This window comes from Kogia breviceps, chromosome 11 (genome assembly GCF_026419965.1).
Source record: "Kogia breviceps isolate mKogBre1 chromosome 11, mKogBre1 haplotype 1, whole genome shotgun sequence".
NCBI lineage: Eukaryota > Metazoa > Chordata > Mammalia > Artiodactyla > Physeteridae > Kogia > Kogia breviceps.
The window spans coordinates 85,383,977-86,537,409 of NC_081320.1; the positions used below are offsets into that span (position 1 = coordinate 85,383,977).

Genomic DNA, 1,153,433 nt, shown 5'->3' on the forward strand with positions numbered 1-1,153,433 from the left:
ACCAATTCTGATTTTGTCTCATCATTCAGTGTTCATAAAATGTGTCATGCTTCTTAGAAATACCGTCTCTTGGAACTCATCTTATACTTATGGAATCAGTACCAACTCTTCTCTAAGGACCTCCTTACAGAGTTACAGAGTCTACCTTAACTTAATCAGAAGTAAAGCAAAAAAACAAAAAAACCCAACTAATTTTGTCCTTGCTTATCCTTTCAGTTGTGTTTATATTCTATTATCATTATTTTCTGTTATTTTTATCAATACTTTCTCCCAGTCTGTGGCTTACCACAGCAGTGAAAGTGCCAAGTTTTTTTTTTTCCTAAAGAAACTGCTTTTTATTTATTTATTTATTTTTGGCTGTGTTGGGTCTTTGCCCCTGTGTGAGGGCTCTCTCCAGTCGGGGCAAGCGGGGGCCACTCTTCATCGCGGTGCGTGTGCCTCTCACCATTGAAGCCTCTCTTGCTGCAGAGCAGAGGCTCCAGATGCGCAGGCTCAGCAGTTGTGGCTCACAGGCCCAGCTGCTCCGCGGTATGTGGGATCCTCCCAGACCAGGGCCCGAACCCGTGTCCCCTGCATCGGCAGGCCGACTCCCAACCACTGTGCCACCAGGGAAGCCCAAGTGCCAAGTTTTAACCACTGGACTGCCAGGGAATTCCTCATGGCTTTCCTTTTAATTTTCTTAAAAGTGTTTTTCAAAGTGAAGGCCAAATCTATCAACTTTTTCCTTAATAGTTTATGTTTTGGTGTCCTTTTTTTTTTTTTTTCTTTTTGGCCACGCCCTATGGCATGCGGGATTTCAGTTCCCTGACCAGGTATCAAACAAGTGCCCCCTGCAACGGAAGCATGGAGTCTTAACCACTGGACCACCAGGGAAGTCCCATTTTTGTGTCCTTTGTAATAAGACTTTGCCTACCCCACGGTAGGTTTTATTGTAAAAAATTTATAGTTTTGGCCTTGTGTTTAAGTATGTGATCAATTTGAAGTTATTCTTTCTACATAGAATGACGTAATGGTCAAGGCTTCCCCCCTCCCCTGCCACAGGGATATAGTTGTTCTATTGTAGAATCATTAATTGAAAAGGCTATACTTTCTCTATTAATTACCTTGTCCTCTTTGCAAAAATCAATTAACCATATATGTGAGTTCCTTTCTGGACTCTATTCTTTTCCGTTGAGCTATTTGATTATATATCTACACTATATTATTATACCTTTGTAGTAAGATTTAAAATGAAGTAGTGTAAGTTCTCTATTTTTGTCTTTTCCTGATTGTTTAGGTGATGATTCAGTTTCTCAATTTCTACAAAATGTCTGCTGGGATTTTGACTGGGATTGGCTTGGATCTGTTGATCAATTTGGGGATAATAATTTTCATCCTAACAATACTAAGTCATCTGGTAAATCTCTCCACTTATTTAGATCTTCCTTTTTTTCCTTAGCAGTGTTTTTTAGTTTTCAGTATATAGATTATATATTGTTTATTACAACTGTACAGAAATAAATTTTTTAGAAATTGATCTGTCTTGTGACTTTGCTAAACTTTATCACATATTAGACCTACTAGTTTATTTATTATTATTGTTTTTAAGATTTCCCATGAGATTATCATAGGACATAATAGTTCCTTCTTCATTTCCAAATTATATACCTTTTATTTACTTTTCTTTACTATTGCATTTCCTAGGACTTTCAGTCTAGTGTTGAATAGAAATGATTAGAGCAGACATTCTTGCCTTGTTCCTGAAATTAGGGGGAAAGAAATCACTTTTCACCATTTATTATGATGCTGGATATACGATATTTTAAAAAAATTATTATTTATTTTTGTCTGTGTCGGGTCTTAGTTGCAGCGCGCAGGACCTGCAGGACCTTTGTTGAGGCATGCGGGATTTTTCATTGTGGCATGCGGGTTTCTCTCTAGTTGTGGTATGTGGGTTTTTTCTCTTCTCTAGTTGTGGCACACAGGCTTCAGGGTGCGTGCGCTCTGCAGTTTGCAGCACACAGGCTCTCTAGTTGATGTGTGCGAGCTCAGTAGTTGTGGCGTGTGGCCTTGGTTGCCCTGCAGCATAAGGGATCTTAGTTCCCTGATCAGGGACCGAACCCACGCCCCCTGCATTGTAAGGAGGATTCTTTACCACTGGACCACCAGGGAGGTCCCCGTGGTGCTCTTTATAAGGCTGAGGAAGTTACCTTCTATTCCTACTTTACTGAGTTTGCTAAAATCACGAATGGATGTTGAATTTGTTAAATGTATTTTTAGATCTACTCAGATGACCTTATGGTTTTTCTTCTTTATTATGTTGATATGATGAATTACACTAATTATTTCAGTTTCAAATGTTTAACCAATCTTTTGTTCCTGGTGTAAATCCCACTTGGTCATGATTTATCAGTGTTTTTATATATTAATGAATTTGATTTGGTAATATTTTGTTAAGGAATTTTTTTGTCTTTTTCTATATATGTATAATAATTAGTTTGTGGTTTTTTTATGCTATTGGTTTTAATATAAGGGTTATGCTGACTTTATAAGTGAATTGAGAAATATTTCTTCTTCTATATTCCAAAAGAATCAGGGTTAGGGTTAGGGTAAAACTGGTGTTTTTCCTTACATATTGGATAGAATTCACCAGTGAAGTCATCTGGGTCGGGTGTAACATTTGTGGGATAGTATTTAATTACATATTTAATTCCTTTAATTAATAATATGGGTATTCAGGTTATCTATTTCTTTATGAGTGAACTTTAGTAATTAGTTTTATCTCAGTTAATTTGTCTACTTTACCTTTTTTTTTTTTTTTTTTGCGGTACGTGGGCCTTTCACTGTTGTGGCCTCTCCCATCGTGGAGCACAGGCTCCGGATGCGCAGGCTCAGCGGCCATGGCTTACGGGCCCAGCCTCTCCGTGGCATGTGGGATCTTCCCAGACCAGGGCATGAACCCGTGTCCCCTGCATCGGCAGGTGGACTCTCAACCACTGCGCCACCAGGGAAGCCCTACTTTACCTATGTTTTGGAACTTACTGGCATAAAGTTAAGTTGTTCCTTATTATTTATTAGTTGTCCCTTTAAAATTTATACTACAGGTTGGCAATTAGCAGCCTGTGGGCCAAATCTAGTCTGTGGCCTATTTATGTACATTTGTGAACTAAGAATGGTTTTTACATTTTTAAAGTATTGTTAAAAAAGAAACCAAAAACCAAAAACCAAATCAAAACAGAGTATGTGAAATACACCATGGGTGGCCTGCAAAGCCTGAGATATTTACAAACTAGCCATTTATAACAAGAAAATAGTTTGCTACTTGAAGTCTAAGATCTTGAGTGATGTTTATACTTCATTCTTGAAATTTGTAATTTGGGTCTTCTCGCTTTTTTTCCCCCTTTGACTGGTCTGGCTAGTGGATTATCTTTCCTTTCTCTCTTTCTCTCTCAGTTTTTTTCCTTTTTACAGGAATGAACCTTTTTTATTTTTTATTTTATTTTGGGCATGGCACACAGCTTGCGGGATCTCAGTTCCCCAACCAGGGACTGAACACGAGCCTCCACAGTAAAAGTGACAAATCTGAACCAATAGACCACCAGGGAACTCCCAGGAATCAACTTTTGATTTTGAATTTCTCTATTATTTGCTTTCTATTTTGTTTTATGCTGTCATATATATGATTTCCTTCCTTCTGCTTAAGTGTAATGCCTTTGAGACTCATACATTTTTGTATATAACACTAGTTAATTCCTTTTTATTGTTGAGTAGTATTCCGTGTTGGATGTACCAAAGTTTGTTTAACTTTTGACCTATGAGTGACGTTTTTTTGGCTATTACAAATAAAGCTGCAATGAACTATGGTCTACAGGTTTTTATGTGGATGTAATTTTCATTTCTTTGGAATAAATACACAGGATTGCAATAGCTGGACTGTATTGTTAAGTGTATATTTAAATTTTTTTTTTTTTTTTTTTTTTTGTGGTACGTGGGCCTCTCACTGTTGTGGCCTCTCCCATTGCGGAACACAGGCTCTGGATGCACAGGCTCAGTGGCCATGGCTTATGGGCCCAGCCGCTCTGAGGCATGTGGGATCTTCCCGGACCGGGGCACAAACCCGTGTCCCCTGCATCGGCAGGCAGATTCTCAACCACTGCGCCACCAGGGAAGCCCTAAATTTTTATGAAACCATCAAACTGCTTTTCAGATTGGGATTTGCTGTACCATTTTGCATCCTCACCAGCAATGAATGAATGATCCAGTTTCTTTGCCTCTTCACTAGCATTTGGTATTGTTATTATTCTTTTTAGTTTTTCTAACAGGTGTGTAATAATAACTCAACATGGTCTCAATTTGCATTTCACTATTGGTTACTGATGTTGAAATCTTGCTTTTTTTCAAATTATTTATTTATTTATTTATTTAATTTGGTTGTGCTCAGTCTTAGTTGTGGCACATGGGCTCCTTAGTTGTGGCATGCAAACTCTTAGTTGTGGCATGCACATGGGATCTAGTTCCCTGACCAGGGCCTGTGGAGTCTTAACCACTGTGCCACCAGTGAAGTCCCCTGAAAACTTTCAATATGCTTATTTTTCATCTATATATCCTCTTACGTGAAATAACTTCTGATCTTTTCCTCATTTTCTAATGGATTGTTTTTTTAATGCTGAATTTTGAGAGTTCCTTTTATATTTAAGTGAGTCCTTTGTGAGATATGTGGTTTGTAAACATTTTCTTCCAGTCTGTTGTGTGGTTTTTATCATCTTTACAGGGTCATTCACAGGGCAAAAGTCTTAAATTTGATGAGGTCCAAATTATTGTTTTTTTTCTTGTTTAGGTCATGTTTCACCTCTAACTCTAATCTTTTTATTTTTATAAGTTCTATCTCATTCTTTTAAGATTTACTGTCATTTTTGGCTTATTATTAATATTTTCTGACGTATATTACATATCTGAATATAAAATTGTGGGTCTCATTCTGTTGTCTATTCTTTTGTGCTGGCTGGCTTTTTGTGTGTGTATGTGTTGGCTTTTTTTTTTTTTTTTTTTTGGTGGTACGCGGGCCTCTCACTGCTGTGGCCTCTACCGTTGCGGAGCACAGGCTCTGCGGAGCACAGGCTCTCCGATGCACAGGCCCATACACTCTGCGGCATGTGGGATCTTCCCGGACCAGGGCACGAACCCGTGTCCCCTGCATCCGCAGGCAGATTCTCAACCACTGCGCCACCAGGGAAGCCCTGTGTTGGCTATTTTTGATGATTTTTTTTAACTGAGTCATATTCATGAGTTTTGCATATCCTGTTGAAGGTGCATTCTTTTGGAGATAATTTACATTTGCCTTTGCTCAGTGCTTAGGATCACTAAGCCTATTTAAATTATCGGCCTGAGGTTTTTCATACCTATCAGATTTGGTGACTTTAGGCTGTAAATCTGAGGATCCGTTTGTTATTTTTAATTCTTAAGGGATATATTTTTTTCCCCCTCATTCTTAGTGTAAAGCTTGGGAAAGGCAGTTCTCCTTGCAGCTTCCTGGAGATTAGTGATGGGAAGGTTGGTTGGTTGATTTCTTTTTTTAAAAAATAAATTTATATTTATTTTTGGCTACATTGGGTCTCCGTTGCTGCGTGTGGACTTTCTCTAGTTGCTGTGAGCAGGGGCTATTCTTTGTTGCAGTGCACAGGCTTCTTATTGTGGTGGCTTCTCTTGTCATGGAGCATGGGCTCTAGACGGATAGGCTTCAGTAGTTGTGGCACACGGGCTCAATAGTTGTGCATGGGCTCTAGAGCGCAGGCTCAGTAGTTGTGGTGCATGGGCTTAGTTGCTCCGCAGCATCTTGGGTCTTCCCGGATTAGGGCTCAAACCCATGTCCCCTGCAATGGCAGGCAGGTTCTCTACCACTGTGCCACCAGGGAAGTCCCAGTTGGCTGATTTCTAATTCACCCTTATACTTAGGTGTATCCTTTTTGTACCCGGATTTTGCAGGGTTATTATGTTAGACTCTGTAACTTGAGCAGGTTCTGGACTTTGTCTTATGTTTTTCCTATCTCCTGTAGCCAGAGGAAATATAAGATCAAATTCACTGGAGTTGAGCAAATGTACTGAAAGTGAAAGCTGTCTTTAGAGCTTTGCTTGCTTTTCTGGGTTCCTGCTGTGACTTAGGTTTTGGTCTAAGTATTCCTTAGTATCTTGCCAGCTCATACAGTTTTTTAAAAAAATTTATTTATTTTATTTATTTTTGGCTGCATTGGGCCTTTGTTGCTGTGCGTGGGCTTTCTCTAGTTGCGGTGAACAGGGGCTACTCTGTTGCAGTGCGCGGGCTTCTCACTGGGGTTGTTTCTCTTGTTGTGGAGCAAGAGCTCTAGGTGCACAGGCTTCAGTAGTTGTGGCTCGTGAGCTTAGTTGCTCTGCGGCATGTGGGTTCTTCTTGGACCAGGGCTCGAACCCATGTCCCCTGTATTGTAGGTGGATTATTAACGGCTGCGCCACCAGGGAAGCCCTCATATAGTTTTAAGTAAAGTTTAAAAACGATTTTAGGGCTTCCCTGGTGGCGCAGTGCTTGAGAATCCGCCTGCCGATGCAGGAGACACGGGTTCGTGCCCAGGTCTGGGAAGATTCCCACATGCCGCTGAGCCGCTAGGCCCGTGAGCCATGGCTGCTGAGCCTGCGCGTCTGGAGCCTGTGCTCCGCAACCGTAGAGGCCACAACAGTGAGAGGCCCGCGTACCGCAAAAAAAAAAAAAAAAATTTAATTGATTTTTTCAGTTATTTTCTTCAGGTCATACTGTGTAAAACAAGCAACTCTTCATATCTTTTTCAAGCTTTGCTTTCTTTTGTCCATGTTTCCTTTCTCCATTTTGTGGTTCAAGATGCATCTCAGGAGTTATCACCTCTCAGAAGCTCCCTGCTTGAATTAGAGGCCTCTGCCTCATTCTTTCTTTCCTTCCTTCCTTCCTTCCTTCCTCCTTCTCTCTCTCTCTCTTTTTTTTTTCCGGTACGCGGGCCTCTCACTGTTGTGGCCTCTCCCGCCGCGGAGTACAGGCTCCGGATGCGCAGGCTCAGCAGCCATGGCTCACGGGCCCAGCCGCTCCGTGGCATGTGGGATCCTCCCAGACCGGGACACGAACGCGCGTCCCCTGCATCAGTAGGCGGACTCTCAACCATTGCGCCACCAGGGAAGCCCTTCTCTCTCTTTATTTGTTTCTTTTGTTTGGCTGGCACAGCATGTGAGAATATTATTTCCCCAACGAGGGATTGAACCTGTGCCCCCTGCGTTGGGAGCTGGGAGCCTTAGCCACAGGAGGCCAGGGAAGTCCCTCTGCCTTATTCTTTCTAATCAATTGTTCTGCAGCTTACTGGTTCCTTGCCTGTCTCCATTCCCTCTTTGTCTGTGACCTCTTTGAGGGCCAGAACTATGTTGTTTTCAAAAAATATCCGTTTCCTGGCCTCACAGAGTATCTAACAGCAATTGGGGTTAGAATAAACATTTGGTGTTAGTAAATGGTATAGGTTATCATAAACTGAATAACAATCTGGCTTTCTCAATTTAGGACTACAAATACAAACACAGAAACAAAGGAAGAAAGCACACAAGTCCTTTGTGTGCTAATTTGCATACCATACACCTCTTCAGGACACTTCAAATACTACTTAAAGCCAGCCGCTTTCTGCAGGAAATGAAATTGTTTATCCTGTTCAACGATCTCATAGATAATTGACACAGGAAAACTCAGGTCTTCATTATGAGGTCTCCACACCCAAAGAGGCCGGTTTTAAACTGTGGATGAAGTGTTCTGGGGAGGGTGTGGTATGCAAATTAGTGTAAGAGAGACTTGTCTGCTTTCCTGGAGTCTATTCTGATTCCCCAACAGAAAAACTATTTCTATTCCCATTGCATTATGCAGTTTTGTTGACCAACTGGGAGCTTGGATGGCTGGAATTTCTAATTTTGATGCAGCTTGTTGATTTTTACAGGACTTTTCTTGAGTCTTCAACTTTTCTTGAGTCTTCAACTTTTGGAAATGAACATGATTCTACTTACAGCATAGCTTTTCATATTAATTGCGTCCCTTAATCTTTTTCTTTGAAAGTTAAATCACACATTTTATATCTTTGTATTCAGCTTTTTGTATTCTTAATTCTTGCGCGGGCGGGGCAGCAGTGCTAAAAGGAGGCTTTTAGTACGAAGAATTCACTCTTCCTGACTACGCCTTAGGTCTGGCTAAGGTTATAGAAATCGGCAGTGCCTTGCTTTGTTTAAAGAGGCAGGGTTCTAGCGTTTGCTCTTTCTTAAGCTTATCGTGTGCCAGATACGGCACAGATATGTTTTATCTCAGTTACCATTCACATTTTTACAGCCGTGAAAAGTACAACTCAACTTCAGTGTCTTGCCTTGGGTATCCGTGGGATTCCAACTCAGGTCACCGCGCCCTCGTCTTCACCGGTTCCCCTCCATCCCCCGCCTTTTCGGGTCGTTCCTCGCTCCATCGAGGCCACCTGGGATGATGCTGGGGGTGCAGGGGTAGTCGGGCCTGGCCGGCTACGAAGACTCTACGACCGAGTACAGCGCGCTAACTAGTCCCGCGCGCATTCTGGTTTTCCCCATCCCCCCACTTCCTAGGCGGCTGCCAGACCTGGAAACCATAGAGCTGAAACAGCCCAGAGCGTCTCTTCCGTGGCCGCCGAGCGCTGACAGTGCGCCGTTGGGCGGGGCCTACTGGAGGGGCGGGGGAAGAGGAGGGAGAGCCGGCAAGGGAAGGGCTGGCCGGCCTTGCAGCGCCCCGCAGCGGCCAAGTCGGAAGAGGTCTCGTCGGCCCTGCGGCGCTGGAGCCCTGACGCACGGAGCTCGAGAGCGAGAACGGGAGAGAAAGGGGCAGAAATGGCGGCTCCGCTCGGCTCCCGCTGAGTAGGTTGAAGCCGGCGGAGGGTCTGAGCTCTCGGCCTGGAGCATTGCTCCCGTCTCCCGCTACCTGCCTTCGCACGCCGACTTCCCTTCCTCTGCCCTACCCTCGCCTGTCCTCGTCTGCGCTGCGCAGAGTCCGGGTCGTCTTGTCTTTCCCGGCCCGGCTCCACTAGCCCTGACTGCCCGGCCGGCGGGCCGGCCTTCCTCGGCTCTCCCCGGCGCGTCGGGCGCCGCGGGCGCGGCGTGGACCCCGTCCTCCTGGCTGGACCATGGTGAACACCCGGAAGAGCTCTCTGCGCCTTCTCGGATCTAAGTCGCCTGGGCCCGGGCCTGGGCCTGGGGCCGGAGTAGAGCCTGGGGCGACCGGAGGCAGCAGCCATTTCATCTCCTCTCGGACCCGCTCCTCCAAGACCCGCGCTGCCAGCTGCCCCGCCGCCAAGGCCGGGGGAAGCGGCGGCGCCGGCGTCGCTCTGGATGAGGCCCGGGTAAGAGCGCGGCAGTCCGAGTCCGGAGGCTTGCGAGTCGGCCCGGCCGCCGGGGCTTTGTCTGGCCGGGTTGGGGCAACAAGCCTCCAGTGGAGACCGCTCAGGCGGCCGGAGACCGGGTCTGCGGGTGCGTTGGAGGATGGCAGCCGGCTAGGTAGGGCCACGACAGCTTTGCTGGCCCCGCTCTTTTGTGTAAAGAACAGGACTTGAGTCCAGGGGAGAGGGCTATGGAGGGGGGGGTGTCTTTTCGGGGACATTAGAACAGCCTGCTTTCCGTGTCCTTGTCCTGCCTGAGAGGGGAATTCTAGGGGAGCAAGAGCGAAGGGCCAGAGTTCCCGGGTGGAAGGGTTGGAGAGAAGTGAAAGTTTTATGCGGTGTCAAACCCTTCCTGTAAGTGTGTGAGCTCCTGCCGGTGTCTAACTCCAGCTTACTCTCAAACTGTTTGGGGGTGGTTCAAGTTTGTGAGGAAGTGAACGGAGAGCTCCAGTTGGCAGCCAGGCAGGGATGGTGAAAAAAGTTTGGAGCTGCTCTGACACCAACTTTAAAAACAAAATCAACACTATCGCCTCTCCAGGCAGGAGCGATCAAACGTGATGTTTAGATGGAGAATCAGCCAGCCAGCTAACCAGGGTTCTAGTAGGGACTCGGTAGAGCTTTCTAGTAGAGCCTTCAGGTCACAAAAGCGGCACGTCGAAAGAAACGTGTCGAATATTATTGATAGTAGGCACTATCATCTCCATATTGTTTGGTGTCTTGGATGTCTCCATTTTTGCTTTGGGAATAGTTTATAAAAGGTGAATTAACACCATCGTGCCACTACTGCGAAAGTGACATTTGAAGAAGACCGGTGATGATTTAGTATTTTTTTTTTAAAGTGATAGATCTTGAAATTTATTACAGGGTAAGGCTCTAAGCTAGCACGTATGTTTTATCACTTTAAAGGAATTGATAAGGTTGTGTTATGAGATTGGTTATGAATTCAGAAAAGAGAGTGTTGCTTCTATCTAGAGAGAGGCTAATTTTGTAAGAGTAATTTGACTGGAACTTGTTCATTTAACATACTCCTTTAAATCCACACCATTTTGTTATTCTTAGGGGAGGAGAGTAATATTTCATTTTCTATAGGGGTCTACAAGATTATGTTTGCGTGTATTTTTTTCTCTGCATCTCATACTGTTCTGACACTAATCAGAATGAACCAAGGCAAATACAATACATATTTTACTGTACTTATCTGAAATATGTTGTATCTTTGAAAATATAATTGGCCTTTATTTTGCTAAAAATCTGGAAAATATTTTTAAAATTGTTTCATGAGTAGACTTATTTTGGAGCTTATAGCTCTCTTAGGTTGACATAAGAAAGCTAAATCTGAAAGTTGTGCAAACTATTCAGAATAATCATTCTGAAAACTAGACTTTCTGTAGACATTATTGCAAACATGTACAAGCTTACTGACTTTCTGAAGCTAACATAAATTTTAAAATAAAAGTAATTTAAGAAAGTTTTGTCCTGTATCCTTAAGGACAAATAAAATATTTAGATTGTAAGCATTTAATTGTATAATGCTATGAATGCCTAGCCTATTAGAGCAGTGTCTCGTTTATGTGAATCAATTAGCTCATCTGTCACTGATCATTTTGTGGTCCCATTTTTGAATTCATGGATATTATGTTGTTCTTACCCCCTGAGGAATAAGGTGAGGTAATTTGTCAAGCAGCTGTTATGGAGATGTTAAAAGGCAAGGAATCAATAATCTAATGTAGAACTGAACATGCGGTGGCTTTTCAATTGCTAGAAGAATGAAAGATATTATAGAGCTCTTTCTAGAAGGATACCATGAAACTTTATTTCAAAGATCTTTTTAAAATGTATTAAAAGACCATGAACAACAGGCCAGTGGAGATTTACTTTGAAACATTTGTTTTTCAGTTTTAAGAAGGTTGGTATTTTGACCCTAGTAGATGATGGAATGACCTAATTGCTTTCTCCGAGAAATTTAAGAGATTTACTAATCCTATGTTGTGATTGGTCCTTTAGAAGAAGATGAGTTAATTCTGAATTTAAGTGTATGTATATTTATGAAGCAGGCTGTATATTTCCTTGTTGTATATTTCTGAAATGGGTTGATTTGAGTTTGGTAAGCTCCTCCTTTCAAGTTTGTTTTATGTTACAAGAATTTAGCACTCCTGGTTCACCCTTTCTGGTATACCTCAAGGCACCCTCTGTGTCTGTGGTGTCTTAGACATTTGCTGTCATCTGTAAACTTATTTGGTGGAAAATGGGGTTGCTCATGCCGTTGCTTTAGGAGACTTATTTTTGTAGGAAGCAATGTATTCCTCTTGATACGATATAAATTGAAGAGGTTCCCCTTTTTCTATTTTTGTGTGATATTCTTCACTTTACAGTTGATGCTGACTGATTTCCACCACCACCCCGCCCCCGCCCTCACTCTTTTTAGAGTATTTCATCCACTGTGTGTAGAGACATTTTATTTGCTCTAAAAAGCCTTAGGACCATGATCTATCATAGCTTTGCTTTTTCCCCAAGTGTGTGTAGGGTGGGGAAATACACACGTGATACATTCTGTAGGTTATTGGAATGATTTTTTTGAGCCTATACTTCTTTTTTTTTTTTTTTTCTTGTGGTACGCGGGCCTCTCACTGTTGTGGCCTCTCCCGTTGCAGAGCACAGGCTCCGGACGCGCAGGCTCAGCGGCCATGGCTCACGGGCCCAGCCGCTCCGCGGCATGTGGGATCTTCCCGGACCGGGGCACGAACCCGTGTTCCCTGCATCGGCAGGCGGATTCTCAACCACTGCACCACCAGGGAAGCCCGAGCCTATACTTCTTTAATGTCAAGTTGACTTGTGCTCTGAAGTTAGTTGTATAATAATTACTGCTGTATATTGATACTTTGCTTTTTTGTTTGTTTAACATGTATAAAACCACCTCTTTTAGGTTAATCTAAATGTCAGTAATTAGCATTTATTTGCTTCACCTAAGAGTCACTCTCAGCAAACTGATACTGTAGTCACAGAACTGGAAAGCAGTCTGAAAATATTTCAACTCTTTTTCTACCTCTTTTAGGCCTGTTTGTTGGTACTTTTGGCTTGTCACTAGCTTTTTGTGTTTTTTGAGCTTTTTGAATCCACATCTTAGTTGAGAGAATCAAAATACATATTTTAAGTAACTTTATAGGTAAATTTGTTTGATTTTTAATTTTATTTTTAGAAAATAACCTCTCAATCCTTCTTCAATATGCTCTTTTATCATTCTGTACTTATTGTTTTCCAACATTCATTCGTTTGCCAATGTAACAGAAGCAGAGTGGTGGAAATTGAGGGTTAAACATGGAAAAGAAGTCTGAGAGGGAAATGTAACCATGTATATAACTCTCAGATGAGTAGGGAAAAATACAGCTTCCTCAGAGTAGACCAAGTTTTTCCTTATATCAGATTCATATATGGGGCTTCCCTGGTGGCACAGTGGTTAAGAATCTGCCTGCCAATGCAGGGGACACGGGTTCGAGCCCTGGTCCAGGAAAATCCCACATGTCGCAGAGCATCTAAGCCCGTGAGCCACAACTACTGAAGCCCGTGTGCCTAGAGCCCATGCTCCAGAAGAGAAGCCACCGCAGTGAGAAGCCTGTGCACTGCAACGAAGAGTAGCCTCCACTTGCCCCACTAGAGAAAGCCTGCGTGCAGCAACGAAGACCCAACGCAGCCAAAAATAAAATAAATAAATTTATTTAAAAAAGAAAATAATCTTACCTTTAAAAAAAAATTCATATGGAGCACCATATGGGTGATATTGAGTAATGTTGTAAAACAATTTCCCCGTCACAATTTTGAACCAAAGCAGCTATAGAGTTCATAGGATTATCTCTGGTATCCAACTGAAAATGCAACTTTAAAAAATTCATAGCTGATTCACTTTGTTATACAGCAGAAACTAACACAACATTGTAAAGCAATTATACTCCAATAAAGATGTTAAAAAAAGATAAAATAAAAAAATTAAAATGTCAAAAAAAAGAGAGAAATGTGAAAAAAAAATTCAGTTTTTGGCCATTTCTGTAGTCCAGATATACAAACTTGCAGTTTTTTAGGTCAAGGATGAAAGTTACACTTGTAGAAGTGAATGCATATTAATTCCTTAAATCATTTTCCCTGGCAAATAATCTTTTTAACCATCCTTGGGTACATCCTTGATTGCATGTCTTCTAAATACCTAATCATAGATAAACCTGTAACCTCTGAAAGCTAGGTGTACAGGTGGTAGGATTAACACTTGTTAGGAGAACTAAGGAGCCCAACCATTGTCTGCACCTGAATGGGGAGTGATCCTGTCTCTTTAAGGTTCCACTTCAGAAAACTGCCACATTACTTTGAATTATGTATTTGGTATTTCTTTTTGGACATACATAATGAAGTTTGATTTCTTGATATTTGGGTTTTTGATCTTGTACTAGGAATATTTTATATTTCTGTTATGTCTGTGCTTGGGGAGGATTTTGTGAAAAATGAGTTGAGTAAAAAGCATATGGAATTTTGGATAAAAAGTTCTATGGAAGTGCAGAGTTTGGGGGAAAAACATATGTAAAATGTGTTAACTTTATTTAAATATGAGCTAGACAGTTTTTAGAGAGGTAAGTATTGTGTGTGGCTTATATCAAACAATAGAAAAGTTATCTGTTAAAATTAACAGGCTGTGATTTTTATTAGCTTTTAGATACTTTGAGTATATGCTGTAAGATTCTGAACTTCAGATGTTGTTGAACTGTATTTTGGTATAAGATTTTTTTTTTTTCATTTTTAGATTGTTATTGTAGTTTTATCTGGAGGTAGAATATATACCTTTGGTTAAAGTCTTTCTCTCCTAGACTATTCTGTTAGAGTAGGCTGTAAGCTCCCTGGGACCAGGCACTCAACTATATCTTGTTTTCTTCCCGACTGCTGCATTTCCAGGGCCTAGTGCATCATCTGGCATATGGAAGATGCTTAATAAATATTGATACTTGTTGGGCTTCCCTGGTGGCGCAGTGGTTGAGAATCCGCCTGCCGATGCAGGGGATACGGGTTCGTGCCCCGGTCCGGGAAGGTCCCACGTGCTGCGGAGCGGCTGGGCCCGTGAGCCATGGCCGCTGAGCCTGCGCGTCCGGAGCCTGTGCCCCGCAACAGGAGAGGCCACAACAGTGAGAGGCCCGCATATCACAAAAAAAAAAAAAAAAAAAAAAAAAAAAAAAAAAAAAATATTGATACTTGTTAAATGAATGAATGAATAGCATATTAAGGAGCCGATCTAGTATGTGAGAATTGTGTTGATTGGACTCTGAGAATAGAGGGTAAATAAACCATAGCCCCTACCTTCAGAGCTCTAAGTATGCACACGGTATACACATGAGAAATTATTAACAGGATAAATCAGTTCAAGATAGGGGCCAGATGACATGGATATGCAGTGTGATAAGAGTTCTAATCCTTTACTCACTGTTTTGAGTGGAATTCTTTGATGTACTTTAAGGATAGGGATTGTCATGTTCACAGCTATATCCTAAGTTTCTGCAACAGTGCCTTCCAGACATAGTGCTCAATAAATAGTCCTCCCCCACCCCTGTGCCACTCGGCTTGCGGGATCTTAGTTCCCCGACCAAGGATTGAAGCTGGGCCACTGTAGTGAAAGTGCCAAGTCCTAACCACTGGACCATCAGGGATTCCCAAGAAATCGTTTTTGAGTTAATGAATAGGAAGTAGCCTCATTTGAAATTATTTTCATATTGGTGGCCTTCATTTTTTCTATATTTACATGTTGCAACTTGCCCAACAATTTGGCCCATTTGGTGGTAGCCTAATAAGGAGGAGAGGAGTAAACTAAGGTTTATTTAGCATCTCATACCAGGTGTTTAATGCTGTCTCATTTAATCCCTGCAACAACCCCATGAGGCAAGTGATGGTATCCCCATTTTACAGCTGAGGAAATTGAATTGCTGAAGAGGTTAAGTGGCCTGTAGAAGGCCAAGTAGGCATAAGTAGTAGGGTAATATTTAAATCGTCTGTCTTTTCCATGTGTTTATCTTACTCTCATCTGTATTTATCACTACTCTTTGACGCTGTTCATTCAGTTTTCAAAAATATATGAAAAAGTGAAGAAGGATGCCATTGTACAGTCAGAAAATGCTGTATGCACTGTGTATAGACAGATTTTTACTAGAATATCTGGAGTTGTGGTGTCTAGTATTGAGACTGGAAGTATGAACAGTAGCCTATAGGGATATGAAATATAGGACAGTGATTTTTCAGTAATTGCTTGCTGCCTGATTTCAAGGGGTGCGTGTAGGGAGAGGAGCAGGCATATCACTTAGAGACCACTCTTTGGCAATATTTTTGCTTCCCAGTATTTTATTTTATTTTATTTTTTTGCGGTACGCGGGCCTCTCACTGTCGTGGCCTCTCGCGTTGCGGAGCACAGGCTCCGGACGTGCAGGCTCAGCGGCCATGGCTCACGGGCCCAGCCGCTCCACGGCATGTGGGATCTTCCCGGACCGGGGCACGAACCCATGTCCCCTGCATCGGCAGGCGGACTCGCAACCACTGTGCCACCAGACTTCCCAGTATTTTAAAGATGGCTTGGGAAAAAAAAATGCCTATGAAAAGACTAAGTCTGAGGCCATGTGATCGCCAGTGTACTTGTGCTGCCATCTTTCCCTCTACTTGGTGATACTGATTTATCAGTGTGTACATTTATTTTATGCTCTAGGAATCTATTTATCTCTGTGGTAGATAAGTGTTTTCCATTTGTAAAAAATGTTTCATACTTTAAACCTGTTGAAAAGACATTCTATGGTATATTTATATATGATGATACATACTATTGATTAAACATGTTTAACGTTATTAGTTTCTATCTGTATTCTAGGACCCAAGTTGGGATCTCTGAAACAGTGGTGCTTCAAATACCCTTAGAATGAAATGTTATCTAATCTTGCCAGGTAGGAACTTGGAAGTCATTGAGTTTAACTTTTGGTAGTGAGACTTGCTTATTCCTTTGTTCTTTCATTCAATCAATAAACATTTATCAACCAGCTACTACGTTAAAGTGTTAAGTGCCACGTGGACAAACATTTTGTCTTTGGTTCATTGTTATAGGGCTGCCATGTTGTAAAAGTCAAGGAGGCACCATTCACACTATAGTCTGTGTTACTGGCTCCCCCTGGAATTGTGCAGTGCACTCCTTGTATGTTACATACTGCAGTTCAATACCCAGAAGTGGAATAGAGTATACGTGTACTTAAATATTATCTCTAGATTTGTTGTTCTGGTCTCCATTTTTGGAGTAGTGTATAGGAGTTCCTATATCCCTACACCCCTGCCAGTATTTGTCAATATCTAGCTTTTTAATTGCTTTTCTTTGATTATCAATGAGAATGGGCAACTTTTTATGTCCTAATAATTTTTTTTAAAATTTATTTTATTTTGGTTGTGTTGGGTCTTAGTTGCGGCCGGCAGGCTCCTTAGTTGCTGCATGTGTGCTCCCTAGTTGCGGCCGATGGGCTCCTTAGTTGTGGCATGCGAACTCTTAGTTGCGGCATGCATGTGGGATCTAGTTCCCTGACCAGGGATCAAACCCGAGTCTCCTGCATTGGAAGGAGAATTCTTTACCACTGGACCCTCGGGGAAGTCCCATAGAATTTTGATTTAGAAATTTTAAAAATTTAATTTAATTTTTTATTTTGTTTATTTATTTTGGCCACTTTGTGTGCCTTGTGGGATCTTTGTTCTCCCACCAGGGATTGAACCTGGGCCCTTGGCAGTGAAAACATGGGGTCCTAACCACTGAAGCATCAGGGAATTCCCCCAACTAGAATTTTGATTGGGAATGTTTTTGAATTCCTAGATTAATTTACAGAGAATCAACACTTCCATATTAAGTTGTCCATGAGCAAGGAACAGCTCTCACATAGCAGTTTGCATATTTTTCTTGTGGAATTTGATGCTTTTTTTGGTGACCTAATAATATATTGTCAGTTTTGGTAAACATTCTTTGTGTGCTTGGGAAAAATGTATATATTCTATTAGATGTAGAAAAATGTAAATATATGTATATAAGTATATATATGATGGAAAACATTGAGATGGAAAAATATTACAGTGTGAATTTATTGATTGTTCAGATACTCAAATATCCAATTTTGTCCCTTATTAAGATTCTACCTGGGGAGTTCCCTGGTGTCCTCGTGGTTAGGACTCTGGACTTTAACTGCCATGACCCGGGTTCAATCCCTAGTCGGGGAACTGAGATCCTGCAAGCTGTGGGGTGTGGCTGGAAAAAAGAAAAGATTCTACCTAAATTTTTTATTGTTCACATTCTTCTGGTATACATATATATATATTTATATAAACTTTTAATTTTAGAATATTTTATAATTTTCCTTTTAAAAAAAGATTTGTTTATTTATTTATTTTTGGCTGTGTCGGGTCTTAGTTGTGGCACGTGGGATCTTCGTTGAGGCATGCAGGAGCTTTTGTTTTGGCTTGCAGGCTTCTCTCTAGTTGTGGCTTGTGGGTTTTCTCTTCTCTAGTCGTGGCGTGCAGACTGGGTGGGTGGGCTCTGTAGTTTGCAGCACGCAGGCTCTGTAGTTGAGGCGTGCGAGCTCAGTGGTTATGGTGCGTGGGTTTAGTTGCCCCATAGCATGTGGGATCTTAGTTTCCTGACCAAGGATTGAACCTGTGTCCTCTGCATTGCAAGGCGGATTCTTTACCACTGGACCACCAGGGAAGTCCCTCTAATTTTCTTCTTGCTTTATTCTTTGATCTATTGGTTATCTAAAAGTATATTGTTTACTTTTCCAAATTGTTGGGCGTTTATTTTCTAATTACCTTTTTGGTATTTACTTCCAGTTTAATACTCCTGTGCTCAGAGAACATATTCCATATGATTTATTTTATTTTTAAAAAATTTGTATTGGAGTATAGTTGATTTACAGTTTGTGTTTTCCATATGATTTTGATCTTTTGAAATTTGTTGTGACTTATTTTTGTCACCCTGTTTATGGTTAGCTTTGGTAATTGTTCCACATACACTTGAAAAGAATGTGAATTCTGCCATCAGCAGTACAGTGTTATAGATATGTCCACTAGACCATGTATGTGCATCTTCTGGCTTTAAAGTTAAGTATTTTCCTTTTTTTTTTTGGTGGTACCCGGGCCTCCCACTGTTGTGGCCTCTCCCGTTGTGGAGCACAGGCTCCAGACACACAGACTCAGTGGCCATGGCTCACAGGCCCAGCTGCTCCGCGGCATGTGGGATCCTCCCGGACCGGGGCACGAACCCGTGTCCCCTGCATTGGCAGGCGGATTCTCAACCACTGCACCACCAGGGAAGCCCAAGTATTCTCCTTTTTGTGTGTGTGTGTGATTGCTCTTAAGACCTAAATGTCTGTTTATTAACTGTTTTCTTTTCTTAAAAAAATTATATTTCCTCTAACCACATACTCTTTTAACATACTCTTGTAATGTTCTACCTCCCTTCTTGCCTTATATTGTCTAGAATTTTTGTTCTTTTTTATGGGTATAAGTACTTTGTCTTTTTCTTTTTGTTGGAGTTTTTTCCAATAACAATAAATTTCACTAAGGTACCAGTTTATCTTACTTTTTATGTTTTGCATTATTATTCTGTATTTATTTCTCTTCTTTGTGAATGCTTCCTCCAAGAATATTTTCAGTCTGGGACTTTTTGTGACAAACTTTCTGAGGCATTGCATGCCTGAGAATATTTTCATTATGCTCTTTAATTTAATTTAAATGAATTTAATTTAATTCATTTAATTTAAATGAAAACTTGGCTTGATACAAAATTCTAGGTCCAATACTTTAAGAATATTACTTTATTGTCATCTTGTATCCAGTGTTACTCTTGAAGTTTGATGTTTGTCTGATTCTTTTGTAGGTGTTCTTTACCTTTTGAAACTTTGTAGAATTTTTGGTCTTATTTTTCCATAAATTTTACTGCATTTTAGGCGTGGGTTTTTCCATCACTCTCTTGTTTGGCAATCTTAGATCTTTTAGTCTGTGGTTTTTCATCTATTTGATTATGGTAAATTTATTTCTTAATGGTAATCTAAAATTATTATTATTTCTTCAACTATTCTCTCTCTTTTTCATTCCTTCTGGAACTCATTTTATTAATATGTGGGCACCTAGAAAAATTTTGTCTCTAAACTGATAATAAAGCAAACTTTTTTTTTTTTTGCGGTACGCGGGCCTCTCACTGCTCTGGCCTCTCCCGTTGCGGCGCAGGCTCAGCGGCCATGGCTCACGGGCTTAGTTGCTCCGCGGCATGTGGGATCTTCCCAGACCCGGGCACGAACCCGTGTCCCCTGCATCGGCAGGCGGACTCTCAATCACTGCGGCACCAGGGAAGCCCAAAGCAAACTTTTTAAAGCACTTTTGATGGCATGCTGAGAGCTTTACTGACAGTTATTTGAGTAAACAAGACTTGGTGCTTGTTGCAGACCTCTGTTGACCATTTGGTACCCGTGTGTCAAGTGGCCCACTTGTCAGGGGATAAAGCCTTGAAGTTGCTTGATGAAAGTTCATTTCCTTTACGACTTAGTAACATCCTTTATCTAATGTGTACTTCAGTGCTCACACTTAGGGTGAGTGTTGTAGTTGTGTACTTGATTGTGCAAGTTAAGGGAATCTACTTTTAAAAAACGAAACTAAGCCCTGGTGCAGAGCTATACCTCCTTAATCAGTGACACATTATAATAATTAAAAATGTGTATATAGAGACAGTAGGAGAAACTTCTTTGAGAGATGTGTGCAAACAAGAGAGAAACTGGTGAGGGGTGGTTTCTATGTTAAAATTTTGAAAGTATTTTAAATTAATTTAAAAATTTAATTTAGTTTTCATTTTTTAGTTATTACTCTTCTATTTAAGTCTCCAAGTTTATTAGATGGGAGAATTGAGGAGAAATGATAGTTTCCCAAGACCATATGATTTTAAAGGCAACAGTTCAACTGGAAATGGAAGTGTCTTTCTTTAATTTTTTAATATCTGTTGAGTGATTCAATGTTCCAGACACTGAAGATAAAGGAGTACACAAGACTCTTAACCTCAGCTCCTTGGCAAAATATTTTTATTTAAAAATTATGAAATCAGGGCTTCCCTGGTGGCATAGTGGTTGAGAGTCCGCCTGCCGATGCGGGGGACACGGGTTCGTGCCCCGGTCCGGGAAGATCCCACATGCCGTGGAGCGGCTGGGCCCGTGAGCCATGGCTGCTGAGCCTGCGCGTCCGGAGCCTGTGCTCCACAACGGGAGAGGCCACAACAGTGAGAGGCCCGCGTACCACAAAAAATAAAAATAAAAAAATAAAAAATAAATTATGAAATCAGTATTTCAAATAATATGGAAATGAACAGAAAAAAAAAGGACTTTCCCCATCTCCCCTAATTCTTCTAGCTTGTTCTTCCTAGGGATAATCACCGTTAAAGCTGGTGCACGTCTTTCCAGACCATTGCACATGTATGTATGGGTTATTTATATGTGTATGTATGCATATATATATAAAAAAATAATAATAATTATTATTATTATCTTTTTTTGACTGCACCACTGAACTTTCAGGATCTTAGTTCCCCGACCGGAGATTGAACTCTTGGCCCCTGCAGTGGAAGCACGGAGTCCTAACTGCTGGACCGCCAGGGAATTCCCTATATGTGTATACTTTTAACAGAAATAGAATCATACCGTATATACTATTTATGATAGTTAATTTTTCTACTTAACTATGTATCATATACATTTTTTCATATCTGTTCTTCTTGCTGGCTTTTTAACATTTTGTTGTATCATTATACCATCATTATAACTTTTCCCTGTTGGTACAGAGTTGTCTCCATGTTTTTAATATTATAAATAATGTCACATAAAATGACCTTCCTCTTTTAGAAGTGGAAATAAATACTGAGTCAACGGTATACTGTACTTTAAATTTTTATAGGTTTTGCCAAATTGTTCTGTAAATAGGCTAAATCAGTATGCACCCCTCTCCCCAACACTCTCAGCACTGTTAAGTTTTTATATACCTTTTACTGGCCGATTTAAGGAGTTAGGATTTAAGTTTCTTGAAGGGCAGAGTGTTTAATCATCAAGTATCTTTAGTATCTAACACAGTAACAGGTGTTAATAAATTTTGTTTGTGGAAGGAATGGATCCCTGAAGATAATTAATAAGCTTATGAAATTATGTTAACACTACAAAGCCAAACAAGTATTCTTACTTGAGACTGTATCCACTGTCAGGCTGCAGGTGTAATATTTGTTACTTATACTTCTTCACCTGGTTCTAACAATCTTATGAGGTAAATAGTAGTTTTTGAATTACAGTGGTGGTGCTGAAATAGACTGGTTCTGTCTAACTTTTAAGTCTGTGGCATTTTTCACTATGCCTATTGTCTCTTTGTCATTAAAAAATTTTTTTTTTATTATTTATTTTTGGCTGCTTTGGGTCTTCATTGCTGCACGCAGGCTTTCTCTAGTTGCGGCGAGTGGGGGCTACTCTTTGTTGTGATGCACGGGCTTCTCATTGCTGACTTCTCTTGTTGCAGAGCACGGGCTCTAGGGCGCACGGGCTTCAGTAGTGGTGGCACGTGGGCTCAGTAGTTGTGGCGCATGGGCCTAGCTGCTCTGTGGCATGTGGGATCTTCACTGACCAGGGCTCGAACCCATGCCCCTTGCATTGCCAGGCGGATTCTTAACCGCTGCACCATGGGGAAGTCCCTCTTTGTCATTTTAAGTAATGTAATATTTTCAGGTAAAAGAATTATCTTCCAGGAAGAAAAATGCAGTTTAAACTATAATAGGCTATTTTTATCTTTTTACAACTCCTCAGCTCACTTCTCTATATTTTTTTCCCTTCCTGTATTCTTTTATGATGATTGTTTAGAAATATTAAACTAGTAAGCCATTGCTCTTGGGATATTTGAGGAAATTTTAGGACATTTTGTGTGCCTGAAGTTTTAGGACTTTGTAGAATAGTACTGGCTCTAAGAAAATAAACAGCAGTGTGAGTTTTGTTTCCTGAAGTCATGGTAACTGCTGCCTCTGTGAATTCTTTTTACAAATGAAAGAAAAAGAAATTGACTGAACTTCTAAGCTCTCTCATGAAAACAGGAGTACCTATTTTTAAGAAAGGTAGGAAAAAAGGCTGTCTTATAAAGAAAATTGGAAAAGATTGATGGCACCCATATACTTTCTGATCTAACCTGTTGGCAGTTCCTATTCTGTTTTTTCTTGTCTCTTGAGGATCTTTTTCTCATCAGTTATCTTGCTCTTTTTATTTTTGGCCTTGCTGTGTAGCTTGTAGGATCTTAGTTCCCCAGCCAGGGATCGAATCCGGCATTGAGAGTGCCAAGTTCTAACCCATCGACCGCCAGGGAATTACCCTCTTTAAAATTTTATTGTATTTTATTCTCTTCTGTGGTTCCTTTTCTTCTGTTTACAAGAATCCAGGTCTTCTTTTTTAAAAAAGAAAATCCTTCACTGCCTTCTTTGACTTTGTAACCTCTTTAAGCCTATTATTTTATTCTTCTTAATTCTGACACATAAGAGTAGCTGTGTAGTTTATCAGCTGTACATTCTTACCACTCACTGGGTTCTTCACTTAGTGATTTCCACCTCAGCATTTTGCAGAAATTGCCCTATCAGAAGTTACAGTGACCTCCTAATTACTAATCCACATGTTTATCAGCTTTCATCCTGTTTAGTCTCTTTGTTTTTTAAATTTAATTTATTTATTTAATTTATTTACTTTTGGCTGTGTTGGGTCTTCATTGCTTCGCGCACGCGGGCTTTCTGTAGTTGCCGTGGGCGGGATCTACTCTTCCTTGTGGTGTGTGGGTTTCTCATTAAGGTGGCTTCCCCGTGTGGCAGAGCACGGCTTCTCCATGTTGCAGAGCACAGGCTCTAGGGCGTATGGACTTCAGTAGTTGTGGCACGTGGGCTCAGTAGTTGTGGCACACAGGCCTAGCTGCTCCGTGGAATGTGGGGTGTTCCCGGACCAGGGCTCGAACCCGTGTCCCTTGCATTGGCAGGCGGATTCTTAACCACTGTACCAGCAGGGAAGCCCCATTGTTTAGTCTTTTTGGAACCAACTTCCGCTCCCCCTGTTTGAGTGAGACTGTATTTTTCTTTAGTTTATATGAGATACTTTCTGCTTATCCCTTTAAAAAAAAATAATAAATTTATTTATGGCTGCGTTGGGTCTTCGTTGCTGTGCGTGGGCTTCTTATTGCGGTGGCCTCTGTTGTTGCGGAGCACGGGCTCCAGGCACGCGTGCCCCAGCAGCGGTAGCTCGAAGGCTCCACGGCACAGGCTCAGCAGTTGTGGTGCATGGGCTCAGCTGCCCCGCGGCATTTAGGATCTTCCCGGACCGGGGCTCGAACCTGTGTTTCCTTCATTGGCAGGCAGATTCTTAACCACTGCGCCACCAGGGAAGCCCCTGCTTATCCCTTTAATGTAGGCATTTTTAAAAGATTTTGACTTTTGCTCTCTTGTTTTTTATTCTATATATTATTACCTGTGACGCTTTTATTACAATTTCATATCTATCTCTAGTCCTCACATCACTCTATCTCAGAACTCCATTTCCGACAGTCTGATAGACATCTCCCTACATTTCTGGCTAGAATTCTAAACCTTATTTTCAAAATTGGAATTCACTGTTAACATTTGTCCCGTCAACATATGCGTCCCGTCCCCCACCTTCCTCTATAGCTCCTAAAACACAAAAACCACTTTTTACACCTGCTCAGTCTTTATTTTGAATATTGATATTACTAATATTTTAGTTATTCAGCTTTCTGTAATTTCTTATTTTCTACTTTTACAGTTCTATATGAGGCCATCATCAAGACTTGAATTAATCTATTGGTCTGCTAATTCACTTATTTCCTTGAATTTTTCATTTTTTAATGCTGTACTTGTGTACATTCTTTTCGTCTTTACATTGAAGTACAGGTTCTGGATTTCTGACAAATTGTGATCTGGGCAGGAAGCCTTCCCTGAAAATCAGGGCAGCATAAATTCTTCTCTGTTTTATTGTTTTCCACTTCTTTTACCTATTTTTAAGATTTATGGTAGAATAGTGTTCAGTATTTGTGGTAGCTGATGAGTATGGTTTAAGAAACTCTTAAGACTCAAGGAGAAAATCATTTCTGTAAATTGGAAAAATTTTCTGCCTGATTTTAGAAGGTTAGAGTTTAAGAGAAAAAGTCACTTAGGTGGGGATGACTTAACTTTTCATTGTACTTTTACTTTCTGTAGGATTTGATGCTATTACTCTTATATTTCTCTTGGAAGTAATCTCATCCTTGAATCATGTTCCTCTACCATTCTCTGTTACATTATTGTTACAAAATAAAGTTCACGTGATTTATGTCTTCCTTCATCTCTGTTAGCAGTTATCAGTTTTTGCTTTCAGAGAATTGTGTATTTCTATTATGGTACTTAGTATAATATGCTGTATATCATTACTGTGACTGTTTATGAACTCAGCAGATTGTGTATTGGGTTGTAAGTAGGTTTTACCCTTTTTTTACCATCCCCCCCAACCCCCATGTCTTATGTACCCAGTAGGTCCTCAACAAATGTTTGTTAAATGAAATTATCCCCTTAGTTTGAGATGCCTTTCCTGCTCCTGGATTGTAGTCACTCTGACACACATTGCTAAATGACTGTGGGTAGGTTGCATAATCTCTCTTAAATATTTTTGTCCTGAAACTGGCAACGCCTTCCCTCAAAGGGTTAGGTTATAATTAACTAGTAAAATGCTTTGAAGAAGTTAAAGTTGAGCATTATGATCATCCTATTAAAGGTGAACTGTTAGTATCAGGTTTGTAGGTAAAAACTTTCGCAAAGCTTGAAGTTAATTAATTGGTGTTGAAGTAATTATTTTGTTGTATTTACATTTTGGTTATTTGCTTTATTTAAATCCCTATATTTCTTTGGAGGGAAGGAGTCTTTTGTAATGCTATTTATTCTGAGGTCTCTGTCACTGAGCCAAGTCACGACTGAAACCCTTTCATTGTAAGAGTGGTATAGTAGTGCAGTGCAGCAGTTAGGATGATGTGTGTCATATTATACTTGAACTGTTTTATATGCCAGAGGTCCTCAGACTTTCGTGTACTAAGAATCATTCAGAGGCCCTCATTTAAAATATCCCACCTCCAGAGCTCTAGTTTAGCAGGTTATGTTTGTTTAATGGGAAGTCAGGTGCTTTATGATTCAGTTAGTATGTGGACAACACTTTGAGAGACACTCCTGAATGCAACTGTAAAAAGCCAGTAGAACATGAGAGAATGAGTAATAAATAAACACAAATGCATTTAAATCGATATTCAAAGAGTTATATAATAACTCACATTATTTAAAAAATGGCTAGACTTCAAATATTTTACTATTTTGTCTTTAATTCAATACTCATTCTCAGAGTGAGTTTGTGAAACTTCAGTACCTACAGATGCTCCATGAAAAAAGAGCTTGATCAAATAAGCTTGTGAAATGTTATATATACTGTCTTCCATACTTACAGCTATACTGCATATTAACGTTTTTTTTTTTTTTTTTTTTTTTTTGGCGGCACCTCACGGCATGTGGGGTCTTAGTTCCCAGACCGGGGATTGAACAGAAGCCCTTTGCATTGGAAACCTGGAGTCTTAACCACTGTACTGCCAGGGAAATCCCTGCATATTAACATATTAAAGACTATTACAAGTCCTGAAGCAAAGAACCTTGGACCTCATTGTTTCTCAAATTTATTTGTCCATGAGCCTTTCTTTGTTTCTCCTAATAATTTCTATTAATTTGCAGAACAAACTTGGGAAAGTCTTGCCTTTTTTTCCTTGGTATTGTGTGGAATTAAAAAGAAGTAGGGTATTTTTTATAATTAAAGAACTTAAAATCTTGCTCGAATGTCAAGACTTGGATGTGACACTTTAAAGATGGTAAATATATAATGCTAAATTGAATATAATTAAGTGCCAAAATGTAGAGTTGCAGCTAGCAGAGGGAAAAAGGTCAATTTAGTTAGATTCTTCAGGTAAGATTTTGAGGGACAGATGGGTCTTGAAGGATTGAGTGGTGGGGTTTGATGAGGAGAATGCTGGCTGGACTATCTAAATTGGTAAAGTAGTTTACTGGTATCAGTTCCTTTATTCACAAATATGTCTTAGCTTAGAGCATATGACAGTGCTTCCTCAGTGACTTATTTGTTGAATGTGTTATATTGTAATGCTTTTCAAACTAACGTGTATAAGAATTATCTGGGGAATCTTGTCCAAAATGGTTTCTGATTGGATGGGTCAGGGGTGGAGCACATTTGAAGTGACAAATGTAGAGGCTGATCAAGTCTTGGATCAGTAGTTGAGTAAGATGACTTTTGAGGCACACTTTAACCTTGGTATTTTATAAATATTCTAGGGTGGAGTGTCTGAGGTAGTAGACAGAGAACAATATTAGGAATGGAAGGACCTAAATTCTAGTTGTGTTTTTTTTCTCAAGTTCTGTCAGTCATTTGTTAGCCATATGACCTTGGGCTAGAGTTAGTTAACTTACGTCTGAGCTTCTCTATTTACTCTGTTAAAGGGTGGGGTTGGAGAAGGCAAGGGCCTGAGGAAGTGAAGTAATACAATTTAAAAAAACCCATTTCTGTGACCTACCTGGTGGTCCAGTGGTTAAGAATCTGCCTTCCAATGCTGGGGACGCAGGTTCGATCCCTGGGGGAACTAAGATCCCACATGCCATGGGGCAACTAAGCCCGTGTGCTGCAACTACTGAGCCCACGTGCTCTGGAGCCCGCATGCCACAACTAGAGAGAAGCCCGTATGCCTCAACGGAAGAGCCCGTGCACTGCAGTGAAAGATCCCGTGCACTGTAACTGAAACCCAACTCAGCCAAAAAAAATAAATTAATTAATTAAGTAAAAAAACCCACAAAACATCCATTTCTTAAGTACATTAAGCATGTTTACTGTTAAATACTATTACATGATTGAATTGCATCTTAAATGGTTTTTCCCACCTCTGCGTGGGATGGTTTGGAAGTAGCTAACTAGTTTTTCTGGGGAACTTAAACTAATAAGTGAAGGTGTATGTTACACAACTAACATGTTTATTATCCTTACTTATAGGCAGTTTGATGTTTGAATTTCTAATTGTTTTTTCCTTTGTGCCTTTTAGTACGAATGTGGTCTTGTGGCTTTAAACCTAATTCATGGTAAATTGTATTACAGCACAAAATAAAAAAATTGGTCTTTTTGTGAAAAACATTTTAGTAAGTGGATATTAATTCTATAGGTTATAGTTGGATACCTTTAAACATATATTGCAAGTATTTCTCATGTTTGTTTGCGAGTGGCTACATTTTGACTAATTATTTGTGTAATGTAGTTGTGTTGCTTTGGGAACATATGATACAGAAATGACATTTATGAAGTGGATAGTTTTTATATTTTTTTCTTTTTTTAAAATAAATTTATTTATTTTTGGCTGCATTGGGCTTTCTCTAGTTGTGGCTAGAGGGGGCTGCTCTTTGTTGCGGTGCACAGGCTTCTTATTGCAATGGCTTCTCTTGTTATGCAGCCCGGGCTCTAGGCACGCGGGCTTCAGTAGTTGTAGTTCATGGGCTCAGTTGTGGCTTGTGGGCTCTAGAGCGCAGGCTCAGTCATTGTGGCGCACGGGCTTAGTTGCTCCGCAGTATGTGGGATCTTCCTGGACCAGGGCTCGAACCCGTGTCCCCTGCATTGGCAGGCGGATTCTTAACCACTGTGCCACCAGGGAAGTCCCTATATATTTTTCTTAAAAGAAATTTGTAGCATAAAGAGAAATAGCTCAAAAATGTTTAAATGGTAGTATATTGAAAATGATCATACATGCTTTTGAAATACTGATCGATAATCTTAAGTGATAAAGTATTAGCATATGAATTAAATCTTCTCTAAAGGAAAGGTAACTCTTTCTTCCACTCTCTTCCCTACCTGTCCAGCATCCAAGGAATTGGGTGGCAAAGAGGAAAGCTGCTCCTCAGAGACAGTGGCTCCCCTAGTTTGAAGGCATGAAGCTAGGGAGGGATTAGCGGAAGTGTGATGGATGGAGGTCTCGGGTTGAGAGATTGGTTACATTAAACAAATTAATTAATTGAAAGAGCAAATGAATAAATGTATTTGTAGATAATGGAAGCCGTGTTTCTCATTGGAAAGGACTTACAAACATAAAAAGGGAAAGTCTAGAAAGAAACTTAAGGTATGGAATTAGTTGAAAGCATTGGTGTACACACATTTTAAAAATTATTATTTATGCAGAGATAAAGAAATAGGTATAGATGTCTATATTTCTATGTATCTATATAAATTAATATATTTCCTAGCTTTCTCTGCTGAGGGGACTCAATAACAGTGAAACCCCAGTAACATTGAGCACACCTAGTGCCCAGATCTTGATTTCTGAATACTATCCTTGACTAAAAGGAACCTGAGCTTAATTTCTAGGGTCAGGAAAGGAGAGGACAAGATAAGCCTACAGATTTCTTTTGTGCCAGAAATTAAGGAAGTACTCAAAATGATGGGGACATGTCAAAAGAATATTGGAATCACTTTGAAAGGGCTCCTGATGGCCAAATCTTGTATAATTTGAGCAAAGAAATAGAGTAATGGATTAAAACCCACAGAATAAAGTAAGAATCCATGAATCCATACTGATATAAATAAATGAGTGAATGAATTGAGTAAGGAGGGTTGGGGAGGAAAAATTCTTTTTATTTATTTTTTGGTTGCGTCGGGTCTTAGTTGTGGCACTCAGGATCTTTTGTTGCAGTGTGCAGGCTTCTCTCTAGTTGTGACATGCAGGCTTATTAGTTGCGGTGTGTGGGCTTCAGAGTGCGAGGGCTTAGTTGCCCCGTGGCCTGTGGGATCCTAGTTCCCTGACCAGGGATTGAACCGGTGTCCCCTGCATTGCAAGACAGATTCTTAACCACTGGACCACCAGGGAAATCCCGGAAAATTTCTTTAAAGTAGGATGCCAACTAAAACATATAGGAGTGATACGATTAGATAATTACCACCATGATGGTATTGGATAAAGGCAAGAGTAGTCAATGAATGCTGTGGCTAGTGGGTGGAGGTTTGATGAAAAACAGGATATTGGTGAATTAACAGAATGATTTCACATAAACTAATCAAATACAAAGGGAAAAACAGTGACTTTACAGTGGAGAAACCTGGCAGACACCAGCTTGACTAGGTGATCAAGGTTATACCTAATGATGGGTAGGTTTAGTATGCATAATATCATGTCTGTATATTCTTTCTATGAATGTTATGGCCTGAATTGGGTTACGAGGAACATCAAATAGACCCAGACTGATAGTCATTCTGGAAAATAAAAAGCCTATATTCTTTACAGTTAAGGGCATGAAAATGGGGAAAGATTAAAGGATTGTTCCAGATAGAAGGAGACAGAGGAGATCTGATAAGTATATACAATATATGTTCCTGGATAGGATCCTGAACCAGAAAGGAAAGAGAGACTTTGTTGGGACATATGATAAAATTTGAATGTGTCCATGGACTGGCTCTGTGTTATATCAATGTTGATTTCCTATTTGGGAGGGTTGAATGATGCTAATATAGCAGAGTGTTCTTATTTTGGGAGTTACACACTGGAGTATTTAGGAGGGGAATGATGAATCATGTCATAAAAAGTTATATCTACACATTCTGTAGGCTTGAAACTATTTTAAAATAAACTAACCATACTTTTCTGAGGATAAATTTATCTTTCTAACTTTTTTGTTTGGGTATTTACAGATTATTACATTTTGCTACACTTGTAGAGAGATTCCTTCAGTAAATGTTTATTGGTTGAATAAGCACTGTACTTTATCCAAGAATTTAAGAATTCTGTGAATTTTAATAGGATAATAAATACATTTTAAACTTTGTCTTTCAGAAAACTGAAGTTGATGGTAGTTTAAGTGATAGCCATGTGTCTCCTCCAGCCAAACGCACTTTGAAACAACCTGATTCTGTTTGCAAAGACAAATCAAAATCACGAAGTACTGGTCAGAGAGAGGAATGGAACATATCAACTGGACAGGCCAGGTAAGAATGGAGAACTCCTCCATTGTTTTTTCATGAATTATTTGATGTGATTCAGGGCTGATAATTGCTAATTTTCTTAAATTGTAAAGCCACCTGGCTAGAAATACTTATAAATTGTATTAAGCTTATTTTATAATTTCTCTGTGTAATTTTATTTTCTTTAAATATGCCAAAAATATATGTAGTATGTAATAGAAACTAATATTACTAAAACAATAAGAATTTTGATAGGTCTTGAATGTTCATACGTGTTTATAGTCCTGAAAATTTAAATAAAAACATATGGTTAAAATTATATTTTTTACCTGAAAATAAGATAAAATCTCCCTTTCCTAAAATTATTAAGTATTCCACTTGAATTGGTATACTAAAATGTAATAAAATCTAAATTAAATTTTGAAGAAATCTTTTCATCTATCTGGTTGTTTTCAACTTAAATTTGCTTTGTGTCTGTTTCGATACGTATTAGAAAACAATTTTACTCAGTTAACCAAAGTAAGTGGTACTAATTTAATGTACATAGGATAGGTGTACACACATTCAGAAAAGATTTAAATTTTGAGCTTATAGCTTCTCTTTTTTCTAGTGTTTGATGTAGAAGTGCTGATGATGTGCCAACTGCAAACCAGAAGTAAAAGGGAATTCCTTTTTGACAATATTTTGATTTTAGGTGTGTAGGTAAATTTGGGATACTCTTAGGCTTTAATGAAAATAATCTTTGCAGTTATATAGATTTTGACAGGCATTGTAGATTTACTAGTCTCTAAAGAGTCTACCTATTTTAATATGTATTTAAAATTTTTAATTTTGCATTGTCTGGGAGTCAAGTAGAAGATTATGTGAATCATAGTCTATTGATTTTTTTTTTTAACTTTACCATACTCCTTCATCTGTGAGATGAAACAGATCCTGATAACTATAATGATGTTACTTAAAATAAGTACAGCCCTTTAATTACACTTCTACACTTGATCTACCTGTTGTATTCTGTATCCTGTATTTATTAAATGAGTGAATCAAGCTTCTTTTTCTAGTAAATGTTCTAAAAAGTGTTCTTGTAGTGTTAAAAGTTTGACCTTCAATTGTAAGATAATTGTAACAGTTTAATTCAGGTGTAAGTCTCTGATACTGTAGATTTCCCACTTCTTATCTACTCACATCTTTTGTGTAAATTAATCTTGATCATGTCTTTCATGTACAAAGGCTTAAAATTTTTGAGGGGAGAGGGTTCTGCTTCCATTTAGGTACCTTAGAGTTTGATATTCCTTTAAAAAATATTAAGTACATTTTGAATAAAAAGCTTAAGAAATAATGAATACTAATAAAATTTACTGGGTTTTTTTGGGGGGAGGGGGTCAGGAGAATAATGTTTAGCAGTTCACACAATTTTTTTTTTTTTTTTTCCCGGTACGCGGGCCTCTCACTGTTGTGGCCTCTCCCGTTGTGGAGCACAGGCTCCGGAAGCGCAGGCTCAGCGGCCATGGCTCACGGGTCCAGCCGCTCTGGCATGTGGGATCTTCCTGGACCGGGACACGAACCCATGTCCCCTGAATCGGCAGGCGGACTCTCAACCACTGCGCCACCAAGGAAACCCCACTATATTCTTTTTTTAAAACAAGTTACTTACTTCTTATTTATTTATTTATTTATTTATTTATGGCTGCGTTGGGTCTTCGTTGCTGCGTGCGGGCTTTCTCTAGTTGCAGCGAGCGGGGCCTACTCCTCATTGTGGTGTGTGGGCTTCTCATTGCGGTGGCTTCTCTTGTTGTGGAGCACGGTCTCTAGGCGCATGGGCTTCACTAGTTGTGGCACACGGGCTCAGTAGTTGTGGCTCGCGGGCTCTAGAGCACAGGCTCGGTAGTTGTGGCACACGGGCTTAGTTGCTCCGTGGCATGTGGGATCTGCCTGGACCTTGGCTCAAACCCGTGTCCCCTGCATTGGATTCTTAATCACTGCGCCACCACGGAAATCCAACAACCACTAAATTCTTTTTTTTTTTTTTTTTTTTTTTTTTTGGCGGTACGTGGGCCTCTCACTGTTGTGGCCTCTCCCGCCGCGCAGGCTCAGCGGCCATGGCTCACGGGCCCAGCCGCTCCACGGCATGTGGGATCTTCCCAGACCGGGGCACGAACCCGTGTCCCCTGCATCGGCAGGCGGACTCTCAACCACTGCGCCACCAGGGAAGCCCCCACTAAATTCTTTAAAGAAACTACTGTTGATTGGTGAAATAACTTATTTATTAAAAAAATTTTTTAAATTTATTTTTGGCTGCATTTGGTCTTCGTTGCTGCGCGTGGGCTTTGTCTAGTTGCGGCAGCCGGGGGCTACTCTTCGTTGCAGTGTGTGGGCTTCTCATTGCGGTGGCTTCTCTTGTTGCGGAGCATGGGCGCTAGGTGCGCGGGCTCAGTAGTTGTGGTTTGTGGGCTCTGGAGTGCAGTCTCAGTAGTTGTGGTGCATGGGCTTAGTTACTTCACTGCATGTGGGCCCTGGACCAGGGCTCGAACCCATGTCCCCTGTATCGGCAGGCAGATTCTTAACCACTGTCCTACCAGGGAAGTCCCCAAAATTTTGTTTTGTGGTCAGATGATGAGGAAGTCGTGAGGTGAGGCAGAAATGTTATCACCAGTGCTGAGGCTTATTAGAATGAAGGCTGGTAGTGGTTAAAGTCTTTCCAAGTGATTGCTTTTGCTGAATTGAGGTTTAAAATTCTCATAAATCATTGAATGCCTTGGGTTTTTGTGGGAAAGGGAGAATAAGTAATGATTTTTGAGTCTGATATTGCATTTGTAGTGTGCTTCACATAGTTAAAGATGTAGAAACTTTTAATGTAATAATTATCTAATGCAGAGTGATACTGTCTCCTTTTTAAAAATTTAAGATACAGAGATATAGGGAAATATCCCCCACTCACACCCCCTTTTTTTAAAAACATCTTTATTGGAGTATAATTGCTTTACAATGGTGTGTTTCTGCTTTATAACAAAGTGAATCAGCTATACATATACATATATCCCCATCTCTCCTCCCTCTTGCGTCTCCCTCCCTCCCACCCTCCCTATCCCACCCCTCTAGGTGGTCACAAAGCACCAAGCTGATCTCTCTGTGCTATGTGGCTGCTTCCCACTAGCTATCAGTTTTACACTTGGTAGTGTATATATGTCCGTGTCACTCTCTCAGTTTGTCCCAGTTTACCCTTCCCCTTCCCCCTGTCCTCAAGTCCATTCTCTAGTAGGTCTGCATCTTTATTCCTGTCCTGCCCCTAGGTTCTTCATGACCTTTTTTTTTTTTTTTTAAAGATTCCATATATATGTGTTAGCATATGGTATTTGTTTTTCTTTTTCTGACTTACTTCACTCTGTATGACAGACTCTAGGTCCATCCATCTCACTACAAATAACTCAGTTTCATTTCTTTTTATGGCTGAGTAATATTCCATTGTATATATATACCACATCTTCTTTATCCATTCATCTGTTGATGGACACTTAGGTTGCTTCCATGTCCTGGCTACTGTAAATAGAACTGAAATGAACATTGTGGTACATGGCTCTTTATGAATTATGGTTTTCTCAGGGTATGCCCAGTAGTGGGATTGCTGGGTCATATGGTAGTTCTGTTTTTAGTTTTTTAAGGAACTTCCATACTGTTCTCCATAGTGGCTATATCAATTTACATTCCCACCAGCAGTGCAAGAGGGTTCCCTTTTCTCCACACCCTCTCCAGCATTTATTGTTTGTAGATTTTTTGTTGATGGCCATTCTGACTGGTATGAGGTGATACCTCATTGTAGTTTTGATTTGCATTTCTCTATTGATTAATGATGTCGAGCATTCTTTCATGTGTTTGTTGGCAATCTGTATACCTTCTTTGGAGAAATGTCTATTTAGGTCTTCTGCCCATTTTTGGATTGGGTTGTTTGTTTTTTTTTGATATCGAGTTGTATGAGCTGCTTGTATATTTTGGAGATTAATCCTTTGTCTGTTGATTCATTTGCAAATATTTTCTCCCATTCTGAGGGTTGTCTTTTCGTCTTGTTTATGGTTTCCTTTGCTGTGCAAAAGCTTTTACGTTTCATTAGGTCCCATTTGTTTATTTTTGTTTTTATTTCCATTTCTCTAGGAGGTGGGCCGAAAAGGATCTTGCTGTGATTTATGTCATAGAGTGTTCTGCCTATGTTTTCCTCTAAGAGTTTTATAGTGTCTGGCCTTACATTTAGGTCTTTAATTCATTTTGAGTTTATTTTTGTCACAGCCCCTTTTAAAAATAAAGGAGACTTCATAATCATAAAGGATTTATTAGAGGATTAATTTAAGCAGTGAACCCACCTGGTTACATTTTAAGTGATTAATTTTTGCAACATTGATTTAAGAGACTTTTTAGGCACCTTTATTATTGTATAGGCAGACCAACCCTTAAAATCCCAATATTCTCTATTTTTATACCCAAGTATTTCATATTCTATCTCCTTCTTTTTCTCCTTTTTATAAAGAGAAATGATAATTGTAAAATGACGACAATAAACTATAATTGGTAATTGGATTGATTGAAGAACAAGTTTTTTTTTCTCCCCCCACCTTAAAATAGATCTTTCATTAGCAATGAAATAAAAGCCAAGTAAGCACTGTCTTCTTTAGAGGGACAAAAATTATTACTTTGCTTTTATCCCAGTGATGTTACTATTGTTCAGAAAGGTTTTAAATTTCTTTTGTAGAATGATTTTAGGGTTAGCATCTTATTCTTTTAAATAATTTAAGTGTGTAAAATTCCAACCATTTGGTCTTACATACAGCTAAAATTCATATGGAGCCAATAATTGTGAATTAAGTGATTAAACTGAGTTAATATTATATTGGGTCCAGAGTCAAACTATATTTATTATTTTTCTGTGTGGTTTTACGTGGATTTTAAGAGTGATTCTAGGTAATTCCACATGTATAATCTTCTAAGGAATGACCTGTTAACACATCAATTCTATTACTTTATAGTCAAACCCATATACAAGGAGGATTGTGTATTTGTATATAAAGATGCTAAAAATGAAATACTTTCTAAGAGGTAGTATATTAGAACAAGATGGTTGTGTTGTTTTTATGGGGAAAGGAGGGATGGAGGTTTTTATTTTGTGTTTTTGATAGTCTGAAGGCACAGAATAGTTTTTGTTCATACCTTTAGTCATCCTATCTGTGACCTTTATTAGACAGGGGCATTTATAATTAATATTTATAACATTTAACATTTATAATTTTACATGAAGAATGCTGGAGTAACCAAAAATGTTAGAATATTTTAGTTAAAAAATGTTGTGCAAACCACGTAGATAAGCAGATGACAGTCATATGTACTGTTTTTTGAATGTCCTCTCTCCCCATTTTTTAATCTTTGAAAATGATAATTGTTGGATATTTCAAAAAATACCCTAGTAAGTTTAAATTGATAGCTCTTTTACTATGTAACAATTTAGATTTTGGTTTTGAATTTCTAATTATAGTAAGGTGTACTGTGACTTTTTTCATAAGTCTTCATGTTTTAATGACCCTTTAAGTATCTTTCTAGTGACTTAACATTTCTGTTCCTCTACCAAAAGGAAGAGTTGTACAATAGATTTTGAGAAATTAGCTAAGTTTTCATTTATTAGTTTAGAATGTATAATATAATACTTTGAGGAAATTATTAAGTGGTGTTGGTGTTCAAATACTTTTTTCATCTTACAGTTTATCATTTGAATAACTTTGTCATTGTTTGAATTTTATGTTGTCAACAAAAACCAATAGTAAATGTCTGTGACCATTGTTACTTATGGCGTCATTTAACTTTATTACACATTAAGCTTAAGCCCTTTCATTGGATTTTAATTAATAGAGTTGAAGACAGTAAGTTCAGTTTGTAATATGTTATTAAAACTTTTCTTGAAGTAATGAAACGACTCTTAGCTAGTATATTTTATTGATTGGTATATTATCAGTCTTAGGGTAAACAAATGTCTTTACTCTTAAAAAAGTAATATTACATTACTGACATTTTAAAGATTAAAATGATTCCACCAGTATTTGCATTTCTTGCTTCTTTAAATGAATGTTGATGTGTTTGCATATTAAATATAATTGTGTTCTAGGTTAACTTCTCAGCCTGGTGCTACATTACCAAACGGACATAGTAGCTTATGTGAGTATTCTGTTATGAAACTGGTTAGTATTGAAATTCTTAAAATGTTGTTAAGAGTATTAAAGTGGGGTAAAATAACGTAATTTACTAGTATGCTAAGTATACTGTTGAAAGTGACTGGATTTCAGTCATGGTAAATATGTAATTGTTAAACTGAGAAATCAGTACAACTGAAATAATTTAAATTATTATGGCAGATTGTAAACAGTTACAGAAATTTTAGATTTTGGATATTAAAGCCATTTAAGAGGTTATAGTAAGCTTTTTATAGTCTTTTAAAAGTAATTTTTGATTTTTTTCTTTCTTTTTATACTCTGTACTTTGAAATGGAAATTTCTCTCTTGTAGCCCTTCGAAGCCATCCCCTTCGAGGCGAAAAGAAGGGAGATGGGGACCTTTCTTGTATAAATGGTGACATGGAAGTCAGAAAAAGTTGTCGTTCCAGGAAAAACAGATTTGAAAGCGTGAACCAGAGTTTGTTATTTGATCAACTAGTAAATAGGTATGAATGCTTTTGCAGTCAGCAGTTTCATGTAACTGTTGGTTTTTTAAAGCCAGTTATGTTTTAAAAAGTAACTTAAGCACTGACTTAGCAATCAATGCAATTATTTAAAAACTTAATTTGAATTAACCGTGGTTAGCAATGATTGTCATTTTCTAGTTACTTTATTAGATTTAATACAGTTTATATGATAACTCATTTTTCTCATACTTTTCAAAGCTCTTGTGCATAGATAATATAAAAAGTAATCTTATTTTAACTTCACGACTATAGTCCTTTAATATTTGCTCATTTAACATTTGTGTTTTTGACAATTTTCAAGCAACATTAAGTTTCATTATTGATATATAGTAGGCATAGTTTTACTTAGTCAAGATTCTGAATTGAAAGTCTTTTGAGACTGCACATGTTGGATGTAGCCTAGCTGTCTGCTTAGTGTCTACATGCAATGAAACTTTATTCTTCTCAGCTAATAAATCATCCTCCTTAATCACTGCAATAGCCTGGAGAAGTGAGATCAGTGTAATTGCTGTTTGAAAGGAGAAGAAATTATATTCTATAGTGTTAGTGTCAAATTTGAGTATTAGTTATTATCCGTTAAGTACTTAGATCCCGCGATAGTGAGAGGCCCGCACACCGCGATGAAGAGTGGCCCCCACTTGCCACAACTAGAGAAAGCCCTCGCACAGAAATGAATACCCAACACAAACATAAATAAATAAATAAAAAAGAAAAAGAAAAAGTACGTGGATCAGCATCTGGGCTATGTGTGTGTTTAAAACATAAAATGTGCCAATATTACCATATATTTTGTGGATGTCAGTGTCCTCTAATTTCTAAAAGTATCTATTCAGTTAACCTTATATTAGCTTTAAACTTTTTACAAATCCTTTTTTCTATACAATTTTAACACCATCTTCAAATAAAAATAAGATTTGAATTATTTTTTTTTCAGTGCCTTAGGTCTGGTAGTCAGTTATTTGTAGTAGCATTATGAATTTAAATATTTGGAGACTTAAACAAAGGTCTTATATTTGTAAGTTTTATTATATTAAGGTAGAAGATGTTCTGATTCCATCTTTTTTATGTTTTTGGCTGTGCTGCATGGCTTGTGGGATCTTATTTCCCCATCCAGGGATCGAACCTGGGCCCCAGCAGTGAAAGTGCTGAGTCATACCCACTGGACCACCAGAGAATTCCGTTTCCATCTGGTTTTTTTTTTTTTTTTTTTTTTTGCGGTACGCGGGCCTCTCACTGTTGTGGCCTCTCCCGTTGCGGAGCACAAGCTCCGGACGCGCAGGCTCAGCGGCCATGGCTCACGGGCCCAGCCGCTCCGGCATGTGGGATCCTCCCAGAGCGGGGCACGAACCTGCATCCCCTGCATCATCAGGCGGACTCTCAACCACTGCGCCACCAGGGAAGCCCCTCCATCTGTTTTTGAGGCATTATCTTCTGGTGGATGCCAGTTCAGAAACAGATATTAATTGGGATGTTAGGTACAGTTACATATCAGAGATGATTTAATTATGTGTTGACGAAGAACTCTTTTACATGTATGACACAGTGTTTGATTCCACGGTTGTCTAAACCCTAGTTTTATTATATAATTGTAGTACTGCTGAAGCTGTACTACAGGAAATGGATAACATAAACATTAGAAGGAATCGTCGATCAGGAGAAGTAGAACGGCTTCGAATGTGGACAGATACAGAATTTGTGAGTATATTAACTTTAATAACCTTTGTATGTTTTTTTTTTTTTTTTTTTTGCGGTATGTGGGCTTCTCACTGTTGTGGCCTCTCCCGTTGTGGAGCACAGGCTCTGGATGTGCAGGCTCAGCGGCCATGGCTCACGGGCCTAGCTGCTCCACGGCATATGGGATCTTCCCGGACTGGGGCACAAACCCATGTCCCCTGAATTGGCAGGCAGATTCTCAACCATTGCGCCACCAGGGAAGCCCTGCATGTATTTTTTATTTGGACTGAGGAATTGAGAGAGAGAGAGCAGCATTTGGATTTCCTTGAATTTACAGAATTGTTCCTTCTTCGTTTCCAGTTTAATCTGGGATTTTATTGTTTTCTTTCTTCTTTTATCCTTACCCCGCTTGCCACAACCTTCCCCCAAAGACCCTCTACACTTCTGCAGAGGGTCATCTTAAAGTCCACCTCTGATTCTGTCACTTTTCTCATCGGAACCTTTAATGGTCTTTTTTTTTTTTTGGCACTGTGAGGCACGTGGGATCTTAGTTCCCTGACCAGGGATTGAACCCGTGCCCTCTGCATTGGGAGGGCAGAGTCCTAACCACTGGACCAACAGGGAAGTCCCTTTAATGGTTTTTTAATGTGTATTGAATTAATTAAAAATGCCTTGACCTTCATAATCTGGTTTCAACTTTTTCTCACATACCATTGCCCAAATATAAATGAATCATTCTTATTCTCCTATCTTTTACTCCTGTTAATGCTTCTGGTTAAGGACTGCTGCAGTTCTACCTTTGTTTCAAGGGTCATTTCAGATGCTTCCTCCCCTCCTCCCCCAGACACGGCCGGAGGGGGTGGATTAATCTTTTTGAATTCTGGACTGTTCTGTACCTTGTGCTTGTGGGATCTCAGTTCCCTGACCAGGGATTGAACCCAGGGCACAGCAGTGAATGCCCAGAATCCTAACCACTAGGCCACCAGGGAACGCCCATGTACCTTTCTTTATGGCATTAAACTTGTTCTACTTTATTTTATTTTATTACTATTACTTTAAATAAATTTTATTTATTTATTTATTTATTTTCGGCTGTGTTGAGTCTTTGTTGCGGTGCATGGGCTTCTCATTGTGGTGGCTTCTCTTGTTGCGGAGCACGGGCTCTAGGCACACGGGCTTCAGTAGTTGTGGCATGTGGGCTCAGCAGTCGTGGCTTGTGCCATCTAGAGCGCAGGCTCAGTAGTTGTTGTGCACAGGCTTGGTTGCTCCGTGGCATGTGGGATCTTCCTGGACCAGGGCTCGAACCCGTGTCTTCTGCATTGGCAGGCGGATTCTTAACTGCTGCGCCACCAGGGAAGCCCTCTACTTTCTTTTATAGTTACCTGTGACTTGGCTTGTTTTATCCTACTAGGCTGTAATTTGCTTAAGGGAGAAAGTATGTCCATGGCATTGTAGTTTTACATTTTCCAATATTTTATAAGTTTTATTTGTTTTTCCTCTTGTTTCTTACATGTATTGAATTCAGTAAGGTCCATTTTCATGAATCTTTGCCTTGCAAATAGGTCCTCAATAAATTTTATTGAATGGGCATGTCCCATTGGGTTAATGATATTTATAGCTGGGAATAAAATTCATGTTAATATTTGACAGATTTCTCTCTTTAAAAGGAAAACATGGATATGTATTCAAGAGTGAAAAGGCGAAGAAAGTCACTGAGAAGAAATAGTTATGGGATACAAAATCATCATGAAGTCTCTACTGAGGGTGAAGAAGAAGGTTTGTAAAAGCACCTTATAAAATAAATACTACAAAGTTCAGGTCGGAGGGAAGAAAATATGTACAAGTAATAAATGTGTAATATTGCTGGATGGGTGATTTTTGGCTTTAGAGGTCTACGTTATATAATTTGGAATAATTTTTATTCCGTTGGCATTTCTGAGTATTCATTTTCTTCATTTGGAAAAATGCCTTTGCTGTACACTATGCGTTGTTATGTAATATATCTTATTAGTAGCTATTGGTAGTCCTTAAGTGACCTAATCTGGTGTAGCATTTGCCATGTGCTGATTTGCTTGTTAGGTGAGGCCTCTTTTGTATTTAGATATGTTCTAACTGGAAGTCTTTGTCCATAGCCACCTTGTATCCATAGCCTCTAAATCTCGGATTATTTGGGTCTCAAATTTAGTTATGGACAGAGGAGTAGTAAATGGTACAGTTAAGAGTAAGAGAGACTGCTAGTTCGAGTGGAGGGAGTTGTACTGCTCTTTTCTGAGGCCTGTCTGCGTTTTGAATTGACGAATCCTGATTGGATTTGTCGGGCTGGAGCTGGGAACAGATGAAAGCACGTTTGCCCCAAGGATTATAAATTGATGACCAGTGCATCCATAGGATTTAATTCTGTAGGTGTTAACCTTCTTTATTAAAATGGATTTTAAGATTTGGTGTACTGTAAATGCAAGGTAGCTGTATTTCACCAGGGAATCTTATTAGTTCTACTATTTGTGTAGCTTAGATGGAGAAGAATGGGTTTATTTCTCAAATTCTGTAATTAATATTAGCAAGTTTTGAAGAGGTGATATTTCTAATGAAGGTATTTTATTGAGCAGATATTATTGTTGTTACAGCTAGAACCTCTATATTGCTTCCTTTGGAGAAAATCAGACAGATTTATAATGTGATTTTTGCCTTATCTTTAACTGAACATCTTTGTAGATTTCCCAGAGTAGATTTGCCATGTATAGAATTTCTTCCCATAATAAATAATGCAAGTTTTTTTTTCAAAAAGTAATTCTTTTGAAGGTTTAAGGAAACTTATGTGGGTGCAAGTGATTTATAGTGTTATTTAGTTCAGTAATACTGTATTTGCTGATTTTCTCTATAACTTAATAATAAACATTTAAAAAAACTTAGAGTAAGCTTTCAGATGTCATGAGTAAATTGTAAAGTCCTTTGCATTTTTAGTTTCTTATTTCACTGAGCATGGCTGACAGTTTTAACATTTTTCCAATGTCTTAATATGATTGTGTTATAGTAACAATTCCTGTGGTTAAAAAGTTAATCATAAAGTACATTGCATTTGAGGACCATAAGCTTATAAAGTTTCACCAGACTTTTATTTTAAACTATAAATAGATGCCACATTATAGCTATAGCCAAACTGCTTTTTTTAAAAAAATATTTTTTGGCCACGCCAGGCAGCATGTGGATTCTTAGTTCCCCCACCAGGGGTTGAACCCGTTCCCCCTGCATTGGAAGCACAGAGTCTTAACCACTAGACTGCCAGGGAAGTCCCCCAAACCACATTTTAAAAATAAACTTTTAGAATTTAGGTACATTATAATTTACTTTTTATTTATTTATTTACTTATTTTAAAATTTATTTTTGGCTGCGTTGGGTCCTTGTCGCTGCACGCGGGCTTTCTCTAGTTGTGGTGAGCAGGGGGTACTCTTTGTTGTGGTGCATAGGCTTCTCATTGTGGTGGCTTCTCCTGTTGTGGAGCACGGGCTCTAGGCACGCTGGCTTCAGTAGTTGTGGCTTGCGGGCTCTAGAGCGCAGGCTCAGTAGTTGTGGCACACGGGCTCAGTTGCTCCACGGCATGTGTGATCTTCCCGGACCAGAGATCGAACCTGTGTCCCTGCCCTGGCAGGTGGATTCTTAACCACTGCACCACCAGGGAAGTCCCGTAATTTATTTTTTAAATGTATAGCTAGGTGAATTATCATAAAGTGATCACTCATGTCAAGGCATAAACTATTACCAATACCCCAGAAATCTGCTTTATGTTCTCTCCCAATCCCTGCCTGAATTTTTCTACCAAAATGACTAATCTGTGTTTACCTGTTGTCAACGGGCCTAACAAACCATTATACTACCAACAAAAATTGCTCTTGCTGTAAGATTAGCAATTATCTTTTAAGTGTTTTTTTTTTTTTTTTTTTTTTTTTTTTTTGTGGTACGCGGGTCTCTCACTGTTGGGTCCTCTCCCGTTGCGGGGCACAGGCTCTGGACACGCAGGCCCAGTGGCCATGGCTCACGGGCCCAGCTGCTCCGCGGCATGTGGGATCTTCCCGGACCGGGGCATGAACCCGTGTCCCCTGCATCGGCAGGTGGATTCTCAACCACTGCGCCACCAGGGAAGCCCTAAGTGTTTCTTTTTGAACTATCAAGTAGTATGTGAATACTGACCTTATTCAGTGGTCAATTGGGCATTGAATGAAGTGTGCTGTAATAAAGTTTTAAATCATATTCTATTATTGCTTTGTATGACCAAAAAGGTAATACAAAAAGATTGAAAGGTCATAGGTAAATCAGGAGCTCAAATTGATCATATTGATATATTTAGCAGAGAACTAATATTTTTAAGAAAGACATTTTCTTTTACATCTGTCGTTTTTTTGTTAAATTAATTTATTTAATTTGGGCTGCGTTGGGTCTTCATTGCTGCACGCGGGCTTTCTCTAGATGTGGTGAGCGGGGGCTACTCTTCGTTGTGGTGCACGGGCTTCTCATTGAGGTGGCTTCTCGTTGCGGAGTTATGGGCTCTGGGCTCTAGGCGTGCGGGCTTCAGTAGTTGTGGTGAGAGGGCTCAGTACTTGTGGCCTGTGGGCTCTAGAGTGTAGGCTCAGTAGTTGTGGCACAAGGGCTTAGTTGCTCTGTGGCATGTGGGATCTCTTCCTGGACCAGGGATTGAACCCATGTCCCCTCCATTGGCAGGTGGATTCTTAACCACTGTGCCACCAGGGAAGCCCCCATCAGGGTTCATTTTTTTTTTTTTTTTTTTTTTTTTGCGGTATGCGGGCCTCTCACCGAGGCGCAGGCGGCATGTGGGATCTTCGCGGAAGGGGGCACGAACCCGCGTCTGCTGCATCGGCAGGCGGATTCTTAACCACTGCGCCACCAGGGAAGCCCAGGGTTCATTTTTTTTTTTTTTTTTTTTTTTTTTTTTTGTGGTACGCGGGCCTCTCCCTGTTGTGGCCTCTTCCGTTGTGGAGCACAGGCTCAACGGCCATGGCTCACGGGCCCAGCTGCTCCACGGCATGTGGGATCTTCCCGGACCGGGGCACGAACCCGTGTCCCCTGCATCGGCAGGCGGATTCTCAACCACTGCGCCACCTGGGAAGCCCCCAGGGTTCATTTTTAATTGTATTTATTTATGCTGTATCATGCAGTGTTGACACTTTTAAAGCTCACTTGGCCAGAAAGAATAAAATTATAAATATTCAGTTCTAGAGTGGACCAATCCTTGTGGATTAAAACAGTATTTTTGTGTGTGTGTGTCTGTGAAACTAGAATCTCAAGAGGAAGATGGAGATATTGAGGTTGAAGAGGCAGAAGGAGAAGAAAATGATAGGCCATATAATTTGAGACAAAGAAAAACAGTGGATCGATACCAAGCACCTCCAATAGGTAAGAGACTCTAAGTAACTTCTTTCCTTTTTGTAGTAGAGTAGCTTATTCTACTCCACCCCTTAAAAAAATCAGTGTTGCTGAATTTAAAAGAATGAAATTTCTTATAGCAGTTCTTTAGGGCACGTTTCTCTGTGTTCCAAGTGGTTAAGTATTGATAATTTAGCTAAAGTCAGAAAAGGGCAACTTGGCCAGTAACCTATGTTTGTGTTTTGTTTTTGGTTTGGTTTTGTTTTGTTTTGTTTTGTTTTTTTGAGAAGGAAAAAGTTTATCTTAATGCTCTTAAATCTAATGACAGGTCATCAGTTCCACAGGTACTGTTTTATTGACTTTCTTCCCAGCTGTTGGGAAATTCCATCACTATTGATTTCCTCCAATTCTTTTTTTTTTTTTTTTTTTTTTCGGTACGCGGGCCTCTCACTGTTGTGGCCTCTCCTGTTGCAGAGCACAGGCTCTGGACACGCAGGCTCAGCGGCCATGGCTCATGGGCCCAGCCGCTTCGTGGCATGTGGATCTTCCCAGACTGGGGCATGAACCGTGTCCCCTGCATCAGCAGGCGGACTCTCAACCACTGCGCCACCAGGGAAGCCTGATTTCCTCCAATTCTTTTTTTTTTTTTTTGCGGTATGCGGGCCTCTCACTGTTGTGGCCTCTCCCGTTGCGGAGCACAGGCTCCGGATGCACAGGCTCAGCGGCCATAGCTCACGGGCTTAGTTGCTCCGCGGCACGTGGGATCTTCCCGGACCAGGGCATGAACCCGTGTCTCCTGCATCGGCAGGCGGATTCTCAACCACTGCGCCACCAGGGAAGCCCTCCTCCAATTCTTAAAAAATTGAAATAAAATTCACATATCATGAAATTCACTTTTGCTGGGTTTTGCTGATTTTTAATCTGTACAATTTATTGCTTTTTAGTATATTCACAAGGGTGTGCAGTCATCACCACTGTCTAATTCCAGGACATTTTATTACTTCTACACTTAGATCCCCACAGCCCTTAGCAATCACTAATGTATTGATACTTTCTGTCTCGATAGATTTGCCTATGTGTGACCTTTTGTGTGTAGCTTCTTTCACTTAGCATAATGTTTTCAAGAAAGAACCTGGATCATTTTATTCAAACTCTTAACGCTCTGAAGCAATGATTGATTCTCTGGAATTATTAGAGTTACCTCACGAGAAGCTTGCCCAAGTATGTAGACATTTCTCTACTCCAGTTAGGAATCACTGTCAAAGATAGCACTGTTAATAATGGGGGAGGTATATTGGGACAGAAAAAAGATCGCGAGCCATTTTTCTAGGTTTTTTTTTTGAGCATTATTAAAGAGGTATAATTTATATGTAGTTCACTGCCATTGCATATATAATATTTCATGTGTACAATTTGGCAAGTTTGAACTATCTGAGGGATATACCTATGAAACTGTCACCACACTCAAGGTAATGAACATGTTCATCAACTCCCCCAAATTTCGTTCTGCCTATTTATAATCTACTCCTAACTTTCTTTTGCCTCCCCACTCCTCTCAGGCAGTGACAGATCTCATCTGCTTTCTGTCACCATAGATTAGTTTACATTTTCTTTAATTTTATATACAGTATATACTCTTTTTTGTCTGACTTCTTTCACTCAATATAATAATTTTAAGACTCATCCATGTTGTCGACTGTAGCAGTAGTGTTTTTCGTTTTATTGCTGAGTAGCATTCCATTCTATGGGTATATCACAATTTGTTTATCCGTTCATTTGTTGATGGATATTTGGATTGTTGACATTTCTGGTGTCTGGCTATTTTAAATAAAGTTGTTATGAACATATGTTTGCAAGTCTTTGTTTGGACATATATTTTCATTTTTCTTATAAACATCTAGGAGTGGAATGGCTGCGTTTTATGATTATGTGTGTGTTTAAGTTTCTAAGAAATTACAAACTCTTTTCCAAGGTGATTATACTGCTTACATTCTCACTAAGAGTGTATGAGAGTTTCAGTTGCTCCATATTCTTGCCAACATTTGGTGTGGTCATTTTTTCAAATTAATTATAATACATCTTTATTGTAGTTTCAATTTGCATTTCCCTAATTACTAATGATGTTGAGCATATTTTTATGTACTGATTTGCCAACATTATCTCTGGTGAAATATTCAAATCTCTTGCCCATTTTTTCAATTCAGCTGTTTGTTTTTTTATTATTGAAGTTTTGAGAGTTCCTTATGTACTTCAGATACCAGTCCTTGTGATTTGTAAATAGTTTCTCAGTCTGTAGCTTTTTAAAAAAATTCTCTTAATAGTGTCTTTCTAAGAGAAGAATTTATAATTTTGATGAATTTCAGTTTATGAAAAAATTTATTTTTTATAAATTTATTTATTTATTTATTTTTGGCTGCTTTGGGTCTTCATTGCTGCGCACAGGCTTTCTCTAGTTAGCTGCGGAGAGTGGGGGCTACTCTTCATTGCGGTGCATGGGCTTCTCATTGCAGTGGTTTCTCCTTGCAGAGCACGGGCTCTAGGCACCTGGGCTTCAGTAGTTGTGGCACATGGTCTCAGTAGTTGTGGCTCGCGGGCTCTAGAGTGAAGGCTCAGTAGTTGTGGCACACAGGCTTAGTTGCTCCAAGCCATGTGGGATCTTCCCAGACCAGGGATTGAACCCATGTTCCCTGCATTGGCAGGCGGGTTCTTAACCACTGTGCCACCAGGGAAGTCGCTCTCAAAAATTTTTTAATGGGTTGTGCTTTGGTGATGTGTCAAAGAAATCTTTGTTTAACCCAAAGTCACAAAGATTTAGCTTAACATTCTTTTTTAGAATGTTTATTTGAAACTTACAGTGTTTACCACAAAGTTTTTTTTTTTTTTTTTTTTTCTTCTTTCCTGAAATTTAAACACAGTCTACTGTTGGAAGATAATAATGTTGGTACCAAATACAAACTGAACATGATTTTCTTTTTTTTGTTTTTTGTTTTTTGTTTTTTTATTGTTGTTGTTTTTGCGTTATGCGGGCCTCTCACTGTTGTGTCCTCTCCCGCTGCGGAGCACAGGCTCCGGACGCGCAGGCTCAGTGGCCATGGCTCACGGGCCTAGCCGCTCCGCGGCATGTGGGATCTTCCCGGACCGGGGCACGAACCTCTGTCCCCTGCATCAGCAGGCGGACTCTCAACCACTGTGCCACCAGGGAGGCCCAGTTTTTTGTTTTTTAACATGTTTATTGAAGTATAACTGTTTTACAATAGTGTGTTAGTTTCTCCTTTACAACAAAGTGAATCAGTTATACATATACATATGTTCCCATATCTCTTCCCTCTTGCGTCACCCTCCCTCCCACCCTCCCTATACCACCCCTCTAGGTGGTCACAAAGCACAGAGGTGATCTCCCTGTGCTATGCAGCAGCTTCCCACTAGCTATCTAATTTATATTTGGTAGTATATATATGTCCATGCCACTCTCTCAGTTGGTCAAAGCTTACCCTTCCCCCTCCCCATATCCTCAAGTCCATGCTGTAGTAGGTCTGTGTTTTATTCCCATCCATCACTGATCTCTTCATGACATTTTTTTTTTCTTAGATTCCATATATATGTGTTAGCATACGGTATTTGTTTTTCTTTTTCTGACTTACTTCACTCTGTATGACAGACTCCAGGTCTATCCACCTCATTACAAATAACTCAGTTTCATTTCTTTTTATGGCTGAGTAATATTCCATTGTATATACGTGCCACATCTTCTTTATCCATTCATCTGTTGATGGACACTTAGGTTGCTTCCACGTCCTGGCTATCGTAAATAGAGCTGCAATGAACATTTTGGTACATGACTCTTTTTGAATTATGGTTTTCTCAGGGTATATGCCCAGTAGTGGGATTGCTGGGTCGTATGGTAGTTCTATTTGTAGTTTTTTAAGGAACCTCCATACTGTTCTCCATAGTGGCTGTATCAATTTACATTCCCACCAGCAGTGCAAGAGTGTTCCCTTTTCTCCACACCCTCTCCAGCATTTATTGTTTCTAGAGTTTTTGATGATGGCCAGTCTGACCGGTGTGAGATGATATCTCATGGTGGTTTTGATTTGCATTTCTCTAATGATTAATGATGTTGAGCATTCTTTCATGTGTTTGTTGGCTATGTGTATATCTTCTTTGGAGAAATGTCTATTTAGGTTTTCTGCCCATTTTTGGATGGGGTTGTTTGCTTTTTGATATTGAGCTGCATGAGTTGCTTGTATGTTTTGGAGATTAATCCTCTGTGAGTGGCTTCATTTGCAAATATTTTCTCCCATTCTGAGGGTTGTTTTTCATCTTGTTTATGGTTTCCTTTGCTGTGCAAGAGCTTTTAAGTTTCATTAGGTCCCATTTGTTTATTTTTGTTTTTATTTCCATTTCTCTAGGAGATGGGTCAAAAGGATCTTGCTGTGATTTATGTCATGGAGTGTTCTGCCTATGTTTTCCTCTAAGAGTTTGATGGTGTCTGGCCTTACATTTAGGTCTTTAACCCATTTTGAGTTTATTTTTGTGTGTTGTGTTAGGGAGTGTTCTAATTTCATACTTTTACATGTAGCTGTCCAGTTTTCCCAGCAACACTTATTGAAGAGGCTGTCTTTTCTCCACTATATATCCTTCCCTCCTTTATCAAAGATAAGGTGACCATATGTGTGTGGGTTTATCTCTGGGCTTTCTATCCTGTTCCATTGATCTATATTTCTGTTTTTGTGCCAGTACCATACTGTCTTGATTACTGTAGCCTTGTAGTATAGTCTGAAGTCAGGGAGCCTGATTCCTCCAGCTCCATTTCTCGTTCTCAAGATTGCTTTGGCTATTCGGGGTCTTTTGTGTTTCCATACAAATTGTGAAATTTTTTGTTCTAGTTCTGTAAAAAATGCCAGTGGTAATTTGATAGGGATTGCATTGAATCTGTAGATTGCTTTGGGTAGTAGAGTCATTTTCACAATGTTGATTCTTCCAATCCAGGAACACGGTGTATTTCTCCACCTATTTGTATCATCTTTAATTTCTTTCATCAGTGTCTTATAGTTTTCTGCATACAAGTCTTTTGTCTCCTTAGGTAGGTTTATTCCTAGATATTTTATTCTTTTTGTTGCAGTGGTAAATGGGAGTGTTTACTTAATTTCACTCTCAGATTTTTCACCATTAGTGTATAAGAATGCCAGAGATTTCTGTGCATTAATTTTGTATCCTGCAACTTTACCAAATTCATTGATTAGCTCTAGTAGTTTTCTGGTAGCATCCTTAGGATTCTCTATGTATAGTATCATGTCATCTGCAAACAGTGACAGCTTTACTTCTTCTTTTCCTATTTGGATTCCTTTTATTTCTTTTTTTTCTCTGATTGCTGTGGCTAGAACTTCCAAAACTATGTTGAATAAGAGTGGTGAGAGTGGGCAATCTTGTCTTGTTCCTGATCTTAGTGGAAATGGTTTCAGTTTTTCACCATTGAGAACGATGCTGGCTGTGGGTTTGTCATATATGGCCTTTATTATGTTGAGGAAAGTTCCCTCTATGCCTACTTTCTGCAGAGTTTTTAATCATAAATGGATGTTGAATTTTGTCAGAAGCTTTCTCTGCATCTATTGAGATGATCATATGGTTTTTCTCCTTCAGTTTGTTGATATGGTGTATCATGTTGATTGATTTGCATATATTGAAGAATCCTTGCATTCCTGGAATAAACCCCACTTGATCATGGCGTATGATCCTTTTAATGTGCTGTTGGATTCTGTTTGCTAGTGTTTTGTTGAGGATTTTTGCATCTATGTTCATCAGTGATATTGGCCTGTAGTTTTCTTTCTTTGTGACGTCTTTGTCTGGTTTTGGTATTAGGGTGGGTGGCCTCATAGAATGAGTTTGGGAGTGTTCCTCCCTCTGCTATCTTTTGGAAGAGTTTGAGAAGGATAGGTATTAGCTCTTCTCTAAATGTTTGATAGAATTCGCCTGTGAAGCCATCTGGTCCTGGGCTTTTGTTTGTTGGAAGATTTTTAATCACAGTTTCAATTTCAGTGCTTGTGATTGGTCTGTTCATATTTTCTATTTCTTCCTGGTTCAGTCTCGGCAGCTTGTGCATTTCTAAGAATTTGTCCATTTCTTCCAGGTTGTCCATAGTAATCTCGAATAATCTTTTGTATTTCTGCAGTGTCAGTTGTTACATCTCCTTTTTCATTTCTAATTCTATTGATTTGAGTCTTTTCCCTTTTTTTCTTGATGAGTCTGGCTAATGGTTTATCTATTTTATTTATCTTCTCAAAGAACTAGCTTTTACTTTTATTGATCTTTGCTATTGTTTCCTTCATTTCTTTTTCATTTATTTCTGATCTGATCTTTATGATTTCTTTCCTTCTGTGAAATTTGGGGTTTTTTGTTCTTCTTTCTCTAATTGCTTTAGATGCAAAGTTAGGTTGTTTATTCCAGATGTTTCCTGTTTCTTAAGGTATGATTGTATTGCTATAAACTTCCCTCTTAGAACTGCTTTTGCTGTATCCCATAGGTTTTGGGTCGTCGTGTCTCCATTGTCATTTGTTTCTAAGTATTTTTTGATTTCCTCTTTGATTTCTTCAGTGATCACTTCGTTATTAAGTAGTGTACTGTTTAGCCTCCATGTGTTTGTATTTTTTACAGATCTTTTCCTGTAATTGATATCTAGTCTCATAGCGTTGTGGTCGGAAAAGATACTTGATATGATTTCAATTTTCTTAAATTTGCCAAGGCTAGATTTGTGACCCAAGATATGATCTATCCTGGAGAATGTTCCATGGGCACTTGAGAAAAATGTGTATTCTGTTGTTTTTGGTTGGAATGTCCTATAAATATCAATTAAGTCCATTTTGTGTAATGTGTCATTTAAAGCTTGTGTTTCCTTATTTATTTTCGTTTTGGATGATCTGTCCATTGGTGACAGTGGGGCGTTAAAGTCCCCTACTATGATTGTGTTACTGTCGATTTCCCCTTTTATGGCTGTTAGTATTTGCCTTATGTGTTGAGGTGCTCCTATGTTGGGTGCATAAATATTTACAATTGTTATATCTTCTTCATGGATCGATCCCTTGATCATTATGTAGTGTCCTTCTTTGTCTCTTGTAATGGTTTTTATTTTAAAGTCTATTTTGTCTGATATGAGAGTTGCTACTCCAGCTTTCTTCTCATTTCCATTTGCATGGAATATCTTTTTTTATCCCCTTACTTTCAGCCTGTAAGTGTCCCTAGGTCTGAAGTGGGTCTCTTGTAGACAGCATATATATGGGTCTTGTTTTTGTATCCATTCAGCCAGTCTGTGTCTTTTGGTGGGAGCATTTAATGCATTTACATTTAAGGTAATTATCGATATGTATGTTCCTGTTACCATTTACTTAATTGTTTTGGGTTGTTCTTGTAGGTTTTTTCCTTCTCTTGTGTTTCTTGTCTAGAGAAGTTCCTTTAGCATTTGTTGCAAAGCTGGTCTGGTGATGCTGAATTCTGTTAGCTTTTGCTTATCTGTAGAGCTTTTGATTTCTCCATCAAATCTGAATGAGAGCCTTAATGGGTAGAGTAATTTTGGTTGTAGGTTTCTCCCTTTCATCACTTTAAATATATCCTTTATTTGAAACTTACAGTATTTACCACAAAGTTTTAATTTTTGTTGTGCTTCTTCTAAGCAGCATTTAGAACTTGAAGACACATGACTGGCTTATGTTCAGAAAGTTAACAGAACTAATATCTTCTTCTTTAATACATCAGTTTATCAATTTATTATCAGTTATTTCTATGTTGTCTTTTTTTTTCTTTTTTTCTTTCAGTACCAGCTCATCAAAAAAAGAGGGAAAATACGCTCTTTGATATTCACAGATCTCCAGCAAGAAGGAGTCATATCAGGTATGTTTTGTTAGTTTTTGAAAGGGAGAAATATTTCCATCTATCATTTAGATACCTCCTTTAAGTAATACATAGTATAATGCCTTACAATTAGAATATAGGTATTGATGGTGTTAATGACAATGCCAGTGAAGAAGTGAATAGCATCTTTCTTTAGTGACTAATAGTTTTTACCCCATATGTGACTATTATCTTCCTGTTTCAGTTTGCCCAAAGTGGTTTTTGTTTTAACAATTATGTTCCCTAAAGCTATACAGCTCTCTGGTCTCTTTGTAGAGTTGAATCTAAGAGACTCACTTTGCTTTCATTGGGTGCATTGATTCAATTAGTCTTTGCTACTTTTAGTTTCCTTTTGCCCTTTCTTTTAGGTATACAAAGCAGGCTTTTTGATTTTGGAATATAATTTTGTCTGTTATGTTTTCTGAAAAGGTAATATATTCCCCATGGCTCAAAAATAAAATTACAAAATAAACATGAAAAGCTTTTTTCTAGCCTCAGTAGCCTCTCACTATCCCATAGAAACATTTTTATTGGTTTGTATATTCTTAAAGAATATGTTCGTATATATGTATGTATATATGTGCTAATACATATATTGATTGTTATCCCTTCTTTTTAAGCAGAAATACTGTGCACATTGTCCACACCTTGTATTTTTCACTTGATTTATTTTAACTGTCTTTTCATTTTAGTGAAATTTCACATTTATGTTTATAGTTGTATAACATTACTATGTATAATATAGATCTACTGTAATTTTTAAATTAGGTTTTTTTTTTTTTTTTTTTTTGCGGTACACGGGCCTCTCACTGCTATGGCCTCTTCCGCTGCAGAGCACAGGCTCCGGACGTGCAGGCTCAGCGGCCATGGCCCATGGGCCCAGCCGCTCCGCGGCATGTGGGACCCTCCCGGACCGGGGCATGAACCTGTGCCCCTGCATCGGCAGGCATACTCTCAACCACTGGGCCACCAGGGAAGCCCTAAATTAGTTTTTTATTGAGAGTCAGGTTGCTTTCAGTCTTTTGCTATTATAAAATGCAATATAATGAATACCCTTGCATAATCATCATTTTACATGTGTGCAAGTATTTTTGTAGGATAATTTCATAAAAGTGGAATCTCTGAGTTAATGGGAATAAGAAATTGTAATTTTGATGACCTTCAATGGTATTGAATCAGTTTGCAGTCCACCCAGCAATGTGTCAAAGTGCCAATTTTTCCATATTTCTGCCGGCAAAACATATTTTCAAACTTTTTGGATTTTTGCCAGTCTGAGAATTGAAAATGAAATCTTGGTTTATTTTTATATCTCTTATGAGAGTAATTTTTCATATGTTTAAAAGACATTAAGACACTTACTTTTTTTCTGAAATGTCTGTTTGTAAAGTTTGCCTATTTTTTAATAGGTTCTTGCTCTCTTTTTTTTTGTTTAATAACTATTGCTAATTTTACAAAAATATATGACCATGTGAAGGTTCTTGCTTTTTAATCTATTTTTAGTATTTCTTTCTCTATATAGTAGAGAGATCAGTTGTCACAAATTGCTAGTCTTTTTCCTCAGGTCAGAGTTTGTCTTTTTTTTTTGTGGTATGCGGGCCTCTCACTGTTGTGGCCTCTCCCATTGTGGAGCGCAGGTTCCGGATGCACAGGCTCAGCGGCCATGGCTCATGGGCCCAGCCGCTCCACGGCATGTGGGATCCTCCCGGACCGGGTTACTAACCCGTGTCCCCTGCATCGGCAGGCGGACTCTCAACCACTGCGCCACCAGGGAAGCCCCAGAGTTTGTCTTTTAACTTTGCCTTTGGTTGTCTTTACCAGAAAAAATTTTTTTTATGTCCTCAAATTTATCAGCCTACTAAGGCTTTTAGATTTTGAATCACAGTTAGAAAAGCCTTCCCCAATCCAGAGTTTTAAGGAAGTTCACCTTTGTTTATTTTTATTTTATTTTATTTTCCATTTAGTATACTGATTTTTTCAAAATTTAATTTTTATTGGAGTATAGTTGATTTACAATGTTGTGTTAGTTTCAGGAGTACAGCAAAGTGAATCAGTTATGCATATACAACCTTCATTTATTTTTAATGTTTCATTTTTTACTCTTTAATTTTGATCCATTTGAATTTTATCCTGGTGTGAGATTTGTAGTATGGTTCCAACTTTTTTCCCAGGTGGAAAATGAGTTGTCCCAACCTCATTTATTGAATAAGTCTATAATTTCTCCATTGATACCAGTTGCCACATTTATTATCAAATTATATATAATATATAATTATTATATTACATAAAAGATGCCCCTGTCCTTTTTTTCCCCCATTATTCCATTCTTCATTCTTATATTTTTTCTCAAGTGGTTATTTCTATATGTGAGAACAGTTAATTTCTGTATATTAATTTTGTGCCCCACTTCTTTATTGGGAATGCCTCTAGCATTTCCCCATTAAGATTGATGATTAAGAAATATATTTTGTGGGGCTTCCTTGGTGGCACAGTGGTTGAGAGTCCGCCTGCTGATGCAGGTGACACGGGTTCGTGCCCCGGTCCAGGAGGATCCCACATGCCGCGGAGTGGCTGGCTCCATGAGCCATGGCCGCTGAGCCTGTGCGTCTGGAGCCTGTGCTCTGCAACAGGAGAGGCCACAACAGTGAGAGGCCCGTGTACCACCAAAAAAAAAAAAAAAGAAATATACTTTGTGGTAATGGTATTGAGGGTTCGTGGTTGTTAATAATCTTGCCATTGGGGCTAATAGGATTTTTTGGATTTTTTGGTTGTTTTTTTTTTGGCCACACCGTGCTGCTTGTGAGATTTTATTATAGTTCCCGACCAGGTTTGAACCCAGGCCCTCTGCAGTGAAAGTGTGGAGTCCTAGCCACTGGACCTCCAGGGAATTCCTAGGGTTTGTGTTCCGATTAAGGATTTTGTACCTCAACCAGCTTTTGGGCCATTTTTACTTCAGTTTTGAATCTTAGCTTCTGATGATCTTTTTTCTGTACTTAATTTTTCCTATCAAAGTAATACATAGACTTGGTTCAAATAGCTAGTAGACTAGGTTTAATAAAAGTAATATTCCCCAACCCACATTTCCTCACCTTCAATCTTATTGTCATTTAGCAATCAATTTAAACATTTCTGCTTTTGGTTATTTTGATAGCTATTTCCACATACTATATAAATGACCTTCTATTTCTTGTCTTTTGATTTCTTCCTCAGCCTTATACAGTTGTAACACTAACCTCAGTTCTTCTTTGGTCACAGGAAATTTGAATCATTATACTTTAATCTCCATTTTTGTTTCATTAACTGTAGACAGTATCTTTTGACTCCTCACTTTTAAGATTAGGACCTTAATATCCACTCTCTCTACTTCACTCCTTCTACATTTTTATATTGCCAGGACTGATAACACATATAGTTTGTTCTGGGACAGTTATTAAGGCTCACTTGATTTATTTCTAGGTTAATTCTAAGAGTTGAAAACCAGTGAATAGTTTTTACATTTCTATGAGTAATTATAGTGTTTTTCATCATAGAGCTATATAGAGTGCTAGAGTTAAATATCCTCTGTGGATTTTATTACTACCTCTGGCCACTCAATGGGAAATGCTCCTGGAATTAAGTTTATTCCTTCGTTCAACAGATGTATGTTATATATCTTCTGTATGCACCAAATAACATTCAAGGCATTGGATATTCAGAAGCTAAAAATGTAAAAATCCCTGTTGTCTTGGAGCTTACATTCTACTAGAGGGAGATAAACTAATGGATACATAAACAGAGTGTGTCAGATGGTGACAAATGCTTGGAAAAAGATAGTGGGGTGAAGGGGAACATAGAGTTCAAAGGGATAGGAATGGGAGCGATTGTATCACCTTCTGCACAGCCTACATATTCCTCCAGGGACAGGAATGTGTGGGGCTTCTTGAAGTGATTCATGTAAATGGAGAAATAGAACCCAATGAGATCTCCTGATAGTCTCAATAAAGGTGATGATTTCAAGAGTTCTCCTTTTTTTTTTAAAAAAAAAAATATTTATTTATTTATTTAGCCGCGCTGGGTCTTAATTGAGGTATGTGGGAACTTTGTTGCCGCACGTGGGATCTTTAGTTGCAGCATGCGGGATTATAGTTGTGGCATGTAGGAGCTAGTTCCCTGACCAGAATTCTGGCCCTCTGCATTGGGAATTTGGAGTCTTAACCAGTGGACCACCAGGGAAGTCCCAAGAATTCTCCTTTTTAACATTCAAGTAGCCTCAAGTTTTCCAAGCTTCTGAATGTACCAAAGCATTCATATTTTTTTTGTCAGATGGCATCTCTCCTAATGTCATCTTTCTGTTCCACTTTGGAGTGACATTTTTAGACCTGCAGCAAAGTGACTGCTGTAGGACTTAAGATTGCTTTCATGGTTTGGATCCATCACTTACTGGATCTGATGTCTTTCTCCTTTTTGCTTTACTGTTTCATTTTGCAGGAATATAATCTCAAGTAATTTACTCAGAAAGAATGTGTGGAAGTCAGTTTTGCATCTTTGCATCTTTGAAAATGTGTTTTACTTTCATAGTTCCCAGTAGTTTTGTGAGTTAAGAGAATTGTACATCCAAATAGGTTTCCTCTAAATCTTTAAAGTTCTTCCTTCACCGTACTCCATGACATATTGTTGCTGTTGAGAATTTAGTCTGGTTTAATATCTTGTTTCTTTGTAGATGCACACAAATATGTATATATATATGTGTATATATATATATTTTTTTTTTTTGTTCGTTTGTTCATTTTTTTTGAGCCTCTTGCTCTAGGCCCTATTGGTTTGGAGATTTTTTTTTTTCAACTCTGGGATATTTTCTTGTATTATTTTTTTGTTAGGTTTCTTCTCTTCATTTTTTTCCTCATCTGCTTAATAACTACTCTTATGTTAGTCCAACATTGGACATTGGTCCTCTGTGGCACTTGCCTTTTCTCTCATTTTTCTTTGTCTTTTTTGCGCTCCCCTTTTTTTTTTTCCTGAGAGATTTTATTCTTTTTTTTTTTTTTTTTTTGCGGTATGCGGGCCTCTCACTGTTGTGGCCTCTCCCATTGCGGAGCACAGGCTCCGGACGCGCAGGCTCAGCGGCCACGGCTCACGGGCCCAGCCGCTCCGCGGCACGTGGGATCTCCCCGGACCAGGGCACGAACCCGTGTCTCCTGCATCGGCAGGCGGATTCTCAACCACTGCGCCACCAGGGAAGCCCAAGATTTTATTCTTTTTATCTTCCATCCTTGCAATTTTATTTAGGTAAACATTTAAAAAAATTTTTGAATAGCTTTCTTGTTCTCTGATTTTTCGTAGCATTCTGTTTTTATTTCATATTATCTTGAGTCTCTTCCATGATATTTTTGGTAAACATTTGTTGTGAAAACACATAATAAAATAAAAAACATAATTAGCTCGCAAATAGTTACATATCCGAAGGACAGTTTCTTCTAGTAAAAATTGTGCTCTAGTCACAAAGGATTGGAATAGCATCACTGATGTCTCACCTAGCTTTTTTTAAAAAAAAGCTTTATTAAGATCCACATCATATAATTCAGCTTTTTTTCCCCTTTTTTTGGTATATTCACAGATAACTATGGAACTGTTGTCACAGACAATTTTAAATACTGTTTCATCTGCTTAGCAAGAAACCTGTTCTCTTTAACTCTAACCTTCCTACCACTACCCCTATCCTCTAAGTCCTAAGCAACCACTAAGCTACTTTCTTTCCTCATAGGTTTGCCTATTCTGGGCATTTTGTAAATGAGAATATAATATGTGGTCTTTGTGACTGCCTTCTTTCAGTTTACATGTTTTCTAGGTTCATACACGTTGAAGCATTTATTAGTACTTCCTTCCTTTTTATTGTCAAATAATGTTCCAAGGTAGGAATATGTCACATTTTGTCCATCTACTCATTGGTTGATGGACATTTGAGTTTTTTCCAGCTTTTGGCTTTTATGAATAATGGTGCTATAAAAATTCATGTACAAGTTTTGTGGATAATGTGTTTTGTTTTGTTTTTTTTGGCCACGCTGTGTGGCTTGTGGGATCTTAGTTCCCCAACCAGGGGTTGAACCTGCATCCTTGGCAGTGAAAGCATGGAGTCTTACACTCTACTGCCAGGGAATTCCTGGATATATTTTTGTATTTCTCTTGACTATATACCTCAGGGTAGAATTATTGGGTCATGTGATTACTTTATGCTTAATCATTTAAGAACTGCTTGAATGTTTTCCAAAGTGACTACACCATTTTACATTCTCTCCAGCAGTGTATGGGACTTCCAGTTTTTCACATCTTCCCCAGTGCTTAATATTGTCTGACTTTTTGATTCTAGCTATCCTAACGAGTATGAAATGTATCTCATTGTGGTTTTTGAATAATACTTCCCTGATTACTAATGATATGAGGCATCTTTTCATGTGCTTATTAGCCATTTAAAAATTTTCCTTTGAGAACTGTCTCTGTGTCCAGTGCCTCTGTAAAAATTGTGTTGTCTTTTTATCATTGACTTGTAAGAGCTCTTTATATATTCTAGATTAAAATTCCTTATCAGATATATGATTTGCAAATATTGTATCCCATTTTGTGAGTTGTTACTTTCTTGATGGTGTTCTTTGAAGCACAAAAGACTTTAATTTTGATGAGGTTCAGTTTATCTTTTTTTTTTTATGGTACACGGGCCTCTCACTGCTGTGGCCTCTCCTGTTGCGGAGCACGGGCTCCGGACACGCAGGCCCAGCGGCCACGGCTCACGGGCCCAGCCACTCCGCGGCATGTGGTATCTTCCCGGACCGGGGCACGAACCCGTGTCCCCTGCATCGGCAGGTGGACTCTCAACTACTGCGCCACCAGGGAAGCCCCAGTTTATCTTTGTTGTTGTTCATGTTTTTCATGTCATATCTAAGAATCCTTTGCCATATCTGCCGTCATGAAGATTTACTCCTGTGTTTTTTTCTAAGAGTTTATAGTTTTAGCTCTGTGTTTAGGTGTTTGATCCATTTTGACTTACTTTTGTATATGGTGCGGCCCCTTCCCTTTTAAGGTCCACTCAGCTTTTTGTGGTATTGTTATACATGTTACGTTTATACATTTTACAAACCTAGCAATACATTATTAAAGTTATTTATATAATTCTATGTTATTTTAAAAAGTTGAGAGAAGAAAGTCAATCAAGTGCATGCTTATAGCTTTTGGATAGTAACCTTTTATTTTATTATTCTGGTTCTCTTCATTTGTTCTTGTGCATTTGAGTTATCATCTGGAATCATTTCTTTAGCCCAGTACTTAACACTGTTGCTTCTGCCTACCTCCATTTGTGCTATTTTCAGATATATTACATTTTTATATATTAGCCTCACCACACACACACACACACACACACAGACAGACACACACAGACACACACACACAGGGTAAATAAGAAACTTGGAAACAGGCATTTTCCTGATGAAGAGAAAGAAATAGGAGAGAGGTTATATGTCAACATTGCAAAGATTGAGTAGGTAGTTATTGCAACAGTCTTCCTGAAGTTTTGGGAGACATTAAAAACTGAGGCAGGATGAAATGAAGGGACTTCTATTCATCAGGAGAAGGAATATTAGACAGGTTAAAGATCTTAATGAGAGTTGGGGAAAATCTGGGTTTGCTATTGTGGTTGGTGGGAATTGCAGTAAAATAGGGATGCACAGGCTGTGGACCATCTTTGAAAGCCAGTTTGAGTTTGAAGTAAATTAATTTACAGTGATTCCATTTTGTATGATTACCATAGGTATCATAGAAATGTCATCAAGTATATTAATAATGAAGCATTTATTAAGTATTATTTTTCCTTGAGGATGATGTTAACTTGATACATTATCTACTCATTCCATAGTAGTTCTGATTGTAAACTGTTTCTTTGCTTATTTCATCAAAAATACTTTACATTTTATAAGAAATTCAAACCAGGATATAAGTCTTAAGTGGAAAGCGGAAACCCTTGTCTCTCTGTAAACCAGTATATTATTTTCTTTAGTGTCTGGACTGTTTTCTGATTATATGGGAAAGGGAAAATAAGAGAAAAAGATAAACTTTCTTTTCTAATAAGAGTTCGGTGTTATTTATCAATCAGTGATAGACATTCCCTAAATTTGGGTGCAAATTCAATATGTTGCTTGATGCCCTTATGAACTACCCTATTTAAAAAATTATAGCTTCCTTCTCCTCCTCCTCTTGTTTTTCTTTATCTTTAGTACTTACCATATTTTTACTTCATCAGATGTACATTGCATGAGTAAAGGGATCTTAATAAATATTTGCCAAATAAATGAGTGACTGTGTATATTTTCTACTGAGCTAATAGTAGGTATGATGCTCAGAATGTGTTTTTAAAAGCCCTTTGCTGCTGTAATGATTCTAAGGATTTTACTCTCTTTAAATAGGAGAAAGAAGCATGCCATTCATAGTAGTGACACAACTTCTTCTGATGAAGAACGCTTTGAAAGAAGGAAATCAAAGAGCATGGCAAGAGCAAGAAATAGGTTAGTAAAGTTTTAATTGTTATTTCCATGATAGGAAAAAGGAATAACAGTTTAAACTTTTTGAATGTGATTCTTACCTGTACTAGCATTTTGGTAACAGTGATACTTAACATATATTTTAGTCTAGAGTAATGCACTTGACTTGGTATTTACTTAGTAATTTTTAGAGTAGAAATCTAACCTTGGGAAACTTCCCATAAATTACTTGCTTTGTAAGTACTCAATAAAATAGTGTGTGGGAAGGTAAAGAAAGAGCCAGGGGAAGAGGCCAACCTCTTGGACAGTCTCTTTTTCAGTACCACTCCTCTAATCCAAATCCATTTAACGAGGTTGATTTTAGATGCTTATAATGATTATAGCACTCCAGTAAGATTTGGTTTTTAATAGAATTATTTCAGGAGCCCTTGGGTTTTGTTGGAAAACTTGTTTTAGCTTTGGTTTAATGAGTGCTTCTGGTGATCTTTGCTTAACTAGAGTAAATGACTCATTGCTACATGGCTCACTAAAATCTTGAGAGTTTTCAGTGGGGGAGAGAATCAGTATTTTGTCTAGTAAGTGATGAAAGCATCAAATTATAATTTATTCTTTAAAATTTAAGTTAATTTTCTAGCTTATATTTATAATACTGAAGGTACATTTTATTTAGAAATTTTACGTTTAGGAAAAGAAAGCATTTCTATAATTTGGCATTATATATCTATTGTAGAAATACCAAGTTTTCAGTTAGCTGGTCTTGGAAACAAGTTTGGGTTGGGGTAGATTGTATGCTAAAAAGAGTTCCACATGTGGATGATGGAATGAAAATGTAAGAGAAAAATCTAAGTTTAAATAAAAGAATTTAATGCCTCTTTAATCTGAACTATTCTGTTACCTGCTTTGGGAATAGATTTTTAAAGTAAGTTAGGATTCAGAAATGTCAGTGAAACTACATTCATTGTAGAAGCTATACTTGTTTTAGGCTATTTATGTCATCTTTTGGTGTTTACGCAATGTTAAAAGAGGAAGTAGATTATATTTTCTTAGGGGTAATTACATTAATATCATATAGGATTTTAAGTAGCTAAAAATGTATTTTAAGGTAGTTACATAAAAGATAATGCTTAGTTTTCAAAATAGGGTCTAAAATTGCTTTCCCTTGAATAAAACAGAGGGAAATTAATTTCTTCAATCATGTCTGAGTAGACATACCCACATAATATCTGAGGATAAATTTAAATGTTACAATAAAGCTTGAGTTCATTTAATACCGTATATTATATTATAGTATTAACAGTAGGTCTTTTTATTTTATGCTTATATAATGTGGAATATCAGGTTTGTTAAGTTTTCTAATTTAGACTAGATTGGGCTTTTTGGACAAAGGGATTCATGATCTTGTTTGCTTTCTCTAGTGAATAAATTTATTTCTGGCCTGTTGAAAAGAATTTAGGAAAAGTAGTTTAAAAATACGAAATCTCTTGTCATTTTATGGGTTATGAGAAAATGGAGGAAGATGAAAATGTGTCAACAAAGATTTAAACTTGCTTATGACATTAAGAATATGAAACTTTTAATGCTATCTACTTGAATGTTTATGAATTTCAGATGTTTGCCTATGAACTTAAGAGCAGAAGATTTAGCTAGTGGTATTCTCCGAGAACGTGTCAAAGTGGGTGCAAGCTTGGCTGATGTTGACCCAATGAACATTGATAAATCAGTAAGTTTTGTAAATGTTTTTCTATAAATAGTTTTGTTTTTTTTTTAAAGGTCATTACTTATTTCTAATGCAACACACAATAAAAGTAGAAGATCACCATTGTTAGTGGGTTTTTTGTTGTTGTTGTTCTTTTGTTGTGCGGAATGCGAGATCTTAGTTCCCCAACCAGGGATTGAACCCGTGCTCCCTGCAGTGGAAGTGCAGAGTCCTAACCACTGGACCTCCAGGGAATTCCCCAAAGTATAGTTTTTTGAACTCTGTTTAACTTTATATATGAACTTTATGTTTAAACTTCATTTCCTGCTGAAGGCTTATATTTTGGAATCATAACATTATCTCATAAATTAAAAAGAAATCTATAAACGGTTAAAATTATTTTGTAATAAACTTTTCCACTTCTTTCCAAGGTGCGGTTTGATAGCATAGGCGGATTGAGCCATCATATTCATGCACTAAAGGAAATGGTAGTATTCCCACTTTTATATCCAGAAATTTTTGAAAAATTTAAAATTCAGCCTCCAAGGTGAGTAATGTCCTAGATGTTTATTATTTTTATTACTGTTAATTTATCAAATTTCAATTAGGTGATTATAAATCTAAATGTTATTTATAAATATTTCATATGTATTTATTTGATGTGTTCTAGCAATGAGAATTAGGAATGAAATTTTATTATTTAGGGCTCCAAAGCTGTGGTACTAAGTGTGTTCTTGAAGTTTATATTTCAGCATTTAAGAGTCAGGCACAGGATGAGATTGTTTATGCAGGCCTTGAATTTACAAGTGGATTGCCTAAGTGGATTTTCCTTAATTTGGTCTCCTAATAGCATTCAGTTTGATACGGTATACTGGTTAGTCTTTGAAAGCAGTTTCAGCAAAGTGTTTCTTTGACTCATTGATGTATTTTTGAAATGGTAAGCTTGATAGTTTATTTTTATGATCAGATTAATTGTGTTTGATCATGAGGTGGTTAGCTAGTTAACTATAGGAAAGGCTGAGAAATTATGTCAAAGGAAACTGGGCAGAATAAAATAGTTTGAAGATGTGCATATAGACTTAAACTGCGAAATATCCCTTTTTATTTCTAATTTATTATTCATGTGTTTCTAGTTTATTATTCATGTGTTTAAGGATGCAGGAAATCTTGTTAAAGAGTCATCTCCTATTTGAGTGGGTTAAGAGTTGGCCTGTAATTCTGCAGTGGCTTGTAGAAATCATAGTTGCAGTTTATTTACTTCTTATATGATATAACTTGAATTTTAAAAATAATTGTTATGTTTTTCAAAGCCATTAAAGTAGTATAGTCTTGGGAGAAACTTTAAAAAATGGAGTTTATATAAACAAAAAGTATTATAGGAGAAAGTAATCCTACTCCTTAGGGATGAACAGCTTGCTTTTATATATTATTTTACCTGTATTATGCACATTTAAACATTTAATATAAATGAGATTATTCAATAATACCCTTATGTAACTTTATTTTTCACTTTACAACGTATTATAGACACCTTTCCATATCAATAAATGTGTATTATTCTTTTTGACATCATAACTAGTGTTTAAATTACAGATGTAGTAGTGTATTTATCTGTACTTTGTTAGTAGACAGCATTTAGGTTCTTTAAAAAATCTATCTTTATCACTTTCTTTTGATTATTTCTACATGATATAATCTAAAATGTGAAATTTCTGGGTCATAGGGAAAGTACCTTTAAAATTTTGATGTAGCTTGCCAAATTACTCTCTACTCTTTTTGAACTATTTCTTGTGTATCAAAGCTTGGTTCTTTGAGAACATCCTTGAGGACTCTCAACAAAGTGAAACTTTTGTCTGTATACTACAGAAAGCTATATTAGTGTCTAATAATGAAATATACATTAGTACAAAATTATATGGGGGTGCATGCTTTTGTATTGGTTATTAGTGCTGGTGGTAACATTTATCTACTTTTATTGATTCTTTATTCCTCTAGGGGCTGTTTGTTTTATGGCCCTCCTGGCACAGGTAAAACCTTGGTTGCCAGAGCGTTAGCTAATGAGTGCAGTCAAGGAGACAAAAAGGTGGCTTTTTTTATGCGAAAAGGAGCAGACTGTCTAAGTAAGTGGGTTGGAGAATCTGAGCGGCAACTTAGGCTTCTTTTTGATCAGGTAAGTGAACTCAGGTAATATGAGAATATCTTCTTTAGAATACTTAACACGTTTGGTCTGTAAATACAAACAGTTCATGAGGAATCATATTCAATTCCAGTCAATTTCCAATGTTAAATTTAGGATCAGTAGTCTGAATTTGTATGCCTTAGAGGTATTTAATAGCCGTTTCACTAGTACTAATTTAAGATGATTCACAAAATATTTACTGAGGTGCCTACTAGGCATATAATACCATGTAAAGTGCTTTTTTTTCTTTTTTTTTTTTTTTTTTTTGCGCAGTACGTGGGCCTCTCACTGTTGTGGCCTCTCCCGTTGCGGAGCACAGGCTCCGGATGTGCAGGCTCAGCGGCCATGGCTCACGGGCCCAGCCGCTCCACAGCATGACCGGGGCACGAACCCGTGTCCCCTGCATCGGCAGGTGGACTCTCAACCACAGCGCCACCAGGGAAGCCCTGTTAAGTGCTTTTGAGAACCCTGGATATAACATATATATCACTAGATTATAATCTAGCTGAGGAAGTAGAACAAGCACAAAAAGTTAAATATCTGTGCAAGAAATCTCAGCAAGCAGTATATTACTTATTTTCATGAGTTGTAAATATGGTACTGGAAGAGCTCAGTATTAAGTGAATGCTTTTAAAAGGCAGAGTAAGGTAAGTGAATAATATCATGTAGCTTGTCTTTACTATTTCTATATAGCAGTAACTTTAAAAATATCATTTCCTAAAACTTATAAAAATTAGACCTGATATAAATTTACTTTTAATTGTTTGAGCTACTGAAGGAAGTCATTCATACTTGGTAATGCAACTTATATTTTGTTATGTTTAAGGAAACTCACATGACATTTAAAAAAATGCTTTCAGCAAGCATTTGTTGAAGACCCATTACTGAGCTGATATGTATCAAAGTCCTTTGTAATTGGTAAAGCACTTCAAATATTATTTTTAGTTATATTAGTATTAAAAACTGCTGTGTTCTAGGTAATGGGGGCTCTAGAAAGAGGAATAAAGTAAAATTCTTAGCCTCAAGGTGCTCAGTGTCTATTGGGAAGTCAAACATATGCAGTCTTCATGTTTCAAGAGAATTTAATAATAATTGGAAAATAATATAAAATAACATTGATGGATTAGGGAAGAGTTAGCTTGGGAATGCTGGCAAATTGTCCATGACTTAATTTTAAATTTTTGACAGAGTTATTCCTTTCGCCACTTCCTACTGGGGTAGGAATGTCTCTTGGTTTCATTCAAAACCATAGCATAATTCTGCTTTTTAAATCTATATTTACTTTATTTGTTTCATAGTTTTCTTTGTGGGTAAGAGTATTTGAAATGTTTGCTTTCTTTTAAAAAAACTGCTCATAGTCATTTTTGTCTTTTTTAATGTAAAGAGTCTACATTCCTAAGTTAAAGTATATGATCTATTCACTAAATGAGATGAAAGAGGTACAGTTGGCCTTCCATATCTGCTGGTTCCACATCCACAGATTCAGGCAACAATTTTGTCTCCGGTTGGTTGAATCCACAAATGTGGAATCCATGGATATGTAGGGCTGACCGTGCTACGCTATTTTATATAGGGGACTTGAGCATCTTCGTATTTTGGTATCTGCGGGGAGTCCTGGAACCAGTCTCCCATGGATACTGAGGGATGACTGTACAATATATTGGCTGAGTTTGGCCTTTGGTGTCACAAAAGTGTTAGTTTATATCTAGCTTTACTGTTAAGTATAGTAAATGAAAGCATCTGATTCTTATTTGCCTCCTCTATAAAATGGGGGGAATAATACCTATCTAACTGGACTACTGTGAGTTTTCACCAAAAGGAAGTGTATACAGTTTACGCTTGAACAATACAGGGGTTAGGGGCACCAAACTCTGTGCATTTGAAAATCTGTGTGTAACTTTTGACTCCCCGCAAACTTAACTACTAATAGCCTACTGTTGATAGGAAGCCTTACCAATAACATAAACAGCACGCATGTTTTGTATTGTTTATTATATACTGTATTCTTACAATAAAGTAAGCTAGAGAGAAGAAAATGTTATTAAGAAAGTCATAGAAGATTTATAGTATTGTACTATATTTATCACAACCAAAATTTTATGTTGCCTGAATACAAGATAAATTCTCTCTCATCCTACATCAATATTGTCTTATATGATACAAAACACTGTAGATGTTGTACATATTAACTAACACTAGATATCAAAAACGAAAAGATAATATGAAAAAGAAATTCGTATTTATTACAGGTATAATGATTCATGCATTGATAACAAAGAAGCAGCAGTATGATTGTTTCATGGTAGCCTAGCCTATACACTAGTGAATGAATTGTTATAAAATTTTTATGGCATACACAAATTACAGTCATATTCATAATACAGTAATGGAAACATTGTTATATTAGGAAAAAAACTCTTACCTGTGATGATTGGCTGATATGCAGCTTCTCCAATTATGAGAGAGGGGCATGCTGTATAGTAATATAGTTCTCTGAAAGCGAAGGCATAAAACTGTAAGAAAATGAACACATTATTAATTTTTTATTAAATATCACTCACCTTATACCTATGTAAGGATATGTTGGCCATTTCAGTACAAGTCTTGCACACGATAGTCTGCACAATGAATACTTTAAGTGGTAATTATGACAAAAATGTCTCATACAGTTCTTGCTGTACAGTTATTAGATTTTTACATGAAGACACTGGCACACATACATAATAGAAAGTTTATTAACTGTACAGAATGATGATTGTTTACTATTCATTAAATGGAAGTGGATTATCATAAAGATCTTCATCTTTGTCATTTTCATGTTGAGCAGGCTGAGGCGGAGGAGGAAGAGGATGCTGTCTCAGGGGTGGCAGAGGTGCAAGAGGTGGAGGAGATGCAAGGGGCAGCAGGAGAGACAGGCACACTTGGTGTAACTTTATGAAAATACATCATAATTTCTGCTTGACTTTTTTGCTTTTTCATTTCTCTAAAAATGTACCATTTTTAGAAGGTATGGTACCAATCCTTCTTCCACCGTTTGCTCTAGTCTCAGTGCCCATATCATAGACAGGTCCATGTGGTAAAAGCAGTCAAAAGCAGTTTTGAGTAATCGGAACCTTTCTGCCAGGTTGTCTAAGGTCAGTTTGTTTTCTGGCACTGCTTCTTCTACATCTTCTTTCTCATTGCCTGGCACTAGTTCGGAAGCACTCATATCCATCTTCTGGATATTTCGTCTTCTGTCAGTGCCTCTGGTGTTATGTCTGTTAGCTCTTGAGTTTCTCCGAGATTCATATCTTGAGGTCGTTCATGCCCCACCTTTTTTTTTTTTTTTTTTTTTTTTTTTTTTTTTTTTTGCCATATCTACAATCTCTTTTGTGATTTACTTAATTGGCTCTGTCATAAATCCTGTGAAGTCACCCTCAGCATCTGGGCACAGTTTTCTCCAGCAGGAATTTATTGTTTTGGGCTTGGTGGCTTTCATGGCTTTTTCAAACAATAATGGAGAGAAATGGTGGAACCCTGCCGGACATTCATGATGTTCTCTCTATTGGGCTCTCTTCCATAGTGTTGACAATCCTTTCCATAGTGTCCTGTCGGTAATGAGGCTTAAAAGTCCTTATGTATCCCTGATCTAGAGGCTGAATTAGAGTTGTTATGTTTGGGGACAAGTAGTTACTTCGACATCTTTGGTATTGAACTCATCGAGTTCTGGGTGGCCAGGGGCACTGTCCAATATCAAAAGAACTTTAAAAGTGGGTCTCTTACTGGAAAGGTGCTTCCTCACTTCAGGGATGAAGCACAGATGGAACCAATCCAGAAAAAGTGTTCTTATTGTCCAGGCCTTCTTGTACAACCAAAAGACTGGCAGCTGGTGTTTATCTTTTCCCTTCAAAACTTGGGGGTTAGCAGCTTTATAGATAAAGGCCGTCCTGATCTTAAACCCGACTGCATTTGCCCAAAACAGTAGAGTTAGCCTATCCCTTCCAGCCTTGAATCCTGGTGCTCATTTCTCTTCTTTACTAATAAATGTGAATAGGGCACTATTGTCTGCATTACAAACCTATTCAGGCAGATACCCTTTCTTATCAATGGTTTTCTTAATTGTGTCTGGGAACTTGTTTGCTGTTTCTTGGTCAGCAGACGGTGCTTCTTCTGTTACCTTGACATTTTTTTGTTTTTTTTAATTTTTAAAAAACTTTATTTTTTTGAAAGAAAAATAGCAATAGCCAACTGGAAACCTACTTATTCTTCAACTCCAATTTTGTTTTCTTTAAATTTAGAAGTGACTTACTGATTTACTATTTTAAACAAACCCCAGCACTTCCCTGGTGGTCAGTGGTAAAGAATTTGCCTTACAGTTCAGGGGACATGGGTTTGATCCCTGGTCAGGTCACTAAGATCCCTCATGCCGTGGCCACTAAGCCCCTGCCAGAGCGTCTGTGCCTCAGCTGGAGAGCCTGAATGCCGCAAACTACAGAACCTGAATGCCGCAAACTACAAAACCCATGCACTCTGGAACCTGTGCGCCACAACTACAGAGCCCATGAGCCCTGGAGCCTATGCGCCACAGCTAGAGAGAGAAAAACCTGCATGCTGCAACTAGAGAGAAGTCCATGTGCTGCAGCGAAGAGCCCCCGTGCCGCAACAAAAGGTCCCACATGCCTCAACAAAGATCCCGCGTGCTGCAACTAAGACTCGACGCAGCCAAAAATAAAATAAATGAATAATAAATAAATGTTTAAAAACAAACAAACGCTCCCTTTCCCCTTTAAATGTTTACCATCTATTTATGCTGAATCCTTCCAAGGAGATTGCTCCAGCATATATCTCCAGGTCCTTGCTTTGCTTCTTTTACCAAAAAATGCAAAACACAGTTCCATCATGCATCTGAAGGGCTCCAATCGTCAAAAATAGGGAAAAAACAAACTTTGGAATAGCCAGTTAACTTGAATAAAAAAAAAATCCGCACGAATGCCTTTTGGTTGGGGCAGGAATTCATGCCTATGTTCCCGGTAATATGATCCAGCTCCATAAATCCTTGTAATTCATCCTCCCTATCCTATGCACATACCTCTATCTAAAATTGTTTGCTGGCATTAATTTCTACAGGTTTAGACTTTTCATCTTCCTTTTGCTTTAGGTTTTCACAGAATGACCTTGCTTTTTCTTGAATTATATTAGAGTCTACAGGAATGCTTTTCTTATATCCTGCATCCACATAATAGCTGCATTTTCAATATGAGATTAAAAGGTATTTTGCAGAAAGTTCAAGGTTTCACACCTGTTGGTGTAGCTGCAACAAGAGCTTCAGGGATTTCCTTTTCTTCTTCTTTTTAAAAAAATACCCCTTAGGGCTTCCCTGGTGGCGCAGTGGTTTGAGAGTCCGCCTGCCGATGCAGGGGACACGGGTTCGTGCCCCGGTCTGGGAAGATCCCACATGCCGCGGAACGGCTGGGCCCGTGAGCCATGGCCGCTGAGCCTGCGCGTCCGGAGCCTGTGCTCCGCAATGGGAGAGGCCACAACAGTGAGAGGCCCGCGTACCACAAAAAAAAAAAAAAAAAAAAAACCTTACACTGGATTTGTTTATCTTGAAATGGCCGCAACTGCAGCTGCAGACCTAAATCTACAGTACATATCAAGCAATTCAACTTTTTCTTGTAATGTCATGCCTTTTCTTGGGGGCACTTCCAGCATCAATAGTGGCACTTTGTATAGGTCCCATGGTGTTATTTAAAGTTTACCATATTGCAGTAAACACAAAGAAAAATGTGCAGCATCACTTTAAGTAAAAAGAGATCACTTTTTACTGTGATATGTAATTTACTGAGAGAGGAACTGCTCACGAGAAGATTAGCATCACACGGCATTTTAAGTGGATACTTGCAACACTTGAGTTCAGCGCAATAGCAATAGGAGGTGGCTATGAAATTATTACAGTTGTACAGTATGTATCCCAGTTAATTTTATGCAGTTATTTAATACTGCATCTTTGTTTACATTTCTCTTGACTGTAAATGGAGCAGGTACAGTGTTTATTCATGTAAGTTTTGATAAATTTTAACTTTTTATAATAGATTTGTATATATTTTATGATAGTAAATAATAAAATAGACCAGTGTCTACGTATATTTTATACACCCATGACATACTTTGTTCTTAATTTCTTCACTATTTCTAGGCTACCCAGTTCATCTTGTGAGTTTTTTCAAATTATCATAAATCTCCCCCCAAATATTTTCAACATATTTATTGAAAAATATCCATGTATACAAAGGTCAGCTGTAAAGTGCTTATCACAATAACTGGTGTTAAATATACTGTACTTCCTTTTTGCAATTGTGTGAGGCCATAGTTCTAAAAAAGAGCTGTGTTTCATGTATGTAAAAGTAATGATTAAATCTTTACTCTTCTTCTCTTATTACATGATTCTAGCCTTATAAAGTTGTTTTTCAAAAAAAGCAAAGTTTTGTGGTTGAATTGTCTTTCATTTAAAGTTATTAGAGGGACTTCCCTGGTGGCGCAGTGGCTAAGAATCCACTTGTCAGTGTAGGGGACATGGGTTTGAGCTGTGGTCTGGGAAGATCCCACATGTCACGGAGCAGCTGAGCCCATGCACCACAACTACTGAGCCTGCGCTCTAGAGCCCGTGAGCCACAACTACTTAGCCCGTGTGCCACAACTACTGAAGCCTGCTCGCCTAGAGCCCATGCTCTGTCCACAACAAGAGAAGCCACTACAGTGAGAAGCCCGTGCATCACAATGAAGAATAGCCCCCACTTGCCGCAACTAGAGAAAGCCCGTGCGCAGCAACAAAGACCCAATGCAGCCAAAAATAAATAAATAAATAAATAAAAAAAAATAAAATTATTAGAGAACACTGGATGTTTAATGAATATCGTTATCAGTAAGGGAGAAATGAAAAATTTGTATCCATTCTTTAATAAGCTGACCTTCCTTTGAACTAAGAATTAGCTTTAAGTAATTTTGAAATGAAAATAAACTATATTAATTTGAGTAAATTATATAACAGTTTTCATTTGTAATCTAAAATTTATTTACCTTAAATCAAGTTCCTACATAGATCTGAGATTTAGTGAGAAAAATGACACTGTGAAAGTACCAGAAAAAAACTCAGGAGAATTTTGTTTCTAATCTCAGAGTATGGAAAGTCTAACTATGGAAGAAAATAATCCACTATATAAAATCTTTTTTTTTTTTACATTCTGTGTGGCAACAGAATATGGTAAGCAAAACTGAAAGATGATGCCCTTTGTAGAAAAATATTTTCATTTTCTTTCATAGAGAGAGTCTAATTTTTAAGTAAATATAGCTCCTAGAAATCAGTAAGCAGAAGACCAATGATCCAATAGAAAAATTGGCAAAGGATATGAACAGAACTTGTGTAGAAAAAGCAATATTAATGGCTCTTTTAAGATATGAAAAATGCTCATCTTCCTTGATAATAGAAATAAAAATTAGAATGAAAATGAGGTAACATCCTTTATCTTAAAAAGTTAGTCAAGAACAAGAAGTTTGATAATAAATTGTTGGTGAGCAGTCTTAAATATTTTTGGTGAGAAGGGTAAATTGATACATCAGTGGGGTAATTTGCAAGTATCTAAATTAGGAATGACACATGCCTTTCGAACCATAAGTTCCACTTTTATAATTTTTTATATTGATATGTTTATACTCTTGTGAAATGTTAAATGTACACAGATATTTGTTCACGCATTATTGATAATAGGAAAAGATTGAAAACAGCTTAAATGTCCATGAGTAGGGGACTCGTTTAATTATGGCACATCCATACAGTGCGGCATTTTGTAGCTGTTAAAAAAGGATGAAGCAGATCTTTATATACTTACATGTAAGCTAATTAAAAAATGTATCAGTAACATAAAGTAGGCTGTGTTATACAATAAAAGCAATATGCATAGTGTGTTTAAATGTGTTTAAAAATAGTGTTTAAAAATACATGTTTTTGTATGTGTATAAATGACACGTATGGAAGAATAAACAAACTGAAAACAGTAGTCGTCTACTGAGTGGATACCTTGTGGTTAGAGTCTGGGGTGATAAGGAGCTTTCCTTTTTCCTGTATAATCTTTCTTACCTGCTGTATGTTGTACCATTTGCTTATATTACCTATTAAGAAAATACAGTAATTAAATTAAAAATGAAAACTAATACAATAAATGTTTGTTTTCTTTTTATACTAGGCATATTTGATGAGACCTTCTATAATATTTTTTGATGAAATAGATGGATTAGCTCCAGTTCGCTCTAGCAGGCAAGATCAGATCCACAGGTAATTTTTCCTAATCTGATTATATTGAATTCTTTTTATTTGTTGACATAGTATTTAGATTTAGCCCTTGGATAAGTGCTATGAGGCTTATAAGATGTGACCTCTGCCCTTGAGGAAGACTTCTTTCATTAGCACAGGGGTCAGCAAACCATGACCCATGAGCCAAATCTTCTCCCTGTTTTTGTAAATGAAGTTTTATTGGAACACAGCCATATTCATTGCTTTTTGCGTTATATATATATCTTCTTTTGCACTACAAGAGCAGAGATGAGCGAGGGGTTGTGAGAGAAAGATCATATGACTTGCAAAGCCTTAACACATTTACTTTCTGGCCCTTTACAGAAAAAGATGCCTAATCCTGATTTAGCATAATGTTTTTCAAATTTATCCATGTCACATACACTAATATTTTGTTCTTTTACATTTCTGAGTAGTAGTCCTTGGGCAACGTGTGTGTCTCTTTGTGTATGTGTATGTCTGTATGTGTACCACAATTTGTTTAATTCCTCTGATAGAGATTCGGTTTGCTTCTATTTTTGGCTATTATGATAATGCTGCTGTGAACATTTGCATACACATTTTCATGGGACCATATGTTTTCATTTCTGTTGGGTAAATACCTTAGAGAGAAATGGCTGAATCCTATGGTAAATGTTTGTTTAAATTGATACTACTTTCCAAAGTGGCTTACCATTTTATGTTTTTAACTGTAATGTATGAGGATTTGGGATGCTTCTCATTCTTGCCAGCATTTCGTATTTTTACTCTCTTTAACTGTTGCTATTCTAATGAGTGTGTAGTAGTGGATTAATTTTCATTTTTCTGATGACTAATAATATTGAGCATCTTTGCACACACATATTGCTTATTTACATATTTTCTTTTGTGAAATGTCTGTTATTTTACCCTTTAAAAAAAAAGAAATCATATTGTATGTCTCATTGTAGTGTAAGATTTTTTTTATGTGCTCTTAAAACAAGCCCTTTGTCAGATCTATGTTTTGAAAATTTTTCTACTAGTCTGGCTTGCCTTTTTCTTAAATATGACTTTCTGAAAATCAAAAGGTTTTAGTCTTGATGAAGCCCATTATGTAAATTTTTTTGGTATATATTTTTGTGTCTTGAGGTCTTGAGAGTAATTTCCTAAACCAGTTTGTCAACAATTCTATATTTTCTTCCAAAGTATTAGTAGTTTTAGCCCTTAAATTTTGGTCAGTGATTCATTTTAAAGTTAACATTCATATGTCAGCATAAGGTAAGGGGTTTGAGTTAAGTTTTATAGCTAGTGCAAGGTATGGACTGAAGTTTACTTTTTCCATATTTTTTTTCCCAGTTGTTCCAGGACCATTTATTGAAAAGGTTACCTTGCCTCCATTGAATTACTTGGCATCTTTGTCAGAAATTGACCATCAAGTTGTCTATTCCTCGACTTGTTAGTTAGTTCCATTGATCTTTAGGTTTATCCTTATATCACTGATTTGATTACTTGGTAGATTTCTATTGAGTTTTATTAGTATAAGCCCCCAACCTTGTTCTTTGTAGTTTTTTCCAATGAGTCATCAGAATTTATTTATGTGTTCATTAAATTTCAGGTATAATTGTAAGCAATGGTTAGCAAGCAGATAAAAAATTAACTTGTTATGTTGGTTTTAGAAATATATTCTCATTATTAAGTTAAATCACCTCATAAGTTGAACATTTAAAAAAATAAGCAAAGTAAGACAATATGGAAAATTTAAGTAAAATTAGCACACAGAAATAGTCACTCTTAACATTGTGTTACATTACTCTTTAATCAAAATTAGATCAAACTGTAAATTCTGCTTTGTAACATACTGTATTTGTAATAATTATTGTAAACAATTGTCATGTTATTAAACATGAATCTACAGTAAATTGATTGACTATATTCTATCCCATTTTATGGAAGAATAAACCTTTAAATAATATTCTAATGTTAGATATGTAGATTGTTTCGGTTTTTCAGTCTTTAGGCTTTGCTGCAATGAATAGCCTTATATCTACATCCCTGCTTGTATTCATGATTTTTTTTGTTTTTTTCTGACAAATTTTTTAAATAATTTATATTTTTTATTGAAGTATAGTTAATTTACAATGTTGTGTTTCTGGTATATAGCAAAGTGATTCAGTTATATATATTCTTTTTCATATTCTTTTCCATTATAGTTTATTATAAGATATTGACTATAGTTCCCTGTGCTATGCAGTAGGACCTTGTTGTTTATCTGTTTTATATATAGTAGTTTGTATCTGCTAATCCCAAACTCCTTTTTTTGTTTTTAACATCTTTATTGGAGTATAAGTGCTTTACAATGTTGTTGGTTCCGTTGATCTTTAGGTTTATCCTTATACCATTGACTTAATTACTTGAGAGATTTATAGAGTCTTATTAGTATAAGTCCCCAACCTTGTTCTTTGTAATTAAAAAGAAAATCTGTTTTAAAGAGGAGTTTTAGGTTTACGGCATAATTGAGAGGAAGGTACAGAGATTATTCCATTTACTCTGTGCCTGCATTGATGCACAGACTCCCTCATTATCAACATGTTTCATCAGAGAGTGTACATTTGTTACAGTTGAGGAACGTACATTTATACATCATAATCACACAAAGTCTGTAGTCACTCTGGGTGTTTTGCATTTTATGAGTTTGGACAAATGTATAATAACATGCATATGTCATTATAGTATCATACAGAGTATTTTCATTGTCCTAAAAATCCTCTGTGCTCCATCACCTCATCCCTCCTTTCCCTCCCCACCCCACCCCCTCAGTCCCTGGCACTAATGATTATTTTACTATCTACCCTCGCCCTTTCCGTAATGCTATGTAGTTGTAATCATCCAGCATGTAATCTTTCAGGTTAGCTTCTCTCATTTAGCAATATGCATTTAGCAATATGCATTGTGACTTTTCTTGGCTTTTTGTTTGTTTCTTCTGTTTGCTTTAGGTTTAGTTTTCTCTTTTTCTAGATTATTCAGATGGAATTTTAGACTTTGATTGAAACTTTTTTTCTTTTCTAATATTGACATTGAAAGCTATAAATTCTTTTTAAACACTGCTTTAGCTGCCTCCCAGTTTTTGAACTCTTATATAATCAGTGTCCTATAGTTCAAAATAATTTCCAATTCCTGTTGTCATTTCTTCTTTGACACAGTGAATATTTAGAAGTGTGTTGTTTAGTTTACAAGTTGTGTTTTTTATCTTATTGTTTCTAATTTAATTTTTTAATTGAGGTATAATTAACATAAAACACTGTATTAGTTTCTCTAATTTAATTTTATTGTGGTCAGAAACAATAACTCTTAAAGTCATTTTAAATTCACTGCGGTTTTCTTTATGTCCCAGGTATTGTCTGTGTTTTGAATTTGTATTCTGCTGTTTGTGGTATAATATTCTCTCTATATATCAAGTAAGACAGGGTTATAATAATGTTATGCAGGATCTTTTGTGTTTTTACTGATTTTTTTTTTTGTCTAGTTATTTTATGAACATTAGAGAGATGTGGTAAAATGTCCAACTATGATTGTAGAATTGTCTCTTTAATTCTGCCAGTTTTTGTTTCATCTATTTTGAAGTTTTGTTTTGGGTGCAAACACATTTATTATTTTGAATGTCTTTATTTTGAAGTTGCCTTCTTATTATGAAATGCCCCTCTTTATCTTTGTTAATACTTTTTGTTTTGAAATCTCTTTTCATTAGGATCTAATGAAATGATTAGATAATGATTAAGCTAATCTAGACTTCTGATGTTTTTTGCTTGGTACATTTTTTTTCCATTAACTTACTACCTACCTTTCAGTGTCTTAATATTTAGAGTATTACTTTTGTGGATAATACATAGTTGGGTCTTGTTTTCCTAACTGGACAATCTCTTCATCTTAATTTGAAAGTTTAATCCATTAATGTTTATGTAATCATTGACACAAATGAATTGGGGAATACCATTTCATGTTTGTTTTCTATTTATGTGTGTTTTCTGCTTATGTTTTTCATTTCTTGCTTTTCTAAAGAGAATATTTGGAGATATTTTAGAATCTCCTTTTTATTTTACTACTGATTTTTTAAAAAAATTAATTAATTTTTATTTTTGGCTGCATTGGGTCTTCGTTGCTGCACGCAGGCTTTCTCTAGTTAGGGCGAGCGGGGGCTACTCTTTGTTGCGGTGCACGGGCTTCTCGTTGCGGTGGCTTCTCTTGTTGTGGAGCACGGGCTCTAGGCATGCGGTCTTCAGTAGTTGTGGCTTGCGGGCTCTAGAGCGCAGGCTCAGTAGTTGTGGTGCATGGGCTTAGCTGCTCCATGGCATGTGGGATCTTCCCAGACCAGGGATCGAACCTGTGTTTCCTGCATTGGCAGGCAGATTCTTATCCACTGCACCACCAGGGAAGCCCTACTACTGATTTTTTTAAAGCTCTTTTATTGAGGTATAATTGATACAGAATACTATATATACTCATTGATATACTTAAAGAGTACACTTGGTAATTTTAACATATGTATTTACTTGTGAAACTGTAAATATCTATACATATAAGGATACATATAAGAAAGGTTCCAAATGGTGGGAAAAAGGGATGCAAAAGCTTAGTCACAAATATTCGCAGCAGTGTTATTCATAATAGCCATAACATGGAAATAACCCAAATATCCATTAGCTGTTGAATGGTTAAATAAAATGTGGTATATCCACATGGTAGAATATCATTCAGCCTTTTTCAAAAAGGAATGAAATTCTGACACATGCTACATGTGTTTATCTTATACATGTAACATTTGTGAACCTCACATACTTTATGCTAGTTGAAACAAAGCCAGACAAAAAAGATCACATATTGTACTGTTTCATTTATGTAAAATGTCCAAAATAGTCAAATTCATGAAATGGTATAAAAGTGTATCAAGTAAATACTAATAGAAAGCTACAATTGCTGTATTAGACAAAAGAGACTAAGACAGAAAGCATTATTATACATAAAAATAGGATCAATTTACAATGATAAAATCTTCAATTTATTAAAAGATGTAATAGTTCAAAATTTATAATTCCCTAATTACTACATTTCAAACTGTATAAAAAAAATTGACAGAACTGCAAAGAGTCAAATTGATAATCATTGTGAGAGACATCATGTACCTCTCAGTAATTAATAGACCAAATGAGCATAAAATAAATTCTCTACAGATTATTTGAATAACTATATTATATTAATCTGATCTTGTGGGCATACTTATCTAAGGCAAATATAGAATGAACACTGTTTTCAAACAAACGCAGCATTTATAAAAATTGACCGTATATTGTGCCTTAAATCACAACTAATTTCCAAAGTTTAGTAATATACAAAATATAAGAAACAAATGACAAAAAGATAAGCAGAGAATTTTATGTTTTTTATCAAGGACTATTGTTATAACTCTAAGTAATCTATGGTATTAGTAAAATAAAAAATTATAGCTAACTGTATATGAACTGCAAACAGAGGTATGCAGAAATCAGGAAATTAGAAAGTCACTTCTTTGAAAAAAATAAAATTGACCAACCTGTTGCACAATTGGCTATGATAAAAGACACTGATAAAGCAATATTTAGGAATACAAAATGTGATGTTATTTTAGATTCTGTAAACATTAAAGGTCAAGAAGATGAAGGCCTAAGCTTAAGAGGTAAAAGTATAAAACTTTTAGGAAAAAACCTATGGGAACATCTTCCTGACCTGTATGAATGTTCACCGCCTTTTTGGTAATAGCCAAAAACTGGAAACAGTCTAAATGTCCATCAACATGTGAATCAACAAATTGGGATCCATCCATAAAATGGAATATTGCTTAGCAATGAAAAGGAATAAACTATTGTTAAACCAACAGTGTGGTGAATTTCAAAATAATCATGCTGAGGGAAAGAATCCAGAAAAAAAAAAGTACTTACTGTGTGATCCCATGTATATAAAATTTTAGGTAATGCAAGCTAATCTATAGTGACAGAACTCAGATCAGTGGTTGCCAGGGGATTGGGTCAAAGAATAGCACGGTGGAATGGATTTTGAAGGGCATGAAGAAGAGCATGATGGATATTACTTTTTTTCATTATGGTGATAGTTTCACATACTTCAAAACTTAGCAATTTGTATACTTTAAATATATTCAGTATATTGTATGTCAGTTATATCTGCAGAAGACTTAAACCTGTTTAGAGTAATATGAGAAAGTTAAATGGAACTTAGTTTTACTTGTGAACATGGATATAAAAATCCATTTGTTTAGTCTTTAAGACTGATAAAAGTTAGTATAAGCAGCAATTTTTGCAACTTTTTCTTCCATTTTTAAAATTTAATATTTTGTCTGAAAATTTTGTTACAGCTCTATAGTGTCAACCCTCCTTGCTCTTATGGATGGATTAGACAATAGGGGCGAAATTGTTGTTATTGGTGCTACAAATAGACTTGATTCTATAGATCCTGCTCTCAGGAGACCTGGTCGTTTTGACAGAGAATTTCTTTTCAACCTTCCTGATCAAAAGGTAAGAGTTTTTGATATATTAAGATTTATTTGTGACTCAATTATAAAATGTATATATATGTATACATATACTTTGAAAATGGTATTTTATGAGTTGTCATTTTCAAAAGTTTGTGCTTATTGGATATCTTAGTTACTACTTAAAAAATTCTTGTAATTATTGAATAATTTAATCTTTTTTGTTAACAATGATCAGAAAGTTTATGATTTTTAGGAAGTAAGGGTATGATTTTTAGGTTACTATAGATGCTTACTTACTCTTTTCTTTAGTTCTCCACATTGTATTAATTCTCTTGTATGACAGGTTATATGTCTCTTGTTCACCAAAGTAGCTTTGTTCCCATAAAAATAACGTTTTTAGAGTAACAGTGGCTTTATGAATAAGAGCCCAGTATGCAAATTCTCATAGTAATGGCTGTAACATCTTATTTAATTAAAAGCAGCAAATGCTATTCATTATAGTATAGTTTTAAAAAGAACATAATAAAATAAATAAGAACATAATTAAGACAGGGCAATGTAGTCATTGACTATGTAAAATGTTATTTAATATGTTATACAAAGTTCTTTTTTCCTATTTTTACTTGGCAATTTTTGGTTAGTCTTTGACCAGTTTAATCATTGACTGTCATCTTCACTGCACATTTATATTTGAGAGGGAAGGACATATTCAGAGAAGATTCTGTATTTGACGATGCTTTGCATGTATTAAACATATCAAGCCTAATTAGAACCTTTATAACACATACCTATATAAATATAACCAAAAGAGAGCAGAGAAGATACTACATATGAATATATATATTTATACACAAACAGACACACACACACGAGCACTTGCTGTTATATGGCTTTGATTTTGTATCTCTGTAAAATGCCTTGTTTATGTACATAGATATGAGAAGCTTAGTGATTAGTACAGTAGACTCTAGGGAAATGAAGGCAATGGCTCTGCTTATAGAGCAGTCTGTGTAGAGCAGTCTCTACCTCATTTCGACAGTCTGAACAGCCACTATATCTGTCTCAGTTTTGGATTGACGATCCAACTTACAGGCTTTTTTTTGGCACCAAGTTTATTTAGCTTTGTCAGGATAGGAACATAGTGTATACAGCATCATTTTTGTTACCCAAAGTGAGCTTCTAGGGCCGTACCAGTGCATAGAGGTACGCTTAGTTATAGGAGACAAGACTGAAGTAGTCTACTTCAGCATGGGGACGCATCAGCTATCTCGTTTGGGACATCTTACAGCAGTTCAAGCACATCTTTTAGGCTCTACTAGTAGATGGGGGATGTGCTTATTAGCTCAAGAGACACAGCCAGTGTTCATTTCGGCACAGGAAAGCCATTACCTTGATTTTCCAATTATCTTCTCTATTGTCCTAGTCATGTAGGCCTCAAAGTCCATGAAGGACTATGCCAACCATAGTCCTCACAATTCAGGTATAGTCCACACAAATCAGAGATTTAACAGTAAACAAGGTCTAGAACAGTACTGTCCAGTTGAATTTTCGGTGGTGATGGAAATGTTCTATGGCTTACTATATTGTATAAGTATGGATCTTGAACATAGTTTTCCATGTTAATTTTAATTTTCTAAGTTTCAAGAAAATGGTGCTTGAGACCTAAACCTAAGATCATTTTTCTTGGCCTGGGTCTGTGGAAAAAGCCTAGACTGGCTGTTCACCTTTTTTGCCTTAGGTAATATTTAAGGTCATGAGACTAGATGATACAATTCCTCTGTCTTAAGAAGCAGTCAGTAAGGTAAGAGGAAAACTAGGAGAGTGGGATTCTGGAAGCCAAGTGAAGAAACTATTATCAATGGGGAAGGTATAATTAACTGTGTCAGATGTTGCTTAATTAAATCACATGACAGAAGATTGGCGATTGTATTTAGCATTATGTAGGTCATTGGTGAAACCTGATGGGAACAATTTCAATTAGTGGTGGGTGTAAACAACTTGACTCAAATATGGTTAGTTTAAGAGAATGGGAGGGGAGGATTGGAGACAGAGAATGGAGATAAGTTTTTCAAAGTGTTTTGCTTTAATAAGAAGCAAAGGATTGAGGTGAGATGTTGAGCAAATTGGGGACAAGAGAAGGTGTTTTGTTATTGTTAAGATGGGAGAAATATCCAGTAGGGAAGGAAATTTTGGTGATGAAATTGAGAAAGGAGAATTATCTTCTTGGCTTGATAGGCGAGAAAGGGGATTGGATTTAATATATGAGTTATGAGAATGACTTTATTTTTAATTTAAAAATATTTGTTTATTTATTTGTCTGCGCTGGGTCTTAGTTGTGGCATGTGGGATCTAGTTCCCTGACCAGGGATCAAAACTGGGCCCCCTGCCCTGGGAGCGTGGAATCTTAGACACTGGACCACTAGGGAAGTCCCGAGAATGACTATAGATAGGAATTTGATAGTTCATCTGTTATAATAGGGAGAAGACAGAATATTGTGGGTACACATGCTGACAGGTGGACAGAGTTGGTATGGGGTATCTTTGGAAGTTTTCTTCTGATTGCTTCAGTTTTCTCAGTGGATTAGGAAGCAAGTTCTGAACGAGAGGCTGACCATGAAGACAGAGAAGCTATGAACTAGTCTGTTGGAATATAGCCTCATGAATAGAATAAAGAAGGGTTAAGGGCAGTCATAAGGTTCCATTTGGTTCGTTAATTTAAATTGATAGCAGTCAGTGTCTAATATTAGCATGCAGTTTGGGAAGTGGAATATCATGACTCTTGCTATTTGAGCAAGTGAAAGTAAAAAACAAACAACAAAAAAAGTAAAAGTAAGTCGGTGCCAAATTTTAATAATTTTGTTAATTCTTCATTACCATAAAATAGCACATACCTTCTTTATGCACTAATGCTTAATTTCTTTTGTTTATCATCATCAGCAGTATGATTATTGTTATAAATGTTATGTGTATATTCAGGAATCCTAAAGAATGAGTGACCTGAGTTTGCCTTTGACTCTTAATAATAGAGGAAGCTACTTTCTATTAGGAGAAACCATATGATTTACTATTCTGTATGCCATATAGAGTAAATTGTAATGAAACATTTCTTGATTTAAATAATTTCTTCTATTTCTTGTTCTTATGATAAAGGAGACTCTTTATATAGAAAAAGAGAAAGGCACTTAAATGTCTCAGAGACCTGACAATAACTTTTGACTTTAGGTAATTAATTTCATTTCCTCTAAATCTTTACTTATTTTGTAAAATGAAGGGATACAGATAGATCTTTTTTGAGATATCTTCCAGCTTAGATTTTTTTTTTTTGCTGTGTTTCTGATTCTCTAAGGGTCTTGAATGAGTGGCACCCCTTCTGCTAATGAAGTCTATATAAATTCTTAATGTCATCTTCTAGACTATATAAGCTCTCAGAATGATATTTTTTGGGGGCCTTGATTTTATATTTTTTTTCTGTTCAGGCAGATATTTCAAGTTGGAAGAAAATATTTGTTACATCATTGATTTATTTTTGGTAGCTGAATGCCTAACTAGAACTTGGAATTGAAGCAATAGCTATTGATTCCAGATTTTGTCAACTTTTTGAGCAAGGTTTATCTTGACAACTTTCAAGTTCTTTTTGTTTTTGTGTTAGACCCCAAATTCCTCACCAAGGCAATAATATTATCATCTTGGTTATAATTTGCTTTTTCATAGTCTCAAGAAACTCAAGTAGCAGTGTTGAGGAAACAAGTATATTCAATTTTAGAAAGCATTGTCTTTCCCCTGAAAGAAGGCAAATGTGAAAAAAAAATTCTGATGTGACTTTTCAGGTGATTATGGACTCATACTTCAGTGTTTCTTTTTTACTGTGGGAGAAAAATAAATTTTATTTAATTTGGAACCAAGATGTTAAAATTTTGATTGTGCTATATACAGTTAGATTTAAGGTGAAAGAATGCTATTTTGAAAGAAAAAAATCAAGGTAAAATTGTTTAAACCTTTGTTTTACAGTGAATTCAATTAATATTTATGGAGATTACCTTGTTATATATTAAATGTGAAAGCATTAACTAACTTACAAGATGATAATGTTTATTATATTTCTTTACTTAATTGAAAACTTCTTCAACTTAAAACTTTAATGACACTTTATGCATATTAGAACCAAAAGGCCTGTGAAATCTAAATATAAGATTTGTTTAAAAGTTATGATTATTATAACACATTGTTTTTTTGTTTACATGTTTTCAGATGGTTAAAATGACGTGGAGGAAAGTGAAATTTAGTTTTGAGTTCTAGTCCTATATCAGTCAGGTAGTCATATGTGCCGCTAGTCAAGTTCCTTTACCTCTCAGGATGTTAATTATCTTAGTTTGTGAAACAAAGATCTCTGCTACATAGCTCACAGGGTTATTATGGGAATCAGAGTTGATGTGGATGCCAAGCTGTTTATGTTTCTTTTAAAATAAACAGTTGCTTTTCTGGGATATGGTTAGTTGTTAAATTTGTTCCATCTAATACATTTTGGGGTTGATGATATTTTATTTATTTGTACTTTTTTCCTTAGGCAAGATGTTATTTATCTGTGCTTTTCTTCTTAGGCAAGAAAACACATTTTACAGATCCATACCAGGGACTGGAATCCAAAATTGTCAGATGGTTTTTTAGGTGAATTGGCTGAAAAATGTGTTGGTGAGTGCTACTGTTTGAATTTTTTTATTGTCATTGTTTGTTCTGATCAGCCTCCCTTTCCCCTTATGTTTGGAATGTGAATGAGTATAGTTGTGTTTTTGTGCAATAGATGGCTTTGCCTTTAAATGTAAATATTATTTTAAACATTTCACTTGAAGTTTGAACACTTCTAAATTAGAATTTTAGCTGCCATTAGGTATTTTGATTATCAAAGCTCAGTGGTCATATGCCTTTCATTGAGTGCTGGATTTCCAGTATTATTACAGTGTCTCCTTTTGTGAATTGTTCCCTTTCAGAAGTTTTACTAAGAAAAATAAGCTTAAACGAGAGGTGAAGGTCCATGTATAGGGCAGGACTGTAGTCTTTTACTTCACAGATTACATGATGGACTCATCCTCATGCCAGTGGTTTAGAAAGAAGTTGAGTGAGAGGAGTCTTCAAGGAAAATACTTAATGACATCTGCTAGTATTTCCCCAAATGTAAAACTCTCCAAGTTAATGTTAAGTTATTCACAAAGTAGAAGATCTCCTACAGAGTGAACGAACACTACTGTCCTAAAAGGATATGGTGAGAGTGTTTTATGTACATACATGATCATACATAGGAGACGGAATTCAGAGGTTTTAGAATTTAGGGTTTTGGCTCTAATTAGGTCTGAAATAAAAATGAATGTGGTATTAAGCAACTGAATATACACACAGGTATTTTTCCTTCATTCTTTTTCTGTCTTTTGTCTATTTTCCTCTCATTCTCTCAAAAATATAAATTAAAAATTCTCTCCACGAACTTTTTTTAAGCATTATGAAGAAGTCCCCCTAATAAGTCCACTAACAATCAGCAGTCTACTTGGGAAAACTTTAAAGTTACCAAAACCAAAAAGAACAACTTAGTTAAAAAATCATTGTGGTCCACCATCAAATAATTAAAACTTAAATAGAACATTAGTCCATTCAGTTAGCTACATCCGAATTATCCTCTTCATCCACAGGGACCTCCATCTCCGAAGCAGCATACCTCAGCTTTTGAACCACAAAGACCTCGACATCTTCTGGTGAGGAGAAAACGTAAATCTCTCCAGCACTACTCCAGTTTAAGCTTTGCCTGGTATAAGAGAGCATGCGCCAAACCCATTTCATGTAAATTTGGCTTGACCTTTGCAAAGCCTTGTGCTGCTTTATGGGAGAGGGTGGTATTTGGTACAAAATCCAGTCTTTGCCCTTTTTGAAATTTGACCCCTTTTATTTCCTGTTACTTTTATGATATTATTGTGTTAGAGTACAGATCAGAATGGGAAATATTTGTAGATTCATCTGTGAATTTGTCACAGAATGATCCTTAACTGAAGTAAGCAGACGTCTTCAAATAATTTCGGAAATTCCCTAAGAGTAATTTTAAGATTACTTTTTTACCCTATCTACCATCTGAAATATTATATACTCTAATTCTTCATCTTAAATATTAGACTCTCAGTTTCCTTTTTCATTTCGAAAGGCCACTCCTTCTCATTTTACCAAGTTATTTATATTTTAGCTTTTAGTCAGTTTCTTAAGTTAAAAAAATTTTAAAACATACTTTTTAATAGGACTGAAAAACTTCTCTTGCCTTTTCTGGGGGTGGCGTTGCTGGTTTAGAATCTACTTATATATACTCTATTTTCTTCCTGGAGAGTGACATAAAAATCCATTATAATTAACTGACTTCTGATTTTGATTGTGACATTTATTTCATTTAAGAAACCAGTTCACATTAAAAAAAAAAAGAAAATGCAGGTCTTCAAACAGGAACGAAATAGTAATAAATTTTTAATTCATTATGAGCTTAGCACTTACGTATCCCAAAGATGTTTTAACATATATGGGGTCAGTTGAATGAAATTTATGCCTAACAGAAGAGTATGCAGTCTTAATGAACGACTGCAAAGATAGTTGACCTCTTGTTAGAGGTGATGGATTTGGTAACTTTTACCTTGAAATGAATTCCCAAGTACTTGGAGGTTTGCATGCATAATAGGTGTGATTTTTAGTAGTCTTCAAATAATTTGGTATCCAGAACATGTGCACAAATAGTAGGAGCTTAAGGTTAATGAAGAACTTCAATCTAACCATATTTCTCTATTCATTTTCACTAAGAGGGCCAAAACAATGAAAGGGTATCTGTTAATGTGGCGTCTTAGCTTGTGGACCTTCATTGTTTGGTATTTTACTTAAAAAGTAACTTCATAACATTTTATTACCTTTCTCTAGTTTATAACCTCTTTGAATAGCTTGTATTTTCATTCTTTCAGACAAATTTCCATCTTAATAGCAGTATTCAGGAATGCATTTTCTTTGGTATGTAGCTATGTGTGTTCATCAGACTATTAGAGTTGTAATGGTAGAACTAGTATAGTTATGGAATTCTTATGGAAGGGATATTGATATTTAACATCAACTTTTAACTCTCAAAAGGCTGTATTTCAGTATTTCTAGAATAGTCATATTGTCTATTTTTCTAAACCAGGACCCTTTTGAGAGTGAAAAAATAACGCTGTTAATTATGACAAGGCAAATGGCCTAAACCAGGACATGTGGTCACCCTTAATATAGCCTATTTAGCCATGGTTGTGATGTACCTTTAATTCTGTTTTAGAGTCTAGTAAGGAAAGTGTGTTATTAATTCAGTAGTTCTCAATTTTTTTGTATATCAGAATCCCTTGTAAAGTTTTCTCAAAATACACATTTATGATATTAAACCACCACTTAGTGATTCTGATTCACTACGTTTGTTAGGAATCTATTTTTGACTCATTTTCATTGTTTATTGAGATGACTAGTCAAGGTTGACAACCACAGATATAAACTAGTAATTCTCATTCACAAACAAATGTAAAGAAGATAAATCCTATCATTTATAGTCTGTTGGTTATGATAATACATGAGAAAATTTACTTTTTTTTTTCAAGGATTAGTTTATAACTAATGATGAAATTCAAACTTTCAAGCAAAAATTAGGATTTTTTTAAAAATAAAAAAGGGGGCTTCCCTGGTGGCACAGTGGTTGAGAAACCGCTTGCCGATGCAGGGGACACGGGTTGGTGCCCCGGTCCGGGAAGATCCCACATGCCACGGAGCGGCACGTGGGATCCCACATGCCACGGAGCGGCTGGGCCCGTGAGCCATGGGCCTCTTTGCGGGTCTCTCCCGCAAAGGGAGAGACCACAACAGTGAGAGACCTGCATACCAACAAATAAATAAATAAATAAATAAATAAATAAAAATTAAAAAGGGATTATAAGCTACACAGCAGTTCTCAAAGGGTGTTCTATGACTTATATTTGTCATTGTGAACTGACAGCTTTCCAGCACTTGAAAGATTTTAGTGATGAGATTGGTGATGATATTAACAAATGTGATTTTTTGACATTGTTAATAAAATGTGTCAATATACAAAACATCTATTTAACTCAGAGAAGAAAATTTACTTCTTTAAATGGAATCTATTATTGTTGATAAGCTTTAAAATTATCTTTAATAAATTAAGAAAAAATGAACAGTACGTTGCTATTTATATTATTATATCAAACATAAATGTTATGGGCAACATTTACTACATAAAATACCTTTTAGTGGCTTTTTTCTGTTCTGCATTATTTTTGAACTTTTTTCTTTTTTAATTTAGGTTTTTGCACTTAAAAATAGGGTCATATAGTATGTTCACTAAGTGTATATACTTTTAAAGAAGAAAAAGAAATGTGGTTTATATTTTTTTGAAGACAGTAGTTTATTCTTTACTTCCTCTGAAATGGATTATTTAGTTAACTGTTTATAACTGAGCTGGTGTTCTACAATTATTTTGTTGAACTAATATAACAGATATGTATGGAACAGGAAAAGATACTTTTAGTCAGGTTCATTCATTGAGAAACAGAAAATAAAATGAGAGACCTGGTAAACTTGGTTGTTCTGAAGAATTATTTGGGAGATTGATTGCTGTCATGGGGCAGTGTTAATGCTTAATCTGCTTATAGTTTTCTGAATTAAATTCTCATAGGTCATATTAAGTTTTCCCCTACCTCTGAATAAATGTTTATGAATATAGTACTTCATAATTTTCATTGAAATTTTTAGTTACAGTGAGTAAGTTGGTTTAATAATAAAAGAAGAATTTAGATTTCTCAGAAAAAGAAAAGCCTAATAGATATTATTCATCCCCCTCTTTTTTGTAATACATGGTAACCTAATAGTTTTACGTTTCCAAACTATAACCTTGAGTTACTCTTTTCTTTTTTCATTCACTCTTTCACTCAAGAAATATTTTTTGGATATCTACTGAATGCCAGGTCAGGCATCGTTCTTGGTAGTTGAGATACATTTAGCGAACAAAACAAACAAATACTTCCCTATTCTTACAGAGGTCACATTCTAGTTGGGGAAGGCAGGCAGTAAACATAATAGGTAAATGATAAGGTGGTAAGTGCTGTGGAAAAAGGAGAGCAGGGTGAGGAGTTTTCTGTTATGTGTAGGACTTGATTAACATGATCATTTGCCCTACTGAGGGATATAGGGATAGAATTTATTATAGATGTGTGAGTCAGTTTGATTTATATGGTTTTGTTCCTTAATGTTCTTTTTCTGCCAGTTAGTCTGGTACTATTTCTTCTCTGCTCGTAGTTTTCCTATCTAATCACCATTTTAATTTCAGTATTTAAGTGTTCTACAAGATCATTGTGAGATATAAAAAGATAAATAAACCTGATACCACTCTTTGAAGAGCTTAGGGACTAATGTTTTGTACCTAGTTTGGGTGGTTCCCGCTGCTGGCATAACTGATAAAGGTAGTCAAATGCAGGTTTAATTGTCGATATAAAAAAACACCATGACTAGTTTGAGGTTTTCTTTCTTTCTTTCTTTCTTTGTGGTAAAGACCTAACAGTTCATATGTTTTTCTATGTATTTGTCGCTCAAATGAATGAAATGATTTCAGAGCACTGGTGGCTTGATCTGTTGTTTAACTACATGATCAGTTAAATATGGGTAATGGATGATACCTCAAAACTCTGTAGCCCTTTGAACTAGATTATCAATCATTTTAAACTAAATATATATATAAAAGGAAGATAATGTAGAAATTTAATGGATTCTCATTCCTTGTAATACCTTTGGAACTATCAGAGATGATCATAACTTTATAGTTTTGGGGGTAATAAGATATTAACCTGCTTGTGGGTTGCACTCAGAGTTAGTAGTAGAATAGTTCTGATTTTGAAGTTTCCGCTCATGTATACTACTTTGTACTGCTCCGTTATATGTGTTTGGAAATTAGTAATATTAGGAAAATTTATAGAAAACTGTAATGTCATGAGGACTAAACTAATGATTGGAAATACTGATGAAGGATTGATATAAAACTATTTTTTTTAAAACCTTTCCTGAAGAAAGATGTACATTATAATCAGTGGTTTTGGCACAAAATATATGACTTGTTTTCTTTTAATGTCATTAGTTCATGTGTTTGTTAATTAAAATATTCAAAACAGTTTTAGTCTTAATGAGTAAACAGTTTTATTAGGTGACTTTAAATGGTCATTTTTCATTTTGCTAGTGAAATTGCACATGATTGATTTAGTATTTTATTTTAGATAAAGACGTGCATATTTGCAAAATAGAGTTGATACTTGGAAAAATGGACTTACCTTTGTTATCCTTTTCCTTTTGTGCATTAGGCTATTGCGGAGCTGATATCAAGGCCCTGTGCACTGAAGCTGCCCTGATTGCCCTGCGGAGGCGTTACCCCCAGATCTATGCTAGCAGTCATAAACTGCAGCTAGATGTTTCCTCAATAGTGCTCAATGCCCAAGATTTTTACCACGCAATGCAGAATATTGTGCCTGCTTCCCAGCGTGCTGTCATGTCTTCGGGACATGCACTATCCCCCATAATAAGACCACTGCTGGAAAGAAGCTTCAACAACATCCTAGCAGTCTTGCAAAAAGTGTTTCCTCATGCTGAAATTAGCCAGAGTGACAAGAAAGAAGGTAGTATAAATTACCTTTTCATATTGTTAAAATGAAACAAGTACAGGCATAAGTAAATAAATTCTCAGTTTTCTTATAAGGTTATTTATGTGTTACTCTTTTGTATTTGCCATGAATATAGGAAATGTATACGTTTCACTGGCCACTGTTTATTCTAGGCCTAGCATATTGTCTAGCATACAGTAGTTGCCTAGTCAGTGTCCATAAAAAGAATGAATGGATGTTTGTTCTGTTGGTTCACTCTTGGGACATTCTGACTATCTTAATGTAGGAGTGTTAACCATCTTTAGAAAAGTTGGCTGTGATAGTATTGGCTTACATTTCTTTTATTATTATAAAGCCCTTACATAAATTGTCATTTATTAATCCTCATAACAATCCTGGGGGTTGGTACTCTTTCTTACTCTATCAAAAATGAAGATGTTTACTTATATAGGGTCACTCAGTAAGTTCTAGATCTTGATCAAACCCAAGGAGCCTGACTCCAGAGCCCGTGCTCTTAACCGTGTTGCTATAATGTCCCTCTGGATTCAACTCATCATACTGTTGTTATTGGCACAGCACTCTGCAGTGCACTGCGCTAATGGAGTGTAAATTACTAGTAGGGAAGTAAATTAGAACCTGATTATAGAAGGTCTTGAGTTCTGGCCTAAAGATTGTAGTTTGGATTTGAGATAAAAACAGAAAGCTACTTTAAAAAATGTTACTCATATACAGGAAGGCTCTAGGTTCCTGTGCTAATCAAAGTAAAAGCCCATGAACTTAGACAGTAATTTAAAAAAATTATCCTAATTTTCTTTTTTTTAACATGTAGTCGGCACTGTATAAAAAATTGTCCAATGAATTATGTTAATGGTAAAACTGTTATATATAGTAAAAATCTTCGATATTCAATGAATTTTGCTTGTCATATATATATTTTTCAGAAACTTTTTAGGGTAGGTTCTCATGAAATATCACATTGATTACTTGATTTCTTAAATTTGTCAAATGAGGAGAACAGATATTATGTATGAGCCAGCTATCTTCCATGAATTGTACATTTCTTAGCTCTGATTTTCAAAACTGAGGATATGTATCTTTTTGCAATTTTTTTAAATTTTTAAAAGACTATGTCACCTTTAGAAGGTCATAAAAATCTTACCTTCTCTTCTGAGAGATTGTAACTTCTTTACTTGCATTTGAGAATTTTTTTATAGCATTATTATCTGTGTTTTCTTACCGTTTTTTCCCCACAAGTTTAAAGTATGCTTTAGTTTCATTTTTTTTCTTCACATGCCAGTGGAGGAAAGAAACCAAATTTTCTTTGATTATTAATAATTGTTTTTTAGTTACTTAGGTATATTATTCTGGATTGTTTTGGTCTTTAATATTTTTCTTAGATAAGTATCCTTTCCTTATATATGAAATTATCAATCACATGGTACTCAATTATTTTCTGATTAACTTTTACAATATTAGTTGTATTAAATACTTGGCTTTTAAAAGCCATTGAAATCTGTCTGCCAGTACAATTCAGTATCTCATTTTAGAAAGCATGCCTCTTTTTTTTCTTTGTTTTTTTGGGGAAGGGTATGATTTCTGTCAATCTTAATTTCCTCCCATTTCTCCTACACATGTAGCATTGCTTTTTATTGAATGAATTCACGCGTTTGTTAGGTATGTATGAATTACGGCTATTAATACTTTAGGTTGTAGTCCAGATAAATTTTCAAGTATGGCACTTTCAATAGGAATTTTAGTTCCTGTTAGTCCATCGAACAATAACTTAAGACCCAATGTTACTTGAATGAGTACATTTTTTAAGATTAGTTGTTTTCCCACTGAATTCCAGAGTCCCTTCTTAACTAAAACTAGATTTTCCTTGAAATATGTGTGTGTGTGCCATGTGAAAATATAAAGGTCAATTTGTTCCTTGTTGCTTTTGTAAGAACTGGGCCATACCTCAATTACTCTGTTAATTAAACCATCTTATTTATATTAAATGTACTGGTTTTGGTCAAAATTAACTTAGAAATTTTTAGTAAGTAGGTGAGTATTTTATGAGTGCCATTTCTTTTCCAGAGTTCTTGTAGTCTCCCAAAATGCATCTCATAACACTTAAGTAGTCTGTAAAGGTGAAAGAATTACATTGGTTCCATTTATAAATTATTCAAAATACTGTAGTTTGTCAGTTTCCTTGGACAATCTGTGTTATTTGATGGATAACTTGTTAGTTTTTGCCACTTGATTTTTAAACCAATTAGGGCACTAATATTAAAGGACTTTTTAAGCCTCATAATCTTTGTGATTTTTTTTTTTTTTTAAAACAGATATAGAAACTCTGATTTTAGATGATAGTGAAGATGAGAATGCTTTATCAATTTTCGAGACCAGTTGTCACTCAGGATCACCAAAGAAACAGTCATCAGCTGCTGCTGTACATAAACCTTACCTTCATTTTACAATGTAAGCAATTTATATCATTGATTTCAATTTATATTGAAATTTCTTTCAATTTAGAGTGATTTTTACTACTTTATAGTTAGAATTACACCATATTTTTACTTATGGTTGTAACCTGGAGGACTTTGTTTTTCTGTTGTTTGGACACAATTCTGGAAAACTTTACTGTGTCTATGTGTTTGTGTGGTAATAAATTAGTTTATTGGTCAACTCAAGATATTTTTTCTTAAAATGATTGTGGGATTTTTTTTTTTTTTTTTTTAAGTAGGGTAGAAGGAAGGGTTGCCTTCAGAAAGTAAACCCATGTCCCCAACTTTATTGCTTTTTATTTGAACTAAAGCGGACGGAAATGAAATATTTATCATGATCTAGAATATTTTGATTGTAATAAGTTTCATATGATAATTTAGGACTCTAAGGGTACTAAAGAGGTTTTGAATTAGAAATTGCTCAGTAAACAAATAACTTTCTGATTCTCCAAAACTTCGTTAGTTTACACTTTCTAATTTAGATTTTATGTTTTTTCTGTTTACATTTACCTTTGTCTATATTAAAGCAGCTTTTGCTGTGCACTTCAATGGGTAAACAATTTCAGTGCTAATGTAATTTTAAATTAAGAGACTAAATAGTTTTCAGATACTAACAGCATCATCACTTGCATTTACATAATTATCACAATAGTTAAAGAACCATAATGCTCCAGTCAGATAGGTCTAATAGGACTTTTATTAGAAGACACTGGATTGTGTATACTTTTTTTTTTTTTTTTTTTTTTTTTTGTGGTACATGGGCCTCTCACTGTTGTGGCCTGTCCCGTTGTGGAGCACAGGCTCCGGACACACAGGCTCAGCGGCAGTGGCTCACGGGCCCAGCCGCTCCACGGCATGTGGGATCTTCCCAGACCGGGGCACGAACCCGTGTCCCCTGCATCGGCAGGCAGACTCTCAACCACTGCGCCACCAGGGAAGCCCCAAGAATTGTGTATACTTCTAAGTAATTTTTCTTTAGAGATATTTTGAACAAATTTAAGTCTTTAATCAAAGTTTTTCCCGTGTAGATTTTGGTGAAATGTTAATTTGATTATTTGCATTGATAACCGTTCCTTGTTTTTTAGTTTTTAAAATGAGACTAAATTACTTTAATTTACTCTAACAGCAAGCTCTTGTATTAGAAACTTTTTTCTTCACTCCAGAGCCTTTCTTTTATGCCCTCTGGGAAGTTTTCTTAAACTGTTTCAGTAATTTTACAGATCTGTTTATTGATGGCTAAGGGAAAACCAAAGAATCATTTTTTTCTGACTTTCACCTGGCTAGCCTGTGTGCTATGTGTGTGCTGTTTGTTTTGACAATTTTAGTTATTTGAATTGAAATACATAGTAGGGGCTAAGAAACTATCAATTTTTCAATTTTACATTAAGAACATTCTGTTACTGATTTAATGTATATCAGTGGTATGGCTTATTTTGGTTGGCTTAGCCTTTCTCAAGGAATTGGTTTAATTTTAATCTCTTTTACATATGCTTTTCTAGTTCATTGCTTTTACTTTGATTAATAGTGAGACAGCTATATCCTAGAATGAGCTGTTTTTAAAAATGTTTTGATAAATTACTTTATTTATGCAATCATTCTGCCTTTTTTTTTTTTTTTTAACCCTGTGCCAGGCATTGTACTAGGTGCTCGAAGCATGAATAAGATATAACATAGTTCTTACTCTGGAAGAGTTCTTGTTCTTGGGGGGTGACAAACATTCTGATATGGCTAAAGTGTTATGAAAGCAGAACTAAGAAGCTTCCATAGGGAAGTCCAGGAATGCTTCACAGAAAAAATGGTGACATCTGCTGTCCTTTTGAGTATGAAGGTATAGGAGTTAGTATTTGTTGCTCATTACAAACTAGACATGTGGTAGGTATATAAAGCTGGGCTTCGTATATAGTAATACATATAGGCCTCTCAACAGTCATTAGCATTTGTGGTATCATCATTTTATAGATGAGGAAACTGAGATACAAAGAAGTTAAGTAAATTGCCCGTGATCATGCTGCTGGTAGGAGGCAGACTTGGTACTGTTTGTTTCCTGGGATCATATTCTTTCTCTTATACTATGTGGTTTCCAAATTGATTTCTGAGCGTAATAGGTAGATAGGGTTTTTTAGGGTAGGTTGGATGATATGATTTTTCACACTTTCCAAGAAGCATTTACTTTAGAACATAAGTCTTTAATGAGGACTACACATGTATTTTGTTGTTGTTGATTTGGTTTGGTTTGGCTTTTTTGTTCAAGCAACATGTGTTAGCATGCCAGATTAATACAAAAAAGATTCTAGACAAGTAGAAAGCATGACTTTAATGCTGGTGTCAGTAACACTAGCTTGGGCATTGATGGTGGGTTTCTTTTTCTGGGAATAGTTTCCTAAAACAGTGTTGCAACCTTTTCTTTAGATTTAAGATGAAATAGAAGTGAAGCTATTGAAGGCCTATCAATCTGGTAGAGAACCCTTATGATGGAAAATAAGTTTTCTTTCTTACTGTATATTACCATAAGGGAATTAGAAACAGAACTTTTTAAGGTTTTCCAAATGAAAATAGCTTTGTTTTTTCTGATTAGAAAGATGATATACTCTGTAGAAAATTCAAGTAAAAAAGAAGAGCATAAAGAAGAAAGTAAAAATTAAAGCCCAAGCACCTGAAGGTAATATGTGTTAACATTTTGGTGACCACACTTCCATATTCTCTCTATCCATATAGACAGACACATGTATTATCTTATATAAATTATATTCTCCTGTAAGGTTGTTAATGTAACTTGCTTTTCCCCCCACTATGTTGGGAATGTTATTTCATGTCAGTATATGTTTAATGTTATTCTTTTAAAATAGCTGCATAATATTTTTTTGGATGTTTCATAATTTATATAACCTTATTGATAAAAATTGAAATTTCCAGTTTTCCTCTTTTGTAAATAGTACTGTGATAGACATCTTTCTAAGTATACATCTTTATAACATTTTCTGATTCAGACCTTAAGGTAGATTTTAAAAACTGATTGCTATGTCAAAGTGTATATACATGTCAAAACCTGATAGAGATTGTTAAATTGCCTTCCAGAAAGGTTTTACCAATTTACATTTCATCACTAATGTATGAGAGGGTTATTTTTTCTGTTCCCTTGTCATTTCTGAGCACTGTTCGTCTTTTTAAATCTTTGCCAACTAGATAGATGAAAATAATATCTTCTTATTTGTTTGAATCGTTTGCACTTCCATATATTCATTCACTCATACAGATATTTTGTCAAAATGCCCATCATGTGCCAGATGTTGTCCTAGGTAATTGGAATACGTCAGTGAACCAAATATACTAGGATCCCTGACCTTATTCAGCTTACATTTTAGATGGAGACAGACGATAAAACAGTGTGTTAGATAAAATGTTAGAAGATAAGTACTATGGGAAAAAATGTAGAGAACACTAAGAAGTAAGGGAATCTTTGGGAGTGGGATGAATTTCAGAATATCCTTGGATATACATTTTGGCATATATTTGGCATACTTGCCAAATTTAATTTCAGAGAATTGTACTTTTTACTATTCTTACTATTCATTGAGAATACCAATTTTCCTATCATCTATTTGCTAATAATGGTATTCTAATATTTATCAATCTAACAGATAAAATGATGTTTCTCAGTATTTTCATTTATTTTCATTATTTTTCATCTTTGTTAGTAACTACCAAATCTTTCTCAAGCCTAGATCACTCTTGAGCTTTAAACTCTGTCCAGTTGCCTATCACCCTCTGTTGTGTCACAGATCTTTCGGTATATGCTGGCTTGTCTTTCCTTCTCTTCTCATGAGTCCTATGAGCTACCATCCATTCAGTTGTCCCAACTAGAATTGGACGTCATTCTCAACTCTTTCTTCCCTTCTATATCTAGTAAATGACCAAGTCCTATGGATTTTTCTTAACTAAGTAAGTCTAATTCCAAGCTCTTTCTTCTACCTCCTCTGACACTGTTCTTGTCTATACTGTTATTAACATCTTATGCCTGGGTTATTATAGCAAACTCCTAACTGGTCATCTTACCTATTGTTTCACCTTCTTTCAAAACCCTTTCCTATACTGACATGCTGAGTTAGAGTTGTCATCCAAAGACATGTGTATGCTTATGTCACTTCCCCAGCTTAAACATCTTCATGCTTCCTCAATGTCTTCAGTGTACATTCCAACTTTTAACGTGGTTTACAGAACCCTTCATAGCCCTTCACAGTCTGATTCTCTTCCCCCTTCCCCTCCCTTACCCCAGTATCTTTACCCTTACATTACCCTAAACCCTTAAAAGAAGCTGGCTGTAAATGAACTATATCATCTACCCCAAAGGGCCAAGAGGTTTTTTTAGCCTCTGGTCCTTTGTACATCCTGTTTTTATTTCTTGAAATTCATCCTTTCTGCCTTCGATCTCTTGGGTTTGTGCTTTCATAACACTTTTTTTTTTTTTTTTTTTTTTTTGCGGTATGCGGGCCTCTCACTGCTGTGGCCTCTCCCGTTGCGGAGCACAGGCTCCGGACGCGCAGGCCTAGCGGCCATGGCTCACGGGCTCAGCTGCTCCGCGGCATGTGGGATCCTCCCGGACCAGGGCACGAACCCGTGTCCCCTGCATCGGCAGGCGGACTCCCAACCACTGCGCCACCAGGGAAGCCCCATAACACTTTTTCAGGAAAGCCATTTATGAGTCTCTGATAGCACCCTGTACTTAAAGAGTGCTGCTTATTAATCACACTGAATTATAGTAATTTACTTCATTTTTCCAATAAATGCACTGAGTTATGAGCTCTATGATAACAGTGGTATTGTTGGATACCACGGGCCAAGGCATTCAACATAGGAAGCATTCTAAAATTGTTAAATGAATGAACATTTTTTAAGAAATTATTTATTTATATTTTCTTTTTGAATTGTCTACATTCTTTGTATAAGAAGGTATTTTTTTGTTAAAATACTGTCATGCAAGCTCTTTATGCATTAAGAACCAATCCTGTTAATGGCAGATTTAATTATTTGTCTCATTTGAGTGTTTGCCACTTGGTTCAGATTGTAATTTTTTTTTTTTTTTTTTTTTTTTTATCGGTACGCGGGCCTCTCACTGTTGTGGCCTCTCCCGTTGCGGAGCACAGGCTCCAGACGCGCAGGCTCAGCGGCCACGGCCCACAGGCCCAGCCGCTCCACAGCATGTGGGATCTTCCCGGACCGGGGCACGAACCCGTGTCCCCTGCATCGGCAGGCGGACTCTCAACCACTGCGCCACCAGGGAAGCCCGCAGATTGTAATTTTTGAGTAACAAACGTTTTTAGATTTTTATGAATTAAAAATACATGAATCTTTTGTTTTTTCTTTGTTTCTGTGATAGTATTCATTTTGTTTTGTGAAATGAGGATCTGAATCCTCCCTATTTTTTTTAAAATAGATTTATTTATTTAATTAAGTAATTTATTTTTTGGCTGCATTGGGTCTTTGTTGCTGTGCGCGGGCTTTCTCTAGTTGCAGCAAGCGGGGGCTACTCTTCCTTTCGGTGCGAGGGCTTCTCATTGTGATGGCTTCTCTTGTTGTGGAGCACAGGCTCTAGGCACGCAGGCTTCAGGAGTTCTGGCATGCGGGCTTCAGTAGTTGTGGCTCAGGGGCTCTAGAGCGCAGGCTCAGTAGTTGTGGCGCACGGGCTTAGTTGCTCCGCTGCATTGTGGGATCTTCTCGGACCAGAGATCGAACCCGTGTCCCCTGCATTGGCAGGCGGATTCTTAACCACTGCGCCACCAGGGAAGCCCCCTCCCTATTTTAAAACAATATTTGTGTTATAATTCATCTCTGTTCCATTTATTTTTATGCTTATTATCTTATATAAAATTATTTCAATTACTGTGATTTGTTTCCTGGGCTGCTATGTTCCACTGATCTGTGTTTCTTTTCTTTGGTGTATTCTTCGTTCTGTTATTCTGTTCTGTAATATGTATCAGTATAAAGTAGGGTGCATCTTAACTTTGTGTTTTAGAACCTGGGCTTTGCAGTTATATGGACACCCTGTTGTATAATCTTATACCTAACCTCTCTTAGCCTTGGGTTCTTTATCTATTTAGTAAGAGGAAACTTATGTATTTCATAGAATTGTTAAGAAAGTTAACCAAGTAGTGTGTATGAAGTGCTAGTTACTAAAACAGGTTTAAATGTTCTGAAATTGGAGCTAGCATACTTATCCAAAATTTTCTTGCTGTTCTTCTTCTTTAATTTTTTAAAAAATATTTATTTATTTATTTGGCTGCATCAGGTCTTAGTTGCGGCACGCAGGATCTTTAGTTGCGACATGCAGGATCTTTTAGTTGTGGCATGCAAACTCTTAGTTGCGGCATGTGGGATCTAGTTCCTGAACAAGGATGGAACCCAGCCCTCCTGCATTGGGAGTGTGGAGTCTTAGCCACTGGACCACCAGGGAAGTCCCCTTGATGTTCTTACTTGATTATTTTTTCAGATAATGTTGCAAATAAGTTTTAAATCCCCGTCCCCACTCAAATCTTTTTTGGGATTTTGATTTGCATTTTTATTTTTATTTTTAATTTTTAAAGTGTTTTTATTTTTGCAATACGCGGGCCTCTCACTGTTGTGGCCTCTCCCGTTGCGGAGCACAGGCTCCTCACACGCAGGCCCAGTGGCCATGGCTCACCAGCCCAGCCGCTCCGCGGCATGTGGGATCCTCCCAGACCGGGGCATGAACCTGTGTCCCCTGCATCGGCAGGCGGACTCTCACTGCGCCACCAGGGAAGCCCTTGATTTGCATTTTTTAAATCTATAAAATAAAATACTATAAACCAACCATATGTATATAGTTAACTATAGCTAGGTATAAATGCATAGGAAGAATTGACATCTATATTCAGGCTCATGGTGTATTCTATATAGTTTCATACCCCTCGTTAAGATTATTTAATATTGTTTATCATTTGTATTTTTGCAGTTGTGAATAGACTCTTCTTTCCTTTTTTATATTGGTTATTGATGGTGTTTAGGAAAATCTTGGTTTTTCTATTTCCATCTTCAGTCTTGTTATTTTGCTGGTAGACTATGGCAGTCATTAGTTGATTCTCTTGGATTTTCTAGTGTATAATCATATTCTTTAGAAGTAACAGTGTTTGTTCAATTTCTTTCCGTTAGTTCCATTTTAAAATTTGCTTTATTCTTATTGCATTGCTTAGAATTTCCTGCATTATCTATAGTGATATTAGGTAAACTTTTTTCATTTATCTTTTTAATGGTGCTGTAAATCTTGAAAATACTAATTGAGTTTGTTTTAATATGTTATCCTAGATTTGCCTTCTCTGGTGTAGGACTTTAGATGTCATATATTAGGATAAGAACAGTTAGGTTTTTTTGGCCTAGAAACAAAATTGCTGCCACTGAAGGAGTCCTACTTTTTTTTTTCCCCTATTTTATAAACTGTGGTAAAATGTAAAATAGATAGCTAGTGGGAAGCAGCCGCATAGCACAGGGGGAGATGGGCTCCGTGCTTTGTGACCACCTAGAGGGGTGGGATAGGGAGGGTGAGAGGGAGGGAGATGCAAGAGGGAAGAGATATGGGGATATATGTATATGTATAACTGATTCACTTTGTTATAAAGCAGAAACTAACACACCATTGTAAAGCAATTATACTCCAATAAAGATGTTTTTAAAAAAAGAAAGAAAAACTGTGATAAAATATGTATAAAATTTACCATTTTAACCGTTAAAAAAAAAAGTCCTACATTTTGAGTAATCTTTAGATGCACCTCTTTGTTGGAGAAGTGGAATTCTTAACATTTGACCTGGGATAATTAATAACTAAATCATACTTAGTGTCTGAAGCATTTTCCAAGTTAATATATGTGGTATGATAGGATGAACTTTCTTTTAGGATGGATTTTTATACTTTTATGTCTTGGTATTAATATGGCCAGAGAGATCAATATTTTAAAACTGTAATTATTAAAAAAATGATTTGCTGTACTTAAAAAAATGAGAGAGGTAATAAAAAGTTCTATTAATTTGGCATTACATTCTTTTATGTAAATATTTTCCTAATATTTTATTTTGGTCTTCAGAGTGTATGGTTTTGAAATAATTATTATGTCTTATGTGTATTGCAGGTCACCATATCATCAGCCAACCTCTTACAGGCCAAGACTATTGCTGTCTGGAGAACGAGGCTCAGGTCAAACTTCTCACCTTGCTCCAGCACTTTTGCACACTCTAGAAAAATTCTCTGTGCACAGACTAGATCTCCCAGCACTTTATTCAGTTAGTGCCAAAACACCTGAAGAATCATGTGCACAGGTAGGTTTGTACTGTATCAAAGTACTTCCTACTTTCTTATTGTTTATATCTCGGTAGTGATTATAGATAAATTTTTTTCAAAGAACAGTAATATGAATATTAACTTTTTGTTGGTTATTCATTAACATTCTAATATTAAGGCAGAGAATCCTTCTGATTTTTTAAAGTGAGCTCATTGTTTTTCCCATGATACTTCATTCTTCTCTGAAATTTTAATAATCCTATTTCTTGTATTAAAGGTTCATTTCATTAAACAGTGTAGAAAGGGAGCTTCTTTTTGCCTTTTTCTGACTCTTTTTTCAGGGCCTCTTTAGACTTCTGTCTGTACTTACAGCCTTATCATAGTAAGGGAAATGATATCCAGTTTGAGAATTCCAGGATTTAAAATTAATATAGAAAAGTGATAGCAATTTTAAAATTATATATATTTGTATCAATAATCAAGTGTGTTTGATATTTGATTTTCAACTACTTTATATTTGCTAGCTTGTGAAGCAAAATTTTAGTGGGGCTGTTTATATTTCTTGACGTTTTAATATATAACTGTGAATTTATTATAAGTGTGTCATGTTGGAACTAGGGGCTAAGGGAATAAGTTTTTTGAACCAAGAGACCATGTCTTCACCATTTCTGTGTCTCTGACACAGTGCCCAGCTCATAGTAAGTACTCATTAAGTGTTTGAATGTCACTTTCTACTTTGATATTTAGCCTACTTTTAGAGATAAGATGACTGAAGTAGTAACACTTAAGAGCACTGCACACAGTTTTGTTGTTTTTTGAGTTATAGCTCATAAATAATTAATACATAAACTATCTAATTGAAAACCATTCTGTACCTTGTAGCATGAAATAGATTTTTTTTAAACAGTTCATAGTGTCAGTTTTATTTCTCTTTTATTTACAATTCTTTGGGTATGAACATCCTAGCAGTACTTCACTACTTCTAAAGCCCTATTTAAAAGTTTTTTTCCCAAAACCCATGGCCTGCCTAAAAAACTATATACCAATAATTTTCTCCAAGTTTTATACATTTAATTTATCCTGACTGTGAGTGTTTGCCAATAATGTTGACTTATATGTTTGCTCGTATTTTTCCTTTTTAGTGAGACAAAATTATTGCAGTTTTTATGCAAGTAAGAAAATTACTTGGTACCATTTAAAATAAATCCAGGGCTTCCCTGGTGGCGCAGTGGTTGAGAGTCTGCCTGCCGATGCAGGGGACACGGGTTCGTTCCCCGGTCCGGGAAGATCCCACATGCCGTGGAGCGGCTGGGCCCGTGAGCCATGGCTGCTGAGCCTGTGCTCCACAACAGGAGAGGCCACAACAGTGAGAGGCCCGCGTACTGCAAAAAAAAAAAAAAAAAAAAAAAAAAATCCAAGTGATTTACTAGGAAAATATAAATTAACAAGGTTGACTTCAGAGGATAGAGGACCTAAATAGACAGTAGTTGTGGAAGAAGAAATTGAGTGTCAAAAAGCACTAAATCCAAACAGTTTCACAGGTGAATTCTTTTAATCTTAAAGGATAAGATTATTTTGATGCCAGTTAAACTTTTCCAAAGCATAGAAAAAGAAGGAAAGACGTGAAATCAAAAAAAAAGAGAGATGCTAAACCTTTGAAAGAAATACAAAGAAAATTGTAGTCTAATCTCACTTAGACAGTGGTCATAAAGTAAATACTACAAATGGAATCTAGTAGCACATTGAAAGAGTAATATACCATCACTAAGGCATGCAAAATTGATTCAGTTACATGTGAGATATATAAATATTGGAATGAACACACTGAAGTTATAAATATTTGCCTATGATATGATTGTAGTATTAACTGAAAAACTGTAAGGCAGACAATTTCAAAGTTAGTGTTATAAAATCAGTAGTTTTCTTTTATACAAACAATAAGAAGTTAGAAATATGGTTGACCCTTGAACAATGCGGGTTTGAACTGCACAGGTCCACTTATACATGGATATTCTTCAGCAGTAAATACAGTACTACAAGGTCCATGGTTGGTTGAACCTGTGGATACAGAGAACCTACAAATCTAGAGGGCCTGACTATAAATTATACACAGATTAACCCCTGCCTTGTTCAAGGGTCAACTGTGTAATGGAAGAAGAAGTCCCATTTAAAATAGCAGCTAAGTTTACCTGGGAATTAACTTAAACAATTAATTTGCATGGCCTAAAAGAAGAAAGCTAAAAAGTCACTTGAGGACAGTTGAATAAGTGAAAGACACACCTTGTTTTTAATTTCTGTAAATTAGAGTGTAGACTCAAGTCATATTGCACAGATTAAAATCTCAGCTACTTGTGTGTTGGTTGTGGCCTTGGACAAGTTGCTTAACCTATTTGAGCCTTAATTTTCTCGTCTGTGAAATGAAGATAATGATACCACATAAGATTACTGTGATTATTAAAACAAGCTCATCTAATAGTCTTGGCATACAGTACTCAACAACGACAGCTATCATCATGTTTATCACTACTGCTGCAGCTCCTTTCACAGCTAATGGCTGGTAAGACTCAACATTGGATAGCTATGAGTTCTTTCTAAATTAATCTATAAATTAAGTGCAATTATAATTATAATCCCTCCAAATTTAAGAGGAGATGTTAAAAAAAGGCTCTTTGTTTCCTCTAGAAAATAAATATGAGCATAACAGGGAGAATTCTAGAGAAAAATATGTAATGAGGAATCCCTACCAGATGTTTACACATGTAATAGAACTGTGATAATGAAGTATTTGTACCTGTGCATGGATAGACAAAACAACAGAACAAAAGTGAGAAATCATGCTTAGGCCTATGTAGAAATAGAATTTAGTATCTGATGATGTTGAGTATATGATGATGATGATGATGATGATGACATTTGATATCATAGAATAGATGGATTATTTAATAAATAGTCTTAGAAAACTGGCTGGCTCTATGAAGGGAATAAGAAAAAACAAAACTGGATTTCCTACCTTTTTCTTTAGCCCCCAAATAAATTCTAGATTGTCAGTGGAACTATAAAAGTGTTAGGATAATTCACAAGGTCAGTATATTATCTTGGACATGAGAAAGTATTTAATTTCAAAGCAATGAATGGAAGCCAGGAAACATAAAGATAAGAACAAATTTGACTTTATAAAATTTTAAATTACATATGACAAGAAACTTTCTTTAAATAAGATTAATAGACATAACCTGGTAAAAATTTGTATTTGCAACACATGTCAAGGACAAGTTTCCTCACTATACAAAGATATATTAAAATCAGGAAGAAGAAAGAATAACAGCCTAATAAAAGAATTGGCAAAGTAGGAGCATGACATTTATAGGGAGAAAAAAGTAGCAAAAGCAACCAATAAAAATTTGAGAAGATTCTTTGCCTTACTCATAAGTGAAAAAAAAAAAAAAAAGCAGATTAAAGCAGTAAGATGCTATTTTAAAACAACTATCAGGCTTGTAAAAACGAAAAGCTTGATAAACCTAATATTGGAGATATGGGTGCTCATACTTGGTTAGTGGAAATGTAAATTTTTAAATTGACTTTGGAGTGTAGTTTGGAACTATCTTTTAAACTTCCAAGTATCTTTTGACCCAGGAATTTTACATTAAAAAACATTTCCTAAAGTTATATTAGCTATAAGTATTCACTGCTGAATGTACAAGGTTATTCATCAAAGCATTGTGTGTAGAATTACCAAACAAAATAAGACAAAAGAAACAAACTAAGTGTCCTTTTTATGGTGGACTGGCTAAAATAAAGTATAGTAACAAAGGAATACTAGGAAGTCATTAACAAGAATGAGGTAGATTTACATAGGCTGATATGGAAAGGTGAAGGAGATACTAGTGAAAAAGCAAGTTATAAATCAATCTAAGTATGATCTTTGTGTAAAAAAAAACTTAAAAATACATGTTCATGTTTATATATAAGTAGAAATTTTATCCAAGAATACCCCCCAAAAACTGTTAATAATTGTTGTTCTGGCTTGGGGGAAGGAATTTGGAGGATTTGGGGAATGGATAAACCTTGTCATTTTAGTTTACACTCTGCTCTATGGTTTAGAATTTTTTGTTTCCTTTTACATGTATACTTGACAGTATCAAACAAACTGAAAGATAAAATCACTTTGAAAGAGGAACATTCTGTCTATAGTTGTTCCTTATGGCTAATGTGTGTGTATATTCACAAACACAATACGGGCTTAATGTTAGGTAAGGAAATATGAAGCACTGTAGTAAACTATATGTTGATCTTATTGGAATCCTGGGATTTTTTTTTTTTTTTCTCTGAATCCTACTTGACATCATTGGGCTAAATTTGAATTCTGACTGCATGTTCTTTGGTCTCTCACATATCTTGGCTTTTACTACTTTTCTGTCATGTTGGTGAGGAGGGTGGAGAGAAGTGTCACTTGGTGGTGGGAAGCAACAAAAACCCTCCATTTATTGTTTTGGTTGTGTTACATTGCATCTACTATGTCAAGACATCTCATCTTCTCTGCTTTCACCTGTGAGCTTCTGGGTTGGAAGTAGGGTTTATTCTTGAGTGAACACCACCTGGATGTCTAATCTAACCAGGCACTGAGTCAGAATTTTGTAGTCATGGTAGCTAAAGCTCAGACTTTCTCTGAACACTGACCAGAGACCACGTAAACAAACTGTCACGGTTAATCCCTGATTGTTTGTATTTTAAGTGCATATTTAAAATTAATTATTATAATATAATATAACATAATACTGTCTTTTCTGGAAAATTCTTTAAAAAGAGGCTATTATATAATGAAACTGAGGAATTTTTTCTTAATTTGTAGAGATTTGCAAGCCTGGGTATAAGTAGGTATAAAAGTCCTAGGGAAGAGAGTGCATAAGTCAGGTGCTGAAATGTTGGAAAGATAAAAAACCCCTTCTCTCTATCCTTCTGTTCTGTATTCCCTTTCTTTTCTTCCCTTTTGCTTTACTTCTCTTTGTAGTTAGTCCTTCTATAGGTAGAATCCTCTCTAAATAGATGTGGAATATAAGGGTTTGGTCTGTGGCAAGTTATTCTTCTGTGATTTTCTTTTCCCCTGCCTCTGAGATATGTAATATAAATTAAGTTGGGTTATTTAATAGTGTAACATGAACATAAAAGGTAGTTTTAAAGGAAAGAAGTCTTAAATCACCTTTAAAGATCTGTATTTATGTGTGTGATAAGATGGTAAGGGGGGAAGGGCCCTACTTCATATTTCTTTATACCATGGGGACCGTGTTTAATTCTATGCCATTCTTTAAAACATCCACATACAAGCAGACATATGACAAAACTTCTGTTTCTTCTTCTGAATGCCCCAGCTATTGATTAATATTATCAGTTGCATGAAAAATGGTAGAGGAGTTAGTGACTGCTGTAGGCTCTTCTCATTGTTTCTTTCTTACTTTCTTTTTTAAAAAATCTTTATTTAGTTATTTGATTGCGCCGGGTCTTTAGTTGTGGCACGCGGGATCTTTGTTGCTGTGTGCGGGATCTTTTAGTTGTGGCACGCGAACTTGTAAGTTGCGGCATGTGGGATCTAGTTCCCTGACCAGGGGTTGAACCTGGGCCCCCTGCATTGGGAGCGCGGAGTCTTAGCCACTGAACCACCCGGGAAGTCCCTCATTGTGTCTTAAAATTTAATGAGCATGAGAATCTCCTGGGGGTGCTTATTAAAATTTCTGATTCCCTGGCTCCACACCCAGAGATTCTGATTCATGAAATTTGGGATAAGCCCAGAAATCTGCACTTCAAACATGCACCCCAGTTGTAGTCTAGGTTTTCAGTAAATCACACTTTGAAATATAGTACTTTAGCTGATCACTGGACAGTAGTTCGACATTTATAACTGAAACAATTGCCTGAGTTCATAAAGTAGCTCTTTGTGTGTATGTGTGTGAGCATGTGTGTATGTATGTTACAGAGCATTTCATAGTCTTCCAAAGGCTCTGGAAGGAGAATGGAAACTGATGTAGCCTGGAAGATGTATGATTGTCCCAGTAAGTTCACAAGTAATTATTGAACCCTACAACAAGGTCAGAGATGTTAGTATCTGTAGTAAAAGACTTACTGTATTAATACTCTTAAAAAAAAATAGCAACAACTATGAGTCCCCTTACTGACATTTTCATATGTATTTTTTTACCTTTTGTATTATTTCTACTGCTGATTTAGGAAAAAAGGGATTGATGAGTGTTATATTTAATCTTTTTCATTAATACAGAGGTATGATCGAATTGATAAATTTAAATATGGTCTGTTCAAAGCTTTGGAGTTTGGGTACTATATGGTGTTATGAGTAATTTCACATGGTCAGTAAAGTATTTTGGGGGGTGAAAATTTTAGTATTTTTTGTTCCCTAGAATGAAATTGTATCTGGAAATTCTCAGGGGAAATCTGTTTTGGTTATGTGGCATTAAGGAGTTAATATACTTACCTATGTGTATACTTTGGATGTTCTTGCGTTTGTGAAAAAGGATTTCTGGGTTTCTCCATAACAGTCTGTGTATACTTTGGATACTCTTGTGTTTGTGCACGTGGGTACACATCTGTGTTTTACCATAGCACACTTTTTTTTGAATTGTAAACAAATTAAATTATCCTGGCCCAAATTGTATCACATTTACTGAAATTATTGACGTTTTTAGCAACGAAAATATCAGAAAAGGAATTTGGGTGTTTTTAATTTTCAAGAAATGTTGATTTGTATTAAATCCATTGTTCAGAAACTCTAGTATAGTTGTGTTTTATGACAGGCTGATTTTATATGCTTGTAAAGAAATTGAGCATTTTATTTCTTGAATCCTGAATCTTCAGATCCCAGACAGTGCCTTCTTTTCACAGAGATGCTCAGTAAATCTTAGGTCAATAGAACATAAATGGAGTTAGTGACAAATATAGTAAAGTTATCAGTAATGGAGACATATTATTTATTTTAACAGTTTTGATAGCATGGTTTAAGGAATTAAACTTATTTAAATAGTGCTTTTTAGTTTTTATAAAAATTGAGAACAAATTTAGCCCCCAAGATTTTTCTTTTACCTGTGTTTTATAATTTTAGTACTGTAACGTGACCAAGACAAATTCTGGAAATTTATTGATGGCAAAAAGTTGTTTTTCTCATATAGCCCCTTTTAGGAAAGTGAAAGCTGTACTGGCTTGGAGGTTTCTGCTTCGTGCACCTCTGTATTTAAAATGATTCCAGTTTTCAGTTTTTAATGAAAATGGCTTGTTATGGGCTGTATATTCTCCATTTTTTAAAGATACAGTGAATTTTCACGCACAGAACATTTTAATTTGGCATCTAATGTACTGATTTGAAATTTAGCTTTTGAGATAAGGACCCTTATAAATATAGGTGCAGTTTATATTGTTAGTGCTTCCTTGCATGGATACTTCTAATTTCAGTGACCTTATTTTTGCCTTTCATATCATTAATATTCAGAGAAAGTAGTTTTTGATATTTTTTAAATAAAGAAACTTTAAGAAAGTTATATAAGGGACTATGATGTCTGGGACAAGAAGAGGCCAGAAATATACTGTTTAAAGAATCAAAATGAACATTCACATACACTGGTGTACGTTCATTTTATTTGTGCAAGAGTGCTGGTCATGTCAGAGGTATTTTGAAACGGTTGGTTCAGTAATTTGGCCTACTGTCTTTTTTTCTCTATAACAGTTTTTCTGTTTTCTACTACACCTTGCACATCCACCAATCCAAGACACCCTGTAGGTGAGTATTTTTCTAGTTATCAAATGGCATCACTTGTTCCCAAGACAGTTGCCGCTTCACTAAAACTAGGCTTTATTTTTCTACTATGAGATATCTGGTTAATTGATTTCACAGAGTGTATCTTATTCCATAACTTCAAAAATTACCAGCAAACTGCAGAGGAGCCGATTTTACATGATAGAAAAATCACAATAGGTTTAAACTTTTTTCTGAATTTTAAAATACTATTCTCAGTCTCTATTCTTTTTGAAATTTCATTTCAAGAACAGGAGAATTAGTACAGCTTGGCTATTTAAAGAAAATATGAAAGTTTATTTTAATATTCTGAGATAACATGGGGTAAGGAATTTAAAAAGAAAACTTGTTTTAGTAGTATTTTAAAATTTTTCTGGAAATAAAGGATATTTTTCCTTTAAACACCTCAGAGAAAATTTCGAAAATATTTCCTGGCTATTGGTATTGCATATAGTTAGATTAATTCTCAGTCCATGTAATTATATATTCATGGACCAGAAAGGCAGAGCCTTTTTATTTTTCTATATTTGTCTTAGACTTTTTTCCTGATTTTTTTTTCTCTTCTAGGTTTTCAAATATAATTTCAAAAAGTTTACTTATAAAGATAGTTTCCTAAAGTCTTTGGAAATAAAAAGGTTACTAGAGTATCATTATCATGTTCAGTTTGCTAATTTTGAGAGGTTTGGATGAGAAAAGGAAAGAAATAGAAAAAAAAACCTTATGTATCTAGTTCAGCCTTGCAAATAAGTTTAAAACACCTACAGTATTGCATTGTTTAACTTCTGGCTCTGTAAAGTTTTTTATTTATTATCACTTAACCTTCTGTTGCTTTGCCCATACTCTTTGATATTTGCTAGCAGCTAGATGTTCTCAACACATATAGAAAACCTAACCTGCAAATACTAGACTGCAAGGCAGTATTTCATTTTTTTAAAAAGGCATGTTGTCTCATCTCTCCCTGGGCATGTGGTAACTTGCATGGCTGAATTAGGGTAGGTAGTTTTGTGAGGTTTCTCAGTAAGCTGTGTAGTTTGTGAGTCTTTTTCATATAATCACCTTTCTCTCCCTGCTGACTTCCCCTGGTTTTATCAGCAACAGGTGTTGGTCACTGTCTTCCACATACCATACCTGATTTGGGTGGCATATAATAAAAAAATTTTTTTTTTTTTTTTGGAATCAAATGCCTCTCTTGCCTTTGTGCTCCTGTATGGTTCCTTCCTTTTGCCAATATTTATGCTTGTTTTTCTCTTATGAATCTTCTACATGAACTTTGGAAAACAGTAATCCTTGGATTTTCAAGATCCAGGATAAGAGGGTGCGTGTTTGCAGAAAAGGTCAAAATTTGAGAGTCCTGAAGGAGTTGTACTGTACAACTGTTCTGGATTGGTGGATATGCAAATATTAAAGGAAGGGAAGGAGCAAATGTTACTTTTGATGTGAGTGATCATAACATCTACATTTCCGATTTGGGGGAAAATTTTATTTGAGTATCTTTCATCTGGCTTATTATTAATTGGCAGTACATTTTATTTTACACAGGAGATTTAAAGCTATATAAAATATAGTATTTAAAAATTCATGCAAGTGGTAGGCTTACTCATTAAAGAAAAACAATCCTTTTGAATTTTAGGAATGTTTCTGATAATCCTAATCATTTAAATTATTTGATTCTTATTTCTGTATCTTGTACATTATATAGGTTAATTGAAATGTGTTTAAGAGAAAATAGTAGAGAATTTTAGAAGTAGAAGTCTCAAATTGAAGAAAGATAGTCATTTTAACTTACACTCGTTAAAAGTATTTACGAGATGTCATAATAATCTGTGAGAATTTGTTGATGGGCTGTTGAGCTGTTGTTGACTTTTATGTAAAGGTCAGTAGTTCTGTTTGACAACTTATTAATAGCCAACCTGGTCTTTATTGGCATGTGTTGGCAGATTGTGACTGAAGCTATGGTTAAGACTCTTTTTAACACCTGAGGGAACTTTATTTTCTATTTTCTGAAGTGGGAGTATGTCATAGCTTTTAGCTAATTTATTTATTGTTCTTTAGAGATTAAGGGTATTTTGTGACTATTTTATAGAAGGTTGAATTAAGTAAGGTAATGGGAGGTAAACAAGTGGTTCAGCAGGTAGTTCATTAATTTTAATTTCTAGGGTGGTACATCTTGGTTAAAATATTTATTTAATTCATATGTTTAGTGATTTTAGCCTATGTGCATGAACATGTAAACTATGTCTCTTTTTCTTCTTTGTGCTTCCTGATAATCACTCTTAAGTGGGTGACGTATAGGTACATGCTTATCTCTTTATTTGCAGCATATTTTATAGTGGTGTTTTGCTTTATTTATATGATAGATAAGTGGAACAATTTGATGCCTTTATACTATTAATATATACTGAATAGGAATAATAAAATAACAAAAAAATACTCCTTTTCTTAGGTGGGGTAAAGGTAGATAGAAGCTGTATGTATGGCTTGTGCATCATATCTTGAACAGCTTAAATACTGGGGCTGAAAGTAATTATAGTAACAGGCCTGACACATTTAATGTATTTGGGGGTTACTGTGTAGACATTAGAATAATATCTATTTGAATTTTTAATGCCAGTTCTTTCCTTAATTAGATTTTTCGTGAAGCTCGAAGAACAGTACCTAGTATTGTTTACATGCCTCACATTGGTGATTGGTGGGAAGCTGTCAGTGAAACTGTGAGAGCAACTTTTCTGACTTTGCTACAAGATATACCATCATTTTCACCCATATTTTTATTGTCTACCTCTGAAACCATGTACAGTGAACTTCCTGAAGAGGTGAGAACTCATTAAATATTTATCTTTTCTTATAATATGGTTTTAAAATAGTTGACCTTGTAAATTTGACCTTGTAAATTTTAGTTATTATAAAATCAGTACTGTCAAGGTTCATGCCTTGGTTGTACCACTTATTAGCCATGTGACTTAAGTTAGTTAACATTTTAAGTTTCAGTTTCTTTTTTTTGGTATGTATGATATATTTCTCAGTGTTGTTGTGAATTTTGAGATAATTCATGCTTAGACCGGACCTCGACATATATAGTACCTACTAAGAAGATCTTAGCTGTGTCATCATTAATGCCATTATAACTATCCTTCTCACTCTTATCATCTGTTAGATTATTTGGTGAGATTTGACCTTTCAGCTCTTTCATTGATAGCATCACGTTAAGCTGAAGATTATTATGACTGTGCATATTTTTCAAATCTGATATTTAGCGTTTGAATTCACATCCAACTCAATAGTAGAGTATAAGATAAAAATCACAGTTTCAGAAACAAATTAGTTAGATCAACTCATGTGAATGAAATTGATTTTTAAGAAATTATTTTAACATTCTGAGCTTACTAGGTTTTGAAATAATCTTCTTTTGAAATGCTTAGAAATATTTTGCCCAGGCAACACAGTTCTTATAAATAATTTACATGTTTCAAATGCTATAATATACATCTTGATTACGTAGAATTTTATGATTCAGATTTTTCTTTTTTACCAAGTTCTTTTGTTCTGTTTTAGCTCTTATTATCTATCTTGTTGCTAAACTGGATTTGTACAACTTACTGCTCTTGTAAGAAAATTATATTAAGTGTAGACTAGTTCATTTTTTGTTATTCAGAATCTGATATTATTTGGAGACCATTAATCAAAATATTTTTTATCACAGGGAGCAATAAAGTTTAGTGGAAAGATGTATGTAGTAAGAGTCAGAAAAACCTTGGTATTGACTTACTTGTCTTGATTTTGGATAAATATTTGAACCTAGAGTAGCTTCAGTTTCCTCACCTATAAGACGTGGATAATAACACAGGCTTGTTGGTGTGAGACAGTATATGTGAGTTTCTTTTGGAAGCTACAGAGCTATAATATGTTGGGTATTATATTAGTATTATAAAGTAAGAGTGCACTTGAAATTGACTTAGGAGAGTGGACTGAACCTGGACATAACCTAGGAGCCACTTTTAAAAATTAGATCCTCACTGTCAACTAGTTTTATTATAATTTTATAAAAAATAAAGAAAATTGGGATGATTAAGGGCTCTAGTTAGGAATATATACTTACCTGAAGTTTCCTTATATTATTTGAAAAATTTGTAAATAAAAGTCTTACTGAACCTATCTTGATACACAGCAGTTTTAATTTTGCCTATTCTTATTGTCTGTTTGCATATGTGATTTTATTGTTGGTTTAGTTTTTTAAAAAACTAACATTGCATCTATATATTTTCAATGTTGCTATATTGTTATAATTTTTAGTGGATTCAAAAAGCCTACTACTGGTGAGTAGGCTTTTTTCATTATTTGTTTACCAATAACCTTAATTAATAGCTAAAATATTAAAAATTTACTAGCATTGAATCCTGAAATTTCACCCCCCCACCCTTTGTCTTCTGTATTCTCTGCCCTTATTATAGCAAATAGCTACTAAAGCTATTATGGATATTCACATTTGTGGGTGAAGATTATGGGGTTTTTCTTAGACTACTGATTACATAACATTTTATACTAATTGTCCTTAGGAAAGCCTCCTCTGCCCCCAAGGCTTTCATTTTAATTTCAGCTTTGCCATTAGTATATTGCTTTGTTTAGGTCACAGACTGAAATAGTAGTGAATAATACTTAGCACGTACCGATAAATATTTGGTAGATGAATGAAAAGCATGGAGAGTTGCAGACTGAGTAACTGTAGATTAGCAAGGTGCCAGATCTATGGAAGAGGACATGAAGTAGACAGTGGGTAGTAAAAACTAAGTGATTCTAAAAGAAAGAGAGAAATAGCCAGTTACTATAGTATATTTAAGAAAATACAGTGGTAAGTTAAAATAACAGTAAGATACAGATTTTAACCTATCAAATAGGCCAAAAAAAAAAAGTTGGATAAACTCTCTCCAGGACAGTTCATAGTAATAGATTTAAATATGTCTATTCATTTTAGCTCAGCAATACCATTTATAGGTAAGTAGTTTTTCATAGATAAAAAAAGATACAACACAGAAAGTATCATAGCCTTTCTTCATGGACAAACACAAAGATACAGCACAGGCAACACAAAAAGTACAAGAGTATTTATCATAGCCTTTCTTCATCAATTGGAAACTAAATGTCCTAGAGTAGGGGATTGATTATAGTGGGTTCCTTCCATGAAGTACGAGACCATTAAAAATATTGATGTAGAAGACATTTAATGTCATGAAAAGATGTTTGAATGTATTGCTAAAAATTGCAGATATTAAATCAATATATATGGCATTATCTGGGTTTATATAGAAATAATTATATATTAGTTATATAGTCATATATAAAAAACTATATGTAACTATTAATAGAAATGTTAATAGTAATTATCTCTGGGTCTTAAGATTATAGTTATTTTTGTTACCTGTTTTCTAAATCTTCTGTAATAAGTGCTGCTGTTCTCATCAGAAAATAAACTCATTCAGAGATGAAAAGAAAAGGTTATCTGCTCAATTTTTAAAAACAACACCAAACAAAAAAAATTAGTCATCATGGGACTAATATTAGGGATACAAAAATGTTTTCTTTTTGTGGGACAGAGTGACAATCTCATCTTTTGGAGCCCTTTTAAAATTCTCTTGTAAATGTGTCTTTGTATAGCTCTCTCTTTTTAATCCCAAAGTAAGACAATGCATTGAGATATTGAGAAAAATATTAGAACTTCTATTCATTTTTCATATTATCTTAAAAATGTGTGTATGTTTCATAATACAAATAGTAATATTATTAGAATAGTACATTTAAGTAAGTATGTATATATTGGAGGGAGTATTTTTTTTTTAATTAATTAATTTTTGGCTGCATTGGGTCTTCATTGCTGCACGCCAGCTTTTCTCTAGTTGCAGAGAACGGGGGCTACTCTTCATTGCGGTGCACGGTCTTCTCATTGCAGTGGCTTCTTGTTGTGGAGCACGGGCTGTAGGTGCGCGGGCTTCAGTAGTTGTGGTGCTCGGGCTTAGTTGCTCCGTGGCATGTGGAATCTTCCTGGAGCAGGGCTCAAACCCGTGTCCCCTGCATTGGCAGGCGGATTCTTAACCACTGCCCTACCAGGCAAGTCCTTTTTTTTTTTTTTTAAAGTATCATTTATTGAGTTTGATATGCACAAGTGTCAAGTCTGGAGGTAGTATTTTCAACTTTTTTTTACTGATGAGGTGTTTCATCAAAAAAAAAAAAAAAAAAAAAAAAAAAAAAGAAAGAAAAACCATTGGAAATCATTGTTCTAGACGAGCTGTTATCAAAGTGTGATCCAAGGACCCTTGTGGGCTCCACAAGACTTTCAGAGGCTTGTCACATTCCTCTTTTTTGTTTTTTTGCAAATAAATATGTATCTTCTTGAATATGGGTTTTTTTCATGTATACCAATCAGAGCAACATTACTGTAACAGATTGAATGCAGAGGCAGAAAATGAGAATACAGTTGTCTTTTATTAAGCCAGACATAAGAGAGATTTGAAGAAATGTAAAACAGTGCCACTTTTCTAACTAAATTTTTTTAATATATATAATGTTTTATATTTTGGAAAAATATGTCTTTCAAAAGAATATATATATATTTTACATTTATTTTATTGAAGTATAGTTGATTTACAGTGTTGTGTTAATTTCTGCTATACAGCAAAGTGATTCAGTTATACATATGTATGTTCTTTTTCATATTCTTTTCCATTATGCTTTATCACAGGGTATTGAATGTAGTTCCCTGTGCTATACAGTAGGACCTTGTTGTTTATACATTCTTTTTTAAAAAATAAATTTATTTATTTTATTTATATATTTTTGGCTGCATTGGGTCTTCGTTGCTGTGCGTGGGCCCTCTCTAGTTGGGGCGAGCAGGGGCCACTCTTCGCCACAGTGCGCAGGCTTCTCATTGCAGTGGCCTCTCCTGTTGCAGAGCACGGGCTCCAGGCGTGTGGGCTTCAGTAGTTGTGGCGTGTGGGCTTCAGTAGTTGTGGCATGTGGGCTCAGCAGTTGTGGCTCACGTGCTCTAGAGTGCAGGCTCAGCAGTTGTGGTGAATGGCCTTAGTTGCTCCGCAGCATGTGGGATCCTCCCAGACCAGGGCTCGAACCCGTGTCCCCTGCATTGGCAGGTGGACTCTCAATCACTGTGCCACAAGGGAAGCCCTATACATTCTATATGTAATAGTTTGCATCTACTAATCCCAAACTCCCAATCCAACCCTCTCCCTTGGTAATCACAAGTCTGTTCTCTATGTCTATGATTTTGTTTCTGTTTCATAGATAAGTTCATTAAAAGAATATATTTTTTAATGTTAGCATGTAATAGGTTTTAAATGAATACATAATTTGGAAGGTTCTTAGTTTTAATTTTTGGTACATAAATATTGACAGATATAATCCAGATAAGCAAAAGCTCTTTTGGGTTCTTGAGTAATTTTTAAGAGTTTAATTAAGTGTGGAGACCAAAACATTTGAGACTCTCTGACCTAGACCACAGCTCTTTGAGAGGAGGGGACTGTCTTACTGCCCTTCGCTTCCTGATACAGTGGAATTGCTTAGTAAATGTTTGTTGCATGAAAAAAAGAAACTGTTGAATCATCACAGAGGCTTTAAGTAACTCCTGCGTAGCCTCATGCTTCTTTTTTGTTGTTGTTGCAAAATTCTAGTGTAAGTAAATTTATTTCTGTGGACCCTGAAGACCTTTTCTGAGAATAGTTGGAGAATTTTAGTTGCTATGTATGAGAATTGCAAGTTATTTCTCTTCAGGAGAATTAGAAAAAAGAATCAAAGGTTGAGCATAGTAAGGAGACTTTTAAACAAGGAAGCGGATAAAAGTAGAAATATTTGCAGGAAGGAAAGCAGACTTTGGAATTGCGCTTAAATTTCTGAAGAGATTCACAGTATGTACTTTGGCATTAAATTATGGGCAGGCTTAGAATGGTATAATTCAATATATTAGAAGTGAATTTTAAAGAAATATCTCCTCAGCTACACTGATGAAAGTAAAGATTACATACAGTATTTTGTCTTCTCAGTATTTCATGTCATTTTGTGTCTCTCAGTTTATGGTGGGACCTGGGAGGTAAAAATCAGTAACTTAAGTAGAAACATCAAGTAGGGACATTGAAAACTCAGATAAATGATCATGTATACAAGAGAAATATCTTAGTATTAATTTTTTGGTTGTAAAACAATTTTATGATTTCTTAAAATTTAAGAGGAAGGTGATCCTCCCAAGTTTTTTTTTAATTAAAAAAGGTATAGTAAATGAACATGAATTATTACTATTTTAAGGTATGTTAAATACTAATGTTTATTTTTACTTGATGGATTGTGTACCTGTTTTGTTTTAAGGAAAGCAAACTTTATTTATGAAAACTATTGTAGATTCATTTCTGACCTCATTTTCCACACCTTTTCTTTTTGAGATTTTGAGGGTTTTTTTGTTTTTGTTTTTTGATTTTGATGTTTTAAACCATTAGTTTTACCGATTACAGAGGTCATATAGACACTACCTTCAAAACTGGGGGCTAACAATTCTAACATTTTAATAAATGAGGTAAAAAATATATTTGCTAATGAAAGAATTGCTGATATTTATGCAACTATGTGCTAGGGACTGTGTAGGTTAATCATATATATTATCTAACATATGTTCTTAAACTGTTCCATGAGAAAAGTATTACTTTCCCATTTGACAGATGAAGAAACTGAGGCCAACAGGGGTAAAGTAACTTGCCTAGGGTCTTACAGCTAGTGGCAGAGCAAGGATTTGAACCCAGGTTTGTCTGATTCCAAAGGCTATGCACACTTATAATGCCCTGTTCTCTCTAAAACTACAGAGAGACAGTTTTTGCATATTGTGATGATTAGGCTGATGAGTGGTTAGGGAAATGGAGTTTTGTATTCATCAAGTTAAGATCATTGTTCATTCATTGAAAATGTGTTGCCTATTCTGTGCAATGTAATGTAATTTATTTAAGATAGTGTCTGTTTTCTTCACTCTTCCATTCACAGTGTCTAACTGCCTAACACAGTTTCTACACACACACACACACACACATACACACACAATACTCACACATAGATGCATGTATACACGTACATATTTCTAGTACAGTATCTTCATTGAATGAAATAAAATAGGCGAAAATTCAGATAGCCACTGTTCTCCAAGAATTTAAAGTTTAGAGGGAAGAGAGACCTGGAAAAAATAATATAGTAGTAGAAGTGCTGTAATAGTAGAACATATAAAAGCATGATCCATAAAAGAAAAAATAGATATGGTAAACTTTATCAAAATTAAAACCTTTTATTCTTTAAAAAACACAATTAAGAAAATGAAAAAAAAAACAACAAATCACGGACAGGTAGAAAATATTTCAAGTATATCAAATCACATATCTGGTAACACTTATATCCAGAATGTATAAAAAACTCTTTCAGCATAATAATAAGACTAAGTCAAATGATTTTCGATAAGTGTGAGTACCATTCATCAGGAAAAAGATGGTCCTTTTAACAAATGGTGCTGGAAAACTGGATGTTCACGTACAAAAGAAATGAAGTTCAACTTTTTTCTTACACTGTATGCAAAAATTAACTCCAAATGGATTGAAGAACTAAACATAAGACCTAAAACCATAAGGACTTCCCTGGTGGTGCAGTGGTTAAGAATCCGCCTGCCAATGCAGGGGACACAGTTTTGAGCCCAGGTCTGGGAAGATCCCACATGCCACGGCGCAACTAAGCCCATGAGCCACAACTACAGAGCCCATGTACCGCAACTACTGGAGCCCATGTGCCTAGAGCCCGTGCTCCACAACAAGAGAAGCCACTACAATGAGAAGCCTGCACACCACAACAAAGAGTTAGCCCCTGCTCGCTGCAACTGGAGAAAACCCACACACAGCAACGAAGACCCAGCACAGCCAAAGATAAATAAATAAATAAACAAATTAAAAAAAAAAAAAAACACACCTAAAACTATAAAACCCTTAGGAAAAAACATAGGGGAAAAGCTCCATGACATTGGATTCAGCAGTGATTTCTTGGATGAGACACCAAAAGTACAGGTAACAGAAAAAATAGATAAATTGGACTTCATTAAAAATAAAACTCTTAACAGATTGAAAAGACAATACACTGAATGGGAGAAAATATTTGCAAATCATGTATCTGATAAGGGGTTGATACCCAGAGTGTATAAAGAACTCCTACAACTCAGCAACAGAGAAAACCCCAAACGGCTAGTTCAAAAATGGGCAAAGTACTTAAATAGATTTTCTCCAAAGATGATACTCACATGGCAATAAAGCACATGAAAAGATGCTGAATATCACTAATCATTATGGAAATACAAATCAAAGCCACAATGAGATACCACTTTATACCCAATAGGATGGCTACTGTCATAAAAACAGAAAATAACAAGTGTTGGTTAGGGTGTGAGGGAATTGGATCCCTTCTGCATTGCTGGTGGAAATATAAAATTGTGTAGCCTCTGTTGAAAATAAATGGTTTGGTGTGGTGATTTCTTAAAGAATTAAACAAAATTACCATATGATCCAGCAGTTGTACTTCTGGGAATATACCCAAAAAAAGTGAAAGCAGGGATTCAAACAGATGTTTGTATACCCATGTTCTTAGCAGGATTACTCACAGTAGCCAAAGGGTAGAAATCAACAGATGAATGGATAAACATAATGTGGCATATACATACAGTGTAACATTATTTAGCTGTAAAAAAGAAGGAAATTTTGACACATTCTACAACAAGAGTAACTGCAGCATGGGTAAATCTTAAGACATTATACCAAGTGAAATATGCCAGTCACAAAAGGACAAATATTGTATGATTCCTCTTATACAGGGTTCCTAGAGTAGTCAGATTCATAGAGATAGAAAGTAGAATGGTGGTTGACAGGACCTGGGGAAAGGGAGAGTGTAGGGAGGTAATGTTTAATGGGTCGAGTTTCAGTTGGGGAGGATGGAAAAGTTTTGAAGGTAGATGGGTAGTGATGACTGCACAACCATGTGAATACACTTAATGCAACAGGCTGTACAATTTAAAAATGTTAAATTTTTTTGATGACCGTTTTACCACCAATTTAAAAAGAAAACTACAATTTAAAAATGGGCTAAAGAGTTGACTAGGCATTTTACCAAAGAGTATATATATTCTTAGGGTAATAAGCATGAGAAAAGATTCTCAGTATCATTAGTCATTCAGGAATGAGGTGCCACTGCACACCCGACTAGGATAGCTATACAATCACAAAGACAGACAACACCAAGCATTGACAAGAATGTAGGAAACTTGAATCCTTGTGTATTGCTGGTGGAATTGTAAAATAGTATAGCCACTTTGGAAAAGTTGGCAGTTCTTAAAGTGTTAGACATAAACTTATGATATGACTCAGCATTTCCACTGCTAGGTAACTCCTCCAGAGAAAATATAAACATACGTTCACACAAAAACTTGTACGCCAGTGTTCCTACTAGTATTATTCATCATGGTGGAAATAACCCAAGTATTTATTAATTGGTGATTGGCAAAACAAAATGTCGTGTATATACATAGAGTGAAATGTTATTCAGCAATAAGTGGAGTGAACTACTGATACATTCTCCAGTGTGGGTGAGCCTCAATATATTATGCTAAAAGTGAGAGAAACTAGACACAAAGGACTACCAATTCTATGATATGCAATTTCTAGAAGAGACAAATTTCTGGACACAGAAACCAAATCATTGGTTGTCAGCTGGCAGTGTAAGTGTGGATGAACTGCAAATGGGCGCAAGGGAACTTTTTGGAGGTAATGGAAATATTCTAAAACTGACCTGTGATGGTTGCACAGCTGAACTAATTTACTAAAAATTATTGAACTTAAAAAAAGTTTAATGAGAGATAGTAGAAGGTATGTCTAAGTTTATCCAGGAAAGTCAGAGAAAGCATCACCCAGAAAGCACTGGCTTGAGTGGAGAGTTAAAAACAAAACAGTTTAGAAAAGAGTGAATAGCAGCTATAAAGACTGTTGTGAACCAGTGTGAAAGAGAACATGATTCGTTCAGGGAATTATATGAGGTTTGTCTTGTTGCAGTATGAAGTTTGAGGCTGGGAATGTCAGAAGATAGGAGTGAATTTAAAGAAAAACAAGCTGTTGGTAATAATCAGGAAGGTTGATATCAGGGGGATTATTGTAGACTTGCTCTTGGTATGGTTTTACATTTACCAGGTTCAACACAATGTTGAAAAATGATCAGAAGAAAGAATATTTAAAACTGAAATTAAATGTTTTACTACCCTTAAACAGAATCCTGGTACTTCTAGGGTATTGTGTTCTGTTTATTTTTCAAGACCCAGTTAATGTTAGCATTTTCTGCTGTATCTTATCTAATGCCTCTTCACCCATGCCCCTTGCAGGGTCTCCTCTGTTTCACTACTCTTGTTAAAACACTTCTGGCATGGTATCATAATGCTTTCTTATGAGACTGAAGAGACTTGACAGCAGGAAGTAAGCCTATTTTCTTCAAGTTTTTAACTGCAGTGTTTGGCATGATATTTGACACATGATGGATGTTCGGTGGTAAATTTGCTTGCCAGAACTTTCAAGGGAAGGCCGGCCAGCAAAGTATAGATCGAAGAATTGGAGGGGTTTTTACATGAAGGTAGTCTTCAAAGAAAATATCGGAAGGTCACAAGGTGAAATTTTATGTAAACTCTTTAAGGCTTTGGCTTTGGGTTGACATAAATAATTTCCCATCTAAGTATTGAATTCTGATGGCTACTTTTCATTGTCTCTTCTCTGTCTTAGGATTTTAGAGTTAGAAAAGACCTTTAGAGCTTATATAATCTAGTCTTCTCTATATATTCACTTTGTGACCTCAAGCCAGTTACTTAAACCTTTCCAAGCCTAGGTTTTTTCATCTGTAAAATGAGGGACTCCCTATGTACCTCATTGTTACAAAGATAGATTAAAATAATATTTAAGTAATTCTTCATTTCACAGTCTGCAATTCAGTAAGTGGCTAGACATAACAAATTGAATGGACTATCCAAAGTTTACCAGAAATATGTACCTATATTTGGGCTAGAATCTGATGTTTTAAATTTTAATCCAGTATTTCCACACTGTCATGGTTGTTGGTACTTCTTTCCATATTAGTGACCCCCCCCCCTTTTTTTTTTTTTTTTTTGCGGTACACGGGCCTCTCACTGTTGTGGCCTCTCCCGTTGTGGAGCACAGGCTCCGGATGCGCAGGCTCAGCGGCCATGGCTCACGGGCCTAGCCGCTCCATGGCATGTGGGATCTTCCCGGACGGGGGCACAAACCCATGTCTCCTGCATCAGCAGGCAGACTCTCAACCAGTGCGCTACCAGGGAAGCCCCCTTTTCCCTTTTTTTATTTGCAGTTTCCAATTTGATGTGGGCTAGGTAACAAAATCACAAGCTTTATTCATTCAGTATATGCTTATTAAGCATTGCTAGGTAGGCATGGTGGTAGGTATAGGAAAACAGATGAGTTCTGTTCTCAGGGAGTTTAGTATCTTGAAATAGGAAACAGACCTTCTAGGAAAACATGAATTAAATGAAGTGTATCGACAAATGTGGATGGTGTAAAGAGGATTTAGGCAGCATATTTTGCAAGGGGGACATCTGGGGTCAAAGTCCTTATAGAGCAGGTGAACAAAGGAAAGGTGGCAATCACTAACTGGAAGGAGTTGAGGGATATGAGCATGACTGGCTTAATTTTGCTTGGGAGTTTTGCATGGAAGGTGGTGTCATTGTGGAGCATTCTTTGGTGAGATTGAAGGTGTAGTTTTTCTGCAATGAAATCAAGATTCCAGAGGATACAGTGGAATAGACTTAGTAGGGAAAGAGCCCAGGAAGGGAAGTTAGTGGATAGGAAGCACACAGAAACAGCTTAAGATAAGGCAACATTGTTAGCATCCTCCCAGCTCTCTATTGTAAGTAGGTTGTAGATAATTACTTTTCAGCTCTTACGCAACAGCTCTTTGAGATTGTTGCCATCTGACTATTACAATCAGCTCTCCTTTTTTATATTATAGTATAATTTATTAATGACTTGAGCAACAGGATCATTCTTTCATTCTTGTTTGTTCCATGAGGTTGAACCTCTCAACAGCATAGCCTAAGACTAGGTTAACCTTAACCGCGCATGAATGTTCAACGAACATTGAAAATGGTACCGAAGTTGAAGAAATTATAATTTGGTATAATATATAAGCTTTTAATTCTCTAAATATTTAATGTCTTTGTGTGTGTGTGTATGTGTGTAGGTTAAATGTATCTTTAGAATACAGTACGAAGAGGTCTTGTATATTCAAAGGCCTATTGAAGAGGACAGAAGAAAGTTTTTCCAAGAACTGATTCTCAATCAGGCCTCAATGGCTCCACCACGAAGGAAACACACTGGTAAAGTTCCTAAAGCCTTTAGGAAAATGGGTGGGTTGGAGTTAAGAGATACCCTATCTTGGAGTCATCTTTTTAAAAAACCCATTTCTTTGTGGAAATGAAGACAGTTTTTCAGGTTTTGTTTAACTTTAGATGAACACATGTGGAAGTGGCCATTGTGTTTACCTGACTTGAGGAGATTGGGAAGTATAGCCTCATTGTTAAAGCTTTACTAATGAGTGACTGTTTATGAAGTAGTCTCTTTATCACTTCAATCCAGATGCTCTGGTAGATTTCACATTCTGAGGCTCAAAAAGTCATAGAAAAAGTCTTTGGTTCTGCTGTGTTTTAGTCACTTTAAGTACTAAGGACTCGAATTGTCAGGTTGTGAACAACAGGTGTTGTGCTGATTGCTTTCTGGGCCAGGGTAGTTTTGTTGGGCCAAGAACTGGCTGGAACATTTGCCTTTTCTGGTTTATTTATTGATTGATTTTTCAAATATTTATTGAGCACCTATTATGTTAGATATATTATGCTAGGCACTTGGAAATCTATCATGGCTTTCTTTAAGCATTAGAGTTTTCTTGGATTGGGGCCTAATAGCATTAAGAGGGGCCTCAAAATTAGATTTTCAGTCCCCTGGCTTAAGTAAGGACTGCATGCTAAGTCATTCAAAAGAGAGTTTCTTTCCCTAATACTAAAGGTGCAAAAAGGTAAGATCCCCTTGCTTAATCTTTCATCCTCTTCTAGAAAATAGCAGTCCTGTTTGTTAAAAAAAATTTTAAGCCTCTTTCTTTTTGTTCTGCTTTTTATGTTTCTCATAGCTATTCTTATACGATATTAAATACATTTCCCGTCCCTGCCAACTCCTTGCTTTTTCATACTTCTTTGTTTTCCAGTGGTTATATTATCCAATACTGTGTTTTTCAGTGGCTTTATTATCCAATACTTTAATAATTTTATTGTCCTTTAGTGGCTCCTTTTCACATTTTCTCAGTGCTTTTAAGATGAACATCTATCAAATGACTATAGCTGTGGGGTTTTCCCCACAGAAACTTAGGAATATTCAACATGGAAGTTATACCTTCTGATTATTGGTTGTTGCCTTCTGTTAATCTAAATAACAGCATTTAAAATATTTCATTATTAAAATGATTCATTTTAATAAAGTATCTTGCATGTTCCTAGACATATTTTAGTCCCATAGATCTGAATTTTCTATGTTAAGGCTGAACATAATTCTTTTTCTTTTTGAGTTGCTCCTGTTGACTTTGATTTTTTATTTTAGGGGCTATTTAGAAATTGGCGAGAATACTTAGGATTTTAATCCTGAGCTTCAGTGTGATATCAGGAAAATCTTTTAAGGAATTAGAGAGCATTATGGTTAGGCAAGTTAATACTTTACCTTCTAAGAAGATGTTTTGTTTGTTTTACAGTAGATAGTGAATACCATAGATTTTATATATCACACTTAAGCCTGGGTTTTCCATCTTCTTCATGTCTTTGGGATTCTTTTTTTAGTTACTACTTTTTTTTTCCCCCACTCCCTGCAGGTGCCATTTACTATCCCAACTGTGTTGCAGTAAGAATATGAGGGTAGGAGACTTGTCTGAAATTAGAAGTCTTTGGGAATTGGAAGGATCAAAGAATTATTCTTTGCCCGTTTAAATTTCATGCTTATAAGGCAACCTCATTTTGAGAAAAAGTCTTTAAATAAGGTTGACTTCAGCAAATCAGTATACAAGTATTTCACCTGAAGATATTTATGTTGATTTGAAATCTTTTTCTTAAAGTTGTATGTAAATAATACCTCAGAATCAAATTATTTAAAATCATATCATTTGTGCTGTAAAGACATCCTGTTGTAAGTTATTTTATAAAAGTAAAGCTGTTCACTCCCTAGTGTACTTTCGGTTTCCATTCAAATTTTTACCTGCCTGAATTCACATGGTTCACATGTATTTGGAATTCTCCTTTTCTTAAAACTACATTTTGAGAGAGTGCCAGAACAGTAATTGAGGTCCTGACCCTGCCATGTTGGAATCTTAACATTTTCTTCTACTTTCTTTAGGTCTTTGTGCTATGGAAGTTCTTCCACTTGCACTACCTTCTCCACCTCGTCAATTATCAGAATCAGAAAAAATTCGGATGGAGGACCAGGAGGAAAATACTTTAAGAGAGTTGCGGTTGTTTCTCAGGGATGTAACCAAGAGGCTGGCCACAGATAAACGCTTTAACATCTTCAGCAAACCGGTGGATATTGAAGAGGTCTTGTTTCAGTAGTGTGCAAACAGTGAAGTTGAACTGGCTAAAAGAAAAAAATGTTGACATCTTTTTTTGGAAGGAAAAAAACAAAGGCATGGATGAATATTACCCCTAGCCTGTAAAATTTTAATCCATGTGATAACTACCAATGTCATCAGCAAACATCTGGTGACTTTTGGATGAAATTAATGACAATTTGTATATGTCCTCTTGATTAGTATTGATCTTTGTGATCTCCTACTCTTCAATTTAAGAAGAGGATTAAAAGTTACTTTAGTGAAATGTCCATACTAGACTATTTTTATTCCAGGATAAATCCTGCTTTCCAAAAGAATATTGGTATTAACCAATCAATACCAATTAAAATTGTCATTTCCCAAATTGTGTATACCTTACTGAAAGTGGTAGCTAAGAAACCTGAAATTTGTCTTTCATATTCTGGAAATGTCTGTGACTAAGATGCTATATGAGGTTATAAGCACAGCCTATTATTTTTCTCTCCAAGAATTTTCTCTGCTCTGAGTGGAAAATTTCTCACTTTCTATGTGTATTGTTTTGTGTCCTTGTGGGAGCATGGTTTGTGATGATGAGAAAAGAAATTTTCCATTTGGAATCTACTATAATACTGTAGAATAAATTTTATTTTGTTTTGTTTTATCCTGGGATAATATAGTGTGTGGATGCACATAATGCAGTCTTTACTGGCATTCTTCTTATAGTTCAGACTCCATGTTTGAACAGCTTTGGTGTTTTTAGTTTTAATTTTTTTCTTCATCTTTTTTTAAATTTGAATTATGAAGTGATGCAGAGTTTAATGTTGTGTCCTCGTGAAATCTGTGCTTTTGGATCAGAGCAGATTCCTTTGGAACCATTACCTCATCTATGCCTGTGAGCTAGCATTATGTTTTTTCCCCTTGGAAAACCTGAAAATATCTATTCCCCCCACCTCCCCCTTTTGGGAATAAAGGGACTATGTTTAATTTTATTTGTATGTTTATCCACAATACATAGTTTTAGTCATTTGATCCTTTCAGCAACCCCACAAGGTCATTATTATGTAGCAGTTGAAGAAACTGAGGCTTATTGGCAAGTGACACAGCCAACACTCAATGTTTCTTAAAATTCGAAGTCCACATTCTTTATATCACGGCTGTCATCTTTTTCTACTGGAATAACAGGACTTGCCTATTTGCTCTTGCAATTAATACATATTTTATATTCGTGAAGCATATTTTTTCCCTCGTGGTATTTTTCAGAAAGTCTTAAAACTATCAGCCCACTTTAAAGATTGTTATACATGTTTATTTTTATTTCAAATTGGGTATGGGAACTCTGACACTTAATTGGACTTGCCCCCAAGTCAGCCTCCTATGCTGGGAGTGAACCAGTTTTGCCCTTGTCCAGGAAAACTTTTTCTGTCTAACCAGAAGAGATTGTCAGATTTCAAATGCCATCTGTGATAGAGTGAAAGTTTTATAAATGATGGTAAGGCAGTGGAAGGGGATAGAAGATGTTGGTCAGTTAAAACTTTAATTTTAGGGTGATGTTTTCTCTTTTTCCTTTTTTTTTTTCCTTTCTCAGGTTCATTTTGCTACTGCTTCTTTGTTTACTGTTAAGGCTGAAAACGTAGGGGTCTCTGGGACAGATAGAGAGGGGAAACTAAAATAACATTTTGATAACCTAAAACACAAGAACTTGTATTAAAATAATGAATTTGAAATGTCTAAAAACTTTATCAAATTCCAAAGCAAATTACAGAGGAAACAAAAGTTTAGAAAATAAGCATTGAATTTAAAAATTAAGCATAGGGGTCTTCCCGGGTGGCGCAGTGGTTGAGAGTCCGCCTGCCAATGCAGGGGACACGGGTTCATGCCCCGGTCCGGGAGGATACCACATGCCACAGAGCGGCTGGCCCCGTGAGCCATGGCCGTTGGGCCTGTGCATATGGAGCCTGTGCTCCGCAACGGGAGAGGCCACAGCAGTGAGAGGCCCTCGTACCGCAAAAAAAAAAAAAAAAAAAAAAAAAAATTAAGCATAGGTGCTAAAATTTTATGGTCTTTAGTAATATAAATTTTTATAGTGCAAAAATTTATAAAATGTTTTCCACATGTACACAATACATGCCAATTGTCAGAGCCAAGGATCCAGCTAATATCTTCTGAACTGTTCCTTGTTGAGTATAGCTCCACTATATCCCCTATAAGGAGATTGGCTGGCTTTTTAGCTCCTAGAGAATGAAAAATAAATTAAACCATGCATACACATCTACCTAAAAATTTAAAAACATAAATAATATATATGTGCATATATATACATATGTTTTTGTATATGCTTATTCATATGAATATACAATATGTAAATTTTTAAAAAGGCGTCAGTGGACTGCACTGGTGGTCCAGTGGTTAAGACTCCACGTTCCCCATGCAGGGGGCATGAGTTTGATCCCTGGCTGGGGAAGATCCCACATGCTGAGGCCCACCCCCCAAAAAAAAATCCCAAAAAAGCATCAGTGCCATTGCAATGGAGAAAACTGGCCTTTAGTTTCATGGGACAGAAATTACCCTATTCCCAGAATTTGGTCCTAGACTAATTAGACATTTATAAGACTGTGTTTATGTCAGACCTAATTACTTAATTTGAGATTTGCATTAAGGAAGACAATACAGTCATACACACCTTGGAGTTATTGTGGGTTCAGTTCTAGACCACTGCAGTAAAGTGAATATTGCAATAAAGTGAGTCACACTAATTCTTTGGTTTCCCAGTGTATATAAAAGTTATGTTTACACTATACTGTAGTCTTCTTTAAGTATGCAATGGCATTATGTCTACAAAAAATTTACATACCTTAATTAAAAAATACTTTATTGCTAACCATCATCTGACAACACACCGTTGCCACAAACCTTCAGTTTCTAAAAAAATGCAATATCTGCAAAGCGCAGTAAAGGCAAGTGCGATAAAACAAGGTATACCTGTAGATATATAGGTTGGAAGAGCTTTCTTATTGGCCAAATGATATAAAACATACAATTTATTGGGCAATCATGACCAATATCTCTATTTGGGGTTATCTCCCAGAAAATCACACTGAGCAAAATGTATTTTTTGCTTGTAGATCTGTTTATATTTAGGGACAAGGCCAGTAAATTTTTTCTAGTCATGAAAGCAATACTTACTTTTGTTACATAGTTGACTCAAAATGTTTGTAATGAATCCAAAGGAGCAGAAAACTCTTTCCATGAAATGATTCATCCTGGAAAACTGAAAAAGATAATTTTTTTGTTTAGAGATTTTAAAGAGATTTACCCGAGAACATCTCTAATAATAAGAAAAAAAATTTGTATTTCTTTTATTTTCCTTAAAAATTATTTTTCTTGAGGTAACATTTATTGATGCTTATTGGGTATTTTTACTGATACATTTTCTTCTCAGGTGTATCCAAAGGATTTAAAAAAAAAAAATGACACAGTTTGTTTCATATTTCAAGATGAAAAATTTTTCAGAGTTGATTTAGATGTGACTTGAAACTGAAGCTTTTCATGGAAAGTATAACATAGTATCTTTAGTGGCATAAATTGCTCTATAATTTTATCCTGATCTGTATTTCCTAGATATCTAGATTTAATTTTAAAATAACTTTATATGGTTTTGTGTTTTTATGAGTAGATTTTATGAAATATCAGAAGTAATTTTCATTAAAATATCCTGTTTTAGGTTTCAGATTATCTTGAAGTAATCAAGGAACCAATGGATTTATCAACAGTAATCACTAAAATTGATAAGCATAATTACCTGACTGCTAAGGATTTCCTGAAAGATATTGACCTCATCTGTAGCAATGCTTTAGAGTACAATCCAGATAAGGACCCAGGAGGTAAGAATGCACTGGGCAAGGCTGACTTTGGTGATCAATGAGAAGATAGTTTAAAATTTAAATAAAGCTTGCCTATATTTCAGATAGATAAATTAATTTTAATGACATGTTACTGTATTTAGAAACTTCTTGATGATGAACTAATAATATACTTAAATATTTAATTATTAAATTCATTTGTTAAATTACTAAATAATATATTTAAATTAGAGGATTTTATTCTTTTAAAAAAATTTATTGATGTATAGTTGATTTACAATGTTGTGTTTAATTTCTGCTGTACAGCAAAATGACTCAGTTATACATATATATATATTCTTTTTCATATTCTTTTCCATTATGGTTTATCATAAGATGCTGAGGGTAGTTCCCTGTTCTATACAGCAGGACCTTGTTTATCCATCCTATATATAATATTTGCTAATTCATTTATTAAATTATTAGATAATACATTTAGATTAGAGGATTTTATTATTCTAAGTATTATGTTCAGGGTTTAGTTTCTTGATTTACCTTTCACTTTTTATACTTAGATTCTTATTTTTTTCAGGTAAGATGGAAAACTGAATAGTTGAGAATTTAAGATTTATTTATTTAGTGAACATCACCAATGCTGATAAACACTGGTAATTTCGAATTTGTGGAAACTTATTGTGGATAAGTTTACTTATCAGAAGACCTCCTTTAGGTAGATAGACGTTATCTGTTCTACAGACTGCATGTATTTTTATATAATTTTATTATTTTACTCTTAATCCCACCCAGTACTCAAATCTGTAGTCCCAACTCTGTTAATGCCCTCCATGGGACACCTCCAGGAATAATCTGTAGTTAAAGGAGATGAATTTATTGATACATTGTAATAAAGGAGAATGTATATCATGGGGAGCCATGTAGGATTTGAGCTAGCATTAAGTGATTTGGGGGAGGGTTTAAGGAAGTAGGGCTTTGCAGTGGATTAGATGCTCTTAGGAAGTGGGAATAATTTGGGGACTAGGTATTTTAAGAACCTGGAAGGCAAGAATGGAGCAAGGCTAAAGTTGTGATTGGTAAAGAAACGGCAATCATTCATCTTACCCAGGCTAGGATTATATTTGGTTATTTTTGTGGTTAGGACAGTGTTCATACTTTTGTCTGTGTTCAGACATGATTATGGAGTGGTCTTGTTTTTATCTTGATCCACCATGGTCACAGAGTGGTGTTCTGTAAAATTGTTTATGTTTTTTTTTTCATTTTTAAATATTTTATTTTGTTTATTTTGCTGTTTCGCATCTTAATTGCAGCACACAGGATCTTCGTTGCGTTGTGCAGGCTTCTCTCTAGTTGTGGCACGTGGGCTCCAGAGCATAAGGGCTCAGTAGTTGCGGCACGTGGGATTAGTTGTCCTAAGACATGTGGGATCTTAGTACCCCGACCAGGGATGGAATCTGCGTCCCCTGAATTGGAAGGCAGATTCTTAATCCCTGGACCACCAGGGAAGTCCCTAAAATTGTTTTTATGTTTCATATGAATACACCAAGGCCTGGCCTTTCCCAGCTGGCAGGGGTCATTACTCTTTTTCTCACTCTGTTGAGAATTCTGTTTCTTCAACGGATGATATACAAGTAAGATGCTTTTTATTTTAAAAAAATTAATGCAAACTTTCAGTTATTTAAAGATATTCAGAATATAGTTTCTGCTTTATGTCTGTATTTATGGGCAGTGGTTCTTAACTCAGGCCACCTGTTAGAATGACCTGGATTTCTCATTTCTACATGAAGTTAAGTATTCCTTGTCTCAGTTTAGACCACAGTAAATTACATACTTTAATTCCAAGTTAAGAGGCAGAATAAACTTTTATATAGCTACTCTTGGTATCTAACAGTTTTTAAGCTTTGTATCAGGACATTTATATCTTCTTGTTGTTTAGTTTTTTTGTTTTTTGTTTTTTTTTTACTTTTCACTGTATATCATATAGAAAAATCTATGAGGATAAAAACAAAGAAAATTAAAGCAACCTATAATCCTGTTACCTAGTGTTTTCTCTCTTTCTCTTTCCCTCTCTTCCTCCCTCCCTCTCTCTCTCTCTCTCTCTCTCTCTCTCTCTCTGTCACACACACACATGCACAGATATTATATATGAAATACCTGTATGAATAATATTTTTACTAAAATGAAAATGTAACTTTTGTAAACATTTTCATTCATGTAATATTTTGTGAAAAGGTTATGAGTTAATGTATTTTTACCACATAATTTTTATCACATGGATGTATTATAGTAGCTACTACCCTATTGGACATATTAGATTTTTTAGCTTTTTTCTCTATTATAACACTGATGAATATGGCATAAATTTTATGTATATCCTTAATTATTTCCTGAAGATAAATTCCTTAAAGTGAAATTTCTGGATTAAAGATTGTATAATAATCTCTTTTAAGGCTTTTAAACTGTGTTGTTAAAATTTTCTCACAATTAAAAAAAATCTTCTTCTAGCAGCATCAGGGTCACTTGTTAACCAATACAGCAGTTTTGTGTGACTGAGAGAATCTCCTTTTCAGTGTAGATGGCATCTGCAACAGGGCCACAGTTTGGCTAGTAAAGAATGGGCTGGATGTCCATCTCCTTTGATTCCCTTGCTGCGTTCTTGGTGAAGGTACAGTTGCACAAGTGTCTATATAGTGGCCTTGAGCGGTGTGTGAGAGTACTTGAGTGCCTACACTCTCATCCTGTTAGTTTTTCAAGACATAGACGTTACTGAAACTGTGCAGTAGGTAAGGAGAGCCTGGGCTTTGGATGTACACCTAGGCTTCAGTCCCAGTTTTATTTCCTAGTTCTTTAACTTGATCAAGTTAAGTCCTCTAAATTTTAGGTCCCTTATCTGCAAATAGGGATAATTATAGTACTCTTGTCACTGGGTAGCTGTAAGGATTAGATGAGAAAATGTATTAGATTAAACCTTATGAAATTGCCATTTTCATGTGGTTCAACTTGAATATGTTAGGCCCTTAGCATAGTGCCTGAGATGTGAGAAGTAGCCCATAAGGATTAGTCATTCATATATTTATTCTTGTTATCATTATTGTTTAAATTATGCTTTAATTTGTTATAAATTGTTCTCTTAGTGGGTACCTACATATTTGCTTTAGAATGACCCTTTGTACTTTGTGCTTACTAGTATATTCCCTGGACCACATTTAAAATTTAATCCTATTTTGGAACAAATCTAGGGACTGATAGTGAAAAATGAATTTGAGCCGTTAGAAAAAGCCAGTAGAAAGGATCAATCCAGATTCTCCCCCCACCCTGCACCATGTAACTTAATTATAACCACATTGAAATAATATTGCTTTTATGAAAGAAGCAATGATTTCTGGTGCATAATAACCTTTTACTACAGAATGCAGTTGTATAATCAAAGAATATGGCTCTATCTCACAGTTAGAATTGACATGATACACTTGTAACTTTATTTCTTCACTGTTTTAGATGCAAAAATTGTCATATAATTCAAAAGCATGATTTCGGCTCTGTTCAGATTTTTTCATATCTTCAGTCAAGAGCCCTTTTTTTCTTCTTAGCAACAGAACAACTTGTTATGTATTAGGAAAATAACCTCAGGGTCTGTTGTGTAGCAAGTGGAAATTACATGAATGTTGTATTACTTTTACAAGCTCCCATGAGTATTTGAAAGCTTACAGTGTTCTGTTTTGCAGAACACTTGGCCATTTGGGGAAATAAACTAGCATGTACATAGAAGACAAAAGCCAACATTCTGGAAGCTGTACATGTTGCCTAAGTGTTTACCCAGATTCTCCCTTCAGGATAAAGTGGACAAAAATTAAATATGTTAGCCAGAAGAATTTTAGTTTGTAGGTTCTAAATGTGACTAGTATCAGATATTTGATCCTAATTATTATCTTATAAATATGTGATATATTTTATGTTTAACTGTTCCCCATTCTTTGTCTTGTACCACATGCCCCCTCTAGCCCTCAAGTGCATTCACATACATACCCTCATTTAGCTAATTTTGATGAAATTTCACCCCTACTCTTGTAGTATTCTCAAAATCTTTTGTTTTGTACCAGTTTAGGAGTAAAGCTCACAGATTCACCCCAGCTTTTGGAGCCCTCTATGGGCTATGCTTCAGTCAAACTCATTCATATTTTCTATTAGTATTTGTAAGTATCATGTGCTGTGACTGAGCTGAGTTCTTATCCTTGCCTCTTGAGATGGAGATATTCAGATCAGTAATACATATTGAATGATTACTATGTGACAGACATTATGCTATATGTTACAGTATTAACTTGCTAGGACTTCCTTAACAAAATACCACAGACTGCGTGGCTTAAACAACAGAAATTGATTTACCCATAGTTCTGGAGGCTGAAAGTCCAACATCAAGGTGTCGGCAGATTTGGTTTGTTCTGAAGCCTCTTTCCTTTGTATTCGGAGGCTGCCTTCTTGCCGTGTCCTCACATGGTCTTTTCTTTGTGTCCATGCACCCCTGGTGTCTCTTGTGTGTGTCCAAATTTCCTCTCCTTATAAGTACACAAGTCAGATTAGATTAGGGCCTACTCTTATGACCTTCTTTTACCTTGATTACTTCTTTAAAGTCTCTACTCCAAATACAGTCACATTCTGAGATATTGGGGGTTATAGTCTCAACATATGAATTTTGGGGAAGAACACAGTTCAGCCCATAACAGTTAATAAATAAGCCACAGTCCCTCCTATCTAGAAACTCGCTGTTTTATAGGAATGACAAATATCTAACTATTGGTAATTGTAGTAGATTATTAAGGTGTAGAGGTAGCATAGAGGTGGCGATTTTGAATTTTGTCTTGAGGCAGCAGCAGATGATTGTAATGCAGTTTCATAAGGTGTGCATTAGATATATGTACAGTGTGAGTAGAGTACAGAGGAGCAGACACTGGAGATGAACAAGATTAAAAAGGGCATTCATTTTAGGCTGAGAAAAGTAGTGTACAAAGGTATTAAAAAAAGAGAATATTGCTGGAATGTAGAGTGTCTGTGGAGGAGTAGTGAGAAATTCATTCGCTTCTCTACTCACTGAATCTCCATTTACTGAGCATCCATTTATGAAATATTTTCTGTGTGTAAATTGTGTTCAGTGCTGGAGACATGTAGCTCTGGCCTGAGAGATGCCTAAAGGCTTCTTAGCGGGGAGTCCTGCAGATAAATAAATGTCATAGTAAGTTCCCTATCTTCATTTGATCCTGTGTAAGGATTTCAGAGTTAATTCTCTAGATGATAAGGGGCCACTGGGTGGTTTTGAGACAGAAAGTGATTTGATTTGATTTGCATTTAAGAGTATAGTATTATAGGCAGTGTCAAAGGTCAAGGGAATGATGAGATGGAGGTTGGAAGACCAATTAAGATTCACTTGCAGGGAATTCCCTGGCAGTCCAGTGGTTAGGACTCAGCGTGTTCACTGCTGGGGCCCAGCTTCAATCCCTGGTCAGGGAACTAAGATCCCACCAGCTGTGTGGTGTGGCCAAAAAAAAAAAAACATTCACTTGCTATGGCAGCACAGATTGAACATAGGGGGCTTAGTGACCAACCAATTATGTATGACCGACAAATCTAGAATGACATCTGAGTTTTTGTGGTCTGGGTGTTAGGAATCTGACAAGTAAACCAGTCGAGGAACAGGTTTATGGGCAGTATGCTAAGTTTAATTTTGGATGTGTTAATGTATGTTACCTCTGGTACACCCAGATACAATGCAAACACTGTATACATACTAGTTGTATATGGGGGTTCAGAGATAGAAGTTTGAGTAAGAGACCTGGTTGGAGTCATAAGTGTATAGGGGTGAATGAGATCACATAGGCAGTATACAGAATGAAAAGAGAGGGGAGCCTAGAAGGAACCCTCCTCAAGAGAATATGGGTCCCAATTCTCAATTTAAGTCTCAGTCTTACTGTTGGTACTTCCAGTAAGTATCTTTGTTAAATGTGTTGCCTCTGCTGAGAGTGTGTACATTCGTTCTTTTTTTTTTTCATTCTTTCTTTTTAAGTCAATTTTGTTGAGATGTAAGTTATATACAAGAAAACCTAGTGCATCATTTTTAAAACCATGCTTATCTTTTAAAATCCCACTTATCCTTCAAGGAATATTAAATGCTATGCTCATGAAAGTTTTTTCCGATTTCCTTCCAGTTACAAGTAATCCCTTTGTCTTGGAATCATAACACTATGTATCTTTTCTGAGACACTTATTCCTTTCTTTTTTTTCCTGGAGTGATTACTTATTTACATATCCTTATCCTGTATTTTAGACTCTAAGCTGATTGAGAACAGGATCTGTATAGACATCTTGTATGGAGCATATTCTTAATAAATGTGACCAGTGAGTAAATTTTATGAATTGTCCTCTTCTTAGATACTAACTGAAGGAATCTCAGAGTACATAGAAATTATAAAATGGAGACATAATAACATAATGCAGATATGAACCAGTAAATACAGTAAAATTTCTTATTTATAAAATGATTTAGGATGAAAAATCATCCCATAAAAATCAGTTTTAAAAAATATTATTAATCTTTCTTAATAATTTTGTTGAAGAAAACCCAACTAATATACTTCTGTTCACCAAAATACAAAAGAAACATAGACACATTGAAATAATTGTTACCTTCATAAAAGTAGTGATTGTATTAATTTTATTAATACTTATCAGTTTATTCAATAGCCATTTTTATTGAAGGCAAAACTAGGTGGTAATATCTTTATTTTATAGATATAAGGAGATTAGGTCTCAGGGAGGTTATGTAATTTGTGTACAAACCCACAAATACTATATGGCATAACTGAATGGATTGTGATCTGTCTTAACATCAAAGTGAGTATGTTTGGGGTTTTTCTGCTATGCTTATGTTACTTTTAAATTTCATGGATTTGGAGAATCTTAAGATTTTAACATATGAGACAAAATGAACTGGTGGTAAATATGTAGCTATTATTCATGTATAATTTTAAAGCAAGGAATTTAAGTCTGGTGGCCATGAGAGGATCTCTGAACAACTACATACAAAATTGTGTACATGTATACTTCTCCACCTTTATTATCACAAGCTTGTAAGATCCAGGATGACTCCCCTACCCCTCAAAAAAGATGAAGATCCAAGATATGGACATGTCTTTTAATTTTAATCTGTGAGCGTACAGTTTTATGCTATGTATAAACTTAGGCACTGTTCTAAGCTAAGAATGATTAAAAAGAATTATAATGATAGGCATATGTAAAAAGCATTACCTTGTCAGATGCTATTTATTTATTATTTATTTATTTATTTGGGCTGCTCTGTGTGGCTTGTGGGACCTCACTTCCCTGACCAAGGGTTGAACCTGGGCCCTAAGCAGTGAAAGCATGGAGTCCTAACCACTGGACTGCTAGGGAATTCCCACAGATGCTCTTTATTATTTATTTATTTATTTTTAAAAAACCTTATTGTTATTAATTTTTTTTTTTTTTCTGTGTCGGGTGTTTGTTGCTGAGCACGGGCTTTCTCTAGTTGCGGCAAGTGGGGGCTACTCTTCATTGCGGTGCGCAGGCTTCTCATTGTTGTGGCTTCTCTCTTGTTGTTGAGCATGGGCTCTAGGGTGCGTGGGCTTCAGTAGTTGTGGCACGTGGGCTTAGTTGCTCTGTGGCATGTGGGATCTTCCCAGACCAGGATCCGACCCTGTGTCCCCTGCATTGTCAGGTGGATTCTTAACCACTTTGCCACCAGGGAAGTCCCCGCAGATGCTCTTCAGAATAAATTCCTTGTCCTTCAGACCAGTGGGAAATTTTTATAGAATTCTTTTCTTAATTAATTAATTCATTCATTCATTCTTCTCTCCCCTTTAATTGGGGATGGAATGTGGGTGGGATGCATGTGTTTAAAAAAAAACCAGAAAGATCACTGAGTTATTTTAGAGTATAATGTGCTAGATACATGACCTTTATATTTTACCTATATTATTTTACTTCTTTTTTAGCTTTTTTCAAGCTGAGATGGAAAGCCAGTGGCAGAAAGTTTCTTGGGCTACAAATATCAGCTTGAAAGCATAGCTCCTTCTAAGGATGTTCGTTGTAGCTTTTTGTTTGTAGTGGTTAAAATTTGAAGGAACTTTAAACTACCAACAATAGAGCAATAATTTTGAAAAATTAAGGTTCATCTTTCTTTGGATTGTTACATAACCATTAAAATTTGGTTTTCAAAGAATGTTTTAAAATATCAGGAGACTTCTGATTCTGGCCAAGATGGAGTAAAAGGGACTGAATTTCCCCTTCTGCCTGAAACAATGGAAAAAAAAACAACAAAACATTTGAAAAAACAATTTTGAAGACATTGGATATCAGGAAACAATGGAAATGATCTGTGAAGGATGGGAAACTAACAAGTTGAGCACTATAGTTGCCTGGATAGCTTCCAGACTGTGGTATGGGAAGGAAGAAGCCAGGTAGAGCCTGGAAGTCTCCCTGAATTGCTGGGAATGTAAGGAGGCCAAAGTGGATCAAGTTCTCAGGGCAGAGTACCAGGAAGGAGAAGGCTGCACAGAGAGAGCACTCTGGAGATCTGCAGAAGAGCCTCCTCCAGTCTTTAGCTGAATACTGGTCAGCACATATGTGTGACGAAACTACCTGAGGCCGGAGAAAGAGAGGGAATATTCCTTGATGTTTATATAGGGCTAGCAGTAGTGTAGCAAATAGGTAGAGGTGATAAACCAACAAGGAGAAAAACTGAATCATAAAAATGTACACAATCCAAAAGAAGTGAGAAAAAAGAGGAAAAAGGGAACAAAGAGCATGTGGGACAAGTAGAGAGTAAATAGCAAGCATATTAATAATCACATAAATTATATTAAAAGCAAATGATCCCCTAAACCAGGGATCAACAAACTACAGTCAAACCGACTGCCTGGTTTTGTAAATGAAGTTTTTATAGTTGGAACACAGGCATGCCCATTTGTTTACATGTTGTCTAGGGCTGCTTTTATGCTACAGGGGCGGCTTTGAATACTTGCCAGAGACCTTATGGCTTGAGAGGCCTAAGATATTTACTTTCTGGCCTTATACAGGAAAACTTGCTGATACCTGGCTTGAACATCACAAACAAAGGCAGAGAGTGTCTTTTGGATAAAAAAGCAAGACCCAACCATATGCTCCCTACAAGAAACCCACTTGATGAGACTGACACTCTACCTAATGCACTAATGAGGTTCCTTTACAAGAAACCCACTTTCTTGTTTGTTTATTTAAGATTATGAAAAAAAATAACTTATTCGTTCATTCATTTTCCTCCCATATACTTTTTTAAAAAATTGAGGCATAGCTGATTTATAGTGTTATACAACTGATTCAAAATTCTTATAGATTATACTCCATTTAAAGTTATATAAAATATTGGCTATATTCCCTTTGCTGTACATTATATCCTGTAGCATACTTATTTTATACATAGTAGTTTGTACCTCTTAATCCCCTACCCATATCTTGTCTCTCCCCCTTCCCTCTCTTCACTGGTAACCATTAGTTGTCTATATCTGTGAGTCTGTTTCTGGTTTGTTATATTCGTTTTATTTTTTAGATTCAACATATAACTGATAACATACAGTATTTGTCTTTCTCTGACTCATTTCACTAAACATAATACCCTACAGGTCTATCCATATTGTCATAAATTGCAAAATTTCTTTTTTTTAATGGCTGAGTAGTCCATATATATATATATATATATATTCCGTGTGTGTGTATATGTGTGTGTATATATATATATATATATATGTATGTATATATATATCATCTTCCTTATCCATTCATCTGTTGATGGACACTTCTGTTGCTTCTGTATCTTGGCTATTGTAAATAATTCTGCTATTAACATTGGGGTGCATATATCTTTTTGAATTAGTAGTTTTTTTTTTTTTTGCAAGAAACCCACTTTAAATATAAAGCTACAAATAGATTAAAAGCATGAAATACCATAATCATACCAAGTTGGAGTGATTATATAAACATCAAAGTTGATTTCAGGCCAAAGATACCTGGGTTAAAGAAGATTATTTCATAGTTATCAAGTACACATAATAATTCTAAATATTTATTGCTTCTGATAACAGAGCTTTAAAATTCATGGAGCAAAAATTGATAGAACTACAAGGAAAAATAGAGAAATTTGTAATTTCTTGGAGACTTCAATGTCCCTCTCTTAAAACTAGATAAGGCTAGTATACAGAAAGTCAGTAAAGATATAGAAGACTTGAACAACCCTATGCATCAACTTTATCTAAGTGATATTTATAGAACACTTTTCCCAGTGGCAACATATATACACATTATTTTCAAGTGCACTGGAATGTTCACCAAGATAGAACATATTCTGGGCCACAGAATGCGTCTTATTAAATATAAAAGGGGGCTTCCCTGGTGACGCAGCGATTGAAAGTCTGCCTGCCGATGCAGGGGACACGGGTTCGTGCCCCAGTCCGGGAGGATCCCACATGCCGCAGAGCGGGTGGGCCCGTGAGCCATGGCCGCTGAGCCTGTGCTCCGCAACGGGAGAGGCCACAACAGTGAGAGACCCGCATACTGCAAAAAAAAAAAAAAAAAAACAGGCTTGTAAGGCAATTGTACTCCAATAAAAATCCATTTAAAAAAATATATAAAAGGATTCAAGTCATACAAAGTATGTTCTTTGACCACAATGGAATTAAATTAGAAATCAATAACAAAAGGTTATTTGGAAAAGATATTTGGAAACTAAATACCATGCTTCTAAATAACTCCATGGATCAAGGAAGAAATCAAAAGAGAAGTTTAAAAATTATTAAAGTGGATAAAATAAAAATATAAAAACGCGGTGCAGCTAATGCATTACTTAGGTGGAAATTTATAGCACTAAATACTTAAATTAGAAAAGAAGAAAAGTCTCAAATCACTGACCTGAGCTCCCAACTTGAGAAACTAGGAAACAGAGAGCAAAAGAAACCCAAAGTAAGCAAAAGAAAGGAAATAATAAAGATCTGAGCAGATCAATAAAATAGTAAACAGGAAAAAAAATTGAGAAAACCAAGGAAACCCAAAGCTGGTTCTTTTAGAAGATCGGTAATTGATAAATCTCTAGTGGAGCTGGTCAGGATAACCAGAAGTCACAAATTACTATTAACAAGAATGAAGGAGGTAACATTACTACATATTCTACAGATATTAAGAGAACAGTAAGGGAACATGAACAGCTTTATGCCAATACATTTGACAACTTCAGTAAATTGGATAAATTTGTTGAAAGACAAAGAAAAAGCTCATGAAAGAAGAAAAAGAAGAAATGTATAATGTGAACAGGTAATTCTTTTTCTATTAAAGAAATTGAACTAACAGTTAAAAACATTCCCATTAAGAAAAATTCAGGCCTGGATGCCTTCACTGTTTAATTTTACTGAACATTTAGGGAAAATAATACCAGTTCTACACAAACTTTTCCAGAAAATTGAAGTGGAGAGAATTCTTTCCAACCTAGTCTATAAAGTTAGCATTACTCTGAAAAAGATATTACAAGGGGGAAAAAAAAAGACCAAATAAAATATAGACCCGTTTCCCTCATGAACATAAACAAAATTTTGGCAAGTTATATCCAATATGTTAAAAAGATAATCCCTTGTGATTAAGTAGAGTTTATTCCTGCTTGAGTATGCAGGGAATGCAAGATTGGTTTAAAATTTGAAAACCAATCGATGTAAGTCACTGTATTAACAGACTAAGAAATGATGATCTCAGTCAGTGCACAAAAGCATTTGACAAATCCAATAGGTATTCCTGAGTACAAAGTGTAAGCAAACGAGGAGTATAAGAGGGAAGGTTATGGATGAGGCTATCTAAGAGGCTTGTGCAAGTTTCCTGATGTGAGGGACTGGTGGTGGGTAGAGCTGACTGTTGCTCTGGTGGGCAGAGCTAGGTAAAACTTTAATCCACTTGACTGCTGATGGGTGGGGCTGGGTTCCCTCCCTGTTGGTTGTTTGGCCTGAGGCGACCCAACACTGGAGCCTACCTGGGCTCTTTGGTGGGGCTAATGGTGGACTCTGGGAGGGCTCACGCCAAGGAGTACTTCCCAGAACTTCTGCTGCCAGTGTCCCGGTCCCCACGGTGAGGCACAGCCACCCCCCGCCTCTGCAGGAGACCCTCCAACACTAGAAGTTAGGTGTGGTTCAGTCTCCCCTGGGGTCACTCTTCCTTCCCCTGGGTCCTGATGTGCACACTACTTTGTGTGTGTGCTCCAAGAGTGGAGTCTCTGTTTCCCCCAGTCCTGTCAAGTCGTGCAATCAAATCCCACTAGGCTTCAAAGTCTGATTCTATAGGAATTAATTCCTACTCCCGTTGCCGGACCCCCATTTTGGGAACCTGATGTGGGGCTCAGAACCTTCACTCCAGTGGGTGGACTTCTGTGGTATAAGTGTTCTCCAGTCTGTGAGTCACCCACCCAGCAGTTATGGGATTTGATTTTACTGTGATTGTACCCCTCTTACCGTCTCATTGTGGCTTCTCCCTTGTCTTTGGATGTGGGGTATCTTTTTTGGTGAGTTCCAGTGTCTTCCTATCGATGATTGTCCAGCAGCTAGTTGTGATTCTGGTGTTCTCAAAAGAGGGAGTGAGAGCATTTCCTTCTACTCTGCCATCTTGGCTCAGGTTCTCTTGGATATTTTTTAGTCATGTCAAAACTAAACTCTTTAAACTAGCACAAATCTCTAACTTCTTTTCCTACTTCCTTTCTATTTATACTCTAGGAATTTTTTTTAACTTTTTTTTTTACTTTTTATTTTTGTAAGCAGTATTTCCATCCTCCTATTTTCCATGCAGGAAGCTAGGGAATCTTCCTTGATGCTTATCTCATCCCCTGCTTTACCACCAAGTTGTGTCATTGAGAACACATTTCAAAGCTGTAGTCTTCCTTTCCTTCACTACCACTAACATTACCTGGTTCAGTTCTCTCTTCTCTTTTCACTAAAAAGAGCCTTCCGATTATACTCCCTGGTTTTATGCCTGACCCTCTCAGTCCAGTCTCTAGGGAACAGCTAGAGAGATCTTTCAAAGATGAGCATTTAAATCATGTAATTTCTCTGCTTGGATCTTTTCAATGACTTTTCATTGCTCTTGGGATAAGATCTAAAATCCTTTCAATATGGTCAGATTCCTGTTTGCCTCTTGCTTATTGTGTTCTAATCACATAGGCTACCTTTCAGTTTCTTAAAATCTCCAAGATCTTTTTACTCCAGAACTTCTCACATGGTATTTTCTGAACCTGCACTGGTTTTTCCCTTTGTCAGTGGCTACCCCAATGCATGATTTAAGTCTCAGCTTCCTGACTTGCCCATTCAAAATTGGTATCCACACCAGTATCCTGTAGATTTTCATCATAGCTGTTACAGGTTTTTTGGGGGGTGAGGGAGGGGTAGGAGGAGGTGTTTATATGTGTATGTGAGATTATTTGGTAAAATATCTCTTTCCTATACTATTCTGAAAAGCTCCTTGAAAGTGGAGACTTGTCTGTTTTGTTCACTACTGTGTAGCCATCACCTGACTTACTTCCTGGTACAGTTGACAATATTTATTGAGCAAAAGTTTAGAGAAAATACATTGGAAGGAAATATACCAGTTGGTTGCTTTTTGAGTGCTGCATGTTTGTATAAGATTTCTACAGTGAACTATTAGACTTTCTAATAAGAAAAGTTATAAATAAAATACATCTTTATACTTTTTGTCTTTACTAGAGATGAAAAAGCAGATGTTATTTTGTGACTTAGATGTAGTGCTAATTTCTGTTACAAATTAAGTGACCTTGATATATTAACTTGACTTTTAATATCTTGAAGCTGCACAGCTCTAGGGAGCACTGTTTATGCATATTATTAGTTAATGAGGACTTCTCTGTTAGTGTAAAGCAGAGACTTCTTTTAGTACCAATTTTAGGTATAGTTTACCTAGAACAGAGTATGCACCTCTCTTCTAGATCTACCTGCAATTTATGTCATCTTGCATTCTTATCTTAGAGTGCCTTATTGTATTTGTCCGTTTCTGTCACAATTTTTTAATCAGTCACCCTTACTTTAGCATAGTTTTGACCAGTTTTGTCTCATGGAGAAAATTATGTAAGGTTTTCTGAAATCTCAGCATCTATCCATGGTAGCTCTGGTGCTGGACATACGGTGAATATCCTGTAAATCTTTTAAAAATTTTTATTGAATGTCATACATTTTTGAAAAATATAAAATAAGGCCATATCTTTGAGGTAATGATTTGTTAACTAGGCTTAGTACTTTGAAGTTCTAAAAGTCTAGTTCTCAGAGGATTGTCAACTTGATTGAGTAGCTTATTATATTTATTTTTTGCTCATCATTTAAATGAGCTTGCTTCTTAGCTAGAAATGCTTTTCAGTTTTTTGAATTAATTAATTAATTATTTTGATAAAGCCTTTAAAAAAAATTTTTTTTGTTGGCTGCGTTGAGTCTGTTGCTGTGTGCGGGCTTTTTCTAGTTGTGGCGAGCAGGGGGCTGCTCTTTGTACCCAGGCTTCTCATTGCAGTCACAGTTTTATTTAAATGTTTGTGTTCCTTTTCTTTTTAAGATGCCCTTTGTTCATGTTATTTCACTTGTATGTATAATAAAAGTATACCAACTTTTTAACAGATAAAATAATTAGGCACAGGGCTTGTACCCTGAAGGACACTGCACATGCCATCATTGCAGCTGAACTGGATCCAGAATTTAATAAACTCTGTGAAGAAATTAAGGAAGCAAGAATAAAAAGAGGTAAGTTATAGAAATGAGCTGGCTACTGAAGAGTAAGAGGTCGTTGAATGTCGTTGAATGGTGTTTCTTTACGGTTGCTGGTATTATGAAAATGTATTTTGAGGCCCATCTTTAATTTCTGATATGAAAATGTATCATGTAAATTCTCAAAGATGTTTTAAAATTTTACTTTCTGTAACAGTTTTAGTGCAAGTTACAGAAATAAAGTACTTCTTAGTGAAATTTCTTTTGCAGGCATATGTCTTTAATTATGGATTTCCGTTCTTAAAGGATTTAGATAGGCTTTCATATTTGAAGAGGGTTTATTTTCATCAGTTTATATCTAATACCGATACTTAAAAATTTTTTTTAGGAATACTTTTTTTTTAAACCTGTTGGAATTTATGTGCAATTTTGTTAGTATAAACACAGAATTAGCAGATGTGTTTAGTTCGTTCTATATATAATCCTGTCCTTGAGGAACTCACACTTTAGTAGGAGAGAGTAAGTGTAAAACAAATTGAGTATAGTGTGGCATATGCACTGATCAAAGCATGTTCATAGCACAGAGGAGAGACCTCCTGGTAGGAAACCCAGCATTTTGATCAGAGTTTGGGGAATGAATACAGAAGTGTTGTCTCTGGGTAGAGGAAGGGAGACAGTGACAGAGAAGGAGGAGGTATTATTGTAAGCACAGCACACTACATATACAGGTGCAGAGATGTGAAATAATGTGGTGTATCGGAAGAACTGCAAACTGTTTGGTATGGCTAAAGATGTACAGAATGGTGGGAAACAGAGCTCAGAAGGTGAGCTGGGTCCAGGACACTGAAGTTGTGAAGATGCTTTTCTTCTACTGCCTTAGAGAGGCCTTCCCTGGTCACCTAATCTTCTTAGGCTCTGGTCACCATAGCACTTGGCATTTTGTTACTGTTGTCTCTCTCCTCCTTATTTAGGATATAAGTGCTGTGAATGTCTTATTCATAGCTCTACTACAGTCCCTAGAACTATCTCTGGTGTATACAACAGGCTTTTTATAAATATTTGAATGAATCAATGTCATGCTAAGGAGCTTGGACTTTATCCTGTAGGTCTATGTTTTTAAATATGTGTTTGTATTTATTATCCACATCATCTTAGAACTAGCGAATTAGATTCTCTGAGAGTAGTAAGGCTGAGAAATCTGTGCTTCAGCAAACTCAAGTGGTTTTTATGTACACTAAAGTTTGAGAACAAGTGCCATAGTCAGTAGGATTCATAGAAGTGTTTGAAACAGTGGAATGGATTGGTAAATTGCTTTGGCAGCAGGAAATAGCAAGGTCTCAATGTGGCTCAGTAGGAGGATGAGAGACCAGTTAAAAAGCTGTTGGAAGGCTTCCCTGGGGGCACAGTGGTTGAGGGTCCTCCTGCCGATTCAGGGGACACGGGTTCGTGCCCCGGTCCGGGAGGATCCCACATGCCGCGGAGCGGCTGGGCCCGTGAGCCATGGCCGCTGAGCCTGCGCATCCGGAGCCTGTGCTCCGCAGTGGGAGAGGCCACAACAGTGAGAGGCCCGCGTACCGCAAAAAAAAAAAAAAAAAAAAAAAAAAGCTGTTGGAGCCAGTTTTGAAAACATTTTGGCAGTTTCTAAAAAGTTAAGCATAATATTTACCATACGACCCAGTGATTCTACCCGTAGGGATCTACCCAAGAGAGATGAAAACATATGTCCATATAAAGACTTGTACGTGAATGTTCATAGCAGTATTATTCACAAGAATTAAAAACCGGAAACAACCCAAATATCCATCAGCTGATGAATGGGTAAACAAAACGGTATATTGTACAGTGACGTACTGCTCAGCTATAAACAGGAATAAGGTACTGATACATGGTACAACATGGATGAACTTTAGAAATGTTATGCTAAGTGAACAAAGGCAGTCACAAAAGAGCACATATTGCATGATTCCATTTCTATGAAATGCTCACAAAAGGCAAGTCGATAGAGACAAAAAGTGGACTAGTGGTTGCCTGAAACAGTTACCTAAATTGGATTGCTGTGGTGATTGCACAGCTCTGTAAATTCACTAAAAAATCACTGAATCATACGCTTAAAATGAGTGATTTTTTTTTTTTTTTTTTTTTTTTTTTTTTTTTTTTTTGCGGTATGCGGGCCTCTCACTGTTGTGGCCTCTCCCGTTGCGGAGCACAGTCTCCGGACGCGCAGGCCTAGCGGCCATGGCTCACGGGCTTAGCTGCTCCGCGGCATGTGGGATCTTCCCGGACCAGGGCACGAACCCGTGTCTCCTGCATCGGCAGGCGGACTCTCAACCACTGCGCCACCAGGGAAGCCCAAAATGAGTGATTTTTATGTTGTGTAAATTGTACCTCAGTAACGCTTTTGGTGGGGGGAGGGCTGTTGGGGTAGTCCAGAGTTTTAATTAGTGAAGTGGGAATGAAGGTAGGATTAACATGAGAGAGATGCAGCTGCAGGGGTGGAAGGTGTTGTGAAGGAAAGGAAGAGGCAAAATTTGCTGCCATGTTAGTGATTTAATGACTTAAGTAGATGCTAATACCACCAGTAGAGAGAGGGAATATATAAGGACAGGTTTTTTTTTTGGTGGGAAAAGAGAAACCAGTTATCTGTAATTTGATCTATCTCTAGGGTATCCAGTTGGTGATATCAAGTAGGCAACTGATATGAATCAGAAACTCAAGAGAGTTTTGGACTAAGGATGTAATTTGGGAATAATTATATATTGCCAGTAGGAGCTGAAGGCATGAATATTTGTGGTGGAAGGTGTAGGTTAAAGTGAGAAGAAAAGGGATTCCAGAGACAGCCCTTAGAAACGTTTAAGGAAGGCAACATTTAAGGATGTCATAGAAGAAAGAAATCTAGTAAAGAGAATTGAGATGGAATGGTTATTTTTATGAAGATCAGTGCACGAAAACCAAACTTATGCAGTGTGGTGTGACAGCCAGCTAATGTCAGAGGGAAACAGTTCATATGAATGGGGTTTAGTGGTCCAATATATGCTTATACTTTCTAAGATGGCAGAAATCATGACTTTTAGACTATATATAATCTTACTGTCTCACAGTCATAAAAATGTGAAATGTATCCCTCTGCAAAGTAAAATGAGTAAACACAGGGCCCTTTGGGGATTAAGTATAAATAAGCATGGCCTGCCATTTTATTTTTATGATTTTATATCTAGTTTCTTTCCCATCTTAAATCAAAGATACTATTTCATCCAAATTACAAACTGTCCAAGTATAATTAATGACTTTAAAATTCAGTTTTGTATTTCAGACTTTTTTTTAACCTTGTTGGTTTATGTAGCTGGGAATATTTAAATAGGTATCGCTTATCTTCTGCTTGCAGGCTTATCGGTAACAGCAGAACAAATAAATCCTCATGGTACTGGAGCTCGAAAGACGGAAACTAGAGTTGAAGAGGCATTTCGGCACAAACAAAGAAATCCAATGGATATCTGGCACAGCTCTGCAAATAAATGTGCATGTGAGTATTTGAGATCATGTTATGCAGTAGTGGAAACCACTGCGAATGAGGCAGATGTGTTAGGAATTGGGCACATATACCAAAGGGCTGCTAATAGCTTGTGGGGTAAAATGCTGAATCAGAATACATTTCTTTAACCTTATTTGCTTTTCTCCTATCTCCATTCAGTGCTTGCTGTTGTAATTGAACTAGATTTGAATATCTTCAGTTTTAAACTTTGGTTTTTAGATAGAGATGTGGAGCCAGTAGATTTTTTGATCCACCCCACCTCCAACCCCTTGCTGTATGTTATGCAGAATGTTCTTGTTATGGTGGGAAATGGAAACTCTGGCTTAGGAGAGTGACTGAATTAACAGCAGGAAGTTGATTTTTCTGAGAAAAATCTGTGTAGCCTTCTTTAACTGGTTTTGTTGAAGTCAGATGTATTTAGAGGGGGAAAATTCAGTGTTCTGGGTTCTCCTCACTTTTCCTCATTCATGGTGATCTGTAAAATTTCTAAAAGACAAATGTTAATAAACACAGCTTCTTCCTAATGTAATCTTCATGTTCCACTAAATAGAGCCACCTTTGGAAGATATACGCTGTTCTTCTGATATAAAGGTGGTAATTCTGCTCCAACTGTCAGTAAAGATGGCCATAATAAGTTCTTTCACCAGTGGTATTGAATTTGAATGAATGAACCAGACTCAGTTTGGTTTTTTTTTTTTATCTTGTTCTCTTTGTGATAAGTGGCATTCATGTGTGAGAACATTTGAAGGACTTAATGGTGCATTTAGTTCCCTGAAACTGATTAAGCTATTTATCCTAGTTGTACCTTGGATCGTGACCTGGATTCTGTAACACAGCATTCTAATTTAAACCTTGAAATCCCTACATTCTCTGCAACTGGTAAAAATATTTACTAACTAAAACACATTGAATATTGGCTTCAAGCAGTTTTAATTTCCTTTAAGTATTAAAATATTATTATAATCTACAAATGTGAGTCCTGTTTTCTCTTACCAGTAGATGGCATATGTGACTCATTGTTTGTCTGTTTTACATTAAGTTACTTAAATCATATGTCTAAATCTCCCTTTGGAAGAGTTGCTTTTCTAAGGTCTTAGTTTTGGAAACAAACTCAGAGATGTTATAAAACTTGATTTTAAAGATTGCCTCTAAATGGGCTTTTCACACAAAGCACCCTTGAAAAAGGAAGTGGGTATATTAAAGATTAGTTCTGTAAATATATACTACCACATGCCACGTGCTGTGGGGATAGAGCAGTGACTAAAACAAAAATCCCTATTCTTGTGGCACGTATATAACCAATTCCTCTTATTTTACCAAAATCATACTAAGCATTAGAAGTGATTATAAAAGAAGGGGGAAAATATCTCTAGTTTGACCTCTCCCCAAATAAGAACATTTTCTTTTTCTTAGAAAGCGTTAGAAATAAACTTACTTCAGAAGGGCTCCTAACCTTTGCTTAAGGTATGAGTACATTTTAAGGAATTGAGCTGCCTCCTGATCAAGCAGGGTCCAGCCTCTGGCTCTAGTGCTCCATGGCTTAGTGAGGAAAGAAAAAGGGAACCTCTTGTACCTTTGGTTATTGGAGAATAAGCAAGGACACAATGTCAGGAGTGACTTGTCAGGTAGTAAAACCTAACAGTTCTATATTTTAGAGAAAGAGCAAGCTGAATACTTTTCTTACACTTTTAATGTGGACTGGATTAGGTGTTTTTTTTTTTTTTTTTTTTTTGCGGTACGCGGGCCTCTCACCTTTGTGGTCTCTCCCCTTGCGGAGCACAGGCTCCGGACGCGCAGGCTCAGCAGCCATGGCTCACAGGCCCAGCCGCTCCAGCTCCGCGGCACGTGGGATCTTCCCAGACCGGGGCACGAACCCGTGTCCCCTGCATCGGCAGGCGGACTCTCAACCACTGTGCCACCAGGGAAGCCCTGGATTAGTTTTTCATATAAGTAATGGAATGCTTATGAATGCCTATCACTATAGCCTGTGCTTTTAAAAGTAGACTGATATAGAAATTTCATCTCCAATTACCCTATAACTGCAAATTGAAAACATAGAAATTAATAGGGGATAAAGGAATGGAGAGATGATGGTAACGATAGTACAGTTTTGAAGGCAAAATAAATTTTGAGCCAAGTGACTAAATAACTTGAATTTTGCAAATGATTTTAGAAACCTTTAGTGGATTTATTCTTAGATGAGAAAGAAGAGTGATAGTTAGGACAAAATTTGTCAACACTTGTGAATACCTTGGTGTCTTTACAGACTCAGTAAGGATTAAAGATGAAAGGATGGGAAAAGTATGTAAACACACTATATACTGTTGATAGATCACAAGTTCATATTGAAGTGCTAGAGTAAAGAAGTGAGGGTTGTCTTAAGACCACATTCCCCTCTATTTGTCTTTCAAAAGCAGTTTTTAAACTATGGATTAAACAATCTACACCTAGTGGTCTCATATTTGTATTTTCTTTTTAAAATGTCTTTGCCCAGGAAGCTTTCAACATTGTCATATTAAAAATATATATTATCTCTTTTAAAATTAAGCCAGATTTGACATTGCATTTATAGCCTTGGAAAAAAAATGAATTATTTTTACTCTGATGGCTTTCAACAAACTAATGTTTAGAATTTGGTGTTCGACACCAGAAGTGATAGGTCTCTAGCTTAACTAGTTTGCTTTAATAACTTTGTATTTAAATTTCTTTGTGAAAATGTCCCACGTTGCAAAATAAAAGTTAACTTTTTATTTAAGGGACAGTGGGATCGACTTGCATAACCAGCTACCATTGATACATACATGGGAAATTAAAGATTCCTGGGTCCATCATTACCTGGTAGTACCAGCTATCTACTTATAAAAGCTCATGATAGTTTCTAACATTTAAGAGTATAGTCCCTACAACTTTTGTAGGTCTCCGGCTTCACATAACTGACCAAATATTTATTTTCATTGTTTGTTAATGTTGTTGCTGCCTTCATAGCAGAGGGCTTAATTTTTCTACATATTTTCAAATAACAACTTTGTAAGAAATTGATCCTGATAGGTGAACCATTTGTGGTAGATGGCTAACAGCTGGCTAACCACATTGTCTATATGACCTTCATAGGGCTTCTATTTCTTCTGGAAGGAGAGGCAGTAGAGATTGCTTTGTAGGGATACCAGTAACTATTCTCTCTTCATATACTGGATCATACTTTAATTTCCTTTCATGTTTTAGGAGCTTTTGGGTGATCTTGCTGACAAAGCACTCATTTTCCTGGTGGAAGTCCAGGGCTGTCGCCCCAAATCTTCCAGGCAGCTTGGTAATGTGGTCATTGCCTAAATGTGTGTATAGTACGCTTGGCCCCTGGATGTTAGGAATTAGGAACAGCTATAAAGTAGAATCCAGGGCAGTGGTAAAAAATGAGTGCTGAGTAAACTCATATAGGAAATAAATTTAAATTTATTTCATTCTTCAGAGTTTATCCCTGACTTCATATCCATTTTACTTGTAGTTTGTGAGGATTAGTCAGCATGGATGTCAAGAGCTAAGTAGTTTTTGTCTGTGTGTTATGCTAGTATGGGTTTACTTTCGTTTGGGTCTTATTTAATAAACATTTGTAAAACAGTCATTGCATTCCAAGTTCTACATATCTTTTTCCCTTCTTTGGAAAATAGTTCGAGTTCGGAGAAAATCAAGGCGGCGATCACAGTGGGGTAAAGGAATTATTAAGAAAAGGAAAGTCAATAATTTAAAAAAAGATGAAGAGGACACCAAATTTGCTGACTATGAGAATCATATGGAGGACAGGAAATTGCTAGAAAATGGAGAGTTTGAGGTAAGCACTGACTGCCATGAAGAAAATGGAGAAGAGACTGGAGACTTATCTATGACCAATGATGAATCATCGTGTGACATCATGGACATGGACCAGGGGCAGAGGCTTAACAACGGAGCGGGCACAAAAGAGAACTTTGCATCTACTGAAGAGGAAAGTTCAAATGAGTCTCTACTCGTCAACAGCAGCAGTTCTCTAAATCCAGAACAGACATCGAGGAAAGAGTCTTTCCTTAAAGGAAGCTGTCTAAACGGTGAGGCCTCCACTGACAGTTTTGAAGGAATACCACTTCTGGAGTGTCAGAATGGCAAAGCTGAAGTAGTTTCTTTCTGTGGTAGTGGAGACAAATGTAGTTCTGAACAAAAGAATCTTCTGGAGGAGCAGTCCAAAGAAAAACCAGAAACTTCAAATGAAAATCATGGAGATGATCCTGAGAAACTAGAGGCAGTGGAATGCAGCAATAATGAGAAGTTTGAACCTGGCCCTGATGTGGAGGTTAAAGATGCAGAACTGGATAAAGAAGGTAGAGCTAATGTTTTAATAATTCTCCTGAAGGTTTTAACTCCAGAGTTAATTGAGTGCATATTTTATCTGGTCCCCAGTAGCCATAGTTGATAAATAATTATACCCCTTTGAGAATCTGTTACAGTTTTCACCCCTTTCCCTAGAAAAGTGTACACATACATAATACATTTTGGTGAATGTATCAGAGGGTTTGTGATCCAGAATGCATTGCTTACCTGGCTGCTTCCTCTTCTGCCTCCCACCTGATTATCACCCCTGTCCTAATGGACTTATGACTAAAAGCTGAGTAGATCCACAAGTGTTAAAAAGATGGATTTCTAACAGAAGGATTATTGGAGTGGGGTGGGGGTGGGTGAGAAGACTTGGATGCTGTAGCAGTATGGTATAGTAAAGTCATATAAACCCACATTAAATTACCACTCCTGTTCATTATAATCAGTGTCTCTGAGCTAGTTGCTTATACTCTCCAACCCTGTTTCTTTTATCTTCTAAATTAAACTTCAGAATGGTGTCACTGCAGGGATTATATTTCATGTATATTAATCGCCTCTCCTGGTATCTGGCACATACTCAGGTATATTCATGCCAGGCAGTCACTGTTAGTTGAATCTGAGGGATGTTTAGTCTAGGAGACTCTATCTATACGACCAGTGGTGGAAGAAAGCAGCAGAATCCTTACTGTCAAAGTTACTTTATTCTCACAGAGTCAGAGCGCTCTGCCCACTCTTGACTTGCTTTGGATATATGATTCTTTTAAGAAGCAGCAGAAAGGGGGAGTTGAGGGTTTCTGGCCCCGCTTTGTTGTTTATCATTATTCTTTAGCCCATAGTGAGATGGGTGATTTAGAGATCTACTCTGCTCAGTGTACTGAATTTCCTTCCCGAATAAGCACTCTTCTTATACCAGGTTATCTTGAAATTGTATCATGCTCTCTAAATTGTGTGGAGTGTATAGTGTTAGCCTGGGATTTGGGCTATGTGAGAAAAGTTTTTTGATGCCAGTTTTTTGAGCCCTCCAGTAGAATTAGAGAGTAAGATGGTATTATTCAAAGTCTTAGAATTCTTTTAATGGATAAAGAGAGAGGTACGGTTCTTAAATGCTGCCTGTTGAGAATTTTTCTTTTTCTCCAATATTTAATAATAGAAAGCAATTTTAAGAGCATTATTTATCCTGGGCTATCATATAGACGGAACTTAAAAAAGTGTGTTGAAGCTAGAGTTAAGTAATGAATGGGACAGAGTGGGAAAAAGGGAGAGATTCCTGTTATGAGGCAGAATGGGTGGGGAGGAGAAGTTCTTTAAAATGCTAGTTCACTATGAGATTTTAGTAAGCTTGCAGAAAAGGTTTAAATGAATATTATGTTCAACTGGTGATCTAAAAGCTTTAAAGATATATGTTGTGTAAAAGCTTTACCTGAAGCTTTCATTTGTAACTGTCAGCAATTTAACCTCGTGTAGTGGTTCCTAATTCAGGTTCTTGGGCCTCTAGAAGTCCATGGATATAATAATGAGGATCCATATGGTCTTAACAAAACTCCTAGCATATATTAATTGAACTATAAATAAAGGCTTTCACTCTAAAGGCTTTCTGAAATATAAAATTTCTCTGGTATATCAGGATATATGTTTTTGAAGGCGACATTTTGGTTCATGTATTATTTATCTATATAGCAGGCATTGAGGAAAAGGAATTGTTTAAAGACTTGGGACCAAGAGGGCTAATGCAGGAGGGAGGAGGAAGGGTCTCCTTAGTGGCCCTGAGCATGGGCCAGGTCCTGTATAAAGTTCTGAACCAGTCCAAGTTTGTCCCTGTGTTCCTCCCCCCTCAGCCTCCTCCAAGAGCGCTCCTGCTTAGGGAGCGTAAGGCTTGATGGCTTAGCTGCCCTCCCTACCCATCAGGGTGCCTGGCGCTGTCAAGTTACACTCAGTGACCTCACAGTTTCTCTTTTTTCAGCGTGGCTGTTCTCAGCAAGATGTTGGGAGGAAAGTAATTAGATTACACTAATACACTCTAAGGTAGTAGGAAGGGACACTAGACCTTTTGCATTTTTTAATGGGTTTATATTTTTAAGAGAAAATTTTGTGTAACACAGGCAGTATAACAGAAAAGTAAGACATTTCAGGCAATGTTGAAGAAAATGTTTTGCATGGGGAGGCAAATATGAGGCAGGTTGGCCTCACTTTGTGTTAGTGTCTGCTTTTCTAGGTTGTTTCCTTTCTTCTAGTTCTGAGAGCTCCCAAATTTTAAAATGATTATCATACAGAGAGTGAAGACAGTTTATAAGTAACTGCTTAGAGCTGCAGATTACTCTTATCTTCCTTTTAGGGGATATGTTTGTTAAGATGATATTCTGGTATGACTTGGCTTTCATAGTTGTGGTCTAGTTCTCTTTAATCTGTGTTGCTTAGTCTTACCCCCCGTCAAAAAAATCATTTATTATTTAAAGAATTACACCCTTATTCCAAAAGGATTTGTGGTGGGTAAAAGAATGTATAATTGTTTGTCTGATTTTTCTTAACTTTTATTTGCTGCAGTGCTTTTTTTTTTTTTCCCCCCAATTGTAGGTGCTTCTAAAGTAAAGAAATATCGTAAGTTAATTTTAGAGCAGGCAAAAACAACAAGCCTGGAACTGGTTCCAGAAGAGCCATCTGAGCCTGTGCCACCTCTTATAGTTGATCATGAGAGATTGAAGGTAAGCTTAGCTCTTCCCAGGCAGTTTTAAATGAATGGAAATAAAGCTAGTTTTGATAATCTTTTGCTTTAACCTGGGAATATAAGTACTTTAGGGCTTCTAATGAAAAAGAGTTGTGTGTGTTTTGAGGGCTTTAGAAATATGAGAATGTTCTTGGTAATAAACTAAGCCTTGGAATCTTCTAAACTCAGGTGTCACTATTACACCATATAGCATGTGATGTCTGTTGCCTAGCATTTGAGTGGAACCGTTTCAGTTTGAACAATGAAATCAAATTTCATTTTATTCTTTTTTCTTTTAATTTTTCTTAGAAATTGCTTGATTTGTTGGTAGATAAAAGCAACAATCTGGCAGTTGATCAACTTGAGAGATTATATTCTCTTCTTAGTCAGTGCATCTACCGTCACCGTAAAGATTATGACAAATCACAACTTGTAGAGGTGAGTGCTTATTAGTTCATCTGTGGAATAAACAAATATGTGCTTTTACTTGTCCCAAAGAAAAGAGGGGAAAAAAAGTTATTTTAGTCTAAATTTTTCACCAAGTAACTGAAGAGTGGTTTGAAGATTTAAGATTAGAAGAATCATTAAGAGTTACAAAAATATGCTCTTGGTACCATTTTGTCTCAGGGCAGAAGTAATCTGGGATTCTTTGTTTATCAAAACACAGAGGTTCATGGTTGGCAAATACACAGATTAGCATGTCACAGTTCTCCCCTCCCTTACTTATCACTGAGTTGACCAATTAAGCATATCACTTTGGCCTATTGAACGTGAGCATGGCCTCACAGTCCATGTTACCGCTGCTCCCTAGGCAGCCACTACTGGTTAAAAGGAGTTGGCGTGGGCCATGAGACTTACTGGCCACCCTATTAATGATTGGAAGAGAACTTAAGAGTCATCTCATTTAATCAGATCTAGTCCTGTGAAATAACCACATGAAGGAGTGGTTGTCCTTGTGTTTAGATACTTTAGAGGTGAACCATTCGCTTTCTGGACAACTCTGGGCCATAAGAAAGTTTTTTATGAATATGAGCTTATATCTCTTATTCATATAATTTACATGATTAAGTCACACTTCTTTTTGAGGTCACCTGAGCAAATAAAATGAATAAGACAAAAGTCTCTGCTCTCAAGTAGTATTTCTAGTATGTTAAAGATTTATGTGTAGAGGATGTGACTATTTTGCATGTGTAATAAAGAATATAAGCATACCTTGCTTTATTGCTCTGTGAAGGTATTGCGTTCTTTGCAAATTGAAGGTTTGTGGCAACACCGCCATTTTCCAGCAGCATTTGCTCACTTCGTGATTCTGTGTTAACATTTTGGTAATTCTTGCAATATTTCAAGCATTTTCATTATTGTACTTGTTAAGGTGATCTGTGATTAGTGATCTTTTTTTAAAAAAAAATAAATTTATTTATTTATTTATTTACTTATTTATGGCTGTGTTGGCTCTTTGTTGCTGCACGCGGGCTTTCTCTACTTGCAGCGAGCAGGGGCTACTCTTCGTTGTGGTGCACGGGCTTCTCATCGCGGTGGCTTCTCTTGTTGCAGAGCATGGGCTCTAGGCATGCGGGCTTCAGTAGTTGTGGCCCGTGGGCTTCAGTAGTTGTGGCTCACAGGCGCTAGAGCGCAGGCTCAGTAGTTGTGGCGCACGGGCTTAGTTGCTCTGTGGCATGTGGGATCTTCCCGGACCAGGGCTCAGACTCATGTCCCCTGCATTGGCAGGTGGATTCTTAACCACTGTGCCACCGGGGAAGTCCCTGTGATTAGTGATCTTTGATGTTATTGCAAAAAGATTATGACTCGCTGAAGGCCCAGATGATGGTTAGCATTTTTTAAGAAATTTTTAAAGCATTTTTAAAATTAAGGTGTGTACATTGTTCTTTAGACATAATGCCATTACACAATATCGTGTAAACATAACTTTTGTATGATCCGGGAAACTAAATAATTTGTATGATTTACTTTATTTGCTTTCGTCTGGAACGTAACATCTCCGGGGTATGCCTGTATTGGACTTGAATCAAAGCAAGAGAGCATTTAAAAGTTACTTTGTAATCACATTTTTATGAGTCACATTTTTACGAATCTATATACTGACCTTATACAATATATAGAAATAACAGAAATAAAAACATCATCCATATCCCACCATCTAGAGGAAACTAATCAGCGTTAATCTTTTAGAATACCTTCCATCCTTTAAAAATGTCTAGGTATACATAATGTGTATAAAAGTGTGAATATATATTTTAAAATTGGGATAGTATTGGATATTGTATTTTATAACAGAACTTTTCTCCTACTCAGTAACATGATGAAACATTTAGCAGAAGTAATTTTGATTGGTCATTTATAAGAACTTTTTGATCAGATGATAATCTGTTAGTATGGCCTGTTAGTTCTGTAGAGAGGTAGGATATAATTTCTTTGGAGTTGTTTAAAGATGGAAGGGAAAACCAAATGTCTTAGATGTATTTGACATTTGCCCATCTGAATGTAATGTGTGGGGTAGAGTTCTTTACTTTTAAAAAATTCTAGAACTTCTTTGTTCACATGCTTGACATTTGATTAGCGTGAATGGATTGAATACTCTTCAGCAGCTGAAACATCTTGCAGTATGGGTCTTGGAACCCTGTAATCTAGGGGTCTCATTTAGGAGAGAAGGAATCTATAGCAGAATCACCAGTGAGTGGCATTCCTGGTGTTGATGGCATCGACTCTTTCTGGCTTTTTTTTTTTTTTTTTTTTAATTTCAGCTGTGACTGAGGTGAGTAGCACTGGGAGCAGGGTGCGTTCTACTTTGGGTGCAAGGTTTATTATACTGTATATACATTCATTGTGCTTTGGGAGTCAGTCGAATATAATGAGTCAGGAAGGGTGCAGGCTCTGGAGTGAGGCTTACCTGTATTCAAATCCTGACTCTGCTGTTTTTAGCTGGCAGATTCCTTCTACATGTAAATTTCTTAGTACAGTATCTGGCACAATAAGTACTCATTGTTGCTAGCATCATCCTCATTAGCCTAAATGTAAAATAGGAGGCATTTGGAAGTGTCTAGGGCAGATAGTCTTACACAGTAGCTATGGTACTGTAATCAGGAGTATATTGAAAGCTTAACTTTGTATCTAAAATTCTTTATCTAGAAAGTTAACTTGAAGTGAATTTTTCTGTAATGCGTTTGTCTTTCCTTTAATATTTAACGTGTACTTTTTTCCCCCCTTATAGGAGATGGAAAGAACAGTTCATATGTTTGAGACATTCCTATGAACCTTTCAAGAAGAGTGGTTTATCCTCTCCCATCTGCTCCTGCCAGAGCAGTCTTCTGAGCCATTCAATTTCAAATTGCACCAATTATGTGCAGAGCCTTGGTGTAAAGTGCTCTCTCACTCATTCTTTCTCTCTGTTGAATTTGGTGCTATTGTCTCAGGTACCTGAAACCAACCAGCCTACAAGAACCAAACAGAACTTCAGAAACATGTTGTATTTTCCACAAATAAAAAAATACAACCCCACAGATTGGAGATTTTGGTGCTACAGAAACTGCTCTCACTTCCGCTCCTCCTTTTGTGCGCTCTCTTTTGGAGACCTCTCTTAGGGAGCAGGCCAGCAAACACGAGGAAACGGGATGGGGCAGTTCTAAGTGTGTTGAATTGTTTAAACAGTGGGCAACCTGTACCCCCCCCCCCGCGCCCCCCTTTCATCATATTTGTTTTTATTTTTTCTTCTGGGTAACGGACTGAAGCCTGTTTTAAAGTTGGCTATGGTATATTCTGGTGGGAAACTGAAGAAACTGGATAAAATTAGATTAGGCTCTTTAGAACTGCCTTTAATGTGCCTTTTTATTCAAGAAAGATAAGGCTAAACAAGGATGGGCTTACTTGTAGCAAATGAATTAGAACATTTTCTTTGGTCACAACCCTGAAAGTAAGTTTTGATACTCTGTATCATTAAGAGGCAACCAGTGTTTTGGTATAAAATGCCTATCTTGTTTTCAAAACTCGATCAAGACAGTGGTTAAGCCACATAATATACTAAAATGGTAAGTTTTCCTGTATGGTCCGTTTCTGTTTAAGAAACATATAATAAAAGAACAACAATAAAAAATGCGCAGTCCATCAAAAACCACACACCCGTTTTGGTATGGATGACAATGATGGTCAGAAAATAGAGTGACATTCTATTTTCTTCTGTCAATGGCAGTTTAATAGTTATTCATGTTTGAGTTCCCCGAGAAGAACGATTTTCATGTATAATAAATTGTTACAGTTTTGGTTTAAAGCCAGGACTTGCCAAATGGACAGAAAAGAGAGGAATTTGTCAGAAGTTCCATAAAATTCATTTTCTATATGCATAGTTGCAAGTGAGCTCTGGTATGGTCCTTGAATAACAGTATTAATGTTTAAATCCCTTATCATAAGCTTACCTTCACAATTATTCATTTTGATTGGAACCTGTTTTGGATCTTCTTAAGCGATTTCTGTGACTTGTACTTATCTAAAATTAATGGGTTACTAGTTTTACAAAAACTTTCTACAAATTCAGAGACACAGTCTAGGCAGTTGCAAAGAGACAAAGGGAGTGCAGTGACATTTTTTATCAGATGATTTTTAAACAAAAAAGTAGAAAATTTTGACAAGTTTTCTTAATATCTTCATTCATTATAGCTGTTAGCTGCAGGTGTGTCTTTACAATATATGCAACACATGTAGTTTGGGTTTTAATTAGAGCAAACGGTCTTGGACTACTGCAGAGATAATGAGCTACCTCAGCTTTTTTGTATTTTAGTTACCAACAGTGTCTACAGAGTTCTGTATTCACTTTGCCACCGTTTACATGCTGAAGCTAAGGTACTTGTCTCCTCGTCTCTGGCTTTGTAGGGTGCCGGATGCCAGCGCAGAAAGCACACTTTGGCCAAGGCTACTGCAGTAATCTGAAGTGCTTCTTTGCATTTACATTAACATTTTATGCCTTCTAATTCTAGTTTAATTTTTAAATAATGCCACTTGTTTTCTTTATACCTAGGAAGTTTTCATAATATTCAGTTAGTCATATATAATTCAAGATACTACCCATGTAGACACACTGTATTTTAAGGTGGGCAAGTGCGATTAACGATGAACCAATTTTAAAGGGGAGGTTATTTGAAACCTCTAATTTGATTATTGGGAGGATTTTCATGCTTACTTTAGTATTTATTACCATCATACCAGTTCAAGCTATTTTACAGTCTAATACATTAGCATTTTGTATTTTGATGGAAATTGTTACAGAATTTAAAGATTTGATGAAATAAGATGTAGCAGATTTTTTGTAGCAAGTTTCTGGTAAAAGGGTTTTTTGCAAGTCTCAGGTTCTTGCTGCACTATTTTTCTTTAAATATTTATTCCAGTTACTCTAATTCAGAAGCATTCTGTTCAAGTAACAGCAGCACTTGTGAATGGAAAAAAAAATGCACATGTTCTTAGTAGTTTACTAAATTTGTACAAGTTAATTAAGATTTTAGCCATCAGTGAGTTTGACAAGGGAAATTTATTTCTGTTTAGCATTAAAATGCTTCCAAAAGATCAAGTTTTTTAATTTTAACCTTGATATAGATGGAGAAATAGGAGGCAACCTCAGTATGATAGGAACTGCCACTTTGAACAGTTTAGGTCTTAAAGAGAAAGCCAATCTAATGCCAAGGGGAGAAAAATGAGCTGAAATTGTACCAACTCCTCTGGCCCCCTTCCCCCCCCCACACTATACCAGTTTTTCTTATTTTACAGATATCTGGTGGTTCTATAGTTTAAAGCAGCTTGTGAAATTATCCAAGTGGACTCAATTTTGTTTACCTTTCTGTAAGTTCTTAATTTTTGCCGTATAGCATTGGCAAAAATATGTACAAATTGACCTCTGTTCTTATTTCCTATTGTGAGCATTATAAATGATAAGCTCCTGTGTAAAACCTTGCTCTCAGATCACTAAAATATGTATCACGGCACAGCCCAACAATAGTTAATGCTCAGCTGTGGGGACCATAGGAGCCTTTCGAAGATGATGGAACCGCACTAGGGTTGAAACTGATGGCTGTGGAGTTAATTGTGTTTTTGAGCTTGAATCTCACCTGTGATTAATTATTATTATTTTTTTAATGTCCTTTCATGACTTGATTTTTCTCATATGCCAATGTATTTGTAGGTTTACTGGATTTTATTTTTAGGGAGTGGGGTGGTAATATCTTCCCATTTTTTGATTAAGTTGGTTCAGCTATGGTGCTATTCAGTAGGTATCTTCAGTGTCAGGTCCCGTAGCTGAATGCCATTGTTATTATAATTATTATTTGTAATCACATTGTAAGCTTGAATTTGGACTTGTACCTACATCTTTTGTATTTTGTACATTTGGTTATTTAGACTTTGGGAGTCCTCTTTGGTTTCAGTCATGTGTGTCTACTTTGCAGATTAAGTAGACGTCATCAACTATGGTCTGTTTTGGGTTTGTAGTTTAATTTAGAATTGTGTTAAGTTGATATTTTGCATTTGACTTCATTTTACATTAGTTTGAAATAAATTATTTAATTTTTGAATTCTGGAATTTTGAACATTTACTGTAATTTGTAATATAACTGCTGTGAAATACTTGAATAAAGATGACAAGAAAAACATGTCTTTCTTTAGCTTAATTATGATTACTGTTGGCTGCAAATGCAATGCTACTTTTCTAGCTGAACTCATTGTTTTGTAGCTAGGGCGTATTGATGTTTATTAATTAAGCACGCCAAAAATCTTGTTATATGGTTCTTTTAGATTTTAGTAGCCCTCAGTATTTTTTATCTAAAAGTTTTTCTGTTGAGAAAGTGTGGTTTTAACTTCAGTTGCAGATTGTCTAAAAGTCGTTGTATAGAAGCAAATGGATTACTTCTGAAATTTGTTTTTTTAATTGGAAGACTATGCTACAATAGACGATCAGGTGGTATGTTTCACTTATTCTATAGTGTTTTCTCTTTAATCAGGTATTATCAGTGTATTTTGAACAATACGTAGAATTTAAATGTGGAGAGAGATTTCATATCAGAATTTTGAGGGGCTTGTTGCTTTAAGTGAATAGAATGTTCTTGGCTTTAGATTGCCCATGTTTCTGCTGTCTGCCATGAGACACCTTTTCATGTCCCAAGATTATTATACTAATCTTCCTCTATATAAATCTTTAATTTTCTTTTTTTCCTTTTTTTTTCCACAGTAAAAAGGAACTGTTTGAATTTGAGTAAGACTTTGTTTTTCTTGGTTTTGCAGGTTATATAATTTTTACTTTTTACTTTTTTAAAAAATATTCATTCATTTACCTATCTATTTTTGGCTGCATTAGGTCCCAGCAGCGGCACACAGGATCCCTCATTGCAGTGTGCAGGCTTCTCTCTGTTTGTGGTACATGGGCTCCAGAGCACGTGGACTCTGTAATTGTGGCATGTGGGTTCAGTAGTTGTGGTGCATGGGCCTAGCTGCCCCGCGGCATGTGGGATCCCAGTTCCCTGACCAGGGATCAAACCCACGTCCCCCGCATTGGAAGGCGGACTCTCAACCACTGGACCACCAGGGAAGTCCCTAATTTTTACTCTTGATCGTCTGTATCAAAAGACTGGTAATGATAAACCTGGGAAACAGATTTTTTTAAACCTTTATCTGGGGCTTCCCTGGTGGCGCAGTGGTTAAGAATCCGCCTGCCAATGCAGGGGACATGGGTTCGAGCCCTGGTCCGGGAAGATCCCACATGCCGCGGAGCAACTAAGCCCTTGCGCCACAACTGCTGAGCCTGTGCTCTAGAGCCGTGAGCCACAACTACTGAGGCTGCATGTCACAACTACTGAAGCCCATGCACCTAGAGGCCGTGCTCTGCAAGAAGAGAAGCCCACGCAGCACAGCAAAGAGTAGCCCCTGCTCGCTGCAACTAGAGAAAGCCTGTGTGCAGCAACAAAGACCCAATGCAGCCAAAAATACATACATAAATAAATAAATTTATTTAAAAAATAAAGCTTTATCTGAATAGCTTAGAGAGTTTATAATTGCATTTGAGTCTCAGTCAAGTTTTGAGGGCTCCAAGGATGAAGCTGGGTTTATGTATCCAGTTTGAGTTTCCATCGGACTCAAAACTACAGTAAAGTGAGAGACTAAGTGCCTACTTCATTTTATCCCTATGCCTAAACACCTGAAAAATTACCTCTTGGCTATTTTTTAAAATACAAATTCCCTCTCTTACCCACACAGTCCTATGTCTGTTATGTCCTAGGCACTATGTTAGACATATGTGATACACAGGTGACATATTCTCTATCCTTAAGGAGCTTATAGTCTGCTAGGGGCGGTTGGTACAGATACTAGTAGTAATGATTCAGTGGGTTAAGGGCTGTAATAGAAGGAACACAGTGTTGTTCAGAGTTCTAAGAAGGGTAATTCTGTTTAGGAATGGAGGCAGTGAGGGAAGCCTTCCGAGGGACCTGGCATTTTATTTGCCCTTTGCCTCTACCTGGCTTTTCTATAGTCTAGTCCCACTTTAGCAAAACTTTTTCTTAGTTTCTTGTGACCCTTTATATTATATCGTATCACTTTCACCACCTGGAGTATTTTTATCTGTTGAAATCTTGCTCATATTTCAGGAGTGGGCCTAGATTCTACACCAATAAATCTCCCGTACGGTATCATTCATCCTCGGAACTTAGCTGTATTTTGTACTGTGTAACGTAGTAAATTACTAGTGTTATGTAAATCTTAGTAATTTATTCACGTGGGAAAGGGGATACAAAAGAAGTATTATATTTTATATTCCTTGTAGGAATTTAAAACAATGCTGGACACATAGGAAATGCATAATTCTTTTTGGTTTAATTGACATAGAAAGCTGAAACTTATCTAAATCATCCTTTCATAGATTCAACAAATACACAGTAAGTGCCTACTTATGCCAGGCACTGTTGCAGGAGTTGGAAATAAAGCAGCAAAAAAAACCCAAACAAACAGAAAAAGTCCCTGTCTTCATGGAGCTTAAGTTCTTTTAGATGTATTGTGCCAGATTTCTGTCATGATTGATCAGGGTTCAAACTATTTTTTTAAAGTGTTCTTTCTTTAAGCATTGCATGAAGCATTTTGTTAAAAATTTGCCAAGAACTCTCCTTTTCCCTTTTTGCTTTTCTTATATTTTCCATCTTATGAATAAAACCATATCCATCAGTTATCCAAATCCTGTCATCCTAAATTTTATCCTCTTGATGGTGCATCTCATTCTAATCATGCAGCATATTTTGTTGATTTTTTTCTCCCTCTAAACTTGTCAAATATCCATCACCCCTTCTCCATCTTCATTGCAGCTGACTTAGTTTGGGCACTAATCCTTTAGTTTGGACTAGTGTAAAAGTCATCAGTTTGAGGGAAAGTAAACATGGGCAAGACATTGTGTCTATCTTCAATGAGATTGTTATATCACATTTACTAGGTGGCAGGGACTGTTCTGAGTATTTCACAAATACAGATAGAAACTGTTTAATCCTATGAGAACCTTATGAGATATGTTATTATTATCCTCATTTTACAGCCCAGGAAACTGAGACATAAAGTAATTCGTCCAAGGTCACACAGCCAGGATTCAAATGCAGGCAGTCTGGCTCTAGAGTTGATGCTCTTAATCACTATGCTTGACTTCTTGTATGGGTAGACGGACACACGAATGTCATTTCAGTATAACATGGCATGTGTTACAGTTGAGTTCTGCATGAGGCACTATAGGTGTATAGAGGAGGAGCATGTAGCCCAGCCTCAGAGAAGCCTTCCTGAGAAACCTGCTGCCTGAGCTGAGGCCTCAGGATAGGAAAGGCCTCCCAGACAGAAGGAGCTGCAGAAGCACAGACTGAGAAGTGAACTAGCGTGACAGCTGCAGGGAGAGTGCAAGCAGTTCCGTGTCACTACAGGTCAACATTTATTTAACAAGTTAATTTGAGCAACTGCCACTTGCCAAGCACAGTTCTTGGCATTAGCGTTACAGCTGAGGACAGGACAGCAAGGTCCTGCTTCTCTTGGAGCTTAACAGTTCAGCGGGCAAAGAGTAAACAAGATGTTATCTGGTAGTGGCCAATGCCTGGGTGACAGTATGTGTACTGGCATTACCCTGTAGTAGTAATAGCAAACATCTGCGTGTTAGGTACCATTTTAAGAATTAACCATTTAATTATCACAGCAATTATATGAGGTAAGAACTGTCATTGGTTCTGCTTAACAGAAGGGGAAACTGAAATAACTAGTTGGTTAAGCAACTTGCCTGAGGTTACACAGCTAATGAGTGTTAGCTGGGGTTCTGTCTTGTGTCGCTTCAGAGCTTGGATTCTTATCTGTCATTAAGGTGAAAGAGAAATTCACTTGCCCTTATTCAAGTTTTTCTCCCCTATTAATAAACATTTTTTAAACTACAAAATACTACAGAGAATAATATAGTGTGCAAATATATTCCCACCATCCAGAATTAAATGCTGACAGTTTTCCATAATTGGTTTTCTTTTTTTAAAGAAAAAAAATTCTGGATAAGGTTGAAGTTCCCTTTCTACTCCTCCCCAGTCCCATTCCTTTACTTTCTTCCCCAGAGGGAGCCACTTTGATGCCTTTGATGAACATCTTTCTTGTCTGTGTTTTTAATTTATTATTTGCGAAGGTAATAGTATGGGTGCTGAAGCCAGACTGAGTTTGAATCCTAGGTAGGTCCATTCTTGGCTGTGTGACCTTCTGCAAGTTATTTTACCTGTCTGCACATCAGTCTGTTTGTAACATGGAGGATAATGATAGCACTAAGCCCACGATGGTTATTGTGAGGATTATGTATTTGAGTCAACATATGTAAAGCACTTGGAACAGTACCAGGCACATAGTAAATGTTCAATAATTCTTAGTCTTTACTGCTCTGATGATACAAGTATTACATTTGTATGTACCCATAAAAATGGTTTCGGTTTTAAAAAAATGTATGTAAATGGAATTATTTTACATCTTGCTTTAAAATTTATTTTTAAATTGGAGATGCAGATATGTAGTTTAAAGAATAAAGTAGGTCTAGAAGCCTTGTTATACAAACTAGCAATCCCCTGATTTCCACTTCTCCCCACAAAGAGAAAGTCTCCCCACAGCCAATTGTTTTCAGCACCTGAAACTAATTATTTGGTATGCATCTCTGTATTTCTACGTAATATTCTTATATGGCTGCTTTTTTATTTTCCAGTTTTTGCTGTCCCCTTTTGTTTTCCCACCCTGGAAGGGGACAGTCACACCTGCCACCAACATACACCCACACTTTTTGTTTTCCTATCCTCCCAGCTGGTTACCATTTTCATTAAATCATTATTCAGTATTTACATTATTGTAACTATGTAAAAACTATTGACAGCTGAGCTATTTAGTATATTATTTTCCTTTCCTGTACACTTGTTGGTTAATAAGTCTTTGTTATTATTTGCCTAGTTTTCTATGTATTAACCACAACTGGTCTGCAAATTCATACCCAGTAGTCCAACTCTCTTTTTGGTATCTTCAAACAAATAAGGTATGCTAGTGTTTCATCTTCTTGAGAAAATGTCTCCTGGAGCGTTCTAACCTTTTCCAAATTTGCATTGGCATGTAGCCATTTTCTTGGGACCTTATTCACTACCATCCTTTGCCTTTCTCTTCTTATTGTCATTTGTATCCTGTGTTGCTGGTGAGAAGTCCAATGTTTTTCTGATCCTTGACTCATTTTCCTGATATTGTTTTCCTTTCCCAAAGCTTTTAGAATCTTCACTCTTTCCCTAATGTTCTGGAATTTCACAGACATGTCTGGGCTAGAAATGTCTGTGGGCTAGAAATCTGTGGGCCTCTCTACTCTGCAAACTCATGTCCTCATGTTCTGAGAAATTTTCCCGAGTTATTTCTTTATAATTTGCTCAGCTTTGTTTTCTTTGTTCTCCGTTTCTAGAACTACTGTTACTCAGATATTGGCCCGCCTAGACTGTTCTCTAAATTCTGTAATTTCCTTTCAGATTTTTATTTCTATATTTAATTTTTTTTAAAGCTATTTTGTTCCCTTGTTTTTTTAAAAGTATCATTTTGTTCTTGTTTCATGGATGCAAAATCAGCTCATCTCTCTGAGGATATTAATAACTACTTTTTCTTCCTTAGTTTTTCTTCTACCTGCATAGACTCTTTCCTCCAAGTTGCTTTTCTTCTTTGTTTTAGCCCCTGTTTAGTATTGCAGCCTTTTTTCAAATGTTTTGCAATTCTTTGCTATCTGTTCCTATTTAAGAGTGGGAGACTAACAAGCCACTTTCAGAACATAGGGAAAGTCTCTCCAGATAGGAGTGTAACAGCCTTCTCTGGGAAATACCATCAGCCCAACAGGAAAAAAGCGAAAGATAATAACATTGGGGGTTCCTTTATGAAACCGTCTAGCCAGAGCACCTGCCGGAGCTGTATGGATTAGAACTAATAAATACAAAGTTGGATAAATGTAGGCTACTTTAATATTCTCTATTCTTTCAAGAACTGACCCTGAAACTGGTTTTGTTGGTTATCCCAACAGAAGTCTCTTAGAAGGAATGCCTTCGTTTTTAGATTATTTTTACAGATCATTTTGAGATTTTTGAATAATCATTTGTACTCCTTTTGTTTGCTCCCATCTTTGCCCTCCTAACCTCATTTTCCTTTCGTTAGGCCAGTGTATTAGCTACAAGAAATCAGAGGGAATTAAAGTGTTCTATGGAAGATTTTGCACTGGGGGCTTTTCCCCCCCTTCAGGAGCAACAGTTATCTTCAGACTGAGTGCATGGAGGTGATGGAGTCAGGCTTTTTCCTTTTCTTTGACTCCTATTAACGCCAACTGTTTTCCTGACAGCACCTCTTGTTCCAGAATCAGAAATGATTGGTCTGTGTAGGACCATTTGGGCTAATAGTCCTACCATTTGACGAATGGCTAATGTGGAAGGTCTGAAAGGTCACACACTAAAAGTCATGACACCCTGATTTTCTTACTGGAATTTTCTTTCTGAAATGCTGTCTATCTAGAACTCTTTCGGGTCAGTGTTTTGATTAACAGAAGAAGCATAGCTTCAGGGAAAGAAGTCTCATATTAGCTAATCCTCTCCTCCTCATCCCCGATGAGTTTCAATCCAAGAAAGATGAAAGAAGCCTGGACTGGAGAAAAAAAGGTGAGTAAAGCAGAAAAACGTTTCGTGTTTTTCTTACATATGATATGTCTTTTACAAGTTAAACAAAAAGTTGTCTTGGCTTTTCCCCCACTAGCCATTTACTGGAGATAAGGAAGTTAGGATGTGACGATCCCATCCAGGTATCCGTTACAGCAGTGTGTTTAATATCACACAGCATTGTGGATTAATCACTAGTGAGTTGCTAACAAAGTTCTGAATTTAATAGGCCAACATTTTTGGGGGTTGTAATGGTTTTGGGAGGTAAGGGTCAAAAAGTCAGTTTGGAGGGCTGTGAGTAGACTTGTTTAGAATTAAAGCTATATATATACATATATATGTGTGTGTGTATATATATATATATATGGAAGTATAGTGGAAGATAAAGCTGTGTGTGTAGTTTGGGGTCTTGTTATGGAGGACTAGGCTTAAGATATTTGTACTTTATCATGTGACAATCCTTGAACATTTTTGAACAACACCATGGCATGTTGAAAATGGAACTTTAGAAATATTAATTTGACAGATACATACAAAATAGAAAATTTCTTTCTTCAAGATATGTTGACTGCCTGTCATATGCCAAGTAAGTGCTAGACACGGGAGTTAAAAAGCTAGGTAAAACAGTCCCTGCGTTGGAAATAAATATTCAGTAGAAGATGACATAGTAAGAGGAAAAAAATGTTTTAAATTAGGTAAGTGCAATGATAATGGTTTTAGCTTAGGTGCCATTGGAGCATAGAGGAAGGGAACTCAACTCACCTAGGAATTCATAGGAGGTTCTTCAGGTGGATATGATATTTTAACAGCATCTCAAAAAGTGAAGGAATACATGCAGTAAAAAACTGGAGGAGAACATTCCAGGAAGAGGGAACAGTATAACAAAGGTATGGAGACAGAGGCAAACATGTTAAGTTCAGGCAACTATGGGCACTTCTAGTTTGCTCTTTCTAAAGCAAAGTAAAGAAAAAAATAGTATTAGAGGCTAACAAGGACTTTATATGCCTTTCTTGTATTCCAGGTAAGGGATGCTGCAGGCCTGAACTTGGGAAGTTGAGAAAGAGACAGTTTGCGGAAAATGTAGAGTGATTGTATTTTGGGGATGAGGATAAAAGAGGAGCCTGGAATTGCTCTTAGGTTTTGGCCTGGGTAAGCAGATAGATAGCTGAGAATGAACAGGAGAGAATAGCACATCTGGGGTGAATGCAGTATTGGACATTTTGACATCCAGGTCCAGCAGACAATTAGATAAATACATCTGAAGCTTGGGAGAGTTCAGAGCTGGAGACTTGTGGGGTTATAGCTTCCATAAGTGTTATTCAAACTGTGAGTGTGAATCAGACCACTTAGGTGGTGCTTCAAAGCAGAATGAAAATGGTACACAGAGGAACAAAAATGTATAAACAGCACTAGAGGATGTCTCTTACAAAGGAGACTGATCCTACCTTCTCAAAAGCAGCACTACCAAAAGAGTGGTGTTACCAAACTGAAGGAGAAAATTTTATATTTAAAATGGACAGCAGTATCAAATGCTCCAGTGGAGACCAATGAAATATATACTAAAACATTGCCAGTAGATACGACAGTTTGGTAATCTTTGTTGTTTTCAGGAAAAAGGGAAGAAGTGAGAGCATAACTAGAGAGGTACACAGGGTTGAGGAAAAGATTTTGATAAAAGTGAAAAAGACTGAGCATGTTATACACTGAAGGAATGGAGATGATGGTAGCAGTGGTGGAAGTAGCTAACATTTATTGAAAAGGTGCTGGATTCCAGGTCCCCTTCTGAGGGCTTTGCACCTGTTAACTCATTTACTCTTCACATCAACCCTATGAAATAGATACTGTTTTCCTCATTTCACTGATGAGGAGAGTTAATCACAGAGACTGTTACTGATACATGACTGACAGCTAGTCAAGAGCAGAAAGAGAATTTGAACCCTGGGATTCTGACACAATAGCCCAGTTACTTACCATTATCCTGTATTGCCTCAATAGAAAGGTGGAGGTCGAAGATTTGGAAGAGGTGATAATTAATGGATCAAGATTTCAGAGAAGATGGGGATGGGGATAAAATCAGAAACATAGGTGGCAGTGTTGGTCTTGAATAAGAGGAAGGATTTTTTATTCTTGAAGACCAGAAACTGCGGGTACAGATGGACGTGGTAAGTTTGGGGACTGGATAGGATATTGCGAAGCTTAGGAAATTAATACCTGAATGTGTCAAACTTTTCCTATCAAATATTTATGTATGTATTGATTTTATACCTTTTTATTATAAAACATAACAGATACCGAAAATTGCTTAAAACAAATGTGTAGCTTATCATAAACTGTTACAAGATGTAACCACCACCCAGGTAAAGAAAATAACACTTTGTCAGCCAAGCCAGAAGCTTTCCATCTGCTCCATTCCAATTAACACCCTCTTTTTCTCCCCAAATGTAACCACTATTCTAACATTTATGCTAATGATGTTTTTGCCTTTCTTATAGTTTTATCACCTGTGTGTATTTCTAGACATTTAAGTTTTTCCTGCCATTTTTTCCTTTTATCTTTAAAATATCTTAATCTACAGATTCCTCCTCCTTCTCTTTTTTCCTTGTCATTAGTTTGTTGAAGAAACCAGTTTTGACCTGTTGAATTTCCCAGAGTCTGGATTTTGCTGATTGAATCCCTTTGGTTAAGCTAACATGTTTGTTTGTCCTCTGTATTTCCCATAAATTGGTGCTTGGATCTAGAGCTGTGCTGTCCGATATGGTAGCCACTAGCCACAGGCGGCTGTTGGGCGCTTGAAAGGTGGCTAGTCCAAACTGAGATATGCTATAAGTGTAAAATGCACACTATTTTAAAGACTAATTTCAAAAATAATATGAAAACATCGTTTTTATATCGATTGTATATTTTAATGATAATACCTTGGCTATATTAAGTTAAATTTATTAAAACATAACTTCCATCTAGTTCTTTTTTCTCTTGTAATGTGGTTATTTGAAAACACATGTGTGGGACTTCCCTGGTGGTCCAGTGGTTGGGACTCCGCGCTTCCACTGCAGGAGGTGTGGGTTTAATCCCCGGATGGGGAATGAGGATCCCGCATACCACACGGCGCAGCCAAAACAAACAAACAAAACGTGTGGCTTGCGTTGTGTTTCTGTCGGATAGCACTAATCTAGAGGCCTCATCAGATTCTGGTTTTATTTTATTATTTTGTGCGAGACTACTTTATAAGTGATAATGAGTGTGTTCTTCTGCTTGGAGGCACATAGTACCTGCTTGTCGTTCTTTTTGTGATGTTAGCAGTAATCGATACTCAACACCTAGATACCTTAATTCATTAGAGTTTGCAAATGGTGAGTTCTAATGAAAGCACTCCTTACTAATTTATTATTGCCTTGTCTATTATCTGATTTTTCAGTAGTGCAAATCATATAGGAAAGGTAGGATTAATGTTTGATTCTTTTAAAAAATTTTCTATTTATTTGGTTTCACTGGGTCTTAGTTGCGGCAGGAGGGCTCCGTAGTTGCAGCTCGCTGGCTCCTTAGTTGCGGCAGGTGGGCTCCTTAGTTGTGGCATGTGATCTAGTTGCGGCATGCATGTGGGATCTAAGTTCCCTGACCAGGGATTGAACCCGGGCCCCCTGCATTGGGAGCACGGATTCTTATCCACTGCGCCACCAGGGAAGTCCCAAGTTTGATTCTTTACCTTTATTAACCAGTTTTAAAAATGAATGATGGGGGCTTCCCTGATGGTGCAGGGGTTAAGAATCCGCCTGCCAATGCAGGGGACACAGGTTCGATCTCTGGTCCAGAAAGATCCCACATGCCATGGAGCAACTAAGCCCGTGTACCACAACTGCTGAGCTTGCACTCTAGAGCCTGTGAGCCACAACTACTGAAGCCCGTACGCCTAGAGCCCGTGCTCTGCAACGAGAAGCCACGACAATGAGAAGCCTGCGCACCTCAATGAAGAGTAGCCCCCACTCACTGCAACTAGAGAAAGCCCGCGCACAGCGAGGAAGGCCCAACACAGCCAAAAATGGAAACAAATAAATTAATTAATTTTAAAAAAATGAATGATGTCCCCATCCACAGGTGAAGAATTTGTTTTCTTGGTATCATTATGAATTCATAGATTTAAGCCTATTTAATATATTTCAATATACTGCCATTATTATGCTTATTCCTGCTAAAATGGTCCAATCTCTGGCCTGTGGGAACCTTTTCAAGTTGGTTCCTGAGTCCTCTGGACAAAACCCTATTATATTAGTCTTTGTTAGCTTTTGATCTCTGTTGTGTCTATAGCACTGTCTCCTCTTTTGTTCCTGATATTGGCAATTCATGTCTTTTCTCTCTTGCCCTCTTTTTTTTCCCCTTGCTCAGTCAGTCTGTTTTTATTCATCTTTTCAAAAAACTAGTTTTAGGTTTCATGGATTTTTCCTACTTTTTCCATTTTCTCTTTCATTTTTCATTTTCCTTCTTCTTTTGTGTTTAGTTTCTTAAACTGAAAATTTAGATTATTGGTTTGAGACTTCTTTTCTAATGTTATCACTTAATGTTAAAAATTTATAAGCACTTCTTTAGCTGCATCCCACACATTTTTGAAATATTGTATTTTTCTTTTCATTCATTTCAAAATATTTTCTATTTTACCTTGAAATTTCCTCTTGACTCCTGGATTATTTAAATGTGTATTGTTTAGTTTGCAAATATTTGGAATTTCCCAGATTTTGTGTTAATGACTTCTCATTTAATTCTGGTGCAGTCAACATAGTCAGTATGATTTTAATTCTTTTAAATTTATTCTGGTTTGTTTAAAATTTGATCTGCCTTCATTAGTGTTTTATGTTGACCTGAAAAAAAAAATGTGTATTCTATTGTCGTTGGATGGAGGGTTCTATAAATTTTAGTTAGATAACATTGGTTGCTCATGTTGTTTAGATCTTCTGTATCCTTGTTGATTTTCTGTCTACTTGTATTAATTACTAAGGGAGAAGTGTTGAACTCCGCAACCATGACTGTAGATTTGTCTATTTCTCCTTTCAGTTCTGTCAGTTTTTGCTTCTTATAGCTTGACCCTCTATTGTTAGTTGTATACACATTTAAAATTGTTATGTTGTCTTGGTGAATTGAACTGCTTATCATTATGTAATATCCCTCTTTATTCCTTGTAATTATCCTTGTTCAGAGTCTTCTTTGTCTGTTATTAATATGGCCACTTCAGTTTTTTTTTTTTAATTAGTGTTTTTATGGTATGTCTTTTCCCATCATTTTACTTTCCTTTGCCCTGGCCTGTCATCTTTTCATATATGGAACTTCCTTCTCCAACAAGAAAGATAGCTCCTTTGTCCTGAATATATGTATTTATTTTCTAAATTCTTAATTACATAAAAGGTAGTTAGATAAGTTAGCCCATACTACCAAAAAAGCCTCAAACCTACTAAGTAGAGTTCAAATTCTGTTTATAGTGCTTTTTGTCTTTAGTCTGAGGGCATATAGTCTAAATACTGTGTTGTTACTTCCGTTAATCTTCTCTACGCCCATCTACTCTGGTTGTGTTATTCTTTGAAATATAGTTAGGTTATTTTGTTTTTTTGTTTGTGTTCAGTTTTAATGTCCCTCTTATTCTTGTTGTTTATGTGTTTTAGTATGTAAAACATTAACATATTTACAAAAGTCATGACTGTGCAAAATAGATCCAGAGAAGTATCGCTGCTCCTATCCCTTCCACTATGGAAGGTAAACAACCTCATTAGTTTCTCTTTATCTGTCTGCTGTATCTTTTGCTAAAATAAAGTTACATGTATATTTTCTTATTTTCCCCCTTTATTCTTACACAGAAGGGAGTTGTTATAGATATTCCTTTGCACATTGCTTTTTAAAAAAAAACAATAGACTTTTGTCTGTGTGCAGTTTTTGGTTTAGAGAAAAATTGAGTGTAAAGTACAGAGTTCCCTTATATCCCCTTACCTACACGCCCCCCATTTTCCCATTATTAACATCTCACATTACTGTGGTACATTTGTTACAATTTATGAGCAAATATAGATACATTATTATTAACTAAGGCCTATAGTTTACATTAGGGCTCACTCTTTGTATTGTACTTTCTATGAGTTTTGACAGACATATAACGACATGTATCCATCATTGCAGTATCATTAGGACTAACTTCACTGCCCTAAAAGTCTCTTGTGCTCCACCTGTACATTCCCTGCTCTCTGCCCAGACAACCACTGATATTTGGAGTGATAGGCTTTGAAGATGGAGGAAGGAGCCTTGAGCCAAGGAATGCAGGCAGCCTCTAGAAGCCGAAAAAGGGAAGGAAAAAAGGTTTTTTTCTAGAGCTCCAGGAAGGAACACAGATCTGTTGACACCTTAATTTTGGCTCATGAGACCCATTTAGACTTCTGACCTCCAGAACCATAATATAATAGATTTGTGTTGTCCTAAACCACCAACCTGTAGTAATTTTTTTTTTTTCCGGTACGTGGGCCTCTCACTGTTGTGGCCCCTCGCGTTGCGGAGCACAGGCTCCGGACAGGCAGGCTCAGTGGCCATGGCTCACGGGCCCAGCCGCTCCACGGCATGTGGGATCTTCCCGGACCAGGGCACGAACCCGCGTCCTCTGCATCGGCAGGTGGACTCTCAACCACTGTGCCACCCGGGAAGCCCTGTAGTAATTTTTTATAGCAGTAATAGGAAACTAATATAGCTCCCTATGTGCACCATGCAGGGGCCGAACTAGCAGGACGTGGGGGTGGTCTCTGCTATAGTTCGGATCTCACAGCCTTTGCTCCACTGATCCTGGTCAGTTCTATGCATGTGCAACTCAGAATCTCATACAGTAATTTAAAGGGCCTCATTCTCCATTCCCTACTCTTTGTGATCTTCTCCCTCACTGTCAGTGTCCCCAAAGCCCCCTTTTCTGCTTATCTGGATAGAAAGAGAAAAAATATCACTGTCACTGCTGCCATGAGGAGGCTGATTCATTACTGAGGCTCACCTGGGTTTGGGTCTGGAGGATGTAGAGAGACCATTTTTCTTCTGAGATTCTGGCTTCCCTAGTGTAAGCTGGGGGATATAGGTGATAAAAGGCAAACCAGGGAACTCACTACTATGTGGGTCATTGTTTGAGTTTTGAATTTCCCACTGAGTTCACATGCTTTGTTTATTTTTCAGAGCCCTTAGCAATTAATTATATTGTTTTATGTGGACTTTTAGTTGTAAACAGTGGGAGAGATACAGTGGAGTATGCTTACTCAGTCTTAACCAGAACCAGGAATGTCTTTATTTCTTTGTTACTTTAAGAAAATTTCCTGGGCTTCTCTGGTGGCACAGTGGTTGAGAATCTCCCTGCCAATTCAGGGGACACGGGTTCGATCCCTGGTCTGGTAAGATCCCACATGCCGCGGAGCAACTAAGCCAGTGCATCACAACTACTGAGCCTGCGCTTTAGAGCCCACGAGCCACAACTACTGAAGCCTGAGTGCCTAGAGCCCGTGCTCTGCAATAAGAGAAGACACTGCAATGAGAAGCCTGCACACGGCAACGAAGAGTAGCCTCTGCTCGCCACAACTAGAGAAAAGCCCGCATGCAACAACGAAGACCCAACGCACCAAAAATAAATAAATTTATTTTTTAAAAAATTCCTGCCTTTTCTTCCCTTCTGTTTGTCTTAAGGCATTATCTATTTTTTTTAAGTTGACTCTTATGTTCTTTCTACTTTAGTGTACATTTCTAACATGATTTTTTTTTCTTTCTGAGTTATTTCACATCCTTTGTAAGTTTTTCTAATTTTGGTTTACATTGTTCTTTCATTCGTCTATTATTCTTTTTGTCCTTTTGCTTGTTTTGAAATAGTAGGTTATAGTTTTCATGTATTTTGTAGGCACATTTCTCTGGAGGGCCTCTATTGCCTGTAGGGTAGCTTTCTCCTTTTAAAGTTTTTTCTTGTAATGGATTTATGTGGGATTTTCCCTCAATCCACACAAAATTTCCTCATTTTTTATATGAAATTACTTTCCTTGAAGTTTTACAAGGAAACCTGCATTTTATGGCTCTCGAGCTCTCTCTTCTGTTATTTCTGTGAAATCTGCTTACTTTGTTCCCCTCCCCTATTTTATCTGGATTTCTCTTTTGTCCCTGTGCTGTTCAATTTAGATTCTATCCCTAGTAGTTTTGTCTTAGTATGGGGCTTGGGCCTGAAACGGGGCTTTGGCTGATTCGTTTTGAGAATTTTCGCAAGGCTAGTAGTTCCCACAGAACACTTACCCTCACCTGAGAACTAGAGGGTGCAAACTCCTCTCAGTGTCAGGTGCTCTCGTCAGTGCCCCCCCCCCACTCCCCGCCTGAGTACCTGTGCGGGTTCTTACTTCCCTTACATGCCAGTGCCTCTCCTCTGCTCTCGTCCTCACACATGTGCCACGGTCTCGTAGGTGCCAGCGGTTTGACCCCACTCGGGATTTGGAGCTCTGGAGATTCCTTATTACTTAGTTTTGTTTTAGACGCTATCCAGGAATCTTTGAATGTTTCACCCTGGTTTCTCTGTTTGTTTATTTATTTATTTTTGGCTGCATTGGGTCTTCGTTGCTGCACACAGGCTCTCTCTAGTTGTGGTGAGAGGGGGCTACTCTTCATTGCGGTGCAAGGGCTTCTCATTGCGGTGGCTTCTCTTGCTGCGGAGCATGGGCTCTAGGTGCAGGGGCTTCAGTAGTTGTGGCTCGAAGGCTCTAGAGCGCAGGCTCAGTAGTTGTGGCGCACGGGCTTAGTTGCTCCGTGGCATGTGGGATCTTCCCGGATCAGGGATCGAACCCGTGTCCCCTGCATTGGCAGGTGGATTCTCAACCACTGCACCAGCAGGGAAGCCCCAGTTTCTCTGTTTTTAAACGTCAATTCAGGAAGATTTTTAAAAACTGTATTGTCACTTGCCATCATCCTCCGCACTCGTTTTTTCCATGTAAAGTGGTGCTCTTCTGATAAGAGTGAGGGGTTCTAAGTAAGAAATTTAAGGGGGAGAAGTGAAGGTTTAGAAGTCGCTGATGGAAAGAGGAAAGGGAGCTCTCCAGGAGCAGCTGAGAATAAGTTGAGGGCACAGGTGAGTGTGGGCACCGTGTATTAGTATCAGTAGTGGTGCCAGCCTATGTGAATGTGGGTTTTTCCCCCTTGTAGGTGTCATCCCGAATGAAGCCTCAGAGGAGGCTGATAGTTGGGTTGGGACTATAATTAGGCTGGTTGGTCCAACCGAAGGACCAGAATGTTAGGGGGATGAGGTAACTTTTGGGAGAGGAATTCCATTCCTGGGTGAGAATGGAAATGAAACCAAAGTGGGGTTACTAAAGTGGGAGACAATGGAAAGGATCTAAGGACTGAATGTCTGAAATGGAACTAAAGAGCAAATACAGTGGGAGGGGTCGTGAATGTATTGGATGGAGACTTTTGTCAGAGCACAGAGTTTAAGATTTCTTAGGTGGAACAGGTTTTTTTTTTTTTTAAAGTCTAGTGTCAGGTGCAGTTTAATATGTTTGATCCCTAGTAAGTTATTAAATGCTCTCAAATTTCCAGTTTCTCAACAAATGGTAAATCCGTAAGCATTACTCCAAAATCGTATTTTGTCACAGTAGCTGAAGAGCCATCAGTAAAACCACAGGTTTAAGAAACTTTGGTGCTATTAATTAAAAAAACACATGAATAGCCTGAGTCATATGTCTATGGCTATCTATGTAGAGTACAGAGCTTTTCTAATGTCTCATTATGGCAAAAAAGCAAAATCACTTTTGATATGAGATAGCGTTATTTCTAAACATTGTGTAGAGTGACTTTGCTTATAGCTTAAATTTCCTTGGGAAAGTGTTGGAAATAATTACAAATTTCTATTTTAACATTTTAATAAGTGCAAAGTATTTTAACAGGACTTTGCAAACAGAATGTCCTTTTAAAAAGAAATGTGACAATCCACAAGTAACATTATACTTAAAATGTTACTGAAATAAAAGTTATTTGTGGTGGGAAGTCTCAAATTACTTCACGTATTTAAAGGAAACATCAGTAAGCTGTCAGTTGTGTAGTTTACCATGGTTTAATAAAGAAATTTCTTTAATAAGATTGTTTTAAATGGAGTTTGTAGCGAAGAAAGGAGTAATTGCCTATCACACTGTAAAAAATCAGTTTCACATCTTTGGAATTTTTTTTTACACTTAATTTCCATGTTGTTTGAACTTAAACATATATCCACAGAAACAGAAAAGCAAAAAGTCATCAAAAAGCTCTTTGTTTCTGATATATGATCAAGATTTTATAGCTGGAATTGGATGAAACTTTGTCTCACTATTAACACAAATGTTAATCTAAACAGATATTAGATAGAAAATTTTTATGTTTTAATATATTTTAATGAGAATATTGGAATTAATGTGAAAGTTTTGAATTTTAAATATTGATGAGACAAATGATGGATGTCTTTGTTCTCTTCTGCAGCTGACTTGTTGAGAGGATTGTCATGTTGTTCAAGATTAATAAAATACAAAATGCGCAAGAGTCTTTTCCAGAAATTGTCAGGTCACACTTTTGCAACTATCATTAGATGTGTGGGTTGGGTATTTCAGTTGTGTAGACAGTTATTGTGTGATTATTTCCATTTTTTCAGTGTTTTTACATTTACGTGTAAGAGATGCTAAAGTCTTTTTGGAACTTAGAAAATTGCAGTGAAACATATTTTGCTGTATTCAGGAAAAGTATTTTGTTCATATCAAAGAATACTGATCTCATTTCTTCTGCTACCATATAAAAATGTATCAATTTTTCTTAAGAAATATTTTGACAATTTAAAATTAGAATTTGCTTCAGAATATTTCACAATATTACCTTTACTTTCTGATGTGCTTCTTTCAAAGATGAAAGACAGAATGTATTGACCCCAGAATCCCATGTAACTATTTGAGCTTGTGTCATAATTTAGTAAAGAAAAAAAGTTTTCTAGATTTGGGAGGTGGGGGGCAATTTGTGGCCAAATAAGCTTGGAAAACCCTGCCTTGTGTATCCACTTCAGTAAAATTGTAATGACTGTTACTGTGGGGTTTTTTTAATATATATATTGGAGTATGGCTGATTAACAATGTTGTGATAGTTTCAGATGCACAGCAAAGTGACTCAGCCATACGTATACATGTATCTATTCTCCCCCAGTGTTACTGTATTCTTGACAGAAGTTCTGTCATAAAGAAACCTGTTTAACTTTGTTAAACCCAGCTTTTCCCAAATTTATTTAATCTCAAACCCTTGTACACGATTGTTTATAGCTTCATTATTAATGGTTAAAATGAGGAAGGAACCCAAATGCCGATCAATTGGTGAATGGTTAAACAAAATGTATCCATTTATATAGCCCTTCAATGGAATATTATTTGGCCATAAAAAAGGAATGTAGTACTAGTACCTACTACAACATGGGTGGATCTTGAGAACACGATGGTAAGTGAAAGAAGCCAGAAATAAAAGAACACATATTGTGTGATTCAATTTATATGAAACATCCATAATAGGCAAATCCATAGAAACAAAGTAGATGTGTGGTTGCCGTGTGCTGGGGGTCGGGGAAATAGAGAGTGATTGCTAATGAATACAGGTTTCTCTTTTTTTGGAACAGAGAAAAGTTTATTGCAGGGCCATGCAAGGAGACGGGTGGCTAGTGCCACCAAAACCCTGAACTCCCAGGTTTCTTTTTGAGCCGATAAAAATGTTCTGCAATTAAATAGCGGTGATGGTTGCTCAACTCTGTGAATATTCTAAAAACCACTGAATTATATACTTTAAAAGGGTGCATTTTATCATATGTGAATTGTATATTAATAAAGCTGTTATTTTTTAAAAAACCTATAAAAAGAAGATAGAATAGCAACAACTAAGGGGAAATAAGGGCTTAAAACAGGGCAGTAGTAACAGAGAGGTACCAGAGAATGTAGGGAGTGAACTGAAGAGCTTCAAGGACTGATTTTTACCACCAGGGATGCAAAGTCGACAGGGCCGATGGGTCCGGTGGTGCCTAGGTCTGTGCTAGCGGTGGCTAGCTTCTCTGAGAATGACGGAAATCTATACACACAGTAAATAAAAACCCTTTAACAAAAACCATTGTTTCTTTAGTCATCTATAGATAACAGGGATGGCCAAAGCAGTGCACAAAATTGTGGCCTTGCCTTTATATTTTTCATAACTCAAAACATTTTTCATGCTGTCAGTCGAATCTGGCTGTCACTACTCATCAGGGTGAGGTGCCCTGTGGGGGAAGATAAGAGGACATGACCCCTGCCTTCAGAGTACGTAGTCTTATTGACCTAGTTAGATCCACGCAAAGGCTGTGCTCACCTTTCATGAGGAAAGACACCCAGGTGACTTGCCAAGTGTTACATAGAGGGCAGTAGAGCACATGGATTATAAATTTGGGAAGATAAACACAGATTTTTGGATTGTCTAATTTTTGCCATCATGTGGATAAGGCAGACTTCTTGGAGTTGGGTCCTCATTTTAGTCAGCTCTTTGACCTTCTACCTCCTTGGGTGGCAAGGTCATGGTATGCCCTTTGGGACTGAGGATGGTGCAGCCAGTGTTAATGCTGTTCTCCCCTTTCCTTTATTCTCCCTGACCAGGTTTGTGGTCAGCAAGAAGGTAAGGAACTCCTTAAGACTTCACAGCAGAGTGAAGGCTCACAGGAGGAGTTTCAAATGAGGCAGAAATGACATCTTAGTCAGAGGCCTCTTTCTTTCCCCCAAACCCAAGTTTCCTGTGTGAAGCCAAGCCTTCAATGGAGGAAGCCAGTGTGTTATTGAGACTCTAACGAGGTATTTCAAAAAGTGCTTCTAAAGAGGACTATATCTAACACAGAGCTGAATGTCTCTTGTATTCACAGAATTCTCTGTTTTCTTAATACAGGTTTCTGAGGTAGTTTGGGGAGGAGGAAGGAGCCTTAGTCTTGGAGCCATAAGAGCTACACAGTTCCAGGCAGCCTTGAAGAGACCATATGATGTAGTGCAGCCTCTCTGGAGGCCCACTGAGCAGGGTTTTGAATACTGATGTGCCTTAGATGGACTCTGCTTCACGTCTGGAACCTGTGGTCTCACCTGTGCAGCAGGGATAACCAACCTCTGCAGGACTGTGATGAGCATCAAAAGCGATAGTGCATGGAGAACACCTGGGGCATAACTATTACTGCACAAATCACTTAACTTTCTTGACTTTGTTTCCTCTTAAAGAGTGAAGATGATGCCCTGTGCCTTTTAGGGTCGCTGAGAGGATAAAATGGGATAATGTATGCAATTATGTTATATATTATTGAGGTTTAATTAGAAAAGAACTTCACAAGGATCTTGGTAACCCTTTGCAGAGTTTTGCACTAATACATGTATCCTTTTGTTGAACTAGAATTTTTTTCTTCTTTATTATTGTCTTTTTCATCTTTCTTGACCTTCCAAGAACACAGAGAATTGGTGGCGTTCATTTGTTTCATGCAAATCTTCACACACTGAAAGATAAAATCCATTCACCCCTAGCCTTTAGGTTTTAAAAAAAAAGTCTTGATTATTACTGGAAATCTATTTTCTTATTCAAAATTCTTTGTTACATTATTCTGAACCCTTTTAACTTCTCCATTGATTATGGTGTCCAAGATAGGAATTGATCTTTGAGAATTTCTCAGACTAAAATGTAGGAGAAAGATTACTTTCTGTCCTTCATTCCCCATTAAAAATATATATAGGTATATCTATATCTTTATTATAAAAGTAATGTCATCACTTTATATACAGTTTGGAGAAGAGAGAAAGAAAATTGCCCACAATTCCATCAGTTCAATTAATAGTAGTTTTATGACTGTACATCTGGTCATTTTAATATACATATTTTACATATCTTTGTGTGTGTATATATATAGCTTATATATCATTATATACATATCTTACATAACCACAATCATATACAAATATGAATCTTCCTTTCCCCCCCCCTCTTCTAATGTTTTCTATATTGCTGCATGTCTTTAGTACCTGTCTAGTAGAATTATGAGGATTCAGTGCTTTAAGTGCTTAGCATGGTGTCTGGCAATAGTTTATGTCAATAAGTGGGAGCTAGTTGCTATATGACTTTTACCATAGTTTGCATTATTTCCTGATGGACGCCCAGAAGGATTTACTGGGTCAGGTACTCTTTAGGCTCTTGATACATGGCACCTGCCACATTGCTTTCTGAGACCCATTTCAGTTTACAGAGCCCTTGGTGCTACTCAGGAGTTTCACTGCTCTTCATCAGCGCCCCTCACCCCTCCGTTTATTTTTAGGTTTGGGAAGCTCATTTAGTTAGGTAAAAATGTTACCTATTATTTAAGTTTCATTATTTAATAATTATCAATGTTGAACTTTTTGTTGTATGTTTCCTCTTTGCAGTGTCTGTTCATGACCCATTTAACAGTTGGAATCCCTTAACAGTTTCTCATTGAATTACATGCCCTCTTTAATAAAGATATTAATCTTTTGTCATATGGACCGCAAATATTTTTCCTGTTTTCTTCTTATTTTAGCATTGAGTTTTTTTTTTTTTTTTTTTTAACGTTCTCACACACACACTCACAATGTGATCCGTCTCCTGTTTGTGGCTGTCACAATGAATTTCCTCACCATCCATGCCAGGTCTGATGGTAGTGCCTTGAGTCCAACAAGAGAGACTCTCCCCATGGTTACATGGGTGCCTAATAACAGCGAACACACCTGCCTTCTATGGTAAGTACACAGACTCTTCATAGACCCAGAGAACATATTTCCTTTGATTTAGGCAAATAGAGTAGAGAAAGAAGGAGGTAACAAAACTGTTGCTTGGTTTTTTTTTGTTGTTGTTGTTGTTTTCTTAATGAATTTATTTATTTATTTATTTTTGGCTGCGTTGGGTCTTCGTTGCTGCGTGCGGGCTTTTCTCTAGTTGCGTCGAGCAGGGGCTACTCTTCGTTGAGGTGCACGGGCCTCTCATTGTGGTGGCTTCTCTTTGTTGTGGAACACCGGCTCTAGGCGTGTGGGCTTCAGTAGTTGTGGCACGCAGGTTCAGTAGTTGTGGCTCGCGGGCTCTAGAGAGCAGGCTCAGTAGTTGTGGTGCACGGGCTTAGTTGCTCCACGGCATGTGGGATCTTCCCGGACCAGGGCTCGAACCCGTGCCCCCTGCGTTGGCAGGTGGATTCTTAACCACTGTGCCACCAGGAAGTCCAATCGTTTGGTTTTTATAATTTAGCTTATAATTTTAGCTCTTCGTGATTGGAATCTTATAGACATTCTCCATCCTTTCCTCTAGGACTGGTGTTGTGAAGGTACCAGTGCAGATATTTTTGGCAAGTGTGTGGTCCACTCATCATAAGGCCTCAGCTGAGTTCTCTGAGAACTCCCAGTCCCACCCACCCCAACCTACCTTCTTCCGATATTTTTCTTGCAAAGAGATACTAGGTCTTGGTGAGATTTGGGGATTAAGGGTGTGGGGCTCTTCCCTTGGGTAAAATGCTGGTAAATCTACCTTCTCCTACTCATCCGTTAAATCTAAAGTCCTTCCATGCAAGAGAGGGAGCAGTCCCGTCTGGTGTTCTTCGCTTTTGCCCTGGGCTTTGCGTGGGTATCCTTAGGAGAGCAAAGCCGGTCTCTACAACAGGTTAGAGAGCAGCCTCAGGCGGGACTGAAGAAGGCAGGGAGGCCCCCGACTGGATTTTAGAATGGCAGTTACAACTTGTTCTTCCTGAAGGAAGGGTGTTGCGTCTCTTCTCAGGCTGATGGCGTGGAGTTGCCGTGTGGATCTGTCACAGTTCTCCAGGACAGCCTCTGGCAGAGGAAGCAGACCAGGGGGAAGCTAACTTTTTGAAGTTTTCAGTTGTACAAGTGTAATAAGAGCACTTAAACTGAAGGGAGATCCTCAGAGCCGATGCCAGAGTGTTTGCAAGTCCCTTTCAGCTTTGACCTTTAATTGCCCTTTATTTCTTGCCTTTCAGCCCTGTACATTCATTCCCTCGCTGAAGAGTCCTATCCTTTATGATCACCAAGATGTGCATTCAAGTCTGTCACAGAGCCCAGACAGCTGATGGGAGAGGTGGCACCAGCCTGCACTGGGGTTTCTCATCTCGGTGGCAAGGACAGTGGCACGCAGAGGCATTACATTGGCTTCCGAGTCTAGATCTATAAATATATTTATTATAACAAGAACTTAACAATAAACATATACTATGTACAACACCGTTACAGAGAACCCTGTTTTATATCATTCACAGAAATAGCCAGTTTTGCTCCAGTGTGATAACTGAGGAGAGAACAGGATTTCAGTGTCGTCTGGGTTGAGTCTCGCTGACCACTAGCACCTCCTTTGGAGGTAGACGCCCACCAACGCTGACATCGCCCTGCCCCAGGCAGTTAGACACTTGTGCTCCAGTCCTTGGGTTCACACTTGCACCCTGTTTGACATAAATACTTTAAATGACATACAACGTATGTAGTTTTGTGCTTATTACTTTTTAAAAGAATAAATAATATTAAAAACTGCATAACGAAGCTCGGTATCTTGTCCAAGTGGGAGCCACACTTGTAGTGCTAGAAGTTGATGCCCGACATTGGGACTTTGTGTCATCAAATACTGAAAGATGGAGAGCGTGTCCTGTCCTTTTCTCCTTATAAGTGGTTTTTATGATGAAATGACGGCAAGTCGACTTACCAGGTATAAAAATGGTAAATGCGTATTTGGTACCAACTTCAGCTCAACAGCACGGCAGTGGCGGCTGCCTCCTTCGTGCCCTGGAATGGAAACTGGTCACCACGTGAGGTTTGAGGGTCTGAGGACTAGAGGGAAGGCCTTTCTCTGTGAGCCACGGGGTGGCCTCCCTCCTGGCTCCCCTTGCTTGGGTTAAGATGCTACTAGAAGAGTGATTCCACCCTGCCCCTCAGGCCTTGGCTGTCACGGCTCGTCTGAGAAGGCTGTCCCCATCCTGAGAGCTCTTTGTGGCAGGTGCCTTAATATATAGCTATAAATATCAAAAATAGTCTCCTGTGCTTTGTAGACATGTATCCTCCCTCCTTCCCTTCCAACCTGGCCTGGGTCCTCAGCTTTACCTCATGGAGGGAGCTGAACTGGTATCACGGCCAGAACTGGTTTCCTTCAGGAACAGAGCTGTCTCTCTAGGACAATGCTTCCACGAGGCACGGCTTTTACGGGGCTGTCTGGGAGTTACTTTTTCTAAAAATAAAACGGGGGCGTTCACCCCCACCCAGGAGAGATCCTCTATTCTGAACATAGAAAAATTAGAGCAAATGCCCCACTCTGGCACTACCTACAAAGAGCTTTGGGAATTCCCGCGTTATCCCTCTCGTGGCTGCCTCCTTCTCTCGGTACTTAAAAATAGCCTTTTGTTTATCAAGAAAATGCCTTGGAAATCTAAATAATTCATATGGGATAAGAGAAAGCTAGCACAATCACCTTGTCCTTCTCCAGCAAAAACACGGTAGAAAACCCTGTGAAGGGACGGACGGTTCTCCCTAGCTGTCCCCACGGCTGCCGCCGCTCCAGTCACATCTGGCTCCGCAAAGAGCCTGGACTTATCTTCGACCCAGTGGGGACCAGCACTGGGCCTCGGGCCCCCGTACATAGTCTTGTCCCTTGTTTTCCCTCGGCCACTGAAAGCATAGATTGGTTCAAAACAAAAGTAGGAATCAAAGTGATAAGGACACTTTGATCTTATTCCAAGAGAGCCTGACGCCTAATATTGTCATAGGATAACTGATCTATGGTTGGATGGGGATCACGTTTGCCCTGCAGGAAGGGAAAAACGGCTTCTCTCTCCCAGTGGAAAAATACGTGAAACTATTGCACCGCGCAGAGTGAGCGCCTCCGTTCAGAGCAAGTGCCTCCGCAGGAGCCCCAAGGCCCAGCTCGCTCGCTCGCTCGCGGTTCCTGCTGCTTGGAGGCTACTCCCTCGTTTTCCCCAAAGGCGAGGATGATTTCCTACATTCAGTGTAGACGGTATTCAAAATGTGTAGCGTAGTGAGTCCCTTGATTGTGTTGGTCGGCCTCTTATTGGTGTTGCTGAGAGTTGATCTTTGTGAGTAGCATTTGCCTCACCAGACGTGTGTGTCCACAGTCTCGGCGTTGGCTTTCCGCTGATGTCAGCCGCTTTGAATATATTTCTTTATCACGACGCAGCCGTGTCTGAACACGGGGCAGGGCATGTGGGGGAGGAGGGCCCACGTGTTGGTTGCAGGCTCATAGGCTTCCATGTTGCCCAGGGCAGGCCCCTCACTGCTAACAATGCCTCCAGTCGCATAAATCTTGCCATCGAGTACCACAGCACTGTCAGAGAAAGCGAGGAGAGACTTAGCCACTGGATTTCCACCTGGGACCTGGAGATAGATTCCTGGCACCCTGTCCTGTCGCAGGCTGCCTCTCCCCTTTTGCAAAAGTCATGTGGGGTCTTGCTGCTCTTCTCTGCCCTCTGACCTCAGCGGGGATAAGAAAAACACCTTTCCTCCAGGACCAATCAGGACGTCATGCTATACTACCCTCCAAGCTGTGGGCGACACTGATACATACTGGGTGTCCCAGGGCCTGCCCATCTGACTCAAGTCGGCTGGGAGATGAGCAGCCTCTGTGTACAGGTGCTCGGCTCAGTTCACTGGGTGTCTATGGAGCATCGTTTTGGTGTTGCTGGGACAGAGCCTTCCTACCACTCAAATCCAGTTGGGAACATGACGTGCCGGAATGACAGCAGACAGGATAACAAGGAGCTAAGCTGTAACTGAGCATCAGCCACTCGACTGGGAATTTCACCCTTGCCCAGGTGCTCAGTTAGAACCTCCTGCTGTGATTCCTTCACACGTGTGACCTGATACCGCCGCCCGCCCGTGGCTGCAAGGGCCTGGTGTGCTCTCTGCAGCGTCACGACGGTGGCCCGGGCACCTTCCCTGAGCCACACTCACGGGCTTGGTCAAGCTGTCTCGGACAGCTCTCTGCTCCTCTGCACTTACTATCTCACTACTACATCCCAGCTACCCCTTCACACGGATGCCAAATCTATGCTTGCAGCCCCGAGTTCTCTCTCATTTCAGCTAATGGCCATTTCTTCTTGGCTGTCCCCTGAAATTGAACAGAAACCCTTCCAAAGTCTCCACCCATTTCTGAAAATATGCGCCTGGACAGAACATGTGTATCTAGACGTCTTCCCGGACACTGAAGCCCCCAGCTGTCTCTCTCGCAGCTCCTTGCCGTCTGGGCCCCTCACGCTTCTCCCCTTGTGGCATATCCTTTCCCTGCTTCTCTTGCAAGACCCAGCTTAAATCTCCCCTCAGGCATCATCTCTCCGTGCCCACACTCCGGCTGTCTTGATCACTGGACAGTATTCTCAGAGTTGCCCTGCACACGGCCACCACGTAGGATATGTGACATGAAAGTAGGGCTCGAGAACTGTAGCATCTTCATACTAATAGGAACTTAGCACTCATCTAGTCCAAGGGCGTGTTTCATAGGGAGAACTTCCCCAGAGAGGGGAAGTTATTTGCCCAAGGTCACATAAGATGTCAGTGGTAGACTGTAGCTTTCCTAGCCGTGCCACACAAACAGCAGGCACTCAATAAATGCTTCATGCTCTTGCTATACCGAGGAGTCAGTGATCACCTCTGCACGGGTACAAGATGTCTTCAGGAAGGCTCTGTTATGGAAATGCTGCACATGGGGTCTCTGTGGTTCCCATTTTTTTCCTAGTTCCTCTTAGTCCAGGAAAGGGTGGGGCTAGAAGAGCAGGGTGTGTGTGTCACTGCCCAGGGTGGTTCATTTTTCTGGGCCAGAGCGCCCCGGGAACCAGGCCACACTCCGACCTCTACCTCTCTCTTCCTGGGGGGCTGGTCTGGGTGTGTTTCTGCCCAGTCAGCTGCGGGACTCCAGGGCAGCTGTGCCTTGTGCCTCACTGGGTCCAGCTCCAAAGAGCCATCAGGGTCATGCGTGCCATCAGGGCACTCCCCCCAAAGCCACCTGTCCCATGTAGGGGATCACACAGCTCTGGCCTGTTGCTGCGTCTCGTCTGTGACCGGGCAGGTGGTCCTGGGGGGAAGCTGACCTCATAGCACCACCCTCACCTCTCACTGAGAGACGGTGTGGCCTTAAGGATCTGGGGCCATTGTCTGTAGGAAGCCCTTCCTGTGCAGCTTGGAGGCGGGGGTCAGCTGGAGACACAGGGTCAGGCTTTTGGGGCACTTCACACTCTGCATGACACCCACACCCGCGGCTGGCGGAGGCTGGTGCTGCTCTGGGCCCAGGTACCGCCTTGGTCATCGGATGGTGGTCAGTCCTCGTGAAGCAACCCCTCCCGCTGTCCCTTCCCCCGCCCTCCTCCTCCCAGGCCCAGCCTCCTCACCTGCAGAACTGGCGAGAGTGATTCATGTTGGGACCCGCCTTAATGTTCCCTTTGTCAGGGTCATAGATAGTGGTGGCTCTGGCATAAGCCCCACCCAGGATGAAAACGAAGCCATTGAGGGTGACAGCGGGCGCGTACTTGTTGTCTGAAAGGAGAGAGGAGCAGGCAGGCAGGTCAGGGCCCTCTGCTGGGGCCCCTCCCCTCCTCCATCCATCCCAGCAGGCCCTGCAGGGGACGGGAGCTGCAAAGACCTCCAGCATCACTGGTTGGCCCGAGAACAAGGCTGGGGCCAGGAGACACCTGGCACGGACCAGCTTGCCCTTTGTCCAGGTAGTGGGAGCTTCAGCTGCACCTGAGCTGGGGCCTCCCCTCCCCTCCCACCCCCCCCTGGACCTGGGTCTGCAGAACCCTTGGGCTCAGCCCGCCCTCTGGGTTTGGGAATATTGACACCGACTAAAGCGATGAGGTGGGGCCACTGCCCTGATCCTGGGCCGAGGAGACAGCTGGTTCTCACCAATCATCGGGGACTCGATGAAGCTCCATGTGTTGGTCTGTGGAACGTAAGACTGGAGGACGCCTGCAGCTCGGCCCGCCTCGTTCACGCCCCCAAACACGTAGATCTTGCCTCCACACACTGTGGCTGCTGCCGAGTGCACCGCCTTGGGCAGAGGGGCCACCACCTCCCATTGGTTGGTGATGGTGTCATACCTGTTGAGAGAGGAGAAGAAGAGCCAGAATCAGAGATGGGCCTCATGCAGGGCAGGGGCCCCAAGCAAGACAGCAGACACAGGGGAGCCCCACCACCCACTTCCTGCCCTTGGCGTAGCCCAAGATCACACAGTGGAGGGCACTTGGGATGCATCACTCAAGGCCACCCAGGATCTAGCCCAAACCGGCCCTCTCAGCCTCCCTCTTGAACCTCAGGGGGGCTCTTGTCTGTCTGTGGAAACCTCTATCAGCTCCCCAGCTTCCGGGCCTCTTCGGCCCTCTCTGTCCAGCTCAGTCCTACTCTTTCATTCAGCAGCCCCGCACTGGGCATCTCCTACATACCCAGCCCATGGGCTGGAAACTGGGGAAATAGTGGCCTGGACCAAGGAAGGAGGTGGGAACAGAAGGAGAGGTAAACTGATAAGGTTTAGCATGAATTGATGTCTCATTTCAGGGAGTCACTGAGGATGCCTCAGGGTCTCTGGCTTGGGAAACTGGACAGAGGGGGACAGGGAATCGAGGTTGGGAGAGTTTTGGGGAGGAGGATGATTTTGGTTTTATTCATGGGAAGTTTAAAGTATCTGTGGGTAACAAATTGTGGATGTGCAGGGGCAGTTGGTATTTAGGTCTGGATTAAATATTCAGCTATGGGATCCTGGGCACATAGATGGAAACCGAAGACAAGGTAGTTCACAGGGAGCGTGTGGGGTGAGGACGGGCTGAGGACACTGGGGAGATGCCGGCCTGTATGAGGGGAGCTGAGAGGAGTCCAGGAGGAGTGGTGATGTGACAGGAGGCAAAGCTGCAGCACGGAGGATGTGACAGGAGGCCAGGAAGTCCCCAACAGGTCACTGGTGGTCATGTCAAGGGCACCATCTGTGGAACGGGAGGTGCAGGGCTATTTGTGTATGGAGGAGAGAGCGGGAAGCCAGGCAGTGGAGCTGGCTGGTTGAGGCGTCTCTTGGATGAAACTTCGCTGGGGAGATGGCCAGAGAAGGTGGGACTTAGAAAGGACTATGGAGCTAAGAGGGGTTTTGCTGATAAATGTTTAACAGCCAGCTCACCAGGGAAGAAAGTCCTGGTGTGTAGCATTTGCTGATTTCTGTAATGTAAGTACTCTCATCATGGCTGATTTCAAGCTACCAATGGGACATCGCTGAATGTGGGGTTGGGAAGAGATTCTCAGTAGTGCCCCAAGATACAGAATCTCCCCCACGTACAGATGCAGTGGACACATACAACCTTCAGAACATAGGCAGTAGTAAAATGTAGAAAAAAAAATTAGACAGTGATGAGTTTGGAGTATGGATTATCTTTGTTTTTAAATAATTTAATTCTAAGTTTATATGACTTAATTTTTAATAATCTCTGTAGCTAACAACTGACTTGCAGAGTTCCTGAAGATTTAACAGTGGGCTCTAATGAACCAATATGAACCAGCTCCAGCACAGCATGGGTTTTATTTTAATTTGGGGCGGGGAGTTTTAATTGTGTTCACATGCTGATAGGAAGGAGCCCAAGTGGATAAGGAATGATGAACTATATATGAAAGAGAAGGGAGAGCTGATGATGGGAGGCTCCTGGTAGCTGGATGCAAATTGGATCCAGAGTAGACAGGGAAGTAAGTGGTGGCCATTTAGGCATGAGAGAGGAAGGCAAGGATGGCATGAGCATGAGGACATGTGCAGGAGTGATGGCAGGAAAAAGAGAGAGTTCTTGATTGATGGCTCCATTTTCTCTATAAAGCAGGAGTCAAGTATTGGAGGAGTCTGTGGGGTAAGAGCCTTGAGGAGAGAGGCGAAGATGGGAGACGCACGCTCTTGAGAGTGGGAGAAACGGCTGACAAGGGAAACACAAAAAATGTCCTGCACCATGAGGATCCAGTAGAGGTTGGAGGACTTCAATACACAGTGGGGCCAATCTACAAGACTGTGGGATTTTCTCCACCAGCAATCAGCCCCCAGAGGGCAGGCGTGGAGACGGTGAAGGGTAGGATTGAACAGGCTTGACCAGATCTCTAGGATCTGTGGTGCAGGACAAAGTGGCAAAGTCAGAGGATGGAGAAATGATGGAACAGGAGTTCCAGGCAGGGCAGGGAAAACAGACACAGCTGATGGCAAGAGTAGACCGGGCATTAAGCAAATGGGCCACTGAACCGGGATCTTTTTTTTTTTTTTTTTTTGCGGTACGCGGGCCTCTCACTGTTGTGGCCTCTCCCGTTGCGGAGCACAGGCTCCGGACGCGCAGGCTCAGCGGCCATGGCTCACGGGCCCAGCCGCTCCGCGGCATGTGGGATCCTCCCGGACCGGGGCACGAACCCGCGTCCCCTGCATCGGCAGGCGGACTCTCAACCACTGCGCCACCAGGGAAGCCCTGAACCGGGATCTTTGAGGTGTTTCTTAGTGGGGCAGCTGTGTTTCTCGGTTGTTCCCTGAGGGCCACCCTCACAAGCATTCACTCTGGGTCTTCCATCTACGGCTCACCACGCTGTTCACTGCTCTTTCATGGGTTCTGGACCCAAGGCGGGGCCTCCACCATGGGCCTGCTGCACCACCACACTTGGGATTCTCCCAGCACACCTTTCTCGGGAAGTACACGGGGCCCACTTTTCCTCGTGAGCCTCCTTGGGGCATGAGCCATTGCATGGTCACAGCTCGGTGACCCAGGAAAATGGTCTCTCCTAGCTGGTGCCCCGGGCTGTGAGACGTCCAGCTCTGTGCTTGCACAGACTCAGGATTTGAGAAGCTCAGGTACCTGAAAGGGGAGCAGGGCCTGATTCAATTAAGCCCCAGACGCATGATACGGGGCTAATAGGCAATGGAATAAGTGCCTTTTTGGACAGTGTCAGAAGTTCAGATATCTGTTTTTTAAGCCGACGTGGCAGAGATCCAAAAAGCTGCAGAAGGAGCTGGGAGTCACTGGAAGATTATGTGGCTGTTAGTCTTCAGGCTTTCGGTGTAATGGCACATTCTGCCAAACGTGAATTTCTTGTTATTCCAGGTGGCTGATTGCCAAGCCACAAGCCCTCCCGTCAGCTCAATCTGTCAGCTTCCTGCTTGAGAAGGATATGCTAATGACATGCAAATGACCCCGCGGAGTGCGGCGCTCTGCTATCATTTATCCAGTAACCACAGCTACTGCAATATATTTCTATAAAGTATTAGACCCAGTTATTTATATAATGATATAATACAGGTTTGTCTATTACACTGTTGTTTTAAACTATAATTATATAATCTTGCCCTAGTCCTGCAATACAGTAAGGTAATTATAATGCACCATACATCTCATTCATTATCAATATAAGAGCAATTTGTACCATTGGTGCTTCCTGGGGAACAAAGTGTCCTCGTGTCTGTCCCCATTCCCCCGACCTTCCTGTCACCCTGAATTCTCATCATTGCCACTGTGTGGCACAGAAATTGACTTGACCAAAGGGGGTCTAGCTATGCTCCTTGGGAAGCAGTGGGCACCCCTTCCATGTACCCTCCACCCGAGAGTCTTCAGGTCTGTGTCCTGTCCATACAAGGACGGCTGACAGATCCCAGTGGGCTAGGGAAGGCCTCAGGGCACCGTGTCCTGGACTGCTCTTCCATCTCCTGGGGTTCCCAGGGTGGCCTTGCTCATTCTGTGCCCCAGCTGATGTTTTGCAGTAGAACAAAGGCCTCGCCAGCTGCCAGGGCAGGCTGGTACAGGCTGCTCCTGGGCATTGGCGAACTGCTCCTGGGCCCAAAAGGAGTGGAGTTTGCTCCCCTTCTTTGTGCATTTGATCCTTGAACAAATCCCTGTATTTATCAACAAGTTTGCAAAATGAGTAATCAGCATCTTAGGAGATTAAAAATAGCTGACAAGAGCAAGACAGGATGACAGATCTAGCTCAGTTTACTCCTACATAGAAAATGTCTCATTTTCGTGTGTTTATAGTGGATCACAAACGAGTGGAACCTGGTGCTTCTGGAAAGCTTGGGGAGTGATGGGTGTGCAGTGGGTCTCACCGAAGGCTGTCAGCATCGGGGCTGAACCAGGTTCAACAGCAGTATTAATATCTTCATAATCACATGGGGACTCCCCATTATCTTCAAATCAATATGACAATTAAACGTTGTTACTGAGCCATCTCTGAGCTCCACTTGGGGGAGTTAAAAGCCCACAGTGAAAATCCAGAGCCTGTCTCACTCTGAAACCATCTTTGCCGTAACATTTATCGTGTCCAATTAGCCGTTGAGGGAAAAATACAAACTGAGGGGTTTGTGTGGCTCTACAGGCGAGAAGCTGTCACACGGGAAGATGTGCTTTTCATGGCAGCTGATGACGGGGGCCGGCGGGGTGGGGGGCTGGCCAGGGCGCGGGAAGAATGTGGGAAAAGGGCTCCGGTGACCTGACCCGTGACCCCCTGGGTTGGAACTTGGGGCCAGTTCAGCCTAACTTGTCACTCTCTGGGGCACTAGATTCTCCAAAAGCAGGACTGCCCTGCAGTTTCCCCCATTCTGCTGCTGACTCACAAAGCTGTCTGAGCTCTTTCTGCAGTTTCTCTCCACGGTGTCCGTTCTCTGCGTGATCCATTTCCCCGTCTCAAAGGAAAAGACTGTTTCCACCCAGAGAAGCGCCCTCCTCCAGCCTGTTCCCCTCCTGCCTACACATGATCCCTCTACTAGGTGCGGCCAGCTTTAAAGGGCCGAGGTGAGGAAGCCAGCCTGGAGCTTCCAGCAGAGGGCAGGCTTTATACACATGACTTACATTCTAGAATTCTAGAGAATTCTAGAGGGTTGGCCAGGCCTGTGTGCAGTGACCCTTCCCTGGGTTACATGCAGATTTCCTGGGATGTGTGGGAGGGAGGGAGGAAGGGAGCTCCCTCGTGTGTCACCTCCACTTGGCAGGAACATGAAGGCACAGCCACCGGCGCGGTGCACATTTGGACCATTGGTTCCAGCTTAGCCCTACATCCCAGTCAGTCACTGGGCTGCCGCTTCTGGTCCCAGTAAGTTCCCTAACTGCCTGGTCAGGGCATCCAAGCCCATCCTGTGTTTTTGCACCATTGGCTCTCAAGCCTCCAGCTTGTCTGGTCCCCTGAATGGGACAAGAGTGTCCCACCTCGGTGGCTGGGCAGTTGTTACCCTTCTTGCTTCTACTCCACCATCCCTGGTCCTCTCCCTTTGCTGTGTGTGAAGAGCCTGGGACTATGGCCTTTAAATGTCCAGCCTCAGGACTTCCCTGGTGGCGCAGTGGTTAAGAATCTGCCTGCCAATGCAGGGACCACGGGTTCGAGCCCTGGCCCGAGAAGATCCCACATGCTGCGGAGCAACTAAGTCCGTGCGCCACAACTACTGAGCCTGTGCTCTAGAGCCCGCGAGCCACAACTACTGAGCCCATGAGCCACAACTACTGAAGACCCCGTGCCTAGAGCTTGTGCTCTGCAACAAGAGAAGCCACCGCAATGAGAAGCCCACGCACCGCAACGAAGAGTAGCCCCCGCTCGCCTCAACTAGAGAAAGCCCGCGCGCAGTAACGAAGACCCAACGCAGCCATAAATAAATAAATAAATAAATAAATAAATAAATAAATAAATAAGAGTCCAGTCTCCAGTGGGTCTTAATTGGGTGGGGTTTGGGGAGGAGGACTGATGTGCTTTTAGCTCTCGGGGAATGTCAGAGGATGCCCCTGTCGTGCCTGTGGCCTCCTTACCTCTCCACGTGGTCCACGTTGCCTGCCACGCCAAGTCCCCCGAGGGTGTAAATCTTCCCATCATAGACAAGGCTATTGTGCCGACAGCGGGGGACCGTCATCCTGGAGACGAGGTTCCAGTTATCGAGCAGGGACATGTAGCACCAGACATCGGCCAGCGTCACCCCTGATTCCATCCCACCTGTGGGCAGTATGGGAGGTCCAGAGAGTGGGCAGGGCGTGAGGAAGGGCCCCAGGCTGGGCGGGCGCAGCCCCGGGGGCAGGAGGAGAGGGCTTCCCCTGCAGAGTAGACACTGTGGCCTGGGCCTTCCTTAACCCTGGTGTGGGGAGAGGCCCCCCCGGGGAAGTCTGTGCCCGGTCCCCAGCCCAGCCCTGAGGGGCCTCACCTGAAAGGTAGATGTTGTCCCCGGCACTCACTACACTGAAGAACTCGCGGTCATAGAAGGGCAGTGAGGCCAGGGGGTACCACTTGTTGTTCTGCGGGTTCCAGCAGGTGACGGCCACCAGCGAGCGCTGGGTCATCCCCACCATCTGGCGGCCCCCAACCAAAACGATGACCTCGGCCACACCTGCAGGGACACGAAGGGCACCCTTGGGATAGCCTGACACTGTGTCAGCATCCGTGCCTCCTGGGGGACCACCCAGAGCTGGGCTGACGGCATGGCGCCTGCCTTTGGGGGTTCGGGGCACATGCCGCCATACCTGCTGAGAGGCGGGGCCGCGTTCGGGGCGTCTGCATCTCCTGGCGGGCGTGTGGCAGCATGTGGTAGCGTTTGGCCTCGTTGACCAGGTCCCGACACGCTTCCGATGACTTGATCAGCTCCTCGTTGTCAACCACGTTGAGCAGGTAGCTGGGGTGGATGAAGGGGAGGCGGACCGCTGCCAGGAGCTCCGCCGAGTACTGCGGGGTCAAGGGGGCGTGGGCTCTTCTTAGATCATAAGATGGCGCCACCTCTTGTGAGGCGCGTCGAGAAGGAAGCGGGGAGAGGTGTGGGACGGGGCAAAATGGGTCATTCGAGTGTGCATTTGGCTTGGGAGTGTGGGCACTGCTCACCCCAGCCAGGCAGAGCTGACGGGCGCCCCCCGCAACAGGAGGCGAGGAGGGAAGGAAGGGGGAGGTCTGGCGAGCTGTGGCTGACCGTGGGGTGGACCACCCATCGGTCTCTTGAGCACCTTCTCCCTGCCCCCACCCAGGTCGTGGGCCTCTGCTTCACACCAGGCTGCAGGGGACTGAAATGAGGATCCTGATCCTTGACGAGGTGGGGCAGGAACTCGGGAAGGGGTGGGAGGGAGTGCCCGCCCCGCCCCGCCCCGCCCCGGGACAGCTGATGGCGATCATGGAGCTTGCCGAGTCGTAACCATCAGAACCTGTGCCTCCTCATCACCGGCAACCCCCTTTCGTGGCCTCCCATTGGACCCCCTCCCCTGCATTAAAGGCTTTTCATGGACTGATGTGAATCTCCCTCTTGTCTGGCAAACTCTTTGCTCATCACTCTATTTTAGTTTCATCTGACGACTAATTGGTGACCACTCTTTGCCGCTCATTGAGTGTGCTACTGGGGTGCAAAGACCAATAAGACCTGGTCCCTGACCTCCAGGTATACACAGTTTAAGGGTGGGGAGGGGATCCATCACATAAAAGGACTCTTCCCAAAGCAAGAGTCTAGTCAGGGGTTGTGGGAGTGCAGGAGAGGAGGCTCCCCAGAGCGGATGCCGCCCCAGCCTGGTGTGGAAGGATTGCCAACTTTTCCAGACCTAAGGCGGAGCCGGGGTGGGGGTGGGTGGGTGGGGAGGGGGAGGGGGAGGAGGGGGGATTCAAAGCACACGCAGAGGCATCGGAGTGTGAAAGAGAGTGTTGCATTTGGGGGATTCTATGGAGTTGGATGCAGAAGGTTTCTGCTGGGCTTTGGGCAGCAGAGAGGGAGAGATGAGACTGGAGAGGTCAGCTAGGCACTGGCCTCCGCTGACCTCCTGCCTTGTTTGCCAAGGGCTGTGTAGTGCTTCCTGCAGAGTGGATGCGAGCACTCATGAGGGGTTTTACTTTATTTATTTTCATTTTTTAAAGTTTTATTAAAAAGTTTTTTGGGGGCCGTGCCACGTGGCATGTGGGATCTTAGTTCCTGGACCAGGGATCGAACCCGTGCCCTCTGCAGTGAAAGTGCCGAGTCTTAACTGCTGGACTGCCAGGGAATTCCCTCCTGAGGGGTTTTAAACAGAGAAATTACAGGACCAAACATGCTCCTAGGAAGACCACGAGGCTGCAGGGTGGGAATGAATTTGGAAGGAGGAGACTGAAGGCAGGGAAACCTCTCAGGAGAGGACTGCAGTCCTCCTGGTGAGATCAGGGGCCTTGAATGGAGAGAGAGAGAGAAGCTGGCTCTCATAAGAGGAGGCACAGGTGGCAGTGGTGCGTGGCCAGGTGGAGGTGGAAGGTGTGGGAGGACTCTCAACTTCTGCCATGGGTCATGGGCAGAACTGAAATAAGGGACACAACAAGATGTGTGGGTCTGGGGGTCTATGAATTCGAGGGGCTTGGGGGACATGGGCTGGAGGTGTCCAGTAGGCAGTCAAAGGCAGGGGTCTGGGCTGGAGACAGATTTGTGCATTGTGGTGGACGGTGGGGGTCATTATCACAGCCACCCAACCTGACTTCCTTCCTCTGAAAATGAACCTTGCCCCGTCCCTGCCTGATCAGCCAGAGGACCACCTTCTCCTGGGCCCAGTGGCTGGGGCAGGGGTGGAGAGCCATCTCTGCATCCTGTATCCACCCAATGCTGTGGATGCCCGCGTCCGCCCCATCCCTCCCGCCCTCATGCCTCTTCTTGTTCCACGCGCAACAAAGTAGCCCCTGTTACGTGTCACTCAGCTGCCTCAGCTCGTTCTGGGCTCCCGCCTCCCTGACTCCGTCCTGCCATTTGCTGCACTCTGGGGGGACTCTGACCTCTCCTGAGAGCTACCTGTGTGTCTGCACTAACTGCCGGGCGCTCCCCACACGTTAGAACCAAGGTAATTCCGTTCTAAGCGAGGCCATCAGCCAGAGATCCTGCCGGGCTGTGCTTGATTTCCTGTAACTCAGGGGCCCTCCTGGGGACCCTGCCCTCTTTTCCTTCCGCCCTGGACTCCGGCTCTGATTTCTTCAGCTGTCCCCACTGAGGGATTCGCCCTCTGCCCCATCAGGCGAGCAGTGGTTTCCTGTCTCCAGTGTGGTTTCCACTTGGTCCAGGCGCTCTGCACCCTCTCAACAGCCAAAGCACGGGTGGGGGTCCTCCTGCTGGGTCTGAGCTCACGGGAGCCCAGGGCACCCTGGCTCAGGCACACACTTCTCTCCCTGCAGGGCCCTGGTGCCGCCCACCTGGCCTTGCAGCCTCTCGGTTGGCTTGGGTCTCCTTCAGGTGTAATGCCAGCCCTAGAGAGCCCTCTAGGGCCTGATTTCTCATCTCTCATCCCCCTTCATGTCTCTGCACCCACGGGAGCTGGTCCAGCCTCCCTACCCGGCCTGCTGGCTCTCAGATGCTCCCGTTGCTGTGGCCAGACCAGGCAGCCCTGCCTCCTCTAATCTCCTGGCCCCTTGCTCCAGACACCATCCCTGTACTGTGAGGGAGAAGGGGCAAGCGGGTGGGGGTGGGGCAGGCCCTACCTGCGCCCGGGACGCGGGGTCCTTCTTGATCCACTTGATGACGGTCTCGTACACTAGCTCCTCGGCCTTGGTGTTGAGGCTGTCATTGGCGATGTAGGCGATGAAGTCATCCTTGGAGATGTTTAGGATCTCCTCCTGGGTCGCCACCTCGGGGAAGATCTGTAGCGCAAAGGCCTTGGCCATGTGGTAGAGCTCGCTGCACTGCATGGCCTCGGCCATGGCCAGCACCCCCAGGCAGTTGCTGGCCGTCAGCTGCTTCTCTGGGGGCAAGAGCACAGGACGGGACCACTGACTGCAGGGCCCTGGAAGGGGTCACCACCCGTTCCCATAACCTGTCACTCTGGATCCCTCTCTGAGCTCATGTCTTTGCGACCTGCCTTCAGCATTCAGGGTCCCCACAAGCCCATTTCCTGTGTTCCTGGATCTTCAGATCCATTTTCTGGCTTTTTCTCTGCCCGTCTCATACCGACTACCCCGGGCCTCTCTCCGCTCCTGCAGGCCCCCGGCAGAAGGACTGAGGCTGAGGTATGAGTGCCAGTTCCAGGCTCGGACCTTTTTCAGTGCCTGTGAGTGAAAGAGGCCTGGGCTTGGGGGGTCACGGTGTCTGCCGTAATTGTGACAAGCACGTCTGGGGTCACAGCCTTCTACTTTAGAGTCATGGCAGCAGTAACACCCCTTATCAGCCCAGCCACCACCTCCCATGGGTCTTGGCCTCACCCATCCTGACCTCCAGACCTGGGGTCAGTCTGGCCAGAGCTCCTGAGATCCGACTAATGGTTATTCTAGTCTAGACGTGTCCGGGTCCCAGGAGGCCCATCACTTTTGTGGGCCCAACTCAGGAGCTGTGGTTCCTGATTCTTCTAGATGGCTCATTCCCCCAAGGTCACATCTCAGGCCCCTGGCCATCCCCACTTCTCTCACTCCACACTCAGGCCGGTTCTGGTGACTCCTGTCTCTGCCCCTCCCCCCCCCTGCTCTCACCAAACTGGGCGGCTCCAAACTGTAAAGTGACTGTGTTCTCTGGGTCGGGTCTAATAGAAACAACTTTGTGCAGTGTTTAGAGAGCAGGGCTGTGAGGCCAGGGCACGGGATCCCCATGAACAGACCATTCACACAGGCTTCTCAGTCCATTTGTCCTCACAAGGCTGCCTGGGGTCCCGGTGTGGCCTTTCCGGCCCTCAGAGGAGCAGTGCAGAGAACATCTCTGTCCACCAGTGAGCAGAGGCCTTTGTGCACAGTTAACCAAATTATCACCTTAAAACTGCTTTGGAATCCAGCTACACCCTGAGGCGGTCTGGCTGGGCACACACAGCCCTTCCCTCTCAATCCTTGCTGTTTTTGAACTGTTTGCACAGCAGCACTGTTCCCTGCGGCTCACCGAGAAAGGACACGCAGACTTTGCAGAAGGTGTGGAACTGGAACTTGCTGGCTGCCTCTAGCAGGGTCTTGGCATTGGCTGAGTCGATGACCAGGGAGCCCGTGTAGACAAACTCCAGCAGCAGCTCAAGGACGTCGGCCTGCAGGTTGGACAGGACGAGCTCCAGCTTCTCCCGGCCGCACTGGCTGCCGTCTTGCACCGACCTAGGCACAGAGACCAGGGTGTCCTTACCTGCCGCCCTGCGGCCACGGCGCCGCCTCCTCACAGGGCTAGGTCTCCCTGCACACCTTGGTCACGCCCTTCATGTTAGGACTCAAGGGACACAGCAATGACACACCTGAACCTAGCGACCTTACACGGGATCTGAAAGAGAAGAGTCTGACCAGAGACGCCCAGAAGAACAGAAAACCCTGCTTATCACTACTCGGCATGTCCATGCAAAAAAAGATGCAAATCAAAAAGCATGAGCTGTGGATGGGGACGAGGACCAGGACTGGCCTCAAAGGGAAACAATACGGTTCGGCTCCACTGCTGGCCCCGGCGTCTCCGCCAAACAAAACGTGGCCAGCAGGTCCCGGGCCGCGGGGCCCGTCTGCCTCCAATGGGAGAGTCTCCAGCGTGACTGAGGCTCCCAAACATCTGTGATCACAGCCAATCCCTTGATTGCCCCGAAGACTGAGGGCCCCAAGCCGTCCCGGAACCCCGACTCCAACCCCACCTCTTTCCAAAAACATATTGTTTCCTTTTAGGCATGGAAAGGAAGCCCTTCATGACATTGTTTGGAAACTGAGGACGAGACGAGATAGACGGACAGAATGGTTAGAGCCAGGAGGAGGGGAGGGAGAACAACCAAGGACTTCCGCCACAGACAGCCAGCAGCCATGACCTAGGACCTGGCCCGGGGCGGGGCCTCCTGCCACATGGAACACGGGGTCAGAGGTCAGAGTGGCCTGCGTGTAGAGTGTGCATCGGGCTTGTGAACTGGGGGGAGCAGGGGAGGGACACAGATATATAAATATGTTTATATCTGGTGTCTACAGAAATACAAAACCATTGCAAAGGCTCCTAAGGCCTGGCAGCCGCGCCCTAAAGTTGGACCTGGAAGGAAACAGATAAGATGAAGCAAAAATAACACCAATCCAGAAGTGACCAAGAGGAGAAACACCCAGAGAGTTAAGAGGGAGGAGGCAGGGTTCTCAGAGGTGATCGGCTTGGCACGCGGTCTTGGCCGCTCTGACCTGTCCTGCTTCCCGCACTGAGCCTGGTCCTGCCCGGGGGGCTGGGTTCAGCCATGTGCTGGGAAATGACCTCTGCGTTCCTGGCCCTGCCTCCCCACCCTGTCCTGAGGAGGCCAGGGGCCAAGACTCTTGTGACTGGTCCCTTGGGTGCACCTGTGGCTGGCAGTGGGGGTGTGCAGGTGTCCGGCGGGTGAGCAGGCTGGCCCCAGAGAGAGGCTGACTCCCGTGTAAGCAGGGAGTTAGGGAGCCCCAGCTCTGCCGCCGACAGGCAGCCCTCAGGCTCCTTATCTGCGAAACAGAGGGCTGAACTGGATGAGGTCCAAAGTCCCATAGAGTTCACACGACAGAGTCTGGAAAACACCTTCCCGGGAGACTCTGCTCTACACAACAGAACCTGAAATGCCACCGTTTGAGCAACATTCTCTCCGGTTAGGCACTGGCCTCCCATGGCCTTTACAATACAAATATGACCTGGCAGGGAACAGGTGAAGCAGTGAGCCTGCGTCCAGGCCCCCCTCCCAGGGGCGCCACTCTGCACCTCCACATAGGATGGCTCATCTGACCAGGGGCCTGAAGGCTCCATTCTGCCTCGAGCCCTGGGCAGACCCAGAAAGCTGAGCGGAAAGGTACAGGCTAAACAGAAGGTCTGAGCAGAGCCCCTTCTCAAACCCATAGATAGACACAGTGTGTGTGAGTTTCAAAGTGTCTTAACACACCTAGTGTTCAGCTGTCAGGATGGAGTCCCATGCTTTGGTGACTTTGTTAAGTATAAAAATGGTTTATTGTGTGATCACTTGAAACCACAGACATTCTCCACACTCCAGGCCTCCGGGGCCATCTGGTCAACCTCTTACTCTACTCTGCCTTCCTTCCTACCTGCCACTCTCTGGCCTCCACACCCTCATCCCCATGCTCTTCATGCTCTGCAGTGGTCACGTTGGGCCACAGCCAGGGCAGGGCTGATGAGGCCAAAGTAGGGCTGCTTCCCTTCTCCCAAGGCTCGCAGCCACTGCTGCCTCCTCCTCTGGCCAGCCCTCCAGTCTCCCCACGAGTCCTCAGCACAAAATCAGTGAAGAGCTGAGGTGGGACTTTAGGATGTGCACACACATGTGCACATGCACGCACTGAAATGCATGTGACTTGTGACCCTGAGAACCAAGGAACAACCCTGTGAGGAGGGGTGTTGGGTAGATGGAAGGCCAGTGGAGCCCCCGGCCCCGAGTGATAGGTCTGATGGGACCTGCATGGCTGCACTTGTGGGGAGATGTTGTCTTGCCCAGAGTATGAGCCAGGGAGAGGCTCCTGGGGACAAGGTCATGCTCGCATGGCTAGGAGCCAAGGGGTTGCTTGGGGAGGCTCACGGGATGTCAACCATTGCAGGTGCTGCCCAGGGTTGAAGAGGACCGCTGCTCCTGTGATGCCCGGCTGAGGCTCTGCTCCTCCAGAACCCCCATTTCCCATGCGGGCAATCTATGGCGAGGAGGGGGCCACTGGGCAACCTGTGGGGAGTGGCTGGAGGCCCCTGGGGCCAGATGCCAGACACTGTGAGCTGACTGACCATTCCTCTTGGAATGAGGAACTCTTGGGGACGGGATGGAGACTTTGTCACATGACTGAGTTCAAGATCTGGAGGAAGAGAGGCCCCCGACAGTGAGGCCTCGTGCAGCTCCCCTGCATAGGCATGTTTATGGTCCACACAGGCATTCTTGTGTGGCCGGACAGCTGTGGGAGCAGAGGGAGGCCAGTGGCCACTCTCCAACCCTGACCATCAGACTGTCTCGGGACGGAACCTCTGTGCTCCTTAGACCTCTTCCCTCTGAGCAAGGACCCCCTGGGAGGTATCGATACCTGGGAGGTATCGCGCTTGATGGGTGGCCCTGGTCACCAGTGGAGAGTTGTGTCCTCCCCAGATAACCATTCTGTCCCTGTCCTGAGCTGGCTCTGGGGGTCTGAGCATCCCATTTCTCTCAGCCCCGTGGAGTATCTGGGGAGCTGCTGGGCAATCGGGGTCATGACATGACCTTGGAGAAGGGGGGAGTAGGGCAGGATCGGGCAGCCCTAGCCTTATCAGAGTGGGGCTATGGACCTGACAATTGGGGGTAGGAGCATGGGAGTGAGGGTCAGGCTGCAGCTGCCCAGTCCACACAGGGCCCCCAGGTTCTATCAGAAGACTAAAACTTCCTGGGGTCAACTTCTCCCAAGATGGGGTGTGTCTCTAGGGTGTGGGACACAGCCTCTGCTTGGCAGGCCTAAGTCTGTGGATGTTCTGGGAATGCCTTAGGCCCAATAGTAGGATGTTTTCGACCCCACCATTAACAATTCACTCACGTGGGATAAGAATTGCCTTCTGCACAATTCAGGACAGAGTGCTTCATCTACCCCTCGCACACCTCAGTGATCAGATGCTTTCATTTTGCAAGCTGGACCTGCAACTGTTGGGGCAGTGGTGGGTGGGGACAGTCACGGAGCAGGGATGAACGTGGATGGTACCCTGCTCTGCTCAGGAGGGTGACCCCACCCTCCTGACGTGATGCCCACCCTGCCCAAGGAGAGGCACTCAAGCGTGTCATCAGCTCCAGGGCACAAACACAAGCACGCACCAGACTCAGTGGGTCTGAGGACTTTCCTGGCAATAAGTCTGGCTCATGTCATTCTGCCAGCATTAGAGATGTGTGACTATCTGCTCTTCTAGTCACACTGCTCTATTCTCCCAGAAAAGGGGGTAGACTGTCACCCACAAATGCCCAGCATCTCGGGGAAGGAGGGCAAAGGCATATGGCTTGACTACTGCATTAACGTCTGTTGGGCTCCCCTACATCCCAGGTCTGTGCTACTCAATTAGAGAGATCCTTTTAGCTTCCTCTGGAGAGGGAGCTGGAGTGAGAAGCCCAGAGTCTACACATGGGCCTTGTGAAAATCAACCTGCACAAAATCAGTTTGTCCATCTGTTTTCATTTACTATGAAAAGAGGATATAGTTCAAACACGTCGGTGGCTCCAACAGGCTTAGCGAGATGAGGGTTTCCGCTGGAAGGTAGAATGCCAGGTCTCTCTCCCATTTGGTGGGACCAGGGGGCAGTGCTCCTCTGGGGCTGGACATTTCCTCCCACACTCTTGGCAGAGAGGGCAGTGTCCCTGCTGTCTCTAAAGAAGAACAGTCCCGTCCCCTCTGATGGGGCCTGCAGCCCACCCAGCCAGTGACCCTGGTTCTACTAACCATCCCCCAGAGCTCCTTGGCTCCTGGGGGACAAGCGAAGGGACTTCTCCTCCATGGGCCCAAAGAGAAAGTCCAGGGCAGACCTAGGTCTTGCTTGCTGGAGTTGAGAAGTGACCCTTGTGACTTGGGGGCTGCATCCCCAGGACCCCACTAGGTCTAGTGTGCTCAAACCTATCCTCCTTCCTTCCTGAAACCTGGAAGGAGGCTCAGCCCACAGTCTTCTCCTCCACTCAGTCCTCCTGGGGTTCCCTCTCCAGCCGGGATGCAGGTGAGGCCTGGTTGTTACGCAGCACTAGCCTTCACATTATCCAAAGACAGAGCTGCAGCTCCTTTTCCTGCCGGGTTTTCACCTGATTCATAGGGACTCGGATGGGGCAACAGATGGGTGATGGGACAGCCCAGCTGTCTCAGCCCGGGCTTTGTTTTGAGCTTCCCCATGGCCTCGTGCACTCTTCTCTTGGCCTCCTCGAGCCTCTTCCAACCCTCACTCCAGGGGACCCGGCCCCTCCTGGGTGTGAGGGAGAGATCCTGCTACTTAGGTACCTGTCTCAGGGGGGGATTGTGTCTTCTCTCGGGCAGATCCTGTGGGCAGTTTACAAGTGTTTCTAATAGATACACACGCGTGCACAAGTACACACACACACTCTGCATCCCTTTTCCTTGCATATCTGTCTACCCTGTCAACACTGAGATTTTATTTCCCTTCCTTACAAACTTCATGCACACAAAAAAGTGCAGTTTTGTTCTTCCCTGGGTTAGCAAATGGATGATGGTAAGAGCATGAGCTTTGGAGTCAGACCTCAGTTCAAATCCCAGATCTACTGTTTACCTAAAATTCTCTTGCCTCCATCCCTTTACCTGTAGAATGGGGATACTAATGGCACCTGCTCCTCAGGGTCAGTGGGAGGGTTTGCAGGATGACATTAGACATCTCAGCAAGTCTCCCTGTGGCTGGGTCTTGCCCTTGTCAGAGAAAGAAGACTAGAGTTTCAAACTAAATAAGGGAAGACAAAGGGCAAGAAGCTGTTGCAGCCTCAGCAAAAGTATGAGCACAGGCGAAGGAGGAACAGGTGGACACAGTGGAGGTCGGCCTGGAGCCTGGAGAACGGGGCTCTGGGCAGGAAGTCTGCACGGCCACGGGGCTGGTGGGGTCGGGGTGCTGATGGGGGGCTGATGGGCCGAAGGGGAATCAGAGGCTGGTCCAGAGGGCACTCTGAGACCTGGCTCTCCCGCTCACGGTCCAAGTGTCATCTTTATGAATCGCAAGTCTGACCGTGACACCCCAGGCTTAAAACAAAGTCCCATGACCCGGCCCCCCCCTCCCACGCTGCCTCATTCCCTCTGTCTTCACTTCACACTTGGAGTTGCAGGGACACCAGGTCACTCGCGCTGCCTTCACCCCCTGCTGTCCCGAGGCCCTGCCCTCACCTGCATGGCCAATTCCCCTCGGGGTTCAAAACCCAAGCCAGATGCCACCTCTTCCCAGGGACCGTCCCCAAATGCCCCTCCCCCTGTAGAGTCAGGCACTCGGCCTGGGAGCTCCAAACCTCCACTGCTACCCTCATCCTGCTCTCCCAGTCACACTTCTTTACACTTTCTCCCCCACCAGACCGTGGGCTCCCTGAGGGCAGAGACCCATCTCATCCAGTGATTCTCACAAGACCTGGACCTGGGAGGGGCTCCTGCTTGTTTGCTGGGTGAAGAGTAGGGAATGACTGGGCTCCCTACGTCTGGTCTGTGGCTCCAGGTGAGGGCATCCACACTGGGGCTGGGACAGGGTCCTCAATGGGGCCAAAGCGGTGAACGCATCACCCGCCCCGGGCTAGAGGTGGGAGGGAGTCCAGTCTGAGCCTCGAGGCCTGGGGGTCCCAGGACGGCAGAGCTTGGGCCCCTCACCTCTGACAGTGCTCACCTAGGCCCTCACGAAGGTAAGGACCAGCGTGTCATGTCCCGCCGATCGTGCCCACACCCTCTGCTTGTGTTAGTGCAGCTGCCTGAGAGGGAAGACCCAGCCTGGGGTTCGGCGGGCAGGGCCCCGTCTCCCGTGCTGGGCCATCTGGGCCACTGCACATTAAGTCTCCAGGGTCACAGGTTTGGAGGCTCCACAGTCTCGAGGAGACTGAAATGACCTGGCAACATCAGTTGCTCCCCGATCACTAAGAATGTGAAATTCTTGAGGGTTTTACATGGCCGGAAGGGAAATCACCTTCCCGAAGAGAGTCTGCTTTCCTCCCCATGGAAGGAATCAGTTTGCAGCTATCGGCAGAGATGGTGACGTGTGCTCATGGTGAGGACGAGAGAAGTAAAATTTAAATTCGCTGCAAATTAAGCTTGCAATTTTGAACTGAAGGGGCACCTTGGGGCTCTGCTGTGGCCACCTCTCCCGCTGAGTGACCCTCCTGTACGCTGAAGACACAGCCCTGTCTCCGCAGACCTCAGACCTCTATGGGTTCGGATCCATCCGCCTGGCTGCCTACCAGGTGTCTCTACTTGGGTATCTTCGGGCTGCTAAAACTCGACATGCCAAATGCTCAGTGCATCACCTCCCCCTAGCTCTCCCCTGACCTTGGTCCATGGACCTGCCTGTCTGTGACTTCGCCCTTCTCATGTCCCCGTTGCTTGCACTTGGGAAGCCCTGCCCATTCCCTCACTGTCACCCTGGGATGTCAGAGCAGGAAGGAAACCCGAACATCATTTGAACCAACCTCTTCTATTACAGATGAGAAAACCCGAGGCCTGAGGGAGAGGACGTGACTTGCCCGGGGTCATAGGTTGAGTGGCAGAGTCAGATGTAGAACCAGGTCTCCCAGCTCCCAAGAGGCTGCCCTCTCTCCTCCAGCGACTGCCTCTCAGCCCCTGCACCCATTTTTTCCTGTTAGGGTTACTGAGGCACATCCTGCAGTTCTCCTACCTGAAGGTGGGCATCCCCACTCCACTTACCCTGACGGCCTCCACACCCTCGGACTGAGCCCAGGGCCCTAGCCTGGAAGTCAGGGCCTGCCTCCCCATCCCAACCTAGCTCAACCTATCTCTGAGAAGGCCATCTCCCCATCCCCACTGCTCACGATTGTCTCTGTCCTCCATTTTTTATTCCAGGCAGCCCATCCCTTGCCTGGAATATTCTAAAACATTCCAGAATATTCCTTGCATTCCAGAACATTCCCCACAACCCATCCTTTGCCTGGAATGTTCTTCCTCCTTCTTTTTGGTCTGTCCAAGAAGCGTTCACTACTTTGGGTTCCCAGATAGTGGTATATCTTCTCTGCTGTGTGCAAGGTCTTTGTTTACATGTTAGGGCTCTGAAGACAGTCAAAGAGCTCCCGTGCTCCTCTTGCCACATCTTTCTAGCCCAGGGCTGGGCCATCGCTCAGTTCCAACCTGTCCCTGCATCCTGCCACCTCTGTGCTCTCCAACGGATCTGGGTCAGGGACCAAGGCCTCAGATGCCACATCTGCAATCCAGTGGCCAGTTGCTGGTCACTGTCGGTTGAGAATTTGCCAAGAGTGGCCGCACAAAGCCCCCCCACCACCACCTTGGCCTGAAGAAGCCACTGGCCGTGCCCCTTCACCCCAGAGCTCATGCCCCTGACCCCTGTGCTCGGACAGAGAGAACCCAAGCACTGGGGGTGGGAGACCCGAGCTGTCCATGAGACTGGAAGTCACAAAGAGCCTGCCCCTTCCTGCGTGGCTGGGGCCAGCGGGGCTCGGCGGGGCTCGCACGCCGGGCAGCTCAGCTCTAAGTGAAAGGACACAACAGATTGGGAAGGAGATGCCAGCCAGTGTGCCATCCTGAAACAAAACACAGTCACTCTGGGGTTAGTTGGCAAGTCCAAACACAGCATTGGGAAGCAAGCAGAGGTCCTGTCCTCCCACTCTGAGCACAGTCCCGGCTCAGCGTCTGCCCCGGAGAGGCTGCAAGGCAAAATGAGCAGCGGCGTTAATCTGCTGATGGGTGAGAGAAACAGGAGCGTTACCCCGGGCCGGCCCCCTCAGCTGCTCTCCCTCACTAAGGCGCTAGAAGGTGGCCCCTAACATCTTTGCAAGGGTATGAAGCAGACAAATTAAAAAATCAACATAATGGAAAAAAAAAAAAAAGATGCTCATGCACCATTAAGACTCATTCAGGTAGAAATAGCCAGGGCAGAGGGCAGAAGGGGAGGGGAGCGAAGGCTGAGAGAGACCGTGTTTAGGACACACCTGGTCTGGGCTCAGATAGTGCTGGTTTTAGGCTCAGAGTACAAGTATCGAGACATGCAGCGTGAATGAGGCTTTAGCTACAAGTCAACTCTCCCCGACTCTGGCTGGGGAAAAGCGACCCCTTGGGTGCCTCGTGCTCCTCAGTGGGGGATGGTCTGGTCGATGTGCTTTCCTGGCATTAAGTTCACTATCGACAGCAGTGACGATGGTACTGGGGACACGTGCTGGCCCAGTGGGGGCAGCGTGCAAGTGGTCCCTTAAAGTGGAGTCTGCAGTCCTCCGGATCTCAGGGAGGGCTTGTGAGCCACTGAGAAAGCAGGATCCTCGGAGGGTGGGGCAGGGTGTTGTCTACTTCTGGCAGAGGCCCCTGGAGACCAGCAAAGCTGTGTGGGACGGGCTGGGGACAGTGGCTGCTCTGAGGCTGTGTGTGAGAGGGCACTGGGGAGGAGGAGGAGGAGGAGGAGAGATGGCTACTGGCTCTGTGACAGGGAGTCACGCTTCAGGAACCTGCAAGAGAGGGGAGGAGAAAAGCGACACAAAAGCGTCCTACAAAGGAACAGACCCGACCACAGCTGGAAGGAAGGCAAACCTTTGAATCAGGTCCTTGAAATACAAGCTGCAGGAAGCTAGAACATTTTGGTGGACTTCAAACTCTCTGCCTTCAACAACAATTTTCAGGTCTGTAAACGCTTTCGCTCTGCGCTGCTGGTTCAATTCCTTCAACATTTCTGCAGAACAGAGAAGACAGACAGGGCCAGGTTCCCATTAAGAGTTTTTGTTTGTTTTTTTTTTTTAATTAAATTTTTTTTTTTCAAGAAGTAGAGAAATAGGAGAATACTTGACACTGTTTCTTGGCAAGACTGGCTCAACACTGACAGTCAAAAGAAGTCACAAACATAATGCGTAAACAAGCAGCAACTGGGAGGGGCTACATAACCAAAGGAATAATGACTTTCAAAAGCCAAAAAAAAAAAAAAAACAAATACAGAAAAACAAAACAAACAAAAAAAACCCCCCCAAAAACCCAAACCCAGAAATTGAAAGTCTGGGAGAAAAGATTCCCATACTGACAACTGGAAACAGAGAGAATACACCATCACAGACAACTAAAAACTGTAATTTAACTATGGAACAAGTTCTCCAAATGCCAATGAGTGCTGATGTATTTGATACCAAGTAAAGCACGGCATTGTGATGTAAGATGGGCTGGATATGGTTCAGAGGAATAAAAACCACAAAACCTGCAAAAACAGTATCCCTTAGGTTAGACACTCACAGCCATGGCTGGGGAGAGCTTCTTAGGGAGCGGCCCCCGAGAAAGGAGGGGTGGAGTGGGGGCCTGCCGAGCACTTCCCTTTCACACTTCTGGGACAGATGCAGGGTTGGGCGGTGGGTAGGAGGGGAAGCAAGCAAGGGGCTGGGATAGTCTGCACCTCCTCCCACTTCCTGGGTCATCTCAGGAGCCCCACCTTCACCTGGGTCTTCAGCACAGGGGAGCCTGGCTTGCAGCCCCACAAGGTCCCAGGAGGTGATCTCAGGGGACTTCCCACCCTGATGCACACCTACCTTTGCCTGGTGGCTTGGCCACCTGGGGCCAGCACAGAGAGTGCCCCAGGTCCATGGGCTCCGAACCTGGGGATGTCAGAAGCTTCTCCCAGACCCACATCAAGGCTCAGGATGGGGCAGGAGGAGAGCCTGACAGCTGCCCTGCTCAGTTTATATAAACTCTTTCACTTGCAAAGTTAAGGCCTTCAGATGAGCAATGCTCCCAACAGCCTCGCCCTGCCGGCCTGTCCCCCGACCCCACGGGCCCATGGACAGAGCCTGCCCTTCTCAGTGCTGGTCGCCGGACATCAGAGGTCCAGATTCTTGGGCCAGAATGACCTAGACTGTTCAGCAGGTGAATGGGAGAGGGTGGTCTGCAGAACTGAGCCCCACCCTCTAAGTCCCCCACTGGCACCTCAAGCCCTCCGAGTGGGTGTTTGCTGCACCCTGACTGGTGTTCCGGAATTACCCTCCAGTGTGCCCTGCTCCAGCCTGAGCAGTCATCTCTGTCCTCTTGGGCCAGCATTGGGTGCCTGCCAAGATGCCCTGCTGAACCCAGCTCCTCCTCTGATACTATGACCGTGGACAAGCCCCGGTACTTCCTGAGCCTCTGTTTCTATGTCTGTAAAATGCGGATGGAGGCTCCCATTCTATCCCCAGGGCTGGGTGAAGGTCAGATGCTCAGGCCCGGGGATGGCCAAGCGCTTGTGGGCTTTGAGGTCAGCCAGGCCCTTCTTTGAGAGGACACACTGGGCTCCAGCTCTGCTGAAGACCAAGGAAGACAGTAGGAAAGGGGGGGCCCTGGAGCATACCCCACATGGGGGACTGAGGTGGTCGGGCAATGCTGAATCACTGTCCCCACCAACCCCACATCAGGCTGAGCTGGAGTCGCTGCAGGGCGCATGCAGGGGTGTATGTCTTGCGGGGCCATTGGCTGGGGTCTCTAAAGGCTCCCCGTGGAGCCTGGAGCACGGGAAACCAGCAGGACCCAAAGCACCAGAGGAGGGCGTGGAGGGCACCTGTCGGGTAGATACGGGGGAACAGACTCAAGGGCTGGGGGAGAGACAGAGATGTGATGGGTGGACAGGAGGGCTCAGATCCCAAGAGCCTTGTGAGGGGGCTCGAGCTTAATGCTATGGGCACCAGGGAGTCAGCAGGGATTCTGTGCAGGGGGGTGACAGGGTAGACTTCAGCAGCTATGGCAGAGGTAGGACGGGGGGCAGGAAAGCACCCTGTGGAGAGCTGGGCCTCAGAGCCAGGCCTGAGGGAGAACCTGAACTCTGCCTCCTATCAGTTGGGTGACCTTGGGAAAGTTACCCAGCACCCCCAAAGCCTCAGTTTCCTGCTCTGGTGAAGGTTAAAGGATCTAGCCCGCGGTGAGCTGTTAGCCGTGGGCCCAGCACATAGTAAACACTCAACGGGGGTAATTTTGTTGTTTTTGTTGATGGTGGTGATCACTCGGCAATCCAAGTGAGAAGTGACGAAGGCCTGAACTACAACGGTGACGGAGGGACAGAGAAAGACAAGTATTTAGGCTGTGGATGCCATGGCCGTCCGTCCCGGAGGGACCGTGGCAGGGTGGGGTGCGTGTGAGGACCACGTCCAGGCTTCTGGGGGGGGGGACATCGGGAAGGGAGGGGGTGACGAGTTGAGTTGTGGGCCTAGGGTTAAGGCCGTGGGATGCCTGGGGAGAGGTGGCAGTGGGGACATGCAGCACATTGCCGGGGTGGATCCCACCCAGGAAGGGCCTGCAGGGCGAGGCTGGGTTAAGGCTGAACTGCTGCGCTCACACATCAGCTCCAAAAAGAGCCACCAATGGAATTCATCCCCAGACCATGAGCCAGATGGATGATGTCATGTTTTTGAGTGAAATCCCTTGGGGAGAAAAAGAGCTCTGGGCTGGAATTCCTGATTCTTGTTCCAGCTTTGCCACTAATTGGCTGGGTGACCCTGGGCAACTTGCTCCAGCTTTTGGTGCTCAATTCCCTCAAGCACCCACGGGCACCTGCTCTGGTGGCCCCGGTTGTCATGCTGCGCTGAGTGATGGATGCAGCCCCACATGCCTCCCGAGTTAACCGTGCTCAGGGGACCGGGAGAACACAGCGCTACACAGAACGCCACTCCTGGGCCCAAAGCATTCTGATTGTTTGGGAAGAGTTTCTTTCAAGCCAAGGTTCCAGCAATGATTACATCCGCAGCCCCAGACCCAGCCTCAACGCCTGCTGCCCCGGAAATCCCGGGCTGGATCTGAGAGGTAGTGCTTGGAGATCCAGGTCATCATAACTGTAAAAAGAGCCTTCTTTCTACTCTCATTTTGTGGAGATCTGGATTTAATAGCTGGGCAAGATTACTCAGTTTCAGAAGAATTTTTCAATTTATGAAAGGGCTCACCAGGGGATTCCTTTTCACAGCAGGGCCCCAAGTACATTCGAAGTATTGATCAGCTGGTACGTGCTTACTGTTGCCCCCTGAGTGCCCAGCTGGAGAGCTGGCATTTCAGGACATCACGACAGAGGATCCACGGGAGGAAACCAGTATTGGCTCCGGGCACAAACTGCCCTCCGGCCCACCCCGTATTGGCAAGGACAACTTGAGGGGCTTGGAGGCCTGTGGGTTCCTGGGGACGCCTTTGGACAAGCCATGCTGGTGCCCAGGTTGGACAGTCTGCAGGCCTCGGGGCAGAGCCTGGCAGGGGCTGCGTCTTCAGAGTGGACTCCAGCCGCACGCATCCCAGCGCCCTGCAGAATTGGGCTGCCTTGGGCTTGTGAAGGAGGAGAAGTCTTGACCTCAAGGTCCCTCCCTGTTGGCTGGCATCAGGGAATTGTTTTCTGGTCTTCCCTGCTTGGAGTGGGACCCCACACCCTTGCCTTGCCCACCCAAGTGGCTGCCCTGTGCCCTTTGCCTTGCCCCTCCTTGGGGAGCTCCCCTGACTCAGATCATCTGGCAGAAAGCTCACACCCACCAGTTTACTAGGCTTCTCCCTGACCCCTCCCCACCCAGTCCTGCCTCTTTTACCACCTAGAAATCTCTGCATCGATTCTCCACCAGCGCCGCCATCCCTCACCTGAGTCACTGCAGCAGCCTCTAAGGCCGTCTCCCTGTTTCTGGCCTGTTCCCCTCCAAGCTCTCTCCATACATCAGCTTGACCATCAACCTCTGCTCTTTTTTAAAAAATATTTATTTATCTGGCTGCGCCTGGTCTTAGTTGTGGCATGCGGGATCTAGTTCCCTGACCAGGGATCGAACCCGGACCCCCTGCACTGGGAGCGCAGAGTCTTAACCGCTGGACCACCAGGGAAGTTCCCATCAGCCCCTGCTTAAATAAACTTTGCAAGGCTGGGTAGTGGGAACAAGGCCCTCTGTGATGCCTCCCCCAGCAAGGCCCAGCCCCTCCCCTCCCCGCTGGGCCCTTCACTCCCCACTGAAGCCTCACTGCACCCCAGGCACGTCCCCCTCCATCCTTCACTCATCTCTCTGCCCCTCTGCCCAGATCTTTCTTCCTCCCTGCTTCTTCTGGCTAATTACCATTTTATCTTGCAACACCAGTTAAAGTATTATTTTGTCCCAGGCCTCTTTGCCTCTCTCCCCTATTCCTGCCAGATAACCTTGCCCTCCGCCCACCTCGGCGTCCTGTGCTTACTTATTTAGAGCATACTATGTAATTATTTATTTATATGGATGTCTCCTGCACTAGATTGTATTTTCTTTTTATTTTTATCTTCAACAATTAGTGCAGGTCCTGGCGTATATATATATAGTCACTACGGTAAATTGCAAAAATTCTTTGCAGCCCCTCCCATCATCAAAGGGTGGAATTATTTGCCCCACCCTCTGGATCTTCACCGGCCTTATGACTTGTTTTGGACCCTAAAACATGGTTGAAAGGACACTGTGAGTCTGAGCCACAGCCTCAAGAAGCTTTACTTGCTTTTGCTCATTTTCTCGGGACCCCTGACACCACCACCGTATAATCATGCCTGGGCTAGCCTGTTGGAGGATGAGAGACCACGTGGGGCAGAGGTGAGCCCTCACAGATGAGCCGCTTACACCAGCCAGTCCCCCACCAATATCAGCTGAGCCTGACCCAGATCAGCTGAGCCCAAGCCAAACTGCATAATCTGAATAAGTGGTTGTTGTTTTAAACCACTAAACCTTAGAACTGTTTGCTATGCTGCAAGAGCTAACTGATATCAAAGGCATGAACAGGGGATGAACTCAAGTGCTCAGAGAACTTCCTCTGTGTCAGTCTCTCCCTTGCTGGTGCAGTTTGAAGTTAATTCTTTTTGCTGTCGTTGTAAAATTACCATCCTAACCATTTTTAAGTTCAGTAGTGTTAAATACATTTACACTGCTGTGCAATCAATCTCTAGAACTCTTCATCTTGCAAAATTGAAACTCTGTACCCATTAAAGAACAACTTCCCATCCCCCTCTTTCCCCACCACCAGGCAATGACCATTCTACTTTCTGTCTCTAAACTCGACTGCCCTAGGTATCTCATACAAATGGAATCATACAGTATTTGTCTTTTTGTGACTGGCTTATTTCACTTTGCATAATGTCCTCAGGGTTCATCCATGTTGTAGCATATGTGAAAATTTCCATCCTTTTAAAGTTGAACACTATTCCATTGTATGTATTGATCACATTTTGCTTATCCATTCATTCGTCAGTGGGCACCTGGGTTGCTTCTCCCTTTGAGCTCTTGTGAAGAGTGCTGCTATGAGGCTAATCCTTAACCCCCCACAGACATCTCTAAACACCCTGTCTCAAACTCCATTAAATATGGTTAGGGTAAACCAGCTCTGTGGATGCAGCAGCAAGTGGCATCAGAGGGAAAGGAGACACTAGGAAGGGTCTGCCCGGGGCTGGATGCTTTGCTTAGAGGAGAGGGAGGCCGCAAGCAGAACCAACATTGGAAATGAAGTTGCAGCCAAGCTTCTGCATATTTTTCACCAAACGACACAAGTTATTTGTCAGAGACTAATGGGCTCGTTCCAGCTGGACTAGAAGGGCTGTCTGAGGTGGTAATAAAGAGGAAGAGATGTCAAATATTAAAAGGCAACGAATTTCAGTGGCTTTGCAGTGGAGTCCATTAAATCAGAGCCCTGAGAAAGGTTCTGCGGCCAAATAATTTTTTTCAGAGCTCAAGTTAAGAACCCAGCTAGGTGATAAATGCGCCCGACTCCACTGGTATTTATGACACCTATCTGATAAAGGACCCGAAAAAATTATAAACTCAGAGCAGTTGTGAAATATACTGAGATAGCACAGCAAAGACTCTCGTGCACACCCAGAGGATAATTCATTTGGGACCGGGAGCCTGACATGTGCCGACACCGTGGGGACACATGAGGGCTTTACACAAACAGAGCCTCCTGCTGCTTCTGCCATAGCCGGCCGGGGAGCTGCCAGGCTGCCGAGCTGGATGTTGCCTTTCCTCCTCCTCCCTGTCCCACCCATCAGATATACACATCTCCCCTTTCTTCGCTTCCAGAGAAGTACTGGGCTCAGAATCAGCCTTGAGAGCCAGCTGGGCTCCAGCTTCCTGGTAAGATGGAATAAAACGCCCCGTGGGCTGCACGCCCAGCCTGAGTCGGAGGGATGGGCCTTCTACTGGGAAGTCACCCAGTCCCAGTCCCACCAACCTGTGGGCAAACCCTCCCAGGAAATGGGGTTCTCTAGAGCAGGGAAGCGTGAAAGACTCAGGCTTCTTGCCTGACTTAGCATTTTAGTAAGGAGACCTTCTTGTCCTGCGGTCCGAATGGAAATTTCTGCCATTTATCTGAAAGGGAACAAAAGCCCTAAGAACAGTTGCCACCTCTCCCCGGCCTGCCTTTTCCCTGTCGTCCAATGCTGGGTGACAGACCTATTTCTCAAGCACCAAAGGTCCTTTCTCTTTCTACAGCCCCTGCCCCGGGGCTGCCCACTAAGCCTTTGCTCAGCAGAATGAAGTTTACATTTCAGTTGGAACATTCTTATGCCCTCCAAGATGATTAAAAATCATTAAAATTTTTCCCCTTCCGTTTTTTTTGAAACCCACCTAAAAGTAACAGAAACATCCCCCTGTCTTCCTCTGTCTCTTAGAGTCCAGGACCGACCAGAGGCAGCTGCCAGCCTGGGCATGGGGGCAGCCTGACCCAGAGACCTAGATTAAGCCACAGAATCACCACGACTGCCTCATCTACGGGCCCACCCAGGCAAGGAATGCCTGGTCCCTCATTCTTAAACTCCTACCCAGTGGCTCCCAGAGCCTTCTAGGACCTGTTTGTAACCTTTGTTTATAGCTTCACTTCTATGCACGTCCCCACACACCCCTCAGCCCTTTCTCTAAGTTCATGCCCACTATATCTTGTTCTTTCACTTTGGTTGTTTCTCTCTGCCCCTTTGGCCAACTTTCCCCCAACACTTGTTTCTTGGGGTCTCATCCATCCCCTAAGCCTCAGCTTAAAGTCCATCCTATAAGAATTCTTACCGAGTTCCTGGATCACAGACCTCTCCTGTGGTCTCACGAGACTTTGTTGGTGCCTCGACTGTGGTAGAGATCCCTGGCTGCCTAATTTCAGAGGAATGTCTATCTGTCTGTCTCCTTTCTAGGCTGTGATCTCCCGGAGGGCTTGCTTCTCTGCCCCCCACCCGCCCCCCTCCCCACTGGACACCTGACACCATGTTTTCCACAAAAAGTTCCTTTCTGATTGGAATTCAGGGTGTGTTACAGACCAGATGCAGACATGTTCTGGGTGGTAAGAATAACTTCCCCAAAACATGATCCAAAAGAACCATTTGAAATGTCACACTTGTGTGGAGTCAGACGGAAAGAATGCAAAAACCAAGCCCCTTCTAACTTCAGGAGACACCAGTGTTGATAATAACGATGATGACCCCACACTTTGTATGGCATCTATGGCTGCTAAAGCATGGTTACATTGATTAGATCCTCCTCGGGGAGGGATTTATCTATTCTGCTCAGTGCCGATGGCTTTGAAGAGCCTAAAAAGCCCTCCTGGGAAAGACTGACCACCCCAACAGCTCTGCTGAGCACAGGTGCATCCTGGAGCCCTCAAGGCAACTCTTCAGAACAGGGGGCTTCACACGCAGTGGTCAGAGAGAGGTGGTCTTCTCAACTCTCCAGGCTCCCAGCTGCCTGGACGGTAAGACCTGCCCACATGTAGGCCAATACCTGGCCACCTTCACTGACAGCTCTTGCCTTGTGACCTTGGGGTAGGAGGCAAAGGGAATGGTATTTTGTTTGGGGAGGGCTGGGGGAAGCTGGGGGCAGAGTATCAGGACCCACAGCACCAACCTCGAGGAGCCTGGCTGCAGGGTGGTCACGGAAGAAGGGAGAGCAGACCTCTGGCTGAGCAGCAAGGCCACTGGGCAAACCCTGAGGCTGTAGTTGGAGGGAAGTGCCTGATTAGGTCAACACTGGCAGCTGTTAGTCCTTCCTGCCCCAGTAAAGAAGGTTCTGCCTGGCTCCTTCTCCAGCTTTGAGGTTGGAAGCTGAGGGGGTGACGGGAACATTCTGAGCAGGAGAGGGTGAAAATGTCATGGTGGGAGGGGGTCAGAGAGATCTCGGGGGAAGGCCAGGACTTAGGAAGCTTGGGTGAGAAATGAGGTCAAGACCAGTGTGCAGAGAGCTCTGCAAGGAGCTGGGACTCCAGGGAGACAGGCAAGGAGTGGGGAGGGCTGATGTGCAGTGAATTAAGCATCCAGGTGATTCAGGTCAGGAAGCGGAAGGTGGGGTTCACAATGGCCTGGTGGGAGGCCAAGGCAGATGAGCTGGGAGCAGCCAAGTGGTCAAGGAGTTTGGAGGGAAGATAGTCCCCTTCAGGGGCTAGAACTTGGTTAGAACTCCCTCAGGGAGGGGGGGTGCCCGCAGGGGTCTTGGTCCTCAGGATCAGGGGAGGATGAGACTGGGTCTGGCAGCAGGGACAGAGTTGAAATTGATGTCTGGGGTGGGGTTGGGGAGCACCCCCCTCCGTCTGTGCTCTCAATGCTCTGTGCCTCTGTGAACTGCGTTCTGCCTAAAGTATATTTAGAGACACTGTTTCTTCTCCACTAGAGCGTAAATTCTTGGAAGCCGGGCCTGGTTCTTGGCTACAGGGACTAGAGTCAAGAGGCCAGGACAGATAGTTGGGGCCAAGTGAGAGAACCAAGTTCAGCACCTTGGAGAGCTCTAAGTGTCCAGGGGTCAGGGCAGAAAGCAGGGAGGGCTTTAGAGAGGTTAGGGGTGCCCTGCAGGAGGAGACCAAGTCCACAGCTGAATAAGGCTGAGGCGTGGACATCCCCTTTCAGAGGCAGACTCTGGGAACTTCAGATACCTTGTGTCTGTCCCACTCATTTATCCATCAAATGGGTGTTGTCTCCTGTGTGCTGGTCACTGGGTGGGGTCCCAGGGACACACATGAACGCACATGTTCAGAGATCTGGGGAGCTCACTGTTTAACGGGGGACACACTAAGTGACTGTGATGCCGGGTGAGACGTTTTAGTGGGGCCAACATCGGGCAGAAGGGGAGCAGGGAGTGCTGCAGGGAGGCTTCCGCGGGGCTGGCGATGGTTTAAGGGAACACTGGAAAGATGAGTAGGAGCTGACCAGGTGGGCTGGAGGGGCAAGGTGTGAACCACATGTATGTACGTGTGTGTTTGAGTGAGTAGTGTGTATGAGCATGTGGGCGGGAACATATGGCATGTGTGAGCACGTGATGTGTGTATGAGCATGTACGTACGCATGCATGTATGTGTACGAGCATATGTGTGTATGAATATGTGCGTTTGAGCATGCGGTGTGAGAGGCAAGCCCATATCAGGCTGTGAAAGAAACAAACCCTCCCGAGGTCTTTATCCCACAGGAGACTGGATGCCATGGGTGGATTTTATGAGACGGAGCGTGAGAGTCAGGGTGGTCTCCTACACTCAGAAAGGCTGCTCAGAATCGACCGTGAGGGGTCTCACACCCCACACCGGGGCCCACGTCCTCACGCTGCACCGTCCCCGTCGCCCGGCCTTTCGCGCACCAGCAGGCATCCCTCCTTCCCATGGCCACCTGCCCTTCCAACCCATTCTGATGCCCTCCTCTGAATTTCCCAGGTACACAGCCAACCAGCGGAAGCACATTTGTCAGGTACCTTCAAGGTGCAGGGCACAGGGCTGCGAGCTGGGGTCGGGGGAGGGAGCTGCAGAGGAGCCGGGGCAGTAGATGAACCAGACCATCCCCATCCTAGGGGAGAGTGCAGCTGGGTGGGACACAAGGCGCCCATGGTGAGGAGCCAGATAAGAGCTTCATGGCAGTCAGCGAGGGGTGCTGAAGTCCTCCTGAGGAGGGAGAGATGGGTGGCCTGGGGATGACCAGGAAGAGCAGGGGGCGTCGGGTGATGGCTAGCTATGTCACCGCGGAGAACCAAAGGCACACGAGGAGAGGCATTATTCTTAATTTAGCTCACAGTCTAACACAGGTTTACTGAGGACCTACTATGTGCCAGGCCCTGGACTATGAAGATGAAACCAGTTTCCATCCTCAAGGAGCTCACGGTCTGATGGGGGAGGTAAACACTGCAGTGAACACAGGTGAGTTTGGTTGCTTGGTGTTGGAACCCCCTTTCTACTGGGGAGAACCCCAAGATGCCTGGGGAACTGGGCCTTGTCCCTGTGGGAGTGTGGAGTGCAGGCGGCTCCCTGGCAGCCGGCATGTAGCCAGGAGGCCTGGGCTCGGCTGGTCTGATGCTTGTGCCCTGGACTTGGAGGTTCCAGGGAGGAATGCAGGGCCAGCCAGCCATGGTGACTGTGGTCACTGGTGGAGTCAGTGGCTCAGTGGCACTTGAGCACCGGCGGGGGGGAGATGTCGCCAGTGCAGAGTCCCAAGCAGACAGGCCCTGTTGGGGACCGGTCTGTGCTGCCTCCGTTCCTGCCCCAATTCCCAGCCCAACTCAGCCTCAAATAAAGATCTGCTCGGCTGAACTCTGTCAGAGCTGTGGACTGTGGTTGGCGTCCCGGGACCCGAGTGGGACAGACATGCATGCACCCATGTTACACTGTGTCGTATGCCCATGTTACACGGTGTGATGAATGCCCCTTTAGCAGAGCTGCCGAGGGCGTGGGGGGAGCACGGGGTACAAATGTGTGAGCGGAGGTCTGTCTGTGCAGAGGCTGGAGCCCTATGACAAGCTGGATAAGCTGTGCTTAGAACCTGTAGATGGTAGGCCTGGGAGGGAAATTTAGAAAAGCCGTCCCAGTTGCCTGGGGCACAGAGGGGTGGGATGGATGGGGGGGCAAATGACTGGAGGTGGTGAGACCCTGCCCCTAGGGGTTGCTGCTATTGGGTAGGTGAGCGGTGAGGGTGAGGCCTGGTCTAGAGCCTGGAGGAGGGTGGAGGGGGCTCTGAGGTCTAGGGGGAAGCAGAACCACAGGGCTTTGAGAGTTCATGTAGGGCTGGGGCCGAGGGGAGGATGTCTGACCACTGTCCCTGACTTCGGAGCTCCAGGGTTCCCTACCTCTGGGTAAGGCCTGGGGCACGGCGTTCAGAAACCAGGTGCTGGTTGCTGCTCTGCTCCTTTTGCGTCGTTGGATGAGCCCTTCAAACAGATGGTCTCCAGGCCTTGCCTCTGGGGCTGCGAGGACAGAGGCCCTCCTCTGATGAGGAGCCATCAGCCTTTGTGCTATCCTGGGCTCTGCTACTACCATTTTACAGCTTTCTGTTTTACCTTTCATTATCTTAGGGGCAAGATGTCAGATTTCTGAATACACGTGAGAATCTGTAGCTGGGACCCGCCAGAGAATTTGGATAAAGAGGTGTCAGTCCTGCGTGTATCCCCAGAGAGGTCCGGACCCAGAGCTCAGCTAAGCAGTCGGGGAGCTGAGGGTGGCGGCTACCGCACCCTCCAGCACAGCCCAGCCTCCAGCAGAGAAGATGCGACTCCAGGTACCCAGTCTAAAAAATGCGCCACCTGGTTCCTTCACCCGGGGCAAACGTGGAGAGTGCTGCCTACCCTCCATTCCTGGCCAGCAGGCAGCCCAGGGCAGGGGGATCCCACAGGGGGCCCTGCTTCCCTCCTTCACTGCCCTGGATTCCCAGAGGGGCCTGGGCTCTTTACCTGAACTGGCCACCATGACGGCCCCATCCTCTTTCACCCAGGGGCCCTGCTGACCTGCCTTCCACCAGGCTCCTGGGAAGCCTGGGTGAGACAGCTGTCTGTGTGGGTGAGCAAAGGGGCTGGGTGGGGGAGAGGCGAGCGAGGGGCCTCAGAGCTTCTGCACCCAACACTGCAGACCCCAGAGGAGGGCGTGCTTTGGAAACAGAAGAGCAACAAGGAGCCAGGTGAGGAAATGATACCTCAAGTAAGGGAGGTAGAGCCCCCAAACCAGACACAGTCCGAAAGCCTAAACTGTCATGGGCTGTATCCCGTGGAACCTTACTCTGTTGCAAGCTTCCTGAAGGGAGTTCCTCCAAGGCTCTGGCCAGCTGGGCTTTGGGAAAGCCAGCCTCCTGCCCGAGGAAGGGGCAGGATGGCACAGAGAAGGGGCGGGAGGAGGTGCTGGGGAGGATGGGGGACCAGACAGGAGAGAGAGACAGGAGCGGGGGACTCAGGGCCCTCCCCCACGGTTCCAGCAAGTAAATCAATCGCTTAAAAGGATTTGTGAGAATTAGTGAACCGGAGCTGGGAGCAAAATCAGCTCAGTTGCCCAGGTAGAGAAGGAAATGAAACAGAAACCCCAGATGCCAGGGCCTAATGGCAGCTCAGAGCTCTGTGAGTCACATCGCAGGAGAAGAGAATTCACAGGCCGAGAGGACTTGAGGTGAGGAAGCAGGGCAGGAGCGTGCGTGCGTTTGGGGGGGATGGGGACCCCTCTCTGCCGCACTTGTCCCTCTATGTTCTTCTCGGAAGGGGTGTCTCTCCGTGGCCGTCTGCCCCTGGGTTTCCATCCGTGCTCACCCCTCCTGAGGGCCTGGGCAGGGTCAGGTCTGGGGCAACACGTCGCCTCCTGTCATTTCAGGGGAGGTGAAAGCCTAGGCGATATTTCAATTTTCCTATTGCTGATGGTCTTTAATCGCCACCATCATTCCAGGAAAATTAGAAAATTAGCATAAATGAAGAAAGTGGGGCTGTGCCCTCCAGGAGATCAGGGGTCAGCTGCAGGGCCAGAGGGCCAGGTCTGCCTTAGCGTGCCTGGGCCAACCCCGGTGTCACACCTTGAGAGACACCATAGCCACCGGGGAGGAGTCAGCCCCGGCCCTGCCTCGGATGGGCCCACTCTCTGTGCCCCGTCTACCAGCCAGGTGTCCTGCACTCCTGCCTGTCACACTGGCCCTCGGGTCCTCTGGGTGCACGCAGCCCGTGGACGAGGCACCCCAGGCCTGGTCCCTGGAAAGGTCTCCGGGTGGGCTCTCTTGACACCCCCTTCAACCCCGCCTCCTGCCTCCAGCTCAGCCTTCTCCCCTGCCAGGCCCTCCCTCTTCGGTATGTGATCTTCGCCTGCTGAATTCTGTCTCTGGTTGGACTGTGAGCTCGGGTGCCTTTCATTCCCCGAATTCCCAGAGCCCGGAGCAGCCTCTGGAACCCACAGGACTGGGTCCCAGGGTGGCTCACGCATGCTGGGCTCCCGGTGGCGACATACGCAGCCAAGACCCCGATGCAGGAAGACGGTCCTGTCTTGGGCACACGTGCAGGCCGTGCTCCTGGACCTTCTGGGTTGACTTCCCTGACACAGGACCTTTCACAGTGTTCTCATGATTTCTGCTGAGCTGTTGGCTTTAATGATACCCCTCTCTGCCTGGTCACTTCCCCACAGGTATTTAGCCTGACAGTCTATTTTTCTTGAGAAGCTGAACCTATTAGACTCTATAATAAAGCCAGAGTACTGTTTTTACAAACTCTCATTGGAAGTAATTACCCAAGAGAAGCCGTTCTGCACAGACAGGGCCGGGCCTGTGTCTCGGCTGCAGTCCTGGGTCCTGGGGTACCCCTGCTCCGGACGGGCTGGACACGGGGGGGTGGGCACCCTGGGCACCTGCCACTGTGCTCAGAGGCTGACTGGAGGTGGGCACGAGGGGCGGCTCCACCCCCTGCATGGCACGAAGGCTAAGAAGCCCAGCCTAGCCCGGTCTCCTGCATGGGCTGTGTGCAGCAGGAGTCAACCTACAGGAATGGAGTGTCTCTGTGTGCAGGTGGGGAGGAAACCAAGGCGACCCCGCTGTCCCACTTCCTGCCCTCGAGACCCTTCTTGGCACGAGGTGCAACTGTACACTCACTGGGGGATGATGGCAGTGACGGGTAGTGAAGGTCATGGTATGGACTTGGAGGGGCAGCTCCCAGCTGCTGTTTGGACAGGCTGTTGCCTTCCCTTCATCGGGTGCTCTTCCTCTGCGGGACCCGTCAACCCATCCCACGAGACCAGGTTCAGATATCGCCTTCTGTCCCTCCACACTGGGCTCACTACAGAACCAAGGTTATTTTCTCATCTCTCAAGCCCTTGGACTGTGGGTGCCCACAGATGGGACCCCAGTGTGGGGGACTGGGAGGGGCAGGGAGGGTGTTTGCTGATGGAGTGAATGGCTTTGACCAAAAGGGAAAGAAAGCAGAGTCCTGCGGGAATCGAGGGTTTGAGACCTTGAAGCCTGGCCACGCGGAGGGCTCCTGACCAGCTGGCTCTGCAGTTCCCAGTGATGACACAGAACCTGATGGAGAATCCTCCAAGGCTCCAGCAGTAGCCTCCCGTTAGGGCCCAGGGATGGGAAAGGTGATGCTCGTCCTGACCTGGGAATTGTCTCTGCCACCTGTGGGCCTGGAGCTTCTACAACTCTCCTGTGGTGGTCTGGGCTGGCTCCTTCTTGGGGTGAACATTGTCTTGGGTGGGTGGAGGTGAGGGGGAAATCCATGGGGTAGGAGGGCTGGGTGGGTACCTACAGCCCTGGGCTCAGAGAGAAGCAGCCAGGCCCTGGGGCAGGCTGGAAAGAAGGCTCTCCCCAGCACAGCTGACCCGGACTTGGGCAGGTCTGCAAATCAAGCTGTAGAGCTCCCTGAGGCCTTGGGAATGACCGCATGTGTCCTAGCAAAGGTGGATCCAGGGCTGGCTGCCACCAGAAGCTGCCCCCTCAGCTCCCATCTTCTCCCCTCCACCTGCTGGAGGCTTTGAAACCAGCACTTCTCTCCTTCCTCAGGCTCTGCAGGCCAAGGTATGGCTGTGCCTGTCCCCTGTTAGCAAGACCTATGTTGTCTACCCTGAGCAGCTCTCTTAATGCGGTGCGTCTGCACGGCAGGAGGAGACAGGAGCTTTCTGTTTCTCTGGCGGTTGCTGCGGAGGAGAACGTAATAGATTTTGATCACTGCTAAGAAAAGCTCTCAAAAGCAGAGCCTGGATCTGACTAGCCTCGGTACCCCAGTGCCTGGCATAGCTTCTGGCTCCGAACAGGTTGCAGGTAAGGTCTGAATAAGTGATTGAGGGAATGAATGAAGAGCTGCTGGATCAGACAAGGTGTCCTGGAATAGGATGCACTGAGCTGGGTCTTGAATGGATAGGATTTGAGCCACCAAATCCCGAGTCCTTCCGTGGAGGAAGTGTGGCCCCCAGAGTGCACGGCACGAGCGAAGGCACGGAAGCAGGAAAGCCCACGGAGGGACCAAGGACTCTGCGGAGGCTGGGGCAGTGGGCTGGTGGGCCGGCAGAGCTATGGCATCAAGCAGGCAGAGCGAGAAGCCGCAGAGAACCCTGGGAACAACCGCACCGAGTGCCGTAGGCATTTCCAGATCGCCAGCATCTTTCTTCCCCCGGCAGCGCCCACCAGGGAAAGAAAACCCTGCAATCCCCAGCACTTGGCTCTCTCCCAGCCCGGAGAGAGGGCGGAGAGAGGCGAGCAGGGCCGCGCGGCACGCTCTCGAGCGCACTCTCTCCCTTGCCAGCACCCACTCCCCAGGCATCTGAGCAGTGACGGACCATCTGCCTGGAAGTCATCTAGAAGAAGAAAGGACCGTGCACGTCAGCCAGAACACACCCAGGCCCACCCTGGAGCACTCGCTATTCCTAGGGGTGGATCGGAGGTCCAGGTGGTCCAGGGTGACTTGGGTGGCAGGGCCAGAAGGAGCAGGCAGGTCTCCAGGTGCTCTGGTTCTGCGTGATGACACTGCACAGAGATGGTGATGATGATGAAAGGCATATCGACCTTTCACTGAGAGCCCGTGTGTGCTGAGATGGCCCTTCACACACGTCGCTGCTCTTAAGTTTCGAGTGTCTTTTACATATGAGGGAGGCGAGGTGAGGTGCCCGGTGTCTCCAGCTGGAAGCTGAGGCGGGTTTGATCTGACACGGGCCTGCCCTGCCTAAGGCATCAGTTCTCAACCTTGGCCTGTGCATCGAAGAACTCATCTGGAAGCTTCAAAAAAAAAAAAAATACTGATGCCTGGGTCCCACCTCCGGAGTGGGTTGGGGGTGATCTAGGCACCAGGATTTTTAAAAAGCTCCCCAGGAAATTTTAATGTGTAGCCAAGTTGAAAACTTCTGGTCTCCTGCCCCAGTGCTGGTGTTTCTGCTTTTTTGTTCTCATTACTGAAATCTCCAGAGCTCAACGAAATTTAGTGAAAAAAATAAAATAAAAATAAGGAACGACACTTCGAAGAGCCAGGGATTTATGCAAATGAATGCAAATAAACACACACTTCCATACATATGTTTATGCAAATATGCTTGTGGTCCCTGCAAATCACTCACCCGCCTGCAAGCAGCTGTCTGTGATTTCTTGGTGAGAACCCCGGGCAGGGTGCTCCGGTTAGTGACAGGTGGTATCACTACCTCCCAGAACAGATATCTCTATTAGCAAACTCATTCTAGAAATCCTCCTCTCACAGAGCCCAGCTTTGTGCACCAAAACCCCATCCCCAACTCGCTCAGGCCTCACTGAAGGCCACAAATCAGGAAGGTTCAGGAGCAGTTGCCTGGTGGGTACCTCAAGGCCACCAGTGCTGTGGGCAGAGAGAGTGGGTGCCTGATAGCTGCTGGAGGACAGCTCTGAGTGCTGAGAGCCGGGCCGGTCTAGGTGCCCTGTGCCAGTCTCGGTGGGCTGGCCTGTGGCTGGGCACTCCACTCCGCCCTGTCAGTGGATGCCCCATGTGTGCTGTCTGCCCAACTGGCCCTACAGCTCATTCGCATAAACCCAGTGGGAGACACTGGACTTCAGAAGACAACTTGCCCGGTCAGGATGAGAGACTGGCACCGTTCACCCACATCCCCTCAACGGATGCTGACTGTGCCTCCAGCACTGGTTTGCAACCCCTTCTCCCAGGCCTTGTCAAACAGTTATGGCCTCTGTAACTTCAGTCTCCCTTGTTTTGCTGCCTCAGGGATGAACCAGTTCTGCACCCTGCTGGCCTCTGGCTCTGTTCCCTGAGAAGGAATAAGAGCAACTGAAACCTCAGTGCTTCCTTCCTGCAGGCTCAGCACTCCTTAGGGTGTCCTCCCTAAGGTGGGCATGCTCCGCCAGTGGCTGCCTGGGGTAGAGGGAGCTCCCCAAGGGGGCCTGGGATGTGAGCCTGAAGATCCACCCGAGAACCAGGCCCCGGCACTTTGGGGTCCCAGCTCAGCCTGCTATGCACAGCCCTGGAAAGGTCACATCCAATGTCTTACTTCTCTCGCTGCTGAATCCAGGGGGTTGGAGGCCAGAGCCATCTGGGAGGCTTTGGGGAGGCAGAATGGGAGCTCTGTGAGGGCAGAGCGTTCTGTCTGTTATGCATGGTAGGCGCTCACTACATTTTTGTTGGCTGAGGGGACAAATGAGCCTTTCCCCTACAACACCCATGTCCTTGTGACTTGTGCATGACCTGGGATGGGGGAGGTGTGGCCTGTCCCCATGAGGGTACCCGCTCACCTCTGGGAGGGCAGCTGTAGACAGTGCCCCTCATGGACCCAGTGCACAGCCCAGGTCAGGAAAAGCCTCCCGAGTTGAAAGGCCAATTCACCTGAGCACTGTTCTCACTTTGGGTGGTGCTGGTGGTAGGGAGGTGGCAGAGGGGTGTCAATCCTTCCAGGCCGTGACGGAAACCCAGTGACTGCTGTTCCAGTGGGGTGCCAGAAGTCCATTCAGGTATGATTCTGTCTTAACACAGAGCTCTTACGACGACCACCCCAGCAAGGACAAAAGCGTCTGAGCCCCTGGTGACAACCTACCCACCAAGCTCTTACGTGCCCTGGGAGTCCAGTCCAGTGCAGAGAAGTCTGCCATGCTGTGCTGGGAGACAGAGCTCAGCCTTCCTGCTCATCCTCCCTCCACTTGCTGCCCTCAGGGGTCACTCTTAGTTCTTGTTGGTCCAACTATCCAAGAGAAAAAAGAGCTTTCACACTTGGAAAAATCTCTGCTAGAGTACCAGCTGGCTTCAGCTCAGCTCCCAGCCTCTGCGGAGTTACTGCCTGGGCGCCTGAGACCCCCTACCCCGCCCGCCACCCCCGTCGGAGAGCGCTATCTCCCTGCTGCCTGCTTCACTCTTGCTGGCTTGAACTGAGCTTGTAAAGGCGATTTTATTCTTTAATTATTTCGGGCTAACCCTTCACCTCCTCAGCTTTTCTGGGCTGTTAGGGAGATTCCCTGTGGTTCCAGTCACTCAGTGGCTGTGTGATAAGGGACAGAGGAGATAAAGCCATCTCCTTTGGAGGAGATGGGGAGAGACTAGCCCCGGAGCCTCCATGGCTGGTTGGCTGTGGGCCTGGCCAATGAGACTGGGTCTGTTCCATGGCAGGCTGTTGTCTTGAGGGACCAGCCTTCACCCGTACGCTGACCCTAGGGCAGGCCAGCCACGGCTTCCCTCCTCTTTGTTGAAAACTGGCTGGAATGGTCAGAGGTGAAGGGAGGGCAAACAGTATAAATTTCTGTGGACAACCTGATCCACCAAGCTGACAGCCAACTAAACCAAGACTGTTAGGAAGCATCCGTTCCCTTCTCTTGGCTGTCTCAGTACGGATGTGCTGTGGGATCATCTCACTCAGGTCCCAGGGACCCAGCGTGGGTCATCCAGGGTCCAGAGTTAAGAGGGTAGAACCAGTCCAGAGCCCAGGACCTAGAGCAAACTGAGAATTTACATCTAGAGCCCAGAGCTTAAAATCTAGAACTTCAAGCCCCCAGCCAGAGCCCAAAGTTTAACACAGAGGCTAGATTACCAATTTAAAAACCTGAAGTTCAGACAACGGGACCCAGTTCTGAGAACCCTCCCAGCACCAGTGTGCTAGAAAGTTCCCTTCGCTGTCTCCAGCCCTCTGATTGGCACCTGACAGTGTGTGGAGAATTAATTATGGTCAGAGCTTTTCAACATGCAATAAAAAGCCTTTTAAACCATTCCGACGGGAGGTGATTAACTCTATTAAGTGGCATTATGGATCTTCCTATCTGTTGCTTTCATAAACATAGTTGTAGGCGGAATGTTTTATTATGGGCATAAAAATGTCCCACATTACAATGCATAAGCACATATTGATGTTATATTTCTTTACTGTGCTGCACACCCCAATCCCCAACCACTCTGAAAAGAAACTACAGGTCTTAATAATTTATGCTCCAAGTTTTAACCAGGATTATCAATGGCAGCTTTTGAGCTTTCTCTTTTGGCAACACAATAGATCATAGTAAAAATGCACCGACAAGCGATGTGTCCGTTTGATTTTTTCCACCTGAATCAGCAGCCCAAACTCCAGACACAGCAGTTTAGGGCAAGCAGCACACTGAAGAATTTAAGTCTAAGCATTTAATCTGTTCTTTCCATAAATTTCTGCTGCTTGTGCTTTATAATGATTCTACCAGAGGAAGTTTATTTATATCGCAGATTTTCAGCATCAGCACATTGAGAACACAACGGCGATCGCTCAGTCAATAGCTTACAGCCATGTATAATATCACTCCGGAAATCAAAAGCCCATTTGAAGAAAAGAAGCCTCAGATTAAAGTCACTTGAAGACATCAATAACTTGGAACTCGCTAAAGAGAAGTTATAAATATCCAGCCTGCGCATATGCAAATACGCGCTCGCAGACGCGCGACTGCCCCGCGAGCCCGGGAACCTCCCGTGGTCCCTCCCTCCCCGGCGGCACGTGCGGGGGGCGGGCCCGGCTACGTCACTGGGGGGCGGGTCCTCCCCTCTCCCGGAGGCCGCGCCCCCAGGTCCGCGGACGGGCACCTGCGCCCCGGTCAGAGAGGCCAGGTCTGGGTGTTGTGCTGTGCTTTACGGCCGGCGAGGAGTAGGAACCCAACCTTAAAACCCAAAGCTAGCGCCTTTCTGGGTTGTTTACCACGTGTCGGATGCTGGGTCTAGAGGCGCTTTACACCTGCCGCCCTCAGCCATCTTACTGATTCCTTAAGTCATATATACACAATGGCCACCCCGCCCCCCATCGGCTTCATCTCGTTGAGGGGAGGGTAGGAAGCACCCGCACTTTGAAAAGCCCCCAGCGTGCATGCTTCCTGCTACCCCGCTGAGATGCACGGATTACATTATCGCTTTTTATTCTCCCAGCAACTCTATGGCTGAAGGTCCCCATTTCACAGATGAGAAAAATGGGGTTCAGAGAGAGTCCCTGGCCACTGAGTGGCAGAAGCAAGATTTGAATCAAACTCTGCTTAATTCGAAGCCCCGCATTTATAATTTTAAGTTGCTAGAGTTCGTTGTTTCCTGCTTGCCCTAGCTGCCTTTCTCAGGGCAGGGCAGGGCAGGGCAGGGCAGGGCCTGCCCAGGGGCCTAGAGAGATTTAGGGGTCATTTGGGAAGGTGAGGCTCAGGGTCCAAGGAGCACCATAAACGGTCATACTGTAGACAAAGGAGGGGGATGTGGGTGATGGAGGCTGGGTAGAGCTGGCTGGGGAGGCAAGCTGGAGGGCTGGCTGGTGGGCCTGCTGGGCAAGATCCTTGTGAGGGGCCCTGGGGCGGGATGGGAGGGGCCAAGGCGAAGCCTAGGCCTTGGATCTGGCGTCAGCTGGGGGCCTGGGCTCTGGACTTGAGGTGGTGAGGGGAACCTCAGACCTTCAGGAAGGGAAGGCAGAATGGACCCATTGGGAGGGGCTGGGCCCCCAGGTGGTGCTGGTGAACTCAATGGCCACAGACCAGAAGCTGCACTACCCCCAGGTAACCCTGGAAATGGCCAAGGCCTCAAAATGGCCAAGGGCCTATATGGCCAAAGGCCCTGAGAGCACAACCACCCCTCAGGAGAAAGAGGAACTCTACTTATTGCCCAGGAGCGTGACGTGGTCCTGCACAAGGCAAGGCTCCCTCAGAGAGTGAGTTACCTATGGTCAGTGGGCTGTAATAAGATAATAAGGTTAAACCCTGCAAAAGTGGACAAGAGAAAATGTGACAAAGGGCAGGACATTTGAATTGAGTTATATAAAGTCATAGAAGGTGACTGAAAAAGGACAACTTCCTTCAGGATGACTTCTGCCTTAAAGACACCCTAACTCTGGAGCCACCTCGATGCCTTTACTCAAGCTGTCCTGTCCCCCCAGATTCCCAGCCTGTGTCCACAGCACTGCGGTAAGGTTTATGCTTCAGTACTGTGAGCATAATCGATCACTTTCAGCTACACTCATTCATTCCTTCACTCATTCTATTCACTCGTACATTCAACAAGTATTTATTAAGCACCTACCATGTTCCAGGCACTGGGGATACAGCAGTGAACGAAACAGCCCCAAAGCCCTGCCCCCACGGAACACAGATCCTAGAGGATCTTTGCTGACCTCTCTGTCCCTCCTTCTCGAGGGCTGGTGTGGTTCAGCGGGCTCTGTAGGGCTGGGCAGCACAGCCAGGCCGACAGGCATCCTCACTCATGCATCTGGCTGCAGTTGGTCCAGAGCTCCCAGCAAATGGCTTTTCTGAGCCTCAGGCTGCACTGACTCATCATCTCCCTGCCCTTCTTCCTAGCCTGCTGGGGAGGTTGTTTCTTTGGAGATCCTTCTAGGCCAAAGGTCAGTGTGTGTGTGTGTGGGGGGGGTCTCTACTCCCAGATGGGGAAGATCACATTCTTCCAGATAAATGACCTAGTCCTGGGATGGGGATTATACAGCCGTGTTCCCCTCTCCCCCTGCTCCAGTGCCAGGAGGACTCCAAGCCCAGCCACAACTAGAGCCTGGAAGGGTGGAGGACTGGCCCTCTGATGAACACGGTGGGAGGCCTTGCACACGTGTGCAGGTGCGTCCGTACAGGTGAAGCCTTCTCAGGAGGGTGTCCTGGATGTATAGAACATTCAGAGCTTGGGCTTCTCTCCTTGCTATTGACTGACCGGGGCAGAGGCTGGCTGGCTGCCCCTGATCAACCACCAACTCTCATTCCGGCCCTAATACTACCTGCCCCCGGGGGGGAGCTGGATTCCCAGGCGGCTGGAGCCTCAAGGGTTGGGGGCTGGGGGACAGTAACCCCTTTTTGACTGCAGGAACCAGCTCTTGTTGGGACGGAATGCTCCACTTTCCTGGAATCCTCTGCCCTTCTGGGAACTCTCGGGCAGGCACATACACACTCTGTTTTCTATAGTTCCTCAGGAGGGCCCTCTGGTTTCTTTTTGGCAGCCACAGGGGTTCTGGGGATGGTTGCTGGGAAACCCTGCTGAGACCACACCTGACTTTCCCCAAGGAGGATAAGCGGCCTCAGCTCGGGTGGAGGCCCCGGCATGAATCGGAAGAGACGGGGCCAGTGCCGGCTGAGGCAGCAGGTGGCAGGAGATGGGGCTGACCAGAGCCACACCTGGGGTGGCTGGAGGGGGCAGTAGCCTCCAGTGATGGGTGAGGGAGCTTAGTGAGAAGTGAGGACCACCGAAGGGTTTTTACTAGGGCAGGCCCTGCTCAGATGGGCACTTTAGAGGTGCTCTAACTGTGGAGTGGAGAGTAGCAGTGAGGGGGGCAGGTCTGGGGCCAGGGGGAGAGGAGGAGGCCGCATGGCCACCCAGGGAGCCCTGAGGGACGGGTGACAGAGCAGAGCGGGGGAGGTAAACAGACCACACTGAGGCTGACGGGGTGGGCAGGAGGGCCTGGATGAGGGAGATGGTGTGGAGGGTCGGGTGGGCTGAGGTTGAAAGGCCCTGGGGAAGAACGGCCCACAGGCCTGAAGTCCTCCTGGAGGTTTGGGGCTCCCCAGCCCTGGGCACAGCTTGGGCCCACGTCTGGGCACCTCCTTGGGTCTGGCTGCATGGCAACCTGCCTCAGCTACCGTAGGGTCTCCGTGTCCCTGAACCTCTGAGACTCTGCATCCAGCTCCTCATTTCTCACACGGGGAGGCAGAGATTCAGTGCGGAGGTGGGGGGAGGGTGGGAGAGGGTGGGGGAGGCTGGACTAGGCTGGAAGCCGGGCCCCTTCTGTGTTGTTCCAGAAACCACACACTTGCTGGGCATCCTCGTGGCCAGATCCAGAATTAGGTGCCGAAGATAGAACAGTGCATATGGGGCAAAGGGCGAGTCTCTGGGGCCAGACAGTCTGGGTTTCCATCCCAGCTCTGTCCCTGAGCAGCTGGGTAAACACGGGGAAGTTACTTCACGTTTCTGAGCCCAGCTTTCCTCATCTGTAAATAAGTCATAACAGCCCCCACTTCAGAGGTTGCTGTAAGAATGAAATGCGTCAACAGGAGTAATATGCCCAGAAGAGCACCTTCTAAGGGTGACGGGAGGTAATACCCTCTGTAAGTTCCTAACAGGCTGCTTACGTAGCACACAGCACACCTCCAGGGGGCGCCATTCACCTAGCATCATCATAGATGTCTTTAGTTATTGTGACAGTTTTCTGGTAGGTGGCAGGCAAGGGTCTTGAGAAAAGGGTATCTTTAAAAATCTCACATAAAGTTGCTAAATCTAAAGTCACTCACAGTCGAGTAGGGAAGACAGACATGAAAATAGACCATCAAGATGCTCGTTGGTGAGCCAGGCGAGTGAAGTCTGCGCGTGCTGGGGTTAACTGAGGAGAGGATCTGATGGTCCTGAGCTCCTCTGTTTCTGGCTGAGGCTGGTGCCTCAGAGTTCTGACTTGAAGGCTCGGGTGTTGTAGGAACCCCAGCCTCATGGGAGGCCTGAGGCTGAGGACAGCCGTGCTCCCAGGCCCTCCGACCGCCCTGGCCAGACTTTACTGCCACAGGTGAGGCCATGAGTCTGCGGCTCCAGCTCTGAGAGGCCCGACTCGCTACCCTCGGCCTCAGGTTGTAAACGTGCCTCTCCGTCCGCGCTCAGTTCTGCTGTGGGGAAGGCAGGCGAACACAAAATAAACAACCAGAAGACCTCTGCACACCAGGCTCCCTTGGCTCCGCGGTGATTCCCGACTAGCTCATAATTTACCTCCTACATCCCACAGCAAGGCTGGCCCACAGTTCCTCCCCTGCTGTCAGCCCAGGCGAAACCAAGTCCCTAGCCTCTATCTGTAGAGAGGACATGTGGCCCGGGCTGAGGACACCCCCGCCCCACCTCTGCTGCCACCCCTCTAATCAGCCATCAGTGGAGGTCAGACCCTGTCACCCCCAGACTTAGCAACTTGTGCTGATGGGGCATCTTCCCTGGTGACCAGGGGTGAGGGGTGATTTCTGAAAGGGAGGGGCCTTCCTCACAGACCCTTGAAGCTGAGGCTGGGGTTCGGCTCCCGTGGCATGGGCTGTTGAGCCCTGGAAGACAGAGACCCTGACCCCCATGCTGGCCTTTGTCGGGGAGTGTGGGACCCTCGGCGGGAGTGAGCAGGGTAGGGGAGGAGAGGTTGAGGGGAGGAGAGGCCAAGTGTGAAGGCCAGAGGAAGGGAGATCTCTGGGCCCTGGTTCCAATGGTGATGCCACCTCTACAAACCTCCCCAGCCTCCTCCTGGGCCTTTTACCTCGGAGGCCTGATGATCCCTGAGGGCTTTTGTCCGGCAGCTGAGAGGCCAGGGAAAAAAATGTATCTTCAGCCTCTTGGCTTCAGCACCTGCCAGAGCCTGGAAGCCTCCAGAAGCAGGACACCCAGGTGACCAAGCAGCTCAGGTGAGCTGATCCGGCCAGTGTGGAGCCCGTCCCCTCCTCAGTGCTCCAGGGGAGCCTGGGCTCTGGGGAAAAGGAGATGCCAGCCAGGCCTGCAGCTGTGTCCTCGGGACCCCACAGAGTCCCCAGCTAGCTCCCAGAGAGGGCCAGTGCATTTTTCCGGCTCTGCTGAGCTCCTTCAAAGATATCAGCACATCGTTAATCTTCCTTGTGTTCAGAAATGCAGGGTAATTTGCTCGAGTGGGGATTTCTGCATATTTATACTAATGTCTGTGTTTAAAGCTTATGAGACAGAGAATTGCTGAGAGATGTCCATTAGCAATATATACAGACTGCAATTATTTCTTTATGGTGTGTGGTTTGACTGCAGAATATTTTATTTCAATGGAAGTAGCAGGCTTTGCCTACTGTGTTTTCTTATGTGCCCAAAGAAATCAGTAAGAACAAAAGAGAAAAGAAAAGAGGCAAGAATAAAAGGAGGGTGACCTTTTAGGATTCTGGGAGCCTTGAATATGCTATTCCAGGAACTGCCTTCCTCCTTGGAATCTAAATGTGTGCACCCAAGTGCGGGGAATTCAGTGCATGGCGGGGGCGGGGGGTGGCGCCCTGTCAGAGACAAGCAGGAAGGGAACAAGGGGTGTCCTCAGAGGACCCCACTTCTGACTTCCAGCTCCTTTCCCCCATGTCCACCCCATGGACAGAAGCTAAGAAGGAAAGCAGGCTTTGATTTGAAACAAAATAAGCCTCAAGCTGGAGGTTCACAGACCAAGGCTTTCTGGAATCTGGTAGAAACCAACATTTTCCTGGGGGGGCGGGGGGAGAGGGAGGGAGAGGGAGCAGGACTGTTTCAGAACCAAGGAGTGAAATTTCCAGCATGTAGACCAGGAGGGAAGAGCCTTGTTGGGGAGTTTCGGTTAGTGGGGGCCCAGCCTGGGAGGGTGTGGCCGGGGGGCAGGGGGACCCCTCCTCTGCAGCCCCACCTGGTGCTCACCTAGCTCCACCGCAGCGCCCACCCGGCCTCTCCTGACCTCTCCTGTGACTTTTCCATGTTGGTGCCCAAGAGCTTAAGGCAGACAAACGCCCAGCAGGCCTCACAGACAGATCGGACCCCCGTGCACTCTGCAAGAACGCCTCAGTTACCAGCCACTGGGAGGGAATCATTGAGCCCAAGGCGGTCCCCGAGATGCAGAAAGGGATGCTGTCCTAAAGGGCTTTTTGGATAAGAAAGGCTGGACGGGCCGGGGTGGATGGATGCAGGCGGATGACATCTGGTTTTGTGCAGCAGCAAACCGGTGTTGACTTTTTCTTGCCTCCTCCTGGGGCCCCAGGGCCTCTCGGCCCTTCCCCTTCTGCCCTCACACCTCTCTGTCCTCCCAGCTGGCCCTTGGCATAGTCGGAGCATCTGGGCAGCACCAGCGGGGCGGCTGCCCGCCTCCTTCCCGTGGCGCCCTCCATCTCCTGGCCTCCACAAAGCCAGCTTTCATCTGCTGCCTCGACTTACCCTCGGTGGGGAGGCGCCATTCTTTTCTGGCCTCAAAATAGTTCCCTGAAGTCAGTGTTGACTTCTCACTGCCTCCCTGCATAGAAATCTTTTCCAAGAGGCGCCGGGGTCCAGAAGAGGGACAGATGGTCCCTTTCTTTTTATAACACGGCCAGTCTTTTGAAGTGAAGAGCTATAAACACAAGTTTTGCCTTCAGCAGATGTTCTGTGGGCACAACAAGTATCACTTTGTGCTCTTCAGCAACTGTGAGCAGCGTTAGCTGGGGAGGAGACTGAAACTGGGCAGAGCGTCGGTATGTATCCAGGGGCCCAGGGGCCATGGCGTGACGGGCCCCGTTCTGTCTGAGCCAGAACTTGTCTTTCTGCTCAGCCAGTTACAGGTCTGTACTTCCTGGAAATGGTGTCTGCTCACCTTCCCTGAGCCCAAGGACCACCCAGCCCAAGACCCACCTGTGCGGTGGCTGTTTTTGAAGGGGTGGCCCTGTACCTATGTTCTGTGCAGCTCTCCACACTGATCCTAAGGCTGGGTCTAAAGGGTTTAAAAGCTGTGGGCCAGGGCGGATGCTCTTCAAGAGATCCACCGTTCAGTTTGAGCACTTTCTCCCTTGAGCTATTTACCATACGTGGTCCAGTCCCGGTGGCTGTATTGGAGTGATTCAGGCAAGAGAGGTCAGTCAGACATATCTGTTGAGCTCCCAAGGAGGTGAAGGCTGTGCTAGATGTCGGTGAGAAGCCGATTCCCAGAGCTCTACCCCGGTGGCTCCTTGCCCACTGGGGACCGATATACGAGGTGTCAATAACTGCTTCTAAATGGATGTGCTGCCATTTGGTGGACTTCAAAAATTTCGTTCATTTAAAAGGGCATAAGCTCAATTAATAGACCTCATTAACTTCAAGGATGTATCATCTTTGCACGGAATTGGCTCTTTCGTAGGATGACGGGCTCCATTAACTTTATTGCGCTGGTAATACTTTGTATAACATGTGGGAGATGTAGCGACAGGAAGGGATCTGCTTGACTCTCAAGCTCCAGCGGCTTCTGTGGTGGCCAGTGAATGCCCTGTCTTCAGCTTCCTGAAAGGGCCCGATGTGCCCTGTATTTAACTTTGGGAATTAGGTCCAGCCATCCAGTCACGCATCCATCCACACGACACTTTGGGGGTTGAGCAAAGAACCCAAGAATCATCCATTTGTATTGAGAAATATCAGATGCATGACCCTCGGGGACATAAGACAGCCACTGTGGGACTTGCCCATCCTTAACCCAAACATGTCTAGTGACAATATAGGCTGCAACTGGAGGCCTCAAGCTGTGCTGCGGTGGAAAGGGGAGGGCGTCAGGGGCATGCAGTTTTGATATGACTCCCTTCCCGTTCTACCACTTATGCTTGGGCCTTGATTATATACCCAGGCCTTGATTTTCCACCCGTGAATTTGCCTCACAGGACAGCTGCAAGGGTTACATAAATACAGAGTGAATAGATGATAAAAATGAAACATCCACTCCCCACGCTGTGCCCTTCTGGAAGACTGTTATCTACCAGCGTTGCCCACCAGCCCCCCTGGAATGGCTGAGACCACGCAGCCGGGCCAGCCTTACAGCCCAGGTTGGTGTCATTACTGCAAATACCCAGGGGGAGGCCACAAGTCTACTCATTCCCTGCCTTCTGGGACGAATGACATTAAGTTAGGAATTCTGGAGTCACTGCCCACACCAAAAAAACCTTGCCTCATAAATAACTGTTGGTTAGTCTAAGAAGGTAATGAATGTCTCCATATAGAAGAAAGACCGAAAATATAGGAATTATTTTTGGATCAATGAGAATTTCTGAAAGCTGCCTGTTCAAATGTCCAGATGGTCCAAGAGCCCTCAGAATCACCACATGGCGGTTCCTAAACTTAGGGACCTGTGAGGTCCTTGGCGACAGGTTCTGGGGTTTGAGCAAGAGTAAGGCATCCTGGGCATGTGAACTGGGCCTCTGTTTTGGTTCTCGAAGGTGCTCTGGACTCTAATGGACAAGCGTGGCTGACCGCTAAAGGTGTTCATGCTTCTAGGAAGGAGCTGGGCTCTTTAAATGAGCCTCAACTTACTGAAATAACCACAGAGTATCAGCAGTCTTGAAAGCCCCCAAGTTAAAAAACAAAAACAAAAGCCACCTAATATTTGCAGAGACCTGGAGGGTGGGACTCTGCCCAGGAGAGCAATAAGCAGGCTTTTCCAGGACAAGCCCCCAGCCACGGGGTTGATGGGGTGAGGGCCCGGAGCCCGAGTTACAGAGTTACCCCCTGTCATCCTTCCCTCTCCTTGCTGGACAGCGTCTCCTGCCCGTCCCTCCCAGGGCCAACTTGGACCTTGCCCATGTGGTGCCGTTATGACATGGCCCCCCTTTAAGTGTGTGGGTGTCTGGTTCCTCCCAATCAGGCCCCGTGGAGCTGCCGGTGAGCACAGCATTCCTGTGGCCCGTGCCGCTTTGATCACAGTGGCCTGGCAGCGTGTGTCCCCTGGGCGGGGCCTGGAGAGGCATGGCGATCAGGCCAAGTGCAGCCAAGGCAGACACTGGGCCTGTCTCTATGTGGTGTTCAGTCTGCAGGGAGAGAGAAGCTTCTAGGAAGAAGAACTCCTAGCAGCAGATGATCCTAGGGGATGGGGGAGGTTTCACAGGGAATTTGCTAGAGGCAGTTTCTTGCGATATCTCGGTGACACCTCTGAACCTCAGTTTCCCCACGTGTAACATGAGGGGGGCAGGTCTCTAAATGAGCTTTAAGGTAATGGCCTACTCTGAAATTCACTATCGTGGTGGAGGAGGGAGGGGAGGGGTGGAAGGGAGGGGATGGAGTTGTTGGGAGAGCGCAGCTGGGGGGTGGGGCTGCGGTGGGCTGGGCTGAGATACATCGAACATCTCGGCACCCGCACCGAAGGAAATAAGCTTGAAAAACTCGGTGGAAAGGTCAACTTGCTGCTATGGCCAAGACTGGGGGCAAAAGGGTGCAGGAATGAAAGGGGGGTTCAGAGGAACGACCAACAATCCCGAGCCTGATGAGAAAGAGGAGGGAGGAGACCCCAAAGAACCGGTGGAGTGGACAGAAGGACTTTTGTGAGATTTTCTTCTTTTCTCTTAATTTGGAAGTTGGGGTGTGTGTGTGCCTGTGCGTGTATGAGTGTGTGTTTTATACAAACAAGTCATGATCGTCACAGAAATGTTAGACTATCTGCAGTGTGATGCTCAGGACCAAGGGGGTGACTGTCCCCTGTCACCTGGTGTCCCTTTAAGAGGCCCTTTGACAAGCTGGAGCATGACCAGCATGACCTTGGAGCTGGAGCATGACCTTTACCACGCCAGCATGGTAAAGGACCGAAGGACCCACAGGATGAACTGCTGAGGTCACTGGAGATATTTGTAGAAAAGGAAATTCTGCCACCATCACAAACCTGAAGGGCTGTCCTGTAGAACAGGGGCCAGCTTTGCTCTGAGGGCCCCAGAGGGCAGGACCTTGGAAGTTACAGGAAGACAGCTCTTGATCATTTAACAGGATAAACCATCTAGCTGTAGGTGGCCGCTGCTTAGTCCCCAGCGGTGGAGGGCAGATTCCTGCTTCCACTAGATGGCTCTGAGATCCCTCCCAGCATGAAGGTTCCATGGAATTAAAAAGTTAGCCCCAAATGTGGATGATTCTACTAATGGAAAATAGAGACAGTGTTCACTTAACAGGGAGTAGGTGAGCAGCTGGAAGTTAAACTGGTAAAAATGATGATAGTAAGTTTGTGAAAAGGTTCAGATAACTATAAACCATTGAAAATATCCATAGTTACATTGTAACTATCTAGTAACTGTGCTGTGGTAAAGGGCTACCCTTTCCATTTGCCTACAAGCCTGACACATAGCCTGTTACAGACTGAATTGTGTCCCCCACGCCCAAATTGCTATGTTGGAAGTCGAATCCCCAATGGGACTGTATTTAGAGATAGGGCCTTTTAGGAGGTAATTCAGGTTAAATGAGAGCATAGGGATGGGACTCATCCATTACGACCTTATAAGAAGAGATTCCAGGAGCCCACGTACACAGGAAAGGCCACATGCGTACACAGTGAGAAGACGGCCATCTACAAGCCAAGGAGAGAGGCCTCACCAGAAACTAACCTGCTGGCACCCTGATCTTGGACTTTCAGCCTCCAGAACTGTGAGAAAATTAATTTCTGTTGTTTAAGCCACCCAGTCTGCGGTATTCTGTTATGGCAGCCTGAGCTGAGTAATATATAGCCCATGAAATTGGTCCTGCAGAAGGTGGTAAAAAAACTAATATGTATTTGCCTGGGACGTGTGTAGACCTGGGTCTGAGACACTGAGCCAATGCAACATTGAGAGGTCTCTTGGGAGAAGGGACGAAAAGGCATTGAGAGGCCAGTGGGCAAAACCAGACAGTTCACGGCGTTGTGCTTGGTCATCCAAAAGGCTGCAGGGAGACCTAGAAAGTGAAGAAGGACATTTTCTTGGTGCTGCACCGAAAACGCTTGGGCTTCCTTCTAAGATGTATATATATATATATATATATATCTTTTTTTCTTTTTTTTTTTTTTGCGGTACGCGAGCCTCTCAATGTTGTGGCCCCTCCCGTTGCGGAGCACAGGCTCCGGACGCGCAGGCTCAGCGGCCATGGCTCACGGGCTTAGTTGCTCCGCGGCATGTGGGATCTTCCCGGACCGGGACACGAACCCGCGCCCCCTGCATCGGCAGGCGGACTCTCAACCACTGCGCCACCAGGGAAGCCCTAAGATGTATATTTTTAAAGAGAGGTACACTAAGAAAACAGGCAATGACAACAATTTCAATAGATGGCAACCTTTTGGCCATTGTTTTCGTCAAGCAATTTACACAATATTGTGTGTTCCTCACCTACTGTGCTTGTATTATTTTTACTTTTTACATTTTTAGAATAGTAAGTGTGCTCTTGAATGGAATGCAGTTTCAACCGAATGGTCTGAGTCAGGTTTGTGCCACGGTGTCATGGTTTGGCGTACTGTTACCTCCCCATCACTCAGGGACAGGAGCAGATGCGTCACACCTGCCCAGCTCTCCTCCTCTCGAAACTCAGCCCCAGCCTCGAAAACTGAAAAGCCCTAGGGGTCACCCCGACGGGATATGACTTTCCTAGCAAGACGGCACATGCTGGCTGTTTTTTTTTTTTTTTTTTTTTTTTGTGTGTGTGTGTGTGTGTGTGTTATGCGGGCCTCTCACTGTTGTGGCCTCTCCCGCTGCGGAGCACAGGCTCCGGACGCGCAGGCGCAGCAGCCATGGCTCACGGGCCCAGCCGCTCCGCGGCATGTGGGATCCTCCCGGACCGGGGCACGAACCCGCGTTCCCTGCATCGGCAGGCGGACTCTCAACCACTGCGCCACCAGGGAAGCCCCATGCTGGCTGTTTGAATAGTGATCAAGCAACAGGAAACTCGCCATTAATGTCTGTTACGATAGGAGGGAGAAAGGTTTACCAAGACTTCCTGGACCCTGGGTGTGCACCGATTCCCCAGTTGGGGGTTAACGGCCCCCAAGCGCTTCCTTCCCGGATGAAAGCCCCTGAAGACCAAGGGGTCTTCACCTTGTAAGACCCGAATGGCCTTGGGGACTGAGGAAATGGACTCTCGTCCAAGATCCCGGATCCTTATAGCGCCATCACTGACGGGGGTGGGTGGGGGCTAAATAGAACAGCCAGGCAGCCTGAGGAAAGCCCAGGCTGTCTGGACTTTACGTGTCAAGGGTTCAGAGAATGGACTTCACAGGCATAAATCAGTATAAACCACAAGCTGAACCTGTCTCCGATCGGGACGAGCCCCGAGAACCATTTGAGTAGAAGCGTGTGTGTGGAACTCTGTGGTAGAGAGATGACAGGTCGGGGTCCCTGGCACTTAAACATCCTTCCTAAGATCTGGCATTTGCAGCACTGCCTGCCTCTTCTGCTTGTCTCCTCTGCATCATTCTAACTGCGTCTAGAGGCCCAGTCCACGCTGGCCTCTCTTTTCCAGCCCCTTAGCTCTTATTACTGCCCCCGCCCGACGGCCCCCTCAAGTGGAGTTCGGGCTCCTCCAGGGAGACCTCCATCCCTCCCAGCACTCGGCATGGTGTCTGGAACACTGTGGGCACCACCACAGGGCCTCATGTTCAGTAGGGGCTGAGACCTGTACGGGGCATGCGGCTGGCACACTGCCTCACATGTTTTGCCTGGGAGGAGGCAAGTGTGGACTCTGCACACAGTAGGTGCCTAATACTACACATCAGTTGCTCAATAAATGCCTGGGGGTGCAGCGCGGAGGGCGGTAACGTGGCTCCAGCCCGTCAGTGGTCTAGACCCTAGTGGTCATCCCTGCAGGCGTCTGCTTGGGCCGCCACTCCTGAGAGAAGATAGGGCTTGGGACCAGGGCAGCTGGCTTCCTGCTGTGGGTCAGCACCATTTCCTGAAACCTCTGGAAAGGAAACGCTCCCTCCCTCCCTTTGCTCCCATTTGAAGAGCCCCCTCACTGCAGTCCACATCTGGACTCCTCTGGCCCTGCCTGTCAGACAGTTAGGGCCGGAGTGGGATTTCTGACCTGGAAGTTGCTCAGCGGAGATGTGGGGCTGGAAGCCCAAGGGCCACTCCCAGCTCAGCGAGGAGAGGGCCCAGGGAGCCTCTCTCAGCCTGTGCCCCGTTGAGCAGTGGGGTCCGGAGAGGGACATACACAGGCTGGGGTTCCCGGGCCACTTACTGCTCCAAGCACGACACGATCTCTGGGTGGTCTAGCCGCTTTCCTGCATCTTTCCGCTTGCCTGGTTCATTCATTGTCAAATGATCTGTTAACAAAACTGTTAAGCCCTGGCCAACCCTCCAATGAATGATTAACGAACCCCTCGAGGACAGAGCCCTGTGAAGGGAAGGAGGGCCTTCCAAGGCAGGCTAGGGGCAGGTACCAACCACGTGAGGAGGGAAGATGTCCATCGTGTAGATGGACTTTCAAATTCCGTGGGCTCCGAGACACCTGTTTCCTGGGAGAGAGTGTGTGTGTTGGCTTGGGGGCTGGAAAGGGGAAAGTTAGGGTGATGGTGGGACTGGGGGTTTGGTTCCAGATCTGTGTTGAGTGTTATGTCAGCCAGATCTGGGAGATTATTTTGAACAATGTTGCTTTAAAAATAACAGAGATTCTGAGCCAAAGGGTCTTCGTTACAGTATTCCCCCCAGCCCAAAACCCCAGGATCCAGGATTCTTTAGAATTTACAGTAATGGTAGTAATAACAACAGCTAACATTATTGTGAGCACACTATGTGCCAGGCACTGTGTTAAGACTTTACGTACATTATTAAATCCTTCAAGCACATCTAAGAAGATGGCACTATTATTATCTCTATGTTACAGATAACTTAGTGGCTTAGCGATACCAGGTTTCTAGCCAAGTTCGCTGGGTTAGTGGGCAGTGGAGTTTCGATTCTACTGAAGCAGTCTGGTGCAGAACCTGGGCTCCTGGCCACTTTCCATGCTTCCAACCACATGCTCCTAACCCCCTCTTCACCTGCAGCCTTGGTTGGCTGGTCTGCATGAGTGACATAATTCCATTTGTCCCATCTATTGATACGGCCATGGAGGAGGACCCCTGCAATATCCTTGACACCCCAATATCAAGCTGAATGTCAAAGGATGCTGAGAGCCCCTGTGGGTAGTTAGGAGGAGTCCTCCCAAGACAAAGAGCTCCTGGAATTAGGGGGAAGTTCCCAGCAATGGGCTGGTTCCTTCTGGTTGTGATTGTGATGGTGGAGGATTGTAAAGCGTTGTGATGAGAGAAGGCGATTTCTTTTGTACAAAGTGGACCTCCGGGAACTGGGTACTTTGGACGTCATGATGTTAACGCAATCTCCTAAGACTCTGGAAGGCAAACTGGTTTTTGGCTTTTTCACATTACCCTGGGCCCCTAAAGGGCCATGGACACTGAAAGATGGTTCTGGTACCAGGAATGAAAACAATCATAGCAAATACTTTTATAGTAATTACAAAGTACTAGGCATTCTTCTAAGGGCTTTATGTCAAATAACTCACTGAATCCTCACAACAGTAAGAAGCAGATTCTATTGTTATCCCCTTGATACAGATGAGGAAACTGAAGCAGAGTTTCAGATCCCATATGCTCAGAGGTAAGTATTTTGGTGGAGGTGCTTGGCTACAGGAGGAACTTGAAATAGATGGACTCCTGTTCCCAGAAGCATGGGACAGGTATGGGGGCGGTGACCATGAAGCTGCAGAATGAAGTTTCACACGGACTAGTCTATGTGCCCGGACCCTCAAGTACTAACCTGCTTTCACCACACAAAGGGAGGAGGTGGCTGGAGAGGAGTCACGGAACCTCTCTGGATAATTCCCAGCCCAGTGCTCTGTGCCTGAATTCCCAAACTCTTCTTGAGCATCCTTTAGTGCCAGGCACTGGCTTGGATACTGGGGGTGGAATGGGATGGAGTCTGCGCCTGCCCGCAACCCAGGGGCTTGCGGTCTGGTTGGGAGAATGGCCCAGGCAAACTGTATTGCAGGCGCTCAGCCAAGGCCCAGAGCACAGCTGGACAGGAGAGAACCCAGGCCGTGGAGTGGCTACAGGGCAGCCTGCAAGCAGAAGGGTTAAGAGCTGAAGTGGGGTGGCAGGCAGGAGCCGGATCCTGAAGCACTATGTCAAGGGCTGGGTTCTGTCCTGAGAGCAGTGGGGCTGTTGGAGTCATTCACCAGGGAGTGACAGGACCCAACCTGTGTTTTGGAAAGATCACTCTGGCTGCAGCATGGACTCTGGACGGGAGGGGTTGTACTGTGGGTCTGGTGATGCAGGCCTGGAGTGATGGCAGCCTGGAAGGAGGCGTGGGGTGGGGATGGAGAGGAGAGGACAATCCAGAGGAGGCAGAAGCAAAGGCGTTTCCAGACTCACGGCAGGCTGTCATGAGGACGACCACAGGCTTTGACTCTGGACTCCTGCCTGGATTCATGGTGTCATTTCTGAGACAGAGGCACAGGGAGAGCAGCCCCGTGGCAAGATGATTTCAGTCTGGACATTTTGTGTCTCTGGGCTACCCATGTGTGGGCAAACAGCGTTATCATGCATCCCCAGCTTCTTCCAGAATGCTTAGTGAGGGAGCAGCGTGCCCTGGCATGTCAGAGGCTGGCGCTGGGAGAGGTGAGATCTGTGCTGGGTGCCAGGGCTGGGGGGAGCAGTCCTGAACCCCCCAGCCAGGAAGGCGACTCACCCCCCCCACCCCTTTAGGGATGGGGACATGACATTCCCATTAAGCAGCTTGACCAGGGGCTGCCAGCCCTGTGAACAAACTTGGGCTTCTTCCATCTCCTCTGCTCTGGGGAGAGGCCCCTGCTTTCTGCTCCTTCACCAGCTTCTCTCTCTCTGCTGAACTCCCCGGACCTGGGGCTTGTGTTGGCAGGAATAACTGTTTTGATGTCAAGTGGGTATAGTGCCAGGTACGGTCAAGCCCATGACCTCATTCAATCCTCCTCTGTGCCCGATAATGGTGGTGCTGTCATCACATTTTCAAGATGATGAAAGGAAGGCTCAGAGAGGTCAGAAGATTTGCCCCAGTCACTCAGCTGTTCACTCTGTCTCAAAGTATCTTTACCAGATCCTGTCTTTGCCACTTGTGGAGGCCAGGGCAGCTGCTGTCCAAGCAGAAGGTGGCATGAGGACAGACGGAGTTCCACAGGGTGGAGGTCCAGGGGCAAAGGGTGGGATGGGAGGAAATGCAAAACCCACAGGGAGGGGCTACACACCCCCCACCGCATGACTCCCCAGCCCTGAGAATCCTCGTGGTCCCTCACCCTGGGCCTGTGAAATCTAAAGTCAAAAGAGTCGAGCCTCTTCACTTCCGGTCAACTTGGACTTTGCTTTTTGGTCCAGAAGCAAGAGGGAGCAGGTGCATCCTGGCTTCTCTCTCCCTGACATGCAGGTGAAAATATAATAGCCTTTCTGCAGCTCACCACTAGGCCTAGTGTCTGGGGCTTTAGAGGGTCTCTGGCCACCCTCCCGGCCACCAAAAATCCTTTGTGGAAGAAGGTAAGGGCTAGAAAGAATGACATCAACAGCCTGCACCTCTGCTCTGACACACACAGCTGGGCTCATGTGGTACCAGTGCAGTGACACTGGACTTCGACGGCTCACGAGGTCTGACGCTGGCCACCAGCTCCACCCGTGGATTAGCTCAGGGGTTCCAACGCAACAAGACCAATGGCTCAGGTATTTTATAACAGGATTCAAGTGGAACTAAATCTCTGTTCCCCTCTTATCACTTTGTACACATAAAATCTATTTTAATCAGCTTTCAATATATAATCTAAAAAAAAAAAAAAAGAAAAGAAATCCTACAGATTCCTCCCACCCCCAAACTGTTCTTGGAGAAAGAAAAGTTTATCTTGTTTCTTAAGAAAAATCTATATGTGCTCATTGCATTGAAATAACACTCATTACAGTGAGCTGCACGCAAGCCGGCTTCTCTAGTCAAAGATGAGAGACGATTGCTTGACCTATTGCAAATCAAAAAGCATTTCCACACCACCTTTATTTTTCAACTGGTTAAGTTTTAAATGAAGGCCCCAGTGCCCTTTCTTGGTAAGGCAGACTAACAGAGCCCCAGCCGAAATTTCAGCTCAGTCGATGGGAAGATAATTACAAGAAACAAAACGTGAAGTTTAAAATCAGGGCACTAATGAAGTCTAAAAATACCAGTGGCCCATCCTTCTGGCTGGCAAGACCTTTTCTTCATGGAGGGGATCTTTTTGTAATTACTCAGCCCGGCGAGAGGCCAGGTTGTCATGTCAAACAATAGTAGGAAAAATCACGGGACTTTAATGAGCTAGATCTCAAGGAGTTCTATGGTGGATCTTATTATAATGCTGGGCAAGCTTTCAAACAGAGAACAGGAGAAAAGGAAAGTTCTTTTTTTTTTTAAGTAGAGTTCTGACTAGTGTTGATGCTCTCACGCAGGGCCTCCTGGTTCCCACTCAGAGCTGGCTGCCTGTCATTTAGGAGTGTGAAATCAATTGGGCTTCGGAGATGTAAAATCCCTAGGGGCAAAATTAAAAGTGACCCAAATCCAAGCCCACGTGGTCTTGTCAGGAAGATGAGTCTCACATAGCAAGTTTCAAAGATTTGGTTTCAAAATTCAGGTTTCTTATTTAAAAAAACATGCAGTTGTTTGACGTTAGATCTGACAGACAAATTATAGCTTTAGCCATAAAGGCTTTTAAGATTAGAAATGAAAGGAGAAATTACCTAAAAAAAAAAAAAAAAAGAAAGAAAAAGAAAAAGAAAAAACCCACCCAGGCTTGAGTTGGGAGGCATTTGTGTGTGCATGCTTCATTGTCTTTCTTCACCGCAAATATAAGGGGATAAATCAGCTGATGAGGGCCATAAGTAGAGAAGCAAGTTCAATGTAATTTCTGGGGAAACAACCAGCTCACCGGAAACCTATGAAAATCAGCATGATGGATGGGTCACTGGGTCACCGGCTGGAGCTGGGGGAATCTAGCTAGGTCACCGGAAGGCGGGGCTGTGAACACTTTCTAGGCCCACACCATCCCTGGCCCTCTCCTGGTGCTGAATATACACCACAGGGGCTGGAAGAGCACACCTCCCCAGGGGCCCCCTCTTTACTCCCCTCCCGTGTGTGGGCTCAGGCCCACGATAGAGGATGGTTCACGCCGTCTGATGTAGTTACAGGCGTGGCTCTGTAAGGGCCTGCAGGCCCGGCGCCAACAGGGGCGCAGCAGGGACCTGCCTCTACCACCTATATCTTCTTGATCTTAGGGACTCAGATGCTTAACAGCGATCAGAGGCGCTGAAGCCTGGCAGCTTCCAGGAGGTGGATACCAGCTCCATGCTAAGCCCTACACCAGGGAGCAGCCCCGGCTGGGCCAGTTACCTTTGTACACAGAACAACTCCTTTTCCTAGGTGCATGCCTGACATTGGCAAGTAAGCAGGACCTTTGCTCTGTCCTAGGAGGCCCCCTGGGATGCGGCAGTGGGAGGGGGTTGGGAGAGGGAAGCCCACCCAGTGCCTCAGGCTTTGGCACAGCCTTAGGAGCAGCCGGGACACCTACTGCCCAGTGTGTCAGAGTTGGCGGCATATAAACTGGGAGTGTGTTTTTGTTTAAAGGGGGAGGGAGCTTAACCAAAACAATTCAAACCAACAAACAAAAATCAATTTAGTCAACTTTTTTTTTTAAAAAAAAAGATCTTAAAGCAAGAGTTTACCAAAATGTAGATGTAATTTTCTGTAGTTTTGTCATTTAAAACTAGTGTTGATTTCCAAAACAAAGACAGTCAGGGTCACAATCATATTGGGAGTTAAACCCAACAGAGATCTAGACATGGCTTTGGTGGTGCTGGGACGCTTGACAAGGCCTGGAAGTTGCTCGGAGGGATAAAGATAGAGAGCAGGCTGGATGAGCATGGCTGGTTGGAGCCCTTGCTCTGCTAAGACTGCTTTGCAGGTGTCCGCCCAGAACTCTGCCATCTCACGTGGTTGTAAGTAAGGAGGCTGAGAAGTCACGCCCGAGATCCACACCTCCTAGACCATCTACTCCCCTTTCAAAGGAGGCCTGCATGGCCAGCAGGGCAGACCACCTGTTAAGTATCCTCTTTGCCCGCACCCAGATCCAGGGCTCGCAGGCCCCCCTCTCCATTCAGCGGGAGGAGAGGCCCGGCTGACTGGACCCGGAGGGGATAGACCAGCCTGGGGCAGACAAGCCCCGCCAGCCTCAGCTGCGGCCCCCAGTCCTCCCACTGCCTTCCTCTTTCCAGCTGGCCAGGTCCCTTAGACTGTCCTCAGGAGTGAGGCCGGTTTGCTAACGCCCTTTGCACTGACCCTCCGGCCGGCGCCCAACCTAAAACCACGTGCTGGTGTCCGCCCTCCCCTGGCTCTGTTCTTGAGGATCTGCCTTGGAGCTCCCCTGAATGAAAACTGCCCTGGGCTCGGGGAAGGGGGCGTGAAATGAAGGCCAAGGCCGGAGGTAGTCTTTCTTGGGACCTCACAGAGCCAACATTCAACTGGCTCGGGATGGTCTGGGCGTGGCTCCCGGGCCTCACCTCATGCCCCTGAGCTGCTCTCGCCCAGCGCCATGGCAGTAGATGTTTTCCGGATTGGGGACGGGGGACACAGACAGTTCATGTTCTGAGTGTCCTCATGAGTGGAAATGGAGAAGGCCCCCAAAGGGACGGTTCTAAGGGAGGCCTAAGAGGAGCAGGGGGTGCCAGCTCATTCTGCACGTGGCCTGGCCTTGGGGCAGAGGGGACAATGGCCCAGGGCTCGGGCTGAAGGCGGAAGGCCCTGGACTTTGCAGGCTCTCCCCTCCACTCCTCTTCCCGCGCACTCACGTTTCCCCGCCTTCCTCGTCCTGCCCTCCACCTTCCCCTCTGCCTCCTTGGTCTGAGGCCAGGCTGCCTCCGGCAGGCAGCCCCACGGTAGCCTGGAGGAAACCAGTGAGAGACTGCCGGAGAGCATGGAAGCCAGGAGCCAGGCTCCTGTCCGCGCAGCGGTAGCGACCGTACAGGGAAGCACAGATGCGGGCACGCGGGGGCGTGTAGGCAGCAGGACTTACCTTTGGGGTGCCCGGGGTCGGTGAACTCATACTTCCCCACGCCAATGGTCCGTAGCATCTGCAGCCCGTGGGCCGAGTCTGACGTGGGGGGCCCATTGGTGGTAGGGGCACCGCTGGGGAGAGCGGCAGACGGCTGGGCCGGCGGCGGTGGAGGCAGCAGGGGACCTGCCATGTGGCCATTGCCCACGGTGGTGGGTCCTGGGCGGGCCACCTGCCCGACGCCGGGCAGCGTGGAAACAGCCAGGGGCTGCGGGCTGGCGTACAGGGCCTGGGCCGGCATGTTGACCACCACGCCGCTCAGCGGCTGAGAGGGCGGCTGTGGCAGTGAGTAGTGGCCTGGCATCAGCGGGGGCTGGGGCCCCACGTGGGGAGGCAGTGAAGGGGTCACCCCAATGACCGGCGCCTGGACGTTCACAGCCGGGCTGAAGGTGGGAGGCTGGGCCACTCCGTAGGAGTGTGCGATCAGGGCGGACTGGCTCCCGGAGGCCACTGTGGTCACCCACGGCCCTGTGCCTGCAAGGGAGATGGAAGAAACGTCACCCGCCAGTTACATCTTCACTCAGCAAACACCGACTGCCCCCGGCCTGGGCCGAGTGCCAGCGTCACAGAGGTGGACAAGAGGCCTGTGTCTGGGAGCTCATGGACTAAGAATCCGTGGTTACAGTGGCACAAAATAAGTGCTTTAGGAGTAGATAAACATGGCTGTGGGGTCTCAGAGGGGGGAGCATAACCTTCCAGGGAGAGGCTGAGAAGCAGCAAAGTAGAGAGGAGAAAGTGGAGACCTTCCAAGAGACCTGGATTCACATCTTGGCTCTGCCACTGACTACCTAAGAGCCCTAGGCAGGTCGCTTATCATCTTTGAGACTCATTGTTTCTATCTGTCAAATGGAACTAGCAACACCCACCTCATAGGTCTCCCGGGAAGAACTGAATGATGAAGATGTATTTGACAAAAACTCCCCAAATTAGCAGAATGTCTGGCATACGTTACATGTTCCATAGATGTGGGTGTTTTTCCTTCCTTTCTGGAGAATCGCTGTCTGAGAAAGGTGGGGAGAAATCTGGATTGTGAAGATAGTAGGTGTTTGCTGGGCAAAAGGAGAGGGCCAGAGCCTGGAGCCCTGCAAAGTTTCTGTGATGCAGGAAGGGAGAGCCAGGGGTGGGGGCAGTGGGGGGAGGCTGGCAGGAGCTGCTCTCCACGGCCTTGCTGGGGGGCCAGGGTTTGTCCTAAGCAACTTCTGCATGGCCAGCCCTGGGGGAAACAAGAGAAGTCCATTTTGGCTGAACAAAGGGTTCAGTCACACCTCCTGAGACCCCAGTTTAAGATGCAAAGCCAGCTGTGCCCAGGTCAGGCAGAGCAGGGCCCTCTGAGCCCAGCTGACATGGAGGTGACCCAAGTGGGCTTGTGAGTGAAGCTGGAAGATGCTGTGACCGGGAAGGTCAATCTGGGTCACCTCTGATGAATAAGTCTGGGTCTAGGACTCTGTCTTCTGAAGGCCACCTTGGTTGTCCTGATGCCTGGAGTGGCGGCAGAGTCTGAGGAAGGAGAGTGGGAACCGAGGGGTACTCAGGGCCACCAGCTCCAGAGGCTAGAAGGTGGGGCTTGGAGCTCTCTCACAGAAGTACAATTTCGAGGCAGGACAGGAGCCAAGATGGTGGGGTGACTCCCTAACCACCAGTGGGTACTGTCTCTGAGGAGTTGTCCAAAGGGGGAGCCGCTTGGCATGGTGATGGAGAGCCAGGCTTGGCTTCAGACCGACGGCATTTTAGTCCTGGGTCTGCCCGCACTAGCTGAGTGACCTTAGAGCAAAGCCTTCCCCGAGTAGTTTCCTCATCTGCAGCGGGACAGTAATGCCAACTTCGTAGTGTTGCTGTGAGCAGTGAGATGACACACAGAACAAGGCACATAATAAATGTGCAGCAAATAGTTTTCATTTCGATTATGAGAGAGGCTGGAGAAATCTAGAAGCCTACACATGTCAGTGAAGCAGTGGCAGCAAAATTATAGAACTGGCTTCTAAGGGGGATTGTCCCCAAGCCTGAAGAATAGGAGGTGGCATCTGTGTGAGCTAGCCTGGTGTCTTAAGGACAAGGCATGCCATCTGAAGCGCAGTCCTCTGCAGGATTGGCCAGGGAGCCTGGAAAAATGCATTAGAACTTCAGAGTACAGCTGGCGAGCTCTCAGATAACTCTGAGGTGAACATATAGAGAGGTAGGGCCACGGAGGTGATCGATTCGTGAGCCAGGGAATGGCCCAGAGGATGCTGGAGACATAAAGGGAGGTCTCTAGTGATATGCTCACCATTTTTTATCAATGATTTGGATGACAATATGGAAGACATGTGACCAAGTCTGCAGGAGACGTCATATTGGGAAGGTTGGGTAAAGGTCAGTAATAGAAGCAGGCATCTAAAAGAGGCTAAGAGTCATACAGGAAGATATTGACAAGGTCTTGCCCTTGGGTCCCCACACCCAGCTGCTTAAGCCAGATTGTGAGGCGATGGACAGGGGTCCGAGTAGCTACCTTGACAGTCTTGGGGTCTTACTGTTGAGACAGCACGTGATGTGGCTACCAGCAGAGCAGAAGTGAAGTGAGGCTGCAATGATCAAGGTAGAGGGGCTGAATGAAAGAGGTGCTACAGACCACTCGTGGGTTCTTTGTTTTGAGTTCTGGGCACTGAAGGATGCAGAAAGAGGAAGAATCCCCAAGAAGGTAAAGGGACTGGAAGCCATGGGCTTGAGGGTATGGCTGAAGTCTTCGGGTGTTTGTCCTGCAGAAGACTTGGAGAGGAGATGAGCAGGGGTCTTCAGATATCTGTAGGGCTGTGGTGTGGGTGGCCAAGCCCATGTATTCTGTGTAACCCAGGGGAGGTCTGGGATCCAAGGGAGATAACAGGGAAGGTTTTTGTTATTGTCAGAGCCGTGTAAGAAGGCCTCCGGTGCTGCAGAAGGGGATGAACCCCCAGTCCCCGGGGCCGGGGAGCTTCTCAGTTCTCACGTAACTGTTGGCAAGGCAAGACCTCACTGGAACGGGTGATTTTTGGAAATTTATGAATCAGAGTACTGAGGTTTAGACTATTCAAAATAACTTGAAGCAGATTCAGAGTCACTCCTATAATGTCACTCTCCCTCCCTTGTCCTTCCCAATATTTTCTTGAGAAAGGGGTGGAGACACAGCTACTGCCCAGGGAATTACACACAGTCACGTCCCACCGTCCCACCCCCGGCCCCCTGCCCCCAATGCAGCCTGAGTTCCGGGCTGCCGCAGGCCGTGCGTCAGGACCTGCTGAGGAGCTGGGGCGCCCAGGAGGTCTCAGGCACTTCTCCCCCTCCCCTCCAGCTCCCAGTGAAGGTGGCTCTGTCTGCCCTGTAGTACACACCTGGATTGTCACTCTCCCTCATCTGTTTGGAGGGCGGCTCATCAGTGTCCCAAGGCGTGGACTGATTGATGGGCGTCTGCCCCCACCGGATGCTGGTCGTGAGTCCCTGGGACTGATTGTCTGCTTTGGAGATGCCGGGGGCCTGGGGAGAAGCAGAGCAGGAGGGTGAGCACAGCCTGGCGATGGTCCGGCCCTGGCACCCATCCCCCACAGTACTCCTGCTGCCTGAGCCACGGGGGGCCAGAGGCAGAGACCTGGCCCTGCACCCAGCACCACGGGAGGATCGCAGGGCGTTTTGGTGCAGTAGCAGCAGCCGTGGCCTCGGCTAGATTCCCGCCTCCAGGGACACCCAACCTAACCCAGGGCCTCCTCCACCACCCACTCTACCTGAGCCATCAAAACGGAACGAGTGCTCTGTGCTATGAGAAATGACATCCCCCCCAGTCCTTGGGTCATTAATAAGCTGCAACAATATGCATGGGCATGTGTTGAGTACCAACTGTATACTCAGCCCGGGCCCAGTACCACCATGTGCCCAGCCCTTTGACATGTGAGAGGACGGCTCTCCAAAGCATTACCGTCGGGCCCTGCTTCCACACCAGCCTCTGAGGCCCCAGACTTCCCACTCCACAGAGGAGGCGTGGGAGGGGGTGGACTGGGGCCCCTGGGAGGACAGCACAGGTCCTGCTGCCAGAGCTGGAAGGCAGGGAGCATCTTCACTGGGACCTTCGGCTCCTCCCTGCAGGAAGCAGGCAGGCTCTCTGCTCCAGGATCTCACTTGCTAATTTAGATATTCAATGAGAAAACAAACCTCAGGGCGAAAACAAACATTAGGACAGCACTGGTCTCCCTGAGCTACCACCTTACCATGGAATATTATATAGGCAATAAAAATCATGTTTACCCGGCTACCCTGGTGGCGCAGTGGTTAAGAATCCGCCTGCCAATGCAGGGGACACGGGTTCGAGCCCTGGTCTGGGAAGATCCCACATGCTGCGGAGCAACTGAGCCCGCGCGCCACAACTACTGAGCCTGTATGCCTGCAGCCCATGCTCCGCAACAAGGGAAGCCACCGCAATGAGAAGCCCGCACACCGCAAAGAAGAGTAACCCCTGCTCGCCGCCAACTAGAGAAAAACCCGTGCACAGCAACGAAGACCCAATGCAGCCATAAGTAAAATAAATAAATTTTTTTAAAAAAAGGCTTTGGAGATTAAGACTTGTTTAAAGAAAAACTCATGTTTACTAAGAATTCCTAATGAGGTGGCGAAATGCTTACACTATAATGTTAAGTGAGAAAAGCAGGACATAAAATGACACGCATATAAACTTATCATGTAAAATAATATGTGCAGAAAGGAAAAATCCCCAAATATTAGCAGGAATGTCATTCTTGGGTGAAGGGATTAAGGGAAACTTTTATTCTTTTTGTCTATACTTCTCTGTAGTTGCCAAATTTTCTACTGTGGCCATTACCATTATTTATAACATTATAATACTTATAATAAGCAAGAAAAAAAAATCCCCCAAACACATTGGAGGGCCTGGTACTGGGATAACTGGGATGTGAGGGGGTGAGAGTCTCAAGAGAGATGGTTCCAGGAGCAGTGACCACAGCTTGCAGGAGCATAGCCAGAGCCCAACCAGGTTTGGGGACAGTCACAGGAGGGCAAAGGAGCTTCCAGGGTCATCTGCAGGCCTCTCTCAGGTGAGGCCCCAGTGCTCTTGCCTCCTGTTGGAAGCTAAGTCAGTGACCCAGCTGGTGGGGGCAGCGCCCCTTTCTGGGCATCTCTGAGCAGCGGGGCCCTCCTTACCAGGCTGGCTGGAGAGTACCGGCGGGCGGGAGGGGTATGGACTTACTGGGGCTTTGATGCCTTACGCAGACGACAAACAGTGCCTGCATCAGGGCCTGCTGGGAGAAGCGGGGAGAGCATCCTGTTAGGACCATAAGCTGCGCTGAGCTAATTGCATTAGGCTGTACTTTATCTCTGGCCTGCATTTCAGATGCTTCGCTTCTGTGAACAGCGCAGGAAACAAAGGAAAAGAGTGAATCTCCGGAGGAAAGAACAAGTCTGCGGACAAGCTTCCTTATCAGAGGCCTCTGCCCCACTTCTGTCTGTGGGGCAGATGAGACAGGGTAGGCGGGGAGGCTGGGGTTTAGCCACACTCACCAACAGTCTTAGGGAACTTGTGAAACAAAAGCGTGGCTTGTACAGCGTTCTCTAAATAGCTTTCCAGGGTGCCCTGCCTGCAGCCCCCTCTGTATTCCCAGGCTCTTGGGGAGCTGGTGGGTCAGAGGTGCAGAGGTTGCTTTTCCCACAATAAGAGGCATCGGGGGGAAGAAGCCAGTGTGATGTCCCATTCGGGGCCCTGTTTGGGGGTGGTTTGAATGGGGAGACCCCGGCCTCCTTACCCCTTCTGCCACTAGGGGGTGCTGCAGCCCCCTCTCTGCGGCCTGGAATTCCCAGAGGCCTCCCAGGCCAGAGGCAGGTTTGGTTTTCTGGGTCCTCCTGCAGTTGCCCTTTGTCCTGGCTGAATCAGCACCCAGGCCTAGTAACCTGACAGGGTGGGGCAGGGCTCCGTGAACTTAGAGGCCCTGGGCCTGGTCCTTAGAGCAGCCGCTGCCGCCCGAAGGGGTGGTCGGGGTCTCCTGCTTGAGAGTAGGTAATCAGACTCTAAAACTTCAGGCGTTCCGGGTTTTGCCCTAAAATCGGGGGAGTTTCTGAACTTGAAAAACTGCACACTTTTCCTCGGGCAATTGATTCTATAACACTCCTGCCAGCTCGCTCACTTGTGCCTTTGCTGGTCAGGGGGTTTGCTCTTCAGTAAACAGGGCCCCTGCTCTGTGGCCGGCCCTGCCCAAACTGGGCCCCCTGGGCTGGGGACGGGTAGTCACTGAGACTCAGCCCTGCCCTCGAGGGGCTGCTCCCAGCTATGAGTCACACTCCAGAAGGAAGCTGAGGGTGCAGGGGGTGCAGGGGGTACTGGGGCGGGCCCAGGGCTCTGGGGTGATTGAGCTGTGGCTACAACAGGCCTGCTGTCTGCCTGTGTCTTTCATGAGTATGACAAGCGAGTTCTTATGTACAAGAAAGAGGTTCTGCTGTGAGAAGGAAAGCAGCCAATTTTTTTTTTTTTCTTTAGGAAAGATAAATAAGGACACTCATTCTATTTGACACTAGCAACTTCTGAAGCTATGAGCAACTTGCGGTTCAGGACTTTTAATTCATTTTAATTGAAAAAAAGAAATGAACATTCCTTCCTTCACTCCCTCCAGAAAAAACATGGACACGGGTCTTGCGCTTCGCCGAGGCGCCTGGACGCCCAGGTGGTGAGGAATGTTGCAGCTGGTGATGTGAGTCAGCTCGGCCTGACCAGAGCCCTGTCCTCCTGCAAACGGGTTCCAGGCCCAAGGTAAACTCGAGGTTCCCAGGTTCTGGAGGCTTCTAGGGGACCATGTGTGGGTTTGCGCCTCCAGCTTTGAACTTGGCTCAGAGTCCCCAGAGGTCCACAATTCCACCCAAGTCTCTCCAGGCCACCTCCCTAGCCCAAATGCCAGGCCTCCCCGAGTTTCAGGGGGCTGCCAACTCAAGAAGGTACAGACACCAGCCAGGAGAACAGCCTGGGCCGGCGGGGAGGAGCGCAGGGCTGAGGGAGCCTCCCCTCGGCCCCTCCCACCGATCACGGAGGACATCACCGAGGCCACGAAGGCATCTGGCCTTTCCCCAGTGTTCCTGGCCTTGCTTCTGCCGCAGTGACACGATGGCACTCGGCACAGAGAGGCAGCCGAAGAGAGCCCTCTTCCTGCCCGGCGCCTCCGAGTGGCCCTACCTGTCCATCACTGGCCCAAGCAGGCTTCTCTCTGCTTCCCTTTAATGAGATGCTAATGGGATGCATCATTAACGCAGCAGCTTTTAAACCCCAAGCTCTTGTAAATTTTCAAAGGTCACATTTTTATGGCGGCTGACAGCATCCTGCTTCTTTCAACGGCTGAAGAACACTAAGGACCCCGATCCTTTATGGATGAAGCTGTCTGTGAGGGGTGCCGCGGGTTGAGGTGCCTGCTGGTCGGGGGGCTGGGAAGCTCCACCTGCGACAAGCCCCGCCGAGGCCCCTGGGTTGTGCTCTGTCAGCGTGGGGAAAGCCAGTTACACGTCGCCTACGGAGCGGTACTGGGGACCCTGCTCCACTCACGGGTTGGCGTGCGGGGCCGCAGGTGGTGCACGGTGCGGAGATGCCTGTGCGCCCGTGAAGCTGTGACAGCCCGGAAGGGCTGCTTTTGCTAATCTGTCCATCCAAAGGGAGCCCTTTTTTCTGCTTTGCACAAGGGTGCCATATAGGCCAGCAGCACCCCAGGTGGTCAGGGAAATTTGAAAGATGATGGGGCCTTGCCACGCCTCGCTTGTTCTCACCCCTTGCCCTGCACACGTGAGGATCACAGCCTCGGAACACTGCCTTTCAGGGCCGGTACTGACCTGTACTGGTGGGTGGGCTCCATGACGGCAGGGACCCTCACGGTGCCTGGCCCAGCGCCTGCCGGCCTGGTGTAGGTGCCCAGGGAAGGCAAGGTCTCTGAGTTACAGTGTCGGCCAACAGTAGGACTGCTCAACACTGTTGGCTCACGAGTGCATGAATGCACGGCCCACACTTCAGGAGAGGGAATGATGGGAGGAACAGAACAGAGATGTGGAATCGCTTAGTGCACCTGGGAAGCCTGATACAATGTGTTCCTCTCACTGGGGAGATGACATTTCCAGACCGTGGAGGCCTCGTGTGCTGGGACCCCCAACACCATTGCCCTGAACGCTGCTGGAGGCTGCCTGGAGGCCTAATGCCTCAATCTGTTGACCCCTCGCCCAGTGCCTGAGCATAGTCGGAGATGTGGGATGCTGAGGTTGACTCCTGCCTCGATGGGGCTGGTGGAAAAACCAGAACTCAGCTTCTTCCACTGTTCACCCAAGGACGTCAGAAGAGAGTGAGTCAATGGAGCCTGGAAGTTAAGGGGAGCTGACGTTGGGCCACAAAAGCTGGGCAGCGTTCAACAAGGCAGATGATTCTGGCCAAGGTCGCCACCAAAGGACCCCACAGCACCTGGTGCATTTGCAGCCTAGATACAGCGGACAGAGCCAGGCTCCAGGGTCCACTTCCGGGGGCTCACGTGGGCCTCCTCTCTGGCGAATGACAGTGCCAGGGTCCAAGTCCTTCTCCTGCCCGTGAACCTGCCTCCACAGATTGGAACCTGCAAGTCTTGACACTTGTCACTCATGTGGTGTGACAGTGTTAGCAGGGACTGCCATCTGCTGAGCATTCCTGAGTACAGCCGCCCCTACCCCTCACAGCAGTGAGCCCCTTCTGCCAAGGGAGCCCAGAGTCCCCCCGGCCCTCACCTCGCTTTAATCGATCAGACAATACTCCCATGCTCACTCTGGGCCAGAAGTACCACTGGACACCAAGGCACACCCCAGCTGGGGATGCGGGGGGGGGGGGCGGGTTGGGAAATGGCCTGTGATGAAAAGAGAAGCAGCAGGGCGGCCAGTAGTGGGAAGCCTGGGGCTGACTACTCTCTGAGCTTCACCTGCAGCCTCATTTTTACCTCACCTCTTCCAGCGATTCCCACCTAATTTGGGAAAGACGAGCTTTGGTGAGATATCCCCGCGGCCCCTGGCTCTGGATTCTGAGAGCCCCTTCTGCCGAGGGACTGCTGATGTGGCCTGAGCCCTGCAGTGGACCTTTGGCAATTCTTTTCCTGACTGCCTGGCACCTTTTGAACGCCCCCATCTTGCCCCCGTCTTGAGGTGGAAGCCAGAACACGTGCTCTGCCAGCTTCACTTGCGGCTGGAGCACAGGCGTGCGCCCGCCCGCTCAGACACACAGGGCTGAGGTTTGGGTCTGGGGGTCGGGCAGCATGGGGAAGCCAGCACAGCTCCGAGCCCACGCTCTGCAGAGGCTGGTAGCAGAGGCACACGGATTTGGCAGCACCGGGATGATGCAGGTTCTGGTGTCCTGGGCTCAGCATCAGTGGTGAATGCTCTCATTTCCTTTTTCTTCTTACTCTGAAGCATTCTCAGGGCTCCTCTTGCAGGTTCCCACGGGGCTCCTAGCAGACATGAATGCCCAGGCATCTCTGACCACCAAACCCTGGGCTGCCCTGGGAATCAGCTCCTGGAGGCTGCCAGCTCCAGGACTGAGCATAACTGGGCAGCCTGCCCCCTGAAAAGAGTGGGTATTTCACCCCCTTTTCAGCATCCCTCTTCCTGCAAGGCACTTAGGGGCTTCATGGTGCCCAGGTCCAACTGTGGGGACTGACGGAGGCCAGCTTTTGGTAACCTTATTCAGACTGGGGTGTTGGGAACCTCCCAGGGGCCCTCACACTACACAGGTGAAAGCCCAGGAAAGCAATTCTTACTTAAAGGAATGGTGTTGTAATGGTGGAAATTCAGGCTGGGGGTAAGGGAGAGATATTTTGGTGTCTGAGTTTTTTAGATTACAGCTCCGGGGTTTATACCTAGATGTCTGGCTTTCTAGGACTTGCAGGTTATCCATGAGAGCCTGGCTTCCAAGATCACACAGGTAGAGGCATTGACCACCTCTATGGCAGGGGCCCTCTGGTTTGTGTGAGTGCACATAAGAAGATTCCGGGGGGCAGGGTGGTAAGAATTCAGGCTTCAGGGGCTTCCCTGGTGGCGCAGTGGTTAGGAATCTGCCTGCCAATGCAGGGGACGCGGGTTCAAGCCGTGTTCTGGGAAGATCCCACATGCCGTGGAGCAACTAAGCCTGTGAGCCACAACTACTGAGCCTGCGTGTCTGGAGACTGCGCTCCACATTGGGAGCGGCCGTGATAGTGAGAGGCCCGCGCACCGCGATGAAGAGTGGCCCCCGCTCGCCGCGACTGGAGAAAGCCCTCGCACAGAAACGAAGACCCAACACAGCCAAAAATAAAAAATAAATAAATTTTAAAAAGGCAAAATGTTAACAGGTGTTAATAGGTGGTTATAAATTTATAAAAAAAAAAAAAAATTCAGGCTTCAGGACCCCACCTTCAGAGCTTCTGATTCAGTAGGTCTGGGGGGGACCCCAAAATGTGGCTCCTTAACAGGACTACCAGGTGACGCAGTCTATGGGCCTCACTCTGGTGGGGCTAAGGACAGTCTTGACGTTCAAGTTCTCAGACCCCTGTGTCCCAATGTGGGGAACCTAGGGGCTGAGGCTGCTGGGCAGGTCCCAATCGGGGCAGACTTTTTGGTCCTGCTCATGCGGCTCATGGGAGCCAGACAGGTGACACCGTCTTCAGGGACTCCCGTTCCCAGCGTAGGTTCTAGGGGTCAGAAAAACGTGTTGACAGACACCAAAGCTGTAAGTCTGTGACCTCTGGGAAGAGCAAATGACATTTATGGGTCTCTCAGTTCTCATTTCATGATTGCTACTGAACCCCAAACAAGAAAATAATCGCAGTTAAATCCCCACTTGGGGCCGGAGGAGGCTCTCCTGAGCCCCTCCTGCCTTCATTAAACAGGCTGCCCTCTCTGGCGCCCTGAACCCAGGCCGCACCCTCGGCACCCCCTTCGGAGCAGCGCCATAATGCGCTCTGGAGCCCGATGAAATTTCTAATAATACTAACCAATGATGTGTTAAATTGAGACACTTCTGGCTCGCATTCTGGAAACTGCACGATGATTTAAAGGACCAGTGCTTACCTTTCTCTTTCAATTTGCTGCTAAATTACTGCTTTCGGAGCAACTTACAGAAAAGTAATTCTTTATTTAAATTTTAATTTCAAACTTGTCATTTTAAATATATATTCAGATTCCAATCATATTATGGAATATGATGATGTCTCTGGAGGGCAAGTGTTCCTGCCAGGAGCTGGGTGGGGGCAGAGGATGCGATGGGAGGAGGGGTAAGGGAGCAGGGGAAGCAGGTCTCCACCCCAGGGGACAGTGTGGCAAGGGCCACCATGTGCTGGGGTGGGAGACGGCACTGCAGAGGCCAGTGGTCAGCCTCTAACCTGGCCCTGCGATCCCAGGCAAATACTTTAAGTTGAAACCACCAAGCACTTCCTGTGCCCTCTTTCTCTTACTGAATCACCATGAGGGCCCAACAAACCCCCAGCCATAAATGGATTCAGGCACAGATGAGGTGGGGCTGCCCGGCTTGCCCGCATCCTAATGGCTCACGTTTATTGAGCGCCCTCTACATGCCAGGCATGGGCAGGATGTGATTTCTTTCCCTGAGAAAATCTGTGTTCTCACCTTCATTTTACAGATGAGAGTAAGAAGGCCCAGAGAACTTCAATGACAGCTAGAGCCTGCCAGGCTTGGGGCACTAGCCGAGGCCTGTTCTATCCTAAGACCCTCAGAAATGCTCTGTGATGGCTGGAATGTTCCCAGGCCCCCCTGCTGTGGTTGGCAACTCCATAAATGGGTGTAGTCCCATCGAGCCCCTGCCCACACTACCCTTTTGGGGTTGTGTAACCCCTTTTGGGGTTACACTTAGAATCCCTGGTCACAGGAGTACCAGGCATGGCCTCTCCTTCCCCCACCGTGTCCAGCCCAAGTGGGCCTCCTGCTCTGACCCCGACAGCACGCTGGGGGTGGGGAGCCAGATCCACTGGTCCTTCCATCATCTCTCCCACCCCCTTGGACCCCCAGACTCTAACCCACCACTGACATGTTCCACCAACCCCTGCCAGTGAGGTCTTGGCCCTCTCCAATGGGGCCAGTGCTTCAGTCTCAGTTCAGGGCAGCACAGACTGACATCTCCACCCTTCTCCAAAGCCAGCAATGCACTCCCACCCTTCACGTCCCCTCTCCCTCCCTCTGATCAGCCGCTTTCCCCTTGGCTTTCCAGCATGGGCACTGAAAAATCCTTGTTCGACCACTTTACCTGCCATTCCAGCATCCATCTACCTTTCCTGTCCCCCTCCATGGCATGCAGGACACCTGGTACCCACGCCTGTTACCCCTCAGCTTTCACTGCTTAACTCCTCCCACCCCTGCACTCCAGTGAAACCATCCGCTTCAAATGGACAGTCGTCTCCTATTGCCAAACCCAGGAGCATCTCCCCGTGCTCTCTCTGATCCTCAACACCAGCTTCCTCCTCCTTCCTACTTGAAACTCTTCCCTTCGGTTTCTGTGCCAGTGCTTTTCCTGGTTGTTGTGTCGTTCACTGGCCTCTTCTCTGGCTGGTTCTCCAGCATGGATGTGTTCCAGGGCTCACGCCAGGGTCGCTCCGGCTCTGGCCCCTTCTCTCAGCTCCATCTGGGCCCTATCTTCTTTCATAATTATTTTTCTGATATGAAACGTCTGTGTGGTAGCCATCATCTCTGGTAGAACCCAGCTTCCTATAGTATTCTGGAAGTATGTTTGCTATTCCCTGTTCCAACATCAAAGTCTATACCTTGGAAACATTTGTGCGGAAAGATCAGCTCAGACGGCCTCCCTTGCAAATGTAAAGCAACTGCGGCTGGGGCTGGTTTTTGCTCCGTGCCCCCTCGCGTGCCCTGTCCAGACCCCCAGCCCCTTCCCCCAGACCCCCTCCCAGTGGATGGGCCTCACGGACAAAAGAAATGATAAATCTGGTGGAACCTTACAAATCAAAGCTTTCAACTTTCCTCTAACGACGTTTAATGGAAAACTTCTTAGTCCCATTTCCAAGTAACTTTTCATCCATTACAAAACCCCACAAAATTTTCAAAGGGGCTTTGAAATAAGATCACCTAGAAAAAAAAAAAAGCCCATCACAAACGAAAGTCTTTGAAAAAGAAAGAGGCCCTTCCTGTGCTTCAGCTCCCCTCGGATATCAGTTTCCCTTTCATTCTGCTGAAAGGTGCAGGGCAGGCCTGGCCCTCAGCAGACGCCTGTGATGTGAGGAGGGAGCCAGTGGCCCAGACGGGTGGATGGGGATGAGGAGGAGAGTGAGGGACACCTGTTCGCAGCGCTGGGCCAGGCCTTTCATCGCCCCCTTCAATTGGCCCTCGCGGCCCCCCGACAGCTGTGTTCCTTGGAACCTGCCCGGCCTGCTCAGAGGCCCAGCTGCCCTGCTTGTTCTCGCCCGGCTCCGCACTGGTGACAGCGCAGCTCCCTCCGGAGCACAGAGACCCATCTTCATTCTTGTCGCCGGAGTGGGCGGGAAGGTAGGTGAGGCAGGGGCAGCCCTGCTCTGATCCGTGATGGACGTCTCCCAGATGCTGGCCCTGCAGGCGATGACTCCGGGGCCCGCCCCTCGACCTCCCAGCCTCAGAGCCTGCGACCCGCTCGTCCCCCCCCCGGGGGTTGGCTCCAGACTCACAGACGCACATCACACAACAGCCACGTCAGGAGCCTCTGTTATCTTCAGATCTGAAATCCTCAGTGAGTCTGGCGAGGAAAAGTCCCCTGCGCAGGGCAGCTGAGCTGAGAGAGGGGGTGGGGATACGCGCGGGTCTGTTGCTGACCCGACCTGGCCCTCAGACGCCTGTACTCTGAGCGCCCGATATTAATCTGGGACCAGGCCTTCCTGGAGTTGGCTCTGAACCGCCCGAGGAGGGGGAAGCAGCGGCCTCGCAAGAACGGCTTGGCCAGGGGCTAGCCTGGCCCCTCTGCACCCCAAGACCCTCCCAGCCCCTCCCCAGAGAGCATTCTGGGACAAACTGTGCTTTCCTTGTATGGAGGACCCACTGGAGCCAGAAAGGACCCCAAGAATAAGCACTAGCCCACCGTCTGCGGCTCCCCTGGGGTCCTTTCTTCAACTAACGCCTGACACTCCTATTCAAATCCACCGTCCACCTTTTGAGTCGTGGGTCTGGATGGACTGCTCCTTGTTTGTCGTTACAGACAAAGGCTCGCCGGCGAGAGGGAACGGATCTGACTTCCGAGCCCTCTGCCTTGTGACTCTCTGGGCAGAAGTCAACTGAGAGCTCGACTCTCACGCCTGGTGAGACGGTCCTGACACAGGCATCTTCAGCGACCTCGTTAGAAGCCTAATAAGAGAGAGGATTGTGACAGGGCCACCCCGAGGCCGGGCAGGACAAAGAAACAAACAACATAGCACAAATGTCGCCGCAAGGCGGCTCCTCAGACGGGGTGGCACACCTGAAGGAGCTGTTTTACTGCCAGGGCTTCAAGACTCAGGGAAGCAAGTCAGTGCCCGAGTGTGTGTCTCAGCACTGGAGCCTAGATTCCGAGGCAGTATAGCGCTGGGAGCCCGGTGGGTTGACCAGCGCTGCAGTGGAATCTTCCGGAACGCTTGAAGAGGCACTCAGTTGACATCTTCCCGCTGCCTGGTGCTTTCTCTTTGCTATCTCCTGCCCAGGCTCTCTGTGAGAGAAGTGTGCGGCCAGGCGGCGTCCTGAGGGAGGGTCGTGCCCTCTGGCCGTGGTCCAGCTCAGCTACGTTAGTTCAGGACTGAGGCCGTTCAAGTGATTTATTTTTTTTTTAAGGAAATGGCAGCATTCAGCTCTACCCCATCTTTTCAGGCTTCAGAAAGCTTTCTGGGGCAGACAGATTCTATCTAACTCATTGGAGGTCCAGGTGCGAAAGGGAAAGTGGTGAAATCCTTAAGAGGTGGTGGAAGGGCGGGAGAGACAGGGAGGTAGTCCCTCTTGGGGTAGACAGACAGATAGGCTTCTCCAGGGGGGGTCACATGGGAGGAGGAGTGGGCTTCTGGGTGACCAGGGCAGGGTAACGCTCTGGCCCTGCCCTGCAAGAGGATGCGGCAGGCACTGTACCAACCCCTGGGGCCACTGGGTTGGACCCACCATGGAGATGGCCTGAGAGGCTTTCTGCCTGTGGCTGCTTGCTGTCGATCCTGGGTCACAGAGAGGGTCCCAGACAAACCCCACCCACTGGCACCCCTTCCCCAGCAGACTACCTGGCCAATGCTCCCTTCCTTTCACCTCCTTGCAGGGCTGCCTGGATACCACAACTCCACCCATTTGGTGCTGGGGCCCATTGACTCAGATGCGTCATTCATTCACTCATTCATTCACCCACACTTACTGAGACGCTATCGTGGGGTTGAGACGATGATAGGTAGTCTCTGGCTTAGGGGAGTGCACAGGCTATAAGAGAAATCATAATTATAACAGCTAATATCTGTCAAGCCTTTAGATGTGCCAGTTTACAACACTCAAGTCCCAAGAGTTCTCTGAGTCCCAGAAGGGAGGGTTAGGAACTCAACCCTATGAATTTGGGGAGAACACAGTTCAGTGCCTTGTACCCACATAGCATGCACATCATGGATGCTGAGAAAATGCTTGCCGAGTTGAGTTGAGCTCTCTCTGCCTGTTGCTTCTCTGCCCCACTCTGTCCACCAGACTCCAGGGGTATTTCATGGAGGGCCCCCCACAGGCCTGACCAGCCTTTGCTTGGTCCTCCCACCAGCCTGAGCTCTAATTTTCCGGTGGTTTGCTTTTTTCTCTCACAACATAATCTCCCTGATCTCTAGTCTTTCCCGAATGCTGTTGAAATCCTTGTTGTATTTATCTCCGGAGAATCCGCCATGCCCCTATGCAATTTTCCATTGTCATGGTTCGTTTTAATTTCCTCTAAGACAGTTGGCCACTCTCGTGTTCAGAAACGGCTTGTTCCACTTAATAAGAGCGCTTAAATACGCAGACATGAGAAGATTCCTTTGCTCGCCCCTAAACATCACAGTAAGTGGAGTGAGATGCATGCCCTGCCTCGTGCAGTGAGGCTGAGCCCATGCCAGGTGGCTTCCCAGGAAGAAGGAGCTTGGAATCAAAGGTACGAGGGTAGTGTTCGCTTCGGCAGCACATATACTAAAATTGGAACGATACAGAGAATACCGCAAAAAAAAAAAAAAAAAAAAAAAAAGGTACAAGGGTAGAAGCAGGATCCGAAAACTTCTGGTGGAAACCCAGCCAGCCTGAGTGGCCACCACGGAATCGTCCAGCTGACAGCACAGGGTTTCCTGAAGTGCCTCCCATCTCCGTAATGATCAGAGCTCTGGCGCCGCAGGTGGGAGGTCTGGGTTCGAGGCTGGCACCACCTCGAACTTGCCTTGTGACTTTGCACAAGTCAGTTTACATCTCAGAGCCCCTACCTCTTCATCTAGAAAACTGGCCTGGTAATCCTCCTTCCAAAGACTGATTTCAGTGAGGAGTAGAAATCCCCCATTTCCAGGGCTTATCACAGAACCTGGGACAAAGCAAGGGGCTCAGCAATGGCAGCTATTATTGGTATTGGGGGAACCCAAGAATGCAAGAAGGATGCGGTGCTCAAGGCATCTGTCTTCCACATCCCTTTTCTCTGGGTTGCTGGAGCCAGAGAATCCCCCCAGGCTATGAATTATCAAGAAAGGAGAAAGGAGAGGAAAGCAGGCTGGATTGTGAGTCACGTGCCACATCTACCGAAGCCTAGCCATTTGGCCATAAGACCAAAGCCAGGGTATTACAAGCTCTGGTGGCAGCTGGTCTGACTTGCAGGTCAAGGTCTCAGAGCTGTGCTGGGCTTGTAGACCCAGATAGCCAGGGGCAGGGTCCCAGGGCACCTTTCTTTGGCTTAAATAACAGCAGTGAGGAACCAAGAGTCTAGGGTGACTGGTGGATGAGAACAGGAAGGGAGAGGCACAGGCACTGACTTAAAAATCCCTGATAGAACGGCAGCTGGACGTTCACATGGGTGCACAAGTTTGCACGCACACGCACTTGCCTACCTACACACACGCCTTCCACATTCTTCCACAGACACCCCCCCCCCCACCACCACAAGCCCCAACCTGCTTGGGCAGTGGGGAGACTCCAGCCCCCCACAGGGCAGGTGATGCTGGCAGACACCCCCGGCCTGCCCCACGGAATCTTTTTTCTCTGCCGGCTCTGAAGCACCGAGTCCCCCATGGCCACTTTGAGCTTCCCTCCCAGACACTTTTTCCTAAATCAGTTTCCAATCTGACTCATTTCAGTTTTAAAACAAGAAAACATCAACAAACACGAGGAAGGGAAACAGATGGTAACAATTACAGGAGGGAGAAAACAGCCCGTTCCCTCTGCGAGGGGCAGGCAAACAGATTGGTCCCAGACAGTGCATCATCCCCAGGCCACAGCTGGGTAAACCTGGGCGCAGGGCTCCAGGGCCCATCCCCACTGCAGGGCACAGGCCAGCTCTGGAGGGGCCGCAAAGGCCTCCAGGCACCATAGGGCAGGCCCACTGGAACCTGGCAACGGCCAGTTCTCCAGGGAGGGAGGGATAGATGTTCCAGCACATTCCAGGCAGCCTCACTACCTCTGATGCCCTGTCTGAGGCCTGAGGTCTGTGTGGGATGGCTTTCTCCCCTGTCCACTGGGCCCGCTGGGACAGCAGAAGTCTGTCTTACCTACCAGACTGTGAGTTCCTCAGGGTAGCCTGGGGTTTCTCACGGCTGGGGGTAGTTAGAGCTGGGTGGCCTCGTTCAAATGCAAGTCCTGGCACTTAACAAGTGCGGTGAGCTCGGGGCAAGCTAATGGACCTCTCCACGCCCTCCTTTCCTCACCCCTAAAACTGAGGTAAGTCTAAACCTACACCACAGGATTATGAATTACTAAGTGCAAAGGACGTAGACCCATGCCTAGCACACAAGGGCGCTGTGTGTGGGTGCTGTCTTGTTGGTATCACCCACGCGGACAGCCGGCTCCTTGTCTGGCACCCAGCGTCGGAAAGGCCTGCAGGGCAGAGGGGTTGGGAGGCGGGCCTGAAGCTGGGTCCTGAAGGATGGGGGCTTTTCAGGCAGGGGAAGCCAACACTGCAGTTAGGGCTGAGAGGGTCAGCCCACACTGGAGTGGGGTTTCCAAGGGTCTGGGAGCAGATGGCTAGGTCCAGGGTCCTGAGCTGGAGTTCGCCATCCTGCCTCTTCTGGGACCACCATTTGTCCATCCTTTATGGTTCGAGTAGGACGAGGACTCTGCCCTCCAGCAGATCAGACGGGCAGAGAGACAGGCAAGGAAATGGGTCCAACCTGGAGAGATCAAGAGCTGTGACACACGGCACCTACCCCAGCCGTGTGTATTCAGGAAAGCTGCCTGGAGGAGGGGGCTGAGTCCTGAGCCAGAGGAGGAGGGGTGTGTTGGGGGGTGAAAGCAGGGGGTGATGTGCTATTCTGGGCCCAGGGAACACGATGCCTTTGGGGTCAGAACATAAGGTCGTCCGGAGTGGGGAGTTTGGCTCCCTGTTCTTTCATTTCTGAAGTCCCCCAGGCAAGGATGGAATGTTTCTGAGCCTCAGTTTCTCCACCTGCACAAGGAGAATGATACAGTCCCCTCCTTCCCAGGCCCGAGGAGGGGTCTGTGTAAGGAGGTACAGCAGAAGGGCCCGGTGGACTCCTGGTACAGTGAGGTGCTCACCGCAAGGGGCTGCTGTTTTGGCCTCATTTGCACACACAACCTTGCACGCGGCATAAACACCCCCTAGCGCAGCAGTAATTGCACTCCTCACACGCCGCTGTGGACCGAATGTGTGTGTCCCCCCCAGAGTTCAGATCCTAACCCTCACGTGAGAGCATTAGGAGGTGGGCCTTTGGGAGGAGGTTAGGTCATGAAGGTGGAGCCCTCATGAGAGGGACCGGTGCCCTTAGAAGACGATGAGAAAGGCTGCTTCCTGCCCCTGCTCTCCACTGTGTGGGGACACATGGGGCAGTCGGACCCCTGAAGAGGGTCCTCACCAGAACCTGATGGTGTCGGCATCCTGATCTCAGCCTTGCAGCCTCCAGAACTGCGAGAAATAAATGTCTGGTGTTTATAAGCCACCCGGGTTATTGGTATTTCGTGACGGCAGCCTGAGCCAAGACACACGTGAGCCGCCCACAGGTCACACACAGGGGTACAAAGAGACAGCAGCTGGCACGCGCTGATGCCTCGTATCTCCCCCTTCGTCCTGACACGAGCTCCCAGCTCCCCCAGCCTGCTGGACTCTGCTGAGCCTCTAGCCCTTGGGGATGTACGGTGGCCACCCCTATGCCAGGGCCCTGGATACCAAGGGCTGCATTTCACCATCACAGAGTGACATCATTCTGGGCTCATTTTGAGCGTTAGGTAGAATGAGGCTGCGGAAGTTTCAGGATGAAGGGGCGGAGGGCGAGACTTTACCCCTTTCCCGTCCCCTCCCAGGGCCTGTTACTCACAAATGCGTATCAGGCAGCTTGTCTGGTGAGCACGCCCCAGGTGCACAGGGGCAACTTTCTGCTGCACATATTTTTGGCGGCGCCTTCTGTTTTAAAATGTATGAATGCTCCCCTTGTTGTCCTGGGGGCTCGGCATTTTCGCATTCTTTCCAGGCTGCCCATTTCCCAGCCTGGAGGAGTCGTTCCCGTCAGCACCGGGGCCCAGCATGCTCCTCTCCTCCCAGATGCTCCAGACACGCCCGGCCTTTCCCAAGCTTCCCCAGGAGCCTGGAGTCGGGGGGGCCTGGGGTCTGGGTAACCTGGACTAGACCCTTCTTCCTTCTGGGTCTCACTGGAAAAATGGGCCGTTGGAAGACAGCAGCGTCTTAGCCTGGAGGCCTCTTCCATTGTCTCCCCTGGGCCGCCTCGCTCAGGCGGGCTGAGGGGGCGCCTGGGGCTCTGGCTTGCAGAGCCAGTGCCGCAGCTGCTGCTTCTGCGGGGAGAGGCCTGAAACCACTGAGCCGGCTGCTTTGCGGGACCAGCTTCCTTCACAGGCAGACGCTCGCTCGTTCTTCCCCGCCAGGGGACGGGGACTTGGAGCGTTCTGGTCCCTCCTCCAAGGCTGTGCCTGCAGTGGACAGGCTGAGCACCGCTTAAGACAACATCCCAGTAGCTCCCTGAACGCGGGTGCCGTGATCAGGACCAGGCTTGCCCACGGGGTAGTTCTCACGCACGGCGTACATTGGCCTCTAGGTCCATCTCTGTGGGCTTGGCCTTCTCTCTTTAACTGTTTGTGTTTCTTGGGGTTCTTTAACGTTTTTCTCCTTATCGCCTGGTTGCCAAACCTTTGCCACCTTTAAATTCCAGGCCCCACATATTCAAATGCCTCCTGCACACCTCCACTGTGTGTTCCACCTGTACCTCCAATGCAGCGCGTCCCCTTGGATTCCCACCTCTGCTTCCCCAGCCCAGACCTGCTGTCTCTGCTGTGTGCTCCGTCCCAGAGCTGGTTCCCCTATGCACTGTGGTCAAGGCGGAAACAGAGGCTCAGCTTTCACAGCCCGGCCCCTGTCCCTACACTCTCCACCCACCAGCAGCTTTGCTGAAGCTCGCCTCAATATTTCTGTAGCAGCCCTGCCCCCCTGCCGCCCGCTTCTGCCTTCCACCTGGCCTTCCTCTCACTGTGGGGTCTGCCCTACCCTGATCCTTGTGTTGCGGGTATTTTTCTAAAATGTAAATATGACCACATCACCCCTCCCTCTAAAACCCTGAAGTCTTGAAGTCTAAGAGGTCAAGTCCAAACTCTCCGATGCAGTTCCCAAAGACCTCCTGGTGTCCTGGGTGCCATCTCTCGCCACTCCTACCCTGGCACTTTGCTGCTTCCTATCTCCATGCCTTGGCTCAAACCCTCCCCTCTGTGTGTCCAGTGGCCTCCCCTTCATCAAGGCTCACTCCATCTCACCCTTGAAGACTCAGCTTGGGCATCCTCTCCTTGGAGAAGCCTCCCCTGAACAGCCTCCTTCCCCAGCCAGGCCACATGCATCACCTGGGGTCTTCTAACACCCTCTCCACCCCTCCCCCTCACGGGGATGGAGCCCCCATGTGCTCCTGGATTGTAATTCCTATTTGCTCATCCATTCCCCAATAGACCATGAATTCTTGGAAGTCAAGACTCTGCCTTATCGCCAGGATAGGGTCCAGCACATAGTAGGTCCTCAGTAAAGATTTGAGGGATGAATGAAGGCTTAACAGGGAAGCTTCTCCATGATGTTTGAGAGGGTGGGGTGGGGATGGTCTGCATTTAATGCAGTTGCTGGCTTCGCCAAGGCCCCAGAAATGCCTCCAACTGTCTCTTCCTGGTATGATTCCAGGGCAGAGTGAGTTTCGAGTCCTTCCTAATCAAGCTGTCAATAGCGAGTCCTGACACCAGGCATTGATTTTTCGCCAAAGAGGAGGCAGCTTCCCCTCTGCATTCTGCGTTCCGGCAGTCAGTTCATATGTGTAGATCATAATCTCTTCTGTCATTGTGGACCATGACCCGCTTCTGGGCCCCTGGGACCAAGTTTTCTAAAATCAGTGTTAGGGTTCCTGTCACTGGGATACTTGGACTTCAAGAGGAGCCACAGCCAAGGCCTGCAGGAGTGGACCCATTTCCCAGATCTGTTTCTCCCATGCCCCAGTCACGTTGAGGCCCCAGACCCCTCTTAGTGCACCCACTACCCTCAAAATATCCCACTGGCCCAGGCCAGGACCAGGCACTTACACTGCAGGAGGAATGAGCCCCAGCTCTCAGCTCAGCTCTGGAGATGTCCCTAGGTGTGACGTATTAGACTCAGAGCCTCACCTGTGGTGAGGACAATCACAGACCCATTATTTTAAAGCATGCCATGCACATTTTCCTTTCCCTTCTAGCAGGGGGTGAGCAGAGGGGCAGTCACTGAGTCTAGGGGCCAAGGACCAGGGGCTCTGGTTGGAACTGGCCTCCTGCAGTAGAGAGGCCAAGGAGTTGCAGCTGCTGCAGGTGTGTCTGAACAGGCTCAGGTCTAGTCCAGGGCCAGTGGGGTAGCAGGCAAGAGGTCAGAGCAGAGACCTGCGAGCACACGGGGTGTGGCCGAGCTACTGCATGTACGTGGCTGTGCAGTGCCCTTCTCTGCCCACTAAGCCATGTGCCTGGGGCAAAGTGTCGCGTCCGCCTGGAAGGTTGTCTGGGATGGTTAATTTTATGTGTCAACTTGGCTGGGCTATGGTGCCCAGATATGTGGTCATACGTTATTCTGGATGTTCCTGTGAGGGTGTTTTTAGATGAGATTAACATTTATCATTTTTTCAGAGAGTGTCAAGGAAGTAATTAACATGGTATAGTTCATGAGGTAGCAAAGTACAATTCTTAACACAGTGGGCCCAGGGTTTCATTTGGTAAGTCTATGTCCTGACCTTACGGCTATGAAATTCCAAGTTTGTGCTTGAATAGAGGACTGAAAGAATAAGAATGAAATGACCAACAGTATGTACCATTTAAACTTTTATTAATTAAGCAGAAAACTAAACTAACACCCCCCCCCCAAAAAAAATCATTTAAATCAGCAGACTTTGAGTAAGCAGATTGTCCCTCTCTAATGTAGGTGGGCCTCTTCCAACCAGCTGAAGGAACAAAAGACTGCCCTGCCTGAACAAAAGGGAATTCTGCCAGCAGACAGCCTTTGGACTTGAACTGCAGCATCGACTTTTCCCTGGGTCTCCAGCCTGATGGGCCTCCCTGCAGATTTTGGACTTTCAGCCTCTATAATCTCATGAGCCAGTTCCTTAACATAAATATTCACTATATATATATATATATATATATATATATATATATATATATATATATACACACACAGGCTACTGGTTTCTCTAGAGAACTCTGACTAGTAAAGCACCTTTATCGAAATTGCATAAAGGCACCACAGGACTAGTGGGCACTGTGCGAGGGAGATCTGCCCTTTGTACAGGGCATACACTGCATCTCCAGTGAAGGCCTGGCCACACCCTGGCCTGAAGGGTCCTCCTGGTGGGAGGGGCCCCTGTGATGTTCTTACAGGGAAAAATCACTGCTGCATCCCAGGCCGTGACTTTCCAAGGCAGGCAGCCCAGCAGGTCCCCCTAAAAGCTTTCAAAAAATGCACACCTGGCCATGCCACTCCTGCTTCAAAATCCTCAGGGACCTTCCACTGTCCTCAGGTCAGAGTTTGAGCCAGCCATGCAGCTGACGAGTCCTTCCAGGACCAGGCCCCAGTCTGGTCTCCAGCCTCATGCCTCACCACGCTCCTCACGCACTCTTGCATCCTCTCTCTTGGTCCCCAGTCTTTCTCTTTCTTGGCTCTCTGGCATTTACAGTCCTCCCTGGAGTTCTCTGCCACCACCTCTTTGCTCGCCTAAGTGGAACAGGCATTACCTCCTCCAGGAAGCCTTCCCTGACCACTCTGTGTGCCAGACTGTCTCTTCCTCCAATGAGCTGTGATGCGGCTCAGGACTGTTGACCTTGGGATTCATCACAGAGTATTGCCTGCTTCCTCCTCCAGGCTGTGAGTTCCTTGAGGGCCTGGGCTGGGACATAGCTGGCATAATAAATGTTTGTTGAATGAATGAATGAGGGTACAAATGAAATAGTTACTTCATAGGGCTGCTCTTGGATTTTTCCCAGTTAGAACGTTTCAGTGGATCACTCAGACTTACTTTTAGCACCATTTTCATGGACGGGATGATGTTATTTGCTGAGACTCCAAATCTTGTGGGTATTAATATAACTAGTGAGAAATGCTGATGATCTAAATAGGAAAATGATAACAAAATTTCATTGAGCACTAACTTTATTAAGTACAGAACCAAATTCTTTACTTCATAATCTAATCTACTCCTCATAACCAGGTTCACAGGTGAGCCTCAGAGAGGTTACTTAACTTGCTCAAAGTTATACAGCTAACAAAGTAGAGTTGAGACGTGAAGCTGGGTCTGATTAGAAAACCTGTGTGCTTAACTGTTGAGCTATAAAGCCTGGCAGTATTTTCATTCTTGGTAACAGTGCCTGAGTAGATGGTAGACTCTGGACCAACTGGGGCCCCCACCCCATATGGACCCCATAAACGAACCCCCAGACCACAACTGACCATTGGGTGTGGGTGCCAGGTGATATCCAGTCTCTCAGGCAGGACTTTTAACTCCTCTCAATTTCCGGTCCAGGGTGTGAGCCCTGTGGCCTCTCCCTGCCCCTCCCACCAGCCCCAGGGCCCTGTCACCTGGGCCAAAACAGAGGCTGTGCAGGTAGAAAACAGTCAGGACCTCTCTGTGGCCGAGGGCCACCTGGGGGAGATGCAGTTAGAGAGAGGACAGCTGCCTGAGGGTGCTAGAGGGTTTTCTGTTTTCCTACCAAAGCAGTTCTGAGGAGGTGGGAGGGACTCTTCCATGGACCTGGGTCTCAATCACAGTAAAAGGGTGTCAAGAGCATGTGGATAATGTTAGTTTTTATTTCCCAGAGTTTAGCAGGACCATACCCACCCCTGGGAGGCCAGGCCGGCTGGGAATGGGGGACATGGAGCTGGGCTTGGGTATCAGGCCGACTCTGCTTGAGTCCTTTGCTCTTCCAAGGGGCATTCTAGGTGGGAGGAGCCTGGAGGTGCCAGGTGAGACAGGCAGGTGAGGCCGTTTCCCTCCCTCTCGTGTTACTTTCTCCTCATTTCCATTCATGGCCTCTGATATTCTCAGCAGAGAGGTGTGGCCAGAGAGCTTTCTGGGGCCACTGGCCACACGCTGAACACTTTGGGGATTCAATGACCCTTTTCTCTCATAGTGGACACAGCTGATATGGTCAGGTTATGAATTCAGGAAAGATTGTAATATTTCAGTCCCTGCTTTATTAATGCCATGTGTATTAGTCAATCAACGTTGTCCAGAGAAACAGAGCCAATAGGAGATTGATTAATTAATAGAGAATTGGCTCATGCAGTTATGGAGGCCTAGAAGTCCCGAGATCTGCAGTTGGCAAGCTGGAGACCCAGGGGAACCAATGCTATGAGTTCTGGTCCAAAAGCTGGCAGGCTCGAGGCCTAAGAAGAGCTGATGTTTCAGTTTTGAGTCTGGAGGCAGGAAAAAAACCTATGTCCCAGCTCAAGTGGTCAGGCAGGAGGAGTTCCCTCTTATTTGTGGGAGGGTCAGCCTTTCTGTTCTCTTCAGACATTCAACTGATTAGATGAGGCCCACTCGCATTAGGGAGGGTCATCTGCTCTTCTCACGCCACTGATTCAAATGTTAATCTTACCCAGAAATAGCCTCACAGACACACCTAGAAGAACATTTGGCTAAATATCTTGCCCCCCAGTCCCTCCCCGGCCAAGCCAAGCTGACACATAAAATTTACCCTCTACTGCAACTTCCACAGTGATATCACTTCTTGTTGCAATTTTTATAGGAATCTGTCCTCTGGGTTGGGAGAGTCCAGGCAGCAAAAAAAGCCAAAACAATAAGAATGCAGAGCAGGGCTTGAGAATTCCTTCCATGATTACGGAAATTTTCCTCCGGCTCTCCCTTCCCAATAAATACTGCCCGCTCCCAGGAGAGGCAGGGTCTGTCTGCCTCTTCTCCATCCCCCTGCAAATAAAAGGGATAATGCCACTTCCCAGCCACATCTACTCCCACATCTCAGCATATGCCCCACCTTGCTTGCTTCTGAACTGTTCAAACTATAATGGGCAGTGTCTTTTGTGCTTCCAACACCCTTGGGTACCTCTCCCCGCCCAGCCTTCCCAAGCTGCTGCTTTATGCATTACCCACGACATCAAAAATGTTCCACTGGTGGTTTCAAGATTCCTAAAAAATAGATTCAAAACATCTTTAATACTCTCTGAAGAAGCAATATGTCACAGAAAAAGCTGTAACCTTTAGTACTGCTGATATTATCCAGACTGAAGGCTGATTAGGAAGGTAACTGCTGCCTATTCTTATTCTATATGGCTGCTGCTAGAGGTGCATTGTAGCCCGTTTCCCCACCATTTGAGCTCCCAAGAAAGGAAGTTGCTGAATTTCCAAGCGTTTGCCTAATACCCTTTTATAGAACCTGAAAAAGAGTCACAGGACTTGAAGGTGATATTTTCCGAGAAACACCCTTCCCCCATTAACACAACATGCCTGAAAATAAGACTGACCCACCGCAAAAACAAGTCCTGCATGGAATGCATTTTCCCTCCTTTTTTCCCCATTACAGAGCCATGAGCATGGAGCTGCGGCTGAGCCTTGCCAAGGCCAGCTGGACCGAGGGAAAGCTAAATGAATTGATACATATGCGAGCTTCACGATGACCAAAATCCAGCAAGGAACTCCCTTACCCCGAGAGCACGAGGGGCAGGCGTGGGGTGGACGTGAGGCCCGCGGAGGCCTCCCTGCCGGGTAACTCCCGAGAGAGTCTGTGGCAGGTGCCACTGCCTTGCCTGGGAAGGATGCAGCCGGGAAATCACATACTTGGATTTGCCAGCTTGTTTACTTTCGTTTCTTTCTGAAGGTTAATGTTATGGGCAATCAAAGCGAGCGGAGGGAGGAGGAGATGGAAGGCAGAAACATGGAAACCCTTCAGACCAGTGAAAGGTTTTGTTTACCTTTGGTAAATAAAAGTGTGCTCCTATTTTCACAAGGATGTTTCTGTTTCACCAGCTTAGGATTCAAACTGGGCTGGGCAAACATACTGTGATATGGTCACAGCCCTACCCCAGAGAGGAAGCTCTGAAATGGGAAGCAGAAACCAAATGTAGGGACCCCCACCCCCCACCCCGTGGTGCTCTCTTAGCTTTGGGAGTCGCAACAGCTTCTGGCCACGGAAGCTCCGGTGTGGCCTCTGGCCGCCTGCCGTGGTCTGAGTGGGGCTCCATCATGAGGGACAGCGAGGACAGCGCCAGAGCCGCCCATACTTGGCGCGAACCCCAGACCCAGCTCTCATGCGCGCTGTGTCCTGGACAGGTCACCAGGCTTCTCCAAACCTGTTTCCTGACCTGTAAAAAGGGGATGGTATCAACCTTTCAGTTCATGGGGTGGGTGAGGATGATGGATGGCCAAACCCACAGCCCGGGGCCTGACATGGATTCAGCCCCTCCAAAATGATAGCTTTTACTATTCTCATTATTCTAGAAAATGTCTTTGTGAATTGTTTGCTTGGTGATTGAAACTATGTCTCTTTTAAATAAAATCTTGATTTAAAAAAGGCCCGGAGGCACCTCTATTTTCTTTATTTAGCGGAACAGGGAGTGTGGGGAGGAAAAGTTCAGATACCTGGCAAATCTCCCACTTTGGCATTCATTGCCACGTCTTGTTTCCCCTCCTTTCATCTTTCCTTCTTTCTCCCAATTTAAGAAAGATTAGTTTAGGTAAAATGAGAGTGGTGAGGCTCCACCAAACTCCGTAGCCTTCCTGACACAGAAATAAAAACGATGATGAAGCCGGGCTGGGTGTGAGCTTTCTGCAGGGCTCAATAGAGGAGGAGAAGCTGGGTCAGGAAAGAAAGGCTCCACAGGGCTGCCTGGGGAGGAGGGTCAGTGGGGGAGCCTGGTGGGACGGCAGGCTGGGAGGTGTAACCCCCAGATGTGCTACCAGTGAGGAGGTGCGGACAGGAGCACAGAGGTCCACTCTCCCTACTGGGACCCACAGGCCCATCGAGGTCATTCTCATGAGCCCCGAGGGGACTGACCTTGGGATCCCTCATGAGGAAGAATCAAGGTCACCAGTCCTGGCAGACCAGAGGCCACAGTGAAGCGGTTCCCAAATAGAAGCAGAGGCGGGTCCTGCGGCCCCCGGAGCAGGGGCGGGAATGTTTGCTGACAGGGGACAGAAATGACCTTGTGCTGAACGAGGGGGATGGTGATGTCACTCTGCTGAACCAGACTGACTCGGCCACTTCATTTCAGCACAAAACCCTCAGTGCCAGCTGAGTCCATGCAGTGACCCCCAAAGCATGTAATCATCCGGCTGTAAATGAGAGCGTGCCGGTGCCCGTGGGTGTGAAGCCACCAAGACTGGAATAATGGGTTTTCTCCCAGGAGGAGCCGGAGCCGGGGTGGGGGCCGCGCAAGGTGCAGCATCAGCAACGTTCCTTCCCGCCACGCCTGCTGCACCTGTGCAGATGCACTCAGGCTTCCCCGGGGACTCAGCCCACACCCGCCCGCCCATAGATGAAGCCCGGTCCCACAGAGCCTGGGACCTCCTCCCTGGAACGACGCCCCTTTCAGCAACGTAGCCCTCAGAGCAGAACGCAGTAGACAGAGGCCCCTGGGCACGTGGGCAGCAGAACGCAGTAGACAGAGGCCCCTGGGCACGTGGGCTCCCGGCCTTGGGGCACGAGTGTGACCTTCCCTGAAAGCTCCCAATGGCTCTGAAATCAAAGGCAGGGGTGGGGAAAGGGGTAGGTATCAGGATGCTGAAAACATACCAGCTGCAAGCATGAAGCATCACGAAAAGTACTTGGACCTTTCTGCTAATTTTATTAAGGCATAATAGGATTTCAAACCATGCCCAACTTTTGTGCAAAGCCCAGGGATGTGGGAAGCGTCAGGACTGATGCTCTGGTGGCCACCTGGACCCACAGTGGATTCCAAAGCACCGGAGAACCCTCTCAGCAGTTGTAACTCTGCTCTGGGGTGTGGTGAAGGGACCCTGCCCTGGGGGTCAGAAGACCTGGGCAGCTTCCCCCAGGGACCTCGACTGATTATGTTTTCAGAGCCTTGGCCTTTCCAACTATAAAATGGGATAATAATACCAGCCTCATTCAATCACTCATTCACCAAATATTTCTTAAGCTCCTGCCACAGGCCAGCATTGTTCTAGGTACCTGGGAGACATAAATGGAAAACAAACAAAGCCTGACAAGGACCCCATTCCCACCCTCATGGGTCTAGAGACAAAAATGAAGCAAGATGATTGCATACACAATACTTTCACCAGGTAGTGATGAGCGTTCTTAAGAAAAATGAAGCAGGGTAGAGCTTCAGAGTAATGAATGCTGTGTTGGGGCAGCTCAGCTTTGCTCCATCCAGGTCCACCCCCACTTCTCTGCCTTGCTGTGTGTTGGGGAGGATGACCTCTGAGGAATGCACCCCTGGGCTGCCTTGCCCTCTGGCTCCCAGGTGGGTTTGGCTGCTGCAAGTAGCCCGCAGGAGACGGGAGGGGCAGGGAGAGGTCGGAGTATTTACTCTGGCTCGCTCCTTTGGGCTGAGGTTGGTGGCGGCTGCATTCTTCTACTAAAGGCCACGGCTCCGGGCACGGCCCCCCTCCTACAGCTATGCTCCCCTCTGTGTTCTGACACCCACACTCTCCTTCCTAGCCTCTTCAGGCCTAAGGATGGTAGCAGCTTCCCGCTGTGCTTGACCGTCCCTAACCTGAAAGCGTGCCTCTGTAAGTAGCCCTTCATTAAGCAGTCTCCCGCTGCCCTCTTGGAAGGTGCCATCTGTTTCTTGTCCAGAGCCTGCCGGCACAGGCGCGACTTCACATAGATTGGTCAGGGGAGGCCTTCCTGATGAAAGGCCATTTGGGCTGAGCACTGGGCCTTCGTCTGCAGACACCTGGACTCAGGGCAGTGTTCAAGTGGGTGCAGCCTCCGCGTGTGAGAAGGTCAGCCAAGAACCCAGGGAGGCTGAGGCCCAATGAGCAAGGCTGAGGGGTGGGAGATGAGAGTGGAGAAGCAGCCAGGGGTCAAATCTTATAATCGAGGGGAGGAGTTTGGGTCTGTCTTCCGAGTGAGGTAGGGAACCACTGGAAGCTTTTTGAGCAGGGTAATGACATGATCAGATTTAGGTTTTAAAAGAATCTCCCCGAGCCCTCCTACACTGTTGATAGAAATGTAAATTGGTGCAGCCACTATGGGAAACACTATGGAGGTACCTCAAAAAACTTAAAATAAAGTTGTCATATGATCCAGCAATCCCACTCCTGGCCATATATCCGGACAAATCTATAATTCAAAGAGATACCTGCACCCCTATGTTCATAGCAGCACTATTTACAATAGCCAAGACATGGAAGCAACCTAAACGTCCATCAATAGATGAATGAATAAAGAAGATGTGGTACGTATATACAATGGAATACGACTCAGCCATAAAAAGAATGAAATACACTACCATGTGTAAAATAGATAGCTAGTGGGAACCTACAGTACAGCACAGGGAGCTCAGCTCGGTGCTCTGTGATACCTAGATGGGTGGGATGGGGGGGGTGGGAGGGAGGTAAAAGGGAGGAGATATATGTATACACAGAGCTGATTACCTTTGTTGCACAGCAGAAATTAACACAACGTTGTAAAGCAATTATACTTCAAAAAAAAAAGAATGAAATAATACCATTTACATGGATGGACCTAAAGATCACCATTCTAAGCGAAGTAAGTCAGAAAGAGGAACGACAAATACCATATGATATCACTTATATGTGGAATCCAGCATATGACACAAATGAACTTATCTACAAAACAGAAACAGACTCACAGACACAGAGAACAGACTTGCGGTTGCCAAGGGGAAGGAGGGTGGAGGAGGGATGGATTGGGAGTTTGGGATTAGCAGATGCAAACTATTATATACAGGATGGATAAACAACAGGTCCTATTGTATAGCACAGGGTACTATATTCAATATCCTGTAATAAACCATGATGGAAAAGAATTAAAAAAAAGAATCTCCCTGGCTGTTACGTGGAGAACTGACTGTGGGTTGGAAGAGTGGAATCAGGCAAACCACTTAGGAGGCAATACCAGCGGCCCAGCTAGAAAGAAGGTGGACAAGGTAGTGCAGGGAAGGAGTCGGATGGAGTTGGGTTTGGGATCACTACTGAAGGTAGAACCAAACAGATTTCCTGGGCTGCGGGGCTTGACCAGGACTCTGTGGTTTCTGACTTGAGTGACAGGGATGGAGGGGTCTTGTGGGGCACAGACTGGGGCGTGTCAGTGATCACATTGTGAACTGTAGAAGGCTTGCCAGCACTCGGGGGCTAGAACCTCATCCAAGCTCAGACTCCTGAGCAGGGCTCTTCTCTTCTTCCTTGGGGCGAAGACTTGCCTTGGGAGATGGGAACAAAGGCCACCAGAGAGCCTCAGCCTGGTTAGAAAGATGAGACTCACATGCAGCAAGAGCAGAGGTCAGTAGGAGACCTTGAGGGACATGCGAGAAAGTGGACAGGGTGGACCACACGTCCCTGAGGGCTGGAGCCTGCAGAGGAGGTCCAGTGGGGAGGGGGAATCTGAACTGGGCCTGGGAGGCCGGATAGGGAAGGAAGACAGAGCTTCTCCTCTGCCTTCCCTGGACTGGAGGCTGGGGCTGGACACTGGTCCCCTTGGCGTGACCAGGATGATGGCAAGATTTGCAGAGGAGGGTGGTGGGGTTCCTGAGTCTGCCCTGGAAAGGGCTACAGGACTGCCACCGGCGGCAATGGGAAGTGCCTGAGGGAAGTGCTGGGGGTCCTCGCTTGTCCTCTGGGCCCAGAGGTACGGACAGGGTGGGAGGAAGAGCGGGGACCCCTGGAGGTGGCTGCCCTGGAAGCTGGGTCACCAGCAGAAACTGGTTCCAATTCAATCGGAGGGTCAAGAGAGCATCTGTGAAAAGATTGAGTTTACAAAGGAGCAAAATCTCGTAAGGGTTTTCCCATCTGTCCAATGGTATAATAACACCTACCCCCGGCCCTCCCGCCAAGGCTTGCTAGGATGAGATAAAGCAGCGGTCCCAAACTTTTTGGCACCAGGGACTGGTTTTGTGGAAGACTATTTTTCCACGGACAGTGCCGGGAGGGGGGATGTCTCAGGCGGTAATGAAGTGACGGGGAGAGATGAAGCTTCTAGTGCTTGCCGGCTGCTCACCTCCTGCTGTGCGGCCCGGTTCCTAACAGGCCTCCGTGGCCCAGGGGTTGGGGACCCCTGAGATAAAGTACCTGAGAAGGCCCGGCGCATTGCAGATCTCCAGTGCATGTTCCACAGACACTGGGTTTAGTGCCTTCCCTGAAAAGGTGGCTGACAAGACACAGAGGAAGGCTGAGCTGTGAAAGGGGGTCCAGATCCAGAGACGAAGGGAGACCGGAGGGGCTAAGCAGACACAGACAGGAAGAAGTCACCCGAGGTCTTGAACAGAATTTTGGAAGACATTGGCTCCATGGTGTTGATGGAGCCAGCTGGCCTGCCTCTGTAAGGAGTAGCAGCCCCTGATTCCTGTCAATCCGGGGCCGGCCCCGTGCTCCCCCGTGGGGACAGTACAGCCCACGTCTTCTCCCCGCTCCCAGCTCCCTCTCCTCCTGCCCTGCGGGGCCCGGGCTGCTTCCCGACCAGACAGCACATGCATCCTCTGGCCCCGAGCCTCTTCTTCCCTCCGGTGTCTGAGTCACGCTCTTATGTCCTTCTGGTCTCTGTTCAAATGCCACTTCAGTGAGGTCTTTCCTGACCCCATTATTTCAAATGGCAGGCCCAACACTCCATACTTATTCTTCTCTGTGGCGCTTATACATATTGTCTGTGATTCAAAAGAATGTGTATTCCCTAGTTTTTGTGCACGATATTCTATACCTGTCCATTAAGACATGCTTACTAATTGCATCCTCAAATTTTCTATACCCTTACTTTTGTTTTGTTTAGAGACTGTATTAAAAATCTCCCACTGTGGTTGTGGATTTTTCTCTTTTTTTCCTTGTAGTGCTATCAATTTTTGCCTCATACATTTTGAGGCTATATTCTTATGGGCATGCAATTATTGTATCTTCCTGGTGAACAGAGGTTTGTTTTTTTTTAAAAAAAATTATGAGATGTCCTTTAACTCTGTTCTTAACTCTAAATGTACTGCTTTTTGTCTAAAAGTCTACTTAGTTTGGTATTGATGTAGCTACACTTGCTTTTCACATGGAATCTTTTTCTTCCCCTGTCTTTTTACTTTTAATCTTTCTATATCTTTTATCCTTGAATGTGTTTTTTATAAACAGCATAGAGTCAATTTTCAAAAATCAGTTTGAAAATCTTTCTCTTTTAGTTGAAACATATACATTTGATGAACTTACTGATGTATTTAGGTATAAATTTATCACTTTATGAAATGCTTTCTATTGGTCTCACTTGTTCTACATTCCCCTTTCTTTTTTTCCTTTGCTTTCTTTCAGATTAAATATTTTGCATTGTTTCATTGTAATATCCATAGATGTTACTACCTGTATCCTTCACTTATTAACGTCTAAAGTTAATTGATATTTATACTCTTTTCCTTGTCAATTCAAGGGCCTTAAAATAATTTAACTCCATTTACCATCCCCTCTCCCTTCCCTATGCCATTTTTGCATCTATTTTTTTCTCTCTCTGTGTTAAGCTCCATATGAGAGTATTTTTATTGTTTTATAAGCTAATATCCATTTAGACATACATTTTTTATTACTTTTCATTCCTTCCTGAAATGCCACCCTTTCATCTTGAATTAATTTCCTTCTACCTGAAGAATATACTTCAGTATTTCCTTTAGTGTGGGTTTTCTGGTGTTGAATTATCTCAGCTTTGGTTTGTCTGCACATTAAAAAAATCTCATTTTTGCTCTTGAAGGGTATTGTCACTGGGTATAAAATTCTAAGCTGACAGTTTCTTTCAGCACTTAAAGGATATTTCCATTGTCTTCTGACTTCCAAAATTATGTGTTTAATTATTGTACCTTTGAAAGTAATCTTTTTCCCCTGCTTTTTGGATTTGTCTTTGTCATTAGTTTTCAGCAGTTTTACTATGAATGCCTCAGTGTGAACTTTTTATTTATCCTGCTTGGAGTTTGTAGTGCTTCCTTAATCTGTGACTTGATGTCTTTTGAAAGTTTAGGAATGTTCTCTGCCATTATCTCTTGAAATACTGCTTCTGACCCATTTTCTCTGAACTTTCTTTGGATTTCCAATCATACATATCTTAGACATTTTCACCGAAACTTCAATGTCCTTACCTTATTAATTTTTGGGGGGTATTTATTTTTCTCTTGTCTCTCTCTACTTAATGCTGGTTACCTTTTCTAACCAATCTTTCAGTTCATATGTCTCCCTTTGGTTGCATCTGTTAAACTCATTATTGAGTTCTTAATTTGGGGTATTATGCATTTATGTACATTTGGTTCTTTTAAAAAATACAGTTTCTCATTCTCTGCTGAAAACTCCACTTTTGTCTTTTAACACCTTGATCATGATAAGGTATAATTATTTTAAAGTTTGTGTCTGTTTCTGTAAACTCTAATATAACTGGAGCCTCTGTGAGTCTCAGTTTCTATTTTTTGTTGTTTCTACTGATGTTTGCTCATATTGTCTTCTTGTGTCTTCTTGTCCAGGGGCTGAGGGCTCTCCACTGCTTCTGGCACCACGTGAGCCCCAAGGGACTGTCTGATGTATTTGTCACACCAACATTCATCTGCTTACCCCATCCTCCCTACCTGAGTAACAAACCCCCCATTGCCAAGTCACTGAATATAGTAGTAGGGACCATGGGCTCTGAAATCAAACCGGGGTCTGAGTTCAGGTCCAAACAGGAGTCTGGTTCACAGTTGCCACTCAGATTAGTGGTGTGCACAATCTTGGGCCAATTATTTAACTTCTTTGTGTTTCAGTTTCTTCACGTATAAAATGGTGATAATAAACTCTGCTTCATAGGTTTTGTTTAAAGCTTATATCAAATAAACATGTAAAGCACTTATTATAGGGTCTGATGAATAGTAAGAAGTAACTAAATACTTATCATTGTTGTTTTTATCACCTGTCCCCACTGTTGTTACCGACATCCAGGCCACCATCATCATGAATTTCTGCATCTGGTGGTCCTGCTTCCTGTCTCATCAGCCCACAGTGCAGCCAGCGTGAGCATTCTGAAGTGCACACCTGATCACTATTCCCATAAACCCTTCAGTGGCTTCCCACTGCCCTCAGGATATGGTCCAAACTGACCTCTCCAACTCAGGTCTGATTGCCACCCCTGTCCATGAGTTACCAAACTCCTTTTTTTTTTTTTTTTTTTTAGTCACTGGGGCTCTGCAGGGAGCTCTCTCTTCTCCAGGGGCCAACTTTCCCCTGGATATTTCCAACTCATTCCATAGGTCTCAGTTTAGACAAAATACCCCCAGGGAAAGCTCCCCCATAGCACGAAGTACCTACAACTGCCATTGCCAGCCATACCACACTTAACTGTAATAGACACACACCTGTCTGTAGCCACCCCAGACCTCAAGAGTGGGGGCTATTCTAGTTACCATTGCATTCCCAGCATCTAGCACTCTGCCTGGCATACACTTAATACATATTTGTCAGATGAATGAGTGACTAACTGATCACCATCAGGGGAACAGGTTAACAGAATCACAGACAAAATAGAACCCTGTGACCAACCTTAACTCCCAGTTGAAGAATCTTCTGAAACCAGCTCTCATACAAACCTCCTTGTAATTATTCTATTCCTGTTCCTAGTGCAAGGCTTGCTAAAAGCCCATAATATGTTGTTTCCTAATTGCTTATCTGCACCTTAATCACATAGTAGCTTTATTATTATTATCATTATTGTTATTATTAATGGTGACAAATAAAAGAGAGCATAAAAGTACTTCCAGAAAAAAACAGTGGTGTGATTTAGAAGTTTTAATTAATATGAGTTGGGGTTTGCATTGAGTGCTCTGTGGGAGAATGGATAATCCTCAGTACCTCCCCCAACGGGTTTGGTATCTCAGTGCTCCATATTGAGCAGTAATTTACATGCTGAGGGGCCCACGCCACTTAGAAAACCATCAGCTCTCCAGTTATCTTGTTCCTATCAGCATCGCTTTCTCAAATGAATGCATTTCAATTAAAGGAAGAATTTACCAGAGGACATGTGAGGTGTGTATTTTGTGAATTATAGCTCTAACTTTGAATAAACACAAAACAACAAACATATTCTGAGCTCCTATGATATCCCAGGGATTGAAGATAAGACAAAGAGAAAGAAGGCTGGGCTCTACCTCCAAGGAGACTGCAGTCTTGTTGGGGAAGAAGGGTGTATACAGAACCAAAACGTTCAATGTGATTCGGGGCAATAGGGGAGCGATCATCACAGGGTGTATGGGAGTTCCTGGTACAGACAATAAGCTATAGATATGTTCAGGAGAAAACGAAATAAAAGACTAAGACTTCACTAAAGCAGATACTGCCATTTTCACGTTTACAGACACAGTTTTACTCCCTTCTGTATGTGGTAACATCTTCCAAATTATTTCGGGGCATTGCCTTTTTCTCTCTCATCAAACCAGGAACAGAAATGGATATTACTATGTTTCTGTGGACACCAAAAGGTGACATTTTTGGCCAGTTACTGATAAGATCTAGGCTGGAGCCTCACTGCCATTCCCTCCCCATCCTGGGTCAGTTCAAGGGCCCTGAGAAAGAGGGGTGTGTGAGAATCTAAATTGACTAAATCGGACTTCCCTGGTGGCGCAGTGCTTGAGAATCCGCCTGCCGAAGCAGGGGACACAGGTTCGTGCCCCGGTCTGGGAAGATCCCACATGCTGCAGAGCAGCTGGGCCTGTGACCCATGGCCGCTGAGCCTGCGCGTCCGGAGCCTGCGCTCCGCAATGGGAGAGGCCACAACAGTGAGAGGCCCGCGTACCGCAAAAAAATAAAAAAATTGACTAAATGATAAACTGGAGAATGGCAGTTCACATTACGACAGAGCCTTACTCATTGAAGAAACAAAGTTAAGAAAGAAGTACCAAGTCTATATATATTCGGATATAATTCTGTTTCAGATATTCAATTAAAACCAACATTCCAATTAGGTCCAAGACTAAAAAACCAAAGTGCATTGCTGGTAGGCTTCCACCTCCTTTGCTGCATTCCCCCGGTGTTTCACAATCATTTTGCCATCCCACCTCATCCCTTTAGGCATCCCTAGTGTGCAGCAGGGGGAAGAGATTCTTCTCTGGGGTCAGAGGACTCCCTTTCAAGTCCGCCACTGATCTCTGTCTCCTGTGTGCTCTGGGCAATTGGCCAGCCCACTCCGAGTCACCGTGTCCTGCCTGTAGGACATGATGGACCAGCCTAGCTACTCCTTGGGCAGCCGAGGTCCCATGACAGCGTCTGCCATTTAGTGGGGGCTCAGCAGGTCTCTGGCTCCCTCCTTCCCTCCCTGACGTGTCCAAAGGGCCCACTCCCTGGGTGCCCAGACTCTCCATGGGGGACTCTCCTCTTCCCCTCTCCTCTTACTTCCGTTTAGCTTTGGGAGAAAAACTGATAAAACCTACTCACTCCAAGCAGTGAATGATTCATTCTCGCAGCAGGTTAAAATGGCTAATTGCATCTCATGAGAAGAGGAATTTCATAAAGTGAACCTTTCTTTGTTAAATTGGTCAGGCTGAACCCAGAATTTTGGGTAGATCCCTTTAGGATCTGTCAGGCATTGCCTAACACGGTGCGTTAGATCTAGCAGCTGGACGGAATCGAAAATCAGCTAATGACAGAGCAAGTCACAGGCTGGGCAGACCCACAAGGGGATCCTAAACAAATGAGGTCACAGGGACCCCTGCACCTCACAGCAGAGCCTGCCGGTGGGGAGGAGGGAAGTCTGCCTCACCTTCCTGAGCACCCGCTGCGCACAAGGCCCGGTTTTGAAGCTGAAGCGTGGTTTCTGCCTATACCACCTTCCTGTCTAAAGAACGTTCTGAAATCCGCACGCCCCTCCCTCCACCATGCACTCACTCACACATACACTCGAAGTTTGACCCTGATCCTGACCCCTGTGTACTGTCACTCGTCTTTCAAGGAGTTTTCCCTGAAGTTCGTGAAGATTTGGTAGAATTTCACAGTGCTGAAGAAGGAGGGTTTTGGATAACTTTCCTGCTTTTATTAGAATTCCTCTTTCTTTCAGGCCCAGAGGCTAGGATGTGTGTCAATTTGTATGGGCACGTTAATCAGTAAGGATTTACATGTTCTGAAACATGACCAGAATTTACTTTACATCTCAACAAAACAGAGGGAAGATGCGGGGTGAGGGCTTCTTCCATGCCCCTCGCAGGCAGCGGTTTCTTGGGAGCCAGGGACCATGTTCTGTGCAGGGCCTGCTTGGACCCCACGGGGCCTCTCCAGCAGGGACACAGTGCTGTATGGAACTCACCCAGCAAGAAACAGCGTCATGCTGTCCTTCAAGGGGTTGAGGACTTACTCCAGGGTCTTACAGAGTAAGGAGGTCAGGTCAGGCTGGATCAGGCCGCACTCCAGCACATAGGGCAGAACCCTCAGCTGACCGTCCATAGGACCTTCCTGTTTTACCATCAGAGAGGCCTGGCCCTGGCTTCTGCAAATGGCCGAGAGGACAACTGCTTCCGGGCCTTGGCTGCTGCCGTGGGTGAGGGCAGGGAGCTGAGTCAGGATGGGACCTATGTGCACAGCCAGCCAAGGAGCAGAGAAGAAGTGTGGGAGGGTGGAATGCGGCAGCTTCAAGGAAGGGATCCTCTCTAATTTCAGAGGGTGGCATGGAATCCGTGCATATTTTAAAGTCCTTCTCGTTGTTCTTACGGTTGTTCTTGCTCCTCTCTCTCATTCTCTCTGATGAAATCAAATGACCCAAAGTGACTTGCTCTTTCCATTCCGCAGATGAGGACCCAGTGCTCCAGGGGCCTGAGTTCTCAGGGCACGTTCAGTGTCAGAACCAGAGGAAAAAGCTCTCAGTGTCCACCTCCAGGGCTCCAGCTGCTGCCTGGAAAGGATACTGTTTCCCAGGAAATCTGCCACTTTCATCACTGTCAATTCTTTCCTCTGGTGACACCCACGTCCCAGTGGGACCACTTGTCAGCAGGCCTTGTAACCAGTGGCAACTGCCTCAGTTACAGAGGGGGAAATGCTCTTCCAGCCATCCAGTGGTCCTGGGTCCAGATGCCTCATGCTGGGTAGCAACAGGGGCCTGCTGGAGCTACCCCAGCCCCTGGGCACTGAGGACCAGGCCTGCAAATAGGTCTTTTCACCAGACGCCCAAGCCTGAACCCACGGAACTGACCTCATGGCACTATGGCCACCTCACTGCAAATCCAGGTACATCCTCTGGGTGGAGCCCCCTCGGAAGACATGGGTACAGTGCTGAATGACCAGGGGGGCCCCCCTGGTCGTGGAGCTCAGACCCTTTCCTGCCCTGAGCTCCATGATGAGCTGAGTGCAGACTCCTTTTCCTTCTGACCCTGAATGCAGCTGTATCAGAGCCTCTGATAATGAGCCCACAGGCCTCCCCAGGGTGGATGGGGTGGGGACTCAAACGTGTCCATATGCTTTCCTGGACCCCAGCACCAGAGAGAGGATATGGTCGCACCTCCTCCAATAACCTCTTTCAGAAAACCAACCACGGGGCACTCTTCCATATACCCCAGGGCCTTTTTTTTTTTTTTTTTTTTTTTTTCAGCTGTGCCACACAGCATGAGGGATCTTGGGATCTTCGTTCCCCGACCAGGGATCAAACCTGTGCCCTCTGCAGTGGAAGCACAGAGTCCTAACCACTGGACCTCCAGGGAATTCCCCCCGGGGTCTTTGATAAGGCCTGGTCCTTGGAGCCCATCTGTAAAATGAGTGGCTGGGTGGGAGACGTTGAGGCTCCTTCAGCTCTGGAATCCCAGATTTTTAACCTGAGACATAGAGTTCGGGGCCAGCTCGAGGTCTCCAGAGACTCCAAAAGCCCAGAGCCAGGCTGAGGGCACACACCCTTGTCCTGAACCCCTCCACCCAGCCACAAGTCCCAGCCCGGGAAAATCCTTGATTGTTGGTTGGAGCGGGGGTCCAGCCAACCGTGAGAGGTGAACAGGGGCTCGTGGGGCTGCCTTTTCTGGCCCAAATCACCCCGAGGTGTGTACAGCAGACCTGCAGGTACCAGAACTCCCATGGGCTGAGCATTCCCCACTGTTCTAGGTCCTGAGAATTCCACCCAACTTTATCTCTGACCTCAGACCTGCTTTCCTAAAACCTCACCTTCTCTCCTGGGGGAGGGATCACTCTCCTGACTTATGACCTCACCCCAGATTGCCCACTACCAAGCAGGGCACAGAGGGCCACTCACTCCACATTCGGTGTCTCATTTGCCAATTGGCAAGAGTTGTGATGTGGTTTCCTGAGAAATCAGGGCGTCAGTGAGCTGCAGAACCGCTGGCTAATCCAAGCTGGCCTGGGATGGCAGACCCTCCCGTGTCCTGATGTCTCTGAGCCAATGGGGTGCCGTCCCCAGGGCCCAGGTTCACGTAGCACCCGAGATCCAGCCTCACACCCCTTCAGGAATCAGACCCTCTGGAGAGAGGACCTGAGTTTACACCAGCATTTTCTCTTAGAACAGTTGCCTGGAGCTGTCCCTTGGCTGGGAGGGACAGTCACTTGCTTATATGCCATGGCCACGGCTTTCCTGACCTCCTAGTGGCTTCCCAAAGGTGCTCCACTGACCTTACCCAGGACCCTGGGCAGGTGGGGTGGACGTACGGACTCAGGGTCAGCCTTGGGACCGACCAGGACAGAATGTCTCCAGGAGGCCTCTGCGCGGCTGCTGTAGACAGCACGGTTACTAAGAAAAGCCCAAAGAGAGAGGGTAACACAACACACCGGCCTGGGACAGACCTGAGGGAGGAGGAGGGGCGGATGACTCAGGGGATGCTCCGGAAGGCACAGGGGTGGCGTCATGTCTAACCGCCCGGCATGCTATCCCTTTGCTTGTTAGGGTGAGGAAGCCCTGAGCTCTGGCTGTCTCCCAATCCTGCAGAAACCAGGCATGCTCCAGAGGGGCCCTAGAGAGTAGACATCCTGTGCTTGTCAAAGGTGCTGAGGACCAGTGACCCACCCGGGAGCCCCTGCTGCTGTCCCCTGCCCCTGGGTGAGTGGGTTTCTCCAGGGCTGTGGTTGCCATGGCCACTGGACTCTGCTCTGTCCCCCCTGCCTCAGCCTGGCCATTTGTCCTCCTCTGGACCCAGAGCCCCACGGGCTTCCTTCTCTGGGTAACATTGAAGCAGCAGCTCTTAACTGAGCCCCACGTGTGCCCGGTGCCGGGGAGGCTAGGTTGTGTATCTGGCGTGACCCATGAGAAGTTGGGACATAAACAGATGACACGCTAGGATATAGGGTAGAAATCCCTGAAGACAACATTAAAAAGTCATCAGGCAAGACCTGTTTGGGCAGGGCAGTGGGCTAGCCTGAGAACCTAAAAGGCAAAAACGCACTATGTAGTGGGGAGGCTGTTATGGACCGAATGTTTGTGTCCCCCCGCCCCTCCTTAATTCATATGTTGAAATCCTAACCCCCAATGTGATGGTATTAGGAGGTGGGGAGTTTGGGAGATAACTAGGTCATGAGGTGAAACCCTCATGAACGGGGTTAACGCCCTCATAAAAGAGACCCCAGAGAGCCCCCTTCCTGCATGTGAAGATACAATACGAAGTTGGCAGTCTGTAAGCTGGAAGACAGCCCTCGTCAGAACCTGACCAAGCTGGCACCCTGATCTTGGACTTTCAGTTCCCAGAACTATGAGGAATAAACTTCTCTTGTTTATAAGCCACCCAGGCTATGGTGTATTTGTTATAGCAACTAGAACTGAGTAAGACAGAGGTGCACTCTTGTTTTTCACTGGGCATCTCAGAGCTAAGAGTACATCCTCTCCCACCCCAGTGGTTTTGCCTAAAGGAATTTGCTCTTACTCCAGGACTGTAGAAGCTGGAAGGAAATCACAATGAAAAAGGGAACTGACAGCTCTCATAGAGCCTGGCTCGGTCCTGAATTCCCACCCTGAGGACTGAGGTGGTCCCTAAGGGGTCTGCCCTTATCTGAGGGCATCATTCACAAGCACAGCATGGTTTAATAAGATCCCAGACCTGCCAGTGCTTTCCTGTGGCAAAGCACTGAGAGCGGAGTTCTGAAAATATACGCCTGATCCAGTGTGGAATTTTGCTTCCTTATAGCCACAGAAATTACCTCACCTCATTTAACTGCCATTAGCAAATTATTAATCTAAATTCACACACCTAGAGTGAAATCACTGAACTCACACATTTTACTCTCAAGGACGCTTTCCTCCCAACCAAAGCCCATTTAAAACGTATGCGAATTTTAGCAGCCCAGCAAATCTTGCTTCCCCTCTTGCTGAGCCTCTCAATAGCTCTTGCAGCATTTATAAGCCCTTCTCCCCTTTTTAATGATGCTTTTTGTCTAGTTTTTGAGCATGTGACTATTTATGGGTTGGTACAGTACAGTGGAGTGGTCAGGAGCCTGGACTTGTGGGTCAGACAGATCCAGATTTAAATTCCAAACGGTTTGAACATTAGCTAACTGCAGATTAACTTCCCTAAGCCTCAGTTTTATTATCTGTAAAATGGGAATAATGGTACTTATGTCATAGGGTTGTTTGAGACTTCATTGAGATGATACAGAGTGTTCAGTGCAGCGTCAGATACACTGCAGGCAAGCTGTGATGATGGCTGTCATTGTGGCTGTTGTTATTCTTAGCTAAACACGGGTGGACAGCTCCAAAGGTGGCCTCTGTTGTTCTCTGACTCAGGGACAAGAACGTGATCAGTGGCCCAAAGCAGACTCTGGCAGGGAGGGTTCTGAGTGAGCCAGGTCTTTTCCCATCTCCCAGCCTGACGGATCCCACTTCTTCCTTGAGCTCCATTCTTTCTGACCAGAATCTCCCATCCAGATAACATCCCATTTAAGAAGATCTCATCCAGGAGTCAGTGGAGGCAATGTAATCAAAGGGGCAAAACTGTAAAAGCTGAGCTGGTGGAGGAACAATGCTCCCTACACAGGAAGGCCCAGGAGCCCTGCCAGGTAAGCGTGGATGTCCGCTTGGGATCCTGGGACAAAGATACTCATTAGACAAGAGATCGGAGCCACAAACACCCAGTGCCCAGGTTGGAAGACCAAGGACTTTCCGTCTCGGTAGCTGAGTCTTTAAGCTTCTAACCCTTTCACTCGTTCTCCACTCCATGTTTTAACAATAATGCTATTTAATATGGGCCAGTCTGAATAACTTTATTCTTCCCTTAGATCTATGCCTATAAAAGGATGCTGTGTTGTCCAGACTGCCCATAATTCATTATGCTGAATTCCCTTCCATCTGGAGGCACATACAGTTGTTGAAAAGCTGTCACTATAACCTATTGTCACTGCAACCTTTTATGAACCAGCCTACATTTTTATGTCAAAAATTTATCTTAATGGCCTCACAGCTCTTACCTCCAATTATTTCGGTGTCACCAACCTCCAGCCTGGGCCGTGTTCCTGCTAATATGTGGGAACTAATTTCCTCTTTGCTCCTACCCTGGTCCCGCTCTGGAAACCTTGTGGATAATGTGGCATATCCCCTCAAGTGGCATATATATATATTCACTGCAGGATGTGAGGGAGGGCCAGGACCTCTGGGGGACACCTTAAGGAAGGCAGTGGAAGGCTGTGGCTGAACCCAGAGGAGCTCTATGTAACCAACATGTGGAAGGAAGCGCGGAGGAAGGACCTGGCACCCAGTGGCACCTTGCAGAGAGTCTAGGCTCATTTTTCTCCTTTGTTTTAAAATTAAAAATAGTAATACCCACATTCTCCGTTCACACAACAGAAAATGCTAGAGGAAAAAAAAATCATGGGTACTATTAAGGGTGAGTACCTGTAGCCTCATTTAGAATGCTTCTTGTTCTTTCTTTTCCAAAAGACATGTGTATATGTACAAGTATACACGTGTAGATACATGAATATTTCTATATGTAAATATAAAAATATATTTTCTATATTAAATGTACATAAGACATTATATATGTTATATATATTAAAATATGTACAGCTATTTCACTACTGTAGGAGTCAATGATGATTGAAAAGGTAGCTAAAGTAACCAGCATTTCCTTCCCTGTCTTCTAATGATTACTGATGGGAAAAGCCCTGGCTTCCTCATTTGGAGAGCTCCTTGACATTTTCTACAGCTACCTGTGGCATATTCAGGGGTACTGTCCCCACTTAATAGGTGAGGAAACAGGGACCAAGACACGCTAAGAGACGAGGCAGGGGGCACAACTGGACCTCGAACCCAGGGCTTGAAGCTTAGCCAATGTCCTCACCACCAGCTTCAGACGATTCTGCACGATGCTCTTTTCTCCTCACTCTCGTCTGACGTCGAGAAACGGAAACATTCTCTCCTTCTTTTGCCACTGCCTGCCCCAGTGTAGCTGCTTAAGTCATAAACGCTTCTTCAGTAGGAAAGAATGCTGGGATGGGAATGTGGGGCTTCCTGTGACCCTTTCCCAGGCGAGCTGGCCTGAGCGCTGGCAGCTCCTAAAGGGCTGCACTCCAGGGCCGGCTCTCCCAGGCCCACTCCTCTCCCCCAGCCTTCTCAGTCTGAAGAAGGTCACCCCTGGGATCTGGCAGGCACAAGCCCTGCAGTTCTGTACTCTCAAGCCATTTTGAGCTATCAGGCTCCCCGTGGCGCTACTGGGAGGAGGACAAGCCCAGGGACCCAGCATAATGAAGACTCCCCGTCACAGGCAGAGCGCACTGCAGCCCAGGCCTCTGCCAAAGCCTTCCCCTGGGCCGCCGTGGGGCTGTAGGCAGGCACTCTGGGAATTTTCTCTGTTGCAGACCCTGCTGTGCTTGTGAGTTTCTTTTTTTTTTTTTTTCTTTGCGGTACGCAGGCCTCTCACTGCTGTGGCTTCTCCCGTTGCGGAGCACAGGCTCCGGACACGCAGGCTCAGCGGCCATGGCTCACGGGCCCAGCCGCTCCACGGCATGCGGGATCTTCCCGGACCGGGGCACGAACCCGTGTCCCCTGCATCAGCAGGCGGACTCTCAACCACTGCGCCACCAGGGAAGCCCTGCTTGTGAGTTTCTGATCTGCCCTTGGAGAGGGGTGATCAGTTCTTTCCGTGACTGTGTAGTGATAGTTCCCACGCACCATCCGTGGTTGCAGGGGGAGCTGGCGTCAGGGAACGTGGGTGCAAAATCAGGACTGGGCTGCGTGTGCCCGTGCGCAGCCCACGTGCGAGCGTGCACGTGTGTATGCAAACAGTACAATGAACACCACCGGAATTTTCCTTTTCGCTTGAGGCAAACACAGGGATGTTAAACTCTTACACACTGTCTTGGAGTCAGGTGAGCCTGAGTTCAAAATCTTGGGAGTTTACTTTCTTTACAAATAACCTTGGCAAAGGAGATTCCCACACCTCAGTTTCTTCATCTTAAAGTGGGGTGATAATACCTGCCTTACAGGATATGATGCAAAATATGTGCAAGGCACTTACGGATGCCTGGCAGGCAGTAAAATTCAATAAATGCCAACCACCTTCACCACTGTTTTTATTACCAAACTCCCATGCACTCAGCTTGGTTATTATTGTCCTTGTGATGTGACGCCATGTCCCCCACGCCCTGCAGAGCTGCCCAGATGCCTTTCTGACGCCTCCAAGTCTTGTAGAACCAAGTGTTCCCCAGATTGGAAAGGAGCCTTACTTCTGGCGCCAGGCCCAGAGGAAGACGGGGCCCATCCCCTGACACCCAGGGGAGGAGAAACCCTCCCAGCACGAGGATCCAGGGCTCTGGGGGCAGGGTGGGGAAAGGACCTGAAGGATGCACCTCCATGGAAGCCCCCATCTCTTTTCTTTAGACGAACCTGCAAGGGCTCCCCATGTCCTGCCCTAGATTGGTGACATGTCAGGGCCAGAGAAGGCCTTACAGATGCTGGTTTTAGAGATGGGTGAAGGGGCTTACAGCAAGTTTGTAGCACAGCCTGGAGGAGGTTCAGGGCTTTGAATCTCAATTCCAGGACTGTTTCCCTCCTTCAGATGAAGCCCAACTCTCATCCAGGCATTTGTGTCCCTGCTCCTTCCCCCTTTCCCTTATGCAGCCTTGCTCTCTCCATCATCTGCCGGCTAGTGTCTGCTCCTGCCAGGCTGGTTTCTTCTGAGCCACCCTGCTGCCCCTTGGCCTGTCCGTCCCAGTCTCTGCCACCCCAACCCATCAGGCCCAGCCTCCTTCAGGACGGCCGCCGTGTCTGCTGCAGCCAGGAGCCTAATTACAAGTGGCCGTTATCTTGTTCCCTGACCGCCTCTTCGCCTAATTCTCCCTGTGCAGCCGGAATGAGGGCAAGAGCTGAGCTGAGCTGAGCAGACCAGAGGCCGTGTGACCTCAGGCAGTCTGTCTCCTCAGTCTCCATGCTTCAATCTCCTCCTCTATAAAATGGGGGAAATGCTAAACAAACGCCTAATTGCACACCTTTAAAAAGGAAGACTCCCCCCAAACGTCTTTTTAATGTGCGGGCCTGGATTTCAGGGGAAGCCCATCTAACAAAAACAGACTCCACACCCTCGCCCTGGTATAATGCAGCAAGCTATCCGGCTCTGAAAGCTATTTTATTTCCCTTTTCGGTGGGAAGAGGCTTCGCCATTAGCTCTATTTGATTCTAAATGCAGCCCTGAGACTTTCTGAGTCCCCAGACACCTATCTGGCTGGTACCAATCCAGAAGTACCACTTACGTTAGTGCCATGAGTAAGAGGGAAGAAAATCTGAAAAATGGGTAAAGTATGCACCGGGCATTTCCTATTTATTTATGTCCTCCTGGGTCTGAGACGGAGGAAAGAATTTCACCATTCTAGGTAAGAGATGGCTTTGTCCTGGTATCGAAGTCTTCCTATGGTATCTAAGTCTTCCTCATTTAGAGGGAGATGCTCACAGGGGAGGGATTAAAGATGAGCTAAAGAGGTATATTCCTGCTCCGGCAGGGGACTTCCCCCAACACGCTGAATCCCTGCTAACGCAATCTCATCTTCCGTTGTGGAGAAGGATGACTCATTGTGAGCTCTATTTTCTGCTTAAATTTAAGCCACGTCGTGTGCAAGGACAGTGTGGCATGGCCCCTGATTAATCACGCCACGCGTACCAGTGACTCCGTCTCTTCCGGGCTGACATGAATGCGGTTACTAAGTGGACTCCTTCCTCTCCCCGGGGACAGAGCCACCAGGGCACGAAGACCTCTGCCTGGAGACTGAGTCTCGCAGGGGCTGCTTTGTAGCTGGAGCCTGGATGAGAACTCAAGAAACCCCCTGCAGAATGAAGCTGGGGTCATTTAAATGTAATATGCTTTTAACCTGCTAATAGCCCCAAGGGAAGAGGATGTGCTGACCGCCCGGGGAGGGCACCAGGGTGGGAGGCGGCTGCCCTGTCCCGCTCCGGCTGTTGGGCGAGGGCCTCTTATTGCATGTAGCACAGCTCAAACCACCAAAGGGCCGAGCTTCTCCATGGCAACCCCAAACGACCTATTCTTTCCAGAGGCTACGCTGGCAGCAAACGTGGACCTGGTGCCATGAAATGGTGTCCTGTGACAGATAATGTGAAAATCGTTCCTGATTGACCATCGGCTGCCTTCTGGGAAGGCTTCCGAGAATGAAGCCAGCCGAGGGACAGCCAGAGATGGCCTTGGAGAGGCAAGGGAGAGTGATTTACACACAAGGCATCATGGGTTATGGATGGGAGATGCTTCCCGCAGTGGGGAACTCATAATTTACTGACACGGCCGCCTCCCTGAAAGAGAGAGGGTCTAGGTGGAAAGAAAAGGTGGCGGGGATGGGATAGACCCTGGGGAGGGGCTTCCACAAGACTCAGCGACTCCACGGTATCCAGAGGGATAATCCTGGCTGTGTGTTGGGGACACGGCCTCTAGGCAAGACTGGGGGCCTCTGCCCCCTAGACAATCGGATGCTTCTCCCGCTCCACTAGGATGCATGCGTTCACTGCCACGGCCTGGCCAGCGGCCACCGTCCCCCACCCATCCTGCCTGCTTCTTCCTTCTCTGTGTTCCTGCTCCCACCCATGCTGGCCACAGCCTCCTCTGTCTGTCTCTGCCCAGGCCTGCGTCCTGATGCCTGTCCTTGTAGGAGGGAGGGAGAGGGGCTCAGCCTTGGGTCCGACACATGTGGATCTGAACCTGTGGCCTGGATTTGAGTGGCCTCGGGTAAGTTAGCTAATGTGCAGGCACCTCAGTTTCTTTGTCTGTATAGCAGACATATAACGCTGGCTTGGGAAGGGTTTTGTGGGGCCCAGATGGGGTAAAACATGTAAACGCAAGTGATACCGTGTGAGAGAAGGGGTTCATTTCCCCTCCCCCCATTCCTCCCTCTCCACGCCCCACTGCCCTCTTCCCTCCCGGCCCAGGGGCAGCGGGTCCCTCTTTCTGGGCACCTGCACAAGATGACCAAACTTGGGAAAAGCGATCACCAAAGGAGACGCTGCCGAGAAAGTCCATCAGGATGTTCTGAATGTTCTGTCTCTGTTGCGGTAAACGATGACTTTAATTTACAAAGCAGACGAATACTAAATCTTCATGAAATTAAAAACTATATTATTTATGTGAGCAGAAACTGTTCTGTAGCTAGCAGCGATCCGGCTTTGTAGGAGGAACACTAAAATAATTAAAACCACTCGTGCTTCAGTAATAAATAATGATAATAAATAAATGTCCTGACCTTAAGCGAAAATATAAAATTAAAACCCATTTGGTATGTAAATTCATTCAGGACGCTAGCGAGTCTCCCAGCCTAAGACGGTGTGGGATGGAAGGAGCGTTCACTACATGAATTTTGAAAGGAAAATCAAAGAACAACAGAGTTGTGTGTGTATCGACTCATTATTCTCCTTTAATTCCATCTAATGCTGTGTGGAGCCTTGAGGCTGGGACATTAATTTCCTGCTTTTTCTGTTTCACCAATTCCTCATGGAGACCAGGAGAAAGAATTTCAATCCTCAAGGCTGAACTCAGGGGAGGCCAGAAAATTGCAGGAGGGGTGGAAAACTGAATCTCGGAAAGGCAATTTTTCACGTGTTTACAGAAAGGCAGTGAAAAGGATCTGCACAGAATGGCACCGGAGGCTGCCTGGGGGTGCATGCCCGAGTGTTTGGGGCACACGTCTTCCGGGGGGGCATGAAACGCCCCTGCTCCTGGGTGCAGGTGGGAACCATTCCAAGGCCTTGGGGAAGCTGGGTAGGAAGACTGTGGAAGGCCTCTGACTTAGGAAAACGCTGATCAGTTCCAGATTGTGCACGTACCCCCCTTGACAGCCCAGCGCCTGGCTTTACCATGAAACCGCTGCTCCATCCACGAAGCCTGCGGCTCCCTGGGCTCCCAAATAAGGCCAGCCCAGGAAGCTGCAGGGCAACGTGCCAGGCAGAAGCTTTCAACCACTGCCTGTAACAAACCTAGAGACACCCTTTGCATTTTTGTCCCGCCTCCAACGCCTGTCACACCCAGCCTCTCATTTTAGGCTCCTAACTACCCAGTGAGGTAGGCAGCGCAGGGATGGTTATTCAGAGTGACAGGCAGGGCAGGTGAGGCATAAAAGCTCCCAGGAAGTGGCAGCAGGGAAAGGGGCAGAGCCCTGCTCCAGGCTGGTGTGCTTGTGTAGCTGGGGACCTCTCAGCGGGGAGGGAGGAGATGGAAAGGAAGGCTCCCTGGACCTGCCTGGTTAAACAGGACTCTGGTCCTGACTCCACGCCCCCTGATGGGTCACTGCTGCCCCGAAGGAGTGGCGGAGAGGCCGTCCCATGAGAAAGAGGGACCCGCACACCCTGCTATCCAAGGGGACCTAGAATCACCAGCATCCTGCGAAGATGGGGCCTCAGAGAGAATGAAAGCCCTGTGGAACTATTCAAAGCAGACATCCCTGTTCACTCTTCTGATATGACACACTGTTCCTGGTGGAAAAGAAGGGGAAAATCCAACCCAAGTTCTTCAGTGTCTGAATGGCTCCAAACCATCCAGGCTTTGTAAACAACACACTGGGATAAATGACAGATTTTCTCTACTTTTGAATCTCCTTAGAAATCACCGAACTGTCAACAAGCCACCAGACCAGGTACCCTGATAACTGAGAGGTTCTCCATCCCTGCCAAGTATACCTGGAGGCCTGGGGGAGACCCTTCCTCCCACAAGACATGTGTGACCCACTCCAATTCAACCAGGGCATTCAAGGTCCCCTCCCGATCCTGCTTGCTAATTTCTGCATGACTCCACGATGGACACAAAGACAAAGAAAGCCACAGCACTTGAGCAGAGAAGGTCCCTGAGAGAAGCAATGGGGTCGTGGGGAAAATAGCCTTTTAAAAAAACTTACAAAAACCAAATGGTGAAAATTTCCTTAAAAAAAGCTCCCAGGAGAGAGGGTGATGCAAGAGGGAAGAGATATGGGAACATATGTATATGTATAACTGATTCACTTTGTTGTAAAGGAAAAACTAACACACTATTGTAAAACACTTATACTCCAATAAAGATGTTTAAAAAAAAAAAAAAAAAAAAAAAAGCTCCCAGGTCAGGAATAAAGTCCTGGACCAGCGTGCCAGCGGGGCAGGGCCGCTGGCTTACTTGCAGAAGGTCAGGGAGGCTCCCACACAAAGCCCTTGGGAGGCCAGAAGGCGGTCCCTTTCTCCCAAAAGATTCGTGCAGAATCTTGTGTTCTTGGCTGTCCCCGAGAAACAGCAAGGTCACCTCGAGCTCTCTGTTCTTCGTTTCTGGGCAGATAAGCTACATCTCTGGCACGTCCACTCTGGAAAGGGGATTGATTATTCCTGCTAAAATGTCTATTTTGGCAAAGCAAAGGCTGACCTTAGGGCACACTCAGGCTGCAGCCAGCCTGGCAGGGCCCCGAACAGATCTCCGTGCTCCTTAAGAGGGGGGCCTGTCGCCATGTGGAACCTGAGCCGCTTCCTGGGGGGCTTACCTACCAGCCCCTGCCCTGCCCCCCTAGGTCAGAACGTGCCTGTGCGCCTGCCCTGTAGCACCCATGACCGCTCCCGGGGGCTGAGTTCAGAGACACTGGGCTCAGCTTCCAGGACTTCTGGGTCTTTGGGTCAAAGTGACCTGGAGCTTCGGGTGGACAGAGTGGGGCTCAGTGTGGGAATCAATTCCCTGGGACTAAAGAACCCCACCCTTCCATTCCTGCCCCCCCACCCCGTCCCTAGGGCTGCCATCATGCAGCCTAACGCCCCGGGCTCCTAACACCCTCCCGAGCTCCTGGCCGTGTCTCTTTGCGAAGCCATGGCTGCCCCACGCCAGGTGGGATCACTGTCCCTGAGGAGGATGGGACCCTCTCCCAACGGGCCACTCTAACGCCTCTCCTTCCACAGCAGTGAGCGAGCACCGGCTGCCCCGAGAGGTGCTGAAGAAAGGCCCACTCACCAGCCCAGCGGTTCCTGCACAGCTGCAGTGTGCCCAGCCCAGTGGGCCCAGGACAGCTCCGAGGCTAGAGCGGCCAGGTGCTGAAAGAGGAAGCTGGGGGACAGTCAAGGGTCCTCATTTGTCCATTTGAGCCTTGCCAAGGACCTCTGCGTGTCAGACTCAGGAGAGAGAGAGGAGGGGAAGGTCAGTCCCACTTTCGGTGGCGGGGGGGTGGGGCAGAGTTTGGCCAGGAAGACTCTAGGAGGAACGATAGGGCCGGGTTCGGGGAGATGGGGGAACGCTCCCCAGGTGGGGGGGTGGGGGTGATGGGGGCGCTTCAGGAAGAGGAAGGCGTCAGGGCAAAGGCTGGGGTGAACCTGCGCTGAGAACCCGCCGCTCTCCTGGCAGGTGGTCACCCAGTGGGTGGGGCTGGAGCCCAACAAGAAGGCGGTTTTACCCCGGGAGAGGGTGAGGGTGAGGGGACAGGCTGGGGGGCAGGGGTGGGGGTGCTGGGAGGCCATTTTGAGGCCTGTGATCGGGGGGAGTTTGGGTGAGGGGCTTGACCGGCACCATGGCCTTGCGGATGGAGAGGAGGGGACAGACGACAGGGATAATTTAACAAGGAGGTTGATGGTGATTAGTCGTGGGCTGTTGGGGGGAGGGGGAGGAAGGAGTCAGGCATGGTACTGGGTTGGACAGGGGGGTCTGAGTCCAGAAGCCCAGCCGGGGGCTGAGAGCTGAGGGGCTGCAGGAAGTGAGGCTGAGGTGTCCACGGGCACACAAGGCTTGGTCCAGAAAGCAGCTGGCTGTATGGACCGCGCACCCAGAGAGAGGGCAGCCTGGAGCTGGGAGGGCGTGCGGGACCTTCGGGGCTGTGTCCTGGCTCTGCCCTAGCCCTTTCAGTCCCCTCCCTCACAAGATGGCCAGAGGGGTCCGGTCCAAACGCCCCGCGAGGGGCGGTCTCTCACACGTTCCCTGCACAGGCCAGGTGCACCTCCACTTTTTCATCCCTCCGCCTGGAACGTTCTTGCTCCACCCCCCAGCCGTGGCTTCCCCACCCACCTTCTTCAGGTCTTTTCTCAAAGGTCACCTAAACAGGATTTTAAAACGGCAGCATACCTCCCTCTCCACCCTGGCACTCTCTGCCTTATTTCTCTGTTTTGTTTCTCTGGAGCACTTCTCACCATCTGACATTTACTTAATTCATTTGATGATCTGTCTCCATCCATTAGCATGTAAGCTCCATGAAGGCCGGGAGGTTTGTTTTGAGTAGGCACACAATAGGTGCTAAATAAATATTTGTTTGTTAGTGAGTGAATGATTAAGTTAGTCTCCACTGGTTGGCCTCACTCCCAACACCACTGAATCCAGGATGCCTTGATTTGCTGCTAACTCAGGGTTGTACCCTCCTAGCCTAGCTCCGGGTCTGGGAATTGAAGGTGTCAAGGTCCTAGAAGGGCTACCTGGGGCCCTCTTTCTAGGCAGCCTGGACTTCCGATGCTCCCCTGCAGTGTAGGGATGGAAAGTGGCCTCCCTGTGGGTGCTGTTCTTAGCATGCTCTTGGCCACCTTGGGCCTCACATAAGTCTGGAGAGGAATGCTGAGCTTGGGCAGGATGCCTGGAGTTGGATGGAATTTATTGCTCCAAAGACTCCCTGAGTTTTAAGATCTTGAACATCAACCCACATATTTTGGCGGCGGCAGATGCAAAAAATAAAACCCCAAACCTACAGGAAACAATCTGGGGAGAGCTGGAGGGGGAGCGTGAAATGGACAAAACATATGGGCCAAAGCCTGAACAGAGAAGGCAGAAGGGCCAGCCCAGCCGAGGGCCTTCGAGAAAATTTAGAACGCTGCTTGGGAAGGCAGAAAACTCCCGAATGTGATCTTCCTTCAAGGCTGCATCCTTCACTGGTACCAAGGAAGGTAAATTATAAGAGGAATCAAACAGAAACAGTGACAAGGAGCAGGAGGGGCCTGGGGGCCAGGAGGCCCAGCCATACAGTTAGCTCTGCCATAGATGCTGTGCCACCTTGGTCAAGTCCCTTCCCTCCCCAGGCCTCTAGTTTTGTTTGCAAAGTGAGAGGTTTGAACACTGGGCCTTCTGGCTCTGCTAGCTGCTCCATTTCTTGGTATTCTAGCAGCCTCCTTCAAAACAGCCAGCTGGGCTATTCCAGAATGCCAGCTGTGTTCCCTTGCAAGTTATCACAATATGGCAGGACCCAGAATGGAAGTCCACAGTTGTTCAGTCCACAGCTTGTGCAGCTGTACATGGCAGCCTCATCTGTCCTGAACTGCCGACACTAGCACCCATTTTAAAGTTCATCAAGCCCCAATATTTGGGAAGACTCCTCTGAGAACTCCTCTGGGAAATCAGAGTACTGGATTTGGCTTCTGGGCTGTGTAGCATCCAGATGGCTGCTGGGCTGGCCCTGCTTTCCTTAAGTCAAATTTTCCTCTGAAGCAAAAAAGAAAAGCTTGTTTCCCTGTAGGTCTCAAATGTGCCTTCTGTCTGCCGACCCTTGAGCTGTGTCCAGGCGGGGTTTTAGGAGTTCTTCACTGGAGTCCTGCACCAAGGCTGCTCAGAACTGGGCTCCCGCTTCAAGTGGACTGGGTCGCCACTGCCGCGTTCCTCATCTCTGTCTGCAGCAGTGCAGAGCAGAGCCGAGCTGAGGGCAGTGGGTGGGTGGGATTCCAGAGTAACCCCGCAAGGCCCACAGCTCCAGGGCCACCCCACTGGCGCGGGGCCTCACCTCTGCCACGCCACGCCCGGGCCGCCCTGTTAACAGCCCAGCTGCAAGCGCGCTGCCTCCTTCCGAGTTTCCATCTCACTTGTACTTGGTCTGGCTGTCCCAGTGGAGACGGCTTCCTTGCAAAACAAACAGCAGAATCAATATTTCCTTCACCAGGGGAGGTGTAGGGTCTTCAGACGGCAGGTCAGGCCCTCTCTCCATTCCTGCTGCTTGTGTCCAAAGAGAGGAGCACACAGGCCGCCCACCAGGCCCTTTTCTGCCTCAGTTCAGCGATTTGATTACAGTCAATTAACAGACATTTATGGAGCACCTTCAACGTGTCAAACCCACTGGGTGTGAGGGCAATAAGATGAATGAGAGGGGCCTGGGCCTGGAGGAGCACGCGTGTCTCAGGAGACAGACCCCTGCACCAAGGGTTAGGGTGGGTGCGTAAGTGGGGAGGACAGCTTGAGGCTGGGAGGACACGAGGTGTCCTGGACCCGGCAGGCCTCCCAGCGTGCGCGGGCTGAGTGTGCAGAGGCTGACTCCACGGTCCTTGTTGAGGCAGCTCTGCAGCCCTCACCAGGCCTGATGGGGAGCTCTGGGTGAGGCAGCTCCTCCCGGGGATGGAGGGGCTCCATTTCTCTCTGCGTCCTCCAGTCCACCAGCTGCGACAGCCAGCAATAACCTCGGCCTCCACCCTCTGTGCAGAGAAAGTCCTGGGAGAGCTTGTTAAAAGGGCACATCTAGGCTCCAGCCCCAGGGATTCAGCATCAATAAACTTTGGTTGAGGGAGGGGTGGTGTCTGGGAATCTGCCTGATAATTGCACGTCGGGGACTGGCCGTGGGCTCCGTGAGCGGGGGGCCAGGGGGTCCTCTCCCGCTTAGCCCCTGCCACCCTCCCTCCGCCTCCCCCTCCCCCACTCCAACACACACAGCCTGGGGTCAGTCAGCATGTGATGAATGAAATGTTGTAGGATGATCCTCCCAGGGTGACAGGGGGTGCAGAGCTGACCCCAGGCCGCCTGACCTCTAGGGCTCATTTCTCCACACCACTAATCTGCATCTCCAGCCCTGGCTCCGGGAAAACTTCCCTCACGTTCTACCTGGGGGACCTTTCCCAGCTCTGCCCTTACGGTCCTCGGGGGAGCCCGAGTGTGGGAGTATGTGTGTGAGTGTGGACTTTGTGTGTGTTTTATCGGAATCCTGGGTCCAAGAAGCATCCAAATTCCACAGGCTCCAAAGATTTGAATACAAGCCAGCCCCCTTCCCTCCCTTGTTGTTTCCCAGGTATCTGATGGAAACGGGGAGGGTGGGTGATAGGAACAACGGCACCCAGACCTACAGTCCGCCATGCACTGCCTTGAGGGTTCTTTGATTTCTGTGTGTTGTTTAACCTGCTGGCCGGCCGGCCTGTCGTGACCCCCAGCTGGGCTCCACTCTGGGCAGGGTCCAAGTCGGACACATCCCCGAGATGCCCGGTGCAGAGCCCCACTGAGGACTGGGCTCTGGCTGGCACCTAGAGGGCCCTCAGCAAACATCTCTGCTGACTGGTCGCCAGGCGTCAGGCTGCCCGACGCCGGCAGGCGCTGAGCATGGTGCCTGGTCTCACAAACAGTGTGCGCCTGGCATGGATGCAGGGGGGAGCCTCTTGGATGGAGGCTGGCCGGGAATTTGGGAGTCAGAGTGTTTCTGCATCTCAGGGGCGTGGAGACACTCGGCCTACATGGTATCATTTTGTTCACAAGTGGGAGTCTGTGTGGCCCCTGGCAAAGGACAGAGGCCGTTGCACCGTCTCTCTGAAAAACAGCTCCAGGACGACAGCCTCTGTCACCAGAGAACCCCAGCAGGACTGGTCACGAATATCACCTAGAGGTACCACTGTCACTGTGTGCAGGAAGAAGCCACCTAGACGGGGAACCAGACTCACCTGTGGCAGGAGCACATGTCTCCAGGACCCAGGTGGAGAGGGAGGTGTGGGTCGGGAGCCCCCCGTGGCGCTCCGGCCTGGCAGCTGGCGGGAGGCGGGTGGTTGAAGCTGGTGAGCGGTGCCGAGACCCCGTGACTCTGCCTCCTTGGTCTGCTCCCCGGCGGGCGGGGGTGCTTTCCCACTCGGCGAAGGCAGAGGCCCGGGCCTCCTGTGGCCTCTTACCAACTCAGCCTCCCTCCCAAGACCCACTTGGCATCCCACTCTGTGCCAGGCTAGGCGGAGGGGAGGCCAGAGGAGGAGCAGGCCCTGCCACTGGGTCCCCACAGAGGGGACACGACAAGCCGGAAGTGCGTGGTGGGGACTAGGACATCCAGCACCACCCGAGGTCTCTGGGGAGAGTGACCGGAGGGCCGGGCCCCAGGTGGGGTTGGAGGGTGGGGGAGGGCTGGGATGAGGGGCTTTGCAGAAACACACCACAACAGAAGGACTGGCTGGATGACACCAGAAGAATGTTACGACGGCGCCAGCACACGGGCTGTTCCTTCTCCAGCCCCTAAATTTTCGCTCAAGAAAAACGAAACCACTTTCCCTGCCCTCGTGTCTGGATTCAGTGTGGCACCAGAATAAGAAAGACCGCTCGGACTTTAGACCTGGGACACGGAACCGCTTAGCCGGAATGTTTCAGGATAATAAAGGTGGCGAGTGGAGAAGCGGTGCTTCCTTCCCCCAAAGCTCCGATTAAACGCTGGAATATGGGTGACACGTACGTGGAGGAGGACACGGCACAGTCAGAATTCTGCCAGCAAACATTCTAAAATATTCATGAAACACAGGACCAAGCCTGACTGTTAACACTGCCACTGGTTCCCTCCAATGGAGTGACAAATGGGCGCCGAGCACTGTCATCTGTCCCTCTGATCTTTCCAGGTCCCACCAGAGAGCGGAGGGGGGCCTCGGCGGTGGCCCGGGGAGGCTACAGAAGAGGGAGCCGGAGCCGTGCTCTCCTGGTGGCTTACTTTTCCACGTAAGAGGGCGAGAAAACAGCACATTTCTTCGGACTATGAGGCAAAATAATAGATTCTCCAAGTCTTACTCCATCAAAAGTGATTAGTGGGGGGCCCTGGGGGTTCCACTATTACCACACTAACCTCCTTTGTGAAAGAAGCGTTGTTACATACACAAATCTCAATGTATGGCACAGGCAAAAAGCAAAATGTCTAAAAAAAGTAATTGGTCTTTGAAAGAAAATAAGGAAAAAAAGAATAAAATGAACTCCTGGCTTCCTCGGTTAAGAGCTTCTTCAGAGCTTCTAGCACGCTGAGCAGGCGTCTCAGTGCAAAACTGCTGCAATTTAACAGGGCATCTAATTAAAAGGAGTGACATGAAAGGCCTTTTCTTCCTACTCTGGGTTTTGCTTCTTTCTGGGCAGGGTTCAAAAGTCTGACAAGTGGAGGACAAAGAGTTATGTCCCCAAACAATAAAAAGCAGCATATTGGCTACCGAATTACTGGTTTTTATATCCTTCTGTCCAACAAATGTTGCCGAGGCTTGCTATGTGCCAGCTGCTATGCCAGGCGCCGAGGTCACAGAGAGCAGCTAGACGCTGACAGCACCCGAGGGGGCAGGAGAGAGTTTAGACCACTAAAATGCGCTCCGGGGTGTGCTAAGGCAGTGCAGCACGCGGCCTCCTGGGAGGGGAGGGGCACCCAAGCACAAGGCCCTTCTTCCCCCCACCGTGTCGGCACGGCGGACATTCTGTGAGGCCATTCTATTACCCTTACTTAAAAAAAAAGTAGTGCGTTCAGGGAGCGGGGGGATGGGGAGTGCCTGCCGAACGGGCCTGGGTTTCCTTCTGGGGTGATGCAAATGTTCTGGAGCTGGATAATTATGAGGGTTGCAAAACCTCGTGACTGTACTGAATACTGCTGAATTGTGTGCGCTTGAAAATGGTGACTTTTATGTTGATGTATATTTGAGCACAATTTTTGAAAAGTAACGTTTTCTTAGGTCACATTCAGTTTAAGCTCTGTTTACAACGTCAAGGGTGACCGGGCAATCCGTGAGATGGGGCAGGGCGGGGTGTGGGCACCCCTAGACAACTTGCATCCGGCACAGTCCTGGCTCCCAGCTGGGCTTCAACATCCGAGACGGGAGGACCCATCAGGCCACATCACAGCCGCCCTCCAAAAGGCCACCGAGAAACTGCACCCAACAGTATATTCTCTGGAGCTTTGCCAGATGGAGAGAGATTGTCAGACTTCTGAACCCTGCCCAGAAAGAAGCAAAACCCAGAGTAGGAAGCAAAGGCCCTTCATGTGACTCCTTTTAATTAGATGCCCTGTTAAATGGCGGCAGTTTTGCACCGAGACTCCTGCTCAGCGTGTCTAGAAGCTCTGAAGAAGCTCTTAACCAAGGGAGCCAAGTAAAGTGTTCCTCATCCTCTTGAGAAGAGTCGGTCAGTGCGTAGAAGTCCCCTTCTGGGAGGGTGGCTGGTGGGTTGGGCACAGCCTCCTTCCTGTCACCCCTCGCTGCCTCCCGACTCCGCCCTCTTGTCTCCGGTTATGAGTGGTGCCCTCCTCTAGGTGAGGGAGTTCACCGAGCCATAGGTCTGGGGAGGGCACCAGGGGCGTGGGTGGTGCCGGGGGGTGGCGGGGGAGGAGAGATGGAGGAGGTGGAAATGGAGCTTCCTCAGGTTTCACAGAGACCCCAAACCAGATCCTTCCCTTGGATTTGAACTCACCACCCAGCATTGAACTTGTCACCTGAGTCCCCCCTCTTCTTGTGACTGTGCAATATCTATTTCACCTTCGTGCAGCCGGCAGTCCATCTGTTAACGTGCTGGCCAGACGGGAGCCTGGTGGCATGCAACTGACCCAGAAGTAGGTATAATCCTCTCTTCTAAATGTGCTTAATACCACTGATAATCCTGTCACATAAGTCTCCCGGGTAGCAGGGAGCTGCGGCCATCGCCACAGCCCAAGAATCTTTCAGTAACGGATTCCACCTCCTGGAATCTATCTCCTTATTATACCGATTTCAGCTGCCATGTTGCTGAGAGCTTGGGAGAAACGTCCTGATCTTTTTTTGTTTGTTTGTTTGCAGTACGCGGGCCTCTCACTGTTGCGGCCTCTCCCGTTGCGGAGCACAGGCTCCGGACGCGCAGGCTCAGCGGCCATGGCTCACGGGCCCAGCCACTCCGCGGCATGTGGGATCTTCCCGGACCCGGGCACGAACCCGTGTTCCCTGCATCGGCAGGCGGACTCTCAACCACTGCGCCGCCAGGGAAGCCCCGTCCTCATCTTTAACAGCCCCGTTTTGGGGAGCAGTCTCTGGCAGACGAGGCAAACGGAGCCCATCCGTTCATTCGCTGGGCCTTCCTGAGGAACCCTGTCGTCCCTCTGCACCTCTGTGCCCACTGACTGCCATTTCCTGCAGTGGCGTCTGGCACCACCGTCTGCATCTTCCACTTAATCTCTTTGTTTGAGTCCAAGTATAACCTTCCATACCAAGTGGTACTGCCCTTGACTTTCTCTGTCCCCCACGGTCATCCCCCAGCCTCCGTGCCTCCAGCACTGCTCGTTTGAAATTGCAGTGTCACCAAAGGCTTGGAGGGACGTGATTAGCCGAAATGGTTCAGATGTTCCTCCAAAGCAATTAAACCTGAGTCCGTTAAATCACTTCCCAGACATAAGATACCAGTGTGAACACCACTGGGCAGAGCCAATGCTTCCCACACGTAGATTCTCTACTCCCAGAGTTCCTGCCACCCTAATCTCCAGAGGGCAAAGCTTGGAGGAGGCTGCCTTTGTCCAGGATGACGGTGCACAGATCTGCTTCCGATCCCCGAGGGGTTGAAGAATAAATATCCTCGGAGCAGCAGTGATGCCTGCCCCACTACAGGCTTTGGGCTGCCAGCAACAGCTGGGTAAACAACGGGGTTGCAATCTAATTTTATACCCAGATTCACAGGAACAGCTGGAGAAAAGACAGAACATGCTCGCTAGGCTGATGATCTGGGGATCTCTTGCCTTCTGAGACAGGCCCATAAGCCACAGCTTGCATTTGGGTCTAAGCAGGTAAATGGGTTTGGAGAGGTCTTCTGCCCAAGGAGGCCCCACCTTGGATTATTTGGATTATAGCACCGTCTTGTAGTTTTATAAAATGATCTGCTAGAAATAACATGGCCCAAGTGCCACCTTTGAAGATGAGGAGTGGCCGAGACCACGGCTCCGGCAAATTCTTCTCCTTTCAATTACAATGAGATAAAGAGGAGCAGAGATGGCAGCAAAGAGAATTTTCTTCTGAACTAAAGTTGGTAACAAGAGGGGAGCGGTCAGTGCTTGGAGCTTTTATTTGACTTGTGTAGTTTTTTGATTTAAAGAATTTCCTTGATGGCTCTTTGAGTTTGATCTTCCAGAGGAATAACCAGCAGAGCCTGTCCGTTCCCATTTTCTTACTCCAGCAGGCTCACTTTACATGGAGGCCACAGTGAAAGTCTCGCCCCGCACTCACACACCCGCACCTATTTTGTAGACACCAACACACGTCAATGTGCCCCGTTGCCTGCAGATTCCGAGGGGACACTGCCATAGGTTGTGAGGGGGAGGAGGGCCCGAGCAGCTCACTTTAATTGCCCTTTGAAAGTTTTCCAAATTGGAGCCCATATGTTACAGGAAGCAGGCAGGTGGTAAGTAGAAAGCTTATCGAAACATTTTTTGACATCGAGGAAAAAGGTGTGATGGTGTTTCATTTCAACTTGGCGGAGAGGAGGTCAGTAGGGCATCCTGCTCCGGGATTAAGCTCTGAGCATCAAGGGTAAATTTTGCAAAGGACCTGGCCCCCGCTCAGGTGGGCTTTCTTTAAGGAGATCTGGGGAAAGAGGGACTTGCGTGCAGTGTAGTAGTTTCCTAGGGCGGCCGCAACAAATTGCCACAAGCTGGGTGGTTTAAATGACAGAAATGCATTCTCTCTCAGTTCTGGAGGCCGGAAGTCTAAAATCACGGTTTTGGCAGGCCACTCTCTTTCTGAAGGCTCTAAGGGAGAATGCTTTTTCATCTCTTCCAGCTTCGGCTGGCCACGGGCATTCCTTTGTTTGTGGCAGCATCACTCCAATCTCTGCCTGTCTTCACACGGCCATCCCCTCCGAGTGTCAAAGCTCCCTTCCCTTTCTCTCAAAATGATACGCGTTGCTAAATTTAGAGCCCACCCCGATCCAGGATGATCTTGTCTTGAGAACTTTACCTTAACCACATCTACAAAGACTCTATTTCCAAATAAGCCCACATTCGGAGGTTCTGGGTGGACATACAATTTGGGGGGCTACTATTCAACCCACTTCACAGACAGGGCCCTGAAATGAAAGTCCTGTCTATCTAACTCTGCTTTCTCATTGATTCCAATGTTGTACAGATGAGATGGGTCTTTTTCGGAGGAGGCCTGTTCTTAACATACAGCTCAAATCCCTACCTGGCGGGGCTGGGAAATCTTGGCAGCTTCACAAGTGAGCATAGCACAGGTTTGGTGCCCAAAGCCCAGATCCCCCAGCTGTGTTCTCAGCTCACAAAACAGATGGCTGACTGACATCCCGAGAAGCTCCCTGTGGGGCAGGGCCAGCTCAGGCAGCGGTGAAAGCCAATGCCAGTCCCTAGGAAGCCCCCCAAGTCACCACCCTGAGGTGGAGGCGCCATCAGGCCTTCTCACCCTCCACTCTCCACCACCACTCCTGGCTCAGGGCTGGTGCCTAGAAATGTTAAATAACAACAACAATAATAACACAACTGAGTGTGACGCTTCAACAGCCAATCTGTCACTTTCCTACTTTATTCCTGAGATGTTAAGTACCACGCCCTTCCTGTGCAAAACATCAGGGCGCATTTATATTAAAAAGTGAAACTAATTAAAATGTTTGAAAACCGTAAACCACACCACCATAAAACGGCAGCAGCCCTATTTTTCCAGTCAAAAAAGATTTTTCTTCCTCGTTTTGTGGCCCGACCCGGTGAGCAGACTGCAGCGGATGGGAGCCTGGAGGCGGTGGTGCTACTTCTGAGCGAGGCCTCTGGTTCCCTGACTCTGGCTGGGCGTCTGAGGGAAGCGAGGCCGGGGCAGCAGCCGGAGGGCTGGACTCGGACAGGAGGGGCTGCGGGACAAGCTACCCTTTAGGTCCTCAGAACTCAACCCACTGAATGAGTGCTTGTGTCTCAGGGGGGTTTTTCAAAGGCGAACACCAGTGCTTAAACACACGGTGATGCTGTTGGCCCCTCAGCGCTGAGCTAGGCAGGGGTGGCTGCGGGGGGGGCGCTGATGGGCTGTCACTGCCTGTGACAGGTATGTCCTCCACCACCCACGGGATGCCCCGACGGGAGGGACACTGCCTTCACACAAGTCCGTACCAAACGGCTGGGCCACAGAACCATCTCAGTAAACAAAGTGGGCACATTTACTGAATGACTGCAGGAGGGAGAAGTCCAGCGATGTCCCCCGTGTGGGAAGGCAGGCAGGCCGGATGCTGGGGGCCAGGAGAGGACCAAGCACATGCACTAAAAGGGCCAGAGTTTCACTCAAGCTGCCCCACGAGGCAAGAGGTGTCTGGCTCCCTCTGAAGAACATGGGAGAAACCAGCAAGACGTGTGTGTTTAAATGTTCACACTTTGTATTTTCTCAGATGAGAGTCCATTTCTCTAAAAAAAAATTAGCCCCCAGGAATTTCTCTGTAAAACTAAACTCAGGGCTTCCCTGGTGGCGCAGTGGTTGAGAATCCGCCTGCCGGTGCAGGAGACACGGGTTCGTGCCCTGGTCCGGGAAGATCCCACATGCCGCGGAGCAACTAAGCCCGTGAGCCATGGCCGCTAGGCCTGTGCGTCCGGAGCCTGTGCCCCGCAACGGGAGAGGCCACAACAGTGAGAGGCCCGCATACCGCAAAAAAAAAAAAAAAAAAAAAAAAAAACTAAACTCATATTTTACACACTGTCACTACCACCTCCAGCATTGACTGAGCACTTCCTGTTTGCCCAGTGATGGGCAAGATTTGTTTTTACCTGGAATTTCGCAAATTCATACACAACTCCTGTAAGGTAGTCTTATTGTTGTCCCCATTTTACAGATGAGGAAAATGAGGCTATAGGTTGGTTAAGCAACTTACCCATGATATGAGCCCAAGGCTGCCTATATTGAAGTTTAAGGCTTGTGTTCTTTCCAATTTGTGTTTTTCCTCACTTGGTCCCACAGGCCCGCCTGCGTGCCCTGGCCGAGCTCACCTGCCTCAGAGTTGGGGCTTGTAGCTGAGGCTGGGTTGAAATCTGGGACACGAGGCAGGTGGAGGTGCAGACATGAGAGATGAGGCTTGGTGAGGTGAGTGGAGGTAGGGTCACCAAGGGCCTTAAGCCACTCTATCTTCAGGGCCAGTTTAGGGTAACTACACCCTTATTTGTTTATTTATTTATGCTGTGCCTTGTGGCTCACGGGATCTTAGTTCCCCGAATGGGGCCCGGCCCGGGCAGTGAAAGCACCGGGTCCTAACTACTGGACTGCCAGGGAATTCCTGGTAATTGCACTTTTAAAAGCAGAGGTGTGACCAGATCTGATGTGCAGTGGTGGCGCGAATGGATGAGAGGGAGCGGGCAGGCTGGAGGCAGGTACTTGGGCAGGGAGGCTGTCTCTGTTCCCCAGGTGAGATTTGATGCGGCCTGGACTATGGCAGTGGAAGTAGAAACTGAGGGAAGTGAGTGGACTTGAGAAACATCTGAAGGTGGACCTGCTGGGCAGTGATCGGGGTGCTGAGGAGAGGTGATGGCGATGGAGGTGGTGAGGGAGAGTCCCGGTGGCTTACACAGCTGCGTAGGTGGTGGACCTGACCCTGAGCCAGGAGTTCCAGAGGTAGGAACCAGCTTGAGGCTGAGGAGGTGGGGTTTAATTCTGGGCATTTTATATTTAAGGCTCCTGACAGATATATAAGGGCAGACATCCAGGGAAAAGGATTGGGAGTCAGAGGCATGAGCTTTGAAGTAAGCAAGTTCTGAGTTCAAATCCCATTTCTAGCACTTACGAACAAGTTGCCCAGGCTCTGAAACTCCGTCTCCTCGTGTGTAAAATGGGGATAATTGTGGGCCCACGTGGAGTTGTTGTAGGAACGGAGGCAAAACATGTCAAGCTCTTGGCATGGTGCCTGGACCTCCATAAATGGTTTAAAAAACAAAAGAACAATCACCACCACAACAAAAACGCAACTGTCACCACAACCACCCACACACAGAAAATGGGTTGGAGCCCAGGACCGTTCAGGGCACAGGGTTCTGGATTTGAGATCATCAAATGCAGGAGATGATTTTTCATTTCATGGAAGCACAGTAATTGCTTTGTAAAATGCCCTGCTTTGGGACCCCTTGAATCAGTGAGGAGCTAGCGCATTTCAAAACGCATTGATTTGTTTGTAGCTATTGATTACAATCATGGAGATGCCACATGAAGAACCAGAGGCAGTCGTGGCACTTCTCTGAAATGAGAATATATGACCGTGAAAAGGTGGAATACGATTTTCAAAAGTGCACAACTATTTTTTTTTTGTAAAACGAGCGAATTTCCACGACTACACCTTCTTCGAACAATTCAATTTAATAATTCAACACATATTTACTGAGCACATAGGCCAGTGTGAGGCACTAGAAATGCAAAACCTAAGAAGACAGGATCTTTTGTCTCAAGGACCCACATTCTAGAGGGGGAGAAACAGAGAAGGGAGGCCACACAATGAAGACCATGGTCATAAGAACAGATCATGCCTACAGGGTGTGTAATAGACACCAGACACTTGCATTACTAATTCATCTAATCTCCTCCACAACCCAGTGAAGTAGATTGCATTATTATCCCTTTTAATAGAAGGGGAAACCAGGCTCTGAGAGGGTAAGTAACTTGCTAAAAATCACACAGCTAGAAAGCAGAAGAGTCGGGATTCGAACTCAGGCAGTTTGAAACTGGAGTCTGGGCTCTTTATCCCATCACTGTGCTGGCACAGAGGTGTGTCAAGTACTTCTATATCTGGTGTGCTTATACATCGGGTGTCCCAACTAGGATTGATTAATGCGGTTGGCTAACCAACTGACCATTTCACGCTCCATGTGAAAAACCTTCTGGCCCTGACTGCCTCTTTCATTGCACGTGCACCTCCTCTCTCTAGTCGCCCCCAGGCACTCCATCCAACAGCCCTCAAAGTTGAAATCCTGAAACAACACCACTAGTGATAAAGGAGAGTTGCTCGTTTACCAGTGACCAGCTGCTTCAGAACTGCCCACAAACTTAGCAGTGGTCCCAGGAGAGTTTCTTCAGCCCCCAGAGTTCCTCTGTGGGGCAGGGTCAGCTATGGAGGGGCTTCTGAACAAAGCCAGAGACACGGGATGAATGTCCACCAGCTCTGCCCAGCTCTGCACTTGGGGCAAGTGCTCGGGGCTTCCTCCCCTACTCTCCTTTCAGATTTTTCTTGGGGGCAGCCACTCCACTGCTCCCAGCCAAGTTCTTGGTTTTGATAGCAAATGATCGAACCTGGCATTAGCCAGGAAGCTCCACTTATGTCTCACAGGGCCATGTGGAGACACCAGGGGTGGCAGAGCCAGCAGGTAATGGATCTTTCGGGATGGCAGAGCAGGACTGAGAGATCCACAGGAGATGGGTGTCACTGGCCAGGGCTTACTCCACCAGGGCTGAAGTGGCCGATGCTTGACTGGCTGCCTGACCCTGGATGTATGGGTGTTCAGACCTCTGCCACTAAGACAGCCAGAGGCGGGCATGAGGTGGGGTAGGAAGGCTGCTGCTGACACTCAGTGATGCTACCAGAGCCCACCTGGGCCCCGGGTGCCAAGCCAGAGTTCCAGGGACTGGAGGAAAGGGACAGAGAATATCTAGACTCTGGAAGATGATTTTGCTAGAAAAACCCAGTGTCTAGTGTTGGATGTGGCAGTTACGGATTTCTGCTGGGGGGAAGAGTCTTTTCAGAAGTGTGATTCTCCTTTCGCGGCGCCTTCAGACCAGCCACATGCAGACTTTCCCCATAGCTGTGTGAGCTGTCAGATTAAGGCGGCCCCATCAGCCTGGGGAGGGAACGGCTGGGATCTCAAAAATGGATAAACCCAAATTCTGAGCACCAGTTTCTTCCTCAATTATTTACAAGGAACATGATGTGGTGGAATGGAATCTAATTCATAATGCCTCATTAATGCCTTTATAACACAGTATTCCCTTCTAATCTCAGCAGATGACAAGTTGCTACTATCGAATTCCTGTTAATATGAATTATGGGTACAATATATTTTGCCCAATATCCTCTCCTCGGCCTAATATTGTGGGCGAATAAAAAATCACACCCTCGGCATGTTCCTGACTCATGAGGCGATGGCAGCGGGGTGTCTGTCTGCTCCTGGCTGCAGTGGAGGTGCCCACGCAGAGCAGTCCGCGGGCCAGGCCCCAGCGCTCGGCCGGGGCGCTCGAGGCTCCCCGCCTCTTCCTCTCCCTTTCCAGGATCGCACTCACCATGGGAACCGGGTTGTTCCCGCCCCACGGCAGGCCTGGTCTCCACATCACGGCAGCATCACGAGGAGGCAGGAAGCTGGACGGCAGGGGGCTTGCAGCGTAAGCCTGCACACTGCCCACCTTGGTGAGTTATATAACGAGGATGATCACGGCGCCCGCCTTGTACAAGCGCCGTGGGACGCAGTGGGTTAACGTGGGCACATACGCTTAGAACCCTGGCTGGCCCATAGAGAGCGCTCAATAAACGTTAGCGACCCCAAGGACATGTCTAGGGCCCTGGCCGGCCAGCAGTCCTGCGTTGCTTCCTAGGATGGCTTCTGAGTGTACGAGGGAAGGCGCACGCTTGTGCCGGGGAGGTCCGTGTGTCTAGCGTGGAGAGCACCCTCGCTGCTGCAGAGATTTATAACCGCGGCTGAACACAGCACAGCTGAGCCTTCACCTGCAGCCCCAGCTCTTCGGGTGCTGGAGAAAATGACCACAAATACACCCTCCATGGCTCCAGCATCCCCTAGGACGTTCCTTCTCCAGGGCCTGGCCTTTCTGCTGTGCTTGGCTGTCACCTGCTGCAGCTGAGGGGCCGGCACCCTTCCCAAGGCAGCAAGGCTGCCGTGGGAGGCAGGACAGGGCTCCTCCGTGACACCGGCCCCGCCGTCACCCAGGCCGCCCTCCCGCCCTTTCCTCAGGGGTTCCTCCCTACATTTTAATCAAGCCCGTGTCGGTCTGTTTTCAGTGCCATCATTTGATTGGTCTCCATTCCAGCCACCATGATTGGCACCTCCCATTTCTCTTAATAAAGGAAGTTCCATGATGAGTTAGCTCTGCCTGGATTTACACAGATATTTCCTCTCTCCCTTTTGACCGTGGGGCATTTATTTATTTTTACTTTTTTTCACTGTGGTCCAATATAGATGACATAAAATTGGCCATTTTTAAGTATACAATTCGGTGGCATTCATGACATTCAAAATGCTGTGCAACCGTCACCACTAATCCAATACTTTCTCGTGACGCCAAACGAAACTATACCCATTAAACAATAACTCTCCATCCTCCACTCAGGCCCTGGTAACTTCCAATGTACTTTCTGTCTCTGAATTAGAGCATTTATGTTTTTTTTTGTTTTGGTCCGCGGGCCTCTCACTCTTGTGGCCTCTCCCATTGCGGAGCGCAGGCTCTGGACGCGCAGGCTCAGAGGCCATGGCTCACGGGCCCAGCCGCTCCGCGGCACGTGGGATCTTCCCGGACCGGGGCACAAACCCGTGTCCCCTGCATCGGCAGGCGGATTCTCAACCACTGCGCCACCAGGGAAGCCCAAGCATTTATGTTTATAAAGCACTTTTGCTTTGCTATTTCATGTGGCCCTCACAACAGTCCAGTGAAGTGGACCCTGTTGTGTCCAGCTTAGAGGTAAGGAAGCTGAGTCTTGGAGAGCTTAAGTGTCCGGCCTTGAATGCCATCTCCTGACCCCAGCCTGGGGTTTTTTCCCCCCATTCCCAGGAGAAATGCCTCCCAGAAAGAGGACGGTAACAAACAGTTACCTTTTCTTGTTTCTTTCCGTTCCCCCAAAGCAGTGCTGAGCTTACAGGGAAGGCAGCCACAAGTCATGGCTGCTTTAATCCTGCCTGATATTAAGGGTCAGCCCATGATCCTGTGGCATCTCCAGTGCTTAGCCTAGGTTTAAATCCAGGGGAACGCCTGAGGCACCCACAAGACAGAGCGGCCCCTTGAGTGTAGGTATTGCTCCAAGCCCATCCAGCAATACCTGAGGGCAGTTGTGATGGTCTAGACTGGCCTTCTGGGATGGAACAAGCCAAAGCAGTCTGAACATAGCCACAAACGTGGACACCAGCCGTGCACTATTTTGTGGACCAAAACAAGAAACCCTGAGAAAGAGAGAGAAGTTGTGGCCTGTGGCTCAGTGGTCCCCAAGATCCCGCCTCTGAGCAGTGTCTACACCTCCCACATGGCCTGGCTGTTAAGGGAAGAAGGTTGGGCCGTCACATCTGGGAGGTGTGGGGCTGGACAACGGAATCCTACACTTGCTTTGGGCCTGATATCTGCTGTTGTTTCAAACCGCCGATGAGCTCAGCTGCTTCAGTGGGGAGCCCGTACTATCTCTTTAGAAGATGCCGCTAACACCTGGGGAAGATGTTAGTGGGAAGATGTTCAGCCAGTTGCTCGTTCAACAGATTTCACTGAGGACTGTCTGGGTGGGGCCTGTCTGAGCTAGATGCCTGGACTCTGGAGCTGGACTGCCCAGGGGTGAGTCCCAGCCCTGCTGAGTGATTGTGGGTAAGTCACCTGGTCTTTCTCATTCTAAGCAGTGGTCGTCATAACGACCTCAGAGGGCTGTGATGAGGATGTAAAAAGTTAATGTTGAGCAGTGCCTGGAACAAAGTAATGTCTACACAAGTGCCTTAAATGAAATCAACAAATGCAAAGGCTGCAGAGAATTACAGGCAAATGGGAGAAAAATCCCGAGGAGGTACTAATAGTTGAGAGATAATGTTAGGATCCCAGGACTCCAAATGCTTTGGGAGAGATGGGAAGAGGCGCAGGACCTAGGGCAAAGGCCTCAATGTGGAAAATCTGTGCTGCCAGTGTGGCTTTGTTAGCTGCACACAGGTCCCGAGAGTGAGCCCGTGAGGGCTTCAGTCTGGCTCACATGCAGGCCCCATCTTCATCCTCATCATAGGCACCCACAGAAACTACTCTTTTTTGAAGACCCATCAACCACATAGATAGGTGTAGGTAAACATGACAGGTAAATATGACGTCAGAGGCATTCATCCTTCCTACTCCCAAAGTAGGTGCTAAATAAATGAATAAATATTCATATGCATAAATTCATTCATTCTGTCCTCAAACACTTATTGAGAACCTTTATATGCTTGGTATCACATGTGCCTTATTCCTATGGAGTTCACAGCCTAGAAGGAGACATATTAATGAATGGATAAGTACCATATATTATAGTTATTTACAGGGACATAAAGAAATGTGTCATGGGAGAAAAAGAAACAATAGCATTTTTTCCACCACAGAGGTGTTAACATTTAGGGTGTCGGTTGTAGGATGAGCAGGAGTATTTCTGGGCAGGCAAGAGAGGGAATGAAAATTCTGGTAAGAGGAAGTGGCAAGTGCAGAGGCCCTGGGGTATGAGAGCGCCTCTCATGTTTGGGGATTGTGGCTGAAGTGGGTGATGGGGGTGAAGCTCTCAAATGACCCACGGCTCAGGCACTCTAGTGCGTTGGTGGATTTCCCTTGGATAGAAACATGGTCCCGTGAGGTGTGAGGGTCATAAGCTACGCCCTGGGGTTGGCATTCAGGGAAGCAATAGAGAGCAGAATCCTTGTGCACAGCAGTGAGCTGAAATAAACGAATAATAGGTCGAGGGTACTCACAAAGGCTGCTGCAGCCATTTTTAGCAAGTCAGTGTGCCGGGTGAGGTCTGGAAGATGGAAGAAGGCATCCAGTTTGGGAGCCGAAATCATCTTTTTTTTTTTATACAACCAGTAAATGCTTTATCTCAGGTAACAGAAGCCCAGAGGAAGGTAGGGTTGCAGCATTAGGGCTCTAGTTCCATATTTCTGGAATTCTCTGTTTTTTTCTATTCCTTGTGTGTTGGCTTCATCCTGAGGCTTGTAGCATGATGATTATAGCAGTTCAAGGCATCATGTCCAGACACGACAGTGCCCAGAGGAAGAAGGATTTCTTCTTTCTTGTGACTCTTCCTTAGAAGCAAGAAAACCTTTCCCAAAGCCCCCAGATAGGATTATCCTCATGTTCCACTGGCCAGAATTGGGGACCCTTCCTAAACCAATGATGGGGAAGGGGAAGGGGATTACCGTGCCTGTTTTTGTTTTTTAACATCTTTATTGGAGTATAATTGCTTTACAATGGTGTGTTAGTTTCTGCTTTATAACAAAGTGAATCAGCTATACATATACATATATCCCCGTATCCCCTCCCTCTTGCGTCTCCCCCCCACCCTCCCTATCCCACCCCTCTAGGTGGTCACAAAGCACCGAGCTGATCTCCCTGTGCTATGTGGCTGCTTCCCACTAGCTGTCTATTTTACATTTGGTAGTGTGTATACGTCCATGCCACTCTCTCACTTCGTCCCAGCTTACCCTTCCCCCTCCCCGTGTCCTCAAGTCCATTCTCTACATCTCCCCGCCTGGTTTTGAATCATCCTAATCCCAGTGGGGACTAGGGCTCGCTTCCCCTAAGCGTGGGAGGTGATGGACACCTGAACAGAACTGAGGCTGGGTAGACAGCCAGCAACCCCCAGGACAGACCTCGAAGGTTGCTTTGTCAAGCCTGGAGTGGTTCTCCAGCTTCTGCACGCCCCCAGTGAGGGCTACCTGACTCACTTGCAGGCTTGGCCATTCTACCTCTCTATTCCTGCCTCCTATCCCCTAGCCTGATGGCTTTAGGGCCACTTCTCACCCAGTGAAGGAATTCTTTAAGGAGTAGGTCAAGAGTCTGGATCATATTCAATGCCAGTCTGGTGCCGACCCGAGCGGGGCAAGAAGCACTATACTTGCTGGCAGCCCAGGGAGGGGCCCTGGGGAAACTCCTGTGGCCTTCTGGGAGCACGAGAGGACAGCAAGCCTGACTGAGCTGCCTGGGCCTCCGGAGGAGGTCTGGCAAGAAAAGGTTCATGTGGTGACAGAAGAGTGTTTTTCTTAAGGGACCATGGCAGGCATCAGCCGGCGGTTTAAGTCAAGAGAGGGACGTGCTGAATACTGGCCTTCTGTGATCGGAGTGGGCACCTTGCTTCTTTCCCAGCTCCCAGGACTCCTGTCATGGTGCCAGAGGGTCCAAAGTATTCACCCGTCTCCTCCATGAAGCATCAGGGGAGGGGAGACTGGGAAGGCTGGACCCCTACCCTGATCAAAAGGAAATGCATGTGGAAGGCGTCTCTGAATGCATACTGATGCTCTGCTGAGTTCTCATGGCTGTTTATTTGCCAGAGGAAAATGAGGTTTCCTGCCTACGGGTTCTAAAGATGCAGATTCCCAATGAAAATGAATATGCCTGGACCAGTGGAAACGGCAGCAGAGCTGCACAGAGAGTTCTCCTAAGCCTTTATTTTAGGGCAGTGAATGCGGTGTTGAAACATTGATAATCTGCTACTTTCCCACAGTGTAGCTCTGCAGGGACTCCACCATGACTCTTTCTCAGTGGCATGATGTTTTGGGAGGACTAAAGCCAGTGTGGCCGCCTGTGTCATGACAGTGAATAAAACAGGGATAGGGTCTGTCTGGGTTTGGAGGAAATTCTTGCTGAAACGAAACTAAATCTGTAGATGCTGATGGTGAACAAATGATACTGAGGGGCATTCAACTCTCCTTTTTATGTTTGTTTCCCCGAGTTATTTTTAGTATTACAGATAGTTTCCAGTTAAAAATGGGTTGGGTTCTGAAAGTTCATTTGTAATTTGGCTGTTTAGAGTTTGGAACATACTTTCCCTATAAAAAGCAATGTTGTAAATGGTGATGAGATTCCCAGGCTAGTTCTCCAAAGCCTACTGAACCCATAATGTAGCTGAAATACTGTCCTTCTGCAATGAAAAAAAAATTGTTTAATTGCACCATGAGTAATTAAATGAAACAGGGAAAACCATTAAAACTGAATAAGAAGTAGATTTATGTTCATCTTGAATGATGCTGTTTGCAGAAAACCTAATTTAATTTAAGAAGAGGCCTTTCCAAGGGCTTTTGGGGGAATGGCATGGGATTTATCCTCTTAAGGAGAAAGAGCCAGGACTCTGTCTGATCTGCAGCTACTGAATATTTGCTCCTATAACTGGCTCTCTTTCTTGATTTTTAGGCTCATCAGAAAGTCTTCCAGTCTAAATTTCTTTTCTTGTGTGGATTCTCACAGGGAGAGAGTCACTGTGCAAAGTCCATGAAAGTGGTCTCCTTGGGGTGGATTTTTGATTCTGAATCAATAGGTTAGCATCTGTCCTTGTGAATGTCCCGGGAACAGCAGTGTCCCAGTCCCACCAGCTCTGGGGCAGTGACGGGATCAAGCACTGGAGCCTTTAGGACTAAGGTCTAAGTCCTGGCTAGTATCCTACAAGGTTCCCTGGGGGCCAGCTCCACTGCCTTCTCCCTGGCAACACAATCCTCGTCAGGTGTCTCCTTTCAGACCTCCCTAGGCAGCTCTTGGTGTGGATGGCATGTGTGTCACCCAGGTGTGTATAAGTCACAACTGCTCCCTGTGGATTCTGTCTACCAGGCCATGTCGATTGATCGACTGATTGATCAGATTGATCCTATTCCTTCTGTTTGAGGCATGCGAGCCTTGGCCGGAAGCTAGAGGGTGAATAACTGTGTTTAAACAAGTGTGCTGGCAACACTGGGGGGCATGTGGCAAAAACGACCACAAGTGCTTCCCATCCTTGCATGCCTGCCCCTTCGCAACGTGGTGTAGCACCTTCTAGCCAGAGGCAGGGTTTTTTTTTTTTTTCCCCCCACTCCTTGAATCTGGCTTGGGCATGTGACTGCTTTGGCCAATAGGATTTTAGCAAATGTGCCTCAAGCAGAGGCTAGAAAGGCACTTGTGCACCAAGCCTTGCCCTCTTGCTGCTCCCGGAGGCCTCAGACCCTCATGCGAACACGCCTGTGACAGCTGTGTGGAGGATGACAGGCCACACAAAGAACGGAGACATCTTGGCTGACAGTCCACTAAGCACAGATGTGTGAGTGAGGCCATCCTAGATCATCCACCAGCCACTAGCCACTGTTCGGCTGACCACAGACAAAGGAGAGAGCCCAGCAGGGATCAGCCGAGCCCGCCCAGCCCAGAACTGGCAACCAGCCCACAGAACTGGGATGGTTTTAAGCCACTAAATTTTGGGGTGCTTGTTATGCAGCAAAAGCTAACTTATATACCCTACTGGCTCCAGTCAAGCACATCTTTTCACAACCTTCCTTTGGAATTCACAGCTACCTTTCATCCAGACTATGGCTCATCCCTTACAAACATGGGAATTTATATAACCTTCTCCCCTCTTTTTGCCCCCTTAATCAGAAATCTATGAAATCAAGCCACCCAGGTCTACCCTCCCCAAACTGTAGGCTTTGACATGGATGCTTGGTCAATCATGACATTTTTCAATTTTGCCTACACTTTGTGGCCAATGGATGGGTTTTAAGTCAATGAAGATACAACCCAAACTGTGGCTGCCACTTAAAGTGCAGGTCAGGGCTTCCCTGGTGGCGCAGTGGTTGGGAGTCCGCCTGCCGATGCAGGGGTCACGGGTTCGTGCCCCGGTCCGGGAGGATCCCACATGCCGCGGAGCGACTAGGCCCGTGAGCCATGGCCGCTAGGCCTGCGCGTCCGGAGCCTGTGCTCCGCAACGGGAGGGGCCACAGCAGTGAGAGGCCCGCATACCACAAAAAAATAAAAATAAAAAAATAAATAAAGTGCAGGTCAAACCCATTAGCTGGGTACGAACATACACAAGTTGTCTTATGATGCATTATCAGTGCCTGATAGTGTACCACAAGGGAGATCACAAATTTTCATCCATGGGGCAAGAAAGAGCCTTCTAGAGAGAAGCACGCACAGTCTGGAAATGCGCTACAAAAGGGGCTTGAGGGATTTTCCCAACTGAGCCCACTCAGTAGCCTTTGGTTTTCAATGTGAATACGAGAGGAAACAGAGGTCTGCTTCTCACTTTGTGCAAAAGCTGCCTTTATCCATTCTTGGACCCACCCGAATCACAGGAGAGGGGGGCACCCTGCTGCATGGGGCCTTGTGGTCATTCACATGATTCTCCATAGAAACCCCAGATCATCTCCCCCAAAAGGAACAATTCCCCAAAGAATTTAGGATGCACGAGGAAGACGTTGTCTCCAGGGTCGTTGCTATGATGACAGACATTCCCCTTGAAAGCCCCAAATGCCCGTAAATGTCAAAAATCTGGGTGTTTGGTGCTCTGAGGATGGAGCCTGCAGATTCCATGGCCCCTTTCTGGGCTAAGTTTCTCTCTTCCCGGCCCAGATTTATTTTCAAGGGCTTAGCTTCGGGGAACGATGGGAATGTTTCAGCTCCCATCAGGGAAGGAGTGCTCCTGACCACAAGGAGAAAAAGCCCCCAATACATTTCACAGACACCAGCGAGGATTCTGCAAAGTCCATTCTTTCAAGAACAAAATTGCATTTTATGAAGCCGTCCCTTTTCTGTTTCATCTGTCAAGAAGGTTTGCTGAGAATAATTTAAATTTCATGCAGCAGCAACTGCAGGGCAGCGGTGCTTCCTTCCCATCCCATAAACAGGCCTGGCTGCCGAGTCTCATTTCTGCTTCTCAGCAGCACCCTCCCCCTGCAGCCATGATTGCCTGGAGCCCAGAGTGCCGGGCTCGGGGGGTGGGGTGGGGGTGGGAGCATCCAATGAGCTCCCCTTTAGTCTACTGGCTCCAACCAACAGGTGGACTGGTCTCCCCCAAATGTATGGATATTTGGTCGGACCCAGTCTCTGATTTACCGTTTTAAAATTAACTTTTATTGAGTGTTTAACAAGTGAGGTACTATTCTATGCTTTTCTACACATATTAATTTAACCAATCCTCACGACATTTCCATGAGAAACATACTATTATCATTCCCATCTTATAGACAAAGAAACTGAGGCTTCGAGACTTACTCAGCTCCTACATGGCAGAGGTAAGATTCAAACCCAGTTCTGTTTGACTCAAGGGCTTGAAGCTCTCACCAGCTGTGCCATGTTGAATCAACATAATCTTTGGCCTAAATTTTTCTGCATATAACACAAGATGTATCTATCTATCTATCTATCTATCTATCTACCCATTTTCTTGCCAAAATTCAGTGTTTGCTGCCAGCTAGGTGGATGAGAGGATGGGAAAAGTTACTATAACAATGCTGCAGTATTGGTTACCATGGTGAATGCACTGTGCCAGGCAGCCTGGGGTGGGGAAAGGAGCCAGTCCAGGCCGATTCTCTTTCTCACTCCCTGGGTGACCTCTGCAAGTCTTTCTTTCTCCAGGTCTTACCCTTCTTTTTTTTTTTTTTTTTTTTTTTTTTAAATTTTTGTGGTACGTGGGCCTCTCACTGTTGTGGCCTCTCCCGTTGCAGAGCACAGGCTCCGGACGCGCTGGCTCAGCGGCCATGGCTCACGGACCAGCCGCTCCACGGCATGTGGGATCTTCCCGGACCGGGGCACGAACCCGTGTCTCCTGCATCAGCAGGCGGACTCTCAACCACCGCGCCACCAGGGAAGCCCTTTTTTGTCTTTTTTTAAACATTAAGTTCTGGTTTCTTTCTTTTTAAAAAATAATTAATTAATTAAATTTATTTTCGGCTGCGTTGGGTCTTCGTTGCTGCGTATGGGCTTTCTCTAGTTGCGGTGAGTGGGGTCTATTCTTCGTTGCGGTGCGTGGGCTTCTCATTGCGGTGACTTCTCTTGTTGCGGAGCACGGGCTCTAGGTGCATGGGCTTCAGCAGTTGTGGCTCGCGGGCTCAGTAGTCGTGGCTCGCGGGCTCTAGAGCGCAGGCTCAGTAGTTGTGGCCCATGGGCTTTGTTGCCCTGCAGCACATGGGAATCTTCCAGGACCAGGGCTCGAACCCATGTCCCCTGCCTTGGCAGGCGGATTCTTAACCACTGCGCCACCAGGGAGGTCCCAAGTCTCACTCTTCTGATCTACAGAATAGAGGGGCTGGGTGGCACGGTTATTTCTACTCCTCCTGGGTTCTGGGAATTTGTGGCTTAGAGGATCAAGAGCTGATCTAGGCCCCAGGGAAGCAGTTTATTGGTCTGAGAAATGACAGAGTGTGTAGTGTGTGTGTGTGTGTGTGTGTGTGTGTGTGTGTGTGTGTGTGTGTGTGTGTGTATGTGTGGGTGCATCTGGCCAGGCCCTCCTCATGCCTCAGTGGCCCAGGAGTCTGTGCTCGTCCAAGTGGCCTTTTGGCCTTTCATCTAAATCATGCAAGAAATCCTCAGGCCCCGGAAAAAGGAAGAAGCCAAAAATCAACTCAGGCCTGAAGGCAGCAGTGACAGAAAGACTTGTCATCACTTGCCTAACTAGCTGCTGGGAGCATAGCCAGCCCCCCACCCTGGAGATGCCCGCAGCCCCCAGAGCATGTGACGCTCAGCCAGCTCCACACCCAGCCCACTGGGGATGCTAAGGCCTCACAGTGTTGACACTTGTTACCTTGTTGCGGACCTTTCCCTGAGTCCTCAGGGGTGGCTCGGGCTCACATGGGGCACTAGACTCTTCAATGAGGAAGCCAGGCCAGTACATTCAAGCAGCCTTTACTACACGCGGGGCAGCAGGAACACACAAAAGGAAGAGGAACACACAGCCCTGCTCCTGGCTTCCATGCAGCTCGCTGTCTCCCCCAGTCTTCCACCAGAGTGGGGGGGCCTTGGCACTGTGTAGATACTGGGCTTTGTTGGAGGAAAGGGCCCAAGGCTGACAAAGGCTTTAACACACCTCCCCTCCGTCATCTATCACCAGGTGGTGCTGACTCAGTCTCAGTTTGAGGCCCGCTAGACGCCCCCTTCCCTCCAGCCCATCTTGCTGCCGTGTCACCTTGGTCATGTCACAAGGTCAGCTTGAGGCCTAACCACTCACAAACCCAATTCCTCTCCCCGCCTGCTTGTGGCCTAGCTCCTGTCTCTTATCTGAAGTCTTACCTTTTCCTCTTGGTGAGGCCAGCAATGATCACCTTTCCTTACAGGGTGGCCTTGTCCCATGGGCCTCCTCTGGGTGACCGTGACAATGGTGATGGCGATAGCACCTCTACAGGACTTACCGTTTGCCGGGCTTGGCTCTGTTCCGAGCACTTTACATGAGTTTTAACTCACACGGTCCTCACAACAGCTCTGACGGCAGGTACTACCACCTACTCCCGTGTTATAGAAGTGAGGCCTAGAGAGGTTCGGTAAGTCACCCAGGGTCACTCAGCAAGCACGGGATAGAATGGAACTCAAATCTAGGCGGTCTGGCTCCAAAGTCTGTCTTTATCCACTCCCTGAAGCTGCCTCTGCCCACAGCCTCAGTGGGAGAGACATTCTCAAGCCATTTGCCCAGGTCACAGATTCATTATATTCTGCCCGTGAGCTCCCTGAGGGCAAGAGCCTGCCCTGGGCTGCTCAAAAGACGCAACTTGTTGACCAGGGAAACCGCAGACACCTCCGTTTGGCCTGCCTGTCGCTTGATGTGGTCCTCGTGTAGGGTTAGACAAATAGGCCGGGGACAGGCATCTGGGGGCTCGGCAGCTAGGCCAGAAGGGCAGAAAGGCACCACGGCCCAACTTCAACCACAGGGCCCTGGATGGGAGACACTGCTGCCTGCTGTCCTCCCTGCCTCCGCACACCCGGTTCTCCTGAGCACCCCGAAGAATCCAGGGTGCCATCAGGCACCTCTGCTTGACGGGACAAGCCCCTGCAGGTGTGACACTGGGCTGGAGGTGGCTGTGGGGGCAGGTGTGCTGAGGAGCTGGCTGTGCTCTCAGGCATGAACTTTCAGCCCCTGTCCCCCCCAGCCACTCAGCTCAGTCCTCGCCCAGCTGTTGTTTTCTGTCTGACACTGGGTTCCTTTCTTCCCATGTGCTGTGGTTTGGAGCCCAGCCAGTTAGAGCTGATGAATATTGAGCTGCTTGGGAGCAAAGCAGGAGCTGCGTGGGCAGGGCGGGCCCTCGCCGAGAGGCCTCGCCACTTCCCTCGCTTGGCGGGGCCCAAACCCCTGAGGCACAGCCTGATGCCGTCCCTAAAAAGGCCTCCACCCTTGAGAGGGCAGAAACCATCAAGTGGGCTCCCAGGTCCAGCTCCTCTCTCTCCACCTGGAGTCCTCAGCAGTCAGCTCCAGAGGCTGCCATCCTCCAGATGGCCAACAGCTGGCCTAGCTGAGCGGCTGCCAGATGTGGCCGGCGGGGCAGCCGGCTGGGTCCATCGGGCAGAGGTCAACGCCTTGGAGCAGTGCTGGGGGCTGGCGCCTGGGAAGGAGTGTGTCTGGCTGGTCTGGGGGTATCATGCCCAAATCACCCTCCATCTCCTCTCCCCCCGTCCAACATTCCTTCCCTCCCCACCTCAGTGGGGCGGTGTTTTCATAACAGGAAAATAAAATCAATAAGGCACTGCAGAAGATGTCAGCGCACTCCGAGCTGGCCTCCAATAGCTCCATTGTCTCGGGCCTCTGCCGGCAGCACTCTCAGTTATTAATGGGAAGCGGGGCTGAAAGGGAGTTTTGAAAATCACCGAGACAAAGGCACGGCACACCTGGAGCACGACTTTCCAATACCACGTCCGCCTCACAACGGCTGGGGCCGGGGCTCCCCAACCTTTAACTTCTCCCACAGCTTTTATGAAAGCAGAAAAGACAAGACTAGACACACACACACACACACACACACACACACACACACACACACACACACACGGGCGCGCGCGCACACACACGCTGGCCCTGAGATGCTGAGATCGCCCCTAGGAGGAGGCTCTGAATGGCTGGCAGAGGCAAAGTGGCCTGCAGAGCCCCTGCCGGCCCAGGAGACAGACCGGCAATGAAAGGGCTTCCTGCCACCGGCCTGGGTCCCCCTGTCCCTTCAGGGGCTCTGAGCAGCGTGAGGGGGCCCAGCTCATCCGGAAGCTAAGCAGGAGCCTAGGCGACACTGTCATTTTGATATCGCGGTTGGTAAAACAGATTGCTTTCTGCTGTCGTTCCCCGGGCTGTAGTTGCCTCCAGAAGAGGGGGAATGACCTGGAACTAACACCCCTGAGGCCTGGGTCCCCGAGGAGGGTCCACCTTGGACCTGCTCCCGCAGACTTGGTGTGCCTCCATATACTCAACTGCAAGGCGGGTGACAAAGCTACTGATGTCATGGGGTTGTCGGAGGCTTGGAGGAGACGGTGATGTGAGCGTTCTCAGTACTAATACTGGTTAATAAGTAGCAGATTTTTGACCGTTTGGGACCGACTGCTGCTCAGTATCTTCTTCCAAACCCAAGTAACCGGTGTCCCAGGGGGCTTGTCTGGTTTACAGGCAGCTGGTTAGGAAATCTATATCGCCAGCCGGGACTCGCATGGTCATTTCACTGGTTAAATACCCTTCATCAGCATGGCAGAGGACAACGCCGGGCCTCAGCCACCTGCTCGCCTTCCCACGTTAGTCACAGAGAGAGGCTTCATGGAAAAGAAAACCACGCGCACTTCAACTTAAATAGGTGCCCGGCGCATCCCCAGGGCTGCCCGCACTCTGGACAAGGCAGCGTCCAGGGAACGGGCTGCGGAGCTGTCCCAGGGCTGTGGGGGAAGCAGGCCCCTCCGCCCGGCTCTTTGGAGGTGACGCTCTGCACAGCGGACGCCAGGCAGGTCTTACCTTGGAGGTGACGGCAGAGGCAGAGCTGGCCACGAGGCTGGGGATGGCCTCGCTGCTGCCGGTGGTGCAAGGCGCGGGGGCCGTGGCGGGTGTGGGCAGCCGGGAGGGCACCCCGGGTAGCGGCAGGAGGCCGGGCCGGGCGCTGAGGCTGCTGGCTGTGCCGCCACCCGCCCCGGTGGTGGCACTGCAGATGCTGGTGGTCCCATGCGTGCCGTTGGCACTCCACTCGCGGCGGTCCCAGCCCACCCTGTAATCTCTTTCGAAGCGGCTGTGGTGCCGGGACATCTCGGTGGGCCGCGGTTGCTCCTCACGTGGAAACAGAGGCCGGACCTGCTGGCACAGAGTGGAGAGGAGGGCGATTTAGACCACCGGCAGCCCTGCCAGGACCCGAGGAGGACAGCAATGGCTTTCGGCATCCATTAAGCGCCTTCTCTATGCGCGAAGAAAGGGCTCTCCAACGTTAGCTCATTTCATATTCACAGCAAGCCCACAAAGCACGGATCACTAGCCCCATCACAGACGAGGAATAAATGACTTGTCCGGGATCACATGGCAAAAGTACAGTCAACGAGATTTGAACCCACACACAGTTTAATCCCTTCTGGTCGGGAGCATCACGTTGCCCCGGACGATGCCGATGTGCGCCCTCTCATTATGACTTGGGATTTTATCCCTCCATCCCCACTGTGAAAACAAGATCCCGTGGACCCCCCAGCCTGCGTTTTCCTCAACCCTATGATGGGGTGAGAGCAGCCACGTCTGTAGACTCACTTTGTGGTGAACAAGGCCCTTGACATAGATATCCTATGATCCTCGAAGTGGCCTGTGTGGTGGTAGGGTCGTCCCCACTTTATGGACCAGGGAGCTCATTAAGAATAAGTGATTCGGGCTTCCCTGGTGGCGCAGGGGTTGAGAGTCCGCCTGCCGATGCAGGGGACGCGGGTTCGTGCCCCGGTCCGGGAAGATCCCACATGCCGCGGAGCGGCTGGGCCCGTGAGCCGTGGCCGCTGAGCCTGCGCGTCCGGAGCCTGTGCTCCGCGACGGGAGAGGCCACAGCAGTGAGACACCCGCGTACCGCAAAAAAAAAAAAAAAGAATGAGCGATTCCCTCGAGGTCAGAAAACTAGAAGATGAGAAAGCGGCCAGGATCTCCAGCCTCCAGACCATGGCTCAATATACGACTCAAGTCCGAGAAGATGTTAAGCATCCGGGACTTGAGAGTTTTCTTTCATAACCTACAAATCCGTTGCTGGCACCAGAGCACCTCGTGCTCCCTGGCCTCTGTCAACCAGACCATCTCCCACACAACTTTCCCAAATATCCGAACATAAGGCCCTCAGTGTCGTCATGGAGACCTAGACACACCGGATACTCTGAGGGCCTCCTGCATCGTCGGGGATCATATTTTGCGCAGCACGACAGGGACTTGCCTGGCCCCCTGCCGGTCACCCTCAGTCAGGAAGGATGTAAAGATACAGGAGAGGCGGTCTCAGTTGGAGAGGCCTCAGCAAGGCGGAGGCACAGGCAGAGGGGACAACGTAGGCAGTGCCGGGTCACCGATGAGGGTGAGTGTGGGGTCTGCCCGCACACCACATCCCCAGCCCTGTCCCGGCTCAGGCACAAGGGGTGTGGTCATCTATGACTCTTTTCCATTCTCCACCCACTTCCTGTCTGGGGTGTGAGCTCCTGGAGGTCAGGGACAGCTCCTGGATCACTTTCCTATCCCACCAGTCCAGCTCAGCCTGGGGACTCCGGAATTGTTGGCTAGTAAACTGACCAGTTTATTTTAAAAATCTCTGTTAAGCCTGATCCTAGTCTGGTCTTGGCACATCCAGAACTAGTGGCCAACTTCTAGCGCCGCAGGGCCAGAGCCAGGGTCAGCCCAACCTGGGTTGTGGCTGGCGGGGCCCTGGCAGCCACTGTCCCTTCCCTCGGCACTGTCCCCTCTTGCTGGGCACATGACCCCGAGGCCTGGGCTCAGCCTGCAGGCCTACCTGCAGCAGAGCTGACCGTAACCTCTTAAGTGGGAATGGTGGGTTCACTGTTTATTTCATCACTATGCTTCACGGCTTACACAATGCCACAAAAGTTGTTTTCTCATCTATTCAATATTAATATCATAAAAATAAAAATAAATATCCCTTTGATCACCCTCACAAACTTTACCGAGCGAGGTTCTCGGGAGAGTTGTCTGCGCTTGGCTCTGGTCACCGTCCCTCCTCCAGGTCACGCTGCAACCTGCTCCCACGTGGCTCTCGCTCTGGCCACTCCTTGGGGGGTTGTTCTTATCGAGGTCAAGAAGGACCTGCTCGTTCCATTCAATGGGACACTGATGGCCGTGCCTTCCTTGAAACCCCCCCCCCCCACTTGGTGTGGTTGATGTCCTTCTGGAAAGCTCCTCTCTGCGGTTTCTGTGACATCGTGCTCTCTCACTTTTTCTCCTTCCTCTGCTATTCCTTCTCAGTCTGCTTTGCAGGCTCCCCTTTCTCAGCTCTCCCTGGAGGGCCCCTACTTCCTCCCCTTTGCTCACCCTACACGCTCTCCCTGGATGACCTCATTCAGCTCTCACCTCTTGACTGACGACTCCCAAGGCCACGTTTCCAGCTCCCTCCCTCTCCTTGCACCGTGACCACCATCCTACTGCAGGAAGGTACCTAAACCTTGTGGTCCCTAAATAGACTCATTGTTCTTTGCCCAAACACGCATTCTCAGGAATTCCCTCTCTTCGAGAAAGCCGCATGTCCCCATGTCCATCCCCATATTTCACAGCGGGGTCTTTGCATCTGTTGCTCTAGTTGTTTTTCAGATCTGCCCCCCCTCCATCTGCACATCCATCCCAAATCGTGTCTCCCACATGGATTATCCCAATCTGTCCTCTGCCCCCAGCTTCATCCTTCTTGTCCATCCTCCACCAACTGCCCTTATGGCTTTTTTTTAAAAAACATCTTTGTTGGAGTATAATTGCTTTACAATGGTGTGTTAGTTTCCGCTTTACAACAAAGTGACTCAGCTATACGTATACATATGTTCCCATATCTCTTCCCTTTTGCGTCTCCCTCCCTCCCACCCTCCCTCTCCCACCCCTCTAGGTGGTCACAAAGCACCGAGCTGATCTCCCTGTGCCATGCGGCTGCTTCCCACTAGCTATCCACCCTACGTTTGGTAGTGTATGTATGTCTATGCCACTCTCTCACTTTGTCCCAGCTTATCCTTGCCCTTATGGCTTTTTAAAGCACAGATCTGGTCACCATCCTCTCCTCTCCTGCTTTAAACCCTATCCTTCAGAATACAATCCAGACTCCTCAGGGTGGCCCAGAGGACACTTGAGCATCTGAGCTGGCTCACTTTTCTAGCATCACTGTTCACTCATCCCACCCCGGAGGTGATGCCCGGCCATTCCCAACGCTGTACAGTTTCTGAGGGCATCGCACCCTCTCTCACCTCAGGGACAAGCCGCCCCCTGCTCCTCTGCCAGAACTGGCTTCCCCCCTCCCCCTGGCTGAGTCCTGTGTGTCAGTTATGACCCAACTCAGGCACTGACTCTTCTCAGAGGTTGCATTGACCCTCGCCCCCACCCCAGGTCAGGTGAGAGGCGCTCCTCTGTCCCCCTGAACATCTGTACCCGTCATCAGCCCAGCATCCATGAATGGCTGTTGTACGTTTACTACCTTGAGAGTAAACTCCAGGCTTATTGTCTCTGTAATCTTAGCACCTAGCAGTGTCTAGCATAGAAGGGTGTTCGCGAACTGTTTGCTGAATGAACAAACACATGTTTATCCCTTCCTTCTTAATTGCTCAATGTTTCAGGAAGGGACAAACACATTTGTGTAAAGGGAGAACCTCAGACACAAACACCTTGAGTCTTCCAGCTGGAAATTCTGTGTAGGCACTGGAGTTAGGAAACGTCCTACCTTTCTAGGAAATCAGAACTGGAGTCTCTAAGGACAGCTCTGAAAGGAGAATCTACGCGTCCAGGGTCAGCTGGACCGCAGAGCTTAGACTCTGGTCTCCTGAGATTCACCTGCCTAGGCAGGGCTCTGGTTAATTACCAGTCCCCCCAGGGGCGACTGCTTCCCCAGGTTGGATCCTAAGTGGGGCAGAGATGATGTTCCCAGTTCAAAACACTGTGTCCTCTTTCTGCTCACCCAGAAGACCCGTCCAGCCTCCCCTGTAGTGAGGTTGGGCTCACGCATCTGAATTCAGGCAGACAGACTAAGTGGGGAGGGGCCCTTTAAAAACATCCTGTATGATCCTGCGGTTCTCTCTGCTTGCCGTGGCAACCTCAGAGGCCGCATCTCCCAGCTGGTGCAGCGATCTGACGGGAGAGTGTTGTTCCCTCAGCGCTGGACTTGGCACGATTGGGACATAAATCTTTATCGTGTTAAGGCACTGAGATCGGCAGTTTGTTACCTAAAAGTCTAGTCTAGCCTGGTTGATACACGAAATCAGCCCCTATGTTCCTACGAAACAACACAACCTCACGTATTGTCAAGGAACCACCTCCTTCCAGCTGGTGAGGATGGAGATGAGGAGGGCTGGCTTTCAGATGGCCAGCAACCCTGTGCCCCTGAGGCATGCCCGGAGGTGGCAGAGCGTGCTCGGGGTCAGGTCAAGGGGCTCCCTGGCTCCAAGGACACCACTGTTCCCGATCATACCTCTCAGCTCGCTGCCTTGGGCTGGGCCGCCTGCTGGACCACACTGTGGTCCCCCCTCCTCACAGCCCCGGTGTGCGGCAGGAAAGCTGGCCCAGCTGCTGCCCCTCCGGGGGTCCCTGCTCATCCCTTCAAGTCTCCTGAAAACGCCGGAGAGGAGATGGAGACTCAGGCAGCTGGAGGCCACACAATCTGCTCTCAGCCTCATTAAGTGTACCCCAAACCAAGGTCAACTATTTGCATGGCAGGTTTGGGTTCAACTTCACTCCTCAGTTTAATTTCCCCTTTCAAACGGAACGAAAGGAGAGCGCTGCCTGGTGTACCCTGGTGAGACGGCAGAGTGCCAGCACCAGAGGTGGCCATGCCAGTACTTCCTGATGGCCTGTGGCCCCTGTGCCCACACAAGCATCCCGGGCGGCGGGGGGAGAGGCATCAGGAAGTGCTCACTGGGGCGGGAGGAGGCCCCCAGAGCACGAGGCATCTCAGACGAGACTGGTCAAGCGATTACAGACGAAACATGTAGAAATGCTTCCTTGTCACGGTGCACACCTGGTAGGCGGCCTACGAATGGGCAGAGCCTGGCTCGGGGCCCAGCACCGAGAGAGGAGGGAGTCTGACCGCAGCCACTCCAGAGCGTGTGGGGCTGTTTACCAGGAACCAGGGCTCGCACCTGGGTGGGGTTAGTGTGTGGCCAGCACCTTTTCAATCCCATGCACATGTGTGAAGAAAGAGCTCTAGGGTCTAGAAAATCCTATATTCGTGGGCGGAGGCAGGTCAGGCCGAGGTCCAGGGTAGAGATGTTTCAGGGCAGGTCCTGGGTTAAATCTGAAAAGTCGCCCAGAGGTGGGAGTTTTGCGTGTGAGACTTGGCTCCGGCCTCTGGGATCCTGAGTGGCAAAACTGTTTCTCCACCACGAGTGCTGTCCTCTGCACCGTCCCAGGGATGCTGGGCTGACAGAGAGGAGGGGACAGTCCTGGGGCAGGGGGAACCCCGTTTTTCCTTGCCTGAAGCCACACGCCTCCCAGCTCCTAAAATGCACGCACCTCCACCATCTCACTTGGTGGCCCCCTGTGCAGACACCTGGGTTTCCACTTTTCAGAGCCCGACCCCGATCCAGAGAGGCTGAGCCTGGGCCCAGTGCACCGCTCGGGAAGCCCATCCCAGTCTCTGGTTCCCAGTCCCTTCTCTCTGTACACACCTCTCCTCCCCCCACCGGGGAGACGGAGGGGAGGAGAGGCCCTGCCTACAGAATCACAGCAAACGGGAAGAATGGGGTGGGGCTTCCCTGGTGGCGCAGTGGTTGAGAGTCCGCCTGCTGATGCAGGGGACACGGGTTCGTGCCCCGGTCCGGGAAGATCCCACATGCTGCGGAGCGCCTGGGCCCGTGAGCCATGGCCGCTGAGCCTGCGCGTCCGGAGCCTGTGCTCCGCAGTGGGAGAGGTCATGACAGTGAGAGGCCCGTGTACCGCAAAAAAAAAAAAAAAAAAAAAAAGAAATAGTCTGGTACTATGGAGCCTACCCTATGCGTCCTTCCTCGCTGGGAAATACGGGCTCCACCCCAGTCGGTGCCTGGTTTAAGGTCCAGTTCAGACTCTGGAAAACATGCATAGAGCTGAACCCTTCCATGCTCAATGTTCCTGTCCGACCCCGAGAGCTGGGCAGGGCCCTGGAGTTCGGCACCTCTCTGGCTCTGTGCACAGGCCGGCCATCGAGCTGTTGCGTTCCGAGGCCTCTCTGCAAAGGGGCCCACACTCCTTGTTCTGTTTGGGGAAGCCGTACCTAACTATCTGCCTGAGTCCAAGTGCTGGGCCTGGCCCCTCCGCTCTGCCAGCTCAGGCCTCGATGACCAACCACTCCAGGACTCAACCCGGGGCCCCTGGGCAGTGGAAAGAGAGCCGGGTAGAGAGTCAAGAGGGTTAAGTTTGACCCCCAGCACCACCCCTTACTAGCCCCAGGAACTCGGGGATGCTGCAGTTTATTCACGTGGAAAACGGGGATGGACAGCTCTACCCGCCCCCAGGGCCTCTGTGAGGACCAAACTGTAAATCCTGTGAGCCCCGTGCACACGGGGAAAAGCCCTATCACTGGGTGATGAGCAGATCTGAGTTACAGAGCAGAAAAGGATAGTCCTGCAACGCCAAGGCCAACAGCAACCTGGCAAGTTTCTGGGATGAGGACAAAGGAGGCTGTGAACTACGAAGCTGTGTGGGTCTGTGTCTCACAGACTCCCTGAGACGGCCTGTGCTGGGGGGACAGCCAGGACCTTTCAGGGTGCTCCATTCCCCGGGGCCACTGGGAGACAACACACTGGGGTGGAAGGAAGGTCATCCTCAGCTGAACATCTGTGACCTAGGGGATCTCCTGCTGCAAACCCTACAGGCTGACCTGATGGAGGGGTTCTGCCTGAAGCTCAGGGGTGCCATCATGGACCCAAGTCCAGGGCCCGAGGGTGGCCTGGAGGAGGGCAACCAGCGGACACTGGGCTCAGCCCTGCTGCCCGGGCTGTACCTCTGTAATTCAGTCTCGTGTACACTTGCTGGATACCAGGTCAGCATCCTGCCCCACAGACTTGCCTCAACATGAATAATGCATGAATAAATAATTAAGTACTGTGACTGTCACAGTCCTTTGTATTGTCCTTGTGGGGCTGGGGCCCAGGGGCCACTGTCCAGGAGCCCACGACACTCCTGAGGCCCCGTGCTCGAGGACCAGCATGCTGTGCAGCCCTGAACTCGCGGCAGGACGCGCTCCGTGCCCCCCACTATTGACATGCCCCCTGCGCACACGCTGTACCCGGGATCACAGGTGACCAGTCACCCTTTCCTCCTTCCTATCACTGAGGCACGCGGAGGAGTGGGCGCCGGCGGTAAGGACCTGAAGGTGTGATTAATCCACAGGCCAGTGGGGAGCCGGCACTGCCTCTGGACAGGAGGCTGAGGGAGAAGCCACGGCCATCCGGCCCCGTAGGAAACCGTGTGATTGCCTCATCTCGGGGAGACACACTGCCCAGTTGGCTGGAACAGTCGGTGCCCATCTTTCTTATTTTCGTTTCCCTCTCTGCATCTTTTCGCCTTTCTTCTGGAGCAAAATAATCAACAGCAGCCGGAACACCGTCTTGGCCAATGCAATACAAAGGAATTCTACAGGTGCTTCTGGAGAAGCTGGCTTGGCCCTGACTTGGCACGGATGTCAGCAGGAGCTGGGGGCACCCCTCGGAAATGCCTCCCGGCTTCCTGGGGCTGCCTCAGCTCCCACCGACCCCCGTCCCCACCTAGACCGCACTGACTTAGGCGACTTGATTCTGGCTGAGGCTCGGGGGTGGGCCTGCTCCAGCCCCTCCTGCAGGAGGCGTCCTCTGACCAGCCCTTTCTTCTCTGAGCTCCAGAGGCAGGCCAACGACCCAGCGATGGGCTGGAACGTTCCACCGCCCAAGGGAGCACCGCTCCTCAAGGGTGTGCTCCCTAAAGACAGGACCCCCCCCCCCCCTCTGTTTTCTCCATGGAGCTGACCGGGCACAGGCTGGGCACCCGGGGAAGGGACACAGGAAATGCTCCCAGATCAGAGTGGCAAGCCCTTTCCAGCTCGGAACACAGTCTGAGGCAAGAGATGCGCCCAGGGTGGAAAAAAAAGCAAGGAGGCCACCCTCTCAGGTCTGGCCCTGAAAGCGTGGCCTCATTACAGATTTCCTCATCCGTCTTATCCAGTCCGGTTCCTGCTCCTGGGGGGAGGTATTCCTCAGCAGGGAGCAGGTGTTCAGCACCTCCAAGTGGATATAAAATGTTCGGGTAGTGGGGGCCACGTGTAGGTGCCAGACTGGACCCAGGGCCCTGTTTCAAATCCTTTGGACCAGCTCAGAAGCCAAGGAAGCTCTGGAACAGTCACAGGCTGACACCAGCCTCTTCCTGTTCTCAGCCAGAGGAGTGACCTAGGTGTGGTTTTATTGTTAGCTCCTTTCCTTAAATACCAAGGCCCCAGTGAACTGAACACAGCCATTGCCGTCATATTTCGCCCCTGCTCTGAAAGGGCCTTTCCCTTCCACATGCTTTGGGCATCCAGGAGGGAGTACTGTCGTCCTGTGAATACCATCCGCGCCCCCCCCCGCCCCCCGCCCAGCCATCACTGGTCACTCACTCAGCAGGGTAAGTGTGAAGGCTTCCCAGTCCAGGTGCCAGGCTGCGGTGGCTCATTGCAGCCCCGCTGCTTAGCTGCTGGCAGGTTCCACCAAGACCTGCTGCAGCTCCAGGGTCTGGACCCAACCAAGCAGCTTCTACCAGGCCCTCCAGGCTTGGGGGTGAAGGGAGTCAGGGATGCGATAGCTCAGATTAGAAACCAGGGCAGTGACACCTGACCTCCGCTTCCCTTCCCCAGGGGGCATCAATCTCTGTAACAGAGGGCTTGAGGGTGTCATCTTTACCTTTAAAGGAAGACAGGGAACCTGCTTTCTCCACCACCAGCTAAACCTGCATGTATTTCCTAGGTCTTGGCTCATCCAAACCTTTGGGGGAGACACAACCCAGCAGACCCCAGACCAGTGAATGGACTGGCTCAGGGGAGGGCAGGGAGGCAGCCCCTGCATTAAAGGTCCAGTGGTGGCCACGGCAACAACAGCATGACCTTGCAGGGCCACAGTGTTTACCCTTCACAAGGGTCTTCAAAAGCACCACGTCATTTGCTTCTCACAACATCCCAATGGTGTAGGCAGGGATGTGTTGACACTGGCTTTTATAAGTGGGGGAGATGAAGAGGAGAGGATGAAGATGAGGGCCTGGATAATGGCCTAAGCACCCCCTGCCCAAGTGCAGTCTGTGGCTCTGCAGCATTGGTACCACCTGAGGGCTTGTTAGACTGCAGAATCCCAGGCCCAGCCTCAGCACTACTGAGCTGAAATCTGCGGTTTTCACAAGATCCCCCGGGAGGACCTGAATGCAGGTAGGGCCTGAGACACACCAGCCTAAGGTCCGTCCATTAGCAGGACCACGGTCGGCCCTAGGACCCCGGCGCTCTGATGCTCCTACAGTGCTCGCCACTGCGCTGTGGTCCTCGGACGGCCCCGGGGGGCAGAGGTATTTTGGAGAAAATCCACATTCCATAATTACAGGGCTTAATGCATGACCTAAAAAGACAAATGTTTCAAAATGCTTTTCTGATGATAGGTTTCCAGAAAAATGCCACCAATTCCTCTTCTGGGCCCAATTTCTAACGCAAAAAGCAATCTCCCTGCCTCGGAAAGGTGGTATCCAGTGCCTGTGTTAGAGGAACAATATTAAAAGAACAAGCCTCCCACTTCTGTCCCTTCCCGTGTGCACCTTTGCTTTGAGACATTCTGGCTGTGGGTTTTGATGCAGTAATTTTTTTTTTTTTTTTTTTCAAAAAGGCACACGTGATTCAGAGCCTTTTCTCATGGGACTAATTGACTAGGCATTTGTGCTATTGCTACTGGTGTAAATCATTATAATGGTGATAATGAAAAATAAAAAAGATATTGGAAATGACAGCTGGCAGCATAATATCAGCATAAACTGAGGGAAGAAGGGAGGTGTGTATAAATTAGGGGCTCGTAAACATAAGGATCGATGAGGCAGCTATGGCGGGCGGGTACGGTTTGATGGCATAGAGGACAATTACCCAGAGTTCATGACAAGGAACCATCTTTGCTCCTCCTCACTCCCTGTTCTTGGTGGTTTCACAGAAAATGGAAACACTGGAGTCTGGAGCCTGCTTTCCCATGGTCCTGCAAACACACGATTCGGAATTGGGAGCTAGACTTTGCAGTTACTTCCCTTCTCTAAGCAGGCCTCCTGCTCTCTCACAGGCTGCCTGTGGCACGCCTGATTATTCCGAATCTTGCAGAACTGACTAGTTCAACAAGATGTCTCTTCACAGCAAATGGTGTTCACCAGTGACCCGAACTGATGGATGAATCCTACTCGGTGCCTGGAGCCAGACCTAGCAGCAAGAGCTGCGAAGAAGAAAGACTAATACTCGCTCTCTATTTGGCAGTCAAAAATGCTCTTGCAATTTGCTCTCTTCTAGACAAGAGTCTATTCAAAAGTCTATTTGGAAACATTAGGGAACCGCCGTCACATGGCTGGCAGATCATACTGCCTGTGACAGGATATTATCTTCCTTGGGAGAGATTCGACTGTTTTTTTAATTTCACTGAGGAAGTAGCGTCTGGACTGATGGCTGCAGAATTGCCCCAAGGGCTGGGGACATTAAAATCCCTGTCCAGAGTGAATGCAGAACCGACAGCCACTTCAGCAGCAAGATTTGTGGCACCCTCCCCGGCGTTGGTGTGAGCACGCTGCTCTCTCTTCTCCATCTCTGGGGGCTCCTGCTTATCCAGAACCCCTTCCTGGGAAATGAGTAGGTAGCCTGCTTCCTCTTCTGGGGCTCCACTTTCACGAGTCAGGACTCTGCCCCCTTTTCCCTCCCAAGCAACCCCTTAGGCATGCTCTTGATTAATACATGCTCTGCCCTTTCCTTGTCAGGTCGTATCAAATCTGCTGACCACCTCTTGCCTTCATTAAGACTGGCTCTGTGCAAGATCCTGAAAGCAGGCAAGGATGGGGCAAGGTTCTGGCTTTCGTGGAAAGTAGCACTGTCAAGAGGAGAGCACACAGTAAGGATACAGAAAAGCATGAGCACCCGTGGGCTCACGGGAGGGAGTGGTTGGTCTGGGCTGGAGCCCAGGGTAGCTGAGCTTCCTGGGGCTTCATTCATTTCAGAGAACAGACTGTATTTGAGCTAGGACAGTGTGAGGGTGGGCATGTGGGAGAGGAAATACATGCCAAGGATGGAAGTCTCAGCTTTGCCCGCCATGCATCCGGCCCCCTGAGCTCATCCCAGACGTATGCTATAACACCCTCTCCCCAAGAGAAAGAGGTCCCTAAAAAGCCTTTGCTTCGGCTTTGGGAGCTGAGGGCCCACACTGTTCACTGGGGCTTCCTCCATGATCAACAGGGGAGGGGAGGAGTGTTTTGGGCCACTTGGGACAGACTTTTGTCCCCTGGTTCTGGCCGCTGACACTTTGCTTCGGCCACTCTCCTGCTCACCTCTCTCTCAAGGGCCTGGCTTATCTCAGACCTCAGAGTCTCCTCTACCTTTGCTTTGGGAGCTGCTGCCCTATCTTGTATTTGTTTCAGCTTTTCACTGTCTTGATTCTATGTCTGTATTTTTAATTAAATTAAATTGAAAACAAACAAACAAGTAAAAACCCCCAAACAACTACCCAGACCAGAGGGCAGCCTGTTTTGAGGTCGTGTGCTTTATCACCACCCAAGCATGCAAACGAGGCAGCCTCTGTTGACAAGTTCACGTCTCCAGTGCAGAGCTGGCTGTTTGAACAGCTTGTGTGCAGTAATTGAGACATAGATTTTTGTTGCTTTTCTGTTTATTTTTAGATTAACCAAGCAGGGACACTTGGCTTCTAGGCTGCCATTTCCACCCCGGCGGGCACCCTGGGACTGCTGGCCCCATGCCCACCAGCAGCAAGGACCACCATGTTCCCTCTGGGTTCCCCTGCCCTGGGTTTGTTCTGCTTCGAACTCTGCGTTTGACCTTCACCGTGACCCTCAGGGCTCAAGGCAGGGAAGCTGAGGAATGCAGGCTGACTGCTGGCTGTTCCCGAACCCCCAAGTCCCCGAAGACCGTATGCCCACAGTGGTGCTGGACTCTCACAGCCACTCTGTGGTCAGACACCCCCGTGGACAACAGTGTCACCCGAGGCACAGAGCCTTAGGGCAGAGATGGAACTGGAATCCAGACCTGCCGTTCCCAGGGCGAGGGGGCCCCAGCGAAGGAAAGGCCACAGGGCTCAGAGAAGATTCTCTCAGGGTTAGTTTTCTATTTGGGCCACTTAAAAAATTTATGTTTGCATTCACCTGGATCAATGAGTTAGGCTACGATGATAAATAGCCAATCTCAGTGGCTTAACTACAACTGTGTGCTTTTCACTCACGCTACCTGCTCACTACTGGTCACTTGGGGCCCCTGCTCCAGGTCACCCTTCTTCAGGACCCAGGCTGAGAGACTGCCCCTCACCTGGGCTCTGCTGGCCACGGTGGCAGAGGAAAAGAGCCTTTGGGGACTCACACACACCGGCTCTTAAAGCTGTCCCTTGAAAGGGACACTAGTCCTTCCTGCTCTCATGTCATTGGCCAAAGCAAGCCACGTGGCCATGTCTAACTTCAAGCAGGTGGAGGAGTGCAACTCTATCATCTGCCCAGCAGAAGAAACAGTTATGGGGAAAAGACAGAGATGAAAGGGTGTGTGTGTGTGTGTGTGTGTGTGTGTGTGTGTGTGTGTGTGTATAGAGTGCCCAGCCTGGGCTAAGTTCTCCTCCTCTGAACCCTACAGCATCCCTGAATCCCTCTATCTCACCAGGAGCCACATTCGCTTGACACGCTATGATTTTTGTCTTCTCATCCTACAAGGCTGGCAGCTCCCTGAGCGCAGAGCCTGCCTCCTCCTCCTCCTGTCCTAGTGCCCCCACCCCAGGCTGGGCATAACGGAGGGGCTCGCTGATGTCTACTGGGCTGAACTGCTCCCAGGGCTGCAGCATGAGCAAAAAGGACAAGACATGTACAAGGGTCCTGAGACCACCTTCTTCTCCCAAGGGTGTATCTCCACCTCTGCATGGCTTGAGGCCTTATTCTGTGCCACCTCTTCCCAGAAGCCTTCCTGGACCATTCAGGCAGCAGGGATAGCTGTTCCAGGTCTCCCCCTGGCCCACCCCTGCACTCAACACTGCTCTTCTTATTACAGATCCTGGGAAATGATAATCGTGTAACGGGCTTATTAAACAGGCTGAACTCAGTGGGATATCAGTAGCAAACAGATTTCTTTTTCTCCTACTACTTCCCTTCAAATCTACCCTGTCGGACCCAAACTGCTTTTTTTTGGGGTCACTTTTGGGTGCTACTTCTATTGTTATTACTGTTGCTGCTGCTACTTCTACTACTGAGAGCTGATGCTTACTGAGCATTTACTGTGTGCCTGCCATTGTACTGAGGGCTGGCCACGCATCAGCCCTTTTAGTCCTCAGAACAAACCTATGAGGGTTTGTTAACTGAAGCACGGAGGGGTTCAAGTAGCCTACGTGGTCACACACCTAGTCATTGGCAAGGTCAACTCTAAAAACAATCTCATCCTCAGCTTCTCCTTAGCTGGGTCCAATCTTTTATCGGAACTTTGATCTCATAGCCAGTTCAAAGTTTCTCTCCTCGGCCCAGCCCCCGATGACCCAGGCTCAGCATCCTGTAATGGGGGTGGGGTGGGTGGGATGTGACACTCTCCGGGTGCTGCCTCTTTGTCACTCACTAACTGCTGCTTCTGGCTTCCCCAGAGCGCCCAGGAGGGAGGCTGAGAGGACAAAGGCAAGGTGTGACCAGAGCACTGCAAGCCTGCGGAGATGGCCTCTGGGTGGCGGAGACCCCGTGGACACCGTTGTGAGTTCTTTTGCCGGAGCTGCCCGGATGGTCTGGCCGGGTCCAGTGTGCTCCCCGAAGGGCTCTGACAGCTCACCCCCTGCTGGGCTGTCCTCCCGGGTGGGCTCTCCCAAGACGGCTCAAATCTGACTCCCTGGTGCACTGTCCACTCTGGAAACATGACCGGGACGTCACCTTGACCGGCCACCTCTGGTCTTGCAGAGTCAGGCACAGTGCTGGTGTCTGGTTACATCCTCCCAAATGCTCCAGCCTCAGGGCGGCACCAGGTCCCTCGGAGGAAAGGCTTGGGTTGATGGCTGGGGTGGGTACGTCCCCAGGAGGGGAGGGAAAAGCCTCAGCACCCCTCCCTAGGATAATGCTCTTCTCAGGAGGGATATTCCCTGTAGTAATCACAAGGTTTTTTAAATTTGGGGGCTGGGGGAAGTTGGGGGGTCCTGGGGCTACCTAGCTCCCCTTTTAACGTGGCGTTCCTGAGCACATTTCACGCTCAACCTTGTGCCTCATCTGAGACTCCAGGCCAACAGGAATGGTCACATCAAACATCCTGCAATAGCCGATTCAGTCCTCCTCCAGCTCAGTTCTGGTCTCCAAAAGGAAGCCTTCCTGACGTTGCCAGTTTACTCTGCTGCTTTACCCTTTGGCCCCGCTCCCTGCCAGCCGTGTTCTGCAGGGTCCATGTGCCTGGTCACGTACTAAGCTCCGAAAACACTCAGCATTGGGCACTCCCCATCGGCTGCCCAGGTGGAAACCCTACTTACACCCACCCTACTTTGCCCCCAGTCACATCTGTGCAGACCCCAGCTCTACGGGGGCTCAGCCCCAGGGTCTACTGAGGGCAAAGGAGTGGGCATCCTGAGGACACATGGGGATGACAGGGTCCGGGCCACTGAATGGGTGCTGCAGAGCTTAGCTGTCTGTGGGCCAGATCTCAGCTGCAGAGGTCCCTGGAGAAGGAATGAGATGATCATTTGTTCCCGGCTCCACCAAGCCCAGTCTGCAGGCACAAGCAGTCCATTAACAGAGGGCTGGCCTGTAGCGGTACCCAGAGCAGGGCTGACACCCCACTGTCTGGGGTTCAACAAAGAATGCTGCAGAGGTCTGGGCTTGGATGGGGAGGAATTGGGGGGAGTCCCTGCCTGAGGCTGGGGGGACTCTGGTGTCAGATACCAGCCTGGCACCACCAGGATGGACTTCTGCGGCCAGAATAAAAGCAGCTCAGTATAGCTCAAGCCAGAGAAAAGGACTGACCTGGCATGCACTCCCTGGCTGCCCAGAAAAGGACCTGTCCCCAGGAGCAGGGTGCTGACCCCACAGCCTCCAGGGCTGCCCACCCACGGGAAGTACCTGGTGACTCTCACCGTGAAGCAGAGACACAGGTGCCGACACCCCCTGTGCCTGCATGGGCATCACTTTCTACACCCCTGAGCCCTTGCTGGCATCAGCCTCCTGATCAGGGGACCCCCCCTTCTTCACCCAGCTGCAAGGAGCAGCGGGGAGGAGAGGCAAGGAGGATTTATCGAGCACCTGCAGCATGCCTTCACTCTGCAAGCCACTTAAGTGAGTCCTGGCCCTGCGTCTGTTTTAGGGAGGGGGAACCATCTCCGAGATTAGGTGGCTTGTTCAGGGCCACAAACGGAGGAAATGGTGGTGCCACAAGGAGAGCTCTTGTATTTGTGTGCTTTCCACATCCCCTCTGGGCCTCACTTCTGGACTCAAGCTCCCTGCCAGCCTGGCCCTGCAGATCCTTTGCCTCCAACTCACAACGCTTCTTATATGTCCAACCACCTTGATTGATGGCTTTGAGTTACCTCCTGACCCCACCACTTCTCCCCACCTCCATCCTGGCCACCCTGGTCTGAGCCGCCATTGTCTCTCACCTGGGTTTTTGCCAGAGCCTCTCAGCTCAGCTGCCTCCTTCATCTCCTACTCTCACTCAGCGTATTCTCCACACAGCAGCCTGAGTGATCCTGATAAAACCCGAATCAGGCCATCTTTCTCTTCTGCTCAAGTCCCTGCAACGGCCTGCATCTCACCCTGAGAAAAAGCCAAACCCTTATAAGGTCTGTGAAGCCTGGGGCCCACTTCCCTCTATTACTTTATCTCCCCCACCCCAACTACCGACAACTCTGCTCTAGCACACTGGCATCCTTGCTGCTCTTCCAGCACCTTAGGCCCCTCCTACCCCAGGATCTTTGCACATGCTGCTCTTCCTCCACCTGCCCCACTCTTCCCCAGTTAGCCCCAGGGCTAAGGCTCTGCTTTCCTTTAGGTCTCTTCTTTTTTTTTTTTTTTTCTGGTACTCAGGCCTCTCACTATTGTGGCCTCTCCCGTTGCGGAGCATAGGCTCCAGACGCGCAGGCTCAGCGGCCACAGCTCACGGGCCCAGCCGCTCCGCGGCATGTGGGACACGAACCCGTGTCCCCTGCATCGGCAGGCGGACTCTCAACCACTGCGCCACCAGGGAAGCCCTAGGTCTCTTCTTAAATGTTACCTTCTCAGTGAGACTTTCTCTAACCAACTTATTTTAAAATGCCAAGTTCTTTTCCTGTTTTATTTTTTGGTAGCTCTTATTGCCTTCTTTTAGACTGCACACTTTACTTAGATTTCTCTGCCTCCTTCACACTGGAATGTAAGTTCTGTAAAGGTAGTGCTTATAGACATTGATTCATTTAATCCACATAACAACCAGCTATTACGATGGCCATCTCCCTTTTCCAGATGAGGAAGCGGGGGCACAGACAGGCCAAGCACCTTGCCCAGGGTCACCCAGCTAGGAAGTGGCAGAGCCAGGATTCAAACCCAGGCAGTGTGGCTCTCAGCCACCATGCCCTCCGACCGCCAGTTCTATTCACTGCTGGATCATGGCTCAGACAGTGCCTGGCCTCTTGCAGGCACTCAGTAAAGAATGAATGAATGAGTGAATGAATAAGTGAATGCTGCAATTCCATGTCAGTGTGGCTCCCACAGGTAGAGAAATCCCGGATGGGGGACCTCCGTTGTCCCCTCCTATGCTTCCCCACCCACCAGGCCGCCCACACCTGATGGTGGGCTATGTCAGTCAAGGTCAGTGAAGAAATGAATCTGTCCTGACCTTAAAGTGGGAACCATTTCTGCCCGTGGCCGCCGGGAAGGGACAGGTCAGGCTGGTTGGACAAATCCTCTTCCTTAGAGCTGTGGTCAAGACCCATATATCCCACTCCTCTCCCCTGTCCAGTGCCCTCCACAGGGTCCCGGAGAGCTTGCTGGGGTCACATCATGAGTGCGGGGTAGGTAGACTGGAAGGGCTCCTGGCCCCAAGCATCTTCTCATAATGCACCGGCTCCAGGAGCACTGGGAGGGAACAGCCAGTGCTCCCTTGGGGGCAGGCACACCCAAGAAGCAATTCCTTCGAGGAAAATTACTCAGGCAGCCATTTATTAAAACACAGCTGCTCCTGAGGAGGCCTTTCCGCAGTGGAAATACCAAATAGCTTTGAAGCTCCAGCCGTCCCCGAAACCGATGAAGCAGGCTTCTAGGCACTATCTGACTTTTAATCTGCCGGCTCTTTCCCCATCTGGAAGGTCTAATGAAATGTTACACCGCGAGGAAACAAGGAAATAAGCAGCTTCAGAGGTGAGGGACATGTGCTTAATTTCTTGCCTTGGTCTGCTATTTGCATAAACCTCAAGGGAATAACTGGTAGAGGAAAGAGAAGAAAAATAACAGTATCTTCACGTCTCCGGGGCCAGGCCCTGTGCTGGGAGAGCCACAGCATTTTACATTTAACTCTCACGGGCAGCCTGGGGGGGGAACATCTTATTGTTGTCTCTCTGGCAGAGGCCACTGGTACGCCCCATGTCTGTGTCCCCCTCTTTCTTGGGGTCCACAGTGGGACAACACACCCCAGTCCCGCATGATTCTAGCTGGGGCCGTGGGAGTGATTCGGGTTCCCCACAGCCCTACGTGGCTGTGAGCAGGCCTGCCTTCTTCTCCCTCTCGTCCCCTGTCCTTGGCAGGGCAGGACGAGGACCAGGTGTCAGAGACACCGTGGAAGGAGCCTTGGTTCCTGTCGGGGTCACGGAGCAGAGCTCCTCCCTGGAGGCCCACCCCCACTGTGGCCAAGAGAGAAAGAAGCTTCTACTGGATTACGCCACTACGATTCTGGGGTTGTTTGTTTCGGCAATCAGCCTGCCCGAGTGCAATCTTAACTTTACAGGTGAGGAAACAGAGGGTCAGAGAGTTGAAAGTGACTTTCCCGAGGTCCCCAAGAGCCTGGATCCAGCCAAGCAGGAGCTGTTAACTAGGAGCGTTAAACAGACCTGGTTTCTCCCCCAGGTGTCCCAGTGAGAGGCCCAGGCAGCTACTCTGAGCCCATCTTCCAAGTTCAACTCCCAGTTCCGAGGCTGAATCCCTGAGGATCCAGGCAGGAGACTGCCCCTGTGGGATGGTCCCTACCCTGCCTCATCCTGGGGAGAGAAGGCAGGAAGGAAAGAGGCTGAACCCTGGCTTCCTGAGGATTCTTTTCTTCCAAATGCCTGGGCAGCCCTGTGCACCGCACATGCTCTGTAGGAAAGGTCAACTCCAGAAAGCAAGACTCAGCAAATCTGCCAATAGCCAAACCCTGAGAGCAGGCCGCCCCATCAGAGGGCAAGTGCCTCATCATGGAAACAGAAGGAGATCAGGTTGGCAGAGGGGGGGCACCTCCCCTGCAGACCTGGTTACAGCCATTGGGCCCTGCCGTCTGCAGGAGCGTCTCCGGGTGTGCACGTCTCCAGGCGGGTGGCTATTGAGGCTGAAATACGTCCTCTAGAAGCCTAGCGAATTTTTGTCCCTTAATGAACATGTGCACAGAAAAAGATGTGATTGAAGGATGTAAAAAGAACGAACAAACCAGGGAAGAAATATGACTGTTGACTTCAGAGAGGCTATTTTAAACCAGAGATTAAAGGGATGGAAATTAAAACAGAGCAAAACAAAACACTGCTCCGCTCTGGTTGCCTGACTGAGCCATTTGGGCTTCTTAGTGCTGCTTCCTAAGGCCACCAGCATGGCGACATTGTTGACAACACACGGCCCACACCCCAACCACTCCCAGGAGTGCTAATTACTTCCCAGGATTAATTCTTCAGTTTACTAGACAGTGCCTGCAGCCGTGCCAGAAACAAGAGCTTCTGGATGGAAGACACACCTACTGTTTCCTGGGAGCTGGACTTTGGGCCAAAACCCACACATCCTTCTGCACAAGAAGAAGAAGGCACCAGCTCTGCTGCTGTCTGCCAGGAGCATCAATTATGTGGATTTTTTTGGCTTGGACTTTCTTAAAAAAAACATGTTGTATAGGAAAAACTCTTTTTCCCAGGTAGGGGAAAACTCAGTTCTTCCCTCCTGTAGGTCTTTATCCTGTGGGTCTCCTGTTCTTTTACATAGGACACTTATTTCTGACACTTCCAGTCACCACATGTGTGGGGATTTTCTCCCCACCTAACAAGCAAGTCTCCAACAGCAGCCAGGTGTCCTACAATTCAACTCACTTCTGACACTATCTACCTGGAGACAGCCTCAGTCCCCACAGGTCAAGGGCTCCATCCTACAAGACTGACCTCCCACCCCCAGTTCGGATGCCAGTTGCAAGTCCAGGCTGTCACCTGTGCTTCTGAGTGACCAACAGTGGATGGAGTTTCCCATGACCTCCTCCTCGGGTTTGATCAATTTTTTAGAGCAGCCCACAGAACTCAGGGAGACACTCACTGACACTCACCACTTTATTAAAGGATGTGATAAAGGCTATAGATGAACAGCCAGATGAAGAGACACACAAGGCGAGGTCTGGGAGGGTCTGGAGGGCAGGAGCTTCTATCCCCACGGAGCTGGGGTGCATCCTCCTCCCGGTGTGGGTGTGTTCGCCCACCTGGAAGCTCCCCAAACCCTGTATTATTGGGATTTTATGGAAGCTTCATCAGGTAAGCATGGCCAATTATTAAGTCCATCTTCAGCTTCTCTCCCTTCTCAAGAGAATGAAGGGTGGGGCTAACAACTCCGAGCTTCTAATCACGGCTCGGTCTTTCCAGGGACCAGCCTTCATCCAGGGGCCATCTGCGAGCCCACCCAGAGTTGCCCCTCTAGAACAAAAGACACCCCTATCACCCAGGAAATTACACGGGTTTCAGGAGCCCTGTGTCAGGAACAGAGGTCAACGCCCAGTATTAGAACAAGAGATCCTCCTAGTGTTCTTATCTCTTGGGAAATTACAAGGGTTTCAGGAGCTCTGTGTCAGAAATTGGGGGCAGAGACCAATACATAGTTTATATTATCTCACACATGTTTTCAATTGTGAGGGGCTTGCATAAGGATGGTGAATGCATAGTGTCTTCGACCAGGAATCCTGGGAGAGTTGCTGCCTCAGACACCGGAATAACCCTGCATGACTGGCCAGCTCCTGTCTTACTTGTCCCTCTAAAACAAAAGACGCACAGAGCCGCTGCCAGACATGCAGCCCACTAGCCAGCCCTGGTCGGCACTCAGTACTCTGCCAGGGGCTGTGAGGGGTGCAGAGATGCTCTCAAGAAGCCCCCGTCTGGCAGGGCTCGACCAGTCCTCAAGGGGATCTTAGACCAGCAGACAGGAAGTGGTGCTTCGGCTGGGCATGAGCGTGAGCCCCTTGAGTTCTGGGACGTGGTTCTCTCCTCCTGCCTTCTCCACAGTGTTAGCTAGGCATGTGTGCGTCCATCCTTCCATCCATTCAGCCATGCCTGCATTCACCCACCCATCCACCCCTTGATTTATTTAATCTATCCATTAATGTATCAACTCTTTGTTGAGCATCTGTTTAGATGCTTCTCCAGGCATCAGGAAGACGACTGTCAAATGGAGACCGTGAGAAAGGTTCTGAGCAGAACTGAGTAGTGAAATCTGTTGTTGTCCGATATCCAGTCCTTATCTTCATGTGGTAATAGAAGATTTTCCATGTGGAGCCCATTAAATATGGCTTGGGTGTTCTGACCCACCACTGGGGTCAGCACGTGACCAGGCCGGGCACATCAGTGTATTCTATCCTCCTGGCCATAATTGCTGATTCAGGGTCCATGGCTCATACAGACCCAGATATTTTAGATCTGTTATGTGAACTCAGAAATCAAGGGTCTCTCTTCCCTTGGGATCATGAACAGTATGGAACAGCTCCTGGCCATCTTCCCCGGGTACGGGGAGGAAGCAATGTGCAGAGCAGAGAATGAAGCCAGCCACACAGAGAAGCAGAGATTAGAGCCTGAAAAGAGTTCTGATATTACATGAACTCCTGGGTGTAGCTATGACGGGAGCTGTTGCTGAAATGTTCAGTTACAAGAGCTGACACATTCCCTTTTTTGTTTAAATTAGTTTGAGTGCCTGTCTGCTGCAGTCCAAGGAGTTCTAATGTGTTCTTATACATTCTCAGAAGGACTAGGCACTGTGCTGCTTAAGATGACATTTGGGTTGTAAGGAAACTTCTTTGTGATTCTTTGGGAGGATTCAGAGAGAAGGAGAGGGAAAGGAAGATGTTAAAAATGAAAGAACGGTGTGGACCAACACTGTCCAACAGAATTTTCTGCTACGATGGAAATATTCTACAATCTGTGTTATCCCACATGGTAGCCACTAGCCACATGTAGCTATTGAGTACTCAGAAATTGGCTAATATGATTGAGGCACTGAATTTTAAATTTTATTTAACTTTAATTTAAATAGTGCATCTGGCTAGTGGCTACTGTATTGAATAGTGCGGGTGTGGACAGAGGCCTCTGAGGAGAAAGCGTGAGGAAGAGGAAGCACCTCTGAAGGACTGGGGGAAGATATGAGGGGGACAGATTGGTGGTGGAAAACTGGAAACAGGGATGCAAAGGGCCCAGGGGGGTATAGATGAGGGTCTGAGCTGCGGCAGAGGAGACAGGGGGCAGGCGCCAGAAGTGAGAAGTTACAAAGAGGGAAGACGCCAAAGCCAACTCCCAGGACTGGGTGATGGTGAGAGCGTTCACTGAAATGAGGAACGCAGAAGAGGACGGAGGTTTGCCAGGGAAGTGAGGATTTGGGTTTGGGGTGTGTGGACGCTAAGGTGGGAGGACATCAGGCTGAAGGTCGTTTAATCCGAAGTTGGAGGCTGGAGACACAAGCTTTCGGAGTCATTAGGGCTTAGGGAGTAATTGGTCAAATTGTAGAAAGATTAAACATATAGCAAGGCTAGAATGGTGGAGAATACGCCCATTAAGAGGTCGGAAAAAGAGAGAAAAAGGAAAAGGGATCTAGGATGTAACCAGAAGGAGGTAGAATAAGGGTGGTATAGCACCATCCACATTCACCAGGATTATTAGTGAAATGTCTTATTTTTCTTACATGCAGACATATTTTTGAGATAAATGAAATCGAGTCCTTTAAATCCTGAATAAGAACAAAATATTTTAGCCATTGTAAAGACAAAATATTCTGAAATACACTGCATACTTCCCAATATGCTGAACAGAACTGAACGTAACAGGGACACGGGGCTGTTAAACCGCATCATGCTTGGGACCGAAGGACCCTCGTAGGACCCAGTGTCCCCACACTGACTGGTCCAGACTGTGGTGTTTCCTAATTGTTCATGTCGAATTCCAGAGTTTTGCAGCTGCTTCATCTCCGATTAGCTTCTAGCAAACATTTCTTGCTTCTGTTATCTTTCCAACCCCTCTTCCTTACTCTTGCCAGATTGGGAATCTGCAACATTTGCTTTGAATTTTGAATCTAGGTGATCAATCTTAGAGTCAATTTGTGTTTTTTTAAGAATAGTTCTGAATTAAACCCCAACAGGTGGATGACGAAAAAAAGAATAAGATTTGGGTACACAAACTTGGTCATCTCTCCTTGTTTTGTTAGCCTTTCAGAGCTGCTTTCTGGCCTTTTTTCAATCCAGGCTCTGGGTAGGAGGTTTCCAGATAAGAGAGAATTGGTGGAAAAAGCAGAGGCCCTGACAATCTCCACTGAGAACCTCTTATTCTGACGGAGGTCCATGGCACACACTGTCACATCATCATAAACGTGGAGGGCAGACACTACACAGGAGAGTCAGTCAAGCTGCAGCCCAGGCAACTCACAAAGTGATATATTTCGCAAAGTGTCCCTGCCCACAACCAGAGACCCTTTTTCACGCTTTACTCACACAAAGCCACAGGCACACACCTCCCAGTGTCTGGAATGTACTTTTTCAGGCGTGATTCCAGCTTCCTACAGGCCACAGAGCCCCAGGGATCTGGGAGCAAGGAGCGGACAAAGGGTGACACACAGCCTACTTGTTGGGGGTCTAGACCAAAAGCTTTTAGACCTTGTGGTAAAAAAATAATAAATCAGAACAGGAATGGAGCCAAGCAGGTATGATGGAGAATTAGGAATTCCAGCTTTGCACCCAAACCACTGGCCTCCCTGCCAGTGAAGCTGGCCGCAAGCATCTTTGTTTCCCCCAGTGTGGTCCTAGGGCCAGCAGCGCCCACGTCACTTGAGAGTGTGTTAGAAATGCAGAATCCTCACCCCAGCCTCTACCGAATCCGAATCTGCATTTTCACAAATCCTCAGGACTGCTGGGTTCACACTGAGAGTGCTGCCTTCTCCAGCTCAGAATACGGTTAGGTGATCAAAGAACTGTATTAGGAACCAGGAGAAACCTGGGTCCTAGACTTAGTTCTTCCACTTATTGGTGGTGTGAATTTGCATAAGCCCTTTCTCCTTGCTGGCCTCTGTTTTCCCAAGGGCTAACTGGGGTCCAGCCCAATGGGCTCAGCCTTGCACCTGTTTTCTAACTGGCAAAGTGAGGTCTAAACAAAGTGAGATCTAAACAGAGCCACTTTGCTTTACAGACAAGAGCAGCCTTCTTCTTCATGGGATTTCAGAAGTGTTTCTCACTGTCATGAAGCCTATGGCATAAATCCTGACATCCTCTGGACACGTTCCAAAGCTTCCAGCAGCCCAAAATACCAAACCAAAGTAGCACCAATAGAATTCAGCCCTGGGGACGTCCCCGGTGGTTCACTGGTTAAGATTGTGCACTTCCGGGCTTCCCTGGTGGCGCAGTGGTTGAGAATCCGCCTGCCAATGCAGGAGACATGGGTTCGTGCCCCGGTCCGGGAAGATCCCACATACCGCGGAGCAACTAAGCCCGTGAGCCATGGCCGCTGGGCCTGCGCGTCCGGAGCCTGTGCTCCGCAACGGGAGAGGCCACAACAGTGAGAGGCCCGCATACCGCAAAAAATAAAAAAATTAAAAAAAAAAAAAAAAAAAGATTGTGCACTTCCAATGCAGGGGGCACGGGTTTGATACCTGGTTGGGGAACTAGGATCCCGCATGCCATGTGGAGCAGCCAAGAAAAAAAAAAAAAAAAAAAAAGAATTTGGCCCTTCCACCCTGATCAGGAGTGTATGAAGGTGCTGGGCTGGCCTGGGATCTTCCTCTCCAGCTTCCCTTCAACATGCAGCTTCTTGGAGGTAGCCAAGCCCTAAATGCCTAGAATCCCAGCAAAGAGGCGATGGACCATCCCTTCCCAAATACCCAGATGGGGCGTCCTGCTTCCCTTGGTCCCTGTAGTTCTGTGCTCTAAATTCTGCCAACAAACGAATCCTGGTATATTTTACAGTTAAAACAACTCTGCGTTCCAAGCACTAATGCAGCCGACATAATACTGGTCATGAGTGCTTAAACAGATGCTTCCTCTTGATCTGCTATAGGTGTGTGTGTGTGTGTGTGTGTGTGTGCGTGCACGTGCGCGTGTGTTCAATCGTGTTACATCTAAAGTATCATGGAGTCCATGTTTCTGCCCACTGCAGGAATCTATAGCTCAAAGCCAACTGAGAAGTTACTCTTTCTTCCTAAAGGACTTTAAATGCCCTTCTCTTCACAGAGGCACGATGGAGGGGACAAAGAGGGGAAAGCAGACCCCTCCCCCCAAGTCCACAGAGTGTCCAGTGAGGCTGCAGGCTGCCCATGGGTCCAGGCGCCCATGGACGGCACCCACAGGGAACTCGGCACAAATGCGGAAGCAGATTGCGGGAAGGTGATCACTGGAGGGGGCTGGTGTGGAGTGGGAGCAACACACACTCATCCAGGCTCTGCAGAGCACAGGGACTTAACAGCCGGAAGGGGATGCCAGGCAGGTTCAGAACAGTCCTTTCCACCAACCCTGGTGTGCGTGCGTGCGTGTGTGTGTGTGTGTGGAGTGTTTTGGTTTCCACTAAATCATCAGGCAGGAGGAGAGGCTCGAAGTTTGTCTCAATGTCGCTGTCCTTGTCTACCACGTGTGGTATGTATTTATTCATATCCATCCGAGGGCGGACAGTATATGGTTTCTTTCCACCAAATGGGCTCAGGCGTTTTTGATGGATCCTCCCTTTGTTCCCTTCAAGGCCTGAACACAACACTCTTTTTTTTTTTTTTTTGCGGTACGCGGGCCTCTCTCACTGCCGTGGCCTCTCCTGTTGCGGAGCACAGGCTCCCGACGCGCAGGCTCAGCGGCCATGGCTCACGGGCCCAGCCGCTCCGCGGCACGTGGGATCCTCCCAGACCGGGGCACGAACCCGTGTCCCCTGCATCGGCAGGCGGATTCTCAACCACTGCGCCACCAGGGAAGCCTCACAACATACTCTTATGGAGACAGATCAGGACTCAACATTCGGGTTTGTTTGGCAAACAAAAAGGTCAGCAGCCTTTGCACAATGCTGCTGTGCCCAGACGGTCTCTCCTCTAAGCGCGCAAAGTGTTAGCACTGAGTTTGAGGTGGTGATGGGTGCAGCGTTATGACATTCAAGGGACAAATCCAATCTGGTCCCCCAGGCAGAGGTGGGACAGCTTCCTTAAGTCCTCAGCCATGTGGCTGTTTGAGGGCCCGGCTCCCTGCTGTGACAAGTGCTGAGTGTCACTTTGCATTACAGGCCAAGAACGAACCCACCCTGACAGCCAGGCTCCTTGCACAGAATGTGCTCTAATTTCTGCAGCTTGGGGTCCCCGGGTCTTGAGGACCGGGTCACCCCAATTATAATGCTTGGAGTTTCTGGAGTGATGGAGGAAAATTCACCCCTCAGCTGTCAGGTTGAGGCCAAGCATTGCTTGAGAGAGTCAACAAGAGGAAATCAAGTTAATTCAGTGGTGTGAGTGTGTCTGTCTCGACAAAAAGGACCCCAGCATTCAGGAAGGACGTTTGTTACTCTGAAAGGGCGTGCACTTGGATTTTAAGAAAGGGGTAGGCATCAGATGGCCTTTGTTTTCTTCTGCTTTGTAGAAACCCAAAAATCCTTAGCCAAGCATCGCCTCTGGAATATGAGATGTCAAAATTTATGGGGGTCAGAAGGCAGGCGTAGGCCTTGGATTGTTGCTGTTCTTTTTCTTAGAAGATTTTTTTTTTTTTTTTTTGTACCGGATGTAAAACTGACCATTTTAAAAAACATTTTACTTTTATTTATTTATTTATTTAGGCCGTGCTGGGTCTTAGTTGCGGCACACGGGATTTTTTAGTTGCAGCATGCACGCAGGATCTAGTTCCCCGACCACGGACGGGACCCTGGTCCCCTGCATTGGGAGCGTGGAGTCCTATCCACTGGACCACCAGGGAAGTCCCTAAAATTGACCATTTTAAGCATATACCTCAATGGCATTCAGTACGTTCACAATGTTGTGAGGTCATCACCACTGTCCGTCTCCAGAACTTTCTCACCTACTCCAGTTAAACCTCTGTACCCATTAAACTCTTTTTTTTTTTTTTTTTTTTTTTGTGATATGCGGGCCTCTCACTGTTGTGGCCTCTCCCGTTGCGAAGCACAGGCTCCAGACGCGCAGGCTCAGCGGCCATGGCTCACGGGCCCAGCCGCTCCGCGGCATGTGGGATCTTCCCAGACCGGGGCACGAACCCGCGTCCCCTGCATCGGCAGGCGGATTCTCAACCACTGCGCCACCAGGGAAGCCCCCCATTAAACTCTTAACTCCCCATTCTCCCTTCTCTCCAGCCTCTAATAACTTCCTGTCTCTATGAATTTAGCTACCCTAGGTCCTTCCTATAAGTGGAATCCTGCAATATTTGTCCTCTGGGGTCTGGTTTATTTCACTTAGCATAATGCCTTCAAGGTTCATCTATGTTGCAGCATACTATATGCTGCATATATATACTACATATATATATATGCAGCATGCATATATACACTACAGCATACTACCCATGGATGTAGTAGTGCCTTCCCTTTAAAGGCTGAATACTATTCCTCTGTGTGTATACACCACATTTTGTTTATCCATTCAGCCATCCATGGACACTTAGGCTGCTTCCACCTTTTGGCTATTGTGAACAGCCCAGCTACAAAACATGGGTGTGCAAATATCCTTTGCAGGGGCCTTCAGGGTTTACAATAATGTTAACTCCTCTCCCATCTGAAGAGAGGTGGACTCTAGCTCAGGGCTGAGCGAGGCTGCAAAGCTGAGAGCTAGCGCTTGGCTGTTCTTTAGCGGCAGGCTGGGGTGAGGTCCAGGGGGGTGGGTGGGGAGGTACCCCTGCACCAAGGCTGAGCTCAGGACTGAAAGGATTACAACCCCACAGACGCAGAAGCTGCTCTGTCCCTCTGGTTCCTTTCCTCCCAGAGCAACCCTGGGACATCCTAGCTTTAGCCACACGTCTCAATGCCACCTTACCCACAGTGGGAGGGGAAAACACAAAGACCAGAACAGGGCCCTCCAACTGGCCTGTCTGGCTGGGTTGCATTTTTTTTAAAAAACTCATTTGATGGAGGTAAAATTTCCATAAAGTAACTGCTCAGATGTTAAGCGTACAGTCTGACAAGCTCTGACAAATGTATGCATCCTCCCAATCACCAGCCCAGTCAAGATACAGACTGTTCCATCAGCCCAGAAAGTTCCTTCGTGCCAAACTGCAAGTTAGCAGCTTCTTTTAGAGCCAAATTGCTGCAGCGTCAAAAGGGTTAGGGGACTTAGAAGAAGCCTGTGGGGGGTGGTTCTAGGCTGTGAAACCCCGGGTGTCCTCGGCTCTGTGTCACCACAAAAAGCACTTTCTTTTCCTTTCTAATTTTGCAGGTCAGAGCCACCCACAGTAGCCTGGCAAGGGATATTTTGAACCATTGGAGCCCAAAGCAGGCTGTGGGACCTCAGTTTCACTCAACAATTCAAAACCCATTCACTCTACAAGCATGTCCTGAGCACCCGCTCTTTGCCCTGCCCGGGTTGAGTGTGACCGTGGCAGGTCAGGGGTAGGAACGGCCCCAACGTGCAGGAGGGGAGACACTGAGCAGAATGGAAAGAATGACATCTGGGCGCAAATACACGTTTGCATCTTGGGATGCCACAAAGGCATCCAGTATTCTGGCTGAGCCCAACGAGGAAGGCTTTTTGGAATCAGGGGCATGCAGGCTAGCCTTTTTCAGGATGCATAGCTTTTGTACAGAAGGCAAGAAAGAGAAGAAGATTCCAGCCTGGGAGGACGTTGTGTGTCAACAAGGCACTGACACATGAGAACTATCACTTACGACGTAATTTATTACTATGTCCTAAGCATGGGGCTCAGTGTTCCACATTCATGATTTTGCTTAACAAAAGTGAAAGAATAATGATGAGGAGTACCTAAGGAGGAGAGTTCTGTCAGGTGCACTGTGGCTGAGTGACTGACTGCCCAGGTTCACAAAACATTGCACCTGGATTCAGCCCTGGGTCTGGACGTTTCCGAAGCCCTTGTTGTTCTGCTCTTTACCGTTACGCGAAATACACGAAAACCGAAGCACTGCCTGCCGCGTGCACAGAGGGGAAGAGGAAAGGAACCAGTGCTGCTTTGAAGGGCGTTCCAAAGACTGGGGACTTGGGTGGCTCCTCACTTGGTTCGAATTTCAATTGAAATGGTGGGAACAATATTACAGTCACAAAAAGAGCTCTGTAAACTCTGCATTATGCACACATATATCTCTGGGTGTCTTAATGCCATAGGAAAATCTCACTTACTTAAAACAGTGGGGGCTAATTAGCAATATTATTTTTTCCTAAGAGCAGTCTTATTTATACAAAATGGCCCAAAGCAGGCTCACAAAGGTTGCAAACACAGCTGGCCTGTAACTAGCACTGGCTGTCCAGGAACGGGCCTTCTAGAGAGTGGGATGGCAGGAGGAAAGTCTGTTCTCTTCGTTACTGTGGATGCCCCCATTCTTGTTATACTGTTAGTTCCTTGGGGGTGGGGGGTGGTCCTCAAAGTATTACAAACATCATTTCTCTTCCCTTTACCCTGAATGCCCCACCCCATCTGGAGCTGCCACGGGGGTAGTTTTCTGGGAGCTCCCAGTTCTAGCTGGCTTTTCTCCGCGGGCTAGGTCAAGGTTCCCGAGAGGCCACACAGAAGCTGCGGCCACGACCTGGAGCTCTTTGCATTGTATCCACAGCTGAGCTCCCAGGAGAGGCTCGTGAATTCTCTGACACCAAATGCTGCCAGTCCTGAGTCCTGCCGGGCAGGAGCTGCAAGTTTCCTCAGCGCCCAAGCCCAGCGTAGCCTCCCAGTGGGTGCGACAGCAGCCTCGGAGGGTGGGGGAGGCTCAGGCTGCTGAAGTGCGTCTCATTTCTCAACCATTTTGAAGGATGCTCCCAGAAACGCACGGTCCCTGGATGCACAGTCCGCATTAAACCCGCAGCCCTGGGGCAGCCAGGTCACGAGGCACAGCTTACTTGTGCACACGCAGATCTTCGTGCACGTGCACACACACACACACTCAACTTACACACGCACACACATGGTTTCTTCAGCGCCTCTGGACAACCAGGGCTACCATATGTGCACACCACGCCTCATCCTCCCCAAGTACCTCCAAACCACACGTGCATGGAGGGACGGAGAGCCACCATCAAAAGGAGGAGCCCCCGGTTGGCAGAAAGCCTCTTGAGCTCCCCCAAAGACCAGAGCACGCTGCCCCTCGTCCTCCTCTCTGAGCTTGGGGTCTCTGAGTTGCAGAGACAGGGAGGGAGCTCTCCCCTGGGTCCCCCCCGGGGCTCCTCCCTGCTGGCCGAGCTCCTCCTCTCTGCCCACGTGCACACACAGCTGCAGGGCTGCATCCTTTCTCGACAAAAGTCCATCTCTCTCCAGTTGGTAGCCTGCAGCCAGGCCAGTACCCGCCTTCTCCCCGAATGCTCCTGGATTTGCACAGGCCCGCAGCGACCAGTGAACAACCTCCCTGCCCTGCCCCTTTTCCTGGTGCAGAGGGTGGGGTGGGTGACCTTGGGGACACACCTGCTCCTGCCCGACACACATTCTGATCCCCAAACCACAGGCTCTCCTCCCCGAGGCTGTACCACACCTTGTAAGCTCATCACTCTCATGGCTCAGTCTTGAAAGAAGTGTTTCAGCCTCGAAAGCAAGCACAGTTTAGGTTTTGACATAAGAGCCAGCCAAAGTCTAACCTGGGCCGTGTGGATCCCGTGATGGTCTGTCTGCTCGAAGGGGCCTCGCTCTTGACCCGGGAGCAGGAAGCCGGGCACGGGGCAGAGGGGGGGTGGCCCCCGCACGCTTCACCAGCTCCCACCAGCCTCCACCCTGCTGCAAGCGAACCACATTGCCAACGAGAGTATTTTTTCTCCTTGTCAGTGAGCTGTTGCTGTCTGTGTATTCCAAGAGGAGGCCATTACAGGGAGTTAATAGAGTTTTAAATTTGTTTTTAAATTTTATAATGCAATTCATCAAATTCAGCAACTGAACACAGCACTCATGTTCAGACCAGGCAGCATATGCCAAACTGGCCCCAGCCTTCCCCCCTACCCTCCCTCCCAACCCCAAAATGAGGAAAGGCTGAACTCTTTAGGGTAACTGCCAGGCACGGCCCCAAATGGGGTGGGAAGGAAGGCAGCAGAGTGGGTTCTAGTCTGCGAGGGTCATTCTGGAATTGGCCCATGGAAAGGCTAGTGACTTACTTGAGGTGCTCTGGGCACCTTTCATGGTCAAGCGTGCTCGAGGCTGCCCGCGGCCTTGGTCGCCTGGCGGAGGTGGCCACCTGGGGTCACCGTGACTTGCTTTTTTGAGACACGCGTCCGTTACGGGGCCAGGTGTCAGTGAGAATGGGGCAACACTCAGGGCACGGACATGGAAAGCAAACGGCGAGGTCTGCTGGTCAAGACAAATGGGAGCTCGTTTCTGCTATTTTTCACCCTGAAGGGTTTCCTTCAGGGGTGTGTTCGGCTGAACTTAGGATCATTATTGTAACTAGGGACCTGTTGCTGCTGAATTGGAACTAAGTGAGATTTAAGGGACCACGGTTTTGCGAAGAACACATTGGATTTCAGGACTTGCAGCAGATCTGTATCATGAACGGCAGTCAGTCTTGTCTTGTCTTAAGCGTTAATAAGTGACTTCGGTCCTAGGGAAAATTCCAGAGTAGACGTTGCCAGCAAGTGAAATCCTGTTGGGCCCAGAGCCGACCGCAGTAAAACAGCTTCCTCCTGCGGTCCCGACAGCAGGACCTTCAGCCTGTGGAGGCCACAGAGCCCCACAAGGGAGTGGAGGGAGCTCTTGCCCAGCACAGTCTGGCAGTGGGTGGGAGGTGGGGGGCATAAGTGCTAGAGCACAGCACAGGCCTGGTCCTGGCGCTGGTCGGCTTCTGAAACCAGCCTGTTCTCAGTTCACAGAACCCACAGGGTGGCTGTACCCTGGCCCCAGCTCTCTGGGCACAGGTCAGCAGTGGCCACCAGGTGGCAACAACTTGCGGTCGCTACTGATTGGTGGTCCTGCCTGTGCTGGTGACAAGGACGAGGCTTCAGGCCAACTTCTGCTGAGTCCCAGAAACCATCCTCCTCCACCTCTCTGAGCATCCAGGTACCAACCTGAGCTTTGTACCTCTTGAAAGGAACAGATTGCAAGTAGAAAGCTAACCCTTCTTTGAAGCCACACCCAAACTTCCTGTACTTACTTCTCAACTCTTGGGTGACTTCTGCCCAATATTTTGTGCCCTTCCAGCTGGAGCCTCCGTGCTCCCATTCTACAGAGCTTCAGACATCCTGCTTCTGATTTCACACGAATCGAGATGCCAAGGTGGGGTGGTGCCAGAACCCTGCGTGGCCTTGGCTCTCCTGAGAAGAATCGGAAGCAGATGCTGAGGACTGGGCACAGATGGGATGCGGGACTGGGGTGGAGCTGGGCTTGGCAGCCGGCGGGGGCAGAGGGTGGGCTGGGATGGAGGAAGAGCATCTTGAGGTGAGGGAAGTCTTTTTGCATTCAGGGGCTTGCTGGCTTCCAACTTGCTACTTATTGCATTGACAAATATTCCACACGATTGAAGAACTATTTTCCAAAACAAAATGCTGGTATTCATCAGGAGGCGCGGGTTGTGCAGTGTGAACAATTCACTTTCGTTAAGTACCATATGGCCGCTGGTAGGAAAACGCTAACATGTTTCAACAGTACAGCTGGGGTAGGGTTCCTTTATTCACCGTGCAGATGGCTCTAATTGACATCTCTCCTAAAACAGGTCTCCAGCATTTCTGCAGGATCATTAGAGTAATTAGTTATTAAATACCATCACCACTTTTAGAGAGAGGGGCTGATCCCTGGCAACATGCCACCGTGATGGAACTGACAGGTCCCGGAGGAGGACCAGCCGTGGGAGGGCCAATGGGAAGGGCATGAAGGGCGTGCTAGCCCCTCCTCCTCCGTGGCAAGGCCAGGGAAGGACCAAGACGTCGTTAATTCCAGAACAGCCCCTGGAGACGATTCGGGCAGCCAAAGAGCTCTGGACCGGTGCTCTAGAGCCAGGCTCACCTTTTCTTTAGCTGTGTGACCACACACAGCGTCAGTCACTCAGCCTCAGTTTGTTCTTCCCTTAAGTGGGGCACTGCAGCGGGGATGACACCGGGTTTGGGGGAAAGAGAGGGGTCCCAGGAATGCATGTGCGCCTAGGAGTTGTTCCAAAAAGTAAATGCATGTATCCAGAGGGCAATACGGATGGAGGAAATAGCCTTCACTCTGAGCTCTTTCCCCATTGATCGAGGGTTAACAGTATGACATTGTTAGTTTAATTTCACAGTCTAATCAGTTTCCTGCATTACTGATCAAAGGACTTGGAGCGATTGTAGTTTTGTAAAACTCTTGGCTAAGGGAATAAGGCTAGGAGGCTCTCAAGCTCGGGGACCACGAGAGGGAGTGCTGCCCTCGGCACACAGCTCACCTAAGAGGGACAATTCAGTCCACAGGTAAACTGTCCTCCCACTGCTGAACCACGTGGAGGGTCAGAGTGTCCAGACTCCACACGGGCTGCTACCCGGCATCAGAAATGGAGAGCAGCCTCGGAAAAAGCCCTTCTCCCAGACAATGCTGGAGCCCAGATCCACCTCGAATGCCATTCTGAGCCCCCAGCCAGCCTGGGGCTTCATTGTTAAACAACCTCCGTCAGCAGGGCCCCATCTGTGTGATGGAATTTTTTTTATTTTTTTGTCACTTTTTCAAATCAGAATAGAAACAATTTTTAGTCTATAATTATCATTTCTTTTCTCAACAGACAAATGTTTCCTTTTAAATTGTAGGGCAGAAAAAGCAAAGAACAACATTTTAAACCGAAAAGAAAGACTAAAATTAATTCCCTCTTTACAGAAAAATAAAATACAACAGCTCTAAGAAGCCAGGTTTTTCTTTTCCCAAAAGAGCAAAAAAAGCAACAGTGTATTCCCTGCCAGCACTAATGCCCATTTTTAAGAGGCAAGTCCTTGAGGGACGGTGGTGATGGGGTCTGCAGACCTGTCTCTGGGGTCAGGCCTCGGATCTGATCTCCTGGGGGAGGCTGGACTGCTCCTGACATCTGAGCTCACTTGGGATGAACCATCTGAAGGCCCCAGTTCAGGGAGCCAGCTCGAGATGGAGGGTCCCAGGAGTCAGGGTCAAGGCTTGGGGTCTACCAGTTGGCCCTCAGTTTCCTCATCTCTGAAATGGGATTTTACATTTACATCTTACAAGCTTGTTGGAAGGATCCTTTGGGCCCAGTGCTTTGTGACCCTGAAGCATTGAACAAATCCTGCTGCTTTCACCATGTAGTGAAGGCTAACCAGAATCCCTGTTAAGAAAGCAAGCCCCGCTCAGATGCTTTCTCTGCCGGCGAGCTCCTCTGCTCACCTGGAAAAGCCAGTGCCCCCCCATCCCGGCTCTCACGCTTGGCCAGCATGCAGTAGGAGAGCTACGGGCAGGTGTGCGTGTACTGGGTGCACCCTCAGTGCCAGGTTCGGACGGAGGAGAAGCAGGCTGCGTTTCAGATGCTGAAAGCAGTTCAGTGTGGCCGGGACAGAGCCTGCTCAGGCAAGGCAGTGTGAGTTTCCTCCGGGTGAGGAGGGTCAAAGTTTGCCTAGACCACGTTAAGGAGTTTGGTCCTCAGAATCGGCCAACAGATGGTGAAGACGGCTCAACCCTCTCGGCCCAGGGCCACTCCCACGCCCAGCCTCCAGCCTCCTCAACAGGGAAGGAGGCACGAACCAACGTCCACAAATACTCTCTCCCAGTTCAGTGTGGTCACGGCTGACCCCACTCTCACTCCCCAGCGTAAACCCCTTCCGGAGCCCGCCATCACCCAGGGCTGTGCTGGTGAAGGTTTAACAGCCGTCTGTGATGGCGATGAGGGATAAAACCAACAAACCAAACCAGCTAGACCCTGACTCCTAGCGTTTGCCAGTCTCTGTTGTGTATACACATTCCCACTTCGATGTCAAGCTACCAACAGAGTGTCACCGAGGACTGAGCTGGGAAGAGCCGTCAACGCTGGGCTCTCAGGAGCCACCAAGCCAGCCCCAGCTCACCGCGGCCTCGGCACTGGTGAACGGGGTGTGGGGGGCGGGGCCCCAAAGATGCTGCTGCGGCGGCTTTGTGACCGGGAAGACGCCACGTCATCCTGGCGGCAGGGATCCAAGCTAGCCAGCACCCTGCCACACTCCCCAGCCTCTCCCCGCTCTGACCCCCCGCGGCTTTGATCCCTCAGAAAACGTCCCGACACCTCACCTGGTATCCAAGGCTTTTCACACCGGGCACCACCTCGTGGGCTTTCCAGGCTCTTGTCCTTCTGTCCCTGCAGAGCCCCCTGCTCCAGCCTCACTGTCTCCTCGAGGTTCCCATCGCAACTTGGATGATCCTACTCACAAGTTCGCCTCTGCTTGGCACGCCTGCCCTCCTGTATTCCCCGATCAAACCTTGCCCATCCTTCAAGGCTGAGCTCTTCTTCTGAACGCCCCCGGCTCCCCGCATCTGTTGGCCACGGACCCCAGGGTGCACACAGCGTGCCCCTGCCTGACAGCACGCACCGTGCTGCCTCTCAGTGGGTCCACACTCCTCATGACGGGCTCCCGAGTCAAGGCTCTTCCTGACCTGACTTTACTTTCTGACCTTTGAAAACTCCCTCCCAAGGAAGCAGAGGAGGCCAAGCGTTAGTGCCCAATGTCCATGCTTCCAACGACAAAACGACTACGGGCCCAAAGACTCACTTGCCACGGCCGGGCGGGGCGGGAGAGATGACCGGGTTAATGGGCAAGGAGCTTAGTGGCTGCCCTGGCCACAGTGAGACTCCCGTGGCAGAATAGGCAGGGCCTGTGGCAGAGACACAGGATCCCTATAATGACCCCGAACAGGTGGAAAAAGCAACTGGGTGTCCTGCACACCTGATAGCTTTCTAAAAATAGCTGGTGGGCCCTGGCTCTGCATGCTCGCCTCTGGGTAGGGGCAGGGGCTGGGGCTGGTGGCTCTTTGATCATTAAGTTTCAGAGAAGAGAGGCAAGTCCTGGCTGGTTCTGTACCTTACCCTCCCCGGCCAGGCTGAAGCTGAACCTCAGCCAGACACTCAAGCCCGGGACTGGGGTCCTGCTCCTGGCCCATCGCCTCCCCCTTAGCTCTGCCCCGCTGCCTGGGGGAAGGAACTGTTTCTTGTCTGAGGATCATGTGGAGGAGGAAGGGAGACAGGCCGGAGCAGATGCCAGCAGGCTCTGGGCACCATTTATTCTTGGCCAAGGGACCCGGGTACAGAGACATTCTCCTCAATCCAAGGCACTGACAGCATCGAACAGAAATGTCATGGTCTGAAGCCACGTGGTGTAGGAGGAAGCAAGCAAAGAAGAAAGGAATTCTCCAGGCCGAGCCCCAGAGGTCTCCTCTGCCCTTCTGTGGGGTCAGGCTCAGGGACAAGCAGTGGACAGTGGAACAAAGGGAGAGCTCTTTTCTTTTGGGCGCAGGCCGTTTGCAGCCTCCCAGGACCCCGTCTCCTCTGGTCCTCTCCTCCCTCCTCCGTGTCTAGACGGAATACTTGGCTCCTGGCAACCTGACGTCGTGCATTTGGCCTCCGGTCCCCAAGGCCGGCACTGTGGCTGCACCTGGGCGCTCTGCTGCCTCAGGGAAACCTTTTAAAAACAAATCTCACAAAAGCATCTAAAAAAGAGTGGATACATGTATATGTATAACTGATTCACTTTGATGTACGGCAGAAACTAACACACCACTGTAAATCAACTCTACTCCAATAAAAATTAATGGAAAGAAATCCCACCCATTAAAAGTAACAGTATGTATTCTTAGGGGCCCGAATGTCAGCACAGTTTGGAGATCACTAAGTCACCCAGCCGAGAGCCAGTCTGAGAAGGTTTAAGTAAAAAATTATAGGGAGTAAAATTACTTCCAAGTAAGATCTCCAGCGAATATAAATTGTGTCCCCCCGGGCCCCTCCCACACTTGGAATATGCCGTTCCAATTCTTTGGCTGAGAGGCAAGGAAACTGGGAGGTTTGCATCTTCCTGGAACATTTTCATTCCAAGGGTGCTCCTCTCCTTGCGAAGTCCTTCAGATACTCTTGACTCTTAAGCACGGTTTTCTTACTGGGTCTTGGGAGGGACACACAGCATCGCTTATCCTGAAAAAGCCGGCGAGGCCAGCAGAGGAATGGAACACACAGAAACAGAGAGACTTCTGACACTGCCTTGCCTGTCCCCCTGGCGGGCCCCAGCCCCTCTCCCAGCTGAAGACCGCAAACGCCGGAGGGGGGGGGGGCACACGTTTTCCCTCACTCTCCAGGCCGCGATCATGTTGCTGAAATGTGATGCTTGGCCCTCTGACCTGCCAGCTGCGCGGCCACCCTGGCACCAGGGCCCCGTGAGTTCCCACCTGTGAGCCGCGAACGTCTATCACCGTGACTCGGCAGCTGCGGCCCTGCCGTGCCCCGCGGCACCTCTTACGCATCTAGGGCGGCGCAGCCTCTCCTGCTTCCTCGGCCCCTCTGAGCACCAGCTTCTGCAGGAAGCGCAGGCGGACCTGGCTGGCGCCTGTGCCACTGTGGTGTCATCTGCCCTCCCAGCTGGCCTGGGGCTCGGTGGAAAGGAAAGAGACGCAGATGAGGAGCTGGGCACTTAGTTTGAAGGGGCGCTGCTGCCCCCTCGCATAGCACATGGGATGAGGAGCAGGTCACAAGACACCTCCCCTCTCTGGCATGTGCTTCCTTCTCTGTGAAATGCAAAGACTCGGGGCAACTCCACCTGCCTCACGGAAGTGTCACCGGGAAGAAAAGAAATGCCAGCTGGGGAAGGAATTTGGAAGAGTGCTAGTAAAAAAGTTCATTATCATTACAGAGTAGGGCTAAAGGTGTCCAGGCAAACTCCCAGGCAAGCCTTCCTCTGCGAATCGTCTCTTCACGAGATGAGTACTGATTTCAAGGTTCCTGTTCCCTCTTTGCTAATAGGAATTGCAGAATCGTTGCCAAGTCCAAGCGGTACAAACAGCAAATAATCACTTGGACGAGAAGCCTGTTGAAACGGGTCTTTTCTGGGGAAGAGGTCAGCTGGCAGCTTGGCCCACACATCAGGGCTCCCCGCTCAGCTCGTTGGCTCTCGCAAGGAGATGGACTCAGCTACACTCTGACGTTTCACGGCTCTCACTACGCACCCTGCACACAGTAGGGATTTTGACAATGTTCGTTGAACTGATTACTGCAGAGGCAGCAGGAAGTGTGAGAGGGCAAAGCCCTGTCCACTCAAATTGGAGACTCACTCCATCACGCGAGGCAAGGGGACGAGTCCTAGTCAGACAGGACTTGAGGCTGTAACGGGCAGGGCAGTTCATTCTGCAGCCTTCGCTGAGAGGGATTTCAGGAGGCAGGGGGGCTGAGGGAGGTTGGAATGAACATACTTACTGTATTATGTTGCAGCAGCGATAAGACTAAAATTTTAGGATTTTCTTAATGAGATTCCTGTATTCACTGGTTTTCCTTATCAGGCCTGGCAAGAACCACAGTTTAGCATTTATGTCCTCTGCTTTAGAATGTGAAGAAGGATCACAGGAGGCATTCGAAAACTCACTCTGGAGAATAACTACACGCCTCCTTTTCGCTCTCCCAGCGGAATGCGGGTTCTCTGGCCCCCGGCCCTGCCCCAGGTGTGCTGCGCTGTTACCCACCGGATCCAGGCGGCAAGCTTTTCCAGTTTGGAGTTTGCTGAACGAAACGCAAACTGGGGCTGGGGAGGGAACCAGTGGAAGTTGGAATGCCAGGCTGCTCGAAGTGCCTCTGCCTCCCTCTCCTGTGCCAGGCTTGGGAAACCATCCCCCTTCCCCACCAAGGGTCAGTAGCCACCCCCGAGGGGCAGGTGCACAGGTTCTAACACTCTGCAGAGACCTCTCTAACACCTGCCATGGGATCAGCTCTTTGAGGGCTGCAATCAGGGCAATGGCAAAGTCAGGGCCGTACCACAAGTCCTCACACCGACGTGGCACTTGCTGCCTCTGTGGGGCGGTGCAGGCACAGCAGCACACCCATTTCACAGATGAGCAGCCTGGTCCTTGGAGATGGTAGATGCCTCGGCACCACCTAGAGAGAGCTAACACTGGAGTCAGGAATAGAAGCGGGGGCTCCGGACTTAGGGCTGGGGTTAGAGGACACCAAACCCCCTTCCCAGGTCCTGAGCCTCGGTTCCTCCTCTTGCACCCCAGGAACCCTGGATCCCCTGGGGGCAACCAGCCCACTCTGTAGGGAAACCTGAAAGGCTTGCCTCACCTTCCCGTCCCACCCACTTGGATGACTATCCAACCCTGCAAAAAAGCTTTTTTTTTTTTTTTTTTTCTGATCAGATTTCAAAAAGGTGAAAGTTCTCCAGTCTGCCCAGAAATCAGGAAGAGCCATCCTTCCTTTATCCTAAACATAGCCACAAGTCAAGAAGCAACTGGAGCCTTAGAACAAGCAAACCAGATGGCATCGTACTGCAGAAGCTCCTTGTTCACGGGCAAGTCCCAGCATCCTTGTTTGTAGCCTATGAATGCTTCCTTTGCCCATAATTCTAAAAAGCAGATCCACAGCAGGCGAGCGGGTGCTATTGCCTCAGGCAAGACAAGGACCAGAGCAACTTTAAAGGCTGAGAAGGAGAGGAGAGGCAGAAAGACTGTGGTGAGCAGGGCTGCAACCTCAGCAAGTGCAGCAGCCTTGAGTCATTTAGTTCAGGGACAAACCTCCTAACTGCATCCACGGCCCGGACCCTGGAGCGTCATGGCATCACCGCATAATAAACGATACTCTTAAGGCGGCAGGCTTTGGAATCCAACAGAGCCTTGTGTCCTGGCTCTGACATGCATCATCTGTGTGTCCTTGAGCACTTGGCTCAAACTCTTAGAGCCTCTGCTTCCTCCTAGGCAATGGGGAAATAGGGAGCTCCCGCTCTCAGCTGTGGGGAGGCGGCTACCGTCAGATGCTTAGGGGACAGTGCCTGGGGCACGCAGAGAATGTGCCCTGACATCCAGCATGCTGCAGGAGAGGGGAGCGTGTGAGCCATCCCTTCGGAAGGATCTACCCAACATGGTTCCGATAAAAGAAAGTGAGGGCTTTACTCGGGGTAAAAGCGGCGGGGAGAAGACCCAGAGGAGCGCGGGTGGGCATGAAGGTGGGCCCCGCCCCCGCCGCTCCCACCCCATCACCTCCAGAACACCTATGGGCGCCAGGCCCTGGATGAGGTGCTCGACGGGGTACTTGATTCCATCCTCCCAACGGGGCTGTACCTCTTACAAAACTCCATTTTACAGACGAAGGATCTTACACAGGAGTGAGGACACGTTCCTTAGGGTTACATAGCTTGTCAGTGGGATTCAAATACAGGTTTATCTGAGTGCAAAGCCAGTTTCTCTCTCAAGCCCTACACGGCACAGGGAGGAAGCATGGGTTTCGCAGAAAGTCCACGGGGTGAGGCATTTGCAAGCGCCAGGGGAGAGGCGGAGGGAGAGAGGAGCAACCGCGGGGCCTGAGCCGACTGCCCAGCTGGCCCCGATGCCAGCAAACGGGCCACAGGGGCAGGCGGCACGGACAGCTTCAGTGCACCAGGGAGAAGGCCTGACCCTGAAACCCCCTGAGAAGTCTGAGTGTCAGTCCTGCCTGAGGGGAAGCAGGTCCACCTGGAAACTTCCAACACACCAACCTCTCACCTCCAAGGCTGCCCTATAAGAGCCCCTTCCCTTCCTCCTGCAGGTAGGGCCAGCCAGGAGGCCTTGGGACCACAGCCTTCTCCAGGTGTCCCTCTGGATTGCCAAAAGGAGGGTCCTCTGGGGGAGCCCCCTGCACCAGCCACCTCCCCCACTACCCCCCATACACACCCCCGCCGCAGGCTCCTTGCCCCAGATGGCCGGCAGGGAAGAGGACGGAGGACACAGGAACCCTCCGTCATAAACCCTCCTAATTCTCATCACCTGAATTGTGTATCCAGAAAAGAAACACACCTACAAAGAAAATGCTGGCGTGAGGGAGAGGGGTCTTTGTAAAATGCGGGCAGTAATCAGACTTCGTATCCAGAGAGAAACGACAATTGTGAAAACCCTATATGCGGCCTGAACTCTGGTTTGTGATAATGTAACATTTCCAGCAATAATATTCAGGGAAGAAAGAGATGAAAATGAACTGAACTTTATTGGGGGATCTCATTACTATGGGTATGGTTCCTTTCGCTAAAATACAGTAATATCCATAATGAGGATTCGTGTTGTCCTAGGGAAAAAAATGTGTGAAAACGTGACCTTAAAGCATGGGAAAACGTTCATATGCTGTAATACAGAAGCTTGTTTCCCCCTAAAGAGTGGGGGTATGTAAATAGCTCCCTGAAAGAAAAGACTTGTGTAATGAATCACCAGCATCTACCCTTTCCAGGGCATTCTGGCGGTCTCACGGTCTCGGGACCGGGAAATAGGAGTCAGGGTAGTGGCCTGGCCTTGACCTCCAGCAAGGGGTGGGGGGTATGTGCACTCCTTGGATTCCAGCACAAGCAAACAGGCGTGCTTTGTCCTCCCTTTTCCCGTCACCCACATCCAAGGCTTTGTTGTGGTTTTAAGTTTTCAATGAATCAGAGAAGGGCAGACTGAAAGGGTCCGGCAGTCTCTTCTCCCTCTAGCCCTCCCATTGCACAGATTAGGAAACTGAGGTCTTGGGAGGCATAGGCATTTGCCCTGGATCCCAGGAAACTGCAGAGGACAAGCTTGAGAAAATTACCACAGTGGACATCCCCACCGAGTACCCCATTTCCAGGGGGATTCGGCCGTGCCCGGGCTGGCATGTGTTTGACCAAGGGCTTCACCTTCCCCTGGAGTGGCCGCTGATCCCCTTCAATGAGATGCAGAGGCCTTCAGCTCTATCCTGCGCTTCCTTTGTCTCCCTTACCTGGCTACTGTCCCAGGTGGGTGATACTGAGAGGTGGATTATGCTGACACCCCCTCTGCTGACAGCCCTCAGGCTGGGTGACACCCTGGTCCTGTCATGGGGCTGGCCTGGTGCTGAGCAGCTGTCCAGAGGCCATGGCACACTGGCCATCAGGGAGTTAACAGAAACCACAGAAGGCGTATCCTGGGGCTAAGCTAGCAGGCGGGAATGCCCTGGGTTGGAGGGGGAAGGAGGAGAAGGCAGGGGTAAGGTGGGGGGAGTGGTCAGGGTTCAGGGGTCCTGGGGATCTCAAAGACTGAGGAGGTGAGAGCAGGAGCTGGCTGCAAAAAGTGTCCTGGATGGAGGGCTGGAGTGGATGGACCAGGCCTGACAGCAGAGGAGGAGCAGGACACAAGGTCTGCTGATCCGGAGGAAGAGGCACTCCCCCCCAGCCTTCCCCCCACCCACACCCGGCCTGGCGACAGCAGTTCCTCCCATAGCCTCTGAGCACAGGCGGCCATGGAGCCTCTAAACAACCCTGGGCCCTGAAAGTGCATCCAGGGCACTGGGCGCAGGACCTCTGAGATGACCTCCCTGTCCACACACTGCCTGGTGGCGGTGTCCCTCGCTAGGCTCACAGACCAGGCCTTTCCCTGCATCCAGGAGTCACTAATTAAAAGAAAACATTGCTCTGGGAGCTCAACGATGGGGCACTTTGACTGCTTCCTGACCTGCCCTTAGAGTTTCAGCTCCACACACCATCCAGAGTCAGTCTCTGGGGGGACCATCACTGGATTCATGATCTGGGGGCAGAAGAAGGGAGGGGAACAGCTGTGGGTGGGTGGGCCAGAGCTGGGAGTGACTGCGGAGGGCAGGCTGTGCCCAGGGCCCAGAACCAAGGACATGGCTTGGGTGGGCAGCTCTGGCTGGGACTGACAGCTGGTCGGGGGCTAGGAGGTGTCGCAGGCTCTGGTGCAGGCCAGAGGGTGCCAAGGTGTGGGACACAGCGCTCCAGGAGGGCTGCACTGGGGGCTGGGTTTGGGGGAGCCCACTCTGGGATGGAGGAGATGCAGAGGCAGTGGAATCCCATTAGGAGAGAAACGGAAACCAGGAGAGTCCGGTATCCGCTCTATGTCTGCATGTGGAAAAGATGCGAGAAGAACTTGGAAAGGCTGATAATTTCACATTTTATCTATATTGAGTTTTAAAAAAAATTTCTGCCAATCTGCTCACATTGCTAAGTTTAAAGAAAGAGGAAGTCTGCAGATGGCAGGCCCCTGGGCCAGAAGAGAGAGACTAAGAAAGGGTCCTACTCATGCTGGCCCTTGAACATAGGGGCACGGGAAGCACACCCAGCACACTGTGCATGCCTCCTCCCTGCGGGCCTTGTAGCCTCAGCTCCACGAGGCAGCTGAGACGGGACAGGCGGAGGCACAGTGGTCGCCAGCCCACCCCAGCTCACACTGCCTCTGGTTCCCTGAGCCCTACCGTCCACTGTCCTAAGAGCCATAGGTTTGGATGCCCATGGGTCAGGAGGACCTGGTTCCAGACCAGACCTCGGGGGTATTGGAACCAGGGGTTCTGTGCCTTAATTCCCCCTCAGACTCCCCAGGGCCCAGCCCAGGCCCGGACCAGGGTCCCCGTGAATTTGGTGATTGGCCAGCTGGCCTCAGGGTCCACTACTCAGGCTCTGGCTTGTAAGCAGTTCGGATTCCAAAAAGTCTGCTGGGGAGTCAGCTGTTCGCAACTCAGATTGTATCAGTACTTCCCTGCAGAGTCAAAGCCATCAGTGGTCATGGGCTCATCTGGCACCACGGAGGCCAATATCATAACCTAGCTTGCTGAGCAGTGGTACCAGAGCCCAAATCTGCACCTGGGGGTGCAGATGGGTGGGGTGGGGGAGGAAGAGAGGGAAGAGCTCCACTTTGTTTCTTGGGGTCGGCAGTGAGTTTGGCCAATTTAGCATTCGTGCGTGTGCGTGTGCGTGTGCGTGTCTGTGTCTGTGTATAAGTGAACTAAGGGGAGACTTGTTGAAATCAACAAACCTGGAACCTGTGACACTTGATAAGTGTGATTGCCGGGCTGCACGCAGGGTGCTGTGTGAACAGCTGCTCCCAGTTGGCTGCTCCCACGGCCCCAGAAGCGAGGGTCTCCCGGAAGTGGGGCCCTGCCTTGGCTTCTCTTCCCACTTCGTCTACGGCTCTGCTGGCCAGACTGGACAGGGCAGGAGGGATCCATATGTTACCCTGAAGCTCGGGTCCTGGAGCCTCAGAGTTATGCTAAGTGATATAAGCCAGACAGAGAAAGACAAATACTTTGTGCTATCACCCATATGTGGAATCTAAAAAATGCAACAAACGAGTGAATATAACAAAAAAGAAGCAGACTCATAGATAGAGAGAACAAACTAATGGTTACCAGTGGGGAGCTAGGAGGGGGCAGGGTCAATCAAGAGGTAGAGGATTAAGAGGTAGAAACTATTAGGTATAAAATCAGCTACAAGAGTATATTGTACAACATGGGGGATATAGCCAACGTTTTATAATCACTATGAATGGAGTATAACCATTAAAAATTGTGACTCACTATACTGTACACCTGTAACTTACATAATATTGTACAGCAGCTATACTTCATTGATAACTAAAAAATTATTAATTAAAATCATTAAGGGGGATGGGGCTTCCTGCTGTCCAGCTCCGTGTTTATTAAGGCCAGGGCTTGGGCAATCAGAGCAGAGCTCATAGCCTGAGAATTGCACCTGATCATTTACCTCTTCAAGAAAGCCTGCTTGACTAGTTGCATCCTTTGTGGGGCAAAAATATCAATCCCTACGTGAGGCCAGGCCTCTTCCGAGCTGGCTCACTGCCAGAGCCTCCCTGAGGGACACCTGCTCTGTGTTCAGATACCGCTGGGGCTGGAACTCCTCAGGCTGAGTCCTTGTCCACAGTGAGCGCTCAGGTCCTCAGCGGGACAGGCTGGACCGGCGCCTGACCCACGGGCTGTGTGCAAGGACCTGGTCCCCGACTGTGCAGGGGTGTGGTTTTGTGGGAGGGCCGTCTATGAACTTGCTGCAGCATGTAGTCGTGTACCATCAGGGCTTAAATGAGCTCTCTGCCCTCCGCATGTTCTTTGAGCTTTAGTGCAAGTTCCATGTAGAACCACGTTTACGGAACCCCTTCTATGCGCTGGGCTCTGGGGATGTTAAGACAGACAACAGAGTGTTTCCGCGGCTGTAAGAGTTATCACAGGGGAAAACACCCCAAGGCCCACAGGTATGGCTGGAAAAGGCTTCCTAGAGGAGATGGTGCCTGAGCCATCTCCGAAGGGGAGAAACCAGGTGGGGAATGGAGGCTGGTGGTGCAATTCTACTGCGATTGAGAATACTGGAGGAGGAACCAGTTCAGGGAAGGCTTTGATGGAAGCGGAGGAAGGTGAAGGCTGGGCGGGTTCTACCCAGGTGCAGTGAGGAGGATGGAGCCTTCCAGGTGGGGGAGCCAACAGATCAAACGCAGTGCAGACAGACGGAGCGTGGTCCATTTCAACAAGGAAGAAACTCGACCCTCTTCCCAGACGTCTGAGTTCTGAGGAAGAGAGCATCCTCACCGCGCCCCAGACACAGCCTCTCTTCCCAACAGTGCCTCAAAGAAATCAAGCGACATCAGCAATTCACAGATCCGCTGCGTATCTTGTGTGTCAAGATCCGGGCTCCGTGACCAAGTAGATTCTTTTTCAATTTTGCACACAGAGGCACCAAGAATTCTGCCAGCGTCTGTCTTTGGACCCCTGCTGTCGGCCCTCACTGACGAAGCTGAGTGGGCACTTGTCAGGATGGGCGAGACTGAGTGAAGAAACCTGCAGGGACGTCTGAGGCAATTTCCAGAGAAAACCATCTGCCCAGCTTCCTGCAGGGCTGCGGCTGCCTGCCCACCCCTTGCTCCGCTCCCGGTGGCCACTTGAGAGCTCTCTGATCTGGGGCACCATGGCTTCGAGGTCCCTGCTGCTTGTCCCCCTCCACTCAGGTCTCTGAAGGAGCCTGGAGGTTTCCAGGAACGGGAAAAGTGGGAAGCCGGGTGCACCCACAGCTCCTCAGGTGAAAAACATGTGATTGCATTTCACGTTCCTCCGAGGCTCCCCAAACCCACTCCCTAGCAGCATAATTGCAGATGTTTCCCTCCTTACAAACCCTTCCTACGCACTGCATAAAGGAATACAATTTCTGGCTGTCCAGATTACAAGAGACAATAATGCACAAAAGCAATAAACACAGGTTCTAACAGCAATCAGATACCACTTATCGTAAACAATGGTTTTTGTGATTTATTGCATTTGAAGCAGGTTCAGCATCACTCCTTAGAAGATTTGGTTATTCTTGTTTTCAAGCAGAGTTGCCGGCAGCCGGCTGACGTCAGAAAAAATTGCTCAAGCGCAGCAGATTTTAAAAATAGGGCCAATGTGGTGCTAAAATAATAATAATAGAAGAATTGGGGTGGCTGTAGGCTGATGCAAAAGTCTGAAGACAGGGCCATTTGGGCTTTGCAGGCTCCCTCGCCAAAGCCCATGCATCCTTAGTGGGTCCTGCCTTCTTATTTCCTGAGGCCCAGCACTTCTGATTCCTCCCGCTGTACTGTCCCCTGAGAGACGTGGGAGGGAGGGGGAGACTAGCAACCAGAGTGGGACAAAGGACAGTCTGGATGAACACTTCAAGTTGTTCAACTTCCCGGCTCAGGCCTCAGTGAGCGCTGGTAGTCAGATACTGGGAGAGTGCAGAAAAGTCAAGTTCCAGCAGCGCAGCTGAGCCAAGAGGTCTGCAGTGGTGATCCAAAAGGACACTGGCCCTGTGCTGGCAGGAGTGGTCCCTCCTCTCCTGGACACTGTCCTGTTTGCTCTGCAGGGGAGGGGCTGTGGACACTGTCAGGAACAGAGGCCAGCAGCAGGGGATAAGCTAAGAAAGCAAGGAGGATGCCCAGACTGCAGCAGGAGTTTTCCATCTGGGTTCGGAGACATCCTAGCATTCTGTGTGGGATTTTCAGGGGCTCCAGAAAGAGGGCACCCCACTTTAACCAGGCAGCTCTGCTTTTATTCGTCGTCTCTAGTGCATTTCCAAAAGATTGTTTGCACACAAAAAAACTGGATTAGATAATTAATCCACAAATAGGAGTCAGTGAGTTCTGACACTTTGACCTATTCCCCTTCTTCTCGAATTCAACATTTCACCATGATTTTAAAGTACAGGCACAGGAAAGAACTCGCTCCAGACAGTGTCACAGGGAGACCCTTGCAGAAGTATTGTGCTTGCAGTTGGGAGTGGCGGCGTTGCCCTCTGCCCCCATGGGGACTGTCACATGTGGGGCCCGCTAGGGTGAGTGACGGTGGACTGCAGCGGGCCACCTTGGCTACATCACAGCCCGTGCATGGGGTCTGGGTTCTAGGGGAACCCGGGGCGGAGTGAATAGAGTGTATCCGGGCCACTGCCTACTGGAAGCAGAGCCCCCAGTACACGAACAGAAAAGTCCTCTGAACAGGCTGCTTGTTCCCAGAATCTCCAGGAACTGGAAGATTAACCAACACACAGCTACTTCGCGACTGAAGGCGTACGTGCACACGTGTATACACACACGTGCACACACGGCCCATGGCCCTGCCCCTTGTAGGATAGCCAAGACCTGCACAGATGGCTGAGGCTTCATTTCAGTCTGGGGGCGCGAAGCTCTCTTGCCTCAGCTTGGAGCGGAGAGCAGAAAAATCACTGAGCTATAGAGATCATGATAAGGAAATGGATTTGTTAGTGACTAGCCAGTCCCTAGAGAACAACCATGATATCTTGTTTGAAGTAAATCTCAGAACATCGCTTGCCCAGGTGGAAAAAAATATATTGATCGCTAACGTTTATTGCATACTTATATTCCAGGCGCTCTTCGAAACTCCTTTCATAATTAACCTCCTTAATGCTCACCACAGAACTGTGCCAGAGGTATTATCATTGTCCCTGTCATGCAGATGAGGAACCCGAGGCACAGAGGAGGAGGGTGACTTGCCAGGTGACCCATCCAGAAAGTGTGAACACTGTTCCAGGTCCACAGGACTCTGTGCTTCCTGTCATTTCCAGGCCTGACATATTTCTTTCTGGGTGGTCTCCTGTCACGTGTTGGCTGGCCGGGATAAGTACATATACAGGAAGATAGGCGGGACGAATGTCACTTAAAGCAATGATATTAACGCCCGCCCGCTGGAGTCAGAAGCACCAAACAATCCCGTCTGTTGTTCACCGGCTGAGTTGGCGCCACCAGCCACAAACCTCCATCCAGAGAGATGAAGCCATCCCAGCCACAAACCACAGAACAGAACACCCCAAACCTTGAAGTCAGCAGCCCTCTGCTGAGCATTGATGTGTCAGGCACAGATATCACAATCCAAGACGGCAAACAGGCGCTCCAGAAAAAACCCCAAATTTGCTTTTTGATAAAGCCAAAAGTGATAACACAGCTCAAAATCTCGAGGGACTTGAGAAGGCACCTCTCACCAGCCCCCAGCCTTGGGGTTCAACCACAGCGCCTCTCCCAGAAGACAGGGGTCACCCTTCCCCTGCAGCTGTTCTCGTCACTGTCATACCAGATACTCACTAAGCTCTGCTCTCCAGGGCCAGATGCCACCCAGTTCACGCCACTTTCTCCGAGAGGGTGTGACTGTCCTCCCCGCCGCCCAGAAAAGCCTGGCATTATCACCTGAAAGGCCTGGCTGGTGACAGACCGGGGCCGTGTGGGCAGACCCTCGGGAAGGTGATGTGTCAGCTTGTGCAGGCCTCTGTCTGGGAGATGGGAAGATTGGCAGCAAGGCCTATGGGGACAGCTCACTGTCACCCCCCCCACCATGCCTGGGGTGGCCCCAGACAGCGGCCCATATCAAGCTCAGGTGCTAACAGCTGGGGCGGAGCTAAGGGAGGGGCTCCTGGGACACCAGCCCCAGGAACTACATACAGTAAACTCCGTGTGCCAGACGAGGGGGTGGTCTGCCCCCAAACCTCAGCAGCCACGGTGGACACCAGTCATGCTTCTCGGTAAAAACCCCTCCCCCTTCTGGACATCTTGTGTGTTTCTCAATTCATCCTTTGCCACGACGACTAGAAATAAGCCTTTCTGCAGGCAAGATTTAAACGAGCTCTCCTCTCACAGGGCACATGGCCTCACGCTGAATAAAGGGTCTTTAGAATGAGCTCAGATCCAACCCTCTTCTCATTTCCTTCTCTCCTTGATCCTGTTTTCTCCCTGGGGTAGGGGGTATGCAGCCGGTGTGATTAACTCAGCCGGGACTATAATCTTGGGAAGGAATGGAATGAAAATCATTTTTGGAATATAAATCAAATAGGATTTCAGTTGAAGTTATTTAAAAGAAATTAATTGACTTGTATTCGCCACAATACACTGATAAGAGTTCATTGCCAGGCCCATCAGGAGTAATGAAAAAACAGTTAATAAAATTCAGCTGTCAAAAGCAGCCTGCGCTGGGCTTTCCAGGGACGGCCCACAGGCCCCGGGTCGCAGTGGGCGGAGCCCACCGGTTTGCCGGGGGCCAAGCACAGGCTTTGCTGTATTTTTCTCTTGTGTGGGATAATTCGAGTTTTAATACTCTAAGATTCTCAGGGCTGAGACTTTTTCCCCAAGCTGCTTTGTATTTCTATACAGTCCTGTGCATATTCTAAATCACAACCCAAGGAAGGATGTGGGCTAGATAAGAATATTTTTTGCATTCAGTCATTCTTTTTTTTTTTTTTTTTTCATTTGCAAGGCCTTCTACAGAGCTATTTCTCCTTCCCCTTATTGACTATACATGACCTTAAGAAGGAGCGAGTGGCAATATTTAATTAAAGACAACTTCGGCTCCTCTCTGCCACTCTCTCCCGAAACCATGGACGAGAATAAGTTATGAACTTAAAAAAAACCCACACGCACGCCAAGATGAAGAAAGGTGAAATCTCCACGCTGCAGCTCAGTGCGAGACCTTGGACTTGGTGGCCGGCCCATCGCCCCACACTGCACTTCCCCGCCCACGTGGGTGTGATTTGCCATTCTCATCAAAGACATGAGTCCAGGCTTCCCTGGTGGCGCAGTGGTTGAGAGTCCGCCTGCCGATGCAGGGGGCGCGGATTCGTGCCCCGGTCCGGGAAGATCCCACGTGCCGCGCGGCGGCTGGGCCCGTGAGCCACGGCCGCTGAGCCTGCGCATACGGAGCCTGTGCTCCGCAACGGGAGAGGCCACAACAGTGAGAGGCTGGTGTACCGCAAAAAAAAAAAAAAAAAAAGACAAAAAAGGACATGAGTCCTTGCAATGCAGCGGCAGAAACTGCCTGTGTCCCCAGGACTCCACAAACCACAGTCATCCCAGACACCCAGAGCAGCTGCTTCCTGCCCTGGGCTCCTCTCCCAATTATTTTCATTGTATTTTATAGTGGTTACCGCAGGCCAAGCACCATTCTAGACATATCCCAAACGGCGATTCCTTTAATCCTCATGGAAGCCCTACAAGGAGGTGCTTTCCGTGTACTGAATTGGGTTCCCCTCAAATTCATGAGTTGAAGCCCTAACCCCCAATGTGATATGTTTGGAGGTGGGGGCCTTTGGGAGGTGATTATGTTTAGACGAGGTCATGAGGTTAGAGACTCATGGAGTGAGCCAATGGGATTAGTGTCCTTATAAGAGACACCAGACAGCCATGTGAGGCTGCCATGTGAGGACAAAGTGAAAAGGCTGCCATCTTTGAGCCAAGAAGAGAGATCTCATCACGCGGGCACCTTGATCTTGGACTTCCAGCCTCCAGAACTGTGAGAAAATAAATTGCTCTTGCTTAACCACTCAGCCTATGGTATTTTGTTATGGAAGCCTGAGCTAACACAGGAGGTACCATTTTTATCATCCCTATTTTATAGATAAGGGAACAAAGGCACAGAGACCTTAAGTAATTTGCCCAAGGTCACACAGTAAGTGACAGAGCCAGCCCTGGAACCAGCAGTCTAGTTGGTGTCTCTGCTTTTACCACTACATGGAAGCTGCCTTTTACTGTGCTAGGCTGCGATTTATGTTAAATGGTCCCACAAAAAAGTCGTTGTCACTGGGAACTGGCTCGCCGAGTTGCTTGCATTAAACCACGGGCCACGGGAGCCCAGGGTGGGAATCCCACAGGTGGTCAGGCTTGAGGAATCTGCTCAGAACAGACCCATGAGCGCCTTATCAAGGTTGTGAGTTTTTATCTGCAAAACGGAGAGGCCTGCCGCGGGGGTGCTGTGGCAGACTGTAATCTCATGCCCTTCCAGAACCTGGAGCCTCCTCCAGCAAGAACCTGCCCCATTCCCTCCTCTGGAATCCAGGTGGACTTGTGATTCCCTTGTAACCGACGGAACGGAGCAGAAGTGACAAGGCGAGCCTTCTGAGGCTAAGTCATCAAGGGATACACCCCTTTCCCCCAGCCCCGACCTTCCATGTAAGAAACCCACCCTCCTGGGCCACCACACTGTGAGAGGAGAGGTCATACACAGACGCTCCGGAGGACAGCCCCAGCAGAGACCCATGGGCAGCCAGCCTCCACACTAGCCACGTAAAAGAAGATGCCTCCGGATGATTCCAGGGCCCGCAGTGGAATCGCCCAGCCTGTGAGTGTTCCCAGCCAAGGTCACACTCTCCCTGCCATGCCCTGTCTGAAGTCCTGACCCACAGACTCTGTGAGCATGACAAAACGCTCGCTTACACCTCGAGGTCTAGGGGTGGTTACACAGCAACAGCGCGGCCCGCACAGATGCCAGGTCACACCGCCTCTCTGCTTCCTCCATTCCCCGCTCCCACCCTGTGCTCAGCAGCAGGCCACAGGGGCTCAGGCCAGACCCCCGCTGGGGAGCCGAGAGTAGGGGCCAGACAGACCAGTGGACAGATGGACAGACAGCACCACAGGAGCAAACCTGCCGCTCTGGGTGGATTTTCAAAGGCCAAGCCTGAGTGAGGTGCTTCTCAGAACTGCTCACAGCGCTGCGCAGTTTGGGTCCTCAGTCTGGCCTTTTCGAATTAAGAGATGGGCCAAGTCACATGCGGAAGCAAATGCTGAAAACTTAGGCTTAAAAATGCAACTTCTTCCCAGAGGCTCCACAAAGTCAGAAAGCTGAGTCCCTGGTGATATCAGATGCCCAGAGTGAGTCGTTCCCGTGGCTGCTCTTAAGCGTGGGGAGCAGGAAAGGACGCACGTCCTGCCGTCACACTGCTCCGGACCCGGGCCGGCACCGAGCCCAGTCGTGGTGGAGGTTAAGGAACGTTCAATCCTATTATCCGGCAGGTCAGAGCAGACAAACAGGCCTCTGAAAGCCACACTTCTCCCTCACGGGTTATTTCTTCCTCACCGTAAGCGTTCTGCAGGTCTTGGCTATTTCCCCGCCCCTTATGTTGTAGGACCCTGACACCTGTGGTGATCACAGGCCTGGATCCTGAACCAAGAAGTCTGGGACCACGTGCACGGGAGCGCTTGTGTGTGCAGACAGCTGGCACACCTGTGCGGCCACACCCAGAAGGGTCACCTTCACCGCTTGGCTCAGAACCCCGGGGTCGGCCCCATGCTGGCTCCAGTCACGGCTTGCATAAAAGGAATCTAAAGGATTTGAGCCTGGAAGCTTCTCTGACATAAACTCAGCAACCTCCCTTCCCTGAACCCCGACCTGGGGCTCCCATGCGGCTCTTGAAGAGAGAGACTCGGCCCCCTCCCCGCAGGTGTGGGAGGTACAGTACACATGGTGGGGGGGCCAGAGGCAGAGAGTGGGCCTCGAGGGAGCTCCACCTCCGTCCCGCCTGCTCCGCAGGGTCCTTGGAAGAGTTGGCTGGTCAGGTCTGAGCTCTGGGTGCGATGATGGTGTCTGCTCTTCGGCCGAACCCGGGAAAGGAGTTGCTGGTGGTTCCTGGAGGAGATGCAGATGCTGGGGGGGGGCAGATGGTCCAGTGAAGTGATACTCTTTGTCTTGCTTCCCTGTCACTCTCCCATGGCCCTTGGTGAAGCCCCTCTACGTGTTCTAGTACGATCGCAGTGGCCACAGAGAAGGGAATGGCCCCGAACACCCAGACTGAGGCCAGGGTGGCATAAAGGTAGTAGGTAGTTGGAGTCCTTGTCCGACAAGGGGGTGGAGCAAAAATCATTGATCAGAGCCGCCTGCAGGACAGATGACTCGGGATGAGGGTGGGGCTGAAGGACCCTGTCGTGCCCCTCCCGCTGGGACCATCTCCAGCATCACGTTGGAGGGTCTGGGTGTCATTTTACTAAGAGAGGCAGCACTGTGACAAAGGCACCCAGGGGGACGCGGCTACGCTGAATGTGCGGCCGGAAGGTCCGGACATTCCCAGTCCTTCCGGCGCACAACGAGAAGCAGCTCCGTCTTCTAACGAACGACCTGTTAACAAGGGCCCCTGCCCAGCCTGTTGGAAAATGAAGCACCAGAGGCAGGAGAAGACTGCAAATCATGCCCACCTGGAATACGTCTGGACAATGCCCTCCACTCACAGGGAAATCTGCCTGTTTTCTCATCATTGTCTCGAAAGAGGAGGAGATGAAAGGATGGCGGGGGTTCGCAGCGCACAGTGCTCCCGCGGCTTTAGAGGGCAGGGCGAGGCTGAGTAATGATGCCTTTCCTCCTAAGTGAGCCGGCCCGTGGTCGCCGCCTGGCTGGGCTGCGTGAGGAGGGGAAGCCGACCTAATTAGCTTGGCCGGGAGCTGCCGGGCCTAGGCAGTGACAGGCAGAACGTCCTCTTCAGGGATCCCAGGCTGAAAGGCTGTTTCCAAACTGGGTCAGGAGTCCTGGGCTGCCCAGTCTCCAGGGAAAGGCTGGGAGGTGCTCGTCATGCAGATCCAGCAGCAAATACCAGCCCCGGCGCCCTGGCCTCTCTTCCGGTGCGGGCACTCACAAGTCTGCAGCCGTCTAGGAGGGCGTGTGTGCCGCCCTTGAAAAGGCTCCTTCCCCTCGCCCAAGTTGTCTGTTCTCTGGATCTGTCTGTAGGAGGCTCTTGGGGGTGTTCGGGGGAAATTCCTTTCTGGACGATGGGGCCCGGGGTAAGAGACCCAAGCTGGGGTTTTGAGAGCCTGTCTGGGGTGCAGGGTGAGGCAGGACAGGCAGGGTGGCACCAAAGCCAGCGTCTGCCATCTTGAGAGTCACCCAGACAACCCGACTGAACGTCCGCAGGAAGAGGCGGGGCGACGAAACTGAGTGTGGACAAGGACGGCCAGGAGAGTGGGTTCTGAATGGAGGGGAGAACCCACCCCGGGCCTCACCCCGGGCTTCTCCTCATCCATCCAGGAGGGAGCATCCCCTGCACACAGCACGCACCCACGTGTGGGGAAAGCAGTTACTGGGGCTGGGGGACCCTCAGGGACTGACCTGCCAGGACAAGGCTAGTGTCCTGATACCCTGAATCCTGGCTCTGAACTCCAGTTCTCCCCTCGGTGCCTGGGACTCAGTGTCTCCACTTGCAAACAATGGTGAACAGCACTTACACCTTGAAGGGTGAGAAATGTTCACGTGTAGTGTATCAAAGGCCAGTGGGGCAGAAGACTAAGCATTCCAGCCGAAGGGAGGAGCTCCATTAAGGGTGTCTGTTCCCTGTGGGAAGATTAAAGGCGGAAGGACCTTCGGGAAATGACTGCCTCTTGGGGGCAGGTTGGCCGATCAAAGCCACCCTGTGCCCCTGGAGGTTTAAGTTAGCCACCTGGGTGGAGACAAGGTCACCGAGACCATCAGGGAAGCTGGGGGTTTGTGGGGAGGGGTGGGGGCGCACCCACTGGCCAGGGCTTCAGGCCACAGGCCGGCACCCTCAGGGACACTGCTGCCCAAGGGCACGTGTTGACCCAAGGGCAGGCCTCCCCCAGGGAGTCCCAGAACTACAGGCTGAATCCCAGCCCAGCCTGCACTAGAACCAGATGAAATTCAGAGTCCAGCCCCTTATGGCCCAACTAAGGCCTGTCCCTCCTCTAGCTCCAGCTGCAACAGGAGCTGTGACCCCCTTTCAAGGAAGTCCCTGGGCCAGGCTCAGGGAGAGCTGGGCTTCTGCCCCCAGCCCTGTCCTCCCCGGCCTCCAGATGGAAACCCTAGGAACTGCCCCTGGGGCTCCAGAGGGCATGGCTAGCCAAGCTCGCCCTTGCTGCCCACTGGAACCAACAGGCAGCTGAGGCCCTGCCTGTGGCCACAGGCCTTTCACAGCTGGGGCTGGAGAGGACTGAAGCAGCCCCCACTCCTCAGCGAACAGGATAAGCACGGGTGTAGACACCCCACGCCTGCCGTTTCATTTGCCCGCGGCTCCCGTCGGTGCCGCAGAGGCCCCTGCTCCAGAAAGCTCAGGCTGGTGGGCTGTCAAAGCATCACTCTCTGTTTGAACTTTTTCCAAATGAGTGAATTTTCCAGGGAAATGACATTTGTCACTTTAAGCACCGAATATTAATTTTAAAAAAAGATTTTTTTTTTTTTAACAGAAACACTTTTGACATTATTATAAACTTTTTTGGCCCTGAGTAGAGTATATGGAACGTGATATTCTCTTCCCTCCATTCCGTGACCTGGGATTGTTCTCAAGAAAATGCATCACTGGCTTGAGCTGTCGTAATGCATTAATGGCCTGAGCTGTCACGGGGCAAAGCCCCCAGGGTCTCCTGACATGACCTCTGGACTTAAGGCCTGAAGGGATGGTCCAGAAGAACAGGGCTTGGCCCTGCTCTCGGGGACCTCCCTGGTTGGTTCAGAGAGTGCTTTTCTGAGATGCTCCCAGCCCAGTGGACTCTTTTGGGCTGGTAGGAGGCTACCAGTGGAGGAGGGGGAAGGATGCAGGCACACAGAAGCAGTTTATAATTTACACGGCCTCGAAGGCTAGCTCCATTTTTTAAACAAAGAAAGCAACATGTGCAGGACCAAGACTGCAGTGCTGCGCTCCGAGATCTCCTGTCTGCTTCCTCGTCCTCCTTCACTGGCGGCTGCTGCCTCCTGGGGTCGGGGCCCTCACTTCTCACCTGTGGCCTTGCGTGGATGCGGGAGGCTCCTACAAAACAAAGTGAAGGGGCTTTGCGGCCACGGGCGTCCGAAGCCCCTTTGGCTGCCTCCATTGTGGACAGCTAAGGCCGCACCATTTGAGCACGGCTGGCGGAGCTGCTGGGTGCTGGCGATAATGCAGAGTTTGTACAAACCATTGCCATCGGTGGGACAGAATTAACTTCTATAACGGCCTCTGTATTTTCTGGGCTGAGTCTCTAGAACCTGCTAAATATTCACCAGTCTAATTGGCAGCGATCACGGCAAATATGTAAGTTACCAGTGATATCAAAGAAGTTACAGAGCCACAGAGCGTCAGACTGGAAGTGACCTTTTAGTCCAACCCTCACTCGAATGGGGCAACTGAAGCACAGGCCAGAGAATGATTTGTCAACAGTCAGAGTGACAACAGAGGCAGAGTGAGGACCCGGCGAGAGCCCCGTGTCCCAGTCCAGGGCTGTGCCCTGCATTCCCCCTCAAGGGAACACCTCCAGCTCTGCTCCGCCTTCACCTGCTGCAGTCCCATGCATCTTAATTATTCACATCTTTCATTCTCATGCCTTGGGGTAATTTTGCAAAGGGCACGACTGAGACATTCAAACAAAGCACATACGTTCGTTCTCAGGTTAGTTTTCCTGATTGAAATCCTTATGATTAAAGAGGAAAATACAATTATAGGTAAGAGAAGAAAAAAAAAAGAAAAAGAATTTTTCTAAGCTTGGTCACCCCCAAAACACCTGAATCCTGATGGGGTTTTAATAATCAAACCAAAGAGGTCCAGCACAGAGGGCCGCAGGGGAGAGACCTGACCTCGAAGGGACATGAACCACGCCGCAGCCTGGCTATTTGTTCACTTTTTTTTTTTTTTTGCAGTATACGGGCCTCGGACCTCTCACGGTTGTGGCCTCTCCCGTTGCGGAGCACAGGCTCTGGACGCGCAGGCTCAGCGGCCATGGCTCACGGGCCCAGCCGCTCCGCGGCACGTGGGATCTTCCCGGACCGGGGCACGAACCCGTGTCCCCTGCATCGGCAGGCAGACTCTCAACCACTGCACCACCAGGGAAGCCCCTTGTTCACTTTTTTCTTGCAAGCCGGCATCCTGGCTGCTTCTATCTAGAAGTGTCCACGGTGCCTAGCAGAGCCTGATGATGACTCACCAGAAGAGCAAGGGTTGGGGGTGGTTGGGAACCCAGCACAGTCCCCATAAGAATGTGGAGTGGCCATCAGCATCACGGGAATAAGACTCACGTTGCATCTGGGAATTCCCTGGCGGTCCAGTGGTTAGGACTCTGCACTTTCAAGTGCCAAGGGCGTGGGTTCAATTCCTGGTCAGGGAACTAAGATCCCGCATGCCACATGGTGGGGTCAAAAAAAAAAAAAAAAGACACACACTGCATCTAAAGAGGCAACAAGGTGGCCAGAATGGTGGCCTGACCACCTGAGGCTAGTGACAAGAGCCGGAAGGGTTGAACACAGATGGGGAACCCACCTGGCAGACAGGTGGGTTTGCAGGAATTTTATTTCATGAGGGTCAGAGGGGGAAGGGGCACCGAAGCCAGAGCCACCTCTATCCTCTGCCAGGTCTCATGGGAGTCACCCCCTGCTCTGGAGCCAGAAAGTCTGGGGCAAAAAAAAAAAAAAAAAAAAAAAAAGTGATGGGCGTGGGGGAAGCTACTGAAATACCCGACTCCTTCCCCAAAGAGCCGCCCACCAGCGAGCCTCCCAGCTACACAGCAATGTCTCAGGAACACACTGTTCTCTTTGTTGGGGCAGAAATCTGTTCGCTGCTGATTATGCAGCCCGATGAGTAGGCCTCTCCCTCTCTCTAATCTGGAGTCTTTCTGCTCAGCAAGGCACAATTGCATGCAAGCGATCCCAGAAAAAGCACAGAATGAATTTTCTTGCCATCCGCATTGTTCTGCAGGTATTGCGAATGTCTGAGATTCCGGGTATGGAGTCGTGCAGAGACACCCTCCGGTTTTGAGCCAGGGGCACTGCAACCTCTGAAGAATGTCTCCCTGGGCTGGTTAGGGTAGGGCACACGTGTGCCCAGGAGCCAGCAACCGACATTCCTCCGAGAAAGGAACCCTTTTCAGTTTCAAAATGCAAGTGATGTTTTAAATTAAAACATCAAATGCAAATACTTGCTAAAAACAAACCCTTCAGTGGCTGCTTCTGGAGTAGGGAGGTTGACTGGGAAGGGGCACAAAGAACTTTCTGATGGAAGTGTTTCTTTTGTTGATGAGGATGTGGGTTACTTGGACGTCTGCATTTGTCAGTCAGTGCATAGCCGATTGAACTGTACACCCAAGATCTAGGCATTTCCTTGCTTAGAGTTACACTAAACCATTATTTAGAGAGGAATTTTGGGCCGGGGTGATAGTGGTAAGGAACTCCAGACCAATGAGTTTTCCAGATAAAAATGGTAACAGTTTAAAAATCAAAAATATTTTTAGCTTTGCAATTTTGAAAGAAAAGGAACATGCTGCAAAGTTCTAAAGCTTAGAAAACAAAGAACACCAAGTTATTTAAACTCTTGCTGACACAAGCTTTTCAACCTGAGCACCAGCGATCGGGCTGAAGGAAAATGGCACGCAGGGTGTGGCCCCAAAGCTGCCCTCTGTCCACTCCGCAGTGCTGTCTCCACGGCATCTTGAATCCATCTCCCGTGCCTGTGACCCCTTTCCCCACCGCCAGCAGTAGCTACAGTGCCTCTCAATTAGGTTCAGTTCAACTTGTATCAGCCCCATTGCCCTCCCTGGAGAAGCTCACGGTCTAGCAGAGAACGGACCCAAGATCCCAACCTGTACCAGAAGGGAAGCTGGCTACGCGTCCACGCTGGGCAGAGCTGGAGATTTTCGACTTAACTCTGGTCCGTCAGCCACTCTGAGTCTCAGAGCTGTGCCTGCATCTCGGATCCCTGAGATGACCCAGTTCATCACAACACTGACACCCCCAAACTACTGCAGGAAGCAATTTCAGCTAATCAAGGCTCTCATCAGCTCTCCAGACTGGGCCACTACTTTTCCAGACAGCACACACAGGCCGGGAGGCGCTCCGTCAGACAAGCAGATGCTATTTCCACTTTTGTTCTCATTAAACAGTAGCACAATCATGATTTATAAAAATACTCAAATCTTGAAAAGCATGTCAAAGTGCAACCTCGTCAACTGAACTTGAAAAAGTGACTCATTCCACGTGCATGATTTGAAATCTGATTTTTTAAACTAGCCTCAAAGAGATGTGGAGATGGGAAAAGTAATCAGGTTTTAAAACTCTTTTCTAGGAAATAGTTAATTATGTTTCCAAGCTCAAAATAGATGAGTTATTCTATAAACCTAGAAATCAACTTCCAAAGCTCCATATAGGTTTATAAATTGGAGGAAATGTGTTACAAGTGGCTTCAGAGTCACAGTTGACTGAGCATCACATAAAAATCATGTCACCGCTATCAGAATCCTATCTGTTTCTACACCTTTCTGCCCTGGGAGGAGATGGGGAAGGTCAGGGGGGCATTTCTAGGTAGTAAGGGCAGAGTTTTTCCCTAACACTGGTTCCGATTGCTTGAGTCACAAACCAGGATCTAATAAAAGGACACCTGGTGGTTTGTAAATTCAAAGGTTTAAACATAGCAAGTATATACCCAAAGAATTGCAAATTATAATAAAATTTTCTCTGTGGCTTCCCATTTACCTATTTCTTTTCCCACCACCACATCTTTGTTCCAACTGTTGAAGACCTCCTGCACTCTTTCCAGACATCTGAAGTCTGCTACTCATTTCAAGCCTCAGCTTAAGTTTCTCCTGGACCCCCTGTTTTCTGCACACCAGCGTCTGGCATGACCACACCACCCTGCGTCCTTCTGAACACTGTCTGAACATCTTGCTCCTTTCCACCCCGAACCGTGCTGGAAAGAGTCTCTGCTTTGGGGCAGAGATGATCTCACTCACTGTTCCCTTGCTGGGGGACAGCACAGGGCCTGCCATACAGCTGGCATCAATACATATTTGTGGGTTAAAAGAGAGTCCTAGGGCTTCCCTGGCGGCGCAGTGGTTGAGAGTCCGCCTGCCGATGCAGGGGACGCGGGTTCGTGCCCCGGTCCGGGAGGATGCCGCATGCCGCGGAGCGTCTGGGCCCGTGAGCCATGGTCGCTGAGCCTGCGCGTCCGGAGCCTGTGCTCTGCTAACAGGAGAGGCCACAGCAGTGAGAGGTCCGCGTTCCGCCAAAAAAAAAAAAAAGAGAGTCCTGTATAAATTAATTACTCTCACAATACTAAACCCAAAGCAAATGCACTTCAACTATGTAGGCTTCTACCCTAGGAAAGGTAATCATCTGTTCCCACCCTTCTCAGCCAGTGGAGACAAGGTCCTCTTTCTAGCAATTGAGCCTCAAAGAGTAAGGTTTTAGAATCCTAAGCGGTCCAGGGAGAAAAGATGTGTCATAAACACGATGAGATTGCTGAGCTATTTCCCTCGCCCCTCCATTATTTCCGGAGACCGCATCAGGGATCTGGGAAATTCTGGATCTCCAAGTCCTGTTCCACTCGACCCCCTCCTCCCCCAAAACTTGCTTCCTCTGCGGGGCGGTGGGGGTGGGTAGGCACAGACCAGGGGCTGGCTCCCTGTCCCCCAGCTCTGAGTTGCTCCAGCTGTCCCCTTTCTCCTCAGCATCCTTGTCCAACTCTGGGAAGTGAGATTGCTGAAATCAGGTGGGGATTCTGATGCCTCCATCAGTTACCCCAGAGCCAGGGCACTTCACCAAATCATCGAAAATCCAGCTGCTGCTTGGGCCTGACAATTCTGGAGCAAGAAAATAAATATCTATCCAGGCATTCCTAACTTACACCCAAAGAAGGCAGGCATTCTCAGTGGAATGTTGATCAAATTGCTCCCATCTGCCCATTTTCTGTATGAGGTGGCAGCCAGCCCCTTGATTCCCTCTCCGATCTGCCCCCAGAAAAGTGAGAGACGTGGGCAAGTCTAAGTGGCCCCCAGCACCCTGGGCAGGAGGGAATGCCCAGCAGTCAGAAATCAAATGGTAAGTGGGAACCCGGGTACGACTTCAGTGAATTTGCTGAAAATCCAAAAATAATGAAGCCTTGCAAAACCATTTCCTCTGACAGAAGAAACTTCATGCAGCAAGAAAGAAAGGGCTTTGGGAAAACCTATAGGATCTTCTCCTGTGCCTAATACAATTTTAACCACGAAAGGAAACCTCAGCCGCAGGGACCTCTGTTAAGTGTTCAGCCCGTTCAGATTTTCAGGGTAATTTCTCTCTGACAGCTCTGTTTGCTCTGCCACTTTGAGGCACAGAAAGGGACAAAATCAAAGATCTTCTGGAGTCTTGCGAGGCGTGGGGCAGCCTCACTCAGGCTCTGCCTTGGGTCTTCCAGGGTCGTGTTGCTAACACTGTGGCCGCTAGTCAATGGGGTTATTTCAATTACAATTAATTTTATTTGAATAGATTAAACAATTCAGTCCCCCAGTCGCATGAACCACATTCTAAACACCCAAGAGCACTAGATGGCGCAGGATAGACTATGTCTATGACTGCAGAAGGTTCTGGGCAGTGGGCAGTACTGTCCCAGGGAGGCCCTGCCCTGATCTTTCTGAGTTTCCTAATGCAGGCGCCACGCAAGAGAGCGGTGGCATGGCTGGGTGATGGCTACGGCGGATCAAGTTCTCCTTCTAGTCCGCTTGCTCTCCTTCCCTCCAGCCCCTCCTGAGCCTGCCCAGAGGGGCTTCTCCCCACCCAGAGGCCTGCAGCTCCCGGCTTTGCAGAGCACGCTGAGGCCCCAGGCAGCAGTCTCCTGCCTGGCTGGGCATTTGCTTCGACTTGCCATATCCACCTGGATGCCAAAGCACCTCGCTGGCACTCCAGCCCCCGGCCCACTTGGCCAAGCGAGGGACAAAGAATGGAGTCCCCGTGGGGGTCTCAGAGAAAGGAGACTTCCTACGGCCTCTCAAACCCCAGACTTCCAGACTGTCAGGGGGAGCCTTGCCTGCTTTCCAGATGATGACGTTTACATTAAAACAAACAAACAACAACAGCAACAAACACTGTCATGCCCGGCATTTGAGTTTGAGGACTCACGGGATCTTGCTTTCACGGCCAGGGTATGAAATCCTAGGATCCTGGCCTGAAATCTGGAGCCAACCAGTCCCACAGTCCATCTTTGTCCCCCTGGACATTCTCTGCTCAGTGCTCACGTAACACAGGATTCTTTTTCAGAACGGCATCCACATGGCTGGTTTCCCTTGACTTCAGTGCTGAGGAAACGGCCCCTGGCCCGCACCTCTGACCACGGTCAAGCTCGGGCCACGCGCACATGCGCACCAGCCTCAGTCCAGCCTTCTCTCTCCACCCAGCTGGCATTTTGCTCTTCTCCATAGACCTCAAGACCGTATTGCTTTAGGATCCAGCGGAAGATGCTCGGGGCTAACAAACCTTCCCTGACTCCTGCAGCCATCCGCTCCCCTTCGCTGAGATCCCTTCAGGACCTTCCCGCCTGGCCCTGTCTCCCCGGGCAGAGGTGAGTTCTGCTCTCTCTTTGCCACCTCTGCTCACCCTGGCTGGGTCACTGCTGCACCGTCCCCGACACAGGCCTGTGTAACTAAGATGTTTTGGGGGCGGTTAGGATAGGGGGAGCGTGTGCACATGTGCACTGCCTGAGGTGCTGAGCACGGCTCTACCCTAGGAAACAGTCGGAAGGAGTAATGGAGAGAAAAGAGGAAGGAGAGAGATGTAAATGGACAGCAGCCGCCGGAGAGGCAAAACCATGGAGAGACGTCCAGGCAGGAAAAAAAGAGAGATTTACTTTAATCCTGTTTTCAAAGTAAATTTTAGTGGCCAAGAAAAAAAACCAACCTGCCCAAAATATGTGAGGAACGAAGGGAGTCCGTAATTTCATACCAAGAGAAACAGCAAGGCCGGGTAGAGGTGGCTGTGGCTGGACATAAGTCATTCTCAGAGGGCTCGGGGTTTTGTTTTGTTTTGTTTCCTACCCTATGGAAAACACGTGGTTCTTACCCGGTGGCAGAACACATAGAACCGTGACTTACGTTTCTTAATTCACAGAGCTGATTTCATGGGCTTTCAACAGGAATATGATATTTCTGACAATCACAATTCTTCTTGACGCTGGAGTGTTTGGAGGGCAGATGTCCCATATGCCATGGCTCTCTGATTTGTTTTTAGGGCCTTCCAGGTATGTGAGAAACTCATAGAAATGCAAATTGATGGCGTCTATGGATGCAGAAGTCTGAGCTCCCTGTGTCTGTCTGCTGTAAATAACCTTCCCCCTGCGCGGCCACGGAAGCCATCAGAAGAAGGGGAGATGCCAGAGAAATCAGCAAAGGAGAGCGAGCTCCTGCCTTGTCACCCTCCCTGGATTCCACAGGACAGTGGAAACTCTGGCCACTCCTGCTGGGCCGGAAGCCACTGAGTTCTTGCTTCCTGGCCAGGTCCCCGCTGAAGGATGGAGATGCTGCTGCCACAAACTGGGGGACCCCTGGGGAGAGGTCCTTGTCCTCTGGATGGTGACAAGGCAGTGGTGGGGAGGAGAGAGGTGTTCTCCTTGCAGATACCTTTCCACATTTAAGGGGTTTTGGAAAGAATTGTGGAGAAAACAGGTCATGTCAATAGTCTGGTACTATCCTAGTTCTTAAGTTCAGAGGTGGGATCATGTGTGTTCATTTTACTGTCAGGTCACAAAAGTTATCTAAATGTTGCATGTACTATCTTCAATCTATCTTATCACATCAAAAATTCTATGTGGTACTCAGGGATGTCCAATATCTCTGGATGCAAAGTGAAATCTCTAAGACAAGCCTGGCTCTGAGAACTGCTGCTATCAAACCATCTTGGCAGGTAAGCAAAGCCCTCTCTGGGACCGAGAGTGGCCCTCACTGGCCCTCTGAGACCTGGCAGTGCCACCCAGGCTGTGTGAAGGACACAGGCGGCCACGCAGAAAGGTAACTCACCTGAGGTCATGCCGCAGGAGACCGGCTGCGGCTTGGGCTGAGGGAGGAGTGGGGGCCAGCCGATGCAGCAGCGGCTCCAGGATTCGGTTTATAAGTAAAAACAAGCAGTGGGGGAAGAACAGCTGGTATTGAGTCTGGCGCTAGGATTAGTCTGCAACGCTAATCACAAGAAGTGGAAAAAATTAGGAGGTCCTGCCTGCCAAGGAGGTTTTCAAACACATGCATGGGCTGCAGTTGTGGTGGGATTAGATTCTCCCAGCGCCAGAGAGCCTGGCGCCCGCAGCCAGGACCAGAGCCCGTTCCTGGGCACCACACCCCAGAGCCTGGCTCTGAAAGGACTCGAGAAGGGCCGGTCCCCTCTCTGGGGCTGTGAGTACAGAGGGGATACTTTGGAGAAGGCCAGCTCTCTAAGCTCCTCTGTGATGTCCTGGAGAGAAGCTGGGACCAATAGGCAGTGAGAGAGACGGAACGTCCCTGATCCCAGTGGATGCAGCAGAGTTGACCATTATAATTGCTGCCACTAAGAAGATTATGAACACCCTACAGGCTGAAGTGGGGTGATGTTCAGGACATACACAAAAACCAGGGGAAAACCCAGACATCAGAAATTGCTTCAAACACCTGTGGAGCAATATTATCATGTGCCCTGGGCCAGGTGGCACAATGATCTGGACGTAACTCACCAACAAGCATGGTTAAGGGGGTAGGGGGAGGGACAATATAGGGGTAGGGGGTTAAGAGGTACAAACTCTTAGGTATACAATAAGCTACAAGGATGTATTGTACAACATGGGGAATATGGCCAATATTTCATAATAACTATAAATGGAGTGTAACCTTTAAAATTTGTGAACCACTATATTGTACACCTAGCTTATATAATATTACTGTATATCAACAACAACAAAAAAGCATGGTGAGAGGGTGACTGGGGGGCACCCTGTGACCTCCTACCACCTCTTCCACTGCCCTCAGGGCTCCCTACCACCCCCGAGAATGCCACTACAGGGAGGCTTCCGGTAGCGCCTCACATCTTGGTACAGTTTCCTTTAAAAATGGGCTTTTTTTCAAACAGAGAACTGAGGCAGCACTAAAGCGCCAGGTACTTGGGGCTGGGGGTGAGAAGAGAAGAAGAGATTAGCCCAGCAAGATGCAACAAAGACTTCAAAACTGCTGTGGACTGAACTGTGTCCCTCCCAAATCCATATGTTCAAGCCCTAACCCCCAATGTGACTATATTTGGAAATAGAGGCTTTATGGAACTAAAGTTAAGTGAGGTCATAAAGGTGGGGTCCTGATCCATTAAGATTAGTGTCCTTACAAGAAGAGACACCAGAGAAGGCTTAAGTTCTCTACCTGCCTCTCTCTCTGCCACGTGAGGACACAGAAGAACGGCGGCCATCTGCAAGCCAGGAACAGAGCCCTCACCAGACCCTGACTATGATGGCACCCTGATCTTGGACATCCAGCCCCCAGAACTGTGAGACACAAAGTTTCTGTTGTTCAAGGCACTCAGCCTTTGGTATTTTGTTGTGGCAGCCAGAGCTAATACAGAAACTAAATTCATGCAAAGCAGGCCCATATGAGATGCAGGAGAGACACCCTGATGGCAGTGAGTAGTGGACACAGGACCAAAAGTGGAAGAGAAAAGTAGGTGACAGGTCACTAGAATCCACCCTGGACTAGATGGGAACTGAGGGAGTCTTTAGTGGTCTTCAGCTTCAGGGTCATGATGAGGGGTCACTCACACCATTGCCAGCCCAGGATCAGGGGTCACTCATACTATGGCTGGCCCAGGGTGAGGGGTCACTCACACTAGTGCCAGGCCCTTAGGCTGAAACAAACCCTGTTCTCAGAACTCTCTGGAGAAGACTCCGCAGCCTTCCGCCCCTCCAGTCCTGTATCTTGGAAGTGTGCCCCATGACAAAGCACGTGTCTTTGTAGCAGCGTGGATTGGTTTTGTTTCAATTTGGACTGCACAGAGCTGCAAAAGATGCTCGGGCCAGTGGTGTGCCTGTTCCTGAGAAACTTCTTGTTACGATAACAGGAAAGCATTTCTGGAGAGGCTGCCGGTACCGATGTCCTTCCCACCTCTCCCAGCAACCCCAAGCCCTCACTTTGGTGTTGCTATTTGTTTCTACAAAATGTGGAGCTTTTCAAAAGACATTCAGTTTTCTTTGTTGCTATTCAGTTGCCATAGTCAATTAAAATCTATCAATGCCCCTGAATAAATTTGTGCTAGGTGAAGAAAGAACCTCAGTGCAATCTCCCGACATGATCTCTATTACCTTATGTTACTTTAATAGCTAGAGTAATAGTTTGTTATTAATGGAATTAAGCAATTTAGTTCAAGCTTCCCAGAGGCCTTATAAGACAACTATTATAATTTGTATTCTCAGATTTTCCATTGAGTAGATGCCATGTGTTTTACATTACTTGCTAATGCTTCGAGAGATAGCAGTAGTATATTTAATATCTGGCTTTGTTTAATGATTCTAAGCCTCTTTCAATGTAGGTAAGTGCTGCTGGAAGTTTGAGCACTTTAAAAGTCTACATTGGGGCTTCCCTGGTGGCGCAGTGGTTGGGAGTCCGCCTGCCGATGCAGGAGACGCGGGTTCGTGCCCCGGTCCGGGAGGATCCCACGTGCCGCGGAGCGACTGGGCCCGTGAGCCGTGGCCGCTGAGCCTGCGCGTCCGGAGCCTGTGCTCCGCAGGGGGAGAGGCCACAACGGTGAGAGGCCCGCGTACCGCAAAAAAAAAAAAAAAAAAAAAAAAAAAAGTCTACATTGTACAGATAATTATCTGGAATATTAATCAGCCCCATTTCAATTTGTACTTTGACTTTGTCACCCATCCATCCTAAAGATTCGATCCAAATGTGTTTTTCCACTTTTCTCACTGAAGACAGTCTCCTGTCCCTATGGAGAAAACCAGGAAACAAGCCTCTAATGAGCACATGTCTCAGACACACACGTACATGCAAACACACATACACATACGGCACTCACACCAGTTTAGCATATTTATTCATATAAATATGAATAGTCATATTTAATCAAAGATTAAAAAATTTTTTTCGATGGTTGCAAAACCTGTTTTTAGAAGGAATAAATGTATTCACTGCATTATGAAACAGCTTGAGAAAACAAGATCTTACAATGTACACCGTCTCTGTGTTTAAATAGTTTCATTTCTATTCATGAGCTCCCTGATTAGATACATGGAAAATATCGTCAGTAGAATATGAATAATTCTGACAAATTAATAGCCGATTTTTTTTTTTTTTAAAGAATGAAAATACGTGTAAGCACCTCATCTTCATTAGATAAAGCTGCTATCAGGGGTGCACGAAAATCGTGGCCCGCCTGGCCACGCGGCACAAATCCCTGGCAAACAGCAAGCAATGAAAGAAAAGGCGAGGGGCCTCCAGGGAATTGAGTAGAAAAGGGCAGCGCTAGTCGCAAGAACAGGTTGGGGCAAACACTCAGCTGGCCAGGAGTGTGGAGTGTTCTACTTTACGTCATCCCTGTGAGGTAGGCAGGGCAGAGATGACACAGCCACGGGATTTTAGAGCAGGAAAAGACCTCAGAAATTGTCCAGAATCATCCAACTGCCTGTTACAGGAATACCTCGGAGACATCTCGGGTTTGGTTCCGGACCACCGCAATAAAGTGACTATCTCAATAAAGCGAGTCACACAGGTTTTTTGGTTTCCCAGTGCATATAAAAATTATGTTTATGCTATACTGTAGTCTAGTAAGTGTGCAATAGCAGTACGTCTGAAAAAACAGGTTATACCTTAATTCCAAAATGCTTTACTGCTAAAAAATGCTATCATCTGAGCCTTCAGTGGGTCGGAATCTTTTCGCAACAGTCAAGTCAAAGATCACGGATGACAGATCACCATAACAAATATAATAATCATGACAAAGGTTGAAATATCGAGAGAGTGACCAAAACGTGACTCAGAGACATGAAGTGAGCAGTGCTGTTGGAAAATGGTGCTGATAGACTTGCTCGACGCAGGGCTGCCACAAACCTTCAGTCTGTCAAAAATATAGTATCTGTGAAGCTCCAGAAAGCAAAGTGCAATAACATGAGGTCTGCCCGAACACCTTAGACTATTTCCGTTGTTGCAGGACATGGAGGGAGGAAAGTGATCCACCCAAGATAACACAACCATCATGCAGAGAGGCAGGACCTGAATTCTGGCTTTTGGCCTCAGAGCCCAGGGCTTTTTCTGCTAGGCTGTGTGGAAATTAAATCATACCCATCAGACACTTGATGCCTGCATGGTGCTGGAGCCCTTGGTGGGCAGTGAGGGCACCGCGGTGAGGGAACATAGCTCCTGTCTCCCAGGAGCTGACAGCCCCAAGTGGGAGACGAGGGAAGAGTGAACACGCTGCGAGGACGCAGCCAGTGCTGAGGAAGGGGTGCTGCTGTATGTGAGAAAGACTGGCCCACATCTCGGCCCTCTCGCTTCCTCACCCTTGACCTTGAGCACGTTACCTAATGTGTTTGAGCCTCAATAGACTCATCTATGAAAATGGCAATAATAATAATACCTGCTTGACAGGGTTACTGCGAGGCACTCAAAAGTAGACACTCCAGGACCAAAGAGAACGCGCCCACACCAGCTCACGTGAAAGGGAGGACTCTCGTGAGACCATGGCGAGGTTTCAGAGGGAGCCAGCAGATGTGCAGAAACAGGAAGAGCTTCAGGGACCAGCCACGATGAGACCCATCTTTTGCTCAAGGTTCTGTTTCTCCTAGGCCATCATCTTCCTTTCCCTTTCCTTCCCTATCACTGCCTTTCAGACTGAACCTTGATAGGCACAGAGCTCCAGAATAATTGCTCTTGTGTTGCATCTGTATTACCCCTCGGCTGAAGTGCCCAGCCCCACACGGAACTCTCTCTGGTTCTCTGGAGAGCGATCCTATTGGTCTAGTGAACTTTTAAAAGTCAGGAGCCATCCATCCTACGTTGCGGGCCAGCCGATGGAAGGGCACCCTTGAAATCAGAACTCTGCCCCTCATCCAGTAAACTGGAGGGGTGGGGTTGCATGACCTGCTATCAGCAGCAGGGGTTGTGGGTGGGTGCAGATGTTTCCAGAAGCTGGAGTGGGCAAGGCAGGCGGCCCCAAACTTGTCTGATACAGAAGGCCCTCAAAGGTTTGTTTCTTTTCCTGCACTCAAAGTACAAACAGCATGTCATGATAAAGAGAGAATGGCTGGTTCTGCCTTGGGAGGAGGCCTAGGTGGGCGGGTCCAGACAGGGTGATGGGAATGGCATTCCAGGTAGAGGAAAAGGCATGGAAAAGGCACTGTGGTCTAAAGTGCAGAGTGTGATCATGGGTCGTGCTGTCAGCACGGGGATGGGGGGGTTCCAAAGGCAGATGTCTGGATCTTATCCTACGTGGACGGGGGAAACTGGCAGCGTGGTTTGCACCCTGGAGGATCATTCTGGAGGCCAGTGTGCAGAAACCGGAAGGGCGCAAAGAGGGGGAGGGGGAGAAATGAGGCGGGAGACCACGGTGGTCCTGCAGGTTACAAGTGGCGAGCACCTGCTGAACCAAGTCAAGAGCAGCCGGGATGGAGGAGAGGGATGGGTGGGGAGAGGTTAGGAGACAGAACTTAGCTCCAGGGCTTGGGGATGGGGAGAGATGGAGGAGAGGGCTGGGGGCATGCCCACACTTCTGACTTGGGGACTGGGTAGATGGCGTGGCCATCCCCAGAGGTGGGGAGCACGGGAAGGGGAGTGGGCTGGAAAAATGATGACGAGTTCTGTGAGGTCTTGTGGCATCAGGGGATCATCCTGGGGAGAGCAGGGGCACATGTTATACAGGCCCTGGGGATGGGTCTGGGAGATGCTGGTGTATGGTTGAGGGACAGGAGGTCAATAGCACCTAGAAGGCTGGAGGACAGTGATAAGGGCTTCACACCGCTTGGATGGGGATGAAAGAGGCAGAGTGAGAGGGTCAGGAGTGGAGCTGAAGGCCCAGCTGGGTGGGACGCTGGCATGAGTGGGAGCCACCAGCCCTGTGATGTGGTCGACATCCCCCATCACCTTCAATCACCGGCCCTTCCGAAGAAGAGCCCTAGTCCACGTAGCGCCCTGCCACCACTTTCCCAGAGGACCTGGGCCTCACCTCCACCTTCTCCTGAGCAGGAGTAAAGAGTCACTGGAGAAACGCCCTCTGAAACCCCAAGCTCACATGTCCCTGCGCTGAAGGTCTTGAGCTCTGGGCCCAAGAACAGCAGCGCTAGAGGCTGCGGTGGTCCACACACCCACCCATCTGCAGAAGGGTGAGAGCTCTTAGGGGGTGCAGGAAGAGAGAGGGACTTTTCTGGCCCATCAGAGGGTCCTCGGTCCTATGAGGAGCAATGAACTTTTGCAGAGTATCAGGGAGAGCTGCTGGTCTCCCCTACAGCCTTCTGACAAAAAAGGGCAGTGATCTCCACCTTAGAATCGAATGTGAAGGAAGGCGGGGAAGGGCGCAGCCTGGCTTCCTAGACCTGCACAGCTGGTAACTGGACTGGGCCCAGGACGCCTTCACCACCCTCCAGAGGCCCCTGTAACCCAGCTGCTGGCATGGGGGGTTTTGGCAGAGAGCCCATCCATTTAACCAGCCCTCGGGGTAGGTGATGCATTAATATTGAACGACTACCACTCTGTTTACTTTTACAAGCCCTAACTTCCCATAAATCCAAGTCAGAATCAATCTTCTTCTATGGAAGATATTAATGGCAATTCCATTATTTAAATCCAATCAATGCTTTTTTTTTTTTTTTTTTTAGTCCCTTTGTACTGAGGCAGAGTAGTTTGGAGGGGGCTTTTGACCAACCAATGGAACAAAAAAAAGTCAAATGACCTTGCTCACATCTCAGGATTGCAGTTAGATAACTGCTTAGGAAAAAGGGATTCAGTTTCTCTCCATTTATCCAACAGAATCGGAAGGTTTTAATTCCACTGGCCTAGGAAAAATAAAAATTCTTCTCTCGCATTCACTGCACCCTGCCTGAGTGCTGTCAGGGACACTCAGCCTCACTGCTTTTTTTTTTTTTTTTTTTTTTTTTTTTGTGGTACGTGGGCCTCTCACTGTTGTGGCCTCTCCCGTTGCGGAGCACAGGCTCCGAACGCGCAGGCTCAGCGGCCATGGCTCACGGGCCCAGCCGCTCCGCAGCATGTGGGATCCTCCCGGACCGGGGCACGAACCCGTGTCCCCTGCTTAGTCAGGCGGACTCTCAACCACTGCGCCACCAGGGAAGCCCCTCACTGCTTTTTAAACTCAGAACTTAGCTGCGATCTACTGTTTTCCAATCAAATTTAAATTTTTTTTTTAACTATGAACCCATCTCTTCTAGGAACTGTCTTCAGTGGACTACAAAATAGCTAAACCAAGTGTGGGTTATTTGTTCCCAGAAGTAAAAAGGCACAAAAACGAGACAGAAGCCTAGAGGTCTAGGAGATCACAAGGCCGACAGAACCCCCTCCAGGATGCTCTTGCCCATGGGGGCTTCTCCCACTTGTATGCTCACTGAAAAGTGAAGGACCGTGTGAGGGTGTGGAACTCCAGACTCACCACCAGCAGAGGCAGGCTGGAAAAACATCTGCTTAATACAGAACTGTAACTCAGATTAATATAAATAATGTAATAATATAAATATAACTAAGAGAACGATGTTTTCAAACCCAAACCAGGGACCTGGAGGGGAGGAGAACCCTCCTGGTATCGGCCTGAAGGCCTGTCCTTTTCCTCCTGGCTGACTCCCTCCATCCTCTGGGATTTAACGTGGGTGGGGTGTCACCTGCTTCTGGAGGCTCCTCCAGCTCCCTGGCCAGATTCCATCCTTGCACTTTTCACTGTGTGCTGCTGATCCATTCGCACGCCCACCTCTCCCCAGCTCCTCCCCTGGTTCACTCAGCAGCTTCAGGGGCCATGTCAGGGTTGTGCCCGAAGCAGGGGCTCTGTCCCCACCAGGCCCTCTGCCTCCAGGGATGGAGCCTCGTCTCACGCCTCAATGTGCAAGCTGCCCTCTCAGAGACTCCCCTCAGGAGGGATTCAACGGGGCAGGCTTCTGAGAACGCTTCCTTGTGGCAGGAGGTACCAAGGACTTCTGGCTCACCCTGCTTTAGGAGGCAGCTGGGGACTAGCTGTTCTCCATTTCCATTCAAAACAAAACAAAGGAAAATGCGCTTAAATTGCAGCACGGGAGATTTAGGTCAGATAGAAGAAAAGCCTGTAGGAGCCACTTCAGCGGGGACTCTGGGAGCTGATGGAATTTCCTGCCCTGGAGACCTGAGGGAGAGGCTCTAGTGTCAGGGCTGAGCCATCCCCAGGGCTCTCTGGAGGAGGAGAAGGGCCGGGGCAGGCCTAGCAGGTTCCCCTCCGCGTGTGTCACTTAGCAGCCCCGCAGCACGCCCTCACTGAGAACAGAAGGACAAATTACATGGGAGCACACACGTAATAGAGCATCGTTTCCTGGGGGCTGTCGGAGGTTGTACTTGCTATCTGTCAGAGCCCACGGAGATGCCATGCTCTCCGCCTCGTGACAAAAGCTGATTTCTCGCACTCCTTTGACTACCAGGGCTGAGGACTCCCCCTCCCCCTCCCTAAATGACAGTTTTGTTTTCTGTCAATCCATCCACAATGGCACGGGGCACGGGAAGTCTTGTCCTGATGGGATGGAGCAGCCAGCCTGCAAGAGGGAGCTGCTGGGACCCCCGTGGAGCCGCGCAGCAGGTCTCAGCTTGGAGCTGCCAGCGGGAGAGGAAGTACCAGCCCCACAAAACAAGGCCCTGAACAACAGGGGATGCGCCCCTCCTTTCGGGATAAGCAAGAGATAGATGTCTCACATTAGTCACTGGGATCCCCAGGTAATTCCCAGTAGGAGGCCAAGGTCAGAGGCATGGCCAAGCCTGCAGGCAAATCTGTGACCCACCTGTGACAAACATCTGAGACTTCCTAGGGGTGGTTTCATGGAGACAGCATGCTCTGCGACACTTGTTTGTCTCCCTCCTGCTTTTGATTTGCATTGTCTTACAGTCTCATTTTTCTTTCTTTCTTTCTTTTTTTTTTTTTTTTTTTTTTTTGCAGTACGCGAGCCTCTCACTGTTGTGGCCTTTCCCGTTGTGGAGCACAGGCTCCGGACGCGCAGGCTCAGCGGCCATGGCTCACGGGCCCAGCCGCTCCGCGGCATGTGGGATCTTCCCGGACCGGGGCACGAACCCGCGTGCCCCGCATCGGCAGGTGGACTCTCAACCACTGCGCCACCAGGGAAGCCCTTGCAGTCTCCTTTTAAGTCACCTTCAATCCTTTCTGAACTCAGTGATGTGAAAACAAGCAGAACTGAAAGCTTCCTGCTTTTCTCTGGCTGCGCCCTGGGCAGCCAGCTCCCGCCCCGTCAGGCCTCCCAGGAGAGAGGGTTGCAGACCCCCTTCCCTACCCATAGGTGCCAGGCCAGAGCCGTGATTCTGGCGACCCCACAGTGGGGAATTGCAGCCAGTCTGCCAAGAGCCCTCCAAGGCCCGTGAGAGAGGCTCGGGCAGCTCACAGCACCTGTGTGCCGACACGGGACTGGGGCAAAGAGGGGACCGACAGGGTGGTCTGTCAGGGCATCACTGGACGGCGGCTGTGCCACCCTTGTCTGCCCTCCTTGGCCTGTGAGACTCGGCCCCGTGCTGAACAACATGCTGAGACCATCAGCCAAAGGCAGGCGATGCGCCAGGGTGATCTTCCCCCACTTCTGGATGCAAAGTTGTACAGGAAGGGGCCTGGGGATGTAGGTCAGTATGGGACCCTGACCGGCAGGACAGGAGCAGTGTCTCCTCAGGGAAGCCTTCTCAAAGGAGATGGGAAGTTTCTGTCTGTTTCAAGCTGTCCTGGAACGCAGCAAGGGACCACTTCTCCTGGCCTTTGTGTCCTCCAGTCCTGACCACCCCGCTGTGCACAGTAGGAGAGGCGAGAAGGCTACAAGGGGCCTCTCCCAGGGCTGGCTACCACAGTTATTGAGCAATGAGCACGCATGGGACCACTGTGGCTTCCCCCACTACATGGCTTGGCCCAGATGTCTGTGCAACATTCCCAATGTGTGACATTTCCAGGGCCCAGCATCCAGCAACTCCACCCTGTTCCTCACAGCTCCCAACTCAGGGTGGCTCTGGTTGCCTGACTGCAGGCCCTGGGGATGCTGGTTGTGGGGGTGCTGATGTGTCCTTGTGTGCCCCGACCCAGGAGAAGCCAAGAATGAGCAGTGGGAGAGATTTCACCTCTTTTTCTTTGGGGACCCTCCCTGATGGTCCCTCCCAGTATGGGCAGGAGAGGAACAGCTCCTGGCAGGGCTCACCTAATCCTAAAGACCAGCCCATACAGCCGGGTTCATACCATCTGGGCACAGAGCTTCTCCCCCAGGATGGGGAAGCATGGCCCGAAGGCTGTGTTCCTGATAAGGAGAAGTGTACCAGGCCAGTGAGAAGATAGGAGGTTCAGATGAAGACATCCTCTCCTACTCCCTGCCCCAGTGGCTTTGGTTTGGCCTCTAAACGCCACTCACGAGTCTAATTATAGCACTAACTAGTCAGCCAGCCAGTGAGGCTGGGGTCTGCAGTCTCTATGAAACACCTCCTGGGCCCCCCGCTTGGTGAGGGAGACCAGTGGGGGAACACAGGCTTCCAGGGCTCCTAGTTGAGCTGGGAGGGCACAGGTCACACAGACATCAAGGTCAGACAAGGGATGAGAGGTTAAAACTCACAGCAGGAGGGAGTGGGACAAGCGGGCTCAGAGCTAGAGCTGACCTGAGTCCCAGACCGCTTGCGCTCTGACCCTGGGTAAGTTATTTAGCCTCTGGGAACCTCAGTTTACTTCTCTGTAAAGGGGGACAATAATAGTACCCATGTCCGTCCATAGGGTGGTTGGCAGGATTCCAGGAGAAAGTACATGGAAACCGTTCAGCATGGCCCTTGGCCCTTGGTCAGCACTCAATATTCGTCCTTGTTATTCCAGAGACTCAACCCTGCTGAGCCAGGGGACGGGGTGGGGAGGGAGGGCTTCAGAAAGGCCAGGCCTGAGTCCGGCTCATCAGCAGGACACCGGAGGTGGGGAGGGAGCTGCGTCACCACGGCTGCACGTGCCCCTGCCAAGCCTCCTTCTAAATGGATTATTGTTTATTGGCAGCTTATCCCATCTCTGGGGTTATGAATTATTTACCAGATGATGACCTCATAATTGTTCATGACAGATGCCCCAAGGACAAGCTGACGTACCTTCTGAAGCCACAGTGCTAACTGTGGGGTCCCCGAAGCCCCCATGTGGCCACATCCAGAGTGTCACTCTTAGGGACATTGCCTGACTGGCCCCCTGGGATCAATCATGAATCCAACCCCCTCATGACACAGACAAAGAAACTGAGATCCAGAGAGGAGCAGGGACGTGCTTCCCATTCCCAAAGCCGGCCAGTGGCAGCCCTTGCTGGGGCAGGACCCAGTGCTCTGAGGGTCATTTGTCCGCTGTTCGGGTTTAGGCTGCTGGGGCAGCTGTGGGCTGAGCAGGAGTTCAAGTCCTCTGTGATGGGTGCTGGGAGATCCCCCACCAGAAGCGAGGAGGAGGGGCCCCAGGACCCTCTGCCCTTGTCCGTGGAGAATCAGTTTGCAGCCCAGTGGCTCTTTGGGATCCCTGTGGTCTGAGGAGGGTCACCTCCCTGGGAGCAGAGGTCCCCTGCTGACTGGATGTACTCAGCAAGCAAAGGGCACAGGGTGACCGGCGTGGGGGCGGAGGTAGGGGGTGGGCATTTGGTCCTGAAGAAAGTATGAATTAAGTCCATGAGTCGGCTGGGGTCCCAGCCCTTAGGATAATAACAGCAAAGCCTTGTATTAAGCTATGTTTCATGCACTATTCTAGGTGTTGTATTATATGAACTATTTAATCCTTTCAGCCACCCCATGAGGTAGATATATTTATAATCCCTATTTTGCAGGTGAAGAAACTGAGGCACGAGGAGGTTCAATAACGTGTCGGAAGTCACACAGCTGGTGTGGGCGGGGTGGGATTAGGACCCCGGCAGTCTTCTTCCATCGTCTGTGCCCTTGACCACTGCACTACGCTGCTTACTACAAATGCTCCCCGAATGAACGAATGAACGAATGAATGAATGCTGTGAGGTCCCTTTGAATGTGGGACCTCTTTTCCAAAAGTGTTTTAAATGTTAAATGGAACATACCGAGACCCTGGGTTCCAGCAGGGTCTGGGAGCCTGTCTTCCTCTTGGGCTGGGGACTGCGCTCGGAACAGCAGGAAGGAGAGCTCTGGCCTGGGGTGCTGGTGCCCCAGGGGCAGTGGCCTTGGAAGGGCTGGGTCAGTGCATTGCCCTCATGCCCTGAGATGGGCAGCTGTGAGCTGCTCTCATGGGCGTGGCAGGACCCCGAGTACACGCAGGTGAGACAGGTTAAATGAGATGCTTCTGAGTGAGGCCCACATGCCACTCATTCATTCTATAACTGTGCCAGAGCTTCTATGTGTCAGGCTGTGGGGAGGGACCCAGTGACCAAGACACTGTCCCTGCCCTCAGGGGACTCCCAGCTGTCTCCCAAGGCAGACAAGACAACAGCCAGGTGCCAGGTGAGAGGGTTCCGGGACAGAAGGGAAGCAGAGGGGCTGAGGGGCCCAGGAGCACCGCCAGAGGCCGTGTGAGTTGACCTCCTATGATCGGTTCCTTTACAGTGTTATATGTGCTCAGCTCTGAGCTCACCGTGGTCCGGGGATGAGCCTTGAGCACACTGGACAGTGAAAGAACTGCACTTGACCCCAAAAGAACCAAATGGGTGCCGGGGAGAGTAATAGCATCAGGAAATCAGAGGAGAAGAGAGAAAATTCCCAGCGTGGGTGGCCTGGGAGCACTTTGCCAGGAGATGGGTAAGGATGGAGAGGCACTCCTGGGAGATGTAGGCTTAGCAGGACAGGTGCTCAGAGGCTCGATGGACACAAGCAGGGTCAGTTAGGAGCACAGGGTCTGTCTGGAGGGGAGCAGAGGCCGTGTGTGAGTGCGTGGGGCATGCCTGGGGGCCGGGGTCAGGGTCAGGGGAGGTGAGTTTGGCTAGCTGGTATGGGGTCAGATTTACTTTATCTGATTCACAGAGCCAGTAGTGCAGCTCTGTGCTCACCCGTGCAAGATGCAGAGCACTCTGATTGCATTTTAGAAAGCCCTGAACTGGTGCTAAATAAGTAATCGCACTGTTTATTCTGGGTTGGAGAAGCAGGATGCCTCTTGTACGTGCTAATGGGAGGGCGAGGCTCTCTGGCTGGCTGCTGGGGGCTGCCTTGTGCACATCCATGAGCACGGCACTGATCTGAGAGGGGACCCCGGATAGAGCCTCTCCGTGTCCCGACTTTCATTTCCCACTTTTGGCACCTGCCTGTGTACCTGGAGGAGGGGGGATAGGTTAATTGTTACCTCCTGTGCTGTTACTAGGTTACTTTGTAAAAGCAGAAATATGCTTTTAATGATTTTTTGTTGTTGTTACTACCTCACAAACCAGATGCTTTTATCTAAATGAGTTGCTACAAATCAAAAGAAGGGCCCGTGAGGGTTGCTAGGCTGCATCTGTCTTACACAGGGAAGCTCTAGCTCTGTGAATGAGAATTAAGTCTCCCCCATCCTTTTAGCATCCAGCTTCCTTACAAGTAAGAGTGAAAACATGCACTGGCAGCTGTAATGAATGTGCCTCTGAGTGGCCTGGATGAGAGGATGCAGTGAGTGAGTGGTCTCCAGCCTACAATGGTAATTCCATTCGCTGTTCAACTTGGTGTAGGTGGGTGATACCTGGGCCTGGATGACTGTGGTCTTTGGGCCTCTTGGGTCACTGTGGGTGAGAGGAAGGAAGGAAGATGTGATTCTTCCAGTTTTTTTCCTGGGTGGGGATGGGACTACACTGAGGCCCAGAGGATGGTTATTCAATGCTGGGCTTGACACATAGTAGGTGCTCATCTAATGTTTGTGGAAGACAGGCAGGCGTAGACTGACACTCGCTCAGAGGTCTTAGGCTTCAATCTAAGGAGTAGCAGTTGATGTGGAGGCAGGAGGGGCTCTGGATTAGGAACCAGGAGACAAGGACTCTAGTTCCCACTCTGCTTTGATTGGCTGTGTGACCTTGGGCAAGACACTGGCCCTCTCTGGGCCTCAGCTTGTTTTGCTCAGTATAAATGGCAACAATAATCCCTCTCTATCTACCTCCTAGGGTTTCCTTTATGACCAAGTAGATGAAGTTATGTGAAAACACTTTGCAAACTGAAAGCACCGGGTCATGGGAAGAGGTAAAGTAAGTCCTACGGTCTTAGTCTTGGACGTTCTAACAAAGTGAGGTTGGGGCAGTGGCTGCCCTGAGCATGAGACTGCCAAAGAGTCTCTGGGGCTCGGGGAGTGCACGGGGAGCTTGGCTGTGAGAGTGCTCTCTGGCCAGTGCTCTGTGAGCCTTCAGCTCTGTTTCCATTATCTGAGAGGGTGGCTTCTGGAGGCTTAGCATGGCACTCAATGCCCATCACAGCCGAGACCCAGTTACCTTTCCAGCCACATCTCCCAACTCTTAGGTCTCCCTTAGCACTTATGCTCTGTCCCTTTATACTTTCAGGCCTTTGCACAAGCTGTTTCTATTGCCTGAAACACTGCCTATGTGTGTGTGTGCACTGACACACACACACACACACACACACACACACACACATATTTCCAGCTTGAAGTTACCTCTTCTTGGAAGCTTGTGGTTTTTTTTTTTTTTTTTTTTTTTTTTTTTTTTTTTTTTTTTGTGATACGCGGGCCTCTCACTGTTGTGGCCTCTCCCCTTGCGGAGCACAGGCTCCGGACGCGCAGGCTCAGCGGCCATGGCTCACGGGCCCAGCCGCTCCGCGGCATGTGGGATCTTCCCGGACCGGGGCACGAACCCGTGTCCCCTGCACCGGCAGGTGGATTCTCAACCACTGCGCCACCAGGGAAGCCCAAGCTTGTGGTTTTGATTAAACTAGTTTAGTTGCTGAATACTCTCATGGCCTCAAAGGTGTGCTCTGGGTCAGGGATTTTGTCTCATATGGTCACTGCTGTACCCCCAGTGCCTGGAATACAGCCTGGCATAGTGCAGGTGCTTGAGAAATATTTGTTGACTGAACGAGTTCTTCCATAGCACACTGTATAAATTCCTATTGTTGTACTTATCACATCTTATTGTCAGAATGTATTTACTTGTTGGTCTCCCCACTGGATCCTGGACCTAGAACAATTTACAGTGTGGTTGCCAGTAAGTGCTTGAGTGAATGAATGAGTGAATGAATGAGTTTTACCATGTGCTGGGTATTCTTTTTATAGCCCCAATGCTTCTGGCTCTATCTGTCATGTTGCAAGAGAGAGAGAATTTATGATTAGCAGACAAAAGCTTAAAAGTTCTGAGTGACCTGTGAATATATGAAACTATCAATAAGAGCCAGAAGCTCACAAATTCAAGAGCATCCTTACACAGTCACTGGACAAATGCGTGCATGGTGCCCTCCCAGGGCAGGACTCTGGCAGAGCCACTACCAGCCTATTCAGCATTTTTGTGCAAGTTAGAAAGAGGTGCCCCTCCCTCTGAGCCCTCACAGGCACAGCAGAGCTTGCAGAGCACAGGCTGGGTGTCAACTCCCACGCCCCCCACCCCGGGCCAGGTGCCCTCCTGTAGGGCACAAACCCACAACTGTTCCCATTAGCCCTGGTCTCTGGGGCAGGTGCAAAGGAAGGAAGGAGACAGGTCACTTGGAAATCAAACTTGGCCACAAAAATAAACTCTGAGGTTTGCAGATAAGCTATTTCTAGCCCAGGTGCCAAACAAGGTTTTGCAGCTAGAGTGAACTGCTGTGTGCGCCCCGCCCCCATTAGCTAAGGGGAAGCGCCCTCCCTGTGCATATGCTGCTTCCAACAACTCAACTCCAGAAATAGGGGATCCACCCCTGGGGCATCACCTGCCTTTGGCTGATGGTCTCAGCATGTTGTTCAGCACGGGACCGAGTCTCACAGGCCAAGGAGGGCAGACAAGGGTGGCACAGCCGCCGTCCAGTGATGCCCTGACAGACCACCCTGTCGGTCCCCTCTTTGCCCCAGTCCCGTGTCGGCACACAGGTGCTGTGAGCTGCCCGAGCCTCTCTCACGGGCCTTGGAGGGCTCTTGGCAGACTGGCTGCAATTCCCCACTGTGGGGTCGCCAGAATCACGGCTCTGGCCTGGCACCTATGGGTAGGGAAGGGGGTCTGCAACCCTCTCTCCTGGGAGGCCTGACGGGGCGGGAGCTGGCTGCCCAGGGCGCAGCCAGAGAAAAGCAGGAAGCTTTCGGTTCTGCTTGTTTTCACCTCACTGAGTTCAGAAAGGATTGAAGGTGACTTAGAAGGATACTGTAAGACAATGCAAATCAAAAGCAGGAGGGAGACAAACAAGTGTTGCAGGGCATGCTGTCTCGACGAAACCACCCCTAGGAAGTCTTAGACGTTTGTCACAGGTGGGTCACAGATTTGCCTCAAGGCTTGGCCCTGACCTCGGCCTCCTACTGGGAATTACCTGGGGAGTGTCACAGAAATACTAATGCCTGGGTCTCAGCCATAGAGATTTTGATCTAACTGATCTGGTGTGTAGCCTGGATATCAGAATTTTAAAAATTTCCCTAGGTGATCTTAATATTCAGCCAGTGTTGAGAGCCATTGTTTAGACTTAGAAGAGGCAAACAAGGAGCTGATCTGTTACGACATGATCCAATATGAGATGCTGTGATGATGGCTTAGGAGAAGATGCCTATGCTGAAATCAGAGGCACTGATTTCAGGTCCCAGCAAAGGAGTCACAGTGACAGGATGGACATTAACTGCCACAAAATCCTAAATGTGAGCATATCTACATGCTCCATAGGAAAATAAGATCTTCTGACAGCCTGTAGGGTTCAGGTAAAATCATTTCGGGGTGGGGTGAGATGAACAGGTTGACAGAGTGCCATAGCCATGGTACCCAGCTTTCAGAAGCCTTGACCCAGGAGGTAGATTTTAGAATAGCTGAAAGAGTAGATAAATTACATATCATACAGCAATTTTGTTTGGCCAAATCTCCATAACCTCCATCCCAAATCCTCAGGGCTTAGAATCCAGGAATTTGGTAACACCTTTGAGTTGAGAGTATTGGTTAAAGTTTTAAGATACACGGATGCCCATCCTCATGAGAACAACGAAATTAGAAGGTCTGGGGTAAGAACCCAGGCACCTGTATTTTTTAAATCTCTCCAGGTGACTGCAATGTTCACTGAGGCCTGAGCACTGCTGGCCCAGGTAATGTCATTTTACCTGTGAACCTGTCTACCTTCTCCTGGGAGCTAGGAAGGTCGGTGGGGGGTGGTGGTTATTCTACATTTAAAGCAGAGGAGATGGAGGCTCAGAAAGTTGTATGGGGCTTGCCTGGCATTAGTGGTGGATTTGGGATGAGAGCCCAGTGGCCTGTCTCTCAGTCCAGTGTCCCTTCTACCTCACTGCCTGTGAGGTCATTTGTCCTGCAGTCCTGTGATCTCCGAACTGAATGAGATCATCTGATCTCATGATGGGGAGATAAAAGAATGGTCCCTGTCCTCCAGAAGCTCATGGTCCAGGAAAGAGAATGAGAGGCTCAAGACAAAGGAGACAGAGGTTCACAGCCTAGGGAGACGCGAGGGTTGAGGCATCCCTAGAGGCTCAGAGCAATGAGGGGGCTTCTTTTGGCCAGGTCAAATCTGAGATGCAATCAGACCGGTGGGTAATAGATTCTCAGAACTATGGAGGAGTGGTCAGGACCTTAGGACAGAGGGGCTTCCTGAGAATCAAGCCCTGGGGACAGCTGAAGCAGAGGGAGTAGTACTGCTGAGAGGCAGTAAAGCTGAGGGAACCCTGGTAGCACAAACACCTTCATGGCAGAAGGAGGAAGAGGGGCTCGAGTGGCCAGAAAGACAGAGAGATGCAGCCCACCCAAGCTGAGGGTGGGAGGCTCCATGTCTACGTGAAACTAGTAGGGAGGTATTTTGCTGATCCTGAGGAGGACAGGGTTGGCTGGAGGTCTTCAGGACAATGGGGAAGGCAGGGAACAGTTGCAAGGACCGGAAAGGGAACGGACCAGTGAAGGATGCCTGGGCAGCACTGAGGGTTTGGCTAAGGCTCTGCTAAAGGATCTGTGCACGAGCCCCTTGGCGTGGTTACACGGCCCCCTCAGGCATCTGAGGGCCCAGAGGCCCAGGGGAGGTAGCGGTTGCAGAAGTTTCCAGGGCGGGCCAGGACAGGCAGCAAGAACAAAGGACAAGGGGGTGACAGCTTGGATGTGCTGGCGAAAGCAGAGCTAAAATGCCAGCCCACAGGTCCATCCTCAGGGTGGATGTCAAAGGGGGGTCAGAAAGAGAAGGAGGGAGGAGGGGCCGGGGGTCCAATGAAGCAAAGCTGTGAGGAGCGAGGGAGTGCAGAAAGGCACAGGATGTGTGTGGTCAGCAAGGGCACCTTTGGGGTGGCTTGCCGGGTGAAGCTGCTGTGAGGGCAAAAGTCCAGGGCACAGCACAAGGTGTCCTCTAATGGCACAGCTCCAGGTCCCATTAGTTCTGGAGACATTTGTAATGTCCTCCCAGGATGCAGGGCACCCAGGGGGACTAGGGGCCTTGACAGGCAGCACTGAGACAGTCCCAGGATGAAGGCTGGGGAGGCTGCACAGGGGCATCCCCCGCACCGATGGGGATCGACACTGGCCCTTCATCACCTCTGAGCCTAGGTGTCTGTTAATGCCATTCTTGGCTCAGTCTTCAGTTCTGCACGAACCAGGGCCTCAGCTTTACCCTGGCCACGGTCGCACACTGCAGCGCTGGCATCAGATTTCCCTCCTGCTGGCTGGTCTTGGTACCATGCTCTTGGTTACACAGAGGCTGCTCATCAAGCCACGGACAAGCAGAGAGCAGCCCTCCATGCTCTGCATCTGAGCAGATCCCGCTTTGTAGCAGGATTCATGGAGCCCAGTGACCTGGCCCAATTTCCACAGGAAAGTGATAGTTCTTCCACTGGTTACCGGGGGCCAGAGCAGGCCGTGGAAGCTTCCTGTCTTCTTGGGAATCTGTGGGAGTCCTGCACGTGAGGGAAACATATAAGCCAGCTCCAGGCCATAAGCTATGGTGGTGCTCCCAGGCAAGGCTGTGGGTGTGTGTGCGGTGAGTATTTATTGAAAGCCTCGGCAGGCGCTGGGTGGGGTGGTGCAAGAGAGCACAGAGAGAATCAGTGATTATCCTCCAGGGACTGGCCAGGAGGCAGGGAAGACAGCCATGGGTTCACAGTGAGAAGACCAGTCTGGTGGGCACAGAGATTTAAGGCCCACAAGGGGGTGTAGCCTATGAGATATGCCTGCTGAGATAAACTTCAAGTCCCTCCCGATCCTAAAATACATGCTTCTCAAAGGTTGGGTTGAACAAGAGCCATGTGTCACCCTGCATCAGAGGCAGGGAATAGAAGACCCCAAAATAAAGGCCATTAAACCCATTGCCCCGGGTCTCTCTACCCCCTTCACCCCAGCCACACTCACACTCACACTCTAAAACTTGAAGGTGTGTTCTTGGAAAGCTGACTTCTGTGAAGAGCATCTCCTGAATCTTTTCTCAGACACTTAACTCCACCTTTGCCCCCTCCAAGAGCTGAGAATGCCACGGTCACCAAATCCAAGCTTAACTGTCTAGTTTTTCCAACTCCCCTCCTCTGGCCCGACAGTCACAGAAGCAAAGCAATCCCTAGTGTCCAGGATGAGTAGCTGGACAGCTGGCCAGCCAGTCAGTGACGTCCTTAGGAGTGTGCCAACAGCCTAACAACTCTCAAGGTCAGGAGCCCATCTGTCCCCACTGGCCGCCCCTACTGGACTGCTGGGTGGCAGCAGGCCGGATGCACGTGGATGTTCCTCTATTTCGGTAGCTGATTCAGGCCCAGGCTGGAGCCTCCTCCTGCTTCCTGCTCACAGCCATGTCTGCCTGCAACTCAGGATCCCTCCTCTTTGTGCCAGGGCTCTGGGAGGGCAGTGCATCCCCAACTCCACCGTCTCTGAGTCCAAAGAGAAAGCTCTCTGACCAGCAGACAATCAGGACATGGCAGGAACCTTGTTGGTCAGCTGCTGAGACCCCTGCTGTGGAAGGAAGCTGGAGTCCAGGCTACAGGCTGGCCCCAGGCAGAGCCCCTGAGGCTCCTGGTCAGAGGGCACCAGGGAACGGTCCTGCTGAGAACGCAGCATCTGAGCTCGCCCAGCACCAGCCCTAGGAGTGATGCAAAAGTGGCTTTGGCCCATGGACTTCTAAAGGCTCAAGTGCCATCAAGACATGCTAGCCTAGGCCAGCTCAGCTTCCAGTGTCCTGAATCCCGGCGCATACACCTCCAACTCCCACCTTCATTCCAGGCCCAGCTCGCTGATTTGTTGCATCAGACTCTGCCCTCACAAGGTTAGGCCATGTTCCCCCCACCTCTCCCGGCTGCCTGGTCTTCCTGATCTAGGTTGGAGATTCCTGAATCAAAATTTTAAGGCTGACCTCTATAAATTTAATCCAAGGAAATAATCAAACGACCATGCAAAGACATATATGCAAAAATGTTTGTTATAGTATGGTTTGTAAGAGCGAAATATTAAAAATACACTAGATCTCCATTATTAAGGCGCTGGTTAAGTAAACTGTGTGGCTTATTATAACCATACAATATGAAGCCTTTAAAAATGCTATAGAATTGTATTTACTGACATAAAAAGGTACCTGCAACATGTTGTGAAGTCAAAATAACGGATTACCAAGTAGTACATACAATGTGACCTCATCTGTGTTGTGCATGTGTGTGTGTACACTTTATGTATATGCTTAGGAAAATAGCCTGAAAAAGGACACTAAAATGGTTATTTCTCGGGATTATAATTATAAGTAATTTATATAATTTTAGGTGCTATCTTTTAAAATATTTTTACATTGAACAAATAATATATTATTATTTGTTTTAATATTAATAATATCAATAATATTTTAATGATATTTAATAATACTATTTTAATAACAAGAAAAGTTAAATTACAAAAGAAGAATTGCAGTTGTTTTTTTTTTTTTGTGGTACACGGGCCTCTCACTGCTGAGGCCTCTCCCGTTGCGGAGCACAGGCTCCGGACGCGCAGGCTCAGCGGCCATGGCTCACGGGCCCAGCCGCTCCGCGGCACGTGGGATCCTCCCGGACCGGGGCACGAACCCGTATCCCCTGCATCGGCAGGCGGACTCTCAACCACTGCGCCACCAGGGAAGCCCAGAATTGCAGTTTTTAAGGAGCTAAGTAGTCACCTAGCTGCTGGCCACCCCCAGATCCAACCTCCTGGAGGACCAGAGCCCCAAGTGAGTGAATAAGAGTGACAGCCATGCTCGTGTGTTGATTCCAGAAGGGTGGGGCTCAGGTGTCTTAGCTTGGCTCTGGTTACCAGTTAATCCCATGTCTATGGTAAAAATCTCACAGACCAAAGGGTGAGAGAACCAGCTACATTTACCTTACTTCCCCAAGGAAATCAGTGGTAGAGAAGATGACTTTCTGATTTCCAGGTTAGCTGACCTACCTTGCACCGTCCGTCTCTGGCAAGCTCAGGATTCGTCCCCAGGATGCAAAATCCTCGGTGGCCACCAACACTTAGCACAGCGTGAGCGTCACCAGGAGGCCAGGCCGTCTAAAAAGAGACAGAAGAGTGGGGGTGGGGTGGGGAAAAGGTATCATCTTTTGCAAAAGATCTCTTTGGAATTCCAGCATCTTAGATGGTCCCCAACTTAAATTGGAGCCTGTCCCTATCTTGGATTTCCCGGAGTGGATGATCTCACACAGGCCATGCCCAAACTCTGCCCCGGCACACCAAGATAAGGGGATCTGAGTGGGCAGCAGAGAACCCCAAGGGGCAGACACTAGATCTCACCCCTCCATCCTCCAAACACAGAAAGCCCTCATCCCCATGGTAGACCCATTAACACTCAATAAGAGAGAGAATAATGGCATTCCCTTCCACCTAATCCAAACCAAGAAATTCCAGAGATGGGGAAAAATAAGAAATGTAAGTCTTCTTTAATGCTTAAAAGAGCACAGGACACAAACTCTAGAACTACAAAGGCACATCATTACTTTTAGACAATGGACAAGAAGACCTTGAGGAGGCAAAGGATGGGTTCCCTCGAGAGAAGGATTTTTAAAAAATATATGGATTTACTACCTCGTAGAGAGAGGCTATCAAATATAGGGAGGCAGGGCTATCCCTAGTTCCCTCTTTCAAATATAATATATGTGAAAGCCATCTTCACGACAGGAAATGGCATCCTCCACTGCAAACAACGCATGACTGTCATTACCTGGGGATCGCTATCTTTTTCTAAACTGAATATATCATTACCAATTGATTTTCCCTTTTCCTCTTAGCACTCCAGAATCCCGGATAGCAGGGAGAAAGCTTTAATATGATATGAAGGATGTGGATAGGTAAATAAGTTATTGTAAACTAATTCCACCTTATGACGAGCTTCTCTCTGACAATGCAACGGGTCTTTCTTGGAGCCTCTCAACTCAAGCTTTTTCAGCTGCTGCTGACAGACACACGCGGGCCATATCAAATAGCCATTTTAAAGCTGAAGGTGGCAAAAATATTATTTTTCCCAAGGATAGCGTGTTCCCTTTACGATTAAGAAATAACCTCAGTGGGGAAGCAAAGTAAGCCAAGGTCACCATTTAATTTTGATACAGAACCAAAGTCATGAGTACATTTCCTCTACCAAGCTTTTATGTGAAGCAGACAGTTAAATCGATCTCTTTGGCCACAAAATATTGACAGTACTGGTGATAATAAACGATTGATGTATTTCTGGGAAAGAGCCTCAGCAGATATGTGTCGGTGAAGAGAGAGGTCTAGGGGACAGTGGTAAGTCCGTTTTTAGATTCTTGAGGATCTCATTCATGTAATTGCCCATTCATTCATTCATTCAATACATATTAAGGGCATCCCCCTTATGTGTCAGGCAGTGTCTAGGCACTGAGAATACAAGTGAACAAAACAGGAAAAAAAATTCCTGCCCTCATAGAGCTCATCTTCTAGTGGATGGAAACACAGAACAAACAATAACCTTAAGAAATAAGTACAAATTGTACAATATATTAGAAGGTTGTCAGGACTATTTATTAGAGAAGAAGTAGAGCAGAAGATGACTGTGGGAGATTGTGGTGCGGTTTAGAGAGGGTGGTCGGGGTAATAAGCCTCACGAGAGGATGGTATTCGAGCACGCTGGAAGATGCTACGGGCCTGGGCTGTGCAGGTGTCCGGGGAGAGCATTCAGAGCAGAGGGAGGAGCCCGTGCAAATGCCCCGGGGGGAGCGTGACTGTTGTGTTCCTGGATCTGCAGCTGTGGCTGGACATGGGAGACTATAGGACATTAAGCTGGAGAGGTGAGAATTCAGTTAGCGTGGGGCCTTGCAGGCCACTGTAAAGGCTACTAACTAATTGAGAGCCCAAGACCCTGGCCAGCAAGCCTTGGAAAGAGCTCTCCCTCTCTTGAGACAAACCTCTTGGTTGCCAATGTCAGGTTAATCCACTTCCCTTTTCTGCAACCCAGATGGCTCGACTCTCCGGGTTGTGCCAGACGAATACAGCACAGTCCAGACAGGAGGGGGGGTGGGTAGTGCAGGGGGTCGAGCCACCAGTGCTGTCTAAACTGTTCTGATGACAATGGCCTCGTCCTTCCTCCTTTGTTGTGGTCCCCACAGGTCACTTCTAGAGGAGATAACCGAAACAAAGTTCCGAGCAAAAATAAACCACATGCAAAGCTGAGTTCTCTGGGACTGTTCCCTAATGTGCTTATGAAAAGATCCTAACGTGAGCTGACGTGTGAGACATCACAGGCTGTGCTGGGTATCTTCTGTTCGCTCCTCCAGGTCGGCTTTCCATCCAGTTCTGTGTCCTGGGAGGCTCACCCCGTCGGCAGAGAGGGTGTCACTCCAGCTCTGAGACCCTGCAACTTCCAGTTACGTTCCGCCAATGCAGACACCAGCAGGAGACCAGGGATTGGGGTGGGGCTGGGTGTTTATGCCCATTTTCCTGCCTCCTTGCTTGTCTTCATGGGGTGGCTGTGACTCTCTACTGAAGGTCGTGGCTCTGGTTGGTGTTGGGCTCCACGAAGTTCTCTCTTTGCCTTCCAGGAACAACTCCCCACGCCCCCGCCCCCCGCCCTGATTATGAGCCCTGTTGTGGTCTTAGCCTACTGTGTCTACACCTTTGTGAATAGTCCTTTCGTTTAACTCTCTTCAAATTACACATTTGAACGTGTCTGTGTCCTGTCAAGACCCTAATGGATACATTCTCAGAGATGGTTAGAAGCAGGACTTTGGAATCAGACAACCGAATTAGAATTCTAACATGGCCCTTAGTTTTGTGACACCGGCTAAATTATTTAATTTCTATGAACTCTTGTTTCCCATTATTAATGTATCAGAGAAACTGGTACATAATTATCATCCTCAGCAAAAGCATCAGCATCGGCATCTCACTGCTGCCATCATCCACTCATAGTCCCAGGGCAAGTCACACCTCTTTCACGACATCTCTGCCCACCTCAACCAGATGCTCCTCCCTTGAGGGGTTTCTAGCTGTTCTCAGCTCATATTTGGTATTAGTTTATGGCTCAGTAATTTCATCTCTTTCCTCTTCTTGCTCTTCTTTCTCCCACCCAACCTCTACTCCTTGTATTCAAATCCTGAGCATCCTGAGAACAGACATTATCTTAATATTCGAATCTCTGGCCCATAACGTCCATCACATGGGGGTGTATATCGACCCTTCATTCAGTAACTTTTCTTCTTAGGAGGCCTATTAGCTACATCCATCAACCTAAACACATTCTACTCTAATGAGATGCATGGTATTTAAAGTGATTTTAAAATAAGTGACTAGAAACTGATTTCTAGTAATAATTTCATTCCCATGATAACACTGTAAAACCTTAAGTTTCCAAAGATCATGGCCTGGGAAAATGAACCTCAGGAAAGAACCCGGGAAATCACAAGGAGGTAGGTGTGGTTTTCCATCCCCAGGGGAGATGAAGGTACTACCTCTGGAGCTGACCTTTGACATCTCTGGTCAAACTGACCCTTTCTCTTCCACTAATCTCATCATCAAAGGGCAGCTTCCAGGCTTAAGGAAAATAAAATTTAAAAAGCCAAAGGCTGAGGGACTTTTTTTTAACTTTAGTTTAAAAAATACGGTAGGTAATAAGTCAATGCCTTTGAAATTGGTCTTAAGTCCTTCTCAAGGCCCTTAAGAGATGTTAATTGAATTTGACAGAGCATAAAGGCCCATATGAAAGCAGGAGCCATGAATAGGCTGTTTGGGTTACATAACTGCCTAAATGCGGGGAGATCCTCAGAATTAAACTCAAAGACATTTTTGAGACCCATTCTAACTCTAGATCTACAAATAAAGATGGTTCCTGACATGAACCAAATTGATAGCCAAGAGAATAATAAACAAGGCCCCAGGATTTCTTTTTACTTCCCTATAAAAGATACCAATTTTGGGGAGAGAAACTGCTTTAAGAGAGGAAAAACCAATTAGGGAGTCTCCTGTTTGATGCAGGATCAGAGAGCAGCCCTGCCTGGGTCTTGACCATGCTACCCAATTATGACTCCAGCGCCCGGGTAGCTCACTACCCCTCAGCCAACTAGGAAACAAGGATTCTTCCTTCCTTGGAAGGAAGATAAAAAGCAAAGGAACTGGAGGCTGTAAACTATAGCGAGAAAACCCACTCCCACACCCACCCTCCTGCCAGGCCAGGTGCAGGACCCTCTGGCACCCCTGGCACAGGCTTGGATGTCTGATCTGAATGTATCCTGCAAGGGGAACTCTCATTCACATTCTCCTTCTTTTAAGAAGAGAGAAAACCAGGCCATCCATTAATAATATCAACCATGGGTTCACCAAAGCTCGCAGGCATGTTGCCAACCCCAAAATAAACACTCTGAGTGTTTATCCATCAGGTTCTCGACAGTTCATGGACCAAGGGGTCCGGAAGGCACTGCTTTTTTTTTTTTTTTTTAGCGGTACGCGGGCCTCTCACTGTTGTGGCCTCTCCCGTTACGGAGCACAGGCTCCGGACGCGCAGGCTCAGCGGCCATGGCTCACCGGCCCAGCCGCTCCGCGGCACGTGGGATCCTCCCGGACCGGGGCACAAACCTGTGTCCCGTGCATCGGCAGGCGGACTCTCAACCACTGCGCCACCAGGGAAGCCCTAGGGCACTGCTTTTAAAAGGGGAGAATTAAGATGCAAAGTTGGAGCAGGAGCCGGTTACGAGAGCCTGCCCAGCACAATGCTCAGGCTTCTTCTTTCCATTAAGGAGCCAGAATTGGCCACTGATGAGATCCATTACATATTCTCCACGACAGGGATGCACCACCTGGCAAGATTTTCTACGGGCATGTGTTCTTCAAAGAAAGATGGGATCTTCAGAGGCCATGACTCCTGATTGAGGGAATAATAATAATATTTTCATAACGTCTGATGTTGACAAAGCCTAGCCGTTCACAGTTTCTCATTTACCTTTTCTAACAAGCTTGTGACTACTTTACAATTAGTATTCCCATTTTACAGACGAGGAAACTGAGGCTCATGGACAATATGATTTACCTAAAGTCACATAGCAAATGAAAGTGGGAGGGAGCTGGAAGTGGAGCTCTGGATTTGTGCCTCCATCCCACGTCTCTGTTCTGGATTTCGGCCCCCTTGTTCCTGGGATCCCAATCAGTGAGTTGCTTAGAGCTGTTCTGTGTTTTCTCTGCAGTCGCTACCCTGGGCTGAATAAAAAGGCACAGGTGTCGGTGGACGTCCGCATTCCAGTTAGGTCCTGGTGAGCCCAAACTAGCCCTACAACTCCACTGGCTGTCCTCCCCACCACCACTGCCCACTTCTCGGCAGCTCGCAGATGCCCCGGAGGTGGTCAGGTTCCCAAGTGACCCCCTGACCCTGAGCAGAGCCTCTCACAGCAGAGAAGCCCAGACGGCCCCAGCCCCTACCGCAGACCTCTGTCGGCAGGACCGCAGCTCACCCAGGTTCTTCGTTACTGTTAACTCGGTGTTTCCCAGCACTGTTTCCATCATCACCCTCCACCCCAAGAGAAAAATTACGTGAAATTCTTTCCAGCGAGAGAAATTCAATTCTAAGGAGTAGGATTCTGATGGGTAGGGTGGAGCTTTGGTGGGTCAAAACCACTGCACTGAGGTTTTCTTGCAGCTTCCCTGCTCCACCAATCCATGTCACCCCCGCCTGCCTGAGACTGCGTGCGTTCCGGACTGACCTTCCTCCACAGCTGCTGCTACCAGACCCTCATCTCGGGGCCCTGCACTGCCGCCCCCCACGGCACTGCTCAGAACAGTTCTTTCCAGCCTCGCTGCCTGGGGCGAGGCTCCCCATCTCTCACCTGGCTCACAGCCCTGCTACTGCCAAGGGGTGGTGCTCAGCCCCAGAATGGGTCAAATCACTCCCGGGCCACAGTCCCTCCATGGCAAGGGCCCCAAGAACCCAGGCCAGTCTGGACTCTTCCCAGTGTCCTGCCATATCCAGCCTCCTGCCCCGGACAGCCCCAGCTCTCCTCCACTTCCGTGATCAGACACACACCTGCTCTGCTCTTGCTTCCTGGACCTCCTCCCCTGCCTTCACCCCTCCTCCTCCTGAAAACTCCTCTCCAGAAGTTTTTCTGCACTCTCCGGAGTACAGACACTTCTGGGCGAATCCCTGGAGAATATCAAGATAAGAACACAGTGTCACCAAAGGAAGCTTCGCAATGGCCTATCTCCGGTTGGCTGGCTTGGGCGAGGAGAATGGGGAGATAAGGACGACGGCGTGCTGTGCCCGTGGCCTGACTGGATCCTAAGTTTTGCCACGACAGGGCTCTGCCAGAAACCTAGGCTGAAAGGTTTCAGGAAAAAAAGGTTGCGAATCAGCTCCCCTGACACAAACTCTTTTCTTGTTGCAAGGCAGACCAACTTCAATTAACTAGGAATCCACCAACTCAGCCCCACCACTCAGAGCCCCCCACAAATTTACAGAGGCTTTCCTGATCCAGAAACTGGGAAGACCTTGTATTTCCTGAGGGCTGCAGGCTGGAGAGAAGGGCAGAGGCTCCAGCAAATCTGGTACACCCACTTGCCCATGGCGGCAGGAAGATGTGGGCAGGGCGTGCAGCACCTGGCACGTAGTAGATGCTCAGTAAGGCTCTGCTGAAGGAAGGAAACCGCCTCCAAGACTCAACTCACTTTCTACAGTTTTGCTTCGAACATTTGGACATTCACACCACAGCCGCATGACTGGAATACAAACCAGTTTTTAAAAAAAGGAAAATCAGACATTGCTTCCAGATTTCGCTCTTATAAACAGGCCTGCATCCTCCCTTTAAATTGTAATAATTCCTTCCCAGATGTTGCTTCTCCTTCAGACCCGTAAATTTAAGCTTTTCATGATGATGCTTCACATTTGCCTGGTGCCATGGGCTCTTTGGAGTGTTTCTGCATATTCTTTCCCTCATTAGACGGCCACGCGGACCCCAGGAGAGGCAGGACAGGGGCCGGCATCCCTAATTCACCGACAGGAAGGCCAGCTGCTGACGCTGCAGAGCTGGATTGTGGTGGGTATGGGTGTCGCTCTCCTTCCTGGTGCCGAGAGCCACGGTACCTTCCTCTCCAGCGCCACCGTCCAGGTGGCCATGTGGGTGGGGCATCTGTGGAGTCTCCACCCCCAAGACCATGCTGCCCACTTAAAACTCTGACTCAGATGTGAACAAGTCTCTTCCCTTGGTCCTCCCTGCACTCCTGGGGCCAGGCTATAACATTTGGATAAGACTTATCTAGAGTCTTGGGGAGTAAAACAGAACAATACGCCAGGAGGGCTGAGAGCAGGGGAAAGAGGAAGTAGAACGTGGCCTGATAAGCTGGCGCCCCAGCTGGTCTCCAGGAGGTTCCATCCTGGCTCCATGGGGCAGCCCCCATCTTAGCATTGAGCACACTGGAATTCACAGCCAGGCAGGAGCCCATCTCAAGTCTGGACCCACAAGTAGAGCCCAGAGAGACCAGGACTTCCTTCTTCCCTCCCACCTTCCCTGTTCCAATTTCTTCTCTGAGGCTGTCCCTTTCCTGGTGACAGACCCTGGGGCTGTCTGCCTTGATTCTTAAGGTGAGCCTTTGACCTGTGTCCCAGGCACTCAGTTAGCTAGCACATCGGTCCTCTATGGGGCCCACAGCTGTACATGTCAGGGGGTGGGAGACAGCCGTGGGGGACAAGAAACTACCAAACAAGTTCACGGATCTAGCGTCTGCTCACTGCCAGGGTCTGGACCGAGCCAGGTCGGGCTGATACCTTCGCTGCCAGGGCTCAGGGTTCCTCGGCATCCCATGCCCCTTTGGTCCTAGGCCTCTTGACAGCTTTAGAGAGAAGTGATGGGGAAAATGCGGCTTCACAGAGTAAAACAAGGTGGGCTTTTAGACTCGGTGGGTTTTTTGGTCTCCCCAGGGAGTTGCAGAGAAGTTTGGGAACCCCTTCTCCCAAGTCTGAACCTTGCAGCCTCGCTCCAGGGCACAAGCAGAGCTTCACCTTGGATTTTCATCTTAGTCCCTGACACACCTGGTTCAGGGGTTGGCTCAGCCTGGGTGGTGGTCAAGAGCATGGAAGATTGATAATCTTAGAGACCTTGGTCTACATCTCTAAGTTTAATGGCAGACCCTCCATGCCCCTCCCCCACCCCCGCCTCAGTCTCCTCCTCTGTACAATGGGGATGATATTTCCGAACATCCATGTTTATTCTGAGAGTTAAATGTTTGGGTGTAAGAAAGGCACTTGGCATAGCCCATGGCACATATTCACTGGTGGCTGTAACATTATTATTATAGCCTGCCAACTGAAGCACAGAATAGGTATCCCTGAAGTACCTACAGCGCCGTGGGTAAGGTGAGGGCCTTCTTTCCCACCACCTCTCCACAGAAGTGAGCATGCACAGGACAAATGAACGGGGAGGGACCCTCCTTGGAGCCTAGTTGACCAATGGGCTGTGTGTAGTTGTCCTGGGTCTATCCGACACTGCTCAGTTACCACTTCCTGCTCCCTGCAGCGAATCTCCCTGAATTTCCTTCAAGAGGACACTTTCAGCCTTTAACAGCCCCTCCCCACCCCCCTTCCAGCAACTGCTAAACTCCAGGCCTGAGGGCAGATGCTTTCATGGCTTCTACCCCTCTCCTCTGAATCCAAGCCATAGGGCCAGCAGCTGAAAACCCCCTCCCAGCCCCAAGTGGGTCTGAGAGGCATTACTTCCTCACCCAGTAGAAAACTATTTTATTTGAATAGATCTGAGGCTGTTTCTCAGAGAGAAAAAAAAATTGTGAAAGAAAAGTCTTTGGAGATTACAGTACTTTCTACCCAGATATGATGAGTTATCCATTTAAAAATAAACCACAGACAGGCAAGTTCCTCCATACCCAGGCAGAAAGCAGTCATTACCAGGAATTTCTGTAAGTTCTCTGCTTTTCTTGGCCAATATAGAAACAGCCTAGGAACTGAAAATAGAATTAGAAGCTGATTCTGTTTTCCTGGTCTCTACCAAAGTGTGCAGGCAAGTGGCTTGATCACACCAGAGCTTCACGTTCCATCTGAAAAAAACATGGAACCATGGCTCACCAACCTCACGGCAATTCTGCAAACTAACCCAGCACCCGAGGAGTCCGGCCAGAGCCCACAGCAGTCAATATGAATGTACCAAATCACTGGGCCACAGCCTGGCATGGCTTGATGTCCAGATAGGGGCAGGAAACCAAAGGCAAGACCAGTGAGTGACAAGCTCAAGGTCACACAGCTGATTCGCAGGAGAGCTGGGTCCACACAGCTGGCTTCCAGACTCTGGCCACTGCCCTTTCTCACTCACTCATCTCTCTACAGTTTAACTGTAACTGAAGATTCCAGGAAAGTCCCCTAGAAAGGTTAAGCAACTTACCCCAACCCAGCTTTCCTTCCTGCAGAAAGTCCCCCTGTCTTTACTCTCCTTTCCAGTGAGCAGTAAATCAAATATTCCCTGCTGCATTACTTTTCAAGCTTGATGTTTCTAAATCCAAAGACATCTATAAATAATACATACTCATTTATATGTACATTTAAAAGATTAAAAAAAAGCCATAACAAAGATACCTGTAGATTCTCCTGAATACTAATGGGCTACTTAAAACACAGTGGAAGCAAATGGCTAATGAACACAGGTACCCTCATATATGAACTTCCCTCCACTCTGCCTCGGGCCCATACCCAGCGGGAGAGCCTCTGTTCTGAACCCACTCATTCACTGCTTCTCTCCCACGGTCACATTTAGTTATCTGCTGCTTCTTTTATATGTGGGACTGTGTATTTCTTTTTCCTCTTCAGTTTTATATGAAACATTTAGCAATGAAGTAGCAAAGAAGAATACTACATATCATCTAGAATTCATATAAAATTGTGGTTGGCTTTAACGCATCTAAAGGTTGATAAAAAGAAACATAGATGTTTCTTAACGGCTTGTTTATATTTTATTACACATTACACACATCTCACTCCATTGAGAACATTTAGAACTTGCTGTGGTTCTCTCTGTCACAAGCAGGCATGGCAAAGATTAGCACATCTAGAGAACATTTTTCCCTTGGAACACAAGGTACTCGCCTTGCAATTACCCCAGCAGACAGAAACGGCGCAAATAATCCAATAGCACTCACATCAATCTTTGGAAGGAGGGGTTTTTCCCTCAGTGTTGTCTGGCTACCCCATCCTCCACTCTGATGGGCATTCTCTGCTCTTCACTCCAAACTAAGGATGTGGCTGGAGCACAGTCATCTCTCAGACAGATGTTCAGGTCAGCTAGGAGCTGGCAAAGTTGGTGTCTACTCCAACACACACCCATGTGCAGAAACAGGGGAGGTCCCAAGGCTGTGGACAGCGAGAGCTAAGTTAACTATGCTGGTGGAGCTGAAGGTGGGTCGAGGAAGCAGAGCTCCTGGGTGCAGGAAGCTCCATGCCAGGCCCTAATCTAGGTCCTGGAGGGTGAGCACATCTGAAATATCAACCTGAAGACGTTCAGAAGGACAGCCATCTTAGTTTGAGTTCTCCTCCAAAGTGGCCCCTGAAACACTGATTTGGATGTAAGTGGTTTTTTTTTTTTTTTAAAGAGTAGACCCAAGGAAGCACCATGAGGAAGTAGGGATGTGAGAAAGGAGACAGGGAAAAGTCAGTCGAGGAAGCATTAACCAGTGGGTTCCCGCTTGGGCAACTGGGGAATTATTCCTACTGGGGATGCTCTGAGAGGCTGGGTAGAGCATATCTTCAAGTTGCGCCACCAAGAGATGAGGAAGGAAGCTGGGGTATTTATTCATTACCTCCCACCTCTCACTGGCTGACAAGTGCTTTGGGGTATCAATGTCCCCAGCACTTCCAGCCTACCTCGCGAATGGGCTGGGCACTCCCACACAGAGAAAGGCAGGAAGCAAGAACTGTCAGCAGGCGATTCCCAGGCTGGGGAATGGGCGTGGCATCAACAACCTCCGATAGCGCAGGTAAGCTGGGGCGCTCATCGGCTCCTGCGTACTTCCGGGGACTACAGCCTCAGCACCTGTTCAGGTGCCTCGGTCTCTGGGACCCTCCCCTTCTGAGTGAGAGGGAGACACACACTACTTGCCACAGCAGAGGACCTTGCGGTTGCTCGGCCCCACAGCCCATGTTGTGTCAAGTGTGTTTGTAATGGGATCCTCTGCTGTCTGTCAGCCATGGAGCAACCACGTATGAAAAATAACATTCGGGAGAAAATGAAGGAATCTGTCTGCAAGCAGCCCGTTGAGATGAGGAAGGGTTGCCATTGACAAATCTGTTAAAATTATCCATAGATTTCTAAGAGCACGTAGAGTCATGCTCTGAGGACACCGATTATGGGCATTTAAAATACAACCCGGGGCTTCCCTGGTGGCGCAGTGGTTGGGGGTCCGCCTGCCGATGCAGGGGGCGCGGGTTCGTGCCCCGGTCCGGGAGGATCCCGCGTGCCGTGGAGCGGCTGGGCCCGTGGGCCGTGGCCGCTGGGCCTGCGCGTCCGGAGCCTGTGCTCCGCGGGGGGAGAGGCCACAGCAGTGAGAGGCCCACGTACCACCAAAAAAAAAAAAAAAAAAATACAACCCGGATTAAATCATCTTGTCTCACTTGAATGGGGTAAAAATAATCAAGAGAAGAGGGAGGGCATCCCTGGTGGCGCAGTGGTTGAGAATCCGCCTGCCGATGCACGGGGACACGGGTTCGTGCCCCGGTCCGGGAGGATCCCACATGCCGCGGAGCAACTAAGCCCGTGAGCCATGGCCGCTAGGCCTGCGCGTCTGGAGCCTGTGCTCCGCAACGGGAGAGGCCACAACAGTGAGAGGCCCGCGTACCGCAAAAAAAAAAAAAAAAAAAAAAAAAAAAGAGAAGATGGAGAAATAAATTAGACCCATCACCTTCCTGACCAAAAAGAGTTCAGAGTTGATGATGCCTTAAAACTCGAAGACTTCTGTGTGCTGCCAGGTTAAAGGACAGAGGGGTCCCAAGAGGCCTCAGGGTGCTCTCCGAGTCAGAAGGGAGAGCTGGGGGGCCAGGTGTACCTCTGTGGGGAAGCAGAACCCACCCACACAAGGACTGAGGCAAGTGGTTTATCTGGAGAGTGATGCCAGAAAGCTCAGGCAGAGGTGAGTGGGGAGGCGAGACCGGTAAGTGAAGGAAGCCGACAGAGATTGCCCTAAATATGCAGGTCTCCACTGTGGGCACCTGGGCCAACGTCCCTGGGGACCTCTGGGGGACAGAGAGGGACAAGTCTCAGTGTTGTCCCACCTGAGACGTGAGGAAGCCGGAGTATCTGCCACCAATTCCTATTTCTCATCAGCTGAGAGCTCCTGTCAGTGAATTAACTCGTAGGCACTTCAGGTCTGTCCCTAGAGGCCAGCAAAGGCTCAGGGGTTACTGGGCAGGGGAGGACTCTGGGAAAATGAGCCTCCAACATGTGCAAATATACTGTGCTGGAAACTCATAACCTCTGATTACTTGGATGGAATTCAATTTGCCACTTTAAAAAGTCTAACAAAAACAGACCCCCCCACCCCCATGTAATCACTGAATAATATTATAATCATTCTGCATGGAAATTGCATTCTTTCCCTGATGTAAGCATAGGCTTTGAACCTCTCAGGGCTTCACCCACTGCATTATTTTTCAGAGTATGAAGTAGCAGGTTCCAATTATCTGAAAAAAATGTGGAACAGTCACAGCACAATACATGGTATGATCCAGATAGAATACACATTCTCCAGGACAGGCACCTGATTAGTGCCTGTGACTGTTAAACACATTTCAGGTAATACAGTGATAATGGACATTAATAGTAGCAATAGTGCTGAAGTGCTAGAATATAATGATTTCTGATTATATTACTATTTCCTTTTGTGGAGCACAGCGCATATTTCCAAACGACTCTATACTCATTAAACTACACAAAAGCCCAGTGACAGGTCGGCAGAAAGGTAGCCAGAAGGGGCTTGCAGTTATGTACCGGTGTTTGGGACGTGGGGAAAGATGGCAGCCAGAGTTCTTGGTGGGGCAGCAGACCCAGCACCATTTTCTGTGATCTGGATCCATCAGACATGTCTGCCTACGTTGATAGACATCAACTACTGAACAGCCAGCAAAGAAATGCTCCTATGTGCAATGTCGTAAGCTGACGGGTGTTAAAGGAGAATTTGATAAATTATAATTTTTTGTCTATGCCCAAATATAGGACCATCTTTCCCCTGCATATCCTGTGATCCCTCAGAAAAAAGGGTGTTCCATAATGGAAAAGAATATAAAAGAGAATGTATATATGTGTACAGTCACTTTGCTGTACAGCAGAAATTAATACAACATTGTAAATCAACTACACTACAATAAAAAGGGTGTTGCCTTAAATTCAATATATCCAATATCCAATTTGATGGAATCTACATCAGTAAAAAGTCTCATCTTATAGTGTACTCTCCCACCTGATTTAGTTAACACAGATGCAGTAATTACTCTTGGGATTATGACTTCATTATTTCAGTGTTTGGATGTCATTGTAAACAAGACTTTTTTTTTTTTTTTTTTTTTTTTTGTGCTATGCGGGCCTCTCACTGTCGTGGCCTCTCCCGTTGCGCAGCACAGGCTCAGCGGCCATGGCTCACGGGCCTAGCCGCTCCGCGGCATGTGGGATCTTCCCGGACCGGGGCACGAACCCGTGTCTCCTGCATTGGCAGGCGGACTCTCAACCACTGTGCCACCAGGGAAGCCCTGTAAACAAGACTTTTAAAAGTCACTTTAAAAAGAAACCCAATAATGGTTAATTGCTGCAAGAGATCATGCATAGCCACCTATAAGGCAAGTGAAAAACAAAACAAAACATAACTGCCTCAATTTATGGGGATTGGGACCTGTGGCTTAGGATACAATTTTAAAGGAAGACATAATCCATGGATTCAAAAAGTGCTGCCTCTGCCGTCTCGAAAACGTGGATGGAAGTGAGGCTCACAGCTCTGGAAAACTGTCAGAGGACTCAGAAAGCTGCTCTAGGGATAAAAAAATACACTGGGAACAAAACACACTCTGGAGTTGAAACTGCACCTGCCAGGTTTGGATAGAGACTCATGAAGTATAAGTAGGAGAAAGCACTATTTAAAAATTGACAGTTTAGGGGCTTCCCTGGTGGCGCAGTGGTTGAGAGTCCGCCTGCCGATGCAGGGGACAAGGGTTCGTGCCCCGGTCCGGGAGGATCCCACATGCCGCGGAGCGGCTGGGCCTGTGCGTCCGGAGCCTGTGCTCTGCAACGGGACAGGCCACAGCAGTGAGAGGCCTGCGTATCGCAAAAAAAAAAAAAAAAAAAAAAAAAAAATTGACAGTTTAGATATTTTGTAATTTTAAAGATGTGTAACTAAAGTAATTAATTACATATTTTAAGTAAACAGTTTGTTGTTTCATTTATACTGTATTCCAAAAATATTCATACATTCACATATTGGCTAAAATATTTTTCAGAGCCCTTTTATTTGGGAACGTGGGCAACTGCCTTATATTTGGGTGTAAAGTTAGTTTTCTTAGCACTGTAGGTGTACAGATGCCATCCTGGCAAAGGCTAAATTTAATCTACAAATCAAACCCACTTAGGGACATGAGAAGGTCTTTAGTGCAACAGTCCCTTCATTGGGCGGATGGGAAAACTGAAGCCCGGAGAATTTTCTGACCTATCACAGAATCCTCAAAGGAAGAAGTAAAACGAGAAGAAAACCTGAAAATAAGAACATGACTTTAAAAAAATTGCACTGTAGCTGATTTACAATTGTGTTAGTTTCAGGTGTACAGCAAAGTGATTCAGTTTTATAGATATGTATAGATTTCAGATTTTTCATTATAGGTTATTACAAGATATTGAATGTACTTCCCTGTGCTCTACAGTAAATCTTTGTTGCTTATCCATTTTATATATAATAGTGTATATCTGTTCATTCCATACTCCTAATTTATCCCTATTCCCCCTCCCCTTTGGTACAGTAACAGTTTGTTTTCTATATCTATGTGTCTGTTTCTGTTTTGTAAATAGCATTTTAAAATTTGTAGTCATTTTTAGATTCCACATATAAGTGATACGACATAATATTTGTCTTTCTCTGTCTGACTTACTTTACTCAGTATGATACTCTTAGGTATGATAATCTCTAGGTCCATCCATGTTGCTGCAAATGGCAATATTTCATTCTCTTTAATGACTGAGTAGTATTCCATTTATATATATATATATATATATATATATATATATATATATATATATATGCCACATCTTCTTTATCCATTCATCTGTCGATGGACACTTAGGTAGCTTCCATGTCTTGGCTATTGTAAACAGTGCTGCTATGAACATTGGGGTGCATGTCTTTTCGAATTAGAGTTTTTGTCTTTTCCAGATACGTGTCCAGGAGTGGGATTGCTGGATCATACGGTAGCTCTATTTTTAGTTTTTAAGGAACCTCCATACTGTTTCCCATAGTGACTGCACCAGTTTACATTCCCACCATCAGTGCAAGAGGAGAACATGGCTTCTTGCACAGACACCCCATGTGACAGCAGCTGGGCCTAGGCTCTGCATCTATCAGGTGGGGATACTTTGGGGCTGTGAACTCACTGGTCACAAGCCAACCTGAAAGAATCCCCTGGTAGCGGGTTATTTGCTGCACTGACACCTGTCTTCTCTTCTGGAGGGTATTCCTTCTGGATCCCAGACCAGTTTGCATTTCCTCTGCCCTGCCAGAATGTTGCCACTGCTTAAAAAAAATGGAGTCACATTTATTTAAAAGCATATGTACAGGGCTTCCCTGGTGGCGCAGTGGTTGAGAGTCCGCCTGCCGATGCAGGGGACACAGGTTCGTGCCCCGGTCCGGGGAGATCCCACATGCCGCAGAGCGGCTGGGCCCGTGAGCCTTGGCTGCTGAGCCTGCGCGTCTGGAGCCTGTGCTCCGCAACGGGAGAGGCCGCGACAGTGAGAGGCCCGCCCGCGTACCGCAAAAAAATAAATAAATAAATAAATAAAAAATAAAAGCATATGTACATATGAAAAAACTATATGTAAATATGAAAAAAATGAAAATCTCCAGTCTTCTTTCTAAATGGGAGGAGCCCTGCTAAAATGTGCCAGGCGGGAGTCCTCTGGTCCTACCTCTGTCCACACCCTTGGCCTCCCTGAGCAGCAAAATCCTCTCCTCCCCTCTATCTGGGGTGCAGTCCCTTCCACCTGCAAGCCCAGCCTCCAGCTCTCTCTGTCTGTCAGTCATGGGCCAGAGGCTGTCACACTCGACCATCCCTCCTAACTGGGGGAGGAGCCACTGTCAGGAAAGCAGGATCTGTGCTGCTAATGATGTAGCTTTGGGCCCTGAGACCTACTTTAAATTTTATTAGTCATGCAAATCCACCTACCCCCCACACCCAGCAAAAATAGAGGCAAAAAGGTGCATTTGATAGTGAGGTGGGGTGTCCTGATAGGGGAGTTCCATGAGGTTACTGGGGTCCACTTAATAGTCTCAAGCAGCAAAGAGTAAATTTGATTTCCCAGAAGCATGTGTTTCTCTTTCCATGGGGGCATTTTAGCTACAAAGTCTCTGAAAAATTAAGAGCTACATGAGGACTCCTAATCAGGAAGAATTAAACTGGCTACCTTAAGGCCACACTTTTCAAAGCTGCAGGCATGGAATTTTTGGAGCAGCTGCAGGGAGAGCTGGAACATATGAATTATGAATTGACACCCTGTGGACTCTGCAGTCTGGTTCCAGAGCCCAGACCCAACTTGGGAGACCGGAAGAACCACAGGCTATCTCACGCTTGTGCACGAGCCCAGTGTCAGTCAAGGGCTGGCTCCCCCATTCACAAGCTTCTTGACCCCTCTGCCTCAGTCTCCTAAGCTGTATAGTGGGAAGAAGAGCACTTCCGCATAGGGCTGCCAGGAGATTAAATGAGGTAATTCAAGAAAGTACTCAGAAACCTACTGATACACAGTAGGTCCTTAATAAATGTTAACGGTTATTGTTTGCTCTTGTCTGCCACCAGAATGATCTTCCTAAGACACAAATCTGGTTTCCTCTCATTGGAAACCCTTTAGTGGCTTCCCACTGAATAGACAAAATCCAAAATACTTGGTATCAGTGGTCTCAGCCCTATTCTAGCGACTTCAGCCTTACTGGCCATAGGGTCCCCACCCTGCACTACTGGAAGCTTCTGAGCGGGCATCTTGCCCCCTCATTTCTGTCCCTCATCTCCTGCCTGGCCAGCTCCACAGTGGTGCCTAAGTGGTCAACCTCTGAGCTCCTGCAGTTACCATTTACTGAGGCACTTTTCACTCTATTCACGTTTTGGACTGATACTCTTTGTTGGGGGGCTGCCCTGTGCCCTGCAGGATGTTTAGCAGCATCCCTGGCCTCCACCCACTAGATGCCAGGAGCATCCCTAGTTTCCCCCTCACACCCCCTGCCCCCAAGTTATGACAACAAAATATATCTCCAGACATTGCCTGGTGTCCCCCAGGAAAGGGAAGGGGATAAAATTACCCCTGGTTGATAACCACTGCACTAAACTATAAGCCCCTTGAACACACAGGCTATAACTTATTCATTTCTCTATCAGTGGGACCTAGTCCAGTACTTGACAAACAATAAGTGCTCAATAAACGCCCATTGAAAAGGAAAGAAGGAAGTAAAATGAATTCAGTGCTCATAACATAGTAAATATCTCTGCCAAGGATGAGATAAACATATTGGATCAAATAATGAATAAATGAATGAGATAGATACAAGTTTGGTAAGTGACTATATACACAGAAGGCGTGTTGAACAGATAAGTCCCTCTCATCATTTAACATCTTATAGAAAAATTTCAGTTCCCCCCACTCCCATCCCCTTCCGGCTTCCCCTCTACCTGTCCTACTCAGCTCCTCCGCATCCCAGCAAAACTTCTTCATGGGTTGCCTGGGTCTCCTGTCTACTAACTCACCTCCCATTCCTTCCTCAGCTCACTCCTCAGCCCGTCACTCCACCTCAAGTTCTCTTGCGAAGGTCACCAATGATATACTTGTGGGTAAATCCAATGGAAGGTTTCCATTCTTCATCCTGTTTGCCATCCCAGAAGCCTTCCACACTGATGATTGTTCCTTGAAAGCAGGGATGATAATCATGCTATAGACAACTGACAAGGCATGGGTACCAACCCATCACAGGGGACGCACTGATCAGTCAGAATGGTCTCTGGGCATCATCAGTCAGTCCCATTGTGCTGTGTGTACAAGCTGAACCCGAGCCTTGCTTAAACACTTCCTTCCCAATCTCGTACTTTTTTCCCTACTCCCTTGGTTGCTATTTCGGTCTATTTTGCAGGAACACTCCTCTCTCTCTGGCTATTAAATATCAGAGTTCCTTGAGGATTTTCTCTAATGTCTCTTCCCTTTGCTTTACTCTCTTCTCTTGCCCCAGCTTGTCTAATCCATGCTCAGGGCGTTGATTACCCTCCATATGCTGATGATTCCCTAAAACATATGATCTCCAGCCCCTACCTTTCCTCTGAGCTCCAGATCTGTACATCTCACCTGCTTATCCGACATCTCTAATTTGATGTCTCAATGGCAACTCAACCTGCCAGGCCCCTTCCTCTGAACCAAACAAAACAAAGCATGAGGGACTTCCCCAGTGCTCTGGTCTCAGTAGACAGACAGCACTGCTCACCATCCGACTGTACCAACCTGACACCTAGTAGGAGCCTCTCCCTCCATCCCCACACCATCAATACCCCTTCTGAAATCTTTATCTTCATCTACTTCTCTTTACCCCCATTGCCACTTCTCTCGCGCGCGACGGTCCTTTCACTCGGTTCCCCTGAATCTTCACTTGCTTTTCTCCGATCTGTTCTCATGTTGCAGCCAAAGAGGTTTTTCTCAAAGTGCAAATCTGACCCTGTTCCTTCCCCGCTTTAAGCCTCCCCCCAAGGCTGTGCATGGACGGATTACTACTTCCCATCCTGCCTCATCTTACTCCTCCTCTCTGTCCTCTTCTACACTCCTCCACACTGGCCTTTTTTCAGTTTCCAGAATGTTCCATACTCCTGTCACAGGGCCTTTCCATGCACTGTTTCCTCTCTCTCTCTTCACCTGGTTAATGCTGATTTAGAGCCCAACTCAGGCATCAACTCTTGAGAGAAGCCTGACTTGACCTGAGACTATATCACACCCCCATTTATAGAGCTATGAGAGGTTCTCTCTCCTTCAAGCACCCGTGTTCTAATTATAACTTATGTTTGCGATTATATGATTAATTCCTGTCTTCCTTGCCTAGAGTGTAAGCTCCATACAGACAGAGACCATGTCTACTTTTGTTTAACTCTGTGTTTCCAGTCTGGGGTAGGGGGCAGCTAACTGTGGCCTATGGGCCAATCTAGCCCCATGCCTGTCAATAAAGTTGTACTGGAACAAAGCTACACCCATGGGCTTATGTATTGCTTACGGTTGCTTTTGCCTTACAAGAGTTGGGTAGCTGCAACAGAGACAACATGGCCCTCTTAGCCTAAAATATTTACTCTACAGGAAAAGTCTGCCATCCCCCGCTCTAGGCTGGAGCACTAGGGCCTAGCAGAAAGCAGACATTCAGTACTAATTCACCAAATGAAGAGTAAACAGGCAAGGAATAAATATGTTTCTAATAGACGCCTTGTTATCCGCTGAGTGACTGAAATAAGCCCTCTCTAGGGCAATGCTGGACACTGCAGGCCTGCATTAGAATAATGGGGGCAATTATTAATGAGCTGACCCCCCCTCTTTTCCCCAGGGTTGGGGATCCTTGAATTTTCTTTGGATTCCAAGCTGACTGGTCATCACAGGCAAGGAGGGGGCCATTCATCTGCCTATGGGGCCCTTGTTTCCGGTGCTTCAGAGACAGGGGAACGCTTACTGGCTACCCCATGCCCGCTGGATCCTGTCAAAATCCTGTGACAGCCCTAAAGGAAGAAGAGGGAATTTCCAAGCCACCCTACCTCAGGGACACTGGGGGGACTCCATGGGTCCAAAGAAGTCTCAACCACACAGTGGGGGTCTTGGGCAGGGAAGGAGCCCAGAACACAGCAAAAGCCCTAAAGGGACAGACCCAGGGACAGAACTAGTAACCCCTGGCTGTCCCTCCCTCCTGTTTGCCAAACCTGCGGGAGCCTGCAGCTCAATGCAACCACCACCCGGAGTAAAAGATCGCCTTCACTACCTCAGCCCCCAAAGACCTCGCCATTCCTTGTTCGGAGCTCATCCTGAGTTCAGCCTTTTGTCAAACATTGTCCTACAATGGTCGCTGCATCCCTTTCTCTCTACCCTGCACTATGGCAGAGCAGGGCCTGCTTTACCCTCTTCCTGCCTCTGTCACCAGCCAACCCCTGGATCAGGAAGCGCAAAGCACACGGGTGGGTCTCAGCAAACACCTGGGCAAGGCCAATAGGCCTCGGAACACGCTGGAACCCAGCTGCACTGCCCTCCACACCTGAGATGCTGATGGCTACCACCCAGCTCCCTTCCGCCCAGGCCCGCTTCTTCTGTGGCGAGTGTGACCTGCAGTGACCTTGCCTCCCGCCTCCCTGCGTCCAGTGCTGGCTAAGCTGGGCCCTGTTAGCACATTTCAAACCAGCCTGGGTACATCCAGCGGCCAGCCCTGGAGGTTCCTGCACTACCATGCAGGCTTCTTCTGGAGCTGCCATCCTGGTGGGGGAAGACTCCAGAATTTTATTACTCATAAATAAGTTGTAGAAAATTCCCAAAGCAGTGACAAAGCTGCATCCAGGCTGAAGCGTTAAACGTGGCAGGAACGGAAAACGCAATGTGAACATTACCTCCAAGCACAAATAGCCAGAAACCCGCAGAGCTGGCGTGGGAGAATGTTTCCGGCTCTTCCCTCGTGGGTGCCAGACACAGGCACCACGTGGCTTTACTAGAGAAAGAGTTTCAGATTTAGTGCTCAGACGTTTTGTTAAGATCCGTGGAAAAGAGAAGGAGCACTCCTGCACAAAGCCCCAGTCACTGCTCCAAGGATTCTAGAACGCCCTCCTGCCTGCCTCTCCCCACTGCATCTTCCTGGGTCCCTGGCACAGCCCTAGGGGCACTGGGCCACCAGGGGGACACTGCTGGGGGTCCCCAGAGGTGGCTCCTCCTCAGCCCTGTCCCTGCCCCTGCCCCACAGCGTCAGGAGCCTGGGGTCTCCTCTGCCTTGGCTTCTCCACTTACAAAAATGGAGAGGATGCTGGCTCTTGTCAGCGCACTGGAATCTGCTCAGAAGTGGAATCCTTTGAAATAGGCTTGGTGGCTGTCTCAGTCAGCTATGGCTTCCATGACAAAATACCACAGATGGGGTGGCTTAAACAGCAGAAATTAGTTTTCTCACAGTTCTGGAGGCTGGAAGTCCAAGGTCAAGGTGCAGCAGCTCTGGTTTCTCCTGAGGCCTGTTGTTCTGGCTTGCAGATGGCAGCCTTCTCGCTGTGTCCTCACACAGTCTTTCCTCTGTGTGTGCACACATCCCTGGTGTGTCTCTATTGAGTCTAAAGTTCCTCTTTCTCTAAGGACACCAGTCAGATTGGATTAGGGTCCATCCATATGACTCCCTTAACTTTAACTGCATCTTTAAAGGTCCTATCTTCAAATACAGTCACAGGCGGAGGTCCTGGGGGTTAGGGCTTTGACATATCCATTTTGGGGAGACATAATTCAGTGTATAACAGGAGCCGAAGAGCATGCTTGACCACATCATGGTAGAATTAAGGGAAGCAAGAGACCATCCCTCCACGGACGCTTCACCCAATGACGGACCCAATGGCAAACTTGTCTGCCCTCAGAGGAAGTTCTTGAGCAGAAAGATGAATACAATTCATAACCAAAACTATCTTACATTCACTGGATTTCTATTTATTTATTTGGTTTTAACAAGAACCTTCCCTGAAAACAGATGGGCAGATCAGTGATGATGATAATGATGATAGTAACAGTAGACCAACCAGCAACTAATCAACAAAGCAAAGCTACAAACACTTTTAAGTTAAAATAGGTTAAGTTGACAAGCCTTGTTTTCGACCTGAACTGTAACTCTGAATTCCACGGCACTTATAAAATATATATTTGGTTAACTCTTCTACAGACTGTTGTAAATCGGTCATAAAAGGCCAGACTTCATAGAAGTGGTCTAACTTTAGGGGTGAAACAAAACGTTGTTACTGATTATTTAAGGAATTAAAGGCAACAACTCTACCAAAAGGAGCAGACCCGAGAAGCGTCTGTTCTGGTGGCATCGAAAGGAGGTCTTAGTAAATTCACAGTAAGTTTATCTCCAGAGATTACAAACTGACTGCACATGGGGTGTGGACTTGAGAAAAAAAATAAATGGGCCCCCACCTTCTGCTTCTATAAGTTGTCCAACTCAGCATAAAACCCTTGGTTCTTTTTAAGTGCCAGGCTCTGTGGAATGTGATACCGAGAGAGAGGAAGCCTGGCTGTTTCTTCCACCCCCTACACCTGGCACTTGGCATAGTGTCTGGTGGTCAGCAGGCACCAAGAAACAGTGGTCGTATGGAATTTAAAAAGCACACTTGTTGTGGAAGAGATCTGGGATAGAGGGAGGATTGTAGAAAAATGCAAGAATAGAGGGACAGCAAAAATCAGAGACACTCTGAGCAGAGCCCCTAACAGTCATAAGACTGTGCAAATGAAATAAGTAAATCACTATTCAGTTGTCTTGATACGATTAGAAAAGGGAACAGAAAAAGCGGAATAAATAAGTGCTTTAAAATGTATAACCTGCATCTTTTCAAAAATAAGCCCAGGATTTTGTAAAGAATATTTATCAAAGTTATACAAAACATCAAGACTGTACATTTTACAGGCCAATGAAAACCTGGGGGTTTAAATAAAATCCATCCCACTAAGTACAAAAATAAAGTTATTTTTAAAACAGTTACTATATGAAATAAAGAATAAACATACTAGCTTACTCTTTTACAAAGCTATAATCCAGTGAGTCTCCACCACTGTGTGAATGGGAGGGGAGGGGAGGAGGAGGGAGAGTCTGATACTGAGACTGAAGTCAGAGCACAAAGGGCCTGGCCACGCGGTTAAGGATTTTGTACCTTCTCCTCCGGCAAGGGGGAGCCAACAGAGGTTTTAAAAGAATTGGCTCCATCAAATTTGTACTTTCAAAAGATGACTCACCGGTTAAAAGCCCCTAATGAAAAGAGTAGCCATCAGCTGAAACAAATACAAAACAATTAGGCACTGAACAAGCCCTTCAAAGCAGACATGTTCTCCTAATTTGCCATCTTCTTTGGCCAGTACATACATGGCAAGTGGGCCTTTGGTCCCATGTTTAGGGCTCACTGCCCTGGTTTCAAGTACTGTAAAATCCCCGTGACATACACCTTCTCCCCAAATGCTGTTCTAAGATATCTTCCTTCTTAAAGAGTAAATGCAGGTCAAGTAAAGAGGAGTTTGCCCATTGTAAGAGCGAGCCTGAATTTTCTTCGTCAAAAAAAAAAAAAAAAAAAAAAAAAAAAAACCCAAATACCAAGTCCCTCTTATTTTATGATCTTCTTTTTCTAAACATTCATATAAGCTGACCTTTTCAAGGCATCGCCTGGAACTGAAAATATGCTGGTAATAAATCATGTTTCTCTGGCTTAAACGAAGCAGTGTCTTTGCCATGAGTCAGGAGTGGTTTCCATTCCTCGAGATGCTCAGAGAACTGTGCTACCAGGATGCGGCAGGGGCTCTGGTTGCAGGGGAAATGCCCCCACCACTCTCAGTGAGGATGTGTGTGTGTGTGTGTGTGTGTGAAAGGCACTACCTCTGAATTTCCCATCTTCAAATCCTCCAAAGTGTTTTCCTGGTGAAAAGCCTGTGAACCCCTTTTCAGAATAATGCTTTTGAATATATAAAATAAAGCACATAGGATGATCAAAGAAACCAGTTACGTTTAAGTATAGTTATCAAAATATTAAAAAAACAAAATGTTCATGTAGTAAATGCCCTTCTTTATTGATGCATTAAATAATGAAGTCTAGCATCATCTTTAAAACTACTGTAACTTCAGAGTAGTGACGAATGTAAATGATATTCTGAGGCATGTGCAATAAGGAGGAATATATTAATATCTGTAATTCTTACGGGTGACAAATCCACATACTACTGTGGTTTGTCGCCTACATTCGTGAATCGAGGGAGCGCCAGCTTTCACTGGGAAAATGAAGCCACATATTCCCATTTACACTCACAGACGTCCTGCACTAGACCAAGTGTGGAAAACAATTGGTCCACAAACGTGCCCTGCATTGCTCTAAGGTGGGGACGCTACTTCCCAGCCCGATTTAATCTAGAGCATCTCTTGACCTTTGTGGGGATGCTAATGCTTGAACTCCATGGGACTGTGGTGCAGATTTAATAAGTTCCTTCCCTTATTTTTGAATGTTAAGAAAGAAGCAACCAATGCGGGAGATTAGGAGTGAGTGCACCCAAGGCCTGGACCTATACCCCCTGGAGACTTGGGCCCCTGTCACATGCTCCTGACCTCAAAAGGATGCTTATGAGACCCTGGTGGGAAAATGTGGCCACGTGCTTTGCCCACCATGAAGGATGGTTCAAAACAGAAAGAAGGAAGACTGAACTTTGAAAATGATGTTGTTATTCTGTGTTTTCAGATGTGGCCAGTATGGCAGGAGTCCTGGTTCCATTGCTACTAACTGTGGGACATTTGAGGTTGTGTTTCTTTTCGGTGCCCCCATTTCCTTATTGGCAAATGAGCATCTCTTCTTCATAGAGTTTTGTAAAGGTGAGATGAAAAAATGCTACGATCTTTAGAGCAGGGCCTGGCACTCAGTAGGCACTCAGTAAACGCTAGCCACTATATTATTTATTACAGCCCCATCTCAGGCCATGATGATGCCTTGGTTACGACACCAAATGCTTTCTCCTTCATCCTCTGAGTGTCTGAAATAAAGCAAAGGCCTAGAATAGAGGGTGGGTTCTTTTCCCAGAGTTCCCACATGGCAGGGAGGAAACTTTTATTTTCAATAGTATTTCTGAAAAGTCTCAATATGGGAGATGCAGTATAAGCAAACAAAATCCTCGAGCTTCAGAGAAATCCTGCCTCTCAGCCCTACGCTGGTCACTGCTGCATTTTCCTGTCATCTTATACAGCACAGGTGGTTCTGGGGGCAAAAGAAACCGCTGGACAGACATGAGGACTAAGCCATGGGGGTGGGGAAGTGTTTGCAAGACAATTTCCAGAGACACCAGATGGTCACGTCAATAAAAGAACGTTGTGCGCATAGATAAGAAACATTAAAAAAGTTTTACTTTTACTTATTTTATTTTACGAAATGCAGACTCCTACAAAAGGAGACAACACAGTTCTTGTTTTTAGAAGTTTACAGGCTCTCAGGGGAGACATGGAAAAGACATAAAAACTCACAAAGAAACCACAGTCCCAGTGTAAATGGGGTGGTGACACAGAAATGCTGCTCTAGCATCCTGGGGTGGGGGGATGCGTCTTCTCAGAGTCTCCTCAACACAGTTCACTTGGTCTCATAAAATTCTACCCACCTGGAGATGGAAAGATGATTACTCCAGAAGGAAGTCAGTAAGTATCTCAGGCTTGAGGGACAGATTTCCCTTTATTTTATCCTGTGATCTTTCTAAGGGTGCTTGTGTCATTTTATGGTTAATAATATTAACATTAATGTATTACTGTACATTGGCAAGTAGGAGCAAAGGCAGAGCGGTCCCTTTCAACCAGGGCTGTGATTATACTTACCCTCTTCCCACTGCAGAGTAGAAAACTGAGGATACAAAGGGGAGACCCTCCAGGTGACATTCCCAGAACGATTTTGAACCTCAGAGCCCGAAGAGGGGCCATCAGACTGCCTTGGGAAGAGGTGGTGGTGTGCAGGAGGCTCAACACATGGGTGAGGACTTGCAAGGCACACACAGGGTTACCCAGTCCCTGGGACACAGGTGCGGCCCCTGTGGCGAGAGCTGTGCAGACTGCAGTAAATGTTTGCTGAGGGAATGCAAACAGAGAGGCAAGCCCCCCAAACAGAGCTAAAAAGGTCTTCAGGGACAATCAGGACAAGAAAGATGGTAAAAACTCACATTTACTGAAGCTTGTGTCCCAGGCACAGCTCAAAGTTTTTATGTGTGTTAACACTGGGGCGCTCTGCATATTAAGATGGGGAAACCAAAGCTCAGAGAGGTCAAGCCACTTGCCTAAACCCACACAGCCTGAGGGCTGTGGAGTCAGGATTCAAACCTACTCATCTGCCTTCAAAGGCAAAACTTGAAAAAATTTACCTTGTCTAAACTAAGTGAAAGAATCCAGTGACAAAACACTACATACTATATGACTCCATTCATTTGATATGTCCAGAATAAGGAAATCTATAGAGACAGAAAGTAGATTCGTGGTTGCCAGGGGTTGGGGGGAGGGGGTGGGACGGGGAATGACTGCTAATGGGTGTGGGTTTCTCTCTGAGGTGAACATATTGATCGTGGTGATGGTTGCACCTGTCTGTGAATATATACTAAAAAACATTGAATTGTACACCTTAAATGGGTGAATTGCATGGGATGTGAGTTTTATCTCAATAAAGCTGTTAAATTTTTTTTTTTTTTTTTTACTTAGTTAAAATTAATTTCTTGAGAAGCAAACCAAGGAATACACAACTCTGCTTTCAACTGGGGGTCTGGGGAGACAACTAAGGGAAACGGATCCAGATGAAAAACTGGAAGGAATGCCTGTTTTCCTTACAGTCTTCCAATATCAGAGCTGCTCCCTGACCCTCAGGCACGGGCCTGGGGCAGCCCCTCCTGCTCTGCAGGGAAAGGGGGACCGACGGGTCCGACTGCACAGGGACCTCGGTCTCCGCTCTGTCCTCACAGCACAGCCACCGGGCAGCACTGTCAGGCTATTAAATATGGATTAAGAAAACGTAAGATCTGCCTGCCGAAATCTAAGCTATGGAAAAACAGCCCTGACCCTTCACATGATCCTGCTGCGCGGGCAGAGCGGCCAGCGTGACCCGGGAAATCTTGGGAGAGATGTGCCGTCTCACTGAGAAGCCATATGAAAGCCGAGGAACAGGCTGGCGCTTCGTTCATGATTACCTCGCTCGTGTTCTCCCCACTTGCGTGCTGAATCGCAAAATTGTTTTCCCTGGTATTTGTCACATTGAGGACATGAGCCTTTTAGTTGGCGAGCGAGCAGACATGCCGCTTTAGATGTCAAGAGACTTTTTGTTGAGCAGTGGCTCGGTTAAGAGGAGGCCCTGAGTTAAGGGCTGTGTCTCTGAGTCAGCTGGTCAGTCTGGCCTGAGCACAGAGCCGAACCAGCCAAAAGAACAGGTGATTTAGTTTATGCAGGACATTGCTGGACAGCCCCTGGGGGCTGAATTCTGCATTAGATTGGATGCTGTGGGCTTCCAGGAGGCTTGGCCCTCCATGCCTCCCTTGGAAAGCCTCTAAGCAGTGCTTTCTATGGCACCAGGTGCATGGGCTTGACTGAGAGGTTAAATATTGTGCCTAAGGTTGATGGCCCCAACTGATGGCCTCCCTGAATCCACACCCTTTGTTCGCCCTGGAACTTTGTAGTACCCTTTCCGCCATGACCCTGGGCATGGCCATGCGACTTACTTTGGAAAAGTATACGTGCATTTCCACTTTCTCACTTCTCAAGAACTGCTATAAGACCATGCTGGAAGATGAGAGACCACCCTACCCAGCTAGAGCTCTGTCAGCTAAACCCAAGTCTGAGGGAGGCCAGCTAGGATAACAGAGCCACCTAGGTGACCTACAGCTGACCACAGAGATACGAAGGAACCTGGCTAAGACCAGAAGAACCAGTTATCCTACAGACTAGATGAGCAACGTTAGATATTTATTGCCTTCAGTCACTGAGATTTTGGGTGGCTTGTTGCATAGTACTGTTGGGTCAATAGGTAACTGATTCACCCAGCCAGTATAGGACAGACAGAGACAGTCCAGGGTAGATGAAGATCATCAATCTCAGCCCCCTCCCCCCCCAATTCAGGATCCAGTGCTAGAGGCCCCCTTTGAACCATACAGACACATGGACCAGTTGTAGACCTGCGGTAGGAAGAGAGCACAGAGAAGACATGTCATGGTGGGCCAGCCAGGCCAGGCATGAGCTCACGGAGAGGCAATGGAATTTACAGAGCTTAGACCCTGGATCCAGATGGTTTGGCTTCAAATCCTGGTTGTACCACCTCCTGTGCCATCTTTGAGAAGTTAGTTAATGCATGAAACCATAGATTGGCTCAACCAACATCCATTCAAGCTTCCTCCTGTATTTCAAAGTCAAGAAAGCGAAAATGGCCTACTCCCTTGCACCTCCAGGGATCGAGATGTGTTTTAGGTTCTACCAAGCAGATGTGCTTGTATATGATCTGAGAGGCCAAGGAAATGAGGTGGGGGCCATATGGCCATAGATTCTGCTGTTCTCCTGCCAAACAGGGGCGAGGAGACCAGTCAGTGTCTTCGTGGGTGTGCTGGAAAGCAGAATACCCACGGAGCACATACAACTCTGAAGCCAATGGTCTCGGTGAACCCTCCTGGTCCCCGGATGGCAGTGAAGGTGGGTGTTTCTGAGGTCCATAGTTCCCATAGTGGGGTCCTGATTCCCAACCTTCCCACCTGTGGCAGCAGCAGCCCTGGTGGTCCAGTCTGCACTGAGTTGGCAATCATTCCTTGAGGCTGAGCCTAGATCCTGTCCTCCTAATGATTTTGGAAACTCCCAATCCCCTCTGGTAATCTCTGCTTAAATAGCCAGAGAGGTTCTGTTTTCTGGCTTCTGAACTGCAATAGATACATTTAATCTCTCTGGGCCTCAGTTTCCTCGTCTGTAAAGGGATAGGGATGTTTTATGCCTCAAAGAGTTGTCACAAGGATTTGGCTAGATAATCCAGATTAGGCAATTAGAACAGTGCCTGGCATATGGAAAGCATTTAAAATATTAATATCATTAGATTTCTAGAAACTTGCTGGTATCAGGGCACCCAGCAATGACAAATTATGGAGACTGTGAGACATTCAGTTACATTCTGATTTGAGGACATTTTTCTAGACTTCATGCGTGTTTTGTGGATCTTCCAGGGATGAGGAAGCTCTTAGTATACTGATTGGGTTTGGATATTTTCAAAGTCTTGGGTATCATACACTTTCACTCTTCCTGGTGTGGGTCACTTGTCTCCATGAATTACCTTGTCAGTCACATGGAGTGAAATTACAGGCATCTACAGCCTCTGGTTTTATACAGGTCACAAACCCTTATCCCAAATCCTTGGGACCAGATCTCCTTTGGAAGTCACAATATGAATGCCATATACCATGGTACTTACAGGAGGTTCTGGAATAGCACCCAGTATCAGACATATTAATATTCTACAGTAAAAGGATGGATATTTACATTTACTGGGATAAATAAGGAATCTAAGTGGCCTCATGTCAGTTTAGGCCAGGTTTTGCTGTCAAATGATTTCTTGCTTCCAGAGCTTTTCCTATTTCAGATTTTCAGATAAGGGAAAAATGGGTCTTCGCATAAGGAATAATGACATGACAATGGCCTAAGTGCTGAGACTGAGGGGCACGTGGCCAGCCACAAAGGGTCAGCTGGGTCTGAGCCAAGGCAGTCGTCAGTGTTCAGAAGACACGACGGGCTGATATGCGACTTTTTATATTTGCAAGGATGCTTGACCGAATGCAACAAATGCAGGCACCTCCCAAGCAATGACTCCAGCAAAGCTTTTCAAACATTTAAAAGAACAGGAAGACAAGACACCAAAGGAAGACACGTCTGGAGGGGCAGAGGGCGGTGTCATCACTTTGGGAAGATGGTGAGTGTAGGAGAACACAGGAGGAAGTTGCATGCGTTGACCTAGCAGTTTCCAGTGTTCAGAAACCACTTCGGTGGCAGGAGTTTAATTCTGAGGTTTATTTTACCTATAGCTCTGGGCCTCCCCACGGAGCAGTCTTGGGACCACGGTTCCCCTCTCACTGTGTCCTCTGCAGAGCCTGCACCATGAGTGCAGCCATCTTTCTCAGCACCACTGAAGGGCAAGGTCATGTCCTACCCACAGGACTGATGTCACAGGACACTGTGATAAATATGATAAAACCAGAAGGGAGAGAATGGTATAGTGAATACTCAACAATATCCTTGAATTTCACAGGGTTTTTTTTCTGAGCGCATCCCTCAATACAGGACCATGATGAGTCGCTAAAGGTTGTTCACCAAAAGCAATTCCAGAGGGAGTCCTCACTCTGGGATTCTGACAAACCTGAGAGAAAGGTGAATGAATTTATGAAGCAGGAAAGCAAGGTCGATGTCATCACCTAAGGTACAAGCAGAGCCCAGGGCTGGGGAGACTGGAGCAAGGGAATTTAAAGGGAAAGAGGCAGCCGAGACTTCCTAGCTGTGGTGTGGTCTCCACACAGGTTCAAAGGGCTGCTGGACCAAAGGAGGAGGATCAGGAAGTGAGGGAGATAGAGACCACATGGTAACAAATGCCAGCAGAAAGGTCCGCGTTTGGTCCACCAGGCAATGCAGCTCTCACTCCAGTGCAGGCCCACGACGGCAAAGGTGAGTCAGGGTGCAGATGTGTTCAATAAAGTCAAACACGAATGCCTCAAGCTGACTTTAGTCACTAAAAACACTTGTTTGAACCTGTATCAACCTTTAAAATCCTTCTGCATTTATTCCTCTCTGATCTAAAAAGGTACGATTTAAAGGATGAAAGCGGCTTGACCTGGAAGCAAAGGTGTTTTTCTGCATTAGGTAAACCTGTCAAAGAGAAGTTCCTTTGAAAAGTACAGTAAATCTAGCCTGAAATCAAGGATGGTGCATTGTTTACATATTTCAGCAGTGCAAAACCATCCCTCTTGTGTTTCCCTTCCTTCCCTTTTCCTTCGAAAATATATCCCTCTGCTTCAAAACAGTTTGCAAAAATGCATTTAAAAAATATACAAGTAAAATAATGTCAGGAAATCAGGATAAATACAGGGAAAATAAGATAAAACCAGAAGGGAGAGAATGGTATAGTGAATGCTTAACAATACCCTTGAGTTTCACAGGGTTTTTTTTTATTAGCACATCCCTCAATATAGGACCACGACCAGTCATAAAGGGTTGTTCACCAAAAGCAATTCCACAGGGACTTCCCTGATGGCGCAGTGGTTGAGGATCTGCCTGCCAATGCAGGGGACACGGGTTCGATCTCTGGTCTGGGAAGATCCCACATGCCACAGAGCAACTAAGCCCATGCGCCACAACTACTGAGCCTGCACTCTAGAGCCCATGAGCTACGACTACTAAGCCCACTTGCTGAAACTACTGAAGTCCACGTGCTCTGGGGCCCGTGTGCCGCAACTACTGAGCCCACGTGCTGCAACTACTGAAGGCTGCACGCCTAGAGCCCGTGCTCCGCAACAAGAGAAGCCACTGCAGTGAGAACCCCACGCACCACAACAAAGAGTAGCCCCCACTCACCGCAACTAGAGAAAGCCCGCGCGCAGCAATGCAGCCAAAAATAAAAGAAAAAAAAAAGAGCAATTCCACAGGGAGTCGACATAGTATAGACTGGTACACGGTACCTAAGTGTCCAGCATGACCAGGGAAGAGCTCTCAGAGCATCCACCCCTGAGGATTAGATGCACTGGCTGTTCCCTAGACTCTCTGTAAGTACTGTTGCCGTTAGCAAAGGTGTTGGTACAATTTGGGTTGCTGAGAGTCTGCTGTGATGTTTATCACAGTCTGATTGTACGGACTGCAGCTACTCCATGCTGAGATTAAGCGGTTAGTCACGAGCTTTCATCCTCTGGGGTTGGGCTGACCCTGGACAATGGAAGGACATGACAGAGATACACCGTCTCTCCACCCAGAGGTGGGTCAAGGTGATCTTCATGAACCTCAGGTCTGACAGATCCCTGAACAGAATAGAAAACTGGCAAGTAGACCCAAGTATGTGTGGAAATTTGGTATATGATGAAGGTGGCATCTCAAACCTTTGGGGGAAAGATGCATGGCCTTTTGGAAAAACCTGAATTTGAATCCATGTCTCGTACCATTCATCGGAATAAACTCTGAATGGATTAAATGATCTAAACGGACAATGGAATTACACGTGAACTAAAAGAAGACATGGGTGAATTCCTTGATAACCTGGGAGAGGAAAAGCCTTTCTAATTTATGACTCAAAATCCAGAGGTAATACAAGATTGATACATCTGTCTACATAAAAATAAGACAATTGCATGGCAAAATACAATAAGCAGAGTCAAATGACAAAACTCAGAAAGGAAAACACTTGCAACTGTTATCAGAGACAAAGGTCTAATCTCTCTAATATTAAAAAAAAAGCTCTGAAAATTGAGAATAAAAAGACCAAACGTCTGCCAGAAAAACAAAGGATAGTGTACAGTTTACAGAGAGAAAGGGAAATGGCCCTTAGACCTGAAAAAATGCTCAACCTTACTCATTATAAGATAAATACAAATGAAAACTAAACTGGAATTCCATCTCTTACTCATCATATTGGCAAAAATCCCAAAGTGTGACAAACATTTTGTGGTTAAGGCTGTGGAGACCCAGGCCTTCTCACATATCAGTGGGGGAGTGCAAAATGGTCCAACCCCCAGAGAGCAGAATTTAGTGATACCTGGCGAAACTGCATGTGATTTTATCTTTTGACCCATTAATGCCACTTGAAGATATACCTTCTCCTGTGTGAGAAAGCACATGCTAGAGATATACTTATTATGGCATCGCTGGTAAAAGAAAAGATCAGAAACAACCCAACAGCCCATGCGTAGGGACTGTCTGAACCCACTGAGATGCGGAGAAGCATGACACACAGGGAGAAGGAGGACAGCCCCAGTGGGCTGAGGTGGCGTGGCTTCCCGGGGGTACGAAAAGTGGACAAAGTAGGTGAGGGAGCGCACAGACACTGTGCTACTGGTGTCTACGAAAGAAGGGGAAATGAGAGTGAATACAAAAATGACAAGCCAGAAGCTAACAAAAGGGTTCCCTATGTCGGGGGATGTGACGAAAAAGACAGGTATGGAATCAAGATTTCTGTGAGGTTACCTTATTACACAGTTTTGACTTCTAAACCATGTAAATGTTTTACATTTTCCCAAAAAATTTAATTTAAGAGGATTAATGTAATTTAAACCTTAGAATCCAAATGTCAACAAATGAAGCTGTTTATCAAATTGATAACATAATCACACAAAGAATGACTTTCGAACACAGTACTGTGACCACGCTTTCATAATAGGATCTGTTTTAAGGTCAAAACAAATATAAAGAGAAACGTCACTCAGCAGTTTTATTGTTAGTAATAATATTGGTCCTACAAGATGAAAACTATTTCACGTGTGTATGTGTATTAGGTACAAAAATGTAAATATGTTAATGTATAGGATTCAAAAGTTCAGTTTGAGGAGATACGAATATAAATAAAACTAAGAAGAAAAAAAGGCTTGGGTATTAAATTTGAATTGGAAATATCAATTTGAACCACACAACTTGTTAAATAAATACATTTCCTGGCTACATGCACTAAATGGACTTAGAATGAGCATCTCTAGGGCCTAAGATGGTGGTTTTAAATTCTGCACTAAAAAGAACCAGCATTCCTCAGGAAAATGGCTGATTCTAGGTCTGGAGCAGTGAAAATACAAGGTCTGTCTGGGACATATTGTGCCTAAAATCAGGGAGGGGCTAATTTCAGCTAATAAATGTAGAAAGAATGATAGAATTAGAAAAAAAATCACCATTCTACACCTGAAATAACTGGCTTGGGTAAGGGTCCTTGAGGGATGCAAAAGCCATTAGGCAAAAAGTTACTGGAAACAGTATATTTTCCCAGTGCCAAAATATCACCCCAAAGATTACTTGCAATTACAGAGGGAAAAACCTACCTCTGCATTGATGTGATCTGATGGTCACCACTTTTAACCCAGTGATGAAACGTTAACTTTACCAATAGGGGATGCCTGACATTATGTGCCTCTGGGTGTGAGGCCCATGCGAAGGACACAGCATCAGCTATGAAGTTTTCTTGACAAAAGTGTCAACAAACCTGAATCCAGTCAAGCCTTGAAACCCAATTTCCAATTTACAGGAGATACACTGGCTAGAGGAACAAGTCAGACACCACTGGGAGGAAATAACTAGGCAACACTAGGATGTGGGACGTTCCCAACACAACTAGCCTGGTCTCTTCAAAAAGTCAATGTCCTGAAAGGAGAAGAAAGGTGTGGGGTTGTTTTAGAGTAAGAGATTAGAGATGTCCACATCTCTAATGTATTAGAGATACATAAATGATACGTATGAAAGGATTTTTAAAAAGCTATAAAAGACATACGTTTTGGCCATTGGGGAAATTTGAACATAGACCAAATGCTGGGTAATACTGGGGAATTATTAATTTTCTTAGTTGTTGATAATAGCCACGTGGTAATGTAGGAGAATGTCCCTATAGTTAGGACACATATGCTAAAGTATTTAGGGATGAAGGGTTGTGATGTCTGAAACTTTCAAGTGATTCCAAAAAAAAACCCCACCTCTCTCCCTATGTATGTATGTGTGTATATATGACGTATGTATCTATCAATCTATCATCTATCTAATCAATCTATCTATAGATAGATAAATATGCACACACACATAAATTAAGCAAATACGGCAGAATATGAACAATGATCGAATCTACGTGGTAGGTATCCAGAAATTCATTGTACTAGTCTTTTAACTTTTCTCTACGTTTAAATTTTTCATAATAAAAATTGCGGAAATGAAAGAGAATATTAGATTAATTCCAACACAAGGTCCTAAAATGCTGTCCCATTCAGCATGGCAGTAATAATTTTAGCTTGAAATAACTACAGAACATAGATAACTAAATGCTCATCTTGACCAAGGAAAATTATGATAAGGCACCATAAAATATTTAACTTTGAGCAAGATAACTTCCTGATGAAAACCCCAGGATATTCTGGTTTGTAAAATGCATCCTGATTTGAAGGGTAAGCTGTTACCTTGGTGAACCCTCAATGAACCAAGGCTCCCATATTCACTCTGTGTACCTCCCTCCCACACCGACTCTGGGTTTGGCCATGTGCATTAGTTACTTATTGCAGTTGTAACAAATTGCCACAAACTTAGTGGCTTAAAAAAACCCACAAATTTATTACCTTATGGTTCTGGAAGTCAGAAGTCTGAAATGAGTCTCACTGGGCCAAAAATCAAGGTATAAGCAGGGGCTTCTGGAGGCTCTAGGTAAGAATCCATTTCCTTGCCTTTCCAGGTTTGAGAGGCTGCCTGCATTCCTTTGCTCGTGGCCACTTCCTCCATTTTCAAAGCCGACCTCTGTGTTACTCCAAACTCTGCTTCTGTCCTCACATCTTTTTCTCTGACACTAACTCTCCTGCCTCCCTCTTTCATCTGCAAGGCCCTTGTGATTAGATTGGGATACCCATATAATCTAGGATAACCTCTCCATCTTAAGATCCCTAACTTTTAATCATATCTGCAAAACCCCATTGCCATGTAAAAGATAACATATTCACAGTTTTGGGGGACTAGGACGTGAACATCTTGGGGAGGGATGGCTATGCTGCCTGCCATACCATGTAACTGGTTTTAGCCAATGAGATATGAGCAAGCATGACACAAGCAGAAGTTTGTTATGTCCTTGCACTGTGCGGTTGTCCTCTGGGAACTTTTACTTTTAAGATACTTCCTCTCAGAACCCAACCACCATGCTATGAAAAACCCACGCTAGCCACATGGGGAGACCACAACTGAGGCTCTGGCCAACAGCCCCAGTTGGGCTCCCATCCATCAGTCAGCTCCACGAGCCATCTTGGAAACGAACCTTCCAGCCTCGGTCCAGGCATTCTAGCTGCCATCATTAAGAGCAGAGATGAACTGTCCTGGCTGAGGCCTGCCGAACTGCAGGATCCTGAGCAAATAAATGACTGTTGTTCTTTTAAGCTAAGTTTTGGGGTGGATTTTTGCCCAGCAATATACTGAATATAAACTGAGACAGGATGTTTGCTATAAGCCAGTGAAATACTGGAGAACATATAGCAAAAGTGTTGACTTCGGGTTTAGAATAATTATTCCACAGCCGTCTTCATGATAATAATTAGCAGAGTCTGTCCTTTATTAGGCCCTTTCTGGATCTGTGAAAACAAAACCATGTCACCCACATAAACGATGGTGCCTTTCATTCTAGTCTCTCCAGTCAAAGGGATGTGTCTCCAACTCATCCAGAAGTGGGATTAAATCATTAAGGACCACGTTAAAATGAAGGAGGGCCAGAATACCAAAATGCTGCAGGATTTTTGCAATTGCAATCTGATGTATCAAGAAAACAACCTTAATCTCATGGCATTAAATGAGATTCTGAGATAAACTGCTGCTCCCAGATGAACCAGACTAGGATGATTGTTGATGTCACCCAAATCTGTTGTTTCAGATGCTGGTTCCCATAGACTGGGCCTACTTACTACACCTTGCCCACACATTCTGCTGAACTAGGGCTTTCAATCAAGCTGGCGACCCAGCTAAACCACAGTGCGGGGGATCGCTTTTTCAGAGTCTTGATCCTGTGATGAGATTTTGCTACACCAGGTGGAAACCGGTTACTGTCCGGATTGTGGGAATTTGTGTTTGCAGTTTTATTCCTCTTGGAAAATATGCTTAACATCATTCATCCTCTATCCTCTTCCTTCTAGTCTACAATGTTCCTAGCAACTGCAAGAGAATAAACACACCCAGCTTCTCGTCAGAGAGATAGTACCCAAGTCTAAGGCATATTTTAAATTTATAGCTCTGGGCATGAAAACGTTGACCTAGCAAGACATGGGCTTCAGTGGTGGCCCCCCCAAGCAAAGAGCAGAAATCATTCTCATTTGCTCCACAGCTGCAGAAGCCTCGCTGCATCTCCACAGCATTTTCAAGTCTACATGTAACGAACTTGACCGGAGACCCTGAAAATCGTCAAGGCTCCTCTTCCTGCTTCCCAGGGCTGAATGCACACCTGTGGCTTGTCTCGCTAACGACAAGAGCCACCCAGCAGATCCACACCTGTGACTCACCTGCTTTTCTCTGTGCAGCACTCGGTGCCCTAGATCCACAGACAACGAGGAAAGGCAGAGAGATTCTGCTTTGGGAGCACAGGCATCCACAGGGCCGCCGGCAATCGCCAAACAAGTAACACCACATAGAAGGGAGGAGGAACTGGCTCTGCCGCGTGGCTTTGGAACGCTAGCCTACCAGAGACTGAAAGGTAAACTCCTTTGACAACTGAAAAATAGACAGAAGCCTATCTACCTCTCTTAAATCCACTGGTGTTTACTGAGTATGGACAATATGCTCAGCGCAGCGCCAGGCACTGAGGGTCACAGCAAAGGACAACAAAAACGTCCCCGTGTACTGAGATCACCATCTGCAGTAAAGCTATGGAGGTGGAAGGAACTGGAACCAGCCAGTTAACAAGAGAAACAGCCATCAAAATGGCCATATATTTTATTTTAGGAAGAGCTGTAGATTTGAAAAGCTTGGGGCAGATTAGAAATAGGAGCACGAGAGTGCTAAAAGCTCTACAACTGAGAAATGACAGCTGGAAGCAAAGAAGGGAAGAAAGAATGGGGAGGAAGTAATAGAGTTTTTTTTTTCTTTTTGAGAGAAGACCCCCAGATCTAGCTAAGGACAACAGCCGGGGGCCATTCAGTGCTGGGGCAAAGGGTCCCAAACACCTCAACGGGCCTTGAGGCCTGTGACAATGAGGACAGTTACAACTACTCATAGCAACTGTCCCATCAAACTGTGGTTAAGTTGTGTTCTACTTCTTTGCTGAAAAAGGCAGAGGGTGATGTTCAGTGGTCACTGTTTAGAGAGCCTTCTTCCAAAAAGAGTTAATGTAAGTCTGGGTGCTTAAATGAAGAAACTTAGTGGAGTAGAAAGTTGATTTACATGTGGCAGCAGCTCATTTCCCAAACTTGGGAGTTGAGCTTGACTTCTCCTTGACCTTGTCACCCAAGCTGATTCCCAAGGCCTGCTGATTCTGTGCCAAGGCCACTAGGACTGTCCTGGTCAGGACTGTCCTGTCCACCTGGGCGGTGTGGCTCCCAGTGGCCTGGAGCTTCTTTCCGATCCAGCCTAGCTTCAGCCTCCACTTGACAGACCTATTTTTCTGGTGATGTCATCAGTCACGTGCACAGAAGGAGACAGACCTCAGGACGGCCTGCAGGAGCACTCAGAATATGACCAGCCTACCTCCTCAGTGCCACCTCCCAAGGCCTCACTTTGTGCCCTCGACGTGCACCATGCATTTTCACGTCTATGCCTTTGGTCCTGCGGTTCCCGCACCTCAGAACGCACCTCACCATTCCGCCAAAGCTGCTGACACGCCTCATTCCGAAGGCCACACTCAAAGGCTGCCCCATTTTAGGGTGGGTCCCCAGTGAATTAATCAGCCCCTCCTCACCCCTCCATCACACCCAGTTGCCCCCTCACACTAGCCTCCAGTACCTCGCACGACGACGGGGTGATGTTTCCATTAGCTCTGTGAAGTCTTATTTATGGCAACACCTCAGCCAGCCCCAGCCGGCCCTTGTCCCCACTTCCCAGATCCTCCCTCAGGCAGGTGGGAAGACAGCCCAGATCCACGGCCACTTACTCCTCCAACCCTCACTCCAGGCCTTGAAAGGCACAGCCCGCCCAGATCACACGATGGCGGGATGCTTGGGTTCCGCTCACAGCTGGATCCACAGCCAATGGGCTCCGAGGAAGATGAGGATTTAATCACCGAAATGGCTCAGTGCAGCCAGTCCCGCCCCATTAAGGGCAACCATTTCCAGAATGTCAAAACCCAGCCCCCTGCAAAGCCACTTCATCTGTCTCACATATTTGTCCTTTTGTGAAGATGTGTATAAAACCCCAGTAACTCATTTACCAGAAATAGCCTGGGGGAAGGAATCTTAAGCTCTTCCTTTTCTTTCTTTCTTCCTTCCTTTCTAAAAGGCCCGAGCATGAAATCAGGAGAATGTCAGTCCACTCTGGAACTGTAATTTATTGACTGCTTGGTTTTAATGAGGATTGCATTCTTGACTGGTGCCTTCACCCGATGAGGGGTTTGGGCAAGGCCTTTCTCTCCCACAGAGAAAACAAAACCATGGTTCTGCACTTTCTCAAAGCACAGAGTTCCTGACTTTGGACCATGCCCCACGGGCCTGGCTTTTTAAAAAGACCACATGCTTGCACACACCCCACTATACACGCACCCTCAAAGAGGAAGAAAACTTACTGCACTTTAAAGGTAACATTTTTTATCTTTTAAAAAGATATCATCACTGCTCTGTAAAATCTGACTGTTTGCCTTTGTTATGTGCCTCCTATAGGACCCTTCTCCTCCCAGTTACTGCAGGGGATGCAGCTTCTTCCCAGTCCGACATCCCACAGGTGCCAGGACATCTGAACGGCACTGCATGGCGACGTGTGAGCCTGTGGCCCCCCCCCCCCAACCCCACACTCCCTCCTGGGGACAGTCAGGCAGCAAAGTCTTAGAGAAACAGGATCTGGGCAGCATCCTAACAGGTCTCTGGCCTCCATAATTTTGGTGTCCTGGTAACTCTGTAAAGAGATCTCAGTACATACTCTGTAGGCTTTCTAACCCTTCTTCTGGTGGAAACAGACTCAGGCCCGGCACAGATGTCCATCCTGCAGGGGGCAAGAGAGACCAGCAGGAGGGCAAATGCTGGTGGACCTGAGGGTGCTCTGAACCCCACAGGGGGAGCTGGCCAGTTCAGCAGGCTTTCCCTTGGCATCGTCTAGACAGCTCAGGGCACTGACTCTGGAAATCAAAGGGGAGGCCGCACCAGGCTCCTTGTGGATGAACCAAGAAGTCTCCTTTGATTTCTCTCTTTCCCTGCTCCTCCCTCCAGGCCCCATCATCATGTCCTGTAGGTTCCAACTCCAAAATAAATCTCAAATCCTTTCCTGTCTCTCCATCCCCCTGCCACTGACCTGTCACATTGTTCCCAGAAGGAAAGCTACATACTGACTGCAGCCTGTGGGTCCCAAGTGCTCCGGCCCCACCAACTTCTCCGGCGTCTTCTTACACCAGTTGTCCCCTTCCCCCTCATCAGCCACTGCAGCCCCTCCTGCCTCAGCCCCTGTTCGTCTTGCTCAGCCCTGGCTTCTTCTCTTGCAGGTCTTGGCTCAAACACACCTCGTCAGAGAGGTCTCCTCTGACCTCCCAGGTCCACCTGCTCCCTCCATCTCTCCATCACATCACACGGTTGATTTCGTAGAGCACTTCTCACAATCTGCAGCGATTTTGTGAATTTACTTTTTTTTTAAATGAACCATGTCCCTTTTCTAGAAGTGCTAGGATAGGGATCTTGGGTACCACTGCAGTCCTCGCATGTGACACAACGCTGGCATATACCAGGAGCTTGGTAAATACCTGTCGGAATGAATGAATAAATAAGCTTCACCGTTTAAAAAATACCCAGTGAAATAACTGGAGGTAACTGGGCAGTACACAGAGATGTGCTTGATGTTCATAGGGCAAAGTCGGAAAATAAAGAGCCAACAAAAGAGCGTTGTGTAAATCAATGTTTTGGCATTATTAATTATTGAATGCTATTTAACACGGATGAGTTAGATCTTCAAGCACTGACATGCAAAGGTGCCCAAGAAACTCTAAGTGAAGAAAGCACATTATAATATACATACGCATGATTTTATTTATGGTAAAAAAAAAAAAAAAAAAAAGCCCTGTAACACCAAATAGCATGTTTATAGGTACATACAAATCTTAAATGAGAGCATGAAGAAGGAGAAAGGAAGGATGATCTGGAATTGATACCCGCAGTTTTATATGTGGTTATCTTTGGGGTGGCTGGTATTACGAGGTATTTTCATTCATTTCTTTTCGGTTCATATTTTCTGATTTTTAAATACCGAGCATATATATTGCTTCTGTAATAAGAAAAACATAAGGGCAAATTTGAAATGAAGAATAGTCTTCCACCATCCCTGCACACGGCAGCCACTGAGGAGAAGCTTCAGGTAGAGGGGTCGAGGGAGCAGGGCCAGCGAGGGCCTGTCACACAGTCTCCCGAGAGGAGAAGGTGGAGCTGGGGCTGCAGGGAATAATTATCCTTGCCTCATTTTGAGCCTGCTTCAGAGAAAATACGCTTGCTAGCTAATAAAAACATAAGCCTCCAGGCATATTTCCTTCCCACAGAAAAAGCCCAGCTGTGGCTTCCTTCCATATTATTCACTCCATCCTGAGCTCTGCACACAGGTCACAGTTGTAGATGAAGGACCCATCTGCAAACTCAGGGCACCCGTAAACTCAGCTCTAGCCCCTGGGGAGTCAGAAGAGCCGAGGGTGCCTGGGCTCCAGTGGACCCCTTGTAAATTTCTGGAATAGGATCCAGGATCCGGTGCCTTCTCCAGTGGCTACCCACACAGGTGCTAGAGGGCCCTTGGGTGAGATGGTGGCAGTGTCTCCAGGGGCAGTCCCCAGGCTGCTTGGCAGGGTTGGGGGATAGCTGCCATACCCCATCTATCTCAAGTCTGTGTGCTTTGGTGTAGGGATATCTGGGATGTCATTTTAAACAGTGAATGTAAATCAACTAGAAGGTCAAAAAACAAATCTATAGTTGTCATGAATTAATTCAAAATGGAGTTGATAGGGACAAGTGTGTTCCAAGGTTCTGTGTGGCCTGGGACAAGTCTCTTCACCTCTGAGCCTCCGTTTTATCATCTATACAGTGAGGGGGCTGGACCAAGTGTCCACCCAGGGCCTTGCAGGGCTGCCAGTCTGTGCTCCGGTAGCCGAGGATCAACCTCCAGAAGAGACAGAATTCATTCCTAGGTTCTAAAAGAGGCCATCAACCACAGTTAACACCCATGTTACCGTGTTCAGAAAGGAAGAGATCCCAAAGGGCTGGTGCAGGCAGGGTGGGCTTCCTGGTGGAGGTGAAAGCTGAATGGTGCCTTAAAGAATGGGACAGATTTAGGTAACTGGAAACAGTATTGGGACTGATGTAATGATTCAAGGTAGATGGAGGACCCAGAGAGCCCTTCTCAGGGAGGGATATAACTGTGGTGGTTTTCCCGGGATCTCAGCTGAAGACATAGTTTGCGAATGCCAGGGCATCAAATAATCAATAGATTTCTTTTAAAGAACATGCCCCATACCATGTAGCTGCTAAAACTGATGTCTGTGAAATCGAAGAGCAACAGAGGGCAATGCTTTCAGAATGAGTAGGGGAATCAGGATGCAGAAATAGGTCTGCACAGGGAAGCAGTACCGACCAGCACGGTGGTTCTCAAAGTGTGGTTCCTAGGCCAGCAGCGTCAACATCACATGGGCGTTTCTTACGAATGCAGAATCTCAGGCCCAGACCTACTGAATCAGAAACTCTGGAGGTGGGCCCAGCAACCTGGTGATTTTTAAACAGGCAACACTGGAGAACCACTGTGCTAGAGGAAGGAGGGGAGGTTCTGGGGTTACAAGGCAGGGGTTCACATCCCAGCCCTAGTAGCTAACTATCCTTAGCAACCCACTCAACCTCCAGTCAGTTTTCTCTGCTATAAAATGGGACCCATTAACACCTAATCCAGCCGGAGTGTTGTGAAGATTCAAGGAGTTAATATACGTAAAGTGCCTAGTTCAGTGCCCTGTGTGAGAAAAATGTCAAATACATGTTTGAAAAATCACTAGAAGGAAACTTACAAAATGATAGTGGCAGCTGCTGGGGAAGTGGTGTTAGAGGTGACTTCCCTTCCCTGCATCTCCAGTTTCTAAACTTTTGGTGGGGCAGTTATATTAGTTATAAAGCAAGAGAGAAACATTTATACAGTGCGGTGAGAATCCACAATGGGAGCGCTGCTCTGTCCTTTGGGGCTGAATGGCGGTTTACATGGCAAGGAGCACAGGGCAGCTTCTCCCAGGATGTGTGGCTGCCCAGCCCCACTGCCAGCAACCACGGTTCCCTGGGCTGCACAGAAGAGACTCACATGGAGAGGACAGACCTTGAGCTCATTGGTGACAGATCAGGATCCAGCTGAGCATGTATGCACACGTGTGTGTCTGTGTGTACACATGTGTCCAAGGGCAGGCTTGTGTTGGTGAGAAGCAAACATTCACAATCAGAACTCAGAGTTAGTCATTCGTTCCAAGCCCCCTCCTTGTGCACGTGGGCAAGCTGAGGCCCAGGGAGGAGAAGACACTTGCCCAGCCAAGGTTCCACCCTGAGTTAGCAGGAGTCAGGAAGAGAGCCCAGAGCCCAGCCTCACTGCAGCCTGGGCTGAGAGGGGGAGCCCAGAACTTTCCAGGGATTGTCTAGAGAGGTGCCTTAAAGAGAAAGAGTGAGGCGTTTGGAAAGCGAATACAAGAAGTATTTGGAGGCCCTGCTGGTTCTGTTGGGGGAGCTAAAGCCCTCAGATCACGCCTTCCATCTTGTGAAATCTTGTGAAATTTCAGGGCGTGCTGAGCTGCGATTAGGCTCTGGGGCACGAGAGGCGGGTCTTTCCTCACAACTCAGCCCCACTCACCTGTATGACTTGCTTTCAGCCACTTACACTGAGGATGGATCCCAAGTCAGTCCAGGGAACATAACATGACACGTGTGAGGGGCATGGGGGCTGCGGAATGGGCTGCCCTTCTTGACCCCCAGACAATATAACCCAGATGCACCCTGGCAAGGGTGGCTGCACACAGAGGGTGTGCAGTCATTGTTGTTATGGGCAGGTAAGAGACGAGACACGGACACCCACATAACATAAGACAGGTTAAAGTGGTTACAGAACACGAGGAAGGAGGAATGCAAGTTAGGTAAAACTAGTAAAATCCTATGCCCATGTCAGACCCTAAGCATCTCAAAAACATTTCTAGGGGAACGTGGGCCTCAAACTCCCAAACCCCACATGCAGGAGACAGAGAGACACGTCAATGTGTCCCAGAGTCGCTGCTACCCTCCACTTCTGCCCACGCAGAGTCCTACAGGCTGCCCAGGGCGGCACCGCAGGGCTTCCTGCAGACACAGCCCCAGACTCTGTTCTCTCCGCACGGCTCGTCGTGGGTGAGGTCATGAGGCAGGTGCTCTGTCATTAATCCAGCCCGCAACGCTCCGTCTGGGTGTGACATATTTCAACACCTATCAAGAAACAAGTTTGTGAGCACGCTGATGGCACGTCAGGGCTCCAAACGGGGACACAGTCTGGTACGCTTGTTAATGGCATTCTCTATTAAACAGGAACCACCCAGGTATCAACTAGCTGCCCAGGTAGGAACCTCCACGAGCACAGGAAGATGGGCAGACAGACAGCTGATGGGCTCCCAACACCGTTTTACTTAACCACAACATGCCAGAATATTCCTTCCGAACAGCTTCCTGTCTTTAAAAATATGTCACAGAACTGACATCAAGGACCTCGCTCGGGAACCAACAGGATTTTACATTTTTATCTTTAAATATTTCCCAGTCGGTGAATTAGCCAAATTTGTCAATAACAGAACCCCAAATGACTATGTTTAGCCAATTGAGTGTGACACCAAAATGCCTGACCGCATGAGCCACCTCTCCTCAAAGCCATTGTAACGTGACTGTCCGCAGGCGCAGAACGTCTGCAATTTTGCTGTGACGGTGGAACGCCGCGGCTGAAGGTTACAAACTCATAGACATGCGTGTGGACACGCGGAACCTGCCACCCTCTGCACCTCATGCAGAACTCAAAGTTACTGTTAATACCTAGAATGTTTAAAAATGTTATTTCCACCAATATCAATTTTTCATCAGGACACATCATTCAGAGCATGACTTCCTACTGTGATAGACTTTGCTGGTAACTCAGGTTAAAGAAGTCATTCAGTGAAGAGTGATTTCTGACAGATTAATTCATTTCCTGGGATAACGGCCACATTGTGAAGTTCATCTCCATTTTGGTGTAAACACAGAATGCTGTAAAAATATTCAGCCTAGAATCAACTGGAAGTACTGTCCTTAGAAGAGGCTCTTGCACGATTATCCTACTGTGTAATCAGCTGGCGCTTTCTCGTCAAATTTCAGGGGACCCTGGGAGGTCCTCGGGAAAGAGAGAAGGCATTTCCAGAGGTGCCTCTGGTGGTGGTCACCTGGTCCGTGAAAAGCCAGGTCAAGAGGCCTGGGTATCGTTAAGTAAATCACAGAATGTCTCAAGTCCACATCACTCTGCAAAAGAGTGATAGTACTTTTCTGTACAACAGAAAAAGGCCTTGGACAGAAACATTCTTTCTGAACAGCACATGTGGTCCTTTTACAGGTGAAATTCCACCATCCCTCCTGTGTGCCTCACCCCCAAGCCAAACTGCACGGCCCCCACTAGAACGTAGAAGCTTCCAGAAGAGCTGTCAGCTGTAACTGGGCCCAGCTGCTCAAAGAGATCTTGGCACAAAGAGCTGGCAACCCCGCCCTCTGCTGCCTGGTCATCGCTCTGAGAGCAGCACTTGGTTCTCGGGCCGCTCCTTCCATGGCATGTGGAGAAACTGCAGCCCATTTAGAGATCCGTGACCGAGATGTTAAGAGGATGTGAAACGTCTGTGTGAGGAGCAGGGGAAGGAGACATTACTGCTGCTTTGGCGTTTATCTGCGGCCACGGGGAGGAGGGTGTGGTCACCATCTGCACCTGTCCTGCAGCAGGCAGGCCAGGTGTGCTCTGGGTGACCCCAAGGGGTAGAAGGAACTGGAGGCGGAGGGAAGAGCTAGTGGAGCAGGGCCTGCCCTCCGACGGGCTGTGCCTGGAGGGATGGACAGCCATGGGGGCTGCGCGCTCCTGACCCTGGAGGGGACCAGCGGCAGCCGGAAAGTCGCTTGGCAGGGGAGCCCTCGGGGAGCTCGTGAGTCAATGATTCTATAAATAATAGTACCTGGGATTGATACATTTGAAGATGGGCTATGGCAGGTCAACCAACTGGAATAGATACAAATAAATGTTCCCGCCGGATGGGTCACAAGATACCCACGGAGCCCCGAACACAGTAGATGGTTTCTGCTGTTGCCCGAGGTAATCCTCTGCCCTGAACATAGGCCTTCTCCCCAGCCGGTGCTGCCTCCCCGAGACCAAGCTGTCCTCCCGCACGAGAGCCTTTCCCCGTGACCCTGAGGCCATCTCCCAGGTCGTGGCAAGGGCACAATCATCCTGTGATCAGTACCTTTTAAATAACCTGTACTTTTGAACTAGACCCCTTTTGAAGATTCCCTGGAAGAATGCACACAAGGGATCCTCTTGGGCCAGCAGGAGGCTGTGTGGAAGCCTCCTCCCATCTCTGGGCCTCCCTGTGGTCCCCACACAGAAAGGGAACTGGCCCGGTGACCAGTGCCCTGTGGTCCTTCCAGCTCTGACAAATGGTGCAGAGGATGAAATCCTGCCTCCCTGCTATCCTCCTGCCAAGCCACCTGACGGCCAGTTCTCGGAAATGATGTCACCTGCACCCTGTCCACCCAGTCTAATCTAAGGCAGGCCGGCAAAGCAGCTTAGCTGGGGATTAGCCTCAGGATGCACCTTCCGGGGCTGCTGTCTGGGGAGACACACACTTCATCCGTGGCTGCAGGAACGGGGTTGGGTCCTGCTGCCTACCTGGGGTTTTGATCCTTGAAGGATGTACTTTTCATTGTGACTTAGTTTCAGGAAACAAGAGGTAAAGGTACCACTGACAAGTGCCCTCCCCTCTGACTAGCTTTTGGCATTTGCTGTGGGGACGGTCTCCGGAGGGTGAGAGTGAGAGGGGTATGTGCCAGAGCCCAAGCAGAAGCTGCACACTGTTCCAGGCGGGGCCCGCCCCTCCCTATCACCACCACAGCTCGCTTCTCTTCCCTCTTCCTGCTCGCTACTAGGAGTTCCTGGGTTTTGTGTCTTTAGATTGGCATTTCTAATCCCATTTTTGACTAATGAACTCTATTCACAGTAATCTATAATTTCACAAGCCCCCTACAATTAGAAAAAATCACTTTATCATTTTTGCATGGCTTACAGTAAAAAAAAGATTTTTAGTTAAATATTTTATATGAGTATATTATTCAAAGATTATATTAAATGAGCATTAAAAGACAATTTTTAACAATGTTCATTATATTTAAGGACACATTTCAACATTTAACAAGTTATGCACAACATTTCATTTCTTTTAAATTAGTTGTGCAAGGAAAGACTGATTTGTTGACAAATAAAACAAGAACATTTTGGTTCTGAGACCAACATATATTTAGAACATAACTGAAACTTAATTATATGCATCAGCTTCAAAAATAGATAAAAACTGTATTTTGTGACCTGATCTTTAGAATTCTCACATTTTGAGCTTAAGAAAAGTCAACATTATTTTTGTAATGTTCACATGTTATCTAAATGATAAGATAAAGCAGGATTCAGAGAGAGATTTATAAGTTCTTCAAAATAACACATTGCTGGTAATATTTTTTCCAGTCAATAAAAAGACAAGCTAATTAAATTTTCTGTGGACCCTACCCCATCCTTTTTTGTCACCTCATTTGACATACTAAAGACATTTAGAAGACCTATGTAAGAACTTGGATCAGATGATCACCACTTATGAATCTGGAAGAAATGAGTGAGGCAAATTTGCAGACCTATAATTCTGAGGCTCCTCATTAACTTGGGGTGGTTTAAGATAAATGTTCTTTAGGTTTTCTGTCTTTGTCACTTTTTGTAGCCATACTTCGGCTGTACATGAAGCCATATATGACGAATAATAAAAACAATTTAAAAGTATATAGCAGTCAACTTGATCCAAAGCGATGAAGCTTTTGGTTACTGAGAAACGAGCACAATTGTCCGATCTTTGCTAGCCATGCATTCTTCCATGATACACACATAGGCACACATGCATGTACACACATGCATGCACACGCTCAGAGGTCCCCAAAGTTCCATTTCAGGGAAAATTACATAAGTAGTCACTTAGAGATTTAAAAAATATATGATTGGAAACAATGCATTTACCACTTTTAGCAACAGTAAGCCCCAAGCACTTGTTCTAGGAGTATTGGTTCTACCCATCCTTAGTTAGAGAAGGAGAAGGGGTGGTGCTTTTATCACAAGGAAAACAGTGGGAGTGACACGGACGGTCCTTCAGGGAGCTCTGCATGGAGGAGACAGCAAGTCGGGGCCGTCGGGGTGAAGGTGGACGGCTGGGAAGGAGGTGAGTGAGGAGACAGGGCTGAGTCAAGAAAGGCACTAGGCGTGGTGAGTGAGAGAGGAGAGTCTGAGCAGTGGTCTTTTTGGGAAACTTCCAGGAGGTCAGAGGCTCCAAATAGGATTTGGAGAACGCGCCTTGGGGATGTGACACGTGGCATCCCACACAGCCCTTTTGAGGAAACCTGTAACAAAGCTCTGCCTTATTCTTCAGGGAGAAAGATGCTCTGTTGTTTTTTCATACACATCACTGCTGGAGCCATGGGGGGACGTAGCTATGCTTGGGCTACCTACCTGGGACACTCCAGGATGGAAAAGGAGCTCAGAGGGAGTCCATGAGCACAAGCCACAGCCCAGGAGAATGAGAAGCTCCAACAGCCCTGCTAGTGAAGATCTGGATGACATTCCCCTGAGACCCCTCTCCTCCCACTGAGGCTAGGCCTCTCCTGATGGACCCCACCCCCAGCCACAGACCCGCCAAGCCAAAGGGGAATCAAACACTCCAGAAATCACCAAGGGAAACACGAGTCCAGAGTTCTTCTACAGGTCATTGGGGAATTTCAGAGGCAAAAGCATCGACTCTGCATCTGCTTGAGAGACTCTCAAAGAGGTCTGAGTGCAAGGGCCAACAGACCCCTGGAGAGCCCCAGGGAGGGCAGAAGAAGCCCCTTCTGTGAAGGGAAGCGACCCCGGGCTCGAGTAGCTGTACACGGGGGGGTCCATTGGTGAGGTGACCAGGTAGGGGCAATACCACCTGGGCAGCAGGCCCCAGAAGAGGCCCGCCCACTGCAGCCCACACAGCAGTTTAGGAGGCTCACACGGGCTTTTTAAACATCCGCAGAGAGAAGAGAAACGAGAAGCAGGTGGGTGAAAACCACTTCCCAGGACATAAGCAGCTTCTCTGGGGACCACCTGCGGACCCAGCCAAAGCCACTAGCTCAGCCGGGGCCGGTGGCTCCAGGCCGAGGCAGTGATGGAGCCCAGCCCTGCCCAGCCCTCTGCAGCCAGCCCGAGGCCCTGACTCTGCACGATGCCAGAAGAGTGTGTCGGTATTACCCACAGAAGGGCCCCTCATGACCCCCAAACACACCTCCGCGAGACGTTCTCACTGGCCTCTTGCACATCTTTCCATCGGCAGGACTAACCCAGCCCAGGGTGGAGCTTTGTCACATCCTCTCCGGGTCCCCGCCTGCCCCTCGGCACAGGCACCACCGGCCAGGCACCGGGAAGGGCGACGCTCATCAGAGTCTGTGCTCACTCCCGGGTGAGCCTGCGGGGCCACCGGGAGCCCGGCGGCTCCTGTGGCCCCCGGCTGCTGGCCTGGACTCCGGCAGGGGCTCCGCGTCTCAGAGGCCAGCCCCCGGGTTCCGAGAGGCGAATCTGCCAGACCCATTCATAGGCTGCTTCGGTTGAATGACTCGAGTTTTTCATTTTCTAAGAAACAGGGACAAAAATGGCTTGTTGGTATTTTACCGACAGAGGTGTGGGCGAGTCACTGGATCCCTCACAGGCTTGGCGCTGGACAGGAAATCAGAGGCTCCGAGAAGGAGCGCAGCATCATCTGTCAGGAACTAAGGCAGCGCCCCTGCCTGCTGACCGCCTACCCGTGTGTGCACGCACACACACTCACACCCAGACACACACACACACAGACATGCCCAGACACACACACTCTCACACCCAGACACACACACACACAGACACACTCAGATACAGACACACACAGTCCTACACAGAGACACACACTCACGTATACAGACACACATACATAGAGACACACCCAGACACACTCACAGAGACACCCAGACACACACACTCACACAGAGACACACACGCACACAGACACACCCACACGCACACACACCCACATACTCACACACTCATCTAAAACTTTCTTCCTAACGTTCGGGACAAGCAGAAGAGACTTTGCACCAGAAATCCTGTGCTTCCTCCCTCAAGGAGAAGCCATCTAGGCAGAGGACAAAGGAGAGGCAGACACTGCCAGGAACCTGACCTCCATTCAGCCCCATTCCACAGGGGAGCCCTGAGGGTGCCCTGTTCCTCCCTCCGGGTGCCGACCTGACCGTTTAACCTGGGGAGGAGCAGACACACCGTGGACAATGGACCAACCAGAGATCGTCACAAGACAGGATCCAAGCGCTGTCTAGTGCTGTTTAAGGGAAAACGAGGGCTCAGGGGCTCAGAGGTGCTGGATCAGGATGGAAAGAACATGGGATGGGAGTCATGGGGCGGAGTCGAGCCTTGGCTGCACCACTGAGCGAATCATAGGACCTTTCTGGGCCTCAGTTCCCCTTTTGTGAAGAGAGAATACAGCTCCCAGAAGGCTGTTGTGAGGACTGAGCTGAGGGAGAAAACGTGGCTGAAAGCACTGGGATGGGGCCTGGCCCCCACCTCCACGCGGGCTCTGTCGAGTGGAGAAGAGAAGGAGGGACCCAAAGGGGCTTCTTGCAGGGCCTGCGGTCTATGCTGGGATGTGAAGGTTCAGTAGGGTTTAGGTGGTAGGATGGGTTCTGTACATGCCCTCGTGCACCCAGGGTGCCCTTATGACACTTTCTTGCCCAGAGCCCTGCTGAGGGATGTGGCTTCAGCAGGGCCACTCCTGGCAGGACGGTGGACACGGGTGGGACTGGAGATGGGCTCTTGACCCAAAGGCAGTCAACACTCTGCCCAGCAGGCGCTCTGCGGAGATGCCCTGGCACAAAGAGCTCTGCCCAGTGGGGCAGCGCCAACTTGCTGAGCCTGCTGGACTCGTTCCTTGGGAATTCGCACCAGAAAACCCACATGATGCATCAGCTGATCACAGGAAGGAAAAGGAGGAAGACAGGAAAGGAAAGGCTGGGCCTGAGCAGGCAGCAGTCGCTCTGGGGACAGAGCCCAAGATGAAGACGTGTGGACACCCACGCTGGCAAGGAGGACACAGTGCAATGATCCGGTCCTTGGAGCCAGCGGTCTTCAGTCCCCGTGGGGTTCTGACGCCCTTCAGGCGGCCTCCGACCCTTGCAGCCGGAGGGGCGCGAGGCAGCAATAACAGGTCCGTTTGCAGGCAGCAAAGAAAGCGAGGAGACTGGCGGTGGAGGGGCAACCATAATGCCAGGGGAGTTCCAGCTGGGGACAGCTTTGATGGCTGAGGAGGTGGTATTTGTGTGTTAGAGTGCAGGGAGTCCATGAGGGTCCACCCCCCCAGGGCGGATGGGGGCGCACGGGCAGAGCTGAGGGGGCTCTTCCGAGTTCGGCTGGCCCAGGGTGTCCCAATGGTGGGTCACTGAGACTGGCCCAATGGAGGCAATGGCTACCGTGTGCTGTCACACGGGCCCTCGTCCCCGGCGGGTCACCACTAGTGGTGTGAATCCCTTGTTCCGCCTGTGTTCCATGGGTGAACAAGCTGGCAAGTGCCGACCTGGCCTCTGTGATGTGTTATGTGTGAGGCCCCTGAGGCTCAGAGAGGAGAAGGCAGCTGTGGGGAGTCACCCAGGCAGTCCAGAGCTGGCTGGGGCAGGAGCCCCGTCGTGGGATAACAGACGGGCCCCAAGTCCTTTCCGCGGAGCCACCGCGACCCTGCTCGAAGGTACCACCTCGGGCACTGAGTGGAAACCGGACTCCTCATTAAGGCCACTGGTGTCCCAAAGGCTAATTCTGCTCATCATTTTCAAGGGAAAGGGCAACTAAAAATCTATTCTGAACGGAACAAGGACATATTTTTAAGATGCAACTGAGACGACGCCCTGAAAATAACATAAACCATCGGAGTCCAGAGTGATTAAAAGGAAAGAAATTGGCTGTCCCGCTCTCAGGAGTCCCCGCCATGGGCTGTTTCCTGGAGCCACAGGAAGGACGGCCCCGGGGCTGCCTGGGACACTGACAACCTCTTCACAGCCATGCCCAGAGCTGGCACAGGAAGCGAGGGTCAGGGGAGGGGGAGGTCACACTGCCATAGTCACACGGTCACACTGGTGGTAAAGATCCAGCCACAGCCCAGGCCAGCCTCCCCCAGAAAGTGTGGGTGAGCAGACCACCCAGCAGATCATGCTGTGGCCGTCCCCACCCCAACCAGAACTCATCAGGCCAAAGGGAGCACCTAGAAGGACAGGGCTCTTCACCCAGCCTCTACCTTCACTGACTCCATACACAGCAAAAGTGACAGAAGAGAAATCGAGAAGAAAAAGAGTGACACAGTTCTAAGTTGGTTCCAGGGTAGAGTCAGTATCTGCAGGGTTCAAAATTTCAAGCCACAAATTTGACTTCATGGAATCTCTTCTTTTTGCATGAATAATACTGGCCTGGGAATCTAGAAGCCTGGTTTCTTCCAACTCTACCCATTTAAATTTAGTCAGTAGGACAATTGTTTGTAGTAGTAGTTGTAGTAGTCTACAACTCTAGACTCTAAAAAATACTGATGGGGAATATGACAGGGCAGGAGGCAAAGGCAGAAATGCCTCATCAGGAGCAAAGAAAGCCCATTCATGGCACATCTATTCCGTTACACTGAAAAGTACCATCAGGCACCTTCAGCTACCATGTTACAACAAGCCAGACTTCACGTGGGTACAAAGGGACCATCAAAAGGGGATAAATATTTATTAAAGGCATATTATGCATCAAGCACAGTGTGTTACATTCTTTCTCTTTTGATCTTCACAACAACCCTGAAGGGGAAGGTATGGTTATCCCAGTTCACAGCTGGAATAGCAGAGATGCGGAGGGTGAAGTTGCTAACAAAGTTAGCGAGTGACAGTGAAGGTGTCCCTGATGTGACCGTGGCCACCAAAGTCCAGCTTTGCCCGCCACCCCACACTGCTTACTGTTTAGCACAGGCTGAAGTCTAATCAACAGAGAAAGTTCCTGTGTCAGCAACAGTCCGTGGAGGAGAAAGTGAACATTAACAAATGCCTGATTACTGTAAACTAGCTCAGAAATGCCAGGGCGCTCAATCACGCTGAAGGCTAACATTTCCAAACCACAGCACTTCATCTGCTTCTTGCCTTGTCCCCCTACAGGTCACAGTTTGGCTGGAAGGGGCAGGAGGGAGACGAGATCTGCCCTCACACCCAACAGGGGAGTGTCAGCCTCAGGACATGTCCTCCCAAGAGGGTTCCTAAAAGAGCCTGTGCCCACACCATCCCATACAGGGTGGACGGCCACGGAGACCCAGGGGGAAGAGATTTGGGGGTGGGGCTGGGGAGAGAGGCTGGGTCCATTTCAGAAGGTGCCTGTGGGATGTCTAGGGGAGATGATCCTCAGCGAGCTGGTTTTATGGACCTTATGGTCAGCCGTGGGGTCTGTGCTGAAGATGTGGATTTGGGAACCACTGTCTTTGGCACTTTAGAACATGACTCAAGGGGAATATGTAGAGTGAGGAAAAGAACAAAGATGGAGCCCGGGAGGGTGGGAGGTGAACCTGGCAGGGAGGGTCACTGTGTGCATGGCTCGCAATGTACGGAGACACTGGTGACTCCTGGGAGGCCACAGTGGATGAAGGAGCAGCTTCTCCACATTCAGTAAATGCACGGACAGTGGCTGTCTGCGGCATTACTGATGGAGAGTTGGGAATATCCCAAAGGACAGGGTGCCATGAACCTCACAGGCAGCAGAGGACTGCAGTCCCTCAGCCCAGGACTGTAACTCTATGGCATCTCTTACATTTGCAGGAATAGAGCCTGGACTTCATTCTGGGCTCTGCCAGCAACTCACCGGCCAGGTGACCTTGGTCAGTCATTTGCCTTTTGCCAAATGAGGAAACGGAGGTTATGCAGCTGTTGAGGACAACACAACCTGTCCTGTCCATCTGACAAGGGCTTAGAGAAGGAGAGAGAGGGAGAAAGAGGAGGAAAATGCTCACAGCCCCAAGATACCAAATCCCTGAGTCAGGTGGGGCTTGGGTTGCTCTGGCTGTGTTGCCAGTAGCGGAGCTCTGGGGGGTTAGGGCTTCTGAACCTGGGCTCTGTCAGTGTCTGGAACACAGCTTCCTTCCAGCCTACAAGTGTTAGCAGAGAAGAAATAAATGAGGCTACCCAGGGGGTAGGCATGTCCCCAGGCATCTGCTACTGTGACGGTGTACCTCCTACAGGCACGTGAACAGATTCTCAGGTGTCCTGGATTATTTTGGATCTGCCTCTGGAAAGCTTTTCTGGTCAATTTCAACCCAACAGGATTACCAATTCCTTACCGCCTGTCAATTACGCATTTTTCCATATTTTCTTATTCACTGCTTGCTACAAGTCTTAGACGTGAGGATTATGACCTTTATTGTACATATAAGAAAATGAAGCCTGAGAAATCTGACACCACTCACATGAGCCCTGGGATTTGGACCCAGGCCGTCTGGCACCCAAGTGTATCATCAAAACCCGTGGTTCCCAGTCTTTTGGGTTTCATGGACTACTAAGCTTCCAAAACATTTGGGGACAAATAATAGGCTGTCAACTTCACATTTTGCCAATTAACAACGTTTTAAATAGCAAACAAACGAATCGCCTTCACCTTACAAAAGAAAGAACATTTTTACCAAGTACACGCACGGGCAGATGGGCACGTACACTCAAGGAGGGATGAGACACAGGAGAGACTCCCGTCATTCTGTTTGGCTCTCAGCTCCTGAACCCCTTCCGAAGGAGACAAAACCCACCTTCCACGGAAGATGTTGAAAATGGCAAACACACCAACCTCTCTTTGTCCACTAATCACACTCATCGACATCCACTTTTATTCAGAAGCCAGTGAGGCACAGAAGTGGAGGTGGTGCAGAATCACTGCAGTAGCAGTACCCACCGTTTGGAGCTGGCAGTGTTGGTGGCATATAAGCTGGACGTCGGATCCAGTAGGGAAGCTGTGGGATCCTCACTGGGTCAGACCTGGGCACGGCTGGTTGTCGTTCCTGGCTGTGTGGCCTCTGAACCTGCTTCCCCACCCTCCTGGAGACTCTGGGCTGCCTAATAGCCTTTTAATAAATCCCTTTTCTTCTTCAATTAGCCAGAATTGGCTTCTGTTGCTTGCTACTTTGACTTTTTTTGTTTTTTGAAATTAAGAATTTTATTCAGGACATTTTTGAAATATTGTTTTCAAAGTTTTAATAAAAATACGACAAAAGCAACTAGTCACCTACAAGATGTCAAAGAGCATATTGCCTATGTTTTCTTCTAGGAGTTTTATGGTTTCGTGTCTCATATTTAAGTCTTTAATCCTTTAAAAAAAGTTTTTTTATTGAACCATAGTTGATTTACAAAGTTGTATTAGTTTCAGGTGTACAGGAAAGTGATTCAGTTATATATATATATATATTTTTTGTTTTGTTTTGTTTTTCTTTCTCAGACTCTTTTCCCTTATAGGTTATTACAAAATATTGAGTATAGTTCCTGTGCTATATAATAGGTCCTTGTTGGTTATCTATTTTCTATATAGTAGTGTATATATGTTAATCTCAACCTCCTAATTTATCCCTCTATTTAGACTCTTGACTGATAGAACATAATCTTAGAATAAAGGACAGCACTTTAAATGGAAAGTATTGAGCTCCATTAAAGGCTCACTATAGTGTCTGTGTTCTTCTCGTTCTACGGCGGCTCAGTCTGTGAAGGGCAGGAGGGGACCTGCAGACAGGCGTTTGGGACTCTACACTATTCTGCTGGCCCACCCTTCCTCAAAGGGTTACACTCGAGAACCAGGAGCCCCATCATGGTCACTCCCTTGCTGAAGCATAACCAGTGTGTCCCCACTGCCCACAGGTAAAGGTTGAAACCGATCTCTCCAGTCAGCCCCATCTCCCTACCTCCTGCTTTCCCTCCAGCGATACTTGAGCTGAGATGGTTTCGCCCAGCCTGCAGGATACAGTCAGCATATCCCCACTTCTCATCTCTATTCACACTGCTAACCACACCCGCCCCTTGTTTTCTGCTTTTAAAAGTTCTGCTCATCTTTCCAGCCCTCCTGCAGCCCAGCTTCCCAGCCCTTGGAGAGCTCTCCTCCTCCCACAGTCTTACAGTCTTACCGTTTCTTTTAATGTCTTGTTTTTAAAAATTTTCTCTCAAAGAGAGGGCTGGGATATTGCTTTCTCCCACAGCGTCCCCTCCAGAGCCGCCCACCCTCCAGCCGCGTCTCCCAGCACCCTCCAGGCGCGGAGCTCACCGGCAACTTTGCTCGTGCCTTTGAGATCCACTTTGTCTTCTCTCTCTTGGTGAGACGGAGAACAGCTCGTCTTCGTTCTCCTCAGGAGCACCCTTCAGAGACAATTAAGTCCCTCCTCAGCCTCTTTCTTCTGAAATGAAATTATCCCTAATCCTTTACCCTGTCTTCAAGAGCCCTGTTTTCCGGTGCTTTCATGGAGTGGACTCCATCTGAGGAACACCACATCTGGGAGGGCTGAGGAGCTCAGAGGTGGGGTTCGCAGGCATCTAGGAGAGCAGCAGCAGCAGCCTCTTTCGGATCATTCGAAAAGTGAAATCACCTGACTGTTTACAGCCTTGGTGCCTTATCTCTTTGGCCGATGCCATCTCACCCCACAGCAGGGCACCCACTCCTCACCTGGGATGCATGAGGAAGGGTGGGAAACCATACAAAGGGAGGGAGGGTAGCTAGGACAAACCCAGGGCCTTGAATGCCAAGTTCAGAGCACTGGATTTTGGTGGAGAGCAACGGACAATTTAAATAGGGAGCTAACGGGATAATTAGCAAGCATCTAGGGATGAGCAGTTGTACATGACCATGAATCTGTGCCTTTCCCCGGTAGGTCAATGGTTTCCTTCAAGGTGGGGAATAACCCAGGTTATTCTGAATTCTGCCTCCTGCAGTGGTATAAACTCAGTTTGGGCACCGGAAAGGGGGTGGTTTATTTTGGTGGGGAGGGAGGTGGAACTTAATAAGTGAGTGGATAATTACATGAAATCCAATTAGCAACCTCTCCCGGGTAATGGCAGTCCTGGCTCAGTGGAGTGGAAAGAGAATATTGCAACAACCATAACCATGGGTCTGGAGTGATCAGCCCTTGGCCACAGAGGAAAAGATCACACAGCATGTGGGCGTTGCTAGGACAGAAGCAGTAGGCTAGGTGCCACCCAAGTGCCTTCCCTGGCCACGGGCTGGTCCCATGGTTGGCTTCTGCATGGAGATGATCTCTATGGCCAACTCAGAGGGAATGTGATTCTGCAGATGAATAAGTTTTACTCACAAATGATCCCTAACACAGGGTTGAGGAGTTGCCTTGATCTGTTTAGGAGCAAAAGCCTTATAACTCAGCCACACCCTCCAAGTTCACCAGACCCAACACCTGGCAGTGCAGCCACTTCATTACCTGCATCCTGGGTCTCACCTTTCCCCAAATGAAATAGAGAACTGCAGGCATCTTCTTGAAGGCAAACAAGAAAATTGCCCAAAGAACCAAGTAATCTTCAAATGTCAAAAACACCCAGTGCGATAATCACGCTTAAGTAAGAGCAAAGGAATTTGGCAAAGTGACAAGCAGTGGTTTACAGCATTAAAGGTGACTTGGAAACAGTCAAACAGTCGGAGGCAGAGGGAGAAGGACATCTGGGCCAGCCCGAACCAGCCATCTCCCCCGACAGGCCCAATACCTGCCCGTTTTCCCATTTGTGAAAGGGCACTCGAGCTCCAAGTTTCTTGAGGAGGAGACAAGTCATCCTTGGAGCGTCATGTGGACCCCAGACAGCCTCAAAGACCTGGTAGAAGAGTTCTGCAGCATTGCTTTTGACTCCTGAGCAGAAGAGACCCGGGCAGGCGCTCATGCAGTGCTACCCACCACCTTCTCCCTCTACCAAGTACAGGATGATAATCTTCTGAAAGAAGCTGTGAAATCCTTTCATGCAGTCCCAGCTGCTCAAAAGAGCTTCAGAAATACTTCTAGTCCACAATAATCTCCACTTCCTCTCATTCTCACAGTGTTGTCCCCAGCTCTAGGGGTTGCAGGCCCTCTCTCCCTCAAGACGATGGTCTTCAGGTCCTACAGCCTCTCCCCAGCCTCGGAGGGCAATTTGGATTCAGTGCACGCAGCTGCATTTCTATATGCCGGTCAGACTTGGAGCCTGCAGTCCACGATGCTGACCCCATCTGCCTTATCTCCAAAAAGCTTCTTGACTCCTCACTTTCCTCTGCCCCCCGGTGCTCACAACCAACTGGGCTGGGTGTTTAATAAAGGGCAGACGAGAGCCTGGCCCAGGAATCATAAACACTGCCTGGGACCTAAGTTAAAGCAATGGCAGGGATTGTTTCTATCCCTTCTGTGAAATTCCTCGACTGTTGACCAGCTCTGAGCAGATCCATGTGTGAGCTGGCTACTCCGTGACCCCACTGCACCCCGATTCCTGGGTCTGTTTAGAGGTGCTGGAGGAAGCCCAGCCCGAGCTGCCTTAGGTCAGAGCCCTCTGACATTTCCTGAGGAGCCTGGAAGTTAAGACACGCCTAAAGGGAAGTAAAGGGCATTCCAGGGAGAACGTGAGTCAGAAAACATCTCTGACTTACATTTTGGTGCCTCTGGAAGGTTATTAGTTATTAGACTGGGCCCAAGCACAGGGCCTAAGTGACTCAGATAGGAACTTACCAGTCTCAATTCTGCCAAAAAAAAAACGCCCAAGAAGAGCCTCAGAACAAACCACTCAATGGTGGGGATCCTGGGAGCTGCCATTTTCATCTGGGAAGTAGAGGAGGCAGCACCAGCAGTACCTGTTAAGACTCCAGTGCAGCCTTTCATTTCCCAGTGAGAGAAGAAGGATATTTTTGTCTCATCTCCTGACAGCAGGAACGGAGAAGGCTGAGAAAACTCTTCTGGCGCGCACACAGCGAAAGGAAATCCGGCCGAAATGCCACTCTCTTCTCCAGGGCCTGCATTACCTGGATGCTGCTCACCTGGGCAGCTTAGCCATCACACACCCCCATCTCCCTGGATCTACCCCCTTTCCCCGGGCCCGTCCACCCCAACCACATGCACACCTTTCCAACACATATACGGTATATTCCAGTCATGGAAACCATTTCACATTTCCCAAATACCTCCTCTGACCCCAAATGCCCTCACTGTACCACCCCTGCGCTTGGCTACATGTCACACTCACCCCAGCCCTTGCCTGGCTCCAGGGAATAGGCTCGTCCCTCTCTTGGCCTCATATGAGATTTCGGACATCCTTCTATTTTAGCATTTGTCACATCAACATGATAACCCATCTCTTCTGTCTTTTGTCTCCTCCCCTAGACTAAAAGTTCCCTGGGAGGGGTGTGACTAGGTCTCGTCACCATTTTAATTCATGCTACAGTGTCTGGCACACACAGGCATACCCCTGTGTCTCACTGTGTTTTGCTTTACTGAACTTCACAGATATTGCGTGTTTTTGTTTGTTTGTTTGTTTTTGTTTCTAACAAATTGAAGGTGTGGCAACCCTGAGTCCAGCAAGTCTATCGGCATCATTTTCCCAACATTGTTTGCTTACTTCCAGTCTCTTTGTCACATTTTGGTAATTCTTGCAATATTTCAAAGTTTCTCCTTACTATATTTGTTATGGTGATCTGTGATCAGTGATCTTTGATGTTACTATTATAATTGTTTTGGCATTTTTTAACAATCAAGTATTTTGTAATGAAGGTATGTACATTTTTTTTTTAGACATAATGCTATTGCACACTGAATAGACTACACTATAGTGTGACATAGCTCTTAAACCCACTGGAAAACCAAAGAATTCGTGTTGATTCGCTTTATTGCAGTTTCTCTTTATTGCGATGGTCTGAATTGAACCCACAGTATCTCTGATGATGCCTGGAGTAGGTGTTTCATAAATATTTATTGAATGTATGGTTGCATAAGTAATCTTAAATTGAAACAAATAATGTTCTTCTTGGCTCATGTAACAAAATGATCGGGCAAGGTATTTTAAGGCTCATCATTCAGAAACAAGGGACTTCGGGGAGGAAAGGAAGGCTCAGGACAAAAAAGGGAGGGGGCAGGAGAGACCCTGGTTCTATCTTGTTACTCAGAGACTCACCCTGAAGGGCGGGACCTATGAGCCTGCAAGGCAAGCAAGTTCACAGATTGCCGAGATGTGTGGTTTCTCTGTGTTTATGCCCTTTTTATTAAATCCACTGTTGACTCAGGCACATGGTGGAGGATACACAGGAAATCTCCTCCATAACTGGGAAAGCACCGTCTGTGGAAGCCAGCACATGGTAGTAGCAGGGGGGCCCAAGTGGACTAGGTCTGGATGGCTGGCTTGTCCCTTAGGTCTACGATTTTTCTTCCTGAATCTAATTCAGATGGTGCCTCCAAATGTATGTCTCTGGTCACGATCTCTCCTCTGAGCAAGAGCCAGACCCACATGTTTAACTGCCATCAGTGCCCTGTCTCATGAGGCCTCACACCTGGCCCTAAAAAAACCTCAATCTTCTCCAACACACCTGACCCCCTCCCAGTGTTCCCAATACCATCAATACGACCACCATCCTTCTGTTCCTCAGACCAGAAATTTTGGTGTCACCCTTGAGACAACCCTCTCCTTTATTTCCCCACATCCCACCCACAACTGAGGCCTTCCACCTCCACCTTTTAAGTGTCTCAGACTCATTTACCTCTGTCTACCTGTACCATCACCTAAGCCCCAGCTGCTGCCATCAATTCTCACCTGGACTCTGGCAACCATCCCCTAACTGAACCCCGTGTCCTTCCTCAGCACCTTTCAGCAGGTTCCCGCATGGCAGCCAGGGCCATCGTTTAAAAAATGCCGTTCCCGGGACTTCCCTGGTGGTCCAGTGGTTAAGACTCCGTGCTTCCAATGCAGGGGGTGTGTGTTTGATCCCTGGTTGGGGAACTAAGATCCCACATGCTGCATGGCACAGCCAAAAACAAACAAACAAACAATAGTTCCCACCTCTTAGAGACATATAATAGTTCCCACCTCTTAAAGACATAGATATGTCAAGTGTTGTAGGCTGTGAAGTGTTTACCACAGTGCCTGGCATAAGGAAACACCCAATAAATGCAGATAAATAAATAAATAAGTAAATAACAAACAATAGACAAATATTAACAAAATGCCATTCCCTTGCTTAAGAACCATTGAAGTCAGGCAGTATTCTTACAATAAAGACAAAGATCCCATATACGGCCAACAAGATCCAGCCTGCTCTCTCCCTACCTAATTCTCTGGGTTCTTCCTGGACCATACTTGCTCTTGCTTTCTCAGCTCCAGCCTCTCTGGCTTTCCCTCTTCCTGAAAAGTGTCATACTCTCTCCTCTACTGGTTACAGTCTCTCTGCCTCCTCTGCCTGCAATGCATCATCCCCTCCCCAGCTTGACTGCCCTTTAAATCCTGAGGTTGACCATTCCTTTAAATCTCAGCTCAGTCATCACCGGCTCCCTGAACCCAACACGCAGTGAGGCTCCCGGTAACAGCCTAGTATGCCTTCTGTCTGAACTCCCTGGTAAATGTCTGTCTCCCCCACTAGACTAGAAGCTCTTTGAGGGAAAGACTCAGGCATGTTTCTGCTCACCGTTGAGTTCCAACTCCAAGCACAAAGGCTGGCACACAGAAGGCACACAGATATTTGCTGAAGCACGAATAATAGGTTTGGGTTTTACTGAGGGAAGATGCATTGCCTTACAGTCTGGCTTCATGGGAGATAGTTACAACATAGAGGACTTGGGGATGGCAACATATTCCTTCAGAGGGAGATTTTCAAGTGGGAGAAAAACAACCTTCTCGAACTGGCATGAAAATCAAAGAGTAAAAGAAGAGTTGTCCAATGGAGGAAATGCACACCATCGGTACATTCACAAGCCGTCTGTGCGGGGACGTGAGGAGATTCCGCCCACACCCCCCAGCCATATGCTAGGGAGAAGCCGGGGAGGAGAAACCTTTTCCTTCCCCACAACTGATAGAAAGCCTTAATTTGGAGGAGACAACAATGTAATGAGAGTTCTGCAGACCTGCTGAGAATCAAGTGCTTAGACACTACAGTTATCTCTGGCCAGACTTCTTTTTTTTTTTTTTTTTTTTTTTTTTTTTTTGTGGTACGCGGGCCTCTCACTGCTGTGGCCTCTCCCGCCGCGGAGCACAGGCTCCGGACGCGCAGGCCCAGCGGCCATGGCTCACGGGCCCAGCCGCTCCGCGGCACGTGGGATCCTCCCGGACCGGGGCACGAACCCGCGTCCCCTGCATCGGCAGGCGGACTCTCAACCACTGCGCCACCAGGGAAGCCCCAGACTTCTTTTTTTTGCTCACTTGGAGGGGTTGTCTGTGTGCTGTGAATGGAGATCCTGAGTGTCCTTCAGGGCTCAACAATGGGACAAGTAGTGGCTGAGGGTTTCTTTACACTCCAGTTTGTCTGGCTGTGAGTATACATCTGGGTGAAATTAAACCTAACATCAGTAACAGCAGACTCTACCCAATTGGTCTGAGACATAGGCCCAAGGCTAACTCCTGCAATGTTCTCTATGACAGGTCTCTCCCACCCCCTCCACAGGCAGGGCTGTGGACCCCAGACTCCTAGCTGAACATGGAGCCCTTCAGCACATCAGAGTCACTATAGCTGCCCATCCTTCAGGAGAGGCCTACGAACATTGCACGCTGAGACGGTACACACCAAATACATTCTATTATGGACTTAGGCTTAGCGTCAGAAAGAAATTTCATAGAAATGGTAGATAGGACACAACGAGATGCCATTTTCCTCCAAATTAATACAGATTCTTAAATATGATAACATAAGCTCTTCCAGATACTACTGGTTGTAGATACAAGCTTTTGGTAAAATGATCAGCATGTTTGGAAAGCCTTACAAAAGTCTATTAAAAAGCTCAATAACCTGGCAAGATACAAAATAAATACATAAAAATTAATGGCTTTCTCAGTAATAAATAATTCAGAAAAATACAGAAAGATCTCACTCTATCTGTATGTAGCATCTAGAATGAAACTTCTAAGAACAGTGCAGAGCTCATATGAAAAACACCACAAATATTTACAGAGAGATATGAAAGTAAACTTAAATAAACAGAATACGAGAGAGTAAATGGAACAGCATGTTTCTGTATGAGCAGACTCAATATTGTAGTCAGGATGTCAATTCTTTATAAATTAATTTATAGGCATCGTCTAATTCATATGATATCATGTAAAAAAAAGTCAACAAGAGATTTTTTAGCATGTTAAAAATGATTCTAAAGTTCACCTGGGCTATTTGATGTGTTGGGGATAGTAGCTAAAACTATTTTGGAAAATAATAATAATGTAGTTGATTTGTATACCAGATTTTAAAACACAATATAAAAGCAGCTGTAATTATAATAGTGTGGTATAGCACTAGGTCAGAGAGAGAATGGAACCGAATAAAGAACCTGGAAACATGCCCTAGCTAAAATAAGGATTGAGTGTTTAAGAGAAGTAGCATCTCAAACTGGGAGAAAAGAAAGATCATTCAATAAACAGAACTGGAAGGAAACCATAACCATTAAGGAAAAAGTTAAATTCCTACCTTACATCTTACAACAAAACGAGACGACTTGGAACAGGATAAAAATTTGAATCTATAAAATGAAATCATGACACAGGTAGAAGAAAATGTAAATGAACAGATATCTAAAGCCAGGATAGGAAAGGATTTTCCAAGCATAAAAAACCGAGAGGAAACATTAGAGTGAAAAAGCCTGACAAATAGGACAACAAACAAATTGAAGGGTTCCATACAATCAAGAAACCATAAATGGATTTAAAAGACAAATGACAAACTGGGAAAAATATTTCTAACATGACACCAAAAGGTTAATGTTCTCATGCATAAAGAGCGCTTACAAATCAATAAGAAAAGATGAATACAAATAGAAGAATAGGCAAAGGACAGGAATGTCAATAAACACAGAAACAAATGCTCTAGCCCACAGGAAATCAAGGGTGTGCAAACTGAGACCACGAAGAGACTGAGATAGTTTTAAAAATTGTAATAGGTAAGCGTTGGGTAAAATAGGTGTTCACGTGCTATTTATGGAAGAGTAAATAGGCGATGAATGTCTTCTGTATGTTCCTACCTCTTATCTGGTAACACCTCTTCTAGGAATTAATTTTAAGGAAATAATCCAAAATGTCTGCAGATATTTATGTTCAACAACACCTGATTTCAATGTTATTAATAATAGCAAATCATTATCTAAATATCCAACAGTTAGAAGTTAAATAAAATATGGCACATTAATATAATGGAATATAATGAAATGCAGCCTTTTAAGATGTTTTTGAATGTATAATGACAACGGAAAATCAATACAATGTTAAGACGGAAAAAGCAGGAGATAAAATGATGTACATTATAGTACAATCCCAATTCTACTCAAAGTGACAAAAAATGGATTCTGAAATGTTAACTGTTTTTATCTCTTAGTGACGAGATTAGGCATGGTTTTTCTTTTTGGTAAAATTTTCCATAAAGAACATTATTCTTTTTTTTTTTTTGCGGTACGCAGGCCTCTCACTGCTGTGGCCTCTTCCGTTGCTGAGCACAGGCTCCGGATGCGCGGACTCAGCGGCCATGGCTCACGGGCCCAGCCGCTCCGCGGCATGTGGGATCTTCCCGGACGGGGGCACGAACCAGCGTCCCCTGCATCGGCAGGCGGACTCTCAACCACTGCGCCACCAGGGAAGCCCCAGGAACATTATTCTTATAATTAGAAAGTTATATAATTTTAAAAGATCAAACCTTGGTAATTCTATTTCTAGAACTCTATCTAAAACATTCTCTCATGTAACGCTCACAACTGCCCCATAATGCTGGTACTAGTATATCCACGTGACATGTGAGAGACAGAGGCCTGGGTGAATAACGTGATGAGCCTGATGTTAGCCTGGGCCTTGTCAGATCTGTCTGACACCAAAATTATGAACCAAAATGATACACAAGAGGGTTATAATAGGAGAAAAAAATGTATACCTGCTGGGTAGAATGGCTGAATAAACCAGTTTGCAGGCATGACGAAATACCATGTAGGCATTAAGAATTGATATTTAGGAATCACTTTTAATGACGTGGGAAACTGTTCTAAAGTTTAAAAAAGCAAAATGCAAAATTTCATTTGCAACATGGCCCCATCTATTGTAAAAATGCAAAACAAAAGGAAGACTAGAAGAAAATATGATAAAATATTAAGAAAAGCCATCTGTAGACAACAGGGTTTTAGAGGTTAATACCTACTTCATTTTGCCAGAAAATACTACACAATGGGTGTTACTTTTATTACCAAGAATGTTCCACATTAACTGAAAAAAAATGAACATGCCACCCATTATGATCCTCTTCCTCATACCTATCTATACTTCAAGGCCAAGTTGAAGGCTCACCTCCCCCACAAAGCCCTCCTTGATTTGCCCAGCCCATTCTGCTCTGACCTTTCAAAACATGTCTTTAAAGTTGAGTTTTGACTCCTGGCTTCAGGAACTGTCACATGGGTCTCTAAGGGCATCATAGCTCTTGTGCTGAATTCTCTACCAAGTATCCTAGAATCCCTGGGGTAGGAAGCACACCACCACCTTCTGCTTTTGTGTCTTAGTCATGGCTGTGAGCAGGGCAGGCTTGTGGAACTGATGTCAACAGAGCTGCCATTGCTGTACCTTCTGTAGCTTGGGCCTGTCTGGGGACAGGGTAGATGATTACTATGAGCAGGACTAGTCCATGGAAAATGAGAAAACTCAAGAGTATGTAGTGAATTTTCTAAAACACTAAGTTTATTCAACTCTTCCATATTCTGGGATTATATCCTTCCTATCCTTTGGTGTTAAAACATTCAGTGTTCTTTGAAATGATGGGGTGGAGTATTAGATGGTAATTTAAAAATGTTATTTAACAAACTAATAACTGGCAACTTCATGTTGCTTCCCCCATTTTCATCATGTTTCATGGTCCATAAAACACTAAACATTGGGCTACAGTAATCAAGACAGTATGGTACTGGCACAAAAACAGAAATATAGATCAATGGAACAGGATAGAAAGCCCAGAGATAAACCCACACACATATGGTCACCTTATCTTTGATAAAGGAGGGAAGGATATATAGTGGAGAAAAGACAGCCTCTTCAATAAGTGGTGCTGAGAAAACTGGACAGCTACCTATAAAAGTATGAAGTTAGAACACTCCCTAACACCCCCCACAAAAATAAACTCAAAATGGGTTAAAGACCTAAATGTAAGGCCAGACACTATCAAACTCTTAGAGGAAAACATAGGCAGGACACTCTATGACATAAATCACAGCAAGATCCTTTTTGACCCATCTCCTAGAGAAATGGAAATAAAAACAAAAATAAACAAATGGGACCTAATGAAACTTAAAAGCTTTTGCACAGCAAAGGATACCATAAACAAGACCAAAAGACAATCCTCAGAATGGGAGAAAATATCTGCAAATGAAGCAACTGACAAAGGATTAATCTCCAAAATTTATAAGCAACTCATGCAGCTCAATAACAAAAAAACAAACAACCCAATCCAAAAATGGGCAGAAGAACTAAATAGACATTTCTCCAAAGAAGATATACAGTTTGCCAACAAACACATGAAAGAATGCTCAACATCATTAATCATTAGAGAAATGCAAATCAAAACCACAATGAGATATCATCTCACACCAGTCAGAATGGCCATCATCAAAAACTCTAGAAACAATAAATGCTGGAGAGGGTGTTGAGAAAAGGGAACCCTCTTACACTGCTGGTGGGAATGTAAATTGATACAGCCACTATGGAGAACAGTATGGAGGTTCCTTAAAAAACTACAAATAGAACTACCATATGACCCAGCAATCCCACTACTGGGCATATACCCTGAGAAAACCATAATTCAAAAAGAGTCATGTAGCAAAATGTTCATTGCAGCTCTATTTACAATAGCCAGGACAGGGATGCAACCTAAATGTCCATCGAGAGATGAATGGTTAAAGAAGATGTGGCACATATATACAATGGAATATTACTCAGCCATAAAAAGAAATGAAACTGAGTTATTTGTAATGAGGCGGATAGACCTGGAGTCTGTCATACAGAGTGAAGTAAGTCAGAAAAAGAAAAACAAATACCGTATGCTAACACACAGATATGGAATCTAAGAAAAAAAAAAGTCATGAAGAGATTAGTGGTAGGACGGGAATAAAACACAGACCTACTAGAGCATGGACTTGAGAATATGGGGACGGGGAAGGGTAAGCTGTGACAAAGTGAGAGAGTGGCAGGGACATATACACACTACCAAATGTAAATTAGATAGCTAGTGGGAAGCAGCCACATAGCACAGGGAGATCACCTCTGTGCTTTGTGACCACCTAGAGGGGTGGGGTAGGGAGGGTGGGAGGGAGGGTGACACAAGAGGGAAGAGATGGGAACATATGTATATGTATAACTGATTCACTTTGTTGTAAAGGAGAAACTAACACACTATTGTAAAACAGTTATACTCAAATAAAGATGTTAAAAAAATACTAAACATTGCAACTAACTTTTCTGAAGAAGGGAGTTTAAAGAATTTATTATATTTGTAATCTAAATAGCACTGGTGCCCATTGAACAAAACTAGAATATTATTTGTTACCATTCAGAGAAGTATTCCTAACCACCCAGTTCCATATAGCTACCCCTTTCCTTTTCCCAATTATTGTCCCTCATAGCATTTACAATTATCTAGATTATATTCCAGTATTTGTTTGTTTTCTTTTTCAATGCTAAGTCTCCCTATGGAGAATGTATGTTCCACTAAGATAAGGTCTTAGCTTGGCTCATTGTTGACACACATAGTAGGTGCTCAATTAGCATTTGTTAAATAAAGAAAGGAAGGACCTTGGAGCAGGAAAGGGTGGAGGACTTTGGTCCGAGTCTTAAAATACTAGAAAATCAAATTTAGTATTAAAGTCATCGATGGGTAACATACCTGTTCGGGACCTAATTCTAGCTGGGTACTAGCTATACTAGCCTGTGGTATCCTGTATCTGGAGAAAACTCTTGTAAAGCTTTCTTTTACTGCCCAGTCATTCTGGGAATAAGACATTAAAAACAGAGTCAACACACTGAGCAGAATTCCTGGCCGGTAGCACTGGCTCATGCACTGGCAGGACATATTCAGTGGAAACATACATACAACGCAGTTGCAAGCAGCTCTCCATCTCCTGTTGCTGATTAACACTCTCCTTCCCCAAGGCCTCACAGCTTCTCTTTAAAAACAAATCATTTTTTACAGTAGTTGATGAGAAAATGCCCTCTTGTGGGCGTGACAGTGGACCTCCTTGACAGTGTCAAAGATTTCTGAAAATGGGGTTATTGAAGAGAACTCCTTCATTAAAGATTTTTAAAAAAATTTCAAACATCAACCCTTTGTTAAAGTGAAAATGCATTTTCTAAAAGGCCATTAAATACTCGATTCACTACTGCATGTCTTCCTTACCAATGCAAGTTCTGATTATCTTGAACAGCAACGTCACAGAGATAATTATTCTCCTTTCTAAACTTCTGTATGATCTGCTAATGACTGGGTGGCTTTTTTTTTTTTTAATCATCGCCCAGAATCTGCCTCCTTTCTGCTCCCAGGAAACCATCACCTGAGATTGACAGGCAGCAATTGAAAATAATAAAATTATGTAAGAGTAGCTTGTAATCACCCGCATTTCACAAGCAGCAAAATGCATTTCGCTCTGGCTGAGGAAAAGAAAGTTTCTTCCTCATTTTAAATCTGTATCAGAGGTAAAGCCTTCTATTAAAACACAATTCTTGGTACACTTAGAGCCTCTGGCAGACTGCCTAAGAAACCATCATGGAACTATTGCTGCAGAGAAGCAGGCCGTCAAAGGCAATGGAGGAGCATCCTGAGAAAGGGGCAGAGTCTCCAGAATTCTTGGAGGGCTCTGCTCTCACTTGCCCTCACCCCTCTGGCCAGGCTCCACTGCCAGTGGAAACACATGCATGCACACACACACCTTTCTGGAGGGGTATGGGGTAGGTAAACATTCAGAAAATCCTTCCCTGTCTTTTTGCTCTACACTTAAACACACACACACACACACACACACACACACACACACACACACATTTTGGGTTTCTTCTTTCCTTTCTCACTCCTTTTTGTCCTATGTAACTGACATCATCATTATTATTAAATTATAAACCCTGTGGCTCAGGATCTGGTTAATTGCAACCTTTTTGCTGGATGTAATTTACAGGGACAAGTGACCACTTGGGGGCACAGTTATTTGAGAAGGCTGGCACTCAGCTAGCATGCAGCAAGGCAGGCTTTTCAGGTTTGGCATCTGCTTTAGCTTGGTTGTTTCTAAGAAGAGAGCCCCCCAGTTCTGGATCCTGCTGGAGCCCCAGGATGGACCAGAACCCTGACAGAATTGTTCCTGTAAGGTGAGTCTGAGATTCACTGTAAAGAATATTATATATGGGATTATATGAAATTATTTTGTTCCTTCCTCCCTTTAAAAAACTAGTTGTTTAAAAATCTCTTCCACATTGTGCCCTGTCCTTTTCGTGTTTTCATCAGTATTTGTGTGGGCGTGTACACAAACACAGTACTCACTATGAAGGTGGCAGGTGGCGAAAATTAACCTTATTAGTATAGTTAAATTTCTTTCCCCTGTTAAATGTTTTTATTCTTTTCCATTATGAAAAATATGCTGATTGTTTTTTTAAAAAACCTATTTTTTAAATAGAAAAATTTTAAGTAGAATCTTAAAAGTAGAATAATGACTACTGTTAACATTACGGCACATTTTCAGTCTTTTGTTCTGTGCTCTTCTTCTTTTTTTTTTTTTTTAACATACTTGATGTCATAGTATATACATAATATGTCCCTGATTTCTTTTCATTAACCAAGTTTCCTTTTAAAAAACAATTCTCATGATAAACAAACTCATGATAAAGTCACTCTAAAAATTTTGTTCTCAATGCCCAAAGAAGTGTTTTGTATTTTTCCTTGTAGTCTTCTGATCAGGAGAAAGGCAAGGAACGCTCTTCAGGCCACCTCTTTGCCAACCCCACCCCAGTACCCAAACACGTACCCGGAGGACAGATTTTTCCCCTGAGACAATCCAGGCTGTGTCGGTGCATCACTGAGCAGAGGGGAGACACAAACCCGGGTCGGGGGAGAAGACAGTGGGGGGGGGGTGCGCACGGGCAACACCCGGGAGCCATTCCAGGCTGCACTTTCATCAGTGACCCCAGGCCCCGAGGCCTCCAGATGAGCACATGGGTTAGTGTCCTGGGAAGATTCGTGTGTGGTGTGCAGGAAAAATGGAGCAAAGATCATCTTTTGTGGCTCAGGTTTGAATGCACAGTCATTTCACATCCTGGTGAAGGGATCCCTTATCTAGTCACACATTTTAGGAAATCATCCCTGCTTGCATGTGACAATAACCAGGGCGGAGAGAGAAAATTCCCCGGGGTTTGCACCCTTTCACCCAGCGCAGCTTGAAACAGCACAGGATTCACAGGAGAGGATCCCTCACCCAGACCCACCGCTCCCACCCCTCCTCGCATACTCGGGATGCTGTTTCCACGTTCTAGGATTTGGGGCTCCAGCCCCAGCTCTGGCTCTCACTGGCACGTCTTAGATGGCGTTCCCCTGCTCTGGGGCTCACCCGATCAGACTGTGACATGTGCCCAGCACTGGCCTAGGCTCTTAGAGGAAAATCGACAAAGGAATATAAACGCAAGGTGAGGCGATCAATCCTCCAGGAGCACACGGTCAGCTGGGGACCCCTAAGAAGCGTTTACCTGGAGAACCTGGGTCACGGGCTCATCCCAGAGGAAGCCATGAAGGACGGGCAGGATCTGAAGTGGGCAGAGAGATGGACAAGCCTTCTAGAGATGGAAGAGGGGAGGGGGGGAGACGAGGGTGGCCTCAGCCTGGCCAGAGTGGCTCCTCGGCCAGCTGACAGCCCCTGTGTCCCCAGTGTACCTTCCTCCTCTCCAGCCACATCAGGGGCTCAGTCCCCTGTGTCCACGAGAGGGCGGGCACGACTCATCAGGCCCTGGCTTGCTGACATGGGCTCTGTGCCCCGTTCCCCTGTCCCGGGAGCATTAGCACCATGGACTCTGGCCAGGGAGGCGACCACACAGTCGTGGGGCTCACACGACTCCGAGCTGTGCCACCAACGCTTCTCAGAGGTGAATTCAGAGCGTCGCATCCTTTAGAAATCACAGTGCAAACCCAAGCTGGCCTTCCCAGCTTCCCTCTCACAGGGGAGAATAGATTTGTTAGCTGTACTGAGCTTGTGAGCTGGTGGACTGGGGACGGGGGGGTCTGGGGTGTTGAGAGGGAGGCACCCGAATGGAGGGAGGGCGACCATCACCAGCACACCTGCCCTGGGAGGTCCTGCAACTGCCCTGCTCCAGGGGGCTTCCCAGAGACCGCCACACCCTCGCCGGCCCGTGTTCCCACAGCTCTCTACTGGAGGCAACAGTTCCAGTTAACACCCCGCGCTCTCCAAGTCATGAGATGAGGCATGGCCCAGGAATGCGGACATAGGGGAGACAAGTGAACTTGGCTTTCACGCAGATGTACTCCGTGTGCATTCCTGGAAGGCAAGAATTACCTCGCCCCCCACCTTACAGTCCTGTTACGGGCAGTACATAGGGCAGCAAAGCTATTATTAATGTCATTATATGAGGTGGCTACGTTCCAAGAGATGAGGTAACTTGCCGAGGATTTCGCCATTTCTAGGTGGCCCTGCTAGGATGCGGAGGCCTGACCTCCCAGGCAGCAAAGGCCATGGCTCGTGAGCATTAAGGCCTCACTGCTACTTCAGGAGCTGAGATGCTGCCCCGAAATGTGGAAGTGGGGGACACTGATCTCAGAGCCAGACTGCGGACTCACTGGAGAATGGGTCACAACAGAGAAGGTCAGGTCACTGTAAGGACAGCTCTCGCAAGAATAGCTCTTGAGCTACGGTCTCAGATGAAAGGCATTCACTCGGCTGCAGAAAGAACGTGTCAGCCAGCTCTGAGGCTGCAAACCAGAGAGGAAGGGGCTGAGCTGGGGAGCGGTCACCCTAGCCCCTACCCCCTGGTATCCAGTCAGTTCTGCAGGTGGCTGCCTGAGCTGGGGAGGTGCAGTCACTGCTCAAGGACACTGACCTTTAAGACCATCCACCGACTTCCTCTCCCCAGGGCAGAGTCACCCAGCGGCCTCCCGATAAGAGACTCAGCTTCCTGTGTGATGCACCTTCAAGAGAGAAATCTGTCCAGTAGCAACACGAGCATCTGGTCCAGCAGGTGCCATACTTTTAGTGTAAATCACCCAAATGCCAGGACCTGGAGACTGTTCAACTCCGGGTAAGCTGCCAGTCTCATAGGAAACCCCCCTGCACAGAGAGCTTATATGACAACGTCAATCGGTGGGGACACTCCCAGTTGGCCAGCTAACGTCCTCACTCGCTGCCAACTCTCCCCAAACACTGCAACACAGGAGAGTGGACACACCAACTCTGGTACACACCACGGGACACTACTTAGCAGTAAAGAACGAACCACTGAGGCAAGTGTCAAGATGGATAAGTGGCACCCGGGGTAGGCTGAGTGAAGCCAGAGGGCACCAGAGTACACACCACATGCTTCAGTTCGTACAAAGTCACACAGCAGGCAGAGCTCATCTCTGATGACAGACGTCAGAAAATGGTCAAGAAGGAGAAGGGGGATTGCTTGGAGGGGCCATGTGGGAACTTTCCGGGTTGACGAAAACATTTTACATCTTGTTTTGGATGGTGGCTACACAGGTATATACAGTTATCGAAACTCAGTGAACTGAACACTTTAGCTCTGTGGATTTTATTGTATTGCTTCAACTATTATACCTCAAATAAAACACATACATACATACAATGCCCAGCGAAGGGCAAGGTACACAGCAGGTGCTCAAATTGATGAACTGTTGAAGTAAATGCCTTTTCTCCCCCTAAGCAAATTGTTTAAAGAATTTATTAGGAGAGCCAGTTTGGGATATGTTTAGAAGTCTTTTTTTTTTTTTATTGTGGTAAAAATAGATAACATAAATTTTACCATTGTAACCAGTTAAGTGTACAGCTCAGCAGCACTAAATATAGTCGCACTGTTGTGCAAACATTACCACCATCCATTTCCAGAACTTTTTCATCTTTCCAAATTAAAACTGTACCCACTAAACACCAGTGGGTTGTTTAGTGGGTACAGTTTTAATTCCCTTCTCCCCCAGCCCTTGGCAACCACCATTCTATATTCTGTCTCTATGAATTCGACAACTCTAGGTGCCTGCCTCACAGATGTGGAATCATGCAATATTTGTCTTTTTATGACTGGTTTATTTCACTTGGCATAATGCCTTCAAGGTTCATCCATGTTGTAGCATGTGTCAGAATTTCCTTCCTCTTTGTAAGGCTGAGGAATATTCCATTGTATGACTATATCACATTTTACACACCCATTCACCCACTGATGAACACTTGGGTTGCTTCCACCTTTTGGCTATTGTGGACAATGCTGCTATGAACACGGGTGTGTAAATATCTATTTGAGTCCTTGCTTTCACTTCTTTTGGGTATATACCGAGAAGGAGAATTACAGCATTGTATGATAATTGTATATTTAATTTTTTGAGGAATCTCTACACTGTTTTCCGTAGTGATCACACCATTTTATATCGCTATGAGCAGCACATAAGGGTTCCACTTTCTCCACATCCTCACCAACACCTTTTATTTTCTATTTAAAAAAAAAAAAAGTCATCCTAATGGGTGTGAAATGATATCTCATCATGGTTTTGATTTCCATTTTCCTAATGATTAATGGTGTTGAGCAGCTTTTCATGTGCTTGTCGGTGATTGGTGTATCTTCTTTGGAGAAATGTCCCTTCAAGTCCTTTGCCCATTTTTCACATCGAGCTGTTTGTTTGTTTGTTGTTGAGTTGAAAGTAAATACGTTTTATCTGTAACTTTGTGCAGGACTGAGAACCCAGTCTCACCCTTCCCGCTGTAACGTGCTCAGTCCCTAGATGTCAGTCTCATGTTCCCGTCCCTACCCCCAATGGTCCCTTGGTCACACAGAGCACAGGAGCCAAGAGTCAGACAGGCAACTGCCTGACCCTTTTCCTAGGACCAAGGAGATTATACCTGGCCTTGGTGTCTATTCCAGATATCAAAAAAATGTTTCTGAAGGCCAGTCGTCCTGGGAGGCATAGCTGGAATAAAAACAGCTGACAGTTACGGCTCTCGAATTGTGACTTCACAGTTCAGTGAGTACCCACCCCACTCCTGTGACCTCCCCAGGAGTCCTCACCAACAAAGAGGGCTTTTTGTGCTTTCTGCAGAATCTGGGAGAGAAGTTTTAAATTCCTAGTTGGGAACCTGAGCAGGGTGGTGGCTCTGGAATGCCCTTTTCACTTGGGGATGTGAGGGAGAGAGCATGGGAGAGGCAGGGGCTGTCACCACAGCCCATCTGGAAATGCAGGGCTGGAGCCCTTGTCACAGGATAATGGTTTGTGTGGCTTTATCTTAGCCTGAGCTGCTTTCCTATTAGTCTCCCCACCGCTGCCTGTGACCTTCCCCTCACGTCCCAGTCCCCAGTTGCTGGTGTCTTCCAGGTCACACAACCCCCATCCCCTCCCTCCAGAAAGCCCCGTGGGCTTCTACACTGTCAGACTTCTCCCACAGGGGTGCCAGGGCAGACCCTGTTGGAGACCTGGGGCCAGTGAAAAGAAATGTCCCTTCAGTTACAAGAGAGGTGGTGGGTTCATGGAGAGGAAAAAGGTGACTTCCATGAAGCATGGTTTCCATGAAAATCATTCTTCTCCTTGGGGGCAAAGGAGGACATTTTAGATCTTAGTGCCATTTAATTGTGGAAAAAGGCAGTTTTCCCACAAGGCATGAAGCAACCCAGGTTCTCCTCTTTTTTTTTTTTTTTTTTTTTCCCCTGCAATGTGTTGCCATAGATCAGGAGACTGAGAAGCTTCAGAGCTTCTACTTGGCACACCTAGGTTTCAGCAAGAAAAAGGTTCCTTTCACAGTTTGAATATTATTCAAGTTTCGATGATTAAAGCTGGTTGGAACAGCATGAACCGAATAGATTACAGCACTCCACTTACAGCAGGCTCTTTGCTAGCAAGATCAGCCAGACACACTTGCTGCACACAGCCTCCGGGTCTCACTAATCCGGCTTCCGAATGCGGCACTGACACTTCCCAAATCCGGTGGCCCTGGCTTTTGGTTTGGAAAGCCAGAGTCAGAGTATGGTCATCTTGTAGTTCTTCAGATCAACCAAACAAGCTAGTTCGATGGCAAAATAGCCTTCCCCAAACAAATAAGCTAATGCAATGGCAGAGATAAACTACGCATGGCTCAAGAAGTCAAAACAGGGGCTTCCCTGGTGGCGCAGTGGTTGAGAGTCCGCCTGCCGATGCAGGGGACACGGGCTCGTGCCCCGGTCCGGGAAGATCCCACATGCCGCGGAGCGGCTGGGCCCGTGAGCCATGGCCGCTGAGCCTGTGCGTCTGGAGCCTGTGCTCCGCAGCGGGGGAGGCCACAGCAGTGAGAGGCCCGCATACCGCAAAAAAAAAAAAAAAAAAAAAAAAAAAAAAAAAAAAAAAAAGAAGAAGTCAAAACAGTGCAGAACTGCAACAAAATGGCCTCATACGAACGTGGGTATGAGGTTCCTGAGCTAAGACCATGAAGCTCTCACTCAGCATCAGGGAAACAGAGCAGACGCCCCTCTTCACAACCCACCCAACATGGTAATGATTTTCTGGACAGAACAGATCAGGCAGCTCCCCCCGCTACAGTGAGCACTGACGGACTGGCCAAAGTTCAGTCTGCTTGTTCTCCCAAAGGTGGCAAGGTTGGCCTCACTGATGAGGGACTCTAGATCAGAGCTTTAGAAAATCGCTGCACGTGCTTTGGCAAGACAACTGCATCTAGGCTCCCATGCTGCCCTCTACCCCCATCTGTGGTGAGAGACCAGGTTTGGGGGTTTTATTAGTATTTCCAGTCTGTTAAGAACCAAAATGTGGTCTTAGCATGCACGACTAGACCACAGCTCACACCACATACTCTGCTCTCTCGACAACGCACACGGGAGTGTGACGTGGCCCCAGACTGGTTCACACCTTCAATGAGAGAAGCCCAAGGATCAGGCTCTTGGCTGTCAAGGCAGTGCCAAATGCAACAGAAGTTTCTAAATGCTTACTCCTGTTTTATCTTGTCTCAGACTGGTAACTGATTTGCGGTCTGGCAGCATGAAGACCAGGGCCAGAGTAGCATCATTTTCTCCTGGCCTGGGTGGCCTGGCCAGCAGCAGCAGTGCCCAACCTAGGTGCCCGGGTGGAACTGCGTCGATGCCCCTGGTAGCATTCAGGATCAGGTTCTTCCCCTGTGGTCTGTCTTTCAGAACCTCATAGGAAACTGCTGGACTGGACCCTCATTGACTTTCTTCCACCTGCTCTCCACATGCCACGGGCTTCTGAGTTGGCTGGGAGCTCACGGTCGGGGCCACATCTCAGGGCACCTGAACAGTGAGTACCCAACATGTGTAAAGTCCAAGGCCAAAAGACAAAGCTGGTCCTTGCCTTCGAGGAGGTCGTGATTCCCGAAATGAATCCAGAAATAACCACTTGTTCACATGATGTGGAGCAGAAACCAACCCACCCATACACGTAGACAGCAGTTACGATATGCCTGGTGTTGTTCCAAGCACTGTAAACAGGAAGCCATTTAATCCTCGAATATTTGATTCTCATCCATGTAAGTCAGGGCACCCTAAGAAGCCTTCTGACCACAAGGATAAGTAGTCAGTTAGACCTAAGCCTTCAAGATAAACTCAGAATCGAACTTTTGTTCAGTTTACAAACGATGATGGCAGTGAGTTTAAGTGTGAAGGAATTTGAAATCATATTGATGGGTCTCACTTTCAGGTTTATTGCAAGCCTTAAACTAAAATTAGCTGGACCTCAACTTATGTCAACTGTGGTAATCAGTGAGCAATGTGGCTAAGTGTGTATATATTGTTATTTAAATAAGCAATTTATATTCTGTATGAAAGGGAATACTGGCTCTCTCCCTTCTTTAGAGGTTGGCAGTCGTCTGGAGGCCAGGCTTGTGCATTCCTTTAACCCACCCAGCCACCCGTGTTTGTTGATCTGACCTCAGGCAAATGCTCTGTCTCTCTAGAACTCATCTGCAAAATGGGAATAATGCCACCCACATCACAAGGTGAGCAACAAAAGAGATGCCGCATGAAAGGAACCGTTCTCTCCACTGTACCTGTTCAGTAAATAGTTACTGAGTCTATACTCGTTTAGAAGCTCCAGGAGATGAATATATCATTAAAGTTCCTTAGGAGGCTAAGTTCAGCTGCAGTTTTGATCCAAAAGCAAATGCTTAAAGCTGGACATTTGAAAAGAGAAGATAAAAGAGAGGTAAGTTTTTGTTTTGTTTTTTAAAATGCACGTGTCACCTTTCCCCACTACTTCTCAGTGTTGCGAAATATCCAAAAGGAAAACAGCGATGACCTGGCAGCTGTGAGGTCTCTAATTTGGCCTAAGCTTTTGCTTTTCACAGGACAGAGAGTCCTCTTGTCTGTTCATGCTTCATGGTCCCCACCACTGACCCTGCTTCTAAGAGCTTTGCAGGGATGCCTGAAGAAACAGAAAGCCTCCTGCCTGATTTTACCTTGAGGGGAGGAACAAGCCCAGGAGTAAGGAAGCGGGAGGTGGTGGGGCAGAGCCTCACCCTCACCCAGCATCATTTCCTGTGGGATCACTCAGTTACAAGTTCAATCAAAGGCACTGTAGCCATGCCTTTCTCCAGTGAATCTCAAACTGGAGAAGTCATTCCTTGCCCGAGTGAGGGTTAGAAGAGTTAAAACAGGGAGCAAACACATCTTTGTGGTGTCCGCCCCAGGTTCTGTTCACATCCTCTCATCCATCTCCAAAACCAACCAACCAACCCACCCCCCCCAAGAATTCAAATAGGACAGAAATTGGAAAATACAGTGTTATTGCCCTTTCACAGTGGTCTCTATGATTGCAAGGTGTTTTATTTTCCCTTAAAACAATGCTTTTATGAAATGCCACAAATTAAAAAATCTAAGGGGGGACAACACCTCACAAGTAAGTGTAATATGAAGGACGGACTAGGACGGACTTTGCGTCGACTCTCACAAGTGCCAAATAGATTCGAGTTATCACTGGAATGAAGAAGCTCCAAGAAAATTAGTCTTCAAGTCTCAAGTCATAAATCCTAAAAGATTCCATTTAGATTAGTTAGAATTCATCAACAAGCACATTTAATAGATATATGCCCAATATAGCATCTAAAATTCCACACAATGAAAAACCATGAAGATACAGCTACACAGCTAACTGAGTGAAAAGGAACTCCCAAAAGTAGCCTTTGATGTCTATTACCTGACACCTTCTCTGGGCATAAATTTATCCAGGCAAATAGTTTTACTGTCAAGTTTTGTGCCAGGCACTGTGTTAGGTGCTGGGATTCAAAAGTGAACACACCTAGATCAGTCTTCAGCGGTCCTGGATGTATCCTTAATCCTCTCTACATTGTTTCTACTCCTTACTTCGCTATTTAGTTATTACACTGGCTCAACATGGAAACAGCTGCCATTCAAACATCTAAAAGTTTTTCTCCTTAGCGTTCCAGGAGACAGAGGAAATGGAAGCAGGTAAGCAAATCCCAAAGTACTGTGAATGTTGGACCTGGTCAATATTCTTATTAAAGTTCACATTCCCTCTAATAGAATTGTTTTACTTAAAATGTTAATGAGCACAGATAGCGCGGTACCTGATGCATAGCAGGCAGCGTGTAGTGGTGCAAATGCATCGAGACCCAGTCCGGACTCTCACACCCGCCCCACCATACACACACCGAAAAGACAAGACAGACTGGTAGTTGATGGATGTGGGTTCAAACCCAGATGTACAATGCATGGCCTTGGGCCAGTTGATTACGTTTCTGAGCCTCATGTTCATTTGCAAAATGTGGAAAATCCCTACCTCTCAGCGTTGATATGAGGATTAGAGGTAATGTATGTAAAGCACTAAAATATAGTGGTCAGCCATAACTGGAAGCTATTATTATTATATTATTGGGGCTTGATACAGATTTGGTGATTGAATAATAGATTAGCTGACCTCTAAAATCCACATCAACTCTAAAATTATGATACTAACAATGGAATTAAAAGTTCATATAACAAATCCACTCAAGGATATTTTTAACTATTGTAATTGTGATGCAAATCTCGCTTCAGAATTAAGTCCTGCTAATGAGACTCACGGAATACAATGTATTTATATACACCCTGGCATATTACGAAAACGTGTATGATCAAATTTAACAGGATAGGTGTCTATGGTTTCTGAGATCTCCAGGGGTTGCTGCTGCCTTTTCTATCACAACTACTTGACCGAAGTTCTCCTTTCTAGAGCACTTCTCTAGGCCAGACAGACACTGTGATGCAGGTTTTACCGGAGTTATCTTGGCCACGATTATTCCTTCCATTTTCATAAAAGAAAATGGAGGCATACCGAGATTAAGGATCTTTCCAAGGTCACAAAGCTAGTAGGCACCAGGCACTGGACTTCAACTCTGACACTAAGCCCATGCCTTTACCCACTGTGCCATATCGCTGCAACTCAGGCAAGCCCTAAAAGCAAAACATAAGAGACTGGAGAGACTTGTGAGGAAATGTACCCACAGAAGAGGAAGAACAAATGTCAGTCACATCTACTGCATTCTTCCTCTGACTGTGTTCTGTTGACTACATTTTCACCGTGTCTCTTAAACAGAGGATCAGTGTAACATATCCATGTAAAAAGTAGGAGAATCAGCAATCCCCCTTCTGGGTATATATGGAAAAGAATTGAAAGCTGGATCTTGAATTGATATCTGCACACCCATGTTCATAGACATGTACTGTAAGATTTTCCCTTACATGAGATATCTAAAGTAGTCAAATGTATAGAAACAGAAAGTAGAATGGTGGTTGCCAGGGAATGGGGAAGGGGGAAATGGGCAGCTGCTGCTTACTCGGCAGAGTTTCAGTTTTGCATGATGAGAAAGTTCTGGATATACATTGCACATCAATATAAATATCAGCACTACTGAACTGTACACTTAAAAATGGTAAAGATGATACATTTTATGTTATGTGTTTCTTTTTACCACAATTTAAAAAAATAAAGTGGCAGAATACATATTTGTATATATGTGTGTATATATACATATTTTATGTATGATGTACTTGTATACATGTATGTGTATGTATATACATAACACACGCATATATCCTTAAAAGAGTCAATGATTTAAAAATTTCCAAACTCTAGAAAATAATTACAAAAAAATTGACACCTGTGGGGCCAATGGCAGCCACGGAATGTTTGGGGAGCTGACCTCTTGGCCCAAACCAGATCACTTTCACAATGCTCAACCATCCCTGTTCTAGTTTCTGAATCATCACCACCTGCTGCAGAGTCAAGAGTCTGAACCATGTGAATTTCATGCAGATACCCTCTCTCATGGGAAATGAGAAATCTTCCCTTTCCCTCCCTAAAGGTGGAGATGCCCCAAGACAATAAAGTTTATTTCACAAATAATTGTGTTGCTACTTCCAATGATCAACCTACCTCATCTTTTTTTTCTGCAGGTTCAATTTCCCTGTTTTCAAGTGATTTCCTTAAAGAAAGCAGAGACTACCTCTCTGACCTAGGACTTCAGGAAAGTAAGCAGGTAGCTGTTGTAGGAAGAACCGGAGTTTGCTTTCAGAGTGATCTTGATCTCAGCAGGCAGGTAAAAAATTCTGACACACTTTTTCCTTCTTAACCAAAATTATTCAGACTATTTTTTTATAGCATGTTAGGAGATGAATTCCGATTTCCTGAGTAATAACAAACGACCAACTTCTGCATAAACTACATTCTTCCAATTTCTAAACATTTGGGTTTACATGTGATTTATCTGTCTGCAAAGAGATTTCTTTTCTTTTCTTTCTTTCTTTCATTTTTTTGCCGCGCTGCTTGCAGGACCTTAATTCCCCCACCAGGGATTGAACCCCGGGCCCCGGCAATGAGAACACTGAGTCCTAACCACTGGACCACCAGGGAATCCCCTGCAAAGAGATCTCTTATTCTTCAGTCATCCTACATGGTTTCTGCTTTGGTTTAGCCTCACCCACCACAACCAAAGGCTGGATTTCTTATTCATGGTGTTTATTCCTCCCCCTACCCCCAAGTAAGCACTTAGCTGACCGATTACAGAATCACAAGATAGGTTATAATTCCGTTTCTCCATCTGACTTTGAACTTAAGTGCTCCAATTATTTTGCCTGATCCTAATAAGTCAGTAGCGTGCTAACGCTTGCCTTGATATTTCTGAAATATACAGGGTGTGATTAGCATAGGACTGCATCATTAGAAAGCAAAGTTGAAAGCGGGTGAGCAAAATCATCACTCGCATTTAAGCAAAGCTTCCTGTTCAGTGAACTTACAATGTTACAATGATCCTAGAGACACTATATGCTGTGACTAAACGTATATTGTATTCAGAAAAAGGCTCAGATGCTCCAGAACCTTCTGTCTTTGGCTACTACTGGATGAGAAAAGATCCTAGGAGGACAGGCTTGTTCCAGCACATAAAGTCCAGAAGTCTGTTTAAACCAGATATAGCTGAAGATATAAAGAATCCTTGAACCATAACAGTGTAGGAGGGGAAAAAAGGAAGGAAGGAAGGAAAGAAGGAAGGAGGGAAGGAAAGAAGGAAGGGAGAGAGGGAAACCTTTAGTCAATTCTGCTGGGTTGGATTGACATCTCCAGGCCATAAAGTGAGAAAGCTTTAGGGTAAGCCTGCTGGAAGAAAAAAGAAAAACAAACAAAAAAACCCCATGCACACACACATATCAAATGAGATGCTAAAAAACATTAGCATCAGTGGTGTTATTTGAGTCGATTAAAAAAATTTAACCCTTTTATATCTGTGTGCAACCAGGAATAGTGTAAACTTTTGGGAACTAGCAGATAGAGAGGAAAAAGGAAAAAGAAAACGCTTTAAACTGGGAATGATTTGCAGCCAAATCAATTGATAAATGAAAGAAAAAAAGATGGTATAACTGAAATTGATGCCAAAGATTTATAAGGTTGACTAAGTAAACAAAAATGGAACGGATCACCATGGAAATGCATGAATATTGAAATAGGCAAGATCTGAATACACTAATGATATGCCTCACTTAGACTGACAGGTGTTGAGAACAACTGTGGCAATCCACACCAACATCCACACTTCTAACATGTTTATTCCTAGAAAACACGGGCTGGATTTAAAGGTTCCTTTTCTTTTAGAAAATAAATTTTCTATTCTTAAAGGGACTAACTCAATTCTCATCTACTTGAAAAACAAAAAAGGTTTTATCCATTTGCTTTTTGGATATGAGGAGCTGCAGTTAGCAGAAGTCACTCTCTTGGGCTCTACTAGTCTTTGTTCCAATAAACCTCTCACAAAACTGAATTCTCAGTCTTGTTTATCTCCCGCACTGAGTACTTGAAGTATGACCACCACTCATTAGAAGCATAATTAAAAAGACACAATCTAGATTCCTCGCTTCCGTCACATACACATGAAAACCAGTAACCCTTAATCTATTTGTTACCATGGCTACCATAGGATATTTTATTTCAGTACAACTCTACGTATTTCGTTTGGATTGTTGCTTGCAAATGAAAGTTGGAGACCTATAAATTTCTGTTAACTGTGCTAGAAATGGAGAGACTGAACAGAAGAAAATGATTTTCTTAATCATGGACAAATATTGTTTATAAGATGCTTGTGCAGAAAAGTTATTAAAATTGGTTAAATACATCAGCCCATAAGTCAATTTAAATGCTATTAAATTCATATAGAGTTTAAGGGCACATATGCTAGTAATTCCCTGATTTATAGCAGGATGATAAATCAAGTGCACTCAGAACAATGTACCGGACAGAGACTATATATTCACCAGTGGCACACAGCTCCATACTAGTATAAATGCCTAGAATATGTGACTACGCAAATACATATTGGCATGCCAACCAGCCTTTAAAGTATTCACCTGTGAATTATCCGACGTTTTGGCCAAGAGTCGGGATGAACAATCGATAAAGTTGTTCATCATGTCTTCCCCCCGCCAAAAGAGTGAAAAAGTAGCTCTGCACTCTCCATTGTAATTTTTAAAAACATCATGAATGAGGTGGGCTAATTAAATCTGCTGTCATTCATCCTAAACCGAAATAATTCCTTAAATCTGCCCTCCCAGGGCTGAGTTGGAGATAAGACCGCAGGGCAAGAAAAGGAACTCTGTAGTGAGTAGACAGATGACTTTAAAGCGACTGAAATTAGGGTAAATACAGCTGTAACCAGGACAGATCTGTCACTGCAATAGGAGTTCGAATCCCAGCATAGCTCGTCTGGTGAGAGGCTGGAGCCTGCAGCAGTGGAGCCTGACTTTCCCTGAGCTGACGAAGTGGAAGTTTCGCTGGCAGCAGCAGATCGGCGTCCTCAGCGGTCCCATCCCTCCAGTGCCGAGGTCTCGTCTAATGCTGCATAAATACCTGCGTCCACGATTCGCCCCGGGCGGGCGCGCCGCGGCGCAAGCACCGTAGAGAGAGAGAGGAGAGCGTTTGCAGAGCGGCAGGGATGGCAAAGGCGGCGGCTCCCTAGGGACCCGCGGGGGGGACCCACCAACTGATCGTGTCTACCATTGGGTTCCAGAGCTCAGGAACGACAACTGGCTTCTCAGCTAGCGGACCCAGGCATCCGAGACTCGCGCTTTGGCCCCATCACCGTTGGCTGCAGGCTGGCATCGCGTCTCCGCCTTCCCCAGCCAACGCAGACCCGACCTGCCCGGGAGCTGCCTCGGACCCATCCGGGCTCTCGACTCTGCTCTCCCGACCCCGGGCAAGCTCTCCCCTCCCTCGGGGCCCAGAGCCCGCACTGCCCAGCGTCCGCACCCGCGCCGCGACCGCATATAACCCTCGCGCTCTCGGCTCGCTCCAGGCCACAGAGACCCAGACGTGAGCCCTCTGCCACCTGGCACCTCCCGCGGCAGTCGGGGCGCGCGTCCACACTCCCACATTACACATCTCCCCGTCCACACTATCCCGCACATAAACAACCCCTCCCCACCCAACACACATCCTAGCCGCTTCACCAGCCCCGTACGCTCTCCCTTCCGCGCCCCCACCAAACACGCTGGCACCCACAAGGTGTAAGGGAAGGCGGTCACAACAAGGTCTGTATGGGCTTCCTCCCTGTGGTTTTCACGCTCCTCTACCTCGAAAGTTACTTGGGATTGAGTGAAGAGACCAGGTCCCCAAATGCGGGTCTGAGGACGGGAGGGGTCAGAAACCCCAACCTGGCTTCCCGCTGCACAGAGGCGCGCACCTCCCCAAAGGCCAGACGCGTGGCCTCCCCCAGGGTCCACCCCTCCGGTGCCTCTTCTGGCCCCCAGCCCGGCTCGGGCCCTGGGCCGCTCAGGGGAGGTGGCTTGGAGAGGGACGCATGCTGTCGGGCCCAGCCGAGGAGCTGCCTCGGCTGGGGGGGGGGGGTCACACTCGCTTCCAGCGCCCCCTACCACAGCGACATTGGCCTCGGGCAGCCCCTGTGCATACACACCCGGGGGCAGGAAGTTTCTCCCCCCCCGCCTTTTTTCCCCCCTGGAGCAGCGCAGGCGCAAGGGCTCCTGCAGCCTTGCGAGTCCAGACGCGGGAGGCTCCTGCCGCCACCGCCGCCGCCGCCGCCGCGGGAGCCGAGCCCAGCGTTCCGGGTACTTGGGCCCCGCTCCCAAGCCCGGCCCGGCCCCACGCAGCCTCCAGGACCCTGGGTCCCCGGCGCCGCATCCTTGGCGTCCTAGCCTGGCTCTTACCTCCGGCCGCGCGGCTCTGGCCCCGGTCCGACGCGCAGAGAGCCTGGGGTCGCGAGTGGGCGCAGGAGGGCTGATGGATAGGGGACGGCGCCTGCGGGTAGCTGTAGCTGGGGCCGCTCGGGTCCTGGCCGGGAGAAACGGATCCAGGTCCACCTCCTCGCGTTCCTGCTCTCCGCCTTCTCCCCCTTTTCCTTCTCCTCCTCCTCCGCCGCCGCCTCCCGGCAGCCCAGGAAGGATGCCCGAGAGAGGGAAGTCAGTCCTTCCGCCTGTCAGCCTGTGCGGCTACGCGCGGCGCGGCGCGGCTCTCACCGAGGCGGCGGCGGCGGCGGCGGCTCCGGCAGCATCGCCCCCCCACTCTCCCCGCAGCCGCGGCGGCCGCGGGGCTAGGGTTGGCTCCGGGCTCGGGGCTCGGGCTTCGGGCGGGGGCTGCACTCAGGCGCGGCGGCCGCCGGGACTGCGGGCGGGCCCTTCGGAGCCGGGGCCGGGGCTGGAGCTGCAGCTAGATCCGCGGCGGCGGGGACGGCGGCGGCGCGGGGGCTGGCGCGGCCGCGGCGCGGGGACCATGCTCCCTTCTGGCTCGCTCCGCTCCGGGTACCGTCTGCTTTAGCTGCGAGGGAGGCGGGCTGCGGCGTGCAGCCAGGGGCGGGCGGAGCCAATCACGGGCGCCCGAGTGGGCGGGGGCGAAGGGTGGGGGAGGCGGGGCGCCCCCGGCCGGGCACCCAGCGCTGCTCCCGGGGCACGAGGGATACCCAGCAGCCGCGCGCCGGGCCCGGGCGGAGTGCTCGCGGGTGTGTCCGTCCGTCCGTCCGCCGCCCCCGCCCCCCTGCGGTGGCTCCCGGCTCGGCCCGCTCGGCGGCCGCGCCCGGCAGATAAACGGCGCGTGGCCCCGGCTCCTGGGTCCCGGCCTCCTGGCCCCGCCCGCCCAGGGTTGGCTGACGGGACCGAGGCGAGCTCCTCGTCCTCTCTCAACACCTGAGGAAACTGGCGGAAAAGTTTGAGAACGAAAAGTCCAATCGTCTTTCAGCTTCCGCCCTCCCTATGACACTCCAGCCACGGTAAGGAGCAGGAATTGTCCAAATCTCTGAAGAACCACGGCTAGCCCTGTAAATCCTGACCACCGACCCTCGACTCTCCTCGGTGTACACGGACTTTCCTGTCTACCCTGACCCTCTTGAATCCACAGGACCTCTCTGTTTAGACAGCCACTACTCAGGCCACCCCAGCCTTCCATGTCTACACCGACTCCCACCCGTCTACACTGACTTTCTTAGTTGCATCACTTCCTCGTCTCCACAGACCCTGACTTCAACCTGATAGGAAAGGTTTGGCTGGAGGCCCGTGGCAGCCCCAGTGCGGGCTTTCCATTGTGCCAGAACATTTCATTTCAGCACCAGTCTTCCCTTCTTTGGTAGATCTAGATCTGGCTTTTATTCCCTGCCCTCTCCCTCCTCCCCTACCTCCCCCTCATTTGGTTTTGAATTTCAGAGGAAATATATCTTTTTCCCCCATCCCCCATCTCTGGGCTTCAACAACCCTCCCCCCCGCCCCCGGCGAAGCCGCTGAGGCCAGAGGCCTGGGTAGAAATTGGGGAGGTGGGTGTGGAAAGGTAGGGAGCTGCTTGCTATTTGGCTTGAACTGGGCGGAGCCAGCCTGGGGCAGGCTCTGCCAGGCCCTGCCCCCCATCTGCCAGGGCCTGGGGAGGGTTCGTTGGTAAATCTCTTTCAGCTTACTCCTGTGATATCTGAATCCAGGCCTCTTCTCTTCTTGGCTGTAAACTCGGTGCAAGGATTGTGCCTTCTTTAATATCTTGTGGGAAGCAGAGTACAGTGTGGCGGCTGATAAATAATAAATAATAATCATCTACTGAGAGTAGCAGGAGGACCATCAGTGAAAGGGAATGAGAACACCAGGGAAAAGGCCCATTGGTTTTAGAGTAACTGCATTTTCTGAAAAAAGAAAAAAAATCGAATGAAGTTTTGGTGTGTGAAGCCTGGAGGTGGGGAGAGGGCAGAGTAAAGCACTGCAGCGAGGAATCCCCCCTTGATGGTGGGGTCAGCCAGGAGAAGTGGTGTGTCTTTAAGCGAGGGTGATCGAGGGTGCCTTGAAGGGGGAACAGGTGGGAGTGGGGGCACAAAAGCTCCTCCAGCGACCTGAAGAGGAACGCGAGATGTGGTTTGAATGCCACGGTCTGAACGTGGTATATGAAAAGTGATTGAAGGGTAATGTAGATGGGAGAAAGGAGAAAGAAGGATTACTTGGGGTTTTAAAAAAGGACTCAGGTAACACCTCAAGCACTGAATGCAAAGAGAACAAAGGCACAGGTGAGTCAATGTTCATTCATGTTGTAGGAAGCTGTCCTCTGAAATGATCTGCATGGGTCCACCAACTGTGAGCTTGTGGCATCCAGCAGGCTACATTCTGGAGCAGTGGCACATAGGACAGGTGTAGACATTATGGAAATGTGGCTAAGGTTTGCAGGGTTAAGGAATAGGTTAAAATCTGGCAATTTGAGGCACTCATAATGTCTGACGTGATTTTCAATGATCTTCAAATAAAAGCAGAAAATAGTACTCCAGGAATCCTTCCTCAGCTACATCTCTAGGTGAAGGTGTAAGGATTCTCCCAGTTTCCCTGCTGGCGTTATCAGAGAAGAGAGACTGTGCTGAATCTGCATCCACCCGGGTGATGCCAGGGGTGCTGGTTCTAGAGTGCTGCAACGCCTTCATGGTTGGATCTTGATAACGGCTCGCCGGGGGGTGCCAGTCTGTCAGGAGAATGAGAAAAGCTGTGTGAAGTAGAATCACAGTGAGCCAGTCTACCCCCTCCTCACCCCACCCTTCTTTCATCCCCAGAGCCTGAATGCAAATAAGGATTTCCAGAGTCTGAAGCTGAGCTCTTCTTCTGCAGTGGGGCTCCGCCCAGCTAGAAACTGTTGAGTTTGGACTTAGGAAGGGTTGGCTCTGGTCTAGACACGAACTCCATTTCATCTGAAGTGCTGTTGTTCTTGCATCTGCCCCTGTTCCCCCAGGCTCTTGGTGACATTACTGCTCTGTGTTGTGTAAGAGATCTCTCTGTGTAGACCTTGCCCGTAGCTGGGATCTGTCCTGGGTTATTCACTGCCCTGCTTTGTGGTATTTGGGATAAGCCCCGCGGTTAGCACGGATCTCTCTCTCTGTGGTAAATGCGGTTTGTTTGGTGTTACACATGAGAGCTTCTTCAGCCCCAGTCAAAGATTTCTCCATGAAGCACGGGTTCAAGCTCAAAAGTGAGCTTCAAAAGCCAGCCCTCCCTGTCCTGACGAAGATGCCCCAAGCCGGGTTCAGAGATCAGGACCAATGTGTCTGCTGCAAGCAGATGGGTTGTGAAGGAGTGGACTTGTGAGGCCCAGGGCGGTAGACTGGAATGCTGCAGAACGTGCATTTCCCACTCAGAGGATCGACCATTATTTGCGCAGTCCATCAGACAGGGACTTTGTGCTGGAAAGGCTACTGCTGCACCTGGAGAGGCACCAGAGGAAGCCACAGCATTACTGTCTGGGAGTGCCCACTGTGGCTGAGACGGACTTCCCTCCCTGTTTGTATTTATAATAGTAATCACAACAAAACGATCGTTTACTCAGTGACTGCAATGTGCCAACCATTGTACCAGGTATTCTACCCACAATACCTGGTCAATGGTCATAGCAACCTGTGGAATTAGTGTTATCAGCTGAGTCATAGAGAGGGTAGGTGATCTCCCGAAATCACACAGCCAGTAAATGGCAGAGCTGGTATTTGAGTCTGGTTGGTTGGTTCCAAAGCCTTTGTTCTTTTCGCCATCCTCAACACACAAATGCAGTTTCTTTTGACATTAATCCAGTGCTTTTCCCTTGGAGAAGACACAGTGGATGCTGATTTTGCCTCTATCAGCAGCCAGTCCTGGAGTCAGGACTGGAAATCAGTCTTAGGACACAGAGGGCTGATGTAGAAGAGGGAAAAGCATCCCTTTGTTTACTGAATGCACAGGTCACTTGGAAGAGTGGACGCCTCATCAGAAACCCTCAGGTCTGAGAGGACATCTGTTTCCAGGAGCGAAGCGGGTATAAATAGAGCAGGAGCCAGCCTCTCTGCTGGTCTGGTTTTGTGTTTGCTGTTTTGTTTTTCTAACATTCTGCTCCACTAAAACCACCCCCATTTGGCATCAAAAGCATGAATAAATCCTACATAAGTCACTGTCCCTCCAGTGGCTAATCAATCCATAAAAATCTATTTAGCACCTACTGTGTGTCCTGCATTTCAACCCCATGGTGTTGATTAAAGCAGGAAGTAAGTCACAGCTGCTGTATTTTCACTGTGGCCACCCTGCTCTGTGGATGCGTGGCAAAGGCACATGCTAATCATGCAATCAGCCATTTGCAGAGGACCTCCTGCACGCTCAGCCTTGTGCGGGGTGCTCTCAGGAGTATAGGGAAGGTACAGGGCGCTTCCCACTCTGTTCATTTTTACCCTGCCTGTTCCCCCAAAGGGGTTGAGGCATCCAAATACAATACAGGATTTTCCCCCTCCCCCTTATCTGTGGTTTCAGTTACTTGCAGTCAACCCCGGTTTGAAAATATTAAATGGAAAATTCTAGAAAGAAACAATTCATAGGATTTCAATTGCATGCCATTCTGAGTAGTGTGATGAAATCTCATGCCACGCTGCCCGCGATGTAAATCATCCCTTTGTCCAGCATATCCATGCTGTGTACACTACCTGCCCATTGGTATAGGAGAAAAGTCAGTGCTTATAGGGTTTGGTACTGTCTGCGGTTTCACGCATCCACCGGGGCTCTTGGGACTGATTCCCTGCAGATAAGGTGGGACTACTGTGCTTGGTTCTTGTTCTTGACAGAGGCTAAGGTAACAACAGTTGTCATCAAGAAGCATAACTGAGTGCTCAGATGTGGGGACAAGACTCCAAGTGTTGTGGGATGTAGGGGATGATCTGTAAGAGCGGGGCTGGTCAGGATGGGTGGGTGTGTGTCAGACTGGACCTGAGGAATGAGAAGGTTTTTTTCTGGGGGGTAGAGGGAGCCCAGAGCAGCCAGAGTGGAAGGCAGGGCCCAGGAGGGTAGAGGAATAGGATTCCTGGACTGGGGGACTCATCCCAGTGTGAGAGTTTCTGAAACACTGCTTGCTGGTAACAGTCATTTCCTTTGGGTGAAAATGAAAGTGTGTTTTCCTTCTTTGCCCAAATCAGTGAACTATTAGATTCTAAGATTCAGAGTGAAACCGGTGGTGTCTTTTTTGGCATTTTCAATGGCGGGAATGCAGCAGCTTTTTTTAGTACCAGTTGTTTGCAGGTGGCAGGAGTGCTAATTAGACAGAGCTACTAGCAAATTTCCTGGATGGTTCTGACTCCCAAACCGACAGGAAACCTGCTCGGGCGATTTAAGAGAGCAGTTTCTACTCTCCCCATTGGTAAAATGATTCTTCAAACACGGTGGTCAAAGGAATGGGTTTCATAGTTGCACAATACATATTTATTGGGTGTTGAATTGTTCACAGTGACCAAAATTCCACTTTACTTTTTCGACATTTGAGAAGGGCCTGATGTTTCTCTATTAGAGAGTGTAAAAAGAAGACCCAAATGATTTGGAGGGTAGCTGAAAGGAACATTTTATTTGAGCGTTAGAGGGGTCTTTCGATCATTGAAACAGGTTTTCAGTAAAGGGAAAACTCAGGAGACTTTTGAGAGAAGATTGAATCCTCATAGTTCTTTGCATACATATTTTTTAAGCTGTTTTTAAGAGTAAAGAGGTTACGGGCCTGCTGGTTCCCTGTTTGACTCCAGAATCCACTGGTGCCAATGTCTTTTATCCCCCTCGGAGATTTCAGGAGAACTGGGGGCCAGGCCCATGTCATTAGTGTGGTCATTTTGAAGGCCTGAATTGGGCCAGAAGCAGAACAATGACCTTCCAGGGCAGGTGACTGCCCTGCTCTGTCTCTAGGACAGAGACCCTTGTGCTCTCTGCTCTCTGTCTGGACTCAGGCTGCCCAAGAGAGTGTCTCGGTCCCCACAGGTTGTTGGGGGGACACAGCAGGAGGCAAAGGGACCACCATGCAGAGCCTTTGGCCACAAATCTCATCTTAATCAGCTGTTTCACGAACACGGCCAAGTCCAGGACACTGTCTCAGGAGTTATTGTTTATTTCCGTATCCCCAAAGCTAGAGGCTGTCTGTCATGTTCATAAGCAAAAGGCAGCCCGTCCTCCAGGGAACAAGTTCACTGTTCTCCCCAAAGACAGGGGTGTTGGGAATCAAGCTGCAGGCACTCTTGGAGTCTGAGATAAATCTCGGTTTGCAGGGTGAAGTATCTAATGGTTTCAGCGATTTGGGGTCTTTTGGAATACGTGTCCCCGTATTTTATCTTCATGTTTACCCCTACTCGAATTAGTGAAGCTGCGTACACGTTATGTGCAGTGTGTCTGGAAGGAGGAATTTGTGAGGTCATGCCCGATGGAAACATGACTGTCAACACATTGGCCCTGGAGGCTCTGTCCCCAAGAAATCAGAGGTGACAAGGAAGAGAAAAGCAATAGGGCCTGAACTCAGGGTACTTTCTGAATATTTACTAAGGGTTGTAAAAATAGCCTAAGTGTGTGCTAAAAATCACCATCTGGTCCAGGTGCATCTTGATCTAAGAAAATATGATATGTGAAAATTCAAAATGATAAAACAGAAGGATTTGCTAGTTTACATTACAAAAGGATGCATGAGCTGCCCATAAGTGAAGCTTTCCCCTTTGATATTTAATGTGTGGCTGATTTAGTAGAAATTCCGTTCATATACAACTGGTCAGAAACACATTAATTTATTTTTATTTATTTAAGGCTTGTGACCTACCTACATCTTGAGCAATTTACAGGTTAAAACATGGGGCCAAAGGAGACATTTGGGAATGAAATAGAACAGATAGAACCCAAAGGGAGGATGTGGGGTTAGAGGCATTAGGCACACAAGACGAATGGGTTCTACAATTAGGATCTCTAAGGGGAAAAGGGGCAAATGCACCAGGTTACCTGATTGTATAAAGAAAGGAGCATTTGTCTCAGGTCATAAAAGATGTCTTGAATAGAAAGTGTTTTAGAAAATCAGAGACTGCTATAAATGGAAGAATGTAGTATTATTGAGATAAAAGTTTTCTCCTTTAGACTTTGGAGACAAATGCTAATCATGGAAAAGTGTAACACCACAGATCTTTGTATTAACTTTTTTTTAACTACTTCTAAACCTTTGAAAAATATTTACCAGATGATTTCATTTAAAAAAACATTTCGGGGCTTCCCTGGTGGCGCAGTGGTTGAGAGTCCGCCTGCCGTTGCAGGGAACACGGGTTCGTGCCCCGGTCCGGGAGGATCCCACATGCCGCTGGGCATGAGCCATGGCCACTGAGCCTGCGCGTACGGAGCCTGTGCTCCGCAACAGGAGAGGCCAAGACAGTCAGAGGCCCGCATACCGCAAAAAAAAAAAAAAAAAAAAAAAAAATCAATTCTTTATAGGTTTACTTTTGCCAATTCAGGAAAAGCGTTGCAAATTGGACATATTTCATTTAGGTGGTTGTGAATTTTCCTAGAAAGCAACAGGTAGGTATCTTCTAGCTTAATTCTAAACTCTTGATAATTTCAGTGTAGCTTCAGGTCAGTTTCAAAATTAGCCAGAGAGTTTTGGCTAATGTAAAATTTCATTAGAAATAACCAGAACTTAGCATTTGAATAGCAGGTTTAGAAAAACCTAGGACTTGGAAAGAGTCAGAGCAATATTTGGAATCTGAGATGGTTATATACCAATCTGCAGATAAATCCTATTAATGAACTTAAGATTTTAAAAGGGTTGCAGATATAAACTCATCATTATAATCAGGGCTGTTTTTCCTGGGAGTCAAGATTGACATGTGGCAGTAGATGTGGTATGTATTGTTCAAAAGCAACAGAGATGTTAGTTGGGGTGACAGTATATAAAATAATGATGTATCGATGATGAAAATATCAATAATAGCTGATATTAGTTTAGCACTATGTGCCAGACACTGTTCTAAGCCTTTAATTTTCTTAAAAAATTTTTTTCTTATATTCCTTTCAACAAAGGATGTGGGAATTGATGAATCCTGAGTCTAAAAATTTTAATGCAGACACATAGAGAGAGGAGCAGATGTTCTTTCATCAGTAGGGAGTGTGATACAGTCCATTGGCTAGAGGGGGGATGTGGCTGGCTCATTCTGGATGCACGTCTCAGAATCAGAATGGAAGTCTGATGTCGTGTTGTGCCGTTTCACTACGTAGGTGTATACCAGGTGCCTCACACTGGCAAGCTCTGGGCATCCCCAGCCTTTGGTCATACCATTCATGCCACTGAAATCTGACCTGAAGGACACTGGAAGTTAAGATTAGAATAAGAGAGAAGCCCCCAATTGTATTAGTAATTTCCCCAAACCTTAGTAGCTTGTGCAACATTTATTATCTCACCCAATGCCTGAGGGTTAGGAATCCAGGAACAGCATTGCTGGGTGGCTCTGGCTCAGGATTTCCCATGGGGCTGTAGTCAGATGTCAGCTGGGGCTACAATTATCTCAAGATTCCACTGGGACTGGAGGATTTGCTTCCAAGCTCACTTACATGGCTGTGGGCTAGAGGCCTCAGTTCTTTGCCATGTGGGTCTCTCTACAGGGCTGCCTCAAGACATGGTAGCTGGCTTCTCCCTGAGCAGCAAGTGATCTGAGAGAGAGAGGCCAAGACAGAAGCTGTAATGTCTTTTATAACTTAATCTTGGACAAACAACATAGACCAACAGAGGTTTAACGTGAGAAGGGACACAAAGCTGTGGATACCGGGAGGTGGGCTCATTGGGAGCCATCTTGGAGGCTGACTACTACAACAATTGTCTTAGATTCCATGGGTTCGGGGAGGGGAAGAGTGGGCATGGTAGGAGGTAGTCACTGGGTTTCTGGCTTTCAGGCTTCTGAAGGTCCCCAAGAGATCAGGAGACATTACATGAGATTCCGAAAGGGAAGATGGCTCAAGAACTCTTGTTGATAGAATTCTTAGTGTGTAGTTGCCAATGCTCTTGAAGAGAAATAGTCAGGTGGGAATGGGTGTTGATGAAACCAGAGTGACCATGGGAAAGTTCACCTTTGAGTGCAGCTGGAAAAAGGACAGAAGGGTCATAGATGTCATCGAGTTACACACACCTAATGAGGTATAATTAATGAAGGCAGCAAAATGGTCAGGATTACAAAACAGCTTTTCTTATTTGACATGAGCAGAAAATCAAGAAAGGATCTGAGTGGTGATTGTGGTAAGATGTCTAATACTGCGGGTTTCTGTGGCGCAAACTCTTACTGAGTGCCACTGTGTACCAGGCAGGGTGCCAAGGGCTAAGGATACAAAGATAATCAAGAAAAGGTCGCTGCCCTCGAGGATCTTCCAGTCTAAAGCGAAGACACATATAAACGAGGCCATGATCAATACCAAAATGAGATTCAGTACAGGTAGCACTGGGACATTGGGAAGGGCACTGCCAGTGCTACTAGGGAGCAGGCAGGTCAGGGAAGCCTGTATAGAAGAGATTACACTTGAGCTGAGTCCTTAAGGATGAGCAGGATTTCGCCAAATGAACAATAGGAGGAAGGGCAGGGAGAACAAGAATCGCCAAGCACAGGACAGGCAGGGGAAGCTGCTGGTGCTTCATACGATTAGAGCAGGGTGGAGAGTTCAGACAGGGCTCGAAAAGAAAGAAGAGGCCATTTCACGTGGGGCCTCGGAGACTCTACACTGGGGATTAACGGGACAGTGTTGCTCAAAGTGGGGTCCTACATCAGGATCACATGGGAGGCTGATTCCTAAGCCTAACCCTACATCCACACTGGCAGATAGTTCAACATGACCGTCATCTCTTCTTCCTGAGCTAGACTACATCTCCCAGCGTCCTTTGCAGTTGGACTACATCTCCCAGCATCCTTTTCAGTTAGGCTATATTGCCTAGTCTCCTTTTTAGTTAGGTGCACTCATGTCAATGAAATATGAATAGAAGTAATATGTGCCATTGCCAGACCTGACCCATTAAAATCTGCCCTGCATTCTTTCCATGCTCTTTTCCCTCTCTCCATGTTGATGCAGGCAAACACAGGAATCTTGGAAGCCACATGTTAAAGCCGGCAGGGCAACAAAACCCAGGAAGCTCTGGGTCTCTGAATGATTGTTTGGAGAGGGCCAACCACTGATCTGGAACACCCATTTTGGGGCTTCAAGAAAACAAGAAATAAAATTCTATTGTGTTTGAGCTGTTTTATTATTTTGGGTTTGTTTGTTTTCGCAGCTAGTGTTACCCTAACTAATACAGCAATTGAGAGGGGAATTCCTGGAGGATTTGCTTTTTTTTTTTTTTGTGGTACGCGGGCCTCTCACTGCTGTGGCCCCTCTCGCCGCGGAGCACAGGCTCCGGACGCGCAGGCCCAGCGGCCATGGCTCACGGGCCCAGCCGCTCCGCGGCATGTGGGCTCCTCCCGGACCGGGGCACGAACCCATGTCCCCTGCATCGGCAGGTGGACCTTCAACCACTGCGCCACCAGGGAAGCCCCCGGGATTTGCATTTTTAACAAGTACCTTAGAGGAGTTTGAGAATCCCTGTTGGAGGCGAAGGGAAACCAGCCACTCATGGATTTAGAGTAGACCAAGTAACGTGATGCTGTTTGCCTTTTAGAATGGCAGCAAAAAAACGGGATTTTACCTCCTTTTTCTTTGCCGAGGAGAACAATCTACTGACTAAAAAGAAAAAGAAAACTGCGGTAAGAGAAAATTGAAGTTCAAGATGAGTAAAGAGATTATAACAAGCACCAACCTGCTGTAAATGAGCTCAAGTCTCTTGGCCAGGACAAATTACACCCCAGGGAGTAGGGAGAACTCACCACCGGAGCTGTAGAGCCTCTGCTGATAATCTTTAAGGAACATGGAGAGTGGGAAAGAAAATGGAAAGCTAGAAATGGGAAAATATAGCTTTTATTAGTAAAGAGGAGAAAAGATTATGTAGACTTCAAAAGTGGGGATATTCTGTTCACCCTCATTAAGTTGATTATTTAAGGCTGATTTGTGAACATATGAAAAATGGAGAATTCTCTAAAAGCTGGTGTGGCTTCTTTAAGAGCAAGCCACAACCAGGAAATTGTATTCCCAGTTTTGTGATAGGCTTGCTAGATTATTATGTCAGGGAATTGTGTTAGCTATGGTAGACGCAAAGCATACCTCAGATTGGTATTTGTCAAGGAATCTCATGATAAATTTGTGTGTAAGATAATTTCAACTGCAGAATAGTATTTGGGTAATACAAACCCAAAGATGCTAATCACTATCAGTATGAAAGTACATTTCTAGTTAAAGGCCACAGCCATGGTTCCATCTGATGTTTTTATTAGTGATGCAGACATAAATGACTTAGTTAATCCTGAAATTTTGAGATGATGTGTAGGGAATATATTGGTTGGCATAACAAGGCCCGAAGAATAGGCTCAGATATTAAGCTAAATGTAATGATATGAGATGAAGCAGACAAATGATAGGATTGAGCATGTGGGTCCAAACAGTCCCCTGCACAAGTCCAGGGCTAAGAGGCAGCAGCTGCAGTTGAGAGGCACCAAAGATGTTGTTCAGCTGCCCAAAGCCCTCTACGGACTCAGAGGTTAGCTGTGAAGCCTGTGGGCTTAGCTGAGACCAGTATGCAGTTATCTGAAGGGGTCTCGGTAGCAGAGGGACCCAGGCCGACTTCAAAGGCCAGATGGGAAGATTTCAGGTCCACGTGAGAATGAGCCCTCTCCAGCCATCTCACAGCTGCCCCAAACAACAGGCTGCTCAGAGATGGGAGCACCTGTCAATGGACATGACCAAGTGGAGAGAGAAAATCCCTTGTTGGGACTTCAAGGAAGGGATGAAGGCATCCCTTGAGTGTTTGGCCACAAAGAAACCATTAAGAGTCCCTCCAGGGCTTCCCTGGTGGAGCTGTGGTTGAGAGTCCGCCTGCCAATGCAGGGGACACGGGTTCGTGCCCTGGTCCGGGAAGATCCCACATGCCGCGGAGCGGCTAGGCCCATGAGCCATGGCCGCTGAGCCTGTGCGTCCGTCCGGAGCCTGTGCTCCGCGGCGAGAGGGGCCACAGCAGTGAGAGGCCCGCATACCACAAAAAAAAAAAAAAAAAAGTCCCTCCAAATATTAGTAGCTACTGTTACTGGCTACCATTCAGTGATAACTTAACATGTGCCAGGCACAGTGCTAAAGTAGGCTCCAAAATCCTATACTAGTTTTTGTTGTTGTTGTGGTTTTGTTGTTGTCTTTTGTTTCTTTTGCTGCTGTAACAAATAACTACAAAATTCGTGGCATAAATCAATACGAACGTATTATCTTACAGTTCCGGGGGTCAGAAGTCCAAAATCAAGGTGTCTGTAAGGCTATGTTCCTTCTGGAAGCTCTAGGGGAAGATCCTTTCCTTGCCATTTCCAGCTTCAAGAGGCTGCCTGAATTCCTTGGCTTTTGGCCCCTTCCTCTGTCTTCAAGGTTAGCAATGTAGCATCTTAAATCTGTCTGTCTTCTCTCTTTCTCTCTGCTTCTGTTATCATATCTGCTCCAACCCTGATCCTGTTACTTCCCTCTCAGAAGGGCTCTTTTGATTATATTGGGTTTGCCCATCTAGATTCATCTCCCCATCTCGAGGTACTTAGTTTAATCACATCTGCAAAGTTCCTTTTGCCATATAAGGTACCATATTCACAGGTTTTGGGGACTAGGATGATGACATTTTTGGGAGGGTTGTTATTCTGTCTACTACAAGCCATTTATATATTATCTTATTTAATTTGATCCCTCACTGTCTTGAAGAGTTGGACATTATTTCCACTTAACAAATGGAGAATTGAAGCTGTGGAACAGTTAAGTAACACACTACACCTCCATGAAAACAGTGAGGCTGGGATTGAAACTGGGTTCTGACTCTAAGAGCTGGGAATCTCACCACTCTGACACTATACTGCGCATGTTTTTATTATTCTCAGAGCCCATAATTCTAAGCACTAGTAATTGCTTTTCTTTAATGGTGTTAATTTAGCGGTGTCGTTATTGCAGCTTGTTTTTCTGAAATGTTACAGAAGTCAGACATTTCTGTCTACCTATGAAATTTAAGTGGTCTCCCCTGCTATATCTCCTTAGCATCTTTAGCACACAGCTTTTGCCCCTCCTGGATTTTGTCAGCTTGGGCCTTCTCAGCAACAGGAGTTTGGAACAGTGTTATTTTCTGAATTCAGATCTGACAATCTTTGTAGACTAAAGGCTACACAGCTGTAAAAGTTTTTTTTTTGTCTTTTTTTTAAAACATCTTTATTGGAGTATAATTGCTTTACAATGGTGTGTTAGTTTCTGCTTTACAACAAAGTGAATCAGTTATACATATATACATATGTTCCCATATCTCTTCCCTCTTGTGTCTCCCTCCCTCCCACCCTCCCTCTCCCACCCCTCTAGGTGGTCACAAAGCACCGAGCTGATCTCCCTGTGCTGTGCGGCCGCTTCCCACTAGCTATCCACCCTATGTTTGGTAAAAGTTTGTTTTTAACCCAAAGTAACAGCGTTGTCAGGTAGAGTGTAAAAAGATCCCAGAAATGCAGGCTAATAACATAGTGATTCAGTGAGGCAACAGGAGCAGAATGATGACAATGGCATTTAGGCCCCAGGGCAGCTATAAAAATGGTGGCATCTGGTTGAAGCCCACTTCCCCTGAAACTAGAGCTCAGGCCCTGCTGAGGTAGGCAGTGGAGGAGTCTCCTGTCCCTCTGGGCTGGAACATTTCTTCCAGCATCTGCAAAGCTGAGGGAGAAAGCCAATGCCCCATTTATGGATGGGGACCCTGAGGCTTAGAGCTGTGCTCAAGGTCACATGACCAACTCATGGTGGAGACTGGGTCCAAAGTCAAGGGCCCTGGGTTCTAGTCCTGGCTCTGCCACTCGCTGCTGCTCTGGGACAGTGGACATGCCAGTGAACGTGCATGTCTTTTCTCCGGTCCTCCTTCCAGCGTGCTGCACCTTGACCATTTGGAACCACAGTGTGTCAGCCTTGCCCACAGTCCGTCTGCTGCCAGTTCTCATTGTGTTTAGCTGTGCAGGGCTGGGCTCTGGGTCAAAACTGAGCTGGATGTGGGTTGAGCACAGCTTGGCTGGAGAGAGGCCTGAGGCACATGTTCGGGGGATGATCACTGATGACGCCAGGCTGTATTTGCCAGCAAGAGATTCCAGAGGGCGCAGGAAGTAGGGTAGAGGCTGTGATCTGACTGTGACGTTGAGCAGTGGCTCGATGGTGGGAGAGGAGGGGAAGGGCCTTGGGTCCACTGGGTTCAGGTCCTGTTCACTTGTTGGGACCCAGCTCACCCTCCTGGCAGGTGGTTTCTAAATGGTTCACACGGCATGCCATGGCATGAAAATGCCATGGCAGCTTTCATCAAGCCTATGTTATAAGGTTGGTATTGATTGAGCACCTGAGAGTCTAGGAGGGAAGGAAACATTTTGAACACTTTGTTTATGCCAGGTACTCAGCTAAAAAGATGGGAACTGCCCTTACTAAGCACCTATTTTGTGCTAGGCACTGGGGTTTTCACTGACTCTGGGTACGTGGAAAATACAACCTAATTCCTGCCCTTGGAGAGGTCAGAGTCCACATGTCTGTGGATACTAACCTTTACTAGACAGCATAAGGACAAAAAAGGTGGTAATTAATGAAGATAAAAGGAAATAGCAAGAGCAGCAAGTGAGGAAGTGCTGGGTTTGGGAGTACCCAGGGTCTGTTTTCCTGCCAGAACTCTGGTGTTAAGGCATGAGAGGTGCTGCTTTTAGAACATTTCCTAATAGGGGGCTTGATTTCTTAAAAATAACATTCCACTACTGACTTGTGTCCATTGTTCAGTTTGTGGTCTGCTAGGACTCTCGGATCTTCTTTTCCCCGTACTTGCATCTCACTTTTGTGTAGTTGCCATCTTTCCCTGGAACACTCCCTTCTCAACACTCAACATTTCTGTGACAAGATTGGGGAAACAGAGAAAATTGTTTTTTAAATGTTCAATTGATTTTATTTTTTCCCAAAACAGCTTTACTGAGTTATAATTCACAGAACGAAACATTCACCCATGTTAACTGTGCAATTTTAGTAAATTTACAGAGATGTGCAAGCATCACCACAACCCATTTTAGAACATTTCTCTCACCAGAGGGAATAATTTAAGGGCACAATACACGAAATATGGGTTAATTCATACTACTTGAACATGCATTTCTGAAATTATTGTATGTAAAATATGTTAGCAAATTTTGAGTTACTTCACAGTATACTTTTGCAAAAAAAGCAAAATGAAGTGGAAGGAAGAATCCCTGTGCTTTAAAACTTAAGAAACCATTATCCATTTTGCAGATCACTTCATTAATAAGCAGATTATTATAAAAGTAATTATTTTAGAGATGGCAGCTGCCGTTAGCTAATACTATATTGTTGTCTACTGGGACTTATAAAAAGTCTTTTAAATTTGCTCTTCAAAAATCTCTCATACCCACACAACCACTTCAGTCAACGAAATAAATCTAGGTATGGGCAGACCTTAGTTACCATGGCAAAAACAGCTTTACCTTTTAAATTTGTTTCCAGTCGAATTTTCTTTCTTCTCCAGAACTCCCTGATTTGTGGAAGGACTCATCTAGGGAATCCCACCCCTTTGCAAAAGTGGCCACTCTCGGGCTTCCCTGGTGGCGCAGTGGTTGAGAGTCCGCCTGCCGATGCAGGAGACACGGGATCGTGCCCTGGTCCGGGAGGATCCCACATGCCGCGGAGCAACTAAGCCCGTGAGCCATGGCCGCCAGGCCTGTGCGTCCGGAGCCTGTGCTCTGCAACGGGAGAGGCCACAACAGTGAGAGGCCCGCATACCGCAAAAAAAAAAAAAAAAGGGGGCCACTCTGGCAACAAAGGCACCATTCAGTATCCAACCCTTCAAGAGTGAAGAGTGTGCTTAATAATGGATGCTCCAATGGTTTCCCTTGTAAATCCCCACTTGGGAACAGCCAATAGAAAGTTCAGAAGGTGTTGCTGGCTCCTCTCTTAGGTATGCCATTGCTTACGTGGGCTGGACCCTCCAATAGGGCTTATTGGTGGAATCAAAGCCCCTTCCTTCTCGTCTCACATTCCATCCTCCTTATGCTGTAGATCCATCAGATACAGAGAATTGTTTATTCCCAAGCAGAAGGGGAATCATTTTTCCTCAAAAAAGTATAGGAAAAGCATGATCCTAGGTTGGAAGCCCGTAAAATGCTCTCAAGTTCTATTTGTAAGAGTATAAAGGGATTAAATATTATATTGCTGAGACAGATGCCCAGGAACACACTTGCATCAGAGACTTTAGTATTTATTTGTAAATTAAAAAAATTAAGTTATCGTACATTCAGTGAAGTACACAATCTCAAGGATCCTGATAAATTTTTATATAGGGAGCATGCTCTGACCAGGGTAGAGAACATTGCCCATACTTCCAAGGCCTCCTGGTACACCCCTCCCAGTCATTACCTCCACAAAGTAATCAACATCTGTCTTTGATGCCACATGAATTGAATCACACAGTATGGATTTTTTTTGTATATGACTTTTTTCACACCACATTAGTGTCTGTGAAATTCATCCATATTGTTGCCTGTAGCTACATTGTTGTATATAGTATTCCATTGTATGACTACCATGATATGGTCATCTTTCCTACTATTGAGGGACACTTGGGTAGCTTCTAGTTTTTAACTGTTTGGAATAGTGTCCTTTTTTTTTTTAATAAATAAATTTATTTATTTATTTATTTTTGGCTGTGTTGGGTCTTCATTTCTGTGCGAGGGCTTTCTCTAGTTGTGGCAAGCGGGGCCCACTCTTCATCGCAGTGCGCGGGCCTTTCACTGTTGTGGCCTCTCTTGTTGCGGGGCACAGGCTCCAGACTCTCAGGCTCAGTAGTTGTGGCTCATGGGCCTAGTTGCTCCACGGCATGTGGGATCTTCCTGGACCAGGGCTTGAACCCACGTCCCCCGCACTGGCAGGCAGACTCTCAACCACTGTACCACCAGGGAAGCCCAGGAATAGTGTCTTTATAAACATTCCTTACACATCTTTCTGTGCACCTAGGTAGGCATTTCTATTGGAGTAGAATTGCCAAATCGTGGGAATGCAGTGTTCAGCTTTAATAGATAAGATAATTAAGGCTTTCTAATTCTTCCTGTGTCAATATTTTCAGCCTGTGATTTTTTAAAAAAGAATTATTAATTATTAATCTATTTAATCTAAATTGTCAAATTTATTGTCATAACTTCGTCTCATTGCCCCTTTGATGTTTGTATGAATTCTAGTGATAGCACATTTTTTAAAAAAAGAAAATCACTGAGATTAGTAGTTTGTTCCTTCTTTTTTTCTGGAGCAATCTTTATAGGGATTTGTAAATTTTATTAGTCTTTTCAAAGAACCAGTTTTTGGCTTAGTTGTTATTTCTCTATTCTATTTTATTTTTTCATATATTTTTATTATTTATTTCCTTTGCCTTAAATATGATGTTCTTTTCTAACTCCTTGAGATAGTCATTAGATCACTGATTTTCTGTTATTCTTTTTTTTTTTTTCTAAAATATACATTTACGGCTCTACATTTTTCCCTTAAGTCTAGTTTAAGCTCTGTGCTACAAGTATTTAACATGTTGGCTTTTCATTATTATTCAGTTGAGAATATTTTCTAATTCCCATGCAGATTTCTAAGTTCTGATTCGTTTTTTGAATCACAGGTTATTTAGAAGTGTTACTTAGTAATTTTCAAACATTTGAGGATTTTTAAAGTATTTCATATTGATTTCTAGGATTTTTCAGCTCTAGTAAGAGGACATACTCTGTTTAATTTCAACCCCTTGCACTTTATTGAAATCTTCTGTGTGACTCAGAATATGGTTTATTTTGTCAGATGTCCCCTGAATGCTTGAAAATAACGTAATACTGCTGTTGTTGGGTTCAGTGTTCTGTATATGCCAACAAGGTCAATTTTGTTTTTCATGTTGTTCAAATCTACTTTATCTTTACTGATTTATTTTCTGATTGCTCTATTAGTTGCTGAAAGATGTATTTGAAATATTCAACCAAAGTACTGGATTTATTTGTTTTTCCTTTTAGTTCTGCAGTTTTTGCTTTGCATATTTTTGGTTTTGGTTTTGGGGACATACAAGTTTCAGATTATTAAATATTCCTGCTGAATTGAATTTTTGCCATTGTGAGATGTTCCACTTTATCTCTGGGAATACTTCTTGCCTTAAGTCTTGCTTTGTTTAATATCAATATGGCTAAGCCAATATTTTTTTGGTTAGTGTCTTCAGGGCACATTGTTTTATACTCTTTTATGTTTTATACCCTTTATGTGTCTGTTTGTTGTAAGCAACATATAATTGGGTCTTGTGTTGTTTTTCCAGTCTGACAATGTTTTAATTTTGATTGGATTATCGAGTCAGCTTACATTTAACAAATTCCTGATTTTTTGATGTTAATTCTATTATCATATTATTTGTTTTATATTAGATCTACCTGATTTTTGTTCTCTTTTCCTCTTCTTCTTTATTTTAATAAAGTGCTTTTTGTTATTCTGTTTCCTCCCTCTATTATATTTTAGTTGTAAATTCTTTATTATTTGTTTAGTGTTACCCTAGGGCAGGAATTAGCATCCTTTTTCTGTAAAAGGTCAGATAGTAAATATTTTAGGTGTTGAGGGACACTTACAGTCTCTGACTCCCCTCTCCCACCTCCTCCCCCTTCCCCTCTTCTTCCTCCTTTTCCTCCTCCTCCCCCCTCTTTTCTTTCTTCTTCAACTATTCTTTAAGAATGCAAAACCATTCTTAGCTCCTAAGCTGTACAGAATGGGCTATGGAACCAGTCTGGACGTGGGTGCTAGTTTGCCAAGCTCTGTTAGAGATTTACCATATGCCTTTACAGAATCTACTTTTTAATAATTTTGCTCATTCGTGGATAATAAATGGACCTTACAACACTTTAATTCCATTTACCCAACTTTCTTCTTCCTTTTCTGCTGTTTTGATCATGTATTTTACTTTGGCATGCATTTGAAATCCCAGAAGACATCATCATTTTCACTGTTTTAAATAGCCAATACTCATTTTGATTTGCTCTTAAATTTACCATTTCTGGTGCCCTCTATTGCATTCTGCATTACTGTTCTTCCACCTGGTATCATTTTGTCTGAAAAACTTCCTTTAGTATTTCTTTTAGAGTGTGTATCTGTTTACAATACATTTTCTTTTTTCTATTTTTTTTTTTTTTTTTTTTTTGTGGTACGCAGGCCTCTCACTGTTGTGGCCTCTCCCGTTGCGGAGCACAAGCTCCGGATGCGCAGGCTCAGCAGCCATGGCTCATGGGCCTAGCCGCTCTGTGGCATGTGGGATCTTCACAGACTGAGGCACGAGCCCGTGTCGCCTGCATCGGCAGGCGGACTCTCAACCACTGCACCACAAGGGAAGCCCAGACAATACATTTTCTTAATTTTTATTTGCTTGACATTTTTGTCTTAATTTTAAAGGATATTTATACTGGATAGACTAAGAGTTTTAGACTAACAATTGTCCCTCTTCTCTCAGCATTTTATTTTTTATTTTATTTTATTTTTTTTTGTGGTACGCGGGCCTCTCACCGCTGTGGCCTCTCCCATTGCGGAGCGCAGGCTCCGGACGCACAGGCTCAGCGGCCATGGCTCACGGGCCCAGCCGCTCCACGGCATGTGGGATCTTCCCTGACTGGGGCACGAACCCATGTCCCCTGCATCGGCAGGTGGACTCTCAACCACTGCGCCACCAGGGAAGCCCTCTCTCAGCATTTTAGCTTTGTCATTCTACTGTCTTCTGGCTTCTACGTTGAGTAGGTCTTATTGTTGCTCCTAACGTATCCTTTTTCCTCCTCTGGCTATTTTATGATTTTTCTTTTTGTCTTTTGCTTTTTGAAGCTTTACTGTGATGTGCCTTTGTGTCGGTTTCTTTGTTTTTATGTGTTTGATTTTGTTAGAGCTCCTTGAATGGATTTATTGATGTCACTCTTGGTCTTTAGTTATTCAAATACTGAGTCTTCCCCATTTCCTCTCTTGCCCTCTTCTGAGATTCAAATTCCACAGTGATAATTTTCACTGTGTTTCTTATGCTCTTTTCTCTCTTTGTGTAAGTATGTACGTATGTGTGTGTTTAATCTTTTTTTCCTGCTTCAATTTGGTTGTTTTCTAATTTACTAATTCTCTTTTCTGCTGTGTCTAATCTGCTATTAAACCTATCTATCACCTATTTATTGAATCCTTAATTTTTGTTATCATATTTTTCAATTCTAGAATTTCTATTTGTTTCTTTTAAAATAGATTGCAGGGCTTCCCTGGTGGTGCAGTGGTTGAGAGTCCGCCTGCCAATGCAGGGGACGCGGGTTCGTGCCCCGGTCCGGGAAGATCCCACATGTCGCGGAGCAGCTGGCTCCGTGAGCCATGGCCGCTGAGCCTGCGCATCCGGAGCCTGTGCTCCGCAACGGGAGAGGCCACAACACTGAGAGGCCCCCACGTACCGCAAAATAAATAAATAAATAAATAAATAAAATAGATTGCAGTTTTCTATCTTTTCATATATTTGTTTGAACATATTAATACTAGGTTGATAAAGTCTTTGATAATTACAGTATCTTTGATAATTACAGTATCTGGTATCTTTCTAAAGTCTTTAGCTTTTTTTTTTTTCTTAACTTGGCTTTATTTCCTGTCTCATGGAATGCTGGATAGTTTTTGATTAAATACTGGATATTGTAAATGAAAATTTGTCAAGGCTCTGGATGATGTTACCTTCCCTTAGAGAGGATCTTTTTTCCCTAGAAGGCAGTTAAAGAGTGAGCAAATCACCTTGATCCTGTCAGAAATTGAGATATTTTAAGGCTGGATTTTGGGCTTTGTGAGGGGTAGTCTCTGTCTGGCTTGTCTTTTTTCTTGGTATATAATCCTTTAGCTGTCTCAATGAAAATCTAGGTTATTTACCAAAACCTCTCCTCCTCTCCTGACATTTGGTGGGCCCCAAATGTCAGTATTTTTTCTTTCTAACACTTTGAGATTGCTGAAACTCTGATGGGTTTCCCAGCCTTTTAGAAGCTGTTTACTGCTTAGTTTCTTGCCTATCACATGGAAAGCTTACGAATGAAAAAATTCCTTGAGGGGAATTCAAATGTGGAGTGCCTGGCTTATTTCTATACGGGACCTTTCTCCAGGATAAGGGTTCCCTATGTTCTGGCTTCCTTGGTGGCTTTGATTTCCGATTTTTGTCTTCTCAGACCAGCAAGGCTGCTGTGGTTCTAGACTTATATTTCTTCTCTGTCTTGATGATGCCCTTTGAGAAATGGCAAATGCCCTGAAGGGAAAACGTGAGGGACATTTAGGGTTTACTCACTGCACTTCCCTTTTCTCCAGAATCTTGGCCCCTAAAGTCCTGGCTGCTTTTGTTACTCTCCTATGACTCCAAACAGCTGTTTTCTGCAATATATTTAGCTTTTATAGTTGCTCTCAGCAGGATGGTTAACCTGATACAAGCTACTCTGTCAAAAACAGAAGCCAACATCTCCAGATATTTATTTTTAAAAGTGGTTTCCAGCACATGTCCTGAGGCCATTGCACATTTAACTCTATCTCCTGCATTACTTTGAGGCATTCCCAACTGAGGGCTGGCAAGGTCTTTTGGCATCTTCAGCATCATTGATAATAAATTATTAAGTTCTGTTTAATACAATTTATAATTACTATTTTTTAAGTATTTTGAAGTTGAGATTAATGTGCTAAGCGTGATCATTCTCAATCAGATCACTCAGTTTACCATAATGCTGATTCTCTATATAAATAAATAAAGTTTTCCATCTTTACTTTATAACCACCCTCTTCCCACCCCTGTGGGAACCCTGACCTGAGCTGATGTTCTGAGTCTCTGAGTCTGCTGTTACGTTGCCATATGACCATGGCCAAGCCTCTTTCAACCACGGTCCTCAGCTTCTTCATTTGAAATACAAGGTAGGCATGGGGAGTGGGATGGGACCAGGCAAGCTCACAGGGTCCTTCGGGTCTGATGGTCAGTCTGTCTTCTATGCCTTGGTTTGGGGAATCCTTGGTGGAACAATCAGACACTCAGAGCTGGATCTCTCAGAGCTGGATTGTCCCTTGGACCACAGAACTTACTCCCTTAGCCAGTCTCGTGACTGTGAGGCCAGTTCTTTCTGGGACACGGGGGCTGAATGGACCTGGCTGGGGCTATGTTCCTGGATGGGCAGATGCCCTGGGCAGTGGGCCTCCCAGGGAGCTGCACTCCAGTATGAATGACAGAATGAGAGACAAAGCTTACATTGCACCCAGGCCCCCCAGTGCTGCATCATTCAACCATCTCAGACAGGAATTTCATATCTACAGGTGGTTTCCTCTCAAGCTTGTTCAAAATGTCCCCCTCCTGTTTTTTCTGAATATTCAGTATTGTAAGAAATGTCTGAAAAAGACTGACCCCTCCTTTGTCTAGTAATAGTTTAAGAATCTTCACTTTGGAATCAGTCCCTGAGCTGTACCTGAGCCTGTTTCCTCCCTTCCCCTGCTCAGCCTGCTCTTCCAGGCTCCCCTGTGAGCAGGCTCCTGGCTGGGTCTGGCCAATGAGAAGCCCTGGAGGAGAACTGAGGGCAAGAAGAAGGGAGAAGCTGGCATATTTCTCTCCTTTTCTCTTTGCCTGGGGTTGATTAAGTCCTTGGCGGAAGCTGCAAGTTCCATGGCCCCAGCTCCTCATGGATGGGCTCACTGTGGTTTTCAGCATCTACTGCGTGACCCCAGCTCCCAGCTCAGTAACTCTGAGGCTTTTCTTTATCCCTCCAGCTGAAGAGTGGCCGTAGTTTCTGCTGCATTCATCTCTAGGATCCTTTACCATTCACTGTTGTCTTCTCAGCCTCTTTTCTCATGTGGAATAGCAATACGTGTTATTAAATCCCCTCTGTGTGAATACTAGGAGGGCTTGCGGCTTTCCTGTTTAGATCCCAACTAACTGAGTTGCTAAAAACTGTACCTCAAGCATCCTTTTCTTTCATGTGTATCTAATTTAAGTGCCACCGAAACACATTCGCCTCCATTTCCTTGATCACCTCCTAAGGTAGACAGAATTCATTCCTTCATTTCTTCAATAAATATTTAGTGAGACACTACTCAGTACCCTAGCCTAGGACTGTGCTCAGGGACGTAGCAGTGAACAAAACGGGCAATGTCTCTGGCCTTGCAGCGCTCACAGCTTTGTAGGCAAGACAACCTGAAATCCTTAGAACAGAGTGTGTTGAGAATGAGACCCTATTGTAATGTGCAGACTTAGGAGCTGGACAGAATTGGGCTCAGACCTCAACTCTAGGCTCTATGATGTGGGCAAGGGACTCCCTACGCCTCCGTTTCCTCCTCTTTAAAAGAGCACTCAGTTATTCTGTTCACAGCCACTTTACATGTTCAGTGAGGATGCTGTGCTACTAACTTCATAGGATTGTTTGTGATTAAATGAGTTGCTATTAGAGAAAGAGACAGGCACCCAGGAAACAAACATCAAAGGTTTATTTTTAAAAGCAGCTTCTGGGGTGCACACATTCAGCACTGGTGAGAATCAGGTCAGAAAGGTGAGGTGAGGATAGAAATGCGATGAGAAGGGGTGAAGTCCAAAGCTTGGATGGAGACAGTTTCTTGGAGGAGCACCGAGTCACAAGGTTGGAATTATGTCCTTGGCGATTTCTGCTGGCAGCCAATGCAGAGCAGCACTGGTCTGGTCCCTTCTTTCCTCTCTGCTTGGCCAAGACGTCACTGCCTCCGGGAGGGGCTCCCTGACTTCTAGTCCAGGCTGGGTCTCCCTCTGCTTTTACTGTCATTGTTGTGACCACGAGCATCTTCTTCTTTGTCACCGTCATATCACCCCTAATGTTTGTTGAATGGAATACCCGTCGCGTCCCAGACATTGTGCTGTGGCTTCTCGTGGCAGAGTCTTGGTCAATTCCAGTGCTTGTGTTATTTCTCCTCATCATTAAGACTGAGACTTCCAGTGGTTTCTAAAGGGGGAAAGAGAGGGGTGTGTGTGTGTGTGTGTGTGTGTGTGTGTGTGTGTGTGTGTGTGTAAATCTGCATGTGCCACAATAATTTAAATTTGAGGCAGGACATTTCAAATCATCAAAGATTCAAAACTAAGCTATGCTGAATATGATTTCAAAATTAATTGTGTTGCAAGCTTTTGAAAATTTAGATGCCTCACAACTTAGAGGTGCACAGGTGTTGGCGGTAGTCAGAGTTCAAAGGGCCTGGATTTGTTACTTGTTCTTTGTTCTCATCCTCTAGGCTGCACGTGGCAAGTCTCATGGTGGGTCCCTGCAGCTCTGGACCCATTTTCCTGCTGTCTTCTTGGCTCCCCTGTTTGACCTTGCTCTCAGTCCTCCTTGTGGCTCTATCATCTCTTTAGATTCAGATTTAAATGAATCACTTACTTACATTTTACTCACAATTTTTAATCATTCTACAAACAACATTCTCATAGCATTAAATAATTGCAAAATATAATAAAAACCAGTCTTAACCTCTGGAATCTCATTAAGAATAGGGCTGCTCTTTTTGCTAAATTGTTGATGATTATTTTGTCTGGTTCTGTTTTGTTTGTGCTGCCCAGGAGAGGAGAGGCATAGATGGGATCATAGAATGTGGATTCACACACTCAAAAATTTTTTCATCCCACTTTCCTAAATTTACAGATGAAGAAACTGAAGTCTAAAGAAGGGAGGGGACTTTTCCAAAGTCACACATGAAACTGTGGCGCCTAAGAACCAGAACTCATGCCTCCTGCCTCTTAGTCTAGCCCCTCCCCTGCAAGATCTGGGCTTTGGGCTCAGGCATTGATTTATGGATTTTGACGAGCATATCATCAGTTGAGCAGATCACTAGCTCATGAGGCGAGCACTCCTTCACCCAGCAAGCCTGCAGCCTCAGGACGGACACTGTTGGGTTTGAGAGATGCAGGATAAACAGGCCCTGCCCTCTGGAAAAGTGACAGGCCTCCAGGGATGAGGTTTGCATGTAAATGATGAGGTGCAGAAGTCTCCTTGAGTGCTTGCTGTGGTCCTGCCGCTCAGCCATCTTTTTCACATCAGCCCGAGGGGGGCACCTCTTCCAGTTCTGTTCAGTACAGGCAGGTGTTGACAAAGCCTTCCCACGGCCCCAGCACTGCGACAGCCATGAGCTCCTTGTCCACTGTAACGAACAACCTCTCCATCAAAAGGACTCATTCGGTAGGACTGGGAAGTTCACAAGCCAAAGAGAGACAAGGGAAGAAGGCTTAGGCGGGAAGCATTTTATGATTTATAAATGTACAAATGCTGGCATCTCTCGAGAAGAAGAAGAAGAAGAAAAAAAACATCCACCGCTAATATTAATAATTATGCCAGCTTTTGTACAGCACTTTGCAGTTGACGATGTGCTTTTGAATCCATTATCTCATCTTGGTGTGTCTGTGGGAGATTGGGAAGTAGGAGAGCACCGAGGGCTGGCATCTTTGGGCAATTAGCAGCCTCTGTTTCCCCAGGAGTCTAGCCTGGCAGGTGAGTGGGCACTATTGCAGTGGGTGGGTGGGTGCTGCAGTTATTTTTGCTCTGAATGTCCAATTTAAGACGACTCCCTGAGTTGCTATTTCCCCAGGGAAACTTTAGTAAGTCTCTCCAGACCATAAGCTGGAGTCGGTCCGAGTTGTCCTGCCTAGAGCTTCATTGCTCCTTGAGCTGAATGTTTGGCTCGTGCTGGACATCCTTCCTGGTCCTTGCAGGCCACTCCGAGAAAGGCTGGGCTCTGTGCTTGTGTTTGTAGCTGTGGATAGAGTCCTCCTTCAACACAGCTGGACCCCCACTGGGACAAAGTTGCTGCCCCTGATTGGACTTTGCCAAATACCACAGTCCCAAGATTCCCGCTGCCTCACGTGTCCATGCGTGACAGGCCCTTTAGACACTGAGGGTGGTGAAGGGGCTGAAATGTAACTGGCAAGTATTAATATGTGCAGGAAAAGGTAGCTTACATTTTTTTTTTCCAGAACTAGTTTCAGCTTGCTTTCTTGCTGATGGCAGGAAAGACAGCAATAATAAAAACACAGATATCACCACTACCACCACCAAAAGCAGTCTTTAACCTTGACAAGGAAGATAGCATTATTTCTTCTAGTTGAAAGAGTGCCCCTCCCCCTGCCCAGTAAATAAATCAATTAAAATACATGTTCTCCTTCAGGTCCGTGACTCCCCTCAAGCGGGCTCTTTCTCCCTTCCTCCTCCTGCCAACTTTCCTAGGAGGATGCCTGCGTTCAGGACATCTTCTTGTCTCCTGCTTTGATGGACCTGCCTGGTCCATGCACAGTCCTCTGGCTGACCTGCTTGCCCACTTGTCCCTGAGGTGGCCTCTGGCCTCACCAGCTCCACCGCTGAAGCATCCACTGCTGGGGGTGGGGGTTCATGGTCTGTGTTTTTGGCACAGGCAAAGTGTGGCAGTCGACTCTGGGGCTTGGTGGGAGGGAGCTTCTCGGGTCCTGATGCAGCACTCCTAGGATAGCAGGAGACGAGGAAGGGGTGCCACCTTGGGCCAGCTGGACCACTCCTCAGGTGCTTCTAATTTCCCACCCTGTACTGCGGTGCCTAAGAGATGTTTTTTCTGCAGACACTGATTTCCTGAGACATGCCCTGGGAAGTCAGAAGTAAGCTGTGCATGCTGGGATTTCCCTGCAAACCTGTCTGGCGGCCCTACCAATTTCTCTTCTGCCTCCAGAGATTTCAACGGTTAGAGGGAGCCAGTGACCTCTTCCCTGTACTTTTCGTCTCTCTGTGGGCTCCTCCACTAGCGATGAAGGATGTTCTACTTCAGTTTTCAGGTCATTGGGAGCATCTTTATGTCACACCCTGCCTCTCTGCTCTATGACCTTCTTTGAAGCTTTTTCCATCTTCACTGGGCAACAAACTGTATTGTCTAGCCTGGCAGAAGGGATGCAGGGAAAACAAAAGAACCCGGACCCATGAAATTACACTGGGAGTCGTTTCCAAAAAAATCACAGCACGTTTTAACATCAATATCGCCATGGATTGCCGAGCCCCTTGGACCTCGTAATTCAGTCACCTGCTTTGGATCAAGTCCCTACAGCCCAGCCCTGCCCGGCCAGGCCCTTTCCTCTCTCTTCACGCGGCCTCAGCGTGGGCGACCCGCAGGCACTTTCCCACCCTCAGCTTTTCTTACGGGCCCAGCCTACTTAAAACAGAATTATTGGCCAAAAATTGGGCTGGTAAGTACCCTGAATCGAATTTTGGCAAGTGGATAAGGTTTACTATCTTGATTTCTGTGTCTCTCTTTACATGCATTCAAACCAGGAATCCAGAAGGTTCACCCTTCAGATATGTTTTTAAATAAAATAACATAACATGTTTTTGTTAATTTGGGGACTAACCTTTCACTAAACAGTTAGAGCCAGAGGTGGTCTTCACCCTGCTATTTGTGTACCGCTGATGATCTTTTAAAATAAAGATGGTCAGTGGGCAGTAAATGCCACGGCTTCATGAGAATCAGTTAACCTGGGGAACTGGAGCGGGGAGAGGGGCGCTTGTGCTTTATTTGGGGGTAGAACTGCATAATTTGTTAACCTGCTCTCTCTTTCTCCCCACGTATCTATATGGTTGAAAGCTTGGCAGAGGAGGGCAAGGCATGCATTCTGATAAATTGCATTACAACGTTTAGCCAATTTGTCTCTGCGTTTGCAGTGAATGTGGAGTCAGGACAGAGTTCAGTGGACCTGTTGCAGGGTTTCAGGTGGGGTCACGGGAGGCAGATGTACCTACACAGCTCAGGTCAGGTGAAATCTTGCCTGAAGACAGAGCCTTTACTCCTGTCGGCTCTTCCTGGTGCTGACCCATTGCTCTGCCTGCTGGCTCCCCACCCTTGCCCTCTGCATTCTACCTACACTGGTCTCCCTGCTGCCCCCCAACCACACCCTCCCTTCCAGCTCTGGAGCTGTGCTTGGACCCTTTCCCCGCACACCCTCTGTCCTCTGAATCCTCTGAGACCCTCCCAGCTTGAGGTCTCCTGCCCTCTGTGCTTTGCCTGCACTGCCCCTGCATGATGCTGTCTCCCCAAGAGCTCCTGCGGGGTTGAGTTCTGCCTTATTTGGCCTGTGGTGCGCGCAGACTGGCTTTGCTGTGAACTTTGCACGTGCCGTCGTCTTTGGCTTTCCTGAGACTAGGGCTGGGTTTTCCTCTCCTCTGTTCTGGCATCATTCACCTTGGGTCTTGGCCCATTGTCACAATTGATAACTGATGACTGGGTGATTGATGACATCTTTCTTTTCCTCCTGACACTAGTTCATTTATATCTGAATCACCGTTATCATTCAGAAACTATTGGACAAAGCTACATCTGAGCAAATCCATGCTAATTCCTCCTTCCCTAACTTAGACTGTGTCTGCCGCCCACGCTCCCCCCATGGCTGGGGCCCTGGGCCCGACAGAAGAGGCTGAGTCACCCTCCATTCATAAACAGCAAAAGTTGGAGTTGTCTTTGCCTCTGGAATGGGATTCTTGAGAAGCCTTTTATTTTTACCCAGGTTTTCCTATAACGTCATGAAAACGATGTGATTGTGTCTCAGAAATACAGAAATACACCAGCGTTTCTCAATGGGCCCAGCACAAATTTTTTATTAAAGGCTGATTTTTTCAGAAAAATAAAACTTGGGAATTTTTCTGTAGATTTTTACTGGACAAAACAACATCTCTCCTATCAGCAGAGTGTTGATGAGGACGGTGAAGATGGCGAGTGTGCGTGGGCGGGGGTGGTATCTGGATGGTCAAAACTGGCTGGGCTTCCTCCCTCCCCTTTGTACCTGACTGTGGACACACAGAGTCTCCGTTTCTCGTTTGAAGCCCTCGGAGCATTACCCCAGTCTTGTTGCTCCTCAGTAATGGCTGTGCTGGAACATTTCTGCTGCAGCAGTGACCTATTGACGTGCAATCTGACTGCTTGATAGGAGCCTGTTTCCCATTTTGGGGGCAAGCCCACTTGCTGTCCTGAGTCTGGCTAGCTGCCCCAGTCTCCTTTGTTCTCACGTGGTCAGGGGGATAGGTACGGTTTGTGTATCTGCGCACACGCGATCAAACCTGTGATTGACTGCAAGAAAACTTGCTCAATCAAACTTTTATCTACACGGGACCAAATGGCCAGAATCATCTGTGAGTTTTTTTCCCTCTCTGAACTGACAGAATTGACTTATTGTTTTGGCACCTGGGAGGCAGATATAGAGAAAAGCTTCAAAAGCTTCAGAGATCTCCCCAGGTGAGCTCATCCATACCCATGCCTTGAAATGCCGCCTCTGCTCTGACAGTCCCTTGCATCTCTAGAAAAGCCTTGGCTCAGAGCTCCAGGCTCCTATCCAGTTGACAGCTTGACCTCTCCAGGTGGGCGTGACACAAGCATCTTAAACCAACTGCGTCTCTAACAGAGCTCTGGATATTTCTCCTAACCTATTTCTTCTCCACTCTTTTCCACCTCAGTAGATGGCACTATCCTTTACCTAGTTCCACAAACCAAAACCTAGGAGCCACCTGTGATGTCTCCCTCTTCCTTATGTCTTCTCTGCAGCGTGACTCTCATCGCCTTGCCCGTGACGGGCATCCCCTCCTAGACCCTACGGGAGCCTCCCAACAGGGTTCCCTGCCTCTTCTCTGGCTCTGCAGTTCATCCTCCGCACAGCAGTCCTTTCAAAACTTAAATTGGATCCCATCACTCTCCTTTCCAAAACTTTTCACTGAATCCAATTGCACTGAAAATAAAACCCGAACTTCTTATCTTGGTTTGTAAGGCCCTTCCCCATCTGCCCCTGGGTGACCGTGCCGCCCTGTCTGGTGCCTCTTCCCTGTCCCTGCGTTTCAGCCACAGTGGCTTCCTCCTGTTCCTGGATCACACCAGGCTCTTTTCCTCCCCAGAGCCCCTGCTCATGCCATTTCCTCTGCAGGGAACAATCTCCCTCTGACCACGTGGCTGGCTCCTTCTTAGGGCTGCAGCTGAAAGCCCCGTCTTTAGGGAGGACGCCCCTGACCACTCCTGGGAGTATGTTCTCCATGCACGTTGATATTCTCCATCACTACTCCCTCTTCGTTTTATTCCCAGCACTTTGGCTTTGGGGATTACTTAGTTGTCTACTTGTTGAGTGTCTGGTTTCCTCTCTGGGCCGTGTGTTCCCGGAGGGCAATGCTGTATCTATCTTGTTCACCTGGACTCATAGTATTTGACTTGTAACAAACATTTGTTGAAGAAACACTGAAGACCTGCAGGATAGGGCTAGTAATACGGCTCAGGCACTACCCCACTGGGTTAAAAGAGATCACGGGTATGAAAGTGCTGGGCAAACCAGTTAATGGTATTGGTGATGTCAGTGGTTAACTGGTGCGTGCTTAACACGCATGGAGCGGGGCAGAATAAGGCTCCATGCTTGATGGAGAACCAAAGAGCAGCTCTGCTCTCCTAATTCTAGGAGAAGAGCGAATGAGGGAGCTGTTTCCCATCCAACAGTGATACCAGTGGGACAGTAATATAATGTACATTTCCTTATACTTCCCTTTTTGCCTTGGCTGTTAAGAAGCTTACAGGTAAATTGAGACTCAATTGTCAAGCAAAAATTAGCTCAAAATTTTCTGTCAAAAACAGATACTGTTTTGTGAAAGTCCCTGGCACCCTGTCTGAGACACGGCGGAAGTTCAAAATTAAACAGTAATATGCGAATAGTCTTGGATTTGATTGTAGCTTTGCCGTTTTTAGGGAAAACTACCTCATATCCTCTTCGGAGGCAGGGGGAACATCAAACGGTTTTGGTTTTTATTACTAGAAAAATAATATTATTCGTAAGAGCCCAACATGGAAACAACCCAACTGTCCATCAACTGATAAATGGATAAACAAAATGTATATATCCATACCATGGACCATTATTAGGCAATAAAAAGAAATGAAGTTCTGACACATGCTACAACATCAATGGTCCTTGAGAGCACTATGCTACATGGAAGAAGCCAGTCACTAAAGACCACAAATTGTATGATTCCATTTACATGAAATGTCCAGAATGGGCAAATCCATGGAGACAGAAAGTAGACTGGTGGTTGCCTAGGGCTGGGGGATTGGGAGGGGATGAGGAGTGACTGTGAATGGGTGTGGAGTTTCTATTTGGGGTCATGAAAATGGTGGTGGTGATGGATGTACAGCTCTTTGAATAGAGCAAAAATCATTGAATTGCACTTTAAGTGGGTGAATTGTATGGTATGTGAATTATACTTTAATAAAGCTACTAACATTGATTAATTAAATTAGAGTAAGAGCACCCCTGGCTCTCTGATGATGTCATGACTGGACAGGCCAATCAGAGTGGGTGTGAATCAAAAGCCAGCTTTGACTGGATACGAATAATAGGTCCTTCATCTCTCTCTCCTTTCTCTCTTCATCCCTTCCTCCCTCCCTTCTTCACTTAAGTCTTTTCTCAGCATTCTTCTGGAAACCCCCACCCAGAGATAAAGTAGACAGGGCCTTCCTCCTCAAGGAGCAGAGCAGGGTGGAGAGGAGGTGTGGAAAGGATGAGTACAGTCAAGACTGAACGTAACTTCCTCGGCACAGATAGAGTCTCCTGTGGATTCAGGCAAAACAGATCGTCTTTGTGTAGAGGAACATCTTTTGTCACAGCAAATGCTGTTCTATTTCTTCATTCGTACATGAATTCAACAGACAGTTACTGTGCGTGGTGCTGAGGATACAGAGATGAATAAGAGAGTGCGTCCCCAAGGGGTGGGTGGGGCTCGTGACCCAACTGTGGTAGCTCAGCGGGGTAGGGGCTGGGAGGGGGCTGCTGGCGCTGGGGGGGGGGGTCGATGGGGGGGGTAGGGGTGGGGCAGGTGGGCCTGCGAAGCTTCTTGCGCCGTCAGTGCTGCTTGGCTTGGCAAAGCAGCCCAGAGACCTTGTAGAGGTCTCCGTTTGGGGCAGGCCACGCAGCTTTCCTGGCCCGTTCCTGGCCTCACCAAGGCAGAGGGCAGCTTGGCGGCTTCACCCCGGGTCAGGGGATCTGCTGCGAACTCCTGGCTGGGAGCGGCTCGAGGCCGGAGGGGCTCCTCCGCTGGGGCACGGACCTTCCTCTGGCCCAGGTGAGGCGGCCCTGCTCTTCAGAGCTGACCGATTCACCGCTTGCACTCGGGACACAGGACAGGAGCGCGGTCCCCGGGGAGCGTCTGCACGCGGGGAGGCTCGCCGGCAGACGCGAGGCGCTGTGCGGGAGGTTCGCCGCTAGAGGGAGCGCCGCCTCGTTCTCCGTCGCCCGCGCTGGGCTTCCGGCTGAAGCCAGGCTGGGCGGCAGCCAGGGCTCGGCGGGGCGGTTCCTGGGAAACTCATTCTTCGGCCCTTTCCCATTTAGAGATTTCTCAGGAGCAGCTGGGCTCAACCATCCTTAGTGTTGTTTGTCAGGAATTTGCAGAGCCCTTGAGTCCCGGATTCGGCCACAAGCCTGTTGCAAACCCTGGGGCGGCTGCAGCAGGGATTCTGGTAGCTCACAGAAGCTGTCCTTTGCTCCCCGCACCCGAGGACCTGGGAAAAGGCCTCTGTTTGTCCCCCGTGGGCAGTCTGGATTGGCCCTCAGAGCTGCAAAGGACAGGCCCCTGGGTTCTGGGCAGTGCCTCAGCTCCGTGCCACCTGGAAAAAAGTTTGATGCTTCATAGGACAGGGAGATGGGGAGCAGGGCTTAGGAAGAAGTGAGGCCGGGCTGGTAGGACATGTAGCTGGTATGAAGACCTGGGGACATGGTAAGCTGTCTCCCGATGTCTGAGACGTGGAGCCAGTGGAGCTGATGGGCACGGTGGGGAGGGTCAGAGGGGCAGCACCCAAGTTTCGCAAGAACGGCTCAGCTGCGGCGTTTTTGGCGTGGCCCTTAAGTCAAGGGCAGCAGAAGTTTACTTGTGGATGCCCCTAATTCCTGCCCTGAGGTGCACCCATAGGTTCAGGTCAGGCTGGCCTCCTGTGGTGACAGCTGATGGCTGCCACCTTTGAAGGCAGGGCTGGGACAGGACGGGGAGTGCAGGGAATAAGCCCTGGTCCTTGGACACCACCATCATGGCCACTGAGATCTTGGACCTCTTCTGACCCAGGTCCTGCTGATGGTGCAGGAGGCTTAGGGCCGTTTTCTCCCTCCAGCGTTGACTCCTGGGTCTGGTAGACACACCATCCTTTGCAGCCCCTGGGTACAGGCAGCAGGGGTCCGAACTGGGGACTGATGTGCTGCAGGAAGCCAGGGCACCGTCTGCAGCGGGAGCAGGTCAGAGCCGGCCTGCTGAGGCTCCTGTCACCGCCCTGGTTAATGCTGGTGATTACCATGGTTACCCGAGGCTGGAAGCTCTGACAGGCAAAGGCAGAGCAGGAGAAGGATGTCCTCTCCCTGCTCGGAGCCACATGATTGCCTCTGCCTCCCGGGCAGTATTCTCCTGGCAAATATAAGAGCCTGGACCAGGGAAGTCGTTCTGCCACGGTTCAGCCAATCCATGCATCGTTGATCAGCAAGCGTCAGGGGCCTTTGGGGAGCCCTGTCCTGAGCCCGTTCAGCGCTAGCTAAGCAGAGGGAGTGTCTGGACCCTGCCCTCGGTCTGCTCAGGCTTGGGAGGACAGAGGAAGGGGAAGAAATGGTTTTCGGGTCCTCCAGGAGCTCAGAGTCAGAGGAGGGAAGCGGTTAGAGGAATAGGTGGAGAATTCAGCATGGACTCTTGAGGATACAGCCATGACCTTCTGGGCCTGTGCTTCCAGTGCCATGTTGAGGCTGTGACTGCACCCTCTCCAAATAAGGGGACTGGCCGGGGAGTCAGGACACCTGCTTTGCCAGTGATTATGAGCTCCAGCTCCTGCTGGGTCCTGGTTTCTCCATCTGCAGAATGGGGTTAATGATTACTAATCCTCCACCTACTTCGAGTCTGTGGGGAGGATTTTTTAAATGAAAAATTTTGTGCATTGAAATGAGCCAACAGATTTCAAGTCTTTGGAGAAAAGGCCTTATTTATTATTATCATCAACTCACTGAGCAGAAATCCCATTTGTCTCCTTTGCCCCCTCTCTAGTGCTGCATGAACTGAGAGCCATATTACCTCGGTGAGATGGCAGGGCTCCACACAGCCACCCAAATCCTAGCCTTGGGGATTCCTGGGGGACTGGGGAGGCCGGCCAGGGCTTCCTCTGAGCTCCGAGGGGATTCCAGGGCCAAGAGCAGAGCAGGAGCTTCACGTCCAAACACTACAGCAGAAGTCTGCAGCTTCTCCACCAGGATGCGTAGCCTGGAGTGTGAGAGCTGGGAAAGGAGAGGCCTGCTCTGAAACTCTTTTTCTTTGGTTCATTATCATTACATGTTGACTTGCAAAATGAGAAAAGAGAGATAAGCAAGAAGAAAGAGAGAGAATGAAGAAGGAAAAGTAAATCACTTAAATTAATTAAATTCTGATACTCAATTCTGGTAAAGTGCCTAACACAGAAGGTCCCCATAAATATCCAAGGGAATGAATGAACTCAGAAGACTGTGATCTGTCTGATAAATATCTGCTAAAGTTTTAAAAATATAAAGATTATATTTTTAAAGAAAAAAACCTGATGTGAATTTAGGTTCACTGCTAAATTGCGAGGAAGGTATGGAGGGTTCCCACATACTCCCTGCCCTGCCCCTGCACAGCCTCCGCCATGATCACCAGAGGGGACATTCGTTACAGCTGATGAACCTACATTGATGCATCATTATCACCCAAAGCCCATGGCTCACATTAGGGTTCACTCTTGGTGGTGTACATTCTGTGGATTTGGAAACACGTATAATGACATGCACCCCCTCTTACAGTATCATACAGAGTTTCACTGCCCTAAAAATCCTCTGTGTTTTGTCAGACTTTTTTCGCCTCTGTTTATATGCACATATAAATACTCTGCCCCTTATAGTAATAAATAATATATTTTTTAAAGATAGGATTATACCGTACATATTGATTTAAAACCTGTTTTCTCTCTGAAAAATGTAACGAGGATAAGTTTTTTTTTTTTTTTTTTTTTTGCGGTATGTGGGCCTCTCTCTGCTGTAGGCCTCTCCCATTGCGGAGCAGAGCACAGGCTCTGGATGCGCAGGCTCAGCGGCCATGGCTCACGGGCCCAGCCACTCCGCAGCATGTGGGATCTTCCCAGACCCGGGCACGAACCTGTGTCCCCTGCATCGGCAGGCAGACTGTCAACCACTGCGCCACCAGGGAAGCCCAGGATAAGAAGTTTGAAACACCTCCTTCTCGATAATTTGGGTTTGACCCTTGAAGTCTTTGTGTTATTCAGACAAGACCAGGAGGCTGAAGTAAGGAAGAAAGATACGAACGGGACAAAGGACAGAGTACCCCTGAGGCTGGGTGGGGGAGGAAGCAGAGAAAAGCAAGGGTGTGCCCGCCTCCAGGTGTGGGTCTCAGTCATTACTTCCTTTTCCAGAGCTCCTGGCTCCTTGGGGGAGGTCACACACTGAAAACAAGATGCATTCTGGGGAAGGTACATCTGTATCAATATCTCTATCTATCTATACAACTGTATCTATAGACATCTATATACCTATATGTATCTAAATATCTCTATTTCTGTCTCTTTTTTTTGGTCAGGTGAGCCTTGCCTGGCCTTCCTTGGCTCTAGCAAATCAGCCGGTGTCTCCTGCATATCTAAGAGCCTTCCTGCACATGGGCTCAGGAGAGAGTCCCAGGTAACTCTAAACCTCTAATTGTCCACAGAATCTCCTCTGCCTGTTTCATCTATGCTGACAACTTCTCCTTTATCACCTTGGATCAGATTCTTAAGTGTCCTTGCCCACTCAGCTGTGCTCAAAGGGTCCCCTACTTCCTCACTAGTCCTCTGGTCTCTGCCCATCCTATCTGCATGGTCCAGACCCGTGCAGTGACCCACGGGGGTTGCTGGTGGAGAAAGTGGAAGCAGTGCTGCCCCACTGGGCAGAGCACCAGCCCACCAAGCAGGGGTCACACAGACATGTTGGTGAGTCTGGCAGAAGCAGGGCACAGAGACCTCTTCCTCCCGGTCAGACAAGACTCCAGGGGTTTCTGGCTGATTGCAGGCAGGCTCCAGCTCATCTGGTTAGGACAGTGCTTTGCATTTCTGTTTCCCAAGGGTGCAGTTTTATACCTGTGTTGCTCATCACCCAGGATCTGTTCCTCAACATTGGGCTGTGTTTAGGAAGATGAACCATTTGTTCCTGAAAATCATGGCTGCTGAAGGCTCTGCTTTTAAAGTTCTTCTGTCAGATTTTTATACTTTTTCTATCTCAGTTGATGTGCCCGAGGGCTCTGCTGTTCACCCATTAGAGTCACATTTCCTCCTGGTCTGGCCTGTGTTGGTGGCACAGAGCTGCAAGGAAAATCTGGCTGTTGGCCGACAGGCTGGACCAAGGGGCCTAAATTTACAAAGAGAAACTCATTTGGGACAGACATCAATTTCTCTGGCTGGGCCTTTTCTCCACAAAGGACTGCACGGATCCATGTGCATGGATGCACACACTGGGATGTACACACTCGGATGCACGCACTCGGATGCACACACTCGGATGCAAACACTCGGATGCACACACTCGGATGCACGCACTCGGATGCACGCACTCGGATGCAAACACTCGGATGCACACACTCTGATGTACACACTCGGATGCACACACTCTGATGTACACACTCGGATGCAAACACTCGGATGCACACACTCGGATGCACACACTAGGATGTACGCACTCGGATGTACACACTCGGATGCAAACACTCGGATGCACACACTCGGATGCACGCACTCAGATGCACGCACTCGGATGCAAACACTCTGATGTACACACTCGGATGCACACACTCGGATGCACGCACTCGGATGCACGCACTCGGATGCACACACTCGGATGCACGCACTCAGACGCAAACACTAGGATGTACGCACTCGGATGCACGCACTCGGATGCACGCACTCGGATGCAAACACTCGGATGCACACACTCTGATGTACACACTTGGATGCACACACTGATGCACACACTGATGTACACGCTCGGATGCAAACACTTGGATGCACGCACTCGGATGCATGCACTCGGATGCAAACACTCGGATGCACGCACTCGGATGCACGCACTTGGATGCAAACACTCGGATGTACGCACTCGGATGCACACACTAGGATGTACGCACTCGGTTGTACACACTCGGATGCAAACACTCGGATGCACTCACTCGGATGCATGCACTCGGATGCACGCACTCGGATGTACGCACTCAGATGTACACACTCGGATGCAAACACTCGGATGCACACACTCGGATGCACGCACTCGGATGCACGCACTCGGATGCAAACACTCGGATGCACACACTCTGATGTACACACTCGGATGCACACACTCTGATGTACACACTCGGATGCAAACGGATGCACACACTCGGATGCACACACTAGGATGTACGCACTCGGATGTACACACTCGGATGCAAACACTCGGATGCACACACTCGGATGCACGCACTCGGATGCAAACACTCGGATGCACACACTCGGATGCACACACTCGGATGCACGCACTCGGATGCACGCACTCGGATGCACACACTCGGATGCACGCACTCGGACGCAAACACTAGGATGTACGCACTCGGATGCACGCACTCGGATGCACGCACTCGGATGCAAACACTCGGATGCACACACTCTGATGTACACACTTGGATGCACACACTGATGCACACACTCTGATGTACACGCTCGGATGCAAACACTTGGATGCACGCACTCGGATGCAAACACTCGGATGCACGCACTCGGATGCACGCACTTGGATGCAAACACTCGGATGTACGCACTCGGATGCACACACTAGGATGTACGCACTCGGTTGTACACACTCGGATGCAAACACTCGGATGCACTCACTCGGATGCACGCACTCGGATGCACGCACTCGGATGTACGCACTCAGATGTACACACTCGGATGCAAACACTCGGATGTACACGCTCGGATGCAAACACTCGGATGCACACGCTCGGATGCACACGCTCGGATGTACACTCTCGGATGTACACGCTCGGATGCACACACTCGGATGCACACACTTGGATGCAAACACTCGGATGCATGCACTCGGATGCACGCACTCGGATGCACGCACTCGGAATGCCAGGGGTGCTGCTCAAGATCCACGTCACGTCATGCCCTTTGCTGCTTAAAGCACATCAGTGTCTTCCTCCTGTGCTCAGAATAAACTCTGCTCCCTTCACGGCCAACCAGACCTGCTGACACTCTGGCTGCTCTTTGTTCCCGCTTCGCCACTCACCAGGCCTGGCCACCTGGACTGCCTTCACATCTCCATCCTTCCTCCTGCAGGGCTGCATCCTGCCCAGTCGGCTTCCAGGGCTCCTCCCTGCCCTCTTCCTGTCGGCCTTCTCCCCGGGCTTCAGGATTCACCACTTTGGAGGGGCCTTCCCTGGCCACTGTATCTCATACAGCTTTCCCTTTTCCCTCCTCCCATTATCTATTCTTTATCTTCATAGTATATATTTCCATTTTCTTATTTTTTGATCTCTTTACTTATTTCTTATCTGTCTCTCCAAGTAGCCTCCCTGAGAGCCAGAACTACGTACGTCAACCTTGTTGACCACAGTGTCCCCAGCACCTCGCAGGATGCAGGCTGTATCCTAAGCACTCCATAGTTGGTTGACTGATGAATGGTTTAGCAACACATGTAAGACTGTTTTGACTTGAGATGACTTTAAGCTCAACCTGAGGAAGACATATGAGTGGTTCCTGTCTGGTGGACACTGGCTCAGAATGGGGGAGAGGATCACCTCACTCTGCTTATACAAATGTTGTGGTTCTGGAGCTCTGGTTCCCAACATGAGAAGTGCATTAACACATAGCACGTGCCTGGAGGAAACTGTGACTCAGAGCCATGGGCTTTGAGGGAAAGACACCCAGGGCCTTTCACTTGGAGAAGAGAACGCTTAGGGGATACCTGAGATCTGGCCACTGACATCTGAAGCATTGCTGTACTGGAGAAGGAGACCCATTTTGTGTGCTTGGAGTGGGTTGCCTTGAAGAAAGTGATCTCCCTGTCACTGGAGCTGTCACTAGAGACTTCTTGTGGTGAAGATGTAGGGCTAGAGGACATTTAAAATTGCTTTCAGTCCAAGATCCAAAAATGTCTTTGTTGAACTGCTGCAAGCAGCCAGGGGCAGGTAGGAAGAGCAGGCAATTCCTGTTTTGCAGGACTGTTGCCTCCCTGAAAAGCAGTTCCCTCTGACCTTGTAAGTCTCTCTCTCTCTCTCTCTCTCTGTGTGTGTGTGTTAGAGAGGATTGTTGTTGAACAAATATTCACTCAATATCCCCTCTCTCTTCCTCCTCAGGATGGTGTATGCTTATTTGCCTCACTCACTTCCAGCATGTCCATGTAAGCAGTGCACAGAAGTGGGGGTGTGCCCAGGCCTCAAATGTTTGGGCTTGTCCTCCTGCCTTCATCATGAGATATGTATACCCTGTGTGAGTCACAGTTCCACGATGGAGAGATGCATGGAGCAGACCTAACCCAAGCCTAGCTGAGTTCAGCCAACCTGCGGACCCAAGAGTGAAAAGAAAGAAATGTCTGTTGTAAGCCGTTGAGATTTGGGGATTATTTGTTACACAGCAGTATCACAGCCAAGCCTAACTAATGTGTGTTCATGGTTTTTTTTACTGCATGGAACTGCTCCAGTACTCAAGTCTGAAATACTCACTCTGATGCATATCATCAAGGAATTGAGGTTTAGTGAGCAGTTTTTCCCCCCTCCAGACTCCTTTCCATGACCTTTTCCTGGAGTGTGCATCTCCTACATTTATAGGACAGTTAACCACATGGAAGAATTTTGCCTCCTCCCCAACAAGCCATTCCACAGGTGCTCAGACCTGCCTGTCCCTGACAACGGCTGTTCTTGTCGTGGGCAGACCTCAGCTTCTTGGGGACAATGATGAGGCTGGAGCTCAGAGAGATGGAGGAGCCTCTGAAGCTGCAGCAGCCGGAGCAGAACGCACAGCTGCAGAGCCCTCTGGAAAGAACAGAGAAGAGAAGTGGACGTCGCAGACCTGAACCAGGATGTTCTCTGTGATGTCAGGTAAGCTGCGTCTCTCCCTCCAACCTACGCAGCACAGACACGCTGGAAAGTGGCTTTTCAAATGCCTTTGACTCTTATCTCTCTTACATCACCCTCTGAAATGAAATCTCAAACACTTTCGTGGGGTTTGATGTGGAGAACAGTAAGCAGATAGAGGTTCAGGCAGAAACAGAACAGGAGTCAAAAGCCCTGGAGAAAAGCATGAATGGGCTTGGAGAGGACATATAAAATAGCAGAGACATTTATACGGGTCTCCCCTACCTCAGAACAAAACAATTATGAGATAAGAGAGGCATGGATGGGAGGAAATTCTTTCATTTTTCACATTGCAGGCTAGAGAGATCCAATAGCCTATTTATGAAGAACAATAAAGAAGATACATGAACTCAGTAAAGAGGTTATTACAGATATATCGGGTGGCTTTGAAAGGCCAGGGTTTTCTCCCCGCTTTTGGATAAAGCTGTCAGCTAAGTATTAAAAGATTTTTTTGCTTTTGCTTTTTTTTTTTCTTTCAAAAAGCAATAACTGGCACCAGCAGTTTGTTACAATTGGCAGAAAGAGTTATCACTTTTATTTAGGATTTGGAAATGCAATCAAAGAGGGGCAGGTTGGAGCGTGAATTAAATGAAGCTTAAATAAGCAAAAAGAAAACTCTCCGCTGGTCTTTTAAACAAACAAACACAAAAATTACAGCTCCTTGTTGTTAATTTGAAGCTATAAAAATTTTGACACTCACACTTGATAAAATGGTGCCAAAGCAGAATGGTTGCTACTTTTGTGTGTGTGTTAAGTCCTGAATGTTCTGATCAGTTTTAAAAGTAAAAAACCCATTGTTTCTGGAAACTCTTTGGTGGGATCTGACTAGCTTATTGCCTGGGAAGTCACAGTGAAGATTCATTCTGTTGGCTTTGGAGGAAATTATTCTTCCTAGGGTAATTTAAATAGACAAGAAAGCTGGGAGGATTGGTTCTGTTTAGCTGCCTGTTTGCACATTTGTTGTGTTTTGTGATTCCTGAATACCAAATTGCCCCCTGACAGTTGTGAAAACATTTCTACCTATGACTTGCCCTGTATTGTGATTTCAATTTTGTTTGACTCATCCTCATACAGAAAGTCTTCATGTTCTCTGGTAACTTGCTTTATCTAGCTCACAGCTCTAAGAATCAGAATAGATGCAAAAAAAAAAGTTCCCTGTGAGAAGATAAAAGAGATGTCACAAAATATTTGCTCTACATCTCAAGCATTTCACCTCCAGGTCTATGGATTCCTTCAAGGTTATTAAATTCCAACTAGAGTAGCACTCTTGTTTTTCAAATCCAGATTGAATTAGAAGTGAGGAGAGTCCTTCTGTGGGCAAGGGCAGTGACCGTCAGCAGTGACAGCAGACCGTCTGGTAATAAGAGACAGAAAAACTACAAAACAGATGCAAAAATCAAAGAACTCAGCAGTCTGGTTCTACTTAGTAAAGGGGTAAATACTTGCCCAAGTGTGATGTTTAATTTTATGTGTCAACTTGATGGGTCATGGGATGCCTAGATATTTGGTCAAACACTATTCTGGGTGTGTTCTGGGTGTGTGAGGGTGTTTTGGATGAGATTAACATTTGAGCTGATAGACTGAGTAAAGCAGATTGCCCTCCCCAATGTGGGTGGGTCTCATCCAATCAGCTGAAGGCCTGAATAGAACAAAAAGGCTGACCCTCCTGTGACGAAGAAGGAATGATTTTCTTCCTGACTGTCTGAACTGGGACATTGGCCTTCGCCTGCCTTTGGACTCAGACTGGAACTTACACCAGTGGCTCTTCTGGTTCTCAGGCCTTTGAACTTGCAGTGGAACTTTACCATTCGCTCCCCTGGGTCTCCAGCTTGTAAATTTGCAGCTCTCAGGACTTCTCAGCCTCCATAATGTCATTAAGCAATTCCTTATAACCTCTTTCTCCATCTATCTATCTATCTATCTATCTATCTATCTATCTATCTATCTATCTCTCTATCTATCTATCTCATCCTACTGGTTCTGTTTTTCTGGAGAACCCAGACTAACAGACGAAGCCTTACTTTGGTCTTGGGGCTGCACGTGATGGACTGACCGTGCTTACCTCTGTCATGAAGGGAAGGTACAGGGCTTCTTCTCTTGTCACTTGGGTCTTGGATCAGCTGTCCCCTCCCCTGGACTCTGCCCAGCACAGACACCTGTGTCTGTTCTGTCTGCTCAGGGCTGTGCCTAACTGGCTGTTTCAGACTTTGAGCACCACTTTAGCTTCTAGAATGTGGGCTCTGAGGAACCATGAGTGGCTGTTTCTTTGCTATCTCCTTGTACCTACACACAGTGACTATCATATATAAACCCTTGTTGGATGAACGAATGTTCTCTATACCCCTTCACAATGGCACCGAGTAGAAATAGTTGAGTTTTTTCAATAGTGAGAATTTTCTAAGAAGTGTTAATGTTCAGAGAGAAAACTCTCGGGCTTTGTAAAAACCCCTACCTTATCCCTCAGCGGCCCCTTCCTCATCCCTCCCCCTCCCCCCATTAGTGTGAGATGGTGTACTTGGGCATGTTCAGTTGTAGTAACAGATGTGGTTCAAGGGAACAATGCCACTTGGATCTTATTTCCTCAATGAAACAATGTTACAATAAGGAGCACATTCCTTATTCGTAACTTTTTATAGAAACACTTGGTATTTAAACCCTGAAGTAGATGTTGGCTTGGAATCAGAGCTGCAGTTGAGTCCTGCTTCTTCCAGCTGATTTGTAACTGTGGGCAAGTCCCTTAACCTCAATAGGTCTCAATTTCTTCATCTGCTAAGTAGGAAAAAATACCCACTTCACAGGGCAGTTGTGAGGATTAAACTCAGTAATGTATGTAAAGTACCTTGTGTATTACCTGGCACATAATAAGTGCTCAATAAATTTTAATTCCCTTTCTCCCTTCTCCTTTCTCCAATTCAGTCAAGGATTATGATAGATGTGTTTCCTGCACAGTGTAAAGCTTTTTAAAGTGTATGTAAATCAATTAAATAGGCCAATGCAATAATTGAACATATAACATTTGTTTAAGAGATCCTGGGGAGAGGGACAGAAGATTTGGGGCTTGTGGAAACCTTGAGAGATCTCCTAGGAGGGGGCTGTTCAGATGGGGGATCCTGGACTGTGGCATGTGCACCTCTGCTCTAAATTCTGTGAGAAAGGGCTGTGGTGTCATGCGCTGTGACTTACTTATATTTCAGAAGAGCGCCCCTGAGGGATCCTGGCTGCTGGGTGGGCCCCCATAGGTAAAGGCAAAATGATCTGAGGAGTCACTGAAATGGCCATCTGACCTGCCTTCTGAATGCAAGGTTTGTGAAGTAATCTTCTCAATGAGGGCAGAAGATAAGCCAGGTGACCCAGTTCTAAATTTCTCACCACTTGCCTGTTGTGAAGAGAAAGGCACATGTGCAGGCCCCCTTACCCCTCTGGCTGCTTCAGGGCGTGAACGGGGAGGGCAGGACCCTCCAGGCTGTATTTGGAGAACTCCAGGGACACCGTTACAGCGGGGTGGAATGCCCTGTGCCACAGACAGAGTGGAAGGAGATTGGGAGCTGTAACGTGTGCTCATTCAGTGGCCAGAGAATGGCCTGGAATGTGATTCAGATTCTAGGCAATCTTAAAAAAAACTCTAGAGCATCTTTTTCCCTGGAGGATGGCAGGGGGAATTCTGTTTGCTCACGCACGGTTCCTTGCCTCTCTGTACCCTGGCAGACCCATGTTTGAAAGTGGAATTATAGAGGAATAGAGGAGGAATAGTGGAATAGAGGAGGCGTCCCTCAGGACGAGCCAAGCATAGCGTGAGGTTGTCTCTGCCATCCCTCAAGATCAGGCTCAAGGACTTTCTCTTCCGGAAGCATCCCTGCCCGCTCTAGCCTGTGCTCTCCCCAGGGACGAGATGGGAACTGTCTTGGGAGGGTAGGAGTCTGTCTCTCTGCAGTCTGTGAGTGTTGGGAGATAATTCTCTGGGGGTTTCTTGCATTCCTGCAAGTCTTGTGAGCAGAGGCACTGATGGCCTTTTTTCTAGATTCTGTCTTTGGGGATGTTTGTATAGCACGCAGCCTTGGAAGAAGCAGACAGTGTCTCCCCCTGGGGTGAGGAACCCATGGCAGGTATTTTCACTCTCCAGTAAAGACAGTATCTCCCTCAGGCAGGTTTATGCCCATTTTAAAAGGTTCAGGTTTCCTCCGCTTGTATTCTGCCAGCTGTGGAGCAAACCCACTGTGTGTGCAGCATCCCTCTAGGCCCCTCCACGTTGTCCCCATGGGTGGCCCAGAGGCGCCAATGCAGACGCGATGCTCGTGCTACCTGCTGGACTGTGAGGAATAAAGAGCTTTGTTTCTGATCCAAGAGTCTCATGTCTCCTACCCACGTCTGTAAAACTGTGGCTAACTTGTGAGCTTGCAAGAGGATACAATCTGGGACCTTCCACAGCTCTTGGTAGTGAGCTCCTCACAGAAGGAGACTAGTTTATTTTTAAAAAAGAAGGAGACTGGTGACTGTTCAGGGCTGGGGACGAGGCTGGATCCGCTCACAGGAGGCCAGTGTCATGCCTGGTAACAACCCGGGCAGCACCTTTCTCTCAGTGAACTCTGTCTCTCTGCCTGCCTCTGTCTCTCCGCCGCTTTGTCTCCTGGCCTCCCCTGTACCTCCTCCTGTTAGGATTTTCTGCCATCCGTGGGCCTTGTGAGATGACTGGGGGTTTTATCTCCCATGCCTCCCCGTCCTTTACCTGGGAATGGATCTCTGGGCTCCAACACGCTCTGATGTCCTCTGCTCTACAAGGAGCACTTCCGGTCAAGGTTTCTGGACCTGACTCCTTCTCCCCTCCCACTCTGTCGCTTCCCTTTTTTCTCTCATGCATGTGTGGTCTGGTGCTTCTTCTCTTCCTTCTAATCCAGTCCTTGACGGCCCACCTGCCGGCATGCCTGACTACACCTCTTGTTTAGTAATTTCCCACCCTTGGGGAGAGAGGAATGTTCCAGGGATGCCAGCCCTCCCTGGGCTCTTCCCAGCCTGCCTCAGTCACAGTAACATGATTTACTGGCCTTTTATAGTGCCCGCCAGGCCTGGGCCCGCTTATTCTGTGCGTCCCCTGACCCAGCTCTCCCTTTCCACCAGCCAGTACCTATCACTGTGCCTGGCCCCTCTGTGATGCAGATGAACATATAAATGGGACCAGATCCAAAGCATCTGCAGCAGGCGGCTGGCACCGTTCCTCACTATTTCTTCCCTATTTGTACTCACGTCTTTATTCTTCTATGTCGTGCGATAGTACCTTTGTTAATCTGCCCTCCTGTTGAAAAATACTGTTCCTATAATCGTGATCAAGCCAAAAACCAAGTAGCCTTGACTGAGGATGCCTGGCCATGGATCTGGTTATGGTGATGCTGGGGAGAGCTGGGAGCTCACCTCTCAGGGGAGCGGGGAGGAATAGCAAGGGGACAGGACCCCGTGTGACACAGTGAGCGAAGGAGAGGGAGGCTTGAGCCAGGCCCACTGAGCCCTCAGCATTTGTCAGTTGTCGGTAGCAGACTGGAGATCCTAGAATTTACGGTGTCAAGACTTAAAGTGGCCTCGCGTGGATCTGCTTGCACCCCTTCAGTGTCTGAAAAGATATTTTTGGGTCCTCCCCTTCCCTGGGCCCTTCTTTGGTCAATCCGAAGGGCAGACGATTGCATTTGCTCATGTTTTTTTTTCCCCACAAAGAGGCATGCATTTCACCCGTTTTAGGTGATAAAAGATTCTCCCTCTCTAAGGATGAATGCAACGGATTAAGGAATGTGAAGAATTCTGGAGGCTTTTAGCCTAGTCGATCCTTGGGCCCCTCTTAAGTATTCATCCATCCATCCATCCATCCATCCTTCATTCATTCATTTGACTCAGTGAGTATCGCTTAATGAATCTCTATTCTGTGCTGGACTCTGTGCCTGGCCTTGTGCTGGGCACTGTAAACAGAAGCAAACAGAAGAGGCATGTCCTCGCTCTCAGGGAACTTGCAAGCTAATAAGGGATACAAATAAGCCATAAATACAAACTGTTATCATGCTTTGCAGGAAAAGCTCAGGGCGCTCTGAGAGTGAATCATAGAAGGGCTCTCTTAAATTGGGTGGCCAGAGACAGCCTGGCTGTGGAAGTGACATTCTTGTAGAGTTCTAGAGAGTGAGTAGAATTAACTGGGTGATGAGAGGGAAAAAGCATTCTGGGCAGAATATAGCATGCTGGGCGCTACAGTGCAGGGATACCGTCAGAGGAACATAGTGAGTGGAGGAGGATAGAAAACAAAAACGAAAACGTTACACCAACTAACCAAACAGACAAAGAATTCCTTAGTCTCAGGAGGACCCCAGAAGTGATCTGGGTCTTCCTGTGTGATAGATGTACTGAGTTTCTTGCCCCCTACTTGGGCCCAAGCAGTGGCTCCCCTGGGGGGAGGCCAAGAAGGGCGTCAGGGCTGTGAGACTGGACGATGAGAAATCACAGGTCGTTTGCCAGGCCCCCAATGACTATGGAGTTCTCATCCCAGTGACAGAGGGCAGAGGGCAGAGGGCAGAGGGCACCTGTCATGAATATCAGTGGCCATGGCGTGTGATACATAGCAGCTCTTTGTGCCACGGTTGGGAGAAGCTCATCTAACGTTTTTTAACATCTTCCCAATTGAATGCATGGTCTGTGGGTGCCACGAGAATGCTCATCTGTCAGTTTTGACAATATAACAGAGTGTACAGTATTTATGCTAAAAATAGTCTCTACAAAAGACGAGGCTCCAGTGGCAGCACCAATAAAGTCTTATGCTTCTGGCAGACCCCCCCCCCCTCCCTCAGAGGTGATTGACAAAGTAATTTCTGTTGTGCTTTACTAGACCAGAGCACATCATCCACACCAGCAGCCTTTGCAGCCCAATGGCACCATTCAGGCCTTGTCTCAAAGCCTCCTACATGGGGTGGTCCGCTGACTTATCCTGTCTCAGTAGAACATTTTGGGGCTGGTAGAGTCCAGAAACAATGGTGGCTCTTGGGTACTTGAGTCCGCTTTTCTACTCCCTCCATCAGGACCATGGTCATAATAGCTGCCATTTATTGAGGGCCTACTCTGTGCCAGCCCCATGCTGAGTACTTTACTTGAATGATCTCGTGGTTTTCGCATCAATCCTAAGCTGTGGGTACTAGAAACATCAGAGGAAACTGATGCTTCTCCAGGACTCAGAGGGGAACTAGTCACTCCTGCATGCATCTCTGGGAAAGGGGCAGGGAGGTCTGATTCTCTGAACTGCGGGCTAGATGCCGATTTTTTTTTTTTTCATGGTGTCAAATTTGGGAGCAACAGGAGGTGGAGAGGATGTTCTCCAGTGGGAGAGGGGCAAACTGAAGAGTTCCAAATGGTTGTTGCATGTTTTCTGAAAGGCTGTTGAAGGCACCTGCTTTTAAATTTGGCTGCATCACCCTCAAATCTATGCTGTGTGTTTCTGTGTGATGCAGAAAGTGGAACAGAGAAGCTTTGGTTTCAGTTTATGTGAGATGAGACCAGCTCAGGCAAGTTGCCTTGGCCCTGAAACTGCAAAGAGTGTAGAGTAGCACACAGTAGGTGCTTACTGGTTTGTGGAATTAATTTGAGTCACTGCTTAGGGATGCACCCCTGCCCCTGCACATGTGTTTCTGAGGACAGCGTGGCATTCCCATGGTCTCGGTCACGGCATGGCCTTCACAATCTCTCATGTGATGCTTTTAAATGGGTGTTCGTGGCCCAGGATCAGCAGGCACAGGGGAATAGATTCTGTCTTCGGAAGGGACCTGCCTGATTTACTCTGAGGCTGTGGTCACAGATCGGAAGCCAGGAGTTTGAGGCTGGCCTACATTGGCTAAAGATTCACTGGTTCTCCAAGCATCTGCAGCTCAGGGTCTCAAGGGAACTGCAGTATCTTTTTAAAGGTGTTCTTGGACAAAAAGAGTAGAAAAAGGGCCTTGTTGCTGGCCGTGGGAAAGTTCAGTTTTCATTATCCCCCTTCTCCACGCATGAGCTCGTTTGAGAGAGCAGGAGGGCCAGGCTGGCTTCCTGCAGAGGCCACATCTCCTGCCTTCACCCTGCATTTGACTGTTGGCCACGGGTCACGGCCTGATTGGAACTGACTTTCCCCCAGGTGCTCGGTGCAGGCCTATTAGGCTGACAGTCTGTAGTGTGTAGGGAGGGGCCCCGAGTTAGCACTGCTCCCAGGTAAGCCTCTCTGTTCCTCGTGGGCTGAATCACAGATGCCCCCTGACACCTGCATGAGCATGCCAGGCTGAGTGGGGGCCTTCTGGAGGGCAGGCCTGAGGCAGAGTACTGCCCAGGATGACCTGGGAATCCAGAGAGGAAGCCTGTCCGGTTCTCTCCAGACCCCAGAGCAAGGTGGAGATGGGCAGGAGGTCAGATGATCTGTACTTTCATCCTGGCCCTGCTGTCAACCAGCTCTTTGCTCTTGAAAAAGTCTTTCTGGGCCTCAGTGTCCCCATTTGTAAAACAATAGGATTGAACTATAGCATTTCTAAGAGTTCTTCTCTCTCTGATATTCTAGTTCCTTCTTATTTCTCAGCCCCTCTTCTGCCCCTACTCTCAGACCCAGCATGGAATTGATCATTGCATAGACTCTTGTTACTCAAAGCAGCAGCATCACTTGATGCTGTTAGACATGCAGGCTCTCCGTCCCACCCCAGGCCTACTGAAGCAGAATCTGCATTTTAACAAGACCTCCAGGTGATTTGGATCCACAGTGAAGTTTGCGAAGCCCTGGCACAGACCATTCTCCTCAGGTGTGAGGCTCCGGGCTCCCATAGCCCCTCCAGACCCCGTGGCCATGATTAGCCTTTTAGTGATACACCTGTTCTTGCTGAGGCCTGCAGGGGAGAGTGCCAAGGATGAGGGTTGACTCCCTCAGTGAGTGTCTTTGCTGAGAATGGCTCACATAGAACCAACCCCCCTCCTTTGGACCCTCACCCTCAGTTATTTGCAGAAAGACTGCCAAAATTTCAAATCGAACAATTTAAAAAAATCCCTTAGACTATGCCTGAAGAAATGCAGCTCAACCTTTTCCTTATAAACAGACACATATACTCGGAGAGAGAGAAATAAGTAGGAAAGCCTTTAAAAAAGAGATTGCCTATATCATGGGTTCTTAACTAGGGTCTTCAGGGTCTGTGGTTGGAGCTTCTGGTGGTTTCTGAGCCCCTGAATTAATATATGGAATAAGTGTTTATGTGCATTTTCCTGGTGAGAGAGAGGGCCTGTGCTTTTCCAGATTCTCAAATGAGTCTATGACCTAAAAAAGTCAAAGAACCCTTGGTCTCGGTCCAAGTCTGTTTCTTGGGATTTATTGAACGCCTCGCTGTTTGGAGACAAATCAGGGACTAACTAAAGGGTTCTCTATGAAAACAACTTCAGGGCTGCCTGTTAGGCATGACTTGTTTCCCTCTCTCTGCTCCTCTGAATTTCTCTTTGTTCTTCCTATTATCTCTATCAAGGGCTATTTTCAGGGCTGATTGGAAACGGAGAGTGGGTCTGGTGGCACAGCGACAGTAGAGCATGTTTGCTGGAAAAAGCATGGGCTCTAGTTGAGAGCAAAGGCAATTAGCCCTCAGAATTGGACCATATTCCTTCCTTTCCTTTCCTTTTTTTTTTAAAACAAATGAAACCAGTGAAGCCATTTCTAGAAAATGGCCAAGAGCAGATTCAGAGCTGCAGTTTCCTTGCCTCTGCCCAGATGGATGTTCTGGGACAGGCTCCGTGTCACCGTGCTCTGGGCTGAATGGGCTGTTCTAGTCTCGGGCTGATTCTCTCTTCATCCTCCGAGGGCTTTGCTGTACCGTGGGTGGGGGGCACCTCGGGGGTAAGTCTGTCCCCTGAGGCCAGCCCCACTGGGTAGAAGTGGATCTGCCACTCTCAACACTGTTTGCCCCCAGCCCCCTGCACCTTTAACCCATGTAGCTGCAGGAAGACCACTTGTGACATGGACGCTGCAGCCAGAAGCATTTCCAAGGACCCCCAGCCTGGCTCTTGCTTCCAGTTCCTGATCCCCTGGTGACCTGACCCCTTGTTTCTGGATGCAGATAGCTGGCTCCTGGCTCTTAAAGGCAGAAATTGAGTTTTCTCTCTTTGTGCCATGACCCTATTGAGAATGTGGCACTCATTTCTCCCTACCTTTCCCACCTTTTCAAACCTTCCTGGACACTTCTAATCACTGGTCCTCTTAACCCAACCCCATCGCCTTGCCAGACGTTGCCCATTGCAAAGGGAGATTTGACCAACACAGGGTCTTCGCTTCAGCCAGTCAGTTTTACTTACTACCCTCAGACACACCTGTGGTCCCTTCCTCTGCATCTTGGCTGACACATTTACCACCTTCCTGACCTTCCTCTTAAATTCTAGCCCTTCCAAATCCTACTTCCCTAACAGTTATAGCATCTCTCATCTGGAATGTATTTATCTGATCTCCTTTGAGGCCCAGATTCTTCTTTTACATACCAGGGGACCCTGCAGCCTATGAACCTCTCATGGGCCAGGGGCTCATTTACTCAGCCTATCCCATCGCTGGGCTAGTAGCAATGTCTTTATGTTGAGCTGAGCTCTGCCTTGGGGTCTTCTCTCCACTGGCATGTGTCCTCTGGGATCGCACAGTGGGTAGAAGCAGAGGCTTTTAGGAGTCAGTAGAGTGGAGTTTAAATTTCATCTGTCTCGTTTACTGGCTGTGTGACCTCAGGAAAATCACTTAACCTCCCTAAGCATGAGTTTTCTCGTTGCCAACCGGGGTGAATAATACCTATTTCAGTAAGATGTTGTGAAGATTAAAGATTTTTGAGGCACAGTGGTGGGCGTGCATTCCGAGAATAGCAGCTCTTGTTGTAATTTTACTTTCTGTCTCCCTTAAACAGTCTCATTTGGCCTTAAATTGCTCTTATTTCATCTCATTTTTTCAGGTGTGCGTCTGGTTGACTCAACTAGATAGAGCTCTTGGAGGGCAGGGAGATGTCTTCATCTCCATCCCCAGCCCACGGTGCTCAGCGGGGCTGGGGTGCCCTGTGGACTCATCAGTGGGTGGTTGAGTCAAACCAATAAGAAAACACCTGCTCCATATGTATTTGCATTAAATAAAATGCGCAGGTAGTTCAAATTCAACCTCGATTAACCAAGCTTGGTGGATTTGCACCAAATGGGACAGTGATTATTCCCCAGACCGCCTCTTCTTTCCCCACATGGCCCTGAAAAAGCAGAAAAGTCGGGCTCAGTCCCCTGAAGGAGGTGGGGGACACCCCCAGTACTGTTCTGAAGAGCGTCGCATTCAAAGCTGTGGCCTTCATCCATGAGGAAGCCTGGCAGCAGATGATGGCACTGCCAGTCTGCAGTCCAGGGGAGGACTTGGGGACACAGCAGCTCCCTCCCTGGAATGGGATGGGAGGTACTGAGAGCTTGTCCAGGTAATGCTGGGGGCGTGGTCAGCGCGGAGCACTGCTCACAGCAGCGTTTCTGGGCCACACGGGCTCTCACAGGAAGCAGGTTCAGCGAGCCGAGGGCCCACTGATCAATTCCAGTGGTTAGAGGGAGGGGCCTGCTTCCAGCTGCTTTTACAGGGCACCATTCTCACCGTGGAACATCTCGAAGGTGACTTCCTGGGCCGTCGAGACACACAGAAAACCAAACTCCAGGGGGAAGCTGCCTGGACCACCCCGCCTGTTTTTCTCCAGGCCCCAGGGTGGCTCTAATGCTTGTGATGCCTGGCCTGTGAGATGCACTGGCACTGGGGCTTATTAGTGTCTGCCCCTCTGGGAATGAGCTCCCTGAGGGAGAGGAGGCTGTGGGTTTACTTCCGCATGATCAAGGCGGACTGTGGGGAAGAAGAAAGTGTGGAGATGAAGGACTGACTGCTTTGAGGAAGAGAGAATCTTTCATAGTTTGCGCCACCCAGGCCCCTTGCAGTGAGTAGGTTTCTATTCAACGGAAACACTTTTATTTATTTATTTATTTATTTATCGCAAAGGAAATTGGATCAGGGGAACATTAAAGGTGGGGAAGTGAGATGCAGAAAGCAGTGCTCACAGCAAGGCACGACTTTGAGCCAGCAGTGCTCACAAACCATGGAGGAAAGGGACTCATTAGAAGGTGGTTCTCCCCGGGTTCCTGGATGTGAATCTCCCCCGCTTCTCCCACAGGACTGCCTAAGGGAAGCAAAACTCCAGTGGGCCAGCAGTTGTGGGGAACCAACCGAATTCATCGGCCTCACGGGTTACGTGCCTGCCTGGGAAGGGGTCGCTCCCCTTCCCAGTGACACTTCAGCCTGGCCTTGGTGGTAGGAGGCTCAGCTCACCACGTAAAGGAGCACCAGCCAAGACTAGAACCCCAGCCAGTTTCTCTCCCTGTAGCCTGGGGTCTTGTTTCAACCCCAGCAGCTCATCTCGTGTCATAGGAAGCTTAGTAAGATGGAGCGTGCAGGAGGAGCCCTCCTCAGAGTGGGCCTGAAGTGACGCGAGATCGTCCACAGGGACTCCAAGGAGATCAGGTATTGCAAGAGCTCATGCTAAACAGACCAGTGGGGGAAAGACCTGCAGGAAAGCATCCCTGGGGTCTTACCGAGGAGGAGAGGGCAGGAACGATGACAAGCTTTGGCAGGGGATCCGCCGTTTTCTTTCCTTATCCACCGCCAAGTAGAGAACACTCCAAGGAGCTTGCACGGAAGAAGCTAGGATGCTCGAAGGAGGGGCTCTGGGTCTCTGAGTTGCTGCTTGAGAAGAGCCACCCGCAGAGCAGTGCTGTATGAGGGGCTCACGAGAAACGAATGTTTACTGTGTGAAGCCACTGGGATTTGGGGTTGTTTGTGACAATAGTTAACGTATCCTGCCTGATACAATGGCTAACTGCTTCTGACTTTGCATGAGCCCAGCCCGGGGACAGGATTTATTCAGTCGACAAACATTTTTTCAGCAACAGTTGTGGGCTAAGCAGGCAGTGGGGGCGGCCTGGCAAGCCTAAGCAGACAGGGACAGAGAGGATTTCAGAGTCAAAGGACAGGGGTGAAGCCCACCAAGCTGACTTAGCACACACCTGGCCCAGGTTCCAGGGAGGAGACACTGACCTTGCTTTGTTCAGCTCTGGGTCTGTACCTGTCAGCTCTGGTGGTAGGGGTGGGTGGTGTGATTAGTCTGGCCAACAGACTTGAGACTTTGGAAGTGTCCTTGGAAGATGTCACATCCCACACCCATCAGGTCACCCTGGCACCTGGGGCCTGGATCACTTGGAAAGCCACTGGAGAGAAATGAGTGAGGCTTCCCCACGTTTTAATGATAAATACAGTTCTTTCACCTCCTGGCTTTTACATGGGCAAAGAGACGTGTGGATAAGGAGATAAATGACATTATACGCTCGGTGTGCTTGGTGGGAAGTGGTGAGGACAGGCAAAGGGGAGTGCTTGCAGTGGTCGACCATATGCCCCTCTGGAGGCAGCGCTGGCAGCAGGCCTGGGAAGCGCTGGCACATCTCCTCTTGAGCCGTCCACCGGCTTCTCCCAAGGCCACCCGGCCATTGCAGCACATGCATCTTTAATTCTTTCAATTAACAACAATATAGAACAAATGGAGTGGAGTTTTAATTATTCATAATTCATTTAGGAATAAAGTCTCTGTAAAGTAAAGGAAAGGAAGGGTCATATTACCTGTTCTTAAAAAAAGAAAAAAAAAAAACCAAAAAAGAGCAGTGAAAGAGGAGGGAAAATCTACTTATATTGACCTGAGTTTTCTAAAGCTTTCCCTTGGGTCCGCGCAGTTAGAGACAAGAGAGATGAATGGGAGAAAAGCACCTTCTGTGCTGGCAGATCAGAGGGCTGCCTTTTACCCCCACTCTGGCCTGGTCACTGGTACACTGTGTGACCTACAGCCTATCACTGTCCCTTCCTGTGTCCACCTGACCTGTCCTTGCCAAAAGGACTGAGATGAGTAGGGCCACTGGTGCAGAGTCAGTTTAGATCCTACATATTGACAAGATCGACAAAGTACCTGCAGGGTGTGCACATGCCGTGGGTTCCAATGGGACACCAACAGGACCCCTGCCCACCAAGAACTTACAGGAAGCCCTCCATAAACATGTGCCTCTATACAAACATATGTATCTATACATAGGCGTGAATGCGTACGCACCCACATCCAGAATAGTTATGGAATCCTAGGTTGGGAAGGGAAACTAGGACATCTTTGGGGTCTAAATTTTACAGTCTAAGGGTCTGGGTTCAGAGAAGCGTGGCCAGAACACATACATCAGTCAGAAAAGGCTGCTCCTGAAGTCAGCCTTGAAAGATAGGGCTTAATAAAGGCAGGCAAAAAGGGAGGGCATTACAGGTGAGGGATGTGCAAGGGCAGAAGTGCAGAGGTGGGTAGGAATGAGACTGGTCCCAGGGGTCAGAACATCAGTCCATAAAGGGCGTGTGACTCCACGCTGGGATGGGGGACCGGGGTTCTGATTCCTCCCCTCAGCCTATCCCGCCACTGCTCAGGTTCAGACCAACATCCCCTTTTGCCTGGTCTCCCTGTTTCCATCATTGTCCAAGCAGCTCTCTGAAGCATCTACTCTGGGGCAACTCTTTAGCTTAACTCTTTACGGACTCCCCGTAATCTCCGGAGTTGAGCCCAAGCATTTGCATAGCGTAGACCAGACCTTCTGTGATCAGCACGTCATCCTCTTGCCTGTCACCACTACCGTCACCGGCCAAGCTGAGCTCTCCAGTCCCACATCTCCTATTCTCATACCATTACACACGCTGCTTCCTCTGCTCGGAGGTGCCTCCTCCTCCTCTCTGTTTGCCAGAAGATCTCATCCATTCTGGAAGACTCATGTTAAATGCCCTTTGTGTGTAAGGACTTTTTTTTTTTCTTCCCCTCTGTATTCAATATGCTATGTGAATTTGAAGCTTGGTGAAGGCTTGCTCACTTGAACTAATTTGAGATTGGCTTAAGAGGGATGACGGGTGTAGGTAGGGGGTAGCATGAGATTAGGTTGGATTAGGAGGATGCCAAAATACAGCAGGATTCTTCGTTATATATGACAGAACCCCAGATCAATTGCATAAGTAAAAGAGGGGATATAATGGTGCCTGTGATGAACTCACAGAATAGCCGGGGGTTGAGGCGGCCTCAGAACTCTCTCCTCCTTACCCTCTTCTTTCTTCCCTGCTTCTTCTGTGTGAGAGTTTTATTTTCTCAAGCTAGTTGTTCCCCTGAGGTGGAACCAAGGATACAGGTAACTCCAGCTTAGATCCTTATAACCTCACAAGCAGAGAGAAGAGACTTTCTCCACCGAATCTACTTAGAAAAAAACTTCTCAGAGAAGGCCTCTGACTGGTCCAGCTTGAGGCATATGCCATGCCTGCATCAGTTATGTGGCTGGGATATGGGAAGCTATGACTGCTCAGCTTGGGTCATCTGGCCACCCCTGTCATGAGAAGGAGAAGGTTGTTTTGCCAGAAGAAGCCTTTTTGGGTGGCGTCTGACAGTCTTCCTTTTATTTCATCTTGTCCCTGTCCCTTTCAATGCAATCTGGCAGTATTTCTAAGGGTAAGCCATTCTCAAAAATCTTGTGAGTCTCCTGTGTATGTCATCACATCATTAAACAAGGGAGTCCTCCACAAAGCTTTCCTAGATAATCCTACCTCTATTCCTGGCTTTGGCTGAGATGGTTAAGGGGATCCACGGGTCATATGCCTAGTCTCTTCAGTATTAGAAAAAGAAAATTGTCCAGTTGTATCCTGAGCCTTTTCTCCAGAGCAGATGGGAACCTAGGGAGACCAAAACAACAACAACAACAACAAAACTAATAGAGGCTAGATTGTGGGGCCCTTGAATGCCACGATATACGATGATGTTTCATGTGTAGAAATATCCATACTGTCAGAAGCACCTCAGTTCACCCAGATTCTGTAACAGGGCAGCATCCATCAGGATGAGGCACGTGGGTTTCCCCCAAAGCCTGTTTCTCCCAAAGGCAGCTCTGTGGAGTGCAGGAATTAAGATTTATTAAGCACTTATGTATCAGGCACTGGGCCATCTGCCTTACTGACAATGTCTTCCCTAGTCCTCACAACAATCCCACCAAGGTTTGTGATTTAGGGAGGTTAGTATAAATCAGGTTTCAAGTCAACATTTCTATCAGACCACACCTGCCTCCAGAGGAAGGCAGGGAGAGGGCTGTCCATGGGTTGGTGATGGACAATGAAGGAGGCCTTTGAAAATTACCTGGGGCCTGCAAAGGGCCACGGCCTTACTGTGGGTCTTAGTTAGCTTCTGACCAGTGTGTCCAGTTCTGATTTGACTGGTGGGTGGGGGAGATGGTAGAAGGGGCAGTAGAGATTGCAAAGGTAGCTGAGGACAGAGAAATGCCTTGGAACCCTAACCTTGGGGGAAATGGAGTCAGCCCTGCACAGACACTCATGTGTACTATCTCCCACACTGTTCTACTGTAGCCCTTCCCCTCTAGAAAACCTCTCAGCCTCAGACGCCGGCCACTGCCACAGCACGGACAGACGACACAGCAAGGAAGACAGCTGAGAGCCACAGCTGTCCAAGCCCAGACACAGGGACACTGTCTGTAAAGCACAAAGCGTAGGCTCAGAGACTGAGTCAGAGACCCAAGAAGGTGCCGCAGAGACAGAGTCCCCCACTCAGGCTAGGTGCAGGCCTGGGCACAGAAATGCCGTCACAGAGACATGGTCATGGGAACCCCATGGTGGGTGGGCCCTGAGCCGTGGCTGTAGGCACAGAGAGAGTCCCTCATCCCACAGACAGACAGACGTGGTCCTAGGACCATGGTATGAAGACTGAGACAGAATCCCAGGGGTGTGACCACAGAGGGAACAGCAACAGGCCACAGACAGAAGTCTCAGAAATGGTCCACGCAGAGGGACAAGGACACTGGGAAGTGGATGGGAGTGGAGTTTTCCCTGTTGCCCCTGAATTGTCAGCTCAGTCCAAAGTTGAGGAAGAGGGGCTGAGTACCCTGCATTCTAAAGATGGAGTTTGCCAACAGTGGGGACCAGACATCTATCCCCGAAACCTGATGCTGGCAGTCAGCACTCTCACCTGCCCCTCTGCCTCCAGCCTCCGTTTCCATGAAAGAAGGCCGGTCGGCAGAGAGGGGTCCTTGCTCAAGTTGACAGCGGTGCCAAGTTTGTGACAAGAAGGCCTCCCTTCTGCTGCCCACTCCTTCCCCCAGAACCATGTGAGAGTTCTCCATAGGGTGGCTTGAGGACACTGGCGTCTTGGTCATCAGGGGTCAGGACTGCAGAGGGAGTAGGAGAGGTCTTGGGAGAACGTGACCCTTCGAGTTTCAGGGTCTTCCTGACCATAGTGACTGATGCCTGCTTGCCCGCTGGTGATTTTTGAAGTCAGCGGGTCCCAAGAAGGGATCTGGGGGGTGCGCATTGGAGGAGGAGGAGGAGTCAGGGGGCTGTTGCCTTCAGTTCTTCTGGGGACAGGAAAGGAGGCCTCAGTGGTTCCTGTGGCTCCCCGGGAAGGAGCATGCAGATTCGGGTGTGGAGCCACAGGGCTCATTGATGCCCTTTGAAGGGCTGTTGGGCTGTGGACTGCTGATGGGGGGGCCAAAGGAGCTGTCCTCAGTGATGGAGGGAGCTGTGGTGACACTGGTCACACACTCCAGGAAGCTCCAGCAAATCTACCCGACACATATTACAGCCACAACCAGTGACCAGTGAAACCAGATGGAGCCAGGGCAAAGTCAGGGACCCCGCAGCCCCATAGCCACAGGTGACTGAGCCTGTGAGAGGACACCTACCGTCTTTCCCATCTCCCCTACCGACTTCTGTTGCCAGGCAAGAGATGAGAGGAGGGGAGAGAGAGCCTGTGCTCTCTCTTCTCACAGTCCTGTAGCCTGTCTTCTCTGGGTTTCAATCAGACGTACCCTGAGGGCTGGACCAGACTTGCAATAACTGAGAGTGACCGGGGAGCCGTGGGATCCACTCAAGATGTCGTTAAATGACAGGGAAGGGTTATGACAGAGCATGAGTGAAGGCAGCGGTGGAAAACATAAAGCACTTCTGTGATTATACGTCACCGAATTGAGACTGCTCAATAAACTGTGTACGGTCTGGCTGAAATGCCTCAGCACAGCCATACCAGTTGTTCATGGAGGGCATCTGTTCTAACCAGCTGGTGGTGGACTAGTCAAATATTCTGAATATCACCCCCATAATCAGGTGTAATCACAATGGTAGGAAACATTCACCAAGACAGTTACAATCAGAGTGACTACAGGTATAATCAAACAATCATAATTCTAGGAACAGACAATAATTATGCACAGACGTAGCTCGGAGCCTGGGAAGTCACAGGAAGGATCACAGATACGGTCAGCCTTGGACAGTCCTGGCTCAGAGGCACAGGCACAGTCCAGAGCATGGCTCGGGGCTTGGCCAGTTGTGCCCAGACAGGTCCCACAGTCACGGAAGAACTGCAGGAAGAAGAAAGCCTCAGATGCAGACACCCACAGGTGTCATCTCAGACACAGAAACCAAACTGCCCTTGACCTTCCCTGCCTGATGCTGTTGGGAGATGATATTTCAGAGGAATGAGTCTTTTTATATTCTGGGGAATGACAAAGGAAACCCAGCACTTTAAGGTTCGCCTGTTGTTCCTGGCTCCCTGGCTTCATCTGATCCACGGGAGGCCATCACGTTTACTCCAGCGGGTACGGAGGCATGGATATTTCAGAGACAAACGGTCATGGACGGTAGGCGCTCTAAGGAGGGGCAGGGGTGCAGGTGAGACGTGGGGGAGGAGTTCTGTCTGTGGGTATCAGCGCTGTCGGTACTCACGTGTGTGTGAGAAGGTTCTTGGTGAGTGGGTGATGGAGAGCTCTCAGACAGAAAGCCACTGTGCTCAAGTGGCTTCTCGAAGGAGGCCCTGTCCCTGGCTTTGCTCATTCTGTGAACAGTGTCCTCAAGTGGTAGCAGAGCTCACTCAAACCACACGTTTGTCAACAGCGTATGTGGAGGAGTCGTCTCATTGAAGATATTAATAGAGATGAGTTGAGCAGAATGTAATGAGAAAGATCTAGACATGGTGACCAGACAGAGAATATAAGCATGCTTAGCACAGCAAATCATATCATATTGAGTTGTTACTAATTTGTAATTCCTCCTTACTTAGATAATAACCTCTGCTCTGGTACAGTTAAGATTCTTCACTTCTCCTGGGTGTCTTTTGCTGTCTCCAATGAGCTCCGGATTTTAGAGTTTTGACCTGGAGAAATTCTCTGTTCCTACTCTTGCACTTGCTCAGAGGTCTTTAATGGACTGAATCTTTGCTATTACATTGCCGAGGGGCTGTGCGTCCCTTGAGTCCCCTCCGTATGGGGCTGCGATCTGCCTTGTTCAGAACTGGATAACGGCTTCTTTGCCTGTTGGCTTGATATCGCCACACTTCACACCTGAAGGCTCTGTGTTCACCAGATAAATGTCTACACATGAATAAGCTATTGATGGAAGTTCAAGCTTACAAAACATTCCTCCTTTGGCCGACAGGGTCATTGTAGCAATTGTGTACACCACTGAATGTCTTCACTAGCATCCAACACTCAAAGGTTTCCAGTTCAGCCATTCCACTTCCAATATCACCTGGGCTGCACCTCCACTGGGGTTTCTCTGTGGATCTGTGGCCCCAACTTCTTAGAACCTCTATTACATACTCTTAGGTCATGGCCATGACTTGCAGTGAAATCTAGGGAAATGTATGGATACTTCTGATTTTCTGGTACATTGGTCAGCTCCTTGATTTTCTAGGGATCCCACAAGGACACTTTTCTCTCTCCAAACTGCTTCTGTAAGTCTAAACTGTGCTCTTTGAACCCAGAGTTCTTCTAGGGAACCAGAGAAACGTTTATCCAGGACAGATGTTTTTGCATGATTCTGAATGCCCGGGAGCTGGTAAATGCCCTTGGGGTTGAGGGTTGTCCCTGAAGGTGTGCTTGGGCTCTGTGAGGTTTTCTCAGGCATTTAAGGTTCTGCTGAGAGAGAAGAAAGCCTTTGTTTATGGCCGAGCTCACCAAAGTCTCACCACTATTACCTGTGAACCGTGTCTGTGCATTGGTGACATCACTGAGAGATACACCTTGGATAACAAAAACCAGGAACTACAAAACTTGAATGGAACACCTGGGTTACCTTGTCCGTCTTTGGCATCCCCCCTCCCTCCGCTTGCATCTGGCACAGAACAAGGCAAGGTAGGCAAGGGAGAAGCTTAGTGATACTTGGAGATCCTGCTTTCTCTCTGAATCTCTTTTGATGATCTCAATCCCTTTCTCCTCTTGGTTTCCAAGATGCTCCCTTGAGAAATGCCCCAGACTATGCAATATTATTTATTATATTGATCACTGGTAACATCCCCCCAAGGCTCGATGTAGAGGGAAGTGACTGGTCCTAATGGCCCAATTAGGTTGATTATCTTCTGGCTCCAGATGTCATGTTTGTGCTGCAGACTCTGCAGCAAAGGAAAGGAGCCTGGAGTCGGGGAGGAGCCAGGATGGGGCATCCAGAGGCCAGAGTGTGGTTCTAGCTCTGCCCCCAGCTCTCTGTGTGACCTTGGGTAGAATTTTCCTCTTCCTTGGCCTCCTAATTCTAAAAACAATAAAGAACATTTATTGAGTCACAGGGCAGTGGGCTAAATGCGTTATATGAATCATCTCATTGAAATCTCCCAACAAACCTATGAAGTACATACTATATTATCAGACCAAGGTGAGGAAAGTGAGGCTCAGAAAGATTATGTGACTTGCCTGACTTCTTACCGCTGGGAAACCACGGGCTGGATTTGAACTTGAGATGTATGAGTTTAGAGCCAATCCTCTGAAGCCCCCACCCTCCATTCCTCAGCCATCCTGAGGAGACCTGCTAACCTGGTAAGAGAGGTCGCACTTGTTGCAAATCTTGATGCTGTTCCAGCAACTCCTGCCCTCCGCATCAGGTTCGCAAACACGACAGAGGTCCAGCCCACTGGGTCGAGAGTCCACCTAGCCCTTAGAATGTGTTGATGAATTCAGAATCTGTTTACATTTCTGTTATACTTGTATTTATAGCCCTTTAATAAATATAATATTTATATGCATAAACATTTTTTTTTAATCCGTACTATTTGGTAAGACTAGTCCCTCCCCATCATGCCTCTTGCTTTTCTACCTTTTGTGCTCCTGCTTGCCAGGTGGGCGCTGCCACCTTGGACCAGCCCCCAGAGAGCCTCGCTGGAGCTGAATATTGATCCTGTTTGCAGCGGTGGCCACTTGACATAAGGAAATGGGTGTTTGTGGAGCATCCCTGGAGGCGGTGCGGAAGAAGTTTGGAATAGGGAGGGTGAACAGGGGAAGAAGGTGGGAGATGTATTTGAGATTCATTTCGGAGGTAGAATCTCAAAGATTTAATTTTTATTTTATTTTATTTTGTTTCCTCTGGTAGTTTTATGTATTCTATTTTTATTTGCATTTTTAATACAAGTTAAAAAGGTTACTTTCCGTTTACAGTTATTACAAAATATTGGCTCTATTCCCTGTGTTGTACAATACATCCTTGAGCCTATCCTACACCCAGTAGTTTGTACCTCCCCTCCCCCACCCTTATACTGCGCATTCCCCCGCCCCCCGCCACTGGTAACCACTAGTTTCGAACCTCGGAGGTTTTAGCCAGAAACTTAGTTGCTGTCAGGTGCTCAGCTCCGTGCGGACCCTGTTTATTGAGGGTTCACTTGACTTTGGATTCTGGGTGCCTACATTTCCATCCTGGCCCCCTCTTTCCTTCTCCCCCACCCCATTTTTTGGCTTGAACACCAGAAGCCCAGTCCAGGTGCATCAGGCCTGGGACTGTGTTTATGCTGGAATTTCTGGCACGCTTCATGTTTGCCCTTGCACTTCATCCTGCTATAGCATTATCGCCTCTTGAATTCAGCATGCACATTTGTCCCAATGAGGGTGGCCTCTCAAACTGTAAGAGAATCCTGAGAGCCCCTGGCGACTGGTGACCGCTGTGACAGTCCCAGATCTGGAGCCCAGGGCTGTGTGGGGGAGAGGGCGGGCGCTTTGTCCCGGTCCTGGAGCCTGGGGGGGTCGGACCAAGGGCTGCCAGGTGCGTTCTAATGATTGTTTTCGCTGAAGAATTTTGGACTCAGTGCTATACAATTTTCATCCTTTTTGTCAAATGGATGATAATTTGAGTCTGTCTTGACTGCCGGTTTTGCATTGCTAATATTGGTGGGAGGAGGATTTTTGCCCAAGTTCTCTTAAAATATGAGAATTTCAGTCCAAAATATGTGAATTTTTAATTGCAATCCTGGCAGCCCTGGGTGGGTTTTGTGTGTGCAGCATCTGTTCCTTCCTCCGTGCTCCTCCTGTAGTCTCTGCCTCACATCCCTTTTCCTTTCAAGCTTTTCCTGGGCTGGGGCTGCCCCCGGCCCCCCTACGCACGCCCACCCTCAGCAGCCCTGACCCAGCTCTGCCTCCTGCCTGGGGCGGAATCAGCAGCCCAGAGTTACCACCGTTTCCATTACAAATGCTATTTTCCAGGGGCTCTAAGCCAAGTTACACATATTTGTTTGGGCTTGGAACCTGGTGTCCTGGGCTGGGTCTCGGCCCTTGCACAGTCTTGTGGGTCTGTGTGAAATCTCATTACTGTCATTTCAGCCATTTTTCCTGGTTGAGAAGCTAGGCCGCGGATGCATTCAGATGCCCTTTATTTGTCATGTTTGCATGGCAGGGGCAGCAACTGTTAAAGAAACACCCTCTTCTCTGATCCTGCCCACCCCACTAGTGATCAAACACAAAATGTGCTGGTGGCATCAGGATGCCTGAAAATGTCCGGTTTTCCCAGGCTCCTTAGCTTTACACAGTGCCGTGGTCTGACATTTAAAATTAATCTATGCGGTAAAGTTATTAACGTTTGACTGTTAGCCCTGGAGTATCCACAGTGACCTCTCCTCCCACACTGGTGTTTGTTTGATAAAGATTCCCAGGCTGTGTCAGAGCCGAGAGTAACACAGTCATACTTGCTTTTTATTATTTCGGATACTGGGCCTCACCTTGGGGCATCTCCAAGCGCCCTGCTCAGATTTCTCTAGGCAGCAGCTGGGGGCGCCAGGAGCCAGCTATCGCAAATGCCAGATAGGCTTCTTCTACCCAGAGAGACAACGAAGACCCAGAGAGAGGCCAGCTGGAGTTTTAATAGCTGCTGGGGGACCATTGTTCTGGGGCTGGAGGGAGCAAACGGAGTCCCATGGTCATGGGGCGTGAGTTCACACCCATACATTTCTGTGTCCAGGTGGATGTGCTACTGCCCATTGCGGCTACTGTCTGACTACCAGCTGGCCAATAGCTACCCACAGTCACGAGAGGAAAGACTGGTCCATCTGGCTGTGCCTGTCCACAGCATGGCTTCATGTACACACCTGTTAGCTTCTGGGTGACTTCTTATTGATGGAGTCATAAGACAGACTTAGGGAGCATGTTCACTGACTTCTCTGGCAGGCAAGATAGTCCAGGCAGGACGGGCATTCCAGAAGGTGGAACAGCATGAATAAAGACATGGTGGTAAAAAAAAAAAAAGTAGGGGAAATAAATGGCGAGGAAGTGATTTAGCTAGTTCCCGGGTATCTCTATGGGAGCAATTACAAGATGAGGGTGGACAGTTTCGCAAGAACTGGTTCGCCGAGAACCTGAATAGCAGTCTAAGATGGTAGAGTCTTTGGGGCATTCTGAGTAAGCAGAGGTCATGGTCGCAAGTGCACTCACTGAGGATTAATGTGACGGTGGATTGGAGGATAGATGGCTGGGGCACTGGAACCAGCTATGTCCAGGTGACATTCTTGCCTTAAGCTTTCTCCTTCCTTAGTCTCTGAGCTCCTCCACCTGCTGTCTTTCCTGCTTGTCCTTCTTCACCTGCTTAGCCTTATAGATTAGCATTCTCTATGATTCTGCCCTCTCGTTAACAGCGTTCTTATGCTGCACACTCTCCCTGGCCACCTCACCTGCTCTCACAGCCACAGCGACCGTCCACGTGCTGTTGACATGCAGCATCCCATCTCCTGCCCAGACTTTGCTCCACGCACCAGTTCTTAGTGCCCAACGGTGCATTTACCTGGCCCACCCCCTTCTGACAGGGATGCAGGATCCACCTCTATGAGCCACCCTGGAGGGTTCAGTATTTTTCTTTCTGACAAACCTACTCTGGTTTTAGAAGATGCCCCATCTTTTCTCCTCCTGTGATGTATCCAGCATGCATGAATTTCCCCCTCTTTTGTGGATCCTTAGACTTGATAACGCCTCTTGCATTTCTACCACCATCCCGCTGTTCATATTCTTCATATCTCCCTTGCATGCCGTCCTTCCCTTTTATCTCTGCTTTTGCAGAGACATCTTTTTGAGACATCCTCTTTGAGCCTTTGCTGCTCTGGTGACACCCGTAGCTTCCAGGGGCTGGGCGGTGTGCATTCAGAGGGAAGCATCCTAGAGGAAGGCAGGGGTGGCATGTGGTCCAGCCCTGTCACACTAGCCCCCCTCCCAAGATCCTTTCTGGGAGCAGAATTTGCAAAGTGCTAGGTGTTGTATTTTGAAGACGGCAACTCCCTTACAGCAGAGTCGATGTGAGGCTCCTAAAGATAAGGAGCTGAGTCTTTGTCATCTTTTTTTTTAAGACGAACGAATTCACCGTTCATCTTTTATTTATTTATTTATTTGTTTATTTTTGGCTGTGTTGGGTCTTCGTTTCTGTGCGTGGGCTTTCTCTAGTTGCGGCGCGCGGGGGCCACTCTTCATCGCGGTGCGCGGGCCTCTCACTGTCGCAGCCTCTCTTGTTGCGGGGCACAAGCTCCAGATGCGCAGGCTCAGTAGTTGTGGCTCACAGGCCCAGTTGCTCCGCGGCATGTGAGATCTTCCCAGACCAGGGCTCGAACCCATGTCCCCTGCATTGGCAGGCAGATTCTCAACCACTGCGCCACCAGGGAAGCCCGGGAAGCCCTGAGTCTTTGTCATCTTAACTGAGTCCAGAGCCCGAGCACTGATCCTCTCTCAGAGCAGACCCAATAATAAATACCTCTTATTTTCTTCCCATCTTTCCTTCCCCCTCTCCTCCTCCCACTACAGCACACAGATTTATTGTGGGATGAATATAATTTACCAGTTTCAAAATGAAGGTTCAGGGAGAAATGGAAGTCTCTGCACTTTTGCAGTTAATGACTGTTTGCATGTGTTGGGGTGTGTGTGTGTCCATCTGTGTGTATGCGAAGGAGTGAGAGTAGAAAAGAGGAGCTTTAGGGGTGAGTTTAATGGCCGGGTGGGAGGGGGGAAACCTGCCCTCCTGCCCTGGACCAGAGCAGTCTTCACCATAGAGTTTGTCTCCATCTGTTATACACGTTCCAGCCCTTGGCCCGGGTCTGCGTTTCTGGTCTGTGATCCTAATTCAGCTGTGGTGTTGCCATTAGGAGGAAGTTGGCTTGGGGAGGGAGCAGGCATTTCCTCTCCCCCTTTCCACCGAGTCTTTCTTTATTTACAAATGTGTTTTGCTTCTGTTCAGTGACAGGCTGTAAGCATTCTCCAGGCGAAGAGGAGTGATTTCCTTGACCCTCCTCCCTCCCTCAGTGTAAATGGCAAGGCCCACCCACCTTAAAAAGAAAATTTGTATATGAGAAAACATTCCTATCCATTTTCACGCTTCTCTGGAAAATGTTCAATCAAAATAGCTTTTAGGCTTTAATACTTAAGGCTTAAGATTTCCCTTATAGGGCTGTGACCAAGGAGTGAAAAACCCCCTTTTAAATGAAGATAAAATTATTCAAGTTATTAATATAAAATATATAACACTCAAGATATAGATTTATTTATGTACCTACACAGAAACACATGAAAAGGCAGCGAGATCCAAAATCTACATTTTGTCAGCCATCAGTGGGCTCCACGAGGTACTCTAGCATGTGACTAGGAGAAAGCCTCAGTTTCCATTTGAGACCCTCTCATCAATCTGGTGATGGGTTTAATTTTGAAGTTGCCTTTCAAAATGTGAGGTAGTTTTTATACCGTGCTTGTTTATTTATTTAGGTGGTTATGGCGGGCTGGGGAGTATGGGAAGCCTTGTGAATCCATGCATTCGTAGCCTGACATGGGGATGTGTTGATTAGTTATTTACTATGGCTACAGTTCTTTCCCAAGGGAAAAAATATGCACAAACACAACAAGTAATTGCTATTAATCTTAATTATTATAATGACCTTCCTATAAACAATAACTCTCTGGCTACCCTGTCACGTGTTTATTTCATTACTGACAAGAGAGATCTTTAAACTCTCATGATAAATTAATACTTTTACCATTAGCTTCAGTATGCTGGCCATGGGGAAGAAAAATCATTGCTCAGTTTACAAAGCTGTTGAAAAAATTTTTCTGCTCCAGCTCTTATATTCGAGATTTCTCGTCTTAATACAATGCTTGTTTTTTTTAATTTCCTTTTCTCCAGTCCTCTTCCCAACTTTGATTTTCTCTGTTTAAATGACTTTTGTTTCCTCCTTGCCCAGAGTGAATGCATGTGTCTGTTTTGTAAGATGTTTACGAGAATCCTCAAAGGATTTAGTGATTGGTCTCAATGATACAAGTACCTGTGTTGTTGATAGATTTTTTTTTTTCCTGCCTCAGGCCACAGTAGATCATGCTTAGACTTGTCTAAAATAACTAGGTGGATGTGTTTATCTAGCATCTCCAGATTTATTGTCAGCAAACAGAGAGGTTAAGATACTTGCCCTGAGATACCCTGTGAATGAGTTACAGAAACAGGACCAGAATGTACCTATGAGTGGGTTGCTGAATGCTGGATCCCAAAATATCACCATGACAACATGTAGGTAAGCAAAGCGGAGTTTATTGCCTACCATGGTAAGAGAGCCCCAGCTTGACAGAGTCTAGTGGCATCTCACTGGGGCACAAGCAAACTTGGAGTATTTACTGAGAATTTCAAGTCTGGTTTAAGGTGGACCTTTCAATGCAGAAACTTGGTGAGGAGCAGGTAAGAATCATGAGTTTATAGTTTAGGATTGGTGAACACAACAGGCGAGGAGTTTGAGAGACGGGTTCAAAGGGTCTTGGGGGATAAATGGCCATTTGATGCTTTCTATTCAAGAGTTGAGTCTTTCAGAAACTTCCTGGTTTGAACAACTTTTACCTGCCTGAGCAAGATTCCCCTGGAAAAGTGAAGTCATGTTAATGTGGACAGAATCATGTGGATCATTTGATTCTTAGCATGTTTGTATTTAGTTATTTATGCATTAGTTAGTTTTTATTCATCTTTAGATGTTTGTAGGTTTTGTACTTGCATCGCCATAGGCTACAGTCTGTTTCATATTAGCTGTCAGCATAGCAGTGAACCGCCCTCCGCCACCTGAAAGATGCCAAACACTCTGAAGTAGAAACAGAAATTTCAGCCCCTCTTGACCCTGAGCCATAAAGTCAAATTTGACTTTTGCAGAAATACTTCTCTGTGTGAATGAAAGCTAGAGTTACCCTAGATGAAATTACTCCTTGAGACCCTGTCTCTCTGGACTTGGAAAAACTCACTAGGGATGCTTGGGCTGAAGCATTTTGTGCTTGGGTGTTTCTAACCTTTGAACCAGTGGTCCTCAACCAGTGTGCCCTGGTACCCTAGAAAGGGACTTGTGAACCATTATAGGCGAGTAGCCAGAATTTTGAGCAGTGCATAAAATGAACTTCTGTAACCACCCACTCTGGTGGGGCTCGAAATGGAATGTTGAGCTGAATGAGATGGGTGACACAGCGTAGAGATGATAGAATATATTGCAAGAATGATAGCATCACAACACATCTGAGCCACAGAGCAATCACATCTTCACTGCCAAATGCAAGTACTTTGCCTCCTTTTACATGTAAAAGAGCAAGTAAATCGATCCACTTAGAAAGTGACACAGTGCTGAAGTGAGTAGAGTGACAATTTGCACAGACTGTAGTCCCTTCAAGTGCACTGACAAAAATACTAACATTTGAAAGTGTGCCATAAACAGAGAAATTAGAGAACACTTCTTCAAATAGTCTGCTAATATATTAGTTAGGGTAACTCTACCTCTTGACATATACTGTTGAAATTTCAAAGGCTTAACACAATAAAGGTTTATTAACACAGTAAAGGTTTATTTCCTCCCTCATGTAACAGTCTACTTTGGATGCTCCTGGTTGGCAGGTGATGTTTTTCCAAATGGTGGTTCAGAGATCCAGATAATTTCCATCTTTAGGCTCTACCACTGCCTAAGACCTCAAAGTCTTCTGCTTCCAGCTGCCAGAAAGGGAAAGAAGAGTGGAGATGAAAACCCCCCAGCTTGAAAGTGAAATACATTTCTTCCATGCACATTCTCTGGGGAAGAGTGGGGACACATCTAAATGCAAGGGAGGAGCTGGGAAATGCAGTCTGTGGCCTGATAGCAGCCTCTCAGCGACAGCTCCACACAATGGAAGAGGCAGTATCAGTGGGTAGACAGCTAGTCATCACTGCCACAGTCTGTCCCTGGATAATAAAAGCCCGTGCACACCCTAATTCCCACTCTTCAACTGTCCTCACTGCTCCCCAAAGTTAAATTCATGCATCCAGCTCAAATTCCTGGAATTTAAACCATCAGGTGTGTATATGACTCATTATAACCTAGTAACTGATGAACCAAAAGCTGTGCAATGTGCCCCCTCCTTCTACCTACCCGTGGGCACGGTAGAGCAGCACAAAACCTTTCCCATTCACGAGAGAGAGGAATGGAAGACACAGCAGACACAGGCCCATCGTGAGAACTCCTGCCCAACTGTGGGGAGGTCCCTTTATGAGCCCTGATTCCGTTTGAGTGAAGGAGCTCTTGTTTGCTCTTCCCACGGTTGCCAGCTCCATTCTCTGGAAGGGATTTCCTTGTCCACCATCCTTTATCTGAACACATCTGAAGTGGGGGAGTGTCCCCTCCTTGCTTGCTTCTTCCTGGTGCAAGATGAAGGGGCTTGAGGATTATTTAATAAACACAGGCTTTTTATAAAAGTATTTTGTCAAAAACTTAACAGACTTGTGATCAACCTGCTTTTTACAGTTGCAGGTGTCCATAACTTCACCCAAAGTTCTTTCCTAGATAGAATTATTAAGCCAGCCTTATTTTTTTCTTCAGCCATCTCTCTCCCAGCATGATGGCAGCTATCTCGAGACCATCTCAATCAACAGGCTTGAGTGGGAATCCTTAATTTACTCTTTGCTACAGGATTGAGTCTTCCTTTTTAACCAAGAAATATATATATATATATTTTTGTGGTACGCGGGCCTCTCACTGTTGTGGCCTCTCCCACCGCGGAGCACAGGCTCCGGACGCACAGGCTCAGTGGCCATGGCTCACGGGCCCAGCCGCTCCACAGCATGTGGGATCTTCCCAGACCGGGGCATGAACCCGTGTCCCCTGCATCGGCAGGCGGATTCTCAACCACTGCGCCACCAGGGAAGCCCTTAACCAAGAAATCTTAACGGACTTAGTTGCCTAAAGAATTTTGCAGTCTTATCTCTTACTGTTTGGGGGTGTATTATCTGGATTCTCCCTATTCCCTTTCATTTTCTGCTTGCAAACCGCCGATATTTCTCTTGAGTGCATATCTTTTTGTTATGCCTTGTAAAATGCAGGGAGGAGCAACCAACACACAGTAACATTCTGGCTCTTTCCAGCCATTTCCTCTAAGCCATACTCAGTAGGCACTTGGTCTGCATCCCAAGTAATGATAGGTGACAGTTTTGAATGTTTTGCTGTTGCATATCGTGGGTCCCCATCTTTCCAGCCTCTGATCTGCAGCTTTACCGTCTGCTGCCCCACCACTAGGGGCATGACACATACTTTATATTTTTTGTTTTGAGGCATGCCACTGGTTCTGCTGTCTGACTCTGTGCCAGCTGAGTTGGCTTTCTCCATGACCACTCCTGACCACTCCGGACCATACTCGTCTCTCCCTCCCATGGCTCCTCTGTCTGAACACAAGTTTCTGGGCTCCCTGTGATCTTTCAAATGCTCTTGGCATTTTTGTGATGAGTTTCATTTGGTTATTAGCCACAAATTATAGGTATTTTTTCAATTGATTTTTGCTGCTTTCAAAGTGTGTTGTTAATTAACACAATAGCCAAGCTATTGCATTCTGAAAATGAGGGTGGACGAAGACCCTGAATGTGAGCAGTTCACGACTGCCCAGTTCCGACTGGTTGAATTTCCATGGAGATTGATTGATTTTAACATCAGTCAGGGAAACACATTCATAAGAGGACAGGTTGCAGCAGCCATTCTTATGGTGAAATCAAGGGGTGCACATTTTCTGTGTCATGTAGTACACAACGGCATTAATTTTTTTCTAGGTAAATAATTGAGCATGTCCACTTCAACAGATAAAATGCCACTGAACATAAAATAAAACATGTATATTCTATGGTTGTAGTGGACCACCTTTTGGTAAATTGCATTTAATTAAAGTGTATGGCATGATGTTTTGATATCCATATACATTGTGAAATGATTAGCACAATCAAGCTTATTTTAATACACCCATCACCTCACATAGTTACACTTTTTGTGTGTATGTGGTGAGAAGACCTCAGATCTATTCTCTTAGCAAATGTCAAATATACAATACAGTATTATTAAAATAGTTACCAGGCTGTACATTAGCTCCCAAAACTTACTCCTCTTATGACTGAAAGTTTGTACCCTTTGCCCAAATTTCTCCTTTTTCCCACCGCACAGCCGCTGGCAACCAGGGCTCTACTTTGCTTCTATGAGTTCAACTTTCAGTGTTTATAGTTAGGCCAGGAGGGTGTTTAGTAAAGTCTAGCTTTATGGTAGAACTTCATTTGCTCTTGGAGTCCTACTTGGTTTAACCAGCCAGTGTCCAGAGTTCGCTGAGAATTTTTGTTGGTGACTAGAGTTATGGAAAGATGGGAAGGTCTGTATTGGTCAGGATAGGCTATACTATGCTGTGGTGATGACCAGCCCTCGACTCTAAATGACTTGACCTGAAAAAAGTTATATTTTTCTCTCATGTCACTGTCTAATGTGGGTTGAGAGGCTCTTCTGGGAGCTCTGCCTCAAGTAATGACTACGGCATCCAGACTTCTTCCATCTTGTCATGCTGCCATTTTCAATCCATGGCCTGCATGGTTGCTGTGGATGGGGAAGAGAGAGTATGGGCAATTGTTTGGGAGTTTTATGGCCAAGACTGAATTTCTGCCCACAATCCACATCACCTGGCCCTGATGTAGTTACAAGGAAGTCTGGGAAATGTAGTCTTCCCATAGGTCTAGGAAGGAGAACTGAGAGTGGTGAACATGTAGCCACTTTCTGCTTTGGAATCATAATGGTGTCCCTCTAAATGTGATGTGGGGAGAGGGGGAGAGGAGGAGGGAACAGAAAGGGGGCAGAGTGGTGTCAAAAGTGGAGTCCACTGGCCTGTGGGAATAATTAGATGTTGAGTGTGATGAAGTATGAGGAAGTTTTTGTGCTGAGCTCCTGGGAGGAAGGGAGAGGACTGCTTTTGCCTGGAGTGGAAAGGAGAACAAAAAGTCTCCAATGTATACAAACCCTTGTTCATGTCTCTCCTCTGACCCCACCTGTATTTTTTTCACATTGTGAGAAATTGTCCTTTCACGCACTGACATCATTTTAAGCCTGCAAAGCGGTGGTCTCAGGCCGTAAGAACGTAGAGATAGCTTCTAACGGCTTGCTGGGCTTGTTTTGCCTGCAGCATGTGTAGGGTTAAGATTTTCTGCTTCCTTTGGGTAAATTAGTACCCCTGTGCAATATTCAAACTCCATTTCAGTTTTTAGAAGGTTCAGTAAAGATGTCAGGCCATCTTTGCTGAGCTTAAGTTTTCTCGTATAATTGAACTATTGAACCAGCATTCACTGATCAAATCCTCCTATGACTGAGAATGAAAAACCTTTTCTTCTTGATACTATGAATTAATGGTCAATAAAATACATCTTTGTTTATTTTCCAAAGTGCGTGCATTGTTGCTGCCTGCATAGATCACTCTGCGATGAAAATGGGGCTATTTGGTCATTATTGGGTAAATTTGAGTCTTTCTGGTTGCTAAAGGGATATTTGGCCAATATCCCTGAAAAGATGCTCCACATGGTTAATCATCAGGGAAATGCAAATCAAAACCATAGTGAGATATCATGTCAAACACATTAAGATAGCTATTATAAAAACAGGGCTTCCCTGGTGGCGCAGTGGTTGAGAGTCTGCCTGCCGATGCAGGGGACACAGGTTTGTGCCCCGGTCTGGGAGGATCCCACATGCCACGGAGCGGCTGGACCCGTGAGCCATGGCCACTGAGCCTGCGCGTCCGGAGCCTGTGCTCCGCAATGGGAGAGGCCACAGCAGTGAGAGGCCCGCGTACCGCAAAAAAAAAAAAACACAACCAAACAAGTATTGGTGAGCATGTGGAGAAATTGGTACCCTTGTGCACTGCTGGTGGGAACATAAATGGTATGGAAAATGGTATGGAAATTCCTCAAAAAATTAAAAATAGAATTACCATATAATCCAGCAGTTCTACTTCTGGATATATACCCAAAAGGTGGAAAACAGGGACTTGAACAGATATTTGTACACCCATGTTCATGGTAGTATTATTCACAATAGCTAAAACGTGGAAACAACCCAAGTGTCCATTGAAGATGAATTGATAAACAAAATGTGGCACAAGCATATGATGGACTATTATTCAGCCTTTAAAAAGAGGGATAGTCTGACACATGGTTCACCATGGATGAAACTTGAAGACATTATGCTAAGCGAAATGAGCCAATCACAAAGGAAAAAATACGGTATGATTCCACAAATATGAGGTACCTAGGGTTGTCAGATTAATAGAGACAGAAAGTAGAATAGTGGTTGCCAGGGACTGGGGGAGGGGGAAGTGGGGAATCAGTGTTAATTGCGTACAGGGTTTCAGTTTGATAAGATGAACAATATTCTGGAGATATAGATGGAGTAGATGGTGATGATTCCATAGCAATGTGAATGTACTTAATGTCATTGAACATTAAAATACTTAAAAATAGTCAAAACTGTACATGTTGTGTTCTGTGTACTTTACCAAAATTAAAAAATATTTGTACTTATTTTCCGTCATCTAACACTTGTGGAGCCAGAGAGGTGTGTTCTGGGTGACGGAGACCCCGAGTAAAGATAGTGCAGCTGTAATCCTTTTTCGTTTGGCACCCACATGTCAAGCTACCTATCTGTAAACAGGGGTCAGCTCTCTTCCGCCTCTATCTGTAGCCATAGATGTGGGCCGACGGAGAAGTGCCAGTGCAATAGCAGTGGATGATAGGATTTGAGACCTCTGCTCATGCAGCTTACTTGTGCCCTCTGGCTCTGGTTCTGCCCTGTCCAAATGTACCACTTTGATCTTATTATGGATTGCTGCTGGGCCCACCTGACCTTATGATTTGATGGGTCTGACAGAACCAATCTATGGTAGGTGACTCTGCCCACATAGTCTTCTGATGCCTCAGGATCAGATTCTATCCCTGCCAGGGCCCAGTATGCCGCCAGAAGCTACTTTTTGAGTGGTGTGTAGTTCTCTGGGGCAGATGGTGTGGCCTTGCTCCAGAACTCCCGGGCGCTTTGCTGGGATTCCCCTGCTGGAGTGTGCTGTAGACATCCCATGGTGTCTTTTCTCTCCACTCTTAACAATCAAGATATATGAAGGTACATATCAGAACAAAGAGGTAAAAGATATGGGAGTGTTGTCACTTGAGATCAGGACTGGTGGATGAGCAGAGATGCAGGAGATTTCTGTTCTCCCTTTTAAGTGTTAGTTTGATGTGAGTTTTATTTAGACCGTGTGCCTGTATTATTTTGATACAAACAAATAAATATTATGATCACTTTTTCTCTGTGATCTAGACATTCATTTATCATGCATTCAGGCCAGCCTTTATTCATTTGTTCAGTCATTCAATAAATATTTCTTCAGCTCCTTCCTCCTCTGGGGCAGAAATTGGGCTGGGGCTGGGGAATGGGGGTGGGGGGCGGCAAAGGATCATTGTCTCTTGACTTCACGTAGTTTGAGGCTTAATCGAAGAGGACACAACCCAGGATGCTCAGTGCTATAACAGCACGAGAATGGAGCAAGCAGCGCTGGGGAATTTTCTGTTGGCACCTTCTAGAAGATTACCCTCACCCCCAGCCTTTGTTCAGGCCAACTTAAATATGTAAATCCTATGGTTGGAGGGTCTGGGTGTCTTCCTAGGTCGGTGTCCTGGGAATGTGAGCTGGCAGAACTGAGCTGGGAGCGACTCCTGGGCACTGTGTGGACCTGTCTTCAGATCAGAAGGTTGTGATCTCCTGCTCGCTGTCTGAGCCAGGTATGGGAAAAAGGCCCAGGTAGAAGAGAAAGAAGAGGGTGAGAGAGAAGGAAGGGGTGTGCTAAGAGGGAGAACGGGAGGGAGACAGATGTCAATGAATAGAGGCCACCACTGAGAGGAAGAAAGGGACTTTTGTTGAGACATTGTTTTCACATACCGTTGAAGTGGTTCCTTTGTTTTTATTTTCTGTCTCGATGGAAATTTTGTTATTTTTACACTGTCACAGAACAAATGGAACTGTGACTTAGAGATCACAATGTATATAGCTGTTTTGATGTGTTTTTGACAGTTCTAACACATTTCCGACAGGCAGTATTTTTTTCTCCCCTGGGATATCGGGAGTTGGGGACAGGCTCCCCGGATGTTCTGCTTTTTGCTCAGGGCTGTGCCCTGGTGTGAAGGCCCCTTGCTGGGGCTTGCAGAAACTTCTGAGAAGCCGGACCCAGGCCTTGGGGAAGCCCAGGAGCAAGGGCTGGGCTCCTAGGAAGGGGCGAGGCGTGGAGTGAGTTGTAAACACTGATGGGTTTTTGGGGCCATGGGCTGGGCAGCATGAGCCTCTCAGTTGAAACCCAAGTCTGACTCTGCAAAGTCACAGTAGTCGTGGAAGGAGAGGGAATTAGTGAACTGAGTGGGAGGTGGCAGTGGCAGGGAGCTCGGGGGCCCAGCGCTCTCTGAAGAGCAGTGCATCGAGGCTGGAACCTCGGCTGTCTGCACAGAGGCGTCCTGAGTATCCTTGGGCCTGGCTTCCCTTGTTTCCTATTGGGATGAACAAGTGTGAGTCCTGGAGCAAGGGTGAGTAGAGGAGGGGGTGATCTTCAGGCAGAAAAGCTCGCCTGTTCAGTGAATGAGTGTGTGAGTGAAGGGACTGAAGTCAGGCACCAGCCCTTCTCTAGAGAAAAGATTGTCCAATTTGATCTCCACTGGTTTTACATCTCATATTCTGCATTCTAAATCCTTCAAGCAGCCTCCTAACCTGTGAGTTGGCCTTTGAAGCCTTGAGATATCTCTCTAAGTGCCAGGATCAAATAGGTTTTCCAAAGTGCCTGGAAGGAGAGTCCATCATCAATTGTTGCCACAAGTGTTCAACCCAGAGGAAACCCAAGCCTGGACCAGTCCATCCTAGGAGGTCTTCAGGAGGGATGGGAGGGGGTGGGTGAGAAATGGCTTCCAGGTCTAAAGACTCATTTCTATTGTCCATGATATGAAGTTAATTTTAGTCATCTGTCCTTATGGTCTGGCTCTTATACAGTGGCCATGCTGTGACTTGTGCAAAACATATTACCCACTGCAAGTGGTTTCCGTGGGATTGATTAACATCCACATAAGACATATACTGGACACCTGTGAAATACCACGCACTGTGCTTAGGGTTCTACAGGGTTTACACAAGACAGTCAATTCAGGACATGGGCTAAGACCCCTTCTTCTCCCAAGAGGAGGCATGGAGGGGTGGTTGAGTGTTTAGCTCTAGAGCCAGATGACTTGGCTTCAAGTCCTGGCTCTGACTCTTGCTGGCCACGTGTCCCTGGGAGAGTTACTTACGTCCTCTGTGCCTTGTTTTCCTCAGTGCAAAGAGTCATTTTTCTACCATATGGGGCTTTAATTTTTAAAAACTTTAAATTGAAATATACCCACAGAAAACTGCACAAATATAAGTGTACAGCAGATTGACTTTTCACAGAGTGAACATACCCATAAAACAAGCACCGAGTTCAAGAAACTGAATGTCACCCACACCTCAGAAACCTCCCTCATGCTTCCTCAGAGCAGGAAAGGATACATCTGTCCTCATCCCAAGGATAACCATCAACCTGACCTCTAACTCCATACGTTGGTTAGTTGTGCCTGTTTGTGAACTTTGAGTAGATTGAATCATACAGTAGGTGGTCTTTTGTGTTGTTTCCTTTTCCCCATATGTTTTGTGAGACGCCTCCATATTGTTGTGTGTCACTGTACTTATTCATCCCCATTTAATTTGGGGGAGATCTGGTACAGTAGTGCTGCGATTGTACATGTCTTTGGTGCACGTGGGCACACACTTCTGTACCTAGGAATGGAATGGCTGGACCATGAGGTGAATGTATATTCAGCATTGGTAGATCCTACTGAGCAGCTTTCCACAGTGGTTGTACAACCTGCAGTGATGGGAATTTTCAGCTGCCCCATCTCCGTATCAACACTGGCGATTTTCACGGTAGCTCTGGTGGGTGCACAGTGGCGCTGCACTGGGGGTACAATTTGCACATCGCAACGTGTCTGTTTGAATAATTAGACACATCATCGATGTATGTAAGGCCCTTTGCGCCTGTGCAGAGTGAGCACGGGCCATCATGCACCCAGCTCATTAGGGGCTTTGAGGTCAGGGATGTCCCTGAGGAATCACGGTACACATTTCCTGATGCCCCCTTCCAGCACGAGCTGCGGTGTCTGGAGCTTGAGGTTGTCAGTGATCACAGCTGGAATTCTCAGAATTGAGTGATTGAGGGTCTGAGATCCCCGGTGACTGAGTGATGAGCTAGGCGCTTTGCTTTCCAGGGTCTCTTAATGACTGATGCCCCCAGGAGGGATTTCTTTCCTGACTACCCACCTGCGCAGGGGAGTGCCAGAGCGGGTATAAGCTAGGATTTAAAGTTTTTTCCTACCAGGAAGCTCCAAACTTGAGTCAACATGAAGCACTGGATGTTGAGGTTTACCTCATCAGCATCCTGCAACCTAAAGGTGTCCCCTGCCCCACAGAGACCAGGGTTGAGAAAGGGCAGGGAGAGGGCACTGGGTTTCTGTGGATAAGGTCACCCCTGGGAACTGAAATGGCAGACTGTTTCCCTGGAGTCCTTCTTCCTCAGATTTTATAGATATCCTTCATCCCTGCATGCAATTGGTGGCCAAGGCTGGTCCCTATTACCTATTACCTATCTATTATTATTAGAAGGAATTACCTTCTAATTCCTTACATCCATTCTCACAGCCTCTGCCTTGGATCAGGCCAAGATGGCCTTGTGCTTGGACTCTTGGGACAGCCTCAGCTGCTTCCAGAGAGGTCTTTCCAAGAGAACCTGACCGTATCAGTCTGCTGGGGCTGCCATAACCGAGTACCACAGACTGGGGGGCTTAACCAACAGAAATTTATTTTCTCACAGTTCTAAAGCCTGGGAGTCCACGATTAAGGTGTTGGCAGGGTGAGTTTCTTCTAAGGCCTCTAGTCTTGGCTTGCAGATAGCTGCCTCCTTTCTGTGTCCTCACGTGGTCCTCCCCCTGTGCCTGTCTGGGCCCTAATCTCCTCTTCTTATCACAACATCAGTCCTGTTGGATGTTGGCCCACTCATAAGACTTCACTTTACCCTAATCACCTCTTTAAAGGTCTTATTTCCAAATACAGTCACATTCTGAGGTCCTAGTGGTTAGGACTTCAACATACAAATTTTAGGGGCAGGGGACACAGTTCAGCCCAAAACACAGACCATGTGACACATGCAGGTCACATCTCCCCAAACATGTTTTTTTTTTTTTTTTTTTTTGTGTGGTACGCGGGCCCCTCACTGTTGTAGCCTCTCCCGTTGCGGGGCACAGGCTCCAGACGCGCAGGCTCAGCGGCCATGGCTCACGGGCCCAGCCGCTCCGCGGCATGTGGGATCTTCCCGTACCGGGGCACGAACCCGTATCCCCTGCATCGGCAGGCGGATTCTCAACCACTGCGCCACCAGGGAAGCCCCAAACATGGTTTTAATTTGGCTTTCTTGCCTTTGCTCATGCTGTTCTCCCGGCTTTAGTTTCTCCACTTAATCTTCTCCTCTCCAAAGCCTCCAGCTCAGTCCTCACCTCCACCAGGAAGCTTTCCATCCTCACCGACCACTCTCCTTGCACTCCTAGCACGCTTGCCATCTCGTCCACTCGATTGAATGCTGAATCCCAATTTTCTCCTGTTCTCTGTTGTTTCACAGAGTTTGGTGTGTCTCTTGCACTTGACTCCGTGCTCCTTGAGGATGAAACTCATGTCTTTCATTCACCTTTGCATCTGTTTCGTGCCAGGCATGCAGCTGATGATAAATAATGTTGTCGATTGATTAAAAACTGCCTTCCATAAGCCCTGTGAGGAGCTCCTGAAACGCCAAACAAAGTGCTTCTTCGGCGGGGATGGTGGAGGTGCTGTCATAGGGAACAGCTTCTGGAGCCTGTGGCAAAGGCGCTTCTCCTTTAAGAGGCAATGACTCAGGAACCAGGGAAAGGTTTAAACACGAGTCTGAAATTATTTGCTCAGCTTTGATTTTTATTTTACAAGATGCTGGAACAGTGCTGGGAGCTATTTGCAGAAGGGGTGCATAAGAGAGATGAAGAGAGACTGGGAGAGGATTTACCTAGATGTTGCCTCATAGAAAAATATGTATGCACTGGGCAGGGTCTTCTCTGATTCTGAGGCATGAGGAACTCCACGTTCTGCCCCGGGCTCACTGGAGGGAGATTTGATTTCTGGTTCCTGCGTTCTTATCCCTCAGCCGGGGATGCACTGAGCTAAGCCACTGTTGAGAATGGCCCCTCCGAGGAGGCAAAGGGAGGTCAGCTATTAATAGGCTGAAGTCAGACGCGACCCACCTTTTCAGCCTGTAATTTACAGCATATGATGAGAAAGTGAACTTCTCTTGCGTCAAGAATGTGAGAGGACAGGAGACTGATTTTTCAGCAGCTCAGGGTTTGGCTTATGTACTTATGAAAAGTCTGTGAAAATGGCCACTTTGCTTTGCCAGAAGTCTCTTTCCCTGGTCCACAGTCATTGATACAAAGGGTGCCCCTATCCTGTCTCTGTCAGGGACTGCTGGCAGATTCACAGCTGTGTGGGTGGTGGAGGGAGGGATGTTCTCTACCAGGGACGGGGAAAAAGAGGGACAGGAAGAAATGAGCAGGTGTGCGGGGTCTTATGATTTAAGACAATGATCTGGTTTTACAGAGCAGTACGTGCAACATCCAAGAAGTGACCTCACTGGGGGTTGGCTTAGATTGATCTCTTGACTGTGATCTTGGCTATTGTTTGGGCAAGAGCTCCTGGCCTGAGTCAGAGCCCTTGAGGAAGCTCAGAGGTTGATGATAACTTTCCATCCCTCAACAGACTGTATTTCTAGAGCTCTCTAGAGAACATGCAAAATTCAGTGTATGCTCAACCAAGTAGTAAACTTTTATCAAATGTCTCTTAGAGGCTAGGCACTGAGCTAGGTGTAGAAGTGAACAGGACACATGTGGTCCCTGCTCTGAATTTAGAGGGAGACTGTCCACCTTCCAGGCCTTCAAGCCTCCATCCACCGCCACGCTCTGGCATTCACCAGGGTGCTCACCAAGGAAGCCTGTGGGCTGTACCCGCATCCTTGCTGTCTCCTGCACTAAACCCTTGCCTCCTAAACTTGCATTTCTGACATAAACCCATGGTGTGAAATAAGGTGGTCAGGGAGACTGTGTGGAGTGGAATGAGAAGAGATGAGGACAGAACCTTGGGAAAACCAGCAGATGAAGTCAAACACATAAAGGAAACAGTGAATGAGCAGAAAGAGAAACAAGTATCTAGCATCCTGGAAGGGTATTTATGAGACAGTTTCAAGGAGAGTGTAACCAACAGTTTTAAATGCAGAACCGTAAGGATTTGGTAATTGGGAGGTCGTAGGTTACTCTTGGGGCCACTCTTTCAGAGGAGGGCTGGGAGTGGAGGCAGTTGGTTGGAGAGTGGATGGGAAGTGAAGTATAGACAGAGAATGTCTAGACAGCTCTCTCTATAGATGTTCATTAGATCAGGTTTTTAATTATGGTATTAAAATCTATACCTTTGTTAATTTTTGTTCTCCTTAATGCATTACTTTTGGGAGAGGTGCTAAAATTTCCCATTGTGATTGCTGATTTGTCAGTTTCACATGACAATTCTGTCAATCTTTGCTTTGTATATTTTGCAATTATATTCTTATGTGTGACCAGTGTTAGAATTGGTATATCTTCCTGGGAAATAGTTTTTTTTATTAATGGGTAGTGAGCATCTTTGTCTCTAATGATGCTTTTCTCCTGAAACTCCATTTTGTCAGGCTTGTTTTGGTTGGTAATTATCTGGTATATCTTTTCTCCGCCTTTTAACATGCAATAGCTGTCTTTTGTTTTAAGCATGTTTCTTGTAAACAGCATGTAACTACATTTAGTTTTTGTACCCAGTCTGATAATCTGGGTTTTAATGGCTGAGCTTAATTCATTTAATTTCTTGTGATTACTGATATATTTGGATTTATTCTGTTCTTTTCCATTGCTATGATTTCTCCTCTCCTTTCCTATGTTCTTTGGATAGACCGCATTTTCTTTATTTTTCCTTATCCCTTGTACTAATTTGAAAGTTGTATATCCTTTTCTCACTTTTTAATGGTCACTTTAAAAACAATTTTATATATACCTTACCGAATGAAGTTAATCAATAGCTCAATCATCCTCCTGAGAAATACAGAGAATTTAGGAAGTTTTAACTCTCTTCACAACCTTCCATATTACAAGTTTCTTTTGTCCAGTATTTGTAGTTTTATCTTGATTTTTATGATCCCCAAATTAATCATGATTTTTTATCATTTGTATTGTTATTGTTTAGGTTTATACACATGCTTACTCATTTCTTGCTCACCATTTCTTTTTACATCTTGCTCCTCTGGTTTCCACTTCCATTTTCCTAATTTTCATCCTTTGTATTTGGAGGAAGAAAATTATTCTTTGAGCAAAAGTCTGTTAGTGGTAAATTCTTTCAGTCTTTATTCTTATTCTTCAGTGATAACTTAGCAGGGTATAGAATTCTAAGTGGACCATTACTTTTTTCTTAAGTCTTTGAAAATAATATTCTATTGTCTCCTGTCTCCTATTGGGACTGTTAAGATGTTTGCTGATATTCTTTGCAGATAATGTAAACTTTTCATCTGGCACTGTCTCATGACAGTACATTACCCCCAAATGCTATTTTTCATTAAGCTTCTAAGAACATTTCCCTGAATTTTACATGATTGAAAAAATTTTTGACTCTACTTATTGAATTATGGCAGAGTTCTACTGAATCAGTAAAACATAATTTTACTTATATATTTTTAGATAAAATAAATAAAATTAAGATTCTAATATTTTATTCCTACTCCCTAGTAGATCATCTTGTGAATACTATGTGGTTTTAAGAGTAGAGCATGGACAAAATCATCAATTTTAGGAGGCTTGCTATCATTTTAAGAAGCTTGGCTATAAAGAAAAGGGTGGGAGGGTGGAGTTTATATAGATTTGATTTTCTTAATATAAGAGATAGGCTTGACACTTTGTGATCTGTGAAGAAAGAACCAGAAGAGAGGAGAATCTGAATATATAAATAGAGAAGGGAACACTGGTGAACGGAGATTGTGAAGAGCTTGACAAGGAAGCAGAACTTCTTTTCCTGTGGGATGGGGATTCTGTATTTTCTGCCTTGGATTCTTCAGCTTCCATATCTTTCTTCTGAAGGCAAAGTTCATGCTACTTGCAATCCCCCCACTCTGACCCTGGCCCTGATCATGCTCTTCAATAACTTCTTGTTGCCTAATGAAAAATATCTAAGCTTCCAAAATGGAATTCAAAGTCCTCCGAGACTTTGCCTTCTCTTAAATTAGAGCATTTCCTAAATGGTCTTATCTCTCACTTCTCCTTTTCACATACTCTGCCTAGTGAAATTCATCTACTTGCTGTTTTCTGAACATGCCCTGCATTTTCTCATCTCTCCATTTTGGTTCTGAGTCCTCTCACCCTGGCATAGTTCCTTCCCATTTTCACATATATCCAGACATCTCTCTTTCAAGGTCCAATACAAATTTTTTTCTCTTCTATGGTTCCTTTTTCTTGATTCCTCTAACTATGAGGAATCTCCTTCTTCTATGGCCCCATAGCTCCTTGGGCCCTCCTAGGGGATAATTCTCATGGCTTATCTTGTATTCTGCTATTGAATACAAGTTCCTTCTATTAGACTAAGAACTTCTGAAGGCAGAAAACATGTCTAATTCACCTCTGTGATCCTCAGTGTACCTCATGCATTAGACATGAATGAATGTGAAAGGGATTTTCATCTACATTGGTATAAAAATTGTTGTCAGGAATTATGAGGACTCTCTCTGCTACCTGGTTGCCCTGCAGGTCTCATGTCTGTGAACCCTAGGGTCAGAATGGGCCTCGTGCTGGGCTCAGCCCTCTTCTATGGAGGAGCCACAGAACTTATTCTGCAAACTTAGGTAGCAGAGAAGGAGTGAGAGATTTAACTGGGAGAACAACCCTGTAGCTTCATTGCAAGAAAGAGGAGCTCCTGCCTTTGGTTACTAAGATGACTTGGCCTAGGAGTAAAAACTGACCCAGCAGAGGCCCACTCCCACCTTGAGATTTCTGGGAGGATGAATTTGGCCACTGCCCTTTTCTGGGACATCTACAGACACCGGGAAAGAAGGAATGGACTAAAAGATCTCTAAGTGATGCTCTACTCCAGGAGTCTCTGGAGCCTCTCTAGACAGGACCCTTATCTCTCATCTCTCTTTCTTCCCATTGCTTGATTCCTTGACTATGTTTGGCACCTCTTGGATAGTCAGAGAGGATCAGCCAATTAATCTGTCCACCTGGTCCCAATGAAGAAATACCAAGAGGCTGGACATTCATGAGCCTATAATCAGTTTCTAAAGTTTCTCTAAATTCTCCAAATGAGTGACACAAAGGAGCGAGTGGAAGCCTGAGATTTTTCCAGAATCTGACAAAGATAAGGAGGTATCTTTGCTATGAAGGCAAGACCCTCTACTGTCTGGGGCATCATTAAACCCAAGGATGCCTTGTCATCTACCTGTAATTCAAAGCTGACAGCCAGGCAGGAAATTTCTAGGAATTTGGTGAGATCTGATACAGAGTAAGAACTGCAAGAAGGTATCACACACCCACAGTTTGCCCCATTAAAAGAGAGCACAGTAACTTGTGCATTTTTCTTTCCAGTGCTCAGCATGGCTCAGCTATTCAAGGGGCCATCAAAGACACTTCCCCCTCTTGACAACCCCATGGCATAGGGTAGGTCCTCGAGAAAAATTTGTGCCTTGGTTGGCTGATACCTCCAACCTTCCTGAATGCTCTCCTTCTCATGAGGAACAGCCAGGGAAGGGGGAGTGAATTTACCTGTATATGCCCACCACATCCTAGGATCTGTGCTGAGGGCTTGATGTGCCTGGTGTTCACTACAGGAAGGTTCACGCCAACCCCCGTCCCCTGGGAGTTCATGATGAGAATGGCAGCATGAAATACACTAAGCTTATTGCCACACAAATTAAAGGCTTTGTTCTAAGAACAGCAAAGGCCATCGCCTCCTAGAACAACTTCCAGCAGCTTCTCTGTGCCTGGAGTCTGTGTGCAGAGCAAACAGCCCACAGGGGGCAGCGGCCTTGGCTAGGGAAACTCAGTATGATTGGTGGGGTGGGGTCAGACGCTCAGCGGCTCGGCACCCTGCCAGGCCTGCCGAGCAGCCAGCCCTTGGTTGAGAGCAAGCCTAGCCACAGTGCTTGTTTTCTTCTCTTTTTTTCTGAATTGCGAAATGTGGCTGAATCATGTCTGAGATGGGGAAGAGCAGTCTGGTACCTGAATTCTTGGACACTTCAGCATGTTGGGGGTTCTGGAGGGCAGGGATGGCTAGCCAGTAAGTTTTGGTTTTGGGGACCCATTCTGGCCATTAGGGGGACAATCTCTTACTAACCCTCTCCTGTGTGCCTGAGCAGACCCTGAGCTGTTTGTTGTCCACGTACCAAGATGGCGCCTCCCTCCTAGGATGCCCTGAGTCTAGTGGGGGAGCCGGAGTTACTCACGGAACTGAGGCGGAATGTGAACAGTGTAGTGCAGTGTGTCTCAGCCTTTTCAACATATGTCTCCTGTGGAGAAACATAAATCTTGAAAATTTCTTTAAAGTTTGTGTTTCAAAAGCAATAGAGTAGGTTTTTTTTTTTTTTGGTTTCCAAATATGAAATTATAATATTGAATATATTTTAAAAACTACACATGTCCTCCATGAGATGTTTTTCAAAAAAATTTTATTGAGGTGTAACATGCATATATAGTATATAGTATATGAATTTTGCATACATATGCATTGGTATGATTACCACCATGGATAGACATGGAGTATTTCCAGCACTCCAAGAAGCTCCCTCAGGCCTCTTCCAAGTCAATCCCCCTGTCCCACTCACCCGGAAGTCACCACTCCTCTAATTTCTATCGTGTAGATTAGCTTTGCTTGTTCTTGAACTTCATATAAACAAGTCATACAGTTATGATTCGTGTCTGGCTACTTTGCCTATATTACACGTTGGTGCATGTGGCAGTGGTTTATTCTTTTTTATCTCTGGGTAGTATTCCATCACGTGACCTCCCCCCCATGGGTTTATGTCTCCATTCTTCTCATTTGAGAATCACTGGTATTGTAGCACAAGGTCTGTCTTTGGAGCCAGACAGACTTAGAAAGTCACAACCTCCTTTTTTAACTCTCACGTGACCCAGAGCAAGTCAGCTCACCTGGAGCTTGGGTCTCCTCACTTATAGAATGGGGGTCGTTGTACTTAGGAGCCAGTGTGGGAGAAGCCCCCTGACACAGCACCAGGCTCATAGCAAGCATTCGGTGGGTGGCGGCAATGATCACAAAGGGATGTGAGAGTCACCTGTTTGTTGCTGTGCGTGCACGGAAGCCGAAGAGCTCCCTTCCTGTTCAGGACTTCAAGGAAGGCTTGAGCCAGGCTCACAAAGTGGTTTGCACTGTAGTCAGAGGTGCCCTGGGAGGCATCATGTGAGCAAAGACACGAGGGGCTGAAAATGCAAGGCGTGTTGGACGGACCACCCTGAAGAGAATACGGAGAGGCGAAGCTGTGGGGCCTTCACGGCGGAGGGGGGTTCCACGGCAGTGAGGAAGAGCACGGAGTCGCTCGCAGCACAAGACAGTGTTCAGGGCCGAATGAGACCCCTACTGGCCTGAACTGCTGGAGCCCCGAGGCGGAGAGACTCTGTGTGCTAGAGAGTTGTGGAAAACCATCTGGGAGAAAGTGGGACTGGAGCGGGCCCTGGAGCGGTGGGTGCGGAAGACGGGACGCACCGCGTGGCACGGACGGGAAGGCTGTGGAAGTGAGAAAGCTGACAGCACCCGACCCCCAATGCCCACCGCTGCCTCCGCTGCAACTCTGACCAGCGTGTTTGGAGCGCCCACTACGTGCCAGTCACTGTGTTTAAAAGAACATGGGTCTTCTCATTTAATCTTCATGTGGTTGAATGAAATAGGTCCAATTCTTTTCTCCATGTACAGATGAAGAGACTGAGGTTCAGGGAAGTTAACTAGCAAGGCTGAGGTTCTACAGCCATTTCCTCCGGGGTTTACTTTGCCTTTGGGGAGCATGGAGATCTAACACATTGCTTCACATCCCCTGGATGTGTGGACACAGCTGAGCTAGCGTCTCTGGTGGTGGCCGTTTATCTCTTTTCATTGTCTTGGAACTGGGCAGCCTCATATTTGGGTGGACAGTTGGTTCCAGATCCATTGCCCCAAAGGGCTGTGGCTGTGAGGTTGGGGTGATCCTGAGATATATGTGAGCAATTTCCACATTCTTAGGAGAGATCGAAGCTGGGTGTTTATTCTTTTGTTCTGGTTACTCTGGTCTGACTTGAGGAGAGAATCTGGCACAGGGTGTGTTATGGGCTGAATTGTATCCCCTCCACATTCATGTGTTCAAGTCCTGACCCCCAGAACCTCAGAATGTGACTGTACTTGGAGATAGAGAATTTCAAGAGGCAGTTAAATTAAAATGAGGTCATTAGGGTGGACCCTAATCCAATGTGACTGGTGCCCTTACAAGAAGAGACACACATAGTACAGAGGGAAGACCACGTGCATATACAGGGAGAAAATGACCATCTACCTGCCAGGGAGAGAGGCCTCAGAAGAAACCAACCTTGCTGACACCTTAATCTCAGACGTTCAGACTTCATGACTGTGAAAAAATAAATTTCTGTTGTTTAAGCCCCCTAGTCTGTGGGACATTGTTATGGCAGCCCTAGCAGAGTAATACAAGGTGTCATTCAAGTCATCTGAAGCTCAGAGAGCAAAACTTAAGGTTTTTAAAATAACAACACAACCATAATGTTCATCACTGTCAATGTACTTTGCATGTGTAAATATTGAAAGGCCATTTTGTCAGGGATGTGACTTGGGTATAAACAGGACAATATGTTTCTTATCAATAAAGCTGAATTTCTTTTAAAAGTCTCCACTGTGACAAAGTCCCAGGGAGGATTCAGTTGTGAGTGCTGCCTAGTGATACTAGTTCATCTATAGATCAGATAAACACAAAATAATTGACCTCGATTTACCCACTTATGTTCTGAGGAAGGCCCGTGCCCCTTTCCCCCAGCCATGGGGAGCAGGGCTGAGGAGTGCAGGAAGGGAGCCCCATAACAGGCCTCAGTCTCCTTCTTTCAAACATCCTTTGCTCTGAGATGAGTCTAGACTCCAGGGGCAGCCAGAGAGCTCATGGAGGAGATCTATCACAGAGATATATACCCCAGGATGGTCATAAATGTCTCAGCTTGTGATGCATCTGGGTGAGTTACAGAACCAATAGTTTTGATCGAGTGCCCAGCTCTACTCGATTAGCAGAAAGATAATGAGAATTGAATAGCAAAGGGGGGCAGGAGGGGAGAAAGTAGGGCAGCCTGGTGTGGTGTGGGGAGCCGAGGAGGCCACTCTCTATGCTTCAGGGTGGGGCCTGACCTCTGCAGGGTTGGGGTGTCCTGGAGAAGGCTTGTCAACACTCATAAGCCCTCTCTCTGGTGAGGCTTCCCGCTTCCGAGGCACTGTCACCTGTATCCATCCTACTTCCTCCTCCCAGCAGCCCGTGGACAGAGAGGCAGGAAAGTGAATGGTCATGTCTCAGGTGAAGCAGCTGGAGCTGGAAGTAGGGAGGGGAGGCGGACCGGAAGCCCCCTGATGTGGGCGGAAGATGGGCGAGGGGTCAGGAGTCAGCCAAGTCAAGCTCTGACTCCCAGTGGGCATTCTGGCTGCTGTGTGGAGGCCCCTGGCCTTGGTGCTTTATTTTTTCTCTCTTTCTATTTTCCCTTCTCAACTCCCCCCTCTTTCCTTTTCTTCTGTCCTTCCTCTTTCATCGATGCTCTTGTTTCCTCCTTCTCTTCCTCTCTGGTCTGTTTCTTGTAAAACCCCTTCTCTTTCCTTTTTCTTCCCTCCCCTTTTCCTTTCCCCTTTTCATTCTTTTCTTCTCCTAATTTTCTCCATAACATTAATAATTAATTACTTCTTTAAATTAACCTGTGTTCGGGTTTGGCATTCCACACACACCAGGTACCGGGGACACACTGAAAAAGAAGAAGCGGTCCTCGCAGAGCTGAGGTCCAGAGTAGAACACTGAAGATTAAATAAGTCATTGTTATAAGGCGGAGGTCCAATGAATGACTCTCCTCTTTGTCACCCAATTTCTGGGCCAACTGAGAAATAAGATGAAAGGTTAAGGCAGCTGGCAAATCAAAATAGCACTGAAATCCACGGGGAAGCTGCTATTGGAGAATGTAACTCATGTCTTCAGGCATGTGGGCTGCCTGACACTGAGTTACAGAGTTTGCCCAGCTTGGCCACCAGCCAGAGGCCGCCTGGGCCAGAGTAAAGCATCTGGGTAAAATCCACTGTGGGAGGAGCGGTGGGCTGGATGTGCTTCCTGCGGGGAACTTGCTCCCGAGAGGGAGGAGGAGGTGGAGGGCTGGGTCCTCCAGGCTCAGGCTCCTCTTCACCTTCCCCTTTACAGGAATCAGTATAAACTCAGCATAGTGAGGGGCAGAGAGAGAGGCCAGGAGTGTGATGTCAGTGCAAGCACACCTCATGCGGAGGAAGACACCAGGAATAGAGAAGAAGTTCCTCCCCCATCACCTCTGCTCTGCACCACCACTCACAGGAGGGGTGTGTGTGTGTATGGGTGTGAGACGGTGCCCACAGGAGGAACCTAACCCAGTATAGGGGCAACGGCAGACCTCTCGTGGGAAGTAACATTTAATCTGAGACTTAAAAGATTGCTACCTACTTCGATGTGATGCAGTGCCAAACGTAATCCAGAACAAATTAAGCAAATTTACTTCTCTCCTTCCTTCTCTAAGCTGCTTCTTTATAATATAAAGCTCTGGGGAAGTGTTTCATTCAGTTATTCTGTCCACAAATATATATTTAATGCCTCTTCAATGCAAGCCACTTTACTAGGCAGGAGCAATAGAAAGATTAATCGGATGTGGCTTCAGCCCCGCGGGAGGATTCATACTGGTTGCCAGCTAAGACATCCTCATAGACAAGCAGACATGCGCAGTCGGGTCCGGGGTGCTTGTTGCTCGTTGTTGAAACAAGAGCTCTAAGTGAGCTACCTGAGGGTTTTTTTGGGGGGGTTCAAGTGAAGAAGAAGAAACTTTCTGTTAAAGAGAGAAGGTGGTATTTAAGCCAAGCCTTGAATAGAGCTTAGGATACAAACAGATAGTGCCTTGGCCTTCCAAGTAGAAGGAACAGCCATCGACAAAGACACAGGGGCAGGTAATCAAAGGATGGATGTTTGCAGGGATCAGCAAGTAGTCCAGTGTGTCCTATATACTCTCTGGGAGGAAAGAGGCTGGAAAAATCAACTTGGAAGAAGATGTGGGGATCCAGACTCCTGAAAGTTAGTGTAAGGGTCTCTCCACACTTTGATCAACAGTGGTGCTGATGAGAGTTGCTGAGCAGATATTTAAAATAGATAGCCAACAAGGACCTACTGTATAGCACAGGGAACACTGCTCAATACTCTGTAATAACCTAAACGGGAAAAGAATTTGAAAGAGAGTAGATACATGTATATGTATAACTGAATCCCTTTGCTGTACACCCGAAACTAACACAACATTGTGAATCAACTATGCTCCAATAGAAAAAAAAGTGTTTTAAAAAGCAAAAAAAAAAAAAAAGTTGCCGAGCAGGAGGTGTGAGCTGATTCGATGGGCATTTTAGAACAATTGCTCTCTGGACTGGAGGGCACAGAGCTTGGAGACAGTAGGGCTGTTGGGTAGCTTTGGACAAGTCCAAGGTAGAAGTTCTGATTGTCAGCAGTGGAAGCGAGGGTGGAGAAGTGGTTAGATCGGAGGGGTTGCCCCATTCCGTGGCCTCCCCAGCAGTGCTCCAAGGCCTGTGAACACAGGAAGAGAAGAAACCAGGAAGGTGCTTACTCATCTGATCAAGGTAGATGAAGAGGAGGCTCATCGCTGTGGAATGCAGGCCCCAGAGGGAGAAAGCTGTGAGATTCCCACAGGACAGGATCTCAGGCTAAGTCCTGTGTGAGTGGGGAGTAGAAGGGGTGGTAAGAGAAGAAGAGACTGGAGCGGGCAGGTTGGTGCTCAGTGAGGCCCGTGGGTCCTGTAGGAGCATAAGGGCTTGTGAGCGCTTATCTCATCATGTAAAAATTAGGTTCTGCCAGAGGCAGAAACAATAAGGAAAGTAAGACCCAGAGAGACAGACTTAAAGACAAACTCATGATCCTGAAGAAGCTGAAGCAGAACAGCGTTCTGAGCCTCTGGGCGCAGGTCTCTCCTCCAGGATGTCCCCTCCCAAGGTGCCAGCATTCTGCCCTTACAGCTTGGATTTCATGACTTTCTTGTTCTCAGAAAGAGAAAGGAGCTTATTAAGTGAAGTGGCTGCCAAGTGTATTTTAAGATGAACAAAGCCTAGATCATTTTTTTCTCACCACATACCATACATAATTGCCTGAAGGGCAGGTTTTATTTGGTTTGCATTATGATTTTTTTTCCCTAAGCTTAATTACAGGGTTAAAAAGGCAACTGCAACTTGAAAGAAACAAGCTCCATGGTCATGGAGACCAGCATGACCATTTTGGGTTTGAAGCACACTCTCTTTGTGAAGGGAATTAATTGTATGAGAAACTTTGGGGCTTATGTAAAACACAGTTTTATGAAAATAAACTTGAACAGTCATTAAAATGAATAGTTGTTTTAAATAAGACTCAAACTGCATGGCGGTGCCAAGGAATTTTAGATGGCTTCTTTATTGGCTTTGTTTTGGGTTCAACTTTGCATTTTCTAAGACAATATCAGGGCCCTGGAGGTAAGCCTTAGCTTATAGTTGGGAATCAGATGTATAATTCCAATTATAGATTATTAGGGGAAGTAAGGGAATGAAAAAGCTTGAATAGTATTTAGGTCTAAATAACTTCATGAATAAGTAATTCTATACTGGAGAATCCAACATATCAGCAGGAAGTGTTGCCTGATAGTTTGGCCTCAGACCAAGGAACCAATTAATAGACCTCAGGCTTCCAGCTTTGGGACACTCCCTGGGCAACCTATAAATCAGAAATATGAGAGATGATGCCCACTTTTTCATCTGCCAGCATTGACAAGGAAAGCCTCTGGCTTAGAGATCTGTGTAGTTCAGGGACGAGTCCAGAGCTGAGCTCTCAGTGGGGCTAATCTATTCTGAAACTTGAGTAGCTTAAACAATGCACTTCTCTGGGGGTTCATCAGAGGTGAGAAAAGTGACCGTGGACCTGGGCGGCCTGCACGGCTGTGTCTAGAAAGGTCAGAGAGGGTCGGGCTTAGATACCTTTGTGCTTAATATTCTCTCCTCTCTTCTTGGGAAGCTGGAGCTGGAACAGCACTGCTCAGCTGTGTGGGCTCAACTCCTGTTCCAGGGCAGATGGGAAAGTGACATCCTTTTTAATTGGTGGGAACTTGAGCTCATGGTCCCCAGTCCTTGGAAGAATGCCTCACTGCTTTCCACCCCCCCACCCACACACACATGGTCCCTACCCCACCAAATCACTAGCATTTCTCCTCTCCTTAAAGGCATATTTTCCTCCCTGCACTGAGATCCTTGTAGTTATTTAGACAAAAACCTGCATAAGGGGAAAGAAGGGAGGCTCTTGGAGTTGCAGTTAGGATGTATGAGAAGAGTGTCCTCCTCCGATTTTGTATTGAGGTACATAATTCAAGTGCTGGACCACTGGCTTCAACTCCAGAATAGGTCATGACACCATTTTGTATTTCCCACGGGGCTGTTGTGAGTTCTCAGCGATGCAGTGCCTCATCCTATAGAGCAGTACCCTTCCCTACCCACTTCTCCGATTCCCTATTTCTGGTTCTTACTGGGATTGAACAGAGAGACCCAGTGGCAATCAGAGGGCTCCAGAATGATGGCAATTTGTGTCGTAAAGTGAAAGAGCCCAGGTGGTAACCACCAGGCAGCAGAAAGTTCTCAAGGTGATGATGATGTCTCTCCTGTAACCTCCAGGTGCCACAGTCTAAGCTGCTGGAAGGAGGTCTTCACTTCTGCAGGGGGTACTGGAAGCACTTTACCACTGCCGGCCTCTGGGCACATTCCTCCACCAGTTTGACTCCATCTTCCCACCATGGTGTAGACTGTGGTGTGATGTTCTCAGACACATTGGACCCATGGCAACTACAACCCCGGGCCCCTTGGAACAGTAGAGCTGCTTAGGTGGCTCTCCCCTATCCTTAGGTGTGGGGCTGACCCCCCCACGTCCCCACGATCAACTGAGAGTAAGGACCAGGAGGAGGGACCCAGGGAAATTCAGGGAACATGATAGGTTCTTGGGAAGACTTGTCCAATGATTTCTTTTTCTTTTTTTTGCGGTACGCCGGCCTCTCACTGTTGTGGCCTCTCCCACCGCGGAGCACAGGCTCCAGGCGCGCAGGCTCAGCGACCATGGCTCACGGGCCCAGCTGCTCCGCGGCATGTGGGATCTTCCCGGACCGGGGCACGAACCCGTGTCCCCTGCATCGGCAGGCGGACTCTCAACCACTGCGCCACCAGGGAAGCCCTGTCCAATGATTTCTTTTTCTTGATGAAAACACATTCGAACCTAGAAGTTCTGAGGTGCCTTTTGGTCTGGCCCCCAAAAGCACGGCTGGAAACATGAAAGCTTGACACTTCCCTTCTTTTTCAGCGGCACAGCTCAGTGAATCAATTCAAACCCATTAAGATTTTCAGAATGACAGGAGGAGAAAATCCTTCCAGTGAAAACTCTTAGGATACTGTGACCGAACACCATTTCCTTGGACCTGGACCATTTTCTCGTTTTGAAAATCTCATCAATTGCAATCCCTTCCTCGAGGCTGAGCATCTGGCTTTTAACTTTCCTATTTTTTGACACAAAAGCCTATAGCAAAGGCTTGTAGATATATGAATTACATACTTGTTAGTAACACTGTGTTGCCCCATGTTTAAGGGGTAATGTGGAAAGAGTTTTCAATTTTTCTGGGTTTGTAAATCTAAAGAGATAATTATCCTTCAAAAGAATGGGAGCGGCCACCAGGGCCAGGAAACTTGGCATGCAGACCTGGACTCTGCTCCTAACTAGTCTTGTGATCCTTGTTCATAGGACTCTCAAGTGAAATTGTGTGTGTGTGTATGAAAGATGTCTTAAACAAACTGTTTTTCTGTGGGAGCGCAATTGAATTTAAAAAAAATCTAAATTAAGCACATCTTCTCCAGGAGCACATCTGTTGCACAGAGTGAGGTCCATTCCATCAATACAGTTGCCTGCAGAGCAATGAAGTCATCCCCATCTAATTCCCGAAACCAGAAATGAGGATAACAAGCCAGTATTAAATATTAAAGTTTTTCACATTTTGCTGTTCTCTTCCAGAGAACACAAAGAACACTGACATATTTTTCCAGAGCTCAGGTGGATAGCTAATGGACTGGAGAAGCTTTCAACTCAACCGGAGCGATACATAAAGAGAAAACTTAATTACAGTTAGGATTCAGTGGGTTAGCTGGGTAAACAAGTAGCCTCTGTATTTCAAAGCATCTGAGATATTATTGATTTTAAGATGCCCCATTATGTTATGTACCTCTGAGGAAAAAAGTACTGCCAATTAAATGATGACCACATTGCTTTATAACTTAGAATTATAATTTTGTTCTTATTGAAAGAGCTCTTTAAGGCTTAAGTAGACACTTGTGCATACAGTAGAATGAGAATATAAGCAGAATACACTAGCTGCAATATTCCTAAACTGTCTTCACAAGATGGGCTTTTCTGAATGTCTCTCTGACTTAGGGTTGCTGCTGTCTGTGGTTCTCTATGCCTCCCTCCCTGACATTAAGAGCAGTGTTGATGAGCTTTTCTATCCCAGAGCTCTACACAGTTGATGTGGTGTTTTCTTCCCTAACCCTGACACCCATTTACAAGTTCTAGATCTGGTGCTCCTTTGATCTGACCAGAAGGTAAGAACCCAGGACTCATTTTTTTTCTCAAATGGTCCTTAAGTAGTTTGTCAACTGAAGTCTAAGGTTTGCAATTATGTAACCTTGCCATCAGAACGACAGCCGAGTATGCTCATGTGTGGGCTATGACAATGCCATCACCTCCACCTTGTTCAGCAGTCATTGTAAGATGCCACCACCAACACTATGAGGGCTGCCTGGTAGACTGCTTCCTACTTCCTTCCTCCCTAATCTCAGCCTTTATTTGTAGGACGGTCTCAGGTATACAACTCACCCAATGCAATGCATGAATGAGGATGCCTGATATCCTACATGGCCATGCCCTGTGAGTTTATGCCATGGAAATGAGAAGCAGAAGAGAGGGTGGAGCATAGATTCTTGCCCTTGTGGACCAGTGACTGCACCCACTGGTAATATGTAGTTCAAGGAAAGATCCAGTTTGAAAAGCTCCTGCTTCTAAAGCCTTAGCCAGTACCCTTTCTGTCTTAACATAGTACCTTGTACTGGGCTCTGTCACAGCATGTCTCTGTTTATGTGTCTACTGTGACCCCTTTGAGAGCAGCAACCATATCTATTCATCTTTGTAACCCACTGCCTCGTGCAATGCCCAGGCCTCAGTAGACTTTGGCTGAATATTTGTCAAAAGACTGAGGACGGAGAGGATGGGGCAGGCCAGGTCAGCCAGGTTTAGAGGGGATGGAGTTTTGCTGTTTGAGGAGGAGGGTGTGTGACAGGAAGCAGTGGAGAGCCAGAGCATGAGGGGAGGCTCGTGCCAGTCCACAGAGGGCCTGGGGTACCACCAGGAGGAAGCTTACTGGGATGCACAGATCCCAACAAAGACTATTTCAGAACACCTAAGTGTACTGGATGCTGAGTCACAGATGACAATTCATGTGGCAAAATGAATCGGTCAGTATTAACCATGTAGCAGGTGAGATTATCCAAATAGAGAACCTGACACACCTGAAACTTCAGTAAAGTAGGTTATGTTTCAATAGCAACATTCATTCATTCGTTCATTCAAAGATTCTACTGAGATTAATACAGTGACCATGGGCCAGGCACTGAGGACATGTGGATGAATAATGATGCATAATTTGTCTTTGGGCATATAAATATGTAAGGCGTGTATAAGATAGAAGAATATTTGGGTTTCAGTGTACTTTATTCAGAGTACTATGGGGGCACAAAGGAGTGTTCATCTTTCCATGGGTGGGTCAAAGAAAATTCCGTAGGGCCAAGATGATTCTTAAAATATTTATGACCAAGACAGAGATAATTGTCCTCTATAGAGGTATTTCCTGCAGAAGACTGGTATCCCTTAAAAGGGTGGTTAATTAAGTTTAGAAATGTTTCGTACTCCATTCCCATCTTGGAATTCACAGTGTGCGTTAACATATTAAAGCTCCTTCAGGATCAGTAGTAAAAACAAATAAATAAACAACAAACAAAATGGCAACGTATTTGATTTGGTTTCATCTACCATTTTCCCAGTGTTAGTTGGCCACTGAGCCTTCCTATGGCAGAACACCTTTTCATATCTGAATATCTTAACGCCTATTAATATCTCATACTTCTTAATATCTTCACATTATAGTTTAGAAAACATAACTGATACCTGGTTTGTGTGGGAGCTTATCTGAAAACAATCGGCATTGGATATCCTTTATAATACCATGAATTTCTACTCTTAGAGTTCTCATGAAGAACTGGTATTTTTGTTATATGTGAGTGAATGCATGTGTTCATAAGCATGGTTTATGTCTTTCGGTATTCAAAATTCTCTTTACAAAGACCAAAAAACTGTATAGTGTCTGCCTCAAAAGCCATATAACTTTGAGTGGGAATAACGACTGTATTGATATCAACTGTTGTTGGGCTACGAAACACAAATGATATTTATGAAATAACTTAGAGACTGGAAAATGCATATACTTTGGACACTGTCCTTAGTGAGTACTTCTGCTAAGTAGATTAAGGGCTTCTAAGACATTTTGGCTAGTTTCAATGCTTTCTTAGACTTTACTTTTGTATGTAATTTTGGTACCTATGCAGAAATCACTTGTCAAATTACCTGGAGATTTTTTTTCATCTCTGTGGCTGAATATTGTAACGCTCACGATAAAATGGACCCCTATTGTTATAATGCAAAAGTTCAGTTTGAACTGAGCAATAGAAATAAATGTTCACCAATAAACTCATTCTGAAGGTTCTATTGTGCCCTGAAGGTTTGAAATGACTTTGGCTTTTTGATGACCAGTATTCTGCATTGGGACATACCCATCAAACTTGTCTATAAAGTAAAATCTCATATCCCAAACCCATGTTTCCAGTTTAACCAGAAATATATTCTGATTAGTAGACCCATAGATAATGTTCAATTTCTATTTATTGATTGATTAGCTGAGAACACTAAAATATGGACTTGGTCATCTGTAGTCTTCCAAATGCCCTTTACCCCAGGAAGCGATTATAGCAGAGTTTAGCAAAGCATTGCAGACCATGAGCAGAAAAACATCACTAGTGGTTGCTCTGTGATTGTTTGAGATGTGGCTTTAGGACCGACACTATTTCTTTTGTGTGTATTTGGGTAAAGAGAAATTTTTCGAAAACTGTTTGGTAAATGAATTTGGTAAATGAATGAATGCACGCATGCATGCCAGGTCACTGTAAGTGACATTCAGACTTGAGCTTTTTACACATCAGAGGGCAGATCTGTGGATTTCTGTGGCAGGACAGCACCCTCCCCTTGACGTACACACTCATAAACGTGACCAGATGATATTCAGCGAGTCCTCAGGATAGCCAGACTTGAAAAACATTTCCTTTCACCTTCCTCCCAAAGTGTGTTCCCCTCGACAGCCCTCCAGCCAAGCCCCCTCTGCCTGGGAAAAGTGCCAGGAGGGAGGAGTTGGTGAGCAAGGCTTGAAAGGCATCTAAGGGTAATGAGAAAAACACGTCTCACTGCGCACACAGCTCCTGCCTTGGCTTTGCCTGTGTGAGCTCGTGGGAGCAGATGAAAAGCACATTCCTTAAAATCCTGGCCCTTAAAAGGAATGCATCTTGGGCTGAAATGTCAGCTTGGCTCTGCCCGGACTGCAGGACAGTTCTTTTATTGCTGACTTTTTGCCATGGTAAAACCCAGACCCTTCCCTGCACCCTGGGGATGGTTCATAGAACTGATGAAATTTCAAGCCCTCGTTCGGTCCAACTGTATTGGATTTTTATCACAATACAAAGATTTTACAAATTGCATTTCTATCCTTCCTCTTTGGCTTCCTCCCCCTCGTCTCAAAACCATGTCTTATCCGGAACCAGTCGCATTAGATGTCCAAGTAAGCCTTTGCTCTGGACCCTTGGGTCAGCCGAGTCACATCCATTTCTCTCTACCTTTTAAAAACCCAGTCTGAGCCTGCACCTCGCTTGCCTGCAGCAGGTTGGGTCAGATTGTGGGTGGCCTGAGGATGAGCTCATCCCCTTGTCTCACTGCCCGGCTCACATCTCATCTTGCTGAACTGTCACTTGCTGAGTTAAATCTGAGTTCCTAAAACATCATTCTTCAGCTATTTTCATCTTGGGCGATTTTAAACATTGCTTCTTCAAATGTATTGCAACTTTGTTTGGAAATTTGGCTTTGCTGACGTCTGACCTTACACTAGGCACCCTGTGATTAATTGGCTGATGTTACTTTAGAATTGACCAGACATTACCGCGTCCCTTTCCTTGCATTTGGAAAGACAAACTGTGACTCTTACAGACAAGGGGCTTCTAACTGGCTTTGCTCATCCCTGCCCTGGATTTTCGTAGACAGACAATGTACCTCTGAGCAAGGGAGAACATTGATCCATCTGGTGAGTTTCTCAAAGAAAGGGCTGATCCAACATTTCAAAAGACAGACGTTCACTGGATAACTGCCTTATGAAAGATACTCAAAGGTGGTCTGACAAGACCACTGCCCATAATGTGGGCAGTAGAACTTGTTGTTTATCCATTCTGTGTATAGTAGTTTGCATCTGTTTATCCCAAACTCCCAATCCTTCCCTCTTCCACCCCCTTCTCCCTTTGAATTTCTTTAGTTTTTCAATAGGAATAGCTTTGTGTCCCTGTCACAGAAGTGGGCTGTCACTTAGCTGTTGACACAGACCAGAGCTCAGGTCCTGCTGGGCCTAGGGTGGGAGTGGAAGTGGAAGTGTCAAGATGGTACGTAAGTTGTCTCTTATAGGGGGTGTTGGAGTCAAAGTTGACAATTGAGTCCTAGATGTGTCTTCCATCAGTTAGCTCCAAGGAAACCATGGGGGTCAAGGTGCAATGCCTCGTGGGGCTGGGGCATGGGAGAGGGACATCAAGGAAGCAGGGCCACTGTACTGCTCATACCTGAAGGGGCTTTAATTATTTCTAGGCTCAGTTTGCACAGGTGGGCTGATTTACTTAAGGGGACTAGGATGGAGTGAATCCTGACCTTTCATATTCCTTGCTGGAAATGAGGAAATCCAACATTTTCCATTAATGAGCAGTATGTTTCCCTTCCTCAATGATGTGCCAAGTGTTCCAGAATGAATCATTTAAAACACACTTAAACCAGATCCAGAAGATTTTCAAGTAGAGGTGGGAATGCAATACTTTCTCCATAGGATGTACTCAAGGACCAGGGTTGCTCAAGGGTAGAGACAGTTGAGACTTACATTATAATCCATGAATCCCAGAAGAGTTAGACTCCCTAAGAACCCCAAAGTGATGCGAATAAATCTATATCAAGTTCAAGTGTCAAAATGGTCACCGAAACCAATAGCCTAATCATAATCACTGAAGAGATGCTGACAAAGTTGTGATTTCTGGGAGGAAAATATGTCTTAGTCAGCCCATCTGTCCTCTGGTCCCATGATCCATGTAACTCTTCCCAGTAACTAATTTGGAGTTTGTGAAGGTTGGAAAATGTACCAGTGTAGCTCTTCTGTCCTAATCATGAGTTTTCCATCCATCCATCATCCATCCACCCATCCATCCATCCATCCATCCATCCATCCATCCATCCATCCACCCATCCACCCATCCATCCATCCATCCCACCCATCCAAATAGCAAACATTTCCTGAACACTTACTCTGTGCCACCTGCTAATCTAGGTGGTGGGGGTAAGATCATATAATGAACACTTATTGGTTTCCTCCTCAGGATTTAGTCCCCTCATTTCTTCTTTCAAAAGGAAATTTTCTATGGATGTAGTTTAGAAGGGGTTGTGTCTATCTCCAGTTGTAAGTGTGCTCCTGATTAACTGGATCGGTGAATCCGATCAACACCACACCATCCTCCCAGCAACTAGTCACAGTGATTAATTTGGTGAGGGTCCTGCAACCTAATTCAGGTCATCAAAGGTCATCAGGAGTCAACGCAAAGACTTTTGTTTGAGATAGCAGGTTATGTGGACCTCTCTCTTCCTCTGGATTAGAACCTGGAAACACATCCAGGGATCATGCATAGCCATCTGGTAACGATCAGGGAGACCCTGCTGAGGATAGAGCCAAGGCCAAAAAACTTCAGCTGAGAATTTGAGAGTTAGAACTCAGGTTCTGGTCACATCCCTTAAGCCTTTGGCTCAAGTTTTGCCTGAAGCCACACTTAATTCTGTTATGGGGGGCCAATAAACCCCTTTTAATGTTTAAGCCAGTTTGAGATGAGTCCTATTACTTACAACTAAAAGCATCCCAACAGATGCCTAGGCAGCATTCATGTAGAGGTTAAGAGCTCAGATCCCAGGATAAAAAAAGAGCTTGGACCAGCTGCTTGGGTTTGAATCTCAATTTCACCACCCACTAGCTTCAATGGCCTCTTCATGCCTCATTTTCTTTATCAGTAAAATGGAAATAATATTCCTGCTTCATAGGATTGTTATAAGGATCAAGTTAGAATTAAAATGCACTTAAAATGGTGCTTGGCACATAGTAAATGCCACGTAATATCTAAAAAACAAAAAGAGTAAATAAAGTAGTGAAAAACACTCGGTGTCTATTCTAGAGAAGCTTAGTTTCTCTTCTGGCTGCTACCTCCGTGGAGAGGTGGCACCAGATGATGGTAACACCAGTCATCACAGGGACTTCTAATCGGAGTAAAGAGTTCTCAGCATTTATTATAAGGACTGTTGGAGCAAAATGCAAAACTTCTCCATTGTTTAAAATCATCACTTAGCTTTATAACTATGTACATGTATAGTATCACTTTCATCATAGTGGAAGCCAGAAAGCTCACTTATAACAATAGCACAGTAAATTTGTCACACCACTTTTAAGTGTCTTCTAGTTGCTAAGGTGTTGTTTGCATACAACAGCTATTTCTGTCTCTCATGTTGATCCATTGTGTCTCTATGTGATGAAGACATGATAAATGTGTGCCATGGTCATGCCATGGTAGGTTGTCTATAAAGACAATGCAAAAGATGTCATATCTGTCACTATGACATGGTGTCCCTGACATAATAATTGGTATACTTGTGTGTCACCATGATAGATGGTACCTGTCTGTCACTATGACATGAAGTACCTGTCAAGATGTTATTATAGTATTTTTCCATCATGATGACATTGAATGTCAGTTGTGGTGACCTGGTATACCTGTCATATACATGGGCTCATCTGAGTCTCTCCCCCATCTTATTTTCTATAACCAGTGAGTCACCAAGTCCCATGGCATCACTTCCTAAATATCCCCTAACCTGTACCCTCCTTTCCATCCCCACTGCTTCTGTTAGAGCTATGACTCTAGACTCCCTGACACCAGAACTGCTCCTAGTGAATCCTTTCTCATCTCGACATCAGACTGGTCACTCTAACACAGATGGTTAATGTCACCCCTTTTCCTAAGATCTAAATAGGCAAAGGCACTTCATGTTTTGCAAATACAACAAATTCTCATATTCTCATTCTAGGTTCTCCAGGATTTGGTTCCAACCAATTTTGTCCCCTAGCTTTATTGAGATACATTTGACATATAACATAGCATACATTTAAGATGTACAGTGTGATGATTTGATATATGCATATTTTGCAAAGTGATTATCACAAAAAGGTTTATTAACACATTTATCACTTCACATAGTAACCATTTTTATTTGTTTGTATTTTTGTGGTGAAAACATTGCTACTTTCTTAGCAACTTTCAAGTATATAATACAGAATTGTTATCTATAGTTATCATGCTGTACATTAGATTCCCAGAACTTACTCATATTGTAATTGGAAATTTGTACCCTTTGACCAATATTTTCACATTTTCCCCACCTCCCAGCCTCTGGCAACCACCAATCTATTTTCTGTTTTTATGGATTTGGTTTTTTAAGATTCCACATATAAGTGAGATCATCCAGTATTTATCTTTCTTTGTCTGACTTACTTCACTTACCTTGATGCCCTCAAGGTCCACCCATGTTGTTGCAAATGGTAGAATTTCCTATCTTTTTATGATTGAATAATATTCCATTGTGTACACACACACACTCACACACACACTACATTTTCTTTATTCAGTCATGAATCAGTGGTCACTTAGGTTGTTTGTATGTCTTGGCTATTGTGACTAATGCTACAGTGAACATCGGGTGCAGATATTTATTTGAGATAGTTCTTTTATTTCCTTCAGCTATATACTCAGAAGTGGAATTGCTGGATTATATGGTAGATCTATTTGAAAGATTTTGAGCAATTTCCATACTGTTTTCTGTAGTGGTTGTAGCAATTTATATTCCCACCAACAATGCATAAGGGTTTCCTTTTCTCAACATCCTTGCCAGTACTTGTTATCTCTTGTCTTTTTGAGAATAGTCATTTTAACAGGTGTGAGGTGATTGATATCTCATTGTGGTTTTGCTTTGCATTTCCCAGATGATTAGTGATGTTGAGGACCTTTTCATGTATCTGTTGGCCATTTGTATGTCTTCTTTGGAAAAAAATGTTCAGGTCCATTACCCATTTTTAAATTGGATTACTTTTTTTTTTCCTATTAAATTGTATGAGTTTGCAAATATTTGATTTGCAAATATTTTCTTAGGTATATGATTTGCAAATATTTTCTCCCATTTCATATGTTGCCTTTTCATTTTGTTGATTATTTCTTAGGCTGTGCAGAAGATTTTTAGTGTGATGTGGTTCCAATTGTTCAGTTTTGCTTTTGTTGCTTGTGCTTTGGTGTCATATCCAAAAAAAAATCATTGCCAAGACCAATGCCAAGGACCTTTCCCCCTATGTTTTCTTCCAGGAGTTTTACAGTTTTGAGTCTTACATTTAAATTTTTAATCTCTTTTGAGTTAATTTTTGAGTGATGTAAAATAGGGGTCCAATTTTCTTCTTTTACACGTGAAAATCCAGTTTTCCCAGCATCATTTATTGAAGAGGCTATCCTTTATCCACTGAGTATTCTTGGTTCCCTCATCATGCATGAATTTGTTTCTGAGCTCTTTATTTTGTTCCATCGTTCTGTGTGTCTGTTTTTATGCCAGTATCATACTGTTTTGATTAATATGGGTTTGTAGTATACATAGTTCGAAATTAGGAAGTGGGATGCCTCCAGCTTTGTTCTTCTTTCACAGGACTTCTTTGGATATTCAGGATCTTTTGCAGCTCCATATGAATTTTGGGATTGTTTTTTCTATTTCTGTAAAAAATGCGATTGGAATTTTGATAGGGATTGCATTGAATCTATAGATGGCTTTGGGTAGTATGGACATTTTAACTCTTACAATCCATGAGCACAGGCTATCTTTCCATTTATTTATATTTTACTCAGTTTCTTTCATAAATGTTTTATAGTTTTCAATGTTTCAATTTTTGCCTCCTTGGGTGAACTTATTCCTAAGTATTTTATTATTTTTGATGGTACTATTGTAAATGATATCACTTTCTTTAATTCTTTTTTGGATAGTTTGTTGTTAGTATGTAGAAACACAACTGATTTTTGTATGTTGATTTTATATTCTGCAACTTTACTGAATTTATTTGTTAGCTCTAACAGTTTTTTGGTAGAGTCTTTTAAGATTTTCTGTATACAGCATCATGTCATCTGCAAACAGACCATTTTAATCTTTCCTTTACTATTTGGATGCCTTTTATTTCTTTTTCTTGCCTGATTGCTCTAGCTAGGACTTCTATTACTATTTTGAATAGTAGTGGTAAGAGTGGGCACACTTGTCTTGTTCCTGATCTTAGAGAAAAAGCTTTCAGCCTTTCACTGTTGAGTATGGTGTTAGCTTTGGACTCACCATATATGGCTTTATTATGTGGAAGTATGCTCCTTTTATACCCAGTATGTTGGGAGTTTTTTATCATGAAAGGATAATGAATTTTGTAAAATGCTTTTTCTGCATCTGTTGAGATCATCATGATTTTTATCTTTTATTCTGTTAATGTGGTGTATCACATTTATTGATTTGTATATGTTGAAGCATTCTTGCATGCCAGGGTTAAATCCCACTTGATCATGGTGTATGATCCTATTAATGTGCTGTTGAATTTGGTTTGCTAGTACTTTGTTGTGAGTTTTCACATCTATATTCATCAGGGATTTGGCTTGTAGTTTTCTTTTTTTGTAATGTCCTTATCTAGCTTTGTTATCAGGGTAATGTTAGCCTTGTAAAATGAGTTTCTGGAGTGTTCCCTCCTGTTCAGTTTTTTGAAAGAGTTTGAGAAGGATTGGCATTAATGTTTTATTTTAATGTTGCTCTATTGTTCTCTACCACCTGCTTCTGGCACAGATCTGGTATATAACGGGGATAAGGGTAGTAAATAAATGCTTTGACATGTAAGCTTATAGCTTCCTTAATAGATTAGAGAAAACTTGGTGGATGTATTATTTATTACCCACTTTCATATCCAAATTGGAGTCATAATCTGAACATTTATGAATAGATGAACTCCTTGAAAATGGGCATATTTCTGCATATTTACCTTGATGTATATGTACTAATAGCAGTAAGAACCATTAGTAAATTAATTATTTTTGAATCCAAGTTGCACTTTTACTGCTAAGGTTAATTATTGATTTGTTTTACTCTGTGATTAAAGCCATTAACCATTATTAGCAAATAATGATATTTATGCATGTTTGAATATCAGCTGGGTTGCATTTCATAGCAGGAGCCCAAGCTGAAATTAGTATTCTCTAAGACTGACATCTAGAATGGTGATACATAGACTTGCTGAAGGTAACCAATGATTTTTTCTTGCGATAGAAGGATAAACAATGCCTGATTGTCTTTGCTAATTATTCTTCCTGAGTGCAGACACTGACTGGAATTTAGTTTTAGTTGAATTTGGCCTCTGTCCCTTCTGATTTTGAATAATCAGAGACTTCTGAGCAGGACTTTGAGGGAGGCTAAGTACCCTGGCTCTACTGCCTAAAGATTCTGCTCTTTAACTTTCCTTTATCCAGGAAGTGGAATGGGCTCATTTTCTCCTTGAAGTAGCTGGGAATGGAATTTGCAGATCAGCTTGACTTCACTTGGCCACTGCTTCTGCCAATGAGAGGGAGACACTGGCTAGAGTGCTGAGTGGGTCACATCACCCTAACTGGAGGAGGATTGGCCTGAATATACAGGCACCAGTGCAACCAAGTGGCCAGAACTCTCATACCTGCAACTGCAAGGGAGGGTGGGAAATGTAGCCTGGCAGCTCTGTCTGGCAAAGGAAGAGAAATAGTTTGGAAAATCACTAGCCAGTGTCTGCTGCAATCTCCTTTGCTTCTTTCTAGCAGGTGAAGCTAACGCATGCTAAGAGGGTTTTCACACCTGGGCCACTTTCTCAGCCCATGATCTCTTTCTTTTTGTTTTTAAACATCTTTTTTGGAGTATAACTGCTTTACAGTGGTGTGTTGGTTTCTGTGTTATAACAAAGTGAATCAGCTTTACATATACATATATACCCATATCTCCTCCCTCTTGTGTCTCCCTCCCATCCTCCCTATCCCACCCCTCTAGGTGGTCACAAAGCACTGAGCTGATCTCCTTGTGCTATGCGGCTGCTTCCCACTAGCTATCTATTTTATGTTTGGTAGTGTATACAAGTCCATGCCACTCTCTCACTTCGTCCCAGCATACTCTTCCTCCTCCCCATGTCCTCAAGTGCATTCTCTACATCTGCATATTCCTGTCCTGTCCCTATGTTCTTCATACCTTTTTTTTTTTTAGATTCCATATATATGTGTTAGCATACAGTATTTGTTTTTCTCTTTCTGACTTACTTCACTCTATATGACAAACTCTAGGTCCATCCACCTCACTACAAATAACTCAATTTCGTTTCTTTTTATGGCTGAGTAATATTCCATTGTATATATATGTGCCACATCTTCTTTAACCATTCATCTGTCGATGGACACTTAGGTTGCTTCCATGTCCTGGCTATTGTAAATAGTGCTGCAATGAACATTATGGTACATGACTCTTTTTGAATTATGGTTTTCTCAGGGTATATGCCCAGTAGTGGGATTGCTGGGTCGTATGGTAGTTCTATTTGTAGTTTTTTAAGGAACCTCCATACTGTTCTCCATAGTGGCTGTATCAATTTACATTCCCACCAACAGTGCAAAAGGGTTCCCTTTTCTCCACACCCTCTCCAGCATTTATTGTTTGTAGATTTTTTGATGATGGCCATTCTGACTGGTGTGAGGTGATATCTCATTGTAGTTTTGATTTGCATTTCTCTAATGATTAATGATGTTGAGCATTCTTTCATGTGTTTGTTGGCAATCTGTATATCTTCTTTGGAGAAATGTCTATTTAGGTCTTCTGCCCATTTTTGGATTGGGTTGTTTGTTTTTTGATATTGAGCTGCTTGTAAACTTTGGAGATTAACCCTTTGTCAGTTGCTTCATTTGCAAATATTTTCTCCCATTCTGAGGGCTGTCTTTTGGTTTTGTGGTTTCCTTTGCTGTGCAAAAGCTTTTAAGTTTCATTAGGTCTCATTTGTTTATTTTTGTTTTTATTTCCATTTCTCTAGGAGGTGGGTCAAAAAGGATCTTGCTGTGATTTATGTCATAGAGTGTTCTGCCTATGTTCTCTTCTAAGAGTTTTATAGTGTCTGGCCTTACATTTAGGTCTTTAATCCATTTTGAGTTTATTTTTGTGTATGATGTTAGGCAGTGTTCTAATTTCTTTCTTTTACATGTAACTGTCCAGTTTTCCCAGCACCACTTATTGAAGAGGCTGTCTTTTCTCCACTGTATATTCTTGCCTCCGTTATCAAAAATAAGGTGACCATATGTGCATGGGTTTATCTCTGGGCTTTCTATCCTGTTCCATTGATCTATATTTCTGTTTTTGTGCCAGTACCATACTGTCTTGATTGCTGTACCTTTGTAGTATAGTCTGAAGTCAGGGGGCCTGATTACTCCAGCTCCATTTTTCATTCTCAAGATTGCTTTGGCCATTCGGGGTCTTTTGTGTTTCCATACAAATTGTGAATTTTTTTGTTCTAGTTCTGTGAAAAATGCCAGTGGTAGTTTGATAGGGATTGCATTGAATCTGTAGATTGCTTTGGGTAGTATAGTCATTTTCACAATGTTGATTCTTCCAATCCAAAAACATGGTATATACATCCATCTATTTGTCTCATCTTTAATTTCTTTCATCAGTGTCTTATAGTTTTCTGCATATAGGTCTTTTGTCTCCCTAGGTAGGTTTATTCCTAGGTATTTTATTCTTTTGTTGCAAGGGTAAATGGGAATGTTTCCTTAATTTCTCTTTCAGATTTTTCATCATTAGTGTATAGGAATGCAAAAGATTTCTATGCACTAATTTTGTATCCTGCTACTTTACCAAATTCATTGATTAGCTCTAGTAGTTTTCTGGTAGGGTCTTTAGGACTCTCTATGTATAGTATCATGTCATCTGCAAACAGTGATAGCTTTACTTCTTCTTTTCCAATTTGGACTCCATTTGTTTCTTTTTCTTCTCTGATTACTGTGGCTAAAACTTCCAAAACTATGTTGAATAATAGTGGTGAGAGTGGGCAACTTTGTCTTGTTTCTGATCTTAGTGGAAATGGTTCCAGTTTTTCACCATTGAGAATGATGTTTGCTGTGGGTTTGTCATATATGGCCTTTATTATGTTGAGGTAGGTTCCCTCTATGCCCACTTTCTAGAGAGTTTTTATCATAAGTGGGTGTTTAATTTTGTCAAAAGCTTTTTCTGCGTCTATTGAGATGATCATATGGTTTTTCTCCTTCAATTTGTTAATATGTTGTATCACATTGATGGATTTGCATATATTGAAGAATCCTTGCATTCCTGGGATAAACCCCACTTGATCATGGTGTAAGATCCTTTTAATGTGCTGTGGGATTCTGTTTGCTAGTATTTTGTTGAGGATTTTTGCATCTATGTTCATCAGTGTTATTGGCCTGTAGTTTTCTTTCTTTGTGACATCTTTGTCTGGTTTTGGTATCAGGGTGATGGTGGCCTCGTAGAATGAGTTTGAGAGTGTTCCTCCCTCTGCTATATTTTGGAAGACTTTGAGAAGGATAGGTGTTAGCTCTTCTGTAAATGTTTGATAGAATTCGCCTGTGAAGCCATCTGGTCCTGGGCTTTTGTTTGTTGGAAGATTTTTAATCAGTTTCAATTTCAGTGCTTGTGATTGGTCTGTTTATATTTTCTATTTCTTCCTGTTTCAGTCTTGGAAGGTTGTGCTTTTCTAAGAAAGTGCCTATTTCTTCCAGTTTGTCCATTTTATTGGCATATAGTTGCTTAGTTTAATCTCTCATGATCCTTTGTATTTCTGCAGTGTCAGTTGTTACTTCTTTTTCATTTCTAACTCTATTGATTTGAGTCTTCTCCCTTTTTTTCTTGATGAGTCTGGCTAATGTTTTATCAATTTTGTTTATCTTCTCAAAAAACAGCTTTTAGCTTTATTGATCTTTGCTATTGTTTCCTTCGTTTCTTTTTTATTTATATCTGATCTGATCTTTATGATTTCTTTCCTTATGCTAACTTTGGGGGGGTTTTGTTCTTCTTTCTCTAATTGCTTTAACTGTAAGGTTAGGTTTTTTATTTGAGATGTTTCTTATTTCTTGAGGTAGGATTGTATTGCTATAAACTTCCCTCTTAGATCTGCTTTTGCTGCATCCCATAGGTTTTCAGTCATCATGTTTTCATTGTCACTTGTTTCTAGGTATTTTTTTATTTCCTCTTTGATTTCCTCAGTGATTTCTTGGTTATTAAGTAGTGTATTGTTTAGATTCCATGTGTTTGTATTTTTTTTTACAGATTTTTTCCTGTAATTGATATCTAGTCTCATAGAGTTGTGGTCAGAAAAGATACTTGATACAATTTCAATTTTCTTAAATTTACCAAGGCTTGATTTGTGACCCAAGATATGATCTATCCTGGAGAATGTTCCATGAGCAATTGAGAAGAAAGTGTATTCTGTTGTTTTTGGATGGAATGTCCTATAGATATCAATTAAGTCCATCTTGTGTAATGTATCATTTAACGCTTGTTAAATGCTTGTGTTTCCTTATTTATTTTTATTTTGGATGATCTGTCCATTGGTGAAAGTGGGGTGTTAAATTCCCTACTATGATTTTGTTACTGTCGATTTCCCCTTTTATGGCTGTTGGCAGTTGCCTTATGTATTGAGGTGCTCCTATGTTGGGTGCATAAATATTTACAATTGTTATATCTTCTTGGATTGATCCCTTGATCATTATGTAGTGTCCGTCTTTGTCTCTTGTATTAGTCTTTGTTTTAAAGTCTGTTTTGTCTGATATGAGAATTGCTACTCCAGCTTTCTTTTGATTTCCATTTGCATGGAATATCTTTTTCCATCCCCTCACTTTCAGTCTGTATGTGTCTCTAGGTCTGAAGTGGGTCTCTTGTAGACAGCATGTATATGGGTCTTGTTTTTGTATCCATTCAGCCAGTCTATGTCTTTTGGTTGGAGCATTTAATTCATTACATTTAAGGTAGTTATCAATATTTATGTTCTATTACTATTTTCTTAACTGTTTTGGGTTTGTTATTGTAGGTCTTTTCCTTCCTTTGTATTTCCTGCCTAGAGGAGTTCCTTTAGCACTTGTTGTAAAGCTGGTTTGGTGTCGCTGAATTCTTGTAGCTTTGGCTTGTCTGTAAATCTTTTGATTTCTCTGCTGAATCTGAATGAGATCCTTGCCAGGTGGAGTAATCTTGATTGTAGGTTTTTCCCTTTAATCACTTTAAATATGTCCTGCCACTCCCTTCTGGCTTACAGAGTTTCTGCTGAAAGATCAGCTGTTAACCTTATGGGGATTCCATTGTATGTTATTTGTTGTTTTTCCCTTGGTGCGTTTAATATTTTTTGTTTGTATTTAATTTTTGCTAGTTTGATTAATATGCATGTTTGCATGTTTCTCCTTGGATTTATCCTGTATGGGACTCTCTGTTCTTCCTGGACTTCATTGACTATTTCCTTTCCCATATTAGGGAAGTTTTCAACTATAATCTCTTCAAATATTTTGTCAGTACATTTCTTTTTCTCTTCTTCTTTTGGGACCTCTATAATTCGAATGTTGGTGCCTTTAATGTTGTCCCAGATGTCTCTGAGACTGTCCTCAGTTCTTTTCATTCTTTTTTCTTTATTCTGCTCTGCAGTAGTTATTTCCACTATTTTTTATCTTCCAGATCACTTATCCGTTCTTCTGCCTCCGTTATTCTGCTATGGATTCCTTGTAGAGATTTTTCATTTCATTTATTGTGTTGTTCATCATTGTTTGCTCTTTAGTTCTTCTATGTCCTTGTTAAAACTTTCTTGTATTTTCTCCATTCTATTTCCAAGATTTTGGATCATCTTTACTATCATTACTGTGAATTCTTTTTCAGGTAGACTGCCTATTTCCTCTTCATTTATTTGGTCTGCTGGCTTTTTACCTTGCTCCTTCATCTGCTGTGTTTCTCTGTCTTCTCATTTTGCTTAACTTACTGTGTTTGGGGTCTCCTTTTTGCAGGCTGCAGGTTCGTAGTTCCCATTGTTTTTGGTGTCTGCCCCCAGTGGCTAAGGTTGGTTCAGTGGGTATGTAGGCTTCTTGGTGGAGGGGACTAGTGCCTGTGCCTGGAGGTTGAGGCTGTATCTTGTCTTTCTTGTGGGCAGGACCATGTCCAGTTGTGTGTTTTGGGGTGTCTGTAACATTATTATGATTTTAGGCAGCCTCTCTACTAATGGGTGGAGTTGTGTTCCTGTCTTGCTAGGTGTTTGGCATAGGGTGTCCAGCACTGTAGCTTGCTGCTCGTTGAGTGGAGCTGGGTCTTAGCATTAAGGTGGAGATCTCTGGGAGGGCTTTTGCTGTTTGATATTATGTTGAGCCGGGAGGTCTCTGGTGGACCAATGTCGAACTCGGCTCTCCCACCTCTGAGGCACAGACCTGATACCCAGCTGGAGAACCAAGACCCTGTTCTTCAGCAACAAGGCTCCGAAGAAAAGGGAGAAAGAAAGAAAGAGAAAAATAAAAATAAAAATAAAATAAAGTTATTAAAATAAAAAATAAAAAAATTTAAAAGTAATTTTAAAAAAAAGAAAAAGAAAGAAGAGAGCAACCAAACCAAAAAACAAATCCACCAACAATAACAAGCTCTAAAAACTGTATTACAAAACAACAACAACAGAAAAACAGACAGACAGAACCGTAGGACAAATGGTAAAAGTAAAACTATACAGACAAAAATCACACAAAGAAGCATACACATACACACTCACAAAAAGAGAAAAAGGAAAAATATATATATATCATTGCTCCCAAAGTCCACCTCCTCAATTTTGGGAAGATTCATTGTCTATTCAGGTATTTCAGAGATGCAGGGTACATCAAGTTGATTGTGAAGATTTAATCCACTGCTCCTGAGGCTGATGGGAGAGATTTCCCTTTCTCTTCTTTGTTCGCACAGCTCCTGGGGTTCAGCTTTGGATTTGGCCCCGCCTCTGCATGTAGGTCGCCTGAGGGCATCTGTTCCCCGCCCAGACAGGATGGGGTTAAAGGACCAGCTGCTTTGGGGGCTCTGGCTCACTCAGGCCGGGGGGAGGGAGGGGTACAGATGCGGGGCGAGCCTGCAGCGGCAGAGACTGGCGTGACATTGCACCAGCCTGAGGCGTGCCGTGCGTTCTCCTGGGGAAGTTGTCCCTGGATCATGGGACCCTGCCAGTGGCGGGCTGCACAGGCTCCTGGGAGGGGAGGTGTGGAGAGTGACCTGTTCTCGCACACAGTCTTCTTGGTGGCGGCAGCAGTGGCCTTAGCGTCTCATGCCCGTCTCTGGGGTCCGCGCTGATAGCCGCGGCTCACGCCTGTCTCTGGAGCGCATTTAGGCAGTGCTGTGTATTCCCTCTCCTCATGCACCCCAACACAATGGTCTCTTGTCTCTTAGGCAGTTCCAGACATTTTCCCGGACTCCCTCCTGGCCAGCTGTGGTGCACTAGCCCCTTCAGGCTGTGATCACGCAGCCAACCCCAGTCCTCTCCCTGCGATCCGACTGAAGCCCGAGCCTCAGCTCCCAGCCCCGCCCACCACGGCGGGTGAGCAGACAAGCCTCTCGGGCTGGTGAGCACAGGTCGGCACCGATCCTCTGTGTGGGCATCTCTCTGCTTTGCCCTCTGCACCCCTATGGCTGCGCTCTCCTCCGTGGCCCCGAAGCTTCCCCCTCCGCCACCCGCAGTCTCCATCCGCGAAGGGGCTTCTAGTGTGTGGAAACCTTTCCTCCTTCACGGCTCCCTCCCACTGGTGCAGGTCCCGTCCCTATTCTTTTGTCTCTGTTTTTTTCTTTTTTCTTTTGCCCTACCCAGTTATGTGGGGAGTTTCTTGCCTTTTGGGAAGTCCGAGGTCTTCTGTCAGCATTCAGTAGGTGTTCTGTAAGAGTTGTTCCACATGTAGATGTATTTCTGATGTATTTGTGGGGAGGAAGGTGATCTCCGCGTCTCACTCCTCCGCCATCTTGAAGCTCCCACAATCTCTTTCTTTCTTTCTTTTTTTTTTTTTTTTTGATCTCTTTCTTTGATGTCACAGGAAGGATGTTCAAGCACATCCCTTTCTGCATAGTCTTTAGCTGTCTTCAGGCGAAGGCAGAGAAATAGCTTGAGGGCAGAGGAGCCACGATGCTGAATTCCTGGAGATCCCAGCAGGGTGTGGGGTGCATGGTAAACATCTGTTGAGTGATGACTAGATGACTGAATGATTTTAGGTGAACCTAAGGTTCTTGTCATCTGACTTTGACATGTATTCATTTTAGAAGACTCGCCCCTTTACCCTTTGCTCAAGTCTTTCTGATTGTTATCTACAGTTCATCTTTCCCAGGAAGATGATTCAATTAAGAGAACTCAAAATGAGTCCACGATTCAAAGGTACAGCTGACTGCACTCTGATTAATTTCCTATTCATCAATCACAGAGATATATGATGGGAATTACCAGGGCAGACAGAAAAGAGGGCAAGCAGGCTAGTGGGGAAGGGAGATGGAAGAGGCTGAAGATCAGGGTTTTGGGGGGTACAAAGAAGATGAGAACAGTGCCAAGTGGGACATCCCCAAGAGTAGGAGAAGCCTGGAAGATAGCAAGAGATAGCACACAGTCTTCTAGGAAATATAATTTGATGTGTTAGCACTAGCGTGTCTGACTCTAAAGTTAAATTGAAATTTCTTATGATGTGAAAGGGGAAATAAATTTTAGATGGTAGAAAAGGCTGATGACTCAGAGGCTCAACTGAAGGAATTTTTGGGGCCTTGCATTCCAGCCTCCCCTAGGCTACATGATCCCAGTATTTGCTTGAAAGCATGAGTGATGGTGCTTCTTATCCAGAGAGGCTGCTACTCCCCTGTTAGGGGTTAGAATTTTAGGAAAGACCTCACACGCGCTCATGGTTTCATTACCAAAGGTATGCTGAAAACAACCCCATACCCAAGCCCAGAATCCTTACCTGGCACCGGATCCTTACATCCCAATGTCTACCAAATATCTCACCTGAATGACTAAGGAGCAGCTCCAGCAGAACATGGGAAAAACTGAGCTCTTCCTCTCCTCCCTTCCCCTGTTGCTCCTCCCCCTGTGGTTCCTAGCTCAGGGGACCACAATCTGCACTATCCACACAGTGTCCAGAAATGTGGGCATCCTCTGTGACCCCCTCCTCTCTCTCACCTATTACGTTCCATTGTCTGCCAGCTCTTACAATGAATGTCACCCTCTTAAGTTCTGTCCAATCCTGCTGCTGCTTTCCTAGTTCAGGCTACTGGGATGTTTGACCTGGATTATGGTACCCATTTCCTAACTTGGCTCCTTGCCTCCAGCCTTGCCCAACTCCAGTCCAACTTCTGCACATATGACAAAGTGACCTTTCCATAGTGAAGTGTGCTAAATCTCTGGCTTCCCATTGTCTTTGGCACAAAGACTGATCTTGAATCACTGTGTCTCACTGCCGCTCATTTCTCCATCCTCATCTCTGGCCAGTCTTACTTTCACTCGCTGTTCCAGCCATATGGAATCTTAGTCCTCAGAAGACAGCCTGCCCTTATTTCCACACCTCTACTGTTTCCTCTGCCTGAAGCCCTTTATCCCCGGCCTGCTCCCATATACCCACAAACATCAACTCCTTTCTCTTGAGGCAGGGTAGACACGGACAACCTGGGACCCTTCTTCTCGGCCTTCATGACACTCTGTGCTTTCTCCTGTGTGGACTTATCACATTGCACTGCATTGATATATTTCCTTTTCAGTTTTCACTACCTGACTACTCCAAGCTACTGTGACTTCTCTCACCCGGACTATTTCCACACTCAACCCAGAGCTGGACATTTTACTCCTAAACCTAGCTTGCTCCAATTTAACCTCCAGAGCATTATTACTGAAGCACACATACAAATTAGATCATGTCTCAGCTTAAAATTCTTTAAGTTGTTTCCCCTTGCCTTTAGGATAAATTAAAAAATAATTCTTGGGCTTCCCTGGTGGCGCAGTGGTTGAGGGTCCGCCTGCCGATGCAGGGGACATGGGTTCGTGCCCCGGTCCGGGAGGATCCCACATGCCGCGGAGCGGCTGGGCCTGTGAGCCATGGCCGCTGAGCCTGTGCGTCTGGAGCCTGTGCTCCGCAACGGGAGAGGCCACAACAGTGAGAGGCCTGCGTACCACACACACACACACACACACACACACACTAATAATAATAATAATAATAATAATAATAATTCTTAATGACTTTTTCATGGTCCTTTACCCATTTGCCTCTCCAGTCTCATTTCCCCCACTCCATTTCCACCGTGATTACTCTGAGCTGGAGCAGCTTTAGTTCCCCCAATATTCCCAGCTTTCTCTTGCCTCACCTCTAGACCTTTGCACTTGCTGTTCCTTATGCTGGAAGGTTCCTCTCCTCCACTTCCCCATTCCTCCTGCAGCCAATAACAGTTTACGCTCCAGTTCGACCTCACTTCCTCTGTTAAATCACCCCCTAAGTCCCAGGAGTATCCCACACTTCCCTGCCCCATCACAGTGGGCGAATGGGAATTGAATCTAATTCATTCTTGCATCATAGAGTCCAACACGGTGGCTGGCACCAGAGCCAGCTTCACGGTGTGTGACCAGTGCAACTGCAAAAGGCAAAAACCCTATGTTCAGAAGAGCTCTGAACTTGGGGTTAAATGCTCTGTGGTTGCTGACTTGACAGTCTTAATAACATTATCTTTGAGCTTGTGTTTTGTAAGTGAAGTCCAATGGAGCAATGGAGATACGCTGGGGGTCCTACACTCTCACCACATCCCCAGGACAGGTTCTTAGCTGCTCACCTTTGTCTCGACCCAACAACTTCAGTCAGCCTCTGCTCTCAGAAGGGACCTGAGCAAGGGTGTGGTACTGAGTCACAGAGTGGGACCTGTGGTAGACAACACTTGCCATGGGAGTATCTGTAAGGCAGGCCCATGCCAGTAAGCTGCGCGTCTCCTCCCATACAAAACTTTGGCTTGAGGCCTTCCACTCACCTTGCTGAGCCTCTGGAAGGATGCTGCAGTCCAGAGAGATGGAGAGAGTAAGGAACAAGGGAACAGCTTTTCCTGCTTTCAGAACAAGTGGCCCTGTATTTTCATGTTGCAGTGAGCCGTGTAAACTGTAGTTTGCTGAAGACAAACTATACGCCTGGCTATGATAGATGCTCAGGGGTAGCTCGGTCTTACTCTTCTTAAATATCTCTCACATCCACCCACCTCCCTTCCCTTCAGCTTCCACGACCTTAACCCAGGACCACGCTGTTTCTTTGGACAATTTCAACAGCTGCTTGTTGGTCCTTGTATCCCAGGTGCCTAGAAGAGGGTTTGCATGGAGCAGGACCTCAGTAGGTACGTGATGAATAAATGAAGGAATTAAATAAATAGGAAAAATAGTCTTTAAAATAGCATGCTGTCAATTCTGCAGGTTAGAGTGCTGTGGTAAAGTGCCTCCCAGGGGCACCATTGATAAATAGCCCTGGGAATTATTTAAGCAGTTCTGCACTCTGGCCTCTGCCAGGAGCTGGTCAGAGTCCTGGGCTAATCTATCTGTGTGGACAGGTACTGCCTCGCCCTACACCTTCAGAGAGCCCAGCTTCAGGGAGCAGATGCCCAGCTGGGGAACTACAGAGCCTTCAAACGTTGAAAGCTATTTCTGAGCTGTTTCCGTTTGAATGACCAAGGGGCAGCGTTTATTGCCAGAAACAAAAGCCTATTAGTTCTTCAGTGAATATTGCAGGCCCTGCCTAGATAATAACAGCTCTGCTGAAAGAGGAAGCCATATGGCCCAATCGCTTACGCATGAAGGGGAGAGGGTGTTGAGAGTGTGGTGCTAGGTTTTGGTTTTACTCCCCTGCCTCAGTTTATCCAATGTGGCATTTTGCCTATGGGACTCTAGGAGGTTTGCTGTGGTGTGTGAGAAAATTGCTGCTGAAGAAGTTGTGCAAGGTCGCTCGTGTTCTGGCTGGTTTAGTCTCTGCCACTCTGGCTTTATTAATCCTTTAGTGCAGACTCAAAGGTCCATTGGTCTGAATCTGCTTTGCCTTTAAAGACACATCACCCAATCTAGGTTGCCACCAACACAGGCATAGAATTTATGCCCACCCATCACCGAGTGGGTCATATCCTCTAATGCTTCAGTGACACTTACCATTGGGCAACAGGCAGGAAATTCATCGCTATGATGTGCATGACAGCACACACCACTGCTGGCACATTCTGCTGAAAAAGTGCCCAGAAGTACATTTAGTGGCCTTTATAATAACATTGGCGTGTTTTATTGGAGCAGGTATATTTTTCTGTGGTTAATGCAGTTCAGAACAAGGCAAGATATATCTGTCAAGTGTTGTTTTGACAGGTGTCCTTGCAGCGGAGGGCAAGTATTGTCAGTGTGAGGAAGGCCTTTCAGTGGTGTGTGGTTCCATCAGTGACTCATGGTGAGAGGAGTGAGATCTGCTTCTTGATTAGTGCCGCAGCCCTAAGCCAACAAGGAATAAAGGCATCTGCTTTTCTCCATCCACTTCCTTTATTAACAGGACATAGAATTCAGATGCTGTAGATAATTTGGAGATTCTTTCTGAGGTCTTTATGGGATCTACCACTGTATTCACACTAAGGTCATACTTCCTGGAGGCTGCTTCCAACCAATGACTAAGCAGAGCACGGGTGCTAAGGCAGGTCCGTTTCAGCAAAATGCAGGACTGCTCCCACAGGTGAATTTGGCTTGAGTATCAGGTCCGTTTCAGCAAAATGCAGGACTGCTCCCACAGGTGAATTTGGCTTGAGTATTTCCAATGGCCTTGAAGAATCTTTCTTGAAACTGTGCTTCAGTCCAAGGGCCTTCCTCCTGAGTCCTCCTTCCTTCCCTCTTTCCTTTCAGAATTGTCAGATCTACACCATAATCTGAAGATGCTCCCTTCATTCCCCTGCTCCCTTCTCCAACCAATCTTTTGCATGTCTACTCCTGTTTAGATGTCCCCTTCTCAGGGACCTGAATGAATGCAGTCCCTTCCGCCATCTACCCATTCTCAGGGATAAGTCAACTTGCAATCTTTGTGTTTCAGGATAATGTGAGCAAGGGGGTCGTTGGTGTGAGGGATCAAGCCATTCTATTCAAGAGATGGAAGAGATATAATTGGAGAAGGGAGACTAGAAAGGGGTCTGGGGTTTGGGCGTCTTTGAAAATTTTAGAAACTGACACTGCCTCACATGCAAGGCCCAGAGAAAGGAGGGTAGAGAAGCTTCAATAGCAGTGGTGGAGGTTTCATGCCCAGCCTGCTTTCAGTTAGTAACATTATGGTAAAGAGCCCACAGAGGTAGTGGTGATTAAGGAGAGTAAAGACCAGATTCATAGTCAACAACAAAAACATTCTCCATTTTCCAATAAAAATAAAAACGTGACAAATCAAACTTCGTGGGATGCATCTAAAACAGTACTTGGAAATATATAGCACTAAGTGCCTATATTAGAAAGATGAAAGATCTCAAATGGATGATGTAAGTTGAGAATTGTCAAATTACGGCAGATGGGCAAAATTGAACCTGCTGCCTGTTTTTACAAACAAAGTTTTATTGAAACACAGCCATGTTCATTCATTTATGTATCGTCCATGGCTTCTTTTAGCAATAACAATAGAGTTGATTAGTTGCAACAGAGATCATATGAATCTCAAAGCCTGAAATAATTATTATCTGACTCCTTATAAAAATTTTTTGCTGACCCCTGATCTAACCTTCCACATTAGAAACTAGAAAAAGAACAAATGAAACACAAAGTAAGCCTAAGAAAGAAAATAATAAAGATAAGAGCAGAAAACAAAAACAATAAGAATAATCAATGAAACTAATAGATGGTCCCTTGAGAAGATCAACAAAATTGATAACCCAAGCCATATAGAGCAGGAAAAAAAAAAAAAAGAAAGAAAAAGAATACAAATTGCCAATATCAGAAATAAGAGTGGGAACATCACTAAAGATTCTACAAACATGAAAGTATAATACAGGAATATTATGAACAATTTTATGACTGTGAGTTTGATAATAAATTATCAATAAAATGGACAGGCTCTTCAAAAGACACAAACTACCGAAGTTTATTCTAAAAGAAATAGATAACTTGAAAAACCCTATGTCTATTAAAGAAATTGAATTTGTAGGTAAGAAAAATTCCCACAAATAAACTATGTTGAAATGGCTTCACTGATGAATTCTAGAAATACTTAAGAAAAAAAAAGGTACCAATTCTGCACACTATTCCAGAAAATCAGAGAATGAAATTTAAAAAACCAACTCATTCTATGAGGCCAGAATTACTCTGATACCAAAATGAGGGATAGATATTACAAGAAAAAAATTGGTAGACCAGTGTCCATTATAAAAATAGATGAAAATTTTTGAGTTTTAGCTAATTATATTCAACACTACATAAAAAGAATCATCACCAAGTGGGGTTAAACCCCAAAATGCAAGATTGGTTCAACATTTGAGAAAGCAATCAGTGTAATTCACCATATTAACAGACTAAAAAAAACCCCTCTGTTCACCTCAATTGATGAAGCAAAAGCATATGACATTCATGATAAAAACACAGCAAACTAGAAACAGAAGCAGACTTTCTTAACCTGATAGAGTGCACCTATGAATAACCTATAACAAATAGTATACTTAATCCTGAAAGAATTAATGCTTTCCACTGAAGATCAGAAAGAAAGCAAGAATGTCTGCTTTCCCCAGTTCCACTCAACATTGTATGGGAGAAGCTAGCAACTGCATTAATGCAAGAAAAAGAAATAAAAAACATCCAAACTGGAAATAAATGTACTTTATCTGCATATGACATGATCATCTATGTAAAAATTCTAAGGAATTTACAAAAGAAATCTATAAGAACTAATAAGTGAATGTAGCAAATAGTTCATTATTCAGGATACAAGATTGATACAAAAAATCAATTGTATGTATTCTATGCATTACTATATATGGAACAATAGCAATCAGAGAATGAAAATTTAAAAAACAACTGTATTAAAAATAGTACAATATGTGTGAAATGCATAGGGATAAATTTGACAAAAATTGTGTAAGCTGTACCCTGAAAACTAAAGGGCTTTGTTGAGAGCATTGAAGAAAGCACAAATAACTGGAGATGTAAACTATATTCATTGATGTAATGATACAATAGAGTCAAGAAGTCAGCTCTCCAAATTGATGTATGGATTTCAATTAATTTCAATTAAGTCCTAGCAGTCTTCTTTTTCTATAAATTTATAAGCAGATACCCAAGTTTATATGGGAATGCATAGGATCTAGAATAACCAAAACAACTTCAAAAAATAGGAACAGAGTTTAATTTCGAGACTTATAAAGTGACAATAATCAAGGAAATGTAATATTGACATACATACATGTGTGTAGATTAATGGAACAGAATAGAGACTGAAGATATAGATGAACATGTATTTGGCCAACTGATTTTCTATAAGGCACAATGCAGTTTAATGTTAAAATGACTTTTTCAACCAACTGTGTTGGAACAATCACAATATGCAGAAACATGGATCTTGACCCTTAGCTCACACTGTATACAAAAATTAACTTGAAATAGATCATAGACCTAAATGCAAGAGCTAAACTACAAAACTTTTAGGGAAAAACATAGGAGAAAATCTTAGTGCATTTGGGTTTGGCAAAGATTTTATAAATATGTCCAAAAAAAGAACAAATTTTAAACATAAAAGTTCAATAATGAAAAATCACCAAAATTAAAAACTTTATTCTTCAAAATAAAAGGCAAGCCATAGACTGTAAGAAGATATTTGCATAACATGTATGTTACAAAGGACTTTTATGAAGAATGTATAAAAACTCCTCCCACTCAATTGTAAAAAGACAACGCAGTTTTAAAAAGGGGTAAAAATTTGCACATAGTCTTCACCAAAGAAGATACCTGGATGACAAATAAGTACATGAAAAGATGTTTAACATCATTGGTCATTAGGAAAATGCAAGTAGAACCACAGGACAATCACAACACACACTACAATGGCTAAAAATAAAGAGACTACTAATTGTTGGCAAAGATGTGGAGCAACTGGAATTCTCATAAACTGCTGGTACAATCATTTTGGAAAAATTTGGTAGGTTTTTAGTAAGTTAACTGTACACCTATTATGCAATCCAGTCATTCGACTCCTAGGTATTTACTCAAGGGAAATGAAAGCATATATGCACACAAAGACTTATAAGAAAATTCTATAGAAGCTTTATGTGTTATAACTCAAGCCTAGAAACAGGCTAAATGTCCATTGCCAGGTGAATAACTAAATTGTGGTATATCCACATAGTAGAATACTATCAGTAATAAAAAAGAATAAGTTACTGGTGCATGCAACAATATCAACGAACCTCAAAATAATTTTCCAGAGTGAAAGAATCAAGACAGAATGGATACATGCTATTTGTTCTCATGTATATCAAATTCTAGAAAATGCAAACTAATTTATAGTGGTAGAAAGAAGATCAGTAGATAACTTGAGATGGGGAGAGGATGAGGCAAGCCTGGATTACAAAAGGACATGAAGAATCTTTTTGGGATGATAGCTATATGTTCATTACATTGATTTTGGTAATGGTTTCCCATGTATACACATATGTCAAAAGTTATCAAATTGTACACTTTAAATATGTCCTGCTTATTGTACATTGATTATACCACAATATAACTGTAAAGAAAGCAAGTTACTACTGTTAAACTGAAAACAAAAATATGTGAATCAAAATGGATAGAACTAAAGAGAGAAATAGACAAATCAACAGTCATAAATTATTTTAACATCCATAACTCAGTCATTGACAGAGCAAACAGACAAAAAGTCAGTAAGGAAATAGGATGCTTGAACAACATCATCCAAATTAACCTATTTGATGGTCATAGAAAAATCCCTCCATATTATTTGAGTGCACATAGAAAATTCACTAAGACAGATCAGGTTCTGGACCATAAAACAAGACTCAGTAAGTTTCAAAGGATTGAAATTAAATATGTAGAAAATCCCCTATTTTTTGGAAATGAAACTGCCCTTGTAAATAACCAAGGAATCAAAGGAGAAATCACAAGAAAAATAAGCAAATATTTCATACAAAATCACCAAGGAAATATAACCTAACAAAATGTGTGAGGTATAGCTAAGCCAGTTCTTAAAGGAAAACTTGTACCTTTAAATCTTATATTAGAAATGAAGAAATGTTTGAAATCAGTTATTTAAGCTTCCATCTAAAGAAGCCAGAAAATGAAGACCACATTTAAATCAAACTAAGAAGAAAGAACATAAAAGAGATAAAAGCAAAAATCAACAAAATAAAAAACAAATAATAAAGACAATCCAAAGAGCTACAACCTGACAAGAATATAAGAAAATTGAAGTCCAATATCCTTATATACAAGGACACAAAAATCATCAATGAATCCAATCTAACAATATGTTAAAAGGGCCAATTGTGGTTTATTCCAAGAATGCAAAGTTTCTTTACCAGTGTTGGTTACCATATCATCAGAGTAAAAGAGCCCCACAGGATCATCTCAATAGATGCAGAAAATCAACACGCATTCATGATAAGAGCTATTGACAAACTAGAAATGAAAGGGAACTATGTCAGTATGATAAAGGGAATCTATGAAAAACCTACAGCAAACTTCCTACACAAAACATTAGACATCATACAGTGAAACATTAAATGCTTACTTTCCTCCAAGAAACAAGGCAAGGATATTTACCCTCAACGTTTCTAGTCTACATTATGCCAGAGGTCCTAGCCAGTTCAGTAAGGTAAGAAAACAATAGAAAGATTGGACAGGAAGAATTAAAACTGTCTTTCTTTCTAGATGGCATGATAATATATGTTGAAAATCGTAAGAAATCTATGGGGAAAAAACTCCTACTAGAACAAATAAGTGAATTTAGTAATTCTGCAGATCAAAGTTTAATATGCAGAAATTAGTTGTTCTTGTGTATTTTAGCAAAAAACAATGAAGAATGAAATGGAATAAAAATATAATTTATATAAGTTAAATTAAAAACATAAAATACATGGGAATAAATTTAACATCAGATGTGCTAGCTCTTTGACTACTATAAAATATGAAACAGAAATTAAGGAAGACCTAAGAAATGGAGAGATATGCCATATTAGTACATTGAAAGATTCAGTATTATTAAGATGTTCATGTTCCCTAAATTGACCTGTAGATTCAACATAAACCCAGTCAAAATCATACCAAACTTTTTTTTTTTTTTTTTAAGAATTGAGAAGCTGATTCTAAAAATTGTAAGGAAATGCTAAGGATCTAGAATAGGCAAAACTTTATGAAAAGAAAAGAAGAAAGTTGGAATATATATATTATATATCATATATATTATATATCATATATATGATATATATCAGGTATAACTTTATGAAAAGAAAAGAAGAAAGTTGGAATATATATATGATATATATGATATATATGATATATATATCAAGTATATATATATATATATACCTGATATCAAGACTTATTATAAAGTTACAGTAATCAAAGCCATGTGTTTTTTTTTAAGGTAGACAGATGGATCAATGGTACAGATTTGAAAATCTCAAAATAAATCCACACAGATACAGTCTATTTATTTTCAACAATAATGACAGTGTGATTTAATGGGGAGGGGAAATATTGTTAATAAACAATGTTGGGACAATTAGGTATCTATATATTTTTAAAAACTCTGTAAACTTTAAACCCTAATTTATACTATGCACAAATAATTATTCGGGATATGTACACATTTGAACATACAAGGTTAAATGATAGGGTTTCTAGAAGAAAACATTGGAGAATATCTTCTTGATCAGTAAGCAAAATTCGTTTAAAAGACATTAAAAAGCACTACCCCTAAGAGAGAAAAAATTGATAAATTGGACTTTATGAAAGTGAAAAACATTTGCTCTTCAGAAGACACTCTTCAGAAAGTTCAAAGGCAAACTGCAAGCTTGGTGAAAATATCTGCAAAAACACTTTTAAACAGACCCTCCCAAAGAAACATATATGAAATGCTAATAACACATTAAAAAAAAGCTTAGCATCATCAGTAATTGGATAAGCATACATTAAAACCACAAAGAGACACCACCTTACACACACTTAGATGGTTAAAATTAGAAGTCTAACAATATTGGAGAGGATGTAGAACATCTGGCACTTGGTGGTAAAATGATATATCATTTTGAAAACTATTAGGCAATTTATTACAGGGTTATATATTCAACTACATTATATCCCAGCTAATCCATTACTACATTTTTACCCAAGAAGAATGACAATATACTGTACAATAATGTGTATGGTGGCTTTGTTTGTGACAGGCAAAAACTGGAGACAATTCAAATATCCATCAACAGGAGAATGTATAAGCACACCATGGTATAGCCATGGAATATTACTCAACAATAAAACATAAACCAACTCATATATGCAACACCATGGATGAATCTTAAAAACATGTGAGTGAAAGAAACCAAACACATATGACTCCACTTACATAATGTTCTAGAACAGATGAAGGAAATCAGATGATGGTTGCCTCTGGGGTCTGGAGAGTTGACTGTAAGAGGCATGAGGAAACTTTCTGGGGGTAGAGGAGATGTTAAATATTTTTTTGATTTGAGTAGTGATTATGTAGGTTTACACATTTGTCAAAATTTGTCAAACTGTATACTTAAAATTTATGCATTTTATTACATGTAAATTATACCTCAATTAAAAGCAGAGTATGGGGAGAAAAAATTAAATAAAATTGCTTCTCCCTGTCTCCTCTGACTGCCTTTACTTACAGAGATAACCACCATTAACCACATACATCATATTATTTAGTTCCTTTATAGCACTTCTCCAATTTGTTACATACGTAAACATGTGTATGTATAAGTATATGTATATATAAAATTGTTTAGCTTCCATTTAAATGTGTGTTCAGTGCTCTTTATAGGTCTTTTTTTTTTTTTTTAACCACAACTTCTCATTCATTCTTGTATGGCTAGATTTTGTCCTCAAATTTTTTCTCCTAGGGGATTAGTGGGTGCTATATTTCCTGAGTTCTTGTGAATCTGTGAATGCCTGTCTGACACCTTTACACATTTTTTTAAACATCTTTATTGGAGTATAATTGCTTTACAATGGTGTGTTAGTTTCTGCTGTATAACAAAGTGAATCAGCTATACGTATACATACATCCCCATATCTCCTCCCTCTTGTGTCTCTCTCCCACCCTCCCTATCCCACCCCTCTAGGTGGACACAAAGCCCTGAGCTGATCTCCCTGTGCTATGCGACTGCTTCCCACTAGCTATCTATTTTACATTTGGTAGTGTATATAGGTCCATGCCACTCTCTCACTTTGTCCCAGCTTACCCTTCCCCCTCCCTGTGTTCTCAAGTCCCTGCTCTATGTCTGCATCTGTATTCCTGACACCTTTACACCTGAACAACATTTTGTGGGACCTGCAATTTTTGGATCACACTTTTTCCTTCAGAAACTCACATATGCTGTTCCCTTCTTTCCCTGTACTTTAATGTTGCTATAAAGAAACATGAGGCTAGCCTTAGTTATCAGCCTTTTAAGTAAATGTTTTTTGTTTCCTCTTTTCAGATGCCTAAGGAATTCTCTCAAATTTTTTTTTTTTTTAATGTTCAGTAATTTACCAGGGTTGATCTTGGTAACGTTCATTCTGTCTCAAATTTCCTACAACATGGTCTACTTGGAATGTGCTTTTAATTATGGAGATTTAGTTCTTCCTTCATTTAAGGGAAAGTTTTTTTTCCTATTATACCTTTCATTTATTTTATACCACTTGTTATATCTCTACTTCAGGGATACCAGTTACCCTTTGTTTAGGGTCATCATTGTAAGATATCTATTATCTTACAGTTATTTTAATGCATTTATCCTAAGTACCCAGGCTCCAGCTCTCTGCCTGTCTCCCATATTGTGAGCCCTAGGGCCTCTGATAGGAGGCCTTGCAGACCATCCAGAATGATTGGATCCTGCCCAGGCATCACCATATCTGCAGCGGGACCTCTGCCCCCTGCCCCTGGGAACCAGCCCAAGCTCTAAGACCAGCTTTTCAGCAGCAGTGGCCTCCCTGTGGGCTTGGCTAGGTTTTCCTTTCTCCCTCAGCCCTTCATTTCAGCTCCCCTTTCCTATAAGTTCTGTTCTCTTTCATGCCAGCTCAGATCTCAGAAATGAATCTGGGATTGACCACCAAGCCCCCTTCTCCTAAGTTGCACTTCTAATTTTTTAGGTCCCAAACGTCCCTGTGTTTGCAGACCTCAGACCAAGCTGTGGGGACTTGAGGGGTTTTCCCACTGACTGCACCCATGTGTTGGGTGGTCAAACTTAACTCATCTTGCCAATTCCATGCAGCCTCTTGGTCTCACATCTCCAGTCTCAACCCCTATGGCCCTGATTCCTGGGAAGCACCTGTCCTTGTCATCCAGTGGGGGGGGACCTCCAGGAGTGCTGCTCTGTTCCCTACCTGCCCAATCACTTCCCTACCTGCCTACTCTGAAGGTCACCTGGTTCCTCACTCATCCGGGTTTCTCCTCTCAGGCGGTTGATGCTCTGCAGAAGAGTTCTCTCACTCTCAAATGGGCTGTAAGTTTCTAGTTTATTGGAAACTCTAATATTTGTATGAAACTTGATAAAGTGTTGCATTGTGGGGGAGACATCCATAGAGAGCTTTTCTGTTAGGGTGTAATTGCTTTTATCTCCTTTATGGAAGAAGTGCTCGTGAGCCTAGCTACTTGAAATGCACTTTTCCCCCTTCGATTTATTTTAAGGATCATTGAGATTTTAAAATAACTCTTGCAGTGGCTAAAGATTCCAAAACTATGTTGAAGAATAGTGGTGAGAGTGGACAACCTTGTCTTGTTCCTGATCTTAGAGGAAATGGTTACAGTTTTTCAACATTGAGAACGATGTTGGCTGTGGGTTTGTCATGTATGGCCTTTGTTATGTTGAAGTAAGTTCCCCCTATGCCCACTTTCTGGAGGGTTTTTTATGATAAATGGGTGTTGAATTTTGTCGAAAGCTTTTTCTGTACCTATTGAGATGATCATATGGTTTTTCTCCTTCAATTTGTTAATATGGTGTATCACGTTGATTGATTTGAGTATATTGAATAATCCTTGCATTCCTGCGATAAACCCCACCACTTGATCATGGTGTATGATCCTTTTAATGTGCTGTTGGGTTCTGTTTGCTAGTATTTTGTTGAAGATTTTTGCATCTATGTTCATCAGTGATATTGGCCTGTAGTTTTCTTTCTTTGTGACATCTTTGTCTGGTTTTGGTATCAGGGTGATGGTAGCCTCAAAGAATGAGTTTGGGAGTGTTTCTCCCTCTTCTATATTTTGGAAGAGTTTCAAAAAGAGTTGTGTACCACAGTGTTCATTGCAGCTTTATTTACAGTAGGCAGGACATGGAAGCAACCTAAGTGTCCTGGGACAGATGAATGGATAAAGAAGATGTGGCACATATATACAATGGAATATTACTCAGCCATAAAAAGCAACAAAATTGAGTTATTTGTAGTGAGGTGGATGGACCTAGAGACTGTCGTAGAGTGAAGTAAGTCAGAAAAAGAAAAACAAATACTGTATGCTAACACATATATATGGAATCTAAAAAAAAAAAAAGGTTCTCATGAACCTAGGGGCAGGACAGGAATAAAGACGCAGACATGGAGAATGGACTTGAGGACATGGGGAGGGGGACGGGTAAGCTGTGACAAAGTGAGAGAGTGGCATGGACATATATACACTACCAAATGTAAAATAGATAGCTAGTGGGAAGCAGCTGCATAGCACAGGGAGATGAGCTTGGTGCTTTGTGACCACCTAGAGGGGTGGGATAGGGAGGGTGGGAGGGAGACACAAGAGGGAGGAGATATCGGGATATATGTATATGTATAGCTGATTCTCTTTGTTATAAAGCAGAAACTAACACACCATTGTAAAGCAATTACACTCCAATAGAGATGTTAAAAAAGAAAATCTCTTGCAATAGTTATTTCCAGCATTGGTTTTATGCACCTAAAGGTAGTAAGATGGGTGGGCTTTGAAAGTCGTATTTTCTTCTCTCCTCAGGCAGAAGTACTGTCTATTTTAGAGAGCCTTCTGTCCTGCCAGCCTTAGTCACTGGTTTCTTATGCTCATAGCAAACTTTTTTCTTTCTGATTACACCCAACGCCATTGGCCTCATCAGAAAGTTAGCTGTTTCATGCCTATCTCTCTATCCACTTAGCTGATGATATTCTTACTGGCACCCAGAATTACGTAGGGCCCAGGGAAGTCCCCAGTGTTTACTGAATGTTCAATGCCTTTCTAATCATCAGGGGGGGAAAAGCCCTTTTGAAATGCCTAGGCTGCCACGGACTGGTTATTGCAACCCAATTCCTGGTTTTCTCCCTTCAAAAATAGTGCTTTGTTTCTGACCAGTGTTTTTAAAACAAAAATCTCAGCGAGTCTGACTTTCACACTGAATATTTCCTCATTTATATGGTTGACTTGTTTGAAACACACTACAAAATTGAATGGAATGATGATTTTTAAGTAAGGTTCTACTGACCCCAGTTTGAATAATTCTTTCAGCCCATTGGATGACAGAGCCTGGATATTAAGTGTCACTCAAAGGTAACTTGCAAAGCAGATAGATTGCTATTGCTGGTACACCATAACTTTTCATTCTTAAGCTGTTTCACTTTTAAATTCTTAACCCCAATGTCATAGCAATGTGTTGCCTTGAATAATAATTGTATTTCTCTTAGGACGTTACCAATTTTTTTGCCTGACATTTAAGAGGAGCAGCTTTTTGATTTTAACCAAAGTATTTCCTTTTGAACTTTAAGGAAGAGCTTCTCTTAAGACTTTGACAAAGAGACATCTCTACCTGAGCCAAAGATTGTTCACTATTTACTAGAGTGGACCTTGTCTTGGGTATTAATGAAGAGACTAATGGGAACAAATTGATCTCTTCATAATTTGTCAAGTGAAGTGCGGCTAGCTGAAAATTTCATTATCAGCACTGTTCTAAGGGAACTGTAAAAAAGTTAGCAAGAGTCAGTTTCATAAAGTTTCTTTTCAGGGTGAGGAGGATTCTTGGTTGTCATTCATCAAAGAACCTACTGCAGTTTCTATGAGGCTGTAACAAATAAAAAAGTGATATGTGAAGTTACTCTCAACTCCCTTTGAAATGAGAGAGAGCCTCATTCCATTTTATGAAACTGAAATATGATTTAAGGAGCAGCATTAAGAATTGCTGCCCTAACCATTAAAGCTATGACGTAGGGCTTCCCTGGTGGCGCAGTGGTTGAGAGTCCGCCTGCCGATGCAGGGAACACGGGTTCGTGCCCCGGTCCGGGAAGATCCCACATGCCGCGGAGCGGCTGCGCCCGTGAGCCATGGCCGCTGAGCCTGCGCGTCCGGAGCCTGTGCTCCGCAACGGGAGAGGCCACAACAGTGAGAGGCCCGTGTACCGCAAAACAAACAAACAAACAAACAAAAAACTATGATGTAGCCGCACATTTATCGACATTGAGAGATATTCACATTATGTTAGTGCACAGACACAATTTAAAATGATAATGAGATATCTTTATTTTTGTTGATCAGTTTGGCAAAAATGTTTAAAATAAAGGAATACCCAGTGTTCAGAAGGGAGAAGACAAAAGGCATGCCCATACATTCCTGGTGGTGGCTTATTTTAGCACAAATTTTAAAAAAAAGTTTTGTTTACAACTTTATTGAGGCATAATTAACACAGAAAACTGAACACAGCACAGTGTGCATAGGCTTAGGCAGGGAGTACTCTATTTAAAGAGTGTGATTTGATAACATGTGACATATGTATATACGCATGAAACTACCACAGCCGTCAAAATAATGAATGTACCCATCACCCTCCACAGTTTCCTCCTGGCCTTTGTAATTCTTTCCTTCTGCTCCTCCATGTTCTACCCTATCCCAGGCATCCACTGAGCTGCTCTCAGTCAGTATAGATTGCATTTCCTAGAATTTTATACAAGTGGAACCATACCCTATGTACCCTCTTTTTTGTTCTGGCTTCTTTCATTCAGCATGATTATTTTGAGATCCATCATGTACCTATAATTCCTTCCTTTTTATAGCTGAGTAGCATTCCATTATGTGAATATTACCACAATTTTTAAAAAAACTCTGAGTGTTAGGTTCTGTTTTTTATCCCAATTTACAAGAATAGGAAACTGAGTTAGAGAGCTAAATTCACCCAAGGTGACTCAGATAATAAATGATGGAGACAGAATTTATTCGAACCCAGACACCCTTACTCGGGAATTCCACATTCCCAATCACAAACTTTGAAATCTCATTTATATTATTTGGAAATGTCTTAAAGCCTCATCAACAGGGGAATGAGTTAACCATTTTACATTTATGTAATAAAATTTATGCAAGCATTTAAAAATGATCTTGCAGAAGAAAATTTGAAAAAGACTTTAAGGACACGTAATAAAATAACACTGGTTATCCCAAGTATTATGAAATTGTGGGTAATCTTAATTTTCTTCTTTTTTTTTCCCTTCCTTAAAGTTCTCAGATTTCTTGGCTTTGCTCATAAAGAAAAATAAATAAATAAAAAGGATTGCAGCCCCCGGTGCTTGCATGTACATCAGCCATGAATGAGTTCTAAAACTGGACCTTTGGCCTACATTTCTGATGTTTGCAGCTTTCTTTTTCTTTTCCAGTCTCCCCTTTTCCATCTTTCCAGATCTGACTCTATCCTTTGTGGTCCAGCTCATGTTCAAACTTTCCTGGGATATCTTTTCTGCTTATATCTACCACCATTTTTCTGCAGCACATAGCAGTCTGGATAGGAGCTTTTAACCAGTCTAACGATTGTCCTTGGGTGGTATGCCTCTCTTACAAGTCTGATTATGAACTTCTTGAGGGCAGTGCCAGACTCTGTGTGATCCTATTCCCTCTTCTGTGGCCCGGGGCCATGGGGAGCATGTTGTGATGATAACATACCTTCATTTGCGCATAGGACCACACAGTGACAAACTGCTTGCTTGGTTGTTGGTTCAGTCATCCCTTTAGCAAACCCTCTGTGGTGGTAGTGGTGGGGACAGGAGGTCTGATAACCTGTGCCTCCCTGGGTAAGCGACTTCCTTGAATACCACAACTAGCAAGTAGCAGAGCAGGAATGAAAAGACAAATATCCCTAGATATGCCAGCCATGGTTCTTTCTACTCTTACAAAGGCTGTTAGAATAGTCATGAAGCCTGGATTCCCAGCCTGAGCTCTCCTGTTCCACCCTTCTCTTGTCTGATTTCAGCCTCTTGTCCTGGCTGCCTCTGACTGCTTGTTTTCCAGGTTGGAGGTGCACACATGACCCTGGAGGCCATCAGTCCTTCCGTGGCTTATCTCCACAGTGGGTTAGAAGAATCTGCTTTTGAAAAATAAGCCTGGCCTCCATTACTGGTTTGCTCCCTCCAGGCCCCAGGGAGTGAATTCTTAATTTCCCTCTGCTAACTTGAATGTCCTGGGCCTATTTATTTGGTTTCAAAGCCCAAAGGGATGTGCAGCTCAGGTCTGTGCTTCCCTGGGTAGCTTGAGGCACGCATTTCTCTCCTCAATGAATAAAGAGCTTTTCCACTGGAAGTTCCTTCCTGAACTCCCCACTGTTAACCCTACACATGTCCAGTGTGATGCCATTGACCCTGGAATTTATAGATTTTAGAAGTCTAAGTGGATACTTTTCTGGATCCTGGGGGAAATTGGCCACTTGTTGGGAAAAGAGCTGCATGTCCCCAGTGGTGACCCTGGTAGATCGGGCAGGCTGACAGCAGACAGAATAAGACACTGGGGCCTCAGCCAAAGAGGTGGCTCTAGAAAGAGGCAATAGTTTTGGTTCCCAGCCTAGTTTTACTGGCTACTCACCCACTTTGCCTTTTGGAGCTCAGCAAGGAGGAGAGCCCACACTCATTCACCTCTTTCTCCTGGAACTTCGGCCTCCCGCCTTCATCCTCCCTGGTCTCTGTAACTGCCAACCCATGCTCAGAAGCACCTACCTCCTTATTTTGACTCATCCTGCTTTCTTTTTGTTTCTTACCACTCCCGACATGGAGTCTCCTCTCCTCTCTTTCTGCGTAGCCCACCTGGCTCTCAAGACTTTGTTCCACTGTTCCCTCAACTTCACAGATTCAAGTTCTGCTCTTGGTGGCCTACCTCAAGTTCCTACTTCCTTCAGGAAGCCTTCCTGATAACTCCTACCCCATCAGTCTTTTCCCTTCCAGGGAGCTCATCTGGTGGTTGTTGTATTTGGTTGTCACTTTATCATGACACTGCTTCATGGCCAGGCAGCACATGTCTAAGGCTGCAAAGGTCCCCAGGTCAGGGCTGTCTCTGTGATGCCCCTCACAGTGTACCTGGTGATTGATCGATGGCTTGAATTTTTAAGGTGTTGTGGAATCTCTTTAATTATAGCATCTCCTGATACTATAGTTCAGATGAGAGATACGAGAACTCTAATCATGGGGTAGAGAATAAGGTATTCAGGGATTAGTATAGATAGTGCTTAGAGTTCATGGCTATTGGGGAACAGAGGAGGGGAGATTTGAGAATTATCCAGGTTTTGGCTTAAGCAGCTGGGAGGTTAGTGAGGCCATTCATTGACTCAGAGAATATAGGAAGAGGAGTTGTGTGTGTTTAGCATAAGTGTGTGTGTGCTCTGTTATATGTGTGTGTGTGGAGGGGATTGTGGAGATGATGTGTTCCATTTGGGTCATGTTACACTGGAGGCACTTGCAGCCCCAAACCTCCCTTGGGCCAGCAGTCTGGGACAGAGAGTAGCTTCTCAGTGATTCCAGCTTCTTCTGTGAGTTAGCCAGGAGAAGAACGAGCCAGAGCAATAAGCAAGCCAAAGTCTTAGTAATGCTGAGAGTCAAGTCAGGACAATTGATGCATTCTGTATTCTCTGGCTTCTCTCCGAATCCCCGTGCAAGTCACCTTTGACAGGCTGGTCATGGGCTGCTGGCCTCTGATATATAAAAGAATGGTTCTTTCCTTGGGACAATCAGTCATATTCGTTTTAATATTATTAAAAGGTGACATATACGTGGGGAAATTTGAATTCTTACACGCACCATAAAAAACGTGCCCAAGGACTTCCCTGGTGACGCAGTGATTAAGAATCCGCCTGCCAATGCAGGGGACATGGGTTCGAGCCCTGCTCCGTGAAGATCCCACATGCCGCGGAGCAACTAAGCCCGTGCGCCACAACTACTAAAGCCCACGTGCCTAGAGACCGTGCTCCGCAACAAGAGAAGCCACCGCAGTGAGAAGCCCGCGCACCACAACGAAGAGTAACCCCCGCTCGCCGCAACTAGAGAAAAACCCGCGCGCAGCAACGGAGACCCAACACAGCCAAAAATAAATAAATAAATTTTAAAAAAATCCAACAAACAAAACGTGTCCAAGAACCTTTATTCTGGTATGTTCTATCTTGCTTGAAATATAGTACTTTTAATGAAGAGTTAGTTGAGTTACGATTTCTTTTTTCAGCCTATTGGTTAAAATTCAAACAACTCAGCAATCATTCCTGTTACCTCCATCTAATCTCATATTGCAGAAGACAATGTTATCTGGAGGGAAGGCAAATACATAATTCACGTTTAAATTTAATAGGGAATAGAGATTTGAAGATGAAGGGACATTGCCATAGTTTGTGTCTGTAGCAGTTCAAGCTTTCTTATGAGCTAGGGCCAGGCATGTCTGAGGACAGGAGGACAGGACACAAGGGTTCAGCCGGATGACATTCTGCATGACATGATACCATAGGCACGGCCCATGGAACTCAAAATTTGAGTCCCTGAATCAAAAATGAAACCTCTCTGCTCTCACCCTTGGATTCCTGTGGCACTCTAAATCACCATTCTGGAATTTTTCAGCCCTGTAGGCAAAAAGCCCCCAAGATGGGGAATATAATCTTCAGCCATCCTCACAATCCCTTAAAGACAAAAGCCAAAGGCACAAGGGTGTTTATGTCTATCTTCTCTAGACGAGCATAAAGCTATGAACAAGCAAGATAACCAGCCCCAGGGAACAGAAATCATATTCTGGTTAAGTTACTCCATGGTGTGGTCCAACTGGTAGAGAGAGAAGGCCAAACCCTGGAAGGGTGCCAGCTTGCCCTTGGCTAGGGCCTTATTGGTATCATGCAGCCTGATGTGGTCACTGCTTTTCAGTAATGTGTGTCCAGAAACCTGAGCCAGGTGGCCGGGTCCTCAGAGATGAAGACGCTAACTATGTGAGCCTGTTGTGTAAGTGGAGACCAGATCATGCATTTACAGTGGAAACACCTAGATGGTGACTAGAATGCTTCAGCTCGTCACTCAGGGCATTTCCATCGTCACTCAGCATTTCTGGAAGGATATCACCCCAAACTGCTGTGTGACCAAGGAATTAGAGCCAACGGGGAGGCTTAATCTGGGCCCTGGTGGAGTCTGATGAACCATTTTCAGCTCACAGAGGAGGATACATCCCTGGTGGCTAGATGTCCAAGCCCCAGGTGCTGGGCCTCCCTCCCAGGCACTGCTGGACACACATCCTGATCTTTGAGCAGTCATTTCATAGCCCTGGCTCCCTGAGGCTACACCCAGTCATGTCAGTGACCTGTAGCATCTCAGCCTCCACCTAACAATTGGATCCTGACTTCCTTCTGTGGCTGGCTTAGCTCTTCTCTGGCAAACTGACTTAGTTTTATACCCAGAAATTCTCTTTATTTACAAATTTAGGGATAATCCGAACGTTCCCTTCTCTTAAATTATGATTATACAAATCAAGACCATTATGACATGGAAACTGTAGAAACTTGGAAAAAATACAAAACAGATAATAATACCATAAAAAAAGGATACACAGTTTTATGTAACCTCCTCTTATGGCTGTAAAAAAAATGTGTGTGTAGGTGGATAAGAAGGACCAGGGATTATGGAGAAATGTAAACTTGATATGATTTGATAGTGGAATTTTATGTGTCATAAATTCTCCTGACATTATAAATATGTTTTCATCATCAATGACAAAAAAAAATGCCTTGACTTTATATGCGTGAGTTCCAACCAGCCCTGAGGGAGCAATCAGTCCATCTGGGTCAGAAGAGGCTGGAACTGGCTTCTGGAACCGGCTCCTGGCCTCTCCTTGGATTCCAGCCTCTGTGATCAGAATCTGCATTTTTTGCCTAAAAGCACACTCTGCCTTGCTCAGACCCCTCTGGGAGTGTTTCAGGGTTCTCGGGAACTTGGTTTGCGGACTCCAGCGCTGGGTATTCTGATGGGTCTGATGTCAGTGCCTCACCCAGAGATCAGTTGATTTCTATTTCAGACAGATTCTCAGGCTTGAGCTCCTCAAATGAGAGATCATGATGGGGAAGTTGGCTTTCAGCTCCCAGCTCCAAAAAGGAAAAATATGTTTCACTGAGCCCCATCCATGTTTTTGAATCTCTTTTTCTGATGGGCCCTTCTGTTATTCAACACTCTCTGACTTTTCCATTCCTCTCTCCCTAAACAGAGAAACCTTTTGTTTATTTACTCAATCCAGTGAGATAAGGTCAGCGAAAGTGTTTTGTAATATGCGGAGTGATGCCCAGTATAGAGGGTTACTCGTGGTTATTTTACCAGAACCTATTTTGAAGGATCTAACAGAAGCGTTAAATTTATACAAGAGTTAACACTGTAGAATTCTAATATGTGTCTGCTCATCAAGGGAGGTGGGAAGTGAGTCGGGCAAAGCAGAGAACAGACTCCGTGTTGAAAGATCACCTTGGCTTATTAGGGCTTTGAGTGCGTTGGCGATTATGTGGGTGACTGGCGGAGGGGCGGGTGTGGGAGACCTCCTGGGGAGGTGTCCGGAGAGAAGGACGGAAGCATAAAGGTCTCTGCCTTCGTCCCCCTATGTCAAATGAGGGGTAGTCTGGGTGACCTCCGAAGGTGCTCCTAGGCGTCATGTTTGTGCTCACAAAAACTTCATTGAGGTATTTAGTTCCCCTGGTCTGACATCTCATCACAGTGAGACACAGGAAGTCACATGTTGCCTTTGTATAATAACCGCAACTTAGAGTTGAAAATCAAAGGCAAGTATTGTGTGGTGAGGTGTCTGAGATTTGTGGTGTCTTCTTTATTGGGAGGTCTGGTTTGTAACAGGAAGGTACACTCTGGGGCCTGTGCCCCCAGCATACAGAGAATTTCATATTCATGCCTGGTGGGAAGGCGGAGAGAAATTATAGCATGAGAGATGGAAGAGGTTGAAGACGAGAGCCCGATGTGATGAACACAGCACTCAAGTTTCTGCCAGCAGAAAGTTTGGCTTCTCAGGATGCATCTGTTACCTCAACCCATAAAATGATCACAGAAATCTAATTCTAGTACTTTTCATGGGTCTGAGCTTATAATGTCTCCTCACAAAAAAGATGCCCTAGAGGAGAAAACCCAGGATGAGTTACTTTATTTTTATGCATTGCGGGTCCTCAGCCCAAGAAAGCTGCAGAAGTTATGGGGTTGGTTAAACTTAAATTGTGATTAGGAATTACCCACAGATCAGAACATTAACTGATGAGTCAAATTCCCTTGTGTCCTGCTGAATGGGGCTTTGATGGATATGGCTGCAGAGTGGTATGTTTCATTGCATGTCATTCTAAGGCCATATCTGGGCCTTATATTTAATGTTATGTAGAATAAAATTATATACAAGCTGATTCCATGTGTCTATAAAGTGTTAGGTAATATCAGTTGGCATGTATATATGTATACACAAATATTTATGGTAAGTATAAATACAATAAAATTTGGGAGGAAAAACAGTTCAAACATGAACAAGGTTTAAAGTCTTACTTAAGCTTTAGAGAAGGTTTACAAATTTCTTTGTGCCCCTGTTAACAGCTGTCCTTGACTATTGGAGGGTTGGATCATTGGCTGAAGCTCCATATCCCCTGTCTGAGGCTCATGTCTGCATATGGCACTGTGGAAGGGCCAGCTGTGGCTGGAGCTGAGATGGTCTGGATAAGGCTTATCTTTCAGAAAGTAAGCCTGACTGCTGGCACCAACATAATGTCTAGACCCCAAATCTCAGCATTGTTACTGTCTGCTGACAGCATTGCAGTAACAAAAAAGATCAGTTCCATACAAAGATGATTAGTTGAGAACCAGCTATTGACAGCACCTATAGACTATTTCAATGCCAGCCATAGCCCTTAACCTAAGGAATTTACTGTTTCTGAATTCTAGAGGTTGCATAGTTTTAGTAAACAGAGTTAGTAGAGAGAAAAGTACAGATGATGGGTCACTGGAGGAGGAAGGGGAGAGAAAGATTAGGGAACAGATGACCAGGAAGCCAGATCTGCTACTGGGGGGAGGCTGCGGGCATCCATCGTAATTTTGAGAATTTTCCTAAAACGGAAGATTGAGAATCCAAAGTAGGGAAAGAAGCAAAAATGATGCAGGAGTACAAGTACATTTCTAGTAAAATAGTCTAAATATGTTTGCAATTCAGTCCATTTCTAGGTTTTTAATCTGATTATCCTCTGGAATAGAGCTGGACCATGGTGACCATGAAAGTTTGGTCTCAAGTCTCTGAGCAGTGGGAGCCCCAGCCAAAAAGCCTCAAACTGATACCCAAGGCTTCTGATTCCTTTGAGTGAGTGGCTTTTGGGATAGAGCCACAACAGGAGATTTTATCACATAAAAAGATCTTTCGATTTTGTTATTATTTATTTCTAAATAGCCTTATAAACCCAAGAGTAAAGATCATAAGCATTAACAAAATGCCAGGAAAAAGTAAAAAGAAACATAAAATTCAAACACTTACCAAGCATCTACTGTGCCAGGTACCATGTGCAACATGATTCACTCCTTATAATTATGTATGGCATGTATGAGGTATGTTTTATTATCCCCGTTTTATAGATTAGTCATTAATTAAGACAGCAGCCAAAATGGAAAGCACAGCTAAACAGGTTGAGAGCTGAACTGTCAAACATGACATGCTGGTTAATGGCAGGTTATTGATGGATATTACCTGGCTGATGGGTCTTCAATAAACTCTTTTTTTGGCGGGGTCTTCGATAAACTTTGCATCGACTTCGGCTCAGAAAAAAGTCTTTGGTGAAAACAAATTTATCTGAAATAAACATCACGATATTATGTTTTAAATCTCATGTATAAAAATTCAAATACAGAGTACACATATAATTTCCCCCTTCTTTTTAGGTCTCTTTGATTTTAAAACTGCTGTAACAATCACAGTCAATTTTAAGGTGTTGATGATAACAATACCGTCCTGAATTTTTATAGAGACGTTTTCTTGCAAGGACCTTGAAGTGCTAAAAATGTTGTCATCCATATAGGCAAACCTCGGGAATATCTAATTTAGCAAAAGTCAGTGATAAATTCTTCTGGTGCCATTCTCCATGTCTTTGAATATAGTAGAACATCCTGGAAATAAGAATGTTTATTCTACAGCAACTGACTGCTGGTAATATGGTTAGTTGGTATAATTCCACTTGTATTTATCTTTTAAATAACTGTTGGAATTAAAAGAATCCTTTCTGTTTTCTTCCTATTTCTAAAGTGGTAGGTATTACGCAGATTTTAGTGCTTTCTCCAGGTGGGCAAAGGAAACACTGTCTTTAGCTAACTTCATCTTTATGCTGCTGAGCACCCTTTCACAAACAAAATGTGAATTAGAATAAAAATTGGAATCTTAAAGGCCGAAACACACAGTTCCTGCACAAAGGAAAGCAGCAGAAACCGTGAGGTCACGTACATGAATGAAGGATGCCAGGAGCAGATACGGGCCTCCCCGGGCTCTGCGGAGCCCACCCATCCATTAATTGACCAGCCTGGTCCTCAGGAACTCCTGGGAGGAGACTGAGGGTGTCCCATTGTTTTTTTTTGTTTTTTGTTTTTTGTTTTACAGATTACAAAGTTGTTCTGTTTCACTGGATGATTGTGAACAGTTCAGTCTTTGCGTTTTATTTCCATTTTCAGTGACTTAATTAACGACACTAAACTTGGTCCACAATAGCAGCATTATGTTTAAGAGTCAATCAAATGCCAGACAGTGTCATTAAATGGAACAGCACAGATGGCAGGATCTGTGGGAGCTGAAGAGCGGATGTGAGGTAGCCCGGGCTTTTCAGGGACGTGGTCAGGACCTGACCTCAGATCCCTGTCCCCATATGCCCTCTGCTGCCCGGTTGCTGATGGCAAGTTCCTCACTTTTCCCTACATCAGTGCAGTCAGGTCCCTGGGCCTTCTTCCCGCCCCTTCCATTGATCTAAAGCCTCCCTATTCTTTAAGTTCCAACTTAGATCACTTCCCTCACAAAACCGGCTCCTATTCCCTGCTCATTGCTAGCCCCTGGTGGTGACAAGAACCCCAATTATACTTTGGAAATAACTCTTTGCTTCTGTATCTGAGGGTAGATCTGTTAAGCCTCAGCCCAGGCAGGATCTAAAGGGAGAGACATGTCTGGATTACATTTGAGGATGAGGCTTAATTGCCAAGGTTCTGGGGAGCCTGAGGAGAGAGGGGGAAGGGGTTCATCTCCAGGAAGCTGGCAGGCTGTACCTTGAGGGGCAGGGTAGGGGGGTGCTGGGAGGCCGGCGGACCCCCAGACCATGGAGACAATGGCGAATGTGCTCAGTATGGGTGAGTGGCTGCACAGCAACCTTGGGCTGAGTGATGTCCCAAACCCGCAGTGATCTTCTCCTTGGCTCTCTATTCCTAATTCCCAAAGGGAGGACCTGCTTGCACTGTGTAAAGTCCTCCGATCCGGGGTGTCTTTTCCAGGTGGAGCTTGGACCCATCAGGAGAGTCATGGCTGAAAGGCATGGAAGGGTGGGGATCTGGTCCTGTAAAATTCCAGAGAATTGGGATACCTGTTTAATTTAGTATTCAAACTGGGACACTTTGGATGTTAATGATTATGCTGGGACCAGAGGTGTAAACCTGGACTGTCCTGGGCAAATTATGTGGGTGACACCCTGACCCAGAAGCCACCTAGCATGATGACCGTTCACAGCCTCTCTCTGGCTCCTCTGTACTGGGTCACCACAGGTTTAAATGTCACACTGTGCAGAGGAAGAAATGAAGAGAGAGGAACTTGCAAGAGGATCCTAGAATGGTTGATGGATGCAGATGCAGCCAGGAGCTCACACCCATGTCCCAGCTTAGTGATGAGGATCCCATCTGACACCCCAAAGCTCTCCTTCAAAAGAGCCTGTTTCAGTGCAGGGGACTCTACTCAATACTCTGTAATGGCCTATATGGGAAAGAATCTAAAAAAAAAAAAAGACTGGATATATATATATGTATAACTGATTCACTTTGCTATACACCTGAAACTAATACAACATTGTAAATTAACTACACTCCAATAAAAATTTTAAAAAAGGGTGGGGGGTCTGTTTCCTGGAGGTACCTGGGCAATGCTGCCTGTCTTGGAGCTCGAGCCAAGGGCCCCTTCAAAGTCACTGCCCCAAGACAAGGACTCAGAGCTCCTTGGAGCCCTGCTGATTTGTGGACCTGAAGACCTAAACTCATAAATGCAATAGAGGGTCTCTTCCGCCGTCCACTTGCTCGGCCCACAGAATTGTTCTCTGGTCTAAAAGCAGGGCGCTGTCTCTTCTTGGGGGCGGGGGCGGGATTCCCCATGCTGTTGCCCTGTTTCCCCCTGAATTCCAGCAACGTGTAGGGCCTTCATGTCATCAGAGTCATTTTCCAAATGAGCAAACTGTGTTTTCTTCTTCGTTGAACCGGATATTTGAGCCAATCTGTGCAGGCAATTTCCTCCTCTTTGTTTTCCTGACCCTGAGCACTCCTGACCCCACCGTAATTATTGGACTGCCCCCGCTTCTGGGAGCACAGCTCCTGTTCAACAGCAGTAACGATTTCGCTGACCATGAAAAGAAAAAGGCCCCAATTCTGGGATTCTGTCTCCCTTTTAGATGTTGGTTATTTACAAAAAGTTTTCATTTCAGTGTTGAGTTAGCATTCCTGGCATTGCTTAGGAAGCCACAGCCTGAGCCGTGTCCTCTGCTGTACCCCCAGAAGAGAGCCAGACGGCTGCCCAGGTGTGTGTGGGGGGACAGCAGCCCTCACTCCATGCACTTACATCGAGAAAACGTGGAGTCACTGTCCTGTGGCTGGGGAGGGAACAGAGGAATTCCCATCTTGGAAAGCCCATCTCTTCCTGTGAGAAAGGGAAGGATGCGGTGGAGTAGAAAGTGCCCAGGACTAGGAAACAATCTCCTCACCTGTTAATCCCACCGTTCGCTCAGGGCCAAATATCTTTTCAGCAGCCTTTCTGTTTTCTATCCATCCGTCTGTCCATCTGTCATCTCTCTGTTCCACCAAGCCCAAAACATTTATTAAGCACTTAGGCTATTAGTGGTTGTTTGTTTCAGGCTGAATTATGTCCTCCATACAACTCATAGGTTGACCTCTTAAACTGCTGTAGCTCAGAATCCGACTGTATTTGGAGATAGGGCCTTTAAAGAGGTAATTAAGGTAAAATGAGGTCATATGGTGGACTTTAATCCAACCTAACCGGGGTCCTTATAAGAAGAGGAGATTAGGACAGAGACACACACAGAGGGAGAAGCACGTGAAGACACAGCAAGAAGATGGCCACCTACAAGCCAAGGAGAGAGGCCTCAGAATGAAATCAAACCAAGTCAAACACCTTGATCTTGGACTTCCAGCCTCCAGAACTGTGAAAAAATAAACTTCTGTTGTTTAAGCCCCCCAGTCTGCGGTATTTTGTTCTGGCAGCCCTAGCTGACTGTCACTGTGTCACTTCCAGGTAATGGGGACCCAGTGATGAGTAGAGATTCCTCAAGCTGCTCAGAGCCTAGCAGGGGACCTGGAACCCTAAAGAAGCACAGGCGGAAGGAGGTAGGTAGGCAACTCCCTGGCTTGCCCTTCCTTTGCATCATCCATCAAACAACACGTAAGGGAAAGAAGGGTCTTGTGTGAGCCATCAGAGTGGTGGCTGCGGGATGGATCCTAGCAGGACAGTGTGGTCAATGACAGAACCACTATCCTGGTGGCTTCACAAGACAGAGTAGAGGAACATAAGATGGGACATTCCCAAGGACATGCTTAGGGGAATCAGTTAATGAAGCAAAGTTGATTATGGTTGTGTGACCCTAGTTTGTACTCATCGTTGCATGAAGCTGGGGCACATTGGTTATATGCACACTGGTCCACATTTTTGACGTTAATCACCAAGTGTTTATTAAGCAAAGAGCCTTATGCTTTGAATGGGCTGATTCTGCTGTGGGAGACAGAGGAGGAAGAAACTGAAAAGACCTGGTCCTGCCCTTGAGGACGCTACCAGTCATGAGAGAGGAGACTCATCCATGAGAGGATGGGAAGAATGTTCCGGACAACGTGCAAATGCCCAAATAAGCGGTTCAGACCATGGCCACTCTATGTCAGAGCCAAGGAAGATCAATGTGGGCTAGAGCAGTTCATTTAAGTAGCAATTAGTTATAATTAATCAATTATGTGCTTGAGTAGCACTTAATTATTTACTGCCTTGTTCAGTTTTCCAACTGCTCACAAGCGTCAGCTTTGTTTCCCCAGCCAGAGCCGAGCTCCCCGAGAACAGGGACAGTCTCCTTCATTGGTATCAGATGGGGCCAGGGTCAGATTCTCACATCTAAGGACAGTGATCTGAGGAAACAGAAAGCATGGGACCATAACTTTGAGGTCAAAACTTCAAGATTATGCCAAGAAATGACTGTCGAGTGAGTCAGCCTTCCAAACAAATGCAGGACAGTGAGGAGAAAATGCAGCTGAGGTGGGTGTGTGGTTTTTCAGCTGCACCTGGGCAGGAGGAGTGCCCCAAGAGGACAGGCCCTTCTGGAATAATGGGGACCAGTAACGCTCCTGCTAAGTCTCTGGTATCTGAGGGGTGTTCTCACAGCATCTCTGGCATGAGGACGTGGGTCCGTTGATGCTTCCTGAAGGGTCCTAGGCTGACCCTCTGAGCTGACACCCAGCAGGTCCATCTGGTGCTCTGGGAGTTAGCACCAGGGGCCGGAGAAGGGTCGTGCAAGCTCAGATAGAGGACTTGAGCTGATTTCATCTCACGGGTTTTTGTTGCTCTAACTGTGTTATTCTTTGGGAGCTGCTTCTTGGAAGCCAGATAGAAAATCAAGAGTAATGCAATGAATGGCTTCTTGAAAATAAGTGTAGGGTGTCCCAGGAATTCAGGCTTATGGGAGGCACTGCTAGCCCCAGCCATATATAGCATCCAAATGAGTCTGAAGCTCCTTAAATGACAGATTCCTACAGTTAACGCTTAATGGGATCCTGGGCTCTGTGGGGGAGTCCAAACAGGGTGACCTCCTAAATTCCGGGTTTCCCTGGCTTTCTCAGGTCTGGCTCATTTGCAGACAAAGATGGCACCTCCTCTCCCTCCACGAGGTCAGTGGATCTTATTACCTGTATTCACAAATGGGGCAGAACATCCTGAGACTTGCAGACTGATTACTTTCATTAACTTTAATTGGATTCTTTCGCACTTGGAAAGAGAAGTGTAACCAGGGTTTAATTGGAAGAGCATCTCAGGCCCAGGGTGACGCAGGATTGTAAACATTAAAAGTGCTACAGCTGCATTGGTAGGGAATGTTGAAATCACTTATGCTGTTTGTAAGAATAGCTCACAGACCTGAGGATGTTAGGAAGCTCTGGGCATGTCAAATTCAGGGATTATTTTTGTGCTTGTCTAGAAAAAAAGAAATGTGAAATCAGAGGTGTGCAAGTGAAATTATAGGAGAGACCAAACACATTCCAACTGTGCCATGTGCCAAAAGAAATCTACAGAAGCTAGGAGACCTTCAGTGTAGGTGCAGTCTCTGAGCAGGCCTGGGGCAGCCTATGAACTCTCTAAGGTTGGATTCAACCTTGCTAACCCTTCTCTCAGCTCTGTTGCTTTACGACTATTAGGTCCTCTGTCTGGGATATTCCTGTCAATTTCTACATGACAAATTCTCACCCAGCCTTTCAGTTCCGACTCTTATGTCACAGTCCTGAAGTCTTGGCCAACAGCTCTACAGGATTTAGTTCCTCTGTGCTCTGTGCCTCCACAGAACTTTGTTCATATAAGGAACACTCAGCAACCCAGAGAATAGATAGAGAGCAAGGGAGGGAGAAAGGAGCAGAGAGAACACAGATTCAGGATTCCAAAACTGGTTAAAACGCAATTAGTTGGAGGGAAGATGATCTTTTTTTAATTGAAACATAGTTGATTTACAATACTGTGTTAGTTTCTGGCGTACAGCAAAGTGATTCAGTTATATATATATATTTTTTCAGATTATTTGCCATTATAGGTTATTATAAGATATTGAATATATTACCCTGTGCTCTACAGTAGGTCCTTTCTGCTTATCTATTTTATGTATGATAGTTTTTAATCTGTTAATCCCATACTCCTAATTTATCCCTCCCACCCTCTCTTTCTCTTTTGGTAGGCATAAGTTTGTTTTCTATGTATGTGAGCCTGTTTCTGTTTTGTATATATATTCATTTGTATCATTTTTAAAGATTACACATATAAGTGATTTCATATAATATTTGTCTTTCTCTGACTTCGTTCACTTAGTATGATATCTCTAGGTCCATCTATGTTGTTACAAATGGCAATATTTCATTCTTTTTTATGACTGATATTCCATTGTGTGTGTATATATATATATATATATGTATATATACCACATCTTCTTAAACCAATCATATGTTGATGGGCACTTGGGTTGTTTGCATGTTGAGATGATCTTTTAAGAAGCTCACTGGGACCTTGGTGTTTAATACGCATCTGTTGAACATGAGAATACATAGCTTGATTGGTAGCCCTAGGACTTGCCCACCTCTCCATCAGCAGCGTGTCACTTAGCATCCACTGCTGGCCTTATGGAGGTGGGTGCTGGAGAGGTCAGGCCAACGTCTGGCTAGCAGCCTGCCCTGAGAGAGCCCAGAGAACCACAGGATGGGTTAGTGCCTAAGTTGCCACCTTAGCCCTTTGTGCCTTGTCCTGAGCACTGGGCCCGGCACTGAGAGGGCGTCAGCAACATTTGCCCACCACACCCTGTCTGCCATTCTGTATCTTTTCCTGGACTTTCCTTTTTCAGGACCTGCATCCAAGTTCCTTCCTCACTCTGGGGTGACAATAACTGTCTCCTCCTGGGGTGTCTTAAGTGTCAGAAGTGCTAACAGTGGCATTGCTGAGCCCCATGAAGAGGTGATAGGGGCCACTGAATCATTTCACGCATTATCTCGTTACTGCTTCCTGGTCCAGGATGTGCTGAGCCTCCTGCACACACTGGATTAGATTTTCAAAGAAATGTCTCCAGCACGTGTTCCCACTTACCCCTCCAGGAGCCTGCTTTCATCTCCTTGATCTCCGGCCAGCTCCCCCATTGACCTGGAGATGGCTAGGTGGATGCAGGAGGGCTTGACATTCACTTTCTCTGGCGGTGATGAGCTTTCCTTCTGGAGGCCAGTGCTCCTTAAGGGTGAAGTGCACACACAGGTCACTGGTGAGGAAGCCGTTTCCCCCTAAAGATCTAAAGATTGTTCTTTGATTTTGAAAATAGCCTTTTCTAATTCACATGAAGAAATAAAACATCCTCTCAGAAATTTTATAAAGGGAGTTAACTGTTTCATCAGGACTCAGAACGGCCACTCAGAGAGCAGATCCTAGACAAGAAGCGAGGTCCGGCTCACTGGGCTGCGGGGACAGTTGGCACCTGCTGCCCAGCCAGGTCCTGTGGGCCCAGAGGCTGGCTCTCTTTGGCCCATTTCAGACTCGTAGGTGAGGAACACTGGCAAATGCCACGGTGGGTACCGGCATCCAGGCCTGGTTCCTGGACCTAATCTAGGACATCACAGCTGGGGATGGAGGACTTGAAATGAGGTCATTTAGTCTGCACTGTTCAAAAGGAAGACCAGGAGCCACACGTGGCTACTGAGCACATGACATGTGACTGGTCCAAACGGAGACTCACTATGTGTAAAACATACGTAGCAGATTTCAAAGACTTAGTCCAAAGAGAGAATGGGTGACATCTGTTGAATAATATTTTATGTTGATTACCTGTTGAGATGATCATATGTTGAATATATTGGGTTAAAGAAAACATACTATTGAAATTACTTTCCCTGTTTCATTTTACTTTTTTTAAGTGTGGCTACTAAAAATTTAAAACTATATGTGGCTTGCATTCTTTTCCCATTGGTCAGTGGTGGTCTATGTCCTCTAAGAACAGTGAGGGTGAGGGTACTTGGGATGGCCTTGAGCTGGCATCAAATGTGAGAAACTGAATGGGGCCAGAGACCTTGGAGACATGGTGCGTATTTTGGGGAGATAAATATCTTTTAGTAACTTGTCCTAAAAACAACTGAGGTGAGGTTTCCCTTGGAATATCAATCCCCTTTTCAGATCTATGGCTAGTATAATATGAAGCAGACATTTTCAGACAGAATTGGACCTTCTTTAGACCCTGAGAACCAAGTTCAGTTGATCTTCCTTATTTTGACTACAGTTGCCAAGGTGAGTGTACCAGGTTGAGATAATCCATTCACAAAAATTCCCAAACCAGTTCTTCAAATCTAGCTGGAAAATAACCACAAAATGATTAATTGAGGACATGCACACTATGAAATAAGAACTCAGTAGAGTTTACAAGCCAGTTAACCTAAACCTGAGCACATAGAAGTAAATCTATTCACTGTACATTTTTCGGTCTGATTTAGCTTCCAATTTCTTTTTGGGATGGAATCGATGAATCTCTTGGAAACATCTGACTAGGGCAGATCTCTCCCTCATGGGTCCCCCTTGTTCTTTATCTTTTACTGCCATAGTTTTATTTCTGTATCATGAACACATCTTCTTCTGTGTTCTATATGCTCCATGCTCTGTGCTAGTCTGTGCCAGAAATGTCACTTTAATCTTACTGGTTACAATGAATATGATTTCTCAGGGATATATGTATATTTAATTCAAACATTTGAATTAAATATTTTATTATTATATATTTTATATGATATATTTTAATATACTTTATTATATTTGAATTAAATATTTTATTACATTGTTCACTCCATAAACTTAGTTGTAATCATATACAGTTCTTTGTATATTTATACTAATGATACATTGGGTTTTAAAACATTATATTTATTTTTTGAATTTTATTTTATTTTTTTATACAGCAGGTTCTTATTAGTTATCCATTTTATACATATTAGTGTATATATGTCAATCCCAACCTCCCAATTCATCCCACCACCACCACCCCCGCCACTTTCCCCCTTGGTGTCCATATGTTTGTTCTCTACATCTGTGTCTCAATTTCTGCCCTGCAAACCAGTTCATCTGTACCATTTTTCGAGGTTCCACATATATACGTTAATATACAATATTTGTTTTTCTCTTTCTGACTTACTTCACTCTGTATGACAATCTCTAGATCCATCCAGGTCTCTACAAATGACCCAATTTTTTTCCTTTTTATGGCTGAGTAATATTCCAGTGTATATATGTACCACAACTTCTTTATCCATTCATCTGTCAATGGGCATTTAGGTTGCTTCCATGCCCTGGCTACTGTAAATAGTGCTGCAATGAACATTGGGGTGCATGTGTCTTTTTGAATTATGGTTTCCTCTGGGTATATGCCCAGTAGTGGGATTGCTGGGTCATATGGTAATTCTATTTTTAGTTTTTTAAGGAACCTCCATACTGTTCTGGCTGTATCAATTTACATTCCCACCAACGGTGCAAGCAGGTTCCCTCTTCTCCACACCCTCTCCAGCATGTGTTGTTTGTAGATTTTCTGATGATGCCCATTCTAACTGGTGTGAGGTGATAAACCTCATTGTGGTCTTGATTTGCATTTCTCTAATAATTAGTGATGTTGAGCAGATTTCCATGTGCTTCTTGGCCATCTGTATCTCTTCTTTGGAGAAATGTCTATTTAGGTCTTCTGCCCATTTTTGGATTGGGTTGTTTGTTTGTGTTTTAAATATTGAGCTATATGAGCTGTTTATATATTTTGGAGATTAATCCTTTGTTCATTGATTCATTTGCAAATATTTTCTCCCATTCTGAGGGCTGTCTTTTCATCTTATTTGTAGTTTTCTTTGCTTTGCAAAAGTTTTAAAGTTTCATTAGGTCCCATTTGTTTATTTTTGTTTTTATTTCCGATACTCTAGGAGGTGGATCAAAAAAGATCTTGCTGTGATTTATGTCATAGAGTGTTCTGCCTATGATTTCCTCCAACAGTTTTTTTTTTTTTTTTTTTTTTTTCCGGTGCGCGGGCCTCTCACTGCCGCCGCGGCCTCTCCCACTGCGGAGCACAGGCTCCGGACGCGCAGGCCCAGCGGCCGCGGCCCACGGGCCCAGCCGCTCCGCGGCACGCGGGACCCTCCCGGACCGGGGCACGAACCCGCGTCCCCCGCATCGGCAGGCAGACCCCCAACCACTGCGCCACCAGGGAAGCCCCCTCCAACAGTTTTATAGTGTCTGGCCTTACATTTAGGTCTTTAACCCATTTTGAGTTTATTTTTGTGTGTGGTGTTAGGGAGTGTTCTAATTTCATACTTCTACAGGTAGCTGTCCAGTTTTCCCAGCACCACTTATTGAAGAGGCTGTCTTTTCTCCACTGTATATCCTTCCCTCCTTTATCAAAGATAAGGTGACCATATGTGTGTGGGTTTATCTCTGGTCTTTCTATCCTGTTCCATTGATCTATACTCCTGTTTTTGTGCCAGTACCATACTGTCTTGATTACTGTAGCTATGTAGTATAGTCTGAAGTCAGGGAGTCTGATTCCTCCAGCTCCGTTTTTTTCCACTCAACACTGCTTTGGATATTCGGGGTCTTTTGTGTCTCCAAACAAATTTTAAGATTTTTTTGTTCGAGTTCTGTAAAAAATGCCATTGGTAATTTGATAGGGATTGCATTGAATCGGTAGATTGCTTTGGGTAGTATAATCATTTTCACAGTATTGATTCTTCCAATCCAAAAACATGGTATATCTCTCCATCTGTTTGTATCATCTTTAATTTCTTTCATCAGTGTCTTATAATTTTCTGCATACAGGTCTTTTGTCTCCCTAGGTAGGTTTATTCCTAGGTATTTTATTCCTTTTGTTGCAATCGTGAATGGGGGTATTTCCTTAATTTCTCTTTCAGATTTTTCATCATTAGTATATAGGGATGCAAGAGATTTCTGTGCATTAATTTTGTATCCTGGAAATTTACCAAATTCATTGATTAGCTCTAGTAGTTTTCTGGTAGCATCTTTAGGATTCTCTATGTATAGTATTATGTCATCCGCAAACAGTGACAGTTTTACTTCTTCTTTTCCAATTTGTATTCCTTTTATTTCTTTTTCTTCTCTGATTGCCATGGCTAGGACTTCCAAAACTATGTTGAATAATAGTGGCAAGAGTGGACATCCTTGTCTTGTTCCTGATCTTAGAGGAAATGCTTTCAGTTTTTCACCATTGAGAATGATGTTTGCTGTGGGTTTGTCGTACATGGCCTTTGTTATGTTGAGGTAAGTTCCCTCTATGCCCACTTTCTAGAGAGTTTTTACCATAAATGGGTATTGAATTTTGTCAAAAACTTTTTCTGCATCTACTGAGATGATCATATGGTTTTTATTCTTCAATTTGTTAATATGGTATATCACATTGATTTATTTGCATATATTGAAGAATCCTTGCATCCCTGGGATAAATCCTTTTGATCATCGTGTATGATCCTTTTAATGTGTTGTTGGATCCTGTTTGCTAGTATTTTGTTGAGGATTTTTGCACCTATGTTCATCAGTGATATTGGTCTGTAATTTTCTTTTTCTGTAGTATCTTTGTCTGGTTTTGGTATCAGGGTGATGGTGGCCTCGTAGAATGAGTTTGGGAGTGTTCCTTCCTGTGCAATTTTTTGGAAGACTTTGAGAAGGATGAGTGTTAGCACTTCTCTAAACGTTTGATAGAATTCACCTGTGAAGCCATTTGGTCCTGGACTTTTGTTTGTTGGACAATTTAAAATCACAGTTTGAATTTCATTACTTGTGATTGGTCTGTTCATATTTTCTGTTTCTTCCTGGTTTAGTCTTGGAAGATTATATCTTTCTAAGAATTTGTCCATTTCTTCCAAGTTGTCTATTTTATTGGCATAAAGTTGCTTGTAGTAGTCTCTTAGGATGCTTTGTATTTCTGTCGTGTCTGTTGTAACTTCTCCTCTTTCATTTTGAATTTTATTGTTTTGAGTCCTCTCCCTCTTTTTCTTGATGAGTCTGGCTAATGGTTTATCAATTTAGTTTATCTTCTCCAAGAACCAGCTTTTAGTTTTATTGATCTTTGCTATTGTTTTCTTTGTTTCTATTTAATTTATTTCTGCTCTGATCTTTATGATTTCTTTCCCTCTGCTAACTTTGGGTTTTGTTTGTTCTTCTTTCTCTCGTTCTGTTAGATGTAAGGTTAGATTGTTTATTTGAGATTTTTCTTGTTTCTTGAGGTAGACTTGTATTGCTGTAAACTTCCCTCTTAGAACTGTTTTTGCTGCATCCCATAGGTTCTGGATCGTCATGTTTTCATTGTCATTTATCTCTAGGTATTTTTTGATTTCTTTAGTGGTCTCTTGGTTATGTACTAATGTATTGTTTAGCTTCTTTTCATAAAGTTGTGGTCAGAAAAGACGCTTGATATTATTTCAGTTTTCTTAAATTTACTGAGGCCTGATTTGTGATCCAAGATGTGATCTATCCTGGAGAATGTTCCGTGCGCACTTGAGAAGAAAGTGTAATCTGCTGTTTTGGGGTGGAATGTCCTGTACATATCAATTAAATCTATCTGGCCTATTGTGACATTTAAAGCTTGTGTTTCCTTATTAATTTTCTGTTTGGATGATCTGTCCATTGGTGTAAGTGAAAGTCCCCCACTATTATTGTTTTTTGTCTATTTCCTCTTTTATAGCTCTTAGTAGTTGCCTTATGTATCGAGGTGCTCCTGTGTTGGGTACATATTTATTTATAATTGTTATATCTTCTTCTTGGATTGAGCCCTTGATCATTATGTAGTGTCCTTCCTTGTCTCTTGTAACATTCTTTATTTTACAGTCTATTTTATCTGATATGAGTATTGCTACTCCAGCATTCTTTTGATTTCCATTTGCATGGAATATCTTTTTCCATCCCCTCACTTTCAGTCTGTATGTGACCCTAGGTCTGAAGTGAGTCTCTTGTAGACAGCATATATATATAGGTCTTGTTTTTGTATCCATTCAGCGAGCCCGTGTCTTTTGGTTGGAGCATTTAATCCATTCATGTTTAAGGTAATTGTTGATATGTATGTTCCTATTACCATTTTCTTAATTGTTTGTTTTTGTAGGTCCTTTTCTTCTCTTGTGTTTCCCACTTAGAGAAGTTCCTTTAGCATTTGTTGTAGAGCTGGTTTGGTGGTGCTGAATTCTCTTAACTTTTGCTTGTCTGTAAAACTTTTGATTTCTCTGTCGAATCTGAATGAGATGCTTGCTGGGTAGAGTAATCTTGGCTGTACGTTCTTCCCTTTCATCACTTCAAATATATCATGCCACTCCCTTCTGGCTTGTAGAGTTTCTGCTGAGAAATCAGCTGTTAACCTTATGGGAGTTCTCTTGTATGTTATTTGTCATTTTTCCCTTGTTGCTTTCAATAATTTTTCTTTGTCTTTAATTTTTGTCAATTTGATTACCATGTGCCTCGGCGTGTTTCTCCTTGGGTTTATCCTGCCTGGGACTGTGCACTTCCTGGACTTGGGTGGCTATTTCCTTTCCCATGTTAGGGAAGTTTTCGACTATAATCTCTTCAAATATTTTCTCAGATCCTTGCTCTCTCTCTTTTCCTTCTGGGACCCCTATAATGCAAATGTTGTTGTGTTTAATGTTGTCCCAGAGGTCTCTTAGGCTGTCTTCATTTCTTTTCATTCTTTGTTCTTTATTCTGTTCTGTAGCAGTGAATTCTACCATTCTGACTTCCAGATCACTTATCCGTTCTTCTGCCTCAGTTATTCTGCTATTGATTCCTTCTAGTGTAGTTTTCATTTCAGTTATTGTATTGTTCATCTCTGTTTGTTTGTTCTTTAATTCTTCTAGGTCTTTGTTAAACATTTCTTGCATCTTCTTGATCTTTGCCTCCATTCTTTTTCCGAGGTCCTGGATCATCTTCACTATCATTATTCTGAATTCCTTTTCTGGAAGGTTGCCTATCTCCACTTCATTTAATTGTTTTTCTGGGGTTTTATCTTGTTACTTCATCTGGTACAAAGTCCTCTGCCTTTTCATTTTGTCTATCCTTCTGTGAATGTGGTTTTCCTTCCACAGGTTGCAGAATTGTAGTTCTTCTTCTGCTATCTGCCCTCTCAGATTTATTTTTTATTTTTAAACATTTTTGGCTGCACTACACAGCTTGCAGTATCTCAGTTCCTCCACCAGGGTTTGAACCCAGGACACAGCAGTGAAAGCGCCAAGTCCTAACCACTGGACTGCCAGGGAACTCCCTACATTGGTTTTAATAAGGAATATTAGAAACAGTTTAAATGTTCATCAGTAAAGCAATGTTAAAAATGCATTACCAATTCTATGGAATACATCACATAGCCATTAAAAAGTACTGCATTTACATTGCATGTAATTACCAATAGACTTCATATTGTTTCAGTCAGCTTGCACTTTCTCCTCTTTTCACCTGTTTAATGTTTATAAATTTTTACTTGAAGTTTTTTTAATAAAAACTGTATTTTCAAAGTATACAACATGATGTTTTCATATACATATACCTTGTGAAATAATTTCTATAGTCAAGCTAATTGACTTGTGAAATAATTTCTATAGTCAAGCTAATTGACATATTCATCACCTCACATAGTTACCTTTTTTTGTGGGTGTGGTGAGAACACTTAAGATCTACTCTCCTAGCAAATTTCAAGTATACAATACAATGTTATTAACTATATTCACGGTATTGTACATTAGGTCTCTAGAACTATTCATCCTATATAACTAAAACTTTGCATTGTTTGACCAATATCTCCCCATTTCTCCCAATCCCCCTCCCCACCCTGCCCCTGGTAACCACCATTCTACACTCTGCTTCTATGAATTCAACTTTTTTAGATTCCACACAGAAGTGAGATAATGCAGAATTTTTCTTTCTGTGTCTGTCTTTTTTCACTCAGCATAGTGTCCTCCAGGCTCACATCCTGTCACAAATGACAGGATTTTCTTCTTTTTTTTAAGGCTGAATGTGTGTGTGTGTGTGTGTGTGTGTCTGTGTGTGCGTCTGTACACATGTATAATATGTATACATGTGTATATATATATGTATATATATAATGGATGCAATTTCTTTAACTCATCTGTTGATGGATTCTTGGGCTGTTCCATATCTCGGGTATTGTGAATAATGCTGCAGTGGACATGGGGTGCAGATGTCTCTTTCATTTCCTTTGGATATATAACCAGAAGTGGACTTGATGAATCATATAGTAGTTCTGTTTTTAATTTTTTGAGGCACGTCCATATTATTTTCCATAATGACTATACCAATTTACATTCCCACCAACAGTGCACAACGGTTCTCTTTTCTCCACATCCTTGCCAACATTTGCTATTTTTTGTCCTTTTGATAATAGCCGTCCTAACAGGTGTGAGGTGATTTCTCATTATGGTTTTGATTTGCATTTTCCTGATAATTGAGCATCTTTTCATGCATTTATTGTCCATTTGTAAGTCTTCTTTTGAGAAATGTCTATTCAGATCCTTTGCCCATTTTTTAATTACAGTATAAATATATGAATTTGATATTAACCCTGTGATATTGTGATTTATAAGAAATATATATTTGATCCTTTAGGTTACCAAAATATATTTTTTATATATATTTGATCTTCCTTCACTGTTCCTGTCTCAGAGCTCCCAAAGTCCTTGGAATTTCCTAAGTGTTGAGAGTGATAAAGGTATCTTTTGTTTTATTAATGAGGTGACTTTTGTTTGTTTGTTTGTTTTTTGTGGTACGCGGGCCTCTCACTGTTGTGGCCTCTCCCGTTGCGGAGCACAGCCTCCGGAGGAGGCGTAGGCTCAGCGGCCATAGCTCACAGGCCTAGCCGCTCCGCGGCATGTGGGATCTTCCCGGACCGGGGCCGAACCCATGTCCCTCGCATTGGCAGGCGGACTCTCAACCACTGCGTCACCAGGGAAACCCAATGAGGTGACTTTTGGAAAACACCTAAGGATGAGGGCTGGTTGCTGGTGGAGCCAACCTTGTGATTGGAGGGTTGGAATTTTCAGCCCTCACCCCCTAACCTCCTGGAGGGGAAGAGGGCCTGGAGGTTGAATCAATTGCCAAGGGCCAAAGATTTAATCTGTCATGACTATGTAATGAAGCGTCCATAAAAACCCAAGAGGAGTGGGTTCAGAGACCTTCCGGGTTAGTGAACACATGGAGATTTGGAGAGAGTGGCTGATCCTTTCCCCATCAATTGCCCTCGGCATTTCTTCCATCTGGCAGTTCCTGAGTTATATCCTTTTATAATAAATTGGAAATCTGGTAAGTAAAATGTTTCTCTGAGTTCTGTGAGGTGCTCCAGCAAGTTAATGGAACCTGAGGAGGGGGTTTTGGGAACCTCTGATTTATAGCTAGTTGGTCAGAAGTACAGGTAACAACCTCAACCTTCGACTAATGTCTGAAGTCCAAGTGAGGCAATCCCACTTGTTTATTTTGCTTTTGTTGTTTGTGCTTTTGGTGTCATATCAAAAAAAAAAATCATTGCCAAGGCTAATGTCAAGGAGTTTTTCCCTTTGTTTCTTTCTAGGAGTTTTACAGTTTCAGGTCATACATTTAAGTCTTTAATCCCTGTATATGGTGTAAGATGGGTCCAATTTCATTCCCTTGCCTGTGGACATACAGTCTTCTCCAAACTATTTATTTAAAAAATCTATCCTTTCACTATTGTTTATTTTTGGTGCCGTTGTTGAAGATTCGATGACTGTATATGTGGGGGTTTATTTCTAGGCTCTAGATTCTGTTTCATTGTTCTATGTATCTGTTTTCATGCTGGTAGTATGCTATTTTGATTACTATGGTTAATTTGAAATCAGGAAGTGTGATGCAGCCTACTTTGTTCCTCTTTCTCAAGACTGCTTTGGCTATTCAGGGTCTTTTGTGGTTCCTTATGAATATTAGGATTGCTTTTTCTATTTCTGTGAAAATGTTGGAGTTTTGATAGGGATTGCATTGAAGCTGTAGATCATATTTGTCCTGGGCTTTTCATTTTGGGGAGGTTTTTAAATACTGATTAAATCTTGTTATTTGTTATTGGTCTGTTCAGGCTTTCTACTTTTTCTTGATTTAGTTTGATAAATTGTCTCTTTCTAGATATTTATCCCTCTCTTTTAGGTTATCCAGCTTGTTAAAGTGTAATTGTCCTTAAAGTCTCTTATGATCCTTTTCACTTCTGAGGCATCTATTGTAATGTTTCCTGTTTCGTTTATGATTTTCTTTGAGTCTTCTCTCTTTTTTTCTCAGTTAGTCTAGCTAAGTGTTTGTCAATTTTGTTTTATTTTTTCAAAAAATGAATTCTTAGTTTTCTTGATTTTTCTCTACTGTTTCTCTATTTGATTTATTTCTGCTCTAATTTGTATTATTTCCTTCCTCCTTCTAACTTTGGGCCCAGTTTGTCTTCTTTTTCTAGTTGCTTGAGGTGTAAAGTTTGATTGTTTATTTGAGATCTTTTTTTGATGTACTTTTTGCTAAAAATACTAAAACTTCCTTAGTACTGCTTTTGTGGCATCCTGTAAGTTTTGGTATGTTGTATTTTTGTCTTTGTTTATCTCAAGATACTTAAAAAATTCCCTTTGATTTCCTCTTTGACTCAATTGTTATTCAGGAGTGTGTCATTTACCTTCCATGTACTTATGAATTTTTTTCATTTTCTTGCTGTTATTGATTTCTAATTTTATTCTACTGTGGTCTGAAAAGATACTTGGAATTATTCTATCATCTTAAATTTGTTGAGACTTGTTTTGTGACTTAACTTATGATTTAGCCTGGAGAATGTTTTGAGAGCACTTGAGAAGAATGTTCATTCTGCTATTGGGTGGAAAGTCCTTAATATATCTTTCAGGTCCATTTGGTCTACAGCATTGTTCAAATCAACTGTTTCTTTACTGATTTTCTGTCTGGATGTTCTGTCCATTATTGAAAGTGGGATAGAGAAGTCTCCTGCTACTATTGTATTGCTGTCAATTTCTCCCTTTAGATCTGTCAATATTTGTTTGAATATTCAGGTGCTCTGATGTTGGGTGCATATATATTTGTAATTGTTAGATCTTCCTGGTGAATTGACCCTTTTTTCACATACCCACGCCTGCTTTCTTTTGGTTATCATTTGCACAGAGTAGCTTTTCCATCCTTTCACTTTCAGCCTATGTATGTCCATAAGTCTAAAGTGGGGTGTTTATAGACAGCAAATTGCTAGATCTTGCTCTTTTATCTATTCAGCCACTCCAAGCCTTTTGATTGGGGAATTTAATCCATTTGTATTTAAAATAATTATTAATAGGTGAGGACTTAACTATTGCCATTTCATTAATAGTTTCCTGTCTGTTTTGTTCTTGTTTTATTCCATTTCTCTTCCCTTGCTATCTTCCTTTGTTATGTGATGATTCCAGGGTTATATTTAGTTTGTATCTTTATTGGCTATGTTTGGTGAGCTCTACTGACACTGGTCCCTATTCAGGTGGCACTAACAGAGTCTCCTTTTTTCCAGTAAGTGATCAGCAGAATACCTACCATAGTGTCTGCTGCAGAAGTTAGAAATGGCTTTTGACCCTCTAATTTCTGAATCTCTTGTTTTGCTGCAGCAGGAACAGGAGTTGTGAAGTTGACCCTGGATTCTGTTGGGAGGAGAGTAACTTCCATGTTGAGTGGATTTGAAACTTTCTTCCACTGCACAGAAATCACTGACCCAAATACCCTTCCTGCCTTCTGGGTGGATGAGATAGGCAATTGTCACCAGGGTATGGTTTGAGGGGAATTCTGAAAACCTTCTTATTAAGACTATCTTTTCCATGGGCCTTCTGCAAATATCCCAAAGTCTCACAATATAGGCATTATTTTCAGTAGAGTTGTACTTGACAGAGGTCTAAGCTAGAGGAAGTCATGAACACCTTATTGTGAGTTATGTTACTGTATTCTTTTCTCCTGCCAATGCAACCTTTAGGGGACCAAATGCTAAATAGATGAAAGAACACTTGATATATAATTTTATATAAAATAAACACTTAACCATGAAACAAGTATAAGAAGTTCCAAGAAAATTCTTATTTCACCCCAAATGATTACTTGGATGATTTTTGAAGTATTTCAAAAATCAAATGTGTTCAAACATATATTTTGGTGCTTCTGTTTTGTCAGTGCCTTGATTTCAGCTTATACTGGCTAATAGATGTTATATCAGCGCTGTGGGGCATGATATGAGAGGGGCAGTATGATGGAGAAAAATGTCCAAAGGAGGCAGTGAGAACTTCACTGATGGTCCCTGATGTGGGGTCTCTGGACTTGAATTTCAGAACTTTAGGGCTGGGCTCCAGTTCCTGCATAGCTAGGGGTCAGGGGAGGCAAATCCCTTGATCTGAGTTCTATTCCTATGTTGTGTTTAGTGACCTACATTAGAGTACCTGTTACTTATATAGTGCTCATAACGAGGGCAAGTTCTCACAGTCTACCCTGAACAACACCCTTATTTTATAGTGAAGAGAAAGAATACAATCTGCAGAGAGCTGGTGATGGGGTCCCCTCTGAAACCCAGGGGTCCTCCTCTGGAACCATTTCCCAGAGCCCCTCCCAATCTGTCGTGAGTACGGAGAAAGTATATCCCAAGATGTTCCTTGCACAGCGCCTGCCTTATGGCGGACACTCAGTAGCTTTTTTTGCTGATCAAATGAATGATTTTATCCATGATGGTTTCAAGCCATACGGCATCCTTCTCAATCACACATGGAGACTACCAAAGCTTTTAATATTAGGCTAAATCTCTTGAAATGATGGTAGAGACTAAATATTTACTTATCTATTAGATTTTTAGAGCAGCATTGTTCATTCTAAAACCTCAGGGTGCATTTGAATAAAATTACAAATAATTAAAATCTTTTAAAAAACCATAAAAACCTTAAAAGCAAAAATGATATTTTATGGTTAATAAAGCTAGAATATAGGCATGATTGTGATGCTATATAATCATGTATGTAATTATTACATAAATAATATATAATCACCCTAATAAACCATGTAATTTCAGCCATTCCTTCCTCTGAAACTTCTCTATTTATAGGCCTGATGTGGTTGGCAGGGGGGAAAGATAGATTTAGGGGAGGCTTGAGGATTAAGCACAGTGTGTAACTTGGAAGGGCCTGTGGTTTACTAATTTAAGAGAATCTACATCTGAACTGAACAAGGAAAACCAGCTTCAGGCTCAGGGGACCCTTGAGGGAATCACCTGGACCAGGTGAGCTGGTCCTTCTGCATCTCCCTCCCAGCTACCCTGCTTCCCGCTTGGGTGCTTATCCTGCGAACCCCTCTCCAACCACACACAGGAGTGCCCTTCCTCATCTCTGCCTTTTCCCATCCAACTTAGGCCCCTGGAGACTCATTGCTTTCCTCCCCATGCCCTCCCACCCCCAGCAGTGACAGTCACTGAGCCAGGCCAGCCAGTCACACATTCTGGGCATCTGTGACCCTTTGCCGATAGTCTGTGGATGCTGTTCTTGCTCCTGTTTAACTTGAACTCCCCCCAAGGCCAGAACAGGGGATGGGCCCTTCTCTTCTCTGTGTCTGACTCATCTCCTTATCTGTCCCAGGCCAAAGAGGGCCTCCTGGGCTAAACAAGGCAGTAGCTGTCATCTTGGGATGGAGACATACCAGACAAGTCACAAGTTCCTTTGAGCAGTGGTTCTCACACTTGAGTGTGCACCAGAAATCACCTGTGGGGCTGGTTAAACACTGCCTTCTCCACCTTCCTCCTCTCCCCACCACCAGGATTTCTGATTCAGTAAGTCTGGGTCTTAATCATTCGCATGATCAAATTCCTAGGTGATCACACATTTCTAGGTGATGCTGGTGAGGGGGCTGCGCTTTGAGAACTACTTGTTTAAGGAAAGAACATATGGGCCTGTCATGGTTTCAAGACTCTCATGGCTTCCAACTTGAAAATGATAGTTATCTCCTATAGCTGTAAGTGCTCTACTGTCTACAGATGCTTTCTCAAGTGTTCTTTCACAACCTTCCCAGGCAAGGGACCGGATTGGTGTTGTTTCTTTTCTAATCACAGAGAGGTTGAGTGATATGCTCAAGGCCCTGGGCTGACAAGCAGTGGGGAGGGGAGCTGGGGTTTGAGCCCCAGCCCCTTCCTCACATACTCCAGTGCTTCCCAGAACTTTCTCTTTGGATGGGACTTGTTCTGTTGGTTTGAATTTTCAGGGAACTCTTCATCCAATGAATCAGGCAATGGAACAAAATGTTCACTAGCTTCCAGAAGGGCTGATTGCTCCACCAGTCCTGCAGAATCCCTCATCCCAGGCTCTTTACTTTGATCAATAAAGCATGCTCCTCTCATATGGGAAAGAAACCAGGCAATCACTTGCAAGATGAAACACCCTGAAGTTTGGGCCCATCTCTGGGGTGGTTAGTAGCAGTTGTGATGTCAGGAAAGCAACTGAGTTTTGCTGTTGCTCACTGCCCCTCATCGAGATCACCTTTCCAGTGATATCTCCCTGGCCTCAGTTTCTGGAAGACCAAGGGCGGCTGCCGCTCAAATCACTCACCTGAGTCAAGCAACAGCAGGTTTGTCCTTTAAATCTATACAGCCTGTGCCCTCATCTAGGAAGGAGAAGTCAGCCCAATCTCCAAGGGCCTTAGGTAATGGTGGGTACCTGGGAATAGATGCATTACCAACTCACTGTCCATTTCAATCCAAACTTCACATTCTGTCCTCAGATAAAACCTCTTCCTTTCTAACTACCGTTTGTAAAATCTGGATCCATTTTCGTAGAGACATAATGTACTTATGACAGATTTCTCTTTTCTGTTAGGACAGAAATGCCATATCTTGGCAGATTATTGCCTAGGGATTACTTCTTATAGCTTTTCCATCGTATCCTCTTCCAATTTTCCATTCTGAGGTGCTCAGGAAGCTTCTAGGTCACGGTCAGCTGGCTAAGTCTTCAGCTCCTGGAGCAACACTCAGAAGGAAGAGCTGAGATCGGTGTTTTATTTTATGGTTCTACTTCGTCTTATTTGGAAAACAGCAGTAGTGAAAAGAAGAATGTCTCGGAGACATCTGTATTTTCAACAATGATTCTCATAGCACAGAAAAATCTAATCAGCAGCTTCTGTGTGAAGAGAGCTTGGGCTGAAAATAATTTGAAACGTGGGAGCCCAATCTGAGACCTCTGCTTTGGAGGGGACTTGTACATTGTTTCCTGGGCATTGATCATTTTGAGGACTCCGTGGTTTTAATTGTTGCAGTCACTCTGTCCCTTCGTGCCTTTCATGGTGCAATGGATGCTGAGCTGTGCTGGCTTCGATGATGTCTTTTTTAGGGCTTGTTTATCCTTGGGGCTCTGCGGGGAGCTGATGATCCTTTCCCGGGATGCACATGCCTCCAGGACCATGGCACAGGATGGACAATCGATGACCCTGTGGTCACTGCTGTCCTGCAGAGGGCAAGACTGGGGTGATTCACAGCTTGGTAATTGGCCCCGATGCTGAGATCTTCATCCTGAGCAAATGCAGGCATCAGGGGGGCAGTTACAGATCAATGCAGGGGCGCTGAATACACAGGCCCCAGAAAAAATACCAAAATCAAAAATGGATTTGTGTTTAGCGTGTATTGTATATCCTGGTCTGATTGTGAATAATTTAGCCTTCCCCAGGCTGAATAGACTATATTTAGCAAGCCTATTTTGCTTATAATAGGTCCTATCCTTTTATGAAGAAGCATAAAGCATAAGAGAAGTGCTCAGAATTAGGGGGGACTTAATTTGGTAGGAGCAGGAGTGTGGAGGCATCCTCACCTGTAGTCCCAGGCTTACCACCCACACCTAGGCTTGCCAAGGCAGAGGGCTCCGGGCACGTGGAGCTGGAAATGGCCTCAGTTGTGTGTCTCCCTGATTGGGCAGGGGACAGGGCTACTCTGTCTGTGTCATTGGTGGCTCCCAGCTGGGTCATCTGTCCAAGAGAGGGGGAAGTGCAAGAGTTGAGGGGTGCCGAGAGGTTTTACTTTCCTTTTGTACTGTTACTTTCCCAGAGGGAATAGGCAATTTGATGGGACTTTAATAGACTCTGTACAGAGGTGGAGGCAGGATGAAAGGGACCCACAGGGATTAATGCAGATTCCTGAGGCAGGAACAGCAGGGCTTCTTACCTCTCTTGGCCCTGAACAAGCAAGGGTGGGGAGCAGTTCCTCACCCCAAGAAAGGGAGGGCTGTGTGGACTGGCTGTCTAGCGGGAGTTCAGGATTCGGTTGCTGGTGACTCCAGCCTGTGGTGACTCCACAGGAAAGGTGCCAGAAGGATAAACACCGGAACTGCATTCTCCTCCCTTCTCTCATCTCCTGTGAGTGTTCCCTCATTGATCAGACTCAATAGAAAGCCAGAAGCCAGGGAGCCCCTCATGTAATTCTCGTAGGTCAGCCTCCCAGGGAGAGAAGAATGGAGAGTGGATTTGGAGGTGCCCGTGGAGGATCCCAGTGTGCCCTCATACCACCTCTTGTAATGACACTCCTGCCGTGGGCCACACCGCAAAGTCTCTAGAAGGTCCCTATTCACTTGTAAATATCTAACCTTGGGACAGTGTTGGCTTAGCCATTAGTAAAAAGTCTGGATGTCTATCAAATTGGTTGGCTGCCGGCTGTCTCAGGGATGGAACACCTTACAGGTACATTTCATGGGTAAGGTGGAGGCTAAAGGTGCAGGATATCGGGTGGCTCCGGGAGAAGCAGTCCAGGCAAGCTCTCCAGTGGGGGCCTTTGTCTGTGTAACTTCCCTGGACACCTGAACACCTGAGTGGTGGTGGGAAAGGGGGCATGAGGGGCTATCGATATGGAAAATGGAAGTCACTGGCATTGTTTTAGGGTCTGCCAGACTCTGAGATCCTTGGGGGGCAGATACTCAGTCCCACTGCTGACTGCCAGGGTAACCCAGGAATTCATCCCAAGTCAGTTTTTTTCAGAATGTAAAACATATTTTCCTGTAAATAGTGATTCTATGAAAACTGATTAAGATTCTTGACTGCTCCTCAAAAGTCTATTTAAATGCTAGGTGGTAAGTACAAGGGCGTTTGTTAAATTCTTTTCTTTTTTTTCTGTATGTTTGAAATATTTCGTATGTAAAAATAAAATAAATTAAAAATTCAATTTAATACATATTATTCTGACCTCCGTGCATCCTGGGAAGAGGGTCAATGGAGGTGAGGGAGGAGAAGTTAAAGAAGGAAGAGAATCCTCTTTCCTTTAATTTTTTTGGGCAAAACTTTGAAACAGGGGAGATATGTCTTTGGCTTCCTCCTGTGTTCCCTTCTGCAAACTCACCCAGCTCTCACCTCATCCAGTGTGACAGACCCACACCCCAGGGCAACCCTTGAACACAGGGCTTTCCTGTTCTCCCCCTTCAAAACTATGGTGTGGCTAGTCTTGGGAAGGGGTTAGAAAGTGCTTCAATTATCTATTGATGCTCAATAAACTATCTTAAAACTCAGTGGCTTAAAACAACAACTGTTTCATTTGATCACACACTTGTGTGGGTCAAGAATTTGAATAGGGCGTGTGGGGATATATCGTTGACAGTTTTTGTGTGATCCATGATGTCTGGTTTTGACTGGAAAGGCTCACATGGCCAGGAGCTGGATGGAGCAGCTCAACTGGGCCCTATGTTTGGGGCTCCGCTGGGTTCTCTGGTTTTCCTCCACGTGGCTGCTTCATGAGGCCAGCTTGGGCTTCCTCACAGCATGGTCATCTCAGAGAGGTTTGACTTTCTACCTGGTGTTCAACTTCCCCCAGAGGAAGTGGAAGCTGCTGGTCCTTTGAAAGGCCAGGCCCGTTACTGCAAAGTCACTCTACCTCATGCTGTATTGATAAAGTCAGCCCAGATCCGAGGGGAGGGGAAATTAGATGAGTGATGAGTGATGAGTGAAATGACACCTCTGTAACAGTGGAGGTAGGGAAGGGATCAATAGTGACCATCCTTGGAGGCTGACCTTCCCACAAAGAAATCAGCCTGACTCAAATTTATTCATTGAGTTCCTGCGAGGTAACTCCAAGAAATCATCGAGCACATTGCCTGCCTTATAAATGTGCAACAATTTGCAGAACATGAATCTGAGAACATGCTCGTTCAGCAGACATTTATTGAACAACTAGTTTGTGAAACCTTATGTTAGGTACGAGGATTCAGAGAATCCTTGGGAGCAGAGAATGTCTGTACAGGTGTATCTCTTGATTAGTTTATATCCAGTTTCTATACATACAAGGTCTCTTCCGATTTGAGGCTGAGAAAGAGGGTAAACAGTCATGGCTTGGAGGAGAAAATTTCATTCCTGAATTGAAGCTTCATCTGACCTCTCACTGCAAGGAGCACAGGGCACAGAAAGGTCCAGGGGTTGGTTCTATGTCAGGAAGAGTTTAACATTGAATGTAGCAGCTAGGAACATGGGGGTGTGGGGTCAGATTGCTGGGGCCCAAATCCAAGATCTTCCACATATTAGCTAATGAAATAATGATCATAATAGCCACTAAACTCGTGATTATTGTGAGCCTTCAAGCTGAGTATCAGGCACATTCTAGTATTTAGTCTAGACTGCTCAGCTCTGCTGATAATTATGATATTGTTATATTATCATTATCATTACACTTAACCTTGAAAACTCAGCCTAGACATATACAGGCAAGTTCTGGGGCTAGGCTGTTAAGGTCTGAAATGGGAAGCATAGGCATTTTGTCCTATAGACAAAGGGGGATTTCCAGCTGGGGAATGACAGGATCAAGCCCCTTCTCCCTCCCTCTCTCCTGCTGCCTCTGCCCTTGCTTTCTCATTTCTTCTTCTCTCCCCTCCTTTAAAATGATGACAGTATGTTCAAGTTGTGCAAATCAAAGGAATAGATTAGAAACAGGAGAATAAATGTGCTTAGCCGACCCAGGAAATCTCCAGGGGATTGGAATTGATTACCCAGTGCCTAATATACAAAACCATCATTTTTCTGCATGTGGTGAACAATGGGAGTGAAGTAACCTCCCACTCCAATCCCCCTAATCTGATGGGGTTTTCTCAGTGATGTTATGGAGTCACAGGGGTGAGCAGGTACGAACTGGGCCACCTCCCAGTGGCCTTTTTTTCTGGAAAGGTTGGCGGAAGAGGAAGATTAGAACCCTTTCCAGTGCACTTATTTATCTGGTTTAATTTGGAGAGGGCTTTGCTTGTCTTGGGAGATGCTTGGACCCTGGGAAGTTGTGTGGATGAAAAGATTGATGCTTTATATCAGATGCTTATAAAATATATCCTGTTGCCTTTCCCCATGTGAGGAAGGACCTCTTTATGTGGGCTCTGTCTGAACTCCACGTGACCCCATTGTCATCTGGGGTGGTCCTGGTACTGGACTTAGCTGGATTCAATAGGACCAAATTTACTTCTGTATTTGGAGAACCTTGATTGTAGGATGGGCGCAGGTTAGAGAATGTCATGCAGGCTGTGAGTTTCAGAGTTTTGTTTTGCAATTCATTTTAGTTTCAGTTGAGATTGGCCATGAGACCTGGGCTTTCGTGAGTTCAAGTCACTATGGGAATGAAGTCACCATTTTGGTTAAGCTGCTCATCCATCTATCTGGAAGGGTAAGATTCGGATTTTCACTTGCTGCTCATCTATTTTTCATCCTGAAGGTTGGGATTTATTTGAATAAAGGGATGAAGGTAACATGAGCTGCCAGCCTATATGATGTCTTTGCATGTATTAGAAAAAAGCACCCTTTCATGGCATATGTAGCGTATTAAACTCATGACTCAGGAGCAAGCAAAGCCTATATTTTAGCCCCATAATTATCTCCTGATCAGGGAGAATTTTTGTAGTGCCCAACTTGCACATCCAGATGTGGCAGCCCTGAATAAAGGAAAAATACATAATAATAGGCTGACCCAGTTCCTCAGAAGAATGCCTGAGCCTGGGCATCCTTTCTGATTTAGTAATTTCTGGTTAGTGGTTTCTTAGGTTGCTGATTTAGTAGGTCTGAGGTAGGACCCAAGAATTTGGATTTCTGAAAAGTTCCTAAGTGTTGTTGATGCCCTTGGTCTGGGCACTGTATTGTGAGAGCCACTTCTCTGGGGTGTAATTCCCTGACCCAGATTTTCCTACTTCCAGGCACTAATTACCTGGTTTGCTCATCAAAAGCAAAGGTGCTTTCTTATTTAGCGGTATAGGTTGGTCCCAAATAAATGGCTTCCCTAGAACGTTCTGGAAGAGGGTCTTACTAGCTCTTTTCTCAGCAGTTCTCTGTCTTCTAGGAGCCCACTGATAAGTTTGTTGGGTCTGCAGCACCTCGACCAGCTCAGCCATCAGCATCAGAGTGGAGTTGAATGGTTCTTCTTTTCCAAAGTCCTCACAGCCTTCATAATTCTCTCCTAGAATACTGTTCCTTGGACTCAAATGTTGTCTGCTTGATTTTAGTCTAGAGATCTATTTTTTATAGTCTGTAGAAAATATGCTTTGTTAGTTTTTTGTTACCTAAGTGTGAAAAACAAAACAAAACTGAGTGTACTGGGAAATTATGCAGAGAGTGTTTAATACACAACTTAAAACATGTGTGCACATACACATGCATGCACGAGTGATGATACAGGCTTCTTCAGAGACATCAGTGAGTGAGTAATGGGCTGTCTGGGCACTTACCGCAGAGCCAATGAAATGTAGTCTTGCAGGAGTTTGGTTATTGGTGTCAACGACGCTCCCTGTGGGCCAGAAAGGAGTGAGACTGGGACGCTCATTTTTGGAGGTGTTGGAGTGTCAAGCTCTTCTGTGGTCTCGGCAATGGGCTTTGAGTGCTTTCATGTGTGGATGGCTTTCCCACTGACACCTTGCAGGACCACGGGACATTTTTTAAAAGGTTGAGCTCCAAGTCACCACATCTCGTTAGTGGCAGCAGTTGCTTTATTTGTGAGAATAACTGTTCTTCTTAGCGTCTCAATTTGTCACCTGTGCAGTGATTTATTACTTTCCAAAGCTGCAGTAATTTTATAATGATGCAAAACTAATGACAAGCCATTCTGATAAACTTTATTACCTGTAACATCTTATATTTAAACTGTATTCCAGCATGCTCTGTAGGATTACAGAGCACACCATGGAGTGACAGGTAGAAGGGAGGGTGGCTTCTCAGGACTGAGAGGAAAAGAGAAAAAGAAACAGGACTCAAACTTCCTGAACAGAGGCTGAGAAGAGTTGGGCTGGGGTGAGTTGATTCCATTTGGAGCACATGTCAAATGGAGCTACCTTCATTTTTATCCCAAGAATGCAGTATTCACTTACTATTTTAAATTGGGAATATAGAATTGGCTCTTAAAAAATCTTTAATGAAATATATAGTTAAAAGAATGTATATAAATGGTGTGCAGTTGAACTCCTGTTTTTATCTTTAACGCCCACATTTGGAGCTTCTCCTTTTTATCAAATGACTAAGTTTTCAGCTTTTGTACAAGCTCAGACATATCTTCACTTGAGCTGGGTTGTAAGGCACTGTACAATGTTCTAGTGCTAAGGGTATAAAGGACTCAAGAAGGCTGTCTTATGAAGTAACTTTCAGATTTGCTTCTCATTTTGCAAAAATATCTGAGGTTAAAAAATCTTTCATGTGGAATTGAGAACTGAGGTACAAAATCGTAATCGAGTGTGGCTGATAAGAGAGTTCTTTTAGTAAGTGGAACTTACCTAATTTGGGTCTATAGTTGGAGGGTAAGTTCTTCAATTTTTTTCCTGAACCAAAGAGTAATGAGACCCCTTGTATAGCTGACTGTGGAGGCAAAGATAATGGAAAAGGTTCCTGTGCTGTCTTCCATCTCCTTCCTGAGGACCCACCAGTGACCTCAGGCAATGCCTGTTTCTTTTATGATGGATTCTGTTGGGATTGTACCCGTGGACTTGGGCCAGGCCCAAGTGGGGCCTTGAAAATGAGGAAAAGTAGGGACTATATCAGAGTACAGATTTTGCCACTGCTACCAACACCCACTTTTCTCATCTTTACAGGCTCTTAGTTGGATTACATTCCCACCCTCTTTTGCGGTTAGATGGGAGCATGTGACTTGTTCTGGCTAATAGAATGTAGGTATTTCCAGGACTGGCCATAAAATCTCCCATGTGTGATCCTCCCTCCTCTTTTCCCACCCCCTGCCACCAGAGAAGGCCAAGGCCAGATAGAAGAACTGTAAATGGAAGTGGCCTTTGAAGGTTGGGTTACTTCTTGAAAGAGACCGTGACGTGAATGAGAAATAAATCTTTTTTGTGTTAAAACATTGAAATTTCAGAGTTAACTTGTTAGCATAGCATAATTTACCCTATTCTGACTTCTTGGCTGTGAGAATCCATGGAAGAGGTTAGTCCTATGCCCACAGCTATGCCTGGGCCTCCTGGAATCTGGCCAAGGTCTGATTGACCAGGGCTGTATTTTCTTCTTCTGATTTCTCAAAATTGGGAAGTGTCTCAGTGTGAGAGTCAAATTGGTGATTCCAACTCTGGAGAGGCCAGATGTGTAGATGCTTCAAGGGAGGTAGTGGTTTCAGGGTGAGGGCTAGGCAGGGCTTCTCAATGTTGGCACAGTTGACAGTTGGGGCTGGATATTTCTTTGTTGTGGGGTTGACCTGTGCACTGTAGGATGCTTAAGCAGCATCCATGGCCTCTGCCTGCTAGATGCCAGCAGTGCACTCCACTTCCCCACCAATTGTGACAATCAAAATATTATCCCTCAAGACATTGTTTAATGTCCCTGGGGGGAGGGGGGAAAATCACCCCTAGTTGATAACCACTGGGCTAGAGAAAGGCAAATTCCCAGCTTGAGATATCAGGAGCATGAGTTTTCCTTTCTCCGTGGCCAGAGGAATGCTTTCCTGTTTATTTTCCCTACTTCATGTCACGGGTTGAAAGATTCTTTGCTTCCTCATAAAACATGAAGACCAGAGCTGGCTTTTTGCCATTCAAAGCTCTCTGTGAGTGGAGCATGTTGCCTCCACTGGCTTCCTTCCTTCTCCCATGTTAGTTATCAATAGCTGCAAAATAAATTACTCCAAAACTTAGTGGCTTAAGGAAGCAATAATTTATTATATTACAGTACCTGTGGGTCAGGAATTTAGGAGTGGCTTTGCTGGGTGGTTCTGGCTGAAGGTGTCTCATGTGGTTGCAGACAGAATGTTAGCAGGGGTGTAGTCATCTGAAAACTCTACTGGGAGGATTTGTTTCCAAGATGGCTCCCCCGACATGGTTGTGGGCAGGAGGCCTCAGTTCCTCACCATGTAGGCTTCTTCAAAGGCTGCTTGGGCATCCTTACAACATGGCAGCTGACTTCCTAAGAGCAAGTGGTTCAAGAGAGAATGAGAGAAAACAAGGAAGAGGCCTCAGTGTCCTTTATGATCTGAGGTCATATGCCATCACTTCTGCTTTGCTCCATTCATTAAACGTAAGTCACTAAGTTTGGTCCCTATTCAAGAGAAGGAGAACTGGCCTCCACCTCTTGAAGGGAGGAATAACAGAGGATCTGTGGACATATTTTTGAAACCATCACATCCCCGCACAAAGCTTTCTTTGCTTAGATACACTGGGCTGCTCACCAACCCCTGCCACATGAGGCATGTTCCTTGATTTTGAACTCCCCCCCGCTGCCCTTCCCATAGTACTTTCACCCCTTCTTCCAGACTTCCAATTCCCACTGGACTGTACACTCACCCAGGGGTCCCCTTCGGAAAAGATCTGATAAACTCATTCAGGGAAGCTGTAAAATAAAAAAAGATCTGGAGTGGCCATTCCCAGAGATATCTGCCACTTTGTAGGAACTCCTAATATTGCTGAGCCCATGACCCAGAGACTCATCATGTTAATGGTGGGATTTCAGACCCTATGACAGGGGTGTGGAGGAGATTCTTGAGAAAGCCTGTTTAGTGATGGGCACTTGAGAGATGACTGCTACCTCCTTTCCAATCTTAGCCCAGCTCCACCAGTGACCACCTCACCAGCAGCTCTTGACCCCGATCAGGTAGCACAATGATACAGAGGACAGACTCTGGAGCCAGGCTACTTGGGTTTGGATCCCAGCTCCAAAACCATGGCAGCGGTGGCTTGCTGACCACCCTTGGTTTGTGTTTCCCTCTCACAGTGTAGAATGGTGATTGGAAGTGGTTGCCCCGCCAGGGTCAACATTTCTCAGCCTTTACTTGCCTCCAGGCAGGTCCACGTGACTGAGCTTGGGTCCTAGAAGGTGGATGGAAGTGATATATGCCCCTCTGGGCATGGCCCATAAACACCCCCCATATGACTCTCCATGTCCACCTTCCCACATCTGCTGGCTGGAGGTAGATGCCCAGAGCAACACTGGATGTCACATGGTGAGGATGGCAGGTGTCACCTCTGTCAGTAGGGTCCTGAATGACTCTGCGGGGCTGACCATCCACTCCTCCAACCAATGAGACTTTCCATGAGTGAGATACAAGTTTCTAATGTATCAGGCCTGTAAGACTTCAAGGTTTATTTAGGACAGCAGCTAGCATTACTTAATGAAGATAATCACTTTTTAACTGTATTGTGTTGGGAAAAATCACTTAACTATTCTTGCCTCAGTTTCTTCATCTGTAAATTGGGGATAATAAAAGTTATTATCTCCTAAGGTTGTAATAACAGATAAATGAGCTCAATCCACATAAAGCACTTAGAACAGTGTCTGGCCCATAGAACATTCTTACCAAGCTTATCTATTCTTACTGTTAATTAGAATAAATAATTACCATCTGCCTGAGCTGTGTTGTGAGGGAAAGCCTTTTTGCTCCAAAACGGTTTTCCCTCCTGATTTATGGAGACTTGCTGGCGTCCAGCTGGGACACAGCTACAAGGTAAAGCTCTTGCGTAGCCTGGCTCAGGAAATCCAGGTGGGCAGACGAACCGGGACTACGTAATTGTTCTCTGCGGTCCTAGCTGTCCACAGGCTTGTGAGTTGCTCTGGCTGTGGGCACAGGAGGCATCCTTACTATGCAAACAGCTGGTGGTCAGGCCATGCCCAGCCAAGGCACTGGGTAGACAAGTGGCCTCAGTGGGCCAGGAGCTGGGCAGATTCCGCAGAGGCTATGCAACAGCTTCCCTGGATTCTTCACCTTCCAGCATGGAGACCGCAGGGTTTTGGTCCTTGCTAAGCTCATTCCTAAAATCAAAGGAATAAAGCATCCTGCCTTCCCTTAAACAACCCTCGTTCCTGCTTAGCTCAGCCATTTCCCTACTTGCAAGGCCATCCAATGGCCATCTTTGTTTTAGTGGCTGAGCTGGGGTGGGAGGACTTCACTTCGACTTTGCATCATGCCTCAGTTTTACTCACTACCATGTTTCTATTGGGATGTGTCGGGCACGCTAGGGGCATTTGTAGTAGTCCTCATGGTATTACTGAGCAGAGAGATGCACTTGGAGAAGCCTCCTCTGCCTCAACATTTCGGATCCATCTGTACGTGCTGAGGATTTACTGAGGTCAGCAATGGTCAGAGGATCAATAAAGCATTTCTGATAAAACTCCATTTCGCCTCCAGCAAATTCCCAGCGTCACTTTGCCTTTGTAAACAACATCTTAAGCAATGCTGATTGTGAATCATCTCCGATGAACCTTTACATCCCCCGTGCCATTTGTTCTCCCTAACAACTTTTTTTGCGGGAGGCAAGAAGGGATCTTTGTGCCAATGAAGAAACCGAAGCCCAGAGGATTCAGGTGACTTGCCTGAGGTCACCGTGAGTTGGGTGGGTGCAGATAAATCCTAGTTTCTTAGCTCTGGCCAGGGGCATTTGGCCCTGCTTGGCTTGGTCTTAGCGCCTCAATTAACTTGGGGCTTGGAGGTGTTCTTGACCTGGCTCCAGGCCCCCCGGGCGGCTGACGAGTGCTAAACAGTGGGTGGGCTGCAGGCAGCTGCAAGTTCTTTAACCTTGTCAGAGCTGAAGCCTTACCTCACCCGCTGTCTGGGCAGGCTGGCAGGTGATCACATGTTCCTCTGGACCTAATTACCTGAGAAGAAGAGAAGATATCCTGTAAATTCCTTGAACTCTCCTCTAAGCAGCCTTCAGGCAGATGTAAACTGAGGCTCCGTCTAGCCCCAGGAGGGAAGAATCCAAGTGTGCGCGGACGGTCCGATGTAGCATGACCTGATGCTGGTGCGTGGGTCCAGAATATGGGCTCCGTAAGTTTCTCATCAATCCAGAGAGAAGTTCCTTCCAACCTGTAGTTAGTGTGGTGATGTCAGTGCACCTCTGGCCGGGGTGATGAACGAGGGCGGCTGGAGGACAGTGGCCCATTCCTGGGCCAGACGGCGGTGTGAAAGTGAACTAAAATGCACATCGCATCCTCAGAACTGGCCTGAAGGATGCAGGAGATGGGGCTGAAGCTCCCTCGGGGTCCTTTTACTAACCCTGAAGATGTCTCAGGGAGCCAGCACTTTCCTGCATCCAGCAAGGCTTTCCCCGAGGTGCTGGCAGGCGAAGGGATGTGTCCCGAGGTGGCAAGTACTGGGACCCACTTTCGTACCTGAAATGGCTCTGTCCCTTATCCCAAGCTACCCAGTCCCCGTCTGGAGTAGACAGAGGGGAGTTGTCTAGCAGCACGCACAGCTGCCAGAGCATGTCCCAAGCGAGCAGAGGAGAAAACCTGCTGCGGGTGAGAGGGCAGGCATATAAGGCAGCCAGTGGGCACCGTCTTGATTTACCCTGATCTAGGGTTAAGGGTCTGCCCTGATGTCACTAAGGGCTCAGTGTGCCGCAGCCAGCTTCTGGGCACCCCGAATCATCTCAGGTGCTTTTCACATCGGCCCCGTGAAGCAGGCAGTGCTGCTAGCTCCAGGCCACCAACAAGGAAGGGCGGCCAGCTGTGCCCCAGTGCCGCAGCTTGTAAGTGGCAAGAGAGGGGTCCAAAGGCATGTCGGCTTGGTTTCAAAGCCCAGGCTTATAACAGCTCTATTGCACTGTCCCTCCGTCACAGGGACAGGCAAGGAAATACCACGGTGGCCAGGAGTGAGGCACCTGCAGGGTTCTGAAACCTTCAGTAATGAGTGTAGCAGTAGCGCCGGCACAGAGCTTTTGAGGTGACTCACGGTGTCTGCAATGGACACTGAGAAGGAAAAATAATATTTTCTACATATATTGCTTGCTTTTTGTATTAGTTTGCTAGAGCTGCTGTAACAAAGCACTACAAACTGGGTGACTTAAACAACAGAAATGTATTGTCTCACAGTTACAGAGGCTAGAAGTTCAAGACTGAGTGTCAGTGGGGTTGGGTCCTTCTCAGGGACGTGAGACAGAGTCTGTTCCAGGCTTCTCTCCTAGCCTCTGGCGGCTTGCTGGACATCTTTGGGCTTCCTGGGCTTGTAAAAGTATCCCTGAGATCTCGCCTTCACCTTTCGATGGCGTTCTCCCTGTGGACATTTGTTGGTGTCCAACTTTCTCTTTTTTATAAGGACGCCAGTCATATTGGATTAGGGCCCACCTTAATTACCTCAGCTTAGCTAATTATAACTTCATTGACCCTGTTTCCAAATAAGGTCACATTTTGCTGCAGTAAGGAACTAGGGGTTAGAACTTCAGCATATGAATTTAGGGGGACAATTCAATCCATAACAAGCGTGTTCCTATTAGCTTTCGAACTGAGAAAACCTGCTTAAGGGAAATCTTTGTTCTTTCCATTTCTCCTTATAAAACTTTTTCTGTACTGCAACTTCTGATCAAAATGAAGTGGACACTTGCTCATTCTTCTGAATCGATTCCTGTCTCCTAAACATCATTTAAAGCAACTCCCTGTGTCATCTGGGTACATCTTCTTCTGATTCCTAAGGCCTTCTCCAGGACTTGTTCTTTGGATGGGGTGAAACCACAGACAGGGCCAGTGCTTTTCCTTCCCCAGTGACCTGAGCTGTTTCCCTCCTAGACCCCAGAGTTTTCCTCTCTAGTGGGCTTTATTTTGATTCAAATGTTCTGAATATTGTGTGTTCTGCAGGTGGAACACCCAGCACAGATGAAATGCTTCGACTAGTTCTGGCCACACTGGTGCTGCTGCTAATTGGGGTGTTAGAAGCTTTGCCTGAAGTAGTGTGGTCCGCTGAATGGAATAAATGCTCTTCCCAGACTTAGGCGGGATGTGGCTGCTGAGAGAAAGGAAGATAAGCTTTGTTTGAGAAGTGATGCTGCCTATTCCTAAGGTGGATGGGCTACAAGAGGGGTGGGAGGGGAAGAGATACGGGGGAAGGGGCTTAGCCTTGGTGCTACTGCCCTTGAGTGTGTCCTCACCATGTTCTGTCTCAGGCACACACCCTTTAGGTCCTAGAGGACCCTCTGGAGTCTGCCCTACCCAGCAGCAGATGCTGCTCTTTCAATCAGGGTCTAAAATTCTTAGGGGACACATGGTGATTCCCCAAACTCAGTCTGAAACCCATATATTTCTCCTGAACTCCAAGACCAGACATTTCCATTTGATCTCATCATTTATTCACCCATTTCTTCATTTCACCAAGGTCAAGATTGGCTGAAAGCAGGGGCGGGGGGTAGAGTCGGGGAGGGGAGAGTGCTCTGGGCATGGAGACAGAAGGCCAAAAGTTCAAAGGTGATAGAGAATGTGGCCCGTGCCTAAAAGGAAAGAAGGTGGATCTGGCTGGAGGGGAGGGTGAAAGGGAGTGAGTACAAGAGATCAAGTGGAGAAATAGTTGGCACTCGTGTCAGGAAAGTTCACATGTGGAAGACTGGATTATCCTGAGGGCTTTGAATGGTCTTAAGTATGAGAGTGTGAAAATTAATAAATCGAGACCTCAATTAAAATAGAGTCGGGAGACCAGAAGGGGGAACTCATATGCCCTGCGAGGTTGGCAGAGCCCAACAGGAAGAAGAAAGGCTTCCTCTTCTTGCCTGGCAAGAGCTCAGCCAATGAGAGACTGTCACAAGAGACTGTCACAGCCAATGAAAAGCCACTATACTTCAAACTCTCGATTCCTCCAATGGACTCTTTGTTTACTGTAGGCCTCCCAACTTCCTTTTCCCTTCTATAAAAGAGTTCTCCTCTTCTCGTTGCATGAGACTTGCACATGGCTTACTGTGGTTGCAGTCCCCAAATTGCAATTCTTTGCTGATCCTGGGTAAACCGATTTTTGCTGGAGAAATAACTGGCACCGTATTTGTTTAAGGTCAACAAGAGTGACATGAAAGATTACTCTGGAAGTATGTGGAGAATGATTTGGATAGAGGTGAGATTAGACTCAAAAGACAATTTAAGAGGCTATTAAAATAATGCAAATATTCACGCACTCACTCACTCACAAGTTCCTTAGTGTCCTCCCTGGGTTTGTGGGAAGTAGGTGGAGTGAGCGAGGGGTGTGGTGCCTTCATAACTCCTACTTACAGCCAGTGGAGGCCGCCCTCTCTTGCCTTCACTGGGATGAAGCAGCTGCTGGGCTGGCGTGCTCCAGACTGAGCTCTGTGCTTTTTTCCTCATTCTGAAAAAATGCTGGGAGAGCAAGAGGCTGTCAGCTGTGTTTCCTGCTTCACAAGGAGAGCTTTGTTTGGAGAAGTTTCAGAGTGCAAAAGTCAGATTGAATACAATGGAGACACAAAATGAAATTGCTCTTTACAAGAAATACAGGTGCAATAAAATGGAGATACACTTGTTTTAACGCCGCAGATGTCCTGAGGATTTCTAAAGGCTACTGAGTAGGTTAAGCAAAAGTGCAGTTAGGAAAGGAAAGGGGTCAGAGAAGTTGGTGGGGGGAGTGTGTGTGCACATGTGTGGGAAGCATGGATTGGACAGACTTGGTGGAAGTGCTTTGAGCACCAATTAAAAACCCAGCATGGCACAGAGGCTACATTGTAGTGAGAACCACAGTCTCTTCCCTGCCTAGTTCTCTCATCCTACCAGCAGTTCTCTCCTCTGTACCCCTTTTTTGGGCATTGCCTCGTACAGAGAGTGTGAGCCTCTTCCCAATGACCAGTGAGTTCACAGATACCTCCCATATGCTCTAGGTCAGAGACCATGGGAGAGAGGGGTGAGGAACAGAACGCTCCATATACTACATCTGCAAAAGGGCAGAATCACTCCCTGAAACAAGACTTTCTAATCCTCTTTTGGGTTACTTTCTATGACTCAGTACTTGGTACTTTGTAGCCAACAGCTATTTATTAAGTGCCTGCTATATTGCTGCACTGATATAGGGGCTAAGCATGCAATCAAGACTTGAACTGCAAACTGGCAGTTTGCAGATCTAAAGTGTTTTGTTTGACTTGACCGGTGCTGGCTGTTTATTTATTATTCATTCATTCATGTCTGAATGCCTTTAGATGGAGCAAGCACTTGCCAGTGAGTTATAGTTTTCTTATACCCGGTTGTTGTTTTACTTGCAATTCCTGTGAAGAGAAGAGGCCCCCCCACACGTGAAACAGTTGTATCCCTTCAATTCAAGGTGCGAATCAAGTTTTTGGTTGAAGAGTCTGAGACCACAGGTACCTAAGAGAGCCGAGCCGCAGGGAGCATCTGGCAGGCTTTGAGGTAGCACCCTGGCTCTCTGAAGTCAAAATGGTTAAAGTGCCATTGAACTTTTTTTGTGCTTAACACAGCTTCTATTTGCAAGAGCTTTGGACTTTGGTCCCCAGACAAGTTGGAGTTTAGAGGAAACAAATGATTGGAATGACTAAAGAGAATGCTTTCAAAATGTGTTTCCTATGTTGGGTCCAAATTGAGATGAGGCAAGGGTGGAGCCCACTTACGCAATCTGGGCATCCTCTTCTAAGCTGACTTCATCCTTCCTCTGATTCATTCTCAGCATCACCCTACGCTGAGGCTAGACTGCAACCAGTGTTTTGAGTAGTTAACTGGGTCTTACACTTCCTGCTTGTGAGCACTCATGTTCTTTTATTCATTTAGTCATTCAGTAGATTATTGAGCACCTAATATGTGCCAGGCACTGTCCCAGATGCTGGGATACAGCAGTGAACAGCGCAGACACTAATTCTTGCATTCATGGTACTTACGTTCTGGTGTGTGTGGTGGGGCGGGGGGAAGGGGAAACAGACAATAATATAAATCAGTAAATTACATGGTATGCAGGAGATAAAATGCTATGGGGAGCGGGATAGGACGGCCATTGGGGCAGGTGGGGGAATGATGCAATGTTAAACAGAGTGGTCAGGGTAGACCACCAAGAAGGTGACATTTGATGCAGGACCTGAAAGAAGTAAGGGATAGTAATGTGGCTATCAGAAAGAAGAACATTCCAAGCAGAAGAACTGTTCAGTGCAAAGACCCTGAGGCAGAACAGGACTGCTGTGTTGGAGGAACAGGGAGTAGGCCAGTGGGATGGAGACAGGATGGGAGAGCAACTGGAGGTGGAATGTGTAAGGCCTTGTAGGTGACTCTGGGGACTTTGGCATTCACTCTGATGAGGACAGGAGTCCTTGTGGGGTTTTACATAGTATCATGGTCTGCTTACCTTTTATTAGGACCATTCTGATAGACTGTAGGGGGAAAGGGTGGAAGCAGGGCTTCACTTTGGAGGCTGCTGCAGGGGCCAAGGTAAGAGGTGATACTGGTTTGGACCAGAGTGGGGCAGTGACCATGGTGAGACGTAGCTGAATTATGGACGGATCTGAAGGCTTCAAGGACCCTTTATCTCCTGGTCACTGTGGTCTCACTGCAGGGTGGGTAGATTGGGAATTTATTCTGCCTGTTATGTGCTAAGCACCGTCGTATATACTTCACATACAGCATCGTCTCATTTAATCCTCTGGCATCCCGTTGAGGTAGATTGGTTTTCCCTATTTTATGGAAAATGCCAAAGGCTGAAGATATGACTAACTGACCCACAGTGCCTATAACGGGTAGAAGTGGGTGTCCTCTTGGAACCGCACTCCCCTCTCTCCCACAGATTGAAGAAGGCTTGGTTCCAGTGAAAGACTCTGGTGCTCTGCCTGAATGAGATCAGCTGTGACTCAGCCAGGAGTGTCTGAACAGTAGAGCCTTCGCGGAGCCCTGGAGGTCTCCCGGTGTGTCCACATGTTAGGTGGTTCCGCAGATGGGGGGCGCGGGGGCTTCTCTGGTGCTTCCTTCACTCCCCGCCCAAGCGGGGCTGGGCCCACCCTCTGCAGCTGTGTCCTGAGCAGCTTTCTCTTGCCTGGTTGTCATTTTGGCTGGCTCTTGAACTTCACTCTTTTTTTTTTTTTTTTTTTTTTCCGGTATGCGGGCCTCTCACTGTTGTGGCCTCTCCCGTTGCGGAGCACAGGCTCCGGACGCGCAGGCCTAGCGGCCATGGCTCACGGGCTTAAGTTGCTCCGCGGCATGTGGGATCTTCCCGTACCGGGGCACGAACCCGTGTCTCCTGCATCGGCAGGCGGATTCTCAACCACTGCGCCACCAGGGAAGCCCTGAACTTCACTCTTTAACCAAAGCTTGGACCAAGTAAAACCAAGTAAAACCAAATTCTACCCTTTTCTAAAATGTGAGCTAGGGCTTCCTTGGAGGCACAGTGGTTGAGAGTCCGCCTGCCGATGCAGGGGACACGGGTTCGTGCCCCGGTCCGGGAAGATCCCACGTGCTGCGGAGCGGCTGGGCCCGTGAGCCATGGCCGCTGAGCCTGAGCGTCCGGAGCCCGTGCTCCGCAACGGGAGAGGCCACAACAGTGAGAGGCCCGTGTACTGCAAAAAAAAAAAAAAAAAAAAAGTGAGTTAAGCTCCGAAGAAATAGAAGGCCAGTTTGGACCCAAATCTAAACTTGCACACATAACAGGAAGTTGAATGGATTTTTCTGTTGACCCAGAATTGGTGACTGAGGCTGAAACCAAGGACAAAGGGTTGCTAAGTTCTGTACATGCTGGAGAGAATCAACAACATCTGGGGTCAACACTAGTCCTGCTGCCGTCAGTTCTGGGATAGGCCCTTCCTCAGTCTGAGAGGAGAGGAAACCATGGCTGAAGTCATTGTCACACATGGTTCACTGTGAGCAGTCAATCCCTCAGCTTCCACCCTGACCCCCCAAGTCAAATGAGGGGGAATCAAGAGAATTGGGGGTTCTTCAACAAGAATATGAAGCTCATATTCTGACTCCAGATTACATGTCTGCTTAGTTTGCCAACTTTCGGATCTGACCTGATACCTGGAAGAGCAGGAGAAGAGAAAACGAGGAAGAGAGGGCAGCATGAACACAGAGCTGAACAGGGAAGAACCTCTGTGTGTGTGCTTTGGTGTTTCAAGGGGGCATGAGTTTTCCATGGGTCTAGCAGACAGTGCCGAGAGGGCGGGGCTGGCAATGCCCTGCCTATCGTGCCTGTTGCCTGATGGGTGGTGGCGGCCAGCAGCAGAGACTGGGATGTGTGGTGGCACAGTGTGTCTTAGTCCGTAAGTGCTACTATCACAGAATCACCACTGACTGGGCAGCGTAAGTGACAAACATTTGTTCCTCACAGTTCTGGAGGCTGGGAAATCCAAGATCAAGTCCCCTGGCAGGTTAGGCATCTGAGGAAGACCCGTAGATGCTGTCTTCTTGCATGGCCTCACGTGGTGGAAGGGATTTGGGGGGAGGGCTCTTTTATAAGGCACTAGTCCCATTCATGAGGGCTCCATCCTCATGAACTAATCACCTCCCAAAGGCCCCACGTCCTCATACCTTCCCATTAGGGGTTAGGATTTCAACATATGAAATTTAGGTTGCGGGAGTAGGGGGGGACACAGACACTCCATCCTTAGCACACGATGAAAGATAGGAGCTGGAATTGGGCTTCTCATCTCAGGGAAGTGTGCAGGGGAGGGGGTGGCCCCAAAGAAGTCCAGGTATAGAGAGCTGGGACCACCAGCAGAGTTAAACAGTGATGATTGCATTCTTGTTCTACTCTTTTCCCAGCCCAGCACCAGAGTAGCCAGACCTTGAAGCACTGGGAGGACTAAGGGGCTAGAGTCCCCCACTGCAAGCAGTCAAGGTCACTGTCAGCCTTGCTTGGAAGGAGAGGAGCAGATGAGGTTAAGTTTGACACAGAAGTTTTAAGTGTATCTGACTTTTAATAACCCAAAGTGATCAGAAGGTCATGAAAATTGAGGAGGGTATTGTTAAGGGATGGGAATGGGAGAGATCGGATGAGGTTTGATTAAAGGCAGTGAATGGAGAAAACTCATGTTTATATCCCATCGTGCTGAGATTGCTCAATAAACAAGTTGCACACACTTAAAAACATCATCAGAGCAGAATTAATATCAGAAAACCATCAGTTGTTCAAATCCACCCCTGCAATGACCTAGATGGCGGCCCTTCCTAGACCCCCTCATCTGAGGGGGCTACGTGGAGCCCTTGGAGTTCCTCTGGCCAAAGTGCAGAACTGAACGTCACCAAAGTCACAGAAACAAGCGGAAAAGCTCTTTAAAAACACTTAGTGAACACCAATTGATTGCATGAATAATTAAAGTATACACACCAAAGAGTAAACAAAAGGAAGTCTCTCCTAAGCATTTTGCAATTGGGAAAACCCCAAAGAGGCAGCAGGCAGCCACCATCTGACATGAGCCCCATCTACACGGAGAATGTTCTTGGCCAACTCTTTCCGATTGTGAATTTTAAGGACTATTTGGAACAATGACAGCCATCGGGGCTGCCTGAATTCTTAATCCTCTGGAGTCAGGGAGCGTTCCCAACAGCTGGGAACTTGCTAATGTAGGGCATTCTTGTATAGAAACCTTCTTATAAAAGCACTGAGCACTTTTTTTTAATGTAAATGGAAGCCCATTCCTAATTCCCTCCAATTCCTTCCTTCCTAACAAAATATCTGTCTTCTTCTTGGCATATGTTGTGTTTTGGTCACAGCATATATATTTTTACACAGCTGTAATGATAGTGCAGATGGAACTTGGGTCTCTTCTTTAACTGTAAGCATAGACTTCCAACTACTCCTCTTCAAAGCTGTAGAATATTTTATTTTCAATGTGTGGGTACATTGGACTGTTCTCATAAGATAATTAGTATTTTTAAGATCTTATATGCTATTGCATCTTCATACAGATAGAGTTTTGTCCTCTCGAATCATGTTCTGAAGGTATCTTCCCAGAGGTGGGATTTCAGAGTCAGATTGAGTAGCTATTGTAGCCCATGGTGATGTTTTCCTGTAGGTGGTCCTGACTTACACACTGTGTACCATGTAACAGGGATGTTCCCTGGAGACGTGAGTAGGTTGCCCCATGAGTATACCTCACAAGCAGAGCCATACTGCGCAGGAAAAGGAAATGCTGGAATATTTGCGGGCAGCCTGTGGACCAGGATTAAAAGCTTTGCTGGGACTAGGTGGACTTTTCATGTCTTATATTTATTTATCTCTTCTACCTACCTACCCATTATCATTATGGTTAAACTCTTGGGAGCCAACTTACTATTTGTCACTATAAACCCTAATGGGCCCCAGGTTAGACGGAGCCCAAGTCATTTATTCACCTTAAATCTAGTTTAAGAAGTGATCCCTGTGCCTAGACCTGGGTGCCTAGGTCTCATGGGGGAGGGAAAAGGTGGAAAACACATAACCATGGCTTAGACGAAGCTTCCTTTCCTCCTCTGGACATTCTCTGGGTGCTGCTGTATTGTCCTCCTCCTCCTCCTCATCAGTCACATATGGGCATTGAGCAAACCACTGTCTATATTTCACCTTCTCATTTCACCTTCCCATCAATCCTACGTGACTGTCCCTATTTACAGAGACAGAAACTAAGGCATAGAGGGCACATAGCTAGTAACTGGTTGTATTGGGCCATGAAGGCGGAAAGCTAAGACAGAGTTTCCAGCACTAACAGGCTTGCTGTGTGTGTGTGTGTGTGTGTGTGTGTGTGTGTGTGTGTGTGTGTATGTGTGTGTGAGTGAGTGTGTGTGTGATATAATGGTACATAGTTAGGACAAACCTTGTAGTGGTACTGACAGCTCAGGAGGGGACACCTACCCCATGCTTGACGTGGCAGGTGGTCAAAGAAAGTTTCCCAGAGGAGGAGATGACAGCTAAATACTTAAGCAGAAATAGGAGTTAAATAGGAGAAGGTAATTCTGTGGTTAAAGAAAGACAAGATTTACTCAGAAAAGATTAAATTACAATATAAGACTCATTAGGGGGACTTCCCTGATGGTCCAGTGGTAAATAATCCACCTTCCAATGCAGGGGACAAGGGTTCGATCCCTGGTAAGGGAACAAAGCTCCCACATGCCGAGGGGCAACTAAGCTCGCCTGTGCACCACAACTACCGAGCTTGTGCGCCTCAACTAGAGAGCCCACGTGTGCGAACTACAGAGCCCACGAGCCCTGGAGCCTGTGCACCACAACTAGAGAGAGAGAACCCACATGCCGCAACAAAAGATCCCACGTGCCGCTACTAAGACCCGAAGTGGCCAAAAAAAAAAAAAAAAAAAAAAAAGAAAGACTCATTGGGGTCGGGGCAAAATGCGAGCCTAGGGCACTGTGTTGGAGTCCTCAGCCACAGGGGCCAAAATATCCGCTGAGACGGTAGAGAACACGGCAGGAGCCATTCCTGAACTGGGCAGGGTGGTGGGGACTTGGGGGGAGAGGGATGCTGGGTTTGTCGTCCCCCTGTTGGTGGAGCCCAGGCTCTGAGGTGGTCAGCAGTGGGTCAGACAGGCTGCCAGAACATTCCATCTGTCAGAGAAGGTATGGTGATGTCTCTTGTTTTCTTCAATAAACACTCATTTCTTGTTTATTGATTATGAAGGTTATGCTGTATTTCCTTGATCCTAAGACACCACTGATGTTAGGGACTAAATGTGCCTCCTAAATTCATATGTTGAAGCCCTAACCTCAGTGTGACTGTCTTTGGAGATGAGATATTTGAAGAGGTAATGAAGGTTAAATGAGGTCATAATGGTGGGCCCTAATCCAACATGACTGGTTTTATAAGAAGAGTCACCAAGGATGTGAGGGTGCAAGAGGAAAGGCCATGTGAGGATGTGGTGAGAAGGCACCATCTACAAGCCAGGGAGAGAGGCCTCAGAAGAAACCAAACTTGCTCACACCTTGATCTTGGACTCTCACTTCCAGAACTATGAGAAAATAAATTTCTGTTGTTTAAGCCACTGTATCTATGGTATTTTGTTATGACAGCCGAGCACATGAATACAATTGACTTAAGACACACCATCAATTTAATAGCACTTTGGTGGGGGGGGGTGGGGGGAGAAACACTTCACTGCATGCGTATATCAAATACAAGCGTGCATCCAAATTTCAAAAATGTCAGAATGTGAGAAATTGTGCAGAATTCCCAGATTTGTAACTAATGGAGTAAAGGATGTAAACATTTTTAACATTTTTATGATTCTTGAGACATAGTGTGAAAAATTCTGGGTAATGCTATTATTATTCCCTTTCCTAACCTGGACATTCAATTCAGATCTGATGTGACCAGCAGATGTAAAACAAAACTATGATTTCTCTCTCCTGGATACAATAGACAAGTTAACGCAGTAGAAACACGGGGATATTTTTATCTTTTTGCGTTTGTTTTCATTTTAAGCTAGAAAGTAACAGCTACCCTTCAGAAACAGAAGTGATAGAATGTGTAAGACGCAGTTCCATTTTCCCGGAATTTGTGATGGCATCGCTGTGCAGGTCAGGGTGAGGTGTGGGTTTGGACTGTATCATTCAGACCATTATACAGGAGCCCCATGGTCCCGGCCAGCTCAGGACCCCATGGGGACAGAGGGCATCTCATCTTCAGCCCTCACTGGGGCTGGCTTGAGTAATGCAAGACTCCAACATTTATGACCAAAGACCTTGCGATCTGAACATCTTGTCCACACCTATGTCATTGCTTACACTGCCCCCAGCTCCAGGAAATCAGGTAGAAGAGTGTGCAGAAGCGGCTCACTTAGGAAAGGCCTTCCTCACTGTGGGTGGGGCAGCCATGCCCCTTGCTTCTCCTTAAGGGGTCCTTCATGTTACATTTCACTCCCCCACCCAGGACAACATAATGTTCTTTAAAGAAGTAGCATATGATGAATTTCTGGAGCCATTGCAGTTTTAAGATAATGAGCTGAAAGGTAGGGCTTGGTATTTTATTTGGACTGTGCTTTGCTTTAACCTCGTTCTTGGTACAATGTCTTTAATATAGATCTATATGTCACATACATTGATGTTACATTGTTTTCATATAACCATATTTGACACCCCACTTGACAGGGTCAACATTCACAGCGGTTCCTCAATGCATTTGACAGTATGAGCCCTTAAAATGTTTTCACAATACTTACATGTAAGCACATCTGACAGGATCAGCAGTTGAAATGTTCCACAAAACTATGTATTCATGGTTTCGAATACCAGCAGCTACTGTGTTCACAATAGCTCTGGATAGTGACTGTTCATTCAGCACACTTTTTCCTTTTTTTTGAGAATTTATGAAACACCAGGCTCTGTGACAGGCTTTTTTGACATTGGGTACAAAGATGATTAAGATTTAACTGACACTTTCATAAAAACTTTTAGTTTACCAAAAATCAAATAACTAGTAACCAGCATTTACTGAGCACTTACTAGGTATCATGCATTGATCCAGCAGCTTTCATACAACAACTCACTTAATCCTTCCAACTACCATGTTCATATAAGGTAGTCACATCAACCCCTTTTTACAGATGAGGAAACTGAGGTACTAAATGGATAAGCAGTTTGTCTGAGATCCCTCAGCTAGGAAGAGACAGGACTGGGATTTGAATCCAAGCAGTTTTTCCCTAGTGCTCTTATGCTGTCTCTCCTCACTCTGTACTATATGTTACATCATAATTATTGCAAAAGTGTGTAACTAATAGTGTGGGCACAGTGTTTTGGGAGCAAGGCAAAGGGCCATCCACTGCCTGGTGATGTTGAAAGAAGGCTTCAGGAGAGGAAATTATTTGAAGAGACTTCAGAGTTTTAATAGGAGTTGGGTCAAATGGAGAAGCTGGGAGAATGCAAGAGTGTGTGTAAATTTTAGGAGGCACTTAAAAGTTAACAGTGGTTTGAGAACCAGGCCAAGTTTGGGGGGGGAGCTGGAAAGTGTGTGTGATAGAGGCAAGATTGGGAAGGACTTTGAATGTGTTGGGGAGGGAAAAGCTTTTCCTCTACCCTCTTAGGTTCAGTTCCTGGGGGGTGTGTATTAAACTAACAAAAGACAGATTATAGAGGAAAAGGCCTATCATTTTTATTAATATTTATATGCACGGGAGTTCACAGAAAGAAGCTAAACTCAAAGAAATGCTTAGACTTGGATGCTTTTATACCATTTTAACAACAGAAAAAGGGTTTGGGCTTGAAGGAACAATAAACTGTGGTGAAGTAACTAGGAAATACATGAGGCGACTCATGGAAAATCAGGGTTATTATAGTGAGGTCTGTTTAGGCAAACTCATCTCAGTGTTGACTTTTCATCTTCAGTGATAAGAGCTTCTCTTCCCTTCCTGGTACAGGGGTGAGCACCTTCACAAAGGGAAATTATGCCCTGTTTTTAGGCAGATAAGGGGAGGGCAGAGAACGATTCTCAGTTGCCTTACATTCAAAATAATCCTTATTTCAAAGTGGCATATTTGGGGGTAGCATATTCTGATCTCCTTCAAAAGCCACACTTGAGAATTTGGGCTTTATTTTATAAGGTGAGGGGTTTAAAGCCTTAAGTGACATGGTCAGATCTGGGTGTTTGAGAGACTCTGGCTGCAGTGTGGGGAAAGGTTTAGAAGAGGAGACGCTGGAGGCATGGAGACCTGTCCCAGTCTGGGTTCCATCCCTGTGGGGAAGAGAGAAAGAAAGAGAGAGAAGCCTGCACTGGGATTCCCTCCCTTCTTTAGGTTTCCCTGAAGGAAAGCTGGGATTTCAATCTTTACCCTCCTGCGTGGCTGCTATTTGGAGGCTGCTGCATCTGTGCAGGACTTATCGCTGCTGTGGTTTTCCAGGACGCAGAACCCCAGGGAGCCTCTTGAGTTTTACAAAGCCCACCTGGGGAGCGAGTGTGCATCCATCGCCCCAAACCTCTTGAAGGATCTCAGCAGAGGCTGCACAGGAGAAGCTGCCTCTGCCTCGTGCACCGTGGCCTGGTCCTCGGGGGGTCTGTGTTGTTCAGTGCTGGCTGCTAGCAACGTCCTTCATCCCTTTCTTTGCAAACATTTAACTTCAGCGATCAGCTGCTCCTTGGTGACAAGAAATGGGGGCTTCACCTTTCTAGTTCATTTTACAGCCGCGGAAGCACCCACAGACACATGACCCAGGGCAGGAGTAAGGAGGGCATCCCCTTATCTTCCTCTCTCAGCACAGACAGGGAACACCTCCCTGCTCACACCTGTGCAGCCCCGGGAAGCCAGCCAGCCCTTCCTCATCCCCCCTTCCTGCTCAGTGCCTCTCCTCCCCCTCCCCAGGTTCCTGGGAGGATAACAGCCCTTTTCAGATCTCCTTGGGCCAGCGGCTCCTTTCCCTGAGAGCATTTCTCTCCAGAACTGGTATCATAGCTTACTGGATGTTCCTCCAATAAGGGGAAGGTAATTGATTGTTAAGTTAAAGTATAAATTGTAATTGAATCCGTCACATTTCAGTTTATCATTATCATGTGACAAGTCTCTTAGAGCATTTGCAAGGACTGCAGGGATGGGGAGGGGTGGAGAGTGAGAAGAGAACAATTGTCCTGTGTTCCCATGTCCAGTGTGGCAGGTGTGCCTCACTGAGACCCCCGCACACACAAGAGTGTGTGGGGGTGCGCACACACCTGTGCACAGGGCCCAGTGAAGCTGCTTTAAATGAGTTGAAATGCTTCCACGCCCTTGGCTGGATATGTAGGTCTGGTTCAAGCTTCAGGTTTGTATTTGTAGCTTCCTATCGGACACTCAGATTCTAATAAGCTAATACTGTCACAGCCATCATGCCTGGCATGTCCACTGTTTTGGTCTCATTTACTATGAAAGAGGAAGTATCGCATGGCGGTTAAGAACTGGGCTTGCAAACCAGGCTGCTTGGATTTCTCTAGTCGTTCTGCCACTTACTGTGTGGCCTTGGGTGAGTTACTAACCTGTGTCTGTTTCCTCATCTGTAAAATAAGGATCATAATAAATATTTACTGCTTAGGGCTACTGCTTAGACAGGGTTAATTTAGGTAAAGCAGTTAAAAAAACACATGGTATGGAAAAGAATTTTTAAAAGAATATATATATATGTACATATATATGTGTGTGTTTAACTGAATCACTTTGCTGTGCACCTGAAACTAACTCAGTATTGTAAATCAAGTGGACTTTAAAAAGAAGAGAAAAAAATACACGGTAAAAACTCAGTAATTATTAAAAATTACTAGGATTATTCTTTTTCTGAAATAAGTTTTGTGTTCGTATGAGCCTGGGTGCCTAGCAGAGCCAGAGACCAAGATCCTGTGCTCCTGTTTTATTGGGAAGTGGGGGAGGGTTAATCCCCAGGTCAAAAGTGAGGGCTAAAGGGGAGTGAGGCAGGAAGGGAGGGGAGCAAACACCAGGGGGGCTTTTGTAGGGATTCCAGTTGGTCCCGTCTTCACTTTGTTATGCAGCAGAAACTAACACACCATGGTAAAGCAATGATACTCCAATAAAGATGTTAACCGCCCCCCACCCCACCAAACACAGATTTCTCCAGGGGGCCATGTGGAATGACTCCTCCTGGGAATAGTCCAGTGGGGTGCGGAGGCGGGTGGGGGGAGACGAGGAAGCTCATTTATCAATTCTTCCGAGCTCCTGTCTCTTGGCCCAGGTCCAGGTTCACTCCACGGGGCACTGTGTCCCTGCGATTTCTGGACGGTGTTACGTAGCCCCTTCTGGTAGTTGCAGGGTAAGTCGGAGCCTGTGTGTCTTTCCTCAGGCCAGACCTGGGCACCAGAGCTCCGGCAGCTCCTGTCCTGGGCAATGAACAGGTAGCTTTACCCTTCTACCCCCTCCCACCCCCCTCTGCCCCCCAAGGTGTTTAGGATGTCGGGGTGTAGGGCGGGGTCAAAACGGTGGCCAAGGTTCTCCACCGACCACAGAGCTAAGTCCTGGGGGATGTGTAGGGCCCAGTATGGTTTCCCTGTGTCACTCAGATCAACTCATACCCTCTGAGGACCTTGTTTTGTTTTGTTATTTTAAAATGTCACGTGAGGAAACAGTGCCCTGACTTTTTTCCATGAAAGGGAAGGGGCTGTCTCACTCCTCAGGGACTGTAAGCCCTATAAAGGCAACAGCTACACCGCGAACCTCATCCTCTATTCCTTTCTAGTGGTAAAGTATCTGCCACATACAGAGGCTCAATAAATATGTTGAATAATATCCTTCCATATTTTCATCCATTCATACTTTATGGGTATTTACATTAAATAAAATGCATAGATCCTAAGGGTTCAATTTGATGGGTTTTGACAATTGTATACACTTGTGTAATTGACACTGAAACAACATGTAAAACATCTCCATGATTCCAGAAACTTCCCTCATTCAAAGTAATTCTTATTGTCCTGTTTTTAAGCTCACTAATCCTCTTTGCTTCTTTGTCCAGTTTGTATTAACCCTGTCAAATGAATTAGTCACTTCTGATATTGTTTTTCTTATTTATAGCATTTCCAGTTTGTTCCCTTTTGTAATTTTCAACTCTCTAATAAAATCCCTCATCTTTTCACACATACCGTCCATGATATCTTTTAGATCCTTTAACATATTTATCATAGACTTTTTTTTTTTTTTTTTGCAAATTCCCTGTATGGTAAATCCAGTATTTGGAACTTCCCTTATTCTGATTCCATTTCTCTTTTTTTTCCTTTTGACCATGGGTCACATTCTCTTGCTTCCTTGTTTGTTTCCTAATTTTTTTTTTACTGTGTGCCACATCATATGTATAAAAAAGGACTGAAGTGGTACAGGTAAATAAACTTTACCTCTAGAAAAGAAAAAGACCCATCTTCTGTCAGGCTGGTAGTTTGGAAGGATGAGTTAATCTGATATGTTGAGCTGGGCCTGAGCTTGGTTGCGGCTTTGGTTAGATTCAGTTCACTTCTGGCTTTCAATATTCGGAGTGTGTGCTTGAGACTGTCCCTTCAGCAGGGCCTGGGATCCGAACAGAGGTGAGAGTAAAGAGATCTTGAAGCTTTATAGTTTCCTGAACAATGGAAGGCTCTGTTCTAAGAGCCCACCTGACAACTTGTGTCTGGAGACTTCTCTGTTTTCTTCAGTCCTGCTGCTGGTTTTCTATTTCTTGGGAAGTTTCTTTCCATCCTGTTCCCCTGCTCCCAGCCTTTGGAGGGCTACGCCAGTGCACTCAGCAAAGACCTTCAGAGCCTTGAAGGGATTGCTCCCGGCCCCCCTGCCCTGCGCCTGTCCTAGCCTTCAGTGGCTGTGCCCGGGCATCTAGTATGAGTCCATGGGGTCTCAGGGAGATTTTCTCAGCTCTCTTGCCCTGCCTGCACCCGGCAGTGGGTCCCTGTCTTGCACTTTGGGAAGGTCTCGTATGCTGTGGGAGGGACATCTCTTTCAGCTCTCTGCCCTGCCCCCAGCCTTTAATATACTATACCCATATGCTTGGTGAAGGCCTATGGGAAAGATAGGGGGCATATGGGTGCTGAGTTGTTCTGTGGAAGGGATACCATGGGCTTCCTATCTCATCAGCTCACACAGGCCATGGGAGATTTATGAAATGTTTGTCTGGTTTTTCTGTGCCTTTGTCTCTATTGTCTCTGAATTCCTCCTTTCCCACCACTCCACCAATGATGCCAGTAGCTCTGAGTCTCTACTTTTCAAGGAAGGGCTCATTGCTTTCTGGAATTTAATTCATTTAGGCTTATTGATACCCTCAGCTTTCTGATGAGTTTAAAAACTATAATTTTACAGCTTATCAGGCTTCTTCTGATGGTAGCATGGAAGCGATACTCCCTTGTGACTTTCTGCATTCTAAAGCAAACATCCATGTTTTATAGCTCTGCTCCCTGGAAGTCTTCAGTGGGGGCAACAGCAAGTTTCATATCTGGACAGCCAAAGATTATTAAACTCCAACCAATGGCTCTTTTGTTCTTCTGACATCCAAAGACCCATCCATTTAGATGCAGACATCAACACTCTTAAATAAAGCTTTTCACTTTTCCAGGTCATTGCCCCTAACATTTGGAAAGCAATATCGGGAAGCAATATTAATCTGACTAGGCTGATTTTGGTTAGGGAGGTTTAATAAAGTAAATATTTTCTCTCTGACTCCGAGCAGTGGTTCAAACCTTCCGTAGCACGATAGAGATCAGAGCCTTCCCCTGTGCTCTGCTAGATCTAGGCCTGCTGTCTGGGGGCCGAGGAGGAGTTTCACAAAGTAGAGGAGCCCTCTAGTTCCTCCGCTACTTTCATTTTTTTCTGTGATCAGGGATGACTGCTCTGAATGATCCCTAGTATTCACCACCCACTTGACATAACACCTTCTACTCTGTCTGGGGTCTAATTTCTTCTGGAGGCTCAATATGCCTTTGCTTTGGGTTCAGGGCTCCACTCCTCCTCCTGGTACCTTGACATCCCACAGCATCCTTTGCAAGAAGTGCTGAGAAATCACCAGACATTGACAAGGTACCTTGGAGGGCAAAAGGACTCAGTAAATTAGGAGAAGGTGGTGAGTGTGCACTTTGTCAAAAACCACAGCTACTGCAAAGAGTACTGCAGTTGCTGTAAATCCCTGGGCTCCATTAGGTAGAAACACTGTAGGCATGGTTACAGTGCCAGAGCTAATGAGCCATTTTTCCAAGCATGGCAACAATAAGTTTTATTAATGAAGATGGCTCTTCACGCTCACAGGCGACCACACACCCTGATGCACCCGGGAGCATGTGCATCTAGGGGCAGGCAGGCTGGAGAGGCCCCTCTTTGCACTTTCCTGTTCTGTGGTTCATGGTGTCAAGGTCACTCTCTGTGATTCGGGTTTGGCCTGTGACGATGAAGCAGGGAAAGCTAACTCCAAGGTGGATTTCTAGTGACGGATAGAAACACTTTCTTTAGTAAGATATCTGAACAGATCTATATAAGCTTAAAGTGGCACATTTCCCATGACTTTATCATAAGATTGTAAAAAATAATTGTTCTGGAACTGTTAGTACAATATGATTCAGAACCTGGTGATATACAGTGTGGACCCCGACTCCTAGGTCAATGTTGCCACTAGATACGGTGGTGGTCAGTGTTCCTATAAGCAGCTTTGTAGATTTCGATCTACTTCCATTGACTTTTTGGGGTTCTTGAGGAAACCATCAAGGAAGTTTCTATTTTCATAGGTATCGTCTGTAGAGTCATACATGATATTGCCACTGGGTGTCTAATACACAATTCAGATTTGACAGCTTCAGTTATAGAACTCTTGATTTTTCTGTAAACCTCATGCCTCAATCTTCCTCATCCACCTGTTTTAAAGCCACAAATCTAAGCACCCTCTTTGATGGTTTTTTTCTAATTTTTCATATCCAAACCATTTGCAAATCCTATTGCCTTTACCTACAACACATACCCCAATCTATGCATAGTATGAATGCATACGTGTATCTATGCATGTGTGTGTGCATGCATATATATGTATATGCATTTATGTATGTATACATGTACATAGCCTCTCTTCCCACCTTCCCAACTAGCATGTGAGCTGCATGAGAGAAAGCATCTTGACTATCACCTTTGTATCCTTAGTGCTTAGGACACTGAATACCAGAATGAACCCTGAAAGAAAACATCTAGAATTGCAATTGGGAATTAAATATCTTCCACACAGAGGGCACCAAGCTCCAGAGAGGCAGAATTATTTACTGAATTTCACTGGAGAAACAAGTTCTTTGGTCCAAATAGATACTGAGGAGATGCCTGGTAATGAGAAAAATGATGGATTCAATGTTCTTTGGAACAAGGTTGCCCACTGATGGCCTGACGTCCATCCAGATCTGGCCTGCATAATGTTTAAAAATTTTTGAATTACTTGACAACATAAAATGAAATCGATTTCCTACATCTCTTGAAAGCCTGGGTTGTCTGGCAACGTGGGACTTGCATTCCTCTCCAGCAACACGCTGATGAGATTGGAATTGAGAAGTGGCTGCCCTCGAGCCAGGATGCATGCTTTCCAGTTGGCCACAGAAGGTTCCTTCTCAGCCCATTTCCCTCATTTGCATCTCCTACCTGGTCTCCATAGGCCTCTGAGTTTGAGACCTTGTGCAATGCAGATTTCTACAGACCATCCTTCTGAGAAGGCATGTGGCGAGGACACTTCCCCAGCACCCTTCACTTATCACCAGCCTGGGATCGGTCTCCAGTGGACACATAGAGATTAGAGGGCCAGTGCCCGGTCCCCAGTTGGGGCTGGTCACGTCATACCACAACCTAGCATCTTCCTTGTTCTCTGGCTATTTCCCAGACATTTTCGTAAATGCACGGTAAAGACAGGGTGAACGCTCGTGTTAACCAGAGCTTCCACTCCTGAGGAAATGACTCAAAATTCAAGTCCTGATTTGGTGCGTAGGGTCATCTGCCTAAAGACCATCTATTGACTGGAGGAAGTCATGACCCGAGTGTCATGTCCTTCTTTGTCACCCACGGTGGGAACATTTCCTCTTCCACTTCCCCTTGAACAGCCCAACACTCCTGTTAGTCAGAAGGTTCTTTGGAGTCCAATCCTTCATCTTTCTCACACTTGTGCTCTGGAAGCTGCAGCCCTTCCAGGAAAAGAAAAAGCCTTCCTGGGTGAGAATTGGGGTGTCACTCATCCTGTGTTCTTGTTGCCTCGTATACGTGGCCAAGTTCCTGGAGATTTTTATATTTTTCAAGGGCAGCAGGAGGTCAGGCTTCTGTGAGAATTACTCCTTTAGAGGAAGTTGTGCATCAGGATTTCTCTTAATGTTTACACAACCAGCATAAGCGGGGAGTCCAGGAGATTTCCCCTGGGTTAGAAATAGCTATTCATGTTGTTATGTTGGAGGGTTATTTTTAAGTCACAGAAGGAATATCAATAGACAACACCAAACTAGCACACACGTGGCATAAAACTCGGGCTCAGGCCTCTGTATTCCACGTGGTGGTCACATCCTACTTGTCTTCTCACTTATCCAATTGTTATTTTAGGACAGTCCTATGATCAATAGGTTTAACTCCTGTCTGGGAGGCTCCAGTAAAGAACAAAAGGTATTGGCCACAGAAGATTCCACTTTCTATGATTACGGGCAATTGGCTAGTTTTCTCAGAGCTTAAGAGGGTTTCATGAAATGTCTGCTTTCAGAATCATTAACCATTGATTAAACTCTGCATTCTACTTCGGGCAGATTTTGTTAAAAACAAATAGCAGGGTGAATAAGTCCACTGGGCAGTCACAAGGTGGTACGGCCTGAGTCCACCTGTGATGTGCTCATTCCAGGCTCTTTGGAAGGCCGAGCTGACCAGGAAGCTTTTGCCTGTCGTGGGGATCTGGTTTCTGTGACAGCTGTGTTTCACTGCTGACGTTCATCCTTTATGTTGATTTCTATTAGTGAATTCATAAATACAGTATGAAGAACGCTACCTGTCCCTTAGCTCTTGAACCATCATTACCATCCAGAGTGGTAAATCCTTTGTAGAAGTCACCTTGGTTCAGCAGAGAAAAAAAATTACTGATGTGCTTTCAAAAGGTAGAAAGGTAGAGAGAGTTAGAGGTGTTTTTTTTTTTTTTTCTTTTAAATATAGCTGAATAGGATTTTAAGAAAGCAGAATTATAATGTAGAGTGAAAAGAAAGCGAGAGGTTGGGTCAGAAACTGGGTTATCAGTACAATGCAGAAAGGGAAAATAAATGCTAATAGACTGCACACAAGCGCTTTCTGCTAGATTAGAGACCAGGAGGGCACTTGCTGAAAGCTGCCCATTGTGTGGCCGAAGAGAACACAGGGTCTGGGCTATTATCCCCTCCACAGCCCCTTGTGCCACAGATGGTGGTTCTCCCTTCTCTTATCGGGGCCCTGCATTCAGGCCCTGTAGCCTGATCTCTTCCACACTCTTCTGCTCTTACAAAATGGATTGATCTGCTGAGAGAGAGGGGCTAGAAGAGGAGCCGGCTCAGGAGGAAAAGGGGAGCTTGGGAAGACAGCACAGGAGGCCAGGTGCGAGGGAGGGCAGGCGGAGAGCGGAGCAGGCCCCCGGGGGCCGCGCAGGGTCAGTAGCCTGGCTTTCCCTCCACCCTGGACGGAGCCGCCTGGAAAACGGCCTCGTGCCCTGGTGCTCCGGAGCGCCCAAGCTCTCAACTGTTGAACAAGCAGCCTGCCTCCCTCTGCCGGGGATGTTGGGTGTCCAGGGCTGGCCACGCCGCCCGCCTTCACTGCTCCGTTCCCCGGAGACCCAGAGCTCTGCCTTGGAGCTGGCCGACCGGAGCTGCCGATTCAGCAGAGGTGAACAAGGGCCGAGGACAGAGGGCTGGCGGGAGTGCTTCCTCCCGAGAGCACCCACCTGGGAGGATGACGGGGTCAGCCTCAGGGCTGAAGCCAGGGCCCAGGTGGCGCCTGGCTACAGCCTCCCCTCCTGACCCACAGGAAGCCCTGTGACTGCGTTCACACCCTGGTTCTCCAGCCTACCAGCTGGGGGACCTTGAAAACTCTACTTAGCTTCTCTGGGCTGTGGTTTTCTCATCTACAAAATGGTACCTAATTGAGAGTGTTACTGAGATGATGAAATGAGCTAATTTGTGGAAAGGGCTTGGAACGATGAGTGGTTTAGAACAGCACCTGAGACGGTGAGCTACTGTTATTACCACTGTCATTACTATTACACATCTTTATTACCATCATCTCTACTAACATTACATATTATTATTAGTCTAGTGTACCTGTTATATTTTATAATATGTGTATATATATTTATATGTGGCATCATCTGTGTGATTTTTGGTGAGTTACTTAGTCTCTCTGAGCCTCGTTTTCTGTTCTGTGAAGTGAGGTTAACAAGTGGGATTGTTCGGAGGATAATGAGATAATGAATATAAATTACCCAGTACGGAGGCTGGCACAATGAAGAAGCTCATTAAATGGGAACTAGTGTTATTTTGACTTTGCCCATGTGAACATGTATTGCCTTTGTGCCTGTGTGCTGTTTGCATCCGGGTGTCCGGGTGGTTAGGTTTTGGTCTGTGTGTGTTTTATACACGCATTTGTAGGATGGCCCGTGTGTCTGTGGGCAGGTGCCTGAGGGCTGGAAGCCTGAGGCTTAATTGGTCAGGTCCTGTTCGTGGCTCTCGTGAACCTTTGAGCAGAGCCTCTGTCTCCCTTGGAACTGAGCTGCCTGGTGTACCTTGAAGCCTGGAAATGCAGCTTTGGTGAGGGAGATAAGAGGCTTAAGTTAACCCTGGCTCCCTGGCTGGGCTAGATGAAGCCCAGATCCCTCCCAGCTCTGCTACAGATCGGTTCCATGATTTCTAAGTTCTTTGGCATCTCTGGTCTCTCCTTTCTGTATTTTCCTTACCCGTGAGGCTTCCAAAGAGTCCTTCCCCATTCCTCTAGAGGAGAAGGATATGCCCTCCCAGGAAAGAATGAATGAATGGTGTGCGCCCAGGGGAATCTTATATTCGTGAAGTGTCCTGTCCGTGGAGCATCTCTGTGCTCTGCCTTTGCGATGGAAGCTGTGAATATCAGTGTGAACCTAAAGGCAAGTGTCTGATACAGCAGACCAGGCTGGAGAGAGGAAGAGGTTGGCAAGAACCAAGGAAAGCAGGAGAGGAGGACCTCAGGATTCCCTTCTTTGTTGTGGGTCAGGTGTCTTTATCTGAGCGAGCACATTCCTAGTCATCCTAAGTTTACAGCACCAGTATTACAATTTTCAGCAGATGGCCATAAAGCGTTTTGAGAAAGGAAGGTCTAGTTCTTCGGTAGTGTGTGCAAGGCCACCGTGTTGGCTAGTAAGGGGTCTGTGATTGTGCATCTCCTCTGCTGCCTCCATCTGTTCTCAAATCCCCCAAGTGTCCCCCTTCCAGGTCCCCTGCCACAGTATCCTTCCTCCTCCCTCACCCCCCACTCTTGGTTTACCCCTCAGATTTTCACTTCCTCATTGCAGGCGTCAGGTAAAAATTAACAGCCATGGGGAAGGTACACAGCTTGAAGAAGCTATAAGGTGTGCCCATCTCAGTTCTCCTCCTGCGTTAGGTGGGCCGAGCCCCCTCTTTGATAGCTTTCACTTCTGACCTCTCCTCTTTTTGATTTCTTGAGCCAACACTCCTTCCTGCCTGTCCAGTCGTGATTGTCACAGATTCCTGGAGTTGAAGGACCTTAGTCTCCTCTCCCCATCCTTGTTATGCAGTACAGTAGCTCTTGCCCCTGACTGAACAGGAGAGGGTGGCTTTCTTAATGTGTAAGCCCTACTGCTGGGCCTTGGAATCCAGATGTCGTCGAGGAGACTTGCTGATGGCAAGAGGAGGCGCCAGCTTCTCTCCTAGCAAAAGATGAACTTTGCTAGTTCATCTAGGCTCTACCTAGGTGATCCCGGGTAGTTCTTAGAAACAGAGCCATGCTAACAATAGGAAATATTTTTAGAATGGGCATCTTGAGTGCTGAGGGCAGAGGCTCCTGGGTTTTAGTAGGTGCTAGTATATAGTTCCTTTAGCCTTCGTGAAGAAGGTCATCTTTTGGAAACATCTTGGACTTGGAAGTAGACAGAGTTTGAGTCCCAGTTCTGCTGCTTTCTACTCTGCCAACTTGGGTAGTGATACAAATTTTGAGTCTCAACTTTTTTTATCTGTATAATGGGATAATAGTAGGTACCTTGCTTATAGAACTGGATTTTTTGGCACTAAAGCTGGGTTAAAGCATGAGAAAGACTTGAGGGCTGTGAAAATACTAGGTGAAAGATACCTATATCCATGGCAGGAGTTCTTAAACTATCCCTTTTCCTCATCTCAGGTATATCACAATTTTGAGGTCCAGCAGTTTTGGACCAACTGTCTCCACCAAGAATAGATCAATGTTAGTTATGTTTGAGGATTTATTTTAATGCCCTTCTTTATTTCTCCAACATTTGGTGTTAAGCCCCTGCTAAACATCAAGCTTGTCATGAAGAAATGTGGTCAGCACACAAAGATGATGCCCACTGGGGAAACCCATCTACCCCGTTGGGACTAACTGGACCAATGCTTGACCAGTGAAAAGATAAATCCAGTCTAAGGTGTAAGCACCTGCGCTTAATGTTGTACCATTGCATCCTGGTGACTATGCCTTTTAAGTCCTCCCTTCCCAGAACCAGCTAATTCTCACGTGCCAGGGCTCTGATGGAGGGGTAAGATTTGTGTGTTGCAGCCTCTGGCCGTCCTTCTCAGCTTTCCACTCCAGTTAGGTTCTCAGGACGTGAATCTACAGACGCTCCCTTTTCCCAGATCCGGAGCCCAGCCCTGATGAAGCTGGACATCTCATCTTGCTAACTGGGGCTCTGCATGGAGGCTGCCTCCAAAGGATGGAGCCCCTTCCCTTTCAGTACGGTGTAAATTATAAATGTTATAGAAATGTGAAGAGCTGTTATTGTTATCTAAAACTCTAGTCTTGTGACAATTACAGAAAGCTTGCATTTGAGTCAAAGGGATTTTATAAAATTTTTTAGACCTTCATTTTTTAATTAATTTTTTTATTGGAGTATAGTTGATTTACAATGTTGTGTTAGTTTCTGCTGTACAGCATAGTGAGTCACTTATACATACACATATATCCACTCTTTTCTAGATTCTATTCCCATATAGGTCATTACAGAGTATTGAGTAGAGTTCCCTGTGCTATATAGTAGGTTCTTATTAGTTATCTATTTTATATATATTAGTGTGTATATGTCAATCCCAATCTCCCAATTTATCCCTCTCCCCCACCAGACCTTTAAGTTTCAGAAAAAAAAAGTATTCTTCTTTTCTCTCCATCCCCACCCACCCCTGCAAGGTACATTTATTGGATCCTTACTATGGGTCTTGGCACTGGGGAGACCAAGAGGAACTAGATCAGGTTTATACCTTCATACAGCTCATAGTGTAATGAGGGAGAGGCATTAAAAAGAGCTAAAACTTCCTAAATTGTGATGCATAGTATGACAGGGGTGCCCTGGGTTCAGAGATTGGGCAGAGGAGGGAGTGATTAGGACGGAGGCAAGAAGAGCTTCTTAAGAAAACTGATATTTGCACTGGGTCTTGAAGGAGTTCTCTAGGAAGATGTGCAGGAGTGAAGTGTTCAGTCATTTAAAATATGTCTGGCATGTTCTAAATGATACATTGTAGACACTCTGGATTATTCAGTTATATTCCTCAGAAAAGCGTTGGCTGGACTAAAACTCTAAACTCTGTCTTCCTTACTGTGGGCAGCAGCAAAGTTCTCTGCTCTGTTCTCTCAGTCTCAACTGGGCTGCTTCGTGTCTGTCCCACACCTTTGTTGTTCAGGGGACAGCCAGAGATTGGGGCAGAATTTATAAGCAGAATGTAGGGCTCCCCATCCTGGGCTCATTCCCTTTAGGGTCACCTCCTCCTCTTCCCAGCAACTGTGGGTGCCGTGAATTCTGTCCTCTGCTTCTGAAAGCTGGTAAGACTGTGGGATTTCCACCAAGTTTTAGTTGTTCCACTTGCTGCTGACTGAAGTCTGCCTTCAGGTAAAAAAAATGTAAAAGTGGACAATTAACCCAGCACCATTCCCTTCTTCCAATTGTGGTCTCCTTTCTAGTTTCGTCTTGTTTTTGACACTTTCATGTAGCCGTCTTAAAAATATTCTCCACCGTTTACAGTTGTTATCTGCAGGCGGGCTGCTCTAATAGGAGATACCTGGTCATCACACTTAAGCAGCATGAAACAGAAACATGAAACATGAGCCACCTAGACAAGCCCCATACAGATCAGCAAATTCACAATGGACCCACAAATCTGAGATAGGTAAATGTTCACTGTGTGTTACAAAGTTTCTGTAAATGCTCATTACACAGCATTTGCTGACCACTACAAATTCTATTTTCATTCCACCTCACTTTATATCTACACGTTTTGTCCTAATCAGCAAAACGTGGGCATTTTCCTGCCCATCAAAAGAGGCATCATGGCCGCTGCATTAGGATTGCACTTGCTTCTAGGATTTCTCAGTGTATTGTTTATGTCATGCTGACAATGGGAGAAAGACAGCCAGTTAATCTAGCTGCAATTGAATTTAGAAATAACTCAAATCTAATTTTACTCACTTCTTCATTCCCAAGTTACTCTTTCTGCTTCCTTTGGTTGTTTGTGTTTCAAATCATTTCCCACTGTTTATTTTTAATTTCTACTTTATTTTAATTATTTAATAGGTGGCATCTGTGCAGTGCCTGCCATTCATCGAGCAGTTTGTTTTCTGCTTCTGGAATCACAAAAATATTTAATCTGCTGCTTCAGTGGTGTCACCACCACTCAGACTTTAGACCATAGGATACCATAGGATTCCTCCTTCTCTGTTTGGAGGAGCAAAATGCTCTGAGGTGACCAGGGTCATCTGAAAAGCTAGCACCCAAACTGTACCTGGGCCCAGGGAATAGCAAGTAAGGAGGTTTCCCCTCTTTCTCTGCTGCTTTTGAGAAAATGTATGTTTTCTTAAATCTTCCCAGGTAACGTGACATGGATGACACGTTGCATTAAGATTGCAATGGCCGTTTGCACCTCAGTGAGAACCAGCGTGCGAGGTTAGTTGGCTGGTCCCTAGCACCATCTGAACAGAATTTGACCCTGGATGTGGGCGGATTGAGCATTTAGGGTAAGGGTACGATGCCTGGGAAACAGTGGTATGAGCATATTTAGTTGGGTTGCAAAGGAAAGGAAAACACATTGAGGGGAAAGTAGGGAGCAATTTGGGGCTCTGGAAGGTTCCCTGGAGCCAAGCAGTAGGGTTTTGAGACAGACTAGAACAGTCTGCCCTAGAACAGATTGCAACTGGGCTGGGAAAATGATACACAGGAAGCAGCAGGAACAAACAAGAGAGATTCCTGCCTGGGTTCCCAGCCTCCACTCTGGGCCCTGATCCATCTGTTCTGTTCTCCCCAGAGCGGCCAGTATGAATGCTGTAAGTCTTACATCAGACTATGACTTTCCTCAAAACCCTTCCAGAGCTTTCTATCACAGCAAGAGTGGCACCAGCATGGCTACTACCCTTGCTGAAACCCTGTCTCGTCCCTGACCTCATCTCCTCCCTGCCTGCTTCTTGCTCATGGTTCCAGTGCACAGGCCTTGGTTTTGTTCATCTAAGGCACCTCTCACCTCAGTCTTGGCACTAGGTGTTCCCGCCCCATGGGAACTTCTTCTTTCAGCCATTAACATAGCTCATTTCTTCACTTTTTTTCAGTCTCTGCCCAAATGTCATCTCCTCAGACTTTCTTTTATCACCTGAAATAACATCCTCAGTCATCATCTGTCCCTTGATACCACCTTATTTTCCTCCATAGCACTTATTACTACATTATCTTATATATATATAGTTATAATTTCTTGTTAGTTTATTTCCCTCATTAGAGCATAGATTCTTTGAAAGGGCAGGAAGTTTGCTTGTTTTGTTCTGTGCTGTACACCCAGTTTTGAGAACAGTGCCTGGTGTCTTGTAGCCATTCCCAAATAGAGTGTTGAGTGAGTGAATGAATAGCCTCAGTATCTGATTGTAAGGCTGCATGCAACGTGATTGGGAATACTTGGCTTGTTGAAATTTCATCCAGCTGGTGTACTAAGTAGGTGCTAAATGGATAGGTGGAGAGATAGATAAATAACTGATAGACTCCTGTGCCCCTGTACTGATACTGGACAGAGCTGGATTGTGAGAAAGAATGAATGGAAGAGTCCATCTTAATAATATCTTTCCATTATCACACAAGGAAATGGACCATAACCAACCTAAGGAATTGATCTCAACTTTCAGAGATTTTGCCAGAGTGAGATGGGGAGATGAAATGCATTCTCTGCCTCTTCAAGGAGTCAAGTAGGACCAGTGTGGAGGGCTTCTAAGAGCTTATTGGAAATACTTTTATTTTTTTTAAGAAGAACTTGTTCACCAGAGTCAGAGCTAGATGAACCCTGATGTTCCTCCACAATTTTTAGCCATTTCTAATCTCTCATTTTCATCTGAAAGGACCATAGTTTGAACTTATGTTGCTCTTTGTTCTTTTTCTTCCCTTATTTTATTTTTTCTACTCTTTATCTTGTTTTATTTGTGTCAATACACAACAGTGTCTTCAAACAGCCGGTGCTGGCATACCTATAGGGCTGACCTGGTGGTAGATGCTTCTTGGCTGGATTGGACTTTATTCTAGTGGGTGTAGTCAGGGAGGGCTTCTTGGAGGAGACAAGGCTTAAACTGTACATTGACATAAAGTCAGAAAAAAAGAAAAATTTAAGTACAGTAGTGCCAGCAAAAGGATCTGTGCCCTGGAAGTGGCAATAACTCCCTCCTACCTTTCCTGCTCTGTGAAAGAAATCCTCTCTCCAAGGTCTCATTATGTGTAAGAAAGAGGGAAATAGGACAGTAGGTCCCCCTCTACTTAGCACTGAGTGTCTCCTGAACTCTCTCCCTTCACAGGGACAGTCACTCACGTTCCGGCCCCACCCTTCTGGGAACACACTTCTAGTAAACACTAACTCCTGCCCAAATTTCAATCTCCTGCCAAAACCTGGCCTCTGTTGACCCCCCACCCTCCTGCCCCAAGGGGTAGAAGAGGAGAGAAGGACATGAAATTGACAAATTGGCATAAATTTGAACCACAGTCGAGCTTATTTAGATATGTAACCAAAGTGGGCTAATAATGTGGAGTCTTGGAAATGTAATTGGGGTAAATGGAGAGCAACTTACTGAACCAAATGTTAAAAGTAGAAATATTAAAAAACAAAAACCTCACAAAACCCTAAAATTTGAATTTCTATCACATCACTTAACTATATTTTGGGCTAAATATGTATACTTGTTACACATCTTCCATAGATCATCTTAGAATCATCTTAGAATGATCTAAGAGTCTTGGGTAAAAGGAGATGGTATTGATAAAGGAGCTTATGACCTAGAGGACATATTTCCTGGGACAAGCGGGTAGCTGCAGCTTCTAGATGTTCAACCTAGTCTAAGATTTAATCCCAAGACCTGTAAAAAATAGAGAATGAATATTGGCTCTTGCTCCCTAAAAGGTACAGACTTTAGACTTACTGAAGGAACTAGAATCACAAAATTATCTCATCTCAGAAAAAAAGAAATGATCCTTCATACCATCTTTGCCTTTTAAAGGTAAGCTGTGTAATCAGCTGGCTTGTCAGGCTGTTTAACAAGGTAAAGAATATTAAAATATTTGTCTTGGCTTTTTCACTTTGTCAGTGCTATAAAAATCACAGAATAGAGCCTGCCAATCATTTATTTGACTGTTTGAATGAAGGAGTTTGATGGAGGCAACAGTCTGTAACTAAACAAGACGCCTGCAAAATTTGGGCGCCGGAAATACCATCTGGTGGCCGGATGGTATTTCCCAGAGTGAGTTCCAGAGCTGAATCAGAGGCAGCTTCCTCCACTGGGCAGGTGGGTGGAGAAATTAAGCTTCTGTGCTCCTTTGGAAAGTCATCAGTGATCTCTTCCTTTGCAAGGCTATTGGGAGGTGAAAACCCACCCTGGGACTGCCATTATCCCGGGGCTCATGCTGAAAATCTCCTTGTTTTCTTGCTCCAATAATGTTGTCAACTGTTGGGGTCTCTGAGCAAGGTCCCTATGAGTAGTACTCCTCTTTTTTTTTTTTTTTTTTTTTTTTTTTTTGGTACGCGGGCCTCTCACTTTTGTGGCCTCTCCCGTTGCGGAGCACAGGCTCCGGACGCTCAGGCTCAGCGGCCATGGCTCACGGGCCCAGCCGCTCCACGGCATGTGGGATCCTCCCGGACCGGGGCACGAACCCGCATCCCCTGCATCGGCAGGCGGACTCTCGACCACTGCACCACCAGGGAAGCCCCAGTAGTACTCCTCTTATCTTTCCTGGCACTGAAGAAGTTATGAACTGAATGAAGAGTAAGAATGTGTTCGAAACGTATCACTGAGGACAGCTAAGTCGGAGGTCATGCTTACAGTTCTGTAGCCAAGTGGGCTTGTTGATTCTCAGCCCCAGAATGAAGCAGGCTCACCCACTCAACCCTGGTGGCACTGAACAGAGCAGGGCTTTCCACGGGGAAAGGGCTACCCAGGCAAGAGTTTTGGGAGAACTCCTGTTCCCCCTGGACTGGCTGGTTCCCAGAAGTAATGAAGCTAGAGTTCAAGTGAGCATCCTTAGTTATTTTTCTCAAATTCACCAGTCAAATGAAGAATGTGTTGGGAGATGGGGAGAGATCAAAGTCTGTCAACAATAGAGTTCTCTCCACTTGGAAGGAAACTTCAGGAATGGAGAGAAAGCTTCCTCTACTTTTAAAATCAATTCATGTAGGAATGCTCCCCTTGCTGGCAGACCAAGTTCTCAGCCATGTCTGCTCAAGTGTACTCCATCGCGTCTGCTCTGCAGCCTCCCTAATTCTTAATGCAGACACCGTTGTTCCAACTTTAACCTACTGTGTTAAAGATTAGTGCCCATGCACCAAACACAGATAGAGGGATGCATGGCAGTAAGGTGGCTCTTAGACGCCCTCTCTGCTGTGTTTCCCAAGGCTTCTGTCAGGCTCTGGACTGGTATTATCTCTCATTTGTGGGAAGGCATCCGTGTTCTCCAGGACCTCTCCCACACTGTAATTCACGTTAAATGCTATCACTGGACTAATTTTCTGAAAACACTCCTCTTACTGAGTCACTCAAGCTCTCTGAGTCTCCATTTCCTCATTGGTAAAATGGATATGTTTCTGTTTTCCCTGCTTGCCTATCTCATATTGTTGTTGAAAGGACACACAAGACCGTGGATGGAAATTGCCCTGTAAATTGAAAACTGTCATGTGTATGTGGATGGACCAGCCCACCTTAGGGACCCTCATTTCTTTCTATTGTCTGTCAGATCGAGTTTGCACTATTGAGCTTGGTGTTCAAAGCCTTCATAATCAGACATGTTCCAGACCTCCTCTCCCCTTGTTACCCTACAGTCCTGGTTCTTTTTTCCTTCCCTACCTGTCTCTCTGGGAAGCTTTCCCGATTGCCCCTACCTTCAGGATTCTTCCTCTCATCTGAGCTCTTACAGATTCTGTAGTTGCAATAAATGCATGTCAACCACAGCTGTACATTAGAAACACCCAGAGAGCTGTTAGATGATATTGTTGTCTGCGTCTCGCCCCGGAACAATTGAATTAGAATCTTTCGGGGTGAGACCAGGATAACTGTTTTCTAGAAGGTCTCCAATGACTCTAATGTGAAGCCAGGGTAAAGAACCCCTAATGTATACCGTAGACTCAGCATTGAATTGCTTTAGTCTCATGAGTACATCTTTCCCCCCTGAGTGCTCTTTGAATTTCCCATAGGACAGAGGCCCTGCCCCATCTCCTCCTCCCCTCCTTCCTTCTATTGTGCCTTTTGTCTCTCCTGGACACATCTGGCTTCTGTGGGTTATCCTTACCAAATTTACCTTAGGACGCATTAGTCGGCCCCTCTTCTTGTCCCCCAAATCTGAACTCAGCAAGCTTTAGTAAATACTGTGTGGTGGGCCATAGATTGAGTCCAGTCTGAGCTCACCAATGGAGTTCAGGTTTATTATGTATGCTTGAGTATGCGTGGTGGACTGGTGAAGTGCATTAACAAGAAGTCTGTTTGTATAAGGGACCCATCAGCTCTTGGGAGAGGATTCATTTTTTGAGGTGGGGGAGTCAGGAATCAACAGAAGTGAACATTTAGAACCAGATGCCCAGAAGCAACCTTAGGAGGCAGGGGGGAGGTATATCCATGGAAAAAAATTCTCTGGTGGATATATGTGTTCAGGGCTTGGGTGCTTAAGAGAAATGTCATTTAGCAGTGATACTGTAGTTCACACTTCATTAAATAGAACACACTGGAATTCCTTCATGTGCTGGCCTCACTATTTCCCCTCTTTGCCAACAGAAAGCTATGTGGGAGTTTGTCAAAACCTTCTGGGGATTTGGTGGTTCTAATTGTGGAAAAGAGCATCACTTAGAGCTCAAGGATGGAATTCCTGTTTTCAACAGACACATTCCCTATTACATTTGTTTCTCATTCATGCATGAGATGAATTCATTCTCATTCACATAGAGAGACCCTGCACATCCATGATTATACACCCACTCAATTACAGCCCTTCCTTCATTGGGCTTGTTCTAGTTATGGTCATTCTTGCAGCTTGGTCAACTCCGGGCAACTTCCAGGTTGGTTGCAGTTTTAAGGAAATGCTCCCATTTCATTTCTATTGCTCTTTTATACAATGTTGGAGTTTGATAGAAATTCCAAGCTTTATTCACCAGGTCTTCTGCTTACCAAGGTCTTTTTGAATCTCTCCCATGCTTAGTTCCTCTTCAGTGCACATCTGATCTCTATGGACTATACTGAGTAATTTTACTTCAGGACACATGTATTCTTTGGTACCTGTATCCTAAGACGCGTTGCTCTGGTTTGTGAAAAAAAAAATAAATAAATAAAAAGAAAAACACAAAGCTTGATTGTATTGTTCTGTTGGTGCTGAATACTGAGTATCTTCTCACAGATACAAAAACTTCAGGCTGCCCATTGTACTTCATTTCCAGTGCTAGCTACTACCCTTTAAATCTCTCTCCTAATCAGTCATTTGGCATCAACTCAATAGTTGGCTTGACTTGCAGGCTCATTGTTAACAGTGACTAAGGCACCGTATAATGTCAATCACACCTGTTACAAATGTCTTAGCTTAATTCATACTGGATGATTTTGTATCTACGGAACACCTGATATTTTAGGACTACGGATCAGTGCCCGATAGCGCATATTGCACTATGGTATGCGGTGGGATCATAGTCAAGTCCAGTCTGTGTTCACCAATGGAATTCAAACCTGTGGTGTGTGTGTGGTGGACTGGGAGGGTGGGTCAAACGAAAGCCCTTCCTGGTTTATTGGCTGGCTCTCTGATGGCTGACTGGCTCAAATGCTTCTTGACTTGCCTTCTTCCCTAGATTTGTTCATCTCTTTCTGTTGTTTCCGATTCTTGGAAGTCATGCCCCTCTCTTGGGACCTCTGCACACTTAGAGCTCCAAGAACTTTCCTCTTCACGGTCAGAAAAGAAAGTGTTGGTGAACTGAGAACTGGAAGAATAGTGCCTACGAGTGTTGCCGGGGCTTTGGTCTGATGGTGAGCCAACCAGGAGGTGCCCTCCCTGATGGGAAGTTTAATACTAAGTAGCCCATAGATGTATCCCCTTCACAACAGATTCTTCTGAAACAGTCCACAACTGTTTAGATTACTTCCCAGCCCTAGATAATAGGTTTAGTAAGACATATCCCAGATACAGTTTCCCAGTCTCTTTGTGACTCAGAGGTTTTGGACTGATGTGGCCATAGCATCAAGGCTCATTATTTGTCCTGGCATTACGTGTGTGTGTGTGTGTGTGTGTGTGTGTGTGTGTGTGTGTGTGTGTATGGTCTGCAGTAATAACAGTGTATGCCACCTGCTATATCCCACAAGCCTGCTGGGTAGCATAAGAGTATTTTTGCATTTGTGGGATGCTTTTCAAAACTGGCATTCATTTTAGTAATTTCTCCTCCTTTTCTCAGGGTCAGTGGGCACATCTATGGAGACTGTACTCCTTGTTTCCTGGCACTGGAGGAGATTAGTGAGGACACCTGGTTTCTTCTCATTTTGCACAAAGAGAGAGAGAGGCTCAAGGGTTGTGGGCTCAGTGGTGAGCATCTGAATCTCATGGAGACTTTTCAGCAAGTGTGCTAGGCAGACATACGCTTGCAGTTATTTTTCCAGGGTTGGGAATAGAGCCAGAAGTACTTTATTTTTATTTATTTATTTTTGCGGTACGCGGGCCTCTCACTGTTGTGGCCTCTCCCGTTGCGGAGCACAGGTTCCAGACGCGCAGGCCCAGTGGCCATGGCTCACGGGCCCAGCCGCTCCGCGGCATGTGTGATCTTCCCAGACCGGGGCACAAACCCCTGTCCCCTGCATCGGCAGGTGGACTCTCAACCACTGTGCCACCAGGGAAGCCCCAGAAGTACTTTATTTCATTCATTCCTTTGTTCAACATGATTTAAGTTGCTGATGTGTGTCATTCCTTGTTTTGAGAGCTATGGTGGTGGGCAAGACAGATTTTTATAAAACATCTCTGCCCTTAAGTATGGGGAGGCAACACACACACACACGCGTGCGCACACACACACACACACACACACACACACACACGCACACACACCCCAGAGTTAACATAGTGACACGAGTGAGAAGAACACAGCCCCAGATGCTCATTAGGCTGGGGGCAGGGGGCTGTCAGTCTGAAGAGCTGACCCCCTGGCTACTGCCATGATCGTGTCTTCCTCTCCCTATGCATTCACAGGGCTAACTGGTCTAGCTGAGAGCAGAAATCAGCACAAAGAAGGACAAGAACTACTCCTGGTTTATGCTGAGTGGAATGGAGAAAACGGGGGTCCATCTGTTTTGTGTCAGTGTTACAGGATTCAGAAGTGCCTTTGTTGAATGGCTTTCCTAGAGTTTCTGGGGCGTCTAGCTCCAAAAGAGATGCAGTTGCTGAAAATGAACATTCTTTCCTGAAATAAAAGCAATAGATCTGTGTACTCAGTGTCCAGTGACTCCAGCCCTTGGAGGGGTCTGGAAGAGACCCCAGCTCCACCCAAAATTGTACCTGGCAGGGATACTAACAGGTGGAGATGTGAGGAAGGAGAGATTTACTCAGAGGACTGAATTGAGATCAATTATTGATTCATGAAGACATTTCTATTCGGTGTGAGGGGCAAAGGTCTCTCACTGAACCTCAGCTGAGGGTGAGCTACACCAGGCGGTCAGGCAAAAGAAGCTTCAGTCAGGGGCCTTTTCCACTGGCTCTCATGCTCCCCCACAGGTAGGAGGATATTTGAAAAATAGGAAAGAGGAGAGACCAAATGAACAGACTGCATTTTTGATGGATCCAAGTGTTGTGGAAAAGAAAGAGGAGAGTCTCCCCTTCTCCATCTGGAGGTGGATCTCCAAGGGGTATCTGGTTTGTGATCTTTTATTCATGCTCATAATCTGTTTGGCTCTATCTTTGGGAAATTACTTCTATTCAGTGCACTTAATTGCTTAAATTGCTTTGGGTTTGCTGCATTTAAAAAATTTGGTAAAAGACATGTGGAAAGATTGACAGTAAAATGTGTATCAGGTGAAAATAAACTTCACAGATTCCCAGACCCAGGTTCATCTTGTAAATACTGAATTTGGAGTCCCAGAAAATAGCTGAGGCTATTTTTTTTTTTTTTTTTTTTTTTTTGCGGTATGCGGGCCTCTCACTGTTGTGGCCTCTCCCGTTGTGGAGCACAGGCTCCGGACGCACAGGCTCAGCGGCCATGGCTCACGGGCTTAGTTGCTCTGCGGCATGTGGGATCTTCCCGGACCAGGGCACGAACCCGTGTCTCCTGCATCGGCAGGCGGATTCTCAACCACTGCGCCACCAGGGAAGCCCGCTGAGGCTATTAATTTTTTGCTTGTCCACGAACAGAAAATAAAAGAAATAACAATCATAGTTATGAATTTTTGAACACCTATAAGATGTTAGGCACTCAGGATTTTACATGAAATTCAAAAAACAAAGATGAACAAATCTGTGGTTCTGCTCCTGTCGACTCTGTGATTCCAGGGGCCTGGTCTCTGTGACCACTTATGGTGGTGCTCAGTGAAGCCCATCCAGCCAAGTTAGGGGAAAGTTCCAGAAAGATCTCCCCTCACCCCCCTTTCTGCTTTGAGGAGAACCCTGTAATACCTTTTAGCTTTTATTTGTGGCTTGGGGACCTCTTTCCAGCAAGCCAGCAGAATTGGCACTGACCCTCAAACCTGAGAAAGTTGGAGCTGCCTAATAGCAGAGAAGTGACCGCAGCAGCTTCCAAGGAGGCCTTTGAATCTTGGCTCTGTCGCAGCACTTGACTGTTTCTAACTGTGCATCTGAGGGCATGTTCCCTTTTTTATTTACACTTGGATTTACTTGATCCTGCTGACCTCTTTCCAGACAACATCTGTATTGCTTGTTACAGCAAATCAGAAAAGTGACCTGCTCATTCATTCATGAAGTTTTATCATTTGCCTGTGGTGGATACATTACTACAGAAGGGGCTTAAAGCAAATACTCTGAGCTCAAATGTCCAACCTTCCTTAGCCTTGGTGTTGGCTGGGACAGGGGGTCCAAAAGTCTGCAGACCACGTGCTCATAGTTCTGTTCTGACCTAACTGGTCATTTAGGAAGACTTCTTGACCTTTGGAGAAGTTCTGCCTCTGAGGAGGCCTTTGGTTTATCCAGTGATGTGGACAGGAGGGGGAGGATGGGTCCTGTACATGAGGAATTGTCCAACATCCTGCATGAATTGTGAATATCTCAGTGGATGCTGATGTAGGTGAAAAACCCTTTGTTAATTAGCTGAGCCTAAGTCTTAACTGTTCTACATATAACACAAAGTGTTCTGTGTATAATGCTGATCTGCACTGACTTTCCCAGGGACTATATCTACCGTGTAAATTGAGAAAATATTTCACTTTATGATGTTCAAAAATTTATCAGGAATTGCTCACATCCTTCCCATCATGGAAATCATTGTGACCGATGGCAACGCCTCTCATGGTATCGGAATTGCCCACAGATTGTAGCAATCTGTGCCTCTAGCTGTCTCATTCCTGGTGAGGCTATGTAAAGACACAAGCGTCTGGCCATTTCGCTACATCTTCTAGTTAGTCATCCTCCTGAATGTTTACAGATTGAAAGAAGTGCTATTTCATACATTCTTTCCCATGTATTTCTCCATGACATTCTAGTTAGTACGTTATATTGGTATTTGTCTTTGCATGTTTTAAGTTGCTGCTGCTTTTTTCCTAAGAATACAGTTCTGTTGTGAAATGGGGTAAGGATGTACTTTGTTTTGCTTAGAACTTTACCAGGAGTTGCTCACCATTTTGAAAAATGAACTCACTGATAGAAACAGCACTCAGAGAATGAGTCGTAAATACAAGACACTTGGTTAGCCTGCATTTTTAGGTATCACCTTCATGATGATTCTTTCAGATATAGATGTGAACATCTCATGACTTTATGTCTTCCAGTACAGGCATGATCCCTTACATATTGAGTTATGCATTTCATTATAGATTATTTACTTTAATCACTCCATTTACTTAGGACAGTATATTTCTATTGTAAAAAATGATGTGGGTCAGATATATTATCCATGACTTTCATGTTGGGTCATTATTAAAATCTCGTTATAAAAAGGGAACATTGGTTCTGACAGGGCTCTGATGAGAAGCTCTGAGGAACAGGCTTAGTGCAGTCAGTTTCTGGCACAAAGAAAGCCCCTTTGTGGGTCATCGTGGGCAACCAACTTCCCGTTTCAGGCTTTTCCCCTAGACGGCTGCATGTCTTGGTTCAAGGTCAATTTGCTAAATATCAGTTGGAAATTTATCTGTTGTTCAGCTGATCTAAAATTCAACTTCCTTCTAAGTGTTTTCCTTTTCATTCAGTTGTTCTGTAATACTATTTTGTACCTTTTCCTCTAGAACACACTATGACATTTGCCTTACCATTCTCTCTCTTTGTATATGTTATGTATAAAGACACACACATTTCTCTTTTTATTTCCTAATACATTTGAGATTAAGTGCACAGGGATACCCTATTGTCTCTAAGGACTTTAGTATGTATTTCCTAAGAACAAGGACACTCTCCTCTAAGACCACATTACACCTCTTGCAATCAGGAAATTGACATTGATATCTTACTACCATCGCATATACACGACCACAGATCCCATTCACAGGCCTCGCGTGTCCCAATAATGCTCTTTATGGAAGCAGGAGCCAGTTCAGGTTCACTCGTTTCATTTAGTTGTCATATGGCTTTCTGGTCTCCTTCAGTCTGTAGCGGTTCCTCTGTCATCCTGGTCTTCCATGGCCTTGACGTTTTTAAAGAGGATAGGACAGTTACTTGGTAGATGGTTCCACAGTTGGGCATTGTCTGGGGTTTCCTCATCAATAGATTCAGGTTGTGCATTTTTGGCAGGAACGTCACAGAGGTGATGTTGTGTTCTTCTCAGTGTGTAATTTCAGAAGACACATGATATTCGTTTTCCCATTACTGATAAGGATAAAACAGTGAACTTTTATCGCTTAGTTAAAATGGTAACCATCAGATATCTCCATTGTAAAGCTAATTAGTAGGTATTTTTAAGAGCAGATCCTGTGATGCTATGTACATATGCTCTTCCTTATCAGACCTTCACCCTAGAGTCTACTGGTGAATCTTGCCTGAATCAGTTGTCCAATGGCAATTTTCTAATTGCATGGTGCCTTCTACACTTACGAGTTGGCATGTCTACGTAAGGTAGAACTACTATGTATGGATGTATGTACTTATGAGTTCCTATTTTATTCAGTGGGTTATAATTCCTTACCATTAGCATTTATTTTGATGCCCAAGTTGTTTTCATCTTGGCTGGTGGAACACCTGTCAAGCTGGATTCTGCATCTTTTAGGCCTGTTCCTATCATTCCATCACAAGATGGTCCAGGCTTGGTTCCCTGCCACAGCCCTGGAATCAGCCATTTTTCCAGGAATCCCTGGTGCCCTTTAGAAACCAGAATCTGGTGCTGCATGTGTTCAGTACTGCTTGTTTGTCTTGCTTCCAGGCCTTCTCAGCAGACAGAGCTAGAATCGATCTCTCCTCTCTTTTTCTCTCTCTCTCACTACATGTCTATGTCTACTGCTATGTACATGTATATTTATCTATCTATTAGGAACAGTAACTTGACATCAGTATCCCTAAATACAATCTCACATTGAGAGGTTTATTCGAGACTTCTCCTTTCCATACTTGTACCTCCATTCTTAACAATGAGAAACCTGGCTTGTACATTCTTACTTTATTGACTTATTTTCTCAGTCACCTTGTAAGTAACCAGTCTCCCAATCACAGGAGCCACATCCTCAGCCAAGCCCTGCCAACCCCCACTGCTCCTCACATGCTGGAAGATTTCTCCTCCTCCAGCCCTGGTTGCTTGCCACCTGAGAGTTTGCCTACACATATTTTTGAAGTTATGTGTAAAGGAAAGATTATATTGTCTACAAATTTTATTTCAGGATAATGGGGCAGTGTTGGAGGAGCTCATTGAGAGGATGTGACTGTTGCTTGATCTTCAAGCTGGACCCTGGCGATAGGAGGCTCCTCACCCCTCCCCTGTCCTCAGAATGTACATTTCACCCCACATTCTCCCAGAGGGAACTGGTTTCAGGGATGTAGCCTTGAGAGTGTAAGGTGTGGTTGAGACCTTCTGTACTGAATACTTAGGAACCTAGTTAAGGCCTCTCTATAAACTTTGCAGATTGTGTCAGGTGCGTGCAGAGATCTATTCATCTTGCAGCTGCCCAAGCCTTGTATGTAAGTCCCTTGCTTATTAAACCTGCACCTACCCGACTCTGGAGAGATCTGCCTCTTTCTTCCATCTCTCCTTGCCCTCTGTGTCCGGGGGCCAGTTTTTGAACCAACAGGCAGTATATTTTTATAGTGACGCATATATTAGATAAGTGTTTATTTTTAATGATATATCATATCCATTTTCTGCTCACAGCTATTTCCTATGTATCCTATCTTCCATCTGATTTCAATTTTATATGTCTGAAAAGTAACTTTATTTTGCCTTTTTTCCAAAATAATAGTTTAGCTGGATATAAACACTACAAAGTGTTTTTCCTTCAGCATTTTGAATATGTTACTCCCTTGTCATCTGGTATCTAAATTTGACTTCGGGATGCCTGCTGTCAACTAAATTTGATAGCTCTTTTTTTTTTTTTTTTTTTTTTTTGTGGTACACTGGCCTCTCACTGTTGTGGCCTCTCCAGTTGCGGAGCACAGGCTCCAGATGCACAGGCTCAGCGGCCATGGCTCACGGGCCTAGCTGCTCCATGGCATGTGGGATCTTCCAGGATCAGGGCAGGAACCCGTGTCCCCTGCGTCAGCAGACGGACTCTCAACCACTGCGCCACCAGGGAAACCCTTGATAGCTCTTTTTAAAGGTAGATTTTAAGATTCTTCGTATTACTTTTAATGCTCTGTAATTTCACTATGATATGTCTAGGTATAGATTTATTTTTATTTTTCCTCTTCTGATAAGTGGAGGGAAACTTTGTTCTCAAGATTTCTGTCTTTGTCTAATTCTGGAAAATTCTCAGCTTTTAAATATTGTTTTGATTAAAGACCTAAATGTAAGACCAGACACTATAAAACTCTTAGAGGAAAACATAGATAGAACACACTATGACATAAATCACAGCAAGATCCTTTTAGACCCACCTCCTAGAGAAATGGAAATAAAAATAAACAAGTGGGACCTAATGAAACTTAAAAGCTTTTGCACAGCAAAGGAAACCATTAAATAAGACGAAAAGATAACCCTCAGAATGGGAGAAAATATTTGCAAATGAAGCAACTGACAAAGGATTAACCTCCAAACTTTACAAGCAGCTCATGAAACTCAATATCAAAAAAACAAACAACTCAATCTGAAAATGGGCAGAAGACCTGAAGAGACATTTCTCCAAAGAAGATATACAGATTGCTAACAAACACATGAAAGAATGTTCAACATCACTAATCATTAGAGAAATGCAAATCAAAGCTACAACGAGGTATCACCTCATACCAGTCAGAATGGCCATCATCAAAAAATCTACAAACAATAAATGCTGGAGATGGTGTGGAGAAAAGGGAACCCTCTTGCGCTGTTGGCGGGAATGTAAATTGATACAGCCACTATGGAGAACAGTATGGAGGTTCCTTAAAAAACTAAAAATAGAACTACCATTTGACCCAGCAATCCCATTACTGGGCCTATACCCTGAGAAAACCATAATTCAAAAAGAGTCATGTACCACAATGTTCATTGCAGCTCTATTTACAATAGCCAGGACATGGAAGCAACCTAAGTATCCACTGACAGCTGAATGGATAAAGAAGATGTGGCACATATATACAATGGAATATTACTCAGCGATAAAGAGAAATGAAACTGAGTTATTTGTAGTGAGGTGGATGCACCCAGAGTCTGTCATACAGAGTGAAGTAAGTCAGAAAGAGAAAAACAAATACCGTATGCTAACACATATATATGGAATCTTAAAAAAAAAAAAAAGGTTCTGAAGAACCTAGGGGCAGGACAGGAATAAAGACACAGACTTAGAGAATGGACTTGAGGACATGCGGAGGGGGAAGGGTAAGCTGGGATGAAGTGAGAGAGTGGCATGGACTTATAAATGCTACCAAATGTAAAATAGCTAGTGGGAAGCAGCTGCATAGCACAGGGAGATCAGCTCTGTGCTTTGTGACCACCTAGAGGGGTGGGATAGGGAGGGTAGGAGGGAGAAGCAAGAAGGAGGAGATATGGGGATATGTATATGTATAGCTGATTCACTTGGTTATAAAGCAGAAACAAACATGCCATTGTAAATCAATTATACTCTAATAAAGATGTTAACAAAATAATAATAATAAATAAATATTGTTTCTATGCCATTCCCTCATTTCTCTTCTTCTAGAAGACTCATTTAACCCATGTTTGTGCCTCTTATTTTACTCCATCTTTCCTAATGGATCTTCCACAGTTCTTATTTTTTCTTTCTGCACAGCCTCTGAGTAGACTTCTCTTCTCAGCACCATCTTTTCCATCACAAACTTGCTTTCACCTGTTTTCAGGCTAGATTTTATCTCATTTATTGCTTTAAAAATTCATTTATATCCATTACTATAATTTTCATTTCTAAAACTTCTTACCCATTCATTTCCATATCATTTATTTGTTTCATTTTTGCCTTTTACCATAATTTTTGCTCATTTTAAGGGTGCTATTCTTTCATTACTCCACCTAGACATACTTATTTCCATGCTTCAATAAAGGAATATAAGGGATATAGATTGCTTTTTTTGTCTCAATGACTCCATACATTTGTTTTATTTCCTAGTGTTATATTTCTTTACATGGTTGGAATTTTGATTTATGGCTTCATTTTGAGGGGAGATCTCATTTGTTCTTTGTTATTCTCTCTTTCTCTTTTCTCCTGCTAATGCTCACTCCTATCTGAGTGGCTATGTGCTTACCAATCCATAAGCCTAACCCTGATCCTGAACAGGTCCTATAATGGTGGTATTCATTTCCACCCTACTTGTGTGATCAGGGAAATTACTAGCCCTCTTCCTGAGCTAGTGGGTATCTTGCTTAGTTCCTGATCTTGGGGCTGGATTTGTATTGCTTTCTTCCTCCTTTCTCAAGTGATTAGCGCATGTGTTGCAGGGAATGTGGTGGGGCAATCCACTGTCTAGCTTTAGGCGGTGAGCCTGCTTCTAGCCCCTTGTTATCTCAGAAGTATTGAACTCCTAGTTACCATTGCCTTGGTCTGGGCCTGTGACTTCAGAGCTGTTTATGTTTTGGAATTGCTGTTGTGTTTCTCATCCATGAAGACATTTACTTGTTTGTGAGCCCAGTGATATTTTTGTGTTGTTTTAATAGATCACTGCTGCATGTTTGGAACCAGGGTGGTAATGTCAAGTGTGAACTTGCTGAGCTGTTTTGATTGAAAGTTTCTTCCTTCCATTAAACAGAAGTCACGTGCTAGTAGAATACTTCTGAACTTCTAGAAGCTGCTGGCATATATTCTCAGGTCAGAGCTTCAAGAGCTTTTATGTTCATCGCTCACTGAATAGAAGAGTCCCATATGCATGACCAAGTGAGACCTTGCCTACCTCTCCATGCAGGAGATTTTCTGAGGCGAGCTGGTGCCAATGGATACCTCTCAGTGTGGTTCACACATGTAAAAATCTTCTCTGGTATATTCACCTCTCTTGCTGGAGCACAAAGGGCACACTCGACACACGTAGTCTTAGTTTCAGAAGGAAACTCAGAGATGTATAAATCCAGCCTCCCTTCCCACACGGACATGCACATTAATGATTCTTGGAAAGGCAATTTGATTTTTCAAAACCCACTGAATTGTTGCCCAAGGCAATCTTTACAGATCTGAAAGAGCAACACAACCCTTGCTGACATCTGCACAGAGTTACAAAGTTTTCTTACTATCAAGTCCAAATTGACCCCCTTGTAACTGACTCCATAATGACACAAATGATACTCCTGACATGAGAGCTGTTTAGACATGGGAAGACATTCAGTTTTATACTCTGAATTTCCTCTTCTCTGGTCTAAATCCTCCTATTTCCTACAGCACTTTGCCTATAACACAGATATCTCACTTCTGTGGCCACCTCTTGATAGGTGTTGTGTATTTTCTTAGCCATTTATTTGGGCTAGAGTGCTTATGCAAAGGAACAGGCAACTCTGATTTTCAAAAGGTAAGAGAGGATGGTCCAATTTGGTATCTCAGTCCCAGCTCCCCTCAGCCATGAAAAGGATTCAGTTGGCTCCGTTGCTGTCTTCATGGTCTAATTGGATGGTGTGATTACATTTGCTTACAGCCGGCATAGGTCATGCAGCCCATGCTTCCCCCAGACCTGTGTCCATGATCCTAAGTTTCTACTTTGGGATGGTAAAGTATTCAAAGTAGTTCTCCAATCGTGCCTTTGCCTCTGTTGTAGCCTGGGAATGGCTACTTGCAAACCACTTCTATAGACAGGGTAATGGCATATTGATTGTTGAACAGGTGGTAGGGGTGCCGCTTGATTTTTAGATATAATTCTGCTTTCTGCCTTTTGGCTTGGTGCTGGAAGGTGTTCATGCTTTAATCTTATTGTGGAATAATTTCAATGCTTCCTGATATTTTTGACTTTCATTGCCTCCTCCTCCTCCTCCCCCTCCTCCCCCTTCTTCTTTTTCTACTTCTTCCTCTTCTTCTTCTCCTCCTCCTTCTCCTCCTCCTTCTCCTCCTCCTCCTCCTCCTCCTCCTCCTCCTCCTCCTCCTCCTCCTCCTCCTCCTCCTTCTTCTTCTTCTTCTTCTTCTTCTTCTTCTTCTTCTTCTTCTTCTTCTTCTTCTTCTTCTTCTTCTTCTTCTTCTTCTTCTTCTTCCTCCTCCTCCTCCTCCTCCTCCTCCTCCTCCTCCTCCTCCTCCTCCTCCTCCTCCTCCTCCTCCTCCTCCTCTTCTTCTTCTTCTTCTTCTTTCTTCTTCTTCTCCTTCTTTCTTCTTCTTCTCCTTCTCCTTCTTCATCTTCATCGTCATCTTCCACAGACTGACATGGCACACTGGGGCCATGTGAGAATTAGGCAAAGAAAAGCTGGTCTGAATCACTAAACTGAGGCTCTGGAAAGAAGAGATCCTCATTCAGCAGAATGAAGTGAACCTGTGAGCTGAATGTTTTAGGGGAATATTTCCCAAAGACTGCTTCCTGGACTGCTATAACCTTGTGTGATACTCTGTGGATAAAGGGCTCCATGATCATATAACTTGGACATGATGTACAATATGCCTCCCTCTTGGAGAGAATTTTTCACCTGATCATGTGGAAGACTGTGAGACTTTCAGCAGTCAACTTTTCAACTTTCTTTAATTTAACATTGACCATGCTTATTTGGTCATGGAACTCCATGTAGAGAAAACTGTGGTCCCCTTTAACATCCTGGAGAATTGGCATTCCATTTGACGTACTAGAGGAAATGCACTGCTAGACTGTGTGGCAGCCGCATGAATGTGCTCCATGCATTCACTCACAAACATGCCAAATGCTATCGTGTGCCTCTGCGGCCCAAGAGACATTTTCTTGCCTCTCACTGGAGAATTAATATGAGAATTCATTCCACAGGGAATATCACCAACCCCGCGGCAGTGTCGTCCCCAAATGAGATGGCATTGAACAGTTTGTGTCGGGAAATGGGGAAGAGTAGGGAGGAAAGATATAATCAGGATGAGGTGGAGTTAATCAGCATGCTATCTGGTAGAGCTTTTGGGTGAAAATTTATGAAAATGGCTGATATGGGTCACTAGGAAAGAGCATGTTAGCTGGAGGCAGCCAGTTCAGCAAAGGCAAGGAGGAAGGTGGGTGGAAAGCAAGTATGTTTCATGTCTTGGCTGATGCATGAGGGAGATTGTTGACAAAGATGGAGGAAATCAGAGGACAGCTAATGAAGGATGCTCAGTCCTCACTGCAGAGTTTGAAATACAGTAAGTCCCCTACATACGAATGAGTTCCATTCCGAGAGTGCATTTGAAAGTCCAGTTTGTTTGTAAGTCCAACAAAGTTAGCCTAGGTACCCAACTCACACAATCGGCTATACAGTACTGTACTGTAATAGGTTTTAATACTTTTTATACAGATAATACATAAAAAACAAACACAAAAAATAAAAAGACCATTTTTAATTTTACAGTACAGTACCTTGAAAAGTACAGTAGTACCAGCTAATCACCGCTGCTTTTACGCTTGCTTCCGGACATCCTGGGCTTGAAATAGAGATACTGTTCTACGGTACTCTATACAGTACTGCGCAGTAAAGTACACAAAAGCACAGCCACTTGTAGAGGATGTACGCGTGTGACAATGTACGCCACACATGTGAACTAACTTATTTGATTGGATATGAGAACTCACGTTTGCATCTTTGAAAGTTCGCAGCTTGAAGGCTTGTGTGTAGGGGACTTACTGTAGACATGAATGGTGTTAGGGACCCCGATAAAGATCTCCAGGGAGGACATAATAGGATATAAATAATTTTCATGGACCAAGACCTCTTTGTCTGCTGTCAGACATATTTGAGGTGATTTCTGAGCAGAGGTTTCAGGGATGGAAGGTGGGAACAATTTGAGAGAACTTGATGATTACAAGGTGCAGAGAAAAGAATCCAGTTCAACTCAATTGCTAGGATTGTGGTGACTGAGATCCAGGTGTTTCTGGAAGGTACACTTCCCCTCCCTTCTTGAAGCAGCACTGTAGTTGTCAATGAAGTTCTTAGCTGGAGGCTACCCAATCGCCATCCAGTCATTAGGAGATAAAAATTATTGATCATTATTTGCCTACTACTGTTGGAACCAGCAGGCCTCCTGCTAATATCTTTATCCACTTCTAAGGCTGTAAGCCTATTGACTTTTTTTTTTTAAACAAACAGTTGATTGGAGTGTGAGGTACTGAAGAAATTACTTTTAACCAAGTGATGAGAAATTTGTTCATGAAACATCTATAGAAGAGCATGGAAACCTTGTGATGACCCTTTTCTGGTCTATTGAAGCAACAGGGAATGGGAGGTTTGTCCTTCTGTTTATCTTATGATCACTTCACTTGAGACAAGCCCCAAACACAAAGAAAGTAAGAATGAAGAAGCAAAGTTCAGTGAGTAACTCAAAACTGCCCACATGATCTCCCTGACCTTGGTTTATTCATCTGGACAAGAACTTAGTTGGCACCAGACATTTTCTTATGTTCTGAGGCTGTAGTAACATCAGAGTAGTGCATGGCTTCTTTGCAAAGGTTGCTGAACCCCTGGGATATGTGAAGCACAGAGTGGACCAAAGCAGCCCTTGGTTCTCTCGTTTTCTGCAGCAAGCTCAGCACTGTAGCCAGCTGCAGGGAGTTCTCACACGAGCAAGCACACAGGACCCTTCCAGAGGCATGCTCTGATTGGAAACACAGTGTTCCCTGGCAGAGGCAAAGGCTAAAAGCACAGAAGACATTCTTCCCTTTTTAAAATTAATGACATGTCATCACAGAGTGAAGAGTAGGCTCATGAAGGAGACCTATCAGTGAAAGATTCATCAACTAAATAATCAACAGGTATCAACTGAGGCTTCTTGGACCCAGGCCTATGCAGGTAGAGGAAAGTCCTGATGACATTTCTTCTGGTTTCAGGGAGCTCAACCTCTATTTGGATGATGAAGATACTCTCATATAGAACAGTTGTAGTCTATATGTGCAGTGAGGGACAGAGGTTCTGAAAGGTTCCCTGCAGGAGGTAGGACTTGTTCTGAACTTTGAAGGACAAATAGAGTTTGAAGAGACAGAAGGAAGGAAGGAGAGGGATGTTCCATGTGTCTGACACAGTGAAGATACAGGTCTGGCTCGGGTAGAAGGGATCATTGTTGGGGATAATGATCGATGCCTCTTGGTGGGTGCTGGTCATACTGTGTGTGTTTTGGGGATATAGGTGACATAATATAAACTTTACATATTTAAAGTAAATAATTTGATAAGGCCTGACTTATACAGGATCCAGGAAACTATCCCCATATTCAAGATAATGAACTGTTATCAACAAAAGATCCTTGGAGACTTTTGTGATTCCCATCACTCCCTGCTCCCCATGTCTGCTGGTAACTAATTGTCTGCTGCCACTATAAATTTTCATTTTTGAGTGTTTTATGTAAATTGAATCTGCTACCAGCTACTCTTTTGTCTGGCTTTTCCCACAAAGTGTAAGTATTTTGACAGTCATCCATGTTTATGTGTATAAGTAGTTCATTCCTTTTATTGCTGAGTAGTATTCCATTGTATGGATCAACCATCATTTGTTTAGTTATCAGTTGATACACATTTGGGTTATTGCCAGTTTTTGCTCTTATAAATAAAGCTGTTATGAACATCTGTGGACAAATTTTGCATGTATACATGATGGCGTTGTTCAAATATTCTATAACCTTCCTGATTTTCTTTGTATTTGTTCTATCAATTGTCAGAAGGTAAATGTTGACAACTTTGACTATAATTATGGACTTGTTTATTTCTTCTCGAAGTTTTATCAGTTATTGCTTCATGTATTTTGAAGCTCCATTATAAGTTGCATAAACATTTAGAATTATTATGTGACTCTGGTAATTGACCCCTTTACCAATATGACATGACTTTTCTGTATCTTTGATAAGTTTTTGTTGCTCTGAAATCTACTTCATATGCTATTAATATAGCCAGTCCAGCTTTCTTTTGATTAATGTTATATGCTCACACACAAATATGTGTATACAGTTGGCCCTCTGTATCCACAGGTTCTGCATCCCTGGATTAAACCAACTCTGGACTGGGGTTGCTTGAATCCGCAGATGTAGAACCTGTGGATACAGAGGGCTGACTGTACTATGCCATTTTATGTAAGGAACTTGAACATCAGTAGATTTTGGTATAATGGGGGTCCTGGAACCAATCCCCTATGGATACTTAGGGATCTCTCTCTCTCTCTCTCTCCCTCTCTCTCTCTCTCTCTCTCTCTCTCTCTCTATATATATATATATATATATATATATATATATATACACACACACACACACATACATATTTCATTTTTTAATTTAACCATTTATGTCTATATTTAAATATTTTTCTTATAGGTAGCACAAATTTAGTGTTGTATTTTTTTATCCAATCTGAAAATATCTGCCCTAAAAACTTTTATTTTGATTTAATTATAGATTTATATGCAGTTGTAAGAAATGATACAGGGATATCCTGTTTCCTTTGCTCAATTTCCCTCAGTAACATCTTGCAAAACTACAGTTCAATATCAAAACCAGGATATTGATGTTGATACATAAGACTTGCTCAGATTTCCTGTTTTACTTATACTTATTTGTATGTATGTGTGTACATATGTTTTTAGTTCTATTCAATTTTATCACTTGAATAGTTTCATGTATTTACTACCACAGTCACAATATAGAAAAGTTCCATCGACAAAAAATCTCGTGTTTTCCCTTCCTCTGACCCACCCTGCCCTTTTCTTTAACTCCTGACAACCACTAATCTGTTCTCCATTTCTGACATTCAGTCTTTTACCATGAATATGATATTAGCAGTGGGTTTTTTTGGTAGATGTTCTTTATCAAGTTAAGGTAATTTCCCTCAATTCCTAATTTGCTGAGAGTCTTTTTTAAAAATCATTAATGGGTATTAGATTTTGTCAAATACTTTTTCTGCATCGTTTGATATTATCATATGAGTTTTCTTATTTGGCATGTTGATATGATGAGTTATATTGATTGCTTTTTGAATGTTGAGCCAGCCTTGCATACCTGGAATATATCCCATTTGGTCATGGGACATAATTCTTTTTATACATTATTGGATTTGATTTGCTAATTATTTATTTATTTATTTATTTTTGTGATACGCAGGCCTCTCACTGTTGTGGCCTCTCCCGTTGCGGAGCACAGGCTCCGGAAGCGCAGGCTCAGCGGCCATGGCTCACGGGCCTAGCCGCTCCGTGGCATGTGGGATCTTCCCGGACCGGGGCACGAACCCGTGTCCCCTGCATCGGCAGGCGGATTCTCAACCACTGCGCCACCAGGGAAGCCCCTGATTTGCTAATTTTTTGTTGAGAATTTTTGTGTCTAAGTTCATGTGAGATATTTGTCTGAAATTTTCTTTTTTTGTATTGTTTTTGTATGGTTTTGGTAATCTCTACCTGTCAGCTGGAGTTTTAGATCATTTATATTTAATGTGATTATAATATAAATCTATCATCTTGCTATTTGTTTTCTATTTATTCCATCTATTTTTAGTTCTTCTTTTCCTTTTTTTAATCTTATTTTGTATTAATGGAGTATTTTAAAATTATTCTATGTTATCTTCTTTGTTGGTTGACTTATAGCTATAACTCTGTTTAGTTATTTTAATAGTTTCTTTGAGGATTACAGAACACATCTTTAAGTTTTCATAGTCTACCTTCAAGTAATATTATACTATTTCACATGGTAAAAATTCTTATAAGAGTAAAGCCCAGGACCCCTGGATTTTTAACTTCACCTCCTTGACTCAGGCTGTGTGCTGGGATCTGCCTAGGTTCCCTCTCCTTGGGTCATGTATTGGAGACTCTCTCAAGGCAGTAAACTGGAGCAATTCTAAGGCTCTTCTCATTTGTTTCTTCTCTTTCAGGGTTCACCATCCTTCATTCCCTGATGTACTGAGTCTTGAAAACCATTGCTTCATGTATGTTGCTTGCTTTTTTTGTTTCTTTTTTGTTTTTATTTGGCTTCAGGTAGGAAGATAAATCTGGTTCCTCTTACTCCTTCTTAGGCATAAGCAGAATTTTTACACTGTTGTTTCAATATGGATTCTGTAGGCTTCATGTTAGAGTCAAACTGTTAATCCTTTCAAGAGAGTCTCTGTTGTGGACTGGAGAGAATAAAAACATCAGGGCTATAGGGCATGTAGTAGGTATTTCCCTTCATAAATATCCAGCCCATGTACTAGAACCTCATGGCATGGCAGATATTTGCATGTGATGGTAAAACCCACTCTCCAGAAATAGAAGGTGATTTGTGCAATGGAATTTTGTTATATATGTATTTAGCCTCCATCCTGCTTATATCTTTTCTAAGTGAGACTAAATCTAGTGCCATGAAATCCTCCATTTTACATTTATCAAATAAATAACTCTACACTTTGGAGAGAAGAGAGAGCATCACATACTTAAAGAATCACATGGTCTTAGACTCTGGAGGGTTCTCAAGAGTAGCCCCCTGCCTTTAAGAAAATAAGTTATATACCTTCTTCATTTTACATACTCTGCCAACTCTGAATGTTAAATAACTTATCCAGGATCCTGTAAAGATTAACCTTAGTTCTCTCTCTAAGCATAATAGACACCTGCTTTTGCAACGATTCTTTCTGTAGTATTCCTCCTTTGCTTTCACTGACTCTGGGGTGTTTCCTTCCCTCCCCAAGCTCTGCTAGTCTCCTGCCTAGCTGGTGGTGTACCTTCTAAAGGCTTTCAGCATATCATGCCTCTCTAGATTGAGGCAAAACATACTTCCCTCTGAAGTTTCTCTTGGGAAGCTTTCAAGCAACACAATTAACAATTTCCCTGTTCATTTTCTGTCCCCTTGTGGTCCTGGCCTCTGACGGTGGATGGATGGCTGTATCATAACACTCCCTCACAGCATTTGTCACATCCTGGCATGGTGACAACAGCTTCTCTGTTTCTAGAAGGGCTGGGACTAGAATGTCAGGCAGGGAAACTACATAACTTTTCACCCTTAGGACACAACTTCCTTCTTCAGAGGGCTGCAGGCCACTGAGAGCTGGTGTGATAGGCCATTGAGCTATTGAAGCATGGAGCATTTCTACCAGCCTGGAATGCGACAGTGAAGACTTTATTTTGACTATGCCTGGTCCTAGAGAACTGATTTGGAAAAATGATCAAGAAGCTTTGCAGACAATGGGATCTTTCTGTTTTTCTAAAACAATGAGCTACAGTGCTCTGGCATCTTTCAGTGAGGTGCTGTCTGCTAATAAGGAATTATGTATAGCCAAGAGCAACTGTAATTAACAGGGCAAAGAGTTTGGTGTAGAGAATAAAAATAACAACAATATTAACATTAAACATTTTTGTAGGGATTACCATAAGTCAGGCACTGTTGTAAGTTCTATAGATATATTAACTTATTGAATGTTTGCAACAATCCTTTGAGGTAAGTACTGTTATTATCCCTATGATACTGATGAGAGAAGTTAAGTGACTTACTCCAAGTCACTTAGCTAACCAGTGGTGGAGCTTGGATTTAAACCCTGACATTCTGACTCGAGTCTGTGCTCTGAATCTCAATGCTATCCTGCCTCTGATTATGAGATTCCTCTTCTTCATCAAATCACAAAGCAGAGGGATGTGTGGTGAGAAGAGTATGGACTTTAGCACCAGAATAAAGAGAGAAATACCTTTGTCCCCAGAATGAAATTGATGCTTAGTAGGTGGTACAGACTTGGTCCTATGGAGATTTCTGTGAACTTCTCTACCTTTCTCAGCCTCCCTTGATTTCGGTTCACTACATAACTAGTTCTGGTCTATGAAATGTGAGCAGAAGTAATATGGACCAAAGTGCTTAAGTGATCGTGTGACTTCCTGTGCTCCCTTTCCCCCATCTGCTGGCTTGTGGACAACTTGAGGGCAAACTCAAATTCATGATAAGGGAGAAACAAAAGAGAAGAGGAACCTGGGTCCCTGAATCACTACGTGGAGGAGAGCAGATCAGGAGCATTATCAATCCCCACAGAACTTGAAGTGGGTTAGAAATAAACTTACCTTGTGCTATTAAGCCTTTGAGATTTCAGGGATTATTTGTTGCTGCAGCAAAGATGAACCTACCCTGATTAATACATAGGCTTGCATGTCCCAGCTGCACTATGGCCTTTTCTGCTCACAGGCCCTTTCCCTTAGGAGAAGGAGGGCTATTTAGGTTTTGAGAGACATTGCCTGAGCAGATGGGAGGTGCCATTTCTGCCAGGTGTGGTACAGTCTTTTACCAGCCTCAGTATCCCCCTATGCATGAGATAGAAGTGCAAGGTGAGACAAGGGAGGAGTGTTAACTTTTCTAATACATAAAATAAGTTAGGAGCCTTGTGTTATCTCTAAGGGTTCTTGAACCTCTATAAGTTTGTGATAGTCATGTAGGGGGATGTTAAATAAAACTTTTTGGTTGCTTGGCATTTCAGCTGATGTCCAAAGTCTGAGAAAAACATCTGCCAAGTGCACCCATATTTTAAAATGATAGTCTAGCCCATCTATAAAGTACTTTAAAAGGAGTTGATGCCAAACTGTGCTGTCAGCATTAGCTCATCAGCCACCTCCAGGGTGTAAAGGAACAGGGGAAGAAGGTAGGAGGCCAGGATTTAGGATGGGGAAAGTTGTCAACACGTAGCGATTTGTTCCCCACACGTCCCAAGTAGGAAGGAAAGGTGGAGTCACTCTAATCAAGGGGACCACTCAGAAGCTTTACCTGTGTTCTCTGGCCTTTGGTGGACACTGTGACTGGACTCTGTTGGTCAGCTTGCATGAAGGAAGAAGAGAGGAAAGAATCAGAATGGCCCGGGGAACGGCCTGCCCTTCTGAGGTATAACCAGGCTTAGGATGTAAGCCTAAGCTTACATCCTTGTAGAGTAAAGAGGCTCTGAGGAAGAGGGCTGATTGGGTGCAGCTGCTCACGAGGACCCCCTGGAGAGATGAGGGGCTTGAAGGGTGTATTGCAAGGTGCCAGTGATGGAGGGAGTGCTGCAGAGCCACGGGAAGCATTGTTTTTGCAAGAAAATGCAAGATGGGGGTCCTCGTAAAAGCACCCCATGAAGAAAATAATTAGCTTTGGATGACATTCCCTGTATTCCAAGAGCACTAATGCTGGCTTATATCTGCACCATTCCAGAGGACCTCTCCTGCCCCTTCCTTCCCCTCCCTCTCCCTTGCACTCACCCCCGTGGAGCCACAGATCAGAGCGTGGAGTGGGGAGGAGGGAGGAAAAGAAAAGAACACAGGCTCTGACTTCTCCCCGCAGGCCCCCAAGACTGTGATGGGCCTAACTGGTGAAATCATAAATTAGAGGAGATTTTAGAATTTTAACATTACGTAGCACTGGACTTTTTTATGTGCTTTTTATCTGAGAGTTAACAAAAATTGTGATGAGACTGTTGGATATTCATTTAGGATCAGGGAGGAATGATCCCATAGAACAGGTTGAAAAGGGCAGGTGTGACAAAAAATTCAGTTCTTGTTGCTTGGACCTTATTGAGACTGGTTCATTCAATTAATCAATTACACGTATATATTGTCTCACTTTCCAAAATTTACCCACCCAACAAATTATCAACTTGATACCTACCTGTCTATCACCAGATTGGGTGCATGTGATCTGTACATAACCTATTTGTGCTCAGATATCATTTATGTATTATTTCCCTTGCTGGGCTTCAAACATGGGCACTGCCTTCTGGGGACTAGCTCCTTGGAGCTCCTCTGGTGTTTACAGCTGCTGCTCTCGTATTTGGAGACTCCAGCCCCCAGGAAGATCCAGGAGACACCCTTGTGATCTCTCTGGACATCTAGAGAAGGGAGAGTATCGTGTACCCAGGCAGTCAGAGTTGTTCAGGGTGGAGGGATGCTTTTGTACTTCAAGACTCTTCCTAATCCTCATCACTACTGTCTCCCACTCATGACCCCACTTCTTCTGTTCAGCAAGGTCAGCCTCTCCATGGCTCCTCCCATATATTTTGCATTCACCCGCTTCTCAGGCTTTTCTCAGGTTTGTCTCTGTGCCTTTAATGCCATTCTCTTGTCTCCATCATCCAAGTCTTAACATTCTTCCAAGTCATATCAAATCCTGTCTCTCCCTCAGAGCTCCCCACTACTAGTAAGCCTTTCCCAATGTCTCATACGAGAGTTAATTCTGTCCTTAGTCCTACTGTGCATGGTTTATGTCTCTGTGTGGTCACCATGGTCATAGTTGCCCGGATAGTGTCATTTTTGATGGTTTTGTCTCTCTTACTAGTCTATGAGCTCTCAGAATAGAGACATGACTCCACTTACTTCTATATCATTGCTAGAAACCTATGCACACTCACTGAATATCTGTTAAATTGAATTAAATTGCAGATTAACCCTTGTGAATGAATTGTAAAGGATGTGTGATCTAGTCTGTCAAAAATATATTATTTAAAAAGGCGGATCATGGCAAATGTTAAACTCTACTGGAATATTTCATGACCTGTGTGGATCCCTAGGAAATCTAAGTGTTCAATTCTTTTCATTCATGGCTGAGCCCCCTGAATCCTGTGTGAACCTGAAGGGGCAGATGTGTGCATCCTGATCGGAAAAGAACGGGGAAGTTGATGATCTGGTTAATATCCTCCATAACCACTCTTCTAACAGGTTAAAAACAAACAAACAGATAAACAAACAAACAACAAACTGATTGGGGGAAATAGAGGCCAGGTGAGGGAGGGCGGGCCAGGTGTTATAATTCTGGGTCAGCGAGGGCCCCCAGTATCGCAGAGAAGAGAGTCATGTGTTCCACCAAGACCTGTGGCTGGTAATAACTGGTCCCCAGCAGGTTAGGTGGGGAGTTTTAACTCAAACGCACAAATATAGCAGCTCAGTAATGAGTCAGGGAATGGCTTTGAGCAAAGTGGTATTTAGGATGACCTACTTGTCAAGGCCAATATTTCCCCTTTTATTAGGGGTAGGGAGTAGGGATGCTAAGTGAATCTCCCATTCAATACGGAAGGGGTAATAGCTACAAACCCAGTTGTGCTTGGCACTGCGTGGGGGTGGGCAAGGCATTGAAGGTAGAGTGGCTGGCAGTCTGCCAAGGTACATGGCTTCGGCTTTAACAGGGTCAGGCTCTGCTATTTTGCTTGCTTGCTGCTCCGGATCATTTTTCTCTTCTGCCTTTTATTTTTCCCCCAGACCTTTTGGTACCCAATGATTTTTGATTAATTTATTTACCACCGTTGGGTGATTGATGCTGTTTGGTGCTGGTACTTTGTAACTTTCCAATTCTTCTAGTTGTCAATGTGACAGCCCCCTGATGATTAATTAGACCCTGTCCCTTGCTCTTTTCATTCTCCCTGTGCACCAAGGCTCTTGGTTTTCAGCAAATATAAATATTTCTAAATGCAGATGTAATGATTGAGAACACCCAAGAAAATCCAGAGATCCATGATACTTTCACTCTCCTTCACTTTCCCACTGAAATTTAATGCATTGTGCTTTTCCTCTGCCTGCTTTACTTCAGATTTTGAGAATCCTCTCGCTTTTTGGAATCTCCCAAGCTATTTTCCTGTTCTTCTGGTATCTCCATCTATGCATGGTTCTGTTGTCTTACTTTCTCATCTTTTGTCACCTCCTTGCTTTAAGTGAACTCAGTTTCCTCTACATAATGTGAAAGTTTGGGATGGTGGTGATACAGGGGACTGGTATTTATTAAGTCTTTATGTATGTGTGTATGTATGTACAATGAGAGGCACTTTTCTCATAAACTATTTATTAAATATTTATTATGTGCCAGAAACCCCTCCTAGAATAAACATCCATTCAAGGTAATCATCTTTATCTCTATTTTTCTTTTTTTGGCGGTACGCGGGCCTCTCACTGTCGCGGCCTCTCCCGTTGCGGAGCACAGGCTCCGGACGCGCAGGCTCAGCGGCTATGGCTCACGGGCCCAGCCGCTCCGCGGCACGTGGGATCTTCCCAGACCGGGGCACGAACCCGCGTCCCCTGCATCGTCAGGCGGACTCTCAACCACTGCGCAACCAGGGGAAGCCCTTTATCTCTATTTTATAGACAAAAAAATTGAGGCTTTGGGAGAATAATCAATACACTTTAAGTGATACAAACAGGAAGTGGCAGAACAGGGATTTGAAGCCAATCTTTCTGACTTTATCAACCTGTGTGATTTTCCGTGATACTATTCTGAAGGTGATCAAGGATGGATGAAGCAATTCCTAGAGCCTCAGAATCTGGAAGGGGGGATAAACTTTCTCTCTACAGGTGGTTCTCAAACTTAGATAATTAGATCCATGCTTAATGAGCTACCTAAAAGTCACTTTGGGATACTTATTAGAATATAAATTCCTGGGTCTTTTCACAATTGTTAAAGAAGTCTGGAGTGGCCTAAAACTGTGTATATTTAAAACACTGCCTACATTATTCTAATTCTCAGCGAGGTTAATGAACCAGTGCTGTCAGCCAACCTTTACCTAGTGCAGGCCTTTTCTTGACATCTTCATTGAGAGATGACTGCCCAGCCTCTGGGAGAGGGTGCTTCACCTGTGTAGTAGCTTCCACGAGGGAGCAGCCCTTGATACTTTTGGAAGATTCTTCCTCACGTTGATCTGTCATACGGTCCTCTGTCACCACTTTCTGTGATCCCTGTAACATAAATGATAGGCACTGTGTGCCAGAGACTTGCTGAATGCTTTAGATCTATTTTGCCACTCAAGTGCCACAGCCACTCTCTGAGGTTGGCATTATTATTAATCTTCCCGCACTGCAGAGGAGATGATTTCATTCTGGAGAGACAAACAATATGTTTATTCTATCTATTCTATATCATCTCTCCAGATACTTGCAGATGACATCCTTCCCAATCTCTCTACCTTTACATAAGTTAATGTGACAAAAAATTCAACTGAGTACTGACTTTTTCCAAGGCAAGGTGCTAACATTGCAAGGATGAAGAGGTCCCTCTCCTAAAGGCTCTACAATCTAGCGGGGAAGACCCATATGAACTTAGACTCTAATGTAGTTTTGTGTATGAGCCTTGCCTCTTTCAGTAGGCTGAGAGTTCTTGGGGGCAGAGCCTATGAGCCTATACTTTCTCCTCTTTTCTTCACTGCAGTCAGAGGGGTGCATTGTGATGGGGAATAGGTAAAGCCACATTGTCATGGATTGATTGAGACTCTTTTTAGGTCTCCATGTTTCCTAGGTGAGTCCAGTGATCGAGCAGAGAGAAAGGTAGGAGGCTGTGTTGGATTCCTAGAACATATATCTTTGAGATGCCCCATGAATTTCTTTGGAGTCCACGTATCTGTGACGTGGAGAATGTCTCCCTGGGAGACAATAGCTGTGATGGTTAATTTTTCAACTTGATTGGGCTAAGGGATTGCCCAGATAACTGGGGAAATGATATTTCTGGGTTTGTCTGTGGGGATGTTCGCAGAAGAGAGATTAGCGTTTGAATCAGCTGACTGAGTGAAAAAGACCCACCCTCACCAATGTGGGCATCATCCAATCCACTAGGGACCCCAGTGGAAAAAAAAAAAAGTGGAAGAAGGGCATATTTGCTCTTTCTTCTTGAGCTGGGACATTCATCTTCTCCTGCTTTTGGACATCGGAGCTCCTGGTTCTCTGGCCTTCGGACTCCGGGAGTTGCACCAATGGCCCCTCTTCCATTTCCCTTGCCCCCTTTTTCAGGCCATTGGACTTGAATTAAATTATATCACTGGGTTTCTTGGCTCTGCAGTCTGCAGACAGCGTGTCATGGCATATCTCAGCCTCCATAGTCACAGGAGCCAATTCTCATAAGTCCCCTCTTATATATCCATATGTATCCTATTGGGTCTATTTCTCTGGAGAACTCGAACGTGATAGTTGCCTACAGTGTCCTAACATCAATAGATAAAAATGCAGGATTTATAATCAAAAACATGAAGGCATCCTGTCCACCTCATTGACTTTCTCCATGATCTTAGATCTATCCTTACTCCATGACTTGACTTTTTCCATCTGCCAAAGGAGAATACCAATTCCTTATTAGTTCTTAAGGGTATGTAGAAGGAAAGTATGAGTTATTATTAATGTACTTCAAACTTCTTGGTGACATTAGCTGCATAAATATAGATCTTTCTTGTTTTAAACAAGTGATGCTAAACAAAACCAAGAAATATTAAATTATGAGTTACACAAGAAATAAATTATGGAGGTAGTTATTATTTAAATTGCAGAAATATTTCTCATTTTCAGCCCAGGATTCCTTTACAAAGCAATCTGTCTTGTGCTTTTTAAAAAGTAATTCAATTTGCAAAAATTTGATTTGCATGCAACTTTTTAGAAACATTTATCATGTAAAGTGAGACATCATCTGACTAAATTAGAGAATTTTCCAGTATGTTTTGGCTTAGGATGAATATCACTTCCTCCAAGGTTGTGAATATTGGCAAATTGAATCTCACTTCTCCCCTTCTCAGACAGAGACCATCCAAGTCCAGTTTGGAAGCATCTGGTCTGAGAATTAGTAGTCATGGTGGAAATACTTGGATTCATACTCTAGCTTTGTCGATAAATCACTCATATCTCAAGGAGGAGAACCTCATGAGGCCTCAGCTTTCTCATCTGGAAAATGAAATTATTGGAGTTGACAGTCCCTTCTAGCTTTAGGCTTCGTTGATGGTGCTCATTGCCCAAAGAACTGACCTGAAATCACAGAGAACAAGAGCTGGCATACTGCCGAATATGTAGTATTTACTCAATGGATAAATAAAGTTTTGATTTTTATTTCTTCCCAAACTGATTCTGAAGATTCCAGAGTTTAGGATTAAAACAAAATCATTTCAGGAGACCCTTTTGCTTAACCTTCACTAACTTGACCTCTCTTTAGGGCCTTTTGCATCTTTAAGTCGAGTGAGAAAAAAGATACTAGCTCTGTGTAAGTACTGGGATTCACATTTCACGTTATGAAATGGCAAATGATGGTTGCAAGTATGTAGAGATACAGAGATGCAGTGGCCCCTCTTCTCTCCTTTTGCACAGCCTCCCCGTACAGCTTGGCACCTGCCTTGGTATTTGCTGCCTATGTCTTGCTACCAGCCAGGGTCCCACTCTCCCATCGACCTCAGATATCTGTGCCTTCTTCCCCGGCTGTGAATCATCAGAGGTGCTGAGGCTTCTCCAGCTTTGTGTTACTGGTAGAGGTGTTGTTTCCTCCTAAAGGTGGAGGGAGAGAGTTGCTAAGGAACACATTAACATGCTGACAACACAACAATCTCGGAGAGTTTGGGCCTCCAACGTTTGACTCTAATCAGGAAATCATTTTTAGAAGGATTTGTCGGTGTAAGAAAACAAGCTCCTGAACTAAATTAGGATCTGGATTATTTTTTCCTTCTCTCCCAGTCTGCCTCACATGGCAGATTGGTGAGCCCTCGCAGTTTTCTGTGTGGCGAATTTGTTTCTGTTGTTCATTTTAATTCGGGGCTCCTGAAGGTATCTGTGTTTCTAAGGACGGCGTGCTTTGGAGCAGCACCCTTGCAGGTGTTGGGCTCACCTCTCCTTTTCTTAGACTGGTTGGCTTTCTTGGCAAGGCAGCCCAGGCTTCAGGACTCTTTAATATGATTGTCTTTTCTTTTCTTTTTCTTTTTCCCTCCCAGTAATGAATGCACCACTTGTCTCTGGGAAATTAAGGTAATCTATTATACTGTTGTCTTCCTATCTCTGCAGCAGGGATAATAGTATTTAACCCACCTTTGCAGTATACTGAGTGACCTGTCAGGGTCTCTTCTTTAGAAGGACAACTTGAAAACATTTTAATAAATGCTCCTTAACTATATGCTTTAAAAATACATGGGGCCAAATGGCAAACGACTCAGTAATAACTAGTTCGGCAAAGCAGACTGCCCATTCATCACTTTCTCTGCGAAGTACTTCGCTTCTCTCCTCTTCCTCTCTCCACACCCTGCCATTTCTCCAGGGACACGCTATCTCTATTTGGGGTTAGAATTTTGGGGAGAACCTAGAGTTTTGGTAGTTGCAGTCCAGTCCCTGCTGCCCATGCAAATCCAACTGTCTCTTCAGCCAGGAAAACAATTGCGTTTCACACCCTGTGGGACTCCCAACGGACTGTGCTTCGGGACAGAGGCGTGAGTGCCCAGCTCGGTGATGTTGCAGAAAGACTGGGTGTGACTGGATGCAGGTCCTCCGTTATATACCTGTGGTTTCATTTCCAGTGCAGGTAGGGACCTCGTCTAATCACACTTAGGATGTCACGTCATGTTATGTGTGTGTCAAGCTGACTTACTCATGATCACTCTAGTGGATATGTTTGTTCTTATGAACCACAGGCCTGAGGTCTGGAGGTCATTCCTGCAGATCAGGGGAAGAAGTACTTTCTAACTTTATCTTCTTGTTGCATTCTCTGTGATGATAAAGGTGGCTGCAGACATTCCGTGGAATGGGAAAGTGCCCATCAGAGTGCAGTGTGAGCCCATTGTAGGGATCAGAAGAAAAAGTCAAAGGCTAAGTCCTTGTGTGTTTGCAGGACTGGCTCCTTGAGGGGACTTGGCAGTTAGTTTTCCCAGAGGCTCTAGTTATTACCTCCTATGTGCACTCAGAGTACCTAATATTCAACCATTAGAGGTTCATTCCTTTGGAGTTGGGGGCTCTGTGGGAGTTTTCAGAAACACCATGATTTTGGCTCAAGAAGGCTATTCCTTCTGACTATTTCTGCTGATCCTGCGTGCTCCTTTTGATTGAAGAGTCCTGTGTTGATAAACGCCCTCAACCCTCCTGAGACAGAGATTTTCTGGATAAAAAGACCTTATCTGTAAGAAGACCCCATTACCAGATGAGCATCCAGGTTAATCTGAATGTTCTCATTTCTGCAACTTGTAAGAGACATGGTTTAGATGAGTTGGGAAAAGATGAGTTTAGATGAGCTCTCTATGAAAAAGTATGTGATGCAAGAATTGCTCTTGTTCTACCTCAAAACAGTCACATGTGCAGGATCAATCAACAAGTCAAGCCTGAACCTCCCAGGAAACATAATCCTTGTTTTCTTATGCTCTGAGATCCTGGGATACATGCTCCAGAGAATCTATGAGCAACTGAGTTCTATAACTAAGTTACCAAGCTGGTCAATTAGCTCTTCCCTCATCTGCATGGTGAGATTAGGAGAATACATCTTGAATTTCTCAATCCTAGAGGAGCCCTCGGTGGATTCTGTGTGTGTGTGTGTGTGTGTGTGTGTGTGTGTGTGTGTGTGTGCGTGCATGTGTGTATTTAAGCAACAGAAACCTTGTCCCCCTGCCCCCTCCAAACAATATCTTATGTGGAATCCCAAAATATTAAACAGATACAAGTGGACATGGGCATGGGGGAGTAGAATCTTCCTTGTCTGTCCATCTCTCACATGGAGCCCTCCCCTCAGTGGCTCCCAGGCACTTTTGTGGAATCTCAGGGCTAAACCACCAATCAAACTTAACCCTTGCATTTAACAGAGGAGGTCACTGATGCTCCAGAGGAAGTTTAGCCTCACATTGCACCAGGCACATAGGAAATGTCCAATTAAAAAATCAAACTCATTAAGATTCTTATTAACAGATGGAAGAGTTAAACTAAAACAGCCAGAGAGGTGCTGTGGCCATGAGCTTCTGCCTTCCATGGAGAGGAAGAGGACTTTTTCTGTCTCCTCAATTTTTCCTGCTTTTAGGAGCCGCTTGTTTCCTTCTGGGCCCTCAGTGTCATTTATGTACAATAACCTGGATTGGGATGAGCCCACAGGAAGGGATTCTCCTTCTGTGCTAATGCAGGAAGGGACATGACATCGATCTATCTGCACTTCTAAGCTCAATGTTTTTCCCTTAAATTTTTAGAAAAACCAGAGGTACTTTGCAAGTGCAATAGAGCTTCCAATTAGGCATTTAAGCTCCCCATTTCTATTTCCCTAATGACTTGACTTACTCTCTTGCTTTATGAAATGAAAATAGCTTTATTTGGGCTCGAGGATGCAGCTGATTGCGTGCTTAATGTACTTTTGCAACCAGCTCCTGCCTGTGTCCAGCATGTGCAATGGGCAGAATAATACATTTCCATGCTTATTTCCCCTACGTATCCTTGGCCGTTGGCTCCAGTCCTATCCCTGTGCTACGATGCAGTCTAAGTAGAAGTGTCCGGAAGGCTGATGTTTAAGTCTCCAGAAGGAAAGGTGTCCTTGAAGGGAGGACACTGGCCCCAGGGCCCTGTTTGTGGGGGAGGGTATGGAGCTGTGGGCCTATCAAGAGCTGAGAGGTGGAAAGCAGAGATGGGGTTGGAGCAAATCCTGTAAAAGAGTTGGAACACAGATACGGAGGACAAAGAAAAAGCACTGGGAGGACATCAGCCACGTTATAAGAAAGAAATAGCAGGGATGAAGAATCAAGCTCTGTGAAGGTATAGGGTTAAGGTTTAAAGAATTCTTTCTTCATTGGGAAAATAGAACTGAAAATAAAAGATATACCCACTTCCAAATTTATCTGGTTGAATACTGGGCAGAGTCAGACCCCGAGGTTCTAGAAAGCCAAAGGTCATCTTGTCTTTGGCTTTCTGGGTTTCAGAAAACATTGAATCAACTATGGCCCCGAGAGTAGTTCACGTATCTGGGCGGCACTTTGGAAAACCACTTCAGAAGATGTTGGTGTTCTCGTCTGCCCAAATCTTGCCCTTCCTTCGAGCTCTGTGTAAGCGCGGAAGCCTTCTGAGGCCATCCCGGCCAGTGCTCTGTGTACTTGTTAATGGTCTCAGCTGTGCATGCACAAGGTCATGGGCTTTTCTTCCCTGGCCCCCAAGGTGAACAGCTGTGCACAGGCCAGTGTTCGCAGGAGGCTTGTCAATTTACAGACAGGAAGTAGCAGTGTGGTTTGAGGAAAGCTGGAGCTAGCGCAGCCCTTTCTGGTCATCTGGGCTGGCAGCAACAGGCTGAAAACGCCCTGTTGCTACTGCCTGGGGCCCAGCAAGCTTTTCACGTGGATTTTTTTTTTTTTTTTTTTAGCATCTTTATTGGAGTATAATTGCTTTACAGTGGTGTGTTAGTTTCTGCTGTATAACAAAGTGAATCTTCAACATATACAAGCAGTTCACATGGATTTTTAAATGCAGAGCCCTCCATGGAGAAGACCACGGCAAGGCTCTGCTGTCCTGGATGCTCTCCCGAGTGGAGAGTAATCTGTCTCTGCGTGGTCTGTGGCTGCTCTTGGCTTTCTTGTCTAAGGTGCCCTGGATTAGACCTGAGGTTATAGAGGAGCCTGGCCATTGCCGTGAGGCAGCCCTGGCTAAAAGACAGGCAAAGGAAAGGAACTCTCACGTGAGGCTGCTCCTTTTTATTTCCAGAAACACTCTGGGCCTTCCTGAAAGCACATCTCCTGCTCAGCAGAGTTGCCTGGCCCACTGATGGGAAAGCCTGCTCTCCAAGTCTGAAGGAGACCCTGAGGTCATTGCGTCCATTCCCCTGCCTTCAGGCAGGATTAGAGATAAGCTGTCCTACCAGAGGATAATCTCTTCTACTTGTAAAAGCTTCCAGAGCAGACCCGAGTCTCTCCCCAGACCATTCATTGCCACTTTTAACAACCTTCACCATCAGGAAATTCTCCCCCTTAGCTATCCTAAATCCCTTATGCTAGGGATTAAGTTCCTTTCCTTATTCTATCCTCAGTAGCCACTGCCAAGACTTAGCCTGCACTGCCTAAGAACTCTTCTGATACCTGAAGATTGTATTAAATCCTGCCTGCCTGTTTTTTCCCGATGAATAATCCCAGCTTCTGTTTTTCCCAGGCCCTGCTGACCAGTCTGTTTATCACTTTCGAGGCTGCCCTCTGATCCCTCGCTAAGTACCAGTCTCCCTGCAGGGGAGCCCGGAACCGGAACTTGGAGTCTAGTTTAGTTCTGACCCGTCTTACTCCTAATGAGAGTGTTTCTTGAACTCATGGCATGAACGTTACCTTCCTGTTCACATACCCAAGTGGGGCTTGTGTGACAGTCTGGTGACAGTCTCACTCATAGGCTTATATGGTCACCTTTCAGCCTACTAGCATAGCAGATCATTTTTCTTTACTCCCTCGGGTGTTAAGGGCAAAATATATCACATCTACCACCAGCATCACTGTCTCATTTTATCTGCACCAACAGTGACCACTACTGGAAGTAAGGAGAAGCGACAGTGGAGACAATTCTCTGACTGGGGCTCTTTCGGCAGGTTTGGACAAAAGCAAGTGGCCTGTGTTTGCAGAGACAGCCACTGGTTGGATGCGGGTCCTCACACCACTCTGATGACGACCAGCTCTCTTGGTCCAATTGCTTTCCTTCCTCTCCTTTTCTAGGTCCGCTGTGACCTTCTGGCCTCTGTCGCCTTTTCACGGGTGCCAGGGCCTCAGGTTGTACTCCTGCTGCCACCACCCCACCTGGCATGCTTCACCCCACGACTACCCCACCTCAGGCCAGCTGCCATTTCCTGCTTACAGCAGGTCTCAATTCCAAACCACCAAGCACGTCCCAGAGGTCCGCACAGCCAAAATGCGCTCCATCTGCACTGGGTGGAGACAAAGGTGGGTGAAACGGCCACCTTTCTCAAGGAGAGTGAAGGTGAGACAGGAGCCCGAGACGCAGGCGTGGTGAATTGCAAACAGCACGCAGGACTTGGCCTGCTGCTCCACAATAGGAGAGAGGGGTCCAAAGGCAGCCCTCTGAAAAAGGCTGAATGAGGTAGGTAGGCGTTCAGTGCACAGGACCTCCGGCTGGGGCAGAGGAGGCTTCCTGGGGGAGGTGGGGTTGCAGGGAGCTGGGTCTCGGGAAGCGGGTGCTGGACAGGCCGAGAGTAGAGGGAGGTGGAAAGTACTTGATTGGCTCATGGCTTCTGTTTTGCTCTCGCCACCCCAATTCTTTCAATTCTTTCCACCTCTAGTTTCCAGGAGAGATAGCCCTCTTCCTTTCATTCCATTAAGAAATGAAAAACAGGGCTTCCCCCGTGGCGCAGTGGTTCAGAATCCACCTGCCGATGATGCAGGTGTCACGGGTTCGTGCCCCGGTCCGGGAAGATCCCACATGCCGCGGAGCGGCTGGGCCCGTGAGCCATGGCCGCTGGGCCTGCGCGTCCGGAGCCTGCGCTCCGTAACAGGAGAGGCCACAACAGTGAGAGGCCCGCATATCGAAAAAAAAAAAAAAAAAAAAAAAAAAAAGAAATGAAAAAAAAATTAATGAGCATCTGCTATGTGCTGGAACTTGTCTAGGCCAGAGGCTTCCAATACTGGATGGTGGCACATTGGTGGCCCATGGCTGGGTTCAGGCATGTGGGATTCTGATTCCCTTGTCCCTGGGTTGGACAGACAGGGCCGGGGCTGGTCAGGGCTCCTGGGCCTGGGGCACCTCTAAGTTCTGAGCAATGCTGTTGCTTTCCCACTTCATGCTACGCAGTATTTTCATTGTCTGCATGTTCTCTGTGTGGTTGGAAGATATGTCCAAGGCCTTGAGGTGCAGAGATACCAAGGCAGGCAATGTCTTCCTCAAGTGGGGCATGGTAGGCAGAATTCTAAGTTAACCCCCAAATTTCCGCCCCCGGCATACCTGCTGGGTATAATCCTCTCCCCTGGAGTGTGGATGTGGACTGTGAATGTGACGGGACAGTCGTCCCCTGGATTAGGTTAGGTTACATGGCTGATTTGACTTTCAAAGCGATGATCCTGGGTCCGCCTGACATAGTCGGGCGATTCCTTCGTGGGGACTGGGCTTTGCCTGGTGGGGTAGATTCGCAGCGCGAGAGGGTCTCAATGTGAGGAAAACTCTGTTGCTGGCTTTGAAGTTGGAGGGGCCCCATGGCAAGGAATGGGAGCGGCCTTCAGGAGCTCAGGGCTGCACCTTGCTGGTGGCCAGCAAGGAACTGGGAACTGTAGGCCTACAACTGAAGGAAATGAATCCTGCCAAAACCCCACGGGCCTGGAAGAGGACCCCAAGCTCCAGATGAGTACACAGCCCGGCCAACACCTCTATCTTACCCATGGGAGACCCTGGGCCGAGAACTCAGCCTGTCTGTGCCCGGACTTCAGACCCACAGAGCTATGAGCTAATAAATGGGCGTGGTTTTCAGCTTCTAAGATTGCGGTAATTTGTTTTGCAGCAGTAGAAGGCTAATATATCAGGGAATACAGAAAAATGTGACCAGGAAAGATTCAAATACTGGTAAAGGTTGTACAGACAAATAACCCCCAGGCATGTAATGGAGAGGGCGCCCTGTCGTTACTTCAGAATGGGGAGTCAAGGGGGCGTCACTTCGCTAAGGTGATGTTTAAGCTGAATGTCAACAAGGACCCAGTTTGGTGAAAATCAGGGGCCAGAACCATCCAGGAGGAGGGAACAATGAGGACAAAGCCCCTGTGGCTGGAATAAGCCTGGTGTTTTCAGGTGCAAAAAGCAGCTCAGTGTGGCTGGATCCAGTCTACAGGGACAGATACCAAATCATGAAGGGCTTTCCATGACTGAACATGGAACTTGGATTTTATTTTCAATGTGAGGGAAGCCAAGGAGGATTTTAAGCAGGGAGTGACACAGCTGCACAATCTGATTTTATGTTTATAAAAGCCCACACCAGATCCTGGCTAGAGCTTGCATTGCAGTGGAAGCGGTGGGGGCGGGGGTGTGTTTTGGTCTAGGGAGGCTGGTGGGAAGGACATTGCATTGTCCCGGTGAGCGCTCTAAGGCCTGGGGCCAGGACTGTAAAGGAGAGATGAGAGATGTCGTGGGGGATGGCTTTTCTCTTTCCTCTTTCCTTCCTTCTCATTTTCTCTTCATTTCTTTTTTAACTCATTCCTGTACTTCTTCCTTCTCTCCTGATAAATTTGCACACCCTCCTCCAGCTATAGCCTCATGGGACCAGCGTGGAAGGCCCATTCTTCCTCCTGCTGGGGGCTGAGCACATGGAATGGGTATCTGGAATCTGGCATAAGGCAGAGGCGGGAGGACATTCCCCAGGGCCCAGCTCCTCAGGCTGGAACTGTCCCCACTCCAAGGCTGGCATCTGTGTCGGGCACCCCTGGCAAGGCCCGTCCCTGGGCATGGAGAGCCCTGGTCCCACACTGCTGAGAGTTAGCCCTTTGTACCTCAGTCCATCCCTCCCTAGAGAGACTTGAGTGTAGAAATCACACTTTCTGTATCTGTGCTGCTGGCGCCCAGCCCATTCTGCCTGTAGATGGCGGGTACTTAGTAAATGCTTGCCGATAGATGATGGGAAACTTGTTCTCAAACTAGTGTTGATGGAACTGACTCTGGACAGAAACTACCATGTGCCAATGTGGTCATTCATTTATCCCTTCATTGATTCTATAAATATTTATTAAGTGACTGCTATATGCCCCACCTGGGAATAGGGGCTGTGGATATCATACCAAACAGACAGAGAGAGTACCTTTTCTTTAAGAAACTTATTCTTAAAGGGGAGATAGATTTTTTTTAAGTATAAAAATAGTGAATCAGAAAAACACACAAAAGACAAAAAAAACAACAAATGGAGGTAAGTGCTATGAAGGAAATAAACAAGCAAACTAAATGCTTGGGCCTGGAGACTCCCAGGAGGGCTAACTCCAAGTTCTGAAGGTATAATTTAATGAACGAACAAATGCATAAATCACTAATTTCCCTGCCCCTGGATTTGCTGGATTCTGCTCAGTTTCTCTTCCCTGAGTCTGTTTCTCCTGGGAGGAGGTCTGTGAAGGGGGCAGATATTCAGGAAAGGGTTTAAAGAGAAGGTGACAACTCCACTTTGCTTGTTAGAGTGATGACTGCAGTGCGTGAGACTGGATGGGCCTCATGCAGGACAGAGGCTCTTCCAGTGTTAGAAGGTGCGATGGGAGGGCCTCAATTAAGAAATAGGGAGAAAGAGATGGATTAAGGGACACTTAGGGGACGTAAAGACAGGACATGGAGTTTTACTGGTTAAGGGAGAAGGAGGTTAAATCTCAAGAGTCAAGGACCATATCCAGGTCTCTGGTTTGGACAACTGGCTGGCTGGAAATGCTAATTTTTTGAAGTGAGACATGAATTATAAGGAGCAAGGGGGCGGGCTTGAGAAGTTTAGTTTTTGACATGCTTTGTTCAAGGCTCTTGTCCGCTAGGAACTTGTTACACCTGCGGCTGACCTGGCGGGAGAGCTGGGCTGGAGACACGGGTGTGGAGTTATCAGTTATCCCTCAGATGCTGGGTGCCAGGAAGTGAAGGAGCCCAAGGAAGAGCTGGGCTTAAAGTGGGAGAGGAGCTGGCAAAGGAAGAAGTTGCACATTCAAGAGAGGGTTTAACTCAGGGAACTGTGACTTGGCTCTGGAGGTGGGGAAGGGGTAGTTCTGGAGTGCAGGTGATGCTGTGGTGGGAGGGCCTGGCTGCCACTAAGGGCCCCCAATAGGTGTGTAGACGTGCGTGTGTGTGTGTGTGTGTGTGTGTGTTTGTGTTTGTGTGTGTGGTGCCCATCTGATGCTTCTATTTTCACTGCAGGTAGGAGGGGAGGTAGTCTGTTGCTTATGACTGTTCCCATTTTTCTTTTTTTAAGAAGTGAAACTCCAGCACAGTAAATGCTCATAGGAAGGAGCCTGCAACGCGAGAAGGGCTAAAAGTTTGGGAGAAAAGAGGAAGCAGTGGAAGGGGGTGTGTGAGGAGCAGGACGCCTCTTCCAAGCTTTCAGGAGGAAAGGGCAGGTAGAGAAGCAGGTTCGTGTGTGTGTGTGTGCGCGTGCGTGTGCATTGTGTGTTGTCTGCGTGTTGTGTATCTGTAGTGTGTGTTGTGAGTCTCTTGTGGGTGTATTGTGTGTGTGTGTGCTTTCTGTGTTTTTTTGGTGTTGTCTGTGTTGTGTTTGTGTGTAAGCCAGAGGTTCAGTACCTCACACTTTGCTGCCTTCTGCATTTCCCTTGAAGCTGGAGGCAAGATCTCATATGATAAGGAAGAAGGTGGCAAACAGGTGGGTGAGTGGGGGATAGTTGAAGGAGCCCCGTGTAGAGGGAAGGGGCGTGCTGGCCGGGAGCCTCTCCGCGGCCTTGGGGAGGCTGTGCACACAGGCCACAGCGCCACAGGGATACTTCCAGGCCACGCCAAGCGGCCACGTTGGGCCTGTCATTTAAAGTCCTTCCGAATCTAAAACTGAGCAGGCTGGGAAGGTCAGAGCTTTCTACTCCGGAGCACCTGCTTCCTTCTCGGTCTCCCAGAAGGGAGAGAGGTGAGGTGTTGGTGGAAGAGGGCAGCCTGAGTGACTGCTTTCCTGGGTGAAAGGTGGGGAGGAGCCCACCCGGGAGTTTTTAAGATAAACACATGCAAATCTTTCTCCATTTCTGTTTTGCCTGTCTCACCACCTGCCCCTGCCTCTTTCCCAAGTCTGTTCCATAAATAATAAGTGACTGTAACGGTGGGTTCTGTTCCTATAACTGAAGACACCTTTGAGCAGCTTTGAAACGTCACAAGCCAAGCTGCTCACCTTGTGTCTAAAACTGTGGCTCCAGACTGTTTGCTTCTGAGCGTCCTTGCATGGTGAGGGTTGCCATGAACGTCGTGGCTGTAGAGCCTGAGCCAGATGCAGAAGTGGGAGTCTGGTGACACTGTGTTCTGGGACCAGCAATGAGGGGTCTGGTGGGAGGGACTTAAAAAGCTTGTAGGGGCCAGATTCAATATAAAATCTTCCACTGCCTGTTGTATTTTAAGAAATATAATGTCTTGGGTCACATTCCTAGAAGCAGAGCTTGAGATGGGGGTTCTTGAGAAAGTGATTTATGGAGGTGGTGCTCCCAGGAGCAGGGACTGAGGGAAGCAGGCTGAGGCAGGGGAAGTGTGGCCTCAGGTGCACACACAGCGACCTCTGCAGTGTTCACTGTACCCTAATGTTGGACTGTTCTTGCCCGGCCTTTCTTCGGGAGGTGGGGAGGCACTGGCTGTGATTTCCCCTGATGTCCCCACTTAGACCAAGGTAAGTCTGAGGAGGCACCAGCAGTTCCATTACTCTGTCCATTTACTTTGTTTCATATACTGAAGTCATTCATTCATTCAACAAACACTTACTGTGACTGGCTCTTCCCTTTACCCTTATATTTCTGGCTGTTTCAGGACATGTTTTTTTTAAACGCTGCCAGTCACTGAGAGCCAAAGGATTTTATGCTCTCAGAAGCTCCAAGAAACCTCTCGTTTGTCTTTGAATATCTGGTGGCCATAGCTCATCAGTATATTCCTGGCATTTGCACCCCCTCTGACTAAGTTTACATGTCTCAGTGGGGTGGAAAAGGAAGAGAACAGGAGAGCATTGCCACCTCAGGAGGACGGAGAAGGAAAGATAGGGTGAAGAGGGGAGAAGCCAGGGCCCTGCTTGGCTTCTGAGTCCTTCCAGCTGTTGCTCATGGATCACCCTTGGTATATGGGAAAAGATAAAGAAGAGACAGGCCTTGTGGATGGACCCCACCTGTCTAGCATGGATGTTGGAGAATTCAGGTGCTCGTCCAAGGCCACCCTGGGAGCTTGTTGCTATGGAAGCACCTCCTTAACCCAGGGTGGCTGAGGCTTTATGAACCCATCACTGCACTTTTTATGATGTCACAGAGAGGCCATCTATTTGTCACTCACTTCCCCATGTGGTCCCAGAATCCCAGTCTGTAAAATTGAAGCTTCTGATCACTTGATCTCAAAGGTCCTTTTCAGAGGGAGAGCCTCTGTTTCAATGATTCCTGGCTCAAACGGTTAAGAATAACTAATCCAGGCTAAGGGGACATGTCTACTGGCATGTCAACTTGGATGGAGGGACAACGGCATGCTGCTCAGGTTTTGCAGGCATTGAAATGAGGTTGGGGGGACCCACCATTGCGTTGGAATCAAAACTTACTAAGCTTGAAACGCTGGAAAAATGGACAAAAACCCAAAAGATAAAAAGCTGCATTTTTAAAGTTAAAAACTAGCAATTATACAAATACATTGGAGATAAACCTGGTCGATGAGCAGTTCAAGTGAAAATACATCAGAGTTTTAGTTCAGAATATATTTATGAGTTCAATAAATACTAATTGGATACCAGGCACTGACCCAGGAGCTGGGGACACAGCAGTGAATAAGAAGACATCATCCTCAAATAGCTTACATTCTAGTATTAAAATGTAATACACAATACACAGTGTGCAATACAAATAAGTAGGTTATATGATACGGGCTAGCAAAGGGTGGTGAGAGGAAAGAGAAAGCCTAGCAATGGTAAGTGGAATATGGGGTGCTATTTTAAATGAGGGAGTCAGGGACGACTTCTACAAGGAAGTAACACTTGGCCCATTAGCTGTTTGACATGGTTGTTAAAAAGCTACTGAAATCCTGGACTCTATGACGAATCATTCCCACTAGTTAGAGTGACCTGCTTGGGTACCTCCACCTACTTAAGATCAGGTGACTTCCTTCAGCTGCAGGGTCAGCCCTGCAGGCCAGTCCCGGCCTTTCAGGAAATTACCAAGCCAGCCTGTCTGACCTTGGCCTCATTTCAGTGACTTCGCATCTCCTGGGCTCTAGTGAGCCATCACCCATGGCAGGACATCCTACCACTGACCACTTCCAGTACTGCCACCCAGGATCTGTGATGATACTACAGAGATTTGGGACTGGCTGGACTCCCCCGGCCCCCTCCGGCCCTAACTGGGGCCACCCACAGTGCCCAGATGACCCAGCAACCCTGATTTATTCAACCTGAGCTCTCCCACTCCCTTCACTCTTTCAAAGTGCTCCATTGGCACTGGCTCCAGAATAAGATTCAAAGGGAACATTTTCTGTTTTATTGATGTTCATCTTCCTAAGTTTGCACCGTGTGTGGCATAAATGCTAATTATTCTGGGTGGGGAAAAAGTCTTCTCCCAAACTTCTCACAATTTTATTAATAATGTAGCAAGGGAGACAACGTATTCTGACGGCTTAGTCAGTCCCAGGGAGGCAGCCTGGGCCTCGGAGAACCCACATTCTCCCTCCCGCAGACTCGGTCTCTCTCTCTGGTGGGTTGCCGAGGCACTGAGAGCAGAAGGCAGGGGGAATTATGCGTGAACAGAGAGATGAGAGGCTGACCTTCTGTGTTGAAAGGTTAAAATGATTTCTTGGGAAACGGAACAAACTCACTAATCAGAGCTGTTCTGAATTTTTTCTGCAAAAATTAGACTCCATGACTCTCTTCACAAGCTCTGTTTGTGAGGAGATACACACACACATACACACATTTAACAGCTAAGTCAGGTTCAACCTAAATTCATTGAACACCTACTATGTTTACAGTCCTGGGATGAGTTAGGCTAATGGGGACACAGGGAAGTAAATCAAAACCCTTAGTCACCTGTAACTAGAACAATAGGAACATGCAATGAGCCATCTTTCAGCTTCATGCTACTTAAAAGGAATAAGATAGTTATTCCAGGGATTTTGTATAAAGCAAACAAGAGCAGGGCCCCTTGTGAAGTCTAGCCCACTTCCACAGCCATGGCACTGGTGGTGAAGTAGCCCTCAGGATGAAGGTCATGGGCACAATGAGATCTTAGACAGTGGGCTGAACTGAAAACAGAGGAATGGCTTGGAACACGAAAGACAAACATGGACTGAGTACATTCTCTGTGTCCAGCACTGTGGTGGCCACTTGAAGATAGAAGCAGGTCAGATGCAGCTTCTAAAATATAATCCCAGTAAAGGTAGAGACCTTTTCTGTCTTGTTCTCTGCTTTATTCCCAGAACTAGACTGGAAGTTAGTAGAGGAGACATCTTTGTCCCTTTGCTGGACCCAGCCAGGGTGGCTTTCTCTACTGACACTGCAACGCTGGGCACTGGGCACTGCCACTGGAGCCTGGACATTGCTGTTCCCACCCTCAGCAAAATGAACTCTGTGCTGTGCATCCTTCTCCATACTGCTGGCTTCAGATTCAGAATCTGACTTGGGTTCATCTGACAGGGGAAGCTGATGTCACCTCAGGCAGCCTGGACCTTAGCTGCAAGGGAAGGTGGGAACATGACCATTTGGTTTATATTCTCTTCCCACAAAACTCATGAGGTGAGGGATTTGTGAAACATGGGAGGGCGTCCAAAGGTGTCAGTGGTCAAGAAGAAAGATTAGGGGGCTTCCCTGGTGGCACAGTGGTTAAGAATCTGCCTGCCAATGCAGAGACACGGGTTTGGGCCCTGGTCTGGGAGGATCCCACATGCCGCGGAGCAACTAAGCCCGTGCGCCACAACTACTGAGCCTGCACGTCTGGAGCTTGTGCTCTGCAACAAGAGAGGCTGCGACAGTGAGAGGCCTGCGCACCGCGATGAGGAGTGGCCCCCGCTCACCGCAACTAGAGAAAGCCCTCGCACAGAAACGAAGACCCAACACAGCCAAAAATAAAATAAATAAATTAATTAAAATGTATTTAAAAAAAAAAGAAAAGAAGAAAGATTAATGATTGTTACAATAGGATAGGTGGTCCTAGTTTGCCAGGGATAAAGTCGCAGATGTGGTGAGAGCAGATTACGTAGAGCCTTGTATAACTTGTTTTAAAGTTTGGACTCTTACCCATAAACAGTTGGGAGTCACTGGTGGGTTTTAGGCAGGGGAGTGACATGGTCAGATTTGCATTTTAGAATGATGACCCTGAAGGCAGAGTGGGGAGGATGGGTGGGAAAGACTTGGGGTAGGATGACTAGTCGGGGAGGTGGGGATGGGGAGAGAGAGAAGGAGGAGGAGGGGGAGGGAGGGGAGAAAGGGGAGGGAGAGAGAGAAAGAGAAAGAAAGAAAGAATGAACCCGGGAGGGCGGGTTCTTAGAGGAGAGGAAATCTTGAGCAAAGAGGAGGCTGCAGTCCTGAATGAGGGGAAAGTTTGCCATTTCCCAGAGGCCAGAGGGAAGAAGGTGCAGCTGGAGGTGTCTGTAGGTGCAGGTGATATGGTTTAGGGAGCTGGGGAGTTCATGCCTGAGGGACACATTTTCCAAGTTCCTTGAGCCCCAGGCCAGCCTTCCTACATCCTCTTTATGGCTTGTTTTTCTTTTTCCCTCTTCCCGTAGCTCAGGGTTCAGCAAACGTTTTCTTAAATGGCCAGATGGTAAATATTTTCAGCTTTGTGGTCCATGAGGTCCCTGCCTAGACTCTAGGGTTGTGGAGCAAAAGCATCCATAGACATTCCGTACATGGAAGGGTGAGGCTGTGTGCCAGTAAACTCTATTTACTAAAGCTGCCAAGCCATAGTTTGCTGACCCCTGATCTACGTGATTCCTACTCATCCTGACCCTCTGGTAGATGCCCTCATTGCCTTTGTCCTTTTCCTTCAGAGTGCTCATCTCCGCTCTAATTAACTATTTGTCCAATTACGTGTTTAGCCCTGATTCCCCTGTTCGAATTACATCAGGGGCTGGTCCATCTTGTCCTCCTGGCTCCCAGAGCGGGCACATGTGAGAACCAGAATGCATCTCATGCTCATGGTGTGCCAGGCATTGCTCTATGTGCTCCACATTCATCAATTCATTCAAACCGCCCAGGGATCGCTCAATAGACAGATACAGCTCTTAGCCCCCTTTTACAGATAAGGAATCTGAGACTCAGAGAGGCTAACTAACATGCTTGAAATCACACAACTGGAAAGTAGAGGGATCAAGGTTTGGACTTAGTCTGGCTCTGTAACCACAATACCATTGATAAGTTGCTGGTGAAAAGTGAACCAAACGAAGAAGAAGTTCAGTTCCTCATCTGGTAGCAAAAGTGGCAGGGTGAGTAGGGCTTCCCAAGGAGGATGATGGAAACCTGGTGTTGTCACCGTGGGGAAAAGGAAGTGGTATCTGACTGTGGGCAACAAGTGGCTTTGCCCTGTGGTCCAGGTGAGGATGGAGGACTTGTATGGAACTTCCTAGGGACGGATGCAGCAGTGTGTGTCCGGGAGGAGCGGCTGAGGGCTAGGTTGATGCAGGTTGTGGGTTTACCAACAGGTTATCTGGGAGCAGAGCAACAGCAGTTGGAGCCTGGATGAGATCACTCTCTGGTTCTGATTTTGGCACTTACTGACCTTATGACAAGGACACATGGCCTAATTTAGGTGAGCCTTAATTTTATGTACGAATATGCTGATGTTTATAAGATCTATGCTAGTGTTTTGGTGACTGGAAGAGCAAATGCATCTGAAGGTGCAGGCCTGCAATAGGAGCTCAGCAAATTGACCCTGCTCTCCCTTCGGATAACTTTTTGACCATGAGGCTCCGTGAGGGCAATATCCGGTCCAGGATGCTCAAGCCATGCTTTGGGAAGCTGCACCTGCTCCTGCATTGCTGTGTGCCTGTGCCCCTCTCTTTGTGGCCCCAGCAAGTGTTCTCAACCAGGTAGCACCTAGTACAGACTATGTCCTGCCTACCATGTGCTTTGGACCCATTTTGATGTTGTATTGAGGTGCGTCTGTGGGTGTTTGTCAGGAGAAGTGCCCAGCGCGTGCCTATGCTTTGGGAGTGGGCGCATTCCCCCGTGTGACATGCATAAATGTGCATCTGAATGTATGTACATAGTGTTCAAATTACAACCTGCAGTTCCTTGTAGTGGAGATGAGTTTCTTTCATGATGTGATGAATAACTAAAAGTAAAAAGACGACTCTACAGCCATGTTGATAAGTCTTTGGAGAATAGGGATCATGGTGTGTAACAAACCCAGGGATCAAACAGGTTGCAAAGAGCTGAAAGGACAAGTCATATCTAATAAGATGAATTTTAGTAGGGGCAAAAGCAAAACAAAGCAGGTTTTTTTTTTTTTTTTTTTTCAAGATTGATATAATGAATTGGGCAAGTCCATGTACAAGAGGCTGAATAACAGATTACTGGGGGAAGAAGCCCTGGAGGTTTGGTTGACTGAAGCTCATTATGGGTGAAAGACTGCAGGGTTGATCTGGGCCTTTGCCTCCTCTCTTCCTCCTGATTGGGTTGCTTTCCTCTTTTATTATCATCAGCAAGTAGTAATTGAGTGTGTGGTATTTGCAGAAGGAATTAATGAAATATGAAATTTAATCTGTGACTTTCATATGTTTTACTTCTTTCATTCATTCGAAAACTATTACTGAAAACCTACATTGTACTAAAATACAAAGGTGAATAAAACATAGTTCTTAAAGAATCCACAACTTATTTGGGAAGACAGGATCAATACACAGGAAAAAAATGTCTAGAATACAAGGATATATAATAAGTATATGATGGGATACAAATTCATGAGGTCTGCATGTTCAAAGTCATTGCCTTTCCCCCAGAACACCGAAGAGAATCACATAGTCTCTACTTTAATCTTCCCCGCTGTAGTAAAGGAAGAAAGAAAGCCTCATGGACTGGGGGACAAAGAGGCACTTTCTGGGGAGGGGTTGAAAAAAGTGCTGTGGGAGTCCCTTGGGGATAGGAAGGACAATGACGAAAGAGAGTTTTAATAAATATGACTATAAACTATGCTTTTGGAGACCTTCTCATGACTTTTGAGAAATGTGAGTGGAGAATGAAGTTCCTCTTTAATTACTTTGGGTGGTTGAAATTTTACTTATTGAAATCAACCCCACTCTGAAGTAGAACCTCTGGTTCCAAGGGATGTAGATAATGCTAAATATGTAATGCCATGATAGCCTTCATGGTGGAGATGAACTGGAGCCTGGTTTCCAAGGATGGGTGGGAGAAGCCAGGCAGACAGAAGGGTAAAGGGAGGACATTGCATGGTGGAGGGCTAGGGGATGGTGTGGGGCAAACAATAGTGGAGGTGCTGAGGAGGGAACACTCAGGTCATCTCCAGAGGTCAATGCAGAGACCCGTGTAAAGGAGAGTTTGGGGATAGCCCCACCCATCCCCTCCTCTGGGAGCTGTCCTTCATCCACCAAGGCTTTGTCCTATATTTCCTACATAAAGTGTCTCCAGAGAATCAGAGTCAGCCCAGTAAGTACAGTGATGGTGTGTCCCTTCCCGTCTCCTTGGCAGTGTCACCTCTTCTGACAGGGGTCCTACAGCTCTCCATTTGGGTCTTTCCAACTGCAGACCTGCGTGTAAGAATCTTTGCAGCTTATTTTCACTCATAGGAGGCTTCCTAAATGACAAAGGGCTATTTCCTAAATGACAAAGACAGAATTCAGAGCCACATAAATGCATAAAATATTTATAATGAACCTGACAGGTTACTTTAATCACATACATCTCTTTCCTCTTGTGTATTAATTAATCCTGATAAATTCCCCACCTCTTTTTGTGTTTTTTTTTTTCCTCCTTCTACACCTAAATCGCTCAGAAAAGACATGTCTGTGGAAGACAAGCTGAAGGGGGTGTTTTGGGATCATCTTAAAAGAACAAGCCCTAAATATTTCAGATGGAGTCACGAGTGTAGCAGATACATCATCAGAGAATATGATTATGTTGACTTCATGAGAAACACCCATTTTTATGTACTTGAAAATTGCCCTGAACTCACTCTGGTCTCTGAGACCTTCTCTGTTATTACAGAAGACCAGCAGGATGGGTTGGGTTTAAATCCATCAAAATGGAACCCTATGCTCTACCATCAGTACCTAGTAAGTCATAACCAAATTGGCTGGATATATTATGCTAGAGGATGAGGAAAGAATGGGGAGAGGTGTCAGGAGTTATGATTCCCTTTCATAGCTCTGGCAACTGCAATAAATCTTTTTCTATAGTTAGACAATGGGTTTTACCTTGCAGATGAAGAAAACCAATACCAACACAATCTATCCACCACTGAGATGAGCTGCTGCAGATGAATCTTAAAAGACTTCACTTTGTATTTTCTTCTCATTTAGATTCATCAAATTTCCCAGAATTCCCAGAGTAGCTTTTGATGTAGTTTCCTTACTCTGGTGGTTTAACTCTTGTTCAAAATGAAACATTATTTCTGACATTCATTTCCAGGGAAAAAAATAACCTGATTTGGGAGGCAATGTTTTAGTGTTTGGGCTGCTGTAACAAAATACCACAGACTGGGTAGCTTATAAACAACAGAAATTGGTTTCTCACAGTTCTGGAGGCTGGGAAGTTCAAGATGAAGGCACCAGGGTGGTCGCATGTGGTGAGGGCCCTCTTCCTGGTTCATAGCCGGCAACTTCTCCCTGTATCCTCACATGGAGGAAGGAGCAAGGAGTCTCTCTGGAGCCTCTTTTATAAGGTGCTAATGCCATTCATGAGTGTACCACTCTCATGACTTAAGAACCTCTCAAAGGCCCTATCTCTTAATACCATCATCCTTGGGGGTTAGGATTTCAGCATATGAATTTTGGGGGGACATAAGCATTCAGACCATAGGAGGCAAATAATACTGATAGGGAGACCTTGGAAGAGACATTAACATCATCCCTAATTTCAGATTTCTCCAAGTATGGTGAAACAGATCTGGGGGTCTGGGCAGGCATGATGTGCACGAAAAAGGACATTTATTTCAGTGCAACTAGAGAGGCACGTGCATGGGGTAGATGATGGGAGAAGCAGGGGCCAGAGCACAGAGGACATTTTATGCCACTAGTTCTCAAGACAGGCTGCTTATGAAAATCTCCTGGGGAGATTTAAAAAAATACCAATTAAAAAATACCATTGTCAGGTCCTATATCAGAATGATGTATTTTTAATAATTTATGCTTTAGGGTGAATTAATTCAATTAGTTCACTTTCCTTCTAAACTCTAGTTGAGACTACTGAATAAACAGTTTTCTTTGGGGGAGTTAAGTAACCTTGGAGCATGGATTGATTAATTAATTAATTAATTAAGCAACCATGTGTGTGTTATTTTTCTAGGCAGTGTGTTAGAATGAAGAGATAAGGAAGTCCTTGTCCCATGCTTTGAAGAGTTCACCCACCAGTGGAGGTTATATGCAGATAGACAGATATTTTGTCATACTGCTCAAAAAAAGTTCTCTAGGCAGAGAGAACCCTGGTTCTTTTCAGTAAATAGTGTTTTATCCTCATACTTTTGGCTCTTACAATGACCCTTGGACACCAACCACCAGTCTTGAGTCTTGAAGGTCTGTGTTCTGGTGAGGTGTGGAGGGAGTGAGGGGATAGAGGGTCTTTCCTCATGTGGAACAGAGGCAGATACAGGAGGTCATGTTCTAAAGGGGTGAAAAGGCCAAGTCAAGAAGCGTGATAGAGTTTGACAGCCAAGATTGGTATCAAAGAGAATGAAAGAGAATTGAGAACTAGGGTACTAGTGTATGGGAACAACTGGAACTGGTTGGCTAGAGGGCACCTGGAGATATTCTGGAAGGATTGCTTTTTTATGATTTCTCCTAACAGCTGACATGGGCTTGGCAGGTGCATTTAAAGGGCTGAAATAGAAGGGATACATACTAATTGCCATATGTATTACATTGTCTCTTTGGGAAAATGCATTCTGTGTTAGGAAAGGAAGTAAGGTGGAACCCAAAGACATTTCGATTCATAGAAAAATAGTGGCATTATTGATGCTTTTCCTTTGCTTCATCAAGTAAATGGAATGACAAGGTAGCAATGTGATATGATTACTTGAATTTTCTGCTTATAGGCAAGGAAAGGAGAACTCATTATTTCAATTACCATTAGAAATATTTCAAGAATATGTTCATCTACTTTCCTGCCTCATTAATAGAGTGTAGTGGATATAATGGAATATTTGTTTCCCTGAACCTCAGCAGCCTCACATTTTGATTGTTTTAATCACATATCTCCTTGTGTTATTTAATAATTATATCACCTATGAATCTTACCTTCCTGCTATGGTCTGAATGTTTCCCCCCCACACCCAAATTTATATATTGAAATCTTAACCCCCAAGGCAATTGTATTAGGAAGTGGGGACTTTGGGAGGTGATTGGGTAACAAGGGCAGAGCCCTAATGATTGGAATTATGCCATCCTCTGAGGGCACAGCAAAACAGCACCATTTATGCACCAAAAAGTGGGTCTCACTAGACACCAAATCTGCTGGTGCTGTGATCTTGGACTTCCCAGCCTCCAGAACTGTGAGTAATAAATGTTTGTTGCTTATCAGCCATCCAGATGGACCAAGACACTTTCCAAAGACTCCATTAATTCCTTGGGAACCAGAACATATTTCCTAAATCTTGACCTTCCCTACAAAACCCAGCCCTTTCGCTTGGGCATTGGCAGTGACCCATGAAGAGCTATGAATAGAACTGGAATGATCAAGGAACATCAGTCCTTTGGCTACTGCTATGGTCTGAATGTTTGTATTCCCCTAGAATTCATGTTGAAACTTCGGCACCCAAAAGTGGTGGTATTAGTAGGTGGGGCCTTTAGGAGGTGATTAGGTCATGAGGATGGAGTCCTCATGAATGGGATCAGTGTCCTTATAAAAGAGAGCTCCCCGGTCCCTTCCACCATGTGAAGCCACACAAAGTCTGCATCCCAGAAGAGGGCCCTCACCCGAGCGTACTAGCACCATGATCCTGGACTTTGAGCCTCCAGAACTGTGAGAAACAAACTTCTGTTTATAAGCCACCCAGTCTGTGGTATTTTGTTATAACAGCCCAAACAGACTAAGACAGCTGTTTTAGTTTCCTGACGAGTGAGGCGCTACAGATGCTTGCTTAATAAGGGACGCTGATGAATCAAAGAAGGTAGAACTAAGGTATTAAGAGTAGAAATTGCAGCACATTAAAAAGTAGAAGTTCCTTGTCCAGACATTAGGAGACCCTCTTAAGAGTAAATTTATTAGTTGATTAAATGTGTGTTTTCTCTCACTGGAATCCAAATCTCTGAGATCTAAAGAGACAGGAGCACCTGAGGGCTCCTTTATTGGATGGGTACATATTGGTGACCCTTGGAGCCCATTGTGCAGTCATGACCCACCTGGGCGGCCCACTTCCTGTCTGAGCAGAGGTTTGTCTGTTTCAGCTCCCTCACGGCTTGGTGAGCACTCCTGCCGTCAAAGGTTGGATTTCACAGCTAAGTCTAGACTTGGGAATCTGCAGGGAGGAAGATTTCTTGCGGAGGAAACATTTTTTTAATGTAAACACTATTTTGGCTAAGAGTTCTTTTTCTGCTGAAGGAGAATAGGACTAGTGCACCGACATCCACAGTGTAATGATTTTATATCTAATCCATACCGCAGGCCATATTGGGCAGGGCACAGGAAGTGCAAACTATGTGTGGACTCAAACACACACAGTCACGCAGCAGATGCACATTTTTCTCTCTAGAGTGTGGTTGAATTATCGTTGGGGTATAGGCAAGAATCACACTGTGGTCTGGCCTTCACTAATCTGTATATCTTTCCTTGAAGGAAGGCTTTAGCTGTTCAATTTTGTTTTGTTTACTTAACATGTTGTGTTTTAACTTGGCCTGCATGCCTAGAGGCTAGAAGGACATGGAAAAATGTGTGCATTCTAACAAAATCCCAAAGCACATCACATCAATTCAGACACAGACAGCTAGGGACCATCTTTTACTCCTAGAAGCAAGTTAGGGTGGAAAAGAAAGCTCTTTCCACCCTTGAAAAGATGGAAAAGGAAAAAAAAGTGTTTAAAAGTGAAATTTCATGCAACAAAATCTTGTATCCAAAAATATAACAAAATTTCCAAAAGGATATTATGAGTAAATTTCCTTTTGCGTTGGTTTCATTTCAAATTATTCTGTGTCCCTAATTGCCTGCTAGTTTTAGTTAACTCAAGAATATGCTCTCACCCCATCTGATTTAAGTAATATTAATTGAGGCTTTCAATTATATTGAATGAATATTTATTGTTGTGAAAGGGAGAGGGCATCTAGAGAATCTGTTTATTAGGAACATTGGAAAGGTTTAGCTTTTCCCTTTCAACAGCAGTGCTTAAAGAACAACCTTCCAGATTAATTTAAAAAAAAAAAGAGATTAGTTCTCCCCTAAAATATTTCAAATAGCTGATAGTTTATAAGAGTACAGATTACTCTGTGAAGAGATTGTCTAATGATTAGAGTTCACGGAAAAAGAAGCTAAAATGTAAAGAAAAATAGGTTTGGGGTTCCCATAATGTAGAAAATATGGGAAAGATTAAATCCAGTTTTTGAGAGGTCAAGCGAATCCACATAATTAGCATACAAAAGCAACCAGTGGGGGCTCCCCTGGTGGCGCAGTGGTTGGGAGTCCGCCTGCCGATGCAGGGGACGCGGGTTCGTGCCCCGGTCTGGGAGGATCCCACGTGCCGCGGAGCGGCTGGGCCCGTGAGCCATGGCCGCTGAGCCTGCGCGTCCGGAGCCTGTGCTCCGCAATGGGAGAGGCCACAGCAGTGAGAGGCCCGCGTACCACAAAAAAAAAAAAAAAAAAAAAAAAAAGCAACCAGTGATTAAATGTCTAATGTTTTATAGGTTTGGTACAATGTCCAGCAAACCAAATGTGCTTAGTAAATTTTAAATGATTATCAACAATATTCCCTTGCTGCTGATAGACAGTTAATGTTAACAGTTTGGGATGCATTATTAACCCTTTAAGTATGGTTATTTCACTGAGTGAAGAGGGGAAAGGGTTCATCGGACAACAGTGGTGGGGTGGAAATGATGCTTCTTCCCATAATGAACAGATGTCTCGCCTCTCATTTGGATAATCGATTCTAATATTATTAAGCACAAGCCCCATATATCTGCCCTTGCATTTTTCTGATACGAATACAATATACCTACCACTGATCAATATCTTTCATATGTGAAGTAATAAAACTGCTTCAGTATGAAATCTTGTACTTTACATGTAGATTGGATTGCTATGGGCCATTAGACTCTTTACATAAACAATATATTTTCTTTAAAAGAAAACTGTGCTCAGTTTAACATTCTGAAAGTTCATCATGTGCAAAACGACCTTACCAGAGTAAACGGTGTCAGGAAGGAATCTGGCATGGCCAACGGAGGCACGAAGGAGAAAGGAGCCTTAACTTCTAGTAAAATAACTTTTCTCCCATGGGTGGTTTTAACAAGATGGCTGCCAACAGGTGAAAGCTCACTAATGTCAGGTGTAATTAAAAACCTGAATTTCAGAATCATTCTCTGAAGCATTCACAGTGTACCATGCTGAGGGGCTGAGGCGGAGAATCCTAACCAAGGCAGCAAATTATTTGCCTTTCTGAGAAGATAGCCATTTCTGCACAGAGAGGTGATGACATATTGAGGCCAAGTCTGGCAGTATAATATGATGTCACAGGATCCATTTTTGATATTAGATAATAGCCTTCATTCTGGTAGGTCAGTATCTCATTCCTTAGCTTATTTATCTCCATTATGTAAAAAATCTGCAAACCAGAATTTGTAGACAAACCTTACCCAAGTGTACTGCAATATTTGCATCTTGGGCTCCCTTGCATCACTGATCCTTGTGCTTTGCCACAGCTGTCAGAGTAATGGCTTTTTTCCCCTTTTTATCTAGGTTGGCTTTATTCCCAGATTCCAAATGAAAGAGACAGCATTTTACTTGACCACCCCATTCCAACCGTTAAATACTGTGCCTTCAGGCTCCGATGCTCTAATGGTCGATTAAAGTTGATAACAGTCTGTTCAATTTCCATTTTTTAACATTCAGCCTGCTGAAATTGTAATATTGTGAAAATCTGAAGTCTACAGGACCTGCCTAAGAATCTGTCTGGATGTCAACACATAATAAACAAGGGGAAAAAGTAATGCTAACAGGCCTCAGCATTTGCAGAGCTTGGGTTAGCTACATGGCCTAGCCACGTTTGTGTAGAGTAGAACTAGCTGATAGATCAACTGATCTATCAAACAGGATGTAGAGTGGAGACACTCGTGGGGTCATTCACAGCTGCAGAAGGCAGACATCCTCAAAAACTCTCTAAACCAATGAATGACCTATGCATTCCCTTCCCTACCTAGCTTACCAAGAGCTCAGTCTTTATTTGGTCTTATTAAAACCCTTTCTTAACTTGTTTGGCAGACACATAACTCATAGCTCCCGGACTTTGTTGTTAGGGACGTTGTTGTGGGATGAAGGGTCACAAGGGTACAAATCTAATTGAAATATTTTTGAAAATCTGATATCTCAGGGGATCAGAATAAAATAGTTTGAAATAATCTCTTTTCAAACCAACAGTGGTCTTTCTTGAGCCTTACAAAAACAAAACTAAAACCAGGGATTCTGAGATGGATTTGTAGACCAGTAGAATTATGAGATAAGCAGTTTGATCCCAGTCTTCTAAGTGATGGAAAAAAATAACAATTTCACCGTGAGCCCTCTGTTTGTAATATGCAGACTCTACTGAGTTCCTTCCATTGTACTAGTCATCTTACCTTTCTCAGTCACACTTAGATCCTTTATCTGAACGTGGATGACCTCCCAGAGTTCTCATCTTTTAGACTAGTCTCATTTTTTCCGATCAATTGCTTTGTTCTTGGATGCTTTTTTCATGTTGGGGAAGTGATTGCCCATTTTCTGAGTCTTTGCTGCTAAAGTAAGTGCAGATGAATCCCTCAGATTCTGAGAAATTTATTACTGTCGATAAATATGCCATTTCTGGGAATGTGGCTTCAATCTCCTTTTTCCTAGGCAGGTTGAAATGATGACCAAAGAACCTAAAGGGCCAAATATTTAGTTCTTCATGTTATGACCACATCACAGAGCTTGTGCTTACTTTTTTAGACAAATAATCTTTTCATCTACAAACATGGATATTATTGCTTCAAAAAAGACTCTAACACTATCAAACAATTTGAACTCTGTCTTTTGTCCACTTCATCTTTTTCAGAGGGGTCTTTGCTTCAAGGGAAGGGAGTATTCATGTTTTCTCATATGCAATGAGATAAAAGAAGAGTATGCAGAAATTTAACATCAAAAATTGATATGACTCCCGAAGTTTTCTTTCTCCTGGTTTTGGACTGTGGTGGCATAAAGTCTGCCCCCTGGCACATAAGCACTGATGATATTTATCTTTATTGTTCTTTTTCTTCATATTAATGCAAATGTTGGTGCTTAATGTTTATTGCTGAAATGCTTTTGAACGCTGGGAAGCCCAGACTTCTGACAATGAGTGTGAATTAAAGGGGAGACATACTCCGTCTTCCGGAAATGTCTTCATTTCCTAGAATTAGCTATCGATGTTTGCCGGGTACAAGCTTTAGGTCACAAACTTTCTGCCTCAAAAATCCATTTCTGTTTACACGATTTCTCTAGTCTCTAGTTTCTCTCTAGTCTCATCAATCTTCTTCTACCTTTCTGGAAACCCATGAAAAATCCTGGCACATTAGATGATGATGATGATGATGAGAGTAATAGTAATAATAGTAGCAACTAATATAGCATACGCCAGATAGTTTTTTAAGCACATTACAAAGATTAATTTATTTAATCCTTATGACAACTTTGTGAGCTAGGTACCATTATCCTCCTTGTTAAACAGATGAGAAAATTGAGGCACAGTTTGGTTACATAACTTGCCCAAGGTCACATAGCTAGTAAATGGTCAGGTGAGATTGGAACCCAGGAAATCTGACCTGAGGGTTTTCTGCTTAACTTATCCTCTGGGTGAATGTATTAGTTTGCTTGGGTTGCCATAACAAAATACAGGTTGGATGACTTAAACAACAGAAATTTATTTTTTTTAAGCTAGAATTGCAGCATCAAGGTGTAGGCAGGTTTGGTTGGTTCTGAGGCCTCTCTCCTCGGCTTGCAGACTGCCATCTTCTTGCTGTGTCTCACCTGGTCTTTCCTCTGTGTGTGCATCCCTGGTGTCTCTTTCTGTGTCCAAATTTCCTCTTCTTATAATAACACCAGTCAGATTGGATTAGGGCCCATACTAATGGGCTCCTCATTTTAGCTTAATCACCTCTGTAGAGGCCCTATCTCCAATTTGGGCCATAACAGTTAAATTCTGAAGACCTGTTTTCCTGGCCTTTGAGTCTTCTGCCTGGCATCATTGTTGGGTATCTCTTTTTCTTCCCTCTTTACCTAGCGTTCTACTCTGCTTACTTGCCCAGACCTTCTGCCCACAGAGGCCCATACCTTGCAGACTTAGTTCCACCTGAGAACCAGATTAAGTCTCATTTAAGAGCCCATTTCTATGATCTGTGATGCCTGGAATGAGGTGCTGCCCAGAGCCTGCTGTTGGAGTTAGTGAGGGATGCTTAGGTCTTCTGTGGGCCTCAGAGTTGTAGCATTTCCCATTTTTGTTGGGTGTGCTTGGTTGTGAGGTTTTAACCCTCAGTTTTCTAATTATCCTTATAGGATGTGAACTCGGGCTTCAGTGTCAAGTTTTTGTTCTGCTGCTTCAAAAAGTTCACAATCCCTTGGTCTAGATCCAACTCTGAAGTGCTTTCCATGGTTCTTTAGGTGATGATTGATAATGCAAAGTGAATGGGAAAGAGAACTTACAATAGGAGATTAGAAGAAAATAGAAAATAATTAGAATAATAATTAGAAGAAAGCAGGAAATTTTAAAAAGTCTGTTATGTAATGTGTCTTCTGGATGGGAGAATTTATAGGAAAGTGTTTGAAAAGCCCTCAGTGCTCTCCAGTGTGAGGTGGCATTATTATTATAATTGTTGCATTTGCTTTATTATTCTCACCTCAAGATTCAGATTTCTGTCAAAGGTAAACATAGAAATAAATCAGTAGGTGGATTGGAAACCCAGACGTCTGGGGTGCTGTTGAACCACCATGAATGGGGAAGATGCCTTCTTGGAGCTTTTGCCTGACCAGTGGGTGTCCTTAAGATCAAGGGAACATTCAGTCCAGCTTCAGGAAGGGGCAGCTGGAAGATGAAGGAAAAGACCCATCTGCACCATAAACGGGAGGAGAGAGCCCGTTCCCCAATCAAGGCCATGCGAGACTAGTTCAAACTGCAGGAAAAAGGCACAGGCCACCAAAGCACAATACAATTCCAACCTGGCAAAGGGGTCAGATAGAATCAGAAACACTCTTGCAAATACAGCAGAGAAGGAGGCGAGGCTAGCGAAAAAATAGGACAAGTAATCAGTGTGAAAGGGGATTGAAGCTAGTAATGACTCAAAAATGACTGAGCTGCCGAACCTATTTAAAAATCCTCTTAAAAACAGAAGCAGAGAAGAAAAGGAACACGGACAGGAGTGGCCAAGGGACGACCTTGAAGAATAATTAAGCCAAAACCAAGTGAGGGGCTATTTTGCAGCTCAGAACATAGAGAAATCAGTGTGGGATGGCAGGATTCCGAAGGCATTAAGGGAGCTTGTGCTCTCTAAGCTAATTAGTTCACACACTTACAGTTATTTTGGGGAAAAGTAATAGGGATCTAAGGATGCTAGGAAGAGAGGGGAATATAAAAGGTGGTTTCAATCTTAAACCAAGACCGAAGACTTATGGAAATGCAGTTCAATATAGCTGATGTAAACATGCAATGGGGATGTGAAGGAGGGACCCCGGCACCCAGAGGGTAATGGGATCGTTGGCAAGAACCGTGATTGATTTTTGTTTTTCAAGAACAAAGCAGGCCCAACAATTGATTTTTTTTTCTTGTGCACAGGAATTGGCCGAATTTTAAAAGATAGCATACATCTTTGAACTTTACTTACACATTTGGCATCAGTGTTCACATCATTTATTTCAAAGCTGGGGTAGCTTGGCTGTATGGGCCCTTGTTACACGGATTAAGAGTGGCCAGAAGACCAAAGCAAAGGAGGAGACAGACAACAGTTGATCCAGCTCATGGTTGGGTGGGGAGTAAATCCTTCAGGTTAACAAAGCCTTCGGGTGATTCTCAACTGGGGGATTCTGATGATTCCCTCAGACTGTGAAGTCCTGAACAATGAGATGAGAAAATTATAAGATGAGGTTTGGCTGAGGGCAAAACTACTGTCTTAGTAATGTAACTGGGCTTGAAAGGATTCTTGCTTTGGATGGATGACCGGACTATATGAATGCTCATGTTCCTTATATATTGAGTATTTTATAATTCTAGAAATAGTGACTCTTGTGATTTTTGAACAGTGAGAGGAAGCAGGCAGACAGACCAACCAGAGGTTAAGTTGGAATCTCAAGGAACTAGGAGTTATCCCAGGGTAATGAGAATGACAGACCCTTCGATGCCCTTCTTTTTTTCCACCCACGCTCTGTTCTAAGATTGAATATGCTATTTCTATTGCCCCAGCCATCTCTGAGTCTTGCACTTTTAATCCCACAACCTATAACTCACCTGCTTCCTGAGTACCACCATTGTTATTCCTAACTTGAACCTGATTCTATTTTTGGTAGAGTCTGTACTATAAAAGTGCAGAGTAGGGCAAAATGTTAGGAATACAGAGGCCAAAAGGAATCCATAATCTAGTACTTTATGACTTAATTCAGAAATCCTCGGGCTTCCCTGGTGGCACAGTGGTTGAGAATCCGCCTGCCGATGCAGGGGACACGGGTTCGTGCCCCGGTCCGGGAAGATCCCACATGCCTCGGAGCAGCTGGGCCCGTGAGCCAAGGCCGCTGAGCCTGTGTGTCCGGAGCCTGTGCTCCGCAACGGGAGAGGCCACAACAGTGAGAGGCCCGCGTAGCACAAAAAAAAAAAAAAAAAAAAAGAAATCCTCATGGGCAAAGATAAGTTAAGTTTGTGAGATTCTGAATGAGTAGAATGAAAAAGTAATCAGCTTTGATCAAATGAAAGGCTGATAGATCACATAGAAAGAAGGTCGTGGCTCTTTATCCTCCTGAAAGACCCCCTCCCTGTATGACTCATCACCTTGCATTCTCCAGGGTGGGGTCTTTTCCACTTTATAGGTGAGAATAATAAAACACAAGTCAAAAGGAACATCCAATTTTAGCTCCTACATGTGAAGATCCAGGAAGTCATCACTGTCATCCTTACAACAAGAAAAAGCTGAGCAAACTGAAAACCAATGACTTTTCTTGGACCATCAGAGAATGATGTTGTGGAGCAAACTATCACTCTGAAATCTGGAGAGAAAGGTGAATACAGAAAAGTCACACTGAAATATGCTTACCTGGAGAACAAAAGTAAAATAAAATATTTTACATTTCTTACTCTTAATTCATCTAAAAGGTAACTGTTGAAGTAGTATATGACTTATGGATAAATGAAATGACTCATAGCAATGTCATAAGGGATGGGGAGGAGGAATTGGGAAAACTCTTTTATAAGGTACTTGCCATAAATATGGAACAGTATACTGTTATTTGAAGGTGGGACTAGATTAATTAAAAATGTATATTTCAAACTCTAGGACAACCACTAATTTTTTTAAAAAAAGAAGAATAACTTATATGCTAAGAGAGGAGAGAAAATGGACTCATGTAATTAAAACCAGAGAAAGCACAAAAAGGTGGGGAAAAGAAACAAATAACAAATGTAGTGAATAGAAACAGCTACAAATATAATAGACATTAATCCAACTATATCAATAATCTCTTTAATGTAAATGGTCTAAATACACCAATTGAAAGAGAGAAATTGTCAGAGTGAATTCAAAAAAACAAGAACCGGGCTTCCCTGGTGGCACAGTGGTTGAGAGTCCGCCTGCCGACTCAGGGGACACGGGTTCGTGACCCGGTCCGGGAGGATCCCACGTGCCGCGGAGCGGCTGGGCCCGTGAGCCATGGCCGCTGAGCCTGAGCGTCCGGAGCCTGTGCTCCGCAACGGGAGAGGCCATGACAGTGAGAAGCCCGCGTACCACTAAAAAAAAAAAACAAAAAAACAAGAACCAACTATATTTTGTCTACAAGCAAAGCACTTTAAATATTTCAGATATATTAAAAGTAAGGGGATGGTGAAAGATATACCATGCTAACATTAATCGAAAGAAAGTTTGAGTAACTATGTTAATTTCAGACAAAGCAGACTTCAGGACAAGGAAAATTATTAGGAATAAAGAAGCTATATAATAATATTGGGGTTGTAATTATATATTAATGTAGGGATCAGTTCTCTAAGAAGACATGACAATCCTTACTTAGTGTATATGTAACTAACAAAAGCGTGCCAAAATACATGAGGCAAAACTGACAGAACTGCAAGGAGAAATAGAAAAATCCATTACCATAGCTGCAGACTTTAATACCTCTCTTTAGTCATTGATAGATAGAGTAGGTTCAAAATCAGTATGGATATACTTGATCTGAACAGCATTATCAATCAACTTGATTTGTACGATATTCCATCCCATGACAACAGAATATACATTTTTTTCAAATTCACATGGAACATTCACCAAAATAGACTACATTCTGGACCTTAAAACACATCTTAACAAATTTAAAATAACAGAAATCATATTAAATATGTCTCAGACCATAATAAAATTAAACTGGAAATCAATAACAAAAAGATAACTAGAAGATACTCAAATATTTGGAAATTAAACACAACATTTCTAAATAACACACAGATGAAAGAAAAAGTTTCAAGAGAAATTTAAAATTATTTTGAACTAAATGAAAATAAAACATCAAAATTTGTGGAATTCAGTGAAAACAGTGCTTAGAAGGAAATTTATAGTGTTAAATGCATATGTTAGAAAAGAACAAATATCTTAAATCAATAATCTACCTTCCACCTTAGGAAACTAGAGAAAGAAGTGCAATTTAAGCCTAAAGCAAGCCAAAAAATAATAAAAATTAGAGCAAATGTCAATGAAACTGAAAACAGGAACATAATAGGGAAAGTCAATAAAACCAAAATCTCATTCTTTGAAAATATCAATAAATTTGATAAACATCTAGTCAGGCTAACCAAGGGAAAGAGAGAGAAAGACACAAAATTTTCCAAAATCAGAAATAAAGGAGGAATATCACTACTGAGTCCACAGACATTCAAAGAATAATAAAGGAATACCATGTAAAACTCTATGCTCACAAAATTGATAACTTAGATTAATGGATGAATTCCTTGAAAGACAAGAACTGCCAAACTCTCACAAGGATAAATAGGTTACATGAATAGCCCTATATCTATTAAAGAGATAAAGTCAGTAATTAATAACCTTTCAAAAAAAGAAAGCATCAGTCCCAGATAGTTCACTAGTAGATTATGCCATGTATTTAAAGAAGTGATACTACTTTTCAGCAGTCTCCCCAGAAAAGTAGAAGCAGAAAGAATACTCCTTGATTCATTCTATGACTACAGCATTAAACTGATTTAAAAAAAAAAACAAACCCAAAACAGATAAAGACATTACAAGAAGGGAAGACTACATCAACACAGAAGCAAATGTTTTCAACAAAATATTAGTTGATGGAGTCAAACATTGTGTAAAAAGAATTATACACCACAGTCAAATAGGATTTATCCCAGGTTTGCAAAACTAGTTCAACATCAGAAAAATCAATTAGCATAATCCACCACACTAACAGGTTAAAAAAAAAAAAAAGTCATATGATAATATAAATTGGTACAGAGAAGGCATTTGACAAAATCCAGCACCAATTCATTATAAAAACTCTCAGTAAACTAGGATTAGAGGAGAATTTCCTCAATTTTGTAAAGAACACCTATAAAAACCCTGCAGTTGATATGACGCTTAATGGTGAGAAACTTACTCCCTAAGATCAGGAACAAGTAAGCCTAGGATGCCCTCTCTTACCATTTCTATTTACCATCATACTGGAGTCCCAGCTAATACAAAAAGACAATAAAAGCAAATATAGTTATACATATTGGGCAGGAAAAAATAAAACTGTCTTTGTTATTTGTAGACTTTTTAATGATGGCCATTCTGACTGATGTGAGGTGACAACCTCATTGTAGTTTTGATTTGCATTTCTCTAATAATTATCAATATAGAGCATCTTTTCATGTGCCTATTGGTCATCTGTATATCTTCTTTGAAGAAATGTTTATTTAGGTCTTCTGCCCATTTTTTGATTAGATTGTTTGTTTTTTGGTATTAAGCTGTATGAGCTATTTGTATACTTTGGAAATTAATTCCTTGTTGGTAACATCGTTTGCAAATATTTTCTCCTAGTCTATAGGTTGTCTTTTAATTTTGTTCATGGTTTCCTTTGTTGTGAGAAAGCTTTTAAATTTAATTAGGTCCCATTTATTTATTTTTGTTTTTATTTCCATTACTCTAGGAGACAGATCCAAAAAAATAGTGCTGCAATTTATGTCAAAAAGTGTTCGGCCTGTGTTTTCCTCTAGGGGTTTTATAGCCTTACATTTAGGTCTTTAATCCATTTTGAGTTTATTGTTGTATATGGTGTTAGAGAATGTTTTAATTTCATTCTTTTACATTTCATTCTTTTTCATTCTTTTCCAGTTTTCTCAGCACCAGTTGTTGAAAAGACTGTCTTTTCTCCATTGTATACTCTTGCCTCCTTTGTCAGAGATTAATTGACCATAAGTGCATGGGTTTATTTCTGGGCTTTCTATCCCATTCCATTGATGTGTATGTCTGTTTTTTTGTTCCAGTACCATACTGATTTTATTACTGTAGCTTTGTAGTATAGTCTGAAGTTGGGAAGCATGATTCCTCCAGCTCCATTCTTCTTTCTCATGTTTGTTTTTGCTTTTCGGGTATTTGGAGTCTTTTGTGTTTCCCTACAAATTAAAAACATTTTTGTTCTAGTTCTGTTAAAAATGCCATTGGTAATTTGATATGGATTACATTGAATTTATAGATTGCCTTGGGTAGTGTAGTCATTTTACCAATATTGATTCTCCCAATCCAAGAACATGGTATATTTTTCCATCTGTGTCGTCCTCAATTTCTTTCATCAGCATCTTATAGTTTTTGGAGTACAGGTCTTTTGCTTCCTTAGGTAGGTTTATTCCTAGGTATTTTATTCTTTTTGTTGCATGGTAAATGGGATTGTTTCCTTAATTTCTCTTTCTGATATTTCATTGTTAGTGTATAGAAATGCTGGAGAGGGTGTGGAGGAAAAGGAACCCTCCTACACTGTTGGTGGGAATGTAAATTGGTGCAGCCACTATGGAGAACAGTATGGAGGTTCCTTAAAAAGCTAAAAATAGTTACCATATGATCTTGCAATCCCACTCCTGGGCATATATCCAGAGAAAATTCTAATTCAAAAAGACACATGCACCCAAATGTTTATTGCAGCACTATTTACAATAGCCAAGACATGGAAGCAACCTAAATGTCCATCGACAGATGACTGGATAAAGAAGGTGTGGTATATATTGATATATACAATGGAATATTACTCAACCATAAAAAAGAATGAAATAATGCCATTTGAAGCAACATGGATAGACATAGAGATTATCATATTAAGTGAAGTAAGTCAGACAGAGTAAGACAAATTTATGATATTACTTATATGTGGAGTCTAAAAAAGAAGATACAAATGAACTTATTTACAATACAGAAATAGACTCATAGTCATAGAAAACAAACTTATGGTTACCAAAGGGAGTAGCAGGTGTGTGGGGGGAGATAAATTAGGAGTTTGGGATGAACATATACACACTACTATATATAATAGATAAATGACAAGAACCTACTGAATAGCACAGGGAGCTATACTCAATACCTTGTAATAACCTATAATGGAAAAAAAATCTGAAAAAGAATATGTACATATATATTATTATATATATATAAGTGAATCACTTTGCTGTACACTTGAAACTAATACAACACTGTAAATTAACTATACTTCCATTTAAAAAGAAACAAACCTGTACAACACAAAAAAAGAAAAAAAAATCTTTGTTTACACATGACATGATTGTCTAAAGTCCCAAAGAATTGAGAAACAAAGTCTCCTGGAACTCATGAGTGAGTATAGCAAGGTCATAGGACACAGGCTTAATGTACAAAAGTCAAATGTTTTCCTATATACCAGTAATGAACAATTGAAATTTGAAATTAAAAAAAATTACAATGGTACCAGAAACCAAAATGCTTAGGTATAAATCTAACAAGATATGTATTATAAGATGTATATGTGGAAAACTACAAAATTGATGAAAGAAATAGAAGAAAATGAATAAATGGAACAATTCTGTGTTCATGGATTGGAAACACAAGTCATGAGACATATTAAGGAGAGGGCTGGGACTAAAGCTTCTGTTTTCAGATCCTCAAACCAGAAAAGAACTTTAATTTGTGGGACTAGATTTTTTTTTTTTTTTTTTTTTTTTTTTTTTTTTTGCGGTGTGCGGGCCTCTCATTGTTGTGGCCTCTCCCGTTGCGGAGCACAGGCTCCGGACGCGCAGGCCTAGCGGCCATGGCTCACGGGCTTAGTTGCTCCGCGGCATGTGGGATCTTCCCGGACCAGGGCACGAACCCGTGTCTCCTGCATCGGCAGGCGGATTCTCAACCACTGCGCCACCAGGGAAGCCCTGTGGGACTAGATTTGATGTCTTCTTAACAAGAACAACTTTAAAAAATTAGCCAATTGATTAATTGTCTGATTTGGTTACCTTCGCTTTTAGAAGGCAATGCATGCTTAGAGTGAAAAATTTAAACACTGTAAAAGGTTATGAAAAGTAAGTTTTTCTCCATTCCAAGAAGTAATTACAGTTATCAATTTCTGGTATGATTTTCCAGAAATGTTCTAATTATCTACTATCATCTACTGTCTTTCAGAAGCTAAATCAGAGCTTGTAGCTCAAGATGTTAGGAAGAAGGTTGACTTTTCTATTAGTGAAATCTTCATAAGCCATATATATATATGGAAACTTTTACTTTCTAGTTGGCATTGTTTTAATTTTTTTTACAAGGAGTACTTGCTAATTTCATTGTTAACTAATTCATAGTTAACTCATAGATACTAATTTTATAGTTAACATGTAAAATTTCTGGTTTCTATTGCCTTTTATTCTTTTTGGGCAAATAATTCAAGAATGAGGTCAGAGTTGGTGAGATTTTTCCTGTTCTTTCCAACTGTGCATTGCATGTGCATATCTATGTGGAGTTTGGAAAGGAGAAAATAGCCAGAGAAGATGGAAAGCAAGAGATAAGAAAAGACTTTTCCCTTCTTGTGTGTCTCTAAGTCCTCCAGAATGTCTTAGGAGAGGGGCACAAGGATGTCCCAGATCATAGGACATTTCCTGTGGACAGCACTAATCTGGAAACACATTAGAAGCAGCAGTCAGAGCCTTAAGGTGCAGCGGGTCCTTAAAACCTGTGGTTTAGAGGCATGAGCCTGTGCAATTTTCTAGGGTCTGATTGTGGATAGGGAAGCTCTGCGTCTTTAGAAAGATCTCTCTGCCTCCCTACTCAGAGTCTTGTAACCTTCTTCATTCAGCAAAGTCAGTGTGAGATGAGAAGGGAAATGTACAGAGAGCACCCTTCCATTGTGATCATCTTCAATACCTGGCCCTGATTAAAAGGACTTCTGTCTTACTAGTTTTCTTGTTCTGAATTTCTTGCAAACCATCACAAACATATCACAGTTTAGACAGCAAATTGCCTGCCATTTTAATGAACTTAAAACATTTGTCCAATAAGGAGGAGTTTGATATGCAAGAGTGAACACGGTGATGACACTGGTACAGGGCAGTTGCCTTGACCAATGTCATATATGAGGACTTTATCCTGGGTTTTCCATGTGTTTTGAGGTTGAAGCAAACAGGGTTCTGTTCTTTCAGTCGTACCACAGGCATTAGTGTGGGGCCTGTGCTGAGGTTAGGGCTAAAGCTAGGCCTGGGGCAGGGGTTTGGAGAAAGAGAGGAGGACATGAGGAATTGGAGAAGGGCTTCCTGCCGCCCTTGAAGAATTTAAGATTAAAGAGGGTAGGCAGAACATTTGAACAACGATAACAACATTATTTCAGCAGAAATCAAATAACACGTCAATATCAGGGAGTACCTTGAATGGTACAGGAGCCTGTGTGGGAGTAGACAGAAGCGAAGAGCACGTGGTTGGAAGATTTCACACTTGCACAGGGGTGTCTGGGAGCATCTTTCAGTTGTGATTGGCAGGCTGTCCTCAATTCACTATCTGGAGGCTCCACGTATAGCAAGGTCACGTTCCCAAATACTCTGCTTTTGGAGTCCAGCCAGATGAGGCCACTATCGTTGCTCAGAATTGACTGGATGCCCTGTTTGAGGTCCTTTGGCTTAGCGACGTTTCCCTGTAATGCGGCACTGCGTGACTATGCAGACATGTGCAGCCCACTGACATGAACCCCGGGGGAATCTGGTGGTTCTGGTGTTTACCCTTTATAGGCTTGGAAAAGAGCAGGTCTCTCTTCCTGGACAAAATTGGTTCTCATCTTTCCAGTGCTCTTGTCTTGGTGAAGACAATATAATTGTTATTTTTAGTTCTCATCATTTCTCAGTGGAATAATTGTTGTGTTTTCGATACCCTGTGAAGAACACCTTGGATTGCTCTGAAAAAGAACTGTCTGAGGCCAGTTGTCCATCAAACCTGCAGATGTGAGCAAGGGCAGCCTGGGTGAGTCAGATGCCTCCTGTCCCCCAGTGAGTCACCTGGGAACCTTATTAGGAACTTTCCAATGACAGGCTCAAATATATTAACCTAATATCACTAGGTTCTTTTGACTTTAGCTTGCTCATCTCAGAAAGTAGGAGGGTGATGCTAGGTGTTGCCAGCTCTCTTCATTTGTCTGCTCAAGGGAACTCTTAGCCGTGGAAGTGTTAATCCATTACTGATGCATGGGAATAGTGTAAAGTTCAGAGTGGAAGGGAGCTTAATGGCATCTAAATCATTCTGCAGCCCCAAGTCAGAAGCAGCTCCTTTTCTTCCCTAAAATTTTATATAAGGACCTACTATTTATCCTGGGCTTGCTTTGTGCACAGTGCTTTAGACCAAGCATTAGATGTATCTTTTAATTCTCTCATTTAGCTCTCATGTTAAATGAGGCCCCATCTTACAGGTGAGAAAACTGAGGTGATGCTTTAAGAATGCTTTCTTAGTTAACTCAACCAACGTCCCATTACTAGACTGTGTCAGAACAGTGGAAACACCACGCTGACCTCACTTTGTTACTTCTTGGAAGTCCTCATGCGGTGTGGATTCATCTCCAAGAGCTCAACTCAGGTTCATTAACCTCAAGGAAGATGTGCTAGGTGTGGGGGGCAGACTGTTTAAATCACCATCGAAGATGTTTGAGGACTAGGGGAGAAGTTTTGACTCAATATTCACTTCTCTCCTTCCTTGAAAAGAACATACAGATTTCGCCAAATTTATCCATCACCCACAACCCCTCTAAAACATTTGTTGTATCCAGTTTCCATTCTTATCTGCTGGCCAATTCATGTGTAAGCCCATGTTCAACCATTCTCTCTGTCTTTTTCAAATTGTTCACTTATCTGTCTCCAAACTGATTATCTTGTATTATTTAGCTGTTTTTGAAGGGATTATACTGGGAATTAAAGTTTTTCCTGCTCCATGACATCAATAAAGATAAACTACATTCAGTACCAAATACAAGGAAGAGATAGCTTTGTTATTTCCTCACTAAGAGCGTCAGTTTTGCACTTATCTATAGTATGGGTGAGTCAAGTTCAGCCCCATACTGAACCTTACCTTTGATCTCTGGAAAATAGTGATACTTATGACTCAGATGTGTCCAACACCTCAAAGCTCTTGTGAGGACAAAAGAAGTTAATAATGTGCTCCAAGGAGCTTGGAATATACACAAATGAAAGGTCGTATTATGAGCAGTCATGGCCTTGACCTTTATCTTGTGGCCCCCTGCCTTCTGCCCTCGCCAAAATATGCCCTCTCCTACTCATACTTCAGTCTCAGATGTGTTGTCGTGTCTCTCTGAAGAGTACCATTTCCACACCCTATGTATGCTTGGGCTGCCTTAACGAAGTACTACAGACTGTGTGGCTTAAACAAGGGAAGTTTATGTCCTCACAGTTCTGGAGGCTAGAAGTCTAAGACGAAGGTGTTGTCAGGGTTGGTTTCCTCTGAAGGCCTCACTTTTTGGCTTGTAAGATGGCCATCTTCTCCTGTCTTCACATGGTCTTCCCTTTATGTGTGTTTGTGTCCTAATTTTTTCCTCCTCTAAGGACATTTGTTACACTGTATTAGGGCCTAATCTAATGACCTCATTTAACCTTAATTCTCTCTTTAAATACCTTATCTCCCAGTACATTCACATTAGGAAATACTGGGAGTTTGAACTTCAACGTGTGACTTTTGGGGTGACAAAATTCAGCCTGTAACACCTCATTACTTATTCCTCGTTTCCATCCTCCCAAGAAGCCCTTTCTGTGTGTTTTCACAGCATCCTTTATTTTTTCCCTATCATGGCACTTACCACTTGCTTTGATTTCTTATTTACATGTTTATATTCCACATTAGACTCTAATAAATCTGAGTAGATCTCTGCTTTGTTCTTCCTGTATCCCCAGTTCCTGGAGCAAATGGATTTCTAATTAATCCTTGAATATTTGTTGAATGATTGAGTTCTTGTTACCACCTCTAAGTATATGAAATTAGACCAAATATTTATTTCACATATATGATGTCTCAGATAATTTATGTATCTTATTTCATGTAAAAATCACAAGAACCCCATGAGGTAGATGCTACTATTAACATCCCTGTTTTATAGTTGAGGAATTTGAGGCACGAAAAGGTCAAGCAATTTACCTAAGGTCAAAGAGCAAGTCATACTGGTGAAGATGGAATGTGAACCCAGGAAGTATGACTTCAGAGCCCTCGTGGTTAAATACAATGTTGAGATGTCTCTTGGTAGAACAGCAGTGTGGTTTACAGTTATACCAGCTGCTGTCTTATCCAAGTTGAGCCCAATTCTCCCCCTAATCCATGTCCTAAACTGAGGGTTATTTATTTATTTATTGCATTACGCGGGCCTCTCACTGTTGTGGCCTCTCCCGTTGCGGAGCACAGGCTCCGGACATGCAGGCCCAGCGGCCATGGCTCACGGGGCCCAGCCGCTCCACGGCATGTGGGATCTTCCCGGACCGGGGCACGAACCCGTGTCCCCTGCATCGGCAGGCGGACTCTCAACCACTGCGCCACCAGGGAAGCCCTGAGGGTTTTTTTTTAATGGTTGTCTTAAGAGTGGTAAAATGGAGGTAGAAGGAAGGGAGGGGAGTGATTAGCACATTTGGGTTACAGTATGGTGATTGTGTTTGGAGCCAAGTTAGCTGGAAGAGAGATAATGGAGCTCCTAAGGTATGCAGTGTAGATGAGAGAGGATTCACCCCAATTTTCATCATCCATCTTACCTTAGAGACGAACAGCTTACAAGTCTTTACAGTCTTCAAAACACTCTCCCTTTTATCATCTCATGTGATTTTCGTTTTTTTTTTTTTTTTTTTTTTTCCAGTATGTGGGCCTCACACTGTTGTGGCCTCTCCCATTGCGGAGCTCAGGCTCCGGAAGCACAGGCTCAGTGGCCATGGCTCACGGGCCCAGCCGCTCCGTGGCATGTGGGATCTTCCCGGACCGGGGCACGAACCCGTGTCCCCTGCATTGGCAGGCGGATTCTCAACCACTGCGCCACCAGCGAAGCCCCTCATGTGATTTTCAAAATAGTCAACTAACATAAGCTGAAAAGATAATATTATCTGTGTTTTATGGGTAAGGAGACCGATTGAGGTTGGCTAAGTACATCGCCCAACATTGCCAAGCTAGTCATTGGAGGTCCCTAAGATTAAATTCTAAGGCTTCTGCCTTTCTCTGCCTTGGATTGAGTTTAATATGGGAAAGGAGTAAAGAGAGAGCTGAATTGCAGGGGGGAACACCTTCAGTCTGGAGGGGAGAGGAGGGAGAGTGTCCTGAAAAGGAGACTGAATTCAATTACTAGGAAACATTGAAGGAGATCCAAGAAGGTGCTGGTGGCAGAAGTCAAAGGATCAGGGAGTCTCAGAGTTGAACTCATCAAGGGAGATAACTTACATGAATGCTTGATACATGTGAATACTCAAAAGTTGGTGACTGGGAGACCACTGAGCATGTTCTAGAGCATGTTCTCAGGGGTACAGTGTGGTCAAGTCTCAGGTGAACTCCTCTCTCTGAATGAAGTTTGTACTTTTTCTCTAGAATTTCTATTAGTTGAATAACACCAAATTGCTAGATATCTTTTTATTTGCTTTTGTTTGTTTGAGTTCTCTCTGCCTAAAGACATACAGCTTTGATCTTTCCTCAGGATGAGTCCTCTGGAGCAGGTTTGTTTGCAACACCAAAGTACACATTTACTCCTGCCTCTCCCCGAAGTCCCTTTGTTGTAGCACAAACAAGACTATTATTTTAAAACCACTGTCTCTGATATTTGGCATCTTAATTTTCATCTGGACTTTCTTTCCTTCTATGAGCCAGAATTTAAAATTAGATATATTTTAGAAATATGTCCTGAATAAGAAATAAGATGTTTTCTCCCTTGTACCTTGAGGATTCCTCAGCTTTCCTTCCTCCCTCTAATCTGTTTTCTGACTGCAAATTGTTGTGCTGTGGTGGCTGCTCTATGAGGTAGCCTAACTTGTAATGAGGATGTTATGTGCTTAACTGGTGTTGCAAGTAGGCAATGAGGTCACTGAATACAAGACACTTGAACAAAATGTTATTTGTCTAACTTCTAAAAACTCTTATGGACTCTCTATTCTTCCTGCCAGAATTAACCCTCACCATTGGATTTTCTTATTTACCAAGATAAGAGCACACTAGCTTGAAGAAGAAACATTATACTGGTTAACTTCACAGATAACTTTTTGGGAGAGTCATGGGGTGAAAGACTGCTTGGCCCTGATGTTTCTCTGTACCTTAGCAGCATATCCTACTGTAGCCAGCAATGTAGAAATTTAATTTTCATACTAGATGTCATTCAATTTTTGACAAAGTGGTTCAGACCAGTCTTGATGTACACAGAGCCCTGAGTATTCAACTGCCTCAACTGCTGCCTCAAATCTCTCCCTTGATGTGGAGACTTTGGGTACTGTCTCTCTTGTATCTAGATCATGAATTTGGCTTCAGATGGGCAGTGTTACCCTTCTCAAAACATAATTGACTCATTCCTGCCTCTATGGCTTTGCTAATTGCTTTGTCCTTAAGTGCTGATCCCCATTGTTTCCTGCCTGTGTTCTACCTGCTCTTTAAATATGATTCAGGTCCTGTCTCCTCTCAGAAGCCTTCCATGATATGAAAGTTAACAGTTCTCCTCTGTATTCTGATAGCTCCTGTTGTCTCTAGTCATGATCTAACGTATATTACTAATTTGGTTTCTGCTTGCTTAATCTTTGCCACTAGATTCTAAGCTCTCCAAGGCCAATGACTCTGCCCTTTTCAATCTTTGTATGACCAGCATCTTTCTAGCACAGAGATTTGTTTATAGTAGGTGTGAAATAAATGTGTGATATTGGTTGATTTATGATCATGCTCTCTAACACAAGACATATGGAGTTCATTGGCTTGGTGCTTGAGTGTCAACACCCCCACTACCACCCCTTTCTCCAAGTTATCCTCTTGGCCTGGCCCAGCTGAAGCTGTGGAAAGTAGATAAATCACTCAGCTCCTAGGTCAGACAGCTCAGAGAGAAATGTACACAGCAGGTAGTTGCCACTATAATGATGCAGTGGCTGTGCTGTTTGCCACTTTCTGGACAACGATAGATTGCCTTCCTTCTCTTAACTTTAATTCCATTTCTCATAAGCCTGAAATTGCACTTGCTGTTTTCCAACTTTTTTCCCCCCACCCTGCCCTACTTCATGTCAGTGTTCCTTAACTAACATTTTTATGGCTTGAAAATCAATTCGGTACAAGATATAAAGACATACTCTGTCTTCAGCCTTTGTTCTCAGTACCAGCCTCAGCACCCTGCATTAGCTCAGTGCTGTGGCTTGAGACCCCACTCGATGGTTTCTAGTCTCTGATTGTTTTTATTTGAACTCTGGTTAGATATGGGTTGATGTTTATGAAATAGACCTTCTAATTCTCTCTTTCCATCAATTTATGCCCAGATAATGGAATCTTTGGAATTATAGAACTGAAAAGATATTGGTTTGAACAATTCTTGTTAATTGAAAGCCTCACTTATTCTATCCAGTTCAACTTGAAGATTTTGGAAAAGAGGAGAGATTTGTAGGCTAAAGCAGAGGGTTTGAAAAAGCCTTTACTGATTTTCAATGGCCAGCCTCAGAGTAATATTCAAGATCCTTTACAATTCAAATTCAGATTACTTTGTTTTTGTTTTATGCCTACTATGCGGGTCTTCAATTCAGCACCATGGACAGGGGAGATTAGATCAGGGAATGGTTGGAGCAAACCTTAGCCTGGGGAAGTTTAGTAGGGCACCATAGAACCACTTTTCATTCTCAGGGATGGCGTTATTTAAAGGCACATGCATTGTGAGTTGAGAAACTCCATGAAGGATATCTTTGCTGCCCTAAACAATCACGTGAACTAAAATAATCTGTAAAAAAGCACGTACTTTGGAATCAAAATATCAAAACTTGAATTCTAACATTTTTTAATATTTACTAAGTGTATGACTTTGGGCCTGGTACCCTCTCTGAGGACTAGTTTCTTTATGTGTAGATTTGTGAATCTACTGTCCTTAGAAACTCCTGCTTTGTCATTGCTGCTAGCACAGCCCTTGGTATCTTTCTGCAATCCCTTCACTGGCTTGTCTGCTACCAAATGCTGGTAGATCACAGTATAACCCAGTGTCTATACCTGGCACTCACCTGACACAGTCCAGCCTTGATGCACCAGATACAACACAGACACTTCAGTCTCTACCAGAGACCATGTGGCAGCCTGAGGCACAGAGCCCTTTCTGGGCAAACTATATAGAGCTGGGCCTGGTGGCTCTTTTGTTTGCATATACCAAATTTGAAACAGGCTATCATTAACCAAATGGAGAGCAGCTGTGCTTACTGAGAAAGTGTGCTTCCTCAGATTTGTGGACATGATAGAAATTCCACAGCTAGAATGTCTGGCTCAAGAGGCTTCAGGAATGTGTGAAACTGCCTTTGTCAATGTTCTAGAAGAACCTCTTTCTCTCTAACCTAATATCTCCTGGGCTGATTCAGTGATGAGTCCTTAAGTTTCTCAATTAGAAGATTATGCCTTTGGGATGAGTAGGATTTTCACTGTTAAAAGGCAAATTCCAAAAGCAATATCTCACATTAAGCAGTTCCCAGCCAGCGATACCTTCTTTAGTATGAATTAAGGGCTGGCAACTTCCTTTAGAACTTAAACACAGAGCTGAAAAGGGACCAGATGAGGGAGAGAAAAGTCTAGAGTACAAGTCCCCTCACCCGGAGGCTACCAGGGATGAGGAGAAGTTCACTCATGGAAGGTAGAACTGCCAAAGACCACGTATGCACATGTCAAAATTGTGTCCAAAGTTGCCACTTACTGAAACCAGGTTAATTTTTGTTTTTGCAATATGTTCAAACTTATGATTAGATAGACATCTCCTCCACCTTTTCTCTTTGTTTCTCTCTTCCCCAACACTCTCCATTTTTTACCTTTTCTTCTTCTTGTCTCCATTCTCAGTGGTCCATGATCCAAGTTGCCACCAGTATCTCACAGTGCACATTACCCACACACTTCTAGGAATCCCAGAATGAATTGTGGAGACATGATTTCTGCAATGGTGGTGTGGGGCACTCCGTGGACCCTCTCTGTTTAAGGTCTCTGGAAACTGTCTTCAGGGCATACAGCAAATGAAACATTTATTCAAGACAGTTTACTAAATCTCAGTAAGAACAGTAACATTGTGTGGCATCTGTGCCACAATTTACTCCTCCCTTCCCCTCTCCCAGCTCACAGTGATGGACATGCACTCCAGGCAAATGCAAACAGGAGCACAGGGCTCCATCTTCACCCAGACCCCAGATGAGGGCTGTGGTGTCTCCTAGGGAGGGGCAGGCAACCAGCACTTCTCATCCTGCCCCCACTCCCATCCTGTGTTGCAGAGGCTCTATTCCTGGCAAGAGTGACTGAGAAGTATGGGGCTTTCTTCCTCTACCCAGTTTGCACTTGTAGGGTGGAAAATCTACTTCACACATGGAAGGCCAAAGATAGAGCACCCTAGTCACGTCACCCTAGCTTGGTTTTAAGGCAAAGGCTCCATTCCAAGAAATGCAAGCTGCAAAGACTGGAGGCTGCTACCCCAGACCAAGTGACAGTAATGAAGGTCATGGAGCAGGGGTGTGACTCTGAGAGAAGTAGGCCACTGTCCCTGACCCCAGCTGTGAAGCAGTGGTGCAGATTTTTTGCTCAAGAGGAGAGGGAGGCCATAAGAATAAAGAGCTCTGAAGCTCTCCCCAAGAGAACTAACTTTGTACAATGGTGTGAGGAAGTTCAAACCTAGGAGTGTTCTTAAAAACAATGAGATTTTAGTGACAAGCAATTAAGAGGAGACTTGTAGTTCCATGTGACTAACAAGCTAAACCTTAGACCATATAGAAACTTACCAGAGAGTATTATGGAAAGAGACAGTTAAGAAGAACCCTCTTGGGGTTAACACAAACCTCCAAGACTGGCCTCAAAGATTACCGCTGCAAAGGGACCCACATTTAATTGTAACAGACTGTGGAGCAATTTATGCCCCAGAGCATTGTCAAAATAATAGAATAATCAGTGAGCAATTAGTGGAGGCTAATAGCTGGACATGATATCAATGGAGGCAGACAACAGAGAGATCAGCAAAAGAGACAAAAAAAATCACTAATAAAATCACTGCCATCCCAGAGTGACAGGATGCTTGCCCAAGGCTGAACCCTCTGAGCAGTGATAGCAGAGGCTGCTTTCTTTGGGAGAAATAAACCACTAAAATAAATCAGCCAACTCACCAAACAAATAGCAAACAACAACAAGCCCCAGAGAAGGGGATCAATATACAGAGGTGCATTATTTAAAATGTCCAGTTTTCAATAATTATAAGACATGCAAAGAAATAGAAGAAGGTGACCTAGATGGAAAAAATAAGGCCACAGAAACTGCCTGTCAAGGACCCAAATGTCAGATTTAGCAGACAAAGTCTTTAAAGCAACTAGAGGCATACCTCAGAGATATTGCAGGTTTGGTTCCAGGCCGCTGCAATAAAGCATATATCACCACAAAGTGATTCACACAAACTTTTTGGTTTCCCAATGCATATAAAAGTTATGTTTACACTACACTATAGTCTGTTAAGTATGCAATAGCATTATGTCCAAAAAGCGTACATATCTTAATTGAAAAATACTTTATTGCTAAAAAATGCCAAAACAATTACCATAGTAACAAAGGTGACTGATCAAAGATCACTGATCACAGATCAGATCACTATAACAAATATAACAATAATTTTAAAGTTATTAATATTAATAATGAAAATAATTATGACAAAGAAATATTGTGAGAATTACCAGAATGTGACACAGAGACAGGAAGTGAGCAAATGCTGTCAAGAAATGGTGCTGATAGACTTGCTTGATGCAGAGTTGACACAAACCTTCCATTTGTAAAAAATGCAGTATCTGCACAGTGTAATAAAAAGAAGTGCAATGAAATGAGGTCTGCCAGTATTATAAATACACTCAAGGAACTATAGGAAACTGCAGTTAAAGAAGTAAAGAGTGGAAAGGAGGTGCAATGGCTGTGTCTCATAAAATAGAGAATAATAATGAAGAGTTAGAAATGATATAGATAAAAAAGAACCAAATGGAAATGAAGAAGGTGAAAAGTACAATAACTGAAATTAACATTTTACTAGAGGGGCTTAACTGTAGATTTGAGGTGGCAGATGAAAGAATCAGTGAACTTAAAAGTATCTCATTTAGAGACTATGCAATCTGAATAACAGAGAAAAAAATGAAGAAAAATGAACAGACTCAGAGAAATATGGGACACATATGTGTAATGAAAGTACTAGAAGGAGAGGAGAAAAAAGAGCAAAAAATATATTTGAAGAAATCATGGCTGAAAACTTTCTAAATTTGATGAAAACCATTAATCTACACAACCAAGAAGCTCAAAAATTCCAAATATGACGACCACAAAGGAATTTACACCCAGGCATATCACAGTAAAAAAGCTGAAAGAAAAAAAAATCTTGAAAGCAACAAGAGAAGGTGACTCATAATATATAAGGAGACCTCAATAATGTGAACTAATTTTTCACTGGAAACAATAGAGGCCAGAAAGCAGTGGGATATTCAAAGTGCTGGATAAACAACAACAGCAAAACCCAAACTTGTCAAACCAAGAATCTTATATCCAGCACAACAGTCTTTTGAGAATGAAGGTAAAATAAAAACATTCCCACATAAACAAAATCTGAGAGAATTTGTTGCTAGCAAACCTGCAAGAAATACTAAAGGAAGTTCTCAGGATAAAAACAAATGACTCCAAGCAGTAATTTGAAACCGCATTAAAAAAAAGAAAGACTAAAGATAATTATGTTATTATAAAAGATAATATAAAAGCATATTTTTTTCTTCTCTTCCCTGGTTTAAAAAGGAGTTTATTGAACAGTATGTATATAATTCTGTTGTTCGGGACTTTAACAAAGAGAGATAATTTTTGTGTGTGTGTGTGGTACGCAGGCCTCTCACTGTTGTGGCCTCTCCCATTGCGGAGCACAGGCTCCGGACGCGCAGGCTCAGTACTTGTGGCTCACGGGTCCAGCCGCTCTGTGGCATGTGGGATCTTCCCAGACCAGGGCACAAACCCGTGTCCCCTGCATTGGCAGGCGGATTCTCAACCACTGCGCCACCAGGGAAGCCCGAGATAATATTTTTTGACAACATAAGTACAAGGAGATAGGTCGGAGAAAAACTGTATTGGAACAAAGAAATGACACTAGTTGGTAACATGAATTTACAGGAACAAAGAGCCAGAAATGGCAAATAAGAAGGTTAACATAACAAACTCTATAAATAAATATTTGTTCTTCTCTATTCTCTAAACTTCTTTAAAAGACATAAAATTATATAAAGTCATACTATGACAATGCATTTTGGGTTTGTAGCTTATCTACATGTAATATGTATACCAATAACAGCACAACAGGAGAGGAAAAGGTACAGGTTTATATAGGAGTAACATTGCTATGTCTCACTGTAATTAAATTGGTGTAAATCTGAAATAGATTTATTTTCTGATAAATTTATATGTATATGGTAAGCCCTAGAGCTTTCACTAAGAAAATATCTTCTAAAAATGATGAAAGAATTATTAAAGGGATTAAAATGTTACTTTGGAAAATGTTTGCTTTATGTAAAAGGAAGCAGTAAAGGAAGAATAAAGGAACAAAAAAGATGTGAGACATATAGACAACAAAAAGTAAAATGGCAACCATAAATTCAAATATAATAATAATAGCATTAAATGTGAATAGATTAAACAATCTGATCAAAATACAAAGATTTTCAGACTGGATTAAAAAAATTGTGATCCAGCTATAGGCTGTCTATAGCAGATACATTTGAAATTCAAACATACAAATAGAATAAAAGTAAACAATGGACAAAGATATATCACACAAATCAACTATAGAAAACCAGGAGTGGCTCTCACTATTATCAGACAAAATAAAAGGCAAAAAAAATGTTAATAGAGATAAAGAGGGACATTTTATAATCATAAAAGTATCAATTTATCATCATGATGATATAACAATTAACATATATATACCTAACAAACAGAGCCCACGAATGCATAAAGCGCAGACTGTTAGAAATGCAGGGAGAAATAGACAACCCAAAACTAATAGTTGGAAATCTTAATACTCTACTTTCAATAATGGATAGAACATCTAGGCAGAAGATTAACAAGGAAATAGAAGACTTGAACAACACTGTAAACCAAATTGACCTAATAGACATCTATAGAAAAAAATAAGAGCCAAATTACACTCTTCTCAATTGCACATGGATATGGTAGGCCATGAAAAATCTTTGATAAATATAGAAGAATTAGAATCATACAAAGTTTACTCTCTGATCATAGTAGAATGAAATTACAGATCAATAACAAAAAAATGAAAATTCACAAACATATGGATATTAAACAACTCACTCCTAAATGATCAGTGGATCAAAGAAGAAACTGAAGAAAACTTAGAAAATACATTGAGATGAATGAAAATAAAGACACACATACCAAAACTTACAGCAGTGCTTAGAGGGAAATCTATAGTTTTGAATGCCTATATGAATAAAAAAATGAAGAAAGATCTTAAATCAATAACCTCATCTTTCATCTTAAGACACTGAAAAGAACAGCACAATAAACCTAAAGCCAACAGAAGGAAGAAAACAAAGACTTGAGCAGAAATTAATGAAATAGGGACTTCCCTGGTGGCACAATGGTTAGGAATCCACCTGCCAATGCAGGAGACACTGGTTCGAGCCCTTGTACAAGAAGATCCCACATGCTGCGGTGCAACTAAACCCGTACACCACAACTACTGAGCCTGCGCTCTAGAGCCTGAGTGCCACAACTACTGAAGCCCGTGTGCCTAGAGGCCGTGCTCCACAACAAAAGAAGCCACCACAATGAGAAGCCCATGCACCGCAACAAAGACTAGCCCCCACTCGCCACAACTAGAGAAGGCCCGCCTGCAGCAACGAAGACCCCACGCAGCCAAAAATAAATTAAATAAATTAATTAAAAATAAAATAAATTAATGAAATATAGAAAATGATAGAGAATATAAACAAAAGCAAAAGGTGTTTCTTTGAAAATACCAACAAAATTGACAAATCTTTAGCTAAACTGACCAAGACAATAAAGAAAGAAATGACTTAAATGACTAAAATCACTATAGTCCACAGATTTATGGAGGTTCTGGTCAATGAAGTAACCCACAAAAGACACACAAACACAAAGACACACACCCACTTTGATTAAAAGGGAAGATACAAAACTGTTACTGTCTTATAAAAACCATCAGAATCAACAAACCACTAGGACCAGTAAGAGAGTGCGGTTCTGAAACAAGATGACGTAAAAATATAGAGTCTTTCTATATCAGAAGTAACAAAATTGAAGACATAATAGAGTATAAAATACCATTCATGATATCAAGAAAACCCTGCAGGATATATAAGGATTAATCTAATGAATGTATAAAACACAAATGGAAAAAATTCTATTAAAGGATATATATATATTTTTTAACATCTTTATTGGAGTATAATTGTTTTACAATAGTGTGTTAGTTTTCCCTCTACAACAAACTGAATCAGTTATACATACACACATGCTCCCACATCTCCTCCCTCTTGCATCACCCTCTCTCCCACCCTCCCTATCCCACCCCCCCAGGCGGTCACAAAGCACAGAGGTGATCTCCCTGTGCTATGCAGCAGTTTCCCACCAGCTATCTAATTTACATTTGATAGTGTGTATATGTCCCTGCCACTCCCCCACTTCGTCACAGCCCACCCCTCCCCCTCCCCATATCCTCAAGTCCATGCTCGAGTAAGTCTGTGTTTTATTCCCGTCCTACCACTAATCTCTTCATGACATTTTTTTTCCCTTAGAGTCCATATATATGTGTTAGCATACGGTATTTGTTTTTCTCCTTCTGACTTACTTCACTCTGTATGACAGACTCCAGGTCCATCCACCTCATTATAAATAACTCAGTTTCATTTCTTTTTATGGCTGAGTAATATTCCATTGTATATATGTGCCACATCTTCTTTATCCATTCATCTGTTGATGGACACTTAGGTTGCTTCCATGTCCTGGCTATTGTAAATAGAGCTGCAATGAACATTTTGGTACATGAGTCTTTCTGAATTATTTAAGAAGACTTTTAGAAAGGAACAAAACATACCGTGTTTATGAGTGGGGCACTCATGAAGGTAAGTCACCTCAAATTAATCTAGGAATATGTCATGTGGCACTCTCCCCAGACAGCGCAGGGAAGGACTGATGCTCGCAGACCTGGCCTCATTCCTGTGAGCGCTACACCAGGTCAGGGAGAAGGATGGTAAAAAGAGAAAAGTAGGGAAAGAGGCCAAGGCAGATACCTTACTGATCGCTCAGTGTATACGTGGCCCAGAGGAGTGTACTGAACACCAGGAACAGTGACAGTGAGTGAGTGACACTGATCTCCAGAAGGGAGAGGTGGAGGCCACCCCGAGTTCTGGACCCAGCTCTGTCAGTGATTCGTGTCTGACTTCTGATGACTTCTTGAATGATGCTGGATCTCCCTGTACACAGTGAGGATACTAATCCCTTCCCTACCCTCCTCACAGAGTGGTTGTAAGGATCTAATGACATGATGGAAGTACTCCTTGAAAAACGTAAGAACACTGTGTGACATTTGAGGTGACATTCCAGATGTCTTGCTAAGACACACAAAATGACACTTAGATTCTGATCATCAGAAATGTCCAGATTTCCCATCTCTTGTGTCACTCCTCAGCACCACAGTGGAAGGCCTTGGTGAGGCTGGGGCTAAGTTGGAATCAGTGCCCAATTTAATAACTTAGTAGCTTAGGGACCTACACCTACAAGGCACTGCCTCTGGTTCGCCTATCTGAGTACAACAGATGTGGCTGCCAGCAGTCTGTTCTCTATTAAACCCAGTTCCATTAGGTGGGAGAAATATGCAGAAAACTTGCCTTTGCAGCTGGCTGGATGCTTAGTTAGAAGAAAGTGAACATGAAAGGACTCATCCCCACCGGGAGCTTAGGATCCTAATTTTGAGGAGGTGCCTCCAGCCAGTAGCATTGAGAATGGGGAAGTCCTGTCTATGATTTAACCTGTACACACTTTAGACAGTTTTCAGAAACAAGTAGGACCTCTCTTGGGATCAGATGAAATCACCACGATAAAAAAATTTCTTAGTAATCTTACCTTACATCTTACCTTAGAGCAGAGGAGGAGAAAGAAGAGGGTGGAGTCTGATGTATCTATCTGATTGTCTTATTTTCATTTGTTAACTAAATATTTATTGAATGCCTACTATTTTTAAAGTCCTTAAAATGCTTTAAGTTTTTGAATCTCAGCTGCTGTAGCATTAAAAAATCAGGGGAGGGCTTCCCTGGTGGCGCAGTGGTTGAGAGTCCGCCTGCCGATGCAGGGGACACGGGTTCGTGCCCTGGTCAGGGAAGATCCCACATGCTGCGGAGCGGCTGGGCCCATGAGCCATTGCCACTGAGCCTATGCGTCCAGAGCCTGTGCTCCGCAATGGGAGAGGCCACAATAGTGAGAGGCCCGCATACTGGAAAAAAAAAAAAAAAATCAGGGGAAAAAAGTCCAACCTCCTGCATCAAGTCAAGCTCCCTTAGGAGTAGGAGGTGATCTCAAGTTATGTCTCAGATGCACTAGTTGGCTCTTTCTTGTAGTGCTGCCAACCTCACTTTCTTTGGTAAGTGTAGGAAGGGTCACCTAGTATTATTGCTGACATGTCCCCATCCCCACAGACCAGCAGACTGGAGTGGCTTTGTATTGTCTGAAGGCGATGAGCACTTTTGCCTGCTGCAAAGGAAGCTGGTTTCGTGCACAGTGAGAGAACCGTGGGGACATTCACAATGGTTGCTGCAGCCTAGCCTGGGAAGAGTGATCTGGCTCCTTCAGCGGGAGCGAAGGGCTTCCTCTGGCATGGAGGTCGCCAAAGCGTATTCAGGATTCTCAGTAGCATATAGCTACTTCCTGGATAGTAACCCCGAGTTACTGGAAGGATGATTATTTCCTGTTCACTGACATCCAGGCCTGTGTTCTAAAGATTTGGCAATTAGTGAGAATCTAGGACAACAGCTGTTGCTAAATTAGAGTGGTTGAATCTTGGGGACTAGATCCCCGAGGAGGTAGACCCAATGGGACCGCACGTGTCCAGTCATGTTTCTTCCTGTTTATCCGAACCTGTCGTTGTGCTAGGTAGATGTTAAACATGGTGAAAAAATATGTTTGGGAGAAATGTCGGGAAGCTGTTTCCTGACCAGGAGATCAGGGTGTGTGAATGGTCCACCAAATAGCAGCTCAGGCTCTGCTTGTGGACGGGAGGTTTGCCTTCCTGGGTACAAGGGCATCCCATTTTTCCAGCAACTATATCCTACCTGATTCCAGCTCCATCTTCTGTCCTGGCTTCTCCATTTGATACTTTGATCAATTAACCAGGTAGTAGGCAACATGAAAGCAGGAAGGAGGAGGAGAGATCTGCCAGGGGAATCGAGTACTTTATCCCTGGACGGGCACAGCTTCTTTCGTTCTTTCAAAAATATTCCATCTCTACCCTTGTTTGCTTCTGGCTTTGGAGCACACAGGGCACCGGGCTGGCAATGTCCCCCACTGCACACTTCTTTAGAAAGCCAATTCTCACGCTCAGTGGGACAAGGGGAGAGAGGGGTAAGGCATGGGGTCTCTTTACGTAGCTGCTCCCGGGCTGTGCCTAGCTCACAGTGCTTAGGGTGCCATCAGGGGATGGGGTGCCCTGTGGCTGGGCAGAGGGGTTGTCAGAGCTGGTCCCGATAATGGGTAGAAACTGTAGTCAGGGTCTCCCAAGGCAATGTGGATGGTAAGCATACACATGTACTCATTTCTCTGACTAAAATCCCAATTAATTTGTATAGAAACCAGTTTTTTAAATGTCATCTTTGTTGGAATGGGGTGGTCTAGATAGAAGGTGACATTTTCATGGCTGGAAAGTGCTAGAGTGAGAAGGGAAAAGTATCAAGACAATGTAGACATGGGGTAGGGATCTGATGGGATCCAGCAGTTAGCTAGGTTTAGAGAGAAAAATGCTGAGCGAGGCAGCAGGGGCTTTTCTGTGATTTAACAGAACTGGGTTTGCTGCACTAGCCCTTCTGAGAAGGCTCCTTCCTCTAAGGCGCAGGCTTATAATTTGGGTATATTGTAGGCTGGTAAACAGAAGTACTGAGACACAGCCCCAGGGTCCAAGCAGTGGTTGATACATGGGTATGGGTCAATGGAGAAGAAGATTCTTATGTTTTTCCAGTCAATTAGAACATTTTCCAAAAGGGATCTGAGCCACTAATACGACTGTGATCTCCTCTTCTCTCCTTTTCTGTCTTTGCCTGAGCACAAAGGGGCAGGGCAGGCAGGTGAAAGGAAATGAGGGAAATGGTAGGGTCCTTCCCTTTTCTGACTTGTCCTATGAGGAAGATAATCTGCTTGTGGCTAAGGTGGAAGAAGGCTGTGGACAAGATGCCAAAAAAGGCTTTTTAAAAAAAATTATTTATTTATTTTTGGCTGCATTGGGTCTTCATTGCCGTGCATGGGCTTCTCATTGCAATGGCTTCTCCTGTTGCAGAGCATGGGCTCTAGAGCACAGGCTCAGTAGTTGTGGCTCATGGGCTTAGCTGCTCCGCAGCATGTGGGATCTTCCCGGACCAGGGCTCGAACCCATGTCCCCTGCATCGGCAGGCAGATTCTTAACCACTGTGCCACCAGGGAAGCCGCAAAAAAGGCTTTTGATGCCACCCCGGCATGCAGTTTGGGAGCTGTTGTCTTAGAGAGACTGTTTTTGAAATAAAGATTTAGGATAAATTAAGAGGAAGTCCTCTGATGAACCCTAGAAGTAAAAACCAGGTTAAGGAATAAATAATAAACAGTCTGAGTTAGAGAGGTACCAAATGCATCTTGAAATTTTATTTACTTAAAATGTGGCTTTTTAGGACTCTCCTTCAACCTTTCAGGTTTCAACCATGCTATCCAAAAAAAAAAAAAAATGGAGTTTATTATGAAAAATTGTGAGCATAAAAGGCAGACAGACTCTTTTAGGGACCCACCCCCCATGTACTCATCACCTGGTCCCTGTGGTGGGTCACTTAAGCCGAGACTGTCACATCCACACACTAGGCTCACCAACCCCCTCCCAGATTATTCGGAAGGAAATCTTGTAAATCACATCATTTCCTCTATATAAATATCTCAGTGTATTTCTCTAAATACAGAAATCATTGCCCTTTTAATAACCAAGATAAACCTTTTGCTCATCCATCCAGACCTGGGGGGAGATGAACTGTGTGACTGGTAAGGTCAGAATTAGGTGATGTTGGCTCCCCTTGGGGGATCCAGAACCCTCCAGCCTCTTGAGTTCTTGACCTAGAAACTTAAGCTTGGAATAGAATAGAAAATGACGGCATATGTACGAGCCCCTTTGCTGTGAGAGCCCTTCCCCAGTGAGTGCAGGATGGTGCTTGGAGTTAGCTATGTTCCCGGCCAGGCTGTATTAACTGGGCCATTTAGCTCCAAGCACACTTAAGTTACTAACTGCAGAGGAGGGAAAGAGAAATTAGAAGGTTTAGTGTGGTCAAGGGAAATGAGATGGGTTTTCATTTAAGACACACTTTTTGATTGTCTGCATAGGGCAAGGGGGGCACAATTAGCCCTGGAACACAATGCAATCAGCACCAACGAGCAGGTGTGCTTCCCTGTTCCAGAAACCATACACAGGGAACAGAGCCTGCTGGACCTTTGTTTTGAGGCTGGAGGGTATCCTGAACGGGATGGTTAAGTTTATGTGTCAACTTGGTTCGCTTAAGGGATGCTCAGATAGCTGGTAAAACATAGTTTCTGGGTTTGTTTGTGAGAATGTTTCTGAAAGAGATTAGCATTAGATTCTATAGACTGAATAAAGAAGATTCACACTCACTCCCTCATCAATCCAGTCTACCTGGGATCCAGATAGAACAAACAGGCAAACAGAGGGCGAATTCTCTGCCCCCCTGCTTTTGAGTTGGGACTTGTATCTTCTCCCACCCTCAGACATTGGAGCTCCCGGTTCTCAGGCCTTTGGCCTTGGACTTATTATAACACTGGCTTTCCTGATTTTCCGTCTTGCGGAAGGCAGATTGTGGGGCTTCTCAGCCTCTGTAACCACCTGATCCAATTCCTATAGTAAGTCTCCACTGCTATCTCTCTCTCTCTCTATCCTATCGGTTGTCTTTCTCTGGAGAATCTTGACCAATACACTGAGTCCTTGTTCCCTGCCTTCCCTCTTACTTGGTGCTTGGGTCCAAGGTCAGCAGTAAGGAGGGAAGAGGCTGGTTGTGCTAATCTCCAGGCTTCTCTTCCTAAGATAGGGTGGGCTATATTAACAAGAGCTTGTTCATGCTCTTTTTTTCTAGTGTGTACTCACAACAAGCCTGTGCGTGAACTGTTTTCATTCCTACTTCACAGTAAGAGTGCTAGTGAAGCAGAAGGCTAGGAGAACAAGGGGTCGCAGGGTTGGAGGTATAATCTTAGGACAAGCCATTGAAGCTACTGCCCCTTGTAGGTTTCCTGATTTCAAAAGTGTCTTTCTGTCTGTGATTTTTGAGTTCCAACTATGAACCGCCCTCTGATGGGGCCATCAGGCAGCCCTGTTTCAGACTAAACCTCTTTGAGGCTTCTAAGTGGGGCCAGCTCCATCATGAATCTATATCTGGGAAAAGTGGGTGTGTCATGCTACTAATTATGAGAGTCAAGTCCCTACTGGGTGGACAAGACCCCAGGGCCTCTGTGTCTCTAGTTTTCTGTGTAAAGCTGGGACCTCAGTCATTGTAGCTCTCATGTGGGAATAAGAACCAGCACCATTTCCTAGACCTACAGGGAATTTGCCATCAGGAAGTTCTCCAAGCCACACAGAGGAGAAAAAGCACAGGGATGAAGTCAGAAGACATACATTTGAGTCCCAGATCTCCCACTGGTTAACTTTGGGACTCTCAATATCTCTGTCCCTGTGAACAGGGACAGTAGTAGCTGTATTTGGAAGGTTGTCGTGTAGTCAATTAGACCAGGTAAGCTTTGAGATCATAACATGTTTTATTGCTTATGTTGTTGTCATTGTTCTTGAAAAAGCCATTGGATTTATATGTCAAGTATGACAGTGGTCTGCCTATCTCAGTAGCATGATGATATTACATCCAAGAGCTAAAAAAGGAATATTCCATTCCTGCTGTTTATTGGCTATAATTTTAATGAAGCGTACTGCTCCTTCCTCCTTCCTGCTCTTAAAAAACTATATAAAGAATCTTCCTGATAATTAGTTCTAGCCACCCCAATGCTAAATTCATTCTCATTTTGATTTCCTGGCCCCAACCCAATTCTTCCTGAGTGGGCTGGCTGCAGTTTTTCTTTCCTTGGCTTTCTTTTCCCTGAGGACACAGAATATTTGCAAGGCACAACATTTTCCTTTAAAAAGATTTCCTCTAAAATCCAAATGTTATTAATGGATCTTCAGTCCCTCCTGGAAGACACTGACCCAAATAGCAGACACAGTTTAAAAACCATACAGTCATGTAATGACCTTCGACTTCTCCCCTCTGCGCTTTCTGTTGTTCTCAGATATGTAGGTTGTATTCAGAAAGTCACATAATAGTGTTTAGTAGTAGAGTTTGACACTGTATTGTTTTATATTTTCTTGCCAACTTGATGATGGATTAGAAGGAATTGAAGGTCATTTATGAAATCCTCAACTATTTCATAGTAAATAAAATTTCTTAAAATTAGGGTTCAGGGCTTCCCTGGTGGCGCAGTGGTTGAGAATCTGCCTGCCAGTGCAGGGGACATGGGTTCGAGCCCTGGTCCGGGAAGATCTCACATGCCGCGGAGCAGCTGGGCCCGTGAGCCACAAGTACTGAGCTTGCGCGTCTGGAGCCTGTGCTCTGCAACAAGAGAGGCCGCGATAGTGAGAGGCCCGCGCACTGCAATGAAGAGTGTCCCCCACTTGCCGCACCTGGAGAAAGCCCTCGCACAGAAACGAAGATCCAACACAGCCAAAAATAAATAAATAAATTTTTAAAAATAGGGTTCATTTATTGGTTTATGCATCAACAATTTTTTGAGGGTCTACAATGTGCCAGGTCTTTGCTAGACATTGCAGAGAATACAAAAGTGAGAAATTCAGGTTCCTCACCTCAAGGAGCTCATATCTAGTAAGGAGGTAGGGAAATAAGTAGGAAGATAAAAAAATGTGAGAAGACAAAGGAAGGAGTAGGGGATTTTGCCTGGAAGGATGGAGACGGCTTCCGAGCTTGGCTCACTTCTCACTGCTCCACATCCTGCACGGGTACCGTTTTCATGCCTTGCCTCTGGCAGTTCTTACAGACCTCACTTCCAAGTCTGATGGCCTGGACACACCTCATGTGAGGGTGGGTTGGCCACTTCTCGTCTTTTGATGTCATACCTCTCATTTTCACTTTCCCTGTCTCAGGCATTGTGTCTTTATATCCTTTGGGTGTTGGTTCTGAGGGATTCTAAAATATTTCCAGGAGTGTCAGTGAGAGGGGGAGGCAGAGGGTTACTGAATCTAACCCATCTCCCCTCCCTCTCCCTTCTCTCCAGCTGGCAAGTTTGCATGAGCCAGGACCTCAGAGTCCTGCTGGTGCTGGAAGTTGCCTGAGGAAGTGTGAGGATGTGGATCCAATGGGCCATTATACCCAGGACCTCCCTAAACATCTAATATGAACTTATCTCTGTGGTTGGCCAAGCGGAACCACCCTGGAGGTGGGGCAGGAGGCGGGAGAGTGGAGGCCCCGTAGGGCTGGCAGTGTTGCTGGGGAACCAGAAATTACCAGAACAAAATGTTACGTGTTGAGCCCTGTGATGCACCTTGCTGGAGTCTGTGGTGGGGTGGGGTGGAGTTGTGGCCTCCCAGGAGCCCTAACTGTAGAGGTTTAACGTGTGCTTGGAGCCTAAAGAGGGTCAGAGGTTGATGGGGCTGAAGGTGCTCAGATGTAGAGGCCCTCTAGGCTTCAGTGGTCAGAGAACATTCTGGAAAGTGGGTGGGGCAGACAGGTGAAGGTGAGGCTCAAAGCCTCTGAGGGATTTTGGTGAGGCTGAGAGGGGATTGCATGATGTCACCTTTGCATCCCTGGATTCCTAAAGGTTTAGAGGTGGTGCTTTGTAATGTTAACTGACTGATCCATTCGTTTTGGGTTGAGTTTAAGACTGGTGTGAATTCTAAAAAAGATCCCTTTTCTTTTCACTGCTTTGCTTTCTTGTTGTATTTCTTTTCTTTGCCCTAAACAGAGACATTAGACTCTCCCTATGTTTAATTCATTTTATTAAAAAAATTCTGTAGATAATCATTCTGAATGACTCTCCACAGCAAAAGGTTTATCTAGCCAAGTGCTGGGCACAGTGTATTCTGAACAAATGCTTGGAACTGCTACCTTGTGTGATTCTCCATCTAGAGCTCAACCCATACCTTTTGCTGATCTCCAGACCTATATATTCAATCATTTGCTGGGTTTCCACCTGGATATCCTGTAGAGACCTCAAAGTTAACATTTCCAAAGCTTTTTGTTGTATCTGGTATCTGCCACCCCGCCCCCGCCCCACCCCCACCCCCCGGCCAACATACACTCAACCTAGACCTCCTTCCTCAAAAGCACTACAGCCAAAACACTGGGGTCACCTCTGACTCCCCGCTGCCTTTCTCACCCTTTTCTAGAGCTAGATGGTGTCTAAGTTCCACCCTTGTGGCTACTAGCTCACTCTCCATCCTACCCCGTCTCCTCATTCATCTCTGCAACTTTAGCCACTCTCCCTCTGCATAGTGCTTAGATTATTCAGTAGAATGTGAATTGGTATGCTTGCTCTGAAATACAAATCTGACCAATCAGTCCCTCGCTTAACACACACCTGTGGGTTTGTCTGCAGGTGAAAACGAGCTTCTTAACGTGGCTTACTTTCTCCCTCCATCCTCCTTTCCAGCCTCACTTCCTGTTTTCCTGGCAGACTCCTCATGATCTTGAATTCACCCACATCCTTGTCTTTGTCTGTACCCGTAGGTATGCTTGTTGTATTATCTTTTCCTCATTTCGACATCTGGAAAAATCAGTGTCCAGGACCTCACATCATCTCTTAACTGAAGCCTTCTTTGACTGCTCTACAAGAGTCACCCCTCACGTGGGATTCTGTGCCACTTTGGGTTACTACATTTTATTATCACTATATTTAAATTTGTTTATGATGATCTGCCAGGCTGAGAAGGAAGGGATTACTGTCTTATCCATCATGGATACTTCATTGCCTAGCTGAATGCTCTAAGTGTTTGTTAATGGTTAAAATAGAAAAAGATCCTAGATCTTAAAGAGTCTCTCCTAGTTTAATTCCTCTTAAATTCATTTATTTACTCATTCATTCTTTCGCTCCTTGCGCAAACATTTGCTGAGTACCTACTATGTGGGAACGCTCTGTTTCTAGGCAACAAAGCCTTGGTTAAACAGACATGAGAGAGAAACAGCTGCCAATCCTCCAGGAAGCTCTGCTCCACAGGCCTTCATTTAAGGATCCTGGAGGTTCAGTTTTCTTTCGTCAGCATTTCCCTTAATGGCCAAATTCGTGGTGGCAGTGACAATGGATTCTGCATTAGTATTAAAAATGTATTCAATAAATAATTGATTAGAACCTCTGTTTAATAATTATTAATGCACTGCAATTTCAGTTGCCCAAATCTCAAGATGTTTTAAACATAACTAATTGAAAACACAATTAACAGCAACTTGACGAAATAAATCTGGAAGGCAAAGCACCCTTGAAAGCCTCAGACTATGAGAGCAAAAATCCAAAAGCAGCCCCCTCCTCAGACTGCTCTAAGATGCAGTGTTCATGCTGGGCTCCAGCAAAGACTCTGGTCGCAGATGGTGGCACCTGGCCAGGTTTCGGACATGAAAGTTGGTTTAATGGCAGCTTCTCTGCAGCTACTAAAACTTCAGGTGACTGCTTCATTATGCCTGGAGGCAGGGGGCATTTGCTTGACCAATAGGTTGTACTCAGACACTTATATGTCCTTTGGGCTCTTAGAAAGAGACTGATTCAGTGACTCTGTTATATAGGAACTCAGCAAAACAAAAGCCAGTCCCTGAGGTCTGGCAGTGCGTGGGGTGGGGCGTTGCCTCAAGTTAAGCCACAGGATGAGTGAGTGTCAGAGCTGTGTCTGAGAAGACCTGGGCTCCCAGCATCAAATGCTCCCAGCATCACACCCACCAGCCCTGATGCCTCCCAGGTTCTTTCTGGGGCTAGTTCTGCTTGTCCTGACTCAGCACAAATGGTGCATCTGGGCTTTTGGATCAAAGGCTAAAGACAAGGGTGCCTTGTCTTTCTTGCTTCAGTAATAGTCAGCAAGGAAAGGAAATGCACTGAGGCATTTATAGGAAGAGCCCTGGATTGGCTATTGGATGCTAGGATCCTAGAAAGGCACTGAAGGAAGACATTGGCCTTTGGTCTGGGCTTGGCATGGGTAAGCATGGATTGTTTTCCTCCACTTTTCATCTTTTTATACCTGTTCCTACCTTACTCTCTACCCCAGAGACTTTTGGACCTGGATACACTGGCCTCCTAGCTTTTATCAGTCCTTCACAGGTTTTTTGGTTTTGGTTTTTGGGTGAGTAGTCAATGAGATGTTGTAAGGAAATTAATCAACAACAGGGTTGGCCAGTGGCAGGCCCTCAGCACACGGTAATTCCCCTTCCACTCCCAGCCTTGTTTGCTGCTCCTGCATGGTTAATCCATCCCCAGGATTCTAAACACTGCTGTGGGCATACTTTCAACAGAATAATATGGTTATTGAACACACAGATGTTATTCCTGGAGAACACAGATTTTAAGGTGGTATCACTCAGGTTCGTACAATCTTGCCTGACCCCAGGGTCCCACACACCTGTACATGACTTGTATGGATCTGAATTTTCTGTCCACAGGACTTGAGTGGAGCTGGTCTGTGGAGACAGAGATGACTGGAAAGCCTTACAAATCCACAGCATCCTGTCTGGATGAGGTGGAGGCAACCCTCAGGTGTTAGCAATGCCTATATCCTGCACCAGCTGAGCCAATGAACAGAGCCAGCTGTTCTCTCGAAGGGCAAAGAGAGAGTCTTGGAGTGTTTTTCTTGAGCAAACTTTTAAAGCTATTTTGTTGTTGTTGTTTGTTTCTGTTTTTGTTTTAAGGACTTAATCTATGGCGCTCCATCATGCAACCAAAGCAATCCAAGTTTAATCTCTAAGCATTCATCTCCCAAGTTCATATTTTTCTTCCATCTTCTCAGCTGGTGCATTCCCCAACTTCTGAATTTCTAAAAATACCCAGTGTGGTTCCCTCTACAAAACACCAGCACCCTGCCAGCTGTTAAATAAATAAACTCAAAACAAATATGCTCTAGTTGTGAAAGAAGATATATTTAATTAAATAAAAAAGGAGAAGAAAGTGCTATTACAAGAGCATAAAACTGTAAGGCATAAGATAAAAACTAAATTACTACAAGGCAGCTCGATCCAATCTAATCCTTAAAGATAAAGATGAAACCAGAAAATTGCATGTATTGAGAAATCAACATAAGTCCTGAGCAAATATTAACTAGAGTTCTATAAACTGGTTGATAATAAACAGCCCTATGAACATTAGGATTAGGGAAGGAAATGGAAATGGAACCACATTGGGGTGTGGGGGACTAGAGTTCATCTCTCCATCCTGCTTGGAGCAGCCTTGGTGGAATGATCTCCTTAGAGTGACTTTTCCATTAGCTAATTTCAGTAAATCTCAGAGGAAAAATTGAATGGCATAGAGGTACCTGGGCAAATTTCTATCTATCATCTTGAAAGACACAGAGATGGATGTGATCTCATCTTACCAGGCTATAAAATGGAGCTTGCAGATAAAATGTTTGCCTTTTACTGTGGTTTCTAACTCAGCTATTGACATGATTTTAACAGTGTGTTTAAGCATGAAGAATGGTCCAATTAAATGTTAAGTAGCCTTTTTTTATAGTTCTAATAAAGGTTCATTTAGCCATTTATTCTGACAACTCAGTTCTTTGGAAGGGTATTTTTCAAGCTGCCTGCTAAAAGAGGACATTTCCTGGTTGGAAAAAAAAAAAAAAAATGAAGCCTGCTATTAGCTAGAAAATTTTGCTCCAGCTTTCAGAGACGTCATTTGTGTAGAGGCCGGGTCTTCTAATGGAGAAGTGAGCGTTGGCAGCTGGAAAAATCAAGCTAATTCACAGGTGAAGATGCCCTCTTTGTCACAGTTTCAGGCTCTGGGATAAAAACTCTGCTTTGAGAGCATTCATGCACTTCACGCCCCACACAGGGAGCTTCAGAATACAGTCTCAATGGGAAACAGGCAGGGAACGTGGTTCTCCATCAGATCAAGGTCCAGGGACAGCCAGGTCCTCAGAGAGAGCTGGAAGGCCCTCTGGGGACAGAGTTAGTGTTCTTAGGCCCCTGGGGATGTAAGTGACCTGGGGGCTTTTAGAAACAGATTTTTTTGTTTTTGGGTTTTTTTTTTTTTTTTTTGCCTGTAGTGAGACTCCAACTAACGTGTTCCGGACAGAAAAAGAGATACCTATGTGCTCTTAGGTCTGGAAAAAAATCTCCACAACTTCCTGGAGTCAGAGCCAACATTGGAGTCTTACCATTAACTCATTGTGAGTCTTCTTGGGGTCTCAAACTCTTGCTGCTAGCTCCTTGATAAAAAGGGGCGTGTATTCATGTGCAAGGGCTGCCATAACAAAGTACCACCAACTGGGGGTGTAAGCAATAGAAATTTATTTTCTCATAGTTTTGGAAGCTGGAAGTCCAAGATCAAGGCGTCAGCAGGATTGGTTTCTTCTGAGACCTCTCTCCTTGGCTTACCCATGGCCATCTTCTCCCAGTGGCTTCACATGGTCTTCCCTTTGTATGTGTCTGTGTCCAAATTCCCTCTTCTTATAAGTCTACCTGTCATATTGGATTAGGGCCTACCCTAATGACCTCATTTTAACTTAATTGCCTTTTAAAAGACCCTCTCTTCACATAGAGTCACATTCTGAGGCACTTGGGGTAAAGACTTCAACATATGAATTTGGTGGGGGGTACATAATTCAGCCCATCACAGGACTGCATCATCATCCTCATGTTTATCTGGGAGTACAATTATACCTACTTCTTACCCTGCCTCCAGAGGATTGCTCTGTTTTTTGTGGGGGGCAAAAAATCAACGTCATCTGTTAATGGAGAGCAGAGGTAAACTGCCCTACGGAGGCCTTTTTGTCACAAGGTAAGGAAAACTTTATTTTCAGAGCAGCTGCAAGTGTGATTCTCAACTGTGCCTGGGCCTCCTCTCAAGAGCTTCTCATCTAATTGATCTGGGGTAAGGTCCAGGCATGGATAAATGTTTAAAGTTCCCCAAGTGATTCTACTAGGTAGCCGGGATAGATAAACCACTGTTTTCAGGGTTCTCTGGCTACATAAATGTGACTCTCAAGGGCACATGCTTTTGTTCAGCCAGTTGTTTCTGATGCATTGGTGGCCCCTGGACCCCTGGGCATGTTCTGGAAGTGGCAGAGAAGAGCTGCAGCTGTTCTGGTTAATAATATGCAGGGATTGTCATGGTGGCTGGGACAATAGTCTTTATGGATTATGTAGCCTTAGGAAAATATTTCCCCTTTTATTATGGATTCAAACTGTGCTGTCTCCTGTATCTGAGAATAATTCTATATTCTTGAGGGAGGGGGATGGAGAGAGAAAGAGAGGGAGAGGGAGAGGGAGAGAAGGAGAGAGGGAGAGAGGGAGGGAGAGAGAGAGAGAGAGAGAGAGAGAGAGAGAGAGAAGGAGAGAGAGAGAGAAGGGAAGATACTGAGAATATCTCAAGAGTAATAGGTGCTAAAGTTTCCCCTGGGTTCCAATGCAGTGAACATGCTGCCACCACCCTGGAGTGACTTGCTGAATGCGCCAGTGGGGTTATTCCAGATGGAATAGATCCAATCTTGGAAACAATAGTGTCTCAGTGATTGCCTTGATGAGCAGGAGGTTTGCATGAAAGGCTGAGACCAACCCCTAGTGGTAAAGTGTGTGGAGGGTCAAAACCTGAAGGGTTGAGAAGGGCTGTCTTTCAGAAGACGGGGTTGGCTGACCTGACACTTGGAAGTGTGTTTATGAACTGGACTGTGCTTGTGAGAGCATCTCCTGGGGAGAGCTTATCATTTCTCTTGAATTTTAGGAAAATCATATTGTATCTCATTTAAATTGTGCTACCCCTATATCCTCATTCCTTGTAGTTGCCCACACACCTTTGGGAGAGTCTGTTTATATTCTCAGCCTTTGTAGAACAAAGGCAAGGACCATAAAAGGAAGTGTGGGGTTCCCCTAACCAGGGCAGAAGTGGAGGCATATAAAGCAGTGGGTCTTAACCGGCTGCATGTTAGAAACAAGAGGGGCTTTCAAAACCACTTATGTCCGGGTCCCACCTAGACCAGTAACATTAGGGTCTGGGGGTGGGGCCCATGCGACCAGAGTGGAGGACCAGTGATATAGAGACGGGCGCTGGTCCTGGAGTCCCAGGTAGTGAAGGGCCAAGCCCCAGGGCAACTCGGAGAGAAGCATGGTGAAGAGCAGGTGAGACAAGCATGGGGGTCCAAGTGTACCAGATGAAGGTGGGTCATGATGCGCTGGTGGGAGTGCCATCGGACTCCTGTTGTACCCCCAGAACCTAGGAAAAGGCTTAGTAGGTTGGCAAACCTGGTTTCTACTGTACTCATCTGTATACTTGTGTTATGTACTTCTCAAGAATATTGGAATGTCTGCCAACACTCAGGACCAATATGATGAAGCAGAAGGAAACAAGTAGTAAAGTGTTAGAATTGTTCTTATGTTTCACCCACATGCTACCTATTTTAATTCCCCTACTCTCAAGAATCAGTGGGGACTCCTTGGCCACAATCCTTCACATAAGTAAATATTTATTGAATATTAACTATGTGTAACATGTACTTCTAGGAAGCTTACAATTGAGTTGTGAGGATAAAGTATGTCCATGTGAAAATATGAATTTCTACATAAATCTAAATGCTTTGCAAACAGTGTCTGGGCAGGCTTTTGGAGGAAGGATTGCTCCCTGTGGGCAGGAAAGAAGCTGGATCCGTGGAGATCCAGAGACTTGAGCTAGGTCTTACAGGATGGGGATGTTTATAGGGCTGGGGCCTTCTTGGTAAAGGTGATCCCATGTTGGGCAGACATGGTGTATATTATGGTGAGTGGGGAGAGAGCAGTGATACATAAGGCCTGACTGCAGGGTTTGCAACGGGGAAGGTGTCAGAGACACTACATGATAGAACAGGTCTCTCTGGAGGCACTGGACAGAAAAGTGGGTGAGTGGTGGGTGGGTAGACAGTTATTATCTGGTTACTGGGTCTTGCTCCCCCGGACTCTCTCTCCTCCCACTCTACATTGCTGTGAAAATTACAACAAGGAGCCACTGAGAAGCTACCAAAGATGTATCTCTCAGAGTTGATAAACACTAAGTAGACAAAGGTAGGGATGGGGACTGTTGAATAGAGATCAAGGAAAAGGAGGCTGATGGGGAAGAAGCAATTGCTTTATTTTAATAATAAAAGAATGAAAGAGTAGGTTAGATGTGAGTGATTTCATGCTGGACTCAAAGGCTGCGTAAAGTATTCCTATCTCTTCAGTTGGCTGTTGTTCAAACTCCATGGCCACATTCCTACCCTACCTTAAGGAGTCCTGCTTTCCAAGTCATGAATTGTTTTCTTGCATTCTTAGAGACTTTCAAGTTTCTCCTAATCCCTCCCAAATCCTGTGCATTTCAGAGGTAACCCGGAGAGGCTCAGAGTACCCTAGAGATGCTGATAAATCTCCAAATACTTCATCTGGTGGAGGAGCTTTTCCATCATCTGCCCCTGCATTTAATTCACTTAATTCGTGTGTATGTGCATGTTGACACCCCATGTACAGGGGGGCAGGAACTGACTGAACACAAAGCGAATACAACTCCAGTCCTCACTTTGTGGAAGAGGAGCTAGCTACGCAGCAATTTCTATTAAGTATGCTATAAAATCAGATATGGATAAGTAGAAAAAAAAAATAACTCTGGTTTATGTAGAATGTCATCCTACCTAACTGACAAGCTTTTAAAAAATCACCACTTTTAAGAAAAATAAAAGTGACACAAAATCATATCAATAAGACTATTTTATTCTCAGTAAGTCACAACATTTAAACAGAGGCAAATTCCAAAATTGAACATCTAGGTCAAAATCATGATGAGTCAGGAACTTTTGTAGAAATTATTCAGCCTGATTGTTACCTGAGTGATAAATTCATGTCAAAGGGAATCTCCCATTGTTTGAATTTGCCAGCCTCTACCCCTGTCTCTGCCCAGAGCCCAAAAGACCCTGCAGAGGGTATTACAGGGAGCTTGGACCAAGGGGAAGCAGCCCCTGGGGTGAGAGCCCCCGGTGCCAGGGCACCAGAGTTAATCTGATGAGCACTGATGGGCTCCAAGCTGTGCTGGTGCAAACTCTTCCCGTTCTGACTGCTTCTTCACCTAATGCATTGAGGGCCTCGTTGGAAGCTGTCAGGACATAAAGGTATGTGTTGCTTGGTGAAGAGGAGGAACCAGCACAGAGAGAGACTCAGGTGCTCCCATGCATCCTCTAAGTTTGAGGGTAGAGACAAGGCAAAGTTGTGATTAAAAGTAACCATGACTTACTTCACTCTGTATGACAGACTTGAGGGCCATCCACCTCACTACAAATAAATCAATTTTGTTCCTTTTTATGGCTGAGTAATATTCCATGGTATATAGGTGCCACATCTTCTTTACCCATTCATCTGTCGATGGACGCTTAGGTTGCTTCCATGTCCTGGCTATTGTAGATAGATTTGCAATGGATATTGTGGTACATGACTCTTTTTGAATTATGGTTTTCTCAGGGTATATGCCCGTTAGGGGAATTGCTGGGTCGTATGGTAGTTCAATTTTTACTTTTTAGGGAACCTCCATACTGTTTTCCATAGTGGTTGTATTGTGAAGCAATTATACTCCAATAAAGATCTATTAAAAAAAAAAAAAAAGAAAACCCAAGTAACCATGAGTTTCTGTAAAAGACTGGGAGGAAAAGTAGTGAGTTTCCAGGAGAAGAGCAGGGAGACAGGAAACGCTGGGCGGGGCCTCTGAAGAACCGGGGGACCAGAGGTCAGTGCCTTCTGGGGTCACCTAGCATTGAGCACTGAAAACAGTGGCTCTGAGGGCGTGGTCAGCCTTGGCAGCCAGGAGCAGTTTATCACCCTGATGAGGCAGGTAAGGGGAGTGAGGGGTGTGAGCCAGGCCGGCAGGCTGGCTGGACCTGCCCCGGAGGCTGCTGACCTCAGCCACAGAGGGAAGGTGCTGACGGCAGCTGGAAGCTTCAAGTAACGAGGGAGGCCCCCTTGTTCTTTCCACTCCACGCGCCAACCTTGGCCCAGGCCCTTCGATCCCGTTCCGTGCCCAGGGAGGATGTTTGTGTGTGTGTGTGTCGTGGGGGAAGGTGGGCAGGACTTGGAATCAGAGGATATACGTGAGAGTCCCCGGAGTCCCGCCCGCCTCGTACTCATTCGCAGTATAAGGGAGGCAAGTGAGAGAGCGGAACCCTCTGCAGCTATCATTTCCCTTCTGACTCTGCCTTGCGCTGGAGGCCTAGGGAAGCCCTGTTGCATCCGCATCAGCGATGAGAACAAAAAGGTTGAAGTGAGTATAACGGGGCTGTATTCATTTACTAGAGCTGCCCTAACAAAGTACCACAAACTGGGCATCTGAAGTGGCAGAAATTTATTGTCTCCTAGTCCTGGAGGCTAGAAGTCCAAGATCAAGGTGCTGGCAGGGTTGGTTCCTTTTGTAGGTTGTGAGGGAGAATCTGCCACGTGAGTCTCCCCCAGCATCTCCTGGTGTGCTGGCATCTTTGTTGTTCCTTGACTTGCAGCTGTTACCCCGATCTCGGACTCATCTTCACTTGCTGTTTTCCCAGTGTGCATGTCTGTCCCTGTGTCCACATTTCCCCTTTTCAAAAGGACACAGTCATATTGGATTAGATCCACCCTAATGACCTCATCCTAACTTGATCATCTGCAGAGACTAGTTCCCAATAAGGTCACATTCACAGGTACTGGAGTTTAGAACTTCCACATCTTTTTGGGGGGACAGAAGTCAAACCATAATAGGGGGCAAGGGTGCCACTAGGCTATAAGACATATGGGGAAGAATGTGAGTTTTAGGAACGGGCTGGGTGGCAGCCCTGTGACATGTGAGCTAGGCGGGTCATTCAGTACTTGTGTTCTTAGTTGTAAAATCAGGGTTTACAGAGTGCTACTTCACAGACTTGGTGCAAGGATGATGATGGATCTAAAGACCCCTGGATTTTTGAAGATCATGTACCTCTGAGTCGTTATGGCAATAACGTGCCACCCGTATGTTCCCTCCCTGAAGAGAATGGTCCTATTCTTAGCTCCCTTGTTTTCTCAACTATGAAATGGGTTGGATAAATAGTGCGTTAACTGGGCGTGTAATCCCGCAGCATGGCAGCTATAAAAAAAAAAGGGTAACAATGTGTGTGTTGGCAGCAGGCCATGTCTGGAATGGGGGGCAGGGAGTTAAGATCAACAAGGAACAAAAGACTCAGGGGATTTGGTTAGGCCGTGAGGAAAAGGGAGGTGGCACCGAATAGAGGGCTTCAAGCTGGGCAGAGAGCAACGGGGTTTGTGTGGTGTAGCAGGAAGGCAGGAGATACTCTAAAGCTTGCCTTCAGCTGTGTTCCAAACAATGCTAAGATTCTGATTCCAACTAATTCTGGTGTGGGGGTTTTTTTTCTGCACACCAAGCAAAAATCTCTGACACCAGCCGGGTGTCCTACAATTCAACCCAATTCTGACACTATCTACCTGGAGACAGCATTAGGTCCCACAGGTCAAGGGCTTCGTCCTACGAGACTGACCCCCACACTGCCAGTTCAGATGCCAACTGCAAGCCTAGGTTGTCACCTGTGCTTCTGACTGATGGGCTGTGAACTGGAGGTTCCCTTGCCCCTCTCCTTGGGTTTGATTAATTTGCTAGAGTGGCTCACAGAACCCAGAGAAACATATTACTTACTAGGTTGCCATTTTATTATAGAAGGATGTAACTCAGGAACAGCCAGATGGAAGAAATGCCTAGGGCAAGGTGTCTGGGAAGGGGCAAAGGGCTTCCAAGTGTGGTACTCCCCAGATCTCCACATCTCCACCAACCCAGAAGCTCTTCAAACCCCATCCTTCCGGGATTTTTGTGTAGGCTTCATCATGTAGGCATGATTTATCATTAATTCCATTTTCATCATTTCTCCCTTCCCAAGAGAATGGGGTTTGGGGATAAAAATCACAAACTTCTAATCATGGCTTGATGTTTCTGGTGGCCAGTCCTCCTCCAGGAGGCCACCCAGAATTCCTTCATTAGAACAAAAGACACTCCTATTACCCAATTACAAAGGTTTCAGGAGCCCTGTGTCAGAAACTGGGCTCAAAGACCAAATATTAGAACAAAAGATGCTCCTAGTGTTCTTATCACTTAGGAAATTCCAAGGGTTTCAGGAGTTCTGTGCCAGGAACTGGGGGCAGAGACCAATGTATGTTTTCTATTATCTCAACAGATGCTATTTTACAGCCATGGTGCACGTCATAATCCTGTCCTTGGGTCACATTGGCTGTGACCTCTGACGTCCCTCCCAGAATGGGGGGCTTGTGACTTGCTTCTGGAAAGTCCCAGGACTTCAGCTGCTCCACGTTTAAGGCTTTCTGTATCAGCTCTATTTACCAACTGTGGATTCCTTTCTTTGGTAGCCCTATTATTTATAAATAAATATCTTTAGTCTTCTAGCCTAAATAAAGGGAGCTATTCCTTAGAAGCTACAGAGAATGACCAGCCCCTCCACTGTGACCTTCATGGTCATTGAAGGTGTTGAGTCAGTGCCTCTCTGGCCTCCTCATCCCTCTGTGGGCTGGGGACCTTGCTGGTGGGCCAGGGTTTGCATTTGTGCGCAGACACATTCATCACGGCGTTTTACCGTAGGATTTCTCCCCTGACCTCCAGTCCTATTCTTGGTCTTCCCATCCTCATCAGTGTGTTCCTGGACTGACTTCTCACTCCTTGAAGGCTGTAAGCCCACACCTTTCACCGTAGCCTGAAAGGGGGGGACAGCTGGTTCACAAAGAAAGCTATGGCTGGTGATTTTTCTTTTTCTTCTTGCTCAGTTCTGAAGCTGAAAAAAATCACAGCATACTTCAAACTTCAGCTGTGGCTGTGAACGTATTCACTCTTGAATTCATCTGTGAGGTTATTATACGCAGCTTTGATGTTACAGCAAGACTACCTGGGTCGTTTTGTTCCAATTACTCAGTGCAGAGGAGGAGGACTTCACGCCACATGAAGGTGCTGACTTTGATGTTGTGTCGAGGCTGCCCTTCCCAGGGCTGATGCATCTGGAGCCACTCTGGGCAGCTGGGGGGCGCGTCCACACGGTGGGGCCCTAACCTGGAGTGGGATGGCTGGGCGCTCTGCACCCCGAGGGGCTGTTGTGAGGAAGCCATAAATGCAGGCCTGTGGAACACATTTCCCATGGCATCACAGAGGATTCAGAAATAACCTCATTTTCCTCAATTAGGAAGATGGAGATGGTAATGGCTGTACTTTGCTCTCTTCAGACGTCTTTCATCTCTGCATCACAAAATGCTCTGAAAGCATGATTAAGGAAGCTTCCCAAATCCCCAGCTGGGCAGGCGCCCCACTGCCTGCTTCTGTTAAGGCTAAATGGTTGAGGCCAGCACGCTGGGTGAGCTCAGGGTAATAGGAGATCCCGCTGACCCCAACACAGGGCAAGGACAGATGCTGGGACCCCCACTGGATGGGGGCGGGGAGAGGGTGCGAGGCAGCCCTGTGCAGAGACGGATTCCCGGGCAGGGAGGAAGGGGTCTCAGACCAGCCCTGGTTGTCCCACTGGCCTATGGTCAGAGCGTGGGCCAGTTACCACCACTGCCACCCGCCCCCATCCGGGTCTCAGAGTCAGTGCCTGCAAAGCTGGGATGGAAATATGATGTGTCAGGTCTCTCCTGGCTTTGCTGTTCTGTGTCGTGTCGTGATGGATCTGACAGCCCTGGACTCCCCAGACCAACCTGGAGTCTCTCCTTGACGTTCCTGCTCAGAACCCAGGATGCTCCCCAGGGAGCATCCAGTCCTTCTGGGACTGGATTACTCTCCTCTGTGTCCATTCAGGCCACACCCTCCTCCAGGGCCCTCCAGCTCCTGCAAGCTCCTGCCAAGCCTCAGGTTGTTTGCTCAGGCATCAGCGACCCAGCTGACTGTGCTTTTAGAGCTTTTGGATTGTCTGTCTGTTCACCTCTTATGGCTACCAATATTCCTACCTCCTGTCATGGTAATTCCTGCCCCCTTCCCCATTAGCTGTCCTTGTGTGCTACAGGCTACAAACAAAACTCACTGAGCTACTAAAATGTAGGTGCAACAAGGAGGCTGCGAGTCTCCCATGTGTATCTCTGCATGGATAGCGGAACCTCTCACCTGGGCGCTGAGTTGCCTTTTTAACACCTTTCTTTTCTCAACTGTGCTCCAAATGGCTGAGGTCGCGGGGTACTTGAGTTCTGGATGATGGGACATAACGTAACTGCAGAAACAGGTGGTGCACAAAGGGTGAGCCTCCAGACAGAAAAGGTCAGTGGAAAGTCCATCTCCTTCTACTTGAAGAGGAATTAAAAACACAAAGAAAGAAACTTGACCTGTTCTTTGTTATTGCTGAGTAGTATATGCTTCTAGATGCTGCATTTTGAAAAAAAAATTGTGATGCCACACAAAAAATATTTTCCACCAGTGTTTTGGAAATCCCAGGGGTTTCCCAGGTGAGAAAGTTGACAAGGGCAAATCACGCCTTGAAGGATGGCTTATTGATTGGAAGATTCTTATCCTTGCCCTAGACGTTGTACCCTGCCGTCTCACTCTCCCACGAGAGGAGTGTGTTAGGGAGAGGCACTCACCCTTGGCTCTCGGGAGCTGGGGCTTAGTACTGTCAGGCTGGAAAGCTGCCTGGGTGCCCCAGTCGTGGGATTCTCTGACCAGCCACAAGAACAATTCTGGGGGAAAGCTGTATTTTGTTGTAGAGGTTTTCAAGTGTAAAAAGCCCAGTAAAACTTAACTCTATCCCTTTTCTGGAACAAACAAAAAGAAAACGGCTGAAGTGGAAAATTCAGAATGGGAAATATAGGGTAGTTATTAGGTTGGAGTTTCAAAAAGGAGAAAGAATTCCTGTGAGTCTTCCACATGTTTGCACTGTGTGGGGACCACCCATCTGCTGGGTGGTCTTAATGGGCTGTTCTGACATGAGTGAGATGCTTCCCGTGGATCGCTTCTGTGAGCTTTTCTTTTGTTTGGCCTCATTGCCAGTCCTGACTTCATTTCAGCACCCCCGCCCCCATCCCACACTGCTCACAAGGCAGGTTCACTGATGCAGCTGACCGCAGCTCAGTCTGGGGGAATCCCTTCCGAGTCTATAAGCAGCTACAGGGCTTTCCAGGGCCCAGGGTCTCAGTCACCCTGCTGCGCTCTCGTGTGTCTCTGCTACTGGGCCTCCTTTGCTGCCATCAAACTTGGGACGAGGATTCCCAGCGGCAGCCCTTGGGGTACCATCTGTAGGACATGAGTGCATCCTAACCCCTGAGTTTCGCCGTCACAACCTGACTCCTTCTCCAGTTTCGTCAGGCTCAGAGGTCACCCTGCCTGTCCCTTTGACCGGTGACCAGAATCCTTGCTTGTTTGAGGTGTAGCACCATCAAACCATCTGTGACAGCATGCAAGGAAGGCAGGGTGGGAGGTGAGACACGGGAGGGGGGCTCAGTGCCCTGCCCAGGAGGGGCTACAGGGTCCCACCTGGAGACAATTGTAAAGGGATCTTCTTCGGATAGTATGTTAACAGGAGGAGACAGTGAATTTTCTTTGCCATCTCTTTAGGTTATTTGTTTTATTGCTTTAATTTGCATTGCATGGCAGCGTGCAGTGGTCCATCATTTCACAAATACCTTGGCCTCTCTCATCCATGCCCTGTTAGTATCATCAGTGGCAGAAGTGGCCAACGTATCATCAAGGGTGTGTGTTCCCCACGGGAGCACAGAGCTGTTGCTGGGAGGGGCTGCTCAGTGAGGGCTACACTCATCAGCACCCTTGAGTTTGGGTGGCTCCCGTGATGAGCTGTTGCCAACAGGAATGTTAGCGGAGTTGATGCGTGTCACGTCTGGACCAAGGGAGTTAAAAAGTCTCTCCTGTCAGCTGATTGGAGAAAGCTTTGAAGGACTTAGAGTGGGCAGAGCCCCAAGATAGAAGGACCCTGGGTCCCTGAGGTGCCTGACGAGAAGCACCCGAATTGGACTGTGACATTCATTGTGTTAACCCCCTGAGAACTCCTGGAAATTAACCGAAGTGATACAGTAGTTAGTGTTACTATACCTAATGCACATTGGTCTAGTCAACTCAAAGTCTTTTTGGCTTAACCAAGCAGGGGCTACCCTATCTTGCTCTGTGTTCATCTCCCTGGTTTCTCTCTTCATTGAGGAGCTCAGGAGGTGCTACTGTTGAGTGGGGCAGTTTTGAAGAAAGAGTTTTGTGAGGAGGGACTTCCCTGGTGACGCAGTGGTTAAGAATCCACCTGCCAATGCAGGGGACACGGGTTCGAGCCCTGGTCTGGGAAGATCCCACATGCCGCAGAGCAACTAAGCCCGTGTGCCACACCTACTGAACCTGCGCTCTAGAGCCCATGAGCCACAACTACGGAGCCCGTGTGCCACAACTACTGTAGCCCGCGCGCCTAGAGCCCGTGCTCTGCAACAAGAGAAGCCACTGCAGTGAGAAGCCTGCCCACCGCAAAAAAGAGTAGCCCCTGCTCGCCGCAACTAGAGAAAAACCCGTGTGCAGCAACAAAGACCCAACGTAGCCAAAAATAAATAAAATTTAAAAAAACTCAAAAAGAATTGTGTGAGGAGACAAACAGGATAAGAGCTGGGTTAAGATAGTTATTGAAGGAATTTCTTCTCTGGGCCCTGTGAGAATATTTTTTTAGTGATTTCTGGGACTCTGGAATTATGAAAGTAATGGAGTCATGAATATAATTACCTCTATTCTGTAATTACCCGGCAAATATCATATGAATACATAGGGGGTTTGAGTCAGCAGATCTGGCAGCTGCAGAGTTTGATTATGATGATTTAGCTGTTGGGAAATGCCAGGGATTAATTTCAGTCATCAGTGTAGGAACAACAAGGAGAAATGGCCCCAAATTAGGGAAGGACACAGGCAGTCTGTGTGGTGAGAGCACTTGGTGACTTGGGGGTCAATTAGTCGAAGGAGCCCACCTCGGAGGAGGCCCAGCCGTTCCTGCAGGACCAGGGGCAAACTGCATATTTGTTTGCACTCTGCCATTTCCCCAGGTCATTGCTCTTTGAGCATGTCACACGTGCGATCTGTGAAGGTAACAGGTGTGTTTGCTTGAGCTCTCTGGCTTTTGCATCAAGCGTTGCTCCTTTACAACGTGGCCCCAGTACCCTGGGAGGCGGGGCTGCACAGCTAATACCCCAATTTCACAGATGCCAGTCCGAGTCCTAAAGGAGCCAGTCTCTCAATGTGGCACAGCGAGTGGCATTTTCTAGGTTAGAACCCAGGTCTCTGCGCCCTCCTTCTTATCTTGTACTGGCTTTGGGGAGGAATGTACCTCCAATTATAAAGTTTTCCCAATGGAAAAGGGTGATTTCTTTTCCGATTGCTTTTTCAAATGGTTCTCAGGAAAGCTTTCTGAAGAGTGTGGGTATTTGTTGTTCAAATCAGATCCTGGTGTCCCAGGAAGGAGTGGAGAGGAGCGTCTGCAAGCTTGAGGTCTCCTAAAAGAGGCCGAGTTTCCCTGTGCTCTTTGCTGTGTTGTGTATCACAGATGTGTCGTGTGTCCTTTCCTAATTGGGGGCCATGTCTCCTTGTTGTTACTGCCCTGATGACTGAAATGAACCCCTGGCGTTTCTCAGCAGCTAAATCATCAGAATCAAACTCTGCAGTTTGATTTCACTTATGAGGCTCCCGTGGTGGCCTCTCCACTGGACAAGGCCCACCTACCACCACCGGAGCAGAGAGAGTTGCAGTATCTGGGTGAGGCCAGCACTGTTCTGGGAATTGTCCGTTAGTCTGACATGTTCCTCACTCCTCTTGTTTGGGGGCTCAGTGCTCGCCATTTACCGTCCCCCACATTCCCTCCAGGCTGAGACACTCAGCTCCAAGTCCAGCGGCCTGGGAAAAGAGGCTTGAATGAGAGCCAGTCAGAGCTGTTTGGGACTGAGGCTGTGGTGTGGGGATTCAGGTATCCCCTCACTTTCTCTGAGGGATACGAGCTGCTGCTTTGAGAGTAGGGAATGTGAGCAAGCCAGGGGAGGAGGGCTGGTTCTGCAGTGACTCTCGGGTGGGGAGAGGTCTGAAACCCTGGATTTCTCCATCACGCTTGCAGCAACACCAGGGAGCCGGGGGCAAAACTGCTCTAGGCAGTAGTAGGGTCTAGCATACGCCTTCTAGATCTGTGGCATTGTCTACACCAGATGCAATCCCAGACAGTCATCTGCACTTACCAACGCACATAAACCTATCTCACATCTCTACTCAAAACGCAGGCTGGCCACACATCCTTCCTCTGGTCTTTGTCAGTAGCCTGAAGGACAACATTCTTAAAGACCTGAATTCAGACATAAATACTTTTAGTAGAACCTCCAAGCTGTCTTCCTGAGGCAGTTTGGACTGTGACAATAACTCTCAACTCTTAACGTTGACCCCAAACCAGATCTCAACAGCTTCCAATACACAACCTAACGCTAAGGTCTAGGTGGAAGCCCAGCCCCGCCTGAACCAAGCTTCACTTCAAACGGGGTTCTCATCCTGACCTACAGCCTGATCCTAACCCTTACCTTGGTCCAGATGTTAACTATAAATAAATCTTATCACTGTAGATTCAAACTCTAATTTTAACCCAGCTTTAAACCTAACCCAACGAGGAAATATTCGTAAGGTCTGGCTCTTCTGAGCTGGAATTTGGTGCTTTCATCTGTCATCTGTAGGGGAGGAAAAGTTTCCTCTACCCTCTTCTATTCTCTGGCTAGGTCTGTGAAAAAACAGAAAGATAAAAACAAAAAAAGCTGGCAACAGGCAGATTAGCAGGAGAAAAGGCATGCAAATTTATTTGATGTTTAAAGTTTTATGTGGCACAGGACGGCTTCATAGAAAGAAAACTCTCAGAGAAAAAGCTAGGCTTGGAGGCTTTTAAACCATCTGGGGAAAAGAGGATACATTTAAAGAGAAGTGACAAGACAAAGGAAGGGGATTTTGAGATTCTGCGGTTAGCAAATTGAAGGAAGGCAAATATATGGGGAAGCTGCTGGTAGTTGAGGACTAGTTAGTAAGGTTTGTATAAACTCTTTTTTGGTGCCATCACACCTCTGGTGATAAGGTTGTTATTCCCCTCCTAGTATGGGAAGTGGGTTAGGGAGGACACCTCCCCAGGCGAGAGTTAGGATCTGTTTTCAGGTAGACAGGGGGACTGTAGAGAACTCATCCTGTGTCCACTTTTTCTCAATTGCTTTTAGCTCAAAGTAATCCTTATGCCACAGTGGTAACTTTGGGGTGGCATATTCTGTTCTACACATCCTCCCCTCACTCGCCCCTCCACTCCCATGTTTATTGCTCTGGGCATCCTAATGTGATGACCCCTGTTCCCCAGGCAGGTTTTTTGAGCCTTGAACTTTGAACTTGTATCATTGCTTTTTGATTCCCAAGGTGAAAGACTAGCTGACTTGATGACAGACTAGTCCTGGGTAGTGTATTAGTTGAGATGAATGGGTTAAGGTGCCATCCCTTCGAGAATCTGTTTGCATTAAGAATCTCTGTTATCAAATCTCAGGCTCTAGGGAACGCTGGAGAAAAATTGAAAATAGGTACATATGGTGGTGGAGGGGGGAACAGGGTGTAGTTGTTGGCTTGGACTCATCATGTTTCTGTGTCTCCCTTTCCTAAACTGTGAAGTAGGGATACAGTAAAGACTAAATGAGCTAATATGTGAAGAGTACCTAGAACACTCAGTAAATGTTTATTATTACCCTTATCATCGCAGTTCTGTTTCTTAGGAACTGAATAGATCGGAAATCATTTAACTTTTCACAAAAATAACTTAAAATCATGAACCCATTTGGGGGCCATTTTTCAGCAAAAGCTACCATTGGAACTATAAATATTTTTGGTAGAGGTAACCTCTCTGAAGGCTGACATAGGTAACTTTTCTGTTGAGCAGAGAGATCAGTGGAAGATAATAAAAGAAGGTATGTGTGTGTAAAGCAGAAGTCAGCTCTTAACATGGTTTAATGTGGCACAGGGAACGAGCAAAACCTTAGGAGTTGTTATAGCCTTGCTGCGTTGCCTACCAGTTACGAGCAACTCATTCGTTCCTTCATTGAACTGTGCCCTCCTGTGTCTCCATCACTGACCAGAGTACGTATCATTCCAGTCTCACAGAGCTTTCAATCTGGTGACATAGTTACTAAGCAGGCAAGCAAATGCATATGTGATTATAATTTGAGATAAATTTGGAGATATAAAAATGGGGTTAGGGACAGAGGGTAACAGCAGAGCATCTTCTCTTAGTTTGGGGGGTCAAGGAAGGGAATTCTGGGGCTGAAGGGCTAGTAGGAGTTACTTAGTCGAAGAACAAGGGAGAGAATTTGGTTTGGACAATAAGGCTCAATTTGGCCTTATTTCATGGTAGTGTTAGTGGTGACTGTGTATGACCTTGTCACCAGTGAAAATTGCAGCTATTATATCAGGTTGAAATTATGGTAGTTATTAGACCCATTGCTGGATCTTGTTAGTTAATGCCTTGATAAAGAAGTGCACGTTGGGACTTCCCTGGTGGCGCAGTGGTTGAGAATCCGCCTGCCGATGCAGGGGACACGGGTTCGTTCCCTGGTCCGGGAAGATCCCACATGCCGTGGAGCGGCTAGGCCCATGAGCCATGGCCGCTGAGCTTGCGCGTCCGGAGCCTGTGCTCCGCAACGGGAGAGGCCACAACAGTGAGGCCCGCATACCAAAAAAAAAAAAAAAAAGAATCTGACCATCAACGCAGGGGACACGGGTTTGATCCCAGGTCTGGGAAGATCCCACATGCCACGGAGCAACTAAGCCCGTGTGCCACAACTACTGAGCCTGCACTCTAGAGCCCGTGCTCTGCAACGAGAGGCCACCACAATGAGAAGCCTGCACACCACAACGAAAAGTAGCCCGTGCTTGTCGCAACTAGAGAAAGCCCATGCACAACAACAAAGACCCAACGCAACCAAAAAATAAATAAATAAAATGAATTTTTTTTTAGAAAAGAAAGAAGCACATGAATTATTGCTACATCGTAAGTGAATTCTTTAAGGGATGTTTTTTAGAACAGCTTTAAGTTGATGGCAAAACTGAGCAGAAACTATGCAGATTTCCCATAAACCTCATGCCCACCCCGCCGCCCCTTATACACACAGCTTCCACCGCTATCAAAATCCCTCACCAGAACAGTATGGGAGTTCCTTAAAAAACTAAAAATAGAACTACCATATGACCCAGCAATCCCACTACTGGGCATATACCCTGAGAAAACCATAATTCAAAAAGAGTCATGTACCAAAATGTTCATTGCAGCTCTATTTACGATAGCCAGGACATGGAAGCAACCTAAGTGTCCAATGACAGATGAATGGATAAAGATGATGTGGCACATATATACAATGGAATATTACTCAGCCATAAAAAGAAATGAAACTGAGTTATTTGTAATGAGGTGGATAGACCTGGGGTCTGTCATACAGAGTGAAGTAAGTCAGAAGGAGAAAAACAAATACCATATGCTAACGCATATGTATGGACTCTAAGAAAAAGAAATGTCATAAAGAGATTAGTGGTAGGACGGGAATAAAACACAGACCTACTAGAGCATGGACTTGAGGATATGGGGAGGGGGAAGGGTAAGCTGTGACGAAGTGAGAGAGTGGCAGGGACATATATACACTACCAAATGTAAATTAGATAGCTAGTGGGAAGCAGCCGCATAGCACAGGGAGATCACCTCTGTGCTTTGTCACCACCTAGAGGGGTGGGATAGGGAGGGTGGGAGAGAGGGTGACTCAAGAGGGAAGAGATATGGGAACATATGTATATGTATAACTGATTCACTTTGTTGTAAAGGAAAATCTAACACACTATTGTAAAACAGTTATACTCCAATAAAGATGTTTTTAAAAATGTAGAAATAAAGCAAAACAGAGAAAAATTAATAAATAAATAAAATGTGAAATACATTTTAAACAACCCTACTCTGAATTCGCAAACCCATCTCTCTAGCAAGAGGAATCAGACCTTGAAATGCAAAAAAAAAATCCCTCACCAAAGTGGTACCTCACACATATATTTTTATTTTCATTTAAAAAGTTTATTTAATTACAATTTTTTTAGACTTTTCTTTTTGATGTGGACCATTTTTAAAGTCTTTATTGAATCTGTTACAGTATTGCTTCTTTTTGTTTGCTTGTTTTTGTTTTTTGCGGTACACGGGCCTCTCACTGTTGTGGCCTCTCCCGTTGCAGAGCGCAGGCTCAGCAGCCATGGCTCACGGGCCCAGCCGCTCCGGGGCATGAACCCGTGTCCCCTGCATCGGCAGGCGGACTCTCAACCACTGCGCCACCAGGGAAGCCCACAGTATTGCTTCTGTTTCGGTGTTTTGGCCGCGAGGCATGTGGGATTAGCTCCCTGACCAAGGATCGAACCCACACCCCCTGTATTGGAAGGTGAAGTCTTAACCACTGGACTGCCAGGGAAGTCTCCACATATATATATATATTTGTTGTTGTTGTTGTTGTTGCGGTACGCAGGCCTCTCACTGTTGTGGCCTCTCCCGTTGCGGAGCACAGGCTCCAGACGCGCAGGCGCAGCGGCCATGGCTCACGGGCCCAGCCGCTCGGCGGCATGTGGGATGTTCCCAGACCGCGGCACGAACCCGTGTTCCCTGCATCGGCAGGCGGACTCTCAACCACTGCACCACCAGGGAAGCCCCCCACATATATTTTTAAAATAATATTTTGATAACTGTATTTTGATATAATTTGTTTCCTTTGTAATCCTATGCATTTTATTTTATACACTAACAAACTTCCCAAGCAGGGCTCCAGAAGCTTCCCCAGGCTGCCAAAGCAGTTCGGAGAACAAAAGGGCTAAGGCAGCAGGCTGGAGAAGGAGCTGCCTGTGGGTGGAGAAGGGAGGCAGCCCCAGTGTAGCAGGAGCAGCGTCAGCCATGGAGACGGTGGCAAGATGACACTGCAGAGACTGAAGGGTCCTGAGGGTCACAGTGAGAAATTGGATTTTTTCTTATGGACAATGGAAAACAATTGGAAAGTTTTAAGCATATCGACTTCATGATTTGACTTACATTAAAACATTAAAAGGATACCACCACCACCACCACCAAGAGCTTCCTCATTGTTGCAAGTAAGTAAAGGAATCTAGGGCTGGTAAAGATAAAACAGGGAGATTTGCAACTTGGAGTAGGGTGATGGCAATTGAAATGTTGAAAAGGGAAATGGAGTTAAGATATCCTTTGAAGGTGAAATTGGAAGCTTGCAACAATGAATTCACTGTGGGCGGTGTGAGAAAAAGAAGTGTCAGGGATGATCCCATGGCCTCTTACTTAAGTCACCACTGGCGCACGATGGTGCGATTGTGCGTGATGAAGAAGGCAGAGGAGGGCCAAGTGGAAGAGGAACGTTCCGTTTCTGACGTGGCGATTGAGGTGCCTGCACGACGTCCAAATGGATGTGTCGAGTAGGCGATTGCATAAATGAGTCTGGAGCTTAAATGAGATCTGGGTTGGGGATAGGAATTTGGAGATGCCAACATACAGATGTCATCGGAAATCACGGAGATGAGCGAGGCTGCCTTAGGTGAAAGTGATATGAGACGAGGACCCAGAATGGCTCTGTGAACTTCGACATTTAGACATGGTGTAATAATAGGTTATCATAATGACCTTACAAAGAGCTAGCATTCATGAGGGCTTACTATGGGCTAGGCATTGTTCTAAAGGTGCTGCATGAATTTATTTCTTTATTTTCACAGTAACCCTATGAAGTAAACAGGTATCCAAGGTCACAGTTAGTAGTTGGAGGAGCTTAGGGTAGGAACCCAGCAATCTGGCCCCAGAACTTCTCCCTCAACCCATGTGGAGCCTGAGACAAAGTGGTCAAGAGGTGTCAGGAGATAGAAGGAAAACCAGCAGCATGATGTCTAGAAGCGAAGAGCAGGATATTTCCAGATCGAGGGGTGGTCAGCCCAGTGGGATGCTGCTTGGGTTCAGCAAGACGAATTCCAAAGCGTAGCCATCGGTTCTGGCAACACGGGGGTTGTAGGCAATATCAGAAAAGGCAGTTTTGGGGGAGTGGCAGGAAGGTAGGAGCGGAAACTAGTTGGTGTGGCTCAGGGAGAGAGAGAGCTGAGGATGTAGAGATGGCACTGCCTTTCACCGTCCCTTGAGAATAGGATCCTTGCAGGTAGTTATAAGGTTTGGAGAAAGTGTGTATAAAGCACATAGCACTGTGCTTAGCACACAATAGGCATGCAATAAATGTTAACAATTTTACTACTTGTCTGCATAAATCTTAAGATCACAAAGGCTTGCAGTATTGGTGATACAGGAGCAAGAATATAAATGCACAACATTCTGTCAGCCAGCGTATATATGGGCAGGCACCAAGACACATTCAATGAGAGTTCAGGATGAAGAAAACTAACTCTACCCCCTGGATGGATTGCCAGGCTGGTACTAGATGAAAGGCATACCTATTAAAAAAGGTAATGAACGAGGCTGTCTGTGACATACCCAGCAAGTATGCAAATAGAGAGGGTTGAAGGAGTTCAGAGGAAAGATCTCTGGACTTGGATGGGATGATGCATCTGCCTGGAGAAGAGATGGACTCTATTGCCGGTGCCCGTGTTTCTGCATGAGGAATGAGGCCCTCGGACGGGGGGGGCGGTGGCTTTGCCCTGAGCCTTGGTAGGTCAGGCAAAGCTATCAGCCACACATCCTCCTTGTGCGGCAGTAACATTTCACGTTTAGAATTACCTCTCTCCACAGGGCTGAAAGCAATTTGTAAACAGAACTGAATGTATCTCATTACTTCTCTCCATGCAGCTTCCCATCCTGCTGTGACTGATTGGCTGGGCTTGCGGGAAGGAACCAGAGGACCCCAGTGTGTGACCAAAGACGGCATTGGGAAGCTCCCACAGAAGTAACTTGGAGCTCAGAGGTAGAAAACTGGGTGTAGACATGAGTTCTGCCTTGACTTCCTCAAAGCAGTTCCTCAAATCCTTCCCTAGAGGGGCAGGGAGTAGAAGCAAACCTCACTCACTTTGGGGGCCTTGAACTGCTTCTGCTTCCTGAAGAAAGGTGGATCCAGCCTTCTGCCTTCAGGGAGGCCATTGGCATTTTCTTTGCTCCTCAGGCCGTGTGACTGATGACTGAGAAAAGCTGGGTTTTTAAAAAATTCTTACAGAGGACTGCCCTCCCTACACCCCTGTAGCTTTTCAGGGACACCTGACCTATGGCCTTGACAGGAATTCTGGGAGGGGTCAGGTAATGGTGGGGAAGGGCCAGGTAGATCATGGCAGATGGGCTGCACGACAGAACTGTGAGTGCCACCAGGAGTGGGAGGTGGGTCACGTGATGCACAGTCTCTCAGATCTCCTGACCACAAGCCTTGGACTAATTTGGGGTGCTCTCTGGCTTTCTGCATCACTTGGAACTTGCCCCAGTGTTTCTGATATTAGCACTTTGTTCTCCAGTAAGTCTTCTTTTTCACACAATTTATGTAAAGCCATCAGCAAATGTGTGGGAGCGCCCTTGATAATGCCTGCAGGATCTGCAGGGAGTGCTGGGTGGAGTCTTTGCAAGGGATTATGTAAGGCCGGCCTGGGGAAGACCCTGCAGGAACTTGCAGATTTGCAAGAATGTCTAAATGTTAAATGTTTAATGTCTAAATGTTAAAGTTTTTGCTTACTATTCCATCTCCTCCTAGCCTGCCTAATCCCAGTCATCATTCAAGGCCCAGAATAAGTTCTGCATCTTCTAGAAAGCCCTCCTTGATAATTTTTTTTCAGTATTCCTTTATTTTATTTTATTTTGTATTGAGGCTAAGTTCATATAATGTAAAATTAATCATTATTGGCATTTAGTACACTCACAGTGTGGTGCAATCACCACCTCTGTTTAGTTTCAAAACATTTTTATCGCCCCCAAATGAAGCCCTTTTTTCTGTGAAGCAGTTATTCTCCACTACCTCTCCAGCCCCACCCCAACCTGGCAACCACCAATCTGCTTTCTCTGTCTATGGATTTACCTATTTTGGCTATTTCATATCAATAGAATCATACAGTGTATGTGCCTGGCTTCTTTCAATTAACATCATGTTTTCTAGATTCATGTATGTTGTAGCATGTGTTTGGCACTTTATTCCTTTTTTAATGGTTGAATAATATTCCATCATACGTATATACTGCAGCTGATTTATCCATTCATCTGTTGATGGGCATTTGGGTTATTTCCACATTTTGACTATTGTTAATAGTGCTGCTATGAACACATCTATTCAAATATTTGTTTCAGTACTTTTTTAAAAAGTTCTTTTGGGTATAAGTGTAGGAGTAGAACTGCTGGGTCATATGGTTCTATGTTTAGCTTTTCGAGGAACCAGTAAATTATTTTCCACAACAGCTGAACCGTTTTGCATTCCCACCAGCAAAACTTGATCATTTCCTTTTATAGTAACTCTTCTACAAAGGAAATTATGGTATGTTTTACCTGCGTTAGATGCCTTCTGGGTCCTGCATTGTTGTTTCTACATCATCTTTTAACTTTATTCTAATCTCTATAACCTCAAGGATGAATCTTCATTATTTGTTTATTTATTAATTCATGGATTCAATTAGTAGTTAGCATTATGGTTTAGTAGCTAAGAATCCTGGCTCTGGAATCAAACTACCTGGGTTCAAGTCCTGGATCTGCCAGTTGCTAGATGTACCATTTAGGAAATGTTATTTTACCTATCTGCATCTTTGTTTCTTCATTTGTAAAATGGGAATAATGATGGGTGTATTAGTTTCATATTGCTGCTGTAGCAATTACCACATACTTTGTGGCTTAACATTGCACAAATGTGTCATAATTCTGGAGGTCAGAAGTCTGAAATGGGTCTCCCTGGGCTAAAATCTAGTATGGCAGGGCTACACTTCTTCTGGAGGCTCTAGGGGAGAGTCTGTTTCCTTACTTTCTCTGGCTTCTAGAGAGTACCTGAATTCCTTGGTTCATGGTCCCCTTCCATCTTCAATATCTTCCCTCTTCCATATCACCCTGGCTTCTATCATCACATCTCCTCGACTCGGACCCTCCAGCCTCCCTCCTTTAAGGATCCTTGTAATGATGTTAGGCCCGCTCAGAGAATCCAGGAAAATCTCCCCATCCCAAGATCTTTACTTAATCACATCCGCAAAACCCCTTTTGCCATGAAAGGTAACATATTCACAGGTTCTAGGGTTTAGGTTGTGGACATTTTGGGGGGCCATTATTCAGCCTGTCACAACCATACTACCTCATAAGATTATTCTGAAGATAAAATGAGATATTTCACAGAAAGCACCAGTGCTCAAAGATATTAGACATTACTGCTGCTCCTACCAGTGATGCCTATGCCTATGGTTAGATTTAGTACCAAGAACATAGTGAGTGCCCTGTGGGTATCTGGACACTGTACGCGTCTGACTCCTAAAGTCTCAGTGGCGTTGCCTCCTAAGAATGGACTGCCTTTTCTCAACAGGAACAGAGTCACTCATCAAACTCCTCATGACAGAGTCCTCTCTGGGGTTCCACTTAGTTCAGACCCATCTCTTTGGGAATCTGAATCCTAAAGCTCTGGTCTATCCCAGGGGTCTTAATTGTCTCTGAATTAGAGAGTCAAAAGTTCTGGGTCGCAGAAGACACACCTGATAAAAGACTGCCATCTAAAATATACAGAGAACTCTTAAAATTCAACAATAAGAAAACAAACAACCCAATTAAAAAATGGGCCAAAGGCTTTAACAGACACCTCACCAAACATATGAAAAGATGCTCCATGTCATAGGCCATCAGGGCAACACAAGTTAAAACAACAGTGAGATACCACTACATGCCTATTAGAGTGGCCAAAACCCAGGACCCTGACAATATCAAATACTGTAGAGAATGCAGAGCAACAGGAACTCTCATTCATTGCCGGTGGGAACACAAAATGGTACAGCCACTTTGGAAGACACTGTAATGGTTTCTTACAAAACTAAACATACTCTTACCATAGAATCCAGCAGTTGCACTCCTTGGTATTTACTCAAAGAAGTTGAAAACTTATGTCCCACAAAAACATGCACATGGATGTTTATAGCGGCTTTGTTCATAATTGAAAGCAACCACCATGTCCTTCAGTAGGTGAGTGGATAAATAAACTGGGACATCCAGACAATTGAATATCATTCAGCACTAAAAATAAATGAGCTATCAAGCCATGAAAAGACATGGGAGAATCTAAAATACATATCATTAAGTAAAAGAAGCCAATCTAAAAAGGCTACATACTATATGCTTCCAATTATATGACATTCTGGAAAAGGCAAGACTGTGAAGATAGTCAAAAGGTCAGTGGTTGCCAGGGGTTGGTTGGGGAGGGATGAACAGGCAGAGCCCAGAGGATGTTTAAGATAATAGCAGAAAGACTCTGTGTGATACTGTAAGAGTGGATACCTGTCGTTACACATTGGTTCAAATCCATAGAATGTACAACACCAAGAGTGAACCCTAATGTAAACTGTAGCTTTTGGATGATGATGTTTCAGTGTAGGTTTTCGACTGTAAAGAACGTGCCACTCTGGTGGGGGTGTTGGTAATGGGGAGGCTGTGCATGTGATGGGGCAGGGGGACATGGGCAGTCTCTGTACCTTCCTCTCAATTTTGCTATGAACCTAAAACTACTCTAAAAAAAAATAAAGTCTTTAAAAAAGTTCTGGGTCCTTGGGAAGTCATAGTGAGGCTCAAGAACCCAAGGTTGGAAGAAAGCTACATAGGAAGGGAAGCAGTGTTGAACTATGGAAGCTTCTGAATTGCTCTACATGGTGGACTTCTAATCCCAAAGAAGATTCTATTTATAAGAGCTATTCCACCAGGAAACAGTGGAGGGAGGATCCCTAGAACCCTCCCAGTTTGTCTTGCTCCAAGAGATGGGCTCGAAGACAAAGAGAGAATAGGGACAAGAACCTTCAGACAACATGACACCCGTGTGTAGTCACTTAGTCCCTTGGGGAGAGAGGGAGATTTTGCTATTGATGTTGTCAGGCAGACTTGCTAATAACTGCATGCACTGTAGTGGCCCCAGTTGGGAGATGTGAAGCTGCTGGCAGATCCTGTGGGAGGGGCAGAGATTCCTTCTCTGTGTGCAACTTAGGGGCCTATGAATAGAGGCCAGGTCCCTGGATGAGGTGGCTGTAGGTGGCACTGGGGGACAGAGGGCTTAGTCCTAGTGAAGAAACTGGAATTCCTTAATTTTCCTCTCTTGGCCTCAGCCACCCCATCTGAAAAAGGTGGGTGCATTGAAGATCTTGCACAAGTCCCAGCAGCCTGTGATTCTATAATTATATAGAGAGTTATGCCACAGCATTTTAAAATAAATACTCCTCAGATGCTTCCTGTGAAGATCATCTGAACAAAGTGTAAATCTTGAATTTTGACTCAGTCCATGGAAATGTCTGGGTCATGTCCTCCCACTTACATTTACTCATCTTAACACTTAGAAAAAGCCTTGGGTCTCCTGAGTTTTATCCATATTCTAGTTTTGCCATGACCAGCTGACCCCTCGGGGCTTTAAGAGACTCCAAAGTTCCTAGGGTGGAGGAAAGAGAAGTATTGATGGTCATGGGTTATTTCCCAAGAAACAGAGAAGTAAAGGTGTTTTACTGGTCAGGTCACTGTGGTTGTAGTAAACGAGGACCAGTGGCTCAAAGCCCTGAGGCTGAAGCAGGATTTAGATAGCTTCCCTGCTAGGACCACAAAGGACATGACACTGAAAACCAGAGGTGACCCCAGAGTGCATGACCTATAGGGAAGAGTCAACCCTTTGGATAGTTTCTGGGACCCCTGAACTTTGAGGGGAAGATGAAGAGTTCTAGGATGAAATGGATCTTCCTAATAGTTGGGATAATATTATACTGCAAGAAAAAAAAAAAATCAAGCCACATGGGTAAGAGAGGAAGTGGCCCTCGGGGCCCAGGGTGGGGAGAAGGGAGAACTCAGAAGGCTGGAGGAACGGCAGGAGGGGCTGCGTGAGCAGAGGTCCAGGGTCAAGACCAGGCTCCGTGTGTTTGGGAAGTGTTTCTGGGTTGTGGGATGAAGGGGAGGGGGTGATGCGATGGGCTGAGGCTGGAGAGGCCAACAGGGGCAGGCCAGGGAGGCCCCTGTGGACCAGGTAAAGTTTTTGAACTCGGTCCTGTGAGGGCGTGCGGGTGGGGAGCCTTGCAGGGTATCAGGCAGGGACCCGCCACGGTTCGTTGAAGGTTCATTGCCCTTAATCCTCGTCAGCAGGTGCACGCTCTCTGTCTTCTTATTTCCACGGCAGCCGCAGGCTCTTCGCTCAAGGAATTGTCCCTTCAAGCCAAGAACAAGCAGAACAACAAACTCTCAAGAGAAATCTGTGCTTTTCCCAAAGTGTTGCTTGCAGGGTGGGAGGAAAGAAACTTGACACAAGGTATTTGGGAGTTTGGGGAAAAACAGTGAATTTTGCATGTTGCTGCCGGGCACCCGGGTGTCCTCTGGATGCTTAATTACATCCTGCGTGTTTTCATGGAAAGTGCCAAGGACACAGTGGGTCCATGGCCTCGCATCTCCCGCAACCTCTGAGGATGCCGTTCCCCCTCCCTAAATAGTAACCCTCAGAAGCAGAGTAGACTCCATTGCAATCTAAGCAAGGGCCGCAGGAAAAGCAAATAGGGTAAAAGGGAAATAAAGTAACTCCTCTGGCTCGGTCCACGCAGTGGGTGTGGATGCAACAGCGTCTGTAGAGGTGGCCGGAGCCCCACGTATCCGAATCAGTGACTGATCAGTGACCGTGATGGAATCAGCACCGTGTCATCATCAGGCACCTTCTCTTTCAGTCCATTTGTCCACGGATGAGCTGTGTGACTTTGGCCAAGGCTCATATGCTTTCTTGACCTCGGAGGGCTACGACATAGACATTCTCTTCTTGCTCCAAAATGCCCTGTATAATCACTGGTAGCGTTCTTCCTCCAAGTCTGAGTCCTTCCACCCATTTTACCTTAAACACTTTGTGATGGTGCTTATTATTTATAACCAGCTACTTCCAAAGAGGATTCGCGTCAGCTTACAATATGAGATGCGGTCACGATGGAATCATTAAAAGGCAATTAATGATCAGATGTCATTTGCTAGGTGGTGGTGATGGGGTAAAAAATATTCCAGAAACCTAGGATGAAAATAGCTCTTTCAAGGAAGTTTGAAAGGAGAGCTTTGAGCTGCCTGGCTGCTGGAGAGAAGGAAATTCCCCGTCCCATGCTCTGAAGGAGCCCTTTGTGAGTGAGGAGCTGGGTGTTTGCTGGCATCTACGTAAGAGGTGCAGCAAGCACATAAGAATCCAAATCACCAACAGCACTTCTCTAAAGATGCAAGATAATCAACACACTCTACAAGTGGCTTGGTTTATTTTCCCTCTCTTAGAAATTCCCATTTCCTTTGGCAGAAATGAACAGATGTGTCTCACAAACTGATGAAGGTTGACAGATTTAAGGTTAGCGTTGAGTGTTTTCTAGAAAGTGGGAGAAGTCAGCAGGGTCTGCTCTTTCAAGGGGCAGAGGTGAAGCTTGAGCCTCCTCTCCTGAGGTGCCGACCCCCTGCGCTCTGGGGCACCCACGTTTGCGTATGGGATTTGAGTCTCTCTTCTGGTCCAGCTCACCTAGCTGATGCCAAGCAGCCCCAAGGCGATCCTCTCCCCCCGTAAGCAGCCCCTCACCAGCCTCTCCAGGGAGCCAGTGCCAGGATTCTGACGCAGTCTTTTCTCCTGCTGACCTAGAAAAACTTTTCGGTGGGTTTTTGGGAGTCTGCCTTTCCTCTTCTGAAGCAAGCTGAGAAAATGTCACGTAGTGAGTGGATCCTCTGCACGGCAACCTGTTGAAACCAACCAGAGAAAATGAAAACTTAGCTGGAAAACGAGCAAGTTTTATGTTCTGCGGCTGCCGCATCAGGAAGACCGCGTCTGCTGCCTGAACTCTGGCAGAGACAGAAAGCCTTCCTTCAAATGACTGTGATTCTGACTCCGCGTAAATTCGGGAGCTGCTCTGGGAACCGAGGGCTCTGGGACCTACTGTCCCTCCACTGCGTGTACATGTAGCTCACATGAAGGATAATATAAGATACGTGGGCACTCAGACACCAGCAGAATTTAGCTCATAGCATGGTGGAAGCATTATGTGTGTATATGTGTTTAACTTAGGGCTGGAAAAAAATGCTAAATGAGGAGCTCAGAACATCAGCTCTATATCCATCCTTAAGACTGTGCGACTTTTAAATCTGCAAGAGTTCACTTCAATCTAATCAGGCTGCACGCAGGATGAAGGCTGAACTGAGAGGCTCATGTGATCCCACACTCAGCATAAAAATTGGTGGGGCTGGAGCTTTGGGCGTCTTCTAACTAGGAAAGCCCAAGAACTCGAATCTTGTTAACACCTTCCTTGCTATTCCTCCTAATTTCCTCCTGTCTACTGAAGTCTTCCTCTCCCAACATTAAAACATTAACTCCCTTTCTGTCTATAGTAACTCTGATTCATATTCTCATCTTCCTTCCTCTTGGAAATTTCCCCTGAATCCTCAAACCATCCGTAATTATAGGATTGTAAACTCAGGGCAGCTCAGGGCTGGTGGGGCCTTAGAAAATGCTTCACTTCCCCTCTCCTTCAAGGGAAGGGATTCCTCAGAAAGTATCTTTCACTGGTGGCCCTCCACCTTCTGCTTGAACACTGCTGGTGATGGGAAGCTCACTACCTTGTGTGCCGTGTACTACTCAGGAATTTGTGCTCTGGGACCACATGGGGTTGGGTTTGAAATCCACTCTGCCACTTACTCAATGGTTGCTCTTTGGCCGTTTTTGCACCCTCTCCAGGGGACTTCATCCCCAAAATGGAGTTAATAATAGTATCTACTTGTTAGGGTTGTTGGCCTAGCCTTGGGTTTTGACCAGATTTGTTCCTTGTAGAGGCTAGCATTTGTAAAAGATACTTTTAGGGAAATTGCGTCTTTGCACTTTTAAAGAAGTCAAGGTTTAGAGATAGCTGAAGTGTGAAATAAAGCCTGCATATCTACATAGACATTTACATAGATACACAGTCCGCTCCAGACGGTGGATATTGGGCGTGATATTTGTTTGCTAAGGCCGCTGGGAGGCTTAAACAATGAAATTTATTGTCTTGGCAAGGTTGCTTCTTCCCGAGGGCTGTGTAGGAAGGATCTATTCAAAATCTTCCCCCTTGCCTTGCAGAGGGTGTCTTCTCCCTGTCTCCTCACATCATCTTCCCTCTCTGCACGTCTATTTCGGCATCCAGATTTCCCCTCTTTATGAGGACAGCAGTCATATTGGATTAGGGCCACCCTAATATCCTCAGGTTAACTCGATTACCTCTGTTAAGATCCCATCTCCAAATAAGGTCACATGCTGAGGTACTGGAGGTTCGGATGCCAACATATCTTTTATATGTGTGGGACACAGTTCACTCTATAACACTGAGGAATGGACAAGGTACCAGGTTGGCCATTCAGGGGCCTTGGCTTGGGTCTAAGTTCTATCGATGACCAATTGCATGATTCTGGCTGAGTCTCTGGACGTGCATTTTCCCCGCTGAGACATGGGTGGATTGACCTGAATGGCCATTGAGGTCCCTTCTACCCTAGAGTTCTATGGTTTGAGTGGCCCATTTGTTTTTAAAATGAACTGACAGAGATTCTAAGTGTGAGGCTCGGATAGTGAGGGGACAGGGGTTTCTGAGCAGAGAGGCTTATGCTGTCTGGTCTCCCTCAGGTCACACCATCTGGGTTGCAAGAAAAGGACAACGGCTTTCCATGGTTCTAAAAGAATCCTTTCTTCCTCTAACATCCTGCTTACAATCCTGTTGCTTGGGGAATGGCCCAATTTTAGCTACGTTGCTGTATTTTGAAGACCCTAAAAGCTCCATAAAGCATTGATTTGGGATGGGGTAGCTGAGGAATTCAGTGAATTTAAGAGCATATTTGTAGTATTTCATAAAAATAAATCAACTTTTACTGTTTATGGGAACAAACATTTTTAACTGGGAGAGTTGTGGTTTTTTTCCCCTCTAATTCTTAGAACAGTCTTGTAAAAATGGTACCCTGTAGAGTCCTTTGCGCATTTCTGCGTCTTGGCATTACTGTTGAAGTCTTTGTAGGATGGTTTTATTTTTGTTAAGTGACAGTGTTTAAATGTTGATCCATGTCAACAGAACACCGAAGCCATCAACACATAATTGCATTAATATTAATTCTCATTTCAATGAGAAAGCTGCTTTGTAATCACTTGTTATTTAACCCTGACTGTAACCTTTCCAGGAAAGGACAAGTTGACAGATCCAAGCCACTGTCATATCTCTCCAGAGTGGCAAGCCTCTCTGTCACACAGTATGGTACTGGGTACACGTCAAGATTTTCATCAATGGAAAGGGAGATTGGTGTTGGATGTAAGAATCTAGACTTAAGCCTATGGAAGGAAAACTTTAGAGTAGTTGATGTTTGTGGAATGTGACTTGGAGATCCTGACTCAAAACAGATGTACCCTGAGGTGACTCATTTTGATGCACTCACTGATGCAGTGAAGTATGTGCCAAAGTTTTCTCTTGGGGAAAGTAACTATGTCTTGGGGTTGGGAACAAGGTGTCTTCCAATCAGGGGAAGCTTCCCTCGCAGATCCATACAGTGATGGAGGAGGAAATGAGGGCCAAGGTCTGAGGTCTCCCAGTCAGTGCTGCCTTGGCCAGAAAATTGCTGTTGTGTCACATCTTACAATAGGGACATGGCTAGCTGCCCCCTCCCTCCTGAAGTGGGAAAGCAAGTACTGTGGAAATCTGGGTACCATTGGGAGCTTATACGAAAGAATGTTTTTCATCATCCAGAATCTCAAAGCCTGGCCAGTCTGTGGAGATGGTGAGACATTTAGGCTGTATCTGTATTTTACTTCATTCCTTTGTGATTAAGTTGCCAATGGTGTTGTATTGACTTTGGTCAAGGAGATCTTCCGCCTTGCTCTTCTGCCAGGAGGGGCCCCAGGAGTTCAGATTGACTCGAGAGCAGCAGAGACCGAAGCCTCTGCTGTTGGAGCACCTAGCAAGCCTGGGTCAGCATCCTTAATTCCAGGCCAAGTTATGGCTAACTCAGCCTGCCTCTCATTGCAGCTTGAAGAGTAATGGATGCATCATGGAAACTTCTAGAAAATATTCTGATCAGGGAAAATTGATTTTTATATTTACTAATGTGAAATCTTAATAAGTGAAGCATCACAGTCATGGTTGTGAGAACCTTTAAAAATGACAGGATTTCCTTTTTTGTGTGTCTATAACCGGGGAAGTCCCAGGGATGGGGCTTAGTTGAAAATGCTTCTGCATGTTGAGGGAGCTGGGCTGGTCCATGACTATATGGGAAGAGGCTCCTTTGGGAACAAGTGTGAACTGGGTTTCAAAACTCTTCCCTGAATTGGGGTTGGCATAACTCCGTCATTTCTATTGAGGCCAGGAATGGATTATTCTTCCATTGCTCTATCTTCCATGTCTTTTCTCTCTGAGGACAAGGCAGAGACCATGTCTCTACCTCTGCCTCCTTCCCATCTTCCCATAAAGCTCCCCATTCATCAGAGTCTTTTGTGGTCCTTACTTGTTCACTAATAAATGCTTATTCCTCTCTGAAAACAACCAGCTGTGTTTAGCCATCAGTAGCTCCTCCCCTCACCGCCCCCCCCCCCATCACTATCACTGTCTTTGATCTTTAGATGCCAAGTCCCCAGACAGGAGACATAAGAGGGTCGGATGATGTTTGGGGCTTAGAGGTTCTATCCTTTCACAAGCAAAAGCTGGGTTAGCATCCAAAAACCTTTCTCTTGAGGGACTGGTCTTCTGCTCCCAGCTGCCCTCTGGGAAGATGGGCAATGATGCTATTGACAGCATCCTGCCAGGAGTCACTGGGAAAGAACAAGCAAGGCCGCTCTCCACCATGCTGAATCCAATTTGGTCATCCAGAAGGCATTCCCTGAGGGGCCAGCATGTGCCAGGCCTTGGGCTTCGTGGCCATGAACCTGCCGTGCTTCCTATTCTCAGGATCTCAACCTCTTGAACAAGACAAGTTACCCACCGGGAAAACTGCCTTATCTAAGACCTGGGATTAGCGTCTGCCACAAATACTTCACAGCAAGGAATCCATACCTGTTTTGATGATAATTAAATGAAGGAAGTGCCAAATGGCTACTAGGAAGGAATTTCCAGGAGGAAAAGTGCTCTGAGATCTGGGGAAGTCGACAGAGGATGTTTGGCAATGGCTCGGGCAAGACCTGCAGGGGTTGAGCAGACAGAGAAGAGCAGGAGAGGCTTCCGGGCAAGAGATTGGCCCCAAGGCTGGGAGGAACCAGGCAGGACAGAAATGGAGCTGAATATATATATATATATTTCTTTTAAAAACTTTTTAAAAATACTTTAAAAAAAATTTTCTTTTCCTCCTTTTACTCTTGCATCCCATTTTGGCTACTGCCCCCTACCCTCCCCCCACCCCGTGATTTCCTCTTTGATACTATGTTTTTTAAAACAGGCTGGGGACATGCTGCATTTTAAAGCCTTCCCTGCCTGCCAGGTTGTCCTCCGAAGTCCCCTAAGCTCCACATGCAGCCAGAGTAACTTGAGGATGAAGCTCATTAATAATGTGCGTGGGAAATCACATCCTCTGTAGGAGGCTGGGAGATGGGGGCTCTGCCCCTGTCATTGAGCTTTCAGAAATGGCAGCTCACCAATAGGACACCCCGGCCCTACAGCCTGAAGGGCTGGAGCCGTCCACACAGGTGTCCTGGGGGGAGATTTCTTGGGTGAAATTTCTCCATCCAAGTGGGGCCTCAACTAGAGGAGCTTGGTCTCCCTAGGAATAGTTGCTTCCTTGCCCAGCATCTCTGTGGACATTTCCAGATGGGGGAGGGGGATTTCCAACGGCATGTCACTTAGCATGAGTACACCCATTAGTTATAATTAAACAGGCTGCTGCGATGATGACAAATAAATTTAGCACCAAAAGGATTGTGTAGATATTCAGAGCCAGAAGAGCAGTCTTCAGATGACAAATTAGCCAGGCTTTCCTGCTCTGGAGGGGCTCAGGGGAGGCAGGTCTTCTCCCAGGTGGATGTCCTCACATTCTCAAAGGGGGATGCTTCCTGAGAGCGGATTCATCTTGAGTCTATTTCAGGCAACATCCTCAAGCCCTGGGACCCTAGGAGCATCTCCTTACTTTTCCTAATGTTTGCGAGCCATTTTCTTCCCCCTGCTTCATCCTGAATGCATTTGCATCATCAGCCTCTGGCTTCCTTCCAGGAGGGGAAGAGGCCTGCTGTTCACAGCAGGCTTTCCCTGTGATCAGCCACCATCAACGCCCATGCTCCTGCAGGATCCCAAGGAAGAGCACACTCGACACCTCAGCCCTGCAGCTGGAAACCTTTGGGTGGTCTCCCCGGACAGCCATCATCAGGTGAAGCCTAATCCCGCCTCGTGCGCTCGTGGTTGATGTATCATGGATACCAGCCAGGCTCTTTTCTTTTATGTTTCAAAAGGCTGTGCTATTGTGTCTTTGATATCCCCTAGGCCCCAAGTAGGCAGTGTTTCACTAGACTTCTTGAAATATGGACACAAAATTTTCAGGGGAAGGAGGGGTATCAAAACCTTAACATAGAAATAAATTGGGAGAGGAATGATGGATGACAGGAAGGTTCCCTGAGCAGACTACAGGGAATCAAGAGGAAAGACTATTATTTGGAATAATAAGAGTCAATACAGAATGAGCGTGGCTATGTGTGAGTTACTGTGTTGGTCCTTTTCACGAGGGCAGCGTGGGGTGATTGTTAAGAGCATGACCGTCATTCAGTGCTTGATTGCCTGGCTTTGAATCTTAGCTTTGCTGCTAGCTAGTGGGGTGACCTTAAGCAAGTAGCTTACCTTTCCTGTGCCTTAGATGCCCCACCTGTAAAATGGGGGCTAATAGTATTACCTACCTCCTAGGATCGTTGTGACAACTAAGTGAGACGATTTACATAAAGCGTACAGAATAGGATCTGTATCGTGTGAAGGTTAGTGAATTCTATCACTAACATTTTCCCATCTTTAGGCATTATTATCTTCATAATGTTGCTATAATCACACACCCATGTCTTTACTTAATATTTAAAGACGTTGTAAAACTTAAAAAAAAGTATGAATATAACATACTGAAAAGTGCACAAATCATAGATGCGTAAATCAATACATTATCATGAAATGTCAAGAAACAGACCAGGGTAAGGGCCTCGGACACCCTTCTCATGCTCCCCTACTGCTTCTCCAGAGATACCCCTATCCTGACTCTGACACTCTGTCATTTAGTTTGCGCATTATACATATGGGATCAGTGTGTATGTTTTTATGTGTGTCTGATTTATATAATTCAGTTTCGTGTTTGAAAGCATAGCTCTGTGGTTACATATAGCTGGGGTTCATTTATTTTCCTTGCTGTGTAGTATCCCATTGCATGAATACAGCACCATTATGTATTTATTCTGCTGTTAATATTTATTTATTTATTCTGTGGTTTATGGACCTTTGTGTTGTTTCCAGTTTCTGGCTATTACAAATAATGGTAGTATTAACATTTTTATACATACTTATTAAAGCACATGTATGCTGACCATATATTTAGGAGTGTAATTGCTGGGTTATGAGATGTGACATTCAACTGTAGGAGGCAGTGTCAAATAGGCTTTCCAGTGGTTGTACTATTTCATTATTTTGTGATCTTTTTATTGATTTGTAGAAATTCTTTATATATTCTGGATACAAACCCTTTGTTGGTAACATGTATTACAAATACCTTTCACACTCTGTGTAAACTTAGGTTAAATTTTAGATTTATCTTAAGTAGTAGTATTTGTGAAATTGAGTTTGATATTACTTTTTACTGAAAGATACATGTATATTAGATAAAAGTTTGCCCCTGCTCCAACTAAAATTATTTCCTCTACTCCTGATGGCATGCCTTATCATCCTTTAAGAAAGCTCCATTATCTCATTATTAAATGAGATAAAAGAACCTCTTTGGTAGGTACCATTGTTACCCCTGCTTTCTAGGTTTGGCATTAGAGGCACTGGGAGGTTTCATAATTTACCCAAAGACACAGCTGACGTGAGGACCAGGGGTAGTTGCTTCCAGAACTCATATTTCTTCTGTCATGTCACTAGTCAGCAGGCTATTTTATCATCTGTTGTACACTCTGGATCTTTGAGAGACCCTCTGCATCCCTACAGAGACTTGAATGTAGTGAAGTCGTCAGTAAACATTTGGGGATGGATTGATGGATGGATGAGTTGGTAGATGGATGGATGAATGGACGGATGGATGGATGACGTGGAGAGTCAGTGTTTTCACAAAAGCTCTCTGCCCATGGAGGAGCCCATTCTCAGGCCAGGGCCAGGGTGTCTACAGCCTGGACCGTGACCCCACAGCAACCCTGCCATGACCCTTCTCTCCTCAGTGGCCTGAAGGTAGAGAGATAAGAACAGAACTGGAGCTGAGGTGAGGAAATGGCAGTCCCAACCTTGCCCTTGCCGGGGAGAAGAGCGATCTCATCTTCATCAGTGCAGGGGCTGTTTTAGGGACTCTCGCTTGCAGAGGAAGCAGACACGAGTGGTCGGCCTACCCTGATGAATTGTTAAACCAGCTCTGTCTACATGTCAGGACCAGGCTTGGGATGTGGGCTGTCCTTTGGGATGCCTTACATACCATGGATGGGGGACCGTTCTCTGCTCTCTCTCTGGGAAGACAAGGGGCAGATTCAAAGATCAGTTGCCATGTTGTTGAGACCCACTGTGTTTGATCTTGCCTCACTCATGCTTTCCTTTTGCACCGTGGAACTTGCCCTTGTTCACTTGAACATTTTCTAGCTCTGTCCCAGGAGCTGATCTGGGTGTTTCTGTAGAAAGGATGGTAAATTGGATTCTGTCTAAAGAGCACAGATGAGGACCCCACAGGGAGAGCTCTGCTAGAGATTGGGATGGGGGTGATTTCGAGCTTCACTGTTCCTGGCTTTAACTCTCTCTTGAGGCATTTGTTGAAACTTTGTGCATACTCCGTAGCTACCAGAGCCTTTTCCCATTCTGAGAGCTGGTGACGTGCTGTTCTGGACTCTTCCTGAGCAGTTGCCTGGGAAAGTGCTTGTTGTATTTAATAAATTGCATTGATTTATTGCCTTTATTGATCTGCTGGAGCTCTCTGTATTATCAGAGGTGATGGCCTTCTTAGGAAAACATGGAAGGCCTCTTCATTAGCATTCATTTTTCTATGAGGCTTTGGAGGGTGAAATACCAAGATGCACAGTGTTCATTCTGGTGATATATTGAGCACCGTCAGGGTGAGCAACGGCTTTGGTATAAATCAGGTGGAAGGAAGGAACCGAGGCCATTTGCCATAGGCTTGCAGGAGTCTTTTGTGATGAAATGAGGAGGCTACTTTCCTTTCCTTCGGTGATGACAAGCTCCTCTCTTAATTTTCCACAAGGGAGGAGCAGCAGGCTGAAGGGGTCTTTGGGGAGAAGCATACCTCCTCAGGCAGACCAGTCTATGACGTTTTCGCGTATCCCACTTAAGGCTTGTGCTGCGACAGCAGGTAAATCACTTGGCACTTCTGTGCCTGTGCTTCTTGTCTGTGTTCGTTTGTGACCTGACCTTCACAGTGACAAGCTTTCTTTCTACCCCTCTGCTTCCTGCCCCAGATCCAGCCCCAGTCTGAAACTGGCTCTGAAGCTTCCTGTATGCAGCAGGCCCTGAGTTTCAGGGAGAAGCCTCAGAGTCTGGCACCTGCCTTCACCCCTTACAGAGGGTGCTGTGGCCTTAGGAACCCAATCTCTGGAAGCTTTAGACCCTGACAACTGTAGATCCTTTTGCCTTCCTCTTGGATGTGTCTGTTGAGTGCTCAAATCTCTGTGGATCTTTTCCACATCTGGCCAGAACCACTTCCCTCTTTTGGTACATTTACAGAGGAGAACATGCTTCCACTCCAGGGGACCTCAGGCCAGCATCTGTGGGGACCAGAGACAGTTCTGAGTTTGAATATAGTCCCAAGCTGTGTGACCTTGGGCAGATGACTTAATTTCTCTGAGCTTCAGGTCCCTTATTTGCATGAGGGGGTTAATAATGCCGAACTCAAAAGATTATTGCAAGGACTAAATGAGTCAGTGTTTGCCAAGTGCTTACCGTGTCTGACGCATAATGCCAGTGCAAACAATGTCAGCTATCATTATTAGCGAAGTTTCTCTAAATGCGCGTTAGTTTCTCTAAACACGCACTCAAAGCTGTGGCCAGCTATGTGCCCTGTAGGCACATAACTGTAGGCTCTGAGGGTAAAATTGTGAGTGAAACTGACACGCCCCTACCTGCAAGGAGCTTACTGTTCAGTAGATGAGACTGGCAATGAAACGGACAATGAAAATGAGAAGTAATATGGGTGGTGGAGAGGTGGTTATCACCGATCATGATATGAGCTTATAGGAGGGGCCTCTAATGCAGTCTAAGATCTGGTACCAGCCCTCCCCAGGCTGAGCGGAGCCGCTAGAAGCTGACCAGGATAGGAAAGGCTAAGGAGTAAAGGCAGTGTTGGAAGCCTTCTGTTTATAGATAAGCAATCATTTGTGAAATCTCCAACCATGGGCTTCCCTGGTGGTGCAGTGTTTAAGAATCCGCCTGCCAATGCAGGGGACACGGGTTCGAGCCCTGGTCCGGGAAGATCCCACATGCTGCAGAGCAGCTAAGCCCGTGCACCACAACTACTGAAGTCTGCACGCCCAGATCCCGTGTTCCACAACAAGAGGAGCCACCGCAGTGAGAAGCCTGCACACCACAAGGAAGAGTAAACCCCGCTTGCCGCAACTAGAGAGAAAGCCCACACGCAGCAACAAAGACCCAATGCAGCCAAAAATAAATAAAAATAAAATAAATTTACTTAAAAAAAAAAAAATCTCCAACCCCCTTCAACTCTGGCCAACCCCGGCAAGGAAGATCCTTCCACTCCCGCGATGTCACTTTGTCCTTTAAAAATGGTACATGATCAACCTGATTTCTCTTGGCGATTGTTTATAATATCAATACTTGCCTGTTAACTTTCTTGCCTGTTGGAATGGGCGCCCCCTACAGGCAGGGCTCAGGGCTGTCAGTTACATCCATAGCACTCAGCACAGGGTGTGATACTTTTTCATGCTCAGTGATATTAATAAATTAAGTGAGATGCAGCAGACATTGAGATTTGCTGCACCCTGCCTTTCAGAAATGCCTGAGGGCTCTGTATATCTCACTCTTTCCCTCCTTCCCACAAGCTGGTGGCTGGCTCACAGTGGGGAGGCTCTGGGCCCTTCCCACCACCAGGATTGGAGCTTGAGCCGGGAGTTGTATTCATCACAGCACAGTAGCAGCCAGCACCCCACTCCCAAAGCTGGTTTTGGCCCCTTTGCTCTGGCAGTGGTCTCCTAGCTGCTCAAGGCTGCCTGTACTTCGTATCTGATCATCTATGCTGCCATTATCTTTGGAGGAAATGCTGCCCAGTGATATCACACACTGAATTGATTAAAAGCAGAACTTTAGGGCTTCCCTGGTGGCGCAGTGGTTGAGAATCCACCTGCCGATGCAGGGGACACGGGTTTGTGTCCTGGTCCGGGAAGATTTCACATGCCGTGGAGCGGCTGGGCCCATGAGCCATGGCCACTGAGCCTGTGCGTCCGGAGCCTGTGCTTCGCAATGGGAGACGCCACAACAGTGAGAGGCCCGCGTACCACAAAAAAAAAAAAAGCAGAACTTTGAACTCATCGGTTTGGAGAGGTCTCCGCAGAGTGGAGACCTTTAATGCGGTCCCGAGACCTGCCGGAAACCCCCTCTGTAGCTCAGAAGCAGCTCCGTCACAGGGCCAGAATATCCCTCATTTTTACAGATTGGCTGGGGCAGGAGCCATACGATGTATTTATCTACAGTGAGGTCACCTTCTTCAACCTACCCCCACCTCAACTTTTGTTTTTAGCTCACTTCAAACAGAAAGACCTCCAGATTTTCTCTGCTTTTTCTGTTTTTGTTTTGACTTTGTTTTTTAATCCAGTGCTTACCATCGTTGTTCTTTCTTTGTAGAGAAAACCCCCAGCAGATGGATATTTGTATCCATTTCAATCTTCCCAGCCCTCCCCTAGGTGGGAGGTGGAGGTATGTGAGCTGGTCTCTTAACTCAGAAATGAGACTAGGGAAAGGAGGAGTTCAGGAGGTGTGTGATCAAAGGCTGGGTTTATGCTATGGACACCTGGGGGTTCAGGAGTCCTAAGGGAGACACATGTGGCCTACAAAGGCCAGGGAAGACTCCATCAAGGAAGTGAGACTGAAGTGGGTCTGGAGGAGGAAGGAAGGATTTGAAGAGGGCTGGGATGGGGGTGCTTTTCAATGGGAAGGGGAGAGGCAGCTTGATCAAGCGCAGAGCTGAGGATGAGCTTGTAAGCTCAAGGAGAAGGAACAGGCACTGTCAGAGGTATAGGCGGGGAGACTGGCTAAGTGCAATGGTCAGAGAGCAGAGTATGTATGCCGAGTAAGATGGTAAATTTAGGTGTCATCATGGCTGAGCTGTGGTGCCCAATTGTTTGGTCAAATACCAGTGTAGATGTTGCTGTGAAGGTGTTTTTAGATGTGATAAGCATTTAAATCAGTAGGCTCTGAGTAAAGCACATTACTGTCCATAATGTGGGTGGGCCTCACCTAATCAGTTAAGGCCTTAAGCTCAAAGACCAAGGTTTTTGGAAGAAGGGATTCTCCTCCAGACTGTCACATTGACAGCCTGCCTGCTGCCCTGCAGAATTCAAGACTGAAGCATCCACTCTTAATTATCAGCCTACTAGCCTGCCTGCCTTATGGATTTCAGACTGGCCAACCCTCACAATCCCATGAACCAATTCCTTAAAATAAATCTTTCTCTCCATATACCTACTTAGAGCCTTTTATTTCTCTGGAGCACCCTGGCTACCACCCTGAGCAGAGCTGGGGCTTTGCTGAATGGTCATGGTCCGAGGGCAGCTTTTGAGAGCCAGGCTCCCTTTGCAGGGGATTAGAGGACTAGACATTGAGTCAAATTCTGCAGTCAAGTCCCATGCCCGTGAGACTTCCCCGAGGAGCTCATGCAAAGGGAATCCCAGGGACTCTTTATTTTATTTATTTATAAGGTAATTTTATTTATTTATTTATTTATTTTTGGCTGTGTTGGGTCTTCGTTGCTGCACACGGGCTTTCTCTAATTGTGGCGAATGGGGGCTACTCTGTTGCAGTGCACGGGCTTCTCATTGCGGCGGCTTCTCTTGCTGCGGAACACAGGCTCTAGGCACGTGGGCTTCAGTAGTTGCAGCACAGACTCAGTAGTTGTGGCACACAGGATCTTTCCGGACCAGGGCTCGAACCCACGTCTCCAGCATTGGCAGGCAGATTCTCAACCGCTGCGCCACCAGGGAAGCCCCCCAGGGGCTCTTTAAATTGGACCTTCCATGCAGAAACGTGACAAGGGTGTTGGGTGGAGCCTGGCTCACTCCCAATTTTTTCACTTCTTGTGTGGAGTTGGTTTTAATTGACAAGGAGTCCTTCTAACCAGTGGACATTTTCTTGTTAAACCCGATGCTCCTGCATTCTCTTATGCAGCAAAAAGATTGGTTTTTTTTGGCAAGGAAGCCCTAGATTTTTCCGAGCTAGTTGTGTGAGAAACATCCCTCCTGCAGGCCACTGTGCAAGTGAGTCCCTGCAGAAACGTGCCCGAGCCGTCAGGTGTGGGGAGAAATATCTTTAGTAAGAGTAGGTCATGGAATGAGACTTCCCCACTGCAGCATGTGAGGGCAGAGGGGGTTTCCATAGGACAGTTCTTAAGAATTACTGTAAAAATGCATGACTCCATCTGTCTCCTCTCTCTTCTTTGGCTTCAGATGACCTGAGCCATTTAAAAATTCCCCAGCGAGGGACCCTAGGCACCAGAAGAAGTGATGAACAGATTTTCAGTTTGGCCCCAATTTGCATGAATTTATTTTGGCAGTTGAAATCACTGTCTAAACTAGAGGCTGGAGATGGGTAGTGGGTCTCCCCCATAAGAGGCAGATTCTTGATTGGTCTGGAGAGACTGCTGGTGCTCTGGGCGTGGGGCTCTAACCTCAGCTTCTGGAGAGAAGGCAGAGGTGGCAAAGGGGGAGGTGGAGAGGAAATGGATGACCCGAGCAGTTGGGGGGGCCGGGGAAGGATTCTGCATCCTCCCACCCCCCACCCCCGGGAGCCAGCTCCATCAGGTCTACCCCCCTAGCGGCTGCCCAGTAGCTTCCAAAGGGTGTCCTCCAGGGGGCATCACCTCTTCCGTGGGGTGGACTGATTTCTTCTGGTGAAGGGCTGCCTTGTGATTTCTCACGATTACAGGATATTGGGGACCTCAGACAGAGCCTGAGGACTCTGCTGCCCTGGGAACTGGAAGGTAGCCCTTCAGGGTGAGCTGCACAATTTCTGTTGAGGAGGAGTTCAGAGGAGGCCAGAGGATGTGTGTTGAGGCTCCACGTGTTGATAATTTGGGATGTCTTGAGTGGTGGTGGTGGGGGGGATGTGGGCAATGGTGCTTTGGAGGAATCATAATCCTGATAATAATAAAAATAACAACAATAATAATAGCAGACATTTATTGAGCACTTATTCTGTCCCAGGCACTGATCTAAGACTTTATTCATAATTAGACATTTAATTGCCATAGCAACCCTATGAAGTGCTCTCGTTAGTCCCACTTTCAGATGGGGAGAGATGTTAATAAACTGCGCAGCTACCTAGCCAGTGGATGGTGGTACCGCCAGCTTGGGATCCAGGTGGTCTGGTTTAGAGCATCCTTGCTCATGCTGACATTCTCCCTAAGCTGCCTCTTGGCCTTGACACTGTGTCCTTTTCTCCAGCCTAAAGTGCAGGCCAGGCCCCCCTAGCAGTCCTTTATATGCCAGCATGGACCTTCCAGGAGGCTGCTGCAGCCCCATGTCAAGGATCTTCCAACTTAGAAGGGTGTTTCTCTGGAGCCTTGTTCAAACCTTTCATCCTGCCCCAACCCCCTCCAGCCTCCCTCCTCTTGCCAAGTCAGATCCTGCCTCCTGCCCTTGGAGGCCTCAACTCTGTCACCCCCAAACCCCCCCAGAGACGGTGTGGGGAGGACCACCTCCTCCTAGGACAGTGCTCTTTGGGAAAAATGTCAGTTTGATCTGGCGAGGACACTGGCTTCACAGTAGAAATAACAATATAACCCTCAAGTCTAGATGAAAACATTCTAGTCCCATAGGTGGGCGGGACGTCCACATCCCCTGGGAGGACCTGGATGGAAAGGCCAGTTCAGAGTGCCCACCTCGACTCTTCCCTGCAGGCTTGTGAGGGCAAACCCACCCCTGGGGCCTGGGCCTTGCTTGAAGCCCCTACGACGGGGTAGAGAAAGAAAGGGCCAACAACTCTGGTCTGGGCGAGAAGAGCAGTGGGGAGAGGAGGGTGAGAGTGGTGCGGGTCAGGGCCAGGGCAGGAAACTAGCTGGGGGGGCCTCTGCTGTGTCCCTGGGGAAGCAGGGCTTCCACATGGAGCTGTGGCCTTGCTCAGTGAGTGTAGGATCCACCCCACAGAGGCCCATCATTAAAGTGGTGTTGACCAGAGAGGATTAAAGTACAAAAATGATAAGACCAGCTCCTAATTAGAGCCCGCTGGGCTCCAGAGAGGGCCTGCGGGCAGTTGTCGGGAAGGGTCTGCAGGATCTCAGCATGTGGGCTGCAGGCACGCTCAGCCCTGTCATCTTACACGTGGGAAAACTGAGGTTGTGGACAGGAAAGTTGCTCCTGCCGAGTCTCAGGGGACCTGAGCCCCAAGCCTTCTACCTCAGCTCAGGCTTCTCTAAGGGCTTCCCATGGAAAGAATCTACCTACACAGGGATGCTGTGTGGCTGGGGCTTATGATAGCATTCAGTCATTCACTTGGTCATTCATTTGTTCAACAAATATTTATAGAGTGCCTTCCACGGGCCAGAGACTGTTTTGGACACAGGATAGAGCTGAGAACAAAACCAGAAAAACAATCCTCGCCTCATAGAGTTATTATTCATAGAATTTTTTGGGGGGGGCGAGGAGACATTAACACACATTAAATAAATATCGTGTCAGAACGTGGTAAGAGCAGTGGAGAAAAATGCGGACAGGAGGGTGCAGGGTGCCCTCCGTGGGCCGTCTCTGGTCAGAGAGCGGCAGGAACCCTTGGACAGTAGTAAGGGCCGTAGCAAGAGTCCCACCTCAGCAAGACCCCTCACAACAGCATCCCCACCGCCTCACTGTGAAGTGGGAGGAGGATGGAGCTGGGGACCATAGTTCACAAGACCACTGAGAGCTGCCCAGGAAGCGGGGTCCCAGGGGCCAGGACTGTGCTGTGGCGTGAGCCGGCGAGGTCAGGGCGAGCGTCCGGACAGACGGAAGGCCGGGCTGAGCGTTGAGGAAGTGGCCTTGGGGGGAATTAGGAAGACCAGAAGGAAGGCCGAAGTAGACTGTCCTGGCTCGCTGGGGAGAAGCACGTGGCAGAGGAGGAAGAAAGGGATGAGACCGGAGGCGAAGGTGAGAAGCAGCCTTGGGAGGCGAGGAAAAACAGATTAAGCAGTCTTTACCTCTCGGGCATGGAGAGCTCCATGTGGTTTACAGCGGGGAGAGGAGCCACTTTATAAAGGTCCCTCTGGCAGGTGCAGGAGAGTTGTGTTGGAACAAGAAGTCACCGGCGATCTAGGGCAGTGACTGTGGGATGCAGGGAGGGGAGGGGCGCAGAGAGGCAGGAAGGACCACAGGACTTGATGCCTAAACTCCAACTTCCTCAATCCCATGCTGTTTTGGCGGAACCCGCGTGCTCTTTTTTTTTTTTTTTTTTTTCTTTTGCGGTATGCGGGCCTCTCACTGCTGTGGCCTCTCCCGTCGCAGGGCACAGGCTCCGGACGCGCAGGCCCAGCGGCCATGGCTCACGGGCTCAGTCGCTCCACGGCATGTGGGATCCTCCCGGACCAGGGCACGAACCCGCGTCTCCCGCATCGGCAGGCGGACTCTCAACCACTGCGCCACCAGGGAAGCCCCCGCGTGCTCTTTTTTCACTGCTCTGTGCACGTGGCGACTTTCCAGGATGGGGAGAGGAGACCTGAGTGCCCGGGGCATTTCTCCAGATGTTGAATCTCATGCTCTGACTGCCGTACCCCTCCCAGTCTCTGCTTCTATCTCTGCCTCCCTGAGTCTGGCTTGGACTTGGCCAGTCCAGATCAGGCAGACGTTGGGGGACACTCGGCAGGAAAATCTGGGGTCAGTCTAGGGCTAGAGGTACACGTACGATGCATACGATCTATTCCTGGAAAACCAGCAAGGAAAGGGGTTTGGGGGCCCTTCGTGTGCTGAGTCTAGTTACAGTGCAACAGAGAAGCCGCGGGGCAGGTCCAGGTCCTTGCCAATCAACGGGCACAGCTTGGGGAGTTTGGGGCACCGGGAACCACTCTGAGGATCTGACTGGTCTGGGTCCCTTGGCTTGTTGCAGCCTGGCAGGGGCCCTTAAAACTTGGGGGTGGACCAGACCTGACCCAGTGCTCAGTGTTCCTGTCACAAGAGTCACTGCCTCCAGCTTGGGCCCGGCACTGGGTCTCGGAGGGGAATCTTGCTGTGGTTCCAAACTTACTAAATGCCCCTGGTGGAATCCAGACATGTATTCCCAAAGCCACCTCTGAGCAGACCTGGGTTGGCCGTGACGGGGGCTCTGGGGACAGCCAGGGTCCTAAAGGAACGTCCCAGGCCTGCCAGAGCCATGGCTGCTGTGGGAGGGGGAGCTGCTGAGGCCTCTGGACTAAGCTTGGCTGGGAAGGCACGGAGAGGGAACCCAGGCTCATGTGACATGGAGAGTAACCAGGTGGGGACACCAGATGAGAAACTGCAGACTCAAGATGAGAAGGACCCCCATTTAGTGCAGCACAGGGGCTAGAATTCTGCCCACACTCTCCTAGCCCACGGCCTCCTCCTTGACTCCCTGGGGTCTTGAGCGGACTGCAAGCTCGCAGAGGCCAGCACGGGGCCGCCGACTCTGAGGGCCAGCGATCTGAGGCTGGGACTCGGCGCTGATTCAGCCAGGCAGCTTTGCTGGGCCGTGGTTGGCTTCCCCGCCCTCTCTGTGCAGACTGAGGTGGGTGTGTACTTTGTATTTAATTATAGAGCTCATAACCAGAGAGGAGCTGCTGGGAAGCACATGTCATTTTGTTTGGGCATAATACACGCGAAGGCTGGAAAATATCTATTAGATCATCCTGTACTGCCTCTGCCACAGCTGACATGATTGGTATCAGATCACTCATGCTTTCTCCTGCCTGTGACTCAGGCGGGGGCTGGGGGCTGGGCTGGGCCTCCTGAAGTCTGGCGGCCCCACAGCTTTCTCTTGAGCTCTGCTCTCATTTTCCTTGTCTGCCTACTCGGTTTTTCAGCCACGGATCTGGTTCTGCCAGCCTTGCTCTCTCGTGTCCTCCCAGTGAGCATTGATTCCTCCAGCCCCTGTTTATGGAGACCCCACTCTTTGGCAGGCCCGCCCCTGCTCAGTTCTGGGGGTTCAGACAATGATATCCATCCACTATTCACAGTTAAGAGCAACCTGCCCACAGATAATTCTTTTTTAAAAAAGTTTTATTGGAGTAGAGTTGATTGACAATGTTGTGTTAGTTTCAGGGGTACAGCAATGTGAATCAGTTATACATATACATCCACTCTTTTTTTAGATTCTATTCCCATATAGGCCATTACAGAGTATTGAGTAGAGTTCCCTGTGCTATACAGTAGGTTCTTATTACTTATCTATTTTATATATAGCAGTGTGTGTATGTAAATCCCAATCTTCCAATTTATCCCTCCCCAGCCCCTTATCCCCTAGTAACCATACATTTGTTTTCTACATCTGTGACTCTACTTTTTTTGTTTTTTGCTTTAAGATTCTTTTTCCAGGTAGGTCATTACAGAGTATTGAGTAGAGTTCCCTGTGCTATACAGCAGGTTCTGATTTATGGCTAAATGTGGGCACACCATGCAAGAAGGACTCCTGTAGGTTAGGGAAGGGAGAGGTCACTCTGGGCTCGGCTCATTGGGATGCTTCATGGAGGAGATGGCTTTTGAGCTGGGAGAGGGCTCACCAGGTGGAGAAAAAGAAGGCACCACGCTGGAAACCTGTAGCCCCCTTCTCATTCTATTGCTTAATATCCTTTGTCTTCCCTGTATCTACTTGGTCATAGATTGACTCCCTCTAAATCTGGCCTCTGCCACCTCAATCCCTTATGTCTCTCTCTTCTCCTCCCACCTCTGGCCCATTTTAGACGCAGTGGGCAGGCCAGTCAAGGCTGAGGCAGAGGTGGGAATCCGGTGACCAGAGAGCGAAGGCTGCAGCTGCCACCAGTCTTTCGCTTCCTCATCTGCAAAAGGGGGGGGTGAGGGCTGATCTCTATGAACCTTTCAGGTCTGATGTTCTAGGAATTTCTAAAGCAAGGAGCCACTTGGCAGAACCAGGGTCCAGAGGTGGCGGCTTCATGTCTGTTTCTTCCTCTTCCTGACTTCAGCCACCACCATTAGCCTGGCAGCTCCCAGATCTGCATTTTCAGCACAGATTCCCCGCCCGAGCGACGGAAACACATCTCCCGCTGCTCCCTGCCTGTGTCTCCGGAGGTGCCTTAAAATCAGCATGTCCAAAGGGGAAATCGCTATATTTTACACACCTCTGATTCACCCCGTTGCCAGGATACATGTGCACAACACATTCACGCACTCACACCCTTCTGATCACGTTACTTTCTTAAAACCACTCCACCAGGATAAAATCCCTGGAGAGCTAGGTGCAGTGGGGCAAAGGTCTTTTGTGACCTTACTGCAGGCGCAACTGTCAAGACTCCATGCCTCCCCAGACACTGGACCCCAGCCAACCCTGACTGCTGAGCACACCTTGAGATGTCACATTTCTGCCTCTTTGCATGTGTTCTTTCTCTAGTGTAGAACATTGCTCTCATACCATGTTTTCTTCCTATTCATTCGTTAAAACCCAACTTGCCTATCACCTCTGCAATGAAGCCTTCCCAGACATCACTTGTCCCAGTTAATGAATCATTGCCACTCCCTCTTTTCTCTCCTTGACCTTGTGAATACAGCTTTTATAGCACTTATCACTGAGTTATTATCAGTTTACTGTGGTAAACAGTGGGCACCCCAACTCCCATTCATCTTTGGACTCCGGATTTTTCTAGCACGATGCCCAGCACTTATTAAGCACTAAGGATTTTGTTCTTTAAACAGAACTGAGTCCTAATGACTGCCCTATGGTACGCATAGCTCCTTGACAGCAAAGCTATGCTCGAAGTCAGGAGTACATTTCCAGAGGGCTCTGCAGTGGGAGGCGGCGGTAAGAGTCTGTGTTTTTAGCTCAATGCCTGCCCTGAGTTAGGTGGTAGGTGTTTTCTCTTTCTCAGGCTAGAATGAGCCCTTGAGCTGACCCAGAAGTTGTGAGCATTTATCACCTAGTATTGATGACCACATATCCTGCCTTCCCTCCTTATGCCTAGAGATGAAGGAAGAAATACCAGCTCATGTTACAAAGAGTATTTCCCTGGTTTACCAGCTCTCCCTCTCTCAGCTGGCGCTCAGAATGATTTCTTAGTTCTCAGCTTTTCTTCCTCTGATCAAAGTGCCCGAGGCGGTGAGCACCAGGAGGGGAACGCGAGCATTTCTGGCTCAGTCTCGCGCTCCCCTCTCCTGTGCTGTTTGAAGAACCTGTAGCCCAGAGTTCTCCAATCAGGTGGGTGTGGCCTGGCTGCAGAAGGGTCTCCAAGGGCTTGTCGGGGAGCCCGGATGCCCTGGGATATCTGGGGGATGGAGGGAGGGGCAGTTGCCCTACCTCCCCGTGGAGGAGATCAAAGCTGCTTGTGCTCTTCCTTGTCCTCTCTTTCCCATTCTGTTCACTCAATCGCTCTTTTCTCTCCAATGAATTCAATGCAGAAAATCCATGAGTAGGATTTCTCTCTTCAAAGGATCAAATAACCTTTTTTTTTTTTTTTTTTTTTTTACCCCCTTTCTACTTTTTTTCCCAAACTGCAAAAGGAAAAAACATGCAAACAGACTTAGAGTTAAAGGTGAGAGAAAGAAAGAAAAGTTGCAGCAAAGTAATTTCAACTTGAGAAGTAGAACGGTTGAAACCCAGAAAAAATGTGCGCTCAGCAATATGGTCCGCTCCTACACATTAACCCAGAGCGCTTGTGTAATTAGTGCGAGGGGTAGGGAACTGAGCAGCTCACAATATCTCTCACCCAGTTTGGAATTACATTCACAAAAGAATTTCCTCTTCGTTTCTTGTGAGAGTTGAGAGAGTTGTCCTGTCGGTCTGGTATCAGCAGCTGCCTCATGGCTGGAGACACATTTGGGGCTGGGTTTTGCTCCTGAGGAGGTGGTCTTGCGGCTGTACCCTCCTGACTTTCACCGCTGCGCATGGCATAACTGGGCCTTCACAGAGTGGGGGTGGAGGCCACTCAGCTCCTCCCCCGGAGAAACGGACCCTGAGGAGCCCCAGATACCAGCTCTCCTGGCCTCTCAGTGCTTTCCACTACCCCCTTTCTGCCCTTGTGCTGCATCTAAACTCTGAGTTTCCTGCTTTTTTAAAAAAAAAATGTTGGGGTATAGTTGATTTACAATGTTGTGTGAGTTTCAGGTGTACAGCAAAGTGAATCTGTTACACATATATACGTATATCTACTCTTTTTTAGATTCTCATACTGAGTGAAGTAAGTCAGACAGAGAAAGACAAATATCATATGATATCACTTATATATGGAATCTAAAAAAAGGCTACAAATGAACTTATCCACATAACAGAAATAGTCACAGATGTAGAAAATAAACTTATGGTTACCAGGGGGTAAGGCGGGGAGGGATAAGTTGGAAGATTGTGATTGACATATATACACAGGGAACTCTACTCAGTATTCTGTAACGGCCTATATGGGAAAAGAATCTAAAAAATGAGTTTCCTGCTTTTGACATGAATGTGGACATTTATCACCTCTTGAGGAACTAAGAGAATTCAGGTCTGTAAAGTGCTTGGAGAGCTATTGTTGAAGACTCTGTGGCTGGTGTTGTCACAGGAATCTTTGTGGTGGGGGCATATGCTTCATGAGGGTCATGGGAGGGTGGCTAACAATCTTTTCCCTTTTTTCCATAAATTCTTCTGGCATCTAGTGAGGCCAATGGACTTGCTATGGACTGAATGTTTGTGTCTCCCAAATTCATATACTGAAGCCCTAACCCTCAATGTAATGGTATTTGCAGGTGGGCTTTGGGGAGGTAATTAGGTCATGAGGGTGGAGCCCTCACGAATGGGATTAGTGCCCTAAAAAGAAGAGATGTGAGACAGATGATCTCTCTCTGCCACGTGAGGGTACAACAGGAAGGTAGCTATCTGCATGAGTTTCTTCACCAGACACGGACTTGATCTTGAACTTCCAGACTCCAGAACTGTGAGAAATCAATGTTTGTTGTTAAAGCCATTCGGTCTGTGGTATTTTGTTATAGCAGCCCAGACTAAGACAGGACTCATTCTCAGAATGTTTTTAAATGCACAAAATAAAATATATAGGATTACAAAGGAAACTAATTATATTGACATACAGTTATCAAAATATAAATACAACATGTGTGGTACAGTCATATATGTGCTTCTTTATTAACTCATCAAAAAGCAAGATCTACTTATGGGTTGAATAACTGACATATGTCTGAAATAAATAATATTTTGAGAAATCTGCAACAATCATAACATACTAAAATATCTGATTTCTACTGTTGACAAATCATAGCATTGCTATAACTCCTGTGGTTTATTGCTCACATTCGTAATTGAGGGAAATGCCATAGTTCAGTTAGAGGTTAGTGAAAATAAAGATAGACATTTTCCCCGTCTAACTTCATTGACCCCCTGACTTCTGTCCATGGGTCTTTGGATGAGTTTCTGCTGATGAATAAATGGGTTTATTTGGAAGATAACTGAACCATTAGGGGCTTCTACTGAATCCTCTGCTTGTGTGGGTTCTTTGTCCCTCTCTGGAGACTGAAGGATTGATTTCTTGGAGTCAGGTGTCATTGAGGGTTATTTTTAAGAAATTAGGGGACCAAGAGGACAGAAATGACAAGAGAAATAACAGTATAATATGTGCATGGTAAGGAGCACTGAGTTGTTGGCCTGTGCTGTGAGCAAAGGGGTGAGGACGTGTGCATGGCTGAGGAAGGATGTGGGAGCACATGCTTCCCAGAGGGGAAGCCTGGATGCTTAAGGGGCAAATTGACAAAAGGGATGTGATGTGGGGCCAGGCAGGGTGCAAGGCATGGAAGTTGGAGCATCTTGGCAGTTCAAGGTGGTGCCTCTCTGGGCTACAGGGCAACTGGGAGCTCTCCCTAGCTCAGGATAAGGGACACAGATTTGTGTTGCAGGCATATTGATTTTCAGATGCACCTGATTCCATGTGTTCTCCGTGAGCCAGGCTTCAGCATTATCATGTGCACTTAAAACATTTTCACCCACTGGTCATTGACTTCCTCAGCAGTTCCTCCCAGATTCTCTTAAGCAACAGATTCAGGTTTCATGAACAAACATTTGTAAACTGGTTGCCCATTTGCCACCTATTTAGTACTGTGATAACTGAAATCATCTCTGAACAGGAAAATATTTTTATCTTTCTTAGTTGCTATTCAGAGGACCCAGGGTGGGCAACTGAACTTCTGTACTTGAGAAAGATAAGATGCTCCAGGTAATATTTAATTTTACTAAGGGAAAAAAAATCCCAAAATGACTTTTCCCCTTAAGTTAATAGTTTTTGTCCTTGAAAACAAAGCCCACATGATACAGGTGAATAATACCTCGAAGTCTTTGTTCTCTGAGCTGAGTCTTAGAGCTGAGTGCATTAGACAGGGGGCTAAAACTTGTAGGCAGAGGTATAGAATCTCCAGTCTCTCCCTTTTATCATGAATCCCAGACAAGTGCCCCTCTGGAACTTAGGGGTGAGAGGTTAGATGAGAATTCCTGTTCTATATTAAAAATTATTAATGTGATAATTTATTTTTTTTCTTTTGTACTAGGTCTTCAAAATTTTATACTTAACAGCACATCTCAGTTCAAACTTGCCTCATTTCAAGTGTTTGTGGTCACATGTAGCGAGTAGCTACCATACTGAATAGTGCTTCTCTTCCTTTCTTTCTCTCTCTCTCTGTAATAAAATATAGTTGACATACAATATTATGTTAGTTTCAGGTGTGCTACATAATGATTTGACTTTTGCATACATTATGTAATGATTACTACAATAAGTCTAGTAACCAACTGTCTGCATACAAAATTATTGCAATATTATTGATCACATTCCTTATGTTATTACATCCCTGTGACTTATTATATAACTGGATGTTTGTACCTCTATGTCCCCTTCGCCTATTTTCTCCCACCCCATCACCCACCTCCCTTCTGGCATCCACCTGTGTGCTCTCTGGATCTATGAGTTCGCTTTCATTTTGTTTGTTTGCCTGTTTGTTCTGTGGGGAGTTCTTCTTCACCGTGAGCTGTGCTGCCCCTTGGCTAACCTGCCTTGGAACTCAGAGGTGTTAGAGTTTGGTGTGTTAGAGCAATTGCTGGGTACAAAGGCGCACTGGGATGCAAAGACACGGGAAGAAGCCCAGTGGGAGGGAGAGGCATCCATGACACCAGTCATTCGATACAGAAGAGAGCGAGCTGAGATTACCATGTCCCGGAGTTGCGGGAGCTCTGAGACCTGGGAAGGTGCCTTCCTGAAGGCTGCCACACACAGAGCTACACAGAGCACAGGGAAGAGATTTGCTCATTAGGAGACACCATGGGTGAAGAAGCCACGCCCATAATGCCAAGACCTTGGCAAGAAGAGAAGGGAAATAGCCACTGTCTCCAACTTTCTCTAGTAGCTCCTGGATCATTGCTACTCTTGTATTTGTTTGATAATCCTATGGTTTATCTATTTGCTTGTATTCCATTGTGTTCCTCAAGTGGACTAGATGCAGTTTACAAAAACAGTTGGATTATGGCAAGATGACATAAAAACGACAAAAAATGAGGCACAGGAGATGGAAGAATAGGAAAGATGAATGGAACCAGGTGTGAGGTTGGTTCAAAATACACATCCCTTAATGTCTCACCTATTTGCTAGAGATGGGCTGTATTGATCTGAGTCTAAGCGTTTCAACGGCCAAGGCCAAGGAAAGCGCAATAAGTGGCCTGAGTCACAGCCCAAGAAATAAAAGCGAACAGGAGTGGAGTCGCACACTCACACTGTGAGGCCAGGATGCGAGGACACAGGATGAAGCACAGCGCAGGCACACCAGTGACCCCCAAACGGTGTCAGCCTTCTCGGAGTGATGTTCTTCCTGGATTCTTCCTTGCAAAGAAACTTCATCGGGCCCCAGCTGCTGACCTCAGCGGCACCTGGCACACATCAGTATGAAATCCTCCTCCATCTCCCCGCCCACTGAGTGTTTCTCTTTTGTCTCTGTTTAGACCAGGGGCACAACTCCTTGATGTTCTAGAGAAGCTATTCTGCAGAGCCCACCTGATGCTCTCCAGATACTCAGCTCTTAGATGGACAGGCTTAATCTGGGTCAATTTAAGAGATGTAGACCAATGCATTTCCATGGCAGGGACTACTTTGAGTTCACCGGAGCCTGTTTCCTTCCCTCCTGGGCACATGAGTACTTTCCCCAGACTCCTTTGCAGCTGGGCATGGCTTTGACACTGAGCTTGAGCAGAAGTGATGTGTGTCACTTCTGGGCTGAAATGGTTGGGAAGTAAATGCATTCTCTCCATAATCCCTTTCCCCATCCGCTGGCTGAGAGGAGAAGGCTATAAGGACCCAGAGCAAGGTGGAGACACAGGAAGGAAGAAACCCAGGCTACTGAGGGTCTGGTGGAGGACACCAGCCAGAAAACCTTCACTGGACTGTGGCATGCACAAGGAACCAACTTCTATGGTGTCAAGCCACCGAGAATTCCGGATTTGTCTGTTAGAGTAGCTAGCATTATTTTAACAAATACAGTTCCCCTCGGGAAATGCTCTCTAAATAAAATTCCTCTCAGCCAAGAGGAACTGAGAGATTTGAGTGACACCAAGTTCAAGGTTACATTCCCTGACAACTGCTAAGAGTGCAAATATTCTCTGTTGCAGGGAAGTGGGTAGGTGCAAAACCTTATGTTTTAATAGTCACCCAAGGTGGGAGTAAGATTAACACACTCTTGTCAAAATTGTGTCACCTTACAAGAACTCCTGCCTGAATAGAAAGCTCTCGTGTCTCCTTTTGGAGATAACCCAGGATGTACCTGTGGGTTAGACCAAGATTCTCCTCGGAAAGTCATTTTGTGTCTGCTTTAACACATGGGAAAAATGGTAACCAAGGCCACACGGTTTCATAGAATGTAATCTGCTGTAGTAATTTTAACCTGAAAAAAATTTTAAACAGCTATAACCCTCTGACTGCTGCAGCCCTTAAAAACAAAACAAAACTTGGACAGTGAATTTGGTCAAGTCCCCTTCTCACCCTAGGCTCTATTTCCAGGCATGACCTATGGCAACTGGATGTGACGGGCCAAAACTGCAATTTATAATCTATGTGTATGATGCCAAACAAAAACTCCCTATAGCACACACCAATAGCATGTCGATAGTAAATCCAATTCTGTTTCCGTTATCCTTACAGGATGTAAGCACTAAGCACCAGCTATGCTGGCAGAACAAACGTTTCCAGCTTCCACACCCATCATACAAGGTGAGATACTTGTAATATTTATGGACCAGGTCCTGAGGGCCAAAACCAGGAGAGAAAGGTAGCCCCTGCTTCTCCTGGAGAAGCGCTGAAGGCCTGCAGTTGTGTGTGCTTAGTGATCACGGGGGCTGGGTGGTTATGTCACCATCATGTTGGATGTTGAGGTAGGATCCAGGTTTGTGAGCCTTGCTGGTGTGCAGGGCGACTTTGCTCCTGATGGGAGCTCGCTGTTGAGTCATCTGCAGAGCTTGGTGATTTGCCCAGGAATGAGCTCATAAGTTCTCCAGATTCAGTGACCAGACTAGAGCAACAGCGTTGAAAGAGCCAAATGATGAGACAGAACTGGGCTTCACGGTGGGCCAGTGCTCCTGCAGATGTCCACCCAAGGGACACAACTACCCTTAAGTTCCAACTTCACCCAGGCTGCCTGAGACCTGACTCCTTTGTCCCTAGATCAGGTAAAACCAAACTCTGGCTAAAGGGTAAAAAAGTCACAATGAAGAACCCCAGATCTGATTTTTTTTTTTTTAAACTCTCATTTGATGTCTTAAATCATCCCGGAATTGAGCTCTACCATCTTTCCTCTTCCAAGAAGGTGAGGGGATGCTCCCCTACTGTAGAGGTTGGGTGGCTGGGAAAACGAGTCCTGGGGGCTGTGGGATCTATAGTCCAAAGTGCCTTTTATCCACACCCAGGCCGTGACCTGCGGGTGCTGTGAGAGGAGGGCCTTTGTCACTTCATGATTCACCGATTGTCCATCCTTCTCTGCTGGAGGACCTTGAAGGAGGCACACGTGTCCAGTTAGGAGGAGGCTCCAGGAAGCCCTCAGGCAGTGCCTGTCAAACTTTCCATGTGCCTGTGAAACACCTGGGCACCATGATTCTGCATTTCTCACCAAACTCCAGGTGAGGCTGATGGTGCCCTGAGGACCCCACTCTGGGTAGGAGGGTCCAGGGAATTGTGCCCTGTGTAGAATGATGTTTGGACAAGCAGTGCTTCTGTGCAGCCTGCCAAGGAGGCTGGAAGGATCTGTGATGAGAAGGGTCTGAGTGTGGTCTGAGTGAGAAGAAAGTATCCAGGAGAATGGCTGTCGGGGGTCTGTGAAGAACACCCCCTCCTGGGCTTCCTTCCACTTACGTTGACTTTGTGCTTTGCATCTTTGCTCTTACAGATTTGGAGGGGCCTCATTATACCTTACACTGGAGCTAGGCGTTTAGACCAATCTGAGGATATAAGCGAGCTGGCAGAAGGCATCCGATTGAAAGCCTGGCTCGGAGAGGTGGGGGGGATGGGGAGGGCTGGAATACATCCTCAGCTCTTTGCTCCCTACCACGCATCTCAGGTCAAAGCCCAGCTCAGCCTTGTTCCCCCCATTCTCCTGGGATGCTGTGGAGGAGGAGGCCTCCACTCTTGAAGAGGCTTGGCTTCTTGCATCCTGACATGTGCATGTTTTCTGTTTTATAGGAAGAAATGTGTCTTGGCTGGAGGCCCACGTTTCGTTCCAGCACATCCTTTTTACCAAAAGAGCCGTCCCTGGAGCTGCCAACAGTGTTTACGAGAAAGCCATCCAACAATACTTTGGATCTGGGAGCGTGGCCTGACCACAGACGTGGCCTTCCCCGCCCCGAGAACCATCCATCGGAAAGCCTGGCACACGGTGGATTGTCTTTATTTGTACTCAAAATGTAAAAAATGTAAAGCTGGTTTCTTTCTTTCTTTCTTTTTTTTTTTTTTTTTTTTTCCAGCTGGGAAAACTCCTGTCAGTGGATGCAGTGTCCTTTCCAGATTCAATATTATGCAAACTGCATATCGGCAAATGGAGTAAACAAATATGTCCATAGAGCTTCCTGATGCACGGAGAGATGGGGCCGCTCCAATACAGAGATGCAGACCTGCCGATTGGCACTGCCACTCCACCAGCTCTGCTACCATCGCTCTCCTTCAGAGCAGAGTCTGAGAGCCTGGGATGATGGGCCACTGGGATGCCCAGCAGCAGGGGACCCCTGGAGTCACGCAGACCTAGGCTGGCTGCAGGTCGGTGGGAGCTCTCATTGGCTGCGGTGGGGACTCACCGCCCGACCAGTCCTGCGCCTGCGCTAAGAGCCCCACCCTCTTCACTCCCACCCGCACAGCAAGGCTCTCACCCCCAGGCAAGGCGGAGAAGTGTACGTTTCCTTTTCTCTTTTTTTTTTTTTTTTTGAAGTTTACTTTCCAGCTCTATCTCCCCTCTCCGGCAGGCCTGGGCAGGAGGCAGTACCCCATGTGACATCTTTTTGGCATAGAGAACTTGGCCAAGTCCCTTTCCCAGCACGGGTTTTAGTTGCCAGGCGTGCAGTGTTAACATGGGTGTGACGGACCCCGGGCTGGCTTCAGCTCTGCAGTCCTTCAGAGTGTAGGATTCCTCTGCGCAATGCTGGGTCTCGACATGCTCCCGTGGCAATAACTTAGTGAGATTAAGTACCTTTTAAATGTTCCCTTCTAAGAAGATGAGGAAACAGATTTAAGGGGATTAGCCTGTTCTGTTGAAAGGTGGGCAGAGAATAAGTGGAGAAGCTAGTGTTTAGACCCGGGGCTGTCTTTTCAGAAATCCTGTACTTTCTTTTTTGCAAAATGGCATCATGCTTCCCCAAACACCCCTGCAAGAAAATAAACAAACAAAACAAAGGGACAAGGAGCATCCAAAGGGTACATCTTCAAAACCTGAAATGAAATGTTTATCCATCTCTCCTCCATGTATCCCCTCCCCTGCCCTGGCTGGTTGAATGTTTTCTCCTGTAGCTTCTGTCCCCTGTCTGTGATGGGGTCGGGAAGGGAGGGGAGGGGTGGAGAAGCTGCCCATCTGCCTTTTTGGGAGATCTGTATTTCCTGACATGCTTGTTTCTTTGGACCAGCAGAAATGGGCACGTCCTCTTGCTGGTTTGTCATGAAGCAGGAGTCGCTTCTCACCATTAACAACCTCATGGAGTTTGGTGTGGCAGAAACAGTTGCTCAGGCAGACTAGGTTCAGTTGCTACCAAATATCCTTGAAGTCTCAGAATTACTGAGAACAAAGATTTGCCTCCACGCTCGCTGGGTCCCTGATAAATCGGGCATGTCTGTCCTTGTTTCAGAAGGGAGATGAGTTCTGAGGTGTCAAGAGGAAATGGCCCTGTACCCAGTTTCATGTCCCGAACGGGGTCCCTGGTGCCTGGGATGCCGTGTTGCGGAGCAAATGGCAGTGTCGTGGGCGTGCTTCTGGTGGAGAAAAGACGGAGATGAAACTGCATACCCCCTCATGTTGGCAGCTTTGGAGAGTCTTGGCCAGCTCTTCCAGGGGAGGTGCTGAGGTGAGAGGTTAGTTAGGGCACAGGAGGAACAACCCAGGCCAGAGCTTCCTGTGTTCAGCAGTTAGACACCTTTCTGTGCAGGTTGTTGATGAACTGGTTATCTGTAATCTGATTTTTAGCACCTGGCATATATATCTGATATTTCATGTAGCTTTTGATTACTGGGTTATAGAAGTTTTCAAATATTTCCCCTTTCTAGAGTTGCATCAACTCCATTCTTCCTAGTGGGAAGATGGGGAAATAAATCACCCAAAATATTCTTTGACCAATCACCGTGCCCATTCAATGTTCAGATGCCTATGCCGATCGAATCTCCCCAGAATATCCCAGGTAATACATTTGGAGGGTTATCGTCAGGCTAGCTTTTTTGCTTCCCCCCCATCTCTCGCTCTCAGCCTTCTGAAATATAGCAGAGGGACCCTCGTAACAGAATATGTCAATGAATGTATTTAATAAGTGGTTAATATGTGCACCTGCCCAAATTTGTGGTCTTTTGCACCTTTTATGTGGCCTACCATGGCAGAATATATGGTGAATGTTCTTGTGCCTCCCACTGCTCTATGTTTGCTCCTTGGAGATGGCTTTTCAACTCTGTTTCAATGCCTCTCCCATCCATGCAGCATGTGGCAGACAGATTCTGAGGTAATTGACCCTCCACAGTCCTGATCTCCTGTTTGTGTCCTGTATGATACCTTCCTCTTGAGTGTGTGTAGGGGGACCTGACTTGCTTCTAACCAACTGAATATGGCAAAAGTGATGGATGTCACTCCTATGATTACATTGCATTATATGAGACTTTGTCTTACTAGCAAATTCATTCACTGTTTTGATGAAGTAAGTGGCCATTTTGGGAAAGTCCACGTGAGCCTCTCTGAATGGTGGGTGACCTCTAGGAGCTGAGGGCAGCCTCCAACCATTAGCCAGCAAAAGCTGGGGCCCTCAGTCCTACAGCCACAAGGAAATAAATTCTTCCAGTAACCTGAGTGAGCTTGGAGTCAGGTTCTTCCCCATTCAAGCTTCTGGATGAGAACACAGCCTGGGTAAAACCTCAACTGCAGTCTTATGAGACCCTGAAAAGAGGACCCAGCTAAGCCACACCCAGACTCTGACCCACAGCAATAGTCAGATAATAAATGTGTATTGTTCACGGTTGCTAAGTCTGTGATAATTTGTTATGCAGTAGTTGAAAATGGACACACAACACTCAGAAGTTCCTGGCCACCTGCATCGTAAGACAGGTTCAGTGCTGTTCCTCTAAAATCTCCCCTATGTCATCCAAGACATGTCCTCTGTGTGCTCCTGAAAATGAAAAACTCGATGATTTCCTGGAGAGAAATATCAAATACCACTGGACTTACGTTTATAGTTGTTAACATCTGCGTCTGTAGGCTAATGTCCTTCCTGAATACCAGATCCTAATGCCTACTAATATATCTTCTCTTGGTAGTTCTATGTCAACATAAAAGTGTCCCAGACTTGGGCTTCCCTGGTGGTGCAGTGGTTAAGAATCCACCTGCCAATGCAGGGGACACAGGTTCGATCCCTGGTCCCAGAAGATCCCACGTGCCGCGGAGCAACTAAGCTTGTGCGCCACAACTACTGAGCCCGCGTGCTGCAACTACTGAAGCCCATGCATCCTAGAGCCTGTGCTCTGCAACAAGAGAAGCTACCTCAAAGAGAAGGCCTTGCACCGCAACAAAGAGTAGCCCCTGCTTGCCACAACCAGAGAAAGCCCACGCGCAGCAAGGAAGACCCAATGCAGCCAAAAATAAGTAAATAAATAAATAATTTTTAAAAAGTCCCGAACTCAACTCCTCATCCTCCATATTTTCTTCTTCTCCACTGCTTTTTGCCTTAAGAAATGGCACACTTCCCCTGTCAGCCTAGATCCTCATGTCTTCCCAGTAGTTCCCTGGGATGGCCCTTGGATCAGAAGCCCTATTTCATGTCTGGAGTGGAGAAGACACTGCAGGGCTCTGTAAGCCCTGGGCCTTTGTAAATTGTCCCTTGGGCTTCTGGGGGCCTATTGTCCTTGTCTCCAGGGCCAAAAGGAGTCTTTCACCTGGGAGGTAAGAAGTCCCAAGCTCCAGGCCAGGATAATAAACCAGACAAATTGCAAAGGTACTGGGTCCTGGAGGTTCTCAGGGTTTTTCTCAGGTTTTCTCCGAACAGTCCTATATCCTCTGCCAAGGATATGTGACTCGGTTGCCCTGCTTTTCCAGTCTATTAAACCTAGGCTATTAAGGATTCAGAGAAATCATATACAAATTTCCTCCTATATTAAATGACATTAAAGTTAACATCCAAAGTTACAAAAAAGATTTATTTAGTAAGGAATGTTCTCACATCCTTACTAAGCCTCAGTGTAAATGTGACTACCCTTGACAAGTCAAAGGTTAAAATGTCCCTCTGTCTCTGCAATATTTGTCAAGATTGAGTCCTAAGAGTTGCATTTTCAAATGCCTCTAATGAAAAGGGGGTATCTGTTCAGATGAAAAGGCAGATGTGCAGAAACAGAGACTATGCTTGTCCCTGAAGAAGTGATACAAGATGACTGAGAAATGTCATTTGAGAGAAGGGGAAGGACCAGCCCTACATTAAAAAGTTAAAGGAATAGGAGAAAAAACAAACCATGGAGTCAGTGTATAATTATAGCTGATGCATGTATCATGTTTTACGATGCAGTGCTTGGATGATTAAGCAAAGAAACATCAGGATAGGAAACCTAAGATAGAGCCAGAAACAAGGTCATTGCTGAACTTGTGTGCTGTGAGTTCTACAATATTTGATGGACATGGATATTTGGTCCTTAGCAGCCACTACAGACTGGCAGTCAGGTGAGTACAGCTGTTTGCTCAGTTGGGGGCCTCAGATCAGACTAGGGTTCTCTGAGAACATCTTTGCTTCTTCCCTAAACTGTTGTCAAAGGAGAAACTAAAGCCATTTAAAACTATTTATTTATAAAAATGTCTTACATTTTACGTACAATTTATTCTTGAGTATATTATATATTTCATGGACATTTGAGATTTATTTTTCCATTATATTCTCTAACTGTCTAATGCTGGCATAGAAAGTAGTCATTAATTTCTAAATAATTATTTTTTTAAATGTGTAATAACTTCTCATCTACCCAGTCATCTAATCCTCAAACAGTAATAATTGCATCTTCTTATTTCTTGTGGCTAAAGACTGTTTCTTTTCTTTTACCTTATTACACTGTCTGGAAGAGCACTGAAATATAGAAATATAATGCCATTCATATACGTAATTTAAAATGTTCTAGTAGCTACGGTAAAAGAAAGTAAAAAGAAACATGAAATTAATTCAATAATATATTATTATTTAACCCCATATACCCAGAATAAAATTTCAACCTAAATCAATATAAAAATTAAAAATTAGGTATTTTGGGCTTCCCTGGTGGCGCAGTGGTTGAGAATCCGCCTGCTGATGCAGGAGACACGGGTTCGAGCCCTGGTCCGGGAAGATCCCACATGCCGCGGAGCAACTAAGCCCGTGAGCCATGGCCGCTAGGCCTGCGCGTCCGGAGCCTGTGCTCCGCAATGGGAGAGGCCACAACAGTGAGAGGCCCGCATACCGCAAAAAAAAAAAAAAAAAAAAAAAAAAATTAGGTATTTTACACTCTTTTTTAAAAAAATACAAAGTGTTCAAAATCTGGTACAGCACACCTCAATTCAGATGAGCCCTATTTCAAGTGCTTAGACACATGTGGTTAGTGGCTGTCATTTTGGACAGTACAGGTCTAGAACTTCTAGAATACTACAAACAATGACCATGATTGCAAGTAGCCTTGTCTTATTATTTTCTGTTAAGTGGGAACATCACTTACTTTTAACTAGCTATTACTGCCATTTGGCTTGGGACAATTTTGATTTTTTATCATATCAAGGAACAATCTTCCATTCCTTGTTTATAAAATGTTTTTGTTGTGGTGGTTAATGTTATAAATTAGAAATGCTATTGAAGTCACCTCCTCATCTTGCAAGAAGATTTTGTTTTCCCCTTTGACTTAGCGATATGACATTTAAAAATTTCCCCTAAGATTTATCTGTCTCTGCATTCCTGAAATAATCTTTACTTAGTTATGGAACACACCTCCTTTTACTTGGCAGGATTTGGTTTGCTTTTATTTCATTTCACCAGGTCACGTTTCATTTCACAAGGTGAGATTTCCCCTTGAAAATAGTATGACTAATAATACTAGGCAGGCATAAGCAGGCTCTGGACTGAGTGAGGGAAGGGCTGCTTTTTCTCCTAAGGGCCAGGAAGTTGAGCGTGTGGGGCAGGATGCAGGTCAGGGTGTGTGGCTGAGTCTGGAGCCTCCTGGACCCAGTCACCTGGGCCCAGTGCAAGTGGCCTGGGGAAAATGGCTGAGTGCGTGAGGAAAGTGCCATGTAAAGGAATGGCGGCACTGAGAGCTGAGACACTGAATGATGTGGAAGCACCGTATGCAGGCATAATACAGGGAGTGAGCTGTGTCCTCCTCCTGCTCTGTATCCTGAGAAGTCCTATGGGACTAGCCTGGGTGGTGTACGCCTCAAGCACCCCAATGCTTGTGACAACGGCCCAGGAGCGTGCACCACCTGGTGCTGGTGTCTGGACCATTGGTAAGCTCTGATCCATGGACAAGGATGACCCCTGTTTCTGAGTCACGTGCTTTCAACAAATACCATGTGTGTGGTCCAAGAATCATAGCTGCAGTACACTTGGCCCTCTGGTGGACTGGTCAGATTTTCTAGCATTTTTTTTCTGTAAAACTGGTCACCAGGACTGACTATTTGCACAGAGTAGGTGTCCTTATGATTCTTGGAATTTTCATGAAAGTAGTGCCCAGAGAGAAGGAAAAGAGATGTTTTTATAATGTTTTTATAATGGTGGAATGAATACTTAGTAATTATTCAGACTTGAATATTAAATGTGCCTGTATTAGTTTGTATTTATTTGCTAGGGCTGTGACAACAAGTTCCACAGACTCGGTGGATTAAGCAACAGAAATTATTTTATCACATTTCTGGAGATTTTGAAGTCCCAGGTCAAGGTGTTGGCAGAGTTCGTTTCTTCTGAGGCCACTCTCCTTGGCTTGTAAATAGCGACTTCCTCATTGTGTCCTCACATGGTCTTTCTTCTGTGTGTTTGTGTCCACATTTCCTCGTCTTATACTTATCAGAACACCAGTCATATTGGATCAGGGCCCACACCTGCAACCTTATTGTAACTTAATTACCTCTTTAAAGACCCTACCTCCAAATACAGTCACGTTCTGAGGTATTGGGTGTTAGGACTTCAACATATGAATTTTGGGGGGGACATACCGTTCATAACAATGACCATATTTTTTATCACCAAGTTGAAAACAATAAAAAATATCACTTATCGAAGGCTTTTGCTTCCGTACTCAAATGAAATCAGACTGTAGTTTTTCTTTTTGAGTGAATTCTCTTTTGCCAAATTTTAGATCAGGGTTCACAAACTTCTTAAAATAGTTGAGAAACTTTTCATCTTTTTTCTATGCTCTGTTCCAGTTTATACAGGCCCACAAGGCCTGTTCTGAAACCCTTGAGACCAGATATGTTTCAGAATTCAGAACCTTTGGCTTTTTAGAATGGTAATACACGACGTATAACATATATTGGGTTGGTCAAAAAGTTCGTTTGGGTTTTTCTGTAAGATGTTATGGAAAAGCCGAACGAACTTTTTGGCCAAACCAATATTACATATCTCACCTAGTGGGAAGTGGGGCATCAGGGCGTAATAAACATGTTACTATTTCATACCATGACATGAAAATAATAATAATATATATTTATGAATTCAGATCAAATTTAATGTTATATGAGTTTCGGTCAGGTTTTGTCTTCAAATGTTTTATAAAACAAACTACAGAGCATTTGGAATTTTAGAACTATAAATAAGGGATTGTCGGTCTGGGTACCATTAAGATTATCTTTCCCCTGAGGACATGAAAGTTTCACCGGAGTACAGCTTGCTTTATATGTATGTGTGTAATACATATATAGTCTATATGTATATAGTCTGTTGAACTCTTTAAGGTTTGCCTATTGAACTACTCAGGCTGTTTGTTTAATGAATCAATTTTGGTGAGTTATAGATTTTCTAGAAACTCTTTTCCTAGTGATTTTCAAATATACTAGCTGGGCTGACATAGTACTCATTTACCTTTTAAAAAAGTAAACTTCATACTTATGGTTAAATCACATGTTTATCCTAACTTTTTCCCCTTAATTGCACCCACTATATATTTTTCTGTTTCTTTAAAGTCAACAGTTGGAATTACTTTTCCATTTCTGTAGATTTCTTTCTAAAAAACATAATTTGTAATATTATCTCTATTACATTCTTATAAAAACTTTTCTCATATTATTACGTTCTCTTTCTGACATCTTGAGGTAGATGCTTAGTTTCTCTATTTTATTCCTTTTTGAAGCAATAAAATTGAGGCTCAGGATTTTTCTCTGAGTGCTGCTTCAGTCTCATTCCATAGTTTGATATGTGGCTGAGGAATTGCAGGCTTGATTAACTCAGAGGCCAGCGCCTCCACCCTTTCCTGACCCTGTCTCTCCCTCAAAACTGCCATCTTCAAAACTTGCCACTATTGATTTCCCTTTCCTTTCCTGTTTGTTCATCCTTTTACTTTGTAACTCTTTTCATTGGCTTTTTCTCTCTTTTTTTAAACAACATCTCATTTTTCTCCTACTACAAACCTAAAGAAGCCAAAGCCTTCCCTTGAATCTGCCCTCTCTCCTTTTGCAGCTGAAATGTCAGGAGATGTGAGTACAGTGATTGGTTTAGTTGTTCCTGAAGAGGGGACACTTTAAGGGATGACAAGGTCTAATGAGTGACAGTGGCCACAGTGGTTGAAGTGGAGACAAGTCCATGAGATGAAGAACTGAGACAACCAGGGGGCCCGGAGGGAACGGGTATAATGTGCCACATGATCAACAACAGAAGCAGTGGGTGTTTTCCTTTTGGTTTGGCTTTTAGGAAAGCATGGTTTGTCTTCATTATTTTTCTATTTTCTCTTGTTTATGCCGCCTTTTTGGAAGGGTGGTGGTGATGTTTTTTGCCGTTTTCTTGCTCCTTCCATGCGGTCTGTTTTCTGATTTCTTTTTTGGTGGTTTCTGTGGGATGTAAAGCCTTTTACATTCTATTAATGGTTACATTAAATAAACAATATTTTATCTTATATGTCACTTACTACCCGTGCCGAGTATATCTATTAACTCTGTTGTCTAAGAGGAAGAGAGATGCTTATTTTTACCTCTACCCTCCACTCTTCTGTTTCCCCTGCTCCTGACCCTCTGTCCCCACTCTGGGCTTGTGCTGATAAAGGGGTACTCTGTTAAATTGTTCGATTGATTGTTAAATTGATTTTTTTTTTTACATTATGTATATTTTACCGGAAGGGTTATCTGTGACATTTGCATTCTGGTTTGTAACAATTGTATATAATTACTTTTTAGTGTAAATGCTTTTAGTGCTTCCATTTGAAAGGTAGGAAGGAAAGGGGCTGGGGAGGCAAGCATTAGATGTTACTCTGGGTGAGAGACCCGGCTCCCGCCTGGGGTTAAGCTTGTTGGGTGCCTCACTGGGGACTCCGGAAAGGAGACTTCTTTCTTCTTTCCTCTCATCTCCCATCCTTGGCCACATCACTTATTCTGTCTGCAGTGATAGTGGACCAGCCTGTAGGACCGGAGACCCAAAATGACACCAATATCAGACAGCTTTCCTGGATTTTAGCCACGACATATCTTCCCTGAGAGGTGGCGCCCCATGGAAGTTCTCTGGCTTTCTTGTCCCGGGATTTCTTCCTCTGACCGTTTTTGTTGTTGTTCTATAAAAGCCAAAATACCCTTCCAAGGTAGCTTCGATCTTAGATATTCAGCCCATGAGTATAGTGTGTCAAGGGTCAAACATTCTCCTAGGAGCATTGGGGTATTTTTCTGGGTTTTTCAATATATATGTGTTTTTTTTCTGCTTTCCTTTGGGTTGATATATGTTTGGAGAAATTTCCCAGAAACAATCTGCTGATGTCCTGGGAGGTCGGCAGTGCTCTGGGTGGGGATTTTAGGGGTGTGGACATCTGGTCACACCACGGAAGCACAATGGTGAGCACTCCTGCATCTTCTCCATCCCAGTGGTACCCCTGCTGGTTGCTCCTCGTAGGGTACATAGCAAATGTCTGGATGTACCAGATACTACAGACATTCAGATGCTTCCCTGGGAGGCCACTTGGGCCTCCATCTGGGTGTGACTGTGTTAATGAACGCCCTTCATTCAGGCTTACAGGCTTCTTGGGGGTAAGGCAGCACTTTATTCTCTCCAAAGAAAGGACTTGAGCCACAGGACATAAACTTGAGTTCCGATTTGGCTTGCTACATGTTAGGTTGTTTTCAAGAGTTTAAGGAAACCTATAGGCTTGGACCCACTGGGATTGATTTACTAGCTTGGGGGTCCTTTGTTTTTTACTCTTTTTTAAAGAATGTGTGTGTGTGTGTGTGTGTGTGTGTGTGTATGTGTGTTTCTTTTACAAGAACTCACGCATGCTATTTAACTTTAGAGTTGGGGATGATATATATATATATATATATATATATATATATATATATATATATATATATATGATATCTTATATCTTAGAGCGATGCACCTTTAGGTGTGGTCCATGGATGAACATTATCTGCCCCACTGGGGAGCTTGTTTGACACACATATTCTCAAGCACCATGATTCAGAAACTGAGGGTGGGACCCAGCAATCTGTATCTTAACAAGCCCTCCAGGGGATTCTGGTGCACGTTAAAGAATGAGAACCACTGTCTTAGAGATAATCCACTCTACTCTTTTCAGCCTGCACGTGAGGCACTAAGACTCCTCCACAGGGAAAGTGATTTACCCAAGGTGACATGTAGGGTCAGTGGCAGACCAGGGATCGGAACCCAGGTGTTACACACGTTAAACAGCTGACATCACATCTGGAATATAGGAGGTATTCAGTAAATTAACTCTCCTTCCTCTTGCTTCTGGCCCCGTCTGAGAGCAGCAGGACATAATCAGCTAGGGATGTGCTGCTACCTCTCGATGCTCATCTCTCTTTCTCCCCTCCATTCAAATGGCCTAGAGAAAGGTCCCAGCACGTGCTGTTAACTCACTGTGCATCCGAGAGCTCGCCGCCTTGCCCCAGTCCCGGTCGTGCTGATGAAGAAGTGAAGGGGTTGGCCTGCCTCGCTCAGATCCTTTCCAGTTCTGACTTTCTAAGGCTTCACGGCAGGCTCCGACACACACGTTTCCCTGGTTGGCTATCAGCGGCCATCTGGCAATTAGCAGTCTCTGAGGCAGCTAATCCTACTCTGAGCTGGATTAAAGCTGAAGTTTAAAACATGGAGATAGGCAGGTGATTTATGTTTGAGTCTTTGGGTCCTGCTGTCCCTGGCAGCCTGGTGATGGAGGACAGAGAAGCTGATTTCCTCCCTTATATATCTCAGGATCAGCTTCCAGAGGGACATCCTGAGCTGGGAGCTGAGCTGGGCTACAGGAGGTGCTGGGTGAGCTCCAGGAGCCCAGCCCCGGCCAACAGGGCACGGCCATGCTGGCCAGAGGAGACGGGAGAGAGCCAAGTTCGGTGTCCAGCGCTGCATCACTAAAGCAGGTGCGATGGGGGACCTGGGGGATAAAGGCCAGATCGTTTTGAACCACGGCTCCTGGGTGCCATCCGGGGCCCTGGGGTGGCAGCCGACAAGCCCTCTGGCTCCTCTGGAGAGCCCTCTCATTAGGCACCGTGGTCAGAAAGCAAACCCGTGTGTTCGTTCACAGCCTGAGGAGATAATTAACTTACCTCTACAGAGGGAGTTGATTACATTCCTAGCATGATCAGAATAAGTCTGAACCTGGAAACGCTGGTGGTGGCGGGACCTATTTGTAATGGTTGGCTGAGGAGCCGTTTGTTCAGAAATTGGCCGAGTGATCAGACAAATGCCTCTTTTCCTAATTGTTGATAAAAATCAGCTATTATGGCAGAGCCTGGGACTCACTCCTGAGACAACCCATTACTTAAGGTGAACATGCCTCCAAATAAGTTAGGACCATCTCAAAACATTTCACCTAACTTGAGTTTAAAAACAAGTTGTGCCTGTTGTGAATTCTATATAGAGCTGGGCACAGGGGAGCGTGATTTACTGCCTGCATTTCATGGCTGGCTTGCTACTGCTGTCAGGAACCGCCTTTCACAAATATTTACTCAGGGTAGATATCTTATTGATCACCTACTATGTGCAGCTCTGTGCTAGGTGCTGAGGGGCTGAAGCAGACTGATTCTCTATCCTTGAGGAGTTTACTGCTTATCCTATGAGAAAAGTTTTATCAAATATGCTTGAACCCTGACTTGTGCGGTTTATTCTTTAAGGGTCATTGTTGTTCCTTTGATGGAGTGGACCGGAAAGTAATAAGCTTCTTGAGAGCTCACCTGTACCAAGCACTGTACTAAGCATCAGCCCACTCAATTCTCACACCATTTTGTAAAGAAACTGCTATTATGGGCTTCCCTGGCGGCACAGTGGTTGAGAGCCCGCCTGCCGATGCAGGGGACACGGGTTCGTGCCCCGGTCCGGGAAGATCCCACATGCCGCGGAGCGGCTGGGCCCGTGAGCCATGGCCGCTGAGCCTGCGCGTCCGGAGCCTGTGCTCCGCAATGGGAGAGGCCACAACAGTGAGAGGCCCACATACCACAAAAGAAAAAAAAAAAAAAAAAAAGAAACTGCTATTATCATTCCTGTTTTATATACGGTAAAGCTGTGGCACGGGGAGCTTAAGTATCTCCACCACGATGGTGAGAGGCAGACCCAGGAGGTGCACCCAGGTTTGTGGATTTGCAGAGCCCATGCTCTTAATGCGGACGCTGCAGAGAGATCGTTTTGCAAAGGCTGCCCCTCCATCCTCAGTTTCGCCTCCGCCACACCTGCCCTGTGTAAAAGCACTGCCTACACACACGGGCTTCTTGCAGTTACTGGGGCCCGCTGAGTGGCTTCCTGCCTTCGAGGTTTAATCCCTGCTTCATGTGCTCTTGTCATCTCTGCATAGCTTTCTGCTTCTCCTTATCCAGGTCTCTGATTAAATATCCATTCCTTACAGAGGTCTCCTCTGGCCCTCTGGTCTCAAATCACCCTCCCCGCCTTCCTTCTTGAATCTTCTCATCTATTTTGTTTTCATAGCATTTACTATTATCTGAAATTAAGTTATTTGTATATTTGTTTACTTGTTTATGGTCTGATGCTCTTACCACATGATACGATGATAAGGAATTCTTGGATCTTGTAGTTCTTGAAGTACTTTCTTGAGTTTTCCAATAGTTTGGTGAGATAGGCAGTTTAGGTGCTTTCATTCCCAGTTATTCCCCGAGGTTGCTGAAGTTCAGATATTGGAATTGGTTTATTGAAGGTCACACCACATCTATGGCAGAAGTAGAATTATACCATGGATGGGCCTTCTGATGACTGATTCAGTGCTCTTTTCCCTGCACCAAGAAGGATCCATTCCAAGTGACAAGCAATAACCAATCTCATTATTTTAGGGCCCTGGAAAGCATAAAGTCACTGAATTAACCCATGACACTGAATTAAAGTTTCTCATGTGTTCTTTCACCCACCCCCCCTCCTCCAACATGTCATGTCAAGTGGAACAAAGTAAGATAGCCTCAGTTGATAAGAAATTTGATCTGGAGATTTGAGATAGAGCAACTGATGAAAAAAGAAATTATAGACTATTTTATTAATTAGTTTGTATGCCTATCTTAGTCCACAAAGTTTCAATTTGGCTACAAAAATACCTAATAAAAATGCATAAACAAGAAATTAGAGCAAAAGAAGAAAGCAAAACTAGCTGGAAACATTAAATGATCAAAAAATGAGACCCTAAAATGCAGAGTTGAAAGACTTATCACCATGAACTACACACTGTTTAAGTTCTAAGTTTTCTAGCAGGTATTGTCAAAAGGAAAAACTTGGTTGGTTACATAATTCAGAATGTTTTTGCATAAAATAAAAAAAATTACTTAGGAGAAAAACAGCCATTCCATTTTCTAAACTGGAGGTTAATTTCTCTTGAAAGAAAAGCATCTAGTACAGTATTTCTCAACTGTTCTAAACCTGTGACCTTTTTGATAGTGATAAAAAAGCCTCTCCCTTCCGTTGAGAATTACTGATGCACAGAAAATAGATGCTATGTTCTCCATCGTGCCATCAACTAGGACAATTTTGTTGATCTTTACTTTCTATAGATTGTAGTAGAAATAGATACTGCTTTCTTTTCCAAGTCAAAAATTAAGCCGTCTGATCCCCCAGAGATCTGAGTCACCCCGTCACTTCTCATTTGGAACCATCACAATAATAATTGATTTAGGCAAGAGTCATCAACAGATGCTGAAACTGTTGGGTGAAAATTTGATGAGGAACAGGATATTTACTTAATCTCAAAGTATTTCTGCTTATGAATTGCAAAGGGAAAAATAGTAATTTTACAAGGGACCCCACTTTAGCAAAGTGATCAGAATTATCACCATTTATGGGACAAGTGAACATATGCCTCCTGATATCAAGACATATCACCTCTGCGGCATTTCTGTCAAAAATGTGTAATCTGAATATAATCATGAGGAAATACCAGACAAAACCAAGTTACTTTACAAAGTAACTGCCTTGTTCTCTTCAACAAGTGAAGGTCAGAAAAAACAGAGATGGAGGTACTGTTCCAGATTAAGGGAGACCAAAGAGACGGGACAGCTGAATGCTATGTGTGATCCTGGACTGCATCCTGGACTAAAATGTTCTTTCCATTTCTCTTCCTTTTTTAGTTATCTCTCTTTTTTTTTTTTTTTTTTTTTTTTTTTTTGTGGTACACGGGCCTCTCACTGTTGCGGCCTCTCCCACTGCGGAGCACAGGCTCCGGACGCGCAGGCTCAGCGACCATGGCTCACGCGGCCCAGCCGCTCTGCGGCATGTGGGATCTTCCCGGACTGGGGCATGAACCCGTGTCCCCTGCATCGGCAGGCGGACTCTCAACCACTGCGCCACCAGGGAAGCCCTAGTTATTGCATTTTTAAAAACTGTAAGGTTGTTGTTGGGACAATTGGCCAAATTTGAATAAGATTTACAGATTAGATCATATTAAATATTATTTTCCTGATTTTGATTATGTTCTCCTAGTTATGTAAAAGAGTACCCCCAAATAATACACAGTGAAGTTTCAGGGGTGAATGGGTATCATAAATCAGCAATTTACTCTCAAATGATCAAATACATGTGTATATTTAATTATATGTGTAATTTGAATGTATGTAATTTATGTATTATAATAATTCATATATATATGAGAAAGTGATAAAAATTTAACAGTTGTAGAAAATCTGGAAGAAGGGTAGCTGGAGTTCTTTTTATTATTCTTACAAGTTTTCTGTACATCTGAAATGATTTCAGAATAAATACTGACAGCCTCCCAAAGACTGACGGATCCGATTAGCTGGTCTTAAGGGCTCCTTGGCTCACAGGCTGCAAGTCCACCTGTAGGTGGGAGGAGCACCTGTTGACTCGAGAGTAAACTTTAATCACATGTTGGGCTGCATTTTCACAGACAATATTTGCCGTTTCCAGGACACTTTCTTTTTAAAAAAATAACTATTTATTTATTTATGGCTGCATTGGGTCTTCGTTGCTGTGCACAGGCTTTCTCTAGTTGCGGCAAGCGGGGGCTGCTCTTCATTGCGGTGCGCGAGCTTCCCATTGCCGTGGCTTCTCTTTTTTCAGAGCACAGGCTCTAGGCACGTGGGCTTCAGTAGTTGCAGCACACGGGCTCAGTAGTTGTGGCGCTCCGGCTTAGCTGCTCTGTGCATGTGGGATCTTCCTGGACCAGGGCTCGAACCTGTATCACCTGCATTGGCAGGCAGATTCTTAACCACTGCACCACCAGGGAAGTCCTCCAGGACACTTTCTTTTTAATTGACTTCTTTTGTAGACTCATTCTGTGTCATTAGTTAGGTCCTGTCTCCAGATTTTATTGTGAGAGAATTCCTTGTTAGCATAGAGAAACGAATGGCATTAGAAGAAGGATTTAAGGATTCACCTTAAAAGATCCTACTTAATTCTTAGCATCTTCCACTGCCTCCGTATTACTGTTATTTATGTCTCACTGGGAGGGTTTCCACAAGCATCCTTCTGTTGCCTTTCATCACCTCTTTCTGATATATTTTCTTTTCCTCTGCTTTTTCCTTCCAGTTTTTATATTTTATTTTATGCCGACAGTTTTATGAGGAATGGTTTTAATAGGTACATGTTGTAAAATGGAAATATTTTACTGGGATATTACATAAAATACACAGGAGAAACTAGGATATAAATTATATTTTTTATCATAAGATTTTACTGCAAATAAGTTCGCATATACAATCTTTTATTTATGATAAGAGCAGATTCTTTTTACTTATAGCTGCTTTTGAATTTAGTGCTTCAGTAAGGAAGCTTCTGTGTAGTTACATAAAAGAAGGTTCTATTTTGATGAGAAATGAATTTCTTATTTGAGGAATGTTCTTTTTCCTGTTGACTTATAGAGGGAGGGAAAAGTGGAGGTGGTGATTGCTTTGGGATGGGGTTAAATGTCAGTCTCTGATGGGAAGAAAAGACTATGCTGTTCCCTTAAACTTATTGCAACAGGGTGTGTGTTGTTAGCCTTCCATTGGGCCTCAATGCCAGGGTAGCCCCACCTGCCCTCAGCCTACCTCCACCCAACCTACCCTCATCATTAGTCATTTGTAGGCAAAGGGCAAGAGCACTGAGGTCTATTTTTGCTATTTCTGGGCCCTGCATTTGATCAGGAATACAAGACTAAGGAAACTGTGTAGCCTGTTTCTGTTTCTTACTGACTTGCCATTTCTATCTTATTGAAATAGAAAATTAACTGAGATGTAGTCTTGCCCCCTGAGAGGAGGTGTTCCTATTTTGGCAGGCCATGAAAGACGTCCTATTGGAAACTGAAACTCAACAAACAAGACACTTGGATTTAATGGCCTGTGCACACACGTTTATCAAGTCCTCTTTACAGGCTTATATTTTCTCAAAGCATCCCCTCCTTTGGATTTCCCATTTCAGTTAATGGCACCATCATTCTTCCTATTCCTTGGGTGAAATTAAACAATGGTACATTTTGAAATGTGAAAATTCAGGGAAGGATTTTGAAGAGAACCAACAGGTAGATGTATTTGAGTTTTAATTGCCTCTTTTTCTTTCTTCTTTGTCAAATCACATTTTTTTTCTTCCACTCTCATTTTCCTTCTCTTTCTCCTTTCTCTTGCCTCTCTCTCCTACTCTTTCAGTACATTCTTTGCATATAGTGGAGAGTTGATTTAAAGATCTATCTCTGGAATTCACTTCTATGAAATGGTGCTGGCAAGTTCTGGTTTTGTTTACTTTTCAGACAGAATTAAGGTTTTGTGCAAGTCTTCCTTATGTATGGCAGCTCAGTGCAAAAGGCAACTGGCATTTCTTCTCCTTTGTACATATCCATTTTTCTGGCCTGCTGATATGCATACAGTTTTCACCAGGAATGTTCAGTAGCTAACCTGTTAAGACCTCTGGTTTCTGCATTCTAGTCAGTTGATACCTTTATGTTTTTGGGAGCTCTGGTGGTAGAATAGCACTGAGCTAGGCTTTCATGAACAAAATTCTTGGTAAGCAATTTAAGAATACTATGAAAGGGGAAAATCAATTTTAAAATTTCCAGAATTCTATTTCTCTAATAAATTGACCTTTGCCATTGTCAGTTTCACAAGTCTTTGTCAAAGATGCACACATAGTTTTGATTGAGGTGTAATCAGTGTGTAGATCCATTTTTTATATTCTGCCTTTATTCTAACTGTTGTAAACACTTATCCAGCTTGCCATGTAATTTTATTTTTATAAAAATTACTGAGCACCTTTTATGTGTCAGCTACTATATATATATTTTTCCACATCTTTATTGGAGTATAAATGCATTACAATGTTGTGTTAGTTTCTGCTATAACACAACATTACAATGTTGTGTTAGTTTCTGCTATATAAAATGAATCAGCTATATATATACATAGATCCCCATAAATCCTCCCTCTTGAGCCTCCCTCCCACAATCCTTATCCCACCCCTCTAGGTCGTCACAAAGCATCGAGTTGATCTCCTTGTGCTATGCAGCTGCTTGCCACTAGCCATCCATTTTACATTTCATAGAGTATATATGTCAATGCTACTCTCTCACTTCATCCCAGCTTCCGTTTCCCCTGCTGTGCCCTCATATCCGTTCTCTAGGTCTGTGTTTTTATTCTTGCCCTGCCACTAGGTTCACCGGTATCGCTTTTTAAAATTTCATATGTATGCATTAGCATACAGTATTTGTTTTTTTCTTTCTGACTTACTTCACTCTGACAGATTCTAGGTCCATCCACCTCACTACAAATAACTCAATTTTGTTCCTTTTTATGGCTGAGTAATATTCCATTGTATATATGTGCCACATCTTCTTTATCCATTCATCTGTAAATGGACATTTAGGTTGCTTCCATGTCCTGGCTATGGTAAATAGTGCTGCAATGAACATTGTGGTACATATATATCTTTTTGAATTATAGCTTTCTCTGGGTATATGCCCAGTAGTGGGATTGCTGGGTCATATGATAGTTCTATTCTTAGTTTTTTAAGGAACCTCCATACTGTTCTCCATAGTGGCTGTATCAATTTATATTCCCACCAACAGTACAAGAGGGTTCCCTTTTCTCCACACCCTCTCCAGCATTTATTGTTTCTAGATTTTTTGATGATGGCCATTCTGACTGGTGTGAGGTGATACCTCATTGTGGTTTTCATTTGCATTTCTCTAATAATTAGTGATGTTGAGCATCTTTTCATGTATTTGTTGGCCATCTGTATGTCTTCTTTGGAGAAATGCTTATTTAGGTCTTCTGCCCATTTTTGGATTGGATTGTTTGTTTTTGTGATATTGAGTTGCATGAGCTGCTTGTATATTTTGGAGATTAGTCCTTTGTCAGTTGCTTTGTTTGCAAATATTTTCTCCCATTCTGAGGGCTGTCTTTTTGTCTTGTTTATGGTTTCCTTTACTGTGCAAAAACTTTTAAGTTTCATTAGGTCCCATTTGTTTACTTTTGTTCTTATTTCCATTTCTCTAGGAGGTGGGTCAAAAAGGATCTTGCTGTGATTTATGTCATACAGTGTTCTGCCTATGTTTTCCTCTAAGAGTTTTATAGTGTCTGGCTTTACATTTAGGTCTTTAATCCATTTTGAGTTTACTTTTGTGTGTGGTGTTAGAGTGTGTTCTAATTTCATTCTTTTACTAGTATTTGTCCATTTTTCCCAGCACCACTTATTGAAGAGGCTGTCTTTTCTCCATTGTATATTCTTGCCTCCTTTGTCAAAGATAAGGTGACTTATGTGTGTGGGTTTATCTCTGGGCTTTCTATCCGGTTCCATTGATCTATTATTTGTTGCTTTTCTCTTGCTGCTTTTAATATTTTTTCTTTGTATTTAATTTTTGCTATCTTGAGTAATATGTGTCTTGGTGTGTTTCTCTTTGGATTTCTCCTGTATGGGACTCTCTGTACTTCCTCTACTTGATTGACTATATCCTTTCCCATGTTAGGGAAGTTTTCAACTATAATCTCTTCAAATATTTTCTCAGACCCTTTTTTTCCTCTTCTTCTGGGACCATTATAATTCAAATATTGGTGTGTTTAATGTTGTCTCAGGGATCTCTGAGACTGTCCTCAATTGTTTGCATTCTTTTTTCTTTATTCTGCTCTCCAGCAGTTATTTCCACCATTTTATCTTCTAGCTCACTTATCCGTTTTTCTGCCTCAGTTATTCTGCTATTGATTCCTTCTAGCATATTTTTAATTTCAGTTATTGTGTTGTTCATCACTGTTTGTTTGCTCTTTAGTTCTTCTAGGTCCTTGTTAAACATTTCTTGTATTTTCTCCATTCTGTTTCTGAGATTCTGGATCATCTTTACTATCACTACTCTGAATTCTTTTTCAGGTAGGTTGCCTATTTTGTCTTCATTTATTTGGTCTTGTAAGTTTTTACCTTGTTCCTTCATCTGTAACATAGTTTTTTGTCCTTTCTTTTCTTTCTTTTTTTTTTTTTTGATGGGTGGGGCTATATTCATGTCTTACTGGTTGTTTGGTCTGAGGTTTCCAGCACTGGAGTTTGCAGGCAGTTGGGTAGAGCCAGGTCTTGGTGCCAAGGTGATGACCTCTGGTAAGCCTCACTCTGATTAATATTTCCTGGGGTCTGAGGTTCTCTATTAGTCCTGAAGTTTGGACTCGGCACTCCTACCACAGGAGCTTGGGCCCAACCTCCAGCCTCGGAACCAAGATCTTGCAAGCTGAGGTCTCCACAGCACAGGGCCAGCTTCAGGCACCATTGGATCCTGGGGTCCAGTGACATCATCAGAACTCAGCTTGTTCTTTCTCCCATGTCAAGGCTTTACCTTCGTTCGGCCTGTCTTCATTAACAAGCCCCAATGTCTGCCTTTGGGAACCTTTAGGCTCCTGCATGATGACAAGATGCTCAGCTACTATATTAAAAAAGAAAATGAGACAGTATGGTGGGTAGATGGCCAGAATCAATTAGACCAGGGTTCAAATCTTGGCTATGCCATTTGCTCACTTTGTGCCTTAGGCAAGTTACTCAACTTCTTTGAGCCTCAGTTTCCACATATTTTAAACTGAGACTAATTAACAACATACTTTATCAGAGTTGTAAAATTTTAATGAGATATGGAGATAAAATGCAAAATGCATGGCACAGTTCTTGGCATAGAGTAAGCATTAAGTAAATAATAGTGAATAAGATGCTGCTATGATTGGCTATGGTGATGTGCCCATGACCTCAAGGAGTTTAATAGAGAGAGACATATACAAAAATACATACAATGAGGAATAACAGATACCATGATAAACATCCATATAACCATGATAGACCATTCATTGGAGGTCCCAAGGAAAGCATGGTTGATTTCACCTGGGAATGAAGGTGTAGAAAATTAAGAAATTATTTACAAAGAGGCAGTAAGTAAGCTCAGTCTTGAAGGCAAACTGGCATCTGTTGCACAGATACAGACCCGCTAATTCTAAAGATGCATGAGTAAAGCCCAGCTAACATTCTCAGCTGGGTTGTGAAGGATGTGAAGGATTTTACCAAGTCGAAATGAAGGAAGGATATTCCAGGAAGAGGCTACAACATAAGCAAGGACATTGGGTTATAGATGTTTATTCAGGAAATGAATGTGTTTATATTGTATTTAATACACTGGGAACACAGGCCTGCAGGTGGGGCAGGTGCAAGGAATGAATTTGGACAGGCAGGTGGAACAAAGCTCGCAGAAGCCCTGGGGGCCTGTCTCAGAACTTGGAACTCCACCAGGCTGGCGATAGGAATGCCATACTCATTAGACCCATCTGGTGGCAGAGTGGAGCCTGCATTGGAGGACAATGCTGGTGGCAAGAAACAAGTCTATTGCAGTGGTCCAGACCAGAGGTGAATAGACTGAGCTAACATTGTAATATTCCACCATATAACACAAACTTCCTCTTGTTTGTGGGCACTTAATTTTAAACCGTTGCTGTTCTGAATATTGCTATGGTTTGCATCTTTATCTATATAAATACATTTCTTTCTCTCATATGTTCTTTAAGATAAAGGGCATAAACATCTTCATGACTCTTGACAATTATAGGTAAATTTGTTTCAAATAGGTGTTCTAAATTATATTTTCACCAGGGTCCATTTGTGTATGGCCTTCACAGCACATTGATAACACTGAGTGCTGCCATTCTTTGTTGTTTTAGATGGCATAAAGCTGTTGTTTCAATTTGCTTTTCCTTGATATCTACAGAAATTAAATGTTTTCCCCATTTGTCTTCTAATTATGTGTCCTCACTTGTGAATTGCAGGTCCTGTCCTTTGCCCATTTGATAAGCAATTGTGTTAAATCCTTTTTTGGCTGGCCTCTCTTCTGGCAACTCTCCACATACACATTTCCCCACAGGCTCTCTTTCTAATTTCTTTTCTCTTTGATCTATTGAAACCAAATCCTTTTTCTAACTACATATTACAATAGACATAACAATTCTAATTGCTCTATTGATTCATGGCCACTACAGTGGTAGGCACATTAGGAAGAACAAGATTTTGCTTTGAGAGACCAGGGTTTATAAGCCTGGCTTCATGCTTTCTAGCTGTGTAGTTTGGTGGAAGAATCTTAATCTCTCTGAACTGGTTTGCTTACCTGTGAAATGGGAGCAGTAGTATATGTTGGGATGGATTAGAAACTATTGATCTATTTGGCTATTGGTAGCAGAGACATAAATGCAAGGGCTTAAAAAAGTAGTAGTCTATTCTTTTATGTTAAATTATCTTGGAGGTGAGGAGCCCAGGGCTGATATAGCTATTCCACGAGGCTTCCCCTGCCTTTATTGTAGTCATGCGGTTAGGTTGTGGAATTAGGTTGTGGGATTGGACAGCCTTATTTCTTAAAGACTAGGGAAGCAATTGGATAGTGTTGGATAGTGGCAAATCTGAACCTATTCACTTACTCATTGAACAAATATTTGTTAGGTACCTGCTGTATGCAGAACTCAAAGATTTTTTTTCTGGTGGAAAATATACATGCTAAGTCAAATAAGAGGATCTTTGTTATTTCATTGATGTCTAAATCATGGAGAATGATTATCTCCTTCTTTAGGAAAATCCAGGCCTGGAATCTCTGGGTTCCAAGGTGACTCTGTGGCCTCCTACATACTTGTCCCCAGTATCCTTACAATAATCTCCCATCCCAGAAAAAGCATTCCGGTAGATTCACCAAATACAGGCTCAAAAATGGGCTCACAGGGTTATTCAAAAGAACAGTCCATATCCTCAACACTTGATTAAGTCGGTCATGGATGTTTGCTATCTGGACCTATGCATTCTGGTCTATTGGCTAGAAGAATCAGCCTCATGATTTAATAGTCACACTATTTATACAGGTGCTTCTGGGCATCATAAGAATATTTCACAGACAGAGGGGTCTTACAGATCCCCTGTCAGCTCAGAGAATCCTCTGGTTCCTGTGATATGTTTTATTATTATTATTATTACCAGTAGAATCATCATAATTCTACTTCTGTCAAAATGTATTCATTACAAATGAAATTTCTGTTCAGATCTCATAGTTCATGCCTGAAAGCAAAGATATTAGAATTAATGAGCATTTTTGCTGATGAGAAGGAAAGTCACTGAAGGGTGATTAGACTTTAGCCTTTTAATGGGTCTGATATTCTTCTTTCATTAGGGTTGACAGGGGCATATCTGGCTCCCTTATGCTGTGTGCTGTGGTTTAAAAATATACCTTATGTGACATGAAGCTAGCTTTTCTTTCACAATAAAATAGCCAAGTATCACGAGTACATGTAAACAGAGCTCCATGGAATCTGCAGAGGGAGGGTGACAACCACCCTGATTAGCAGGTGGTTGATGGGCTTTGACTGGTTTATTAAAATGTTAGTGTACTTTGAGTCCAGTATTTTTCATGGAGTGGGCAACAAGGATTTACAAAGAGCAAGTCTACTCAGAGAACCTGGTAGCAACTCTGGAAGAACTGAAGATGAGCCCTGCAGACAACCAGGGCAATGTTGAGAAGCACAACCTCTAACACATTTTACCCGTGGTTCCAATGGATATGGATGTGCACTGGGACATACTGTAACAGAGGGGTCCAGTGTTGACTCAAGGGAAACATCATTTAAAGCCTTCAGGGCCTTGGAAGCTTGGGCTTTCTTATTAATTAGGTTGGGGAGAGTTTTCAACTGAGGACAAGCATTCAATTTTTTATATCCAAGGCCATGACATTACAGAAACCAGGGAGAAGAACTGAGGTAGCAATTTGAATAGGTTTTGTCTGTCACCGTTTTGTGGACATACTATTCAGATGCACGGGATGCAGGGCTGATGAAGGCATAGTTTGAGGTATGGTACCTCTAGCATATTTCTATTAGATGGATGCAGACTTCCATATGAAACCTAATTGTCCTCTCTGAACTGGTTTTACTCACATTCCACCAAATGGGTGTTTTTTGGTTTTTTTCCACACACCAACCAAGTCTTCAACTCTCTGGACATCAACTGGGTAGCCTACAATTCAATTTAATCTGACACTAATTACCCATTTTAAGAGCTCAGTCCTAGAAGACTGCCTCCATGCCATTTGTAAGCTCAGATTGACACCTGTACTTCTGACCAACTGGCTGTAAATCTGGGGTTCCCACAACTCCCTCTTCAGGTTTGATAATTTTCCAGAAGAGTTCACAAACCTTAGGAAAACACTTTATTGTTTCCAGGTTGATGTGAAAGGACATTATAAAAGATACAAATGAATGGCCGAATGAAGAGGTACATAGGGTGAGATCCAGAAAGGTCCCAAGTGCAGGAGCTTCTGTCCTGTGGAATTGGGGTGCAGCACTTTCCCAGCACACGGATGCATTCATCAACCCCAGAAGCTCTTTAATAAACCCTGTTGTTCAGGGGTTTTCATGGGGGTTGCTTTATGCAGGCATGATTGGTTAAATCATTGACCATTGGTGATTAGACTCAATCTCCAGCCCTTCTCCTCTCCCAGGAAGTTAGGGGAAAGGACTGAATGTTCCAAGTTTCTAATTAAGGCTTGATCTTTCTAATGAACAACTGCCACCCTGAAGCTGTCCAGGGGCCCCTAGAACCAGTCGTCTCAGTAGCATGCATAAGACACTCATCACTCTGAAGTTTTCAAGGTTTTTAGGAGCTGTGTGCCAGGAATCTGGGACAAAGACTAAATCTTCATTTTTATTATATCACAGCCCCATTGGCCAAGGGACCAGGAAAAGTGGAGCTGAAGTGGGGAGTCACTTGGGGAAAACACCATCTGCAGCCGAACACAAGGTCACAGGCTGGGCTGTGGTACTAGAATAGGATTGTCACCCTCATGTCCTCACCCTCTTTCGCAATCAGCATCTACCATCTGCCATGTGCCAAGCACTTTCTGGAGGTGATGTGATGGATACATAGGTCAACTAGACATTGTTCATATCATGCTCACAGTATTGGAGGCAATGACATGTAAGCAACTGTACATAATACATTGTGGAAAGCCATATTCAGAGGCTTGTACAAGTGCAGAGGAACACAGAGGAGACACCAATTAATTATGCCAGGAAGTTCGGGTTAATTTGTCACGGGGGACATAATATTTTCAGCTGGGCTGTGAAAGATGAGGAGGATATTATCAACTGCAGATAAAGGAAGTATATTCCAGGTAGAGGGACACAACATGAGCAAAGACATTGAGTTGTAGATGTTTATTCAGGAAACAGTGAATTGATCAGCATGGTTATAGCATAAGGTATCTAACTGGGAGCCATCATGATAGTCAACATTAATCAAACATTTATTATACGCTAGGGACTTTTTTATGCATATGAATTTATTTAATCCTAAGAACAATCCCAGGTAGTTACTAACATTATCTCCATTTTCCAGAGGAAGACACAGAGGCTTAGAGAGGTTAAGGAAATTTCCTAAGTTTGTAACGTATAGTCTGGAGCCAGGATTAGAGAGAACACAGGCTGGCTATGATTGATCAGAAAAACTGAGGATAAGACTTTGCATCTCAAGTCATGGGCTTATTCTTAATCTTTATCCCTCCCAGAATCCTCTGATGCAGGGTGAACAACACGGTCCATTTGGATGCAGGAAGAATAGTCTTGAACTTTCTATTTGTTTTGATCTCACCTTTTTATGATGATTTTTAGTGTGTTTCATGATGTACCCACTATGTTTAGTGCACTAGAACATGCGTTGAATATATAATGTATAAATAAATAGGCCTACATATTTAGGAGGGTGGTACTGAAACATTTTTTCTTGGAAGAACTACAAAGCAAACAGTTTTACTGGTTTGGGCCAGTAATTCTCAAGGGTAGCTTCCTGAGCGGCAGCAGCCTCACCTGGAAATGGGTTAGAAATGTGGATTTCCAGGCCCCACTACAGACTTACTGGATCATCACAGGTTGCTGGGGGTGGGGCCCAGCAACCTGTGCTTTAACGAAGCACTCAGGTGAGGCTCACTGATCTAGGCAATACAACTTTTAAGGTGGAAAGTGAGATGGCTTAATTTGAGTTCTAGAAGGATAACTCTAGTTGGACTGAAGACAGTGAGATACTAGAAACCAGGAGATTCTTTAAAAGATTATTAAAATGGTCATGGCTAGAACTGAGCAGCGTCTGGGTCAAGTAAGAGAAATGGATTTCAGAAATATTTAAAGGGACAAATTAAATATTACAATTTGGGGATGAGGGAGAGGGAGTTAAATCCAGATATGGCACCAAAGAGTCTAATGCATAGAATTGTTGTCACCATCTGTGCCTAGGTGTGAGTGAGTCAGAGCTTGTGATGGCAGGAATGGGTAATGAATGATCCTGTTTAATTTGAAGTGTGTGGCGGATATTCAGGATGAGCAGGCAGTTAGAATTCAAATTCAAAAGAGACATGAGATTTGGAAATGTATATATTCGAGAGAGAACAGCATATAGGTAGCAATAGAATCAATGGACATGGATAAAATGAGGAAGTTCCAATTTCTCTGTAATGAAGTATGAGGCCGAATAATCTGTGAAGAATGAGGAGGCCAGAAGCGAGATAGGGGCCTACGTCAGGGGCTGATATTCAGAGCAACTAACGTAGGAAACAGGAAGAGGAAGCAAAGCATAGAGAAAACTAATGTATCGGTGTGTCGATCTCCAGGACCACGCTGGGCCCATGGCAGGGGCTTGGTGTGTGCTGGCTGGCTGGAGAGGCCAGTGAGGGGTTTTTAACCTTTTGGTGCCATCGACCCCTTCTCTAGACTTAGAGAAGCCTATGTAACCTTTTTCAGAATAATTTTTTAAAAATACATAAATTTTAAAACATAGCATTAAAAAGGAAACCAATTATGATACAATATCAAAAGTGAATTTATGATATAGTAGGATTCATACGTTAATAACATATATATCTTTATTAATACATTCAATAGTGACTCTATTGGTGGGATTAATAACCCTACAAAGCTGTGATGAGCGTAAATGATGATTAGAGATATCTGCAACAACTGTTATGTGATGTGAAAATATTGGTGACTGCTACTGGTAACAAAAATCACAGATACTGCTAATACTTTTCTGGTTTGCTACCTGCATGCGTAATTCAGTTAAAGGTTAGGGAAAATAAATACGTAATTTTTTCCATTGAAAATATGTGAACTACCTGAACTCTATCCTTGGACTCCTTGAGGGTGCATAGACTCTGAGTTAAGATCTTCTGTGCTAAATGGGTAGGCAGAAGTATATGCGTTTACCCATACATATATACATAGTCACTGATGTGTTTGCAAATAGGAATTAATTTTCTGGATCAATTTTCACATGCCTTGTCCAAGGTAAATTTTGTTTGAAAGACTTCACTGTTTTAGATATTAAGTGATTTGAGTGCATTTAGCCAGCCCCTATGGGGAATCATTGAGGAGAAGTCAGTTTGTCTCTCTATAAAAACGTTAACCTCGCTAAGCTATCTTCAGCCAGAATGGTGGTTAGTGTGTATTGACAATAATTCCCCAGTGTTTTAACTCTACTTCTGACATTTTAGTCAGAAGTGACATAATTTGTAATGCTTACTATTTATAGATGCTTTATAAGTAAATTTATGGCAGTTTAATAAAAATAGTTATGTGTTATTTTGCTATTTTTGTTAAAATTTGACGAAACGTAGAGGTCTGATTCAAATCTCACATTTTGTTGGTGAGGACACTGAGACCCAGAAAGAGAAAGAGATTTTGTTCTGGTTATCTACTGCTGCAAAACAATCCACACCCCCCCCAAACACAACAGCTTTAAATAAAAATACATTTTATTTTTTCTCACAATTTTGTGATTCAGACATTCAGGCAGGGCTTAGCTGGGCAACTCTTTTACTCCACACAGCATTGACTGAGGTCACTCTGTAATATACAGCTGGTGGATGGGCTGGTCCACGGGTCCAAGAGAGCTCCATGCTATGTCTGAGCTGGAGGGCTATGCTAAGTGGAGACGTCATCTTGATGCCTACATGTGTCCTCTCCAGCATGGTGGTTCCTGGTTCCCAGAAAGTGTCCCAAGAGGCCACATAGGTGAAAAATTCAAGACTTTATATGATTTAGTCTCAAAATTCCCAGAATGTCAATTCTGCTGCATTGTATCAAACAAGTCAAGGAGGCCAGCTCAGAATAGAAGGGAAGAATATTAGACTCCAGCCTTCCAGGGGAGGAGTATCAAAGAAATTGTGACCATCTTTCACCTATCACAGTCCACCTTTTGGCCACAGACCATTAATATTTCTTCCACATGCAAATACATTTACATCTCCCAAGACCTTCAAAATTCTCACCCAATTCTAGCTTCAGGCTCAAGCTGAGGTTCAGAATATTGTTATGTAAGTAAGTCTAGAAGTTGGATATGTTGAATAAAGAGACGAGTTATCTGCCCCTTCACAGCCAACAGACAGTGGTGATACAGGAAGAGGATAAATATAACAGACATTCTCATCCAAACAGGTGGGAATAGGAGGCACATAGCAGTCACTGGTCTAGACCAATTCAGAAATCCAACTACGTATAAAATAGAACTGTGTACTTGCTGCCACTTCCTTGATTAGGCCCAATCTTCCTCCCTGGGAATGATTCTCCCTGGTTCCTTTCTCTCTTCTTTGGGCTCTTGGTTTTACCCTCCAAGTCATCTTTTCTTTTATATAACAAATGACCTATGCTTGACTAGGTAGTTTTCTCAGTCTGTTTCCTTTGTGGGTACAAAGGTCTCTTTTCATTCTGGACCTGTGTCCATTCAGCTAACTGCTTCTATAGTACAATTCTCTTAAAACTCTCTTTGTGTCTTTGCAGTACTCTTTTTGGGGTTAATTCCATTAGATCAAAATCATACTCACAATTATCTTCCAGGTTGTTGTGACACAGGGTGCTATGGGACAAAGCCTTCAAGATTCTTGACACCTTTTTATCTAGATAAAAGATTTTACAACATTTAACCCTTAGATTCTTAAAAGCTCCTTTCCTACCAAAGAGAATCCACTAGGCATTTCCTTAAGATTTTTATCAGTCCTACTGTGCACACCCTTTAATCTTTCTGAGTCTCAACAAAGGTCTTGTAGCAACACCCTTAAGATCTTTACCCTGAGACCATTTCTTCCTTTGAGATTATTTTACCATCCAGAGATGCTGGGAATGGAAAACATTTTTGTTTTGGAAACAGGAAGTCTTGGCTTCCTTGTATTTCCTCTAAAATCTGCTTGAAAATTGTACGTTTTCTTATTTAATCTAAATACTCTCTATGGCATTTTGTCACATAAAGTAAAAATAAGCCAGTTGCTACTTTCGATGTTGTCTGGAAATCTCTTTAGCCTGATCTAACGGTTCATTAGTTTTTCTATTTTCTACATTACTGTAGGCAACAGTTTCGCTGAACTTTCTACCACTACATCTTTTCTCCAGGCTCCAAAAACATTTTTCCTTTTGTCATTTGACAATTTATCAACAGTCTCATCCAAGCTCTTCTACCTTTCACCCACATCTCCACTCCAAAGGCAATGCCACATGCTTTAGGATTGTGTTCTAACAGCACCTGCTTCCAGTACAAAATTCAGGTTCAGTTACCTATTACTGTGTAACAAGTTACTCCAAAATTTAGTAGCTTCAAACAGCAACTATTTTTATATAGAATCATAATAATTATATATAATTGTATAATTTTGAGGCAGTGTTGTGCTTCAAACATTTGAGAAGGGCTCAGTTGGGTGATTCTTCTGTCCCACCTGATGTCAGCTGGGTGAGTCCCACCCATGGTGTTTAGCTGACAGAAGGATTGGTACAAAGGGTCTACGAGAAACTTACTCAAGCTCGTTAGTGAAATGATTGGGATTGGAAACAGATCTTCCAGTTCCTACCACAGAGGTCTTTTCTTCTATCCCAGGTGGCCAAATCTATCTTTTAGTTTTTTGTTGTAGGAAGATTTCTTATGCTTTTATCCAAACCTTTAGGAAGGAGAGAAGGAGGTGTTTTTCATAGACAGGAAATCATCCTTGATGTCCCTGAATCTATATGTGTAGATTCATTTGTGGGATGTCCATGGGATGTTCTGGATTTTCATGCTTCTCAGATGCTCTTTGCATGCTGGTAGCACAATTGGGAATAATATGTACATACAGTGCTTTTTATTCTTATTTTGTCCTTACTGTCTGAGCAAGAAGGCATTCAGTTATAATTTATCTTTAATTCACTAAGCTCTGCTCTGTCTAACCTGCCTTTCTGATGATGAAGCAAATTTTTTATATTCATATTTCCCTATAACTGTTATAACTGGGGCTGCCCAATAAGGAACTATAATCCTTGCCTCTAGACGTAGGATTCATAATCAAGAGGATATCAAGACTTCAATATCAGTGGAGCCTGGTAGTAAGTCCTATTCTAACCTTGTACTGAGATTTATAGGACTCCTAAGCCCTTCCTTATTCAATTGACCAAGGCTATAGCTGTGCTCTTAACGTCTGTATTGGGTTTCACTTTTAGTTCATTTTTCCTCTGTCTAGTCTTATGTGATGGGGGTCCATCTTGCTCTCCTATCAGATAGAATATGGGGATTATTTTAAAGTAGTGATAAAAGCACATCAGAAATCTTTCAGTGGGAAGGATTAATGTGGATTCTAGGGAAAGAAATCAGTTTGCTTCTTTGCTAAAAGAACACAATGAGTAGAGGAAAAAGAATCAGAAGAATAAAAAAGACATAGGACATTATCCCAAGCAAAATGGACATGAAAAACAAACTACAGAGCAAGTACTATGCACAACTATTGACCAAAAAGGATAGAGGCTGAGATTTGGAAAACAAATATTTTTCAACACAGACACATTCAGAGCCAGAAGGCATTATAGTGTTTTGTGGGGTTTTTTTTCAACATTGTCTATGCTGGGAGAATTTATGATCATATTTCTTCATGATTTTTTTGAATTAATAATATCAAAAGGGAGCTTGGCATATTAAATGAAGACTGTTTTCCACAATGGATTCAGCAGTAGATACCCCAGAATGTCCCAAAAAGGAGTGAGGAGAAGTGTGCAGGCCTGGGGACCTCCACAGTTAGATTTGCATCTCTTCTTAAAGAACTAACATATGACAGCCTGTGGATTCGAATAAACACATAATGTCATCAATTTAAGAGTTAAAATGGCCAAGTCACCCAAACTCTGATACGTAATAAGCTATTTCTAAGAATTCTAGCTACTCCTCAAAGCAGAGCTCTTTTTCCCTCGGGAAAAATGATTTTGTGAGGCCACAATATATCATACAGTATATATGTATACTGTATACCATACATATTCGTAAGTGGACCGTCCCATTGAAGGAGAAGACTGGAGAAATGCTAGACCAGTCATCCAAAGAGCATCCTGTTTTTGTTTTTTGACCCAAATGTATAGAAAATATCTTCAACGAATCAGATTATTATAGTATACTGTCACATTTGAGACTGTTCCATAAAGTCACAGAATGACGTGTTGGAAGGCCCCTTACTGCACTGGTGACAGCATGGGATTCAGAGGGATTGAGAGACCTTTCCAAAGTTACAGAACCAGCTAATGTAAGAACTGAGGCTGAGTCCATTCTCCTTTTTCCTAAATTTGAATTTCCCAATCTGAGCCTCTGCCCATACATGCAAATACAGTTTTTATATTTACTGTTTTAAAATCTGGTCTGGGGCTTCCCTGGTGGCGCAGTGGTTGAGAGCCCGCCTGCCGATGCAGGGGATGCGGGTTCGTGCCCGGTCCGGGAAGATCCCACATAACATGGAGCGGCTGGGCCCATGAGCCATGGCCGCTGAGCCTGTGCGTCCGGAGCCTGTGCTCCACAACGGGAGAGGCCACAACAGTGAGAGGCCCGCATAACGCAAAAAAAAAAAAAAAAGTCTGGTCTGTCTCTTGATTTTTTAAATTCATATGGCTTTGGATTTTTATTACTTCTCATTTACTCCTTTATTCATTCAGTTGACAAATATTTGAGTGGCTACTGTGTTATGTGCTGGGTATGTCTTATGCTCTGGGTGATACAGCATGTAAGGACTTTATATCCCACTGGGGAAAGGTAGACAATCGAGTAATCAATAAATAAAATAAAAGGGCCAAGGATGTTAGGGGTAACTCTTTCATATAGAATGGACAGAAGAACAACTTCTCTAAGACAAGGTGACTTTGAAACAGAGATATGAAGGAATCAAGGAGACAGGCAGGGCAGGCTTTGTGGTTGTACTTGCCTATGTAGCCACACTTGATTTAATACTCTGCTGTTGCCATCTTAAGACTGTTAATAATTTTTTAACAAAATACATTTTATTTTATACTGGGCCCAACAAATTATGTAGCTGGTCCTGGACCAGGAATGAGCCATGCAATAGTTGGGAGAAGGCAACTCCAGGCAGAGGGCACCAGTGAGAACACAAGAGCTGAAATGAACAAGGAACAGAAGGCCAGTAAACTGGAGTGGGGACGGCAAGAGCGGAGAGTGACAGGAGCTGACATCAGGGAGGTGGGGGAGAGTGGACCCTTGGAACTGGCTGTCACTCTGAGTAAGATGGCAAAGCCATTGACCAGAGTGGTGACATAATTTGACCTTCATTTTAAAGCAATTATTCTGGACTTGACTTATTTGGTTATTATGAATTCACTGTAAGATTTACCTATTTCCCAAAGTAGACTAACAGCAATTTTACCAAAATTAGCTACATAACTGATAAAGAAGCCTTTTTAATTTTTTCAAAATGTTAAAGATTTTAAATACTTCATGAAAGTAACAAATTATCAACTCCCTATGGTTATATAGACTAAACCTTTAAAAAAATTTATTCCTTTCCTAGACAGTTTGAATTTCTAGAACCTTACAGCTAAAATTCCTAAACACAAATATTCCTCTCCACAGAAATATCCTTTTCTTTACCTATTTTTACTGGAAAAGGGACTGTACATATCCTAGAGAATGTTTAATCTTCTGCTATACTTCAGTTTCCTCCCTTGAGAGAGAGAAGAAAAAAAATCATGCTCCATTGTTGAATAACACCACTATTTCATGAAAGAAGATGTTTCTGCCAAATGTCCAAGGGAAGGAATCTTACTCAATTCTATTGCTGGTTAGAGCATTTCTTTTTGAAAAAAATAAAAATTACAAGTTTCTGAAATGAAATCTGAAGATTATCCAGTATTAAATATATAGAATTTAAAAAATGGATATAAGAGTGTGAAAAGAAAATTTGAAGTTACCAAAGGATATTCTAGAGTGAAAGAGGGAAGTACTGGGTACACAAAGTATATCAGAGCCTTATATTTGTAGTCATAGAGGTACCTTTGTAATGTGGGTCCAGTGTGACTGTCAAAGTTGATGCGAGGCTCTTGGAAGAGGAAAATATAATGCATGTAGCATCCTTCCAGCACTTTGCAAGTACTTTTGCATCTTTTATCTCACTATATCCTCGCCATTCCTGAAATGGGTAAGTTGGGTTTTATTTCTAATGTGAGATGAAGGAATGGAAGCCTAAAGAATTTAAATAATTAGCTCACAGTTGATAGCAAACCACTGACAAAACAGGAATCTAGACATCTTGACTCTCAGTTCAGTGCTCATCCCATGTCCTCATACTTGTTCCCTTGATGTTAAGCAGATGAAGCGGCAACTGCGTGTGATTTGTGAAATAGACCAAAACAAATCTGTTGTACAATGATCACTGATGGTGGTGCAAGGAGCAAAAAGAGATAGGAAAAAACCACACACACACTGTTTAAAAGGAATATAAATTGGAATTCTTCACACTGAAAAATTTCTGTTTTGCAAACGATACTGTTAAGAAAATGAAAAGACAAGCCATGGGCTAAGAGGAGATATTGGTGAAACAGAAAGGACTTGTATCCAAAATATATAAATTGCTCTGCAAATTCAATAATAGGAAAACATCCAACCAATTAAACATGGAAAAATATTTGAAGGCACTTCACCAAAACACAGGGATGACAAATAAGCCCAGGAGAAGTCGCTCATCTTCATTAGTCATCAGAAAAATGCAAATTAAAATCACAATGAGACACTGCTACACACGTAATACAAAGGCTAAAATAAAAATATCAGACAATATCAAGAGGTGATAAGCATGTTAAGTGACTGGAATTCTCATATCTTGCTGGTGGGAATGCAAAATGTACAACCATTTAGCAATTTTTTATAAGTCACTGAACAACCCAGAAATGCCACTCCTATTTACCCAAGAGAGAAGAAAACATGATCACATAAAGGCCTCTGCCTGGATGTCTATAGCAGCTTGGTTCACCATTTCTCTAAACCGAAAACAACTCAAAATGCACTTTAATAAGTGGATAAATAAACTGTGGCACATCCATGTAAAGGAACCCTATTCTGCAGTGAAAAGTACTGAAGCATGAAACACCCTGGATGAATCTCGAATGCATTCTGCCAAATGAAAGAAGCCAGACTCAAAAGGTTGCATACTTTATGATTCTATTTACATGATAATCTGGAAAAGGCAAAAACGGATCAGTAGTTGCCAGGGGCTGAAAATAGAGGGAGAGCTTGATTGCCAAGGGGCATAAGGACATTTTTTGAAGGAGATGCGACAGTTCTAAATCTTGACTCTGGCAGCTCTTACATTATTTGTAACCTAATGTGTTAAACTCATAGAATTGCACATCAAAATGGTCAATGTCATATGTAAATTATGCTACATTTAGAAAGGAATACAAATACATAAAATCTAGTTGAAATCAAAAGACATGATAACGAGTTGATGTCAAAATTGCCAGACAATTAAAAAAAACATAAATTGTCCAGTTTCTCCTGTTTGACAGTAAACTTAAGTTAGCAGTTGAAATGTCCAATTACTATCTTGGAAAGTGAAAATGAATCTAACATCTGATTGGTTAGAGTCCATGTACAACTTTGAAAACTACATATTAACGATGACATAAGAATGAAATAGAGCAATGAGTGATCTAAATAGCTATTTAATATATAATTTTCTAAATGAAATAATGAAGCAAAAAGGCCTTTACTTACTAATTTATTCAGCTATACAGAAATACAGAAATAATCTGAATAATCAAGCCTCCAGGATATAAACTGTAAAATCTTTACTCAACAAAGGCAAATAGCCTGAGGCGCCACTCGCGTTGCAACAGCGGCAGCTCGTGGGGCCAGTGCCAGGGTGGTGGCGGCCCTGCGGGGCGGCTGCCGGACTGCGGCGTGGGGGGGGTCGCACGTGGGCCCCACACGGGGCCCTTATGCAGGGCACCTGGGACCGCCCCAGACATGAAGCGCTACCTTTGGGAGCGCCACTGAGAGGCGAAGAGGAGCACGGAAGAATTGGTCACTTAAGTTATGAGCAACTTGTTGAATCCAGATGCCATCTTCTCAAACAATGAGATGAGCCTGTCGGACACTGAAATCTACGGCTTTGATTATGATTACACCTTGCTGTTTTATTCCAAGCACCTCCACACACTGATAGTTAATGCTGCTCGGGACCTTCTCATCAAAGAACACAGGTATCCCATGGAAATCAGGAAGTATGAGTATGACCCAAACTTTGCAATCCGTGGACTGCATTATGACGTGCAGTGGTCGGTCTTGATGAAGATCAGTGCTTTTCATTCCATCCAGCTGGGAACTGTCTACAGAGGCCTCAGCGTGGTCCCTGATGAGGAAGTCACTGAAATGTACCAGGGCTCCCACGTGCCTTTGGAACAGATGAGCAACTTTTATGAGAGTTCCCACGGAAACACCATGACATCACGTCCATGTTCATGGACATCTTCTCCTTGCCCGAGATGACCCTGCCGTCCTGTGTGAACGAGTACTTTCTGAAGAACAACATCGCCTATAAGCCTGTGCACCTGTACAAAGACGTCAAGGATTCAATTCGGGAGGTGCACACCAAAGGAATCATGTACAGAGCAGTTGAAGCAGATATTGAAAAGTACATCTGCTACCCTGAGCAGGCCTGTGCAGTGTTGGCCAAACTGGCTGATCAAGGCAAGATGTTTCTCATCACCAATAGCCCCAGTAGCTTTGTGGACCAAGGGATGAGGTATATTGTTGGAAAAGACTGGAGGGACCTGTTTGATGCGGTCATTGTTCAGGCGGAGAAGCCAAACTTCTTTAGTGATAAGTGGAGTCCCTTCCGAAAGGTGAATGTGAAAGGCGTCTTACTGTAGGATAAAATCTACACATTGCAGAAAGGCCAGATTTATAAGCAGGGCAATTTATATGAATTTTTGAAGCTTACTGGATGGGGGGGGGATCCAAAGTGTTGTATTTTGGTGACCATATATACAGTGACCTGGCGGACTTGACCCTAAAGCATGGCTGGTGAACGGGTGCAATTATCCTGAAATTGAGATCTGAGCTCAGAATCATGAACATGGAACAGTACATTCAAACTAGTACCTGGCTACAGACTTTGACTGGGTTATTGGAGCAGATGCAGGTTCACAGAGATGCGAAGTCACAGCTGGTTTTGCAGGAGTGGAAAAAGGAGAGGAAGGAGTTGAGAGAACTGACCAAAGCTTCCTTCAGCGCCCAGTTTGGAAGCCTGTTCCGCATAGACCAGAAAACCCCACATACTTCCTGCGGCACCTGTCGCGGTTTGCCAACATCTGTGTGGCATCCCTGAGCTGCCTCCTGAGCTATGACATCAGCTACACGTTCTACCCCTGGAGGACCCCACTGCAGCACAAGCTTCCTGCCAGGTCTGACAGGACCCTGGCCGCCAGGCTGCCATCCTGCAGGAGGCCCAGGCCAAGTAGCCAGCGGCCCAGACACGCTGGGCACAAAAAGCCAGGACCAGCGGCAGCCACGCACTGGGCAGACTTTGTGTGGACGTGACTGTCGCTTACATACATGCCTTGTGATATCTGTTTTGTACATTACGGAGGAGACCCCCCAGCTCGTGAAGACAGGAGCTAGCAGCCCACGGGGACCGCCTTCCTGTACATGTGGGGACAGCGGCTGGCTTCCTGTCAACACCCTGTGATCAGCCATCTTGTTTACTAAGGTACCGCGACCGGCGTCAGATTTTCTGGGATGGGGAGGCTTCTTGATTCCATCTCTGGATTCCAGCAGGTGATGTTTTGAAACTCTTCTTGACTTCCATGGAAAACGCATGGAAAAACTGAAGATTCACAGGCAGTGCAGGGGCCCAGTGATGTGCACCGGTGAACTGCTCACAGAAAGCTGATGCTTGAGCGAGCACTCTGATAGCATACCACGATGTCAGCGGCAGAGATGGTCCCCTGATGACAGCCGGTTCCCGGATGTCTTCTGGTACTCGGGCTTTGGCACTCTGGTGCCTCACTTGAAAGCAGACTCAGCCTCTCTGGAAGTCTTTCGTGAGGAAGAACGAGAGGAGTTGCAAGTCCTTGGCCTTCATTATCCTCAGTATCTGTTTTCTGTATCATGCCCCCTGCAGGGGAAGGACCATTGTGCCCCCAAGTGATGGGCAGGTTCACTCTTTTCCCCAGAAGAGGAGGGCAGAGAGAGAAGAGCTTCTGGTTAAATTCCAGCCAGCAGAACAGACTTTGTAGAATGAGGCTGCGAGAAATGAACAGGTCAGAAGATAAATGCCAGTGCATTTGTTGTGGGTCTCTCAGGACTTTATTTTACCTGAAACTGCTACCCATGTATTGCTTGAAGGTGATCATTGGAGGATGGAAAATGAAACCAAAAAAATGTCCTTGTAATGAAGTGCCACACCGTGACCCCTACCGGGTGTCTTGCAATCTTATTAAAATGTGTATTACCAGGAAAAAAAAAAAGAAAGAGAAAAAAAAAAGGCAAATAAAGAGAAAAAAACATTACCTTTGAGGGCTATTCTTCAACTGGTCAAAAGGAATAGATGTTCTCTACGTGCTTGAGAACCATCACAACTTTAGTTCTTAGTATTGTATGTGATTATTGCTTATTTGCCTTAAGTATTTGATATTTAAGTATTTGACATGTTGCCAACATGGTCAGAACCCTATCACCCTTTTTCATACTTCATTTCTTGTAGCTTTCATGATCTAGTTGTCTTAATGGAAAAGCCTGGTCATTCTGTGGAATCTCTTTTCCTGTCTTGGCCTTTCACGCAGCCTTTGCTCTCTCGTGAAAATGCAAAGATCTCGAGTTTAGGAAACACAATCATGCTTGTCCACGAGGCAGAGAAACACTACTTTGTATTCAGGCAGTCAGACTGTACAAATAAAAATGGGAGAATCAAAGAGGAACAAATGAAAGGAACCTTGAAATACTATTTTCACATCTACTGAAATAACAACTGTAAACAAACAAGCAACAATAGTTCTCATCCCTGCTGATGCTATGATGAAAGTGGTACATCAATTTTTGCTTAAGTGGCCTTATAAGTTTCTAAAATTATTTGTGATAACACAATGGAAGTACAGTGCCTTGTGAGGTCTGAAACATGTACATTTGATTAAATAATTCTCCGTTTAGGAATTTATCCAAAGGAAATAATTTGATGGGAGAAAAAATGATGCCTGACCCATATACCAAGCCAGAATGAGCTAAAATAGCATTAAAATAGAAAACTAATTAAATGTACACCATTAGGGGAATTGGATAAAAAAGAAAAGAAATTTAGTGGATTACGGACTTCGGGGACTTCTTAGGTAGCATGAGAATTAGCTTTAGCTACCTGTGCTCAGCACCGATGTTTACACATCCCGTTTCCTCCTGTATCACCCCTCCAATTGTTCTAAGCACCATTTAACAAACTATACCTTTCATTTATTTTCTTCATTATTTGTCTCCTTTAACAAAAGCCACCCCTTGAGTGCAAGGATTTTTGCCTGTTTTCTTCACTGTTGTTTTCTCTGTGCCTAGAGCAGTTCCTGGCACATAGCAGACACTAAATAAATATTCATTAAACAATTATAAAAACTGAATGCAAATATACTCAGTAAGGACTTCTCAGTAGCCTGGTTTTGATTCTGTTTCACTTTTTGCTTTTTATTTAGCCATTTAAAAAATTTGTTCATTCAGCAAATATTTACTAAGCCCTGCTCTGAGCCAGGCATTGTAATAGGTGCTGGTTCATAGACATGACCCAGACCGTTGTGATCCTGTAGTACCATGGGGCTCACAGCCTGATGGAGAAGCGGGCCCTGGAGCAGGAATCACGAGGGAGACGAACTGGGAGGAGAAGGTGCTGTAGGGATATATGACAAGGGACTTCCCCTCCCTAGGGATTAGAGAGCCTTAGAGATCAAAGCCTTGAGGGGTGAGGAACAGCTTGCTAGGGGAGGATGTTGATGTTCCAGGCCTGGCGGACACACACGTGAAGGACCTGAGCCATGATTCTGGCACTTCCGAGGCCAGGAGGGCCGAAGCCGCTGCGGTGGGGGTCTTGCCCACTGCGGGGAGCATCGTGCATGCTGAGAACCTGAAGGCAGACTGGAAGGAGGAGGCCCTGAAGCCTCTTCAGCACGTGGGTCTCCACCTTGAGGGTGATGGGAAATTATTGACAAAATATAGATGTAACAGAAGCATGATCTGGTTGAACCTGAAGTTTGTAGAAATGGCTGTGGTTCCATCGAGAGCGTGGGCAGGACGCATATAAGACTGGAGAGAGCTGGTTCCAGCAGGTAACACAAGCATGAGCTGCAGGTCCTGGTTCCAATTCCTAATGTGCTCTTCGATCTCCCCTGGATAAAGGAGATCTCTGTTCTGTCTGCCTCCGTGAGTGGATATAAGAGGTGCCGTGTTTATAAGGCTGAAAAATGCTGTTGATGAGAGGTGTGGTTTATCTTTTTCATCTGACCTGGGCAAGGAGAGCATGAAAATGAGGAGAAGGTCTGTATTGCTTCAGTACTCATATGTGAGCTGAGAAATGGGCGTATTTTCACTGAGAGTCCATCTGAAGATAATATGAAGACATTTGTTTGAGTCATACTTTCAATTCCTTTGATCAGTTTTCACAGGCTTAGTGATGCGGCACATTAAGTGATCTCTGTTTTCTTGCTTTCACCATCGAGATTAATTTGGTAGCAGAAACAGAGGCTTGCTATGGAATTATGAAGATGCGAATGGTTGCATAGTTCTTCCCGCTGTCCCACAAACAGGCCTGGGCCCTGGCAGCGGGTCCTGAGGGAGGCGGTTTCCCTACGGAGCGCCCTAACTCCAGGGCGGGAGGCTGGATGCTGGTCCCCGCCACCACCACCCCCGCCCCTTCTCCATTTCTAATCAGTTCTTCGCCTGCTGCGGCTTGGGGCCCAGCCTTTCAATTATTCAAGAATCAGAAAGTATTTGTTGCCTGATGCAGGATTTGCTTTCTTCAACAGAACAAAACCCTGGTAGGTGAGATTCACCACCTGGGGCAGCTGGGTCTCTGGATGCTTGCATGCTGCCTTCAGAGGGGCACTTGCTCTGGGAAGGGGTTCGGTTCAGACAGCATATAAAGTGGATGGAAGAAGGGAAAAGAGACAAACAGATGAATAGGGAACATCCTGATTTTGCCTTCTATTTGTCCAGCTAGAAAACTAGAGCATGCCGAAATACACAGAAACCTCGGGCACTGGTTGAGGAAAGAGGCAGCTTTGCAGGGAGTGGTGAGAATTCCGGTTCCAGCCTAGATTCTGCTGCTAAACTGTCCTGTGTCTCTAGGAAATCATCTCTCCTCTTTGGGCCATCGTCTCTTTACCTGTGAAACGAGAAAGATGGATTATTTGATCTCTAAGGTTCCTTCACTTCTGTGACTTTTAATTTCAGAGTGATGTTCAGATCTTGGTGCCAGCCCTTACTAGATCCTCTGCTTCGGGTGGAGCTGGTGCTGTTATAATCTCTTCTCTTCATTGTCATCCATTCAATTCTTTATTCTTTCTTTCAACAAACGAGTATTGAGCACTTGGTGTGTACCTGAGGGAACCCCTCCAGGGGATCCTAGACTGTGGGTCTTGTGCGATACAGCCAGATTATGAAGGGCAAGTTAGGTATCACTTCTCTGATGGCTTTCTAACTGGACTCTGAAGACTGGTTTAGTTCTAGAAGCCATGAGACCTACTCATTTATGCATCTATTCATTCAGCAAACATTGACTGAGCATAAACTATAAGCCAGGTGGCATAAAAGGGAAAATCAAAGTTGAATCAGGTCAAGGGCTTGCCCTCAAATGTACATGGTGTTGTTGATAAGACTGATATACATTAGGAAAACTATAATGCAGAGGGAGAAATGCAAAAAAAATTTACAGGCACTGGAAATTATGAGAGCACACAGGAGCAGCATCTTTGAATACTGACCAGGGAGCCAAGGCACACCTCTCAATAGGGCCTGGGATCTATATTATGTATATGGGATATATATTGTTTATATATAATTATGAAATACATTTGTATGAAACAAAATTCAGAACATTCAAAAAAGAAAATAAAGATGAATAGTTATCTCATAATTCAGAGAAAATAACTACAATTTTAAAATATATATATAATTTTGGTATACCTCTTCAAGGTATTTTTGATGTCTTTTCTTTCATTGTTTTGTCCAAAAAAATCACACACAAATACTGCTTTGTAAGTTGCATATTCAGTTGATAATACATCATTGACTTTTTCATATCATAAATAAAATTCTACTTTATTATTTTAAGAGCTGTGTATCATATTCTATTGTATAGATGCCCTGTTATTCTTTTAGCTAATGTCCTATTGATGGATTTGGGTTGTTCTAAGTTTCCAATATTATAAGCAACGTTGTGGTAAACACGCTTCTCCTTAGGACAAATTCTTAGAAGTTGGATATCTAGGTGAAAGGATATTTTAAATATTGACACACATTGCCAGATTGTGCTTTAGTTTAAAAGCAGAGTTATATGTGAGTGTATATGTGTGTATGCACTCACAAATGCACCTGCATTTGCTTTAGCTAATATTAACTGAGCACTTACTATATTCCAGATGTTAGACTAAGCACTTGAGATACATTATGTGATTTAATGATTGTAACATTTCAGCCCCAGCTGAAGTCCATATAGTCGTTAGAAGAGATACTTTAAGGAATATAATCCAGAAACACATTTTAGTTGCTAACCCAAGAAACTTTGTGGTATTTGGAAGTAGAAGGGTAAGCATGTAAAATATGAGAGGGATAACAAAATCTTGGTTTTAGCCTTGCTAAGATGTCAGTCTTAGCCATTGGTCACAGTCCGTGACCCGTGAACTTAAATCCAAATGGAGAAGTTGCCCAACAAGAGTCTATGCTTGCTTCCGTGATGCACATCCAACTTTGCAGTAGTCCAGGGCATTTTTAGTTCTCTGTACCAGCTGATGTTGCTGCAGTGTTTCCTAGAAATAGGGAGACCCTAGGTCTTGATTTGCCCAGGACAGTCCTGGTCTATGCTTGTTGTCTTGAAGTAATTATTAATTTTTCATCCTTTCATTCTCAAAAGTGTCCACTTTGGAAAATAATTTACTTTGAGGAAATTTGTTACAGACTGGGCAGGGATTGCTGATGAGACTGAGTCAAGTTTGGGCAAGTGAGATCACCAACTCCTGGCCTTTCCATTACACTATAGGTCAGGCATCTCTTTATCTTACTTTCTAAAGAAAGTCATGTCCCCTGAAATTCACCAGGATATCTGGTTTCCTCACTTATCCAAATAATAGCTGACAATCACAGAAAATGCAAAAGTATCTGTGTAGTGAGAATTAGTGTGTTCTATAATAAAATTCTTGCCTTTGTCTATGGGAAACATTTTTTGTTTTTTAACATCTTTATTGGAGTATAATTGCTTTACAGTGGTGTGTTAGTTTCTGCTTTATAACAAAGTGAATCAGTTATAGATATACATATGTTCCTATATCTCTTCCCTCTTGCATCTCCCTCCCTCCCACCCTCCCTATCCCACCCCTCCAGGTGGTCACAAAGCACCGAGCTGATCTCCCTGTGTCATGAGGCTGCTTCCCACTAGCTATCTATTTTACGTTTGGTAGTGTACATATGTCCATGCCACTCTCTCACTTTGTCCCAGCTTACCCTTTCCCCTCCCTATATCCTCAAGTCCATTCTCTAGTAGGTCTGTGTCTTTATTCCCATCTTACCCCTAGGTTCTTCATGACCTTTTTTTTTTTTTCCTTAGATTCCATATATATGTGTTAGCATACGGTATTTGTTTTTCTCTTTCTGACTTATTTCACTCTGTCTGTATGACAGACTCTAGGTCCATCCACCTCACTACAAATAACTCAGTTTCATTTCTTTTTATGGCTGAGTAATTTCTCCAAAGAAGATACACAGATTGCCAACAAACACATGAAAGAATGCTCAACATCATTAATCATTAGAGAAATGCAAATCAAAACTACAATTAGATATCATCTCACACCGGTCAGAATGGCCATCATCAAAAAATCTAGAAACAATAAATGCTGGAGAGGGTGTGGAGAAAAGGGAACACTCTTGCACTGCTGGTGGGAATGTAAATTGATACAGCCACTATGGAGAACAGTATGGAGGTTCCTTATAAAACTACAAATAGAACTACCATACGACCCAGCAATCCCAATACTGGGCATATACCCTGAGAAAACCATAATTCAAAAAGAGTCATGTACTAAAATGTTCATTGCAGTTCTATTTACAATAGCCAGGAGATGGAAGCAACCTAAGTGTCCATCATTGGATGAATGGATAAAGAAGATGTGGCACATATGGGAAACATTCTTATTCAAAGCCTGTCTTCTCTTCTTTTACCCACAGACCTCCAAAAGCTTGGGTATCTTATTTCCCACCCACAGGTGATTCAAAGGATAGGTTAGAAAGAGAAAGAATGCCCAAGGCAAACACTTCGGCATGAGCAAGCAGTGAAAGTGGCTTATATGAGAGAGAAAAGACGGAAAGCTTAAAAGGAAATTCAAGAACTGCCATGCAGGTACAAACAACCCAGCCCTCTGTAGAGAATCCATGCAGAAGGCAGTAGTGGGAGTTCATAATGATGACCTTGAATTATCAAGAAAATGTTTCATTGCATTTGGTAGGCTGCATTTAAGAAGGTATGGTAGCATGGAATATTTTAGACCAGATCTCTATCTAAGATACTTCATTTTACTTAAATTAGACTTAGAAGAGGTAACTCTTCAATAAACACTTTGATTATACAGAATGACTTAACCTGCTGAGAGTCCTGGGCGGCTAAGAATCTAATATATAAAAAAAGTCATTTAAGGCATCTTTCCTGCCTTCAATGACTTCAAATTCTTGTTGATATTATAAGTTTTCATACTTCTTAGATGTCTTTGCATTTTAATAAAGGACTTTAAAAGACCAAAATGTCTTATAATCCTAAGGCAGTCAAGTTCCAGTAATATAATTCCAGGCACTGAGCACACAAGAGGAAAGTTTCAGGGGCCAAAGGATGTTTCTGGTTATCCATGCAGAGAGCGCCAGCTTTCCTTGTGTGAAGATAGTCCTGTAAAAAGGGTGATCTTCTCAGCTGCTCATGTCCTCGGGAATCATAAATCTCTACCTCTGAGGGACCCTCTGGCCCTGAACCATGTCCGTGAGACAAAGAACAGAGTGAGTCAAACATGCTCCTGGCTGAGTAGAAGGTGAAAGAGTCCCCAGGGCGAATGAGGCACTCCTTGGTACTAATCAGAATCAAAATTAGGAATCATTTAAGTGCCAAGTGGTCCTGAGCTCTTTGAGTCAAGACTGCTGGGGTTCTGAGAATTCTGGCTGAATATTCAGTAGGTTTCTGCTCATTAATTCCATCCATGGTAATGTTTAAAATGTAATGAAAACTCTGCAAAAAAATTAGAAGACTTTCAGCTTTTCATAGTTATCCCCAGGACACGCCAAATCTAAAACAGAGGATGCGGAGATGGATGGGGCCCCCTCCTCTGATTTGTTGCTCTCATTCGTGCCCCTGCAGGAAACTCAGCCTGGAACGTGGAGGAGCTCTCTGAGGAGATAAAGGCTCTAGATGGGAGGAGGGGCCCTCCCCCTTCCAAGGGTCAGTTCACCCTGTTACCTAAACCCTCTACTCAGTGGAGTAGATCTGAGGTCTGGGACAGTCACTTAAATCTGTTGAACTGTGATGCGTTCCTGCATGTTGTTCCCAAATGTAATTCAGGTTTGCATTTCCCTGACCAAAGCTTGGTGCCCCTCCCAGAATGCCACTAACCCAATACTTACTCTTTCTCTGGGAGGTAGAACCTTGGTCTCTGTATCCAGGCAGGAAAGACAGCCACTCAGGTCCAAACAGCTCTCCTTTGACTCCACTTGGCATTTCTGCATTCTCGGAGTGTTGGTTTCTCAATGTCTTAGGCTAGAGGAAAGTAGACAGCAAGGCCATAAGTAGCTGATTCAGATATTCAGGGACCGAATAAACCTCATTATCCCAGTCTTGGGCTGAGGCAGTGAGAGTGACTGCTTTCTGTACATGATCTCAGAGGTACATGGACATCTGCTTTTTCAAAACAATATTTTCTGTGGTTAATATTTATAATTCCCTATTAGATAGAGGCTTATTCTCCTGTGGCCTGTGTGGGTTCACCTTCTATGCCTCATCAATCATTGCACCACTCATGTGCTGGGAGAAGATGTACAGAAGGAGGGGTCCAAGGGGTGATGGGGACCCTGGGTACTAAGAACTGGGGAGACACACCCCAGTACAAGAAGAATGCTGATGACAGCAGAGACACATTTTGCTTCTTAATTTCTGGTGTGTGTCTCACACAGATTCCATTCCTTTACCCCGTGTGTTATGAGCTGAATTGTGTCCCTCCCAAATTTGTGTGTTGAAGTCCTAACCCCCAGTGCCTCAGAGTGTGATTGTACGTGGAGGTAGAGTCTTTAAAGAGGTACTTAATTAAGTTAAAATTAGGTCATTAGGATGGGTCATAATTCTATCTGACCAGAGTCCTTATAGGAGGAGGAAATTAGGACACAGACATGTACAGAGGGAAGACCATGCAAAGACACAGGGAGAAGATGGCCATCTACAAGCCAAGGAGAGAGGCCTTAAAATAAGCTACCCTGCCAACACCTTGATCTCAGACTTCTAGCCTCCAGAACTGAGAGAAAACACACTTTTGTTGTTTAAGCCACTCAGCCTGGTGTACTTTGTTATGGTGGCCCTAGCAGACTAAAATACCCTGCATTGTATCACCTCTGCTCCACCCTCCAACACACACTCACCAGCGCACCCTACTGGCATCATGGTCTCCTGGGAATAAGGTCGTTGAGTTTGGTTTACCTTATGTCACCTGACCTCAAAGTACTACTTTAACATCTAAAGAAAGTCATATCTGCTACTGTACTCAGAAAAGCCAAACGTAAAGTATTTTAGGTTTTATCTAGTTCAGGCATTCAAAAGTCAGTTGCTATGAATAATAACAAGGAAGCTCAGGAAATTAAGGGGAGAGAGGCTGACCCCAGAGTGGGAGCTCCAGAAACAGGTTTGTTTTTATTTTTTTTTATATTCTGCTTTTTTCATTGAAATATACTTGATTTACAGTATTAGTTTCAAGTGTACAATATAGTGATTCAATATTTGATAGCTTATACTCCATTTAAAGTTATTATAAATTAATTGGTATATTTTCCAGTGCTGTATGATGTATCCTTGTAGCTTATTTATTTTATACATAGTAGTTTGTATGTCTTAACCTCATCCCCCTATCTTCTTGCTCCTCCCCTTCCCTCTCTCCCCTGGTGACCACTAGTTTGTTCTCTATATCCGTAAGTCTGTTTCCATTTTGTTATATTTATTCCTTTGTTTTATTTTTTAGATTTCATATACAAGTGATAACATAGAGTATTTGTATTTCTCTGTCTGACATATTTCACTAAGCATACTCTCTAGGTCCTTTTGTGTTGTTGCAAATGGAAGAATTTCATTCTTTTTTATGGCCGAGTAATATTCCATTGTATATATGTACCACATCTTCTTTATCAATTCATCTCTTGATGGGTATTTAGTTTGCTTCCATATCTTGGTTATTGTAAATAATGTAGCTATGAACATTGGGGTGCACATAACCTTTTGGATTAGTGTTTTCTCTCTTTCTTTTTTTTTTTTGGCTACCCAGCAGTAGAATTGCTGGCTCATATGGAAAATGACCACAAATAACAAACGCTGATGAAGATGTGGAGAAAAGGGAGGCCTAGTACACTGTTGGTGGGAATGTAAATTGGTGTAGCCACTATGGAAAACAGAGAGTTTTTGATGTTTCTTAAAGAGTTATTAACCACCATCCCCAGGCCAGAGTAAAACCTCAATCTAGACCTGGGATGTAGGGGGTTCTAGAGTCCAAGGATGAGCCAAAGTTAGTTAGAGCCCTTGCCTAGCTCCAACAGGAAGCAGGACGTGCTATCTCCCAGGGAGAGCCCAGGGTGAGACTATAAGCCCTGGTGGATGGGCACTGAGACTCAATGTATGTACACACACACACACACACACACACACACACACACACACAAGGGTAGAAAACTGGGACCTGCCTGAACAAAAGGGTTTTCCACACACACACACACACACACAAGGGTAGAAAACTGGGACCTGCCTGAACAAAAGGGTTTTCCAGGGGAGAAAGATTCTCTCAGTAGAAGGAGGGTTCAAAACAAGGACTTGGTGATAAGGGTAAGAGAAAAACAAAACTATCAGCTTGATTTTACTCCCCAAAGCCAAGGTGTTGTACTAAGCTAGCATAGCCAGCAATCACAGAGGCCCTTGTCACCTGTCATACCTGCTGGTCCTTCCCAAGGTGGAAGCCCAGACAGCCCATCCCTCTGTGTAACTCATTTCCACACCATCTACACTTTCCAATAAGCTCTTACTCTATCAGATTGCTTCCTGGAAGAGCCAAATATTAAAAATCACTGGTCAGTCAGTGCTTTATTCTGTTATTCACAAAACTGATTTTTTAAGCTCAGAACCAATAAAGCTGTGACCGCGAAGAACGGATATGGATTTCTCATTCTCACACACTCATATATAATAATAATAAAACTTTATTAAACAAGAGACATGTTGTTTCAGGGAATTTTTCTTTCCCTTCTCCAGTGCCCCAAGGCTAAAATATACAGTCTTATTAACTTCCTGGAAGAAATACTCCCTTCCCTTGGTGAAAATGCTGAGCATTCATCTTCTTGGGCCTCGAAAATGAGACAGGCCTTTGACATGAAGGTAGGTGGGCCACAGTTCCATCCAGGGAAATCTAAGCGAGCGAGTCTGATTAGGAGACACCCAAGGAATCTGTGTGGAGTCCAAGAAGCCTTCTGGAATAAACCCTCCTGGATGCCCTGGGCCAGGAAGATAAGGACAAAGGATCTGGCAGTAGGTTGGCACAGCCAGGCTTACCAGATCTGAGGGGGCCGAACATATCACCTAGTTCATGCTCCCGCTCAACCATTCAGGGGACTGAGGCACAGACAGGGGCTGTCAGTTACCTAGCCACACAGAACAGCTGGCGGAACAGGAAACAGAAGACTGGCGTCCTGTTCTGGGCTCCTTCTTCCTTTGCCTTCCAACCCACAGTCCGGGATTGATCTCAAACTACGCAACTTCATCTGCGACCCCTCCATCTCCTGTGAGATGGATTCAAGCTCCTCGGGGAGATCAGAGCCACGTTTTGCCCTCCCATCTCGGCCCACAGCAAAAGCAAGAGCCACACCACTCACACAGGCTGGGGAGCCAGTCAATATCAGCCAGAATCTGTTGAGGAATAAATGACCTCCAGCAGGTGGTGAATAAGGTCAGGACTCAGCAATCTAATTCATGGGATTCTACCTGACCCTGGACAAATTTGTGCTCCAGGGAGGGCTGACCATCAGTGGGAATCCTAAAGCGGCCTGATGGTGGGAGCTGCAACCCTGTTTTCCTGGGCCAGAGCCTGTAGGTGGGGAGAAGACAGGGATGCAGGCTGTCACCAAGGGTGTCTAGATCAGAAATTTGTCAATTCCTCAGGCAAGACTGCCTCTGGACAGCCAGGGGATTACCATTAGTTTGGGAGAATGGAGGAAGGGATCCAGGACTAACTGAGGGGGTGATGATCACTGAGAGACAGCATGAGGATGTGGGCCCCGAGGCAGAGGAGGGCCCCACGGGTGATGCTCAGCTCCACCCAGCTCTACACAGCGGTGTCAGGATTTGGGTGGTCCTCGCGAGTGAGTGGCCCTTATGGACTGAACTGCATCCCTCCGAAGGTCACATGTTGAGGCCCTAACCCCCAAAGTGACCGTATTTGGAGATGAGTCCTTCAAAGAGGTAATTAAGGTTCCATGAGGACATAAGGATGGGCCTCTAATCTAACAGAACCAGTGTCCTCATAAGAAAAGAGAGTGACACCAGAGCTCACTCTCTCCACATGTGCACCCAGAGGAAAGGCCACAGCGAAAAGACATCGTAGCAAAGCCGAGGAGAAGAGCCTCCCATGAAACCTGCTGCCACTTGGTATCGAGCTTTTGGCCTCCAGAACTGTAAGAAAATAAAAAAACTTCTGTCGTTGAAGCCCCCCAGGTGGGGTATTTTGTTATGATAGTCTGAGCAGAGGAATATAGGGCTGATAGTCTCAACCTGGGCAAGAGCAGGAGCTCAGGCAGTGCCCGGGCCACCAGCGCTCAGGTTCTTGTCGCTGGCTCCGGAAGGGCAAGTAGCCTCTTTTTGTGAGTCTTAGCAGACTGGAACAGCCCTGGGCTCTTCATGCACTGACGCTCTGTGTTTTTTCCTTTTCTGTGGTCCTAAAAACAAGACACGTCCCCGTGTTTTATCCTTTTATGTGGTACTGAAAACAAGACATGTGCCTGTCATTAACTGGGGTCTTCCCAGGAAAATGGAAAAAGGATCGAACGACCTCTCATGGCCTGTGTAGCCGTAGGACTCCCGCTCAGGCAGTATCAAAAGCCTAGCTCTGGACCCTGGGTCCAGTGTCCACCCTCAGCCCCTCTGTCTGCTGCATTTCCCTCTAGATCCCATTTAAGATCAAACACCAAATGTTGTCCAAGCTGCTACAAGAACATGCATCCTCAGAGCACTCAGGTAGCGCTCCCTCCAGGAAGCCTCCCTGACTGCACAGACAATGGAAGTGTTCACTAAGCTCTATTAATTCCCTTTCCTCCTGCGTATAGAGATAGACTATATTTTCCTACTTCCCCTTTGTGGAAATGCTGTCCATGTGACAATAGAATGTGGGTGGGAGTGATGTATGTCACTTCCAAATTGGGCTCCTAACGCCTTCACTTTTTGCTTGTCTGCCAGTGGGAGAGGGAGAAACCAGTGTAAGATGCCAAGGTCCTAGGAGATGGTGGGATCCACTATATCTGAAAAGCCTGGATCCCTTAATGAGTATGTGGAGCAGAGCCCCCTCCTCCCCCCACCACATTAGACGGTGACAAGAATGAGAAATAAACCTGTATTGTGGCGAAGTCACTGAGAGTTGGAAGTTGTTTGTTACAACAATTAGCCTGTCTAGACTAATACACTGATTGACTCGCAGGTTGCAAATAATAATCATTTGATCTCTAATTGAACATGGCCTCAGATAGGAGCTTATGAACATGTGTAAACAATTTTCTAATACAGTAGAGCTCTGAAAGCAAACTGTGGCCTGTCTGACTCCTGAGAGCATGCTCCCGACCTGTTAACATTCTCTGTCCGGGCTGCAGTGGTAACCGTCAGGTGCTGTGCGAGAGTGTAAGAGAAAAGCTACCTCGTGATATTTCTGATCTGGAGAAAAAACTTCAAACATGCATATGGGCATTTTTGTTGCATCATGTGAATTGTGTCCCTCCTTATTTCACCAGTGTGTTCCCGTCTCATCCTCCCAAGGATATCCTCCCCAAAGAAACTGAAGCAGCCTTTGAGCTGGATCTAGGACCATCTCCTGGTTAACCTGGTTTGCACTGAAGACAGCAAACTCAGAGTGCAGGGTTTTAGAGATGGCCTCTGTGGCACTTTCCAAAACCTGTTGGGCTGCCCCGAGCTCAGCTGAGATGCAGAGATCTGACGCGGTGACAGACTGGGTCTGCAATCCACAGGCACAGTGTGGCAGAGAGGCCGGCAGGGTCTAGGGCTGGGGGCCCAGACTCCTGAGATGCACTTCTCCTATTTAATCGGGAGGTTCACAAACAGAGAAATTCATAGCATTCTCAGTTATTCCCTTGCTCAGCTGCCTCCCCAGTCTGGGCCTTGGCATCACTCGCCTTGGTATAAATCACATTCTATCAGCATAACTGCAGGGCTTCAGGGAGCATTTTGGAATACGAGGATGTTAATGCACTGGGTTTTGTTCCGAGCCGTGAGCCACCTCTTGGGATTTGGGAATCTCTCCTTTAAATCCAGAAGCACTAATGAGCTAGTAAGGGCTCCTGACCCCCTTGACTCATCCCCTTCGCTCCTGGGGCTGCTCTGCGCAGTGGAACCAGCCATATCTGCCCTGCACTGCAGCCAGCCACGAGCCTGATACAGCCATGGCTTTCCATGCAGCTGGTTCTACCCGGAGGCATTCAAACGGCAATTTCTTCCTCCTTTTTTTTTTTTTTTAAAATTACTAATTACACCTAAAAGCACATGTAGGCTCTGGGTGAATGTTGGTGGTTACTTTGATGGCAATTGCACTGGTGTCCTTTATCACAGGGTTTGGCTAGGAGCTGTTCTCTAATTCTATCCCTAAGCAAAAATTATGTTGGGATGCCAAGGAGATGGTCCTTGAAAGGTGAGGGAAATAAGGGAAGACCCATATCGACAGGCAGCTGAATGTCATTTAGATTTTTAGCCAGGTCTGTCTCTCAGTGCCCCAAATTTACATTTACCCACTCAGAAAAGCCTCATACAACACTTAACTATGCATCGGGGGTGGTTCTAGGTGGTTTACAAATGCTTACCAATTTACCATCCTGGACTATTTCTTATGCCCATTTTATGAGAAGAAACGCAAGACAACGGAGAGGTTAGGGAACTTGTCCGAAGTCACAGAGCTAGTAAGTGGTGGCACCAGGACTTGAAGCTGCAAAGTCTGGTTCCAGGGATCACACACTTCATCACTTTGCTCTTCACTCCTGCGTGGTTACCTCTGCCTCCAGAACAAGGCTCAGATTGTGCTATCTGGAATGTTGTTTTTCCTCTTCTTCACACATCTAAATTCTAGCTCATCTTTTAGGACTGACTTACAACCTAGTTCCCACAAGAAGCCTTCCTGAACATTCAGCGCCATGCTCCAATAACACAGTGGTTCAGAGCATGGCATTTGGAGTTAAACTGTATAAGCCTAGTTCAATAACCAGCCCTGCCATTTACTAGCTTTATTACTTTGAACAAGTTACTTAACTTCCATGAACTAAGTTTTCTTATCTGTAAAACAGAGATAAATGCTGCATCTACTTCACAGGGCTGTTCAGAGGATTCATTGAATTACCGTATCCAAAATACTTAGACTAGTGCTTGACTTATGCTGCATGCTATTTATATGTTTTATTATGATTATTGCTATCATTATTAGCATTATTTCAAATTCTCCTCTCCTAATGCTGTTGTGTCACAGTTCTACTTTCCTTGTCTTTATTTCCTGCAAGATTGCAGGATTATCTACTCCTTAAAAATTGGTTGTGCGTGTATATATATATATATTCTCTGGCACTTGCCAGATAGTAAACACTCATTTAATAGCAATAATTAATTAATGAGTTGCAGGTACCTAGTATTATATCCCCAGCCACAAGGATTCAAAAATCTCTTTCTCTCCCACTGAATTGCATATAAATATAAGTCATAGGTCTTCATTGATTTTGGAATGGTGCGTCTCAGGGGAAACTGAATGTCATAGTTTAAAGAAAACCAACTCCTAAATAAATTAACAGGCACATTCATCAACTGGGGTGGTTCAGTTAAAATAGGGCACAAACTTCGTGGGATTTAAATATCCATAGTCCACAGAGAAGCATCAGCCTCCAAGAATATGTGGCTCCTGATGTCATCGTCTTAACCTTTGCTTTCTAGTCTTGTCTTCAGAGGCAGCCACTTATTTACAATGGAGATTCTGCAGATAGACCACGCCAGGTAGCTGAGAAACAATTTGAAGACCAATGTCTCATTATCGCTCAAGGGACACAACAAATAACCACTTAGAGAACCTTCTCTATTATTTGACTATTTAGGTCCTCAGGTTCATCGACTGCAGAATATCTTTAAGGAATCATTCTGAAGTCAGTAAGTCTCCATGACTTACAAGGAGTCTGGAAGCTATTGAAAGGCTCTAGGTGTGGGGTGGACTAGGTCTCTGAAAGGCAGATGCCTGCTGCTCCCACTGAAAATAGGGACAAAAGTTTAAACTCAGCACAAGGAGATGAACTCAATTTAAAGGGGCAGGGTCTCCTGCAGCCTTCTTGTGCACAACTTCTCATCATTTAGTATTGTTTTGGGATGTTAGCCTTTGGGAAGGAGGTAGGGGAAGAGTTATGGACGACAGAACCTACTTTTCTTAGAAAGGACAGAAGCCTAGTATGTTCATAAACATGCTCTGGTCCCCCAGGGTACTCTTTGCAGAGTGCTGGCATCCTCTCCCATCCCTGAGGTTCTCAGGAGGGCGCCCAAGAGCCACAATAAGGAAGATGAAGCACCAGGAAACAGATGTGATGCCAATGCTTCAATCCCACTCCTCTCCATTCCTAACTTCTCAAAATATTTCCTACCTGCTTTCACATAGAACCCTGTATAGCTTGAGATTTTTTTCTTCCTGTTCAGGGACAGGTTTGGGATGAGTTGGTACATCTCATCTCATACTTTCCTGGTTGCCCTGAATAAACTATATGTTGATTGGCATCCCACAGATTGCTTAGCTTTTCTTTGTCCTTCTGGCTTGGGCGGTGTGGAGGCAAGGAGAAGACTGGATGGGCTCAGGGAAATGGAAGTAGTTAGTGCTTTTGTAGAAAAGCAGTCACCACCCTGGGGTGGTTGTACTGGGGTTGCTGTGTGTGTAACTTGTGAGTGGTTTCCCCAATCCTTCTAAAACCGCATTCTCCATAACTCTTCTAAGGCATGCTTAGTATTGTGAACAATTGTTAAGAATATCCTTTTTCTTGTTACACCTCAGCACCTTCTCCATAACATTACACCTTCCTTCACACATTTTATTTCATTCAATATTTCACACACAGTATAAATCACCACCTCTAATCATCTCTCCATTTGTTTCCCTCGTCTCCATGTCAACCACCAGAACTCTGGTCCAGTTCTCATCATTTCACTCTCAGATGATGGGGGTTCAACTGGACAATCTGCCTCTCTGCTCCTAGGACACCAGTTATTCCATGCTCCCTGACAGATTCATCTTCTTAAGTCACTGCCTTGCTTAAGAAAATTCAAGGGTCCCCCATTGTCTACTAAAAGTTAAGCTTAGCCTGGCTTTAAAAGCCCTCTAGAATCTGGCTCTAATCTTTCTGTTCTGGGAGTCCCTGATATATACTTTACATAATTTTTATCATTCCCAAATTTACCCCACACTTGTGGCTCTTTGCATTACTACATAACATGCTCTCTTCCTGGAATGCCCGACACCCTCTTCCTTGCCCCATCTGTCAAGCCACTTAATTCATTTGGCAAAGAAGGAGTGCCTCCTCCTCCTCCAAGGTCTGCTCTCTTCAAGGACCTGGCTTGTGTTAACCACTTCACATCTATTACCTACTGTCTTATTTTCAGAGATATGAGTGCCTTCTGCCTACATTACTGGGCCATTAGCTTGATGCCTTATGAAGTATAACATCAGCTCTGCCACCCTGCCCCCCCCCCCGATTCTTTCCCTCTCACATCAGTATTTACTTGGGGCCAGGATTATAATGTGTTCCATAAATATTTTTAAAATACATGATCTAAATTCCACCTTTGGGAACTAGATGATTAGGGTACAATCCTTTGCAAAAGAAAAATAATGTGCGTTTTGTTGTCAGTATTATTGTGGGAGACACACCTTAAGGTACCAACTCCTGTTGGAATCTTCCCTTACCTGTGGTGACCCTGAGTGGAAGGAAGGCCCACCCCTGAGTGTCAGGAGGACAAATCACCTTGCTCTCCCCCCTCACCTTCTTTGAAGACACTGTTTCCTCCACTTGGAATTCTCTTCTTTTCCTTTTTCCTTGATATACTCTTTCCCAGCCTTCAACATTAATAGCAAGTATTATCACCCTAGTGACTCTTTACCAGACCTCATCTCTCCATTGCCACTCTATGTTGTTTAAAACAAGATGTAAATGTAAAGGTGAACACAATTGCCCAGTGCATATGTGACCTGATTGTTTCGGGAATTTAAATCTTTCCCCATATGTGGACCCGTGGCTTGCCTTGAACTGGCCCTCCATGCTGCTTTCTCATCGTCAGGGAGAGGTGCAAGCTCTGAGCATCTTTCTGTCTCTTCCTCTGCAGAATGTGCTCGCATTCTGGCTTTCTCCACTCCCATGTGTGAGAACCACATTGCCAAGGCAAAAATGTGTGCTTATTCTTTGGTCACCCAGGATAATGTACAGCCTTAAGCCATTTCAGCCACTGCCTTGTGTCCCCCACACCTGACACACAAGTGTGTAGCCTTTACTCCTCTGAATGGATCATCTTTGTTACTCCTCCCACCCCGATACAATATACTGTATCCGTTCTTCAAGGGCAAGGGTGCTGTGCTTTATTTGCCTGTTCTCTCATTGATGATCCTGGCACCCAGCCCTGAAGTGGGCCTCAGAATCTCTTCATTTCTTGAGTGAATGAACTGAATGAACACCAGCCAGATACTTTCCTAACCATCTTTCTTCATCTCAATTTGTGTGCTCACTCTTAGCTGCGTGGCTATGTATGTATTCCTGACTAAGGAACACTAAGTAGGTCAAGTGATAGAAAACAGTGAACAAATCCAAAAATTGTATTTTGATTTAAGCTTCTCATTCTTTATATAGCAAGGTTCTCTATCCTTCTGTAAAACTTTCAGATGTTTGTGGGGAAGCATAGAGGCCTTGTGATGGTTATATCCCAGAAACTCTTCCTAAATCTAGGTCTCAGGTTGCTTTCTTCCTTGAAGCAGGATCTATCAACTCAGACTACCTTTGCCTTCTTTTTACTGTCCTTATCCTCCTTATATCCCTTGGAATTCTTCAATGTCAGAGTCTGTTTGACTCTGACTGATTAACACTACAGGGAAAATGAGGAAACAGATAATAAATATGGGGACATTATAAAAGCTTAAAAACCCCAGCCATGCCTGCAATTCCATTCTTTGCCCTTTTGCTATGGTAACTGGCTGAGGGAGGTAGCATAGCCCAGTGGCTGCTCAGAATCCCAACTCAGCTTCCTGGAGGAGGGACTTGGGTAGCCAGTGTGACTTCTGTGCTCTCAGTTTTACCATCTGTAAAAAGGGGACACTAAATCTGCTTCTCAGGGTGGTTTGTAAGCATCCCATTGGATGACTGATACATGTTTGCCCTTAGTCCAGAGCCTGCGACATCATTACCGCTCAGATCACTGTAATTAACATCACTGCTGCTGCTCTCGCCGGAGTTATTGGCAACCGTGAACCGTGGTAGGCACTGGAGCTTGTATAACATTTTCACTGCAGGTGTGGCACTCCCTGAAATTCTGCTTCTTCCTCAGCCCCACTACTGAAGAGGAAGAGCAGTCTGCCTAGAGCTTTATTTGCCTTCTCAGCAAGACTTAATGAGCTGAGTCCAGAAAACTCAAAGCCAAGGAGAAGGGAGGCAAAGGGAAAAACCAGTCTAATGCAAGGGTAAATACAAGTTGGTTTTCTTGAGAAGGCCTCTAGAAGGATCTCAGATACTCAAAATGAACCATAGGTGAACAGCCATACAATTTCTTTTCTTTTCTTTTTTTTAACATCTTTATTGGAGTATAATTGCTTTACAATGGTGTGTTAGTTTCTTCTTTACAACAAAGCGAATCAGTTATACATATACATACGTTCCCATATCTCTTCCCTCTTGCAGTTTCTTTATTTGACTGAAAATTCTTTGGGCAGGATAAAAATTGCTAAGGTTCGATGTTATTATCAACCTGAGCGTTTGGGTTCTCCACTCTAGGCTCCTGACTCCTGACACCCTCCTTAATGGCAGAACAAGAGCCCAGACTTCCCCAGATATCAAAGATGAAACAATAAACTCTTTTTGAATGAATAAATGAGTGACTGAATGAATGCATACATGAATATAAGAAAGACAAGGCTCCTATAGCAGCCAGAGCTGTCTAGATACAGTAATCCCAAATCCAAACCTCTAGCATTTCCTAGGAAGGACAATATATATGTAAATAGAGCCATCACGTTGAGAATGTCAGGCCTCAGAGGGTTCATCTGGCGCTTACAAAGGCCACTTCACATTTCTCCATGAAATTCCAAAACTTGACAGCTTTCTTAACAGTGATGGTGAGGAATAAAAACTTCAAAAATTATGCTATTTGAAAAGTAAACTGTTTATGGTTCAGAGTAAAAATTCTGAATTTAACTTACTTGGCAGCTATCAAAATGTAACCTGATGACACAACAGTGATTTAAAATGTAAATAGACCTTTGGGCATGCAGCTAAGGGAGCAGCCATCCCCACCCAAGCCTAGTTCTGTAGAAACTTAGCGCTTGCAGGGACAGGATGGGACCCATGCACTCACCTGGTCACTGCCTGGACTGGGGCTTAAACTACCTAAGTTTGGTGACTCTACCTCCAGCCCCTCCTCACTCCCAGGGATATAAAGGAAGCACTACAAACGCATGCCCTAAGATACATTTTCACGAAGGAAGTGTGTGCTAAATGAAATCTATGTTTATAAACATATCAGATGTTCTTTTTAGAGCACAGGCTCCGGACGCGCAGGCTAAGCGGCCATGGCCCACGGGCCCAGCTGCTCTGCAGCATGTGGGATCTTCCCAGACCGGGGCACGAACCCATGTCCCCTGCATCGGCAGGCGGACTCTCAACCACTGCACCACCGGGGAAGCTCTCAGATGTCCTTTAAAAGGTAATATGTGATCTCCAGGAGCAAAAGGTCGTGTGTGAACTGCACTGTGCTTTGTGCCCACTGTGTGTCCTCGTTGTGAGTATTAACTGAATCTAGACCTTGAAATGTGCATATGAGCGCATATGAACACACATATACTCTCAAGCTCTATGACTTAAAAGCATATTTAATTCAATAAACCTTGCCCATTACTGTTTAATTTCATAGGATGGAAACAACTAGGCAAGACTCCTTGGTATGCAGTGGTCACAACGATCCTCACAGCCCCATTAGACCCTCCATAGCTGTGGGCATCTGGTGCCCCAGGGCCTGGCAGTATGAACTGGGGTTGCTGCCAGGGCCTGTGGAGCCACTGCTGTTCACAGTTTCCCTGATAGGAGCTGGCAGACAGTGCCTGGGGTGGGGGTAGGACTAGATGACCTCTAAATTCCCTTCTAATCTTAAGACACTGCCACAGCCTTAGAAGCCATGACACTAATATTCTACAATATTAAACTCTCATCCCTAGCTATAATTCTGAAGCCTCTTTGTGGGTCTCTTCTACTTTTTTCAGAAGACCGGTCCACAATGGGTAGTATACAGATAGAAATGTGATCCATCAGTTTTGTTCTTGTTTTTTTTTTTTTTTTTTCTAATTCACACAGTATTAATATAATTATGGGAAAGCACATGATCAAATATAAAGCTCTTCATACACTAAATGTCATACACATTTCATAACTTCAGCCAAAACACTCAGAAGCTCCAGGCAGGAGTAAGCCAAGCTTAATTTTTAGAGGAATATCAAAGCCAATAAAGCAAACCAAGGAAGCTGCCTATGGATATAAAATTGGGGACACAATTGGGTTCAATCAATTCCATTCAAGAAATTGAAATGTTGAGTATGTACTAAGTGTTGGCCCTCTGCTGGCTTTCTATTCCATACGAAAAGGGCTTGTTAGTTTTTAGGGGTTGATAATACACAGATGGTCTTCATAGAGATGGTGAGAGGTAGACCAGAGCAAGAGCACAAATAAGCAGCTTTTCATGTAATTATCACAATTATAAAAATGACCGAAGGGCTTCCCTGGTGGCGCAGTGGTTGAGAGTCTGCCTGCCAATGCAGGAGACACGGGTTCGAGCCCTGGTCTGGGAGGATCCCACATGCCGCGGAGCAACTAAGCCTGTGTGCTACCACTACTGAGCCTGCGTGTCTGGAGCCTGTGCTCTGCAACAAGAGAGGCCGCGATAGTGAGAGGCCCGCGTGTCGTGATGAAGAGTGGTCCCCGCTTGCCGCAACTAGAGAAAGCCCGCGCACAGAAACGAAGACCCAACACAGCCAAAAATAAATACATAAATTAATAAACTCCTATGCCCAACATCTTCTTTAAAAACAAACAACAACAACAAAAAAACGCATATGCCCTCTAAAAAAAAAAAAAGACTAAAAAGTTACCATTTACTGAGGGCTGATCATATGCCAGGGCTTATGCCATACCAAGCATTATATATGTGTATGAACGTTTGTATATATAATTCCTAATCTTTACAATCAACAAAGGTAGTTATTCTTACCTCCTGTTTTACGTATGAGAAAACCAAGTCATAGAGAGGTTAAATTACTTGACCAAGGTCACCCAGCTATTAAGGGCTGAGCCAGATTTTGAAAACGTAATGGTCTGCCTTCAAAGCCAGCAGGCTCTACATTACATCTACATTAGTCTACATTTTACCACCTTCCATAATGGCCATCAATACTTGGCAGAAGGGATGAGGGAGGGGCCCAACCTGGCTTGTGGCTCTTGGTGAGAGTGGCTCACCCTGTGCTCAGCCTCTCGTGCCACACCCCCCACACCCCCTAAGCTAGGTACGTCTCCTTGTTATTCCTCTAAACAGGCCAGATGTGTGATCCGAACAAGAAGTGTAGAGACAGCTTTTGAACCTGGCTTTGAGCTATGTTCAATACTCCAAGTAGTCAATTTAGGTCAAGTATTTTCCAGCCACCTTCACGGTCTTTCTTCTATTTAAGTCAATTTGACTACAAATGCAACCTCTCTGATCTCGAATCTGTCAGAAGCTCTGATTGTGGCCCATCTACCCTGCAGCTTGGTTCCTGGTCAGAGGGCAAAGCTTGCCTGGAAGTGAGACTTTGAAATGACACTTGGCTTGGTTCCCTGAAGTTAAGTCACATGCTCTCAGCCCTCTAGTCCTTCTCCTACTGTTGGAGCCACCCAAGGGGAAGCTCATATGAAAGCAGCAGGTTACTCCCCATCAGCAAAGATACATCTTTGCTCGGCTGGTCTGGCAGCCACAAGCAAGCTGTGTTTTATTTGTGAACATCCTTCTTGTTTCAGCAGATAATGGACTCTAGTGAGGAGACAACATAGTAAACACAGCATAAACAATGGGATGTGCATCTGGAATTAGTCTGCATATAAATAAGAGTGCTGGGAGCCAGGGAGGTAATAAGTCAGGAATGCAATGGAGAAAGGTTATTAAAAGAGGAGCTTGTAAAACTCTGCAACAAGGCTGAAAGCTTGTAGCATTTCTTGATTGCAGAAGGACCAAAGGCAGCAGCCTGTCTCATCTGTGCTCTCACTAGCTGAGTTCCCGGACATCTCGCTTAAAATCCTGCTGTTACTCACTTTGTTCAATTGTAAAGTTGAGGTTTTATACACTTAAAAAAAAAAGCTCTAGGGATGTTGTGAAGATGTGTGCATGAAGCTTTATGAAAAAAGCTGATATGGCTGTACAAATGGAAGGTTATATGATTCTTAATTTTGGATAGTGGCTGAAATTACTCTTTTATACATCTAAGCCTTCTTGTTGGTTGAATATCAAGCAAAGTTATCTTTTCTCACAGAAATCTCTCAGGGATTTATCAGGCATAAAAGGAATCAAAAGTATTTTCCACTGTGTTATAGTCAAAACAGGAAGATCCTTTTTATTAGTCAGCATATGGTCAGCTATGCTGCAATAACAAATAAATACTGCAACCCCAATGGCTTAATAACAATAACAGAAAAGAGGATGTTCATATCTTTCTGAGGCAACACCTAGTGTGTCTTGGGTATTTCTCCTGGGTCTCTATTCACACAGTGAATTCTAAGTCCTTGCTGCTTCCACAACTTCTTGCATTGCCACAGAAGGGGAAGAAAGGGCTGGATCCCATGGTGAAATGCTTTTAATAGTCAGGGCACAAAAAGGTTTATCACTTCCACTCTTTTCCATTGTTCAGAATCCAGTTCATGGCCCCGGCCCAACTGCAAGGGAGGCTGTGACATGTGGAGGAACCCATGGATGTCTTGGTGGCGCTGTGTCTATCTCACCTTTCTTAAAGTTAGCATTGGCTAATGAATACACAGGGGAGTCTTATAGTCATGGAAGAGACTAGACTACTTTGCTGTTGCTACAATGACCTGTAAGCCTGTGGCCAGGATTAGGAACTTGCATATTTGCAGGGGAAGAACAAGATTCCCAAAAGGATTTACCCATCAGCTGCAGACCTGCTGTGTGGGTCCATTGTGATTCTAATTCTGAAAAGCGGTGTGTCTGCTCCCTGATTTATTCTGGGTAACATGTAAGTAATTTAACCATATGTCCAGGCTAACTGCTGCCATACTATCTTAGTAGCCCTGATATAGTTGAGATAGTATTACCTTTTAGCTTTCTAATGCTGAGGCTAATAGCTTTGGTCAGGCATTTTGCTATTGATTAGAACATGTTATTAAAATCCTTGAATCATTGTGTGAAAAGAAACACTTGTTAAATGCAATCATATATATCTTACAACCTAACATCTGTCATTTTCATAGTTTGAATTCATCATAAATTGCTGACATTAGTTACTACCTTCAACCCCTCTCAATTTTAAAGTGATTCAATGGTAACTTTTAGAGTTACAGAAGATATCTCAGCATTGAGATTATTGAGATTTAAATTAATTAAATAAGGAGGCATGAGACTGGTATTGCTCTACACCATGCAGCATATGTAAGCAAACCCAAATCAAAGCCTGTAAATGCCTCAAAATTGAACCCTAAGGGCAACCAATTGCAAACAGCCAAGTAGACTTTAAGCTATAGCCAGTCAATGGCTTTTCCTTACTTTGCTTCTGCCTTTACTCCATAAAAATCTATCCTGTAGGTGGAGTACTCATAAACACTTCTGGTTTGACGCTACTCAACTGAAATCGATTTTTACTCAAAAATACTTAAAAATTTTAATATGCCGCAGTTTAGCCTTTAACAGATTCCAATGTTATATTTTATGACTTTGAGGCCTACTTTTGAACAGAATGGGCATCTATAGCAAGCAATTGTTACCTTAAAATAACACTGCATTTTAGTTAATTTTAAATACCTTTTCCAGATGGACAGCCAACTGTTTTCACCAGTGTTTGGAACTTCCCAGCAGTTAAATGCTGGTGTATAAAGATTACCTTTTCGTTTTATCTTCAACAATGCAGTCTGTTCTTAGACCGAGTCCATTCTGTCTATTTGTGAGCTTGATGATTTGAATTCACCAGTCCTAAACTCCATCTGTTTGTTGCCTGAAAGCAGTTGAACAGATTTCAATAAATTTAGAAACTATAAATAAATAGTTGAATAAGCCTGAATGATGGGTAAGATTTAAACATTGAGGATGGTCAGCCATTACATTTATAAGACTTTGAGATGTCTCATCATTCACAAGGTCAGATAAGATTTTCCTACTTCCTCACAGTCCAAATGGTGACATCATTTCCTTTCAAACTTTGCAGAATAAAGTAAATTCAGACTAAATTTAAACTGCCATATCTGTCCCCTCTGGTTTCCCTAGGCTTCTGAAATTAGTCATTTCTACATTCCTTTTGCATTTCCATTAATTTTCCTATAGAAGAAACAAACAACAAAAAGAAAAATGATAACAGAACATATAAAACATTTGTGTATTATCTTATTCCTAAAGAATTTGAATATATTCTAACAGCAGAACTTACAGTGCTTTAAAGGCTATTGAAACCCCTGCAATTCTGGGGAACACATGCTGATATAAAATAAAAAGGAATATATGACAAAAACCTGACATAACAAGAGCTACCTTTTTTTCCTAACCATTATTTACTGCAAGTATATTATATTTCAAGCCTTGCTAAGCAGTTTCCATATGGTATTCTATTAATATTTGCAAAGGAGGTTTGAGTTATCTTTTCTGTCCTCGTTTAACAGATGAGAAGAGCAAGTCTGGAAAAGGTTAAGTACTTGCCAAAATCACAAGGCTGGTAAATTGAGAAGCTGGGATTCAAACACAAGTCTCTCTCTTCTCATCTTTTGATTTCTTCTGTTTGTTTTTTATTGAAGGGGTTGGGCGGTGCCAGTGAAAGAAGATGCATCTTTCTTCAAGTTCTTTGTTGCTTCCAGAAAGTCTGTGTTGATTAGGTAAAAGAAGATGCTCAAGCGTTTGTTTCATAGATGTCTTTGATATTCCTATTTCAGATGATTCTTTTAAATGGACGGCTAGGGCACACATGCTAACTTCATTCTTATACACAGCACTCAGAGATAGATATGGGCATCTGAACATGATTAGAATCCTTTTTTCTCTGTATTTCTACCATGAAATAGGACTTTAAAATACATTTCAGGTCCTGTTTGTTTTCATATTGCTAAACTTCCTGTACCTTTCACTGATTACTTTTAAAAATTAAATAAACTTTATTGAGATGTAATTGACATACATTTTAATGAACCCATTATAAGTGTACAATTCAATTAGTTTGGGTAAATATGTACACACGTGTAACCACAAGCACGGTAAAGATAGAAATTTCCATCATTCTAGAAAGTAGGAAGGCCTACCTGTTTATAGTCCATCCTATGATCACATATTTGGCTTGTGATGATTTATCTTCTTTATGTGACTACAGAGGAGGTCTGCATATTATAGAAGTTCATATAATGGAATCATACAGTACATATTCTTTGTACTCCTTTTTTTCTTCTCAGAATAATGTTTTTGAGACACAACCTTTTAAAAACTGAAGTACAGTTGATTTACAATATTATATTAGTTTCTGGTGTACAGCATAGTGATTAAATATTTTTGCATATTATACTCCATTCTAAGTTATTGCTAGATAATGGCTATAATTCCCTGTGCTGTACAATATACCCTTGTTGCTTATCTATTTTATACCTAGTAGTTTGTATCTTTTAATCCCATAACCCTAATTTGTCCTTCCCCCCCTCCCTTTCCCCTTTGGTGACCATAAGTTTGTTGTCTATATCTGTGAGTCTGCTTCTGTTTTGCATACATTCATTTGTATTATTTTCTAGATTCCACATATAAGTAATAGCATACAGTATTTGTCTTTCTCTGACTTATTTCATTAAGCATAGGTCTATCCATGTTGCTGCAATTGGCAGCATTTCATTCTTTTTATGGTTGAGTAACATTCCATTCTCTCTCTCTCTCTCTCTCTCTCTCTCTCTCTCTCTCTCTCTATATATATATATATATATATATATATATATATAATTCCAATCTCTCTCTCTATATATATATATCTCACATCTTCTTTATCCATTGATCAAGACACTCCCTTTTTGATGCATGTGTCAGTTGTTAGTTCTTTTGATAGGAGGGTGGTATTTATTGTATAGATATAAATACAATTTGTTCATCTATTCACGTGTTGATGGCTATTGAGGTGGATTTTGGTTTGGGACTATTATGAATAAACCTATGATGAACATTTTGAATATATATATTTTTTGTTAATATACACTTTTGTTTCTCTTGGGTAAATATCTCAGAGTAGAATTACTGGTTAATATGATAAAGGTATGTCTAACTTATAGGAAACTAATCAACTGTTTGCCAAAGTGGCATATTCTTACCAGCAACTCTCATACACTCCTATATGAAGCTCCATTTGCTCACTAATCTGACCAACTTTTGGTACTGCCAGTGTCTTAAAATTTTGGCCATCCCAGGTGCGCAGTGGTTTTTATTTGCATTTCCTGCTGACTAATGATTTGAAGCACATTTTCAGGTGCTTATATTACTTTTTTTCTGATGTTTTCCTTTAAATATTTTGCCCATTTGGAAAATTGGATTGTTTCTTCATATTGTTGAGTTATAAGAGTATGGTATATATTCTCGATACAAATCATTTTTCAGTTATATGTATTGCAAATATATTATTGTAGGCTATAATTTTATAAGTATCTTTTGAAGAACAAATTTTTAAAATTTTGATGTTCAATTTATCAATGTGTCCTTTTACGGCTTGTGTTTTTTCTATTCTATCTAGAAATCTTAGCCTATCTGAAAGTCAAGATTTTTTCCATGCTTTCTTCTAAAGTTCTAAAGTTTTAAGTACTCACATTTAAGCCTATAATCATTTTAAGTTAATTTTTATGTATGGTATGAGGTAATGGACAGGCTTTATTTCCATATAAATAATCAGTTTTAGGGCTTCCCTGGTGGTGCAGTGGTTGAGAGTCTGCCTGCCGATGCAGGGGATACGGGTTTGTGCCCCGGTCCGGGAAGATCCCACATGCTGCGGAGCGGCTGGGCCCGTGAGACATGGCCACTGAGCCTGTGCGTCCGGAGCCTGTGTTCCGCAACGGGAGAGGCCGCAAAAGTGAGAGGCCCGCGTAACGAAGAAAAAAAAAAAATCAGTTTTAGAGCAGTTTTTCTTGAAAAAACTATCTTTTCCCATTGAATTACCTTGGTTCCCGAAAAGCAATTCACCATATGTGCATGGGTCTATTTTCAGACCCTGAATACTTTCCCATTGATCTATTTGTTTATCCTTATGTCTTACTTTGACTTTATAGTAGATCTTGAAACTAAGTTATATGATTCCTCCATTTTTTTCTTCTCTTCCAAACTAGCTATTCCGTGATTTTTGCATTTCCAAATACATTTTTGAATCAAATCACTTTCTTAAAAAAATCCTGCTGAGAATTTGTTTGGGATTGAGTTGAACCTATAGATCAATTTGGGGGAGAATGGATAACTTGAGTCTTTCAATCCATGAACATGTAATTTCTACCCATTTATTTTAGTCCTCTTTAATTTTTCTCAGCAAAGTTTTACAGTTTTAAAGGAACAAAAGTTAAACATATTTTGTTAGATTTATTCCCAAGTATTTACTTTTTGATGCTATCCTAAATGGTATTTATAAAATTCAATTTTCTATTGTTTTAGTATACAATTTATTTTTGTATCTTGTTTCCTGAAACTCTACTCAACTTATTATTAGTTCTCAAAGTGTTTCTCTAGAATTTTTTAGAATCTTCTCTGTATAAGATTATGATACCCATGAATAAAAACACTTTTATTCTTTCTTTCCCTATCTGTATGCCTTTTTTTCTTTTTCTAGCCTTACTGAGCTAGCTTGGAACTCTAGTACAAAGCTGAATAGTAGTGGTGAGAGCAAACCTCCTTACCTTGTTTTTGTCTTCCATGGGAAATAGTTTAGTTTTTACCATTGAATATTATCTTAGCTATAGGTTTTTCATAGATAACTCCACCATACTAAAAGATGAGAATAGGTGTTAAAATTTGTTAAATAATTTTGCTACATCTATTGATAGAATCACATGGTATTTCTCCCTATTTTCTTAATATGATAAAATATACTGGTTGATTTTAGAATGCTATACAAATCTGCCAATGCTCGAATAAGCCCCACCTTATCATGATGTATTTTTTAATGTATTGCTATATTTGATATGCTAATATTTTGTTAAGGAATTTTGCATCTATATTCATGAAGGTTAATGAAGGTTAATGAAGGTTCAGTTTCTTATGATATCTTTGTCTAGTTTGGGTATCAGGATAATAAAATAAGTTGAAAATGTTCTTACATCTTCTGTTTAGAACAGGTCTTGGCATAGAAATACTATTTATTTCTTAAATGTTTGATAGACTTCACCAATGAGGACACCTCTACGTTTTTATTAGAAGTTTTTAAATGAAAATTCCAATCATTTAAATAGACCTATTGCTATTCAGATTTTCCATTTCTTCTTGTGCTCTTGGTAATTTGTTTTTCCAAAAAAATTTCCATTTTATTTAAGTTGTCTAATATATAGCCATATGACAGTTCTTAGTATTCTCTTATTATTTTAAAAATATCTATAAAATACCTCCAGTTCTGGTGGAATATAGTGTAAGTTTATTTCTCACTCAAGTAAGAGTTGCTAGAGGTCATATTAACTCTCAAGGGCTCCCAAGCATATATTGAGTCAGTGATCTAGGCTGTTAGATCTTGTGTTTCTGCAATCTCCATGCATGGTTTCCATATCCACTGCTAAATGAAGATAGAGCTAGAATGTCTTGCAGGGTTTTCCCGTGTCTCAGTTTGTAAGTGAAGCATGTCATTTTCCTTCACAGCCTTTGGCCAGACATAGTTGCTTGTCTCTATCCAGGTGCAAGAGATCTAGGTGAGACAGTCTTCATTGTGCCCAGGAAGGAGAGTACTCGATACTGATGGCCACTAATTATGTCTACCACAATGTGTATCTGTCACCATATTTTGCTTCTCTCCAATACTGAACAGGGTGCTTCTGACCATATCACATGTCTATAGTCCCTCCAACTGTTCAAAGGGCTTTCATATCCATTATCTTAATATGTTTCTTAACCAATCTGTGAGTTACGTAGAGCAGGTTGTCTTAACCATCTTACCTTGGGTAGGTATGGGGAGGCCAAACACAGATCAAGAGAGAGAAAACAGAAACATACAGTTTTGCTGTACCCACGGTTCTCTGGAGAGAACACAGCATGCCACTCGGGGAAGCACTGGGGGAGGAGCACTGCGGACAAGCACCCTTGTCGGGGTTTCTGCAGGAAAGAAAGAGCAAGGCAGGGCCAGCAGATGTAGGATTGGCTAATTTGGATAATTTTAGTAGGCTTTGGGCCAGAAGGGCTGTCAAGAGTTGTCTGTTACCTGGCCCTGGGATGATTAGAGACCTGAAGTATGAGAGTTTGATAAGGGAGGTAGTTGGAAGTGTGGACTTATTTGGTTGCTCAAGACGGGGAGCTGACTGACCTCTAGCCAGCTCCCCAAAACTGGGTCAAGAGAGTGCTTAAAAGCTAATTTACAGAGGTGTTATTTATTGTCCCCATCTTACATTTAGGGAACTGAGTCACATGAGGGTTAGATCACTTACCCCAGCTCACCTAATTATTACCTAGAAGGCCCTAGGGTTAGAACACAAAAATCTGATTCACTGACGGATGTGCTTCCAGTTCAGTACCTTACACATAAGGGAGGTTTAATAAATGCTTCCGTGAATCACACTACCCAGTCAGAAGCCTGGGTTTCCCACTCTGTGGCCTCATTTAGAGGTGTGGTTCTTCCTCTTCTCATACAAGACCATGATGTGTCAGCGTGCCAGAACGGGTGCTGGACTCAGAGGAAGTGCCTTCTCACTCCACTTCTCAATGAAGGCAGTCTTTCCATCTGCTTTCATTACAGGGATTACAGACACATAATATGGTTTGAAGAGGCAGCACATAAGAAAAAGACAGCAGATACGGAGGCCAAGGTGGCAGCCTTCCAGGGGATGGCAAGAATTAAAGCAGGTGCATGAAGCTTTTCCCAGACTAGATTTCCCTAGCACAAGGGTTGGCCTAAAACTTTAATGCCATCCTTTTAAAGGGTACATGCATAGATAGAATCATCTCATTCAACAACGCCTAAGAGTCTCAACAACTAAATGGTGCTCCCCACCACCCATTTCCCAAGCAATGCTGTTCAAGGCAAGCCTGCGGACTGCTGAATTCAGCTTTCTGGGGAACAGCAAATTACCAGGAGTTAGCATGTTGTGGTGTGTAGGCTATGTGAATACCAAGACCTATTTGCAAACACTATAGAAAAGCTAAATTGAGTTAATTTCAATTTCTTGAATTGAAACACTGAATTAAAAAACAATTTAAATGTATCGCTCTTTTAGAAAAATATCAATGCTTTAAAATTAATTTCATTCTTTAAATGTACCATTAACTCAATAAAGGCTTTTGGGCTTTTTAAGCTAATTGTCTTTGAACTCATTTTAAATTCAAAAGTCTTTATAATTTTGATAATATTTTAAAAACTATCCTCACTATAGCAGTTCATATTATAAACTTAGAAGGATACAGAAAAAACTAATGAGGCCTTTGTGCAAGAATGATACACATATTTTTGAACCATTTGTATTATTTTTGTACAACAGTAGGAGTTATCCCACTTTGTTTAATGAAATCATATGTGTGTATGTATCTATATGTATATATGTACAGAGTAAAAATTTCTAAATGCATGGAAAAAATTCCAAAGACTCTACAGTAGAATATTATCTCTAGGGAATAGACAACATGAGTATTTTGCTATAATTTTTATACTTTTATTATTTTAACTTGATTAGTGCTAGCAAGTTGTTACAATTTCTATAACTGACAAAACATATAATTTAAAAGAAATTTTAAGTTCCAAAGCCAACAATTTGTTTGAATGTGATCAGTTCATTTTGCCCACATGGGAACAGGATTTAAGGCTCTTCTCTTCTTAACAGTTTGGCCACATAGTATGAACATTTTCCATGCCATGAGTCTTCCACAACAACAATATTTTAAATAGTTTCATAATATCCCACTTTATAAATGTATAATCACTCACTGTCAAGTTTCAAATTTCAATGGGGACACGTGTTCATTGAGAATAATACAGAAGTGAGGTTGGAAAGTAAATGGATTCTCTTCTCACTTTCCACTCCTTTAGAGGAACACATTTTTAAAAGTTTAACGTATGTTTTTCTAGACCTTTTACTATTTACATACAAATTCAAACAGTATAAGAGTGTATCCAATGAAAAGAAAAAAATTCTTTCCGTGTCCCACACCTTCTTTTAACTGTTCTATTTTTAATGCATCTAATAGTAATTCAGATATGGTTTACCAACTTAAAATACCGTTTGTTGATTTGCTTAGTGTATGAGACATACCTGTCACTTACACGACTTCCTTTTCCTTGCAACCATCAATCGTCTTGTTTTAGTTTTAAATCTATTGTTTTATTTTCTAGTTTTGAAATTATATTAAAATATCTATTTCTTGACCCATCTACATACAATTACATTTTCCTTGCTCCTTAAGGGCTACGGCTGGTCAAGGGTTAGGGACCTGGATTTCACATGTTTTGCATGGCATCTGCACAAATGTACCAGGATTCTAGCTCATTTGATGGCCCAACTCTTCCTTCTAGAGCAACTCTAGATCCTAGTCTCACAGACAGCAGACTCTGCATGCTGACTGGTAAAAAACCCACAGAGAAAGGCTAGGTAGGGAAAATGTGTAGCCAGCGTTCCTGGTTTGTCTTCTTCCACTGTCTTGAATCCATTAGGACCCAGATCTGACTTCTCTGCATGTATGGGCACAAGGCCCACGGAGGCTTTGAGACAGTGACTAAAGAATGGATTTATCCTTTTCTTTAGACACTCTCATGAGCAAGAAGGAGGATGAGGTCATATCTGTTACCAAATGCTCTTCAATATTCCCCCGATTAATAACTGTCTTCAAAAGGCTAAGGTTACCAAGCAAAGGGCTGGGATTTCTGGAAATAGTTTTTCAGAGAAGCATTATTTCAATGGCTTGATCTGTCAGCCTGGGATCACGCACAGGTTGACAGATTTTTCAGACAGAATGGTGTTCCTCCCGCTAGTTCTGGGCAGGAAGGCAGGGAGGATTGGGGGAAACAGCAACTATTGTGATGGAGGAAGAGCTGTCCTGCTCTCCCTTTTAGAAATAATCCTCATATCTGTACAGCACTTCTCAAACCATTCTCAAATCCATCCTTAGGTGGATTACACAGGAGGTTCACATCAGTCAGACCTAACCCACCCATTCTTCAGCCAGTACAAGCAAGGTTAGGATCACTTACACTGCTTGTTTAATCATCAAGGATTTCCCCCACCTTGTTTCCACCGTGTTCCAGTTCTGCTGTTTCTTAACTGTAGCTAATTTCCCACTATTGGCTCCACGTCTGCTTTTTGGCAAAATCCTTGGAGACCTTTATGATTGCATTTCCTCTCTCTTACAGTTGTTTTACCATCTAATTGCCTGCCTCTTCCTTTTTTTGAAATGACTCATCTATATCAAGTCTTTCCAAGGCATTCTACTTGGTGTGCATAAAAAAACAACTCTCTTTTCATGTTCGTCTTCCATTGGCTTATGTGACATTTAATTAAACTACATCATTACAAGAGCATAGAAACGGGCATAAGTGGTTGGGGTACAATCACAGCTGACATGGCTGAACATACCACTCAATTGGTGGAGGTGACAGTGTTAATATATATCAGAAATTAGCCAACTAGCAGAGAGCCTTCACCATGCCGTGCCGTCAATAGGATTTACCAAAGACATGGAAAGGATTCATTAAATAGTTGGTTAAGAGAGAGCAGTTCAGAGAGCTTGCACTTCCATGAATTCTACAAAGATTAGTCATGAGAGCTCTTTCTGCATCACAGAGGGCACTGCTCTAGCTTGTATCCCTGGGACCTGAGTCTTGATTAGCCTGTATGTGGGTAGCACCTCGGCAGACCCATTTTGGACAGGGGAGGCTGGGAGGATGTGGGGATGGTTCAGACTCCCCTGCAATTGTCTTCCAAATTTCAGAGTTCAATGAAATTGAACTAATCAGGATCACTAAATTGTGAGCTGAGCATAGCTCCAATGATATCTATTGTGGTGGGTAGAGTAGTGCCTCCCCCTAAGATGTCAATATCCTAATCCTTAGAATTTGTGAATAAATTAGCTTACATGGCAAAGGGAAATTAAGGTTGCAGATGAAATTAATGTTGCTCATCACCGTACCTTAAAATAGGGAGATTATCCTGGCAGGCCCAATGCAATTAGAAGGGTCCTTACAAGTGGGAGAGAGTGAGTTGGAGGGAGATGTGACCCTGGAGAAGCTCGGAATAGTTCAGTGTCAGGAGGATTTAACCTACTGTTGTTGACTCTGAAGACGGAAAGGACCACAAGTGAAGGACTGTGAGTACCCCCTAGAAGCTGGGAAGAAAAACAAAATTCTCCCCATAAAGGAACGTAGCCCTGCCAACACCTTGATTTTAGCGCCCTGAGACATGCCTCAGACTTCTGACCCCCAGAACTGTAAGATAATAGGTTTGTGTTTTATAAGCCACTAAGTTTGTCATAATTTGTTATAGCAGCATAGGCAACTAGTACATCTACCTTCTTATTTCTGTGACATCTTCTGCTTTCCTAACAAAGGAAATTTCATTTATAGGATTTATTTAATGTAAGCTCCGAATTTTACAACCCCTTCTTACTCCCCACTGTGTTTAAAAGTATTTTTAAAGCTGCTGCTTGTGACTAGAAGAATGTAAAATAGAGGGCCAAACCTCTTTAAAGCATTTCAAACATTTTGTTGTAACTATCCAAGGAAAGCTTTGAAACAGCAGTTCTCTCATGGATGGAAAAAGAGCAAGGAGCATGAAGTGCTCTGTGACGTGCCACGATTGATAAGCCAAGGTCCTGCGTGAGCAAGTGTCAGGCCTTGTTTAGAGATGGGAGGGCCTCTCAGGGCAGCTGGCATCATCCCCTGCTGTGCTCAGCTAGACTGGTCCCCAGAGTGACCTTGCAAACACCAGTCACCACCAAGTTTATCTTGGTTGGTGTTGTCTATCAGCACAGAACCTCTTCCATTTAGACGGTAAGACCCCAGGGAGTTGCAAGAAGAAGCAACGCCAAAGAGAACACACGATGTTAAGTCACTTGGGCTTTGCACGAACCACCAGAGGAAACAGAAGGAGGGAGCAAAACATCCTGCTACAGGTACAAGGCCTGTTGTGATAGGAAGATAGAGGACTGTGAATAAGTGGAACTTTCCCCAACTCAGAATCCAACATAAAGAGAAGATACATGTGCAGACAAATAACTTACCGGTGGTGGTGATTAAATCCTGAGCGAGCGCCCAGGTGGTCCATGTTTTGGAATCAAAGAAGGGACTTTCACCCTCAGCTCGGATGTGTGTGTGTGTGTGTGTGTGTGTGTGTGTGTGTGTGTGTGTGTGTGTGTGTGTGTGTGTGTGTTGGGGGCCCAGTCGTAAGGAAGGAGATAAGCAGAAGAGGAAGATTCTCAGAGTTCTGGACGGGTGTCAGAGTGTCAGCACATACACTCGCTCAGGTGACTGCTGGTTGACCCACGAGAGGAACGATGCAGGAGATTCTGTTGTGGGACTTGTCCTGAGTGAGGAGTTTGAGTACGCAAGCTCTCAGCAAATCGTAGCAGTTCTCTGATTTTGAACTAAGAAAATATACTTGGTCTCATTAATAGAGATTCTCTGAGGTTCATGAGAATAGGGGTGACATATGTCAGCATTTCTGAAATATTAAGAATTTAGAGATGGGAGAGAAGGTTGCCCAGGATGGATGTGTGGCTTGGGACAAGGCCTCTCACCTGAGACTTGATTTTTCTTGTATAACATGGGGTCAAGGGGTTTCCCCTATAACCTCAGACTTAAGCATAAAGTGAGATATACAACTAGTTGTTAACTTTGAAGTACTTTGCTTAAGTTATGATGAATATTTTCATTGCTGTAAATAGATTGACTTTAATTCATACCAATTTATCAGAATTACTAAAGTTTATAACAATTTTTCTGACAAGGTATTTTATGGTCCAAGAACGAATTGGTTCCTTTTTGACCCTGTGACCTTCTTTAGTTGCTATCTCATATCTATTGTCCTTCTCTTGACCAAATCCCATGTTTCCGCTTTCTCACCACCCCATTCACTCATCTGTCCCCATCACACTGGTTTATATTTCCCTGTTGGTTTATCGAAATTACTTTGGACAAGGTCACTAATGATCTTCTAATTGTCAGACTCTATAATAGTAACAGTATTCATGATGGGGATAGCAAATGTTTATTGAGCTTTCATTACGTCAGGCATGTTTCTAAGTGATTTACATGTATTCACTAACTTAACTTTATCCTGTGAAGTAGGTAACATTATCAATCAGATCAAGAAGGAAACTGTGGCACAGAGAGGTGTCGCTTGCCTAGGTCAGAGTTTGCAAGCAGCAGAGACAAGACACAAACCTAGGCAATCATACTCCACTGCCACCCTTGCAACCATCATGCTATGCTACCTCTTACATTTAGATGGTGAGACCTTCTAGATGTGAATATTGCTTTCAGTGACAATCCTTGGTTGGGAATGGGGGATTGTAAAGCAGAGTGGGTGTGGGTGTATTAAAACAGTGGAGCTGCATTTAAGTCTAGGGATGCTCCTGCTCTTGGTATTGAGAGGTCTACAGATGAGCCAAAATTGGCAGCCTTTCTGAGAGTTCTTGGTCTGGGGCTGTGACTGGGCAAGTGTGGAAGGGCAGGCTGAAGAGGCTGTAATGGGGAGCCAGGGAGATCCTCACTGGGCATTTGGATGAGTCACCAGCAGGGAGGAGCAGGCAGGGTCAGCAGGGTAGTTCATGGAAAACCAGGGGGACTTTCAAAACCTCTTTGTGGGGCTTCCCTGGTGGCGCAGTGGTTGAGAATCTGCCTGCCAACGTAGGGGACACGGGTTCGAGCCCTGGCCTGGGAGGATCCCACATGCCGCGGAGCAACTGCGCCCGTGAGCCACAACTACTGAGCCTGCCCGCCTGGAGCCTGTGCTCTGCAACGGGAGAGGCCGCGACAGTGAGAGGCCCGCGCACCGCGATGAAGAGTGGCCCCTGCTCGCTGCAACTAGTGAAAGCCCGCGCACAGAAACGAAGACCCAACACAGCCAAAAACAAATGAAAACAAAAGCAAAAACAAAAAAACCCCACCTCTTTGTGGCACCCTGAGGGCTTCAGGATCTGTGGTTTCCTAGTGCATGAGTGTCCCTGTCTTCAGGCTTCTTGATGGTGATAAACACCTCATGTTCCTTGGTGGTCCTCACATCTTCAGGACTTGGGTTAAAATGGCAAACTGGCACTTCTAATAGAGCAGACAGTATCCTCCTGTACCCTTGTTAACTTCCTCTTTGCCTCCCTAGCGGTACAGTGAAGCCGGACAGAAAAAGCAGAGCCCATTGCAGTCTGCCCGTGTACATGTCTGCATCCTACAGAGATGTGAGAGAAAAGGAAGGGACATTTGGAAATGCTATTTTGAGGGAAAAACCTCAAAAATGAAATAGAGCTTTAATCAACTAGAATACAGATGTGTTAGCTTGCCTGTTCTGGGATAAGTTATTTTTTCAGATGTACATAAAGCAATTTAGCCACTCGTAAATTTGATGAGTCAAGACATAATCCCTTAAAAAGCAATGTTGGGTAATTTGCCTGTTATTTTATGGAAACCATTTAGTAACCACATAATGTAAGTGAGAGTCGACAGTGTGAATATACTTCACACTCCCAGTCAATGGGGAGTCACTAAGAGAGGATTCAGGGAGCAGCCTGGGGCAGCTTCACTTACCACGTCTGTGAGTGTACAAATCTGTGTGTGTAGGCACGTGGATGTGAATGTAGGCATGGATGAAGGCCGCTTTGTTTGTGTAAAGACATTTTATTTTGTCAACAGAATGAAAATAATTTGACATGCAATTCTGACTCTCCATGACTGGGAAAATGTTGGTTTTTGTCTCCAGAATAAAGTACCCCGGGTCTGGAAATCTTACAGCTAATTCAATAATTTTTTCAGACACCAAACAGGACAGTGTCTATTTGGGGAGCCCAGTTTCTGCCATGAATTTCTTACCTCCTCCCAAAACCCATACCCTGTTGGAAACATGACTGAGATGCTCTGCTGGTCCTATGCAAGTCCCCCCAATCTCTGTTCTCTGGGTAGAGGATCAAATTACCTACCATGATCCCTTCTCACTCTCTTCCTCTGAATAATAGAACATTACCCCCACCCTGAGATTTAGCTGGGAATGTGTACACACATTGACAGAGATAGAGGTTGGTTACTCAGCCTCCTTATGGCCTAGCTGTGGCATGTGATTAAATTTTGACCAAGAAAGTGATAATAGAAGTGATATAGGTAAACTTTGGGCTGAGTTTTCTAATGAAGCTATGTGTCTTTCTCTCTTTCCCCCTCCCCTCTGACTAGGAAATGGTAATCAAAGCTGCTCCCTTGGACCCAGAGATGGAAGCTTCAGGTTGAGGATGGCAGAGCTGCTCAAACTTCTTGAACTCTTGGATGAGACAGAAATGAACTTCTCTTTTATTTAAGCCTCTGGATTTTGGGTCTCTTTGTTATACCAACTTTCCTGTAACCTATATGCAGGGCCAATTTGTGCCCTAAAATATTCTGGTTGACATCTCCCCCCAAAGCCTAGATCTACTCCCTGAAGACTAGAGAGAGCTGCATGAGAGCAGAGCTCAAGACATTGTGGTTTGTTTAAACTATGACTCCTTGGAAAGTTAAGAAATGGAATTCATTGCAGTAGCTGGGAGAACATCACCAAGAAATTCACCATTAAATGTTTTGTTGTTGCTGATTATGTAACTTCTTATTTTGATATAATTTCAAAATTATACAAAACTTACAGATAGGTTGCAAGAGTAGTGCAGGAACATTTGCAAACCCCCTTTTTGGATTTACCAACTGTTGTGTCCATTTTACTTTCTCATTCTCCTCTATTGCGTGTGTGTCTACTAATGTATTATTTTTTTCTGAATTACTTGAGAGTGAGGAGACTGTCTTTATGATTTTTTACTTTTTGGAAAAACATAGCCCAGTTATTTGTAGAATGTTCCTCAAACATGATTATATTTAAGTTGTATATTTTGAGCAGGAATGTCATAGAAGTGATGCTGTGCCTTCTCAGTGCCTCATATCAGAAGTCAAGTGATGCCATTTGTAACTTTGATCATCAGGTAAAGGTATTATCCACCAGGTTTTTCCATTGTAAGGTTACTCTTCTTCTCTGTTTATTTAGTAAATAATGTGTGGGCAGGTACTTTGGGGCCATGTAAATATCCTATTACTCATCATACTTTTACTACCAGTTTTAACATCCACTGTTACATTTTATATACTAGGAATTTTTAACAAAGACTTACTTGAAGAAAGTGCCTTGTCCCAAAAAGGTGCTTAGGACTATCTACCTTGGAAGAAAGAGACCTGGAGTCTAGTTTCAGCCCATCAACCCCAGACTTTGATCTCCTTTTTTGTAAAATGGATGGTCATGTTCTTGGGTGAAATGACTTCTATCTGGTTCTCTGAATCCAAGGATCTGGCGTTTATAAACAGGGGACTCCTGGCATCTTCAGAAGGAGAGTTCTTTGAGGTGCAAAACTGTCACATGCTTTGTAGGATCCTTGGCATCCCTAGCTGTTGTTTACTAAAATTCCAGAAGTTTTCTGTCCTGGAGAGGTTTTAAAATATGGCTGTTCATTGTTTGACACCTCTCCTGTCAAGAGGTGAGGCCCCTGTTACCTTTCCCTGAATCTGGGTGTGCCCATGTTCAATTTGGCTAATACAATACAGCAAAAGTAACACTGTGTGATTTCTGAGCTTTGGTCCTAAAATGCCATGTAACTTCCCCCTTGTCTGCAGGAAGTCTTAATCTTGGAGGCTTGAGACAGCATGTAAGATGTTGGCTTCCCTGAGGGTGCTATGCTATATACAGTTGCTCTGGTCAACAGTCCCACCTAAGACCACCTTTGAGTCATCTTGGCCCAGGTACCAAACATGTGAGTGAAGAAGTCTCTACATGATTCTGGCCTATGGTTATTTGAGAACTTCTCAGCTATTTGAATCTTCCTAGCTGAGATCCTGGGTTGTTGTGGAGTAGAGGCAACTGTACCCCTTCTGAATTTTTGACCCACAAAAATGTGAGCATAATAAAATGGTGCTTTTTTTTAATGCCATTTTAAGTTGGAGGGCATTGCTATGCAGTGATACCTGGGACATCCATACCTTTCCAAGTCCGCCTGAAGGACTGTACCACCCTCAAGTGGGAGCCACTGTGGATTCTAGCCTAATGCTTTCACTTTCTACTACTTGTCAACAAAATATATTTTAAGTCAAAATATTATGATATGGTGAGTGTTGTCTGTCTCTCCTATGTGTCCTCTGACGGAACAAGCTCATGACTTCTGTGGGTTTTTTGGTAATGTCAGCAACCCTTGTTTACTCTCTAAAGTTTATTAGGAACCATGGCATGTTTATGGGACACTGATTACTTCCAAATAATAAGTACTTATAATAAGCAATATCAGTCGTACTGTGCTTTTGGAATAGCTGTGATCCTGAAAAGGTGGTAATAAAATGAATTCTATAGAGGGAATCCTATTTCTCTAGAGGCTTGACTTACATATTTGAAGATGTATTCCAGAGTCTTCTGTCTCACTGCCTTGACATCAAAGACTGGGTAAGTGAGGACAGTGAGAGCTTTGAGTGATCCCTGTCTGGACTTGACATAGGTACTGTAACTGCCTTCTCTTGACATCTAATGGCTGCCAAACCTGAGAGGGAGGCGGAACCCTAAACATTCCCCATTCATTCATTCATTCATTCAACAAACCAGGAATTGTATTAGGTTTTGGTGATAGAGCACTGAAGAAGGCAGGCACAGTTCCTTTCCTCATGGAGCTTACATTCAACCTAGCAGGATGGACAATAAGTGGGTAGTTTACAAGTTTGGTGATTACAGTAACACTGTGCCTCTCACTGTCTGTGGCAAAGGACCTGTTTGTTCCTCCTATCTATGGGTCATCTATCTAGCATTTCTGATTTCTCACCTGTCACAGGTAGATATATCCTATTACACATGACTGAATACAATTTGAGCCACTGTGATTTACCACTAAGTCTGACACCACCCAGACTAGTCTGTATGCTGTTCAAAAAAGATGAATCCACAGATTACTGGCTGGATGTTGTGGAATGTCAAATTGCTATCCAAGTATTGACAAATTTGCTTTTAATGTCTCTGTTCATCTCATTGCAGATCACTGACAAATAGTTCATACTCTAGCCCTGGTCCACAGACCACACTTTGAGTAGCACAACTGTAGAGAAGTAGTATAGGAGGGTATCATGTTGTCAGTTGCCCTTCTTCACATATTTCTCAACAAAAATTGGAAAATTGGAGGGAGTTTTCTCACAATGTGACTGTCTTATGTTCCATCGTATTTTTTAATTCCAGCTTGAAATGGGAGAATTAATGAGCAGAGGCTGGGAGTCATCACCTTACCTCTTAGCATCCACCTGTTGCTACAAGGACATGCAGGTTTCTTTCACGTTGTTCCCAGGATCATTCAGTTCAAGGCCTGGCAGGGATGATGCAGACAGAGTTAACTTTCCGTATTCCAAGTTCCTACGTACCAAATATTGATATCATGATTCTCTAATGCTGGGTACCCTCTCAGGAGGGTACAAGGAAGAAAGTGACTCAAAACAGCTTTACATCATTCTACTTATGAAATTCTCAGTGATATCATCTGAATTTTATAGGTAAAGAAATGGTAACATACTAAGTAGGGAACTCTCTTGGGTGAAAAGATAAGAAAAGGAACACTCAAATTTTGAATAATTTTTTTTCCAGGATTTAAAAAACTGGAAAACAAAACCAACTTCAAAGTGTGGAGGAGGGTAGCTTTTCATGAGCTAGAGTTTCTTGATAATTCCAATTATAAATATTTTTCTTATGAATAATTTCTCCTTAAAATTAAATAATCCAAAATGCAATGAATTATGCAGCAGCTAGGCAGAATATTACACTTATGCCCTAGCTTGCTTTGTGCAAAATGAGAAAACGGGTCTGTTCTATCCCAGTTTCTATCTACCAGCCTGAGGTGAGAGGGCTGGCCTTGGGAGTGTTCATGGGGTGAGGCCTCTGGGGAAGATCATGTCGCCCCTCTATTTCTCATGTCTAATCTGGCCACAGGGCAGAATTTCACAACAGAGCAGGGAAATCAGCTAATCACTGACACCTTGCCAGCTGTGGAGTACATTCAGTGAGGAATTGGAACTGGCAAATGAAGTCCTGCTGCTTGTGTCCAGATCTATTTACCTGAAAAAAATCATTCCCACCAAAAAAAAGAGAAAAAAATCCAAAGAGCAAACAACAACATCCAAACCAAACAAGAAATTTAAAGGCCACTATCAAGCGTCTTTTCTCCTGCTTTTCCTTCAAAATACCAGTGTTTATTTAATAGACCCGCAGCCCCAGGGTGGAAACAAACAGATCAATCACCAGAGTGTTCCATTGTGCCCATTATCCTGACATCCGTTGATGGTATTTATCTGAGTCTGAAAGTCATCACACAGGCACAGGTGCAGCTGATGTGGCATGACATTGGTGCTATATAAAGGGCTGAGAGCGACAGCATGAAGGTAGAGGAAATTATGCCTAAGCATTCCAGGCAGCCAGCCCACCTCCCAGCCCTCCTGGTACCCACTGCCTCACCCGAATTACCTTCTGGTCACGACCATCATGTCCCATCATCCACTTTAATAGCAGTTGGTACTCTGCTTGCTGCCTGCTCTGCCTGTCGCCAAGGCTCAGGGGAACATCTTGTGGGACCATCTTTCTCTGCTGGGATGAACTCATGGTGTTTTTGTTTTTGTTTTCTTTTTTGCTCCCTAGCATGGAGCTGTGTTTATTTCTCAGAGAGCATACAAGTTTCCCCAGGAAAAGAGTCTGCCCATATTTGAAAGACAAAGACTGAGGCTTGAGATTTTTGACCTAAACAAAACTCTCACATAAGTCAGGAACTTAAGGACACGAAAGGCAGTGAGTCCTCTGCATTTTAAATGCTGGTTTATGAATGAAGATGGATAACTACCTACCACATGGGAGCCAAATCAAAGCTAGTACTTTATATAGCTTAAATAAACGAATTGCCACAAAAAGCTTGAGCTTGTCCAAGTGACTGGTGGGCTGTTTGCTTGAGTTGAAAGTCATTCCCTGGGAATTTGGGCAGGGTCACTGTGGAGAAATCCATCAACATTTTGGCGATGGGCAAATGGTCATCATCTACCCAGGGTCTCAGAGTTGAAGCTCCAGTAGGAGCCTCTGTCTACAAACTGCGTCTTTTGGGAGCCACTTGTGTGTTCTTAGGACATGAAGGTTTATAATGAAAATGTTATAGACATTCACAACCCTCCAAGAGCTTTGTTTCCAACCAGGAAGGAAAACACATCGCTGAAATCTGTCAAGTATGAGGTGAACAGCACAAGCATGGACTGGGGGCCTTGACCCCTTAATTCCAAGTATTGCCACAGAGGACTTAGTGACCTACTAGGGTAAGTAAAGCATGTTAGGTCCCCCTGGAAAGGAGATCACAAATGATCTAAGCCAAGGGGTAGTAGTGTTACTGACCCTTTCGAGTCCCCAACAAGGGTCCTTCTGCCTGGTGCAGTTCAGGCCAACAGAATGAGATGGAGTTTAGTTCAGAAGCAAATGAAAGTTTTATTCTTTGATTAAAGAACAGAGTACTGCGAGCTCCGGCTCTAGAGTACACGTTCTCTCTCTGTGGGCGGGGCTGCTTTACAGGATTCTCTTCTGGGGAGGAAGGGGCGGAGTTCTCGCGAGGCTGGCGCAGCTCTCGCGGGGCTGGCGCAGCTCTTGCGAGTTGGGTGCCACGTCTCTGCACAGGGTCCGCCCCCGCCATCTTGAAGTGAGGTGTCCTGAGCAGTGCTCTCGCACACGGTCCACTGAGCCGAAGGGCCGGGAACAGCCACCTAGCACGGGAAACTCTGGTCTGAAGAGTGCAAGGTGCAAGGCCTCTGAACTCGGCACGCTATGAGCAAGTGAAACTACACTACGCACAAAGGAAAAAAAAAGGTTAGACTTTATCTTATTATCCAGATTCTATTTTGATTTCCTGGGAATTGTTCATGGGCTTTGCCGGTGACGGTAGGGATAATAACACTGTGCCTGTTCCCTGTCTGGGCGCCAGTCTTCTAACCTAAGGAAGGAAACACACCCTCCAAATCACAGAACCCCCAAATTATTGCAACTCAAGCTGTCTGGATCAGTATCAATTTTCTCATCTAAAATATGCACTGATTTGACATCCCTAAGGGCTCACCAGCTAACTCACTAGCTTTTGCGGTTGCAGGAACTTATGACATTGCAAGGTGGGCTGCGTGTGTACGGGCGGTCAGGGTGGGCTATGAATGGGGTTAGGTGTCCTGTAGGACCCTGAGAGCAGAACTGGAAACTTCAGCTCTGCTACCATGGTGAGCAGTGCTGTTAAAGCTTGCCCAGTGCACACCTTCAGGAAGACTTTTCTCAGGGATTAAAACTCTGGTAGTTTTAATTCATTCATTCATTCATTTACTCATTGATTCTTGCATTATTTAATTCAGTAATTCAACAGATATGTATATGTGTAAGCAGTGCCAACCCCTATTTCTAGGATATGTATGGAGCCCCCCATTTAAGTTCTTTTCGAAGGTTTACCTATCCTGTTCACTCATTCATTCATTCATTCAGTAACGTTCTTGCCCAATGGAGCGTGCATCCTCTTACAAGACTCTGTAGGAGAGAAGTACCAACAATTCTTTACCCAGGATCTCTGGTGTGGAGCTGGGATGATTTGTGGCTGCTTAGGATACAACCTAAGCTGTAAACTTTTCCGAGTCAGGCAGGGTTCATGTCAGTATTTGCTCTGGAGGAGATGTGTTAGGAGGAAAGGCAGTGATTCATGTTTTTTAAAAACTTGTCTGTAGATGTTTTGAAAGTTGCAGCTGTGTACCCGTGAAAACACTAAGCAGAAGGAACAGAATCTTGTCTTGGGTTAGTTTTGTCATTACCCACCCCATTGTTTACCCTGTGTTGTCAACCCTAGCTAACTTCTCCCGTGTTTCCTTGTTATTCTTCAAGCTTCAGCTCGTGTGCCCCTCTTCCAGGAGACTTCCTGATTATAGCAGAATGGTTTTGTACAGCCCCTCTGAGCATCTCCGTCCCTTAGTGTCCGCATATTTCATGGAGGCCTGGAGGTCTTCATAGTTCATAGAGGGCATATTGTTTCTCTGTCTATACTCTGGCCTCCTCAGAGAGCAAGCATCAAGTGCAGTCCCTCCCATCCAATTATTAAACAGTGGACACATTGTTTCAAGGGCACTGATGACTTCTTGATACTTCAGTGGCTGGCCAGATATGTAGTTGGATCACACCCTGAGGTTACCTTGGCTTTCTGTACAGGTAAGAACTTAACCCCGGCAGCGGTGAGGCCTGTCTTCAGCTGTTTCCACTCTGTATGTTTAGTCGCTAGTGGTGCCCTGAGGGCTGCCGTTCCCTCCTCTGCAGATTTTCCTGTTGGAACTTTGCATGTGTCAGTTTGCCTGCAGACACTACTGTGGTGTCACACTTGTGACTTGATGAGAGCGATTTTCCTAACTGAAACAATTCTAGTGATTAGCTCCAGCTCGCTTCTGCCAGCCCATACAGCTGGGATGGGCTGCAGTGTCCACACACACACACACACACAGTGCCCATACAGCTGGGATGGGCTGCAGTGTCTACACACGCAGTGTCTACACACACACACACACACACACAGTGCCCATACAGCTGGGATGGGCTGCAGTGTCTACACACGCAGTGTCTACACACACACACACACACACACACAGTGCCCATACAGCTGGGATGGGCTGCAGTGTCTACACACACACACACACACACACACACACACACACACACACACACACACAGAGTGCCTGAGGGTCCGGTTTCCTGGGTGCTTTAGTACCCACTGGAGCTCCCTCTGTAAACCCTCCCTCCCTTCCTGAGTTAACAGCAGTGTCCCAGATACATGCATAACAGGTTTCCAATTTCTTTCTTTTCAACAGTGCTTGGCAAACATTTCTTCTCTCTTTCTCTTTTTATTGCTTGCCTTTACTTTATCTGCTAAATCCGTGCTTGTGGGTCTCCAGCTGCCTTTATAGCACCTGCCCTTGTTAATATCTCCCATGTTGTTGCACTGCTGCCCTTGGGGTCTTAATGAGGAACAGGTGGATATTATCAGGTCACTTTCAGGGAAGAGGATGGGAAGGGAACCTATTACCAGCCAAGGCATTATATAGGTTATCTCATTTAAAACCATCCTCGGTGCAGTAAATATTATTTCCCTGACTTTATAATGAGAAAATCTATCCCCAGGAAAGCTCCCAAATATCATTCTTTCAGAATTCCCTATAAGTGTCAATCTCTCTTCTGCTTAAGTTCTTTCAGTGGAGTCCTAGGATCTGTTACAGAATAGAGATCACATTCTGTAGCCCGGTATTCAGAATCCCTTGTGACCTGGCCCTAATCTACATTTCCTGTCCCATTCCTCACCACTTGATAAATATTCAGTTATAATCGAATTGAGTTTTTACTCTTCTGCATAAGTACACAACTCCTTCCCACCTCTGTACCTTTGCTCATGAGATTCTCCTCTTTAGAATGCCCTTCTTACACCATTTACCACACATATATAGATTATGCTTAATTTTGAAGAAGTAGCTGAAAAATCACAGGCTCCACACAAACCCACTTGACCTCCTCAGTTGGAAGTGATCACTCCCCGCTACACCATCTGTGGCACCTCACCTGGATCTCTCCCTTAGTCCTTCCTACCATTGCCTCATCTGAAGCTGTGATCGCCTTGAAGGTGAGAATCACATCTGATTCTGATTTATCATCCCACAATATGTCCAGGGCAGTACCTTTCTCAGAGTTCATGCTTTAAAAAAGACTAGTTGTTGAATTAATGACTTGGGAAAAGTCACTCCATCTTCTTCAAACTACCATCTCCATCTGTGGTTAATAACTAGTACTAATTAGGAGACTAATGACTAAAACTTATGAGACACAAAAATTGGTGCTACGGCAAGATCCTTTTGACCCACCTCCTAGAGTAAGGGGAATAAAAACAAAAATAAACAAATGGGACCTAATGAAACTTTAAGGCTTTGCACAGCAAAGGAAACCATAAATAAGACGAAAAGAGAACCCTCAGAAAGGGAGAAAATATTTGCAAATGAAGCAACTGACAAAGGATTATTCTCCAAAATATACAAACAGCTCATGTAGCTCAATATCACAAAAACAAACAACCCAATCCAAAAATGGGCAGAAGATCTAAATAGACATTTCTCCAAAGAAGATATACAGATTGCCAACAAACACATGAAAGGATGTTCAGCATCACTAATCATTAGAGAAATACAAATCAAAACCACAATGAGATATCACCTCACACTGGTCAGAATGGCCATCATCAAAAAATCTAGAAACAATGAATGCTGGAGAGGGTGTGGTGAAAATGGAACCCTCCTGCACTGTTGGTGGGATGTAAATTGATACAGCCACTATGGAGAACAGTATGGAGGTTTCTTAAAAAAACTAAAACTAGAACTACCATATGACCCAGCAATCCCACTACTGAGAATATACCAGAGAAAACCATAATTCAAAAAGGGTCATGTACCACAATATTAATTGCAGCACTATTTACAATAGCCAGGACATGGAAGCAACCTAAGTGTCCATCGACAGATGAATGGATAAAGAAGATGTGGCATGTATATACAATGGAATATTACTCAGCCATAAAAAGAAACGAAACTGAGTTATTTGTAGTGAGGTGGATGGACCTAAAGTCCATCTCCTTTACAGAGTGAAGTAAGGCAGGAAGAGAAAAACAAATACCATATGCTAACACATATATATGGAATCTTAAAAAAAAATGGTTCTGAAGAACCAAGGGGCGGGACAGGAATAAAGACACAGATGTAGAGAATGGACTTGAGCACACAGGGAGGGGGAAGATTAGGCTGGAATGAAGTGAGAGAGTGGCATGGACATATATACACTACCAAATATAAAATAGCTAGCTAGTGGGAAGCAGCCACATAGCACGGAGAGATCAGCTTGGTGCTTTGTGACCACCTAGATGGGTGGGATAGGGAGGGTGGGAGGGAGGTGCAAGAGGGAGGCAATATGGGGATATATGTATATGTGTAGCTGATTCACTTTGTTATACAGCAGTAACTAACAACATTGTAAAGCAATTATACTCCATGAAGATGTTAAAAAAAGAAATGGTGCTAAATGACCAGCTATCTGAAAATTTTGCTTAATGAGGCTAGCTCTTTTTATACTTCCCAAATGGTTTAATCTTTGGTGACTATCTTTGTATTTGGTTAGATAGACATGGTTCTCCTTTAATGTAAATTTCAAGTTTCAAAATAGTTAAAAAAAAATTTTTTTTTTTTTGTCAGAATAGGACATGTAGAAATCAGAGTCAAAGTAAGCTAATCCCTTTATCTATAGACAATTGGTGGTTATGCAGAAATGTACACATGAAAGGGGACTTCCCTGGTGGTCCAGCAGTTAAGACTCCACGCTTCCACTGCAGGCGGCACGGGTTCTATCTCTGGTCGGGTAACTAAGATCCCTACATGCTGCCTGGCATGGCCAAAAGAAAAATGTACATGTGAAATATGAACTATGCTTACCAAAAACTCACTGAGTGTTAACTTACCTCTTTTGACCCGAATTTAACTATTAATGTAGTCAATAAACATTTACAGGTACAGACATAGATCTTTCCTAAATTTCAGGCCTATACATTCATTATCAACTCAAAAACTATGTGGATGATCCACAACCCCTGGGCCCCAAGACACGTAAAATTGAATGTATAATCCCATACCCCTGGCCAACCATTGTCAAGCCACATATAACCTGTTCTGTCTGCTCTATGTGGATCAAATAGCAGTGCTCACACCATATCCTTTGTAAATCTGATAATTATCCTCTATTTTACTTCTTAGCTCCTTTTCCTCAATCCTGCTCAACCAATCAATTATTCAGTGCAATTGATTATGCTTCAGAAATATCTGTAGTATGTTGCTCCTTGTCTTTACCTCCAGTGCTATGTGTTTTTTGAATAAAACAAAAAATGGCCAATATTATTCATAATAAACTTAATGTATTAAGTGTCTACAAATTCTGACAACATATGAGGTTCTTTCTAGATATTTTCTCATTTAACACTAACAAGAACCCTGTGGAGGAAGGCATATCAAGCAAAATTTATCTTAAATGGGGAGAAGGAGACTTAGAAAGTTGAACTTCCTCAAGTTTCGCAATTAGTAAGTGGCAAAATGGGATTTAAATGAGTCTCTGTGACTCTGAAGTCTAATCTCTTTTGCTAAACCACATTGCTTCTCAGTGCAGAAAATGATAGCTTTGATTTAAAACATTCATTGGCTTTTTCGCAGATTCACTGAGCATGCATATATGCTGGGCTTTGTATTAGACTGATGATGTAGTGATGGATCCATTCCTAGAGGAACTCCTGGGATCATCAGGATTAGGCGAGGCTCTGCTGCTATAACAAACATCTGGAACATCTCAGTCACTTCAAAATCACAAGTTTTATTGCTCACGCACCCCACTTACCTGCTGATGGTTGGCTGGGGCCTCTGCTCTGTGTCATCCACTTTCTCACTCTAGGAGCCAGGATGATAGATCAGCTACTTTCTGGAACATTGCTGGTTACCTTGGCAGTGGGTAAATAGAGTTTGGTGAAGCAAGTGCTGGCTCTTGAAGCTTTTAACCACAAGTGTTGTCAGCTGGTTAGAAGTGCATACTTCGTTGGCCAGAGATAGTCACAGGGCCACAAACAGGAAAGCAGGGAGGTATGGGGCAGGGCAATAAATAATGTTGAGTAGTAATGTAGTTTGCCACATAAAAATATGAAGTTAGTCATACACATACTACTGGGAAAGGAAGCTTTAGTCTCAGTTCCTTTCATTAGAAATATGCCGAGGAAGGAAAGCTTGCTACTATGACTAATCGTTGTTCAAGGCGCTAATTATGCTCTTTGGCACTTCCTGTTGCCCTGAGGTAGACAGACCTAGATAGAGCTTGCCCTTAGGAAGGAGTTAGTTCATGCCCCTCTCTTTATATTCTGCAATATTTGATAGAACTGGCAAACGGAGGGGGCACCTGCTTTGGTGCCTGAACATCCCTTTTACTCTTTGCTCTGGTCTGCCTTTCTTGGTGGTACGCGGGCCTCTCACTGCTGTGGCCTCTCCTGTTGCGGAGCACAGCCTCTGGACACACAGGCTCAGCGGCCATGGCTCACGGGCCCAGCTGCTCCACGGCATGTGGGATCCTCCCGGACCGGGGCACAAACCCGCGTCCCCTGCATCGTCAGGCAGACTCTCAACCACTGTGCCACCAGGGAAGCCCTGGTCTGCCTTTCTTTATGTGGCCACTAAGATGGTGGTAAGAGGCCAAGTTTAGACTTCACAGCAGTGGGAAGGAGGAACTAGGAGGCCCTGTTTAGGCCTTGAGCCAAACCCACTTTTCTAACCCAATTTTTAGGAGGGTTCAGCATTGGGATGCTTTTAGAGCTGATAGCAGAATGGTACTTTGGGAACAGTAGCCAAATGGATATCCCATTTGACTACTGTTCCTTGAGCCACTATCAGAATCTCATCAGGCAGAAACATTGATTAATAGGATTCAATATTTTCTTTTTTGGATTCTTGCCTAACATGCCAATGGAAGCACACACACATTTTATGGGTCACAGAGGAAAACAAAATGATCAATATATTCTGCAGGTAGGTAAATCAGGAAAAGATGAGTTCTTTAGGTCCTGAAGAGTGGGAGGAAGCAGTAGGGAAGAAGAAATAGCAAATACAGAGTCAAGAAGGACCATAGCTTCCTAGGCAAATAACATGTGAATACAGTGGATCCAGAGCAAAGGGTTTTTGGTGGGATTTGACAAAAACAAAAGCTGAAAAGGCCAGATTATTAAAGGCTGCTAGAAGAAGAGAAACTTAATCCTGTATTTTTCATTTCAGAATCTCTCTTACTAGACACTTAATCATTATTCAGGGAATGAATGAATATATGTGTGTGTGTGTATATATATATATATGGAAGAGAACTATATAATATATAATGTATATAGGTTATTTGCTGTATGTAGGCAGTAGATTATTATATCTCTATAAGAACCCAATATAATAAATTACTATTGTTATATCAATAGTAAAGATGGGAAAACTGAGGCAGAGAGATGCGAAGAGTTTGATGTACTATGTATCAAATATGCCTTTGACTGCAAGTAAAATTATACTTGTTGTGAGATAATAGGAAATATATTGGTCTCTGTCCCAGGTTTTTAGCTGTAGCCCCACTCCTAACTTCTCCAGAGAGAGTACAAGGTCTGGAAATGGAGTTAATAATTGATCATGCCTATGTGGGTAAGCCTCCATAAAATCCCAATAGTGGGGGTTTTGGAGAGCTTCCAGGTTGAAGTGTTTCTCTAAGTTCTTCAAGCTATTCTAGCAAATTAATTGGACCCAAGGACAGGAAGTTTGGTCAGAAGCACAGGTGATAACCAGGGCTTGCAACTGGTGTCTGAAGTGGGGGGTGGCATGGGGTAGGAACAGTCTTGTGGTACTGAGCCCTTAGGCTGTGGAATCTGACACTATCTCTGGGTAAATAGTGTCAGAATTGAGTTGATACACTCGTCTAAAAATGTTTTAAATAATGATAAAAGGAAAGGAATGTTTATTATTTCTTGCAAGAAGAATTATGGTGGTAATTCCTGTCAGGGCTAATTTTGCAGCTCAATAATGTTATTAGGGTCCCAGGCCCTTTCTGCTCTTCCATTCCTGACCCTTTTATTTTCTTCCCATGGTTACCAAATGACTTCCACAGTTTCAGGCACCACATGAAAGCATGATGATGTCAGCTGACAGAGAGGGGTGCTTACTGTGTGCATGTCCTTACTAGGAAAGAAATTCTTCATAACTGACTATCTTTAGGAAAATATCTCAACAGCCTTTTTGGTGTGGCCATGAGAACATGATCTATCTGAAGATGGCAAAACAGAGATTACGTTGCTCTGTTTATGGTTTTAGATAAAATTTGGGGTTGGGGCAAATGAAGTAAGAGAGATAAAATGATTAAAACAAAAAGGACATTGATCTGAGCAACATTACATGGGATGGACTTTTGAATCAAAAGTCTAGGAGGCTGAAGGAATTTTTTGAGAATTAAAAAATTTTTAGTTTTCAAACAGTGTTTGTATTCCTGTGTCTGTATTATCTCTGTTTTCCTGATTCCTCTCTAAATACTGAAACTCATAGAAATTCCACATGTTTTGGAAAGAAAGTCAAGAAAAGGGACTGAATCCCCAGCCTCAGTTGGCATAAAGCTCTGAATTTAGATTAATATTGGGAAGATTTAGAGTTCACTCGTTACAGGAATTTAAAGCTTAAGCCCTGAGAATTATCAGAAATCTTGAGGAAGACATTGCAGTTTCCATAGCATATGAGATAGAGTCTTAGGATAATTTTATTTAATTTTCAGAAGACAGGAAGGCCTCCAGTGTGGGTCACAAACAAAATGTTGCATTAGGTATTCCTAAACGTCAATCTTTGCCCATATTTCTGATAATTCCCTATGTATAAATTCCCATAAGAGCGGTTCTGGACAGAGGTAGTGGACAAATAGAAAGTCCTTGAAATGCATTGCCAAGTGCAGTGACAGGGTTAACCTCCTTGTACTTTTGCCAACACTGGAGGGTGTTGTGATGTTTCAAAAACCTTGTGTCTGAAGGTTTTTAAGTGCCTGTGTACCAACCCTGAGAAAGTGTCCATGTTTTGTTCTGGAAATTCCTGCCTACCTCCAGCCTCAGCCATGTCCTTAGCCTGAGTGTATTTGACTGTTTCTCTGATCCAGATGAAGCAGAAAAATGTATGGGGAGGAGGAAGGAAGGAGCATGAGATGAATGAGGGATCCAGAATGGTTAGCGTTTAAGAAGTAGCAAGCGGCACAGTCTTAAAGGAAATGAGCCCTTTTCCTGTGACATTTGAATTTCTGAGAAGGATCTTTAAGGATGAGATATGTTAGCCCCAAACCTGAGGTTGGGTGCTGTCTCTAGAGGGTATTCTAATTTCCTCTTCATCCTCCACACCCACCACCTCAACTGCCTGTATGCACACACGTGCACCACAGTCCTGTGCCACTTTCTGAGGCGACAAAGCTACTGCTTTGTCCCGAAAATGTAGATTGCATGGTAAGAGTCCATCAAAACTCATTTCTTCTGAGTAGCTTTCAAAGAAGGACCCAGAGTAGCAAGGGTTTGGTCATTTTGCACTGACCAGCACTCTCTTTTTTTCAGAAGGAATCCATCTTTTGCCTTTGGCCACCTGTATTAGAGGCATATCCACTCACAGGAAATGGAATCCAGCACAACAGTGGAGGCTGGGCTGAATTTAGGGTCCAGGGGAAAAACCTAATAAGTGATAACACTAGGAAAATTGGAGTAATCAGGTGGTATTTTGTTTCTTTTCTACATGTGTCATATGATTGCTCTGTGCATCTAGGGGACATGCAGGGTGTGAGAAGTGTTGCCAGGCACCACATAACTTGATGTCCTCCCACAGGGAGTTTCTGTGTTATGCCTTCCAGAGGAAATTCACCAAGCTCCAGAATCCAGTTTGCCTAGATTAATTTCCTTTAAATATATGTGCTAGTGAGGTTTGGGAATTATTAACCTTAGGCTCTGTCTCTTCAGATGTAATGTTGGCATCATCATCATCATCCTCATCTCTCACCATCACTCTCATCATTTTCTTTGCCATCTCAATTTCCCTTAGAATCATAGAAATCCAGAGTTGATTTACTCACAATCATCAGTCTATTCCTCAGTCGACCAATAGGAGGTTGCCTGAGGGCAGGAACTCACCTTGGGAATCCTAGTGTGCTTACCAGGCACAAGTAGGCACTCAGCATATATTTTACCAGATGAATGAGTGAATGTATGCAGAAATGAATACCTAATGCCATCATTATTCATGCAGTGTGCCTCTTTTGTTTCATTTAATTTCAGTTATTTTCCTTTTAAACTGCCATCTCATTCTCCTCCTTGCATAGGTACTCTCACTAGTGTAGATAATGGACGTCCTCCCAATTCAGAGAGTGATTAAATCTCTCTCTTTATAGCCTTGTGTTATTCTATGCAAAACTGGCTGATGATTTCTGACTGCTGTGGAGAGTTTCATAGTAGGCTTATAGCACATTTCATGTTTCTGTTCTCTAGGTTTGGGCATCTAGGTTGGCTCCAACTTCCTGCTGTCACAGTAACGTGGTTGTGGACATCCTCACAAATGTCTTTTTATGGACCTGTGAGATGGCTTCTCTGGGCTATCTGCTCAGGGATGGGATGATTGGGAATCATGGTCTATGTGTATGTTTAATTTCACTAAGTTTTACCAGATTCTCTCCATGAGAGTGCGTAACTATTTCTATTTCCAACATTAGTTTTGTCTACTTTCTAATTTTGCCTGTCAGGTGATTACAATAATGATTACCGAGTCTGAACATCTATTATTAGCCTTTCAGATCCCCTCTGAGTTGCCTATTATCTTTTATCTATATTGTATTGGCTTCTTATCTTTTCTAGGTTATTTACAGAAATCCTTCATATATCCAGGTAGTAATTCCTTATTAATATCTTCCAGGTTTCTCTTATTATTCCCTTCACACAGAGTGGCATTTGAAGTACAGGAATCTTTTTCTGTTTAGTTTTTTTCTCTCATGATTTATATATTTTGAATTTTGTTTAATAAAGCCTTTCCCACTGTAAGGTAAATATCTGTCCAATCTGAGGTAACCATATATTCTACATTTCCTCTGTTAATAGTATTGCCTTTCACAATCTGTTCTTTTAATCCGTATATATATATGACAGAGACAGGATCACAAATCAGGGATATAACAAATAGACCATTAGTCAAGTTTTGAGAATTAGCTCATTATTATATTTTAAGAAAATAAACTCCAAGCAGATTAAAGACCTAGCTGTCTTCCTTTTGGAATACATTCTATCTTCTGCTATTGGTTGTTCCATTTGTTGTCTTTTTAAAAAATAGCCCATGTTGTCTTCAAATACCACACTTTTCTCTGTGAGCTTACTTTTTATTTCCTAGGGACCTCCAGCTGTCTTGGCTAATAGTACCATCAGGGTGGAGGAGCAAACCTTAGATCCTAGACTGTTCCTCTTGGTGATGTGGAAACTCTGGTGCTGATATTTATGCTCAGTCATTTTTTATAACCTTTCCAGAGAAGTTCCCACAGCTCCCTTCCAGGGTATCCCCCTCTGTGATAATAGGCGTAGGGTGTTTGGGGAGATGTAAACAGCTGCATTCCTACCCTGGATTAAAGCAAGCCAGAAAGTAATATGCTGGGGCCATATTGGGATTCAGAGTAGTATTGCAGCTGTCTCCCAGTTGAACCCTGGCCTGCTCCACTTTAAGCCACAGCCCAAACTTAACCATCACTCTTCTGTCTCCCCAGAAACTTCACACACATTTTGCTTAGTTTTTGACCACCTTTCTTAAATATGCAAGCTTCCTTTTTCTCTTCTGGCGCCTTCATAGTTGGTTGGGGAGGGTCCCAACAGCCTGTACTTGTTAGCCATGATGTGGAGGATTGGAAACCTGTCAGAAATTTGTCACATAAGGCATCTGGTATTGGAGATTTGTGCATGTCAAGCATAATTGTGGGATGCTTTATGAGCTTTTACTGTATTAAATTGTTTTATTCAGATTGCATTTGTCATCTTTTAAGTTAAAAAAGAATCCTCCCAATATTTAGTCTTACTCATTGGACATGTAATTATAACAACAGTTTTGTTGAAAATAATAATGTGAAATTGAAAAGTAGTCTCCATGAAATTCTGTGAGCTCATAACTAATCATTAATTTGATCTTCCAACATCTCTGTAAGAACAGTAGGATCTCTGTATTGTTTTACAAAGAAGAAACCAGGGTAAGATTGCATGTCATATAGTCAAACCCACAATAGGTATTGGTGACACTTCCTGAGACACAACTCTGGAGGTCTTTGTTAAAAGCCTTGTGCTTCAATGACTACATGCCACAGAGTCTCCTGGCATGCAGTCTCCTGGTCCTGCAACCATCCTGGCTCTGTTTTTTCAAGCTGATGGAAGCTATATCCAACATTCAGCTTTCAGTAGAAAGGAGGAACCCATCGCCCATATCGCCTCCACTTAAGATGTGTGAGGAAAGAGTCTAGGTATGAAAACCCAGAGATATGGCTTCCAGCCCTGGTCACATGTCCACCTGAATGCATGACTTTGGGCCAGTTTCTCTTTCCTGGGCTCAGGTTTCCTAAATATGAATGAGGAAGCTGACTTGATACATTTACCTTTTCACTCAGCTCTAAAGAGTTTGGAGTTTGTATTAAAAGGACCATACACCATGATCAAGTGGGATTTACGCCAGGGATGCAAGGATTCTTCAATATACACAAAACAATCAATGTGATATACCATATTAACAAATAAAAGAATAAAAACCAAATGATCATCTCAATAGATGCAGAAAAATCTTTGGACAAAATTCAAAAACACCCATTTATGATTAAAATCTCTCCAGAAAATGTGCATAGAGGGAACCTACCTCAACATAACAAAAGCCACATACAACAAACATCATTCTCAAGGGTGAAGAACTGAAAGCATTTCCTCTAAAATCAGGAGCAAGACAAGGATGTCCACTCTCACCACTATTATTCAACGTAGTATTGGAAGTCCTAGCCACAACAATCCGAAAAGAAAAAGAAATACAAATTGGAAAGGAAAAGGTAAAACTCACTGTTTGCCGATGACATGATACTATACATAGAAAATCCTAAAGATGCCACCAGAAAACTACTAGAACTAATCAATGAATTTGGTAAGGTTGCAGGATATAAAATTAATGCACAGAAATCTCTTGCATTCCTATACACTAACAATGAAAGATTGGAAAGAGAAATTAAGGAAACCCATTTACCATGCAACAAAAAGAATAAAATATCTAGGAATAAACCTACCTAAGGAGGCAAAAGACCTGTACTCAGAAAACTATAAAACACTGATGAAAGAAATCAAAGATACCATACAGAGATGGAGAGATACCCCATGCTGCTGGATTGGAAGAATCAATATTGTGAAATTGCAATTACAGGTTGCATTTTCAATCTGTAATTTGACCCAAAGCAATCTACAGGTTCAGTGCAATCCCTATCAAACTACCAATGGCGTTCTTCACAGAATTAGAACAAGAAATTTTACAATTTGTATGGAAACACAAAAGAACCCAAGTAGCCAAAGCAATCTTGAGAAAGAAAAATGGAGCTGGAAGAATCAGGCTCCCTGACTTCAGTGTATACTACAAAGCTACAGTAATCGAGACAGTATGGTACAGGCACAAAAACAAATATAGATCAATGGAACAGGATAGAAAGCCCAGAGATAAACCCACACACATATGGTCACCTTATCTTTGACAAAGGAGGCAAGAATATGCAATGGGGAAAAGACAGCCTCTTCAATAAGTGGTGCTGGGAAAAATGGATAGATACATGCAAAAGAATGAAATTAGAACACTCCCTAACACCATACAAAAAAATAAACTCAAAATGGATTAAAGACTTAAATGTAAGGCCAGACACTATAAAACTCTTAGAGGAAAACAGGCAGAACGCTCTATGACATACATCACAGCAAGATCCTTTTTGACCCACCTCTTAGAGTAAGGGAAATAAAAACAAAAATAAACAAATGGGACCTAATGAAACGTAAAAGCTTTTGCACAGCAAAGGAAACCATAAACAAGATGAAAAGACAACCTTCAGAATGGGAGAAAATATTTGCAAATGAAGCAACTGACAAAGGATTAACCTCCAAAATATACAAACAGCTCATGCAGCTCAATATCACAAAAACAAACAACCCAATCCAAAAATGGGCGGAAGATCTAAATAGACATTTGTCCAAAGAAGACATACAGATGGCCAACAAATACATGAAAAGTTGTTCAACATTCACTAATCATTAGAGAAATGCAAATCAAAACCACAATGAGATATCACCTCACACTGGTGAGAATGGCCATAATCAAAAAATCTAGAAACAATAAATGCTGGAGAGAGTGTGGTGAAAAGGGAACCCTCCTGTACCGTTGATGGGAATGTAAATTGATACAGCCACTATGAAGAACAGTATGGAGGTTCCTTAAAAACTAAAAATAGACCTACCATATGACCGAGCAATCCCACTACTGGGCCTATACCCTGAGAAAACCATAATTCAAAAAGTTACATGTACCACAGTGTTCATTGCAGCACTATTTACCAGGACATGGAAGCAACCTAAATGTCCATTTACAGATGAATGGATAAAGAAGATGTGGCACATATATAATGGAATATTACTCAGCCATAAAAAGAAACAAAATTGAGTTATTTGTAGTGAGGTGGATGGACCTAGAGTCTGTCATACAGAGTGAAGTAAGTCAGAAAGAGAAAAACAAGTACCATATGCTAACTCATATGTATGGAATTTTAAAAAGTGGTACCGATGAACCTATTGGCAGGGCAGGAATAAAGATGTAGATGTAGAGAATGGACTTGAGGACACAGCAGGGGAAGGAGAAGCAGGGATGAAGTGAGAGAGTAGCACTGACATACATACACTGCCAAATGTAAAATGGATGGCTAGTGGGAAGATGCTGCATAGCACAAGGAGATCAGCTCGATGCTTTGTGATGACATAGAGGGATGGGATAAGGAGGATGGGAGGGAGGCTCAAGAGGGAGGGGATATGGGGATATGTGTATACATATAGCTGATTCACTTTGTTGTACAGCAGAAACTAATACATCAGTCTAAAGCATTTATACTCCAATAAAGATGTGGAAAACAAAAAGAATTTGGAGTTTGTGATTGGAGGTTGTGGTTCAAGCAGACCCTGTATTCCATACAGAAGAACTGAATTTACTTCCTTTCCACACCAGGGCTTTTAGATACAACCTAGACAGATGCCGAGGCTGGGATTCCTTTTGCAATTGTGTGAATCTAGCAATGCATTAGAAGTAGACATCTTTTCTAGCATATTCTTATGGAAGGGGAAGACTAAGCCTGTTTGCTCCAGGTGTTCACTGTCTTCAGCCTGCCCCAACTTCTTTCCTGCTTTCAACACTTGTAGCCATCCAGTGGCTTCCAGAGCTGCTTTTGCAAATGTGCGGCCTGGCAAGGGCCATGCCCACAGAAGGTGCTCCCAGACTATCGGTTTGTGAGGTGCTCATTGATCCCATTTTCGTGACCATCATCTACTATTATCAACTCTAAACACCTGGGCCAGTTTTCATATTTGAAATCTAGGCAGATGTTAACCTTTTAAAGTCCCCAGTTGTGGAAGGAGTTTGAATGGGGTAGGAGGAGAGTGGATGATATGCAGCTCTGGATGGAAGGATGAGAAGAGTGGCAGAACTGAGCAAAAAGCCTGCCCCAGGCAGAGAGCCTCTGATGTTGGTGGATCAGCAGGAAATAAGTGGAGATCTCAGCATCCCAGCTTTTTGGGGTTATCCTGAGCCCCCTGCTGTGGCCCCACTGACTGTTCCCTGTTTGGAGGCAGCAGAGAGGCAAAGGAGATCTTTAAAACTGCGCAGCAGACGGCCACTCCATAGGAGTATCCGTTTTGACAAAATAAACTGTGGATTTGTCCTAAGAACTCAGGCAACAGAGACTGCAGCCTTCTCCCTCGTCTCATGCTTGAAGACTTTTTCTCCCAGTAATGAGAGTGCCGAGTGAGCAGGCCTTCCCCACAGCGCTGGCAGCAGGACAACTTGTGCTGGGGATGGATTTTTCTTCATTGATTCTAATCTTCTTCCTGACTGTCTGTCTTGGCTGCTTTGACATATTGAATACTGAATAGTCCCTGAGTAATTCTTGAACATTTGGGGATCATTTTTATTTTTACAAGACAGTAGATTCCATTGGAGTGATTTATACATGTACTAGAAGAAAATGAAGAAAAAAAAATAACAAAGTGGTTTCATTCTGGGAATAAACACAGATTCAGTGATGATTAAAAACAACACTAAACAAAAGGTTCAGACCCAATCTTCAATAATTTCATAATTTTGTAAGGATACACAGACTCATGTAGAGATGAACAGTAACAGATAAAGGGCTTTCACAGCTATGACTTCAGCCATGATTGATGAGAAAATGCTACTGGAGGGAGAAAAGGAAAATGAATATTTATTAATAGAATAAAGTGTCGGGGGCTTAAAATCTAAGGAGATCCATCATCTCCTATTCAAGGCTGGATGCATTCAAAACAGAAGGTTCAATACGGCGACCTCATAGCTGAGCCATAGCCCAGAAAAATTCACAGGTGCTGTCGTCATTTGGACCATGGGGGACTTTCGGGAGATGTTATTCCCATTTCAGCTTCCATTAACATCACCTGAACAGGGCAATATCACATGAATTACCACTTCAAGAATGCTATGACAGTGTCTGCTTCTGGGTCAGCTGAGGGCTGGACACCGGGGAGGAGGTGCATCAGCACCGAGTGACAGGCAGAGACCCGACGACATTGGAACACGCCAGGGGCTGAGTGGAGGTGAGAAACAGGCTCAGGGAGATTTGGTCTGTGCCTGGGTTCCCCAACCAGCAAGTCACTGAGGCATCACTTCATCCAGTTCTTCTGACTTTAAACCCTCTGCTCTCTCAAGTGTGAGGCACCTGCAACAGCTGTGTGGCTGACAGGGTCTTGGTGCTCTGGCCGGGTGTCAGGCCTGAACCTCTGAGGTGGGAGAGCCGAGCTCAGGACATTGGACCACCAGAGACCTCCCGGCCCCATGTAATATCAATCAGCGAGAGCTCTCCCAGAGATCTCTGTCTCAACGCTAAGACCCAGCTCCACTCAATGACCAGCAAGCTCCAGTGCTGGACATCCCATGCCAAACACCTAGCAAGACAGGAACACAACCCCACCCATTAGCAGAGAGGCTGCCTAAAATCATAATAAGTTCACAGACACCCCAAAACACACCACCAGGCGTGGTCCTGCCCACCAGAAAGACAAGATCCAGCTTCATTCACCAGAACACAGGCACCAGTCCCCTCCACCAGGAAGCCTACACAACTCACTGAACAAACCTCACCCACAGGGGGCAGACATCAAAAACAATGGGAACTACGAATGTGCAGCCTCTGTAAAGGAGACCCCAAACACAGTAAGTTAAGCAAAATGAGAAGACAGAGAAATACACAGCAGATGAAGGAGCAAGGTAAAAACCCACCAGACCAAACAAATGAAGAGGAAATAGGAAGTTTACCTAAAAGAATTCAGAGTAAATAGTAAAGATGATCCAAAATCTTGGAAATAGAATGGAGAAAATACAAGAAACATTTAACAAGGACCTCGAAGAACTACAGAGCAAACAAACAATGATGAACACACAATAAATGAAATTAAAAATTCTCTAGAAGGAATCAATAGCAGAATAACTGAGGCAGAAGAACAGATAAGTGACCTGGAAGATAAAATAGTGGAAATAACTACCACAGAACAGAATAAAGAAAAAAGAATGAAAAGAATTGAGAACGGTCTCAGAGACATCAGGGACAACATTAAATGCACCAGCATTCGAATTATAGGGGTCCCAGAAGAAGAAGAGAAAAGGAAAGGGACTGAGAAAATATTTAAAGAGATTATAGTTGAACACTTCTCTAATATGGGAAAGGAAATAGTCAATCAAGTCCAGGAAGCACAGAGAGTCCCATACAGGATAAATCCAAGAAGAAACGTGCCAAGACACATATTAAGCAAACTATCAGAAATTAAATACAAAGAAAACAATAAAAGGAACAAGGGAAATACAACAAATAACATACAAGAGAATCCCCATAATGTTAACAGCTGATCTTTCAACAGAAACTCTGCAAGCCAGAAGGGAGTGGCAGGACATATTTAAAGTGATGAAAGGTAAAAAAACAGAACCAAGATTACTCTACCCAGCAAGGATCTTATTCAGATTTGATGGAGAAATTAAAACCTTTGGACTTCAACCATGACCAATGACATGATAGACATTTACAGACAAGCAAAAGCTATGAGAATTCAGCACCACAAAACCAGCTTTACAACAAATGCTAAAGGAACTTCTCTAGGCAGGAAACAGAAGAGAAAGAAAACACCTACAGTAACAAACCCAAAACAATGAAGAAAATGGTAATAGGAGTATACATATTGATAATTACCTTAAATGTAAATGGATTAAATGCTCCAGCAAAAAGACATAGACTGGATGAATGGATAGAAAAACAAGACCCGTATATATGCTGTCTACAAGAGACCCACTTCAGACCTAGGGGCACATACAGACTGAAAGTGAGGGGCTGGAAAAAGGTATTCCATGCAAATGGAAATCAAAAGGAAGCTGGAGTAGCATTTCTCGTATCAGACAAAATAGACTTTAAAATCAAGACTATTACAAGAGACAAGGACACTGCATAATGATCAAGGGATCAATCGAAGAAGGAGATATAACAATTGTAAATATTTATGCACCCAACATAGGAGCACCTCAATACATAAGTCAAATGCTAACAGCCATAAAAGGGGAAACTGACAGTAACACAGTAATAGTAGGGGACTTTAACACCCCAGTTTCACCAATGGACAGATAATCCAAAATGAAAATAAATAAGGAAACAAGCTTTAAATGACACATTAAACAAGATGGATTTAATTGATCTTTATAGGACATTCCATCCAAAAACAATAGAATATACTTTCTTCTCAAGTGCTCAAGGAACATTCTCCAGGATAGATCTTATATTGGGTCACGGATCAAGCCTTGGTAAATTTAAGAGAATTGAAATTGTATCAAGTATCTTTTCTGACCAGAACGCTATTAAACTAGATATCAATTACAGGAAAAAAACTGTAAAAAATACATACACATGGAGGCTAAACAATACACTACTAAATAACCAAGAGATCACTGAAGAAATCAAAGAGGAAATTAAAAAATACCTAGCAGCAAATGACAATGAAAAGATGACGACCCAAAACCTATGGGATACAGCAAAAGCAGTTCTAAGAGGGACGTTTATAGCAATACAATCCTACCTCAAGAAACAAGAAAAATCTCAAACAACCTAACCTTACACCTAAAGCAATTAGAGAAAGAAGAACAAAACAACTCCAAAGTTAACAGAAGGAGAGAAATCATAAAGATCAGACCAGAAATAAATGAAAGAGAAATGAAGGAAACAATAGCAAAGGTCAATAAAACTAAAAGCTGGTTCTTTGAGAATATAAACAAAATTGATAAAACATTAGCCAGACTCATCAAGAAAAAAAGGGAAAAGACTCAAATCAATAGAATTATAAATGAAAAAGAAGTAAGAACTGACCCTGCAGAAATACAGAGTATCATGAGAGATTACTACAAGCAACTGTATGCCAACAAAATCAACAACCTGGAAGAAATGGACACCTTCTTAGAAAAATACAACCTTCTGAGACTGAACCAGGAATAAATAGAAAATATAAATAGTCCAATCACAAGCACTGAAATTGAAACTGTGATTAAAAATATTCCAACAGGGGCTTCCCTGGTGGCACAGTGGTTGAGAGTCTGCCTGCTGATGCAGGGGATGTGGGATCGAGCCCTGGTCTGGGAGGATCCTGCATGCCACGGAGCAACTAGACCCGTGAGCCAAAAGTGCTGAGCCTGCGCATCTGGAGCCTGTGCTCTGCAATAAGAGAGGCCACGATGGTGAGAGGCCCGGGCACCACAATGAAGAGTGACCCCCGCTTGCCGCAACTGGAGAAAGCCCTCACACAGAAATGAAGACCCAACACAGCAAGAATGAATAAATAAATTAATAAACTCCTACCCCCAACATCTTAAAAGAAAAAAAAAAATCTTCAACAAACAAAAGCCCAGGACCAAATGCCTTCACAGGGGAATTCTATCAAATATTTATAGGTGAGCTAACACCTGTCCTTCTCAAACTCTTCCAAAATATAGCAGAGGGAGGAACACTTCCAAATTCATTCTATGAGGCCACCATCACCCTGATACCAAAACTAGACAAAGATGTCATAAAAAAAGAAAACTACAGGCCAATATCACTGATGAACATAGATGCAAAAATCCTTAACAAAATACTAGCAAACAGAATCCAGAAACACATACACCATGATCCAGTGGGGTTTATCCCAGGAATGCAAGGATTCTTTAGTATATGAAAAGCAGTCAGTATGATGCACCGTATTAACAAATTGAAGGAGAAAAACCATGTGATCATCTCAGTAGATGCAGAAAAAGCTTTCCACAAAATTCAACACCCATTTATGATAAAAAAAAAAAACCTCTAGAAAGTAGGCATAGAGGGAACTTACCTCAATATAATAAAGGCCATGTATGACAAACTCACAGCCAACATCGTTCTCAATGGTGAAAAACTGAAACCATTTCCACTAAGATCAGGAACAAGACAAGGTTGCCCACTCTCACCACTATTATTCAACATAGTTTTGGAAATTTTAGCCACAGCAATCAGAGAAGAAAAAGCAATAAAAGGAATCCAAATCACAAAAGAAGTAAAACTGTCACTGTTTGCAGATGACATGATACTATCCATAGAGAATCCTAAAGATACTACCAGAAAACTACTAGAGCTAATCAATGAATTTGGTAAAGTAGCAGGATACAAAATTAATGCACAGAGATCTCTTGCATTCCTATACACTAATGATGAAAAATTTGAAAGAGAAATTAAGGAAACACTCCCATTTACCATTGCAACAAAGAGAATAAAATACCTAGGAATAAATCTACCTAAGGAGACAAAAGACCTATGTGCAGAAAACTATAAGACACTGCTGAAAGAAATTACAGATGATACAAACAGATGGAGAGATATACCATGTTCTTGGATTGGAAGAATCAACATTGTGAAAATAACTACTACCATAAGCAATCTGCGGATTCAGTGCAATCTCTATCAAACTACCAATGGCATTTTTCACAGAACTAGAACAAAAAATTTCACAATTTGTATAGAAACACCAAAGACCCTGAATAGGCAAAGCAATCTTGAGAAAGAAAAACGGAGCTGGAGGAATCAGGCTCTCTGACTTCAGCGTATACTACAAAGCTACAGTAATCAAGACAGGATGGTACAGGCACAAAAACAGAAATATAGATCAATGGAACAGGATAGAAAGTCCAGAGATAAACCCACACACATATGATCACCTTATCTTTGACAAAGGAGGCAAGAATTATACAATGGAAAAAGACAGGCTCTTTAATAAATGGTGTTTGGAAAAATGGATAGATACATGTAAAAGAATGAGATTAGAACACTCCCTAACACCATACACAAAAATAAAATGGATTAAAGACCTAAATGTAAAGTCAGACACTATGAAACTCTTAGAGGAAAAAATGAGCAGAACACTCTATGACATAAATCACAGCAAGATCCTTTTTGATCCACCTCCTAGAGTAAGGGAAATAAAAACAAAAATAAACAAATGGGACCTAATGAAACGTAAAAGCTTTTGCACAGCAAAGTAAACCATAAACAAGAGGAAAAGACAGCCCTCAGAATGGGAGAAAATATTTGCAAACGAAGCACCTGACAAAGGATTAATCTCCAAAATACACAAACAGCTCATGCAGCTCAATATCACAAAAACAAACAACCCCATCCAAAAATAGGCAGAAGACCTAAACAGACATTTCTCCAAAGGAGATATACAGATTGCCAACAAACTCATGAAAGGATGCTCAACAACACTAATCATCAGATTATTGCAAATCCAAAGTAAAATGCGGTATCACCTCACACCAGTCAGAATGGCCATCATCAAAATGTCCACAAACAATAAATGCTGGAAAGGGTGTGGAGAAAAGGGAGCCTTCTTGCACTGTTGGTGGGAATGTATATTGATACAGCCACTATGGAGAACAGTATGAAGATTCCTTAAAAAATTAAAAATAGAACTACCATACGACCTAGCAATCCCACTATTGGGCATATACCCGGAGAAAACCATCACTCAAAAAGAGCCGTGTACCACAATGTTCATTGCAGCACTATTTACATTAGCCAGGACACAGAAGCAACCTAAGTGTCCATTGACAGATGAATGGATAAATAAGATGTGGCAGCTATATACAATGGAATATTACTCAGCCATAAAAGAAACAAAATTGAGTTATTTGTAGTGAGGTTGTTGGACCTAGAGTCTATCATACAGAATGACGTAAGTCAGAAAGAGAAAAACAAATACTGTATGCTAATGCATACATGGAATCTAAAAAAAAAAAAAAAAAAAAAAAAAAAAATTCTGAAGGACCTAGGGGCAGGACAGGAATAAAGACGCAGACGTAGAGAATGGACTTGAGGACATGGGGAGGGGGAAGGGTAAGCTGGGACGAAGTGAGAGAGTGGCATGGACATTTATATACACTACCAAATGTAAAATAGGTAGCTAGTTGGAAGCAGCTGCATAGCACAGTGAGATCAGCTCAGTGTTTTGTGACCACCTGAGGGGTTGGATAGGGAGGGTGGGAGGGAGATGCAAGAAGGAGGCGATATGGGGATATATGTATATGTATAGCTGATTCACTCTGTTATATAGCAGAAACTAACACACAATTGTAAAGCAATTATACTCCAATAAAGATGTTGAAAAAAAAAAAAGAATGCTATGACAACGATTACCTTCACGTTTTAGAATATCCAGGGCTATGTGGTCTGGTCATTCACCCAGAAATTAATAAATCATGTCTGCATACTTTCTCTGTATATGGTAGTTATGGTCTCTGTGCTTACAGCTTCAGAATTATTAGTAAGATATTTTTTCCCTCCCATGACTTCATCAGTTCTCCCCAGCGCCTTACAAGTGTAGTGTTTAGCCAACCAACAGCACCTCTTCAAATCTTGTATATTTTGTCCCCATTGATCCCCTTCCCTGCACTTGTTCTATTTAGGTCAGTTAAGACTTAGAAAAGACTGTTTCCTTTTGGTGAAATGTTACTCACCTGAGCTGAACATCTTAAAAAAATTAAAATTGGAAATCCAAGGAAGGCATTGTGGATCTCTTTTGTGATGGCATTATTTTTCCATGTAAGCAGCTTGTTCAGACAATTAACAATAGTGATACTGTGGCTTTTTGTTTTGATAGGGAAGGAGAAATTGCCTGATGGCATTTAGCTGCCCAATTTAAGTTAAGGTATTGAAGTTGTACTGGAAGTCTCCGTGTGTAGAGATAATGGGTAGCCCCCCAGCACATCACCCCTACCCAGACAATCATGTGCACACAGTGTTCTCAGCTACCCAGGCTTCCTTGGGGTCTATATTATTTTATTATAGATTTTGGCAGTGGTGGCTTATTGTTCTTATAAATCCACCTACACTACGCTTTTGAAATCACAGTCCTGATAGGTGGTCTGAGTCTTTAGACTGTCACACTTATATGTTATTTCTGGTTATGACTATTTCTAGGCAGCAAATCTTGGACTAGAGGAGCTGGCTATTACTGGTTTGTTGTATATGTTATGCCAGAAGGAAAGTTGCTATTCTGCTAGACACTGTTTCCGTTTATTTTAAACCATTGATTGTACCAAATCCTTAGCAATAGATATAGATGAGTTATCTCTGTTGGCCATCTTTGGGAGAAGGCCAAGAGAGTATGGATTGTATTGTTAATTCTTTTACGACATGGACATTTCTCTCCTCCCAAGGTAGATTGGGAAGTTTGGTCCCTGGGAAAGGGCTGGATCTAAAGCAGGTACCCAGAAAATAGTTAATGCGTTAACTAATTAATATGTTTTTTATTTGGGCACGAAGTAGTATTGAAGTTTTATTCTGTCTGGAAAGGGAGATTCAGATCCACTGATAATTATGTAGCCATGGCCAGAAGGCATGTGCTCAGGGAGGCTGCACATTTCAAAGGATACAGTTAAAAAAGCCTCTGGGTTGAACACAAAGATGAATGATCTCTGCAGAGTTTTCTGGGATGGCTACAAATAGGGTGTTGGGCAAATGAGGAAGAATGATGAGAGATGATGCTAGAATGGGGTAGTTAAGGCTGAGACCCAGAAGACCTCGATATTTTCTGGCTAAAGACTTTCAGCTGTGTCCTATAAGCAATGAAACATTAAGAACTTACAAGACCAAATAAAATAGATAATGCCTGATCATATTTGGATTTTAGAAAGGTTGCTTTAACAATTGTCAATGGATTGGAAGGTGGCAACAGTGGAGGAAGGAGAGGAATGATAAAGAGGATTTCCATAAGCTAAGACAATAGCGTTATGGACTTAATTGTGTCTCCCGAAAATTCTTAGGTTGAAGCCTAAATCCTAGAACCTCAGAATGTAACTGGATTTGGAGGTAGATCCTTTAAATAGATAATTAAGTTAAAATGAGGCTGTCAGGGTGGGTTTCAATGCAATCTGACTTGTGTCTTTAGAAGAGGAGGAGATTAGGACACAAGATATACACCAGGGATGTTCATGCACAGAGAAAAGGCCATGTGAGGACACAGGGAGAAGGCAGTCATCTGTGAGCAAAAGAGAGAGGCCTCAGGAGAAACCAAACCTGCTGACACCTTGATCTTGGGCTTACAGCCTCCAGAACTGTGAGAAAATAAATTTCTGTTGCTTAAGCCACCCAATCTGTGGTATTTTGTTATGGCAGCTGTATTAGTCAGATTTCTCCAGAGAAACAGAACCAACAGGGTATGTCTGTCTGAATGTTTGTTTATCTATTGATTTATTGTAAGGAATTGGCTCACATAATTATGGAGACTAAGCTGGAGATCCAGGAGGCATGATGGTGTAGTTCCAATCTGTGTAAAAAGGCCTGAGAACCAGGAGAGCAGATGATAAAAGTTCCCAAAGCCAGCAGGCTTGAGACCCAAGAAGAACCAATGTTTTAGTTCAAAGTCAAAAGTAGGAAAAGACTGATGTCCCAGCTCAGGCAGTCAGGTAGGAGGAGTTTCCTCTTACTTGAGACAGGGTCAGGCTTTCTGTTCTATTCAGGCCTTCAGCTGATTAGGTTAGAACTGCTCATTAGGGTGGCAATCCACTCTACTTGGTCTACTGATTCAAAGGTGAATCTCATTTGAAAATGCTCTCACAGACACACCCAGAGTAATGTTTGGCCAAAGTATCTGGGCATCTCATGGCACAATCATGTTGACCCATAAAATCAATCATCACAGCAGCCCTAGCAAACTGTTACACATAGCAATAGCCAATGGAATACATAAGAGGAGATGGATTTGAGAAATATTTTAAGTGGAATTATAAGGACTTGGTGACTGATCAGATGTGAGGAGTAAAGAAGAATGATGCGTCAATAATATCTTCAGTATTTCTACACCAGATGATGGAGTGGCTGATGTGCAGGGAAAACATAATGCATACACACACACACACACACACACACACTCACCAAACTTCTATTATGCATGTATAAAAATTAAGGCGTAGATTGAACTTTAATCACTTACCCAGAGTTCACAATTCTTTGTAGCTATTAGGAACAAAGCTGTTAAACTGGATCTATGCAAGCTAATACTGAAGGTAAAAATGATGCATTGAACTCATGAGAGAGACCTTGAGCTCTATAATCAGAACATTGTAACTCATTTTGCATAGATGTTATTTTTTGTTTTGTATTTTTCTCCCCCATTGGATGAGAAGCCCTGCATTAGAGAGGAATATGAGTGTGTGTGCTTTGATTTGCATACAGGAGAGAATTCCAGCCAGGCAGGTTAACCAGATGTAAAAATGGTTGTCAAAGCTTAGTTTTGAGGGAAGAGAGAGCAAATCTATAGGAAATGGTACATAAACTTAAAGGCACAAAGATCTGGGGCCATTTTGACCGAGAACAAGCAGACATACACTCAGTGGTCTTGAGGTCATTGGTGTTTGACATCTGAGTCATCAGTAGATGGTTACATGTGATGGTCAGGTCTGCTGTTTAATTAGGTAGAGAAACAATAGGCAGGTTTTGGAAATAAACAAAATATAAAAGAGGTTTGCAGTAAAACTCAATTATGATGTTAAAGCCATTGGCAGGGGAGTGAAAATGTCGACCAGAGTCCCCTCAGGATTGAACAAAGGGGCCAGAGTGGGGTCAGTGAGGGAGAAGGGAGACTTCACATGCCCTGGCACCCCAGACCTCTATGAGCAGCCCCGCTGCACCTGCCAGGGGAGGTGCCTAGCTGCAGAATATCTGCCCTGAGTGTTTTTCTCTCCGCGATTCCCCCCCCCGCCCCCCGCACAGTCCATTGGCTGATGCAGGTGGGGGATTGATAAGCCTCAACAAACAGAAAATATGGGGGGAATGAAACACATCCTGTCATGAGAGGATTTTGCCTTTCCTTGTTATTTGAAAAGCTGCAGCTTCACCTTCAGTGCAGTTGCTCTTCAGGTGGTCTCTTGGGTGAGATGAATTGCTGGGCAGAAGGGTGGATGCCTGTTTGTTGAGAGAGTGATGGCTTAGTTTTGAGAAGCCACCGGCATTCGGCTGTGCAAGGGACTGCCCCCTCTTTGATCTTTCATCTGTTAGTACCACTGCAAGTGAAAACTCACCAAGAATTGCATTACAAGCCATTTTTTGGTAGAACTTACATGTGATACATGGACGTTGGTTCTATGTAAGCTGCTGACGGCCTTTTGTGAAATAAATTTACCCTTGATTACAGGTCTTTTAATCAAGGGTAAATTTATTTTTACCCTTTGTGGGGAGTGGGTGGGAGCAGGGAGAGAGAAGGTAGAAGAGTGGTGAGCAGATATAAATGCAGGGTAAGGCATTTGTCCAGTTAGTAGAAAAAGCAATAGCTGTATTTATGAGAATTTATCTCCGCAACACACATACATGAAAGTATTTACCACGTGAGTGAGCTTGGAAGCAGACTGTGCCCTGGTTGAACTTTCAGGTGACTGCAGCCTTGGCTGATGTTGATTACAGCCTTCTGAGAGACTTTGGGATGGATGATCTGGCTAAACCACACCTGGATTACTGACTCACAGACACTGAGATAATACACTGTGTTGTTTTAAGCTGCTAAGTTATGGGGTAGATTGTTACACAGCAGTAGATAACTAATATACCACCTAAGATTTTGGATAAGCATAACTTCAACTGGGGACTAAGCCCAATTACAGCAAAGAGATTTCTGTTGACACTAGAAATACTCAAATTCAAACTATTGTCCCCATCCTCCCACCCCCACCCCTACCTGCCCAGGATTGCATGTGGCCCTTGACAGGTTGCTATGCCACGTCTTAGTTTACTCAGGTTGAAGAAGTAAAGTGATGGTCAGAGTTACTGATTTCAAAGACTCCTTTGGTTATACGTTAATCTTAAGAGTTTTTTGGTAAGAAATTAGACCTAATTATTATGGTCAATGGTACCCAAAGCTGATAAAGAATCAGCTAAGCCACACTTAGCAGCCCATTTAGGAACATCAGGTTAAACAAACCATTAATAGGAATGAGCCCTGCAAAGATAGAAAAAATACAAGTTAAAGCATAACATCTCCTTTTTAAAGAACCTCTTTTTTTTTTTTTCATTCCCACATCCAAATATGACAGTTACTTCTTGGCATTTTTCCTGCTTGGGGTTTAGGATGGTCCGCTATCCTGAGGCCATGGTAATAGTTGTACTGTTAATTTATTACTCTTTACACTCAGATGCAGTCCCAGACTTTGGAGCTGTGCAAAAATCTGTATGGATGTCTGGACAGAAAATGACTCTCCTGCTACCCCAGAGTTGCCAGCTCTGGTACCTGCTTTGTTTTTTCTTCTTCTTCTGTTCTTTTTTTTTTGAGTATGATTGATGCTCTTTTTTCTTGGGGGTAAGAAGACTGACATCCTACTTAGTCTAGAAAACTTAGTCTAGAACCGTGCTGTTCATTAGAAATATCCAAGCCACAAACTCTAGCCCCATATGTAATATTAAATTTTTTAGTAGCCACATTAAAAAATAAAAAGAAACAGTTGAATTTAATATTAATAATATATTTTATTTAGCCCAATATATCCAATGTCTTATCACTTCAATGTGCAGTGGTTATAAAAATCATTAATTAGATAGCTTACATTTTTTTTCATATTAAATCTTTAAAATCCAGCATGGATTTTATCGTACTTACAACACATATTAGTTTACTCCACCCACATTTCAAGTGCTCAATAGCTGCATTTGCTTGATGGCTACTGTACTGGACGATGCTGGTCTAGAATGTGTGCAGAGCAGCCCTTGCCTCTCAGGCTACTTAGGACCCACCTTCGTGCCACTCTGCAACCGCCTAATGAACTGCCCCATTCTTTCCGCCCCGTGGTCTTCCTCTTCTGTTCCCTCCTCCTCTGTCAGCTCTTTCAATTTTCCAGCTTTCTCATGCTGTATAATCCGGCTATACTTGGGGATGATAATTCAACAGCAGGTTCTTGGGATGCTCCTCTAAAGCTGTCTTTTGAAACAGGAAACATAATAGGATATACATTATGGCAACATTCAAACTGTTCATCAATTATCCATTACATCTGCCATCTCCCTTCTGCCAATCGAGGTAACTATGTTGTTACCAAAAAAAAAAAAATCTTATTTTAATTATAATCCAATCAGAAGATGCATCCATTATGTAGAGTGCTTTGGCATGTTCTAAGAATTTAATTTTTGCACAAATAGTGGAGCAAATGCTGCAGAGAGGAAGGGGCTGGCTTCTTTCTTCATTAATTCAGTCATTCAGAAAATACAGAGCACTGGCTAGGTGGAGGCATTGTGTTTGGTGGGGGACACAAAGTTATATAGATCCTGGCCCCTGCTCTTGGGAAAGTCACAACCTGAAACTGGAGTTGAGCCCCGAGAAGATGCCCCGCATGGCCACGTGCCTCCACGAGGGCTCTAACTGGGGCGATGGGGAGGCATCTTGGAAGAGGTGAACTTGTGTTAAGTATGGAAAGTTTGGGTCGGGTTTTGATGTGTCACCATGGATGAGAAGGGAGAGGCGCAGAGATTATTTCAGAGACTGGCATGATTCTATGACACAGAGAGGTAAAAGCATACATTGAAAATATATGCATGGATATATCTTTTTGATAGGCTGAAATGGAGAGGGGCTGGGAGGACCCTTTGAGCTGTGAGCATACACAGCTAGTTCAAGCTAGACTGTGGTAGGGTTTTCCTGTGGCACTAGGAGACTGTATCTCATTTTCTTGGCTGGGTGGAGCCAAGGAAGATTCTAAGCAGAGCTGTAAGAAGATCATAGCTGTGCTTTTGGAGGATGGACCTGAAATGTGTGTGCATTTGTGCACAGAAGTCTGGGGGGAGGAAGCAGTGGGGAGGGCTCCAAACACTTTGTCTCTCATGGGAACAAACAATATTAAAGTAATGGGTTTATGCATTTTTTGACCTTTAAAAAATGGTATTTTCAGCAAACTTCCTCCTCCCCACCTCGCCCTTGTTAAATATTTCATCTCAACTGGAAAATACCCACAACAATACTTTTTTTTTTTTTTATGGTTTTAGCCTTTCAGTAATAAACCAAAACAAACAGTGGGGAGCTTAAAAGGCCTTTCAGCTGAGAAAGATGAAAGCAGATGCCTCTGGTTTAGATTATTGTGAGAGAGCACAAGAGTCCGTTGCTTCTGGAAATCCTGTGAGGAAGAGCGAGCACGAGGAAGAGCTGGTGCCATGACCACCCCATCCCTGACCTGACGTTCTGGTGGTATTTCTTGCACACCCAGGGCGTGTACATGCGTCCAAGAATCTCATTATCTGAAGTGGGATCTTGCTTCCCCTCCCTGTAGCTGGAACCCTCTTGTTTTTCAACCTGTAGGGAAAGCCCCAGGGAGGGAGATGAAGACACAGGTACTCATTTTTTTTCACAAAACTACTGAGGAAACAGCAATGCCTTTATTAATGATCTGGGTGCAGCAACAAAGGTAGCTTCAGGCTGGAAGGGATGGTTTCTTAATGCAGCTCTTTGCTTAGACCACTGACTTAGGTGCATTTGTCACTGTAACATTGAATTGTCCAGAGCTCCAGTTTTTTAGCAACAAGCAGACATGCATTCCTTGTCTATGTACACTGTTCCTTGCCATGAACCTTTGTTCAATTCATTCCTTCCACCCAGAAAAGCCTGCCAACTCACGTTCAGCCAACATTTGTTTGGCCAACATTTAATGAGAACTTACTGTGTGCTGGAGCCCAAGGATTCAGAGGCAAATAAAATGTAGTCTTTCAAAAGTTCATGGTCAAGTACACAGTGCTAAAATATCTTGTGACAAGTACCATGATTGGCAATGTCTTTAAGACTATGTGGGGACTTCCCTGTGGTTAAGAATCTTCCTGCCAGTGCAGGGGACATGGGTTTGAGCCCTGGTCCAGGAAGATCCCACATGCTGTGGAGCAACAAAGCCCGTGTGCCATGACTACTGAACCCTTGTGCCACAACTACTGAAGTCCACGCACCTAGAGCCTGTGCTCCACAAAAAGAGAAGCCACCACAATGAGAAGCCCATGCTCTGCAATGAAGAGTAGGCGCCCCTCACTGCAACTAGAGAGAGCCCATGCACAGCAACAAAGACCCAACACAGCCAAAAATAAATAAATAAAAATAAGTAAATTTAAAAAAAAAAACCTTAAAAAAAATAAAAGACTATGTGGACCGCCAGCCTGCAAGGTCAGGAAGTCTCCTCAGAAGAGAGGATGTCTTCTTCTCAATTAATGACTTAGGAGCTAACCTCCTTCCAAGACCCATCCACATTCCGCACATCTCTCCTGACCTTGTGTCTTCTTTCTCTGAGCATTGCCACTTGTCCCTCATGTGCTTTTCTTTGTTTCCACACATAAGTGAGATTTTTTGGTATTTTTCTTTCTCCATCTGACTTATTTCACTTAGCATAATGCCCTCAACATCCATGTGTGTTGTTGCAAATGATAAGATTTCCTTCTTTTTCATGACTGCATAGTATTCCTCTGTGTGTGTGTGTGTGTGTGTGTGTGTGTGTGTGTGTGTGTGTATACATACCACATTTTCTTTATTCATCCTTGGTGGACACTTAGGTTGTTGCCATGTCTTGGTATTGTAAATGATTCTGCATCAAACCTAAGAGTGCATATATCTTTTCAAGTTAGTGTTTTTGTTTCCTTTGGCTAAATACCCAGAAGTGGAATTGCTGGGTCGTATAATAGTTCTATTTTTATTTTTTTAAAGAACATCCATACTGTTTTCTGTAGGGGTTGCACCAATTTACATTCCTATCAGCAGTGCCTGGGGGTTCCCTTCTCACCACATCCTCACTAACCCTTGCTATTTCTTGCATTTTTGGTAACAGCCATTCTAACAGGTGTAAGGTGATATGTGGTTTGAATTTGCATTTCCATGATAATTAGTGATGTTGAGCATGTTTTCATGTACCTACTGGCCATCTGTATGTCTTCTCTGGAAAAATGTCTATTCAGATCCTCTGCCCATTTTTAAATTAGATTGTTTGTTCATTGTTAAATTAGATTGTTCATTTTGTTATCCTTTGCTGTACAGAGAAGCTTTTTAGTTTGACGTAGTCTAAAAAATCATTGCCAAGGCAGATGTCAAGGAGCTTACCACCCATGTTTTCTTGTAGGAGTTTTTTTTTGTTGTTGTTATATTATTTCTTTTTCTGGTTATGTTTATTTTTTAGACTGTTGCCTTTCTCTTTATTGGAACAAACAATTAAAGTAATGGGCTTACGTGTATTTGGACTTTTTAAAAAAGAATAATTTCAGCAAACTTCCTTACCCCCCAAGTCCTTGTAAAATATTCTTTATGAACTAGGTAGCCTATGATATCACTCGGGGGAGGGGTGTCCATCAAGACAGGGTTAGGTTAAGTGAGCTCATTCCTTCATTCTCTCATTTAATAACCACAGTTTAGGCACCTATATGTTTTATGAACAAAACAAATCATAGTCCTTCCCTCATGAAGCTTATATGGTAGTGGTAGCATAATACAATAGATAAAAATATAAAACAAACAAACAAAACTTGGTAAGAAGCACTGTGATCCAATAATGAAAAATAAAGCTTTTGGGAAGGTGGGCCTATGATTTTTCTTTTCTCATACTGTGCTTATTTTCATAAATGTATATGTTGGCAGCCTCCGTGGTCCACAGGGAAGATTTGATGCAGATGGATGTAGTGCAGGGGATTATAGGAGTGGCTCTGAGCCACACAGGGGGCTGTGTTGTGGATGAGTAGTGGGCACAAGCTTGGATCTGCTCTTAGGGAGTCTTGCTGAGTTGATGCTAACTCTCAAGATGTCCTGAAGTAGACACCTAGGCATCCAGAGCCCCATGAGGGTCCCCCAGGGTCACATGCCTCACTTCCTCAGAATGCTGCTCCCTTTCCTGCAGGGCGTGCTGGGACACCCCCGAGCTCCTCCTGTGCTTTCCTTGTAAATGCAGCAGAGTTTGGGGCCATTAGAGACGCCAGCCAAAACAAGTGAGCAAGTCAGCTTTAATTTCTGACAAAAGTGTAAATTAAAAGTGCAAAGTATATGCTTTGAAAGAAGGTAAAATTTGAGTGCTGGGGAGAGGAGGATTTAATTCAGGGTGGTAGAGCAACACCCGCCATCCCCACGATGACCAGAGCCTGGTTTCAAATGGATTTCTCTCTCTTTCCCCAAGTGACAGACAGAAAGGGCCAGGCAGGCTACCCTGAATAGTGAGGAATGTTTGCCATTTGCTTGGTATAGTTGGTATAAAGAACCACCAGATAACTTATCATATTAAAGCGATTTATGACCTTGTGCATCTGGTGGAAGACATTTTTTTTCAGTTTTATTGAGATATAATTGACATATAACATTGTATTAGTCAAAGTGCACAGCATAATGATTTGATATATCTATACATTGCTAAATCATCACCACAATAAATCTAGTTAACATCCGTCACCTCACATAATTACACTTTTGTGTGTGTGTTGAGAGCTTTTAAGACCTATTCTTTTAGCAATATTCAGATATACAAAGCAGTATCGTTAAACTGTAGTCACCATGCTGTACATTACATCCCCAGAACTTATTTATCTTATAACTGGAAGGTTGTACCTTTTGACCCCCTTATCCTTTTGAAGTCTGTTTAACGTGAGGCTTAAAATGCCCCTAGTTCTTTTTTTATGTAGCTCGAGCTTTAGCAGTAAGCTGTGAGGCTTGAGTAAATTCCAGAATTGGGAGAGGTGTCCCACAGTTGGAGGCTGCAAAGAGCAAGACACTGTGTGTGGTGACACGCTCTGCCTCTCTAGGTCACTCTCAGGACCCCAGCCAGAGTCTCTCTGGACCAGGCCCAGATGGAACAGCCTGACCAGCTGGCACAGCAGTCGGCCTTTCTTGTGTGTTAGATGTGAGATGTGTGCGGTGAACCATGTGACAGCCAACCAACATGCTCTAATTGGTGGCTGCTGGGTGCCCTCCCCATGCAAGATTACCATGGGGCTAGACAGCCTGAAGGAGTGAGGCGGATGCCACGCTCGATGCAGGCAGCGCACCCCAGAGGGCTTGCTGATGGCCGTGCACCTGCAGCTGGCCTTGGACGGTGGTTCTCACCTTTGGTGTGAAATAAGAATTTCTAGAGGTTCTTGTTAGACTGGATTCCTAGATCCCACCCTGGGAGATTCTGATTTATTGGGTCTGAGTTGGGATCTAGAAATGTGAGCTTTTGACAAGCACTCCTGGACATCCTGCTGTATGTATGTAGATGAAAGCAGTTTGAGAAGCCCTGCCTTTGTGCAGCTCAGCGCTATCTTTTTTTTTTTTTCTTTTAATCTAGTAGGAGCTTTACTTTTTAAAACCACTTTACTGAGATATGACTGATATATAAAAAGAGGTACACATTTAATGTATACCACTCGATGAGTTTGGGAATAAGTACACACCTGTGAAGCCATCACCACCGTCAAGGCCAGAAATATACTCATTACCTCCCAAAGTCTCCTTCCATCCCCTTTATTATTATTTATTATTATTTTGTGGTGAAGAACATTTAAGATCTACCTTCCTAGGAAATTGTAAGTATACAATACACCACTGTTAGACATAGGCATTGTGCTGTATAGTAGATCTCCAGAAGTTATTTATCCTGCATAACTGAAACTTTGTATCCATTAACCATTATTTTCCCATTTCCCGGTAACCACCATTCTATTCTCTGCTTCTATGAGTTTGACTATTTTAGATTCCACATATAACTGAGATCATACACTATGTCTCTTTCTATGTCTGGCTTATTTCACTCAGCATAATGCCCTCCAGGTGCATTCATGTTGTCACAGATGGCAGGATTTCATTCATTTTTAAGACAGCCCAGTCTTTGATGGGAGTCAATGCTGCAGGGTCCCAGGAGCAGGACTGCTGGAGTCAGCTTTTTATAAGACTCCAGCCTTTCTCTATAGGAATTAGAGCCCTAATTCCTACAGCAGTGGTCCCCAACCTTTTTGGCACAAGGGACCGGTTTCGTGGAAGACAGTTTTTCCACGGACGGGGGTGGGGTTGGGGGGTGGAGGGGAGGGTTCAGGCGGTACTGCGAGCAATGGGAAGCAATGGGCAGCGGCAGAGGAAGCTTCGCTCGCTCGCCCGCCGCTCACCTCCTGCTGTGCGGCCTGGTTCCTTACAGGCCGCGGACCAGCACCAGTCTGTGGCCTGGGGGTTGGGGACCCCTGCCCTACACCTGTGACCACGGTGAGGCGGTTCACAGTCAGTGTTGGCGAAGATGTCCCTTCCTTGTTACAGAAAAGGAAAGCCACTCAAAGGAGACAAAAGGAGGAGCTTACTGAAATACTGCAGTCATTACTACTGCTATTACCGATATTTAAAATTGTGATCATTTATTGGGAGCTACTATAGCTCATGTACTGTTCTGAATTCTCTGCCTCTTTACTGTGTTTAATTCTAATGAATACTCTTTGAGGTCTGTACTATTATTACCCCCATTTTTCAGATGAGGAGACTGAGGGAGGAAGAGAGTATGTAATTTGTCTGGGGTCACGCAACTGGTAAATTAACAGTTCATGACTAAGGAACCCCAGTGTGGAGGCCTCCTACTGCATGAAAATGACATGGGACTGGAACAAGAGAATGCTTTCTACTTCTGGTCTTTAATTTTTCTCACTCATAAAATAAGGGGTTTGGATTTGATGACCTCTCAGCTGGTCTGACTTTGTCCAACCTGTGCAGTCGAACAGGGCCCTGCGATCCAAAGGGTCCTAGGCTTGGTTTCATGCTCTGTTGCTGCCATCTTGAAATGGCTAATACTTTTTGAACAAGGAACTCCATGTTTTCATTTTTCACTGGACCCTGTAAAATATAAAGCTGATCTTGGCTCTCAAGGGCTCTTCTGGTTACGCTGTATTTTTTTCTCAACTCCTTTATGGATCCTTAACAATTCCCTGTGCATCCTTGGCCCTGAACAGCCTTTTGCAGAGGCAGTGGAGCAATGGCGCTGACCTGAGCTTCACAGTGAGTGGGGTTTCTGGGCTGGTGATGAGTGCCCACGGTGTGTCTGCAGGGCCTGATGGTAGATGGCTGGTGAAGCAGAGCACACAGAGAGCTCTCAGTGGCTAAGGGTGGTATCTCATACAAACAGCCACGTCCCTAGCCAACCGCAGGTATTGTGAGTGTTATCACTAAGTGGCCCATGTACAGCAGCCCCTCAGTGCAGAAGACGGATGAGGACTCAGAGTTGAAGTTAATGAATTCACTTCTCCCAGAGAGGTATTTGGGGCCTTTGCTGGCGGCCCCTCACTCGTTCTTTGGCCCTGGTCCCCACCTCCCCCACTTACTCACCAGCAGCCCTGCTCACAACACTCTGGACTCCCAGGGGTTTATCCCCCCATGCATGTTGCCTGGAACAAGCTTTCCAAAACATTGTTTTTTTTCCTGACAATATCTAGTGTTACTACTATACACACAGTGCCAAATTCATCACACTTGCTGCTGGAAAGGTTTGGCTCAGGAACAAGTGAAGGAAATGGTTACTGAGTGCTTATCATGTGACCTTCTTATTCTCGTCCCCCAGCTCTTCCTCTAAGTAAAGTCTTAGTCCCACTTAACTTCTAAGGGAAAAAAAAATTAAAGGGTGCTTATCAGGGTTAATAACTTAGATTCCTATCAGCACCAAAACAAAAAATTCAGACACAGACAGTCCATCCAAAGTGTAGGATAAAAGGTTCATTCTTCACACCTTGATGCTTATAGGCAGAACAGAGATAAGCCATGAGGAAAGTGTCTGCATGTTCCTTTGTGTGAGTGAGAGAGAGAGTGTGTGTGTGTGTGTGTGTGTGTGTGTGTGTGTGTGTGTGTGTGTGTGTGTAGACTAGGAAGGCAAAGAAAGGGATGACCAGTTATCTTGCCTTAAGTGAGGCATTTCCCCTTCCTCCCTCCTGCTCTCCTTCCAGGGTCTAGATCTTTTACAAATTATGTTTTGAACAGTTTCCCCCTCATCCAAGCTTAGCCATCACTTCCTCCCAGAAAGCTGCCTGCACCCAGCCCCGGTCTGGGTCAGAGGTCTACTTTTATCCCCCAGAGCATGCACACCTAGCAGCCTCCTTGTGCTTGCACCCTTCCAAATTGCAGTTATTTACTTACTCATATGTGGCCTCAGGGGCTGTTATCTCCATACCGGCTGGCAGTGAGACTGTCTTGTTCACTGTTGTAGCCCCAGTGAGGATTCATAAATGTTTGTTAAAAGCATGAATAAACAGCATGAGGAGGAGCTCATGGCAACAACTGAGTCCTAGTGTCTCAGGTGTGAAGACAAATGTTTTGAGTGGGGTACAGTGGGGGCAGCTCCACCTGCATGGCCCAGCCAGGAAGGGTGTTTATAAGTCTGTGTTTCTTCAGTGCTTACCGGCTGCCCCATGGAAAGGACTTCACTTACATCACTCTGTTTAATCCTTATAACAACAAAGTGGGTCCTGATTAAGACTTTATGGAGAAAGTAACTGAATCTTGAACTGAATCTTGAAAGCTGTTCAGGCATAGAAAACAGAGAAGGGCTTTCCGTTCATAGAGAGCAGGTGGGGTGTGAACACAGCTCAGGTGAGTGTGTCTATGGCTGGAAGTCAGAGTGGTGGAGTGAAATGAGATGGCAGTGCTGAACTTGACCTGAGTCCTGTGCTCCTGGAGATAGCTTTTAGGACGTCTCCCCACCCTTTTGTGTTCCAAGAAAATCTAACCACAAAAACAACCACCGTGATCTCACATATTCCTAGATAGGCCCATCTCAATTCTTCTTCCTAACTTCCATAGGACTTGCCCATGACTCCCTGGTTTACCTGTCTATTATCAAATTCAAAGCCCCTTCCTGTTCTTTGATATGTTCCTCATTCGTTCTTCCTATTGCAATAGCCTGAATAAAATCATCTCCTCAGTTGTCTGACACACTTTGTCCTGCACAGGGGTTACATCTGGCAAGGCAGAGAGGGAACAGATCATGGAGACCTTGTAAGCCATGGGCAGGAGCTTGGACTTCCTCCTGTATGCATGGGAAGGCAGTGATGGGGCTAAAGTGTTTAACAGAAGAATGGAAAAGTCAGACACTCATTGTAGAAGGCACATTCTGCTTTCTGTATGTGATAAGGATTAGTGGGAGAATTAACTAAGACAAAGAAGTTTCAAATTCTGATAAGAAAGGATGGGGCTCTGAGCTCGGATGGGTTGGGCTATGGGTGATGTGCCCAGGGCGGTACTCTCCAGGACACACATGGTACCTAGATGTGAGACCACGGGAAGGGTCTAGGAGGGTTCCCATTTGTGTCAGGGTGGTGTCAGTTCAGCGGCACCATCAGCCATCATGAGGGAGGTGGTCCTTAATCTGGACCATGGAAAATGATCAGCATGGAAAGCCACAGGCAGGCCAACAGCATGTGAAAGGTTAAAGCAGGTTATGGTAGCACTATCAGACACAGAACTCAAGCAGATGCCGGCAAGGCTCTGCAAATGTCCTTATAAATGGAAATTAGGGGGAGGAGGCTTAAGACACACACAGCCTCCCTTCATCTAACTGGACCATGGTTTTAGTTTTTGCCGAACTATAGTTCTGCTTCCATTGGGAAAGAGGTCCCCTAACATTCTGAGCCCAACCTAAATAGCGTCAAGGAAGGCTGCAAGGAAGACGGAAGATGTGGACATCAGAGCACCCAGGGAGATGGCTGTTGTAGTTTTCACTGGGTCCCGCCACTGGTCCACTGCTGGTTACTGATGATGAGGCCTAATTGGAGACCTGGTTCTGGGCTCCCTTAGCCTCTCACCTGCGAATCAGCACGAAGGGAATGAGGGCATTTTATGGCCCTCAAAGGGAGAGTTGTTTTTATGGTAGGCGCCACACTTGAAGGCAGTGGATGGCTCAGGTGCCTGTTCCTCAGGGAGAGAGGCACCTTTGTTCTATGTCTTTACAAGCCTGTGCTCAGTCTGGAGCCGTGAACTGTAGACAGCCTGGTGAAACGTTCTTCTCAGTTGTTCTCAAGATATTGTTGGGTTGTTTCTTTTTAAGTGTTTTTCACACACTAATACCATTTTCAGGCTTTAAAAAAAATTACGTGTTTGATTGCCTGAAAGCGTAATGTAGATGTAAGCACTTTCCTGGATTCTCAGTAAGAAATGTTACATTAGCGTAGTTACAGTGATGATGATTCATACTACCCTGGTATCACGGACCTGGGCCTACAGAAAACCCTTCACATAGAGCTCTGACTTCACCTCTTTCCTCCGAGCTGGATATCGCCCCTCTGCATGGTGGCAGCCCAGGGATGCATCCAGCCTAGGCTACACCTGGGGACTCCCCTCAACCCAGTGCCTGCAGGACGATTCATTTGCTGGTAGCTTCCCAGTTGCTTCTGAACCCAGGCTTCTGCCCTGATATCCAGGCCCAGAGAGCCAGCTGTTCATTACACCTCACCACCTAGATTCTCCATAGAAGTCACAAAACCCACAGATCTCAGTATCTCAGTATGGAGTTACTCATCTTTCCTATCCTTGAAGCCCCCTCCCTCCAAACTGCCATGACTCAAACGTCAAAAGGGAAGCATTCTGAGAGAGATTTCTAGAGGAAGTGATACTAAACGTAAAGGATACAGAGATACTAGCCAGGCAAACCCTGCAGAATGTGACTGGGCCTGCAAGTAGGTCAGGAATTTGGTAAAGGGCTTCTTTCTGGGTCTTGGGTGGATGGTCAAGCTATACAGCTACTCGTCCAAGATGTCCTCCTACTTGAAGAAGCCACACACAACAGACAGACAGAGTGCTGAACTGAGGTGTTGATTGTGCTCTCACAATTCATCTCTCCTTCACTTACCTTTCTTCTCTATATTTTAATCATTGATTGGAAGCCTGTTATAAAAATCTGAAGGTCTTGACTTGCTATTAGCAATCTTCATAATTTCAAAATATCCTCTCCTACAAGAAACCAGAGAATGGCAACTTTCCCAGAGTAATAACCCAGGTCAGTGAGTAAATCTTGTAAATCAACAGAACTGAAGAGGGCCAGGGACTTTGTATGAATTTGTAAGATTCAGAGAGAAAGGGAGAGACTGGGGGGTGGGGAAAAATTAAGATGATTGAAAAAGGTCTTACTTTTTTTAATAGATCTTTATTGGAGTATAATTGCTTCACTATACTGTGTTAGTTTTTGTTGTACAACAAAGTGAATCAACCATATGCATACATATATCCCCATATCCCCTCCCTCTTGAGCCTCCCTCCCATCTCCCTATCCCACCCCTTAGGTGGTCCCAAAGCACCGAGCTGATCTCTCTGTGTTATGCTGCTGCTTCCCACTAGCTAACTATTTTACATTTGGTAGTGTATATACGTCAATGCTACTCTCACTTCGCCCCACCTACCCCCTCCCCTCCCCGTGTCCTCAAGTCCATTCTCTATGTCTACATCTTTATTCCTGCTCTGCCACTAGGTTCATCAGTACCATTTTTTTGGTTGTTTTTTAGATTCCATATATATGTGTTAGCATACGGTATTTGTTTTTCTCTTTCTGACATACGTCACTCTGTATGACAAAGTCTAGGTCCATCCACCTCACTACAAATAACTCAGTTTCATTTCTTTTTATGGCTGAGTAATGTTCCGTTGTATATACGTGCCCCATCCTCTTTATCCATTCGTCTGTTGATGGACATTTAGTTTGCTTCCATGTCCTGGCTATTGTAAATAGTGCTGCAGTGAACATTGTGGTATATGTCTCTTTTTGAATTTCATTTTCTCAGGGTATATGCCCAGTAGTGGGATTGCTGGGTCATATGGTAGTTGTATTTTTAGTTTTTTAAGGAACCTCCATACTGCTCTCCATAGCGGTTGTATCAATTTACATTTCCACCAACAGTGCAGGAGGGTTCCCTTTTCACCACACCCTTTCCAGCATTTATTGTTTCTAGATTTTTATTTTAATCTTCATGACCAAGGCCTTTTTATTTATTTATTTATTTATTTTTTAACATCTTTGAGTATAACTGTTTTACAATAGTGTGTTAGTTTCTCCTTTACAACAAATTGAATCAGGTATACATATACATATGTTCCCATCTCTTCCCTCTTGCATCACCCTCCCTCCCACCCTCCCTATCCCACCCCTCTAGGTGGTCACAAAGCACAGAGGTGATCTCCCTGTGCTATGAGGCAGCTTCCCACTAGCTATCTAATTTACATTTGGTAGTGTGTATATGTCCCTGCCACTCTCTCACTTTGTCACAGCTTACCCTTCCCCCTCCCCATATCCTCAAGTCCATGCTCTAGTAGGTCTGTGTTTTATTCCCATCCTACCACTAATCTCTTCATGACATTTTTTTTTCTTAGATTCCATATATATGTGTTAGCATACGGTATTTGCTTTTCTCTTTCTGACTTACTTCACTCTGTATGACAGACTCCAGGTCTATCTACCTCATTACAAATAACTCAGTTTCATTTCTTTTTATGGCTGAGTAATATTCCATTGTATATACATGCCACATCTTCTTTATCCATTCATCTGTTGATGGACACTTAGGTTGCTTCCATGTCCTGGCTATCGTAAATAGAGCTGCAATGAACATTTTGGTACATGACTCTTTTTGAATTATGGTTTTCTCAGGGTATATGCCCAGTAGTGGGATTGCAGGGTCATCTGGTAGTTCTATTTGTAGTTTTTTAAGGAACCTCCATACTGTTCTCCATAGTGGCTATATCAATTTACATTCCCACCAGCAGTGCAAGAGTGTTCCCTTGTCTCCACACGCTCTCCAGCTTTTATTGTTTCTAGATTTTTTGATGATAGCCATTCTGACCAGTGTGAGGTGATACCTCATTGTAGATTTGATTTGCATTTCTCTAATAATTAGTAATGTTGAGCATCTTTTCATGTGCCTCTTGGCCAGCTGTATGTCTTCTTTGGTGAAATGTCTGTTTAGGTCTTCTGCCCATTTTTTAATTGGATTGTTTGTTTTTTTGACATTGAGCTCCATGAGCTGTTTGTATATTTTGGAGCTTAATCCTTTGTCCATTGTTTCATTTGCAAATATTTTCTCCCTTTCTGAGGGTTGTCTTTTCATCTTGTTTATGGTTCCCTTTGCTGTGCATGAGCTTTTAAGTTTAATTAGGTCCCATTATTTATTTTTTTATTTTCATTACTCTAGGAGGTGGATCAAAAAAGATCTTGCTGTGGTTTATGTCAAAGAATCTTTTTCCTATGTTTTCCTCTAAGAGTTTTATAGTGTCTGGTCTTAAAAAGTCCAGGACCAGATGGCTTCACATGGAAATTCTATCAAACATTTAGAGAAGACCTAACACTGATCTTCTCAAACTCTTCCAAGAAATTGCAGACAGAGGAACATTCCCAAATTCATTCTACGAAGCCACCATCACCCTGATACTAAAACCAGTAAAAGATATCACACAAAAAAGAAAATTATAGACCAGTATCACTGATGAACATAGATGCAAGAATCCTGAGCAAAATACTAGCAAACAGAATCCAACAACATATTAAAAGGATCATATACCATGATCAAGTGGGATTTATCCCAGGGATTCAAAGATTCTTCAATGTATGCAAATGAAACAATGTGACACACTGTATTAACAAATTAAGGAATAAAAACCATATGATCATCTCAGTAGGTCGGAAAAAGCTTTTGACAAAATTCAACACCCATATTTGATAAAAACCCTCCAGAAAAATAGGCATAGTAGGAGCCTACCTCAACATAATAAAAGCCATATATGACAAGCCCACAGCAAACATCATACTCAATGGTGAAAGACTGAAAGCATTTCCCCTAAGATCAGGAATAAGACAAGGATGTCCACTCTCACCACTCTTATTCAACATAGTTTTGGAAGTCCTAGCCATGGAAATCAGAGAAGAAAAAGAAATAAAAGGAATACAAATGGGAAAAGAAGTAAAACTGTCATTGTTTGCAGATGACATGATATTATACATAGAAAATCCTAAAGGTGCCACCAGAAAACTACTAGAACTAATCAATGAATTTGGTAAGGTTGTAGGATACAAAATTAATGCATAGAAATCTCTGGCATTCCTATACACTAACAACAAAAGATCAGAAAGAGAAATTAAGGAAACAATCCCATTTACTATTGCAACAAAAATAATAAAGTACCTAGGAATCAACCTACCTAAGGAGGCGAAAGATTTGTACTCAGAAAACTATAAAACACCGATGAAAGAAATCAAAGGTGACATAAACAGATGGGAGAAATACACCATGTTCTTGGATTGGAAGAATCAATGTCCTGAAAATGACTATACTACCCAAAGCAATCTACAGATTCAATGCAATCCCTATCAAACTACCAATGGCATTTTTCACAGAATTAGAACAAAAAATTTTAAAATTTGTATGGAAACACAAAAGACCCCAAATAGCCAAAGCAATCTTAAGAAAGAAAAACGGAGCTGGAGGAATCAGGCTCCCTGACTTCAGACTATACTACAAAGCTATGGTAATCAAGACAGTATGATACTGGCACAATAATAGAAATATGGATCAATGGAACAGGATAGAAAGTCCCGAGATAAACCCATGCACATATGGTCACCTAATTTATGATAAAGGAGGCAAGGATATACAATGGAGAAAAGACAGCCTCTTCAATAAGTGGTGCTGGGAAAACTGGACAGCTACATGTAAAAGAATGAAATAGAACACTACCTAACACCATACACAAAAATAAACTCCAAATGGATTAAAGGTCTTGTTTTTATTTAGTAATTCCTCTTTGTTTCAGAGCTTTGATTTGGAACCTAAGGTTGTTGGTCCATGGTAGGGGAGCCAACAGCAGCTACTCTATTTATTTGGTCCTCAGTGAAGCCTCTGAGGACAGTAGCTCCTGTTGTTTTAGGAGAGGTTAATGTGTGCTTGGTGGGGATGGTGAATGGGGAGATTTAGTAAGGAAGGAGATATTTGTGTGGGATAAAGGATTGTTTATTCAATGTGAATGAAGTATGTTAATGAAGAAATATGACCAGCTTTCTGTCTTTTACATGTTCCCAAAGTGATTGTGATCAGTTGAATGATGATATTTCCCATGGCCTTTAATCCACACTACCGTGTCTCCCTGCACAATAGTGTGAAAAGTTGTTTCCATGTGCATGTTATGAACCTACAGTATCTAAAACCCTAGTGCCTGTTGATGGGAATGTAAATTGATACAGCCACTGTGGAGAACAGTATGGAGGTTCCTTAAAAATTTAGAAATAGAACTACCATGAGACCCAGCAATCCCACTACTGGGCATATACCAGGAGAAAACCATAATTCAGAAAGAGTCGTGTACCACAATGTTCATTGAAGCTCTATTTACAATAGCCAGGACATGGAAGTAGCCTAAGTGTCCATCGACAGATGAATGGATAAAGATGTGGCATGTATATACAATGGAATATTACTCAGCCATAGAAAGAAATGAAATTGAGTTATTTGTGGTGAGGTGGATGGACCTAGAGTCTGTCATACAGAGTGACGTAAGTAAGAAACAGAAAAACAAATACCATATGCTAATGCATATATGTGGAATCTTAAAAAAAAAAAGGTTATGAAGAACCTAGGGGCAGGACAGGAATAAAGACTCAGTTGTAGAGAATGGACTTAAGGACACGGGGAGGGGGAAAGGTAAGCTGTGACGAAGTGAGAGAGTGGCATGGACATATATACACTACCAAATGTAAAATAGTTAGCTAGTGGGAAGCAGCTGCATAGCACAGGGAGATCAGCTTGGTACTTTGTGACCACCTAGAGGGGTGGGATAGGGAGATTGGGAGAGAGACACAAGAGGGAGGAGATATGGGGATATATGTATATATGTAGCTGATTCACTTTGCTATAAAACAGAAACTAACACACCATTGTAAAGTAATTATAGTCCAATAAAGATGTTAAAAAAACCAAAACACCTTAGTGCCAAGCAGCCAGGAGATTGTGGTGTAGAAGGAGGAGTGCATGTGTGCATATATGTGTGTGCGTGTGTCTTTGTGTGTGAATGGGTTGGTTGGATGTGTGTGCATCCGTGTAGAAGCATGAGCTCTGTTTCTGTCTGAAATCATTTGCAAGGTGTTTTGCAGGTGAAGGCCCATTTCTTTATAAAAATAGAATTACTTTTCTAAGATAGAAATGCTGAGTAAGCAGAAGGATGGCTCTGAGTTTTAGAAGGAGCTTTCCAGAAATTGGTGCAAGGAACTTGCTAATGGTACTGGGAGATAGAAGGAGAGATGCTTAGACCATGCTGTGTTTTGCATTTCAATCTCTGTGGATCCTCTCTCCCTGCCTATGCATATTTAAAATTCCTTTCAATATATAAATAGGATAATTCTCTCTTCACATCCCCACCAGAGTTCATTCAACAGGCACAAAAAGAATTGCACATCCAGGCCTGTCTTTTCCTGCTTCCTGTTATTACTATTTATTGGTTTTTCTCATCTTCTTTTTTTTTTCCCCTCCCGTGTTGCTCCCCTTAGATTAAATTGTGTTTCAGGATTGACCTGAGGGAGAAATGCCATTTCTTCAAAACAAAGCTGAGCCTGAGGGAGGTGATCTCCAGGCTTGTTCTGCACTTTGGCACCAATCCAAATTTTCCAGAACTCAGCTTTGAATAGAAAGCCCTGGGCCTTAGACTGTCTGGGTTTTTGCGGTCTCCCCATAATGCTGTCCTTTAACAATTACCCATTTGCCCCATGAATGAAGCCCTGGCACGCCGCAGCGTCCCAAAGGCACAGGTGAAAGACAGAATTCTTGATGGGAAGGACACTGGGTAAGAATAGGAGCTGGGAACTGGGGACCGGTGCCTATGACAGTAGCCAATCGACCCTTTTTCCTAGAAAAAAGCTCTAGGAAGCATCTGTTGAGTCTAGTGGTCTTGCTTCATGTTGCTAATGTGAATAATTCAAACATTTTGAAAGAAGTTAGACCATACATTCCAAACATTGTCCAGATTTCAGAATGGCAATTAGTGAGGCCTACAGGACATGTGTTCTTAGAAAGATGTTCTACATCATTTTGCATACAATGAAAGGAGCCCTGAATTGGGATCAGAAGACTTGAGTTCTTCTATACTAGCCTGCCTCTGCTAGTGTAAAGCTGGCTTTATTGCTATCCAATGACTTCTCTGATTACCGCAAAGTGACCAACTTTAATAAATTCTTGGGTCATATTTGGTGGCCAAAATATATGTGTAGTGGGGCATAGAATGAGGCACTGACTTGTGACCTGTTATGTAAAAATGAATCAAGGGCAGGAAGAGTTTTCCATTAAAAGTGCGATGAACTTGATTCTGGGACTCACTAGGATTTCATTCCATGAGTTGGGTTCCCATGAAGAGTGGACGGAATCCTGGAGCATGTGACCAAGGGAAAATATCACTGCTGTATGACTCAGCGCAGAACCTAGGGGAAGTTTATAGCGATTTCTCTCAATTACAAGTAAGATGAGCTACAGATGTAACCTTGAAGAACTTTAGAAACAAGCCAGATAGGATATTTCTGAGGGATGAACTTGGGGTGCAACCTAGCCCTATATGTGGTCTGCCTCCTGCGGGAGCTGCTGATTCAGAAGGCTGCTACCCAGACCAGGGCCCTGAAGGAGAGACTTCTGCTCTGGTAAGAGCTGGGGACACAAGTGCAGAGCATGAAGATCGCAGCTGATGTCTCCACCTGGTAAACATTCCACATGTTTGGCTTGCTCTTCATATGCTTTGTTGTCAAATAGTCTACTTAGGAAACTGATCTCTGCAAACCAGGCTGCCCTTGGAGATCCAAGTGGTGTGTACAGTGTGTCAGGTTCCAGGCCTCAAGAACAGAGCAAGAACTTTCCTTCCAGGCCAAGTCAAGTGGTCCTCTGCATCACTCTGTGAAACACTGAGAGAGAGGAGAATTTCAGCTCCTCATGTAGAGCATTTGACTTGGAGGGGATCCTTGCTCTGTATTTCCTCCTGCAGTGGTCATGATTTGCATATCTGGCCCACTTATGGCTCATCTGACCATAGGTATGGATAAGCACAGGTTGGGCTGTTCCACTGGGCATCCTGAAACACCAACCTTTCATGGGATTCTGGACACTGACTCCAAAAGTCTTCACTTTTTTATTTATTACAAATATAGGAAAATATATAACCAATACCTAATACAGCTCAAGTGCTATAGTGAGCTCATTGACATGGATTACCTTATGTAATTGTCCCCAGGTAAGAGTCATTGTCCTTACAGAATACCCCTGGCACCAAGGGGAGTGATGGGAGGGTCTGTATCTTCCCTGTGAATTCATTAACAGCACTCAGGGACATCACCAAAGCCCTATGTTGATATCATGTTAGAAATGAGCCAGACCCTCTTGAAGAAAGGCATTTCCTAATAGGGAGTGCAAGAGGTCAGGGCCTGATCATGTGGAACCTGCCATGTCTGGTCAGATAGGCCGTGATTCAGGGCCATTTTGGTTACTGTGAAAGGACTCTCAGCTTTAAATATCCTAGACTGAATGAGGCGCATGCCCGTGATTGGTTGGAGTACAAATTGTACTTTTTGCAAAGTTATTACACAGTAGACCCCTGATACTCTCTTGATTCTCCAAACTCGCAAATGCCATGATGGTAGAAAATTCCCGAATAGAATACATATGCAGAACAAGCCAGATAAGGAAGCACCACAGAGTACTCTTGGAATGCAGCCCTGAATGTTCCTCCGCTCACTCACTACTCATCACTTTCAGCACCCCAGCCTTTCCACATCTGAGCTTAGCAAAATTATAAATGACCGAAGGCCAGGTGCCTTCAGGGTGTCTTTAGAATCTCCACAATTGTGTCAATGAAATCTGTAAACAGCACAAGTCTATTATACTTGACTAACAAAGCAGACTTGAGCATTTTGGTTGCTGATCTTTTGAACATTCACACTTTCTATTTTTATTTTTGTAGTTCTGTTGGTTTAGGTATTAGAGATAGTAAAGAGCATGGATGCTTGAGCTAAACTGTATGGGATCCAATGCCAGCTCTGCCACATCCTAGCTGTGTAATCTTAGGCAAGGTACTTAACCTTTCAGTGCCTCAGTTTCTATACATGTAAAATGTGGACAATGGTAAGGTTGTTGTAAGAGTTAAATGAATTCATATGCGAACAGCTCTTAGACCTGTGGCCTGACAGCAGACGCACTTCACAGGTGTCAGCTCCTCTTACTGTAAGTCGCCATGGCTGCTAGAGTTGACATCTGGAAGGTGTGCTGAATAGCATGTCCTGCCTGAAAATATGATAATGGCTCTTGTATTTGCAACTAGTATCTATTAATTAAGAAACCGTAATTTGTGCTCCATAATTAAATTTATTAAATGCTAACTCCTATCATAACAATAATTAGTTCTTGCTAATTAAATTTATCAAATTCCCCCTGGATTCGTATCTTAGGTAAATATTTAGTAGCCCTACACTAATTATTTTAATCAACATGGAGAGTATTTCAAATGACTACAGATAGTTCTAACTAATTAAATTGAGTGCAAAATAGTATCTTATGTAATAAATTTGCAGGTGCTAAAAAGAGTGGGAATGAGCCACAGGATAATGTCTCAGGGACCTATCCACGTGAGTCGGTGATTGCAGCACTTCCACATCTTAGACAACATGCTAGGGAAGTCTGAGACGGTTTATTGTTCCTGTCCTGATTTGTCTTGTACTGCCAGTGTTTTTTGCACAGAGCAAGCTCTGGGCATGATTCAGGAACATGCCATATGACTTGAAATCGGACCCATCAACACTAGTAATTAACGCAGAAGCGAGAAGCCAGCAACAGCAGCAGTAGGGTGAATTCCTGCTTCAAAGAGTCTGAAGGAAGAAAGGCAAACCCTCCAAGGTTCCTTCTTCTGCAGGCTTGGTTTCCTCATCCTCAAAGCAAACTGTCAGTTGTTTCTTATGTTGGGAAGTCCTCCCACCCTACCCTGCTGCTCCCAGCTCCTTCCTAACAAAGAAGAGTCCTTGAATTACAGCCACCTGATTGGCTGTAGGAAACAGCCTGTTGCTAGGAAACTGTAAAATGAATGTATCATATTTTATAATAAAAATGCCTCCGACCTATCCTTAGAGAGACATGTACAATCAAGCGTGGCCCCATGCAGCACTGGCTAGCACTGACCACCCACCTCTCCTCTCCTCTGCTCCCTTCCGGGGTCCTGGTGAGATAACTGGCTCTAGTTCATGGTGGTCACTCTCTGGCCACCCACAGCGTTCTCTGTGGCTTGAGTTAGGGTTCTGTGCTTGGCTAGGCTTGGGAGGATGGCCATCTAGGGCTAGAATAGGGGCCTCCGTCTGTGACCAGTATCGACAGGATGTTCAGTTCACAACTGAGTTTCAATACTCAGTCTGGGGTGGAAATTAAGAGTGTAGGCTGTTGTGAAGTCCTATTAGGGAAAGAAAAGAAAATGACCATCGAAGTATTGGCAGTTGGATTATATTGTAATACAAATGGTCCACCTCAAGAATAAAAAAAGTGAGTTCGAGTATTAAACAAGCTATGTAAAAAACCAAATCTTTTCAAAATTGTCTCCAGCCCTCTCTGGTAAATGACAAGTAAATTATCATAAACAAGCAGCCAGCTGTTGATGCTCAGGGCACGGTGTCCAGCGTCACCCAGGCTATTCTGACCTTCTATTCTCATCAAGTGGCTGGTGAGGAGGGGGCTGATTCCTTGCAGCTTACATACTACATTCTATCTTTGTGGAGGAAATGTCTCGCATGGGCATGGGAGACATGTGGGTGGCACGCTGGACAGGGGATCTGCACTTGTGCTCTCAGAGCAGTTCAGATATACGTGAGAGTTATAGAAAATGCACAAACTTTATCTCCTCCTCTCATTAAGCTGTCATCCACATTCAGTGTGGATCTATTTCCTGGTTCTGAATATCACTTCCCCCCTCTAGCTCTCTTTCGAGTATTTGTGATCTCATGCAGCCACCTTTATGATAGATGAATCATTCCTATGGCAACCGCAGTCATCATGAATCCTCTGAGTGAGCTGGCAGGAGAAAACAGCTTTCAAGAGAACAGAGATCCTAGGGGGACCAAAGGTAGTAGAGAAACCTGAGAGCATTGAACTGATGGAGGTAGGATCAGATCATGTCAGAGCCAAAAAGGATGAAATGACTGAGGGACCAGAAAAGGGACTGGCTTTGCTCAGTATCACACAGAGCTAGAACTCAGGCCTCTTTTATTCTTGTACCATGATGTACAAGTAAATGAATGAGCACAGACTTGCCATGCGTCAACTGAAGGCAAACAGGCCATATAATAGAATCTTCTTGTGTTCTTTGTTTGAACCCATTGGCCTGAACATAAAGTTTTGTTCAGAGAGTCTGATGCTTCAGGACTGAGACTGCATCTGGACCTAAGACATGTTGTCTCTAAAAATATCATTCTTTTCTATCCCATTTCTTTTCCAGGGGATATGCTCACTTGTAACGGGTGGTAGCTCGGGGGATCTCTGGCCAATGGACACAGCTCTGTAGATAGCAGTGATAAAACCTATTGGATATGGCCCCCTAAGTGAGGGCATTGTGGGACCTAGCTATGTCCTTGCTGTGCTTGGCAGAACATGCATATATCATTTATCTAATAGTGCCTAATAGACAGAGCTGTGAGAAGATCTACCTGAATGGAGCTGAGACTAGGTCACGTAAACACCTGGATTTGTTCCCTGGTGACCACCACAAGGGCATCATTCACCTGTTGCCTACCTGTTAGTTCTGAAGAGTCACCATCAGTATCTCAGCTCCATGCATGAAGATGCTCCCCCGTCCCCTCCTCACCCAAAGATGTCCAGGGGGTCCTTCTTTTAAAGGATGAATCCTTGTTTTAAAGCCTTATTTTATGCTTTGAACAATTTTTATCCCAAATTGTGACTGAAGAATAGGAAGAAAGCTTACATCTTCTAAAAGAATCCATTACAAAAGAATGTGATGTGCACAGAAAGGAGGCATTGCTGCTGTTTCATTTCTGTGCTTTGCATAGGAGCCTCCTGAGATGGCGCCCTGAAGCCTGCCCTTTGTTCTTTTCTTTTAAGGGATTAACCAACAGAGAGCCAAAGCCGTTGGCTAACTGGGCAGAGAACCATAATGTCTGAGCACATTACTACTCATTCTGAGAGGAACTGAGTTCAAATTCTCCTTATTCAATCCACTGTCATGCAGCTACTGTCCTGCTCATGGTACCCAGTTCTGCTGCATACCTAAATCTAACAGATTTAAAAAAAAAATTCCTGAACTTTCAGCAGAATTTAACATAATCGATCCTACACATCTTCACTTCCTTCTCATGGCTCTCATATCAATATACTTTCCCAGATTTTTCCTCTCTGTTGGCTATATCATATTTTCTTTTGTTGGGTTTTATCATTGCTTAATCCTAAAGCATTTTTCCCCCTATATTTATCAATTTTAAAGAATTCAGTGATCATCTATGCCTGCATTGTCCAGCATAGTAAATAATCACTAGCCAGACGTGGCTACTGGGCATTTGGAATGTGGGTATCTGAATTAAGATGTAATAAAAGTGTAAAACACACAACAGATTTCAGAGACTTATTACAAACAACAAGAGAATATAGTTATCTCATTCATAATTTTTATATTGATACATGCTAAAATAATATTTTGAATACATCATATTAAGCAAAATATATTATTAAAAATAGATTCATTTTATATTTCTGTTGGGCAGTATGCAATGAATATATCCAAACTTATCTCTAGCTCAGACCTCTCCTTTAAACTCCAGACAATGTAACTAATTGCCAACTTAACATTTCTGATAGGTTATTTGACAGGCACTTCAAAAGCAACGTGAAATGTGAGATTATTTTTTCCTCCTAAATCCACACCTGTTTTAGTGACTGGTCCCATCATCATCTTCATTTCTCTTTTCTCTTCTCCATATGGCTTCCTTTTTCCAGAATTACATAAATGTAGACAATCCAGGTTGGAAGGCTATGTGCATAACCACCAATCCTGTGGTTAAGTCTTTATCTGCATTATGAGGTTTTTATGTGGACGTCTGTAGTGATGGGGAGCTTACTTCCTTATCAGGTAGCCTGTTCCATTGTGGACAGCTCTGTTAAAAAGTTTCCCAATATATCACACTATCATTTGATTTCTCAGAATTCCTAATCATGTTTTAATTCTGTCTCCTGAAGCCATACAAAACAAGTTTAATTCCCTTTTGACTTTTGAGAATTGTTTCATGTCTTGATTGCATTGACTTTTCTCAAGTTAAACGTCTCTTGTTCGGTTGGTGTGATTTCAAGTCCTCTCAGTCATTCCTGCCACTTACATTTGAATACAGTGTAGTTTGTCTACTTATTAACAATGTAGTTGTCAAATGGTCCACTGATTTCGATAGGCTAGCTGAAGACTAGAAGGGGACTCTTACTTTGATTGCCTTAAATTCTGTACCTCTCCTGATACCATTTGGGAGTATGTCCGTTTGTTTGGGAGTCACATAACACACAGATAACTGGTTTGTATTGAATTCACTTTCATGTAAATCCACTATACTTTTGTCATACAAAAACATTGATTAGTAAACCTATATTTTCACATAAATCATCAGCAAAAGTGTATAAAGGACAGGATGAAAGTCAGAAGTGTGTGTTTTTGTTTTTTTTTTGCGGTATGTGGGCCTCTCACTGCCGTGGCCTCTCCCGTTGTGGAGCACAGGCTCCGGACGCGCAGGCTCAGCGGCCATGGCTCACGGGCCCAGCCGCTCCACGGCATGTGGGATCTTCCCAGACCAGGGCACGAACCCACATCCCCTGCATCGGCAGGCAGACTCTCAACCACTGCGCCACCAGGGAAGCCCAGAAGTATGTTTTATATTATGAAAGTCTTCTGTTTAAGTTATGGCATCCATTTATTTAACCCTTCACATTACTGGACATGGTCATTTAACCAACTGCAGGTCTAGGTGACAGTGCTTGGTAAATTCTTTTTCATTATCACTTCAAATATTTCCTCTATTCTGTTCTATCTATCTCCTTCTGGGACTCCAATCACATTTTCATTGACCGTTTGATACTTCCCACTCCTCTTAGATTTTCTGTTCTGCTTATTTTCCTCCTTTTTTATATTTCTGTGTTTCAATTTGGATAATTTCTATTGGCATTGACACATTGTCAAGTAACAAATTTATTGCTATACAGTTTTCATCCTCCCAGTGAGCCCAACATAGGAATTCTTCATCTCTGTTATCATTTTTATTTGTAGCATTTCCATTTGACTTTTATAGTTTCCATCTCTCTGTTGATATTCCATATTTGTTTATGAACATTGTCAACCTTTTCCATTAGACCAGAGGTCAGCAAGTCTTTTTTATTTTCAGCAAGTCTTTTTACTTTATTTTTGGTAAAAGGGCAGATATTAAATATTTTATGCTTTATAGGATCTATAGTCTCTCTCATAACTATTCATCTCTGCCATTGTAGTGTAAAAGTATCCATCAGTAATTGTAAATGAATGAGTGTGGTTATGTTCAATAAAATTTTCTTTACAAATATAAGAAGAAGCTGAATTTGTGCTGAAGGCCATAGTTTCCTGATCCCTGCTCTAGATCCTTTAAATAATAATTGTAGTTATTTTAATGTACCTATCTGATAGTTCTAGTCATCCCTAAGTCTGCTTATATTGACTACTTTATCTATTGACGGTGGGTTCTTTTCCTTGCTTTTTTTGTTTGTGTCATCATTTTTGATTAAATATCAGAGACAGTATGTTGAAGAACAGAAGAGACTGAAGTAACTATTATTTACAAAAGGAAATGGGCACATCTCCTTCTGTTAGGCCATTAGTGTGGAGGATTGAATCAGACTGGTAATATTTCAACTGAATTTTTGTTTTTGGTAGTTTTTCTTACTACAGTTACCTCTTGTCTAACATAGTCTTTAAAGTTGTCTAGTGATGAGTTTCTTTTTTGTGTGCTTTGGGTAAGGAATGGTGCTGAAGGATTTTTTCTCAGTGTTCCTGTTCAACCTTTATTCAGTGGTCTTAATATGAACACATTACATGGGGTATCTCTCTCCTCATCTTGCCCAGGTGGAAGAATACTTGTTACTCTGAGGTTAGACTTGTAGTATGACTGGGTTCTCTTATGTCAAAGTACTTGAATTAACTCATATTTTAGTATTTCTGTTTCTTGTTTAAGAAAATATTGTGATGATCCAAATAAGCGTTTTGACAAATTTTTATTTATAGGTATCTCATGGTCCTGAATTATCAAACTGATAACTTTGAGAAAACAAGAATAATGATTTTAGATACGATTTTTATTTTTTAGGAGAGAAATAGTTATTCCCAGTAATGCTGTTTCCTCTATATATTCAATTTCATCATACATAATTGATTCAGTAATATTTTTTGAAATTAGCTAGGGGTTGATGTCAAGACAAGCTACCTCTAGAATCCAGAATCAATCTTATTCCTCTTTAACCTGAAATAATATTTGCTTTTCTATGATCTTCTGTGTCTCCTTCACATTCTCATTGTGTTACAAATATGTGACATAATCACATATTTGAAGTTCCTTTTAAAGTTCCTTCACCTAGTTCGGCCTAATACTTCCTTTTAATATGTATATTCTTTACTTTATAGCCTCCAAATAATTGTAATTTACATTGTTACTATAGGCAACTGCATTCTTTGATATATTAGTTCAAGAAAAGTATTTTCGTTAACTAATATGTGACAAGTTTTAGGTTTAAAGCTTGAGAACCAAGCTTGGATAAAATTTAGACCCTACCTCCCAGTCCAGATGGCAAGGCAGACATGTAACAAATATTTAGCCAGGTGCATGTGATAAAAGCAATAATAGGAGGATGGCTGATAAACTATGACTAGGCCTGGGGAAGGAGATTCAATAAAGTTTCAGAGAGTTGGTGATATTCTTAAAAAGTCTTAAAAATGGTAAAGACTTGAACTTGATACATGATACAGGAAAGAATATTCCAGACAATGTAAAACATGTATAAAGTAGCCTCATGCTGCATTTGCATAAATTCCCACAATTGTGGAACATGGTGGCAGGTAGTGGGAAGAGATGAGTCTGGACAGGGAACTGGGGTCAGACTGTGAAGCTCATGCTTGCCCATTTAGGAATTTGGACTTTATCCTGTAGGTGATTAGGATTAATGGAAGGATTTTAGATAGAGGAAACACATGATCTGCTTTACATTTTTCAAAGTGCACTTTGGCTGAGTGAGTATAATGAGTCAGTGCAGCTTTATTGTTTGGGCTCTGCAGACAGGATGAATAGGGTTCATGAGCTACACAAGGGCCCTCAAATTGGGTGAGACATGGGAGAGGAGACACATTAGCTTCATGGTTGGACAGCTGCCAAGTCAAAATTAAAATTATTTTAATTAAATGCCTATAAATGATGGAATTATCTTAACTACTTAACTACAGCTCAACTAAACTCTAAAGCAGTTTCATACAAATTGGGGAAATGTTGTGTCAAATAAGCATAACTTGTAGAACACAACAATATGGTGACTTTACCGTAGTCTCCCTCTATCCCTTCAAATCCATTCTGTGGGCTAGTTCTTTCTCTTTCTCTTTAGATGAAAAAAGTACAAGGAAAGTCCTATGCTTCTCTAGTTACTCTTCAGCAACTAAAGTTCTTATGGTCAGTCTAGTCTCCCAAACAGTCTTTGTTCAATAACTAGAATGCCCAGTTCTGTTAGTAACCAATACTACATTTTCATGTATGGTGTTAGAGAATGTTCTAATTTTATTCTTTTACATGTAGCTGTCCAGTTTTCGCAGCACCACTTACTGAAGAGACTGTCTTTTCTCCATTGTATAGTCTTGCCTCATTTGTCATAGTTTAGCTGACCATAAGTGCGTGAGTTTATTTCTGGGCTCTCTATTCTGTTTCATTGATCTGTGTATCTGTTTTCATGCCAGTACCATACTGTTTTGATTACTGTAACTTTGTAGTATAGTCTGAAGTCAGGGAGCATGATTCCTCCATCTCTGTTCTTCTTTCTCAAGAGTGTTTTGGCTATTCAGGGTCTTTTGTGTTTTCATACAAATTTTGAAATTATTTGTTCTAATTCTGTGAAAAATACCATTGGTATTTTGGTAGTGACTGACTTGAATCTGTAGATTGCCTTGGTAAGACCAGATACCATAAAACTCCTAGAAGAAAACATAGAGAGAACATTTTTTGACATAAATTATAGCAATTTTTTTTTTGGATCTGTCTCTTAAAGCAAAGGAAATCACATCAAAGATAAACAAATGGGACCTAATTAAACTTAACATCTTTTGCACAGCAAAGGAAACTGTTGACAAAATGAAAAGACAGCCTATGGAATGTGGGACAATATTTGCAAATGATATAACTTATATGGAGTTAATATCCAACATATATAAACAACTCTTACAACTCAACATTGAAATACAAACAACCCAATAAAAAATGGGCAGAAGAACTGAATAGAGATTTTTCCCAAAGAGGAAATGCAGTTGGCCAACAGGCACATGAAAAGATGCTCAACATTGCTAATTATCAGGGAAATGCAAATGAAAACAAGGATAAGTTGTCACCTCACACCTGTCAGAACGGCTATCATTGAAAAGAACACAAATCACAAATGTTGGCGAGGCTGTGGAGAAAAGAAAACCCTTGAACACTTTTGGTAGGAATGTAAATTGGTGCAGCCCTTGTGGAAAACAGTATTGAGGTTTCCCCCCAAAATAAAAATAGAACTACCATATGACCCCACAATTCCACTCGTGGGTATATATTTATGAAAAAACCCCACTAATTTGAAAAAATACACACACCCCGATGTTCTTAGCAGCATTATTTACAATTGCCAAGATATGGAAGCAACCTAAGTGTCCCTCAACAGATGAATGGATAAAGAAGATCATATGTATATATATATCTGTGTGTATGTGTATATACACACACACACACAATGGAATACCAATCAGCCATAAAAAGAATGACATTTTGTCATTTTCATCAACATGGATGGACCTGGAGGGTATTATGCTAAGTGAAATAAGTCAGCCAGAGAAAGACAGGTACCATATGGTATCACTTATATGTGGAATCCAAAAATTACAACAAACTAGTGAATATAACAGAAAAGAAGCAGACTCACAGATATAGAGAACAAACTACTGGTTACCAGCTGGGAGAGGGAAATGAGGAGGGGTAATATAGGGGTAGGAGGTTAAGAGGTACAAACTATTAGGTATAAAATAAGCTACAGGGATATATTGTACAACACAGGGAATATAGCTAATATTTTATAATAACTATAAATAAAGTATAACCTTTAAAATTGTGAGTCACTATTATACATTTGTAACATATAATATTGTACATCAACTATACTTCAATTAACACATGTTCACTACAAAAAAAATCAATATTTAAAGTTAATGGTTCTTTTCTCCCTTGCTTTGGGACTTTTTGGGCTGTTGGCTTGTGTAGAAAGAGAGGTTGGGCTTTTTATGTATTTAACAATTATGTTTTTTAATTCACTTTTTCCACTCACTAACTGCCTCTAGATCTTTGAGAGTTGAAACCGGGTGGGGATTGGTGAAAGGATGGGTAGAGTTGGGGAGAGACTGGTTAGAAATGGTAATGAACAAAATGTTCAAAAATTATGTCGAAGGTAAGTAAATATACAGCTTGGCCACCTGGATGTGAGGGTGAGAGAAAAGGAGGCACTTAGAATGACTTCTTGTGGGACATGCGATCGTGGTGTCTCTAACTAGGCTCTACATTTACTCATTCAAGAAACATTAACTGCCTACTTGATATTTAGATCCATATGAATGAGACAGTTCCAGTTCCTGAGCAGCTCAAGTCTTTCGAAACGATTGGTAAATACACAACTGAAATGTTCTGTGATGAGAACTATAACAACATGTTGCTTTGGAAATTATGGGAACACAGTGGTGCATTTCATGCAGCTTGGAGTAAAATGGGAAGGGGTGTCCTCTGGAGATATATAGACCTGCCGATCTTAGTTTGGGAAATATTGATTGTGATTCCTGTGAGGCAGTTGGAAATGGTGTTGGTTATGTAGGTGTAGGGCTAACGAAAGGGTTTGATCTAATATAGACGTTTAGGAGCTATCAGCATAGAGTTATATGCAGAAGTCAATGAGGTATATCATCTAGGAAAAATATTAACTCTCTGGCGCATATGCATGAGGGACAAATTGGAGGCATAGGGAGTATGTACGAGGTAAAGAAGAGATGGAGCAGGATGCTGAGGGGAACCGGGCAGAGGAGTAGGAGGAGAACCCAGAGAGGGAGGAGCCCTGGAGGCCAATGCAGAAGACCTTTTCAGGGATGACAGAATAATGGTTACTGTAAATGCTACAAAGAGCTCAAGTGTTGAGTAGAGGATCTGAGAGACCTGGATTTACCCTAGTTTCTGCTTACAACCTGTGACTTTGGGCAAGTTACCTAAGCATCGAGCAGGGAGCTGTGGGTCTTGGTGCTCCTTCTAGGTGCTCTAGAGAGCACAGGTTGATGTTTCTTTCTCCTTAGGAGCCATATTCATCATTTGTGCTGGAAGACTACCAAAACTGTGTCCAGAGACACTTCTCCTTCCCACCCTCTGTGTCTTTATTTTCAACATCTCCTTGCACGTTATCTGAATCATTTAATTTCCTACTTCCTTTTTGTTTAAGTCTCTCCTCTCTCAGCTCCTCTCTCTAGGTTCCCCCTCTCCTGCAGCTCCAGGCTCCTGGAATGTGGAGCTGTTGGAAACAGCTGTTTCCATCCTGTGAGTGCTTGACTACTTCTCAGATGGTGTCTCTGAGCAGATGTTCTTGAGTGTACCTTCCCCTTCCTCTGCTGTTATATTTTCTATACAAACGCCAGATTGCATGGCTGCATCCTTCTTTCTTGAGAAAACCCAACTCATGATGGTGATGGGGTAGGCTGTGCTTTCAGAACATTAGAGATGGTCTTTGGTGCAAAGGCTTTGCAGAGAGAGCGTGAGGCTAAAAGGCTTAGGAAATGCAATTGTGTGCTGTGAATTTATCTACTCATGGCTTGCTGTCTCTGGTATTTCTTCCAGTGAGCTGGTGTTCTGCAAGAACCTCTCTTCTCTCTACTTCCTTAGCCTTGCCCTGCATCTCCATGTGCCTCTCTTGGTCTTTTGTAATTGTGCACCCTCAGGTGAGCCTTCCCAACACATTGGGTTCTTTGTCTCCGGATAACATGTGGGGTTAGGAGATGGAGTCAGAGAGTCTGTGGAATCATTGCACTTTACAATAATAGACTTGAAAAGCCTTGGTGAAAATAGGGAGGAGGTAGGGTTACCCGCTGGGCAAAACCTTCCCTATGAGGGTCAATGGTGACATGTTACAGTGGTCTGCACACCGCCCACCCTCCCCACCATTTTCCCTTGGTTTGTGAACTTGTCTTTGATTGCTTACTGAGAATTTGTAGCAAAGGACCCAAGGATGTGGAAGAAAATCCCTTGACTTTATTTTTTATTTATTTACTTTACTGCATGATTCCATTTGTATAAAGTATAGAAACAAGACAATCTAACCTTTGTTGTTAGAAATAAGGATAGTGATTGGGGGACTGGGGTGATAAATAGTGACTGGAAAGCAGACCCAGGAGAGATCCTAGGGTGTAAGTCAGGTTCTCTTTCTTGACCTGAATGCTGATTACGTGAGTGCTTTTAGTTTGTGAAAAGTCGTTGAGCTGTACACTGATAACATGTATATATTACGAGTTTTAAAAAATCTATAGCTGGGTTTTTAAAAAATTGAAATATAGTTAATTTACAATGTTGTGTTAGTTTCAGATGTACAGCAAAGCGATTCAATTATATATATATATATATATATACATATATATTCTTTTTCCAATTCTTTTCCATTATAGGTTATTACAAGATATTGAATATAGTTCCTTGTGCTATGCAGTAGGTCCTCCTTGTTTATCTTTTTTATATACAAAAAGGCTGCTCTTTAACCTTACCTCTTGATTTGCTTTTGGGAATTCATGATTTGGAAGAAGGATTTTCATTCCCATTTTTGTTCCATTTATGACAAGTAAATATCTTTAGTCCTTCATGTGATAGAATAGGTTGCATTCACCTGTCACTGGCTATCTCTCCCTACTGGAAATAGTCATCTGGTTGAAGCTGCCTATGTTCCTTTCAGAGGTGCCTACAGGCAGGGAGTACTCATATGCATTAATTTGAATGTTAAGTACAGCTCTGGAGAGGAGGGAAAGACCCCAGGGAGAGTGTGATGGAGTCTGGGGGGCTGAAGGAAAGGAGGGGATGGAGTGATTCACTTACCAACAAGCCTAAAGTTTTAGCCATATCCACACAAGCCAACTGAGAGATTAAAGGCAGGAGTGGAAATCAGGCCTGACAGGTCTCAATGCCGCCAGTATGGAGTGCATTTTACAATTCAGGCCTCCCTTACTTCACATAGCAGATCATCTGAAAATTCACATGCGACACTCTCTCTTTTAAAGACTCCAGTACATTTATCTATAAAGCAAAGACTGTGTCACAAGGAAGAAAATTTGACCTTCAGAAGCAGACACACCTGAATCAAACCATGGCTTTACTACTTTGTTTGTTCATTCATTCAAAAATATTTATCTAAAGCATTCCCTGTCCTAGGCATAATGCCAGGAATGAGGGAGACAACACTGGTAAATTTCCTATGTCAACCTGTATAATTTAGTAACTTTTCTCAGTCTCAATTTCTCATCTATAAAATATGAATGGTATTACTTGCTGTGCAGATTGTCATGAAGGTTGAAATAAAGACACCGTTTCTGGCATATATCATTTTTTTATATCGAGAATTATAATTATGTGAGAAATATCCCATTTCACATATTCCATGAGGTTTTTTTTAAGTTAAGTCTATATATTTACAATGATTTATAATAATGTTATTCTTATCAAGGTTCCCCAAGTAAACAATTCTCTCCCACTAACAGATTAAACTTCTACTCACTGAAGCTCATTGTGATGAAGATTTCCGAAATCATCTCAAGTTGTAAATGTTACAGCTATACTATTGAACTTGGCTTTTTTTTTTCTCTATAAAAGAGTTCCAAAGAGCACAGAATTGGAAGTCCCCAGGCCGGATTTAGTTTTAGCTTTGACACAATATAACCTGGGATTCTTTGCTTTGCCTCTCTCTGGGCTCTACTTTCTCCATCTGTGAAATAGTTACAATAATAATAATTTCCTTGCTTATTTGTAGTGATTTTGTAGAGATTAAGTGTAGTAAATGATATGAGAGGGTTTTAATACTTTAATTGTATACATTTTTGTTTTGCTTTCTTGTTTTTAAGGGAAAAAAATGAGAATAACTAGGGATATTTTGCCCAGTTCTATATATCTCCTTATAAATTATCCTATTTTCTTACCTTTTGTAAGTTTGCACACTTAGATTTCTATTTTGAATGATAAATAATAATGATGTTGGATCCTAATTTGGAGAAGGTGAATTTGCCAGACTTTAAATTTACGAACTAGATATATTTGAGAATAATCGTTCATATTAGGAAGTGTTTTATTTTATATAAGTGTTTTTTCCTTTGATTTTCTTAAACTGGTAGGGGCAAACAGCAGTGCATTTAAAACATGATTTAATGTTTTAGAAATACAGCTATTGCACAATTTGAAATTTACCTACATTGTAATATCAGAACAAAGGTCAATACTTGGATTTTCGTTCCAATACCCAGATCATTGTACACAGTGATGGGATTGAGCTGTTCCTACACCTACACAAAACACTATTAAATCTGTTGCTATATGTTTAGTTTGGGACTTTGATTTTGGGGTTGGTTTTGAATAAATTCCAAAAAGACCTTTATAGTTTGGAGGTCTAGAAAGAAAATAAGTGGAACAGATTCTAAAATATAATCAGTCAATCCATAAGTCTATACTGAGTGCCTGCTGTGGATACTTGGTACTTTGCCAGGAGCTGTGCAGTCAGAAGGGCTTCACTAAAGAAGTGACTTTTGAATTGAATCTTGAAAGTTGCATAGGTGTTTACCAAGTGAAAAAGGCGTCTAAGGGAAAACAAGGCACAGAGAACTATGTGACCAGTTCAGAAGAAGGACGATAGAACCTGGGGAGCTGGTTTGCGTGTAAGGAGCATGTGGAGGAGCTCTGATGGGGGAGGCTGGAGAGATAGTCAGGAGACAGACGGGGGAGGGAACCTATGCCATGTTGTAAAGTTGCTGCAGATGCATTCAAAGGAATGAGTGTTTGATTAAACAGACCATATAAAGCGCCTCAGCTCATTCTCCTCCAGACATTGGCTCTATGAATTTTTTCACTGAGCCTAGGTAAGTGCTGCTTTGTTATTATGCAGAGAGGATTAAGGTTTCTTTGCGATTGCACTCCTTAACCCAGCATGCTGATGTGCTAAGGTTTATAAAGACACACTGCTGCCTAGGTGAGTCATGTCTAATGTGTTCCACCTGCTGTAATGATAAACCATATGGATTATTATTTTTTTTTCTGAAGTGCTTGCCGTCTCCTTAGTATGTACAGAATTTATGGAGTTATTAACAAATAATCACAGAATCATATAAACTGGGGTTGAGAAAACACTTGATCTCTAAGAATACAATATAAAGCACAGGTAAAGACAGTCAACTCTGAGCTGGAAGCCCTAGAAGAGAGGAAGTAGGTGTAGGGGTAAAGGAATGGGTTAGGAGAGAGAGTTCTAAAGGGAAAGTTGATGACAGGGACAAGGAATGGTAGAAAATCCAAAAGCTTAAGATCAGGACTCTGAATTTGATTTTGGAAGCATTGGAAGTAGAGTAAATTGTAAATGCTCATTCTTGCTGTAGAGCAGAAACTTCTTTGGTGGGGGTCATCTGGAGAGTGAGAGTCAGACACCAGGCAAAGACAAGCATTAAACTATAAGGCTCGGAGGCCCTCAGCTTGCCTACGTTTGCAGAAATACCAAAGAAACGTGTTTGAAGAAAATTCAGCAGTTGGAGGCAGGCTGACCGTAGGGAGCAGAGAAAAGTGGAATCTTGGGAAACTCCTGGGCTACTTGGCTGCCAGGACCCAGCAGAGAATGGCACTGCTCAGTGATTTCTTGTTGTTAATCATTTTTCTCATTTTCCCTAGTTGTTAACCCTGGGACCATACTAATCAACTCCTCATTTCCCTGCCCATGGCTTACATGGTTCCTTGGTTATTACATCTGAATTTAATCATTGTCCAAACTGAGCTCCATGCCTTCCTCACAATTTCACCTCGATACAGTTTGTGTTTTGCCAGGAAATATAGCTGTGTAGAAATGGAAAGAATTTATTTAGAGAGAGGAGTGTCAGGAATGGGAAGCGTAGTTCAGAACAGGGAGATGGACTCTAATGTGATGTATGGAAGATTTTTTTCCCCTGATCCCAAAGAGCATGATGAAAAAAATTCAGAAAAATGAAGAAAAACCAATGCCACCCATGACTTGCTGCATTTCCTCTTTTTCTCACTGGGAGAAGAGGAAGCAGAGATGCGGCATAGGAAGTAGGAAAGCGATTACATCCAAAGCATAAAAATGAAGTCTACTTGACATTGAAGTAGGAATTGTCTGGAAGTCATGTTTGGCCTCCACTCCCATCTCTCTCTGCCTAGCCTCCTTCACTCCAGGAGTCCCTCATGTTTCAGAAACAGAGTGTGGAGGGGGCAGAAGTAAGTCAATCATGGGTTCTTCAATTACTAAGAACTGTCAGTGCTGGCCAACATCGATCGATGCTGTAAGACAACAGAGACGTTATTTATCTCTCCACTCTCTAAGGTTGTCTAATTTGGAGATGGCAAAGATTAAAATCAGCTCCTTAGAGACCAGCTTCCAAAATCTTAAAGGAATTTATGAATAGATATGGATACACATACATTTTTTTTCCAGAAAATGCTGTCAGATATCTGATACCCTGAGGAATATCTCACTCTAGAGAATGGGGTATTTTCCAACCATATACAAACATCCCATTATTTTTTCCATCTTTAAAACAGATAAACATGTAAACCTTGATCCCCCCACTTTCCACATCAATAGCCTTTAAAAACAAATCTCAAAAGAGTTGTCTGTGATATACACTATCCCTAATTTTTCTCTTCCTGTTCTGCTTTGAGTCCACTTTTACCAGTCCAGTAAAAATGATCTTGACAAGCTCACCAAGAACGCCTGTTTAATAAATCCAATAATTATTTCCTAGCCCTCCCCCTACTGGACTTAAAGCAACATCTGCTACAGTTATTTACCTTTTCCTCCTGGATTCTGGATAATTCCTCTCTTAAATTGGCTTCCAGGTAAAACACATACCCCCAGTTTTCCTCCAGTCTCACAGGCTGCTCCTTCTCAGTCTTCATTGTTGATTCTTTCTTATCTCCCTGCCTTCTTAATGTTGGAATGTTGCAGGGCTTAGCACTCTTTCACTTATTTCTTCATGATCTTATTCAATTACATGGTTTCACACACCAAATACAAAATGTGACTTCCAAATTTATACTTCAAGCACAGACCTTCTCCCCGAGTTCCACACTTATATCATGTAAGTATCCATGTGACTACTCAGTATTTCCACTTGGATGTTTAATAGAAATCTCAATATGTTCAAGACTAAGCTCTTGATGTTTTGTTCTTCTCTGTTGGTGCCCAGGCCATTTTCCCTGTGGCTTAGGCCACAAGAGCTTGCTGTGATCCTTGACTCATCCCTGTTTCACAGGGATTAGCAAATCCTATGGACTCTACTTTTGAAATATATCCAGGATTGGATCACTTTTTACCCACATCACTGCTGCCCTTCTGGTTAAGCCATTATCTTGGATCTGGATTATTGTACTACAGTCTGTCCTTTGAATAGCAAATAGCCAGGTCCAGGTAGGACAGAGATGAAAAGAGACTAGAGTCCAAAAGTTAATTCAGTTGTTGAGTCAGGGGTCTGAGAATGAGGTGAAAAGTGCACGGATGCTCTCAGCTAGGGTGTTGTAGACACAGAGGCCTGTACTGGTTATTTTTGACCCTCTGCCTACCTGCCCACCCAGATCCATTACCCACCCTCTGTGTCCCGCTCTGTGCTCCAGAAGCCTGACTTCCTGTGCTCTGCGTCTTGTAGGCTCCCTTGCCTGTTGCTCTGTTTGGGTTCAAGCAATGGGAAACATGGACGGGATCTCAAAGGGCAAGAGAATGGAAAGTCAGAGTCTTACCTGCACTCCCCACCCCCATCACGCATCTGGCAGTGACTTTGTTCCAGCCACAGCACATGCCAAATGGTCCTTGCTGCTGTAGTTTCAGCTCTCCCTGGGTTTTAGAAGCACCATTTTCTCCCTTTACCACCCCCAGAATCACAAGTGTGAACAGCTTTCTTCTGTTCCCCAACCCTGGGTGTCTCACCATTCCTTGTAATCGTTAAGTTTCAATATTTTTTTTCCTCAAAACTTAAGGTATTTTTATTTTTGACAGAGCATAAAAATGATGTTAGAGATCAACAGATTCCTGTCCCTTTGGGAGTAACATTTTCCTGCATATTTGCTTAGAAATTTAGTAATTTTTTGTTGTTGTTTTTACTGATAATTTAATATAATTTCCAGCAGGCTACTAGATGTGGCTTTTTCCTTTCACGTCTATTTTTACCTTGTTAGTTCCTAACCCTGCCCAAACCTCTTTAAATATTCCCTTCACTAGGCTCTTTCAGGTAAATCTTTTCGAGAGTGTCCTTTATTTCCTTCAGGAACCCTTCCTAACATAGGTATAATTATTCTTTTGTTATGAAAATAAATATTAAATTAATTACATTTTGTGAAAATAAATAATAGTATGAAACACATTACTCATAGAAATTTAGACTACAGAAATCTTGAGGGAAGAAAAATGTTCATCCTTAACCACAGTGCCACTAAATAACTGCTGTTAACATTTTGGTGAGTTGTAAAAAATTTAATTAAAAAAAAAAATGTTTGTTGGGGTGTAGTTGACTTATGATGTTGTGTTAGTTTCTGCTGTACAGCAAAGTGAACCAGTTATACATACACATGTATCCACTCTTTTTTTATTTGCATAATTTTAGTCTCCTTGTAATGTTTTAAAATGTTAATATTTCTTATGTAAAAAGAAATATAGAAAGTTTGGAACGTAGAGAAAATACAAAGAACAACAAAATCTATTGTAACTATAGAACAAAAGTTCTATTACTTAAAGATAAGCTTGGAAAATTTTGTTGTATTTTCTTAAAATCTTTCTTTCTTTGGCGTTTAATATAGCTTCTACTGTACACTGTGCGGTGATTTTAAATCATAGTGAATACAGATCAGTTACAAGCCATAGACTGAAGGGTAAATGAAGAGAAGCTTGGTATACTGTTGACCGCTGGTTAGTTTTTATTGCTTTGTCCTAATGTTTAAAAACTTACTTTAGCTATTAAACTGGAGTTTAAATTATAAAAATCATTTATTTAATTATCTTGATATTAAAATTGCTTCTCTGATTTTGTGGATGGAAGAGAAAGACTTGTAATTATCTTGGTAGTAGATGAAAAACATAAATACTATAAACATTGCTAGCGGTCTTTGTCACAGTGAAGTCACTGTTTTCTCCTCAAACACATTCCCACACAACAGTGGGAGGAAGTTATGTTTCCAGATAATTGCCTGGTTCTGGGGAAAGAAAGAAGTCTGCTGAGGAGTAGCTGTGTGAAGCAAAACAGGTTCAATTTTGTATGTGGGATTATAAAATCTAAATTTCAGCACATAAATAAACTGATTCTGAATTAGATGTCCAACTAATTGAGCAATGAAAAGCTGCCATTTTTAGAAATATTACAACCTTCCTAATTGAGATTTATTAATTTTGATTTCCCTTCAGTCATTTGGTATGTCTTTAAATAGTTGTTTCAAAGGGGTTAGGTATATCAGTACTGTATATTTGACTCTCTCAAATATTTACCTCCCTGTCTGTTGCTTTAAGACATGAAGGATGATTTAGCTGTGTCTGTAATCATTAGGTTTCAATATGTTTTTTCTCAAAACTTTTAGGTATATTATATTTTTGACAGAGCATAAAAAAGATGTTAGAGACCAGCAGATTCCTGTCCCTTTGTGAGTAACGCATGTTTTTCTGCATATTTGCTTAAAAATTTAGTAATGATTTTTTAACTGACAATTAAGATAATTGCTAGCAGTTTACTAGATGTGACTTTTTCCTTTCATCGATTTTTACCAAGAATTTAGTCTGAGCCCTGTTAATCAATACACATCATGTATCTATTTCAACTCGACTTAAACACAAAAAAATTGCCTTAATTATGACTTCATTATAAAACATTCTTTTAAAAATTACTTTATTTATTTTATTCATTTATTTTTGGCTGTGTTGGGTCTTTGTTGCTGCGTGCAGGCTTCCTCTAGTTGCAGTGAGCAGGGGATAGTCTTCGTTGTGGTGCGTGGGCTTCTCATTGCAGTGGCTTCTCTTGTTGTGGAGCATGGGCTCTAGGCTCATGGGCTTCAGTAGTTGTGGTTCACGGGCTTTAGAGTGCAGGCTCAGTAGTTGTGTCACACGGGCTTAGTTGCTTCTCAGTATGTGGGATCTTCCTGGACCAGGGCTCGAACCCGTGTCCCCTGCATTGGCAGGTGTTCTTAACCACTGTGCCACCAGGGAAGTCGCAAAACATTCTTTTTTTTTCTTTTAAGTTTGAATGCATATTTTGTTAGAGTGAATCTGTATTTCTACTATTTCCTTCATTGTTTTCCATTTCCTTTTTGTTTTTCTCCTCATTTTCAGGGAAATTCTCAGGTTGTTCTAAACGTCTGATCTGATCTTTCACAAAATCAGACCTGTTCTTTAGTGTCTTCCTGGTGGATTTTAATTTTGGTTTTCTATTTTGATTTTATTCTATTTCCTTTCTTCACCCATTTCTCCTTATATTTTATCTTTTAATTTTGGTCCGTGTTCTTATTTCTTTTCAGCTCCTTTTTCTTATGGTATTTTCAAGGAAATACTTATTTTGTCTAACTTTTGCTTTTTACAGTAAAGTTTTAGTTAGTATTCCCCTTTCTCATCTTTCATATTGAATTCTGTGTGTTCCCCATTGATTATTGTTTTTTAGTATCGTCTCCCTTGGTTTCTTGATCACTTTTGATAAGGACATTTCTTTTTTCTTTAAAAATATTTTTAGTGTTTTCAAAGAACCAGATTTGATATTGCTAAAACTCTCTTTTTATATTCATCTTCTATTTTAACTAATTTTATTTCTATTATTTCCTTTCTCTTAAATTATTTCAATTTATTATAGTATGTTGATCTTTCTTGAGATGAATATTTAGATCATTAATTTTCAGCCTTTCCTTTTTTTCTAACGTAAGGATATACATTTCCCTCTAGATACTGTGCTAGCTTTTCCTTTTATGTTTAGTAAGTAGTTTCTTTCTTTCAATTTGTAACTTCTAATGTCTACTTTTCATTATAATTTTTTTAATGCATGAGTTACCACAAATGTATTTTATAGTCATGTTGCTGATACCAAATCCTAACTTAGTAATATCATAGTCAAATCTGTATGCTTCAATTTATTCTATGATTATTTATTGAGGTTTATTATGTGCAAGGTACTGTTTGAGACGTGAGGATTTCTTTCTTGTATAAAGCAGACAGACTCCTAACTCTTTAGCTTATATTCTAAAATGGGGAGAGAGATAGTGAATGTAATTAGTAAGTATGAATTTTGAAAGGTGGGAAGTATATGTAAATCAAAAAGCAGGTAAGGAGATTGGTTCTGCTGTGTATGTATATGCATATACACAAGTATGTGGGTGGTGTATGTGTGTGTGTGTGTGTGTGTGTGTGTGTATGTGTGTGTGTGTGTGTATGTGTGTGTTGTATGCATTGTGGTAGGGAGTTTTATGTAGAGTGGTCAGAGAAAACCATCCCAAGAAAGTGAGATATGGAGAAAAGGGATTCTTCTCTGGGGGAGAAATTCTGGTCCAAGGGAACATCCAGTGCAAAAGCTCCGAGGCAAGATGGTACCTGGCATATCTGAAGAGGCTGAGGTGACTATGATAGAGTGACTGAGAGTGGGGCAGGTAGAAGAGGAGATGAGAGAGGAGTGGGGACAGTTAATGCCACTTAGACATCAGCCAGGGAACCCAAGATCTTGATTTATTTTTATCTGATCTTCATGGAAGAATTGTTTATCCAAAGAATATATTATCTTTCAGAAATTGTTTACAGAAATGACTTTATTTTGACCTCCAGGAATAATTAGATAACTCCAGTAGCAAAAGATCCTTTAGGTCCCTGTAAAGTCTTTGGCAACTATTGCTTAATGAGAAGAAACTCAAGATTTTGCTCTCTATTAACGTGATCTTTATACAGGAATCACGCATTCATTTAGTCAACAGTAGTTATTTTTTTCAAAATTATTTATATAAATGTTCTTATGCTGACCTTTAGATTTAGACAAATCGACATGCAGCTATCCCATCTGTCATTTCAGCTTTGAAATTTGAAGAACTTCAGCAGTCATCACCATAACAACAGATCATTATCCAAATTCTACTTGAATGGTCCATTCTTATTTATAGCTGAATCCATTACTGGATTACTTCAATTTTTGCCAATTTTATTTTATAATCCATCAGCTATTTGAAAAGATTTCCCATATTCCCCTTGAGTTGCAGCTTCTCTGGCCCTTGCATTCTAGCTCTTCCTATGCTTTTCCTCTCATTCCTCTTGTGCCTGGTGTTTCAGACTCCTTGCCATTTAGGTCACTCTCTTTCAGACAAAGACAGGGTAATTCTTACATGTCTATGTAAGAAAAATTCCTGGTCTTGAATTTGAATTTTCATCTCCTTTCTCATAAATAAAATTCCAACAGTTGTTATAGACAGAAATGTGATGAAAGCAAACCAATTAGATGCCAGCATTGATGGTCATGTCAAGTATTTTGGCACATTGTGGAAAGAGTTTCCTTCCCTCACAGAAAAGTTCTATAATAGATCATCCTTCAGCCTTAGTGAAATTGATTAATTACTTCAACTTAATTGATTGTATGCAGTTTCTCAACCTGTTCAAGATCCTAGAAACCAAACTCAGCCATGAGTCAACAGTTTTCTGTTTGGTTCCATCCGTGTTTATAGTTAGCATGACTTTGTAAAAGCAAAGAGGTTAGGTATTCCCTCTATATTATTTGTGATATGAATGAAGTTAAGATGAAACTGATGGACATAACTTCTCCTGTTCTATTTTTGCCCTGGGGATGAATATCACTTTTCCCTTAGTGTCATGTGAATTTGTTCTGTTTTGGAAAGACCATTGATTTATTGAAAGGTTAAGTTGGCAGAAGCTCTCAAGCTATATACAAAGCATCTGTCCACTCATCCAAACCTCTCCCCAGCAAAGTTTCATTTTATACTTGGGAAGGTCTTCTAATACTACAGGGGATATTTCTTCCCTGCAATATCTTTACAAACCTTTTGAAAGCCCATCTTTCATTTAAGGTTCAGCTAAAAATTATTTCTATATGAAATTTTCCTTACCCCCCAAGCCAGAGTAGTATTTTCTTTATTTAGGTGCCAAGATCTATCCCTAGCACCTCACCTGTAGCGTCTATCCTACTTTGCTGGTGTCATAGTTATGTACATTTATAGATAATCAGGTTTCCACTCCCGACTCCTACTCCATTCTGAAGTTTTTAGCAGACATTTCTCTTTTTCTTTTTTTCTCGACCATTGGAAATCTTAAATCTTTCTCTGGTAGAACATATCATCATGTATGTTACAACAAGAGGCCCTGCTTCTGACTACAGAGGCCAAAAAGTCTGGAAAATAGTCCTTTCCTGCTCCCAACATTGGCGCATGGGCACATGATATAAATTAGCTGATCTCGTGATCCTACTTAGAACCTTAATTTGGAGCATTAATGTTTATCACTAGGGGCTGCTGAGAATTGATTCCAGCCATGGTTATGGTAGAAGCCATGGTCTGGTGAGATCATTGCTCTAGCTCTGTAGTGGCGTTTGATGTCCAGTGGTGACATCCGTAGTGTCCCATCTAGATCATCCCTGTACTATGACCTTGCCTCTGGTTCTGGTTCCTGCCTGTTTTCTAAGGCTGGCTCTTCATTTACACCTTGAGATTGCAAACTACCCAGTACTCTTCTAATAAGCCATCATTTCTGTTATTGTTAACCAAGCACCCTGACTCGTAGAGGAAGAATCTTGGTTTTATTCGGATTGATTACCAGATGCCTAATCAATGTTTATTGAATGATTGAGATCACGCTGGATTTGATGTCTCTGGGAGCCAATGGGGAATCGGCAGCCAAATTATTTCATTGACTAAACCGTCATGTTAAATTTTAGATGTGAGATGCTGGACCGAGCTTTGGAATAGTCTTTCTCCCTCTACCCTCCTCTTCACCTCTGAATATAGGATCTCAGTGTAGATATTCAGCTGCCTGTGGGTTAGCTTGTTGCCTTCTTCATGTTTGTGGGGTTGCTGTGTTCAGTTGTGCTAAAAATCTCAAGCCTGAGAAACTTGCCTGACATTTGGAGTCATTAAAGGGTTTAAAACAAAGCAGGGGCCTGAGTGGACTGCTCAGTCCTCCTGCTGTGCAGCCTGCCGTTTGGTGTTGCAAGTAGCAGGGACCCAGGCACATAGGAGAGAGAGCCACACTAGGTGGATTATCCTGGTGATCATTTTGCTGGGTCCTGATCTTGCCAAGGAATTTTGTAGTGATGAGAGCTTTCCAGCCTCTGCAAATAGAACTGCAGGGGCAGAGAAGAAGCCCTGTCTTTCCTATAGCCAGACCTTGAGTGCACAGATAACACCTTGAATCTGGAAGGTGGCCTGAGGTTTCCCCGCGGTTCCACTGCTCTGCCATCTCCGGCCTGGGGTCTCCTGGTGCTGGCAGAGCTGTGCCTGTATGTGTGTGGGGCTGTTGGCTGAGTAGGTCAGCGCCTCTGGGGAAACTCACCCCGTGACAGCAGTGAGGAGTGTCCTGATGGGCCCGTGATGTGATGGCTGCAGCCATGTGCCTGGAGGCCGGGCTTCTGCTCAGTGCGCTGCTCGCCTTGCCCACAGCCCCGGGGAAGCCTGCTCCCGGCTTGTGCCGCCTCACTGACTGCAGAAAGCTGTACGTTTCCACCATGGGGAGTGAGATGAGTGTGTTTATCAACCACCAGGCTTCGAATGAGAGTCTTTTCCTGGTGGGAATGCATCAGTCACTTCTCAGGACTGACCTTTTCTGGTGGTTTCTCTTGTAAATGATGTCTTGCTTTCCCTGATTGCAGAACAAAATGAGAGCTTCATAATTAAGCATGTGGTAAACAACGAGGTAGTGGCCCCTGGGTTCCCAGTCCTCTCAGAACTGCATTTTGCTATCAGGGGTGGGGGCAGTGGCTTGGGGAAAGATGCGATAGATTGGAAATTCCTTCCAACTTCCTGTACATTTAGCCAAAACGACACTGGATGACTTCTATGTGACACGACCTCAAACACCGGGAACCTGCCATACTTCAGTTTAGGCCAAACCCTTTAAATGGAAAACGCAACTGAAGCCTCTCATGTTCGTAACCCCCAGTGTGCAATGGAGCCTAAGCACATAACTCCCAAAGTTATGTGTTCTCTTTTCTGAGTGGCTATGAAACATTCTCAAGAGCATTTTGAGACAGAATTATGTTGATTTGACTTGGGACAAAATCAATGGGTTGTTTTTCTGAAAGAGATGACAGGCCATCTCACTTCTTTACACACACACACACACCCACCCCCACCCCATCTCCTTTGGAAACAGACAGCCTGTGAGAACAGCATCGCTTGCACTTATTAGCTATACTTCTAGGGATGTTTCTACTAAATAAATTGTTTTGAGGTCAACATGAAATGCCAACTGGAATGTAACAAAAAAAATCAAAACAGAACAGCCCTCTTTGTGATCATTAAGACACTGTTAAAAAGGGAGAAATCTATACTATTGACCTGACTTTGATATTTTCTGCTTTAGTTTAGGGTCATCACCACAAATCTCAGTTACTAAACTCATTACTTGTTGCAGAGGCTCCCTATGCTGTGTGTTTAATAATCCTTTTCTGAGTCAAGGAATCACAGACAGCGTGTTATTCCTCTCTGGTACCTGAGACATAGAGCTGCTGAGGCCAGCTGGTCCCGTCAGCAACCTGGGACAGTGATTTCTTCCGCGTGAGCTGCTTCTGACCAATTCTTGGATCCTGAATCTCTTATGACTTATGTTGTGATGAATGACAAATAAACATTGCTGACAGTATTATGAGGCTTCATTCCTATTGGCTTCAGCTAGGTGTCATCGCAAGGTCATTTTCATGACCAAGGGGAATGCTGAGGGGTTGCCAAGACCATAAGTAACTGTGTAGCTCGTCTGTCATCACTCACATCCTCACCACAAATATTTTAACCTGGAAGTTAAAACATCTGACTCACAATAACAACAACAAGAAAAAAATTGCAGTGATTGCTATTTATTGAGTATAATTGTGCGATTGTAATTAAATAATCCACTGATAGTGTGTATGAGAGTGTCCTCTTTGAAAGTTAGGTTCTGTTATTTTATTACAACATTCTAAAGCTTGTTTTGGTATCTTTTGAAGGAGTTGGACATTGTCAATGGAAGAGACTGGTTTTAGCCAGGAAAACCAGAATTTGGAAGGCAGGCCCCCGGGTAGATTGGAGTGTAAGACGTAGAGACCCTCTCGCCACTTTATCCTCTCAGATTTAGACTTTGAAAAATGGAAGGGAGCCCTTTGATTGTGGTCTCTGCTCATAAGTAGGACAGGACCTAGGTTCTGGGTGCCTTCGAAGGCAAACTGCATCTATTAAGTGTATTATATTCAAGGTATGTGCTTTGTGAAGTTTTGCTTGTTTTATTCTCTCTCACTCTCTCTTATAATTTGAGATTCTTGGCAAAGAAATATATTGTTAATTTTGTAAACTGTTCTCAAATTTATATAATAGATTACTAAAGGAATGATTTTGGCTCCCCCACTGAGCCAGGACTTTAGAGCAGAAACCATCCCTTCTTGAAGAAAGGATATTAAAGAATGGTGATTCAGGCAGCCAGGAATGAGCCCGCTGTTCTGTATACTTCTTTGGAAATTGCCTTAGGAAACTATCCTTAGGAAATTGTCTCTATGGAAGTCCCGGTCATCATTTTATTAATGACAGAAGATAAAGGAAATAGAAATATTCCTGTATCACAGATGAGGAAACGGAAGCTTAGAAAGGGTAAGTGACACATCAGTAACAAGGCAACTAAGCAAAAGCCAAGATGGAATTGGGACCCATTTTAGTCTAATGACAAGGTCCATACTACATACATGTTAATAACATTTTATGAATTAGAGCACAGGCTCTAACTTGGCTTGGCCCCAGAGAGAGAAACCTCTTTCCTCCTCACCTCTTTATCCAATAGCCTCATACACACAGATGAAAATTACATAGAGTAGGTTACTCTCTACGGTCACCATGGCCAAGGCAGTGATTGGGGTGCTGTCAAACTGGGAGCCTTTTCTATGAGACATTAAACTGATGTGTGTCCTAAGGACCAAAGCTCTGCAGCTATGACAGTGTTTCTTGGCACAGCTAGAGAAGTCATCCTTGACGTGTTTTCAGGCTCACAGCTGGTACTCAAAGAAAGTTGGCTCAATTGAGTAGAAGTTTCCAAGTTTGGAACTTGATTTCCTCTTGTTATCTGGGATCAGGGAATCCTTGGTCCACCTTAGATCCCTGTTACCATATACTTTCCATAGGATTTTATTCTGAAGATCCTAAATAAGGCTGGTTTCCAAACACAGATAGTACTCTCTTTAAGACTGTTTGTGCTTGAGGAAGGGCTCAATGAGGGAAGGGCTCATTGCCTTTTTTGGGGTTGTAATTTTAGGTCTGTTCAAAAGTTGGCTGTTAGCAATGAAGGAGAATTATGGCCAGAGTTGATTATGTGCCCGGGAGTTATTACCTAAAAGACATCAAGAGTTAGACTTTTGGGACTTAAGCAAACGGAACTGAACAGAGAGTGTTCTTGGGTTGGGGACTCCAAAGTTTGGATGCCGCATTGTTTGAAGCCAATAAAACTTCCCCCAGATCCTTTTCACTCAGTGTTGTTCTTAGATCAGCAGGATTGACATCACCTGGGAATTTGCTGCAACTGTAGACTCTCATGCCCCCTCAGGATTACCGAATCAGAATCTGCATTTCAGAGCGCTCCCTGGGTGATTAACATGCGCATAACAGTCTAAGAAACACTACCTGTGATACTGTGATTTATGATAAGAAATATGTATTTGGTCTTCATCCCTGTTTCTGGCACAGAGCTCCTAAAACCCTAGGAATTTCCTGTGGTGGTAGTGATAAAGGTGTCTTTTGTTATATTAATGAGGAGGCCTTTAGAAAGCTCCTAAGGATGGGGGCTGATTGTAGGGGGAGCTGACCCTGTGATTAGAGGGTCTTTAGTCCCATCCCTGATCTCTGGGGAGGGGAGAGGGGCTGAGGTTGCATCCATCACCCTGGCCAATGATTTCATCAATAATGCCTACGTAGTGCAGCCTCCATAAAAAACCCAAAGAGAAGGGGTTCAGAGAGCTTCTGGGCTGGTGATCACTTGGAGGTGCTGGGAGAAGGATGCAGATGGAGAGGGCATGGAAATTCTTCCACCTCTTCCATCTGGATGTTCATCTGTATCCTTTATCATATTATTTTATAATAAAACTGTGAACATAAGTGAACTGTTTTCCTGAGTTCTGTGAGCCACTCTAAGCAAGTTAATTGAACCTGAGGATGGGGTCATGGAAACCTTTGACTTACAACCCATCATTCAGAGTCACAGGTGACAACCTGGAACTGTGATTGGCATCTAAAGTGGGGGACAGTCTGGTGGGACTGAGCCTGTGAAATGTGATGCCATCTGCAGGTAGATAGTGTTGAGTTGTAGGACAGCCAGCTGGTGTCTGAGAGTTGAGAGTCTGAGAGTTGGTGGTGTGGGGAAAACCATCCACACATTGTAATTGGGTCCCAGAATCATTCACTTCTCAAGAGAGTCTTAGGGGATACTGGGTTAGTCGGGGTTCTCCAGAGAAACAGAGCCGATAGGAACTGATATATGTATACTGACACAGCCAGACATAATGTGTAGCCACATATCTGGGCACTCTTTGATCCAGTCAAGTTGACACATAAAATTAACCATCAAGGGCTTCCCTGGTGGCGCAGTGGTTGAGAGTCCGCCTGCCGATGCAGGGGACACGGGTTCGTGCCCCGGTCCGGGAAGATCCCACATGCCGCGGAGCAGTTGGGCCCGTGAGCCATGGCTGCTGAGCCTGTGCGTCCGGAGCCTGTGCTCCGCAACGGGAGAGGCCGCAGCAGTGAGAGGCCCGCGTACCGCCAAAAAAAAAAAAAATTAACCGTCAAAAGATACTAAGGCACCCAACTGTACCTGCTTTGGATTGAGAATTACACTGTTGCTCTTACAGGACACAGAGAATAAACTCTCAGCCTCCATTTATTTAGAGTCAAGGACATTGCTAAGTGGCTATTTCAGTTGATTGGAGACTATGTGATTAGTTAATGTAAGCTTGAAGTTATAGTTCTAGCTATCCATGTGGTCCACAGACCAGTAGTACCAGCATCACATGGGAGCATGTTACACGTGCAGAATCTCAAGCCCACCTCAGTGCTATACTAGAACTTGCATTTTAGCAAGATCCTCAGGCAATTTGTATGTACATTAAAATGTGAGAGACACTCACATTTAGTTGTTTAAATCTAGTTGTTTGGCCCAGCTAGAAGTGCCTGACCCTGTTCTTTAGCTAAGTGAAGAACATGTATTAGGTTTTCCCCACAGGCTGCTTTTGGGATGGATTGTTCTGGCAGAGTTCTGAGGTGAAGAAAAATAACCAACCACCCTGTAAAGTATTGATTCTCAATGTTTGGCTGCACATTGGAATCACCTGGAGAAATTTAAAAGCAGCCTAATGCCTGGGACCCACTCCCTGGTAATCTGATTTTGTTGGTCTTAGGTCTGGTCTGGTCTTGGAGAAGTTTCCAACCTTTGCAGATGAGTATATTATGCAGCCAAGCTTGGAAACCACTGCTGTCAATGGAGCATTGGCTGCCTTTCTTCAGTCTAGCTTCAGTTCTGAGTCAGATCATAGGTGAAACTTTTGATTGCTTATTTGAGTTTTTCTTAACTCTGAAGTAGTCTTCAGGATGTGGAGAAAATGTGGGCAGCTTGTGAAACCATGGGAGGAAACGATGAAAAATGCAGTGAAGGAGCGAGGCGTACATGGGGAGGTGCAGGAAGGAGAAGCCTCCGGAGTGTGATTCTCATTTACCTAGTGGCATGAATTACAAGCTCTGAAGTCAGGCATTGTAACATTTCCAAGCTGAGAGGGAGTCAGGGAAACCAGTTGCTGCAGTTCCTGGTTTCATTTGAGGAGTATCTACTCTTTCCAGCTCTGAGTAATGATTCTTCCCTTCAAGGTCACAGAGATTTTTACCCATAGCAGTCTCATTTGTTCTCTTCCATGCTACCATTTCTTTTTCTTCCTTCTTTCCTTCCCCCTCCTCCCTTCACTTCCTTCTTCCTTCCTTCTCTATGGAACACACAATTATTAAGCACCTTGTACATGCTTGGGCATAACTTGTCATTTTCCTTTGATTATATGTACATCGTGCTTTTCTGAACATTTCTGGTTTACTCACATTCCTTTTAAAGGTTTGTGTCTAAAGTGTAATCCAGAACTTTCAAGAAGTTCTGAAAGAGAGGAAGGGTGAGGGGAGTTTGACTTCTGAGCCTAGGATGTTTGTATTAAGCTTGTGGGTGTCTTGGAGCCCTTGTTCCAAAGTGACCTACAATAGAGTCATCCCATCTTGCCAAGATCACTTTGAATTTTATTTCTGTCTTATGGAGGTATTAGCAGATCTGCCTAACTTAGTACAGTTTGCAAATTTGATGAGCACATTGTAGATTCCTTCATCTCAGCCAGCAGTAAAGATACTGAATAGGCAATAAAGATATTGAGCCTGTCGTGCTCTGGGACAAAGGCATAGTTGTTTACAGTAACACTTGTGACCCAAGCAGTCCTGCAGACTGAACTCATACTTTCTTCTCAGAATCAGGCATCAAGTTCATGGGGATTTTACTTACACAGAGAACTTCAGGTGTCGCTAAAATTGGTGTCAGCCGGTCCCCTGATGTCTCTGCTCTTTCAGTATATCATGTGCTCCCATCACTCCCACTGTAGCCTGTGATTCTTCATTTTCATCCTCCTCAATTAACTGGGTCTTTGTCTTCTTCGGCTGTGGACCATGTTTGTGTTAAAATCTCTGCATCTTGCCTTTGATATCTAATGATTTCTAACCATGACTGTTTCCACCGTAACTTTTCCTCCTCCCCAATTTATACTGCCCTTTATATCATGAAATCTAGTCCCTGCAGTTCATTTGGAAAGCAGCACAAGAGGCTGTTTTGATGCCCATAGGTGTACCGAGGCATCTTTGTCAATGATCATGAGAGGAGTGGGTTTTAATTATTTTAAATGCTTGGGATATGATTCCTTAAACCTGTGGTGAGATAGGAGATTGAACAAACTCACTTTGAGTCTCACTCTAACAGCTCCCTGATTGGGACACAGAGGAAGTGCTCGGAGTATTTCCGAGCCAATGATTTTTCATTCTGAGACGTCAGGTAGTCAGCAGCCGTGGCAAGGCCTCTTCTCAGTGCTTCCTCTTTGTTTGGCCTCAGATTAGCCCTTGACTTAGAAATAAAATGCCAGTACAGTTAATAATATAACTGGCAGAAAGACATAGAGTCATTCGTCTCCATAGAGTGAGACAAAAGCCCGTATCAGCCCAAACAAACAGATGACAGTCCTTCCCTGCAAAAGAACTTTTGCTCATCACTGTCCATCCAGAAAACTTTCAGTTTTTGCTTTAATTTAAACCACCCATTTGAAACACCAATCATAGCTGGAAATAAAGACAAATGATGTGCATCCCTCAGACTTTGAAATCGGCACCCCGCTTTTTCTCTGGACACGTAACTATACACGCTCAGTCTCCTATGGTAGGCCGTGAATCTCTTCGCTGTTCTCTGTATATGAAATGCTTATTCCAGCCTCTAAGACTTTTGACCTTTAATGTCAATACCTGGAAAACAGCCTCCCCATCCACACCTCTTTAATTATCTAAATTCTATTCCCGGTTCCACCCTCTCTGGCATTCCCTTCTCTGATTATTGCCTTTCCAGGGAGTACTTCCTTACCCTCCACAGCTTTCTTCTTCTTACTCTCACTTGCCAGGTACTTTGACACTTAATGATGATCTGGCTGTAACATTTGCTGTCTATTCATTCACTCATTTGTTCACTCCCTCATCAACAAATTATTATTGAGCACCTACTATATGCCATGGGTTGGAATAGGATCCATGGCACAATGGTGAACATAAATGTTCACCTACCCTCATAGAACTTATGCTCTGGTGAAGGACACGGACATAAGTAATTGCAAATGGTATAAAATTGAAAACTATTTTAAATGCTTTTCCAGGGATGAATAATGGGTATTTTGAGAACTCGTAGGGTACTTCTTCTTGACAAAGTAATTTTTGAGTTGAAATAGATAGAATAATCAGGAATTATTTAGGAAAGGGTAGGGGAGAGGTAGAATGTTCCTGCCACAGGGAATAGCAAACACATAAAGCTCCATGATGGAAACCTGAAGATCAATGTGATTTGGAGAGTGGGGCATGTGCAGCTATGAGACAAGGCTGCAGAGGTGGCAGGGCTCAGGCAGGTCGCTCGTCTTGTAGACCTTGTGAAGAATTTGGGTCTTTGTTCTATGAGTGATAGGAAACCATTGAGGGCTTTGTAGTGGGGCAGGACCATGGCCTCAGTTTTGTTTTGCCAGTGTCACTCTGGGGTTATCTGATAAAAGATCAGATAAGAGCAAGAGTTTTGAGAAGAGTTTAGGAAGATCCTTTAGAAAGTTACTGCCACAGTCCAGGGAAGGAACGCTGACAGCTCCAGACGGGGTGATAGTAGTGGTGGTGGCGGGGGTGGAATGATGTAGGAGTTAGGGTAAGTAGGGCTCTGTGATGACATGACTGTGGGAGGGAGGGGAGTAAGTTGCCAAGGGCGGCTGCAAGGTGTTTGGCGTGCACACGAGTTGGAAGGAGACGTTATTCACTGAAGAGATTGAAAGAGAACCATATTGGAGACGGGGGGTCATGTGTTTGGTCTTGATACTGTTGAGTGTAATGTATTTTTCAGTCACACAAGTGGAGCGCAACGTAGGGGTCAGGACTCTTGAGGGGAGATCTGGACTAGAGCTATCTATGTGGGAAGCTTCGCTGTGCAGACAGTTGTGGGTAATGATGCCTAGGAAACAGTGGGGAATGCTTGCAGGTTTAACTAGACCTTGAAGAATTCGATTCTGTTCTCCTTCTGTGCCCTTCATTATACCGAGCACAAGCCTGGGTTCATTCATTAAGTTTAATTAGTATTTTCAAAATACTATGCTAGTCTATAGCTACTTTTACAACATTTATTAGTTATTTTACATATTTTAGTTAATATTTACAAGACACTAGGCACTAATAGCCAGTCTTTGTTTAATTTTTATAGCTTTCCTATAATGAAGATATGATTATATCCGTTTTAGAGATAAAGAAACTAAAATTCAGAGGGATTAAACAAATACTCAGCTCAGAGGGCTAGGAAGTGCCAAAGCTGGATTAGAAACCGTTAAAAAAAAAAATCCATCCTGAACTCCTGCCTATAAAAGCCAACCAAAGGAGATCTCAGTAAATACTTGTTTGTTGATTGATGTCAGATAAATGAAATGTCTGAGAATTAGTAACTTTTACCGATTTTCCATCTTTCTAATCGCTAGCTGTGAAATAAGCCTCATTCTTGGGTCCACCCAATACAAGTGCCTGGCTCTGGATTAGGAAATGGTGCAGAGTGTGTCTGATGTGGTCTGGCCAACGTAACCAAAAGCCAGGTGGCTCTGGGATCTAAAACTATTTAAGAACAGGCAAATGACTAATCCCCTCTCCAGCCTTCAGGATACACTCCTAAATGTGTGATGCCAAGTGTATTGGAGGTAATAAAAATCCATATACAAAGAATACTTCTTGGAAGTTATATGTCCCTAGGGAGGACACGGAGATAGGTTAACTGCATTAGTCAGCTTGGGGGCCATTACACAGTGCCACAGACTGGGCCATGTAAACAACAGAAATGTGTTTGTTATAATTCTGAAGGCTGGAAGTCTGAGATCCGGGTGCCAGCACGGTCAGATTCTGATGAAGGCTCTTTCCTTGCCTTACAGACAGCCACCTTCATGCTGTGTCCTCACTTGACAGAGAGAGAGAGAGACAGAGACAGACACAGAGAGAGAGAGAGAGACAGAGCCCTGTGGTGTCTCTTCTCATACGGACACTAATCCCATCATGAGGGCTGACCAGGTCATGACCTCCTATAACCCTGATTATCTCCCAAAGGCCCTATCTCCCAATACCATCCCATTGGGAGTTAGGCTTCAACATAAGATTTTGAGGGGACATATTTCAGTCCATATCAGTGATGAACATTCCCTGAGACTGAAAAGTTTCCCAGAACATGGTCTCTTAGTGATAACATTGGGACAGTCCTGGCGAAGCAGGATGGTTGGTCACCTTGCATGGAAGGGAAGTCACTTTTTTCCCGTTATTCAGGAAGAGCCTCATGGGAGAAGTGGAATTTCAATGATTATTTAAAGGATAAAAAATAATTGAGAATGGCATTGAATTGGGAAAAGGATAAGTGATACAAGTTGCCAGGGAGATTACCAGGAACATTAATCCCTTCAAGTCTATTAATGAGAAGCTATTAGGATATAACCCCGGAGCAGTCATGTGTACTTTTCCCAAGGCCCTCAGAGACAATGACTGAACTGTTATACTGTGCTCTTCAGATATTCCAGGGGAGGATTTCTAACATGGTGACTGGAGAACTGGTTTTACTGAAGTTGAAGAAGTGAACTATATTTTGCTTATTCTTTCTCTGCCTTTTCTCCAAATGAGTCCTATTTAAAAAAAGAATAAAGTGTTTTCTGTAAAAAAATGCTGTAAACCTACTACTGACAAGACAAAATATTATATAATGAATTAGTTATCTGACTTTCTAAGAAATGAGATATTTGCACATGAGTATGTATAGAGCCCATCAAATCAACTCTAAAACCTCCACGAGCAGAACCCCTGCAGTCTCTAGATTTAAGGACCTTGAGTTCTTACTCATCACTAGTTTTGAGTAGGTACTGAAAATAAACACTTGCCAAAAAGACATGGAAGTGCTGCATATTCCATGCAAAAGCATCCTGACAGGCACCATATGCAGAAGTGAAACTAGGAAATGTGTCCACATAGGGTGCATTCAGTAAGTCACTGTTTTGGCAGACGCCTCAGTCCTACATTACATGTTTTTCTCCTTAATGCTTCCAGGATAGACTATATTTCCTAATGTACAGTCTTGTAATGACCAGAGCAGTGTGATTTATTTCCCCAAAGTTGATTTTCAAAAGTTCAAACAAGTAGGTAAAAGAGTTGCTTTTCTTTTGTAAGTCACTGATGTCTTTTTAATTTTTTTTATTTATTTAAATTTATTTATTTATTTTTGGCTGCATTGGGTCTTTGTTGCTGCGCACAGGCTTCTCTAGTTGTGGCGGGCAGGGGCTACTCTTCATTGCGGTGCGCGGGCTTCTCATTGCGGTGGCTTCTCTTGTTGTGGAGCATGGGCTCTAGGCACGTGGGCTTCAGTAGTTGTGGCATTCAGGCTCAGTAGTTGTGGCTCCTGGGCTCTAGAGCGTAGGCTCAGTAGTTGTGGTGCACGGGCTTAGTTGCTCCGCGGCATATGGGATCTTCCTGGACCAGGGCTCGAACCTGTGTCCCCCGCATTGGCAGGCAGATTCTTAACCACTGCACCACCAGGGAAGTCTCCCAACGTCTTTTTAAAAAATGATAGCCAAGTGCAAACACAGCTGTTATGGTGCTATAAAGGTCCTTGTTTTGTACGTTTGTTTTAACAGAGACTTTTAGATTGTTAACTCCAGAAGGAACCTCACAAGTCCTTTGTGTAACACACTATTTTTTATAATAGGAAACTGGTGCCTTCCTCTACTGCATATCTGGTTGGTGGTAAGGCCAGTATTGTGTGAGTTCACCTGGATCCTGTTCTAGGACCCTTCTCCTCTCACATGCCCATCATCGTGTTGATGGGCAACCTTCAAATGCTCTTCATATGTTCCAGGGAAGAAGATTGTCTTAGTTGGTGAGGATGGAGGAGGCTTATCCACTAAAAGTAGGAATACAGTTAAAGGAGGGGACCTCTATCCTGTGGCTGCAGGGGACACAAAATCTAGAGGAGCAAGTGGAGGAAAGTGGGGAGTGGGGAGCCCATGGTCAGTAAACCAGTTTTAAGAGGGTGGAGCCGAGGGACCACAGCCAAAAATCTGAGGGACCAGGGAACAGTAATCAGATTAATAGATAAAATACAAGACAGAAATAACCTGGGAAAGTGCTTGGTGAACCACTGTTGTCTGAAGCCAGCTTTTTGTTGCGCTGGCTTCTAGGCAGAAGATGCGTGGGCCAGCTCCTTTAAAGGGCCAGCCTGGCACAGACAAGAGTAAAAGGAGAGGATGCATGGACACAGAAGGGAGTGTTGACTTTATACTGCCTCCAGAAAAAGAGGCAATTTAATGAAGTAGAAAGGGAACAGGGGCTTTGGAATCAAATAGACCTGGGTGATACCTCCGCCACCTTACTTATTAGACGCATGGCTTGGAGCAGATAATTGTACCTCTCTGAGCCTCCCTCTCTCCTTTGTAAACCGGGGTTTATGGTATCCACCTGGGTGAGTTGATGTGGTTGAAGTTCCCAGCACAGAGCCCAACACGTAACAGGATTTCAGCTTAGCAAATGAGTTTTTCTTCCTACATCTCTCCTCTCGCTTTCTCACCTCATCATTCTTGCCCACTCTTGAACATACCTTCTATCTCTGAAATGCACAGTTCTGAAAGGACAGGTGAATAAGGAAGCAGATCTTCTATATTAAGGGAACTCCCTGTGACTTTGAGCGAATGAGCCATCAGTGGGTGAAAAAATGGCAAAGGCACGTGATTGCACTCACGTGTTAGTAGAGCTGGACATGAGTGTGTGTGTGTGTGTGTGTGTGTGTGTGTGTGTGTGTGTGTGTGTGTGTGTGTTTGCTATGTCCTATGAATTAGGTCTTGAAGAGCCCACGCTGGGGGAGAAATAGCATGGCCAGAGACTCAGCAGATGACATAGGGGGTCTGTGACCCGATTAGCCTTCCTATACCCTCCCTCTTCCCTGCTGAAGAAGCCAATACAGAGTTCCAAGATTCCATAGATTCTTCTAAAGCCCTTTCACTCCCATCCAGGGAGTTGCCAGAATTGGCCTTCTGTCTCAGGCTGTTTCTCTCTGTCACCCGAACTTTCCAAATTTCTCCATCAGTTGCTCATCCTAATTCAGTCAGTCAACCAGAATTATTGAGCACCATTATAAACCCAGTGATGTATTCTATAAGGGGCTTGCAATAAAAAAAAGATAAAATCAACATTGTTCTTGTTTTCAAAGAGCTTATCATCCAAGAGGAAAGTCAGGCATTTTATAATTTATTATGATAGCACTTACATTAATTTCTAGGGCTGCTGGCACAATATACCACAAACTGAATGGTGTAAGCAACAGAAATGTATTTGTCTAATAGTTCTGGAAGCTACAAGTCTCAGGTCAGGGTGTTGGCAGGGCCATGCTCTCTCTGATGGTGTTAGGGAAGGATCTGTTCCATGCCTCTCTCCTAGCTTCTGGTGGCTGCTGGCAGTCTTTGCTGTTCCTTGACTTCTGAGGCATCACCCATATCTGTGCCTTCATCTTCACATGAAATTCTCCCTGTGTGTGTGCCTCTGGGTCTGAACTCCCCTTTTTCTAAGGACATCAATCATATTAGATCAGGGGTCTACCTTACTTCAGTATGACTTCATTTTAATTTAACTAAATATATCTGCACAACCCTTTTCCCATATAAGGGCACATTCTGAGGTACTGGGGGTGAGGACTGCAACATGTAAATGTGGGGGGACACAATTTAACCCATAACAGTGGTTAATGAAAAGAAGGTAGGAGAAGTGCAAGGTTCTGTAGGAAAGTTCTCTTTTCTCTCTACTTTCCTAAATCCTACGTATCCCGCAGGGTCCTCTTCCTCCCCAGACTCCTCCGAGGCTCACCCACTCCACACCAACCTTCCTGCTTCAGCTCACGAGCCTTCCTTGGGCCTGTGTCCTCCTTCCTCTACTAGGTTCTAAATTCTGTAAAAGCAGAGAACGTCTTCTTCTTCCCTTTTGACTGCCTCAGCAGCAATTAATCACCACACCCAGCATGTTTTTGGAATTGGTGACTTGGTGACTTTCCAGCGTGGAGCAGAGTGGTGCTAAACACCAGCCTTCCCTGCCCATACTTCTGTCCTCTCTCCAGTCTGTATCCTGCAGCCCTGGGTTTCTCGTGGTAGTGAAGCCAACAGGAAATATCTCAGGAAGCATAGCTCCTCCAGAACCTTGTCCTGCAGCAGGGATTCTGAGGAGAGCATTGGAAAGAGGCACCAGCAAATGTCTCAGCACCTGGACCACTCCCTGTGAAAAAGGCTGCAACTCAGTAGCAAGTAGCAAGTAGCAACATCCTTCATTAATGAAAAAAGACACCTCATCGGGGATCCTACTGATATCCTTAAAAATCACAGAGGGTACATACAGAATCATGATTTTAGCAGGAATATCAGATCCAGGATTTTATTCACAGAGCTGTTAGTGTTTGACACATAACACAGAATGAAAAGAAAAAAAAAAGAAGAACCCATATGCGTCTTCATTTGCATCTGTAAAACAATCCAATAAAAATATAAGTACTTAATCTGTAATATTATATATAGGGTATTGAGCCTGATTACAAACTTATACTTCTGTGACCTGTCTGAATAAACGATTGGGTTTTGTGGACCTGAAGTTAGAGATCCTGAATGCTCCTAAGGCAGCAAAGCAGATGGTGCATTAATAACGGGGGTATTAGGAGGATCGGCTTCCCAATTCCAGTGTATTCATTAATACACTTTAGACAGTTTAATTGCTTCCCGAAACACTAATTGAAAGAGGTTCATTTGCAAATGCCTAGGTTCTAATAATATAAGTCTGGCACAGTGCCACCAAAGCCCCTTAAATACCATTATAAGATGAATTGTGGCATTTAAATAAAGACAGCTACATTTTAAAAATGAAATTGGTACAATGAAATATAATGTATGAAATTTTTTCCAGAGAGGGGGGAAAAGAAAACAGCAGGTGCTGAATCCTTCCACTTTGGGGGTCTGCGAAACACCCCCAACATCATGCACCCGAGCCTTGGGATCATGAACATCTGGTATACTCTGCGACTTCAGTAGCACAAAGCAGAATGGTCTCGTTTACATAAACTCATTTCCTAGAGGGATAGCTATGGAATCTGTTATTTCAGGAGAATATGTGACTAAATGTTGTTACACCTTGGAAGGAAGGATTTTCCCCTTAGAATCATTCTGCCTACTGACCTTCCTTAAATTGTATTTCATGCCTTTATAGGCATATGGACTCTACACACACTTCGCCAGTATTTACCAACCAAAACTCTGAGCAGTTAGGCTAAGAATACCTGAGTTTGCTTCCATGTGAAAAAAATATATATACAGATTGATCAGGACCTAGATTTTAGTAATTCTCAGTTTCTTTTAGTGGAGTAACTTTCTCCAATTAACGAACATGAATGTTGGATGGGTTGCTTTTTGGCTTGATGAAGCTATGGGTAAGTAACTTGTTATCAGGTAACAGTGATCAGAAATTCCAAATCTTCCGCCAATGAGTGGGACCTTTGATAGTTTCCTTTCTTTATGCGAAGCTGGAGCAAGACGCTTTACACAAATTGTCATTGAATTAACTGCTAAGAGCTGAGCTCAGTTTGGTGGCCAGGATTGTTCTGAGAATAGTTGAAGTCTGCTTAGAGGAAAGACTAGTGAGACCCAAGTACAAATGCAAGGCATGGCTTGCTAGCTGATGGGCTGGGGAGTTAGGAGTGAACCTGCTCCTTTTCAAGCAGGCACGTGGCATTAAATATGAGGGAGAAGGGCCTCCTGGAGCCTTTGTGATAAGGAAGAGAAGCTGTTTTGTGTTACAAGCTACTGGAATTTTTAGGGAGAAAAGCTTCCTTGAGAAAAATGAGAAACAACCTGTTGCTTTCAAATTATTTCTGTCCTGTTGATTGCATCTTTGCTCATATTTCTACTTTGAGTCCTACCTGTGGTAAAGACCGGCTGGCTTCTGATAGTATCTATGCATTAAATGTACATGTTTCCTGCAACACACACTGCCTTTAATGTCAGTTATAATTTTAAAATTACTTTTTCAGTTTAGAGAAAAATTAAAAATTTTATTTAAAATATTTTAAATATAAAAAGTAGAATGATCTTAATTCTCCCTTATTTCTTCACCCCCTCAACCCTAATACCCTTGAAGACAGAGATTCTGACTTTAATCAGATATTGTATATAGTACCTGTCAGAAAATAATTATTACAAAATATTGACAATTTATTTTATCCTCTCCTTATCACATCTTCTGTTTTCTTCTCTTTCTTTCTCTTGCCTTTATCCCAAGGAGTGATCACAAATAGACACTCAGTAAATTTTAGTTGAATTGAAATGGAGATAAATATTCTTTAGAATGAATTGAAAGAAAATCAGTTATACTTCGGCTAAGGCAGGAGGTGTACAAAGTCAGGGTGTCCCTGTATTTGATCTAGTTGCTGAGCATGTGAAACTGTTGGTTTGACATCCTGCAAAGGAACAAACTTGAAGAGAGATGATTTAGCCCCGCAAAATATAATTACTTGTCATGTAATCATTCTTAGGGCCAGAAGGACCACTAAAACTATGGTCCACTAAAGCAAACATACATCATTTTTTTTTTTTTTTTCTTTGTGGTACGCCAGCCTCTCACTGCTGTGGCCTCTCCCGTTGCAGAGCACAGGCTCCGTATGCACAGGCTCAGCGACCATGGCTCACGGGCCCAGCCGCTCTGCGGCATGTGGGATCTTCCCGGACCGGGGCATGAACCCGTGTCCCCTGCAACGGCAGGCGGACTCTCAATCACTGCGCCACCAGGGAAGCCCTCATACATCATTTTTTAATGTCTGAACATCTTCACTTCACCTCTGTTTTTTGAAAGTTAGATATGGCCCTTCACACTGTATTTCTCTGCATACCCATAGACCTCAGGCCAAGCTCAGAAACAAAGCATGTCTTCAAATGAACAATCTCCCTCCCCATCTCAGTGCATTCAGAAAACTCCAACTCACTGTCAACTCCTTGCCTCTCTAATCATACCTTTATCTCATTGGCCACTAATTTTTGCCCGTCCTGTCTCCTCAGCTTCTAATTGACTTTCCTGTCTTCTATCTCATCCTCTTTAATCCATCCTTCACAGTTTCCCATGTGAAATTTCTAAACTTGAAGTCTGACCACATCACTCTCCTGCTTAAAATCTGCAGGTTAAGTAAGGTTCAAAAGCTTTACAGAGGTGTTCTTCCTTCACAGCTGCCCAGATCTGTCCCAGGAATAGAATTCTGATCCCTACTCCAGGTAAGATTGTTCTCTCCTCTATGCCTCCTTCGGGGCTTTTGAGTTTCTCTGTTGTCATATGATACACAACCTGTAATTACCTGTTTATTTCTCCATCTCTCTAACAGTTGACCTTTGAAGGCGAGGCTCTGTTTTGTTTTTCTTTAAAATTTTTCTGTTCTTAGTGATATGCTGAAAGATGGGTATGTAATAAGTGCTCCATAAATGGCTATCGAATGTAGTTGAATATAACAAGAAGGTAAACAGTAGATTTAATTTTTGGTAAGAAAAGAAACTTAAGCAGAATAAGAACCACATAGTATTAAATTTAGAGGGGTCAAAGGCATGCCAGATTATAAGGTATTTTGCTGAATATTTGAGTGCTGCATGCAACAGTATTTGTGCTATAGAAGCCAGGCTACTGATACCTAAGATTTGTATGATTTTGTGGCTCAGACTTTCATAGCTCCTCTGTGTAGAATATCTAACTATGACAGAAAAAAATGTATTTCCACATATATCTGCATGTATGTACATAGATATATGTCTCTCTGTTTCCAAAGACTGAGGATACACTTTGAAATGCATAAAAAGTGACACTTTAATGAATATAAAATGTTACTCAGGTTAATTGATATCTAATATACTTTTTCAACTAGCTAAATCCTATCAGAGTTAAAAGTCTCAAATTACTTTCTTTAGGGTGATACATCTGTAACATAACACAGTCCCATAAGGAATGTATTGTTTGCTGATGAGAAGTTCGTCTGATACTGTTTTAGATTAGAGCCCTGAGAGAAGAGGGTTTAGAGAACTAGATCCTAAACTTTAAGGGGGACAATACCATTAACTGATGTTAAGGTCCAGGGAAGGAAAGAGAAGGGTGAAGGTGAAGAAGAGAGATTTTTTGAGCCAAAATTTGGCTACAAGCATGTTGCTCTTATATGATTTTGAGAAAATACTTACTATGAGGTTATTTCTTATGACTGGTAATTAGTGAAAGCAGATTCAAGTGATAAGGAAGCACTTAAGCAAGGCTCAGGTTAAGGTAAGGGTGAGGGTGCTTTAGAGGTAGATACTTTAGGGTATAGAAGTCCTGGATTCCCTTGGCAGATCTGAAAGTGTCATCTCTAAAGAGTTAACATTGCTGCTTCTCAATGTTTAAATACCTACCAATCTTAACCACTCACTATTATAAACTCCACACAGCCATAGAGTTTCAGTGGCGCATAGAGCATTGATTTAAGTATTGTCATTAACACTTGGATCAAATCAAGTAAGGCATTGGGTTGAATCAGGCTTCAAAAGTTATATCCATCAAAAAGGAATCAGAGAATAAGTCTCTGGTAATGATGATAATTCTTAAAACATTCTAATGAAAACATTTAAAGTTAGTTGCCTTACAATTGTACTCTTGATGTAGGCATGACTAGTTAGTGTTAATCATAAGGAAACTATTAACCACATCCATTCATTCTCAAACAAAAACCAATCTGCCCCACACCTCTCTCTCTCTCTCATGTACATATGCACACACAGAGTGTAGATCCCTAAAATCTACAGTAAATAATTTCATCTTAACTCGTTTGCATTTTCCTTTGTACAAGTCTTGAAGAATTAGTCTTACAAATCTGATATCACAATTGAGAGTGAAAGGAGGCCTGTTTCGACGAAAACAAGATTAATTTTAAGGACTTAAACGGAATTATCTGTGTATGCCAAGTAGGTGAACCTTTCATACTCATTAAAGCAAGTTCAAGTAAGTTTCTGCTGGGGGACACTTCTCATGAGTTTTCTCTCCTTGAATATACTGAAATCTCTTTTAAATAATCTAAAATTTCACAATGAGCACTTAAGCTGGTTTCAAGTAGGAGACATTTGTTAGATTTAATCTGCCTAAATATCTCAAACCCTTCCTATTTGGGGGTTATTTCACTTTTGTGAATCTTTTTTTTTTTTTTGCGGTACGCTGGCCTCTCACTGTTGCGGCCTCTCCCGTTGCGGAGCACAGGCTCCGGACACGCAGGCTCAGCGGCCATGGCTGGGCCCAGCTACTCCGCGGCATGCGGGATCGGGACCGGACCGGGGCACGAACCCGCGTCCCCTGCATCGGCAGGTGGACTCTCAACCACCGCGCCACCAGGGAAGCCCACTTTTGTGAATCTTGATGGAGGGCTGGAATTTACAGGAAGCCAGAGGCTCCATTTCCCCTTCCCTCTGTTGAAAAGGTGCAATCTTAAGTCCTAGGTTTTGCCAGTTGGCTTCTCCTGCCCCAAAGACACAGAGATGCAAAGACTATTTAGAATTCATTTTCGTGGTGGTGGCATCCAGCAAGAGAAGTGTCAGTCAGACACTAACCATACTTTTCCTATGGCTTGATTTTGGCCCTGATTTCCGCTCTACCTACTCTCTTAGTTTAGCTAAGAAAACTTTTTAAAAGATAGTTTAAAAAATGATCTCCCGACCGTTTTGGTCAATTTACATAATTTAGGTCAGTTCTTCCACACGTGTACTTTTTATCCTTTTACATGATGTGCATTCTTAAATATTTAATATAGTTTTAAATAAATGTGTTTTTATTAAATTTTACTTGGTGGAATTGTTGTATTTATGCATTGTCTTTACTTGAACATAATCTCAAATTTTATAGTCTCCTTTACCTTCTCATATCTAATACCCTAAATCTGTGAGAGTTTACTAGAGTTTAAACTTTATAAAAGAGTAAGTTTTGTTCCGTTCTATATTTTGGTGTATTAAATTATCACTTGACATTACTATCTAATCTGGGTTATGTTTAAAAGTCAAAGTCATTAAATATTTTAAGCTTCCTTTGAGATTTGTCTTTTCTTATTAGGGCTGGGGCATGGAGAAAAGATATATCTGCAAGAAATTGGTAATGAAGGTGCCAAATCTCATGCGTAAAAAGGGTCAAGTTCCTGCGCAAGACAGGAAAATTCTAGTCTCTCTAAAGATGTACTGAAGAGAACTTGATTCCAAGTCTGAGAGTTTCAAGGATATTTATAGGTCAGCTTTTCCCTGCTTCTACCTAAATGTGTAGATAAAGTCTTAAAAAAAAAAAAAAAAGCCCAAGAAAGATGTGAAGCTGGTGGAGGGGCCTGGTAGCAACTTAAAGGTCCTGACAGTGGTGTCATAGATAAATCTGCAAAGCCAAATTTGTTTTAAAATTTGTTAAGTTGTAATAGAAATCCTTTGTTTCTGGTGATCTGTCTGTCTTACACTAACAGAAAAAAAAAAAAAAGTCAGAACTGGGCTGATCAAAATCAGGGTGTAAGAAAATGCTACTCCAGATTTGCCTGCTGGGGGCATTGTCTTAGATGGCAAGTCAAGCCAGCCCTCCAGAATGGTTCAGCTGTGAGGCAGGCTGCCCACCAAACAGTGTGGACAGATATAATTCAAGGGACATTGTTTGTGTATCTTCTTTGTGAAGAAATTTAGAGAGTTCTTTCTTCCCCTCCCTCCCCCTCCCCCTCCCTCCCCCTCCCCCTCCCTCCCCTCCCTCCCCCTCCCCCTCCCTCCCCTCCCTCCCCCTCCCCCTCCCTCCCCCTCCCCCTCCCTCCCCTCCCTCCCCCTCCCCCTCCCTCCCCCTCCCCTCCCTCCCCTCCCTCCCCCTCCCCCTCCCCTCCCCCTCCCTCCCCCTCCCCCTCCCCTCCCCCTCCCCCTCCCCTCCCCCTCCCTCCCCCTCCCCCTCCCTCCCCCCTCCCTCCTCCTCTTCCCCCCCCCCACCTCCCTCCCTCCCTCCCTTCCTGACTACTTGGATTTGGCTATACCTCATTCATTTTTTGATTGTAAAATATAGTCCTGAAGAGAATTTAGGTGACAATGGGCAAATCAGACTTTCTACATGGCTTTAAGTAATTGATGTGACAGCTTTAGACAGACATATTGATTAATAATTCTGTCCTAGGCACTAAGTGTCCCCACCAAGCCAGTTTCCATTTTATTAGCATGTAAATATGTAATCTGCATAAAATTAAAGCTGTTACATGCTCAAAACATTGTCTGTTCAAGAGATGCTTATTCTAAAGAACAGACATGGCTGAAGTTGCTACCCTTTTTTTTTTATTCAATTCTAGTTTTTCTTTTCTCCTCTTCAAAGCTATATTCCATTGTCATTATTCCTTCTGAACTATTCTATTCTCCATCTAAGGCATCTCTTTAGGGAGCTGGAAATGATTTTGAGTATGAACATTCAGTGTTCATGTCACCACTTCTGCTAAAACTGAACTGTTAAATTATGAATTTGTGGTCTTGTTTCACACCATACTAGCCTGGGCTAATGCACTCCCACAAGAAATGTCAGTTGTCATCTAAATGCACTCAATAGCAAATGTCTTCTCCCAGGAGCACACACTATTTGTTGAAAAGAGATACGGAAATTTCAGAGTTTACATGTTGCACTTTGGGATCACACAGCTGCTTTAAAAATTAGTGCATTTGAAATAATTAATGGCTGACTTGGAGGCATTCTTCTGTTAAGCATGGCCCAAAATGTTCTTGACAAATAGAATGTTAGATATTTTCCCTAAAATTCTTAGATGTCAATGCCTTTGGAAGACAGCCTATAATGAATGAGATTTCAGGGAGGAATAACAGAGTTTTTCATATAAGACCCAAACTTCCGGGCTCAGGACAAGTCTGCTCTAATATATTGTGAAGATTAGATGACTTAAAACATATGAAGTATCTGCAAATGTACCTCAAACATAGTAACTGCTTAATAAAATTGTCTATTATTATTCCTCCTTCTCTTAGTTCAGAGACTCATCTTGGTTTAGGGTATTCAGAAACTGATAATACTGAAATTGACAATACTGGAAAATGTAATTTCATGAACTGGGTGGTTATAGGGCTATGGGAAAGGATTGCTTTTATATTTGCACGTACCTTAAAGAAACAAATGACCTTACAAATTTCTGAAAGGTGTCTCTTAAGCCTTTCATTCATACATATTAGAGGGTGAACATAACTCTAGGCTTGAAAAGAACCCTGAGGGAGGGAACCCTATTTAGGAAACACGGGTCCAAACTTGCAAAATAGTTCATGCTGTAGTCAGAAGTGTCCAAGACTTGACCTGTGGGCAAATCTTCCTCCAGCTGGTTTAACCTCTTCTAGTGACTTCACTATCTTGTAGCTGGTGACGGCAAAAGAACAGTAGATACACATGGAGTGATTTCCAGCAAGGAAATCAAATACTGAAAATGCAGGAAGGGACTGTAGGACAATTGCCGATAAGAAGCACCCCACTTGGTCCAGGAGTCCTCTCTCAGTCCCAGCCCTCCTATTTCTGAGAACTCCTACCTTAAAAGGTGGAAAACTCAAATTCTTTCAGGCCTGTTAGTTTTATTTCTCTAGTAAAACTGTGATCCTGTGCGAACAGGCACTGTGTCTTAGATTCATGCAGGACCCAGGGCTGAGCACCGTGCCAGGCATAGGTGAGCAAGTGCCAAGGTTGAAGCTATGAAGACCATATCAGTATTGTTGGAAAGAAACCAGAGATAAAGGACGTAGGAGGTAGGTGATCTGGGTTCTTGTCCTTACATCAACATTTTTTGTGCTTGGACAAGTGTGTTTAATGTTTAAGCTGCTTGTATAAGTAAGATCACAGCTATGGAGATTTGTACATAGAAGTTACTTATGACATTCTTGTGAAAGAATGAGTGAATACAAGAAATACATTAAGACTTTTAGAACTTTTCTTAGATTTTTTTAAAGTTTCCCATTTGAAGTAAGATGTAAAACCCACACCACCACTTAGATGCCTGGATACGTTTCCCATGATGCTTTCTGCTTAGAGTGTAAAACCACAATGTTTTATACTCTAAGCAGAAAGCATCATGGGAAACGTATCCAGGCAAAAGGAACTCTGGGAACTAGGTAACGTTCTAATTTCTTCTCTACAATTTCCATATTTTCTCAATTTTTCTAACATGAGTATAATTGCTTTTATAACAGGAAAGTAAACTTTAATGAAAATAGAAGAAGCTGGAATCTTTATAAATTTATTTTTGCTTTGACATTCAATAGAGGCAAAGAGTAGTGTTTATCCTTAATTATCCTTCCATGAAGTTTATACCCTATTTATGAAATTCAAGTTCATCTATGCTAATGGCTGTGAAAGTCAGGCAGCCACCCTACCTGCTATCACTGTGGATTGCCTGGGGTGCTGCCTTCTCGCGCTGCTGTTTTATTAATGATCTTGAAATAATAAGGAATGAAGAAGTGTTAAAAAGACTTAGTGATATGCTACTAGCATTTGCCAAGAAAATGAAATAAGCTAAGATGAGAAAACACTGGGGAGACCAATGAGAAGCCAACTGTTCCGTTTCTCTGAGCCTCTGACCTCTGCAGTCATGATTGCTAAGGACACACTTTCTGTGGGTCAGGCTTGGGCTGTCCACCCTCTGCCTGTGCACAGACATCGGCCCTCTGAGAGGTAGAATTTGTCCTTGATAAAGCTGAGGTGGATTGATTTTATTTCCAAACATGTTTCAGTTGCAGCACAGTCATAATTTGGAAGGGGAAAAAAAAGGCCTTAGGCTTCATAATACTCTCACTTTATTAATTTTTTTAATAAAGGAGAAGGATTATTCAAGATATGATTATCCAGTGGCCCAGTTTGCATAAGTTAAATTACATATCATTAATATGTTAAGTTTTATAAAATTAAAAATGCTATTAAATCATTCCAGAATCTTTTTATTTCCTTCCAGGCTACATGGTTTCACCACTTGTTTTATTTAAACTGAAGAAGATAGTGTATTTTCAGAGGCTGTAATAGACACCAGAAGCAAATGAAAAACAAAAAATGGAATAGTTTTGGAGGGGGTCTGTGGTTTCTGGATTTTGCAGACAGTAAATGTAGGGGGAACTTTGCATACAGATGGCCAGCTCCTTGGGATCACGAAGACATACTTGGTAAAACCAGGACTGTGACACAAGATCTTTAAAGCATCGAAAGAGCTCACTCAATTTTTAAAGCAGCTGATGCCTTTAATAAGTAAAGCACCAAACTGGATAGCCAAGGCCAGAAGATTTATTTTACTGGGTGGTTGATATCAAATGTTTTATGCATGGGTCTCATTACTGTAGTTTTGACAAAGCTGAAGGAGCCACAGAGAGGACCAGGGAAAGTGGGCGGTGGCAGGAGGGGCAGGCGATGTGTGTCATCATCTAGGCAGTGCTTGCCAGTGTGCGGCTTTGCATTCCATGAGCCGCCTCATTGACTGCTCACAGTGGCCTCTAAGTGGGGGTCACTTCTCATCTTCACAGATGAAGAAATGGAAGCTTGGAGAGATCCATCATTTGCCCCAGGTAATGTTGTACAACAAGCTTTCACACTTTGAGTCCAGAATCCCATTTTCTTAAACACTAAACTATCCAGACTTAGTTAGACTTTGTCCTTGTGCGTCTTCGAGTTCTTTATTCATACTTTTAAAAACTTATTAAAAGTACTTCTAAAAACTTTTTCCTGTTGTCCCATCCTGAGCATCTGCAAACAATCAACACCTCTAAAATGAAATTCACTTAAAGTAGTGGGGCCTTCTAGTACAATGAATCCTATAAAAAGCACACCCGGTATTCTTAAAAAAAAAAAGATGCTTTTTTTGATGAATTTAAACGGGACTTCAATAATAGACATATTTAATCATGTTATATTTGACCTAAAAATCACCTCAAAGTTGTCAAAGGTACCTTTGTGAAAACACATCAGATAGTGTGTGCTGATGTGATTGACTAAAGGAGATTTGACATGAATGGCTAAATTCTCAGAAGTAATGCAGCAGTTTTCACAATGTGTATCCCCCCCCCCCAACACATAACACCTAGAAATGATGAGATTCATTAACATAAGCGCCTGTGCCCTGGCCATCATGCCTTTTCCGAGTGCCTGGCAAGCTAAGTGGATAACCTCTAACCCAAGACTGTTCAGATTCCTCATCACCTTCCTCTACTCAAAGCTCCAATTGATTGGACAGTGATAGGTTATAAGATTTTTCTTGGAAACTGTGTTGCTAGGCTTCCATACATCAATAACCAAAGGAATAGACCTCAAAGAGGTCTAAGAGATATACTCCCAGGCTTCTCTCTTTTTCCTGAGAGTTCTCAGCTTCTCATCATGGAACAGAATGATTTTAGCATCTCCTTTGTTGCTTGTCAATCCACTCCGTCTGTTGCTGTCCTTCAGTTTCCTAACTTAGAAACCTCTTCTTTTCCCACCAGAGGTCCTGCTTCTTTCTCTCACAATAATTAGTTAGGCTTTTCATTATTCATAATAAACTATCAAGGATATGCCAACACTAAAGCGGAACCTGTTTTGCATTGATTTGTTAAACAAATATTTATTGAACCCACACTAGGCACTGTTACAGGCATTGGAAATAAATCAGTGAAGGAAAAGGCTTTTGTGAAGCTCATGTTTCTGGGGTGGGTTCGGATAACAAACAAATAATTAGGAGGTCAGACTGTGATAAGCGCTCTAGGAAAAAATAAAATAGGGGCAGAAGGATGGAGGTTCTGGGAGGAGGTGCCATTTTACTTTGAATGATCAAGGAAGAATTCACTTATAAGATGGCACTTGAGCAGGAGCTTGAAGGAAGTGAGGGAGATCTGGGGGAAGAGTGTCCCTGGCAGAAAGACCATCAAGTACAAAGGCCCTGGAAACAGGAAGGAGGTTAGTGTGGCTGCAGGGGGATGATCAAGGGGGAGCAAGGTTGGAGGTGAGGCCAGGTAGAAAGCTAGATCATGTTGGGTTTTGTAGACCATTATAAGGGCTTGGGCTTTTATGCAAGTGATATATGAAGCCTCCGGATGGGTTTTAAGACAAAGGGTGACATAATCTGACTTTCATTTTAAAAGAATCACTGTAGCTGCTGAGATAAGAATAGACGATATAAGGGTAAAGCGGGAAGCTGGAAGACTACTGCAGTAATCTAGGAGAGAGATGATCATAGCTTACATCTGGTGGAAATAATGGAGGTGGGAAAATCAGTTGAATTTGGGTGTATGTTACAGTGATTCTCTTAGGAAAGCTTGAAATGAGTTATTGCAAATGTTTTAAACTTCTCCAGCTCCTCAAATTCTTACACACAGCAAGAAAGTTTCGTGACTTCTAGATGTCCTTTACTTTTCTCTCTCGGGCCAAAAACTGCATATATTCCATAAGGAAAAAGGAAATGAGCTTGGTGATTGAGAGTCCTAAGCTGAATCCTGGTTCAACAGATAGATATGTGACTGTGTGAGAAGTTGCTTAACTTCCCTTAGCCTCTTTATTTATAAAATGGAAATAAGTGTAGCATACATCTCCTAGGTTTGGGATGAAGATTAAATAAAATAAATTTATGGAAAGGACTTAATGCAGTGGCTGGTATGTAAGCAGAGTTCACTAAATGATAGCTATTAATATTTTAAAAATTTAAGTTATTGTTATTACTATTGTTATATGTACACTCTAATAAGTCCTCAGTGAAGGCTTAGCCCGTTCTACTCTTCTGTGAGTCCTGAAGCTTGCTTTCGCAGCTTCTGAACCAGTCTACTTCTTCCATACTTACATCCCAAATACCTTTTTTTTTTTCAAAATTAATTAATTTATTTATTTTGGCTAAGCTGGGTCTTAGTTGTGGCACACAGGATCTTTAGTTGTGGCATGCAGACTTCTTCGTGGCAACACGTGGACTCCTAGTTGCGGCAAGCATGCGGGATCTAGCTCCCCGACTAGGGATCGAACCTGGGCCCCCTGCTTTTGGAGAGCAGAGTCTTACCCACTGGACCACCAGGGAAGTCCCCCAAATACTTTTCTTACAACATCTATGGATTTCAGTCTCCCTGTTCTGCCTCCTGTCATGTACCTTCCACGTGGTTCTGTCTGTCTCTCAAACTCCTGAGTAGTTTTTCTCTTCATCAAAGGTTGATTTCATTTCCTAGGTCGGTTTGGAAGCCTCTTCACTCTTATTTCCTAGATTTCAAACTCAGGCCAACAAAGTTCGACTCTGAGGCGTACATGTTAGATCCTTGTATCTATTTACAGTTTTACTAATGTCTCTTTCCCATCCTTTGCCCTTTCCCAACGTCCCTCTTCTCTAGTTATGTCTTTTCTTTTTAACCCGTAATCAGTCCAGAGAGGCTGCCAGAGCCTTGCCAGCTTCTTCCATGCCATGCTTGCTAAACTGTTCTTACAATATCTTTTCCCTCCCCTTCTGTCCAGTTCTGGGTGCAATTCCGTTTTTCACTCCTAGCTGTCTTGTAAGGGGGAGGGTATTTTGAAGGTAGGTGCCTGGGAGAAGGTGAATGTCCAGTAAGTCTTTGCCTGCTAGGTGTTTCTTTGGACCAGTTAGAAGGCCACTAAATCCTGGGTATGTACTGACAAGCCCAGCTTCTTTGTTTTCTAACAGAAGCAAATGTAAGTGCTTCACCCTGCCCAGGTCTGCTGGCTTTGTTCCACATTTCTCTTCCTCAGGGACCTAAATTACTCCGATGCATTTGCAGTTCCATAAAGCTGGGTGTGATCCTTTTAACCCTGTGCTTATGAAGTGTGCTGTGAGCCTTCCCACATCCTGGAATTTATCCGTGATAATAACAACGCACTAGTCGCTTTTTTTCATTTCACATTTTCGTGATTTCCTGATGATGGCTCTTGTATTCTAGATGTGTTCCGAAGAGGACTCGAGAGCACTAATGCACACTCAATTTTTATTTAAAAAAAAAGGTAAAAGAGGGTCCTCAGAGAAACATGATGGCATTAAGAATTATGATGGCGTATAAAACTTTACCTCTAGGATGTGACATTCGTACCCTGAAATTCCCTGTTTTTTAAAAAATTTAAACCTTGCATTTTTTCTCCCTTTAATTCCTTTCTAATCAAACAAAAGCATTTAAACAGCACTTTATAATTTTCAGTGTATATTTATTCACATTCTATTGTTCATCTACAACATCTACAACATCTACAACATCTACGACATCTACAACACAGAAAACTTCACTGGAGGGAGACAAAAACAAATCATTTTTCTCCCTTCAAGGAGTTTCCTCTTTGGTTGGAAAAAGACTGAGGTAAAAAAAAAAATATTATTCTATAGTTGAGCTAAGGCTCTTTAATAGGTAATATATCTAGATCAGTGTGAGAAGGGGTGAAGAAGCTTCTGACACATCTCTCTCTTCGTTGGCTGAGCAAACAGCTCAATCCTCAGCTTTTCCACCTGTCTTCCTGGGAGTGCCAATAAGTCCCCACCCATGCCCCCAACTCTGGCCAACTGTGCTGGGCAGGGTTTGTGAACTGATTGCATATGTTACCAGGGAAATTATTGGGATGTCAAATGGCAGTGTCATCTTCCTGGCAGCATATTCTTGAGCAGATTGTGATCCAGTGACCTACGGGCACATCATTCAAAATGCCAGTGCCACTGCCGGTCCGTCCCCTACCTTTGTTCTCCAGGCAGGAACCCCGTCTGGCAAGGGAGAAGCACAGATGATCCCGAATTCTGTCGCTTCAGGCTTTTTCTGGAGCTGCTGCTTCCAGGTTGTCAGTCAGTCCCAATATCTGGCAAAGGTAAAGCTGGACCCACATATATTCGTTGCCTCTTTGTCCTTCTGCATTAGTTTTTCACACGCCACGCAAGAGATCTCCCTGCAAGTTCAGTAAACACTGCAAAGATTGCAAAGAGCGATGACAATTTTCTTAAAATATTTTGAACTATGATTTTTCATATTTTAAACTACAAAATAAATACTTAACATATGTTAAAATATTTTGCTTAGAATAGTCCCTCATTTTATTTCCCCTGGATATCCAATACTTTTCCATCCTTTTCTCTTTTCTTGAGATAATTGTGTGTCTGTGTTCTTGTACTGCCCCAGGTTTTTCCATGTCCCTTTGATGTAGACTTAGTTTGATATTCAGATGAATATTGTGTTTATTTAATTACATAAAAACATAATTCTCTTCAAAAGTCAACAACCATGTTTGAGTTTTTCAAAGCCTGCCTTACATCTAGTATGAAAGTCTAGCTTGTTGAATTCATTGATATGTAATCTTCCATTAATTCACTCTATATAAGTTTTTATTGTACGTGGAGTAAGGCATACTGCTAAGTAATATGAAGTTAGTAAGATAAACAGATCTTGGACTATAGGACAAGTAACACACAACAGAATAAGTATAATTTAAAGTTGATTATAACAAATGCCAAAAGGGAGATACTTAAAATTTGTTACGGAGAAGAATAGGGTAATTAATATTTCTTTTCTTTTTTAAGATAAAAGGAAATGTTTCCATTACTCTTATTACATAATTGCTTGCCTATAAAACTCATTTTTTTTTTAAAGAAGATGTTGGGGGTAGGAGTTTATTAATTTATTTTTACTGTGTTAGGTCTTCGTTTCTGTGCAAGGGCTTTCTCTAGTTGTGGCAAGCGGGGGCCACTCTTCATCGCGGTGCGCGGGCCTCTCACTATCGCGGCCTCTCTTGTTGCGGAGCACAGGCTCCAGACGCGCAGGCTCAGCAGTTGTGGCTCACGGGCCTAGTTGCTCCGCGGCATGTGGGATCCTCTCAAACCAGGGCTCGAACCCGTGTCCCCTGCATTAGCAGGCAGATTCTCAACCACTGCGCCACCAGGAAAGCCCCCAAACTCATTTTTATAAATTCATTTTTAATATAAGGACTCCATCTACATTTGAGCAGGGAAATAATTTTAAAACCATTCTAATATAAATGTAGGCTTAACTGGTGACCAGTGGCCATTGCTGCTGTGATACTTTATATCAATTTACTCAATAAAGAATTGTTTTTCTCCTTTTTTCTATTAAACATCTTGGACATGGTCCTGTCCTCACAAGCAGAAAAAGACACCACCTTGCTCTTCAAAGAATTTGTGGTGGGGCAGGGCCGGCAGAGAAGACCATGAATGGTTTCACGTTGGACAAATTACTTAACATCTCTTCCTTTTCTCATCTGTAAGTAGGGAAAATAACGTCTTCTTCAGAGAATTCTTCTGTTCTTCTTTTGAGATCATGTAGTTGCTGTGGCTAGCATGTATTATGAATTAGGGGACCTCCATAATTGATGGCCACCTTATTAAGCCATGTGGTTTTCATGATGGCTTATAAATTGTAAAAGGTTTGTGAAAGATTTCACAAACAGATATAGATAAAAACACATCTTGAGGGCTTCCCTGGTGGCGCAGTGGTTGAGAATCCGCCTGCCGATGCAGGAGACACGGGTTCGTGCCATGGTCCGGGAAGATCCCACATGCCGCGGAGCAACTAAGCCCGTGAGCCATGGCCGCTGAGCCTGTGCGTCCGGAGCCTGTGCTCCGCAACGGGAGAGGCCACAACAGTGAGAGGCCCGCATACCGCAAAAAAAAAAAAAAAAAAAAAAAAAAAAACACATCTTGAGGCATCTTATTACTCTGGGGGAAAATAAAACACTTTGGATATTTAGGATATTCATAGTGGGAAATTGAAAATAATTCACGTGCTTGCCAACTTTGGGGTCAAATTTTTAGCACTCCATGTATTGAATTCTGATAGCATTCATCTGAATTTATAGAGAATTGTTTTCTTTCTCTTTCACCTGTATTCACATGGTATCAGGAAGACTTGATTGTTTGGTACTAACTTCTATTTTCTTCTGCACGAAGCACCTTTTTTCTAATAATTTATCAGTAAAACTTATATTCTCTCTTTCGTCCTTGTCGCCTTCTCTCTGATCCCTTTCCTTTCCTTGTCAGTCAAACTTAAGTATGCACTTGTCTGGCTCATACCAGGCTTTGTACATATCTTAACTATGGCACTACAATAATCTACTGTAATTGTTTATTTGTTTTCATATCTTCCCAATATACACGAAACATATGACCTCACTGCCTAAAACAACTGGTTTACAGAAGCCATCTGATAAATGTTGAAAGAAGAGAGGGAGAGAGGGCTTCCCTGGTGGCGCAGTGGTTGAGAATCCGCCTGCCGATGCAGGAGACACGGGTTCGTGCCCCGGTCCAGGAAGATCCCACATGCCGCGGAGCAACTAAGCCTGTGAGCTATGGCCGCTAGGCCTGCGTGTCCGGAGCAAAGAAAAAGAGAAAAAGCAAGAAACTCGTCTTTTGGTCAAATTATGTCAAGTAATTTTTTCCTCCCTTTCTTTGAATTTAAAACAGTAGAAAAGTAAAACATGATTATCATAAAATAGTCAACAGAATTATACAGAATTAAAATTTAGAAAATGGGATTATGTTTTGGTCTTTCCACTTAAAAATATACACTAGGTGTCTTGCAACAGATTTATTTTTGCAAAGCAGCAAAGCATTCTGTAGTGTGGGTGGAGCATAAATTAAATTTCTGCTTTTCTGTCAATGGATATTAAAATCGTTTCCAATATTTCCTTTTCAAACACTGCTGCAAAAAATATCTTTGCACACATGAGTCAATATTTATGTAGAACTAATTCTTAGAAGAAGAATTGATGGATCCGAGCAAATGTGCTTTAACCTTTTTAACCTTTTGATAGATCTTGCCAAAATGCCTTCCATGATCAGTGGAACATTTCCCTACCATTGGCCACACTGGACATTTTAAACCTCAACTTTTCTTCTGGGTCAATTTTATGGATTAAAAAATTAATTTTTATTTTAATTTGCATTTAAAAGCTGACCAGTGAGGTAGAATATCATTTTATACATATTCATCATTTCTTAGAATTTCTTTGTGCCTGTTATTTATTCATAGAGGTTTCATGCTATATTAAAGATTTTTAACTCTGTTCTGTGTCTGCTGTATATGCAGTAAATAATTTCTCCCAGCCACTTAGTAGGATTTTGGATAAAATTCTTATAAAGATACACTGTGTAATGCAATCTAAGTTCTTTGTAGTTGCTGATCCATGTGTCATTTGCACAGTGCTTCTGTGTCAACAAGAATTAGCCAGGGCCTTCCAATCCCCAATGGTGCTGTGTAACAAGGATTTCACACCACCTCAGTCCCAAAGGGGATCAAATCTATATGTAAAACAAGGAGTTCCTTGTGATGCTGAATATTTAATGAAATTTTGCTCTAGGTTGGGCTGATATGATATGCATGTGCTGCTTTCCTCCTGGTGAACTCCTTGGTGTTCTGAAAAGCAGGATAGTGATTCTGACATGCCCTTCATTGTTTAACAACTTCTTTCAAGAGACAAACTGCACACCTGCAAATTGTGCTTGCATCTGATCTGGCATGATCAGAACCCTTATTATTCTACAGCAGGTAGATTCTCTTAAGGGTAATCCACAGGGCTGAAATTTTTCACTTAATTTTTGTTTTAGACTACTAGGTCAGAGGATATTTATTATATTGGCTGGTTCATTTTCCTTTCACTCTTGTTTGATTTGAGTGTCAGATGAAAAAATTTAGACAATTTACATCACCTTTAATGGAATCCATTAACTCACAATTAGCCTTGGAAAGTTACCCCCACCTGCTTCCATCCCTCTGCGTTACCAACCAGAGTTTTACTATATAAGTAGAATAAATATATTTTTATAACTCCTTTTACTAGAGAATTTCCTAGGACTTCTCACAACTAGAAAAGAAGAAAACACTTGTCTAGAAAGAAATCCAAATTCTTTGTAAATCTCAGAAGCATCATCTATTTATGACACACAAATGTATTAATCTTGTATGGATATTTTTCAAGTTCATACCAAGTTCAAGCTCATCTGTCTGGATTTTAAGACTAGCATTGGGCTCTACCATATTGATCCCTACCTACTTCCTCTCCATTAAAAAAAATTAAGGTACAATTTAAATATAACAAAATTTACCATATTAAAACATATGATTTGATTAGCTTTGATAATGATATATAATCATGTAACCACTCATAAACAGGATATATATATATATATATATATATATATATATATATATATATATATATATATACAGAGAGAGAGAATATTTTTATCACCCATCTGACCCTGTGTAGTCAAAAGCACCCACAGGACCCCAGGCAAATATATTTCCTGTTCCTATAGTTTTGACTTTTCTAAAATTTTATGAAAATTGAATCAGACAGTAAGTAATCATTTGTGTCTGATGTCTTCGACTTATATTATTTTGTGATTGATTCATCCTGATTGTCACGTGTTTAAATAACTTAATAACTTGTTCCTTTTTATTACTGAGTAGTATTCATTATATGCATATGACACAATCTCCTAACTCACCAGTAGATGTGTATATGTTTCTAACTTTTTGGTTATTCAGAGACAAACTGCTATAAACATTCTAGTAAAAATCTTTCTGTGGGCATATGTATGTTTATTTGTTTAAATACCTACAGGTAAATCTGAGTCATATGGTAAAACTATATGTAAATAGGTAAGAATTGCTGAACTACTTTCCAATGTGATTGTATTATTTGCATCCCCATCAGCAATATATGAGAGTTTGAGTCTCTCCAAATCTTTCCTAGCACCTGCTATTGTTAGTCTTCATAATTTTACCTACTTTAGTGGGTATATAGTAATATCTCATTGTGGTTTTAAATCTGTGTATTCCTGGAGACTAATGACATTACATATCAAGTGCTTATGTATCATTCATATATCTTTGGTAAAGTTTCTGTTCAAATCTTTTGCTTATTTAAAAAATTGAATTATTTGGATTTTTATTATTGAGTTGAAAGAATTTTTTACATATTCTGTAGACAGTACTATGTGAAGTCTATCTTGTGAAATATTTTCTTCTAATCTGTGACTTGTCTTTATTTTCTTAAAAGTGTCTTTTGAAAAGCAGAAGTTTTTCATTTTGATAAAATCTAATTTATCATTTGTGTGTGTGTGTTTTGTTCCTTTTGTGTGCTAAGAAAACTTTTCCTAGAAAAGTTACAAAGATTTTCTACTATGTGTTCTGTAGAACATTATAGTTTTAGCTCTTACTTTTAGGTCTATAATCCACATCAGGCTAATGTTTGTGTATTATGTGAAATAACAGTCAAGTTGCATTTTTTGTACATATCTAATTGCTTTAGAATTATTTCCCCCACAGAATTAACTTGGTACCTTTGTTAAAAATTTATTGACTATATAAGTGTCACTCCATTTCTGGACTCTGTTCTCTTCTGGGGATTATATACATATAATCACACAAGTACAACACTCTCTTCATTATATTACCTTTATGGAAATTTTTGAAATCAGGTTAGGTCCTTCAATCTTGCTATTTTTTGAAATTGTTTTGACTATTCTAGGTTCTTTGCATTACTATAGAAATGTTAGAATCCACATGTTAATTTCCACACACACACAAAGAAAACAATCAAACAAAACCAAAAAACCCTAGACCAATTTAGGGAGAATTGACAGCTTAAAGATATTGAGTCATCTGATCCATGAACATGGTATATATCTCCATTTTTTTTGAAGCCTTAATTTGTCTCAACACTGTTTTGTGGCTTTCAATGTATAGTTGTGCACATTTTTCTTAAATTTAACAAAATCTTGTTAAATTTTGCAGATATGATTAGATTAAGGAGCTTGAGATGGGAGGGTATCCTTCATGGGCCCAGTGTATTCACAAGGATACTTACAAGTATGAGAACCAAAGAAGATGTGACAAGGGAAGCAGTAGTACGAGTGATGAGGGGCCATGTACCTAGAATAGTCATATCTACTATTAAACCCCTCCTCTGATTTCTCATTAGCAATTATATATTTTAGTTCTAAAAGTTACATTTGAAGATTTATTTGAAGATTTAAGCTTTATATTTTCAACCTTTTCATTTATTTTTTTGACCTTACAATATAGAATAATATTGAATAATATTTATTTTTAAGTCCATATTTGATAATCTCAATACCTTGGTCACCTATGGATCCATTTTATTATCTGTTTTATTTTCAGTTGGTTCATCCTACTTCATGTTATGCATGGAAAGTTTTGGTTGAGCACAAGACATTGTGTGTTAAAAAACAGTTTCTGGCTGATGTTATCTTCCTCTGGTGATGATTTCCTTGTTGTCTGGCAGACAACTATCATAGAGCAGATTACCTCTAATCGGGACTTGAGCTCATTAAGGGCTGTGTTGCCATTGTTGCCGGGATGAGACCGGAATGGACCATCCAAGTTGTAATGTAAAGCTCTCCAGAGGCACCAGTTTAGTGACTGGACTGTTTACTAGGATCCCTCCCCCTAGGAAACTAGTTTTTATCTCCTCTGTACCTTGTGACTGAAACATTTTGCTCTGTTATTCAGCTTGCTTTTTTCCTGCTTGGTTTCTTAGCCTCTTACTCTGTATGCTTTAAGGATTTGGCAAATATTTGAAGAGTCTAAACTTTTGGTTATCAATCAGGGTGATTTTGCTCCTCAGCAGATATTGGACAGTATCTGAAGACGTTTTTGGTTCACAACTCTAGGTGTGGGGGTAGGGGTGGGTTCCTACTGACATCTAGTGGGTAGAGGCCAGGGATGCTGCTAAATATTCTACAGTGCACAGGACAGCCTTCCATGATAACGAATTATCTGACCCAACACATCAGTAGTGTGGAGGCTGAGAAACAGTGGTCTACAGCACTGAGTGTCCAGTTTACTTCCCTCTCTCTCTTCTCTCATGGATCTTATTTCCTCCAGACTTGATTGCCTTGGCAGCTGCAAAAATTCCTATTTTTTAAAAAAATCCTCAGCCTCACAAGATATTAAATATCTTTGCTAGTTTTCTGTTTTGTAGCAGTGAGTCTCTGCCAGGTATCTCAGCTTCACCTCCTGTGCCAAGAATAGACAAATCCCCAGGGGTAAACATGGCTTCCAGAAAGTTGTGCTCACTTAAATGTGCTTCCTTTTCTGTAGGATCGTGCTTTGCAAGTCCAACCAGCCTCCTTATACCTCCAGAGTCTCAAACGAAGTTTTAAAAATTTTATCTAGCTTTTTCCAGTTGTTTTTGACCAGAACGTGGGCCTTTTACAGCTTGAGGCCATAGTCCTCCAAGCTGATGAGGAAGCAAGATGTGGTAGATGGACGTTCAGCTCAGAGGAGTAACTGTGGAGAAAAGTGTTCCATATTATATTGGAGGTAGGAGGCAGGCTCAGTGTCCTCCTTCCCAGTCAGTAAAGGGAGGCTGAAAATATCTTTTGCAGAAAATCTGCTTGATCCATGGCTTTAGAGGAAGCTGTGAGCTAGAGGTAAGAGGGAAAAAGAAAGAACCTCATGACAAGAAAACCAGCAAAGCTACCAGCTCAATCTGTAACACTCAAGAATCACTGAGGCAAAGCCCTCTCATGACATTTAAAACCTAGTTCTTGGGCCTGGCAAGAAGCAAACTCTGACTGTCTACATTGAGAAGACTGAGTCCAGAGGGGGAAGGTCCCTGTACCTCAAATGAGGCTGCAAATACCACTCTCAACCACATGAAGAAGTCATGTGTTATGAAAGAAGGCTAACATTACTCATAATTCCTATGTCAATTCATTCTTACGAAATGAATTTAATATTTTAAATAATTAATGCAAGTATGTTTAGGATGTCAAAAGATAAATAATTTGATAACACCCATGAAAATGAAGAGATTATAATAAAAAACCAGAAGAAAATGTAGTCAAACTGAAACCTTGGAATTTATGAAAATTGAAATGAAAGAATATAATAGATTAGAGGATACATGGAATGGACCCAAAGGAACAAGAGTCATTTGAAGACTATATTGCAGAATTCACACCAAATCAAGCAGCAACAGGAAAAAAGGGAAAACTGGAAAATTAAGTAGATGGTAGATTGATAACCCCCACCATACGTTTAGCAGGAATTCTGGAAGAAAATATAGATGGAATGGTAGAGAAGCAATATATAAAGACATAATAGGTGAGATTTTTCAGATTTTAAGGAAGTCTGAGTCCTTAGTCAGAAAATACACAACAGATGCCATATTGGAAGAACAAAAACAAATTCACGCTGTGACATTTAGGACTGAAATTGAAAAACATTAAAGAGAAAGTGAAAAAGTTTAAAAGCTAGCAGAGAGAAAATATAGATTATCTACACATAGATTGTAATTTGACTATGAACAGATATCACCCAGAAGAATTTCCAGAAGACAATAGAATCATATATTCAAAATCCTGAGGGAAACTCACTGTTAACCTTGACTTTTACACTCAGCTAAATCTCCATTCCTGAGTGAGGGTAAAGTAAAGACATTTTTCAGTTACACAAAAACTGTTACCACTTTCAGAATAATATCAAAAGATTTATTACAATATGCACTTCAGGTAGAGGAGATGTGAACTCAGAGCATGGAAAGGGGAAAAAAGCAAGCACGGAAAAAATAAAATTATGTCTGTAAGTGAAAAATATTTTTTTGTATTTCAAAAGGTAAAACTAAAAATATAGACAGCAATAACATAATGGGAGTGCTATGAATTTTTAAGGCATGCTAAGATTTTTGATAAGTTTTGCAAGGGAGGAAACACTGAATAACTTTAGCTTTAGTAGAAAAATGTGTTGTTAAATTTGGGTAAAGTATTTGAAGATCAGTAACGTAATTTACAGTTTCAAATCAGTAGAGAAAAATGGAATCTAGAAATCTTTATTAGTCCAATAGAAATCAGGAAAAATAAAAGAGAAATAATGAATCGATTAAAAAGTTTCCTATAATAAATATATAATTTATTTAAGAAAATAAAAAGGTTAGTAGACAAAAAAAATAGAACAATTTCACTTTTGGTTATAGATCCGAAAGTCTGAAGTAAATACCAAGGAATAGACTTCAGTGGTGTCCTAATTAATAAAGTATGGCAAAACAGATTTTATGTCAATAATGTGAGGCCACCTTACTATTAACTATATTAACTATATTAATGGCAAAAAATCAGAAACTTGACAATATCAAATGTTGGCAAGCAAACAGAATTTCTTTGAAAAAAAACCTTTGTTCTAGGACTGAAATAATTACTCCAAATAATTTTTTTAATGAAAAAACTCAGCACACAGAAGTAACCAAGAGTCAAAGAAAGAAAACTTCATGAGAATTTGCCATAGGCATGCAGGAATATTTTAATATTAGAAAATCAGTCAACGTAATTCACTATACTTAAATAAACAAAAGACAATTCATACTGAATGAAAAGAGGCATATTATAAACTTTACACATGATTTTTAAAATAACTTAGGGAATTAGGAATGGAATTTATGGCTAAAATGAACAACAGTAGAATCTACTGTTAGACTGTTCGGTTTCAAACAATCTACAGGAAATATGTTGCTTAATGGTGAAGTGTAGGAAGTTTCCCCGAGGTAGGGAACATTGCACAGTGTGTCACCATCATTTCTCACTTGGATTACTACAGCATGCTTATACAGCCTCTCTAAGAAAAAATTAAAACGTTTGTCAGATTGTGACAATCTCAAATCCCTGATGACTTTCCATTACAAAGGGTGTTCCCTAAACCATCTGGCTCTGTTACCTCTTCTGTTATTTCTTACCCTTAGTCATGCTGTTTTAACCCCACTAGACTCCTGGTATTTCTTAAACATGCCAGACACATTCCTGCCTCAGGGCCTTTGCTCTTCCTCTTTCCTCTGCCAGGAAAGCTCTTCTCCCAGATATCTAACTGCCTATCTCTTACCATCTTTAAGTTTTTTCCACTGTCATCTTCTTTAAAGGGTCACCCTGACTCCTGTATTTAATACTGCAGTCCCCATCTCTAGCTCCCCCTTACCTGATCTATATTTTCTTTTACCTGGAATTTATCATTATATAACATATTATATAACTTTTGTTATATGTCTTACATATTGTTTGTTTGCCTCTGCTGTGACGGAAGTTTCACCAGGCTGAGATCATGTCTTTTTTATATCCCAGGTGCCCAGGAATAGTACATCACATTTAGTAGGCATTCAAGAAATATTTGTTAATTGAAATGAGTAAATTATGTGCAAAAACTAGATACATTTAGAAGTGTGTTTTAGAAAAAAAATGTTTGGTGACCTTGTGTCTTTTGAATGAATTACCTGTATTCTAAAATGAGTACTTTTTTGTGCATACATTAGTAATCACTATTTTATTCATTTTAAATACCCTTTTTCCCAGTAAGACTTCAAGATATTTGTAAGAAATACTGTATCTGATACCACTGGTATATGTTCTAAAGTGGTATGAGAGGCTGCTTTCTCAATGATGTTTTCAACTAGAAGGCCAATCAATCAATGTTTGATTGATTTTAAACAGTAAGAACGGTTCATGGAGCAAAAACCATTAAATTATTCACTCTGCTAAATAGATTCTCCCAACATACATACATATGTAACACACATATGTGGTTATGCATAGCATCTCTATACATGGATTTTATTCAGCACTGTAATAATTGCTTTATTTGTATCATCAAGTTTAATCCCTCTCAGTGATGCTGTGGTATATTAGGTGTTATTTCCAATAGTTACAAGTGACAACACTAAAGTTCAGAGACAAATGATGACTTCTCCAAAGTCACAGAAACAGTAACTGGGAGGTGGAATTGTACCTTTTGATTTCTTCAAGGCATGGCCTTTTTGTGTTAAATTGTTAGTTGATTAAGTTGTTTGTCTCTTCAGTGATATCAGAGCCCTATATTGGAAGAAATGCTATCATTTAGGTTTCATATATTTCATGTACACAGTTCCTAAAACACTTTCTGATAAAAGGTAGGCATAAGGTAACTGTAGGTTGATGGAGAAAAACGGATGAATGAACAGTGCATGAAGAAGGTGGCAAGTGATGAGAACATATGGTAATTTGGAGCCAGACTGGGGAAGGCTTTTCACAATATCCCATGAGCTTCATCCTGTAGCTTTTTAGATGTTAATACAGCACTTGACGAATGGAAGAATTACATATCAAGATACACATTTTCAGAAGATACCCGTGGCAGGCAAATATGGGGGAAAGCAAAGCCAGAGAGACCAAAAGAGCTCTAAGGTTGTTGTAATAAACGAGAAGCAGATCACTGGCCAAGGCAACAGGAACGTTAGCAAATTACTCGGCAACTTGAAACACGAGTCAGGAGTCTGGGCAGGCTGAAATCAAGGTGCCCACCAGGCCCTGTTCTCATTTGTAACTCAGAGTTCTCGTCCAGTGTGATTGTTGGCAGAATTCAGACCAGAATTTGACTGGGGTCCCCGTTGTCTTCCTGGCCGTCACCTGGGGGCTGCTCTTAGTTCGAGAGGCTGTCTACAGTTCTTCCCTTTGTGGCCACAGCCCTCTCGTAATATGGCGGCTCACTTCTTCAAACCCAGTAGGAGAATCTCTCAGTCTAGATTGCTAAGACAGCGTGGTATATAGTATAGTATAAGTGTGTGGGACTAGCCCATCACCTTTGCTATCCTCTATCCTCTAGAAGCTGTCTCAAGTTCTGTCTCCACGCAAGGGGAGGCAACTGCACAGGGTGAGCACTCCCTGTGGCTCAACTTCGGGTGCCTTTGCTGCAGGATTCATTTTAAGGTCAGACAGTGAGGTGCAAGGCTTGGCTATCTAACATACCAGCAGCAAGGAAGCGAGGTACAGTGGTGAAGTTTGGAGACTCCAAAGCCAGACTGCCTGGGCTCTATATCACCATGGGCAGTAACCTAGACTCTCTTTGCCTTACTTTCCTCACTGTGAATGAGGAAGATAAAGCATTGCTATTAAATGAGGTAGTTCTTGTAAAGAACGTAGCACTTAGTAAGTGCTTATCATATGTTCACCAGTATTACTACTATTCATTGACCAAGATGGCCTTAAGATTTCCTTCAGCTTGGCTGCACTTTAGACCACCCCCCATCTCCCTTTTCTTAGAGCATGTAGTTTAGAAAAACTGCAATTGTAAATTATTTCTCTGCTCCTTTGAGATGTAAATATTCTCCTAGCCTCTCGCCAATTTTACAACCCAGGAATGACTTTCTCAAAGACCTGGGAGACATCCTTTGAAATGTTATCATCAAGAAAGACAGCATCCCTGTCTCCCAGTCTCTGTGGGAGGGTAGGAGCCTAACTTTGATAAGGGACAATCAGCAAACACAGATGGCTTAATCAGATTGGCCAACCCCTGTCTTAACTTCCTCTAGTACTTTTTTACTAGCTCACCCCAGTGCTTACAAACCTTCTACCAGGGACTTCCCTGGTGGCACAGTGGTTAAGAATCCGCCTGCCAGTGCAGGGGACACGTGTTCGAGCCCTGGTCTGAGAAGATCCCACATGCCTCAGAGCAACTAAGCCCGTGCACCGCAGCTAAGCCCGTGCACCGCAACTGAGCCTGTGCTCTAGAGCCCGCGAGCCACAACTACTGAGCCTGCATTCCACAACTACTGAAGTCCATGCGCCTAGAGCCCGTGCTCCATAACAAGAGAAGCCACCGCAATGAGAAGCCTGTGTACCGCAACAAAGAGTAGCTCCCCCTTGCCACAACTAGAGAAAGCAACGAAGACCCAGTGCAGCCAAAATGAATGAATGAATGAATAAATAAATAAATAAATAAAATTTATAAAAACAAAACAAAACAAAAAAACCTCCTACCATTTGACATTGAAAAATTTTGTTTCAGTGGAGTTGAGTTCAATCTCTCTCCCCTTCTACAATAGTCTTAAACAAAGTCTTTCTTGTCTGTTTGGTACTCTGTATGGTACAACTTTTCTTTGGCAATATCATAGCAATCCATGTGGTAACCCTCCTTTTCTGACCTAGCTCATGGTAGCAGGTTTGGAATATGGCCAACAGGCAAAGAAGAAAATCAGTGATTTTTGGCATCATTCTACGTCCTCTTTTCTCTACCTATTTTCCTTGAGTGACTGTTGCCCTCATGACATCTAGGCCCTTCATGTAATGCCTATACTCCAGACCTATTGTTCCCTTTCCTACTTGGTCCATATAACATCTGTCATATAATAAAGGATGTCAAACAAAAATTTCTCAGTAGTAAATGCCAGATGATGACTCCTTGTACTGTGTCTTCCAGGAGAATTTCCATTTTAACAAGGGGACTTCTTTGCCCAAAAGCATTTTCTCCAATCGTGAAATTTTATCACTAATTCCAACCCGGGGTAAGAGGCATTATTAGGTATTTGCACTCTCTCGAAACTTGCAGTTAACTGAACAAATTGCAACCTATTTAGCTTACAAGTAGGCCCTGATTTGTAGAAATGGACAGGTCATATGTTTACACAGTAAAGAAATGAAAGAGCAAATCCACAGTGAGACAGCAATACAAATCCAAGTTATATGGTAAAATTGAATAATGGCTCATTAATTCTTTTCTGTAGCTAAGATACAAATAGATTAAATGGGATATATCTTCACTTATAATTGTCAAAAAGTTTAAAAATAATTCAGTAAGTCTAATATATAAATGTCATAGAAGCTTCATCTTTGGGTATAAGCAGAGGTCCTACCAGTTTAATACATGTTCTTCCAGAGAGAGTTGCTCATTCTCAAGGGCTAATCATAACTTCAGAGAATACTAATATTCGAATAAATAAATCTCTTTAACTGAGGCAATGCAGGACCATATATCAAAAACCGTGTGTCTCTGTGTGTGTGTGTGTGTGTGTGTGTGTGTGTGTGTGTTGGGGCTAGTGCTCAGAGTGCCTGTATAACAGTGTAGATCTACACTAGGTCTTTCAAACTCAGGAAGGAGGTTATAGAACCTATGGGAGGACATTCTGTTGACTGAACAGAGTATTAACATTTCAGAATATAGTGTCTGCATTTCTGGAGAAAATGTTGATTCTGAGTGCCTTCTGGTTTTGGAAACTCAGTTGGACTCCTTGCATTCGTACAATCCTAAATATTGACTCCCTTACCAGAGAATGCTGCTTCTAGTCACTTGTTTTTGTGAAACTAGAAATTCTATTTTGAGAATGAGGAATCCAATAAAACCAGCTATAAACTCATCAAGATTTTATCTGGGTTTTAATAGTTTTTCAGTTTTAATAGAGTAAAATTAAGTGGTGGGTTTGAAAAATGAAAATAAATCAAAAAAGCAAACATCCAAATGAGGCCAAAACAAAACAAAACCCACTTCTCTTCAAACACAAAGAAGTGACGCTTTCTTGATTTATCTTCTAGGTGGTGTCAGAGGATTTCTTGGTTATTCAGGCAACATGTTCTTACAAAACCAGGCTCTTTCTGGCTGTTTTTGAGGCCTGGGATTTGGAGTGCAAAGACAGGTGGTGACCACACCCCCTGGGTGTCATGCACATTTTAGTACAATAGGACTTACGAGTTCTGAGTAAAGCTCCCCACTTGATCAGGGTTATGCTATTCTGTGGGAAGACTGAAGTGCTGGGGAGAGGAGTTATGTTTCGGTGGCAGAGTGAGTTAAGTAGCATGTTAGGGACCTTTCCGGTAAAGGAGACCCTGTGAGCAAATGCCAGCTCCTTAAATCTCCTTGCACTTTCATGCATGAGACAATGTCAGTGATAAACGACATGGAAACTTAACCACGGTGAAGTATTTCAGACAGTTTCTCTAGAATTGAGCTGGTCACATGTAGATCTAGGAGTCAACCTTTTCAATCTGCAGGGAGTGGCCAAGATCATGACCTACAACCAAGGCAGGAGGGGAGGCTTAACTTGAATAAACGGAAAAGTGCTGTGAGATAGGCAGCCTCTTCCTTTATTAAACAGAGAGGCTGGGACAGGAAATTAGATCCCAGGTTATTGTGGACATAGCTTTTTGATACATTTCAAAAGGCCTGGACTTGACTTCCTGGAGTTATACACACACACACACACACATACACACACACACACACACACACACACACACACACGTAGCCTCTTGCATGCAGTACTGGCAGGGAGAAGCAAGTAGCATGCACTGTTGGCCCCATCACATAGAACATCTACTTTTACTCTCAGTGAAGCTCTGAAGACATCAGGCCTAGAGCCTCCCTCTCGGGTTGTCTGCCCTAGGGCTCTGCACGGAACAGCTGTGCCCCTCATCCTCACGTGGTCCTTTGGTGTTAGAGACCAGAAGTGCACCGACAGTATGGGTGAGAGCAGTGATGTCTTGGCTGTTGAACAGAACTGTGTAAATTTATGATTTCCCAAAATGCTTTCCCCAGTCCTGCTTTCTGACACAGAAGTTAAGCCTTTAATTTTGCAGAGACATCTAAAGCTCTGAGTCAGCCTGGGACAACTCACCTCCTTCACTCAGAGAATGGAGGCTGAAAGGGGAATAGGAGAGGACATTGGCAAAAGGGGAGTGGGGCTTAAAGGAACACAGGATGGCTGTAGATGCACGTACAGCAGAAAGGAAGGGAAGTGACAACTAGGCACCCTCTTTGCTTCTCCTGGTGCCAGCTCAGAAGTGGTTTCAGTAAAAAGGCCTAAGTAAATCATTTCTGCCCCGAACATCTCTCCCATTTCCAATGTCATTTTTCTTCCAGTCTTGTAACATCATTTACACATCCAACCAAAACGGACAGTATCAAATGTAAAACATGAAGCATAGTTCCTGTAACCTTCAGAGAATTGGTATATTGACTGTACACTCCCCACATGCACAAGCTGCTATTTGCAATCATTGGGGTATAAAGAATGCTTGGTACACGGAGAAGAACCCTGGGCTGTCTGTGAAGAGTCTGGTTCAAGTCATGGACCCATCGTTTTACCTCCCCATCTCAGTGAGCAAGAGGTTCCAGAATATTCTGTATTTCACTTGAAAAGTAGTGTTGATAGGATATATAGCGTATTCCTGCCTTATTAAAGCATCAGATGAAAAGTAGTATATAGATATGTCATGTGGGCCACAGAGCAACTTATTACTACGTGTGCTGACTTTCTTTGTTGGTTTTCCTTGTGTCTATGGGGCAGGGAAATAATGGCAAAGGAAATATATGTGTGCATAGTCATTGCCTTTTGTTCCATGGAGCTCCTCTTGGGGCAGTGTCCAGAGTATATTTTGACGTTTAATCCTGATGTTTTACTGTCAAAACAATAGGATATTTTAAAAAAATCTATAGAACATCACCTAGACTCCTACCATCATAAGTAACATAAATATATAATTCATTTTACATTACCTTCTGCTTTTAACTTTCTTATATATTCATATTTTAAATAGATGCAGTCGTAAGGTGCACGTGACATAGTATTTTATCAGGTAACATCATATGGTAGACATTCTAAGCATCCTCCTGTGCTTTTTCCTAATGGTTATAATTACTGTTTTCATAGCTGCATGATGTTGTATCAAGTTGATAGATCATATTTAATCAACTCTCTCTTACTAGTTGTTTGTATCATTACCACTGTTTTGGCAAAGAATCTTGGAAAAGAAATGCTCTGAATCCATTTTTTAAAAATGTGGCTATGGATTCTAGCACCTTGAGAGTCTGCAATGAATGCAGATTTTGGTTCCCAAATGTGGATTTTGGTTCCCAAATTAAGGAGATGGTGAGCTGGCCTTCATTTCAAGAGCCGAACAATTGAGACTGAGTACTGCACACCCAAATCTTCCTCACTGTCCCCCTTTTAGACCCCTCTCCATGACGAAACTAAAAAGAAAATTAAACCCACTGTGCATAAGACTTGAAACCTGTATTCTCTCCCTCAGCACTCTAATGTGTTTGAAGGCTACTATATAGTGAAACTGATATCTCTAGGCAGTTAGTAATGGTTAAGCTCACAGGATCTGACTCAGAGATCTGGGGTTACATCTCTGTTCTGTTACACATAATGATTGAATAGCCACAGAAAGTTACTTCATCATTTTAAGACACAGTTTCCTCAGTTGAAAACATGTGGAACACATGAGACAGCAGGGGTAAAATTGTCCGCACTTCTCTGGCATAGTCAACCTACCATAAAGCATAGCTATTGTCAGTATTATGATTATTATGTGTCTTCCAGGTTAAGCACCTTAGGCAAGTCATTTAACTTCTCTAAGCCTCAATTTCCATATCTACGAAATAGAGCTCAGACTAGGATCTACCTGATGGTGTGTTACAAAGATTAAAGAAAATAATGCATGCACATGGCTCAGAACAGTGCCCAGCCCTTAGCAACCTTTCAAAATATGAGTTACTTTAATTTTTCTTTCAATGATCAGAGTACCTTGGTTAGGCATATATTACTCTCTCTCCTTGTACTGGTCAGGAAATGGAATCTCTGAGAGGTTAAATAGCCCAAGTCACTCACTCACCTATTGAATGTAAGTGCCAGAGTTTAAACTAGGTGTGTTTAACCTCAAATCCACACCCTGCCCACTCTATAGACCCTAGGGAATTCTAAATGAATGAGGCACGGTTCTTTCCCCCCCAGTTTTACTGAGATATAATTAACATACAGCGCTGTATAAGTTTAAGGTGTACAGCGTAGTGGTTTGGCTTACATGCATAATGAAATGATGACCACGATAAATTTGGTGAACAGTCATCATCTTATATAGATAAAAATAAGAGAAAAAAAAATTCCCTGTATCAGAACTCTTAGCATTTACTCTCTTAACAATTTTCATATATAACATCCAGCAGTATTAATTCTAGTAATCCTGTTGTACATGACATGCCAGTACTTATTTATCTCATAATATGGAAGTTTGTACCTTTTGAAAACCTCTTCAGTTCCCTGTGCCCCCAGCCCCTGCCTCTGGTAACTATAAATCTGACTGCTTTTCCTATGAGTTCGTTTGTTTGGTTCGTTGTTCCTTTTAAAAGTAAAATTAGGGCTTCCCTGGTGGCGCAGTGGTTGGGAGTCCACCTGCCGATGCAGGGGACACGGGTTCGTGCCCCAGTCCGGGAAGATCCCACATGCCGCGGAGTGGCTGGGCCCGTGAGCCATGGCCGCTGAGACTGCGCGTCCGGAGCCTATGCTCCGCAACGGGAGAGGCCACAACAGTGAGAGGCCCGCGTACCACTAAAAAAAAAAAAAAAAAAAAAAAAAAAGTAAAATTAACCTACAACACTGTGTTCGTTCCTGGTGCACAACGTAGTGATTCGATATCGCTATACATTGCAAGATGATCACCACAACAAATCTAATTACCATCGGTCACCATGCACAGGTATTACAGTGCTATTGACTGTATATTCTTGATGATCAGACTTCTGTAATCCAACCAGGAGAACACCCCAGTGTGGAAATGCAGAGTGGGAGGTAGAGGCACCTTGAGGGCTGAGGGAGGTGCAGGAGTCCGTGCTGGGGGAACAGAGCAAGATGCATCCTGCCTGCAGAGGGGCCTGGGAAGACCCTGTGGAGGAGGGATCTGTCCTGGGTTTACGCTGTTCCCTGAGCTGATATCAATGGTGAATTCCAGGAGAGCAGTGTCAAAATGAACTTAATATTTCTCTAGATGAGAAAAGGTGCCCTTAGGGAAAGAAAACGTGGTTGGGCTCTGACAGTCAACGTCCAGCACTTTAGCTCCGAAGAGAGCTCTAAAGACGCCTTCCTAACACACTTTTCTGCTACATTTCCCAGGCTCTCTTCCTGCCCCCGCCCTTTTCCCTGCAGGCTGCTGCTCAGGCCACAGGCCGTGGGTCCTTTGAGAAAGAGTTCAGTCTGCTCTGGGTCTTGGCAGACAGAATTCCTGACCTGGGCTTTTCTAGTAGAAAGGCTGAAATGGAGGGTTGAGAAATGAGAGAACAGGATGAATGAAGGAAGGAGGAAACTGCACATTCCAGCCATCCTCTCTTTAATTCAGGGGCAGCCAATTTAGTGGAAATGTATTGCATTAAAAAAAAAAAGAAAGAAAGAAAAAAATTAAAATCCCAATAAAGTCCTTGTAGTTTGGAATATAATTTTGCATTGGATGGAGAGTTCAGAAGCACCTTTCCTTTTAATGTTGAATTCATATTTGGAGTGATGCATCTTCCAGCCCTGGCTGTACCAGTGTATTCGCCTGGAAGAAGTCCTAGGAACATCCCCAAGTGCACTCTTTTAAGTAAGTTGTGAAGAAGAGTTAGGTTGGGAGGTGGACAGAAGCCACGCTGCCTTATCTTTTGCTTTTTAAGCAAACACCAAGGACAGCTTGTTCAGAGTATAAGAGCAGAGATGAGCTGCTGCTTCCACATTTCACCCAGAAGAGCCTTCTCCTACATCCAGCCTTATGAAGAAGTGGCAGGCACTAGGTCAGAGGTGATCTGCTTGCAAGTAGGTGGGCGTGGCCTTTGGATGACTCCAGAGGGTTAAATGGAGCTGAGGATTTCAGACCACGCACAGTTTTCTATACTCCTACATAATTTTGTCTGTGTAATGACAGCTCCTGTATCACACTTGTCCCCTGATGGATTTGCCTCCGCAGTTTGGCTATGAGCTCCTTGAGGCAAGATGTCCCTTTATTCAGCACAGTTTCTGGACGTGGAGGCTGCTCAGTACCAGCATGGCACAGTGAGCGCTAAGAGCCAGGATGCTGGTGGGAGGCAGCCTGTGTTCCAATGCTCGCTCTGCTGTTCACCCTGTGATGCTGACCAAATTACTGGACTTCCCTATGAAACGATCTCTTCATCTGTAAGATCAGGCTAATTTTCAGTGTTTATTGCAAAGGGCAGGTATACAGATTAACTAACATACTGACTGTACTGAATGCATTGCTGGTCGCTTTGAGCGCCTTCACTAAGTTGGAGTCATTACTACAGTTACTCTTATTGTTGCTGTTTTCATATTTAAAAACCATAGACAAGATAAGGGGAAATAAGCATGCGTTACAATGAACATTCCATTGTTGTTTTGTTTTCTTTCCTTCTTAGTCTGAGTGAAAATTATGTAGGTAATCAGGTAGTGATTATTTTGGGCAGTGGGTTTCTGGCTCATCACATGTGATACTATATGTCTACTTACTGCATATACTTGTTCATCTTCTGTCTTCCTCTACTAACAGGCAGACTCTAGTTCTGGTTCTTCACTGTAAGGTGTTTAGCATATAGTAGATGCTCAGCAAATATTTGTTAAGTTACTGACTTGATGAAGGAAAACATCGCTGGAGTTTCATATTTACCAGTTTCATACATCAAGCAGAGAGAATGCCTATCAGTTCCAAGTTTAAAAATCCCAGGGAACTGCTTAGCATAAGGAGATCAGCTCCGTGCTTTGTGACCACCTAGAGGGGTGGGATAGGGAGGGTGAGAGGGAGGTGCAAGAGGGAGGGGAAATGGGGATATATGTATGCATAGAGCTGATTCACTTTGCTATACAGCAGAAACTAACACAACATTGTAAAGCAATTATACTCCAATAAAGATGTAAAAAAAGAAAGAAAGAAAATGAGATCCAGTAAAATATGTATACACATTAAAAAAAACATCCCAGGGAAGGGAGTCCTTAACCTAGTTTGGGTCAAATGCCCACTTAGTAGGTATGGTATAGGGTCACATGGTAATATGGCTCTTCTGAATGTAGAATGGAGGAAAGGGTAGCAATTCCAGAACAAGAAATCAGTGCTGAGCTGATAAAACAGCAGATGCCGAACAAGAATTATACAGTCCTTTCTTCTAAGGAGTTTACCTATAGTAATTTCATCCTCTTCTCTCTAGTTTTGAATTTTGGAAGGACAAGGCCATCTTGACCCAGAAAAGCCCTTTATGCATTTACCTGAAGGAAGATTACTTCCATCTTATCTTACAATCAGGCAGCAAGTATTTACTGAGTAATGATTGCCTGCCAACAGCATGCAGTAAGTATCCTGTGATGTAGAGAGATAGACATGCAAAGTAGAGAAATAGACTTGGGAGTCATTTACATCCTGGTGAGAGAGGAAGCACGGCAAGCAGATGCGCTCTCAGAGAAGACAGGTGGAGAGGGGAAGGAAGAGAATCCACACTCCTCAGAAGACACCTCCACAGAGGGAGGGAGGTTGGTGATGATGTGCCAGCTGGGAGTGAGTGAGGACAAACTTCAGGCAGCCCTGTTCTGCCCAGACCGGATCCAGGGGAGGGACCTGTACAAGGAGGAGCCCCTCCCACAAACACCACGAACACCTGAAGACACACGTTCTGTCGTAGCCACGTTTGTTTTCTCACTCACGAGCGCAAGGTTCTGTTTCTTAAACAAGCACAGGTGGTGGATGTGCTAATAGAACATTCCAGTTCTTAATATAGACATTGCAGCCTGTAGTGGTCATGGGGAAACACCATCAATCTCTCTGCAGTCCAAACTGAAAGACAAATGGTCCAATGCCATTACCCTTTCTTGTCTGATATTGGTTACTGTTAGTTATCTTAACAAGCCTCTGTGACATCTCTTCCATGCTTTTGAGAGATCCATAAACACGATAATCTCAGGAATATACGGTGTCCTTAGGGATATTCACGCACACAGAGTTCTAGCAGCATATGAGCTAAATTGATAGACTTTTAAAAATGATTGACAATTGCCAATAGCTGGAGGTTTGAAAACTTATTTTATGTGCTCTGTGAATACAGTGCTTCAACTTCTATTTCTTAGAGGGCTCATGATTCATCCACTACAGAAGGAACATTTTTTAAATTGTTCAAGGGAAATCTGATGAACAAAATAAACCAGACTAGATCGGATACTTGTTTGATAACTGAATCACACGTTGCTTCCTTGGTTTCACCCTTCTGTGAGCCCTCCTGCCATGCCAAAGGCAAACTTGTTCATCCACTTAGCATGTATTTCCATCACATGAACAGGACCATGTGATGGAAAATGCACATCCTTTGCACTCAAGGAAGGTAACAGCTAATAGGGGAAGATAAGACAGGGATGCAGATAACTATAATACAAGGCAACAGTTGGTAATTACCAAATGTCCGCATATTTCCCAGCAAGGTAAAATCTCACATTTTTGAGTAAATGAATAAATGAAGGCGTTGACTGGGACAGTGTATGTGAGCTCAGAGGAGGGAGATAGGGAATCTCATGAAGTGATAGTATGTACCTTCCTGTTGGATATGGAACTGGAGAGGAAGAGCAGGTTTTGGGTGGGTAGAGCTGAAGCGAGAAAAGAACAGTATGTATTTGGGGGAAGAGCCCAGGCAGAAGCATTGAGATTAGGAACCAGAGAGACTGGGGAGGCCACGCAGGCAGGTTTGGAGCAGATGGCAGGCAGCCTTGCTCAGAGGATATGAAGGATCTTGGAGAGTCATGATATTTATCACGGCTGAACACAGTATGTTAGAGGACTTGATTCTCATTTATAAAATAGATAATGAACTCTTTCTGGACACAATAAGTCTTACAGAGTTCAGGCTATCATAATGTACATAAGTCACTCTATTTATTATATGAGGTCTTCAACAAATTACAGCCACAAACTTGGGTAGAGACAACGTATAAATGACATTTAAAATAACTTCAGGAAAGAGGACAGTGATGTTTACAATTATGCATATGGCATCCTTATTGGAGATCCTCTAACAAATACATAATTCTATTTTAAACAAAATGATACGTAATGACCTATGCACAGTCTCATTGAAATCTTTTGGTTCTAAGAAAATAATTGCTATTTAAAAGAGATTTTATGGTTTCAAGTACCTCAAATATATGTGAGGGCAAATACTCTTGCTCTCTTACTTTTTGTATTGAACAAATTGGATAAACACTGGGAACCTCTTTCCAGCATATGGTGTCTCAGCATTCTAAGATGAAGGCTAACACTGAAGGGCCTGACTTTGCCCACCATGTTACGACACCGCGATCGATATTCTGTAACCTCTTCCTCACTGTGTGATAATAGGCTTGGAACTTAGGTCTTAGCAGCCACCAGGAGAGAGGTGCAGAAACATGCGTGACTGATGGAGATGTTACATTTGAATAAACCAACGAGTCTAAGCAACAATTTTATTGGCTCATTTCATTCCAGGCCAGCCTCCTGCACATTACGGCTTGGGCCATTGACTGGCTTTTATAACATTTATGTACCTATATTCTATTTGAAATAAATGGGGGTATAAATAAATAAGTAAATGAATAGATCTTCAAATATATACTAGTGAGATATCAATTTAGATTACATGAAAGCGGCCATCACTCCATATACAGAGATGTGAATTTATTCCTTGCTAAGTGAGGGAGAACTTGCTTTTGAGACTTCCCTGAACAAAGCAGAGAAGTGACCTTGTATAGAGAATCAGGAATTATGGAGTTCAGAGATTGGTAGAATTCCAAAAACAAGAGTGTTTAGCTATTGGTGGATCTTTAGCTGTGTAAGCATGGTTACTCAAAAATCACTGTTACTCGTTGGCTGACTTTCAGAAATATTGGGCTGTCACCAATTGGCTGGCCTTCAGAAGCGTGATTCCTGATGCAAGGCTGTCATTGATCAATTAGGACGGATATAGAATTGGTTCTGGTGATTACTTGCTGCTATGGCTGAGGAGAAATCAGTCCTTTCCTATGAGGATAGGGACCTTTTTAGTCACTTAGAAACCATTGTTATCATCCTCCATGCATAAAATTTAAAAATCTAGTCTGACTTCTTTTTTTTCCATGTTGAGGAATACAGTGAGACAGGATAAAATTCTTTTTATAAGATAAAGTATAAAAAAATACCAAATATTAAAATAGGCTGTCGGAAGTGTTGACAGGTGAAGATAACAAGTGGTATATGAATCGTTAACTTTTGAATTAAAATTTTCGATCTGGTTATATTATAGTCCTGAGATGGTCTAAATTTGACTATGTATTTGCATTGCCTTCTACATCATCTAGAGCATATTCATTTACTTCAGATCTCTGTCATCTTTTGGAGGAAAATGGACATGTTACGTTGAATTAGTTTGACATATTAGTTTGGAAAAAATAAAGGTATAAAAAGGTGTCAAGTTTAAATAACTATTCTTTTTATTTTCTCTTTGTAAAAGCTCTCTTTTGTAAGAACACTGCATTCAGGGGCCCTGTAACAGTGAGCATGGTATGAAGGCCGTTGGCTGATGCGTGGCGTAAGGAAGAGTCAGTTTGGAACTAAAAGTTAAAATTTTCTGTATATACCCAAATAAACCATTATCATGTGAGGCTGCTGACCTCAGCTCATGGTACTTTATTTAATACTATTGGAGGAATTTGTCATATCATACCCCTGAGACCACCCTCGGGACTACTAAAATGCTTTTTCGTTTTTAAACATCTGCAATTGCTACAGGTCTGTGTGGCCCTCTGGGGACCCCCACAGACTGGTTAACAAAAGAGCAAAGGCATGTCCATCACCATTAGAGTAAGATGGACTCTGGTGAAATGTGGAAGAAGGAAAGGATTGTCCAGGGAAGAGTGATGAGGAAATCACTTGGGGGAGATGCTGACACAGTCATGAGGGCACTTTGAAATAGGCTGATGGAAGAGGATTTCAGGGAGTAACAAGAGCTTCAGCCAAAACAGCTGGACAGTGAGTGGGAGAAGAACAAGAGAGGAGCCTGGCAGCTGTGCAGTGGGCCCCATGTTTGAAGCAGCTTGTTTCCGTTCATCTTAAGTGGTGGAGCCAGGAAGAGGTGGAAAGGGTGACAACGAAGCCAAGAGTTCTCTCTTTATGACTTTCTCCCCTGGCTTGAGCCACACCTCCGAGCCCTTCAAACGCTTGCAATCACTCTGCTTAACGTTTTCTCACTTAATTGCATCTCCTCCTGTATTGTTCTCTAATCCTTTCAGGTGTGTCTAAGTCAGGTTTCCTAGAGGGCAAATCTGCACTTTGCTCTCTTAGTTCTTTACAGCAGAGCTAAGCCCAGGGCTGAGAGCGTAATTAAGCAAGCTCTCATTTCAGACTTGATTGGCTGACTGATTAAAATGGAAGTAAACAGCTCAGGTGATTATTTTGTCCATTGGTAAGAAGACTGGAAGACATTCATTTCCTAACTGTTGCTAGATGGGCCTGAGAAAAGTTAGGGCTGCCTCCGTCGGGAGACCTCACTTTGACAATCTGTAAAACGTGGTGAATGAACTTTGGTAACGCTGGCATTGTTCCAGAAGGCCAGGGCCATACGTGGACTGGGATTCCAGACTGCTCTTTGCAAAACGTTGGTAGCATCCTGTGGAGAAGGCGATGCACACAGTTTTGTGCTTAGAATTTTAATGCCTGGGAAGAGCCAATATGAGTTATACTTCTCTTCCTGCATTTAAATTCTTTTTAAAAATGGTAAAATGGTGAAAGCCTCTTGAGAAATGTTTTACTATTTTACTTTTGGTTCCCAAATTATGCACTGCCTGGATTTGTGTACCCCTCGATAATGAGGGAACATCACAGGCTGGATGATAACAATAACTCCCGAATAGGGTGAGAAAGTCGTTTATCTTTCTGTTTCCACTCTGCCGCCAAGCATCTGAAAATCACTAACATTCCTCTTTGAATAAATATTTTGGTAAGATATGTTCATTTGAATTTTTACCCTCAATAACTTAGATTGTGATGGGAAGAAAGGAAAGAGATGAAAAGTTTTTATTAAGAAATTCAACTGCATTTCTGAAAGTGCTGTTAATATTAGAATATCTTTTTCTATTTGATATGTTTTTTTCTTTTCCTGAACAGTTTTGACTCAGCTAGAGGTATACTGCTCAACAGGGATGTGTGTATAGGGAATGACAACAGAAAAAGATTGGAGATAATCCCTTATCCTCCTCATACATTTATCGCCTGCTCTCTGCAGGTGTTACCAATTAAGTTATAGCTCTTGCTACCCCAAAGCCTTTTTATTTCCTCTCTTGGATTTCAAAAGGTAGATGCTGGAGTATCTAAACTCAATTGAATTCTATGCCCCCTTGATACTAAATGCCTTACTTCTCCAATTAAGGCATTTAAGAGGCTGCTAATGATAACACATCTTGATGGTCCATATGGAAGATCAGGAGAAACAGCGAAATTGGAGGAGATAGTCTCCTCCAGATTGTGAACAGTGTTTAACCTAATAGCAAAAAAGTGACATGTTGGAGGAAATCAACAGATAGTCACCAAGGGCCTCCTGGAGTTAGTCCTCTTTGCTGTGGGAAATAGAGAGCTAAACAAGACAGAATCCCTGGCCTGGGGAAGTTCACAGGAGATTTGAGGAGACTAATCACAAAAAAATGCAAAGTGAAAAAATATACAGCCCCAAAGTAAGTCAAGCTCAACTAGATTGTACATTTCAGAGGAAGGAGTTGTATCAGACAATGATCCAGGTCAAGCTTGAGAAGGCAATAATACAATAAAAAGTCTCCATACATATGATTTTTGTTATCAGATTGATATAATTTCTTCTCTTTTGCTCTCAGGCATCTCTTGCCCACTCATATTTTGCAAGTTTCCACATCTTGCTCACATACTTTCTTTTAGAGGCATGCACCCTCCCATCATCCTAATATTTTCTACTGTCTCTGTATAAGGTGTCTGAACTCTAGATTATCTCTCCAGCACAGAACATATTATTCTAACTATCACCTCCCATAACCTGGATAGTCTACCTCTTTTAATATAACCCAAGATTACAACAAATTTTGTTATGTAACATCACACTTTAGTCTTATATTTAGCTTATGGACATCTAAGGTCTTTGCTTCCTTTTCCACTTGAGTTCTTATTAAGCCATATCTCCCAAGGGAATTTGGGAAATTGAAATTTGGAATCCCTGTACAGGATTAATATCAATTTTTCTTAAAATTCAGCCAGTTTGTTTTTACCTATTGTTTTAACTAATCACATTTTTCTTAGATCCTGATAATATCATCATATGTATTAATGACTCTTCTCAGCCTTTAGGTAACCACATCTAAATTCTTTAGAATATCCATGGTTTTTTTTTTTTTTTTTTTTTTTTTAAATCTCATACTATACTGCATGGAAAGATTGAGAAGTTGGGTTTACCCATTCTCCTTGCTATAGGAAATATGTTACACATTGCAGAAAGGCCATTTATCCTTTTTTACTATAACAATCTGATGGCCTCAACCCAAATTTCCAGTCTCTCATCACTACCTTTTATTTTTCCCCAGTGGCTAAGCCAGTGGCTTCTTTGATTTAAGTTTGGCTCCTAAAGAATTTGCCTTATCATAGGTCAGGTGTTATTTGGTACAGAAATAGTCAGCTTAAGTGTCCAGAGTTGTAGTTTAAAACATTTCTGAAAAGGAGTAATAAAAAATACCCTCTCTCCCCCACTGTGCCTTCTAAAATGACTTATGTTGCTTTATGCTAATACTTACAGGCTGCTTCAGGCTGGAACATCATGCTGGAAAATTGTGGTCTGCAGTGCATTTCCTTTGATGTTATTGCATGCCAGATTGGCAGGGAGTATGCACAACCTTGGCTGGGTGTAGTTCTTGAAGTTCAGACGTCTTACTTCGCTCCTTCATCTGGGGACAGCTCCCTGCACACAGCTATCATCTTCCATTTTGTTTAAGACTCTTCCACAAAGGACAGCTCATGGTTTCAAAGGAAATATATTGCCATTGCTCTTGTTTTAGGTAGCACTTGCTCAGTGGTTTGCTTGAATAGAATTCCTTCTTCCTCTTTCTCTTCTTCCCTTCCTCCTGCTCTCCCTCTTCCCCTCCTCCCCCTCCTCCCCCTCCTCCTTTTCTCCAGCTTCATCTTCCGCTTCTTCCTCCTCCTTCTCTTCCTATTATTATTATTGTTATTATCAAAGCAAAATGAAATTTGAGAGAAGGAATAGTGTACCAGCCATAAAGGACACATTATTACATGGCTCAAAACTCTTGTGTAACATTAGGGACTTCCCTAACAGTCCAGCGGTTAAGACTCCGTGCTTCCATTGCAGGGGGCACAGGTTCGATCCCTGGTCAGGGAACTAAGATCCCACATGCTGCGTGGTGCGGCCAAAACAAAAACAGAAGACAAACAAAAACAACTGTTGTGTAAATAGCTTCCACTCTGATAATGCTGTAACTACCTTCTCACTACAAAACACTAAAGTTACTATCACACTGCAAAACATTACTTAATGAGTTTTAGCATAATAATAATATAATTACTGAAAAATATATGCTAAATACTTTACCTTCATTATCTCCTGAAATCCCCGTAATAAGCCCACAAGGTTGGTACCGTTGTCAAGTTTAGCTGCTCAGGCTCTGAGCTCTGAGGGTAGGGTGCCTGGTTCAAATCCTGGCTCCACCTCTTGTCTCCGGTGTTAAATTGGTAAAATCCCTTAACCTCTCCAAATCTCAGTTTTCCATCTATTAAATGTTGCTAATGGTTATATATATATATATATATATTTTTTTTTTTAATAAGGTTATCATAAGAATCAACAGGAGGAAATAGATGTGTTTATTAAAATGCCTGGAAAATGGTAATTAAAACGGCTAACATTTAATAAGTACTTACCATGTTCTAGCCACTGTCCTAAGAGTTTTATATACAGCAGTAATTTAGCCCTCACAAGGACCATTATCTTCTCCAGTTTATTTATTAAGAAAATTAAGGTTAGTGAGGTATGGTAACTATTCTAGGGTACACAGCTCACTGGGAAGTGTGTAGCAATAGCAGAACTTGAATCTGGACATATATGCCCCTGGCTCATATTAAATAATCAGTAAACATTCATTTTTGTGATCATTGTTGCTGCTTGAAACTCAAATATAAAGGTAGAAACACTTCCTAACACAATGAGAGAAAAGATGATTTGACAATTTCTTTGCAGAACTCAATTTATAGACACAATCTAGTAAGCATGATGATTAGTATAATTAAACCACTTACTGAGCACTTAAAAGCTAGATAATACCTTAGGCTTGTTTCTTCCAGAAACAGCTCCATACCGTCTCTGTCCCTGTGGCCTCTGTTTTTACTAGACAAGAAACTGAGAGCAAGCCTTAGGAGGGAAGTCAGATCTAGAGTTTGTACACTAAAGCTCTCTTACCTGTGTTATGCTTCCACTGAAAATCATCCAGTCAATAAAGGGAGTCTTTGGATGGTTGAATCACATAGAAACATATAACTCATTGTAATAACGCTGTCCCGTAGAACGTTCTGCAATGAGGGAAATATTCTACGTCTGTGCTTACCACCGCAGTAGCCACTAGATATGTGCGGCTCTTGAGTACTTGAAATGTGGCTACCACAACTGAAGAACTAAACCTTTAATTTTACTTAATTTTAATTAATTGTAGTTACTACCATCTCCCTTCTTTTGTCATACAATCTGGCTGAAATCATATAGTCTGGTTTCTTCTCAGATTGCCTTCCCCATGTCTTTTCCCTCAAATCTTTTCCTCTAGGTCTGGAACTCCTGCTTAAAATTGTACAATGCTGGATGCAGGTGATTGGTGACTAGCTTTCATTTAACAATAGCGTAAAGCATATTCTTTTCTCACTCTCCATTAGCTATAACACCCAACCTGTATTTCTTTTACTCAGTCCTCTGTCTGAGTAGTTAGGTTATCTTGCAAATGATACGTAAAAACCATGCCATAGAATTGAGAATGAGCAACCTGAAAACAGCATTGAGCCATACGGTAGATTTGCTACCTTTTCCAGAATCTTTAGTTTAGTGCTTGCTCCACGTTACGGCGTTTTGGCTGGATGCACTTGATGTCACGTAGCCGTCAGCACCCACTAGTGACAAGCTGTCAATAACACTCAGGAATTATCTGCCAGTTGTATACAATTTCTTGAGGACACTGTTTCCAGTAACAAGGAACAAAGCATATGCCTTGGAACTTTGCAGACATAAAATATTTTCCTGCTTCTTAATTTGCAAAATCCCCATCCCAAATATGAATTGAGGGAGTATTAAAGGACAAAGCTGGAAGAGTTGAAGAAAAGAAATAAAATACCATATGCATCCTGAGATCAGTTATATTTTTGAATAAGCTTTCTTTAGAAGTGATAGAAATGAATTCAATCAGACGAGGCTGTGAGGACTCTTTCGATTTGGCAGGGACTCAGTGTTCTATTGCAGAACAGAATTTAGTGTTGACAGACAGCCCGGGGAGAGGAGGGAATGTATGTCTTCTGTTCTTGACTTCTGGTCCACAGGAGGACCAGATTTTGTGCTCTCCTCATTTACCTGGTGTTGGTGAAAATTTCTTAGTCATCCTTCCAACAGGACAACATATTGTAAAATTATTGCTTGTTTCCAAACAACCAAAGTACCGTAATATAAAGCAGCTTATCAAGCTCAACCATTTTTTTCTGACCCCAAATCCTATTTCACAGAGTTCACCAAATGGAAGTAGTTGATTCTGGCATCAGAATCTTAAAGATTTGCATTGGAAACACAGTCTAACCTTTACAGACGGTGCTTTTCTTTGGCTCTGTGGTAACTGACTTCTAGTTACCTTTAACTTCCCTGTTGTATCTTAAAACAGATGCCTGATATTGGAGGAAATAGGTAGATGAAGCATTATCAGTAACAAGGCCAATCTAGCCACATGGTCAGAGACCACCACTGAAGGAATAATGGGAGAAGGGCAATACTGATGAAGATGATCTGTCCTTCTGCCTCGGCTAACACAGTGCTGTAGAACAAGCCCTCACCTGGGAGTCAGAGACCAGGGTTCAACCCTGATACTAATATCTAAGTTACTGATTTAACCCCCTCTTTCCATTTCTTTGTTTGCAAAGAAGAAATGATAACCTTTCCTATGCCTCTCTCAGTGCTATTGGAACACCAAATAAAATATTTGGGAATTACATGGATTTGAAAACACCGTGATTTGTTTACAGATGGCACTACAGATACAAATTTCCAGCAGTCTGATTTGTAGATAGGTGACATAGAGGTTTGTAAGAAAGGCTTCTTGTGGGCAAAATGGGGCAAAGCCAGAGAAGGGTTGTATGAGGGAGAAAGTTACGAACAGGCTTTGCATTACATTTAATTATGGAATGTGATGAAACTTTCCTGCATTGAGAGAGGGTAAATTATCAAATATATTACAGAATAAATTCCAGTAACAACTTCATTCCATAAATAATAAAGTCATCCAAATTCAATTTGGAAATTTTTAAATTTTACAGAAACCAGGATGTTTTATATGCATTATATCTATAAGTATGAACTCAGACTATAAGTACATTCCATATGTTAGGTTCAAAGAATAGTTTTTCCAAAGGAAAGAACGTCTGTAATGAAGTGCACTGATTTTTCACGGTATATGTTGTACTTGGGCTTATCTCTCCAAATCTAGAAAAACACGATTTTGAGTTCGCATGTACCAAGGTACAAGCCATTGTGAATTCCTGGAAAAAATGTCTATGTGTGCGCCAATAATAATAATGTAAGAAAACAAAGATTGTGAAATGAAAGGACAGAGTTTCCTGTTTGTTATTTTTTCAAAATAATGACTGTGGGTTCTTTCCCCACAGAAAAGTTGCTATTTATTTTTTAATGATGAGCTGCTTCCCAGAGAAACAAAGTGGCATTCTGTCGACACCATATGGCGACGGAAAAACAGATTCCACCGTGTTCCATTTGTTAGACTGTCTTCTGCATTTCTGTATCCATAATTTATGTGGGGGCTTCTGTGATTGCCAAAATATTCAAATAGATTTCTCTTAGCAGGGCAGCCTGCATGGGGGGAGAAAGGTTTTCAAAGCAGCAGGACCTGAACAGTCTCCTGCTGCTCAGAGAAGAGAACACTTCCAACTTCTGTCCTTCTGGCAGCTTTCATTGTAATACGAATTTACATCCTTGGTTTAGGGACCATGTTTGCATTCAGAAAAAGCAGCTTATGTTCTTTTATGCTAATACAGTCATACTTGAATTATAACCCACGCCCTTAAAGTCATATTACTCCTGCCTCAATGTAAGCATAGAACCTGGCCTTTAAGAAATTAATGGGAGCTGGTACATAGCTACCATTTTGAACACATTGATTCTGCAGCTGTTTTCCAAAAAGACATCTGAAGTGGTTATAGATACATTAAAAATAGTCATGAAGGCTTCCTTTGCTGTCTAAGCATGTGATTACCATCTATGTATTCAAGGGCTGTTTTCAGTGGAAGTTTGAGTGGTGTTCCCTGGTGCATAAATAGAAACATGTTCAATACATGATACGGAATAGGAAGAGGGAATTTGATGAGCCAGACTAATTGATGTTTTGGCAAAATGGGATGTCTGAGAAAAGTTACATGTTCATATGCAGACCCAGATAACAAGAATTTAAACCATAAGGATTCTGTTACAAATAGTTTTTCTTTTCTTTTCTTTTCTTTTTTTTTTTTTTGCTTCAGAGAATCTCAGATGTTCTTTCAGTAAGTTTAGCCATTGCATGTTCTATTGTAGTGCCTTCAAAGAAACATAAAATAATTTCATATGGAAAAAGAAAACAGATGTAGGAAAACGTGTTCAATTACAGATGGAAGGAATAGCAATAATGCAATAATACTGCTAGAAGGTTCTTTTCCTCAATCTATAGTAGAATGGCTAAAAGTTTAGGCTGCCGAAAATAGGTAGGACATTATTTGCTACTTAAAAGTATAACTAAAAGGTTAAAGCTTTGGCATATAAGAGACAGAACTAAAGGCCCAGAGACCTTAACTGACCCCATTTTTTGTTCTTTATGTAAAACGTGAAATCTTTTGCCTGGAGATGGGTCAAAGTATCAGAGGCCGAGTTGAGGATAGTCTCAGCTGGTTAGCCGCATTATCCAGTGTTCGTTCACATTGATCTGCATCTCACCCCGGTTGTAATAGATAACACAACAGTGACTCGTTTCTCCAAATTCCAAAATGCTTCATTTGTGCAATGTTGATACCTGACAATTAGGACATTTTTAAGAACCTCAATTCTCCCAGGAAAGCTTTTTAGAGGGGAAGGATTTAACTTGAGTCTCATCTTATTGTTAGAACTCAAATCTCATCCTTTTCCCCTTTTCAATTAAAAAATTATACATTCAATTAGACTACATCTGTGAACCTGCTTTAGCAGTAATTAAGATGAACATTATGATATGGGTAATAAAAAGTAATAGTTTCCTTGAATCTCTTGGGTTTTTTGAAATACATTTTCTCGATGGAAATCAAATTATTTTATTTCATAGAAGGGATTCCTCTCTATTCAGTAGGGTGAAACGATGCATGAGGTGTTGCTTGTGTGACTACTAAGTCAGGATCATTAAAAATGAAATTTAGTAAATAAAGTTATTGGATGGCTACTTTTTCACAAAAGGTTTGGAACTGTACTAAATTATCAGGAAATAGGTCTAGAGTTTTCTCTAAGCAACTGATCCTCAGTGGAGAACAGAAATGAAATGGCCTTATTCAAGGACATCCATTTGAAACCCATAAATATTTTATAAGGATGGAATAAATTGCTTATTTTCAAACAGGTGCTATTGTAAAATTATTTTGATTTTTCTCTTGCCTCAGGACTCTTGAACAAAATAACAATATATCATGTACATAGTGCTTAGACATTAGATTATGTCTGTGTTTTCCATAATTGGCTCAGCTAAGTGGAGGGAAGCTCAACATGTAGGGTTCCTCTGCTGTGTTCCCAGTGTCTTTCCATAAGGAAAATCATGCCTTAAATAGGACCTGCATCTCTTTGCTCATTCTTCAGATTGTCAACTGAAATGGTGCCATTTCCTTCAAGATAATGACAATAGATTGAAATGTATTCTGCCAACATGGATGATAGATAATTTCTAGCGTCCATCAACACATTCAAATGTTCCCTATGTGTTGAGGGTGGTATTTCATTTGAACAACAGCAGAAACACTGTATTAGGGAAAAATATTTTTCTTTATTTTTGATTTTGACCTCATTTTTCTTTTGGATTGTAGGCTTTCTCTGAGTAGTGTGTATATTACAGAAGTTTGATATGGAAAAATTTTCTCCTTGAAAGAAATGATGTAAAAAAAAAAGATGGTGCCAGTACCCTACTATCTGTTTACTTCTGGTTGTATCTCTAGGAGGGGAAAGAATCTGAGTTGAGTCTCTATTCTTTATAAGACCAATGGCATCCATGATTGAGGTAAGCAGCAAGCTGAGGTCAGGGCCTGATCTGTGGTCAGGTCAGGGATCAGTGAGTGGCCAAAGACATCATTCATTCTGTAGAAAGTATTAGGATGTTGTTGAGATAAAGACGAGATCATTTTCTGGCCATGGTCAGGTGGTCAGTAAGGAATTGTGAAACACTGTAAAATGAACCAATTTCTACGAATATAAAAGTCTCAGAAAAGCAGATGTGCACATCTCAAGGGGAAGTTGCCCCCGGGAGAAGCCAAATGATGGGAGACTCAGAGAATTGCCAACAGAAAACGATGGCAACTGAAAGAAAACTATCCTGGGTATGTCTGTAATCACTGTCTCTCTGTTTGCATCCTCTTTTAAGAGGATGTGCCCCTGATTGAACCAGGGAACTCCCTGACCCTCGAGGAACCAATGATAAGCCAGGCTGATTCAGTATGATTTTTCCTTTGGAAATTTGAACTAGGAGACACAGAAAAAAATGCAAGTTTGTGGCTGAGTCAACATAATCAGGGTACTAGAATAAAGGTTCAAAAAGGTACTGCTACTGAGGCCACTGAGGTTTCTGTAGCTGTGCAGTTGGCCGCATGTGGTAGATGGCATTATTTGGACCTCATTCTATGTTTCTCTCTATCCAACTCCTTTGACATGTAACTCTACAATTCCACCCACTAAAAGAGCAGAGTTTATTCCCCTTTCCCTTGGTATCGTCTTTGGTTATTTGACTTGCTTTAACCAACAGAATAAGGTGAAAATGACTGTCATTATGCCACTTCTGAGAGAAGGCTTTAAGTGGCCTTGAATATTTCCACTTGCCCTATTATGCCTTTGCTATAGGATCAAGGAAACTTAGAAGACAAATTAATAATCTGAAGTTTCTTTGTGAACATGGAATTAGAATAACAGAAAGTTTACTGCAGAATTTAAATGTTTAAAGACGTCAAGCATGACACACTGTCTCCATAATAACCTGCAATGGGGCTGGCTGCACCTGAATCACTAGGAGAGGACACCACATATTGGATGTCATTGCCAATGCCTATGTGTATCCCTGTGACATTACCTTCCTGCCTAAATGTTCTTCAGCCATGTTCATAGCTTGAATTTAGTGTTCTGGTCTGAAACCGTCTTTCTCTTTAGCATGACCTGTGTATCCATGGTCTGATCGAATGTAGGTATTGATAGAATTTCATAATCAAAGACAATAATATAATTTCTCTTTTAAGAACATCTTTGCGGAGCATGCTTCTATTGATCCTAGGAGAAGAATAGATTGAACTGCTGATCAATTTTTGTAGAAACAACATTTGTTGTTTATCTTCTTTGAAGAAAACAATTTTACCTAATATTTCTGGCAAAATGTGGGAACATTATCTTGTAAGCAAGATCTTGCTTTTTTTTCCCTTTTTCCTTCATGGTGTTCTGAATGTGCTAACAGAGCTGAAAGTGTTATTATGTAGAGGAATTCTGACCTTCTCCTTTGGGGCTGAGAGGATCACACAGAGAGCAGGATGCACAGGGCCAGTGATCTGTTCCCGACGGAGCTAAACGATAAGGAATATATTTTATGAATGAAGTTACACGATAAAAACTGAGACTAATGAAATACCCCAATGACTCCAAAGTAATTAAGGAAGGCATTCATACACTACCTCTAATTAGACACTGAGGCCGAGAATTCACAATTGACTTGATATTCTCTGGTGGTGCTGACCCCTTGCTTAATACAACAGCAACGGAGAGTATTCATAACTAAGGACAGTAAAACCTTACTTCTGAGGTGACAATAGGCCATTTAAGTGAGGCTGGTGGATACTAGGCAATTACAACCACAGTGAATTTAACAGTCTCTGTTTTTCAAGTGATTCCTTGAGCCAAATAAGTTGAAGAGATGTTTTTTAAAATAATTTTGTAAGACAACTCTTTTCAGCTTTTAAAAAATGATTAAAAATAAGGTCACAAACCTTTTTAAAATGTGTTTATCTCTCATCAGTTTTTTCTTCAACTCTTTAATCCAGTCGTACAGTTTCCCTTAATCATTATTCCTTTCAAATATAAAACTCTAAACTTGCATTGATTCTTGCGCACTGAGCAATGCCTGCTCATCACTTCTTAGATCTCTTTCAAAAGATTACCCTTTAAATTACCCTCATGGAGATCTTATTGTTTCTCAAAGTAGACAGAAGCCAAAAAATTTTTTTTTTTAGTCAATATGTATTTATTTATTTATTTATTTATTTTTTGTGGTACGCGGGCCTCTCACTGTTGTGGCCTCTCCCGTTGCGGAACACAGGCTCCGGACGCACGGGCTCAGCGGCCAAGGCTCACGGGCCCAGCCGCTCCGCGGCATGTGGGATCTTCCCGGACCGGGGCACGAACCCGTGTCCCCTGCATCGGCAGGCGGATTCTCAACCACTGCGCCACCAGGGAAGCCCAGTCAATATGTATTTCTTATCTTAAGTATCTCATGTGTGTTTTAGCTATAGTGGGAAAGCTGAAGAAAATTTGACTAGGTACCTATGATCTAGAATATTACAGTCTATTCTCCGGAATGAGACAACATACAAGACAGAGAAACTAAGAGCATATGACGGAATGTGATTATGTGCGGAACGGTGCCCCAGACTCTGTTTTGTACAGGTTAGGATGCGGGGAGGTGAGCAAAGCCTAAAATACCAGGTGAGGCTTCAGAGTGAGAGAAGAAACTCAGAGGGCATGTGAAAGGCACTGAACTTGGACATGTGGGGTGGGAAGTAGTGGGCAGCAAGCTGAGTGAATGTGCCAGAAAGAGCATTAGCACAGGATATTCATGACATAGGGAGAAAGGTGTTGTTGTTTGTGGATTTGTCTCCATTGCTGGCTCTCATGGAAGCCAAGCCAAAGTCATTTGCTGCTAATGGGGCAGGAGGGGGGGTTAGGAGTGCTGATCCTCCCTGGAGGTCAAAAATCCCCATGTAATTTATAGGCAGCCCTCCCTATACGCAATTCCTCTGTATCTGTGGTTTCACATCTTCAGATTCAACCAACCACGGATAGTGTAGTACTGCAGTATTTACTATTAAAAAAAAATTCACGTGTATCTGCACATTTCAAACCTGTGTTATTCAAGGGTCAACTGTATAATTATTTCACTTGCAATGAGTCAGGGCCATTTTGGCAGTTTACAGATAATTACAGAGGGCAGGATGGAATCATTTAAAATCACTTTGAATTCTCCTTTATTTTAAAAATCTTCCCTAAAGAATAACAGAATCTAAGGGCATATAGAGACCCTGGGGGTCAGACAAATTTTCCTCCACATGTAGAAACTTATTCTGAACCATTAATGGGGGGTGTGGGGTCGTGAGCCCCTGATGTGTTATGTAATATGTAATCTTTTTTTCAACATACATATTTTTACACAGAGGAGTTTCATAGCTCTATTGCATTGCTAATGACTTCAAAACAATTACAAGGCTTAAAAACCACTGGTCTAGAGCATCTTTGCTAGGTGTTCATCAACAAATAGTGACAGGGCGCTCACTACCCATCAGTTAGCCTGCTTTCATTTCAACAGCTCTAACTCTCCCTGAGCCAACACTGAGCGGAAGCCTCCCAGCCACAGGTCCTGGTTTAGCCCCACTTTGCGGGTAGGGTTCTGTATTCAGAAAGGTAGGTCTAATTCGGAGCCAGTCAAGATGAGACCCCAGTATAGTGCACTCAGGTGTCTCTATCCACAGCATTGATAGCTAATACATATCCTCTGTTGGGAGGATGTGAAGATTGAGTTTTTAATTTGTTTTTACTCCCGTGTAAAATGAAATTAAAATAAAGATTAAGACCAGAGAGACAAATTGACTTCGCTCAGAGTGCAGGACACAGGCAGAGCAGCATCCATACGGTGGCCAGCAGACAAACCCATTTCCATTGCTTCTCTTTGCTTCTCTGAGTAGATTTGGGAGGCAGTTTTACTTTGGGTCCATGAGTTTCCTCCCTAATGAGTAGAAGCTGTTTAAAATAACATACTGATCTAGAGTTTTCTCTGACTTATTTTTTTAATGTGATGCATTAGAATTCCCTTTCCACTCACAGCTTTCAGAAGTGGTGCCAGTAACGTGGGGGACAATAAATTATTCGAAGTGGGCGAGCTGTGTAACAAGCCGGGAGCCGGCGGTTTATTAGAGATGGCTGCACACAAATGCACGTTTGCCGGCAACGTCGACAACAAATCAGAAATGATGTATGTCCTCTCTCACCTGTCTACAACGTTTAATATCTTTGAAAGACATTAAAGATGTCAAATGTTTAGACCACAATCTGAGAAGCAGTAAAAATATAGTATTACTGTTTACAAATGGGCTTAGGGCTGGGTCACAATTACCTATGCCTGTCTTCTCCTAAAGGGTCAACATCTTTCACATATTTGTTTGCTAGTGTACTTTGCTTTGCAAAACAGTTCCGATCCTGAGGTGGTGTTTGTTAATCCAATCCTACTTTATCATATTTCAGAGTCAGTTTTACTTCATTTATGTTCAATTTCCAATTCGTATAGGCTCCCATAATTCACATTTGTTTATCCCCCTCCCCCCGCCCTTTGTTTAATATTGAATCATTTATCAGGCAAATACTTTCAAGCATTGAAGGAACTTTTTCTTTGTAAGCAGATAACAGTGAGTATTTTTTGGAAGAAAAATATTTTACTAATTCTTTTGCTTTATAAGTTGGATTTGGGTTTGTCTTCATTTTTAAAATTAATTTTACTATAAAGGCATAAACAAGGAAAACAATAGAATAGTATAATGAATGCTACGTGCCCACCACCCAACCTCAACAGTTATCAACTCGTGACTAGTCATGTTTTAGCTACACCCCCATATTGCTTTATTTTAATTCAAAGCAAATATTAAACACCATATTAAATCATTTAATTCCTAAATATTTCACGAATTCTAAAAGATAATGGCATTTAAAAAAATGTAACTGAGGGCTTCCCTGGTGGCGCAGTGGTTGAGAATCTGCCTGCCGATGCAGGGGACACGGGTTCGTGCCCCGGTCCGGGAGGATCCCACATGCCGCGGAGCGGCTGGGCCCATGAGCCGTGGCCGCTGAGCCTGCGCTCCGCAACGGGAGAGGCCACAACACTGAGAGGCCCGCGTACCACCAAAAAAAAAAAAAAAAAAAGTAACTGAATCACCATAGTTACACAAGAGAACAATTAAGATTTTAATATCATCACATATCACCACTTTAAACTTCTCGATTTTCTTGTCATTTCTTAGTAGTTTGAATCAGGATCTTTATAACATTCTTTTGTTTGTAATTGCTTGATGTGTCTCTTAAAAATATTTTATTGGTTCTTCCTCCATCCCTCTCTTATTTTTCCTTGCATTTTATTTGTGGAAAAAAAACCTGATTTGGGGCTTCTCTCCTTTACTTTTATGTACTTTATATTTTATATAGAGTTTGTAATTATTACCCAGGGAGGGGTCAGTCTGATACAAACTACTTTACCATTAGCAGCAGCAGAACTCCTCATTGTCTTTTAATCCCACCCCAGTCAGGCTGCTGTCCCCTCCACGCTGCCAGTACTGCTCTCTTCAAGGTCATTAGTATCTTCCATATTGACAGATTCAGTGGTCATTTCTCAGTCCTTTTTTTACTTGATCTGTGTCCAGCTTTTGACCTTGCTATTTCTTTTCTCCTTCTTGACTCCACTTGGTGTTAGGATCTAACACACTTTACTCTACTTCTAGTAGACTTAATCTGGTTCTTCATGTCCTTTTCTTTACTCAACTCATATTCTTCCCACAACATTTTGGAGGGCACCAGGGTTCAGACCTGGTACTTCTTCGGTTCTCTGTCTACAGTCGCCTCCAAGTTGACCTCATCTAGCACCATGATTTTAAATACTATGCAACATTTCCTTTCTCTTTGGCTAAATTTCTCTCCTGAATTCCAGAATCATGAATCTTGCTGTCTTCTTGAAATTGCTCATTTGAAGTTTATTAGACATCTCAAACTTACCCTGTTTCAAATCTTAACTCTTGGTCTTATCCCAAAAGACCATTTTCCTGCCCTCCTCTCCGTAAAATATTTTCCGCTCAGCAAAAATTAACTATGACATTCATGCTGTTGATTAGTCCTCAATCCATAGAATAATTTGTAATTCCTCTTTTTTACCCAAATTTTACATCAAGCGCACCCGAGAATTGTCTCTGCTTCACCTTCGAAACATGTTCAGAACGTGACCACTGTATGCCACCTTCTCTTCTACCAGCCTAATTCAAGACATTATCAGCTTTCACCTGGATTAATATGAGTACTGAACTTTATTTTTATTTCCTTGCCCTCTTATAGTCTTACAGCCTGTTAACCACACAGAAGCCAGAGTAATATTTTAAAAACTTGATTTAGAGCATGTCACTGCTTTGCTCAGAACCACCCAATGGCTACCACCTCCACCTCACCCAGAGTAAAGTCTAAAATCCTCCCCATTGCCTACAAATGCCTTTGTGATTTTGTCTCCCTGAGATCTCTCTATGATCTCTAATCCAGCTGCTCTAAATCACATTTCTTTTGCCACAGCTACTCTGGTCTCTTTGCTGGGCCTCTTTGCTTGCTGTTCCCTCTGATTTAACTACTCATTCCCTAACATCTGAGTGTCTTTCTTCCTTATTCAATTAGATTTCTGCTTAAATGTCACCCTATTAGAAAGGTCTTCCCTGTTCTTCTTATTTAAAAATAGTACCACTACCTTCATCATTCCCTATTTTCTTACCCTGTTTTATAAAGCTCCACGACATTGGTCTTGGCAATGGTCTCTTGGATACGACACCCAAAGTGCAAAGCAACAAAAGCAAAAATAGAGGAGTGGGACTACATCAAACTAAAAAGCTGCTGCACAAAAAAAGAAACAATCAACAGAGTAAAAAAGAAACCTACAGAATAAGGAAACTGTTTGCAAGCCATCTGATAAGGCACCAATATCCAAATTATGTAAGGAATTCCTGCAGCTCATTAGCATAAAAACCCAAATAACCTAATTGAAAAATGGGCAAATGACTTGGACATTTCTCCAGAGGAAACATACAAATGGTCAACAGATATATGAAAAGATGCTCAACATCGCTAATAATCACAGAGTGCAAATCAAAACCACAATAAGAAATTACCACGTACCTGTGAGAATGGCTGTTATCAAAACAACAAAAGATAACAAGTGTTGGTGAGGATGTGGAGATACTAGAACTCTTGTGCACTGTTGGTGGGAATGTGAGTTGGTGAAGCCACTGTGGAAAACAGTATGGAGGTTCCTCAAAAAACTAAAAGTAGAACTACCATATGGTCTAGCAATCTCACTTCTGGGTATATATCCAAAATAATTAAAATCAGGATCTCGAAGATATATCTGCACCCCTATGTTCATTGCAGCATTATTCACAAGAGCCAAGATTTGGAAACAACCTATATGTCAATGAACAGATAAATGGATAAAAATGTGGTATATACATACAATGGAATATTACTCAGCCTTGCAGAGAAGAAAATGCTGCCATACGTGACAACACAGATGCACCTGGAAGATTTTATGCTAAGTGAAATAAGCCAGTCACAGAGCAAAAATACTGCACGATTCCACTCACAGGAGGTGTCTAAAATAGTCAAACTCATAGAAACAGACAGGAGCATGGTGGTTGCGAGGGGCTGGAGGAAGGCAGAAATGATGAGTTTCCTATTCATGGGAATAAAGTTTCAGTTATGTAAGTTAAGTAAGTTCCGGAGACGTGCTGTGCAACACTGTGCCTAAACTTAACAGTAACATTTTTAACTTTAGGTCTTGAGGTACAACTTTGTTTGTTTAGAGTCTGTCTTCCCAGTAACAAAAAGCTAAGCCCCATGTGCACAGGCAATTAGGTGTTTTGTGTGTGTGTGTGTGTGTGTCTTTGCTGTATATTCTATATCTCAGTCAGTGCCTGGGCCACTGTAGGTGTTCAGTAATATGTGTGGAATGAATGTGGTGAGAGGGAACACAGTGCAGTTTACGAAGTAAAAGAGGGCCAGTATGGGAAATTGATGTGAGGGGAGGTGGTTGGTTAGGCAGGGGCCAGACCATACAGAATTTTGTAAACTACATAAGGATTTTTCTTTTTTTTCAAAAAAACAATGTAATGTGCAGCCACTGGAGTGTTTTAAGCAGATGGACTGATGTGTTCAGTTTTAGGTTTTGAAAAAATAACTCTGATCTGGAAAGTGTATGATCATTTGGGCAACTGTTCCAAGCCCCAGACTAATTAAATCAGACCCGTTGGGGTGAAGCCCAGGCAACAGCAGTGATGAAGGCTTTTCAGGAGGTTCCAATGCACAGCCAAGATTGGAAACTAGCTATTTGGGGTAAGGTTCCTGAGAAGGCAGGATGGACAAGCCTCAAAACACAGGAGGAGGGATTTCTGGTCTCAGCTGTGATACATTAAGAGCTTGGAAGTGATTACTCATGCCCTTAGAAGTAGAAAATGCTGTGCAAGCTGAAAACTCAATGACTTTCTTGGACCAATCAGAGACTTAAGAGTTGCAGGGCGAGGACCACCAATCAGACTTAACCTTGTAGGGCAAACCACCGCCCTGAAGTCTGGAAAGTCAGGTGCACCTGGAGAGGTGCATTACCTGAGATCTGCTAACCTAGAGCAGAAGCCGCTGAGCCTGTAAGCTGGTAGGTACGCCTCAATGGTTCTTTTGTCAGATTGTGGGGGCCCAAGCCTGGCGAGCATGAGAATGAGAAGCTCCTCGTAGTTTCCCAGGGTTTTACTGCAGGAACCCCACCAGTTTCTCACGAGGAGGATCTGAGAAAGCTCCTTCCGTAGTCTTGGCAGGGCAGGGGTCGGGGAGGGAAGGGCAGCTACGGTAAACCCTCCCAGATGTTTCTCCCAGGCAAAGGACTGATTTCCTGGGTGAAGGACTTGGCCAGAGGGCAGTTCTGAAACCTTATTCCAGCTCGGGGAAGGGAACCCTGCCTCCCGGCCTCCTGCCCCAGCCTTCCTGTCTCTTCTAAGCCTGGTCAGTAGGGGCAGGGGCTTCAAGGAATTAGGCTGAGCATGTTATAGCTGGGAAAGGGACTAGCGGGGAAAGCTCTACGCCGGGAGGACAGACAGACTCCTCTGAAGTCCACACCCCTGGACACAGGCCCACTAAGAAGACTGACGCTCAGTTAGAAGGTGGTAGGTAGGACATCCCCTTCCCCCACACCTTACCACCACACATGGGCGCGAGCTTCCAGGCATGGAAGTGGGTTACAGTGGGTAACAGTGGGTTAACAGTGGGTTACAGGTGAACAAGCTGCAGGACACAGACCGCCTGAGGAGCCCACCACGGGGAAGCCCCGAAGCTGGGAGGGAGGAGAAAACAATCTTATCAGAGGAATTGGAAGCATCTGTTGTCCTTAGAGACAACGAATATTAATCACAGCCCAGCTCCTAGCCAGATTACCATAATCCTCACACTAAAGGCCTATTTACTGTAGTACCTATTACCCTAAACAACTCTGGCTTTCAACCAAAAATTACAAGTCAGGTCAGAAGGCAAAATAACACACTCTCTGAAGAGACACATAATTTTCACAACCAGACTCAGATATGACAGAGATATTGGATTTATCAGGCAAGAACTTAAAATTATTATGATTAAGATGGATGTTGAAGGCTCTCATGGAAAAAGTAGACAACATGCAAAATCATATATATGGATAATGTAAGCTGAGAGATGAGCACTGTAAGAAAGAATCAAAATACAGGTGGAGGAGGAAAAAGGAATATGGGTGCAGATGTGGCTGTGCATTTGTATGTATGTTCTCATATGCTAGCTGTGACTTCTCCGTTAATCTCATTCCTCTATTTTTGAACCCTCCCACCGCGCCAGAAACAAATGTCTACTGACTGGGGCGGGGGGCGGGGTGCAGGGTAAGAAGAGGCAATGTTAGGAGACCAACATGATGCACTTTCTTGTACTTCTTCTGGAGCTGATAACTGGCCTTATCTCCCCAGGGAACTTGGGATGGCTGTGGGAAAGCAAATAAATGCAACATATGAGAAGTACGTCCCTCAATATGATTTGTGGGTGAGGCTTTACATAGACCAATCATCATTTAACTCTAATGCTGTCACCCTGCCAATTAAAATAAATGCTCAAAAAGGTGTTTTCTTTAACTTAGGTATGGTTGGCTATTGTGCCACAGTCTCAAATCAAATTAGCATTCTTATACTAGATTCTAGTGGTTAAAAAAAAAAAAAAAAGGTGAGAGGGAACACATATTATCATGAACTGACATTTATCAAGCACCTATTCGTTTTGAGCTCTGTTCTATACCAGATCTTTTGCAAAACTCACAATGCCCCTTCCAGGTAGGTTTTTTAAAACCTTCCTTTTATTCTTGAGAAAGCAGAATCCCAGAGAAATAAATGCACAGAGTTGGTAAGAGCTGCCTACCCCATAAAAACTCATGTTTGTTTGTTTTGTTTTTCAACTCCATTCTCCAAAGCTAATGCTTATTCCACTACACTCTGTTGTTTCATATAATTTCAAAACATGGCAAAATTTACGAGTAGCAGAGAAAAACAAATGGGACCTGGAAGAGGGGAAAGGTTTTTTTGCACAGTTATTGAAGGTATTTTACTTGGGTGTTTTCTATCTAAACACTGTTTAAACCTAAATGTTTTCTATATCAATAAGGATGAGACTATTTGCAAGGGCAACTGTCAGGGAATTCCTGTACTTTATTTTCTACCAGAATTAGTTGGTGTTGCGGTTTTTCACACCCATGTCTGGAGCATCACCAAGGAGCCAGAATAATAAATACTATACAATGATTTCTTGATTCTAAGATTCATATTTTGTCTTCAAATTTTAACAGTGTAGAAGCTGGGATGCATCTTATCACTGTGTCTGGAGAAATCGTCCAACGGTCAAGCAGAGGGGTAAGTTGTAATGACTTTCTTTTATTGCCTAAGTAAATGAAAACTAAGCTCTATATTAGAGGTGACAGTTTATCTGATCTGCACCTCAGTTAAATAATTTGCGTTGGTAGTGTTATATTCCATTGATTTAAATGTAAATTTGGACACCTAATGATTGCTTTTAATACCTTTACAAGATTATATTATGATGCAACATTGAAAAAAGTTATTGTGACTATGGAAGATTCCTTACCGAGTGCCAGAAAGTGCAATTAAAGGCAATGGAAATTGCTAAATATTTTTAAATAGGCCATATAATTTTGAAACTTGAGAGGCTGATGTGACCAAGTGATGCCCTGTGAAGGACTCTCACTTGGGCTCTGAACTTCTATTTTGTTACAAGCTTCCAGGCAGCTTTGGAAACAAAGCTGTTTAACTTCCAGTAATACATAATGAATTAAGAAAACTAAATAAACTAACCAAAAGGTAGACCAGATAGTCAGTGCAGATAAAACTTTATGCCTCAGATTCATACTGTCAATTGTAGAGGAGCTAAAACTACTCTGTACTGATGGAGAATTTGTGATGGGGGTGGTGGGGGGTGGAAGATAGAGATGGAAATCCCACCAGGGATGCTAAATAACAAGCTTTCACTAATGCCGCATAAACGCTGTACAAGAGGGGTTCCAGAAAAGTCTTTGCATAAGCCAGATAATTGTTATGGGTACAAATTTATGAAGGGCTTGAAGAAAAAAAAAAATTATGTGTAACAGTGATTAGGGGAGACCTAATCACTGAAAAGTACTGAAGGATGGTAAGAGTCTTAAGAGGTTGAAAAGTTAGGGGTGGGATCTACCTTGTGTACATACCTTCCTCCTCACCCCAACTAGTGCACACAACAGAATCTTCCACGTAGCTGCACTAAAAAGTGTTTGACTAGCTTGAATAAAATGAAGGATGACACCTCTTAATAGTTATAGAATGTTAAAGGTCATGGAAAAACATTAAAAATGCCTGACAGAGACCATTCCACTCTTCATACATCCACTCCAGATACATTCTCAGAGTCAGCACCATCCTATTTTTAAACATTTCATCTGTCACCTTTTTATTATTTAAAAAAAATGTCTAATTTGCTTAAAGTGCCTTAGGCAGAGTATGATCAAATTCATTGATGATAATGCCACTGAATCAGAACAGACAGGGATAGAAATACCAGGGCCCATTAAAATGGACATGTGGATAAAGAGCCCTCTCAGCTTTGTGCTTTACCACATCCAGGGTATAGTGAAACAAAACCAGAAACAATCATAGACTGATTCAAGATTGACCTCAGAGGCCATGTTTTTACAGCCTAAGGGACTGAACTGTGCTATGGCCAGACCAAGAAATCCCAGAGGATTGTCTGAATAATCACCTTGTCCCCACATGGTACCTCGGCTTAAACTGTTTCCCTCAAGAATGTGTCAGGGAAGGAATGGCCCTTGACATCCTTATGTGGAAATGTTACCTCAAGCACACATAGATTTAGATGATTTTAAGTCAGGGCTGTTTCTGTGCTGTGAGTGAGTACAGCTGTGACATATATGGTACATTAGGATATGGAGAAGGCAGAAGAGGGCCCGTTTGGTTTCCTGTATTCTCTTCCATTAGCACATACACAAGTGTTTGTCTGCTACATGGGCCAGATATCTGAGCATGCTGTGGTGGCCATATCATGTGGTTTCAGTGTGGTAGCCATAAAATGAAGTAGTAAACAAGGAACCAGGACACAGTGTGATGTGCTGTGAAATTGGGGATTTAAGTCCGGGGAAATCCAGAAACGTTAGCTTAAAAATCCTGTTTCTACAGGTGAGCTGTCATATCTAAGCAAGGGTGGTATTTTTTTTAGCTCTTTGAGACCAAGCCTGTTGAAGGGGAGTGGGAGAGAAGGCAAGGCAATCGAGCAAGCTGCCACTATGGATGTACTTACCTTTTCCTTGAAGAAGCACTGAGCGTTTAGGAGGATCCGGAGACCCTGGCCTTGGTACAAGCCCACACTAAGACTTTTGGAGGTCTGGGTGAAAAGGGAAGGGGCAAGGCATCACGAAAGCCAGAGGATGGAGGCCTCAACTGATAGAGAACCAAGGGAGAAGTACAAGTGCAGAGGCTACAATTTAAAAACGCCTGCTATGCCTTTTCAATAAATGGTGCTAGGGCAAACTGGGCATCCACCGGCAGGAAAAAGAAAAATAGGGAAGGAGGAAGGAAAAAGAGTAAAAGGTCTTTTTTTTTTTTAACATCTTTATTGGAGTATAATTGCTTTACAATGTTGTGTCAGTTTCTGCTGTATAACAAAGTGAATCAGCCATATATATACATATATCTCCTCCCTCTTGCGTCTCCCTCCCACCCTCCCTATCCCACCCCTCTAGGTGGTCCCAAAGCACCGAGCTGATCTCCCTGTGCTATGCAGCTGCTTCCCACTAGCTATTTTACATTTAGTAGTGTATATATGTCCATGCCACTCTCTCACTTCGTCCCAGCTTACCCTTCTCCCTCCCATGTCCTCAAGTCCATTCTCTAAGTCTCTGTCGTTATTCCTGTCCGGACCCCTAGGTACTTGAGAACCAATTTTTTTTTTTTTTTTTTTTTTAGATTTCATATGCATTTGTTCTTCTCCTTTCTGACTTACTTCACTTAGTCTGTATGACAGACTCTAGGTACATCTACCTCACTACAAATAACTCAATTTTGTTTCTTTTTATGGCTGAGTAACATTCCATTGTATATATGTGCCACATCTTCTTTCTCCATTCATCTGTTGATGGGCATTTAGGTTGCTTCCATGTCCTGGCTATTGTAAATAGAGCTGCAATGAATATTGTGATACATGACTCTTTTTGAATTACAGTTTTCTCAGGGTATATGCCCAGTAGTGGGATTGCTGGGTCGTATGGTAGTTCCATTTTTAACGTTTTAAGGAACCTCCATACTGTTCTCCATAGCGGCTGAATCAATTTACATTCCCACCAACAGCACAAGAGGGTTCCCTTTCCTGCAGACCGTCTCCAGCATATATTGTTTGTAGATTTTTGATGATGGCCATTCTCACTGGTGTGAGGTGTTACCTCATTGTAGTTTTGATTTCCATTTCTCTAATGATTAATTATGTTGAGCATTCTTTCATGTGTTTATTGGCAATCCGTATATCTTCTTCAGAGAAATGTCTATTTAGGTCTTTTGCCCTTTTTTGGATTGGGTTGTTTGTTTTGTTGATATTGAGCTGCATGAGCTGATTGTAAATTTTGCAGATTAATCCTTTGTCAGTTGCTTCATTTGCAAATATTTTCTTCCATTCTGAGAGTTGTCTTTTCATCTTGTTTAAGGTTTCCTTTGCTATGCAAAAGCTTTTAAGTTTCATTAGGTCCCATTTGTTTATTTTTGTTTTTATTTCCATTTCTCTAGGAGGTGGGTCAAAAAGGATCTTGCTGTGATTTATGTCATAGAGTGTTCTGCCTATGATTTCCTCCAACAGTTTTATAGTGTCTGGCCTTACATTTAGGTCTTTAATCCATTTTGAGTTTATTTTTGTGTATGGTGTTAGGGAGTGTTCTAATTTCTTTCTTTTACGTGTAGCTGTCCAGTTTTCCCAGCACCACTTATTGAAGAGGCTGTCTTTTCTCCATTGTATATTCTTGCTTCCTTTATCAAAAATAAGGTGACCATATGTGCATGGGTTTATCTTTGGGCTTTCCATCCTGTTCCATTAATCTATATTTCTGTTTTTGTTCCAGTTATCATACTGTCTTGATTACTGTAGCTTTGTAGTATAGACTGAAGTCTGGGGGCCTGATTCCTCCAGCTCCATTTTTTTCTTTCTCAAGATTGCTTTGGCTGTTCGGGGTCTTTTGTGTTTCCATACAGATTGTGAAAATTTTTGTTCTAATCCTGTGAGAAATGCCATTGGTAGTTTGATAGGGATTACTTTGAATCTGTAGATTGCTTTGGGTAGTATAGTCATTTTCACAATGTTTATTCTTCCAATCCAAGAGCATGGTATATCTCTCCATCTGTTTGTATCATCTGTAATTTCTTTCAGCAGTGTCTTATAGTTTTCTTTATAGAGGTCTTTTGTCTCCTTAGGTAGGTTTATTCCTAGGTATTTCTTTCTTTTTGTTGCAATGGTAAAGTGTTTCCTTAATTTCTCTTTCAAATTTTTCATCATTAGTGTATAGGAATGCAGGAAATTTCTGTGCATTAATTTTGTATCCTGCTGCTTTACCAAATTCATTGATGAGCTCTAGTAGTTTTCTGGTAGCATCTTTAGGATTCTGTATATATAGTATCATGTCATTTGCAAACAGTGACAGCTTTACTTCTTCTTTTCTGGTTTGGATTCCTTTCATTTCTTTCTCTTCTCTGATTGCTGTGGCTAACACTTCCATAACTATGTTGAATAATAGTGGTGAGAGTGCACAACCTTTTCTCGTTCCTGATCTTAGTGGAAATGGTTTCAGTTTTTCACCATTGAAAATGATGTTGGCTGTGAGTGTGTCATGTATGGCCTTTATTATGTTGAGGTAAGTTCCCTCTATGCCTACTTCCTGGAGGGTTTTTATCATAAAAGGGTGTTGAATTTTGTGGAAAGCTTTTTCTGCATCTATTGAGATGATCATATGGTTTTTCTCCTTCGATTTGTTAATAAGGTGTATCGCATTGATTGATTTATGTATATTGAAGAATCCTTGCATTCCTGGGATAAACCCCACTTGATCATGGTGTATGATCCTTTTAATGTGCTGTTGGATTCTGTTTGCTAGCATTTTGTTGAGGATTTTTGCATCTATGTTCATCAGTGATATTGGCCTGTAGTTTTGTTTCTTTGTGACATCTTTGTCTGGTTTTGGTATCAGGGTGATGGTGGCTTCATAGAATGAGTTTGGGAGTGTTCCTCCCTCTGTTATTTTGGAAGAGTTTGAGAAGGATAGGTGTTAGCTCTTCTCTAAATGTTTGATAGAATTCGCCTGTGAAGCCATCTGGTCCTGGGCTTTTGTTTGTTGGAAGATTTTTTTTTTTCTTGCGGTACACAGGGCTCTCACTGCTGTGGCCTCTCCCATTGTGGAGCACAGGCTCCGGACGCGCAGGCTCAGTGGCCATGGCTCACGGGCCCAGCCACTCTGCGGCACATGGGATCCTCCCGAACTGGGGCACACACCCGTGTCCCCTGCATTGGCAGGCGGACTCGCAACCACTGTGCCACCAGGGAAGCCCTGTTAGAAGATTTTTAATCACAGTCTCAATTTCAGTGCTTGTGATTGGCCTGTTTATATTTTCTATTTCTTCCTGGCTCAGTCTTGGAATGTTGTGCTTTTATAAGAATATGTCCATTTCTTCCAGTTTGTCCATTTTATTGGCAAATAGTTGCTTGTAGTAATCTCTCATGATCCTTTGTAATTCTGCAGTGTCAGTTGTTACTTCTCCATTTTCATTTCTAATTCTGTTGATTTGAGTCTTCTCCCTTTTTCTCTTGATGAGTCTGGCTGATGGTTTATCAATTTTGTTTATCTTCTCAAGGAACCAGCTTTTAATTTTATTGATCTTTGTTATTATTTCCTTCATTTCTTTTTCATTTATTTCTGATCTGATCTTTATGATTTTTTCCTTCTGCTGACTCTGGGGTGTTTTTGTTCTTCATTCTCTAATTGCTTTAGTTGTAAAATTAGGTTGTTAATTTGAGATGTTTCTTGTTTCTTGAGGTAGGATTGTATTGCTAAAAACTTCCTTCTTAGAACTGCTTTTGCTGCTTCCCATAGGTTTTGGGTCTTCGTGTTTTCATTTTCCTTTGTTTTTAGGTATTTTTTGATTTCCTCTTTCATTTCTTCAGTGATATCTTGGTTATTAATAGTGTATTGTTTAGCCTCCATATGTTTGTATTTTTTACAGATTTTTTCCTCTAATTGATATCTAGTCTCGTATCATTGTGGTCAGAAAAGATACTTGATTTGATTTCATTTTTCTTGAATTTACCAAGGCTTGATTTGTGACCCAAGTTATGATTTATCCTGGAGAATGTTCCATGAGCACTTGAGAAGAAAGTTTATTCTGTTGTTTTGGATGAAATATCCTATAAATACCAATTCAGTCCATCTTGTTTAATGTATCATTTAAAGCTTGTGTTTCCTTATTTATTTTCATTTTGGATGATCTGTCCATTGGTGAAAGTGGGCCCTACTATGATTTTGTTACTGTCGATTTTCCCTTTTATGGCTGTTAGCAGTTGCCTTATGTACTGAGGTGCTCCTATGTTGGGTGCCTAAATATTTACAATTTTATATCTTCTTGCATTGATGCTTTACCCTTGCTGGGTAAAGCAATCTTGGTTGCAGGTTTTTCCCTTTCATCACTTTAAATATTTCCTGCCACTCCCTTCTGGTTTGCAGAGTTTCTGCTGAAAGGTCAGCTGTTAACTTTATGGGGATTCCCTTGTATGTTATTTGTTGTTTTTCCCTTGCTCCTTTTAATATTTTTTCTTTGTATTTAATTTTTGATAGTTTGATTATTACGTGTCTTGGCATGTTTCTCCTTGGATTTATCCTGTATAGCCCTCTCTGTGCTTCCTTTACTTGATTGACTATTTCCTTTCCCATATTAGGGAAGTTTTCAACTATAATCTCTTCAAATATATTCTCAGTCCCTTTCTTTTTCTCTTCTTCTGGGACCCCTATAATTCAAATGTTGATGTGTTTAATGTTGTCCCAGAGGTCTCTGAGACTGTCCTCAGATATTTTCATTCTTTTTTCTTTATTCTGCTCTGTGGTAGTTATTTCCACTATTTTATCTTCCAGGTCACTTATCTGGTCTTCTGTGTCAGTTATTTTGGTATTGATTCCTTCTAGAGAATTTTTAATTTCATTTATTGTGTTGTTAATCATTGTTTGTTTTCTCTTTAGTTCTTCTAGGTCCTTTTTAAACGTTACTTATATTTTCTCCATTCTATTTCCAAGATTTTAGATCATCTTTACTATCATTACTCTGAATTTTTTTTAAGGTAGACTGTCTTTTTCCTCTTCATTTGTTTGGTCTGGTGGGTCTTTATCTTGCTCCTTCATCTGCTCTGTTTTTCTCTGTCTTCTCATTTTGCCTAACTTACTGTGCTTGGGGTCTCCTTTTCACAGGCTGCAGGTTCATAGTTCCTGTTGTTTTTGGTGTCTGCCCCCGGTGGCTAAGGTTGGTTCAGTGTGTTGTGTAGGCTTCCTGGTGGAGTGGACTGGTGCCTGTGTTCTGGTGGATGAGCCTGGATCTTGTGTTTCTGGTGGGCAGGACCACACCCATTGGTGTGTTTTGGGGTGTCTGTGAACTTAGTATGATTTTAGGCAGGCTTTCTGCTAATGGGTGGGGTTGTGTTCCTGTCTTGCTAGTTGTTTGGTATAGGGTGTCAAGCACTGTAGCTTGCTGCTCGTTGAGTGGAGCTAGGTCTTAACATTGAGATTGAGATCTCTGTCAGAGCTTTTGCTGTTTTATATTACGTGGAGCACGGAGGTGTCTGGTGGACCAATATCCTGACCTCAGCTCTCCCACCTCAGAGGCACAGGCCTGACACCTGGCTGGATCACCAAGACCCCATCAGCTACATGGCTCAGCAGAAAAGGGAGAAAGAGAGAGAGAGAGAGAGAGAGAGAGGGAGGGAGGGAAGGAGGAAATAAAATAAAGTTCTTAAAATAAAAAATAAAATCAAGTTATTAAAAATAAAAGGAATTAAAAAGTAAGAAAAACAAAAAGGACAAACAGAACGCTGGGACAAATGGCAAAAGGAAAGCAGACGAAATCACACAAAGAATCATACATGTAGACACTCACAGAGAAAAAGTAAAAAATATATATCTATATATTAAAAAAAAAGGAAGAGAGCAACCAAATCAATAAACAGATCTACCAATGACAATAAACTCTAAATACTAAACTAAGATAAAGCCAGAAACAAATTAGATGCAGAAAGCAAACCCCAAGTCCGCAGTTGCTCCCAGAGTCCACAACCTCAATTTTGGGTTGATTCGTCATCTATCCAGGTATTCCAGAGATGCAGGGCACATCAAATTGATTGTGGAGATTTAATCCACTGCTCCTGAGGCTGCTGAGAGAGATTTCTCTTTCTCTTCTTTGTTTGCACAGCTCCTGGGGTTCAGCTTTGGATTTGGCCCCTGACTCTGTGCATAGGTCGCCTGAGGGCATCTGTTCTTCAGTCAGACAGGACAGGGTTAAAGTAGCAGCTGATTCGGGGGCTCTGGCTCATTCAGGCCAGGGGGAGGGAGGGGCATGGAGTGCGGGGCGAGCCTGCGGTGGCAGAGGCCAGTGCGACTTTGCACCAGCCTGAGGCGCACCGTGTATTCTCCCAGGGAAGTTGTCCCTGAATCCTGGGACCCTGGCAGTGGTGGGCTGCACAGACTCCTGGGAGGGGAGGTGTGGAGAGTGACCTGTGCTCGCACACAGGCTTTTGGTTGCTGCAGCAACAGCCTTAGCGTCTCATGCCCGTCTCTGGGGTCTGCGCTGATAGCCATGGGTCGTGCCTGTCCCTGGAACTCATTTAGGCAGTGCTCTGAATCCCCTCTCCTCACTCACCCTGAAACAATGGTCTCTTGCCTCTTCGGCAGGTCCAGAGTTTTTCCCGGACTCCCTTCCGGCTAGCTGTGGAGCACTAGCCCCCTTCATGCTGTGTTCACACAGCCAACCCCAGTCCTCTCCCTGGGATCTGACCTCTGTAGCCCGAGCCTCAGCTCCACATGTAGATGTATTTCTGATGTATTTGTGGGGAGGAAGGTGATCACCACATCCTACTCCTCCGCCATCTTGAAAGTCTCCTCCAAATAAAATGTCTTTGATCTAAACCTCATACCTTATAAAAAAATTAACTCACAGCGAATCATGGACTTAAATGTAAAATGTAAAGATATAAAACTGTTAGAAAAAAATAGACAGTTATTGAAATCTAGTGCCAGGCAACCAACTCTTAGATGTGACCCCCAAATCATAATCCATAAAAGGAAAAATTGATTCATTAGATCTCATCAAAATTAATTTTTTTTTGGTTTTGTAAAAAACTCTTAACAGGATTAAAAGTTAAGCTACAGTCTGGGAGAAAATATTTGCAAACCACATATCCTATAAAGATTTGTTATTCAGTATATAAATAACTCACAGACTCATCAATTAAGAAAACAATTCAAGAAAAATATGAGCAAAAGACATGAACAGATATTTTATCAAAGAGGGTATAAAATACCAAGCATATGAAAAGATGTTCACCAATTACCATTAGGGAAATACAAATTAAATCCACAGTTAGGTACCACTACATGTCTATTAGAATAGCTAAAATAAAAAATAATGACAACACCAAATGTTCTCAAGGCTGCAGAGAATCTTGTTTACTCATACATTGCTGGTGTCAATATAAACTAGTATAATCATCCAGGAAAAATGTCTGGCAGTTCTTATAAAACTAAACATGCAACTCTCATACATCTCAGAAATTGCACTTGGGGCCAGTTTTCCCAGAGAAATGAAAATTTATGTTAACACTCAATCATAGATGTGCATAGCAGTTTTATTTGTAATAGCCAAAATTTGGAAACAACCCAGATATCCTTCACGAAATGCATGATTTAAAAAAATTGTGGTATATCCATACTATGGAATACAACTGAGCAATAAAAAGGAACAAATTATTGATATAGGCAACACCTTGGATGAATCTCCAGAGAATTATGCTTTGTGAAAAAAGATTCCAGAATATTGCATACTGTACAATTTTATTTATATAATACTCTTGAAATTATAAAATTTAAGAATGGAGAACAGATTAGTGGTTGCTAGAAATTAGAAACGAGGGTTGGGAGAGGAAGAGGTGAGAGTTAGGTATGGCTATTAAAGGGCAATAAAAGGGATCCTTGTGCTGATGGGAATATTCTGTATCTTGACTGTGTTACTGCCAGTATCTTGATTGTGATACTTCTTGTACTACAGTTTTGTAAGATGTTACCATTGGGGGGAAACTGTAAAGGATACCAGAGGTCTCTCTGTAGTATTTCTTAAAACTGCTTTTGAATCTGCAATTATCACAAAACTAAAACTTCAATTTGAAAAATGTGCCTGATGGTCCATAAAATTAAAAAAAATATGTGTATATGCCATCTCCTTCCCAAAGTGCAAGTCATATATAAGTTAGCTAGATTCTGGGGATACAGAGAGCAGTGGAGCGGAGGAAGCACTCGGACTTTATTTTCTAGCTATACATATGTACACACTGCTATATTTAAAATGGAAAACCAACAAGGACCTACTGTATACCACGGGGAGCTCTGCTCAATATTATGTAACAACGTAAACAGGAAAAGAACTTGAAAAAGAGTAGACCCAAGTATATGTATAACTGAATCAGTTTGCTGTACACCTGAAAATAACACAACATTGTTAATCAACAATATTCCAGTATAAAATAAAAAGTTAAAAAAATAAATTAAAAATATAAAAATAAAATGAATTTGAATTATTTTAAGCAGAGGATACTGTGGTAAGGTTTTGTATTTAAGAAAAGTCATGAGTTTTCTCTGTGATATGGATTTGAAGTGGTGGTGTGTTTAGGACTTGCGTGGGGAGACGAGATAGGGTGCGATGAGGTAGAAGGTGATTGCTGTCTCCAACCAGGAGAGCGTGGTAAGGAACTAGCCTGCCATGGCAGAAACTTTGGGGATGGTGAGGAGGGGGAAACACAAGAAAAAGATAGGTGGTGGATCAATAGCTTGTAGTGGTTGGTTTGATTTGAGGTGAGGCTTGGGCAAAGAAGAGCATGAATGAAGGAGCACTGTCAATGTGTTCAGTCACTAGAGGCACAGCGGTGCTTTTCAGCAATCCAGTCGCAAGAGACAACTGCTAGGGGTAGAGCTGTAGGAAGAAGAGTCTGTGGTCTGGTGCTCAGTCATTTCACCCCCCCCCCCCATTATCTTTCTACTGGGGAAACTGTGGTCTATTGATAGAGTAGCGAAGTCACTGGGCTAGTTTACAAATCTTAATTTCCTCACCTATGAAGTTGAATTCTCAAAGATATGTCATACTAATTGTCCAGAACTTCCATCCTCCCTAGAAGAGATCTCTTTCTTGACCTACTTATAAAATTAAAAGTAAGCAACTGTCCATATAATCACATTATTGCAACTCTATTTTGGGGGAAGCAGAGAGAACATCATAGTCATTGTGAATCCACTCAAAAAGCACGGGGGCTCTGTGAGGAGGAGCTGTACACCGTGAATGTGGTGTGAAATATTTATTGAAACTCTGACTCAAGCAGGCTCTATCCAGATTGCAGTGTCATAGGCAGCCTTATTTGTGGATTCCTAATCTGGGTAAGGTACAATAGACCGCCAATAGAAGAGTTTGTGTATGCCAAGGCTGCAGACCTTTTCCAGTCCTTTAACCAAAGAGTCTTAAAGCCCAGAAATGATCACAAGGGTTATATGAGAATCTGTAGATGTTCTTCTGGTGTTTCCTTGTCAGAGAGAGAGAGAATCCTGCCTTCCTTACCCATCCTTTCAGTCCCTGTCAAACAGCGCTGCAATATCAGGAGACGGGAGCTTCAGACTGTGAGGTCCTCCTTTCAGAAGTCCTCACTCTTGTTTTTTAAGAAACTTAGGAACTCTGCAAGAGTCTGTTCTGGCATCAGTACCCTGTACCAACTGGTCTCCTGGTCAGTTCTCCCTAGTGCCCCTTGGCTAAGCACACGAACCTGACACAGATTCCCTTTTGCTGAGAACTGGTGTGGTTGGAAGATGCTTTCTGTTTGTAATGTACATTCACCGCCATTCACGAGCCATTTCTATCAGTGCCTTCCTTGGAGAAGAGAAGCGATACCTTATAAAGTAAGCCACCCACGCAGTGGTTGAGAGACCGCCTGCCGATGCAGGGGACACGGGTTCGTGCCCTGGTCTGGGAAGATCCCACATGCCGCGGAGCGGCTGGGCCCGTGAGCCATGGCCGCTGAGCCTGCACGTCCGGAGCCTGTGCTCCGCAACGGGAGAGGCCGCAAAAGTGAGAGGCCCGCATACCGCAAAAAAATAAATAAATAAAAAATAAATAAAATAAGCCACCCAAATTGTCATATGAACACTTCCTTGCACAGCAGAGACCTGAGGGAGTAATTAAAGTTTGCTGATGCCCTATCATCTTTGAGGTTGGGTTTTATCCTTCTATAAATACCAAATTACCCTGTGGTGTTTATTTAACAAAATACCCAGAAGATCCTAAACATGCTTTCACATAAGACTGTTTTTCCCTTTTTCTACATCTGTCTCACTGTTTCTCTAGGTCCCCTCAAGGGATTCGGCCTAACTCTGGAAAGTGCTTCCTGATGGTGAGAGCTGTGCTAAGTTTGGCCATGGGAAATGAAGCTCTTTCCAGGGAAATACTATTTTTGTTTTTGTGTCTGCTTGAATAGACATGGATAGGAAATTACATCTGGGCAGGGGGTTGATGCTGGGGCTTGTGGGGGAGAGGGGCATATGGAAGGGTCAGGGGTAGAGAGAAAAGCCTGACTAGGATGTAGCCCCTAAGGTGATAAAAGGAGGTCTGGAAACTTGCCAAAGCAGATCAGCGTGGCATTAGCAGCAGGAGAGACGTGCTACAGTTGATGAAATATGATCTTAAGGGAAAAAAGCTCAAATCTAGTTATTAGCGGAGTCAAAGAACCGGCCTGGGCTAGAGAAGTGATTTGAAATGGAGAGACATAAATAGAAACTGTGATTAGATAATGCCAGCCGCTTAACTGCTGCCCAGAGCTACTGTGAAGAAGAACCGGGCTACATGCTAAGTTCCTGACAGACACACAAGGTTCGTCATTGTTGCTATTACATACAGCATGTAAAGGGAAGCTCATATGCACAGACCAGCCCATCTGTGCATTGGCAGATGGGATGGGAGCTGTCTGAATGAAGAGCCCAGTACGATTTAGGGCTGGCTATGAATGGACTGTACTTAGGACAGTAGTTCAAATACAGTTGCCTTAACATTGCTGTCTCAGATTTTTAACTGAATGGTTTCTGAACTGATTTTATTGTTTAAAGTCATGCTAGTTAATGGCTTTTCAAAATAAAATCGACTGTGACTGACTTAAACATCAGTGGAAGATCTAAAAAAATTGATTTGATTATATAATCCTCAAATCAAGATTTCTAGAAATATGGATATGTTCCATCTCCCCTTTTGTAAACTGGCTTATTTCTGAACAGGCAATGAGCAAAAACAAACCAAATTACAAGTGGATTCTGACAAAGCTTAACTCAAACTTCAGTCAAACCCTCTATTCTCTATGAATCTTTGGGTAATTTGCTTAATTCCTCAGTTTTCTCAGTAGAAAAAAGGAGATACTATATACTCCTGTTGTGAAGATAATTGTGAAGCATCTAATATAGTGCTCAGTCTATAGTAGACATTCGGCAAAGGTTTGCTACCTAGTTACATTTATTTTGCATACAGTTCTTATGTGTGTAGATGTGCAATGTTGAAAAAGACCTGGATAGGAGGACAGGCCATTCTGATAATATCCAACAATGGGGAAAAGGCACAGAGAAAATAACAGGCATGATACGTTTGGGAATATTTTTTCCAGAGCAGTAAGAAAATTAGCAAATGGTTAGGTCATGGAAAGTCTTAGATATCAGGAGTTTAAATTTAATTCCTTAGGGCAGTAGTCAGCACACTTTTTCTGTACAAATCCAGAGTGTAAGTATTTTCAGCTGTGTGGACCACACAGTTCTGTCACAAATATTGGACTCTGCCATGATGGCATAAGAGCCGCCATTGACAATACTTTAGTGAATGAGCGTGTCTGTGTTTTGATAAAACTTTACTTACGAAGCCAAGTAGTGGGCCTGATTTGGCCTGTGGCCTTTGGTTTACCAAACCCTGGTCTAGGTGATAGGGAATAAATCCAGCATCCTATCTTATTATTTCTTCATTTAGAAGTCCACAGATGTTTTACTTTTTGAATTGGTTAGGTAACAGCTCACCCCAAACTATGTTCATTGATTAAGTAATTTTACAGATATTTGAGTGTCTAGGATCATTAGCCACTGCCCTAGGTGCTGGAGAAACAGCTGTGAACAGACAAAACAGAGTTCCTAGCTTTAAGGAACTCATTTTCTAGTGGAATGACAGAACTCTGTCACTACCCTCTCGTAGAAACCCGGCTCTCCATATACCACATTTATCAATGTTTTCAGTAGGGCTCGTAGATTTTCTGCACCCAGTGTCCCTATATTATTAGATCAAGGAATGATGTAGCAAGGTGTATCTGATATCAGCAAGACGTTTGACAAAGTAGCCCCTGATACTGTGGTGGACTTGATGGAGAAATGTGGGCTGGATGACAATATAGCTCAGTGAACTGGAACCTGGATAAAAGACAGTACTCAGTGAATGCTGATGGGTTGATCAGCAGCGACCCGCAGAGCCATCTCCAGTGACCAGGAGGGCCGTGTCCTTGCCTCTGCGCTCCCCAACCTTCCCATCGATGACTTAGATGAAAGCGTGGAAAGCATGCTGATCAAATTTGCAGATGACATAAAGCAAAGAGGGAGACAGCTGATAGGACCAAGATCCAAAATGATTTTGACAGTCTGGAACAATAGCCTGAATCTAACAAGATGAAATTTAATAGGGATAAATGGAGGGTCCTGCACTTGGGTTCAAAAGTCAAATCATACATGAGATGGGGGAGAAGTGGCTAAACTGCAATGCCTGCGATGAAGCTTTAGCGATTTCACTGGCTGCGGGCTCCGTGGGAGGACACAGTGTGATGTGAATGTCAAAACCGCCAGAGTGAACCGGCTCCATTGCCAGAAAGGCAGAGTCCAGGGCCAGGGAGGTGGCTGTGCTGTAGCCCTGGGCCAGGTCAGACCTTCCGTGGGTGTGTGGTTCTGAGCATCAGATGTTGGGAGGGACGTGGATAGACTCTGTCTTGGTCGAAGAAGACTCGATGAGTAACAAGGAAACCTAAGAACGTGGAGATGAATTAAGAAAATGAAGGTTATAAGCACTTAAAACCCATTTAGTGGTTCCATGTCTTTCTGAAGAGCACATTGTGGGGGAAACTGGCAAAATTAACTCTTGTTGAAACTACTTCTCCTTCCCTAGTAGCAAAACTCTTAACCTCCTCTGAGGATCAAAGGGTGAGTGGATGTTTGTTAAGATGCAGCACTCTCTGGGTGAAAGATGTTCCAGGGAACCCAGGGAGCATGTGTTAAAATTCCTTTGTTCCAGTGGGTTTCCTTGTCAGTTTCATGCCTTTGTAATCTATGAGCCATTTTTGAAAATCTGCATCAAATAACCCAAGTGTGAGACAGGTGAGCAGAAAGGTAAGCTTTCTGCCCCGCTGAGAAGCTTAGTAGTGACGGCCAGATGTGTGTTTCCCAAGGAATAGATTCAACACGTACCCTCAGAGAAACTTCAGGGAATCAGAGGCTCAAGGAATGGGCGATTTAATTTAATTGAATTTTCTAGTTAACTCTGAAAATATGTTTTCATTCAATCCTTGATGCTGAAAATCATTCTAAAACATATTTGTTTACTTTCTTGCCTCTGTGAAGGGAAGGAGGAAAGGAGGGAAGGAAAGGAGAGTTGAATCTCTAAAACATTCTCCTAGTTTTTAGCATAAGACCTGCCCGTGGTCTGCCTAGTGCAGTCTGATCTGGCACCTATTTACCACTTTAACATCATCAGCATCATATCTTCATCCCATTGACTATGACCCCATCTTAGTGCCTCCTGGCCATTGATGTCAGTGCTGTCCCTTAGGTAGGGAACAATTTACCTCCCCACCCTTTCTAACTCATCCTTCGGGTCTTGCCAGAGAGCTTAGAAATCACAGCTTCTGGGGAAAATTCCCTGATTCCCAAAGTCTGGGTAAGGGCCCCATTCAACGTTGTCTAAGCACACCCTGTCCTTGTTAGAACAAAATGCTTACCCTACCCCATGGTAACAGACTGGCCATGTGTCTTCCTCATAAGCCCCAAGAGGACAGAAACCATGACGGATCTCTTCATTGTTATATTTCCAGCATTTAGCATGCTGCCTGACACAAAATGTGTGTTCAACAGATTTGTTAAATTTAATTCATTCATTGGAAGTATTAAGAACTTTAAGGACATCATCTTAAGTATCGATAACAATATACTAAACAAAAGGTGGCACTAATACTGTAGTCATGGCAGAACGATCTAGTCCAATGTGCTTTGATGATAGAATAAGGAAGTTGAGTTCTAGTGAAGGGGATTGACTTGCCCAAGGCCACACAGCCATCTAGCAGTTAAGCCAGCACTAGTCCCCATTTATCTTCTCTAGATGTTTTGTTCTGCCTCACCATAACGGCTGCTGCCGGACTGTGAAGTCACAAATCTTCTCTGGTAAAATCAAACATGAGGAATAGATTATCTCTGAATCCAGTGAAGGCTGGAGAATGAGATTTGGAAAAAGAGCAGAAACTAAGAATGGTGAGGTATTTGGAAGGACAGGCTGGAACAAGTCATGCTTTCTAGTTAACAGGTTAGGACGTTGCCCTGGCACTGGATACTCACTGTCGCTGCCCCTGGACCTTCCTCCCAGTTCTCACAGCCCTGGCACCACTCTGCTTTTCTACTGAATAACTGCTCAGCTGTCCCTGCATTTTATTTACTTTTTACTCCTTTATGATCCAGTATCCCAGGCAGGGACATCTAATTGGCTGAGGTGAGGTAACAGAGCTGAAACCCAGATGCCACGGGCAGGAAGAGGGAGGTTATCTGGCTCCACCCTGGTTTCTACTGTGTGAGGCAGGTGTGACCAGGACTCAGTTTAGCCAAGGGGTCCAGGTGCTGGGTAGCCATAAAACAAGTGAACGAAACCTTGCCAAGTGGCCACTCACTGCATCTTTTTGTCTTCAGTGGCTCCATCCCCGCAGGTGACTTGTGGTTCACACAAAGCAGGTTTCCATGAGGCACCGAGAACATTGACCTGAGAAGTAGGACGGCTTTCATTTTCACTATTTTTATTTTGCAAGAAAATTCTGTACCTGTCCCCTTCTTTCCTTATGTCTCCATTTTCCTGTCTGGAAAATGAATGTGGTGTTTGGATGGCCCCTCAGAGGGCCATCCTTCCTGTGCTGCTCAATGGTTGCTTCCTAGACCCACTCACCGTGGGATGTGGGTAGCTTTCCATGGAAAAGTACGTTTGTTGACCTCCCTGTCTCAGTAAAGAAAGTGTGATGATGGCTGAATTTGGCTTGTTGGTTCAGACTCTTATAAAGTCTCTGTTAGCATCCTGGGTGTCCACCTGCCTCTTCTGGGACTTCAGATGAGAGGGGAAAGGTTTTGAGATTGGGTTGATACACAGGTCCTAGGACATAGTGAGAAAACTCTACTTCTGGCTAGTACTCAGAGATTAATTATCACCATTGGTCATAAAGATGTATGAGTGGTTTCCAAAATGGACTGGTTCTGAAAGTGAAATATAAACTGGACTCAGAAAATGTTTGGCCTCAAGAATTGCACTTCTCATCACAGAGGCAAGTTTTGGCTAGGCTGGAATATTTACCCGGTGTCCTGGGAATAGACAGCACTTTTAAGTCCACTTAACACATGTTAATGTTACAGTATTAAAATGACTTCCAAAACTTTATTGGGGGCAAAATCCCAAAGTGACAGCCAGAAAGCAAATTGTTCCTAACTTTTACTGCAGTCCTCTGCTCCTCTGTACTCTTGTTGGAACATTAGTATTCATGCCAGGCAGAGCATCTTTCTGACCCGTTAAATGATTTAAAACCAACTAACAAACCAAATGGCAACCCAGGAAAATTCTTCTCCTCAAGACAACGTGGAGCCATTATTCATTTAATAGTATAAACATTACTCTCTATTCCAGGGTTCCTAACTTCTGAGCCTTTAATGGACTTCACATTGTACGTAGGGGATTAACAGAGAAGTTTGTAATTGATTCTCTTTGTTGGGGGAAATAAAGAAGACAGGTATTTACCTGGTCATTGGTTATGTTACTGATGGAATGTAAAAAGGCTCTCAGTATTTAGAGCTGGAGAATTATTTCCTTCTTTTAAGACCCCTATTGCGGTTAATACTTAAAGAACAAATTTATTTTTGTGTTCCTTTAAGTGTCTTAGGTTCCAAATCACAGTTCTTTACATTTATTCACTTAAACATATTCATTGTATTTTACTGTACACCTACTACGTGCCAGGCATTTTGTAGTCTCTAGGTAGACAGTGTATGTGGTATTAAAAAGCACAAATGCGATTCCAGTCTTCAGTGGGGTAGTAAGGAAGAGCAGACATTAAATTGATAATCACACAAATAAATACAAAATTTACAACTTGTGATAAATGCTGAAATTAAAAGGAATCAGTTATTATGGGAAAATAAAAACTGGAGGTCGGGGAAGAGGTGGAATTAATAACTTCTTTGAGGAAAAAGCAGTTACGTTTAGTTACTGCCGTGATCGTGTAATTAGGCTCCCGATATATGCTTCTGATTCCTCAACAGTGATCGCTTGGGACCACATCATGCTTACTCAGTACTCAGGTGGGTCAGGCAGTGTTCAGTCCGGAAAGCTGTGCCATTACAAAATGTTATGGGAATAAGTTACATAGAAGGAGGAGAAACTGGGAAGTGAACTCTAGAAGGGGGGAGAGTTAGAGGATCAAACGGTAACTCATGCTGTTCGAAGCGCTGGTACAGTTGGGCAAGTCAGAGCTTGTGGGAACATAGGGAACATTACCCCTGTCTGCCTAGTGAAGCAGAGCCACAGAAGGGGAGGCATGTGGAGAGGTCTGGAGTAGCAGTTAGCTCTATAGAAATTGCTGCCTCTATGACAACCCCCTCCCCAAAGGGAACTCTACTCCTATGAGTTTGTAGCTAAGCATCTTCTTTCTGCTGGGCTTGCAACTCCTATTGACCAATAGGAGTTGGTCAGTAGGGCCAGAGGTTGAGTGGACTAGCTGGAGTCAGGAGAGGAGAGGAACAGGGACAGGCTGGGCCTGCTGATACTCTTGCATCTGTTCATCACTCTGACCCCCACAATTTTCCAAGGGTAATGATCTTGGCATCACTTCCGTTTTTCAAATCACGGCTCACCGACCATCCTGATTTGCCCAAAATGTTCCCAGTTTTAGCAGTGAAAGTCCTGTATCCCTGGAGACCCTTCCATCCTGGGCAAACTGGAGTGGTTGGTCACCCTAAAACCCTAAAATCTCATGTGAATTCATCTCACTGACCAGCTCTAACCCAAAACGGCATAGAAGAGGAATTCTGGGAAACATAATTCTCAACCTTAGGCAGGTGCAGTAGTACCAAGTTAATCCAGGCAATCCAGTGTACCAGCTGTATCTCATTTCAAAGATTTGTGACGGCCAGTATCTAAATAGTGCTATCTTCTAATTAGTATGCTTCCATCCCATTAGGAGTCCCTTTAAGGATTATGGCATAGGCTTAATTCAAATTTAAAATAACCATACTTTGATGATAGGAGGAATTTTATAACAATCCCCCAAACTAAATTTAAATGCTTTGTGGGTTATCCTCTATTTGGATTACTTTTGGTATCATTCTAGTTGGTTAGCTTGGGTAAGTGGAAATGAAAGTGCTCCAGGCATGTCCACTCTCGTGGCACTAGAACAGAGAACCAGTCAGTCCTACAGTACGAGTGCTCAGGATGGAGTGAAATCTTAAATCATCCTGATGGAGAGTTTACCAGGTGTGAAATGAGGAGAAGTTAGTGAGACAGCAGTGGGGTTCCATTAGGATCTATTGCTGGGTCTTCCCAACAGACTGTTGTTGATTGCAGGGTAAATGCTTCGACCCCAGGCTACGTACCAAACCTTGTAGGAATGTGAATGTTGGTGGCCAGAATGAGGGGTGCTGCAGGTAAAGGAAAAGGAAAAATGTTCAGCTAGAAAAGTCGACTATAAAATTTGAAAAAGGAGAAAGGAGATATGTGCTGTGTATGACTGCCAGAACAATTCAATAATGTCTGAGGAGGGCTTGGATTTATTGACAATCAAGCAGGCAAGCTTGGGGCCATTCGTTCGGGCTCAGCCCCTGTAAATGATTTGGAGAACTTTGTAGTGTGGTAAGTAGTGTAATGGTTTTTGTATTGAACTGTGGCACCCTCAGCCAACTTGAAAGAACCAAGATTCTCTAGAATTCAATTTACTTTGCTTTAATGGGAGATCTGATGCTCATCTGCTCTGACTGCTTCTTTTATCTAAGTTGCTAAAGAGTCACATGGTTTAGGAAGAAAATTAAGAGATTTCACATGTGTTGCTCTAAGCAAAATCATTTTGTTATCTACTTTAATGAGAGCGTGGATGAGTTTTCCTGTTTTAATAATCACTGTGTCTTAAACTCCTCTTCCATGAAGGCAGTATCAACAAAAACTCTCTAGAGGCTTTATCTTTATACAATTAGTTTTTCTCTCTCTACCATCTGAAGTCCTTGAAATTATTTTTAAAATAGTAGGAGGCATGTCCTTTCTCTGAGCCCTCGAGGCACATATAAGGAAAATGGACGTTACAGTATTGCTTTGAAGAGGGGATTGTTGTAATCAGAGGTCTCTATCTGAATTCACATTTGAGTGTACTCAATTATTTTATTTTATCTTCTCTTATTTTTCTTTCTATACATAGAAGACCTCTGTGGATTTCTGTGGTCCTGGTCACTAGGGAGTGAATATGCACATTCATTGCACTCAAATCTGCTTGGAAGGAATCGTCCTGGTTCTTAAGAATTCCTGAGTGTTATGAGTCTAGTTTTAGGGTGAATTTATCTTACCTGGTTGAAGACAGACTGGTCCTAATTTCTGTAGTTTCCACATTTTGTATCCAAACAACCTAACAACCCATATCAAGTGGTAATTTATCAAAGTCTTCCAGATTGTGACAGGCAGACCTCTCTCAGACTTAAGTTTAACACTACATTTATCCTTAATGCATTTATGTATGTATTATTTATATTCTGTCTACTGTTAAAGTATTTGAAAGAGCTCGCAATGAAAGAAACGTTTAAAGTAACACGGTTGAAGTAGGAAAAAATGAGGAGAAATGACATGTCAAACACAAATTAACAGTGAACTATTTGGAACTGTAACAAAGAGAACAGGAGGAGTTGCACTTTAATGTTAATTGTGTGATTATAAGAGATGCAGTGTCTATAGGGCAGAGAAACTCTGCTAGAAATAAACGTTGGATGGTAGTGTTTGAGCCCTCACATCAGGATATAATGTACACTGTCTTCAATGATGATTTTGCAGGTTATACTGACATATATTTACATGGCTAATTTTTACTGGCCTTTGACAAAAAAAAAAAACACTCCAAGATATGGTATTAAATAATGTTCTGTAGAAAGATTTCTGTATGGGGCTAGTCTAATAAGATCTAGGTAAGTTGCTTTCAGGCCACATATTGATAAAAGGACCAAATCAAGAGTGCGAAGAAGGATAGCTCTCATAGGCCATAGACATGCAAGCAATGAAATTTAGGCCACTGCAATTCCTTGAAAATTCAGTGTAGTTTTGTATTTGTCATTTTTCAAAGGGAAGTTATCACTGGTGTTTTGTAATAAGTTGAAATTTTCTGTATAATATTAATCACTAAGGTAGGGCTAATACATTATATTTACATATTTCTCACAATCTTTAAAAAGTTTTATTTTTATGTTGAAGAATTATTGGGCAACTCCTTGAGGCTGTGAATTGCTCAGTTCTTACAAATATTTCTAATGCTCCAGTGGGTTCCCAGTTTCTCCTTTTCTTTTCTTTTTGTTGATCCTGAGGAGTTGGTCTGTTTTCTTCAACTCTTACCATCTACTCCATCCATTGGGATTCTTTTCCTCTCACATCTGACTTCAGAATAAAAGATACTTTCTAAATATTCTCATTTCCCTGCAGTTTCCTTAGCAGCCAAGCATCTCAAAGACAAAATCAAAAACAAAACACAAAGCAAAACAAAAACTGCATTCAGTATCGTGCATTACCCCACCCCCTCTCTGGAATCAGGCTTCAACAACCCTCTTCCGAAAACACTCAGACTTTATGAAACTGTATTGGTAAATTTAGTCAACGTGTCATAATTTCTTATGTAGCCAATGACTCTTCGAAGTGTGCATATTCCTTGACTGTTCTTCAGCTTTTAATATTGTTGACTAATTCCTCTTTCATAAACTTCCTCCTAGCTGTCCAGCTTTTTGCTCTGGTTAATCTGTAAGACTCCCCTTTGTGGAAACACTCATGTTAATTTTGGGTATTTTCCCTAGTGTTCTGTCCCTGGCCTTTATCCTGCCCACTCTCTCTATGAATAGAGTCTCTTTGGGTGATGTCATTCACTCCTAAGACATCAATCATACTGGACCCATTTATTCCATCTCCTTACCCTGTGTCCTCCTGGACATATTTCTTTCTTAGCTGAAGTCTCATATATCTTACTACCCATTGCACATCTCTAAGTTGATATTCCTCAGGCACAAAACTGAACTTGCCTTATTCACTCCTAGTCCCAGCCATTGCCTTTTTTTTTTCCCCCCTTAGGAGTAGCACAAGTCTCTGTTTAGATGCCTAAGGCAAACATTTTAGGATCATAATATACTTGCTTTATCCCTTTATTCTGATATTTAAGTGCTCAATAGTATTTCTCTAGATTTCTCTTAACCTTATGGTAAATACTGGCAGAAACTGGGAATGGATCTTGTAGGTACTAGCTGGGGTGGTGGACAATGTAAGGCTGGGAAAGGAAGACTTTGTTGATGTGATGACTCTCTCTACAGTGGTTCTCAACATTGGTCCCCACATAAACAGCATCCTCATCACCTGGGAAGTTGTGAGAAATGCAAATTGTTGGGCCCCACCCCAACCTGGATCAGAAGCTCTAGGGATGAGTCCCGGAACTTTGTAATTTAACAGACTCTCCAGATGGCTGTAATGCGCACTGCAGTTTGAGAACTGCAGGTCTAATGGGATTCAGAATTTAACAGAATGACAGGGGCACCTGGAACTATCCTGGTGAAACTTGGCAAAAAGGAGGCCCTCATTAAATGAAGTGGAGATGCGAAAACTGCCTAAGCAGATGTTAAGGGAGGAATCAAAATACTAGAAGAGGTGAACATGCTAAAAACCATTTATTACGTAAGACTCAGGAAGACACTAGATAGCTGTGTTCCTTGGGTGAGCCCAGATGACATTGCTTTCACTAAGGCAATGAGAAATGTCTGGTGCGGGGGGCACCAGCAACTCCAATAAGTTCAGTATTGTTTTCTGTAGCCTAGTCCGGCTCTGGCCTCTCTAAAGTCAATAAAGGTTATAGAATCTTGAATATGTAGGGGCCAGTGGCAGTGGCAGCATTTAACCATCAGCAGCAAAGGTGGAATAAATTTTATATATGACATCAAGGTCAGAACTGCAACCAGAAGTAAGTCCTGGCCTGCAGGGATCTATGGCAATAACAAACGAATAAGCCATATGATACTTGGAGGCAAGATGAGATGATTGTCCACCAACAAGCAACAACACATGTATGTGTGTGTGTACCTGTGCACATATGTGTGTGTGAGCGGATGAGCAGAGGGCTGATGTCAGTGCTTCAGCGATGAGTCACGATTTCCTAAATAGTTTTTGTATCTGACTTAGCGCTCAGAATCAAAGTCCATTAATTGAAGGAAAGGCCCAGTCTCCCTCAGGAAGGACCCTACAATGCCACAGCAAGTGTACATAGTAATGATTCCCTCAGTTCTTTCCCACGAGAACCATTTACCCTGGGTTTGGACAACAAGGAAGAGTATTGCCTGCAGAGCGTTTAAAATGACAGTACAACCCACTAAGTGTGGTCTATTCTTCATTATCATTATATTTCAGATATTTTAAAATTAAAACATTTTAGATATAATTTACATATAAAATTCACTCATTCTAAGCGTTCTATAAGTTTTGTCAAATGCATACACCTGTGTAATGACCACTATAATTTATATATGTATAATTTATTTAATACATATATATATAATAGGGTGTTATTTTTGTTTGTTGTAGAATTCTGTGAATTTTTAGACCTGTATCAACTTAGGGATCCATTGCCATAATCAGGATATAAATAGTTCCATCACACCAATAATCAATGTTACCGATAAAACATTTTTCCCAGAAAAATCTTTTATTGGTCTTAGTTCTAGAAATTCCTGTAGGTATTGTTGAGTTAGTCATATATATGTAACTTCAAATTAGCACATTTGTAATTTGTCCTTTATAGCCTGTCTACAAGGAGGTTAATTTGGAATTTTCCCAGTTATACATCTGGCTCCCCACACCTCACATATACGAACTAAATTATATGAGTTCATGTTGGCATTACGTTCCTAAAGTTTCGGGTTTCTTTTAGTTCATTTTGGGTACATTTCGTATTTCCAATCCCAGTTATACTGCATATGCCTCCATTTACACAGTATATGTAAAATAAAGAATGACAGTGTAATGATTATAAATATGAAGAAAAATAACTTGAATTATTTCAATTCTCTCATTCTGAGTGACCACTTGGGGGATTTGTGTTTAAAATGTTTTGACTGTGGAACAACTGAAACCTGCTAGAATCGATTCGGAAGAAAAAATGACATGCACAGTACTGCACTTCCTGTATTTTATTTTGTGAATGTGATTTTTATGAATCTCTGCCAAATCTATCTTTTGTTTAAGACTTCTCTCAACTATTTGTATATCTGTTGAAAGATTTGAAAATTAAAATTAATTTAAAAGTTCTTTAACTGTGAGTGAAGAAAGATTGACAAATCTGCTGTACTATTAAGCATGAATATGTGAAGAAGGTCAATTTTGACTGACAAATTTGAAAAATTTAAGGCTCAGTAACAGAAACTATGTTATTCATTACTGCAACAACCAACATGTAGGTGTAGTTTTCACCATTTTTATAAAAAATACATTACTATATTTTAGATATTTGAAGAAATTCTTTTTTCTACTATAAACAGAATTTACTTTTAACTCATATATATTATTTAATTTCTAGCATGATTACATATATGCAAGTTTCAATAAAGATATTTTTCACTGTTTATCTGTTGTAATCTTTATTACTATTCATTCCATTTCATGATTATTCCTGAAAATAATTTTTTGTGTGTGTTGAGAAGGGTGGTGTTATTCTGGGTGGCAAATATCCTGAGTATGGGGCTGCCAAGCTCATTTCTAGTTTTATCAGGTGAACAACTTGGTGAAGGAGGATGCCGTTTACTGAGGTGAGGAACATTGAAAGAGAGCCAAGCTTAGGTGAGCTGACCATATTGCTGGACATCCTGAGTTTTGAGGTGTCATAGAAAGGTCCCTTAGAAGATATCATGTGGGCGGATGCATACAAGACCCTGAAACTCGGAAGGGAAGCTTGGGCCTGATGTGTACATGTGTTAGTCATCAGTGCACTGAAAGAAATTGAAACGATGAGAAAGAATAGGATTGCCCAGGGAGAATGTGCTGCCTGAGAATTTAAGATGCTCAAGGACTGACTCCTAAGAAATATCAACATCCAAAAATAGATAAAGATGAGCCAGCACAAGGAACAGGGGAGAAGTGATGATCAGAAAGTAGAAAGAAAAAGAGGGAAAATGAGGTGTCACAGCAGCCAGTGAGTAGGTCATGGGTCAACTAGGATACAAGTTACTAAAGGATTGGGTAAGATGAGAACAGAAAAGAACACAAAGGACTTAAGGAAACAGAACTTTTTGTTGACCTGGTGAGAGCAGATTCAGGGAGTACTATATAGATAGAGTCAACATTTTAGAAGGTTGAGGGGAGAATAGAAACTAAGAATGGACACAGGGAATAATGACTACTCTCTCAAGAATCCTGTCTGCCATTGGGAGAGGGTAACTACTCTAGTAGTAGCTGGAGTTAGCTCATAGGAAGGGTCCAGGGAAAGGGAGAGGCTGAGTGGAAGATATGAAAGAAGAAACAGATAGCTGAGGATTCCCCGAAAGGGACCACCGCAGAGCTGGAGGAATTGGCCACCTATAGAGTAATAGGAGGCGGGAAGAAAAGATATGTGAAGATGCAGATAATATGTATCAGTTAAATGAATTACTTAAACGTACTGTTTAACTTTTTATTTTGATTCAGCAAAGAGTGATTTGTTAGTCCCTACAATATTACCAAAGGTTTTCTATTTGGTCTTACATCCAGAAATCTGAGAGCTTTGGAATGTTAATGATAACATTTTGAATTTTGGAGCTTTGATTACTCTTTTCAAGTCATATCAGCCATAGGCACTACAAAGATCTATTGTTGGGTCATATGACAAGCATCCAGACCATAGTTTTCTGAAGTGATGCCAAAGTATCTCATTTTTTTCATTCCTTTTGTTCTGTAACTATAAAATAGAAAACTTCTATAATTGAATGAAGTTACTCATTTTATTTGGAGATTTATTAAGCTGTTACCGTTTTACCTTTTATTAGTACCCAAGAACATAATTTCCAGGATTATTCATGTTAAGTGGTACTACATTTTTAAATGTCACAGTATTATTTGTAATATCAAATAACTGATTATCTGGGTTGTAAACCTGGATTTATTAATCTTATGTTAAATTTCAGTAGGATTTGTTTATTTGAACATATATCATTGATAGCATGTTGTTGTATGATGTATCATATAATTTTGATTATTATTAGATTATTATTATTGATTATTATTAGAGCACATGATTTTGATCATGTGCTCTAAAGCCGTAGTAGACCTCAGGTCTTCCTCTCAACTCAGTTAACCCTTTCTTCTCGAACATGCGGCCACTCAGCTAGATACTACATTTCTCAGTATTCCTCTGCTTATTCTTATCTTTCCCTTTTTCTGGAGAGACAAGGCAGCCATTGTTGAAAACTTAGATATACCTGATGTTTGCCAAAACTGTCCCACTAACCAGGTACCTGGATGACTTCAGGGAGCAGAGGTTGCCTATTCATACTGGTTGTTTTATTAAAGTGAAATAAACTTTGTATTTTGTTGGGGCCGCTTAGTTTTGCTATAGAAGCTTAAACTTGACCCTGACTAAAATAAAACTTAGTACCTGAAAGTAGGCTTCCGACATAACAAAAAGCTAAAATATGTTTCATTGACTCAGAGGTTAACTGTTGGACAGTGAAGGAATAGAGACCACAGGCTCGGAAGCTGATGATACTTATTGTACTGTAGCAAAGTTTTTGGTGAAACTGTCATTCGTAACAACTTAGAAAGCTGATCGTGTGCCTATGGAGATGATAACTCTATAGAGAGTAGCTGGACAAAGCTGTCATGTTATGGTGTAGTGGCCACTCCTTGTTGCTTTTAGTAAGGCATAAGAAGAAAATGATGAGCTCAAGCAAGAATTGGAAAATTTGTTAAGTAGTGTCTGAAAACATAGGTGCTTCTGTATCACAAAGAACAACAGCTAAGACTATGTATGTAAAGCTTTTCACAAGGGCCTGCCGTTAAGAGTTTCAGCCAAATTAAAGGATATAGCCTTATGCCAGAAAATCAGATTCGTATTGGTATGCCGCTAAGATGGTTTGTTTTAAACTTCCATAGGGGGGGTGTCCTCATTAAAACGAGGGAGAGAGAAATGGCCTGAAAACTGATTTTGCCATATAAGGCAGACTTTAGAAGGTGTACTGAAAGGAACTTTGGGTGAGGTTACTTGAACATGGAAGTGACTGGTACCAAATGGATCAGAAACCTATGAAGTGTGAGGGAAATTTTAGGCCACAGGACAGGTCTACCAAAGCTCCCAGGCTCTCAAAACTGCATTAGCTGAAAGCCATTTGAGAAAAATATGGAGCCCCCAATAAGAGCATACCCTCCAGCATCTATTTCAGATGTGGGCGCAAGAATAAAGACCAGGAAAAACCTCCCAAAACCATGGCTAAGTATCATGAAGGACAATGGACAAGGCAGTTCATCCCAGAGACACAGCCAGTGTCTAACCTACTAATTTGCTCCACTGCTCGGGGCACGGAGACTGTTCACTTCCTATCCAGCAGTATTTATTCATTGCTATAATCAGTGACTTGCATGTGTTTGCAATTATTTCCTTTTCTGAATGGGAGATTTTACGGGGGTCATTCTCTTGTATACTGTGAAGAGAGAGGGGGAAGGTTACTTTTTAGGTCACAAGGTGATATCCCAACAGGGGATATCTCCAGTCTCGATGAAGAGGACTGTATATCACCTAAAAGGCCCAGGATTCTGGAATAGAGGTAATAACTGGAGGGGAGCTGGCATCGTCTCCCTTGGGGCAAAAAGGCTATGTATGGGAGGAGAGTACAGATTAGTATATGGCAGGCCAGAGTAACAGGCTATAGGAGATTGCAGTTTGTTGCCCACTTTTAGTTCTATTCTCTCTTCTTAGTCCCATGGGCACCAGCAAGAAATCACATTTTCCAGGTTTCTTAGCCATGTTACTAAATTGTAACTAATATGATATGTGGGTAAATACTATATGCAACTTCTGGGTTACCTTCGTAAAGCCTCTTGTCCTGGATTTTCTACTCCCTTTCCTTCCCTCTAACCGGAAATGAGGTGACTAGAACACATATGGAAGCTCTCAATTGAGAGGAGCAGAGCTGCCCTGCTCGCTTGGGTGCTTGCGTAACTTCATGGAGCAGAGACATCCTATCTGCACCAGACAGTTACATGAGAGAGGGGAAAAAAATTCTACCCCATTTGAGCCAAAAATTTGATGTGTCCTTTGTATACAATTTAAAAAGTAAAAGCAGCTTAGATTTTATTGTAATTCAACTAACCATTTCACAAGTCTCTGTAATCAGTGTCATGTCATTTTAAAAGAAGTGACTCTGTTGAAGACTATATCCAGAGAGGCAAGAGACCCAGGAAATCTGCCTAAGTGTATATCCAAAGAGCAATGCTAAAAATTAGACACAGATATAAAATGCTTTATAAAGAGATAATGCATAATAACATAGCCATACGTATAGCTGCATAATTATTTGTTTTATTGTTTAGTTACTCATGAATAGAATCAGAGACACGTATAATTAGTGGGTAGCTTAGTGAAAAAGAAGTAATTTTAAAATATTTATATTTTGATATGATTATTTGATATCTGGGCACTGAGAACAACAGGGTTTTCCAAAATACTTTCATTGGGAATGCTAAAAGGTATGGATTAAAAAGATATATTCCTAGGTCAAATAAGTAGAGAATACTGCCTAAACCAAGCTGAATAAACTTCTTTAAGGGAGGGCTTTTTATGATTTTCTATATGTTAATCTGTGTCTCCAGGAGAGACTCCTTTCCTGCAGAATATGTAATGGGACCAATATTCTCCATTAATATAGGGTAGGCAAAACTGCTTTAAACAAAATAGTGAAGCCGTGATCAGATACTCTGGCTTGCAATGAGCTAAAAGTACCCAACATGCTAATCCTGCTGTCTTCTCAGAACACTTGTATGCTCGCTCCCTGGTCCCTGGGATACAGCCAGACTTTCTCAGACTGATGCCCAGCACTGGCAGAAGCTGAGATATCTTCTCTGAGCCATCTATGACCATGGATTACACCTTCCATATAAAATGAGCCATGAGCGCCAGTTTGGTTAAAGCCACCCTCCCTACCCCTTGTGGAATTTCAGCCTGCATGAGACACTTCAAGTAAAAATTACAAACTCACTAAACCCAAGAAACTGTGTTATTTACATTAATGAAACTGTTTACGAATATTTTTTCAGAATGTGGACAGTACTGGTTTGGTTTAGGAGGAATCATCAGTCATGCCGCAGGTCTTTGTTTTAGAGTCTTAGGTCCCTATGCCAAAGCTGTAGCTGGAACTTGAAAGTAAAGTGACCTGCTGGTACCTCTTCCCAAGAACAAGAAGAGTGCAAGAGATGCTCTTGGGGATACTATGAAAAAGCTGGTTTTTCTTTAGAAATCTCAGAGTTTCCTTAGGGAAAACATAGATATTAAATCATGAATGATTTTGTCAGAAGACAAAATGCACTGAGGATAAGGAGGGGAGAAAAGTGCGCTGAGTCTTCATTATGAAAAAGAAGGGAAAGAGACAGAGATGCAGGAAGAGACTGTACATGATAACTGATGAGGAACCCAGGAAGGAACAACGAAGCTCAGACTCTTCTCCTGGCTTCGATGGCTCAGAACCATCTGCATGAAATGGACTAAACCCAGCAGGAAACAACGAAGACAGCAAGGGAAGGAGGACTTCCAAGTGGAAACTCTCAAAGGAAACATGCTTGTGTAGCAACCCTTGATATTTTTACAGTGCCCTATACTGTGCAAATATACAACCTGTTGTTGAGATCTTGGGCTTCCTCATCCATCACCAAATTATGGAAAGGTGGGCAAAGGACTTAAATTCTCGGATAACCATCTGTGAAATGGGGTATTGTTTGTCCCACTGGCATTTCCCTAAAGATAAAATGAGGATAAAATTAAGAAATTCACATAAAACACTAAGCACATAATGATAGATCAGTAAGTGTTAATTGTTTTTGTTGTACTTACAGATATTTACATCCTTATCACACATTTTTTTCTTCAGAGTACCCCTGTGGTATCATTACCTCGTCAATTTAGATAACTACGCTGATGATCAAAGGGCACACAACTTCCAAAGAGAACACAAATGTGGGTTTCCTAATTGTGAGTTCATGTTTGTTCCTCTACTACACCATGGCTATTTTTAGAATAAAAAGAATATGATTATAATTCAGTGATTTAAGTTAAAGTTTGTTGGGGTTGTTATTTGGTTTTTATTCATAATGTTTGTTTGTAACTTTAAGTAAATCCTTATATTACCAAGCTCTAGTTGAGGCACTCTACCGGGATGTTGATTGTATCTAAATTCCCATATTTGGGTGACCCTCTTGATAGCCTAATTCACAGATAAGTGCTCAGGCTAAGGCGCTTAATTTTTCACAATGTGGTCCATTGCAAAACTGACATCTGAAAAGAGAAAATTGTGTTTGTATTTGTAAGTTTTTAACTAAGAATATTGTCTTATTCAGGTGGAATCTATGAATCCCAATTCCAGTATTTGTTTAGATTAATAAAAGATCCATAATGTTAATCACAAAGGGAAAGGAATTTGTTAGCAATATGAGGGCATTACAGAAACAGCTTTAGTTTCTTTTGATTAAAATTAAATATATAAAAATATATCTAACATACAGAAAGGTAGAAATCTATAACCAACTTCCATATAGATACCCTCAAATTAAAAAGTTTGTATTTTACATGTTATACTGAAATTACTGTATATCTTTCCCAGTCATATTGTAGTAATGTTTGTACATATGAATCAAAGGTAAAGTATAGTTGTGTTTTTATATCTATGAAATTACATGATCTCTAACATACATTTTTTAACTCAAAATATGCTCTCAGAATTTTTTATGCAACTCATTCATTAGTTTTAGAATGCCATTAAGTGTAACTCAGTTTATTTAACCATGATATTACTTGTTTTCCTCTTTTAGAAATAATGTGTTGATGAGCAGAACTTACTTGTACTTGCCCACTGGGGATATGTGTAAGAGTTTATTTAGAATACATATAGCTAGAAGTGGAATTACCAAGTCATCTTCAGCTTTACCGGATGTTGCCAAAACTTTTGACCAAAGTGATTGCATCATTTATGTTCACAAGAGTAGGTTCTGAAACTTGCTGTCTCCACAATGTCTTACCAACACTTGGAATTATCCAACATTTTAATCTACTGCTATGTGTGAAACGGTATATCATGGTTATTTTAAGTTCCATTTCTCTCACTATTAGTAAAGATGAACATTTTTCAATATGTGTATTGGGTATTCTGGTTTCCTTTTATGTAAAATGTCTATGTACATCTGATTCAGTCGAACATTCTTATCTACAAACAACAGAAACAACTCTAGTTAGGTTAAGCAGAAAATATATTTATTTTATATTTTTATTTTTATTTTTTTTGGTAGTGTCGCATTATTTATTACTGTTAAATTTTTTTAAAAAAAATTTATACAGCATGTTCTTATTAGTCATCCATTTTATACACATCAGTGTATACATGTTAATCCCAATCTCCCAGTTCATTTTTCCCACTTGGTGTCCATACGTTTGTTCTCTGCATCTGTGTCTCTATTTCTGCCCTGCAAACCGGTTCATCTGTACCATTTTTCTAGGTTCCACATATATGCGTTAATATACGATATTTGTTTTTCTCTTTCTGACTTACTTCACTCTGTATGGCAGTCTCTAGATCCTTCCACGTCTCTACAAATGACCCAATTTCATTCCTTTTTATGGCTGAGTAATATTCCATTGCATATATATAACACATCTTCTTTATCCATTCATCTGTCGATGGGCATTTAGGCGGCTTCCATGACCTGGTTACTGTGAATAGCACAGCAGTGAACATTGCGGTGCATGTGTCTTTTTGAATTATGGCTTTCTGTGGGTATATGCCCAGTAGTGGGATTTCTGGGTCATATGGTAATTCTATTTTTAGTTTTTTAAGGAACCTCCATACTGTTCTCCATAGTGGCTGTATCAATTTACATTCCCACCAACAGTGCAAGGGGTTCCCTTTTCTCCACACCCTCTCCAGCATTTGTTGTTTGTAGATTTTCTGATGATGCCCATTCTCACTGGTGTGAGGTGATACCTCATGGTCGTTTTGATTTGCATTTCTCTAATAATTAGTGATGTTGAGGAACTTTTTATGTGCTTCTTGGCCATCTATATGTCCTCTTTGGAGAAATGTCTATTTAGGTCTTCTGCTCATTTTTTGATTTTTTTTTTTTTAATATTGAGCTGCATGAAGTGCTTATATATTTTGGAAATTAATCCTTTGTCCGTTGATTCGTTTGCAAATATTTTTTCCCATTCTGCGGGTTATCTTTTCGTCTTGTTTGTAGTTTCCTCTGCTTTGCAAAAGCTTTTAAGTTTCATTAGGTCCCATTTGTTTATTTTTGTTTTTATTTCCATTACTCTAGGAGGTGGATCAGAAAAGATCTTGCTGTGATTTATATCAAAGAGTGTTCTTCCTATGTTTTCCTCTGGGAGTTTTATAGTGTCCGGTCTTATTGTTAGGTCTCTAATCCATTTCGATTTTATTTTTGTGTATGGTGTTAAGGAGTGTTCTAATTTCATTCTTTTACATGTAGCTCTCCAGTTTTCCCAGCACCACTTATTGAAGAGATTGTCTTTTCTCCATTGTATATCCTTGCCTCCTTTGTCATAGATTAGTTGACCGTAGGTGCGTGGGTTTATCTCTGGGCTTTCTATCCTGTTCCATTGATCAATATTTCTGTTTTTGTGCCGGTACCATATTGTCTTGATTACTGTTGCTTTGTAGTATAGTCTGAAGTCAGGGAGTCTGATTCCTCCAGCTCTGTTTTTTTTCCCCTCAAGACTGCTTTGGCTATTTGGGGTCTTTTGTGTTGCCATACAAATTTTAAGATATTTGGTTCCAGTTCTGTAAAAAATGCTATTGGTAATTTGAAAGGGACTGCATTGAATCTGTAGGTTGCTTTGGGTAGTATATTCATTTTCACAATATTCTTCCAATCCAAGAACATGGAATATCTCTCTATCTGTTGGTATCATCTTTAATTCCTTTCAACAGTGTCTTATAGTTTTTTGCATACAGGTCTTTTGTCTCCCTAGGTAGGTTTATTCCTAGGTATTTTATTCTTTTTGTTGCAGTGGTAAATGGGAGTGTTTCCTTAATTTCTCTTTCAGATTTTTCATCATTAGTGTATAGGAATGCAAGAGATTTCTGTGCATTAATCTTGTATCTTTCATCTTTACCAAATTCATTGATTAGCTCTAGTTGTTTTCTGGTGGCATCTTTAGGATTCTCTGTGTATAGTTTCATGTCATCTGCAAACAGTGACAATTTTACTTCTTCTTTTCCAATTTGTATTGCTTTAATTTCTTTTTCTTCTCTGATTGCCATGGCTAGAACTTCCAAAGCTATGTTGAATAATAGTGGTAAGAGTGGACATCCTTGTCTTGTTCCTGATCTTAGAGGAAATGCTTTCAGTTTTTCACCATTGAGAATGATGTTTGCTGTGGGTTTGTTGAATATGGCCTTTATTATGTTGAGGTAGGTTTGCTCTGTGCCCACTTTCTGGAGAGCTTTTATCATAATGGAATATTCTTTATTTTAAAGTCTATTTTATCCAATATAAGTATTGCTACTCCAGCTTTCTTTTGATTTCCATTTGCATGGAATATCTTTTTCCATCCCCTCACTTTCAGTATGAATGTGTCACTAGGTCTGAAGTGGGTCTCTTGTAGACAGCATATATATGGGTCTTGTTTTTTATCCATTCAGCAAGCCTGTGTCTTTTGGTTGGAACATTTAATCCATTTATGTTTAAGGTAATTATCGATATGTATGTTCCTATTACCATTTTCTTAATTATTTTGGGTTTGTTTTTGTAGGTCCTTTTCTTCTCTTATGTTTCTCACTTAGAGAAGTTCCTTTAGCATTTGTTGTAGAGCGGGTTTGGTGGTGCTGAATTCTCTGCTTTTGCTTGTCTGTACAGCTTTTGATTTCTCCATCGAAACTGAATGAAATCCTTGCTGGGTAGAGTAATCTTGCTTGTAGGTTCTTCCCTTTCATCACTTGACATATATCATGCCACTCCCTTCTGGCTTGTAGAGTTTCTGCTGAGAAATCAGCTGTTAACCTTATGGGAGTTTCCTTGTATGCTATTTGTTGTTTTTCCCTTTCTGCTTTCAATAATTTTTCTTTGTCTTTAATTTTTGCCAATTTGATTATTATGTGTCTTGGCGTGTTTCTCATTCGGTTTATCCTGTATGGGACTCTCTGCACTTCCTGGCCTTGGTGGCTATTTACTTTCCCATGTTAAGGAAGCTTTCGACTATAATCTCTTCAAATATTTTCTCGGGTCCTTTCCTTCTCTCTTCTCCTTCTGGGACCCGTATAATGCGAGTGTTGTTGCGTTTAATGTTGTCCCAGAGATCTCTTAGGCTGTCTTCATTTCTTTTCATTGCTTTTTCTTTATTTTGTTCTGCAGCAGTGTATTCTACCATTCTGTCTTCCAGGTCACTTATCCGTTCTTCTGCCTCAGTTATTCTGCTGTTGATTCCCTCTAGTGTAGTTTTCATTTCAGTTATTGTTCGTCTCTGTCTTTTTGTTCTTTAATTCTTCTAAATCTTTGTTAAACATTTCTTGCATCTTCTCGATCTTTGCCTCCATTCTTTTTCCGAGGTCCTGGATCATTTTCAGTATCATTATTCTGAATTCTTTTTCTGGAAGGTTGCCTATCTGCACTTCATTTAGTTGTTTTTCTGGGGTTTTATCTTGTTCCTTTATCTAGTACATAGCCCTCTGCTTTTTCATCTTGTCTATCTTTCTCTGAATGTGGTTTTTGTTCCACAGGCTGCCGGATTGTAGTTCTTCTTGCTTCTGCTCCAGAAAATAAATTTATTAAATAATCTTAAGCAGTTCATTGGTGTCCTGGAAAGCCAGAGAATTAGATTTGGATGGTATACCATCAATAACAGTGTGTCTTCCACATCATGGGGGCCACTCCAGTGAAAATACTACTTCTTCAGCTCCTCTTCCCAGTGCAGTGTGTCACCCCAGAAAAATATGGTTTCAGTACAGTGATACTGATGATTGAACTCCAGAATCTTCACCATGTATTCAAGCCAAATACCTCAAAAGAGGCTGGAAAATTGGCATCTGGCTTCTGTTTTGAAGATTCAGGACTCCTGATGTAGGAATTTTTCCAATTATAAGAAGGATATTAAATAACACACCCATACACACATACTCGCCACAAACATAAATGTCTACTAAGTCATGCCTCTTGGCTGACCTAACTTCATGACAAAGCCCTCTTCATACTTAAATTTCCCAACGGCATCAAAAATAAATGTAATAAAATATTCCTCCTTAAATGTTGTAACTACCCCTCCTGTAAATAGAAACCACAGTCTTTTCCCTAAAATCTGATCAGTTACTGTATCCTGCTCAAAGTTCAAGATTTCTGGGGAATCTGTCATCTTTGGTTCTAAAATAATATTGTCTTGATATTTTATAAATATGGAATAAATTACAGGATTAAGTGTCACACACTGTATAAAACATATGTTTAGCCCAATAAGGAAGAAAACAAGGTTAGACCCTAGACCTTGCAACTGTGTCTGCAGTGAGGCCACGTAACTCCTACTCTCCACTGAACGTTCCCTGTGCCTTCAGCTAGCATTGTGCAAGGTGTGAGTTCTTTATCTCTTCAAATAATTGAACTCTTCATTCTTAGAGCTCTGAGTCCTAGCCTCCTCTTTTTACTAAAGAGAAGGGCACAGATTTATCTCCTGGGTTGCATAGGTTCTCCTCCCTGCTTCCATTGTCTCCCTGCTCCCATTTTTGAAAAATAGACTATAGAAACAAGCATAAAAAGAAAATCTATTTGTGGATCATGTTGTATGACCAACCTGAGACAGCGGGGGCTCTGCTCTTTGTCATCTTTCAGGGACCCAGGCTGATGGAGGCTTCAACTTGACACAAACTTCTGTGATGGCTAAAACATGAAAAAGAGAACAAAGCAGATAATGTAATATATCTTGACACTTCTGCTTGCATCACATTCGCTTTGGCCAATTCACTAGGCCAACAAGGCCATGACGAAATCATAGATGTAGGCAAATGCAATCCTACCATTTGCCTAGGAGGAGGAGAAACATATTTGGGAATGGACTTAATGTTAGGATTGTCATAGGCAACAACCTTATTTTACTTTGATAAATCATAATTACTTAACCCAGTCAACACTTCCTTTTTTTCTTTCTTGTCAGTGACATGAGGATCTAAATAGGTAAGGTGACCTGCTCAACGTCTTCTGCCCTGGAAAAATCATTGTGCCCCCTGGCAAAAGCATTCCTTCCTTAGGTACTAAGTTCTCTAAAACTGTAGCACCTCGAATCACTGAATGAGAAGCAGAAAATTTGTGCCTGATGACTCTGTGCAGTAACGAGAGGTGTCACTCCCATATCCAGCCCCGGTTCTCACCTTCCTGTATTCAAACCTTGGGAGAAGCAGCACTGTACATCTTGTAGGAGAGAGGGACTATTTTACCAGGGGGTGTCTTTCAGCTGATGTTGTAAATGAGTGTGAAATGGCCTGTCCCACTGTTCTTTAAGGCCAATTACTAGTGCGTGCTGGGACACAGGGCAGGGCCAGGGAATGCCATGAGTTCTAGCCCATTACGTTGCCTTTTCTTCCATGAAATAGAGTCCTTTTCAAATGCACTATTATTGTATGGAGTAATAAGATGCAAAAAAGGGTCATTTTTCTTTTGTCAAGTCTCCTGGGAAACAGACTTTGAGACAACTCTCTGCAGGAGGTTTCCTGGAGTGTGTTCTCTAGAATAACACTTACAAGGGAGTGAGGAAGGAGAATTACACATCGAAAGACATTCAACTGAAATGCATCAGAGGCCTCACCCTCTTCTTCAGCGAGTTCCAGAACTGGGGTGGCCTTTCATTGGAACAAGAGGGCCGGGCCTTTGGTACCTCTGTCTCAACCTGTCCTTGGATGCAGGCGACACCAAGGAAGAGGTATAAACTCAAACAAGGCAGATCTTTTTGACTAGGAGCAATTTCCAGAAAGACTGTTACCTGTGAGCAGACAACAGCCGACCCTCCAGAGCTGGGGGAGTGAGGCCTCAGCCAGCACACAGCAGCATTCCCATGACATTCAGTAAGATCCCATGTGACACTGTGGGGAGAAACAGGATAGGCAGGGAAAGCAAATGCAGTCCAGAATAAGCAGATCCTATTTGGGTGAAGACAAATTTCTACTCCTCACTTCCATGATGAGAGAGGGTGCCACATAATCAGCCTGCCCCTTACTGGCTTCTAGTATCTGCAGACGTGTTTATCACTGCTGCTTATAAATGGGGACACTCAGATGGGCAGTAGCCATTCTAGCCAAGATGTGGGGAAGTCCACATTGTTCAGGGCATGGGCGACTTCTACCTGGCCACCATGGATAGTCAGCTAAGGTGATTATATTTTTTATTCTCTAATTTATTCATATTATATGCATTGATATATATTTTTTTCTGTTGATGTACCAGCCTTACATTCTTAAGAAAATCTTTTCTTGGGCAAGATTAAATCTAGACACGTTGCTAGATTTGATTTGCCAATATTGTATTAGGATTTTTCCATCTATGTTCATAAGTGTGATAGGGCTATAATTATCTAGTTCTCTACTTATCTAATTTCGGTGTCAAGATTAAATCAGTCTCATAAAAGAAGTTGGATATTTTTTTAACCTTTTTCTATTCTTTGAAACTGGTTTGAAGGATTATCTTTTCATTGCAGTTTAGAGAAAATTTACCAGTAAGTTTCTTTTACCAATCTGACCTCATCTTCTACTCCCCATCCCCCTTCAATTCCGTCTGCTCCAGTGTCACCAGCCCCTTGGGTGTACCTGGAACATGCTGGCAGCCTCTTTGCATTGACGTTCAGCTCTAGCTCTTTCCTCTGCTTGGGATGCTCTTTCCCCAGATTTCAACGCGGCTAATTTCCTCCCTCCTGAACCTGTCAACTCAGGAACACCTACACTGACCGTCAATTTAAGGCAAATCACTCAAATCAGGAAAACCACTCCATCACACCCATCTTGCTTCTTCCCACCCCTGTCCAGAACTTCTGTCTCTCTTATGCGGTTTTATTTTTTCATAGTCTTTATTACCTTCTAGCATACAATTCTTATTATTTTTATAGTTTATTTTTGTGCTCCCTCACTAAAATTTCAACTCCATAAAGATAGCATTTTTTCTTGTTTGGTTTTGTTCACTGATGAGCCCAAATGCCTAGAATAGTGTCCGACAAATAGTAGGCTCTCAATAAATATTTGTTGAATGAATGATTTGTTGAATAAATGGTGCCAGTGACCTTAAGGGATGATGGAATTTTTGTAACCACTGTTCTAATTTCAGAGCTACTGTTTACTTTGTAAACAATTTAGATCTTACACAATGGGAAGAGGATAGTCTCTTTATGAATGGTGTTGGGAGAACTGGTTATCCTCATGCAAAAGAATGAAATTGACCCTTATCTTACACCATTCACAAAAAGTAACTCAAAATGGATTAAAGACTTAAGTGTAGGACCTGAAACCATAAAACTCCTAGAAGAAAACATAGGGACAAAACTCCTGGACATTCGTCTTGGCGATGATTTTTTTTGGATAGGACACCAAAAGCACAGGCAACGAAAGCAACAATAAACAAATGAGACTGCATCAAACTAAAAAAGTTCTATACAGCAAAAGAAAAAAAAAATCAACAAAATGAAAATATAACCCATGGAATGGGAGAAAATATTTGCAAACTACGTATCTGGTAAGGGGTTAATATCCATAATATATAAAGTATGCATAAACCTCAATAGCAGTAAAATAATCCAATTAAAATGGGCAAAGGATCTTAACAGACCTTTTTTCCAGAGAAGACATACAAATGGCCAACAGGTATATGAAAATGTGCTCAACATCACTAATCATAAGGGAAATGCAAACAAAACCACAAGGAGATATTATCTCACACCTGGTAGTATGACTATTATCAAAAAGACAAGAGGTAACAAGTGTTTATGAGGGTGTGGAGAAAAGGAAACCCTTAAGCACTGTTGGTGGGAATGTAATTTTGGTATAGTTATTATGAAAAATAGTACGGAGGTTGCTCAAAAAATTTGGCTGTATATCCAAAAGAATTGAACACAGTATCTCAAAGAGGTATCTGCAGTCCAGTGTTCATTGTAATAGTCACAGTACCCAAGTTATGGAAACAAAGTGCTTGTTGATGGATGAATAGATAAAGAAAATGTGATTGTAAATGTGCAGTGGAATATTATCCAGCTATAAAAAAAGGCATCCTATTATTTGTGACAGCGTGGATGAATTTGGAGGATATTATGACAAATGAAATAAGCCAGGCACAGAAAGACCAATAGTATAGAATCTCACTTATATCTGGAAACTAAAAAATGTTGACCTCAGAACCAGAGAATAGAACATTGGTTGCTGGAGGCTGGGATGTGTAGGAAATGGGGAGATATTGGTCAAAGAGTAGAAACTTTCAGTTATAAGATGAATAAGTTCTGGGGATCTAATGTACAGCATGGTGATTATTCTTAATATTATTGTACTGTGTACTTGAAATTTGCTAAGTGTTCTGCCCCCCCCTCGCCACACAAAGCACATGGTAACTGTGTGAGGTAATGGATGTGTTAATTACCTTGATTGTGGTAATCAGGTAATCATTTCACAATGTATACTTTTATTAAACCACTACGGTGTATACCTTAACAAACAATAAAGCTTAGCATCCTGTGGTGGGGGGATTAGATTTTCTTTTCCTTCTTAAGTCAATTATTGTAATTTATATTTTTCTATGATATTGCCACTCCTCTAAGTTGTGAAATGTATTGGCAAATGTTGTTAAAATTAATTTCATAAGCCTTTTAAAATATATATATATATACACACACTCATATCCTGCTTTTTTCATTCCTTATTTCTCTCCCCTCCCAATTTTTTGATCAATTTTATTTCAAAGTAGTCTATTTTGTGACTATTTTCAAAGAATCGGCTTCAAATTTTCTGATTATCTCAAATTTTCTCTTTTTATTAATTCATGCTTTTATCCATATTATTTCCTTTCTTCTTCATTCTTTTGGTTCATACTATTTTTCTAGCTTGTTGAATTGAATACTTAACTCATTTATTTTTAATGGTTCTTTTTAAAAAGTGCTTTTAATACTATAATGGATCTCTAGTTCCACTTATGCTACATCCCACGGGTGTTGATGTGTAGTTCATGTATTGTCATTGGGCTGTAAATATTTTATAAGTTTCATTGTGTTTGCCTCTTAAATCCATTAGTTATTTAAGAGTATATAAGGTTTTTAGGGGACTATCACTTACTACTAATTCCTAATTTTTTTGTACTGTGGACAGAGCTCATATCTAGTGTGATATCAGTTATTTGAAATGTTTTAAGAAGTATTTTATGGACTAGTATTTATTCAAATTTTGTAAATATTTCCTGTATACCAAGGTTCTTTGTAGAACATTCTTGCTAATTCTGTTGCTCTTTATTTCTAGCCTTTCTGGTAGAAAAATTTCTAATAGAAATGTAAAAAACCTGCCAAATCTTGTCAATTTCATCTTTAATTCTGTCAGTTTTTTCCTAGTAATATTTAGGAGATGCTGAAAAAAGCACCTAAGTTCTTTAAAATTTTTTAATTTTTTATAGTTATTATAAAACATTGGCTATATTTCCTGTGTTATACAGTATATCCTTGTAGTTTATTTATTTTATACATAGTAGTTTATACCTCTTAATCCTCTAGCCCTTCTTGCGCCTCCCCTCATCTCTCTCCCCACTGGTAACCACTAGTTTGTTTTCTGTATCTGTAAGTTTGTTTCTTTTTATTATATTCACTAGTTTGTTTTATTCTTTAGATTCCACATATAAGTGATAACATACAGTATTCATCTTTCTCTGACTTACTTCACTAAGCATAATACCCTCCAAGTCCATTCATGTTGCAAATGGCAACATTTCATACTTTTTAAAGCATGTGTAGTATTCCATTTTATGTATATACCACACCTTTATTCATTCATCTATTGATGGACATTTAGGGTGCTTCCATATCTTGGCTATTACAAATAATGCTGCTATGAACATTGGGGTGCATGTATCTTTTCAAATTAGTTTTTTCCTTTTCTTCTGATATATACCCAGAGTAGAATTGCTAGATCACTTATGGTAGTTCTGTTTTTAGTTTTTAGAGAAATCTCCATACTGTTTTCCACAGTGACTGTACCAATTTACATTCCCATCAACAGTGTACAAGGGTTCCCTAGCACCTAAGTCCCTGATTGTTAAATACTCATGTGTTTTCCATTTATTTTTTTATTTTTTTTTATTTTTTTGTGGTATGCGGGCCTCTCACTGTTGTGGCCTCTCCCGTTGCGGGGCACAGGCTCCAGATGCGCAGGCCCAGCGGCCATGGCTCACGGGCCCAGCCGCTCCGCGGCACGTGGGATCTTCCCGGACCGGGGCACGAACCCGTATCCCCTGCATCGGCAGGCGGATTCTCAACCACTGCGCCACCAGGGAAGCCCTTTCCATTTATTTTGAATTAGCGTTCTTCCTTATCTCTAATGATGTTTTCCTTAAATTCTCTTTGGTATTAATATTGCTACACAAGTTTTATTTCGGTCGCTATTTTTCTGATATATTTATTTCTATCCATTTATTTTCAATCTTTCTATGTCATTTTGTTTTACAAAAATGTTTTTGTCTTAGTGATTCATTGCCTTGATGTGACAGTAATTGTTTTATTTATTGCAATTAAAGATATATTTCCATTTATTTCTATCATTCCTTTTTTCTTTTTTTGTTAACCATACTTTTTACTTTATTTTTCTCTTTTTTCCCATTTTTTGTTCAAATGTTACTAACTTTTCTATATGTTTCCTATTATGTTTAAATATCGAATGTACACTCTTAGCTATAACTTGTTAAAAATCATATCTCTGATAAGTATATATCTTCATCCTCCTCCAAATAAGGCAAAAACAGCACGTTTTACCCATTGAATAACTCTGATCATGCTTATTGTTGCAACGTAGACTATTACAACATCCACATTTTTATCATAAAATAGTTACTATTATAATGCCTACCCTCAGACATTAATTAGAATTATTTGCATAGTTTACCATTTCTGTGCTAGTCAGTTTTTTCCTTCTAATCCCTACTCCTATGTTTGTTTTCCTGTTTACTAAAAAGCATCAATTAATTGTGGTTTCTGTGAATGTCTGCGGGTGGGATGTTTCGATTCCCTGTCTAATAATCCCAATATCTGTGTCATAACTAATTCTGGTTCTGATATTCGCTTTGCCTTTTCAGATGGTGCACGTAAGTGTTTGCCTTTCTGCATGCCTTGCAATTTTTTGTTGAAAGCCGGACACAATGTATTGGGTAACAGGAACTGAGGTATAGGCCTGTAGTGTAAGGTTTTATGTTAATGTGACCAGGAATTGGCTGCGTTTAATGTTTGCTGTGGCTGTAGGTGACTGAGGTTCAAATAACTCTAGTGTCCTTGTTTTTTGTTTCTGCTCTTGACTTTGGGATTTGCTAAGTCGTCCTTCTCTGATAGATAGAATCTATGTCTTACGGCTCTTTCAGTTGTAATCCACCATTATTATACTGGAGCCCTGTTGATGTGGTAAAGTGAGGCATTCTCCAGTATTATGATTAAATCTCAGTCTTTTAGTGGGCCTGTGTCCCTGGGTTGTGACTTTTGCCAATGTTTCTTAGCTCCTTGTCTTAGGTAAAACGGGAAGAGTAAAAGGAGTTGGACTGTCAGAAATGACCTTCCCAGAGGTGGGCTATGACTCATAAAAATGGTTTACCCTAGGATATAGACATCTTTTGTGAAGAATGCTCTCGGTGCATTTCACAATGATTAATCTTCCTTTCCCCCCCGCACCCCCCCCTCCCCAGTAGAGCCAACAGGGACCTTTCTAGGCTCTTCACTATGAGCAGCTGGTGGGGCTCCTGGAGATGAAGCCCATGACACTATGGGCCGGGCCCCCGCTGCTGGAGTTTCTCACTCTCACACTGGTCCGCACTTGGTCTTCAGCTATTCCTCAATATTACCATTTGCATCGTCCTGCCAGTGTATCACTCTGGTGGCTTCTGCTCCAAGTAAGCAGATCTCACTCATAGCAGTTCCTGTGACACTGGATTGATCTCGCTCCACAGACTTCAGGGTGGAGGTTTGCCCTGCAACCTCAATTGATGGGTCCAAGAAAAGTGTTGATTTTCTGTTGGTCCGGCTTTCTTGTTGTTGTAAGGATGGAAGTGACAACTTCTAAGCTCCTTACATGTCAGAGCTAAAATTTTTAAGTCATTTTAAAATTTACTTTATTATTCTAGAAAGTATTAGATCACAGGCTATGTGCGTGTGTGTGTTTAGGTACCCTAGAAGGGGTGGAAGCCCCACTCAGTCTCTAATTCCAGCTCTGATTCCTGTTTTTGTAAGAGACCCTTTTGTTCCCTTTACCTGATTGGAACTCTGGCCAGATCTGCCAGATTCCAGACTTGGCGACTGTCAGAAAATAGCTTTGGCCTTTGATTTATTATTCTATTTCTGGCCCATGGAATTGTTGATCTTGTTTTGAACTAGAGCTATTTAAAAAATATATTTATCTTACATTTTATCTATCATCACTATGATTGAAGAGATTATTATTTTAAAACCTTAACTTACAGGGATTGGAACTCTAAGGTTTATTTTAATCTTAACTTTGACTTTTGGACATTTTTTGATGTAAGTAATCTTTACATAAACCACATTTAGCCCCTGTTTTACCATACTTTTCCATGGTGAACAAATTATCTCTTTAAACTTTATAATGGAAAAACATTTTTAATCATTTTAACAATCTACTCAAAAGGGAATGTCCTCAGTCCCTATAAGAGATTATAACACTGTATTGCTTTATAAATTGCTTTATCAACTATCTTAAAATTATTATGTCACCAGATATATAACTTCTAAATGTTATAATATCTGAACGGTTTCCCATGACACTTAGAATTAGGACTAAGTGCAAAAAATATTAGCAGAATTGGCCATTAAGTGCCTGATGGAGAAGATTTGTTGTGTCAATCCCTTTTGAAAATGAAAGGCAAAAATAGCCAAGTTTACAATATGTTCAAATGATAATTATAGGTCAGACACTAAGATGAAGAAAGTAAATAACCCATATAGTATTTTTCAGATCTTTTGGACTTAGGTCATATGAGTGATTAGAAAACACATAACAGTTTTTGTCCCAGTGTAAAATTACACTAGACCTATGAGTCTTTGAATATCTAGCAGATTTTTCAATTTCCAAGCTAGTGTTACATACCTTTGCTTTTGGATTCACAGGCCAGAGGATAGGGTGGGAGGAGCTGAACTTGGAAGCTTTGAAAACTGTTTTTAAAAATAATTCTTCTATAAGTACTTTCACAAGGAAAGAAAATACCTTAATGGTTAAAATGATCACGCACTTAAAATAATAGCTGGTACTTACGGAGTAATTTTTCCTTAAATGTGAATTATAACCAGGAAAAACAGTTGCTTTACCTTACAGAAAGGAAATCTTAGAAATGGAAACGTTTCATTTGGCCAGTCTGGTAACAGACCTAGAAATGAGTGTTGAAGCTCATAAAAGAGCCTGGGGTTTTGACAAGAATCCTCTCCTTTTCCATTTTAGGTCAGTCTCTGCCTCTAAAAGCTGACTAAACCCTCCCTGGTCCTCCTGGGATTACTGGCCTGTAACTTCTACCCCATATGTCTTCTGCCCTGAGTGGTGCTTTAGCCAGAATCATGGAAAATTCACCAAAAATAAGGAGATGAGATGAGCATTTCATTTCAGTCCTTTGAGCCTCGAAACTATCCAGTGGATTTCTGCCCTGGATGTGTTAAGGGGCATAGAAAGTAGTGCTCCTGTTAGAGAGTAAACTCCATGCAGGGATGCACGGTATCCTACGTCCTTGATGTCTTTCCCTGTCGTCTCCGGAAGCTGCTCAACAGTTAACGATGGCAGACATGAATTCCACCTGAAGCTTAAGAAGTCATCTTTGGGGTAACTCTGCTGTCAGCCTGGCTATTTCAGGGAAGAGAAGGGGACAAAGGGATTTGCTCTTTTGCCAAAGTGCTTTGTTGCAGGATGAGAAGGCTACAGGAAGAGAAAGGGATGCTTTTCTCTTTAAGTGCCTGCCTTTTCAGCGCAAGGCAAACTGCTGCTATTATTTTCTCTATAATCCACTTTGGTAAAGATACATAATAGACATTTTATATAATGCATGCAAAAAGTCAGAAAACCAGAAAGTTCTCTGACAGTAACACCTTACAGCTTGATGCTAAAGAAAATATCCTTGTGAGATGAACAGTGCCTTTCGTAGAAATTGCTCCTCCAGTTCCCTGAGTTAAACTGGCAGGCGCGGAATTTCATTCCACCTCATATAGTGACTGATTGCTCGGGGCATCATATTCCTTTAAAAGTCATGCCTTTACTGCATTTTGGTAATTGCATTCTGTGTGTGCAATGATCTGAATGCTATTTGAGAGAAAAGAGCAAAATATTACCTATCTGTTAGAGGTGCCAAACATCTGCCCCATTTCCGGATATTTGATGATTCCAATAATGCAGATTCAATAATAATATAGCCACATTGTTAATTTGCATTACTCTGGTTAACAATTTCTTCTTTTTTAAAAAGAAAAATAAACCTATTTAAATCTTTCATTCATGGTTAATTAGGTGATTGAAAGGGTCAATCAGTGATTTACCAAATACATTTCTAAACTGCTGCAGTGTTTCTTGCAAAACATCTAGAAGTCAATAAATGAATTAAAGAAGAAGACATTTAATGCTGAACAGAGCATGCATTAAAATATAACAATTTGGGGAAAATGTACACATGAGGAACGAACTGGCAGTTTATTAGAGCCCAGGGTTAAAAGTCCAAAGGAAGAGCAGCAGCAGAGCAGCAGGACAAAGAGGCCATACCAGCAGGAGTACAGGTTCAATTAATTTATTGATGTAATTAGCACAGAGTTATTAATAATACTACAGAAGCAGCTGGCAAGTGAGTGTACATATACACCATTTGAATGAATTCAGAAGAACCCTGTACTTACCATAATTAAATTATTAGTTCTGAGAAAGCCACATGGACCGTGGAGGCCATCACAGCAGGCCGAAAGTCAGGCATCCAATTTATTCTCTCCCCAAAATAAAATGTCTCGAATTTTTATATCTTATCAAGCTGAATCTATAGAGCAGAAATTATGACCATCAGGATTGAGTGGCCCACTTGTAATTTCAGCATTTGTGAAACCGTGGAGCAGATCGCCTCATGGTTTATAAAAAAGAAACAGGGAAACATAAAAATAAAATTCTGTAAATGAAATAAGCCTCTGGGCTAAGCAAATTCACCACTTCAATATCTTTGCCCCTGGATAAATGTGTAAAAATAAGAGCTAAAGAATTAAGTCTCAGACTTTCTAAAGACTACACAGAATTAGACACAAAGTGAGGAGAATAATCCCAACTGTAGTTAAAGTTATAGTTTAAAAAAAAAAAACGTTCTCCTCTCTTTCCTTTAATTATGTTTTTAATGCTATTTGCTTTAATCCTGCACTGCTTTTGTTCACCTGGTGAGAAGAATACAGACTTTTCTTTAGTCAGTGAGGCGGAGTCATTCTAACACCGCTGTCATATGTTGGACTTGCTAAAGTCAGTGAAACTTGTAAGCAAACAAACCCAAAACTTAAGAAGTAAAATTCAGACTTTAGGAATTTCAACCAAAATAAATGGAAATGTATATTAAAAGAGATGTTCTTCAGTGTATGCTTCCTGCCGAGGGAAGTGCATCTTGGAATGTTTAGAAAGATATGAATTTGCATATAACTGGGTAACACTGAGGGCTGCTGGGCTGTGCAAGTTGATATGGGTGGGAGTTTTCAAGCCATGGCTGTCGTCGTCTGGAAAATCTGACCTTAGGATTTGGAGTACTATTAGTCTTAGCAGAATACCTATGGGATCAGGAAATTAAGAAATTACTTTCCTGAGGTGGATCCTCCTTGGTTCTTAGTCTCTCTGGTTTTCTGAGTATCTGATAAAATCTGTGTTTCTCACAGCAGAAGAATTGATACATTTGTGTACAATGTGCAGGAACAAGAAGACAAGCTTTAATAATAATGACTAATATTTATTGTTTGCTGACTGTTTGCCTGACATTTTTCTGAGCACACTACCCATTTAGCTAACCCATTTAATCCTCCCAACAAACCTGTATATAAATACCGTCTCCGTTTTTACAGATGAGAAAACTGAAGGAGAGATTAATTGTCCAAGTTCAAACAACTAGAAAAAGTGAGGCTGAGATCTGAGTGTTCTGGCTCTAGTCTGTGCTCTTAGCTACTTTGCCACACTACTTCTCCATCAGAGCTTGGAGGCAAGATACCTCTTCTCAACCTGGACATAGGAGTTGGTATGATCTCTCTGCTCCTTCTAACCAATGGTTAAGTTGCATTGAGGGCCAGACGAGTGAGGCCATCATAAGTACCAGTTAGCCACAGAGTGAATGGGGAACCTCAGAACAATGAAACTTCTGCTGTTACACACTGTCTTTCCACTACACAGCTTCAGCTTTATCTGGCCCACTGTCTCAGTCCCTTGAGTCTGTATTTACATAACCTGTAAGCCTGAGGTCACCAGTGTGTTCCTGAAGGCCTCACTGGTGTTTTCCTTTGTCCAATCCCATCCTGAAAATTTTTCTCCATGTTGCTTTAGATCCTATGGACACTATCAGAAAGCATGGGAATCAATATAGCATCTTGGGTCTTCAAGAGATGAGTTCTATAGGTCAAATCCACTCAAGACTGTTAAAGGAAATTACGTGGTACAGTACTGGTAGTGGATGGAAGAAAGTGATGCCTGTCCTCACTGGGGGCATGTGTACCCTGGTCAGCTGGGCCCTACATCAATGCCAGTCTGAATTTTAGGGAGCAGGAAGGTACAACTGGGTCTTTTTTCATAAATTTATTTTTATTTATTTATTTTTGGCTATGTTGGGTCTTTGTTGCTGCGTGCGGGCTTTCTCTAGTTGTGGCCAGCGGGGGCTACTCTTCATTGTGGTGCACGGGCTTCTCATTGCAGTGGTTTCTCTTGTTACGGAGCATGGGCTCTAGGTGCGCAGGCTTCAATAGTTGTGGCTCGTGGGCTCTAGAGCACAGGCTCAGTAGTTGTGGCCCACGGCTTAGTTGCTCCGCGGCATGTGGGATCTTCCCAGGCCAGGGCTCGAACCAGTGTCCCCTGCATTGGCAGGCAGATTCTTAACCACTACAATACCAGGGGAGCCCACAGCTGGGTCTTGAGAACTAGGCAGCAGTGAGAAAGGTCCTCCTCTCTTTCATTCAACTTGAGGTGCTTGGGTCAGAGCTGCCAGGGAAGCTTGAAATAAACATCTTTTTCTCCCACACATAGTCTGAGTCTTCTCACTCTTCCTGACCTACGAGGAAATCTCTATTTCATTAAAAAACCTGTATGTATCTCTAGCATAGGGAATTAATGTGAGATTTCATTCATTTATTTATTTTTTATTGAGATATAATTTTCCTGCAGTGAAGCGCAGGTATTCTGAGCGTGCAAGTTATTCACTTTCGACAGATGCGTATGCTTGTGTAACCCACACCCTAATCAGTATATTGAACATTTAGATTATCTTCTGCAATAGGCTGAACATTTAAATTCCTTCTCCAGACAATCCTCCACCCTTCCCATAGCATGCAACCTGCGATTCCTTTCACCTTAGATTAGTTTTTCCTGTTCTAGAACTTCATATAAATGAAAATCTTAATATGGCTTCTTTCATTCACCATAATGTTGTTTTTTGGGTTTTTTTTTTAGATTAACTCACATGGTTGCATGTATCAGTTGTTTGTCCCATTTTATTGCTGAGTAGTATTGCATCGTATGACTACACCGCAGTTTGTCGATAGGCATGTGGATTATTTCCAGTTTTTGGCTGTTATGATTCAGGCTGCTGTAAACATTCTTGTACAAGACCTGCGTGGACATGTCTTTTGGTTTCTCAGCTGGAGTTGTAAAGGTTGAAAGGTGGAAGGAGCAAGGGAAGGAGAGGAAGATGTTTTGAGCCATGTACACAGCGGCACAGGGCTGTAATCATAAGTTCATGACGGAAGTAGGACTAATCACAGAGCAGGAGGCAGAGTTGCCGGGATGTCGCTGAATGCCCATCCTCGACCTGTTTACTTAGTGAACTCTTAATTCTTGCTACTTATTTCATTAATGACCTTCAATCCCACAGGCATTCTAGTTGCCCTGGAAAGACCACCGTGATTATCTTTATCATGCGGTCCCACTGAAAGACCAGTACTCGGAATGGTGCCTGGTCTTGACAGGCTCCTCCTGATATAAGTATGGCTCACTCTGGGACACATCCCTGAGTGGCTCTTACTTCTGGTATGTAAATGACATGAGTTGGTGGCCCTGCACGCCTGCTCACAGACAGACTATAGAACTCCTCAGGAAGGTATGGCCTTACCATTATTTGCCAGTGTGACGTGTCTTGATCTCTTAGAGGGTGTTTGGAGGCTGCTGCAAGAAAGAGCCCTATCCCACGAGCTGGATACCTACAAAGAACACGCCAGCCCTCGGGCTTGCTGGAGCACTGGGCAGCCTGCACACACTGCAAAGTGTACGGGAGATGGAGCAGGCCCATGAAATCAGATGCAACCTGCATTTTGGTGATGAGAAGTGCATGCTTGTTTTAAAGACTTTGGGTACACATTATCAGGGGGTGGTCCAGAAAGCCAAACTAGTTCATACTCCCATGGGCAGCAAATAGGGGATGCTCTTTTCCTGCAAACCTTGCAAGCACTGAGTCATGTTTCCTGGTCACCTCCTATAGAGATAACTCAAACTCTCACTTCGTGTTTCTTCAGTGGTTCCATTTGCTTTATTTCGTTTTGTTTTGTTTCTAGTGGGTAGCGGGAGGAAATTGTTCATTATCTTTCTTTCCCAGTGCTAGGGGGTCACTACATCCTGTAGGGTGTCAGGGATGATTTATTGATTTCAGATTCATCTCAAAAGTCATCTGATGTCAGATCTTACTCCTTGGCCACTCATGGTTCTGCTCTGGCCGTCATATTTTACAGAAGCTCAGTCTTGGTAACCGTGGTTGGAGCTGAATGTCCTGAATAGTCCCTAAATCTCAGTTCTCAAAGAACAAGTTCTGAGTATTACTCTATTGACTAGCCCTCTGTTCTTTAGGGAATTACTCGTGATACCACAGACAAATCTAACACAATCAGAGGTAGAAATTAGCTTTCCTCCCCAAAGCTGGAAAAAAAGAGAACTAGATTCAGTGTTCAAAATTAGCAACTTAGGATGCACTAAAAAAATTCTGGTCAGCAGTTAGAGCCTGTGTGTTAGTTTCCTATGGCTGCTATAACAAAGTACCACAAGCTAAATTACTTAAAACCACAGGCATTTATTGTCTTACAATTCTGGAGACTGGAAGTCTGAAATCAAGGTATCCACAGGGCCATGCACCCTCTGAAACCTACAGGGGAATGATTTTACGCCTCTTCCTAGTTTCTGGTAGTTTGCCTGCCACCCTTGGTGTTCCTGGGCTTGGAGCTGCATAACTCCAGTCTCTGCCTTTACCATCACGTGCCATTTTCCTTGTGTTCCTGTGTCTTCACATGGCCATCTTCTTATAAGGACACCAGTCATATTGGATTTAGTTCCAGTATGACCTCAACTGAACTAAACGTCTGCAGTGACCCTATTTTCAAATAAGGTGACATTTTGAGGTCCTGGGGATTAGGACTTGAGCATACCTTTTTTTTGGAGGATACTGTTTAACCCACATCATTGATACATTTTGAGGCAGACCACACCCTAGCATGGGCAGTTTCTTCCGCAGTCTTTACAAGCAAGAATGCTGACATTGATAGGGAGAATTCCTGGGGAAAAAAGGGAATGTTCCATGTTCTGGGAGACGGACTCTGTAGCTCTGGAGAAATCGCAGGCCTGAAATTAATTCCTGACTATCAGCCATGAATCTGTTATCATTTTTTGCTCTAAACACTTGCTTCTAATTACGCCCCTTTGATGTTTGCACCTCTCAAATATCTTCAAATTTAGTTCATTCCATTTCTCACACTTTCAACATTGTTAACACAAGCTGAACAAAATTCCGTTCTTTTCAGCCCTTTTGGTTAGTCATATCCTACAGTAGCTTAATAATTGTAAGTTGCTCTTTTCTTCAGTCCTTTCCTTGGCTGGCAGCTTTCCTAGCACTAAAAATCTCGCCTTGTACTGCACAGAGTGGGAACAAAGATGTGGCCACTTACATGGTTTGTGAAGGAACTTCTGACACATTTAATTTCATCTGGAAGCTGAGTGTCAGTGTCAGCAACTTCGTTCAAAATGGCTCCAGGGGAAACGTGAGTGTTGTCTTTATAGCTTTTCCTTGCATTGCACACTTTGTTTTTCCATTTCTTTCACAAAACACAACACAGAAAAAAGCCCACAGTTTTTGCACTCTTTATATAAGCTTTCTGGTGATTAAAACCCTAGGGTGTTGAGTTAGTGTAAATGTTAAAAATGTGTCCCTAGAGTACAGTAAGAGCTTTCTCTCTATGCATTTTTCAAAAGAGTTGTGAATAATGCTGGATTGAAACCTCTGGGAAGCCAGGGCCCTCTGATTATAGCCCATGCAGTGATATTGTATGTTTTCCCAAACTTCGGTGCATTAATGCCTCCATATCGTTTCTGAGTAAGAGAAGAAGTTCAGCTCTCCTACAGGCCTCAGGAATATTGGAAATTTAGTGAAAGGCAACTCTTAAAATATAGATATATATTAAGCATCTCTTTTTATTATGATGCTTTGACATCTTGGGGTCTCCCTGACACTGGAAGGGACTTGTCTCCCAAGTTAGCTAATTCCTAGAGAAAGCAAATTACTTGCCCACCAGGAAACGCACCTTTCATATGCAAACCAACCAATCTGTCAATAGAGTCAATACCTCCTCTATCCTTCTCTCACCCTGGAAGCCACTCTCCCTGGCCTTAATCATCCCAGGGTCAGGTATTTGATAACTAGGGGGAGCCCTGCATGCTGGATGGAGACTGCTGAAATTATTTAAACTTGGCAATCCTGGGGACTTCCCGGGCGGTCCAGTGATTAACTCTCTGCCCTTCCACTGCAAGGGACACAGGTTTGATCCCTAGTCAGGGGATCCCGAATGCCGTGCAGTACGGCCAAAAATAAATAAATAAACAAAACTTGGCAACCCTAGACTCCTCTGCTTACTCTGCCTGGCCCATTTCTTTCAATTGAAAACCATACTAAAGGCTTTTGCCCAAATTTTCCCCTTTGCCTCCTGACCAGCCAGGTACTTCACTGAACGGCCCTGCATGGCATGCTGCATCTCCTGTTCTAGAGGGATCTCTGAGTATAAAAACTTCTTCCTTCAATTAAGTGTCTGTGTGTGTTTCCATACCTAATTAGACCAAATCCCAAGTACATTTTAAAACAGAGGACATAAAGATTCACTCAAAAATTGCTCTAATCACTTTGAGGTGTCTTTCATTGCTTATAGACAACTCAATGACTGGGCCAAGGGTGACTTTCACCAAACTTCTTCAGAAGAAAGAGGTGGCCTCCATATCTTGGCTATTGTAAATAATGCTGCAGTGAACATAGAGGTGCATGTATCTTTTTGAATTAATGTTTTCTTTTTCTTCGAATAAATACCCAGGAGTGGAATTGCTACATCCCATGGTAGTTCTATTTTTAATTTTTTAAATTACTTTCAAGTTTTTAATTATTTAAAATTTTACTCAGCCGTAAAAAAATCTTATCATTTGTGACAGTGTGGATGGATCTAGAGGATATTACGCTAAGTGAAACAAGTCAAACAGAGAAAGACAAATACTGTATGTTATCTCTTATATGTGGAATCTAAAATACAAAACGAATGAGCAAACATAACAAAACAGAAACAGAGTCATAGATACAGAGAGCAAACAGGTGGTTGCCCAAGGGGAGGAGGGTAGGGGGAGGAGAGAAGTAGGTGAGGCAGGTTAAGAGGCACGAGCTTCCAGTTGCAAAATAAAGGAGTCACGGGTATGAAGTGTACAGTGTGGGGGCATCTAGTCACTAATTATGTAATGCCTTTGTATGGTGGCAATATCATAACTAGACTTACCATGATGATCATTTTGGAATGCATAGAAATATAAAATCAGTATATTGTGTACTAGGAACTTACATAATGTTGTAGGTCAGTTATTCTACGAAACCAAACAGATAGAAAAAGGATCAGATTTACCAGAGGCAGCAGGAGGGGTGCAGAGAATTCGAGGAAGGTAATTAAAAGGTACAAACTTCAGTTATAAGGTCAATAAGAACTAGGGGACACTATGATAAATACAGTGAACACTGCTGTAGGTTATATTTGAAAGTTATTAAAAGAGTAGATCCTGCGTGTTCTCATCACAAGGAAAAAAAGGTTTTTTTCTCTATCTTTAATTTTGCATCTATTATATACGAAATGATGGATGTTCACTAAACTTATTGTGGTCATCATTTCATGATGTATGTCAGTCAGATCATTACGCTGTACAACCTTACACGTATACAGTGCTATATGTAAATTATATCAAACTGGAAGAATAAAAAAAAGCTGAAAAAGACCCAATGTGTATTCTGAGCTTTGTGCCTGCAGCAGGAAATCACTGAATCTCACTGCTGGTCTCTTCTACAGGGGATAGTGTGGCACAGAGTAAGGCCTTTCTGAAATGGGTAGTCTGGGCCCATTTCTTTGGCTGCTGTAAGCTTCTTTTAACAGCATTCCCTTCTATTTTGCTCTCCCTGTAAACAGTTCACTCAGGGGCTGAGACTAGGATGAAGGCAGCTGGGTACCTAGGGCACACATGTTAAGGAGGTGCTCACTGTCAGGATTAATCAGGAAGAGTGAGTGCTTCTTTAAATGCTGCACCTTGGCTTCCTTGCTTGCCTCCTTGCCTCCTCCTTTTCTCCACCCTGATTCTCACTACTAGAAGAATCTTAAGTCTTAAAAGTCTATGCTTTGACTGTTGGTGGGAATGTAAATTGATACAGCCACTATGGAGAACAGTATGGAGGTTCCTTAAAAAACTACAAATAGAACTACCATATGACCCAGCAATCCCACTACTGGGCATATACCCACAGAAAACCATAATTCAAAAAGATACATGTACCACAATGTTCATTGCAGCTCTATTTACAATAGCCAGGACATGGAAACAACCTAAGTGTCCGTCGACAGATGAATGGATAAAGAAGATGTGGCATTTTCATGTGGAAAATAAAATTGAGTTATTTGTAGTGAGGTGGATGGACCTAGAGTCTGTCATACAGAGTGAAGTAAGTCAGAAAGAGAAAAACAAATACCGTATGCTAACACATATATATGGAATCTTAAAAAAAAAAAATGGTCCTGAAAAACCTAGGGGCAGGACAGGAATAAAGACACAGACGTAGAGAATGGACTTGAGGACACGTGGAGGGGGAAGGGTAAGCTGGGATGAAGTGAGAGAGTGGCATGGACATATATACACTACCAAATGTAAAATAGAGAGCTAGTGGGAAGTAGCCACATAGCACGGGGAGATCAGCTCAGTGCTTTGTGTCCACCTAGAGGGGTGGGATAGGGAGGGTGGGAGGGAGGGAGACGCAAGAGGGAAGAGATACGGGAACATGTGTATATGTATAGCTGATTCACTCTGTTATAAAGCAGAAACTAACACACCATTGTAAAGCAATTATACTCCAATAAAGATGTTCAAAAAAGAAAGTCTATGCTTTGATTTTGCTATGTGCTTTTATGCTTATCCAAATCATCATGTCTAGGGGTCATCAGAATTATTCAGGAATTAAATTATAACTGGGCATGATTCTTACCCTTTAATACATATTAGGCTAAAATTAATAAGATGAGCGCTGGATACATTGCTCGTCCAAATATAGTCAGTGGGGTTATATCTCTAATACGGATTTTGTAATCATGGCAGCAAAAGCTAGTTAAATGTGTCCTGGCATCTGTCTTTGTGGAAGGAACTTTGGGGTAATAAAATCGCACATGGGAAAAGAGAGAGGTAGTCACCCTTCCTTTGTGTTTCTAAGCACATGGTTCATCCCCCTGTTATGTGTAGCCTTTTGTGGTACTCAAATCATTTATGTGTCATCTTTTTTACTTGATGGGCTGCTCAAGGGCAGAAAACATTCTCGGTCTTCTCTTTTTCTCCGGTACTAGGACATACCGGACACTCAGAAAAATACATGCAGGGAAAATTCTTTATTGAATGAAGTTATTTTTAAAGCATTTTAGAAGAATGTATTTGCCCTGTAAGTATACAATTCTGTGAAACTGTGGAGACCACACATCATTTTCTCTATCCCTCAATACAGGGCCACTACTTACAGGTCCATAGTGTAAGACTCATTTTTTCTAATAAAACTATAAAATTCTTTAAGGTAAAAGCATGTATTTTCTGTTTTGCATATATCTCCCAAGTCATCTAACAGAGAGGTGTGGATTTATTGATTTTACCTCACCTTGGTGAGGAAAAAAGAACAATCTACAAAACAATCATTTTGTGAGTATTTAATTCAAAATTATTATGCCTTCCGCATCTCATGGTGGATATCAACTCTACACATTGGGTACCTCCCAATTTCCATTTTTAAACTAAATTTCAGTCATTGGGAGTGGTTGCTTTGCCATTATGCATATCTTTTTTGTTGTATTTTTAAATTGAGTAAAAAAAATATATGGTAGGGCAAATGACATAGTCCTAGAATTTCAATGTGATATTTGAACAAAAGGTATGATATTCACAAGATGCAGTGGAGCGTGTGTCTACTTATCTGGCTGTGCAAACTTATGAGCCTGATGACAATGGCAGTGAAGCATTTTTTGCATGAGCGATTCTTCAGGGGTTCTTCTAATAGCCATGGTAAGAGACTTGCACTTGGAGATCAGCGTTTTGCACTGAATAAAAACTGCACACTTTTAGCTTCTCTAATGATCTCTGAAGCCTTCTCCCCGTATCCATCTTGGACTTGCCTCTGAATCTTATTCTTTCTTCATTATATGATCCACCCTTGCTTTACTCACCTGTGTATATGCATTTGTATTAAATTTCTATGACTCTATCTAAATGATTGCTTTTTAAAAGATAGCACAGAGATATCCACCTTTAACTACACAGACGATGTATTTATATTCATGACTTTCTTGCCTTTGCTCTTCCTGATGATTTTGGAAATGTGTCTGCATCTTTCACTTACAACCGTTTATCCATTTTGATATATCTTTAGGTGTCCTGTCAACCCTTTCTTCAAAAGATGTTCCTTCCAGAATCAGAGACTCCTTAGCCAGACATGCCAAACCAAATGTAATCTGTAGTCATATCTTGCATTTCCCTTCTTGCCTCAGTGTTGCAGCCAGAACAGTAATTCCTGCACACACCCAGCCACAAGCTCTCCTATGGATCTTGGTTTGATTTCTCCCTTTGCCAGAAATACCCCTTACCCAGTCACATTCACCTGACCACTTTTGGGTTCCGTGTAAATCCTCTGGACCTTTCATGCTTTCCTCTAACTGAGCTTAGGGCACATTGCTTTGTACAGAATTGCTTCTGTGTTTCCTCCCATGCTCTGAGATGCCAAGTGTCTCCTGCTTTGAGAGCTGAGTCTTACATCTGTTTTCCCAGGAGTATGCAACAAAATGCCGAGACAGGGAGTATGTGTTTGTTGAATTGAAAAGGGTTGCTCTGTTTTAATTGTGTTGCGCTTACCCTGAACCAAATACAGTGCTATGGCCCCAGTCACAGTTTGTGGACTTGGCCAGCATTTCACCCACCTGCTTCACATGAAAGGCAGTACATTGTAGACGTTAAAAGTGTGAACTCTGGAGTTGTGTTGCCCAAGTACGCATTGGAGCTCTGACACTCCCTAGCTGAGTGCCTTTGGATAAGTTACTTAACCTTTCTGAACTTCAGATTCCTGACCTACAGAATGTGGAGAACAATTGCACGTTTCCACTATCATTCCTTATTTTGTCTATTTCCTTAGTATTAAAATTTAAAAATACCATTTATGGAAATCCATGACACTCACACACTTTCTCCTTTGCATTTGAAACATAGAGATCACTATTTCTCAATCTGGGGATACATTCTGTGTTTTTCAGGATGCGAGTCAAGGATTCAGAGTGTGATGACTCCAATTGTTTTAAAAAAAACCTCCCACCTTCTTTTCTTTAGACACTTTATAACCAGGGTCCCCCCTTTTTCTTCTAGGCCTTTCTGCCTATCTCTTTTATCCTGCCCACCCATTTTAGAATCTCCTCTTTCCTGAAGCCAGGGCCATTCTGAATAAGGAGATGCTATTAGAATGGATGAACCTTATAACCCATGCTGGGATCAACTAAAAGGTAAAAGAAAAACACAGAGATTACAAGATTTAACCTGGACAAGGAGCCAGTGGTGCTATTCCAGGCAGAAGGACAGAGCAAGGAGAAAAAAAATTTTGCGCTGAGGGGCAGGTATCCCTCAAGACATTCTCCGTAGTTAAGACTAACTTTTGTCTACTTTCATTTCCTTGTGGCAGATTTTTGGGACTCTCACTTTGTTAGCTTTCACTATCTCTGATGATATATTTCTCATGACTTTCAAAGAAGAAAGACACGTCTTCCTCATTGGGGAAGGTAGGATAATATAGTAGTTAATAACATACACTTTGGAGCCAAATACTAACTTTACTTGCAAGGTGACCTTGGACAAATTTGCTTAACCACTTTGTACCACAATTTTCTAATCTGTAAAATGGAGATGACAGTCATAGTACCTCCCTTATAGGATATGAGAGTTAAATTAGTTAAAGCACATAAAACATTTAAAACAGTACCTGAGGTGTAACAAGTGTCACTCTGCTGTTATTATCACCTGAGCTCACATGCCTAGCAAGGCAAGGCACCAAGTAGGAAGATCTGTTTTCTGCTCTTTAAAATTTAGCTTTAAGCCTGAGTACCTTTCTGTAGAAATTAAGTCAGACGACCCCAAAGCATCTGTCCTGAAGTCTGTCTTTCATTTAATTACATGTCTTGTTGATTCCCCTCAATTGATTTCTCGACTCCCATTCGTGGACCTCTTGCCCTTGGCTCACAGCATCTTCCATTCAAATACCAGCTAATTAAGCCTGGATATTCCTGAGCCCTTCCTTACCTCCCAACCTAGATCATCCCGCGATGAGGAAGGAGGGTTGATGCAAATTGCAGCTGACAGTGTGCACCGAAGTCGACATTTCTTGACTCCCACTAACGATGCACACTCATCCAGATAATTACCATGCATGGTCCGTGCACCCCACCGGCCAAACCTTACAGGTGAGGTGATGAGGGGAGGGCTTTAGTTTGATGGGGAGCTTTTCCTCTGAAATATTCTACCATGCCTGTCCTTCCATTTTAATTTTCGTAGTCCCATGATGGCAGCTTTTCATTTTTCCAAGTATAAAGTATGTATGGCTCAAAGGACACCTTTAAACGTTTAATCTGGGTCAAGTCTAGTTGCCTCCAGTGGGACGGTGTTCAGTGCATGCACTTATGCCCTGAGGATTTGTGAGGATTGTGGGAGCAGAGACTGGGTGCAGGAAAGCAGTGGAGAAGCTTTGTAGGCCAGAGACATTTGTCCAAACACAATCCATTAAGCAGTATCTAGGATTGATGCCAGAGTTGACAGTGAGCGAGTGTATGGTGACCAGAAAGAGAGAGGGAGATCGCGTGTGGGGTACAAAGTAGAGTAGGCAGTTTCGGAAGGGCAGGTGGAAGGACCAGCCATGATTCCCTTGGGTTCTAGAACCTGCAAAGTGTTTGGAAGCCTAACCCAGCGTGGGAGGAAAGTTGGCAAGGACATGGAGCTATTTCATTCTCTTCTCTTGGTCTTCCCCCTGGGTCTCTATATAATACAAATGGCTTCACCATACATACTTTTAGATTCTTCGATAAAATGAGTAAACGTTTTTCTAAAAGGATATAATGCTTTTTGATAAATTTGAGTCATTGCTTTGCCCATCTGATTAGCTTGTATTCTCTCTTGCTCACAGAATACACATACACACACACACACACACACACACATACATGCATACACATGATAGAATATACTGGAGTCCAGTTCTGTGGTAGACTATAGTCAGGCCTTTTATAGGAACTGCCTTATATCCGGGCCACTTTAAGCACATCCTTAAAACGCCTTTGTGCACCTTAGAAAAAGGGTGGACCCAGCCCTTCATGAGGGCAAGCCTGGCTTGGGGGGAAGAACACAGATTGGATATAAGCCTATTCAGCCATCAGCTGGATGCACTATGCAGGGCCTAACTTGCCACACAGCCATGGTGAAAGCCCTAATTACCTGGTACAATGCAAGTTGAGGTCACCCCTCCCCAGCCAGATGGGCTAAGAGCCAGCCAGTCGGCTGCACGGAGCTCCGCTAACTGTACCACATTCGATGGATTACTCCAGGTGGAGAGCATTGATCCACGAAATCTGAACATGCCTTGGTGCTGTGAGACCAAAGCAAAGGGGAGCTGCCTCCATTCCCGCGAATCTTCAACTTGTCTATCTTTATTGGTTGGAAAGGATATTGAATTTGGAAAAAAAAAAAAAAAAATTAGGCAGAGTCTGAATAGTCATTTGTGCCCATTTCCAAACCTAGATCAGTTCCTTGTTTTCCCTTAGTTCTGGCACTCATCGTCTGACTCTCTGAAATGGTTTATCTTTGTCTTGGCTTGCCTTACCCTGTTACCTCCCAGACCAATATCTCCTACTGTACTGAACGGTGCCTAGATCCAAGCTTTAATCTAGCTCTGCCATTAAATCGCCAATTGATACGTGGGATAAATGCTTTGCCATCTCTGAACTTTATTTTTCTTACCTGTAAAATGGGGTAGTATAAAGATCCAGAGAGAGAGATTAAGTGTGAAAATGCTGTGAAAACTATGAAGAAAGGACAATGCAAACAAAAGACTGAACCAGAAAGAGTGACTTTAGCCTGAAGTTAAAATAGAACAGTTTACTCACTCACTTTTCTATCATTCCTAGACACAGTCTGGACATCTATTCAGTACTGAAGAAATACATCATTTTCAACTGTCTGAATCCATATGCAGTTGATTTCAAAGCTTAATTGTATTTGAATGAGGAATCAATACATATAACTGTACCAACATTACTGTGCTGGAAACCTGTGCATGTTTCTGGTGCTTTCATAATATATTTCCATTTTTGCATTACTTTTCCATTATTACCCATATTTTTGAAAGGATTCTTTGAGCACTGCAAAGTAACACAAATCCCAAATGAATGGTAAGGACACTTTGTTTTGATTTCAAGCTGCATTTGTTACAGTGTTCTGATGCTCCTCCTGGTTCCCCTCTGTCTCTATAACAGAGACACCAGCAGTTCTTCCTAAAATATCTATTTCATCATGTTCCTTCCTGGATAAAAAGGTGTTCCTTTTCCCAGCCTGTATTATTACGAGTGACAGCCAGAGCTCTTCACAGTTTGGCTACAGTCTTTCTTTACATACTTCTCTCTCTCTCACTTTTAGGGTATACCCCTTTTTTCCAGCCAGGCTGAGCACCTCATAATCCCACACAGGAGAATATTTTCAATGGTCTCTTTGATCATCCTGACCTTACTCAGAATGCCTATGTTTCATTTTTTTTTCCCCCATAACCAATTTGACCTGCACAGAGTCCAACTCAAATCCAAGTTCCAACTCAGGACTCAAAATCTTTGGGGTTGCTCTAGCTGTAGTGACCTCTGTCTTTGGTAAAACTGAACCTTTGGAACGCACTGCCTGGGAGGCCTCTTGATTTCTGGGACAACACTGCCTTTAGGGTAATGGTGTCATCAATGCCAAGGTCAGGTCTAGTTGGATCCTCAAGCCATGCTGAGGACTTCCTCCTTCACCCTGAGCGCAACTCTTCATTTCCTATCTAGTGTTACACCACTGTGAACAGCATCAAGCCCACCAATAAAATGCTAATTTACCAGCTGCTAGTTTTAAGAGATTCAACAGCAAGAGAAAACACAGGGCAGATGTGAGATGGCAGAAAGGTCAAGGTAGCAATGAGGGAAACACGGCATATAGCCAGATGCTGAAAAAGAGATGGTAGCAAACTAGAGGGAAACTTCAATTGTCATGCTCTATATTGGTCTTCTGAAAAAAAATTTCAAGGGGTATATCCATTTAAAGATTCTGGTATATCCACTTTACGTTATCTAATATATGAGTGAATTATATTCTAGGAGGAAATTTTGACTTCTACCAGAACATATAATCCAGGTTGGTAAGATCCTGAAACATTTAGAAGTTTTATCAGTGTGAATCTGCTTGGTGCCTCTTAATGCCTGTTTTGAAACAAGGCAAGTGTGTAAGTCCTCTTTGTTGGACATTTGGTGTGACTGCCTATTCAGCATCATTTCCCCTGGTAAAAAAATGTTTGTTTTCTTTGCCGAGTTGTTTCTCCTTACTCTCTGTTCATGCTGTTGAGGGAGATGACTTAACCTCTGATTTCAGGGGTGGGCTTGTGACCCAGCTTGGTCAATCAGTGTCTTCCAATTCCTCTGAGCACAGTGATTGGTTGAGTGAAGGCAGGGCATCCTCCACATTGGGCCAAGGAGACTCAATGTCAAGAAATATACTTGAACATTTTGAAGAGATACACTTGCCCTGTATCAGTTAGGTTTCTACCAAAGAAATAGAACTGTAGGATGGATAGACAGATAGATATAGATTTCCATAAATTGGCCTACATAGTTGTGGGCGCTGACAAGTCCAAAATCTGTAGGGGAAGTGGGAGGGTGGAAACCCTCAGACATGAGCTGCTGCTACAGTACAGAGTCACAATTTCTTCTGCCTTAAGAAAAACTCCATTTTGCTTTTGAGGTCCTTCAACTGCTTGGATGAGGCCCACCCCCATTATTGAGTATCATGTCCTTGAAAATGTCCTTTTAAAGTCAACCGATTGTAGATGTTAACCACAACTTCCCTTGAACTGGCTTTTTAGGTGTCAACTGTGTGAGCATTTTCCAAACTTCTTCAAAGAAAAGAAAATGTTGTAGGAGTCTTTTCATATAACCAGTCAGTGCCAAGACTTCTTGTTATGATTTAAAACCAAGCGTAGATACTCTGTAGCCAGATTCTTTTAAATTCTGTAAAAAAAAAAAAATTCTTGGGGTGGAGTTTCCAGTGACTCTCTTTTGTGTAGAATTTTCTGTGTCTAACACGGATTTCCTGTCAACTAAATATTCTAATTCAGGGCACCCCCTAGCATTACCGTAGAGTGTGGTAAATATTTTTTTTTTTGCGAGACTCCTGTCTATATAAACAATTTGTGTCACCCCAAATCAGCATGTCAGCACCATTCTTGTGTTCCAGTCTCTCAAAGGCCTGTGAAAGGAATACTGAGCCCACAAATGGGAATGATTACTTTGCCAAGTCACCTCTCTGGGACTAGGGTCCAACCACGGAGCCTGGAATGACCCCATATTCTCTAACCCCTGAGCACATCTGTGCAACTGGTTGACCCCATCTTCTTCCTACCCCAGAGAGGTGGGTGGGAAGAAGATGACAGAATGATCTGAAGGAGGGACACAGAGACTAGGGCCCCTGTGGGTCCTGGTCTGGACTCAGGGTACTCTACTCCAGGGCACTGCCCACTTCAGCTAGTCCCAGGCACCAGAGTGTGGCCAGAGTGGAAATTAGGAAATTTCAAGAAAGGAGCTTCATGGCACCAGGTCCACAGACTCAAGGGCCATGCTTGCCTAGATCTAGGGGGAATACTGTCCTGATGTCCACCTTTTTTTCTTTTGTCAGTTCACATGATGGTCAGAGCCGGAGCTCCTTTCTTTTTTACTTTAATTCTGCTCTCTCCCAGAATAGTAAATCTATTTTTGTCAGTTGTATATTTTAAAAAAGCACTCTCCATCTCCCAACACCACTATCCCTCAGCACACACACAGACACACAGACACACACACACACACAGACACACACACACACACAAAACTAAATAGCATTCTTGTTAGAATAACTAAATTCAGAGATGAATAGAGGATTAAGTGTAGTGCTCATCCTATATTCAACTCTTACAGTAATTGATATAACATCAGTGAGATTTTACTGGCAAAACTGATTCAAATCAAACCAGAAAAATTCAGCCTCAAGAACTGAAAATGAGCTGAAAGATGGTAAACAAAGGATAGTAATATGTGGCAATGTCTTTGAATTACTCGTATTTTAGGCTTTATATAATTTGAAGTTGCAAAAATGTGTTTAACAAGGGTAGATTTTTAAAAAATGTAATGTCTTTATTAATGACCAGGGAGCAGCACTGAAAGCACAGAAATGTCTTTTTCAGTGATGTTAAATTGAAAGGCGTTAAAAATATTTGGGAAGACACACAAATAATACAAATAGAGCTATACAGGTTATAAATATGAATGGAAGGGAAAACAACGATATTTCAGAAATACACAAAACAATTATATCTATAGAAAAACATAATTGAAAACAAAGTAGTCCTCAGATAGGATACTGGTCCTGTGATACCCTCTCCTAGCTTAGTGTCCCATGAGATTTGGAGTCAGTGACACATGGTATTCCAAAGGAATTGTTGGAAATATCAGTGAATTAATAAAATTGTACTATAATTTTTTTTCTATTTTTATAGTGCGGCCATATACCAGTCTTTAGTAAAAATATTTTCTTTTCTCATTAGATTAAGAATGTTTTAAGACTGCCACATTGTACAACTTCCAGGGTTCCATTTATATAATCCTTTCATAGTCTGGGCAAATGGCACCTCCTGGAGATGTGCAGTGGACGCCCTGCAAGACTTCACTGCCTTGATTTGAGATAAAATGTGCGCTGTCATTTCAGGGTGCTCCCCACTGCCCAGTGAAATTTGCAGGATCCTACAGCATCTAAAATGAACAAAGTGTCCAGTTGGGTTACGTCAAACAATCATTTACTATGAATGATATAAATATTCCAATACTTTGGGTTAGAGAGACCATAATCTGCATGATTTTACCGACTATTTTTCTGGAAGGACTGAACAATGTAGATATTTCCTCTGTTACTCTGCAGGTTTTATTGGCTTGTGGAATTTTAAAATGTAATTTCTGCTTACATGTTTAATTAGGTTTCATATTCCTGTTGACTTCTAATCAATTCACAGGATAAAATGCATCCACTGATTCCCACCCCAAAAGTAGGAGGTTTAGTTGTAATCTGTGCCAGATTAGGATGTCCCAGGCCTACTGGCAGAATTGATGCAAGGTTCCCTTGATGGAGCTTTGGAATTTTCAAGTTTTGGCAAAAGCCCCATTTTTAGCAAGTATAGAATATTTATCTTCTGCTATGAGAATACTTCTATTGGATGTGTACTTTTGCATTATTTTTAAACTAGATATCCAATGATCACTCTTGTGAAACTTGTTTCACATATATTAATGACAATTGTTAATTAAATATGTATTATTTCCTTCTGTACTATATTTCTCCTTTCTGATAGAGTCCTGAGGTTAGTTCATAGAGAATTAGATTAAAATATCCCTAGAACTTGTAACTGTTTTTGGAAGATTAAACTAATAACATTCACACATAAACAGGCTTAACCAACACAGTTATTATGATTAGAGGAGGCTGAGTGAATCAACAAGGACAGACCTGCATGAAGCTTAGAAAATTGATGTGAGAGCCCAGAATTATCTGCTTTCCCCTCCCATTACTCCAAGGGGAAGTCCCCTGCATGAGTGTCTGGCTCCACAGGCAGCTGTGTATAGTCCAGTGGAGATGGATCCATGAGGCACTCAGAGGTCAATGCCATTGTCATCAAAGTAAGTCACCATTTCTCTTGCCAAAATCTGAGCATATCCTGACTTTTCCTTATCCTGTATAGGACAGTGAGAGTATATACTGACAGGACAATGAGAACATTGTGACTTGAGTTTTCTTTCTCCTTAATTAATGATATGGCATCAGAACATCTGTTTTTTATGATTTTAGTTAATTGACTCATGCCTTGAAGTTTAATCATCTCTAGGTCTCTTGATAAGATGAGGTATCTGGGAGGCTCTGACAGTAGAACTGTGCCCCACATTTAATCCATGCATCTCACCAAAGACCCTGCCTGGATATTCAGTGATCTCTTTGTTTGCCTCATCTGTGCCCCATCACTACTACAAAGGGAAGGTGTGTGTGTGGGATGGGTGGCTGTTGGAGGAGGTCACTGAGAAGACATGATGCCAGTTGACCTGTGAGCTCGACCCAAGCAATCAGAGGTTCCTCACGCCATTGCCTGTTCTTGGAATGTGCATCTGCCCACAGTTCCCACACTAGGAGCTGTTTCAAGGATGCACCCTTGAGAAAGTAAGGTGTTGTTTAGACCATCTGCACTGAATACATGCCTGAAGCCAGTTCAGGCCTCTTTCTAAACTTTTAAGATTCTAATGGGCAGATGTGGGGATCTACCCATCTTGCAGCTGCCAAAGACATGACTTGGTGTGAAAGTTCCTTTGCTTGTTAAGTCTGCCGTCTACCAAGTTGAAGTGGTCTGCATCTTTCTTTTATCTATCCCTGGCTGTTCCTTTGGTCTCTTGCTGACAATTGGGCTGTTCTGAAAGGATTAACCTGATAGCTTGGACAATGGGAAAACAAGAGATGGATGATTATGAATAAGCCTTTGTGGGGCAGGATATGGGGAAGACGTTTGGGCTCCTCTGCAAGAGCTTGAGACAGTCCTCACTGTTTTTGCATCCTGGCTTATAAGGCTCTGATACCCCCTGGCAGTCAGGAAGCTGATGCCCTAGCCTGGGTATAAACCCTAGAAACTGACCTTTTGGTAGATACAACAGAGCGGGTGTATAGGAAAAGCAGCTAACATAGCTCCTGGGTGGGATGATGCAGGTTGCGCTTGAAATACAGTGGTGGCTAATGTAGTAACAGCATGTCCTGTGTGTTCTAAACGATGCCAAGGCAACTGCCTAAGGAGTCTGGGACCATTCAATGGAGTTCTCAACAGGTAAGGGATTGACAAATTGACTATATTGGTCCCCTCCCTCTAAGGGTTCTAAATATGGCTTTGCTTATATGGACACTGTGTCTGGCCTAACCCAAGCTTTCCCCTGTTGCCATGCAAACTGGGCTGCCGCCATTACGGGGATTAGAAAAGCTAAGTAGGTAAAGATACCCTCATCAAATAGGCAAGGATTGGGGGGTCATATTTCATGATACGTGAGACTGGACAAAAGAACATGCCATTGAATGGGGGGATTCCATGTCTTCTGTAACTCACAAGCAGCAAGATTGGTCAAAAAAAATAGAATATTAAAATAGTAGATTAAAATCACTAACAGGTGAAACCATCTTGACCAGGTGGACTAGAGTACTGCCCCAGGCTTTAATATGTTCAAATATCAATTGGTAGGGCCTCTTGCTCCACATACTAGAGTGGGGACCCCTGCCGAGATATTCAACACCATAGAGGTATGGAAATTGAGGGAGACAGCTGTTGCCCAGACCCCGCTATGGATTAATGTGCTATACTGCTGAGAACACCAAGCCTAGTCACTCCTGAGAAAGGCATTATCCAGTGGAATTTGCAATGAGACATCCCACTGAGGTGGGTAAATTATTTCACACTCCTGGGTGCTGGGGAACTACTCAGTCTCCCCTGGGATTCCATTGTCCTGCTGCAAACTAGACCTGATAAAATGCACTGTACTTGAAATGGAACGTGCACCATTGAAAGAAGAGAAAATAGGGGTCCTGGTCTGGCATATCCTCCCCCCCCCCAACTCCATCTCCTCTCGCCTGACAGTGCTGAGTGCCGTCTCTCCTGGCTAAAATGTATGGTGTGCACAGTCAGGTCAAGTTCCCAAAACTACACACCTCCCTCTTCTCAAGGCCAGGTGGACATGATCTCTTTGCCACTAGTACAATCATGTGGCTGCTGTCTTTGTTCCCTCCATTGGCCTTAGCACATGTAGGCCCTTAATAATTCACCCAGCAAGACTTATATGATAGCTGACAAAGCCTGTCCTTACTGAGCACTAAATGTTTCTCATGAGAAAAGCTGTCCTTCAAAATAGGTGGCCTTGGACATCATTCCTCCCTCACAAGCAGACACCTATGCCATTATCCAAACAGAATATTGTATTTTCATACCTGATGAGTCTGCTACTGTATCATCTTTATTAAATCACATGAGGACAACAGTTGAATTCTGGAGTGATCTGACCCCCAGCATGGAAGTTTTAGTAAATCAGTCGTTCGGCTCATGAGGCTCTTGATGGAAAAAATTATTACTTATTTTGGAAATCATTATGTTAATCTGTGTTTTATGTTGTATGTGCCTGTACTGTTGCTGTGGTATCTGCCTTCAGTGCAGCCAGGTAGCCACCGAACGAGCCACCTCCATGCTAGTCAAACCCCTTGCTGACCTCTCAGGGCACATTGCAGAAGAGGGCGGTGTGTAAGATTGTAAGAGCCTGTCATGAGGGGTGGAGTGTTGGAGGAGGTCATCGAGAGGACATGACCAGAGAGTTGAACCTGGGCAATCGGGGGCTCCTCACCCCTCCTCTGTCCTTGGAATGTACATTTCACCTAACATTCCGACAGTAGGAGCTGGTTTCAAGGATGCAGTCTGGAGAGAGTAAGGTGTGGTTGAGACCATCTGGACTGAATATGTGACTGAACCCAGTTCAGGCCTCTCTATAAACTTCTAAGATTCTGTCCTGCAAGTATGTAGATCTACTACTCACCTTGCAACCGCTGAAGGCAAGCCTCATATGTAAGTTCACTTTCTTTTCAAACTTCAACGTAACAGTCTGGACAGGTCTGCCTCTTTCTTTGGTCTCTCCTTGCCCTCTTTGTACAGGGGCCAGTTTACAAACCTATAGTGTGTGTGTGTGTGTGTGTGTGTGTGTGTGTGTGTGTGCGTGTGTGTGTGTTTGGGTAGGGGGTAGAAATACATTCCTTTCCAACTGAATTTTCAATCTATTTGAGATAGGATAATGTTTATTATTAAAACTACGTTTTTCTTTCTTTAAACAAACTTTGATTCAACATGTTTATATCTATGAAGTTATTTAACAACTGATCCGAAAGTATTTCCATATCTGTTTAATAAAAAAGGTCTTATTGTACTATGATTCCAGACTTCACAACAATCTCTATGTAATTCTGGAATCACTTTAATTATGAGCTCTTTCAGACATGATGGATTGCATACTGTGGTGGAATGGCATATGGTACTGGTGAGCTGTCCTTCTCACACACTCATTACATTTATAAAACCTGGTTCAATGTAGTTAATCTTTTACTACTCCCACCTCTCTCATCTATATGCATACATACATATATACATAAATATGTGTCTAAACTCTTTATTGAAAAATAAGGTATATGGAGAATAGAACACCAATCCTAAATATACAGTTTAGAGACTTTTCAAAAAGTGAAAACTCCTGTAACCACAACTCAAATCAAAAAATAAAATATTGTCAGCAACCTGGAAACTTTCCATATGCCCCCTTCCAGTCACTGCACTCTCCAAAGTTAACCACTATCCTAACTTATAACACCATCAGTTAATTTTGACCATTCTTGAAATGTATAGATGTGGAATCACATGTTATATATTACTTTGTAATTGCCTTCTTGCTCTCAATATTTGTCTTTGAAATTTACCCATGTTGTTGCATGTCACAGTTGTTTATTCTTATTGTATGCTTTTCAGTTTTACAAATCTACCACAGTTTACCCATTCTCCTGTTGATGAAAATGTGGATTGCCTTTTGTATATAATGATTAGGAATAATGCTGCTCTATTCTAGCATATGTCTACTAGCGCTCAAATGTGTACATTTCTACTGGGTATACACCTAGGAATGGAATTACTGTGCTTTAAACTTATGCCAAGCTTTAATAAATGCTTTCAAAACATTTTTTAAAGTGGTTTACACATCTACATTCTTACTAGCCTTGAACGAGAGTTTAGTTGCTTCATGTCCTCTGTAGCACTTAGTATTTTCAGGTTTCTTAAACTTTAGCCATTGTGATATTTTCATAGTGGCATCTGATTGTGGTATTAATTTTCAGTTATCTAATGATTAATGAAGTAAAGTACCCTCTCACATGTTTATTGGGCCATTTGTATTTTGTAATCGCGTGTGTGTGTATGTGTGTATATGAAATACCCATTTAGGGGTTGGCCTACACTTCTGTTGTGCGGAGTGTCTTTTATCTTATTGATTTGTAGAAATCCTTCATATAATCTGGAGTCCCTTATTGAATATAGGCATCGTAAATACGTTTTCTCAATCCGTGGTTTGTGTGTTTTAATGAAGAGATGTTCTTGATTTTAAAGTAGTCAGATCCTTTATTTTATGGTTAGTGCTTTTTGTGTTCTATTTAAAGAATTTGCTTTGTGAGCGATGGCATTTGAACCATTTTATTTCTATTTAATTGTTTTGTTTTCTAGAAAGACAGTTGGTTTTTATATAATAACTGTACAAAGTGAACTTGTCACATTCAACTCTTATTTTTAATAGTTTGTATTATCTTAGATATCTTTATGGATTCTTTGTCAACTGCAAATTAATTATTGTTTTTATTCCTTTCTTTCCAAACCTTATATCTTTTATATTTTCTTGCCCCATTGCACTGGGTACGACCTCCAGCCCAGCATCATATTAAACAGGAATGGAGATAGTAACTTCTTTCTTGGTTTATTCCCAGTTTTAGAGGAAAGCACTTAGGCTTACTGCTGTAGGCTTTTTTGTGTGTGGATTCTACTGTGTTATACCAAATTTTTTCCTTTATTCTTAATTGCTGTATTTTCTTCCAGTTTTATTAAGATATAATTGACATATAACTTTGCGTTAGTTTAAGGTATATGTACAACGTAATGATTTGATGTATAAATTTATATTGTGAAATGATTAGCACAGTAAGTTTAGCTAACGTTCATCACCTCACATGGTTACACATTTTGTTTCTTGTGATGAGAACTTTTAAAATCTACTCTCTTGGCAGCTTTCAAATATACAGTACAGGGCCCTCATGACCTAATTAGTTCCGAAAGATTCAACCAAAACACTCAGTGTGATATATAGTCTTTTATTATTTCCCTGTAAATCACATAAATCAAAACAAACTTTTTTCATAAAATAAAATAATTATAGAGACTGTACATGAATGGATGTGCTCAAATCATAGTCTGACAAAGAACTCATTCAAGTTCTTTTCTGAAAAAAAATTTGATCATGTACTCTGCATTAGCCACTATGCTAGTGGTATAAAGTGAATTAATTACCTAATATTTCTTTGGTTCTTCTATGTTCTGGGCGTTTGGTACTGAGTATGCAGAGATAAGGAAAGCTTGATGTGGTCCCTTTCCTTCACACCAATAATATAGACTCTAGTGAGAAGCAGACAAAAATAAATAATTACAACATTTTATGTACATGCTTTTAACGATAATAAAAACAATGCCAATAATTTTAATGAACATTTACTATGTACCGACATTTTAATGAGCATTTTATATACATCAGTCCTCACAGTAACTCGATAGGATCAGGTGTTGTTATTACTCTCACTTTACCAATAAGGATACTGGCACACAGATAGGCTGGATTGTTTTGCTGAAAGTCATATGGCCGGGAAATGACATAGAAAAAGCGAGAGCTCAGGGAGTGCTGAGAGCGAAACAAACAACTAGTTCCACCTAGAATAATTGGGGAAGGCTTCATGAAGGAGGGAGAGTCAGCAGAACCTGGAAGACATGATGGGGCTGGCATTCAGGGAAGAGAGCCTGTGAAATGTCGTCGGGGTGTGTTTGTGTGTGTGTGTGTGTGTGTGTGTGTGTGTGTGTGTGTGTGTGTGTGTGTCTGTGATGGTGAGACATGCTCAGAAAAAGATGAAGAGCCTGGTGTGTTTGGACTTCAGGGTTTCAAAGGCAAGTTGTAGAAACAGAGGAAGGCTTTTAAAGAGAAAAATAACAGAATCTAAACTATTTTGATCAACATTTAGTAATCTGGCTCTCCCGCCTTCTATTGTGATACTCTCTAGTACTTACAGAGGGATTCTAAGTTCTAGGCAGTAAGCCAGCACTTTACACATGTTAATTCATTTTAACTTAGGAAAAACCCTGTGAGGTATACACTTGAAAATAAGAAAAAAAAAGAAGAAACAAGTGAAGTATGGAACAGCTAAGTAACTTAATCAAGGTTACATCTCTAATTGGTTGGAGGTGTTAGGATTTTGATTTGTAGCTCTGCTCTTAATTGCGGAACGTATTGAGTTTCTGTCTTCCATTTTTTTATAGACTGGCACTGTTAGGTATATTATAATAGATATTATATGTCGTATAGCTAACAATATTAGATATATGCTGTTTATTAATACATATAATAGTAATATACCTAATTTGTTAGGCATATTATGTACATGAAAAGATCTAGATCTCACTCCCCAGCCAAAATATAAACATCCTGGGGTCAGAGAGTTTTGTGTATATCGCAATGCCATTCTTTCAGTGATTATTAGAAAAGGAGGCCATCTGTAGTTGATACAGGGGGAATGAATGCTTATTTAGTGAATGGTAGATGTCTGATGTATTGGCAAATCAGAATGTGTGTACACACACACACACAATCCTAAATAACCATTTTTCTTTTGAATGATTTGATGTCTTTTATTGCTTAGACGTAAGAGTACACCTTTTGGGTAAGTTGATTGTTAATAATTATAGAGTTTATTTTCTAAGGTCTGGCAGAAATTATAACAATAAACCAAAAAAAAGAAAATCCTAATTTATGAATATTACAAAAATATATGTTTATCTTGTATTGGTATATGACTCACTTGTCCAACAATTAATTTTACCATGGCTTAGAGCATATGTAGTGTGTGTATATATACATACACATATGTATAGTGCATATGCATAATATATACATGTAGTGTGTGTGTGTGTGTGTGTGTGTATAGCAACGGAGTCCTCTTTTGCATCCACAGTGAAGCTTCACTTTGCCTGAAGGCTGGGTTGGTCGGGATAAAGAGTTCCTGGCTGCCATCTTTGCAGGCATAAACTCTTCTCCTTGACTTTCAGGATCCTCTGCGATGCTACCTCGCTCTCTTATCTGGACTTGCACTCTCCCCACATAGGCAGGGCTTCTTGTCCTTTACTTCACACTAGTGCCTGCCAACCAGCTGTGACTTGGCTACTACCAGCCGTGACAATCATCATTCCTGAGCTTAGAGTGTTCACCTTATTTTTTTTTTTCCTTCATTAGGTGAGATCTCTTGTCTTTCCATATCGTGTCAGCCCTTCCTTTATTCAATGGAATTTAATCACACTATCTTTCTGAATTATCTGGTAACATACAGTTTAGCACTAAAGTTTTTGCTAATTGGTTACGTAGATGAGGAATGTTGGCCATGTCTTCTGGGTTCCCCAGACACAATGTCAGTGTACCAGGGGATCTTACTTTGCTAGCTGATAGATACTTTAAACCATGAAGTTCACAGGGAGCTAGGAGACCTAGGTTAATACTCTGTCTTGTGACCTTGAACAAATATTCCTCCTGCTAGGGTCTTACTTTTCTTATCTGTAAATGGAGGAGTTTCTGAAATGTCATTTAACGTCTCTAGCATCACATGCTACAATTTAAGAATTTTCTCTGTTGAAATTAAGTCTGGGGGCTGAGCTCACCTCTGCCCTTAGTCCTGAGGGTCACTGTTGGCATCAGAGCCACAGCTTACTTCATGTTGTGTGTAACTATTGGGTTCATATACTCGCCTCTGTGGGATTTGTCTTTGGATGTTATCTAGACAGAAAGAATGATGAAAAGCTCACTGTCTTCCAGAACAAGAATATGTTATTTAAATGGTAATTGAAATGCAATGAAGAAGTTACATAAAAGTAAAGGTTATGGCTGAATTACAGGATGCTCTCATTTAAAAAATTATGAGATAAAGAAAAACACCTCAGTTATTTAAAATACATTTGGGGCTATTGCCTAATAAGGATTTAGGACCTTAACATTCTCTCTGTCTCTCACTCTCTCTCTCTACACACACACACACACACACACACACACACACACATCCCTCCCTCCCCACCTCTCACAACCTGGAGATTGCCTCTCCCCCACCTAGTAGAGGTCTGGAGGCTTACTCTATAGAGAGATTAAACCAAAAGAAATGATAGAGGTACCAAACAAACGTGAAGGCAGGACTCCAACAAGAAACTGAAGGGATTAAGAAAAAAAACCTATACTGAATACTTAGCACCCTGAACATCTGTTGGGGTGCCCATTATTGTGCCTATCAGACTAATATTTCAAATATTGGAACTTCCATTAATGGAAAGACCAGATAGTAGTGTTTACTAATATAGTTTATGATCAAGTCTGAAATTATACTTGCGAAGAAAATACCATTCTACTTAAAAACTTACCTGGTTTTGCACTAGAGTCCTGAATCAAAAAAATCTGGGTTACTTAGCGTGTATGTGTATGCATGCATGTGTGTATACATATACATAAATATATGTGTATTTAATAAAATGTCAAGAAGTTCTTTACAAGAAGTTCTTTACAAGGGCTTATAGAAATGACCAAGTATTGGTTGAGCAAGGTAAAAGCCTGATTCAAGATGAGATATATGCTCTAACTACATACTTGTGGAGTGTACTGTATGTGCATGTATGATATATAATATAGTTATCACAACCTAGATAAAATAGCTAGTTTGGACTCTGGAACCAGACTGGCTGAATTTAACTCCTTGTTCTAACATCTATTTTCCAATAATTTCTCTTTCACTAAGTTTCCTCAATGAAATTGAAGAATTGGGGGATAATAATAGTATCTATCTCAGAGTCTTACTGTAAGTAGTAATTAAGGTAAAATATATAAAACACTAAGGATAGTGCTGGTACACATTAAATGTTCAAAAGAGGTTAACTATATTTACTGTATTAACAAATGTATAAGGAATTATAAAGGTACAGTAGATTCTGAATTGCATATCTGGTCACTTTAAGAATTCATCAAAAATAGCCTCATCCACCAAAGGGCAGACAGCAGAAGCAAGAGGATTACAAACCTGCAGCCTGAGGAATGAGAAAACACAATCACCGAAAGATAGACAAAATGAAAAGGCAGAGGACTGTGTCCCAGATGATGGAACAAGATAAAACCCAAGAAAAACAACTAAATGAAGTGGAGATAGGCAACATTCCAGAAAAAGAATTCAGAATAATGATAGTGAAGATGATCCAGGACCTCGGAAAAAGAATGGAGGCAAAGATCGAGAAGATGAAAGAAATGTTTAACAAAGACCTAGAAGAATTAAAGAACAAACAAACAGAGATGAACAATATAATAACTGAAATGAAAAATACACTAAAATGAATCAATAGCAGAATAACTGAGGCCAAAGAACAGATAAGTAACCTGGAAGACAGAATGGTGGAAATCACTGCTGCAGAACAGAAAAAAGAAAGAAAAGAAGACGGCCTAGGAGACCTCTGGGACAGCACTAAACATACCAACATTCACATTATAGGGGTCCTGGAGGAGAGAGAGGAAGGACTCGAGAAAACATTTGAAGACATGATAGTTGAAAACTTCCCTAACATCACAAAGGAAATAGCCACCCACGTCCAGGAAGCAAAGAGAGTCCCATACAGGATAAACCCAAGGAGAAACATGCTGAGACACATAGTAATCAAACTGACAAAAATTAAAGACAAAGAAAAATTATTAAAAGCAACAAGGGAAAAATGACAAATGATATACAAAGGAACTCCCATAAAGTAAACAACTGATTTCTCAGCAGAAACTCTACAAGCCAGAAGGGAGTGGCATAATATATTTAAAGTGATGAAAGGGAAGAGCCTACAACCAAGATTACTCTACCTGGCAAGGATCTCATTCAGATTCGACAGAGAAAACAAAAGCTTTACAGACAAGCAAAAGCTAAGAGAATTCAGCACCACCAAACCAGCTCTACAACAAATGCTAAAGGAACTTCTCTAAGTAAGAAACACAAGAGAAGGAAAGGACCTACAAAAACAAACCCAAAACAATTAAGAAAATGGTAATAGGAACTTACATATTGACAATTACCTTAAATGTGAATGGAGTAAATGCTCCAACCAAAACACACAGGCTCATTGAATGGATACAAAAACAAGACCCATATATATGCTGTCTACAAGAGACCCACATCAGACCTAGGGGCACATACAGACTGAAAGTGAGGGGGTGGAAAAAGATACTCCATGCAAATGGAAATCAAAAGAAAACTGCAGTAGCAATTCTCATATCAGACAAAATAGACTTTAAAATAAAGACTATTAAGAGACACAAGGGATCAATCCAAGAAGAAGATATAACAATTATAAGTATATATGCACCCAACATAGGAGCACCTCAGTACATAAGGCAAATGCTTCTTGCCACTATTATTCAACATAGATTTGGAAGTCCTAGCCACAGTAATCAGAGAAGAAAAAGAAATAAAAGGAATACAAATTGGAAAAGAAGAAATAAAACTGTCACTGTTTGCACATGACATGATACTATACGTAGGTAATCCTAAAGAGGCCACCAGAAAACTACTAGAACTAATCAATGAATTTGGTAAAGTTGCAGGATACAAAATTAATGCACAAAAATCTTGCATTCCTATACACTAACAACAAAAGATCAGAAAGAGAAATTAAGGAAACAACCCCATTCACCATTTGGAACAAAAAGAATAAAACACCTAGGAATAAACCTACCTAAGGAGTTAAAAGACCTGTACTCAGAAAACTATAAGACACTGATGAAAGAAATCAAAGATGACACAAACAGATGGAGAGATATAGTATGTTCTTGGATTGGAAGAATCAATATCATCTAGATGACTCTATTACCCAAAGCAATCTACAGATTCAATGCAATCCCTATCAAATTACCAATGGCATTTTGTACAGAACTAGAACAAAAAATCTTAAAATTTGTATGGCGACACAAAGGACCCCAAATAGCCAAATCAATCATGGGGGAAAAAAAAAAAAAAAAGCTGGAGGAATCAGACTCCCTGACTTCAGACTATACTACAAAGCAACAGTAATCAAGACAATGTGGTACTGGCATAAAAGCAGGAATATAGATCAATGAAACAGGATAGAAAGCCCAGAGGTAAACCCATGCACCTATGGTCAACTAATCTACAACAAAGGAGGCAAGGATATACAATGGAGAAAAGATGGTCTCTTCAGTAAGTGATGCTGGGAAAACTGGACAGCTACATGTAAAAGAATGAAATTAGAATACTCCATAACATCATACAGAAAAATAAACTCAAAATGGTTCAAAGACCTAAATGTAACGCCAGACACTATAAAACTCTTAGAGGAAAACATATGAAGAACACACTTTGATATAAATCATAGCAAGATCTTTTTTTACCCACCTCCTAGAGTAAAGGAAATAAAACAAAAATAAACAAATGGGACCTAAGGAAACTTAAAAGCTTTTACACAGCAAGGGAAACTATAAGCAAGACGAGAAGACAACCCTCAGAATGGGAGAAAATATTTGCAAATGAATCAAGGAACAAAGGATTAATCTCCAAAATATATAAACAGTTCATGCAGCTCAATATTAAAAACACAAACAACCCAATCAAAAAATGGGCAGAAGACCTAAACAGACATTTCTCCAAAGAAGACATACAGATGTCCAAGAGGCACATGAAAAGCTGCTCAACCTCACTAATTATTAGAGAAATGGAAATCAAAGCTACAGTGAGATATCACCTCACACTGTTAGAATGGGCATCATCAGAAAATCTGCAAACAGCAAATTCTGGGGAGGGTGTGGAGAAAAGGGAACCCTCTTGCACTGTTGGTGGGAATGTAAGTTGATACAGCCACTATGGAGAACAGTATGGAGGTTCCTTAAAAAACTAAAAATAGAATTATCATATGACCCAGCAATCCCACTACTGCGCATATACCCACAGAAAACCATAATTCAAAAAGACACATGCACCCCAATGTTCATTGCAGCTCTATTTACAATAGCCAGCTCATGGAGGCATCCTAAATGTCCATCGACAGACAAATGGATAAAGAAGATGTGGTACATATATACAATGGAATATTACTCAGCCACGAGAAGGAACGAAATTGCGTCCTTTGTAGAGACGTGGATGGACCTAGAGACTGTCATGCAGAGTGAAGTAAGTCAGAAAGAGAAAAACAAATATCGTGTATTAATGCATATATGTGGAACCTAGAAAAATGGTACAGATGAACTGGTTTGCAACGCAGAAATAGAGAAACAGATGTAGAGAAAAAAACGTATGAACAGCAAGAGAGGAAAGCTGGGGGGGGGTTTGGGGGTGGGATGAATCGGGAGATTGGGATTGACATATATACACTAATATGTATAAAATAGATAACTAATAAGAACCTGCTGTATAGCACAGGGAACTCCACTTTGCTTTACAGTAGAAACTAACACAACATTTTAAAACAACTATACCCTGCTTAAGAAAAATAGAACTTATCAAAAACCACAGTGTGTTAGCTATTAGAGTATTTTTTCTCTTTTATCCTTGTCTGGATTCATTGATGATTGGCTCATCATGCTGGATGATATCTCTTCTTCACTGAGTTCCAGGATGTACTGAAATATGTTTCTTGTTTCAGGACTCTATTAATAAACCTTGGTTTATGTGGGTTTTCTCAGAATATGAGAGGCAGTGATGTGTGTTGGTTAAATGCACAGACTTTAGCATCAGATGACCTGAATTTAATCTCTTATAAGCTTTGTGACCATGGACATATTCCTTAAACTTTTGAGCCTAAGTCTTCTAATCTGAAAAATGGAATTATAATAGTACCTAATTCATACTTTTGATTGGAAGATTAAATAAAATAGCACATTGAAAGCCCTCTGCACAGTACTGCCAAATAATAAATGCCCAATAAATGTTCCTCATTCAGCCAGCTGAGGGCGTGACCTCTGTCATTCTTGAGAAACCAAGTTAGCATCAGTTGATTACCTGGAGACTAGTTTTTTTGTGGGAGGGTACAGAACTATTCATGGAATATTAAATATTTAAACTGTACTTTGGAGGAAAATCAGACTTTTCTAGGTTGAATCAGGGAGGTTAAGAATTCTTGGAAATTGCATGTCACAAGAGATAATAAACAGCTTAGAATACTGTAAGTTGTCCAATGTGGCAGGAACCCTGGGCATAGACAGAGACTTCATGTAGAGGCTGGTTTCAAGTAGGAGCCAGAGTAGCAGATAATGTTTTCTTTGTCTATTTGCTCTATAGAGTATTTATGTTTCTAAAAATATAATAAGTATTATAAAGAGGAGAAAGAATAAATATTATTGTTTCTGCTTTTTGGAGAATTACTTTGCTGATGTAATAGTGATTCTAAAATAATACCTATTTGGGAACTAAAGCCTGATTTTTTTTGAGGGGGAATGCAGATAGAATTTTCAGTCATTGTAATAATCATGGCCACATTTATGTTTGTTATAAGCAAGAATAGATGCAAAGTTTGTAGATTTAGTAGTATTTTTCTTTTTCATTGTACTCTTTACTTCTGGAAGCCCCAGCCTCAGGATTGCCTGACATTCAGCATCCTCCTACTATCCTTTCAGAATCTCATTGACTCAGATGACTTTCTTTTGCTTATATCTTTTCCCTTCCAAAACTCTACCCAAGGTCATACTCTCGTCTAGCTTTCACAAAGGATAGGATCTGATAAATTATTTTGCTGTAAAATATGAATGATCAATAATCTCAAAGCTATGACCATAGATCTCCCCCCACACACAAGCTGAGCAGATCTTATATCTTATTCATAACTTTAATTAATGATATTAATAATGATAGTATGACAAAAGAGTCCCATATTGCAAAAGGAAATTTCTAGCAATAAACTACCTGGGCCAATTTCATGCCCCTCTGAAAAGCCACCACCAGGGGAGTCCAGCATGCATCTATAACGTGGCTTCCCTACAGGGACACTATCACAGAATCTCTGGTTCCCAGAACTTCAAGGACCAAGGATGAG

The 1,153,433-nt window shown here is 44.1% G+C and overlaps 2 protein-coding genes, 2 long non-coding RNA genes, 1 other non-coding gene and 1 pseudogene across 14 annotated transcripts; 4 read left to right on the forward strand and 2 right to left on the reverse strand.

Moving 5' to 3' along the window:
* Positions 1-8,747: 8,747 nt before the first annotated feature.
* On the forward strand, positions 8,748-161,106 carry ATAD2B (ATPase family AAA domain containing 2B). 2 transcript variants are annotated; one of them, XM_059079156.2, is made up of 28 exons: positions 8,748-9,362; positions 30,366-30,517; positions 36,630-36,679; positions 37,027-37,180; positions 38,794-38,896; positions 40,543-40,651; positions 44,166-44,282; positions 52,058-52,133; positions 60,560-60,658; positions 62,243-62,354; positions 62,762-62,877; positions 64,326-64,500; positions 72,729-72,817; positions 79,194-79,353; positions 83,912-84,002; positions 89,705-90,016; positions 92,329-92,464; positions 100,626-100,812; positions 111,194-111,379; positions 122,877-123,012; positions 125,063-125,259; positions 128,974-129,133; positions 143,812-143,934; positions 147,281-147,418; positions 151,090-151,773; positions 154,340-154,467; positions 154,779-154,907; positions 157,699-161,106. In XM_059079156.2, exons 1-28 carry the CDS (start codon positions 9,147-9,149, stop codon positions 157,738-157,740), a joined length of 4,377 nt encoding a protein of 1,458 aa, XP_058935139.1. In that variant the 5' UTR covers positions 8,748-9,146; the 3' UTR covers positions 157,741-161,106. The 2 variants fall into 2 exon arrangements, with proteins under 2 accessions (XP_058935139.1, XP_058935140.1); XM_059079157.2 differs by having other exon boundaries at positions 125,063-125,244.
* Positions 161,107-183,833: 22,727 nt separating this feature from the next.
* KLHL29 (kelch like family member 29) lies at positions 183,834-499,134 on the reverse strand. Of its 7 annotated transcripts, XM_059079189.2 has the most exons (14): positions 498,858-499,134; positions 413,629-413,736; positions 328,318-328,650; positions 252,065-252,206; positions 248,685-249,197; positions 208,699-208,837; positions 199,460-199,662; positions 198,082-198,341; positions 195,147-195,345; positions 194,831-195,013; positions 194,445-194,625; positions 188,569-188,762; positions 188,055-188,199; positions 183,834-185,998 (listed from the first exon to the last, which is right to left on the reverse strand). In XM_059079189.2, exons 3-14 carry the CDS (start codon positions 328,600-328,602, stop codon positions 185,815-185,817), a joined length of 2,628 nt encoding a protein of 875 aa, XP_058935172.1. In that variant the 5' UTR covers positions 328,603-328,650; positions 413,629-413,736; positions 498,858-499,134; the 3' UTR covers positions 183,834-185,814. The 7 variants fall into 7 exon arrangements, with proteins under 7 accessions (XP_058935172.1, XP_066864144.1, XP_066864146.1 ...); XM_067008043.1 differs by lacking the exon at positions 413,629-413,736 and having other exon boundaries at positions 328,318-328,647; XM_067008045.1 differs by lacking the exon at positions 328,318-328,650.
* A 598-nt stretch (positions 499,135-499,732) lies between these two features.
* On the forward strand, positions 499,733-846,862 carry LOC131765507 (uncharacterized). Of its 3 annotated transcripts, XR_010835626.1 has the most exons (10): positions 499,733-499,912; positions 534,650-534,747; positions 538,430-538,670; positions 539,004-539,170; positions 639,796-639,887; positions 812,071-812,185; positions 845,074-845,142; positions 845,835-846,044; positions 846,311-846,418; positions 846,604-846,862. It is a non-coding gene; the product is annotated as an uncharacterized lncRNA (long non-coding RNA). The 3 variants fall into 3 exon arrangements; XR_010835624.1 differs by having other exon boundaries at positions 538,430-539,170; XR_010835625.1 differs by lacking the exon at positions 639,796-639,887 and having other exon boundaries at positions 538,430-539,170.
* A 3,054-nt stretch (positions 846,863-849,916) lies between these two features.
* Positions 849,917-924,665, forward strand: LOC136792178 (uncharacterized). Its single transcript, XR_010835627.1, has 3 exons — positions 849,917-850,237; positions 851,151-851,302; positions 922,736-924,665. It is a non-coding gene; the product is annotated as an uncharacterized lncRNA (long non-coding RNA).
* LOC131765128 (5'-nucleotidase domain-containing protein 3 pseudogene) lies at positions 882,036-883,726 on the forward strand (annotated as a pseudogene).
* Positions 924,666-1,026,514: 101,849 nt separating the features above from the next.
* TRNAW-CCA (transfer RNA tryptophan (anticodon CCA)) lies at positions 1,026,515-1,026,587 on the reverse strand. The gene has a single exon. It is a non-coding gene; the product is annotated as a tRNA-Trp (tRNA).
* Positions 1,026,588-1,153,433: the final 126,846 nt, after the last annotated feature.

Excerpts from the sequence above, each read along its gene's own strand:
- ATAD2B (XM_059079156.2), top strand. The coding sequence starts at position 9,147 with ATGGTGAACACCCGGAAGAGCTCTCTGCGCCTTCTCGGATCTAAGTCG. Across the intron at positions 79,354-83,911 it reads TCAACCTTCCTGATCAAAAG|GCAAGAAAACACATTTTACA; the intron begins GTAAGAGTTTTT and ends TTTTCTTCTTAG. Across the intron at positions 125,260-128,973 it reads AACCGGTGGATATTGAAGAG|GTTTCAGATTATCTTGAAGT; the intron begins GTCTTGTTTCAG and ends ATCCTGTTTTAG.
- KLHL29 (XM_067008043.1), bottom strand. The coding sequence starts at position 328,602 with ATGTCCCGGCACCACAGCCGCTTCGAAAGAGATTACAGGGTGGGCTGG. Across the intron at positions 249,198-252,064 it reads GAGGGAGAGTGACAATCCAG|GCACAGGGCCGTGGGTGACC; the intron begins GTGTGTACTACA and ends TCTCCCTTGCAG. Across the intron at positions 194,626-194,830 it reads GGACAACATCTACCTTTCAG|GTGGGATGGAATCAGGGGTG; the intron begins GTGAGGCCCCTC and ends TACTGCCCACAG.